At 45.2% G+C, this 913,758-nt stretch overlaps 1 protein-coding gene across 1 annotated transcript; it reads left to right on the plus strand.

Annotated features, from left to right (window-relative positions):
- The first annotated feature begins 287,982 nt into the window (after positions 1-287,982).
- Positions 287,983-808,476, plus strand: LOC147727286 (guanine nucleotide-binding protein subunit alpha-14). Its single transcript, XM_086961341.1, has 7 exons — positions 287,983-288,590; positions 567,544-567,728; positions 749,180-749,334; positions 776,667-776,795; positions 786,264-786,393; positions 790,632-790,785; positions 804,431-808,476. The coding sequence occupies exons 1-7, from the start codon at positions 288,470-288,472 to the stop codon at positions 804,619-804,621; spliced, it is 1,065 nt and encodes a 354-aa protein (XP_086817467.1). The 5' UTR covers positions 287,983-288,469; the 3' UTR covers positions 804,622-808,476.
- Positions 808,477-913,758: the final 105,282 nt, after the last annotated feature.

Consider the following 913,758-nt stretch of genomic DNA (forward strand, 5'->3'; position numbering starts at 1 on the left):
GGTTGTGCTAGTATTTCTATGGGTGTGAGTGGTGTGTGAGTGTCTTGTGAGTGGCTGTATGGGTGTGTGTCTGTGGGGGTGAGTGTTCTGTGAATGCCAGTATTGATATGTGTGTGGGTATGTGAGTGGCCGTAGCAGTGTGTGAGTGGGTGTGTGAGTGTTTGTGTGGGTGTCAGTGGGTGTATCAGTGTATCAATGGGTATATGAGTAGGTGTATCAGTGTGTGAGTGGGTGTGTGAACAGCTCTATTGGTGTGTGAGTGGCTTTTATCAGTTTCCAACTGGGTATGTCAGTGTCTGTGTAGGTAGATGAGTGGGTATGTCAGAGTTACTATGGGTGTGTGAGTGTATCGGTCCGCCAGTATCTGTGTGGATGTGTAAGTGGCTATATCTGTGTGCAAGTGTGTGTGTGAGTGTCTGTTTGGGTGTGTCAGTGGGTATATAATTGTGTCAGTGGGTGTATCAGTGTGTCAGTGGGTGTGTCAGTGGTTGTACGGTGGGTGAGTGGCTGGGAGTGGCTTATGGGTATATAAGTGGGCGTGTGAGTAGCTGGATGGGTGTGTGAGTAGCTGCATCAGTGTGTAGGTGGGTCTGTGAGTGGCTATATGGGTGTATGAGCAGGCGTGTGAGTGGCTGTATTGGAGTGGGAGTGGGTGTGTGAGTGGCTGTATTGGTGTGTTAATGGGTGTATGAGTATTTGTGTGGGTGTGTAAGTGTCTGTATAAGTGTGTAAGTGGGTGTGGGAGTGGCTGGATCAGTGTGTGAGTAGGTGTTTGAGTGTTTAAATGCATGTGTGAGTGGGTGTATGATTGTGTGAATTGGTATATGAATGGGCATTCAAGTGGCTGTGTGAGGATGTTAGTGGGTATGTGAGAGACTCTATGGCTCAGGTAGTAGGAATATACATATATGTGTGTGTCTGTAAGTAGATATATGACTGTGTGAGTTGGTGTGTGAGTAGCTGTGTAGGTATGAGAGTGAGTGTATCAGATAGTAAGTGGGTATATAAGTGGCAGCATTGGTATGTGCAGTTGTGTGACTGGCTGTATAGGTGTATAAGTGGTGTATCAGTATGTGAGTGGGTATGTGATTGTCTCTATGGGCGTGTGAATGGGTGTGTGTGTCTGTATTGGTATATAAGTGGGTGTGTGAGTGGCTGTATTAGTGGGTGAGCAGGAATGTGAGTAGTTGTATCTGTGTTTGAGTGGGTGTGTGAATGGCTCTATGGGTGTGTGACTGTGTGTGTGTGTGTGTGTGTGTGTGTGTGTGTGTGTGTGTGGGGCTGTATGGGTGTGTGAATGGCTGTATGGGTATGTGAGTGAGTTGGTTAGTGGTTATCTGGGTGTGTGAGTAGGTGTGTGTGTGACGTTATGGGTCAGTGACTATTGTGTTTGAGGCTAGATAGGCCTGTGAGTGGGTGTGTGAGTGGTTGTGTAGGCATGTGAGTAGGTGTGGGAAACTGCATGGATGTGGGAGTCGGTGTATGAGTGTTTCTGTGAATTTGTAAGTGGCTCTGTGAGTAGTAATCCGCAATTCAGACAAAGTAGGCAACAGTGTTTTATGGTCCATCGAGATGTATAAAATAGAAGCATACAAAGAGTTGAATAATGAGGAATGTTATGCCAAGAGAAATTGGGAGTGTATGCGCCAAGTTAGGATCCAATGCCAATCAGAAATAATAGAATGGATAACTGTAGGTTTGTTAAACCTGGATGAGTACTTTTTCTATGGAATGATTTTACAAACACACCAACTTTATATTTGATTCCGAAGATATTTAAACATCTGTCACAGCCATTGGGATGGCCTATCACTTCAGCCAAAGAAAGCCTTTTTGCAAATACATCGAGGTATATCAAATTTTTTCTGCAAGAATATGTGCGTAACTTACCGTAATTTATTAAAGATACTGGAGATTTCCTTAAAAAGATTTACGACATACCATGGAATGAGGACTACTCTTACTTTTGCTTGATGTGAGTTCTCTATACACCAGTATTAGGCACAATGATCGATTGAAGGCGGTTGAGCATTATCTAAGAGGCAGACCTCTCAGATTGCACAAACACACACACGTTTTACTATCCATGAATATATGGTGCCTTGATGTATCCTTTTTAATAAGGAGATTTCCCCCCCCCTGCTACGAGGTACAGCGATGAGTACCTGTTTCGTCCCCAGCTATGCTTTTTTTGTATACGGCTGGTGAGAGCAGCAGGTGCTTATCAACAAAAATTGCCACTACGTGGGTAGGACATGTTATATGTTGGTTGACTAATATTGACTATCTAGTCATGTTTTGGAAGGGCACACAATAAACAGCTGAGGCATTTGTAGAGGTAATCTACCATAACATCATCAACTTGCATTTCACAAGTGACATTAGCAAGGCACAAATAGATTTCTTAGATCTTCAAATGTTCATTCAGGATAATAAAATAGAAACAGGACTATTTAGGAACAAAGTGCTGGTAATTCTACTCTAAGTGCATGTAGTTTCCATCCCTGCAACCTGAAATCCATCATCCCCTATGGGGAAATGCTTTGATTGAAAAGAAAATGTAGTTGCACTACAGATGTGGAGAGATTTCAGGAAGAGTCGGTTAACAGATTCTTAGAACGGAGATAAATAAAAGAGTCTTTAAAGAAAACAGTGGCCATTGTAAACCAAGAGTAGAGAATCCTTACTCTTCTCTAATAAGGAAAGGAGGGAAGATAAACCAGTTATCAGGCTAATAACAACATACAGTAAGCATGAAAAGGAATTGGGAGCCATCATTTGGAAGCACTGGCATTTAATCCATGGGGATCTAATTCTAAGGGCATGATTTCTAGGTCACCTTCCATTACATACAGGAGAGCTTACTCTATTAGGGATGCCATGGTTAAGAGTAGTCCAGAAGATATTAGGCAGAAAAGCTGGTTACATCAAGCTAAAGGCTTCCGTAAATGAAATAAGTGCAAAGCCTCTGGCTTTGGGGTGAATACTTTTTAAAAATATTGTGGGGGCTGCAGGGATTGCAAACAACTCCCAACAACATTAAAAAAACATATTAAGTCTCCTAGGTAATTGAATCCATGATCCCCGGAGAGTTTACCATATCATATGCTTTTTAAAACACACCGAGCTGGATCTGCATGCTCTTCAGCTCTAGTGCAGAGATCTCCGGTGGTTGGTTTGATGGTTGCACTTTGTGGCCATTTTTTAAAAACCATTAAACATATTAAAGAATTTTTTTAGATGGCTTTATTGATAACATTTTGTCACAATCACTATTATTAGGCATTGCAATGTGTTATACATTTGATAATGGTTATTAGTGACTTTTTGACCAAGCTACGAGGTATGCTTCATATATGTTAATGTGCTGACCCCTGAATAAAGCCAATAGGCCCTGCCAATATGGTTCACTTACAAAATATCAATGTTAAAAATATAGAAGTAAAAAAAAATGATGCACAAATATAGAATGTAAAAATATTGCCTATATCCCTATACTTAAACAGGTAAGTACACAAATATCAGAAAAGAAATATAAATGTAAAAAATATAGTTGTACAAAATATCGAATTTTATATATGTAGCTAAAATAAATAAAAAATATTAAATGTTAAATAATAAAATTAATATGAAAAAATAAAGTATATTTAATATAAATTACACAAATATAATAAATAAACATAATAAAATAATAATTCCTATATACTTACTTTTAAACAATTAATAAACTATTAATTTTCAATCCTTTTTATAATTTAAAATTATATACAATTTACAAATATATATGTGTGTGTGTGTACCAATAACATAAAATCTAATTTAAAAAAACATTTCAATATAAATTAAAACATTAAACTATTTGAAAATCTTCAAACTTAAATTTCCCACTCCGGTGAGTGCAACAGTAGGGAAAGTGTTGGATAGCGGAGGGGTAAAAATTACTATTCCCACTCCAGTAAGTGCAATAGTAGGGAAATTGTTGGAAAGCGGAGGAGTAGAAATTACTATTTCCACTCCAGTGAGTGTAACAGTAGAGAAAGTATTGGATAGCGGAGTGATCAAAATTACTATTCCCACTCCAGAGAGTGCAACAGTAGGGAAAGGGCTGGATAGCACAGGGGTAAAAATTACTATTCCCACTCTAGTGAGAGTAACAGTAAGGAAAGTGTTGGACAGCGTAGGGGTAAAAATTGCTATTCCCACTCCAGTGAGTGCAGCAGTGGAGAAAGTGTTGGATATTGGTGGGATAAAATTTACAACTGCCACTCAAATAATTGTAAAAGTAGGGAAAGTGTTGGATAGAGGAGGGGTAAAAATTACTTTTCCCACAACAGTGAGTGCAACAGTAGGGAAAATGTTGGATCACAGAGGAGTAACAATTAATATTCTCACTCCAGTCAGTTCCAAATTAAAAACAAAATATATTTTAATAACAATAAAATATTTAAATTAAAAAATACATTAATATGTTAAAATTCTAATACAAATATATTTAATATTACAAATTTTAAAAAAGCATACTATAATGTTAAATACATATAACAAATACCTACAAATATTATATTAAATAAAATAAAAAATAATTTCCCCAAAAAATGCATATTTTTAATTTTAAAATTATTTGGAAACAAAAACATTGCATAAATATACTTTTTTTTATTTCCTACCCTATAACACCACATAATTCACAACCCACATCTAAATTTAAAAAAATGTACTTCCTCGAGTAACATAATTGATTAACAATTAAATACATATCATTAATTAATAAATAATTTAACACTCATAAAAATTATTTAACTTTCCACACTTTACCCCTATAATCCCCACAACCCACAGCTAAAATTAAACTGTAAAAAAATTACTGGAACATGGCGGCCGCGAGGTAAAGGGCAGCGGAATGCCGGAGTGAGGAGCGACGGGGAAAAGCAGTCGTGCAAATGTGGTCCCCCCCGCTCTCCCGCCAGTAAAAATGTACCGCATTGTGGACCAGCTTGAACCCGACTACGGACTATGGATCTATGCCGCTTCCCCTGCCTCCTTCGGCGCCATACGGGAGCCCACTGCAAGGAGACACTGCTTTGATGTGGAGCAGGGCAGCAGCTGACCTGCGCCGTGTATGGGCAGTTCGTATTTTCACATGCAGAGGCAGAGGCAGCACAGGTCGGTCAGTGGGCTATGAAGGTAGCTTTTCCAACCACTAGGACAGCATGAATTTGGAGGTACAGAGGGTAGAGGTTGTTTTTGGGGGGAGAGGTGGACATTTTTGTGATTGCTATATTTAAGCAGCAGGACAGCGATTTAAGGGGCTCAGGCCATTTTGTGGACAGGGGAGAGCTTGCATGGAGGAATACACAGGGCCACTGGATAAAACTGATGCCCTGCCAGAGAAAATCTCTAAATATACTCTCTGCGCTCGTGTAGTGGGAAAACCTGGACCAGGCCTGGACCTGTTTACACCAATAACCTTAGAAGCTCGAACTGTGTCAGCTGTAAAAGGGGTGGTGCAACCCAAAATTTCAAAAACAGGAAGGCCAGTAAAACAACAGGGGAAGAGCCCCTGGGGTAGGGGGAAGAAAATCTCTCCCCCCCCAGGTCAGAGTAACCCCCTCGCTTAAAACGCTTTATAAATTCATGTCCCTCTCTACTTCTCTTCCAACCTCGCTTCCTACCTCAAATGGGGTTTGTAAGGAGAACCTTGTGGCTAAGAACCAGGAGAGATTAGGAGGGGAAGGAAATACAGGCAAAGCCCCCGAAAAGTCCATCCTAATGCCAGTAAGTCGAGGTGATAAGGAAGTTAGGAATGTTCTCAAGGACTCCATTCGAGGTAATTTCCAGCTATCAACCCAGAATAGAGTTGCCGCCCTTGAAATTGGGGAGGAAGCCAAAGATGGAGAAGAGGAAGTGAATGTGGGCATGAATACCGATGGAAGCCCTGCCCAAGAGAGCTATCTTCAGGCAGCACCATCTACATCGACTATATCAGTTACACCAGACTCAGCAGTCACATCAGGCACCGAATTCGAGACTGAAGCTGGGTATGGGGCTGGGAACCCAAACCTATCCACGGAAACTAGCTTGGAAACTTACCTGGCCACCATACTACTAGGATTGAAAGAGGAGATTAGCTCCAGATTCAAGAAATCGGAAGCAAACCAAGTCGACATTCAAGCTTCCTGTACTTCCTTGGCACAAAAATTGGATGAAGTTGCAGTACGTACTGGAGGAGGAAGTAGAGATGCTGAGACACGACATTGCCATAAACTCTGAGGGGGTGGGAGAGCTAACTAAGGAAAATGTAAGACTCAGGGCAGATCTAGAGAGAATAGAGAACCATACACGGAAAAATAATCTGAGACTCTTAAATATCCCCGAGGCAGGAGGAGCTTAGCACGCATCCAAGATAGTCGCGTGAGCACAGGGCTCCCAGGACCCTCGCCACTCTTCGCAATTGATCCTGATGATATCCTGAATTCTTGGACGGATTCTCGAAGATGAACCTCGACTGAGCCCATAACTCTTCTCAGAATTTAAATCGGACTTGGGCAACCGAAACTACAGTGCTCTGAATTTTTGGGGCCCGCCTGGAGGCAAGCCGGGGACTTGGCGACCTGTGGATCAGGGACGAAGTTGAACAATGGCAGTTGGGTCACCTCGGCAGCTCTACCTCAACTTTCGGTTTCATTTCTGGATCCTGAAATGGTCTGATTGAGAGACCATTTCACTTGGTTGGAGACCAATCCAGCCTCCATTTAGTGTATGCACTGCTTCAGCCTCACGGCCTTTGGGGTCAGGTTGTGACTTTGTCTTGGCCGTACGAGCCAGCTTTTGTGGTTTGTTGGTGCCCGGCCTGCCGGCGGCCATTTTCACCAGGTCTCGCGGCCCCCTCCGGGGCGCATCTTCCAACATGGCGGGCATGGGTGAAGTCGAGAAGCGGAAGACCAAGACGTCTCTTAGTGGGGGACCGCTCCAGACAAATGTTATGGACCGATACACTCAAGCCAAAGGATCCCCTGGGCCCTCCAGCCATACCCCGGAGGACGCCAGAGAAGACCCGTCCGCTCCTGTCGATTTGTCCCTGCAGGACATTATGGGCGCCATCTCTAACATGAAGGAGACCATCGGCCAGCAATATGAGGCTCTGGCTCGTAAAATCGACACGGTCGCCATTGATGTCACTCTGATCAGGGCCGACCTGTCCAAGACAATGAAACCTCCCCGCCGAACTTGGCAATTTGAAATCGGCCAATGACCTGATGTCCCATCGGCTGGAGGATTTTGAGAACAGGGCAAGATGCAACAACATTCGCGTCATACGGGTTCCAGAAAATCCTGAGACCCACTCGGTTGACCTTCTGGTTGAAGACCTAGTCCTGACCCATCTTGCCCCTTCTGGACTGAGCAAGTTTTTCGCAGTGGAGCGGGCACATCATGTCCCGGGTGGTAAGCCCAAGATGGGCGCTCCTCCGAGGCCTATCATCGCAAAACTTTTTCACTTTAGAGACCGTGATGCGATCTTGCAGGCATCGAGAGTGCACGGCCCGGTAAAATTTGAAAACTCCTCTGTCAACTTTTTCCCGGACTTCACTCAACTTGTCCAGAGACAAAGGATGGGCTTTCAGGGGGTTAAACGACGTCTTCGGACCTTGGATTAAAGTACGCAATGCTTTTCCCTACTAGGCTTCGAGTGGAATATGAAGAACGGACCTTCTTTTTGATCGACCGGACAATGTGAGTGACTGGTTGGATACCCTGCCGGGCCGAGGCGATCGGACGGAACACCCTGGCGGTGCTGAGGGTGGTGAGACTACGCAGAAGTGACTTTTCGGTCCCTGACCTCCAAACATTAGACATTGCTCAGCTGGGTGCTATTTTTTCTTTTTGTATATTATGTCTTACTGTTGTCCACATCTGGGTGGCGGGTGGTGTCGGGCCTCTTTCCTCCTCCGGGGTCTTTTTGTAGAATGGGACTGTTAGGGCGACAGGCACACTGCATGTTGGGGTGGCTTCTTAGTCTACCCCAGGGGTGCAGGGGGGGAGTTGTAACGGGTTTCAGTTGGGGGGTGGGATGGGGTGTTTGTATGTGTGTTTTTCTTTCTCAAGGCGGTATATTGGTTTTCTCTCTACTTCAGGTGTCCTGACCTTTGTGGGGTGACTCATGCATCACTTGTGAGGATGGGGGGTAGTGGGTTGAGGTTGATATCCTGGAACGTCAATGGATTGGTGGATCGTATAAAATGGGGTGTTGTACCGCAACATTTGCGTCATTTGTCTCCTGATGTGGTGCTCTTGCAGGAGATGCATTTGGTGGGAAATGTGTGTCATGCTATGAATAGGTGGGGTTATCGTTTGGTTGCACACTCCAGGTTCACCACTGGTTCCAGAGGGGTTGGTATCCTAGTCCGGTCTTCTCTCCCTCTAGAGATTGATAACGTAATCCTTGACGACAGAGGGCGGTACGCCGCCCTCACTGGTAGGTGGGAGGATAAGACTCTGTCCTTAGTTACTGTATACGTTCCCCCGGGTCTCCAGACCTCTACTTTCTCGAATGTTAGCCGGTTGATGCTGGAGCTCCCTGATAGTCTTCTCCTCATGGGTGGGGATTTTAATTCTGTGTTTTCAGGCAGGTTGGATCGTCACCCCCACAGGGATCTTCCCACTTCCAATTATGGCTCAGTGGGTTCTTGGACACTTTTGGTCTGGTGGACTGCTGGAGGTTAATGCATCCGACACAATGTCAATACACCTTTCACTCCGGGGCTCATGGGAGTCTCTCCAGGCTTGATTACATCCTTATGGCTGCTGTTCAGTCTTCCTACGTCGGGGAGGCCAGACACTTGGCCCGGGGCATTTCAGATCACTCTCCTGTGTGGCTCAGTTTCGATACGGGGATACATGCTGCGGGGCGGATCGCCCCTATCAATCCTTGACACCTGCACAATCCCAAGACCCGTAGCAGCCTTATAAAGTCCCTGGATCACTATTTCCTGGAAAACGAGGGGTCCGCTTTGTCCTCAGTGTCCCTGTGGGACGCCTTCAAAACTGTGATTCGTGGACAGGCCCTATCTTTAATAGCTGATACCAAGAAAGCTAGGAATAGGGAGGTTGTGAATCTGGAGACGGAAATACTGGAGTTAGAGACTGACCTAGACTTAGGCGTCACCCAGGATAGACTCCACGCCCTTAGTTTGAAACAGTTTGATTATAAATCCCTTGTTACAGAGGCTGCCAAGACAGAGAACAGCAAGGTAGACTGTATGATGTTGGGGATAAGGCGGGTAAATTGATCGCCTGGCTTGATAAGAAGGAAAGAGTGAATCGTGTGGTCCCTGTGATTCAGACTTCTGATGGTGTGAATGTGACTGACCCTGGCGAGATTGTTGAGTGTTTTGCGGTCTATTTTTGTGTGGTCTACTCCCCTGTGTCTGATAGAGATGAGGATGAATCTCGTTCATTGCTGAGGGACATTGCGCTGCCCTGCCTGTCTGAGGAGGATCGGGAGTACATGGAGGCCTCGTTGTCGGTCGACGAGATTGTGACCGCAATCCATTCCCTCCGTTCGGGCAAGGCTATGGGCCCAAATGGCTTGCCTATTGAACTGTACAAACTGCGCCCAGACAAAGTCGCACCGTATCTTCGCGATATGTTTATGGAGTCACGTGATCTTGGCTCTCTCCCTTGTGACCAGCGTCTGGCAACTATAGTTGTCATTCCTAAGGAGGGCAAGCCTCGTGATCGTTGTACGTCATACAGGCCTATCTCCCTATTGAATGTTGAGCCGAAGATTCTCGCCAAGGTCCTTGCTACTCGTCTACTCACTGTAATTTGCGACCTGATCCATCCGGATCAATCCGGTTTTATTCCGCACGGTAACACTGCTCTCAATTTGCGGCACTTACATGGTGTTCTCGCTAGGGCGGACTCTCTTTCGGAACCGGCCATCTTGGCTTCCTTGGATGCCACAATGGCCTTTGATACGATAGAATGGCCATATCTTTGGGCCACTCTGGTGAAGTTCGGTTTCGGTGCGGAATTTATCAGTTGGGTGAGACTTTTATATACGGATCCGCTGGCTCAGGTTGTCGTCAATGGTAGAGTGTCCCAGTCCTTTGCTCTCGGGAGGGGTACTAGGCAGGGGTGCCCGCTGTCCCCCCTGCTCTTTGCTCTTGCTCTAGAACCGCTTGCAGCCTGGCTCCGATGAAGATCGAATTTTGTTGTACGCCGATGATATCCTTTTGTACCTCACCTCCCCTCGTAAATACCTTCACGTCCTATTCGACGTTCTCACTTCTTTCGGCAAGAACTCCGGTCTGATCATTAACTGGTCCAAATCGTGTGTGTATGTCATCTCCGGCGGCCTTCCCCCCTTGCCGAGTAGGTTTCCCATTCAAATTTCACAATCCGGCTTCATATACTTGGGGGTTTATGTATCGTTAGACCTGGCTGCCCGCTACTAGCATAATCTCCTTCCTCCTCTCCGACGCTTGAAGTTTGATGTGGCTCGGTGGCGTAGATTGCCGTTGTCGCCACTCGGACGAGCGGCACTCTTTAAAATGATGTCTCTGCCTCGATTTCTCTACGCACTTCAGAACTCTTTCGACATTATTCCGGCGGCCTACTTTCAGGAGGTGGAGGGTTTACAGAGGAGGCTTGTTTGGAACGGTCGCGCACGCATCGCTCTTGCAAAGCTCACTCTCCCCTGGTATGACGGGGGCATCGCGCTCCCGTACATAAGGAGGTATTACTGGGCCTCCCAGTTGTCCGCCATCAACCATGCTACGTATGCACCCGGTCCGAATCCGGCTTTCGAGATGGATAAATATCAGTTGCCCGGTGGTGACTTCAACAGGGCGCTCTACTCTCGGACGGCGGGGAGGAACCTAACAGGACCCACCAAGATTGCAGTGCGTGTGTGGAAAGATGCCAATGCGGCCATGGGATGGAATGATCGCTTGACACGAGCGACCCCCTTGTATGCTTCTGAAAGATTGGGATGTCTCTGGACAACGAAAGGTTTTGAGAACTGGGATATGATTGGTATTAGTAGAGTGGGTGATCTCTGGGTGAACGGCGCGGTGAAGACCTTTGCGGAGCTTCAAAGTGAGTACGAGTTGAGTGATAGGGAGTTCTTCAGGTATGCACAGGTTCGCCATGCTTTGCTGTCTGTCTTCACAGCCGGTGTCACTGTTCCTGAATCTTCCCCACTTGAGGACCGTATACTTGACGGTCATCTGCCCGATAGTACAATCTCCTTGATTTATAAGAAATTAATTAACAATCGGGCAGATCTCCTTGTGCGTCTCAGGGAGGCTTGGACCGGAGACGGGCTGGAGTTGGATGATGAAGACTGGCAGTCCGCACTGTCCTCCCCGAAAGAGGGTGCCATTCCCGCCCGTCTCCGTCTCGTCCAGCTCAAAATTCTTCATTGTGTGTATGTTACGGGTCCTCGTTTGGTTGCTATGGGTTTTTCCTCGGATTGGTTGTGTGTGCGCGGATGTGGAATGAGTGCCACCTTTCTTCATATCCTATGGGAGTGTCGTGAGGTGGCGGCGTATTGGCAGCATGTGCATGCGGTAATGGAGTGTGTCACCGGGGTCGCTCTGCTGCCCGAGGCTTGTAGATGTCTGTTGAATGTATGGGAGCCGAATGATTAAACCGTTGCCCAGACCCGGTGGGCGGCACTTGGGAACATGACCGCGAAGAGAGATATTGCGCAGCTGTGGGGTTCCCAACGGCCTCCCACCGTGTCAGTATGGAAGGAGAATGTGGACTGGTGCATGTTTAGAGAGAAGACGGTATATTTGGCTAGGGGCAAGCCTAGGGCGTGGAGTAAAATTTGGGGTCAATGTAATGCCTACCGAGGGAACATCTGTACGCCCCCTTTTGAAGACACTCCGGACATTTCTCTGTCCCCCTGATCCTGGGGTTCCTGAAATAATTCACTCTTTCTTCCTGATTGTCTGACTTCCCCACTGCCTCCCCCCCTGGTCATCTCTGTTGCCCTCCTGATTCTCTATCCGGTACTACAGGTACCCCCCATCGGAGCCCGACACTATCTAGAACGCTTTTCGCCTTGAGTTTTGTTTTTCTGTTTTTTCGTTGTTTCTTTTCTAAAAAATTTAAAATATCTATATCCTGACTACATCCTGTGTTGCTGAGAAATGTATCCTGTAACTCGGCTGGACCTCTAAGAGATCAGTCGCTGATTTGTGTGCTTATATAATTGCTTTGCATGTATTAGCGACCGGCCCCTGTGGTTGTAGGCCCATACTTGTAATGATATGGTTTTGCGCAGTAAAGTTTTTCACAAAAAAATAAAAAATAAAAAAATATCCCCGAGGCAGAAGAAGGGACATATATTAAGGGCTTTGTAGTTAAAATGCTCCGTTAAACGGCTTTAAAAGATAGGCCAGATATTAATCTGGAATGCGAGATTCAGCGAGTTCATTGTGATTCCTTCAGAAGGAATTCTCAGAGGCAGAGGCCGAGGAAAATTCTCATAAATTTTCTCTTGTATTCTGTTAAGGAGTTAATACTATTGGTAGCCCTCAGAAGCAGCACACACTCATACCAACATTTTTCTTTCAGTCTCAGGTCAGATGTTTGTCGAGCCACAGATTTGAAACAATGGGAACTTGGCAAAAGGATGGATGAACTGAACAAACTTGGGGCTAAGGCCCAACTAAAGTTCCCGGTAATGCTGAGAGTAATGTTGGACAATCAAAAGCAGAATTTTAGGTCAGTGGAATAGGCAGATGACCTAATAACCACTATAAAAAAAGAGGGGCACACTCTGAAAAATCCCTGGAAGGCGTATTATTGACTAAATTGACTAAAAGAAAGTACACGTCTATAGGAATTGAATATAGGGTAGTATAACTAGAGGAGCACTTCATATTGCAAGGGGCGGGTAAAAAAAGAATGGGGCAAGGTGAAGGGGAACCACTTACTTACTTTTTGAGTTTGTTTTTCTATCCCCTTTTTAGTTTTTCATATCCTTAATCCGGAAAATTCCTCACTCCGGAGGTTCAAATAAGCATTTGTATGCCTGAAGAGCAAGGAAGGGTTCCCAAGGGTAGGAGAAGGGGAGGGGGAGTGGTGGGGGGGGTACAGGGTGGGGAGCAGTGGGAGAAAAAAACAAAAAAATAGATTCTCATGACAGTTTTCTAGTTTTAAATAAGGACATATCTCATAATCCATAAAGAGATGTGAGACTATTCTATGGGTGTTAACTTGGAACATAAATGGTCTTAGATCCAAGGCTAGGCAGAGGTTAGTTTTGAAATTTTTGGAGGAGGAGTCTGAAGTCATTATGTTGCAAGAAACTCATCTAACTGCAAGCGAAAGTAGGGAAGAGTATGCCAAGACAAAGTGGATTGAGGGCTTCGCAGTTTTAGATCAAGTAGAATATTGTAAGGGAGGGTCTATATTGATCAGGGCGGGCTCGGGAAATCATTTAATAGCCTCAAAAAACGATAGTTCAGGTAGGTGAGTTATAGCAACTATAAGATGTGCTGGCATAGTATTCACATGTGTGGCCTATTATGAGCCAAATGTGGATGACCCCCAATATATAATTAATCTGCATCTGCTATTAGCTGGAGTTTCCACTCCCATTATTATCGGAGGAGATTTTAGCACCCTACTGGATCCATTATTAGATAGATCCACCTACAGGGCTAATGGACAGACTCAGGCACCTAGAACAAGGCAGGCATTGAAACATATGATCTATAAAAATGGGTTTGGTGGACGTATGGAGACAGTTAAAAGGGAAAAAAGAGGGTACACCTTCCATAGTAAAAAATACTCCCACTTCTCCTGATTAGACTACCTATTTGTAGACCGAGTTTCGTCCGGGAAAATAAAAGACATAAACATCTTACCAGCTCATATCTCAGATCAGGCCCCGGTAAGCTTTATATTAGTTGGAGGGAGAAAAGATTTAAGCAAAAGATGGACCTTAAAAAGATCGATTTTATTAAAGGCAGAGTTGTCCACCATTGTGAGAGAAAGGGCTAAGGAGTTCTTTTTGGAGAATGCCCGGTCTGCCCCCTTAAATATAATATGGGACACCTTTAAGGAATACATGCGAGGGATATTACAAAATCAAGTATCGTACCTAAATAAATGTGATAAAGCTGATCTGAAATATCAGGAAGGAATAGTGGGGGAGCTGGAAATAAAGATGCAGTCTCTGGATCCCTCTCAAAATGCAGAGTCCTTAATTAAATAATTGGAAGAGGCAAGAATAAATTATAGGATGACCCTTGAGACTAAGGGGCCGATTCCGATCTGGGTCGGAAAGCAATCCGACTGAGCCGGATCCGGGGCTTTTTCCGACCGATCCGGACTCCTTCAGTCCGAACGAGTGAGTACGATGCAGCTGTATGCTGTCGGACATAGAAGTCAATGGGAGCCGGTCTTACGACGCGTACATGGGCTCCCATTGACTGAATAGGTACGTCGTGGACAAGTGTGCCCCCTACAGTGGGTATGCGTTGGTGCCATCCACACCGTACATGCCTGTGTTGGGGAGACCCATGGGTCTCCCCCTGTGTCCGAGTCGTAAGGCTGCAGGTAACAGGGGATCCAACGCCGACCCCCGAAGTCCAATTCCGGGAGCTATTGCGAGCCTGATGCTACGACTCGATCCGGCTGTCCGAATCGAGCATCGTACTAGCTCGGTCCTGAAACATCTCCATCCATGCTTGTGACCGAGTCGTATGGAGCGGTTCGGATCCAGAAACGATTCTGACGGAGATTTCGCGCTTGTTCGCATCGTACTTCGACGTCCGGACCCGTGTACGACTCGGATGGAAATCTAGCCTCCGAATCGGATCCGCTAATGCCGAACCCGATTCAGTGCCTCTCTGACTGAGATCGGAATTGGCCCCACAGTGCCGTGAGAAGTGGGTGACTGGTAACATGGATTTATTAGAGTATGGGGAGAAGGCCAACAAACTGTTAGCCTGGAAGTCCAGGGCCGACAGGCCCCGGAATCATATTAAAGAACTAGTCATTAATGCCCAGGGGGACCTTTCATATAAGGAAGATGAGATTAAGGCCCGCCTGGTCTCTCTCTTTTCGGTGCTAATTAAATATAAATTAACTAATTAATATTAATGATCAACTAATTTTTAATTAATTAAACAAAAATTACTTCCCACCCTTCACCCCTATAAACCCCACACCTAAAATTAATTACAGAAATACCATATTTAATTTTCAATGTATTTATTAATATTAATTAACAAATAATTATTAATTAAACATAAATTTCTTCCCACCCTTTGCCCCATAAACCCCGCAACCCACACCTAAAAACAATCACACAATTACCATAATTATTATCAATTAATTAGTTAATATAAATTAACAACTAATCATTAATTGATTGAACATAAATTACTTCCCACCCTTTACCCCTATAAGCCCCACAACCTGCACCTAAAATTAATAACACAATTTCCATAATCAATTTTCAATACATAATTAATATAAATGAACAACTAATTATTAATTAATCAAAAATAAATTACTTCCCATCCTTACGCCTATAAATCCCACAACCTGCACCTAAAAAATATTGCACAATTACCACAATTAATCAATTAAGTAATATTAATTAACAACCAATTAATAATTAATTACAAATAAATGACTTCCCACAAGTAAAATTATAAAATCTGAACTAAATAAATAAAAAATAATAATTTATCATAATTAAATTACTTCCCACCCTATTCCCCTATAAACCCACAACCCACTATGGAACTAAAAAATGCCAAATGTAATTTAAATAAAATTCATAACTACTAAAAATGTAACACATACATTAAAAAACATAAACAATACTTATACAAAAAAACATACATCACATACATTTAAAATATAAACTAAAATACATAACACTAATTAAAAAATCGATATTTTAAACATCTAAATTTTTGAAAACAATATTAATGACTTCTATATTTGTACAAAGCGATTTTTCTTACCTTAAATTCAATATTCTTGACCACAATATTCTTGCTGTCGATATTTCTGAAGAACACTATTTTCAACTCGACATTTGTGTAAGTCGACATTTCCAACTCGATATTGTGCCCCAGCACCTTAAATGATATAGACAGCCATGATTGGGGAGAGGTGGGCATTGGGCCTGGCCACAGGAGATGCCCTATGCCCAACCACATGCCATGCATGACAATGGACATCTTGCTTTACATTACAAAAACCACATTCATTCACTGAAGAAAAGAAAGGTTAAAATGATGTTATATTTAGGTGGAAATGTCAGATAAAGTATACTGTTTTAAATTGACAAAACCACTGAAATTAATCAATAATATAACAGTAACCAGTGCCCTAAAGTAACTTAATCAAATGCTGGATCATTGGCCCCAGAACAGGATGAAGCTTTCCTTGACTTTGCATCAAAACTGCCGCCATCTTGCGCATTTTTGGTCAGGGGAGAGAGCCACAGACTGACTGTTCCCTACGGGCTCACCATAGGTATGTCTTGAGAGAATCCTGAGACCCCACCACTTCCACAAATCTGATGCCACTTCAGCAGGGATACTCCAACCCTACCTACTGTTTGTAGTCCTGGGAAGTAGAGCATTACCTAGTGCCTCACAGGAACATGTTTACTACGAAGTCCTGCTTACACTACCCACAAAGCACATTATTTGTTACTGTGATTTTGTACTACTAATTTATAGTCCTATTGCAGCCCAGCAGCTTCTGCAAATATATTTCAGGCCAACATTTTAGCTCTTGCTTCTTAGATGGTGGGCTGCAGCTTGGTCTTGAAGGAAGTGCCCCAATTATTGTGTCACCCTGGTCACTGATGACCACTTATCTGCCTTCCAAACAATGAGGAGTCTGTCAGACAGTAAAGAATCCAAACCAAAGATTTTTATTAATAATAGACAGCTGTGGAGCCCGGTCTGACCAGCCTCATGAGAAGACCGTAGAGTTACTACCTTTTACAAGTATAAAGGTGACGATTATACATTTCAGCATGAGCACAAGTCGCACCCACCCAGTGACTTTCCACAGTGAGCAGCATAGAACAAAGGGGCACACAGAGATAAGCTAAGAGTCTGAGACCAGGCACACACTATCTGTGTGCCAAGGCCATTCTGTCTGCCTTCACAGCAGAGTCAGGGAAGCAAGCTTCTGTCTCATGGGGAAGGTATGCAGAAGTACTAACAATGTATTATTCAGAACAGCGAGGCCCAACCTTGAAGAAAAAATGCATCACAGCAGTTTTCTAGCTGTGAGAGCAGAAGAGAGACAGAAGCTTAATTTCAATCATAGAGCAAAATGGCGGCTACTAATAAAATGGCGCCATGAATGCTAACATATCAAAGTAATAAGCATGGACAAGGGGCAATAACATTTTCAATTCCAACAGTCTTCGTCTGCCAGTCTTCCCCTCCTCTGAAATACTTCTTTGGTCTATATATATAAACTCATTATTATGATCTCTTGTTCTGCAGCCAATACTACCACAAAATGCACGTCTTACTACTTATCCTCTCTGACTGTATACCTCTACTTCTCTGTGTATCTGACTTTTACCCCGACTATATCCCTTCCACTTTCATCTCTTTGTACTTTGTGCTTTATTTATGACAATCTCACCTGCCTCTCTAAACCTGATGCCTCTCCTTACATCACATGCTTCTCATTCTCACCTCTAGCTCCCTTTTCCCTCTACTTCATCTCATTTGCTGTACAATTCCATTTCCCTTTACCTCTCTAGTCTCTGTCCTCCCCGTCACTCATACCACCACATATTTCTTACTCCACAGAGGTAGCTTCTTAGCCCAAAATGTGTACAAAACAGGAGACAAGGGATAAAACCGGAAACGAGAAATAAAGTGAAAATTTCCCGAGTGGTGAACATCCTCTGAGGGGTGCTTTAGTTCTCACTACTGCAGAGAGAATGGCAATTGTGAGGGGGAGTTATTTGTGATTTATGAATATCCAGCAATTAAACATACAGTTGTAGCACTTGGGCCCAGATGTACGAAGGAATTAAGCATTTCTTAACAGGTTGAATCATTATTATTAAGATATGCTAAATGGCCTTTTCAGAAATGCAAAGGTACAAAACCGGTCGCAATTACAACCGTGATTTAGGAATCGCAAATAGGGATTACCTATTTGCGATTCCTAAAGTACATGTACAAAGCATTTCCTAAATGAGACTTGAGGCATTTAGGAAATGCAATTACCATCAACTTCAAGTCGATAGTAACCATGTGCAAAATAAAAAAATGCATTAAGAAAAGAACACAATATTGTGACATGAAGCGCACATTTGCCCCTAGGGCATATGTGCACTTACATAAACACTAGGAAATTCAGGGTGACTCCAGGGGGACCTTCAGCCCAGAGATTCCTTTTAGGAAATCCCAATTTAGGATATGCAAACCATTTCCCATTTCGCCCATAGCCGCTAATGCAATAGCCTTTCCTAATTGCGATTTCCTAATAGCGATTCCTAATCTGTCGGCATCGCTATTAAGGAATTGCAAATGTTGTACATATCCTTTTGCATTTCTTAAATAGCGATTCCTACGGAGTCGCTATTTAAGAAATGCAAACTAGAACGTTATTACATCTGGCTCTTGGTGCTTATGTATTTTTGTATTAGGGAACAGTTCACTAAACATCCACTAGGTCACCCATAACGCGTCTTTCCCACAATAGGAGGGTAGTCAAGAATTGAATTCCTTCTAAAATGCTGTTGCAAGACACACAAAAAAAATCAAGATTCAAGTACAAAAAATAATTGGCTTTATTAAGGCTTGCTCAAGTTTTCTTTTCATACTATTTGGCTGGTGCACACTGATCAACTTGAGCTTTTTGCTGTTTTTGACAGACGCTGTCTCAGACAGTTTAATGTACTACTGAATATTGTTTGGCACCATAAGGGCTTTAATTACCTGAGAAAGGTTAATAAATGTGAAGTTCTTCCAAACAGAGGCCTGAAGTATCACTTGGCCAGGGCCTCAAAAGTCCTTAAGATGGAGCATTGGTAACATTAAGTCATATCTCTTAAGGTGTTATCCGTTGTGGACATCCACTTAATAGGGAATGTTTCAAAGCCCCCAAAAAAGTTCCTTAAGTGAATCCATCTAAAACCGATGTTCTGTTGTTCAATATTTGACTGTCTTGACTTCCTAAGCAAGCCTAGCTTTCCTCTACTTGATGTCACCACTGCTCTCATTCCAGTCACTCATACTGTTGGGCTTTATACCCTCTATTCTACTGTAAACATGTGAACATTAATTCACATGTTGCTAAGCTGAAGAAGCTTGGTGCTACCAACTTGGATTTGGATGTTAAAGCAAACCTTTTCTTTTCTACTCAAATATGTTTTCTCTATGAATTTCTACACAGGACTGCAAAAATTCACTTTTTAGGTCTGCTTGACATCGCAGCTGTCTGCATGACCGATTGTTACTATTTCTTCAAAATATATGCATATTGGACATTGGTTTCACACAGAGGAAAATGTACCTCTCCCCTCATGCTGTTTGGTGTATCATTCTGCTTCCTATGTTGTACTGTCATAACAATACATGAGGGACTATTTCACATCTCAAAAACACACCTTGTTATCACAAATTAGATTCTTTATATTTCGGTGCAGTATATATTTTTATAGTGTTTAAGGGCCATATGTAGGTAGCCCCATTGCGATCGCAAATGCTGAAATTGGAAGAATCTCACCGTTTGCAATCGCAATTTGGGCAATGTGCTATGTAGCACACAAAAAGCCACACACAAAATAAGGAATCGCAAAATGAGAGATTCCTTATTTTGCGATTGCATTTAAGGAATTGCAAATTGCGATTCCTTAAATGCAATGTAGGAAGCACCCAAGTTGTGCGAATTGTGGGATAAGGAATCGCAAAATACCACCAACTTCAGGTTGGTGGTATTTTTCCAAAGAAATTCGATTATATCACCCTATTGGCACGTACATTACAGACAGTGTGGTGACGCACTTAGGTCAGCGCACCAGTGTTCCGCTAGGCGGAACAGGAAACACGTCACGCGAGGACGGAAGGCGGCCGTTTGTAGATTGGCGCCGACCGCTCCACGCAGAGCAGTAGTGTGTACCCGGCGCTCCGTCCAGAATAAAGAATAACTTAAAAGTAAACGAGCGTCAATCATCCTTAATAGATTCTATAATGGCGACGAGGCATAGGATTTGACGCAGAACCCCGAATGCAAGCAAAAAGGGCGATTGGGGTCAGAAGACGCTGATCCCACCGGCGGACTCGCATTCCACGTGTTGAACATCAGGACGGAGCGTGGCAGAGGCCTGCACCTGGCTCCACGCGGCGCACACCCCTATCGAAGTAAGCAGGGCTGCACAGCTGAGGAGGTAGGCCTGCAGACACACGGGGCACCAGGCGCCACGGAGGTTCGGAAAGGCGAGCGAGCGTAGCGACTGGGCCCGCGCCAACAGAGGGGAACCAAGGGACAGTGGGGAGCACCACCCCAAGGATAGCAAGACCAGCCGAGCAAGCTGGCGGAACAGAGTGAGGGCAGGGGAGAGTCTTCGAACACTCGCCCTGAAGAATCCATAGGAGTGCAGACAGCAGGAGGGGCTGGGACGCAACCACTACTCACCCCTTCCAACGCACAACTAAGGGAAGACAGCGAGAGTGACCCGGAAGAAGGGGACCCCACCAAGCACAACGCTCCGGGCAGCCCCCAAGGGAAGTCAGTATCTGTTCAACCCTCCAGAAACAGAGAAGACAGAATGGCGGTACACTCGTCATCCCTCACGCAACTGGTGCCATTCCTAACCAACCCAGGGGAACCGGAGCGGCAATGGGAGGACTGGAAGAGGTACTTCCTCAACTACCTCGACGCTTTGGAAGAAGAAGCAGGCGCTCCATACTCAAGTAAACGCAGAAAGAAGATCTTGCTACACAACCTGGGCCCGGAGGGGATAAGAATCTATGACACCATTGCGAAGGCAGAAAGAGACGCAGCTGACGACGATGTTTTCAGCCACACCATTGCCGACTTGGACGCACACTTCCGGCCCGTGGGTTGTGTCGCGATTGACCGCTACAATTTCTTCCAAAGGAAACAGAAGAGTAGCGAAACAGTAGATGAATATGTTGTTGCCCTACAGAAGCTCGCCATCTCATGCAAATTCGGCGCTCTACACGACGAGCTCATCCGAGACCAAATTATCATGCATACGTCGAGCTCCCATGTCCAGGACAAACTGTGGGTAAACGGAGATGCCCCACTCAAAGAAATTTGGGCCATGGTCAAGAAGGCCGAACTATCAAAACGCTGTGCCCAAGCAGCCAAAAAAGACTCAGGTGGTACGCAGTCGGTGTGCCAGATATCGACGCAACAGAAAGGAGAACGCCCGAGGCTAAAGGAGCCACAGAAGAAACCGGAGGGCAGGAAGCAGAAGTCCACATATTCCACCGACCAGAGGGGAGCAAAGGGAGGACGCCCGAGCTGCTACAGATGTGGGAGTGTCAACCATCTAGGGAACGATAAAGCGTGCCCGGCGTTCAGGGCTAAGTGCTCGTTTTGCGGCATATTTGGCCACTACGAGAAGGTATGCCGCCGGAAACCGAAAGGGGCCACAGTGAAATTCGTTGACCGAGAACAGCAAGACGATACCAATGACTCAGAGGAAACTGATGACCAGGAGGAAATACTGTATATTGATGTCCAAGTGTTGGAGATGGATGACTCAGGCAACGACAAGCCCCGGTTGGACATGCACATCGGAGGTATACCGTTAGAAATGATAGCGGACAGCGGGGCCCCCATCTCGATCATCCAAAGGAAGGTATGGGAAGACAAATTTGCATCCACACACGGTGAGAAACTGCGTCCCATGGACTTGCGTCCAGTCACGTACACTGGGCAGAGGATCCCAATGTTGGGGTTTTGTCCCCTGTCATTCGAGTTCAGAGACCGCCAAGCGATATGCAAACTGTACATAGCTGAGAAGGGCCCCTCAGTCCTGAGCTGGAGAGACCAGGGAGCCTTAGGGATCCAGTTGAATCCAGGTGGTATCGAGAAAATCCTACTCATGGACATGGAGAAAAGGGACGATGTGGAGTCATGGAGAAGAGCGTACCCCAGAGTGTTCAATGGCCATATAGGGGAGTTGGCGAAATACAAACACTTAATCAGACTAAGGGAAGGAGCAACGCCGGTGGTGCACAAAGTAAGGAACATCCCGTTCAGAAGTAGAGAGGCGGTACAGCAAGAGTTGGACAGGCTCGAGAAGGAAGGGGTGATCAGGGCCATAGAAAGTGCAGAGTGGCTCTCCCCCTTGGTGGTAGCTCAAAAACCCAACGGCAAGGTCAGATTATGCGTGGACCTGAGAGAGTTGAACAAAAGCATACTCGTTGACAAGTTCCCCCTGCCACGCATAAACGAGATGTTGTCCAAGACCAAAAACATCAAGTGGTTTTCGACAGTGGACCTGTCATCGGCATACCATCAGGTCAAGCTACACCCTTCCTGTACACACCTCACCTCGTTCATCACGCCATTTGGCTGCTACGAATTCCTAAGGATGCCATTCGGCCTAGCGTCAGCAGCCGCAGTCTTTCAAAAGATGATGCACAAATTGTTGAGGGGAGTAGTCGACGTCCAATTCTTTCAGGACGACCACAATGAGAAGCTCCACAAAGTGTTCAAGATCCTACAGGACAACGGTCTGACTGCGGAATGGTCTAAATGCAGATTGGGAGTGAAATCAGTCACTTATTTAGGCCACGAAATAAGTGAAGAAGGAATCAGACCCAAAGCCGCCAACATGAAAGCCATTCAAGACGCACCCACCCGAGCAAAAAGGAGGACGTTCGGTCATTCCTAGGAATGGCCGAATACTACAGCAAGTTTGTGCCAAAATTTGCCTCCAAAACGCACCACCTACGACAGCTGCTCAAAGAGAGGAACGGATTCCAGTGGGGTCAAGCGGAACAAGAAGAATTCGACAATTTAAAGAAAGAAATGAGCGACGCCATCCCGCTCAAAGGATTCGATCCCCAGGCAGAGACAATCCTCACGACAGACGCAAGTGACCGAGGACTGGGAGCAGTCCTAATGCAACGCTCTGAAAAGGGTGACTTGCACACCGTCAGCTTCGCATCCAGGTCTCTAGCCCCCAACGAGGAGAAGTTCAGCGTGGTGGAAAAGGAGATGCTGGCAGTAGTATGGGCTATGGAGAGATTCCGTCAGTACCTGTGGGGAGCGCGATTCTTGGTAAAAACGGATCACAAACCTTTAGTCCGTGTGTTGACATCAAGCGGCCACGCGCATGCCACTCCTAGGATCGCAAAGATGACCCTGCGCCTGTTAGACTTCCTCTACGACGTGGAACACATTCCTGGGCCTCAAAACAAGGTGGCGGACTTCCTCAGCAGGGCAGCTGCCATGGAAGCGAGGAGTGACCATGAAGATCATGAATGGGCAGGCTATGTGGTCGCCACGATCCAGGAGGTAGAGAAGGCAATAAGTATGCAAGAGTGGGAGGAGGCATACAAAGAGGATGATGATCTGGAAGCCATCAAGGGGTATGTAGTCCACGGGTGGCCGGAAAAGAGGCACCTAAGAGAAGAACTCCGAAGATACTGGGAGGTCAGGGAGGAACTATCACTAGCTGAAGACTCCATCTTCCTGTTGAGAGGAGACAAGGTGATACCACCCAAGGGAGTACTGGAACACCTGATGGGATTACTACATGAAGGACACCAGGGCATCACAAAAACCAAAGCCCTTGCCAGGCAGGCCTACTGGTGGCCGGCTATCGATACGCAGATAGAAAGGCACGTGAGACAGTGCGAATCTTGCGCCAAGGCAGACAAATCTCAACACCTAATCAGACCGCCCCTGGGGAAATTCCCCATACCAGATGGCCCGTGGGAAGTGCTATCAGTGGACATTTTAGGTCCGGTCCTAAACAAAACAGGGACCCAGAAATATGTGGTAGCGCTGGTGGACAAATTCTCCAAATGGCCAGAAATCGAAGTTAGAGAAACCATGGACACGGAAGCGGTGATAAACTTCTTACAGTCCACATTCCTAAGAGAGGGCATTCCCAAGATCATCGTTAGTGATAACGGTCCCCAGTTCACCTCGACAAGATGGACAACCTTCACCGAAAGGAATGGAATTGAAGTGAAGCACCCACCCATTTACCACCCCGCAGGGAATGGCCAAGTTGAGCGGTTTAACCGCGTGATCATGGGAACCATCCAAGCAGCCATCAACGATGGGTTGGATTGGGAGAAGGAACTGGAGAAGATGGTATGGGCATACAGGATCACCCCGGGCAGCACCGGGTACAGCCCGTTCAAGATCTTGCGGGGAAGAGAAGCGTTCACCAAGGACAATCAGGCGTGGAGGAAGTTGGAGATACAGAGCAGATGGTCTCCGGCAATAGTGAAAAGAAACCTAGAAAGAGCTCAGGAGATCTATACGACTCACTTCAACAAGAACCACAAAGTAAAGGAGGCAGAGCTGGACAAAGGGGACTGGGTTAGAGTCAAACTAGCAGTCCATAAGAAGAAGGGTGAGAGCAAATTCTCGCCGCCATTACAAGTCTTGGAACCGTATGACCGATCAGCCCTGCTAAGCGACGGAAAGGTATGGTCACAGGACAGGATGGCCAAGTGCAGCAAGATAATCAAAGTGGAATGTGATGTGGAAGATGGTCTAGAGAATGTCGGAAGAGACGGAGAAGAAGAAAGTAACAGAGGAAGGAACGTGGATGTGGAAGAAGGACAGCAGGAAGTAGCCGAGGAGGAAGACGGTGCAGGAGAGCAAGAAGAGCGGAGAAGCGGAAGGAACGGAGAGAAGGACAATGACATGAAAGACAAGAGTGGTACGCAAATTGGTGAGAGCATGGAACAGGAGTGCAAAGAGGGAATGATGAAGGTGAGAACCAGAAGGGGAAGAGAAGTGAAGACGCCAGAGAGATTCAAGGACTTTAACATGGACTGGAAGTAAGAACTTTTATTGTTGAGTTACGATGTGTAAAGGGGGGAGATATGTGGTGACGCACTTAGGTCAGCGCACCAGTGTTCCGCTAGGCGGAACAGGAAACACGTCACGCGAGGACGGAAGGCGGCCGTTTGTAGATTGGCGCCGACCGCTCCACGCAGAGCAGTAGTGTGTACCCGGCGCTCCGTCCAGAATAAAGAATAACTTAAAAGTAAACGAGCGTCAATCATCCTTAATAGATTCTATAGACAGCAAGGACTCTATGCATTCCTAAAGTAAGACAATGCAAAGAATAGACATTCACATAGGCAGGCATGTCATTAATTTCAGGTGGGATTTTTTCTATTCTCCACTGGAGATGTTTTAAGGCATGGGCATAGTGGGTAACTGCCCAGGGCCCTATCTTTGTCGGGGTCCCTTGGAAAAATAAACGCTATCACTATCTCACCTTCTTTTTCTCCATCTCAACTTTTAATGTATTATTCAATATTGTTTGGCATAATGGGACTAGAATTAGCAGAAAATGGTTAATATTATGCAAAGCTATTCCGGAAAGGGGCCCCTACAGTATGCCTTGCCTGGGGTCCCCAAATCCTTCAGATGACACTGTGCTTCATCCCAGTTATGGACTTTGAACAACCGGAACAACAGTGGCTGAACCTAACATAGGTCATTATTTCCTTTTTGGTACAAAACAAGGTTATTACTTTGTGTCTTTTCCCATCACTTCTTCACCTCTGTTTAATCGAAAATCTGGCTTTCTTTTTTCCACAGAGTACAACTTTCCATCCCTTTGGCCTTTTTTTCTCAAGCTGATTTACATAGGGTTCCTGAGTAAGAACGAGAGAGGTAATGAGAGCATCCACTGGAAAATAATGACTCCTATATAACTAAGGTAAAGTTCTATGATCTGGGGCCCTCTCTCTGGCAAACTGTCCTTTGCTCTTATGGGTTTACACTACCAGATTATCCATTCGTACAGTCATTCTAGTGGCTTTGCTCGAAGAAAAGCTTTACTCAACAACCCCTCAATTGACAAATGTCAATACGTATGTTAGTACCAGGTTTGTTCTCCTGTGGGGAAGAGGGATATTGAACATCCCTACCATCATCTTTCTGAGACCTCTATCCCCATGTTAGAGAATCTGCTACATGGGGGAGCCAGTCTTCCACTCTTTTAAGTTTAAAAGAACTTTATTAAGATATAAATAATTCAAATAAAGTCACAGAAACAGTCATAATAAAAGGTGAATAAATCATAAGTGAGTACAATGAGTTCTATATGAGTAACTGAATTAAATGTGATATAATTAAATACAAAATAAACAATAAAAGAAAATGAAAGAAACGAAAGTAAAAACGAAAATAAAAACATTCCTTGTTACATAGAAATATAATGACAATGTGGGTTAAAGTATTCCTATTGTACAATTAATATAAGATGAATTAAAATGGAAGGAAAATTAAGGAGGTTTTGGAACTTCTTCAGTACTGGATTGATACAAGTTAGTCACTAAAGCGTAAGAATTTAGTATAGCAGTTACAGGCGACCAAAGAACATCTCTCTTAATAGCCAGAGAAATTGGAGCAACAAAATTCCTGTCTAGCTTGTGGTTATAACAAACACCATACCACCAATCTTATAAGGAGATATTAAGAGCATTTTTCCTGTTCTTTGTTATCTGTTGAAATGCTACAGCTATTAATAAGTCTATCATTTATATATTAGGATTACAATTCTTCTATGCTTCAGAAAGACTCCCTAAAAATACATTTAAGAATGAAAAAGGGACATGCATATGGAAAATTCAGTTGATTTGTGACCTTACTTGAAACCAGAATTGGTATGGGTGAGGGCATTCAAATTACATAAGTTTCAATGTTCAGTTAGATCATGGGTACTCACAAACTTTCTCCCAGGGGCCAAATTTACAGTGTGGTTTGTGGCCAAGGGCCTCACCGGTGGGGGCGGGGTCAGAGGGGGAGGGGGCAGGGCTAAAGCAAAAAATAATTGTGACCATGAGGTTGAACACAGGTCCCTGCAGCAGACGCCTTCGTCCACTGAGTCACCTGACCCGGCATACACACATCTCTCTCTCTCTCTCTCTCTCCTCTCTCTCTCCCTCTCTCTCCCTCCCTCCCCATCCCTACCTCTCCCTCCCTCTCTCTCTCTCCCTCTCTGTATCCCTCTCTTTCGCTCCCTCCCTCCATCTGTCTCCCTCCGTCTGTTTCCCTCCATCTGTCTCCTTCTGTCTGTTTCCCTCCGTCTCCCTCCCTCTGTCTCCCTCCCTGTCTCCCTCTTCCTCCCTCCCTCTCCCTCCCTCTGTCTCCCACTCTCCCTGTATCCCGCTCTCTCCGTCTCCCATTCTCACTGTCTCCCTTCTTCTGTCTCCCTCCCTCTGTCTCCCTCTCTCTATCTCCCTCCCTATCTCTTTCCCTGTCTCTCCCTCCCTGTCTCTCTCCCTGTCTCACACTCTCTCTGTCTCCCTCCCTCTCCCTCTTTCTCTCTCCCTCCCTCCCTGTCTCCCTCCGTCTCCCTCCATCTCCCTACGTCTCTCTCCCTCTGTCTCCCTCCCTGTCGCACTCTCCCGCCATCCCTTTCCCTCCCTCTGTCTCCCACTCTCTCTGTCTCCCATTCTCTGTCTCCCACTCTCTCTGTCTCCATCCCTCTATCTCCCTCCCTCTGTGTCTCCCTCCCTCTGCCTCCCTCCCTCTGTCTCCCTCCTTCTGTCTCCCTCCCTCTGTCTCCCTCTCTCTCTCTGTCTCCCTCTCTCAGTTTCCCTCTGTCTCCCTCCCTCTGTCTCTCTCCCTGTCTCTCTTTCTGTCTCTCTCCCTCCCTCTGTCTCTCTCCCTCCCTCTGTCTCCCTCCCTCTCCCTCCGTCTCCCTCTCTCCCCCTCCCTGTCTCCCTCACTCTGTCTTCCTCCGTCTTTCTCCCTCTCCCTCCCTCTCTGCCTCCCTCTCTCTGTCTCTCTCTCTCTGTCTCTCTCTGTTTCCCTTCCTCTTCCTCCCTCTGTCACCCTCTGTCTCCCTCCCTCCCTCTGTCACCCTCTGTCTCCTCCCTCTCCTTCTGTCTCTCTCTCTCTCCTTCCCTCTGTCACCCTCTGTCATCTCACCCCCTGTGTGTCAGCCCTCAGCCCGGCTGAGACAGCTTCCCGGCGTGCACACACAGCCACACCCGAGTACTTCACAGGTCTTTAAAAGAACATTTACATGTTAATGAGGCTTTGTTGTATTTCACCTCTTAGCACTACTGCATCTCCACTCTGACAATCACTGGAATCTCCCAGCCCCCCACAGAGCAGAGTCTCTCAGATTCGGTGCAGCTGCAACCGGCAGTGTTTGCTAGCACTATTTAAATTTTTTTTTTAAAACACAGGTAGGTCCGCGGGACGCCAAGGAAGGCTTGCCAGGCCGCTGAGAGAAGTTTGCAAATCAGTTTCCCATTGTAGTTCCAAGGACGTTTTCTGCTTAGGCTGGGGTGAGGCAGTGAGATGTGCATATATTTTGGAAGCAGAGGAAAATGTTGGCAATAATTGTTGTTAGGAGAGGTTATAGGAATTTGGGAACTATTGAAGGAGAGGGAATTGTAAGATTCAAAAAGGGTTGCGCATAAAATTTGATGTTTGGAACGATATGAATTATGAAAATTGACTGTTGCTTTGGCTTGAGAGAAAGAAATCACTGAAATGTTTTGCAATAACTGATAGGTCCATAACAAACCTTTTTCTCGCCAAGATTTCCAAAATATCAATCTGTTATTAATCTTAATGAGTTTATTGTGCTAGATGACTGATTGGAGAAATTGTACTAAAGTGGAGAGAGTAGAAATGTGGATGGGTTGTAATATCTTAGAAGCATTTTTTTTAATGGGTAATAACACGTTAAAGGTACAATGAGTTAAAGACAAAAATTCAGAAAAAGTAAAAGGATTAATAAAGGATAGTTCTAAATCCACCCACAAAGGACAATAATGTAAATTATCTTCATGATAAAAATGCAGTATGATAAGATTGAAACTTGGGAGAGTTAATCCCTTCTTGTTGCTTAGTACATTGAAGTTTGATAAATGACATTCAAGATTAAAAAGGGGATTAAGCTACAAATATTTTTTTAAAGATGCAAGTCGAAATATCAATGGGAATAGTCAGTTGGTCAAACAGTATTATTGGATTTAAATAAATCATAAAAACTCACAATACAAAAATTCATCATAAAATCAAAATAAATATTTAAATAACATCACCCCGACTTTTTCAATGCAATTTGGATCAACCCATAGAGAAAACACCAAACCTTCCTGAACCATATTTCTTTCTTATTACAACTGCTACTCTTATAAAATGTAAAACTGCACAGCAGACCACCATTGAGTCCAATGAGAATAGAAACGTATAACCTTTTATATAAGAGCACGGTCGGAGAGACTTTAATATTGGAAGTGGATATTTAGCTCTAACTGACTGGTATAAAGGATAAAAGAGAATAAAGTACAATGTGCTCTGTGCTGTGAAATGATCACAGGGGCATTGACAAACGGAATTGGAACAGTTACATTGCTAAGGGAAAGCCTCCAGAAAAAGAACCTAGCCAGTGTTGTCTAATAAAATCTTTATTGAGAATTCATCAAACATATAAGGTAAAAAATGGGGATGATTGGTCACATTAGTTACATCTAAATTACTTAGTGATTTCTGCTGATTCAGCACCTACAAGTGGCGTCATTTTTCCCTAGTTAAAAAATCTGTTTTAATAATAACTTTAGCTTGAAGGGGCATATATGTAGGATTATTAAACAGATCAATCAGATCCAGCTCCTGAAACAGATGCTTGAAGTAGTTAAACCATAGAATAGTATAAACTTTGGCGAGAGAAATACAGTCCAATATAATGGATCTAGTAAATTCCAATTCAGGTATATTCCACATCTTACCCCACAGCAATAAAGAAGCAAGACCTACTTGATCCTCCACTAACTCCAGGCCCAGTTCTAAATGAAAAAAGAGAGTTCACACACTTTTTTGTACCATCACAAGTTTTCTGATAAAGTTATTCTCTATTATTTGGATCTTGGAGCAGTTAGTATGTTCCCATCCCCTACCCCATAAAAAGTAATTGCAAAACACTTTGCCCTGTAGCGAGTCAAAAACTCTTTCACTGGCTTCGGACCATATTGGGCTGCTAATCTAAAAAGTACCTCCACTACTCTTGAAGTTTGCAGTGCTCTTGGGTGAGTAAAGAGTTCCAGGAATGCTAAGAGTTAAAAACAATTTCTAAATAGGAAAAGCTGCTGACCTTCTCAACCTCATTCCCCTGGCCCACAAATACTTTAGACTTTGTTATTTTAGGCCCACACACCACAACATATGATGATTTTTTCCAAACACATACACCTCTAACCCATTTATATAAATGAGAAAAATGGGGCAAGGATACATCCTTGACGGACTACGTCCATAGATAATATGGACCTTGTTTTCTCCCCAGTAATGCCACGGCGAATTTTAACAGTGGTGTTTGAATCAAGCCTACGTAATAAAATGACTGAGGTGCCTCAACACCCATATCCCCCAACATGGCCCACAATCTGTCAGGATTGACAGAGTCAAACGAACAGGATAAGTCCATGAAGGCAGGATGTACTGAGCACTTCATCGACTTAGTATGCTTGCTGACAATCAGTGACAAATTGAGCCACTGTTGTACTGTGCCCATTCCTCATCTAAAACCCTATTGGGTTTTTCACAATGTATTATTCTCAGCTGCCCAATCTTTCAATAGTTGAAAGGTAAAAAAGAATCATGGGAACTAATATGATTTTTATTGAATCTAATCTACCCCATCATGAAAGAAACAAGAGATGCCATTGCATTGTGAGAAGTGGAAAAGAGAGTCGTGAAATTAACAGAAACCGTATCTTTCACAGAATTAGTGAGCCAAAGACCTAAATATTTTATTTTGACAGGGTTGCAAAGAAAATGTGATGATATGAATTCATGTTTAAAACACCATTTATTGGGGGTGTTGCTAACCGCCGATCAAGGCGGCCGCTGCTTAGGAGAGCTCCGGAGCCCGGGCACATTTGTCCTGAATAATCACAGTGTGCCAGGACCATCGAGCCGTGCTGTGCGACCAGAGTGGAGGACTCAGGACAGACAATAAACAACACGACCTGGCGCTGGGAGGCTGTGGTGCCAAAGCTGCACATTGAAAATCGTAACACGGCATTCCCACCGTTGCCCATTATTGAAACCTGTGTGCCGCTGCGGCTATCCTGTGTTACCTGCGCTGCGCCCTGTGGAGTCGGCTGGACACCCTGTGCCATCGCTGAGTGTGGTCCCTGCTGCTCCTGGACTACTTGGCTGCATGCTTGAAGTGGCGCTGGGAGTCCCCGGGCTCCCTGATCCCAGAGTTGCGTGTGCAAGGCTGTGCCTATCACTGACTATGCCGGCGGCAGCGCCGCATCCCAAGCGGAGGATACTGAAGGCCGAGCGCCCACGGCGGCAGTCGGGCACCGCAGTGAAACCCTGGTAAATCCTGTGCTGAGCCTTGGCGGGCCGTGTGGCCGTGGTGCTTGCTCTCCTTGGAGGCCTCATCATTCCCCACCTCGCTGCAGACAGGGTGAGGGCTGCGTTACAGGACCCAAGCCCGGGCAATACCCTTTCGGAGCGGGAGCGGCTGGGAACATATAGGAGGCCCACCCTGTGTGCGGGCAGTCCAGTGGCCAGTATCTACTCTCCCTACCCCTCCCCCCTCAACCAGAAGCAGCCGGGCCCCGGGGGCGTGTGGATGAGAACATGATGGATGGTGCACACGCCGTGGATCAAGTTAAGGCCTACGCGGCAGCAGTGATAGCTGGTAGTGTTGTGTGGCGTTTAGAGCTCCAAGTGAATTTTCCCAATTCATGCCCTTATATAGCTACAATTCACATTGCCCATATATAGGCATAGAAATCAATCCCTTATTTAGGCATAGCCCATGCTACCCAAATACAGGCATGGCTACTTCCACCCGTACCAAACGTCACAATGATTTCTTAGAAAATCGGCTTAAGCAGTTAGGGAACTTCCCCTTGCTTGAATATTGATTTGTCCAAGAACTCATGTACTTTGCAAAGAACAACTATTCCCTAGTGGTTCTTTCCTGACTTTCATATGTCTGACTTTACCTCAAACTATGGCATTCCTAAACACCTTCAAGTATAACTATACCTTCACTTGCTCTAGCAAGACACGGTGGTTCGGAGCAGTACGACTATCTACTTGGCCGACGCAGCTCGCTACACCAAGTGCCGAAGGAAGCCGACTCTCCAGCTGACGCAATGATTAAGAGGCTGACCTTCTCCTGCTGAGAATCCAGCTCCAGTGTTTCCAAGCTCCCCTTGCGGGGTGTTGGGAAATCGAGTCCCTAGACTGAGATACAAGACCTCCTTCATTCTAACTAAGGTATAGAGCTGATTTGAACCTAGAGAAACCTTTGATAGATTCTTGGCAAAAACAACTAAACCTGTGCTACACAATTCTTACTTCTTCCCGCGTACTAGACTTAAGTTAGGACCATTGGGGTAGGGGTATTTTAGAAGCGCCAGTTGAATATTTTAGCCTGTATATTTATGTATGTATTTTTATATGGCTTAGAAACCATACAATGCTTTTACAGTATTATTTTATAATACTATTCTCGCTGTGTGCATTATACTTTGCAGTCTGTATAATGATTGTAGCAGTTCACTTCTCTTGTATGAGAAAGAAGACTGTTCAATAAACCTTTTTATTGAAAACGCCCATCTCTCTATTTCTCTACAACTCTGTTGAAACGAAGCATGCACCATTGACTAAGTGAAATACTTATGTATTGTTTCTACGACTCTGAGAGATATATTTCTTATTCTTGGGAAACAAAGTTTCATGTTTATGCGGTTGTCAGAAACTAATCCCTTCTTGTGAATTCGAGAAAGTTTCTAGTGACCTCTGAGCTAGCTGGCACTCACTATTAAGTTTAGTATATTCGATAGAGACCTAGTCGACCTCAGTACTACGTCAAAACTAACCGATATTGCTGCGAGGGAACATGGCGGCGGCAGGCTAAAGTCGGTCGCGGAGCTCCGTAACTCGGTGGCACTGCAGGCGGCTGTGGCGGGTAGATAACGGAGATGCGGAGAAGACAGGATGGCGGTCCCCCGTTGAAGCGGTGAGAGGGTGGGGGCTATCGTATTTTAGGTTTTCGGGCTTTTTTTTTCAGTAACCGCCATCTTTTTCCTTCCTGGTAGCGGCGGAGACGGAATAACACGGAATAGCGCCCCGTTGCGCTAGGACCCTGAGGCGTATGGGGATAGTGGATGCGGCGCTTGTAGGCAGCAGGCAGGATCGCCTCACACCGACGGCAGAGGTAGCAGTTGCCGTGGCGGCTCCATCGGCAAGAGTGTATCGGAGCAGTTTGTGGAGCCGGGCACGATTGGCTCTCCTGTTGCTACACTTCAGGGGTCCGGTCTGCTGGGGGCAATTCTCAGCGGCAGCGTCTCTCTGCACTGCACACGCCGGTAAGGAGGCTCCAAGTGGGGGAGGCTTTATGGAGTTGGTGCCACCCGCAGCAGTAGCAGCAGTACAATCGGTGAATTTGGTTAACCCCTTGAGAGGGGGGGTGCAACAAAATTGACTGAGACCTCTGGGGCGCCTGACCTAGTGGCAGTTCGCCCTGTACTTGGTGGGAGCAAACTGAGCGAGACTGTGGTAGAGTTAAAACATAGAAACAGGTACCAGTTAAGGTCCAAAAAAGAGCTGAAGTGAGTGTAGGACGCTGCAGTCACAGTGGAGAGGGGGGCCAACACCATTAACTCCATATAAAAAGAAGAAAAAGTGGGGGCTAAGAAGGTTGGAAGTATTAAGGCGTCTCAGCAGTTGCAGGCGCAAAAGAACACCCCATCGCTTAGAGTTATTTCAAGATTATGGAGCATTTGGTGGGTCCGAAGGAGGCAGTGGTAACAGAGGGGGGGGTTATAGACCAGGTTTTGGATCCAACCACTTTAACCACTCTAACCACCCTGACTATGGAGAACCGATATTCACCTTTGGGAACTATTCAGGATGTGGAATACCAGGAGAACCCAGAAGCGGGGATGAGTGTGGCGGGCAGTCCTGCGCCAGCAATCTCATTAAGCGATGCCCCTCTCCCTCCAATAGAGCCAATAGAGCTAGTTGAGCCTCCGGTTATGGTAGAACCCGCAGACCTGTTTTTGCCCCTGGCCTCAGTCGGTCTTAGTAATACTCAGGCACCACAGTTCCCCTTAACACAGTTATAATAATCATGGGTCTTCAGACTGAAGGTAAAGTTGAAATATCTTTTTTATTTGCACACGAAGAAAAGTATGTCTATTTCATAAGCCTGGGTCTTAACTGTACCTTGTGGAATCCAGAACAACACAGTGTTCTCAGTTCACAAGTGACATCAAAACACCACATAATTTCACTTAACCCCTTCGGTGCTCATGACGAGCTCAGCTCGTCATGAGGCACAGTGCTCCTGAGCTCATGACGAGCTGAGCTCGTCATGACCACACCCGTTTCTATTATGGTCCAGCACAGGAGATAAATACCTCAAGCAGCCAAGGTGTTAAAGCCTGTTTACAATCCCTTCCATTTTGTAAGGCTAATTGTAGCCCTTCTTTAAAAACCTTTATCCACCTTTCAACAATTCCATTACTCTGTGGATAATAGACAGAAACTCTTTTATGAACAATACCATGACTTTTTATCAATTCTTTCGTTTCAATAGAGACAAATTGCAGACCATTATCAGTTGTAATGGAAATAGGAAAACTTTCTCTTTCAAATATTTCATTTAAAAATCTTATCACCACACTTGAGGTTATACTAGACACAATTTTTACCTCAGGCCATTGTGACAATTGATCAACTAAAATAATGGCATACACAACACCTTTGTTGTAAGTCATAGGTCCAGCAATGTCTAAGGAAACACTCTCCCAAACATGAGTAGGTCCAGATATAGGTAAATGCTCATACGAAATATGTTTCTGAGACTTGTCACTCAGACAGCATTCCATGCAGTCTCTAACTTTTTGTTCAATGGCTTTATCCATAGCTGGCCACCAAAACTCACTCCTAATTCTGTTTTTCATGCAAGTCATGCCTGGATGACCTTCATGAGCCATGTCTAAAACTTTTTGTTGCAATTCACCAGGCACAACCAATTGTAAACCCCTAAATAACACATCATTTAGAGATAATTCATGTGTAATCAGAAAGTAAGGAACCAAATTTTCCGATAAACTAACTTTTTGTAGCCATGATGACTTTACATATGCTACAACATCTCTCAGAGTAGCATCCTTTTCACACGCTACTCTCCATTCATTCTCTTGAATACACCCTTTCGACACTTCACAAATGGAAATAACATTCTCCAAATCAATATCTTCTCCAACCACATTGTCATCAGGAGCAGGTAATCTCGACAGGCAATTAGCTAGTATATTCCTTACTCCTGGAATATACTCCACCTTAAAATGAAAATCCTGCATTTGTATTGCCATCTCGCAATTCTTGAAGTGCCTTTGCCGCAATCTTTAGTGGTGAACAGATCAACTAGAGGTCTATGATCCACTCTGACCTTGAAAGTAGTTCCATAAACATACTTGCGAAAATACTCAATTCCCCACCAACAGGCAAGAGTTTCCTTTTCCAAAGTAGAATACTTACTTTCAGCACCCCTTAATGGTCTAGACGCAAATCCAATAGTCACCAAATGACCATTTTGATTTTGCATTAAGACTGCTCCAATGCCAGCATTACTTGCATCAGTAATAATGATTGAATTAGACATTGTATCAAAAGTTGCCAAAGCAATACTTTTCTTTAACTCCATAAATTCCTTCTTACAATTTTCATCCCACAAAAATGATACATTTCTTTTCATTAAGCATCTCATTTTCAGTGTTTTATCAGCAAATAATGGAACAAACTTCGCATAATATTCGGCAAGCCCCAAGAAAGATCTGAGTTGGTCTTTATTTTCCGGATCAGGAGCTAATTCAATGGCCCTGATTAAATTTTGTTTCGGAGAAATGCCATGTGCACCTATTGAATGACCTAAATAATCAACAGATGACACATCAAATTTACATTTATCCTTAGTGAGAGTAAGCCCATTATCTTGCAAAATGCAGTAAACTTTGTGTAAAATCTCTGAATGTTCTGAAGGATTTGACGCAAAAATGGAAATATCGTCCTGAAAATATAGAACATTGTCAAGACTTTTAAATAAACAGAGGAAGATGATATCAGCCCAAACGGCATTCTCTTATATCTGAAGGCACCTTCTGATGTGATGAAGGAAGTGAGATGTTTACTATCTTCGTGCAATGCTATCTGGTGGTACGCGTTAGACAAATCAAAAGTAGAAAATATGGATGCCCCTTTCAATTTTGTGAACATTTCATTTATATTTGACAAGGGATGTCTGTCAACACATGCGTTATCGTTGAGATCTCTTAAGTCAACACATAGTCTCACCTTACCATTAGGTTTATGTGCAACAACCACCGGAGATAACCACTCCGAAGATTCTATCTCCTCAATGACATCTAACTTGCACAATCTTTCTAACTCACTCTTAACAGCGTGTGGTAAATGCAACGGGACATTCCTAACTTTGTGAACCTTTGGAATAGCATTTTTTTTAGAATGATTTTATGTACAAATTTCTTCAAAAGGCCTAATTTCAAAACATAAAAAACGCTGGGAAATCTTTTTTCCCACTCTGAACCTGGGTCAGATTCAACATTTAAAATTAAATCCGAATACCCAAGTACTTGCTCCTGGTGATTGGGATTTAAAGTTATCATTAAATCTCTTTGTTGAGGCCAACCCAAGAGAAAGGATCCATCTTTAGCTACATATACCTTTGACAAAATAGTTTTTCCTTTAAAACTAATGGTGGTTTCGAAAAATCCTAGCACCTCTATTGGCTTTCTACCATACCCAACTAACCTTATGTCAGGTGGAGATAAACACAAATTTGGAAATTCTTTTATCCATTCCTCACCAATAAGAGTGTGTCTTGCACCAGAATCAGCCATAACATTTATATCTTTACCCCCAATGACAATTGTACAATAAGGAGCATCTTTTGTAGACGTGTTGATTTCATACACCGCCAAAAGAAACTCATCATCATCAATGTCACTCATAACTTTCCTTTGCATTTTCCTCAGTTTGACCTTTGTGATCAAAACTTTTACCTTTGAATTTATTTTTATGACGGTACATTTTCGTAAAGTGACCTTTTAGTTTACAGTATCTGCACACCTGGCCCACGGCAGGACATTTCCTGTCATTCGCCAAATGACCAGAAATACCACATTTGAAACATACATATTCTTTTTTATCTTGATATTGCTGGCTCCTATTCTTCCCTTTGCTGTCTTCATAACTGGTCTTTTTAATGAGATTCAATTCAGATACTTTTTGTTCAGAAAGTTGTTTTAAACCAATTTTCATATCCTCAAAGCGATGAGCTATATCAATAGCTTTGTCCAATGTCAAATCTTCTGTATCCAGAAGTTTCCCTTGAAGTTTCACATCTGCAACTTTATGCACCATTTGATCACGCAACATTTGATCCTGAAATGTTGAATAGTTGCATTTGGACACTAAAATCCTCAAATCATTCATAAAGGAGTCAATAGGCTCATTAGCTAATTGACCCCTACTTAGAAACTTGTGACGAGACACCACCTCATTAACTTTCTTGATGTTTTGTTTATCCAATTGACAGATGGCTTCCTCATAGACATCTACCTCTCCTTCCGTTGACGATACAGTATTGCCACTTGGAGGTAAATGACTTAAAACATGTCTTCCAGAGGAGGAGCTACGCGAGCATCCGAGATGGCCGCGTGAGCACAAAGCTCCCCGGACCCTCGCCACTCTTCGCAACTTATCCTGACAACATCCTGAATTCTTGGACGGATTATTGAAGAGGAACCGTGGCTGATTTCATAACTCTTTTCAAATTTTAATTCGGACTCAAACCGAAATTACATCGATTCGAACTTTTGAGGCCCACCTTGCGGCAAGCCGGGGACTTGGCGAATTGTGAGGCCGGGACGGAGTTGAATAACAACGGCAGAGAGGTCTTCCCCAGTAGCCCTACTCCAACTTTCGGTTTCGTTTTTGGGTCCTGGCATGGTCTGATTGCGAGAAGGTTCCGCTTGGTCGGGGATCTGTCCAGCCTCTGTTCAGTGTGAGTGAGACTTTATCATCTACGCAGTTGGGTCAAGTCGTGTCTCTGCTTTAGCCACACAAGCCTGTTTTTGTGGACTGTTGGTGACTTGCCCGCAGGCGGCCATTTTCACTAGGTCTCACGGACCCCTCCGGGGCGCATCTTCCAGCATGGCAGCCAGGGGCAAAGCCGAGAAATGGAAGACTAAGACGCCCCTTCGTGGGGGACCGGTCCAATCCAACAGTATGGACCGGTACACTCAATCCAAAGGATCCCCTTGACTCTCCAGCCATACCCCGGAGGACTCCAAGGAGGACTCAACCGCCCCTACTGATCAGTCTCTGCAGGACATCATGGGCCCCATTACCAACATGAAGGAGACCATCGGCCAACAGTATGAGGCTCTCGCTCATAAAATTGACACGGTTGCCATCGATGTCACCCTGATCAGAGCCGACCTGTCTAAGACCAACGAGAAGGTGAAATCGTTGGATCTGAAGACTTCTAGCCTCACGGCCGATGTGTCGGAACTTCAAACCTAACTTGGTAATTTGAAATCAGCTAAGTGTCTTATGTCTCATAGGCTGGAGGATTTTGAAAATAGGGCAAGACGCAACAACATCCGCGTCATAGGTGTTCCGGAAAATCCCGAGACTCACTCGATGGATCTCCTGGTGGAAGATCTTGTCCTGAACCAAATTGCCCCTTCTCGACTGAGCAAGTTCTTCGCAGTAGAGCGCGCCCATCACGTTCCGGGTGGAAAGCCTAAACCGGGCGCACCTCCGAGGCCTATCATCGCCAAACTTTTTCATTTCAGGGACCGTGATGCTATCCTGCAGGCATCGAGGGTGAGCGGCCCGGTGAAATTCGAGAATTCCACAGTTAACTTTTACCCGGACTTTACTCAGCTCGTCCAGAGGCAAAGGATGGGCTTTCAGGGTGTAAAGCGACGTCTTCGAGACTTAGGATTGAAGTACGCGATGCTTTTCCCTACCAGGCTTCGTGTGGAGTACGAGGAACGGACATTCTTTTTTGACTGGCCGGAGAATGTGAGTGACTGGTTGGATTCCCTGCCTGCCCAGAACGACCGGACTGAGCACCCTGGTGGTGCCGAAGGTGGTGAGCCTGTACAGAAATGATGCTTCGGCCCCTGATCTCCGAATACTAGACATTGTTCAAATGGGTTCTATTCCTTTTGTTTGCACATGTTTCACTGGTGTTCCCTTCAGGGTGGCGGGGGGACGGGCCTCTTTCCTCCTCCAAGGTCTTTTTGTAGAGTGGGAAATGTTAGGGCGACAGGCACACTGCATGTTGGGGTGGCTTTTTAGTCTACTGGAGGGGTGCAGGGAGGGGGGAGTTGTAACGGGAGTTGGTTGGGGGGTGGGAAAGGGTGTTTGTGAGTTTGTTTTTCTTTCTCAAGGCGACGTATTGGTTTCTTCTATGCTTCGATTGTTCTGCTCTTTGTGGGGTGACTCCTGCATCACTTGTTGGGATGGGTGTAATGGGTTGAGGTTAATATCTTGGAATGTCAGTGGATTGGGTGATCGCATAAAACGGGGTGTGGTACTGCAGTATTTGCGTCACTTGTCTCCTGATGTGGTACTTTTGCAGGAGACGCATCTGGTGGGAAATATGTGTCATGCCATGAATAGGTGGTGTTATCGCCTGGTCGCACACTCCGGGTTCACTACTGGTTCTAGAGGGGTGGGTGTTCTGGTTCGGTCCTCTCTCCCCCTGGAGAGTGATGATGTAATCCTCGCGACAGAGGGCGTTATGTCGCCCTCACTGGTAGGTGGGAGGGTAAGACTCTTTCTCTGCTTACTGTATATGTTCCCCCGGGTCTCCAGACCTCCACCTTCTTGGATATCGGCCGTGTGATGCTGGAGCTCCCTGATTGCACTCTCCTTATGGATGGGGATTTTAATTCTGTGCTTTCTGGTACCCCCCAGGGATCTTCCTAAGTCCCAGTCATGGCTTGGTGGGTTCTTGGATACCTTTGGTCTGGTAGACTGCTGGAGGTTGATGCATCCAACACAGAGTCAGTACACCTTTCACTCTGGGGCCCATGGGAGTCTCTCCAGACTAGATTACATCCTCATGCCCGCTGCCCAGTATTCTTCTGTTAGAGAGATCAGACACCTGGCCCGGGGCATTTCGGATCATTCTCAATTGTGGCTCTGCATGGACACTGGGGTGAACGCTGCGGGGCAGATCGCCCCTGTTAACCCTTGGTATTTGCGTAATCCCAAGACCCGTAACAGTTTGATAAAGTCCCTAGACCACTATTTCCTGGAGAACGAGGGGTCTGTTTCCTCTTCTGTGTCCCTGTGGGAAGCTTTCAAGACTATTATTCGTGGACAGGCCTTATCCTTAATTGCTGATACTAAGAAAGCTAGGAATCAAGAGGTTGTGCGTCTTGAGGCGGAAATATTAGAACTAGAGACTGACCTAGAATCAGGCGTTACCCATGACGGACTCCACGCCCTTGGTTTGAAGCAACTAGACTATAAATCCCTTGTCACGCATGCTGCCAAGACGATGTACAGGGAGCAGCAGGGTAGACTGTATGATGTTGGGGATAAGGTGGGTAAATTGATTGCGTGGCTTGACAAGAAAGAAAGAGCGAATCGTGTGGTCCCCGTGATCCAGACTTTAGATGGTGAGTGTGTGACTGACCCAAGTGAGATTGTGGAGTGTTTTGTGGATTATTTTCGTATTGTGTACTCCCCAGTGTCTGATAGAGATGAGGAAGACTCCCATTCATTGCTGCGTGATATTGCGCTGCCCTGCCTATCCGAGGAGGACCAAGAGTGCATGGAGGCTCCGTTGTCTGCAGATGAGATTGCGATCGCAATTCGTTCTCTCCGTTCGGGCAAGGCTATGGGCCCGAACGGCTTGCCTATTGAGCTGTACAAACTGCGCCCCGATAAAGTCGCACCATATCTTCGTAATATGTTCATAGAGTCACGTGACCTTGGCACCCTCCCTTGTGATCAGCGTTTGGCAACAATCGTGGTAATTCCTAAGGAGGGCAAGCCTCGGGATCGCTGCGCATTGTACAGGCCCATCTCCCTGTTGAACGCTGAGCCTAAAGTTCTAGCCAAAGTTCTCACCAATCGTCTGTTTACGGTGATTTGTGACCTGATCCATCCGGATCAATCCGGTTTTATCCCGCATCGGAACACCGCTCTCAACTTGCGGCGCCTACATGGTGTTCTCGGGAGGGCAGGGTCTCTTCTGGAGCCGGCCATCTTGGCTTCCTTGGATGCCACAATGGCCTTTGATACGATAAAATGGCCTTATCTCTGGGCCGTCCTCGCGAAATTTGGCTTTGGTTCGGAATTTATCGGGTGGGTGAAACTTTTATATAAGGAACCGCTGGCTCAGATGGTTGTCAACGGTCGAGTGTCCAAGACCTTCACTCTTGGGAGGGGTACAAGACAGGGGTGCCGGCTGTCCCCCCTGCTCTTTGCTCTTGCTTTAGAGCCCCTTGCAGCCTGGCTCTGATGGGAGCCGTCGATAAAGGGCATTCAGTGGGCTCCCGATTTTGAGGATCGATTCTCGCTGTACGCCGACGATATTCTCTTGTATCTTACCTCCCCTCGTAAATCCCTTAACGTCTTGTTTGATGTTCTCACCTCGTTCGGCAAGAATTCTGGTTTGGTCATAAATTGGTCTAAGTCTTGTGTATATGTAATTTCGGGCAGCCTCCCTCCCTTACCAAGTAGATTTCCTATTCAGGTCTCCCAATCCGGCTCAAATATTTGGGGATTTTTTATATCGCTAGATCCAGTTGCCCGCTATGAGCACAATCTTCTTCCCCCTCTCCATAGGTTGAAAATAGACGTGGTTCGGTGGCGTAGAATGCCGTTGTCGCTGCTCGGCCATGCTGCGCTCTTTAAAATGATGTCGCTGCCTCGGTTTTTATACGCACTCCAGAATTCGTTTGACATCATTCCGGCAAGTTACTTCCGGGAGGTGGAAGGCCTACAGAGGCGGCTCGTTTGGGATGGCCGCGCACAAATTGCTCTTGCGAAGCTAACTCTCCCCTGGTATGACGGGGGCATGGCGCTCCCGGATATCAGGCGGTACTATTGGGCCTCCCAACTATGCGCGATCAATCACGCAATGTATGCACCCAGCCCAAATCCGGCTTTCGAGATGGACAAGCATCAGTTGCCGGGTGGTAACTACAACAGGGCGCTTTACTCTCGGGCAGCGGGGAGGAATCTAACGGGACCCACTAAGATTGCTGTGCGTGTGTGGAATGATGCAAATGCAGCCCTGGGATGGAACGATCGATTGACACGAGCGACCCCTTTGTATGCGTCGGAAAGATTGGGATGCCTCTGGACAACAAAAGGTTTTGAGAAATGGGATATGATTGGTATAAGCAGAGTGGGTGACCTTTGGATGAACGGTGCGGTTAAGACCTTTGAGGCACTGCAGAATGAGTATATGCTGAGTGACAGAGAGTTTTTCAGGTACGCACAGGTCCGCCGTGCCTTGACATCGGTCTTCGCTGCCGACGCCAATGTTCCCGAGTCCTCCCCACTTGAGGACCGAATACTCGATGGTCATCTGCCCGATAGTACGAATTCATTAATATATAAGAAGTTAATCAACAATCGGGCAGATCTCCTCGTGCATCTCAGGGATGCCTGGACTGGAGACGGGTTGGAGCTGGATGATGAGGACTGGCAGTCAGCACTGTCTTCCCCGAAAGAGGTAGCCATTCCCGCCCGTCTCCGTCTCGTCCAACTCAAAATTCTTCATCGGGTGTATTTTACCGGTCCTCATTTGGTTGCCATGGGCTTCTCCTCGGATGGGTTATGTAAGCGCGGCTGTGGTTTGAGTGCTACTTTCCTCCATATCATTTGGGACAGCCGGGAGGTGGCTGTGTATTGGACTCGGGTGCATGCTGTAATGGAGTGTGTCACCGGGGTTGCTCTGCTGCCTGAGGCCCGGAGATGTTTGTTGAATGTGTGGGAGCCGAATGATTACAACGTCGCTCAGGCCCGGTGGGCGGCCCTTGGGAACATGATCGCAAAGAGAGATATTGCGCAGTTGTGGGGTTCCCAACGGCCCCCCACCGTGTCAGTATGGAAGGAGAATATGGACTGGTGTATGTTTAGAGAGAAGACTGTGTATTTGGCTAGGGGCAAGCCTGGGGCGTGGAATAGAATCTGGGGCCAATGGAACGCCTATCGAGGAAACATTTGTACACCCCCGTTTGAGGAGAATCCGGACATTTCCCTATCCCCCTGATCCGACATTCCTGGTATAGTCTACTCTCTTTCCTGATTTTTTGACTTCCCCACTGACTCCCCCCCGACCATCTCCATTGCTCATCTAGTTGTTCATCTTGTATTGAGGGTCCCCCCGTTGGAGAACGACTTTGTCCATAATGTTTTCCGCCTTGAGACTTGTCTGTTTTTCCATTTCTTATTTTCTAGAGAAACAAAATAACTATATCCTGATTTCATCCTGTGTTGCTGAGAATTGTATCCTGTGTTATTGCCGGACCTCTAGGGGATCGGCCGCAGCTTTGTGATATTCAGTGATTGCTTTTCTGTGCTCTAGCGGCCGGCCCCCTGGTTGTAGGCCCATAGTTGTAACCATATTTGAAATGCACATTAAAGTTTAAAAAAAAGAAATAATCAAATAAAATAAAACATGTCTTCCTTCTGCACCCAAACAATGTTTCAAAATTGCCAGTTTGTGTTTTTCAGTATAATCATCACCCCCTATCGCTTCAATATAAGCTTGAAAACCTTCTTTCCATCTTTTCCACTCTAATAAGGGTTCACCAGGTGAAGCCAAGAAAGGTGCAGGAATAGAAAAACTCTCCATTGTACAGAATATGAAATTATTGAGTAATATGCCAATAAAACGATGTATCTACTATATTGTCTCTTTGTTCGTTATTATTTATATATAAAAATATAATTTATTTTGAATATGATCCAAAATATAAAAATAACAATGTTTATTTTTTTTAAATCGAGACAACCTTGACTTAAAATTGCCACAATAGAAGTCTTGAATGACAAAAACGGTGTTTATTGTCACAATAGATGTCTGATATGACAAAAACTGTATTTATCGGCAATGTCAGCAGCTTGGGTGTAAAATGTATGCTTTTACACTGTATTTTTCCCAAAATATGGTCGCCGTGCGTGTGGACGCATGCGTGTACGTGCTGACGTCACATGCGATCCAAAATCAGGGTTCTCTTCCCCAAAGTATGGCCACTTCACATTTTGACGTTCATACATCACGTACAGATTCAATACGCTTGCGCTGAAAATTGACATACGCGGCTGATTTTCGGAAATCTCTGTAAATTCCAGAAAACACTCACCGAGTGTCATAGAAGGATGCGCCTTTAACGAAAATGCTTCTCAAAGGATCGCTAGTGACTTCTCAAAGGACCGCTAATCACGTACAAGTGACTTCATTGGACAGCTATCTGGTCTGCCGTAAACAGGACTCCAGGCTTCTTTATTGTTCTCCAATCGTCGCTAATATAATAATCATGTGTCCTCAGACTGAAGGTAAAGTTGAAATATCTTTTTTATTTGCACACGAAGAAAAGTACGTCTATTTCAGAAGCCTGGGTCTTAACTGTACCTTGTGGAATCCAGAACAACACAGTGTTCTCAGTTCCACAAGTGACATCAAAACACCACAACAGTCCCAGTCCCAGTTCCTGTCTTTGGTTGTAGTTCAGGCTCAGCCTCAGGCTCTGGCTAATACTTCGACACAGGCCCAGCGGATATCTCAAGGTAGTGCTGTCCCTCAGCAGTTAGTAGGATCCGTTAGTACTGAGTTAGAGGGGGACAGGATCAGTCTCTTATTTCAATCATTGAGACAAGACCTATTGAGCAAGTTTGAAGTCTCTGAGGCTAATCAAAGGAGTCTGCACGATAGATTTGACGTGTTGGAGACTAAGTTAGAGGACATATGCACTCAGACCAGTGCACTGGAGAGTAAGGTCTCTATGCTATCGGAGTCCACATTGGGGAATTCTAAGGATATCGTTAATCCTAAGGGACAGAATCCGTCTCTATTGATGGATATGGAGAGGTTGGAGATGCAGACCCGTAGGAACAACCTGAGAATTTAGAAAATTCCGGAAGTGGAGGACATCTAGGGATTTGTGTGTAAATTATCACGGGACGGGGTCCTGAAAGATCGACCTGAAATTGATCTTGAGGCAGAGATTCAAAGGGTTCATAGAGGCCCCTTTAGGCTACACCCTGACCGGAAGGCATCTAGGAAGATTCTTGTTAATTTCCAGACATATAGTGTCAAGGAATTAATTCTAAGTAGGTGTCTCACACGTTCCACCCTTCACTATAGAGCCAACCCATTTCAAATTCGATCTGATATAGGAGGCCGGACAGCCCAGAGACAGTGGGAGTTAGGCTCTAGGATGCCAGAACTTAGGTCATTGGTGGCACAAGTGCAGATGAAATTCCCAGCCCTCCTAAAGATGATGTGGAACAATAAAATGCACAATTGTAATCACCCGGAGGAAGTTGACGAGCTTTTGGCCCAGATGAGGAAATAGTTATATTTTGAGTTATCAGAAGAAGATTTAAACAGGTTGATTGACATAGGGTGAGGGTTTAAAGAAAAAGAGGGGTTAAAAAGTGTAGTCTTTTTTTCCTTCATTCATTTTCATTTCAATTCATTTAGGGCTGAAATAAGGATTTAAGGGTAAAAAAAAGAGGGGGATGATAAAGAAAAAAAAATATATATGATTTTTTTTTTTTAAATGGTATAATGTCTCCACAAAAACAATAAACAGCTGCGGTGCCGAGGGTGCGGGGGGCTCCATATGGGCGAGAACAGGTTCCTTGGGGGAGGGTTTGGGAGAGGTCACGGGGGGTGAAAATGAAAAAATGTCCTCATGTTGCAAAATTGCTAGGCTGTTGGCTAGAGCTCTGGAAGGTGGGCGCGTTTTGGTTTAAGTTTAGCTATAGCTGTCAGTAGGGTCATTAGTAATAAATTCCTCTCCTGGAATCTTAACGGTTTAGGGGGCGGAAGAAAACAATCTACGGTCTGTGAATACTTAAAAAATTCTGAAGCTTATGTGTATCTACAACAGGAGACGCATTTAGAAGATAAACTGTGCGAACAAGTTTTTGGAAAGTTAGGTTGGGTCCAAGAGGTACTATGCTCCAGAGAAAAAGGGCTTTCAAGGGGAGTAGCCATCATCGTTAGAGCAAATAAGGGGATTAAGATCCTGAAATGGGACACTGATCAGTCGGGCAGATGGTTGGTAGCAGCCCTCTCCATAGGTAGTTCTCCTTACACATGCGCGGTATATTATGGTCCCAATGAGGATAATTCTAGTTTCCTTTTGAAATTAGGGGGTATGTTACTACAACATACTGCACCGGTGATATTAGGGGGAGATTTTAATTTAGTTTTTGATAATCAGTTAGACCGTACTTCTAAAGCAAAATATTGTGTTCCGAAGAATTCTTTTTCAGCTCTTAGGAAGATAATGAGGGATTTTAGTTTACAGGATGTATGGAGAGCTAAATATGGAGCTGTTAGAGAATATTCTTTTTATAGCAAAAAATATAAACAGCACACTAGAATTGATTACTTTCTGGTAGATCGTGTTATAATGCCGGATGTAGTGTCTGTATCTCATATTCCAATAGGTTTTGTCCGACCACTCAGTGGTGGAACTAGTAATTAATTTAAGGGCTAGGCCTATAGAGGTTAGATGAACCTTGGATAGAACACTCTTGTTGGATGCGGAAACAGAGTTTTTCAGTTTTAATATAGGCACTGGCACAGAGCAATTGGTGTGGGAATCTTTTAAGGCCTATTTGAGAGGCATACTAAGCTCACAGATGACCTATAAAAGGAGATTAACTAAGAAAAGAAATACTGATGACCTGGAAACTATAAAGCAGAAAGAATTACAACTACAGGCAGCAGCCATCGAGGATAGGGACAACATCCCGAGGTTGGAAAAAGAACTCCTAGAATTGCAGTCAGGATTTAAAGCAAGGGGCGATAAAATAATTAAGGATAGGTGGAAGGTTAGCAGGCTGAAAAACTTTGAGTACGGGGAGAAGTGTGGTGCTCTCTTGGCCAGGAAGGCGAGATTGGAGAGGAGTAAGAATACTATCGACTCATTAATCCAGCAGGATTCGGGGGCATTGCTGTTGGAAGAAGAAAAGATTAGAGAGGAAGCAAGGCGCTTTATGAGGGGGTTATATCAAGAGGATAGCTGTTGCGGAGTCGAGGAGATGGAGGCTTGATAGGCTTGAGGGACTTGCCACAATTGTGTGAAGCAGATAAGACTGTGTTGGCCAGTGAGATCTCAGAGGGGGAGATAAGGGTGCAGGTGAAGAAGATAAGTCGAGGGAAAGCCGCTGGCCCTGACGGCTTGCCGACAGAGGTGTATGCGGACAACCTGGAGGAAATTCTGCCCGGGCTCACAACACTCTTCAACAGAATTTTCCTACAGGGAGGTGAAGTTCCCCCTTCATGGCTGGAGGCCACAATTGCCCTAATCATAAAACCGAATAAAGAAAAATAGAGTCGTATAGACCGATTTCTCTCTTAAATTCTGATTTGAAGATATTCTCTGGAATTCTAGCAACCAGATTAGCTAAGGTCATCAAGGCTATCATTCATACAGATCAGAGAGGGTTTATACCAGGTAGGCAGCTCAATGAGCTTACGTTTCAAGTGATTGCGGCAATCGATGTAGCTCAGGATAAAGGGCTGCCACTCACCATTGTTGCAATTGATGCTGCTAAAGCATTTGATCAGGTCAACTGGGTGTTTCTATGGGAGACTATGATACGTTTTGGGTTCCCCTCTATCTTTATAGAGGGAGTCAAATCTTTGTATAGGAGCCCTCGGGCCAAGATATTGATTAATAGGAGTCTGACAGACTGGTTTAACATCTCCAAAGGAACGAGGCAGGGCTGCCCCGTCTCCTCTCCTGTTTGATGTATACATCGAGCCGTTCATCTGCTCCCTGAGATTGGACTGTGTTATCACACTTTTTAAAATGGGAGAATTAGAACTTAAAACAGCTTTATACTCAGACGATCTCCTCCTCTATACTGCTAACCCTGCTGAGGCTATTCCTAGATTATTTAAATTAGCTGAAGACTTTGGCAGGGCATCCGGATACAAAATTACTGAAGAAAAAACTGACATAATGAGTTGGAATAGCATAGTTCTGGTACAGGGGGATAAACCTAAAATTAGATATCTAGGTATATATCTTACACAGAAACTAGAGGATACTTTTAAAACTAGCTGGCACACAGTGGTGAAGGAGGTAGATAAATTACTAACTAGGTGGGGGGGTTTGCCCCTGAACATCTACGGAAGGGTGAATTTAGTTAAAATGACCATCCTCCCCAAAATAACCTTTTTGTTTAATTGCATACCTCTAATATTTAACCCAAAGGATATCGCTAACCTCCAAGGGAAGATTGGGTCATTTATTTGTGCCACAAAAACTCCAAGGATAGCGTGGAGGAAATTGAGAAGGGGGTTGAAACTGGGAGGCCTGGCTTTACCTGGTCTGCTTTTTTATTGTTATGCCTTCCAGTTTAAGAATTTTAAAATGCTGGCTAATAAATTAGATTCCTCCTCACACGGCCGTCTTTTCAAGGCAATGCTATCGGACCAGCCTCAAGGTCTTGAATTTTTTCTATATAAATTTGGGGAACAAAAATTTTACAAAAAGGTTCGCTTGAAGATCTTACAGGCGGCACTCAAAATATGGCTGCATATTCGGAAGGTTCTGGGGATCCCCTACTATAACACACAAGCCCCAATTTGGGATTCCCCGGGCACCCTGGACTGCTTGTTGGATAGGCTGGCACAACCACTGAAGGAAGCAGGCTTGGAAAAGTGGGGAGACCTCTGCGTTAACACTCAACTCTTGGATTGGGAATCTCTATATAATTTAACTGGTGGGTCCCTCACAAGATTCAAGTACTACCAATTGTCATCATGGTGGGGGAGACAGTGTTGGGGAGAGGTTGAGGAGACCCAGTCTCTAGACTTCATCAGCATAGGGGGAGGCTGGAAGCGGGAGGTCGCCTTCTGGTACATTACTTTGGTGACTGCAAAAGACAGTTTGGATTCTGATATAATAAGTCTATGGGGCAATTCCATAACAGTGAATAGAGAGGAGATGCAGGAAGTCTGGGCTGACTCATTTACTATGTCACAAAAGATAATCAAACCAGCTAATCTCAGAAGAAACCACCTATTCACCGCTTATAGGGTCTATTGGACACCTGCCAAACTATGTAGGATATCTGCTGAAAATTATCTTTGTCCGAGGTGTAACTCTTCAGCTGCAGACCGCCTACATATGTTCATGGATTGCAGAGAAATGACTAGTTATTGGAGACATGTGTGTGATTTCCTGGAGGAGGTTTTACTAACACCAATTACCTGTTCCTCCAGGCTGATTTTCTTTGGCCTTCCACAGGGGTACTCAATGAATAGTCCAGCCACACAGTTTTTGTTTTATGTTGTACTTATTGCCAGAAGAGAAATTTGGGAGAGTGGAAGTGGAAGGCCCCCCCCAAGATTTGCTGACTGCTTAAAAAGTATTATGATGATTGGCCAGTCGGGTAGGCTGTGTGGTGGAGAGAGTGCCAATAAGATCTGGTCCGCGCTAAAAGATTGGCCTGAAAAATAATCAAAAGTTCAATGATTATGCCAGAGGTCTGTGGTCCGGTCCTCCCTGGTAGCAAAGTAATAGGGAGTTAGACAAGGAGACAGCCTACCTCTGGGCGACATCGGCAGGCCGAGCACATAATCCAGGGGCGGAATCTAAGTCTATATGTGCGAAAGGCTCTGATAGATCCCATCTAGAGCACACATTTTCTGGTGGCATATATGAGGACAAAAAAAAATCTATAGGATATTATTCCAATGCGCAGAGCCTATTGGGAATATAGGAACTACACTACATGGCGCCCAACGTTTGGTAAGGCACTAATTTAACGCTAGATACTAAAGTAACTCAGTCGTGCTTTTCTCAGAGACCCCTTTTCCCGTACAATACTCCAATAGATGTCTGGAGTGGGTAAAGGGATAAAATATCCTCAATAGCTGAGTAGGACGAAAATCCTATGTATTAGTTTTTGTTTTTTCAACATGAAGGATACAGTGTTCCAAAATATTGTGCACCTTATCTTTGTTTCCTTGAAAACTTACTCTGCAACTTTCATTAAACAATGTCGAATAACGGCAACAGCACCGAGGCCAGTGGAGCTACAGACGAAAACACTGTAGGAGCTCTTAATGCATCAGGGCTTAATGAAGACGACGACGAAGATGCTATAGGCATTCCAGAAAATCTAAGGAGAGCCATTACTATGAAACTTATAAGAACTGGCCTATCAGCAAGAGGTGGTAGGATAGTTTTTGTGGTAGAGGCACATTAATATCATCAGGCAGAGGTATTTTATTCATGGATAGTCTCCCCTGAAGCAAATTCAGTAACTAAAATGTTTCACTTCTACAAAGAAGATGAACCTCCAACGGAATACATTCCTTTCGAGGGAGGATGTTGAAATTCCACTAACATACCAAGAGCATGCACTCTGGTTTAAAGGCGCCCTAAATCATATAAATCATATTACCAGGCTCGGTCCACTAGGTAGACCAGGAGCAACATGGCCGGTATTAGCCAGCTATATGCCACATCCTGCCATTGAAGAAATGACAAATGGGGAACTATTAGTTGAAATAAAGGAGGTAATTAAAATTCACAGACAATTGGTCCAATATGTCATGCGGACTCTTACAACCCAACCGGCAATTAGGATTCTGCAACACACCCCTTACCAGGGAACACAAATAAAATTACACCACAGACTATACAATCGGTCATTGGTAAATTACCTGCAAAACCGAAACAAATTCCATTCTGGATAGCTCAAAAAATGACTCAAATCGAGGCAATATTTCCTGATACTACCCCTCATGAGAAACACAGAATTCTAACAATCTGTTTACCAATGGGGATCGCACCACATCTGGAGGACTGCGACACTTGGGGTACAGTCTTTGCTGCAATATACACCAAAACACATGGTATTCCGTCAATGGCGGTAATACCAGACGTCCTGAAACAGATTCAAAATGAATACGGGGCAGAGCCTGCTTTAAATCTGGGTATGAAATTACTGAAGGATTTCAAACAGGTCTGAACAATAATATTAGCTAATATTAAAGGTAAAGCAGCATCCATGGTGATCCACCAAAAGTTAAGAGAATTTAATGTAACTGAGCAACCTCAGGAACTAGCCAGAATAGTTGAAAAATCCTATGAAGAACTAGGTAGAGATAGTTTGGGTGGTAAACCAGTGAAACCCCAACTGACTGAAAGTCCTGAAAAGGTCTTTAATAAAAACGCTCCTACTCCCAAGAAGAAGTGGGAAAACACTAAACAAACTTCTAAAGAGAAACGTTCTCAATCCTGAGGTAGGTCTCCTCAAAAGGAGCCCTCTGAAAGGAGGTATAACCTCAGGAATAGGGATAATTTGAGAAAACCTGATAGATATCAAGATACTGATACAAGTTCCTCTAGTACCTTTCAGACTTCCTCACAGAAATCTGAAAGAAGAGGACGATCAGAACACAAGGAAGAACGTGTGAAGTCAAAAGACGATAAACACGTTCCAAAAAATAGGAAAACTCAATTCACCAAGAAAAAGGTAGTGGGTCTAAAAATCAGACATGCCGAGGATCTTGAGGACACAACTCAAGAACGGGGGATGGGCTCAAATGATGTTGGACAGCGCAGCAGAAGTCCCATAGCTCGCAAGAACTTGAACGATCATCTGGAGACAGTGGGCTTGAATGAGTACATCCAAGTTGAAACTGCAGACACCAGGGTTAGTGTCCCACTTAAGTCATATGAAGTAACACTCCAGATGTAGGGAGACATAACTAGAAATATTAGAGCACTCTTTTGGGAGAAGCTCTCTCAGGGTCATGACATCCTTCTAGCTGAACAAGACTGTCCACCTGAATTTGTCAGGGAGTGCCCACATGGCAAAAACATCATTATGCCAGCTTTCTCCAACCATATTCCAATTCATTTAATTTGATTTGATTTGATTTGATTGGTGGATTTATAGAGCGCACGAATGCCGAAGGGCGTCTTGGCGCGGTAGCCCAGGCTCCAGCATTATACAAAAATCATGTAGGATGGGATGAGGATTCTCCTCAACATAAAATCCAGTTAAAAAATCAACCAACTGCACAAAGGCAGTTTCCAGTTAAGCAAGAAGCTAAAAAACAGGTCATGGAAATATTAGATCAACTTGAATACCAAGGGGTGATTGAAACATGCACCTTGTCCATGAACAATCCTTTGTTTCCTGTCTCCAAACCAGACAATACATATCATCTAGTTTTGGATTACAGACATTTAAACTCTTGTTGCAAAACTTTTGCAGTACAAAATGCACACAGTGCAGCACTAATGAATAACATTGTGCATAAAAAATGTAAAACCACATTAGATATTTATAACGGTTTCTTCTGTCAAAACATTGCACATGAAAGTAGGTATTTGACCGCTTTCTCAATTATGGGGACACAGCGTCAATTCTGTCGTCCAGGGTTATTTTCAGCCAGAGTAACAGAGTTACTTCAAACCTATGATGAAGAGGCATTATCATATGTCGATTACATCTATCTAACAGACAATGATTTGGATAGGCACTTGAACAGGGTGAACACCATAATATTGGGGTTCGCCTCTGAAGGGTACAAATTCAATTTTATGAAATCAAGAATTGCCCACCTCAAATCTTTTTCCTAGGATATGAGTTATCAAGTGAAGGGAAAAGCCTGGCAGCCAACTTTTTTAGAAAAGTGTGCGCTGCTCGAACCTCCAAAAATGCTGAAAAACGTACAGTCATTTCTAGGTTTTCTAAATTTCAGAAGAACATACATTCTAAATTACGCAGAAAGGGTCAAACCTCTCTACGAACTAATCAAACATGATTTTAAAACAGTTAATTGGACTCAAAAACACACAGAAATGTTGCGTTCAGTCCAAAAAGACATGTTAACAATACAACATTTACAAACACGCGTAAACGTACGCAACTTAGTGATCCGAATCATTCCAGGAAGATGCGGATTCACTTACTTAACCTTTAATGAAAGAGAAAAAGTACCAATAGCTTACAAATCACACTTGTACACACAAGCAGAAATGAAATTTACTTCAACAGAAAAAATTCTGACAGCGGTGCAAAGTGCAGTAGCAAAAGAGAGAGCCCTCGCACAGAGTAAGAGCATTATGGTCGCTACACCTTTACCTGCCTTAGAGGCAGTGACAAAAGCGAGCATTCAGAATGATAGAGCTTTACATCCGAGATGGATACAATGGGTTAATTCTCTTGCTGCAACAGACGTTGAGTACGTTTTTTGACCCATATTTGAAAATACAAGAATTTCTACAATATGAACAAGAATGTCCTATGCCTACTGAGATTCTGCCTCTAGAGCAGTATGAATGTATCATTTATACTGACGGATCAGCACAGCCCGCTATTGGGGGTAAACAAGCTTATAGTGTTGTGTGCGCGATTGTTAAAGGTAGCTGGCGCAATGGTAAATTCTGACCTATGGTCACTAAAACACAATCTCTAGGAGATTGTACAGCTCAGCGAGCTGAACCACAAGCATTCAAGATGACGCTTGAAAATACTGATCGCGAATTCCCCACACTTATAGTGTGTGATTCATATTATTGCGTTCAATCTTACAATGAATACTTGCAGAACTGGATTGAAAACGGTTTCAAAGATGCAAAAGGTGGCACAATCAAGCATAAGTTCCTTTGGGAACAAGTAGTTCAGTTACGACAAGAACTACAAAAGGCTCACGTGATACATACACTGAGTTATCAACGTGATGGCGTTCACATTGCAGGGAATTCATTGGCTGATGAAGCCGCAAAGTCAGCTGTGCAAACGGCTTCCGTAGCTGCAATCACTCGTTCAAAAACGAACATAGATGGCACAATAATGCTAGCTGTCAATGCTTCGTGCAAAGGCAGCGGTGCAGCGTTACCTAATACATTTCCACTCAAATATTCATACATAATTGACACAAACTCTGTTCCTTTTGCTCGAATTTCTGGAGTGGGGAATAGAGTGATTCCAAACAGGAAACTTAGAGTAGCTTTGATGCACAAAGCACATTTGGGAGAGGGTCTGATACATCAGGGGGTCTCTAAATCTATACTAGAATTAAAAGAGACGTACTGGTGGCCAGGGATCAATGGTCACATTCACACATTTGAAATTAATTGCCATGACTGCAACAGAGATCGCAGCAGAGAACGCAGCCAGGTACCTGACTACAGTGTAGCCAGCCCAGTACAGACACTGTTGTTGGACAGCATTAGACTTTCTACACGCAGACGTCCCTATGGACAAATGCGGTCCCACAAATATTAGGACAAGATTCATTTGGATGTGGCCTCAGCGCTCTGCTGACGCTCGAACTGTTATAAAAGATTTGCGAGTCTTTATCGGCACATACGCAGTCGGCATGCTACATTCTGACCAGGGTCCTGCATTTAGCTCTTGAGCTTACAAGGAGGCCATGGCCAATATGGGCGTTGCATTGCGGTACTCTAGTCCATTCCATCCTGAGGGAAATTCGGTGATGGAGAGAAAAAAAATTACACAAAGCAATCTATAACAGCTAGGGTATTAGGCTTGGGTGATGGGTGGGTCAAACATCTAATAAGTGTCCAACGTAGTCTTAACAATCTGCCAAGAGGTTTTCGAGGGGGTATCACTCCATATGAAATCCATTTTGGTACTAGAATGATTGTGCCGGACCTCGATTGTCACACTTCAGTGGTGGAACTAAAACTCTTTAATATCAAAGAACATTTGCCTGTTTTGCAGGACTTTGCAAACACTGAAGAAAAACCATCCGTCCCAGCAAGACCGGTCTCGATTCCAAAGATTGTGGATCTAATCAGAGAAAAGATCGCAGACAAGAAGGAATTTGGGCCTTCCTACAGACAACCAGTATCTGTACTAGCCATCCACGGATTAAGATCAGTATTACTGCCGCCCCTTGCTGGTAAAAAAGAGAACAGGTTTGTGTCCATCGACCTGGTAAAACCACATCCTATGCATGATCATAAGCAGTGGGCCAAGTGGACTCCAGAGATGTAGCAGACGCCCGAATCAAGCTACCATCCAAGTGGTTCAAACTGAGAGACTTATCACCTTTGAAGAATATGCAGTACTAAAAGAAGGACTATGCAACAAAGCCATGGAACTTGTACCCCTTGAGACCCAAATAAAAGTTTGTCAAGAAACACTGTCACAATGAAATAGCATCTGACTATACAAATGTAACAAGTGATCGAGTGGTTCCAGCGATTTCAATTAATCCTGATGCAAACCCTACAATTGACAGAACTGCCTCTGGCTATTTCATTAACATTGATACGCTTTCCGAGGATCCCAGAGAACCATCAACTGGAAAAGACTTATCTGGTTTCCCCATGGATTGAACTTTGGATTGTGTTGGGAGAATTTTTTGTTCTACTTTGGTAGGCTCATGTATTTTATTTGGGAATGCAGATAAATGGAAGATACGTTAAAAAGGTCACAGCAAGTAAGAACATCAACTTACTCCTCAAGCCACACAAATCATCTCATTGTGAACAAAGAGTCTTGTCATAAGTAAACATCACAGCCTTTCCTATACCTGGTGGTATAGCTTGGGACAGAACTGAATATGGCATTCTTGGTCCAGCGGAGCTGTTGAAAATACCACACCAATTCAAGATTTCCTTGAGTGACTTTGTTTCATTTAGTACCTTTTCTGATGATTGAGAATTTTAATAATATGATGTCAGACTTAGAAATGTCTGCAAAATTTACAAATCATGAATACTTACAAGGTTCATCAGATTATAAGCAAATGTACTGTTATAATCACTATGGTCATCATTTCTTGCATAAATCTGCACATCCTAGAAATGTATTAACTTATAACCAATGGGAACATTGTCCTACGCCACCAAAGGATAGCTCAAAAACATTTTTGGGCAAATTTCCATACTTTTCAAGGTATAATGTTTCAAACCAGAATCATTTTACTTTAAAAATGTTAATAGGACAGGAGTGAAAAGTATGTTGACAAATACAAAGCAAATTAATTCTGCGGCCTTTTATGCTTAGCTGTCTACATTAGGTTTTGACTTTTGGAAAGACACCATTGAGACAAAAACTGTCTGGGGCACAAAATACTGGCAGGTTCAGGGATTAGAAGCTTTATTTAGAGCCTTCATCATCCCAGAGCAAATAATGTTTTTGAATGACACTGTCCAACAGACATCTTGTCTTAGGTTAGCCAAGATAAAAGCTTTACCCAAACCGTCAATACCTATAACTACACCTGATAGCAGTAACACTTCAGAGGGGTAGTTCGACATGCAAACTATTTTGCTTCACAACAGAACAGATCCTGATTGGAAAAAATGGTTAATCTAGCCTACAGACACAAACACCTGTCAAGATAGATTCCTGAATAAGACACAAGGGTTCACATTCACTAGGCTAGATCCAAGATATGTAAGAAAGAAAGGACCCTGCCGTAGATAGAAAGGCCCTATACTAGGGTCCCGATTACTTAAATACCTTTATGGACCAGGGAACAATTACTTATGAAAAAACAAGTACTGACCATACAACAATGCTCTCCTTCTTTGGAGTGGCGAATAAAGAATATTTCAAAATTTGTCTGGTATTATTTATTTTATACCTTTTTACTTCTCATTTTTTTGAATTTGGCGATTCATTTGTACGAAAAAGACATACCAAATACGTTTGACATACACTTATTCAAAAACATACATACAAATAACATATAGCATATAAAAGACAGAACATTTATCTGAAAATTTTCATATATACATTAACACAAACATGTGCATCAACATCATTATTCGTTACTTGCACTATCTTTCTCAAATAAGGAAGAAATCAGATGGAGAAAACAATGGATATAAAATTAATGATACAAATATGGCTGATGGAATAAATCACAACTTCAGTCCTAGAGAAACAACTTATTTTAGCAGTTGTTATATACTTGTCTCCATTTGGCCGACGCGTTTCGAACTCGCTATTTAACTTTGCGTGTTCTCGTCAGGGCGTAATGACTTTATCCTGCAGGGGTTGTGCAAAGAATATATAAAAATGACGTCAGTTCCTATTGTGTATTGGATAGCCTCATTTAATAACAGCTCTCGCTAGTGTATGCGTACCTTATACAATTCATCATCAGATGGTGGGGTTCAGTGTTTACTACGGAGGTCCCCGTCGTAGTATCTGAGAAAGAGGAAAACCATAGGATTGGTTGAGTTATTTGTTCCAATGGTGAGCCTGATGCCTGATGCCAAAAAAGAAGCACACTCCTTGCTCCTACCTTATTCGATTGACTCCGTCTATCTTCGGAAATCTGTTTTAATGTTCACCTTATGTCCCTGGGGGCCCTCGAGTGTCTCGTATTCCTGCCCAGAAAAGACCGGTTGGTTACTGGCCCTTACTATCTCATTTAACGGCAGATAAAAATGCCCATACATGTTGGAGGGTACCTGTGTCTCTAATTTGTTGCCGCGAGTCCTCCCGGGATCTGCTCGGTATTTGTTAGCGCAGTGCGTCTCACTCGCGTTGCATCTCCGGCTTAAAGCGCAGGTCCGCTGGGTTCACGATCAGTTTCTAAAACATGACAAGCATTCATTTAGACACGGCTTGTCAAACTTGCTCAAAGTAAGCTCGCGTTTTGGCGGGACAGAGTGTAAACCTACCCGATCTTCTGTGTTCAATCTGCAGACATCGCTTGCAGTGGCTGACCATCAATGCGCAATGTTTTGCTGGGGGCGTGGGTATTTCATAAGTCACATGCTCATGGGGATTCTGGGATATGTAGTCTGTTCTAAATGTCGTGGATATAGAGGCAATCTGGCTTAATGTCCTGAACAGGGTGTCTAGAGTCTTGAAATTTCAGACATGGAGTTTAACCCAGTTTGGAAACTATTAAATCGCGGTATTAAATATGCTTCTTTTCTTAGCAAGACATCATCCACATCCTGGACGGTTTTCATTTGCCCTAATGTATACAGGACTGTCCATTTGAAGTCAGTCTCTGAATGACCTTGTTCTATAAAATGTTGAACCATGGGTGCAGACACAACTTTATTTTTAATGCGTGATCTGTGTTGTGTAATGTGAGTGTTAATCTGCTGATTTGTTTTACCAATATACAGTTTATTACAACTACAAGTAATTGCATAAACCACATTCTTGGTTTTGCAATTGCTGAACCCTTCGTTTCTCCATCTTACATTTCTGTGAGTGAATTCGCTGCCCTCAATCGTTGATTCGCACGATACACAATTTCCACATTTGTGGTGGCCTCTTATCTGTTCCATGCCCCACATCGAGAGCAGATCATGTTTCGGTTTTTCAATCATTAAATTCGCTCGGACCATTTGTTGGCCTATGCTGCTGTTTCTTTTAAAAGCAAAAATTGGTTTTGGAAAAGGGCATTCCAATTCTTCTAGTAGGTGCCAGTTTTTAAGTATAGTTTGTCGGACCTGATGGGCATGGGGACCAAACGTCTTCACACAGACAAGTTTGTCTAGCTCATGTTTCTCTTTGCGTTCAAAGAGACACTCACGTGTTGTGTATCGTGCCCTCTTGCGTGCGTGTTTCAGTAATTTAGTGGGGTATCCCCTATTGATAATTTCATCGCAAAACCTTTGCGAATGTCGATCGTAATCTCCAATCTCTGAGCAGTTTCTTCGAATGCGAAGAAGCTGCCCATAGGGTAGGTTAGTTCGCACGTTTCTGGGGTGGGCACTCAGATGGTGAAGGATGGTGTTTCTGTCTGTCTCTTTTCTAAAGAGAGAGGATTTTAAACAGCCGTCAGCACAGCTTATTTCAACATCAAGAAATGTCATTTTAGAATTGCTTTGTTCCATGGAAAACTTGATGTCCGGATGTTTATTGTTTAGCCATTGGTGGAATTCTGCCAGTTCAGTGTGGCTCCCCTGCCACAGGAGCCACACGTCGTCAATGTACCTAAGCCACTGTTTTCTGTGTTTTTTGTAAGGGTTGTTGTTCTCCACAAACTTGTTCTCATACTCCGCCATGAACAGTATGGCCATCTCCGGCGCATAAGGACAGCTCATGGCAGTCCCTTTGATTTGCGCATAAAACTCGTCATTGAAGCGAAAGTAGTTTTTCTTTAGTGTCAATTCCGCAATTTCTAGAATAGATGAGGTTGGGACCCTATGGGGTCTTATTCTCATGTCAAGATATAATTCGATCACCTCCAGTGCTTCACTTTGGGGAATTTGTGTGTATAATGAGGTCATGTCCATAGTGACCATGATCTCAGTAGAGGGGTCAAAGTTTATCCCTTTGATTTTGATCAAAAAATCAGTGGTATCTTGGAGATACGACTTGACATTACTCACAAACGGTTTCAGGAAGTAATCAACGTACTTTGATAGCGGTTCCAAGCACGAGTCACACCCTGAGACGATTGGTCGTCCAGGGGGCTCGGCAGAGTTTTTATGTATTTTGGGAAGGAAATATAACAATGGAATGCGGGGGAATTTTTTGAGGAGAAAGTCCTGTTCTTTCTTTCCCACATATCCATCGTCAAATCCCATTTGGATCAGATCAGCTATTTTAGACTGAATTTCCTTGGTTGGGTCTACTGGTAATCTCCTATACCAGGTTTGATTTTGAACATGAGATTCCCCTTCTTTGAGATATTTGTCCCGTGGCCACAGCACGGTAGCTCCGCCTTTATCGGCCGGTTTAACTACAATCGTCTTATCCTCACTAAGGCCTTTCAATGCTGTCTGTTGACCTTTGCTTAGGTTTGGTTTGACATATTTGTTCTTTTTCTCAAGTTTATTTATATAGGATAGAACAACTTGTTCGAAGGCAAAAATCTGCTTTGGAATATTTTGGTTAGGGATGAAGGAGGATTTATTTTTTAACCCTGTTGTTTCATTGTCTGTTGTCAGTGGCTGGTTGTTGAAAAAAGCCTTTAGTCGTATCTTCCGACAAAAGGAAATCATTTCCATTTTTATCTTTGTAAAATCCGTTCTCTTATTCGGAACAAATTTCAATCCCAAATTTAGTACGGATTCCTCATCAGGTGTTAAAATTTTAGTCGATAAGTTGACAATAGTCGATGGAACCTTTATGATTTGTAGGAGTTTTTCGAGTCCGCATCTCCCATGGTATTTTTTGTCTGGGTTTCCCTTGTTGGCCTTTCCCTAAAAAAGAGACCTGCTTTTTAATTATTGTTGCCTCTTATTTCAGGGCCAGAGGAGTCCGATGAGGATGATGTCTCTGAAAAGGTTTTATACCTGTTGCGGGAACACCCTTGATAATTATACAGTGCTCCCCTTGAGTCTGCCTGGGAGTAATAATCGTCTTTCAAAAACAGGTATGCTTTCTCTAGGGTAAAAGATTTTGAATCCCTCTCGTATTGGATGGTTTTGTTGTTTATGGCAGTGTCCTTGAAGGACAGGATCTCTTTTTCAATTTTTTCAAGGAGTGCTTTGGCATCAGGGACCAACTGGCTCTCTTGGATACTTTTGGTCACTTCCTCTATTTCTTCTAGTTCTTTAAGGCACAAACGTTGTGCAGTCTCAATTGTATGAACCATCAGGTCCCTGCTACATTTTGTATTTATGCAACTGAAACCCCGTTTATATTCTGCATCCTCCGTAAAAATCACGGGCACATTTTTCACCTGTAGCCCCCAAGGGATTGTGCCTCCCTTGAGGTGCCTCAGAAGAAAGTGACCTTGCAACTCTGTTCTAATATGTTTTTTTCTTTAATCTGATTAGTTTATCAGATTCATTTTGTTGCTGTGCAGAGGTGCTAAGGGCAATATCTGAAAATGGAGCTGAGGCTATTAGGGTCTGAATATGATTTTCAGAGAACGACAAGGTGTCTTTCTCGGACATACCTAAGAGGAACGAACGCGCTCCTCCAAATCAACTAATCACAAAGAGTTAAGGACACCTACAATTTGTGGTGTGTTCCCACTCTCGCGGGTGTGCACCCGCTCTAAACTTTGTATGACAGGGAGATAGGTCCTATCTCCCTGTCATACAGAGTTAGACAATTACAACATTTGTATAAAGTCAATTTTTCTCTTTATTTTTTTAATATTTTTATCATTTAGTTCACACAATAGTGCAGTAAATAGACAAGTTAATCATACAAAATGACAATTCATAAATAGTTCATAATTCACAGTGAAGTTCCACACAAAACCACACATACCTCATCAATCCTCAATCAAAACACAGTCAAACAACATCATTCATACTTCATTACTCTAGTTAAAAACCAAATCATGGTACACAAATGTCTGAATCGAAGGTCAGGTGAAAATACACTATAAATACAGGGGGGCTAGATCAGATGGAGAAAAAAGGCTGATCCAACAGATGACAAGGATCACAGTCTTCGACACCATAGACGCCTACGTGCATTTCGGTGAAGCGGTCAGGTCAGGCCACACCTTCATCAGGGCCAGAAGGTACCGTGGGGAAGGGGAACACACTGTGATAGAGAAAAAGTTTTTAATGGTAAATATATACATTTGGTGGGATAACAAAACGATATACCAAAACAGTTCATATTAGTATGGTAATTACTTTCTATTACCTTGGTTTTTTTTTTGGTTTTTTTTTAACATAGCGTGTTTTGAACAGGCATGGAACATCCTGGTCCATATGAGTTTTCATGTAGATTCATCATTATTGCCATTGGGTTTAAAAACCTCCTAAGGCTCACAGAGAATTGGGGGATTTCTCCATTAGGCTCTATGAGTTCATCCATCTCACATTCATTCATCTCTCTTATTCTACTTCTGGGTTCATTCACTTCGTTAAATGTTTTTGTGTCCAAACGGGACCATAGATGTGAAAACCTACCTAGAAAGGACTGTAGCTTCGAGAAAACCATAGGGGCTCACCCTCTAAACAGCACGCGCCCACTCCCAGTCCGTTGTACATTACCCTCCTCACCTTGAAACCTGAATCGTCCCGGAAAGAAAAGAAAAAACCTCCCTAACAGTCCCCTGTCTACCTCCATTATCTCCCAGCTGAAGTGAATCTCTGAGCTGTTTTAAAGAGCAGAGCGGCGATTAGTGGGGACCCGGCTTCCTTGAATGAGGCGACAGCCCGGCATGACGACTTTGTGAGATCGGAGCAGCATGTAAGTAATGAGATTGCTCCCCCGCGGGTTTGCTGCGATAAAGTCCTGTAGATACTACGAACTGGAGCGACCGCTTAGCCCCCGCATAGCTTGCCTTATATCCAGCGGTGTTTACTGTGGGAGTAACCGTCGCCTTCGATATAGCGTTCTTCTTTGTGGGGCTCTCCACTACTGATGCCTATTATCACCCATAGTCTCCGTAATGGCGACGGCCAGTGTAGTTTTTGTTTTTTATCACCGCTCAGCCAGCACGCGCTGTTTGTTTTTTCCGTAGACGGAGATCCTGAACCTTTAACACTGGTGGATATCGCGCCCCTACCAGGATATTTAAACTGAGAGAGACGATCGTATTAGACATAGATAGAGGTAAATCTTGAGCTTTTTGATCTAGCTTATCCCAGAGTACTGTTTTTGCAGCCCTTGGTCACACTTTAGACGGAATCATGTGTATTCCTAACTTTACCGTGAAAAACACTGGCCCGACCTATGCTTAATCTACCTCTATCTTTGCCCTATGTAGAAATAGAAGACGGTTTCCCTCTGATCAATCTGGGTAACGAACTCCGTCGGCCCTGGGCCTTGAGGATTCCCCGTCTTCAGTCACACTAACAGGTAAATAACTGTTACACTGATCCTTCTTTTTGCTATTAGAGACTGCATATTTGGCATCTTTTCCTCTGGAGGCAGTCTAGATGTCCACGTATAACGAGAGAGTGTGATGCTACCCCTCCCCTCTTTTTCCATACTGTACTTAATACGATCTTAATTCCTTTATAGGAATCGCCACCCTGAAATGACCATACTGCCCCGGATCTGCCTATAAACTTTGAGATCGATCCCCTCCATCTGTCCAAACCCAGCCGCCTGTGATACTAACTAGTGAATATCCCAGGTAAATTGTTTGGCTGTCGGTGGTCTAAACACCCGCAGAACAGAGTACTGATCTCACGATCACGTCCTATTTGTGAAAAGAAATTGTTTGCTAACAGTACTTGTTGATGGGATCATTTCTCCTTCTTAGGAGGGTACTCGATCTGCAGAAGGACGCCTATAAGCCCGCCTGGACCTACCTATAAATTACCCTAAGTGGCAAAGAATTGTAGTGAATCTTAACTTACTTAAACACAACTCCTCCTGGTATTGAGATCAAGACCCTTTATTCCACAGGTAAGCTCCCTAATACTACTAGGAAGCCATAGATTAAAAGCGAATATTACCATGGGATTGACCTGGAGAGCACCTACCAATGCCCCCTCTTTACCGAGAGGGGGATAGAACTAGAAAGAATATACCCACCCTTAATTTCCCATATAAAGGGGTGCCTTACCCATAAAATTTAACGAAGTGAATGAACCCAGAAGTAGAATAAGAGAGATGAATGAATGTGAGATGGATGAACTCATAGAGCCTAAAGGAGAAATCCCCCAATTCCCTGTGAGCCTTAGGAGGTTTAAAACCCAATGGCAACAATGATGAATCTACATGAAAACCCATATGGACCAGGATGTTCTATGCCTTTTCAAAACACGCTATGTTTTAAAAAAACAAGTTAATAGAAAGTAATTACCATACTAAGATGAACTGTTTTGGTATATTGTTTTGTTATCCCACCTATTGTATATGTTTACCATTAAAAACTTTTTCTCTATCACAGTGTTGTTCCCCTTCCCCACGGTACCTTCTGGCCCTGATGAAGGTGTGGCTTGACCTGGCCGCTTCACCGAAACGCGCATTGGATAGGCCTTTTTTCTCCATCTGATCTAGCCCCCCTGTATTTATAGTGTATTTTCACCTGACCTTATTTTCAGGCATTTGTGTACCATGATTTGGTTTTTAACTAGAGTAATGAAGTATGAATGATGTTGTATGACTGTGTTTTGATTGAGGATTGATGAGGTATGTGTGGTTTTGTGTGGAACTTCACTGTGAATTATGAACTATTTATGAATTGTCATTTTGTATGATTAACTTGTCTATTTACTGCACTATTGTGTGAACTAAATGATAAAAATATTAAAAAAAATAAAGAGAACAATTGACTCTATACAAATTTTGTAATTGTCTAACCCGGCATTGCTCTCTGGTCCATAAAGGTATTTAAGTAATTGGGACCCTAGTATAGGGCCTTTCTATCTACGGCTGGGTCCTTTCTTTCGTACATTGTTTTCCCCCCCCCTCCTTCCCACTTCGTTGCATTCCCCTGGGGAACCCCCTTCTTTTTGTAGATCCAAGATATGTTCAGAGATAGCATCCAGGGATAGTAACGACATACAGTGTAGGGAAACTGTGCCTTGAGTGGCTACACAAGTCTAAGTTAAAGATGGCACTGACCTGTGGGACTTCTCACAAGGACCTACTAAGCCGAGTCATAAACGTTTTATATACGCCGGTATTTATGCTCTATATAACGAAGCATGGAAGATTATGTAAGCAGAGACTGCAGAACGAATACGAGAAATTGATCGTATTAATTTAGAGAAATCTCTCTCTGTAGTTGACAATGGGTTAAGGACTCTGTCATCCAGGATATATTCTTTGGACTATAATTAACAAATGGGGGGGGAAAGAGAGAGCAAGGGGGTGGATTCCTTCTCCCAGGTAATATAAATAAACAACAAGAATCCACCTAACTGGGCATTGTGTTCCCTACAATGGTGGGGAGCACAAAATGTGGGGAGCAAAAAGTATTTGTAAAATACCCCTCATACACCAAAAGGACCCTTGGTGTCATGCTTCATCATTGGGGTCTTCGCACCCCTCTACGGGATGCGGCGTGCTACGACCTATGGCTACGCGAGAGCACTATCTCGTGTAGACTATGTGTGGTGTGCGTGAGGGTTCAGTGTGAGTATGAGGTGAGGTAATTAGAGTGAGTGAGTGATTTATAAAAAAAGGTACCTGGCTCGTGGGGTGAATCAGAATTACTTTAATGAGCCTCCGGGCTGGTACTGTTAAAAAGGGTGCAGGTTGAGGTCGTTATGTGATATTAAGCACATCGCCTCGGGTGCGTCGACATGTTTCGGGGTAAGACCCCTTCTTCAGGACAGGGTGCACCACACCCCACCTTACTCACGTTTTTCTAAATAAAAAATGATTTTTACACAAAAGTGAAAGTGGAGTGCTGTAATATGCCTACACAGTTCATCTGGTTCTTTGCTAATATGCAATAAACCTGTAATGGAAAAAGGAGAAAAACCACAATGTAGTATGCCACTTCTTGTTTTGTACATGGTGCAGTGACCTGTAACAAATAAGTGGTGAGAGGTCACTAGACATGTAATTATGTCATGCTACTGGTGCAGGTGACCCTGTAAAAAAAGGGGGACAAATACATCACAAACACACACATAACATAAAGCACACACTCTAGATTTGTACATTCCTTCTGCCCCGTGGTTGTAAAAAATTCCAGGTCAAAATTCGTTATAGGAGGTGAAGGAAATGAGAATAAAAAGACATACTTGGTGTTCAATAGTACAATGCCTCATGAGCCTCCGAACGTTGGGGGAGAGTTTGGGTCCACTGGCCCCTAGAAGTAGTAATAATGGGACTGCATTTATAGGTACTTACTTCATGCTGGTTTTAAGAGTTTGTTTTTGTCTCAGAAGCAATGCTTTTACTCACGGGTTACTGCACTGGTAACATCCTTCTGTCCCCGAACGCGGCTCCTCTGTGAATGCGGTAGCGCCCCGTCGGGGTAGTATTTATAGTCATCACTGCTCTCATTGGTCTTAGTTAATTGGAATGGAATGGAATGGAATGGAATGAAAATTTGTAAAGCGCGATGGCTACCCAAAGGCGTCCCAGCGCTGTAGACAAACTGGAGGGTTGAACTGTAGGGCGGGGGTGGGGGGAGCAGAGGGTGGGTTAAGTGTGAGATTTATTAAAAAGCCAAGTTTTTAGGAGTTTTCGAAATGTGAGCAGGTTGGATTCTAACCTGATTGTGAGTGGTAGAGTGTTCCAGATCCTGGCCAAGTTGTAGGAAAGCGAGCGGCCTCCGCATCTGGCTCTTTTTATACGTGGTACGGAGGTTAGGTAGGAGGTAGCGGATCTGAGGGCTCGAGGAGGATGGTATGCTTCAACCAAATGTTGATTTATGGCGGGGCCTGTTCCCCAGTAGGAGCGGTGCGCGACGCACATGCTCTTGAATTCTATTCTAGCTTCCATGGGTAGCCAGTGAAGGTCCTTCAATCTGGCTTTTACTGAGGATCGGCGAGGGAGGTTCAAGAGGATTCTTGCTGCGCAGTTTTGGACAACTTGCAGTTTGGACAGTGTGGACTGTGGGGCGCCTAGGTATAGGGCGTTACCGCAGTCGAGGCGTGACAGGATTAGCCCTTGGACCATGATTCGTCTGGAGTGAAACGGGAGAAGGGGGAGAATCTTTCGGAGCAATCTCATCAGCCCAAAGCAGATGGCGGCTAGTTTGGTGGCTTGGTAGTTGAAGGTGAGATTGCGGTCGAGCCAGATCCCAAGGCTCTTAATTTGATCCTTAGGTTGGGGGGGGGCTACCTAAACAGAGGGGCCAGATGGTATCGATGGATTTGGAGATGTTGTTTCCAAGGAGCATTACCTCTGTCTTGTCCCCGTTAAGTTTTAGATGGGAGACCGACATCCAGGACGCAACAGCTTCCAGGCAGTTGTGTAGGCTGTGGTTGGAGTTGAGAGGGGGGTCCAGTGCTACCACCAGCTGAGTGTCGTCCGCGTAGGAGACAATTTTCACCCCAAAAGGGCGGACGACATCAGCTAGGGGACGGAGGTAAACATTAAAAAGGGTGGGACTCAGGGAAGAGCCCTGAGGCACTCCACAGTTAAGAGGTTTACTAGAGGAGGTAAACTCCTTTTCGAATACCTGGAAGGATCGGTCTGTGAGGAATGATTCCAGCCAGGTGAGCGCCATTCCTGACACTCCAATCCTACTGAGGCGATGGATTAGGATGCTGTGATTTACAGTGTCGAAGGCGGCACTCAGGTCAAGTAGGACGATGGCCGTGGAGCCGCCACCGTCCAGGATCCTTCTTGCCTCCTCCGTCACTGCAATCAGGGCAGTCTCAGTTCCGTGGCGGGGCCTGAAACCTGTCTGGGTGGGGTCCAGTATGTTGTTGGATTCTAGAAAGTCTGTCAGAATAGAATTGACATGTTTTCCAGAATTTTGCTGAGCCAGGGTAGAAGGGAGATGGGTCGGTAGTTGGAAGGGTTTGATTGGTCAAGAGTAGGTTTCTTTAATAGTGCTTTGACCATGGCTCTCTTCCATAGGGGGGGAACAATGCCAGTATTGAGGGAGGAATTGAGCAGAGCTTGGATGGTGGGTGAAATCTGGCTGGTTATTTGGGTGAGAACCCTGGGAGGGGCTGGGTCGGTTGGGGATCCAGATTTTACCATTCTCATATACTTTTCCAGATTATACTTTTCTAATTGGTAATTAGTTCAGCGGAAATACCTAATATGGGTTTTCCACCTTAATGAAAAATGGCCCGTTCACCTGGCGCGCTCACTGGTGTTGGTTCCTTGTGCGTCATGCTCCGTTTGTGCTCTGACTAATTGTTAGCGCATGCGCGGTTGAGCAGGGCCACCCCACATGTGCGAGCGGGAGACACCACTCCCTTGTGTAAAATTCAGCGTTTGACTTGCGCAATATTCAACACTGGTCATGCGACCAATTGAAGCCTGTAAATGGTGGTTTTTCATAGTCATAATAATCCAAAACATTATGAAAGTATTATTTACAAGTGTATCTTTATCTTCATGCATTTCATTTTCGTATAAATGGTCTGGTAAGTTCCATATTAACACTCAAATTAGAGGGGTGTCTGCGTACTTCCTTGTATTCTTAGTTAGATCAGGCCGCTTGTGAAGTCTTCGACATCCTGTGTAACAGTATTGTCAATACCAGTCACCCAGTCACCTAGTGGCACATAGTTGAGAGAACAGAAAAATGGGAGAGAACACTCACTTATTCCTAGTGGGAAGCTGTGACTTAAAATCTCGATACCCATTCAAGTGATTTGACCCCACGGTATCCCATCGTTAAGGCCGTCGATATGTGTCCCGAGACGGAAAACCCAACGTTGTTCCTTCTGGAACAAGCCGTTTTCCGTTGGTAACTGTTCAATTATTGTCCATCTGATATCGTTAACACAGTGTTCAGCCTCCAAAAAATGCGTAGCCATCTTGGTGGTGCTTTTTTTGCACCTGACGTTGCTCTTATGCTCATTCATACATATTTTGACTGCTCTCGTTGTCATCCCTACGTATTCCAATGTACAGGGGCATGTAATCATATAGACTACGTTTTTGTTGTTGCAGGTGGTAAGACTTCTTTGTTCCCACGTGGTGCCATTTCTAAAGGTTAGTTGTTTACTCTTCGAGGTCAGGTGGCAACAGCTACAGTTTCCGCATGGGAATTGTCCCTTTATTCCATGCATTGGGGGTGTGTGTGGATGGCTCTCTTTTGGGCGAGTGTGGACCAACATGTCCTTTAGATTTCTCCCTCGTGTATGAGAAAACATTGTTTTTTCAAATGTCAGTTCGCCACAGGTCAGGATTCGCCAGTTTTTATTAATGATTTTTGCGACCTCATTTGAGTGTGTGTTGTATGTTGTTACACATACTTGTCTTTTCTGGTTATTTTCTGTTTCTGTTCTGTCTTCCAGAAGGGCGTCTCGGTTATTGTTACTTGCTTGTTTCATTGCCGCATCAATTATGCGGTCTGGGTACTGCCTGTGTTGCAGCTTGGCTTTGAGATCCTTTGCTTGTGTTTTAAACTGGATGATGTCGGTGCAATTTCACCTCAGGCGGAGGAATTGACCATATGGTAAATTAGTTTGCAAGTGCCGGTGGTGGAAACTGTCAAATCTTAGTAAGCAGTTTCTGGCAGTTGGTTTGAAATGAGTAGTTGTCTTAAGTGCGCCCCCTCCGGGTAGATGTTAAGGTCAAGAAAAACCAGGGACTCATTGGAGACAGAGCTAGTGAATTTAAGAAATGCATTTTGCATGTTCAACCAGTTCTTGAAGTCAGTTACTGACTGTGGATCGACTTCCCAAATTACGAGCACATCGTCTATATATCTCCTCCAGATGAGGATCTTGTCTCTGAAGGGATTGGATGCATTGAGGATCTTAGTGGTCTCTAAATGGTTGACGTAGAGTCCAGCAATACTTGGGGCAAAAGTACTGCCGGTGCTGGTACCGTGGCTTTGAAGATACAAGGTTTGATTGTATCTGAAGAAGTTCTTCGTGAGTGCCAATGAAATACATTCCAGGACTACCCCAAGTGGGGTCTGGTACTTCCAACGGTTACTGAAAAGTACTTCCTCAATGATGCAGTATGTCTCATCATGTGGCAAACTGGTGTCCAGGCTCTCGACGTCTAGGCAGAGCAATAATTGGGTTTTTGGGTCAAAAGGTATGTCCTTCAACAATTGTAGGACTGCTTTTGTATCTTTCAGATACGTATCAGTGGCCTGTACAAGGGGACGGAGAAAAGCATCCGCAAATTTTGAAAGGGGCTCAAGAATGGAACCGATCCCTGACACTATAGGTCTCCCTGGTGGTTTTTCTTGGTTTTTATGGATCTTAGGGATACAATAGAAATAAGGGGTCTTAGGTGTTTTTTGAATCAAGAAGACCTCTTCCTTTTATGTTAGCAAGTCATGGGCTATAGACCAGGTGACCCACTTCCCCCTCTCCTGGTGGAGCTAGCGCAAGTAGCAAATGCAGACCCACCAGTGTCGGACCCACCAATTATATTTTCTGAGTTAGCCCAGCAGCAGCTTCCAGATCCGGATCCTGTTTTATCCTTGGAGTAAGGTGGTATCACCGCTGCCTCTCTGCTGGTAATGTTCTTAACCCATTCTCGAGACATAAAAAGAGGGTTTGAGGAGTCTGCATCTATACAGAGGGAGATTCGGAACTACTGCGAATCCCTCGACAACAAAATAGATGGGTTAACATCCAGAACTGGTGTGTTAGAAGAGACTGTCGGGGCGATGTCGTTACATCTGGATAAAGCAGTGGAAGACATTGGTAAACTAAAGAAAGAGGATCAGGCCCTCCTAGACAGAATGGAGGTGTTGGAGAACAATGCCAGAAGGGGTAACATCCACATTCTTAACATTCTAGAAGGAACAAAAGGACCAGATATCAAGAGGTTCGTTGTTCATCTACTAAAAGAATCTCTTTCTTTGGATCAATCTCTAGAGGTTTTGGCCACTGACATCCAGAGGGTCCATAGGGATCCCTTTAGACTAAATCTACAAAGGTCGAAACCTCGTAAAATTTTGGTCAATTTTCATACTTACGCTCTTAAAGAGCAGATTCTAAATGTAGCGTTAAAGCAGAAGTCACTACCTGGCAAGGGCTTTACCTTTCTTATAAGGTCAGACCTATGTAGGATTACACTGGAAAAGCAATGGGAGTTTGGTAAGCGGTTAGACGCCTTTAAGAGGCTAGGTGCTACAGCTCAGCTTATATTCCCGGCCTCATTAAGGGTTATGTATAATAACAAGATGACGAACATCAGGACTGTCCAAGCCGCTGATGAGCTCCTTTTAGATATAGGTAACAAGCGATCAGATAAATAAGATTTAGTTCTCCTAGCGACATAGACTAATTCACTGATGTGAATATCATGTATGTATATACTTACAGTGAACAGATATAACAAGCAAAAAAAATGCACTTAAAATTATTTTAAAAAAAAACATTCCCAAAAGTAAATACTAAAAACATTAAAAATGCACGAGAGGGAAAATGGAAAGGTATGGAAAGAAGGAGGAAAGAAGACAAATTTTTGTCATGTCTTATATGTAATTTTTTTTTATTTTGTGCTTTTCATGCACTAATCACTTTAAGAGAGGGACTCCTTTCAGGGATTTTAGTTAGAGGCGGGTGGGGTAGCGGCGACCTGAGGGAGGGGTGCCATCTACTGGACTTGATCAGGTTAGATACAGCACGGGTTCTCCATGGGAGGGGGGGTGGAGGGTGGAGGGGGCACAGGGTTAAGGGGGGGTCAAAAATCAATATAAAATTCCTCATTTGCCAAAATGATGCTTTATTGCACCTAATCAGTTATACATATCTTTGTGCTGTGCTGCTAATTTTTAAAGAGAGTGCTCAGCACATTGTTGATCCTTATTTTGAGTTGAGGTTGGGTGGACTTTGGAGCGATTATGATGACTAAATTAAAGATAATTTCATGGATCGTTAATGGTTTGCGAACTAAACCCAGAGCTAGAACTTTTGCAGTATCTTCGTGACTCAGACGCCCAGGTTATCATCCTCCAAGAGACACATCTGGTTCAGGTTTAAATTGATGAACTGGTTAAGGTCAATAAATGGATTGACTTTGCGATCTCTACTTCTGAGTCTTTGACCTCTAGAGGTGTATCGCTTATTTTCAAGAAACATTTTAAAGTCAAGCTCCTAGACTCAAAAGTGGACCCAGATGGTAGATGGGCTATTGCTTTTCTTTCTATTTTGGGCTTTCAATTAAGTATAGTGGGGTATTATGGGCCTAATCGAGATGATCCATCTGTTTTGAGAACCAGCTTTTCCCATCTCTTGTCCTACCTAGAGCCTGTAATATTTGCAGGGGACTTTAACATTGTTTTGAACCCCATTTTTGGATAAAACTCACAATAACAGATCAAAAGTCCCATCGAAGTCAAGATCCTTTTTGATAAATGCAATGAAGCAATATGGGTATGTGGATATTTGGAGGCTAAGGGCAGGCCAACAGCAGGGCATCTCCTTCGGGAATTATAAGTATCACCACCAATCGAGAATAGACTACATATTAATTAACCAGAGTTTGATAGACGCTGTCAAGACCATTAAATACCTTCCCCTACATTTATCAGACCACTCGGCTGTGCTATTGGAACTTATGATCCCCTTAGTTGACCAGTGTTGAATATTTGGCAAGTCAAACGCTGAATTTTACACGAGGGAGTGGTGTCTCCCGCTCGCACATGCGGGTGGCCCTGCTCAACCGCACATGCGCTAACAATTAGTCAAAGCACAAACGGAGCACGGCGCACAAGGAACCAAAACCAGTGAGCGGCCAGGTGAACGGGCCATTTTTCATTAAGGCGGAAAACCCATGTTAGGTATTTCCGCTGAACTAATTACCAATTAACTAAGACCAATGAGAGCAGTGATGACTATAAATACTACCTCGACGGGGCGCTACCGCATTCACAGCGGAGCCGCATTCGGGGGCAGAAGGACGTTACCAGTGCAGTAACCCATGAGTAAAAGCAGAGTTTCTGAGACAAAAACAAACTCTTAAAACCAGCATGAAGTAAGTACCTATAAATGCAGTCCCATTATTACTACTTCTAGGGGTCAGTGGACCCAAACTCTCCCCCAACGTTCGGAGGCTCATGAGACATTGTACTATTGAACACCAAATATGTCTTTTTATTCTCATTTACTTCACCTCCTATAACAAATTTTGACCTGGAATTTTTTACAAACACTGGGCAGAAGGAATGTACAATCTAGAGTGTGTGCTTTATGTTATGTGTGTGTTTGTGATGTAATTGCCCCCCCCTTTTTTACAGGGTCACCTGCACCAGTAGCATGACATAATTTCATGTCTAGTGACCTCTCACCACTTGTTTGTTACAGGTCGCTGCACCATGTACAAAACAAGAAGTGGCATACTACATTGTGATTTTTCTCCTTTTTCCATTACAGGTTTATGACATATTAGCAAAGAACCAGATGAACTGTGTAGGCATATCACAGCACAACACTTTCACTTTTGTGTAAAAATCATTTTTTATTTAGAAAAACGTGAGTAAGGTGGGGTGTGGTGCACCCTGTCCTGATGAAGGGGTCTTACCCGGAAACATGTTGACGCACCCGAGAGGCGATGTGCTTAATATCACATAACCACCTCAACCTGCACCCTTTTTAACAGTACCAGCCCGGAGGCTCATTAAAGCCGTTCTGATTCACCCCACGAGCCAGGTACCTGTATAATAAATCACTCACTCACTCTAATTACCTCACCTCATACTCACACCGAACCCTCACACACACCACACATAGTCTACACGAGATAGTGCTCCCGCGTAGCCGTAGGTCGTAGCACGCCACATCCCGTAGAGGGGTGCGAAGACCCCAATGATGAAGCATGACACCAAGGGTCCTTTTGGTGTTTGAGGGGTATTTTACAAACACTTTGTGCTCCCCACATTCTGTGCTCCCCACCATTGTAGGGAACACAACGCCCACTTAGGTGGATTCTTGTTGTTTATTTATATTCTATAGACAGCATAGTATCCTCTACCATAGACATAATGGATTAGGACTTGGTCATGTTGCAACATGGTCAGTCGCAATTACGTTCTAAAATGCTATTAGGCTGGACGTTACAAAACCTTCGTTCAGGCTATGTACCTTGGCATTTAATCAACACAACATCACTGTTTTCTGACTTTTCTCTCACAGATAAACAAATCAAATTGGCACAGCGGGGAGCAGACTATACGGTGCTGAGCAATGAAAAACTGGAAATATTGCCATTTACAGTCTCTGAAAAGCCAGCTATTGAATGGATAATACATGGTACAATCACTCTGCCTGTTACAATTTTCCATTTTCATTATTGCTTAAAATGTATACCAGCAGGCCTACATGAAAGGTTGGGTAAAGAATACATCAAGACATCCTGGGATATACCTTACACACACAGATGTTGGAGTGGGGGAAAGAAGTGTTTCTTAGTGGCAATAATTGTGAGAACGAACTAAGCGGTTCTCTCCTATGTCAGGGTATAAACTTACATGGGGTCTGCGATGGTTCCTCTAACAATTTATCCTGCCACCTGCAAGGTTCACCAGCTGCAGGGATTGATCCAGTTTTTAGGCAACTTTCTAATGGAAGTTACATTATGTTGAATGATCACAGTTGCTGTGGCATGTTGCCAGGTTTAGCCTATCTTGTAACTGTGTCAGCCAGGGTCACTTGCTGTATGCAAGTATTATTTCCAAAAACCAAGACAGACCGGGATTCACTGTTATGGCCTTCACTGAACATCTCTTCTATACAAATTGATAGTTTAAGCAGAATGAAAGCCGTTCTTTTACAAAAATCTGTGCCATTGACTTCGACCAAAGAAACCTATGATCTGCAAGTCGCAAGGACTTCTGCAGAGATACACACCCTATTAACTACAAACTGCCCTGTACATTTCTCAGAAATGTTAGGTCGTATCCTAAATATGTCTGATATAAGTGGTATTGTACATGTATTTAAGACAATTTTTTCGGGACTGTTAGCACCCTTTGAAGCAGTCCTAGGAATATTTCCAAACTTCGTGCACTCTGTGTTTGGCGGACTGCCTCTCATTTTGGAACTCGCAGCAGGGATACTATTTTTGCTCCTTCTGCTCCAATATGGCAAGCCAAATAAACAGCGATACCCAGTTCACCATGGAGAATACTCTTCTGGCGATGAAGTGTCGTGAGCGCATAGTCCAAATTTTGGGATTAACTTGTTTGAGGGAATTAAATACCACATGGTTTATGTCATTCAGACCGATCTGGCAAGATTGCATCTTACCTGTTTTACGATGCCTGCTATGTGGAGAAGAATGCATGTTAGACATCTGTCTCACACTACCATCAGTCATGCCAACAAATGTTAATACTTTGCTGGACCCAGTAAAGGCCCATGCGCAGTGTTGTCCCCAGCGGCTACCAATTCTGATGACGGCATTCATTGACACCTCACAGACGCAAAATGCTGACAGTGAGGTACGAGAGAAAAGCGGAACACAATTACCATCCAATTCGAACCTTGCAAACGCGACTAACGCTGACGGCGATGCTTCACATCTATGTGCAAAGAATCGGCTTAACGAGGTAATCCAACTTTCACCTACAATGGTAGACAAATTCTTTTCAGACTTAGAAGACTTGATGATTTCTCCAAACAATAACACTGACTTTTGATTTGGCACGCAGTGTTCTGAAAGACTCTGAATTATACCTTCATTTTTTCAAAACAAGTTTCTAACTTTGGAACTCTATTTTTTTTTTCTCTATGATCAAACTTTTGTTTTTCCAAATTTGTATTTTTTCATTTTGTGGCACAAAGTAATCTGCTTAAAGTAGAACTATTCATAGAGAACTAGAATTCTTTGAAAAACTTCCAAGAGACAATATTTGACTTTGTTCACATTCAACCAGTTTATATAATCTGCAATGGAATGGTCTCGACTTTTTCTTCTGTATTTATGAGCCATTTCATAAATGTATTATCGTGATTCATTCGGATAGCATTTTCAAAATGTCAAACTATATGCTTTGAATGAAACAGTGCTTTAAATGCATACAGCACATATGCTTTTTTGTGTACAACCAGTACCAATGCATTTTTATGTATTTTGGGTGGGTTTTGACACATCATGTTTAGATATGTTTTAATGTGTTTAGAACTTAGTAATGTCGTACATAAGAAAGTGGAGTGGGTGTTGTGTGGAGTTTAGAGCTCCGAGTGAATTTTCCCGATTCATGCCCTTATATAGGTACAATTCACATTGCCCTTATATAGGCATAGAAATCAATCCCTTATTTAGGCATAGCCCATGCTACCCAAATACAGGCATGGCTACGTCCACCCGTACCAAAATCGGCTTAAGCAGTTAGGGAACTTCCCCTTGCTTGAATATTGATTCGTCCAAGAACTCATGTACTTTGCAAAGAACAACTATTCCCTAGGGGTTCTTTCCTGACGTTCATATGCCTGACTTTACGTCAAACTATGGCATTCCTAAACACCTTCAAGGTATAAATATACCTTCACTTGCTCTAGCTAGACACAGTGGTTCGGAACAGTTCGACTATCTACTTGCCCGACGCAGCTCGCTACAGCAAGTGCTGAAGAAAGCCGACTCTCCAGCTGACACATTGATTAAGAGGCTGCCCTTCTCCTACCGAGAATCCAGATCCAGTGTTTCCAAGCTCCCCTTGCGGGGTGTTGGGAAATCGAGTCCCGAGACTGAGATACCAGACCTCCTTCATTCTAACTAAGGTATGGAGCTGATTAGAACCTAGAGAAACCTTTGGTAGATTCTTGGCAAAAACAACTAAACCTATGTTACACAATACTTCTTCCCGCGTACTAGACTTCGGTTAGTTACATTGGGGAAGGCGTATTTTAGAAGCACCAGTTTTGTATTTTAGCCTGTATATTTATGTATGTATTTTTATATGGCTTAGAAACCATACAATGCTTTTACAGTATTATTTTATAATACTATTCTTGCTGTATGTATTATACTTTGCAGTCTGCATAACGATTGTAGGGATCACTGAAATAATATCGAGGGACGAAATATCGACTTGCAAAAATATCGTGGACAAAATATCGACAGACAAAATATCGAGTTTGTATCTACAAACAGGTAAGTACAAAAATATCGAGTACACAATATCGTTTACAATAATATAGTTTTTAAAAAATATTAACTTTATTAAAAACTTTGTTAAATTAAAATAATATTAAAATTTAATTACAAAAATATACTTAAAAATACTTAAATTAACTTATAATAATTAAATAATAAATGAAATTAATAAAAATACATTTTTACAATCATATTTGTTAAAACATATATATATATATAGTAACATACTATAATTAAATAAGATACTATTATATTACTATACGATAGCAGAAGTGTAAAAAATACTATTCCCACTCCAAAGAGTGCAAACGTAGGGAAAGCATTGGATAGCGTAGGGGTTAAAATTACTATTTCCACTCCAGTGAGTGCAACAGTAGGGAAAGTGTTGGATAGCGTAGGGGTTTAAATTACTATTCCCACTCCAGTGGGTGCAACAGTAGGGAAAGCGTTGGATAGCGTAGGGGTTAAAATTACTATTCCCACTCCAAAGAGTGCAACAGTAGGGAAAGCGTTGGATAGCGTAGGGGTAAAAATTACTATTCCCACTCCAGTGGGTGCAACAGTAGGGAAAGCGTTGGATAGCGTAGGGGTTAAAATTACTATTCCCACTCCAAAGAGTGCAACAGTAGGGAAAGCGTTGGATAGCGTAGGGGTAAAAATTACTATTCCCACTCCAGTGGGTGCAACAGTAGGGAAAGCGTTGGATAGCCTAGGGGTAAAAATTACTATTCCTACTCCAGTGGGTGCAACAGTAGGGAAAGCGTTGGAAAGTGTAGGGGTTAAAATTACTATTCCCACTCCAGTGGGTGCAACAGTAGGGAAAAAGTTGGATAGTGTAGGGGTTAAAATTACTATTCCCACTCCAGAGAATACAACGTTAGGGAAAGTAAATACTTCATAAATAATTATAAAATGTATTATTGAATATCTATTAATAATTAATTAAAAATAAATAATATTTGTATACAATTTATTAATTAATATATTATATTTACTAATTAACAATAATTATTTCTATTGATCACCTATTAATACTAATTAATAAAAATATTTACTATTAATTATTTAATAATGAAAAAGTATTTAACAATTATTTGAAATTAAATAAATATAAATAAATGTAATAAATTAATTATTTATAATTTAATCACTTCCCACCCAATTCCCCTATAAACTCACAACCCGCTACAAAAATAATTTTGTAAAATTTACATAATTACCAATTAATCAATAATTAAAATTAATTACCAATTAAAATTTAATTAATTAACTATTATAAATTAATTAAGTATTAATTTAAATTTACTATCAATAAATAAATGTAAATATTTAATTAATTATAATTAAAATACTTCCCACCCTATTCCCCTATAAACCCACAACCCGCTACAGAATTAAATTACGCAATGATTATAAAAACAAAAATCATTAATAAATATTAATTATAACATAAATACACACTTTTCACACATATTATACCATAAAAATACACTATAAAAAATTAGATATTATTAAAAAATCGATATTTTTTGCTATCTATATTTTTAACAGTCGATATTATATCACTTACCTTAAAAACAATATTTTGGTCATCTATATTCTGACCTGTCGATATTTTGTCCAGTCTATATTTAAAAGTCGATATTATGTCCTGTCGATATTTTTGAGTCGATATTATGTCTGTGCACCCGATTGTAGCAGTTCACTTCTCTTGTATGAGAAAGAAGACTGTTCAATAAAACTTTTTATTGAAAACGCCCGTCTCTCTATTTCTCTACAACTCTGTTGAAATGAAGCATGCACTATTGACTGAGTGAAATACTTATCTATTGTTTCTACGACTCTGTGAGATATATTTTTTATTCTTGGGAAACAAAGTTGTCATGTTTATGCGGTTGTCAGAAACAAATTCCTTCTTGTGAATTCAAGAAAGTTTCTAGTGACCTCTGAGCTAGCTGGCACTCACTATTAAGTTTAGTGTATTCGATTGAGACCTAGTCGACCTCAGTCCTACGTCAAATCTATAGGATATATTATTCCAATGCGCAAAGACTATTGGGAATATAGGAACTACACTACAGTAGCGTTAACTGAGGCCGGGTGCACGCAGCTCTGAAGATGCCCGGAGTGTCGCAGACAGCGCATCGGGGATACAACAGGAAGAGCAGCCTCAATCTGTGTGGGCACATCTGCTGCACGCCAGAGTTGCCATAGGAGGTGCTGCAATCTCTACCGGCAGAGCGGTCTAGCCGGAGGCGGGGGGTCATTGTTCCCACCTGCAAAGCCGCCCTGGACACAAAAGGGCTATTGGGCAGACCTATCCCCCCTTTTCCTTCCACCCCTTGGCACACTTGAGGGACACGCATTCTGAACAGTGGAGACCACGGCAGGTCCCCGGAAACAGCCGCTTACAGTACGCAGAACGCACTGGGTGACCAGCTGCAGTCCTGACAACAAGGTCTGGGAGACACCGGATCTCACTGGAAGCCCGCTCCCAGCCCTCTTATAAGTGTACACACCTGGTGCACTGCTGAAATGCGTGTTTGCGGTGTGGCGACCTTACAATGATGTGAGTTCCATACCTGGAAAATTACAGCAGAGATGGCTATATTGCTTTGCCACCACCTGTACTGAACCTGCTACGGTGTGCCCCTCACATAAGGCACACAGCCCCCGTTACACTGCAGGATAGCAGACTGGTACGTATATACACTGTGTGACATGGGGCGCCTAAAAGCCAAGCTCCAAGAGGCACCAGCCACTAGCTCGCAATCCACAGACGACCAGGAGCGCAATACAAACCTACAATCACTTGCCAGTGTGCCGCCCATGATAAAAAAATGGAAGGCCAGGACAAACTGGACCTGATATTGTGCAAGGTCCGGGAATCTAGAAGAGCGACAGAGCAACAACTTGGGACATTAACAAACCATGCCAAGCTGGCAACTACAGTAAAGGATAATAGCACAGATGCAAGTCACAGTTCTCCTGGACAGGGTTGAAGACGTGGAGGGCAGAGCAAGAAGGAATAATATACACGTGATTTGGCTCCCGGAATGAAGAGAGGGGTCGGACGCCACTGCCTTCATGGAACGCTGGTTCTGCACACATGTAGCCCCTGATGGTCTATCAGATTTTTTCTGCATCGAAAGGGCTCGCTGAATCCTTACTGGGCGACCGGAGGTGGGAGCTCCGCCGAGGCCACCCAACGGCATTGTCCTAAATTACTGGGATCGAGATGTCCTCCTCCAGACAGCACATGAGCGGTCCCAGATCCATATCGAGAACAGCCAGATCTCCCTGTATCCTGACTATACACTGATGGTCCAATACCATAGATCCTCTTATTAAGCGGTTAAAAAGAAGCAACAAGACCTGAACTTAAATATGCACTGCTGATCCCTGCCCGCCTGAAAATAATTTATGACCAAAAGACATACTTCTTTGAGAGTCAGGAAGATGAGGAGGAGTGGATCAAAGTCATGGATCGGACCCACTGTCTGGGCAAACCACACAAATGCCACCCAACAGCCTCAAACGTTCAAAAGGCCGCCGTTCACGTCGGAACACAAAGGCTCCTGGTAACTCGTCACTCGCTGGCCCCACTCAAGAGCAGGTGCAGAGAATCAAGGATGTGGCGCTGGCAGGCACAACTACATTCAGAGATAAGGTCATACGACGGGACTCAGAATCTTTGGAGGGCAGCACAGTTCGATCCGAATCAGAAAACAGCTTGACGTTGATCCCTACAGTAACACCACAAACTGAAAATGATCTTCTTGGCCCATGAACCGAAAATCGATTATCTAGCTCATACCCAAGGCATGGGGCTTGATGGCGCCAGCAAGAGAACTCATGGACACGTATATCCTTTTTATTATCTGAAAATGTGATTGGATAATGATAAAAGTATTAGCTTGGGCTCAGATGAGCTGTTACATGTGATTGTTTTTACATGGTTGGCGTGGAATCTAGTCCCTTACTATATCAAAGTTCAATGTAATTTGGTTTTGGTTAGGCTTTGTTTAATTCCCAAACAGGGCCTTGTATTAATATTTAAATGGGAATTTACAGGCTCTGGCAGGCAACATTTAACATGTCTTCTTTGGGGTTGGTATCCCCCAGACCCAGATGACTACACCACATTTAACATGCAATGCACACGCTAGACAAATATAACTTAATCACATGGAATGCCTGGGGCCTGGGCTCAGTGCAGAAACGACACAGGGTACACGCACAATTACTGCAAAGACAGGCACACATTGTCTTTCTTCAGGAATCACATCTGATGGACACGGAAGCTGCAAAGATGCAAAAGAAATAGAGGGGTCAGATCTTTACTACTAATTACTCGGCCTCTGCTAGGGGAGTGACAATATGGGTTAGATAAGGCGTCCCGTTAGCAATGCTGGATAACTGTATAGATGTGCAGGGCAGATACATATTTTTACGTGGCACACTGGACGGAGCGCCCATAGTGTCAGGGTCTATATACGCTCCGAATTTTGATCAGAACAAATATTTCTTGGGACTAAACAAGATACTGGCAGGCTTGGAGTCATAACCATGGATCTTGGGGGGAGATTGTAATGTGGTCATGGATATTGGGCTTTTACCGGTCACATCCTCCTCTCCATGGCACGTTGGCTAGTAAACAAGAGGCAGCACTACACAGTTGGTGGAGGGGTGGTCCCTCTGTGATGTGTGGAGACGACACAATCAAATGACCAAAGAATACTCCTTTTACTACCCGATGCACCATTTGCATACCTTGATTGATAGAATCCTATGCTCTCTCTCCATAGCAGATCAGGTCACTCACACCACACATTTACCCAAAACGTTCTCAGATCACAACCCACTGGAGATTTCCCTCACTGTGGCAGGATACCCACCCCGGTGCCCATGTGGAAGCTTCGGCCCCAACTATTGGAGGACACAGTGTTCTTCAGTACGCTGTCAAATTCACTCACCCATTACTCCTCTGAAAATAGAAACACTGCATCCACAATTCTGATTGAATGGGACGAATAAAAGGCAGTAATTCGAGGCACGGCAATCAGAGCCATGGTGGGAGCAAGGAAGGAGGTACACAAGAAGCTAAAAACTGTTGAGGACGCCATGGGAGGACTTGAACAAGAAGCAGCAATAGAACCCACCAAACAGGCTGCGTGACAGGAGGCACGCATACAACACGCGGGGCTATTGGAAACCCTTAGAATAATCGATCACAGGAAATACACCCAGACAAAACACTCAGAGGCAGACAAATCGGGGGCACTGTTGGCTAAGATTATATGGGATGATCCACTGGCCACTGTCATTAGCCAGATCATCACCCCCGGGGGTGATGTGGAGTATACCCAATATGATATTAATGAGCCTTCTGCTCATACTATGAAACACTGTACAAGAAGCCGCCGTTTCTGGACGAAGCCTTAATTGATATATTTATTGAAAACCTACCTTACCAGCAAGCTCCTGCGGACATGGAAGACGCCTTGGCAGGCCCTATCAGCAGGGCCAAAATAAAGGCAGCTATTAATGGACTCCCGCATAATAAAGCACCGGGTCTAGATGGCTTGCCGGTGGAATTCTTTGACACCTACTCAGAGATTCTGCTGCCTCAACTGAAGGAACTTTACAACAAGTCGCTGGAACGGGGCCACCTCCTCTGTACCACAGCACAATCCTTAGTAGTATCGCTGCCAAAACTATGGAGGGATATGCAGGACATGTCTGGTTTCTGTCCATTTTCGTTATTGGCAACCCAGTACAAAATATTGAGTAAAATTTTGGTGAATAGATTACAACCTTACTTACTTACTCTATGATACCCCGATGGCGAGGGTTAGGACTGGTAAGCACAACTCTTGGGAATATCCAATATACAGGGGAACAAGACAAGGCTGCTCCCTGTCCCCACTCTTGTTCGTACTAGCCCTGGAGCCATTGGCTCTCCATCTGCAGCAGGACGCCATACAATGTGGGATACCAATAGGCACAACCACACATCTGATCTCCGCGTATGATATAATTATTTATGTGAGGGATCTTCTGAGGGGCCTAGACCTGATACCAAAAATATTCGCCAACTTTGGACATGCTGGAAGGAAATCTAAACCAAGGCCATCAGGGGAATACGCTCACAGGTGGCTTTCTGGACCACGTTGCCTCTTTCAGCAATGGGTAGAATTTCAGTGTCTAAGATGGTGGTGCTACCAATACTTCTTTATTATTTTTCCAATTTGCCAATTATAGTATCCCCAATCATTTTTAATACACTCGATACCATACTAACAGACCTCATTTGGGGTACAGATCATCAAAGAGTGAGCCTCAGGAAATTACAAATAGACATGAGGGGAGGGGGCCTGAGCACGCCGGACTTCCGGGCCTATTATTATGCGAGTCAACTGCAGTGGCTGCCCTACTGGACGGTGGGGCGCAACTTGCAAGAGATCGGCTTCACTAACAGAAACATTGAACAAGGACAGCTACACGCAATGTTATTGCCACACAATGCAAAATCCTCATGACAGTACCGCCTTTATTGCAGCGCACTGACATGCTGGAAGAAAGGTCTGAAATACACGTCTAGTTGCAGCCCTTACGCAGGTAACATCCTGTTAGTGGGGATCCGACATTTGCGCGGTAGACTCACGAAACACAAACTCGGACCGTAGCTAGATGCTGGGGTGAGTGAATTAGGGGCACTCTTTAGCGGGGAGACCCTGATGGACCACAATAATTTCATACAGGAAACGGGGGCCCCAAACACATTGTATATGGTTCACGCTGGTATACTGCAATATGTTAAGAAACACTGGTCTCCACACCGGGAAGAACCCAAGACGCACAAATTAGTTAAATCACTCAGGAGGGTAGCCACCTTATCAAATGGGTATTTCTGAGCATCCGGGCACACGTTAAACTGCCCCTGGTTGCCCTTCGGGCTCAATGGGTGGCGGATGCGGGCAGGGAACTCGCGGATAGGGAAAGGATGGATATCCTGGAGCACCCATGGAAGGTGTCCCATAATGCCAAGTTTAAGTTCATACAATATATGGTCCTGCACAGAGCTTAAAACCACGCCTTTTACAGAAGATGTACCCAGACACAACACATGCCTGTCCCTGTTGCAAATTAATGGAAGTGGACATCATACATATGCTATGGGCTTGCCCGTGCCTTGAAGAGTTTAGGGGTGAAGTTAAACAAATAATAGAAAAGACCACAAACCTTTCGATAGAGGGCTCAATACTGGAGTGCTTGTTGCGCCGCCAGAATCGTAGGAAGTCGCAGAAGAATGTAACATTTATAGTAGCCAAGAGATCCATCACCATGCGCTGGAAATCAGCTAAACCTCCTGTGCGTGTGAGGCCGCTCCTATCACCGAGTGTGCCTGTGGCACAGCGTAAACAAGAAGTGGGGGAAGCTAAAAGCATTACTCTGCATAGGGAGGAGGACCAAGGGCTTAGGAATAACCCGATTTCATTGGACTGGAACATACTGCTAGAAGCCTTCAAAGGTACTAACCGGGCCGACATTTCTGGCACTCCGAACACACACTAGGCGTTGACAATGAGGAAGTGTACATAGTTCCTGTATAATAGGTGAGCAGAGGTTCGAAGTACAAGTTTGTGCACAGCACTGGACGAACAACATGTATACAAGACGTAATAGTGGTCTAATATGCGAAAACGACTGCCAGGTTCTGGGCGGGAGGGGGTGAGATATGTAGGATGGGGTTAGATGTTCAAAGTTATTGATCACTGTAAATACTTGTTGATACTGCACACAGATATATTGAGATTAAATACCTGTGTTTTGTTTTTTTACTGGATCAGGCAAAAGGTTATGAACGCAATGTACACAATGCCATGTTGAAAATTGCAATTGCACAACTGAATCAAGTTGATGGTATGTAAAGGTATTAAATGAAAATCAATAAAGTATTTTAGGAAGAAAAAAAAACACCATTTATTAGGGGGAACAATTTCAATCACACATCTCTGCATTACGTTTGTAGTCGGAAAGTTTTGCATTATTATTAGAAACAGTATCTAAGAAAGAACTAGGGCCAGATGTAGGTAATCCCAGATTACCGATTCTTAAATACCGAATCATACCGATTCGGTATTTAAGAACAGGCAAATGGGATGTAGGTCATTTTACCGAAAAAATCACAGAATCAGTAAGTTTCGGTAATTACCGAATTGGTATTTACCGATTCTGTAATTGCCATTCATTCCTATGGGCCTCCAGGCCCATAGGAATGAATGTTAATTACCCAATCTGCAAATACCGATTCGGTAATTGGGGGAAACATTGAAGGGTGGCAGGGTGTCACTTTGACACCCTGTTGCACCCCTCAATTGTGCATGGGTGCACATGTTGCAGAGATACATGCCCTAAGGGCATGTATGTCTGCAACATGGCACTGTTGGAAAAGCAAAAAAATGCTTTTTCAAGGGTTTTCATTATTTACCACCAACCGAATCCTTAACTGAGGAATGCACTAACTTGAGTGCTTCCTACATCCTGGATTCGGTATTTTACCTAATCGGTATGTTAAGAATTTGGTATTTTACCGAATCCTTAAATTACAGATTCGGTAAAATACCGAATCCTTAAAAAATGCCACCTACATCTGGAAAGCCCAATACCGGTCGGTAAGGGCCGAAATTCGGTGATTTCGGCCTTTACTGACCGGTATTGGCTGACCTACATCTGGCCCTTGGAGAGGAAGTAGGGGAAGACAAATGAAAAAGAATATCAGCCGCATACAACGAACATTTGAAATGTATCAAACTCCAAACCTTCATTTTGCAGGCGACACCCAATTAGTCTCCACGACCCGCGCGACCTCCAGAAACTTCTGGTACCCTTTCAAGACTTTTGTACCGCTAGGGCTCTGGTGATCGATACACCTAAAACTAAGTTAATGCCGATTTACCCCACAATTCCTTTAAAAGAGCTTAACATTTGGGGGGGGGGGGGAACACCCCTCAAAACTGTTCACGACTTTAGCTACCTGGGCATTACTTTTAGCAGAAATATGTCTTGGAAGCCTCACTTGATTAAAGCAGCTTTAAAACTCAAGCAACTAATGGGAGCAATCCATAAAGAGTGCAAATACTCTTATACCAAACCTACACGGCCTGCCCTCTATCTATACAAGGTTAGGGTATTGGGTTTAGCTCTTCACAGGGCTGAGTTGTGGAGACATACAAAACACTGGCATACTTACAACCACTGAAAATGAATTATTTTGTAAACTTGTCTCCCTTCCTCCTAGTACGCCCTTGGTACCACTCTTCATCGATCTGAGTGTAAGAAGTCTCCATCACAAAGCTGACTACGTCCCCTGTTATATTGGAGGAAGTTATGTTCTTCCCAGAACTTGCACACTACTCTTCAGCCCGCCAGGAGGTCGTGCTAGCAGGAAACTCAGTTAAAATTCCTTGGCTCTTTCACTTTAAAGAGATGTCATACTGCATGGCGGCCGCAGAACTTTGGACCCATGCAGCTACTACTTCTTTCCCACTAAAAAAGGCTCTAAAAAAATCTCTATTGGTCAGCGTTGAGGCAAAAATTCTAACCAGAGCTGATCTTCCCATATTGGTTCGAGAGCTTCTTGACTTTAAGCCTCGGATTGGTTACAGTCCTTATTGAGACCAAGTGACCGTATTGCATTTCCAATTTAGAGTAGGCACCCTTCCACTGAGAGCAAAAGATCTGGTCCATTGAGGCTATCGATACACATCCTCTATGCTTGTCTATGGTTGAGACTGTTTTGTAAGTCTTCTTTGTTTCTCCCACTTACGCACACCCTTGCAGGTGTCTATGTCAGTGCAGTCAATTAGTTGCACTCTATATTCAGAGGTCTGACTATATCTTACCACTTACCATACCTGTTGCTAAGTTTCTTGGGGTTATGTGGACTCTGCGCAGAAAGCTCTTACCCTCTGTTTAACTTCCTGAGATTTTTTACCTTATGGGGTTTGCACTTAGAATGTATTTTGCCAACTTTTAACATCAACTTTTATATGTGTTATATTTTACATTTTTATCATGCATTTGCGATATTTTATGATAAACTGTATTGTATTGAAATGCTTTTATCTCTTATATATTGTTCTTTATTTGTGTACTTCATTTGTAATTGTATGGCCTGGTGACCAAAATGAAGTTATCTTGAATTGAATTGACATATATATCTCCATGTTGAAAGCCATGTATATTGGCATTCTGTCAGATACCACATAAGAAACGTTTCAGTACTATAATAAAAAGAGGAGGAGATAGAGAAGAGGAAGTTAAACCATTAGACTGATGCCTTAGGAGACAAATATAAAATATAAATTAAGTTAGCACATTTTTGACCAAATCCATACCATGAAAGAGTAGAAAAAGTAATTTGCAGTGAACATGATCAAAAGCCTTCTCAGAGTCCAGAGATATAGCTGAAAATGATTGTAAGTATGTTTTGGATTTGCTTAAAATGTTAACTAAACCATATTGTTCTTTCCTTATTAGAGTAGGAAGGAGAAGATCCAAACAGAGCTCAAGGATTTTAGCAAAAGTCTTATAGTCAGAGTTAACACGAGAAATCAGCTGATAATTTTTACATGATTCAATGTCTTTACCTTCTTCAGAATAATACAAATTAAAGTGTCTTGAAATGTACCAGAGGTGGGAGTAGTCGTAGTGAAGGATGTAAAGAGTTTGTGTAATTTGGGGACTAATATTTTTGAAAAGTGTATGGAAAATTAGATGGGGAACCAATTTGGCCCAGGCGCTTTATTTATTTTTTATAGAATGAATTGCTTTGTAAATATCCTGGATCGATATATCAGCATCAAGAGAAGAAAAAACTGTGTTTATGTCAAATTCTTTTTGAATAGATTACAAATATTGATCAAAATCAACAGAAGATCGGTTAACTTCCGGAGTATAAAGATTTTTCAAATACTCTGAGAATTCTTCTAAAATGTAATTATCATTAGTTACCAAAATTTAACCATCACAAAATATTGTTTACATTTTCACCCATTCTTTTTAAACTTTCAAATATTTTGCTAAGAGCCTGCCAGCTTTGTTTTGCCCTCCATAATATTTAGTGCTTGACCTAAGGAGGTATTAAATTGAAATTTATCTTTAACTAACTCATGACTTAGATTTAGATGCAAAATAAGTTCATTCTAAGAGTTTAATATGTTTCATAATGCATAAGGCTTTTTAATACATATTTGCTTTTTATTAGGGGCATATGATAAAATAAAGTCAAGTGAAGTAGCTTTAAAAGCGTCCCAAATAATTGTAAAGGATAATTCTGGTGATTCAATTAAAAGTAAAATATTCTTGAATAATATTTTGAAAATATTGAGTAAAATTAGTGTGTAATGAAAGATCTGTATTAAAACACCAATGCCTAATCTTAAGAGCAATGGGAAACAATTCTAAATCTAAAGTAACTGGAGCATGATCTGAAATAAAATTGCTTCAATATCTGCATGTAAGATGTGTTAAGATAATGATTTGGAAAAGGATAATCAATTCTCTATTGGGAGAAATGGACAGGAGAAAATAAGGAGAAAATAAGGTTAATTCTTGTAGACATGGATTACTAAGCCTCCATGTCTCTATAAGGGGTCACTGTTTGATAGTCGTAGTGAATTGCCTATGCATGGAGGATGGGATAAAATTAGCTTCAGAAGAGCAATCTGAAAATGGGTCGAAAACAAGATCACAATCTTCCCAAATAATTAGATAATCAGCAATAATAGACATAAATGTATTTGTAATGTTTGTAATGGTGGGCTAAATGTGTAGGTGCATAAACATTGAAGATTGTTATTGGTATAGTATTATGGTGAGCTGTAAAAGGAGTCATCAACCTTGTGTGTCCATAGCAACATCTAAGGTTTTTTTACAAAGGACAACAACTCCATTACGTTTACAAATTCCTGGCAAAGATAAAGCATATCCTACCAAATTCCAAATATGTTTTTAAACATGCGTTTCTTGTAATGAAGCAACATCTGCATTTAACTTGGCTGGATTTGTAAATACTCTTTGTCGCTAAATGGGGGACCATAACCCTTTAACATTCCATGTAACAACAGGTAGGGACATGAGTAACATTTTAAGTTATACATACCAAAATCTCCAAATTTAACATCATATCAGTGTAGCCCCTGCCGCATTTACCCCTGGAACCCGAGGCTGAGGTGGTATTGGGGAGCCGAGGAGGTCATTTGATGGACAACCTACCTGGAAATTTAAACCGCCACACTTTGGTTTTCTTTTTCTTTTTTGGGCACACTTTGCTGCAATTTTGCCGAACACAGTGGATCTTCACTACTCGATCCATCCCCCTGAGCAACACCCCCGGGGACCCGCTACACAGGACTCTGGGACTTGCAGTTTCCTACAGCACATAGGACTCTGCACAGGTGTGCTGCATTGTCGAGGGGGCGGTGCTGACTCGCTACTACGAGATCAGATAAGGCGGCGCCTAGCAGCGGAGTGCATTCCAACAATGGAGGTTTGTGGCGCTGACGACGGCCAAACACCGGCTAGAAATGCATCCGCCTTTGTTACCATTAAAGAACCTCCAACAGTTCCCCTGGGTCTCTGCTCGTCTTTTGGGAGGAGATTTCGTGGTGATATATATATATATATATATATATATATATATATATATATATATATATATATATATATATATATATATATATATATATCCAGTCTTGCCAAACTCATCCGATACGAAGAAGGCGCTGACACCATGAATCTCAATCCAAACTCGATTTATTTACTCACTGTCTGCTTAGACGCGTTTCGGCGTTGCCGCCTTGTTCACTACATCTGCATTCAAAATGAGCTCATACATATATACTGTGGAGATATGGGCGTGTCTAACAATTAACACACAGGTTCAGACCAGGTATTACCATGGTTACATAATGGTAAATCTGGGATGTTGCACAGAGTCTTTTCTCCATCCTTATTAACGAGTATTCATTGCAGAAATGTTTTTTACAAAACAGAATTAAAAGTGCGTAAATCACCTAAACAAGTGTTCAAAATAATAGTAATAACAACCTTTTCATCAAATAGCATGTTACAATTCACAGCTGTTGAAAAGGTAAATTAAAAAACATTTGCTGCCATTTCTGTGTTTAAATAATAAGTTAACACTTTTTGCCGCTTTTTTGCCCTGAGTGCCTGCCATGGATGTGCCCTTTATAAGGTCCTAACTTGGTAGACCAACTGGTTTGCCTGTGCATCCCAGTTTCCCATGTGTCATGCTGGTGTGTGTACCATGTCAGCGTGTTTGTGTGGGGGTGGGCTGGTTCGCCTTCTATGATCCCCGTTGTTGCCGCTTGGGACCTGAGAATCTCCCCGGGTAAGTACTACTGCGCGTTAAACCATTGGAGTCTTTCCTACGGCTACAATGTTGCAAAAGCTAACATCGCCGCCGGCTCTGAGGGCAGCTTTGAAGTTTTAGACGGATTGAAACAATGCCTCGCGCTGAACCGGGTTCAGGAATATTGCGCGCGTGTTTCATGCCTGGTGTCATGGTCGGCTAACAAAGTAAATATTCGTGTATTTTTGCCGCCGTTACTGTTGCAACATAGTATCTGAATCCCCGACATAGACCCTCGCGCATGTACTCGCTTAAAAGTTTATTTTCTGAAATACTGCCCTAGTGGGCTTAGCGGCTTGCTTATTTGTATTTGTGTAAAATCATATTGTAAAATCACATCAACCTACAAGGGCATAGGCATAAGCATGGTCATACTCTAGGTAGAGCTGGTAATTGCAGGATAACCAGGGCAAAGTGTTTTCTAAATGTGCACTAAAGTGTACAATTAAAATAAATAAAAGGAAAAAACTATAAATTGTGCCGTGTGTTCAGACCTATAACTGTGTCTGAAAGGTGCTCTTATGTGCCCATAAGTAACCCGTGAAAGGTGTGGTAGTTGAACTGCAGATGTTCATCGAATGGTACTAGGGGGAAAGGAAGCGCTAAGGGTGTATTCTGGTTTCCTTATTATAGGTGGACACTTAAGGCTTCGTCCGCATTCAGGCCGAATGGGATCTTTGAGTTCAGGAGTATGATATACCTGGACTCCAGGCGGCGCAGTGCCAAAGGGCGATTGCCACCCCTGACATTTTTGGGAATGCTATCAATTACAAAATATTGAATGTTTTTAGCATTGCCATTATGGGTTTCATGAATGTGTCTCGCTACGGGGTACGTAGGATCATTGTTGGAAATTGCACGCAAATGTTGCAAGATCCGTACGTGGGCTGGATGAATGGTGGAGCCTACATATCTTTTACCGCATGAACATGCTAGCACATATACTGCGAAGTCAGTCTTGCACGTGAATGCATCCCTCAAAAAGTAAGGTTTAATCCTGAAGGGGACTTGCACTTTTGTAGTGTTCACACCATAGGTGCAGGCTTTGCATTTTGAACACTTTTTAAAGCCCCTCTGGGAATCTAACCAGTTTTTGGTCTTTCTAAGGGTAGGCGCATTGCAGACCAACTCTTCTCTCATGGATTTTGCCTTTTTAAATGTGATTAAGGGACTAGTGCCCACCAATTCACATATGCTTGGGTCTCCCCGGACTAAGGGCCAATGCCTTCTCAGGATCTTTCGTAGGTTACTATGGTATCTATTGTAACCCGTTATTAATCTAGGAGGGTCCTTACTATTGGAAGCTGTTGTGTTTTTATTGGTGGTCTTAGGGAAGATGAGATCTTTCCTATTCTTTCCTTTACATTTGTCGTCAGCTCTCTTGCAACTGCTGCTGGTATACCCTCTATCCCTGAGTCTTTCAAACAACTCTTGTTTGGCATTGGAGAGCCCTTCTTCCGTGCTACAATTACGTGTCATTCTAAGGCACTCAGCATAGGGAATGGATTGTTTCAGTGGTGTAGGATGGAAACTGTGTGAGTGCAGAAGGGCATTCCCTGCGGTAGGCTTTCTGTATGTGCGTGTCTGTATTTTGTTATCCTGTACAAATAGTTCTAAATCAAGGAATTGGATAATGGCATCATTGGTGTTACATGTAAACTTTAGGTTCAGAACATTTTCATTCAGAGCCAACACAAATCTTTCTGCTTCTTCGACACTGCCCTGCCATAAGATAAAAATATCGTCAATGAACCTTTTGTACATCACCACATTGTCTTTCATGATATCTTTATGTTGTACTCTCAGAACCTGCTCCTCCCACCAGCCCATATGCAGATTTGCATAGCTGGGGGAGAAGCAAGTACCCATGGCTGAGCCCTGGAGCTGTTTATAATGGAGTCTGTCAAAGATAAATACATTATTTGTCAAACACCACTCAGCCATTTCTAGTAACATTTGTGTGTGGTGGTATAGTTCAATGGGTCTGTTACCAAGGTAGTATTTCATGGCATTGAGGCCATCTCGGTGTCTGATACTTGTGTAAAGTGATTGGACATCTAGTGTCATGAACCTGTAGTTATTATGCCAATCAATGTCAAAGATTTTTGCCAAGAAATCACTGGTATCTCTGATGTAGGCAGGGAGTTTCTTGACTTCTGGTTGAAGGAAAGAGTCAATAAAGATACTTGTTTTATCAAATAAACTGCCAATCGCTGATATAATCGGCCTCCCAGGGGGTGTTTTCTCATTTTTGTGGACCTTGGGTATTAAGTACAGTTGAGGCGTGATCGGGTAGTCATTCTTCAAGTAGTTGAACTCGTCTTTACTAATGAGACCCATTCCCTTCCATTTATACAATTCATTATGGAACTTTTCCTGGATACCGACATTGTGGGTGGGGCTGACCCTTACATAGCAGTCCTTATCTTGTAGTTGGGTCTGAGCTTCTTGATTATACATTTGGAGGGGCCAAAGTACCACGTTACCCCCTTGTCTGACCATCTAACTACTATATCAGACCTGGATTTTATTTTTGTCATTAAGTTGTTATATTTCCTTCTGTGATCTTGATTCTCCTTCCAATATTCTTTTGTGCTTTGCAGAGACAGGTCTTTTAGTTCTTTAATCACGTTGTCAGAAAATAGGTCTAGATTGTCTTTACCCATTATTGGCATGAATTGGGACTTGGGTTTAAAGTCTGTTTTGATTGAGGCATAGATATTAATTTCTGATGCGGAGGCTGCCCCACTGGGAGTTATTCCGTCGCCTGTATTTTCTTGTTCTAAGTCTATTAGATCTCGTAGAGCATCCATGTTAGCAACTGATAGTTGCTGTGCCTGATCATCCACGTGTGTTGTTGCAATTGGGCGTTTTTTGGCGTTGATAAAATACTTTTGCAATTTTAATTTGCGGATGTATTGAAACAAATCAATTCGGGTTTGGGCATAGTCAAAGTTAGTATTGGAGCAATACGATAACCCCAGGGATAAAATTTCAAGTTCTTGCGTGTTCAGTTCCATGTCTGTCAAATTGATGACTGTGTTATCTTTTTTATTTTGTGTTTCCATTAACGGCGTCTGTAACGTCTGTTTTGTGTTTTGTTCTGTTTTTGACTTGGTTTTTCTCCACCGTCTGTTTTTCCTTCTCCTGCTTTTTGTTGTTGTGCTTGTTTTTTGTTGTTCGTTTTTCCTGTGTCGGCTCCCAAATCCTGTTTTGGAGGGAAACGTGGCCTCAGAGTTCTGAGGCGTTGTAGTCTTAAAAAAGTCAATTCTTGTGCTGGAGTTGGCGGTGGGCCTGTGCCTGCTTCTCCATCCGTTTCATATTCTGAACTGAGTTCATTTTCACTTGGTTCCGCTGTTACGTTTGCCCCACTTTGTTGTGGCTTCGGGGGTGATTGTCTCCTTATTTGGTCGTATTTTTTTGCAAAAGTATAAATTCTTCCGCTTAGATAGTCGTTGCGGTCTCGCTGGAATTTGATCGCTTTCCGTTCTTTTATTTCTGTTTCTTGTTTGGTCACTTTATCTTTGATCTCATTCAGACTTTTGGTGATGTCCTCCTGATTTGGTTTTTGCTCCAGGAGTTGCATTATTTCATTAATGCGAACTATCATTTTTTGTCTGTCGCTGTTTGCAAATTGGATCAGGATTTTCAGCATATTTTCTGATGATTTGGCGCTATTATCTGCCCACATTTGTAGCATTTCAGGGTCTGGATCCTCATACGTGGGAGCTACTAAAATTCTGAGTCCTCTTGGGATTCTACCCACCTCCAAATATCTTGTCAATGATTTAACTTCCCACCATTTGGCAGTCTCTTTTTTGCGCAATTTTTCCAATTTAATGAGTAGTTTCCATGTTTCATCCAATACAGTAGGTTGTGCTTGAGCGCTGGTCGTTTTTTTGCCGCTGATGCCTTTGTCAGTGTCTGTGAACACATCCACAGCAGCTTCCTCTCTCTCCCTTTCCCATTCGGCAGACATGCTGAGTTTTGTATTTAGTTCTGTATCTTTAGTTTGCATAGATTCACTGCCCGCGTGTATCTTGACTCACACACCGGGTCTACCTCTCCCATGAACCGAACACTTATCTTTCCCGCTTTCCCGTTACTCCCAGCTTTCAGTCGTCTTACCTGGAAATCCTCGACTACTCTCCAGCCGTCTCGGATCTCCAGACCGACGGCCTTTCACTGTTTTCGCAGGTTACTCGGGTTTCAAGGCTCTTGCAGGTTCCGGGGGGCTCTGTGTGTCTTTTTTCGAAGAGATGCCAGCCGGTGTCCTTTTTAACACAGAGCAACCAGATCGAGGAGGGTCAGCGTTGGGGTTTAAGGACTTCCACCCCATATATCCAGTCTTGCCAAACTCATCCGATACGAAGAAGGCGCTGACACCATGAATCTCAATCCAAACTCGATTTATTTACTCACTGTCTGCTTAGACGCGTTTCGGCGTTGCCGCCTTGTTCACTACATCTGCATTCAAAATGAGCTCATACATATATACTGTGGAGATATGGGCGTGTCTAACAATTAACACACAGGTTCAGACCAGGTATTACCATGGTTACATAATGGTAAATCTGGGATGTTGCACAGAGTCTTTTCTCCATCCTTATTAACGAGTATTCATTGCAGAAATGTTTTTTACAAAACAGAATTAAAAGTGCGTAAATCACCTAAACAAGTGTTCAAAATAATAGTAATAACAACCTTTTCATCAAATAGCATGTTACAATTCACAGCTGTTGAAAAGGTAAATTAAAAAACATTTGCTGCCATTTCTGTGTTTAAATAATAAGTTAACACTTTTGGCCGCTTTTTTGCCCTGAGTGCCTGCCATGGATGTGCCCTTTATAAGGTCCTAACTTGGTAGACCAACTGGTTTGCCTGTGCATCCCAGTTTCCCATGTGTCATGCTGGTGTGTGTACCATGTCAGCGTGTTTGTGTGGGGGTGGGCTGGTTCGCCTTCTATGATCCCCGTTGTTGCCGCTTGGGACCTGAGAATCTCCCCGGGTAAGTACTACTGCGCGTTAAACCATTGGAGTCTTTCCTACGGCTACAATGTTGCAAAAGCTAACATCGCCGCCGGCTCTGAGGGCAGCTTTGAAGTTTTAGACGGATTGAAACAATGCCTCGCGCTGAACCGGGTTCAGGAATATTGCGCGCGTGTTTCATGCCTGGTGTCATGGTCGGCTAACAAAGTAAATATTCGTGTATTTTTGCCGCCGTTACTGTTGCAACATAGTATCTGAATCCCCGACATAGACCCTCGCGCATGTACTCGCTTAAAAGTTTATTTTCTGAAATACTATATATATATATATATATATATATATATTTTTTTTTTTTGCAAACGCCAGTTCCACCAACCGCCGCTCCACTTCGTCCATGGGTGCCTCTTGCCGCACGGTGGTGTGCGTGAAATTTTCCCAACACCAGGTCCCTCGATCCTCGGGACTAGTTTCCCAAAAAAGAGCACTCTGAGCCTCTCTCGCGTGGTTCGCCAAGATTTATTTACAGTCTCTTTGCAATTTTGACAAGGTTACAAACAAGTTGCCCCCTTCATCAGTCCGGTCCGGTGGAAACTCGGAGACTGGGAAAATCCGGAACGGGTGAGTGACCAACGCTTTTATTTTGAACATTCCGGCAGACCACGTTAAGCCTAAAGCGAGGGTTGAAAGCCACTCACAGAACATTGACTTTGCAGTAAGAGATGTTCACGGACAGTGAAAGGGAGAAAGAGGCAGATACGATGTTTGTACCTCAAACAGGAACTAAAAAGAGGGATATCCTATCGGAGAAAACAACAGCACCCAGCTCACTAACAAAACTCTTTTCCACCCTCGAAAAGACATACGAGAGAGAAATTCGCAAATGGTGGGAGGCCACCAGCCTACAAAAATATTTGGACGTGGGAAGTGTCCCTAGAAGACTTAGAATCCTACTAGTCCCTTCATATGAGAATCCAAGTAATGAACTGTTGCGCGAATGGTCAGAATTTATGACTGATGTGATGCAGGGCATGCTGAAATTGTTAGTCAATCATGCATGGAATGACAGAGTGAAGTTACAGGAAGAGATCAAGGACATAGAAGAAAAAATCAGTAGCGATAAAGACATTACAAAATGTGAAGAATTACGCGAACTGATGAAAAAGAGACTAATTGACTATGAAAATACAATTAAATTGCGCAAACAGACCAAGTTCATCCGCGATGAGAAAGATTATGCAAATGGTAGAATCCTAACATTTGCCAGAAAAAACGACGCTCCAAGAAAAACTTTACAACAGGGGAAACTGAAAAATAGAACCCCCGTGAGCACCGAAGAATCAGAAGTATCTGAGGACGACTCATCTCGGGCGAAAAACACTGGTGAGGAAAGGGGAGCTGAAGGCGGCGGATGCCGCACAGAAACAGGGGCAGAACCCTCCATATCTGCTCCAGAATTGGAACCTTTTTTCGAGGAGTACGAAGTTATCAGAGGACTGAGACAACGACCAGCAGCAACAACACATCCTCCAAGGGCAGCAAGAGGAAAATGAGGAGGGGCAGGAGGGGTCGCTCCAGGAAGGTCCACCCCAGTAGTGACGAGGAGCACTCGAGGGAAGAATTGGAAATGAACGAAACAATTCCAGCGCAAAATACCATCGTCAACCTATCTGACAGAAAACTGACAAAAAAGGAAGAAAAGATTTTACAACTTGGTCTAACTTTCTGTCCCACTCCTGCCTTCGACTATACGCAGACACGAATAGATCTGTTCAGATTTATCAGAAAGATTAAACTACAGAAGATACATACAATGCCTCCGAAAAATACCCATACATTGGACACAGAGACAACTGATCCTCTTGAGACACTAACAGGGAATGATCTAAATGCTATTACAACAGCACAAACCCTAATCGGAACAAGCAGTACACAGGAGTGGGAAACATTACCCACACAGATGTTAGAAGAAAGTGGGATTATCCAACAAAGTTGCAAAAGCAGCATGATGATCAGATCAAAAACCAATCCAAGAACTCCACATGATGGTATTGACACCTTTCAGGAAATTGTAATTGAGGAGTTGAAGAAACTACAGGAAGAAAAATTCAATTGGAGAAGAAGAAATTTGAAAAAAGATGAATGGGGAGTAATCAAAAGTCTCAAAGAAGATGAGAATATCATAATTAAACCCAGTGACAAAGGCGCAAATATTGTCATCTTGAAACGCAGCCAATATGAGGATGAAGCTTTGTCTCAATTGAGGAATAAAGAACACTATACCCAAATAAAAAGAGAAAAACATGTGGAAAGTACTGTGGCCTTCAACAAACTGATTACCAAGTGGAAGGATGATGGTATTTTGGATTTCAAAGACTGGAAAAATCTGAAATGTGAATTTCCCCAGATAGCCACGTTTTACCACCTACCTAAGGTGCACAAGAGTAAAGTGTGGCCACCAGGAAGACCTATCGTGTCAGCAAAGAACAGCTTGTTAGAGAATACCTCCACTTATATTGACAGTTTTATTTTTCCATTTGTCAAAGACCTCAGCTCATATCTAAAAGACACGAAAGATTTTTTGAGAATCATCCAGGATGTGAAATGGGAGGAGGATATGATCCTAATCACACTAGACATCGCAAGCCTATATACCTCAATCAGGCATGAAGACGGACTATTGGCAATGAAAAGTTTCCTAGATAAGAGACCTCTCAAATTTCAAAGTCATAATAGGATGCTGCTAGAATTAACAAATTTCTGCTTGAGAAATAACATCTTTTTATTCTCAGGACAGCTCTATTTACAACTGCAGGGGACCGCGATGGGCACGTGCTTCACCCCCAGTTACGCAAATCTTTTTGTGGGCTGGTTGGAGAAGCACGTGGCCTGGGCGGGAGATAATGAACGATGGATGAGTAACATCATGTTGTGGACCCGCTATATCGACGACTTGTTCTTGGTATGGCGGGGTACACAAAGTGAGGCTGAAGAATACATAAAAGATCTTAATAATAACAGACTAAATCTCAGCTTCACCAGCAGCATGAGTAAGAATGAAGTCTTCTACCTTGACCTTCAAGTCTATGTCGAAGATGACACCATTCAAACTGCAGTCTATCGCAAACCCACTACGGGCAACACAATCTTACATTCGGGAAGTTATCATCCGCGGAGTACAATTAACAACATCCCACTGGGGGAGTTTTTGCGTATGAAACTCAATTGCTCAACACATGAAGAATTTGAGAAAGCAAAAGGAGAATCTAGGAAAACATTTAGACAAAGGGGATACTGCAAAGGAATCCTTGATCAAGCTGAGAAAAAGAGCGATACAGTGGGGAGGAATGACCTACTGATAGATAAACCTAGAGGAGGCAAATCAGAAATCAGAATGATCACAGGATATTCAGAGAAGTCATCAGAGGTCTTCAATATTATGAAGAAAAATTGGAAAATTTTGAAGACTGACTCTGTAATAGGGAAAACATTGTCCAGCTATCCGCTTATCTCCTATAGAAAAGGGAACTCATTCAAGGACCATCTAGTCAATAGCCATTACGGGAATAGGAAGAAATCAATCGTTTTGGGCTTTTTTCCCTGCATGAAATGTAAGGCCTGTAAGAACTCACATAAGGTCAAGGAATATCTAGTACCAGGGAAAAAGAACAAAACCAAGATTACGAAATTACTCAATTGTAATTCGGAATACACAGTGTATTGCTTAATATGCCCCTGTGGAAAGAAATATATAGGGAGCACGGTTAAACAAACTAAACTCAGGGTTTTAGAGCACATTAGGGCCATCACCTCAAAAGACCAAAGCTACCCGACATTTTGAGGCGATGCATAACAGCAATAGTAATCTACTTACCTATTCAAGTCAAGTCAAGTCAAAAGATCTTTATTCGGAATAAAAAACATCCATAAAAGTACAAACAAATACAATCAAACCAATACAGTACAATAATGTGACAGCTGGCAAAGAGACATAAGACCAATCAATCAATTTCACATTAACACACAAGGGGCTTGATTCCGATCCGGTAAAAAAATCCACCGTACGATTCGTATTCGTAGCCCTTTCCGTACGAATCGTACCCGTCTGTCCGAGTCGCGTAGTACGATCCGCATTCCGTTAATCCGTCCGAATCGTCGCGATCCGTACGTATTGCAAGGCTGAGACTGTGAACCGTACGACTCGTACACACGCCGTACGACCCGACGAGTATGATCCGGACCGGGGAATCAGGACGCGATTCGTACGGTCCACGTCAGGTAAGGGCGATTTGTACGGAAAAGCGCACGATTACATACACCCCGTACAGCGCGTACCCCCCATGATTGCAGGGGTACGGCACGTACCCCTGCGATCATGGGGTGTACGAGCCGTACCCCCATTGTACGATCGGTGTACGATCGGTGTACGAGCCGTACCCCCATTGTGCGATCGGTGTACGATCGGTGTACGAGCCGTACCCCATGTACGATCGGTGTACTATCGGTGTACGAGCCGTACCCCATGTACGATCGGTGTACGAGCCGTACCCCCATCGTACATGGGGTACAGCTCGTACACCGATCGTACATGGGGTACGGCTCGTACAGCGATCGTACACCGATCGTACATGGGGTACGGCTCGTACACCGATCGTACACCGATGGTACATGGGGTACGGCTCGTACAGCGATCGTACACCGATCGTACATGGGGTACGGCTCGTACACCGATCGTACACCGATCGTACATGGGGTACGGCTCGTACAGCGATCGTACATGGGGTACGGCTTGTACACCGATCGTACAATGGGGGTACGGCTCGTACACCCCATGATCGCAGGGGTACGGTGCGTACCCCTGCGATCATGGGGGGTATGCACCGTACCCGGGGGGGCCGTTCCGTACCTGTTTCGGCACGAACTCTGCTTTTACGGCTGTTTTCAGCTCCCGTAGAAAAAGGGTCGTACGGTGCGTACCCGACACGTATCGTACTTGCTGGGTCGTAAAAACCAGCCGCGAACCGTACAGATGTCGCGTACAGCAGGTTCCGAGGGAGAATCGTACAGAGATTAGAGTCGTACGGTGTCTTGTACGACTCGTACAGAGTACGGCTCCTGGTACGAATCGTACTTCGTCGTACGTACGGGGGACGTTGCAGGGTACGATTCGTATGGGAAAAACGCTCCGAGCGGCTATTCGGAGCAGTTTTTCCCGAATCGGAATCGACCCCAAAGTGTCCCTCCTTACTAAAAACAGCATTATATACAATTAAAAATGATTTCTAACAAACATAGTTAAAAATGGATGAATAATATCAGCATCGTTAATGGGTCCACATCAATAATGTACTACTTACCTATTTCGCACTGGACCAACTGACTAGAACTGAGAGAGGAGGGAACTGGGTGAAAAAACTACGAACCCTGTAATCTAGGTTCATTATTCAGCTCCAGACTAAGACCCCAGGAGGGATGAACAACGAAGAAGAGACGTGGACACATATCTGAATCGTTGCCATCTATGACTCTTTAAACAGAGGTTTAGACAATTTAAGCAGAATAGTTTATTCCCAAAATTCCTGTATCTGCCCACCCAAAGTATGAACGAAACAATTAGACCTTGTAAATATATAAATGTGATAACAAAACATGATGAATGTTGTGGATTAAGCCCATTCAGGGCAAGATTGGAAAACCCACAAGCAGTAAAATAAATAACATGTCACTAATCCGTGAACCATTCGATACGGCTCCAAACGGAATGTTAGGGGGCCTCACGAATCAACGGCACCAATAATATAAGCGACCAGTAATATGTGAAATAATATTACTCATGCTATTATAGACGCTGCATATAAATTGATTCTCAAATATATAAAATTATTGAGTATAAGAATGTTGAATGAACATAATGAAATGTTTGAATGTTATATTCTGTGATTCATTACACATATTATTTAACCACTATAAGATGGCCGCCATGAATAATGTCTAAATTACATGAATTGTGCGTTTTTTTATGTTTATGTTTTATGTACGTGACAGGAAGTCACAATGAATTTTATTTAAATCACTTCTAAAAAAACATGCGGGTTTACACTGATGAAGGCGGCAAAATTGCAAAGAGACTGTAAATAAATCTTGGCGAACCACGCAAGAGAGGCTCAGAGTGCTCTTTTTTGGGAAACTAGTCCCGAGGATCGAGGGACCTGGTGTTGGGAGAATATATATATATATATATGTGTGTATATATATATACATATATATATATATTTATATATATATTCCAAATACGACAGTGGTCTATCGGGATCGTGTCCCGTCGTCAGGTGGCGCGTTGTTCGGCAGACCCCACCGCCGAGTATATTGTCCACAAAAACCAACATGCCAATAAGCACTGCGCGCACTCAGGAGTATGGATGCAATGTTTTTATTCCTTAGCAAACGTTACGCGTTTCGGCACTGAAAATGCCTTGATCACACGTTAACCGAAAATGACATGATGGCTTATTTAAATAAAGTTTCAAACACCAAAGCATGACTAAACAGCAAAGAGGTAACTTCTGCACATTTGCTAAACCAGGTACATTTTGATGGTAAATTTGTCGGCCATTTTGTAGTGTGGACTTCCGCATAGAAAAACATGGAAGACCCAATTCATTTAGAAGTATACTTATTACCATGAATAACTATAAAACATGAAAAGAACAAAATTAATGGCATGATGTTCTGCATGGTTTAACTGACAATAAAAATCAACGTGAAGGCAAGTGCCACCATGAAACAAAATATCAGGATTGTGTGTAATCCCACGATCTAGAGAACCACCAACATCAAATTAAATAAGACCTCCTATGTATCTTAGGGAGGTTACTTTAAGTCACCAGTTCACTTGGTAATTGTTTGTGTTAATCCAAAACATTCTATCAATAACACATTATATCAAAAACAAGCTCATTAATAATTTCCTTCGGTCTATCAGATTATCAAATTCCATGGGTCGACCGCTGTAAAAAAAAACACAAATGGCCTGTACAATCCGGTCTCCTTAGTTCAAAACTAAAAGTAAAAATTACAGCCAAAGAATGTCAAAAAATTAAATCGGAAATTACATCGCGACTGTGGTGACTATGACAGCGGGCGCATTTTAACTTACAGCCCGAAGTATGACTATTTATACAACCAAGTGAATGTACCAACCACAACAGCTGAAACAGCAAACACTGTCATAGAAACATCCAGGACCACAGTGACAAGTGATTCAGATACCGATGCCTCACGACATACTAGAAGTACCACAGAAGTAGAAGTAATAACAAAACAGGCGACTTTTTTGGACAAGACGCAAGAAAGTAGCAGAATCATCACAACCTCCACCACTCAAGAAAAATACAATACGTGGACGACCAAGGGGAAGAGGAAGAGGCAGGGGAGATTGCGACAGAGACGGCTCAAACTCAAGCAGAGGAGAGGAAAAAACTAACACGAAACCAGTGGGAAACAAACGAGGTGGTTACAAGAAGAAGAGACAATGATGGATGAACAAACGTTAAATAAAACAATTATTAATCTGTCATCCAGAACATTGACTATAAAAGAAAAACAAACTCTCTGCCTGGGTACTGTTTTTTTTGTCCTACTGAACTCTTTGACTATGCCAACACTAGGGTGGATATTTTTAAATGTATACGTAAATTAAAATTATTTATATGGCATGCACTTAGCAACAAGAAAATAATATATCCACCACTGACAGTGAAGAAGCAGTACCTGAACTTACTATAGAAGATGTAGACATGCTTCAAACTGTTTATTCTCTAGGAGACATTTCACCTGATAGGGAACATGAACAACGAGTCATAGGCCTCAGAGAAACAAGAACTGATAGGGCGGCAGGCACAGCATTTAGACCTAAATCAGTCTTCTACTCTACTCTACCCCATGACTCAATACACACTTTCCACGAGGTGGTCACAAGGGAACTTACCAAACTCAAACATACACGCCCCATATTTAGAAAAGGTGAGATTAACTTGACTAAAGAACAGAACGAGTTTATCTTTTCATTAGCTAAAGACAAAAGTATTGTTCTCTGTCCCTCAGACAAAAGCGGGAACATTGTCTTATGGGGGAGGGACATGTATGTAAAAGAAGCTCTTTTTCAATTAGAAGGGGGTAGATTCTTTGCCAAAAGTAGCATGAATGAATATAACACCAGCATTTTGGAAACCTGGGAAAAACTGAGTGAATGGCATACTGCAGGTTTGCTTTCATGGCATGGATTTCGTTTCCTGAAAAAGGATTACCCCAAACTTCCCATTTTCTACCTTCTCCCGAAGGTTCACAAAAACCATAGAGAACCTCCGGGCAGAACAAATAGTGTCATCAATTGGTAGCACAGGGGGTCTACCAGTGTTGTGTCCCATGGCGGAGTGCGGGCTCGAACACTGCCTTGAGACATTTATTTTGCAGGCATACTACAATTCCCATGCTCCTAAGGGGAAGCACGCAGCGGAAGAGGCAGGTGGCGTCATCGCGCAAAGTATCATGAGGAAGTTGGGAACAGCAGAGCTCCGCCGTTGATTCTGCGTTCTTCAGGAAAGATCACGGTAGGGGTGTTCGCACCAATTCTAAGCTATCCTTGTTCTGAGATCCATTCAGTTGCCCTTCTGGTTCCAGTTCCTTGTTGGTTCCGTTTTCAAGGCTATTTGCTCCAACGGTTCGTAATCCTGCATTCTGTTTTGAACATCGTTGGTTTGCGAATAGGAGTTCCGGTCATCCAGCATTGGGGAGGGAGGTTTTCTCCATTTGCATTTGGTGAGACTCTCTGCAGTAAGAGAGTATACGTGACTTTTGTTTACTGTGCTCGCCTTCGGGCACTGAAGTAGTGACTTTGGTGTGACTCTCTGCAGTAAGAGAGTATACGTGACTTTGGCTTACTGTGCTCGCCTTCAGACTCTTAGGAGGTGACTTTTGAGCGACTCTCTGCAGTAAGAGAGTACTCGTGACTTTGGATTACTGTGCTCGCCTTCGGGCACTTATGGAGTGACTTTGTAGTTACTCTCTGCTTTTCATTGTATTCTATTTTTCATGTCGTATACTTCAGGGTGAGGTTAACCCGGTGCGCAATCATTAGTATTGGATTAATGAATTATTCATTGCGCACTTTTTGTTTCCTTGCACAGGGGTTATTTAGCTTCACCTGGCAGGCTGTTTCCCTTAGCCCCCTGTTGAAGCCCATTCCATTTAACAATTGGTACGTGTTTGCAATGCCTTTGCGGTGATATGTCACTGATCTGTTGATATCAATATAACCTGTAGTTCTTTGCATTTTAGACTTGTGACGTTTTCTGCATATCCAGATTGCCAGGCAAAGCACACGTGTTTTCCTTTACAGGTATTGCTGCTTATGTGTTTATGTACAGACTATTAGTATGTAGCACTTGTAACCTATGTGTAAGGTGGCCGCAGTGTATGTGCTTGACTTATAGTGCCTTGTTCCCGTTACAGCTCTATCTCCCCGCTGTCCCCATCCTAACCTTCCTTTTTGTCCCTCACTTGACCACTCCTTTGTGTCTGTGGTAATTCAGACCTAGGGGCTGTCTAGTGGTGGAACCCATTGAGCATAGTACGATCCTGAGGACACCCGGACCTGACAAAATCAACGGCCCACGAATTATAGTCCTCCCGATCGTACAATACAATGTCCACCATAGAGGATGTCATGGCAGCGCTAGCGCTAATGCAATCTGAGTTGCAGGCTTCTAGGGCTGAGACAGCTGCGCTACAAGCTCAGGTGGATAGGATGGCCCGTAATCCCTTTGATGCAGGTACACCACCAGCTTCTTCAGTGGTGGGGGAGGTTCCCGTTCCGATACCATTAGCCCCCGGGAGAGATACTATGGGGATAGCAGTAAGGTACAAGTATTCCTCACTCAGGTGTTGCTCCACTTCTCCTGTAAGCCTAAAGTCTTCAACACCAATCATGCCAGAGTAGCATTCCTTATTTCGTACTTAGCAGGGGATGCGGCTCAATGGGCAGTACCTTTGGTAAAGAGAGATGACCCCCATATTGCGGGATTAGGAGGCTTTTCTTACAGACTTTGAGAAAACATTCAATCGTAGGGCAGCCACTCTGTCAGCTGATAGGGAACTGTTGGATCTGAAACAGAGAAGCCGAGATCTGATAGCGTACCTCAATGATTTCCGAAGGCTCATCGCAGAATCCGATTGGCCGGAGGAGAAACGCCTTCCTATCTTTTACAAGGGTTTGAAGGATGAGATGAAGGACATATTGGCACAGATTGATCCTTAGCCCACCACGTGTGAAGAGATGATTAGCCTGGTAATCAGGTTGGATCACCGCCTTAGCGACAGGAAAGGGGACAACAGGAGGAAGGAAAGGCTACCACCACGTTATGAACAGTCTAGAATCCCAGAGGGGAATTTCGTGTCAAAGGCAGAACCCATGGAAATAGGAGCGGTGAGATCTCCTTTAACCACCGAGGAAAGGGAATATAGACGGAAGAAGGGATTGTGTATATACTGTGGAAGAAAAGGACATTTCATCAGGGACTGCCCTTCAAGGTCAAGGCCCAAATACGAATATAAAAAGGTATCTGTAGTATCTTCAGACCAGGTGGCGGGAAACGAGAGAACTTGAAGAAGGACGAAGGGACCCCTTCAAGTTGTTTATTCATCCCTTCATTGGACCGAGAAGTGATAATGGAAGGACTGCATTTCTATGTTGACATTCGGCTGAGAATACGGAATGAATGGTCAATGATCCGTGCTATGCTGGATTCCGGAGCCACGGGCTGTTTCATGGACAAATCCAAGGCTACCAGCTTAGGGCTCATATTGTATGAAAAGGAAGTTCCAGAAGCAGTATTTGCAGTGGATGGTAGAAAATTAGATGCTGGACCTATAAGGTTACAAACAGGGGACCTCAGAATGACCATGGGTATGGAACATCAAGAAATCTTATTTTCCAACATTATTCATGCCCCTCAGTATGGGGTGATCCTGGGGCTTCCGTGGTTACGAAAACACAATCCCACAGTGGATTGGGAAGGTCAAACCCTTCAATTCACATCGGACTACTGTCAGCAAAACTGCTACCCCCCAAAATCCAGTCCCGCTTCTGGGCTAGCCTGTATATAATATATTGCAACCGCTGTAGAACAGGACGTGGAGCTTCCATCGGAGTATCAGGAGATAGCGGAAGTCTTTAGTGAGGCTATGGCTGAAGTGTTACCGCCACACAGGCCCTACAATTGTCAAATTGACTTGATTCCAGGGGCGAAGATACCAGTAGGGCGAGTTTATGCGCTTACTGAGCCAGAAACTTTACACTTGCGGTCATATTTGGATAAGTTATTGGAGCTAGGTTTCATCAGAGAATCCAAGTCCCCGGCGGCCTCGCCTCTGTTTTTTATTCCCAAGGCTAATGGAGAACTTCGTGCTTGTGCGGATTACAGAGCGTTGAACTCAATCACTATAAAGAACAGATATCCGCTCCCCCTTATAAACGTGTTGCTGGAGCAAGTGAAGAAGGCTGTCATATTCATTCGTTTAGATCTGAAGGGAGCCTACCATTTAGTCAGAATGCGACCCGGGGATGAGTGGAAGACTGCCTTCAAAACCCGCTTCGGGCTCTACGAGTACCTAGTGATGCCCTTCGGGCTATGTAATGCGCCTGCCGCATTTCAATTCTTCTTGGATGACGTGCTCAAAGAATACTTGGAGCGTTTTGTCGTAGTTTATATTGACGACATTTTGGTTTATTCATCCACTAGGGAACAACACACAGAGCACGTGAAAACCGTCCTTCGAACATTGCTGGAACATCGTTTATATTGTAAACTCAGCAAGTGCGAGTTCAATACCACCTCCGTTGAATTCCTAGGGGTTGTGCTCACCCCAAAGAGACAAGAGATGTCCGAAAGAAAGATCATGGCAGTGAAGAATTGGCCTACTCCTAAAACAGTCCGGGATATCCAGTGTTTCATCGGCTTCGCAAATTTTTATCGCAGATTTATTGAGAACTTCTCAGCATTGGCTACCCCTATAACAAGGTTATTAAAGAAGAAGGTGCCATTTGTCTGGTCAGAAGAAGCTCAAAAAAGTTTTGAGAATCTCAAGGAGGCCTTTGCGTCAGCACCCGTTTTAGTGCATGCGGACCCAGACAAACCATACATAGTGGAAGCAGATGCTTCAGACTCCGCTGTAGGAGCAGTCCTATCTCAACGCCATAGTGATACAGGCCAGTTGCATCCTGTTGCATATTTATCAAGAAAACTTAATCAGGCTGAGCAGAATTACATCATTTCGGAAAAAGAATTGCTGGCGACACGAATCGCATTCCTGGAATGGAGACATCATCTCATGGGAGCCCGTCACACAGTGACGGTGTATACAGACCACCGTAACTTGCAATTCATGGCCGCGGCCCGCCACTTAACACCTCGGGAGATGAGATGGATGATGTTCTTCCCTGAGTACGATTTTATAGTGACATACCGACCAGGGAAGGAGAACAAAAAAGCCGACGCTTTGACTAGACAGTCAGCCATGTCAAGAGTCAACGATGTACACAAAGACTCTATCATCAGCCCGGATAGGGTCATCGGTATAACATATACCCAAATGTTTCTGCGTAGTGTCACCAGGAACATTTTGCAGGATGGATGGAAGAAATGGCTAAAGGAAAACACAGAGTGGAAGGTGGTCCAGGGACTCCCTATGCTCCAGAAACAACTTCTACTACCCATCCAGGCGTTAAGGAAACAGGCGTTTCAGTGGTGTCATAGTGCTCCTTGTGCAGGACATAATGGAACCCTTAAGACATTGGAAAGGATACAGAGACAATTCTGGTGGCCTAATATAAAGAAGGATGTTGCTGCCTGGGTAGCTGAGTGTCCCATATGTAGTCAAATGAAGAATCTACATACCAAACAAACTGGACTGTTGCAGCCTCTTCCTACTCCTGAGGTGCCCTGGGAAAACATCTCTATGGATTTTGTGGTGGGCATGCCTGCCGACCAAGGGTGTACAGCAATCCTGGTAGTAGTTGACTATTTAACAAAGATGGCTCACTTCGTAGCATGTAAACAGGTTCGTTCTGCTAGTTTGTTAGCTCGTTTAATCCTATCACACATAGTGAGGTTACAAGATACGGACACGGCCGTTATCAATTTGGCCTTTCCGCCTGAGTATTCGGTGTACACTCTCAACCGAGCCTCCAGAGGTGGGGGAATAGCACTTGCAGTCAAGTCATGCTACCCTTGCTCTTGGCAAGTGCAAATAATCACCGGCTGTGAAAGTGCGCTGTTCAAGATCGCTATTACACCCAACTTCGCTCTTTCGGCCCTTTTGATCTACCGCCCCCCGGGTAGCGATGTGGCCTTTAGGATGGCCCTCCCCGATGCCATCAGCACCTTGGCAGCTGGCTGCTTCAATTTTTCCATCCTTGGAGATTTAAATCTCCATTATGACAACTTGTCCCTGCCAGCGGTATTCAGCTCTGTTACCGATCTTGAGGCTCTTCAGCTGGTCCAGCTGGTGTCACAGCCTACCCATGTGGGGGGTCACACCCTAGATCCTTTTTTCACCAATCTAGGGGAAGTCAGCATTTCTACTCCATCCCCGCTGGCCTGGACCGATCACTATCTGGTTCGTATATACTGCCCCCTGCATAAGCCGCAACTCAAACCTATGGTGCGCTCCATTCCTAGACGACGCTGGAATAAATTGCAACTTGACGACTTTTTCCATCTTTTGTCAACCAACCCGCTAGGTCCAATTGTCAACGTGGAAGTGGGCTACGATAGTTTTTGTGAGTGGGTTACTGGTGCCCTTGACTCCCTTATACCGATAGTCTCCTGTAAGTGTGGGCCTAGGGATCCGAGCCCGTGGTACGATGACTCATTGCGGGCGCTCAAAAACATCTGCAGGCGCGCTGAGCGGGAATGGCGCAAAACCTACAACACCAATAAAAAAGTTTTGTATCTGGCCACTGTAAAACTTTACCATCGTGCAGTGTGCAGAGCCCGCGCGGCCTACTATGCCCTGCAATTTCGTACCAGCACTAACCCCTCCAAAACTATCTTTAAGGCCCTTAAAAACCACATTGCTAAAAAAGTGAATGTCACTCATCAGAGTTCCACCGCGCACTGTGAAACCCTAGCGGCTTTCTTTTTGGAAAAGGTTCAGGCAATATACAGAGCCTTTCTTTTGACTGCTTCCCCTGTAGGTAGACCTTTCAAGTCCCTCACCCTGGAGGTATTACAATCCTTCCCGAGCCTTACTCCGGAAACTTTCAGTAAAATGGCCTTGCAGGTCAAGTCAGGGTCTCCGGCCGATCCTTTACGGCCAGCTCTGTTCAAAGATCTAGCATCCTATGGCCTCTCGCCGGTTTGCTCTTTAATTAACATCTCATTAGCATCCGGCGAGGTCCCGTTAAAGTGGAAACAGGCAGTAGTTATGCCTATTCTTAAGAAACTATCTCTGGACGCCGGCAAGCCCGAGAATTATCGTCCAATTTCACTTCTCCCGTGGCCTGCTAAAGTTACGGAGATGTATGTCAACTCTGTCCTCTCCGACCATCTTCTCCAGGCGAATATTTTGGACAGCACGCAGAATGGTTTTCGAGCTGGGCACAGAACGGAGACTGCTCTACTTTATATGGTGGAGCATTTACGCTCCGTGCTGGATGCGGGTCAAACGGCGGCGCTTGTGTTATTAGATCTGAGCGCCGCCTTTGACACTGTGTCCCACCCCATCCTTCTGCTTTGCCTGGAGGAAGCTGGTGTCACGGGGACTGCTCTCCAGTGGTTCAGTTCCTTTCTTGCCAACCGCTCCTTCTGCGTGGCCGTCCCGCCCTATCAGTCCGAACACCATCCTCTGGATCTGGGGGTCCCCCAGGGCTCCTCGCTGAGTCCCACGCTTTTCAATCTGTATGTGAGACCGCTAGCTGAGGTTGTCAGGCAGTGGGGTTTGACCATGGTGTCTTATGCCGATGACACCCAGCTAGCGTTTACGATCAGCGGGGATGCGGAGGTGGATGCCCCCAGATTCCAGAATGGACTGCGGGCGGTTGCCAGCTGGATAACCTCCAACTGCCTCCAGCTGAACGCCAGCAAGACGGAGGTTATGATCTTTGGCAAACAAACGGAACTCTGGGGAGACAGGTGGTGGCCGTCGGATTTGGGACCTACGCCAACCCCGGTCGCTGAGCTAAAAAACCTTGGGGTTTGGCTTGATCCAACGCTCTCTTTTGCCTGCCATACCAAACGTACGGCGGCCTGCTGCTTTGGTATTTTACGTGGACTCCGGCCTGTTCTTAGATTCTTCTACGCCACCACCAGGCAACTGGTGGTCCAGGCGACCGTGATCTCCCGCCTCGACTATGCTAGTTCCCTGCTAGCGGGATTAAATCAATCGGAAATCATCCGCCTACAGCGTGTCCAGAAGGCCGCAGCGAGAGCGGTTGTGGGACTACCCAGATTCTGTCCAATCGCTAACACCTTGCGCACGCTGCACTGGCTACCGATTGCACAAAGGATCCAGTTTAAGGTCCTGTGTGTTGCTTATAAAATTCTCAAGGGATCCCCCGCTATGATCCTCTCCAATCTTCTGTCCCGCTATGTTCCGACCCGGGCTTTAAGATCTTCGGACTTAGAACTCGCGGTTGCTCCCCGTTTTCAGCGTTGCAGAGCAGGCGGCCGCTCCTTTCGAGTGCGTGCCGCAACGTTGTGGAAATCTCTTCCCCCTGCTATACGCGCTCTTCGGGATGTGCTTTCCTTTCGTCGTGCCCTAAAAACTTACCTGTTTCCTTAATTTATTTTGCTTTGCTTAGACCAGTTGTGTTGTGTTGCTACTTGTCTGGCACCAGGACGCTCCTTTGCTGGAGCAGCTGTGCGCCTAATAAATGAACTTAACATAACATAACATAACATAACATGGTTTGCCCAGGGTGATAGTCTCTGATAGGGGCAGTCAATTTACCAGATTCTGGAAGACATGGTGTAAAGCCCTAGGAATAACAACGAACACTTCCACTAGTTTCCACCCCCAAACAGCCGGTAAAACCGGAAGGCTTAATCAAACTTTAAAGCAGTACTTAAGATGCTATGTGGATGTTACAGAGGAGGACTGGGTGGACAGGTTGTGGTTGGCTGAAATAGCTTATAATAGCGCAGTTCATGGCTCCACAAAACATGCACCATTTTATAGCACGTATGGTTTCCATCCCAATTTCACACCTTTCAAACACCCTGCATCGGCAACACCTGTTCCAGAAGTACAGGAAAGGGTACAGGCTATTCATGAGACATGGAAAGAGGTCAGGGATAATCTGAGACATGCCAAAACGCGTTACAAGGCCTATGTTGACAAGCACAGACAACCGGCTCCGGTGTATAAAAAGGGGGATTATGTTTGGCTCTCAACCAAGAACATACGTTTCAAACGATACAGCATATTCAACCCAAAATACATAGGTCTCTATAAAATAATCAAACTCGTCAACCCTGTGGTGGTCAAGCTGGCCATCCCTTCCACTTTGCAGATACACCCAGCCTTTCATGTTTCTCTGGTCAAACCCACACGCTCTAGGAAAAGAATCATCCCTGCATCGGTCACGATAGACGGAGAGGAAGAACATGAAGTGAGGGGTGTTGTGGATTCGAAAATACACCGCACCAGATTATGGTATTTGGTGGCTTGGAAGGGGTATGGCAATGAGGAGAACTCATGGGAGCCTGCAACTGGTGTACATGCTCCCAGGTATGTAAGACAATTTCATAACAGGTACCCGCTCAAACTATGTCTCTGTCAGTGTTCTTCGGTGGTGGGATGTACTGTTGTGTCCCATGGCGGAGTGCGGGCTCGAACACTGCCTTGAGACATTTATTTTGCAGGCATACTACAATTCCCATGCTCCTAAGGGGAAGCGCGCGGCGGAAGAGGCAGGTGACGTCATCGCTCAAAGTATCATGAGGAAGTCGTGAACAGCAGAGCGCCGCCGTTGATTCTGCGTTCTTCAGGAAAGATCACGGTAGGGGTGTTCGCACCAATTCTAAGCTATCCTTGTTCTGAGATCCATTCAGTTGCCCTTCTGGTTCCAGTTCCTTGTTGGTTCCGTTTTCAAGGCTATTTGCTCCAACGGTTCGTAATCCTGCATTCTGTTTTGAACATCGTTGGTTTGCGAATAGGAGTTCCGGTCATCCAGCATTGGGAAGGGAGGTTTTCTCCATTTGCATTTGGTGAGACTCTCTGCAGTAAGAGAGTATACGTGACTTTTGGTTACTGTGCTCGCCTTCGGGCACTGAAGTAGTGACTTTGGTGTGACTCTCTGCAGTAAGAGAGTATACGTGACTTTGGCTTACTGTGCTCGCCTTCAGACTCTTAGGAGGTGACTTTTGAGCGACTCTCTGCAGTAAGAGAGTACTCGTGACTTTGGATTACTGTGCTCGCCTTCGGGCACTTATGGAGTGACTTTGTAGTTACTCTCTGCTTTTCATTGTATTCTATTTTTCATGTCGTATACTTCAGGGTGAGTTTAAACCGGTGCGCAATCATTAGTATTGGATTAATTAATTATTCATTTCGCACTTTTTGTTTCCTTGCAACAGGGGTTATTGAGCTTCGCCTGGCAGGCTGTTTCCCTTAGCCCCCTGTTGAAGCCCATTCCATTTAACATTGGTACGTGTTTGCAATGCCGTTGCGGTGATATGTCACTGATCTGTTGATATCAATATAACCTGTAGTTCTTTGCATTTTTGACTTGTGACGTTTTCTGCATATCCTGATTGCCAGGCAAAGCACACTTGGTTTCCTTTAGAGGTATTGCTGCTTATGTGTTTATGTGCAGACTATTAGTATGTAGCACTTGTAACCTATGTGTAAGGTGGCCGCAGTGTATGTGCTTGACTTATAGTGCCTTGTTCTCGTTACAGCTCTCTCTCCCCGCTGTCCCCATCCTAACCTTCCTTTTTGTCCCTCACTTGACCACTCCTTTGTGTCTGTGGTAATTCAGACCTAGGAGCTGTCTAGTGGTGGAACCCATTGAGCATCGTACGATCCTGAGGACACCCGGACCTGACAACCAGCTAAATATTAGAGCAGCACTGTCAAAACCGAGTCCACCAGATCTCAGAGTGTATATATCACATAGACAGTGTATTTATGAAAACAAGAGGAAAGAAAAGTGAACTCTACATGCATAGAAGAGACCGATACATCATAGAATATTCATAAATGGCTAAACAGTCCAAAACAATTAATGTAGGGTTTCCATCAAAAAGACTCAATGATCAGTCATATCATTTAGCCAAACCCTGGTGCATAAAAGGCTGGTCCCCTGATCATTGGGACAAAACCGCACCTTATTGCTGTTTTGGGATTTGGTCCACCAACATAAACAAAACGTCCATGATGACTGATCTTTTGATGGTAGAATAGACAAGTGCAACAGAACAAATAGTGACTTAAAATAGGATGGAATGCCCTCCTTCTGACAACTTTATTCTACGGACAAGACACGCCTCCTAATTAAAAAACCAGAACAGTGCAAAAAAGGACAGTAACAAATATCTGCCTATAAAAGGGCCAACATGTTTCTGCCTGACGGGTGTTGAATCCCTTGGCATTCATCAGGGCCTCTGCTCTTATAATAGTTGCACTCCTAGTAGTGAGATAAAGGAATCACCACAATCACCAAAGAAATAAAGTAAAGTAAAAACTGGTTAGATAGGGTACAACCTGTGGTAACCATGGACTTTCACCCTCCGACTCACTTTGGATACAGTGAATTCTGCGAAGGAAAACATTTACATTGCTAACATTGTGTTAGATGTGTCAGTCCCCTTTGCATCATGTGTCACCCAAAAGCCATCAGTATGTATGAAAATTAAATGTTCAATGCTCACCCTTAATGGTACGGGAATAGACCTCACCTCACCTGGACTCTGCTCAGGTATAGGAGGCCCCGCACTACAGAGATATAGGGAAGAAAAGAGGAAAGTAGCACAATGAAGCCAAGGATTATAAGCTTATCACCATGCATAAAACTCATTTCTATAAATAATACCCTATATCTAGTTTCTAACATGTGGAGTAGGTCAATCTACAGACTTAGTGTACTAAGCCTACAGGTAGCCCAAACACTGGACTCTGACACCAGGCTGTTAAAGACACCAACAATGCTCTTTCAAAAGATTGTTTTGGCAGAATAGGCTATTTACAACAACTATCACCTTAATCAGTGGCATTCTGTGATATCATGTCCACTCACCTTTCCGTCGGTGCCTCAAGCTTCCATCTGAGGCTTGGGGGAGGCACCGACATGTGTGTGATCTCTGTATTAGTAGGCTATCGAGGGTGGTGTTAGTATGGCAACCCTCCACCTACGTGGTCTCTGCTGCCTGTTAGCAGCTATATTATACAATATCCCAAACCTGCCTTATCGTTTACTGTGTGTACAGGACAAAAAATACCCCAAAATAAATTGTTAAAAGGGCTTGCTTAACGTTTGATAGCTTAAGATATCAAGCGCACTACTTTGCGCTCGAAAGTCCGCGAGAACACGCGTCCGGAACTACAGCATGGCGTCATAGCGGCCATTTTTGTAGTTTGGTCCGTCGGCACTGGTGAAACAGTGTTCCCGAGTCTCCCTCTAGTTATGTTAAGCTCGGGGGTCATACGGGATAACACTTGTTCAGTCTACCGGCTGAATAGATTGACTGAATTAGTCGTATCCCGGAAGGCAAAGGCTGAAGATGTTTAACCCATCAACGCACTACTTCACTTTCAAAATAGCGCGAGATCAGACCGGGTAGCTCAATGTATGGACTGTTTTGGAAAAGCCGTATATACCCAGTTATATAAGTGATGTGTCCTGTTACCTTTTCAGAAAGGAACAAAAATGGATCTACAAGCTTCAGTCTGACAAAGGGGGATTAAATGATGATATTCCTTGGACCTTATTATAATGATCCACCCCCGTATAGTAGTGGTTATTACCAACTAGCCCTATTCTATAAGGTTTATACAAGCTGACATACATTGAGCTACCCGGTCTCTGAGTTTTAGATTGAATACTGTCATGCAACATATAGCAGTTATGATGTACTATAATGCCTATACAAATTAAACAACCAATCCTATTTGTTGCCATCTACATTATATATGGATTATGCTTGGGGTTCATATCTTCATGTTACATGACCCACACACTACTTCATAATTATTGTTGCTTACATTACTTATGGAGCATGCCAGGTTTCCATAAGGATACATAGTCAAATAATTCAACACCTTGAAGACTTTTAGCTATGAAGTATTTAGAATTTCAGCTATAAATCTTTTTAACTATGAAGTATTTAGAATTTCAGCTATAAATCTTTTTAACTACTCAACTAAATTGCCATATTGATTACTACAAATATGGGCGCTATGATCTCACTTTGTAGTCCCGAGCGCGTGATCTCGCGCTATTTTGAAAGTGAAGTAGTGCGTTGATGGGTTCAACATCTTCAGCCTTTGCCTTCCGGGATACGACTAATTCAGTCAATCTATTCAGCCGGTAGACTGAACAAGTGTTATCCCGTATGACCCCCGAGCCTAACATATAACTAGAGGGAGACTCGGGAACACTGTTTCACCAGTGCCGACGGACCAAACTACAAAAATGGCTGCTATGACGCCATGCTGTAGTTCCGGACGCGTGTTCTCGCGGACTTTCGAGCGCAAAGTAGTGCGCTTGATATCTTAAGCTATCAAACCCTTTTAAAAATTTATTTTGGGGTATTTTTTGTCCTGTACACACAGTAAACGATAAGGCATGTTTGGGATATTGTATAATATAGCTGCCAACAGGCAGCAAAGACCACCTAGGCGGAGGGTTACCATACTAACACCACCCTCAATAGCCTACTAATACAGAGATCACACACATGTCGGTGCCTCCCCCAAGCCTCAGATGGAAGCTTGAGGCACCGACGGAAAGGTGAGTGGACATGATATCACAGAATGCCACTGATTAAGGTGATAGTTGTTGTAAATAGCCTATTCTGCCAAAACAATCTTTTGAAAGAGCATTGTTGGTGTCTTTAACAGCCTGGTGTCAGAGTACAGTGTTTGGGCTACCTGTAGGCTTAGTACACTGAGTCTGTAGATTGACCTACTCCACATGTTAGAAACTAGATATAGGGTATTATTTATAGAAATGAGTTTTATGCATGGTGATAAGCTTATAATCCTTGGCTTCATTGTGCTACATTCCTCTTTTCTTCCCTATATCTCTGTAGTGCGGGGCCTCCTATACATGAGCAGAGTCCAGGTGAGGTGAGGTCTATTCCCCTACCATTAAGGGTGAGCATTGAACATTTAATTTTCATACATACTGATGGCTTTTGGGTGACACATGATGCAAAGGGGACTGACACATCTAACACAATGTTAACAATGTAAATGTTTTCCTTCAATGGTTAGAGTGGCAGACCCTGATGCAGAGGTCTAGCCCGGGACCAGGGTTCAATTCCCACCCTCGGTGGGTTTTGGGCTCAAAATTCCACGGACCTGATAATTCTCGCCTCGGTGCCTATTCCAATCATGGAGTCCCACTCTGCAACTCTGGGCAATAGCTTGCTTAATCTCCTCAACAGCCCCCACAATGCTAAGGATGCCTGGCCTCTACCTTGGGGGTGCCCAGGAGTGGACGCCTCACAGGGAAAGCCAGGATGGGTTCCACAGCGGTATTCATACAAGCGCCTTGAGACCCTTGCGGTGAGTAGTGCGCTATACAAGTATCAATTTACAATTTTTATTTACTGTATCCAAAGTGAGTCGGAGGGTGAAAGTCCATGGTTACTACAGGTTGTACCGTATCTAACCAGTTTTTACTTTACTTTATTTCTTTGGTGATGGTGGTGATTCCTTTATCTCACTACTAGGAGTGCAACTATTATAAGAGCAGAGGCCCTGATGAATGCCAAGGGATTCAACAACCGTCAGGCAGAAACATGTTGGCCCTTTCATAGGCAGATATTTGTTACTGTCCTTTTTTGCACTGTTCTGTTTTTTTAATTAGGAGGCGTGTCTTGTCTGTAGAATAAAGTTGTCAGAAGGAGGGCATTCCATTCTATTTTAAGTCACTATTTGTTCTGTTGCACTTGTCTATTCTACCATCAAAAGATCAGTCATCATGGACGTTTTGTTTATGTTGGTGGACCAAATCCCAAAACAGCAATAAGGTGCAGTTTTGTCCCAATGATCAGGGGACCAGCCTTTTATGCACCAGGGTTTGGCCAAATGATATGACTGATCATTGAGTCTTTTTGATGGAAACCCTACATTAATTGTTTTGGACTGGTTAGCCATTTATGAATATTCTATGATGTATTGGTCTCTTCTATGCATGTAGAGTTCACTTTTCTTTCCTTTTGTTTTCATAAATACACTGTCTATGTGATATATACACTCTGAGATCTTGTGGACTCGGTTTTGACAGTGCAGCTCTAATATTTAGCTGGTAGACCCCCTGTGTTTTGTGTGTTGTACATTGAGTAGGAGCTGGGGATAAAATCAGGTGTGGGTCTTTAAACTATATATCCCTTGGACCCTTTTTCTAACTATTGTGGTTTTTGTCCATCAATTGGTAGCATCAATGAAAATATGTCGAAATACATAGACCATTTTTTGAGAAATTATGTATGCCAATTGCCTTCGTACACTAAAGACACCACAGATTTCCTTAGTAAAATACAGAACATCCAATGGGCAGAGGGCTCTCTGCTAATTACTAGGGATGTTAGTGCCTTGTACACTATAATTGATCATGTACAAGGCTTGGAAGCTAGTTACCATTTTTTGAAGAGAAGGGAAATAGGCTATCTTGAGCATACTCGGATGGTAGTGGAAATGATGAAACTATGTCTGAAAAACAATATTTTTATGTTCGATGGGACCATATACAGACAAATACGTGTCGCAGCCATGGGTTCATCATTTGCGCCGAGTTTTGCAAACCTTTTCTTAGGAAAATGGAAGGTGGAGATCAGAAGCGATGAGAATCTTGAGGAAGATTTTGCCAAAGTCAGTTGCTGGAGGAGATAGATTGACAATCTCTTTGTGATATGGAGTGGAATGAAAGATGAGGCAGAAAGCTTCATTAGGAAGTTGAACAACAACACATATAATATACAGCTCACCCACACCATAAGTGATCAGAAGATTGAATTCTTAGATACCACCATAGAGATTAATGAAGGAACCCTGATCTCTAAATTACATAGAAAAGAGACGGCCGGGAATAGCCTATTACATGCCCTGAGCACTCACCCAGACCCACTGAAGTGGAGTATCCCCTACGGGGAACTATTAAGGGCAAAAAGGATCTGCAGCAACAATGAAGGTTTTACCCAAGAACAAAACAACATGCTAATAAGATTTAGAGAGAGAGGCTATCCCGCATGGGTACTCGAGAAAGCCATTAAGAAGGTTTCAGAAGTAGAGAGACCAGAAACCTTACAAGCCAAATCCATTGATGTAAGTGAAGAAAATCCCACTAGAATCATTACTACTTTCAACCAGAACCAGAAGTTCAACCAAGTCCGTAAGATTCTGGCAGACAACTGGAAAATTTTACAGACTGATCACGTAATAGGCACCCAGTTGGAAGCAAGGCCCCAAATCTCTTATAGGAGAGGTAAAAGCCTTAGAGATCTCTTAGTGAGAGGTGATATTTCTGATACCAAACAACACATCCAAGGCCTCAAGGGTTTCTATCCCTGCGGCCACTGTAGAGCTTGTAAAACAAGCTTTATGGTGAAGGAGATAGAAATTCCAGGACGCTATAAAAAACATGAGATCAAACAGTTCCTTACCTGCAATTCGAACTTTGTTGTCTACGTACTGGAATGTCAGTGCAGACTCAAGTACAAGATGCATGGTTAAAAAACGCATCCAGGAACACCTAAGAGCAGTGACGCATTCAGATATTCGTTACCCTGTAGCAAGACATTTTCAAGAACTTCACCAATCTGATAATTCTCTTTTGAGATTTTTTGCGTTGAAACAGGTCCATATTGGCAGAAGAGGGGGTAATCGAGATCTAGCACTTAGAAAGAGGGAGTCTAAATGGATTATGGAACTGGAAACCAGATTCCCTGGAGGACACAACTTAGATGGGGAGTTAGCAACCCATCTCCATGAGGAATAATCTAGAGCAAGGGCCCTTTATGCACTGTATAGTACCTAATTTAGCATGTCAATGATGTCCTGAATCCTCCGTGGCGTAATATGTAGCTACCTTATGTTGTACAATGTACTGTAATAGACTAGTTTGGAATCTGATTTTCTGTTGTATGATATTTTAATCACATAGAAAACACTTTTTAATAGTATGTCTATATGTTTCTTTCAGGAGAAAAAGAAAGGGAGAACTCACTTCTCTATGCACTTCACTCTTCCCTACCTTTGTCCACAACGATTCAAAAGAAGATCACTGAACTACTTAGAGAAGACTTTCACTTCTTAGCACTTTTTGACATTCTTTGGCTGTAATTTTTACTTTTAGTTTTGAACTAAGAAGACCGGATTGTACAGGCCATTTGTGTGTTTTTTTACAGCGGTCGACCCATGGAATTGGATAATCTGACAGAAAATATGAGTAGATATAGTATATTGCTCTAAGGCACTAGACCGAAGGAAATTATTAATGAGCTTGTTTGATATAATGTGTTATTGATAGAATGTTTTGGATTAACACAAACAATTACCGAGTGAACTGGTGACTTAAAGTAACCTCCCTAAAATACATAGGAGGTCTTATTTAATTTGATGTTGGTGGTTCTCTAGATCGTGGGATTACACACAATCCTGATATTTTGTTTCATGGTGGCACTTGCCTTTACGTCGATTTTTATTGTCAGATAAACCATGCAGAACATCATGCCATTAATTTTGTTCTTTTCATGTTTTATATTTATTCATGGTAATAAGTATACTTCTAAATGAATTGGGTCTTCCATGTTTTTCTATGCGGAAGTCCACACTACAAAATGGCCGACGAATTTACCATCAAAATGTACCTGGTTTAGCAAATGTGCAGAAGTTACCTCTTTGCTGTTTAGTCATGCTTTGGTGTTTGAAACTTTATTTAAATAAGCCATCACGTCATTTTCGGTTAATGTGTGATCAAGGCATTTTCAATGCCAAAACGCGTAACGTTTGCTAAGGAATAAAAACATTGCATCCATACTCCTGAGTGCGCGCAGTGCTTATTGGCATATATATATATATATATATATATATATATATATATATATATATATATATATATATATATATATATATATATATATATATATATATATATATATATATATATATATATATATATATATATATATATATATATATATATATATATATATATATATATATATATATATATGCAACCAATGCCCACCCAATTATGAATGAGCCCGACATATGCCGACTTGCCAACAGGATTTATTTGAGCAAATTGAGCAGAGTTCTGGAAACGCCAAGAAAAAATTAACAGAGTTCTGGAAACGCCAAGCAGACGCGTTTCAACCGGAGATGTGGGCTTTCATCAGTGCCGGTTCTCGTTTCCCTCTCCTCAGAGCCTCGCACCTGGGGGTAATTAAAGTGTCCCGAGCAGTCTCTGGCCACTCCTTTGTTGGTTCCTCCCCGCCTCTGTTTGATGTTGTGCTGCCTCCCGTGCACGTGATGTACCCAGAGGAATGCTGGTGCTGCGAGTCCAATGTGCCAGCCCATCCAGTGAATGGCTGACAAATGCACAGTGGCCTGACTCACCGCGCTGCACTCCTCCGTTTTCTGTACACAGGGAGAGTAGTTTGCCATACCTTCTGGGGCCTCTGCAGACACGCTGCAGCCTCCTTCCCTGAAATTAAAGTCCCAAAATAATACCATGAGACTTCTCGGGGGGGTGAGCGGGCTGTATTTTTGTACCCAGTCCAAAGTTTTGCTGACTTGGCGCCCCAGACCAGGAGGGCATGCCGGTAACGCCAGTGAAACAGCATACTGGCCATAGACATGCAACCAATGCCCACTCAATTATGAATGAGCCCGACATATGCCGACTTGCCAACAGGATTTATTTGAGCAAATTAAGCAGAGTTCTGGAAACGCCAAGAAAAAATTAACAGAGTTCTGGAAACGCCAAGCAGAGGCGTTTCAAGCGGAGATGTGCGCTTTCATCAGTGCCGGTTCTCGTTTCCCTCTCTTCAGAGCCTCGCACCTGGTGGTAATTAAAGTGTCCTGAGCAGTCTCTGGCCACTCCTTTGTTGGTTCCTCCCCGCCTCTGTTTGATGTTGTGCTGCCTCCCGTGCACGTGATGTACCCAGAGGAATGCTGGTGCTGCGAGTCCAATGTGCCAGCCCATCCAGTGAATGGCTGACAAATGCACAGTGGCCTGACTCACCGCGCTGCACTCATTCGTTTTCTGCACACAGGGAGTGTAGTTTGTCATACCTGCTGGGGCCTCTGCAGACACGCTGCAGCCTCCTTCCCCGAAATTAAAGTCCCAAAATAATACCATGAGACTTCTCGGGGGGGTGAGCCTGCTGTATTTTCGTACCCAGTCCAAAGTTTTGCTGACTTGGCGCCTCACACCAGACCAGGAGGGCATGCCGGTAACGCCAGTGAAACAGCATACTGGCCATAGACATGCAACCAATGCCCACTCAATTATGAATGAGCCCGACATATGCCGACTTGCCAACAGGATTTATTTGAGCAAATTAAGCAGAGTTCTGGAAACGCCAAGAAAAAATTAACAGAGTTCTGGAAACGCCAAGCAGACGCGTTTCAAGCGGAGATGTGCGCTTTCATCAGTGCCGGTTCTCGTTTCCCTCTCTTCAGAGCCTCGCACCTGGGGGTAATTAAAGTGTCCTGAGCAGTCTCTGGCCACTCCTTTGTTGGTTCCTCCCCGCCTCTGTTTGATGTTGTGCTGCCTCCCGTGCACGTGATGTACCCAGAGGAATGCTGGTGCTGCGAGTCCAATGTGCCAGCCCATCCAGTGAATGGCTGACAAATGCACAGTGGCCTGACTCACCGCGCTGCACTCATCCGTTTTCTGCACACAGGGAGAGTAGTTTGCCATACCTGCTGGGGCCTCTGCAGACACGCTGCAGCCTCCTTCCCCGAAATTAAAGTCCCAAAATAATACCATGAGACTTCTCGGGGGGTGAGCGCGCTGTATTTTCGTACCCAGTCCAAGGTTTTGCTGACTTGGCGCCTCACACCAGACCAGGAGGGCATGCCGGTAATGCCAGTGAAACAGCATACTGGCCATAGACATGCAACCAATGCCCACTCAATTATGAATGAGCCCGACATATGCCGACTTGCCAACAGGATTTATTTGAGCAAATTAAGCAGAGTTCTGGAAACGCCAAGAAAAATTAACAGAGTTCTGGAAACGCCAAGCAGATGCGTTTCAAGCGGAGATGTGCGCTTTCATCAGTGCCGGTTCTCGTTTCCCTCTCTTCAGAGCCTCGCACCTGGGGGTAATTAAAGTGTCCTGAGCAGTCTCTGGCCACTCCTTTGTTGGTTCCTCCCTGCCTCTGTTTGATGTTGTCCTGCCTCCCGTGCACGTGATGTACCCAGAGGAATGCTGGTGCTGCGAGGCCAATGTGCCAGCCCATCCAGTGAATGGCTGACAAATGCACAGTGGCCTGACTCACCGCGCTGCACTCCTCCGTTTTCTGTACACAGGGAGAGTAGTTTGCCATACCTGCTGGGGCCTCTGCAGACACGCTGCAGCCTCCTTCCCCGAAATTAAAGTCCCAAAATAATACCATGAGACTTCTCGGGGGTGAGCGCGCTGTATTTTCGTACCCAGTCCAAAGTTTTGCTGACTTGGCGCCTCATACCAGACCAGGAGGGCATGCCGGTAACGCTAGTGAAACAGCATACTGGCCATAGACATGCAACCAATGGCCACTCAATTATGAATGAGCCCGACATATGCCGACTTGCCAACAGGATTTATTTGAGCAAATTAAGCAGAGTTCTGGAAACGCCAAGAAAAAATTAACAGAGTTCTGGAAACGCCAAGCAGACGCGTTTCAAGCGGAGCTGTGTGCTTTCATCAGTGCCGGTTCTCGTTTCCCTCTCTTCAGAGCCTCGCACCTGGGGGTAATTAAAGTGTCCTGAGCAGTCTCTGGCCACTCCTTTGTTGGTTCCTCCCCGCCTCTGTTTGATGTTGTGCTGCCTCCCGTGCACGTGATGTACCCAGAGGAATGCTGGTGCTGCGAGTCCAATGTGCGAGCCCATCCAGTGAATGGCTGACAAATGCACAGTGGCCTGACTCACCGCGCTGCACTGCTCCGTTTTCTGTATATATATATATATATATATATATATATATATATATATATATATATATATATATACATATATATATTCGGAAAAAGGACGTCCTTGCAGCGGTCTGGCAACAAAAGGAAGACGAGGCAAACCCGGTAATAGTGCTCAGCAGTTTATTATGCTCTTCACCACTCCACCACGACGTGTTTCGGTGCTCGAAGCACCTTGATCAATCGCATGACAACGTCTTGGGGCATTTGTGCTCTATTTAAAGTGATACAAGCCATTTCCAAAGTGCCGATTATCATAGACATAAACAACATACTACTGTTTTGTCTACCTTACTGCATAATGCGGTCTAATACAATGTGTCCACAGTTAATACAACATGTGATTTGGGTCCATATTGCGCCATGGTATACTAATTACTTTCAATACTTATTGCATAATGCAATCAATAAATACATTGGTATGAATACGAATACACATGCAGGTAATTTTCTCCATGTACCAACAAGGCAGCAATTGCAAAGTATTAGTATTATATATTATATAAACATCAATTTCCAGTTTTCTTTGCCAAACCGGACACAGACACAGCAGGCTGATATAACTGTTGCACTCTTTGTTTATTGCTGTAACGCCTTTCGGCAGTATCTCCTGCCTTGCTCACATATATATATATATATATATATATATATATATATATATATATATATATATAGAGAGAGAGAGAGAGATGTATATATATGTATATATATATTTCACCATCCTGACAGTGTATGCTAAAACAGGCACCGACACCATGATTCTTCGTGGCACGGGTAGCTTTTATTCCACTGGCAAGGCCAGAAGCGTTTCAGCGGTACAACCGCCTTGGTCACTGCATTACACACTTTGCTGTATAGCTTCGACATATATACAAGTAGATTCTCCCTTGGTTCCCTTGGCAACTAATAAGTCAACCATAGACATAAAGAAGTGATGTATGGCTGTACTCAATGACAGTGCAGTTTCTTTCCTCAATCAAAAATAGAAATGGACAACAGAATATATTAAATTGTAAACTATAATTCACTACAATTAAGTTTAGAGATGCAGTCAACTGTAGTGTGTTTTGATAAAATAATAAAAAACCGAAACGGGTGTTTTTCCCTAATACATGTGGTGTTGAGATTGAATTAGCCCATGTACTGAGCACTTGTTGCCATCGGGGGCCACTCAAGGTCTAGTACTAAGATGCCCCCTTGCCCTGCAATAGCGAATGAGAAGATACTCATATGCTAAACCGTGACCTAACTAAGGGGCCTATTAGGATGGCGGACGGAAACGTGTTCGGTCCGCCATGGTCGCGGCAAAAATACTCCTGACCACATTAAACACCGACCGCGGCAGACGGATCACATGAAAGACCGCCGCAAGCGGCCGGTACCACAGAAAGACCCTCCGCCGCGGACGCATTCACCGCGGAAACAAGTCCAACCGCCGCAAGACGTGCGGAGGGTCCGGCCGCACGATTAGGATAACCCTGCCATCCCAACGGAACTCACCACCTCCCACGACCGCTGTGGAAAAAATCATCGACAAACGGAGCATGACTGCGGAAGAACCAAACGAACATCACCCCTGCCGTCAAACCGAATCAAAAATGGCGGACGGAAGTAAATAGAAAACACACAAAACAGGACACACACCCACCTGAAACACCCACCCCCAACAACTACACGCCCCAATGACACCCCCCCTCCCAGCAAAAACAAGAGCACCCAAGTCAACTCACCCACAGAACACCTGACTGGCAACAACCATTGGGACACAACAACCACACAGAGTATAAAATTAATCCCTCCCATTACCACAATCCTTTGCATCACAGCACAGCTGGAAGAAGGAGGCAGAATAGCACAAACAGCAGACACACGCAAACACACATACAACCTGCACACCAACACACCCACCACACAAACCCCCACAACACCATCCCTACATACTACACACCTGCACACCCCACCCCACCCCACCCCACCAACACCTTGCACATCACACACCATGGCACCCAAGAAAAACCCCAAGTTCACAGAGAGTGAGTTGAAGGTCATAGTGGATGAAATCATCCGTGTCGAACCACATCTGTTTGGTACCCTAGTCCAGAAGACCACCTTGGGGGTCTGCTGGACTTGGGTCCAGCACTACAACTCCTTGGCAACCAAAACCAACATGTGGGACAGGATAGTGACCAGAGTGAATGCTTCAGGTACCATGCCACGCACCAAACACGAGATCCAGAGGCGGTGGCACGACCTCCAGGCAAGGGTGAAAGGCATCAGGGCCAAGAGCCACCTGCGGGCACACCACACTGGCGGCGGCACTCCCCTGGAGCCTATACCATTTGCCCAATGGGAGGAGAAGGTGCTGGGCATACTGCACCCTGAGAGCCTGGAAGGAATAGAAGAGGGACTTGAGGCTGTTAAGAACAAACTAATGACCACTATCACTGCCAAGACACATCTCCCAGGGATTCCCAAATGTGAAGGCCTGGGCTCAAATGCACCCACCAAGACCAAGCACAAATGTTGCCTCCTACGTTCCCAGGCGTGCATGTTGTCAAAGCAGACAACACCACAACTCCCAACAGGCCCCCATGTCTACAGGGAGGGTGGGGGTGGATGGGTGGGTGGGTCCAGCACTACAACTCCCAACAGACCCCCCTGTTTACAGGGAGGGTGGGGGAGGGGGGTGGGTGAGAGACATGCACTACAACTCCCAACAGGCCCCCATGTCTACAGGGAGGGTGGGGGTGGGTGGGGGGGTGGGTGAGAGACCAGCACTACAACTCCCAACAGGCCCCCATGTCTACAGGGAGGGTGGGGGTATCCAGCACTACAACTCCCAACAGGCCCCCATGTCTACAGGGAGGGTGGGGTGGGTGGGGGTTTGGGTCCAGCACTACAACTCCCAACAGGCCCCCATGCCTACAGGGAGGGTGGGGTTGGGTGGGTCCTGCACTACAACTCCCAAAAGGCACCCATGTCTACAGGGAAGGTGGGGGCAGGTGGGGCTGTGGGTCCAGCACTACAACTCCCAACAGGCCCCCATGTCTACAGGGAGGGTGGGGGTGGGTGGGGGTGTGAGTCCAGCACTACAACTCCCAACAGGCCCCCATGTCTACAGGGAGGTCGAGGGTGGGGGGGGTTAGAGACCAGCAGTACAACTCCCAACAGTCCCCCATGTCTACAGGGAGGATGGGGGGGAGGGGGGTTGGGTGAGAGACCAGCACTACAACTCCCAACATGCCCCCATGTCTACAGGGAGGGTGGGGGTGGGTGGGGAATGGGTCCAGCACTGCAACTCCCAACAGGCCCCCATGTCTACAGGGAGGGTGGGGTGGGTGGGTCTAGCACTACAACTCCCAACAGGTCCCCATGTCTACAGAGAGGGTGGGGGTCCAGCACTACAACTCCCAACAGTCCCCCATGTCTACAGGGAGGGTGGGGGTGGGGGGTCCAGCACTACAACTCCCAACAGGCCCCCATGTCTATAGGGAGGGTGGGGGTGTCGGTGGGTGGGTCCAGCACTACAACTCCTAACAGGCCCCCATGTGTACAGGGAGGGTGGGGGTGGGTGGGAGGGTGGGTCCAGCACTACTACTCCCAACAGGCCCCCATGTCTACAGGGTCGGTGGGGCTGGGGGGTTGGGTGGGTCCTGCACTACAACTCCCAACAGGCACCCATGTCTACAGCAAGGGTGGGGGTGGGTGGAGCTGTGGGGGACCAGCACTGCAACTCCCAACAGGCCCCCATGTCTACAGGGAGGGTGGGTGAGTGAGAGACCAGCACTACAACTCCCAACAGGCCCCCATGTCTACAGGGAGGGTGGGTGTGGGTCCAGCACTACAACTCCCAACAACCCCCATGTCTACAGGGAGGGTGGGGGTGCGTGGGGGGTGGGTCCAGCACTACATCTCCCAACAGGCCCCCATGTCTACAGGGAGGGTGGGGGTGTGGATCCAGCACTACAATTCCCAACATGCACACATGTCTACAGGGAGGGTGGGTCCAGCACTACAACTCCCAACAGGCCTCCATGTCTACAGGGAGGGTGGGGGTGGGTGGCGGGGTGGGTCTAGCACTACAACTCCCAACAGGCCCCCATGTCTACAGGGAGGATGAGGGTGGGGGGGGTGGGTGGGTCCAGCACTACAACTCCCAACAGGCACCTATGTCTACAGGGAGGGTGGGGGTGGCTGGGTGGGTGGATCCAGCACTACAACTCCCAAGAGGCCCCCATGTCCCATCCCAGAGCAAGATGGAGTCCGCCCACCATTTGCTGACCAGTGCATCTCCTCCTTCAAACCTACAGATAGGTAGCCATCTTCACAGGGGCACCATCCAATAGCAGGACCGGACAACACATATCCAAGTATTGTCTCCCCACCTCCACACCCCCATAATGCCCAGTACTGTCTACCACACCAACATGATGACACCAACAATCATGTCCTGATTCTATAGTATTGTGTACTGTAACTACAACAAACCTGTCATGTCCACAGCATTGATTGTTAAATTCTTGTCCCTCAGGTGATCGCAACTTGACAGGCGAAACCAGCAACCGCCAGCACCAGTCGCCCCCCTCACAGCCAGGACTCTCCGGTGAAGATTCCATGGACACCTCGGGTGCAGAGGACGATGCTGGCCCAAGCACACTCCCAGGGCCATCAGACTGCCAGGACATCCGTGCCTCCACCACCTTGGCCAGTGTCACAACACCAACACCTGCCATTGTGAGCTGTGCAGCTACCACCACCACCACCACCACTCCTGCCTGTACCACCCTGCCCGACCCATCGGCCGATGATGGGCCATCAGCATCTCAGGCTAGCAGGGAGAGTAGACGGGGGAGGACACAGGTGAGGCCACAGGTCACAAACAGGAGTGCAGGTGCAAGGCGAGGTCAGAAACAACACCCAGCCCATCCTGGGACCGAGACCCTAGATGCTATTGCCAGAGTGGAAGCCTACGAGCGGTCGCAGGCACAGGCGAATCGGGCACACCAAGACTCGCTACAGACCTGCCAGCTGTTGCGGTCCATGGACACCCGAATGGGGCAAATTGTTGACCTCATGGGGCAGCAAACAGCTCTTTGGAGGGAGTGGTTATCCAGCGCCACACCACCTCCACCTTCCCCAAGTGGCCAGCGGGACAGAGCACCAACACCACCTCCCCCTCCCCCAAGTGGCAAGCGGGACAGGGCACCAACACCACCGCCACCATCACCTGAGGCCACTGACAGGGATGTCGTCACTGAACAACCTGCCCCCACAGCTGGTCCTGCTCCCGCTCCAAGACAGAGGGGCTGTCCGAGGCTGGATACAGCTGAGAGCAGTGGCAATGCACCATCCACCCGCTCGAAGAGGGGCCGCCACTGACTTCACCCTTCCTTAAGCCTGGCATTCACTCTGCGAACTCTCTTGCCCCACAATGCCAAGCATTGGCACACGTCCGTTGGACTAGGTGTACATCACACAATGTGGTGTCCCCACGGTGTTTTCATCTGACATGACCTTCAACTCTCACTTCCCCCAAACACCTATTTGTAAATATACACAAACAGTAATCCACACCCTGTAAATAAACACCACGTAAACACTCAATGCTTTGTGACCTCCACGTTTTAAACACAGGTTTGTCTTAGTAGTTGTCATTAGCAGGTGCAGGGATCAATGTTCTTGAGATTCATGCCTCTGTGGGAGTGACCTAGGGATAATGAGAGAACAACAAGCACAGGTCAGGAAACTGAATCACACACATTACACCACACCGTACTGCAACATCCCACAAACCACACTCATCACTAATTAAGCGGATCACAGGACACACATCAGGGAGCATTGCATGTACCCCATCTCCCAAACCCATTTGCGAACAGAACATACCAGAACAAGCAGCATTCACACACCACATCCACACATCACCAGCAAACATACATCACGCTTTGAACACCAGCACAAGAGGTAGTTACTCACATTCAAGGAAAGTAGCGAGAAAGGAGCTGACGCCTCGGGTCCACACCTTCATCCTCCCCACTCTCCTCATCACTGGACATGGGTGGTATGGGAGGCAGAGCAACCTGTTGGTCTGCAGGGCTCATGATCAGTGCATTATTATTGCATAAGGCCAGTTGTGGAGCATGCAGCAGACAATCACAATTTCCCATACTTTGCCGGATGAGTATGGCAGGGCCCCTCCGGTTTTATCAAGGCAGCGAAACCTAGACTTCAGCAGTCCAGATGTACGTTCCACCACCCGACGTGTCCTCACATGGGCCTCATTATAGCACATTTCACCTGGGGTAGTAGGATTCCGTAGGGGGCTCAGCAGCCACGGTCGGTTTGGGTACGCAGAGTCGCCTAGGTGGGGGGATGACAGAAACATACATCATTACCAAGATTGGTGGGAACAGAATGGCACACATACAACACAGTAGTCATCACAGCACACTCACCTACAAGCCACGCATGTTCTTGACGCAGATTAGCCATCAGTTGGGGACAATGCTTCTCCGCAGGATGTGGGAGTCATGTGCGGACCCAGGAAATCTTGCACACACATGGGAGATGATGTTGTCAGCCAGGCACACCACTTGCACATGGTAGTGCTTCCGACTGCGATAGACGGGTTCACGTGCCTGTGGTGGAATCAGACCAATATGTGTGCCATCAATGGAACCCACTACGTGTGGGATCTGGCCCAGGGCATAGAAGTCACCTTTCACTGCAGCCAGCTCAGCCGGACGTGGGAAATGAATGTAATCATACTTGTAACGCAGAATGGCATCCATCACATCCCGCAGTACGATGCTGAACATGGACTGGGACATCCCCCCGGCATGACCAACTGTGTACTGGAAAGTGCCTGTTGCAAAGAAGTGAAGTGCCGCCATCACCTTTGCTGTGGGTGTAATTGCTCCTGATTATGGCCTGCATGGCTGCAGATGAGGTGACAATTGGGCTACAAGGTCCTGCAATCTCAACTGTCAAGCCGGAATTTGCGGATTACCTCCTCTTCAACCATGTCCTCCAGCACAGTGTATGGTCGATGCACATTTGGAGCCCTCCTGTGTGGGTGTAGATGGGAGCAAATGTCAATTGACCAACAACGCACAGCGGTGCCACACTATCACATCTTGACCAATACAATACAAATAATACATGTTGCAGACACTGATTGTATGTGTGTCGTGACCCGAAATATAAGGCACTACAGCTGACTACACACACAATGTTCACCCACAAACAACATCCTGTGTGCAAACATGTCCAATGTTACGTGCACACATGTTGAAAGAACATGTTAAAAAAAAGCCAACATCACATGACTGAGTGCCCAAGTGTGGACAAGCATCCCCACAGACACACATGGACGTGCACACACAACAGGAACATGGACCACACCCTCCTTGTCATCATGCACCCATGACCCCACCTACAATGCTCTGCATCCTCACATGACAGGCATGGGCATACAACAGGCGACACACATACGCACACACAGTATGCATGTATACCCCAGCAATGCTACTTGCACACACAAACCACACACTCACAACAGCTTCAGAATGTGGGTACACAGCCTTGATGTACTGTGTAGATGTGTACCAATAGAAACGTGTGACCTCAAAACCAAGACGTCAACACATAGCCATGCACATCTGACGCAACTTGGGCTCACATCGCTGGCCTTTGTTAACCACTGGCAAGGTCAATAGTATGACCACACATGTAAGTAATGGACATAAATGAGACACGTGTACATGGGCCATTGACATGACATAATGATTCTTGATGCATTCCGGACATGTCCTGACACACATGTACAACTATGAACATTACATGTGTGCGGAGGCATGCAGTGAGTGTCCACACGCCATCCGGGTACTCCTTCCCCAACATAGAAGATGATCCTTGATACTGCAATAGTGCATAACATTTGCTGCATGGTCAAGGACCATCACGGTCACACCCCGCAAACCGCATGTGCGCACTACCGCGAGGGTGCATCTTTTGAAAATCATCACTCACTGGCATTGCAATGGCGGAGCACACGTTCCGCGTGGGTGGGGAAGGCTAACACATACATTTGAATGTACAAATTGAAATGCCAGTTGGTATCCCCCCTTTCAGTCCTATAGCAGCACCCACCGCAGACCCCCGGGTGCGGGTTGTCACTCACCGCTGGGTGCGGGCGGTGGGTGACCGCCAGGTGCGGGCGGTGGGTGACCGCAGGGTGTGGGCGGTGGGTGACCTACCTGTGTGTTGATGTTAGCCTGGCATGGACATCCCTGGCCGGTCACCCACCGCTGGGTGCGGGCGGTGGGTGACAGCCGGGTGCGGGTGGTGGGTGACCGACCTGTGTATTGATGTTAGCCTGACATGGATGGCCCAGCCGGTCACCCATCGCCGGGTGCGTGCAGTGGGTGACCTCCGGGTGCGGGTGGTCACCCACCGGCGGGTGCGGGCGGTGGGTGACCGCTGGGTGCGGATGGTGGGTGACCGGCCAGGCCCATGGGTGGGTGACCGGCCAGGACCGGCAGTGGGTGACCGGCCAGGCCCGGCGGTGGGTGACCGGCCAGGCCCAGCGGTGGGTGACCGGCCAGGCCCGGCGGTGGGTGACCGGCCAGGCCCGGCGGTGGGTAACCGGCCAGGCCCGGCAGTGGGTGACTGGCCAGGACCATCCATGCCAGGCTAACATCAATACACAGGGCAGTCACCCACCGCCCACACCCGGCGGTGGGTGACTGGCCAGGCCTGGTGGTGGGTGACCAGCCAGGCCCGGCGGTGGGTGACCAGCCAGGCCCGGCGGTGGGTGACCGGCCAGGCCCGGCGGTGGGTGACCGGCCAGGGCCATCCATGCCAGGCTAACATCAATACACAGGGCAGTCACCCACCGCCCGCACCCAGTGGTGGGTGACCGGCCAGGCCCGGCGGTGGGTGACCGGCCAGGCCCGGCGCTCTGCATTGGGTGCTGCAATGTGACTGAAAGGGGGGGTACCAACTGCCATTCCTACTTGCACAATCAAAGGTATGTGTTAGCCTGCCCCGTCTCCGCCATTGCGACGCCAGTGAGTGTTGAATTTCAAATGATGCAACATTGCAGTAGCGCCCACATGCGGTTGCCCTGACGGTCCTTGCACATGTAGCCAATGGAAACAGGTAACGTGGGGCACGTAAGCGATTTCGAAAATAGCAGAAGCCGTGCACCGCCACAGCAGGGCCAGTCATTGGCTCATTTTGAATGAGGCATCCTGGGAAAACCAATTGCTGCAGACGTGTGCCACTGATATCAGCTCAGGGCCCTATAAATGTGTGAATTTCTGCAGCACTCATCCACTGCTTCCAGCCACTGCTGCCTGCACCCATCACCTCTACCTGCTGCTGCTGAGCAATCCACCAACTGATGCCTGCACCCATCACCTCTACCTGCTACTGCTGAGCAATCCACCAACTGCTGCCTGCTCCCATCACCTCTACCTGCTGCTGCTGAGCAATCCACCAACTGCTGCTGTTGTGCCACAGTCCTGGACCTTGCAATGCCGAGAGTGCGAGAGAACCGGTCTCGTCCCTTCACCGCAGCGGAGCTGGACGTCCTTGTGGACGGTGTGCTCCGCCACTATGAACGGCTCTACGGTGCCCCCTGACTGGTGGTAAGCGCATTGGGGGACATGTTGGTGTGCATGAGGTGGTCACTGACTCCTGGCTTCTGCAATGTTGGCGGTGTGCTGTGGGACCTTCACATGTGCTGGACTGTGCATGGCTGCTGAAAGATACGTGGTGCTCCTATCTGTGTGAATGGCCAAATGTCCACTGACTTTCCCCTCTTGTCTCCCATCATGGTAGGTAGAGCTGCACCTTCGCAAGGCCGTGTCGAGGACCATAGCACGTGTTGTACGGGCAGTGGGGGTGTGCAATAGACGACACACACACTGCCACAAGCGCTGGGACGACATCTCCAGGCCCAGCAAGAATGTGGCGGAGATGACACTGGGGCTGATTCCAAGATCATCCCGGCTTGCACGACGCACCATGACCCCTCTAATGCTCCGTATCATTGCTGTGACGCATCCTGACCTGCCCGCCCGGTTGAGAGGGGAGCAGCAGCAAACTAGCTGTAAGCACACTGAATGTGTTTGTGACTTGTGAGTGCATGCATGTATTGCTGCTCAGACACAGTAGTGACATCCGTGATGTGTATGTTGTGCTGTAATTGCATGCTGGTGCCATTAGCGGAGTGAGCGTTAGCATCCAAGTCAGCCAGGTGGACATACCAGTTGCATTGTAGTGCAGGGTCCCAGGACATGACGTTGAGGTCTGTGTTCCCATGGCATCACGTGTGGTGGTCTGCATGCACTTGCCCAGTTTGTTTGATGTACATGTTTCACAGGCACCTCCGGTTCTTTGACATGAGTTTGTCTGGTAGGGGTGGTTCGTGTGCAGGGAGGGTGCTAAATGTTGGCCATCAGTCAAGGAAGTTTTGATTTTGTAACTTACAGTACGTGAGTGTGGCACTTTGGTATACCTCGTTTCCTTCTCTTTCAGCTTTGGCCGAGATCACTGACCCACAAACGACAGAGCTCAGTGGTGGCAATGCATCCGGATCCGAGATCACACACACGCAGACTGAGACTGAAGAGAGCAGCCCCGGAGAGGGTGACAGAACTGTCCCTGAGGATTCACATGTAGAGACACCATTGTCCTCATCTTCAGACAGTGTTGGTGAGTCAGCACTGTTGGTAGATACAGGGAGTGGGCAATCTACACCTTCAGTCGGTACACAGCACACAGGGCCCACACTGCCACCAACTGCAACAAGTACTGCTCGTGCTCGCCAGAGTAGGGGGAGCAGAGTGGCCTTCGGTGCAGGCACTGCTGCCCCTGCCCCTGTGACACAAAGTGCCCTTTGTGCCGAGGTGGTTTATCTGCTGCCAGAGCTGTGTGTAGGGCAGACCAACATGATCAATGCATTCCTAGACCACGATAGGAAGTTGGGGCAGGTGGTAGCATTCATGGAAGGGATGCATGGCAATGTTGCTGGTCTCCACAGAACAGTTCAGTCATTATCCAACACAGAGTCTGCAGCCATTAAACAGTCGCATGGACAAGGTTCTACTTCAGTTCCCCCATCCACACCACTTGATGTCTCAGCGGACAGTGACATTTCTGACTAGGCCTCATTTTCGGGTTATTCGACTAGAAGCAGCCACAGGCAGCAAAGCAGGGCACGGAGGGCACAGACACCATCCCCTAGGACAGGGAAATCTTTCACAGAACACGACATCAGCTACCCTGGAGTTGACACACAGGATCCTCAAGGGGTGTTGGGGGACAGGGAATCACATGTAACACAGGCATCCACCTCAAAAGGTACTCCCAAGGCCAGGGACACTCCCAAGGACAAGGACACTACAAAGGAAAGGGCACCTCCCAAGGACAGGGACACTCCCAAGGACAAGGACACTACAAAGGAAAGGGCACCTCCCAAGGCCAGGGACACTCCCAAGGACAAGGACACTGCAAAGGAAAGGGCACCTCCCAAGGCCAGGGACATTCCCAAAGACAAGGATACTGCAAATGAAAGGGCACCTCCCAAGGCCAGGGACACTCCCAAGGACAAGGACACTACAAGGGAAAGGGCACCTCCCAAGGCCAGGGACACTCCCAAGGACAAGGACACTGCAAAGGAAAGGGCACCTCCCAAGGCCAGGGACATTCCCAAAGACAAGGATACTGCAAATGAAAGGGCACCTCCCAAGGCCAGGGACACTCCCAAGAACAAGAACACTGCAAAGGAAAGGGCACCTCCCAAGGCCAGGGACACTCCCAAGGACAAGGACACTGCAAAGGAAAGAGCACCTCCCAAGGCCAGAGACACTCCCAAGGAAGAGAACACTGCAAAGGAAAGGGCACCTCCCAAGGCCAGGGACACTCCCAAGGACAAGGACACTACAAAGGAAAGGGACACTACAATGGGCAGGGACACTGCAAAGGACAAGCCAACTCCCAGGGACAGGGCACCGCCCACGGATCAGGCACATTCCAGAGACAGGACACCTCCTGCGGCGAAGGCACCTCCCAGGGCCAAGGGTTCTCCCATAGACACGGGCTCCACCAAGGACAGGCATACATCACCCCTGCATCCCCTGAGGCTGATGTTGGTGAAGGAACAGAAACACATGTGTCAGCGGTGGAGTCCCCCCATACCTCTACTCCCATACACACCCCGCTGAAGCAGAGGAAGGAGTACACTGTTGTTGCATCCCCCATTACACATGATGCAGAGAGCAGAAGGCAGGGCCACGGCAAACGTCAAGCAGGGTCCAGCACGTCCCCAGAGAGCAGACCCCTACCAGCACATGATCCACCTTTGATGGGGGATGTTTCTGATGAGGCCACACCACTTACCAGTCCAGTCATGTCCAGTGTGCCCTTCCATATCCCAAAGAAACGGAGACACACACCAGTGACACCTGCCCACCCCAATGTCGCTCCAGTACAGCTGTCCCCAGCTCCCAGAGCCACCCTGCCTCCTGGACCATAGAGCCCTGTGGCTCATCATTTCAGTGGTCCTAGTGCGTCAGCTGCAGTTCACTCTCATGTGTCAGATAGTGGCACTGTGTCTGTTGTTTGCTGTCATGCCTCATGTAGTAGCACTGTGTCAGTTGTGCCCTCTCCTGTTTCAGGCACTGCCAATGTGTATGTCCGCCACTCTCATGTCTCAGATGCTGGCATGGTATTTGTTGGTCACTATACAGGGACATGTCCTGGCAGTGTGTCTATGGCTCATGTGTCAGTCACTAGAGCTGTGGCTGTGTCTCACACTCCTGTTTGTGGGTCTATGGCTCATGTGTCAGTCACTAGAGCTGTTGCTGTGTCTCACACTCCTGTATCTGGTGCTGGCAGTATGTCTGGGTCTATGGCTCATGTGTCAGTCACTACATCTGTGGCTGTGTCTCACACTGCTGTTTCTGGTGTTGGCAGTGTGTCTGGGTCTATGGCTCATGTGTCAGTCACTAGAGCTGTGGCTGTGTCTCACACTCCTGTTTCTGGTGCTGGCAGTGTGTCTGGGTCTATGGCTCATGTGTCAGTCACTAGAGCTGTGGCTGTGTCTCACACTCCTGTTTCAGGTGCTGGCAGTGTGTCTGGGTCTATGGCTCATGTGTCAGTCACTAGAGCTATGGCTGTATCTCCCAATCCGTTATCAGATCCTGCCACTGTGTCCGAGGCTACTAGGTCAAGCAGTCCACTAGATTTTGTGCTGTGAGGTGTAGTTCCCATCACTCACATGTCATTGTACTGTGGAGAAGCGTGGCTCAGTGGTTAGAGGCGGCAGACCCAGAAGCTGAGATCGGCCGTGGACCAGGGTTTGATTCCCCGCCTCGGCGGGTCTCGGGCTCAAAAATTCCACGGAGTCGACAATTCTCGCTCTGGTGCCTACTCGACTCACGGGGTCACACTCTGCGACTCTGGGCAATAGCTTGCTTAATCTCCACTACGGCCCCTCGCGGCGGGATGCCTGGCTTTCACCTTGTGGATACCCGGCCGGGGTATCTCACAGGGGAATACCAGGACGGGTTCCCTAAGCAAGCGCCTTGAAGCCCCTGGGTTAAAGTGCGCTATATAAATCGAAACACATTTACATTTACATTTACATTTACTCGGTGTGTAGATAGTCCATTGAAACCACCCTTGCATTATTATTGTCGACGGGGCGCTTGACACACGTCCTTGTGATGCCTCAGATGTACCTGTTCTGTTAGGAACACTGCCCTGCTGCTGTTATGATACTGCATTGTGCCCTCTCATGTGCTGCCTCTGATGTACCTGCTCTGTGCCATGGACTGTTGATGCACTTAACCCCTCTCATGTGCTGCCTCTAATGTACCTGCTCTGTGCCATGGACTGCTGATGCACTTAACCCCTCTCATGTGCTGCCTCTGATGTACCTGCTCTGTGCCTTGCCATGGACTGCTGATGCACGTGACCCCTCTCATGTGCTGCCTCAGATGTACCTGTTCTGTTAGGAACCCTGCCCTGTTGCTGTCATGATACTGCATTGTGCCATCTCATGTGCTGCCTCTGATGTACCTGATCTGTGCCATGGACTGTTGACGCACTTAACCCCTCTCATGTGCTGCCTCTAATGTACCTGCTCTGTGCCATGGACTGTTGTTGCACTTAACCCCTCTCATGTGCTGCCTCTGATGTACCTGCTCTGTGCCTTGCCATGGACTGTTGATGCTCTGTGCCCCTCTCATGTGCTGCCTCAGATGTACCTGCTCTGTGCCATGGACTGTTGATGCACTTAACCCCTCTCATGTGCTGCCTCTAATGTACCTGCTCTGTGCCATGGACTGTTGATGCACTTAACCCCTCTCATGTGCTGCCTCAGATGTACCTGCTCTGTGCCTTGCCATGGACTGTTGATGCTCTGTGCCCCTCTCATGTGCTGCCTCCGATGTACCTGCTCTGTGCCATGAACTGTTGATGCACTTAACCCCTCTCATGTGCTGCCTCAGATGTACCTGTTCTGTGCCTTGCCATGGACTGTTGATGCTCTGTGCCCCCTCATGTGCTGCCTCAGATGTACCTGCTCTGTGCCATAGACTGTTGAAGCTCTGTGCCCCTCTCATGAGCTGCCTCTGATGTACCTGCTCTGTGCCTTGCGATGGACTGTTGATGCTCTGTGCCCCTCTCATGTGCTGCCTCAGATGTACCTGCTCTGTGCCATGGACTGTTGATGCACTTAATCCCTCTCATGTGCTGCCTCAGATGTACCTGCTCTGTGCCTTGCCATGGACTTTTGATGTTATGTGCCCCTCTCATGTGCTGCCTCTGATGTACCTGTTCTGTGCCTTGCCATGGACTGTTGATGCTCTGTGCCCCTCTGTTGTGCTGCCTCAGATGTACCTGCTCTGTGCCATGGACTGTTGATGCACTTAACCCCTCTCATGTGGTGCCTCTGATGTACCTGCTCTGTGCCATGGACTGCTGATGCACTTAATCCCTCTCATGTGCTGCCTCAGATGTACCTGCTCTGTTAGGAACACTGCCCTCTTGTTGTTATGATACTGCATTGTGCCCTCTCATGTGCTGCCTTAGATGTACCTGCTCTGTGCCTTGCCATGGACTGTTGATGCCCTGTGCATCTCTCATGTGCTGCCTCAGATGTACCTGCTCTGTGCCATGGACTGTTGATACACTTAACCCCTCTCACGTGCTGCCTCAGATGTACCTGCTCTGTGCCTTGCCATGGACTGTTGATGCTCTGTGACCCTCTCATGTGCTGCCTCTGATGTACCTGCTCTGTGCCTTGCCATGGACTGTTGATGCTCTGTGCCCCTCTCATGTGCTGCCTCTAATGTACCTGCTCTGTGCCATGGACTGTTGATGCACTTAACCCCTCTCATGTGCTGCCTCAGATGTACCTGCTCTGTGCCATGGACTGTTGATGCACTTAACACCTCTCATGTGCTGCCTCAGATGTACCTGCTCTGTGCCTTGCCATGGACTGTTGATGCTCTGTGCCCCTCTCATGTGCTGCCTCAGATGTACCTGCTCTGTGCCATGGACTGTTGACGCACGTAACCCCTCTCATGTGCTGCCTCAGATGTACCTGCTCTGTGCTTTGCCATGGACTGTTGATGCACTTGATCCCTCTCATGTGCTGCCTCACATGTACATGTTCTGTTAGGAACACTGCCCTGTTGCTATTATGATACTGCATTGTGCCCTCTCATGTGCTGCCTCAGATGTACCTGCTCTGTGCCATGGACTGTTGATGCACTTAACCCCTCTCATGTGCTGCCTCAGATGTACCTGCTCTGTGCCTTGCCATGGACTGTTGATGCTCTGTGCCCCTCTCATGTGCTGCCTCTGATGTTCATGCTCTGTGCCTTGCACTGTTGATGCACTTGACTCCTCTCATGTGCTGCCTCAAATGTACCTGCTCTGTTAGGAACACTGCCCTGGTGCTGTTATGATGCTGCATTGTGCCCTCTCATGTGCTGCCTCAGATGTACCTGCTCTGTGCCATGGACTGTTGATGGTCTGTGCCCCTCTCATGTGCTGCCTCTGATGTGCCTGTTCTCTTATGAACACTGCCCTGTTGCTGTTAGGATGCTGCATTGTGCCCTCTCATGTGCCGCCTCAGATGTACCTGCTCTGTGCCATAGACTGTTGATGCTCTGTGCCCCTCTCATTTGCTGCCTCAGATGTACCTGTTCTATTAGGAACACTGCCCTGTTGCTGTTATGATAATGCATTGTGCCCTCTCATGTGCTGCCTATGATGTACCTGCTCTGTGCCTTGCCATGGACTGTTGATGCACTTAACACCTCTCATGTCCTGCCTCAGATGTACCTGCTCTGTTATGAACACTGCCCTGTTGATGCTGTGATACTGCATTGTGCTCTCTCATGTGCTACCTCAGATGTACCTGTTCTGTTCTATCCAGTGCCCATGCTCCTGCCTACTCTAGGAGTCATTTACTAATATGTGCAATAAAGCAAGTTATTTGTGTGTAGTGGTTTCTCAGTGTCATTCCTGGTTGTCTCCTTGCATTGTTGATATATTGGTGCTATCGTAAATGCTGTTTCCCCAACATGCACCTCCCCCTCCCCACGTCACAGCCCCGGCAGGTACTCCCCTTCCGACAGCGATTGGTGTTTTTGCGTACCTGCGTCGTCGGCGGTGACGGTCCATGACTTGTTGGTGGTGGAGCACGAAGGGGAGCGGAAATGCGTGTAGAGCTGGGTCCATGACGGCGATTTGCCTGTGGTGGGTATCTCTGGAATGTTTTGCCTCTCCGCTGTGGTGTATCCGCCTTGTTTAGGCTGGTGGTTTTTCCGCAGCGATTTGCTGTGTCTTTTACGCCAGTGTGATTTGGAGGACAGCCGGAGATGTCATTCCGTACGGCGGTGTCTCTGGATTGGTTACGTCCGCCGCGGGGTCGGGTGTATTTCCGTGGTGGTGCATGTTCTTCCGCGGCTTACGGAAATTTGACAGTGCTTCCCATCCTAATATGGCAGACAGACTGGCTGCGGCTGGCTGACAGGAAAAAGGCATTTCCCGCCTACTCCAGGCCGGCGGTCGTCCTTCCTTCCGTCCGCCATCCTAATCGACCCCTAAATTGCTATGTGAGCAAAAATAATGCCCATTGTAGAAGCAGGCCATTGTGATCGGTCGTGCAAACCCTTCTATATGTAGGTGCAGCCTCGCCCAATTATTCACAGGCTGTTTGACCTTTCAGGTATTTTCTCAGAGTTAATGGTACCTGAGGGGTACTAGTTCTCCTTAATTGTCTTGATACTGCCCAATATTGGGTAAATGATGACAAGTGTCAATAAATGCAGTGGTTATTAGGCAATGGCACAGTATGTTCCCGGAGAAGGGAAGCCGCTGTTATGGTACAGGGAGAGTAGCTAAAGAGCTAGGGTCTCGAACACTGTTCTAGAGGAGTGTACTCGATGGTCAGCAATTAAGCCCAAGTATGTATAGTATACGATGGTCCATGTGCTAAGTGTTGTGGCTAAATGTGAGGAGGTAGGGAAAACAACAATTGCAATAGGAGAAAATAATATTAACCAAAATAAAAACAAAAGTGTTAAAAAATGCTCAGAGGACTGGTTCAACGTTCAGGAGGAGACAATATTGCATATCTTTCATAAATGGACATTAAGGGACTCATCTACATTCATCCAATGTTGGAGTTGAGCAGAATAATGTATCTGGACTCCAGCCTTCTCATGGACAGCTGTCTGTCTCCACCCCTTGGATTTTTTGGTACCTTGTCAATGACAAAGTACATGAGGTCTTTGGCCTTGCCTGCATGACAAGAATTAATATGTCGTGCTACAGGATAGGCCTGGTCATCATGAGTTATGGCCCTCAAGTGTTGCAGTATGCATATGTGTACAGGGTGTATGGTGCTCCCTACATAAAGTTTCTTGCAGGTACATTGCAGTATGTATACCGCAAAGTCGGCTTTGCAACTATAGCTTCCATGGATAGCAAAAGGTGTTTGTCTGAATGGCAATATAACTGATTTGGTGTTCACGCCATGCCTACAGGCTTTACACTTACTACACCTTGCAAATCCTTGCTGTGTTTGTAACCAGTTCAATGGTTTTACCACGGCTGGCGCATTTTGCACCATTTGTTTGCGCATGGACTTTGCTCTGCGGAAACTGATTGACGGTACTTTTGAAAAGGTAGGGCCCAATACCGGATCATGTTTGACTGAATTCCAGTGTTTGTAGATTATTTTCCTGAATCTAGTGTGATATGCATGGAACCCAGTAATCAGTCTAGGTGTGTCAGTTGCCTCTGTTTTTTTCACTTTTTTATTTTTAAAGAGTAGGTCTTTTCTTGATATTAGCTGACTCCTACTTCTGGCTTTAGTCAAGGTCTCAGACTTGTATCCTCTTTTTACTAGTTGTCAAAAAGTTCTTTGGTAGATTTGTCTAGTCCCCCCTCTGTGCTGCAGTTACGCCTCATCCTGAGACATTCTGCAAATGGTATCCCATATATATATATATATATATATATATATATATATATATATATATATCATCCACCGCTTGGCTCCCTTTCTCTTCGATAGGCGCTACTTTCCCTCGGTCGCGTTACTCCTGCGGTTGAGCCAACCGCTAACAATTTGCAACAGGTTTTCCCCGATCCCGGGGAAGGGTGGAGTCGCTGAAAAAACGGCTATGAATCGCTTACTTCAGTGAAAGTTCCAAGTTTATTTTCATAAATCCATTGGGGGGTCAAATAACAAAAAACAACCAACGCGTTTCGACAGCGTCCGCTGTCTTGATCACGGTCAGTTTTGTGCGTGGAGCTCACATTTTTAAGGGACAAACACAATATGGAAGTTACGCCCCCTAGGTCACTGGGTCCCACCCTCCAGTGCTTGGTATTCTGGGACTGGTAGTCTCTTGATTACCTTCATCGAGGATTAACCATTTTAACCATTAAAGGACCCTCGGGGATTAAATACAAAGGGCTTTCCTCATTCAAGCATTGTATGTTGTCCACATCATAAAACAATTTGTCCATTTAAACATCTTTTAAACAATTTTCGTTTTTTTATATATATAAATTTTAAACAAACAAAAATATTCAAAAATACCGCCCTCCAGTGGGCTAATCTCTGCTTCGCCTGCAATTTCTGGTTTCCATTAGTTTACAACCCGTACTGTGCTTTCTGGGACTAGTAGTCTCCTGATTACCCTCATTATGGATTAATCATTCAAACCATTTAGAGAACCCTCGGGGATTTATACAATGGGCTTTCGGTCATTTTCAGGCGTCGCATATTGTCCACATCATGAACCAGTCTGTCAATTTAAACATTTTAAACTAATTTTTAAACAAACCAAACAGAACATAATTACCGCCCTCTGGTGGGCTAGTCTTTGTTTCGCCTGCAATTTTGGTTTTCATTAGTTAACAAATAATACCGCCCTCTAGTGGGCATATCAACATTTGGGTTGCAGGACAATCGATTTCTTAAGTGAGCTTTTTACCAAGGTGAAAAATTGTGAGGTAGTGAAAAATTAAAGGGGACAAATAGAGTTAAAATAACTTATGGCAGGCGGGAAGGTACAGGAAAGTTCAGTAGTTCAATTTTACAAGTGTATGTACAATTCCTCCGATTGGTTGAGCCCAAACGGTGTCATAGTTCTGAAGCTCAAGATGTGCTTTGACTCTTTGCGTCGGAGAAATTTTGCATTGTGCCCACCCCTTGTTGAGAGGCTCATGGTTTCAATGCCCCAGAAGCGTAGTTTTTTCCAGTCTCCATCATGGCTCAGTTCCATGTGTTTAGCAACTGCATTGCCTCTGTCCCTGTGTACAGTGGCCCGAACATGCTCCAGTATGCGCTTTTTTAATTCGCAGATTGTACTGCCTATGTACCTTAACTTGCATGGGCACTCGATCATATATACGGTGTTTTTGCTGTTGCAAGTGATACATTCTTTGATTTTCCAGATTTTATTGTTAGGCATGAGTATGTCTGTTGTCGGTTTTGCAATTTCGCAAATTTTGCAGTTAAAGCATTTTACAAATCCCTTAGTTTGTAACCATTGCTTCTTTTTCCCGGAGGCTTGGAAATGACTGTGGACAAGTTGGTCCTGGAGGTTTTTGGCCCTCCTGTATGTTATCGTGGGGTGGTTGCCCATTCTTTTACCTATCACTGGATCCAGCTGTAAAAGCTTCCAATTTCTTTTCAAGATTTGATTTAGTTGTTTTGTTTCTTTACTGGAGTCTGTGATAAATCTGATTGGTTTATCCCCTGTTGAAATTTGGGTTTCCTTCGGCATCAGAAAATCTGCTCTTGTAGTTTGATTGGCTCTTTCCCAACATAGTTCTGTGGCTCGTTGGTTGTATCGTCTTTTGTGGAAGCGCTGCCTGGCAGTTTTGCTCTGCTTTTGCCACTCCTGTTCTTCACTGCAGATTCTCCTTAGACGCAAAAATTCTCCATAAGGAATACTTGATATGAGAGATTGCTGATGGAAGCTGGTGGCCTCCAATGTTGCATTGGTTGCAGTGCTTTTGCGGTGTAGGGTCGTTTCAATTTGGTTGTTTTTAATATACACTTCCGTGTCCAAAAAGACCGCTTTGCCTTGGCTAATGTTATGGGTGAACTTTATGCCCGGTGTACTGTTGTTTAATATTTGGAAGTATTGTAAGAATTTTTCTTTACCGCCATCCCACACGATAAACAAATCGTCTATGAATATTTTCCAGACTATGATGTGCTGTGTGAATGTTTGAAGACTCTCATCCCATGCCATTGTTTCCTCCCACCATCCCATGGCGGTACAGGCATAGTTGGGGCTAAAGGAAAAGCCCATGGCGGCTCCATTTTTCTGTTTGTACACTGTGTCACCGAACATAAAAACATTGTTGCATAGCAAGTACTGGATCATTTCCAATAACATGTTGTTGTGATGTTGATAGTGAATGTTCCGTTCCTGGAGGACATGTTTGCATGCTTTGAGGCCCATATCATTGTCAATATTTGTATATAATGAGATCACTTCCATTGTGATCAGGATGAAATCTGGTTGCCAATCTATTTGTTTCAGATTACACAGAAAGTCAGTGGTATCCTTTATGTATGACTTTAGAAGTTTTACATGTGGATTTAGGTAAAAGTCCATGAAGTTTGATAAAGGTTCTAGCAAAGACCCGTTAGCCGACACGATCGGTCTCCCTGGTGGTTTTGTGGCATCCTTATGGATCTTGGGTAGGAAATATACAGTGGCTGTTTTTGGGACGTCTACTGACAGATATTTTTTCTCATCGAAATCCAAAAGTTCACCCTTTTCCCATTGGTCTATTTTCCTATCCAATTCCCTCTTTATTTTATCCATTGGATTTTTCTCAAGTTTTTCATAGTAGTGTGAATTGTTCAGTTGGTCCATAGCTTCCGCAATGTATAGTTTTCGGTCCCATAACACTATGTTTCCGCCCTTATCGGCTACTTGAGGTTAGGGCTTCTCTTTCACTTTTGGATAAGTTATCCCTGACATTGGCTTTCATGTTGATTTTGTATAGGTCATGAATGACCGCCTCCTGAAACATGTCTATTTTATTTCCGGGTGCTAGCTGAAGGTAAAACTTAGATTTGGCCTTTAAGCCGCTGGTTCCTGCTCCTACTTGTGGTATAGCTGCCTCGAAATTAATTTCCTGGCCCTCTTGTGCATTCAAGTTTAGTACTGTTAAGTATGCTTCCGACTCCTTTGCTAGCAGCGTGGATGTGGGTTTGGGTTGACATTTCGATATCTTGGGTCTATTTTTTCTTTCAGCGAAGAATTTTGCAAGCTTAATTTTTCGAATGTAGAGATAAAAGTCAATCCGTGTTTGCGCCAAGTCTATGCGCGCTGTCGGACAAAAATTGATTCCTTTCTTCAGTAACGAAATTTCTGCTTCCGAGATTTCTTTCCCAGAGAGATTAATTATTTGAAGTTCCTCATTTACTTCCCCCTCTTTTGTTTCATTAGCCTGGTCTCCGTGCCAACTTTTTCGTTTGTAGCCGTTTCGCCTTCGAATGTTCTGTTTGGTTTGTTTAAAAATTAGTTTAAAATGTTTAAATTGACAGACTGGTTCATGATGTGGACAATATGCGACGCCTGAAAATGACCGAAAGCCCATTGTATAAATCCCCGAGGGTTCTCTAAATGGTTTGAATGATTAATCCATAATGAGGGTAATCAGGAGACTACTAGTCCCAGAAAGCACATTACGGGTTGTAAACTAATGGAAAGCAGAAATTGCAGGCGAAGCAGAGATTAGCCCACTGGAGGGCGGTATTTTTGAATATTTTTGTTTGTTTAAAATTTATATATATAAAAAAACGAAAATTGTTTAAAAGATGTTTAAATGGACAAATTGTTTTATGATGTGGACAACATACAATGCTTGAATGAGGAAAGCCCTTTGTATTTAATCCCCGAGGGTCCTTTAATGGTTAAAATTGTTAATCCTCGATGAAGGTAATCAAGAGACTACCAGTCCCAGAATACCAAGCACTGGAGGGTGGGACCCAGTGACCTAGGGGGCGTAACTTCCATATTGTGTTTGTCCCTTAAAAATGTGAGCTCCACGCACAAAACTGACCGTGATCAAGACAGCGGACGCTGTCGAAACGCTTTGGTTGTTTTTTGTTATTTGACCCCCCAATGGATTTATGAAAATAAACTTGGAACTTTCACTAAAGTAAGCGATTCATAGCCGTTTTTTCAGCGACTCCACCCTTCCCCGGGATCGGGGAAAACCTGTTGCAAAATATATATATATATATATATTCTAAAAGCTCCGAAGTTGCCCGCAGTCTCAAGCATATTCCTCGTAGCAATTGTAAGGGTAAAAGCTGCACTCCGTCCTTCTGTAATTACAGTCCTCGTGTCGCATAATAAAGCCTGACACGTTTCGGGCTAATGCCCTTATCAGAGGCTCGACAGGAGATTCGTGGAGTGGACACGCCCACCTTGTTTTTAACTGCCCTCAAATGGGCTGCTTTCATGTGAATAGCCGCAAAGGCTTATGGGCCATGCAGTGCGTGTCCGCCACGATAATTAAATTGTATTAGGTAACCTGGATGGGCCCCAAAGTGCGGGTGAGCCATCAATCCCCTGCTGCTGGTCCACATGGGTCTCGGGAGTCTCCGAGACTCGTGGCCCCTTGTGACATGGGGTGGTGCGCGCCTTCATGGCCGGACCGCCGTGTACATTTTCAAAGCTCCAAAGTTGCCTGCAGGCAAGGCAGCACACTCCAGCAGCTTGTCACAAGCATATTCCTCGTAGCAAGCCCATAAGCCTTTGCGGTTATTCACCTGAAAGCAGCCCATTTGAGGGCGGTTAAAAACAAGGTGGGCGTGTCCACTCCACGAATCTCCTGTCGCGCTTCTGATGAGGGCATTAGCCCAGAAACGCATCAGGCTTCATTATGCGACACGAGGACTGTAATTACAGAAGGACGGAGTGTAGCTTTTACCCTTATAATTGCTACGAAGAATATGCTTTTGACAAGCTGCTGGAGTGTGCTGCCTTGCCTGCGGGCAACTTTGGAGCTTTGTGAATATATATATATATCCAAGCACTCCGCTGCCGCTGCTGCTAAGGCACTTCAATTTCCAGAAGAAAGGAGCATGGACCACATCTCTGCGCGTTCAAATATTTTTATTTTCCTTGAGGTAAGTCAGCCATAACGCGTTTCAACTCCGTAGAGCCTTGATCACACTTGAAGAAGTCACATGACTGTTTAAATTCCATTTGTGTGTGTTTTTTTCCTCTTTTTTTCTCTGTGGATATTAAAGTGACAGTGCTCAAAAATCAGTTTCTTTTGTTTGTTCACATTGCCTAGTTGCTCAGTATGTGGTTAGTTGTATCTTGGTATAAATACCTGGACATTGCATTGCCCCTTCGTTTTCTGCACAATGTTAACGGTATGTGTAACTTATATCCTCTGTTTGTTTACATTCATTTGTGCAAAATAATGCAAACAGTATATTCATTTACTTAAATAAATAAATAAATATGTATATAAATATAAACACTATAATGTATATGTAAAATAGAGCACATTATATAAAAATACAGATTTTAGCATTTATAAAATCCATAAATAGAGACAATAAAAAATGTATTAAAAAACAATCCTGGTATAAGTACCTAGTTGATTCCATTTTTAAAATTGTTGTCTCTTTGGCTGCCGCACTGTTTAGACAGATGATAATTATACCCAACATTTTCTTAAAACATTTGCTGATGTGACATGCGACCTCATGAGTCCTACCATCTTTGTGTTCTACAATGGTGTCTCTGAAACATCCATTGGGTATCTGAACTTAACAAACACATTTTTGTGCAAATTAGTGCAAAGTGTGTGCAAATCACCCCCAAAAACTTTATTGACAAAAGCCTTCGTCAATTAGATATTCAAAAATATCTGTAAAATGTTAAAAACACACCAAGATATAACTTATATCTTGTGTCAACTCCTGTATTTTATGAGGTTCAATTTGGCTGCTGTATAACAGTTTGTAGCTCAGATATGTTCCTAGTTAAAAAAAATTAAAAGAAAAAAAAATGTTTTCCTTTTATAATGAAATCAATACAAAATTAGCAGTCATAAAAAAGAAGACGAGAGAGAGAGGGAGAGTATACATGTTGAAAAGTAAAGTAAAATGGATGTGATTTTAGAAGTCCAAACCTCGTTAATTTTAATGTTTTAGGCAGTTTATAGATAGGTGTGCAGGTCTTCTGTGACGTTGAGACCGTTAGGATTTTTTGAATCTAATTCTAAGATGTAGCAGGTTTCTAACTGCCTTAGTGTCTTTTCTCTGTTGCCACCACGCCTGCTGAATGGAACACAATCTGTAATGTAATATTTGAGATGTTTTGGGTCTGATTGATGGTGTTCCATAAAATGCTGAGCCACAGGATATACAGGGTCTTTATTGGTTATAGCTCTTATTTGTTGTAAAATCCTCTTATACCCCTGCTTCTTAGTACTTTCCACGTACTTGAGTCCGCAGGAGCACAAGAGAACATACACTACATATTCAGTTTTACATGAAAGGGCTTTATCAATCGTGTATTCCTGATCACTAAATGCAGTTTTGTATGTTGATGTATTAGTGCCAAATTGGTACGCCTTGCAAGTTCTGCATTTAAAAATCCCATTTCTTTGGCTTAACCAATTACCTTGTGGTTTGTCTACCAGATTATTCTGTACCAACTTGTCTTGCGTGCTAGGAGCTCTCCTGTGAGTGATGGAGAGTCTGGTTGGTAATGTGGGGCCCAAGATAGGATCGTTTTTTACTTAGGGCCATTTTTTTTGTATAATGCTTTGTTTACTATATCTGATTATCATCCGAAATTGATCATTTGGTATCGATTTTAGTACGGATAGTGTCATATGTGGCTCTGTGGTTTTGGCTTTCAGAAGAGTATTCCTGTCCACTAGCCCACTTTTCTGAATGCTGCATCTATACATTTTTTAGTATATCCTCGTTGGAGGAATCGCGACTGACTAATCTGTTGGGCCTTTACTAGTTCAGCTTCCGTACTACAGATTCTTTTTAGTCGGATCATCTCAACATAGGATACTTTGTTAAGATGTTTGGGGTGCTGGCTGGTTGCACGAAGCACCAAATTTACTGCTGTGGGTTTTCTGTGGATTTTAGTTTCAATTTGTCTCTTCTCAATGTATACTTCTACATCTAAGAATGTAACCTTTTCAGCACTGATGTCAGATGTAAAATTCAAATTAATGTTGTTCACGTTCAGTTCATCAATAAATTGTTTGGCCTCAGTTTCTGAACCATCCCATATTAGAAACAGGTCATCGATGTAACGCCACCAACATTTCACTTTCTCTTGTAGGGTGTTAGCAAAATTTCTATGGAGGACCAGTTCCTCCCACCAGCCCATATGAACACAGGCGTAACTGGGGGAGTAACTGGCTCCCATAGCTACACCCGCAACTGTTGGTAAACCGTATTCTGAAACAAAAACAAATTATTGTGTAGACAAAAAAAATCATGTCAATTAGCATCCGATTGTGTGGTTCATGCTTGACATCCCTTTTTGCCAGGTAGTATTTTATTGCTTGCAGACCATCCTTATGATTGATGCTCATATATAAAGCAGAGATGTCCATAGTTATCAATAAGTTGCCCTGTTGCCATTGAAAATTCTGTATCTTTGTTAAGAAATCACCTGTGTCTCTCAAATATGATGGCAATGCTTGGACGTAATCCTGGAGAAAATAATCTATGTACTGCAATGTATTTTCTGTCAGGCTGTTGAAAGCAGAGATGATCGGACGTCCGGGAGGGTTAGTAGGGTTTTTGTGTAATTTGGGTATGAAGTAGATGACTGGGGTAGTAGGTGTGTTGTTCCTTAAAAATCCATATTCGTCTTTGTTGATTAGCCCCAGGCTCCTTCAGGCCATAAGTTTACTGTAATAGCTATCGTATGTTGCCTTAACCATTAGTTGGTAACTTCTATGATAGCATTGTTGGTCTGTGAGTTGACTTAGTGCTCCTTTATTTTAATCTTTCTTTGCCCAAATTACTAAATTTCCGCCCTTGTCTGCGTTCCTTATAATGATGTCTTTATTGCTTGCCAGTTTTTTCCATTCGTTGTTGGTATTGAATTCTCTGTGTGTTCCTTTTTGTCCTCTGGGTTTCTTTATTCATTTTCTTGACTTTGATGTTTAGATCCTTAAGCCCCATTATAATTTTCTCATGGTATGCGTCTATGGCATCGCTAGGCATGACTGGAACATAGGTCAAACGTGGTTTGAACTTGGTATTTGAACCTGTATCTTCTGTGCGTGTTGCTTTGGTTACCGTCTGTCCATTTTGTTCTGAAGGAGCGGATGCCAACGCTTGCATGTCTTTAAAGAGTGGCATGTCTTCATCAGTTAGTCCATAAATCGAGGGAGAGCAACTGGGAGGAGAAGATGTAGTTGCATTTTTAGCAGCGCTTGCTGCTTTTATTAAATGATATTTTTGGAGCTTTATCTTTCTTATTGCCTTGTATACATCTATCCTGGTTTCAGCGTAGTTGAATGAACTTTCTGGGCATAATGAGAGTCCTTGTGAGAGCAATTGAATTTCTGCTGAGTTTAAAGTCATCGTCAAATTAACTACCGTGATGTTCTTTATATTGCCCTGCGTCTCATTCATTTGCGGTTCCATCGACGTGTCTGATACCGTCTGGTTTGTTCTCCTTTGTTTTGCCCTTCTCCATTCTCTCCGCTTGGCTGTTTTCTTGTTGGTTGTTGTTGCTATCTTTTTGGTCGAAGTGTTTGTTTTCTTTCTTCGACTAAAAAATCAAGTTCTTCAGCGAGAGCAAATGGCAACTGGGACTCTCTTGTCTCTAGTTTCTGCTTCAGTTTCACTTTCGATTGCTGAGCTTAAGTCTGAAACTGATGACATGATTTGCTTGGAACTGGTTTTACCTTTGGGTGGCATCTGCGATTTTCCACTTATCTTCATATTTTTTGGCAAAGGTAAAAATGCGTCCGCATTCATAATCGGCTTTGTCCCGATGATATTTTTATGTTTTGCCCTTCCTTATTTTGTCTTCTTCTTTCATTAAGCGCTGTGTCATCCCCTCTTTCAGTTTTTTCCTTTCTTCACTCGGCCCCATGGTTTCTATTTCATTGGTTAGAGTGTCTATCTGTTCTTGCAGCTTCAGACGATCCGACTCTGCGTATTTTACTAGCAAAATCACAAGTCTCCTTTGATGATTCCAGATTCGTCTCTGCCCACTCCATCATCTGCGGGTCTGACGCCTCATAGCATGGTCATAATTAGTATGCACAATCCGCGCGGAATCCTTCTGACATCAAACTATCGTTGGAGGAAGCAACCCTCCCACCATTTGCTCTATTCGCTCTTCATCAATTTTTCCAAGTTCCGGTATTTGTCTCGGAGACTTGTATTCCTAGCCACTGCTGGTGCATTCTGGGCTGTATAGTTCATGCTTGGCGTGCTGCAATGATCAAACATTGCTGTTGCAGCTGCCTCACCATCTCTAAGCGTATCGGCTGACATTGCCTCAAGGTTTTAATGTAAATGTCTCTAATGTTAAACAGACTATAGAGTTAGTAGAGTCTTTGCTTCAAAAATGAACTAGTTTCAGTTAGCAGTCTCTGACTCCGACTCGAGTCTGTAGCGCACCTCTCTACCCAGCTATTTCGCTTGCTTTGCCGTTCCTACCTCCAGCCTCCATCTGCAGCACTTCCAGAATCTTCCGACCCAGGTCCATCATGCTTGGCTTCGGCTTTACTTCTTAGGTCACAGCATCCGTTTTTGCGCTGCTGGGGGGGGGGCTGTACACGCAGTAATCCTCCTAGATTCAAAGAATGGAGTCTGTTGCCAGACAGAGTCTTCCTTGTGCTCTGTCAGCCCACGTCGAGGGCGGGATGGCATCATCCAGTGGATGTGTGTCTTTCTGAAAAATAAATATTTTTTAAATATGTACATCTAAAGGTCGATGGAAGAATAAATGGGTAAGTAAGTGTCTAAATGGATGACTTTTTTGTAAAATTGATTGTATAACTGACTGATTGATTGTATCTTAGTGAATACATGGGTTAGTGAGTAATGTTTAACTATGTAAATATCTGTATCAGTCTCACACATTTTTTGAATAAGTGGCTGCATGGGTTGGTGAGTAACTACATGAGTGTCTATATAGGTTATTAGTTATTTTTTTGAGTATCAGTATGAGTGTCTGAGTGTTTATATGGTTTGGTGGGGATATTACTTAGCACATAGATGCATTAATGAGTGACTCACTGTTTATATGTGTTTTGAAGACAGCATGTGTGCAGGACTGTATGGGTGGATGAGTGTGTGTATATGTGTGTTATTAAGTGAATGACTGTCTCAATACTATCTTTATGACTAAGTACATATGTGTTAAACTACTATATGTGAGTTTTGGTGTATATAAGTTAGTATATATGAGAGTTAGAGATTTGAAGAGTTCCTGTATAACTAAGTATGTGTTTCTATAAGTGATTGTTTAAGAGAGTCAAAATGTATATGTTTGTGTGTATAGCTGTGTATGCAAGTAAATGTATATTTGATAGTTTATTTGCATGTGTGAGAATGTGTTTAAGTAACTCTATGGATGAGTATCGGTGTGTAACAGGATGTATAGGTGTATGAGTACATATGATGATTGAGTACATGAATGAGTGACTATATAGAACTGTTGGAGAATGAGTGGATGTGGAAGTTGATGTTGGAATAGGTTGTTGTAACTGGTATTGGTATCTCAATTTTCTTGAAAATTTTTGTTTCTATTTTTGAATGTGTGTATTAGAGTGAGATGTCATCAGTGATGTCATGAGTCATGTCACTGACCATGTCACGAGTGATGTAATATGTGACGTCATCAGCAGTTCATTGCTGGCGTGCGAGTTATAGTTAGCTAAACTAACTATAACGGGGGAATTTCAATGGTTTTGTATGAGAGAAATGTCTAGCTAACTATAATGGATGTGTAACCGATGTTTTTTTTAGTGAATTTCTAAGGTTTTTTAAATGCTGATTCCTAACTATAACGTATGTGAAACCTATGTTTTTTTCAGTGAATTTGCAAGGTTTTTTAAATGCTTATTCCAAACTATGGCATGTGTGAAACCTATGGTTTTTTAAATCAATTCCAAAGGTTTTTAAAATGCGAATTTCTGTATCAATTATTATATTTTCTATATTTTTTTGATCAAATTGCCTATGTATAATGTAATAGATTGACTGTATCCCGTAATATGCAATGGCTCAGCTTTTTCTTTTTGATTTGCATAAAGTCGAACAGTATAGTCGACATCTTCAATTAACATATAAACAGCAAATTTTTGTATTTATTTTTTTACTTTTTTAACGTGCGCGCACCTCTAAGGTTTTTTTTAAGAATATATTTTTTTTTTGCCTTTCGGGGTCCTTCAGGGACCCCCTGAGAAGGCCTAGGGGGTCAGGGAGTCTCTACCCTGCCCCCCTTTTCACATTCTCCACTTTTGTTTTTGGCTCTCTTCTACCTCGGACTGACAAAATGGCGGCCATAGGGTGCAAGCACCATGCGCGCACCTCGCAATTTAGGGACCCCATGAGAAGGTCTAGGGGGTCAGGGAGTCTCTTCCCTGCCTCATTTACACGTTTTGAAAAGCATTTAAGAAAATCGGGTTAAACGTCAATTTGTGACGCGTGCGTTCACAGTGCGCACATGCGTGCGCGCACGTAAAGTCATGTGACTTGAAAACAAAGTCATGTGACTACAAAACCACACTTTTGAATGGTTTATAGTAGTTTCTGTTCCGGAATCTTCAAAAGTTCACCCACTCCCCTCACTATCTCTTTCTGTTTCCAGAGAGAAGGATCTTTGGAGCTTTTTTCCTGCTTTTGTTATTAACAACATGGCAGAACAGCAGCCACAGGATTCCTCATCAGACTCAGATGTGGATTTGGTGGAAGAGCAGCCACGGGCCAAAAAGATAAAAGAATCCTTCATCTGGAAATTCTTCAGTTATCTGGAGGGGCAAAAAAAAGTAAATGCACCAAAGGTGACGTGCACTATCTGTGCTATCGAGGGGAAACCCTAAAAAAAATACTCTTTCAGCATTCACACCATGATGCGCCACTTGAAGAATGTGCATCCCAACAACTTCACACGAGCATCCACACGAGCCCTTGCTGCTGAAGTTCCAGCTGCTGCCCCCAGCACCTCATCAGCAGCAGCAGTATCTAAATCAACATCGAATTTAGAACTACGGCCACATTTGGCCAATGTAAATATTAGATGCAATTTTTGCAACTAATTATTCTGCTAAGGGGAGCAGAGCATGAACCTAATCAAGATGAAGATTAGGCAGCGCCAATGCTCCCGAAGATAATTTATTTATTTATTTATTTTTTTGTTCCTGTTGAACAGTTTTCCATTTTCTGATTATGTTTTTTGTTTAAAAAAATATTAATATTAAACTGTTCCAAAAAGAAAAAAAAAACTTAAAACACAAATACAAAAAAAGTTCTTTTAAGAACTAACTTCACTTCTCCAAGAAGAGCTGTATTTCTTATATACTGTCATTTGTTATTGAATTTTTTTTGTTGTTTTTTTTTCCTACGTGCGCGCACGTCGGAATTTTATTTAAAAAATAATTTTTTTTGGCCCTTGGGGGTCCTTAAGGGACTCCCTCAGAAGGCCTGGGGGGTCAAAGAGTCTCTACCCTGTCCCCTTTTCATGGTCTCCATTTTTTTGGGGGTTCTCTTCTACCTCGGAGTGACAAAATGGTGGCCAAAGGGTGCGAGCACCGTGCGCGCACCTCGTGATTTTTTCAAAAAAATAAAAAATCGGGGGACCTTCGGGGTCCTTCAGGGACGCCCTGAGAAGGCCTATGGGGTCTGGAAGTCTCTACCCTGCCCCTTTTTCACGTTCTCCACTTTTGTTTTTGGCTCTCTTCTACCTCGGGGATGCGTGCACCGTGCGCGCACCTCACGATTTTATTTATTTATTTTTTTAATTGTTTTTTTTTACCATCAGGGTCCTTTAGGGACCCCTGAGAAGGCGTAGGGGGTCAGGGAGTCTCTTCAATGCCTCCTTTTCACGTTTTTAAAAGCATTTTCGAAAATCGGGTAAAATGTCATTCATTTGCGACGCTTACGTGCAACGTGCGCGCATGCGTGCGCGCATGTTGCGCGCACGTAAAGTCATGTGACTTGAAAACAATACTTTTGATTGGTTCATAGTAGTTTCTGTTCCAGAATCTTCAAACACCCCACCCACTTCCCTCACTATCTCTTTTACTTTGTTGGGAGAAGGACCTGAAGACACATCGTGCTCCAATCCATTTTCAACATGGCAGAACAGCAATCTTCTTCAGACAGTGAGGTGGAGACCTTTGTTGTGGAACCTCCAAAGAAGAAAAAGAAAGACTCTTTTTTTGGCAATTTTTTTCTTTCCCAGAGGGGCAAAAAAAAGTTATTGCCCCCAAGGTCACATGTAACATTTGTGGCTCTGTTTTATCTAGAGGGGATCCTAAAAAGCATTATTCTTTTAGTAACCACGCAATGGTACGACATGTAAAGAATGTCCATCCAATAAACTATGCTCGGGCATCTACTCAAGCCCTTCAAGACAACCCTCCACCTGCTGGGCCCAGCACATCTTCGGCAGGAGCTTCTCCAACATCAAGAGCGTTGGATATCCGGCCACTGTTTAAGAATGTTCATATACGTTGCAACATGTGCAACGAGATACTGTGTTATGGTGAACACAGTGTTAATTTAATTGAAAAGAAGATTGAGGAGCACACATGCTCCATCCAGGAGATAATTTTTTTCTTTTATTATTTTTGTTCCAGTTGAACAATTTTTTGTCACCTGTTTTTTCTTTTTGCTAAAAAAATCCCAAAAATATCAAATTGTTCAATAACAACAAAAAACTACAAAACAAAAAAGACAAAAAAACAGTTCTTTTCAGAACTAACTTCACTTCTCCAATAAGAGCTATATTTCTAAAATACTGTGTCATACTTTTTTTGAATGAATGTGCAGTGTATAAATGAATGACTGAAATGACTGAGTGAAGAGGAGGAAAGGACGAGAGAATGAGTGAGAAAATGGGAGTATGATGAGTGAGGAAAGGGGAGTCAAAGAGTGACTGAAACAAGAAGACTAAGGGTAGGGGATAGAGGTAAGGGGAGTGAAAGAGTAAGGGAATGGCAGTAAGTAAAAGAGAGTGAGGGAGGACGAAGTGACGAAAGAGGAGTAAAGGAAGAAGAGTGAGGGAAGGGGAGTGAGAGAAGCAGAGCGAAGGGGGGAGTGAGGAAAAGGGAGCAGGAAAGTGAAGGGGGGAGAAATACAGATAGGATAAAGTGCAGAGGGGGAAAGCGATAAACAAAGGGAAGTAAGTGAGATGGAGTGAGGGAGTGAGGAAAGAGGATTGAAGGAAATGGAGTGGGGGAAGGTGAGTGAGGAAAAATTACTGAGGGCGAGTGGAAGGCAGTAACAGTGAGTGAATGGGTATGAGGGTGACAAAAGGGGAATGAGAGAGAAGGAAGGTGATTAAGTGAGAGGAAAGGGGACTAAAGGAAAAGGTAGGAGTGAAGGAAACAGAAAGATAAAGATAGGAAGGGTGAGGGAGAGAAAGAGAGAGAGAGAGAGTAAGAGAGAAAGAGAGGGAGAGCAAGTGACTGAGAGGGAGTGATGTGGTTAGACTGAGTGAGATAGAGGGAGAGAGAAATGGAGTGAAGGGGAGTGTGGGGCTAAAGGAATGGGAGTTAGCAAAAGTGAATGAGGAAAGAGTAGTTAGGGAAAGGGACTGATGGATGGAGTGAGGGAAAGAGAGTGAGGGAGAGTGAGAGAAGTAGAGTGAGTGAAAGAGACTGAGGGATGATGTGAAGGAAAGAGAGTTAGGGGAGAGTGAGAAGAGACTGAGCGATACAGCAAGACAAGGGTAGTGTTGGAGGAAGATAGGAAAGAGAAGTGAGGGATAGAGAGGGGAAGAGGGAATTGGACAAGGTGAGTGAGGGTGAAGGAAGAGTACTGATGGTAAGAGAAGGAGTGTAAAGGTGAATGAATGGGACTAAGGAGAATAAGAGAAGGGGAGTAAGATGAAGAAAAGGAAGGTGAGTAAGAGAGAGAGTCAAGAAAGGGAATGAGAGAAAGAGAAATAATAGAGTGATGAAAATTTATTTTTTGTTTGTCATACTTACCTTATATATAATGACAAGTTATTAATACTATTTTAAAACAATATATAGTATCTGTGGAAGACAAGAAAAAATTGAGTTATAATATATATTTCACAATACTAAAGAAAGCAGGAGTGAAGGAAACAGAAAGGGAAAGAAAGGAAGGGTGAGGGAGAGAGAAGAGGGAGAGAGTGAGAGAGAAAGAGAGGGAGAGCAAGTGAGTGACAGGGAGTGAAGAGGTTAGACTTAGTAAGCCAAAGAGAGAGATAAATGGACTGAACGGGAGTGAGAGACTAAAGAAATGAGAGTTAGCAAAAGGAAATGAGAAAAGGGGAATAAGGGGAGGATATTGTTGGATAGAGTAAGCGAAAGAGAGTGAGGGGGAGTGAGGGAATGGGAGCAGAAGAAAGGGAATGGGAGTGATGCACAGATAGGAGAACATGAAGTGGGGGAAGTAGGACTAAGATTGAGTAAAGGGCACTGACAGTGACAGAAGGGATATAAAGGTGAGGGAAGGGGAATGATGGAAAAAGAAGCATATTAAGAGAAACTAAAAAGTAGTGAGTGATAGAGAAGGATTTATATAAAGAGAGAGGAAAGAAAAGGAACACTGGTGGATAGAGAGTGAGAGAGACAGTGGGATATACAAACAGAGGGAGAAGGAGGGACTGTGAGGGAGTAAGTCAGTTATAGTGACTGAAACAGAGGAAGAGACTTAGTGACGGATGGAGAAAAGGGGAGTGAGGGAGGGAATAAAGAAAGGGGAGTGAGGCAAAGGAAGTGAGGGAATAAGAGAAGAGGAGTGACTGAAAGTGAGTGAGGGATGGTGTGAAGGAAAGAGAGTGAGGGGGAGAGAGAAAAGAGTGAGGGATAGAGCAAAAGAAGGGTAGTGATGGAGGTAGAAAGAAAAGAGAAGTGATGGACACAGGGAGGAAAGAGGGAGCAGGAGAAGTTAAGTGAGGGTGAGGGAAGGGTATTAATGGTGAGAGAAGGAGTATAAGGATGAATTAAGGGGAGTAAAGAGAGTGAGGGAAGGGGTAAGTAGAGTAAGAGACAGACTGAAGAAAGTGAAAAAGGGAAAGAGAAGTAAGAGAGTGATGAGAAAGTATGTTTTGTTTGTCAAACTTACCTTATAAGTAATGAAAAGTTAATAACATATTTTTTATAAATATAATATCTGTGGAAGAGGAGAAAAAAATGAGTTATAATATATATAATATATATTTCACAATACAAGAGAGATGGAAGGAGATAAAAAGTCAGGAAATGGGATTGAGGGATAAAGTAGGAGTGAAGGAAACAGAAAGGGGGAGAGAGGAAGGGTGAGGGACAGAAAGAGGGAGAGAGTGAGGGAGTGAGGAAGTGAGAGAAGAGCAGTGAGTGAAGGAAACTGACGGATGGTATGAAGGAAACAGAGTTAGAGGGGAGTGAGAAGAGAGTGAGAGATAGAGCAAGACAAAGGTAGTGATGGAGGAAACAAGGAAAAAGAAGTAAGGGACAGACAGGGAAAGAGGGAGCAGGGGAAAGTGAGTGAGGGTGAGAGAAGGGTACTAATGGTGAGAGAATAAGTATAAAGGTGAATGAAGTGGAGTAAGGAGAGTGAGGGAAGGGGAGTAAGATGACTAAAGGAAGGGGAGTAAGAGAAAGAGTGAAGAAAGGGAAAGAGAAAAAGAGAAGTAAATGAAGGATCAAAAAGTATTTTTCTATTTCATACTTACCGTAAAAATAATGACAAGTTAATAATACATTTTTTTAAATCTACTATCTGTGGAAGAGAAGAACAAAATGAGTTATAATATATATTTCACAATACAAGATAATTTGTACAATATGTTATATATTTTATTTTGCTGTTTGCAGAATATATTGAATTTCACTGAAAACAGTGAGCTCAATAGTACTCATCATATAACAGCGGGGGAAAAAAAGACAATCAATAAGATTGTCTTTAAAAAACCCATTCAACATTTTCATTAAGAATGTAAAAATTAGAAAAAAACATATCTTAAATGTTTTTTTTAACAGCAATTTCTTACATATGTTTGGTATATGTCCAACAATCACAAAGTAACAAAACATTATTACTCCTTTTTTATACACTCTAAATAAAGTTATGTACAAACATATGCTAATAACATTTACCCGAAATAGTCCTTTTTGTTTGACATAGATCTCGTCATGGCCAAATAGTATGTGTAAAATGAAGAGTTGGGAAGTTACTTAAGAGTACTCTTAAGCTTTTTTTTCCCAACCTTCTGAATCAAAAGCACCAACATCTTTTGTACCATCTAACAATGGTTATACCTCCACCTGATGCTATTTATCATATACATAGAACCTTAAACAACTAGCATGCTATCAGAATCTCAACATCATCTGGTTTGCCGATGACACTTTGCTCATCCTTTATCTTACCAAAGAGCTGTATACCATTAAAAGAAACTTCTACAAGGGAAAACAAAATGTTACCAACATCTACAACAACTACAACAAATGTAAAACACCTCTGCCTCACTGATGATCAACATCTCCTGTGATAGCCACATCACACACTCTCTGATCCACTTACACTACCTCTATGTCAACTACAAGATTTTTTTGAACCTGTTCACCCTCACTCACAAAGTTCTTTTCCACACCAGACTACCCCTTCAAAACAGCAGTAATTTTCCAAGGCCAATTTTTTCCCCTAATATTTGGGTTGTAAAAACACTAGGTAAGAATTTGGTAAGTCATAAGGCAAACGTTGTTTAAAAATCAATTGACTATCATTGCAATGTGTCCAGCCTTTTGTGCATTTTAAATAAGCTGTGTAATGTCCTGATGTTGTGGAAGGACCATCATGGAAAATAATTGCTACAGTTACAAAAGTTCTTCCTGATATTGTTAACTGAGAAGCAACAAGATTTGTTATTAAAGTTGTCAGCTTTCTTCCATCAGGTCTACATCGTTGCAGCATCAAAATGACATACTGTCCATATCTTTGTATAAATACAGTTGATAACATTTGTGAGTTACATTGGGTACAGACCATGTTTTGATTTGCTTCTCTAACTAGATTATTAAAAGACACTGATTTGCAGTCTGGTAAAGTCAAATATATAAATCTTTCACTGTCTATTGTAGTACTACTTGAAAAGGAACAATTGTCACATTCACGTTGCCATTTATAAGAAATGATTCAGAAAACGGGGTGGTGATGAACAGAGTGTCTGAATTAAGCAGACCACTCTTACCCAGTCCAAAGATGAGGGCTTGATCCATCACCGTTATTTAGCTCACTGCACCATCCCAGCTCAGAACCTGGCTATATGCAAATCAGTCTGTCCCTGGCCCAGTGCATCATGGGAACAGGGCAGTCTAAACTACCAAGCCAATTCTTCACCAGAAAGGAGACAAGCTTCCGGGGACCGGTTTCTGGCATTTCAGCCGTCGTCGGCCCGGCTTGCTTGAATCCTGATGGTGCAGTGAGCAAGGGACTCATGTCTGAGTATACCCTGCCACACCTATAGTGGCCAAAAATGATTCAGAAAAGGGGGTGGTGATGAACAGAGTGTCTGAATTAAGCAGACCACTCTTACCCAGTCCAAAGATCAGGGCTTAATCCATCACCGTTATTTAGCTCACTGCACCATCCCAGCTCAGAACCTGGCTATATGCAAATCAGTCTGTCCCTGGCCCAGTGCATCATGGGAACAGGGCAGACTAAACTACCACCACCAGAAAGGAGACAAGCTTCCGGGGACCGGTTTCTTGTATTTCAGCCGTCGTCGGCCCGGCTTGCTTGAATCCTGATGGTGCAGTGAGCAAGGGACTCATGTCTGAGTTTGCATATAGCCAGGTTCTGAGCTGGGATGGTGCAGTGAGCTAAAAAACGGTGTTGAATCTAGCCCTGATCTCTTGACTGGGTGAGAGTATTCTGCTTAATTCAGAGACTCTGTCCATCACCACCCCTTGTTGTTAAATATTTATAAGAAATGCCACAAAGATTTTCAATATCTATACCTTCATCTTGCTATACAACAAGCATATACATTAGAAATTCCTGACAATCTAGCTGAATATTCTGTGAAAATTGATTTAAACCAGAACAAATGTCTAAAACATTTTGAATATCAGAAACACTTTCTATTTTAGTTTTATTACTACTACATTTCTCCAACACAGAATTCAAAAAACAACAAAATCTTTTGTCCCGATTATCAACAATTTCTTGTTGTAAACTTTCAAGAAAAAAAAACCATTAACCACTACATTAGCATAGCAGTTGACACCAGCGCTGTTTTCAAACTGAAAGCCAACAACCTCTTCAACAGAATCCTTTTTCTTTTTGCTTACTATCACTGGTTTCTTTAGTTTTTTTCTTTTCTCTACAACCTCGCTACAATTTTTCTCATATCTTCTTTTTCATCCTACCACACGCTTTTCAAATAAAGGATATTGAGGTAAATTGGGAGCATGTTCTCTTCTTAACCTAATATACTCTTTTACACAATTTAGATCTGAACTAATCTTTGTCTCATCAAAATCAATCAAGTATAATCCAGATAAAGTTCTGACTCGAGATAAAGCAACATATGCCATACCCTCTTTAAAAACAGAACTTCCAATATTCACCAAAGCACTATCTACACTTAAACCTTGAGATTTATGAATAGTCACCGCATAAGCCAAACAAACAGGAAACTGTTTTCGGCGGACATATAAATCTTTTACAAGCAAAAATCGAGTTGAACAACGACTCAATTGTTGTACCTCTTCAATTTCATCAAATTTAATTTTCAAAAATTCAATGTCATCTCTATTTGGGTAATTAACAAAATCAACAACATTACCCATTGTTCCATTTACTAAACCTCTTTCTACATGTAAATTATCCGACAATTTAAACATGCATATAGATTCTTTTCTAAACCAGCAGTTTTAGATATTGACTTCTCTAAAGAATCCAATTTTGACTTTAACTTCTCTGACAAAATAATAGTAGCTCCTTCATGCTCTATTCTATCAATAGCTTCCAGTTTCATAATTTCTTGATTTTCTAACTTTAACATTTTTTCATTCAATACAGAACATTCTTGCAGAGTTAGCATCAAGCATATCACTGTTTCCTTTTCTGCAATTTTTCTATATATTTTTTCTGGAACAATATTTTCATTTGGAAACAAGTTTGAAAGTAATCGTTCCTGTAAAGCTTCTTTGCCATGTTCACTTACTTTTCCAATTCTTATATCTTCAAGAATACTCTTAAAATCAGCATCCTTTGCCTGTCGCATATTTGTAATCAGTTCTGTGTATTCAAAATTTGACCAAATATTAACATTTCCAATGCCTCCCAGGCACTTTCTGGTGTCTTCATGTGTAACTGTTTTAAAAACTGGTTGTCCTTTTTACAGGAGTTAGTTGCAGTAGATCTCCAAAAACTATGACCTATTTGCCTCCAAATAACACATCATGCTCTGTCTTAAGGATTTGTTGCCTTCTTAAATGCACAAAGGCAAGCATTACATTTGATACCATGCTTACCTCATCAATAATGAGAAGTTTCATTTTTTCAAGACTCTAAAAACTTCACAACAAGCTTTCCAGATAGCTTGTGGTATTCTAATTTATTATCATGCTCTACTGGCAGCATCAATAAACGATGTAAAGTGATCCCTTTAATGTTATGTGCTGCCAACCCAGTTGTAGCAGTAACAACACAAGAGAGTGACGACTCAATTCTTCTCTGTAGATAAGTAGAAATTCCTTTTATTAGAAAACTTTTTCCAGTTCCTGCTTGAAAAAAAAACAGTTCCTGCTTGTCCACTCACGTACAGTCGGATAGGTTTAAAGGACGTACATGAGCACTCTTTTTCCTCATGATGTAAACCATGCTCAATCTGCTCTGTCACTTGATCATATATTTGTTTTTACTCAACATTTAGGGGTTGATTACGATGGAGGATTTTCCGCATCCTCTGGGCCGGCGGAAGCCACCGCCGGCCCGGAGGATGTGGAAACTCCTCTGCGGACCCACCAAAGACCCACCGCCACTTTAGGATGGCTGGTGGGTCCTGGTTTCAGTCCGCCGCTTTTCCGCTGCGGTTGGCTTACAACCGTGGCGGAAAAGGCCTAATATGGTGGCGGTGTCTCTCAGACACCGCCAGACATATTAGGATGGCTGAGAAAACATGCTTTTAAGCATGCGGATCTTCATCTCGGGGGCCCGTAGCGGGCCCCCTGGGTGAAGGGATGTGGAGGGTGCACATGGGGGGTACCTATGGTACCCCCCTGCATTTGCATGCACAAAGCAGCAGGCACCGCGCGGTGCCTGCCTCTTTGTGCATGCAAATGCAATGCATGCACTTTTAACCTTGCGGCGGGTGCAACTTGTAGCTGCACCCGCCGCAATGTTAAAAATAGAGGATGTGACCGCCAGGGTGGCGGTCACATCCTAATTGCACAGGAGGGAACTCCACAGCCCATGCGGACGTTCCCTCCTCCTCAGGGGTCACGGACTGACTCAAGTCCGTCCGCGATCCTAATGGGCCCCTTAGTTGTTTTTCCAATTCTTCTAAGTTTACTACATCCTTTTGGGCTTGTTGCATTGCTCTTTCCACCTCATCCATGGCAGTTGCTGCTTCATTTTGGATAATTGCTTCTCCTAGTGGATCCTGACTCAACGAAGCAAAACTTTGACTGTCTTGAGAACTGTCCCTTGCAATCTCTGCTGCAATTGTAGCTTATTGCTGTATTTCGTCGTTCAACATTTTCAGATCAGTAGTAAAAACAGGACATTGTCTAGTATCTTTAGTTGCGCTGAATGAATCTTCATAACTGAAAAAATCTCCAAGTAGTTCCACTTCTGTACGCCATGGCTTAAAGAGTTGCAAAAGAGCTAAATAACAAAACTCCCTTTTGTCAGGATTTTCGCAACTCAGTTTTCGGTGATTAATCAAATGTCCTTTTCTTTGTTTGACTAAACAACCTTCAGATCCAATCACAGCATATACTCCTTTATTGATGTCTTCTGTAATATTCCTCTTAAAAGTATAGCTTTGCAGTACTTGATAGAGACAAACGTTCTCAAGATGATGACTTCTATTTAGATAGTATGTATCCAACATATTTGTCTTCAAAATATCTGTACTGTCTGGTTCTCTCTCTGCTAAATACTCAATTTCTTGTACAGATTTCAAAACTCGGTTTCGTGTTCTTGCAAGACCTAAACTTACCAAAATGATTGTTCTGGATTTGGATTGTAGGCTTCCAGATGATAAGCGATCTGAACATTCATAAGCTCCAATTTCTCGATGAGACAACATCTTCAAACTGTAGCTGTACAATTTCTTACTTAGGCTCTTTCCATGAGAATTTCTTTCCCACATTTCCTTAAGTTCCGTCTTTTCAGATTTAGTAATGTAAGACGTTACATATCGAGCCACAGCAATGGAGTTGTCTGCAACATATTGAATATCCATGTTAGCATTCCACATGGACAAAATGACTGGGTCATAGTCATTTATATATTTTGACTCTTCATTTCTTCTTAAGTTGTAAGTATTTTTTGGTGGTTTTCTTATGACAATATGTCGCAAAGATGACATAAAATTGTTCACTCTTACTTTTGACATTAATGGTCGTGGAAATGCAAAACGACATTTTGTGTAGAACTTATCCCTAGATTTGAACTTTCAACAACAGTATTTTCCACAACGATGGGTTTGAAACCGTAGGACTTGATGTCTTAAATTGTTTTGTTCTGTACTTTTTGGTGCAGCACATGTAGAATATTGTTCAATAAAACTCATCACTGTATCATCTGAATCTGTTCCAAATTTTGGGGCATCTTTGATCCATAGCAGCATATGTTTATGAGGAGCACCTCTTGCTTGATACTCCTTTCTCCAGAAGAAATCCAGAACCTCTCCAAGAGGAGGATTTTTTTTTGTTGGTGATAAACGACATCATAGCTTCAAATCTGTGATTGAAATACCTGCATATATTAACTGGATCAAGAGAGCACAGTTCTCCAGGTGTCTTGTATTCTATATTTTCTATTTTTGCATTTGTCTCACGAAGAAATTGAAGTAAATCTTCCAAGCATACCCTGCACAGCTTAGAGTAAGGAACCATGTAGGTCTTCCTAAGTCATACATTTCAATTCCCCATGACGACGATACCAATACTCATTAGTACCACGCTGACATGCCATGAGATTAATTAGGTGAGATTCCAAAACAGTATCTTTCTGTTGGACTTTATCCATAAAGTCCTTTGCCGAAACATTTTGTAGATGTGCTCGACTTTTTAGTATATGGTTCACTGCATAAGAAAGTGCAGACAAGTCACTCTCAAACAGAAGATGAAACAAATATGGAATACATTGACGAAATTTTGGATCTTCTGCATACAATCTTGTTGTTCGATTTTCAGATGCAGGAATCTGCACAGGACGTTCATCATATCGTCCACCTTTGCTTGTTGGAAATACCTGTGGGAAACAACGAGCTTCCAAGCTTTCTTCCCATACACTAATGAGACTTCTTTTCGCGTCTTTCATCTGGAATAACTCAATAGTATTCCCCATCACTTCTTTAGAGTGAAGTGGATGCACACTATAATGTTCATAAATTTCTTCAGTTTTGGACACATCCACTTTTTCAATTTGTCCAGTTGACAAATCAATTTCCTCTTCTACAGTGATTTCCTCGTCTCCTACATATACATTTTTGTAGTATTGATTATTTTTTACCAAATACAACGTTGCCTTTTTCACTTTCCTAACATCCACTAATTCTTGCCAGATTTTCTTACTCTTCGTAGGGACACCATTAACTAGAATAACTAGAGGTTCCTCTTCCACATTCTCTACACCAATTGTTTCAATATTTTTCTTTAAATCTAGAGGCAAATATACAACTCTTCCCTTTAATCCTCTCTGTTAATCTGTAGGAGACAATTTCCCTGCCGTAGGTTCCATACGAACAATAGCCTGAAATGGATGCACACATTGAAGAAGTATAGACTCATAAGTATTTAAATCCATCAGTACCGAAGGAATATTTACCAACTCAAGAATATTATGTACAGCTCTAGCAGACATTTTGTTTTCATTTAATTTATTATAACAATATTTACAAATACGTTGATCAGAACCCAAATCAAAACAATTCTCTACCAACAAATAAGTTGCAAATTCATTCCACTGATTATTATTCTCCTTTTCACTTTTTAAATATAGATCAACCAACCTGGTCTGATTTTTATAATGAATTTGTCTACAACAAATACAAGAAAAGTTAGGCCTTTCACCTGAAACGACCTTATACCTGGTAATTTCTTGCTCAAAAATTTCTGTACTAAAATTCTGTACATTTTCTTCCACATTTCCTTCTGTTAATGTTTCAGTTTCTGCTCTGTCTTCTTCAGGACCAAAGTAACTAACCTCAATTTCTTCACAAATGTTGATTACATCTAATACAGATCCATGCAAAAGAGCACTGTTTAACTTTTTTAACATTAGTGCTGGACTTTTTGCATTATACAACCTTCTCACTAATTTCCTTATTTCAGTGTGATGTACTGCTAACATCCTGAAATGGTGAAAAACACTCTGACATATATTTTTAGAAAGGCAAGCCAGAGAATGACCTTGCAAACCTGTTTTTTCTCTCACTCTGCAAGGGTCTAACTCTTGCAAAATCTTAATGATTTGTTTAAGACTTTTCTTAGTATACTTACGTAAGAAATTGCGAAAAAAATCAATTGAATCCTGTCATACACTACAAATACTACTACAATTCCAAGTGTACACTGGAGCCTTAGGACGTCTCCCTAAAATGTCATCAGCTAACACCTGATTTTCTCTTTTTCAATCGCACAACCATCCTTAACTTCATAAGCACGACCACTGGTGTCAACTGCATGCAACAAATCATTACTCTGAAGGTAACTCTCTTCTTTAAAAAACGGCTCACAACTTGAACTATGTTTCCATTCTCCAGAAAAACAATTACAAAAATGAGTTCTATTAATTAGTCTTTTCCACGTACTTTTGGCCTTCATAACTTTGATTGGCTTATCTAGTGATCGAATTTAATTGATTACTAAAATATACAACTTTTTTTTTACTTCAAAAGCCTTCTCAACAATAGTTTGAATATGTTTCTTTTTCTTATAAAAAGCTGTTTTTATTTTACAATTCTTTACATTTTTAAATAAATTTAAAACAACTCTGTTATAAAACATCCGCTTGCGAATTTCAACGAACTGATTTAATCGTCTTTTATTATACACCACTTCTTTACCACATAGTTTTCCATCATTTTTCTTTTTTCTCTAGTTTCTCTTTGTAGTTACAGATATATTTTTTGTTTTTCAAGAATATCCACATTTTTTTAGTTTGTGTTATCTTCCTTATGAAATCCTTTGTTATCTTACCAGGAGCTTTCCTCTTTTTCTCCACATGTTGTTTAGATAAATCTTGTATTTGTTTGTCCTTGGAAAAGTAAGCCCGTTTATGTTTTTCTTCTTTCAGTCTTTGAAGGCATGCTGATTTTTCTTTCTGTAGATAATTGAAATCTGTATCGAAGAAAAAAGACATGAACATTTTTTTTAAACAAATTATAGACCACTACTAGCATACTACATAGCAATTACAAACACTACATGCTGTAAAGTCTAGTTCACTCCATATGTAAGTTTAAAGCACAGCAGCAGTGTTTGGGCAGTGTAGGAGATCATGCAGGGAGTACTGTTTCAGGGTTTTGGGCAGTGCAGTGGTGTTAGGGCAGTGTAAGGGGTCATGGAGACTATTCCGGAATTAAAAGGCCTAACACACATACTGCATAGGACTTTCTAGCACTACTTTATGTTACACTCTATGCTGTAAATTTAGTTTATACCACAATACCTTGGCTACTACCTCAAACATTACAATTGTAGAAGAAGACTCTCTGAAATAATTTTTAGGGCTCGTCCTTTCCTATTCCGCAGGAATAGGAAACGAGCCCTAATGCAGTCAAACCATTTCTTAAGGCCAAGGGCTCTCAGAGGATTTTGGGAAGTGCACGCCGCCTCGTGCACGAGCTTGCCTGAGCCTTCTGCCTATCAGCCTGCCAGTTCTCCTCCCCTAATTATTCACTTCACTTGTGACTCCCCACATCAAAGCCTCAGCCTCCCTCCCTTGCCATTTGCTTCCTAACCAGCCTGCCTCGCATAATTGCATCAGACCCGACACTTCAAAGGAATGCGCCCCGAGAGCCACTTTCACGCCCGTGCATTTCTCTTCCCCACTCCCCACAGCAATGCCAGGAGCTTGTTCTTCACTTTTTCTTGTTTGTGAAATCTTGCGTTGTTCATAAATACATAAACAACATGCTTTAGACGTCTTCTTTTGTCCTCAACACTAACACATAAGTTACCCTGGTGCCTCGCCACATGTCCAATTGCTCTTTTTCTGGTAACACCACGCGCACAATAATTGAGTTAGGCTGGCGCCCATTGCTACAAAAGAAGTGCTTCTAAGGAAGGCCTTCTCCTCTGCATCCGTAATGGCATTTTGTATATAAAGTTGCCTTTAACCTTTCTGCTCTATATGTTGTTAGGAGCATTTTGTGCTAAATTACAAGCACAGCATGCGTGTGGTCTTAAAAAACACATGTGCATAATGTGCATGCAGTTAATTTGCCGTTATCACAGCATATTAAAAAACACGTGCGTAATGTGCACGCAGTTCATTTGCCGTACCAGTGCATTATAAAACTATTTACAAAAATGCCGTACTGCTTATTTGCATAACCAATATGATGCAATGATGTACTAATCCAGTCCTGACGCTCAGCCACATTTCAAATTAAACGCGCTATTTTTCAGATGTACATTTTCGATGCTTAAAAGTGCATTAGCTAAAGTTGCGATCTAGCTTACGGTTCTCATTGTTAATAGCATTTTGGCCTTAAAGTTACCTCACCCTTCAGCTTTAGCAGTTTTAAAATGCATCAAGGCAGTCAATGTTGTGCGTCCAGCCAGCGCCATATAGGTGATTTGTTTCTCTTTCTTAGCGCCTCAAAACATAGCACTTAAATTGCTATGGCCCGACACATTTCTAATATTTGCCCTTCTTGATAACAACTCATGCAGAATGCTTATGTTAGCCTGACGCCCATTGCTACACAAAAACTGCTTCTGTGCCAGGCCTTGTGCTTTGGCGTACATGCGTTATTAAGCATTTTTACAAATTTTGGTTGAAAATATATGGATGCAGACAATGTTGCACATCAATCTGTGAACGTGCACTTTTTCAGCTGTACATTTTCGATGATTAAAATTGCATTAGCTAAAGTTGCGTTTTACCTATGTAAGCTAGCTGCCGTATTTGCACTTTTCGGCTTTAACATTTTTAAAATACATTGACAAAATTTACGATCTAGCTATGTATGCAGCTTTGCTAGCGCGTTTGCAGTCTTTAGCTTTAGTTAGTTGAAATACATCAAGGCAGACAATGTGGCGTGTACAACTAGCGCCATATTGGTCATTTATTTCCTTCCTGCTAGCACCTCAACACTAACAGTTAAGTTACCCTGGCGCCTCGGCACATGTCCCATTTGTTCCTATCCTTGTAACAACTAGCGCACGATAATTGAGTTAGGCTGGCTTCCATTGCTACAAAAGAAGTGCTTCTATAGAACGTCTTCTTCTCTGCATCGGTAATGGCATTTTGCATATAAAGTTGCCTTTAAGCCTTCTGCTTTATATGTTGTTAAAAGCATTTTGTGCTAAATTACTAGAGCAGCATGCATGTGATATTAAAAAGCACATGTGCGTAATATACACGCAGTTCGTTTGCCGTTATTTGTGCATTATCAACCATAAAATTAATGCTGTAATGCTTATTTGTATGCCAATTATGCTGCAATAATCTACTAGTTATCCGTTTCTTAGCATTTTATATGTAGCTTTTCTGTGGTGAGCCCTATAGTTTGCATTGTTAATAGCATTTTGTCTATAGAGATGCCTCACCCTTCAGCTTTCGCTCTTTTTAAATACATCGAGACAGTCAATGTGGCGCGTCCAGCTAGCGCCATATTGGTGATTTATTTCCCTTTACTAGTGCTTCAGTAACATTTGTATATAAAGTTGCCTTTAACCCTTTTGCTCTATATGTTAGGAGCATGTTGTGCTAAATTGCTAGCACAGCATGCGTGTGGTATTAAAAAACACATGTGCGTAATGTGCACGCAGTTCATTTGCCGTTATCACACCATATTAAAAAACACATGTGCGTAATGTGCACGCAGTTCATTTGCCGTTATCACACCATATTAAAAAACACGTTTGTAATGTGCACACAGTTCATTTGCCGTTACTAGTGCATTATAAAACGATGAAAATAAATGCCGTACTGCTCATTTGTATACCCAATATGACGCAATGATATACTAATCCAGCCCTGACGCTGAGCCACATTTCAAATTTGTTACCTTCGTGGTAACACGTCACGCACAATAATAGTTAGCCTGCACCTATTGCTATAGAAGAAGTGCTTTTATGGCTCCACACCACCGCTCAACTCCACACCACCGCTCAACTCCTCACCACCGCTCAACTCCACACCCCCTCTCAACTCCACACCACCGCTCAACTCCACACCACCGCTCAACTCCACACCACCGCTCAACTCCACACCACCGCTCCATCCATCCATCCCCCCTCCATCCCTCCATCCCCGCACTCCATCCATCCATCCCCGATCTACACTCCATCCCTCCCCCGCCCCACACTCCATACCTCCCCCGCCCCACACTCCATCCCTCCCCCGCCCCACACTCCATCCCTCCCCCGCCCCACACTCCATCCCTCGCCCACACTCCATCCCTTGCCCACACCCCATCTCTCGCCCACACTCCATCCCTTGCCCTCTTGCCCTGCCTCTCTCTCGCCCTCCCTCTATCTATCTTTCGCACTCCCTCTATCTATCTTTCGCCCTCCCTCTATCTATCTTTCGCCCTCTCTCTATCTATCTTTCGCCCTCCCTCTATCTATCTTTCGCCCTCCCTCTATCTATCTTTCGCCCTCCCTCTATCTATCTATCTATCGCCCTCACTATCCATCGCATCACCACAGCATCACTCAGGGGCACCACAATATCACTATGCGCTACCAGAGCATCACTGAACGCCACAGCATCACTCAGAGCCACCACAGCATCAATCTGTGCAACTGTGGTAAGTAATTAATTACCCTGTCATAATTTCTATACATTAATAAGGATCATGCATATAATGAGAGGCAGAGTCCGTGGTGTCCGATTCAGAAGGGCTTTAATTCAATAACTCGAGTTAATGGAGAATCGGGTTCCATCACCACTAAGGTTCAGGAAGGATCGTCATCTGAATCTTTATTCACAGAATACATTATATATAGTTAAAACATACATTTAATTGGATAGAGAAGGCGGAGCGCTCCAGGCAGAGCAAGTGAAAGAGAGAGATAAGAGCACATGGGCGTGAATGAAGGCGTGTAAGAAGGCGTACACGTGGGTGTTCACTTGATGAGTCATAGGTGTGTCATAGGTGGGTGGATGCATAGAGGGGGTCTGCATGGTCAGCAGGAACCTTTACCCTACTTGTGCGTGCAAAACTGGTCATGACGTGGAATTGACATGTAACTGGGGGAAAGCTGGGGGGAGCTGACTTTAGTGCTAGTAGAGGAGTTTTGGATGTCAGAACGACCTGCACCCCTGGCATTATCTGATATCTTGTGTTTGGAGGATGTATTGTCTGAAGTAAAGGTCGCTCGAGCAAAGGCTGCTCATCACTAAATGCTAGTGTGTGCATATATTTCTTCGTGCATTGCGTGGGGCCATGGGCCTTCTATGGAAACGGGTTCAGTAAATCACTTGGATGGAGACAGAAAGGCTAGGCCCTATCTTCTGCAGGCGGAATATGTTTACCCCTTTCGTTAGACAGGAATGTGTTTCTGTGGAGTTGAGCAGATAACTTTAGGCAAAATACTGTCTTGGAAGGCCAGGCTGGGCACCTCTCGGCTGAGCAGGAAGTATGTGAGGGGTCAGGGATACATAACTAAACTGCAGCTTTCAGAGTATCAGGAGGCTTGGAGCCTGAATTCGGGTCCTGGCTCGGCTGTGCCACAGAAACGTGTTCATCTCGACTTTTAAACGTGTACCATGTAAATGCATTGGCAACGTAGGCCTCAGTGCAGAATTAACGTTTCATTCATGGAGGGCCTAATAACTGACATACTAACATTGGACGGAAATGTAGAGGCATTATTATTACAGGCATGAGAAGGGAATTACATGACGACATGGACATACATGGGGCATAGGTACATACATAGGGTGCGTGTAGGGCACACACTGGCCACGTAAAATTTCTATTTCCTCATTCCCTCCTTGTCCCCTACTGTGCCCTTCAGGACACATCTATATTCATGATACCATCTATCTGTTCATACAGCATCATTTGCTCGTCTTTTTTCTTTTGTACACGTGGACGTGGACGGGGAATACAGGCAGTGGCACACAAGCCGCAAATCGCTGGGCCACATTGTAGACAGAGACAGCAACTGAATATAACTAGTAGTATTATTCCTAGGAACAACAGTACTTTCCATCCCCAAGCTGATATTACACTCCAGAGCCAACCGGACCAAGTCCAGGTGCCTGGATTTTGGTGTATCTCGTGAGCTATCTTATCGAGCCTTGTTATTGCTGCATACACGGATGGCGCGTTATTTGGAATAAACACGCAACAACTGGAGCCGATCACTCTACAAGCCCCGCCCCTATCTGCCAGGATGACGTCAAGAACAAGGCGATTCTGAAGAACAACAAGTCTCATAGCAGACTGCTCTTCCGTCAAGTTTCCTAAAGCAGAAGTAGTTTCATTCACTACTGCTTCCAGTGTTCTTGTTAACCTGCGTATTAATTTACTGTTTTGGACGGGACCTATGAAGAAAAAGAATCCTTTATTGAAATCTGAATATTGTTCCCACGTTGTCTCAGTCTGATCGACAACTGGGGAATCGGTCTCCCTCTTGTGTCTAACATGTACTAGTCGTGAATCTCGATGATAATGGGATGGGGCTAGAAAAACAGGTGGCAGTAGGAACGCAATATAACACGTCCCACCCAAGTCTAAGGGCAGACGTACATAGGCTGTCTGACCGCAGATGAAATAGGAATGGCGGGAAGCTTTGAAAGTAGACTTTCCTTTATCATTAAATTCGACCACAGTATTACAATCACTGTGTCCTAAATGCACTGAGCCTTTCTTTCTAACGCATAATTCACCTTTTACGGGTAAGACTGTTATGAACGGTGAACCTATATTTGTCTCGGACTGGACATTCAGAATCATAAGGTTAAGGGAAACATTTCCTAGTTCGTACACTTCATTTTCTAGATCTGTTCCTTTCCTTTGGGGAAAACCATCTTTGTCTGGGAAACATGCCTTATTCATTACTATATTCAAATCTCTCCAAATCCATTCACTCTGGGAATCTGTGAACTTTCTGTGTTGTGATGATGACATTAAAGCAAACCATGCTCCGCAGGAACCATTGTGCGAGAACGGGTGTGGAAAGAGGGGCAGAACTCCCTTCGTTTTCTGATAAGGTGGGAGTCGGCCACATACCCAGCAATTCGTTACATTGCTGGTCTGATGAGATTGGTGTAACATGCGAATAAAAGTATTGTTGCGCAGTGCTAGTCGATATGACAATTCATGGGGTGGCAGATCACTGAATGTGTGCTCTACAGTGTCATTAAAGGAAGAATGTATATGTGAACCAAGAGGAGGAAAGAAAACATGTAGCGTCAAGCTTATACATATAATCGATATACTTAGAAAAAACATAATGATCAGAGTTACTATGCATCTGCTGCGTAAGGTCTTGCAGTATTTCTCTTTCTTATCTCTCTGTCTATCATTCGGGTCTACGATCTCATACATGTCAGGAACCTGTCTAACCGATTCACCACAGGGTGGACTTAAACAATTAAACGCTGTCTGACTTACTAGACCGTAGCTTTAATTTGTACTCCTGTTGCGGAGTCTTTTCTAGCAAAGGGAGTTTTGAGTCACTGGTATCCGGGCAGTCCTTAGTTTCGATTACAGTTCCGTGTCCATGGAATCTTTTAACGTGTTGGGCATGAATCCAGCCCTTTCTTCCCTTGACCTTGACTGCGGTCCTCGTTGTGAGAAGTACCAGCTTCGGTGCTCGCCAGCGGGGCTCGAGAGGACTTGAACGATCAAAGTTCCGGACCAACACGATATCACCTGGAACGATCGAGTGTTCTTTCACTTGGGTGTTGTCGGGGAAGGCAGCTGCAACCTGTGAATGACAAGAAAGGAGTGCAGACATCAAGGAAGCCAGGTAATCTGTCAGCATATTACTGTCAACATCGGTAATTCTTTTTGGCATAGGCGTACCCCACATATTCGGTGGTCTACCAAAAACCACCGCGTACGGGTACAATCCTGTTCTGGAATGAGCTACCATACGCATGTAAAAGAGGGCAACCGGCAAGGCTACCATCCAATCCACGCCTTTTTCTGCACAGACTTTCGCCAATTTTGTCTTAAGTGTCTGATTGTGTCTTTCGACGAGGCCTGCTGCCTCTGGGTGTCGTACACAATGGAACTTCCACTGGTACCCCAACAGAAGAGATACTTGTTTCATTAATTCAGAGGAGAATGGCTGACCGTTATCTGAGTACACGACACGGGGCAGGCCGTACCGCGGAAAAAATTCTCGAACCAACTGCCTGGCAGTGGTCACAGCAGTGTAATCTGGGACTGGGTACGCTTCTGTCCATCTAGATAGTGCACATACAACTACTAGGACATACTTGTATCCTCAACATCTGTCCATCTGAATGTAATCCATCTGGAGGACTTCAAAAGGGTGGTCAGGAGGATGAAATCCACCTTGTTCCACGGGAATGCCTTTGCCTGGATTGAACTGGCAACAGATCATGCAGGTACGCACTTTCTGTTTTGCTGCTGCACGCAGGTGCTTGTTGAACCAAATATTCTGTAAACTGTCTAACATTGCCTTTTCCCCTAAGTGTGCTGGACTATGTGCTGTATTTATAATGACTTGAACCATGGAGTCAGGAAGAAACCATGTGGCTTTGCCTTTTGTCATCCAACCCTGGTCAGTCTGGACCCCTCCTTGTTCAGTCCATTTCTTTATTTCGTCTGGAGTGGCATGTGTCTGTATGTCGAGTACATCTTGTGAGGGATCCCTGACTGTCATGCAGTTTGTCAGTGATGGCACTTCTGTCTTTGTCGTGTCTGTGAGAGTGTCTGTTGGAGTCTGGGCTGTAAGTTTAGCTGTTCGATCTGCCAGGTCGTTACCCTGAGAAATGGTGTCTGTGACTTTAGTATGTGCTTTGCACTTCATGATACCTATGGCTGTAGGCAAGTGTATTGCATCTAACAGAGCCTGAATGAGGGGACCATGCTGAATTTTGGCCCCATGAGAGGTCAGAAAACCTCTCTCCTGCCACAAAACTCCGAAGTCGTGAACGACTCCGAAGGCATACTGTGAATCTGTGTATATGTTTACTTTCAAGTTCTTGGCTCGTATGCAGGGTTGGGTCAGAGCGATGAGCTCTGCTGCTTGGGCTGACAGTGTGTCAATTCGATGTGTCTCTATGACTTCAGTATCAGTGGTCACTGCATATGCGGCCACTAACTCTCCTGTGCTTGTTCTCATGCATGAACGGTCCACATAAAGTGTCAGGTCTGGGTCTGGTAATGCAATGTCTGTCAAGTCTTGTCTTGGCTTCGTTACTGTATCAATTACTTCCACACAGTCATGTGGTACAGTGTCTGCTGTGCTTGAGGGCAAGAGTGTAGCAGGGTTTAAAGTGTTGCATCGTCTTATCTCTATGTGTGGCTGAAATAATGTTAGTTCATATCCTGTCAGTCTCGCTATAGTCAGGTGTTGTGTCTGAGTCCTGTTCAAGAGAACTTCCACTGAGTGTGGAACCTGTACTGTCAGGGGGTGTCCTAACACTATGGAATCACTCTGTCTTATTGCTAGGGCTGTTGCTGCAACTGATTTCAGGCACGCAGGCAAAGCCTGGGCCACTGGATCCAATGTACTAGAAAAATAAGCACAAGGCTTGTGTTTTCCTGCTTGATCTTGTGTAAGGACAGATAATGCTGTACCATCTCGTTCAGTGACAAAAAGTGTAAAAGGTTTGCTGTAACATGGAGTCGCTAAAACTGGTGCTTGACATAGAGCTTTTTTCAATTCGTCAAATACAAGTGTATGTTCTTGTGTCCAAGGGAGGACAGTCGAAGACGCTGCCTCCTGTGTTGTTAGCTGTATGAGTGGTTTGGCTAGATTTGCATACTGGGGAATCCATTGTCTGCAGTAAGAAGTGAGGCCAATGAAGGCCCGTACTTCCGTTTGTTTCTTGGGCTGCGGAAGATTTGCAATTAACTGAATACGGTCTTTTGTCAGCTGTCTACCCCTCTTGGACAGCAAGTGTCCAAGGTACACCACTTGCTGTGCACAGAATTGCAACTTTGAAGGGGACACCTTGTGCCCCTTGTCTGCCAAAAAGTATAAGACTGTCAGTGATGCACGTTCGCAGTCTCGTTCTGTTCGTGCTGTGATCAAGATATTGTCCACGTACTGGAGCAGTGCGGTGTCGGCAGGCATGTGAATACTGTCTAGTTGTCTTTTCAATGCTTGACTGTAAATACTAGGACTTTCTGTGAATCCTTGAGGAGCCCTCGTAAATTTAAAACTGCGTCCATTTAAACAGAATCCGAAAAGGTACTGGCTCTCTGGATGTATTGGGACACTGAAGAAGGCGTTCTTGAGATCGATTACAGTAAAGAACGTCGCTTCGGAATCAATTGCAGTCAGTAATGAAGAAATGTCTGGGACCACTGGGTACTGGGGTATTATGCACTTGTTCAGTTCTCGGAGGTCAATCACTAGTCTGTAGACTGGTGGTGCATTTGGGTCAGTTTGTTTAAGAATGGGGATGACAGGAGAATTACATACATTTGAGTCAGTTTCTACAACCACTCCTTGTGCAATGAGTTTGTCAACAATTTTCAGTAATGCTACTACGGCATCAGGTGGCAACTTGTATTGTCGGATTCGTGGCAGTACTACTCCCGGTTTGAGAGTGACACGGTGTGGCGTAATGTGCATGTAACCTACATCAGTCGGACCTTGCGCCCATAAATGCTGTGGTACATTCTGGAGTCTGGGATCAAAATCTCTCAACACATAATGTCCTTTAAAATCACGTAAAAACAATCTCACTCCTTCCGGAGAACAACAAATCACTGCTCCTAGTTCTTTCAATGTCTTTATACCAAGCAAATTTTCTGGACATGACTTAGTAAGTAACAAGTCTGTGGTACGGGACAATGGACCGACTCCTAGGGAAACTGGTTTTGACACTTCGTTAACAATAGGCTTTCCTGAAAATCCCAGGGAAACATTCTGTGAGCCTGAGAGGGGTGCCCCTGGAACCTCATCATGACTGATGGTAGTTCTGCTCGCCCCTGTGTCAATCAGAAATTTTCTGTCTTTTCCCAATACACGACTATGCACATAGGGACCCTCTTGATCTACAGGAACCTCAATAAGGGGCAAGCCAACCCCCCTCTCTAAGCTATTTCATGAGTACTGTTGATATTCTGGATAGTCTGACTGCGCGTACTGGTACATTTGTTGCGTGACATGTTGTGTGGCAGCTATGGGTTGCGGTATAGCTACTGTCTGTTGCGTGTTCTGTGGGGTGCTATTCTGTCTAGGAGGATGCGGTCTTTCTTTTGTCTTGCCTGTAGCTATATTGTGTTTCAGGACAGCACATTCATTTACATAGTGACCTGGTTGCTTGCAATAATTACAGTTCCCCTTAACAGGTGCCGTGCCCTTTTTATGTCCATCAGCTGGTACTGATTGTGCAACTAGTACTTTCATTTTCGTATCTTTCATGCGTCTCTTTTCATGTTCCTGTTCCTCTCTAATTCTGTTCTGGTGGTATTGCAACATTTGTAACATTTGGGAAGGGCTATTTGCTTGCCAGGTACTCTCAACCTTCAGTACTCTATTTTTTATCGGAGGTAAGGAATTTTCTACTAATTTGCTCACAAAAAGATGTGGATACGATTCACTATTTGGCTTAAGGCCACTATTAAAAGTAAAACATTTTTCGAATCTAGAATAAAAATCACTGGTGTCTTCATCTGGTTTCTGTTTACAGGCTGAAATAGCATCCCAATCTTCCTTTTTAGTAACCAATAATCGCGGCAGGACCTGTATCAATAGTTCAGGTAGTTCCTTAGCTTTTGCCCCAAGACCAACACCAGGGTTCCGACCTTTATCCTCATCTTCCAATTCTGTCCAATTTATCTTTTTCTCTCCCACTTCCCAATCTTTTTCTTTAAGCTTTTCGTAAATGCCTGCTGGTAACAGTACTTTTAATAATTTAATGATGTCAGCGTATGTGTAATCCCCTATGCGGAGAATGTCTTTTAATTCACGGTGGAATCCCCCCGGGTCTTTATCATGACAGGGCAGCAATTTTTTCATTTCCAGTATTTCTAATTTCGTCAAGGGTGTGTAAACATATACTCGTTGAAGCTCATTATTTTCATTTTTGACGGGATGTACCTCTCGTAGGGGGTTCTGTCTGTCTATGTGTAAGATCTTTCTGTCGTGGTGTGGGGCAGGAATCAAGTGCGTGGTCAGAAAAGTCAAGTACTTATGTCGTTGGTCTAGAATGACATTAATTAATTCGGTACCTAGGCCTCTCCATCTCTCTAGGAGTAGATCGTCCAGTAATTTATACAAGGGACCTGGATCAGAATGTTGACTCTCGTACAACGTGATCAGATGTTGAACCATGTAAATACCAGCCAAACGCTGTTCTTCCGGAGGAAGGCTTAAAAAGGTCTGCGCCACTACGTCATCATTATATATATTAGAATTGCACCCCCATTGAACGGCTGACCGGGCTAGTTCCTGTTCATGCATAGTGTGAGGTCTACCGCCCCAGCCCCCTACTCGTCTTCTCAGTGCATTTTTGGTAGCTTGGAATAGGTGTTCGAGAGAATATCTTTCTGGTATGGGAGGTCCATGTTTACTGTAATCGAGACCCTTGGGATGGTCAAACTGTCTTGCTCTGCCTACGTAATTTATTTTATCCACGTCCTCTGTTTCGGACTCAGCCTCATCAGATGCTAAGTCGTCCTCTTTCTCGTCTGACTCTTTCCTGTGTAAGTTTAGAATTTCTTTACGTATTTTCCTGTACATGCATTCTATCTTTGACATGGTATCATGTTTACAGGCAGCTATATTGTCACTCCACTCAATCATACCTCTAGTTACTCCTTTATTTGGCTGGTCTTGTTCCCTGATCAGACAATTAACTAAAAAACGTAAAAGTGCGCGTTGAACCTCTACTTTTCTTTGTGATATGGCCTCATGAATACTCTCGGGTCCCTCCCCCGTTCTAATGAAGTGGTATATTCTGTCTAAATTGTCCTTCATGCCTGGTAATGTGATCAGATAGTCTGCAACGCGTCTTAATCGTAGTGAGAACATGAGCATTGGGCCCACACCTGGTACTGGATCGTATATACAATGTGAAATCGTTACATTTTGTTTATGAGGTGATGCTGTCATTTTTGGTGTTCGTTGTAATGCTAATTCTTGTAGTGCTCGTGATGGTGGCGGTGTTTGCGGTATGTCTGTGGCGGGCCCACCTCCCACTGCCCCTTGGCTTGAATCGTCTTTCACGGTCGGAGGAGGAAGCAGTTGTGATAACTGACCCTGTGATACGGGCGGAGGGAGAAAAGGATTATTACCAGGAGGAGGAGGGGGAGGAAAACCTGCATTAACATAATCCGGAGCGGCCTCTTCTAAATAGGAGGAAAGAAAAATGTCCGCTGCTGTTTGTTTATGACTACGTACTTTAGTCGGGATCAGTGGTGGCGGCAAATTACTGGGTACTTCCGGGGTCACTTTAACTAGTCCTTCAGCGAGGACGGGATACATGCCTTTTATAAGGGCTTTTCTTTGTCTATCTGCTTGTTCTGCCTTAACCCGTTCACCTTCTTCCTTTAGCTCTTTTTCTCTGTTTTTTTCTGCTGCTTCTTTATTTCTCTCTGCTTTGTGGAATTCTTTCTCTGCTCTCCTATGCGCTTCTTTACGCCATAACTCAATGGCATCTTTCTGGGACTGTCTAGCTTTCTTTTTCCATAATGCTTCCTCTACTCTCATAATGCAATCAGCATCCCATGTTCCTGAGGCAGGCCATCTATACTTCTCGTCCAGATCCTTCGTGTAATCTACCCATAAGTCTAAAAACAGTATGGCATCTAGGCCGTGCTTTTGGTACATGAAATGGCCAGGAGTGTCTCTAGGCGGGACGGGGACTGCCTCTTCGAGTATCCCTTTCCTGGTCCCAGTAGGCAGGAAGTCCCGCTGTCGTGTACACTTGAAGTCCGTCACTGCTGTAGAAGGGGGTAGGGGCTGGACCTACATCGCCGGCACGTGTGGAAGGGGACTCTTTCCTGTTCGGGCGCCAGATTAATGTGGTAAATAATTAATTACCCTGTCATAATTTCTATACATTAATAAGGATCATGCATATAATGAGAGGCAGAGTCCGTGGTGTCCGATTCAGAAGGGCTTTAATTCAATAACTCGAGTTAATGGAGAATCGGGTTCCATCACCACTAAGGTTCAGGAAGGATCGTCATCTGAATCTTTATTCACAGAATACATTATATATAGTTAAAACATACATTGAATTGGATAGAGAAGGCGGAGCGCTCCAGGCAGAGCATGTGAAAGAGAGAGATAAGAGCACATGGGCGTGAAAGAAGGCGTGTAAGAAGGCGTACACGTGGGTGTTCACTTGATGAGTCATAGGTGTGTCATAGGTGGGTGGATGCATAGAGGGGGTCTGCATGGTCAGCAGGAACCTTTACCCTACTTGTGCGCGCAAAACTGGTCATGACGTGGAATTGACATGTAACTGGGGGAAAGCTGGGGGGAGCTGACTTTAGTGCTAGTAGAGGAGTCTTGGATTTCAGAACGACCTGCACCCCTGGCATTATCTGATATCTTGTGTTTGGAGGATGTATTGTCTGAAGTAAAGGTCGCTCGAGCAAAGGCTGCTCATCACCAAATGCTAGTGGGTGCATATATTTCTTCGTGCATTGCGTGGGGCCATGGGCCTTCTATGGAAACGGGTTCCGTAAATCACTTGGATGGAGACAGAAAGGCTAGGCCCTATCTTCTGCAGGCGGAATATGTTTACCCCTTTCGTTAGACAGGAATGTGTTTCTGTGGAGTTGAGCAGATAACTGTAGGCAAAATACTGTCTTGGCAGGCCAGGCTGGGCACCTCTCGGCTGAGCAGGAAGTATGTGAGGGGTCAGGGATACATAACTAAACTGCAGCTTTCAGAGTATCAGGAGGCTTGGAGCCTGAATTCGGGTCCTGGCTCGGCTGTGCCACAGAAACGTGTTCATCTCGACTTTTAAACGTGTACCATGTAAATGCATTGGCAACGTAGGCCTCAGTGCAGAATTAACGTTTCATTCATGGAGGGCCTAATAACTGACATGCTAACATTGGACGGAAATGTAGAGGCATTATTATTACAGGCATGAGAAGGGAATTACATGACGACATGGACATACATGGGGCATAGGTACATACATAGGGTGCGTGTAGTGGACACACTGGCCACGTAAAATTTCTATTTCCTCACAACCATTCAACAACATCTGATTCAAATATGTTCTCTCAATGTTTCAAACTTTATTACAAATGTCACAAACATTTTTTAATATTTCACTTCTGTTCTTGTATTTTCATCACAATAAAATAAAATAAACATAATCTTCCAAAAAGTTATTTGCAAAAGTTTAAGCTATTGCCATTATAAATTACAATAACTTTTATTTAAGTATTAAATATTGAAAAAAATACAACCCATTGTTATTTTTAATATTAATATATCTAAGTCATGTAAATACAACACATAGTGCATTACTAATGCTATAGGTGTCACATTTGCAAAAGTTAACACTATTGGCATTGTAAATGACAAAGTTATTAATTTAGCTATTTTCAAAACAAAAACATAAATACAAAATTTGTCATTTACAATACTAATACCTCTAACTTTACTAATGCGAGCCCTATTGCATTGCAAATGCTTGTTAATTTTTCATCATAAATTTATTCTTCATTCATTTCATAATTTAATAGAACTTCTAACATAATTTCATCAGGAATTTCATCTAGTTGTTCATTAATTTCAAAACTTTATTGATTAGATTCAATCTCATTTAATACATCAATAAACTCATTGTCCAAGCTTTCATCGAGAAAATAGCAGGTTATTTCTCCTGCACACATAGCTTCTTCGCTATTGTTGTTGTCCTCAAAAGGTACATTAGAATCCTCTAGAAGACTGTCTGTAATCTCAAAACTGACTTCAATCGTCTTCTCAATTGTATCCATTTTAAGTTTTAATATGGTGTTGTACCTTGCAGAAAATATAAATACTTCATTTTATTATTTTTACTAATAGATAATAAAAAACTAGCTTTATCAATTATTTTAACCTTTAAAAAATATTATACATAAACATTTCTCAAGTACTTTATATGATTATATCAATTAAATTAGTTTATAAGAATTTGTACTTATAAAATGTCCTTACATTTTTAAACTAGTCATTGTTTATCTTTTTTTAAATAAACTAAAGCTATTTCTTCAGATTCCCCAGGGCTGACTCACTCCATGACTACACGCATTGCCATAATTTGAAACACATCAACTAAAAAAATTATTCTGCCACCATTTTGTGAAATGAAATCTAACTCACACTGTGATCTTAGACACATACCAGTATGCCTTGCAATTCAGTAAAATGATTACTGCAGTGAAAGAGAGTCTTGCTGGGAATGCTGTTTTAGGTTTTAAGACAGAGCAGTGGTGTTCAGGGAGTGTAGGGGCTCAAGGTGGGAGGGAGAATGTAGAAATGAGAATTCACTGACAAAATTACTGCATGCTACAGAGAGACTTGGTACGCAATCTCTACAACTCCCCCAGGCCTGACTCACTCCATGACTACACGCATTGCCATAATTTAAAACACATCAACTAAGAAAATTATTCTGCCACCATTTTGTGAAATGAAGTCTGACTCACACTGTGATCTTAGACACATAACAGTATGCCTTGCAATTCAGTAAAATGGTTACTGCAGTGAAAGAGAGTCTTGCTGGGAGTGCTGTTTTAGGTTTTAGAACAGAGCAGTGGTGTTCAGGGAGTGTAGGGGCTCAGGTGGGAGGGAGAATGTAGAAATGAGAATTCACTGACATGATTACTACATGCTACAGAGAGACTTTGTATGCAATTTCTTCAGCTCCCCCAGGGCTGACTCACTCCACGACTACACGCATTGCCATAAATTAAAACACATCAAATAAGCAAATTATTCTGCCACTATTTTGTGAAATGAAGTCTGACTCACACTGTGATCTTAGACACATGACAGTATGCCTTGCAATTCAGTAAAATGATTACTGCAGTGAAAGAGAGTCTTGCTGGGAGAGCTGTTTTAGGTTTTAGGACAGAGCAGTGGTGTTCGGGGAGTTTAGGGGCTCATGGTGGGAGGGAGAATGTAGAAATGAGAATTCACTGACATGATTACTACATGCTACAGAGAGACTTGGTATGCAATTTCTTCAGCTCCCCCAGGGCAGACTCACTCCATGACTACACGCATTGCCATAATTCAAAACACATCAACTAAGCAAATTATTCTGCCACCATTTTGTGAAATGAAGTCTGACTCACACTGTGATCTTAGACACATGACAGTATGCCTTGCATTTGGTGTCCATATTTTTAAACACATCAACCAAGCAAATTATTCAGTCAGAATTGTTCTGAAATGATTACTAAATGCTTGTGAAAGCGTTTCTATGGCATTTATAGAGCACACCCAGTGTTTGTTTACACAGCATGGAGACTACTTTGGAATTAAGAGGCCTGAAAGACATACTGCATAGCACTTTCTAACACTACATCTTCTAAAGCCTGACTGACTTCATGACTACATGTATATTTTCAAACACATAAACCAAGCAAAATATTCTGTCAGAATTTTTCTGAATTGATTACTAGATGCTAGTGAAAGAGTTTTTATGGCATTTATAGAGCACACCCAGCGTTTTATTTACACATTTACACAGCAAGGAGACTACTTGAGAATTAAGAGGCCTGACAGACATACTGCATAGCACTTTCTAACACTACATCTCCTAAAGCCTGACAGACTTCATGACTACATGTATTCCCATATTTTCAAACACATCAACCAAGCCAATTATTCTGTCAGAATTTTTCTGAAATGATTAGTAAATGCTATTGAAATAGTTTCTATGGCATTTATAGAGCACACCCTGTGTTTTTTTCACACAGCAAGGAGACTACTTGGGAATTAAGAGGCCTGACAGACATACTGCATAGCACTTTCTAACACTACATCTCCTAAAGCCTGACTGACTTCATGAGTACATGTATTCCCATAATTTCAAACACATAAACCAAGCAAATTATTCTGTCTGAATTTTTCTGAAATGATTACTAAATGCTACAGACTCTATACAAATAAACTCCTGCTTACACATTAGAACACATTTTTCTTATTATTTCAAACTACACAACATACATCCCCTTACAAATTAACAACTCACCAATAAAAATGCTTTTGTAGTTTTAGAACAGTGACAATCACACACCAGATTTTCTTAAGCAGAATCTCTCAATTGTGCACCAGTCACTGGAATCATAGAATGACAAGGCTTCCCTCTCATTTCACACACATATTCATTCAGATAACCAATCAAATTTCTTCCCACACAAATTCAAAACCAAACTAACATTTTAATTGGTTCTACATTTCAACACTTTCAAACTCACATAATATTTAACCTTCCCCCCACTGCTCTCTCTGCCTGTTACCATGGTAACACTCCACAGAACACCTAACTGAACACACAGGTGAAAAGTTCATCATACAATGTTGCAAATGAACTCAGTAAGGGTGTTTGACCTCACAATATACCAGCATATCCTGTGCAATGTTCCTGTCAATGACCTTTTCTCAAACATTAGCATTACTTCTTTCAAAAAAACTGAAGAATGCACCCTAGTTTTGAATGTTCAAGTTTCAGAAACCACCAATCATTTATTTAATTTCGAGTGCACTGAATCTCATCCACATTTTTTTCTAAACTCCTACTTTTCAAACTGACATTTCATTTCCAGAGCCCATCTGAGTACAACCATATCTCCCTTCAAGATGCTTAGAGTGTGGATTGTGGGACACAGTTATATTTTCTGGACTGAAAGGTATGCAGCAAATAGATGCTTTCTCAACATTGATTTACCAAATGTGGATATTATGCGGATTGGCCAGAGAGGATTGAGATGTCACCAATTGATGCCATTGGTAAAATCCTTTTTGCATCTCCCACAACCTGACCTCATAATTGCGCACTGTTGTGGAAATGACCTAGTCATTTTGACTGGGGTAGGTCTGGAAATGTTTTTAAAGGACACCTTTGGGCAATTGATGTCACTTTTTCCACAAACTGCCTTTGTATATTCTAATATATGCCAAAGGCAAAAATGGAACTGGTCCAACCAATATTGTCCACAGATTGAGAAAGCAAGGCAACATGTGAATAAATCTGTTTCTGCTGTCCTTAGAGACCATGGTATGGGTTCTATATACCACAACAACTTGCGTTACAACATGCAAGGCATTTCTAGAGGAGATGGTGTACATTTCACAGATGAGGGGAACAGAGCCTTCCTCTTGATCTTTAGACCAGGGGTCTCCAACCTTTTTTGTAATAAAAGCTACTTATGTTCAATGGGAACCATCATGAGCTACTAATATTATTTATGTTGCAATAGTGACCACATCAGATAAGATTGCATTAGCGCCAGCAGTGATCACCTCAGTGCATTAGGCATGGTTACCAGCAGAAATTTGAAAAATGCTTTGAAAATTTGAAATGCCTCTACCTGGATAATACATACCAGCATAACTGCAAAGCCTGGGTACCATGTTAATAATATTAGTAGTAGTTCTTCACACCACATGATTTATTCCTCAAATATCAGCTTTAAATATATTTAAAAAAATCAAACATTTATCTCCAGACATCAGGTAATTCGGGCTGAAAACACACATTTTTGTCTCGAATACACACTTTTCAATTTTGTTATACATATATTAATTTCACCAAGCAAAAGCTTCTAATTTAGCGGTCTGAGCTGCACACAGGAGAGCTACTTTCAAGTAGGCAGAGAGCTACCAGTAGCTCACGAGCTACTCGTTGGAGAAGCCTGCTTTAGACTCTGCATTGGTACTTACTTGTAGGTACAAAAAGTACCCAATGAACACAACAGCCCTTTTTAGAGCCAACCAACATCTAAACACTCAAACTTGTTGTATAACTGTATTTTTTTGTCTTTTTTTTGCCACCGTGCGCGCACCGTGCACGCACCTCGCTATATCTTTGTTTTTTAAAATGTTTTTTTGGGCCTTCGGAGTCCTTCAGGGTCCTTCATGGACCCCTGAAAAGGCCTAGGGGGTCAGGAAGTCTCTGTTCTGCCCCCTTTTCACGGTATCCACTTTAGTTTTTGGCTCCCTTCTGCCTCGGAGACATAAAATGGCGGCTCAAGGGTGCGAGCATCGTGTGCGCACCTCGCAATTTTTAAAAAAAATTTAAAAAATGTTTTGGTCTTTAGGGTCCTTCAGGGACCCTCTCAGAAGGCCTAGGGGGTCAGGAAGTCTCTACCCTGCCCCCTTTTTAAGTTATCCACTTTTGTTTGTGTCTCTCTTCTGCCTCAGAAACACAAAATGGCGGCTCAAGGGTGCGAGCACCGTTCGCGCACCTCACGATTTAAAAAAAAAAAAAGGTTTTTTTGGGGCCTTCAGGGTCCTTAAGTGACCCCCTCAGAAGGCCTAGTGGGTCAGGGGGTCTCTACCCGGGTGCGCGCATGGTGCGTGCTTATAGATATATATATTTTTTCTCTTTTGATTTTCTCAACAACTACTGAAGGGATTTACACCATTTAACCAAAAGCATGATCTGCGAATCAGACTCTACCATTTTGCCAAATTTCTTGTAATCCCGCTCAGCCGTTCGGGCTGTAGCCGTGTCTAATCGTCCTATGGAAAATAACATGGAGAAAACACGTTTTAGGACCCCCTTTTTTCTCGGCCCCCACTTTACAAATCTTCGCGAGACTTTCAGGGAAGGAGCGGAGCGGAGCGAGCCATCTTCTTTGAGAAATTTGCGAACATTCAACAACCGGCGCCAAAGTGATTCCCAATAGAATGTTGCGGATTTCCTATGGAAACTAGGTCCTAACTGTCAGGGTTGTGCTCCGCAGGATTCGATTGATGCAATATGGGTTCCACCTCCAGACCGCACCAACACCCCTAGTATATCACAGGGTGTTCGAGTGATCAGGTAAGGGAAAATATGAACAAAATAACAAACAGGAGGGGAAGGAAGGGAACAGCTGGGAAGGGATAGCTGAAACGAGAGAACACACAGGATTACAACTCATTCAATAACCCTACCCTCATTTCATTCTCGCTACCCTATCTAATATAAATATTCACCTGTGCCCTTTGAAGCCACCGCTCTTCTCTTATTTTAGCACCAAGTATTATCATGTGTTATCAACTCCCTATTCAAAACAAATACACAAGTTAGGATCATAGGAATATTTCACTTGGCTGATGAATAATATTAACCACTCTTGATTAGAACATACCCTCCTGATTTGTTGTAATTATATGTAGTGTTTCCCCGTTAAAGATATCCACCTGGAAATAAGTCTTTCTCCATTGGACAAAATAAGTTTCCCATGAACGAATCGTTCCAACTAAAGCAAAAGTTTCACCACAGTGTATAATCCACAAAAGAAATGTTTCTTGCACGGTATAATGTAGCTTCCCACCACTTTTATCCGCGCTATCCTTTGTTCACTGTTCATTAACATCAAATGATATCCAGCCTCCTGGCACGGTAGAATGTAGGGAGCTACCCCACTACCCTCCGCTCAGGCAAGGGCTATGGTTTCCTTTGTCTTTGTTGATGCTACAAAATATCCCTCTCCTCTTTTATGAGGAAAATAACTAGAATCTCGGTAGGGCTCAAATACGTCTTTGAAGCCACCACCTTATCAGGCTGAATCAAAACAGGATTTAAAGTCAAACATTCGAAAGCACGTTAGCACAGATTCTTCTCTGTTCTATGTTTATGTGCTCGCTTGCCAGGACCACCAGTGCGTGATGAATAACAGTTTACACAACGAGCCCGCCGTAACCTTATTCCTACCGCAATGAAAGGCAAAACGCCGACCTTCGGCTAGGCACGCACTGTTGCTGTCAGGATTCCGCCCGTGATAGATTACTCATGCGTCAGCTTCCACGCTTCCTGAAGAAACACCGACCCGGTTTCTTCTACCAAGACATGACGGTCGCGCTGGAGCCAGCGACCTGTTCTCTTCCGTGAACACAATGTCCCTAGGCCACGCCCCCTCATTTATGCTCCCCCAACCAGCAAGGAATTCTGGGAGTTGTAGTCTGGTGACTAGGCAGGCGCAATGTAGGTATCAAATCCTGACAGTATGTCCCCGTCCCTAGCGCCTCCTAGGACCAGGCTTATCCGGGCAACGCACATGAAAAGATCTCACCGGTCTAGGGGCATGCACATTGGACCAGGGTTCCCAGGAATCATCCTCTGCTGAATATCCCTTCCAAGACACCAGGTACCAGAGCACTCCTCTGCGCAACGTGGAATCACGAATACTCCTGACCTCATATTCAACACCTCCACCACTGATCACCGGAGGAGACACAGCCCTTCTAGAGGACAATGCAGGATTCAACAAGTGTACATGAAACACAGGGTGTATTCGCAGAGATCCAGGCAACTTCAGTTTGTAGGCAACAGGATTGATTTTCTTAACAATCGAATAAGGACCAATAAATCGAGGGTGGAATACGCTGCGCAGTTTAAAATGGATGTTTTCTGTCGATAGCCAAACTCTATCACCCACCAGGTACTGACGACCCTCCACTCGATGTTTGTCCTCCCATTTCTTGTATACTTCTTTGGCTTTCACCAGATGTGCCTGCACACCCTTATGCACCCTCCTCAGTAATTTCACTTGCTCTCTCACAGCAGGCTGATTCTGAACCTCATCTGGGATGTCCACTGGCAAGGTGTGTGCATCATACCCATAATTAGCTTTAAAAGGGGACATACCAGTCGAGCTGTGCCATGCATTATTGTACGCCAGCTCCGCCATCCACAACAGTGCCACCCAGGATTCATGGGCCTCTTTGGAATAGCATCGCAGATATTTTTTCAAAGTCTGATTAAGTCTCTCAGTCTGTCCATCCGTCTGAGGATGGAAGCTTGTAGACAAGGATACATCGATATTTAGCGCATGACACCACATCCGCCAAAAACGGGCTATAAATTGTGGCCCCCTATCGCTGACAATCACCTTGGGTAATCCATGCAATCTGATGACCTGACTGGCCAACAACTGCACCGTCTGACTGGCGGTAGGCACGTTTTTACAAGGGATAAAATGTCCCATTTTAGTAAGGCTGTCCACAACCACCAAAATGGCATTGAATCCTTGGTCCATAGGAAGACCAGACACAAAATCCAAACTAATGTTCAACCATGGACGCTTAGGAGTAGGCATCGGAATAAGCCTCCCGGCCTTCTTTGCATTCACCCCCTTGGCTCGAGCACAAACATCACATTGCGTTACCCACAACGTTATGTCTTTTACAAGAGATATCCACCAGAAATGTCTTTGAACTATGACTATTGTCTTGCGAATACCCGGGTGACCTGCCATCGGTGCTTCATGGCACCATCGAAAAGCCTTTCTTTGCAAAGGAACGGTGGGCAAATACAAATGCTTTTGTTGAAAAGGCAATCCCTGTTTCACCATTCTTGCTGGATTACCATTGGCCCAAGTATTCCATCCCCCAGGGTATTGAAGTGCTTTCACCTCATCCAAAAAGGTCTCAGCCCTCACTACACACACCACTTTGGCTGCTGGTATAATAGCCTGTACATCTTCCTCTTTAGGCACCACTGGTAGAGTCTGCCTAGATAACGCAACAGCTTTGCGGTTCTCAGAACCCGGTCTGAAAGTAACCACAAAATTGTATTCTGCAAAAAAGAGCATCCAACGCATCTGTCGTTGCGTCAAGTGTCTCGCAGAAGTCATATATTGCAGGTTTCGATGGTCAGTGTACACAGTGATGACATGACGTGCACCCCACAAATACTGTCGCCACTCCTGAAATGCCTTTTTTATAGACAGCAGTTCTTTTTCGGCTATTGTATAGTTGAGTTCAGCCTAACTCAACTTCTTTGATAGATATGCCACAGGGTGTAGCTGCCCCGTATGTTTATCTCTCTGGGACAACACTGCTCCTATTGCTTCATCAGAGGCATCGGCCTCAACCACAAATGGATGTTCTAAATTCAGATGGGCTAACACAGGAGCCGTGATAAACGCTGACTTCAGACTCTCAAAGGCCTCCCCTGCTTCGCTTGTCCATGTAAAGGTGACTCCTTTCCTTACCAGTCTAGTGATGGGTACCGCCATTTGCGAGAATTGCACAATAAACCTACGATAGTAGTTAGCGAAGCCCAGAAAACTCTGGACCTCCCTCACATTCTTAGGAACAGGCCAATCCTGGGCTGCTTGTACCTTACGTACTGACATCTGTAGTCCTCTAGGACTAAGCATTACCCCCAAGAATTCAACATTGTGCACACCAAATTCACATTTACTCAATTTGACATAGAGACTGTGCTCTCTTAATTTCTCCAAGACCATACACACATGTTCGGTGTGCCTGGAAGTCTCCAAAGAATACACCAAGATGTCGTCGATATATACCACCACAAACAAATCAATATACTCCTTTAGTACATCATTAATGAAGAATTGAAATGCCGCGGGGGCATTACATAGCCCAAACGGCATAACCAGATATTCGTACAAACCATACCGCGTCTTGAAAGCCGTTTTCAACTCATCCCCCTTCCGAACCCTGACCAAGTGATAAGCACCCCGCAAATCCAATCGGGTATAGATTCTTGCTTCCCTCACCTGGTCCTGGGCAACCTTTTTCCGACCGCATTGAAAGGCAAAACGCCGACCTTTGGCTAGGCACGCACTGTTGCTGTCAGGATTCCGCCCGTGATAGATTACTCACGCGGCAGCTTCCACGCTTCCTGAAGAAACACCGACCCGGTTTCTTCTACCGAGACATGACGGTCGCGCTGGAGCCAGCGACCTGTTCTCTTCCGTGAACACGAACCAGAATAACAAATTACACACAATGTCCCTAGGCCACGCCCCCTCATTTATGCTCTCACAACCAGCAAGGAATTCTGGGAGTTGTAGTCTGGTGACTAGGCAGGCGCAATGTAGGTATCAAATCCTGACACTAACTAGAACTACCTACTGGCAACCACCAGTAGGTAATATATATATATATATACCTTCCAGCACTTCCTTTTGGCGAACTTGGAAAATAAACGAACCACAAGACAACTTCCACTGGCAGATGTATTTTATTCCTTAAGTCTCACTCCTCCCATTATATATATATATATATATATTCACTGAAAAAACCATAGGTTTCAGGCATGTTATAGTTAGAAATTAGCATTTAAAAAACCTTACAAATTCACTGAAAAAAACATAGGTTTCAGGGGCGTTATAGTTAGTTGGACATTTTACTCGTACAAAACCAGAGAAATTCGAACGTTATAGTTAGTAGAGGTAACTATAACTTGCGCCCCAGCAATGCACTACTGATGATGTCACATATTACATCGCTCATGAAATGGTCAGTGACATCACTGATGACAGCTCAAATGACATCACTGATGACATCACTGATCATATAATCCAGTTTAAAATGTATTTTCTGTAAAGTTTAAATATATTTTAGATATGTTAATGCCAAGGTGTATTGAAGAATGAGTTGGTGTATAAGTGTGTGGGTGGAGGATTTAATAGGTGTGTTACTGACTGTATAAGATAGTGATTAAATGTGTCCTACTGAATGCATGGGTTAGTGACTAAACTGTGTGAATGTCTGTATCAGTCTGTCAGTTGTTGTGTAAGCTGCTGCATGGGTTGATGATTAGGTCCATGACTGTCTATATGGGTTACTTATTGGTTGCATGAGTTTCTGTATGGCTGCTGCAGTGTTTGTGTGTGTGGGTGGGTGGACTGTGTGTGACTTTCTGCCTACATGTGTGAGTGGATAATTTACTGGGTGTATGGGTTCAATAGTGCATGTGGAAATAATTGTATAGGTGAGTGACTGTGTGTCAGTGCGTTAGTGAGTGAATGTATGTTTCCCTGGTATATGTGTGAGTAACTACATATGTGAAAGGCAGTGTATGTGAGTGCTTGAGTATATAAATGACTATGTGAGAGTGAGTAATTGTGAGAGTGGCAGTATAAATGAGTGTGTGCTTGTGTCAGTGATTGTATAAGAGAGTAAGTATATGTTAGTATCTGTATGAATAGGTTATATCGTGAATGTATAACTGTTTAGGTGCGTAAATGGCAGTGTTATTGTTTGTTTACATGTCTAGCTAGAAGTGTCAATAACTCTATGGATGAGTGAGGGTGTATGAGCCCCCAGGGTATTGAAGTGCTTTCACCTCATCCAAAAAGGTCTCAGCCCTCACTACACACACCACTTTGGCTGCTGGTATAATAGCCTGTACCTCTTCCTCTGTAGGCACCACTGGTAGAGTCTGCCTAGATAACGCAACAGCTTTGCGGTTCTCAGAACCCGGTCTGAAAGTAACCACAAAATTGTATTCTGCAAAAAAGAGCATCCAACGCATCTGTCATTGCGTCAAGTGTCTCGCAGAAGTCATATATTGCAGGTTTCGATGGTCAGTGTACACAGTGATGACATGACGTGCACCCCACAAATACTGTCGCCACTCCTGAAATGCCTTTTTTATAGACAGCAGTTCTTTTTCGGCTATTGTATAGTTGAGTTCAGCCGAACTCAACTTCTTTGATAGATATGCCACAGGGTGTAGCTGCCCCGTATGTTTATCTCTCTGGGACAACACTGCTCCTATTGCTTCATCAGAGGCATCGGCCTCAACCACAAATGGATGTTCTAAATTCGGATGGGCTAACACAGGAGCCGTGATAAACGCTGACTTCAGACTCTCAAAGGCCTCCCCTGCTTCGCTTGTCCATGTAAAGGTGACTCCTTTCCTTACCAGTCTAGTGATGGGTACCGCCATTTGCGAGAATTGCACAATAAACCTACGATAGTAGTTAGCGAAGCCCAGAAAACTCTGGACCTCCCTCACATTCTTAGGAACAGGCCAATCCTGGGCTGCTTGTACCTTACGTACTGACATCTGTAGTCCTCTAGGACTAAGCATTACCCCCAAGAATTCAACATTGTGCACACCAAATTCACATTTACTCAATTTGACATAGAGACTGTGCTCTCTTAATTTCTCCAAGACCATACACACATGTTCGGTGTGCCTGGAAGTCTCCAAAGAATACACCAAGATGTCGTCGATATACACCACCACAAACAAATCAATATACTCCTTTAGTACATCATTAATGAAGAATTGAAATGCCGCGGCGGCATTACATAGCCCAAACGGCATAACCAGATATTCGTACAAACCATACCGCGTCTTGAAAGCCGTTTTCAACTCATCCCCCTTCCGAACCCTGACCAAGTGATAAGCACCCCGCAAATCCAATCGGGTATAGATTCTTGCTTCCCTCACGTGGTCCTGGGCAACCTTATTCCTACCGCAATGAAAGGCAAAACGCCGAACTTTGGCTAGGCACGCACTGTTGCTGTCAGGATTCCGCCTGTGATAGATTACTCACGCGGCAGCTTCCACACTTCCTGAAGAAACACCGACCCGGTTTCTTCTACCGAGACATGACGGTCGCGCTGGAGCCAGCGACCTGTTCTCTTCCGTGAACACGAACCAGAATAACAAATTACACACAATGTCCCTAGGCCACGCCCCCTCATTTATGCTCCCACAACCAGCAAGGAATTCTGGGAGTTGTAGTCTGGTGACTAGGCTGGCGCAATGTAGGTATCAAATCCTGACACTAACTAGAACTACCTACTGGCAACCACCAGTAGGTAATATATATATATATATACCTTCCAGCACTTCCTTTTGGCGAACTTGGAAAATAAACGAACCACAAGACAACTTCCACTGGCAGATGTATTTTATTCCTTAAGTCTCACTCCTCCCATTATATATATATATATATATATATATATATATATATATATATATTCACTGAAAAAACCATAGGTTTCAGGCATGTTATAGTTAGAAATTAGCATTTAAAAAACCTTAGAAATTCACTGAAAAAAACATAGGTTTCAGGGGCGTTATAGTTAGTTGGACATTTTACTCGTACAAAACCAGAGAAATTCGAACGTTATAGTTAGTAGAGCTAACTATAACTTGCGCCCCAGCAATGCACTGCTGATGATGTCACATATTACATCACTCATGAAATGGTCAGTGACATCACTGATGACAGCTCAAATGACATCACTGATGACATCACTGATCATATAATCCAGTGAATGTATTTTCTGTAAAGTTTAAATATATTTTAGATATGTTAATGCCAAGGTGTATTGAAGAATGAGTTGGTGTATAAGTGTGTGGGTGGAGGATTTAATAGGTGTGTTACTGACTGTATAAGATAGTGATTAAATATGTCCTACTGAATGCATGGGTTAGTGACTAAACTGTGTGAATGTCTGTATCAGTCTGTCAGTTGTTGTGTAAGCTGCTGCATGGGTTGATGATTAGGTCCATGACTGTCTATATGGGTTACTTATTGGTTGCATGAGTTTCTGTATGGCTGCTGCAGTGTTTGTGTGTGTGGGTGGACTGTGTGTGACTTTCTGCCTACATGTGTGAGTGGATAATTTACTGGGTGTATGGGTTCAATAGTGCATGTGGAAATAATTGTATAGGTGAGTGACTGTGTGTCAGTGCGTTAGTGAGTGAATGTATGTTTCCCTGGTATATGTGTGAGTAACTACATATGTGAAAGGCAGTGTATGTGAGTGCTTGTGTATATAAATGACTATGTGAGAGTGAGTAATTGTGAGAGTGGCAGTATAAATGAGTGTGTGCTTGTGTCAGTGATTGTATAAGAGAGTAAGTATATGTTAGTATCTGTATGAATAGGTTATATTGTGAATGTATAACTGTTTAGGTGCGTAAATGGCAGTGTTATTGTTTGTTTACATGTCTAGCTAGAAGTGTTAATAACTCTATGGATGAGTGAGGGTGTATGAGCGTTTGTATAGATGTATGAGTACATATATTAAGGCTGTATTGATGAGTGACTGCATGTATGAGTAACTGTATGGGTGAATGAATGAATGTATGTGTGTATAGCTAGCAATTAGTCAGTGGTATATAGTAACTGCTATTGATTTGTCAATGGTTTCGAACATGGTAGTCTGTAGTTTAGAGTGGGTGTATCAAAGGTTAAATTAGGGTATGAGGAGATGCATCATATTATCACGTGGATGATGTCATCAGTGGCGCGAGTTATAGTTAGCTCTACTAACTATAGCGTTCGAATTTCTCTGGTTTAGTACGAGTGAAATGTCCAACTAACTATAACGTCCCTGAAAGTGATAGTTTTTTCAGTGAATTTCAAAGGTTTTTTAAATGCTAATTTCTAATTATATTCTTGTAACTTCCTGAAACCTATGTTTTTTCAATGAATTTCAAAGGTTTTTTTTATGATCATTTCTAATTATACTGTTCATTAAACCTATAGTTTTTTCAGTGATTTTAAATTTTAAAAAAATTGCCACAAATGAGAGCAACAAGTAACACTAACAAAATGAAGAGTAGGTGTTCCTGTGCAACAATAACACAAAAACACCACTTCCCGATATTTTCAACGAGGAGACAAATCTGCGGGGCGATCTAAAAATAGGCGATAAGCTGCGTCAGCAGTAGGAATGTAACATCTGCATTTTACTAGTGTAAAGTAGGACGACTACCTACAGTGTGAAAAGGAGCCCAGCCCAGAATCACATTTGAAGACCAACACATGTCATACAGCTACTTATCATGCACCTCTGACCACCAAGATGGCCACAAAAACTCTGCCACCACCCTCAGGACCTCCCCCCGGACCACCACCCCCACTACCAGCGAGGCAGTGCAGAACAAGACAGCAGGCTTTCCAAAAACGGCATGGCTCCTCAGCCACACAATAGCTGAATGTTGTGAGATGTGCCAACCAAACATGTGTGAAGGATGCAAGTCACCCACCAATAATAATGCACACAATACCAAGTGTAGTTGTGATGTGCTGGACAGTGGATGCAACCATTTTACCTCAGGCAGTGGGAAGATCTCAGTCATGTACCTGTGTCGTCATCCCCAGTAAGCGAAAGCGCAGTGGGCTGGTCCAACGTATGCCTCTCCAGCGTAGAAGTGTGAATAAATAGGTCGGGGCTCTGGGCGTGGGTCACTTGTTTGAAGGCCAAGGCGTCTGCCAGAGCGGCAGCCTGAACCCTGCCACTTGGCTGCAGCCATGACCGCGCGCCTCCTCGACACAGGCCCCCTGCGAACACAGCGGCACAGCACTGAAGACTTATGTCTGTACAGACCACTGCCTTCAATCTACCCTGTGGACATTGTTAGTGATTAGCCGGCTTTTCCTTTCCCTCTTTGCTTATGTGAGCCTGGTTTCCCCGGTGTCCTCTTTCTGTTTCCTCCTTCTTGGTAACCTCTGCCCCTTTTTTCCCTCCTTACTATATGAGGATGCCAGCGCCAGTGCTCGGTGCTTGGTTTCTTACCTGGTTGGTATTTCTACTATCCAGAGCGAGTGCGGGGAGTTAGCACTTCTCCCTTTTGGCGAGTTCTTCCGCGTTAGAAGTTAGCTGCTGGAAGCTGAGCTGCGCAGAACGAGGCTTCGTTTTGCTGCCCGGATTGTGTTAAGCGTCGGACGCCTTCCCGTTTACAGTTCTTCATCGGAGTCGTGAGATGTGCTTCTGATCATAAGAGCACGAGCAATTATTGGGACATTTACTTTTGTTTTTGTTGGGATCGAATATTTCCTTGATGCTTTGGGAAATACGGCGGAGCCGATTTCCGGGTTTTGAGTACCCGATTCACATCGTTATGTGAATACTTGGACTATTTCTCGAAGCGTTTTTGCTTCTGGCGTTATTCGTAGAACGCGCTTTAGTTTGTGGCCACAAATAGGTTATACTTTATGCAAGTACAGCGGAGTTTGCTGTTAAACACTTTTTCAGGGGTTTTTTATGTCAGTATCATGACTTTTTCCCCCCTATAAACAAAACGCTGGGCAACAGGGAGTTGGTCGATTGTTTACCTGTTGGACACACGTCTCCCATTGGAGGATTCAGCTATGTTACACAAGTAAGGAGGGGGATTGGGTTGTGTTGGGCAGTAATAAGGGTGTAAGGAGAGGGATTCAGGTGAGAGGACACTGGGATATTGAGTTGACGTTCTGTTCTTTTTCTGTGTTTCTTCTCTTGTTTTGCTGCAGGTTAGAAGACCTATCCACATGTGCCAGAACAGGGTCTGCCTAGCTGTAACATAGAAGGAGCCTGGGCGTTTCTCCTTCTTTGTTTTGTTTTTCCTACCTTCTCCCTTTGTTCGGTCTGCGTTCACGCTGTGATATAAAGGGCGTGTTGCGTTCCGAATAAGGGGTAGAGGATTGGGGCCATCCTCGCTTCCGTGGTGTGGGTCGAGTTGGGGAGAGATCCAACAGAAAACCAAGCCCACAAACTTTACACCACCCGAGCGAGAATGGATGAGGATGGAAATTTTCTGGAGGAGAGGGTCCCTACAGTGCAGGAACTGATGGGGGCTGTTAATGCTCTACAGATTAAAGTGCAGGAGTTACAACAGGAGAATCAAGGGCTACGACAAGAAATGAGTGCAGGAAAGGCTAAGGATCCAGTCTGGGGAATGGGTAAACCCTCTTTAGTCCAGCCTGCCACTTTTCATTTTGACAAGAGTACGAGTGCTAGTAATCCCCCTTTGACTGTAAACGTTACTACCCCTACCCCTGTCCCATTGGCTGTCCCAGAGAGGTTTACAGGAGATTCTAGTACATACAGTGTGTTTATGAATCAGTGTCATTTACACTTTATGTGTCGCCCTGCTTCATTCCCAAACGACTCATCCAAAGTGGCATTTGTTATTTCTTATTTGGCTGGTACTGCGGCTTCTTGGGCGGTGCCTTTGGTGGACAATGATGACCCTGTTTTGTATAACTGTGGGGCATTTAAAGAACAGATGCGTTGTCTTTTTGCGAAACATGCCTTTATGCAAGCCAGTGATGCGGAGCTGTTGAAATTGAGACAGGGGAAACAGGATTTACTGACATATGTGTCCACGTTTAATCGTTTAGTGTCCGAAACCCATTGGCCAGCTGATAAGAGAACCTCCTTGTTCTATCAAGGGTTGTTTGAAGACTTGAAAGACATTGTTTCACAGGTGGTTAATCCACCAGAGGACTGTGTTGAATTCATCGATCTAGTTGTGAAATTGAATCACAGACTACTGGAAAGGAGGGGCGAGAAAAATCGCTTTCAGGTATCCCGAGTGGTTCCTGCTCGAAGCGATGTTAAGAGTACAGGAGAGGGTCGAACCACTCCGGAACCAATGGAAATAGGCGGAGTAAGGGGTCCCCTGTCAGCCGAAGAGAAGAGTAGAAGACGTTCTCAGAATTTGTGTCTTTATTGCGGGCAGGGAGGTCATTATGCGAGAGACTGTTCGGTAAAACCCTCTTCTGTTTCTATTAAAAAAGTGGTAGCATGTGTGCAGCCACCCGAGGATTTGGTTGTGGCAGATAAACTTAATCCATCCTATCAGATTTCTGGTATAGTCAAGAGAGTCCCTAAACATTTTATGATCACCGTGTGTTTGGTTATATCTAACAGCCATAGGGCTCCTGTGTCGGCATTATTGGATTCTGGTGCCACGGGTAATTTCATGGACATCAAGTTAGCAGAACGGTTAAAGGTGCCCTGGATCATGAAAGATCAACCCGAACCTGTGAAGGCCATAGATGGAACTGAGTTGTCTTCGGGTACTATTACTAAACAGACAGAACCCTTGTGTGTGATATGTGATAACGGACACTCCGAATACCTTGGGTTTGATTTGATTGATGCTCCTTCTTTTGGTATTGTGTTGGGGGTACCTTGGTTGCAATCACACAATCCCAGGATTGATTGGATTAGAAGAACGGTGACGCTTGATTCAGTCTATTGTCTGCAAAGTTGTTATAAGGTCGCCACGGATTGGGTTACTCCTTTAACTTGTGCAGTAGGTGATGGGTTAAGGTGTGACGTGCAGAAGATACCTGAAGCATATGTAGAGTTTGCCGAGGTGTTCGACAAGGGACGAGCGAGGGACTTGCCTCCACATCGTTTGTTCGATTGCAGAATTGATTTGGCCCCCGGGGCTACACTGCCCTGTTGTCGCATCTATGCCTTATCTGGACCAGAAGAACAACATTTGAAGGAGTACATAGACGAGATGTTGGCTAAGGGGTTTATTCGTCCTTCCTCCTCTCCTGCTTCCTCTGCTATCTTTTTCATTCCCAAACGTGAAGGCGGCCTCCGCGCCTGTGTAGACTATAGGGCGCTCAATAAGGGTACTATTAAGAACAAGTATCCTCTTCCCTTGATACCTGTGTTGCTTGATCAACTGAGGCATGCAACGGTTTTTACGAAATTAGACCTCAGAGGGGCATATCATCTCATACGAGTCCGTGAAGGCGATGAGTGGAAAACTGCCTTCCGGACTAAGTTCGGTCTGTATGAGTATTGTGTGATGCCCTTCGGATTATGTAATGCTCCGGCTGCCTTTCAGTTCTTCATAAACGAGGTGCTAAGGGAATATTTGGATTTGAGCGTGATCGTCTACATAGACGATATTTTGATATTCTCCAACACTGAGGCTGAACATGAAACACACGTTCGCCAAGTCTTACAAACTTTGAAAGATCATCAGTTATATGTGAGGCCAGAGAAATGCAGTTTTCACACTGATAGAGTAGAGTTTTTGGGTTTCCTTGTTTCTGCTGAGGGCATCAGAATGGATCCACGTAAGATCGAGGCTATAACCTCTTGGCCATCCCCTAAATGTGTAAAGGAGGTGCAGGTGTTGCTCGGATTCGCGAATTTCTATCGGCGGTTTATCTCCCATTTTTCGGAGATAGTTGCCCCCATGACGGTGTTGTTGAGAAAGGGAGTTCCGTTTGTATGGTCATATGTGGCGCAAATGTCATTAGATCAATTGATTGAACGGTTCACCTCAGCCCCTGTTCTTGTCCATCCTGACCCTGCGCTACCTTTTTTTGTTGAAGCGGATGCTTCGTTGGGTGAAGTGGGGGGAGTCTTGTCTCAGCAAGATGTAGAAACTGGGTTTATGCATCCTATAGCTTTCTTTTCAAAAACACTCTTACCTGCTGAAAGAAACTATACGGTAGCAGAACGTGAATTGTTGGCAATCAAGTTATCCTTTGAGGAGTGGAAACATCACTTGTGGGGGGCTCGCCATTCCATTACCATCTTTACGGACCATAAGAATCTCGAATTCTTCAGGTCCGCTCGTGCCTTGACCCCTATGCAGATGAGGTGGGTTTCATTCTTCAATGAATATGATTTCATAATTACCTATAGGCCTGCCTCACAGCAATTGAAATCAGATGCCTTGTCCAGAATCCATGTGAAACAGAACGAGTGGGGGACTGACAAGGACCTGGGTTCTTTTATTTCACCAGATAAGATTGTGGGCAGTATTTCTTTGGATGGCTTTTTGACTACTGTGAAAGATCAGTTGAGAGGAATAGATCTGACTCCTTGGGAATCCCAGCCTTTCTTTTCCATGAGAGACGGATTGTTGTATCGCGAAAAACTATTGTTCATTCCTCCTGCTTTAAGGGAAACAGTGTTGAAATGGTGTCATTCATCGGCTTTGGTAGGTCATCCCGGAATGAATAAAACCAGAGAATTTTGTTTACGTTGGTTTTGGTGGGAGTCATTGGCACATGATGTTCAACAGTTTGTGGCGTCTTGCCCAGTCTGTGCTGTGAGTAAGCCATCACATTCCAGTCCTTCTGGCCTGTTACAACCATTACCTGTACCCCCTGCACCTTGGCATACGATTAGTATGGACTTTGTTACGGATTTACCGTTAGAGTCAGGTTGTACGGTGATTCTTGTTGTGGTTGATTCCTTCACAAAGATGGCCCACTTTATCCCTTTATCTAAATTGCCTACCGCTAAGGAAATTGCTTTAGTCTTTGTGTCATCTATAGTGAGATTGCATGGTTTGCCATCTGCCATTGTGTCCGATAGGGGGGCTCAGTTTGTGTCACATTTTTGGACTGAGTTATGTGAGGCGCTACAAATGAAAATCTGTCTGTCTTCTGCTTATCATCCTCAGTCCGATGGTCAGACTGAAAGGATAAACCAAACGATGGAACAGTATATACGGTGTTTATTGTCATCTTTAACCTGTAATTGGGTGTTAGCCCTCCCTCTTGCGGAATTCGCATATAACAACAGCGTTCACTCCGCTGTTGGCATGTCCCCCTTTTACTGTTCTATGGGATTTCATCCAAAGGCCATCCCCATTCAATCCTCGGGGCATGTGCCTGCGGTCGATTCCTTGGGAGTAGCTTTGGGCCGGATTTGGGGCATCGCTCAGGAACATCTGACAAAGGCAAAGGAGGACATGAAACGGCAGGCAGACAAACACAGGGTACCTTCCCCCTCTTATGTAGTTGGTAACCGTGTTTGGTTGTCAACTAAGAACTTGAGATTGAAAGGATCTAGGAAACTGCAACCAAGATTCGTGGGTCCTTTTCCTATAGCACGAGTGATAAATCCTGTGGCCATGAGGTTGGATCTGCCTGATGAATATCGCATTCATCCGGTGTTTCACACTTCCTTGTTGAAGCCATATAAAGATACCGATCAGACCTTGCCCCCTCCTCCTTCAGTGGTGGTTGATGGAGAGGAAGAATTCGAGGTTAATGCTATCCTTGACTCGAGGAGGAGACGGGGGAGGTTGATGTACTTAATTGATTGGAAAGGGTACCCTCCTGATGAACGAACTTGGGAACCTGCTACTGGGGTGCATGCTCCCCGTTTGATCAGATTGTTTTATCTTCGCCACCCTACTAAACTCCGTCCTGTTGGGAGGCCTTTGAGGGGAGGTACTGTTAGGGATTAGCCGGCTTTTCCTTTCCATCTTTGCTTATGTGAGCCTAGTTTCCCCGGTGTCCTCTTTCTGTTTCCTCCTTCTTGGTAGCCTCCGCCCCTTTTTTCCCTCCTTACTATATGAGGATGCCAGCGCCAGTGCTCGGTGCTTGGTTTCTTACCTGGTTGGTATTTCTACTATCCAGAGCGAGTGCAGGGAGTTAGCACTTCTCCCTTTTGGCGAGTTCTTCCGCGTTAGAAGTTAGCTGCTGGAAGCTGAGCTGCGCAGAACGAGGCTTTGTTTTGCTGCCCGGATTGTGTTAAGCGTCGGACGCCTTCCCGTTTACAGTTCTTCATCGGAGTCGTGAGATGTGCTTCTGATCATACGAGCACGAGCAATTATTGGGACATTTACTTTTGTTTTTGTTGGGATCGAGTATTTCCTTGATGCTTTGGGAAATACGGCGGAGCCGATTTCCGGGTTTTGAGTACCCGTTTCACATCGTTATGTGAATACTTGGACTATTTCTCATAGCGTTTTTGCTTCTGGCGTTATTTGTAGAACGCGCTTTAGTTTGTGAACACAAATAGGTTATACTTTATGCAAGTACAGCGGAGTTTGCTGTTAAACACTTTTTCAGGGGTTTTTTATGTCAGTATCATGACTTTTTCCCCCCTATAAACAAAACGCTGGGCAACAGGGAGTTGGTCGATTGTTTACCTGTTGGACACACGTCTCCCATTGGAGGATTCAGCTATGTTACACAAGTAAGGAGGGGGATTGGGTTGTGTTGGGCAGTAATAAGGGTGTAAGGAGAGGGATTCAGGTGAGAGGACACTGGGATATTGAGTTGACGTTCTGTTCTTTTTCTGTGTTTCTTCTCTTGTTTTGCTGCAGGTTAGAAGACCTATCCACATGTGCCAGAACAGGGTCTGCCTAGCTGTAACATAGAAGGAGCCTGGGCGTTTCTCCTTCTTTGTTTTGTTTTTCCTACCTTCTCCCTTTGTTCGGTCTGCGTTCACGCTGTGATATAAAGGGCGTGTTGCGTTCCGAATAGGGGTAGAGGATTGGGGCCATCCTCGCTTCCGTGGTGTGGGTCGAGTTGGGGAGAGATCCAACAGACATCAGGGCTCACAATTCAGATGGAGTAGCGATTGCAGATGACGCAGTCCAGTAGGCAAGACACATTGCTCCCAGTGCGGCCTGCCCAGACCACGCATCATCGCAGGCTGTGCACACGCTTAGTGCTTCAGGTGCCACTAACTCAGTGCACCATTAGTCATTGCCACGTACCCTTATTAAGGCAGAATTCATTAGACAAAAGACATTGCTACTAGCGTGGCCTGCCCGGACCACGCTTCATTGCAGGGTGTGCACACGCTGTGTGCTTCAGGTGCCACTAACTCAGTGCACCATTAGTCATCACCACATACCCTTATTAAGGCAGAATTCATTAGACAAAAGACATTGCTACCAGTGCGGCCCGCCCGGACCACGCATCATCGCAGGCTCAGCACACGCTGAATGCTTCTGATGCCACTAACTCTGCAGCTCAACTCAACACCACATGGCTGTGGGCCCCTGCTGACCACTGCCTCCGGTCTGCACTGCGGTCAGCAGAGCTCACAATTAAAATTGAGTCTTGATTCATTAATTACAGAGTACAGTAGGCAACTAACTACAACGTCCCTAAAACCTACATAATATCCTTTTAGTATCCTTGCTTCAAGAACTTTTTTTTAAATCAATTATAGCTTTAGTACAATGACCAAATTCATCTTGCAAGTTCAAATGAACACTTAATGGCAGTCTACACTGCAGACAGCAGAGCTCACAATTTGAATTGAGTTTTGATTTATTTTTAAAGAGTGAACTGTACTCAATGTTGTTGGATTTTCTCAAGAGGAAGTCACAAAAAGCATTCCTTGATGTCTGTGCTGACTGCTGCCTTCGATCTACACTGCGGACAGCAGGGCTCACAATTCAGATGGATTCGCGATTGACGATGACGCAGTCCAGTAAGCTAGACACATTGCTCCCAGTGCTGCCCGCCCACACCACGCATCATCGCTGGCTGTGCACACGCTGAGTGCCACACCTACCACTAACTCTATACAGCTCAACTCAACGCCATGTGGCTGTGGGCCCTTCCTGACCACTGCCTCAGGTCTACATTGTGGTCAGCAGGGCTCACAATTCAAGATTAGTACTGATGCAAATTGTGTAAGAGACTATAATCGGTTAAGAAAACCAAATGCTCCCAATCTGTGCAGCTCAAATGAACGCCACATGGCTGTGGGCCTTTCCTGACCACTGCCACTGGCCTACACTGTGGTCAGCAGGGTTCACAATTTAAATTCCATCTTGATTCATTGATTTCAGAGTCTAGTAGGCAACTAACTATAACATCCCTGAAACCTACACATTTCGACAATGTATTCCATACATATTTCATCTTTTATTACCTACACTGCGGTCAGCAGAGCTCACAATTTTAATTCAGTCTTAATTTATTACTTGCAGAGAGAATTGTACTCTATATCCTCGGATTTTTTCAAAGGAAGTGACAAAAAGCATTCCTCGATGTCTGTGCTGACTACTGCCTTCCATCTAGATTGCGGACTGCTGGGCTCACAATTCAGATCGAGCTGTGATTGCAGATGATTTTTTTTGATTTTTTTTTATTTTTATATATAGTGATTGTAGATGATGCAGTCCAGTAGGCAACTGACATTGCTACCAGTGCAGCCCTCCCGGACCACGCATCATCGCTAGCTATGCAAACGTAGAATGCTTCTGATGCCCCTATCTCAGTGCACCACAACTCATGGATCCTTTATGACAGAATCTTTTGTGTAGGATTTTACATCTGCTGCCCCTATCTCAGTGTACCACAACTCATGAACCCTTTACGATAGAATCTTTTGTATATTATTTCACATCTAGTGCCCCTAACTAACTGCAGCACAAGTCATGGACCCTTTATGATTGAATCTCTGTGTGTGATCTGATGATTACTGTTGTACTTGTTGCCAGCACCAGCCATTCCCTGAGGGCTGACTTACACTCACCCCACACGCATCCAGCACAGACGTCACTGGACATGTGACCCTGGTAATAAAAAGGGGCCGAGGGCACGTGCCCGTTCCCAGTTCCACTATCTATCTAACTGTGTCCGTGTGTTCATTATGTATGCATGATGCAGGCCCCTGGGCCCTACCACATTACCTTCTGCTGTGCACAGCGCTCGCAACCATGTTACCTCTGGCAGTGAGGAAAACTTTGGTTAAGTAACTTTGTCTCGGTCATTGTATAAGTTCATAGCTAGAGACTGGATCATCAGACAACTGCAAGGAGAGTGTATAGTGAATTTATAAGTGCTTCAGAATTGGCAGAGTGATTGGATAAGTACATATGTTAGCAGAGCGTAACCCCCAAACATGAGCTTGGCTCTAATTGGCTGCCCTCCATGTGCCAAAAACAGAAATTTGGGCTTTGCATGGCCCTGTATTGCAACAGCTGCAACACTTCACTGAACATGCAATAAACGTCCATATCCACACAGATGTGTCATGTGCATCATCTTTCATGTGTGGAAGTATGATTGATTGTAGGGTCAGTGATTCCCCCTACCTTCCATGTTGGCCATGTTTTGGGTCTTGGGTCACAGGATGACACATTGGTGCTTGCTGCCCGGTGGCAGCACTAAACAGGGACACCCACATCAGTTGATTCCTCATACAGCCCAGGACGGAACCACACCCAGAACTCCGGAGTCATTGTTCACAGCCTCACTCAGGACTGGCATACACCAGGCCAGCCCACTCCGCTTACACATACAGGGAGGGACAACAACACTACATGACGTAGATTTTTATTGTAGTGATCTGCTGCTCACAGGTCTAGTTGTTAGTACGCCACAGCCACTCGCTGACATCTGGTTTACACCCACACCACACCAATCAAGCACAGGCGTCACAGGACACGTGACCCTGCCAATAAAAAGGACCTGGCGCACGAGCTCCACCGCATTTCCATTTCAGACTTGGTGGCACCGGATGCACTGACTAAGCTTGAGGGCTCCACTATGTCCCGGCACGTAGTTGGAGACACACGTGTGGCGGAAAGATGAGCTGTGAGGGTTTTGTCCACAGTGTTAACACTCACTGTCCCTCTCCATCTCTTCCTTTCTATCACTCACACTCTTTCTCTCTCTCTCTCTCTCTCTCTCTCTCTCTCTCGCTCTCTCTCTGTATTTCTTCCTTTCTCTCTCTCACACTCTTTCTCTCTTTCTCTATCTCTTCCTCTCTGTCTCACTCTTCTCTCTCTCTCTTCCTCTCTCTCACTCTATTTCTCTCTTTCTCTCTCTCTTCCTTGTATCTGACTTGATTGACGACCGCCCCCTCACACGGCCCTCCCGCCATAAGGTGATGCCTGAGTTGGTGCCACCAGATCTGAGTGCATCTGCAGCCTGCGATGATGCCTGGCCATCCTAGCAATCAACACCCACTTTGCATTGTGAGCTAGGCTTGACCTTGTGTATGCAACGGCTGAGGAGGTTGCTTCGCCACTTGGTAGACCTTCTTCGACTCATGCCTGTGGTGGAAGGTGAGCAGAGAGGCTTGTTTGCGCAGATGCGGTGCAGTAGCCTGGGTGTGCAGCGGCGGCAGACACCTCTGGGCATGGGAGTGGATGAGGTGCAGCTGCCTGGGTGCACAGAAGCGGGTAGACACCTCTGGGCAGTGGAAGTGGATGGGATGCAGCAGCCTGGGTGCGCAGAGGCAGGCAGACACCTCTGGGCAGTGGAAGTGGATGGGGTGCAGCAGCCTGGATGCACAAAGGCGGGACAGCTATTTAGGCGTGCACAGTTGTATATACTCTGCCATTACTGATTCCATACTATGTTTCAGATGACTAAGCATGAGGGCTGCACTACATCCCGGCACGTGGTTGGAGACACACCGGTGGCAGAAAGGTGAGCTGTGAGGATTTTCTCCACAGTGTTAACACTCACTCTCCCTCTCCATCTCTTCCTTTCTATCACTCACACTCTTTCTCTCTCTCTCTCTCTCTCTCTCTCTCTCTCTCTCTCTCGCTCTCTCTCTGTATTTCTTCCTTTCTCTCTCTCACACTCGTTCTCTCTTTCTCTATCTCTTCCTCTCTGTCTCACTCTTCTCTCTCTCTCTTCCTCTCTCTCACTCTATTTCTCTCTTTCTCTCTCTCTTCCTTGTATCTGACTCTTTCTCGCTTTCTCTTTCTCTACCTCTCTCTCTTTCTCTGTCTTCATCTCTCTCATTTTTTCTTTCTTTCTCTCTCTTCCTCTCTCCCACTCTTTCTCTCTTTCTCTGTCTCTCTCTCTCCTTTGATGGACGCATGGCGCACAATCTTATTTTGCTTTTTGTCTTGCAGGCTGTGATTCACAAATGGTCCATGGATGACATGCCATGGCCGTACATAGTTTTATTTGTTGTTGTTTTGTGTAAATCCATACATGACTGTGATTCTTACTTGTCCAACCTCACATGCATCTTCTTAATTATAACTGTGCTACAGCAGCCAATTTGTTACATTCCAGATTTCCTACGGTTGCTGTCACATTTGTTTGTGAGGGAGTGAGGGGGGATGGAAGACAAGGGGCTGGTGGTGGGGGGTGTTGGAGCAGTGTTGGGTGTCCGAGCTACATGATCGTTGGCTCCATTGCATCCGTTGTCGTTCAGTTGTGGCTCTGGGCTGGGCTCCCTTTCATTTTGCAGGTTGTAGTCCGTTTTTGCACCAGCTCTGAGCAAGTTTAAACTTCCTGCTACAATCGCACCTTATCACCTGTTTTGTACTCTCTTCAACGATCTTGCTGGTGGTTGAGAAACTTACGAAGTGATTTGTTCACTACTTTTTGCACAGGAATGCCTACTCTACATCTCATTAGCAATATTTGCTGGGTTCATCCATGACAATGATTTTTGAGGCACCTATCGCTGGTAAACTGGTGAAATAGGCTGTTTTCTCCAGCTTGTGAATAGTGCGCTAAATTTATCACCATATTGGTTGCGATAAAGTGCTGTTAACTCGGCGATGTGTCCTTGAGAATATACCCCTCGGTGTTTGAAAGACTTAAGAAGTACTCGAGTGCCGCGCTGAGAGCCGCGCACCCTTCGCATTCACACGAGGGGCCTTGCTGAGAGCCGCAACTCCATAAAAAATAAAAAAAAATACGTTAAACGTCCACTTTCACTAATTTACATTCACCTCAGGGACCCCATACCTGCATGTTAATTCTTTAAAAACATACGAGAAGAGGGCTGCTTCGGCCCCCTTTTTCTGGCCAATTCCGGCCTGAGGACCCCATCCCCCGGGGCCTGGCCTCACCGTTGGGGACCGTAGGGCGAGCCCCAATGCCCCCACGGTCCCGATGGCTTCCCACCTCCTGCAGGAGCCGGCATTGCTTTTCCACATGGGGAGCTACTGACATGCACCTCCCCGTGTGGAAAAGCAATCAGCTTTGGATTTTGGAAGCAAGAGCAGGTTTCCCAGCTCTCGCTTCCAAAATCCAAAGCAAGTTTGCTATGAAAGGGCGGGAGCCGCGCTGCTCCTGCCCTGTCATAGCAAATAGCACTATCCCGGGGGTGGGCACCCCGGGGCACTGCAGGAGCCGGCCCTGGGAGGTGGTGGTCCCCAGGGCCGTCACTGGCTCCAGGAGGGGGGCCTTGTGGCCCCCCTCTGAACATGAGTGAAGCCCTGGGGAGGTGGTGGTCCCCAAAGCAGCGGGGAACCAGCGGGCCCCCACTAATATTTTTTAAGAAATTCCCCCGGGACCGAGCACACTCGAGGGCCTCATTAAACCACGCTTGATTGTTTCTAAACTTTTTTGACGGAATTCGCACCCCCAGCGCGTATTGCGCCAAAATATTAAAAAAGAATCTTTCTTTGGCCCTGAGGGTCCTTCTGGGACCCCCTGAGCAGGCCTAGGGGGTCAGGGTGGTTCTACCCTGCCCCCTTCTCTTGTTTTATATCTTTGTTTCTCAGTTTTTTAGTGACTCGCTTCTACCGAGTCACAAGATAGCTGCCAACACTTCCTGGTTTGGAGTGGCAGCCAATCACAGTGAAGTTGTGCTTGGGGGTTAGGCTCCAGCCAGATATCGAAACTTTAATTTTTTTAAATTTCTCAGCAACTACTAAACAGATTCACACTATTTAAAAAAAAGTGGCTTTCTGATCCAAGCACAACCTTTTTGCCAAATTTGGGGTAATTCCGTTCAGTAGTTTCGGCTCTAGGCTTGCCCTATGTTTCCTATTGAAATTCATTTTTTTACTATTATTTTTTTAATTTCTCAAAAATGACTGAATGGATTTACACCATTTAAGAAAAGGTCACTTTTTGAACCAAGCTCTACCTTTTTGCCAATTTTGGGGTAATTCCGTTCAGCAGTTCGGGCTGTAGTCGTCTCAAAATTTCCTAAGGAAATTAACATGGGGAAGATGCTTTTTGGGACCCCCTTTTTTTCTCAGCCCCCACTTGATGAATCACCCCCAAACTTTCAGGATAGCAGCTGACCTGGATAGAATATTTTTTGGGGAGAATTTCGCGAAGATTCATCAAACGACGCCAAAGTTATTAGCAAATCAAAAAATGTGTTTTCTATTGAAACTAGGTTCTAACTATAACTACCTACTGGAGACCGCCAGTAGGTAATATATATATCTATATATATATATATATATCTATATATATCTATATATATAATATATAGATATATATAGATATAGATATTACCTACTGGCGATAGCCAGTAGGTATATATAGTTAGGACCTAGTTACCATAGGAAATTCCGAACATTCTATTGGGATTAACTTTGGCTCTGATTGAGGGATCTGCCTGTAATGTTCCTTAAATTTGCCTCTCTGCGCTCCGCTCCTTCCCTGAAAGTTTTGGGGGGATTTGTCAAGCGGGGGCCGAGAAAAAAGGGGGTCCCAAAACGTGTTTTCCCCATGTTAATTTCCATAGGGACATTCTGACAAGGCTACAGCTCGAACGGCTGAACGGAATTACACCAGATTTAGCAAAATGGTAGGGACTGGTATGCAGCAGTGCCTTTTGTATGTTTGGTGAAAATCCCTCCAGTAGTTCTTGAGAAAATTGAATTTGAAAATTTTCAAATGGCATTTTCTATGGGAACTTTAGACATGGCTACAGCCCGAACGGCTGAACGGAATTACACCAAAACTGGCAAAATGGTAGGGACAGGTATGCAGTAGTGCCTTTTCTATATTTAGTGAAAATCCCTCTAGTAGTTGTTGAGAAATTGAATTTGAGCAAATTATATATCTATATGGGTCAACATTCTATTGGGAATAACTTTGGCGCCGATTGAGGAATCTGTGTGTAATTTTCCAGAATTTTGGCCAGCTCTGCTCCGCTCCTTCCCTGAAAGTTTCGGGGGGATTCGTCAAGCAGGGGCCAAAAGGGGAGTCCCAAAACGTGTTTTCCCCATGTTAATTTCCATAGGGACCTTTAGACACGGCTACAGCCCGAACGGCTGAATGGAGTTACACCAAACTTGGGGAAATGGTAGGGCCTGGTATGCAGATGTGCCTTTCCTACGTTTGGTGAAAATCCCTCCAGTAGTTCTTGAGAAAATTGAATTTGAAATTTTTCAAATGGCATTTTCTATGGGACCTTCAGACACGGCTACAGCCCGAACAGCTGAACGGAATGTAAATGTATTTGTAAATGTATTTGAGCTTATATAGCGCACAGCTACCCACAAAGGGTTTACCGGTGCTTGCTTAGGGAACCCGTCCTGGTATTCCCCTGTGAGATAACCCCAGCAGGGTATCCACAAGGTGAAAGCCAGGCATCCCGCCGCGAGGGGCCGTTGTGGGTGTATCAAAGGTTATATTGGAGTGTGAGGAGGTGCATCGTATTATCACATGAATGATATCATCAGTGATGTAATCAGTGATGTCAAATGAGATGTCATCAGTGATATCATTTGAGATGTCATCAGTGATGTCATCAGTGATGTCACTGACCATGTCATGAATGATGTAATATGTGACATCATCAGCATAGGATGTAGGAATTACACCAAACTTGGCAAAATGGTAGGGACAGGTATGCAGTAGTGGCTTTTCTATATTTGGTGAAAATCCCTTCAGTAGTTGTTGAGAAAATTGAATTTGAGCAAAATATATATCTATATGCGCTCACCGTACGTGCACCGTACGCGTACGGTACGCGTACCGTACGCGTACGTGCAGGTACCCTTACGTGCTCGAGCGAGTTTCAGGCCTTATATAGTTAGGAATTGGCATTTTAAAAACCCTGCAAATTCACTTAAAAAACCATAGGTTGCAGGCCTTATATAGTTAGGAATTAGCATTTAAAAAACCATTGAAATTGCTCCTATATAGTTAGTTGTACTAACTATATGTTGCGCACCCGCAATCCACTGCTGATGATGTCACATATTACATCATTCATGACATGGTCAGTGACATCACTGATGACATCACTGATGACATCTCAAATGATATCACTGATGACATCTCATTTGACATCACTGATCACATCACTGATGATATCATTCATGTGATAATACGATGCACCTCCTCACACTCTAATATAACCTTTGATACACCCACTGTTAAATACAGACTACCATTCTTGAAACCATTGACACACCAATACCAGTTACTACATACGCACTCACTGATTCCTAGGTCTACACACACATTCACTCATTCACCCATAGAATCACTCATACATACAGTCACTCATCAATACAACACTATCATATGCACTCATACACCTATACAGACACTCACACACTGCCACTCATCCATGGAGTTACTCACACACCTAGTCAGTCATGCAAAGAATCAATCACACTTCCATTTCCTCAACTATACAGTTATACACACAACACCTTACTTATTCAAACATATACTAACACATACTTACTCAATTATACAACCACTGATACAAGTACACAATGATCCATACAGCCACTCGCACATTCACTGGCTCTCATGTATAGTCATTTATATATGCCAACTCTCACATGCACTGTGTTTTACATATGTACTTACTTGGACATGTAGCACTGAGATATCCATTCACTCACCAACACACCCATGCACACAGTCAACCGCCCATATAGCTGTTTCAACATGCACTCTTGAACTCATACACCTAGTGAATCAACTGCTCTCACATCTATGCACAGAGTCACACACCTCCCAGCCACCCACACACACACTCAGTCTCCCATTCAAATACTTGGGCAACCAATCAATAACCCATATAGCCACTCATATAGCTACTGATCAACACATGCAGCAGCTTACACAACAACAGTCATACTGATGCACACATTCAGACAGTTTAGTCACTAACCCATGCATTTAGTAAGACACATTTAATCACTCACTCATACAGTCAGTCACGCACCTACTAAATCCTTCATCCAGACACTTATACATCCACTCATTCTTCAATATGTAAAACATATTTAAACTTTACAGAAACACACAGTCACTGGATGATGTCATCAGTGATGTCAAATGAGATGTCATCAGTGATGTCATCAGTGATGTCACTGACCATGTCATGAATCATGTAATATGTGACATCATCAGCAGTGGATTGCGGGTGCGCTAAATATAGTTAGTACAACTAACTATATAGGAGCAATTTCAATGGTTTTTTAAATGCTAATTCCTAACTATATAAGGCCTGAAACCTATGGGTTTTTAAGTGAATATATATATAGATATAATTAGCATGTATATAAGCGAGCAAAGTGATAGTAGAATTAGACCAAAAGAAAAGAAAACTTACAAAGTATACACAAAATAACCATTGAGCAGTAATATTTAAAATATTAATTTAAACCTAAGATATCATATATTAACTCTCCATATTAACTGTTAATAGATGGAAAAAGAAAGGAAAGTAAAATCATTAAAGTAGGAAAGCGAATAAGTATAGTAGGATGAAATAGGAAATCTATCAAATAAGCAGGTGAGAAAAAGAAAGGAAAGAAGAGACAAAAGAGATAGTGATGAAGAAAGGATAGGGACAGAAAACCTAAAAAACACAATAACAAAGTGAACATACCTATGAAACACGCAACAAGTTGAGGGTGGTGATGCCACATAAGAGAAATGGCATGACAGGAACACCGATGCAGCCCAAAAAGGGGAAATCAGACCACAAAAAACAATAATTATGCAGGCCTGGGGATGCATGTCAAACAATGCCTGGAATAAAATAATAAAAATAAAATGTTAACTAGAAAACAGGTTACATGAGGAAAAGGGCACATAAATAAATTGTACAAACAATAACATTTAACTTGAGTAACAGAATTATCTCAGAGCAATCTCAGTGCATAGTGAGTGTCAGGTTGAAGAGATCTTTGAGGTATCCATCTCTTCTCCTCTACATTTATTGATAAAACACTGCAATAATATAGGATTCTCATGAGTCATAGTTTAGGTTTTTATTTATTACTGTAAACAAGCAGGGGTGAAAAAGTCCAAATCTTCTGTCCAGAGCACGAAGGGCCAGTCTCATATCCAGGAATGCTTTCCTCCTGTCTGCTATGGCTTTAGCAAAACACTGTGCAAAAGATAACTGCAAACCGGACCAAGAAATTCTCCCTTGGGCCATAGCTTCTTTAATAACTTGAAGAAGCACAACATACTCAAGAAAGTAAATGATGCTTCATCTTGGTTTTTGTGACGACGAAGGATGACGAGCAGAATGTCCCAGTCGATGCACTCACTGTATATTCAATAATGGAGAGGCAGGAAGATCCTGGATCTTAAAGAAATGAGCAAACAAATTATATAGTGTCCCTATCTTCCACCCCTTCCGCCAAACCATAAATGCGAAGGTTGTTTCATCTGCTCCGATTTTCTAAGTCTTCAGCATGCCTTTTAAGTTGGGATACCTCAGATTGTAGACTTTTAAGAGTTTGCATAGTAGCCTTGAGATCTCTAACTCTTTGTTCCACATGCGTCACACTGTCATCTATGAGAGACCAATTATTCTTTAAAATCTACAACTTATTGTTAGTATCTTCTATACAAGGCTTAAGAGCTTGGATTTCAACAAGCAAAATTCCATGGAGATAACGTTGAAAAGTGTTATGGGTAACGGAGGATCTTTTTTTATTCTTTTAGTAGCCTGAAGAGTACTTGAGCTTTGTTTGTAGGCTATTTTACGGCAAGTTCAATTATAAGATGCAGTGGATGTCGACGCTGACTCTTGACAACTACACTCCATGGTTTCCGCCAGCACAGAAAATTAATTAGCAGTGCGCATGCAGTAATTATGTGAGGAGTTGCTTGTATGGGATGTGAGAGACCTCAATCCTTTGGTTCATTTCATAGCCAAAATTTGTCAAAACAGTATTATAGGAGAAAATGAAGACAGTGTCAGTAATATATACATCCAAAGCAGAGAGAAAAAGAATGTCAGCAGACAGGAAAAGTCTTGGTTTATACTGATAATATATTATGTACTACAGCAAGATCCATTTGAAAAGAGAAACATAGGGAAGGAGGCAAGATGGCAGCTGAGTAAAGACCTCTGTAGCTTACCTCCACATCACTCCAACCCTCAAACGAGTGCTTGCCGAGAATGCGCCCTGGCCCTGAAAGCTGGTTTCGCTCGCGTGAAGGAGAGCGGGGGTGATCATGAAACGAGGAGTATGAAAAGCAGAGTTTTGTATATATGAGGGAAGGGGGGTGTGGAGAGTGGGTGGGGTTGGTTAGACGCTATCACACAGGCTCAGGGGGGGGCATGGTTTCGGCGCTGATGGGGATGGCGGCGTGAGCCGAGAGCTCCGCGCCCGCACCCGTCGATTATCCTGTTTACTTATCCTGATTGCGGCTTGCAACGCATGTAATTGCGTCGGAATATCAGGGGAACATCCTGCAGTGAACATCGCATCAACCGGAGGCTCTGCTGAGCTACCGGACCCGGCAGCAATAACGTAGCAGTGAGAAGTGATAACACAAGATGGCGGAGTCCAATGGGAGATGAGACTGACCCGGCAGCAGGGAAGCCGCTGATAGAGGCCCGGCGCCCGGGTGCTGTGAGACGATTGCCGCTGTGATCAGCGGGTGGCCGGTGCTCTTACCATCTGCGCTGGGGAGCGGATCCTGGTGAGCGTGTGTGAAGGGGGTTTGCCCAGAGGGGAAGGCGCCCTGCAAAGGTCCTACTATTGCGGCCATTACTGGAGCAGCATGAGAGGCACGGCATTGTAATCCTGCCCCGGAGGTACTTGTGGTCGGCGAGCAGTGTGTGCTGCTTTCAGTGCACAAGGTGAGGCAGCTGCGCGGCCCTCGACCCAAGGAGAGCAGGGGGAACCTGAGACCCTGCATTAAGAGCGGAGCGTGCACTCCACTACTCCGGTGGCCGCCCACTAAATCGACGCCAGCCCCCGGCGCTCCCTGGAGGGGCCACCGGAGCAGAAAGGGACGAGCAAACCCCAGCGGCGGCGAAACACCGACGTACCCCTGTGGCTCTGGTGATTGAAGGGCGGAGGCCCTATACACGGACCAGCCGGGGTGGGGACAGAGTCAGACCGGCGGAACTGAAGAAGTGAAGGAGACGGGTCTGCCGAGGCGAGCGTGGATATAAGGAAGCATATTGAGGCATATCTTCCCTTGCTCTGCACCTCGGGGTGACGCAATGTAGAGGATGCCCGGATGATACAACCATGGGAGCAGCCGTGAAACCTATCTGATACCCCACTTCCCCCACTGTTAGCCCGGACTGGTACTTGGTTTCCTGTGGGCATTGGAGGTTTGCGCTGAAGGGGGCTAACCAGTAGCACAGAGATTGAGCCCCGGCCCTGATTGTTGGGTTTGGTGGCGGGGTGCGGAACAGAGGTGCAATCGGGAGACTGGGGACCCCGTACACCTGGAAGCGGACTGCGGAGGGCAACCTGTGGAGCCAAGGTGGGGCGCATGACGTGTCTGTGGAATGGCGGCCCGCTAGCTTGGAGCAAGTATAGAAATCCGGCGGGGGCTGGAGCCGGATTGTGTGTGACGTCCTGGGCGGCCGTTGTGAACGAACTCTCTGGCGCAAGTAGTCCTTCCAGTGGGAAACAGGGTGCACCCCGACCCTCATGATGAAGCCCACGAGTGAGACAGAGGGGGATGTGGAGCAGGGCGCCGTCCTCAATGACGAAGAGGATATTGAATGCACAGAATCGGAGAAACGGCTGAACAGGCCTCTAGACAAAATCCTGGAAGCCATCACGGCGACGAAAGAGTCCTTACATTATGACATTTCGCAAGTCGCAACGGGGCTGGGCCTCCTGAAGGCGGACCACTCGAAACTGGTGGATAAAGTGAAGGACACTGAGCTGGTGGTGCAGGAACTGAAACCAGCCGTGGTGACGGTGGAACGCAAGCTGGAGGATGCCTTACAGCGCCTCGCAACCCTTGAAAAGAAGGCCGAAGATGCGGAAAGTCGAAATCGGCGCAGTAACGTACGGGTCGTAGGCCTGCCGGAGAAAGTGGAGGGATCGGACATGGTAGCTTACATGGAGAACTGGGTTAGGACGCAGGTTGCCCCGGAGGGCCTCACCGCCTTTTTCACGCTCGAGCGGGCACATAGGGTCCCAGCCAAGCCGCCGCTACCGGGTCGCCCACCCAGACCTGTGGTTGCCAGGGTCCTCCACTATAAAGACAGAGACCTGCTGATCCAAAATGCACGTGACAAGGGCCCTTTTAAGGTGGAGAACGGCTCACTTTACGATTTTCCCGGACTACACGCAGGACATTCAGCGGTGCAGGTCATCCTATTTATCCATTAAAAAGGAACTAAGAGAGGAGGGGATCCAGTATTCATTATTATTCCCCGCCAAATTGAGAATCATTGTGGATGACGTGACCCACTTCTTTCTGACACCTGAAGACGCATGGACATGGCTGGAGTCTTACAGGGCGGGCACAGACCGCAGGAACAGGAGTAGCTGGGTACAGCCAAAACCACAAAGGACTCGCCAATCGCAGCGTATCCAAAAGAAGAACAGGAATCGACAGGCCCTCATGCTTGCACAAGTAGCTGCTGACAAACGGAACGCTCTGGCGGCGACAGCGGAAATAACAGGGTCACAGAAGGGGGATTCGAACAAAGGGTCAGACTCGGATGAGGAACAGAAACAGTCAGGCACTGAACCCTCGGATGTGGACAGTACCGTGGAGCTGGAAGTGACACCCAGATCTGCGGACGACCTATAGAATGATTCTCTTTCGTTGCGGAGCTCCCGTTATTGGACTACACTAGAAGGGGATGGAGCCCCTGGTAATATGGATATGTTTTTTTGTGGATGGGAATGCTGCTTTATGGGGTCGGGGGCCGGAAGCGGGGGTAGCGCTGCTGCCTGTCGGGGCTGATTTGCACTCCTATTGCCCTTAAGGCAACCTGTGGTGACTACTGCAGGATAGTATTGTGTGTTTTGTTATGGCTGTTTGGACGGGGGCTGATACGTTGTTATTGGGTCCTGTTCTGGGGGGGAGGGTGGGTTCTGTATTCTGGGGTTGGGGGGGACTTTTTTGGGGGGTTGAGCTTTTGGGGGTTGGCAAAGGTGTGGGTGCTGTTATTTTGAGGAGAACGGGGAAGCAGGGCTACAATGATGGAAACGTTACGTGATTTAAAATGTATTACTTGGAATGTGAGCGGCTTACACACCATGGTTAGACGGCATAAGGTGCATGCTTATTTATTGCAGAGAGGGGTACACATAACTTTATTACAGGAAACACATCTTACCAAAAAGGAGGGCCAGGCCCTGCAGCGGAAATGGAGGGGTCAGGTTTTCAGTACAGCTTATTCTGCGTTTGCCAGGGGGGGGGTCTCATTTGGATACGGGCCGGGATCCCGTTTCAGGTCTCTCGGCAGGTGATCGATCAAGAAGGACGATATGTGGCTGTAGAGGGCAGACTGTTTGGCAGGGACGTTGTGCTGTGTAGTATTTATGCCCGGAACACTGAGCTAGCTCGATTCCTTAGTTGGTTTGTCGGGCGCGTTGGCGCCCCTTTTGGCTGGGCCAGCCATTGTAGGAGGGGATTTCAATGCTATCTTGGATGTGGACATGGATAGATCGCGCCCTCCTCTGGCGGCTGCGCCGGCTAGGAACCTGGCTAAAACGAGATCCGACTGGCAAGTCCGCTGGGGCTTCATTGATGTGTGGCATGCCCAGCATCTGCAGGTTAGGGATTCCTCGTTCTTTTCCTCTGTGCATGACCTACATGTCCGCATTGACACTATCCTGTGCTCCCCCCTGCTGGCACATATGGCGACACATACTGAATACCTCACTAGAACTATTTCTGACCATAACCCATTGCTGATGTCGCTTCACTGGCAGAGGGTGAGGACGGCAATCCCAACATGGCGCCTACGCACTGAGACTCTGGAAGATCAGGTATTTAGGACGGAGGTGGGAGAGGGCATTGATGATTACTTCCGGGAGAACTGGGGTACAGCTAGCACTAGGGCGTTGGAGTGGGATGCTTTTAAAGTGGCTATCAGAGGGTTATGCATCACCAAGTATTCAGGAGCCAGGAAATCAGTGGTGGATGATGTAGCAAGAGCAGATAAGATCTTGAGGGATCTGGAGCAGAGGAGACCGGAAGTGCCGTCCCTGCAGGAGCAATCGCTCGAGGCAAAAGAGAAGGTGGCAGCCGAAACTGAACGGCTGCGATGCTTTGATAACAGAGGCTACCTGGCAATGGCCCATGCGGAGGGGGATAAGGTGGCAACGCTGCTGGCTAGATTGGCCGACCCGGTGCAGAGAAGTGGGCCAATTATGCAGATAGCGATGGGTGATGGTACTCTGACCCACTCGCAGGACATGGTGCTGTCTCGCTTTGCTACCTATTACGAAGACCTGTATAGCAGTAGAAGGGGGGAGGAAGAGGAGGACATAGAAGAATATCTGGAGGGGACCCCCTTGCCGCGGATGGAGGAAGAGGATGCTGGCATGTTAGGACAAGATATCACATTAGCGGAAATACGGGTGGCGATTAAACACATGGCCCGAAATAAGACGCCGGGCCCTGATGGGCTTCCCATTGAATTTTATGCTTCGTACGTGGACAGACTGGCACCCGCTTTACTGGAGGTGTATCGGGCTTTATTCCCAAGAGATGCACGGCTGCGAATATCCGCCGCTTTCTTCGGATCATGGCGGACAATCAGAGCGATGAGAGTTCCGCAGCTGTGCTCTCTGTCGACATTGAGAAAGCCTTTGATAGTCTGGAGTGGGCGTTTCTCTGCAGGGTCCTGGTCTGCTTTGGATTAGGTGACAGGTTCGTGAAATGGACAAGGGTGTTATACTCCTCGGCCACGGCTAGAGTGAAGCTGGGCGAGATGATCTCTGACCAATATCCAATCATGAGAGGCACGAGACAGGGGTGCTCATTATACCAATGTTGTTTGCACTGGCGATCGAGCCTTTGGAGGTACAGGCAAGGACGGGGAGGATGTATAGGGGACTGCTGCATCGGGGTGATCACCACTACATCTCCCTGTATGCGGATGATCTGCTCCTCTTTCTCCAGGAGGCTGAGGTAGATCTACAGGGGGCGACTGCTATGTTGTCCAGTTTTGGGGGGGTTTCTGGTCTCCGGGTGAATTGGACTAAGACGTGCATCTTTCCGAGGCGGCGGGGTCTCCCTAAGCCTGTGACGCTGGGACCCATTAAATGGGAACCGTTGTGCATCACCTATCTAGGGGTCCGGATTTACCACACGGACCAGGACTTGCTGGAGGGTAACATATACAGATGTGTCAGAGCCTTGAAAGGTTGGATGGAGTTCTGGGCAACGCTTGCTCTGTCGGTGATGGGCAGGGTGGCGTTGCTTAAGATGGTGGCACTTCCCAGGCTGTTATACTATTTCCGTACACTGCCGATCTGGCTTCCGCCAAGGATATTTAAGGAACTGAGAACGTTGATGGTGGGTTTCATCTGGGGTAGTGGTAGACGTCGAATAGCCCTGGCGACATTGATGAGGCCCAGAGTGGAGGGTGGCCTGGCGGTGCCGGATTTTGAACTTTATTACCTGGTGGCCCAATTGCAGATTTTGACGCAAAACATAGCGCGGGAATATCGGGGCCCGGAGAGCGACTGGGGGAAGGGCATCCCACGTCATGTACAGGCCTATATAGTTCTGCAGCAAAGGCTCGACCAGCGGGACTTGACAGGGGAGGAACGAACCCTCAGACTTTGCTGGAACAGAATGCAGCGGAAAGCAGGGACCCCGCACCCGTACGCGCCGGAAATTCCACTGGGAATGTTGACGGCGTTGCCGCATGGCGGGGATTGGTCGCCTATGGCATATTGGGAAGAGTTGGGCATCCAGATGTTGGGAGACCTGTATGTGAACCAGGAACTGGCGCCCTTCCCAGCACTGCAAGACCAGTATGGGCTCCCAGAGGGGGACTTCCTGCTTCATGCTGCGGTCACGACCGTAATTCAAAAGCACTGGAGAAAGGGGAAAGTGGAGCCGGGGGTCACCCTTGCTTGCCAATATATTGTGATGGCGGCGGGCACCATCAAAGCGGTAACGTGCCTCCAATCTAGGCTGCTTCGGGAGGGCATGCGACCCTGAGATACTCTCAAAGGGAAATGGGAGGAAAGCATAGGTAGGGAGATACCGGAAGCCGCTTGGGAACAGATCCTCAAACGGGCGTGGAAGGGTTCTAGAAATGCTCGTCTCCAACTGATTCAATTCTTTGTGCTGCATAGGGCCTATTTAACACCGGGGAAGATCCGAAAGTACTTTCAGGCCCAAAATGCGGCGTGCCCACGATGTTGGGAGGTAGGTGCTGAGCTAGACCACATGTTATGGTTCTGTCCGCGTATGGGCGGTAACTGGGAGGAAGTAGGGGAACTCCTAAATGCGATCACAGACAGACAACTGGATTATGACATGGCCACCTGCCTGCTACACTGGTTTCCGCACACGGGCAAGACCAAGGTCACTAGCACATTTATTGACTTAGGGCTCCTGCTGGCTAAACGCGAAATTACCTGGCATTGGAAGGCAACGGAGGGGCCATCATTTGGGCGCTGGAGGAGGGAACTCTGTAAATGGGCTAGCTGCGAGAGTGTAGTGAGGCTCCGATAGGCTACCCGAGCGGGTAATGATAAAGCGTTGGAGGCAGCTCGATCCTGGGAAGAACTGGTCCAGTCTCTGAAGGACCAACGGTTGACGGAGGAAGAGGAGTGAGCTCCACGTCCATGTGACTACTACATATTATGCGTACTTACGTTAGCACATTGCTATTACCGTTACGAATACTGAGTGCTTATATAAACACCCACACCACCATTCAAGTAGGGGGGGAGGGATTAGGGGGGTGAGGGGAGCTGACCACCGGGTAAGGAGATCCCTGTTATCAGGGACTGACTGGGAAGATGAGTGCACCTGAGATTGAGCTGATTACTGTAACTGTGGAGCTACGTTGTCATGGACTGATACAAGGGTTACAGGACACAGGTGAGGGAGACTCGGGACGTGTGGTGCTTGCTCAAGTATTGGCTCCCAGGGGTTGCTGGGGTTTGTATGTTGGGTAAAGGGTAGTAAAAGAAAAGCAGATGCAATTATTCTTTGTGGGCCGGACATGTTCATGAATATGTGATATACACACGCATACTTCATATCTGATTCACGCCGCCCAACCTCCGGGTTGTGGACTAAATGGCTGTGTATTATGAATATTATTGTTTCATCGATCACAAACAATGTTTATATAATTGTTAACCGGCTTAAATGTGTGAATGATTTCTGCAATAAAATATATTTTCAACAAAAAAAAAAATCACACAGGCTCAGGATTGTGCCTGGCAGCTTAGATAATGGTAGGGAGTGAGAAGGAGGGAGGGCAAGACCAAGGGGTTTTTTTTAGTCACAAGGTGTACTTGATAGGTGCAGGGTGGGGGGTCAATGGAAAATAGAAATATCAGAGAAGGGCAAGCATGGTTTAAATTGAAGGATACTACTACAGTTAAGGATGGATGAGGTGAAGAAGCAGTATTATGGCTGGGTTGAAAATTGTATTGGTTAATATATGTGGCCTTAATGACGTAAAGAAAGACAGAAAGTAGCTGTTGGATTACAGATGACCGGGGCTAAAATCATCAACAACAAGGGGCACATATTGAGGGCTTGCAGTGATATTTGCTTAATTCACTAGGGTATTGGCTTATCATGGCTTCAACACAGGGGGTGCGAGCCAGTGGGAAAAGGGGGTGGTCTACAATTTACACGTTCATTAGCTGATAAATTTGGATGGTGGGGAATCACTGAATGCCACTACGACAATGGGAAAAGTAAAATGACACCATGTACTATCTATGGCAATGTCAGTGATGACCCAGATGTGTTGTTTAGCGTGGCTAATGAACTAGCTCACTGGCCCCTCCAGCTGACAGTGTATGAGGATCTCAATTTACATTTGCCAGGGGACTGGTCTTTGGACCCAGGCTAAAAATATCAAGGTAGGAAACCGAAAGTCTTCCAGGCACTGAAAGATATGTGTGTGTCACATGGGTTGATTGATGGCTGGCAATGAAAACACTCTGGTGATCCGGGATATACGTATTACTCTTATCTGCATTCTCGCCATTCGCGGCTAGACTATGCTCATATCTAGATTCCTGAGGTCTGCCAGTATAATAGAAAAGTTATCGGACCATAATCCTCTAGTATTAAATCTAGAATGTGAAATGAATAATTCCATTACAAGGATATGGACGTTCGAAAGAGCACTATTGGGTAATGAGAAATTTTGTCAACATATGAGGAGCTGGATCCCGGGCTTCTTGGCGTATAACCTGGGTAGTGCAGCAATTGAAGTGGTGTGGGACGCCCTAAAGGCGGGTATCAGAGGGAAGACACTGCAATTCTCTCTTAGCTCTAACAAAAAGGCCAAGCAAAAGACGGTGACTTTACAGCAATATTTGGGTAGGGCTGAGGGAGATTTGATTAAAGCTGTTCAGGAGGGACGAGTAACTGATAGCGAATTAGGTCGGGTGGCAATCGCTAAAAATTATATTATTGAAATATTAACGGAGAAAGCGGTAGCCAAGGCAACAACATATAAAGAGAAAATCTATGAATTGAATAAACAAGTGGGCCATCAACTGGCGGTTCGCACCGAGAAGAAAATTTAGCTAATATAGTAAAGGAAATCAAGGATCCAGAACCCTGCCTAAAATATGAATCCTCTGAAATAAGAGCCTCATTTCAACGATTTTATCAGGATCTGTATGAAGAAGTAGAGAATCAATAGGGCAATCCAGAGACATATCTAAATCTGAATATACTGCTTAGATTTGAGAAAGAGGATCAAGAAAGTTTAGAAAACCCTCCTTACTGGTTGGGGATCTTTCTCTCTATGAATAGCCTGGCTACAGGGATAGTAACTGGTATAGACGGAATTTCAACAGAGTTTTATGTTAAATTTGCAGCCCAACTTTAAGAAATAATACTGGAATTATTTGTTTATATTTTTCAGGGGGGAGGCCACCAGCCTCATGGTCATCTGCTAAAATTGTGGTTTAAAAAATATAAATAAAGATCTTATAGAACTGGAGTCTTATCGCCCTATCAGGTTGATAAACGGAGATTGTAAAATGTATTCCAAACTATTAGCTAGGCGACTGGCACCAATTATGCATAAAATTGTCTCTGACCGTCAGCACTGGTTTATCCCCTGGTAGATCTATAATTGATCACGTCCAAAGAGTAATCTCTCTCTTTGATTTTACAGAGGTGACAGGAGACCCTATGACGCTTATATTACTCGACGCTGAAAGAGCGTTCGATAGGGTCTCCTGGAAATACCTTTGGGCTGCAATGCTACATAGTGAAACGATTGAGGGATTTATAAAATCTATACAAATGCTATATGTTGATCCAGTTGCCAGTGTGATGATTAACGGGGTATTATCGGGAAAAATTACCATTACTAGGCGGTCGAGGCAGGGGTGCCCTTGCTCTCCTCTTCTATTCGTGATCTATATTGACCCGTTCATCCGCAGGCTAGAAAATAATATGCTAATAGCACCAATTTGGGCATGCGACTACTATACAAAAACATTGGCATAGGTGAATGACATCTCTTTAGTCATCAGCGATCCTATTATGGCAATGAACGCGATAGAAGAGAAGGCCCTGAGTTTTGGAGCAGTCTCCGGATATAAATTAAATCAAGGTTAAACCGAGATTGTTCTTAATGACAAAAGTAGGATGAGGGATGACAGAGTCACAGATAAAGCTACATATCTAGGGGTTAGCATAACTGCAAAAGTAGAAAATGTAGTTAGTAATAATGTGGAACCATTGATCCATCGTACAAAAAAAGATCTGGTCCGACTGAATAATTTACATTTAACCATAGGTGGCAGATGTAATGTGATCAAAATGCTCTTTCTACCCAGATTTTTATACTTTTTTAGATTAATCTGCTTGGAATTTCCTCCTCAACTGTTTAAATCTATTGTGTCTATGTTCTCCAGGTTTATATGGAGATATAAGAGGTCATACTGGTCCTTAGATTCATTACATTACCAAAAGATAGAGGGGGAATGGAAATGGCCAATTTTAAATTGTACCACTGGGCTACCGTATTAAGATACTGCGTGGTACTCATCTCTACAGGGCCTAACAGCGATAATATACCCACTCTGCAAGAACTTATACTGGGGAAGGGCTGTGAAGGATGCCTCTGGCGACATGTTAACAACAGCTATTTTAAGAAGGTTAAATTCAAGACCATTTGGGGTAATGCTCTGAAACTACTGGGACTCGGGCGTTACTCTCATTATACTTCTGTTTGTAAAAATTATGACCTCCCAGAGATTTACAGCGATAGCTGCATGGATAAGTGGATTCAGGCGAGGATTGTGCAGCTTGGCTGATTTTCTTTGTTGATTGGGTTGAAGACTTTTGAGGAATTACGTATTGAGTATGATCTTAGCCATAGGGACTTTTTAAAATTCCTACAGGTGAGAGATTTTCTGACAAAGAAAGGTGGGGGGGGGCAGGGTAAAATTTCAAATAATTCAAATTATAGAGAACCTATGTAGAAAATCTATCCTAACCATCGGGGAGATATATTAGTCTCTGAACTCTACGTTTCCAGATGACATGGAGAAACGGATGGTTATTTGGCAGGCTAAGGGGGTCATTAGGATGGCTGACAGAAGGACGTCCGCCGGCATAAAGTAGGCGGAAAATGCCTTTTTTAAGTCCGCCAGCCGCGGCCAGTCCGTCTGCCACATTAGGATGGGAAGCATGTCAAATTTACGTACACCGCGGAAGAACAAGCACCGCCGCGTAAATACACTCGACCCCGCAGCGGACGTAACCAACCAGAGACACCGCCGTACGGAATGATGTCTCCGACCGTCCACGTAATCACGATAGCGGATAAGACACAGCGGAGAGTAAAAACATTACAGAGAGATAGCCACCACAGGCAGATCTCCATCATGGACCCAGCTCTGAACACATTTCCGATCCTCTTCGTGCTCCACCACAAGCAAGTCATGGACCGGCGACGAGGCAGGTACTCAAACACAACAATTGCTGCCGGAAGGGGAGTACCTGCCGGGGCTGTGACGTGGGGAGGGGGAGGTGCATGTTGGGGAAACAGCATTTACGATAGCACCAATATATCAACAATGCAAGGAGACAACCAGGAATGACACTCAGAAACCACTACACACGAATAAATTGTTTTATTGCACAAATTAGTAAATTACTCCTAGAGTAGGCAGGAGCATGGGCACTGGATATAACAGAAAAGGTACATCTGAGGTAGCACATGAGATGGCACAATGCAGCATCCTAACAGCAACAGGGCAGTGTTCATAACAGAGCAGGTACATCAGAGGCAGGACATGAGAGGGGCCAAGTGCATCAACAGTCCATGGCAAGGCACAGAGCAGGTACATCGGAGGCAGCACATGAGAGGGGCACAGAGCATCAACAGTCCATGGCACACAGCAGGGACATCAGAGGCAGCACATGAGAGGGGCTAAGTGCATCAACAGTCCATGGCAAGGCACAGAGCAGGTACATCAGAGGCAGCACATGAGAGGGGTTAAGTGCATCAACAGTCCATGGCACACAGCAGGGACATCAGAGGCTGCATATGAGAGGGCACAATGCAGCATCCTAACAGCAACAGGGCAGTGTTCATAACAGAGCAGGTACATCAGAGGCAGCACAAGGACGTGTGTCAAGCGCCCCGTCCCATGGACATTAATAATGCAAGGGTGGTTACAATGGACTATCTACACACCAAGTACAATGACATGTGAGTGATGGGAACTACACCTCACAGCACAGAATCTGGTGGACTGCTCGACCTAGTAGCCTCGGACACAGTGGCAGGATCTGATACCGGATTGGGAGACACAGCCATAGCTCTAGTGACTGACACATGAGCCATAGACCCAGACACACTGCCAGCACCAGAAACAGGAGTGTGGGACACAGCCACAGCTCTAGTGACTGACACATGAGCCATAGACCCAGACACACTGCCAGCACCAGATACAGGAGTGTGAGACAAAGCCACAGCTCTAGTGACTGACACATGAGCCATAGATGCAGACACACTGCCAGAACCAGAAACAGGAGTGTGAGACACAGCCACAGCTCTAGTGACTGACACATGAACCATAGACCCAGACACACTGCCAGCACCAGAAACAGGAGTGTGGGACACAGCCACAGATGTAGTAACTGACTCATGAGCCATAGACCCAGACACACTGCCAGCACCAGATACAGGAGGAGTGTGGGACACAGCCACAGCTCTAGTGACTGACACATGAGGCATAGAACCAGACACACTGCCAGGACATGACCGTGCACAGTGACCAAAAAATACCATGCCAGCATCTGAGACATGAGAGTGGCGGACACACACATTGGTAGTACCTGAAACAAGAGAGGGCACAACTGACACAGTGCTACTACATGAGGCATGACAGCGAACAACAGACACAGTGCCACTATCTGACACATGAGAGTGAACTGCAGCTGACCCACTAGCACCACTGAAATGATGAGGCACAGGGCTGTATGGGCCAGGAGGGAGGGTGGCTCTGGGAGCTGGGGACAGCTGTACTTGAGCGACATTGGGGTGGGCAGGTGTCACAGGTGTGTGTCTCCGTTTCTTTGGGATATGGAAATGCACCCTGGGCATGACTGGACTGGTAAGTGGTGTGGCCTCATCATGAACATCACCCATCAAAGGTGGATCATGTGCTGGTGTGGGTCTGCTCTCTGGAGACGTGCTGGACCCTGCTGGATATTTGCTGTGGCCCTGCCTTCTGCCTTCTGCCCTCTGCATCAGGTGTAATGGGTGTTGCAACAACAGTGTACTCCTTCCTCTGCTTCTGCGGGGTGTGGATGGGAGTAGAGGTATGGGGGGACTCCACCGCTGACACATGTGTTTTACGTTCCTTCTCCAACATCAGCCTCTGGGCATGCAGGGGTGATGTATGCATGTCCTTGATGGAGCTTGTGTCCATGGGAGAACCCTTGGCCCTGGAAGGTGCCTTGCCCGTAGGATGTGACCTGTCTCTGGAATGTGCCTGATCCGTGGGCGGTGCCCTGTCCCTGGGAGTTGGCTTGTCCTTTGTAGTGTCCCGGTCCATTGTAGTGTCCCTTTCCCTTGCAGTGTCCTTGTCCTTGGGAGTGTCCCTGGCCTTGGGAGGTGCCTTTTCCTTTGCAGTGTCTTTGTCATTGGGAATGCCCCTGGCTTTGGGAGGTGCCCTTTCCTTTGCAGTGTCCTTGTCCTTGGGAGTGTCCCTGGCCTTGGGAGGTGCCCCTTCCTTTGTAGTGTCCTTGTCCCTGGGAGTGTCCCTGGCCTTGGGAGTTGCCCTTTCCTTTGCAGTGTCCTTGTCCTTGGGAGTGTCCCTGGCCTTGGGAGGTGCCCTTTCCTTTGCAGTGTCCTTGTTCTTGGGAGTGTCCCGGGTAGCTGATGTCGTGGTCTGTGAAAGATTTCCCTGTCCTAGGGGATGGTGTATGTGCCCTCGTGCCCTGCCTTGCTGCCTGTGGCTGCTTCTAGTGCAATATCCTGAAAATGAGGCCTGCTCAGAAATGTAACTCTCCGCTGAGACATCAAGTGGTATGGATGGGGGAACTGAAGTAGAACCTTGTCCCTATGACTTTTGAATGGCTGCAGACACTGTGTTGGATAACGACTGAACTGTTGTGTGGAGACCAGCAACATCGCCATGCATCCCCTCCAAGAATGCAACCACCTGCCCCAACTTCCTATCGTGGTCTAGGAATGCATTGATCATGTTGGTCTGCCCTACACACAGCTGTCGCAGCAGATCAACCGCCTCAGCACAAAGGGCACTTTGTGTCACAGGGGGAGGGGCAGCGGTGCCTGCACCGAAGGCCACTCTGCTCCCCCTACTCTGGCGAGCACGAGCAGTACTTGTTGCAGTTGGTGGCAGTGTGGGCCCTGTGTGCTGTGTACCTACTGAAGGTGTAGATTGCCCACTCCCTGTGTCTACCAACAGTGCTGACTCACCAACACTGTCTGAAGATGAGGACGATGGTGTCTCCACATGTGAGTCCTCAGGGACAGTCCTGTCCCCCTCTCTGGGGCTGCTCTCTTCAGTCTCAGTGTGCGTGTGTGTGATCTCGGATTCGGATGCATTGCCACCACTGAGCTCTGTCATTTGTGGGTCAGTGCCCTCGGCAAAAGCTGAAAGAGAGAGAAAAGAGGTATACGTAAGTACCACACTCACGTACTGCAAATTGCAAAACCAAAACATCCTTGACTGCTGACTAACATTTAGCACCCATCCTGCACAAGAACCACCCCTACCAGACACCCTCATGTCAAAGAACCGGGGGTGCCCTTGAAACATATACATCTAACAAACAGGGCAAGTGCATGCAGACCACCACACATGTGTTGCCATGAGAACACAGACCTCAAGGGCATGTCCTGGGACCCTGCACTACAATGCAACTGGTATGTCCACCTGGCTGACATGGATGCCAACGCTCACTCCGATAATGGAACCAACATGCTATTGCAGCACAACATACACACCACGGATGTCACTACTGTGTCTGAGCATCAATACATGCATGCACTCACAAGTCACAAACACATTCAGTGTGCTTACCGCTAGTTTGCTGCTGATCCCCTCTCAACCGGGCTGACAGGTCAGGATGCGTCACTGCAATGATACGGAGCATCAGAGGGGTCATGGTGCGTCGTGCAAGCCGGGATGATCGTGGAATCTGCCCCAGTGTCATCTCCGCCACATTCTTGCTGAGCCTGGAGATGTTGTCCCAGCGCTTGTGGCAGTGGATGTGTCATCTATTGCACACCCCCACTGCCCGTACATCACGTGCTATGGTCCTCCACACGGCCTTGCGAAGGTGCAGCTTGACCTACCATGATGGGAGACAAAAGGGGAAAGTCAGTGGACATTTGGCAATTCACACAGATAGGGGCAACACATATCCTTCAGCAGCCATGCACAGTACAGCACATGTGAAGGTCCCACAGCACACCGCCAAGATTGCAGAAACCAGGAGTCAGTGAACACCTCATGCACACCAACATGTCCCCCACTGCACTTACCACCTGTCCGGGGGCACCGTAGATGGTTCATAGTGGGGGAGCACACCGTCCACAAGGACATCCTGCTCCAATGCGGTGTAGGGACGAGACCGGATCTCTCACACTCTCGGCATGGCAGGGTCCAGGACTGTGGCACAACAGCAGCAGTTGGTGGATTGCTCAGTAGGTAGAGGAGATGGGTGCAGGCAGCAGTTGGTGGATTGCTCAGCAGCAGCAAGTAGAGGTGTTGGGTGCAGGCAGCAGTGGCTGGAAGCAGTGGATGTGTGCTGTAGAGATTCACACATATATAGGGCCCTGAGCTGATATTAGTGGCACACGTCTGTAGCAATTGGTTTTCCCGGGTTGCCTCTTTCAAAAAGAGCCAATGACTGGCCCTGCTGTGACGGTGCATGGCTTCCGCTATTTTTGAATTCGCTTACGCGCCCCGCGTTACCTGTTTCCATTGGCTACATGTGCAAGGACCGTCATGGTCACACATTGGCAACCTCATGTGCACGCTACCGCGATGGTGCATCATTTGAAATTCAACACTCACTGGCGTCGCAATGGCGGAGCACGCATTCCGCGGGGGTGGGGTAGGCTAACATATACATTTGAATGTGCAAGTGGGAATGGCAGTTGGTACCGCCCTTTCAGTCACATTGCAGCACCCATGGCATGGTTGCCCCTGGTCGCTCACCCACCGCCGGGTGCCGGCGGTGGGTGACCGCCGGGTGCCGGCGGTGGGTGACCGCCGGGTGCGGGCAGTGGGTGAACGCCCTGTGTAGTGATATCAGCCTGGCATGGTTGCCCCTGGACGCTTACCCACCTCCGGGTTCAGGCGGTGGGTGACCGCCCTGTGTAGTGATATCAGCCTGGCATGGTTGCCCCTGGCCGCACACACCCGGCGGTGGGTGAGCACTGTCGCGGTAGTGCGCACATGCGGTTTGCGGGGTGTGACCATGATGGTCCTTGTCAAGGCAGCAAATGTTATGCACTACTGCAGTATCAAGGATCATCTTATGTGTTGGGGGAAGGCGTACCCGGATGGCGTGTGTACACACACTGCATGTCTCCGCACACATGTAATGTTCATAGTTGTACATGTGTGTCAGGACATGTTCCGAATGCGTCAGGAATCATTATGTAATGTCAAGGACCCGTGTACATGTGTATCATTTATGTCGATTGCTTACATGTGTGGCCATCCTATTGACCTTGCCAGTGGTGAACATAGGCCAGTGATGTGAGCCCAACTTGCGTCAGATGTGCATGACTATGTGTTGGCGTCTTGGTTTTGAAGTCACACGTTTCTATTGGTACACATCTACACAGTACATCAAGGCTGTATACTCACATCCAGAAGCTGTCGTGAGTGTGTGGTTTGTGTGTGCAAGTAGCATTGATGGGGGTATACATGCATACTGTGTGTGCGTCTGTGTGTCGCCTGTTGGATGTCCATGCCTGTCATGTGAGGATGCAGAGCAATGTAGTGGGGTCATGGGTGCATGATGACAAGGAGGGTGTGGTCCATGTTCGTGTTGTGTGTACACGTCCATGTGTGTCTGTGGGGACGCTTGTCCACACTTGGGCAATCAGTCATGTTATGTTGGCTGTTCTTTCAACATGTGTGCACGTAACATTCAACATTTTTGCACACCGGATGTTGTTTGTGGGTGTACATTGTGTGTGTAGTCAGCTGTAGTGCCTTATATTTCGGTCACGTCACACATACAATCAGTGTCTGCAACATGTATAATTTGTATTGTGTTGGTCAAGATGTGATAGTGTGGCACAGCTGTGCGTTGTTGGTCAATTGACATCTGCTCCCATCTACTCCCACACAGGAGGGCTCCAAATGTGCATCGACCATACACTGTGCTGGAGGTCATGGTTGAAGAGGAATTAATCCGCAAATTCCGGCTGGACAGACGGAGGTTGCAGGACCTTGTAGCCCAATTTTCACCTCATCTGCAGCCATGCAGGTCATATCCAGGAGCAATTACACCTACAGCAAAGGTGATGGTGGCACTTCACTTCTTCGCAACAGGCACTTTCCAGTACACAGTTGGTCATGCCGGGGGGATGTCCCAATCCATGTTCAGCATGGTACTGCGGGATGTGCTGGATGCCATGATGCGTTACAAGGATGATTACATCCATTTCCCATGTCCGGCAGAGCTGGCTGCAGTGAAAGGTGACTTCTATGCCCTGGGCCAGATACCACACGTAGTGGGTGCCATTGATGGGACACATATTGGTCTGATTCCACCCAGGCACGTGAAGCCGTCTATCGCAAAAGGAAGCACTACCATTCTATAAATGTGCAAGTGGTGTGCCTGGCTGACAACATCATCTCCCATGTGTGTGCAAGATTTCCTGGGTCCGCACATGACTCCCACATCCTGCGGAGAAGCATTGTCCCCCAACTGATGGCTAATTTGCATCAAGAACGTGCGTGGCTTGTAGGTGAGTGTGCTGTGATGACTACTGTGTTGTATGTGTGCCATGCTTTTTCCACCAATCCTGGTAATGATGTATGTGTCTGTCATCCCCCACCTAGGCAACTCTGCGTACCCAAACCGACGGTGGCTGCTGAGCACCCTACGGAATCCAACTACCCCAGGAGAAATGCGCTACAATGAGGCCCATGGGAGGACACGTCGGGTGGTGGAACGTACATTTGGACTGCTGAAGTCTAGGTTTCGCTGCCTGGATAGAACCGGAGGGGCCCTACAATACTCACCAGGAAAAGTATGCAAAATCATGATTGCCTGCTGCATGTTCCACAACCTGGCCTTACGCAACAATATTGCACTGATCATGGACCCTGCAGACCAACATGTTGCTCCGCCTCCCATACCACCCATGTCCAGTTATGAGGAGAGTGGGGAGGAAGAAGGTGTTGACCAGAGACGTGAGCTCATTGCTTGCTACTTTCCTTGAATGTGAGTAACTACCTCTTGTGCTGGTGTTCAAAGCGTGATGTATGTTCGCTGGTGATGTGTGGATGTGGTGTGTGGATGCTGCCTGTTCTGGTATGTTCTGTTCGCCAATGAGTGTGGGAGAAGGTGTACATCCAATGCTCCCTGATGTGTGTCCTGTGATCCGCTTAATTTGTGATGACGGTGGTTTGTGGGATGTTGCTGTACGGTGTGGTGTGATGGGTGTGATTCAGTTTCCTGACCTGTGCTTGTTGTTCTCTCATTATCCCTAGGTCACTCCCACAGAGACATGATTCTCAAGAACATTGATACCTGCACCTGGTAATGACAAGTACTAAGTCAAACCTGTTATTGAAACATGGAGGTCACACGGCATTGAGTGTTTACGTGGTGTTTATTTACAGGGTGTGGATTACTGTTTGTGCATATTTACAAATAGGTGTTGGGGGAAGTGAGAGTTGAAGGTCATGTCAGATGAAAACACAGTGGGACACCACATTGTGTAATGTACACCCAGTCCAACAGACATGTGCCAATGCTTGGCATTGTGGGGCAAGATAGTTCGCAGAGTGAATGCCAGGCTCAAGGAAGGGTGAAATCAGTGGCGGCCCCTCTTTGATCGGGTGGATGGTGCATTGCCACTGCTTCCAGCTGGATCCAGCCTCGGACGGCCCCTCGGTCTTGGAGCCGGAGCGGTGCCAGCTGTGGGGGCAGGTTATTCTGGGACCACCTCCCTGTCAGTGGCCCGAGGTGATGGTGGCGGTGGTGTTGGTGCCCTGTCCCGCTGGCCAATTGGGGGAGGGGGAGGTGGTGAGGTGCGGGATAACCACTCCCTCCAAAGAGCTGTTTGCTGCCCATGATGTCAACAATTTGTCCCAATCGGGTGTCCACGGACCGCAACAGCTGGCAGGTGTCTAGCGAGTCTTGGTGTGCCCGATCGGCCTGTGCCTTCGACCGCTCGTAGGAGGCTTCCACTCTGGCAATGGCATCCAGGGTCTCTGTCCCAGGATGGGCTAGGTGTTGTTCCCGTCCTTGCCTTGCACCTGCACTCCTGTTTGTGACCTGTCGCGTCACCTGTGTCCTCCCCCATGCACTCTCCCTGCTAGCCTGAGATGTTGATGGCCCATCATGTGACGATGGGTCAGGCAGGGTGGCACAGGCAGGGGTGGTAGTGGTGGTGGTGGTGGTAGCTGCACCGCTCACAATGGCAGGTGTTGGTGTTGTGACACCGGCCAAGGTGGTGGAGGCAGGGATGTCCTGGGAGTCTGATGACCCTGGAAGTGTGCTTGGCCCAGCCTCGTCCTCTGCACCCGAGGTGTCTATGGATTCTTCTCCTGAGAGTCCTGGCTGTGAGGGGGCGACTGGGGCTCGCGGTTGCTGGTTTCGCCTGTCAAGTTTCGATCACCTGAGGGACAAGAATTTAACAATCAATGCTGTGGACATGACAGGTTTGTTGTTGTTACATTTCACATTACTATACAATCAGGACATGGTTGTTGGTGTCATCATGCCAGAAAAAGTGACTGCACCTGCGCCTTAAATTCAACACTGACCTCGGAAGAGCGGGGCGGGGCTACCTGCCAGAAAAAGTGACTGCACCTGTGGAAACACCGTCCCTGTTGCAGGGGAAGACTCCATCTGCACGGCCCACGTAGCGCCCGGTCTCTCCCTGCCGTCGGCGCTCCTCTAACATCAGCGCGACCGCAGTGGAGGGGAGATCGAGGGGCACGGAGAGACTACATCTCCCAAGTGCCCTTGCGCCGCGTAGCTACCCCCGGGGGATGACGCGCCAGGAGGCGCCTTAAATTCAACACTGACCTCCGCGTCGCAGGAGCGCGCGGGAGCAGCGCCGGGCGAAGCTTGGGCAAAGGGCGGGCTCTCTACGGCCCTCCAAGGCCGGATAAGGCTGGGCTGGGCCACCCCACCAATTTCTGGTCTGAAGCGATACGACCTTGCACTTACAAAGGTACTTTATTTCAATTGCTAGACTCTGTTTCCTCCCCTTAAGATCCAATTCTTGATCCTGACAGCTTTCAAATTATATGTCTCCAGGAGACCTGGGCAGTCGAGCCTGACCGATACATATTGGATGGGTTCAAATGTTTTGCGGTCCCAGCTGTAAGGGCGGCATCAGGGAGAGCGACTGGCGGACTTCTTATATATGTATATCTCCGCATACAATCTAAACTGGGACTCAGTGAACATGCAGGCGATAGGCTTCCGCAACAAGGGGTTAAATATTATGGTGATAAACTGGTACAACGCTGTAGGTACAAACATCAGAGCCAACACCATAAAAGAACTGGACGGCCGTCTACAGGCACAGCTAGCATCCAATAAGTCTGCCAGGAACCCATATATCATCCTTGTAGGAGATTTTAATTGTCATCTGTGCAAGAGGTTAAGACCAATTAACAAGGAATGGTCAAGATGTACAGTAGCAAGCGGTCCACATTTTGTCCATTCTGCAGAAGGGCTGGAAATGGATAACTTTACTAACAAGCATAATTTGACACACGTAATGGACCTAATAATGGTAGGTAGTGCTGGGGAACACACACCAACATTTAAAGGTAGAGGTTGCCATTCCTACATAGATTTCATCATGGTCTCCCCCATACTCAGAAAATGGATTGGCCACTTCAACATTGAACTCAGCCCCTTTAGCGACCACAATCCTCTGGTTGTGGATCTAAAATGTCTTAACTTAGAAAAACCAGAGGGCAGAACTGGTATTATAGAAAAGGCCACAGACCAGGGGAGGAGATTAAGGTGGGCCAAGATAAATAGAAATGAATTCTACTGCAACCTCGTAACAAAAGGCCAAAAACCAATAAATGTCTGCCTCGATGAAAGTATGGTAGGAGAAAGTGTGGTCAGGGCATTTGAAGAAATAGCCTGCCTTGTGGATGGACTATTAAAATCAGCAAAGGGAGTAAAAATAAACCAGACCCCACGATGGTTCGACCATGACTGCACCAAGGCACTCAAAGAATTGAAAAAATGCCTCAGCCAGCGACCAAGGGATAATCACAAAATAGCTCGTAGCAGATCTAATTACAAAAAAGCCCTGAAATCTCGCAAACTAACTCTGCAAACACAGGCATGGGAGGATTTAAGGGAGGCGGCAGTGAGGGGGGGACATGACTGCATTCTGGAAAGTCATTAATGATCCATGTTTCAAAGACTCCAGTGGGCCACATATGGTGAATACAATACTACCTGAACAATGGTATACCCACTACCATAGCCTCTATAGTCACAATGGATCGCCACAGCAGGTGGAAGGAGTAAGCCCATCAGCACCCGTTAGACTAGACCTCTCTCTGACTGAAGTGAAACTTGCTATCTCAGGGCTATCAAAAAACAAAGCGCCAGGCCCCGATGGTATACCACTGGATCTCTACCTGAGCAACATCGACCTGTGGGCCCCCATCCTCATGAGGGTCCTGAACGAGGCAGTAGTGGCAGGACTGCCCCGTTCCTGGTCCTCGGCAACCATCGTGCCAATCTACAAAAAGGGGAATCGGGACGACCCACAATGTCATCGTCCCATATCGATAATCGACGTGACGGCCAAGGTCCTGGGGCGTGTCATCTTAAGCCGCTTACAAACTTGGGCAGAGGATAATGAAATACTATCAGACACGCAATATGGGTTCAGAGAACGGAGATCAACAACAAACCAATGCCTAAACTTATACCTTTTGACGGCTAAGTACACCATTGCCAGCAAAGGGACTATCCATATGGGGTTTATGGACCTCTCAGCGGCCTTTGATCGCGTCAACAGACAAAAACTATGGGCCCTGATGACAAGCTTAGGGGTGGATTATGGGCTAGTCGACATATTTAAAGCCCTACATTGGGAGACCACATCTTCAGTGAGATATACACAAGAAGGAATGAAGACAGAGCCATTCTCCTGTACTAGCGGAGTGCGCCAGGGGCTGTATATTGGCCCCATTCCTATTTTCACTATATATTAACAATCTGGACAAAGTGCTAGTGAAGCTGAGCGTGGACTCCCCCAAAATAGGTCAGCGCCCGGTGCCTGTTCTCTTATATGCGGACGACGCCGTGTTGTTGACCCGCACCTCATTGGGACTCCAAAAGTTGATTGATGGTTTTGTCAACTTCATGAACTCACTTGACCTTGCAGCAAACCTGGAAAAATCGTACGTCATGTCAATAGGCAAAAACACCAAAAGGGACTTTTCACACAAGATAGGATCCCATAGGCTGGGAAGGGTGAAGTCTTTTTCTTACCTAGGAGTCCTGTTTGATGAGAAATTGGAATTCAAAGGTCTTATTGAAAAACACGCAGCTAAACTGGTGGCATCAGCGGGTGCCATAATGGCCTATGGGAGGAGACTTGGCAGATGGTCGCCGGAGCAGATACCGATCAATTGCTTGCTCCAAAGCATCTTACGGGGCCGAAGTATGGGGTTTTAAGACCAACCATGTGTGTCAGATCCAAGCAGAGGAAAATAAGTTCTTCAAAAGGTTATTAAAGGTTCCCCAGAGTACCCCTTCGTACATCACACATAACGAACTGGGGCAATCAGTCATTGAGGACATAATAATGATTAGACCACTTCTGGCTTGGATCAAAATTTGGATCAACCCAGAGGCTAACTTTAGCAGACAAATTATTATAGACTGCATGAGCCGGGATAGAGGGGGACAGATCCCGTGGTTAACGTACGTAAAAGACTCCTTGGAAATAATTGGCTCTAAGAACTCCTTTTCGGACCCTGAGTCCATGACTAATCAGAATAGGACTCAGGTCAAAAAACTTTTTTCTGACTGGATGTCTTCGAAAAGGGCTCTCAAGGAAAAGGGAAAATCGTCTGTCATGGCGCATTGCCTGCTGAAAAAATCATGTAGAATGGAACCATACCTGGCGGTGATGTATAATGCGCAGGAAAGATTTTACATGACTCGCTTCAGACTAAATCTCCTACACCATCTACTCGCCGTTCCCTCGGGTTTTACAAGATCAGTGGAGTTGAAGGGTACCTGCTGCTGAGACACTAGGTCTCCGCAGGATACCCTTCATTTTGTTTTATTATGCTCCTTTTATTCAGTCCCCAGGCGTAAGTTTTTGGTAGGATTCTGAAAAAAAAGAAGCTGGGACAGGCGAAAGCAGCTTTACTTTTTTTGCAAGAAGCTTCAGATCCCTACACCTTAACATGTATTATAAGCTTCATCAAGATGGCAATGAGACTAAGGAATACACGAGAAGCAGTGGACTCTAATAATCTGTAACCTAGCCCCAGACTCTAGTAAACCCTATCAATGAGCGTGTCGCCCCATTTTAGGACTTTTATATTAAATCTCGTTTTAACTTGTCTTTCTAAAAAAATTATGTTTTTAAAGAATGTATGTTTATCTTTTATGCTCTTTTATGGTATCTTTTGAAGTGCCGAATAAAGGTATTTGAAACTGAAACTGGTGTCATCATGTTGGTGTGGTAGACAGTAATGGGCATTATGGTTTTGTGGAGGTGGGGAGACAATACTTGTATACGTGTGGTCCAGTCCTGCTATTGGATGGTGCCCCTGTGAAGATGGCTACCTACCTGTAGGTTTGAGGGAGGAGATGCACTGGTCAGCAAATGGTGGCCGGACTCCATCTTGCTCTGGGATGGGACATGGGGGCCTGATGGGAGTTGTAGTGCTGGACCCACCCGCCCCCCCCACCCCCACCCACCCACACCCTCCCTGCAGACATGGGGGCCTGTTGGGAGTTGTAGTGCTGGACCAACCGTCCCACCCACCCTCACCCTCCCTGTAGACATGGGGGCCTGTTGGGAGTTATAGTGCTGGACCAACCCGCCCCACCCACCCCCACCCTCACTATAGACATGGGGGCCTGTTGGGAGTTGTAGTGCTGGACCAACCCCCCACCCACCCCCACCCTCCCTGTAGACAAGGGGGCCTGTTGGGAGTTGTAGTGCTGGATCAACCCACACCCCACCCACCCCCATCCTCCCTGCAGACATGGGGGCCTGTTGGGAGTTGTAGTGCTGGACCCGGCCCCTCACCCACCCACACCCTCCCTGTAGACATGGGGGCCTGTTGGGAGTTGTGGTGTTGGTTGCTTTGACAACATGGATGCCTGGGAACTTAGGAGGCAACATTTGTGCTTGGTCAAGGTGGGTGCATTTGAGCCCAGGCCTTCACATTTGTGTGACTGTGTGGTCCACATGCATGTATTGGAGCCTGGGAGATGTGTCTTGGCAGTTGTGCAAGCCAGACCATGACAGTGTGATAGTGGTCATTGGTTTGTACTTACCAGCCTCAAGTCCCTCTTCTATTCCTTCCAGGCTCTCAGGGTGCAGTATGCCCAGCACCTTCTCCTCCCATTCGGCAAATGGTATGGGCTCCGAGGGAGTGCCGCCGCTAGTGTGGTGTACCCGCAGGTGGTTCTTGGCCCGATGCCTTTCACCCTGACCTTGAGGTTGTGCCACCGCCTCTGGATCTCGTGTTTGGTGCGTGGCACGGTCCCTGAAGCATTCACTCTGGTCACTATCCTGTTCCACATGTTGTTTTTGGTTGCCAAGGTGGTCTGCTGGACTAGGTTGCCGAAGAGATGTGGTTCGACACGGATGATTTCATTCACCATAACCTTCAACTCAGTGTCTGTGAACTTGGGTTTTTTCTTCGGTGCCATGGTGTGTGATGTGCAAGGTGTGGGTGGGGTGGGGTGGGGTGTGCAGGTGTGTGGTATGTAGGAATGGTGTTGTGGGGGTTTGTGTGGTGGTCGTGTTGGTGTGCAGGTTGTATGTGTGTTTGTGTGTGTCTGTTGTTTGTGTTATTCTGCCTCTTTCTTCCAGCTGTGCTGTAATGCAAAGGATTGTGGTAATGGGAGGGATTCCATTTATACTCTGTGTGGTTGTTGTGTCCCAATGGTTGTTGCCAGTCAGGTGTTCTGTGGGTGTGGTGACTTGGGTGCTCTTGTTTGTGCTGGTGGGGGGTGTCCTTGGGGTGTGTAGTTGTTGGGGGTGGGTGTTTCAGGTGGGTGTGTGCCTTGTTTTGTGTGTTTTCTATTTCCTTCCGTCCGCCATTTTTTAATCAGTTTGATGGCAGGGGTGATGTCCGTTTGGTCCTCCCGCAGTCATTTTTTTTTTTGTAAAATAATTTTTATTGTAAGCATACCTGTACAGGCCTTTACACATAGAAACAGCGTCATAAGAGCGAGCAGGTATACAGTGTGGTACGTCGAACAGTACACAGCCGTTATGCCCACAACCCGGAGGTTGGGCGGCGATGATGTCTCTGCTCTTCCATGCCTGACGTTCTAGATAGAGGAGTGGCTGTCAATCGGATCATGTGCATGCCTACTTTTATAGTCCTACCCAGCTGTGCGCTAATACCCCCAACTCCCACCCCCTGCGCTAATCCTATAACTCCCCCCCCTTGCCCCCTCCCACCCACCACCACCCAACTAAGGCTTCTCTAGCGGATATGCCTGGAGTCCTGGCAATAGCCCCCCCGCATAACTGCTGTTACTGGGCGCTCAGCTGGCCTCTCCCACCCTGTTTACTTCGGGGGCCTCCTCCTCTTCGTTAGCCTCGCTATCCCTGAGTGCTTGAACCATCACTTCCCATGAGGTCGCAGTGTCTGCTGCAGTTTGGTTAGGGGTCCTGCGCGCAAGCTGGTACCTATGTGTGCTGTCAGCCGCCGCCCATTTTAGAAATTCCTGCCGCCACCTCCGTGGAGTTGGTCCCACCCTCGCCTTCCAGTTCCTAGTGATCTCCCTCTTAGCCACCATCAACCCCATATCGATGAATTTGCTCGTGAGTTTGGTCTTGGGGGTATGGGGGAACCAATGCAAGAGGCATTCCGCCGGTCCATAGTCTATGGCCCTATCTGTCACCTCATTCAACACCTCCCCTATTTCCTGCCAGTAACTCCGAAGGGCCGGGCACGCCCATAGCATATGCACTAATTCCACCCCTTCCTCCGGGCACCGGGGACAAGTTGCTGTTACCACCCCGAAATACCGCCTGATCCTCCCCGGGGTCATGTACGCCCTGTGTAATATGTAATAGTGGATTAATTGGAACCGAGCGTTTCTCGTGCTGTTGCGAGCCCTACGGATAAGCTGTGCCCACGTTGTGTCGGGTATGTCCCTACCCAGGTCCGCCTCCCACTTGGCCTTTAGGGTTGGAAGGGGGGGGAGCGGCCTCTCTAACCATTCGGTTGTATAGGCACGTTACCGCCTTGACCGTGCCCGCCGCCATCATAGTGTACTGGCACGCCGCCGCCGTCTCAGGCTCCTCAAGTCCAGCACCCCAGTGGGCCTGCATTGCTCTGGTCACTGCCGCATGAAGCAAGAATCCCCCTCTCGGGACATCAAAGCGGTCCATTAACTCCTGGAACGGGAGCAGCGCGCCATTTTCGTAGAGGTCCCCGACCACCTGTACTCCCGCCTCCTCCCACCCCTGAAGCTGCGACCAGTCGCCGCCATGTGGCAAGGCCGTGAGCATGCCCAGAGGGATCTCCGGTGCGTATGGGCGCCGAATCCCTGCCCTCCTCTGCACTCTGTTCCAGCATTGTCGGTACGTGCGCTGTTCCAGCGATAAATCCCGATTGTCCAGCCGCTGCTGGAGGGTAATGTACGCTAGGACGTGTCTGGGCGTTCCCCGCAAGCTGTCGTCCTCCGGGCCCCGATATACTCTTGCCACCTCTTGCGTGAAGATCTGCAGTTGGGCTGCTAGATAATAAAGCTCAAAGTCTGGCACCGCCAGTCCCCCCTCATCTTTCGGGCGAGAAAGCGTGGCGAGCGCCACTCTGCATCGCCCCGCTCCCCAAATAAACGTCGTTACCAGAGATTTAAGCAGCCGAAAGAAGGAGCTGGGTAGCCAGATCGGGAGCATCCGGAAGTAATATAACAGTCTCGGCAGGGCAACCATCTTTAGCAAAGAGGTTCGGCCCGCCACCGATAACGGCAGCGTGGCCCAAAAGGCCATGCAGCCTCGCAGTCCTCGCACGCATCTTCCCAGGTTGCCCTCAAGCAGGGCCTCCGCCGTGTGATAAATATGGACCCCCAGGTACTTGATGCAGGCAGGTTCCCAGGCCGCCTCTGACCGGTGTTGTGGCTGGGCTGTGCCCTCCTGCAGCGGGAAAAGACTCGTCTTGGGCCAGTTGACCCTCAGGCCCGACAGTTCTCCGAAGCTTCCTAGCAACGCTTCCGCTCCCTGCAGGTCCTCAATGCCGTCGCGAAGGAATAGCAGTAAATCGTCGGCATACAGCGAGATAAAATGCTGTCCGTCTCGAGCTCGCACTCCATGGAAATGCCGTCCCGTCTGGGCCTCAGCCGCCAGTGGCTCTATAGCCAACGCAAATAGAAGCGGCGAGAGGGAGCAGCCCTGCCGAGTTCCGCGCTCTACCGGGTAGCGGAGGGACACCGTCGATCCTACCCTCACCCTCGCTAACGCCTCCGCATACAGGACTTTCGTCCAATGAATATAGCCCGGTCCTAGCCCAAACCGCTCCATCACAGCATAGAGGTAGTCCCACTCCAGGCTGTCGAAGGCTTTCTCAATGTCGACCGAGAGGACCAGCTCCGTCCCAGCCCCGCCGTCCCGCCCGTCCATGAGACGGACAAGCCTCCTGATGTTTATGGTGGTGTTGCGCGTCGGTATAAAGCCGTTCTGGTCTTCGTGTACCAGGCTCGTCATGTGGGGTAGGAGCCTCGCCGCTAGTATGGAGCTCAGTATCTTATAATCTGCGGTGAGCATGGAGAGTGGGCGATAGGACGCGGGGTCACTACTCTCTCTGCCGGGCTTCAGCAGTGGGACCACTAACGCCTCCCGCATTGACTGAGGTAGCCGGCCCGCTTCCTTGGCCTCTTTATACACGGTCAGTAGTCGCGGTGCCAGAGCGTCTAGGTACTTACTATAGAACTCTATGGGGAGCCCGTCGATACCCGGCGATTTATTCCGTGCCATGCGCCGCACCGCCGCCTTGATCTCTTCCAGCGCGACGTCCGAGCCCAGATCCTTTGCCTGTTCTGCCTCTAGCCGTGGGAGGGGCAATCCAGATAAGAAGGGTTCCGCCAGCCCCGTCCTGTCGCCTGGGGAGCTCTTGTAGAGACCCTCGTAATACGTCTGGAAGCCGTCGACTATGCCCAGTTGAGTGTGTTCCATCGCGCCCGCCGCATTCCTCAGTTGGAGTATGGGGGAGCATCGACGAGTGGGGTTCGAGAGCCACGCTAAGAGGGTGCCCGCCTTATCGCCCTCCACGTGGGAGCGCAGCACATAGCGCTTATAGTCGAAGGCTCGGAGCCTCTCCACTTCAATGGCTACTGCCTCCCTAGCCGAGCAGAGCGTCTCCTGGAGCTCAGGGCGCCCTGGCCGCTCCTTCTCCACCTCCCTCACCCTGGCATCCGCCTTGGCCAAATCGCCCAGCAACACCTTCCTCACGCCCACATAATCCCTAATGCAGATGCCCCTGACCACCACTTTAAAGGCGTCCCACTCCGCCGCCCTAGAGGGCGCCGTTCCTTCATTCTCCGCAAAGTATTGAGCCACCCCCTCCGCTAGGGCCGCTCCGAAGAGGGGGTCCTCCAGGGTCTCAGGCCGCAGTTTCCAGGTAGGGACCCTGGGTGGCTCTGCCACCCACGCTAGCCGGATCAGGAGCGGATTATGATCTGAAATCGTTCTCGTCAGGTACTCAGACCCCGTAACGTACGGCAGCACCCCTCGGGAGCAGAGTATCGTGTCCAGCCGGACATGTAAGTCGTGGAGCCCGGAGAAAAATGAGTAGTCCCGGTCAGTCGGGTGCTGCCCGCGCCAGACATCCACAAGTTCCCAACTCTCTTGCCACTCCCTTCTGCCCCTAGATAGCCTGTGGACCGGGGAATCGTGCAAGGGAGGGTGAGACCTATCCAAAGAAGGGTCCGCAATGGAGTTAAAGTCGCCCCCCAGAAGGATCGGGCCCACCAGGGAGTGAGCCAATTGCCCTGAAAGCGTTGCGAGGAAAGCCAGCTGGTCCACATTTGGGGCATATATACTAGCCAAGGTAACCTCTCTACCTTCCAGCTTCCCTTCCACCACCACATACCTCCCGTCCTGGTCTACCCACTGGCGCATTAGTTGGAAAGGTGTGCCTGCTCTAATCCATATTAGTACCCCCCTAGCATAGGCTGAATAGCTGGTGTGGTAAACCTGCCCCCGCCATCTCCTCTGTAGCGCCGCCCCCTCCTGCCGTGTAAGATGTGTCTCCTGCAGCATCGCGATGTGCACTCCCCTTCGTACTAAATAGGCATGTACCTTGTGTCTGCGCTGCATAGTATGTAGGCCCCGTACATTCCAGGTAATACAATTCAACTTTTGCACATTAGCCATTGTCCCAGTGGTCTGGTCGAAATCCTCCCTCCAGTTCTCGCCCGTCGGTGGTGGTTGTGCCCCCCCTGAACAAAACAAAACATCCCAACAGTTCTACCCACGGTGTACCCAGGGTCAACACCTGCAAGAAGAACAAACAATCCCCAACTGTGGAACCCCCCCACCCCCAGAATAGGCCCCAATATCACGATACCAGTTCCCATCCAAACTCCCACACCTGATTGACCCAGGTCTCAACTACACAGCCGCAGCCGTGGGTGCCTTAAGGGCCTACGGAGCGCGGGCTCGGCCAGAGGGGTGCTGCGCCGCCCAACTCCCTGCCCCCTCCCCAATTCCCCATGTCCTCCCCGCTCTGAGCTCCCTGGTGTGCCCCGGTCCCCGCTATACTCGTAGGCATGGGTTCACCTCCCAGCTCCCAAACATTACCCATCGTGTCCTGCCAGTATTTCAGACATTCAGGATCTCGTCCGCCGTTTGCGGTGTCACCAGCGGCCCTTCAGTCCGATGAATCCCAGAGAGGTCCGACTCTGAGCCCGAGGCCGATACATGAGTGTCCGAGTCCGTGGCCCCTCTGGAGTCGGGGCCTTCTGCCCGGCCAAGCTTCTCCACTTCCTGTAATGCGGCCCGCCGTTCTGCTTCAGTCTGGGAGGCCGTCGGCCCCAGCTTCCCCCTTCCTCGCTTCTTCAGCCTCTTTGATTTCCGCAGCCGTGCTGGTGAGCGTTCTCGCTCCTTCTCCCGTTCCTCTTGCGCCTTGGCTCCATCGGTTCCAGCTTTGTATGTCTCCCACCAGTCCCAGGCCTCCGCCGACGTGCTAAAGAAGATCGCCTTGTCGTCCACCACCACTCGCAGCCTGGCAGGGAAAAGTAAGGAGTAGGCAATCCCTTCAGTCCGCAGCTCTTTTTTGATTGTGAGGAAGGAGGCCCGCTGTTTCTGTGTCTCGAAAGTGAAATCCGGAAAAAGTGTGACCCTGCTGTTCGCAATCTGAAAGGGGCCATCCTCCCGAGCCTTCCGCAGGAGGAGGTCTCTGTCCCTGTGGTGGAGCAATTTGGCTATTATCGGTCTGGGCGGAAGCCCGGGCTTGGGAGGACCCGAGGGGACCCTGTGAGCCCGCTCCAGAGTGAAAAATGGCGAAAGTCCTTCCGGTGCCACCACTGTTTTTAGCCATTCCTCCATGTAGGCAACCATGTCCTTTGCTCCCTCCGTCTCCGGCACGCCTACGATCCGCACATTACCGCGCCGGCTCCTATTTTCAGCGTCTTCCGCCCGCCGTTCCAGGGTGCGTATGCGATCTAGGGCCTCCGTTAGCTGTCTCTCGGTCACCTTATGGGCCGGCGCTAGCTCTTTGATCACCGTTTCGGCCTCCTTGACCCTGTCTTTTAGTTTGTCGTGGTCCGCCCGGAGTAAGCCCAGCCCCGATGCCACATGCGCTATGTCATTGTGGAGCGCGTCTCGAGTGGCCGTTATGGCATCCAGTATTCGATCTTGCAACCTCTGCAGGTCTGTCTGCTCGGTGGGGCCCCCCTCCGCTGCCCCAGAAGTTGCCGCCTCCTCCGCCTTGGTTCTTGGCTTCCCCATCGCAGTAGGCCTCGCCGCTCACGACCTCCCCTGCAGTCTGCGTCGCCCCGGGCCCCTGCCACGTGGCTCTCTCCTGTGCGCTACGGGGTCGCTCTGCGCTGAAGCCGTGCACCAGGGGTATCGTCCGCCTCGTAGCCCGTCCCCCGGGGCCTGTGGCTGCCCGTCCTCACCCCCCTGGGCTAGTGTTCCTAGTGCACCTCGCCACAGGGGACCCGGCGCCGCCGAGGATCCTCCACTGGGTTTTGGGCTCCCCCGCTGTGCCCCTGCACACCTCCACAGCGTCCGCAGCGAGGCGAGGGGGGGGGGGGGGGGAGGGGGCCCCGAGTTATCACGCTCCGTGCTCCATTTCTCGTGGTGCACTGCTCAAAGTGGCCCCCTCTCACCTGCTGGTGTGTCTTGGGCCCAGAGCTGGGACGCTGGCCTGCTGCTCGTTCTTGCGGCGGTGGGGGCCGCCTGCTCGCACCATCCGCTTCGGCTTCCTCGGGCGGACCGGCTCCTCCCGCAGTCGCGGTCTCAGCGCTCCGCTGCCGAGGGTGAAGGATCGGCTTCCACAGCAGGAGGATCACCGCCGGGGACACCCGAGCCGGCGATCGCGCTCAGTGCTCCAGCTCCGGCAGCGCGGATCTCCGTCTGTCCCCCGGATCCTCAGAGCTTCGCCGTAGCCGCCATCTTGTGCGCCGCTCTCGGTCACTCCGCCCTGGTGGCCGCCGCGATCGGCGGTCGTTCTGACCTCCGTTTAGCCGCTAGCCGGTCAGATGCCACCCAGCCAGTCCCCGTTAAGGTTCAGAGCGGAGCCGGGGCACATACTGGCTCTGCGGCCCCTTCTGCAGGATGATTGTGGGGAATAGGCACGGAGCTCCGGGCTCACGCCGCCATTTCCCTCGGCGCTCAAGCCACGCCCCCGTCCTCCCGCAGTCATGCTCCATTTTTCGATGATTCCGCGGCGGTCGTGGGAGCTGGTGAGTTCCGTAGGGTTTGCGGTGTTATCCTAATCGTGCGGCCTGACCCTCCGCAGGTCGTGCGGCGGTTGGCCCTGTTTCCGCGGTGAATGCATTTGCGGCTTAGGGAATTTCGGTGGTACAGTCCGCTTGCGGCGGTCTTTCATGTGATCTCTCGGCCGCGGTCGGTGTTTGATGTGATCCGTCCGCCGCGGTCGGTGTTTGCTGTCAGTTATATCCTAATCGCTACCGCGGATTATCCGCGGAGCGGTCGGGAGTATTTTTGCTGCGACCATGGCGGACGGAACACGTTTCAGTTCGCCATCATAATCGACCCCTTATTAGGAGTATCACCCCAAACCCCCCTCCGCTCCTATGAATTATTACAGACCTGCTTGATGTCGATAAAACTACAAGCTCGATTTTATAAAACCTTTTTCTCATTGTACTACATTTCGAACAAAATAGCAAGATGGGGGACCGGGAAGGGTACAACATGTCCACGCTGCACATTGTTTGAGGCTGATATTGTGCATATGTTTTCTTCATGTAATGCATTGTCAAATTTGATAGCAGAAATCTCCGTTTTTTTATCAGAAATATTTAAAACAGGAGTAAGTATCACAACAGAGGAAATACTGTTGGGCATAGCAAATGTTAGACAGCCGAAACAAATGCAAGGGTTGATCTTCGTGGCAATGGCCGTCTTAAGGTTATGCATAGTCTCAGCATGGTTAGACCCAAACCCACCGCTGTTCCAACAATGGAGAGCACGGTTGCTGGCAACATGCAGCCTAGAGGTGGCCATATATAAAAGAAAAGTCAGTAATAAACGCAAAAAAGGTATGATGATCTGGGACCCACTGCTGCAATGGATACAAATCCACACTTAGGACGGACTGATGTTCCTCGTAGATCTTTTGTACAATGAGAAATGGCAGCCTAGCAAGAACTATTTCTATCAGATTTAACTGTATTGTATATATGATGAACTGCTCCGCACCTTTGTACATGATGCCTCATTCTGATGAATTATGCCAATTAAATTGGGTCTTTGTTCGGGGGTGGGTCAAAGCTGTTAGGGTGGGGGAAGGGGGAGTTTTCTAGGTTAAAAAAAATCTAATAAAGATATATTTTTTTTAAATTAAAAGAGAAACATAGAAATTCACAGCTGGCATAAAGAAGCAGGTACTGCTGAGGTAAAACGAAAAGGGTGTTTTCAAAATGTAGGGTACAGCACTTCATTCTGCGTGCCCGCTTCTTTTGTGGAGAAAGAGATAAGCATGCTGGTTAAAAGATGAACCTGTGTGGTCGGAAAAGTCCCCATTTAATATTCTGCCAGGTAGGATTGTTTCAGAGCAGTTGGGCCAAATTTGGGCTGATTCCATCCCATGACCACTGCGGTGTTCCCTAGACCTTGGTTATTTCATAGTGGTGCCAAACCACGCCCCCGCCAGTCTCCTACTCTAACTTTAACTACCTTGCATCAACCATGGGAACTGGCTGACAAGAATATGAACACCTGGATCCCTGCAATTGTAGTGTAGGATTAGTTGATGACAGATTCCTTGTTTGTCTTCATCTTGGGGATGGCTTCATATGGTACCCCCTATTTGAAATGTTGCCTTTTCAGCGGTGTCACACCATACTTTTTTGCCTTTTAGCTGAGCCTTATTTTTGCTGTGTCACACAGGACTTTTTTGCCTTTTAGCTGAACCTTATTTTAGTTTGGATTAGAACTATGTGTACCCTGTCCCTGCTAACCAGTAGTAATGTGCCTCCACTCTTCCTTTCAACAAGATGAAAGCGGCATACTCCTTGATGGCATATTTAACTTATCTATAAGCCCCTAGGATATGGTACCAAGGTTTACATGGACCCTGTAAGTTAAATGTTGCAAGTGGACTGCAGCACCCATTGTGCTATCTATTACAGTGACATAATAAAGAAGACTGCCGGCATGCCACCAGTATCCTGGCAGTGCACGTTTTAAACTGCAAATTCGACTTGTCATAATAAACTCCTTTGAAAGGCCTGAACTTTCCTTTTAAATGTTTAGAAGTCATACCTAAGTAGGCCCTATTGACCATAAGTCAGGGTGCCTGCTATTTACATGTAGAACATGTAAAGGTTTAATGTTAAACGTGCCCTTACAGTGACTAACACCTCAAAGCTATTTTCAAAGCTGGCTGTTCTATAGATAATCAATGAGATGCAATATTAAGCACCAATACTGTGTCTCAGGATTAAGACTAGCTAGAAAAATAAATTTTAATAACTTCAGTTTAATAGCGAAGTCACATTTTTCTAGGTATTTTGGAAAAAATAACTTTTAGAAAGTTACCTTTGCCCTGCCTTAAGTTCCTGGAAACTAAATCTACATTTTGTTCTCTACTCCTGCCAGCCACTAAATAACATTTCAAAGAGCGTGAATGATGCGTGAACTTGCTCCCAGGACATGGAAAAAAGGTGTTGGTTGTGGGGAAGAGTTGTTGTGCTCTTGACTGTGCTGGGCTAAAGGACTTAATTAACTTGAAAGAGGCCTACCCTGTCACAAGCGGATGTAGGTAACACCCAGGCCTGCACCATTCTTTTGTCCCCACAACCAGACCAGCCTCCATCACAGTGGGGATCTTCTTGATATCACAGTGTCAGATCATGCTTGATTGTCACATCCTTCTTGACAGGTCTGCCGGGTTTACATACAACATTTGAGGCCCACTTAATTTTTTTTATAAACAATTTTTATTGCACATAATTTTTCACCCTCCACCCACTCAAATACAGGCATGGTTGAGGCCCACTTCAAAGGAGGGAAATAGAATGCTAAAACAATATGTGCACATCCACTGTCTAGTCGCTGAAAACTCAGCTTCGCTTTACCAGATTTCTGTCTTTGAGCTTGTTGGGAGTACAGGGAAAACTGGATTTTAGTGTAAGATGTGGGAGGACACTAGGATTAACACTACACACACCCTTCCCTGAGAGCCCAAGCTTAGAGTGGCCGAAGACTTCAGCCATCTTGAAAATGCCCAAATGTGGTAGGGTTATCCCCAGACACCTTTATGCCACTGGTTAGGATGCCCCTAGTTATTCCCACCAACTAGCTCGTGCCAGCTAAAAAATTTGGCATCCCCAGGCACCCACTTCAGAACAGTCTGGCACTTGTGAAAGATCAGACTAGCACTGAACCTGCTGTGTGAGACTTGAGGAGAATCTAGAAGACTGGGCCTGTCCCCCCCCCCCCACCCCCCTCAGGGCAGAGAAGTAGATACCAAGGGTCATACAATCTGATCTCCTATTCAAGCCACATGAACACAACAAGCTAAAAGATGCCTTTTCCTGCAACTGCCAATGTGACCAGTAGCAACAGGACCTGTATAAGCCCTGCCTCACACCATGGGAGGCTATAAGTGGCTCACCTAAATTCCTGGGGGCTTTAGAAATGTACCACTGTGGTGGATTAGAACTTAAAGGACTATGTTAGAAGGTAAAATCTTTTACCTGGATGAACCTGGTTAGAGTATCCAACCCACGCTCCATCATGGTCTGTGTCAAATTGAACCTAGGTCCTGTTCTACCATTACTGTTGACTACCATTAGCACGATGTGCTTCTTGGTGCCATTTCTACTTAAAAATTGTAAAAATTCATATCTCTAGTTCCCCTCACTGGAATTTTGTCATTTTGGTGTAATTCTATTAAACGTACACTATTTTTCTAATTCATTTTGGGATTTTTATTGTTTTGCATTTCAACGTTATTACTGTTTTAGTAGTGCATAACTACTTTACACAATGCCTCATCAGTAAACCTATCTGCTCTGTGCCATTGCTACTGGGGTGGTTGATCTTAGGTTTATTTAGTGGCTTTATTGTTCACCCTGACAAGGATTGTGATTATTACTTGAGATGGGTATTTAACCCCCTAGACCAGAGTTATTCAAACTGTGGGGCGCACCATAAAATTTCACCTTTCATTGTTTCCCACGGCGGCGAGGCAGAGTGTAGCTGCAGGGGCCCTAAGAAGGGGTGAAGACTATCAACACCTCATTAACATGTCAAAAGGTCTTTAAAAGACGGGAAACACCCATTACATCGATGTCAAAAGATCGCGGTGCCATCACACCACGACTTTTACATCGCAGTATCGTTTGAATCGCATGCATTCACTATGCAAGCGACAACGGCGCAATGCCGTTAACATCGCATGCGATTACAATGCATACCGCGACTGTCAACTTATTGTAATGCGGTGTCAAATGCCAAACACAAGCACGAGGCTAGGTTCCTGCAGTGTCAACTTATTGTAATGCACAAGAGGTTCCTGCTCTGGTCGAGGCTTTGGAAACATGCAAGTACGGCATGCAAAACAAAACACAAGCAAGAGGCTTTGTGAAATAATTATAATTATGCATGAAATAAGTATAATTCTGCATTACATTATTGTGTGCCAAGAGGTTGGTGGTGGATGTATGGGTGATGGGATGAATGGATGGATGGATGCCTGATGGATGGATGGGTGCATGATGGATCATGGATGGATGATGGATGGGTGGATGGTGTATGGAGGGATGGATGGATGGATGAATGATGGAATATATGGATGGATGGATGGATGCATGATGGATGAATGCATGATGGGTGGATGGATGGATGGATTGGTGGGTGCATGATGGATGCATGGATGGATGGGTGGATGTATGGGTGCATGGATGCATGATGTGTGGCTGGTGGATGTATGGGGGATGGATGAATGGATGGGTGCATGATGGGTGGATGGGTGAATGATGGATGGATGCATGATGGATGGGTGGATGTATGGGGATGGATGGATGGATGGATGCATGGATGGATGGATGGATGAATGATGGATGGATGCATGATGGATGGATTGATGGGTGCATGATGGATGCATGGATGGATGATGGCTGGGTGGAAGGATGGGTGCATGGATGCAGGATGTGTGGGTGGTGAATGTATGGGGGAAGGATGGACGCATGATGGATGAATGATGGATGGATGGATGGATGGAATAGATGGATGGATGGATGGATGGATGCATGATGGATGAATGCATGATGGGTGGATGGATGGATGATGGATGGGTGGATGTATGAGTGCATGGATGCATGATGTGTGGCTGGTGGATGGATGGGGGATGGATGGATGAATGCATGATGGGTGGATGGATGCATGATGGATGAATACATGATGGATGCATGGATGGATGATCGATGGGAGGATGTATGAGTGCATGGATGCATGATGTGTGGCTGGTGGATGTATGGGGGGATGGATGGATGGATGGGTGAATGATGGATGGATGCATGATGGATGGATGGATGCATGTGGATGTATGGGGGATGGATGGATGCATGATGGGTGGATGGATGAATGATGGATGGATGCATGATGGATGGATGGATGGGTGCATGATGGATGCATGGATGGATGATGGATGGGTGGAAGGATGGGTGCATGGATGCATGATGTGTGGGTGGTGGATGTATGGGGGATGGATGGATGCATGATGGATGGATGGATGGATGAATGATGGATGGATGGATGGATGGATGGGGGCTTAATGGATGGGTGGGTGCATGATGGATGGATGGATGGATGGATGGATGGATGGATGGATGGATGGATGGATGGAAGGATGGATGGATGGATGGGTGGGTGGATGGATTGGTGGGTGGATGGATGCATGGATGCATGGATGCTGCAATTCCAAACACAAGCACGAGGCTTTGAAAACATGCAAGTACGGCATGAAAAACTAAACACAAGCACAAGGCTTTGTTCCTGAGGTTCCTGCGATGCCAAACACAAGCACGAGGCTTTGGAAACATGCAAGTACGGCCTGAATAAATGCGGTGAAATAAAAAATGCGGTGAAATAAATGTAACTCTACAGTGCTTCTCAGTGGAGAGCATAGTCTTTGAATGGTACTCATTTTATTGACCACAGAAGTTTCTTTGAGGAGGCTTTGCAAGAATTAAGGGGAGAACCCGTTACAATTTGCACACATTTTATCTTGAAAAATGTAGTTTTGGACTGTGTAGTAAGCCTCTGTCATTTCACCGCACCAACTCGCAAACCTGAAGTTTTCTAAACACTCTTACTGTGTTTAACATTATTAGCCAGATATGGACTGGGAAATGCGGATGACGGTCGATTATGTAGAATGCCAGGTTCCAGAATTTTTTGTCAAGTGGTGGGGGGGCCCGACTTCTAAATAAATTCAGCTGGGGGGGCTCAACCTAAAAAAGTTTGAAGACCTCTGCCCTAGACTAACTACACGATTTCTTACACCTCCCAAGTGATGACGTATGGGCACACACATGCTGAAAATGTAATATATTCCTGCAAGGAACCAGATTTGTGCATCACAGAAATGCAAAAGGTTGTACGGCGAAAAACCACCATATCACTCGCTGGTTAGAATGCTTATGGAAAGTCAGCCATTGCAACAGAGCACAGTCAAAGCAAGTAGTGAAGTACCGCCCCTACAAATAGTACTGAAGTACCTCTACTGCCCATTTAATCATAAGGCACTTTTCTCCAGTGTAGAATAAGATATTTCAATTGGTAAAAGTTTTAATCTAATAAAAAAAACAACACGAGGATCGTCTTGGAGCTCCTGGGATAAAACAGCTCCCAAACCTGCCCCCAAGGCAGATGTCTGGAAAATTAATGGCAAAAAGAAATTGAGGGAATGTAAAACTGGTTTACGAGACAAAACTGATTTCAAATCTACAAGGGCTCTTTTTTTCTCCGGACCCCAGGGAACTTGACTTGGAACAATTTTGCACAGAAAACTTAGAAGGAGAGTTTGCCTGTCTGAAAAACATTAAATGTACCTCCTGTGATATCCTATATGTCTCTTAGGGAGATGTTCTGTGTAGCCTCAACCTGGTCAATTTAGGAATGTATAAATCCAGGGTATAACAGAAATACTTGACATACTGGGCAGCCAGGACACTCTTGGTGAGGGTTGTGGAGAAATCAGCCATCAGGAAAGCAGAAAGTACAGATTTTAGGTGCACCAAATGATCATACCATTTGGAGCTAACAACAGCAATATCATTCAAAAGAGTTGAAGCGTATGAGCGATGCTGGAAGAGTATAGTAATCATCAGCGTTTGGAGCGTGACATGGCTCCATGTAACATCAAGGACAACACTTTGAAATGATGCAGTTCCCCGGGATGGGAAAAATATCTTTTTGTCACTATTCCTGGGTAATACTTGCCAGTAACCCTTTGTAATATCAAGAGTAGATGTACTTGGCCTTCCTGTTCTATCAGTTGATCAACTCGAGACATGGGTTATGATTTCAATTTAAATACTGTGTTAACTTGTCCAAAATCAATACAGAATCATTGTGCTTTGGAATGGCGATAATGGGAGAGGTCCAGTCACTTTGAGAGGGTTCTATGATATCTTGTGTTTAAATATGTTCAATTTCCTCAGCAATTGCTTGCTGAGTGACTTACAGTACTCAGTATAGCTTTACTCATTGTTTTACCCCTACAGGTGTATGCAATTGGTGTTCAATCAGTGTGGTTCTACCAAACAGGCTGGAAAAGACTTGCCAGCACTTTCTTCATCAAAAGAGATAACACTTGTTGTTGTTCCATATGGAGAGTCACTGCACCTCATGTGGGAAACAGCTTGTCATCTAAAAAAAGGCTTTGTCTTCTCTAATACCCGCTAAACATGTGTTCTCCAGTTCTTCCACCTTTTTAAGCAAATTCACATTGGACACATGGATATGGGGCTTCTGTTAGGTATTAGGAAAGACCGTATGTTACAGGTCCTACTGCATCCAGACCTTGATATGGCCAATGCGACTGAGAGGCAAGCCAAGCACACTCTCTGTCTATTCCCCTTCCAACAATCCTTTTACTGCCCCTATCTACCATGTCCCCCACTTGCACGAGAAAGATACTACTCAGTCTTCTGCGCAGCAAATTCTTAAATAGCCAGTTCCTGTTAAAGGATAGCAGTGCTGTCTACTTGCTGAGCAAGCAGGATTCACAACCCTGAATGGGGAGAGTCCTATGGCACTCACCTCTGTAGTCATGATCCTCACAGGGCTCTACCTGGTTAGCTCGCCAAATTTATGCCGAGTTATTTCTACCTGTTGCTGGCAATGCCATTCTGGCCTCACGTGACCATCAGGGGGTGTGGCCTTAACGTATATTCCACTTTGGAAGCATTCATGGTATTTCCTTGGTCCTCAGTCCGATCCCATTATGTGATTCCTTACTGAGGTACTTTTTAAAAATCTTTAATTTAAAGGCTCCTGGCCTGGGGTTGGCTGCCACCTAGAGCCTAGGTAAGATAGCTGACATCACTGATTTATTTATTAAGCCTTCCAATTCAAGATGCATATTCCATCAAGTGTTTTTTATCAACAGTTCCTCTGCAATATCAAGAATTTGATTGTCTTGATGTCTACATGTCTTGCGAAAATCTACCATCTTTTTACAGCCGCATAGGGATTTAGCTGTGCCATTCCTACTCAACCAGGAGCAGTTAATCTATTTGGATTGATTTACTCATTGTCTGGGGGTAGGAAATCTGCCTTTCTTTTCTGTGTGGTTTCACTAAATTTTTTGCCTTTTGCTAGCCCCTATATTTTTGACGGCTCTAGAACTTAGTGCGCTTTACTTTCTGCTAACCAGGAGTAAATGTGCATGTGCTCTCATTTAGACATGGTCGAATTGGCTTATTCTTAATTGCCACATATAACTTATCTACACGTCCCCAGCAAATGGTGTAGAAAAAGCACAAGCTCCTGAAAGTTAAATGCCACTAGTGGACTGAACTGCAGCACCTATTGTGCAGGGTAAACAGGACTTTAGGACTACCCTGTTTAGCCTAACTCCTGTAGCGTAAACCTTGCAGTTCGACCTGTCCAAACCCCCCTTTTGACAACAGAAACCTTGCTTTAAATATTAATAAGGCGGTACAAAAGGGGGTGGTGATGAACGTAGCATCTGAACCAATCAAACACTCACACCCAGTCAACAGATCTGGGATTAATCCATCACCGTTCTTTAGCCCACTCTGCCACCCCAGTTCAGACATGGCCATATGCAATTCAGTCTGACCCTGTGCCTCATGGGAACAGTCCAGCCCGAACTGCCAAGCCATGCCTTCCCTAGACCGGAAACAGGCTTCCTAGGACCGGTTTCTGGCATTACAGCCGTGATATTAAATATTAATAAGTCACCCCTAAGTAGGCCTTACAGCCCACAATGTAGGGTGCATGGCATTTAAAAGTGGTACGTGTTGAAAATCATTGTTACCAAAGCCCTAAAAGCTATTGCGGCAGGCCTTGCTAACCTATTTAGAAAAACATAGTGCACATTAAAATACTAAAACTGATAACTTGATAGCTATAAAAATTATTAAATCACTATTCTAATGGTTATTAACAATTCAATTCAATGGTGAAGTCAGATTTTTTTATAAATATAAAGGAAAAGTGACTTTTATAAAGTTACCCTTTACCTTTCTGGGATATTAGAAGGCTAATTAGCATAAGCCTTTGCCAACTCACAGCCTGTTCTCAGCCTTGAATAGGTGTCAAATAGGAATGTAACGCCTCCAGGAGCAAGCAGTAGGGTGACCTGAGTGGGAGGAGGTCTCCTCTGAGCCCAACAGAATAGGCATGGTGGCTGCTGTGAGCATCCTTTTCGCAGTACAGTGTCAAATCCTGCCTGATCGGTTTGTTGAGCCATGTGTAACACTTGTGGAATACTTGAAAGGGATGACAAGAGAATTCTTGTGGATCTCCTCGCTAGTTGCTGAAGGACTGGCCTTTGTCCTACCAGACTTCTGTCTCAGGATTTATTGTGAGTATAGTACCTGCTTCAAATAGGAGTTTAGTGTTAGATGTGGATGGCCATTAGGATTACAAAAGTACACTCCCTATACACAATTGCAGTTCTCAGGGCTAACTTTAATGTGGCCGAAGACTTTCACCGGCTTGAAAATTTCCTTACATATAGCATTTAGGCCTGTTTGCAGTAAGGTAAACAGGAACTACTGTCAGTCACTCAGTCAGATAACTTTATTCGGTTATAATGCACAATAACCATAAAAGTACAATAAAATCACATCATCTATTAAACAAAAGTTAAATGCACAATACAAAATTAAAATCAAGCTATCCAACTTCATCTAAATTCATACAATAAGCTCATTACAATTTAAATAGTTATTGATTTCCATGAGATAAAAACATTTTTAAGAAAAGCCGAGAGGGATGCGACAGTAAAAATATTATCTAGCTTCTGGATTGCTAAAAAGGCAGGTCGACATTGTCTAAAATTCATATACTATAAAATGGGCAATATCCACCTTTTTCTGGGAATTGTATAAAACTTACAAAAAAATAAAATATGGATGTCAGATTGATCAGCCAAATCGTCACAATGACACTTAATGATTAGCCTAGACCAATCATTTGCAGTGGGGAAGCTTAGTAACTTGAATAAAATGCCAAATCTTAGCTGGATTAACAAGAACCTTTCAAATTCTCTCATCTGTAGATTAAAGTATGGTTGGATCACATTTGAGGTCAATATCATTTGATGTGAAATCACAGATTTTTTATTGAACTCCACATTTTCCCTACATTCCTCCAGATGAGTTATACATAATTTTTCAACTCTTTCCTCGAGATCAGACTCATCATCGGGGGATCTTCATAGTACTTCAATAGACCAATGTTACCAAGGAATGTCTTAATATACTGTAACCATCTCATCTTATGGGCACGATCAAGGTTTATAGCGTCCCTTAGAATAAGACGGTTAAAAGAACATTCCTCTGTGGTCCATACCCTGTGCCACAGAAGAACCGGTTGCACCTTAATGATATCTTCCAAGTACGGAAGTCCAAGTTCAACATGACAGTTAAGGGTGGACACACTATCCGGCACTGATAGCAAGTATCTAAGAAAATTATTTTCTATTACCTGAAGGATAGTCACATTTGCATTCCCCCAAATCCCCGCCCCATATGTAGCAATTGCAACGCAACTTGCTTTATAAATGCAAAGGAGTTCTATAATAGGTTTGTTTCCCATTTTCTTGCTAAACAATTTAAGAGCCATGGTAGATTTTAAAAACAGCAGCCGCCTGGTTTTTACTGCGTTGCACCATTGACCAGAACAATCAAACAAAATACCCTAACGGTTTGGAGTCAATGTTCATTGTTTTCTTTCATTTAAGTGTGCATGAACCGTAGTTCATACAAAAAGTTTTTGTAGAATTGACTCTCAAATCCAAGTTGGTCATAAAAGTAGCAAATTATGTATTCATTTTTTGCATTGCAAGTGGAGTCCTGGCCATCAATACTGCATCATCAGCGTAAATTAATGCTGGAATTGATCGATTAGAAGCCTGTGGCATGTCCTGACATTCCTGCAGCAAAGTTTTTTCTAAATCATTAATATAGATGGTAAATAAAAATGGGGCCAGGATGCATCCTTGCCGTGCGTCCCTATTAATGCTAAACATCCTGGTGCATTCACCACTTTTCCCAAATCTAATCAAGGCCCTTGCACCGTTATATAAATCCCTGAGGAAATGAATAATGTTGTCCGCCACACCCAAACGATCTACAATTTGCCACAACTTACTGTGGGTAACACAGTCAAAGGCGGATGATTAATCTACAAAAGTTAAAAACATCCTACCGCCTTTGGCTTTAGTATATTTTTCTAGAAGGATGTGTAAATTAAGGCACTGATCTACAGTTCCAATACCTTCCCTAAAGCCATATTGGAGGTCGCTTACTATCTTATGCTCGTCTGCCCATATTTGTAAATGGTTTAAAATCACTCTACCAAGTATTTTAACTGTCGAGTCTAGCAATGATATAGGGCGATAGCAAGCGCAACTAATCCTATCGCCCTTTTTAAAAATTGGAACTATAATAAACTCGTACCAGGTTGATACCAAACCCACAGAACAAGAGGCATTAAAAAGCTGAGTGAGCAGTGGCGCCCATAAATTCATATTATTCTTAAAAATGTCCACCGGTACCCCATCTGGGCCCGGAGCCTTTCCCCCCAAACTAAATTTAATGCTCGAGATTACTTACTCTACAGTAAAATTCAAGTTAATTGTATTCTTTGGGGAGTTAGGCGCGCCCTGCTCTAGTACCTCATCGGTCATGTTTTCAGTTATGGTACATATGCTATAAAGGGTTTCAAAAAAGCATAACCATTTGTCTTCGGTAATGGCAATCTCAATCCGTGCCCTCGTTTTATCATTAAAAAAGGGAGCATTTATTGCCTTCCAGAATGCTGTCATATCACGGGATTGTGAAGCATAGCATAAAGCTTCCCAAGCTTCCTTCTTCAAAGCGTCCTTTCTCCTCTTTTGAGCCACATTGTATCCCCTCCGCAGTTCCCTAATCAAAGTCTTATCCCTGACAGGGGTGTTCAAAGCACGATTAAGATTAGAATAGGCCTTGGTACACATAGTATCAAACCAACTAGATCTTTTCCTTTTCGGGTTCCTTACTTCAACCCAAAGACTGGCCTTTATTTGTGCAGTAATAATGTTAAAATTATTAATTATTTTAATGGTCTCGCCTGTCTCACTCAAGCAGACATTAAAACTAGTTTCTCAAGTTTTAATTAATTTACATAGGAAATCTTCAGGCACTACCAGAGACCACTTCAATGCGTATCCGTTCTGTCTTTGCAGGGCGATATTATTCGAATAACGCCTAGATTCTTGATCATGCACAGGGTCAGAAAATCGATTTACAATTTCGACCCTTAGAGGGAGGTGGTCACTTATGGGATTCTTTAACGTTTTATAGCTTAAAACATTCTCTTTATGGCATGTCGATATTAAGATGAAAATCAATTATCGAGAATACCCCTCTGCCAAAGGTAGGGGAAAATGGTATCTCTGGTTGACACATTTGGTTGCAAACCCCAAATCACCTGTAAAAATAATTTCATTCAAGAGGTCCCCAATTTCTGAATGTTCAAAATGTGTTAAACTCATGTCTCTATCTAACGTAAGGCCACAGATCCCCTTTTCTCCCCGCATGCAAGGTGAACAGTTAAAGTCACCCCCCACACGACAATAGACTCTTTAGTTTCTTTGCCTAACGAACTACAAATATCATTTCTCAGAGTTTTCAAAACAATTGGAACATCTCCTGAGGGGACATTGTTATAAAAGTTCACAACCAATAAACATAATTTTTGTTGATATGAATCCCAACCACATGATAAAAACAATTATTGTGTAAAATCTCAATTTTATCACATTTAGAAAGGTTGGATACATAGGTGCAAAGCCCTCCTTTGGCTCTGCCACGTAATGAGCTAATGGCTGGAGTGAATTTGGTTTTAAAACCACTCAAATGAAGCACTTCTACCAATGGGGGTCCGCAGACATTTTTCCAGGTCGGGCAAAATGTTAACGTTATCACCATCCTCCGACATGATGTGTGCCAGGTGGGGCACAAGAAACACTGGGGTGCAGAACTGGGGTACACTCAATTAAATGCCAGGAATCCAGGACATGTGACTGACCCTGCCACAGGCCACCAAACACCACCTGTAGGGAAAACGCTAAACTTTCTGACAAGGTGCTTTATCTCTGTCTGCTAGGTGTGCAGACTTCCGGGTCCTCGATCCAACACCAATCAAGGCTGTATTCAGCCCGATTCGATTTTTATAAGAATACTTTAAAGCAGCCTATGATTAAAGCACCAGATTAAATATACTGTATGCACAGTGTATGTTAGGGATTATTTGGAGCACACATATTTACCAATATTGGCTTCTTGGTGCTAGAATTCATGATAACTTTTATCCAAAGTTAAAGTGTAACGTCAAAGTTAGTCATAAATAATGCATCAATCACGCACGATAGTGATTCGCCAGTGGGTGCTCCCTTTACTAGAATTTCCCGGGCATTGCTAAATTTTTCACACATTCAATTAATTTATACAAAATAAAATGTATAGGTCCAAATGTTAGCTATATTTTTTAAAAGAAACTTAGAGTCCCTCTATGTGTAGTCAATGTCAAACTGACAACGTGCCCACGTTTAGGGATACAATAATGGCCAGCTCCCTTATGCGGAAGCCCGGCACCGTAAATGTGTGACACATGCGGTGCCCTCAGCGGTGGCACATCATAGGTCCAGAAATAATGAGTCTTGCACAGTGGTCGAAGTGGGGGAAAAAAAGTAGGGGAACAGTGGGTGGAGAATCAAAGGACGGGAATAACCCATGGATTGGATCTGTGGGTGGAGCCAGAGGTGTGGCCAGAATGCGCAGACATCCCAATTTTTAGTATTTGTTTGGCATTTCACTGCCCAGTTCAATCAACCAATGGATACACATGATTATTTAAGGCTATAATGAGTTATTGACAATAAAATATATTCACAAAGTGGGATATGCTTCTAATCACAGAATGTATCAAATAGGATAAAAAGTGGAAACACAAGCCATTTGTCTCCGAGCCATGGAGTTTGTCATCAGCACTACTCCCTTTTACCACACAGCAGTTCAAACATGAATGGCAAAATATCCTAGTTTGCAAATGTTTTCTCTAAAATTATGGCTCTGCCATATTTGCCTTGTAATGCAAGATCTGCTGCATGATCTGACCATTTAAACTAATAAATTGTTGTAATGCTTTTAAGATATATCTGCATATCGAAATAAAGCTATCAACCAACCAACTAATAAATTGTCTGTAGCTCAAACATATCAAAAGTTAATATAAATTTTTTTAGGGGGAGAAACAAAAAAAAGGGAATTGAAACTGGCTCAACTGGAGCAAAAAACAAAAAAACAAAAAAATTACTTCTTTTTGGGGCACTTGTGATTGTCACCTGCAAGGACGATGAGCGTTACGCTCTTTTCACCATAGGCGATAAGCTTGCCACATGCAGTACAAGTGATTTTAAAATCAGCAAATCGTTGCTGAATACAAGGCATCATCTCTGATGTTTCTGGTCCCAATGAAATGGGTTTGTTTCTTTGGGAGGTGGTCCTTGATGACTGGGGGGGTTACTGGCCAGTTCCCTGAGTTCTGCACGAGAATAGTTGTTTGGGTGCTTACGGATCATATGTCGAATCATGGTATTGTTACCAAAGGAATACTTTTTGTTTGGGTTGCCCCTTGAGAGTTGTTCCTTACAGATTAGGCAAGTTACCTTGTCCGCATTCACTTTTTTCTTTCCCTCTGGGAGTGAAAAAAACTCCCATACAATGTGTGACTTGGGCTTGTATGGGGTATTTTGTTCAGGCAGCCATCTTCTCCCATCCTCCTCTTCCTCTTCCTCCTCCTCCGCTTCTTGACCACCAATGTACTGTTGTGGTGGTCCTCTTGGTGGTGGTGGTGGTGCAGATGCACCAGCTGCTGCTGCTACTGAAGCCATTATATAGATGAAAAAGGTACAGAGAGGTACAATCAGGTCTTCCTCAGTCAAAGGACAAAGTCAGAATAAGGAAAAAAGGTGGGGTCTTTCATCATTTGGAAAAAAAAAAGGCCTGAACCGATGAGAAGTGTTATTTTCAGGTCACAAGACCAGGGATTTCATCATTATGAAAGTAAAACTGTTCTGCACCAATTAAAAGTGTTATTTTCAGGTCACATGACCGACACGCTTACGCGACACGCCCACGGGCGCGCCCCGGGTCGCATCGCATAAGCGAGTCGAAAGTTTACGTTGCGCAATCGTATTCGCTCGAGTGCTTCCGGGTGCGCTTACGCCGTGCATATCACACGGACGCGGCTACACGATACGTCACGATCATGTTTTCGTTCGCGACATTGGCGCTAACGGGACGCTTCCCGGTTCACGCACCGGGGCGCTTCAAACGACTACGCTCACCGGGGCGTGCCCCGGGAGCGCTCCAGGGTCAAAAAAAAAAATTTGTTTAAAATACAAATAAAATATAGGATTCATTCATTTTCAAAAATATTTCATTTCATAGCTATAGATAATTGCTATTAACCAAATTTTGAACTTCAAAAAAACATAGGTATGAGGCTCTATATATAGTTAGGAATTAGCATTTAAAAAACCTATGAAATTCACTGAAAAAACCATAGGTTTCACACCAGTTATAGTTAGGAATTAGCATATAAAAAACCTATTAAATTCAATGAAAAAACCATAGGTTTCACACCAGTTATAGTTAGCTGCAAATTTTACTGACATAAAACCATTGAAATTCCACGTTATAGTTAGTTGGACTCACTATAACTTGCGCGTGTAATGCACTGCTGATGACGTCACATATTACATCACTCATGACATGGTCAGTGACATCAGTCATGACATAACTGGTGTGAAACCTATGGTTTTTTCAGTGAATTTAATAGGTTTTTTATATGCTAATTCCTAACTATAACTGGTGTGAAACCTATGTTTTTTTCAGTGAATATATATATATATATATACATATATATATATATATATATATATATATATATATATTAGTACATTAATTTAGACAAGCAATAAATTACAAAGGACACACGTATACATATAATAAATAATCACAAAATAGTATTTACAATTGAGCAAAAAAGAGCCCTGGGTAGTAGTTGAACACACAATGACTATATAACTATACAAATGACCACCTTATTAAACATGTGCAATAAGACAATAAAAAAATACACAAACATCAACACATTCAAGGAAGAGAAAAGACAAGAAACAATAGTTCATTAAAGAAGGAAATACATTAAATATACACCACATGCAACAAATAGAAGGAGAAAGTGAAAGCCGCAGATGCATAGGGAGACTTTTATCTTCTAGTAATAGTCGTTTTGCCAGGGGAAGCATCAGGTGTGCAAATCTTGCCTGCACCTTATAGCTCTTGGTGGGAAGGTACAGCCCTAAAAGACAGTTGATAACCTTTCGCCATTCAGTGCCTCCCACTGCTTCCACCAGTGGCGTACAGACTTAAACCCAGGAAAATGCAAGGGTCGGACAGCTCCATAGCTTGTGTAGTTGATTAGCATCTTGTTCTGAGCACCTGGGGCATGTCGCAGTTATGGCGGTAACATGTGTGTAGTCTGTGTGGTGTAAGGTAGGCTCTATGGACAGTTGAGTATTTTATTAATTTTAATCTCGTAGTTCGGGAGATTTTTCTTGGGAACGCAAATATGGAGTTCCAGTCTTTGTCCCGAAATTCCCTACCCATGTCTAGTACCCATTGAGTGTGTAGGTGTGTCAGTAAGATTGTTAGATGCACACGAAAGCCTTGATATAGCCACCTTACCAGGTGCCAATCGGTGCCCATGAGTTAGAGTGAATATACAAATTCATGTGGAGGGGGTCCTGCTCCCTCCGGTGCCCAATGGTATTTGGCATATCTACTAATATTAGCATGTATTAGGAACATTGAGTCAGAAAGCCCCTGCTCATTTACAAGATCTGCATAGTTCAACAGTGTAAAAACAGTGCCCCAACTGTCACCACTCCAGCCTGTTCCCCTTTGTGTAGTCGTAACTGCATCACTGTCCCGGTTGGGGTATGGAGTTCCACCAGAGGTGTGTTGGAGTCATAAGGGAACGTTTTTGTCATGTATTTCAAGGCCAGTTTCCAGTATGTGAGATCCAGTTTTAATTGTAAAGGGATCTCTGAGGGGGTTTCTATCCCAGAGCAAAGCAGTCTGTGTAATGTGCCCCGTGTGAGCATCTGATGTGTGGAGGCTATCTTTTTTAAGTACAACCTGCAGGCCAGTAGGAGAACCACTGTGATTGACCAGCCAGGCAATAAGCTTTAAAGGCTTGTGCTCCATCCCCAACCCCCCCCCCCATTATCCGGTGGTTGCTGTAGTTTTACTAAGCTTAAGAGTCTTCAGCCGTTTCCCCATATTAAATCCGTCAGTATGGTGTTTAGTGCAGTATAGTATCGCGTCAGGACTACCACTGGCAGGTTAACAAAGAAATATAATAGGCGTAAGGGCATCACCATTTTGTAATGGCGAGGCGTCCGGTCAAAGAGAGTGGCAGCAAGGTCCAGAAGGATACCTGAGCACGCAGTGCATTGATCGCTTCTTGCAGGTTTACTTACGATAGGTTTTGTAGATCTCTATATATCTGTACACCTAAGTATTTGAATGTGGTATTTGTTACTGTTATTGTTTTTGTGCCGAATGGGACTGATGTGACTTGGGGGTCCTCCACAAAGAAAAATGCATGGGATTTATGCACATTAACAGTCAATCCTGATATGGATTCAAAGAGCGTGAAAGCTTGCGCTACTGTCTGTAGGCTATTTTGTAAATCCCTAGGGTATAAGATTATATCATCTGTGTATAGCGACAATGCATGGGTCACAGGTCCTACTGTGGTACCCCACTCATTAGCGTTCCACCGGAGTCGGTGAGCTAGGGGCTCCAGTGCGAGTACAAATAACATTGGGAACAGTGGGCACCCCTCTCTCGTGCCACGATGTATGGAGTAGGCATCTGATATGTGGATCCAGTGTGTGCTCTCGCTGTGGGGGAGGTGTATAGCAGCACCACCAATTTAATAAATGCTTGGGGGAAGCAAAACCTTCTAAGAGCTGCCAGCATATAGTTCCAACTGAATTAATCGAAAGAGAGATAGCCAGCCTTATGACGTGGTACCATAAGGACATCCACTACTTGATATAGTCGCCATGTATTTAGTGAGGTACTACGGCCAAGTATAAAGCCGCACTGGTCTGTGAGTAAGAGTTTCAGCAAGAGCGTGAGCACTCTCCGGTCCAGGACCTTGCTCAGTATTTTATACTAAGTCGTTAAGATCGATAAAGGTCTATAAGATATATTCACGCCACCTACTAATTATGCACTCTTCTCTTATGATTAAGCTTTCATCACTTCTTTGTGTTCCTGTTCCATGGTTTCACAACCCCCCCGCTCTACTCTGACACTCTCTGAGTAAGCTTGCTCACTATCTTGACTGTGGAGTCCGAGCATTATGTCCGACGCCCGGTGGAGCTGCTTGGTTCAGCTATTGAGGAGATTGGCCCTGGTCCATCACTTCGGCCTTCACCTACCCAGCCGGACATTAAGCACAGTTTCTCCCCCTCTTCAAGTTTCTCCCTTCCCTACCCCTCCCACAACAAATTTTCTTCAACTCTGCCCGTTTCTTTGTTTACTAAGTTTTGATTGCTTTTAACAAATGTAACATGTTAGCCTGTAACTCTGATCCTCATTAAGTAACTTATGTAAAATGTGTAACTTTCAATTTGCTGTTCCTTATGTAAAGCGATCTAATACCAACGGGTCTAGCCAGCGCTATATAAAACTCAAGATGATTTCTTTTACTGAATGAAGTCTTAGGTTTAGCTTAGTTTAAGTTCAAGTTTGAATCTCACAGAGTAAAGCGTGTCACGTTAGGGAGATTTGTGGGAAATTTGTGGGAGACTTGTGGGTACACATAAGGTCGAGGTTGAAGTTGGATTTATTGATTGCACTGTGTCCATTGCCGGGCCGCACCCATCACACGCACAGACTTAGTCTGCGCGCCTCACCTGGGAGTGAGTTGGGGTCAGGGGGGTGGGGAGGGGGGGGACTCTTGTGGGAGGGGGGGGGAAGGGGGAAAAAGAAGCAAAAAGAAAGTTCATGCAATAAATATGTTTATTGATATATTTGAGATGTTGAAAGTGGTTACACTTGTCATTGCCAGATTCAGGATAAAATGTGACTGGTTAGTTTGTTGGCTGGTTTCTTTCCAGGGGTATGTCAAGGATTAAGATAATCAGCCTCAATATAGGAGGACTGAATGATTGGAAAAAGAGGGAAAAGTTTGAGGAGTATGTTAAACTGATCAGGCCCGACATTGTGTGTATACAAGAGACTCACCTACCATGGAAAAAGAAACATTGGTTGAACATAAGGGGGTATGAAATATTGTCTTGTTCCTCACAGACCTTAACTGTAAGGGGGGTAGCCATCATAGGCCGGGTAGGACTGGGGGGGGCTAAAAAATCAAAAGCTGACCCGCTGGGAAGATGGGCAATATGTGAATTGAAACTAGGCATTACTCTTTGCTCAGTGTATGGTTCCAATTTGGACGACCCAGGGGTGATGGATTACATCGAACGGGAGCTCACTAACTGGCCACCACCTATGGTATTTTGCGGTGATCTCAATATTTCAGCCGATTTTACAGGTAACATCCCATATAATGGCCGTAAGCCCCGGGTATTTAGGGCGGTGTCCTCTATAATCCATTCTTATGGCCTAAAGGATGTCTGGGGCAACCAAAAGAAAGATGAACCTGGGTTTACATACTTTTCACATCCATTTAATAAATATACAAAATTGGATTCTTTTTTAGTATCAGCCACACAACTTAGCAATGTCGAAATTTCAATGCTCCCAAAGCTAATATCGGACCACAATCCACTTGTCTTGAATATGTCTGTCACCAAACCAAGGGAAAAAATGAGACCTTGGTCCTTTGATAGAAAACTTCTAGTGGATAGTAACTATATAGCACATATAAAGGGCTGGTCCCAATCTTTCTTTGACGCTAATAGATATAGCGCTTCCCGTGGCATGGTCTGGGACAGCTTCAAGGCTGGTTTAAGAGGGGAGACAATTAGCTTTTCTGCATGGCTTTGAAAAAATATGAAGGAAGATAGGGAGTGTCTCTTGGCTAAATTGGCGAAGGCGGAGGAGCAACATAGGAGAGATGTATGCCACGGGATCCAGGGGTCTCAGAGCCTAGAAAGTTTAAATACTATAAAAGCAGATATCCAGCGGCAATTGGCAAAGAAAGCTGCAGCAGCATATCAGACCCGCAGACTGGGTATGTATGAGACAGGCGAGAATGCAGGCAGGGCCCTAGCGCTTCGGATAAGACAAGCCACCTCAAAAAATATCATCACTGAAATTAAAGATGGCGAGCAGACCTATAAAAAGCCAACAGAAATTTTAGAGGTTTTCAGGCGATTCTATCAAGTTCTCTATAAGGAGGAGGCAGACACAGCCTACCCGGGTACAAACTGGCAGGATACAGGTATCAATCTGACGTCCAATGAGAGGGAATCCTTAGAACAGGATATCACTATGGAGGAGCTCCTGCAGGCACTGAAAGATCTGTCTGCAGGTAAGGCAGCAGGGCCTGATCTTATACCCCTGGAAGTCTATAAATGCCTGAGGGAAGAAACGGCCCCTCTCCTGCTAGACTTATTTAACGGGGTTATTAATACAGGCACTATACCAGAATCCTGGACTAAAACCAATATAGTGGTCTTTCACAAAAAAGGCAAACCCAAGGAGAGCCCGGGCTCTTATCGGCCTATATCACTAATAAATAGCGATAACAAACTTTATGCTAAAATACTGGCTTCACGGATGGGGAGGATTATCGCGGGCCTCGTCTCTCCCTGGCAGCATGGCTTTATTCCTGGAAGGGGTACCACCGACCATATTAAAAGAGCCATAACTCTGTTTGATATGCATGCTGGGGAGGGGGGGGGGGATCGCGATGATCCTCCTCGACGCTGAGAAGGCGTTCGACCGGGTCATGTGGAGCTTTCTCTGGAAAGTGATGGCTGGCAAAGGGTTCGGCCCCCGATTTTTGCAGGCAATCAAGGCCATGTATTACAATCCAACAGCTAGCATTCAGTTAATGGGCAAGGGCTCCAACCTGATCCATATTTCAAGAGGGACAAGACAAGGATGCCCGTGCTCACCTATCCTATTTGCACTGTATATCGACCCCCTGATTTGCCACATTAAGAGCAATATCAATATTAAACCAATTATCACCAATGGACTCGAAACCAAAATCCTTGCATACGCGGATGATATAGCTATCACCACTGTTGATCCCGCTAGTGCTATGAGGGAATTAATTAACATTACTTCTGATTTTGGGAGTGCTTCTGGATATAGACTTAATGTGGCAAAAACACAGGTATTATGTTCAAGTAAAACAGTCAAACTGGATGATAGATATGTGGATTCAGCAGTCTATTTGGGAATCACAATCAATGCCCAGACACAGGAAATTATTAAAGATAATTTCTCACCATTACTGATGAAAATGAAACAGGATCTAAAAAGAATTGATACTCTTCATTTATCAATTATAGGCAGGGCCAATGTCATTAAAATGACAATGTTTCCAAAAATCTTATATAAGTTTAGGTCCATCCCCTTTAAAATAGATGATATTTTGATTAGGGAAATGGAGGCAATTTTTATGAACTTTGTTTGGCAATATGGTACGGTGAGGAGATCAATTAAATTTATGTCTCTACCCCAGGAACAGGGTGGATTGGGTATACCTAATCTAAAATTATACCACTGGTCTTGTCTCCTCACAGATATGGCTATACCTTTCTTCCCTGCTGATATGATACATTGCCAATGCGATATTCCATCCATATACCAGTTAGTATTAGGGAATGAAGGATATGGGGTATTGCTAAGGAACTATGATAAACGTTTCTTCAAGTCCTCAGGTTATAAAATATTGGAAGATATCCGGGCGGTATGGTTGGCAATACAGAAGAACCAGAGCATTCCGAAGTTTAACAAACATACTCCACTTTGGAATTCAGGGCTATTCCCGAACTTAAGCAGAGATGGTTCCTGGAGACATTGGGAAAGACAGGGAATCACCACACTGGGCCAAGTGTTGGTAAAGGATGCACTGAGGCCCCTTGATCTTCTGAAGTCACGATATGCACTTCAAGGCTCCCAAGAGTTTAAATATATACAATTGACCAACACAATTAAATCCAAAAGACCCACCATAGATATATCAAAAGAATGCACACTCTTAGATTATATGAAGGGAGGCGGCCGTCGCATAAGGAAAATATATGCATTATTCCTGGGAACACTGCCGGATGATATGCTTAAGACAGAGGCTACCTGGGTTGGGAAACTGAGTGACCCCGACATCGACTTAGACAGAGCCATTCTTATGGATAAAAGGTTCCTACGATCCTCAAACCTAAGAGCACAGCACTTTAAAACCCTATTTAACTTATATCACACACCGGCAAAATTGTTTGATTGGGGAAAGAGAGAGGATAACAACTGCCCTAGATGTGGTAAGGGCCCTGCTGACCTGCTTCACATGTTTTGTAGCTGCGAGAAACTAGGGCCAATTAAAAACGAAATCGTAAAGTTTTTAGAGGGGCTGCTAGCTGTCAGGATTGACCTATCCCCTACACTTTTAATAATTGGGTATGACGCCAAATTGGGTTTAAGCATAGAGTCTGAGGCACTTGTTTTTATAGCAACAGCTGTCTTTAGAATATTAATTGCTGCTGCATGGAAGGACACCGGGGCTCCAACCTTTCAGATGTGGATCTGTAGGCTACTTGGGATCCATAACATCGAGTCGGAGTTGTATGCACTGAAGGGAGCGAAATCCAGGGGCATGGGAATAAGGATTTGGTCACCCGTGGCATCATGGAGGCGGTCAAAAACCCTGGGCCTATAGCTTTTTAACATCCATGTAGATATTCCCTCTTGTTCTTAACACATTTATTGTATCTTCTCCCACACTAATGGTTTTAATCTGTTTGAACATCCCTACTACAAGTTGAAACTCTATTATGCATATTTAACTTCCTGTATGTATATTTATATGGTATTGCTATGTTAATGTGTGTTTTCTCTTATGTATTTGATATGCTATTGTCATGAACTTTCAATAAAAATATTTTAAAAAAAAAACAAAACTCAAGATAAATAAATAAATGTTGGTAGGGTCCCGCCCTGGTTTTGGCTGTGATGTCACTAAGGCCTGTACAGTGGCAGGAGGCAGTGCTTCTCTATCCAGCGAGGATTGGTATAGATGCTCTAATTGGGGAACCAAATATGTGGTGAAGGAGGCGTAAAATTCCGCCGGTAGGCCATCAGTCTAGGGGTTTTATTATGGGGAGATCCTATGGCCTCACGAATTTCAGCGGCTGTCACTGGCGCTACTAGTGATTCTCAGTCCATATCTGGGACCTGTGGCATGGGCAGGGCATCTAAAAAGTCTGCAGCTGCCTAGGTCCCGGCTGCTGGGGGATCTGTGTATAAGAGTTTGCTGTAGTCATAAAATACTCTGTTTATGTTGCTCTGGGTGGTCACATGTTCCATCAACTGTGTGTTTATTTCAAGTGTGGGGGCTGCGGGGGCGTTTCTAAGTAGCTGGACTAGAAATGTGCCCCCTCGTCTGCCTCTGCTTAGGATTTTTGAATATATGACTGCTGATCTATTACCCTCAATCGCTCCATGAGTTTTGGATATTTGATCCAAGACTCCTGTAGCGCTGGTGCCCTGGCCTTGTCCATCACTGCGGCTCGCTCCAGCCACCCAGCCGGACTCCAGCCTCGCCAGTGCACAGTGAAACTCGTCATGCCCCCACCACTGTGCAAATTGAAGTGCCTCTGGCCACTATTTTGAATGCCTCCCAGTCTGTCAGTGGGGTGGGGGCTTTGCCTGCATTATCCGTGAAGTAGTTATGTATTGTGGTGGCTAGAGTGTCGCAGAAAAACCCATCATCTAGTAGGTGAGGGTCCAGTCTATATGTAGGAACTGGGGTAGGCATCCGTCCCCAAGAAAGTGTTAGCTCTACAGGATTGTGATCTGAGAGCGTTTTCCCAAGATATGTGGTATGTGTGACCTGAGTGAGTAGTGTAGTGGTGCACAGGATATGGTCCAGTCATGTGTGCAACGCATTGGGTGGGGAGTAATATGAGTATTCGCGCAGACCCTCATTTCGGCTATGCTGAGCATCCGAAAGTGACCATCCCTGAATCCAGGTTTGTAAGACTTTTGCTTGGCGAATGGGGGTCATGTCCAGAAGAGGAAGATGGAAGCTATCTAGGTCCACATCTAACACAGTATTAAAATCTCCCCCACCTGGTATCCACGGGTATATTGTCCAATCAGACAGTGCTGAGTTCAGTTGTGCCAATAAGACATTGTGCTCCGTATTAGGTGCATAGATACTTCCAAGCACCACATGCTTGCCATTGAGTTTGCCCCTCAAGAGGGTGTATCTGCCATGTGTATCTATACATTTATCCAGGACTTCAAAGGGGACCCCATGCCTTATCCAGACAGCCGACCCTTGTGTGAATGCGGAGCACGATGCATTGCATATGTGCCCCCCTCCATTTCTTGTGAAGCTTACGAGCTTCAGAGTTGGTTAGGTGTGTCTCCTGCAGATATGCTATTTGTGACTTGTGCGTACACTATTGGGCATAGATTCTATGTTGTTTGTGGATGGAACCAATTCCCTGGACATTCCAGGTAGTTATGTTATAGCGACTTTTAATAACCATGTGTTTACTCCCCAATGTATGTATGGACTAGCAGGGTTAGGAGGCAACACTCCTATTAGGATCAAATAGTATGCAGAGGCCTGCTTGTCAGTCTAAAAAGTAACAACAATGAGTTTAACCCTCAATATACAGTCCAACATCAAAAAAGCGTTGACCAAATATTAAAATGGGGTTTCTCTAGGCATATCAGATTAGGTCCATGCCAGCAGTTCCTGGCTGGCTTCCGCCACCTGTGAACGCATGCCGGGCCGACCACCGATCACCCACACCACCAGTCGCGACTCGTATATCTAAGAGCGGTGAGTCGGTGGGGCCGGCCGGGAGGGGGGTGTTTTGATCGTCTGTCGAATCCCCCCACCGCTATAACCTGCTCTAACCTGCACGGGCTGCGGCTGCACACCATAACATATATACATAAGAGTGGACCTACTCAGGCCATCATGCACCCAATATTATTCTATGCAGTAGAGCGTGTACAATCTGTTGAGTTCCCTGTATACCAGCATAACTATGAGGCAGGTTCACATCCATAGATGATACCTAGAATAGTCATACAGTGCAGTGGATCATTTACGTCACCTTATCACCCAATGTCCAGCATACATTTATATGACATATTTCTGCAGCCCAAATAGTCATCTGCTGTTTGTGGGGTTATAGAGGGGAAGAGGGCCATGCTGGTCTCTGAATCTAAGTGCTTTACGGCATTGGTGGAGGATTTGTCCATGGAGGGTGGTTTTGAGTTTTGGAGGGCCGCCGCTAATGTGATGACTGCTTGGCGGCCCTTTGGTACTTGTTCTTGGGTTGGGGCCACCTCACCCTCCAATGCCATTTTAACGTACATTTTCTCCAGTCCTGTGGTTTTCGGTGATTGTGTGCAGGAGGAGGACCCCGATCCTGCAAGAGTGGAAGATTTGGGAAGGTGCTTTCCAGCCATGACTTATACATCTTCTGGGGTATCAGAGAAGTAACTGTTGTGGACTTTATGTCTGGCAGGGATCAGCAGAGGGTATTTGAGGTTCAACTTTCGGAGTTGGGTTTTCACTTCTTGGTAAGAGGCCCACTGGTGCTAAACCAGAAGTGTGTAGTGTAGAAAGAGTGAGATACAGGTGTTTTCATATGTTACAGGAGCATTTTTGCGGACACTACGGAGAAGAGCATCTCGGTCTTTGTCACTATCAGTTGGGGCGGTGCACCAGGAGCAGGTCTCTTCGTGGAGACCCTGTGCGCTCTTTCCACACAAAACATGTCTGAGAGTCCTTCTGGGGACACTACTTAGCCCAACCATTTTTCAATAAATTGTGTGGCATGCGTTCCTTCACTATTCTCTGGTAGCCCAATGATACGCGTGTTGTTTAGGCAGGATCGCCCTTCGGCATCCTCCACTCTACCCTGCAACATATTCACTTGGCGTTGTAGTTACGTCACCGTGTCTGTGTGTTCTTTCCTCCATGGGGCCAAATCCATCAGTGTGGTAGTGTAATATTTGATGGTGTCCACAAGTTTCTTGTGATTTGCCCTCAGGAGAAAAACGTCTTTGGTCGGAACCCCAAATTCTTAATCTTTTGCCGATCAAGAGTCTCTTATTTCCATATGGATAATGTCCAGTTTATCAAGGGGGGGGTCACCCTGGTGAGAGGCACACATTGCTCCCCAAACATTTCTGATATACCCCCTGATACGATGGGACTTGGCTGACCAATATCCCCATGGTCTGCCACTCTTCACCTCATGCAACCCACAGTGGAGACTCGTCCAGCACCCGGGGGGAGACAACACGAGTTCCTGCACTAGTACCTTATTGTATGTCGGTATACCCAGGGCCACTATGCTATGGGCATTCAAAGGGCTCCCACCTTTTGTTACCCTCTAGGCAACACACCTTCAGACACAGTTCCGGTCAATATAATGGTACTAGCCCCAGAGATTACCATACCAGCAGGCCTCTTGCCGCTCTGGTCCATGGCCCAGCCCTTGGCTCCTCCGATCTTCACCTCACAAGGGCCGTTGGTGAACGCTCCAAAACAGGCCCCTCCTGGGCCAGACCACACAATGGTGGATATTGCAGCCCCTTCCACATAATATAGGCCGCAGGGTCGCCCCCTCCGCTCCGGTTTGTCGCGCCTGCCCGGCACACCATCATCAGTAGGGGTGCCACGTGCTTCTTTGGTAAACTGTCAATTATGGTCTGCACCCGTGGAGGGTACCAGCTCGACCACCCCATTCACTTGCCCAAATTTTACTTCGGAAGTAGTGCGGCGAGTGTCCGCTGAAGGGCCTATCTGCTGATCGTCCTTCCCCCGCACTGTTCCTCACCTTCTTCCAGGTCTGGTATTTCCTGTTGTATGTCCTGCGGGCATCAGCATGTAGTCAGGCCACCTAGCGGCCGAGGGCCAGCCAGTGGTCCCAGGTCTGCTACCGTCAGCAATCCTCACTTCTGGCACCAGTTTGGGCTCTCAGTGCCCCAATGCCCAACTCTCAGGTGGATAACCAGCCGCAGCCACTCCAATTCACCTATCCCACAGGACCGTCCACGGGGGGCATGCATCATCCAGTAGCCTAGCGCAGGTCTCAGCTCCACTGCTCCCTCCATCGTGTCACAAAATCCCATTGCCCTGCTATTCCACCTCACCTAGCCACACTGTACTATTTCAAATGTTGTTTGGGCTGTTGGTTGCTGAACAGTGTTGAAATGGTGCGATTGTCGAGCCCGTGCCCTGGAGCACAGCGTCCATGCAACCACCATCTTCAGCAGTTAGACAAGCCACCCACTGAAGCTAGAAATCATGCATAGACTTCCAAGGTGCTAAATAAAGTTGCCATAAAGAACTGTTATCCCTTACCTCTCATTAACGACATCAGTGAGAGGAACAGCGGTCTTCACTAAATTGGACCTTTGTGGGGATTACCATCTTTCCACATATCCGTTGGTGGAAAAGATATATAGACAACATCCTCGTGGTATGGCGAGGAGACGCTGAGTCTATTGTAGCATTCCACCAGTGGTTGAACTCTTGCAACCAGTTCCTTAGATTCACTGTGGAAAGTAGCAAAGAGAGGATTTCTTTCCTGGACCTTTCCATTTATGTGACCCCCTCGGGTCTACAGACTGAGCTATTCAGAAAATCCATGGCCAGGAATTCATTGTTATTATATGAAAGCCAGCATCCCAAAGCTCTGAAGGATAATTTGCCTTATGGGCAGTTCCTACGGGTGCGGCGGAACTGCTCCACTTTGGAAACCTTCAATAAACATGCTGAATGCTTTTCCAGTCAACTACAAGCCAGACATTACCTAAAACAGTTGATTAAACGATCTTGGAAAAGAGCGGTTAACAATCACCGAGATGCAGTGCTTGAGGTAGCCCCTCCTAAGGCGCCACTTGAACGTCTTACGTTTGTTAGTACGTTCAATACGAAATCCAACTAAATCCAACGCATCGTCAGACATCACTGGCGAGTACTTAACTGTAGTAATGACAAAATTGTACCAACTCTCTTTGCTTTTAAACGTTCCAGCAACCTGAGAGACCGGTTAATACATACTCGCCCAAAAGAGAACCCCAAGCGAGCTATAGGCACATTATGGGACATGGCGGCAGTAACTGGACATTATCCGTGCGGAAACTGTTCGGTTTGTCCCCAGACTCCTAAAATAACTCAGCTTGACATTGGGACTGATCGTCCATGGATTATGAAAGACTTCACGAACTGTAATAGTTTGCATGTCATTTATCAACTCACATGCCCTTGCTCAGAGAAATATATAGGCATGACAACTAGGAAGGTCCGTACCAGGATGCTGGAGCACAAAAGTGCTTTCAGATGTAAAAAAAGTGTTTCTAAACTTACCAAACACTTTATTGAGCAAAATCACTGAGAGACTGACTTCACATGGACGGTTATAGAGAAACCCTTTATACCATCATACATTGGGGATATATCCAAATATCTCTTTGCCAAGGAACAAAAATGGATATATAGATTATCCACAGACATCCGCGGGTTAAATGATGAGATACCTTGGACCACACTCTGAGAGAATCACTGACTTGTGGCCTTTTGTTGGTTCTGTTCCAAGACTGGTATCACGGCCCTTGATACCTTTTTAGATTCTCAGGTATAACGGAAACTCACTGAGTCCTTCACAATTGTCAAACCTACCCTATTTTCTGCTACTCACTACAATCGAGTTAGCATTCTTTTCTACTCAGCATAAGACCAACTAACTATACCTGTGTGCTGGTCTTAGCAGTAGAAGTCTGCCCCATGATAAGGAATTTTATCACACTGGCTTATTATATGCTTACATAGGATCTATCACATCAGCCCTCCAATTTTTGATTTTGATGGCTCTTGATCAATTTGTATACTTTTGGCAAACTTTCTATATTATAGTACACTTTACAAACGATCATTGCCTTTGAACCAACATTTGGTTCTGAAATACAATTTGCTCTACGATGACATCATTTTGCAGTTCCTCCAGTCCACGTGAGTCATTTGAGACTAGCAACTCTGGATGCGAGCTTAAGATTCACACACAGTGAGACAATTCATTCTGCTGAACATAGACCATGTTGGTTTACATTTACACTCTTTGGTAACAAGAAATCTGGTTACCTAGCGATCAGTTTTACCCTCTTCACGTGACGGTTCCAACTATCGCGAGAGCTCGCTAAAGGAGGCTCTTCGAATCTACAGCTTCTAGTTTGATTGTAACCATAATCTTTTAAACTGAGATGGACTAAGAACTTGCTACTAACTAATCCATCGGCATTGCTGGCTGTATTTAGAGCTTACTTACACTCACGCTCGTTTAGGACTACCGGCCAGTTCCCGATGACGTCATTTTGTAGTCCACTGGTCTCACGAGAGTCAAATGTATCGCGAGACTACGCGATTTTAGCAATGCTTTTTCACTTTATCGATGCTAAAGCACAATCATCGTTCGTTAACGATTCAGAAGTAAGTTTCTATCACTTTTACGTTTTTTGAACTGATATAATCAATATGATTTTACTGACACGCTTTTCGAGCCACAAACTATTTCATTAGCTGAAGCCACTGAGCCTCTGGTTTCAAATGTGCCCTGCCTTCCTCCTTGCGTTGCCTCCCCCAGACTTAGGTACAGTCTGAGGCAACGACGGAGAGGTAAGGAGGCCTGCAATGGGACACTCAGAATTCAGGAAACTGGAGCTACACTTAAAACTTATTTTATAAGCTCCATTGAAACCTTTTTGTTAGATTTTAAAAGCAGAGTGACTGTCCTATGAGTGGACTTGTGGATGAGCTCTCTTGGGGAGTAACAAACAAGAAGGGGAATGTTAATCTAGGAAAGACAGAGGTGACAGATTTTAGGAGTAAGGAAGTAACACATCCTGCTCTATCATCAAGCACCCTTTTATTTGCTTTCACAGCGCGTGGCCTCCCCTACCCTGAGCCTGGTCCCATCCCCTGTCATTATGGGTGAGTAGGTAAATTAAATGCCTCTTTATTTATTCTTTTTCATACTGTCATGTCCAATATACTGATACCACTGTTTCTTTATTGTAGGTGATTACTATACCAATTGACATGGAGGAATAATCACATATATCCTTTATGGTTTTTTTATTATTTGGTTGGTTTATAGATGTAGTATGCACATGCAGTGACAAAATTTGATAAGAACAGAGGCCCTGAAGAAAGCCTTGGGAGTTTGTGCCCTGTTTGGCAGAAACATGTCGGCCTTTTTTGCAGCTATTTGTTGAAACTGCCCTTTTGCGCTGTTCTTGGTTTTTAATCAGAAAGAGACCTATAGCCATTAAAGTTGTTTCGCTATGAGTCCTCTATTCTTTTTTAAATCCCACTTTCACTTGGTTTTCTGCACTAGACTTTCTTTCTTTCCCATTTAATGGTCATACATATGGTCTACGAGTAACTGGGGGGTCGTAACCCTGTCTCTCATGGAGGGTATGGACACTGTCTCAATGATCTAGAGACGCACCTTCCCTACAATTGGATTACCATATGATAATATTGATCATTAACAAGACTTTGATGGGAATCCATCTCTGGAAATTGGGTCACACCTACTGTTACTAGTGGTTATGTATGTTGGACTATGAGCTTAGTTTTGAAGACTTAAAGGTAATTTACCTGCACCGAATCATTGGGCATTAGTCTTATTAGTATTTCAGAGTACACAGTTCACTGATCATTAGACCCCCAGGTTTCTTAGGTGGTTTTTGGGATTACCATCTTCCCTGCATCAAAGAGGGAGATAAATGGAAGAGGCCTTTCAAACACCATTTCGTCGCTTTTAGTATAGACCAGTGTTCTTTGAGCTTTGTAATGCTTCAGTCATCCTCTAGACTATCCTGAATAGTTCTTTTTTAGATGTATTGAACGACTATTTAGTGATCTATCTGGACAACATATTGAATGAAAGAATATCAATAAAAATACCCTGTCCTCTCCACCAACAGCCTTGCTCTAGGGTGCCTCCATATACTATTCCCTAATGCATTCAATCAATAATTGGATATTTTTGTTTGATCTTTCCTAACCAATCGGTTCAGTGGCTGCACAGATAGCATCTTATAGGACAAAGTATCTCAGGTCTCTGAATGACTTACCTTATAAGTTCGGAAAGTAAGTGGCCTCAGTTGGCAGATGGCCAGCAAAGTTTCTTTTTTAATTATGTGTTGTAAGAAGGAAGTGAACATGTCCCTGTTCCCCCATAGCAGGCTTAGCCACTGTTTCCTCATTGATTTGCCTACTAGCGTGTTTCTAACCTTGGAATGTATGCTATGTAGAACAGCACAAAGGAAAAGAGTCAGGCATTATATAAGTGGGGGGTAAAACACCCACAAATTAATTAAATAAAGTGGACTTGTAATCTCCTGGCAATCTGGGCACAAACGAAAAGTTTCAGATAAAACGGGGTTAAAAATGGAAAAATACACAATAGAACAATCTAGAGTTATTTGAATTTGTACTTTCAGAAATGCTTGAAACACAATAGCTGTTTTAACAGGACAAGGGAAAACCCAAAAGGAATAACACTAGGGTCCTTGGGCAGTAATCTAATATACAGGACAGAGGACCCTAGTAAGTTAGGATCATGCAAATGATAGACATATACTGGAAAGTATATATGACCTCTGTCCAGCCGGACAGGAATTTATTAGTTAAATATTTTATAATGGTTCATGTATTCAACATTTATACAAAAGTGGGCACAGCCTGTGACCCACAGGAGACAAGACAAAACAAGTGTCAGGAATTTATGTAAAAGCGCACAAGGCGGTCTGTACTATTATTCAGTTTTACAGACTAGGATTCATTTTAAGCAAACCATTGTTAAAGGCATTTTGTGATTTCATAAAAACATATGGTGCTGTAAAGTCGACGACGTTTCGATGCAACTTAAGAATATATGCATCATCATCAGGACAAAAACCATTGAGTCATGTTTGTCTTGAGAATATTTCCATAGTTACATAGCCTCTATGGCAATTTACATAATAACGAAAGAGCGTTGAAAGGAGGGAAAATAAGGAAGAAAAACATAAACAAAGAATTTTCATTAGAATTTGACACTGCTAAGCATGACTGCATTTTATATTTAGTTTCGTCAAAACGCAAGAGAATAAAAAACTCATTTGTGCTGCTGTGAAAATTGTAAGTGACTTGGTGGTGATTACCGATTTGAGTGAGAGCTATTTTCAGTTATCCTCTGTGATTTCTAGTACATGCTTGTCACCTGAAGAATTAAACTAAGGGCTTTCGATGTTCAATGCTAGGATAGTTACACTCATTTTAAAAAAATAGAATTTTACGGCGCAGTGAAGAAACATGTGCTCAAAGCCGTGATTCTTTGTTATAAAAGAGATTTTCGGCGCTGTGATCACTATTCGGCGCAGTGAACTATGTGCAGGGGACCTTGGAGGGAGAAGGGTGGTTGGAATGCCTGCTGGAAAATAGTCCGATTTACGGTAGTTAACTTAATACGCAGAGTAGATGTTGCAATACCTGGTGGAAATAATCCAATTTGCGGTGGTTAATTTAATAAGCCGCGTGGATGTTGCAATGCATCTGTGAGGGCGGAAGAAGTAGGATCGTTAGGTGTGCTAGTCGCTAATAATGGCGGGCTGTGCTCGTGATATTTTGGTAAAGATACTCACTTTTAGCCGGCCAACCCGGGGATTCAGCAAACTATGAGGGTGAGACAAGGGGTGGGATAATAAGCCGGGGAATAAGTTGGGTTGAATAGTTAACCTACGATCCAGCACAGACTTACTAGATAGTAGTGGTTCCTAGGTCGCTATCGCGGCGGTACGAGACTTCCACATGAAGAATTCTGGGGAAACAAGTGGGGTAAAATAAGCTCCAGGGATCTAGTTGTAGGCGCGGAAGTGCATAGGAAAGAGGGTCTGGCGCTCTGGGGTACTTACTTTGTGAAGTCTTGCTCGATGGCAGGACGGATGGGGTTCTGGCGGTGATCGCTTTCGGGAGGTGGGAGGGACAAGGTATTTGAATGCTAACAATAAAGAAGGGACATGGGTGGGAGGTGCAGAAATGGGAGCGGCCATCTTAGAAAGGTGAAATGGACTCGCCATCAGTGAGGGAAGGTGCTCAGCGAAAAATAGGTGACATACGTTAATATACACACAAATAATTTTTTTTTAAAACATTTATGCTGTGAGACAATTTATCAATTAATCGGAATGAGTTGACCTCAGGGGAAGGTCCTATTGTAAAGGATGTTTCATAACAAGGAAGTCCAATCCTCAACCCTGTTCAGCCCTTTTCGTATACTGTCTGTTCTCAGGATCCAGTGCAACTCTTCTTTATTCAAAATTTGAGAAATGTCTGCTCCTCGTGGGGGGGCTTTTATCTGTGTGATCACAGTCCAAGTAAAGTCATTTTCCGTGTGCCCTTTTTCTATGAAATGTTCTACAAGGGGCGCATTGGCGGTTTGGCAGCGGATTCTGCTTCTGTGTTGTCCTATCCGCAGTTTAATCTTCTGTCTGTCCTATATATATCAACATACATGGACATAAAATCGCATAAACTACATTGTGAGAATTACAATTTGTGAAGTGATGTCTATCATATTTAATTGTGCCATAGGAGAAGGTCTTGCCTTCAATAGTTGAGTCACAGGAGACACACTGACCGCATTTAGCATGACCTTTGAGAGCAGGTAAGTCCCACATATCATTAAGGGTAGTTCTGGTATCAGGTTGAGGGAGTGAAGCACAGACCAAGTGATCTTTTATATTTTTCACTCTTTTAAAAGCAAACATTGGTCGTTCCAAGTTAAGGACACCGGCATTTAATACTGGCCAATGTTTTAGAACACTCTTCTTAATAGCATTAGATGCAGGGGAAAATGTAGTCACACAAGTAATTCTATCTTGGTTGCTCTTGATACGAGGTTCTAGTAATGTCTCTCTGGGGCAATACCATGCTCTCTTTAGCGAGCGGCGTACCAATTTTCGCGGATAACCTCGTTGTCTCAGTTTGAGACTCAGTGTTTTCGCTTCTGTGAAGTAGTCCTGTTTGAAATAACAGTTCCTACAGATTCACTCCCTCAACCTGATACCAGAACTACCCTTAATGATATGTGGGACTTACCTGCTCTCAAAGGTCATGCTAAATGCGGTTAGTGTGTCTCCTGTGACTCAACTATTGAAGGCAAGACCTTCTCCTATGGCACAATTAAATATGATAGACATCACTTCACAAATTGTAATTCTCACAATGTAGTTTATGCGATTTTATGTCCATGTATGTTGTAATATATAGGACAGACAAGCCAGAAGATTAAACTGTGGATAGGACAACACAGAAGCAGAATCCGCTGCCAAACCGCCAATGCGCCCCTTGTAGAACATTTCATAGAAAAAGGGCACACGAAAAATGACTTTACTTGGACTGTGATCACACAGATAAAAGCCCCCCCACGAGGAGCAGACATTTCTCAAATTTTGAATAAAGAAGAGTTACACTGGATCCTGAGAACAGAAAGTATACGAAAAGGGCTGAACAGGGTTGAGAATTGGACTTCCTTGTTATGAAACATCCTTTACAATAGGACCTTCCCCTGAGGTCAACTCATTCATTCCGATTAATTGATAAATTGTCTCACAGCATAAATGTTTTTTTTGTTATTATTTGTGTGTATATTAACGTATGTCACCTATTTTTCGCTGAGCACCTTCCCTCACTGATGGCGAGTCCATTTCACCTTTCTAAGATGGCCGCTCCCATTTCTGCACCTCCCACCCAAGTCCCTTCTTTATTGTTAGCATTCAAATACCTTGTCCCTCCCACCTCCCGAAAGCGATCACCGCCAGAACGCCATCCGTCCTGCCATCGAGCAAGACTTCACAAAGTAAGTACCCCAGAGCGCCAGACCCTCTTTCCTATGCACTTTCGCGCCTACAACTAGATCCCTGGAGCTTATTTTACCCCACTTGTTTCCCCAGAATTCTTCATGTGGAAGCCTCGTACCGCCGCGATAGCGACCTAGGAACCACTACTATCTAGTAAGTCTGTGGTGGGTCGTAGGTTAACTATTCAACCCAACTTATTCCCCGGCTTATTATCCCACCCCTTGTCTCACCCTCATAGTTTGCTGAATCCCCGGGTTGGCCGGCTAAAAGTGAGTATCTTTATCAAAATATCACGAGCACAGCCCGCCATTATTAGCGACTAGCACACCTAACGATCCTACTTCTTCCGCCCTCACAGATGCATTGCAACATCCACGCGGCTTATTAAATTAACCACCGCAAATCGGATTATTTCCACCAGGTATTGCAACATCTACTCTGCGTATTAAATTAACTACCATAAATCGGACTATTTTCCAGCAGGCATTCCAACCACCCTTCTCCCTCCAAGGTCCCCTGCACATAGTTCACTGCGCCGAATAGTGATCACAGTGCCGAAAATCTCTTTTATAACAAAGAATTACAGCTTTGAGCACATGTTTCTTCACTGCGCCGTAAAATTCTATTTTTTTAAAATGAGTGTAACTATCCTTGCATTGAACATCGAAAGCCCTTAGATTAATTCTTCGGGTGACAAGCATGTACTAGAAATCACGGAGAATAACTGAAAATAGCTCTCCCTCAAATCGGTAATCACCACCAAGTCACTTACAATTTTCACAGCAGCACAAATGAGTTTTTTATTCTCTTGCGTTTTGACGAAACTAAATATAAAATGTAGTCATGCCTAGCAGTGTCAAATTCTAATGAAAACTCTTTGTTTATGTTTTTCTTCCTTATTTTCCCTCGTTTCAACGCTCTTTCGTAATTATGTAAATTGCCATAGAGGCTATGTAACTATGGAAATATTCTTAAGACAAACATGACTCAATGGTTTTTGTCCTGATGATGATGCATGTATTCTTAAATTGCATCGAAACGTCGTCGACTTTACAGCACCATATGTTTTTATGAAATCACAAAATGCCTTTAACAATGGTTTGCTTAAAATGAATCCTACTAAAACTGAATAATAGTACAGACCACCTTGTGCGCTTTTACATAAATTGCTGTCACTTGTTTTGTCTTGTCTCCTGTGGGTCACAGGCTGTGCCCACTTTTGTATAAATGTTGAATACATGAACCAGTATAAAATATTTAACTAATAAATTCCTGTCCGGCTGGACAGAGGTCATATATACTATCCAGTATATGTCTATCATTTGCATGATCCTAACTTTCTAGGGTCCTCTGTCCTGTATAATATGAAACACAATAGCAATACATGTATTAATTTCAATGGTGGCTGTTGCCAATATAGTGCTTTCACATCCCTACAGAGACAATTGTTATATTTTGTATTTTAGTTATAGTTTTATATAGTTGAGGACCAAGCTCACAAGTATCAGAGTGCTGCGGAGTAGGATTGGGGATTTCAGGTATTTGTTCAGAAGAATTAACAAAGAAACGTGTGTTTTGCACATCCAGAAATGGGCAGGAGGCTAAAAATGAGGTGTGGGGGGTTGAAGAGTACCACCTTGGAGGATGGTGATTTATAAGCCAAACAAATGTCATGCACTTAGACATCATGGTGAACCATGGTTCTGGTGGTAAGAGGAGCATGAAGGGGTGAAAACGGACAGATTACAATCTCATCTAGATGGATTGGAGTAATGAAAGAGCACTAACAGTACCACCACATAGGATGCCGTTTTCTAAACAGGTTGAGTTGTGCACCTTGAATCCAGACAGAACCTCATGCTACAGTAAAGAAGTAGCAAGATAGGGGGGTATATAGGTAGTTTTCACAAATATGCCATTCTACGTGGCTACCTACAGTGGGTTGGCAGAATTCACCTTTCTAGGAAGGCTCTGATCTCTTTTTTTGTTTTAAGATGTGCTAACAAGCTGTTTTCCTTATGGAAAGTGGCAGAAAGTTCCATAGTTTGATCCAGCTCTGAAGAAAGTTTGTCTGAGAGTCCTTTTCTATTGAGTATTTGTGGTCTTTAGAAGCAGGGAGCTTTTGCCTCTATGTTCCAGGTGCCCCAAAAATTTTAACATTGTTATGAAGATCACAAACCCCCGGGAGGCTAACCTGGCACTGAGCACGTATTTTCTACCCAAACCTAAGCACAATTGGGACTACTCAAAAAGCTATGGGCCTGATTTTGAGTCTAGTGGTCTTGCGAACGCCAGACTTGCGGTGGTCTGTCCACCACAATACAACTTGTAAAGCCATTTTGGCGGAGGACCACCGGCTGCACCAGTGAACAGTTGTTCCCTGGCGGTGGCGCGCCACAATGTAATATACGAGTTCCTGCACCGCCAGCCATTTCATAGGCAGAGAACCGCCATGAAAAGGCTGATGGTGCAAGATCAGAGGGGGCCCTACAGGGCACCCATGACACCCCCGCCATGGGAATACATTGAGGGGGGCACAACATGTGCCCCCATGTCAGTATTCCCCCAAAGTTCCAGCACAGCATGGATGTTACCCCCCATGCCGTGCTGGAATATTTTTGACGTTCCCATTGCAGTGCCTGTTTTCTAGGCACTGCCATGCGCAGAGGCAAGGACGGTCCACCATACACGAGTTAAACTTGCAATACGGCGAGCAGTCCTTGGGCGGCTTTGGCGCAGATGTGCCAGTTCTCCACCGGCGCAACTGCGCCAAAGCCAAAATCAGGCCCTATCTCTTCAGCTTCAGCCGAAATTCAAGAAGTGAGGATACGCTTATGTGTAGCAGCAGGTTGTTCCATGCTTTAAGAGCAATGTAAGAGATGGCTTCACCGCCAGATCTGGTATTCAATATGTGTGGGATGTGGGCAAGTAGGAGTCCCGGCAAGCGGAGGTGTCTGGAAGATTTTTGAAGGCAGATGTAGTTGTTGTGGTATGCTGGGCTAGTGTTATGTTAATGTTTATATATTTCATGCATCTGTATATTTGTGAGGTTTTATTTACGCCGTATTTGGGAGGTTTAGCGTTGTATTCCTTTTTAAATTATTGTATGTGTTATCCATTAATGCTCAGTGACATATTTAATTGGCTAGTATCCAATGTAGATATGTTTTAGATGATAATGTTGAATATATGACATTAAAGCTCTGCGTAACTTTTAGACCATGGTGGTACTTGTGATTTGTGATTTAGAGAATCTGGTTTGAAAACATATGTGTAATAACAGATTTGTGTGACTGATTGTATAAATCTGTGCTGCGACATATGGATTCTCCAAAGGGAACCTTTCTTTTCACTGTTTTTGTGGTGCCCTGTTCCCTTGGTTTGAGGGACCCCTCTCGTTCTCTCATTAACTGTTGTTATGTAGTGCCTTGAAAGTATGGGAGAGAAGTTTGAAATATGCTTGTTTGTGTGTTGGGAGCCAGTGGAGTTCCTTCAGGTGTGGACTAATGTCAGAGCAGCTGCTTGGGAGGTTGCAAGTAATTCTGACTGCCGAGTTCTGAATGGTCTGCAGCCTTCTGGTGAGTTTTTTGTTACTCTCTGCATAGAGGGTTCTCCTGTAGTCCAACTTGCTTGTGACGAGGACGTACATGATAGCTTTCCGTAGACTGATTGGGAGTCAGTGAAAATCCTCCTCAGCATCCTCAGAGTATGGGAGCATGAGGCGCTGACGGTGTTGACTTGGGTGGTTATGTTAAGTTTGCTGCTGATAACGATCCCCATGTTCTTCACAAGGGCGGTGGGGGTGGGTGTCGCCATAGCTCCAATGGCCACAAGTGTAGTCAAATGGTGAAGTGTCCCTATCGAAGATCATGATTTAGGTCTTGTTGGGGTTTAGGTTTCAGATAGTTGGTCTTCATCCAATCGGTGATTTTAGTCATGCATCCACTGAACTTGATTCAGGTACTTGTTCGTGAGGTAGAAAATGAGTCCTGTGTTTTTGGCGTAAGAGAGGACATTTATGTTGAGAGAGCGGATGATGCTGACTGGAGGAATCATGTATAAGCTTGTGAGCTACATAAGGAGGGATTTCTGCTTTGTAGGCTATGCAATCAAGTTTCATTTGACATCTGGAGTCCAATGGGAGCCATTTTAGCTATTTAAGTATTGGTGATATACAGTTTCTGCTGCTCACTCCAGTTACCAGTCAGGTGATTGTATGCAGGTCCCATTTGGGTAGACGCTAGACGAGTAGAGTGTATTCCCATAATCAATCCTGTTTAGGATAAGGGCTTAAACAGTAAGTTTTAGTTTGGACTTTGGATGAAATGCTTCCGTTTTCTAATGTTCAGTGGACAATGAGCACCTTTCACTAAATGTTAGAGATTTACGTTTAGAACGCATATGAGAATCATTATTTTGTATTGTATTTGTCTAATTCTTTTGTTTGCATATTGTTTCAATAAAATCATTTTGAACATAAGAAGTAAACGACTGCCCAATATGAACCCCAGGGATTTCTCTTTGTGCTCTCAGGTGACTCGTGTGTACGCTTCAACTCTGATTATACCCTCTCACTTGTAAAATATTAGCAAAAACGAACAACATTTGCCCATTTTAAAGGGCCGCATCACAACTCTGACAGGTGCACAGGTGCGCACTTCTAACAGAGAGTCTGCAACTCACTCCTCACTGGCTGTCGGTGAGGGCCCTGCACACCTCAGCCGTGGCCGCCGGAGCCGGGGAACGTGTAAGGAGAGGCGGCCGGTCCCGCCTCCCAGTTCACCCCTCCTTCTCCCGCAAGAAAGCACAACGTTTCCCATGACAGTTCGGTGAACCGGACTGCAGGCGGGACCGCCCATTCCCGCTACACTCCTCGCCTTTACGCCCCCTCACACTCCTGAGGAACCTGTGAGAGCGGCCCGGCCTCCGACCCGTCCCTCCGACTTCCTGCAGGAGGAGCAGCCCCGCAGACCTGAACCGGGAGCCCACCTCAGCCGCAGCGCTCTGGGAAGCACGGCGCCTCTCTCCGCTCCTCAGCAGGGGGTGCGCTGTGACTTTCTGGGCTGGAGCGCGAGGAGGCTGGCGCGTGGCGGAGATCCCAGCCGGAGTCAAGGCCGTTCTGCACGCGCACCTTTTTCTTCGGGCAAGGTGCTGCGGGGTTTGGTTTTAACTGTGTCGGAGCTGGTTTTGCTGGGAGGAGGGGGAAGGAGCCAGGTGCTGGTCCCGCGTTGGCACACTTGTTGCTGCTGCTGTAGTCGGGCAGGATGGCGGGCTGCTGCCTTTCGGCGGAGGAGAAGGAGCAGCACAGGATCAACACGGAGATCGAGCGGCGGATCAAGAAGGACAAGCAGAACGCTCGCCGCGAGCTCAAGCTGCTGCTGCTCGGTAAGTGGCCGCGGGCTTCGAGGCGCTGCTCTGTTACTTTTCGCGTGTTTCGCTGATCCAAGTAACTCTCTGGAAACACCGAGGCTGCGCCTCCGGCCCTATTCAGATTGTTTATTTCTCTTCCTACTCAATGAGAGTTCTTGTATTCTTATCAACTTCCCCAAGGCAATTCGTTTTTATTTTCTCTCTCTCCTCTTCTCCATGGCACTCGCCCTTTTTCAATGGTTTCTTTCTTCCCCAGGCACTTCTGTTCTTTATGTATTTATTTATTTGCCTCGCCCTCTCTGTAATACACTCGTTAGCCCTGTTTTTTACTGTCTTTTTATTCTGCTCCAAGGCGGCTTTCTCCTACCCCATTGCACTTTTGTTCTTTCTTTCTGCTTTATGCCCTCTAACTCCATGCTGGCAATGTGAGGCCGGACACAGAAGGGGCCGTGGCTGGGGACTTTGCACAGAAAGGATCCGTTGTTCCAGTGGCTGGAACCGGTCGGGCAGGGCTGCCCTTGTCACTGCGTGGAGGGCAGCTCAGAGGTGCCTGTAATTGCCCCGGGGCGACAGTGGAACCCGATCCCCGCCTTCGCGGAGCCTCACTGGCTCTGCAGAGCTGCTGTGCTGCCTTCCAGGATATTGTAGACTTTGCTGTCGGGGGCTCTTTCACACAGAGTGTTTGTTTCTTTTCCTGCAGTCCAATGCTCTGATTTAATTTTAGTTATTAAATGGCTTTGCACTGTCCGACGAAGTCTAGAAGCTAGTGTACCCCAAACCTGCAGTCGCACTGTCTGGGTGCGGTGGGGCAGGTTTCTTTCAGTCTGCACAAGTGTCTGTGTATATTGTTTATTCGATCTGCTCGCCTCTGCCATCTTTCCTTGCCTTTTTTGATCTCCACTATCGTTCTCTTGCTGTACTCTTTCTATTGGCCAACTTACAACATTCTCTTGTTCATCTCTCACTAACTTTGTAGGTGCGTTTGACTTGCATGTACCTTTCAGTTCGTTATGATTCTTTATTTGTTTCCCAGCTTTGGGTGCCTTTTTCCTCGTTTTGTTTGGTGCTTGTCTACCTGCGTTTCATTCTGTTTGTTTATTTTGTTCCTTGTGTCGCTGTCTAATCATGTCTGTGTCACCTTTTCACGGTGGTCCTGTGTGGCTCTCTCCTTTTCTTTCCTGGTGCTCTCCCTTTCCAGGGCATAGGCCCTGCACGTGCCAGGGCTGTTTATATGATCTGCTAATGAGCCCTCCAGTATCAGTTTCCAAGCTGGTAACTATCTGCCTGTATTTTCTTTTCTTTGTTTGGGCCGGGCTTTCTGTTCTACTTATTTAAGCAACACGCCCTGTGATTTATAGATGAGAAATCTGTCACTTTACGGTGAAAATGTGCGTTTGCACTTTCTGTTTACACTTCCTCATTCACTTTCTCCCCAAGTCCTAAGGGCCTCTGGGGTCTCAGAACATATATTTTTTCGTAAATAGAACTGACCACGGTTTAATAAAATATTTCATCCCTGCTCATCGTGCTGTTTTCATGTTGTGAAAGAGGCTGTTAGTAGTTAGGATGATCTGTTAAAGTGAGTAACAAAATCCGATAGCATCTTTTGTGTTTGTGTCCTATGTCACAATCTACTGTTTTTTTTTTCATTTTTAGGTATTGGTGTTTTTAATTTCACTAAAATTATATGAATACTATACTTAGTTATAGGGGCTTTCAGTCACCCAACTTAATCCGTAGGACTGTTATTGTATGATTCATATTTTTCTTCTGCCCACCACAGCATTGCATAGCTTCAGCTATAGGTTAACTTCACCATGAGAGATGTAATTCTGACCTTTTCAAAAGGAGCACATGCACCCATCATGTCATTCCCTTAGGTGCCAAGAACTTGTGTGGAAATCTATGCCTTTTGAGACCAGAACAAATATTTGTGCTTTTAGACCTTTTTTAAGATCGTTTGAGTCTGAGCAGCTTCATCAACAGTAACGTAAAAAAAAGACAAAACATGCATTGACAAAGCCAAAACCACACATATTGACTTTACCAATGCTTTTTAGGTATGTCTTGAGAACACAGCTGTTTGGAAGACATTGTTAACTATATTTTTCAGAATATGCTTGGAGTGGGCTTTGGCTCTACTTGGAGATGTATTATTCTTTCGCCTCAGGCGAATGGCTGTATGGTGTGTCATTCCTTCTTTTACCAGTGCTTATACTTGAATGTGTGATGCTCTATTTATGATCCCACATTTATTCTTTGCTGAAAGCAGTCCTTCTTTATTTTTTTTCAGCATTGGCAAAGCCAGTAGTGCATCCCATGTAAAGAACATTTGTGAATGCCTGTGACATGCATTGGCAAATTAAAACAGACCTATTGATTTTGTCAATGCTTGTTCCAGCAGAGCCTAAACACCGAGCTGTGTTTCATACTTCTCTGCAATTACCGCCTACGGTGAAACCCGTTTTCATGAAAAGTTACAGGATTACACTTGGAACTTTTCATTGTAGAGGCACACACCCTAGTTCATACCTGCTGCAGACCAGGGATTTGTGCCTCAATACAACACAAAAAAATCCAGGGCAATTAGTTGATGGGCTGTAGGTGATCCATGAGCCTCGTCTCCAGTGTACTAACTGTGTTCAAATTATGGTGTAAAATGAACAAACAATATCCCAAAAGATATCAATGTATAGACAGTTAAACATGTATGCCAAAGGCATTACTTGCAAAGAAAAAGGAGACTCAATTAGTTTTTAGAACGTGCTAGTAGCATCATGTATTTAAGCACAGATGGGGTATACAGTTATAGCAGCACTGTATAAAAGTGAATTGAAAAACAACCCGAATTGCACTCTGTGCACGGTATGTGCATGTGACATAGGTGGCGACGCAAGTGACAATAGTGGACAGCGTGAACGGCGAAATTTGTGAAATATTATGTACAGTGTGAGAGCTAAAAGCAATGGCTCCAAAATACATTGCAATCCGATTTGGTACAATTAACAATTCAAGTGAGCCATTGCGGGCAGCTGCGCCATATATTGTACTGTGTTGTCGACGACGTTTCGATCTGCGTGACTTGGGATCGTCTTCAGGATGGGATTCGATGAATTAGTGGTGCTGCGGGAGGGAATGGGAAAAGTCTCACCAACCGGTATAACTTGCTATTACTGACGCTCCTTCATTGGTAGTTTCCCTTTCTTGACACCACTTCTAGCCCAGAAAAAGTTCGCTCTAGCCTGCTATAGTATTCTAGCTGTTTCTACCCACACCAGGCTTGCCCTGCCTTTCAACCGCCCAACCGCGAGCCATCGCCCTACATAGACTTGATGTCTCACATGCGCGTTCTGTCCTTTTTCTTTTCCTTTACCCCCCCTTACTTTTCCTATTCACTCCCGCAGCCCCTCTAATTCTTCGCAATCCTGTCCTGAAGACAAGCCCAAGTCACGTGGATCGAAACGTCGTCGACAACACAGCGCAATAAATGGATCAGCTGCCCGCAGTGGCTCACCTGATATGTTAATTGTAAATTGTACCAAATCGGATTGCAATATATTTTGGAACCATTGCTTTTAGCTCTCACACTGTACATATTATTTCACAAATTGCGCCGTTCACGCTGTCCACTATTGTCACTTGCGTCGCCACCTATGTCACATGCACATACCGAGCCCCAAGTGCAATTCGGGTTGTTTTTCAATTCACTTTTATACAGTGCTGCTATAACTGTATACCCTATCTGTGCTTAAATACATGATGCTACTAGCACGTTCTAAAAACTAATTGAGTCTCCTTTTTCTTTGCAAGTAATGCCTTTGGCATACATGTTTAACTGTCTATACATTGATACCTTTTGGGATATTGTTTGTTCATTTTATCCTTCTACCCTGATCCCAACCTGGTATATGGGTCATACTCCTGTATTAATTTACCAAATTATGGTGTGGCACACAGGTATTCTACTTCTCGAGGTAATTTTAACTTCTATTCCGACATCCTTAATATGAAACAGCCATGCATGCTAAGACATTGACTCATTTGCATCGGTCCATGTTGCTCGCTATACTATTAAGGAAATAACCCGGTTTCCATTGCAGGTTTGCAAAATTTGCATCTGCATGATGTGTATTGCAGACCTGTCTGAAGCCCCTTCTGTAATACCAAAGGTTTGTCAGGAGTGCAAATAAATGTCCAAACTTATGTTGCTGTCCTAGACAACTTGATTAATACGCACTATCGGTAGCAGTTGCTTAACCCATGGTCTGATTGTGCTAGCTGAACACTGTATGTGCATTTTTGCTGCAGTTGGATAGCTGTCTCAGCTCTGCCCTATATTATACCTCCAGAGTAACGCGGGCCACAAGAAAACTGTTCACTACATACAAGCACCACCTTTTAAGGAAGCAGTTTTAACAGTATCATTTTCCAAAAAAGCCTCCCTGTATTAGACACACTCCAATTTTTGATTGCTTTACTCAAACACGAGAATCTGATTTTTTTTAAAATCCTCAAACAGCCAATCGTACCAACTGGTCAAATTCAAAATATTAGCTCATTCATTTCTCATTGGCCTTTTCAATGTATTATCCCATAATCGCTGAAGCCTACTTAGCCCCAAGATGGAATGTCTATTGGCTTGTTCCCTAGGCAAATCACTGAAGAGTGTGTTGAAGCCCTATTGAGTGTGGTCCATGTTAAATAGAACTTTTCAACAGATGCAAATATATAACTATATTTTTTGCTTATTTGCATGTCTTGCAGTCAAATTACACAAACCATTCCAATGTCCATAATGTTTAAATGGAGACACACATTCTTGAAGTTCAAAGGAATAGATGCAGGGGTGTACCAGAACACTTTTTATTTGCGGTTCAACAGGAGTTTTGTTACCAAACAACGAATGTACTCGAGCTATAATTTTGGATTTAATCCTTGGAGGCGTTGGGAGTCAGTGAAGTCCTTTTACTAATGGGAAAATATGTTGTCTCTTGAAAACGTTAGCCACCATTCTAGCAGTGGATTCTGCATTGTCTGCAGATGGTTTGCAATGTTGTTCTGCCCCAGTTCCATTCAATATTGGCTCCCCCTATTAAGGCTGTTGTCTTCTGATGAGCTTAAAAGAAAGTGAAACCCTGTGTCAAGAGATAAGTAAAAAAATTAAGGTCTAGACTAACCACAAAGCAGTTGGAGAAATGACTCCATGAAGGATCACAGTTACCCAGTTTAAATGAAAGCACACAACTGTGAATTGTTACGTGTCAATTTATTAGATGGTGACCGCAACTCTTTCTGTGTGAACAAAAAGCTAGAACCAGTAATTAATGCAGGATCCTATGAATGTTCCAGTAGTCACTCCCGGTTCTTTCTCTTCAGAATAGTCTTAACTAGTGTTCTGATGTAATAGGCCCAGTTTGGTGTTAGTTGAACATCCTTCTCGTTTGAAAAGAGCTAGTCAAAGTAGACCCTGAATGTAGTCACTTTAGGAGTATGTTGATGTTGCCTATTTTAAAATAGTTGTCTGCTTTAGTTTATTTATTGAATAAGTAGGGGCAATTAGCATTAATAATATTCAATGCTGTTAATTATTCATAAATTCAATTAATTTCTAGCCCTTGATTATCTGGACAGCTTTTGTGAGGGTGTCTGGTCCTGTGACGGCATAGGCGTAGAAACACATATTGGATTCCTGCAGTAAACTATGTAGGGATTGTTTATACGGTTATGATCAAGTTACAAAGTAGACCTTAACACCTTCTGAAATTTACCAGTTATAGTTATGATCCCCAAAACATATCTCATATCTGCAATACTTCCCATTCAAATATGACTCCAGTTGTGGTATGATTCTGGGGCACAAATAATTGGTTCATTTCAGATGTTCTTATTGTTGTCAATAAACCTGGGACTTTTATTTGCGATTACATTTCTGGGGTTTTGTTATGATAACCTTTTCTACACCTTTCAACTTTTTTGGTGGTGGTTCTGTTGATTTGCTCCTCTACTGCTTATTTTTTCTTCCCTTTTTTTGATTCTTGAATTGGGTATCGTTGTTCAAAAAATGGGCAGTGATCCTTGCATCAGTAATGCAGAATTTGAAAATCATCGCCTATCAACTTTCCACTTCTCAGTAGTGAACTCAGCCATTTTGAACTGAGAATGTTCACAGGAATGTTTGTGATAGCACAGTGGTGTTGCACTAGAGCAAAAATGATCTCTTGTTAGACTGCCAATGACATTTAAATGTTCTATAAATTCTATTAGAAATTATCCAATTTATGCTCACCCAATAGCTCTTAATTATTTTTAAAATGGTTATATTAAAAAAAAAATACTGAATTGATGCACAACCTACTGCTTGAAAGGTAAGAACCTGATAAGTAAGACGTTTTAGTTCAGGCCTAGAATCTTGAAAACTGTACTTTTAACAGGTAATTGGTGCAAACACAGATAAGATGAGAAACATGTACATGCATGGAAATGCCAAATATTAGCATAGCAACCTCATTCTGGATGGTCTGCTGTCTGTTTACTTGATACAAAGGAAGGACAACATATATTTTATCAACTCAATCCACCTCAGAGTTTTATAAGCCACCCATCTCTACATGTCATTGATTGGCCTCTTTCTAAGCTCTTGTAGTGCAAAGAAAAATCTTTTAACTGCAGTGTTGATCTTTTAAACTTTGATCAGTATCCTATCAGACATCTAAATTTCGTACCTTGCTGTTGAAAAAGGAATCTGTATATGAATACAGTGTTTCTATAACACAATCCTTGCCAATAGTCAGCAAAGCTCTGTACAGGGTTAAAGACCAGCATAAAGCCAACAAGTGATAAAAGAGGAAGCCGGGTTGTGGAAGTTTATTGCATTGTGATGCAGTGCTTTTTTGAAACAGGTGAGTATTAAATGCTTTCCTGAATTGGAGCAATATTGGGAGATCCTGATGGATACAGGGAGATGTTTCAGATCCTGGGTGCATAGATAGAAAAGGCCTGCTGCCTTGATTTTCTTTTTTTACACTTAGTTTGCAGTCTGATGGTGTACTGGCTGAGGGTGTGCCGAGAATCTTCAGAGTTTGTGAGCTGATTTTTAAGATTAGCGGGAATGATAGTTGTGATGGCTTTGTAAATGATGCAATTGGTTTTGAAAATGGGGAGCCAAAGGAAGTTAATCAAGATGGTGATGATGTGGGCATATTTCTTCAGACGCTGGATAAGACATGCGCTGGCATGTAGGAAATCCCTGGAGGGTGGCAGTGTGGAGACTGGCAGGCCTTCGGATCCGGGCATTGCCACCATACAGATGGGAGAGTATAAGGGCTGGAAGAGCAGTTCAGTAGACACTTTCTGTAAGAAACTGTTAGAAGAGGGTGCTGGCCAGTCTGCCTTTGTTTTTTTGGCAGTGAATTATCTGAGGGCGAGGTTGGTGTCCACGGTGAATCTAAGTAATGCAGCATTCAGTGAAAGTCTGAATGTCAACGTGCATGTTGTTGAGCCAGGTTGTACTGTTTCTTGTTTGTCTTGATGGTGAATGCTGAAGGCATCACTAGAGGGTTATTTAACAGATAGAAGGCCCCTAAAACAAGAACCTCAGTTTTTGATGCACATATTTTTGAAAGATAAACAGAGCAACATTGTTGGACCCCAATTTTTTACTTTCACAAATGTTTCACAAGTATATCTTCCTGGCCTTTTTAAGTGCAGGAATCTGTTCAATACTTGTCTGAAATATATGGGGTGTATACCTTCAAAAAAGAAATCCTGGGAACCATTGTTTTACTGAAGTAGGTCTAGATGCTTGAGTACTAGATGCCATGAATGCTCAGTACCATACTATTGATTTTATGAGGCTGAGGTGATCTGTCTGTGATGTGAATCTAGCGACTGGCATGCAGCCTACTAAGATATTCGATCAGCCGTATGGTGAAAAAGGTTTTTTGCCTCTGCTATATTGAAGACACTTAAAATACAATTATTCCCATTTTAAATCAATATATTATTATGGAGATGTCTCAAATTGTGAAATTTCGTCTAATTGCATTTCCCTGAAATTCTTTTCATTCCAAGTTTTTCATGTAAAAATCGGGAAATGGCTATTTCGTTGAAAAAAAAAAATGCTCTCCGGCAGTAGTAGTTTATTCTAGCACTGAGTTGCAGCCTTACACTTCAACTGAAAGGGCGACAGTTTGCTGCATGGCTAAATACTTAGGCCCCAAAGGCGAGACTGATTGCATTGCAAATGCATGTTCTAGTTTTACCCCGCTGGGACTACTTCTGGAGACACCAAAATTGGCTGATTCCACAGACCATGTTTTAGCCAGCCTAATGCGTGCCTACGCCCTTTCAAAGAAGGCAAACCCAAATCCCAGACAATAGGGATTTCTTTGATTTGTATGCTCATTTTTGTTGTAATCTGATTCTGCCAGCTTCACTTTTTTTTGAGGATTGCTGGGGCATCAACGCCTGGTGTGAGAATATTGCTGAGTGATGTCCAGATTTACTTATAAAGCTGTAAATTCCAAGAAAACTGCGTGTCTTGCCTAAAGGCGACATTTTTCATGAAGCAATTTAAAAGTAGAAATCTTCTCATCAGAGTTTCTTTAAACAATTTCGGAGTACATTTTTTTTTCTCCTGTAAATCATCTCCTGTTTAACTTCTGGGAGGCCGTCATGTCAACATTCTTTAAAATGGACATCTACTTCTGAACCTCTGTGTAAATACATTTTCAAGGCCCCAGAACCCAAATCCTCACGAATAATTTATGATTGATTCTTGTGGATTTCGTTCCCTGTCAGAGTTCAGCTAACAGGAGGAATTTGGCTTGGAGTTGAATTTTCAGCTGATTTCTTCTTTTTCTCTATGAATGGTTCTAAATGGTTCATTTATAAATGCCTTACCCTGAATGAATGGAGTTAAATTGTAAAGCGTACGGCTACTCAGAGTGTCCTTGCGCAAGAGCAAAAAGTTATGCACTCACACACAGAATACCTTAATCCATGGAAGAAAAGAGCCAAGTTTCCAGTTTCCTTTGGAAGCCATCCTCCAAGGGAAGCGTCCAATGCTCTAGTAGGGCAGGAACTGCTAGATATCCTAGGCTGAAATGAAACACTACCTTAGGAACAAACAAAACAGATTTAAATATTAGCCGTTTCCTAATGGGCAGCCGATGCAAAATGTGTAGGGAATGCGTGATCGACATCCTACTAGGCAGATGTAGTATGAATCGACCAGCAGCATTCTTAACCACCTGAAGAGGACCAACTAGGATCTCGGACACCTCAAGGTAGACTGTCTTAAAATAATCCAACCGCGATGTGATCAAAGAATGGATCACCGTCCTCCCACAGTGTAATGGCTGGAGGTACAGGAATTTTCTAAGAGTACAAAGCTGCCCAAAACACTGGCCACCACTACCAAAATCTGGGGTTTCATGGACAGTTGGTTATCCAATTTTTAAGACCCAGATTTATTTTACCAATGGAGAAGGAGGGGGGAGCCGGTAGGGCACAGGCCAGATATCCCCACCAGTTGGTCAAAGTAGAACCAAAAAGACAAATTTCATTTTTATCCGTGTTACGTTTTCAGATGGCAGCTCTGCCTCCACTCAAAGACTACAAGCATGCTGTCCTTGAAAGTCTTTCAGCTGAATGGAGGTCCCTCAAACGTGTAAAGCAGTTGGGTGTCATCTGTTTAGAAAATAATTTAACAAGCAAAAGATTAAACTAATGAGGCCAAAGGTGACATAAAAACTTTAAAAATGGTCAGGTAGGAGCCATGGGGGAACACCCTGCTTCACTGCTTTGACTTAGGAAGTAAAAGGCGCTACCCACACTGACTGCCCCCTAAAATCCTGGAACTTACTTCAGCCAATCCCACACAGAGCCTCCCACTCTGGTAAGATGTTGTAAGAGCATCGTGTGGGGGACGGTATCAAACGCCGCAAATAGATTATGCTACTATAGCACCGTTGCGTGCACCTTTAGGGTTTGATTTCCACACATCTTTCTACTCTTTCGCCAGCATATACCCACTCATAAAAGGTGGTACGTTAGTCATTAGATGATTCTCATTGATGTTGTAAAACTTGTGAGTTACATTGCACATTTGACATACTCTTCCATGACTGACATGCTATTACCGCCAGCATCTAAGTATGGTTGCCTGGGGGTTTGGTGTTTTTACTTTGGATGGATGCAGAAGGCTGTGGTGGCACAGCACCTTGTTCATAGCTCCCTGCTTGTTCTTTGCTGTAAAGTCCACAGATGGCTATATTGTTTTTCTTATCTGAGGTGATAAGCGTCCACACAGTAGCTACCAGGACTGTCGATCTTTGAAAGGTTGGATTTCCTGTACTGAGCATTTTTCCTCTAACCTATCTGTCCCCTCTCAGTGCCCTGTGCTTAACAGTGCAACCCTGTAGACTTTACTCTGTTGTCTTACAAGGGGCAGTTGGTATACCATTGCATTGTTGGTGATTGATTACCCTTGTTTCCACTCCATTGTTTGTGCTAGTATACATTGTATATCTATGACTTCCAAGAAACTGTTAGTGAAAGCTTTAAGCATCTGTATTAGGGGGAGCAAAAAATGGTGTTTTTTGTTTTTTAATTATTTATTTTTCCTCGCATAATCTTTGTGAAAGTTGCTCGGATTATGTGAAATAAAGTATGCTGGACATGTGCCTGAAGATTGTACGTGAAGACATAAGGCGCTTAAGAAAATTGTAAGATTCTCATAAAAGACTTGTTTGAGCAGAAAATTTGCTATTGTCATGGACCCATTCATGGTTCCTGCAAGACCATTTCTGCTTTTACCCATCTTGTGTGGGTGAAAGTTAAGCCAAAAAGAGAACTGGGAGAAGAACAAAAATGATATAAAATACATAAAACGCAGCAATTGGAAAATACACCAAATATTTTATTTTTTTAAAAGTGTGACTAACAATGTAATTCCAACCTTGCCATGGAACTGCTTGTGTTTGAGAAAGCAATCCAATATATATTACCTGCTGGCGGTCGCCAGTAGGTAGTTCTAGTTAGGAACTAGTTTCTATAGGAAAAGTGTTTTTTCATTTCCCAATGACTTTGGCGCCAGTTGATGAATCTTTGCGAAAGTTTCAAAAAAAGTGTCCAGCTCCAGTCCGCTTATGTCTTGAAAGTTTTGGGGTGATTCATCAAGCAGGGGCTGAGAAAAAAGGGGGGTCCCAAAACACGTTTTCCCATGTTAATTTCCATAGGAAACTTTAGACAAAGCTACAACCCGAGCTGCTGAACAGAATTACACCAAATTTGGCAACAAGCTAGCCATTGCTTCAGAAAGAGCTCTTTTTGTTAAATTGTGTAAATCCGTTCAGTAGTTGCTGAGAAATTAGAAAAAGAATGGGTTTGATATCTGAGCTCCCAGGAGGGATTGCGAACCCTCCCGGGCACAAGCTTCACTCTGATTAGCTGCCAACACTCCAAACCAGGAAGTGTTGGCAGCCATATTGTGACTCGGTAACCGAGTCACAAGAAAACAGTAAAAAAATATATAGAAAACAAGAAAAGGGGGCAGGGTATAAACACCCTGACCCCCTAGGCCTGCTCAGGGGGTCCCACAAGGACCTCCCAGGACCCCCAAAAGATTTTTTTTATTACATTTTGGATGGGTTGCGCTGGGTGCGCGTACCCTGTCGAAAATGAAAAAAAAAAGCACGGGCTCCCGCGCTTCGTTTTTTAAAGCCCCTGGTTGGGCCAGGTCCAGGGGGCAATCCTCATTATTGTAGCGGGGTGCAGCCCCGGGGATCTACACCTCCCCGGGGCTATGTTGATTATGTGCGGGTGGCATGCGGCCCCCCCGCAGCCCAGGGACCGCCACCTCCCCGGGGCTTTTAAAAAATAAAATCATGCATGGAGAGTTCCCACCCCCCTATGCTGTCTTAAGGACCGCCACCTCCCAGGGCGTCATTAAATAAGGGAGGGGGGCCTTGCGGGGCCCCTCAAGCCCCAGGGACCACCACCTCCCCTGGGCACTTTGACTTTAAAACGGGGGTCTGTGACGGACCCCCTGCCCGAGCCAACCACCTCCCGGGGGCTTTAAACGTTGGTAGGGGGGCCGCGTGGCCCCCCTCCTAGAGCCCCTGATGGCCCTGGGGACTGCCACCTGGGGCCACCTCGAGACTCTGTTGTTTGCTATGGGAGGGCGGGAGTAGCAAACGCTGCTTTGCTTCATTGAAGTGAGAGCAGGGAAACCTGCTCTGGCTTTAAGGAAGCAAATCAGAATTGCTTTTGAGCAAGGGGAGCTGCATGTCAGCAGCTCCCCTTGTGGAAAAGCTATGCCTGCTCCCGCAGGAGGCAGTCTTCCCCCCCCCCCCCCACCCCCCCCACGGTCCCAATCTCAGAGGCCAGGCCCCGTGGGATGGGGTCCCCGGGGCCAATAAAGCCCTCAGGAGGGGGGGGGGGGGGCACGCAGTCTCCCACCCTAAAAAAAGAAAAGAAAAAAAAATAAATATATATCATATATCATATCATATCATATCATATATACATACACACACATACTCCTACTGGCGATTGCCAGTAGGTAGTTATGGTTAGGATTGGCTACCATATGAAATTCCGAACATTCTAATGGGAATACATTTTCCTTAAAATGGTCTCGCTCCGCTCCTTCCCTGAAAGTTTCGGGGGGATTCGTGAAGTGGAGGCCGAGAAAAAAGGGGGGTCCCAAAACGTGTTTTCCCCATGTTAATTTCCATAGGACGGTCTGACAAGTCTACAGCCCGAACCGCTGAACGGAATTACGTCAAACACCCCCTGACCCCCTAGGTTTTCTGAGGGGGCCTAGAAGGACCTTGAAGGGCTAAAATAAAAAACGTTTTTTAAAAAAAAAAACATTTGCGGGGTAAGCGCTGGCGGCGCTCCCTGGTACGCTCTCCGGTACGCGCACCCGGAGTGCACCACGCGGAAAAACTGTGTAAAAAAATAGAGTAAAATTTTTTTTTTGAGTGTTTAGAGGAAAGTGACGCATTGCTGGAGTGTGTCACAAAAGTGACGCAACTCCAGCAATGCATCCTTTCACCTGGGGCCAGTCCCATGTGAAAGGGCCTGCGTCAGTCTTACGGCTGCTGTTAAGCAGGTGCAAGATTTGGACGCAACAGCGTCATAAAAGTGACGCAGTGATACCTTTTTAGATTTCACTGCGTCAACTCTACAACCCTTTCTTGCGTCAATACACCCCTTTTGTATACATTACAGCTGACGTAGGTATAATGTGGCGCAGGGGTTTACAAAGTTACGTATCTACCTAGATGCGTCACTTTGTAAATATGACTCAATAAGGTGCATTTTTTACAGCACTGGTGCGTCACAAAAAGTGACGCACCGGTGGCGTAAAAGTGACGCATGGCCTCATAAATTAGGCCTTCAGTCTTCTACTCATGTGTTCTATTTAATATATGACGCATAATGTTGCAAGTACTTACAGATACGTCAGTATTTCTGCCATATCTGTAAGCGCAAAAGTGATGCATTGCTGGAGTGTGTCACAAAAGTGACAACACTCCAGCAATGCATCCTTTCACATGGGGCAAGTCCCATGTGAAATAGCCTGCATTAGTCTTACGCCTGCTGTGAGACAGGCGCAAGATTTTGACACAACGGCGTCCTAAAAGTGACGCAGTGAATCTCATAGATTTCACTGCGTCACCTCTACGACCCTTTTGTTGCGTCAATACGCCCCTTTTGCATACATTACACCTGACGTAGGTATAATGTGGCGCTGGGGTTTACAAAGTGACGCATCTACCTAGATGCGTCACTTTGTAAATATGACTGAACAAGGTGCATTTTTTACAGCACTGGTGCGTCACAAAAAGTGATGCACCGGTGGCGTAAAAGTGACGCATGGCTTCAGTCTTCTACTCATGCGTCATATTTAATTTGACGCATTATGTCACAAGTACTTCTGACGTATCTGTAAGCGCAAAAGTGGTGCATTGCTGGAGTGTGTCACAAAAGTGACACAACTCCAGCAATGCATCCTTTCACATGGGGCCAGGCCCATGTAAAAGGACCTGCGTCAGTGTTACGCCTGCTGTGAGGCAGGTGCAAAAATGAGGCCTTCAGTCTTCTACTCTTATTTTTTCTTTCACTTTCTCTGTTTCTTCACTACCTTACTTACCTGGTCTCACACTTACTTGTCTTTATCCAGTCTGTATCTCCACTCTTTCCAAAACATCACTGCTATTTTCTTACCCTTCGACACCCCCGTTCCTTTACTACATTTTCTTCGCATATCCACATTCCCCATGTTCACTCTCCTTCTCCTCACTCTCCTTCCCCACACTCACCTTCTTTCAGTCCCCCTACTTCACTTCCCTTCTCCTCTCGTCCCTTTCTGTGCTTTCTTACTCATTTTCCTCTCCTTTATCAATGCACTCCACTTCACTTACTCTTTTTCATTTTTTTAAGAACACAGCTCTTTGATGAGAATTGGAGTTAGTTCTGTGTGAACGTGGGGGTGTAGCGGGCCGGAAAATCAGGCAAGGAGGCCGGATGTAGTGGGCTATACTGGGGGCTTATTTAAGCACAAGAGTCAAATGATATGCAAATACAGAATCTCCACGATGGTTCGGGTCGTTCTTCCCGGTCGGGTTAGGCTCCCCTCGTGGTGTTCTTCGGCTGGGGTCTGTCGCAGTCGCTGGGGAGGCACCTCGGAGGGCAACAAGAGAAACAAAGGGACCGTTAGTCCGAACAGGGACTCAGTACCTATGCTTCCACCGACACCGGGTAGTGAGGAGAGTAGAGAGGAGAGAGTCGTGAGGGAGGGAGGTACTGGGAAGGGGGGAAGGAAGGAAGTTCAAAGAACGAGAATTCAGCAAGGGTGTCAGGGTGAGCGTGACGGGAAGAAGGGCTAAACACCGTGAGGGTGCTTTACGGTATTCACAGTGCTTTAACTACGTGATACGTGACTAGGAGAGAGAGAGAACTATACAGGGTATGTACACTGAGCACCTAGCGTGCTCTCGGGTAGGTTTACGGTACTCACGCGGTCCGCCGTAGCTCTCCAGTGAGCCACGGCCGCTCTTCAGCCACCTCCTTAGGGACTCCACCAATCCTCCGACCACACGTCTTCTTCGGGTTGCTCCTCTTCTCCGTCTCCTACGCCAGTCGAGTGTCCTGCCACGATGCTCCGACCGCGTTCTCGATGTTGTGTCCGTTTTTCACTAGTTCTGTCGCTGCCTCAGGGGTGGGACTTCCGGGGTCGAGACGAAGTGCTTCCTGTTGATTGTAGCCGCTGATTGGCTCCTGAAATAGAGAGAGGGGCGGGGAACTTCGGGTCATGGTTACCGCTCCGGCAATGTTACGGATCAGAGGAGTTTGGCTGAAAGGGCTTGTATGTGACACCCCAGATAGCGGTACGGTTCTAAGGGGGTACAGTCCTGGCGGGGGTGGCAGCGGGACCTGTTCACATCCTGAAAAGAACTTTTTTTTTTCTTATTTTTTCCTTTTTTAGAACCGGAACAAAAACAGGGAATGGGGAACTGTTCAACAGGAGCAAAAACAAAAAAAAAACAAATTTAGGGCTGGGAACGGCAGCAATGGTTCTCCAATGCTCGAACCATGAGCAGAACACTTTGTTTCCCATAGCAAAGTAGCTGATCACAGTCTCTGAATTTAAGAATGCCTTTATTAAAAGCAGGCTGAATGTTTGGAATCGGCTCTTACGATCGCCCCGTCACTGATGTTGTTGGTCCTCCAGTTGAAGTAGAGGCCCCATCACTGAGAGCCTCTTGTGTCAGAGCCCTGACACTCTCCCGGGCATAGTTCTGGGGGTGCCTCCTTTCGACGTGGTGAATCATAGTTGAATTACCAAACTGTACTTCTTTCAGGGGTCTCCACGGGAAAATACAGTTTGGCAGATTTTGCATTCAACTTTTGGTGCATTTACTTTTTTATGCCCCTCGGGTATAGAAAGGAATTTCCAGATAAAATGTTCTTTCACCTTCGGCTGAGGAGGCTCTTCATCGATGAATTCATCTAACTCCTCACTGCTGTTGGATGGTCTGGCAGCCATTCTCTCCTCAAATTCTTAGCACAGAAAAAAAGAGGTCTTGCTCTCACCAAAGTGAAAGAAGAAGTGAAGGAAAAGGTTGGGGTTTTCATTAGTTGTAAAAAAAAAACTGTTAGCAACCAATGAAAACAGTTATTTTAAGGTCACATGACTTGACACGCTTACGCTGCGCGCACCGAAGCGCTTCCGGGGGCGCTTATGGGGCGCGAACGTAGGCGCTTCTGGGGGCGCTTACACGGCGCGAACGTAGGCGCTTCCGGGGGCGCTTACGCGGCGCGCAAGAGTGACGTTTTGTTAGCTTTAAGGAAATGTAAATTCATTTTTATTTTGTAAATTAAAAATATTGCTTTTATAAGTATGGTACTAAATGTCTTGCATTATTATTTACTTTTCATACATATTTTTTTAAACAAACGCAGAAATAGCGCTGTGGGTGCGCTCTCGGGAGAGCTTACCGTGCGCTCTCGCACCGGGAAAAAATGTAAAAAAAAAATATATACATTTAACAAATGTTTTAAAAAAAAAAATATATATATATATATATATATATATATATATATATATATATATATATATATATATATATATATATAATTTATTGTTGTAAAAAACAGCTAACAAAAAAAATAATCGTAGGTTACAAAGTCGAGATGCAAATGAATTAGCTTTTAAAAAAAACTATGAAATTCACTGATAAAACCATAGGTTTCACAAACGTTCTAGTTGGGAATTAGCTTTTAAAAAAACCTTTGAAATTCACTAAAAAAAACATAGGTTTCACAATCGTTATAGTTAGGAATTGGCTTTTAAAAAACCTTTGAAATGACCTGAAAAAACCATAGGTTTCACACCAGTTATAGTTAGCTGAACAGTTTACTCATACAAAACCATTGAAATTCCCACGTTATAGTTAGTTGGACTCACTATAACTCGCGCACCCGCAATCCACTGCTGATGATGTCACATATTACATCATTCATGACATGGTCAGTGACATCAGTGTGAAACTGGAGTAGTGGGCGGAGAAATCCCCGGTCCCTGATTAGGTCAGTGCCTGCCCTGTACAAGGCTAGCTTCGCCCCCTACTAACACCTCTGCCAGTGCCAGTGGGGACTGGAACTTCCAGGACCCTTCTGGAAACCCCTACCCCTGGACCCTTCCAGAAACTTCTACCTCCTTCCAGACGCAGGGCAGGGAGGTGTATAAATATAGGGGCTGTCCGCCCATGTGGGTGCTCTTGTGCTGACGTGGAGGGGACACTCTGCCTTGAGGAACCGCCGTGGGACCCTGTTTGCTGGCCCCTGTGCCCCATTTCCCCCCTCTGCCTTTCTACTGGACCTGGAAGAGACTTTTGCTGGAGTAAAGACTGCTGCGCCAGGAGGATTGCCACCTGACTGAGTTTGACTGCTCCTAGGAACTGCTAATCTGTTTTGGCTGTGCTGCCCTACTGCCTGCTGATCCTTGCCCTGCCTGAGCCCTTGACCTGTGCTCCAGGAGAAGTGGAGAACTAACCATTCATCCCTAGAGCTCTGGAGCCCTAGTACCTTGTGAGCGCTACGACTGGATTCTGCATCCTCCATTTCTGCACTATAGTCTAGCTGCCCAGGAGGCGAGGGTCTTCTATCTCTTGCAGCGCTGTGCTGCCTGGTGTTCCCTGGAGGAAACCCCCAGCGTGGGGATTCCCTTGTGTGCTCCAAGGAGCGGGTTCCCACCCCGCAGTTTCTGCGCTTTGTATGCCTTCTACAACAGCGGGAGCTCCCCCGCCTGCTGCCAGGGAGAGTTGCTGATTTAAAAAGACGGCGAAAGCCCACCTCGCATTTGCATCCTCGCGGGTGCCCACCCAGCATGTGGCCACTTTTTAACCCCATGTTTCCTGCATTTTTCTCACGGGTGCCCACCCTGCAATCATTTTTATTTGAAAGCGGGTGCCCACCCCGCGAATCACCGCCGCAGCCCGAGCCGAGAGAAGGAAAGAGAGGGCTTCCCCTGTGACACCGGGGGAGCCGCGCTGTGATTGGTGCCAGAAACAGGAAGCCTGGGTGTGAGACAGGGACTGGCCAATCAGGGAGCGGCCCGAGCAGGAAGCAGCCGTACTGGAGGCGGGGCTCCCATAGCTACGAGGAGAGCCCCGGTTGCCGTGCACAGTGAGGTGTTTCCAGGTGAGTGGAGGAGGGAAGTCGCGAAGCGAGGAGAGGCCTGGAGGTGGCCTGTTGTGGTGCGGGTCTTCCATGAGCGTGGGGGCGAGCCCCGCGTGTCTGGCCGCAAGATGAAAGCCCCGGAGTAGCACGAGGAGACCGCCGGTGAGTGGGGGCTGGCCTGGGGAGCGGGAGCCGATGTCTAATGCAGAGACCCTGAGGGAGTCTCTGGTGGGTGGGACTTCGCCGGTGCCTGTCCTGCATGAGCGGTCCCACGGGAAAGCAGACCGCTCCAATGTCCTGGGGGCACCTTTTGAATTAGAGTCCCGGAGGGGGCTCTAATCTTGGCAGTGCTTTTCGGTTTGCACAGCTGCGCTGCAGGAGCGGGCTGCTGTAACTCTTTGGGCATAACCATTTCTAGAGTCCTGAAGGGTGACTCCAGCGTGTTAAACTCTTTCGGGCTTCACAGCTATGACGCACCAGCGCGGGCAGCTGCAACAACGGGGCTCTCCTTAATTTCAGAGTCCCAGAGGGGACTCCAATTTACAAGTACTGGTTTTTGGTTACAGCTGCACCACAGGAGCGGGCCGCTGCAACGGTGTGGGCACTTTGGTACTCTCAAGCCCCAGAGTAGGGGCTCCCCTGGCGCAGGGGCGCCATAGGCTAATCTACACCGTACATGGCAATTAAACTGTGAGCAGTCATTGCCTCAGGTTTTGCATTGCTAATATTATGGCTAATTTGTGTCTGAGGCCTAATGAGAACCTGATATGTTTTTATGCATAATGCTAACATGGTTTATTCCCATCCTAATATGGTTATGCATAATGTCTTTTTACCCTAATGATGTTGGATTTATGCTATAAGGAGGCCTAACGTCAGGGTATGATGATCTAGGTTTGAGCTGGATCTAATGTCCTCCTATGGTGCTTTCCTTCTATGCCTGAGCTAATGGGGTCATGCTAATGGGATTCTAATGTGTTTTTATAATACAAAGGCTGTTTTTATAAAACCTTGTGTAGAGTCTTTTTTTTGTTGTTGTTGTATGCCTAGTGTGTCGCCGCTGTGCGTGTGTTGCGCAAACGCTTTACACATTGCCTCTGGGATAAGCCTGACTGCTCGTGCCAAGCTACCAAAGGGGTGAGCAGGGGTTATCCTCAGGGTGTAGCTCTCTCGCCCTGACTAGACCGGGGGTTTCTGTCTGGCTTTGGCGAGTGCCCTAGCCTACCGGGAACCCCCATTTCTAACAGTGACGCTAGTCCTTTCCACCACAGGATTATGCTTCTTAAGCCCCAGGATTTCTAGGGAGGCACACCAACTCAGAGGTTGTAAAAGCAGAGGCCAACAGCATGCCCAGTTGTCAGTGTTGTCAACAGTGCCGTTGCAGGAAAAGGCCTTTTGTAGCTTGTTGTGTCTCTATAGCTTTAACAGGTCAGCCATGTGACCTTTGTAGTCCACTTCGTTGTCCTGACTACAAGAGAGAGCAGTTATAATCTTCTGGGCTTATCTCAGGTCACAGACAGCTGGTCCAGTCCTCTTCTGTTCTTCCTCACGTACAAGAATGTTCTGAAGTGGGTGCCACGTGGAAGCTATCTGGATGTCTGGTATGAGCTAGTGGGTGGGAATTGCTCCTGGCAAGCCCTAACAAATGGGGTAAAAGCTTCTGGGGGCAACATTACCCACTTTGAGCATTTTACAGATGACAAAAGCCATTTGGCAACACTAAACTTGGGCTTCGAGGATGGAGGTGTGTGTCTGGAGTATACAGTGGTAAACCTAGTGTCTTCCCACATCTTACACTAAACTCCAGTTTGAGGGAGTCACTCTACCCACAATAAACTCTGAGACAGAACTCTGGTAGAACAACAGTAAGATTTTCCAACAACCAGACAGTGTATCCATAACAATTGTTTTGGCATCCTGTTTTTCTTCCTTTCAATTGTGCCCCCAGTGTTGTGTAAAAACCCAGAAACAGAAGTCTGGTTGAACAAAAGGAGGGGTTTCAGCAACCGGACAGTTGATACTCAAAAATTGTTTTGGCATCCTGTTTCTATTTCTTTCAAGAGCACCCCCAGTGTAATAAGCAAACCCAGCAGACGTTTCAAGCAGGATTTGACATTCAAGCAGGATTTGACATTCTAAGGTCAAAAAGAAGCTCTCAGCCCCACACTGCATATTCTGTTGTGTTCAGGTCAGCTCATTCAGGTCTGCATACTATTTGCTCCTGGGATGCACATTGCACCTGTTCCTCACCAATTCAAATGCTAATTACTGGCTGGCAAAAGTGGGAAAGCAAATTCATATTTGCCTCCTGGAGCCTCAGGCAGGTAAAGGGTATCTTTCTGAATGTTACTTTTCTTTAATATTTATTGAAAATCTGCATTTACCATTGAATTGGATTTTTAATAGCGATTTAGAAATTGTTGTTTGTTTTTCTTTAATCTGGACTCTGGTATTCCTCATAGGACAGCTAGACCTGCCACAGTGGAAAATAGTTTTTGGGTGCTAGTCAGTTTAAGGACAAGTTAACATTGCTAAATATCCTACTTTTAAATACTATTCACTGTGCCTTGTGAGGAACAAGGACTAAATATGTGTGACTTACTAATATTTAGAAGGGAGATTCTGGCCTCTTTTGACAGATTGATTTGAGTGTTTACACTGCGACAGTCGGGCTACACAGGGTAGGCCTGAAACCTTATGTTTGCTCCTCTGCTTTAGTGCATGTTGCAGTAGGTGCTTCACTCCACTGGTGGCATTTATTTCCAGGCCCTTGGTATGCCTTGGACCATATAATAGGGACTTAGAGTTAAGTTATATATATATATATATATCTAGCTTACCCGTCGCGCGTTGCTGCGATCTCAGAAGAAAGGAAATTTAATGAAACTTGTTATGATAACATTCATTTTACATTGTGTCATTTTTATTGAAACTTATTCATTTTAATATGGAAAACATAAAAGTGTTTTAATTCTGTTTATTTATTTGAGTGCTTGTGGATACACAGTATTTTTTGTTTTTCCGTCTGGTGCGTACACAAATATATCAGAAGGATTTCCGACGAGTGTGCTGGCCACATACAGTTGTCCATGTGAGAAGCACGGATTCTCCAAATCTAGTCCACTCACTTGCAGCGATTGTCCTTGTGCTTTGTTGATGGTCATTGCAAAAGCGAGTTGCACCGTAAAACTGTAAACGTTCAGGATTGGAAAGATTATGAGGGCCGGGGGCCGATATTAACAATTTCTTTTTTTTTTTGCCAGAAAACTTCGTGGGAGTGTACTCCACAACTTCCCAAAGTTTCATGCCGATCGGATGAAAGGTGTAGTAATGCATAAAGGACAGACAGACATACTTTCGTTTTTATATATATAGATAGATGTGTGTGTGTGTGTGTGTATATATATATATATATCATCTCAATTTGGAGTATGCCAATTTGACTATGTTTTTAAAAGGGGAGCACCAGCATTTTATTACTGGTTCGCACGGGTGAAGAGTACGGAGTTCTAAAATCAGTAACAATATTGTGACTGGTAAAAGACACACAATATGGAAGGATCACTCAGAAAGGCAGACTTCCTAAACGCTGTATTCAGTGTAGTTATTTTTTTCTAGTCTCTGCATTCTTTTCTTGAATATCTGATTGGATTCTGGATGATTTTATATGCCCCCTATTGAGTAGAAACAGTAGATCTTTAAAGCATTGCATAAATATAAAATAGCTTTGTCGGGGGAGGTGGGAAAACCAACCATGGTGCGCATTCTGCCGCCTACCATGCCACTTGCTCCTGAAGACCAAAATGATGGAAATAACTCCATTTGACAGACAGTGGGAGATCATGGCTTCCGTCAATCCCTGGGGAGCAAAGCCTTTAAGCCCCTCCTCACCAGGGGTAACAGGATATCCAGGGTTGCCTTTGACCGCTGGGAGACAGCCCACTCACTGTTCATGCACACCACCTCAAGGTAGGCCACCAAAATACCGGTCCACTTTGGAAAGGTGTACAGTCTTAAACCACTGTCTCTGTAATGATGATTCAGTGTTCATAGCCTGCAGGGAAAGGCAGTGGGATTTTATTTGCATGGAGATGCCCCATCTGTTATTGCTGAAGTTTGCATAATATGCAGTTTCTCAAACGTGATGGTGTCTCTGCCTATTGCTGACAGGAAAGACTGGAAAGACTGTTCATGTATGTGCGACAGCCAATTACAAAGCACACACACCATGTATCCATCAAAACACTACTTATGCTCTGCTATATTTATTTATGCTCACTGCCCATCCTAACCTCTCCCTCCAGGGTTCCACCTCTCTGATAAAGGTTCACTCGCTTAAATTAATTTCTGAAAAACGAAGGCTCTGTAGGTGGGTCTTCATCCCCTCTTCCTGTGCTCTTCAGTAACTGTCAAGTCAACATGGAACGAACACGAGCTTTGGGACATGAATTGGAGAGGAAATTAATTTAGAAGCCTCAAATTGGTGACTTAGCCCAGCCCGGCCTATTTCAGACTGAAGCCCTAAAAAAGATTTTCCATAAGTGATTTTATAATTAGTAGTGCAGATCTACCGCCTTAAGGATAATGTACTCTGTGATGCACTTTCTAAGAAACACCCCAGACTCTGAGAATTCTGTACTTTGAAATTGATCTCATTCCAGCTACCCCGGGTAGTTTTTTAAACATTTGTTATGTGTCTGCACACACCTTGTGATCGTGGGACTGATTGTGTGTCCCCCAGGTTAATATTCGGTTTGAAGAACACAAGAGCTAGTTGCAGTCTTGCATCATATGACATTCTATGGCACTGCTCCTGAGTATGTTAATGAAAAATTCGTACCTCCTACTCATCAGGATTAGTATAAATGTAGGTTTCTTAATGTTTTGCGACAGATTATTATATTGCATTAATTTTACACATATTTAACATTAAGCTTAATCTAATTATTGCCTAAAAGTTTCTCTGCACGGTGTGGAATCAGTTTGACTCTACCACTGTTTGCCAGCACAGGATTCGCGACTGTAGGTGGGCAGAACATTAAACCCAAAGGGCAAAATGACTGAATCTCATTGATTCATCTCCGTCCATCCCTCTGTCGAATGCATCGCTGTTTCTCATTTCATTTCTGCTTCTGCCCAGTCAAACGCAGGGTAGGGAGCATGCACAACCTCTCCAAAATATTTTTTTTAAACAGGCTAAACTGACTCATGGAAGCTCCTGCATCTTTCATTCCTCCATTTTCAGGTGACCATGCCAATCTGACCAGTGCCAGTCACCTCCATGCGGGAGGGCCCATTGTGCCACTTTACCGCAAAACCGGCTTAGTCCTGGGTTACCCCATGTGACAAGATGTGCATATTAAATCCTGATTAAAAAGCCATTTTATCAATTACGCACCGCTTTTGGAGATCGTGTCTAAATCCATTTAGACCACCAAGTGTGAGTTCAATGTTAGTGAAGCAACTGGATGTGGGTCGCTCCTGGTGGGCGTTTCAAGAGCTGATGAGCTCTATGAAGTCCACACATACTATTTGCACATAAATGTCTGCTGCATGGCTATGGTATGGTCTGTAATTACAGATGTATACTCTTATACAGGTATTTATTAACTATACGAATGGGATAATGTTATTCTAGACTGCCCTATTAATAAGATGATTGTTGGTAATCAAGCAATAAAGAACTCATTCATTCATTCAGCCTCTGCTGATCTTCTCTGCTTCGCAGATCCTTATTTAATGAAGTAGGAAGAGGTCTTGTTTGGTGCATGCGCCTCTGAAAGCGATAAAGGGCAGTAAAGGCCCTTTCTTTTACCCACGGGTACTACTTTAGGAGCTAGTCTCCGAATAGGGTGTCTTTCACTCATATAATGTGGCACTGATCGCATTTACAATGTGATATTCGTAAGAAAAAATAATTGTGACTTTTCAAAGTATTTGTATACAAGTATGAGGTGTCTGAATCTTTCCTTTCTGGCCTTTCACTGAAAGGATGCTGCAGGTGTCTGCATATCTGTAGGCGATAATACTTTAGAGCCGGTTTGCTCTTGCAAGCCTTATTCCGCGCAAGCTACATTTGAATGAGGTGGAATGGCTGAGAACGCTAGTTTGTCCATGAAATATTGATCTGTAGGTGACTTTTGTTAGGTAGAACATACATGTAGCAAGGTAGTTATACTATCTACGTGGTGTGGATTCAACCATTAAATGATCATTGAGGTCCTATACATTCTTCTCTTGCTTTCAGGGATTTCGACATAGATATATGTATGGTTGAGTTTATCAGATGTACCTTCTGCAGTTTGTTTGTAGTTCTGTTGCAGTAGGTGTTTAAATAATTAATAGATAGTTTATGGAGCTTAAAGGGGTGTGTGCCTGGATGTCTCGTCTAAATTGTTTGGTTGCCCACTGGGTAGTTAGAATTCCCATTACTTGACTTGTTACTATCTGAGTGGGCAAACTGGAGTTAATACATTGATACATTTCAACATTAGCTTTTTAGTGGTGGCTAACTTGTTCTAGACTCCTGTGCAGAAAGGTTTCATGGCCACTGCCGCTCTGGTCATTTTGAAATACATTACACATTTAGTTAACGTTTTAATGTTCTTGTTTACTTAGCAAAGCCTGCGCCTTTACTGTTTGTGTACCCATTGCCTTCTGAATGCCTAACATGCACACACTTATTGAGCGTGGGAGATCACCGAAACTATTCGTCAACTTATGGCCTTCTTAGCCCGAAACACAATGAGCATCAGAAGGGAAACTCACAAATTTCCCTTGCAAATAGGATGCACCCTATTGTGCGTAGTCGCTCAGCTCATATATTGTATTGGTAAAAATTCAGTTCAACTTTGAGAACAAACCTTCTCGAAGCAATGTAGACCTCCGTTGGTAACATGCGTAGTATAATAGGCTGCCACCACACATGGTTGTATCCAGCCGAGAGCGCAATAATGCTCAACCATCCCATGCCCGATGACCGTTATCCGGGTTGACGGGATGTTAGACCTGGATGTTGTTTTATTCAAGGCACTCCTATTCGTCTTTGCATAACTGAGATGTGAGTCTCGGCGGCCCATCAGCCCAATCTATAGTGGAGGGGGGGCGCGGCAGGGTGGCTGATGCTTCTTTGCAAGTGCCCTTGGGGGTTTAGCTAGGAATATGTTTAAGAAAACAATTTCTTTTGAATGCACGGATGCTGGCATGTCCTCACTCGGTGCTTGCTTGGAGACAGCGCAGCAGTAAGGTGGGGCAGTAGGTGGAAGGTATATCCTCAACTTCTAATGATGCCTTGGTCACGGAATACAAACTATGGCTAAAAGGCCCCAGAGGTGTACAAACGATACCAAGATGGGTTGCTTTTGTGACTCACTTTAACTGTATTGCAAGATGGACAAAAAAGTACTGCAAGTGTAAAGGTTGTTGCAGAGTGCGTAAACTCTAATTTTACTTTCTTGTTCTTGCTTTGGCTTTGAGTGCAAGCATTACCTTGGGGTTATGGGAGCGTAGATGTATGCTAATTAAAAAATAAAAAAAATCGGTGGGTGCGGTGATATCGGACAGCAATTGCACGCTCAGGCGGCTTTATGACACCAAGGTATGCATGAGCATCATCATTTGGTTGGGCGCTGTTTCAGGTAATAATTTGGTAAGTTTGCAGTTTTGAAGTAGCTCAGAAGCTTCTAAATAGCATGCAATAATGCTTTCCCAATCTATTGTTTATCTTTTGAAAAAGACCAGTACTATATTAAACTACAACAAAGTATCACACAAAGGAACATGTTCATGGGCACAGGGTTCTTCAACAGCTACTACAGGGAAAAACAGAAAGAAATGTTTCTGCCTTCGAATAATCTCACAATTGCAAGCTTACTGTGAATAGCATAAGAAAACGTCTGTGACGGTGGTCCAAAAGCCGGATCTTCCAAACCCCAGTCACAAGAAAGCCTCATTGTAGAGTTTAGTGGCAGTGAGACGCCCAGAGCGAAGTCCTCACTGTGGAGTGCCTGTGCAACAGAACCATTTGGGAGCTCCTTGCAGACCATGATTAGTCAGCAGTAGGGGAACAACCCCAAAGCTAAAGCTCTTCATCCAAACAAGAGTCCACCCTCTACTTCCACCCTCTACTTCCACGGTTGCTGTCATGCTGTATCCTCCTTGTTTGGTGCAGAGCACTGAATATGGGTTAGGAAGTGATTGGGTGGCAGGGAGACCTATTTACAGCGCACTCGCACCAGCTCCTACATTGCTCCCTTTCCATCTTTGACATTAAGTGCAAATTGTGATTTACCAGCGATTGGGGAGGCAGGAAGGCCTGCTCTAGCACTTCAACCATCTCCTGCATTGCTTCAATGCTAGTTCACCCTTCTGGGCTGTCCGTTCCTCTTGGACACAGTGGCTGGGCTCCTCTTGGCTGCTTTACCCCTGCAATGGTATCTTCTGCTTCCTTCTCTCAGCAGGCCAAAAAGAGAAGTTCCTGGAATTTCGCCTAGGTCTGGACTTTCGCCTCGGTTTATTGCCGTCCACGAACCACATACCCCTGTGGTTACATCCTCAGCTACCAACAAAATGCTGTCTTTGCAGGAACGGCAAAGAAAATACCATAGATCTCATCGGCATGTGCAGCAAACTTATACAAGAACGCACCTCCCTCTTGAGATCCCTTTTTAATAACCGCATTATACGGACCTGCAGGCATGCGGTGCTGGCTTGCTTTAAAGGCGGCGAGATCCAACTGAGCTGCCGAATGGTAAAATTCCTTGAAGCGGCAGAAATCCGCTTTAAAATCCTGAAAGATAGCCAAAAATCTAGAAGCAACGTGAAGGACGAGAGGAACAATTCACTCTAATCCTCAAAGAGAAAGCACCAGCTTGCACTAACAAAGAAATAGGTGGAACAATGTCGGCACGCGATGCGTCCAATACTCCTACGTTTACTGCTTTAACCATCAGGAAAGACAATAGTAGCCCTCCCTCGAGAGAGAATGGAACAAACTAGCAGCATACCTATCAGGCCAGCGGGCAGGGGCCTATCAGATGGGCCATGCAGATTCCACCAAACCATCTGCTGAGAATGCCCAGAAACACTTAGAGCGGTATTTGCAAAAACAACAACAACAGGTGATGGACCGAATGTGGATCAATGTCACACATTCAACCCAGTCAAACGATCTGGGTCATAAAAAAACGATGGATTTGGGCCCAGATCTTTTGACTGGGGGAATGTGTGACATTGATCCACATTCGGTCCATCACTTGTTGTTTTTGCAAATGCCCAGAAACACCGCATCGCACTTAATCACATCAGCCCCTTGAGTATCGAGATTCAAAGCGTGCTTGCACTAAGTTCTAGCCTGCTTCAACCAATGATTGCTCCTATTCAGCTCTAGCACCGCTCCAGACATTTGGTGAGGACGAGTAACATGCTGCATCTTCCGGACCAATTCAATCAGAAAGGCCGAAATCAAGGCCCCTGAATTTTACCCACATTTCATGCTGCCACCACCCGAGCCTTGATTTTCACTCAGTGGAGCACAGTGCTGAAATCAATCAGCCACTTGAACTATACTGATTAAGACTAACCACATCATAGGGATATCCCAAACTGTCAACTTGACTAATCACCTTTTTAACGCAAATATGTTTTTATTGTATTGGCACTTTCTCACTTTCTCAACTCATACATGCTCTTATTGCTCTGGCACTTAACTAGATTACCACTCTGTTGGTAACAGGGATCAACGTACTGCACATCTTACTCTGTAAAATAGGCTGTCTAACTGTATTCATACTTTATTTTAACCCGGAGGCTGCTACCTTAGTATGCTTTTTACTGCTGGATTTATTGTCTTACCATGTATGAACTTAACCTTTGTTTTACTAATTGAATCCTTTTCTACATTGTAAAGGTTTTAAATAACCATGTACAATAAAGCATTACCTTACCCTTACCCTCAGCAGGCCAGTCAAACTGAAACACTGAGCCTTTCTCAAAGCATCTCCACTGGTTCCTTGCAGACTTTCCAGGGGCTGTCTCCTCACCTCTTGAAGACTGGCAATCAGCAAGACTAGCCCTTCATTTCAGGAACTCCTTTGTGGTGTTCGATTACTTAATTCAGGGAGAAATCTGGAACCTAGTGGAGAAGTTTCTGTCCCACTTTTATAGCCCTTGTTCAGGCAGGAAGTGTCCTCGAACCAGTTCAAAGCGACTCCCTATCTTAATATATATCACCCCTGCAAAACAGATACAGTCTTTGTTTCAGGTGATGGTATCCACTGCAGATAAAGACAGTGTGTATCAAACTGAAGCAAACAAAATGTGAGCAAAATCAAATGGGAAGCCTTTGTACCCGACAGCATATATCTTTGGGAGAAGCAGTCCCTGCCTGAAAGATTCCATCAGCATGACTAAGGTGATCACGGTCTTAGCCTTCTCATACCCTCTAGCAAGCCAAATGCTGGTGCTCCGGAAGAGACAATCCACAGGCCTCTACTAAAGTTGAACTGCTGCAAACCTAAAGCATCACTGTCTCCGTCCCCCCTCACCTTACAGTCTAGTACTGAACCCAAATCTCAATAATGCCAGTAATACATTTTGCCTGTCTGAAGTGGCTGACCATGAGCTTCCATGTGTCATGCTTTAGCAGTGGGGGTCTACTGGCTTTGCACTCAGATTTTTGCCTTCAACTGAGCTACATTCCCCATCACCATAAAATGTACACCTCCCACTTAGATTTGTGAGTGTGGGATTCAGGCACATCATGGTTGCAGAAATTTGCCTGAGTGAGGCCTATAGACCTCTCCATGATCAAGGACAGTAAAAAGGCTTGTCCAGTACTATAGGTCAGAAAACATGAAGCTGTGAAGGTAGCTTCAAGTCTTTAATGATTATATCACAGGACAGGCAAAGTTGTCTTTTGTGCCAGGAAGGCAAGCTTGTAGATCTCCTCATTACCAGAGAGCCACACTCTGGGTCTTAAACCTTTCCTTTAGACTAGGCTTCAGCTCATGCACAGGCTGTTGTGGTATGGAGAAGCGGGTGCGACAGCCATATCACACAAGGCACAAGCGCACAGGGCCACTTCTGATAAAAGGTCGGGGTTTACAAGGGTTCCTTTCCAGAAATGCAACAAAGGTATCATGGGACTACTAAGCAGACAAAATCTGGCTGCCTTAGCCGCAGCATCTCCTTGCAACGTCTCAGGCACAGCACTTCCAAAGCAACCTTCTCTTGCACTTCGACTTGACAAACTACAACCGCAGCAGTACACACCCACAACGTTGTTCATTTAACAAACTATCTTTTAAAGAAATAAATAAGTTAACTGTTGCCATGTTTTCTGTTTACCCATTACCTTCTCATAGTTTCTTTTAAAAAACGGCAAACAAATTCAAAAAAGCAAGACTCCGTAAGGCAGACAGCAAGGTGGAAAAGTGACCACAGCATGGTATAAAAGCAGGTCACCACAGATTGAACAGGAGCCGCGAGCTCTAATGAGATGTTAGATCTGTACATCGTGTTGACCTGTCCAAATCCGTATTGAAAGTGGGTGGTACCACTGGTGATGGTGAGAAGGAAATAACAGAAGGAATTGCTGCCAGTGACGGTGAAGACAGAAGACATGGAGGCTCCAAACATGCAATGGCTCATAAGGATGGTGAAGATGGCAAGCCATATTGTGAAGTGACCACCAATGGGGAACGACTGGTGTGAGCTGAGGACTTGTGAAGGCTCATGAGCGTTGAGGGAGAGGCTGGAGAGTACGCTGTTTATGACGGTGGGGAAGGCCGGACGGGAATCCTCTGCAGCAACAACATCACTAACACATGTCCAGTGGCCTGAAGATCAGGCAGATGCAATGTCCCTGCAGAATGTTGAGGAAAGAAACATGAAAGCATTGTCAACATTGAAAAGGGACACAAGTCATTACCTTGAGCTTGTGAAAGTAAACAGTATGGTTCTGAAGATATTAACTAAGATGTCAACCTCCATGCAGCTAGCCAGAATATCATGAGATTGGTATCCCTTTGGATACGAAGAGCATGAGACGAATTACATAAATAATTGCAACTGGAAGGAACCCAAGATGCTTGGGATTACACCAAAGAGTTATTTAAAGACCTGTTGAAGTCTTGAGCCAATGATTTTTCTCAAAGCTCTTGGTCAACGCTGTAGCCTAGGAGGCTTGGAAGAAAGAAATCAACAAACGGTGTTGGATTTTGAGCAAGTGAACCATTTCAGCTACACAATGGACAGTCGATAGGTAATAAAACGGAGTTGCCGAAGTAAAATTCAGTTTTCTAGAAATGCAATCATAATGATGGGTGCCAAAGTACAAAGTGTAGTTTTTGGCATGAAAAGGAATTCTGAAGCCCAATCAGGAAGTGGGGGAAAAAGCAAAGCCACAGTATTTAGTAGGCAAATAGCCAAAACACATGTAAACTTGGCGCATCCCACAGCAGGAAGAATTTGGTTTCAAAATGCAACTCCAGCCCTCTATGAGAAACTGGGGTAAGAGGGAGTAAGGAATGGTACTTAATTGGCAAGCCAGAACAGGCTTCACAAAATCACAGGGACTGTGCACTGAAAATAAATCATTTAATAAACAAAGGCCTAAAGATCTAGTGTGCTCCAGCAAAGAAGAACATCCTCAAGTAATCGGTGAGCTTCTATTTATGTAAAATGTATCTGTTATAAATGGGCTAAAACTGTCCCACGGCCCTGAGTTTGCAACTTCAAAAGATGAGCACCCACTGGCCTGACCTGTGATTCTGTTCATCCAAAAGGACTGAATACAGATTGAAGCTGTTGCCGGTGGTCCGGCACCCCTCTAGAAGATGCCACTGTCTCGAATCCAACATATGTACCATCTGAAATGAAATGAAAACGGGATTTCTAGAGCGCATGGCTGCCCGGGGGCGTCCCAGCGCTGGGATTGTACTAGCAACTGAGGGGGGAAAGCAAAAACGGGAAGGGAATAGGCAGATTATTGTGGGAAAAGGTGGGTTTTGAGAAGCTTGCGAAATTTCTTGTGATTCGTTTCTGCTCGAAGATGGATAGGTAGGGCGTTCCACAATATTGCAGCTGCAACTGAGAAACGGCGTCCTCCAGTACGGGCTTTCTTAATTTTATGTACTGTGGCCAAGTTGCCATGGGAGGAACGCAGAGATCTGTTGGGTTTATATGGGAAGAGCCTGGTTTTATGCAACGGGGGACCCTGACCTTGTAAAGCTTTGTGCGTTATACATAGGGCCTTGAATTTGACCCTTTCACGGATTGGGAGCCAGTGAAGGGTCTTCAATGCAGGTTTAGCTGATGTTCTGCGGGAGGTGCCTGTCAGGAGCCTAGCAGCGGCATTTTGAGTTCTCTGCAGGATGTTCATGGTTGTTTCAGGGGCTGCCAGGAAGAGGGCATTGCCATAATCTAGCCTCGACGATATCAGCCCTTGTATTAGGAGCTTTTGAGAGGGGGCAGGGAGCAGAGGGAGAATTTTCCTGGCTGAGCGAAGTAGGCCTACGCAGGTACCTGCAGTTTTTTTAGCCTGGGTTTTAAGAGAAAGGTCCTGTTCTAACCAGAAACCCAGACTTTTGAGCTCCGGCTTAGGTTGGGGAAGGGTCCCTAGGCAAGATGGCCACATTGCGCTGGGGAGGGGTGATGTTTGTGGTCCCAGTAGCATGAGCTCGGTTTTAGAGCCGTTCAGTTTCAGTCTTGAATCACACATCCACTGATAGATCCCTTCAAGGCAGTCATGAAGGTTTTTGATTTGAGCACTCTCTAGCGAAAAAGAGACCACCATTTGGGTGTCATCAGCGTATGTGATTGTTTTTATCCCAAATGGGGAGACCACTTCATCCAGGGGGGCCATGTAGGTGTTAAATAGAGTAGGGCTCAATGAAGAGCCCCGAGGGACCCCACACTGAAGGGGGAAAAAGTCGGATCGCTCATTTCCCTTCACAGATCTGAAAGGTTCTGTTTTTAAGGAAGGAAGTGAGCCAGCGAAGTGCAGTGTTTCTTATTCCTAAGTTGGACAGTCGCTGTATCAGGATCTCGTGGTCAACCGTATCAAATGCAGCGCTTAGATCCAGGAGGATCAGTAACACCGATCCCCCTGAATCCAAGATGCATCTGGCTTCCTCCATCACTTGAAGAAGGGCGATCTCGGTCCCCTGCCCAGGACGGAACCCAGTTTGAGAGGGGCGAAGAAGGTTGTTGGCTTCTAGGAAAGCCGATAGTTGTTGATTAACAACCTTCTCCGTGATCTTACTTATCCCTGGTAATAGGGAGATTGGGCGAAGGTTGGAGAGATCAAGTGGGTCGAGACCTGTTTTTTTCTGTATGGCTTTCACTACTGCATGTTTCCAGCTATGGGGGACCACTCCTTGGCTGAGGGAGGCGTTGATGAGATCGGTGGCCTGGTGTGAGATAGTGGGTCCCACTTGTTTGAGAATATGAATGGGGGCAGGATCGTTTGGAGAGCCACTTTTCATCCCTGAGAGAGTTTTAAGAAATTCTTCCTTGGTCATCTGATGGAAACTGTCAAGGATAGGTCGGGTCAAGGTTTCAGCGGGGATTTTGTCAGATTTGGGGGGGAGGGTTTGTAGAATGGTAGTTATTTTGTTCTGAAAAAAAGATGCTATTTGATTGCATCTAGCAACAGAGGGTAACTGGGTTGGGGGGGGGATTTGGAATTTTTAATAAGTTTTAAAAAATTTTACAGGTCTCGCGGGACGAATTAGAGGCAGATTTGATTTTTTCCTCATAGAAGGAGGCCTGAGCTGACTTTCGGGCTAGTTTATAGATGTTCATTGATTTTTTATATTCTTCTTTGATAAGTGGGTCCCAGTTTTTCCTCCATTTGCGTTCTTGAACTTTACAATTTTTCCGAAGAATCTTGAGTTCTTGAGAATACCAGGGGGATTTAAAAGAAGTGCATTTTTTCTTTAGATTTTTCTTGGGAGCGACTTGGTCTAAGGTAGAGGTAAGCCAGTTGTTAAATTTTTTATCTGCTTTGTCTGGGTCGGGATCAGCATAAGGGGCAGAGTGAGTTAGTTTTTGCATCCAATTTTCAAAAGATATTTTGGACCAAATTCTATCCTGTTGTCTGGGGGCGAGGGTCTGGGGGGTGTCAGGAGTGATCTGCCAAATAAAAGGAATCAGGAAGTGATCTGACCATGGGAGGGGGAGTGGGTGAGAGACTTCTAGATTAAGGAGATTAGTGAAGAGTGGGTCTAAAAGATGTCCTTTGGAGTGAGTTGCTTCGGAGTTTTTAAGTTGGAGGTCAAATGCTTTTAATTCCGAAATTATATCTCCAGCAACTTTATCTTTGTTGTCCTCAAAGTGGAGATTTAAGTCTCCTAGAAGGAGAAAGCTGGAGGTCGAAGTGCCCGTGGAAATGGTGGCCTCTAGCAGTGAGTTGACGAAATTTCCTAAGCTGGCGGGAGGACGATAGATGAGAAATCCCGAAAGGGTTTTATTGGGATTTATTTGGAGAGAAAAGTGTATATTTTTCACAGTCCTCGATTCCTCCATTTTGTATTCTGCAGGTGAGGGTGTTTTTATAAACAATCGCTAACCCTCCTCCTTTACCCTTAGTTCTATTTTGGTATAGTATGAGGTAGCCTGTGGGTAGCATATTGACGATGTCGGCTTCGGAATGGGGCGTAAGCCACGTTTCCGTAAGGAAAAGGACATCTAATGTCATATCCTGGATCAGCTGGTTGATTTCTACGGAGTGTTTAGATGCAGATCTACAATTCAGTAATGCTAGGTTGACCGATTTAATTGTAAGGTGTTTCCCTCTAGTATTGTCAGAAGGTAGCGGTATGGGGGTGAGGGTAGATGTGGTCGAGCGGTATTGAAGGAGATGATCCCTCGAGTATTGTAGTCTCTTTCCTCCTGATTTGGGCATAGTGAGTGGCCCTGTGCCCGGCCTGGCCCGGACGGGCCCAGACGGGCTTGCCTCTGGCGCGCCTCCGGCGCGCCCGCTGCGCGGACCAGAAGAGGGCTTCATTTTATGGTGATTGGGCCGAAATCGCCCAGTCACTAGAGCGCTGTCCAGGCCCCTATCTAAGATGGCGGCCGTGGATTGAGTGCCTCGGGGATAAGTAAATAAGGCAGACCGGGAGCCCTAAACTGCTTCAGGTCGTGCAATTAGTCTGCACGAGGAAGCGGCTCACTCTGGTAGGTTTAGCATGAATTATGGACAATAATCAGCGTTTTTACAAAGTCACAATAAAAACGATTCAGTGCAATTTTAAAACCGCGCGAGTGCTGGTAAAACGTTTTGGTACAAAAACGAGCTTTGTAGGTTGATTAATTTAGCAGGAGCAGCCAATTATTCTGCTACTCAAACTCTAGCCTCCCGTCTTCCGCCTCAGGAGGGTACGATCACTGGCTGGTGAAACTGTCAGGAGCTCTTTTATGGTGATTGGGCCGAAATCGCCCAGCCACTAGAGCGCTGTCCAGGCCCCTATCTAAGATGGCGGCCGTGAATTGAGTGCCTCGGGGATAAGTAAATAAGGCAGACCTGCTTCGCCAAAGGCTGCATCGGCGAGAACATGTAAAAAGCTGTCTGGAAATGAAAGACTAAGAGACTGTGACCTGAACTGCAAGGATAAGCATGCTGTTGGGAAGTTACAAGGCTAGCTTGAACTCTTTCAGCCCAAGATCAACCAAACAGACATGTGGGTTGCCTAACATGGTTGTCGCTTGGTGAACTCACACCTGTGTCTGTCGTTACTTATGACTTGTTATTTTTGTTAGATACCTTGGGCATGGGAGACACCACGGGAACCAAGAATAGGGCCTTAGAGGTGGTCGGACGCTTAGCTAAAACCCATAGATATGGTAATTGAACCCTGTAGTGATAAACCCCATTATTATATGTAGTATTATGTTTTGCTGTGCCATTAAAGAAGTTCTCTCTCTATTATGTCTAGAACTGGGATGTGCAGTGAATTACTGGGTCTCTTGTTTGACCTAGTTTTGAGTCTTTTCCCCGCAAACTACTTCCCTCAGAAACAGCTGACTATTCACTCTTGTAACTCTGACAGTCAAGTGCAGAAGTAGTTACTTGGCCCAATTTGCGGAACCATAGTAGGATGAACACCAGGGCACCAGAAGCAAATGACCCAAACACACAGTGGTGGCCCAGTTGCAGTGTGCCTAGGCCTCGCACCCGCCCGGAAGGACATCTGACACATGCCATGCTGACTATCGCCATTGAGATGGGAGGCAGTCAAATTGTAAGGACCTAACGGAAACACCACCACCATGCAGGGAGTGAAAGCCACTGGCAAGTAAGCTCTTCTTTTATATTGTATGCACTTTGATGGGGCTTGCTCTCTCACACTCCCAGCCAAGACACCCGAAACCAATTTCAAATAATAGAAAAGGCCTATATTAAGGCACAACCAGAGAAGGGCAGTGCCTCAGCAACTCCATCAGTACAAGACACTACCTGTTTTCCCAGATTTGTCTTGTCTTTCTGTCTTTACTGCTTGAGTGTTTAGACTTTTCACTGACTTTGTAACCACACCTACCTTCCTTAACTTTCTCTTTGTGGATAGTTTCCTCATTCTTGTAGGAATTTTAATTGCCAAACAGTTGCTTTACAGCATTTAAATTGCATGTGTTGGCAAAATTAATTGATGTGACAATATCCTCTAAAGAAACATGAAGAATAAGTGGAATATAAATCACTCCCATTATTCCCAATATTTGATATTCGTCTTTCCTTCAAGTAACAGGTATGCAGTGATGCCGGTTAACTGATAACTTCGAGCCACGCAACAGGAGCATTTGGCAAGTGGTATGTAACAAAGTGCCTGTGAACCATCTGTATTTAGACAAACAGCATTGTTGATCTACAAAACAATTATGTCCCTTGCACATCAACCCAGAAATGGGAACAAGGCGATTGTTTCACAAAGTGGCAATCCATGTGTCCATCACAGTATGAGAAGCAGGTTTATGACCTATATGAGAAAGGTGGATGCAACTCCTATCTGGAGAGCCCTTCCTCTGTGGATGAATGAAGCCGGATCGGGTTGGGGTGAATTGGGGGCGATTGGCTGTCCATATACTTCAAGGGGCCATCTTTCGCCTATCTTCTATACTCTAGGCCTAGAGCCTGGACCACTACAGGGGAGCTTGTGAATTCTTTGGACAAGCCCTGCAATTCACACTGCTGTCTGAAAGGCTCTCTCCAACCTCTAATCACATATGTGAGATCGAAAAAGGATTTCTATGCTGTATAAATCATATTCTGCACACTCCAGGTCTATCCTACTACACATACATAAGATAAACACTCATGCGAAATCATATCCCACATTGATGGAGTGAAGGATCTGGAATTCAAGGCAAGGTTGTAGGCTCTTTAGAGCTATTTCCATCCAAGTAAAGATCAGATTCTAATTATGTGTCTGAAGATGGCAGAGTCACTGCTTGTTGAATTCAGTGCAGCAACATGCCCCGCCAAGCTCACATTTCCGCTCACCTGAAAGACCTCTACTGGCTCCCCATCAACAAGAGAATAACGTTCCGTCTCCTCACCCACGCAAACAAAGCCCTCTACGACCTAGGACCCGAATACCTCAACACGCGCCTGTCCTTTTACACCCCCACCCGCCAACTACGATCGTCCAATCAAGCTCTCGCCGCAATTCCACGCATCCAACGATCCACCATGGGGGGGAAGATCCTTCTCCTACTTAGCGGCCAAGACCTGGAATTCTCTCCCCACCCACCTCCGCCTTACACAGAACCACCTCTCCTTCAGAAAACAACTAAAAACTTGGATATTCGATAAGTAATGTACCCCCCCCCCTCCCTCAAGCGCCTTGAGACCCTCTGGGTGAGTAGTGCGCTATACAAATTTTAAACTTGAACTTGGTGTGTGTTAAAACCTAGCCTTAATAATGACTGAAGAAGTGCAATTTCAGAATTTCTAAAATGTATTTTACAGCAAATTTTCCACAGGAAAATTACAATTGTATCACCCCTGTTTAGATGCTCTTCTTTATTGCCATCCATAATATTACCAGTGTAAGATATATTCCTTTTTGATGCCTTGATCTGAGCTGAAAACTAACTCTGGCTATTCTTATAGCTTTGTGAATGGTATTGTATGTAGATGTTTGGTACCTCTGAATTTAATAGTGGTCAAATGTTGTCACTCTGGTACTACATTTTGACTGAAGAACTGTTTCCTTATGTAAAGGTTAGTTTAGAACTTTGGGTCCGATCTGGAGTTTGGCAGGCGAGTATTCCGTCACAAACATGACTTATGTCCCGTCAATTTTATCACAAGTCGGATAGAATATGATGCACTTGTAATAAGGTAGACGTTATGTTCGTGATGGCATAACCTGTCCGTCAAATTCTAAATCAGATGCTTTCTTCTTATGTAATCTGTCACCAGTTCAGTACAGTGAGTATTTTACACAGCATAGGGGTGGTATAAGAGTTGAGATCTTTATAATCAGTATCTCAATGGCCCATCAGGTTTTTCAACTCTGAAAGTGTATTCGTTGTAGAGTTACAGGGCACAATCACTCCCTGCCACTGTAGTTCAGTAAGAATGACTTTTCTGTCATGCTTGATGTCTGGCTTTAAAAGGCATGCAACTTGAACCTGTATAGGTATTGCATGGGTAAAATATTCTCTCGCCCACCCTATTTGAGTCTTATACAAAGCAGGAGAATTTTGAGATCCTATTCTTTTTCTTATTTGTCCCAGTATCATGACTATAAGAGAGAACAGCTCTTCTTTTACTTCCTCCTCACTAGATGCATCTCGTACAAAGGATGGAGGCCAGTCATCATCAGTTCGGTTGATAGAATGAAAATACCTTATTTGGATATAATGTTTTTAATCTGATGTGCTAGTATGCACTTATTTATTTACAAACTAAGCACTGCTGATCAGTGTCCTGTTGATTGACTGCTCTTTGTTAATAGCGTTGTTTCTGGAATTATATTTGATTTTCTGAGAATGAATGCTTCCATTCCATTTTGTGAACAACAGGAAGGGTGATCATCAATATATTGAAACCTATCTGTTGTTTTACAACTTGTATGGTCTCTGTTGATAGACTTCTCCCAGATACTTCCTGATAGTAAAGATATGTATGATTCTTGGTAGTTCTTCCTCCCTGTGGTATAGCAGGAAGGAGAACAGCATCACTTTAATATAACTGGGAATTATTTCTGTTACCATCACATAACTTCTAGTGGTTTTCATCCCCAAAACTACACCTGGGGATGCTTGTCCAGAATTTGTCACAGGACACCAACTGCTATAGAAGGAGTCTCTTTTACAGTTCCGTAATTGGCATCAAATACGCGTCACCAAACAGTACACTCCTAACAAGGCGGTACCATACTTCTGAGAAGACTCGTAGTCAATATTCAATGTTTCTCTTTGGACTTCCTCTGAAGGTATACCAGATCAAGTTTATTAGCCTTCCAGGTAACCAGACAGGAATTTCATCCCATTTACATTAATGGTCTACGGATTAATGGTCCCATTCTAATTTATTTATTTATTTATTTTTGTGTTTTCTATAGCGCGAACATGACCCTGAAACAGGGTATCAGAGCGCTTTACAGATCCTTATAAAAATCCAAATCATACATATTCCGAGTCATTACTGGTTTGAAACAATTAGAATTGCAAACGGCATAGTCCAATATATAGTATTCAAACAGATAGCTTATTATAGCAATAAACCACATAATACGACACTAAAAAGATTATACAGTTCCTGTAGTTGGCGCCATAAAACACTTCATGATTGAACAGGTCTCATGATTGCAAGGAGGGCTTGAGTTCGCCTTCGAATGGCACGGGAGCATGACATTTACAAAGTTCGGCAGTAGGGTATTAGGGAAGAAATTTCTTCATGTAAAATAGTTTTGCTTCCTTTTTGAATGTTGAGATGTATGGAATTCTTCTTATGTCCGGGGAGAGGGCGTTCTAAATTCTCGGTGCTGCCCCTGAGAATGCTCGGTCATAGGTTTTTTTCTTATGGAAATGTGCCGGTTTCAGTAGAATGTCCTCTTTGCTCCTGGATGCGCGAGACCCTCCTGACAGAGTGAGTTTCTGGGCAAGATAGACTGGGGATTTGTTGTGCACTGCTTTATGAGTGATGCATGCTAGTTTGAACTGGATTTGTGCTTCGAATGGAAGCCAGTTGAGAGCTTTCAGATGCGGAGAGATATGGTCAAATTTTTTTGATCACGCTATCAATCTTGTGGCTGCATTAAGGCATGCTTTCAATGGGGCTGTTGAGATTTTAGGGAGCCCTGCTAAAGTAGTGCAACCATATTCAATCCTTGAGATGACCAGTGCCCAAACTGCTGTTTTAAGGTCAGCTTTATTTAGAACAGGTTTTAGCTTTCGTAAGTAGCTTAAGTGAAATCTAGCGTTTTTTGCCATTGTGTTAATATGCGCTGACATGTTAAGATTTTTGTCCAGAATGATACCCAGAGATTTGGTTGACTCCACAATCTTCGGATTGCAATTTAGAGCAGTGATGAGGTTGGCCCAGTCTGCAATCATTATTTTACTTTTCTGTGGAGAAATCAGTAGGAATTCAGTTTTCTGAGGGTTTAGCTTTAGGTGGTTCTTGGATAACCATAGTAGGCTTCTCTTTAAGGCTAGATTAATTGACTTTGTCATCCGCTGAAGCGATCTTGATGTACAGCTGGGTGTCATCAGCATACATATGGAAAGCAATGTTGTCTTTTTGTAGAATTTCTGTGAGAGGTTCTACATACAGATTGAAAAGAGACAGAGATAGCGTTGATCCTTGCGGAACTCCTATATTATTGTTGGTTGGGCTTGAAAGGGTTTGGTTGTTAATGACTTTTTGTGATCTATTTTCCAGAAAGAAGTTAAACCAGGTTAGTACTGTATCTTCAAAACCCATCCTGTTTTTCAGACGCTCGAGTATATAGGCATGATTAACCGTGTCGAAGGCGAGAGGAGGAGCTACGCGGGCATCCAAGATGGTCGCGTGAGCAGAGAGCTCCCGAGACCCGCGCCGCCCTTCTTCGTCTATCCTGCACCTATCCTGATCATATTGACGGGCTTTTGAAGTCCTATCCTTCCTGATGCTGGAGATCCTTTTTTGGTCGAAATCGGACCTTGGGGACCATTTTTGTGTCGTCTGTAACTTTCTGGCCTGCCCACGGGCACGACCGGGGACTCGGCTGCCTACTATGGCCGACCCGTAACTCAACAACAACGGCTGCCTGGCATCTGGTCCACCGGAGGTGTGCTGCTTTCGGTTTCGGTTTCCTGCCTCATGGTCTTTGTCTCCTCCTACTCTGCCCTCGCCTGCTGCTTCACGATCCACACTTTGCATCATTGGACTGGCAAGGGGGCCGCGATACCTCCTCTTGAACTGCACGTCGGAGTTTCTGGATTTCTCCTCCGTTACACAGCTTCACCTGGCCACTCGGCCGACATCAGAGGCTACATGGCGACGAAGGCTGAGGCCGAAAAGCGCAGGAAGGCTGCAACCCGGGGGGGGTCGATCCAGTCTAATATGATCGAACGCTACACCCAGCCGCGAGGCTCCCCCGGTGTTCCAAGTGCAGGAGCTGAAGGATCTCAAACGGATATGCCGTCCGCTTCGGAAGTATCGCTTCAGGATCTGTTGGCTGCCATTTCTGGACTCAAGGCCGATATGAGTCAGCAATACGAGGCCATCGTGTCCAAAATAGACACGGTGGCTGTGGACGTTACTCTTATTCGGGCCGATTTAGCCAAAACAAATGAACGGGTGAAGGCATTGGATCTTAAGACGTCGAGTCTGGTGACGGACATGGCGGAGGCACAGTCTGAGATTGGAAATCTGCGTGCCTCGCACGATCTGCTGCTCAAGCGTATGGAGGACTACGACAACAGGGCCAGGCGAAACAACATACACCTAGTCGGAGTGCCGGAATGTGATGGTGCTGCCTCGATCGATTTATTGGTCGAGGAACTTATCGTTGCCAAACTTGCTCCGGTGGGACTCAGTAAGTTCTTTGCCGTAGAGCGCGCATATCGTTTTCCAGGAGGACAAGTGAAACCAGGAGGCCCGCCGAGGCCTATCTTTGCACGACTATTTCACTATAGGGACAGTGACGCTATCCTCCAGGCCGCCCGTAAGCACGGCCCGCTGAAATATGACAATAACTCTGTCTCTATCTATCCTGACTTCACTCCCCAAGTGCAGCGACAACGATCAGGGTTCCTTGGGGTGAAGCGTCGCCTGAGAGAAAGAGGACTGAAGTACGCCATGTTGTTTCCAGCCCGACTACGGATTGAATTTAGAGAACGTGCATACTTTTTTGATCAACCGGAGCGTGTGACCGACTGGTTGGACTCGTTGCCGACAGAAGACTCTGGAAGCGGAGGCCCTGGTGGTGCGGAAGGTGGTGCAACGGCCCAGGAATAATGTGGGACCCCGGAGGTCCGGACTGAGACTACGTACTGTACTGAGTAAATTATCTGTGTGCTTTATGGTTTTGCCCGTGGCGGTGCGGGAACGGGTGATTTCTCCCTTCCTCCTCGGGGGGTTCTTTGTGTAGATAAGATGGGGCGACAGGCACACTGCAGTTGGGGGTGGCTTTTTAGTCAGCAGGGGTGCAGGGAGGGGGGTGTTGTAACGGGTTTCTGTTGGGGGGTTGGTTCTTGGGGATTTGGTTGTGTTTTGTTTAGTTTGTTTTGTATTTGTTTCCATGGTACATCACGGTTTGCAATCATTCTGACCTTGGGGTTGTGGAGGGGGAGGGGGGTGGAATATAATTGTCGTGATGGGGGGGGGGGGTGATCTGCGGGTTCTTTCTTGGAACGTTAACGGGTTGGGTGATAGAATCAAGCGGGGCATTGTACTACAGTTCTTGAGGCGCCACGCCCCGGATGTTGTGTTCTTGCAGGAGACCCACTTGATTGGAAATGCTTGTAAAGCCCTCGACCGTCGGGGCTACCGCCTGATTGCGCATGCTGGTTTCACTTCTGGGTCCCGGGGGGTGGGTATCATGGTGAAGTCTTCCCTTGCTTTAGCTATTGATGAGATTGTCCTTGATGACCGTGGGCGATACGCTGCTGTTTCTGGGAGGTGGGAGGGTAAACAGATTGTGCTGGTTGCTGTCTATATCCCCCCAGGACTACAGGCCACCACCTATGCCGATCTCGGCAAGACTCTCCTTGATCTTCCGGATGGACTGTTAGTCCTGGGCGGGGACTTTAATTCTGTTATGTCTGGTGACTGTGATCGACTTCCCCCTAGGGTCCTGCTACCGTCCCAGATGTGGCTAAGTGAGATGGCTGACACTTTTGGCTTAGTTGATGTTTGGCGCTCATTACACCCCGATCTCCAGCACTACACTTTTCACTCTGGTGCACATGGTAGCCTCTCCCGTATTGATTATTTCTTTATGTTAGCCTCCACTCTGTTCACTGTTCGAGAGATACGACACCTTCCCCGGGGTATCTCGGACCATTCCCCCTTGCTGCTTAGGATTACTGTTGGTGGTCTTCGTGGTAACAGGGTCCCCCCGATTCCTCCCTGGCATTTCCGAAGCCCCCGGCTCCGTTCAGATTTGGTCAAGGCAATTGATTGCTACTTCGACGAGAATGTGGGCTCGGTCACTTCCCCCACTGTCCTTTGGGAGGCCTTCAAGACGGTTATCAGGGGTTCCGCCCTATCACTCATTGCCACGGAGCGTAGGGTAAAGAGGGAGGCTGTGTTGGCTCTTGAAACAGAGATTACGGCGCTGGAAAGTGAGCTGGGTGGGAATGACACGCCTGCATTGTTGCACACTTTGGAATTAAAACAAGCTGATTATAAAGCATGTGTTACGGATGCTGCTAAATTGATGCGATCGAATCAAGTGGGCCGACTGTATGACGTGGGCGACAAGGCCAGCAAGCTTCTGGCGTGGCTGGATAAGGCTGAGCAAGCGAGTCGTGTGGTGCCTGTCATTGTTCGCGAGTCTGGTGAGAGTCTCTGACCCTGGTGAAATTGTGGATTGTTTTGTGGACCACTTCCGGAAGATATACACGCCCGTTAGCGATCGGGATGAGGCCGATTCCAGGTTACTACTGCGAGACATTGCCCTGCCTACTGTTTCCGATGAGGATGGCCTCGTCTTGGAGGCCCCTTTCACCGTTGACGAGATTGCCCTTGCTATCCGATCCCTGCGCTCGGGAAAGGCGATGGGCCCAAATGGACTGCCTATTGAGCTCTACAAACTTTGTCCAGATAAGATGGCTGCCCACTTGCGCCAGATGTTTCTCGAGGCGGTTGAGGCTGGCAGTCTCCCCCTCGAGCAGCGCCTTGCTACCATAGTGGTCATCCATAAGGATGGCAAGCCTTGTGACCGCTGCGCCTCATACCGCCCCATTTCTCTCCTTAACGCGGAACCCAAAATCCTCGCTAAGGTTCTGGCCAATCGGCTGCTTAAGGTGATTTGCGACTTGATTCACCCGGATCAATCCGGTTTCATCCCACACAGGAACACTGCCCTTAACCTGCGTAGGCTCCACAGTGTTCTCGCGAGAGCTCCAATTCTCGCAGAACCGGCTGTGGTCGCCTCCTTGGACGCCACGATGGCTTTAGACACTATCGAATGGCCTTATCTTTGGGCGGCTCTCGCCAAATTTGGCTTTGGCCCTAACTTTATCGCATGGGTTAAGCTCCTATATGAACAGCCTTTGGCTCAGGTCGCGGTAAATGGCAGATGCTCTGATCCCTTCCCTTTAGGCCGTGGTACGCGCCAGGGCTGTCCGCTCTCCCCTCTTCTATTCGCACTGGCGCTCGAGCCCCTTGCCGCGTGGCTTCGCTGGGAACCATCCATCAAGGGGATCAGATGGTCTCCGGACCTCGAAGACCGTGTCTCCTTATACGCGGATGATATCCTTCTTTATCTTACATCCCCCCAAAAGTCGCTTAACGTTCTCTTTGACGTCCTCACTTCCTTCGGAAAGAATTCGGGGCTAGTCATCAACTGGACTAAGTCCTGTGTATACGTCATAGCCGGGACTTTGCCGCCACTACCTCGCAGGTTTCCCATACTGGTAGCGACCGACGGCTGTAAGTATTTGGGGGTTTATGTCTCCATGACCTCTTCTGTCCGCTATGAGCGGAACCTGTATGCTCCACTCCGTAGACTCAAGCAAGATGTCCGACGATGGCGTGAATTGCCCTTATACCCACTGGGCCGCGCGGCACTCTTCAAAATGATGTCGCTTCCCCGATTTCTTTACGCCCTGCAAAATTTTTTTGACCCTGTCCCTGCGCGCTATTTCCGTGAGGTTGAGAGTTTGCAGCGACAACTGATCTGGGACGGCCGTGCCCGCATCGCCTTGTCCAAACTCACCCTCTCATGGTATGATGGTGGTATCGCGTTGCCCGATATTAGACGATACTACTGGGCCTCCCACCTGAGCGCCATCAACCATGCGACGTACGCCCCGGAACCTGCTCCTGCCTTTGCCTTGGATAAACTACTGCTACCCGGAGGCAACTTCACTAGGGCTCTGTATTCTAAGGCGCCCTTCCGACTCCTCACGGGCCCAACTAAATGTGCGGTGAGGGCGTGGAGGGATGCCACTGTGGCCACGGGCTGGGGTGGTAGGCTCACGCGTATGACGCCATTGTATGATTCGGACCGGTTGGGTAATCTGTGGAAGACGAAAGGTTTTGAGAAATGGGACATGATTGGGATCAGTACGGTGGAGGATCTATGGGCACGGGGCACGGTCAAATCCTTCGAATTATTGAAACTGGAATACCGGCTTGATGACAGAGAGCACTTTCGGTACATGCAGGTGAGGCATGCCTTGTCCTCCGTCTTTCCATCAGGTACCGACATACCACAGTCCTCCCCTTTGGAGGATCGGGTTCTAGACGGCCACGTCCCCGATAGCACTATCTCCTTGATATGCAAAAAGCTTATCAACAACAGGGCTGACCAGCTTGAGAAACTTCGCGCTTCCTGGACGGCCGACGGACTCGAGCTAGACGATGAGGACTGGCAATCGGCTATTTCCTCCCCTAAGGAGGTGGCTATTCCGGCTCGGCTTCGCTTTGTCCAGCTGAAAATCCTCCACCGTGTATATCTGACTGGGATGCGTCTGGTGCGAATGGGGTTGGTTTCGGATGGACGATGTAGGCGTGGGTGTGGAATGGACGGTACCTTCCTTCATGTTCTGTGGGAATGCCCGATGATTGCAGCTTTTTGGTCTAGAGTGCATGATGTTATGGGTCGTGTCACCGGGATCCCACTCCTTCCGGAAGCACGACGCTGTCTGTTAAATGTGTGGGAACCGTCTGATTGTAATGCTGCCCAGACACTTTGGGTTACCCTGGGCAACATGGTCGCGAAGAGAGATATAGCTCAGCTCTGGGGCTCCCCTCGATTACCTTTGCTCAGTGCCTGGAAAGAGAACATGGACTGGTGCATGTTCAGGGAAAAAACTGTGTATGAGGCGCGGGGGCGTCCAAAGAAATGGTCCAGGGTCTGGGCTCAGTGGAATTCGTACCGTGGGGATATCTGCTCCCCGCCACTGGACTATGAGGTTCCTCTCCCCTCCTCTCCATGATTTACGTTCCTTCTCCAACCTACGCCACACGCTTTGTTCTACTCTCGTGCTCGCCCCCCCCTCGCCATATGTCCTTCCTTACTTGTTCACCCTCCCCCCCCCCACCTCCAGCAACCCTTGCCATAATGATACCATGTGTTTGTGTGTTGTTGTTCTTTTCGACAAAAACATAAAATTAAACCTTCCTTATCCTGTCTATATGGTGCTAAGTTCGAACCGATAATGTGGACTCGAGAGATTGCTTTAACACCGTACTGCCTGCTAATTTACTTTTTAACCATCCTGCTTATGTCATAGCGGCCGGCCCGGTGGGGTTGTAGGCAGACGCTGTGTATTGTGCTTTTATAAATAAAGGTTTTAAAAAAAAAATAAAAAAAAACGTGTCGAAGGCAGACGACTGGTCCAGCAGTATTAAGAGACCTGTTTCATTCTGGTCAAGAGCCAGTAAGGCGTCATCAACTATGTGTAGCATCGCAGTTTCCATGCTATGGTTTGGGCGGGAGCCGGATTGGTAGTCGTTTAGCAGGTTGAAGTCCGATATGTGTAAGCTCAGTTGTTGTTGTACACATTTTTCCAGAATTTTGGCCAACATGGGGATGTTGGTTACCGGTCTGTAATTGTTCGGATCTAAGGGGTTCTCAGTCGTTTTTTTTAGGAGAGGGGTTACTTGGCCTGTTTTTAGGCAAGCAGGTATTTGACCTTGTGATAGAGAGGCATTGATGCTCTTAGTCCAAGTTGGGATTAGCAGGTGATTTATGGAGGACCAGCATTTCGCCCGTAGGGGATCATTATAGTGATTATTTGGTTTCGAGGAGGCAATGATCTTTGAAATGTCTAGTTCACTGACCTGTCTAAAGACTGGCCACCTGGCATTGTTTTTAGGTTTGTCTGTTTCCTGTAGCTCAGGTACCACATCTCCCTGGCTCTTTCCCATTTCAATTTCCTCTGCTGCTTTTTTGAGTTCCTTCTCCAATGAGTTAGCTTTGTCTGAAAAGAAGACCGAGAAGTCTTCGCTATTTAGGTTAGTTTTGGAGATGACCGGAGCCATTTTGGCCGCCTTGTTTGATTGATCTTTGAGAATATTGAAGAGTTTCCTAGGTCTATTTATTGCGCTATCCAATTCTTTCTTAAAGAATTCTTTTTTAGATTTAATGATGCTTTTGATATACGCTTTCCTGGATTTTCTCAGTAAGGATAGATGTGGTGAATAAGGGTGTTGTCACCATTTCCGTTCTGCTAGTCTCAGTGACCTTCTTTCTTCATTAAGGGCACCATTGAACCAAGGATTTTTGTCTTTCTCCGAGAGCCTTTTCAGTTTTAGTGGGGCTATGTCCTCCATAATGCAGGACATAGTTTTGTTATAGTGCAGCGTGAGGTCGTTGACGTCAACCATGCTCTTGGGTGGCTGCAGATCAGTTTCGCAACGTGCGGCCAAGTATTCCATAATTCCTCTAGTGTCCCTGGTCCACTTTTTGGGTTTAGTAGCTTGTGTGGACGATTTATATTTACTGATGGGAATTTCAAAGGTAATTATGTGGTGGTCTGACCAATCACACGGGTTGATTACAATGTTCTCAATGGCTTTTTCTTTAGCTACTATCCAATCCAATATGGACCCTAAAACATAGAGTAGTTCCCAATCAAACTACTCAGTTTTGTCCTGAAACTCAAAAGGTACCTGTTGTTGGTATGGAACATATCTCGCTGGCGGATCGATATTCTTTTGCCTAACAAAATGTTCTGTAGCAGGGCCCACTGAATCAAACTCTTACTATGAATACGATATCTCTGTTGTGTATGCAGTGCTAAAAAGACTACCAGTAATCCCCCCCCTCTACTGAGGACAACACATGTGATGTTACGTGGTTGGCCAAAGGGACCCCTCATATTAAGCCTCATAGTAACTGCCGGCAGCAATGACATTAGAGCAATGTCTTCACTACCAGCCTTCATATGGTCATGTTTGCCTTCAAACAGAAAAGTGCTGGAAAACTCAAAGGGGTAACCAAAAACAGAAAACTACTTTGATAACCTACATAATGTAGTGCAAGGTCCATGTGTGTCTCACTAAAGGTGAATGCTTCATTATTATATTTACATATATTATTTAAAATCTGCTCCCACAATTTCTTCACCAAGTCTGTCATTTCCTGTACGCAACAGTCCAGAAGTGGATTTAAGTGTTATCCTTCAGATGGGCCACGCACAAATGGTTAAGCATCTCTAAGATTTGACCTTCAGAATTCTAAACACCCAATATGTAGCTGACAGAATTGGGCATAATATGGTGCTGTTGGCCTCTGGAATTTGAAACCGTGCTACACTGGAGACCTTTAGAACTAGGCATAGTATGACAGACGGATATAGCCTCAAAAACTCTCCACAATAATCCAGATGCAGCCTTAAGAACTGGAAACAGTGCTTTTGATGTGGCTTTCAGAACTGGACCCAAAACACCAGGCTTTGGATCTAGAACTAGGCACTGTACTGTAGATGACACCGCCAGATATGACACAATATAAATGAGGCCTACACAATTAGACACACTTCAAGTGCGTTCAACCAACCTGAACACAGTACTACATTTAATGCTTCACCAATGATTTGCACGCTGTAGATTATCATCACCTCCCTCTTCTACTAGTATAAACTATATTTCTTAGCTGCATCAATCAACGCTACGCCATCATATTCCACGCACTGGATTAAGCATATCCAACATAAGTCAGTCCATAAACACCCTTTCAACCATGAACTCAGAAACGTGCCCAAGAAACTATGCAGTGCTATATAAATATTGCAAGCAGTCCACCCAGGAATGTGCTTTAGGCCTCGGAAGGGGTATGGCATCCCTTTATAAATGGCATAAAATATAATTAAATAAAATCTCGCCCTCTACACTTCACATTCCTGTGCAAAATGTGAAATTTAAAATGCTATAGAAAAAGGGAAGCTGCGTGCTGTACCCAGTGGTGGTCCTAGACTACCTGCCAATAACTGGTTCCATAACCAAGCAGATGTGCATCCTCCACTAAAACCCACATTATAGGTCTCTAGAACAAGGATTTATTTACATAAATTTTTTTTATTGAAAAGTTCTTACCTTCAATTTGCCATGTATCTCACTTGGCACCCTAAGCAAACACCTATTTGTGTAACTGTGTCCCCTGAGGGTAACTATCTGAGTCCCAGTGAAGCTTGTGGGACTACTGCCTGGGAAGTTTCTATTGTCTGTAGGATAGCTTCACTTTTTAGATACAACAGCACTGTTTTCTGCGATTCTTGAGTGCATGCTGTCAATCTGACAAGAAAAACTAAAAGTCCCAGAATGCAACGTAACACACAGACCGTTAGTACTAGAGTTGCAATTTGAATGAATATCTCTCTCTCTCTCTCTCTCTCTCTCTCTCTCTCTCTCTCTCTCTCTATATATATATATATATATATATATATATATATATATATATATATATATATATATGTAAATATATATATATATTTACATTTTTGTTATGAGATGGCAAGAGCTCTCAGTATTCATTTGATTCATTCCTCTATGCCTCCTTTTGGTTTCATAATTATGTAGATTTTACTTGTAAGGATCTCAAATGTGGGAGTGATTTCTTCGTGTGTGCTGTTTCAGGTTTATATTTCAAAAGGAAAAAATACAGGATTTTGTAGTTTTTTACATTTTCTTTATTGGCACGGGCATAAAATACACAGCAGGCTGGCAAGTTACCAGTAAGGTGGCAACCTTAGTACTGTATACATTTAACGAAACATGCGTAGCTGTTGCACTCTGTGTCCCTCTTCGATGTTTGTTAATAAAAGCATTTAAAATGTTCTTTGATAAAAGCCAAAACGTTTAACGTATCCATTTCCCCTTTTACCTTTTCTCATTTCCTTTTTCTTTTCCTCGCCCTTCTTCCCTCATTGTATTCCTTCTTCTTCTGTCATTTCTGTTTGTCATGCATTAGTTCCATGTCCTGCAGCTAAGATGGTTTTCTTCCTTTCACTGTCCCTTTGTCTCAGTGCCTCCGTTTACATTTCATATATATCACATTTTATTGTATGTATTAGCACTCTCTTCTTGTGTATCAGTGACCCACCGCAGCAGGAGACAAGTCGGATAATTTATACCCTGAGCTGCTTTCGATATCCCATAGAATCGTGCTTGGGGATGTGTTCTGCTGCTTTTGTCTGTTCCTCCCAGCCGAAGAGCAGGGGATACAGCATTGCAAGGGGATACCAAATATTACACAACACCGGAACCGCAGGTCTGTGAAGCTTGTCCTGACGTGAACCTGTGTAAATCAGTAGTGGGCTGACATAAGACAACAGAGGGCTGAATGCTCTCTGGGTGGCCGCCTGTCTGGTAACCTTCTGGATCATACTTTGGGGGTGGGAGGAGTGGAATACTCGGTGCCCACCTGAGTGCAAACCTCGGGATCTGTCAGCGAGTATCTTCTTTTGCTGCTGTTGCACTGCAGCCTTTGTTTGTCCTGCTGATTGGTTTATGTGTGTCAGTCAGAGTTGAAGATGAGCCAGGGAGCCTCTTCCCTCAGGCCCTTTCCGAATTGGCAGCAAGCTCCGCCAGGGCAGAAGGCTGTCCAATTGTTGTTTGTTTTATAGTAAGGTGTAGTTTTTATATATTTGCTTATCTAATTAAAGATGTAATTTTGCAAGCTCTGAATGCAAACTCCACTTCATTTTTAGGCTCTGAATGCAAACTCCACTTCATTTTCAGGTTGAACCTCCCGGACACTGCAAGCTGTCTACAGGCCTCGAAAATCATAAAAATGTTACTAGACCTGTAGGTCTAGTGACTTAAATAATCTACTCAACCTAATTATGATGCACTTGACCCCTAAACTGGTTTCAAATTATGTAATCCTGGGCAAATATTTAATTTACTAAGCTGCTATTTTTTCCTTTATCACATAGGAGAGCACCTTCAAAGTTCAGTACATCTGCTGTACAAAACACACTTTTGTTTGATTTAATAGACTAACATGTTTGCACTATATATAATACAAATCTAGCCACAAATAGGATACACGTGGCTGCTGACTTACCTTAGCTCATTAATCGCATTCTCATCAGAAATGTTTCTCAAATCTTGTTTAAAACCTATCACATTTAATAAATACCTGAAGTATGAAGTGGTAGCACATTTATTTGCAATCAGATTTGCATTGAAATAGACACAAAATTTACTACTAACGTGGTTTTACTGATAAAACGGTATAGTTTACAATGTTTGGAAATCAAGTTTCTCTAATTATTTTTCATTTGCACATCACCAAGTGTTTTTATTTGTTTTGCTCCCACTTAAGTCTTTGTTTGCATCACACTTTTAAATTACAAACAAAATGTTCTTTCGTATTTCCTGATCTATTTTAAAATACTTGTACTATTCATTTACAAGCTGTTTAAATATTGTGTGTTAGAAAAAAAACTGACATCTTATAGCCGTTTGTTTCACAATTATTGTCAAATGCCTCACTTGACAAAAATGTTCAGGATAAGATGAGAAACAATTAGTAAAAAGAAAAACTGACATTTTACCTCAGTCCTTGAACAGACAGCAAATGTATCAAGATAAAAACAAAATGACTATCTTTACCTCCTGATCAGGCCATAGGGAGGAAGCTCTCGTCCCTTTTTGGATCTCTTCCTGTTTCCCGGCTCAGGATTCCCCTATGCTGGGCACTGTATACTGTCTGCTTTTGCAGCATAGAGAGGACTATTGCAAAGATTCATCAGCTCTGAAGGCCGCTCACCTTAAGACCCAAGTGGTTCTCCGTAAACTATCTAAAACATGGGTATTTTTAATTCATGACTAGGAATAGTGGAATCCTCTCAGGTGGCTCTCTAGAAGGAAGTGGTAGCAAATAGCTCGGGGATTAGCCTGCATGAACAGAATATTACCACTTTGTCATCAAGGGTCAAAGACTTAGAGAACAGATTGCATCAGAATAATCTTTGCATTCTTGAGGTTCCAGAAGGGGATGATCCCCACGATTTTGTTGTCTGTTCCTTGAGGCTTTTTTCCACTCTGGGCGATTGGGGTATGGACTGTAGGGTACAACATGCCCATCAATCTCCTTTTAGGCCTCTAAGCAAGCTGCCCCGGTACCCCTGGGCCATATTGATCTATATTGGGAATTTTATCCTCCTGCAAGAGATCTTCCGGGCTGCAACCCCTAAGCTGCTGGTCAAATCTAGTGGCATCGACTTCTTCGTCCATTCAGATTTTTGCCATCAAACAGTTGAGAGGCATTGGCAGCTCCGGGAGCACATTCCGGCACTTCAGAAGCTTGGGGCTTTTTGCCCCTCTCATGGAACCTCCAACTCTGCAAACTTGTAAGGATGGCCAGACTATCTACTGATATGGCACCCTAAAAGTCCAGGAACTGTTAATTAAGTGGCAACAGGGGTGCTGATGTTGCTTTACTATCGATTGCATGTGTAGATCAGGCCAAAAGGGCTCCTTGTATGTTTGTTCGTTGTGGTCCATATCTGGGGATGGGAGCAACTGGCCTTTTGGTTTTGATGTGGGTAGGAGGACTTGGCCTGTGGGTTGGATTGTTAAAGGCAGTCATGGTGGGGTAGGTTGTTTGATGGTTTTGTCTTTCTCCCCCTTGTAGGCATTATCTCTTCTCCATATTCTGGCTTTTTCTTTTTTTGGGGGGTGGAGGGACTATTCTATCTTGGAGTGGCTGTCTATCTTATGTTAGACTTGATGGTGTGTTGGGGGTGAGCCTTGTGCTTATGTGGCAACGGCTTCATTGGGAAGGGGCCTGTGCCCTAGGTGTATTGGGCATAGCATTGAGGGGGAGGGGGAGGATGGCGTGCCCTGAAGGGAGCCAGGAGGTGGAGTATGAGCGGGTTTGGAGGTGGTGGATGGGTAATTACTTGTTTGTATTACTTAGTATTCGGGGAATTTTTTCAGCAATTCGATTTGGAGTAAGGCTGTTTTTAGTTCCGAAATTTGAATACCTTGGTTTGGCAATTCATTTATCGATATGGTGTATCTAAAATTGCCAGGTGAGGGAGAAGCTTGTGGACTTTACATCATAATGGCAATAGCCAGTAAAGGTGGCAGTCCTGTGCAGCATTTGCATGTTCTTTCATGGAACATTAACGAGGTCAAATCGCCACATAAATGCAAACTAGATTGGGAAGAAATTAACGTACTTATGCCCCAAACCCTTTGTCTCCAGGAGAAACACTTATCTCGGATTGAGGGGTCATTGGTAAGAGAACTTTTCAATGTTTTCCCTTTCCTGTTATTCTTCTGGGATACTCTGAAGGCCTCGTGTTGTGGACAAACCCTCCAATTCGCCTCTCATAGACTGAGGATGGCATTGGCAGAGGAAACTGTTACTCGACGAAACCTCAGGTCATAGAATCGATTTGGCGGGCACAAGGGGGAGGGAACCTCTGACCTGCCTGCCACCAGCCTCAGCGGCCCGACAGCTGCCCAGCGGCCACGTGGGCAGACCGGCCTGGCCCGCACCCCGGGAAGGGAGTGAGGGGGGGGGGGCTGAAAGGGACGCACGCTTGCAGGCCTCGGCCCGCTCCCAGGGAAATTACCTGTTGCCGAGTCGCAACCCCCACCTCCACAGCGGCCCGCCTAGCCATAGCTCATACCTCCGCAGGGAGGGAGTAGGCGGAGGGGGGGGTAAAGCCCGTAGGCCACACTCACCGAGAAAGAGTGTCCCGAAGCTGCAGCGCGACGTCCGGAGCGGCAAAGAGGCCTCCAAATGGCGCTGGGGAGTTAAGAACCCCCTGAGGCTCCTCCTAGCCGCCCCGGACGACGCCTGCCCTGGTGAGGAGTGGCTGGCCACATGAGTGGGCGGGGGCAGCCCTCTGCGACTAGGGGCCCGCCCTCCTAATAGCCACTGCGTGGCCTCGGGCAAGCACGAAGAATTTCAAAATTTTGGAGCCAGATGGGAAAAGCTACAGCCACCCAGACGTTTCCGTCTAAAAGACGAGGTGATAAGGAGAAGGTGGTGGGCTGAGCGTAGGCAGCGCCTCGGGGTGTATTTGGTAAGCCGTCTGCTGATAAATTTGGAGCAGTTGCCGTGCACTGCTTTGAAGGCTAAACAGCCAGTCTTAAAGGACACTCTGTGGGCCAACGGGAGCCAATGAAGTTGAGAACGCCAAGAGTTGGCCGAAGACCACTTAAGAAGTTTGAATATCAGTCTGGCTTCTTTGTTTTGGACCATTTGCAGCCTTTTTAGCAGACCAGCAGGGAGGCCAAGGTAGATGGAATTGGAAAAATCGAGCCGCAAGAGTATCAATGCTGTTACCACCTGAATCAGGGCAGAGTGAGTAAACAGATGGGCAATCTTCATATTTTCCGTAACTGATAGACGCTGGAAGAGATCACAGCGCCCACCTGCCCGCGAAGTGAGAGGTCGTCCTCAATGATGAACCCCAAGCTTTTCACGGAGGAGGAGGGGACCGGGGGGAGCCCGAGTTCAGGTGGCCAAAAATGCGGTCCCCAGCTGGACTTACTATTACCAGGAAGGACCAGCTCAGTCTTGCCGGGGTTAAGTTTCAAATGATTTATATCCATCCAGCGCTAAATGTGGAGTAAGGTGGCCTGAAACTTGCTTACGGCGTTAGGGGAGCGGAGGGAGAAGATGATGTGAAGATAGTCAGCATAATTGAATAATGTAATGTTCCTGATTTTGAGTTAATGGATAAGAGGTCTGAGGTAGATATTAAAAAGCAGCGGAGACAGAGAGGAGCCCTGTGGGACCCCGCAGGTTAAAGAAAGTTTGGGAGCGGTAAATTCTCCAAGCCTGACTGCCTGGTTACGGTCTGCGAGGAAAGATTTAACCCATTCTAAGGCGGCTCCACGCAAGCAGGCCTGCTCGACATGGTTAAGAAGGATGGTATGGTCAACCGTGTCGAACGCAGCTGACAAATCCAGGAGCACCAGCACTTGATGTTCCCCTCTGTCTGCGTTGGCCCTCATGGTGTCCTCCTTGAAGTGTGCAGGGCGAAAGCCAGTTTGGTTTGGTTCAAGGCAAACCGAACGTTCAATGAAGTTGGACAAACAACTGGCCACATGAGCTTCCAAGACTTTAGCGAGGAAGGGCAGGAGGGAAATAGGACGGTAATTAATAGGGTTACTGGAATCCGCCTCAGGCTTCTTTAGAAGAGGGACGACCGTGGCGTGCTTGAAAGCACTAGGGACCATGCCTTGGGACAGAGACTCATTAAGAAATGGAAGCACGCTCTGGGGCAAAGTGGTAAATATGTCTTTGGCGACGTACGGAGGGCAGCAGTCGCCGGGGGAACCTGATTTGACACGAGTCATGAGTACTGCTAAAGTTTTAGTACAGATGGGTTGAAGCATATCTAGGGTGCTTTGGTTACTTGCAATGTCTTGTGGAGGTTCCATGTTAGAGGTGTTGGGGAGAGTGGCTTTAATGGCAGAGATTTTATCGAGGAAAAAGTGATTTAAAGAATTACAGAGCTCTTTAGTAGGAGTCTGTGTCGGCGTGGTTAATAATACTGATTCTTGTAAAGCGCGAACAGCTACCTCGCGAGGAGGTGTCCCGGCGCTGAAAAGAAACCGCAGCAGCAGAGAGGGATGCAGGGAGAGGTACTAGGCTTTCTGTCCAAAGAGCCAAGTCTTTAGGAGTTTCCTAAAGATGGCTTCTGACGGGGCAGATTGGATGGCAGGGGGGAGGGAGTTCCAAAGCTTCGCAGTGCCTACTGAGAAAGATCTACCTCCGAGTCTCGCTCTTCTCGCTCGAGGTACAGCCAGTAGGGTCTGCGAGTTTGATCTCAGGTGTCTCTCTTGATGGTAGCGGGGGAGTCGGAGTTTCAGATAATTGGGACAAGTCCCTTTTTGTGCTCTGTAAGCTAGGGTGAGCGCCTTGAATTTTACTCTGCTTGTCACTGGAAGCCAGTGCAGCTCGTGAAGATGCGGAGAGATATGATGTTTAAAAGGCACGTGTTTTATCAATCTCGCAGCCGCATTCTGCACGCTCTGCAGGCGTTGTGTCAGATATTTTGGGAGGCCAAGATAGAGGCCGTTCGAATAATCCAGTCTGGATGTGACTGTCGCATGGACCACCGATTTACGACAGTCAGTTGGTAGAAGAGAGAGAAATTTACGTAGGTTGGCGAGTTTAAAGTGGCAGCTTGAGGTGACTTGTTGTATGTGAGAGGAGAAGGAAAGCGTCTCGTCCCACCATACACCCAGATTTTTTGCCTTGGTGCCAGGGGTGGGAGCAGGACCCATTTCGGTGGGCCACCAGAGGTCAGGGGAGGTTGGAGTACTTTTCCCAAAGAATAGTACCTCGGTTTTGCTAGCATTCAATTTTAGCTTGTTAGTGTTCATCCATCTGGCTACGTCACTAAGACAGCCTTTTATTTTGCTGAACGCTGCTTCTGACACCTCAATGTATGGGAAGACTAGTTGCGTATCATCCGCATACGAAATCGCCTTGACCCCCCATTTGGCGATTAAGGTAAAAAGTGGGGCCAGATAAACATTGAAAAGTAGCGGGCTGAGGGCGGACCCTTGCGGGACACCACACCACAGCCGTTTGGGTTCAGAGGAAAAAGCGCCCAGAGCTACTTTCTGAGAGCGGTTCGTAAGGTAGGAGTGCAACCAGCTCAGTGCCTTGTCCTCTAAGCCAATATCCTTCAATCTGAGCAGCAATCTACCGTGATCCACAGTATCAAAGGCGGCAGATAGATCCAGGAGCACCAGCATGGCCGATGCTCCTGAATCCAGCGACCACCTGATTGACTCAGCCACCTCAATGAGGGCAGTTTCAGTGCTGAAGCCGGCCCTGAAACCAGACTGTGTTTCATGTAGTATGCCACTTTTTTCGATGAAACCATTGAGTTGGCGTTGGATAAGTTTTTCCAGCATTTTTCCTGGGGCTGCTAGTAGGGAGATGGGGCGGAGATTGCTCAGATCATCGGGGGCGCCATTGGGTTTTTTTTTCAATGGGAGAAGAGTGGCATGTTTCCAGCGGTCGGGGAACGTGCCAGTCTCGATGGACATGTTCCAGATGTGAAGGAGTGGCCCTACCGTGGCATCCGACATCATTTTCCACAGTTTGGGGGGGCAGGGGTCATCAGGAGCACCTGATTTGCATTTGTGTAGTTCTTTCAATGCATCCTCGTGGGTGATTGGGAGGAACCGAGTTAAGGGAGGGGTAGGCATCACAATGATATCGTGGTCTGCCATAATTGTTGGCTCGGAGGGGGTGAAGGAGTCATAGACCTTCAGGATTTTTTTGTCGAAAAAATCTGAGATATCCTCACAGAGTTTGCTAGAGGGAATAATTTCTGTTTCGATGGCCTTGGGTTTGAAGAAGGACTGAACTATTTTAAAAATTTCTTTGCTCGGTTGTTCCGCTTGTTGAATAGAGGATACAAAGAACAGTTTTTTTGCTTTTTTTATGGAGTGATGAAGGCTGTGCAGGGCTTTTTTATAGCAGTTTTTTGCAGGTTCGGAGTAGCTAGCCCACCACTGACGTTCTAGTCTTTTGCATTTGCTTTTTTCAGCTATCAGTTCTGCAGAGAACCAGGGGGCAGACGGGGATTCTCTTCGTGAAGTGGCTATTTTGGGCGGAGCAATAGAGTCTACTGTGCTGCTAATCCAGTGATTCAGTAGTATTGCATCAGAGTTCACATCTGCTGATAGTAAAGGGGGGGCAGCTGCGAGCGCGGGACAGAGGGTCTCGGTGGATAAGTTATCCCAGTTTCTTCGTACATACGTGCGTTTTCCTGTAGTTCGAGAGCAAGTAGGGAAAGAGATTAGGAAGGGGACGAGGAAATGATCTGTCCATAGAAGTGGCAGCGGGGGTTTAGTTGTGGTATCCGGAATGTTAGAGAAAATGAGGTCCAGCATATGGCCTGCCTGGTGCGTGGTACCGGAGGTGATAAGGGCTAGATTTGCTGATTGAAGTGTGTTAATAAGTTGGGAAGCCAAAAGACAGTCAGATCTGTCTGCATGAACGTTGAAGTCACCGACTACTATATAGTGTTGGTGAGAGAGAGTGTTTTGGACTATGAAGTCCATAAGGTCATGGGTATGGGCCGGAGAACAGTCCGGGGGTCTATATATTATCAGGCCAGCTAGGGACGTTTGAGGGTTGATTTGGAGGCAGAAGTGTAGCCCCTCTATGCCGGCGAGGGTGGTAGGAGTGGAAGAGGATAAGGTGTATTTATCTTTAAAGATAATAGCCACTCCGCCACCTCTTCTGTTCTTCTCTCTATTGGAGAGACTTAAAGTGAAACCGAGCGGAACGGCTAGAGCAATGGAGGCAAGGTTTTCTTCGTTGAGCCACGTTTCGGTGAGAAATAGGGCGTCCCACTCTGAGTCAGCTAGCAGCAGATAGATATCATCTGCACGTTTAGGAAGGGATCTGCAGTTCAGAAGCCCAGCTTTAAAGGGGGAGGTGGGAGTGTTGGCTGAGCGATAGTTCAATGTTTTTGGGTAGGAATTAGCAGAGACTGAAACGTCACACAGAGGCTTGTTGCACCGTGAGCAGGAGGGGGGTAGGTCCGGGGCAGAAAGGTCGAGCCTGGGAGCCTGACAATGGTTGCCAGGGTTAAGTGCTAGAAGTTCGCTTCTAGACCAGACTATCCTTCTTGTGTGGGACTGGTCACTGGTAGCGTGGCCGGCGCCGGGCGCGGTCCGGTCGTGGACGGGCGCAGACGGGCTTGCCTTAGGCGCTCCCGCTGCGCTCGTCCGCTGCGCTTCCTAGGTAGACACATTTTTATAGAAGGAAGGGGGTGTTGCCAGATGGGGTGGGCGTGAGCCCAATGGATTCCCCTCAGCTGGCGTCAATGAGGGTGTGTTCCCCTCGTCAGCGCTGAGATCCGCTGAGCAGGAGAAAGGCAGGTTGTTTTAAAATTACACAGTATTAGTCACACGTAAAGTTTAAAACAGTTAAAAATCAAGACAAAGTTTCTCCCGGCTTCCGCCTCAGGAGCATGCAATTTCTTAAAGACGCGCTAGTGCCTCAGCACAGGGTCTAAATACTTTTGCAAGGGGGCGTGGCCAGATGGGGTGGGCGTGAGCCCAATGGATTCCCCTCAGCTGGCGTCAATGAGGGTGTGTTCCCCTCGTCAGTGCTGAGATCCGCTGAGCAGGAGAAAGGCAGGTTGTTTTAAAATTACACAGTATTAGTCCCACGTAAAGTTTAAAACAGTTAAAAGTCAAGACAAAGTTTCTCCCGGCTTCCGCCTCAGGAGCATGCAATTTCTTGTGTCATTGCGCAAGTCGTTAACAATTTTAAAGATCACTTTGGAATTATTGGGGGCATTGAGTAATTTAGAGTAAAAGTAAGCTGCTTTAGTGGAAGAAATGGCAATTTTGTACTCTCTACGGGAAATAACAAAGAGTTCCCTGTCTTCGGCAGAGTAGCTGGATCTCCATTTCCTCTCGGTATGGCGCAGTGCAAGTTTTTGTTGCTTAAGGTCCTGCGAGAACCATCTATGTGCCTCCGAGCGGCGAGCGCGACCAAATTTCACTATGGGGGCATGAAGGTGTTGTGACGAGGCCAGGCAGTTTTGCAGTTGTGCAGGTATTTATGTTTTTATGAAGATTCACATGTTACTCTGGGGATAGTCTGAATATTAATGGTTCTTTTTATAGCGCCACATTCCACATTGAGCTCATCTCAGAGCGCTGCAGAGTGCATGCTTACACTGCAAGGTTACAGTTTTAGGGCTATTGCCATCAGATGAACCACGAGATTATGCTAGGTATAATGGTGTACGCTCAAATTTTCTTTATATTCACTGTGGTTGGAACGTCCCTCACAGAGGGTCACCGTTTTTAAATTGGATATAATATGACATCTGCATTAATTAATGTTCAGAATCTATTCATTGAAATTCTTTTATTTAATTTTGTCACAATAAATGTGATAGACATAAATGAATCTGGATGATATCACGCACCTTAGAATATGTAATCTGTTTGGTTATATTCAATATCACATAGTGCAAATTAATGTGTGTGAAGTCGTATACTTGAAAAGAATGTACTTAGGTTGCCAAGCTTTGGAAAAGCAAACCTGAATGGTGTAAGTCAAACAATTTACTGTTCCTTTCAGATTTATATTGCTACTGATCGCTCTCCTTGTCCGTGCTTTAACTAGAGGCCCTGGCTGTGTGTGTGCCCCTCTACACTTGCTCTTCCATTTCAAACTCCTACTCTCACCACCAACCACCCTTGGTGCCCAATTGACATAAACCAGAGAGAAAAAAGATTGACGTCTATCTTTACTGAGCCATGTCTAGCCTAAAAATGATTCAGGTTCATATCATACATTTGTTGGCTCTGGCTAAACACACATAAGGTCGTAAAGGCGAGACCTATTGGCTATGCCAATGCTTGTTATTGCAATGCAGTGGGTCTCCCATTTGCGAGAGTTTAAGCCCGGGGTCTCGAACCGGTCGATCGCGAGCTACTGGTAGCTCGCGGAGACCCCGGGAGTAGCTTGTGTAGCCCTTCATGGGCTATTAGCTTTTCCGGCTCCATTTGCCCGCCCTCACCCAAACCAGCCGCTCAGATTGGAGCTAAGCTGGGGGTGGGGGTGGGCGAAGAGGATGGCTCTCCTCTCATGGAGCTGCAGACTCTTCTCGTGAGAGTCTGACTCCTGTGACGTCATCGTTACCTTAAAACGCGCTGGCATCGCACTGTCTGCCATTGTGCGACGGGTGCCAGCGCGGAGCAGTACAGAGCAGAGACGTGACTTCGACCGCAGGTAAGCTCAATGGACGAGCAGATAAATAGTTTAGTGACGTTGGATTCTGTTTTTTTTAATAAATGTGATGTTGAATAATGTTGAATAATTCCCGGTGCTACACTGACACGTCAGGCATAGGCACAAAAAATGTGTTGAACAGAGGGAAGAAGGGCACAAAAAACAAGGGGAAAATGAGTGAAACAGAGGGCAGAAAGGCACAAAAAACGAGTGGCACAGAGGGCACAAGGGCACAAAAACAAGGGGAAAAAGAGTGAAACAGAGGGCAGAAGGGCACAAAAAACAAGGGGAAAACGAGTGAAACAGGGCAGAAAGGCACAAAAAACGAGTGGCACAGAGGGCAGAAGGGCACAAAAAACGAGGGGAAAACAAGTGAAACAGAGGGCAGAAGGGCACAAAAAATGAGGAGAAAACGAGTGAAACAGGGCAGAAAGGCACAAAAAATGAGGGGAAAACAAGTGAAACAGAGGACAGAAAGGCAGAAAAAAACGAGTGGCACAGAGGGCAGAAGGGCACAAAAAACGAAGCAAAAAACGAGTGGACCAGAGGACATAAAGGCACAAAAACGAGTGAAACAGGGCAGAAGGGCACAAAAAACAAGGGGAAAACGAGTGAAACAGAGGGCAGAAAGGTACAGTATGGGCTCTGAAGAAATTAGGCTTAAAGTCAATGAAACTGGGTGTGGGGGGTCTCTCGGAAAAATGCGCGAGTCTCTTCGGGTTCAGTAGCTCACAACGATTTTCACTGGCCAGAAGTAGCTCTGACTACACAAAAGGTTGGAGACCCCTGGTTTAAGCTATTGGCATTGTAAATGACAAGGCCTTTTATCTGTTTTAAAAACAACACATAAATACAAGGCATTGTCATTTAAAATGCCTATAGCTCAAACTCTCATAAATGCAAGACCTAGTGCATTGCAAATGCTTGTTCTCATTTGCCATCCATTACAACCACAGTTTTTATCTTCCTGAATGGAGTCACCATTGTGCTGGTCTGTCTCTGCTGTAAACTAAGCAAGCTTCTTTGATCTGTATCTCCCTTTTATTACAGTGGCTTTAGTGTTTGTTTTATGTAAGCAGCACGACTACTGATTCATAACCTGCAGCTTATTTAATATGAATTATGTGCAGTCCATAAAACCAGCTCTATGGCTAACACCTAAGAGCTAGAACCATGGACCTACCCCTGGAAGTGCGTGGCTAACTAATGACACAGCTTCCATTTACATTTTGATATAGTTTGGAAAGTGACCTGCCTCTAATCATCTAGGTAGCATAACTCTCCCATGGTTCCATGGAAAGCTTGTCTGCATTAACATATTACATGAGTTGATTTTCCCTCAAGCACCCAGAGAGACTAAGAAGGGCAAATCCAGTCAAAGTAAATTCACACTCTACAGCAGTCCAGCAGCAGGCAGAGGTGTTTCACCGTACAACATGCCAGCCACTATGTTTTTAGACACCCAAGTATTTCTCAGGTAGGCAGAAGCCATGCTAAGACTTCGTGTTTCAAACTGCCAATGCCGCCCACATGGTGGTAAGAGAGTGGAGGGCAAAGTAGTGTTGCTCCACAGCCCTTGCACAGTCTCTTCTCTAGCTTCTCTCCATGAATAGGGTACACTTGTAACAAAAGAAAGCCGGATAAGGATCATTAATCCCCTATTATCAACTTCTTCATGATTGAATGCAGGCCAATGTGGTTCAAATTCAGCAGTCTTCCGATAGGGCTTTTTGTGCGATGACCGACTGGCCTCCAGGTAAGCATAAAGCCACTGAAGATCACTGGTGAACTTAGAGGGCAATCCTAAAACAGAGCAGCAGCTAACCAATCAGTTAACATAAGGAGGGAGCAAAAGGTATACCACGGCTCTGCCGTGGGGCCTGAAATAATTGCAATGGTGCTGCACAATCATTCAGAACCATTGAATAATCTTGAGCTGCTGTGGGACTTGCCTGGTGGGACTTGGGCTTTTGCGAGTGCTTCTGACTGGAATAAGACCCATGAAAAAGAAGAAAAAAAACTTCGGCCGCTCACTGCCTCTCAACCGTCCTCTTCCATTCTGCCTGTCTTCAGTCCCGGGCGGTAGCAGGAAGCACCCAGGCTCCCCTAAACCAATCTCAACACTGCAATGCAGCATTGCGATTGGTCTGATTCCCGTGGTTCGACGCTCAGACGGGGAATGGGTGTCTGGCCTCTCTATCCAGGCTGTAATGCAGCCCGGCCTGAGATGGCTGACCAAACATTCATGCGCACTTTGAGTGGGCAAACCACTCCTCCCCCAGGCCCCTGCACTATCAGCAGAGCAGCCCTGCACCAGGAAATGGAAAACTAAAATGTTAATAACGTTGGTTATTATCATTTTAGTTTTCCTTTAACTACTGCTCACAGAGCAGTGGAGCGACCCCCTTACGCCTTAGCGGAGGAGCAGCTGCTGACTATTGTATATATTAAACAACATACATGCTGCACAGTGGCGTAGCTAGGCACATTGTCGCCCATGGAGGTCCCTGCCTTTGCCGCCCACGGACGTGCTGAAGAGCGGAGGAAGGGGTGCTGGCGATGTTTCCAGCATTTGCCGCCCTTCCTTGCAGCAAGCTCATGTAAGAGCAGGGTAGTCGCTGCCCTGTAAACTCATGCAGCCCGGGGCGGACCGCAACCACCCCCACTTGCTATGCCACTGATGCTGCAGATTTGACTAAGTTAGCTAGTGAGGCTTCATATTTTTGCTTTAAAATCATGTGCTGTTCTGCTTGAGGGGTCGAAAAGGAAAAACAAGGGGACCCTACTCACACCGGAACCAGGGTAGTTAAATATTTTAGGAAGAACAGTGGTTCCTGTGGAATAGATACTGGATAATGATTTAAGAAGGACGTAAATTAGGTATATTAGAACGGGGGTTGAGTGAGATGTCAAAGAGAAAGAACTACCAATACACCAATATAGTTGTTCAATGAGTTGTATTGAAAAAATTGAATTGTAGTAAATAGTTTCATACACAAAGCAACATTATTTACAGTTGTGTAAAAGTGTCCATAACATCTATACAATCATAGAGTGCTATATTCAATGGTTCGCTTTTCTTAGTTGTCGACAGCGTCATGACCGTCATTGAACCGAGAAGAGGACTGACAGATGTAGTCCTTCGCCAGCCATCCACAAAAGAAATCACACTGGACACGGGGTCACTTCCCATGAGCACCGCAACTGAATCAATACAAAATTGAAAGAAGCCTTCTGCACATCGGAATTCAGCTTCTGATGACGAGAGGACAGCCATTGTGCCCCCACCTAGATCCGCTAGACCGACGCCCTCATAAGGGAACCCGGCTGGGTTACCTAGTGAGTACTTTTATTTCACCAATGCACAGTTTGCACAAACTTCACCAGTTTTCTAGCGCTTCTGGAAAATCAGATGTCCCACATCGAAGGTCCTGAAGAGACCCTATACCCATGCTAGGGTCGAAACGCCGTCAACAATTAAGAAAAGCGAACCTTTGAATATAGCACTCTATGATTGTATAGATGTTATGTAATTTGATGAAAGAAAGTGGTCGCTTTTGTGAACAACAAATTATTGAAACCTTGCACATATATTTTTTCACATATGTTATTCTAATGCTTTGGTTCATATTTTCACTTGGGACACTTTTACACAACTTTAAACAATGTTGCTTTATGTATGAAACTATTTACTACAATTCAATTTTTTCAATACAACTCATTGAACAACTATATTAGTGTATTGGTAGTTCTTTGTCTTTGACATCTCACTCGACCCCTGTTCTAATATACGAAATTTACATCCTTCTTAAATCATTATCCAGTATCTATTCCACAGGAACCACTGTTCTTCTTAAAATGTTCTGCTTGAGGGGGCAGAATACTCTATCAAAAGTGTTCTGGTAGAACTGGGGAAGAAGGTGGTCCTAAGCATAAAGGAACGAGTAAAGAAAACAGGTGGTAGGCAAAGGAGGCAACAAAATCGGAATTACAGAAGATGTGAGGCCAAGGGATCTATATTAGAATAATTTGGAGGCCATGCCAAGGGCTTTAAAACCAGTACTTTCAAGTTCTGACCGATAAAATTATGTCATCATAACATGTTCTAGTGATAGCATGCTACTACTTAAATATTTTCTGAGAACTCCTCAACTGATTGCAGCCATACCCTCCACACAGATGACCAGTTGAATGTTCCTTGTAGTTGCATCCAGTACAAAGAAGGCACACCTGCCAGCAAGGTTTTTCTGTTCTTAGGTTGGCACAAAAACAGGGAAGAGGATAATCTTCGCTCTCTTACTGGGGTATAATGGCTTGTGCTTTGTGTGGGCAATCGCTGCTTCCTGCTAATACAATTTTATGGATTACGCAAAGGGCCTTGATGTTTATTAATTTTTCAGTGAGGACCCTGAGTAGGGCAGCGATAATGTGTTCATAGTGCTTTATAATCTGTGTTCTGTACTCTTTTTATTCTTGTGATTAGATATTTGGGATGGCCCAGGTACAACCTATTGTCCGCACATGAGACGGTACCAGTGTGGTACTGGTTTGCATTGTAAGGGAGTGAGCAAAACATAGAAAATAGTGCCACAAGGTCCTTAATTTGAAGAAACCTTGCGTTACTACTGCAAAGGCTTGGGAATTGGTCAAATCTCTATCCAGAAGGACTCCTAGATGTTCCACAGATGGGATTGAGGGCCTCTAATGTTTTAGGCCTGAGGGATTCAGGAGAAGCATAAATTGGGATACTGAAACCAAAATATCAGGTGATTGAATCATCTGGAGATTGTTCTCTTGCATCAGTTGGTCGATTCATACCAGGCGTTCTGAGATGTGGGCTGATGCTGATGATGTTTCTGATGATGGAGTAAGCCTTCTCAGAAAGCATCTCATCAGTGTAGTTGTAAAATCTCATGCTGAGGCTACAAGTGAGAACTGGGAGTGATGTGGCGTACATATTAAAAGCCATAAGCGGCAGAGCTGTAACCCGTCAAATGTTATGGGGACCAACCTTGATTAAGAATGGAGATCTCAGTACTTTGGGATTGGCTGCATAAAATGATCGGATCCACTGAAGGGCTCTTCCTGTGAGTAGAGTTTCTTGGACACTGATGAGACGACAGTTGTGACTGACCGTGTCAATGTAAGTCATTCATTTAATGGAATTATTGCCTTGACACCCCTCTCTATAGAGGTTATCCAGCAAAGAGTAGAAAATGGGTGGTGACCCATTGAGGTAGCATGATCAGTCTTTATAGTTTCAAGGAAATTAGTGGCTTTATTAAATGGCTGCTGTAGGCCATTGTTGTATAGCGTTTTAGGACCCAAGTGTAATTTTCCCGGATCATGTCCTTATATAGGTATAAAATATTGTATCCTAATATAGGCATAGAAATCACAACCAAATTAAGACATAGCTCAAGTAGTCCTAATATGGCTTGACTACTTCCACTAATTCTGAAAATCTACAACGATTTCTTGGAAAAACCCGCCTTCAGCAGTCAGGGACTTCCCCCCTGCATGAATATTAATTTATCCAAGAAATCATGGAGTTTTCAGAGAATCGAGTCTCTAATGATGGTATTATGTCCAATCTTACGTCAAACTCTGCACTTTCAAGGTATAAATATGCCCACACTTGTCCAAACAAACACACTGTGGTTTGGAGCAGTTCGACTATCTACTTGCCCAACGCCCTGCTGCAGCAAGTGCCGAAGGAAGCCGACCCTCTAGCTGACGCACTGAGCGAGACGCTGTCTTTTCTCTTGCCGAGAAATCCAGCCCCAGCGTTTCCAGGCTACCCTTGCGGGTTGCTGGGAAATAGAGTCCTGAGAAAGAGATGCAAGACCTCCTGCATTCTAAACCAAGGCATGGAGCCTTGGAGAATTCTTGGAATAGATTCTTGGCAAAGAATACTTAAACTAAGCTACACCTCACCTACTTCTTCCCTTGTACTAGACCTAGGTTAGGTACACCGGGGTAGGCGTATTGTAGAAGCACCAGTTGAGTACTTTTAGTCATTATTTGTCACTATATGTATTTTATGCATCGTAGGCATTTTATGGCTTAGAAACCATATCATGCTTTTACAATATTATTTTATAATACTCTTCGTACTGTAGGCTTTGTACTTAACCACAAGTATTACGATTGCAGTAGTTCATTTCTTATGCTTGAGAAAGAAGACTGTTCAATAAAAACCTTTTTATTGAAAACACCTGTCTCAATTTCTCTGCACCTCTGGTGAAACGAAGCATGCACAATTGACTGAGTGAAATAACTATTGTTTCCGCGACTCTAGAGATTGATTTCTTATTCTTGGGAAACAAAGTTGTCATGTTTATGCGGTTATCAGAAACTAATCCCTTCTTGTGTATTTGGGAAAGTTTCTAGTGATCTCTGAGCTAGCTGGCACACACACAATTAAGTCTAGTATATTTGGTAGAGACCTAGTCGACTTCAGTCCTACATCTAAACCACTGGATACACTATTCCAATGCGCAGAGCCTATTGGGAATATAGGAACTACACTACGCCATTGGCTAACCACATAAAGTTGACTTCCCCGAGAAAGAGAGTTATTTGATATGATGGGATTGTTCCTTATCTGGAGGGTCTAAGAGAGGTGTCACAGATGCTACTTGCAAGTAGCTAGAAACGATCCCCATTGTAACTGCCAAGTTACAAGCGGAAAAAATGGCTCCTTAGTTGAAAGTCAAGGCTAGAACAACGTCCTACATGAAGATAGACATTTTTCTTTGGACCATGTGTCGATTGCATAAAAAAACAACAACAAAAAAACAGGTGGAACTTCAAGAGCAGGCTGTCGATACATTTCCTAAATTTAGGTTTTATATCTTGGATTGTTTGATTTTTATCCTACACTTAATCACTGATTGACAATGTCCAATTTAGCATCTGTGGCAACAACAGTAACAACACTGTGTAGGACAGTCTGTTGCACTGTCCCTATGGGTATCTCCAAACAGTACCCATCTGCAAAGGATACGGCTGCCATTTAGTGCAGAATAATCAAAGGTAAGGAGTACACACAATTCACAAATAAATCAAGGCATGAGCTCTCTTATCCAGTTTAAAATATGTTAATCTTCATTTCATGAATCGTAAAATCAGCCAGAAATGTTAATGGTCTCTCTTCCTCATTGATAATGTATAGGCCTGCACTGTTGACAGGAACTGACCCCGAGTTATCAGTAAATGAGAATGGAGCTAAACTCAAGAGGAAGCTCGCCTAGACAAATGACTGAGAGGGTGAGGGTAAAGGAGGAAAAAAAAAGTGTGGTGTTCATGTTTGATCACCTGCCAGACTAGAGTTGAATCCAAAAAACACCTTAGAAAGAGTGGAAAACATTTTCAGAAATTCATTCGAAATTCAGGTTCGAGGCTAAAAATATAATCCGTGATCTGCACCCATTTTCTGACAGACTAATTGTGGAACTAAAATGTTGAGGGATTTTTTATGTGGGGAAGGAGTGGAGAAACTGCCTTACTATTGCTTCCACAGAAGTAAATTCTTTCTTCGCAAATGACGCACCCTGACTAAGTGCATACAATTTGCATTGCTTTAAAGTTCAACTCTGTGTTAATCCTGTACTTCCCTGTACCCCTCCTCAGCCAGAATGCATCTCTATCTGTCACCATCTTTGAGCTCAATAGAAGGGTTTTTTGTAAGCAGGGCAACAACGGAGCCGGACTGGTTAAACTCTATACTGGGAAAACCCCAGTAGGCTGGCGGATGTTGACCTGTTCTCAAGACTGGGTTTTGAAGAATCTTAGCTCACCCTTCCCTGAAAGAACCCTAGAGGAATAGCATGCTGTTTTTAAGAGAACACACTTGATTTAATATCACAGTGTTAAGGATTCTTGCCATTACTCTGCCCGTTCATGAATTAGTGGCAAATTTCACAAACTTCTATTCAGAACTGCCAACAAATCTATGGCGTTTGGGAATAATTACTTTTGAAAATTGTGATGTGGATTCAATTCCGGAGTTCTATATTTAAAAAAAAAAATCTTGGTTGAGAACATTTCCCAAATTATTCTGAAGAGATTTGTATTTTGCATTTTTTATCAAATCTTTCTTTATTGCTTTTCGCAACAATAGAATCGACCAAACGCACATGCAATTGCCAAGTGTACTTGTAGTCTGATGTTTACTGTTTAAGTCTAACTTGTTATAATTCAACAGTGAAACAACTCGCCCATCTTCATAGCAGACATATATAGTGCAAGCAGTTGTGCTTGAGATACCTGAACAATCGACTGTACAGTACATACTCTGGGAGCAGGGACATGTCCCAGCATAACCCGGGATTACCCTTGTGGTCCACATGAGAGCAAGAGAAAGCGACCAGCCACAATGACCCTTCATTTATTGCGCATTCACCTGTGTCTAGCATAATACTCGCCCACGACCCATGAGTCACCCGGAGACACCTCTCCAGCCATACCTCAGCCCCTCATAACTGTACAGAAAAACAGCAGACATTCCCAAGGTTACTAATCCCTAAAACTTTGGAATTACATTTGGTGGTAAATACTATTGGTACTTATCGCAGTAGTAAAAAAAAAATAGAACTATCGAAACACCTAATTTCCTGAATTTCTGACAACTAATCAAATGATGCAGGCTGTAAAAATTGCCTCTGAAAGCCTGTTTACAATTCAGAAACGGGGTAGGAAGTGGCACCAGGCCCAGAGGTGTGAGGGCTTTTCTCCACCTCAATTTTAACTGTGCTTTACTACCCAACTTGGGACATAGGGACCATTTTCTTGGTTTGTAATATGTCCTTTAGGATACTTGCTATGGCACTACACAGCTGAACCTATTTTGTGCAATAATCTTAAGCATTGAAGTACTTTATTCTGTAATACAACTACTGGCGCGAATACAGTTGTTCCCGACTGTGATGCATTTACCAACATTATTAATTTTCTGTCTAATTGTAACTTGGAAGAGTATATTTGTTTTGGCAGGCGATATGGTCCCCTTTTATAGCTGGTGTGGTACTCCACAACTACTACAGGCAGCATCCTTGCCCTCTTTTCTATACTGAGCACTAATGTATCCACAGCACAGTTGATAATGATTTTCAGCTTTAGTACCTTAATATGAAAGGAATTCTAGCAGAGTACTTATTTATACAAGAAGCGACGATCACGGCATCTCAAGGAAAGAATGGGATTATGGAACAAAAAAACAGCAGTGACATTTTGAAAGTATGCAAATCTGATGACTGCGTGCCATCCTCTAATACGTCACGTGCAAGGGCATTATGCCAACCTAAACTGAATCTTCTTACTCCTTGACATATTCTCTAGATTCATCATTTTAATGACGGGGAGTTTCTTTGCCATAGCAGTTCAGTAATTAGCAGGGCGGCCTTAGGCATGTGGAAGCTGTGCACCTGCACAGGGCCACCAAACCCCAGGGGCCGCCACGCCTATATACATCCTTAATATAATAATCCTCTGAGGATGGATACATATTTGCATGGCGACCCCTGGCAGGGATTTGGCGGCCTCAGGCTCTGTTCCACTTCCAATCACCCCCACGCCCCCCCCTCCACTTCACTGGCCTCCGCGCTTGCATTTCTCCGGGGACCCCCTACCTACGCTCCCTGCCCAGGGCCGCCATGAGCCTAGAACCACCCCTGTAATTAGGGAGGGTCCACAATAGGAAAACATCTGGAGTGTGGTGTAATATTTACCTAAATAGTAAAATAGACGTCTTAAAAGACGGGGTTTGGAGATACACTTTAGTTTTAGAGAAGCCAGATACTCGGAGATTTATGTCCGAAAGGTTTTCAGGGTATTCAGCAAAAGAAAACTTTCATGAGTGGGACTGGATACATTCATATGGTACAGTGTACAGAATATATGGTTTTTTTTTTGGTGCTGGTCCATACTAGAGGTATTATTGCTGTGCTCTGCAACTTAAAGGGGGACAATTGCTTCCACTAACAGAGTGTTCTTAGTAGCTTCACTGGTGGTCACAAAGTACAATTTCTTGGACTGGACAAAGTATGGAGTAGGGGCCCACGCAGCCCTCTCCTGAATTTACAGTCTTCTGACAAGGGTGTGGTTAATGGGTGACTGTCCTGGTGGTGGATTCTTAGCCTATGCAACACAAAGCCATACAGAAGGTTTCAGTGACCTGTTAACTGTCTTGTCGTGGTTCTCACACATTGTGGTCTATATTGTGGAAATTCTGTTGTGCTTTTCGAAGCTGCTTGGGTCTCGAGATGGTTTAACACAAGGCTAGCAAAAATCTTTTTCTACGTATATATATTTTGGAGACTAGAAGCACTCTTTCCTTAACGGACTGCAGTCTTCGTTTGAGGAAAATATTGTGTTGGTCTTTGGAGAGAATCCTTGTTGGACACAAACCATCCCCTTTGGAGCAGCTTCCAGTGAGGTCTCTTGCCACCTTTTGAGCTCCACTTCCTCTCTATAGAGCTCCTCGTGCCTTCCTTGTGCAAGTGCCACCCTCGATGGAATGAGGTACGACCCTCTGTTTCGCCTCTTCTGCACAGGACAGGGTGGGCCGATACAGTACTGGCACTGTAGTCTGGTGGCGTCATTTGCTGAAACACGTCAACTCATAGGCGCCAGCCTGGAAAATTCAGCATGGCAGGAGGGCCAGCCCTTGCATCCTCCGCCCACTTTACCCACACAGCAGCCCCCTGGAATTTGTGCCCAGCTGGAGCATTACCTGTATTGTTTGGATTTTCGTGAGCTTGGAGGTAGCCGACACCCATTTGCTGAAGGCAATTTTTGCGTACACAGAAATTTTCTTTTGAGTGATTGTATTGTAATTGTAATTGCATTTATATAGAGCTTACTACCCCTGACGAGGCGTCGAAGCGCTTGTTCAGCAGGCAGCACGCTACTCCGGGACCCCCAGAGGATTAGTGTTGAATTAGTATAGTGAAACATGCAAGTACATTTTAAGTGGTGGATAGGTTAGTCAGTTATTTGGATTTGGAATGATAGCAGAAGGATAGAGGAGGAAAAAAAGGTTTGTATTTATATAGCGCTTGTTACCCCTGATGGGGTGTTGAAACATGCTATTCAGGAAGCCGATAATGGATTAGCTATGAATTAATATGTTGAAATATGAAAGTAATATCACTGGTCGATATTAGTCAGTTATTTGGAGTGAGAAGGATAGTAGAGGAATAAAAGGGGAAGAAAGGTTTGCATTCATATAGCACTTGTTACCCCTGACGGATGCGCTTTTCTGGCGAGTAGCATGCCACTCCGGAACTCAAAGGATTAGTGTTGAAAATTAGTATAGTAAAATATTCAAAAGAGATAGTAATTTGATTGAGAATGATTAGCATGCTGACATTAAGGATTTTTCCTGTCTAGTGAAACAGTCATCTTCTTACATAATGTACTGTACAGCACTGAAGAGAGATGTGAAAAATGCAGCAAGAAGTTTTAACTTTCAACAATGAATTTTTAAAACTCAGCATCCTGTGAGCATTTTCAATAGTATTTTATACATGACACTTAATGGTTGTTTGGGGCATTTTTAATCTAATGTTTGCTGCATATGGTCTGGAGCTGTGGAATTAAGAAAATATTTGTGTGTTCCTGAAAACGAAGATGAGTGTGTTGCTCGTACATTTTTAAATCGTGCAAATGAAAGTACAAAAACATTCCCTCGTAAAAAAATTGTCAGGAGGGGGAATAAGATAAACTGGGTGAATACAACAAAGTGGCCACACAGAAGGGAAACATTAAAATACTGATCTTCCTCCTCTGGAGTTCCTTTTTTTAGGAACGTTATGTGGAGCACAAATTAAAAAAAATGTAATTTTGATACAACAATGGAAGCAGTGGAGCACCAGAGGGACCCTGTTGCCAGAGCATACATCCATTTAAGACAGCGCCATGTTCGGTAAGCATCCATTGTCATTTTTGCGGATGGTTTTTCAGGTGAGGTTGGGATGTTCTTGCAGGTAGAGGCTGTCTTCTAACCTCGAGGCCCACGTGTGACGTTTCACGTGCCGCGTATTTGCACCCCTCTTATGTAACACGAGCACGACAATTTTTAAAACTCTTGCCTGCAACCAACAGACTTTGTTGAAAAATCTGTCCACCTGCTAGACTGAGGGACATTTGATATTCTTCACGCACCAGCAGTCCCTGGAAATTTATTGACTGCTTGGAGCAATTAAACAACCCACAAACCAGTTTTGCAGCTTGTTGCGTATTTAAAAAAACCCAACATCGCGTAGTAAATTCCCCAGCAATGCGGTAGGGCAGGTAAAGCAGAGCGCGACGTGACATCAAGGGAAAAGTCGTCGAAGGCGAGCCTTACTAAGTTTGAGAAAGAAAACATCAAATGCTGTTTATCACAGCCGCCCACCCAAGGAAACTGTGCATTACGTTCCTTCACGAATATATTCTACAGAAGTTTCTTTCTAGTTTTCATGGTTTTTATTTTTGCACAACGTGATTTGCATTTGAAAATAACGCTATTAGTTGTTTTCAAGGAATGTAACGCAGCATGCTGGTGTGGCGTGCTTGCTGCTGACTAGTACGTTGCTGTAATATTGTGTAGCACTTATTGTGATGTCCGGACCATTAGAGAAGCCTTTTGAATTACATAGTTCATATTTTTTAGTAGGCCTTTGTTTAGGTGGTGAGGTTAAAAACGTAGTTTTAAAAAGACCTACGTGAACTTGATATACTAGAACATCCGTACAAATTTACAATGAATTGGTCTGTATAGATTCTTTTTCAGAGCATAAGTGCATACACATTTTTATGGAAAAATGTTCAAATAAAATAAATTCCATTCTAATTTTACTGCAAGTATTTATCAGCACATATCAAGAAGCCAAGATCCAGAAATAACGGTACAACCCGTTGAGTGAGCGAGATGTCCCAGTTCACCTTCTGGTACTTCGGTGCTTGAAGATGCCCATCTTGAACGGACGGGAGTACTGGGTTTCACCTAGGAGCACGTTGAAGAGCATTTGCAGGTTTAGCGATAGCACAGAAAGGGAAACTTCCAGCCTGGTCTGTAAGTGAGCCGTCGATATTCCTTCAGCTTGTGCAAGGGTGGTGTTGGCCTGTTTGTGATGCATGGTTGGTGACTTCAGGCATGGCTTAGTGCTTCTGTAGAGGCATAGGTGTCTTTAGTCTTTTAATATATTGTGACTGCTGAAGTTATACTTTTCCTCTGGGCAATCAATGGTGGTGTACTAATCTAAGGTGCAGTTAAGTAACTAGAAATTACTATTATAAGTAACCTGTGTTTTTCAGAAATCTTTTTTAGATGTAATTCCTGTTGCAGCGGAAGCTTTTTTCTTTCCTGCTGAAAGTTTGTCATATAGAACAATTCTAATTTGCACCTGTTTTTCGTTTGCTATGGTGCATTACAATGAAGATGCTAAGTGTCATAATTAATATTTGCGCAATCGTGTGTAAGATTCATTTGTTACATATATACTGCTTCATATTAATAGTGTTATTTTGAATCATAGAAAACTTTTCCATTATTATTCTTTCATAACGACTTTGTTAAAATATAAGTTAATCAGTTTATAAACATATTAAACTCATTATTCTAAAAATCTTCTATCAATCTAAGTGCACTTTTACGATGCTGGTACTTAAACTTTTCTCAGTTTCAGTATTCTTTTCCTAGACGTGTGCACATTATAATTTCATTGTCAGAATCAGTTTTTGAAAAACATTTTTATTGTTTTGTAGAACAGCAGGGCATAAATCAGTTAAAAGGCGCATGCATTGAATGAGGCAGGTCAATATACATAACATTATAAATACATGACGGAGATGAGTAGGATAGTTTATAGGAATTTCACTTGATACATTACTTAAGTCCCTTACTTCCTCCCCTCTCGTACTCGGTGTCATCCTAGCTATCCCGCATTGGGGGTTCGCACAAATATCCCCTATATTCGTTCCAAGCGCTCCATAATCTGTCCCATTTCCGAGGGCACCCCCCTGTTCAGGTACACCGCCCTTTCCGCTAACATTGCTAAATCCAGATCTTTACACCAATCCGTGAGCGCTGGTACATCATCAGAATCCCAATACTTGGCTATGTTTCTTTTAGCGTACATTATACATAATGTTACCCAGTCCTGTGCTGAGTCGAATCCGTTTTTATGTCCTGCAAAGTGTAGGAGAGTAGGGTCTGCTTCCTATGGTCACCCCCACTTTTTGCTGTGATTCACTGGTTTTTCGACTTTAGTGTGGCTGTGGGCCTGCTAATCAGACCCACAGCCCACTGTTCTCTCTCTAAATTCATACCATGTACTTTAGGTACATACCTAATTAGGTATTGGGTCACCTTTGTGAGCCCATGTATGGTGTACCATAGGTACCCAGGGTATAGGTGCATCCAAGGCCTACCAGGAGCTGCAGCATGTATTATTCCACCCCTAGCTGGCCATCCAAACTGACACAACTGGCTGATCACTCAGCTGGGGTAAGGTCGTGTAATCACCCCTTGCTTAGATATAGTATTCCTATATCTACCCTTATATATAGACACATATATACCTACAAGCCAATCCTATGGCAGGCCTTGACAATCCTGAAGGCAGAGTGCTTGGTTTTATGTGAGATTGTGCTCTAGCATGAGCTGAGCCTGTCTGCAGCTTTCGTAACAATGTCCTTATAGCTGTTCTATGATATAGCCATACCATATACTCTTAAGTGCATTATAATCCTTGCGGTTAATGCTATCTTTGGTTTGGCATTATCAAAACATGTCGTGTAAGGTGTCATACGCTTTGGAATACTACCCCCCCCCGCCAGTCCTGGCGGCGGGGAAAGCATTCCACCCTTCTAGAGGGAGAAGACATGTCGTTGTAGCTTTACCCGGTTAAAGGTTAAACCGAGCCTCAGCATCACAAAATGGATGCTGCTGCAACAGACACAAGTCTAACCTCCTGCTGCTGGACGAAACTCCGGCAGGAGAGGCCTGGACATTAGGTTTTCTACCTTGGGAGGTGCTAACACCTCCCCAAACAGGCTATAGTGTATTGGGGCAGGGTGGGTTGAAAGAAATGAGACACTGCCTTGGGCACACAAGGTGCTCCATGCATAGCCTGGTTCAAACCAGTTGCTGGGGCACTCCAGCCCCAGCTCTGGCGCGAAACTGGACAAAGGAATAGGGTTGTAACCACCCCCTTCCCAGGTTCCACCCATAGGAGGGACCTAGCAGGTAATCCAGCCCCTTAGATTAGTATAAATCTGAGAGCTGTGTCTAGACATTAGATTATCCTGAACTGAAACTCTGAAACAAAACTCTAGACCTTCGACATTCTAATGCAACTAGAAGACTGAAAAATCTCCCTTGTGGTCAATGAGTGACCACCCTGTGCAAACAGGCACCATCAGTGACTTGCCGGTTTGCTTTGTCGACGCTCCCGCCGGAACCCGAAGACTTAGCGACGCAGCATCTGGACTTCCAGACTTCTCTGACTCCGAACCACATCCACAGCAAAGCTGAGACCCGTTGTGGACACGAGAGACGTGGGACCAGACAACCTGCAGTACCTGCTTTTTGCTAACTGTGCAGCTTCTGAGGCGTCCTCGAAGTTGTGCTTTGGGACTTGAGAAGCCCCAACCCCGAGCAGTGAGTGCACCGAAGCTCAGCCCTCCACACTCCACGAGTGCCGCGTGGAGCATGTGCCTGCATTTCTCCTTGACGCGTCTCCGCAGTTGCTAGCCAGTTAGCTAGTGGCCCTCCTGAAGACAACCTTTTGAATCAACACTGCTTGCCTGGTTGCTCTGGGCTTGCTCCTGCTTTCCTGTAAAGGGGAAGCTCCCCAGACCTTGCTGGTCTGAACAGAAGCCGATCTTCCCTTCCTGCGTGGGTTGCCTTTGCCAAGGCTTGTTGACTCCAATCCGGAAGCCGACCCCGCCAACAGCGAGATCCTTCGTGGGACAGTCCGTATCCAGCTTCTTGTCGTCGTTGACGCCTCCTGGTTCACATGGCTGCAGAGACAAGCTTCACTTCTTCACCTGTTTGCATCTCAACATCGCCTGGTTCCTTCCTGGCCACTGGCTAGTGACCCAGACTCTGTCTCCTCTGCTTTCAGGTTCTTCACTGCTCCGATCCACCCTTGGATCCATCTGGATATCTTCCTCCTGTTCCCCTGCAGCATCTTTGTGCAGCTCTCCATGGGATTTGACGACGAAACCCGACACGAAAGAACACCTATGCATCCGGCTTCCCTGGGTGAGTTAACTCGAGTACTCCGGTGGGTAATAACTATCCAAGTGTCCTAGTTTAACTGGATTTTCCCGTAGTCCATCCGGAAGTGCCCGAAATCAACTACTTTGTAAACTTTACGTTCCCATTGAAAGTCTATGAGAACCCGCGTGTGGGTTTAGACACTGCACACGCATCCTGTGGGACTCCTGCTTCCTAACCTTTGGTCGTTCAGTGTAACCTCAGCGATGCCCTAGGCCTACTCACCTTCCTGAAGTGTAACTTATAGTATGCTTATTGAGTAACGTGTGCTGTATCTCGAACTCTGACCTCATAAAGAGTGCAGAGGGGTTGTGTTAGTAATAAATACATATATATTTGATATATACCTTGTGTGGTGTCCTTTCATTTGGTATTCAAGGGGTTATTATTGCTAAAACAATTGGCTTCACGTGCTCTCTGAAGTATTATCCTAAGACTGCTTTGTCCATGCTACCACTAGGATAGCTGGTCTATAAGGTTGACTTTACAACCATCAACATAAGAGTTGTTTGGACTAATACAGGGTGCCCACTAGAATAGTGGACATCACATATCAGGCCAACTTCTCACACAAAGAATGATCAGCTTTTACACTGCATCACCCTCAAAAGCAAGTAAATTATTTTGCTGTGTTCCTTATCATGCTGGGTCCTTCTTCACTTTCTTGTGTTCCGCTTTAGCTCTACTTATTGCGTTGATATTGCAGAATGGGACCGGAACTGTCCTAGCACATCATGCTTTCTTCCTGTGCTGAAGAGTGCATTCATTGTTGTACAGGATTGCAAACGGCATTGTGTTGTAAGCTTGATACACTGATCTAGTTTATACATTTCAATGCTTAACAAATATAAACCTTTGTTCTGGTTTAACTATTTCACAAACAATAACAGGAATGTTGTGAAAGCATGTGGTAATAAAGATTGGACCCTTCATTAGATTTCACCATGTTAAACCTGCCAGAATTTAATAAGGGAAAAGACCTTGTATTTTCGGGAATGTGTGTATTTTGGCACAGCAAGCACCAACATCTGCATCTTAGTCACCTAAAAGTCTTAATCAGTGATAATTATTGTATACTCATGCTCCTTGCCCATGCCACTCATTCCGAGTCAAGCCAGGAACCCATGGAAAGGGAGGAGGTGAGTGGCTATCATGTGCCTTAGTGCCAGCACCAACTCAAGGTGTCCAAGTGTCGCGTTGGCGAGAAAGACTTGGCTAGGGATCTAAGTTGAACTGATTTGCCCTTTATTCATAGCTTTTACATGGACCTCATTTAGGCTCAACTTGAAACACCATACCGTTCAAGCTTGAAAGCATGGTTATCCAGGCTCGGCCAAGTAGAGGGTTAATGCCCCAGTGACTTTGATGTTGAATGTAAAATTTCCATTGCTCCTACCAGGTATGACTAGAACAACCCCAATAATATTTAGATATATAAAAGCTAAAACCTTTAGGTATGTCCAATACATTTTTTAAGCTGAATCGGCGTTTGACAAGTCCGGGTTGTAACCATTTGCTTCGGCTCGCTAATCCCAGAGCGAATCAGCCGAATTCCTGATTTTTGTTTTCTTCACCTCGTCCGAATACCTGTTAGTCTGTCCTTCACGCACACCCTTGCACCCTAATGGTTGCGTGGGGCCGGAGAATCGTTGGTTGAAAGAAACCGAAGTAAAGAATTTGTTTGCAATTCTGAAGATTATTTTCCCATTCATTGCATTCTACTTTAGGATATTTTGTCAGTTAATGGAAATGCCCCTCGGCGGATCGAAGCCAGATTAATGCTGTGCTTCCTCTGTGGTGCCTGAAAAGTAGGCCATTGTTTTATAGATAAAATGCTTTGAATATTTGGGGAATTCATGAGTACACGTATGCAGTTAGCTGTATTCCTGCACCCGCGGTGGGCAGGGCAATTGCTGTCTAAATGTGTTCAATTCAGTAAAATAACTTTTGCAGGGATGCAGTGGTGCTGTAGCTTAACCGCCAATAACGTTAAAAGGATTGTGCTGCATTCCAGATTGCTTTCTCTCAGTCCTCACGGCTCTTAAGACTGATACATTGCTGAAGTAGTTTTGTATACTTTTGGTTTATGATGTAGGAAAGAAAGAGAGGTCTTTAAGTCGCATCAGTGATAAATGAATACTGTTTCTTGTTTAAGAGTTTTGATCTAGTTTAACATATACTCTTTGCACATAGTAGTTTGGTGCTGCAGTGATTTGTTTGGTGTACCTTGATATGCATAACGGTGGATGAAAAAAATAAAGGTTATCTTCATTGTTAAGTTTTCTGGCAGTTGTAAAGCTCGCTAAACTTTTTGTTCAGTATTAATTTAATTTAATCCTTTTTAAAATCTTATGTTCATACGTCTATGTATTTTAGACCTCGTGTTTTGCAAGAAAATGTGCTGCTACTTACCACACTTTCCTTGTATTCTTCATACATGGTTGTATCTTAATAACATTGATTCGCCTGAGATTCACCGTGTTTTTGATTAATCAGGCTCATATGGCTAAGGTTCGCAAACCTGCCTCCTTCAACACATCTGCCAAATTATCTAATGGTCTTAGAAATGTCTACACTGGCCAGCTTGTGGCAGTTTTTCAGCTTTGTGGTCTTAAAGATGAAATCGTTTGTACTGGTTGTGATACTTTATTCTGAAACATTTGGAAATCATCTGGAACACTTCACCAAAACAAGATTAGGGATGCTTAACATAAAACTGTCCACATCTTCTGCATACATCATTGGCAAGTCAATGAAATAAGGACTCATTGAGTGACTGCTTAATGATGTGCTAGATTTAAGGTCAATCAATCAGCTTTATTGTACCAACCTCAAAGAACAAGCCCTACAATATGCAACACAACGATCAGCTTAAATGAAAACAACTTATAACAATAATTGCATCTCCGTACACAAATTTGAGTGCCCCGTATAAATCTAATATTTAAATATACAGCCAGCTAATAAAGTGCTGTGTATATACAACAGCTGTGTAATAAAGTGCTAGTTTATATCACTAGTACATAAACGAGAACCTGGAAAAAGTACCATCTACCCGGCTTGCTAACCACAATTCAAAACACATAATAAGTGCCGTATTGAACTAGGGCTTAGGGAAATCCGTGCTGGTAAAGTTCAAGTGCTATTGGTTGGAAGGGTCAAACCAGTTGTAAAACAAGTGCCTGGATAATCATTAAAGGAATTTCCCACTGCATGTAATCCGCGCATCAAGAAGTCAACATAAAAATAATAACTGCATGATGGAACTTGAACAATGCAACAACATAGCCAGGAAAAACAAGACTCTTTTCATATGCCCAAGACATGACTATTTGTGGTGATTAGCGGTCTAATGGCCCTCCACACTACAGATATATAAGAAGAAACCTGGTTGAAGATTTGTTCAGAGTCTGTGGACTTGTATAGACCCAAAGCATCCTTGCAACGTCTAATGTTGTCCGTAATAAAAAGAGGGTGGTGATAATATCTTCTCGCCTTCAAAGTAAATAAAAGAGCAAAACATGAAATGCATGATCGATTCTGCCCCGCCTCCCCCGAAACTCACAACTGCAGGTGGGTGGGCTGCTGCCCCCTTTTTTTCCAGGTGCTAGTAAAAGGTTTCACTGGCAAAACACCTAGAATAAATCTGATATATAGAGCTCTTTTTAGTTATGACGATCTTGTCCAAGTATGATTCAAATTTAGGAAATGTTTTGAAGACTTTAAAATGAGCTGCCATTTTCCCTCTCAGATTATTGAGATTGTAATTCCGGATCTTTGTCTTTACCAGGTGCACGCTTGCCGCATTCAGGCTCTCCGGTTTGAACCGGAATTCTGAGCTGCCTACGGCGTTCAATGTGACAGCCAAATTATTGTACCAAGGTAGTTTGGCTGACTTGGCATAAGACCAGAGTTCCCGCATGATATCCAAATAGTTCTTCTATTCCAGTTTTGTCCAAATTCTTATCCAATATAGGAGTGGTCGTAGAGTTATATGCTGCTCAAAGGATTTAAGGCCCAGCTCAAGCCTCAATGGATCCATTGGTGTCCCTGAGTTAAGATGAAGGAGGTGGCGTAAAACCCGGTTCTTTGCTCTTACAAGGCTTGCCAGGCCCTTGGACGACTTACAGCCCCAAAACTCTGCCCCTAGAGTCCCACCACCATGGCTTGTTCTGGATATGACTCAAAGGCAGGGCCTGTTAATCTGCAGTCCTGACTTTTAGCAAAATAGAGAACTACACTGGCACAATGGCTCAGCGTGGCACAGCGTATTGGTAAGTGGAAGAACCAGGACAACTTTGAGTCGATCTCACCCCAAGGTGGCCATAATGATCCACACGCTCTAGAGAAAGTCCATACATTTTGAAAGCACTCCTAGGTTTAGCACTGCTGTTTAGGGACAAAAATGTTGTTTTTGAGGTGTTGATCAGAAGGGTCTTAGTGTTACAGTTGTCCTCATATGCCTCAAGGAGTTTATGCGTAGTGATCTCTGTGTGTAACAAAAGCACTGCGTCATCAGTAAGTAGCAGGATTGCAATTTTCTGACCCCCAGAGATTGGCACATCGAGATTTAGGGACTTCAAATAGTTAAGAACATCATTATTGAAGATATTAAACTAGGTTGGGCCAATACCCAACCCTGCTTGACCCCGACATGGATGTCAAAGTTGTCAGTTACTTCTCCTCTCAGGCCATTTCTAACTGTAGACTTCTTGAGATTATAGAGGAGTTTGATTGCTGATACTGGTTTTTCAGGGCAACTCAATGATGACCGAGTCTGCCAGAGCAACTCGTGGTCTAAAGTGTCAAAGGCCATTTTAAGGTCAATAAAAGTCATGTACATCCTTGAATTTTTGATGCAGGTGTATTGTAGGCCAATCTTGTATAGCCACATGGCTAGGCCTGTTGTGCCTTGGCCTTTTCTAAAGCCTACCTTTGAGACCTTGATGGTCCCATCATCACTCATCCAATTAGCCTAGCAGGTAGGTAGAAATGTCGCTTTGATCTTCCGAATTGCAGCAAGTAAGGAGATTGGCCGATAATTGCTGCCCGAACCTCCCTTTCAGTGAATTCATTATGTGATGAAGCATTCTCTGTTAACATGTTCGAGGAGCCTTATGGTTTCTATCGGGCAAGATTCCTCAACTGTCCGATATGGGCTTACCAATACGCTCTTCTTAGTAATAGACGTTCCATGGTTGGCAGTGCTGTACAATGATGAGAAGTAATTGAGCCAAGAGTTGAGAGAGATACTGGTTTCCAGATTTCTTGGCCTCCCTTTACAAGCTCCTTCTTACTAGTTCCCAAATGTTCCTGATATTCTTGCTTCTAAGTGCTTCAATATGTGCCCATCAAGCTTTTTCATGGAGGTGAATTTTTTTAATTTTACAAGACACATGTACACCTGCCAGCGAGTTGTTAGAAGAAGTTTGCCATCTAAATTGCTGTGCCTTGTTTTTAGAGAGATGGATTAGGGATTGTTTTAACTTGTTGCACTCCATATCATGCCAATCAATGTGTGTGAAGTTAGTGCTGTATGTAAGCCTATATGAGTTAACAAGTTTTGGGGCACTTATCGATCGGGATTGTTTAATTAGAATTTCAAACTTTGGAATTTCCTTTGGATCGTGGAGATTTTTGTTCCCCAAGTATTCTTTGCTCCCCAAGTATTCTTTGCTCTTGAATTGTCAGTGAGGGAAAGCTGGACCTCGAGCAAGGTTAACTCTATTACTGTGCCGCCAGGCAATGGATTTCCTATTTGTCGTTACATTCAGTGCCCATTTCTCGCTCCTTGACAACATGTACAGATAGCGCATATAAGACTCTAGATGATGGCATCCGCTATCAGCGGGTCATGGTCACTCTCAATTGTCTGCTGAACGTCAAGGTAATCTACCAGTTGCCACGCTTGCAGATTGATTAATATATAATAGATAAGGTTTACATAGTCCCCTCATCTGTATGTATACTGGGTGGGAGAATCTGAAGGCATAGATCGGTTTAGGAAACGTGAGTAGTTGTTAAGCATATAAGAAGAAAAATCGGCCCCTCTCCTTGAACTAAGAATTGGCAAAGTTGCTCGAAAAACTGGTCTACGGACCAGGGAATTGCAGAGAGCATCTACATTAAGCAGTGTGACATTCGGTTTGGCGTAAAAATCCCAACACAACAAACTGATGTGGTGCCTTTCCCCTGGCAGAATGGGTTGCGCTAGAGACATATAGTTTCAATGGAGAGTGGCAACTAGTTTGTCTAGCTCATCGAGCTTTTTGTATAAATCTGGTGTGCGCCCCGGCTGAAAATATATATTCAGAATGACTAATTGGCCATAGATTTTGTGAAGGCCATATGAGATTCTCGAGCATTCTAGTTTGGGAAGACTGTTGGAATCTCCGGAAACTGATTAAACTTAGACTCGCTACTTCCTGTTTATTTATTTATTTATAAAGTTTTATGACGGAGTCTTGCACCCTCTTCCATCAGCTTCATTGTTTTGTAGTGCATGTGGACTGACAGTAGGAAATCTCTAAATGCATGTTCTCCCAGCAGGAAGCATCACACTTCAAACTTTGGATTCTTGGTGGCAGTTTTTCCATATTTATTCTTTTCTCAGTTTATTCTAGGCCTTTTTTGTCTTGGACTTTGGGATTAGCTGGCTCTTCTGACTTGGATATTGTTTCCTCTGCTCATAACTGATTGCCTACACTGAGAGTTCCAAGTAATTTTGATTGAGTCTTTCAAAGATATTTCCTTTGAGGCTTTTTAAAGATCTCGTAAAAGCGGTGTTAACAGGGTCGCCTCCTTTTAAAAAGTTCTAAAGAACAACTTGTAGTTTTAGTTGTATTAAAATTTGCAGCAGTATCTTTGGATGGTTTACATATTGTACCATCGGGTGGTAAAGTTGAAACCTGAGCATCCGGTTCTGAAGATGATAAATTCATCAGTTGGATGGTTGTTCTAGGAGTATTTATATTTAATTTGGAATTTTCTTTCTTCTATATGCACTCCATTTATTGATTTCCCCTCTTCTGTTTCCAATTCATCTAGAATTGAGCTGATAATTTCCAGGACCTAGGTGAGCTTTCTGACAATCTTCTTATCTCACTTGGGAAGGTGTCTCTCTTGAGAGATTTCTTTACTGCGCTCCCTATTGCAAACATTCATGAGTCAATGGTTGTGATATTTGATGACATTTCGCAAAGAATTTTTGTTTGGTCATCCAGCTTTAGAATGTGAGCTGCTAGATTGTTCACCATGAGATCCAAAGCACTGCACTTAATGCGCATGATGACAAGGATCGGTTGAACCGTTGGGGATTCCGCTTGTTAGGTGCCTTATATCTTTATTGTCCTTATGCCAAGATGGTGGACTTAATTTAGTACCTGATTTCTGAGTACTATTTAGACATGCATTATCCGGCCCACATGGGCCATGGGAGGAGTCCACCTGGCCAAGAACCTCTTCGTCCAGCTCAAAAGAAAGGCCAAGAATCTCTTCGTCCAGCTCAAAAGACATGTCGGCCTCCCCTCTGGAAGAATTTGTAGCTGGTCTATGAATTAGTGGTGCCAGTGTGCAAGCACTGGCTACGCCTTTCAGTTGTGTCCAATGGGCTAGAAAGTACTTGCACTGTTGGCAGAAGGCTGCTCTTTAACCTTCCTCCTTATCCTTGTGGACGGCTTCACAAATTGATTCTTGACCAGTTCACTTTTGACCTTAGTTGAAGGCTGACCGCCCCACTGGTGCAAATATCAATTTCAAGTAATTGCTTAAGAGGCAGGTGGATATCAATTCTGTACACTGCTGGGTGCGTTCCGCCTGGCCCTGTCTCAGTTCTAGACTGTACTTGCTCTTCGTTCAATTTGTTGCCAGAGTTTTATGGGTAGTGCTTTGGGTCCCAGTGCGCTTTGTTTGTGAGCAATTCAGGGGGCACAGTCTGCATGCCCTATCTAACTGCTGGTCAACAACTGCTATATTTGCGAAGTAATTAGTGCTCCTGTTCGCTAGGGGTTGCGCTGGTACAGAGTGGGTTAGTGCTTGTCCTTGCACACTAGGTGGATGGATCAAATAGTCGCTGCTAGCAGCCTCTTGCTGCTTTCGCTTCATTAACATGCCCCTCTTGGGTCTGACTACCCATGTAACTCGGGCTCCGCCATCAGGCAAACAAGGGTATACGTTGATGGGGCAAGAATGGATATGTTCCCTTTACCTGCTTTTCTTGGGAGTACTTTTTGGACATCCGGCGCCAATAAGTACCTTTTTCCACATGAGAGTATATATATAATAGCTCCCTCTGCATCAACCATAGATTGCTTTAGATGGTTATCTCCCGCCACCATAGGACCAGATCTCGCCTCAAGGACACCCTTGGTAGGCGAGCTGATATCAAATGAGCCTTATTTAAAACCCTGTTGTTTAGCATTTTGTCTCTAGCTCCTGGTTATTCTTGTCATTATCCCGGTTGCCTTGATTGTATCTCGCCTGCCTGTACTGGTGTGGTGACCTTTCTGAGTTTATTGGTCCCACCACACAGGAGCACGAGGACACCCAGACATTAACCTGCCCTACCAGGCCCCCAAATCATAGGTAATAACAAGAGTTAAGCAAGGGTTCCAGAGCACGAGCACGTTCAGTCACTTCAGCTCAATCAAAAGACGGTTTGCTTGGTGGCAACAAAATCTGTCTCTCGAGAAGTGATTGAGGAAAGGTCCTAATTTTGCTTCTATTTACTCCTGTTTACTCCAGTTGCTCTAATGTAGCTGTTTTCTCATGTTTCTATTTTTCTAGTTATTAGGAATCTGCCTTTACTTCTCGCCCCTTTCCGTCACTATGCTCCTGGATAACGGAGGTATGGGGGTTTACCATTCCCAAAGTTGAAAGCCACACCAATACCTAGAATGTCTGCTTCCGCGTGCTTCCCGGGCTCGGTCCCAGCACTGCTAGTGCCTAACGCACTGGAGATCGCAGCCGCCTACAACATTCTGCATTGTGCACAGTCCACTTTCATTATCCGGGCTACTCTTCTGCGTTGCTATGCCCCCTCAGCTTGACTTGCTGTCTCTGTTCAACTCCCGCCTCTTCTGCTCCTTCCTAGTAGAGTCAAAGCTTAGGGTTGGGTGCAAGTAGGCGAGGGGGTTCTGCGGGTGGTGGCCGGGCAGAGACAGGACAGTGGCAAAGCAAGGCTGTGGACTGATGCTGGCAGTGGACTGGTGCCAGACAAGCTCCCTGTGCGTCCTCCACACGCCGGCGGTGGCAAGAGCACTCTGCAAGTGCTCCCTGTAGCGCAAGGTTTCCGCAGGTCTTCCACGGCAGGCGAAGACCCCTGGGGCACAACTCCACTTTGACAACGCTCAGTGCCTTCGTTTTATGATGGGGAAATCTTAGACTCTGGTAAGACTTAAACTTTGGTATTTTGCCCTTGGGAGATTGCTCTGACATTTGGACCACATTTTAAAATATGGCTCCACGAAATCGAGAAGTGCACCTGGAAAACTACTGCAGTCATAATTTGCAGAACCCATTGGAATAGTTGAATGAGTCTAGGCTGAAACAAACATTGACAAAGCCAAATATTTGGCCTTGGTAATCCTTCAATTGTTTTTATTAATTTATTTATTTTGTAAAGCAAAATCAATAGGCATTAAAGGTTTCAAAGTATTCAAAATACCACAGTCTAAAGGTGGCATGCATAGGGTTGGAAAAAATAGTGTCCATCACAAATGTAAATACAAACAAGCATTGACAAAGCCAGTGGGTCTCAGCAATCCGAGAGCTATTGGCGTTGTCTATGTTTTTGTCTTTTTAACCATGTGGAGTGGCATAACATATTGGTATTGCTTGCAAAGATTGATATAAAAACTTGAACTGAACTATCTAAAGTTGGCAGCTCGCAAGACGAGAGGGGCCTCAGGCTGACTATAAACAAACTTCACTCTTCACATGTGCTCTTATCACAGCCCAGATAGCTGTTCAGAGATGGCTGCAGTGAATGTTTATACACTTGGGCGGAGATTTCTGACAGAGCCCGAAGCATCTTCTGGTCGCAGGAGATTCTTAATGGATGAATGAGTCAAACTTCGGTCTGGCGTGGATAGGAGATACTTATGCTGTAGGCACTAGTGCATCAGTCTTCTGCAGCTGGGAACATTCCCGATTGGGGGTGGGGAGAAGAAGCATATGCTGTACTTGTCAGTTGTTTGTACCTTGGATGTTGGGGTGATTTTATTTGTAGTGTGGATAAGTTACTCATTTAAACATGAGCCAACAAGACTAACCAATCAAAGTGTTGTTTAATAAAAACTGATGAGTGGTTGAAGGTGCTTCACTGACAATAAACATGCAAGGATGACTTGAATGTTGTGTATAGTATTACTTCATACGTTCATATGAAATGACTTACATAAGTCATCGTTATTACTAATTTCCCAGCATGAAATAACACTCCTTACAGTTGTGAATGCTATACACTTAAGTATTTTCTGCAGCTAGTACATCCAGGTCCCATCAAATACTCGTGAAGCCTGGGAGAGAAGCCACTTCCACTAGAGCCGGTAAGTGAACCCAGGACATCCCACAACCTATGCTTGCAACGACTAACCGAGGCACTGATCGAAGTGGGTTGTGTGAGAGTACAGACGAGCCAGTAAAGCGAAAAACACAAGCTGCACAACCATAGGTGCTCTAGTAACTGAATACTACTGCTCTTTAGGGAGGGTGTAGTAGACGTAAATAAGGACAAATTACAGGCAGTGTGCCTATCAGTGACGCATAACGGTGCAGCGCTGGAGTTTAATAGAGGAGAATAGGAGTACCTTGGAAGGTTACAACTGTGACTATCCTTATTTTCTTAATAAAATAAAAAGTTGCATACAATTGATTTTTGGTCTACGCAGTCTGTTGCCACACTATATTGAAACAGGTAGAAGCCACTGGGATGGGTGCGGGTGGGAGGAGACGGGAACACGAATGCTCATGTGGAATGCTCAAACACAAATAAATAAGTAACTCCTAAAACAAGAGCAGTGGATGGACTCAAGCAATTGGTCCATTTTCTGCGGGAGGGGTAAACACAAGAAGAGGCATGATTCATGCATGACAAAGGTGGACAATAGATAGAAGAGCGATGTTTAAGTGAGCAAAAGGTATGCCTATGGGCACGCTGGAGCCCACAGATTGAACACAACATGTCTCTTTGAGCGCATGCACTGTCTAGCCGAGACCTAAAAAATGATTTGAAAGAAGAGGTTAACTCTCCATCATTTGCTCTGAAGTGGATTATGTTTAGAGCAGGTGTGCACAAAGAAAATGCTATCAGTCACAGTCAGCAGAGCCAATGGCTGAACTGGGCTGACCACTGCCTCATTTATTGTTCTGTGTTGAGTGGAAGGAAAATATGAATGACACTTAAACAGACCAATGGATGAAGAGGTGTGAGAGAGGGCGACAAAGCAAGCTAAAACAGACCTAAGGAAACCAAAAAGCACATTTGTGATTGTAGTATATTTTTTGTTTCTATCCCCCTCTATTACTCCATTAAATATTGAGTTGGGCGATCCCCATTCCAACTCTTGACACGATTTCCCTCTTGCCCTTGACATGGCTAAATTTGCATGAGTTTCCAGCTTTCAAAGTACCCGCAAGTTGATAAATATCCTCAGATGTACACATGTGGCAGTTAACCAAATGTGAGCCCACCCAAATACACCTACAAACCCACCCTAACTACTACGCTAATTTCTACATAGTGGCAGAATTTCTGCATCTCAAATTTTAAGTTTAGAAAAAGTGCAAATCCGAAAACCTGTGAATTCATCTTGGGAATTACAAAGAGGAAATAGAATTTTGATCTGCACGATATATTTAAGGTTCAGACCTTATAACTCCTGAAAAGGTAAACTACATGCTAGGAGGCGAGTTGTTGGAGTCCACTGTTTAATGCAGGTCTAGTGTACTCCAACTTTCTCGTTTTATTACCACACTTTTTAGGTCGAGGACTCCGTCGCACTGCTGTGAGCAGAGCCCGAAGATTTAATGTTTCTTAGAGGGAGCTTGGAACCCGCCCCTCTTCTACATTGGCTGGCTTCCTAAACGGAGGCTAGCCATTGGAGGAGAGGGGCATCCCTCTGTTCAAGCTCAGTCTTTTTCGGATTCAGGGGCGTTTTTTAACCCCTTCGGTGCTCATGACGAGCTCAGCTCGTCATGAGGCACAGTGCTCGTGTGCTCATGAAGAGCTGAGCTAGTCATGACCACACCCATTTCTATTAGGGCCCAGCACAGGAAAGGAATATCTCAAGCAGTGAAGGTGTTAAGCTTCTTTCTATTTACTTTATCTCCTCTTTCCATTGGCTGGAATTTTACCTTCCAGCCAATGGAAAGACGATGCTTTCTCCGAGGCATTTCTTCCTTGCCTCGGAGAAACGTGGCCGTGTTGGGTGATCCTTCTGTACTTGTTTTTCATGTTAGGAGCTATTTAAATCGGAACACTCAAAGTTTCATTATATTCTTATGCTTACTGTAGACTTCTGCTGAAGTACTGTGTTAATTTTTTGTGCGCATTGTGATTCTAGTGCCAATAAAGATTTTTTGCAAAAAAAAATAAGATATTTAAGCCCCAGCGTAAAATTCATTTCACAAAAGGGCACAGTCGCGTGACAACAGCACCACTGACCCTTTTTGTGAAGCGCGCTCTAGTTTTCCTTTGATGCGGTGTAGAGCTCAGCCACCGAGAGAGAGGTCCCGGGGGCATTGGTCGAAGGATGGGACAAGGTAGTGAAGCCCGCACTGCAGTGAAGTGCATCGGCGCCTGACCTACTAAACTCTAAAGTGTAATTGCTGCTCAATCACGCTACAACAAGGCCGCACACGGCCAGAGCGGGAGTTCGTCTCTCTGTTGGTGCGACACAATCAATGTTTTGAAATGTGCACGGCCAGAGAGGGAGTTCGACCTCTCCGTTGGTGCCACATAATCAATGCTTTGAAATGTGAGGCTTGCAGCTGCCTTTATAGCAAACAACACATCCATAAACAATGTTTTTTAGCGAAGTGCCGTACACTGCCTGCTCTTTCTTGGCTCCCAGTACAGCTTCTCGTTATTCGAGCCCAAGCAAGCCCCTTTGTAGACCAAAAAGTCTTTCGATTAAGTGCCTGCACTTCAGGTGTTTTGTACAGATCTGCTGTCGCCCAGCCTCGGCTTGCGCAGGCACTGCCCGGCCCCGGCACTTTGATTGGTACAGTAATGTTATTGCCCAATGGTGATCACCTCAGCAAAGCCCCCTGACTGCCATTAGGGTCAGAACTCGACACTCAAAGAAACACTATTTTCTGTTCTGTCGTTTAAGGAGTCGTAGCGCTTCCCTTGCGAGTTAAGTCAAAAAGCCACAGATGCGCTTGACTCTTTTTCTGGGGGTTCGGGTGTGTACAGATGATAAGATGTCCCTGCTTTACCAGGCAGGGACACAACTTACACACAGCTGCGAATGACTCAAAGACAGCACACGGGAGAGACGAGACGCTGCCACTGTACAGAGCAGAATCCAATGACTGCTCAAGGGCAGAGCAAGGCCATTGCAGGGGGCCTGGCGGGGGGATGCAATAGTGATTGCTTAGAGGCGCAAGGGCTGCACAGCTCAGCTGCAACGAAGTGCAGGGGGTCCTGCAGCTTCACTGCTAACACTTGCAGGGGCAACAGCATCATTTCAGAGATGCAGGGTCGAGTTAGGACGACCAACTGCATCCAGGTAAATACAGACACTGCTTCCAGTCCCGGGCTACTAAGTGATAGCCTACTGCAGTTTTGCTGCTGTAGTATCACTTTGCTTCCTAAAAAACTAGTGCACATCTGAAATCAATGATTTTGTAGGTGACCAGTTCTGGGCTGGAGACACTGTCCCCAAAGACCTGGAGTGAGACGGTCACCGTAGGCCGAGTGCCATCAGTAGAGAAGTTCTGAGGCAGGGAGCACCGTTTGTGGAAAGATGAAGAGTTATACCTGCAGAGAAACTCTAATGCAAGAGGCGGACGGCGTCACTGCAAAGAGATGCAGGGGCTAGGTAGTATCACTGTAGAGAGATGCAGGGGCTGGGTAGCATCACTGTAGAGAGATGCAGGGGCTGGGTAGCATCACTGTAGAGAGATGCAGGGGCTGGGTAGCATCACTGCAAAGAGATGCAGGGGCTGGGTAGCATCACTGCAGAGAGATGCAGGGGCTGTGTAGCATCATTGCAGAGAGATGCAGGGGCTGTGCTCGAAAATTAGGTAATTTATTCATTTGAGACCAAATCCATACTCGGCAGAGAGTGAGAGTAATAATGAGCATTAATCTACCAAAATGCTCTTTGACTTAACTTCTCTTTGACCTTTTTGTTTTCCTATTAAAGCTGCAGCAATCTTTTGCAGACAGGTGCATCTCGGACACTTCCTAGTTGTAGCATGTGACATAAAAGTTGCAGACCCCCAGTGGTCCAGTCTAGTACTATGACACTGCTTTGCTGTGTTAAAATATTGGATTATAATGACCCAGTGCAGCAATTAAATGCATATTGAAAGGATAGCACGTTGTTCGTAAGATGTCCTAAACTTTTTAAAGGTCTGTGTCCTTGGAGCAAAGTAATAAGTCATGTGTTGGAGATGAGAAATCCAGAGAAGTTTAGCACAGGGAAGACCGTAGTAGATTTATATGACACTTGAAAGGAATTAATGTGTTAGATTCTTGTAAGTGACCTCACCAGTGCTGAAGGAGTAGAATGTTATGGTGCATTGAATTGATTTAACATTCAGGTAATATTAACATTGTATAATCCCACAATCTTTGAAGAGAGACCCGTGTGCCCCATGACACCGCAGGAGGTAAGGCTGAATGGGCCCTGGCCTCCCTTAATTTTGAAAAGACATTTGAGACAGTAGAGTGGGGATATTTAATGGCTGTGCTCCGAGGCATGAGGTTCAGGCCCAATTTTTGTGCTTGGATACAACTCCTATATACTGGACCCTAGTGGTGACCTCTCTGACCTGTGGATGGTCAGTAGAGGAACCAGTCAGAGGGGTCCTCTTTTGCCCCTTCTTTTGTACTAGCAAGCAAGCCTTTTTCTCTATTGTTGCATAGAGAAATAAAGCCTTGGGTGATGCGGGTGGGTGATTCCACTCATTTTTTCCTCGTTGCTCGTGCTTGGTGTCCTGCCCCCCCTGGTTGCGCGTGCTTGCTCCCCTGCCCGCCTGGTTGCGCGTGCTTGCTCCCCTGCCCCCCCTGGTTGCGCGTGCTTGCTTGGTCCCCTGCCACCCTAGTTGCGCGTGCTTGCTTGCTCCCCTGCCCGCCTGGTTCCGCGTGCTTGCTTCCCTGCCCGCACGCCTGGTTGCGCATGCTTGCTCCCCTGCCCGCACGCCTGGTTGCGCTTTCTTGCTCCCCTGCCCCCCTGGTTGCGCGTGCTTGCCCCCCTGGTTGCGCGTGCTTGCTCCCCTGCCCCCCTGGTTGCACATGCTTGCTCCCCTGCCCCCCTGGTTGCACATGCTTGCTCCCCTGGTTACGCGTGCTTGCTCCCCTGCCCCCCTGGTTGCGCATGCTTTCTCCCACTGCCCCCTGGTTGCGACTCTAATACTGTACTACTTACTCTACAACTCTCTAATACTTCCTAATACATTTACTAATGAGAAAAAATGCTGTAAGGTACTCATTCTAATACTCTAAAAATAACTGTCTACTGCACACAACTTACTACACACTACTACTTTCTCTTTACTACTCACACTTTAATATTCTCACTCCTTACTGTACTAGTTACAGGACAAATATCTAATACTCTATACTCACTGTACTACTCAATATCAACTACTTACTACTACTCACTCTACTACTAAAGTACATCTCTAATACTCCCTACTCACTTTAGTACACAAATAAATACTCTACAGTACTCACCATAACGCTCTATTACACTCTACTACACACCCTTTACTACGCTCTCTACTACTCACAAATACTCACTCAAATAGTCACTCTATAATACTATCAAATATTATCACTACTCACTTGAATACTTACTATACGACTCCATAACACTCTCTACTCATTGTAATACTCAATATCAACTACTCCTCACTACTAAATAGCATCTAATGTATAGTACTTACTGTAATACTGTACTACACACTCTGCTACACTCTCTACTACTCATCATTACTCACTCATAATTAGTCACTATACTACTCACTCTTTACTACTAAAAATAAAAATACACTATATGTAAAGATGTGGCTGTGCATGTAAATGTGTGTGTCTCTAGGACTCTTTACTACTCACTCTCTCACTATATAATACTCACTCTTTCACTTTTTACTACTCGCTCTCTAATACTCTCTTTACTAATAACTCTCTCCTACTCACTATCAACTACTCACTCTACTACTCTACTACTTACTGTGTGTGGGTGCTAATGCAATAGGTCTCGCATATGCAATCGATTAAGCTATTGGCAATGTAAATGACAATGCCATTTATTTATGATTTAAAAAAAAAAAATCTTGAGCAATGCCAATAGCTCTACCTTTAATAATGCTGAGACCATTGCATTGTAAATGCTTGTTTGGTGCAGTGACTTAAAAGGTTCCTGGAAACAAGAAAAGAAATGCGGTCTTTCAGCACTGACGTTCAATATCCTTAGCTCATTTAGGAAAATGGAAATTCCACTTGAAAGCATGTTTTGATTATTTGAATGTTCACGTCACGTTTGTGCTAGAAGAAAATCCCTTTCAAATAGCTCAGCTATTTGATTTGCCTGTTTTAAGCCTGCATGCATGAAATCGCTTGTTTGCTCCACACGAAGGTGTGCCTAGCGCTCGGGTGTTTTGGGCCTGTTAATTAGATTGTCAGTAAAGCTGAAGTATTTCGTGACTGAGCGGTCTGTTTGAACAGCTCATGTTAAACGTTGAGTTTTGAACGTGGCTGAACAACGGTATTTGTAGTTGCAAATAGTACAGAAAACCAAATGAGCGAGACTGCCTGAGAGATTACAAGAAAGGAAAGACGTCCTAATGCGTAGGCGTGCATGACACAGAACGCCCGAAAGCAAGGAGGGGCCGAGAAGAACAAAGATGGAGGAGAATGTTGAAGTTACAAGAAAAAGGTTCAGTTGCACAGAGAGAGGAAAGTGGTGTACTGTACTGCTGCCACTTTGAATTCTAAGTGTGCCTGTCATACAGGCGCGCAACACCCATTGGACTCACCGGGCTTCAGCCCTCCCACCCCGTCGTGTGTGGCAGCCCGGGATGAGACAGATCCCGGGCACACAAACAGACGAACCCGAACGTTTTACAGGTCTTTAAAAGACCATTTGAATGTTAATTAGGCCTTGCTGTTGTTTCACCCCTTGTTGGAGGCCCTGCAGCTCCACTCAGCCTACTGATTAAAGGTTCAGCCCCCCGAATTCTTTCTTAGCCCCCCCGAAATGTGGCTCTAGTTGCGCCTCTGCTGTCATAGGTTGCGATTAAAAACATCCTGATCTTATAAAACATTTTTGCAATATGAGCATGAAGAATTAGGAAAATGTTGATATTGCTACTGCTGTGATGTCTTTTTTTCGTTGCGTGCTAGAATTCTAGAAATTTGGATACATTATTACTGCTACCTCCAAAGTAAATCTAGACTGAAAAGGAAAATAACTTAAATGAAAGAGAAGCCAAGCACATTAACAAAGTAAGTAGAGCCATTAATGTGATTAAAACAAAAAAATCTTGCTGCCTGGCCAAAGATATTAAGTTGCAAACATTTCAAGAAGGGAGAACAAAAATGAGAGATTTAGCTTCAGGGACAAGAATAGAAAGACTCAAGATCCAGATGAAGAGAGTAGCTCGTCAAAATAGAGAGGAACACAAATCTTGTTGACTTAGAGACTGCTTTAGCTGTTTGCAAGGAGTGGTTATGAAGAATATAATGTAGCTTAAAAATGGCATGAACCAGCTTTGGAAGCCGTCTCCTTTTGCTATTTTAATTTTTGATTGGGAATCCTATTTTGCCAGCTCTTTGCTTTACATTGACCATTGGCAACCTGATCCGGTCCTTAAGAAAGTTCTTTTTCAGCAAAGCAGTGAAGGTTATTTTCCTAGTACTTTTCATAAGAGAGCTCAGGCTCTGATTGGCTTGTACCTCTTAGGACTGCTTTTACCTAGCAGCCTGGATTGCGAATGAGGGGATCACTGAAAGATGGAGTTGACTGGTGAGGAGAATTTGATCATTTCTTTCATATTTTCTAAGTGGATTCCCTTAACTGACAGTGGGTTTGATATTCGATTTTAAATATTGTATCTTTCACCTCTTAACCATTTTTCTCAATGCATAGTTTAACCACACTTCATCAGAAACTCACAAGGTAAACCATTACCGCTATGTGAGACTGAATTAACCAAAGCTGAACTGATTTTGAAATGATTAAAATTCCTGCGTGCTCATATTTGTAATTTTTTGTTATGAAGTATATCTATCTTCTGGTGAAGTGCAGATGCGTGAAATGCATTGAGCATAATGATGAAGTGAGCGTTTGCAACAATAGTACACTAAATACATAAAAAGAAAAGTATTTGAAGAGGGATAACAACATGAAATAATCTATGACAAAATAAATGGGTCTGCACTATTCTTATTTGATTGATTCTAATGTTTATGAAGTATGATTACACTTTTTGCTGAACAAGCACATACTAGAGATAAAGTTGAGAACATTGAACATGTTTGGACAATCGCCTTTAAGAAAGTTTCAGTGAGTTGAATGGCAGGCGGCACTGATGTCCCAGCAAGAAATCCGCTATTAACCACAGATTTAGGCTTATACAATTAAAGATATTGCACAGAACATACATTGGCGAGGATAGGTAGACGAACCTCTGACCTCTGCCTCCTTAACTGCGGTCAGATTGGCACCTTCTATCACATTCTCTGGGAATGCCTGGTGATTCGGGACTTGTGGGAGCGCGCCGCCTGCAAGATGGCCGATGCTCTAGGAAAGTCCATCCCTCTGATTCCGAAATGTGAACTTCTCAATGTGTGGCACCCCACTGATCTCACTGCACTCGAACAGCGGTGGGTGGCTCTGGGCTTCCTCTTGCTGAAACGCGAAATAGCAATGCAATGGGGCTCACCATCTAAACCGCTTTTGATCAGATGGATTGCTGCTATGGATGTGTGTATGTTGTCTGAAAAAAACGGTTTATAAGGTTAGGGGCTGCCCTGGTGTATGGGAGAAGAAATGGGGACAATGGAATATTTATAGAGGTGGAGTGTGTACTTCCCCTTCAACTGATATGGCATTGGCTCGACCGGGTCCTCCCTCGTAATTGTGCCTGTGATACACTGCATTAATGTACGTATTCTATGTCAAGATTGTAATTCATGATTATCTGCTCTGCTTTTTGCTCAATAAAATATATATTTTTTTTAAATTAAGTTTCAGAGAAACACCTTCTATGCAGTTATTAGCCTGGCCAAAGGGCATTGTAGAGACGTTCTGATTGATGCTCTATGATACCTAATGGTCAGTGATGCAGGACTTCTGGTTTTGGTAGACCTCTTAGCAACATTCAGTTGCTTCACTGGTGGCAGGTGCATGAACTCTGCTAAGTCCATGATTAGGATCTGCCCCTTCTAACAATTCCCACTCAATGCAATGGTATATTTTAATATACTAATCTGAAATGTTGCAACTGTTGCATTATGATAAAGAAATACACTATTTTGAATATTGACAAGTCTTTATCAGATATATCTACTGGACTCTTCGACCCAAAAAAGCTGCAGACTTCTCACTCCCTTCCCCCGAAGGTTAGCACTGCTGTGACAAATCTCGAGGGCACAAGAACGAACCAAATGGCAAAACAAATGGTTTTAAAGCGGACATGGTCTGCCTGAGCATGCTTTAAAAAAGATGTGTTTTACATTATTTTAAATTTCTGAAGCGCTGCAGTCAGGGAACGCGGCCAGACGGGGCTCCAGCCGGAGGATCCTGGTTGCGTGCGGCAGGCATCCATCCGGACCTGTCGGGCAGTCGATTGATGGAGGGTCCTGCTGCAAATTTGCTCGTGCCTGGCGAGATGTAGGGAACAAAAACTGTCCTCTTCGGTGCTCCTCACTGGAAATGTCTAGTCCTCTTTGTTTGCTGGGGACGTGGGCGCTCGCACTTGCAGTCACAAAGAAGGAAGAGAAAGCCATTGCACATTTTTCCCTTTAAAGGGCTTTCCATTCTCCTGACACAATACAACGTCAAGAGCGATGTCACTCATCATGTTTATGGCACTGACTCCTCACTGAAAAATGGTCATGAAAACATATGCTCAAGGAATAGAAAAAATGTACATGCTTCTCGCATGACAATTGCACCCAAAGCCCGACATGTGCCAGTGAAGACCAGATCTCTCCTTAGTCATTGAAGTTCTAGTACTCACAAGGAAAAAAAAATCCAAAGTGCTGGTACTCCGTTTTGTGAGTATCGGCCCACTTAAAACACTGCTTGTCCTCAGTATTACACAATGTCCTCATGATAGCTTTAACTATTAAGGCGAATCAGAACTCCTGTCTTCTGCCAAAGGTTTAAATCCTATGACTTTACAAAGAAATGGGAGGGGCTGTTATATCTTTTGTTGTGTTATAGGCCTTGTTGTGTTTTGTTTCAAACTTTTATTTTGCATGTTCTTCTATGATGAAGTTTAGAATGTGGGATCTTGAAGGAGCCCTGCAGTTTATCTGGTTAGTCTTTGCTGAAGGTACTGTGCTGCAGCAGTAAATCCTGTTCACCATATCTGCCTTTAGTTTTATTTGCAATCAGTGGAGATGAATGGAGAAGTAAGTACCTGCTTCTCAGCACATGCGTAGTACTCCACTTATGGAACACAGTGGAGTTTCTCGTTGTGCAATTGTTCTCATTGGTAGAAGTACCCCTATTGGGACAGCATTTATATGTGTTAATGGGGATATTGCTGCCGCTACTATTATTCATATGGCGTATATTCGTTAAGGCAGTAATTTTATGACATTTAATACATTTATGAATTTATTGTTAACACCTTAGCTGCTTTAGAACGTCCAGCTCCAGTGCTGAACATTCCATTGCGCAGGTGCAGTTGGAACGTCCAATGGCCGACGGCAGCACTCCCGAGGTAGTGGTGCCGTCGGCCGCTGGACAGGCGCAGCGCTTAAGGGGTTAATGGATGTTACTGCATTATTTGATGCATGCTGCACACAATTCCGTTATGGTGTGCATCAGCGCCATCTTCGTTTGTGCCTGGATGTGTCCAAGCCAATATTCATGCAAGGGGGGTTAACGGCGCGCATAAACAATTTACCTCTTGCATAGCTTTTGTGTGCAGCAGGTTTCCCCGCATTTTTAAATCACAAGGAAAAATTGACATAAGGAAGTCTTATGTTTGATATTTCTTTTGAGTGATAGGCAATATGATCCGCCAGCAAAACTTTCTCATTATAAGGTCACCAATTTCCTGGACAATGTAGAAAGAATATTTTTTTTTTAACCTTTATGAAAGCCATCGAATGGGGCAAGATATCTTCAGAAAAGAAAAAGAACATCTTATTGCACGGTTTACGTTCAGAAGGACAACTTGTCTTCAGAACTTTGCTGCCAGTTATGCCTCAGGATGGTCAAGGAGGCATTGGCTTCTTTGAAGAGGTGTTTTTAGAATGGATTCAAACCTACTTAAAGGACAGCGTTAAATAGGTTTGAAATTTAAACGATGGGGAGACATTTGATAAATTCCTCATAGCTTTGAGAGGTCTTTCCATAAATTGTAATTTTGAGAAAACGTCTGACAAGATGATTAGAGGCCAGATTATTGTTCATGTTAAAAGCAGAAAAATTACGGAGCAACTTTTGGTGATGGGTGATCCAAAGTTATAGGAATGTCGGAACAACTGCCAATGCTTTAGCGCAATCTGAGAGGGGGATGATGTCTGAACATGATGCTTGTAGGAAGTGTGGGAGTGAAGAAGTGCTTGTTTCCAACATCTATTTTGCATGTTCTTCTGTGATGAATTCTGAATGTGGGATCTTGGAGGAGCCTTGCAGGTTATCTGGTTAGTCTTTGCTGGGGAAGGTTACTGTGCTGTATCAATAAATCATGTTCCTAAAGTCTGCCTAGAGTTATATTTGCAACAGGGAGTGCTGTTCTTTCCAGACTACCAACAGCTTTCTCTCGATTCACTCAAAGGAACCTTCCATTCTGCAGCTCGACTGACAAATGGAGCAAAGAAAGGAGATTTACCATTCCTGTCCTTATTGGCCATCTATAGATAACTCTCAAAACTGGGATTGCTAATAAAATCCTTTGCATTACGGCCAAGGCAGACACCTCAATCAACCAACATGCGTCCACAAAAAACTGTCCACAGCAGTACGTGCTCTAACTACTGCTCCACCACTACAATGATTAAATCCAGCATGATGCTTGATAACCCTAGAATCACCAATCCTAAAATGGCTATTCCGGCACTGTTCTGCTTTACACTGAAGCCATGGCATTTTTTACAGAAGGTCATCTGATCTCACCATCATGGTTTACCATTTGTAACTCCTCAGAGGCACTCAGTGGCCTTCTTTCACTATAGAAATCTGTCCTTTTAATATCCTTTTGTTAAAAATAGTTTACGTTTGATTGCTGGCAAATTTTTCCGGTACCTTCTAAATCAGGAAAGCTCTACAAATACTTGAGCAAGTAAAAAGAAAATAAAGAACCCAAACGGGTATCAGGGTGCATAAAAGACACCATTTTGTTTTCTTTGATTTCGTGCCTACTCATTAGGGCCCACAGCATTTGATCTAATTGATTTGTGCTGCAGTGTTTTAATCCATGTATTATTTAAATCTTATCCTGAGCAAATAGGTGCTTTCTGAACAGGGACAAGTATATTAAATCTTTCTGTGTCTCTCCCCGAGAGTCTGATTTCAGCATGACAAATAAATAGTTCTCTGGCTGTTGTAGATTCCCATTTTCTCATTGGTATTTTTTCCGTTGATGCAGATTTTACGAAAGGTCTTATTTTTTGTTTTAGATGCAAGAATATCTTTTTCTTATGTGAATGTGAAAGCGACTAGAAGGAGACATAATCTTGTCTTTAATGCATTGAGGCACTTATAGTGTAATGTGTCTTTATGCGCAAAGTTTTCGTTGGGTGAGGTTGAGTTGTGCTTCAGAAGCACTAGGTATTTTTGTGTTTAATGCGTGTATGTTTTTGTCGTAATCATGTGTTCATATTTTCGTTAATCTTGTACAGTTTATATGGATTGCATATCCGCATTTATCTTTAAATTATTATCAACATTAACCCATTTGGGATGTGAACATGTACAAATGAATAATGCTGTGAATTTGTACAAGCACTATTTCCAACAAACAACTCCGCCATCTTTAAATTATTTTTGATAGGGATGGTCTTAACTTGTACGTTCATCCTTTCAACCTTCTGAGTTTGATAAAATGAGAACCCTTTAAGTTGGGTTGCAAGAAAAAAAATTATTTGTCAAGAAACCCTCTGCGATCGAAAATGCACAATTTATTACCTTTAGGACTGCAAACTGAAGGAGATTCTCCTTGCATGATTAGCAAGTTTGTGTTCCCAAAGTACGTTACTTTATGGATATTAGCTGTATTGTAAACGTTCTGCTTTTCTGTCGGTGACTTCAAAAGGAAGATTTTGCAAATGCACTTTGCACAATTGTTTGTAGAAATAAAACATTTACAAAATGCTGTATTTCTTGGATTTCCAAAGAGTTCTCAATTCGCCAATGATGTTGCGAATAATTTCCAGTAAAATTAAGACCGGAGTATTTAATTTTGCAGAAAATGTTGCCGCTTACATTTTGCCTCAAATTCTTTGTAAAGCATCTACTCAAGGTGGAATAGTTTGCTTTGGAGTAATTGAATAAAACAATCGGCAGTTTCCTACAATTTGAATTCTACCAATTCCCCTGGGTAGATTTTAAACTATTCGTTATATTCCTCAGCACTGGAATTCCTTCCTGGCATCACAAGCAGAATGAGCTGCTCCAATCTAGAAAAGATACCTTAACCCAAGTATCGTTTTGAGTTCTTTCATTGATTCATCAGAGTGGCGTGGGAAAAATGCTTGATATTTCTTGAAACATACTTGCAAGTTTCTCGTGTGAAAATTGAACATTAGGGCACACCTCATATTTAAATGTTACATGAGATATATGCTGGAGACTGGTTTATGTATAAAATGTCTCCCCGAAGTGGCTAAACGGCATCTTCTGAACAACTAGTCTTCATTTATTTAAAATCAATAAAATTTCACAAAATTCACACATTTCACAACATTTTGCCTGCGTAAAACAGAATGTCTGGCCTGACAAATGGTGCCTTCTAAGTGGTGCGTCCACCCCAAACCACCACCCGGCTGCAAAAAGTGGATAGATTGAATTACCAATGGATTCATCATGCTTGAGTTCTTTCCTCTATTGGCCCCATTCCTCTACTAATCCCCATTGGCTCTCTTTTCTTTAGTTCTCTTCCCCTCGTGGGTTCCTCTTCTCTTGCCCCACTTTTGAGATATGGTCCATAAATTGCTGCAAACAAGACATTTTCAGATAACAATTGAAGAAATGATGTAATGGTTAAATTCTTAACTTTGATTGTTGGAGATTTATGGTCTAATCTGGACCCCAATGCGGTCATTGTTAAATTACTTAATTTCCTTTTTTCTTCAGTTGCTTTAGCTATCTTTTTTTTTTTTTTAATTTTTATTTTTGGTGCAAAACAAAGATAGTAGGTACATTGTCATCCATCGCATTTCCATACATAAGTTACTAGGTGAATGAGGTGATACAGTATTCACCAAGGCAAAACTTATAACATCCACAGTAGTGTATAGCATTGCGAGTTTTGTTGATGATGTGATGAATAGGAATATACTTGTGTCGAAAAAATACAGTTTGCAATTTTGTGTTTTGTTGGCTACTATCCGTCTGGGTCTTGCCGTTCGCACCTTGCAATAAACATAAAACAGTAAAAACAGCACACTTTAGTCCGGCACGTACTTGAAGTAGTAGCTTTCGGCACTCGTGGCACAGTCCATCTGTAAAGAGAGCAGTGTATTGTTGCATAGCCCCCTAGTTCCCACTCCCTCCCATGCCACCTCCCACGGCTGCACCCACCCACCTCCGTTGCGCTCGCCCTGTTCACCTAGTTACAACCCAATCAACGCTCCTCGTCACTCTCTGACCCTCCGTCATCATCTTCCTCCAATGGTTCGCAGATATCCCCCCTGTATGCGTTCCAGGATTGCCACACCCCGTTCCATTTACGTGGGTTACCCCTCAATTTGTACACCGCCCTTTCAGTCAACATGAGCATGTCCATGTTGCGGAGCCATTGGGGTAGCGTGGGGAGATCAGCCGACCCCCACTTCTGTGCTATGTCCCGTTTCGCTGTTACCATCCCCACTGTGACCCAGGTTCTTGCATGAAAGGTGAGGTCTGTCGGCTCCCAGATGTTTAGCAGACAGAGCCGTGCGTCTAGGGTGAGGGTGGTATGAAGAGCTTGGGCCATCGTGCGTATTACCCGTTGCCAGTAGCCGACTAACAATGGACATTCCCACACCGTGTGTATGAAGGTCCCTTCTGCCCCGCAGCCCCTAAGGCAATATGGATGATCCGCCCTGTGCAGTTTGTGAAGTAATGTACGGGTGTAGTAGATTCTGTGAAGAAATTTTAGCTGCACTAGGCGAAATTTAGATGATATGCCTGCTTCACGGGGGGATGCCATGGCTGCGTTCCAGTCATTGTCATCCAGGTTACCCACTTCCGCCATCCATTTGTCCTTCAGTTTCCCCAGTGGATCAGGCATATTGTTAATCAGCTTGCGGTATGTCAGCGATGTCGCCCCTTCTTGCATGAAGTCAGTAAGTAGCCGATCCTCCAGAGGGGAGGATTCGGGCAGGGGTGCGTCTGGTGAGATCGCTGCCTGTAGTGCGTGTCGGACCTGGATATATCTGTAGAGCTCTGTGTTCCCCAACTCATATTGGTCCTGCAAAGTGGCAAATGAGATCACTCCTTCCCTCGTCCACATGTCCCCCACCGTGGAGATGCCGATGCTGTCCCATTGTGCGAAGCCCTTGGAGCGCCGCAAATGGCCCAACGCCTTTGTGTCCCACAGGGGTGTAAATTTCGTTATGACTCCATCCCACTTCAACTTTGCCTGCGCCTTGTACCATATGCGGACTGTGTGTTTCGTAGGCCCCGTGAGTTTTGCCGCCACTCCACGGTGATATAGTGGGGCCAATAAGGTGTTGGCACCCAGTTGTGCCCTGTCGGCCTTGTACGCTGGGTCTTCCTGCGGGGCATGTATCCATTGGTTAAGGATTTTGAGTTGGGCCGCCCAGTAGTACAACTGTACATTCGGGAGGGCGATGCCCCCGTCGTACCACCCCCTGTTCAGTTTAGTGTGGGAAATGCGGGCTGGCTGATTGCCCATAACAGGCCCGAGATTTGCGCCGTTATTTTCTGGAGGTAGCCATCCGGCACCAGATACGGGGCGTTCTCCAGCACATATAGGAAGCGCGGCAGAGCCATCATTTTAAATAGTGCTGCACGGCCAAGGAGTGTTAGGGGGAGGTCCTTCCAATGTCGCACGTCTCCTCGGAGACGAGCTAAGGGGGGTAGTAGGTTGAGGCGTGAGAAATCTGCCTCGTTACGGGTGATATGAATCCCCAGGTATTTAAATGACGTGTGGGCCAGTTCCAGTGGGCAGGAATCCGGGAGAGGCGGGAGTGGGCCTCGCAGTTCAAAAATGGTGGACTTAGCCCAGTTGATGGTGTAACCCGAGATTCGCCCATGAGCCGTACATAGAGCCAGGAGGTTAGGGAGACTCTCTTCCAGGTCTGTGAGATAGATCAGCATGTCGTCTGCGTAGAGGGACACTCTGTCCTCCCATAACGGGGTCCATTGTATCCCTTTCAGGAGTTGGGTGGTACGAATCGTAACCGCCAGTGGTTCTAAAACTAAGGCGAAGAGCAGGGGTGAAAGCGGGCAGCCCTGTCGAGTGCCTCTGCCTAGGGGGAAGGTGTTTGAAATATGGCCGTTGGCCGTCACCTGCTCCACCGGGTCCTTGTACAGCATTCGTATCCAGGAAAGGAACACCGGGCCAAAACCCATACGCTTGAGTACTGCAAAGAGGTAGCTCCATTCCACCATATCAAACGCCATCTTGGCGTCCAAGGAGAGGATGGCAGCCGGTTCCTGCAGTAGTGGAACTCGCGCCAACACGCCATGCACCCTGCGGAGATTTAAAGCAGTGCTGCGGTGTGGCATGAATCCGGACTGGTCCGGGTGGATCAGGTGTGACAGAGTTGGCAAGATCCTGTTCGCCAACACTTTGGCAATAATTTTGGCCTCCGGGTTCAAAAGGGAGATCGGCCTATATGAGGTGCATTCATTGGGGGGCTTACCTGGCTTCGGTATCGCCACAATAGTAGCCATCCGCTGATCGAGCGGCAGCGTTCCCTGTGTTCTAGATTCCTCGTACATATTGAGTAGGGGTGTGCTTAAGGATTCGGCCATGACTTTCAACCACTCAATGGGTATCCCGCTGGGGCCCATCGCTTTGCCTGGATGAAGGGCGCCTATGGCCATCTGGATCTCCTCCACCGTGAGAGGTGCGTCTATGTCCTCGGACATCTCAGGTGTCGGCTCTGGCAAGGGAACATGGTCAAGGGCAGTCTGCACCTCCCCCTCCTCTACCACTATCTCTGGGGTGTAGACTGAGGCGAAATAATCGGCGAGGACGTTTACTATCTCATCGGGGCGGGTGTGGTTGTTGCCCTGTGGGTCCATAATCTGCAAGATGTTCTTCCCCCCCCCCTGCCTTTTGTCTAACCATGCCAGCAATTTACTGGCCTTGTCTCCAATATCGTATACCCTGTGCTGTGTAGCCGCAATGTCCGACATCGTGACCCTGCGCATGTGATCTGTGAGGCGGTGCTGGTGGATCTGGAGTTCGTGAAGCGTGTCGTCAGAGGGGTTCGCCATATGGGCCGTGTTGGCCCGCTCTAGGCCTAGTTCTATCTCGAGGGCCTCCCGCCTGTGCGTCTTTTTGTGATTCGCTATCACTGCTATGGCCTGACCCCGGAACACTGTTTTATACGCCTCCCACAGTATGGAGGGGGAGGCCACCGAGGATTGGTTTTCCTCGAAGTACTGTTGGGTTACCTTCTTAAGATCCCTGTTAATCCGGGGCACTTTGAGGTAGCCCGGGAAAATCGGGAATAATCTGCGTCGCGCCATGGTCGAAGTGGTGAGTGTCAATGTGAGTGGCGAGTGATCGGAGACCCCCCGTGGTAGTATCTCGGCTTCGGCTATCGTAAGGTGACCATTAACCAAAGTGAAGATGTAGTCTATCCTGGACAGGCTATTGTGTGTGGCCGAGTAGTATGTGTATTGTTGCTGAGTAGGGTGCAGAGCGCGCCAGACATCCACCAACCCCTGTGCAGTCAAGAATGTCTGGAGCCTGTTGGGCCCACCTGCGTGCGCACGTGGGGGAAAGCGGTCTTCTGAGTTTGTGAGTGCCATGTTGAAATCCCCACCCAGTAGTAGTTCCCCATCAGGGAGTGTTAGCAGGAATTTGCCCAGATCCGGCAAGGCCTCAGAGTGTAGTGCTGGTGGGATATAGACAGAAACTATATTAAAGAGCTTCCCCTCCCACTGGCCATGCACTGCCGCGAATCTGCCATGGTCATCCGTTGCTGTAGACTTGACGATGAACTTGGAAGATTTTTTCTGCAGGATGCCGTTACCACGGGACCCCGAGGTGAACTCCGCATGCACTACCATATGATAGCCTCTCCTATCCAGGGCCTTCGTGGCCGCTCCCGACAAGTGTGTCTCCTGCAGGAGAATGAGAGCCGGGCCCCGTCTCCTTATCCCCTGTAGCACTAGCCCTCGCTTGATCTTATCCCCCAGGCCCCTCACGTTCCAGGACATGACAATCAGTGAGTTCTTCGTGGTTGGGCTATCTGTTGCAGCCATTGCTAGACTCCCAATCAGACCTCCCTGCGCCCCGAGTGTGCCAGTATTTCTTGGTTACATAGAACATGCCTAGATACTTAAGTGTGCATAGAACATAAACTTGTAGGACCAAAAAGTCCCATAGAAAAAACTTTTTCAACTCTTCCCCCCTCCCTGCCCCCCTGCTACACGGACTCAAAACTGCCCGCCCCCCCAACTTAGCAGAGTGCATATCCCATCCCCAAACCAGTGTACTTGCGCGTTGGGGTGAGGGACTCTCCGCAGCCGGCAGTCTCTCATTCACACCCCCGGAGGCCCTTCACCCAGAGTCCAATGGCGGGAAGCGCTTCACAGCTTAATAGTCTCAATACTGAAGTATGAATGAACTGTCCCCAAGCTTTCATTGTTCCTCAGTCTCGTCCACGCCGCCCTCAGCTCCCAAAGAGTCACTGTTGTCCGGCCTCCCACCGGAGGCCTGCGAGTTTCTGCGATGGCCGTCGGCCCGATCCTTTCTGGAGCGATTCGTCCGTCTGTGGTTCTGACCCGGTCTCCATCCCTCGAGCCATTCTTGCACGTTTTCGGGGCAGTCGAAGAACCAGGTTTTGTTCTCCGCTACCACCCGTAGTCTTGCGGGGAATAGCATGGAATACGGCAATTCCCTGGACCTCAGTTCCTTTTTCACGTCGAAAAACGTGCGTCGCCGACGGGCGACTTCCGCGGTGTAGTCGGGGAAGATGGCAATGGTGGCGTTCTGGATCTTGAGGGGAGGGGAGGACCTGGCTGCCTGTAGGATTGTGTCCCGGTCACGGAAGTTAAACAGACGTGCCACTATGGGTCGCGGGTTAGCCCCTGGCTTCGGTTGGCCACCCGGGACTCGATGGGCCCTCTCCACCGAAAAGAAGTTGGACAGTCCCTTTGGCTTTAGTTCGTTGGTGATCAGGTTCTCTACGAAGAGATCCATCGCCTTCACGCCTTCCGATTCCGGCACCCCTATAATGCGGATATTGTTGCGCCTGGAACGCCCCTCCTGCTCATCCAGCTTCTCCCTGAGCATTCTATTGTCCTGCGCCATCTTCCCCATTTCTCGCTGGAGTTCCGCGACGTCTTCCACCAGTGATTTTGTGATCACCTCCATACTCTTGACCTTCTCCGACATTTTGTGGAGGTCTGCTCTAAGTAGGGTGACGTCCGTGGAGATTCCGCCAACAGTTGTTTGCAGTTGTGCCAATGCTACCATGACGTCGTCCAGCGTGGCCTTTTTCCCCCCAGGGGAGTCGGCTGTTTTACCGGTCTGTTCCTTCCCTGCCGGGGATCCGGTGGGCTTGTCGGAGGTGAAGCGATCTATGCGAGTCTGTGTGACGCCGCCCTTAGGGCCCTTCCCCGCCATGCCGCCGAAGGTTGTGCTCCTCGTGCCCCTACGCGCCAGGATGTAGGGATCAGTGCAGGCCCCCAGACCAGTCCGATACAGCAGCGAACAGGTCGGGCGAGCTTCTTCGGGGCGGGAGGTGCTCCGTAGGTCGCCAAGTGCGTAGCGACGATCAGGTCACAAGATGGCGGGTACTCACCCCGTTGTCGATGCCCAGGCTCCCGGCACTTTAGGAGACAACCTCCGATGCTGTCAGGATTCCAGCGGTCCCCCCCTAGGGCACTGCTTCCTTGATTTGCCTGAGCCGCCGTCTCCGACCTCCTGAGGTTTGGTCGAATTGTTGAGGCCACCGCCGCGCGGGCACTTCCGGTCCAAGTTCTCCGGTCAGGATGCACTTTCGGCGGGGTGAAAAGCCAAGGAAGGTCCCGGCTCTGGAGGTGTTGGCAGGCCGGTCGGAGGCTTCGACGTATCTTTGGCTACTGACGTCGGATTTTCTCGCTGCTTGTCGCTGCTCACTCCGCCCGGTCCTGGGATCCGGTGCCTGCCTTTGGGGCTTGACGTTGTAACGGATTTTGTGTCGGATCGACGAAGAGGCCGCTCCAGCCGTGGAGCTCGTCCCTTATGCTGCCGCCATGATCGGCTGCTAGCCACGCCCCTTTTAGCTATCTTTTAAGTTAATAAGCAGACATTCACAGTCAATGCTTCTGACCACATATTGTTAATTGTAAGCTGATATTCGAGTGATAAGGAGGCCGGGAATGTTGATACCCTGCGGGCATGCAATCTCTCGAGGCCAACCCTGCACCGGGAACCGTGAAACCCAGATCAAGGAGGGAGATTCTCTTTTGCTTGGATTTGATGGGCGTTCATTGGTCCTGGCTCCACTTAACTTGGTTTCCGGACCAGTTTCTTCAGCTATGAGTCCACAAATATGAGACCAAGCTGCAAAACAAATTTGATAGGATATTAGTACTGGCAGCCACAAAAACCGTTGCACTGGACTACTATATTTTGCTACAGCAAAAATTAAGCTTGTTAGTGCTGGCCAGATTAGAGCAGACCGACAAAGCTGGGGGATAAGGTAGTGGAACTGTTGCTGCCACTTCCCAGGGGCTTACGCCCATCCTGCGATTTAGGGTGGTTGTTGTATGAAAAGTATCCGGACTGGAAAGGTAATTTAATCAATCCCCTTGCATCAGACAAATATATAATTCTGCCATCACAAGACACAGTTGATACCACTTTTCTGTTTTAAACTTAAAAAGTTGTTGAGAACATGTTTATAGGCAATATCCTGGTACTTCTGAGGATTGAAGATAGGGAAAGATTGTGCCTAAATGGAAGAGACCGCTCCTAATTACTCTTGGATTTGAAATGTCAAATATTGTATATTGTTGCTAGATTGTTTACTAGGAATTTTAAAATAGACCCTTTTTAGGTATCCTAGACGGAGGGAAGCCCGGCAATGGAACTTTTTTTTTTCTTTAAATGGAACATGCCATTGATTTGCTGAAAATTGGATAAACCAGTTGAGCAGGACCAAGTGAAACTGTGCATAATGCAACCAGTTGACTCCAGTATCATCAGGAACACACTGCTACAGTCCAAGGCTTTCCGTTTACAAATCATTGCCCAGTAAGTTGATTTGACATGGACCATGGATAAAACTCCTAGAATACAATAAGATTTTAATGGAATTCTCTGGGCTGGACTGTGGCTCACCAGATGAAATAATGTCACCTGGCCCGCGCAGGACTTTCTTATTATTTGAAAATTAGTAGTAATAAACAAGACACTGTATTCATCATATACAATAATTTACAATGTTAGATCACAGATAAACATGTAATATTCCATGGTTCGTATTGGTGGATATGCCACTTTCTTTTTTTCTTACTTTTGTTACACCTTCTTACTTGTCCCTTGTTATGTTTGTCTTGTTTGTGACTATAAAGCACTACTTGCTGATGAGAAGCTTTGCACACTGACTCGTGTTTTTATCGGCATATGGCTTGCATTGTTCTGAAAGCACTGCAAGCCTTTTTATGTGTTGTAATTTTTTTTAACAATTATTCCAATTTGATTAAGCCCTTTAAAATGAGTCTGGACTATCTATTTAAGGGTTTGTTATATAATCTAATGTTGTATATAATCTAGTTTAATACTTACTTGTAGGGGCTTTCAAACACCTCTCTTCAGGCCTTGGTCAGTTATTATGTCATTTTCTTCCCCCCACTACAGCATGTGACGGGGGTCAGTCCACTTCAGTCACTGGCTGACTTCAGAGTATGTCACCGCAAACTGCCCTTTCACAAGTTACACAGACACAATCAAAGTATTCCCATCCATGTAAAGGACTTCAATGGCAATGTGTGCTTTGTGAAAAAAGATTTTACTTTGAGACATTTGTATTGTAAATAGACGAGGGCGCAGCAACCTCCATAGCAATAAAGGTTTGCAAAAAACAGGGCAAAAAAAAATTGCAAAACTTAAAGGCTGGTAAACCAATATCAGACCTTTTTGCTTTGCCAGTGCTTGTGTTTTTGAAGGAAGCGGTAAGGGTACAACAAGCTGTTAAAAAATAAAAAGAAGGTTGCCAGCACCTGTCGAAAAGGCGGGTGTTGAAGGCAAGAGAAACGAACAGAGAATGTGCTAATTTGCTGTCTGTCTGTGGAACCCTGGCAAATGATTTACTCCGCTGTTTTGAGACCTATGGGTCTGTGCTTACACGCCGCTCTCGTCTCAGCGTAAACCAGCAGTCGGCTGGGGTTATTTGTGTGTTCTTTTTACTCGGCCTCGAAACCCGTGACAAGTGTGTCGGTGAAAGCGACTCCTGTTTCAGGCACGCAAAACATGTGATTGAGCTGGTTTACATTTTACTCCTTTCAGGAAGGTGCATTCCTCTTCCCGTCATCTGTCCGTGCGAAGAGGCACTCACGTGCTTAAGTTTGAGAGTGCAAGGGATGAAAGCAGGAGGTTGGGTTAATATGCAAATTTTGACACACAGCAGACATTGGTCTAAAGACATCAAATTTCAGTTAGGCTACTTTTGACATACCTGAACACACTCCTGTGCTCCTAGAACCCAGCATTTCTGTCGTGACTGGCCTCTTGCAGGTATTAAAGTCTGCTTTTGTGAGACAGTAAACAATCCCCTCTCACCTGAAACACGGGCAGTAAAAGAAGCTGGGGTGTTGGGTGCACAGCATGAAACAGAGAACCCATTTTCCAGACTTTGGATGCTGCAATGTTGTTGAATTGAAGTAGCTGTTGATTTATCTTTACCAATCAGAATAATAAATTAGTGACAAAGCCAACATCTCTGGTGCCGGCTGCAAGACTTTTACCTTTGCTAATGCTTATTTTGTCATGTGATTAGCAAAATGTTATTGCTGAATGGGCTGCCAGGTCCCTGCCAAGTTAACCCCTTCGCCGCAGGGCTAATTCCCCTCCTTTGCGGGGGGGGGGGGGGGGGGGTTTGGGGGGGAGGAGGGGCAGGCGCGGCGCCGGTGACGAGCTCCGCTTGTCATGCTGTCCTGCGGAGCTGTGCTCATGACGAGCTGAGCTCGTCATGACTCCGCCCTCTCAATGGAACGGGGCCGCACAGGAGGGGAATTAGTTAAGTGTGGGCGTTCCAGGGCCGTTATGACGAAGTCAGCTCGTCATGAGCACAGCTCCATTGTGCCTCATGACGAGTTGAGCTCGTCATGAGCGTTGAAAAGGTTAAAAGTGTTGGCTAATAAAAACAAAAGCACACATTGCCATAGTAGCCCTTGGCACTTAAAGGAACTACTTTGTGTACGGATGTGCCCCTTGTGAAAGAGCAACATGTTGTCACTCACAGTGAAGTTAGCCAGTGGCTGAAGTGGGCAGAACCACTGCCCCATGCTCTTTGCTTTGGTAGGCAGAAGAAAAATGTGAATGACACAACATAGTACCAGTGGATGAAGAGGGTCGGTTGAATGCCCCTGTATATTAGAATAAATGTGTATAAATATATATATTAAAATCGAAACATCTTTGCTAACCCCAGACCTACAAAGTTTGCGGACCTCTTAATGATAGCCCCTAAAGGAAAAACCGGTAGTAGGGTAACTTCTCAAAGGTTTTAAATCCTTATAAAGCACGGTAGGATAGCTTTAACTCTGATGTTAATTCTTAGGTGATCTATTATAAAAACTTCAATTTTTTGTAGTTATAATGATGTGGATTTTTTAACATGGAGAAAATTGTTTGTTTGTTTTTGTAGTTCGTTATTGGTGTTTAGAGGTGTCTACAGGTTTGATATATTTTTTCTATTTAGACAATGGAACATCCCTTATGTTTATTAGTTAACTGTAACCAAGTCCATTGTCCAGATATCTATATCCCACAGCTAGGACAGTTGGAATCCTTTCCTGTCCTGATCTTGAATATCAACCATACTTCAGCAAAGGGCATCTCCTTGATGGCCGACAATCGTTGCACTGCAGAAACGGGTTGGGCATGCAAGTGTTTGTTTTGTCCGAAATGCATTCTAAATATTGTTAAATAAAACACATTATTGGAGGGATTAGGGTGCAGGATGTTATATTTGTCTAAGGCATACTGTAATTCCCGAAGGCTAGAATGGATCATAGGCAACTTTGTTCATCCGGGTCAAGGCCCTTTTCTATGTACTTTTCTCCTTTATGTAGAATTTTCTTCTGTCTTGTTCCTCACCAACATGCTACCTTATACTGCTACACAGTTATTTTCAAATAAAGAAAAGTGATTAGCTCTCTATCAGTGAGGTAAATGGCCTCAATTAATTTCCCTATATATGCATTTGATAAGTTACGTTGTCTGCTCTTGTACTATGGGCAGAAGAGTCAAAATTTGAATCCTGGATATGGGTTATGGGTCCAGCTTATTTTAGAATCGATTGACCGGATTTGGGAGTCTTCCTCATACCACTCCCTGTTGACCTGACTGGTAGCTCTCATAGAGAGCTGGCCTTCGAAGATACTTCTTCAGTTTCAGGTCTCTTGAGTCTTGCAGCATACCGGCGTTCAAGAAATAATTGATGCTATGGGGGAATCATGTCGTCTTCAGGATTGTGTGGTCAGTTTACTGTTTTACAATTTGTTTGTGGGGGCCCCAGATTAACATAATTGATAATAATGGTGGATGAGCAATATCTGCAGCTGCGGACAATGATGTAGTGCTACTGTTTTTATTGAATTGTGAGTATATCGAGAGAGCAATATTATATAAAATGTGTGTAGTCTACAATATTGGTGGTAAAGGTGAGTGGCAGTGATGGACTTCCCCTGTGACCGAATAGGCATGAAAGTTATCACTATTCACCCATATTGATGTACGGACGGATACTGAAGTAAGAATGCTGAGATAATGTTTCTGCTAATCCACACATTGTGCAAGTGATTACATCGTATAGAAACCGAAATAGAACAATAGCAAATGAAAAATAATAGTATTAGTATTTTTGGGACCATAAAAGCAAAATAATTTCAAAAAGGTGATTGGTGTGTATATTTTGGTGGTTGAGTGTGCGGCGCAGTATGGAACCCTCCCAAAATAGGTTGGATTTGGTATACTAGAAAATATCTCGCAAACGGGACTGCTAGTGTCGTACCATGCAGGGCTCTATTCCCGTAGGAGAAATGGTGCTAAATTAAATAATTCTAAAATATTTCACTTAATATAAGAGTTGACTGGAGCCATGTGTAATTGTGTAATATAGTCTTATATTTTCATTAAGGCGTTCTAGTGGCGTAAACCATGAGTCCGTGGCTAATACGTTTGTAAATGTCACCAGAACCCTGAAGATGGCTATACAGGACCATGTTTCTTATTTTTTATTTATGTCCGTTTTAATTTGGTGTTCTGAACATGAAAACAGTATGTTTTTAAAAGAAGGACTTGTTTATTGAGAAAAGTTAGAGAAATGCTGAGCTACATTGGTTGTTGTCTGTAGTAAAAAATAAGAGAGAGAAACCTATTTGAATATGTAGTTAAGGGTTGATTTTTGTTGTTCTGTTTTAATATTTTTTATGGGCTTATTCCGGTATTAACATAGCACAGTGCCGGCAAACCCATCACTGTACAAGACTCCCACTACATTCAAGATGGTCCATTCGGCCTTTTCAAATTTTACATAATCCAGTCACAGACCAAGGAGATAGGAAAAGGAAAGTAGAGGGCAGGGCCGGACTGGGAACCACAACCGGCCCTGACAAAGTGCTCGGCCGCCCCCCCCTCCCCACTCGGGGGGGTTGGAGGTGCCGCACAGCTCTTTGCCGGGGCCGGTTTTCAGTCAATTTTGGTACAGGGCCGATTTTGCAGCTATGCTGCAAAAACGCCCCTGTTCCAAATATGGCCCCAGGGGTCCAAAACCGGCCCCCACCCGTGCGGTGCACCGGGAGATTGCCCGGTGCCCGCTTTGGTCAGTCCGGCCCTGGTAGAGGGACAACAGCAGAAAACAAGCATTTGCAATGCAATAGGTCTCGCATTAGGAAGGTTTGCGCTATCGGTATTGTAAATTACACATTTTTTATTTAGTGTTTTGTTTTAGAAAATAGCGAAATTAATAGCTTTGTCATTTACAATGCCAATAGTTATAACTTTCGCAAATGTGACACCTATAGCATTTGTAATTCAATATGAGTTGTATTTACGTGACTTACATGTATTGATATTACAAATAACAATGGCTTTTAATTTTTTTAAATAATGAATACTTAAATAAAAGTTATTGTAATTTATAATGGCAATAGCTTAAACTTTTGTAAATAACTTTTGTGACGATTATTATGTTCAGTGTATTTTATTGTGACGAAAATCCAAGAACAGAAGTGAAATATTTAACATCTTTTTGTTACATTTGTAATCAAGCTTGAAACATTGAGAGAACATATTTGAACCAGTTGTTGTTGAATGGTTGCACAGATTGATGTTGTGGTGGCGCTGAGTGATGTGATGGCAAACGAGTGATGCTGTGGTGGTGCTGAGTGATGCTGTATGCTATGCTATGTTTTGTTTTGCTATCCTATGTTTTGTTTTGTTATGCTATGTTTTGCTATCTTATGTTTTGATTTGTTATGCTATGCTGTGTTTTGTTATGCTATGCTATGTTTTGCTGTGCTATGCTATGTTTTGCTATCCTTTGTTATGCTATGCTATGCTATGTTATGATATGCTATGTTTTGTTGTGTTTTAATATGCAATGCTTTGTTTTGCTATGTTATTTTTTTTTATGCTATGTTTTGTTATGCTATGCTATGTTTTGTTGTGTTTGGTATGTTATGCTATGCTATTATATGTTTTTGTTGAGCTATGCTAGGTTTTATTATGTTATGCTATGTTTTGTTATGCTATGTTTTGTTTTTCTATCCCATGCTTTGTTTTGTTATGTTATGTTTAGTTTTGGTATCCTATGCTTTGTTTTGTTATGCTATGTTTAGTTTTGGTATCCTATGCTTTGTTTTGTTATGCTATGTTTTGTTGTGTTTTGTTATGCTATGTTTTGTTGTGTTTTGCTGTGCTATGCTTTGCTATGCTATGTTTTGTTATGTTAGGTTTTGTTATGCTATGTTTTGTTGTTTTATTTTGCTATGCTAAGTTTTGTTATGCTATGCTATGCTAAGCTTTGTTTTGTTATGCTATGCTATGTTGTGTCTTGTTATGCTATGTTTTGTTGTGTTTTGCTGTTTTGTTATGCTATGCTATGTAAATGTAAATGTAAAATAGTTTTTATAAAGCGCATTCTATCGCTCCAAGGAGCATCTTGGCGCTGTAGTCCGTAGCCTAGAATGGTGGGCCGGAAACACTACTCACATCAATTTCATAATCCCTGAGAGACATTTAGAGCCTAGACTAGCTGTTTGCTAACCGTGTCTGGTAAATTAAAAATCCAGGTCTTCAGGACTTTCCTGAATTCGATCTCAGTGGGGATTTGCTGTAGGCTTTGTGGGAGTTTATTCCAGGCCTTGGTACCAAGAACGGCCAGGGATTTTCCTCCTTTGGTGGCCAATCTAAATCTGGGGACTGTCAGAAGACACATATCTGATGACCTCAGGTTCCGAACTGGTATGTACGGCTTGAACCGTGAGAGCAGATATTTAGGCCCTTTTTTGTGGTACGCTCTAAAGGTAATTACCAGTATCTTAAAAAACACTCGCTTATGTATGGGGAGCCAGTGTAGCTGTTTTAGGGCAGCAGAGGCAGAAGATCTCCTAGGAAGATTAAGCACCAGGCGTGCAGCAGCATTTTGGACAACCTGCAGCCTATGCAGGGTAGCTCTATTCACTCCTGCATATATGCTATTGCAGTAGTCCAAGCGTGATGAAATTAATGCCACTGCAACTGTCTTCCTTGCTTCTAAAGGGAGAAAGTTAAAAAACTTTCGAAGTCCACGGATGATGTTGAAGCAAGATCCTGCCACCGCAACCACTTGCTGTTTAAAACCGAGTTTTTCATCAAATCTGACTCCCAGATTACGTGCGGATAGTACTGTTTTTGGCGGAATTTCGTCATTTGGGGGCCACCACATCTGGGGGGAGAACAGATTTTGGGAACCCACAGGGAGAATTTCAGTCTTGCCCGTGTTGCATTTCAGATGGTTAGCCTTCATCCAATTGAAGGTTGCAGTGAGGCAATTTCCAAGATTCTCCTCAGCTCTTTTGGACTTGCTGTCTAATACTAAGATGAGCTGAGTATCATCTGCGTATGATACTGTATTGATGTTAAATGATGTTATTAGCTCAACTAAAGGTGTCATATATAGATTAAACAGCACCAGGCTTAGCCTTGATCCCTGGGTACACCTGTGGGATTTGACTTTTTAGCTGATAGATACTGTCCGAGAACAGTAATCTGTTTCCTATCCACAAGGAGATTTTCCATCCATGCCAAGGCCGTGCCCCCTACGCCCACCGTAGCTAAACGGTTGATCAGTATCTCATGCGAGATCGTGTCGAAGGCCGCCGACAGATCCAGGAGAACTAGGACAGCCCTGTCCCCCTGATCCATGGCGGCCCTCAGTGTCTCAGTTGTGTAAAGGAGAGCTGATTCCGTTGAGTGGGAAGCTCTAAAACCCGATTGGTTATGGTGTAAAAGATCCTCATCCTCCAGAAATTTGGTCAGTTGTTTATTTACAACTGCCTCAGTGAGCTTAAAGAGGAACGGTAGTAATGAAATTGGCCGTAGGTTTGATAGAATGGTGGGATCGGCCAGCGCTTTCTTTTGCAGAGGTTTAACCGCCGCTAACCTCCATTCCTGAGGGATTGTGGCTGATGCAAGGGAGGAATTTATTATGTTATTAATAATCGGGTTCACTAGATCAATCAAAGAATGTAGTACCTTGGGGGGGCACGGATCAAAAGGAGAGCCGGATCTTCCGGTCAAGATTGCCTGACGGCTGTCTTCCAAACTAATTGGAAGAAATTCATTCAACTCCACCCTTCTGGTATCTGGGTCTAATGTTCCCTTTTTATATCCCATCAATGGTGCAGGGAAAGCTTTTGTGAGCTCCTGGAGCTTTGCCTCAAAATAGTTTGCAATGGAGTCACATAGGGTCTGAGAGGGGGGATGTGTTGCTTGGTGATCTTTGGATTTAGGAAGTCATCCACTATTTTAAAGATCTCCTTCTGCTTATTTTCTGCCGACGAAATTGCCTCAGAGAAGAATGTTTTTTTGGCGTCTTTAATCTGCACATGATATTGATTTCTTGCTTCTTTATAAATTTGTCGTTCTTCTATTGTGTATGAGCGTCTCCACTTCCTCTCCAATAGTCTAACCTCTGCACGCTTCTCTCTAAGAGATTGTGAGAACCAGAGTGCTATTTTTTTCTTTTTCTTAGACATGTTCTTTAATCCCTTAGTACTAATTAATTCTAGACTAGTTGTGATCCAATGATTAAAGGTCTCATTGTCTACCTCAGTGTCACCCGTCAGGGTGGGTTTGCCCTGTTTCATAAGATCCTGAAAGTCCGGGTCCTGACTAATTTTACTCCAGTCGTGTTTATTTTGGGAAGGTACTATTCGCTGCCTTTTGTTCGCTGGTTCCTTTGCTATAGTTAGTTCCAAAGAAATAAGCATATGATCGGTCCATATCTGAGGGAATGGTTTATTTGCCTTAAGGGTCATTAGATTTGTGCAAATACAGTCTAGAATATGTCCAGCTTCATGAGTAGAGTCTCTGTTTAATGACAATAGCCCCCACATATTAAGAAGTTCTAGAAACTCCCTGGTATTAGGTCAGTATTCGTGTCCAAATGGAAGTTTATATCACCCAAAATAGTAAAGTTAGCGTATTTAGGGATGATGTTACTGAACGCTTCGGTAAAACTCTCCAGAAACTCCTTATGAGAACCGGGAGGGCGATATATCAGAGCTCCAGAAAAGATATTAGATTCGTGTGTATGAAGGCAGAAGCCTAGACACTCTGCTCCTTTTACATCAGGGAGGTCAAAGGTGGTACACTTTATGGAATCTCGGTGCACAATAGCAATTCCTCCTCCTTGTTTGATTTGCCTATCAGAGCGTTGGATATGATACCCCTTTGGTAAGGCATTGACCACATCGGGGGTACACCAGTCCTTCAGCCACGTTTCCGTGACGAAGGGCCAGTCAAAGTCATTCTCTTCGATCATATCGTGGATATGTGCGGCGTGTTTGCACATGAATCTAGCATTGATTAAGCCTCCCAAAATGTTTTTGGATATAATGTGATCATTGATCGGTGTTGTGTATCTGATAACTCCAAATCTAATATGAAAATCATGTTTTTGAATTACTGTAAAGAGAGGCGTGCCCTAGAAGATTTAAAACTCTCTTCTTGTAAATTGTACAATGGCCTGAATGAGTATAGTGGACTTCACCCTTATCTGACTCAGGAGACGCAGTGCACAAACGCCGCCACCGCCGAGAGTCAGGAAAACTCACCAGAGGGCTAGAGGACACTGCCCATATTGCCGCCACCGCCGCCAAGAGTCAGAATTCACCAGACTCCGCGCCGCCGCTCCGGGAGACTGCAAATCCCGGCAGGCACCGCGGCGGCGCGTCAGAGTGACGCGGAAGCGCCCTGAGAGCGCCAACGAACAACCATAAAGGAGGAGCACCCCGGCAGAGCGGGGGAGACGCAGTGCACAAACGCCGCCACCGCCGAGAGTCAGGAAAAATCACCAGAGGGCTAGAGGACACTGCCCATATTGCCGCCACCGCCGCCAAGAGTCAGAATTCACCAGACTCCGCGCCGCCGCTCCGGGAGACTGCAAATCCCGGCAGGCACTGCGGCGGCGCGTCAGAGTGACGCGGAAGCGCCCTGAGAGCGCCAACGAACAACCATAAAGGAGGAGCACCCCCGCGTCGCGGGACGCGAGCGGGACGCCCGGGGCGAAGCCCGGGCAAAGGGCGGGCCCTCTACGGCCCTCATCGGCAGGAGGAGGCAGGGGCAGGGCCAGAATCCCTGTCAGAAGTACAAGAGGCAATCAACGGACCAAGTAAGACTGTTTTGTTTTTCAACAGCCCCACGTACATTCTCAGCTGCCTAGGCTCTGCGCTATATTAGCTATAATGTCGAAAAAGAACCAAGTACCACAAGCTAATAATATGAAGAACTATTTGGTTCAGACTGTGGAAAAAATTAACTCTCAAAGGAGAGAATCATTGGGTCTTAGTCAGTCACCTGACCTACGTTGTTTATCCCCCTCCCTAACCCCATCATCGGAGGACACAGTCTCTTTACAGACTTTCCCTGATGCCAGTTTCATGTGTCCCACAACACTGGAATCCGGCCCCGTGACCAGTAACGTACCATCCGGATCTGGCTCCGAGGTTCTCTTAGTGGACCTTGGGAATCAAGTGGTCAGCGATGAGGACCAGGAAATTCTTGCATCCCCCACTGATGATGACACCTCTATCACTGAACTTCCTTCCCGTTCGGATTCCGGGAAAAATAAAAATCCACCTAGGCGGGGTGGACTAAGATCTGGGACCAGGAGGAAGAGGGTAAATACCCCAAAAGCTCCTCCTAAGGAGACTAGAGGGGGGCGTGCAAAGTCTACTAATACCTTTGATGAGGACTTACTCGATAGACTCACTGAGTTAATTGATTTGAAAATTAAAACCATCGTCAAGCCTTTGCTCTCTAAAATTGATAAACTTCAATCCGAGATTAAAAAGTTGGGAGGGCAGATGAACAAACTAACTGAGGGGGTTGACTGTGTTATGACAGCTGTGGTAAATATGGGTAATAGCAGAAGTCAGGATGACGAACAAGAGAGGGTGATTCCAGTTGTAGCCCCTAGTAATTCACCACCCCAGCTTCCTGACCAACCTATTAGCAGTTCAGGTACTAGCAGAGGGGAGGGCTCCTTAACGGTGGAGATACCCCCTGCTCAAGACCAACCAACTGACCCACTTCAATTTATAGTTGAAGCCTCCCCGGTCGTCCTAGTTTTGGCGAACGTCCCACCATTAGAAGCTGGTACCGAGGAATCTCCATCTTCCCTGTCTAATAAAGCCCTACAGTGGCTAACAACAAATATGAGATTAGCTCCAGGGGGTGGGCGGCAGCTGGCCCAGGAAATTAAAACAGCCAAAAGGGTCTCATGGTTGGGCAATCGCCCTAAAAAATTCAAGGGGGATTGTGTAGCAGTAAGTTTTACTCACACAGGGGTGTTACCTAACATCCTAATCAACTTACTCCCACCACAACGCAGGCAGGGTTCTGTTGTACCATTGACACTTAAATTCTTTTATGGTGAACAACAGAATGTCACATACCCTAAAACACCAGCTTTGGCCTGGGATTCTAACCCTGATACACACCAGAGATGGGGTTTTGAACAAACTCGCAACACAGTGAATCATTCTGTACCCCAAGGGTTTCAGAATCCTTTTGCTCAACCCCTCTTACTGTCCAACCGCTTTGCACCCCTTTCATTTTTAGACCACAATGATTGACTTCAGTCAGAACAACTCGTAAAGCCTAGGACCAATGTGCCTGTTTTTAGTATCCTTACCTGGAATATTGCCGGCATTAAGACAAAGGCAGATAATGCAACCTGGTTAAATTTTATATCCAAGTATGACGTCATCGCCTTTCAGGAAACCTGGGACATTAACAACACCTTTTCTCTTGATGGCTTCAGCTACTTTAGTATTCCTGCTGTGGCTAGCTCAGCAGGAAGGGCTAAGGGGGGCTTGATTAGCCTGTTTAAACTTGATATTAAGGGATGCCTCAAGTTACTAGCCTCAGGTTCAGAACATTGCCTTATCGTTGAATTGTCTCGTGCTGAGTCTCCTAATATTTTGTTTATTAATTTTTATAACTCCAATGCTGCCGATCGCACGTCATATAGTCTCGGTAGATTGGATGATTTCCTGTCAGTCTACAGTGAGGATGTTAATGTATTCGAAATTATTCTTTTAGGGGATTTTAATATACATCCTTGTTTACTATCATGTGTTTGTGATGACGTTGACTCCCCCCCGAACAGTGCAATGGTTCATCTGGCGCACAACAAGCAGGGGGAATGTTTAGAAAACTTTCTTGCTAGATGGAACCTTTATGAATCTAGTTGTGGGGAGGAGGTCAGGGCCCCTACTTTTAAGGGCTCAGACAATGGCTCTATTATTGATTATATTTTTATCTCTGCATGCTTTTTATCCAATGTTTTTATGTATAGAACTGTGATATCTGTTTTTAGTGACCACAACCCAGTTTCTCTGGACATAGGAGAGGGTGAATTATTAGGACGCATCCATGGTTCAACCTTTATGGATGGACCAATCAAAGTTAAGGACCAAAGACGCAGACTCAAATGGGACAGCATAACCCCAGAACTGTTCATTCAGGATCTTTTGTTAGATGCTGAGGAAGAGGTTGGGGTCTGCTTATCGAATGATGCTAATGATGGGGATGTCATTCTCGCATTTACTAACATATGCTGTAAGATAAATGGTAGGCTCTCTGTGATCAGTAAGACCAAGACAAAACCTCTTAAAAGATGGTTTGATCACAGCTGTTCCCTAGCACATTCTGCGCTGCTTAATGCCCTCAAATCCGATCCAAAGGATCGCGACCTTATTAGGATCAGTAGGGCCTTATATAAAAAAGCTATTGCAGCCAGAAAGAAAGAGCTTAAAGACGAAGCTTGGGCGCAACTTACAGATCCAGCCATATTAAAAAATAGTGGGGAGTTCTGGAGAATTGTTAATCAACCCCTTCTTACAGGCGAGGATAACTCCCCTCTGGAAGCAAATATTCCAGATCAGGTCTGGATTCAACACTTTAGAGACATATACTCAGGCCAGTCTCTAGCTAAGAACAGTGCTCATGAAGAGTCTACTACCACACTGGGTAACCATCTGCACTTTGAAGTTGAGGACATTTTAGATGCCATTAGTCGCACTCTGACAAAAAAGGCACCGGGACCGGATGGTGTTCCGGCCGATGCCTTTAAATGCTTCCCCAACTTCTGGTCAAGACTGCTTTGCAGGGTTTTTAACGCCTTAAACCGTGACAACATTCCGAAGTCCTGGAAAACTTCAACTATTATCCCGGTTTTTAAAAAAGGCAATAGGCAGGACCCTGTATGCTATAGGCCCATTTCATTGATAGACTCCTCAGTCAAAATCTTAGGGAGAGTCCTATTAGCAAAACTGAATACATGGGCCACCGAGAACAACATCTTGAGCAATGTGCAATACGGGTTTAGACCCAAGAGAAGCACCCTGGACCAGTGCCTCAATCTCCACCTACTGATTGAGAAATACACCAGAGCTAAGGATGGGTCCATGTACCTAGGGTTCATGGACCTCTCCTCTGCATTCGATATGGTCAATAGATCTAAGCTCTGGGGCAAACTGGTTGAGATGGGTCTGGACAGATCTATAGTCAACTTACTGTCCGACCTGCATTCTGGCCTGTCTGCTAAAGTTAGAGTCTCTACTGATGGAAGATGTACTGAAGTGTTTGCTTCTGAAAGAGGTGTCCGTCAGGGATGCATCTTGGCACCTCTACTGTTCACGCTGTATGTGAACGCCTTAGAGCCTGCTCTAAGAGGGGTCACTTGCGATATTCCACGTGCAGGGGAACAGGGTATTCCAGTTCTCCTGTACGCGGATGACGCGGTGCTTCTGGCGCGAACAGGAGTGGGGCTACAACGGTTGCTGGATGCTTTCGAATCCTTCATGGGTTCCTTAGATCTGAAAATTAACGCAAAAAAATCCCAGATCATGTTTATGGGTCAGGCTTCAAGGAAATCCGTCCATAAAACCTTTTTCTGCGGAAGGGAAAAACTTGTCCGGGTTACTACTTTCCCCTATCTGGGGATCACCTTTGACGAGAAAGGTAGTTGGGGCCCTCACGTAAAAAGTAGAGTAGCTACACTGGCTAGAACTTCCGCGGCCCTTCATGGCTTTTCAAAAAGACTAGGGGGCAGGCCTTTTGAAGCTATCAGCAAAATATACAAAGCCAAATGTATCTCTGTAGCTTCATATGGGAGCTCCCTTTGGGGGTATAAAAGAGTTGACCCCATACAGACCGCGGAAAACAGATTTTTTAGATCAGTTTTGGGCGTCCCGCAGTCAACCCCATCTTATACTGTCCACCAGGAGCTAGGAGAAGGCTTCATTAGCGATTTGGTTAGAATAGCCCCATTAATCGCATGGCTCAAGTTGTGGCTTAATCCTGAAATTCCCCTAAACCATTCCATAACAAGGGACTGTTTGACCCTGGACAACGTACACAAGATTGGATGGTTAAAGTACATTAAGGACAGTTTTTGTAGGTTGGGGAGGCCTGAACTATACACAGCCACTGATTCCATAACATCCAATGACGTTGTCCTCATCAAGGCTGCTATGAAGGACCTTCTTTCCTTGGAGAGGGAGGAAGTCGAGCTACAGAAACCCTGTGTTAGGGCCAGCCTCCTGCTGGCTATACCTAGTGGTCCTGACAACTACCTTAATGTGGTGACTAACCCTTATCATAGGTTCATTTTAACCCGTTTTAGACTTAACCTAATTCATTTTAACTTGGGTTTTTACTCTGAGTGGAGTACCCCTGAAAAGGCCCCGCCATGTCCATGTGATCTTTTTTCAGAACAGAGCACAATGCACTTTATAATGTTCTGTAGCTATTATAATGATGCCCGGAGGCAGTTTCTCGTTCCTATACTAAAGGAAGCGGGATTTATTCTGGTCCGACCTGCTCTTATTTACTTACAAATGCTGCAAACTCCCAGGATCATGTTTTTTGTGGCAAATTTCCTGGTAAGAGCAATAAGAAGCAGGAATACCAGACTTAAGAGTGCAGACTTGTTCATTAACTAGTCGGGCTGATGGCAACTTCAGGTTAACGAATTTTAGATCACAGTGTGTACCTTAGTAGAACATTTATGCGGGGATTATCCCTTGGGATATTGCACTTTATTATGCACTTTATTATTAATGCACTTTAATACCACGCAATTACAAAGTCTTAACGATTTGCAACATGGTACATTGATTTTTATCTGATGCTCTTTTTTAATGTTCTAACTGTTTTTAATTGTTTTTAACTGCTTTTTATTCATGCTATTTTGTTGTTTGTGTTTTTATGCCATTGTCTTTGTATGATATTAAGTTATCGCAATAAAGAACTTTGACTGACTGACTGACTCAGGTGTCTAGAGTCTCACATCAGTTTGTTCTCACTAGATTAAGGATGGGAACAGCTCATCATCTGGTTGCGTGCCCTGATGTAAAAACACGCCCGGTGGGACCATGTCCATGTGATTGTAAGATCGAACAGAGTACTACGCACTTTCTTTTTTCTTGTCCCTTGTACAGTGAATTACGGAAAATTTATTTAAAACCTATTTTGAAAAGATTTGGAGTAAGAACAATCACTGAATCCATGAAATTGCTTTTTAATATGCACCATCCAGACATTTGCTTTTTTACAGCTACTTTCCTACTCAAGGCTATTGGTGCTAGGAAAAGTATGTATTTTTAAGTTTGGTTTTAACTATTTATTCCATCTCACATTGGATAATTATTGTAATATGTGTATTCTTTTCATGTTTTGTATCTTTTAATAATGAAATGTTTGTTATGTAACTGTTGTGCTTTTATGGACATGTTTTTATGCTCCGAATAAAGCTCTATGAACTGATTAAGCCTCCCTTCATAGTTTTGGAAAGTCGGGGTATGTTTTTACAGTTTTCAGGGATTGTAAGCGGGCCGCAGTAACTACAGGAAAGCGGACCATAACAGTCAGCTACATTTATGATATTTAGACATCTCTCATTAGGAATGTTTAATGAGAGTAACTCCTCTCTAGTATATTAGGTTACTGACATATTTTGACCAGGGGGGGGGGGGGCCCTGTGCCCGGCCGCAGCACGGACGGGCACAGACGGGCTTACCTCTGGTGCACCTCCGGCAGATTGCGGCGCGCCCGCTGAACGCGTCCGCTGCGCGGAACCATGGCCGGTTGTTTTTATACAGGTGACTCACGCAAGATGGCCGCCGTAATCACTTCCACCCGAGTCCCTGGAATCCCAGCCCTAAAATCGGCCAGAAACTCTGGGGGGAGGCAGCGTTAGCTAGGTAGGTAAAACTAAAGTGACAATGTAATTGTTAAAATAGAATTTACACCCTTGAATCGGTGAGATAACAGCGTCGCAATTCAGATGGGCGCGCTGGTGCTGGGGGGGGGGGGCGGACACACATGGCAAGTGCTAGCAGTACAATAAAGGTCTCAAGTTTAAAAGAGTACCGCCCGGCTCAAGCCTCAGGCATAATCGTGCAGTAATCTGTTAAAAAATGCATGTCTGTAAAATGTTATGCTATGTTTTGTTCTGATATGTTTTGTTGTGTTTTTTTATGCTATGCTATGTTTTGTTATGCTATGTTTTGCTTTGTTATGCTGTGCTTTGTTTTGTTATGCTATGTTTAGTTATGCTATGCTATGTTTCGTTGTGTTTTGTTATGCTATGCGTTGTTGTGTATTGTTATGCTATGTTTTGTTTTGTTATGCTATGTTTTGTTTTGTTATGCTATGTTTTGTTTTGTTATGCTATGTTTTGTTTTGCTATCCTATGCTTTGTTTTGTTATGCTATGCTATGTTTTGCTATCCTATGCTTTTTTTGTTATGCTATGCTGTGTTTTTATGCTATGTTTTTTATGCTATGTTTTGTTATGTTATGCTGGTGAGGGTGTGTGAGGGTGAGGGTCAGTGAGGGTGTGATGGTGTGAGGGTCAGTGAGGGTATAAGGGTCAGAGGGTGTGGGGTGTACGGGTGAGGGTGTGTGAGGGGGTGTGAGGGTGAGGAGGTGTGAGGGTGAGGGTGAGGGTGTGATGGTGTGAGGGTCAGTGAGGGTATAAGGGTGAGGGGGTGTGAGGGTGTGGGGGTGTACAGGTGAGGGTGTGTGAGGGTGAGGGTGTGTGAGGGTGAGGGTGGGTGAAGGTGTGTGAGGGTGTGGGTGTGGGTGGGTGAGGGTGTGTGAGGGTGGTGTGTGAGGGGGTGTGAGGGTGAGGGGGTTGTGAGGGTGAGGGGGTTGTGAGGGTGAGGGGGTTGTGAGGGTGAGGGGGTTGTGAGGGTGAGGGGGTATGAGGGTGAGGGGGTGAGGGTGGGGGTGAGGGTGAAGGTGTGAGGTGAGGGTGAAGGTGTGAGGGTGAAGGTGTGAGGGTTGGAGGGGGTGTGAGGGGGTGAAGGTGTGAGGGTGTGAGGGAGGGTGAAGGTGTGCGGGTGAGGGGTGAAGGTGTGCGGGTAAGGGAGGGTGAAGGTGTGCGGGTGAGGGACGGTGAAGGTGTGCGGGTGAGGGACGGTGAAGGTGTGCGGGTGGGTGAGTGAAGGTGTGCGGGTGGGTGAGGGTGAAGGTGTGCGGGTGAGTGAGGGTGAAGGTGTGCGGGTGAGAGGGTGAGGGTGGGTGAGGGTGTGTGAGGGTAATGGTGTGTGTGAGGGGCTGTGAGGGTGAGTGGGTGTGAGGGTGAGTGTGAGTAAGGGTGTGTGAGGGGGTGAAGGTGAGTGAGGGTGTGTGAGGGGGTGAGGATGAGAAGGGGTGTGAGGGGGTGAGGTTGTGAGGGTAAGGTTGTGAGGTTGTGAGGGTGAGGTGAGGGTGAGGGTATGTGAGGGAGGGTGAGGGTATGAGGGTGAGTGAGGGTGTGTGAGGGTATGAGGGTGAGTGAGGGTATGAGGGTGAGTGAGGGTGAGGCGGTGTGAGGGTGAGGGTGAGGGAGGGTGAGGGTCTGAAGTAAATGGTGTCAGGGCAGACTTTATAAAACAGAGAGAAACACAAATGTTAAGATAACAGTGCTTGAAGAGATTGTGAGAAGGTGGAAATGGGATTAAAGGGGAAAGGATGAAATGTTAAGTAGGAAAGAGGCCAGAAAGGAGACACAAAGGAGTGGAGTGTGTGGCAGAAACGGGGAAAAGCAGAAAAGAATGAAGATGAATCCGAGAGGGTACAAGTAGGGTCACATGCGGGAGAAGGAAGACTCGTTAGGAGAGTGTGATGAAGCTCTCGGCATTGCTGTGGCGGGGCGGGGGAGAGCATTCCTTTGAAGTCTGATGCCGAGGCTTGTGGTGTGCTTTGTGCACGCGCCTGGCTCACATGAACTGTACCCAATCCGCAGCAGTTTGGGTAGACTTTTGAAAGCCTCACTATAATCTCGACACAAACAAGCATTGCTAAAGCAATGCTGTAGGTCGAGACCTAAAAAAACACTCCAGATAATTAGCATTTAAGAAACTCGCAAGGCATAGGTCTCGTTCCTCCAGATACGTACTCTCCACGCCGCTCATTGTCCCAGTGCTCCCCCATCCTCCAGAGTGCTTCCCCAGCCCAGTAGGACACTATAGAGGACCATAAAGTAGACAAATTATCCAGTGTCAGATTGCAGTATATCCAAAAAAGCTGATGCTTAGTTGCATGCCCAAAAATGTACTTATTCCCTGATGTTCCTCCGTGAGCTTCACTGGAATTCCCACAGCGGTAGTGATACCCCTAACCATCTTGTCCTTTGTCCCCATAAGTACCTTATTTCTCATTATGTTGTTTGTTCTAGGGTCAAAAAAAATATGTTTGTATTCTCCTGCCGCGATCACCCTCTTTCGGATGACTGCCTTCAGAATCCAGTCAATCCAAACTAAGACTGTACCACAGCTGTTACTGTGCCTTCGCCTGTGTTTGTACACCCCAGAGTACCTAGCATTTTCTGTAAAGTCTCACTATCACTCTGTTGTCTGGCCTTCCAGCACTGTTAGCAGGTTGTGAAATACATTGTCCAATCAATTAAGAAGTATGCCTAGAGAGATCTCAGGTGCTTCCAGTACCGTGATATTGACACTGTATCTCATGTTCAATTTAGTGCCCAAACCTTAATCATTGCCTCTGTGTCACCCTTTTTAAAGGTGGCCGGTTTTCTAAGCTCCCTGGTCATCCTAGAGGTTGGGAGCAAAAATGCTTTCACTCAGTTCATGGTGGTATCCACAGCTTATTCCTCTTCAAGAACTCAGCAATTCACGCCTTCCGCGGGACGCTCTATCTTTTTCACTGCAGCCACAGTGGGTCTTTCGACTTCACCAGATTGTAGCGTAACACCAAAATGGTTCTCCTCTTGTCATGCCCTCTTCCTCTGATGCCAGGTCTTTCTAGTACACACAATCACCTAAAATCTATTCCGGGAAAGGCATGGACACCAGATAACATGCGTTATGCACTTGAGGGGGAATAAAAACCCCGTTAAGTGAGGATCTCCTTGTTAGGTCAAAGTTGTTGGCTACTTCCTGGCTTAGTATCGTATTCGGAATGGAATGTGTAACTGCACTGGCAGCCAGTGGGGATGAGTAAGCAGCTGTGTAATATGACTTTTGTTTGATGGGGATTAAAAACCGCTGTTGTCGCTGAACGTTTTGAAATATTTTTATTTTAAATATTCCTGCCAATCACACATTTCCTTAGTCAAATTGGCATCAATGATTGCTTTAGTTCGCCATGTTGTTTTAGCCTTCTCCTATTAAAGAAATCAGTTTTTCCTCACCTTTAGGTGAAATTATCATGGAAAAGTTGTTATTGCTGTGACTGTGAATAATAACCTTATCACCAACTGCAAGACCCGAGTTCCTAACTCTGAACGAGGGACACTTTGTCCTATTTTCTTTAAGTAAGCCTCTGTACCTCATGAGCTGAAATGTTGTTTTTGCTAAATTTTATCCAACACCCCAGTGTCTTGCACCCAATCCAATTTTTTTAGGTAGGAAGGGGGGGGGGGGGGTGAAAATTTTTTTTTGTGATGTCAACATAGTGTTTTTTTTCTAAAAAACATTTTTTTTTTAAGAGGACCACCGCAACATCTACATTGAATACTAATGGAAGCCGGCATAACCTCACTGAGATCTCATTGTCCACCATCAAAGTCTCTGCCCTGTCAAGCCCAGCCACCTCTTTGGCCTTTCCTTTGCAGAGGACAGATTCAAGCAAGTAGACTGCTAATGCTTGACACTCTCAGCACTCCTAATCCAAGTCAAGAGGGTGGCTACTAACCTGTAGCTCGGCCCTTAGTGCAGTTTTGAACTTATTGTGCCAGGACACCATTTGGTAACCGTGGCGGTCTAGAAATACTCCTTGTATTGCATATGAGCCAAAGTGTTGCACGTCCTCAACTTTTACAACAGTTTATGCAAGTGGCTGCCCATATCTGTCACTTTAGGGGCACTGTGTTGTGTATGTATCAAGGTGGTTTCTTTATCTCTGTTCAGGCAAATGCCTGTCTCTGACATATCAATTGTCTCAACAGTGCTCTGCAAATCCAGGCTGGGGACGTTTCCAGCATCTACATCAACCAGGGAATAGTCCAGCCTTGCCTGTAATTCTTAGGGTAAGACCTGTTGTGTAGCATTATCTTTACAGAAATGTGTGACTCATACCTCTGTAAGGAGGGAAAGAAAATGATATGTACACAACGCTACTGCCCTGTAATGCAAAATGTCATGACGGAGTTCACAGGCTGCCTTTCAGAAACAAGACTCGGTGCAAATCACACTCACGGGGTACAATATGGTGATGAGCCTGAATGAAATGTGACTTTATTTTTATTTTTTTGTTTCTTATGTTGCACGCATTTTTTTGTCTATGGAAAATGAAGTAACATACTTGCAGATTAATCGCTTGCTCTTATTTGCGCTGTCTAGACATATTACTCTGTTTAATTCCTTAAAAGGTCTGAATACCTGAAGTAATCGTGTTAGGAGACACTTGTGAAGAGAAGGCCTCTGGTGCCCTTTCCTGCTGCACAGGCGGTGGCCTGCCCCGGTTCCAGGCGCCTGCCTTCGCCGGTTCGACCTGTTTGTAAACAATGAGGCCCCGCGCACGTGAGGCCGTGTCCCTCACATATCGGATGTCCTCGGCCGGCCACGGTGGCTGTGTTTGAAAGGAGGCGCTCCAGTCAAAGGCTAGCTCTACTGCGCCGGCCTGTTTGCCTGACTTGAATTTCTGCAGAATTCACTGGAAGGAGATGCATTTTTAACCATATCTCGAATGAAAATATATTGAAATAGAAATAGAAATCGCGTCTGCCGCGTCGGTGGGTGGGCCGAGGCACACTCCATATGATGCTGTGTGAATGAATTTGTGCGCCGTTTTGTACTTGATATGAAGAGGGTTTACTCAAGTAGATTTTTTTTAAATTGTCTAAAAATTAGTAACTTAGGGCCATATGCATGAACACATTTTCCCATAGACACAGAATGGGCAAAAAAAAAAACCTTTGATGCGTCTGGCTCTTTGCTGCTTCACTTGTAGACTTACCCACTGACAGTACAGAAGCTTCATAAAATTGCAAGTAGAACACGAATTGCTTGAAATGTGAACCGAGATGAGCACGAGTTTTCTAAATGCAAAAAAAAGGCTGTCCCTACACAGACTTCAATTGGTTACAATTGTAATCCGCTAATACGCAGTTTGGTATTTCCGGAGACCACTTATTCTGGTGTCAAATCCACGGCCACTTCAATGCATCCGAGCGTTCAGAATTGGCACTGCCTGGTTTGCATGCATGTAGACGGGCCTCTTGCTGCTGGAACTAGTTGGCATCGAGTGAGGTGTAACATGTCGACCATTGAGGATGGTTACTTCAATAAAAACCCTCTCGCTCCTTCGTTAAGGTGCAGATATGCACCGTCCTCCCGTTTCAGAGGTGGGAAATGACCCTGTCCCGAAGGTGGAACTCATGCAAAACTAGACTGCACACAAGGGGGTGCGTAGCCTGGCTTTGCACCAGTGATCACAGCGTCCTCTCTTTTAAGAAGGCGGTCAGAGACTGGATCAAGGATTGAGCCTGTTGTGGATTCCCTCAGGTGCTGATTTAAAATACTGCACACTGTACACAGAGCTGCTGTGCGGTGTATTCTTTGCAATACCATAGATCAGCATTCTCCAAAGAAGGTCCTGGAGTGCCGGATCCACACCAGGTTTTTTAGCGTGTCTCCGTTTAGATAAATGTAGTTATCTTAAAAATCTGGCATGGATCCGGCCCTCCAGGACCGACTTTAGAGAACCCTGCCATAAAATATAGGTAACTGCGTGGGCCCATGAAAGCTCCTTACAGGGCACCTGCTCCATTAGCCTGTATGCATATGTTTTCATCATATAGCCTCTGGTATATAAATGGCCTTTTGGGTTCATACCCAAATGTCTTATAGTGCAAGAAACCGTGATTAATTTTCTTTATGCAAAAAGCAAGTTTCTTTTAAATGAAACCGCTTGTGCATGGTGAAACAATCATCAGATTGCCTGTGACATTTGTGTCTCAATGCATGAAATGAACTAAAGAGAGTTGTATTTTTACATGGATCACGTCAATTTGTCCCTTCAGTATTTGAAGGCAGGTATCCGGTGTTGGCCCTTTTGCTTAGACATTGCACACATGATGGCTTTTGGGAATGACTCTTCCATTGGTTCAGTAAGAAAGCAAACGTTTCGAAAGCTTGGAGGCCTGGGCTTGTAAGAGAACCTCCCAACCGAGCACAATAGGGATCTTCTTCCAAAGACTGGGAGCTCTCCAGGCACTTCTAGTCTAGTCATAAATGGTAACTTGAGAATGTTGTCACTGTTATTGGGGCAGTTGTCAGTGCCTAGGATGAGGAGTTAGCTGAATGAATGAATGAATGCCATTTATAAAGCGCAAACATCTGCCCAAAATGGCCTCCTGGCACTACAAACAATGAGTTAGGTTCATTAATTATTCTGAAACCATTACAAAGAAGTAAATGGACAAGTTTTAAAATAGTTTCTGAACTGAGATTCATCATTCATCTCTGAAGCACTAATTTCTAGTCTCAGTTGTTCAGTGATGCGTGGAGTGGATTTAGTTTTGTGATGTGTGACTTTCTCTTTCTGGTCTTCCCTGTAGTGTAGTGGCTCTTAACCTGTGGTCCTAGGACCTCCTGGAATCCCCGAGGCTTGCTTAGGGGGTCCGTGTCTATTCTTTAAAATTAATATTAAAATCAATGCATGGAAATGATTAAAGTGTATACAATTAAAGAACAATTGAAAATGTAAAACTTTGTATATATTTGTGAATTAAACAAAATATTTCAATATTAGAGCTTTTTAATGTGTATACTAGTTTTTGCATTTTATTGTATTGTTTTGAGGTTCAAATCAAAGATATTGCTTAGGCGGGTGGTCTCCAGTTCCAATAATTGCTCAGCAGGGCGTCTCCGGATTCCAATAATGAAGCAGTGGGGGTCCACGGAAGTCAAAAGGTTAAGTTAGAACCACTGGTGTAGTGCATACCTTTAAATGACTGTTTACGGCATGATAGCGAAGTTTGCATTGCAAAGGTTGGAACAAAACTCATTTATCAGAAGTCGGGCCAGAACTGTGTTGACTGTGCTAGCGTACTATATGAAATGTTTAGTCTCCGACCCTCATAGCGTACTCGGATCCGTTTGGTCTGAGAATATCTCTATGCATGGTTGTCGTTTGAGTTTTGTGTGGGCTTTCTGCCAGGCATAGTACTTACTCTATAGCATACACTCTTGAGGCTCGTCCAGCCTCCCCCATACCACGGGCACACAGACGTCTGGGAATTCCAGGTTTGAGAGCCACAATCTGACATTTAGGAACAGCCATGAAGAGTGCAGAGTCCACACCAAAGTGCCAGTAAGGTGTATTTGAAACAGTAAATGCTGCCTAGTATTGATATGCTTATCAGATAACTTAGACCTATCCTTAGATACCCTGCAAGCAGCCAGCAGGTGTTATGTGCAGTGATTGCAAACCTGACAAGAAGTTATCATTGGAAGAGGTGCTCCCAACTATTATCTGCTACACTGTTTGGATTTCGGCAGTGGGAAAGAGTCCACCATTTTTTTTTCAGTAGGACTTTTTCTTGTTTTCACTGTCATAGTTGTCAACCTCCAGCACAGTTTGGAGCAAAAACATCCGGGAAAGCAAATCCACCAACCAAGTCAGAAATACAGACGTGGATACTGGCCGCTTTCAAGACTTGTGTTTAGAGTTCAGACCACTCCATTAGGACCATGTGAAGGCTGGCAAAAATGCTCGAATTAGGGTGATCTATTAATGCACTACTCTTCCATGGCACCTTCCTAACATTCACATTTCTAAGTTCAGCATCAGTGTACACAATTCAGAGCACCGCTGGCCTCCAAATTCTTCCCTTTTAGCCTGGCCTGTATCCACGGATCGAACCATGAATGTATGCCCGGCCTGCAACAAACTGGGCGAAGAAGAGCACTAAGACCACAAGAAAAGCAGGCACACTATACACATGTCAAATAGCTATAATTAGTGGAATCCCAGACTGGCAGCCTTGTTTGTGAAACCCATATATATTTCTTTATTTTCTGTAAATACACGTTTTTATTTTTGTTGTATTCACTTGATCAAAAGTTTGATACAGTGATTAAAGCCAGAGCAGCACCTTGCATCCTGATCACAGGGCACAAGGAGAAGCTAATTATATACACACTTTCATTCTGTCCTTCATCCAATCGAAGTGCTCTTTGTAGCCACCATAAAACTAATAAAACTTGTTCTAGTGTTCCTGCCGTTTGCCGCAATCGTCAGTAGTTTGGTTTGTTGTTTGTTTTAAATAAATGCAAATGGATTGCTTTAACTGTGCTCAAATTGCTTTTATTCAAAGATGAAGTCGTATGAGGTGAAATGAGGTACAAACCTGAGGGGTTTCAAAGAGACATGGAAAGGTGTTGTGGCGCTCCAATCAGCCTTTTCTTCCTTCCTGACAATTACTTCCTGGAGGTAAATTATCGGCTATTTGAAACATTTACAAATTGTTATTGATTTTTTTAAAATTAAGTCTTTTCCAAGAGGTTCCAAGCGTATTTTTATCACTTATTCAATCAACCTCTTTAAAGAAATTCCAAACCTTTTTTTGTAAATATTTCAAATAGTAGTTTCTTTGACTACAGAAAGGAAAAGCACATAATGTAGAGAAGGTTTTGGGCTTCGGTCAACCCCTTATTCATTTTGAGTGCCTTTGTTTTCTCTCTCAGGTGTTTGCTCTTGATGCAATTTTCCTTCAAGTTCTTGTTTGTCTTGCCCAGAAACAATTTCGGTCTTTAAGTGTTCTAACCGTGCGAGTTGTACCCTTTCACCTCTGCTTTGAGTGAACTCTTTTTTCACTCCCCCCCCCCCCCCATTCATGTCTTATCAGCACTCCATAGGAGTGCATGAGTTTGCTTGCCCTCTTTCACACACTTTTTTATTGTTCTCCCACTCCTTGTCCTATTTCCCCTCTATTTTATAGGGTTTTTAAAATGTATATACTTACTTCTTTTTATATGTCCCTTTTTCTTTTTTGTTTGCTGTTTTGCAGTGTGTTTTTAAAAATGTTGTTTTCTTTTATTTTACTCTTAATGTACCATTCTAAAATGGCTGTCTGCCATATTAGAATGGTAAATTAATGTTTCGTAGAAGAACCATTGGAAAATTGCTGCACATACATGGACATCCATCCTGGAGCATACATGTGCCTGCAAATGTATGCCAGTCAAAAAAGCATGTGCAAAGCCTATTGTCAGGGCCCCTGGAATTACAAGGCAGGAGAGGGCCAAATTATGCGGCATGGTTGAGTAAATTATGCAGCAAGAAAAGGCAAATTATGTGGAATAATGTGACACATTTTGTAACAGTGTTTATTATTTTCTTTTTTTTAACTTGGTAAGACTCTCTGAGCATTGGTTGCACCTCATTAGTTCCAGTTTAACACCCAAACATACCAATAAGCAACAGAAAGGTGACCAGTCCAGCTTTGCACTACGCGGCAACTTGTGTTGTCGCATTTTTAGTAACGTTTAAACTGTTTGAGCTAGAAGCAATTTTTTTGTGTTAAAATCTGCAGATTATGACTGTAGATGATGGATTATGTGGCAAATGCAGCAAATCCATAATTATAGGAAAATCGCCGCAGCGCACAATTGCATAATTCCAGTGGCCCTGCCTGCAGTTCAGTCTTTTGGTGGGAAGAGGTGTTGACTTTGGCAATTCCTGTATAATAACTGGGCTGATTTACTCTTTTTTTCTTGTTGGGGATTTGAATCAAAGCATCGTGCAAGGTTATGAATTGTCAAATTCCTGGTTGCAGACAGTGTTGCATCTGAGACATTTCAGTTAGTTAGATCTGGTCTGGCCAATACATTGTTTGATCTCTATACAGTGTAGGTGTTTGGAATTTGTTTTACAATATTTTTATAGTTTACTGGTTCTATTTCCTTCATAATCCTCTTTATTTAGCTTTACCTTCCTCTTTCGTTTATAATTTTGACTCTGCAGTACCAAAAACATCACAGAGACACTTAAAATGAATCCTTTGGGATTATGGTAATTTGTAGTGCTTGGTTTTTATGCCGAAATAACGTTGATAATTTTAAAAAACGTGATAGAAAGTCTGAGACCTACTACATAGGCAATTGCCTTAATTTCATTTAAGGTGAACCCTAGCATTATAATAATAATAAAAAAAATGATTGCTTTTATTTTATAATCCAGGTCTCTTCGTTTTAGAGACCTCACTGGGACCATAGTTCTTTACCACCTCTTCAATCCGAATCTTCTGCATTTCCACAATGAGCAGTGAGGCCAGGCTGCGTGATCCTGGGGTCCAAAGCTCCAGCGTGCTAAGTTCAGAAACTGGCACAGATGCCATCACAACTGCCCCAGAACACTTTCAATTTACATTTTAAGTCTTGCTAGGTTCCCAAATTAATACCCCAAGTGGTGTGTAAAATGAAGACTGTTTTTTTATTCTGTCTGGAGATCCCCTTTAAGAGTTGTTCTCATTTTCGTTTAACACATTCCACTCCAATTTAGCAGCAGAACCAGTCAGACCAGCCTAAGCACAAGCTATAGATGTGGATCTTGCACTGATTGGTCAGTGAACATGTCATTCTTCCTAGTCACTCAGTCCCAATGACAGTGCAAATTTGTCAGTTCACAGGGCAAAAAGGTCCACTATGTAATCCAGCCCATGATCTTTTTGACCTGTCTCTGCGCCCCATGGATGGAAAAAGCTGATTGAGCTCATCAAGGGTATTTGTCTATAATCAATTTTATTTCTGATGGTTTAGAGCGCGTTTCAAAATCGATATAGTAATACACAAAAACAGCTGATTGCCAACATGTGTTTTACAACTTTAAATATTCAGTTGTTACTTCTTCAGGGCACAATTTGTGTGATTCCAAATACAGTATAAGTCACTTAACAAACTGGATGATTTGGCTGCTTTTTGAAGGCTGGCTTAAATATTTGCTTTTAGTGAAACAGATTTATGATGGCCAGTATCAGAAGCCTATTGGATTATTCTCTTAAATGAAAACACAATTATCAGATAGGCAGTGTAGCTCGTTGTCAAGGCAAACTCCCTATATAAATTTGTACAGTCACAGGTATATAATTGTGCAATTTTCTGCAATGTCAGGAGTGGCACTGCCCTTCGGTGGGCATTGAATACCAGTCAGACTGTAAGATTAACACCCAACTAGATATATTGGACCCCATTCACGAAGAAAGTAAAATGACAGGTGGAGATTTACATTTCAGTGTGTGTGTACTTTTACTTTTTTCTGTTCACAAACATTGTGAGAAGTAGGCCTAGAAATCTGCGCCAAGTGCACGTTCCAGGTGTTTTTGTGGTAATGTCCTGTGACATTTTCCTTGGTCCAATTTTACCCAGTGTGGAATTCTGCATCTGGCAGAGTTTGGCATAGGGGAATCCAAGCTCCCTGTGTCAAACCCTTTTTTTCCTCTATGGAGGAATCATTTGTCCCTGTGGAGAGAGCCTATCTGACACTGTTAAGGGGCTACAGTGCCCACAGGGAATAGTGGGCCTCAGCCGTTGAGGCTGGATTTGTTTTTTCTCTGATTTCTTTGGGCCTATCCTAGTATGGTTCTGCAAACTGGGCCAAGAACAACCCCTTGTACGTCTGGCTCTCCGTGGTAGTGACAGTGAGCTGTCACAGATTTTCACGGAGGTAGTGGGATTGTACTTCAATCTCGGGACTCCAAAATCACCCACTGGCACAATAGTTTGTGCCCAACGCAATGTTTGTCTTTGATAAAAAAGAACATTCAATAATACACACAGAAAGCATAACACTGCACACCACAGCATATGGGTATGGGCATTTCACTGGCACATGGTCACTGTACCCACGGATAAGAACTCATCCCCACCCTTTCTCTCCTCCCAGGTTCAAATCTGTCTGTAAGCCTGTGTAGTTAGCAAGCACAGGTGCAGTGCTGCTCATTCTAGAGTTAATGTGCTTAGTTACTCCTAATGGTCTCACCACTTCATAGCTTTGTAAAAGTACTGTCCATAGCAGAGACCAGAAGCACACATCTAGCTTTCACTCCCTCTTTCGAGAAGAGATGTGCTAGATGCGAGTGCTCCTGGCAAAGTCCACTGAGGTCAGCAGTAGATACCACCACCCAGAATCTGTGCCTCAAGGCACTTTTCAGCAAGAGTCATGACCTCAGCTCATGCTGCAGTCAATTTCGGTTCCACTATAGGGGTCCAAAAGGGGGTGGTGATGGACGGAGCATCTGAATCAATCAAACACTCACACCCAGTCAAAAGATCTGGGTTTTATCCATCACCGTTCTTTAGCCCCAGTTCAGACATGGCTATATGCAAATCTACATACTACCACTATAGGGGTCAGCTGCTTGTGGCTCACTCCAGACTATCACACCTCTTGCAGGGTTGGTGCACTCATTTCCTCTCTAAACAAGCATTGGAAATGCAATAGGTCTCGCATTAGAAAAGTTGGAGCTATTGGTCTTGTAAATGACAAATATTTTATTTATTTGTTAGTTTTTAAAATAGCTAAATTGATATCTTTGTCATTTACAATGCCAATAGTTATAACTTTCGCGAATGTGACACCTATAGCATTTGGAATGCAACATGTTTTGTATTTACGTGACTTAGATGGCAGCTCTGGTCGTTAGGCCACATCTCTAGAGAGCAGGAGAGTGCAGCAGGGGAGAGAAGCACAGCAAGGGGTGTCGGAGGATAGGGGGGGCAGCTGGGGTTCTTGGTGCTGGCTTCACTGGCCCGGGACCGTGGGGGTCGGTCCTAGGCTAGCTTGTGGGTTGGTGATGGGCGGAGTAGGGGCAAGGGGTCTTGTGCTGCACGCAGGCAAGGACATCGCGGGGTGGCAAGTAATTGGGAAAGTTACCGTTTAAAGGGAAGGACGAGGCGGATATTACATGTGTAGCAACATCATATTGTTGGAGGTCACTGGTTGGTGAAGAGGCACGCAAGGTATACTGGAGGGATTAGGCATATATTTGTGAGTACGGAGCTGGTGGGGGCTCCCAGCAGAGGCGACCAGTAAATGGAGCGATTAAGGCATAGAATGTCATTAAGAGCGGTCCCAGTGAAATGTACGGGTGGTTGGGCTCGGGGTGATAGCAGGGTGCAAAAGAGAAACTGTGGTAGAAGGAAAGGGCGCCAAAGGGATTGGGGGGATGGGGCACCAACGCAGGCAGCCACAGAAGACCCGGGGTAAGTGGTAGGAAAAAGGGGTCGGCAGAGTAAAGGAATTGGTAAGACAAGGAGAATAGGGAGGGCGCATCAGCTGCGGGGTGCGAAGGTTAGGGGCTCTGCTGGGAGGGAGGGGGGGCTCAGGGAGGGACGAAGGGGTGGGGGGGCAGGACAGGCAGCGATACGGAAGGAATGGAGGAAGCTCGGGCATAGAGGGGTCCAGCGGGCATAGAGGGGCCCAGCGAGGCTACCAAAGAGCAGAGGCATGCCGACAAGAATGGCATACACAGGCCGGCAGAGAGTGACTGACGAGAGCACAAGCAGTGGCCCGGAAAGTGAAGGGTGCGGGGCATCGGAGAACCTTGAGGAGGAAAGGCAGATAAGGGGAGTGGGGAGGAGAAATGCGACACGGCGGGCAGGGGAGGGGGCGAGGGGGGAGGAGAAATGCGACGTGCGTGTGAGGGAAATGGCTGATGACATGGGGGAGTGCGCTGAAACTTTCGAGAGGATCGAGTGCTCAGGCAGTTGTGAGCAAAAAGTACGGGAAGACGGAGGGCATTTCTGTGGGGAGGGGGGAGGAGAAATGCGACACGGCGGGCAGTGGAGGGGGCGGAGCGGGGAGAGGGAACAGACGGAGGGAAGGCAGATAAGGGGAGGATGGGGAGGAGAAATGCGACACGGCGGGCAGGGGAGGGGGCGGAGCGGGGGCCTGGAGTGCGAGGGGTTTTAACATATGGCTGGGGAGTTGCAAAGACCGTAACACGGAGGGGGAGGGGGGAGGAGAGTAGGGGTTGCACGGCCTAGCGGCCGTGCAATCAAGAAGTGAGGGGGCGGAGCTGGGGGAGGCAGTGAGAGAGAGAGTAGGCAAGGCAGACGGCTGGGGGCATGTGCACGCGCTTTTAAGCTCAATGCGCATGCGCATTGAGCTTAAATTTCTCGTGCACTGCAAGGAATCGCCACGATTCCTTGCAAGTTGGTTAAAGAGTGGATAAGCCCCCATAGTGTTGCAAGCTCGATGCGCATGCGCATCGACAGGCGAGACCTAAAAAGCAGGTTAGCTTCCAGTGGCCTCGCGACAGTGAGGCAGCGCTTCCTTTCAAGCTAGGCTCAAGCGATGTCCTTGCATATCTGGGAAGCTGGCTGTCAGGCAGACCGCAGCTCCGAGTACTCTGTGAAGCACTCCGTTGCATATTAAAAAAAACCTGAAACCGCAAAACAATTGGCCAGATCCTCCTGCTTTTATTCAGTCAAAGCATACAGGTTGTGTGCTTCTCTGCAGTTAAAGAACCGGTTTAAGGTCGTTCTTCTTTCATTTGTCCTCCCAATGCTGTTCTCCAGACATAGCCTTTGCGTTGAGTGATGCTTCTCAGAACAGGGTCCTCTCCAACATGGAGCAACCACAATGTACAAAGAGGCGGAAGCTTTCTACAGCTGGATATGAGAAGCCACACAGAACAATGATCAGGAAGAGGACAGAAGGCTAGCCTAAAATACCGTTTACACTGTGAACAACTGAGACTGCAGTTCCACACTTCATGCCCACCATCTACCACGGCAGTGCTTAGGGAGAATAATCAGCAGCTCCTCTCAAAACAAGCATTTACAATGCAATGGTTTCGCCTTTGGAAAAGTTAGAGCTATTGGCATTGTAAATGACAAAATTTGTATTTATGTGTTGGCTTTGAAAACTGATAAATAAATGGCATTGTCATTTACATTGCCATTAGCTTAATCTCTGCAGTCACTCTGCACTCCCTAGCACTCCCTAGTCACTCTGCACTCCCTAGCACTCCCTAGTCCCTCTGCACTCCCTAGTCACTCTGCACTCCCTAGCACTCCCTAGTCACTCTGCACTCCCTAGTCACTCTGCACTCCCTAGTCACTCTGCACTCCCTAGTCACTCTGCACTCCCTAGTCACTCTGCACTCCCTAGTCACTCTGCACTCCCTAGTCACACTGCACTCCCTAGTCACACTGCACTCCCTAGTCACACTGCACTCCCTAGTCACACTGCACTCCCTAGTCACACTGCACTCCCTAGTCACACTGCACTCCCTAGTCACACTGCACTCTCTACTCTGCACTCTCTACTCTGCACTCTGCACTCACTAGTCTGCACACTCACTCTGATCCGTTACAATTAAAATAAAATAAAACGATGTGTAAAGAATTATATGAAGTAATCTTCCTTGAGTTTTTCTAGCACCCGATTCTCTCCCTTCCTTCCCCCTTCTAGCTCCCCACCTCACCTTCTGCCCACACTTTTTCAGATTATGCTGTGAATGGGTGCAAATATTTATTTTACTTAATGCAGTTTTATATAGCATAAACTTTTCTAGCCCCCGATTCTCTCCCTTCCTTCCCACTTCTAGCTCCCCACCTCACCTTCTGCCCACACTTTTTCAGATTATGCTGTGAATGAGAGATGGCGGGCAAAAAGAGATGGGGTAATGGAGGGACGAGGGGGTCGTAGGGAGGGGGGTGGGGCGCCAAGGACGGATGGTGGACGTGGTATACAAGGACGAGGGAGGGATAGAGTTATTGGGTGTAGGGATAGGGAGGGTCGTAGGAAGTGGGTACAAAGGAAAGGGGCCGGAATGGAAGGGGGAGACGAGGGAGGAGATGAAGAGAAGAAACGGCAGGAGAGCTGAAGGAAGGGGGCCGGACAAGCTGGCTGCAGAGGGAAGAATGGCTGAGTGAAATCGGGTAGTGGAGAGAAGGAGGGACGAAGTGAAGGAGATGTGAGAAGGATAGGATGAGAGGGTTGGAAGGGAGCCTGGCTGAGGCTCGGCAGGGTCTGGAGCTGAATAACTCACGGGATGCAGCGGGGGTCTGTGTGTAGTGATGGAGGAGTAGGTGAGGCGAAGGGTCGTGAACTGATGGTGGGAAGAAGGGGCACCAGAGGAGAAGACGGACTCAGGAGAGACAGGCAGGGAGGAGGAAATGAAGCGGAGGTGGACTGAGAGATTGGGGTAACTGCAAGGCGTCATGGAATGAAGGTTTGGCAAGTATAGAACCGAGACAAGAGTGAAGGGATGGGTGAAAGGGGCTTAGGGGGTCGTGGTAGATGACACTCGGGAGGGGTGGTGTTCGAGGTGATGTAGAAATGACCACACATCATTGATAGGCTGGTGCAGACGAAAGAGGCATATCTATGTGTGAGCAAAATGCAGACATAGAAAACCTGCCGGACATGTCATCATGGACATCCACAAAAGCGGTGAGTAGGGTTGTACTATGCACACGAGTACACATTGTGATTATTTTGCCGTTTTGTATAGCGCAAACTCGACCCGAAAGTATCAGTATCAGTTTATAATCGTTGCAATAATGCACAAAACTGATGCTTTATTTAAAATACTTCAGGGATGTAAAAAACGAGGCTTTATTGAAAGTACTTTGAGTTCCTCCTTAAATGATTTACCAATATTTTAGTTTCCCCCAACTATGCAGTTCTGGATTAAGGGCGCCCGAGGGGGTACAGTACAGCTCTTGCTGCCTTGGAAGGAATGCCCAGTACCTGTTGATGCGCGGTACATGCGGGGTGCGGGGCGAGCTCTGGATGCTGGTCTTGTCGAGCCGGTCCGGCTTGGGGCAGACGTCCTCTCTGGCAGGCAGATTCCCCCAGAGGCGGCAGTGGCACGGGCGGCCTGTACTTAAGTACAGTGCGGCTCTCGGGTGCGGTGAGGCCTCGGGGACAGGTGCGGGGCCAACGCGTACACTTCAGGCGTACGACGCGAACTTCTACCAATGCAGGCTCGCAGGATCAGGGGTGCTGTGCTTTAATGCGGGCAGGTTGGTGCGAGGCGTACGGCCACAAAGGCAAGGCAGTACGTCGCGCAGGGGGGCTGAAAATCAAAGGCTGGTGCGAGGCGTACGCTTCTGGCGTATGACGCATATTTCAGTCGGGGCGAGTCTGAGCGAGGAACTGCTTCTTCTGGGGATAACGCGGTGCTGGGGAGAGGGTACGCTGTGGCATATGCGGCGTCTCCACAGGCAAAGGGCGAATCTCTTGAGTTTCTCCCCCCAGTGGGGATACAGCAGACAAATCAGGGCGTCCTTCAGGAGGGCGAGGCGGGTGTGGGCAGCCCAGCTTGGCAGTGTGAAAACGGCTCGTGGTCAGAGCGGGTCACACGGGGCGGGCAGGCACAGGACAGCAGCGCAGCAGTCCCGAAAGCACAATATATCCGTGTGTTTTTATCTAATTATAGCCAAGTAAACAGAAGCTGCTTCTTACTGCCAAAGTTCCCACTCTGGTAGATAAATATTTGTCATTAAATGCAAAGATCCTTCCTGCCGCTCCACTTCTTATCATGTGTCCCTGAATTTTCTGCGTTTCCTCAGTTCTAACCTTTTCCAAGTTTCTTGTTTATTTTTCTGTAGTTTTGCCACCATTCACAGCTGGGAGTCAGCAGCTTTTTTGACAGCCCATGATCATTTCTAGGTGTTTGTTCTAGGATTTGTTTCCAAATTTCAGTGCTTTTATAAAAAGATACCAATGACTGGATAGATTGCAACAGAAAAGCAGCGTGTTTACGGGAAAACGCGCCTTTTAGATTTCACAATGTTATTATGCATTCCATAGATTTTGACATTTTATATATAATCATAATTTTTCGACTTTTTCCAAATTTACTATGATCAAATTAAACCCATGTTGCTAGATTATTGCCGAGATGACTGACGCATTTCTGTTGAAGCCTAGGGATTAATTTTTAGGCTTGTCAACCCCGTTCCTTCCTTTTTGTCATTTTCAAAGTGGTATTGTTAACAGTTTCTGTGCTCGCCCTTCTGCACCCCGAAAATAAAGAGCCCTGAAGCGGGACTTCCTGGACTCAGGACCCTTGTGAAACATACGTCGCGGTTCATCACGCCATTGTTCTCCCGTCTCCTGTGGCCTCGGAATTCGCCACGTTCAAAAGAAACCGGGGGCGGGCCTTTCACACACTCAGCTGTACACGGGGACCCTCCTTCACGGATATTTACCGTGTAAGAGCACATCACAAAGACTCTGGTAACCGTCTTGTTTCACTCAAAAGAGGACTAGGTACACGAGCCTACAACGGTTAATAATTAAAGGGGATCAAACAGGTTACGTCTGTTAACATTATTCACCCGAAACACAAATTAACTCCATGTAGAATTACAGATGAATGGTGGGCACAAATTCTTTAATAAAATGCAAATGAAACACGGGGAAAACATATACGAATCAATTCAAATGTAAACTCAAATAATCTTAACCGAGCCGACCCGATTTTATGCAGTGCATTACGTTAGGGGAATGGAGGCTGAAAGCAACTCACCTGGACTTCGGTCGGCCGCGGAATGGCCAAAACAAACCTCGACGAGCAAAAAAAATAAACCCCGCCCACGGCCGCGATGACGACATCGCAGAGGCGGAGAGGGAAAAAATCTCGGGAACGCCCACTAATCTGGTCCGGCCATGACGGACAGATCTCTGTTCCATTGGCTAGCCTCCATTTATGGAGCTAGGCAATGGAACAGAGGGCGTAATCCCAAGCCCACTCTGTTGTAACATAAGATTTCGCCTGCGCTGAAATGCTGCGCAGAGCGCAGCCTTCGGCGAGGGGAAACCTAAAAAGGACCTAAATGTAAAGGGAGCCCTGCCTCCTCTTTCCCCACTTCAGTGTTTAGGTCTCCTGCCTCCAGCTTCAGGAATGTCAGCACTACACTTCTACTGCATGGGAAAACCATCTCAACTCCTTGTAGTGCACACAGACATGCACCTGGGATTACAAAATGGAACTCACAGCCTTCCTTACTTTGGTTCACACTTACATGCACCACATGCACCACACAGGTTTGCACATACCCACATGCAAACCATGTACTGGGATGTTAGCATTATGACCAGGAACTTTACATGAAGGGGCAAGTAGGCCTGATCTCCAATAAAACAAACAAAAAGGTATGGACACAACTATTGACTCACAACCCGTAGTATGCAGCCAACACTGCTCTACATGCTAAACCCATGAGAGGAAGACTAGTCCACTATTAAACAAATGAGTGCCTGCTTGGTGGAGCTCACTGCTGTTCAGGCCTAGTTCTTCAGGCATACTCTATATTAGTGTGAGTCTGGGGCCAAAATCAAAAGCCAGGATACCAGGTACTTTAAGTCTGCCACTCAGGAGAGCACGACTTTCTACACCTTGTAAGGGGATAGTCCTTCGCACAGAGCTCCTCATGGACACCCCCACCAAATCTCTAGGTGATATGTTCCCCTTTCTATTCTTGAACGGGAGTTACCCAGGCTCTGCTGGCCTAAATTCACACACTGTTTCAAGCGGGGAAGGATTGGATCAAGTTTAAAAATGCCCACAATAGCATATTTTTGGCATTCCCAAACTTACTGGGTAACCTATGGCTTGGAAATGCCTTCTTCCCACCCATTGAATGTGATTTGCTGCTGTACCTATAACTAATCCATTTTCAGCAGTAAATCCAATTATTCTTGCCAAGAATCGATTTTGTAATCTCTTGGCTACCCTAAATGCAAGCACTTTTAGCTGTAATGTACATTTATGGCTGAATATATAATTGTGAATAGGGCCATTGATATATGTGTACCTGTAGTATCCAGGCAACTCACTATTATTTTGTGTTGCAATATAAGCGTATTTGTAGATGCAATCTCAGTTCACTTATTAATGCTCATTTTCAATATGTTTTTTCATCCCGTGCTAAGCCTTTGAAGATGATGACTTGGTGATAAGGAGTTAATCGTGCTGTTTTCAATTTGTGAATTCTGCAAATACGTCCTTTTTCTAAAACATCGCCTCTGTATTCTGCAGTTCAATAAACTGATGTGTTTTATACTTCATTTACCAACCCTCTTGTTCTTTTCGGAATGCCACCATGTCTATGCTCTGAATCGAGATTGCGTGAAACCCAGTGGAAGCTGACATGTAAACAGTCCATCCAGGTCACGAGCTCTCTTATCCCTGATACAGGTCGGATGAGCGAAGTTGTTGTCTTCCGTATCTGGGTCATGCGATTAACCTCACCTGGCTGCACGAGCGTTTTCCTGCTGTCCTCCACCCTCGCCCCCACCTCACTGGCCCCTATGCCTAGCTTTGTTTCAGGCTGGCACGATCAGCACAGTGTTCGCCCTGGCACCAGTGTCAACATCTCTATTGGAGTTTGCTCCTGTCGTGCATTTGTTTACACACTGCGGCCCGGTGGGAAACTCCGGAAAGGAGCATGTGCAGAAAATAAGGTCGACCACATTTAATCTGTTTAGGACAATGACAGTGAAGAATTATCTGTATTTTTGCATCTTAACCTGCGTCTTTGTCCTTTTTCCAAAACTTGTTTTTTTTCCTGCTCTGGAAGTCCAATATTTCTTTTTATAAAAACCCTCCATGGTATCCTGAACAGTGGATCGATCTTCCTATCTCTTTTGCATGTCAATATCTCCAAGTTCATAGTACTTGGCAGGCATTATATATGCTATAGCAGTAGAAGGTTGTGAATTCGAGATGACAGTCTAGTGGATATGTGAGCCGAGATTAACATTTCAAATGTACTACACCTTCTGTAGCTAATTAGACATGCCTGTATAACATTAGAAACGGAGCATGCATGATCTATTAATGAAATGTATGTTTTAACTCAGAACTGACCTTTGATGGTTGTTCCATGATAGATGTTTACCACCTTCCTTGAGGATCAGTTCTATTTCGATTAATTCTACATAACATTATTTTACGTGGCTATCCTGAAAAACTGGAATGAAGGATGCTATTGGATACCTTTGCTTTACCTCACACTTTAAAGGTGAGAATTTGATTTGATCAAGAAATATCTTTTATTGTAAGGTATTGAAGTAGGAATAAAATATAACCATTTTTAAGAAGTAACTTTGATCCGTTCTGAAGATGTAATAAAACTATTACCCATGGTCTTCATTAAAATATAAATTCAATGTTGAAAAGTAACCTAATAGTTTGTTTTCTTTGGCAATTGCATGAGAGCAGTTGACCCATATTTGTATCTTCTGAAAACTTTAGAACTGCTGAATTATCAGCCATTGTTCTTTTGCCCAGGTACATCGTGTAAGCATAGTGATTTTAGAGTATTAGTCACAATGGTGATACTCCATACTGCTAATTCCCTTAATTACACCAAGACCTAGATGACACTAAACACTCACATAACACCATCACATCACATAGAACACCCATATACTTTTCCCACTAACCACCACTCACCCTCAAACTACAGAACACACATTTCAACTTATTGTCATTAATGCTCACACTGCAGTACACCATGCACCAGACATCACAGGCCTTATCGCCTATCACAAGCTTGTTATCCTCTTCATCCCAGAATCGTGGCTCATCCCCAAGTACTGCATGTCTTTCTTCAGAGAGGCTAGTTACTTGATTGACGCTGGGTTTGAACTGGATCCAACCACGAGGAGTCACTGAGATGAACTGATTTCTGTACTCAGCTGGACACAAACTCGATGTTTAATATTGGACTAGATGCAACCGCATTTTAATGACTGTGCAAAAGAGTCTCCCTATTCGGATTTGTGGATTTTATCTTGCTATTTAAATAGTCTTGTTGTTTTTATACATCTAGGGTAGGGGTTTGGATATTGCACTTTACAGAAATTGTTTATCTATGGTACTGTTTAGAGAATTAGTAGCATCAACTCTTTTATGATATAATACTTTTTAATTAAAGCCTTTTTGAGGTCATATTTCAAATTTGGTGGCATATGAGTAAAATTTTTGGAAGGGTATTTATGGGCACGAATGCATGAGAGAGGGGGTGTATGTTTGACTCCAATGGTAAATGTTATTTTAGAGTATTTGATTATTTTTATCTGATTCCAAGGTGAAGTGCAATTTTCCTACTGTTTCTTCAGAGAGGCTACAGCAACTATCGCGTGGATAGTGCACATGTGATGGGAGGAGGCCTCCCTGTCATTCATAAGTCATCCTGGTCCTCCATCCTAGGCAAGCAAGGGACACTCAGCCGTATGGCACTCTTGCCATTTGCAAGCTTTCTGGGCAGAACAAGGCCTTTATTAATGAATTCTTGAATTTCTTCGCCACCTCATCCATCCAAACACACCCACACTTTCTTTCTTTCGCGGAGTTTTATATAGCGCATACTTAACCCGAGGTATCAGAACACTTTACATGAGCACCGATTACGTTACAGATGGACACATTCATTTTTTTGTTAGGCTCGGGGAGATTAAGTGATTTGCCCCGAATCACAAAATGTTGAGCATCCCTGCTGAAACTCGAAACCGGTTCCCCAGCTCAGAGGTCGACCGCCCTAGCCATTAGGCCACATTCACTCCCCTAGAAAGACACTACCCTCGTGGGTGTCTTTAACCTCCCTAACAACACACAAGCTCACAGAAAACAAGAGACATCCTCCTGAACCATATCAACGTACTCCGTGTGGGACAGCACATCACCCAGTCCACAAACTCCAAAGGCCACACCCTAGGCTTCTCAACATCACAATGTAAGCAAACCACCCACACCCCTGGACTAGATCGATCACCTCACCTTCCTTATCTTCTTCCTCAACATCCTAACAACAAAGGTCAACTCAAAAGAGAAGACCAAACCATCACAACCTTTAAAGACTTCTCCATCGACAACCTGATGGTTGAACTTTTCTTTCACCCATCCAATTCCTTGTCCTATGCCAGTAACCTTCTAAATGATCAAAACCTTTTGAAAATACTAAGTGAACATCAACATTTCAGATTGTACAGGGAAGAACATACTAAAATCTTCGGTACTCTGTTAATCTGAAGATTGTGCTGTTAATAAATGCTGCATCCTCCTAAAGGAATTAAAATGTTAGAAAAACAGAACTCTGATGACCCATGATATTGAAGTCATTCCATGCAACAGGCATGCAGCTCATTCTTCAGCCAAATCAAAGTACTATGCCAGCACCATCCGTGAATATTTCAATAAAAGCAGAACGTTCTTGAACACAGTCATGCACTTCATCAACCCCGGTCTGACCCTCCTATGTCATGCTCCACAGATAAGTGCAGTGCCACCAACCTCTCCAACAGCAAATTGGCAAAACCAAGTATTTGTCTCCTCTTAGACCAACCCCTTTTCAAAATCCCGCAATGGCCATCTTTTAAAGCCCTATCTCTTGCAGATGTTGCTGACATACTCTACTCCCTCAAAGCCACTTGTTATGAATGATTACCCATGCCTTTGATCAAAGCATCATGGAGTAGCTCCCTCACTCCTACTCACTATTGTCATCGTCTATGTCACTCTGTGACTCTTCCAAGAAGCTCTCAAAACAAGCCAGATCCTCCCACCTATAAATAAATCTATACCGAACCTTGATGACCTTGACAACTACTGGCCCATCGGTCACCTGTCATTCATTAGCAGGATCATCAAAAAAGCAGTCTGTGCTCAACTCCACAACCACACAGTGATCACCATCTCCGGAATGATTACCAATCTGGCTTCAGATCATGTTGCAGAATGGAGACAGCTACCCTACACATCCTAGACAATGCCTTCTCACCCACTCATGAAGATGATCCCTGACTCCTGATATTGTTGGCACTCTCAGCTGCCTTTGACACAGTTGATCATCACACCCTCATCCACCCCCTGGACATGAAATATACTAACAGTGTACTTCAGTGGTTCCCGTCTATCTTTCCTAAAGGCACAAGTTCATTCGCATGGAAACCTCCACTTACTAAAAGATTTGATCCTCTGCCGAGTCCCCAAGGATTTCATACTGCTCGCCCCCATCTAGGAATAGAGCCCTAAGAGTCTCATATAGGAGTTAAAGATAACCGCATAAAAATTCAAAAATATGCCAACAATAAGCAAGAAATAGTACAACCAGGCTCAGTGATCTGAACCTTGATGGTTTCGAACCACAACTTTTAATGAATGCCAAGTCCCTTGGATTCACCGCAGACATTGATCTCACCTTCAAGGAGCACATTGACAAATACAAAGATGGTCTGGTTCCAGCTCCTTCTTTAAAACAATTGTTTTTTATCAAAGTTCCAGAAAGTGACTTCGGAACTGCTGGTTAAGCCCTCGTGTTTTTGTATCTGGATGTTGGTAATACCCTGCTCCATGGTCTCCCAGGCTGCACATTGTCCCCTCCCTTCAGGGCATCCTGCACACTGCAGTACATCTCATTCAGTGTGTGAAGAAATATTGTCCCATCATGCCCATCCTGATGGAGTTCCATTGGCTCCTCTTGTCGGCCTGTACCATTTTCAAAACCAGCTGCATCTGTTTACAGAGCCATCGTTATCAATACCCAGCTTATCTTTCAGACAAGCTCACCATCTTTGGTGGCTCTTGGCACACCCACAGCTGGGACACCATCATACTGAAGACTATGAAGTATAAAAGAGAAAAACATAAGGCAACAAGCCTTTTTCATCTGTGCACCGATGATTTGGCTCAATATCCCTGTGTCATTTAGGACTTCCCCACATCTGCTTCAACTTAAGAAATAGTTGTAAAAGCACTTTAAAGAACAAAACATCCCAGTACATCTCAGAACCCAGCTACCTCTCCTATCACTTGTAGGATGTATGTTTGTCCATGATCTAGTAGAGCAGTCCTCTATCTTTTGTCTAGGTTCAAGCGGTACAAATATCGCAAACATACATGCATTGACCATAATTACCCCATTATGCTCACATCTAGTTTTTTGAATGGCAAGGGGAGGCACTAAAAATAGTAACCTTATCCAATCGGATCAAAATCAAATATGATCTTGACCTAAAAGAACTGGTATTTTGCAAACCAATATCTGTTGTTGTGCAGACGATGTTGTTTCAGACTTTAAAAAAAAATCCTCTGTTAAACCTTCAGTTTGTTCATACCTTGATTGCTACATCACATTGAAACAGGGCGGGAGTGTCAGACTTGTTAGAGAGGCCAAGGGCCTGATTCTGAAAGGTTTTTGTGCATCCAAGTGTAACTTTAGAGTGCAAAAGGCAGTTTTTGTGATGGGAACGAAACCGGTGTACCCTCAAGTTTCAGGGGAGGAATTCTTCTCAGACGAAAATATTGTCCTTACAAATAGGGAAACAAGAAAGAATTTAAATGTACAAATTCACATTTCTCCCTGATTTATTCATAGGATTTCCGGAGGTTGGGACTTTTCCAGTTGCGGAACTTTTGAAAATCCAGTTCTAGACTTCCAGGAGAACTCTTAGTGAATCCCCAATAAGTTGTAAATCTACAACAAATGTTGGTGGAAACCTGATGGGCGTAATCTTTTTATTTTTTTTACGTGGCTTTTTGAATTGACTTGTAAATTGTTGACTGTGGAATTAGGCATGAATTCAAATCCATCTTCATTACCTGGACCAAATTATGATCCTGATGAGATCACTCCCACAAGCGATTCATAAAGAAAATGCAGAAAGAGCTAAATAAATTCATCAGAAAGCTCCTTCTGCACTGCGCATGGATTTCAAACTTTAGATTTACTAAAATTCCCAAGATAACGCATAGAAATCTGTGCAAATTTCAGATTGTCGCTTACACTCCCCCTGAAGATGATCTGTAGGGTAGTCAAATCTGCAAAGTGAGTCTTCTAACACACTCATTTCAAACTCGTTTTAGAACGTTTGCATGTGGCAAATATGGTAGAAAAAACATTGGAAATGGTTATTTACACTAGCAAAAGTTCTACTTAATGGGTCTGTACACAGTCTATCCAATTACCACTTCATGCTTGTAGTGGATACGGACCATGTCTACTTCAAACTTTCATTTTCGGGCGTCGATGAATTGGATTTGTGGATTGAACACTGTAGATGTATTTACTGTGCAGCTAAAAAGCACTTTACAAGATATTTGTATTAAGTTTGTAGAAGAGGAAATAAAGAAAATTGGATAAGGCATACAATAGGCACCACCATTACAATACCCATACCGTAATTCACATGATGCAAAGCATATAGGCTTAAAGCAATTCTAGTATTACATTACTCATCTGCATCTCTATGATTCGGGTCTTATTTGCATAAGTTTGCCAATTTGCATTAGGGTCATGCTTGTCGGACTACATCATGGCTAAAAGACCCCACCCAAATCCGGTTATATTTCCAGGGACAGCCCTTGGCCTCGTCGACTGCTTTCTCCATAATGGAACAGCGGTCCATGCCCTGCTGCCATTCAAATATTATGAAAGGACTAGCATCCTCCATTTCTTCGCTTTGTCATGTTTAACTTATTGTGTGCCAGATGAACTAAGGAAGACAAACAAGCTTAAGCACTGATCCCTTATTGTGGAGGTACTTAGACAAAGTTCATCCCAAGTATTCTATACTTTGTGGAAACTGACATTTACTTGACATCCATTTCTTGTTGCCTGCTGCCCCTTTGCATCATTAAAAGACAAGAATCAACAGATTGTATTTTACAGCTAGTACTGTGGCATCCGTGTCAGTAGCCTGCTTTTGTCCGATCTGGAAAATGCTGTCCTTTTTGTTAAACCTAAATAGTTTTTTAGGTCCGAGTTAGACAGCACTCCTGTCAAACAGATCTGTTGCCAACAGTATACATAGAGTGCTTTGGGTCTGCCCCTTTCAACCTGGAGCTTTCGTCCACCTGCTTGTTCGGCTATAGGTTTGAGGCTGCCAATCATGTCTTTGTTCAGTTTAGTGGAGTATTTTTCTCTCTCATAATATTTTGTCTGTTTGAGCGTATCTTTTCATCAACACTGGAGTACTTGCATTGAAATGAACGAAGGACTAGTCTGCAAGTAGTGGGCTTTCTCTGCTTCTGCTTGCTCTCTCTCTTGCGTTGCTCTTTTGTGCTAAGGCTACTTGCTCAGTACGTTAAACTCTTGTAGGAAGCTGGCTCTTTATATGATATACCAAAAAGAGGTATATTGTGCAAAGATACCAGGTATTTCCTTATGAGTGGACAGGGGCTTGCCCTAGCAATCCCAGGGTGCTCTTCTAGGGGGTAGTGTTTTTGAGCTACCTTAGACGTATCAGAGAGGAGGGATCGACATCTGCAAATACACACAATAGTCAATAAATGATGCAAATGACCCGAGATCCACACCAGTTTATAAAAATATTATGCATTTTTATATATGTTTAGGCACCAGAATCAATACGATCAGGAAAGTACATTGTTCAAGAGAAATACTTTTATGTTTAAAAAGTCCACGCAGTGCATTTTTACATACGATATTTGTTTTCAAAACATTTGCACCTGTAGATTTTCTTGTCCAGAGTTATATTACTGTGCTTGGATGCCTTTGCTGCAGCTCACAAAAATGTCCAGATGTGCGGAGTAGGTGTTAACATTGCAGATGCTCATGATCTTTGGCATAATTTCTGAACCCCCAAGCGTACATGAATAGTCTAACATTTGTTTCATACACTCGTGTAAATGTACAACATTCAACTACATTGCTACATATTGAAAAAGTTTTTAAAATCATTTTTTCCTTTGAGGTGAAGCCTTTCTCTCCTCCACACCATCCTTGATCATGGTAAACATCTGTTCTCTTTAGCAAGCTTACTGTACCATTTATACCTTTACCATTCACATGTGGGTATAATTAAAGATAAATGTGAGTTATGCATAGCAGAGCTTTGTGAATGCACGCACAGTTACTACTTTAACTCATTGGCATTTCACTTTGACCTCACCAGGCTAATAGTCTCTTGTTAATGCCCACAATAACAATGTTTTTATAGAGTACTTCACATTGCACTTGTACACTTTCTAAGGACTGTAAACGCCAACTGTTAATATTACCAGACTTAAAGGTATTCAATTCACAGACCTCAGAAAGCTGGATGGCGGAGTCAGCTTTACCAGGATTTAGGCTCATCTGCATATCTCCGTGCATGGCAGGCATTTGTCTCACAAAGCCTCCTATGTCGCTTTAATGAATGCGGATGGTTTGCGTGTATGTTGTACACCTTCACGTGCAAAACTTCCTTAGTTAGACACCTGTTGGCTTAGTCTGTGGCGATACAAACTTTCCCAATGCTCCTGTATGACTTTTGCTGCAATAAAGTTTGATAAATTGAACCAATTTTGTTTGATATTCCATCTAGAGAACTATGTCAGTCTGTTCTCCATCTAAAGAAGAGACCCATATACAGCCTCGTTTGTTAGGTCTGGCATTGGCCAAGAAATTTAGATTTTACTGAGGTTATATGTATAATATACTTACTTACTCATAGGGGCTTTCAGTCCATCATCTTTATCCGTTGGTTATTGTATCTTCTGTCCACTACAGCACGGGTAAAATCGGTCAGGCCACGTCAGTCATTGTCTAACTTCACTATGAGTTATGACACTCTGCCCTTTCACAAAAAAAACATCAACTCACGCCAAAATGATCGCCCCCTTGAGTACTTTGATTGGACCTGAGGTCAAATTTGTATTAAATCTCTCACTCAAGGAAGGGCGGGTACCAATGGAATGGAAGAGAGCGGTGGTGAACCCTATTCGTAAGAACACGGCACACCCATGGACGGATCTTTCCAACCTCCGACCCATCTCCCTCTTGCCATACTTTAGCAAGATGGCCAAGAAGCATGTGAACACCTGTCTGTCAAAATACATCGAGACAGCGGGAGGTCTGGACCCCTCGCAATCGGGGTTCAGACCCAATCACAGCACCGAATCTGCCCTCCTCTCAGTGACCGATACGATCAGGATGGCACTAGATGGAGGGGGGGCTCAATGATTCTGGTACTGTTAGATTTGTCCGCGGCCTTCAACATGGTGTCACATGAGATTCGTCTCGGCCGCCTGCGGGAGGTGGGCATAGGGGGTGTGGCGCTGTCCTGGGTAGAGAGTTTTCTCACAGGCCGCTCACAAGGTGTCAGATTGGGCTCCCTTCAATCCATCTCTAGGGAGCTCACCAAGGGAGTGCCACAAGGCTCATGTCTAAGCCCTACACTATTTAATGTGTATGTGGCACCCTTGGCTGGCATTGTGAGGGAATATGGGTTCACCCCGGTGTCCTACGCTGATGACACCCAGCTCCTGTTTACTTTCCAGTCCCTTACTCCAGCAATAAGGAAATCTTTTGCGGATGGTATGAGGGCGGTTTCTAACTGGATGGCTACAAATTGCCTTCAATGCAATGTAGGCAAAACAGAGGTGATGTTATTCGGAGAGGCCCCGCTTCCGTGGTCCCCAGAATGGTGGCCTCTAGATCTTGGGCCAGTGCCAAGTCCAAAACAGACCGTTAAAAACCTCGGAGTACGTCTGGATCAGGCACTGGTGCTTAAAGAACATGCCAATCAAGTTGCTAGTCTATGCTTCCACACCATCGGACTCCTGCGACGTGTTTTTCCACTCTTGCCTGACTATCATCGTAAGACTCTGGTCCAGACGTTGGTGGTCAGTAGACTGGACTACTGCAATGGCCTGCTCATCTCGGCCAATGAGGAACAACTTAATCGTCTGCAAGTGGTCCAGAACACCGCAGCAAGACTGGTACTCAATGCTTTGCCTAGGACCCCCTTCCTCCCGCTTTTGGACAGCCTTCATTCGCTGCCTGTTCGGCAGCGGGTTAAATACAAAACCTGCTGTACCATACACAAATGCCTCTTTGGTACAGGCCCTAAATACCTAACAGGCAAGTTCATCCCCTATAGTCCTGGACGTTCCCTGCATTCAAGTAACCAGCAACTGCTTCAGGTCCCCAGGATTAAGAGGGCAAGACAGGGAGGGCGTGCCCTCTCCTACATAGGTCCCATTCTTTGGAACTCACTTCCACTTGCCCTAAAGACCATTTTAAATTTCCAATCCTTTAGGAAGGTCCTTAACACCCATCTATACGCGACCTCATAGTTCGCTGGTAGTTTTACTATTCAGTTATCAGTCTAGCATCTGTACCTATGCGCAAGCGCGGAGATACCCCTATGGGGGTCGAATCCTGCGCTATATAAGAAAATAAATAAATAAAATAGTTGCCTTCGCTGTTGGGCACTGATATGGGAATGTAAGCTTTTTGAAACCTAAAGAATATTTTTTTGTGTATCTAGGCAATTTTATTTCAGTTGGCGGGTGCCTGGCAGCTTCCTCCACAATAAAGTTTTGCAAAAACCCTGACAAAACAAAAGAAGCATTGACCAAGCCAAAATGGCTGACATCCAGGTCCTGACAAGCTCTCCCTGCTGTCAGTCGACTCCCATGGCTACCAGACTACTCTGCCTAAATGCAGCCTCGCCAGCCTGCCCCGGTTCCAGTGCCCTAGGCTCAGCCCCAAAGGTCCTGTGCTCTAGGCTCCAGGACAGTGCCTTGCCAGTTTTCCCTGCTCCTTCGCCGTTCTTCCAGCTCTTCCCACCTGCCCTGCGCCCCTCCCAGACATACTTTAATGGAGGCCATAGCACAACCCCATGGAGCAGGTCCTCGCCAGTTCTCGCTGCTGCCAGTCTACTCCCGCAACTGCCAGGCTCCTCTGCCTGAAGGCAGACTTGACAGCTAGCCTGCCTAGCCTGTCGCCCAGGTTCCAGTGCTATGGGCTCCGCCCCAAGGTTCCTGTACTTACAATCCAGGATCAGTGCCTCGCTGATTTTTCCGCTACTCCTGTGATGTTTTTCCCACTCTTCCCGCCTCTCCAGAGCTCCTCTTCCCACCGCCCCAGAGCTCCTCTTCCCACCGCCCCCCAGACCTACTTAATGGAGTAATGGAGGCAGCAGCCCAGCCACTGCAAAGGTGCACCAAAGGCAAGCCAGTCTGCGCCTGGACCGGCAGGAACCCTGGCCCTCCTGCCGCCCTCTGCTACACTGCTGAGGAGTTCCTGGACACCAATGCAACCACTGCTGTTCCTCCTCCTCGCGTGCAACCGAAGGCATCTTCACCTGCCTACATTACTGCTTCTCCTGCAATTCAGGACCTCCAGCCCACACAAGACCCCAGTCCACATCCGCCCAGATGACCACGAACAACCCGATACCACTCCAATGCATCTTGCTCACCGCCCAATCCCTCTGAAAGCATGTCACGGAAATCTGGGACACCATCACTATCCCTTTGCCCCCCCCCCGACATTACGTTCATCACTGAAACATGTCTCAGCCCCTCCTCAAACTCCGGCATCACCACAGCAACATCCCACTGCTACAAGGTGATACACTGAGACTGCACCAACAAACTTGGCAGAACCTGTCAGATGGTGGAGGAGCAAGTTGAATGCAACCCCATAGTGTGCCTTTTAGGCTTTATAAACTCACTATAGCCCACCAACCACAAATTTGTTGTGATAGCACCTCTGGTAGCCAGTGCAGGGAGTTGATGTGCATTGTAAGAAACAATTAGAAACCTATGCTGAGGAACTGCCGCAAGCGTCATGGCATAAAGACTTCTGGGGCCCTTACGTGTTCTATTTATGGTCTTGAACTGATGGTCAACTGGATTAAATGTGACTCGCTTATGTGATGTGTGGGTTGAAGGGGTGGGGTAGGTGAGCGGAGTCGAATATGAATATGTTGGCTTGTATGCAGCATTGGAGTCTATGTTGATGTACCTCTGTAATGTTGATTCCTGAGTTCAGCAATACTTTTTTTTAAAAAGTCATCTGATGAAACCATCAAAACCTCAAAACAAGCCAGCTGGTACACCCCAGAACCACCAAGAGCAATTGCTACCGACTTGAGAAACAATGGCACGCCACGAGGAACCCCTCTGACAGAGCAGCTCACAAAGCAGTCCTTAACAATTACCACCGCCGTGTCAAGGAAGCCAGGAGAGCACCCATCACAGCCTGCATCAACACAGCAGCCAGCCATACGAAGGAACTTTTCTAAATAGTCAAGGAATTCTCCAACTCTGCAGCCACAGAGAACACAATCCACCCCTCCCAAGAACTCTCTGGCAGCCTCTTAAACTACTTCTACAGCAACAATAACTTCGACCTCCAACCCACTGCTCTCAATAGACTCGGCCAATCAGCACACGTGAGTCGAACGATCACCACATGGTCTCCATCCACCACACAGACCACCACTGCCATAATGTGATCCATTCAATCTGGGGCACCCACCAACATCTGCCCGAACCGTCTTTTCAAACTCGGAACCAACTAAATCAGCATAGAATCAGCATGGAATTCACCAACATCATGAACACCTCCATTCCACAGTAGCCTTCCTGGACAGATGGAAACATGCATAGGTCAGACCCCTCCTAAAGAAACCCTCCTCTGACCCCAGCAAACCTAAAAATTATCGACTGAGCTCCTTACTCCCTTACCCTGCCAAAGTACCATCAAGGTAGATGGTAGGCCATCAACCAACACCTCCCTGAATACAAGAAGGCCATCAACCAACACCTCCCTGAATACCTCAAACAAAACCACCTCCTTGACGCCTCCCAATCAGGATTCAGAGCAAACCACAGCACGGAGACTGTGCTGATTGCCGCTACAGACGACATCGAAACCCTCCTCGACCACAGTGAGACTGTAGCCCTGATCCTTCTCGACCTTTCTGCTGCTTTCAGCACCGTATACCACCACACCCTCCTCAACAGACTCCACAACATCGGCATACAGCATAACACCCTCCAGTGGGTCGCCTCCTTCCTTACAGGATGCACACAGAGCATCCAGCTGCCTTCCTTCTCCGACAAACCTAAGGAACATCATATGCGGCATACCCCAAGGATCATCCTTCAGCCCAACTTTGTTCAACACTTAAATGACCCCCCTAGCAGACCTAGTCAGATCCTGTGGCCTCAGCATACTTTTCTATGCAGACAACACTCAACTTAACCTCTCGCTCATCAAAGACTCCTCCAACACCAGAAAAAACTTTAACAACGCCATAACCAATGTAGCTAACTGGATGAGAGTCAAATGCCTTAAACTCAACTCTAACAAGACAGAAGCACTGATCTTCGGGAAAAACACATCCATATGGGACCACAGGTGATGGCAAGCAGAGCTCGTACCCATACCTGTGCCAAAAGACCACACACACATATAGGCATCATCCTCTACAGCAAACTGATCATGAAACAACAAGTAAACACAGTTGTCTCCTGCTTTGACACACTCTGCGCACTCCACAGAACCTTCAGATGGATCCCAGTCAGCACCAGAAAGACACTCACTTAGATCCTTGTCACAAGCTGCCTCGATTATGGCAGCATACTCTGTGCAGGCATCTCCACCCAGCTCCTCAGAAGACTCCAGACCATATAGCCAGACTCGTGCTGGAACTCCCCAAACAGACCGACATCACCCCCTGCCTCAGAAATCCCCAATGGCTCCCCATCTAGAAGAGATGCCAGTTCAAGATCCTCATGCATGCCTATAAAACCCTATATGATCAAGGACCGGCCTACATGAACCACAGACTTTGCTTCCATCTAACCATAAGACACATGCTCTCCTCCTCACTAGCCTTTGGGCACACCCCCGGCATCTGTTGCTGACACAGCGGGGGCGCTCCTTCTCCCACATTGCCATCAAGACCTGGAGCGGCCTGCCCCTCCACCTTCGAACAGCACCCTCCCTGGCAGACTTCAGAAAGAAACTCAAGACCTGGCTTTTCGGTGGAGACCTTGCACCCTAGTGCCCAGATGCCTCTAGGGGTGACAGTGCTGCAGTCTACAAATGCTGATTGGTTGATTGATCCATCCAGTGACTGGCCAATTGGCTTTGCTACTGCTTGTTTGGTTTGCAGCACTGTGCATGCTGTTTTTTAGTTGGGCTTTTGCAAGGAAGCAGTCCAAGACTGCATTAAGTGTTCGTGTCTTTGCTTTGAGGAATCTTATTGTTCTAAAATTGCAATTCATCTAAGTAGTTTTTGGTTCCAAGTTTTAGCAGAGGAGAGGCTTATTCTGGAACTCGCCTTCCGGCAACATTTTCACAAACAACAAGAGAACATCAAAGATTTTATCATACGAGAAAATGGAACAGTCACAGTAAATTCAGTCACTGTAAATGAAGGACTGTGAGACATTTTACAGTACATTTTTACACTACACATGGCACTAGACCTGTTTGTCCTAGTCATGCGTTGTTTAGCTTTCGATGGCTTTATTTTTATTTAGTGAAGCGTGTACACTTTACTTGTGTAAAAATGTGTTATGGTCCTACTGTTCATCTAGATCGACGTGTTCCTGCTTCCCCACGTTGTTGAAAAGTTTACGTTTTATACCATGTAGGATATGTTATGTTATGCCAGTGAACTGATGTGAAACCTGACGTTTTGCAGACTTTACGATAAAAAAATGAGTCAATCTACCTTTATCTTAACAACTAAAAAGAACGGTTGGTAGCATAGCAAGGATGCAGTGGCCCTGGTGCAAGCTCGGAAAATGCACCTTTGACTGCTGTTGGGGTAGTAAAATACCACAATTACTCAGGTTCATACCAATTGCCAGAGTTTAATGGGCCTTCGTGGTCTCGGTGCCACTGCACCTGCTGCACCAATGGTAAATCTTCCCTTGAGAATTGTACCGTGCAATATTTCAGTGATAGATTTTGCTCCAGGTTTCCGGAGATGCACTTACCACTGTTTATAAGCGCTGGTGAAGTGACCAGGAACATATGAGAGGAATGTCTGAATTTCTCTCTGTCTGCTCGGGCCAACTTTGGCGGTAGGAGGCTAGACATGTTCTTTACTGTGCTTTGCACATATGTTCATATGACTGAATCGTTTCTTCTGAAGGGCAACGCACACCGATGCTGTCAATGTGGAAACTGTTTCTCAAGATATCACAGGCGGTTTTTCAGGGTGTCTGGAACTCCTAAAGCTGTGCAGCCTTTTACTCCACAGATGGATGCAACCGTTTGCTAATTTTTGCACATGCAAAATCTGATTTAACATGCAAATGCAGTTTCCACTTGGCAATGTGCTAGTTGTTTACCCATCATTTGAATTACTTTGTTGTGCTTCCTAGCTTCAGAACGTGTCATCTTTAAACAGACTACACGCCAGAATTTCTGAAACGTGTCTGCATGCTAGAGGTGCAGGGTGCGATAGAAAAAGTGTCTTCGCATCAGGCCATGGCCCTCAGATGGCAATCCGAATTACCGCCTGGAGGGGACATGCTTGTATGGTGTCAGTATTGGTCTTATTGTCCATTCAGACATTAGGACAATGTAGGCATGGGCTAGGATTCTCCCCTGGCATTCACACCATTTAGCAAATAAAGGCAACAATACTGCATGTCCTTTGAACTCCTAAATGGCCGCTTGACAAGCACCAGTCACCATTTTGGCGATTTACTGCTGTTTGATGGCACCTTCCGAGGGAATACATTTTAAGAGGCGTGGCGTCCGTAGTCCTTAAAAGCTGTTTAACACAGTTGGAAAATTAAGTATTGTAATTCGCATGTTTGGAGTGCTGCATGGAGTACAGCTGAGGATGAGGGCTTGTTAATTACTTTAAAACCAATGAAGGTTAAGGTTGAATTATTAATAAACAGAGCGATTTTTCTGCATATGTGTATACTAAGCAGAAGAGAGAAAAACAAGTGGTGGGTGGAATGCTTAAATTCAACTCAGCTAGTGGTAATTACCTGGCGGCATTCCAGTCTGTCATTTTTGCCTGTTATGCCACTGCCGGCAGAGACCACATGCACTCTCACCCTCGGGGTTTGGGGCTTTAGTGGTACCCTCAAGGATGGGGATGGCATCTAATTTACAATACAGTAGAGGTCACCTAATGATTCGTGTCTGTACAGGGTACACTCTTCAACGCATGCACTTTACTGTATTACTTATAGAAGGGACCAAAAACGGTTATAGGGATGTTGGCAGTTTTTTTTCTCGCACCAGTGCTAGTACTTGTCTTCCATGGTTCGTAACGCGCCCAGCCCTTCCTTCATGTGAGGTTTGTGTGCTCACACCCACGTAAATTCAGTCCAATCTGCAGATCATAAGCTCTAGAGCCTGTGTTCCAGTCAGAAGCTGCTGATGAGGTGGTGTTGTGGCATATGTGATAACCACGTGACATATATGATAACCACGTGACATATGTGATGACCACGTGACTTTACGCTGTGCAGAATAAAATATGGAGACCACTTTTCCCCAATCCCCAAAAGAGTTAGTTAAGTTTTATAGAAAAGCACTTGAATCATGTGGAAAATGTAAGGAAATCAAAACTATAATCATTGGCCAATGAGCAATTTAGAAGAGATAAGTTATGGCCCTTAATGTGGTCATGCCAAAGTTATCTCTTAGGATGGCAACAGCAGATGTTTGAAGGAACAAAGTGTATTTGTGTTGACAACAAATGAGCTTTGCATATTGTTTAAAAATAAAACAAAATATATATGTATATATGTAATGGGAAAGGGAGACTCTCTTAAACGAAAGAATTGATGTATAAATATATATTTATATTTGACCTACTGGCAAATTATAATTAGCTCAGCTAACTGTAACGGCTGAATTTCACTGGTTTTGTACAAGTGAAATCTGACCCTAGCTATACCGTCCCTGTAACCTTTGGCTTTTTTAAAGGAATATATATATAGCTTTATAGACAACTTGGTGATTAGAAAAAAAATACAAGAATAAAATCAGTCATCAAAGATGGGAGGAACCGTTTAACACTGAGAGAACAAAAGGTGTTTGTTAGGTTCACTGGTAGCTTTTATCCTGCAGCTGTGATACCCAACAACTCCGTATTACAGAATTTAAAGAACACTCCGTGCACGAATTCCAGGTCCTCCAAAAGTACCCAATAAATGCATCTTTGGGTGAGCTACCAGCACATACAGGACAACTAATTTACCATTCTAGTAGGGCAATGACAAAACATCACAAAGTACCCTTGGGTGTCAAGAACAATGCCTTTAGCTCATCATTGGTTACTTTGGGGTGTTTAATGAGCGAAAAGCAGAAACAACTTTTTATATAAAAAAAGGGCTATCTACTTTTATAAACCTTTTATTATGTTTATTACATTCACCGATGAGCGATCTCTCTCCTACAAACCTAAATTACTTAGAGAACTTTTTTAACCTCCTTCTTTTTAAGTTCAAGAACATTTTATTATAGGAAGAAAGAAAAGGGTGTCAATACATAATATACAATGTCAAAATCATGTCATTACAATACACTAACTGTAATAAAAAGCATACACAATTCAGACTTAATATTAGGAGGAGAAAGAACAAAACTAAATATGCGAAATGTAAATAACATACTGAATAAAGATTAGGAACAATTCGGGTATTCTAGGGATTTTAAGAATTTCTTGTTGAGCTGATTGGAGTTGGGAACATAGTTTGGCACTGGCATCAATATACATTGTTACAGGTCACCATACATCTAAGCGTTTTGTCGCCATTTGTATAGGGAATACAAAAGAAATGTCTAGCCTGCGGTTATGGCATATAATGTACCGCCAAGCCCTGAAAGAAATTTTTGGGAAGTCTTTCCAATTTGTGGTAATTTGTTGGAATGCAACCGCTAATAGCAAATCAATAATTCTAGTATTAAGTGTAACATTATCCCAAATGGATGATAAGCTTCCTAAAAAAACATGAAGAAAAGAGAAAGGAAATGTAGTTTCAAAAATAAGAATAATTTGGGTCCAGACTTGTCCCCAGAAAATGTGGACATGTATGCATGAGAATAACATATGAAAGAAGTCAGCGTTTAGAGCGGAGCATGTCCATCAAATATCCGGGACTGCCATGACCTTTTTACTTAAAATTTTCAGTGTGAGCAAAAGGCGATTATAAACTAAAAATTATGTTTGCGTTGTATTGGCTGCCCGTGAGGATTTGCGGATTTTGGTCCAGAGATTCGTCCATAATGACTATGGCCAAGAAGTTCCAAACCAAAAAAAAAACACTGTTCCCCAACGCCAGGTGCAAATAGTCACCCGAAGCATAAGGGTGCAACTAGTCACCCATGTTTTCAAATAAGAAAGAAGGAAAGGGGGGAGGAGCCAAGATGGCGGCGGAGACGGACGTGTAGTCTCCCGGCTCCGCGAGCCTTTGTTTCCCGCAACTATATCCTGCTTCCTATCCTGTCATTGCGCTACGGCGGGAGGACGGTGAAAGTGCGCTGCGGCTGTTGGCGTTTCTCCGATGTCCCTGCCTGCCTGCCAGCCGGAGATATTGCCGAGCTAATCGGACGGCCTCTCCTAGACCTGGAACCGGGACCCGGGCTGTTATGCAAAGATGGCGGCTGCTGGAGCTCCGTGGGGCGATCGAGCTGGGGCAGAGCTGGCATTCTAACCCACACTGCACGCCGGGTGGAAACTCACCAGCCCCTCACGTGAGACGTACATTTCGGCCGCTTGAGAGTTTAACCTGCCGCTTTTCTCTGCGGGATGCTCAGGTGAGACGCGCTGTGCTTTCCCCGTATTGGCGTATAGCCGGCTAACGGAGCTTGCCCCTGAGTTTGCCCCCGCCCTGAGTCGAACAGGGGGGGACTCTTATTGTGGTTCACCTGTTATCAGCTGCCCTGGACTGCACCGGTAGCTTGGAACCCAGCATTTCTACGCGGACCTTGCCCACGCACCCCCGTACTTTCCTGTTGGGGTGGTAATGACGGCTGGCACCGTTGAGACGAGGGTGGGTTATACCTCGGCCCAGGGCTGGGTCGCCCAGTGTGGACCTGAACAGTGTGCTGGATCGTGGGCCGCACCTCATACCGCGGAGATGATGGAACATCCGCCTGTATTGACCTGCGGCTCTGTTTTAGCAGCCTTGCCGACCTGAGAGCTGAATGGCGTGAGAGCTCCCGTTTGCTGGGCAGGAAGCTCGATGATGTGGGACTTGCAGTGGGGCATACATTGCCAACTTGTTTTCCTCACTGTGCTGATCTGCCCCCACTGAGTTCTGACTGTGCTACATTGTTGCCGCTCGAGTACATGGAGGATCGTTCTTCTGGCGGCATTGGTGTCTGCGGACTGTTGTCCGCCCATTTCAGGGGCGCTACAGTGTTTCCCTCCCTACTGGAAACCTCGACCTCACCCGTGGCATTGCTACCTTGGTGTACGGCGCCGTTGGCGCAGCAACTGGTTTTCCTGGTGGTTTACGCTCTGCAAGCTCCGCTATTATTGAACTGTACTCTGCAACAGCTGACTGACCCGGAAACGCCATTCCCTTGGGACAATGGAAGTGATTGTGATTGGCGGCGCCCATTTTGTTTTTGGGCATCTCTACTCTGCCGAGGGTGGCCATCTTGTTCCTTCGATCTGTCAGAGGCGGGCTCTTTCCGGGAGCCATGGTTGGGTGGACGTTTACGATCTGGTCAGGGCTAGGGGATTCCATTTTACAACTTGTGCTTGGTTGGCTGGTGGGGACTCGGACTGGGGCGCTTACGGGACAGGGAATAGACATTTCTTCTTTCGGACTGGTGGATTTCTCATTACTTATTGCGGCAGCTGGGGGGGGGTGTTGTTATTTCTGATGGTGCGATGGGTTGATTTCATGCTCTCTGCTGGGTACTGCGAACTGTTTCTTGCCATCAGACTACCACTTCTTGTGTTTGCATTGAACTTGCGGGCGGGTACAGGCGGGGGATAGCTTCCTTTGGATGTTCATGGCGCTCATTGGTGGAGTTGAGAGAATGGGTTGGGGGCATACGCTAGTGCTCATGGTTGGGCGATTTCCTTGCTGCTGCTCGGGACACGTGGGTTGGGTTGCTACCTTGATTTCGCTGTGTGCTACTTCTGTGCTTCCAATTTCGTCTGCGTATACTATATACTACCATCGGGCGCTATACTTTGTGTTGCTACTGGTCTCACGGGAGAGCGGAGCCGGGGGACGGGTGGTGGGCTCCTCCCCACTCTTCTTTATTGCATGAGAGTTTTAGATTAGGACTCTTTTCTTACTCTCTATATTTCGGGACTCCTTTTATTGGGCGACAGGCACACTGCTAAGGGGGGATAGGCCGTAGCCAGCTGCAGGGGTGCAGGGTGGGGGGTGAAGTGGGGGGGGGGTTGTTTTTATTTTTGTTCTATGGGCCTTCTATTCTTTTTCCTTTTTCTTCCTTTGGGTATAGACGTTTCTCTTCTGGGTGGTACGTGGCGAATCCGGTGGTTTCTTACATTGTAATGCTTGTCTATCCTGATCGTACAACGCCGGATCTAACTTGTTGTGATATAATATCCTGCATTTGTCTATCCTCCAGAGAAAACCTTTAAAATTAGACCTCAGTCTTTCTGTAAATGCTCCTTTGTGCCTTATCGTGTTGCATCCTACTGTGTTGTGGGCCCTCGGGCTCCTTGCTGAGTTGTACTTGCATTTTTCTATCAATAAAGGTCTTCCAAAAATTAAAAAAAAAGAAAGAAGGAAGGAAAAGACAAAGAAGAAATATCCTAGGAACAAAGGACCCACCATAAAAATGGAAAAAACACATTTTGTCCTCTGTTGCCCTCACACACCCCTGGGGGTGTCATGCTTCATCATCCGGCGTTTGCTCCTCGTAGGGCCGGCGCTGCAATTCCCTACGGGTCCCCCGAAGGGTCTCTTTATCTGAGATATTTTTAGGGCAGCCGGATGGTGCATGCGGGTGTGCGGGGTGGGGGTCCAATGAGGGTGAAAAAAGTGCGTGCAAAGTGAAAACGAGTTAAAAAAGGGGGTAAAAATGCAGCAAATGTCTCATTTGTATACCCATAGCAATCTTAACTGCTAAATAAAATCTTGTTCTGGTAGGCACACTGACCCCAGGGGTCAAGAAGGTCATGGGTCAACATGTCTCGCACCTATGTCGTCTTAAGGATCGTTGGCGCTTCATTAGGACCATTACTATAAAATTAAGGTGCATGTGAAATCAATTAAAATACCCTCTAAATTTAACAGGGCCGGCGGTGAGGTTGTATACCTATGATCTGGCTACAGCTTCATTGTATATACCGCTCCTGTTCAATACCTAGGAAGAAAGAAACATAGTCAATCACAGATATGCTCATCAGTAACAACTTGATGCCATGTCATGTGCCACCACTGTGTGCACATCATTTATACAAAGAAAACGCAAAACTGGCACACAGGATACCTAGTACAAAGGTAGTCACTCGATGGGGTCACCACCTAATGAGATATCACGGTCAGGATCTGGAGGGGACCACACATTAGCATTAACTACAACAGCTAGTCAATCGCATAGGGGACAAAAACAGTGGCCCCATATGTGTTTAGAAATGACTCAAGGTCTCAATAACTAGCGTGAGTAGATGCAAGGCCGGCACCAACAGCGCTGAGTGCCGTCATAATTGTAAATATTCTAAAGTGCTCACCACACTTGTTGAGGGGTGTCTCCTCTGGCGAGAACAATTGGCGCCCGCACATTACCGGGCTTGAAACCACTAGAAAAATAAATAGAAATATATGCAGCCATGTATCAAGAAGAGACCCGGGCACAGAATTTTCTGAGCCGCGATGTCTAAATCCCTTCTACGGAAGCAAATACAACTTACGTTTGTCCCGGGATGTTGCCTCCTGTGCACCTACCCAGTCCGAGTGTCAGGCAATGATGAACCAAGATTGACACGGACGTTGGCACTCATTAAAAGCTTAAGGCAGGCGCCTGGGCGTAAACCCTATCCGGGAGGTCCTACGATAGTCAGAAGGTAAGCGCACGCGCGAATGTGCGTGTTCAATGCGCATGTGCATACGTCCGGGCTACTAATCCCCAGTGCATGCGCCATGGTCCACTGACCATGTAAGCAGCACACCCATAACAGTCGCCACTCACTTTGCACTGTGCATTTCTCCATACCCACAGGTGCACTTGAAGTGATCCCAACATCCCTGCTTTTTCTACGAATTTATTTAGGACAAAGACATCGTCACTCTCAGTCTCCCTCATATCCCTCATCCCTATCTTCGTTGTTGCTGAGAGATCTCCCCCCTTAACACTAGTCTTCCAAGGCTCAGTAGATGAAGTAGGACAAAGTGAAGGCAGCAAAGATGGTTGAACTGCATTGTCCATGGTGCCCACACCAGTATTAGTTCCTCCTTTGTTCTCGCCCTCTGTCTTAGTGCTTTTGCTTCTTTTAGCCTATGCCTGCTATCCACGTGGTTTGTCTCATAGAGCATTTATTGCATAGCATATTGCAGTGTATGTAGTAATTGTATAGCTTGGAGGTCTGTACACGGTCAAAGGCAAGCATACAGTCATTGTGTGTTGCAGAAGTAGCTATGTTCTTCGAGGATTTCATGTGTTACTGCATTGTGAACTACTGCTCTTTAAACAGGTGCTTCTTCAATGCTTTTGTGGAGTTGAGAAGGGTGCGCGCAGTCCTTATAGGTGTGGGTTGTTGTTCCAGATCCTGGGTATAAGGATAGAAAAGGCCTGTTACTTTTTCTTTTTTTAAGCACTTCTTTGGCTGCAATCTGATGGAGTCTTGGGTATGAGTGCCATAACCGATGGTGGGCTTGTTAGCCAGATAGGCGAGGTTGCAGGTCACTATGGCTTAGAAAATGATGCCCCTGGATTTGGAGATGGCATGCAGGTGTTCTTAATACGCTGAATGAAAGATCCTGAACCTTAAAAAGTGTTGTAAGTATAGAAAATCCTGCATGGAAGAGATTGCACTCTGATCCGAATACCTCAATTTAACTTCGTTTGAAGTGTGCAAAAGCAGAGCACCATGGATCCCTTTTCCTGGATGCAGGGTCAGTGGTGTAGCAAGGGGGGGGGGGGGGTCCACCACTTGCGGCACGTGTTTTGGGGGTGACTAAACACCCCGTGTTAACTGCGACCGTCGGTTGACCTTCTGCTGTTACCTGCAGCCGTCAAGAGACCATAGCACCCCCCCTCGCTCTCACCTGCGGCAGTCAGGGGACCATGGCATCCCCCTCTCGCTCTTACCTGTGGCCGTCGCCCGACCATGGCCCCCCCCTTACCCCTTGCTCTTACCTGAGGCCGTTGCGGGACCATCCCCCCCTCCCCCTCGCTCTAACCTGCGGCTGTCACAGGACCATAGTATCCCCCATCACTCTTACCTGCTGCCGTCGCGGGACCGTCACCACTACCACCTCCCCCCGTTACCTGCAGCCTTCGCAGGGTGGCTCAAGGTTTAGCTACGCCACTGTACATAGTTACTAAATATATCTTTCCAGCCATGTCTGGACTTCAAAAATATATGATTTTTGAAGTGGACTATTTTAATAAATTAAAAAGAGCTTGACGTTTCTTTAAATATCTTACATAGTCAAAACTAGGAGAAGAGTTGAAAATGGCAGCTGTTGCCATTTAGAGTATGGATTGATCCTGTTAGAGGGGAAATAAAGTGTTAACTGCATCACCTTCGTCATTAATGCATTCTCAGGCCTGAAAGAAATGTTGCTAAAGACAAACCCTCAAAAACTGAAGCAAAGATTTAGGCGTCAGATTAAGGGAATCATTGCGCACTCCCCGCGATAAATCTTTGATCTAAGGGGATGACAGGTTTCCTTTAACCTTAATTTCATTTATTGTAGATTCAGTTAAATTTTTGTTGCTTTGAAGCCCACTACATTTTAAATCTATGTAATTAAAACTAAAAAAAGTTGTTACAAAGTTAGATATGCATTTGAAAAAAACTTATTACATTTAGGGATTCCTTGATGTCTGAAAGATTTTTATTTAAAGCTAATAACATGTAAACAAACCTCTGTTCAGTATTAAAAAAAAAATGAGAGAATTCAGTGCTTGTTTTCGCATCCTACAGACATTCCCGTCTGCACTTAGTTACAATTGAGGCATTGCAGCTGCGGTGCATATTTTTCGTTGTCTGAACTCTGGTAGTGCCAACATCCTAAGTACAGTATGTCTTGTGTTACAGCACTAATTTTGAATTGTAAAGCCACCTTTTTGCATTTTATATTGGGTTGGAAAGCCCCAGCAATTACACTGTTTCTTAGAAGCGGTGATTAAAATAATAATTTAAGTTTTTGCAGCTGAGTCTAAGCACAGGGAGCCTTTCGAGTAGTTTCCTGGAAGTCGGATTGCTGTGAGGATTATTTGTAATTTTTTTTATTATTAAAGCAGTAAGTGAATATTTTTCCTTAAAAATCATAGAAGCCCCCCCAAAAATAGGTACTAACAGATTAATGAAATGTTCCCTGAAAGCATCATGGATTTACCCAAAATCAAATGTGTCACTCTCGTTCATAAAAACACACCAGATCAAAAACTTATTTTTACTCAACTTCTTTTTATTAAGTACTAGCAGCCCGTCCCGACATTGTCCGGGTATGAAATAGAATGTGTGTATTTGGCAAGGGCAATTTATTTTAAAACTTGTGGTAGACAACATTTTTTGTTTCATTAGAATCGGGACAGAGAAGGCCCAGCTGCAGCCCTGGTTGATGTTAGCAGGCGCGATTAATTGGTGTAGTGATCCGCCGCCTGAGCCCGGCTACAGCCCTGATTGATGTTAGCAGGCGCGTGTAATGTCGTTGAATGAGAGAGTTATCAGCCGCGGGTAAGTCCGTTTAATGAGAGAGTTGAGTGACCGCGAGTAGGAGAGGCTGCAGTAATTGTCCCCGCAGACACTCTCATTTGCGTTTTCCCCCCGCGTGAGGCCCAGGTGCAGGCCTGTTTGATGTTAGCAGGCGCGTGTTCCCCCGCTTGAGGCCCAGCGGCAGCCCTGGTTGATGTTATCAGGCACGTGTAATTAGTGTACTGATCCGCCGCCTGAGCCCGGCTAGAGCCCTGGTTGATGGTAGCAGTCGCGTGTAATTTTGTTGAATGAGAGATTTCAGTAACAGTGCGCAGGAGAGGCTGCAGTAAGGTTACTTACCACGCCTCCAGCTGAACGCTTTTGTCACGCCCCCAGCACACAGTCACAGCAGACGATCTTCTGATTAATGTACAACCCACATGGCATGAAGGGCGGAACGTAGCACACGCTCCCCAGCGTTTCTCACGCCCCCAGCGTGACCCTTGATGCGGCACAATTGCGTTCACATGGCAAGAAGGCCGGACACCCGCCCCCAGCATTTCTCACTTCCCCAGCGTGTCACGCCCCCAGCGTGTCTTGCCCCCAGCATGTCTCGCCCCCAGCGTGCCCCTTGATGCTGCGCAGCAACGTAATTGGCGCTTGTATGTACGACTCACATGGCATAAAGGGCGGACACGCCCCCAGCGTATGTCATACCCCCAGCACACGCCCACAGCCCACGATATGATGGCCATACCACACGCCCCCAGCATTAGTCACGCCCCCAGCCCCCAGCCCACGCCTACAGCACAACGCAGACATGCCCACAAGGGACTACTTTGCTTGCACGGTTCTTTTACCTTTTAAATGTATATGGTGGCCGTCTGCATAGCCTATGTCCTTCTGCTGCAACTGCCCTTTCCAACGCACTATTGGGTGTTGTGATTGGTGCTGTGGATCCTGAGATTACCCGCCTCAAAGGTTTGGGCTCTCTCTTTATAATATTAGTATGGATATGGATATGGATGGAAGGACAAATACCGGATGATGAGTGATGGAGCAGAGACTTCTTCTAACAAATATTCGTGACAAAAAAGAAATGATTGACAACATTTTGCACAAATGCTGACAAATGTGTGTTAAAGTTCCATGTTTCTGAACATGATCTACAACAAATGATTCAGACACTACTTCGTAAAAGCATGCAAATAGGAAGATAGTTTGAGATATTTTGCGTTTTCTTCAGTCTTCATTATTCTGAACGTGATATTGATAAGACTAAAGAAAATAAATTTGTAATAGATCGATTATCATGAGAAAAGTACGATTATTTGTACAGGTTATAACATGTGCACCGAAAATGACAACATGAAAAGTAGGTGCTACATGTTTTTTTTGTTTTAGAGTTTTTGTGAATCGTTTCCTAAAATGCGTTTTAAGTATGTAAACCCTGAATGACATTCATATGATGAGATTAATAACTATTTTTCTATAAGTGAAACGTTGATACATACAAAATGTATATGAGTACCCTATACTTACATGTATTAAGCTTGTTCAGAACTGAAATGTTTATTAATGTCTTGTGAAAGTTTTATATGCTAGTTTCTTATTAAGGAGTGATTCACAATTTAACATGGACATTGTAGTATATTAGTTGAATTTCATGTAGGCCTCATACTTTACCCCCTCCTTCTCCCAATTGAGTCATAGCCTGAATGTTTCAAAGCGCATTGGAAAACTCACCAGAATTGCGAATTGTATGTGAACCTGTAACTGTTTACTTTGACATCCTTTGGACAGAATGGTACGATTGAAACAATTTAGCAACATCCTAGAACAGCTTCTTGGGAAAGTGAATTGTTGAACTCTGGCATTATTCTTCTGAAATATTTCATTGTTTAATGTGTCTTGTGCTTAAATGACTATGCGAAACTACGCAATCAATTTACCTAATTTTTTCCGGATTTGTATCTCCTTTCCTGCTACATCAACCTTGTCTCATTCCTGATTGACCAATGAAAAACAAATGGTTTTACATTTTTGGTGATGCCAGTGGGGGTCAACCTGGAAACATATGGGTATAAATGCTCAAATTTTGGAATAGCAGGATGGTAGCTAGATCTTAGACATCTGAAGACAAAAGCAACTTGCGATTAACACTGCGTTTTGCTGCCGATCGTGCCAACGCAGTTTTAACCTACCAGCTGAAGGGTTCATGTCATGCTCTTTGACTTAGCTGTTGCAGTGACAGGCTGAGACAAGTCTTTAACGAACTGGAACTGGTCAATTAGAACTTTGCTGAACTCTCCTCAGGGTTTGTATAAGCTTTGACTGATTTACCTATCATCATATCCTGTATGAGACCATACCTGCCTCAGCCGAGGAATCTTTCTCCTTTTGACTTCAGAGGCCTGATATTACTTTACTAACCACTCAGTAATTTGATATTGGGGCTGTGGTTAAATTATTTAATACTAATGTTCTTTTCTTCTAAGTAAATAACTAAACTTTAAAATTTAAACCGAATTCTGTCTCATCATTTTTTGTGGGTAAATCATTGAGTTTTGAAGTATTTACCAATTGCTGTGCAGTATTACTGACTGTAATAAATTAGAGATAAAGATAGAAATGATCCTATTCCTGGTCCTCATTGGATGATTGTTCACCTCCGAATAGCCTGTCCTTATCAGCTCTGAACAAGATCGATCGGAGGACGAAGTGAGAGAAGTAGGTCGCAAGGGGTTTGAGACAAAATGTTATAAAACAAAAGTTGATTAAAGATATAATGATTTGGGGCCTAGCTGACACTACAGCAATTGTTAAAACTTGTAGGGTGGTTATGAAGGAGGGAACACCTATGCATGAAACTTCAATAGGAAATATTGAGGTTTTAACTCAACATATATGTTTTTCTTTGGGATCTCTAACTGTGTAGCATGGGTATATGGGTTACTTTGAGAAATGTACCTTAATCGTTCGAGGTCTCTGATAAAGTCTAGAGAGTCTTAAGGTTTTTGTGAAAATTTCCTGTCACCAAGGGAAGGCATGATTGTTTAATCTTCACAGAGTTTGGGGTCTCTACAGAGAACTATGATTCTTGCAGACTCTGATTTTAATCTCCCTGTTGAGAGTAAAATTGGATTAAACCTAAAGGATTTGAATTGTTTACTGTGCTACAAATAGACAATGAGGAAGGACTAAGAAATGGAGTATTTTTTTCTATGTGCATTTGGCACTGAATATTTGAATGTTGTCTTATTTTTGAGTCCAGACTACAGGAGTTGAGGCCATTGATTTGTTCTCAGCCCTACATTCTTAAATCTTGAGACAGCGCTTTTGTTGTTACACCCTAACTAAAATATATCAAGATTCGGGTTCGAGATCACCAACACAAATTTGAGTTCCAGTGTAGCACCCATCATATTCACTTATCTACTTATTATAAATGTTCTCGTTGACAATGGTATTTTCCTATTGTTACAAAGGCAGACTTCTCTGATTGTTGTGAGTAATCCATAGTTGTCAAAATATATGTTTAATTAAAAGTGATGTGAATTTATAGAACAATATAGAGAAATCACAAAGTACATACAATCACGTGCTTTAATGAAGTACTGTTGGTAACCATGAATAGAATAGAATAAAAAAGTGTGTACAATTTCGGAAAGGAGCGCACCTTTGATAGATTTTTCAGTTGGCTAGTTACAATTTTCTTCTTCTGGAACATGTTTTAGGTTGTGGCTTTTTAGACCTCTACTGAACTGCTGCTTATAAAATAGCACTTGGTTCAAGTTCCCCATGAAAATGGTCCGTGTTGTATAAAGGTGTCTCCTGGTTCAGTCAGTGTTACATTTCTTTGTTTTTCATTATGGGAATACATGTACTGTACTGTTCAAAAACCTAAGTATCACAAGGGATGAATATAGTCAAATTAAATGCTAACGTTATTATTCCAATTCAAATAAATTCTATTTTACATTAAATAAAACAATATACTACTTTTCTAGAAAAGTATACAATTATCATATCCATGCATATACATAACACCTCACATAGAATGATGAGGTATAACTGTAAAGAAACAACCCACGCTGGCAACATCAATTTCCTATTTAAGACCAGACAAGAATTTGAGTTGCTTACATAAGTTGTTGAATATGAACAACCACCTTATCTGAAAATTATATTTAATCAGCCACCAGTGTTTGGATTGGCCTTTTTGTGGCGCAGTTGAGCAAAGATGAAGTAAACATGCAAATTGTGTGGACCAGTGTGAGACACTCATGCATGCAATTGACAACTTTGTTAAGATGTGCCCAATAAAGAAATACTCATTTAATGAGGTTTTGTCATCCCCTGAAATACTGAAACAACACAACATTTTTAGGACTTTAATGAACCTCATTAGACATAGTTTTTGCTATCAGATTGCCGTTGCATGTAATGATATGGTTAGAAGTCTATGTTAAATTCAAGAAGTGTAAATCATTTTGAAGGCAAGAAAACCGCAGAATGCAATCCCCAAAATTTATTTTAAAAAAAGAGGAAAAAATGTCACTGAACAAAGAAATCAAAAAGGATAAAATCTAACTGGCCAAGGCTAGGAGATTTCTCTTTACAACTTGTTCTTGACTGGCCGGTGGAGACTCGGACTGGGTAGTTTCCTCAACACGTACTGCTGTGATATGTGATTTCTCTCCCCATTCAATTTTGTGCTTGATGCTCTCTGTTCTTGCTCTTATAAATGGGGTAGAGTGCAAATTTGTGGCTGGGGAGACCGGGAGACTTTGGATTTGGCCCTCCTCTGGTTTTACATGGTTTCCTTATTCTCTTCTTCCTTTCTTTCGTTTCTATATTTCGGGTTCTTTATTGGGCGTCAGGCACACTGCTGGGGGGGGGGGGGGGGGGGGGGGGTAGGCCGTAGCCTCTGCATGCGTGTAGGGTGGGGGGGTCGGGGGTTGGGAATTTATTTTTCCGTTTTAGTTTCTATGGGCCTTATTTTTCTCTTCACTCTTAAACTCTTTTCTTCTCCTATTTCTATCTTGGGTCCGCGGACGGGTTTGGTACGAGGTGGGTGACAGTAGACATGGTGCATAATGGTTGGTTCGATAATCCTGTTGCATATATCCTTGCGCCGCCATGCTGCCTGGGGGTTTCTGCTTTGATTGTTGGTTTTCACGTGACGATGTTGCCCGCTCATGTCGAAAAGGGATTGCACGGACTCTCCTCTCCTTGGTTTACTATTTTATAAATATTCTACATTTAAAAAAAAAAACATTTTTAAAATTAACATTCATTACTCCTGTTTCTCGGTAACACGGTGATATCCAGTGTAACTCTAATTGATTGTCATTTTGTATTGATGTGCTACTGAGTCGCCGCATTGCTTGCACAAGTTCTTCAAATGGTATCGTGGCCGGCCGGATGGTTGTGGGCCCGTATTTGTTCTTCTGCTACTGCACAATAAAGGTTTTCAAAAATTAAAAAAAAAAAAAAGATAAAATCTGATAATGGGAACAAGAGATATGAATTTTTGAAAAGTTTTTTACATTTCTATTTTCTTTTTTATTATGAATCCATATAAAGTATAACTTTTGATAACTCAGTACATAAGGAACTACAAGTGCATAATGTTCATGTACATACACATTTACCCCCCCATGTGAGCTTTCAACACACGTTATTCCTTGTAGTGGCCACCTATTTGTGTGATTCACACGGACCAGCTCCAATAGGTTTGAGAATGGTTGAGCCATTTTTTAAGTTCCCTTCTGAGACTGGGTCTAATAGTTCTCGTAGCGTTCCCACCCATTTAAAACATACAAACAGCTATTTTTCTGGTGGCCTATACAAGACCCAACAATGCACATTTATAATGGACCTTACTCCCTCTAGAGCTTGGTATGAGGTGTAGGAGACAGTGATGGACTGTGTTATCTATGTTTATATCCGTCACCTCCCGGAGTCTGCGTGTGATGGCACCCCAATAGTACACCAACACCTCACACCCCCAAGCCATGTGCAGAAAATCTGCCCCCTCATTCCACACCTAGGGCATGTATCTGACCTAGTTATTTATATGCTGTGTAGTCTCTTCAGTGATGGGTAAGCACGAGGCAGGACATAGAAGTGTGCTAATTTAAAACGTACATGACACAAAACTCCTGCACTAGTACACAGGCTTTTGCCCATCTTTCAAGTGGTCCCCGAAGTCCTCTCCTCAACACAATCGAGGCTCTGGGCCTATCCTGCCTCAGCACACCATATAACCAGGAGGCCAATCTCCAGGGAGAACCCATGTCCGGCAGCTTCTCTAATGTGTGCGAGTGGTCGTTGGAAAGACTGTCCAAATTTTGAGGGCTGCCTTAGTTAATTTTGGCAATTGCAAAAATTGGCCAGGGCCACCTCGAATGCTTCTAGAGCCTCTGCAAACATAATGCACCTCTCCCCTGGTTACAGGTCTCCTAAGGCCTCACAGCCACCACCTTTCCAGTCTGATATTGCCATATTGTATTTGACATGCAAGAAGGGTTGTAACCACCAAATCAGATTATTTTCAAAGATTGGGGTCTTTCCGCAGTATGGAGTTGACTGCTTTATCCAATGTTTGTGGCACCTGTTTCAATTTATACAAGTTGCATTTGTTCAAATGAGCAACCTCCATGAGGCATTGAGACACAATTTCTGCGCCCTGTGTCCCAGCTAATAATCGCTTCTTCCCATTGGGGTCCATATGCCCACCACTTAGTACCTTGTTGGACCTGTGCCGCTATATACTCTAATTTCATGTTCGTAGGCCAAGCCCTCCCTCTCCCATGTCTAGTTTGAGCACTTGTATCCCTACCCTACTGCACTTGCTCACCAGTATGAGTGCTTATAAGAGGTTGTCTAGTCTTTTAGAAGTTGAACGGTCTATGGGGCTTTGCATATTCTGTCAGATGTAGAGGCATTTAGGCAGGAACACCATCTTGGCATCGAAGTCCTACCGGCAAGTGACAATGGTAGGCCAGTCAGCACTTTACCCATATTATACTCTTACTGCTTTTCAGTCATATGTGTTACTTGCATTCCCAAATAAGTTATTTAGCTTCCACCTCAAACTGAGGTCAGGGAGGGAATCTGTTATCGTCGCCCAACATTGCAATGGGATATATTAATGGTTTGGCTACATTTACCATGCCCCGACAGTCTCCTGAATTTCCGCAGTGCAGACCACAACAGCAGGACCGCTTTATCAGGTCATCTCAAATAGACCAGGGCATCCTCAGCATATAGGGAGACTATATGCTCAGTATCTCCCACCTGTATCCCTAGTAACTGCAGTGCTACCCTCCGAGGCTGCCAATGATTTTTGGAAAGTTTTAATACAAACACCGCCTAGAAAAAATAAAGCGCCTATCAGGAGTAAATGTTAATAGTGGCCTGGGACCTGGGTATGATAGCAGGCCAACCGCAATGGAGTGGAGATCAGATTAACAAGACCGGTCATCCAGATCAAGGTTTTTACCGTCTTAGTCCTTTTTTTGTTTTTTAGAAGTCAAAATCTTCCATTGTGGTAAGGTCCAGGGTTGAAGCTGGCGACTGCCCCTAGACTTTGGATGTCTTGTCCTTGAGCTCCCACTGAAGCTGATGGTTTTGGCTCCAAAAGCTCACAGCAGGAGGAACCTGGATTTCTTAGTTGCTGAGGTTGCACACAAGTTTCGCACCTTGACCTGCTCTAGGGATTTTGCCTTTGGACTTTATTGGTTCTCAGAATCCTTGGGCATGACCACAGCTGAAGCTTTAGCCAGGCAGGGTTCCACAAGGCCAAATACCCTTACTGCAAGGTCCTGCCAAACCCATTTCTTTTCAGCGCAGGAAAAGGTTCTGAGTGGGAGCAACCTGGTTTTCTTGCTCACACAGGGTAAAACATTCCTGAGCAAGCCTCAGTATCTAGTTGTAATCCTTCAGAGCTGGAAAAAGAATTTAAACCCCAGTTTGCTCTACATACTGGGAACGTTTCTAATTGCCACTTGTGCAGCTATCAGGTCATCAGGGCAGGCTTCTAAGCATGAGGTATCTGTTCAGGCTGGTCCCATCCTCTGTGGCCAGCCATGCATTTTTGGAGGCAGAAGTCCTCCTACCTTGTATCCCTAAAGCAGGCAAACAGGGGGTCGATCACTTCACCATTTGAGGGTAGTTCTTGTGCCTGGGCCCCCTGAGTTCCTTTTTTCCAGCATGATCTTCTGCAGATGGACTCTCTCAAGGTCCACAAATGTTTAGAGGAAATGATGTGGAAGTACGAGTCTTATTCTGTGCACACACACCAGGGATAGGAGAATTTTGTCCTACCTAACTATGTCTATTTTCTCACCCTATACCCACCTCCTTTTGTAGCTCTTCCTATTCACCTTGTTGAAAAACTTCCCAGAAGCCCTAAAATTCCTGCCAAGAAAGTCTATGGTTCTCAAAACCACTCCCTTATTTAAATTAAGTAACCTACCATATGTCATGTCTCATACTGGTTCTCTTTCCTTATGTTTTTTTTCCTCTAGGTCCTTGAAGGTCCTTAAAGAGTGGGAACATGTCCTGCCAGCCCCATTTGAAATCTCTAACTCAAAGGAAGTAGTGTGAAGCTGTCCTTATGCCAGCTGTTCCCGTTCCCTCTCAGATTGCAAGTCCCTACGAAGTGGACAGTTGTTGAAAACACCCCTATCTTCATGGTTCAGAGGCCAAGTCATTTTCCTCTGGAGAACTGAATCGTTAATTCCGACCAGAGTTTTGATTGAGCCCCTTGAGGTAAAATGAGTGGTAATACTGGTTTTAAACCAGTTTTCGCTGTGGCAGCACAAAGTACATTTTTGTAAAATTACTCTTCCAATTAAGCTATCTAACAAAAATCAGATTTTATAATTGGAGCTTGAAAACGAAGTGGAAAATAACTTGAGGTCATTTTCTGTGCATTTTACCAGGCATAGACACATACTTACAGACAACCACATAGCAATGGAACTTTCCCAAACATATTTCTAGATACAGTTTTCAACCATATAACACTACACTCCAACCAGACCTAACATTTGGTTTGACAATCCCAATATGTCCCATCCAAAAACTATCATCACTGGCTAAGTCATTCTGTCGCTACATCAGATCGTGTACAAATCCACACACATCGCTGGACACATCCTAGATGTAATTTTTGTAAATCCAGAACTAGTTACCTTTCAAAGGAATACACATTGATATGATCAGACCACCATTTGGTAGCTTTCCAACATAGAACACCACAGATCCACACACCTGAGACCACCTTGCATGCATCCACCTATCGACCGTGAAACAAACTAAATTTTGAATACTTAGAAACACAGCTAATGTCCAACACTGTTCTAGACACAATGCTATTTCATTGAAAAACTTTGAGTGGCTACATGAATGTTTTAATATTATAACACTAAGAACAACAAAACAGGACAAAAGAAAACAAACACCTTGGAGAAATACAGGACTAAAAAAGAAAAACAACAAATTGGAAAGCTGCAACGTACCATGCTTAAAACAACTGCAATCAAGACAAACTTCACCAACGCAAATGTAACAGAATGTACAAGTCAACATTCAAAAAAGCTAAAAAATAAAAAGTATTCACTGGCAAACTGCCAGATCATTACACAACCAAAGCAGACATGTTGGGCTTCTATTTAAAACAAAGGAAAACCACCAGCACCAACCCATTTCCAAATCTCCCCTCCAAGATTAGGCTAACCCAGCCTCTGCATTCCTTCAAACAAATATCACAAAGTGAATTTGTAGATCTGATCAAAGCAAGCAGGCCAGCCGGCTGCCTTTCTGACTCTCCACCACCACAAATCTTCAGGAACATTCTTTTAACTACTTTTGCTGCCAGTAAGAAAAATCATCAATAATTCTTTAACTCCTGAAATCTTTCCAGAAGACATACAAAAAGGTATACATATGCCCATTATTAAAGAAAAGTAACCTGGACTCGCATGACCCCTACAAGTACAGACCAGTTACAAATGTGCCTTTCCTGGGCAAACTGATAGAAAGAGGAGCATTCGCCCAGATGTCACAATTCAGTGAATATAACTCCATACTTTCAGACTAACGAATCTGATTCCACCTAGAAAGAAACACAGAATGTACCCTCATTGCCATCTGGGATGAGCTTAAAATTACAGTAGATCGGAACAGGGTTGCTGCATTACTTCTCTTGAACCTCTCAGCTGCCTTCAACACAGTTGACCATGACACTGAAATCAAAGACTCCGTGAACCCAGCATAGAGGGGGCTATTCTCAACTGGATCACTTCCTACCTTCAAAACAGAACAAATGTCATCCATACTCCCACTTTCTCATCCAAACCGTACTGCACAAAATTAAGGGTATCTAAAGGCTCAATCATCTCACCCATGTTTTTCCACATCTACATAAAGTCATTACCTACAATGATCAATACATTTCAGCTCATATACTATAACTATGCAGATGACACATAAATACTCCTTAAACTGGAAAGCCCCAAGGACATTGGAAATTCAAACCTCTTCAGTTGCCTCCGTGGATGACAGAGCCATCTCAAATTGAATGCTTCTAAAACTGAAAACTCGTGTAGTGATTGGAAAAATTATGACCCACTCCGCGCCTGACATGACAATCTGGGACCCCCTCCTAAAGTATCTAAGGAAGTAAGAAATCTTGGACTTACTGTGGACTTAAGTCATCAGTGAATGCCCAAGTGGATAGATTAGCAAGCTCAAGCTTCATTACAATGAAAACTCTGCAACATATTTTCACCCACCTGGGATTTCCGCACAAGGCCCAGGCTGCTATCTCTCTTGTACTGTCTAGACTTGATTATGCCAATGACCTGTACCACAGTTCATCTTTATCAACTATGAAAAGACTGCAGTGGATTCAGAACTCTGCTGCCAGACTACTCCTACATGTACAGTCACAAGCCCCCATCTCCCCTGCCATGAGGGCCCTATATTAGTTTCTAGGTGCCAGATGATCCACCTTCAAGCGGCTTTGTATCACCGACAAAGCAATATATGTAATAGTACTGCATTTAATTAGGAATAAAATCACCAAATACATTCAACAAAGGAACATCTTTCTCTGTTCAAGCAGCCAAACTATGGAATTCATTACCCCTAAACATAATATCCTCGAATAACGATCTTATCTTCAGAAGATTATTCAAGAGTTGGCTATTTCCTACATAACCACCATACTCACACTAATGTACAGCAGATCTGTGTTTCTAACATTTATAATGTGTTTGTTTGTATGTATCTAGATGTGCATTTCTTTGTACAAATATGTATAATAAAGAGGGGTTTTGCAATATATAGATATTCTTTAGGTCTGCTTAACAATTTATATATTACCTTTTGATTTTTATATATACATATATTCTATGCTTTACATGTTTATAGATCACTGCAGAGTTTTCAAATGTTATTTGATTAGATGCCTAAGGGTCTCAATTTTATTTATCTATCACAAGTGCTTCACTATTGAATATTAAGGAAAAGATTAAATTAAAAAAATTGTTACAAAAATACACTAATTATTTTCAAGTACAGCAAAACTTGAAATTCTGTTTATTCAATACAGCTTTAAATCTCAATATATTATCTTCCTTTTACATGTATACCCTTTCTATGTAATAATGTATCTATGTATTTATTACTTTACTCCTACTGTAGAACAAGACAAAACACCTTTGACTCTCTATAAATGCACTACTTTTCTAAATATATCCTCTACCTCCACTCCCTGACGGCTCCCAAACCTTATTGTACTAGTATGATCTCCAAAATAACCCTTTGTAGATGCTTCCCTTCTCCATCCCTCATTTGATTCATCCCATATCTCATTTTACTATTGAGATTCCCTAATCCCTCTTCCCTCCTTTATCCTTTTACTCATCCCAAAACCTCATCTTACTATAATGCTCTTCCAAGTAAAACTTTCTAGACTCTTACCTCTCTCATCACTCTCTTATCCCTCCATTATCCTATTCAATCCAAATAATGGACTTGCATGTTCACCGCCCAAATGAACTAATATTTGTCTATACCAATTCGCTACTAATCCTTTTTGGGGTCCAGCAGTAGTGTGCTACTCAACGAAAAGTCTCATCAGGAGTTGTAAGGGGTATATAAGTACAATTATGATTGAGAAAGTATATTGAGGCCTTTTTTCTCAGGAAATGTAGCCTAAATATTTAGTGGGACACTTTAAAAAACGAAAAAAACTTGGCTATGGCCTTTCACGGCACACTTTAAGAGTGACTTACTAATGACTTTCATACATGGTAAAGGCTCTTTTTCTTGGTGTCAACGCAATGATTTAAAACTGCAACCCATCCAGAGCACAGTGATGTATGTAGGAACAATATATTTTTCATAACATAGGAGTTCCTACGTGCACTCATAATTGGTCTAAATGTGAGACAAGTATTGTATTAGGGACATGCCACCCTGGTGTGTTCATCTCAGATGCCACACAATATATTACCAATGACGTAAAGTATAAAGAAAGATTCTGAGCCAGAGGCTATTCATAGTAGGTATTAGACAACTCTGTCCAGTGAATTACGAGTATGCACAGAAAAGACTTGTTAAAACAAATAAAGTAAAGCTAAGTAAAGCAGATTCACCTTTGTATCAAAACTTTCCACAAAAAAACATAATCCAAAAAGATTATAAACAAGCAATGAGATAGTCGCTAAAAGGAGAAAGATTTTGGTAAATTTTTCAAACAACATACACTTTTTGCTTTCAAACATTCTCATAACATCAGAGAGATACTTTAGAAAAAAGCCAGAAAACAACTCAAGGTAGATATAGTGGTATGATGAAATGCATAAATGTTATACATTGCAAGAATGTGATCACTGGGGACAGTGCCACCCATCCGCATAAGGGTTATAAGATTCCTTTGAAACATTCCTCTACTTGAGATAGCAAGGATTGTAGTTAAATGTTCAAATGTCTGTGTGAATTATGTATTATATGTTGGAAAAACTGAAAGATCAAAACTTGAATAGCAGATCATAAAAGCTATATACACAATGTGAATAAAAAGTATTGGTTGTAACCGAAACATACCGTCAGTCAATTGCAGTTTCAATTACTGGTTGTGGTAAAAGGCTGAGAGACTTATGAAGAGAAACAGTTTTGCTCAACTAAATACACTACAACCAATGGGGATGAACAATCGCTTGGAACTGTCAGATGTTTTGTAAATACTTCATGAACATGGTGCTTTTGGTTCTTATGTAGTCTTGACACCGAGTGTGCTACGTAGGATTTTTTTAAGTCTTCTTGCAGATGCAGCAGCATATTCTAACTGCTGTAAAGAAACCACTATTGTATATATGGTATTGGTTTTTATAAGTATCTGATATTATATTTATTTACAACATTGCTCATTGTTTTTTAACACATTTTTTCAGATCCTGCGCACTGTTTTGTCAGTAGTGTTGTGTTTGAGGTCACTGTAATAAACCTGGCACCCATAGTGTTGGCACTCTTGTCTTGTATTTCTGATGTGTTTTTTGATACAGAGCTTGGGTTGACCCTCACACTTCCTAAAACATATTTTTAGCATCATTAGATACGTTACGCGCAAGACAGTGTTCAGATGATTTGATTATGGTATTTGTGATGTCTTTAGTACACATACCCATGAGTTATCTTTTATAAATATGGCGCCTGCAGGTCTAGCGTCTTTGCTACCAATCTTATGTAGGAGTAGGAGACACATTGTCCATTTTGTTTTACTCCATAATTAGTTCATAATAGGCATGGACAGTATTGTTGCACTTAGACCTACTAGAATATACGTTGCTCAGAATGACTGAGTCACGTGATCTGGATTTGCATGTATAGACGCTTCCAACTAGGTTGATTTATTGTCATAAACTGACATTCATGCATGTCGGACGCCTCACCTTATACGTTTTCATACTGGTTGGTAGGTAAGACCTGATATCAACTTGTTCAGTATTAAGTTACTTAACATTTTGTTTTTTTCTGCTTCGTCCAACATTCATCCAACATTTGTCAGAGTTATGACGTATTATTCTTAGGTACTTGATTGTATTGTATTGTAAGGGGTGCTTGTAGAGCGCACTGACACCATGGGTTTCCTGGCGCTGGTTGGAAGTAGAGGGGACAGAGAGACTAACCAGATTGGGGGAAAAGCCAGGTTTTTAAGGACTTACGAAAGAGGGTCAAAGAGTTAGAGGTTTTAAGAGAAAGGGGAAAAGAGTTCCAGAGCTTGGGGGCCAGGTATGCAAATCTCTGGCCTCCAGATCTGCAGAGCTTATAAGAGGGGACAGTCAAGATCTAGATGTGAGTGCACATGTGCTGCTTGAATGGCTGACTTTGTGGTGCACGCTGGCATACACGCTAGCATTATGGTGTGTCCAAACCAGTCAACAGGAGAGACTGCTTAGTACATTCACTCACTTACATATTTATGAAAATAGACTGGCATTTTTATTTATTTTCTATTTTCTGAGCTTTTTTGGTAGATTGAACATCTGGCTAACCGCAGAGATTAATGGCATTGTTTACTATCAGTGAAAACTGTAATTCTTTGTAGGGGCCTTGTGAACCCAGTTTACTGTGGATTGCTACAGAGCTCTTGTACAAGTGACAGGCTACATGTAATAAATAGTACTTAGAAAACATCGATAAGATTCTGCCGTCGGATTGCAGAAGAACCCGCTGAGAGTAATTTAGCCTTCTGGCACTAGAGGACGGTTGTGAAATATACCAGTGTACATGATGAATTGACATTTGTTTTTTCAGGTTTTTGATGTCATACCAACGCACATTCAGTTGTGCAATAATCTTAGCCTGTGTATTGTATGCACTGTTTGGTTTCTGAAATAGTAATTGATTCTATGGATGTTTTATAATGATTTTCCCAAAATGTAGGACTATTTTAAGGTCCAAAATGCATTGATTGGGGATATGAAGAAATAATGTGAATGTATTGGAGACCAGGATTAATCCATTGTGGTATATTGAATACATTGTAAATATTTAACATCAGTGACTTTTCAGATGAGGATAAAGCAATTAATATTTATGATTTGACATATTAACTTGAGCACTGATTGAATTCAAGACAGGGGTCTCCATTCTTTTCTGTGCTGAGAGCTACTTCTGATCTGGAAAATCACTGTGAGCTACTGAAGGCTAAACAACTCGGCCATAGTTACCAGACACCCCCACGCCCAGCTTAATAGATTTTAAGCCTAATGTCCACAGAGCCAGGTACTGTTTTGAAGTAAATACTTTCACTAGGGGCACTATGACAGAGCTGCCATGGGTGTCAGTGATAGTGTGGTCTTTGGGGATGTATGATCATTTGTGCGAATGAATGGGATATATTTGTATGGGTGACTGAAAACCTTTATTGTATGTACTTGCAGCACAGGCCATACCATTCACCATATGTGGCACTATCATATATAACACAACATGCATTAATTTTTTTATTGAAAGAAATATAAGGTGCAGAACAATGTCATGCAAAAATGTTAATAAAATGAAACCTTATTCTGCTCTTTAAATTTTGTTCAGTTGAAAAAAAGGCTGAATTTTTCAGTTAACTTATGGATCAATGTCTAGTGGCTGCTGGGATTAAGATGCCTGCAGTTTTCAATGCAACACTTTGAAATGGGAGAAAATTAAAATGAGGAGTTAACTTCATCATTAAGGTAACTCTTAATTTTCTCCCTTTTAAAAGCATTTAGACATGTCATTTTGTTCTCATGTTCCAATATTGAGTTGACACAGACTTATATTTAAGAGTTAAATACCTCAGTTCACCTCTGTGCCCCAGCCAGGGTCATAAATCAGACCCTGCTATCTCCAGGCTGATGCTAATTATGTAAAATAAACACAACCTTCCCTTAACTTTAAAAGGAAAATGATTTGGTGCTTATTTAAAAATAAACTTATGGCTGTGAGCTACTCTGAAGGTGTCTGGGAGCTACTGGTAGCTCATGATTCTGGTTGGAGACACAGATCTAAAATGAGAGCACTGTAGTTGTCGCAATTATCTATTTTGGGACGATTTCCTCTTGATTTTGGTGTAACTCTATATTTTTGTCTTATGCTGGTAGTGTAAGTACACAATGTAACCAATTTAAGACATTTGACTCCCGTGCTTTTAGTGAATTTACTCTGTTACTTACTGTAGCCTTAGTGGAAAGGAAAATAAACAATCTGAAAGAGACACGTTAGTGATAGATTCCTTACCTTAGAATATCCCCAGACGTTAGACTGGATCCGCAAAGTTTTAGTCAGCAGTACCCCTGCGCGTCGGTCGGCGTCGTCATACGGCTCCGCGTATGTCATTGGCGTCTTAATCGCGAGATTACATCCCTGGAGCTACATAGATGCGCCCATCTGCGCTAACGTCAGTTCTTTCTTTTTCCGCACCAGCAAGCTCAGATCCGGAAAGAGCGGTACCCCCAGTCCTTTTTTTGACTAAGTTTTTTGGGACTTTTTGTCTCTGTTTTTTAAGTACTTATACTCCAGGACCATAGGGATGCCTGGTTTTAAGTCTTTATCGGCCTGTCTCCACCGATGTTAGTGATGGACTTGCACCGTGAGTGTCTCCACTGCCTGGGGGGCGACCACGACTCTGCACCCACTGCCAGGCCATGGCTCCGAAAACTTTGCGGCAGCGGTCCCGAAAGTGACTGGAGGCCCGGGAGTTGGCTCCGCGCCGTTCCAGGTCCCGGTCCCATGGGAGGTCGAGGGAACGGCCGTGGAGCCATCACCACCATTCCAAGTCTTTGCATTTGGAGTCAGGTAAGGCAAAGCACAAGAAGTCGAAGCGCCTTCGCTCTTTGCCTTCCACTCGCCCGTCACGGCTGAGGGTGTGGGTGGTGCCGTCCCCACTGCTCCGGTGGTGCCTCCGCAGTTGCCGATTGCCTCCCGGCCTTTTCCGGGTCTATCAGCGACTCCGGCCCAGCTGCAGGAGTTCCTGTCAGCCATGGCACATGTCTTCGGACCGTCCGGCCCCGCCGGTGTGTCTTTGTGCCCTGCGGGCCTGACAGGGGGTCTTCGTGCTTAGCCGTCATCGGCCCGACGTCGTCAACGACTTCAGTCTCAACGCCGAGAGACTCCGATGTATCCAGGTATGGATCCCGATCCATGTCGGCCCTGTACGACCTCCACCGACCTTGCGTCGACGACACAGACTTCTGCCACGGTTCCGGCCGACACCGTCCCTGGCTTCCTCCCCGACGTGGAGACGGCGCCGGAAGGGTGTCGACCGATGTCGATTCAAACGCCGTTAGGGAATTTCTATCCCTTTCTTCAACCACCTCCTTACGTTCCACCTGTTTGGCATGTGGAGGACGGGGAGGACTAGAAGGGGTTTGAGGACCCTCTCGCAGCACAATGCGAGTTAGACCCGGACTGGGATGAGGATCTGGGGGATGCAGGGGACCAGGGTTATATTCCGGAACCTGGCACGCTGTCTCCTTCTACCGTGGCTACGGAGGAGGGTGGCTTCTATTTTATGGTGTTGTGTAGGGCAACCGAGGGTCTCCACCTTGAGCTCCCTACCATGGCCATCCGGACTAACCTGTTGACAGAGGTGCTTTGGCCGGCATCATCTTCTACAGAGCAGCTGCTACCCTTTAATGAGGCACTCTCAGACGTTCTTTTGGGCACCTGATTCAGGCCCAACACAGGGACTCCTGTGGATAAGGACCTGGCCCGACGCAATTGCCCAGGCGACCCCGTTTTCCTCTCCCAACACCCTCCCCCTGAGAGCTTTGTTGTCCAAGCCTCTGCGTCCCCAAGCGCGTTCCCTTCCGCACCACCGGACAGGGAATAAAAGAAACTGGAGCAGTTTAGGAAGATTTTTTCGGCCACCAGTTCAGGACTGCGGCGTGTGAACACCGCATGTCTCTTGGGCCGTTATCCCCATTCTGTGTGGGATACGGTTGGCCAAGTGCAGGCTCAGTGTCCGCTGGAGGCTTGGACAGTACTCTCCCAGGCTATTACTGAGGGGAAGAGACGCAGCCAAGTTCACGATCCCTTGTGGTCTTGGCACTGCTGACTCGCTGGGCAGGGTGATTTCCATGACAGTGGCGCTACGCCTGGCTGAGCACAACTGGCTTTTTTGGGGATATCCAGAACACATTGATGGACATGCCTTTTGATGGCACTCGCGTGTTTGGTGACAAGGCGGATTGCGCATTGGAGCGTTTTAAGTACTCGCGGGCTATGGCCAAGTCCTTGGGCCTTTCAGCCACAGGCACTCCTTCCGCTTCTACTTTTCGGTCCTTTCGTGGTCAAGGAAGGGGTGCCCAAGCACGTTCGTTTCGGAGCCACAGGCCTGCCCAGCAACAGTCTCAGTTCACCAACCCCCTGCTGCCTCTGCCTCCGCCTCCAAACCTTCCTAGTCCGGTGTTTCAGGCTCACCAGACGCCAGTGGGTGGCAGGATTCTCCATCACCCCCACCACTGGTGCACCATCACATCGGACAGGTGGGTTCTGCAAATTGTCCAAAGGGGTTACTCCCTCCCCTTCGAGACAACCCCCCGCCATGCCATCACAGTATCACCGCATGTCGGTGGATCACTTGGCACTTCTTCTCCAGCAGGAAGTTACGGCCCTCTTGGCCAAGGTGGCCATTGAGCGCGTTCCGATGCCAGAAGTAGGTCGGGGTTGTTACTCCCAGTACTTCTTGGTTCCAAAGAAGGACAGAGGCATGCGTTCCCTCTTAGACCTTCGGAACATCAATCGCTTCCTCTGGAAGGAAAAGTTCAAGATGCTCACACTTGCTCAGGTCTTGTCTGCCCTGGACCCGCAAGATTGGATGGTAGCGTTGGACCTGCAGGACGTGCATTTCCATATCCCCATCCTGCCGGCCCACCTGCGTTACCTGCGATTCAAGGTAGGGCAGGAGCATTTTCAGTTCACCGTGCTCCCCTTTAGCCTTATCAGCGCCACTCGGGTGTTCACCAAAGTGATGGCGGTGGTCGCAGTTCATCTGCGCAGATCAGAGGGTTCAGTCTTCCCCTATCTCGACGTCATCTCCCACCTCCAGACTACGGCTGACCTCCTGCATTTGCTGGGGTACTCCATCAACGTGCCGAAGTTGCACCTGATTCCCTCTCACAACCTACTCTTCATCAGAGCAGGTCTGGACACAGCACATTTTCAGGTTTATCCTTCCGAACAGCGAGTCCGGGACATTCGGACTATGATTCCGATCTTTCAGCCCTTGTCCTGGGTTTCAGTCAGGGTGACCTTGAGGCTGCTGGGCCTCATGGCCTCCTGCATCCTGCTCACCAACCTTGTCAGATGGCATATGCGGGCTCTGCAATGGGACCTGAAGTTCCAGTGGGCGCAGCATTAGGGCAACCTGTCCGACCACGTCCAGATCTCGGAGGGCACTGCATATCAATTGCAGTGGTGGCTCACAAATCCGCATTGGATCAGCGTCAGAGCCCTCTCCCTTCCCCTAACAGAGCACACAGAGGTGATGGACGCATCCCTCCTGGGATGGGGTGGCCACATGGGAGAAGCCGAGATCAGAGGCCTCTATTCTCTGGCGGAGTCCCGGCTCCATATCAACCTTCTGGAGCTTCAGGTGATCCTTCTTGCACTGAAAGCATTCCTCCCCTCTGTCAAGGGGAAGGTAGTGCAGGTGTTCACAGACAACACCAACGCCATGTGGTATTGCAACAAACAAGGCAGGGTGGGGTCATGGACCCTATGTCAGGAAGCTCTGCGCCTCTGGACATGGCTGGAACGTCAAGGCATTTCCTTGATGGTTCAACACCTGGCAGGTCTTTTGAACGCCAGGGCGGATGATCTCAGCTGCGGGTGTCTGATGGATCACCAATGGCGTCTTCCCTCTGAGGTGGCGCAAGGTCTCGTTCAACAGTGGGGAGAGCCTCGGTTAGATCGAGTCGCCACCGAAGAAAACACGCAATGTCATCACTTCTGCGCGTTGGAATTTCCAAGGTAGCACTCGCTCGGCGACGCTTTTTATCACGAGTGGAGCTGTGGTCTATTGTACGCCTTTCCACCTATACCACTTCTACCCAGAGTGCTGAAGATGATCAGGGGCGACCGGGCCCAAGTCATTCTTGTAGCTCCGGACTGGGCTCGAAGAGTTTGGTATCCCTAGTTACTCAGTATGAGCATGGATCCCCCGATCCTCCACCCGACCCTGTACAGTCTCCACCTACATGCATGGAGATTGAGCAGCGACAGATAATTCCTTTTGACTTGCCTCCTAAAGTCAGTAATATCATTCTGGCACGCAGGGTACTCTCTACTAAATCTGTATACTCCTGCAGGTGGAACAAATGTGTGGCATGGTGCACAGCAAAGGCTGTGGAACCCTTTTTCCTCCCCTTTTTCAGAAGTTCTTGTGTTCCTTCGTTCTCTGGCCCAGCAAGGATCTGCTCCTGGGCACTATCAAGGGCTAGATTTCAGCGATTTTGGCCGTTCTCAGGCTCCCTGATCGGCTTTCTCTTTTCAAGTCCCCTGTTGTGAATAGATTTCTCAAAGGCATTTCTCACCTTTTCCCTACTATTACGTTTGTGATGCCGCAGTGGGACTTGAAGCTGGTTCTTACTTTTCTGATGTGGGCTCCTTTTGAGCCGCTTGACAACTGTCCTCTTCATTTATTAACTTTTAAGACTGCTTTCCTGGTTGTCATCACCTCCGCTAGGCGCGTGAGTGAGCTCCAGGCTCTTTCCTGTAAGCCTCCTTTTCTGTCGGTTCATCCGGACAAGGTTGTGCTTTGCACTCCTCCTTCCTTCTTGCCAAAGGTTGTCAGTGCCTTCCACATTGGGCAAACTATCACCTTGTCCGCTTTCTTTCCGCCCGCACCCTTCCAGAGAGGAAGAGAGGCTCCACCATCTGGACCCAAAATGTGCTCTTTCATTTTATTTGAATAGCACACAAAAGTTCCGGTGGATGACCAGCTCTTTGTTGGCTACGTGGGCCCCAAGAAAGGCCGGGCTGTACACAAGAGGACTATCTCCCGCTGGGTCTTCTTGTGTATCAAAGCCTGTTATTCTCTGGCTAATCAGTAACCTTAGGTGGGGTTGCGCGCCCATTCTACCAGGGCGACAGCAGCTACTACTGCATTGGGACGTGGTGTCCACCTGCAAGACATCTGTCAGGCAGCCACGTGGGCCTCGTTGGACATTTTTACCAAGCATTATTGCTTTGACAGTCAAGTCGGGAGAGATGGCTTCTCTCTGACTTTCTGGTGTGATCTTGGTTTGCAGACCCACCACCGGGGTTGGTATTGCTGGGGTATCTATTCTAAGGTAAGGAATCTATCACTAATGTGTCTCTTTCAGATGCACAAGTTACTTACTTGTGTAAGGATATATCTCTAGGAGATATTAGTTAGTGATAGATTCCTTACCACCCCCCCCCCCCACCCATTCTTCCCGTTCTGCGAACTGATTTCTAGGGTTAAAGTCATCCCTTTCAGAACCCTAGTTTCAATGCACCAGTGGTCAGTATCTTGCATGGCTCTGCATTCCTGGCACGGAAAGTCATGTACAGAACTGCCGTCAATGCACGTGGGCGCATCTAAGTAGCTCCAGCGACATCATCTCGGCAACTATAACGTCAATACGTACGCAGAGCTGAATAACGACGTCTACCGACGCGCAGGGGTACCTCTGATGAAAACTTTCCGGATCCAGTCTGATGCCTGGGGATATTCTAAGGTAATTCAATTTTTAACATTACAATTTTTGGGTCGGAGTGCACTCTCCGTGGCACTAAACAGCAGTGTTACAGTTGTCCTAATAACCGCGAACTTAGGGTCCAGAAAAAGGTAAAAAATCTGGGGTAAGTCGACATAAAATGCAGATCCCCTACTAACACCCATTCATCATTTTATTTCATTGGAGATGTTAGTGCTAAACACACTTTCATACCCTTTCTGTTCAAACACCAACTCTATTGTTGATGTAAAGCGGGTGTCTTTGCATGTGTACATCAGTCATAATTACATCCATCACCTGTGAAGATTAGGCGTCGGCGTTCTTCAGTGTGCTTCCTGTGGTCCTGTGTATTCCTAAATGTATTTGAAACTTTGGGCTTAAGGTCCCTGCCCAAACTGCTCCTCTGACCTCACTTCAGATTTGTTTTTTTGGAAGTGTGTTTAACCCCAGCATTTGTGTTGAGGTAACCATACCTTGTACATAAAGGATTTGCTAAAGGCAACAGAAACTCAAATATACGTCAGAGGGATAAAATCCAAATTCATACAAATGAGGTACACCTTGCTCAAGGGATGGGAATGTATGCAAGCAAATCCAGGATATGGCAAACTGACTTTCCCTTTTTGCGCTTATGGAAAGGTTCTTTCTTACACGGGGCGGTCTCTATGAATGCAAATGCATTCAAAAAAATCGTGTGTTGTATTATTTCTGTGTTGGCCTTTTCCCTTTAAGCTAATGTGTAAGAATTTACAGCTTTGATTATTTGCAAAGATTATATACTTGGCAAGGGCATGCCATAAGTACAATATAACTCCAGAATGGACATGGCTAAATGAATAGAATGCATGTTTACTCGAGAAATAAAATATACCCCTGATTAGATTACATTAAATTAATTTTAAGAGTCTGACCATCTGGTTATCTTGATTTGTAATGTTTTTATTTCAGTTAAAAAAACACAAACACAACGACTCAAAACTGTAGTTCATTAGTGTGCTGCTTGTAAGTGCATGAAGACCCTGGTCAAAGGATGGCACATCGTTTTACAAAATGAGATAGATAATAATGAACAAACACAAACCTACTATAAAACTTCGAAGTAAGGGTTTATAGAAGATGGTGCTCTTCTGGCTAGGGGTCGTGGAGACCAGGTGCGATAGATGGCTACTGATTTTAATTACTATGTAAGAAGAGGACTATTGAAAGTGCAATATACTCATAGTGGTACAGATGAAATGTATTTCTCTCTGTTCTTTTTCATTTTAATTTTTCCAAGTGAAAAAAAATGATGTAACAATTGTTTTTTTTCCTCTCGCAGCATGAGCTTAAAGCATATGACTAAATTACCCCACTACCACCAGACACGTGATCTGTAAATTGATTCATAGAGAGCTTGCTAGTAAAACTATGTGCTTTTTATGTATTTAAGCTAGTATCCTCTTTGGAAAAGGAGTTATTCAAGCTCTTTACCGGTGCAAATCTATGACCATTTCGGAGTGGACGTCGACTAGTTTGTGAATGTCCACAGAAATGTCTGTGTGTGAGCATTCCCAAATTCCCAAGGCTAGTTACATTTCTATTGCTTACTTCCCAGCTCTTGAGTGTGAATCACTCTTGCCCAATTGAATGCAGCCGTGGCGTACTATTACGCAGGTGCAAATATATTTACTATTGCTGGGTCTCCCTGTACATACGTAGTAGGTGTAAATCTAGCCTTTGCTTATCACAAATGTACATGTATTGGTGAAAATCCCATTGTAGATCACGCCAAAGGTGTCTTTGTACAATGGGATCATATGCTTACCATATGCATTGTTAATTTGCCTGTTAAGTTGGCAGCCATTTTAGCGTGGGGCCTGCTCTGTAAAACTTGTCCCCTGTGTAGAGATATTAATTTGATAGTAAAGCCGATCTGTTGATCTGTCCAGTATCCTCTTTTTCAGAATCCACCTGATCGTTCATTGATCCTTTACTTATAAATATATTTCTATGCTTACTCGTGAACCTGACCCCTCCCCCTCCCTCCATCACACATAATACTGTTCTGTGTAAAAGCAGCTGTTTGACCTGCTCATGATGCAAGAAATATAACTGGCAATAGGTCTCCCTTGCATTTTGAGGCCATGACCAAATATTACCATAAACCTGCTGCAGTAAAAACACAAGTAAACAACTATTACTTTTCGAATACTGAGCAACTATGCAATAAGGAATTTACCATGTGCTGATTCAGTGAACTTTTGAGCTAAAAATAGTCCCTCGTGCATTCCAGTACAAACAATCCGTATGAGGCAGGATAGTACATCAAACAACCAACAGCATGAGAGAAGAAAGAAATATTTCCGGATTTAGCTAAAGCCCACTCTGAATATTTTAAAGGATTGGTAACAATAGGTTATGTATTTAATTGTGCTGTCAAACCAGGCCGAAAATTGTTATTGATGACCAGACTCTTGCAAATTGTAAAATAATGGCTATAGTTTTGTTATTTTCGTGGGTACCATCCATCTTTGTTGCCGCACAGAATGAATCGAGAGTTGCACAATTTCTTCTTTATTGGCATATTTAAATGGAAATGTCCGTGTTAATTTATCGCTGATTAACCACAAGCAGCTAGCAGTTCCTCTTTTCAAACATGTGTGTACAGAATGAATTCCAGTGGCAGGACCAGTATTCGCAGTGCAAGCACTGGGCCACCAGTGAAGTGAGTTGGGGAAGATGCACTCCTGTCAGATGAACCAACTCCCCATATAAGCCACTAGAACCGTGTCCACACCACCCCACCCCATAACGTCTTATCAGAGGAAAGCCTTTTAAATTCCTGTGAGGGTGGGCGCTATGGGCGTGGGGGTTAGGTAAGCAGAATGTTACCTTCTGGCCTTCCCCATCAAGGAAGGGTAATCCCACGAGACACCTGGAATAGAATATTTGGGATCTGGGTGGGTAGACCCCTGTGACATGGATCGTGAATCCCCCGGACACTCCTGGGGGGAAATTGTTTTCTTTTTTCCCAAGTTAAGGGTTGGGAAGCCCGCTTCGCATCACTGTTTTTTTTGTTAACCATACTATGCCTTGGAGCCTTCCAACCATTGAACCTCTAACTTTTTAAACATATTTGTTTTCCAGCAGATTATCTCAAAGCTTTCATAAAAAAAGAAAAAAGTACATTTACTTCAGGTACTAAATTATACATTTAAATTGAATTCCAAAAGGAAGATACCCAAATGGTATGTCAATTGTTGCAGGAGTTATTTAGGCATGCATATAAATACCTGCATTAAATCTGGAAATTTAACCCATCTGGTTCTGATGTCATTTGCCGCAATTTACTCGTATAGTTTTCACACATTTCTGATTACCATGTGATCGCTCCAGCAGAATAGAGGTTCGTTATCATCCTGCAGCAGGGTCCAGATTCCATGCCAGGCACTCTTTGAGGCCTACATATTGATGTTCAACACCAGTTTAAATATTGGGCTGCTGGCTAAAATGTTAATTCTCTGCATCTGGTCTCAGCCATACAGGGCTGTGGTACAGCTGGCTTGACAAACTGCTCTATGATTGTTTCTTAGCTGGAGTTATATGAAAACCAAATATATTTTGAAATGTTTGTAGTTGTAGACATCATCTTGATGGTCTTTGTCCTCAAATGTCATATAACGAAGTAAGAAACCAATTACACCATTTCATTACAATGGAATTGCTGTCTGCTATCATTCATTCTCTCAAAAGTGGATTGATGCTGGAAATGCCCAGTTGTGGACCAACAGATCAATTACGTGTGCCCGGGGGAACAATTGTTCAAGATTGCAAGGAAGCACCAAATCTTTAGAAATGTACAGTACTCTTTCATTGTAATACTAAATTTGGATATGGATGTCTGCAAAGCTTTTAAGGAATATTTAATCAAATAGTTGGTGTAGACACTACAGATTAGCTGCTCCCTAACCACTGTGACAGCTAGCTCCGAAAATGGGCAGACAGGACCACTCTGCCATGCACTTTGGGAACCTTCTGGCCTTTTGAAATATCCCTTATATTCTTCTTGCTGCCTCGGTGTACTTAAACCACAAATATCTGAGACGAATGCTCGGTTTCCTAAACTGCAGAAATTAAATGGTTGGAGGTAGTAAAAAAAACCTCCTAGGAAATAATTTGGCAAGCTTTGTCCCCAGGCTCTCCAAATTGTTAGATATAGCCCTGTCCCCATTGTTTATGGTGCCCGGAAGTATCACATTGATCTGCAGGATTTCCGATGTTCCCAGATGAAGGTAGAAGCTGCTTTTTCGAGCCGTAACAAAAAGACACTTTGCACATACCTTGCTAGTGCTCTAAACAAGTAGATTATTTTGGTCAGAGTCCTCATTTCAACTATGTTTACCCTGCCAAGTGTAGCCAACTGTGGGTGCTTCAAGTTCTTCACAACCTTGACACACTCTTTAAGTGTCGGGTAGTAGTTCATGTTTTGGCTAGTATGATGCCATGGGATCCAGCCTGGTTAGTTATTCTGTCATCTGGATAATTGGACAAATGCTTAGCCTTGACCTATGTTTTGTCCAAATTCAGACAATATCCAGAAACATCTCTAAATTATGCTGCTAGCAGTTTCATTTTTGGGATCACTGTAACCAATTTATTTGGACATACAAGTACATCTTCCAGATGCACAAATATCTTACAGGAGCAGCCACACTTAACAATAGGAGACATTTACAAGTGTTTGCATTATGTGTTGTATGGTGTGGCCTTTCTGCTCTGATGTTTGTCTAATTTGACAGCATTCTGAACTCCAGTGTTGTTGCTTGCTCGAAGGTGAGCTTAGTGAGTTATATTTTCCCAACATAGGCAGGAGGTTTGAGTATTCGATATCACAGTTGAGAAATGGAGATGTTGGTAGTATGTTTATAATACAACTGCTGTTCTCTTGCTTTAGGTTTGGGACACCCAAGCAGAATCAAAAGGCATATCATAACAATCCGACAAAAGTTTTTTTCTCTTGTAATCACATCTATTGGTGATTATTTTCTCCTTATAAATTTGATGTGTAGTGGATGACTTGGTTATCTTAATGCGATGAAGTGCATTTAGCTATGAACAGTGGCTCCTGGGTGCTCTGCAATTTAATTGCATAGGTATTGTCTACCTATGAACCATTTGCAGGTTGTCTCTCTGCGATTACTAGAGAAGTACTTCCCAAACTGTTTAGAACCACCACGCAATTTTTAGAACGACAAACTTTCGCCACCCACCTAGGTTTAATGAACATGAGACAGGAGATATTTTAATTTAACTAAATATTTGTGTGGTGGCGTACTGTCATTTACAGACAGCACATTTTTCATTGAAATGGTCTCAATTTGCACAGACATACAGTTTTACTCCTAAAACTATTATGTACACAAATGATATGTGGAAATCTGGGTGTAGCGAATATTTATCATTTGTGCACTACCAAGTAGAATGTCTTGATTTGCTTTGATCCTATTACAATCTTTGTTGCCATCACACTTAAGAATAGTAAAATGATGCTACATTTTTGCTTTCCTAACTGCTGAATGTGTGCAGTTCATTTATCGGAGTTTACATTTTGTTTTATTACAAAATAATGACTTCCTATAGTTGTTCATTTCACACTCCCTATAGCCCAGCCTGATTGTCACATAATTCACTTTTATTTCTCTGACTGCACAGTGAGAGGAGTTTGTAAACACCAATCCCAGTGTTAAAAAGATAAGTAGCAATTTGTCAGAGGACCTAACCTGACATTTGACCTCTATCTTTAAAGCACAGCAAATGTGACAACATAATTACATTATTTAAAGTCATCCTTATTTATTGCTTGGAATTTTGTGACCCACAGTTTGAGAAGCACTGTACTAGAACCTTCAATTATAGAAAGAGCATATGACCCCCACAACCCTCTGTCTCCAATCCTAGCATTCATTCCCTATTTTACTATACATTCCTGCTAATTTCTTAAACCAAATTGCTACGATTTGCACCACAAAATGTCATTTGACATGGCCACTATTTTCCCATGTTCGTTTTTTGTACAATATGACCACTTATTTATGCACTGTACTGCTTTTTTTTAGCAAAATGTGGGAATGCAGGTTGATGTACATTTGCTGTTATCTTTGATGTGCACAAAACATTTAAGATCCTATTGTGGGAGATCAAAAAAAGAAAAGCCTTTAGCAAAACAAATAAATACCTTAGTCCTATCAATATAGGTATTTAAAAATTCTAGGTGGCTTGACCAACACCAACTTGGATATAATTAAAATTTGTGTAGCTGTCAATGATACCTAATTTATATTTATTTATACATATAATTTTAAGTGATGCTTGGTAGACTGCATTGTAAAAAAACATTTTAACCACTCCTTATTGGCTCTTAGTATTACCTGTTTTAGGACCAATTTGGAAAGTTCTGTATATATGTAACTCAAGGGATCTTGGTAACACATCATTGTTACTTTTGTAGCTCAGTCTTCAGTACAATGTGTTAGTTGTGAACCTTGTGAAGAAGTTATCTTTTTTCCCCATTCACAGTCCCTGTTTTGTTATTTTATTGATTATTGTTTTGGGGAAACCTGTGATAAGTTTATTCAGATGATCCCCTGTTGAATTTTGTTTAGGTTTCATAAATGGATTGCTTTTTCGTATCATTTAGGGGTTTTACAACCATTTTCCCCAGCAATTGGAAGAATGTTGAAACCTCAACAAGAGCAAATATTGGTCAGCACTTAAAGTACAAAGATAATGGGGTAAAAGTGTTTTCCTCTGTTTTGGAAAGCTGGAAACGTAGACCATTTTATAGAACAGCAGACTTTTTATTGACATTCACATTTTTTAGAAATAAAAATTCTTCAATGGCATTTTATGGTACAGTTACTGAAAAAAAGAAATGATCAATGGTGTGACTCTTCTAGGAGACCCCTCCAGAGCTAATATGTAATCCCGAGTATCATTGAAATAAAGTTGTTAAATCTTGTTCGTCAACTGTTCCAAATGTTAAAAAAAAAGGCAGCAATAACCCTCAGGTTAAAACCTTTAGCACTTTAGGAGTTAAACACAAGCATTTCCTTGAATAACGCATGCACTTGCTTTATTTCTGCTCTATGAGAGTATATGTAATAGCAAGGTTAGCACAAATCATTTGGAACTCAATTCTTGCAGAGTAACCTTAGCTCATTTGTAAAGTAATCCTTATTCAAAATGTAGTTTGCATGTCATCTCACCATGTCCCAGGCTCACCTTGCTAGGTGCAAGGTATCTCGTATCATTTCAGTGGCTTAAACTTAAAACTCTCACGTCTCATAGCCATCATTCCGAGAAAAAAAAACATTTCATTGGCCTGAAAACAAGCACTGCCATTCCCAAAACACATGTTTAAGTGCTAATATGTTCTTTTGCAAGTGCTCCCTTTTGATTACTGTGAGAAATGCTGGGGAGACAGTTATATGGCGGAATACATTTTTTAAAGTGAACTGTACGTTGTTAAAGGCAATTCAGATTTCTGAAATTTCATGTAACTTTACCAAGACAGGTACTATAAACTCGTCTTTTGCAACTGGCATAACATTTTTTGCTCTGCACTAGGTTGTATATGCTCCTTCACAGCCAACAATGTTAATTGAGCATCTCCATACTGCTATCATAGCAATAGGATTAGCTGTTGTGTAAATGAATGTATTTATGTTCCTGGTTCATCTTTCACATAGGGCTTATAGAACAAGAGAGGCTCTTTAATGTTTTGTACTGATAAATACTTGAACCAAACATAAGGAAACCAGAGTTCATAGGCCTCCTCTGTTTGGTAGTAGGAGATTAAAGTAAATCAATATAAACCAAATTTATTCCGGCAACTATTTTCCTATCTGACCGCAGACTTGCAAGTTATCTGTTCAAGCCTTTCAGAGGACTATACAATTAATCAGATGTCATTAATTTGCTTGAAGTAACCTTTTGCTCTATAGTGGATAGACTTTATATTATTTTAAACGCTCTCAACCAGATCAAGTAAACAATCCTAATATATATTTTAATTAGGGAATCGCTGTCTCCCATCACACGAGCTACCTAACACCCCCACCCACCCACTTCCAAATGTTTTTTTCCATAACAAAGAGCAAATTTCAAGGAAAAAGTGTTTTCAAATGATTTGGAACCTAGGGCACATTAATGTGTCCCCAAGAACTTGTGAAAGATTTGAATGTTCAACAGAGATTAGTGAGGTTTTTATGCATTTTCCTGATATATGGTAAAGTTGTACCATAGATAGTATTTGTTTATGTCTTAGATTAGCACCCCTGAGACTAGTTTATGGAAATTTAGAAGAATTGCTCTATTGGTCATTAGTGAGTATAATGCCTATCTTCTTTTTCTATTCATAATGTGTTTTTCATTCTTTAAGGTTTATTTAACAGCCCATCAATTTGGAATTTCCTTATCAATGAGAAACAAAAAATGTACCTGTACTCTCCTGCATATATTTCACTGCTTTCTATTAAGCTGCAAAGTTGCACGTTTCAAGAAAAAAGTCCTTGATGCATAGTACCAAGTGACAATGTTCAAGTCGTTGACAACGTTTATGTTTTAGAAATCAATAAGATATCCAAATCCCATATCCAGATACTGTGTTATCCTGTTTGTATAACCTCACACTGAGAATTCTTCTGGCAGTACAAGCTTGTGGAGTTAATTCATGAAGGCTATAATTTGATGCCCCTGACACAGTCGTTTCCGTTATCCTAAAATGATAATCAACTTAAAAAATATTTTTTTTTTAAGTATGTATTGAAATGCAAGTACAATACTGAGCAGAACATGTGGTACAGACAGTAACCCAAGTAATGTGTAATGATAATGTATTTGTTTCAATTTGAATACGCTTTGAATTAGGAGTTTTCAGAATACAGTTTTTTCAAGGCTTGCAGCTATTGTTTAGTCTTTGCCTATAAAAGTTAATGCATTGATTAGCCCATCTCCTTGCTCTGAATGGAAACAAATACATTGATTCTCCTAGGTGAGTTAATATCTGCTGTATATAGCAAACACACAAAAAGTGACTGGGGGAATGCTAGTAATATTTTAACCACAGCAATAGCTCAGGGTAACATTCCAACCCATCCTTCTTTTGCCTACCATACCGCTTCAGTTTGGATCCAAAAATATGCATATCAGTCTTGAACAGTCCAACCAGAGCTGCCAGGCCAGGTGCTCCTTGAACCAAAATACAAGTAACCTAAGACCTGTTTTGCCCAGATTGGGGCTCTCCAGTTGGGTGCTAGCTTAGTTCCAGGGGCACAGTGAGCATGGGAACATGTATGGGCATACCCTGGCCACTTGGAGCGGTACATCTAATACACAAAAGTGATGGGATGAATGTTTGCAATAAAGTTAACCACTAGCAATCACTCAGGGAAGCATTCCAACCCATTGTTCTTTTGCCCTCCAAGTCACCTTAGTTTGGATGCAACTTTTTTTGTGTATGATGTAACGCCAATTACAAGACTGACAAATTCCATATGAATACATATTTGTTTAGTATTTGTGAGGTTCATTTTAGCCAGATAGTTACAATTTTAAATGTTCCTTAATATAGACTTTAGGGGCCTACAAAAAGAGAAGCTTGGAAATGACCTGATCTAATATGGAAGAAATGTATTACATCTCAGTAGTTCTAATATGCTAATGATTGCATTTGCAAGTGGCTCTGTATTCTCTGCCCAAAGCATTACATTAGGTAGTTCTGCTTTACGCACCTAAATTTTACTTGTACATTAATTATTCATTATTGATTCTGCACAGAGATATGATATGGCTGATGTAAAGACCTGATGAGTTAGTAATGTGTTTTCGTAGCTTGCAAAAGTTTTAATAAAAACACATAATCTAGCTTTATCCAAAAATATTGTCACTCAGGACTCCTTGTTTCCTTGTGAATATTCTTTTGTTTAAAAAAAATAAGCATTTAAGTATGATATCTTCCCTGTATGACACTGGGTTGTCCTCTAGGATTCCGAAGAGGACCCCTTTCACACCTGGTTGAGATTAGCAAAACTATTTTCTTTCACTTTTTCCCCTGGTCATTTCTGTTGCCTGATGATGGCTTACATATGGTGACTTACATGTGAAGACGTCCTGCTTGACTCCAGCCATCTTACTTTTATTTTCCTTGCAAGACATGATGTTCCTTTAGAAAGGGTCCTCACTTCTCTGTCCTTTGGGCAGCCCTCATCAGCTGGAAAAGTCACCATAATCTGTGAAAAGACATTGGTATCTAGGTGCAGTCTTACTGCCACATGCCCTTCAGCGTCACACTTGCAACACATTTTTCGCATACTCTCAACGCGAGCGCGAGTGGTTGCGACGTGACGTGCCCCCCTGCATTGAGCAGTCTCGCCAGGAGGAGATCTAGTGTGCAATTTTTCTTTTCTTGCAAGCGCATGCCAACTTAACGTTAGCAAACCGCTCAAGAGAAAAAACTCAGCATCATTTAGTCTTTCGGAACTCTGCGCCGAGTGGGTAAAACTCTGCCAATTCTGTCGACCGAGAGGAATTTTTTGTCCACCCTACAAACTTTGACCCAGGGGAAGGGCTCTCATGGGCCTATAATGGCTTAGGGAGGTTGGCACACAGCCTCCTTTCCCTTGATTAAATTGGCCCTGGGGATGGGGGTCCCTGAGGCCTTTGGAGACTTGGGGGAGGGAGGGCACTCAGCCTCCTCTCCTTTTGCTCACATTTCTGCCACAGTATTGGCTTTGGGAGATAGACCTTATGCTCCCCTCATTTATAAAATGTTGTCCCGGTGGTTGGATCGGCGAGGTATATCATGGCTTGGGGAGGGGTGGCCCTGGGCCATTTTGCTCTGTATTTTATTTCGATTTCACAGGGTTACTGCAAAAATATCCATTTTTTCCCTTGAATTCTTGTTTGTTTTTCTTTTTTGTACTTTGGCCGGGGGAGGGGGGGGTCGAGGGGGAATCCCTTTGGGTCTCCTGCTCCCCATCCCCCGCAGTGGGCCTAAGGGGTCAGGACATCCCTACCCTGCCCCCTTATATCTTTAAAACATTTTTTATTTACCTTCATGACAGAGGACGAAGTCCCCGGGGTCCTAAAATGGCTTCCAGCAACATTTTTCTCATGTACAGCTACAATGAGAAATAGAAGATTCACCGTCTTCAGAGGCTTCTTACTGCAAAAAAAAGCTCATTAGCTTAAATGGATAACAAGAATTCCACAAAAAGTTCCAGTAAATCACAAATGGGGCGGATTAGCCCGGTCAAATATGGAACATGGTTGCCTCTGCTGATAAGCCAGTGCTATGCCCAGGAGGTACGGGGGTAAGGTTTATGGCGAGCCCATGGGGTATGCTGAGGCTGTAAGCAATGTGGTATCTTTGAACCATTACCTACTTTTATATACATTGAAATTATAAACTGAAAGGGAGTGCAGTTTACCTCAGGTTGGTTTTCCGTACAGTTTCCACACTTTATTTGCTTTGGATTTAATTTTGCTGTTGCAGCAACATCTCACTTTATGGAAACATAGAATCGTGTCCAGATGTGAGTGAAGCTATAAACACCCCAGTACACGGGCTCACAACTTAATCAGATTGTGTTCCCGGTTCTCCCTTTGCAAACTACATACTGAAGTTAAACATTTCTGAATGGATTTATTTGAAAAGTAAGAGACAGAAAGAAAAATGATTAGATTTAAATAATTAAAGCGAACTTGTTTTAAGACTGTTTTCAGCGGTGTACTGCTACTGACGCTCTATAGCAGTAAGATCAGGAAAATATGGTGCTAGCCAGTAAACGTGGTGCCTTTGTATGTGAGAACAATTGATGTATGAGTGCAAAATAGAGACAAATTATACTGTGCATTTCTGTAAACGCTGACCGATTCCATGAAAGAATAGAATTTGACTCCACTTTGTCTGACCTTCGAGGTAACACGAATGAACAGCTTTTAGTTGTTAACAGGTTCGGTTTGTGATCTGATTAACTATTTTATATCTGCACAAAATATAAACTGAAATGTTTTTAAGATGTCAGAAAATTAGCTGTTTCCAAAACTAATTTGAATAAAGTACCTAACAATGCACCTAAGATTGTGCTAGGTCATTTCTTCTCACTTCAAATACCTGTAGAATGGCAAACGTGGAAAACGGCTATGGTAATTGACAGGGCTGATAACTGGTTTGCTGCAGCTTAAAACAAGCATTATCAAAACCAGTAGGTCTGTCTTTAATGGCCGTGTGCATCTAAATGTGAGCATTAACAAACATTGTTTACATATTTAGGGGCCTATTACGATTGCGGAATTCCCGCATCGTCCGGGCCTGCGGAAGCCACCACCGGCCCGGAGGATGCGGGAAAACCGCAGCGGATGCTTGAAAGACCCACCGCCAAATTAGGATGTCTGGTGGGTCTTGGAATCTGTCCGCCGCTTTTCCGCCGCAGTCGCCTTCCGACCGTGGCGGAAAAGCATTAACATGGCTGGCGGTGTCTATCAGACACCGCCAGCCATATTATGATGGAGTAGAAAGTATGCTTTTCCAGGGCGGCTTTTCTGCTGTGGAAAAGCATATGGACCTTCACTTCGGGGGCCCGTTGCGGGCCCCCTGGGTGAAGGAGGGGTGGGGGGGGAACACATGGGGGGTACCTATGGTACCCCCCTGCATTCGCGTGAACAAAGCGGCAGGCACCGCGCGGTGCCTGCCGCTTTGTGCACCCAAATACCGTGCATGCATTTTTAACATTGCGGCGGGTGCAGCTTGAAGCTGCACCCGGCGCAATGTTAAAAATAGAGAATGTGACCGCCACCCTGGCGGTCACATCCTAATCTGCACGGAGGGACCGCCGCTGCCCCTGCGGGCAGTCCCTCCTACTCTATGGTGGCGGACGGACTCAGGTCCGTCCGCCATCATAATCGGCCCCTTAGTATGCACAAATGATGCTTATCCCATTAGACCATTTCCTTTTGGCTTTAACCGTGCTGGGGAAAAAAAGTAGCAATTATTACTTTCTGTGTAGCATACATATAAGAGATATATAGTTGGTTGTGGCAAACAGCATAAAGATTGAGTGTATTTTTCAGATGTAAAAAAACCTCCTTCATTCATACAATGAGAGCACTTTTCTGGAAGGCGTAATGATACTCTAAACACCGAATTGCATGATGTGAGAGAGTACAATGATCTAGGTGGTCAAAGCCTGCCATACGCATATTTGAAAGAATTGGCAACAGTATGCCAACTGTCAGCTGCACTGTCACAAAAGACCTACAGATTGCACCAAGAATACATTGCATGCACACATCTTCCATTAGCCACTGAGACTTCGCCCATCATATGCACCCTGCACATCCCTCAATAAGAGTAGGATGTACAAACCAGTTTTTTGGTCACAAAGGGTCTGATTCACAGAATCAGGTGACTTATGACCGCAAAAAGGCCTTTTCTTATGTACAAAACTAAGGGGCCCATTTGCATGGCGGGCGGATCACCACCGTGGCGATCCGCCCACCAAAACACCCAGCCGGACAGCCATTTATCCCCCGCCACATTAGCATGGGAGTGTACCGAGGCGGAAGGAAAGACCGGTCGCCACTTTTACGCTGGTAGGTAATAGTCACGATTTCCTTATCGGGCGGAAAAGGCCCAGAATATGGTGTGCTTAGAAATGCCTTTCCATAGCGGAGGCTCCACCATGGAAAGGCATGCAGTGTTTACTTTGGGGGGCCCCCAGGCTGCACCTGGGGGGCCGCCCGTGTTGCACAAATACTTTACACATTGCCTCTGAAGTTAAGCCTTCCTGCTCTGCGCCAAGCTACCCTGTCGGAGCGGTGGTCCCCACTTGGACTAGAGTACGTACCCCATACAGTTGTAAATTTTGAGGATACATCTATACTTGTACAGGTCTAGACCAATAACTCCCAATCCGAAATTGAGTTGAGTATTCGCTATTGTTAAAGTTTTACAAAATACTGAGGGGAAGCGTGTGGGCTCTAGTCACTCTGAATACGAGTTGGCGGGTGGCAGGGTCGGGTAAGGGCTAGAGGGAAGGCGGTGGGTGGTAAAATGTAAATTATCTCTTTGTTGTAAATATGGGTTCACTTTTCAACATGGCACAGTTGGAACCTTTCTAGACCTTATCCTGATAAATTCCCAGATGGCCCATGGTATTCGTTCTCAATGGTGTTTGCAGCCGGCTCAAACTGTTTTCCATAGGGCATTTCATACCTGTAATCCTGACTCCAATTCACTTATCCAAACACAGCTACAGTGCATCGTAGGCTCCCTGGTAACTTGCAAATCAGTTATAGTTTGCCATATGAGAAACTACGCGGGGGAACAAGCAAGCACTTTGTTGTAACCTTAGGGGGTGTTTCCGCATAGTAGCTAAATAAATAATGGATCACTCAAAAAAAGCATGCATGACGTTATCCTTTAGAATCCAGGTTTAATGTAGCTGTAGTTTCAATTGTTCTTTTAAGCTACCCTTATTGGATCTTAATTATGTCATAATTTGATTTAGTTGTAAATATTGTTTGATTACTCTGTGAAGTAATTAGTACATTTCAAGGGTAACCACTTTCTGATGTGCCTCCCTTATATTCTTGGCAAATGTAGTGCATGTTTGTTTTCATCTAAAAGTGTGTTTTGTTTGTGTGGGTAGGTTTGCATGTAATGTCTATGCAAAGGTAGCTTTCATTTCCGCCACAGGTTTCCCTCAACAAAAACATTCATGTAGAAGGTCTCTCTTAACTGTTTAGCGTTTTAACTCTTTAATGCCAATGCAATAGGTAGGTACAAAAAAAATACAAGAAAGGTGAAACGTCCATTTGGATTAAGCCGGAATCACGCTGTGCCAACACAGCCCGGCAATAGAACGAATGCTAGATTAGCACACATTCGTTCAGCACGCAAGTTGTTTTAAAGACTTGCATTTAGGGAGGCGAATTGGTGAAATGGTGTTGATTTAAAGTCCAACACCATCCCTACTGTTGCGCTGACTGGAGTTGGAATAGTAAATTAAACTATTCCAACATCCAGCACTACCATATGGCAAGTCGGTATAATGACTTGTGTGCTGAACAAATGTGTCCTAAAGACACGTTTGTTAAAATATGGCGTTCTAATGCATGAGGAATCCCGTCATACATTCACAAGAAAAAGTGGTGCTCATGGATTTCTAGCTTATTTCTGCATATGTTATGCAATTTTGTGAAAGCAAGCAGTTTGGGCTAGAATTAGTGTGATCAGTGAAAAATGCATGTGAAAAAAAGATAATTTTTTGTGTTTTGTGTTGATTGTCATAGTTTGTGTACAATATAAAGGGATATCAGGTGTTTTCCAAAAGTTTATATTTGTTGAGACAACATAACTGGCAGATCCAGATAGTGAAAAAAAAATGTGATACAGGTAAATTCTAAAAACTGGACAGGTTTTGCAGCAATAAATGTAGAGACCACGTGCGTTTGTCAAAACCAGCTATATATTATCCAAATAACTGTTCTAGGTCTATATCTATGTTTTTTACATGTACCAATCTATGTGCATTGTATTCATGCGTATGGGATCAACCTTCTGTACAGTTTGGAGAATATCTCCGATTCAAAAGCCTTGAAATCTGTAAACGTATGCAAAATAACAAATATTCATCTCAAAATTGAATAGAATTTAAGTGCTGTTCCCATTGTAGAAGGCAGGTGTGATTCCTATTTGTAAAATTAATCATATGTACTATACATGACAAAAATTCACTAGCTGACTTTGCTCAAAGGATGAAATTCCATGTGGATCAACGGAAATTCAAGGTAAAACCAATAAGCACAGAATGTGGGGTATGTTAGGTCTCTCCACTTACCAAAACATCTGCAGAGAAGCTATGAATCCATCTTTAACCAGGATAAAAACGTGTTGCCATGTTGAGGAAGGTGTACTCAATAGAATCATGGTGTAATTTTATGATGATAGATTTTAAGGCACTGGTGTAACGAAAATTGAGGGGGCCTCCCTGCAAGGTATGTAGAGGGGCCCCCTCCGGGCTCAATTAGGAGCTCTCCGGACAGAGTGCAGTGCCGAGGGGGCCCCCTGGAGCTTCGGGCCACCCGCACCGCGTGGGCTGCGGGGGGTCTGTGTTACGCCCCTGTTTTAAGGAGACTCCGAAAAAACGCTATCTAGTGCTCCCTGAATCAAGAATCATCTGACGTGGGCTATTGGAGAAGCTGGGGTTTGCTAATCTTGGGAAAATTGAGTGGAAGCTGTAGTTGAAGGATAATTGGCAGCCCACCATTTTTGTAGATGGTCATGATAAGTAAGTATACTTACATACATTCCAGTTAGTTGAACAATTAAAAATAAAAATCTTGCACAATTGAAAAACAAAAAGCCACCAAAAACTGCAGATCTGTATTGAAATTCCTCACAAGGCCAATAAGCTTCTATTTTCTAAGGGATACAGAACGTGTGATGGGCCAGCTGAAGTCACAAAGACGAGTAATAACATATTGTGCGTTGTTGGAAGTTGTCAGTCTGTTAGAAGTGGAGTGAAAGCAGTAGAAAACTTGCTGCATGTGTGGAGACCCGACCTTTGAGGAATTCAGACCAAATCCCAAACACTGATGTCAGTCAATAGTAATCTTTGGGACAAGTTCATGAGCCCAGCCAGCAACACGGTCTGGAGCTATTATTGTGAGTTTTGCTGCTGTCATATGTTAAACGTTGAATGAGATTTCTACCCCGCCCCCACCCCCACCCCCGAAGAGAAATCATTCTATATAGAATCCCAAGTTTGTATGTTCCATAATTTACCACACTGTGCTACAGTGGCTGTTTTCTCTCAAGTAGGTTTCTATATTTTGCTTGCAGATTCTTGTTCTGGACAGCATTTCTCCCCTATCATTTAAAATCAAAGTGCCCTTTGTTTCCTATTAATAGTATTATTGTGATTAATCATTATTTTGGCAGTAAATCACTTTTTAATTTCTCGTCTGTATTGCAGTACAGAGGTGTCCTATCACTTTAAAGGCTGGTTGGTTGTGGAATAATAGTGTTTCCAGCTATATGTTCTCATAACATGTTACCAAATGGAATTGAACCCAGATAGGGCACAAATGAATGCTAATTCCAAGAACATATCCGAGGTTTGTTATTTCTTCCAATACAGTCAGTACCTGCCAGCATTTGAACCTGAAGGATGAGAGTGCAGCGCTATATATTCAAGAGTCCCTGCTTCCTAGAAACATCAGTACTCGCCCACTGAAAGAACATCTCTTGCTTAGCAGCTCCCACACTCTTCTTTTCAAATAAAATAAGTGCCTGCCCACTTAGAGCTAGGATATTTAGAGATAAGACCGCAAAAAGGCATTTTTGAATAATTCTGTACTGATTGTGTATTCCTAACCAAATTATCTGAGGGAATGGGCCACTTACCAGATGCTGTTATCTAAGTTATTCAAAGAGCGCACTGCAGACCGCAGAGGGAGAATATTCATGCAAATATTATAGACTGATAGGTGATTAGGACCAAAACTTGTCCAAAAAAGCAATCGCCTGCATTGATGTATTGATCATGATTATTCAGCTGCACATTCTGAGCATGTGAACAGGTGAGCCACTGTTTATCAGCAGCCGTGGAAACCAAAAAGCATTGGCGCATCATGCAACACCTCCCCCACAGCTTGTGATAATTCTAGAAATATTCAGGTTATCTGTACACCACCGTGGATACAATAAACCAGCCTAGTTTCGTTTTTGAAGTTGAATTATTTCTCAGATTTGAAGAACATTCGGACCTTTTGACTATAAAAGGTACTTTGAGTGTAGAAAAAAACTTCTCGGGAAGTATTCCACTTTGGACTTAGAGAGACCAATTTGCAAAGGTATTGTAACACATGAGCAAATATACATGTGTAACTTTACTCTAACATTTAGGAGTAAGTTACTACGATTACCCTAGAACTAGTAAAGTAAAATGTTACAGCACATTACTTCTTTAAAATTAAAGTGTTTTGCTGTCCCTTTGAGTGACCTTGTGTGGTGCTTAGTGCAAGTCTGGGCTGGAGTATATATACTACTGTTTTCTCACCTTTAAAGTTAGTAGTAACTGTGAATAGTAATGGTCCATCCCTCCTCCACCCTAATACTTCCCACAATCTTTTCACTAACCTATGAGTGGAAAGCTAAAACACCACCACCACCACCTCTCCTATATTTCTTATAAGGATATCTCATCACGTTTAAGTTTACTACTATGTAATAAATGTAAATGTACATGGATCTCCCCGTAGCAGATACAGAAGATGGTGGTGGTGTGGCTATCCACTCCTCGGTTTGTGAATTGCATTTTGTGGTAAGTAAACCGTACTACTGTAGTACTACCTTACGTAGTGCAAAATGCAGTTTATGAAACGGGCTCTGAGCTGCCTTTAAATACCAAAGCTCAATCATGAACTGCTGGAATAAGACATGGTGTAATCCAGAATACTCAAGAACCAAGTTTGAAATATCAAGAACGAAATAAATATGCTCTCCCATAATTTCCCGCATGGTTATAACTGGTTGATATGGAAGCCTGCTAGGGACACCAGATTTCATTGCCAGATTCAGTAGTACAGTGGCGCATGACATGGTGGCTGTGATAATGTAACTCATTCCAGTGTGTTGGATTGATTTGGAAAGAACTGTGAGACAACTGCATATGCACATGTCTGTTTTGCTTAGCATCTGCAAAGGGATTCACACTGCTGTCACAGATAACCACGTGTGTGCCATAATAGTCTAATATTTTAATCCCTGCCTGTTTGCTCTAGCGACAGACCAAGGAAGTGAGCAGTGTTATCTGTTGTTCAGAGCAGAGGAAGGTAGGGAGCTAGGTGGGTTGGAGGTGGAGCTTAGTGTATACTAAACATACCACTAATGGAATTAAATACTACAAAGGAAAGATGCATAGCCTAATTTGATAGGCCAATTTAGGGCAAACAAGCTAATTATCTGTAGTTTGGGAAAATACATTGCATGATTAGAAGCCATGATGGGAGTGGTGCTCTGAAAACTAGGGACCCATACTGAGTGGTGGCTGCATGCAGTTGGATCAGCTTCCATTTACGGTGTAAGCGTGTTAGAAGAGTCTAAGACAGCACAAGATCAGCATTATCTCAAAGAATATACAACACATATTAAGACACGCATATTATTATTATTATTAAGGAGATTTATAAAGCGCCTGGTTTACGCCCACAGGCGTGTCCCCCGCTATGATAAGTGGGGTGAGCATATGATCAATTATGAGACCATATAAGCGAGGAATGTGACATAAGAGCGGTTTATCAACATATCAAATAGCATAAATCCTTTAACGTGTGATGTCGGCACTACATTTTAAGGAGCGGGATAGCGCTTAGAAGAGCTCCCCCATATAAAGCTCATGCACTAGATATATTTTGGTTGAATTTTTTCTGCTGGATTTGAGGAAAAAGAGCTCCAAAATGCAGGTCTGCAAGAGCAAACACTTTCTGCTTCAAAGTGTACGTGGGAGAACAAAGCAGTGAATGTTAACTAGAGACCTGAAACGCTGGCAGAAGTTCAAGGTTTTAGAGCCGTGCACAGCTTTTGCCAAGCACCGTTGGCAAGATCTTAAAGTGAGCTTCGAGCCCATTTACACCCTTAAATAGTAGGTCAGCAAAATGCTAGTGTTTCTAGTTGGAGTGCAGATACCTTATGAAAAATAGTTCACACTATATAGCAAATGCAGACGCTTGCATTTCACATGCAAAGCATCCAGATGCCTATGCTGTGGCATCTTGTAGATGCCTGCGATGACGCTGTATGTCCTCTTTCATTAATAAGGAGCTTTTGGTGATATATTAGGTTAAGTATATACCAAATAAATTGTGACAAATGTCCCGACGTGCAAATCTTTGCAAACTACATGAAGTTTGAGAAGATTTCTGTGCACTTTTGGCAACAAAAGAGAACAACTTTGCTGCGCCAAAGTGTATCACATTCTGTTCGTTGCACATTGCAAACGTTAACTGGTCACCTTCACACTATTTACTGCTGCGTCAGATATTAAAGAGGTGAGAATCTTGCCCAGTTGTGCATGCTGGAACAAGAGGATTTTTGTTCTGCTATAGGAAATAACCATTTCCCTACCCCAGCATTTTTAACCCTGTTCAAACAAAGTAAGCAGTCCATCCTTTTGTTGTCCTGAAAATGTTTTGTTTCCCTGTTTAAGCAAATTCATGTTTACAACAGTTTTGCAAAGCAGTGGTTCCATCAAGGAAGCATTCAGTAATCCGGGGAATCACAAGCTTTTAGCCTCTCTTTAAAGGTCTGCTATATTGTAACTAAACCTTCTTCTCATGAGATAGTTCAATAATTCACATGTAAAGTACTCTACTGTACTGCAGGGACGTGTCTCGTTGGTAAGAGGGGCTTCCAGAGGCCTAGTAATGAGTAATGTGAACTGAATACTGGTTTAACACATAGCTGTATTACAAGAAGTATATTCATGTTAGCTTGTTTTGTGCTGAGTATATTTGTTTTTCACGAACCCTTTTTTCTTCATATGATCTTCAATTCAAGGCTACAGTCGTAAGAGGTGGTTACTCCCGTGACCACTTTGTATTGTCTGTCTTTTCTGTCGACAAGGGGAGTTTTATTTGGTAACTATTACTTTGGCTCATCCGATCTTGGCTCTGGTGGCCATGATTCATCAGGAACCACTTCTAAATGTAATTCTCGAAGGGGCGGTCCTATGACTGTTCAAATTGTTTCCCCAGGAGTCTCACCCCTTTCGCTTTCTCTTTGGTGTTTTCATCTAACATGAAGCACTATTAAGAAACATCATTTCTCCTTATGAAGTTACCTATTTTATTTACTCCATATTAAGTATTTACTATTTAGTGCAGTTTCAGTTTCGGTCGTTATTCTGGTGCTGAGTGGTTTTGGAGGTCTCAACAGTTTTATGGTTGTAGAATCATTTTAATCTTTCCTGATATTCTGAGTATGTAGGAAAATCCAGCATTGATTTTCATCAGAATACACCCTGTCCTCGCTTTCATACGTCTCCAAGGTGGTTGAATCCCTGGAAATTCCAGCCTCCCACAAAAACATATGTATTTAGTTTTAGTTTTTAACTCCTCAAATTCTTGGAAAAATGTCATGCTGGGGAACTTGGCAGTTGTGTAGACTGATGTTTCTGGCTGTTCTACAGTTTTAAATGATTTGATGCATTGCTACTGGGTCACCAAAAGACCAATAATTGGATGATCTCAGTCAGATGTATGCAAATGATTAAGCCCATGTCAATTTACATGTAATTGTCCAATGAAGCTCAAGCTCCGCTCTCAACATGCACTAGGAACAACACTGGAACAACTGAGTTTAAGGAGAATCTGCACAGTATGACGCAGCCAAAATAGGTTTCTTTCCAGTTCTTGGGTCAGGTTACTAGAACAGCAGGTATAACAACATTTTAAAGGTTTTTCAAGTAATTACTTGACAGCCAACCACAAAGAATGTCATCAAGACTTAAGATTCGGAGGGGAGGGAGAACGGGGGGGGGGATGTGGGGGGGGGGTGGTTGGGCAGGGGGCTAAATTGACAAGCTTTGGCAAAGTCAAATAGTTCTTGTTGGCGTAATTAACTTGTGCTCAATCTTGTGCACGGAAACCATTTTATTTTTTGCCACATTGTTTATTGATTTTAAGGGAAATGATGAGAAGCCATAACAAAACAGAACCGCCATCACAATACAGTTTAGCATCATACCCAATCAAACAGATTAGCATATCAAATACTACAGGTATGCGGTACCCTCGCCTTGACCCTTGCTGTGGAGGTGTCGTTTAGCCACATACTCCATATTTGCAAACTCTAGATCTGTAAACCTGTGGCATAATCATGCAATTATGCCACTATGAGACCTTAGTTGAACCAGTTAGTTGACGGCCTATTGATCAGTAATAGGTCCGATATGGTATTCATTATTATGGATCTTGAATGCTCCAAAGGGAGTCTGGCTAAGTTTTGTATGGAGAGGGTGCAGCTGAAAGGTAAAGGGAATTCTAACTGGATCTCTATATTAAGCTAGGGAGGAGGACAAGTCTTGTGCATTTGGAACCACCAGGACCCTTGAGAGGCCAGGAATGCTTGTTGGTTTCGTGAGTAGTCCGGGAGGTCAGACCCCCAAAGGTTTTACTCATCTTCAATGTAATCGTGGAGATTCTTGCTTTCTTGCCCTTCCATAAAAATTCATATATATAATTATCCATTCTTTCAAAAAAGGAGGGGGAAAGGGACACCGGAGGCATTCTGGCAAAAAAATGGACTAAATGTGCTACCATCATTTTAACACTGTCCATCCCACTCCACCAGGTGATGTTTTGGGGGGACCATGTGTTGAGTAGGTCTTTTATTTTGGTGAGGGTTTTATGTTCATTAATGGAGACTGAGTGTTTGAGATCCTTACCAAGCTAGATACCTAAGTATTAGCATCTGATTGCCACTTCAGGACCAAATCACCAATCGCCACAGGAGTGCAGTGGACATTTGGGGGAAGACCTCGGTTTTGTCCTTGCTTAAATAATCACCGCCACTATTGAGTATCTTTTTGTCTCCTTCATAATGATGGGAATAGGCTTTGGAGCTTATGCATGAATAGAAGCACGTAGTTGTCATAGGCTTCCACCACTTGTCAGATAGGTGGCCATTAACCCTGACCTCCGCCGTAAGAGTGGAATAAAGTGCCATGGTCATACATACAAAATTCTCCCCATGTGTGTAGGGCTGCTTGCAAGAATGAACAGGAGACCTCGATGAAGGTCCTTTTCTGCATCTAACTCAAGTGCAGCTGTCGGTGTATGGATAAGTTTCACTTTTTCAAAGACATGCCAAAACGTTCTAATATTGTCTGAGGCGAGCCTACCTTTTAAAAACCCAGGTTGCAAGGTGTTGACAAGTTTCAGTATCTCTGCCTCCAGTCTATGGAGTACACCCTTTGCATATATTTTGCAATCAAGGTAGATAAGAGATCGGTCTATAGTTTTCAACATCCAGGTGGTCCTTCCATTCCTTCAGAATGACCGCGATTTTAGCTTCAGTAGCGAAGCCAGAGATAGAGCCTGACGTTCCATAATGTTGAAAGACCGCGTGTAAACGCTTCACCACTCTTTCCGCATAAAGTTTGTAGAATCTGGCTGAATAACCATCTGGACTGGGTGCTTTTCCAGATTTGAGACTGTGTTTAGCGGATATAATTTCTTCCTCTACAATAAGCGCTTTAAGTTTAAGTGCGTCTACCTGCGAGACCTGAGGAAGGTCCCACGAGTCAAGATATTCATTGGTTATGGAGAGGGGGAGCAGGCTGATTAGTGTTTTGTAGGTTAGAGTAGAATGTTCTGAAAACATCAAGAATACCTTGAGTTGAGAATATAACCACCCGCGCCGAGTTTCTAATTGCATGTGGGCGTGATTTGTTGTTGGTATGTTTCTGATTGTTAGCCAGGGTTTTTCCGGCTCTGTTTCTATTGCATTATTTTACAGCATTGGATACTTTGACCCGTTTCTGGGGTCTTTCACTTAATTTTTGGTTGTACTCTTATTGTAAACCACCCAATTTAGATAAGGTTTCCGAGCCCTTAGAATGTCTGAGCAGCTTGTCCAGCTCCCGAATGTCCGCTTCTAACCCTGCGAGTTGTTCGGATACAGATTGGTTAATGATTACTATTTGTTGGATTATGAGTCTTTTAAGTGTGGCCTTGAGTGCATCCAATCTTGTGTTTGGGGAAATGTCAGCAATATGATTCTCTTCTAAGAAGTGGTCAATAGCCTCTGCAATTTCCTCTTTGTTGCTATGATCCTCAAGAAGGCGCCATTGTCGAGAAAAAGGTGAAAGGGGTCGTTCAGGTTAAGGTCCATAGATATTAATGCATGGTCCGTTTATATTACTATCAGCTCTATTTTAATGGGAATGAGACATAGGAAGCAGATATTTACTGACTATTATGTAGTCTATCCTGGAGTGATGGGGGGGATAAGTAGAATGTGTAATCGATGCCTGAGGGGTTATATAGCTGCCATATGTCCGTTAAATGATTATTGTTGCAACAAATTCTCATTTGTTTGAGCGTTATTGCTCATAAACTTATGTGAAGATAGTCTATTGAGATTGCCATCCATTGGAAGATTGAAGTCTCCTTCCAATATTACCTCAAGTTTGTCGGGTAGGTCAGTTAGTTGCTTGTCTAGATCCTTCAAAAATTCTACGGCGTTGTCATTGGGATCATAGACATTAACAATATAGAATTCTAAGTCCCTCTTTCTAACCCTAGAGATAAGCCATCTGCCATATTGGTCATATGTATGGGATATCAAAGGAATGTCGGACTTTTTTGATATTAAGGTGAAACCCCCAATCTTTTTCCCATTGCCAGGGAGATGCCAATCTCCGCAATTCACGTACTGTAAAAATTGGTGTCCAGCTAGGTCTTTTGTAACAAAGTAGGGCCTAATTATGATTTCGGTCAGACGAGCTCCCGACCGACATCGTAGTGGAAACGGAACGCCCCAACAAGGAGCCCCAACAAGGAGCCGACAGTCCCACTTCCACAATTCCGCTTGTGCGGTGGGTTGCAGCACCAGTCTCAATATAAAATAAACACTTTTCCCTCCGACCGCCGATATTGTAATACAGCGGTTGGAGGAAAGCCATCGATGTCTGGCGAAAAGCCTCCGACAAGCTGTCATATGACTTTCCTCCTGACATCGAAATTGGGCCCCATGATGTCTCCCTTCAACATATTACATTAGTCTGTGATCATTCTGCATTTAACCGATGGCTGAGACCCTTGGTATTTAAAGAGAGTATTGTAATGGGTAGAGACACTATGTTGATGTGTATTGCGGTGGTAAAGTGGAGTAGACATCTAGGATAGGTATATGGAGGGAAAGCCCCAACAATGGTTTTGTTAACACTTATGTGGGAGGGTAGGTGTATTGAGGTAAGGATAAGAGGGGCTAAAGTGCAATGTGATACAGTTTCTGCTTATTAACAGAGTTGTGGTGCAGTGGGCCTGTCAAGTTGCATAAGAGAAGAGAAGAATAGAGATAGGAGAGAGACAAAGTACCAACTTAATAATAAACCAACAATATCAAAAGAAAAAACCTGAACAATACCCACCCATTCCCTTAAATTCAGCTGGGACGCATTTTCTCACCCTTTATCTAATTGGGACGTGACGAGCCACAAGTGGGCCTGTCCCAAGCCAACTAAGGAAGGGGAAAAAGAAATAAACAACCTCCTTGCAATCCTTCGAACAAAAGAAAAAAGACTTGCATCAGCCAGATACAGCGAAGCACATCAATATATAAAATTTGACCACATAAGGCAGCTGTGATAACAGTATTCGATAATGAGTAACCAAAAAGCTTAATTATGATCAATTCGGATAGGGGTTAAGGCTGCAAACCAGGTGTACAAGACCTATAGATCTTAGGGTGTCCTAGTAGGTGCCTATCACAAACACCTGTCACTTCTATGCACCATGTAGCGGCTTAGTAAGAATCCCATTGCTAGCTAGAAAAATGTAATGTTCTTTCCTGGACAGGGTAGTAGGACAGGCATAATTGGGGTGCAAAGAGTCTTTTGCACCTATATCCGCTGCCTCCACTGTACCTCCTATTCCATTGACAGCAGGCTTGTCAGGGGTGTTTTACGGGACTTTGATAGAAAATTTTACACAGGGACACATAGTATGAGCACTTGTTTCTAAGTTTAAAAAAAAAAAAAAGATATCTTCCAGGGAATGAGAAAGTACTGTAGCTTCCGAATATTTTGCCATTTAGTGTTTTAATATTCTTAGCCTCCCCATTATTAATAATCAGGCAGTCTTTCTTCAAAATCTATGAAACATTTTGGAGCACAAGGAAGGGGCCTGGGGAAATAATGCCATCTCTATTGGCTCTCTTTGATAGCTACCTCGCTGGCATCTTCGTCTCTGAGGAAGGCCCGTGCAACAGCAATGCACCGGGGCTCAGCTCTAGCACATACAGAGCACCACTGTCTCAGTGTCTCTATCTAACCCTCATTACGCGGGTCTCTTCCTTATGGCCTGATTGGCTGGCTCTAAAGCCAATGACCAAGCAGAGCTCCCATGACAACATCTCGTCCTCCTGCTCTACCACAACCCTCGTTTTTTTTATCCGCGCACAAAAACCTATATAACTCAGTATTCTTGCAAAACTGTTTTATGAGGTGTGCAGAAAGCAATATGTAAGAGACATTACTTTGTTTTTAAAGGACTGCTTTTACAGAATAGTGCTCTGTTGCCTTAACCCCTTGAGTGCGGCCGCGATTCTGCGCCTGTGCGGCACTTCTTAAGAGTGGGCGGGATCATGACGGCCCCAGCCGTCATCGGCACACGCCCACCATGCTGCATGACGGACGGGGGCCGTCATCAGCACGCAAGGGGTTAACTACATCGTTGAGATTTTATACAAGTAAAGTAATGTCCCGTCTGCATATTTAAACTTTCTCGAAAGAGGTACCTTTACTATTGTCTTTACATATACTGTGTCCGAATTGCATCCTGTCCTGTAACTCTTATCTATTTTCTGTCTTTAACTTGCAAGATCCTATTTCAGTTATACTTGTTGGTGATTTTCAATGGATAGTGTCCTACGTGTTTTTAAATATGTCTTATGCTGAATACCATACAGGAGGAGAGAGATCGCAAATTACTTAATAGCAAAATCGCACATAATCCAGATTACACAGCAAGGGCCAATTTACAAAGGTCTTTGAGTACCTGAACTCGTATATCAGGTATCGATAAAGGCCTCTGTGGATTGGACCTGTGATTAAGAAAATATAGGAGTATAAAAAATGTTTTTTATGTGTGGCACTAGTGTTTTTTTCTAGGACTGAGCTTGTGTTAATGAAATGTCACTATTTATTTTAAATATACTTTCCCCTAAAGTGCAATGGAGTGGGGATTAATGTTGTGCACATATTTCAACTCTTAAGTTGCCAAACATAATCATGTCATTCATTCGTTCTGGGATCAGTATATATCTGATACTTTTTTGTTTCACTTCCAAAGGAAAAAAGCGTAAAGCGTAAATTCAAATCTGCCCGTCTTCGTCAATTTGTTTCCTAATATCTGTTTAGTCAGATACAGCGATTTCTTTCATTAAAAATATTTTTAAATTAAAGTTTACTAGATGTTCCATGACCAATTATCTTCACTTGATCTTTTTTTAAGTCTGGCGTGACAGTTCTGCTTTTAGTTTTTTATCTGATAACCGTTCTTTAAAATATCGAAGTTGCCTTTCCATTGCCAAGAGGAATATTTACCTCTAACCTCAAGCAATTTATGTTTGGTGCATCACTGTGCCTGCTATGGAGTGCTTGCATTGTAATTCATGCAGGATTATTTTACATCAGAAAAGTATACTGAATGATCATACATTAAAGTGTTTATAACCTACAAGCTTGGTATACAGAAAACAATCTTTTGGTTTGCTTTTTCACTGAAGCGAACTTCTTTAATATTTTAGTTGGGTACGTGTGTGTGTGTTTGCCTGGTTTTCCTCTTAATTTTTCCCTTCTGTTTTTCTTATAGATTTTTTGTGTTTGGTTCCCATTGTTTTTGTCCATATGAATGTTCCCATTTTTTTTTTACTTTGTCCCTGATCCATTGTTTTTCCTCCTACATTTTCTTGAAAGAAATACAGTTTTTCAAAAGCCTATAATTTTGCTTTAATGAGCTAACACAAATATAGTTGTTCACAAATGTTGTTTCCATGTGTTAGACCATGAAAGTCAGTACGGTTGTCTTTAACAATGCTTTTTAAAGAAATGCTTAGCGGTTACCTTCTGTTAACCACTTTCCACTACCTCGTTTGTGATTAGATCGTCCAAAGCAAGTTTAAATAAATTAGTTTTAAGGGAAAGGTTTATTTGATTAAAAGTATGGTATGAGTAACTTAAACTAAGGAGTTGGCGTTCCAATCTAATGACAGATGATGAAGTGAAGGCGCTTTACTAGTAAATTGATACAGTGGCAGGAGACTTACTAACATAAACCCCCCTCTCCCACCAGCTTTTGCAAAATCTAAGAACACTACAAAACTCTGTTATAAGTTCATATTCCCTTTTGCAGATGCTTTTGTTTGTAATTTTGAGTTCAAGTGTATTTTAAACTATGGCTCTCCATTTGAAATTCAGTGTACGTTATAGAATAATATCCAGGGCCAACTGCCTGTGAGGTCCTTGTAAATATCTACATGGTCTTTGCCTGCTTCCTTTGGCAGCGGACCATAGGTGACAGCCTTTTAGCGAGATGTACTATTTGTCTTTCCTCATGAGAGACACTTCTCTATCTCCCTGCACATCCTGTTCGTTTCACAAGAGTTAGAAGCCATTTTCCTATGTGTGTGGCTGTTCTTCAGCTGGAGATCAACCTTCTTTCTTTAGAAAGTGCACTCAAGATAAAAAAAAACGTTTGCAAAGCCAATAGGTCTGGTATTGGCTGTGAGCCTTTTGCTTTGACATTGCTTATTTTGTTATTGTGTTTGCAAAATGTGATTATTGACAAAGCTGCTGCAGCCTCACCAATTAAAACACATTCTAAAAGCAGAAGTCTTTTTTGGTCTTGAAAGGTACATGTTTCCATAGTAGCCTCTAACATTTAGGGAATACTTTGTGTACGGATGTGTTCTTTGTGAAAGATGAGAAAGACAACTCTCGTAGTGCAGTTAGGCAGTGTCTGAAGTGGGCTGACCCCCATGCTATATGCTGTAGTGGTCAAGAGAAAAAATGTGAATGACACAACCGACCAGTGGGTGAAGAGGGCTGAATGCAAACCTCATATTATTGAGTATATATAATTTGGGTAAAATGAATACGTCTTGGCCAATGCTACACCTAAAAATGAAAGGCAATAATTAATAAACAAGTGGTAGGAGTTAAATATCTTCACAAATAAGTAAAAACGTTCTGACTTGCTTTACTTCATGGTCCCATGGAACTACTTAGTGGCTGCGGTTTAGTTAACCACCACATGGTTTGCTTCAAAACTAAAAGCAAGATATCTTAACATGTGATTGGCATGTTCCAGGTAGCCTGATTTGTTGGTCTGGTAAATTGCTTCAAGTGCCTGAAGAGCACATTCTCCCACCACATAAGTCAGTTGTGGGACAGACAAAAGAGTGCACTTATGTTCATAGTGAAGTAGTGTGGCTCACTGGTTAGAGGCGGCAGACCCGAGAGCAGAGGACGGCCCGGGACCAGGGTTCGATTCCCGGCGCGGCAGGTTTCTGGACCAGGGTCAGCGGACTCGATAATTCTCTCGCCTCGGTGCCCACTCTGATCAGCGATCACACTCGGCAACTCTGGGCATTAGCTTGCCTCATCCTCACTAACGGCCCCACCAGACCGCCGGGGATGCCTGGTCTCACCCTGGAGATACCCATTAAGGGACCATCTCTCAGGGAAGCCAGGAAGGGTTTCGCAGCGGTCGAAGCGCCTTGGGACCCTACGGGTAAGTAGTGCGCTATATAAATGCCTATACATTTACATTTACATTCATCCTCAGTACTAGACCAAGAGAACAACAGCTAGCCAGGCTCACACGCCTGAATGCCCTTGAAGACATGAATCTAGAACACTGATAAAGGCAAAACTAGTTTGTGTGTGTTTTTTTATGGTGCATTATTGCAAAAGCTGTATTTACTTCACTGCCTTGTAAATGTCTTCCATATTGAACATGTGTCCCTGCTATCAGTCATGTCTAATTCATACTGAAATGATGTATAAATATTCTTCCTAGACGTCTTATGAAAGAGCCATGGCTTCTGTAGTGGACTGATGTGAAATGCTTGGAATGACACTATTTGTTCGATTTTACCGACATCTGTCACCCCACAGCGGCCTGTTTTCTTTCTAGGAAAGACTGTCTCATATAAAAATGTAAATAGTTAAAGCAACACTTAGTATATTTCAAAAGCAAATTTAAAAATGTAAAGCGATCCCTTCTAAATGAAAATTGGGCCATAGTGAGCCTTCAAACTAATTGTTTCCAAGTTCTTCATATTCGTTTGCTGAAAAGAAGGGACCGGTAGAAAAAACACTAAACAATTAATGAGTGGTCCACGAAACGAGGATGAAATTTTGGCCGATTCATTCATATACGACTTTAAGTTTTGCATATTAATTTTCCTCACACGTGTGCCTTCTAGTACAAGATTGCCCCAAAGTAACGTTTAACTAATATTTTACTAAAACGCATTTATGGGTGTACAAAAGCTGCAGTATGAAGCAGCTGCGCCCAATGACCACATCTAGCCCGGTCATAATCTGTCTGACAGATGAGCTATTTTCCAAGATCTGAAGGGCTGCTAAGAACAGCCTTTGTCGCAGTGTCACAGAGAGTGGCCCCTAGCTTGGGGCGTCTCCTGCGAGGCTGCATCTGCAGGGAACACAGGAGACTTGTGCATTGGAACCAGAGGTCACAGCGGGGAGCGCGAGCGTGGCTCATCAGCTCGTGGTCCTCGCGTGAGGGAGGTCAAAGGTTAGCTTTGGGTGGTGGAACAAAGTATACTGGTATTGAACTACTCTTTCAGACTCCAACGATAGATGGCAGCCACAAAGAAATTAGCGACAAACCGATGCACTGTGATAGTTTGGGTGATTAATGGGTGCCCTTGTCTGTAAAGTCAGTTTTACTGCTACTTGGATTTAAAGATGCATACTAGAGAAAATGGTCCACAGCCTCCATCCCTGTTTTCACATTAGCTGCATTTATTCTATTTTTCCTATACTGATGGCTATGTAAAGTGGCATAGTTGGGTATTGAAATAAGGTAAAAACTCACATTTAAAACCCCCAAAAACTCTGAAGATCTCCAGGTGTGGTTTACTGAGCTAGCTATAACTTGCACTCACAGAATACTTTGCTTATGGCTTCACATATTACATCACTTGTGACCTGTTAAGTTGCAGCATTGATGACATGACTAATGACTTCTCAAATGACACCATTTAATATGTCACAAGTGATGAAAGACGCAAGGTTATAAGAAGTGCATGGCATGGCTGCAAGTTCTAGTTAGCTCAGTGAACTATACGTGGCAAACTTCAGAGGTTTTTGTTTTTTAAAATGTAGTTTTTACTTTTTAACCTATTTTAAAACCTAACTATAAACATCACTTTAAGCTTTGGCTTGCTTTTTTCACTGAATTTTAGTTTTTTTAATGTCATTTATTAGCATACCTAACTATAACACAATTTTACCTATCGAAATGTTACTATTTTAAAATTAGGAAACAGTTAGACGACTGAGAAGAGGGGTAGGTCGAGTAAACAGATGTGGGAAGTGAATGTTGTACTTTTAAGCAGACCTCTCTTGTTTTACCTATTTTTAACCACTTTGAAAATATATTGTGCCTCAAATTACTAAAGGCTCACGCACCTCCCCTCACATAACTCATTAGTTTCAGGCTTGCATTATCTTCTTTATGCCCATTTACTTCAGCCTGCTCTTCAGGAAAGACTTTGAATGCAACAGCTATTCCAAAACAAGCATTGGCATAGCCAATAGGTCTCGCCTTTGGGACCTTATAAGTGTTTAGCCATCTAGACTTGATGTTGTTGCACCAAGGATATTGTGCTGGATAACTAAACACTTATAAGGTCCCAAAGGCGAGACTTATTGGCTATGCCAATGCTTGTTTTTGAAGCTGTCCATACCTAGATGACTATCTCAATCTGAAGTCAATATAAATTACTTGGCTGTCATTACCCCCCCTCCCGCCCCCCAACCCCCCATCCCCCAATTCACAACTATGACCTTGTTCAGTCTGTTTGGGATACTTTCCTTTCTTGACTTTAGACCATGACCATTGGATGTACTAGATTCCTAAGATTCTCACTCAATGGTACACTAAATATACTGATTCACAACAAAGCCCAAGCTAAAAAGAGCCCAAGATGAGGGAGTCCAACACCTACTCTCACTTGTTTGAGGGATTACATCCTTCCTCACCGAATGTGATTTTTTTTTTTTTTAAAGTAGCAAAGTCCCAAATATTACCACGGTTGGACTGTGGCAGTTTCCTTCAGCTATCTTGAATATCTACCTTGCACCTCATTAAACAGCGGTACATGGCGTAGCTCGTCTGATGTCCAGAAATAAACATTCTGACCGCACGTTTCCTCTATGTGCTCTCTATAGAAGTCACAAGCTTATTTAAACATTCATGTGTTTCGCACAAAGCCCTACATTCAAGGGCCATTCGTAAGTGTCTGTTGTGAAAAAAGATGATTTCTGGAGGCCTTTGTTTCCACGGAGCGCCATCACTCTTCTGGTAAGGCAAATATTCAATAAACAGAGAACTTTTTAACACTTAATTTAGAGGAAGTTTCTGTGTGATCATGAACTCCACCACCACGGAGTTGCAGACTAACCCTTTGCATGGAAATTTCAAGTAAGACCTGAAATACCGAAGAGTCCAATGCCACTCTCGGCTCTAAATCTGTTCTTTGTGCCCTACCACTCTTTGGCACTGAAGGTTCTCTGAAACCTTGGTGACACCTGCACTGTGGCATTTATGCCTGTGCAGTGCTTGAAATGGAAATATACAAGTGCAGGCACTCACTATCCCAGGGTGCCTGTTTACTGTTGATAGGCTGGGTAATATTTTCCCTTTGAATGACACCCTCCTCTCCTCCTCCAACGGAGAAGTGCGGAGAACTAAGTACCTGATAGTACATGTCCATTTGAAGCGATCTGCTGATGATATAATTGTTGTGTGCACCTTGCTCTTTAATATGAGTTCTTGCTATTGAAGCCTCTGTATATTATCTGTTGCTTCTATTTTTCTGGTGTTTTTAATTTCTTTTGTAAAGTGCTCTAATGACAGTTGGCTAGAGTTCATGCTATATAACGCTTCTAAATTAATGAATAGTAAATACAAATAAAAGTTATTAATGAATTTGAAAACTGAGTAGTTCAGTGTTCTTCTGTGAAAGGCTCAATACATTTGAACCTTATGTAACTAATGTCAAGAAGCATTAAATCGCCTGCAGGAACAATGTGTTTAAAAACGTCATCGATTGCAGAGTAAGGAATCTTCTCCGATCACTGTCCCTTTTGTAATTGATGCCCATAAGTGCTACTCAACACATCGATTTTTGCAACGAAACTCCTAATTGAGACTGGAAGGGAATGGTACCTTACATTGTGGGTATGTTCACATGGACTATTTGAGTTCCTGTTCTGTGGCACACAAAGCAATCGTTTTCTCTTCGTTTGAATATTTGCATATGCCGCTTGCCTACCTTCAATAGTTATGGGAGTAATCGGTATCTGTTGCCCTGAAGGCATGTTGTGCTTTTTTTATATAAAAGATTTATTGCAGCTGACGCATATCTTTAGAATACAAACAATGCATTGAATCAACACTAGAATAGTACCTAATCCTGCCAGTACAAAATGCTCTCACTCATTGTAGGTTGAAGCCTTCGAGAATATTCTGTGCCACCTAAGCGCCCTTAACTTCCTTCCTTGCTCACACTCGCACTCCAAATGCGTGGGGCACACTTTTACTTAAGCGTCGTGCTGTTTCTCAATCCACTGTGTTGTGTGGTGCCTTGAAATTGCAAAAGGATTCATTATGATTCTATAACGGAACTAAAATTAGTAAGTGTCCGACTTGAACCCTGAACCTAGAATTACAACTCAGGGTTATCATGTCCGCCCTGTCATGTTACAACCCTGAGTTGTAATTCTAGGTTCGGGGTTCAAGTCGGACACTTGCTAATTTTAGTTCCGTTATAGAATCATAATGAATCCTTTTGCAATTTCAAGGCACCACACAACACAGTGGATTGAGAAACAGCACGACGCTTAAGTAAAAGTGTGCCCCACGCATTTGGAGTGCGAGTGTTATTAATGTTTCTTGAGGGCACGCGCTACAGAAGAAAGTTCAGCCTGTTTATGGGAACAGAGGGTTTAAACCAGCAGGGTCCAACTTGGGTCAAGAATGCTGGATCATTGCAAGATGTTCATTAAAGCCGCTGATGATGCAAATCAGTTCCATTTAGAATAATCAAATGGAAATTTATTTGATATAAGCATCCAGAAAACCCAGTATGAAATGGCATTTTTGAACTTAAATTGGAAGCCGCGGTGAGCATCCCAGAGTGGCTGCAACACTAAATCCCTTTCACACTGTGTCATGGTACGGCAGACAGTGGAGAACACTCCTCTTGTGCTGGCTTGGCGCTCTTTCCACAGAGATGTGACGGGAACCCCGTATGTATGGGTAAAAATGCAGTTATCAACGGCGCACTTCCGTCCAATGGCAGGCAACATATTTGTTGTTTATAATTTGCTTCCAATCCGCATCAACGCCATTCATAAAACAATAAAAGCGCGTCTGTATATTTATAACAGTAGTTATTTTGTCTTATACCTGTATTATTTTAGGTTTTACTTTGCTGATTTTAATGAGGACCCTTTTTGTAACTGAAACATTGGTGGCAGAGAACTGAAGTGTTTTTAGGTTAAAGAAAACTTTTTATTTTTTATTTTTTTATTTTAATCTCAGTTGAAACTCAAAAGACTATTCAATTTCGGACGTCTTCGCATTTCTCATTTTAAAGGAAGGCACGTCAAACAATTTTTAAAAGGGTATATTTATGTTATTACTGCGTAAAAAATCTTTGAGTGTAGAGCTTCGAAAACTGCAGTGCTTGCCGTCTGTAAGTTGTATGGCAGAGGTTGGGATCTAACCATTGATGATTCAGCTGTTTATTCTTCGAGGTGGATAAAATAAATACTTTGGAGTTGGGCAAGAACTCTGGTGAAAATGCAGCTTTGTTTGTATTGATTGTGTACTGTATATGATTTTTTTTAGATTGGTATGGATACCCACAATGCCTCTGGTAGGTGCGATCTCCTAAGAAATGTAGCGACGTGAAGTTAGGGTGCAGGAATCACTGGCCACCACCGAGGCTTATGGGGTTTTCACCATAAACGTAAACGTGGTTACTTATATAGCGCACGTATCACCCCAAAGGGGTCTCGCGGCGCTTGCTTTGGGAACCCGTCCTGGTATTCCCCTGTGAGATAACCCCGGCATGGTATCCACAAGGTGAAAGCCAGGCATCCCGCCGCGAGGGGCCGTAGTGGAGATTAAGCAAGCTATTGCCCAGAGTCGCAGAGTATGAACCCGTGAGTCGAGTAGGCACCGGAGCGAGAATTATCGAGTCCGTGGAATTTTTGAGCCCAAGACCCGCTGAGGCGGGGAATTGAACCCTGGCCCAGGACCGATCTCAGCTTTCCGGTCTGCCGCCTCTAACCCCTGAGCCACACTTGTGTGTCCAAGATCAACAAGACGTGAAAGTGACGCGGCCGCGAAAGTGAAAGTAATTGCGGAGGAAGAGATTCGACAGGCAGATGGCAGCTGCGCGTGTGCTCGCAAGCTTGAGGCCAGCAAAAGCTTGTGGGTAGCACTTTGAAAACACACTTACTAAATGTCTTGCACTGCATGCGCTGGCTCAGGTGAGACCTAAAAATGGCATTCAGGAGTGCCTCTCTTTTGTCTTGAATACAAAACGTTAGCCCTCTAGTTGTTAATTAGAGCTAAACTCCGTGGTGACACTGCAGTTGTTTATCAAGGAGTTAATTGACAGACCGCTACTGGTGTTTGAAGTACATGTTTGACTCTGCAAGTCAGAATGCTTTACGAAAATGGACAAGAAAGATATTTGAGAATTCTAACCATACTTTCTACCATAACAAGAAATGCCTAATTTCTTAATTTATGGCATTGTCCTCTGTGTGAAATGCTTTCAGTATTATGACTTGGATTCTGGTGTGACAAACGTTTGTCATAAATTAAGAAAGTTAGCACTCTAGTTTCTCATTAGACGCTTGTGGTAAAACTGAAGTTGATCACCAAGGTATTAACAGACAGGCTGCTGCTGGTGTTGGAATGACGTTTCACTCTGCATGTTTTACTGAAATGATTGAGGAAAATGTTTAGTATTGTACGATCAACAAACAATTTATATTGTGACTAAAATCTGCTATCATCCTTTATATTTGCTCCTTTATGTCCCCACAAAAACAGGCTTTTGGCCAAATGCATTGCAATGGGAACCATGTCCTGAGCCCGTGTTGACCATGTTGTGGCTAGCCCATCAATTGCCCCTTGGTGTCCTGGTTCGCTAATCTGCCCTCTTAAATATTTGTTTTAATTCATTTTCCGGATGCAGGGACCATGTCCTATAAATAGCTGGCCCAACATATTGTTCAGGCTGTGGACAGCCAATCTGGATTGAATAGTCCCTTTTACAGTGGCCAGTCGGAGCATAATTGGACACCAACGATTCAGACATATTTATTTATTAACGCCATTCTAAGCACCTCTTTAAATGCAAATTTCGAAAACCTCTGAACAGATCGATCTACACTAAATCCCAAAAAGTGTGTTTGTGTGTGTGTACACACACACTTTGCATGTCTCAAATATCAGTGGTAAAATAGAAGATGCACAGTGCATGAATTCAACAAATGTCCACAAAGTTTCTTGGGTGTAAAATATTATTTTATTTACTAACTTTTAAACAGTGACCTGAACATACAGGTCACAGTGTCTGCTGGAGAAAGCTTTATTTATATTTCTCAGTTACTCAATCTACTCACAATCTAGATAAGGTTAGCCCTTGTTATTATTAATGGTTCAAATTAAAACCTTACTAACTTGTTTTAAGTTTACTTTGAACGCGTGGCTTACCAATAAAATATGCTTCCTCCACCAGTTATTGGTGATGTAAACTGCTTCACCTTGAAATAATATTTACTTCCTTGCGACTGGGGAATTTATGAGTGAATGTAAGAGCAGGTGTTTACCTTGAGGTTGCATTACTGTAGTCTACTCAACACTGGTTCAGCACCATTTTTTGTCACGCCCGACAGTCCTGTTTACCTCAATGGATTGATGGTGTCACAGGCGCTTCGGCATTGGGTGACATCACATTTTTCTTTGCGCATGTACTCAGAGACATCTGTCATACAGACAAATCATAAAAGAGCAAATAAAAACACTGAGACATTCAACTTTCATTTGATAAACAATCCACTCTTGTACTAAAGCCTGTCTTTGAAAAAAAGGCGCTCATGCTGTTTGTGCCATCTGTATGTAATACTGCCCCTGGTTTGGAATGCCAGCGCATATGAAGGACAGAACAGTAATTCTAATTTGCATCACTACATAGACAGTACAGCACCACAGAGTCTGGGTTATGTCATACTCCTGAAGTGAGCAGGAGAGGCTGAATTTTTGTCTCAAGGCTGCTCACTCCTCTTGGACATTGCCACCATTTTGAGATTTGGTCCATCGGCCAGCCCATGGTCCACTTCAGCGGGTGACATCTACAAGGGTGTGTCTACGTAGGGACAGTTTAATGGCCCCTCTCATTCTCAGCAATAGCTTGGCGGTTGGGCTTAAGAGTCAGTGGAATGATCCTTGTCTGGACAGCCAAGCCACCTGACATTCATGAATGGTGCGTTGTCATTCTCGCCCGGCGGACCTCGCACATTGCATCAGTGGGCCATGGGAGGATGGGGCTGGGCGTTACTTTGGTGTTTCCTTTTAAAGGGCGTGGCATGCTGTCGCCAATGATACTTGGCCTACCACAAACCTCTCCTGTAAACTGCTTATGTGTCACTCCAGCTGAAGCTGCTGCTTTATAAGGAATGTTCTTTGCAGGCGGTGCTGCTCTAGGTTTGTTATGAGTTGTAGAATCTAGGTTTCTGCCAGCAATTTCACTACTTCCAGGAACAGTGTCCTCTCCTTCAACTCGCCTCTTTAAATCACTGTACAAACTGCATTACTTTAATAATGAAGGCAAAGAAAACAACCCTACATAGGTACATTCTACAAAGCTCTGCAAAGCTTGTTACCAGTGGAAGAAAAATGTTTCTTTCTGCTACAACTAATTCTGATTTCAAGTCTGAAATGGGTCAAACATTTGTTGATGGCTGTGTGATCTCACTTTGTTGCTTAAAATAAGGGTGTTGAATCATTTAATTGTGCCTATAAGTAACTTCTTGCAATACTTAGAATATTCTATTAACAGCTAATATTTCATAACGACCAGCTTTCCTGCGCTGCCTCCCCTCTGGTATGATGTATGGCCTGCTGGATGGGCCCATGCAAAGTTCTTCAGGGCGAACGGACCTTCTGTGCAAACTTTTTCGTGGTAACCCAATTTTGCAGTGTAACCTATCTCCCTAGCCTTTGTGAGGGATACAGGCACTGCTTACCTTGAGCCAGTGGCTGCAGGTGAAGCGCTAATTTTGGGGGACTGGCACTTAATTTTTCTCATCAGACTTTCACCCAAAGCAAGAGAGAAAAAAACATAACAGGGGAAGAAAGAGGAAGAGAAAGATGGAAAACCAGCAACTAAGGGGAAAAACTGGTATGAAAAAAAAATCTGCACAGTGAGATGAAGGGGTAGGTAGTGTCAGCTTGTAAGTGAAATAGAGGGGGGAACCACAAATTAACAGGGAAAGCCGAGCCAAGGGTCTGGCTTGGATCTTGGATCTTGGAGGTTGTGCATGAGCGGAACCCTGAAAATATTTGCTATGTAAATCATAAAAGTCTCTTCAAAAAGGTGTATTTCTATAACATGTGGAGGCCTTGACATTAATGAGGCACATTGTAGCACTGCACTGAGACGTACTTACTAAATTCGCATATTTGGAAGTGCTTTCATGTGCGATAATGAAGGAAGAAAGTTTTGGTGAAAAAAAGTGTATTTCAAAAACAAAGGTGTGGAGGGTCGAGGGGAATATTTTACGACCTGTCCACTCAATCCCCAAACTCTAGATACATTACACACAAAAGAGTAGACCAGGTCTATAGGTGGTGTGTCTCTGAACAAGCGACCGTGAAACAAGTGGTGTAATTGCAGGCAACAAAAGTCACTGAGTTGCAGAGGTTTTGATAAATCCCATCAGCCCACCCAGTGGCGGGGTTTCATCATATGGGAATTGTTAAGTACTCAAAACCTCACCCGGCCTTATAGTGCCAGGATGATATCTAATCTTAATGTATATCGTTCCTCAACTTATTAGCGTAAATAAAGTGCAGTGCTCAAGTGAACGTGATGAGTTAAAATCGACTACTGAGACTCAAGAACCTTTCAAAATAGAAGTCTAGGTGTCAAAACTTTAAAAACACGCCGAGTAGTTTAAATTTGATACTACCCTTTGGCGCTGAGCAAGATGGTCGACATGTTTCAGCCTGTTGGGGAACTACCCCACTTGTGGGACACCCCCGCGCCGCACGGCCACCAGCTGCTGCGTGTGCCCCTTGCCTGCCCTCTGCCTCGCTGCTGCCTCGTTTGCCGGTTGCCGGCTGCCGCCGCTGCGGTTGTTTTTGCCCTTTGTTTTGACGTTAATTTGTGCCTGCGTTGTTTTACTCTCATTTTGCCCTTGTTTTTTCGTTTATTTGTGCCTGTTTTGTTTTAATTTCATTTTCCCCGTGTTTTGCTTTCCTTCCTTGTTGTCCGCCTACCTCGCCGCCCTCCGCCCTCCCTTCCCGCCACCGCCGCTTGTCCCCGCCCCTTTTTTCTCTTCTGTAACCCTCCCCGCTCCCGCCTCCCAGCTGCTCCGCCCACCCGCGCACTTGGCCTTAAATGGCGACCGTGCGACGCAGGTGAGTGTGACCCACTTGTGGGACACCCCCCGCGCCGCACGGCCACCAGCTGCTGCGTGTGCCCCTTGCCTGCCCTCTGCCTCGCTGCTGCCTCGTTTGCCGGTTGCCGGCTGCCGCCGCTGCGGTTGTTTTTGCCCTTTGTTTTGACGTTAATTTGTGCCTGCGTTGTTTTACTCTCATTTTGCCCTTGTTTTTTCGTTTATTTGTGCCTGTTTTGTTTTAATTTCATTTTCCCCGTGTTTTGCTTTCCTTCCTTGTTGTCCGCCTACCTCGCCGCCCTCCGCCCTCCCTTCCCGCCACCGCCGCTTGTCCCCGCCCCTTTTTTCTCTTCTGTAACCCTCCCCGCTCCCGCCTCCCAGCTGCTCCGCCCACCCGCGCACTTCGCCTTAAATGGCGACCGTGCGAACGCGCAGCGGTCACGCCCAGCGGGCGCGCCGATTGTGCGCCGAAGGCGCGCCAAAGGTAAGCCCGTCTGCGCCCGTCCGCGACCGGATCGCGACCAGCGCCAGGACCCCTGGCCCCCGAAGACCCCGACCGACCCGCCTGACGTACTCAGCCGCCACCCTCAGCGCTCTCAACACCGGCCGACTCCCAGAATGCCATCAAGCCACTCCAAGACGTACCCACGGACCTTTCAGCTGCCACGCCTGCAAGTTCTCCTGCATCCGGACCAGCCCCGCACCAGCACCCGCCAAGTCGAACACCAGCAGCACCCACCTCAAGTGCATCCTGCTCAACACCCGCTCCGTCCACAGACACGCCATCGAACTCTGGAACCTCCTAGACGCCACAGCCCCTGACGTTGCCTTCCTCACGGAGACCTGGATGAACGCCTCTTCAGCTCCCGACATCGCCATCGCTATCCCAGAGGGCTACAAGATCGTCCGGAGGGACCGAAACGCCAACCAGATGGGAGGAGGCATAGCCATCATCCACAGGAACTCCATCCGTCTCACAACCAGCACCGACAACACCCTGACCAGCGCCGAACACCTGCATTTCCAGATCCACACCAACCCGAACACCACCCTCAGAGGCACCCTGATCTACCGACCCCCTGGACCACGCACGCAATTCAGCGAGGACATCGCCGACTTCGTCAGCCCGCATGCCCTCCCCTCCGCTGACTACATCCTCCTGGGGGACCTCAACTTCCATCTGGAGAACAACAACGACCGCAACACCAGCACCCTGCTGGACAACCTCGCCAACCTGGGACTCAAGCAACTGGTGTCCACCCCCACCCACCTCGCTGGACACACACTCGACGCCGTCTTCTCATCCAGCACAGACATCGACTTCAGCCACGCCACAGAGCTTCAATGGACGGACCACAGCTGCGTCCACTTCACCTTCAAGATAACGACGACCCACCATCACCAGCAACAGGCCGCCCGCAGAAGCTGGAACAAGATCACAGCAGACCAGCTCGCCACCTCCCTGAGCCAGCACCCTCCTGCCAGCTCAGCGAACCCCAGCCAGGCTGCCGACAACCTCACGAAGTGGATCAGCAACTGCGCGGACGAACTCGCCCCGCTGAGGACCCCGCCTAGCAGACCCGGCAGCAAGAAGGCCCCATGGTTCACCGACTAACTCAAGAGCTCCAAGAAGAACTGCCGAGCCCTCGAGAAAGTCTGGAAAAGGGAACCGACACCGGACAACAGGACCTCCTACAAACTTGCCACCCGGAAACACCACCAGCTGATCCGCGCCGCCAAGAAAATAGCATTCAAGGACCGGTTGGACAACAACGCACACAACTGCAAGGAACTCTTCAACATCGTGAAAGAGCTTTCCAACCCCAGCGCAGGAAACAACGACATCACCCCATCGCAAGACCTCAGCAACTCCCTCGCTTCATACTTCCACAACAAGATCACGGACATACACAGCAGCTTCAACAACCAACCAACGCACACCATGACCGAACAACCACCCCCCACCACCACCCTCCACGCCTGGACCCCGATCAGCACCGAAGACACCATCCGCACGATGATCTCCATCCACTCCTGATCACCGACCGACCCCTGCCCTCACCACGTCTTCAACAAGGCCGACGCTGTCATCGCACCCCACCTGCGAGACATCATCAACACATCCTTCGACACCACCATCTTCCCTGAGAGCTGGAAACACGCCGAACTCAGCGCTCTACTCAAGAAACCAACAGCGGACCCCACCGACCTCAAGAATTACCGCCCCATCTCGCTTCTCCCGTTTCCAGCCAAAGTCATCGAGAAGACCGTCAACAAGCAGATGGCCGCCTTCCTCGAGACGAACGGATCCCTCGACCCCTCACAGTCCGGCTTCCGAGCCAAACACAGCACCGAGACCGCCCTCATCGCCGCCACCGATGACATCCGAGCCCTGATGGACAATGGAGAAACAGCGGCCCTCATCCTCCTAGACCTCTCCGCGGCATTCGACAAGGTCTGCCACCGCACCCTAGTACGGCGCCTCAGCAACATCGGAATCCAGGACAAGGCGCTGGAATGGATCATCTCCTTCCTCGACGGAAGAACACAGAGAGTCCGCCTACCACCGTACAAGTCAGAGGCCTCCGAAGTCATCTGCGGCGTCCCCCAAGGATCATCTCTGAGCCCCACCCTCTTCAACGTCTACATGAGCCCCCTCGCGGCCATCGTACGCAAACACAACCTCAGCATAATCTCCTACGCCGACGACACCCAGCTGATCCTCTCCCTGACCAACGACCCCGCCGCCGCCAGAGCCAACCTGCACGAAGGGATGAAAGAGGTAGCCGAGTGGATGACGACCAGCCGCCTGAAACTGAACTCGGACAAGACGGAGGTCCTCATCCTGGGCTCCTCACCCTCCGCCTGGGACGACTCCTGGTGGCCTCCCGCCCTGGGCACCGCACCCAAACCGACAGACCATGCACGAAACCTGGGCTTCATCCTGGACTCCTCCCTCTCCATGACCAGGCAAGTCAACAACGTCTCCTCGGCGTGCTTCAACATCCTACGCATGCTACGGAAGATCTTCTGGTGGATCCCCACAGAGACCAGGAAGACCGTCACCCAGGCCCTCGTCACCAGCCGACTGGACTACGGCAACGCCCTCTACGCCGGTACCACCGCCAAGCTCCAGAAGAGACTCCAGCGGATCCAAAACGCCTCAGCCAGACTCATCCTCGACATCCCACGAACCAGCCACATCTCCGGACATCTGAGAGACCTTCACTGGCTCCCCGTCAACAAGAGAATCACCTTCCGCCTCCTCACCCACGCACACAAAGCCCTACACGACCAAGGCCCGAGCTACCTCAACAGCCGAGTCAACTTCTACGCTCCCAAACGCCACCTCCGATCAGCCAACCACGCCCTCGCCGCCGTCCCCCGCATCCGAAGAGCGACTACAGGAGGAAGGTCCTTCTCCTACCTGGCCGCCAAGACCTGGAACTCCCTCCCTCCCGACCTGCGCCTGACCCAAGACCACCTCTCCTTCAGGAAGAAGCTGAAGACCTGGCTGTTCGAGCAGTAGCGGCACCCCCCCCCCCCCAGCGCCTTGAGACCCTACGGGTATGTAGCGCGATTTATAAGTGTCACCCCGGCTTTCTTCAGGACCTTTCATCTAGAATTGCTACTGCTACTGACAGTGATTTGTGATATGAGGAACAGTAAAAAATGTACTTATGGAGAGTCACATATCTACCAGGAACTTTGCACTCCAATGTTCGCTGGAGGAAGAGAGACATGACTTCTTCCTATCGGGAGACAGAAAATAACACAATGGAACAGGACAAAAGTTGTCTACATACATCTACATGAATACACATACACCGCTCAGATTCACACACATGCATGAACAATTTTTGTTCCGCATTACAAAAAGCATAATAGCTACATCACTTAGAGGCATTTCCTCATAGTGATACTCACCCAGCCTTGTGTGGGTGATGACCTCACCTCACCCGGCAACCGCTCGGGAGAATGAGTCCCCGCTCTATAGTGTAGAAAAAAGGACATAGTAAGTGCTCATCATCTTCTTGCCCAGCAAAATTGCTCTACACAAAAACCCAACAAATGTGTGATGAAGACCCAAGAATCAGACCACAAGGTTATCTGCACGGGGGCTAGTAATGATACAAACAGGGGCTATCTACACGGGGGCTAGCAATGAGACTTTAAAGGCTCCCATTTCCAAAAGATTTGGGTGTGTTGTAAACCACTGTATAGGTACTGATAAATGCCTCCTGGAGGTGGCTTATCAATCCCAGTGTGGGCACTCAATAGATGACACAAGGTATGAGGTGCACAAAACACACAGTCTTTAAATAAATTGTGAACAATATTTGATAAACATGAATAAAGACCCCTACTTATCTAGATTGTCCCTCCATTTAAAGGAACATATTGAGTTCCCATCGTGAACACATAGTCTCTAGAGTATGAGGACAGTTTTGGCTACTCACAACCAGAGTAACCGTCAAGTGAAAACCAGTAAGCGCAGCAAAGGGCATCACACATCTTACCTGTCCGTCGGTGCCCCTGGTGATTTCCGAGCGGGAAGTGGAGGTATTTGTCATCCCGCCCGCCTACTATTTATAGACGGACAGTAATGGGTTAATTGGTCACGTGAAACTAAAGTCGCGCCACAGCTCCAGACAGTCAAGTTGTGACTGTGCGAATTTAATGGGACACTCTTTGATCAAAAGACGTATCCCCTGTTTGTATCATTGCTAGCCCCCGTGCAGATAACCTTGTGGTCTGATTCTTGGGCCGCCATCACACGTTTGTTGGGTTTTTGTGTAGAGCAATTTGGCTGGGCATAGAAGATGATGAGCACTTACTATGTCCTTTTTTCTACACTATAGAGCGGGGCCTCATTCTCCCGAGCGGTTGCCGGGTGAGGTGAGGTCATCACCCACACAAGGCTGGGTGAGTATCACTATGAGGAAATGCCTCTAAGTGATGTAGCTATTATGCTTTTTGTAATGCGGAACAAAAATTGTTCATGCATGTGTGTGAATCTGAGCGGTGTATGTGTATTCATGTAGATGTATGTAGACAACTTTTGTCCTGTTCCATTGTGTTATTTTCTGTCTCCCGATAGGAAGAAGTCATGTCTCTCTTCCTCCAGCGAACATTGGAATGCAAAGTTCCTGGTAGATATGTGACTCTCCATAAGTACATTTTTTTACTGTTCCTCATATCACAAATCACTGTCAGTAGCAGTAGCAATTCTAGATGAAAGGTCCTGAAGAAAGCCGGGGTAGTTCCCCAACAGGCTGAAACATGTCGACCATCTTGCTCAGCGCCAAAGGGTAGTATCAAATTTAAACTACTCGGCGTGTTTTTAAAGTTTTGACACCTAGACTTCTATTTTGAAAGGTTCTTGAGTCTCAGTAGTCGATTTTAACTCATCACGTTCACTTGAGCACTGCACTTTATTTACGCTAATAAGTTGAGGAACGATATACATTAAGATTAGATATCATCCTGGCACTATAAGGCCGGGTGAGGTTTTGAGTACTGAACAATTCCCATATGATGAAACCCCGCCACTGGGTGGGCTGATGGGATTTATCAAAACCTCTGCAACTCAGTGACTTTTGTTGCCTGCAATTACACCACTTGTTTCACGGTCGCTTGTTCAGAGACACACCACCTATAGACCTGGTCTACTCTTTTGTGTGTAATGAAAAAAAAATGTGCCCTATATCACACAATTTCAGGGGGTAAGATGCGAATACACTTTGTACAAATCAGCCAGAAAATAGATATCTTTTTGTTCTTCCTTATGTTAAGGTTTTGTTTTAGCTCTTCGTGCAATTTTTAAATATAGCACGAACACGGCAGAGCACTTTACATGAACACCAGTTACATTACACAAGGTCGCATGCATTATTTATAGGCTTGGGAAGATTAATTGATTTGTCCAGAATCTGTGGATGTTAAGCAGACACTGAGACTCAAATCTGGTTTCCCAGTTCCACAGTAGCAGCTCTGACCTTAACTACACATCCTGGGCTAAGGGAGGCTGGCAGAAGCCACATGAAAGCTCGGCTCATTATGGGATCAAGTTTCCAACAGAAGCTCGAGCGGAGTGGCTTCAGGCTCGAGCCAGACTCGAGCTTTCACTGGCTCGCCCACCTCTAGAATGAAAGAAGCATGAGGTGGAATCATGACTATGCAGTGTTGGTATAAGCAACCCGGATTTTCGTATACAGTTAGCGAAATATTCTTACTTCCCTAATTCACGAAAGATGGAAGGGCTTATGAATGAGCATAATGCCGGTATTAAACACCATCTATAGAAAACTGACATTTTACAATGATGTCTCCACTTGAATCAAATTAAACACCAGGAGAAGGACTTTCCACTGTCCCAAGGCGCAGTTAACAAGTTCAATACCCAGTCAGAGCCTTAATGGTACAAGATTGATTGAAACTTCTCAAAATAGTGCACATTTTAATGAATACAGTGAAGGTAACAAGGAAAACACACACAGGTTTCCAAGTGCATTACACACAACCTTTCCCCCTATACTGATAAGTGCATATAGATCTGTGCGAAGGAATCCATATTTTCCTAGAATGTTTCTCTGCGGAGTGTGAAGAATTTGTAAAGTTGGTGGCCTTTCTATTTCTCTCGCTCACTCTCTCTGTTTCAGTCTACCTCTCTGCTATCCTACCAGTGATACATTTCTTTTGCCCTCAGCTTTGAGCTGCCATGTAGTCCCTTTTTTTTGTATCTTTTTTCATAAATCAGTCTTTATTAGCTTTGCAATATAACAATGTATAAGTGTGAAAAGTTGTTGTGTTTGCTGCATTCTGTAAAGATACATTCTCGTGCTACTCATTCAACTTAAAAATATACAAGGGGTTGCGTCAATCGGTTATTACTTTTTTTTAATACATTTGTGGACGACCTCTGTAGGTTGACTTTGCCTCACGCATTTAGAAAGAAAATGTATGGTCGTTTCTATTGTTTGCTGTTTTAGCCTCGCTGCCTATTTGCTAAATGTCAGCTTCATGAAGTTATGTTCACTCACTGGCGAAACTTTCATGCTCAAAAATATTGTTTTGTCGGTGGAAGCTCCTTGATTTTCAGACTAGGGACCCACAGCCATGTTTGCTTCCAGGTCTAACTAACTATTGCGCACATATCTCCCCCTGATTTAGAGTTGCAGCCAGTGGCGTAGTAAGGTCAGGTGGTACCCAGTGTGGAAATTTTCTATTCACCCCTGGCTTGACAAAATGGCAAAAATGTGTTTTAAACAATTTTTTTTTCATTTTGTCAAGCCGGGGATGACTAGTGTCATCACTGAGGGAGTGACAAAATGGCAAAAATATGTGTTTAAAACACATATTTTTGCTATTTTGTCACTTCCTCAGTGATAACACCCAGGGCGGCCCACAACAACCCCCCCCCCCCTTCCTACGTCCCTGGTTGCACAAAGGCATGGCTGCCATGTAAATGAAATTGCACTGGGTGACTTTACATTTGTTGGGCGACATTTTCCTAATAATATATCATCCAGCACGGGAAAACAAGGAAAAAGCCTCTGTTTGAGAGATGTTCTGTCTCTATTTCCATGCAACATCCAACAAGATTTTCCCCCGCATCCTCCCCACCTTGAACCGTGAGCAGAAGATGAGATGGGGCTCAATGCGGTCTGGTGACTAAGCCACTGGCCTTAACACTTTGAGGCCTGGATTCCCTTCCAAGCAAGTGCACTTGACCATGACAGTGTATGATGCTGTTTACATCTTAGTTTGCTACAAATATTTAATGACTACTGTGAAAATACAACTGAACATTATGATGTCTGATTCTGTAGCGGTTATGTATTCTCACTCGCCTTCAACAACACATCATGGCTTCGGTAATCCAATTTTATCAGGACCCTCATATATTGTGCTTGACCGTGCAATACACACCATCTCTCTGCTGCACTAAGATACCTCTCGTGCTTTGTTCTGTAGCACCTCTGAGCTAGTTTCCCACTGTACCGTGGCGTGAAAAATAAGGTGGTCCTATCCCTTATCACCCAAGCAGCAAATGGATGAACTTCAAATGTTTCTATATCGAGAACATTTGTTATGGAGATTTAATGTTGCTATTGCTGTGAAATTGGCGAATGGACTCTGAGATTCATTGAATTGGCATCTGTAGCCTATCGACATTTAATGAAAATTCTTATATGTATTCCCCTGCCTGAGCAATATTGTAATTACAGCTCAAACACATGCCAAGCCCGCCTACTACCGTTCATATGCCAGGTCTGGTCAGTTATCCATTTGGCAATTGACATGCTGTTTTTGTTTTCTACACTGATGGCCATTTTTCATTGGTATGGTGTAAGTGGAAAATTTGCCTTTTAAAATTTTTGCACTATTGAATTTGGACATAACATTTTAATATCAGCAGATGTTGCACCATCCTTTTTAAGCAGATGGTGGTGTACCTGTAGAGAAGCTTGGTAGATTGTGTGTTATTTCAGAAATCTTGACCTTTCTCTATATTGCTTTCCTGATGCATTATATACACGTTTGATTTTGGGGCAGATTATCCATGTATATCCACTACCATTCCTACTTTGAATTAGTCAAGGGTAAAGATCTATCGGTTAGCTTAGAACTGGGGATGCTCAAAAAATGTAAATAGTGGGCTAGAAGGTGGGCAAGATACGAGATTGGAGGCGAGGAGACCATGAGAAGTGAGTTGGTGATCGTGGATTCCATTTTAAAGAGTAAGATTTATAAGGAAAAATCTTATGGCTTAACCTGCTTGTTAAACTTCTATGGGCTCGTCACCGGCATTATTTCGTTGACTTGGTATGTGCATGCTTGTCCCGTTTTAAGCAGATTGCGTTAACATTTATGGCTCCCAGGATGTTTATGCTTGCTTCTAGTAAAAACTGCTGCATTTGTTATTGTTGTATTAATTACTTATATATGGAACCTTTTGCCACCCCTTCCCTCTTTTCATAATGGAATCTTCTGAAGAAGCGTACCTTAAAATGTTGGGTGAGGTGAAGCATAGTTGGAGAGTGGATGGTTAAATAAAGAAGTCTTCACAGTTAACGGGTGTCCTGTATTCATCTCAACAGTTATTCATTTTGTTGATGTGCCTAGGTTGTTGGATGGTGGGATAATCCAATCACTTTTCCCTCGTTATGCTCAGTTGATTGCTTGCTGTTATGTCTTCTGCCTGTATTGCTTTTGTGCTCATTTGAGCCACCTCCATCTTTGCACAGTACATACAGTGGATTCCAGGGTCGGACTGGGACAGAAAATTCGCCCCGGGGACCAAAGTAAAACTGTCCCCCATTATTAAATTAGAATGCTAAAAAAAGAGGCCCTTGTCTGCAGATTGGGGCAGTTTGAACTTGTAAAGACATTCTGTATAATTTTTGCAGGGTATCGGAAGCTGCATGGATTTGAGCTTGCTCCAGACAGTGTTTGTGCATGATGACCACTGAGGTGCGGTTATCTTGTTATGGGACACAGTGCATATCCTTGTAGTGGATGATAAAGTGTGAGAGACAGTTGCATAATTTTATGATGTTCAGTATGCTGGCAGCTTGGAATAGCTCTGCAGAGCACCTAATGTTATTTCATATGATATAGTCTGCTTAGCTGCTTACTGTCCTTGGTTGTCCAGTTGATTTTGTGTATTGTTGTGGCCCTGAGCTGGCATGATTGGAGGGAGAGAGAAGTGGAGAGACCTGTTGGGATGGGCATTTATATCAACATCCCATATCTGAGTGTCATTGTGAGATGTAAAGAAGCGGGTATAGTGTATAAATATTTGCAACCTGCAGTGGTGGACTATGTTAAAGCCTCTGAAGTCCCCTGAATAGTCCAGCAGTTGTGACACCTCTCTTCAGTTATTCCATGCTTGTTCATTTGATGATGTCTGTTTTTTTGGCAGTACAGTACTGGTGATGGACATCCCTCATAGCAGATATGTGTTAAGTGAATATAAGAGGTATAAGTTACGGGGGCGTGGCTTAGCAAGCCACGATGGCGGCTGTGTCCTGCTGAGGCTCCGCGATCGGGCTAGCATCCTGCCCAGTTTCTGTGATCGCCGGGAGCCTCAGCTTACCGAAAAAAGCACCTGGGACTCCCCCGCGCACTGGGGCACCATTTAGCCGAACTCCGAAAGCGGCGAGCGAAAGACACGGACTGACTCGTCTAGAGCCGGAACCGAGCGCCACAACCCAAAATGGCGGGCGCGGCTCCGTCCTGCGGGCCCATACGCCGCCGGGAGCCGACCCGGTGACCGACGACCCCGAGGGACGAGACCTGCGGACACCTGCGAGGGGTCCCGGAGCAACAGCGGGACCGGCCCCCAGGAGTGTGCACCGGACGGCGCCCTCCCTCGCTCCAGCACCCCGGCGCGCAAGATGGCGGCCGGCGCACCGGGGCTCCGCTGCACTGACGCTGTTGCCTCACCGGGTGCCTAATCATCCTGCGGCATCGGCCGACCTACCACTGCAAGGTGCGGAGGGCCGACGGACGCGCTGTCAGCGCGGTGGTGTGCCACTCAGCGGCCCGCAACCTGCCTACGAGGGCGGTGAGTGCCCATCTCTTTCCCCCCCCCCCCCCCCCCCCACCAAGGATCTTGGTCGCGGCGGCCCCCCTACCTCCTCGGGGGCTCCGTGTGAAGACGCGGCACACGCCGCCGGCCGACCCCGGGATTCAGGGTGCTCCCACTGCCTTGCACCGATCGGCGGACCCGAGTGCCTGACCCCAAGATGGCGCCCACAGAGGCCTAGACTCCGGGAGCAACGCGAGCCTCGCCACAGGAGCAGTGGTGCCCCCCCCCCCCCCCCCGAAATCGAGACACTGCTGGTGGCCGTCCACTGCCCTGGAACCCCCTCGGAATCACACCACCTGACCTCTGACTCTCCCGGCCAGTATTGACACTGTGCCACACGCCGGGGGGGCCCGCAATGCCTTCTGACGCCGAGACTATCGGCCCCATCGGCCGCGGACCTCCTCTGACACCCTAAACTGGTGGAAGCTTCCTGGGACGGGGGGGAGCCGCCCCGGAGCCGGGGGGGACAGGAGAGACTGGCTGACACTGAACTGCCCCTAACCCAGCTGCGTGGACTTGCTGTTCCCGGAGTGCACGGAGGCCCGGGGGCCCACTTGAGGGCACCTATGGGGAAACCAAAGGCCTCGCAAGTGACGGCTGTCCCTGAAACGGCCGTTGAGAAGATGCCACACACCAGGACGTGGACGCAAGCCAAAGCGTCGCAAACAGACCCTACGCTGACGGCAAAATTGGACCAGGTGTTAGCGGCGATCGAAATGTCTCGCCTTTCCATGGAAGAGAGACTGGGTGCCCTGACGACGGACATTAGCTTGATCCGCGATGAACATCGTAAGCTGGCGGACAGGGTGAAGGAAGGAGAACGAACCGTGACCGAGTTACAACCTGTGGTGAAGATGCAAGAGGAAGACATGAGAGAGGTCCTACGCCGCGTGGAAGCCCTAGAAGAACGCACGGTGGACTTAGAAGGACGCTCGAGAAGATGTAACATCCGCGTACTGGGCCTGCCGGAAGGGATTGAAAATTCAGATCCTCTGACCTATATGGAATCCTGGACCAGATCGTTCACCCCGGAGAGTGAGCGATCGCCGTACTTCTCCATCGAAAGGGCCCACAGAGTCCCGGCCCGGGCACCCAAACCCGGCCTCCCTCCATGACCCATGCTAGCTAAATTCCTGCACTTCCGAGACCGAGATGCGGTGCTCCGTTCGGCCCGGGCAGCAGGTCCCCTGCAGGTGGAGGATCAACATGTTATGGTGTTCCCAGACTACGCCCGGGAGGTCCAGCAGCGGCGGTCCACCTTTCTGGAAGTCAAAAGGCGCCTTCGTGCTAACGATCTGCAATACTCCTTGCTGTTCCCGGCCCGCCTAGAAGTGCTGCACAATGGAAAAGCCCTCTTCTTCACTACGGCGGCGGAAGCACAAGATTGGACTGAATTCCACTGCCCACTGATCCCTAAACCCGGACCCCAGAGGACACGCAACAACGACTCCAGACGATCTAGAAGACGGGGTGCGAGCCGTGCCCGATCTGGCTGCCCCAAAAGCCAGGCGTCCTCCCCCACGGGTTCACCCGACCTCACGCAAATCATGCAAGAGCGACGAGACGCCCTACGAGCGGTGACCGAACTGCACACGTCACCCCCAACATCGGACCTGGAAGGTGACCCGCACCTATTCACCCCAGAGAAAGACCGAGACAGCGATGGAACGATGTCGGGATTTGGCCCAATCTCTTCCCCCCTCCTGGCGGCACCTACACTGGACGCTACCCTGGCCGGCCAACCTAACACCTCTTCATGAACAATGAACTATTGATTACTGTATCCTTCTAATGGTTGCCCACTGTATTGCGCGACGTCTAGGAGCCTAGACTGCTTTGCCTGCTTATTGTATGCGCTACCGAGCGATGGACTCTTCTCCTACAAGAGCCCGACCCGCGCACAAGCCCAGCAACGACACATGCTGCCACCCCCGCAGTTACCTGTTGTATTTCTCCCCTAGTGGGACACTAGTTTGGATATGCCACCTCCGGTGATATATCCTCAGTATTGGGACTGTTGCCCACCCAAAGTTCTACTGGTTGTTAATCCCCTTAGTCCCTCCCCTACGATTGTGAAAGCTTGGCACGCAGAAATACACGTGACACATACACACTGGCGGCCCTCGGGTACTATAGGGGGGCCCTCATCCTCACCACGACACCCCAAGAATGGCAGTCCCACGCTCGGACATTAATGTCCTAACATTGAACGTACGAGGCCTACACACGCCCAGCAAACGTTATTCTGTTTACGCCTACATTAGACGCATGTCAGCCAACATTGCACTCCTACAGGAGACACACATAAACGCTACCGAACTCACTCGCCTACAGTCTAAATGGCGAGGGACCTTCTGTGCCACACAATACTCGGCGTTTGCACGCGGCGCGTTAATCTGGGTCAGGCCGGGTACTCCCTTCCGGGTGCTCTGACGGGTAGTAGACAAAGAGGGCAGGTATGCGCTTCTGGAGGGAATACTGGACGGGCAGGGAATACTCCTTGGCAGCATCTACGCCCCTAACATAGACCAGGATAAATTCTGGGATCACCTCACGGGCGTTCTGGCCCAGTTCACTACAGTCCCATGGATACTGGGAGGCGACTTTAACTACACACTGGACCCCGCCCTGGACCGCTCACATCCTCCCCCCGCACATTCCCCGGCCCCCTGGCAGGCAGAGCTCTTTAGGACATGGGTCACACATTTGGGCGCTCACCGACGCATGGCGACACCTACACCCACTGGCTCGCATTTATTCCTTCCACTCGATCCCACACAACCTCCGGGTCCGCCTAGACCGCTTCCTCTGTTCTGCACCAATTCTCCCTAAGATCACGTCTACAGACTACCTGGGCCGGATCCTTTCGGATCATGACGCTCACATTATACGTCTAACCTGGCGCCCCCCCCACCCACCGGTCCCCACCTGGCGCCTCCCTCGGGATTGCCTGACCGACCCAGTATTCAGAGACACACACAAAACCAGCATACAGGACTACTTCACACATAACGCGAACACGGCGTCGTCGGTACTAGTGGAGTGGGACGCGTTTAAGGTGGTGGCTAGGGGAGAATGCATCAAACAGGTGGTAGGGGTTCGCCGCACCTTGGAGCGGACACTCCTAACCTCGGAGCAGGCTCTGGCCGCACTCACTAAACGGCCTGACGACTCAGAGGAGCACGCTGTACTCACGGCCGAGGCTAAGACGGAATACCAGGCCGCCTGCGCTGACCTCCGGAAGTACAATTTAGGGCTTACGCCTCTAGAGTGCATGAAGACAGGGACAAAGCTGGGGCGCTACTAGCTTGGATGGCAAGGCAGGACACCGAAATCAAGCCCATCACGGATATTATCAACCCGGACGGTGTGCTGGTGCACTCACAGGCCGAAATTCTTCTGGCGTTCCAGCGTCATTATACACAAGTGTACGGGACCCCGACCCAGTGCTCCCCGTCTTCTGTAGAAAACTTTCTAGACCCTCTGACTTTACCCACAATATCGGACGTTGACAAGCGCTCCCTCGACGCCAAGATTGTCCCGTCTGACATCACCCAGGCGATACGGGCCATGTCTCGTAATAAAGCGCCAGGGTTGGACGGCTTCCCACTAGAATACTACTCGACATTCTCCCCCCTAGTGGTCCCCCGTCTCTCACGGGTGTTCGGGGCGTCTCTTCATCTAGGTAGGTTACCCCAGTCACTGCGAGAGTCCGTGATCGTCACCTTTCCCAAACCCCACAGAGATCCGCTTCACTTGGGGTCGTATCGCCCCATCACACTCCTGTCGGCCGACTGTAAGATCCTGGGGAAAATCCTGGCGGATCGGTATGCACAGATCATTCGCCCCTTGGTCCACCCCGACCAATGCGGCTTCGTGCCGGGAAGAAACACCTCCCAGAATCTCCGCCGAGTCTTCCATGTTCAGGATCAGGTGTGTGACCGATTTCCTCGCGCCGCCTGCCTCATCATGGACCTGGAAAAGGCGTTCGACACCCTCACCTGGCCCTATCTCTTTTCTGTCCTGCGGGGACTCAATATAGGCCCGACACTCATGGCGTACACGCGCCTCCTGTATACCGATCTCACTACTCGGGTTCGTATCGGTAAACGCATATCACCAGCATTCGGAGTTCGGCGGGGCACAAGACAGGGGTGTCCCCTGTCGCCGCTTTTATTCGTGCTGGCAGTCGAGCCGCTGGCAGTTCGGCTGCGCCTGGAGGGTGTGGACTGGGGCATCCCTCTCGCGAATGACACGCATTGCGTGTCCATGTACGTGGACGATCTCCTCATATACGTCCGAGACATCGAAACGGACCTGGCCCCCATAGGGGCGACGTTGGCGGACTTTGCAGACACCTCAAGCCTACAGGTGAACTGGGACAAGTCCACAGTCTACCCCTTACACCCGAGCCTACCCCCCCCGAGAAGTTGAACTCGGCCCACATAAACTCTTGTGGTCCGCGGAGGCTCCCTGGTACCTTGGTGTCCGCTTGTACCATTCTCCAGCAGCCATGTTTGAGGGTAATCACCGCGCAGTGCTTGCTAGTCTGCGCCCGACTGTCGCCTTCTGGAATAAACTCCCGTTGGCCCCGATAGGACGGATAGCCCTATCTAAAATGGTGATGCTTCCCCGACTCCTTTACCACTTCACAAATTTGCCGGTTATACCACCCAGGTCCTTCTTCCGCGATGTCGACTCCCTCCTAGGGACCCTTATCTGGGGCGAGGGCCGACACAGGGTCGCCCTGAAAACCCTCCAACTTCCCACGACGCAGGGAGGGCTCGGAGCTCCATCCTTGGTCGCGCACTACACGACTCTGAGTGGACTAAAGCGCTTGAGGCCCCAAAACGCGTCTCTAGGAACGCCCGCTTCAAGAACATCCAATACTATATCCTACACGGGGCATACCTCACCCCAGCGCGATTGCAGAAGTTCTATCCCTCCACATCATTCCTTTGCCCCAGATGCTGCTCCCCTACGGCAGATTTTCGACACATGTTCTGGAGCTGCCCCAACCTTCACCCCTTTTGGCGGGCGGTACACGACACTCTGGCGGAACTTACAGGTCTCACTACACTAGCCACCTGGGAGTCCAGCGCACTAGGCATCTTTCATGTTCCTAAGCGAGACCCGGTGCACAGACGCTTCGTGTCCCTAGCACTCCTGTTGGCAAACAGATGTATAACCATGCGCTGGCGTTCCCTGGAGGGTCCCTCTGCAGCGGCATGGATGGGTGCGGTCGGTAAATGGGCGGCGGCGGAAGAGGATGCCCTTAGAGAGGAAGAAGCCAGGGGTGCGCGTAAAATTCCCATATCCATGGAATGGGCCATGCTTCTCCACAGCTTCCAGCAGTCCACACATGCAGAAGACCCGCCTACTCCTCCCCCCCCCCCCCCCGAGAGAACCAGTAGCCTCTACATGGTATCAACCCTCCCGGGACCGTCTCCCGGTACCCCCTACATCCTGACCAAACTCTCATATGTCATGCCACCCACCGCGATGCCCACATGCACCGGGGGTATTCACCCCCTGCCCACTCCTTTCCCCCCCCCTTCTCTTGAAACGCAGACCGACTGGCTCCGTGGCCCCCCCCCCTGACGCCCGTCGCCAGTATCCCCCTGCTTAGACCCTGCTAGCGCCCACACGCTTCCCTCCCACAGTTTTGTCCCCCCCCGTTCTCAGGTGCCGTCACTGTATGGACAGTACAGACCTCGATCCTACGCTCACGAGGCGGGATCCTACATACCTGCTATTATCCATCGCCCTATTGGCGATGCAGATTCACTGTTTCCCGGCCTGCGGACATGTTTGTACGATCTGCACTGATTACTCAAGGAAATGTATATTTGCACCAGTTGTATAAAAACAAGAAAACGTTGCACGCTTGGCTGTTCGTGGCTGAATGTTGAGGCCACGTCAGCAGATCATTTACACTGTGCCTGTATACTTTGATGCAACAATAAAACAAATTTCAGCAAAAAAAAAAAGAGGTATAAGTTACAATTTTCTGCTGACCGCTGCATGTTATTGTCTTAGTTTTATTGTGGGCCATAACTATTATATATGCAAGTAGATAACTATAAAATGTCATGGCAAAGCCATAGGTTAGCCCTTCTTAGCGGACCTGCAGATCAAAGCGTTTGGTGGTTGGGTTGGTTCCAATCTGTGGGTTGTAAGCTGAGGATTGCACTTGAGGGTGCTACTGTCTTTCAGGGCTCAGTTGCCAGTCCATGCGGTGTAGCTCTTATTTAGGGAATATCCTTGTTTTCAACTGTCTTCTGAGGTGTATATTCTCCTCAGTGCTTCTAAAGCTGTCTGGCTCGAGTTCCAGAGCTTGGTGGCTTGTACAGAGATAGCAGTACCTTCTACAGATATCTTATGATAAGGTGGTATAATAAGTGGTGCAAGCCTGGAGAGCAGTGTGCAGTTTGGTTTGTATTGCTTTAATTAAATGTTTTGGGTGTCATCGGTATTGCAACAGGTGAGGTTGAGTTAATCAGTTTTGGAAGGGAGTTAGTTAGAAGTTGAATAACAGAGGGGCTATGATGGACCCTTGAGGAAAGCAACAGTGTTGTTGGTGAGGAGGTGATGTGAAAAGTGGTAGGTACAGTACACTTCGTCTTCCTGTAAGATAAGAAGCAATCCATTTTAGAACATTTTCATGGACGCCAAGATAGCGGAGTCTTTGTAGTAGTGTTTGAGGGTGGACTGTGTCAAATGCATCTTCTAAATCAATAATACCATTTAATATAATGGGGTTACTGCGTGTTCCTCAGAACCTGGGTATACAATTATGAGCTACAAACAGTTCTGTCGTGTGAACAAAATCTCAAGGGGAATTGTAAAATAATGTTTTTCATTAAACATTGAATACTAAAAAAGATCTAATCAAAATGTCCCAAAAATTTTTGTTCAGTGTATCCTTCTAGTTGGTTCCAAGGTCTCATGTTTGTGTATGTGATCACTGGGAGATTTTTGATTTTCACTATGTATATGTTAATGTGATGTATTGTTCTTTATATTCTCTGGAAAGCCGTTTAAAAGAGAAATATAAAAATAGATATACATGTTTTGATATATGAAAAATAATATATTCAAAACAAGGTAATGTTTGTGTTGTGTCAGTGATTTTAAGATATCATTTTCCTGTTGTTTTATTTAAGTCAGAAGATGTTTCACATGTTTGAGGGATCATTTATAGGCCCTTCTAGTATTTATTGTTTAATGAAAAACATTATTTTACAATTCACCTTGAGGAGATTTCGTTCACCTGACCGAACTGTTTGTAGCTCATAAGATAAATCAACAAGGCAGTTATTCTGTTCGTGTCCACTGTGAGTTTTAGATCATCCCCGATGGTTAGGAGGGCTGACTTTCAGCTCTGGTGGGTATTAACCTATGACTAGAGATCTGGCTACCTTCCCTGGACAGGTTGAGTGAAAGATATCTTTAAAAGATTTTTGGGGTACTGGATATGAAGGTGATCCTGCTGGTCTGGCTGCAAAGATACTATTGACGAAAGCTTTTTGTGATCGGGTATTGAAAGTATACATTGATGATGATTATTGTTCTCTCTTTCTATGGTGGTTTGATCATGTGTTGTTCCTGGAAAGGAATTTACTCCTGCTCTTGCCACGTATTCTCTATAACCACTGCCAGGGCAGGAAGGGGTCAAAGAAGGTTTTGCGAATGCGCACCAGTGTGTAAATTAGTGGCGAGTCACAAAGTTCCAGGTTCTTTTGGCCACTGAGTGTCTACTCCTCACCCAAGGAAGTCTGCTTACGCACAGGGAAACCTCCATGTGAATAGGTTTATTCACAGGTCTGAACACATTTTTCTATTATTTACAAACGTTCATTGGTTTGTGCTCATAATTGATTTGCATATAAAAATCAAACTTTCAAGTGCGAATAGCTTTGTGAAGGAGGCCCAAGGTAATGTCAGTCTTGCAACAGACCCGAAAGGTTCGAGGGAAACAGTTAATACTATCCCCATCAAACAATTAAGCTAAGTATTATATGGCTTTGTAGGGATTTCAATATGTTTGGTAATACCACTTATAACACTTTTCATTTGTGTATGCATTTATGTACAATGCAGACCTGGCCTTTGCAACAGAGGACAGAACACATTTAGGTCCTCATTTCAACGGGCGGTGTTGGTGCTGGGGTAAGCTTTACAAGTTATGCAACTGTTGCCACACCAAGTAACTATGGAGTGCGAAAATGTTTGCCTACTGTGTTCAATTTCAAGGTCAAGCTCACTGGACCTTAACAGGGGGGGAAATGCCCCATTAATTGTTGGAACATTTTTTATTTTGGTGCAGTACGGATCATAGGTCGTATCATACGCCGCATGATATTCCCATTTATTGTAGATGAGGGGGGTGGGGGGGTTGGAATTGGAGCGCTTTATAGCACACAATTAATTCCACCCCCATGGTGTTTGGTTTTTTCATTTGCAGTAAATATTGTGCCATTTTCCAGGCTACTTACAGTGAGGGCCTTTGCGATTATAAATGAATAGGACTGATCATTAGTTCAGATTTTATTAAGGTAATTCCTTAGGCTTACTTAGCACTTTCAAAGCACCTTTCAGCCAGACTCCACTCATGGGAATTATATAATGACGAATCAGTTCTCTTCCAGCTGATAAGAATAGTGTATCGATATGTCGTCAGAAATGCCACATTAACATCTAAGGCGAGGAACTTAATGTTGAAGTAAAACTAGAGAAATTATCCAGATTCAACATCCTGGGGTAAAGGAGGTTGTGATTAGCATGTGGAGGAATACGTTCTCTGACTTGAGCTCTTGAGTCCATTCATATGTGACATACAGGAAATAATAGGTTAAGTATGCTTGTAAGCAGGCTAAAGAGAGGTCTCTTACAATGAGATTGTCCCCTATGATGTGGAAAAAATGTAAGGCCTACTCACTAGAGTTGTCACAAGAAGGTAGCTTAGGACCAGATCCTATTAGATGGGAAGAAATGCACTTAAGTGTGTGGATAACCTTAGTAGCAGTACCTAAAGTGAAGTGTGAAAGATCACCAACCAGAGATGGTTTTATCCTGTGGTAACTTTTACTTCGCTCTGAAGTGATTCAAGCCGGTGGGAACAGACAAAGACAAAGTTGGAATGCAACATAGTTGCATTATCTGCTACCAAAGGAGGTTGTTTCGTCCCTGCACACGACTAGTAAGGCCTGATCTCAAATGTTGTCTGTTCCTTAGAAAGGATAAATAGAAATGGTAGAAATGATAACTTGTCAGGGGTGTCGAATTTAATAAAATATCCACTTGTCCATGGGACAGGTTACTTCGTAAATCTACTTGTCCTGTAACAAAATCTATTCGTCCCTTTGTTGCCATGTAGTGCGGCCACAAATGATGGCAGTAATCCCATTACACAAGAGCTCTGATATAGCCTCTCTGATTATGCCAGGGCTCATACCATAGTAGTGTTGATGCCGGGTCTGGTGGCTCAGTGGACTAATGCGTCCACTGCAGGGGCCTGTGTTCGACCTCATGGTCACAGGTTCAAATCCCGGCGGGTCCACTCAGCCTTTCATCCATCTGAGGTCGATAAAATGAGTACCATTGAGTTGGGTAACAATAAACATCTGTTATTCAGCGCCAAGAAACCGCTGGGTGAACGTGCGCTTTACAAATACACATGTTATGTTATGTTATGTTATGTTATGTAGTGTTTGAATACTTGAAATCCCCTTATTTTGCCACGTTTCCGCAGATCTACATACAGGGGCTGAATGTAGTGGTAAACAATAGCTCTAGGGCTGGGTTAGAATGCCTTCTTACCCACTCTTCGCTAATCTGTTCTCTCTCCCTCTCTCTCAATCGTGAGTGCTGCTAGCGCTGTTTGTTTTTAAAAAATACAATCCTGCTTTTAAATTGTATTGTACTGTGTTTTAACCTTGTGCTGCTGCTACCATTTCGCACCAGGCACTTTCCTTGACTTGTCCTCAGGCTCGTGCGCTCCAACCCCGGTCCACCACAGCTGACACTGATTGAGTGGAGGGCGGACACGCACGGCCTCACACACCCCCCTGGCACGTCGGACGCGTGATCGCTAGACGGCAGGGAGTCAGTACTTAACCCGGCATGAGACCGGCGCGCAGCGGACAATCGTGAGTGCTGCTAGCGCTGTTTGTTTTTAAAAAAAATACAATCCTGCTTTTAAATTGTATTGTACTATTTTTTTACCTTGTGCTGCTGCTACCATTTAGCGCCAGGCACTTTCCTTGACCTGTCCTCAGGCTCGTGCGCTGTGACCCTGGTCCACCACAGCTGACGCTGATTGAGTGGAGGGCGGACACGCGCGGCAGGGAGTCAGTAATTAACCTGACATGAGACAGTCGCGCAGCCGACGCGCGCAGCCGACGCGCGCAGCCGACGCGCGCAGCGGGCGCGCCAAAGGCAAGCCAGTCTGCGCCAGACCGGGACCAGGGGCCACAACCCCTAGGGTCCTCTATACAGCCTCGTAGCTTACTGGCCTCAGAGGTACACAGGCATGTCACTATAACCTTGGACCCCCATTTTTAAAAGAGAAATGCCCACATTGCTCTCTAGTTCTGCAAGCAGAGAACTCACATGAGAAGACCTCTTCACCTACTCAAAATTTTAAAATGCTCCTGCTCAGCTGCCGATCCATGACCAAACATGCCACTGAAATTAGGCTAATCTTGGAGGAAAAGAACCGAGATGCATTGTTTCCGACAGAAACCTGGCTCAACAACTCGTCAGACCCAGTGGTTGTCCAGGCCCTTCCAACAGGCTACGCTATAATGAGGCAAGACCGTCCAACCAATAGAGGAGGAGGTCTCTCCATTATACATAGGGCCAACCTCAGCTGCGCGTAAAAGAGGGGGAGACAGGTGATTGTGAAAGCCTTTTCTTCGCTGTCGGCTTTCACAAACTAGCACCTTCTCTGGAATCCTAATCTACCGACCCCCAGGGGCCCTGGGAAATTTTAACGCTGATCTTCCAGAAAATATAGCCAATGCAGTAAGCTCCCTGTCCAGCTTCACGGTTCTGGGAGATCTGAACATTCACTTCGATGATGCCTCCTCTTCCAGCACAGAGGAATTTGTTGACAGCCTAGGGGCCCTAGCACTTAACCTGAAAGTAGAGGGCCCAACTCACCTCAAAGGGCATTTATTGGACCCCATTTTCACAAATGCAGACTTAATAGCGGACAGCCCAATTCCTTTACCTTGGAGTGACCACCATCTAATACCCTTTACCTGGTCCGCACCGACCAGTAAGTGGCCAGAACCTTCCATAAAAAAACCTGGACGGAATTGGTCTAGGATTCCTGTAGAGTCATGGGCGGACATTCTTAACATCACGCCGCCAACGTTAGCTGGTGATCCTGAATCAGCAAACCTAGAGATTAACGGTTGGCTTGAAGCCTCTTTAGACATGGTGGCCCCCAAGAAACTCAGGAGCAATAAAAAGGGCTTGCAAAAGATAGCATGGTACACAGCCGGCCTTAGAGAACTTAAATGTAAGTGTAAACAGAGAGACAGTGGAGGAAAGACTTTTCGGAGGAAAAAAAGCAAATCTACAGAAAGATAAAATTGTATAAACTGGAAATCCAAAAAACCCAAGCTAAATACTATGAAACAAAAATGTCCTCAGCCGACAACACCCCAAAAGAAATTTTTAGAATCTTAAATCAATTACTACCCCAACACCAGCAACACCCCTTGATACACTCAAACGCTGTAATGACGTGGCAGAATTTTTCCATACAAAAATTAAATCCATTTACCTAACCTTTCCCTCGCCCACCACCGCGCATATTCCCACCCAGACAGATAATGAGAGGGGACAATTAGCAACCAGGTTAGAAGCCTTCCCTCCCATGGGCCTGGACTCTCTAATAATTCTTCTGAATAAACTAAAGTCAGGTTCCACAAAAGACATGGCTCCACCTACCGTCCTAAATCTAGTCTCCCATACAGTTGCCCCCACCATTCTAGAACTCATCAACCTATCCTTAAGAACAGGCAAGGTTACATCCTTATGGAAGCAAGCCATGGTCAGAGCACTGCTGAAAAAGACAGGAGCCGACCCAAAAGTGTTCTCCAATTATTACCCCATTTCTATGTTGCCAGGAATCGCAAAAATCACAGAAAAACATGTGAACAGTATATTGTCCTCCTATCTGGAGGAGAGCGGCTGTTTTCATTCCACACAAACTGGTTTTAGACCACAGCAAGGCACAGAGACAGCCTTGATCGCGGTCACTGAGGAAACCAGAAAAATTATGGACACAGGAGGTTCAGCGGCTATTATCCTCCTGGACCTAAGTGCAGCCTTCGACACCGTTAACCACCACCTGCTTATCTCTAGGATTAGAGAAGCAGGGGTGTCGGGGTTGCACTTAGCTGGCTGGAATCCTTCCTTGATGGCCGCTCATTCCAGGTTTTTGAGGAAAACTTCACCTCTAAAAGCTTGCCCCAGAATTGTAGGGTGCCACAGGGCTCATCTCTGAGCCTTACCCTTTTTAATATTTATATGAGTCCCTTGGCCAAAATCGTTGAGCCCTTTGGTCTCTCTCTCTCTCTCTCTCTCTCTCTCTCTCTCTCTCTCTCTCTCTCTCTCTCTCTCTCTCTCTCTCTCTCTTTCTCTCTCTTTCTCTCTCTTTCTCTCTCTTTCTCTCTCTTTCTCTCTCTCTCTTTCTCTCTCTCTTTCTCTCTCTCTTTCTCTCTTCTTCTCTCTCTCTTCTTCTCTCTCTCTTCTTCTCTCTCTCTTATTCTCTCTCTTCTCTCTCTTTTCTCTCTTCTTCTCTCTTCTTCTCTCTACTTCTCTCTCTCTTTCTCTCTCTCTTTCTCTCTCTCTTTCTCTCTCTCTTTCTCTCTTTCTCTCTTTCTCTCTTTCTCTCTTTCTCTCTCTTCTCTCTCTCTTCTCTCTCTCTTCCCCCCCCCACGAATAAGGTTTTACAAAAACCAGGCCAAAACATGTCACACATTCACAAAACTAAAAAGCTGACCACCAATTTCAGACCTACTGGTTTATTTTTGTTTGCCATAATTTTATTGAAACTGATTTTCCATTATGAATATTTTTGGGAAATACTAGTATGCATCAACACGTTACTAAATGATGATGCAAAGAAATGGTACCGCCAATTCTACAGTACTTTAGCAAAAAACTTTTTTTCTGCTTTCATTTTTTTTATCGACATTTTATTTTGAAAGCAAAGATTCGCCAAACTTGCTTTCAAGCTTCTGCAAATATTTGCATCAAATCTGCATTCTGGGAGCATTATACATAGCCTCATATTGCTAAACTTTGAAAACATGTGTACACATTTTTATACTGAACCACTGTCAGTAGTGCAGCCAGAGAAGGTGGTGAACAGACAACTCACGGAGTTTGTTGAGAGAGAGAGCCTACTGCATCTAGCCCTGTCAGGGTTCAGAGTCACCAACAGTACCGAGTCCGACCTAGTGGAAGTTTTGTAGGCAATTGGGGAGTGTTTGGAAGGCAGCATTAATTATGCTTGACCTGTTGGCGGCGTTGGACACTGTCCCCCACTCCAGTCTCTTCTCGCGTCTAACCAAGATTGGGGTGTCGGGTGCTGTTTGGGACTGGCTCAGATCCTTCTTGGAAGGACGGGCTCAGCAGATGTGGCTTCCACCGTCCTCTTCTTCTCAGGCAGTGACATCACTTCCGTTAAAAAAAAAAAAGAAGGGGCCCAGAAATTCACATAAAACAGAAGTTAAAGTGATGCTATAGGTGTTGCAATAAGATAATTACCATTAAAAAAACACTGAAATACACTAGTTCTAGTTTGCGCCCCAGTAATTCACTTCTTATTATCTCACATATTACATTACTCATCACTCATGATATGTTAACAATCATTAGAGATTACTCATGACATCTCAGCTTTGGTTCTAGGTTTTTGAAAATGTGGTGCCAATAAAAGGACTCTTTTCATTTAAAAAAACCATGTTTTAATTTATTTTATTTTTGCTGCTTTTAGAATTCGTAGTTCCTCTGTGCTTCCTACCATACATACAGTACTAAAGGATCTGATGCTTCCTCCACCTGTGTAGAAAATTAACTTTTCCAAGTTCCACTAATCCAAAATTGAGTAGTGTAAAGCCTGTAATTGAAAAAGTTGTATTAGTTATGAAAAGTAGGAGTTATCTAACTTCAACTAAAAATCCTCAGATGTAGTGTCACATTTCAGTTTCTTCCATCTTTTAACCCTTCTGGTATTTGTGGTAGTCAAAAATGGAGTTGCGAATCCAGGGTTTACAAATCCACCCATGCCTATTTCTTGGGAACTGAATAGCAAACGTGGGCATTCTAGACCATTGCAGAGATTTAATTGGTTCCTGGGCCTGTTTATTCCATATTAAAATAGATGTTCTACTTTCTTCCACAGATCATTCTATTCCTTTCCATGCGGGAGCTCTGCAGCAAAGTAGACTGGCTACTTTAATGCTGTAAAAAAAGCAGAACAGAGGGAAAGCAAGTAGGAGTGAGTGATGGTGATGGGCGGTAGCATAGATGGGTGATTGAAGCAGTGAATTAGCAAGATAGTGAGTGAAAAAGTGTGTTAAAGTGAGAATGCAGGTGAGAGAGATTGTGCGGTGGACTTATACATAGGAGTGGCCTCCATCTAGGCCATCCTGGCCGGTCCGCACCTGCTGCACAAGGCTTTAAGGTGTGTGCAGAGGGTGATTGCTGCAGGGTATGTTCCCGACCATGCCGTGCCCCTAAGCTGCTACTGGCAACCACCCACCACTATGCTCATTCTTTGCCTGTGTGCAGTGGGAAGGGGGGGGGTGGTGGAAATGGAGCTGGTTCTGCATCCAATCAACTAAGGGCGGCATCCAATCAACTAAGGCCAGCTCCCTGCTGCACAAACGGCTCAGACAACACCACCTGGCCGTTGTTTTTTTAGTTTTTTGGTACTGCAGACCGAGTTCATGAACTCGTGACAAGCTTCACTGGCCTATGTGTTGGGGAAGCTTACCTTTGATTCGCAATACCAGGCCTTAACGTTTGACCTATATCCGCAATACCTTTTCAGGGATCCCCAAATCTACCACACCTTGTTTGTCAGCTGAGTTCTGTGGCAGGCAATCAGATTATTTGGATCTGCACATCAAATTTAGGACCGCTGATCTGGAAGGGGGGTGGGAGAAAATGTTTCCTCACCCTATTGCATTCCTTTTCCTTTTGACAGTTGCCACTTTTATTGTGAATGTGCTGGGGGGTGTTTATCAACCCCCAGTCCCCCACCCCAAGTACTGATCACAGGATAAGAGGTACCATTGGAAAGGGGAGAATATCCCCTTTCCAGCAGCACCTCTCTAGTGATCCCTGCTTGGGGAGTACCACAAGACGGCAAGCCCCAAGTGGAGAATCACCCACTAAACCACCAGGGATTCCAGAGGTGGGGAGAACGCCCCACCCAAGGAATGGCTAATTGCACCCCCACCCCCAGTGCCTCTGAGGAGTAGATTGGGGGTTTATCTCCCAATCTTTCTCTGGGGTTTGTGGGGTGGGGGTTCACAAAATCCACTAGACATGAAGGTTATACTTTTTTTTTTTTTTTTTTTTTTTTTTTTTTAACAAGAATGGGGTGAGGACTGGGCCATCTTCGCATCAGGCTATGCCACCCTCTCGAAATGGCCTTTCAGTCTTTCTGCCCACTTGGGAATGGGAGTTAAGTTGTGGGATTAACTTCAGTTTCTTTCTTCCACAGGAATGGAAGGGTTTTTGTTGATTTATTTTTGACAGGCTCAGGCCTGCCTGTCCTGGGGTCAGGCCATAGCCCATGCCCCTAAACCGCAGGCAGTGTTTCTGCCGTGAGCAATCTACACAAATGCCCTTTGCTGAATTCAGAATTTTGTCTGCTTTTAAGAAATGTGCACCCTTATGGGTTCCCCCTGCAGGTTCGCACCTCTTTCTCCCACAAAATGCAACTAGATAGAAACCACTAAAATATAAAATATTAACTACTAGTTAGAAAATTGGAAAAATCTGTGTTAAATATTTTGGGTTTTTTCTGCAACTCTACATGTTTGTGAATGCGAGGTAGAAAGCACTCTAATCACAGCAAACCCTTAGTTGATGCCGTTGTCATGAAAAATATCCACACATTATTGTACTAAGTTTGTGACAAAAGAAAGGGTTGATGGGTGAAGTACTTGCAAAAGTCTCACTGGCTGAGACCTTTGGAAACATTCTACCCAACACATTTTGTTGTCTTAAAAATTACGAGACATAGGACAGGAGGCATTATTTTCCTCTACTAGGTATATCCAGGGTCAGGGAGAATTCGAGGGGAACATGTGCTACTAATAAAAAATCAACTCATTTTTATGAAGCCTAGAAGGACTGGGTGTCGGATATATCCTTGGCTCTCACCATTAAGTTAGCGTTCAAGGTTCTGTTACGATCAAATTAATTTTCCAAATTCTTTCTTACATATATACCAAAAATGGTATTAAACTGTTAGCGCTTTTATAAAAAATACAATGATAATTTGCCTTTTGTGTACTCTTTACTGTCAACTGGCCTTCGCCGTCTGTTTTCTATTAACCGTCTGTTTTCTATTCGGATTCTGTTCCTCCAAGACCCATTGTGGATTGTACGAAAACCTACTGTGGGCTATTTGGCAGGTCATTGCTTAACACTGGTTAGCTGTTTTATCAATCTCATTAGCTTGCTTCCTGGTGGATGGCTTTCTGTTCTCAACTCCTATTCAGCCCTTCCATAGAGCATGGATTCTTTCTAATATTTTGATTGGTTGACTCGTATCATTCCACTGCTTGAATTAAGGGTCCTACTTTGCCTTTAGCACTGCATGGGAGTGCATGTGTTTTCTTACTCTCGCCTCTTCTCCTTTGTGTGCTACTTTCCATTCTTACCCACACACCCTACTCTGTTCGTGTTGCTCTTCCACCCCCAACTCATCATTTGCTTTCTCACTGTTCTGAGGCTTTCCTTTCTTAAAATGTGATTTTTCGCTCATTCTATTTATTTTAGGTCTTACCTGACGTTGCCTGCCTTTCTGACCTGTTGTTATCAATTGTTTAATATACGCAGAGGGGCCTTGGCTCTTTCCTATAGGGGCATTTGTTTCGCCATATGCTATTGGTGGTTTAGTGTTTTACTCCACCTCGCACGTCAGTCTTTTGTATACATTCATTGTCTACATGAAGCAATCATGTTCTGATATTTTATTCACAGTTGCTGGCATTTTATTTCTCCTATTTTTAGCTATTCCATCACAATCTTTTCTAAAGCTCTTCAGTTTTCGTCACTACATACATTTCTTATCAAAGCACACTTCAGATTTCCCGTTAACTCAGTAAGCATCATGCGTTTATTTACATGTCCACACTAAGAGAGTTTACTGCAGGTTGGAAATATGCTGGGGATCTTGACTGTGCGCAAAAACGCACTTTACATTTTAGAACAATTCCTATGCAGACACAGTTAGGTCAAACATGTAGTTAATACAATAGTATGTTAGGCGAAAACAATAAGATTATTGTCCACTTCTTCTTGTTGAGAATTTCTCTTTTTAATGCTCGAGCTACACTGCGCCAGCCAACACGTGCTTCGTCAAAGCATAGGTCGCTTTGACTCTTCAGGGCTTCCTTCTATTCTAGGCGTGTATTGTAATTCCACTAGACCGGTGATAATTCCAACCCGGTTAGGGTATCTTCAGGTTACTTTGTTGCTAGAGTCTGCACAGGTATCTCAAACGCACTGCACTATATGAGAATTAGATGGCGAACATCAGCCGTGTGATATCTAAAACGTAGTCACCAAATATTCACGTGTCAGAAGTTGTGGTGTTGTGCTCGTGGTGCATTCTCTGGTTGTCATAGTATCAGATGATGCACCACATCCACACTCCAGAATGTAGGGAAACATCTGTTGGTGTACGGTACCTGACTGGAAAGGACGGACCTGCTTGCTTCCTAATAAACTCGTAATTTAATACGATTACCAGATTGCTGCTTCTTTACAGAAGTGTAAAGTCGTTCAAACGCCAACCGCGATTCACCGCCTCTCGTCTCTCCCTTCCGCATTCAGATTGAATCTGAATGCGGAAGGGAGAGACGAGAGGCGGTGAATCTTCTGTAAGAACATGGAGTGTGAGACTAGCCTGCTTTCCATGATCCTGATGACTTGCAAGCGTTCCAGTTAAGTCAGTTACTTTAGAGCTGGCCGAAGGTTAGCTGCGCTCTTGTTGTAGTGGGAAACCTAAGCAAATAAACCATTCAACTCCCCGAGTCTGCAGTGTCGTTCTTCCAGGGTGCAAGAATTATCCCATCCTCGTCGTCAATTCTTGCTGCCAGCTCCTCCTCTGGGTACAATTTGTTCGAGGTGCATATGGGACCAGGAAGTAAAACGAGCATTGGCAAAGTTAACAGGTCTTACTTTTGGGTGCCTACTGGCTTTGGTTTTTAGTCTTTCTGCACAGCATCCCCAATGATGTGCTGAGTGGCGAAAGAATTCCATATTATATATTGTATGTAATTATATTGGAGAGAATGTAGAATCGTTAGTGTATCCCATTGATTTTACAGATGATGACAGAAATAAAGGGTAAAAACAATGACCGGGTAGGCCAGTGCTGGTTGTTTTTGCAACTGAAAAGCAGAAGTTAAGTTTTAAACCGGTTTAGCTATATAGAGTCGTCTGTCATAAAGGTGTGACACTTGGCATCGATTGTAAATATCATGAAGTGATTGTTATGATCTTGCGCGGTCTGCATGGATGGACACAACCGTTCCTTCAAACCCAAAGCTCGCGGCTTTCGGTACAGGTTTCCATTCCTTCCCATTGCCCAGCACCAAGTTCACTGCGGCAGGGTGTAGACATCCTGTCGAACTCTTCTAAAATGTACAGTGGTGGCAAGGGGGTTGCAGAAAACTGTCCAAAGCTAAGATGTAGCAACGTGACATATTTTTTTTCTCATTGGTTCTTAGAATACATGGAACAGATGCATTTTCGTGAAACAGTGTAAGAAAGTTGTGTGACAATCCATTTGCGCATTCAATCTAATTGGCTTCTAAAGACAATTGGAAGTTCCTCCTCCAATGCTTCTCTTAAAATCCAGTTGGAACTTGTCAACTGTGCTATGTATGTAGCTCTTTACAGAGGTGGAACTCTGGCCAGCACTAATCTAATCATCTCTGTCACACGTCAAAGGTGACACCGAGATATCTGGTTGTGTCACCATGTAAAAAGGGCAATTGTTTCCTTTAAGGCTCTATTTGTACAGATAACAATGTTACAAAAAACATTGAGCAGGGATTTCTTTCGGTATGGTAAATCAGTTTTGTTTTTGCCATTTTTAAGAAAAAACATAACCACAGGTGGGCTGCAGTAGGATTTCTCCCTGGCAGAGGTTCTGTTGACTCCCTCTTTTCGTTTCCCTAGGACTACTTTAGTTTATTCAGTGATCTGAGACATTGTTCCCGAGGAACAAGGCCCAAAATTGTTCATAAAAGAAGGGTCAACAAGCTCATGAGTAATCCTGTGGTAATAGATTAGAATTAGTGGCTAGTGTTCCAAAAAAATCAGCTAACCCTACATATTCCAATCTTAGGGCCTGATTTATATTACGGCGGACCGGATACTTCATCACAAACGTGACGGATATCCCGTCCTCCGTACTACAAGTGCCATAGGATATAATGCAGGTGTACTACAGCGGACAGGATATCCGTCATGTTTGTGACGAGTATCATGTCCGCCGTATTATGAATCAGGCCCTTACTCATTTTGCACATTGCTTTCACACAGATTTAGCATATGGGACACACCCTTCTGAAACAAGTATTTTTCATATTTGCTGTGCTCCAGCATTGTTTTCATTTGTATCACCTGGGCATGTTCTATAAATATTTTTAAAACTAAAATAAAGTTGCATTGGTGCTGCCAGAAAGAAATGCTTTAACACGGAGGTAACTAAAGCACCCATTCATTACCAAGAGTCCATTTGCAAAAGCCGTTTGCCGCTTGTTCTTTGATCCATGAGCTTAATTTACTTCAGTGTGTCCTAAGTAAATCCGTGATTTCAGGATAAATGCCACTCAATAGAATATTGTCACACTATATACTATCTTTGCACCACGTCACTTTTGGCATTTACAGCATTTCTTGCCGAAATTGTTTCTCTTTTCATCCAGGGCTGGACTGGGAACCAAAATCGGCCCTGGCAAACAGCTCAGCCGCCCTTGAGGGGGTGGGCGGGATGGAGGTGCTAGTGGAAAGCACTACTCCTGTCTCACCGCTGCCGCTTTTGTTACAGGGGGCCGATATTGCAGCTATTCTGCAAAACCTGCCCAAACAAAAACTGTAACACAAACTGCCCCCACCATGGCGGCCCACCCGGGTAACGCCTGGTGCCAGCTATGGTCAGTCTGGCCCTGTTTTGACACAGGTATGTGAAGATGCGCAAAAAACAGATTATGGGTATGCTTAAAGGGTTAACTCTGTCGAGAGAGGGTTCGGTTGCATGAGCCCAGACATGCTCTCATACTGCAAACTGTATACAGGGCCATTCTGCTGGCGTCATGTTAAAACGATGTGTTAAAAACATAAGCATCGGTTTGTCAGAAGGCATAGCCTGAATTTTTGCAGCAAATGTGACAAGATAAATAGAGCACATAAAAGCATCTTTATTTATTGCTTAGGCTTTTACGACCCAGAAATCAGCACATGACCCACCGGTTGGTCACGACCCACAGTTTGAGAAATGCTGACATAGAGAAGTGTTTGGAGAGATGGTGCTAGATAGATGATAACAATAATAATCAGACAAAAACAGAAAAAAGTTCCAAAGTAGCAAGTCATTAAAGTAACAGTAGTTATCAGAGATTCTGATGGAACGAAGTGAGGCAATTACTCATGTTGTAACTTCAACACAAGTAAGTAGTTTAACAGAGGCGGCTAGTAGGTAATGGTGGTGGCAGAGGTTTGAAAAAATATATTTTTTTAACGCACTTACCTTTTCCACTGGCCGCATCTCTCCTCTGCTTCCCTGCTCTTTCGGACTCCAGTCTGGGAGAAGCTGTGCTGATCTGCTGCTCTCTTCCACCTGCCTCCTTCTTTAACCCCCTGTTCTCTTTTGCTGTGCTGATCTGCTGCTCTCTTCCACCCCACCTCCTTCTTTAACTCCCTGTTCTCTTCTCCTTTGCTTATCTGCTGCTCTCTTCCACCCGCCTCCTTCTTTAACTCCCTGTTCTCTTTTCCTGTGCTGATCTGCTGTTCCCTTCCACTGCCTCCTTCTCTAACTCCCTGTTTTCTTCTCCCGTGCTGATCTGTTGTTCTCTTCCACCCACCTCCTTCTCCATCTCCCTGTTCTCTTCTCCTGTGCTGATCAGCTGCTCTCTTCCACCGCCTCCTTCTTTAACTCTGTTCTCTTCTGCTGTGTTGATCTGCTGCTCTCTTCCACATACATCCTTCTATAACCGCACACACACATACAACCACGCACACACACACACACACATACAACCACACACACACATACAACCACGCACACACACATACAACCACACACACACAATCTCACACAATCTCACACACAACCACACTCACACAACCACACTCACACAACCACACTCACACAACCACACTCACACAACCACACTCACACAACCACACTCACACAACCACACACACACAACCACACAACCACACACACACAACCACACACACAACCACACCCACACCCACACAACCACACGCCCACAACCACACGCCCACAACCACACACACAACCACACACACAACCACACCACGCAACCACACCACGCACAAAATCTCACACACATCCACACAACTACACACACACACAACCACACACACACACAACCACACACACATCCACAACCACACACACACAATCACACACAACCACCACACACACATCCACACACCCACAACCACACACACTACACACAATCACACACCCACAACCACAACCACACACCCACAACAACATCCCCCTCACTCTATCTATCGCTCTCACTCTATCTATCTATTTAGCTATCTATCGCCCTCTATCTATCTATCTATCTAAATATCTATTGCCCTCACTCTATCTATTTTTCTCCCTCACTCTATTTGTCTATCTATCGCACTCTATCTATCGCCATTATTCTATCTATCTCCCTCACTCTGTCTATCTATCTATCGCCCTAACTCTATTTATCTATCGCCCTCACTCTATCTATCCCTCGCACCACCACAGCATCACTCAGGGGCACCACAGCATCACTCAGGGGCACCACAACATCACTATGCGCTACCATAGCAACACTATGTGCTACCACAGCATCGCTATGCGCTACCACAGCATCACTGAACGCCACAGCATCACTCCTCCCCACCACAACATCACTCCGCGCCACCACAGCATCAATCTGTGCAACCATTCAACAAAAACTGGTTCAAATATGTTCTCTCACGTTTCAAGCTTTATTACAAATGTCACAAAAAGATGTTAATATTTCACTTCTGTTCTTGGATTTTCGTCACAATAAAATACACTGAACATAATCTTCACAAAAGTTATTTACAAACGTTTAAGCTATTGCCATTATAAATTACAATAACTTATTTAAGTATTAATTATTTTAAAAAATTAAAGCCATTGTTATTTGTAATATCAATACATCTAAGTCACTTAAGAACAAAACATGTTGCATTACAAATGCTATAGGTGTCACATTTGCAAAAGTGAAAAGTATTGGCATTGTACATGACAGCTATTAATTTCGCTATTTTCAAAACCAACACATAAATAAAATGTGTCATTTACTAGCCCAATAGCTTAAACTTTCCTAATGCGAGACCTATTGCATTGCAAATGCTTATTTTAAACAGTCAAGGCCAAAGTGGTACAAATGGCAGGAGGGCACACACAAGGAGAAGGACTGGAGAGAGATACGTTTGTTGTTGAAGGCCAATATTTCCAGTAATAGCGAGTCAGAAGGGTGGAGATGCCATGTTCCTCCAGAGATTTTCGTTTTTCTGTTCAGACAGCATTTGTGAACTATACATGCAATTATATAGGTGATATGCTTTAAGTGGACAGCCAACCTAAACAGCGCTGAACTGGAGTAATGTGGTCAGAATGCCTAACACCCCAGATCAATCAGCAGCTATGTGCTAGGAGACTTTAAGTGATGCAAGATTCATTTTAGGGATGCCAGAGAGGACACAGTTCCCATTGTCTAATCTAGCAAAGACAAGAGATTGGGTATGAGCCATGTTACTTGGATTAGAGAACACTGGCTGTGGGCCTGTAGTTACATATGCTCAGTATTTGAAGTATATGTTGCTGTGGATCCCTTTGGATTTCAAGGCATGGCACAGTAATCATAATACAATGCATTTTCTGTTAGCATCAGAGGTTTTAGAATAGTTCTGCCCAAGCTGAGAAATCAGTTGTTTAATTGACTTGTATACAGCATGTAGTGTACTCTTTGGGTTTTTTTCTTCCTTTTTTCGGGCACTTTGTTGCATTCAAGTTGATGAGAAGTGCCTCGTTATCATTTTGTTTTTTATTGGGTGACCCAATGTGTCTCATTGGTGGGTTGGGGGGGGGAGGGTTGCCTGGACCACAGAGCTTAGCGGTAGACTTCTGCTTGGATGCTACATTGTGGTCCAGCCTTGCAGCAGTTAACGGTATGGCATTTCCTGAGCGTTGTGTAAAACACACAGAGCCTGGGGGTCTAAAGAGAGAGTCAACTATGTACTCTAAACTAGTAAGACTGGAAGCCACAAAGGTGCAAGGTAAGTAACCATAGAGTCTTAACACAGGATAGGCAACCCAACGCATCCAACCACTAGCAAAGGTAGGCGAGACCCAAAGTCCAGAGATGGATTCCCATCAAAGTCTTGTTAGTGATCTAATGTTATCATCTGGTCATCCAAGGTTGGGCTGGTGTGTCTCTAGATCATTGAGACTGCTTCCAGACCCACCATATAGGACTGGGATCAAGCCCACGATTACCTGTAGACCATGCATGTGATCTCTAAATGGGACCAAGTGCAGTGTAAAAAGTGAATGTGTGTAGGGTGAGGATTAAAAATAGACTAGAGAACGAACAGCAAAGAAACTTTAATAGCTGTAAGCCTCTTTCCAGTTAAAAACCAGAACAGCGCAAAAAAGCAGTGTCAACAAATAACTGCTTCAGGGCTGACCTGTTTCTGCCAAAAAAGGGGGGGGGGACTACCTCCCTATGTTTTCTTCAGGGCCTCTGTTCTAATAAAGTTTTTTGCCACTGCTAGTGCGTACTACAAACACAGAAAACAATATGAACTGTGAAATGGTGTATCTTTCACCCATCATGACTGGGGATATTGCCTCACCTCGCCTGGACCAAGCTCAGGATAGGGGAGGCCACGCTCTCTCCGTTACCTCAGACTGTTCCTAAGGAGCTCCCCCAACCTTAGGAGATGCAGCCGGCATGGAGAACAGGGAAGTGCGCATGACTGTTTTGGGCCACCCGAGAGGGCCAACCAAACAGTCACTGCGCACAGGAGTGTCTACCACTCCTCCCCTGCAGCTCCGGCCCGCCCCCTCATACACTGCTGCAGCAGGAGGATAAAATTAAATAATGATAAAATTGTTATTTCATTTTTTCCTTTCTTTGCTGCTCCTGGCAGTGGGGTAATGGGCCTCCGCCTTGGTGGAGGAGCCGCCACTGCCTTTAGGGGGTCGTATTTCCTCACTAGTTGTTCGGTTTAGTATGGGGCTGGTATTGCATCATCTTGTACGGCTGATTTTTGCTTTCCGTCTGACCCTGCTCACTCTGTGAGAAACAGCAAATGCTTAAGCGAAATGGTGCCTTTTTATGCCTGGATGTAATTGTGAGCTCACTTGCATGTCTTTGTGCCTGTATAAGGGCATGCTTATACAGGATTTTTAATGTGGTGCCAGCACATATTTCTTTTAGCTCTTTTGTGCACCTGGGGCTAAGAAAGGCAATCTTGCACACGAGTTTCGCTCATTGACATTGTTCTCTTGTACAATAATAATATCCATTGACTTCAGCTGAGATAGTGGTTGAACTTTGCAGGAACAATTCATGAGGCCTGGAGCCTTGAGGCTGCAAGCAATTTAATTTCTTACATTTGTTAAAAATCAGGTGTAACTTGAGGACAGCAAAACAATTCTTGCCAGTCTAGAGAATCAGGAAACGCATCCGGACTGCATCCACTTCCCCTATGCGCCCATATTAAGGTATTCCACTTTGCTGCATTAACTAAGTTTCAGAAGCAAATATTGTGGCATTAGTTTTCTATTTTGATGAGTAGCTTTGTAAAAAAATTGCCGAAGGACAGAATGTTCTAGAAATATTTTGTGACATGTAGTGTATGTGTGCTTTTAATTTGTCTCTGTTCTGCGGTATTTTGATGGTTTAACAAGAAGCTCAAAGGGGTATCTAATAAATGCCTTTGCCAGTATAAAAAGGCACATCGTGAAATGCCTTTTTTAAACAGCTGCCTAAAAAGTAGCATAAAATATCTCATGTTGAGGTTTAAAATATAGATTTAACTGTGCTTCTCACTGGTTCTTACAATACTTTATTTTCTACCTGGTAGGGAAAATCACTAGAGCAATGAGGATACGTTCACCTCCCAATACGTTTATTGGAAGTTTTGGAAATTTGTGCTATGCTACCAACACCAAAATCACCGAAGATTATAAAATATCGTACAAAAATAAGGTCTGTGTTATATTAAAAATTGTGCGAGGATGGTGGCGTGGAAAGTATTGTTCTGGAGGGTAAGCTTTTGTCGTGGTATGTGCCTCACTGTGTCTAAACGTTGTCTGTGGTTAACTGCGCTTGCAGTGTCCTGACATCCTGAATCTTCCGTTTGAGCAGCGGTTGTGTCACTACATTTACCATGAAAATTTGCCATTTGTAGTAATTCTGTACTATAAATTGGTCATTTAATAACATGCTAGGGGCTGGTAGAAGTGTCAGCCTGCAGAGATGTGCTGGGGAAGCGTGTTTTTGAGTTTAAATAAAACTCTTTATCAGTGGTGACTGGTGCCCGGTGTCACGGATACCTTGGCCAACTGATTACCTGGCACATTCTCTGCTAGCTTGACGTGGTTCTGTCTACAATGGCTCCTGGAGGAGATGACCATTTGTCTCCCCCTAAAAACTCTTGATTACTGATGCCTGTTTGCTATTCGCATGCTTGTATGATATTGCATCCCCTGCCCCTACATTGCCTCCACTTTATTGCCTTGCATTACACCATTCTGGGTGAGAGCTTAGAATCCCATTTTTAAATTAATATTTACCCTATTTTTATTCAAATACCCTTTAACATATTTTATGTAACTTTCCTCTGATGGTGTAGTGTCAAGAGTGTAATGGTGCTGTACCCCTCATGCAAGGCCCTGTTCTTAACAGGCTCCACAGATTCCTGTCCTTATGTACGGCACGCTTAGTGCCATACATCGCATAGTTATGAGTAGGCTGGCTACTCTTTACTACTGCTGGTACTTTCTGGACCAGTGATTCTTGATTTGAGTGAATGTTGGCTCCCAACCCCAGTAACAGCTAAGGTCTCTGTTGTATCTGTACCTTTAATTGACTAGTTCTGTGACACATGCTGTATTCTTTATGACATATCCTTTGTTCTATGTTCTATGTCTGAGTTCTGCTGTCGTGTCACTTTTATCTGTTACCTGGACACGACAGCATCGCTCATCCTTAGCTTGTCTTGTGGGTTGTTTTACTTAACTGATTTATATCTAATAAATCATCCAAACTGAACTCCTGCTTCATTTGTTGTTACTCTGAAATACAACATAAATATGGCGACGATGGATTGGGATCGTTTGAAGACGTCTCGAATTGAAAAACAATTTTATAGCAGTTAGAGTTTTTTTTTTTTTTTTTTGTATACTTAACCCACCGAGGAAATTCGCAAAGCCTAACAGAAGGGTACGAGGACTTTCTTCGCGACTACTACATACTGATGGTGAGATATATTTTTGCCAATTCTGTGTGTGTCGCTTGAACAGAAAGACTGTCATTGTTTAAAATTACCTCGTTATCCGTTAACTTCGTTGATGGCATTGCGCGAGTGAAGGAGAGCGAGCGAGTTGAACTTGCACCACGTCATCAGAGCCAGCGCGAGTGAGGCAGTGCGTGTGAACTGACATCAGCAGCCCAGCGCGAGAGCACAGCGCGTTTGAAAGAACAGCGCGAGAGAAGGAGCGCGAGAGTTCACAGAACACGGTGTTTACGTGTCAGGCTGTCATCGCGCATCACGCAAGGTCAACCAACGTGACCCCACGCAGCGGCCATTTTAAGAATAAGTAAACAAAGAAATCATTTGCCGATTTCACACACCGGATTACGTGCTTTTTGGAAAAAAAGTAAACAGTGAAAAATTTGCCGATTTCACACACCGGATTTCGCGCATTTTCCGTGTGAGACCAGAAGAGAACTATATCGGTAAAATCTCTTGTTAAAAATAAATTAAAAAATCGGAACAGTTTATTTATTACTCATATATCAAATCTGAAGTTGAAAGTTAAAGAGAAAAATTGAATTTTAATTTATATATAACAGCTTATAAGTGAATTTGAACAATGGCTTATCAGATTCAACCTTATCAAATTAACCCTTTCCTTCAGAGTTCTGGAAAACCGCCTGTCAGGTGGGAACAGTGGCATAAATCTTTTGAAAGTTATCTGGTTGCAATAGATGGAAAAGATTACTCAAAGGAAAGAAAAAAGGCTGTTTTATATGGACTCTTGGGTGATGCAGGAAGAGAAATCTTTGACAACATGCCTGAGAGTGAACCTCCACCTGGACAGTTCATTCCTTGGGATGAGTACCATGAGGCTGTAAAAGATTGGAAAAAAGGTTTCATGAACAGCCAAATATAATGGTGTAAAGACATGGTTTTAATAAGAGAAAACAGTTGCAAGATGAAAGTATAGAAGACTATCTTTCTAGTTTGCGAATTTTAGCATCAAAATGTGATTTTGGTGATATGCTTGATACTTATTTGAGAGATCAATTGGTTTTTCATTGTTTTTCAAACAAAGTTCAAGAACGTCTTCTAGCCTGCAGAAATCCAACCTTAAACGAAGTCATTGACATCGCAGTTGGAATTGAAAGGTCATCAGTTTCAAAAAAAGTTATTTCTGGAACAAGTAATGCGGAACAAGTTTGTTCTGTAACTAATAAGAGTCAAGTACAAGAGTATAAAAAAGATAAAGGTTCCTTTTCAGCAAAAAGAAATTTAGTTTGTTATCGTTGTGGTTCCAAAAATCACATCGGTAATAACCCGATTTGTCCTGCACATGGAAAGAAATGTGCAAAATGTAAAAAAATTGGACATATTGAGACTGCTTGTAAAACTATTTTTAAAAATAGGAATGTTTCTCTTACCAGTGTTAATGCTTTAGATGACATGGAGTATGAAGTTAGTAACTTGGTAATTAATGTTTGATGATCATTATCGGTGTGCCTCTTTGGGGATGTACCTGCGGTTTCCGCAAACACGACTCCACATTATTACTCAGCGGTGTTTAGACGGATAACACCACCCTCTGAGAGCACCCAGAACTCTAACAACTCTTAGTCAACATACTCTCAGCCTAGTTGTGCACCCCCCATACTCTCTTTGTTAATGCTTTAGATGACATGGAGTATGAAGTTAGTAACTTGGTAATTAATGTAAATTTAGTTGAATCTGAGATTACTTTCAAAGCACCTTTAGGCGAAGCTTTCATTCATGGCGTAAAATTGGAAGTAATGGCAGATTCAGGTTCGCCAATTACCATTTTAGACGAAATTACTTATGCAAATTATCCTTTTCCTACTAAACTGACTGCTGCAGATATCAATCCAAAAGCAATTGGTGGTCAGTTTCTCAAAATGCTTGGATACTTTATTGGCTTAGTTGAACTGCTAGGCAGAGAAATTACTACAAAAGTTTATGTAGTCAAAAAAGGGAAAGATATCATTGGTTGGCATGACTTAGGAAAGATGGGTATAATGTTAAAGCCTGGTAGTGACACTCCTATTATTCTTGGTGACATTCCAATAGCTTCTTTAGAAATCTGCAAAGAGAAAGTATTTTCTAATGATCTTGATTCAATTCTCTCTAAATACAGAGAAGTATTTGAGGACAGAATTGGTTGTGTGAAGGGTGTTGAGCATGAGATTAAGTTGAAGGATAATGCCATACCTGTCATACATAAGGTCAGAAGTGTACCTTTGAGTGTACGAGCAGAGTTGAAAGAACATTTGGAAAGTCTTTGCAATGATGGTGTAATTAAACCAACAGATTCTTCTGAGTGGGTTTCGGCTGTCGTATTAGCCAAACGCAAAAATGGTAAATTGCGCATGTGTGCAGATTTGCGCTCTCTGAATAAGAACATTTTGGTGGATTGCCACCCTTTGCCATTGATTCAAGAAATGCTTATGGCTATAGGAGATTCTACTCATTTTTCTTTAATTGACTTAAAGTCAGCCTACCATCAAGTTGTTTTGTCGGAGAAGTCACAAGATCTCACTACTTTTGTCACTCCCTTTGGTGCCTTCAAATATACGAGGCTTCCTTTTGGATTAGCTTCTGCAGCGAGCGTATTTCAGAAGCTAATGGACTCGTTGTTTGGAGACATCAAAGGGGTGCAAGCATTTCAGGATGACATACTCATTTTTGGTAATGGAATTGAGGACCATAACAAAACCCTTGATGAAGTATTAAAAATCTTAAGCAAAAGAGGGATGACTGTATCTAAAGAGAAGTGCAGTTTCTTGGTTCAAGAATTAGAATATTTAGGGCACTCAATTACCAGAGAAGGCATTAAACCTAAACAGAACCTGATTGATTCAATTATGCTTGCACCTGCCCCAGCTGATAAAGACTCACTTAGATCCTTTTTAGGTCTAAGTGAGTACTATGCACGTTTTGTGCATGGTTATGCATTTGTAGTGGAACCTCTCAGGTGTTTAACAAGAAAGAATGAAAAGTTTGAATGGTCTTCAGTCCATGATGAAGCCTTTAACAAAGTCAAGGAAATGATTAAGAATGCACCAGCATTGAAACCATTCTCTTGTGGTGCTAAGTGTGTTGTCACCGTAGATGCTGGTTGCATAGGTCTTGGAGGAGTTCTTACACAGTTTGTAAATGAGAAGGAAAATACCATCGCTTTTATTTCACGAACCTTAACCACAGCCGAATCCAATTACAGTACCATAGAGCGTGAAGCTTTAGCTTGCTCATGGGCGGTTGAAAAGTTCAGGTGCTATTTGTGGGGAACTCGTTTCGATCTCGTTACAGATCACAAGCCTCTCATTTATTTGATGAACGGAAATGGTACAGGGCAAGCAACTTCAAGACTAGTTAGAATTATTTCAAAATTACAAGAATATAATTTTGATGTTAAACACATTTCTGGAGGAGCTAACTTTAGAGCAGACTGTTTGTCCAGAATTCCCCTAAAAAATCCGAATGAATCTTCTGAAGTCTTTGACGATGAGTGTGTCGTTGTTTCAGCATTAGATGCCTGTGAGAATTCTTTGGGATGTTTTACAGAGAAAGATTGGTTAGAAGGATATGAGAAAGATCAAGTTTTGGTTAAAATAAGGGAGTACATTAGAAAAGGATGGCCTCCAGTTAGAAGTCTTGATAAAAATTTTGTACCTTTTCAACAAATATCCACAGAGCTGAGTTTGGAGAACCAGTTCATCACTAGGTGTGGACTTTTTGTTCCCCCAAATGTTTTGAGAAAGGGTCTTGTTGAAAGAGCTCATTCTGGGCATCCAGGAATGTCCGGCACCAAGAAAATTTTGAGAGAATTTTATTGGTGGCCCAGTATGGACTCTTTTGTCGATAATTTTATTAACCATTGTCCTGAATGTCTCCTATCCGACAAGCATTGGAAAAGTTAAAAAAATTACACATCTACCAATTTGTTGCCTGAACAAGCATGGGAAAAATTGGCAATTGATTTTTCTGGTCCTTATAATATTTTGCCGGAAGATATGAGATATTTAATTGTCTTAACTGACTATTACTCAAAATGGATCTCATACGATTTTGTAAAATTTCCTTCTACTGATATTGTAATTGGTTTTCTAGAGATGATTTTCAATGTTGAAGGTTTTCCTAGGAAGTTAGTTTCCGACAATGGCACGCATTTTGTATCCAAAAATATGATGGATTTCTTGAGTAAATATGATATAAAACATATCAAGAGTCCGTTGTATTTTCCTGCTGCAAATGGACTCGTTGAAAGAGCCAATACATTTTTCAAAGAAGGCATTCAAACAGCTTTGTCATCTGGTATTGATGTTAAAAAACACATTAAGGAAAAAGTTTGGAGTTATCTAAATACTCCCCATTCTATCACTGGTTTTACCCCTTTTTTCTTGTTGAAAGGTAGGGATGCGAATGATAAAATCAAGCCTATTTTCGATAAAAAGTCATCTTCACTCAATAAGTTAAATCTTTCTAAAGCAAATTCTGTTGATGAGTGTGTCAGGCAAAATTTTGAGAAAAAATATAAGTTAAAGGATTCCATTTCTCCTAAAAATTATGTTTTCAAAACTGGTGATTGGGTAATTATTAAGAAACCCAAAAAAGTTGTCAAAGGGGAATCTAAGTTTACTTTGCCTCAGCAGGTTGTTAGATCTTCAAACTCATCTGTTATGATTAAGAATAAAGGATGGTGGAATAAAAGTGCAGTTATCAAACTTGAACCATATCAAAAAGACATCATTTTGAAAAAACTTGTTAATAGAAATCTTTATAGTAATTTCTCTTCTTTGTGTTATGAAGATTTCATGGATTTGGTGCAGAATCAGGATCAAATAGCTCTTGATGATTCTCATTTTCCTTCACATGTCAGTGAGGCGATTTCTCAATCTTGTTTAAATGAGGGAGTGGGTGAGACTGATCAACTTGAAGTTGAGACTGATCAACTTGAAGTTGGTACAGATGCTCCTTCTGTATTTGAGGAAGCAGATAGAGATTTAAATTCTGATGATCATTCTGTATCTAAGGTTGTTGAAACAGCTGAAGTTTCTGATGCTAATTCTGTATCTAAGGACGTTGAAACTGGTAATTGTTCTCCAACGTTCTCTGACTCCAATTTGACTTCAGTTAAGAGAAACATTGTTATTCCTTCCAAATTTAAAGATTATTATTTGTATTGAAAATTTGTTTAGCTTATTATTATTTGTTTTTCTTTTCTTATTCTTTCCTTTTCTTTTATGGAAAGGAGATGTTGTATCTGTACCTTTAATTGACTAGTTCTGTGACACATGCTGTATTCTTTATGACATATCCTTTGTTCTATGTTCTATGTCTGAGTTCTGCTGTCGTGTCACTTTTATCTGTTACCTGGACACGACAGCATCGCTCATCCTTAGCTTGTCTTGTGGGTTGTTTTACTTAACTGATTTATATCTAATAAATCATCCAAACTGAACTCCTGCTTCATTTGTTGTTACTCTGAAATACAACAGTCTCCCTTCATTGAATGATTTGATTGAATTTAGGGCTCAGTTTACAGCTTTATTTGCAGGGCCTCACAGTAAGAAAGATGTAAACAATATTCCCTGGTGTCTGGAGTGATACTCCAGACCCACAGACACCAAAGAGTGTCTGTGCTAATAAAAAAATCTTGGTGTGTAACTGCCCGCCAAAGGAGTCTGTTGGTGATTTTTCCACCTTTAGTGTATTATATTCTGTTGCTCCAATAAAGTTTTTGAGACATGTATTTTTTTAAATGGCAAGGAGCTTTTCTTATTCCTCATCATGCGCTAAAAAGTAGGAGGATCCTCCTTCTGAATGCAAAGAATTTGCTGCTTTGTTATTCTCATGGTTATGTCATGGGGAACGCCTTCTAAATATGGGGATTATGTAGGGCTCCCAGCTAAGGGTATGTGTAATATTTCCTGCTTCTTTATTTCATCATGTGTTGATATTTCTTCTTGTGATTTTAACCATCATTGGGCTTTCTGCTCAATGTTATTCTTAATCACCTTCATTTAAGACAACATTGCTTGTCCCTGATGTTAAAGGTATTGGTTGTTGGCAGAAGCGAGGACAGGTGCAGGGTTGTGGATGGGACACAGGTCTGTGGACTTACCATCCAGGGCGTGGAGCATAGGCCTAGGGGCCCGGTGGAACGACAGTGTTCGGGTCGGTGATTCATGGGTCCTTAAAGTCCCTCCACATTTCCTTGAATTTGTTGTGGTGGTAATTCAGCTTGGCTATTAGTTGTTCAGAGGCAACCGCTTTTTACATTTCCTAGAGCCATGTTTCAGGTGTTGGACTTGTCACTTGCCATAGTCTCAAGATCCTATTTCTGCTTGAACACCGAATAATACTGGTCCTTTATGACCACTCGTTCTGCTATCGATTGAGCTGCGCTGCACTTTACTTCAAATTCCCTGCCTCACTTTACAAAAGTTATTTCATGCACTGACCTGTTTGTCCCACAGAGACGCCTTGGCAACCCAGGTTGTTAGTTTCCAGTTCCACCAGGATGCTTAAGCCCCATTCACGGTGGAACATGTCTAGTGCTGGGACAGTCTGGGGCAAAGGGGATGGAATATATGAGAGATGTCGTTGTCACATGGCTAAGTTCTGAAAATAGTGTTGGCATTGGATGGGATAGCGTCGACGTTGGATGTTCACCGGACAGTTGTGACAGGCTTAAATTTTCTAAAAGATAACTTGGTTATTACCTTGGCCTAACTCCGTTTTCCCTATTCAACCAGCTATGCCTGTATTTGCCCCCTTTCCCTTCTCTGTGGCTCTTTTCTCTCTCTGGATGTGTGTGGATAACTTGTGAACCCTGGAAGTAAGGAGGAAGTGGTTATTAGAAACGCTGTATTAAATGTGGACTGTTTAATCCCCTTTTATCCTTGCACCTACCTATGTAAACCCAGTAGCAGATAGTCCATTATTTTTACTGGAAGAGCAATATGGTCCTATCCCACTGTACCCGAGATTGGATAACAGTGGCAGACACATATGAGAACTCAAGAGAATATCTAAATACACATACAACTGCCCAAAACATACATGTCAACAGTTGAGGTGATTGACCGATATATACACAGGATAATATTGACAACATGTGATAGTGTACATCATCGATCAGTGCAATAGCCATGGATTAGCAGAACAACACAGAGAACAATGGTATCACACCAGGGTTACCATGTGACATGCCATAACATCACGCTAATAACAAGTACATTACAAGTAATATTGTATGTGCCAGGAGTTTTCATGTTACAGTCAATACATGAGAATTAGTACTACTCCTTATACATGTTGGGAACAAATTATGGAGCACAGTGTAGACGCTGTTACTTCACAGCGTTATGCAGCATTTGGTCTTTGATATGCTCCTCTTAAATCTACCTCCTAAATTGTAGCAGCTGATGCCTATTTTAGAGCGGTTTTCAAAAACACAAATCCTTAATCAGAGCTTAAAACCTAAGTTTTTCTGAGAGCTCTATTTGGTTTAACAGGGGTCCTGAATAGCACAGAACGGGTGCCCTGAATAGCACAGAACGGCACATGCGTTACAACCAAGTTGTTCTCTTCTTCTCGTGGAGTAAAAATTCTTCGGAAAAGTCTGAAAATGTGACTTGCGTCTTCACACTGTTCGTGGACCTTGTCTCGTCTGTTACCGTAAGGAAGTCTTCTTTGTACAGCAAGCATGAGTGCTGAGGGTGACATTCCTTTTATAGTCACTAGTTTCAGCCACGCCCCTCTACTAGCTTCTGGAACATGCTGGAAACCTCCGAACTCTCTAGACCTAGGGGAAAACCCCTTGCTGGAAAGTCCCTGACTTCAGGAACTTGCTGGAAACCTTCCAACTCTCTAGGACCAGGAGAAAACCCCTTGTTGGAAAACCCCTACAAGCCTTAAGTTGTTATCACTGGTGGAAGCAAATTGAAACATACTCTATAAATACAATATGGCAAAGCACCAGAGTACATGTCTAAGACTTCAATCAGTATTCCTAGACATAAATTAGGAGGCACCTTAATGTTTTTGATTGTTTTTTGGGATTATTTGCAGCCACAACAAGTTAGAGCATAGCAAGGCCAAGGAAGAGTTTCCAAGGTAGTTGTATTACATATATTTCCACCCATCTCTGTCGAGGAAGCTGCAATACTCCATACGGCCTTCGATCAGTCATGACTTAGTTATGGCAAAGGGTCTCCTGCCTTCTGTGCAAGGAAGATTATCAACCAGATATACCTGCTCAGGATAACATGGTAATGCTTTGTCCCCTGACCTGATGGCCCCTATAGTTGCTTAAACGAAGGTGCCAGATGAAGTAGGAAGTAAGTTCTAGATAGAAAAACCAAGCTCAATGGATATCCCAAAAATGTAAAACAAGCTATTGGGAGGGGGAGGGAAAACCTAGCCAGTGTAATGTCCCGTTCCTTGTGGAAGGAAGAACAGACTTTAGAGATAAATCTTGTATCCAAGAAAACAACCTCTCGGTCTTGGAGAAACCTCTGTTAAGGCTCCTGACCTTGCCTGACTGATGACTCTCCATTCTACCTCCTGAAGTGAAAGCTATTAGAATTGGTTCAGAAATTTAGGGTTAACAGTACTTGATAGATTGAAAGAGAGAGACTGGAGAGCCCACAAGATGAGAGGGATGTACTATTATAGAGAGACGTGAACGCTGATCACTTATTCTCAAAGTTGTGAAGTAGATAGGAAACCAAGGTATCTATTTTAGATACATTCATACATACCTTCTAAAATGCTTGCACGTAAGCTGATTGACCACACAGGGAGGAGACCTCCAGACCTATCAAGAACACTCCAAATTTCCAAAGTCCTAAAAGGATTGCAAAATCTAGCATTGAACCCCATCCAGTCACATCAGAGTGAGAAGTAGTTCATTGAAGAGAATACCCTTCTATCATAAATGAACCATGAGATTGCTGGAAGCAGAGGGCCACCTCCCTACAGCAGCTTTTACACTGGAGGTCTATTTTGCATGCCTTACAGGGCACCAAATTAAGTCTTTGCAAAGCTGGTAAGATACCGGAGAGGGTGAGACAGAGTAACTGGAGTCACTGAGAACTGCCATGGGGAAGGCAGTGTTTCGGGGGAGGAGATGTTACCTGGCTGCTGATGATACGAAGCAAGGCTTGTGTGGCCATAAGGAACCAAAAACAAGACCTCTGCCTCCTCTCTGTAAATTTTCACTAAAACCTTGGTGATCAGCGGAATAAGGAAATGTGTAAAACAGTCTGGCTGTCACCAGAAGGACAGAGTATTTTCAATCAAAGGTCTGAATGCTGGCAGGAGTGTGTGCTCCCATTACAAAGAAGCCTGCCCAAACCTTTTACCTGCTTAGCCGGTCTGCTTGCTTATTCTACCACCTCAGAACATATTCTGTCTTCATGGAGTGGAAATTCTAACTGGATCAGGATCCGATCTTCACAACATCCATCAGCCAAGAATTTGTTAAGCAATTTTAGAGACCTTTGTAATGAGAGGAATGACAGTTGGGAGACAAAAAGGAGGAGGTTCCTTTCCCAAGGGAATACAAAAGAAATATAGGAGAATTGTCATTTTGACCTGTCTCAGAGGTGAGTCCTTGTATCTTATATTGACTGGGATCAGGAAAATTAACATAGTGGTAGTGATGAGAACAGGTCAGGGGGAAAGCGGAGTGAGGAACAGACTTTGAGTTGTGTGTGCACATAAGGCCATACATACGAATGGATACTTTAATATAAGGTTTATTTCAATTACGTTCTCTGTCTCCTTTTAATCTAAGCCACCCATCCGTTTCTCTGTAATTCCTATTGCAGTTCTGCTGAGTGCATAGAGTTCAGCGTCTCTTCTACCATTCTACTTTACTGCCTTCTTTCCTTTGATGATTTTAGACCTTAACTTCACCGTCCTCGTCTTTCATTAATTCAATGACCATGCTTATATGAAAAGTTCTGTAATGTTAGAATTGTTAGTGCCTCTTTCAAGTATGTTCACCCACTTTTTGGCTGCAAGGGTTACTGAAAAAATCAGAATCCACATCAGTTTTTGTTTTGTGTGCCAATCCTGTCATCCATTCCGTGATCACCAGGCCAGTAAAGAGATGGAGCGCTCTGTGGCTACACCTATAACATTAAATGTGTTTTGGGCACTGCTGCAATGTTGGACCTATTTCCCTCTGGTTGCAGGGCTTGCTGATAACCCGTGTTTATGCTTTTTTTGCAGGCACAGGAGAGAGTGGGAAGAGCACCTTCATTAAGCAGATGAGGATCATTCATGGATCAGGGTACACAGACGAAGACAGAAGAGGCTTCACAAAGTTGGTTTACCAGAACATATTCACCTCCATGCAGTCAATGATCCGAGCAATGGACACCTTAAGAATACGGTTCGACTCTGAACAGAACATGGTAAGATGATCAATTGCTATTTCCAGAAGTCGTTTTTTTAAAGACCTTTCTTTGAGTTGCTATATGTCCAGGTGGATAGTAAATAGTACACATATTGTTGTTGACGGAAATGGTGATCACACTCTTTGTATCTTTCCCGCCGAGCCAGCACCTACTGAATTAACGCTAGTTGTGTTAAGTGTCATGAAACAAACTAATGGTATAACTGGTTTTTGCCCGGAGTGTTTATTTAACACAGTTTTAGTGGTTGATTTGAGGCGACTTCAAAGCAAAATGTCTCTTTGCAAGTTATTCATTTTAGCGGATGAGTAGCATGTGGTTGAGCTTTGTTATTTCTATCCTCTAGGTTAGTGCATTTTGGGCTACTGTTCTCGGATAAAATTGTTTTTCCAAAAGTTTTCTTTGCATTAAAATGCTTTGTTTGTACGTTTGTGAGTGTAACTTCCATATGAGCAAGATTGGTGAGCTATAGGATTGATGTACCAGGTGTCGTATAGTTAAGATTGCCGGTACATGTCATTGGCGGTATTGCTTTAAAAGTGAGATTATCCTCTCATTCATATAAAAAAGATTTTCAACCCCACTTTGTTTTACTGAAAAAAGCCCTGGAACAATTGTTCTGAGATACTGACATGTTATGTTAAACCCTTGTACTTTAGTTAATTTCACCATTCGTAAATGATTTAACTTGTCATAGATGTTCACTCACCTTACACCATTATTGTGTAAAGATTGAATGAGAGGCCACTATCCGGAAAAGAGATTCAAATCTGGGTATTTTCTGATGTAACATCAGGGAAAAGCATAACCTATTTTTCTTTGCTGTGATGTTAGTGACATAACTAGTGACATAACTGCTTCATCTGTCTTACTGTGCCTTGTACGGACCCCTTTCTACCAGAGAGGAGTAGGGGAAGCGGAGATCGATTACCTTGCTAGATGCCCTGAGACCCACCAAAAAACTGAGAAAGGTGATGAGATGTTGTGCTTTTGCCTCCCACTTTTTCTCCCCTGCCTCTCATAAGGTCTGTGTAGACCAGCCAAAAAGACGTTTTTGGTGCACTTGAAAGTGGCTCTTGACGTGGAAGACCATAATGTGCATGGCTCCTTCAAATCTCTGCTCCACGCTTGCACATATGATCCATGGGATACATTTTCAGAACTAGGGATCATGGGAGGATGGTGGAAGAAGAGCCATGCACATGAAGTGGAAGATGGATAGATATTAATAGCTGTTAGTTTTCCACCTTCTTTTTTGCCATCATTGTCTATGTAGTTACTTAGTACCACTTGGTAGAAAACACGCCTTTTCACCTGGAATTTCAAAAAAGATGAAGATTATTAAAGTGAGTTTTCACAGCCATTATGCATACTTACAAGAGAAAGCTTGCAAAATTGCATATTGGTATATCCAAGAAAATTATACCCAGAAATAAAACTTGTCTTGCATTTTTTGAAATGACTGGACGCAAGAGGCATTTTAGTGCATGAATATTGTTCGTACCTTTGAACTATCTGTCAGCCTGAAAGATACAGGCACTCCAATGTACCCACCCCAACTTGCTGCCCATGTCAGTCTTATTACAAAGTTAGCCCACTCCCACACAATTCCAGGCTCCTAAGTAGATATACAAACAGAAGTTGAAAATGTATGTTTTAAAATGCTTTGTAAATGTGTAGGAATTTGAAATTGGAAACTAACATCTAAGATGGCATCCTTATCTTGAATTGTGGGAGCAACTCGAGTACAGCACAATGGAATCTAGTCTGGACTATTGGTGGCCTCAATTAAAGCAGCCCTGCTATACGCTGACAAAAAGAGTGCATGTATTTAGAGCAAAAAATAGTGATATAGTAAAATCTAGCATATCTCTTTCTTCCCTTTCAAATGTTCATATAGTTTTCTTTGTGAATTAAATACAATATTTCATAATTTGTGTATTGATTGGATGTAGACTTGTTTCTCTCTTTTTGTAAATTATTTTGAGGTTTAAATCCTAGAAATGTTTAGGGGCGGGCCCATAGTTTCCAGTAGTGATTCACTGGGGGCGGGGGCATTGAAGTCAAACTGTTAGAAACATTGTAGTAGAAAATATATATATATATATATATATATATATATATATATATATATATATATATATATATATATATATATATATATATATATATATATATATATATATATATATATATATATTTTTTTTTTTTTTTGTAAGGCCTTTTATGAGTAGAGGAAAAAAAAGTTTTGGCAGAGCAGTTTCTAAATCATTGTTGCAGCACAAATGAGGATAGTTAGAGGAAAAAGGATAGAGCTACGGTTACCTACATGTTTAAGAAAAAGTATATTCAAGCACTAGAGTGAAACGGTGGAACTATTGACCTTTGCGATGCATAAAATTAGGTCACAAATGAAAATTCTGCCATAATATTTTAAGAGGGTCTTCCATTGCTTACTATCTTCCTATGAGGCCTTTTTCTTTGACACTCCGGCAGTCTTTAATGGAAACAGAACCTCAGTTTACGGGCAAACACCCTACCTTATTTGATGCGTTGAACGCCACTATTGATTATTTTTTCGGTCGAGCATGGGTAGTTCATGCGCTGCTCTACGGCATGCTGTTTTGGAGTATTGAAGCCCCGCCCACTCTCCGCCCATATTTGTCATTGGCTAGCATCATTGTCCATCATAAATGCTGGTTTCCGATTAGTTAATGGGCTTTAGTCCCTCCTTAGTACAGACTTGTCTTCATTTGTAACCTCCCATGAGGACTGACCCTTTCACTTCAGCTGTTACACAGTACGTCTTTTTTAGTCTGTAAGCACTATTTTCTTTAATGAGTTTCTCCTACTGCAGGCACGTCATGCTTTCCTGCAACATTCAGCGCGCCATGTGCGCTTTCACTTTCCGAACAGACTGGACAATGGCGGCCTCTTCTTTGAATAGGTCTTGCATTTACAAGAGCTTCAGCTATTGGCATTGTAAATGACAATGTCTTTTATTTATGTGTTAATTAGAAAAACAGATAAAAACCATTGTCATTTACAATGCCAATAGCCTAAACACTTGCAAATGCGAGACCTATTGCATTACAAATGCTTGTTTCCTTTGGTTTGGACACTTTTTATTTCTTTACATGTGCTCTGAAGTAACTGTAAATTTACACAAGCAACACTGTAAAATTCCAAAATAAATAACGTGTCTTGCTTTGTCCTGCAACACTATTCTGTACTGTAGGTTGTAGTTCTGGAATTTATTAACCGTGTACCTATAATTACTACAATTTAGGGGTCTTTGGCCTGTAGGGGTTTATCTGAGAGATCCTTCCTGGACATCTCCAGCGTAAAGTTTACCTCCACTTAGGTTCATTCGGCTGCTGTAGCATCATATCCGAACTTTCCAAACAAGTCCTCCTCCAAAGCTGATTACGCTGTTGAGATACTGATGTAAGCCCCTCTGTTTCTTTTATTCGCTTTAAACTTGCGGTCTAACACGTTCAACATGCAAGACTGTTTATGCTGTCCCTCAGATCTCTGTGGTGGATCAGCAAACGCTAAGCAGCTCTTGTATAAACAATCTCGGCGCACAGAAGAACCATATTGCTGAGAGTGCAACAGTAAATACCTTCAAAAGGATGGGGATGTTGCACATTTTAAAGAGATGGTACAGTAATCGAAACTGGAGTTTGACTTCAGCTTCAACTACAGCATCTCTCTTACAGTCTTGCTTGAACAAGCACACAGCTACCACGACCATAAAAGGGTTTATGCAATGAAATCTGTCAGTATCTAATGTTGATCATGTCTTTTTTATTTTAGAAAAATATGTTGCGCTCAAGTTCAGGAACATCTAAGCACTGATACTTATCATAAGGTTCAGTCATTAGTTAGTTGACTAAATGGAACAGATGTCCTTTTTTTTGTCTACTTAATTCAGATGGGTCACTTACGTGAAGCGATGTGATGTAAGTTGACTCGCATACAAACCATTCTTATGTAATGGAAGAGGTTTAGGAGTAACAACAGAAAATAAAATAGCCACTGCCAGTGGTGGCTGGTCAACTTTGAACGTGGTGGGGCTGTCCTCGAATTGAAGAGAGTGAGCAAAGTAAGCAAACCCTACTTTCATGGTGTGACAGGAAACCCTACCCTCCTTAAGACTGTGTGTGGTTAACCATCCCTGAGAAAACTTAAAAGAAATAGTGGCAAGGCAATGCGTTTTAGCAGTTTCCTTATGCATTATATTTTTTCAGATTACCGATATTAGAAATATTCATGCCCTTCTTCTCTCCACTTATAATGCCAGTAGTGAACAAAAAGGGTGAGCAAAGAGGAAAGTCAGTTGTCATGCGCACCCTAAATGTGCTCAAGTTATTATGCATGGGGGTAACATTAAGGTTTATTAAAGACCAGAAAGGTTTTTACAGCACACATCCTGAACTCATGTTTGAAAATTTTCTCATATGTGATAATGAGAAAAAGGAGGCATGTTAAAATAAAATAACTGAATAGGATCACACAATTTGATCAAGCATGGGGCCAGGATTGGCAACTGTTTTTAGGTCTCGCCTAGGCAGCGCATGCGCTTACTCTTCGAGACATGCTGTATTTAGGATATGGGGTTTTAAAAAACACCCATCATGTTCATAGGTTCCTCTTGCTGTCCTTTAGAAATGCTGGCTTTTTTTATTGTAAAATACACTTAGTAGTCCCATCTTTTGGAATGTTGTATCCTCCCATGAGGACTGCCCCTGTTACATGTGTTCTTACTCTTCAAGTTATTTACACTTTGAGAGCTCTCTTTTTTGGTTGGCCTGCTTCTGCTTGTTAAGTATTATGTTTACTTGCGCAATGTAACTTCGGTCCCCTTCATTTGCTTGCTGTCCTTTAACCTCCCCATGCCTCCCTCTCACCCCTCCCTCAACACAGCTCGTGGGCCCCCACCACCACTCTGAGGCCACTGCTCATTGTTTCGTTTGGTTATACGCATGATTTGCAGTGCAGTGCTCTCATTTAATCTTGCTTTGCCGTCTTCCCCAGACCCCTTGCACAACGCTGCTTGCTCGCCCCCACCTCCAAGATCGCTGCATTGATTTATTTTGATTATTTTAAATTAGTAGATTTCATTTATATAGCGCAGCTATCCAGGCGCTCTGGGGAAAATAAAGGATCAGCCCGTAATCACAGGATGTTGAGCCGACACCAGACTTAAATATGGATCCCAGCTTATGTGGCCAAAAGAAGTCCAAAGGGACACCTAGTGAAAGCCTGTGGTACTGCACCCTTTCACTGTTTTGTGCACAGTTGAACATTAAATGTTGTCGTACCCACAATAATGTGCTGCATAACTAAATACTTATAAGGTCCCAAAGGCGAGACCGATTGCATTGCAAATCCTATTTCAGTTTTGACACTGCCATTCAGGCACTAGATTGTTATCTCGTTCTCTCCCATTCTGTATTAAAGATGAATCCTCTAGCTTTCATTTTGGGACATAAGGTGAGATCATAGGTGGGAAGCAGAAGCCACTCACACTCTTTTCCTCGGTTGTTGCTAAAGGGTTTCAAATTTGTCTTTTTCCCTCACATTTACACGGTAGCAACAGTGAGATAACTTCCAGAATGAAACGTTTCGTGTCTAGTTATTTTTTCACTCAAGTGCTCCGGTACCATTTTACCTTTACCTGCATATTTGCCTCATGCAGCAGCCTTGAAACATGCCGCATTCGCAAATATCCACCTTCATTGTGTTCAGTTTAGGTAACGGCATCAGGAAGAGGAGCCATTAGTAGTTTTTTATTTGATGACGAGTGTGGAAGTGTCTGATGTCATCCATATGACGCTGAGTTGTAAGGCCAGGCACGTGCTTATATCCACTTTACGACGAATGGGAATAGGTGGGGACTATGCCTGTGAATGACAGACTGCTGTTCTCACGCTGCGACGGAGACTCCAACGCCTGAAGCCATGACGCTGAATGCATCACTTGCCTATAATGGATATTGCCATAGACCACAATGGCAATGAAGAGCTTTAGAACAGTATGCTACGCGTCACAGTTAAGAAAGCTGATTTACTGCATGGCTTGAGCCTCCTGCTTCAGTGCGAGGTGGGGCAGGCAGCCTGGGGCAGAAATCCCAGACTTGAATACATTGATTTGTTCAGAGGTACAATTGTATCTCTAAATAAATCGATTAATTTATTATTTGTACAGGAATGTGTAGAAATTTCAGTTTGGCACAGCCCCAGAGCCCTAATAGAGAGACAGACCCTGCCTTATATGACCACTCCACAGTGTCCTAAACCTGCATGTACCAATCCACCTAAACTATGCAAACCTCTAACACCAGAAACAAAGCATGTTCCCCATTGCCAGACTTGACCTGCTGAAACACATCTGTCAAGACCACTTGACAGATAGCTAAACTGATCCAAAACCCTCCTAAAATTATCTCTATCTACCTATTGCCCAAATATTTGGGGTCGAGGGTAAAAGAAAAGGAAACGTTAAAATCTCCAGGTATGCAGGTGAAAGCAAAAAGAGGGAGGTCTTGTCCTGCAGACTGCCCTTTCCTCCTACTGTCCCTTTGCAGTCATAGACCCTGCTTATATTGTCATCCACACTGATGAATTATACAGAGCTATTCTCCGACTTTCTGTGCAGTAAAGCCAGTGGCCCATCAATCTTCGGGTCAAGACAGGTGATGAATAAAGCTAAATTATTAGGTTATCCGTAGGTCAAAAGGACCTGCAGCCCTCCCTCATATTGATTTTTTCAATTTCATTCTTGCTACCTATGGCATCACTTTCACTGACCTCCTGTTCCTCTTCCTATCACCTTTCCCCCACATTCCTTACTACTTTAAATCCCTCCTTAAACCTGCTGCTTCCTGTCTGGGTAAACTGCGAGCCAGTGTTGCCAAACGTGCACCTTAAATGGGTACGAGCCATTTCCCATTTTTCCTTAGTATACCATGACCATGCACTTCAACAATAATCTTCCCAAAGCATTGATTGGCACAACCCTTGGCACTCAGTCCTACGTTTACAGAACGCTCTGTTACAAAGCCATCTGTTAAATGTTTTTTTTTAAACACTCGGGTAAAGCTTCCTTGTAGAAATTTCACTCCGTATGGAGTGCAATGCCCCAGAAAGGGTCCGCACAACACCAGTAAAGCACATGGTGTGTGTGTAGCAAGTACTACTCGGTGTGCTATCCATTGAAGCCATAATTTCATCCAACCTCTCCTCAAAATCTTCTGACAAACTTGATAGATTCTTCATCTTGCCTGACACCCCTATGACTGCAAAATGAACCTGCTGTTTCCAGATGACATCAGCAGAGTACGAAACACAGCTCTTGGCAACTTTAACAATAGATGCTAGGGTTAGTGAGGGAAAAATGCCTTATTCGCTATGATTACTGGTACGCTTGGCCTTTTCGCAAACTGCTGTTCCTTCTCTTTCGAACCCTCACTTCTCTATGCAGGACCTAAAAATCTCCCGGACCAAAAATTCTTTAATAGGCTCCTTGAGATGTGCCTCAAGAGCCTTAAAGCCCATACAAGATAATTTTGCCATTATCACGAATTCAAAACATTCTGCTTCTTTAATCTTCCGCTGTTTGTCCCTCTGTACCCAAGGTCACCCCTCCACAAGTGCATTCAGCCCATCTGATTTCATGTTGACTCCATATGTCCTTTCATCAATAAACCTTTGTCCCTCTGCCTTCTTCTCAAACCAAAACCTCCTAAACTCCCACAACCTTCGCACTCCTCCTCGAACCATCCCCAATGAAAGCCCCCTACTTTCACCTTGATGTGCTTTCAGTCAACCTTGATTTTACTTGGCCCTATCCAGGCCTCTCACTCCTTCTGTCTTTATGCTCTCTTCTCTATGATACAATTCATCCTCCTTTTATGATCTGTGGGTTTGTTCTGTGATTCTTATTCTGTAAAACGCCAATCTCCACTACCTGGTTATCCATACAATCTCATGTTCATTTTGTAGGTCTCCTACTGTTCCAAAGTTCTGTTATTCGCTCCGTTATTTATTTATTTTTAGAACTGCTAACATCTGCTGGAATCTCATCTCCCTCCTATTCTTGCTCATGATTCAAAATGTCTTCCATCATTCCATCCCAGCTTCCGTCAGGTTGCCAGCTGCACTCATCCCTGGGATCTTGCCATCTTCAACACCTCTAGTGTTCGCTACTGAAGTAAGACCGGCTGACCAGTGCAACACTCAACTTTACTGGCTTTGGGAACCTCACATTGGCTCCACTGGCAACAGACATGCATGGGCACTGGGCAGGCCTGCGGACAGCCTCTGAGACGTTTAATAGTCCTCCACCCATGCCTCATTCAAAACTTCCAAGACGAACAGTCCTCTCTTCCAGCCTCTGAGAATGTTTTAAGCACCATTGCTACCACACTGACAAGTTTGCTCGTCTTCCCTCACCTCTACCCCAACTATACGAAAATCTACCTATGCGCTCCTGTACTAGGCCTTACTCTTTCCATTATCCCACCTGGCCTTCATCAAAAACCTCAACTGCGGCCACCCTGAGGCACAGGTGGAATGATAGAGGACGCCTTCTCCTTCGCACCGTCCTTTAAACTGTGCTGCCCTACCCCTGCCTTCCTTTGCTCAATACCAAGGCACTACATCCTGTCTAGTAACACCACTTGCCAGAAAGATTGGGGTGAGACTTCATAGGCCTTATCTCTGCCCAAGCACCCATGCAAAAATAGTATGAGTCTGTAGATGGTATACACATTGCGCTGCTTTACATACATGGAAAGGCAGCCCAGTAGATAGTTTTGATTGTATCAGAGTGGATTTTTACCTCTTTGCTGGATGTGTTGGTAGCCAATGAGAATGCTTTAGTGCTCTGGGGGAGTAGTTACTCTGTCCACCGTTTGTGGGCCCTGGGATGAAGTATTGCAATAGCCAAGCCTGGCTTTCAGCTTTTGTATGGGCTACATTGTCAATCAAAACTTTCCATAAAAAGGAGTCACTATTTTCTGAAATGTACATAGACCCAAATCCAATAGATGAAGTAAAGGGGTGGGCAGCTCGCAGGGTCTTTCTGTGGCGTGTAAAGGGAGTTTCTGCTAACCCCCAGATAATGCTGAACGACAGGCGAGGGTAATTGATTTGGATAGTCATATGTTTCTTTTAATGTGCCCTAATTGATTTTTAATTTCTGATTCTGCTATAACTTTCTAGAATCCTAACCTGGTTGGTGAATGTTCCTACCGCCCTACGTTGTACCCCATCAATTATACATTTGAACAAATAATCTTTCTTCCTGATTTTCTCATAACTTTAGGAAGGCTATGGGAAATCCTATATTTCAAAGCACCAGAACTGAACTTAGGAGATGTGAATTTACACCTCTGGGAGGTTTATGGTTCTTGACTTTAGCTACTTCGTATTTTGTTGAAGTAACTACTCGAGTAGTCGATTTACACTTCTTTTCTCAGCTGAACTGGATTAGTTGTTACCTTTAATGTGCTGGGTACTTTCATTTGGTTTCCTCTGATCTCATTAGACGAAAGTTAGATTTCCTTCTTGAAGGGAGAGAGAGATGCATTTACTTCATTTTCCATTGCTCTTCATTTTCAAGAGAACCTGTGCTCCATGCGAGCTTTCAGAGCCTGTAGTTAATTTCAGCTGGTATTTGTGTCTTACTGGTGGTAACCTTCTCCAGAATGAAGGACCAGTTCGTTTGTAATCTGTGCTCTATTATTTTACCATAAAACACAAAACGTCTTCCCCTGCAATGGAGCATTGTTCACATCTTTGGAGAAGTGTGGCTCAAGTGGTTGGAGCGGCAGACCCTGATGCAGAGGTCTGGCTCAGACCAGGGTTCAATTCCCCGCCTCGGCGGGTCTTGAGCTCAAAATTTCCCCGGACCTGACAATTCTCACCTCGGTGCCTATTCCAATCATGGAGTCCCACTCTGTAACTCTGGGCAATAGCTTGCTTAATCTCCACAACGGCCCCTCGCAGCGGGATGCCTGGCTTTCACCTTGAGGAAGCCCAAGCAAGCGCTGGGATGCTTTCGGGCAGCCATGCGCTCTACAAATCAAATTTCATTTCATTTCATTCATTTCATTTCATCTTTACTGGCTGTGAATGTTTCCTCAGAGCTCCTGAACATATAGTGTATAAAGAGGCCTGAGTGCGTGAAATCAATGCCCTGCTTCGATGCAGGTGGCCATTACTGGCCTGTTACTACTAGCCGGATGTCAGTTGTGCTGCTTCATACCAACATACACGTTGAGCTCTGTGGCCCAGACTGTGCCGTTGTTCAGGTGTATAAAAGCGAAAGTGTGCTCTTTGTGGGGGGTTTACCTTGATTTACCTCCAATATGCTTATTCTAGATGAATTAATTTTGTACCCTTCTCCTAACCCCGTTTGTTTATTGACGTTTTATATTTTTTTAAGTGACATCTTTTCAAATAGGCAAGTTTTGAGAAGGATGCTACACAGAAAATACAAAAGTGACATTTAGTTTGAAGGCTTGGTGAATGGCAGAGTTTTTTTTAAAAAAAAAGACATGACACTGATATCCAGACAGTTGGGAATATTCCCTCAATCTGGCCACTGGGTTGTTCTACTCGTTCATTTTTACTGAATTATAACATACAAATATTCCTCTCTGAGTTAGGAACACAGCATGTCCCCTGTTCTTCGGGGTTGGGGTGTGGACGAGTCGCGAAATGCTGGGAGCCTCTCTCCATTCCTGCATCTTCAGTTGGTGCAACACTACAAGGCTACGTGTGGGTAGAATCCATCCCCGAGAGATGACCTGGCATAGGTGTGTAAGAAAGAGCCGGAGATGAGGATCATCAGAAACCCTTGTTGTACTGATAGACGCGTGCTGTGCCGTGATAGGGAGCGTGTGCTTCAAGGCGCTTAGCGAAGAGTAGGCATCAGTGCTTTGGATGGGTTATTGGGGTGTGTTTTCCAGTTAGATGATCGCTACACCACTGGCCAGTGGTTTTGGTGCAGTGCCACACAGTAGGATAGATCACCATTATAGGGTTCTGTTATCCTGTGTTATCGATTTTCATTCTCTTGTTAACTGATGTCTTGATAAGATCAAAGCTTCAAGGCCGCCTGTGGCCTATAAGAGCTGCACTGTACGTTTCGGAACGTCCTTCATTTTAGTGCTTGCTTATACCATGCAGCCCCTAATCCAAAGATTTCTGCTCTGTACATAAACAGCCTGGGCTGTAACACAAACACACGGATTCCTGCGCGCCCACGGAATGTACACAGAGCCCTGGCAGGGCCCTCCCTGGGCTCCGGATCACCAGCAGAGGCGCCCCGCCGGATCGGGTCACCGTTCCGGGACCACTTTGTGTTTTACACCCGGGGATGGACGGACTGCGTGTGCGGACTAGGACGCCACAGTTCATTCTTTTAATTTTAAAACGCCTCACTTCTTCCAGAATAAGGTATAGGTTTTACAAATGCGTCCTCCGTACGCCTCCTGCGCAAGTGATGTCATTACGTGATTGGGGTAAGGTATAGGTTTTACAAATGCGTCCTCCGTACGCCTCCTGCGCAAGTGATGTCATTACGTGATTGGGGATCTGGGCACGAGGCAGGGGTGACCTGTTTCACGTGGTGGTTGCATCCAGCAGAGGCGCACTGTTTGAAAAACTGCCCTCGCGGGATGTGTTACAGTGATAGCAATATTCACCCTTGTGACTGACAGACCTGTGTGTTTTGACTGCAAATATTTAGAGTCTGAAACCATCTTGTAGTACGATCAAAAGAGCATTGGCAGCACCATTGACCAGTTACAAATGGTTTGGGCAGGATCCATATGTGGTTTTTGGGCATTGCTCAATGTCTGCTCCGCAGTAATAACAAGTACATTACTACTGTTTCCAACTTGTATTGTCGCCGTTGCAATTTATTGGAAATCCAAATAAGCCACGTGCTGCCAACTAGATCTAGTGGAAGAAATTTGTAACTGGTGGACTGGAATTTCTATCACCGATAAGAATTAAGTTTTATGGCACGGAAACAATAGTGCTTCCCGGTATACCGACACTGGACGAACCAAAACAAAGGGCATGATTTTAATTTTGTGCCAGAGGACAAACGGAAATATTTTTAAATTAATGACTATACAAACGGAGAAAATTAAGATTCACATATTGATACAGGTCAAGAGTAATTGTGTTTTGTGTTAGAGTAATTGCAGAAAAAGAACACCTGACCGTCATTTGCAGAAGACAAATGGAAAGTAAGGGTGACGTGATTTTAAAAGATTGCTGATGCAAGCTTTTCTCACATCTGATTCGATAGTTCTGACCCCAACAGACAGCGCAGCACTTGTCCGCACTCGGCTGCACTTCATGTTTAATTTGTGTTTTGCATTGTATGACCACCGAGTCACCTCGCAGTGCTGAGTGGTGACCATGACCGACATGGAGAGGGGCCAAAAGAAAGTCAACGAGGGATTAAGATGGAGAGAATGCTCAGTTGGCCTGGCTGATGGAGCATGATTTTAGAAAACGCTAGTTTGGCAGTGGCTGCGTTGGAAGTAGTCGGTCTGGAACATCTGATGGGCAGTTAGGGTAAGAAGCAGGAGGAGAGGGCGGTATCAGAGGGGAAAGGGAGAGCAATGAGTGATAGTGAGCAGAATCACGTGTGAAAGGGTTGGGAACCGTGATAGTGAGCAGAATCACGTGTGAAAGGGTTGGGAACCGATATACAGGATTCCAGAGGTACCAGGCTACAGCAAAGAGATCCCATGGAGGTCAGGAGACTGCAGCCTAACCTTTCCCATAATGTTTGTCAGATCATTCATGCAACATCTCCTTAATAAAAATTTAAAAAATCTCCTTAATAGCTATCGTCAACTTTGAGTCAAGCAAAGTTTTTTGTTGTTGCTTAGTTCTGTAGTGTTTTATGTCACTATGGAGTTGCTACAAATCACAGGAATGATGGACAGAAGAGATAGAAAGGGGGCATTTTCCTTTTCAATACCCGTGGACCTCTTAAAGGGACTACCCTGCTCTCCCCAGCTTTTACCACACACTGCTGTTACCCATAGTGGGCCTTATTGTTCTTGTCTTGGTCTTATATAGACTGGTATGTTCTGACATTTGTTACTTTTCCTGTTACTCAAAAGGACAGTTTGAGACTGAATGCCGGTCTTTTGTTATGTGCATAATCTATTCAAGTCATCCGGTACTAGTGAGATGCCAGATATTATGTATTCAATGCACTATTGTAGTACTGGTATTTTTTCAGATTTAAACGGTTTTCAACTAAAAACAAAAAAGTAAGAAAAGTGTTGACTCAACTTTCAAAATACACAGAAGATGACTTTGTTAGGCCAATAATCTGTCTTCAGATCAGGTAAAGGTACAGAGTCTGACATCATATCCATTTACGATGACCTCAGACTCACGGTGGGCAAGGATGTAGCAGGAAACCTATTGCTTCTAGATTTATCAGCTGCATTTGATATTGTCCACCACCACATGCTAGTACAAAAACGTGATCTTTCAATACTTGAAGGTGCTTAAAAACGGATTGCTTCTAACTCAGAGGTGAAGTTTAATTTAGCTATGACCTTTCACATTGGCTCCTCACACACAACACTGTGTGAGGAGCTGATATGAAGCCCTGAGGGGTCCATAAAATGCCCTCTCTATTATTCAACATCCACCTACCACCCTTCCTCAACCTGAGTAAATCATTCAATGTTACTTTTTAGAACTATGAGAATGACAATACAAATGGTACGAATAATGAATGGCCCTGAAAACCTCTGCAACTGAAAACTGGATGATGCGGTTAGTGCCATAAACACATAGATGAGGATTAACCACCTAAAGTTCAACACCACAAAGACAGAAATAATTACCTGTGGACAATGGTAAAAAATACAAACCTACTGCTGCGTGGTCCAAGGAACTCGGGGCCCCTCTAACAATATTAGCAGAAGTCGAAACCTTGGAGCAACCTTGGATTCAGAACTATCCTTGATACCACTTGTCACCTCTGTTACAAAAAGCACCTTCTACACAATGAAAACGCTGTGTCATGTCTTCAAATATCTTGGATACCAACAAAACCTACAAGCCAAATGCGCTGTCATAATCCCTAGGCTCGACTTTGCCAACAGCCTATACCTCGGCACGCCCAGGTCCATCAAACACAAAATACAACTAATCCAAAATGCTTTTGCAAGACTCATTTTTCGTCTTCACGAAGAGGGTGCCTGGCTCCAGTCCTGCAGTCACTCCAATGTATGTATATATATATGTATGTATGTATCTAGAGAATTTATAGAGCGCAGGTATCGCCCCCAAAGGGGTATCTCCGCTCTAACATAGAAAACAAGTCAGACAGGCACTGATTCCCATAACTCCAGCTTTGCATAATTCTGTCTTCAGGAGTTTCCTGAAGCGAGCAAGGCTAGGACATTTCCGTAAAACCTCTGGCAGAGAATTCCAGTATTTAGGAGCAAATAGGCAACAGTTTTGCCTCCAGATCGTATTTTCTTAACAAGTGGGACCATGAGCAACCCTTTGCCTTCCGATCTGAGTCACCGGGTCGGGCAGTACACTTTAAACTTATTCACCAGATAGCTTGGGTTTGCACCATAAAGAGCTCTTTGGGCAAGACAAGAGAGCTTGAACTTGATTCTCTGACGGATTGGAAGCCAATGGAGAAAATTCAGTAATGGCCCAGGAGAAGTGCTGGGTGGTTTATTCAGAGCTAGACGCGCGGCCACATTCTGGACGATCCGCAATCTGTTGAGAAGATACTTGTTCGCGTATGCCAATAAAGCATTACAATAGTCCAGGCGACCAATGATCAAAGCCTGAATTAAGGTTCTACATACAGTGAGGGGCAGCCACATAAACACTCTGATCAAAAGACTCCAGGTATGATAGCAGGTCCCTGCAGTTGTCATGACTTGATCCTTCATGGATAGCAGTACATCCAGCCGGACCCCTAGATTTTTGGCCACAGAGGTTGAAGAGGGGGCAGGGCCTAACGCTGTCGGCCACTACTCAGGGGACCAGGAAGTTAGTGCAGCAACAAACAGCAATATTTCTGTTTTAGGTGCATTTAACTGCACAAAAGTGTTTCAATATCCATTCTGCTATGGCTGACATGCCCTTAGCAAAACACGGATCGACTGACTCCTTGTCCTTGTCAAAAGACAGGAATAATTGTGTATTGTCATTGTAGGAGAACGGCGTAAAGCCATACTCTCGGATGACTTTAGCAAGGGGGGCCACATAAATGTTAAACGAAGTAGGGCTCAAACAAGAGCCCTGGGGCACCCCCTTAGTGAGCGTCACAGTTTGAGATTGAAAAGGGCCCAGATTGATGGTTTGCGTGCGCTGATCTAAAAAGCTGACAGGCCAATCAAGAGCCAGCCCCTGCAGACCAGCCTCTCTGTCTAAATATCAGTTTCTGATGAGAGACGACCGTGCCAAGGCTCCTGTTAGATCCAACAAGACTAAGATCACTCCTTTGTTATCATCCAAGGCCATTTTAATATAATCCGTGACCCCGATGAGAATTGTCTCTGTGGAGTAGTTGGATCTAAATCCAGACTGTGAAGGATCAAAGATGCCGTTGGCCTCAAGATAGTCCATTAATTTAGTATTGACATAGCCCTCCGCCATTTTGCTTATGAGCGGAAGGAGCAAAGTGGGACAGTAATTGGGGAGCACTTATGCCGGCACCTGATCTTTCTTCTTGATAGGTAGCACTTGTGCGACCTTCCAATCCAGAGGCACACTACCTTCACTTAACAAAAGATTCAGGATCTCCGCAATAGGGGCGGCCAGGCGAGGGGGAAGGAGAGCAAATTTGTGGGCGGTCATTATATCTAAAGGAAATCCGCATTTCGCCTTTTTTAGCATGACTTCTACTTGCGAAATCTCAATACTCTTGAAATGTTTCAGACCTTCACCTGAGCCTGCTGGTGGTACAGATTCGGATTTCGTACATAACATCTGGCAAGCGTTTTGAGGAAATTGTTTATAAATCAAGTTGATTTTTTCGTCTAAGTATACAGCTTTATAATCACATAGTCCCTGAGAGAGGGTAACCAGCTATGCACATGCCGTGGGATTGGTGAGGGAGTTGAGAATTTTGTAGAGATCCTTTGCCGAATTTCCTGCCTGATCAAGGTCTACCTATAGGTAGAAAGACCGTGCTCAAGTAACTCTGCATTATCTTCAGAGCTCCCCATAAAAAGGACTTCTATACCTATGAGTTAAATTCAAGAAAATAAAGCAGGACACTGCGCTCAAGACTTGCACTATAAATCATCATACTACCTTGCCATAAGAAATCCGTAGGAGGCACTGCTTTTTCAGTGCAAGCTGACGATCGCTAAACCTGGCTACTAACCAAGATTCAAAGCATCCAGAAACATATACACTTCAGAAGACCGGTGAAAAATTGTTATTTCCAAGAAAATGGTAGCATCTCACAATCCTGGAATTGAACCCAGAAAGATCACACCTTCATGTTAAATCTACAGTTTACAACCCACATATATGGAACAATGACATTCAGTCCTGGACTGATGGCAATAAAGCCCATTCCAGCAGATCACCTTCACCATTTCTCTGTCCAACCGTCGTGTCTGCTCAGGACCAAAAACCTGAAACAAAATAGCAGGTTGGCCAACCCAGTGCACTAATTAACTAAGTGGACTGTGATCATAACAAATACCATAAAAAGACCTGCAGAGCTATTCAAAGCTGCCAGCAGTGCATCTCTATCACACCTCTTCATCCACCCCACAGAAAAGTGTTACGTCCCATACACAATAACCACAACTCTGTGATCATCCCACATCATATGGAAACACTTCCACTTAGGATCAAAAAAACTGACAACAACCTTCCAACCATACAGTAGCTTGCTTCCCGTATAGACAAGTGTTTTGGTGCCACACATAGGGGCAGTAAGCCCTATATAAATACTTCAGTACAATACAGTGTATCCCTCTTCCTTATGTCTTGTAGTTTGGCTACACTTATGTTCTTGTGTGTCACTTTGCTTGGTGGCTTAGTGACCTAGAACGGAGGTATCCAGCAGGGTATTGTTACACTTACACAACCTGTGCAAACACTGCCCCTTACCAGGTCTGATCTGCTGCGGTTGTATTTCTCCCTGGCAGCAGATTGTGAAACTGTTTACTTAAGGCCACGTGCAGTGTAAGGGCAAATGTTATTCCTGTTTGATATTCTTTCTAACAAGTAACAAGAAACGTATTTCAAATGCAAGTTTCCAACGTGCTTTTGTGCCGAAATAGAACTGGTATGTTTTTGGGAAGCAGTGTCAGTAATGTTTTGACAACACACTATTTGCTATTTGTTGTTGTTGTCAAGCAAGGATGTGTTTTGGAAGCGACCATTATCTTTAAGCAAACATGCATGTGTTGACTCAATGCCATCACAGCTAGGCGTCTTTCTTAATATGTTATGGTTCACGTAACAACGAAATGACATAAAATGCACAACCAACATTAGTGAAACATGATTACAGTGCAGAATAGAAAGAAACCAGCGTCAAACTAGATTCGAATCTGCAGGAGAATAACACTGGGAATAATTGTATGCAAAAACAAACACAAAACCAGAATCCGACATTACTGAGTGAACAGAAATTAAACGGACAAAGAACACATCATGTCGACATGGCGTATTCTCTGCAAACACTGTGAGTGTTCCCTTTATTTAAACACATTTTTCTGGTCTTTGCCTTGGACATCTTTGGCTGTTTATTTCATACCTATTCTTTCTAATACATTATACCTAGAATATACTTTGGGTTAACCAACCCCTTGCTCATGGCTGCATGGCTTTGCTGTCCATCTAACTTTCTTGGTCCTGATTCAGTGGTTTTCCTCCCTATGTTTGTTTTAGTCTCCTTCACCCTCATAGCATTTGGATCTCAGTATTTTGATTGGTTAATGCAACCTTCCACTGCTTACACCAGACTTCACTTTGCCGTGCATGTGAGGTACTCTGTTCCCTCTCCTCTCTCTGTTCCCTTTAATCTCTCTCTTCCCTTTACTCCGCCCTCTCTAACTTCCTCTCTCATCCCCACTCCGCATACCCCGTCTACCCTCTGTTGCTTTTTTTGCACTTCCTGCCATGCTATTGGCAGGTGACCATTCTAAAAAAAAATTGAGCATTCAAAAATTGCTGACCACAGATGCAAGTGGGCCTCTTTTGTTTTTATTATAGGAATTGATTCTTTTAATTTTTCATTATTCTCTTTTTTCATGTTAGAAGTTAGGCTTTTAGTAGGGAATTGAACTTGATTTGGGCTTTTCTTCAAGAGGTGGTGTGCTTGATTTGGACTCCCCGCTTGGCAATACTGTTGGCGATTCCTTGCTGGCTAGTGGCAGCTGGAAGACTTTAATGGCCCATAGGAATGGGACTAGTGGCGTTGAAGACTCTTCGTCAATCAAATCTTAGAATGATGAGTTTCTCAACTGCTCTTGCAATACTCTCTGTGACGCCACTCGGCGCTGTGCATAGCCCAGCCATCAATTACATGATGAGCACCTCCCCTCCTGCGGTTCTGGGTAGTCACTCTTTCTTGAGGACCGGCGTTATGTGCCTACACTGCGGGTGGTATTGCTACATGGATGTGAGTGTTTGTGCAGGACTGACATACACCCATCGGTATGCAAGATTATGCTCCACACTCACTCTTTCACAGTGGTCTAAGCTAGCTAGCATCCTCTCCAACCACATCAGCTCAGTCTTGGGTGCTTATGATTTAGACTTCTTTAAAGCGAAAGATGCCGGCTTGCCGACTTAAGCTCTCAAGATAACCTAATGTTACATTTACAAGCCTTGGACATAAGGGGTTGTGTTTTTTGGCACATGTGTGATTTCTTTCATTAAATAACTCTTATGCTTTAGCCCACTGGATTATCCAACTTGAAAAGACAGTAATTTCAGTTGGTAGTGGTTTAGGTATTGAACCAGTTGAGAATTTAGTTTTCTGAAGTTATTTGCCCTTTACTAGGTACAAATATAGGAACAATTGTAAATTCTGGTTTCGATTGACAAAGTTAAAGTAAACTTATTTGGTAATAAAAACCATATATTGCACAACATGATCAGAAGAAATCACCTAATCGCTAGGTACTGAGACGGACTTCTTTCTGAAAAAAATGTATAATTTTAAACAATTTCTGTTTAAAATACATAGGCTAAAAATTGTATATAAATACAAATACCAGCGTGAGCGCCATCCTGTCCTTATTTCTTTAAAATTACAAAGTGTAGATTGGAGTACTAATGGCCCTTCAAAAATTATAACCGAATTCCTAACGAAATACAGTAGCAGTGGGTTTGACTGAATACCAGTGCGCTCTTTTCCTGACTGGTTGCTACCCTGTGGCGCAGGTAACAGTTTAACCTTTACCACTCCAGCCCCCAATGAATTCCTGATTGAATGAGTGCATGATGTTCAGCACTGTTCTAGAGGGTGAAGGTACGGTGGACCCTTCTAGGAGTATAAGGCACTGCACACACAGTAGCAAGGTGGCATGCTGCCTCCGGGTCCTTGTGACGGCGGTAGGGTCTGTGGGGAGTCTGAGGGCGGTGTGCTGAGTACAGTGCTACCACATGCTGCTGTTTGGGATCTGTTCCTAGAAAGGACAGCTCTCTCTGGTCCTGCGACTCCTGGCATCTGTCAAGCATCAGCAGCTCTCATAATGCACTCACAGGCCACCCTTCTGGCAGCCCGACTCTAAACAGGCTCGCCTTGTAAAAGTTCTTGAATAGCAAATAAAATGCACTTTCAGATCTGCCTTGGTGAATCTGCACGTGCTGTACACCAATTCCTTTTTAGGTCTCTTCTAGCATTTCAGCGCGCATGCGCTGCTCACTCTGCAAGAGCTATAGTAATCGATATTTCAGAAGGGGACTTTAAACCACACCCCTATTTTCAATTGTATGCGTCATCGTATAGGCTAAACGCTGGCTCGTAATTAGCAATCGGACTTTTTTGTTACCGCCCTGTTGCCTTTTCGGACGGCCCGTCTGGACTGGCCCACTCCATCTTTGTTTCCAATGACGTAGGAGGGTGTGCTCGTAGCTTGTTTTCTGGCTCCTGATTGGAAATCCTACCCGCTCCTCCCTTCCCTTCCCTTCCCTTCCCTCATCCCAAAGCAAACATCCCAGAGTTGCACTCTTCATTGTTCATGAGCTTCCCGAGGCAAAAAAGATGCATGGGAAAGGGGTATACCTTATTATACTGTGTTTTCCTTAAAATCCCGTCATTTGTAGACAGAAACAAACTATTGTTGCGATTGTAAGTCGTGTTTTTTTTAATATCCTTGTGTTATGGTGACTTTCACAGACAACTTGAGCACCCTTGTAGCTCGGTACCCTGTCACCAGACGCCATGAACGGCCACAGTATATGGCTATGGTGCCCACAGAGGACACCAAAAGTGATTATAGCCAGTGAATGTTATGTTCTAATGTACGTGCCACATATGTATTTTGTTGGTAATGTGTGTAGTTGTGACAGATATTGGACTCTGGCGCGTATGTGAACTGTGCAGTGTATAGGGCATGCACCCATGATATTGAATGCATGAAAGATGCATGTTTTACACACGGTACATAGTTATGATCCTGGATTTATTAGGCATGGTATGTGTGTGTGGTAACTGAACTAGAGGTATTCTGTGGATGTATGACTGCTATAATTAGGGTGCTTTGAGCAGCTCGGGCTCGGTACTACTGCACACGCTGCACCATTGAGAGCTCTGCTGCTGCCCGATTCGGAGCCCCGCTTGTGACTTTACAGCGTGGGCGCGGGCAGCACCCGTCCACCACTCGTCCACCCCAGGCTCTGTTCCATAAACAACTGCCACCGGGCAGAACTTGCAAATGCTTGGTTACCACCCTGTCTCCTTTTGAGACAGCCCATCTGGACTGGTCCACGCCATCTTTGTTTGGCGTGACATTGGAGGGAAAGTCACAAAAAGGAGAGACGAGAGAATGGCCTTTTCTAGCTCCCCCTTCAAGGTTTATTACTCACAGCAAAGAAAAGGACAAAAAACAGAGAAAACAAGAATAACTAGGAGCTTTGGACTCCAACTTGGATATCTACCAAAGGCATGCTAATGCATACTACCACTATGGACTTCTCGAAGTGTCCAGTCTGGAAGGGAAAAGACTCTAGGGAAAGAAATCTAATTTATTAATACTGCCCTCACACACTTTCCAGTGTCCTGCTTCATCATTGGGCCGCATCAAACACCCTGGAGCACACCAACTCACTAGGCGGAGCACAAAATAAATTTTTAAAGAATATAGTGATGAAGATGGAAAATTTGGACATACACAAAAGAAATAGGGAAAGAATTGTTCCCTCAAAATGGGATCAGAAAGTGCAAAACACAAATAATAATGTTAAATCTATCGAGGGGAATCAAAGGTTACCTTTATTCCTGGTCACCCTCGATAGGGTTAAAAGTTTGATCAGATATGCTGGGGAATTGAATGCCCCTATATCCTGTTTGCAAGAACCAAAATGTTTAGGTCTTTAATTGCCCCCACGGGTCATAGCGGCCTTCGTCAGGGTATTGATCCTGTTAGAAATTTTTGGTGTTGCCCCACACTCTGGTCTACAGATTTACTTGGTTTCAGGTTAATCTCCAGTTCGCCATCTACGCTGATACATAGATGAGCCAAATACAGATTGTATATACTAATTGCTAAACCCTGTACCGTCGTGGGACTGTTGTCTGTACGTCACACTTACTCCAAGACCAGCGGGAGTCTCCTTCCCAATTTGGGTCCACTGACGACGTATGAGGTCTCTGTGCATGTTAAATCCTGGCTCACTATTGCAATTTGCTTCCGTTGATCGCGCATGCCCACTTTAACTTTCAAGGAGCATCCAGGACAATGCGACCGTTTGTATATGTCTCGCATTTTAATGCAAGACATATAACATTGCAAATATTTTTTCTTTTACGGCGCGGTCTGCTTTCAAGCAGCCACGCGCCTTTGAGAGACTCCCCACACCCAGTTTTTCATCCCACTTAAAGCCCTAGTTGAGTGTCAGTGCAGTGTTCCTGACAACATGGTGTGAACTAAGGCGGATACTGTCAGTAATACCGGTAGCTACCGCAAAGGTAAGCTCCTTTGTTGTTTTTCGGATGGCGGAGAATTGTTAAGTCGGAAACTTGTGGTGGTGACATGGTGCAAACATAGGTTCTATAATAAAAAGTGTAACGCTTATTGGTATTCTTGTATCATTTAACAGATGTATCCTACCTAAAGTGGGTGTGCCGCTTTGACCCCCCACCCCCAAAAAAGTAGATAGAAAATTAAGGGCGGGTAATAGAATCTCCACAGGAAGGATTACCCATGAGAGTGGATTTTCTTTCCGATGAGCATTGTTGCTGATCTTGGTAAATGATATGGGAGGGGATGGGGGGGGTTGGATGCTATAATGTAACCAGGTATCCTGGTGTAAGAATCGTACGCAAGGTCGGACTTGCTTCTAGGGCAATAAGGCAGCACCCGATGGGCTGGTCTAAAAGCTCTGTTTGTAGCTCTGTTTTATAATCTCCTGGGGCACTTAATATTGTTGATTTCACAAATAATAAAGTAAACTTTACTTGCAGCAAGCTTAAATCCATGTATCAACTCAAGAGTCCCTCTAAAAATTGTCCTGTGAGACACGGGGGTTTGCTAGCCAGCTTTTCCGCCATGGTACACGCAAGGTCAATGCTGCAGCAGTGGGATCGGTGCCTAGAGAATTACCATAATTGCTGTATTTTATTACTTAATCCGTGGTTAGGGGAACATTTTCAGTGTATTTACGCATCACAATTGTGTAAACTGTCCCTTTTTTCTAAAAACCATCCATTTCTAAGCAGGAATTGCAATTATAACCTTTGACTAGCCCTAAGTTGGGGGTCCATATGTCCTGCAACCGTAGTTTGCTTTCCTTTAGCCCAAACTTTCTCAATTCATGTGGAGGTTGTTTTGCAGGCCCAGTTCCTAATAGCTGAGGCGTTTTTAATAAAATATTCAAAGCTGCTGTTCTATTATATTACTTGTATTATTTAAATGTGCATAGCTGCCATTTTGTTTTCTTTCGTGTTTTTTTTCCTGTGAGTAGTGTATGCCCCCCCCCCTTCTCTTTTCTCTGGTGGTCAATCTCTAGTTTTTTTTGCCGTGGTTTAGTTATTTATTCTTCCCCTCACCGCCCCTCCCCTCAATTGTGCTTAGCTTCATGAGGCATTGAAGAACTTAGAAAAAGCTTTTTTAATTAACTTTAGTCATGAGCGCGGCACTCGCTTCAGGGACACCACGCTCTTTTATTTTTTTTCTTTCTTTCTTTTTTTTACTTTAATAAGCGCGACGCCGTCTTCATGGACACCATGCTATACAATGCAATAGGTGTTGCTTTTAGTATTGTAAATGACAATGCCTTACTTTCATTGTTAATTTTTTTAAAGACATTGACATTTACAATGCCATAGCTCCAAAACTCGCAGTTGCGAGACCTATTGCTTTGTAAATGCTTGTTTTAAATGCCGATGTTCTTCCTTGATCTTCAGTTGTTTAGTTGATGTTGATCTACAGTGCCTACTTCTTTTCTATTCAGTATTTCATGGGAGCGTGTTTCCTTGCACTATCCTCCACTTGTTCCTCCTCCATTCTCTTGTCACCTTCTTTTTACTCTCCTTCCACAAAGCCCTCCTTCCCTCTTCTCGTTCTAAATCATTTTTTTTCATTTATATTATGAGGACCCAACAGCTGTAAAGTGACACTGGCTTCCTTGATTTTGCTGCTGCATTTTATCTTTTAATTTACTGTTCTAACATGGACACCTGCCATGTTAGAACAGTAAATGGATGAGCATTGGCAAAGCCAAAAGGTCTCGCCTTTGTGACATCTATTGGCTTTGTCAATTTTTTATTTTTTTCAACTTTCAGCCCTTGCTAAAGGCCAAATAGCTCTACCTGCAAGACTAGTGCCTACAGTCATCGGAAATGTGCAGCAGCATTATTGCTGAGGACACCTCATTCAATTAGGAGATCCCAGCAGTGCCAGTGGTCCTCAGACTTTCCCTACTAGAAGCAGGGAGGGCGAGGCCAAGCAGAGACGAACCTAGGTGTATCCCGAACAAACTGATCCACCAGTAGTGGTAAGAACTGAGCAATCAAACTTATAGGAAGAACTGAACAATTGAACTGTTAGAGACTGAACACAATTTACAGTATTAGAGGATATTGTATTTTGCAGATTGTTTTTGGAAGGTTGACTGGAATATATGGTATTGCAGTAGTCTAGTTTCAAGTTTAGCATTGCAAAAACCATTGCTGGTTTATGTGGAAGGGTTTGTAGTTCTAACATTCTCCCTTAAGAGATCTGGTGGAAAATTGGTAACTCCATGTTTTGCAGATTTTTACATAGTTGGTGCTTTAGTCCCATGTTTAATGGTCAGTTAAGTGTGAATCTGCTGGAATTTGGCCCATAAGGAGGAACCCAGATTTCCAAGCAGTGATGCAGAGTAAGTTTTCATCGATCCAGTATTGACTATTCGTTCAGTAAAAATAAATGTTATGTAGATCACTAGGATTTTCTTGATGTTTCTGATACAGATGTCATCTCCATCCAGTGGAATCCAGTTTTGTATGATTCTGCAACCTGGTATAAAGACCTTGAACGGCTTGAATAAACTAGGAGAGATTTAGGAGTTCTGTGCCATCCCACATGTTATAGGCGTAGATTTAGAAAGGAAGTGTCATAGCTTAATGGGCCTGATTTTCTGTAGGAAGACCATGTTTTGAGCAATCCCACCAGTTGAGACCTATGCAAACTATCATTTTATGGACTGCAGCTATTTCCGAGAGCCCATTAAAATTGGAGCTCTGGTATGTCCCGGAGGGCTGTGGATGTGTATTTGTGTGTCTGTGCATCTGTGTGTCTGTGTATCTTGCGATCTTCTGGGGTGTGCTGGTGAGTTGGACTCTCCATAGCAAAATATTTTGCTGCCATGTGTTGTTATTGCTCTTTACTTTTACACATATTTGAGAACTAGGTGTCACTTTTCATTTCTAAGATAAAGTCCTCTCCAGATTATGGAGCCAAGCAGTCTGTTAACAATCAATCACAGATGACAAGCAGCATTGTGGAGAGGAGTCCCTTTGCTAACTCCAGTTGATCAATTATTAATGGTTTGCACTTTTGAATATTGAACAGCATACACCATCGAACCAAACAAAAAAACAGCAACTGAACCCAATAGACACCGGTTAGGAGAAAGACAGGATGAGGAGGGAACAGAGTTAGATCCTTATAAACATTCTGGACAGATTTGTCATTAAGTTGTTCCTGCAAGGACAGTAGGGCGGGGTTGAGCCTTAGTTCATTTGGTAGGTGACACCTAAGTCTTACTGCTGGTTATGAAAAAAATTATTTAATTGTCTTTTTCTTTTGTTGCTCCTGTAAGTTTCATTTTGGCCTCTGAACCACCCCAGAAAAGCGGTTGCTCGACTTTTTGCATCTTCGCCATGGGTGACCTAACCTCTTGACCCGATAATCCGTTAAAGAAACCAGCCCTAGATTTTATCACCATCCTGTCCAACATGAAAACTGCCCAACTATTTTGTGTGCCTGCTCCCATAGTGGGCCAAAAAGATAACTTTGTTTTTAGCAGCTGTGGAAGTGGGAGATGTCCACATGTTCTGCAGTTCTGGGCAAAGTACTTCAAAATAACCTGCTAACATCCACACTTATACCCCCAAATCTACCTATAAAGAAGTACATACTCCTCTAATGTAGGCCTTTGAAGGTGCTCCACTTAAAACCTTTTTGTTTCCATTCACCACTTTGCTTTCTATCTGCCTTGCTGAATGGACTCTTGAAAGAATTCTGCATGCAGCCAACCAGAACCTTGACTGTAGTGGCCTTATCCAAAAAAGGAAGGCTTAAATACAACATCTTGAATCCTATAAAACCGCTAACAAACAGCAGAACAAAGAGCAAGTTGAAGGAAAAAGATCAAGTGGAAAGCAAAGCAGAACAGGCATGAAACATTTTGCAAAATCAGTGCTATGACGGACTGTAAGATCGCTCTAACATCCATTTGGCAGACACCAATAACAAAATGTCTGAGCTCTTCAGAGTATTGACAGAAGTTGTGAAGAATTCAAACTTGCATATAAAAGCTTGTCAGATGGTCTATATAATTGAAATCATCAAGCATCAAGTTTGCCAACCAATCTCCCATAATGGCTATTGCGCCGATGCCACCTCCTGACAATACTATTATTCCACAACATTTCCCTGAAAATCCTTTAGTGAGTTCCACCCAAAAAAAATTTATTACCCTAAGCAAGACATGGAATAAGCTAAGCCCTACTCTAAGACTCGAACAAGACTTAAATCTATTTTCTTACAGAAGCAGTGCACATTTGGGACACCGTGAATCTGCGTGACCCACCTGCCAATGGATCCTGAAGGAAATCCCTCAACCTCATGATATGAGTTCAGCCAACATATCCCTATCAGCTGTTTTAAAAAAATGAACTGGAATGTGACACTCAAATCTGTGACATGAAGGGCCCAATCCCTTAGTTCCTTTCGCATGCTTCACATCCTTTCACCCTCCATTTAACACTAAGCACTTCAAACACTTTGCAAGAGGTGTGTAGCGTCTGAAGATCTCAATAAACAAATACATTGCTATAAAACGCATAAGCAATGACAGAACATCTTTTGCCTTTTTATGGACAAACGATACATGGTTTCATGTAGATGATCTAATCTGCTGATAAAAAATGATGTATATAAGCAATTCAAATATTAATTGGTACTTCTGAAACGAATTGTGACATTTCATGCTCCTAGGAACCGCTTAGATTCCAAGGTCAGCATGACACAATTGATAAAGCTTATCAAAAGGGGGCTGAGGTTAGGGGACCTTATTCCCCTAGAACAAGGGCCACTTGCTTTTTCAACAAAATGTATTTGTACTTTTAAATTTAAAGCAAGTCTGCCATCTTCATAAATAATGAGACTGAAATTGCTCCCTAGTGTACATTTAAACATTTTTTTAGAAACCAATGCTTAATGCACCTGGCAAAAATGAGAGCAGCATCCACAGGGCACCTGTTAAGTTTGTTAACCTAGACCTCGCATAAACGTCCAACAAGCCTTCAAGTAATACTGGCTCTTAGAAAACATAGGTATTCTTTTTAAACACACACTTTATTTACCTTAAATAGCACGTATTTGGTATTGGTGTAGGCATGTATCACTTTTGGTAATCCAGGAACTTTTAGCAGGGTTACCGTTGTAGACTAGAGTCTGATGCAGGCTGTGACGTGTTACGGGTATTCTGTTCTGCCCGTAGATTCACTTATCTTGCCCCTTGTGGTAATGTTAAATGGATGTTGGTTCTGTCCAATATGCTCTTTTGGATATTAACTGTATGTCAGATCACTGTAGGAAGTGCTGTTCTGAGCAGGATTCAAGTAAACAATGTGGCACATGTCTGCTGTGAATATATGCACCATGTTCTGTCCGACGTGTTCTTTTGGAAGTTTGGATTTGTGTTATTTTGTAGTTTAGTGTTCTTGTGAGCTCCATGATAGCCAACTAAATGGCATACCTGTGCTGTGTTCTGCTTATGAGCGAGTTGGTTTCTAAAGCAATCCTACATTAAAAAAATGTTTTTTACTAGGCCATGGCGGTGATCTCGGGTGTGGGAGAGAAGCCTCTGTTGTTTCCTGGAGGGTTTCGGTAAGGAAGGGACGAAAGGAACATCCTGATGCCTCCTCTCATCGGTGGACCCTGTCAATGGTCAACCAATAAGGGGAATACCTTCATTACCTTGTCACAAAGTGGGATGGGGTCAGTGAGAGTTGCTGACCCCACTTCACTCTGTAACGAGCGTCACTGATGGACACTTGACCCTGGGCACTTCAGGGCTTTTAAAAATGAAGTGCCCAGGCCCGAGCCAGTCAGTAATGCCCCCCTCGTCATAAGGGAAGGCTCACAGAAGATTTTGCCATGCTGAGGAGGTCATGCCAATTGGGCTGTGAAATCTTAAGCCCTGCCAATTTTGCCTCCGCAGCTGGCACCTGCACATTTAGCGCATATACCTGACGTTGCCTGACTTGAACATCAAGAGTCTGTCAGGCTGGCCTTTGCTCAGCATGACAAGACGCTCTTCCTGCGTCGGACGAAGGTGGTTGGGCGGTGCCCCTACTCCCTTAACGATGGGCCGTGGCTGCTTGCTTCACCCATTGTGGAAGTAGTCCACGCCAGTGGGGAATGGGTGTCCGACTCCTAAGAAAACTTTGTGCCAGGTACCTATTTTTAACAAATTGACTGTTGAAAATAAAGTATGCTTTGAGAAGAATTTCTAGAGAAGGGGGAGATATGCTTTCAATTGGACTACTGGACAAGGAAGAATTGTATTTCTGTGGTTTGAGAAAATTATCACAATTTTTTTACATTTTCTGCATAATTCCACATTTTCCATCTTGGCAGGATGAGGATAGATACATGAAAACATAGCCTGTGATGTACACATCTGTGGGTGAAAGTTAGGAAGGGTGGGGTGCATGTTATTAAGAGCATTTGTAAGCTTTTTGGATAAAATTAAGGAGAAAAAGGTATACAATTTCAATATATTTTTTAAAGTTACCTTTTAAATAGCTGGTGCCAGGTCACTACCTAAATCATGCAATACTACTTTTGAATGACATTACAGCTCCTAAATGAGCCACAACAGTAGTTATCCGAGCTAATTCGTGACACTAATAATGACAATAGCTTAAGAAGGCAGCCAGAGATTGGCTTCAGTTAAGTTCTGGTTTCTATTGGCAAATTTCAAGCTAACAGGGGCCCGTTGGGGGTGCGGGAGGGGGGGTAGGGTGAAGGATTCCAGTCTGTTGCATCAGGTTGACATGACCTTGAGGCAACATATTTGAGAAGTAGTTTGTCAAAATGTAGCGACCTCTATCCATGTGACTCCAAAGGAATTTGCTTGTGAAACTTTAGTTTTTTAGAGGACCAATTGAATGCCTCTGTTTCGCTAGTGTGTGTGTGATTTTTCAAAGTACTCAAAAAACTGAAACAACTTGCTTTTTTGTTTTTCTAAACTATGTACTTTTTGTACTACTCTCTTAAACCATGACTCTATTTTACTATGGACAACGTTCTTACTACCCCAACAGTTATAGACTGGTATATTTTCAGTTACACCCAGTACTGTTATTATGCTGGCATGTGTGTTATTGTTGTACATTCTTTTTACGATGGACTGCACTTGAGGTACCCAGTAGATGATTATAAATCCTAAGGTGGACACCAGAGTTTACCTAACTCAAAAATACACTCTACAGGACACAGGTGGTTCTCTGGATAATGCAGTGCATAAAAAAACATCAAAGGATGGAACCTGAAAGTGCCTGAGATGGCTGCTTTCTTTGTTGCCTCTAACGCCGATCCTGGTTCCTGACACTCGGAACACTTCATCAACCTGGATGTGTTCATTTGGAATGTAAACCGTGAGGAGACAGTTGGTATCTTTAGTTGAATCTGATGTATGAACTTCTAGGAGAGGTCTAAAAAAAAACTTCCCCTCAACAGAGCACTGGAGTTTCTCAAGATGGTTTTGTCAGTCTGAGGAAGCTCCATGTGCATGTTCACTGCTAGTGAATGGGGTGTTGATTGCCTTCCGCAGGCTGATGACTGGCAGCGTGTACATGCGGAAAGTGAGGATCTCTTGCCACCTGACGGGCAGGGTGGTATTTGAATCTGTAGCTTCCAGTGATAGAGGGATGCGTGAGAGTGCATTCCACACAGGAGTGGGTTTTGCCATGGTTTGTGGAGATCACCTTCTGAGTGAAAGTAGTACAGGAGAGTGAAACACTGTTGATGTGTGGGCAGCGATCCAGAAGAGACCAGAAAGATTTATTTACCCCTCAGGCATGCGGACATTTGAAGCAGATGATGGTGTTTCAGTATCTGGAGTACTAATGGGGCAAAATGAGACTAGCTGCACTGGGCAATACCACAGAAAGCTGCCTCAGCCATGTAAACCAGGATGGAAGGCTGAATTACCACAGCGGAATCATTGATGGCATGAGTGGACTACAGATTGGGTATGGTTGAAACTCTGTTGCATGTTTTGGTGCATGGTTTGTAGGATTTTAATCATGGTGTTTCAGGGGTGATATTGCAGCGGATGGCAGATTTGAACTTCTGTATAATACTGAGAGAACTACAAATCTGCAGAAGTTCACCCCCCCCCCCTGCATCCCACCTGATCTCACCCATTACACAAGTCCTTCCTTTCTTTCAGCACCCAGTGCAGATTTAGGATAACCTCGCAGGCAAAGGAAAAGCAACAAGATTTACAGCAATAGGAGTCTGATGTTCTAAATTACTTCCTTTACTGCAGAGAGTGGAGGTTGTGGAAACCCCATGTGAAAGCCACATTGTTAATTTGTATGCACACAGCACATTACTTTAAAAAGGGATGTGACACACCAGGCCAAGATGGGCGATGAGGTTTAGAGGAGCTCCTGCCCAGCACTGATGTAATCCATCTTAAACCGACCCTCAAGCTGGAAGATGCAGATAGGAGCTGGCCTGCAGGTGGCGGCTAATCATGTTCCTGACCTTGTGTGACTATTCAGCTGCTGTCCCACTGGTTCAGCTGGATCCGTGGGGGCTGAGCTTCTCCAAGGGTGCACATGCAGGCTCCCGGCTGCCAGGATAGTGTTAACGACTCTCCTGACTTCCATGGCTTTCTGCACTGGATGAGTTGGGCAGCGACTCTCTCCTGGACCACCCCAAGGGGCAAACTGGAACAAGTGTGGGCTGGGAGGCCACAGTACAGATGTAGCAGTCTAGGCCTCTTCTGAGGAGGTGTACCCTGATCCGGCATTGACACTGTCAGCTGCTGTAATGAAGTGGGGCCTTGCCGTTGTGGACAGCTTCTAGCCCAAATGTTGTGCTCTTTGATGAATGTGCCGGGATTGGCGTATTGCTTGCTGTGGGTGCTGATCTCTCAGGAGACATGAGGGAGCTGCTCTTTTCTGGGTCGGATGACCCATCAAGTGAAACACCAGCATGGAGATCAGGCAGGAGATGGGCCTTGCATCTCTGCATATCGTTGTGCCAGGTCCGCTCCCAAGCCAGACACATCAGACATCTAGAAGAGATGAGTTTCACAGCGTGGTGATGGGTTTGGGAGTGCTCGATGGGGTGAGGAATGATGGAGCCAGTATGGGTGTGATGTTGGTGGCCACGAATCCCAGTGACGTTAAGAAGTTCCTTGTACAGAAGGGGTGAAACACTTGCCCCCGGTCCTTCCTCGCATGGATTGTGTTTGGGAAGGGCAGCATTGTGAGTTTCATTGCTTTTTTGGTTGGCTGTTCGTGCTTCCACTAGGGTGTATCTCTTCTTGCTCTGTGCGATTTAGAAAGTGGGTCACCCCTCTGTCCTAATCATGGACAAAACAGACATTCATCAGGCAGACACAATAGAAACCTGGCTGAATGAGACTGTTTATGGCAGAATGTTTTCTAAATAAGCATCCCCTGGCCATGGTTGGTACTTGGCACATTATCTCTTGAAGATGAGGAAATCAGCTTTGCCAAGCCTGGGCCACCGCCACAGTGGGGTGAAAGGTGGGTAGATAGCATAGACCAGGCAGAAACGCATTAATCAAGCACACAAAGTCAACCTTCAAAAGACCAGGTACAGGTGGACAAATTAGATACAATACTAGAATCAGTCAGTGTCGCCAGTGTCTCCCTGGAAGCCAAGAGCACCATGGTTGCTATTGATTTGTACTTGCTGCACAAAGGTCAGAAGAAGCTTTCTGAGAGAGTAACATATGCGAAACCTTTGCTAAAGGCATTCCAACCCCTGATATCTGATATCAAACAGCAGGTACAGGGCCTCATTGACTGGGTAAAGTGGAAGATGCCGACGTGTGAGCCAAAATAATTAATAATTGTGTGGTAGGAGTACCAATAGGTGTGGAGGGCCGAGAAATAACTTAATTGAAATCTGCATAACAACCACAATGGCGCCTCACCTGTTATTCGCCTTCTCCGTTGAGAAGATGCAGTGAGTACTGGCTCAGCAGCCGCCTCGAGACATACTGCCCAGGGCCCACAGTGGCCTCTTCCCTCCACTTCAAGGTCCTTGATATCATCCGGCAAGCGGGCTGTGATCAGCAGTAAAATCCTAATGTTCCCGAATACCCTCTCGCGGTGCATCACCATAAAGCCTCTTTTATGGGAGTGCATTTTAAACTCCGAGAAATGGGACTCTAATGCTCCCTACTCTTCCAATTCAAACTTAAAATCCTGATGGACTATTAAACCTTATTTTTCACAAATCCAGAGGCAGCATGAGGTTGGGCAGAATGTGGATCCTCATCTCAGAACGGCACAACGCAGCACTGGAACTAGTGCTGAGCATACCTAAACTGGCCTTGCAGCAGTGGCTGCCCTCGACCATGAATTAAGAGCAGGCCTACCATGTGTGCCACAGACCTAGAAGTGGAAGTCTTCACCTCAGACTCCTAATGTCCTCTAATGAAAGAGGGACCTCTACCTCTGCTAGCGGAACTAAGATTCTGGTGTTTGCCTAGATTTAAAAAGGCAATGTTAACAGCATTGTGTTAAAGACCTATCATCGCTCAAGTAGGGAAACTATACGACCCTGAGACCCAAATGACATTTGCAGAAATGAGTCGAGAATATGATCTGTCCACTTCCTAACACATGCAGCCCTCTGAAAAGCGGTGATTGCTACTTGGAATAACTATAATAGCTATTACAAACTAAGGCAAACTTGCACACATTGTTGATATGGAGCACCCTCCCCCATAGAATAACATGCATATGCAAGGCACTTAGGATGAAACAGAAGTTGGAGTTAATGGGCTTTAGGAACAAATGGAGAAAGGGATCTTGCAGGAGAAGTAACTAATGGTAACTGGTCAGTGATTCTCTGTTACATTTCCAAGGTATCCAGGAATGCACACCTTAAATTGCTACAATTTTTTTTTATCGCACATATCTTGTACCTGCTAGATTACACTCCAGATTCCCCGTATGTGTTGTCAATTATGCTGCCTTCTGTCACTTGATCTTGGCTTCTACAGTGATTCAGACCTTCTGGGGTGTAAGGTATGTGATCAGGTAAAGAAACTGACCCACAAACACCATATCCAAATCCCAATGGCCTGTCTTCTGGAGTAGGTTACTGAGCCTATGCCTGACACATCCAACAGAAAATGTATTGATTTTATGATGCCCTTCGCAGATATAGCCATTGCCATCAAATGGAAATGACCGACCCCACTTACGTTTGAGGCATGGAAGTCTGAAATATACATATTGGTGCAAATGGAAAAAAACACCAACAGGTGCATTAGCTACAAGGCTGGAAGACCCAATGCTGTGATGTGGTGGACTGTTTTACTGACATCAGCATCCAAATACAGTGATGTACCGCCATAAAACTGGTCAGAATACAAACATACTTGCTCACCTGATCTCATAAACTAACCATGTGACTCATTCTTGCCTTAAAGCCTGCACATTGAATCTCTGTTGAATAGATGAGACCATTATGATGTGATTACGGCTGTAGATCTATGTCCACATGCAATTGTACCCATGTCTGTTGAATTTTTCATATAGCTCTTTTTGTTAGTGCTACCTTGTCCTTTCGGCCGTTAACCTGTGCCTAACAAATGTATCTCTGTTATAAGCGGGGAAATGTACAACAGAGCATCTTTGATTGCCTGAAAGTATGTGAATATAGCCAACGCAGTGGAATTAAAAAAATACATCGGTAAGTGCAGACTCATTTAAACCCATCCTCTTCTTTTGATGAGCATCTTTGTTGTTCAATCCATACTAGGAGAGATGATTGCTGGGCTATTGTAGGCAAGAGTTTTAACAAGCAAATAGTCCTGTATTTTTGTGGAGGGATTTTTGTGCTGCTGGTGTGTGAGATTGGTTCCTGATTGAGAATTGTTGGATCATGGTTGGAATTTTCTTTTGTTAGATTTCTGTAATTTTCATTCTACTGCTGGACGATGTATATGCTGTGTAAGTACAATGTGCAGCCTGTCGGCGCGGCCTGTGCATTGAATATTAATACAGAATGGAGATATGTAGCTCCTTGTGCCTTGTGTGTCCTGCTGCTCTATCGTGTTGTCAAGGATAAAATCGAGATGTCTCCCTACATGCATAGAGCGTTCTATTTCCTTCACCCCATCACTTGTTTGTGATTTCTTTGGGAAGGAGGGAGCTGTGCGACTTGTCTTGCTGAGATTTCACTGTGATTGTGCTCCGCTTTCTAATGGCCCTGTTCTCGGAATGTTTACCTTACACTGTTGATAAAAGATTGACACGCAGACTCAGATTCTGGGCAGTGATCCGTCTTTGCATTGGTGGGATGTTGCAGATGCTGCCTTGGACCTAGCTTGAGCCTGCATTGCACTGTGCACATTCTTTTATTGATGCTCCACCGTGCTTGCATATGTTGTTTTGTGTCTCTCTTCTTTAGTGCTCGGGCCATCCCAGGGACATGTGTTACCGAATCCTGGATGCATTTATCTAGGGGCGCTCCAGTTATTTCTATTCGTCCTCCCTCATCTTGCAATCTGACTCAGCACTTTTCCAAACATCCTTCTACCACTAGAGCCTGCCGCACTCTCATGCCAGAGTTCACGTGGTCACATGAGAAAGGGATGAACATTATTTGCCTTCCAGTGTATGAGATTGTTATCGCTGCTGTTTACAAGAGAGCCTCAGTTTCTGGCTGTGCTCCATATTGTGCTCGATGGTCTTCGTCGTTTATCTTATTAGACGTCTGCCCAGACTGATCAGGAAAGATATGAGATCCGTGAGTTAATTTTGTTGTGAAATTAAAATATCCTTGTAAAATAATTGTGCTGTTTTATTTACCATCTGTCTTCGTTTCTAGTACGAGGTAGTTAAGTTAGATTTGTTTTATTTGTTATTCCTCCTTGGCCTTCCGAATTTATTTTTCTCATCATGAGTGGAAAATCTCCTTAGCATCCCTCAGCACATCTTGCTTTTATTCTTTTTTTTTCATGGTACTTCTCATCCACTCGCTCTGGTGCTCTTATTTCATCTGAGCTTTGCAGCCTTTCGTTTTTAGTTAGCCACTCAAAAATAGTTGGTGTTTGCTGCGTCTCCTCCTTACCTTCCTTAACTGCCTTTTGACTGTCTACATACGAATGTCATGTTTGAGGAGGGGGATTGAGACTTCTACAACAGCGGCAATGATGGATTCCGATATTAATTTCCTAATTATTGTACATTTTTCCAGTTTTTGTGAAAACGGATTTACGAGAATCTCTTTTGTGTGTTATTTTCGGTCCTCCAGAAACCACTCTATGCATTAAAGTGTGTGTCAAAAAGGCCACTTTAATGAGACCGCTGTATATATCAATAATCACTAACCGCCCTTGCACTTTACTGTTCAAATTAACCATTAAGCCTTCCTATACATAATTCAAACCTGCGCCTTAAACCTCTACCACTAAATAACCACCTTCAATCTTCCCCAAAGTTTAGCGCACCTTCTGTCGCTCATACCCTGCATTATCTAATTTATTAACATCCCAAGGCTTTGTGTCTCTAGTCCCATGAACTCTGAATTCTCCCAACCATATATCCCCCAAGCTAATCAGCCCACCCAATAGCGTAACCAACCTTCCTCAAATCCTAAAAATGCCTGCAAACCTGCCACCCAAAAAAACCGCTTCCTAAAGCAGTGTTCGAGGCATGTGTGGCTATAGATACACATGTTGTGCATCTGGTGTTGGGCCCTGATGTGTGCAAGTTGTTTTTCTTTGACGAATACTTTGTACTCCCAAGGATTAGTGACTCCTCCTCCTGCTGGTAATATATGGTCGCCAGCTCCATTGTTAGATTATTTTCCTTCTGCAGTCTAGTTCGTACGTGTGCTCCGGGTCGACACCATCATGGTGTTCTTTTTTGGTTCACACAAATTCCTTCCCTCCGTTGGTATTGTATTTTGATTGTGTATCTCTTACTCTCTGTCTCAGGTCATTGTTTATTTGCTTTGTTAAGGCGGGGTCCAGGTCGGACGTTGCCCCTCCTGGTTGTGCCTTTTGTGGCCTACTCCTGTCTCTCAATCACCTCTCTCCATAATGCCTTGATGGTGATGGAACAGACACCATTCCGATATTGTCCTCGCTGTCACGTGAAATATCCTCGGACCTATCTCCATCAGGTCTGAAATTTGTGCCTGTCGCCCCAAGCACAATGAAGCTGCCTGCGATGCCTGCTGCTTCCTCTGTCCCAAGAAGACTCTTTACGAACCGCCTGGTACGCCAACAAGAGGTGTTGTGCAGGAACGGCGACAACATCCTAGATCTCTTTGGTCCCAGGGACATTGAGGGGGAACATCATCCACAACAGTCCGCTGCAGATAAAGAGACTTTCTCCCCTGAGGAAAGCTCAGTCTGATCTGAAGAATGAGGACCCTCTGCCATCCCAGCAGTCTGTGAGTACGGCACCCCCTCCCCCTCGACACCATTCTCAATCCGAGCAGCCCATTGCCAAAGGGCACACAGCCACTTTGGAGTGCCAGAGATAGGCCTTCGGATCACCAATGCCTTAGAGTCTTGATGAGCACCGGCAAACTACTTCAGCTGCTCCACCCAGCTCTGGCTTGGAGCCAAAGAAACCTTCTAGACTGGCTGCTTTGGTGCTGGGTACTCTGACACCCGCATCAGGTTGACCCTCAGCACTGGCCACATCTGCCTTGGCGCTGACCAGAACCTGGATGCCGAAACCCAAGCTGAAGAATTTGGCATCAACAGGCAGGACTGACACCAGCACAATCTAAATGATTCTCCACAAACTCCAAGAGGATATAGACACAAGACAGAAACCCCTGTACACCCACTCACATACGGGCACGATCCTTGCCAGAGCTCTGGGCTCTGCTATTGTTCCACCCTCTAAATGTCAGCTGTCCTACAAGAACGCCTTGGACATTTCGAATCAACCAAAGCAGCTCAAGAAGGCAGATAAGGCTACCAGTGCCTTAACCCTTGCACAACAATCTACTCCCCTTGTTCCTCCGCCTTAATCTTCCCAACCTGCTTTTCCAGGGGACCCCTTTGACCTCACACCTCCGGGGTCTCATCACTCTGACATGAGTGGGCATGGGGGAGGGGTCAACACATTTAACACCTCTACGAGGTGCCACATGGAATTCCTATGATGCAGACCCACCAGGGGACACAGACCCTGACATGCACACTGCCCGTCACTCCCCTCTGGATGATTCCACATCCTTTTAGGAACTCATTGGTAGGGCTGTATTATTTCACAAGGTGGATCTGCATACAGAGCCCCTAGAGAAGAACTTCGTTTTTGAAACCATCTCCTTCACTCACCTCTCTACTTAGTTCCTTCCCTTGCTTAGAGGCATGCTATCCCACACGCCCGACAATTTCAATGACTCAGTCCGAGTCAATGTTATAACATTGAGGGCGGATAACAAATATAAAGCCTCCCCTACTGACCCATTTAAATTTGTGGCCAGCTCCCTCCGTACTCTCTAGTGGTCACTACTGCTTGTAGGCGAGTCAACTCCCAGGCCAGCGGGGGTGCCATGCCACTGGAGAAAGAGAGCAAGCGCATAGATGCGGTGGGCAAAAGGGTGGCTGTGCAATCAGCCAACCAATGGCGTAACGCCAATTCTATCTGCCTTCTTTCAATATTTGGTTGTCCCCACAGGTATGAGATGAATGAGCTCCTCCAATACCTCTCAGAGAAGCCCAGAAAAGGGGGACATGAAAAAGTCGCAGAGGGTAAGCAGATATTGGACACCACTATTCGATGTGCCCTAGATGACACAGACACTGCAGCCATGGTGGTCAGCTCCAGCATGTTTCTAGGCAGGCGCGTTTGGCTCTGTATCTTCAGCTTCAAGTCAGAAATTCAGCTGAATTTGCAGAACATGCCTTTTCATGGCCAGCATCTCTTTGGCCCACAAGTGGGCCACAAGTGGGCCACAAGTGGGCCAAATGCTAGAAAAGATCAAGAAAGACATGAAAACCGCTAAGGCGATGAGCGCACTTCAAATACCTGCTTCCCGCATCTCCTTTTGCAGCACTCCCTATCGTGGAGGCTCAAAGACCACCTCCTCCAAAGCCTCCACACCTAGCCTGTGAACCAATAGACAGCAATCCACTCCATGGGGTTTCTTTTAGAGGGTACTACAGGGGCAACATTTCTATTGACAGGGGTAAAGGTGGCTCCCTAAAAGAAGCTGCAATGACAAACTAACCCTGACTTGCCTCTTCTCAGAGTGCTCCGATTCAGAGTTACTACTGCACCTTGGGTGTTCACCAAGTGCCTTGCGGTGGTGGCAACACACCTGTGCAGTCAGGGCATCCATGCTTTAGCTCATCTGGATGACTGGCTGATCAAGAGTGTCAACAGCTAGCAGGCGCCGCAAACACACACACAGTTCACAATAGACCTTCACGTGTTAGGGTTTGCCATCCATGCAACAAAATCCCTCCTCCAACCCCTCCAGATCCAACCCTACGAGGAGGCCATTCTCAACTCGGAAGTAGGCATGACCTATCTGAACCCTGCCAGAATCCAGTACTTTCAGGAACTGCTCCACCTGTTCCAACCAAATCAACAAGTCATGGTCTGAACAGTCATGCACCTCCTAGACATGATGGCCTCCTGCATTGCCATAGTACCCCATGCCAACTTACACATGTGTCCATTGCAAGAATGCCTAGCACAACAGTGGTCTCAGACGGAGGGCCATTAGGATGATCTAGTGCTGATCAGCCACACATGTGTTGCTCCTTAAAGTGGTGGTACACCAACAACCTGTTGCAGGGGCTGCATTTCCATCACCCAGTTCCACAGAGTTCTGTTAGAATGGATGCCTCACTTATGGGATGGGGTGCACACTTACAGGACCTGACTCTCCAAGGCCAAAGGGAATCCAGACACCAGGGTCACCATATAAACTACCTGGAACTTCTAGCTGTCCACCTTGCATTGAAGGCTTTCCTATCTCACCTGATGGGCAAGGTTGTTCTTGTCCGGTAAGACAATTTGTCTGCCATGCATTATATTCGGAAGCAGGGGACGCACACTCTTCACAACTTTTGAAGCTAGCCCAGAACATTTGAAGGTGGTCTCTCTGCCACAAAATCCAGTTGGTAGCAGAGTGCCTTCCGGGGATGGACAATGATTATGCCGACCTCCTCAGCAGGATGCAGCAACACGTTCATGAGTGGGAACTCCAACTACAAGTCCTCCTCCACTACTTTTAGAGATAGGGCTTCCCGGAATTCGCACCAGCAGAAAATGCCAAAGGGCAAAACTTCGCCTTCAGGTTCCCACATACACAGTTCAGTGGAGATGCACTAAGGATGAACTGGGCAGGGATATTTACCTTTCCTTTTCCACCTCTCCCTCGCCTTCCTTATGTGGTTTGGAGGCATTGTAAGACATCCCTTACGCTCATCCTGGTGTCTCCCACATGGGCCCACCAGCCCTGGCTCAAAACTCTGCTAGAATGCTCTCTGGTTCTCCATAAAAGGCTTCCCAGCATGCTGGATAGTCTCACGCAGTACCATTGAAAAATCAGGCACCCAGTCCCAGGTCTCGCAACCTTGCGATCTGGCTTATGAAATCATAGAATTTGGGTACCTTAATCTTCCACTTGAATGCATGAGCATTCTCAAGGAAGCGTGCAGGCATCTCACCTGGGCCTGCTATGTGGCCAAGTTGAAGAGCTTGTGTACTACTGTCAATCAAAAGAGAGTGATCCTTTTAAAGCCATAACGTAGGACATAGTCTGCTACTTACTCCACTTGAAGGTTTCTGTTCTAGCCTTCACCTCCATACACCTACACCTGGCTGCCGTGGCTAGCTACCTTCCGAATAAACACCTCTCTTTCTTCTGGATTCCGGTCATAAAAGCTTTCATGTAGGGTCTCAAGAGGGGGGCGTGGCTTGGACGCCCACGGGAATGGCGGCGACAGGGCTTGGTGGGCGTGCTCCCTGAGGCTTCCGGTACACACATACCCCGAACGGAGGAGTGGCGGCACCTCCACGGCGATCAGGAAAGCGGAACATTAAGCAGAGGCTGCCTCGAGGAGACCGGTGAAAGGGCGGCGGAGCTCGGCTGCCGGTGACCAACACTCGGTGGCAGGGCACACCGGGGGTCTGGAGCGGAACCCACGAGAGTGTGCAGGTGGCCTGAGGGTCCCAATCTTACGACGGAGTATAGTGCCGGCGAGTTCTGAAACTGGGGCACCGGTGTCAGCGGGGGTCGGGCTCAGTGCCCAGCGCAAGATGGAGGAGCGACGGCTGCTCTGAGATGGTTGAAGGCTGGCACGAGGACCGCGGTGAACTGCGTGACCCGGCACAGCGCTGAGGAGTAGGTGCGGCGGAACTACACCGGGGAGGCGCTGCCTCCCATCTGCTGCGCCCTGTGACAACGTGCTGGCGAGAACCTAGGGGCAGAGCCACTACCCTGGAGCATCGGGGACGCAAGACAGCAGAGCGGAGTGCCCAGGGCAGACAGAGCGACCGCTGCGGAGCCCAGACGGCGGACGATCCTGACGGCCATACCCAGGTGAGTGCAGCGGGGCGGGCCGATACCCTGCGCTGCGGAGGTGGAGCGGGTCTCTGGTCCGAGGCGCTGTGCTCCCTGGGGGGTGGGTACCGGACTGCGAGGAGAGCACCGCGGGAGACAAGTCCTTAAGTGCCGGATGCTTCCAGAGTCGTGGGGTACTGTGGGGTCGAATGGAACATCGAATGGAACATCTCCCACAGGTGGAGCAGTGGCCCCCCATGTTTCAGTGAGAACGCGGTGGGAGCGCTGAGGGGTCCGGTGGGCTACTGGCGTGGCTCCACTCATGAGGCAGAGCTGACCCTGATCAGGCTACTGGACTCTCTGGGCAACACCCGGCCCACGTGCAGACCTGGGTGCCCGTCTGCGATCGGCCACTGGACCTGACCCCCTGCACAATTGGGGTCTGCAGTGGCGCTGGGCCTGACCCCGGGCGGAAGCGGACGGTGACTTCCCCCACTGGATCTGGAGGCAAGAGTGGGATACTGGCAGAGCGGCCCGACTGAGGACAGGTCTAGGGGAGGGCGATTATCCACCGTGGCCTTGGCAGGGTATCTGTGGACTGCGGAGCGTGGCTTCTGTGGGGCACACTCCGTGCAGTGCGCACAGCGGAGACGGAGAGGGCCATGAAGAGGGCCGAGCTGACGTGCCTACCTAGAGTGGCATAGAGGAGTGCCCAGCATTAACGATGAAACCCAAAAGCAAGAAGGAAGAAACTGCAAATCTGGATGGTGCCGGGGGTGCGGCGAATGGGACCGCGGGGGCAGTACCGGACCTTGGACTACAATTACAGCTGGATAAAATCCTAGGAGGCTATTACTGCAACAAGGGAGGCCCTCCAGCAAGATATTGCGCAGGTGGCAACTGGGCTAGGGCTACTGCGAGCAGATCACGTAAAATTGGCCGATAAAGTCAAAACTAATCAGGACACCCTCCGGGACTTGGCACCGGCACACACTGCCCTGACGGCTAAAATGGCTGATGCTTTGCACCGCATAGAGGCGCTCGAGAAGAAAGCGGAGGACTCAAAGTCGCAACAGACGCTATAATATACGAGTGGTGGGCCTTCCCGAAAAAACAGAGGGGGCGGATATGGCTGACTACCTAGAAACCTGGTTCAAGACTGTGGTCGCTCCAGAGGGGCTATCTGCCTTCTTTACCCTTGAGAGAGCACATAGGGTGCCGGTGCGGCCGCCGCTGCCTGGCCGTCCCCCCAGGCCGGTGGTAGCCAGGCTTCTTCATTACAAAGACCGGGACCTACTAATTCAAAGAGCGCGACTGGCTGGCCCTTTTGCAGTGGGGAATAGTAAGGTAACAATCTTCCCTGATTATACACAGAACATACAGAGGCGCCGTGCGTCATTCATAGCAATCAAAAAAGAGCTCCGGGACGAAGGGATTCAATATTCATTGCTCTTCCCCGCCAAGCTAAGGATTATTGTGGATGACCGGACACAGTTCTTCTTCACGCCAGAGGAAGTGTGGACATGGCTGGAAACCTATAGGGTGCGCACAGATCGAAGGGGGCAACCACACCCGGAGCTGCTCAGACGCGAAAATCCCAAAGACTACGGAAACGAAACAGAACTTTGCGGATCCAACTGCAGTTGGAAGCAGCGGCGGAACGACAGGGAGCATTGGAAGCGACTGCTGCGATAACTGGCTCGCAGACGCCTGAGTCGGTGGCAGGGACTGAGTCGGAGGAGGACAAGCAGCAGTCAGAGGCCGAGCACTATGAAATGGACAGCAATAAGGGCCCTGATGTCACGCCCAGCACGGTGGAGGGCATGCTAGATGAATGATTCCCTTGAGGGGCTGTAGGAGGTTGCAGCATTGTCTCTGCATAGTAGGCTGTATGATTGTGCCCAGGAGCGACGCAGGGGAATACTGATTCTGCGAAGTTCATGTGGGATCGCAAGGCGGCGGAGTGTATGGCTGGCGCGGCCACCCACTTGCCCTTAAGGCATGCCTGTAGTGGCTACTACAGGCTATAGGTGTGTGTGTGATTAGTGTGATTTGGATGGGGGCTGATAATCTCATATTAGGTCCTGTTCTGGGGGGAAGAGGGGGGGTGTTACTGGGTTTGTTGTTGTTTGGGGGAGCGGCTTTGGTGTGGGTAGACGCATGTTGGCGACCAGGAAGTGGGGGACTGCACACAATGAGTATTTAGCTGAGTTGCCCTGTATTACATGGAATGTTCGAGGACTGAACTCTATGGTAAAGCGGCATAAAGTACATGCGTATCTAGTGAGAAGGGGCACCCACATAGCACTGCTTCAGGAGACTCACCTTACTAAGGCGGAGGGGTTGGCACTACAACGCAGGTGGAGAGGTCAGATCTTTAGCACGTCGTACTCTGCGTTAGCCAGGGGGACACTGATCTGGGTGAGGGCGGGTGTCCCTTTCCAGGCTACAAATCACATCCTAGATCCAGAGGGCAGATACGTAGCAGTGGAGGGAAGGCTGTATGGTAGGGATGTTGTGCTCAGTAGCATATATGCCCCCAACATGGATCAGGCACGATTTTTGGATCGTGTGTCGGGGGCATTAGCACACAACCTAGCTGGCCCAGCAATAGTGGGAGGGGACTTCAACTCAATCACAGACGTAGTTCTCAATAGGTCACACCCCCCATTGGCTGAGTCCCTGGTCCGAAGACTGGCTGGGAAGCGCTCGGAATGGCAGAATAGATCGGGCTTAATAGACGCCTGGCGAGTGCACCACCCCGAGATAGGGACTATTCCTTTTTCTCGGCCTTGCCTGAGTTGCATGTTAGGATAGATGATATACTGTGCTCCCAGTCCGTTGCATGTCTGGCGGTATGCTCAGAGTACCTGGCTCGGACCATATCCGACCACAACCCACTGTTGCTGAACCTTACTTGGCAGCGGGAAAGATCTTCCATACCCACCTGGCGACTACGCCCTGAAACGCTAGAAGATCAGGTTTTTCAAACTGAGATCAAGGAGGGTATTGAACATTATTTTGAGGCTAATCAGGGGACGGCATCCACGAGGGCAGGAGAATGGGACGCCTTTAAAGTGGTGGTACGGGGTCTCTGTATCAGCAAATATTCTGCGGTGCAGAAAGTAATATTAGATGATGTGGCTAAGGCTGAGGACCACCGAGGGAAGTGGAAAAGCAAAGGCCTGAAAGACCGACACTGCAGGCAAGGCTCCTGGAGGCGAAGGAAGCTGAGGCAGTTGCAGTGGAGCAATTGCACTGTTTTGATTACAAGAACTATTTAGTAAAGGCCCACGCGGAACGGGATAAAGTGGGTACGCTGCTTGCGCGTCTAGCGAACCCGGCCCAGAGGAGTAGCCCAGTAGTGAGAATAGAAACGATCGCAGGGGACATGGTTTATTCGCAAAAAGAGGTGCTCTCGAGGTTCTTAACGTATTGCGAATCACTGTACCAATGTCAGTTGGAGACAGAAGAGCCATGTATAAAAGAGTACTTAGCAGGGCTCCCCCTTCCGTGTTGGATTACGAGCAGGCCGAACTATTGGGGAGGGACATCACGCTATCCGAGATCCGATGCACGATTAAGAGCATGGCCAGGAACAAAACGCCGGGATCCGATGGGCTGCAGATCGAATTTTACGCACAGTATGTGGATATATTGGAGCCTCGCCTGTTGGAGGTGTATACGGAGGCCAGGGCATTGGGCCAATTGCCTGCATCGATGCGAGAAGCGCTGATCATTCCCCTTTTAAAGCCGAGACAGGAAGACGCGGATGTGACTTCCTATAGTCCGTTATCTATGTTGACGGCAGACTATAAGGTGCTGAGCCGGATATTGGCGACCCGGCTACTGCCATATATGACTACACTGTTGCACTCTGACCAGGCGGGATTTATTCCAACCAGAAACAAATCTTCGAATATTCGGAGGTTAGTGTGGCTTATGGGAGGAGAACACCACAGAGTACACTTACTGACGGCATTGTCGGTAGATATAGAGAAGGCTTTGATAGTCTGGAGTGGGTATTTCTCTACAATGTGATGAGCTGGTTAGGCTTGGGAGATGGCTTTGGGACCTGGACGAGGGTGTTGTACTCCTCTGCGACGGCTAGAGTGAGGTTGGGGGGCGATGATCTCCGCCCAGTCCTCAGAGAGATAAGACAGGGTTGCTTGCTCTCCCCTTTGTTGTTTGCCCTGGCGATAGGCCTGCCTCAGTCTATCCTGTACTGCGAGAGGTTCTATCGGTGGCTATGGCTGCAGGATGTACCCCATTACATATCGCTGTATGCAGACGACCTGCTACTGTTTTTGGATAACACAGAGGACGCGTTGCAGGGCACAGTATCTTTGCTGGAGCGGTACGGAACGCTATTGGGCCTGAAGGTGAACTGGCGTAAGACATGCCTCTTCCTGTTGCATCCCTGTGTACACCCGCCACCGCTGTTAGGGATGATGAGGTAGGAGCCGACGTGTCTAACATACCTGGGGTCCGTATCTACCATGCGCCGGCGGGTCTGCTGGAAGGTAATGTGGGGCGCTGTATCGGCGCCCTGAAGAGGAGCATTGCATTTTGGTCCTCGCTCCCCCTATCGGTTGTGGGGAGAGTGGCCCTTCTTAAGATAGTGGCTTTGCCCAGACAGCTTTATAATTTCCGGACCCTGCCAGCCTGGGTCCCACCGCGTATTTTTAAGGAGCTGCGCTCCATGGTCGTTGGCTATCTGTGGGGTAACGGACGGTGAAGGATAGCATTAGCTGCCTTGTTGCGGCCCAAGGATGACGGTGGGTTGGTGGTACCCGATTTCGAGCTTTATTATTTGGCTGCCCAAATGCAGGTATTTACGCAAAACATTGCAGCGGAATGTCGAGGTCCCGACCAATTGCGAGGGGCAGGCATACACCGGCATATCCTTTCGTACATAGTCCTGCAGCAAAAACTTAATTTAAAAGACTTGACGGTGGAAGAGCACACCCTGCGGCTCAGCTGGAATAGGAGTCGACATGGAGCTGGGGTGGAGCAACCGTATGCACCAGAGATCCCATTGGGGATGCTAACTGCTATACCACACGATGGGGACTAGTCCCCCCTCATGGAGTGGGAACAACAGGGACTTCACATGGTAGGAAATCTATATGAGGATGGTGGGCTCTTGCCATTCCGGGCCCTACAGGAGAGATATGATCTCCCTGACTGAGGCTTCCTGCTTCATGCGGCGGTAACAACGGCTATGCGAAAGCATTGGCAGAAGGGGCAGGTGGAACCAACAACCACTATGGCCTGTCAGTACGTCGTGATGGCCGCGGGAACTTTCAAGGCGGTTACTTGCCTTCAGTCCAGAATGTTGCGAGAGGGACTCCGACCACTAGACGGCCTTAAATTAAAATGGGAGGAGAGCATAGGCAAACCGATATCAGATGCGGTATAGGGTCATATCCTGAGGAGAACGTGGAAGGGGAGTAGGAACGCGCGCTTCCAGCAAGTGCAATTTTTCTCTTGCACCAGGCTTATTTCACCCCTGGGAGGATTTCGAAGGTATTTCCAGGTACGTGACTCAGCATGTCCCAGGTGTTCTGAGCAGGGGGTGGAACTGGAGCATATGCTTTGGAACTGTCCAGCTCTGGGACGATACTGAACGGAGGTAGGGGAGCTCCTAAAGGAAATCACTGATAGACAATTAGAATTCGACATGGCACTGTGTTTGCTGCATTGGTTTCCACACACGTCCAAGACTAAGGTCACCAGTAAATTCATTGACTTAGGCTTATTCTTAGCAAAGCGGGAAATCACCTGGCACTGGAAGTCAAGGGAAGGGCCATCGAGCAAGAGATGGGGGACGGAGTTATATAAATGGGCGAGTAGCCAGAGTTTCATTAGGTTTCGGAAGGCTAAGCGTTCGGCCAATGACAAGGCTCTAGATATGGCCAAGGCTTGAGGCACGTTGGTGCAGGCGCTGCGAGGTTCCAGCAGGAGGGGGATACTTGAACTGTCGGAACTGTACATGTGATACTTACGAATGCGCACAAAGTCATGAACAATGTCCATACAGCTGGTGCGATGTTCTGAACAATATATCTGAAATGTGCCCACACCAAATGCCAAAAGGGGGGAGAGATCCAGGGGTTTAGTTGGGAGTAACCTTGAAGACATGTTTGGCGACTTTAAATGTGGTGGAAGTTGTATTGGTTTGTATGATGATTAAAATCAATAAAATATGTTTAAAAAAAATGTAGGGTCTCAAGAGGGTAATTCCTCTTTGGGACCCACCGGCCCGGCATGACATCTTAACACTGTACTCACAAGTCATGTGACCTCTGTTTGAACCTCACGCTCATTCCTGTCCCCTTCAGTTCCTCTCTTGAAAGGTGGCATTTCTGGTTACAATCCCTTCACTCAGGCGTGTGGGTGAGCATCAGGCATTAACCCTGGAAGAACCCTTCTTCCAAGTTCATAGGGCTAGGGTTGTCCTCCTTACCAACCCCAAATGCCTCCCTCAGGTGGTCTTTCACTTCCACCTTAACCAGTCCATTGAACGTTGTCTATTTTCCCACAACCTGATTTAATTGTGGAACTGGCTCTCCATAATTAATATGTAAAATGACGTTCATGTACTATGTTGATAAAACCAAACCAATTAGAAAGACATAACTCTTTGTTGCTTTCTCCAAACCCCATAAAGGGGAAGGCTCTATCCAAGTCAAGCATTGCCAGATGGATCATTAGATGCGTCCAGACATGCTAAGCTAAAGCTACTCCTCCTAGAGCCCACTCCACTCGGAAGAAAGGAACCTCTATGCAGTGGTGTAGTTAGTGGGGGTGGTCTACCAAGGGTGGCACTTTTTTGGGGACGGCGTCACTTCACTTTAAATGAGCAATTTTTCGTGGCCCGGGAGCAGATCCAGTGCTTGAGGAAGAGGCAGGCCTTTTGGTGTGTATGAGGGGTTTCAACAGTGAAGACTGATGCAGGGAAGAATGGCGTAGGTGAGAGGGGAGTCGACAGACGATGACGAGGGAAAATTGACATAAAAAGAAAAATACCTTGCGCTCGCCTCATCACTGGTAAACGTTTTTTTTAAAAGATTTTTTTTTCCTCTTTGTCTGTAAACTATCCTCGTCCACCTCCCCTTCCTGCACCAGCCATCAATGGGCGGCAAACTCAGGGACTGCCCTGGGCGGCAAAAGCTCTAGCTACGCCACTGCCTCTATGCTGGCCTTCCTGGGTAACATCACAATAGCTGACCTATACAACGAAGACACTTGGTCCACACCACACTTTCACAAAGCGCTACTGGGTGGATGTGCTAACCCGCTACCAAGCTAATGTTGGTTACGCAGTGCTCTGTACACTCTTTCAGTCTGCTGCAACACCCACAGGTTAGCCACCGCTTTTGGGGAGGACTGCTTACAGTCTGTGCACAGCATGTGTATCTACAGCCATGCACGACTAGAACAGAATATTTTACTTACCCCGCAGGCATCTGTTTGTGGATTCTTGCTTTATCTATTGCTGTGAGCTTCTTTCCACCCTTTCAGTCACTTTGTGGAATATGCTCTGTACACATTTTGGCGGTACCCGACCATAGTCTTCTTATCTCTCCAAACTCCCTTTTAGCAACACCAGACCTTTACGTTGACTTACATTATTTTTCCCAAGGTGAATTAGCAAATCATCAGCTGATTTTCAGACCGCAAATAACTGTTTCAATGGGAGAAATAATGCCCCCCCATGCATCCCATCCTTTCTCTGCCATTTCAATTGATTTCTGGTGTCATCGAATCCCAGTTGCCCAGTTTCCTTCCAGCTCGACGTTGCTCAGCGTGACTTGCTGTAATTTTTACAATGCCGTCATGTAGCCCTCTCTGGGCAGGTGATGTACCCTGAAAAACAACCAGCAACAGAAGAACATTAATGCTCCCACCCTTACAGAAATAAAGTTTCGGGCACATGTACTGCTTATAAAAATCCTACCTCCAGCTCTTTTTCCTTTCCACGAAACATCCTCTTGCCTCCACTTCCCTCGCTACGGTAATTATAAATGAGTGCGTGCCAAAGTCCTCCATCGACCCATCCAACACCTCCAGTGCCTTACACCATCAGCAACTGGAAGGCTCACAACTTATAGCCATTCCTGTGCCGAAAAACCCACTCTCTCGCTGTTAAATTGCAAGCCACAAACCTCTGCTAACAATATATCTGATGTACCTGCAGTATTGGATATCTATTCAATGCCACTCAAGTGCCTACTACTCTGATCTGTTTTATATTTCCTCACACACTTCTTCCTGCACCACTACCTTGTATTGTCTCAAACCAACCCCTGTTCTGACACCCAAAATCTCCCAAAACGCCCCGAAAAAGGGCCACATCATCTCCAGAGAGAACTGTACTACTTCCCCTTCCTCTGTGCAGACATCTATCAACATCACCAAAACCTTCTGCGGCAAAGGCTTTGTGAATGGCTTCCTCATCCTCTGCCTCCTCCCCACTATCTTGCCCACCTTTCCACAATCCTTCTCATCATTTCACCAGTTATCGGCTCATAGCTCCATGGTCACGTACCATAAAAGGCTATTCCAGCTAGCTTGCCAGCTCTGGGGACAAACCCTTTTCAGCAATCACCATAATCAACCTAACTACATCTCTTTCCGACTCCCACCATTATCATCATCATATGACCTCCTTCTTGCTTCTAATGCCGAAAACTCCTCTGTCAAAGCTTCTAAGGAACCCTCGATCAATAGGGCCATTTTCTTCCCCCTATTGTCCACATGTCTTGCAGCATTGGAAACTTCATCCAGTCTGCTTCTGATGCAAGCCCACGAAATCTCCTCCCCTGTGAACAAGATAATGCATCCGAAATGCCATTGTCAACCCTTGGGACATGCTTGTTCCTAAAAATGATATTATGATGCAAGCAGCGTAGTGCAAACATCTTCACCAACTGTAACACTTTCACAACGTAATAGACAACTTATTAACTATGTGCACTACTGACATATTGTCAACAATAATAAAAAGCAACAATGCCCCTGCGCTATACACATTAAATTATTTCTTAATAGCATTGATATCAGTTAAGTATAGAAAAGTGGTGGAAGTTGTTAGGCAAATCTAAACTTTAGGTCAAGCTTTGAGAATGATTATACATAAGTGAAGATATATGAGTTGAGAAACAATCTGTTCTTGGTGTAGCCACTTCTGTTTATTGTTCCATTTCACAAGCCAACACGTGTTTCATCGCAGGGAACAAACTGCGAATCTTCAGGGCTGAATAGAAACATAAAATATACATTTGCGAACATGTTCTATTCATGACCATATTAAGAAAGTGACTTGATCGTGTCAACCAGGGTGATAACAAGCATGCCAATAAGTGACTCTGTGTCAGTGTGACTAGAGATCACTAACTTGGTGACATCTGTGAGATAAAAATATTGGGTTGAATAAACCTATAGATAAAAAACACTGGCTGGCAAGAAAGGTCGAGTGACTAGGTGAAAGAAGTGTTGTGTGTTTCAAAAGACGATATCCCAAGTGACTGGTACGTGGTATTCCAAGCAACGGAAAAAATGGCAGTTATCGTTTCACTCATGTAGGCGTCCAACATTATACACATCACTTTATTAGATAATGAACTCTTTACTGACGGTGTAGTCTGAATGATAGTGCACTAACTAAAATAACTATTTCTCTTGTTCTCATTATAGATAATCATTATAATGGGTAGATATTATACCTGGACACAAAAACTTCTAGGATTAGATGCATTCCATCCGGATGTCTAATCCTCCGTTGTTTGTGACAAATGGGCTTAGGGAAGAGGGCCGGTCAGTGTGTAGACTCTGTTAGATGTCTACAAAGGGAATTGGGGAATGAGAGAGAAGAGTGAGACAAGGGAGATGGATTGATGGGAAATGCTGGGTGTACACAAACATGCTCTGGATTATCTCTGATAAGGTTGTTTGCTGTTATAGGTAACAGAGGTCATGTCCGAAAAGAATTTCATGGAAATAAACGACACTCACCCTCGTAGGTTATAGGTGAAATTCGTTTGAGAAAACGCCTAAGTAGGGGCGTTACGTGGAATCCTAATTTCGGATTTCCAAGCGTGCACACTCTGGCTGTGCCGGATCTGACGAGTCTATGTGGTATACATAAGATTATAAACATAGTGTCATTTCACGGTGATTGAAAAAATGAGGCGACGTTTAAAAACAAACAAAAGAGCACATTTGTAATTACAAGACACCCAGCTACGGTATATTGAAAACAAAAAGCAAGAGGGTAAGGGCAATTAGGAGATTATTGACCAAAGGTCATTGGAACTAGTGTAGGACTGTTTAATTCTTGAGTCTTACACGTATATTATTTACGTTTTCATAGTAAATTAAACGCTGTTATTGTGATAAGGAATAGTAATTATATTATATGATAGATCCGCTTGGTTGATCCTCTTGCTTGCGTTTTCTAGGTTTGAACTTTCTTTAGTGGACATCGAGTCAGTGTCAAGGGACTACCGCTATATTGTTTGGTTATGAACACAAAGGAAAACAGACGTTTATAGAACCGAAAAAAGGTTTCAAAGTATGTTATATAAGTAATTACATACAGAGACTATACATACATTGCTAAAATGATATTGAGGTTGGATTTCGTTCATATAGGGAAAGAAACACAAAAAGAAAGGACCATTAAATCATGGGTTAGTAGGCTCCCCCACTTTTTCTTTACCCTGGGTTTTCTTTTCATACCCCCCCCCCCCCTCTCTATACATTTGCCTACTCTCACCCAGCCTCTGTTACACTCCTCCGAGTCCATTGCCATCGGTGTGTGGCCAACTAAGCCCTCCTGTTTAGGTTTTGCCTGCACAGGTTGAGAAATCTACAATTTTTACTATAAACTTAAAAGGGGCTTACATCCTGCCTCCTTTCTTTCCTGCATCTTGTTGGTTCCTGTGTGTGGCACTTACTTTTCCTCCATTTCTTTTGAAGGTAGCATATCTTCCTGCATTTACCAATGCTTGTTACTCATCTGCTTCTCTTATCAGTTTCCCGTAGCTGAAATACTGTGAGCATCCGCTTTGGAACAATTTTTTCATAAAGTTTTGCATATTTTTCCTTTTGCATCAATTTATACAGCAATTTATCACCCAGAGAAAATCAGTGATTTGCATAGAATCAGAGGATGTTGCACCATGGTGACTCTAACCGGGATCCCCAACTCGCAAGTCAGCAGCTCTGGTTGCTGCTCCTGATCCTCTCCACTGACGTGCTATTGGTCAGGGAGCTCTTTTCTTCGTCCCCGCGATGACTGATAAAAACATTCCTCATCATATAGGCAAAACCGATGCATTACCAATGCGTGTTAAATTCTGTCTCTCTCCATGTCCCTTTCTCCCTCCTCCTCACCATGGGAGTTCTCATCTTAACTGCGCCAAAGGAGTACCTTTTCTAGCTGGGTTGCTCACCCCGTTGTACCCTTTCTGACAGGGATCACAGTCCTTCTCTTTTCCTCCCTTCCTGGTGGACCTGCCCTGACATCATTCCATGCAGCATCTGAACGTCAGCCGGGGGCCAAATGCTTACTGTGGAACCATGCTGTCTTGCACCCTTTAAAGGAGCACTGCCGCCTCTCTCCCCAGCTCCTGCTGTTGTGGTTCCTCGTTTGACATTTGTTCCCCTCTTGAAGCCACTGCTAACTCCTGACACAGAGCCATGAACTCGGGTAAGTCTGAGCAGTTTGGTGGTGCCAGGCCCTTCCCCTGATTCCCGCCTTCCCCTTAGCCACGTAATGTGGCATGTGAGATCCTGAAGTTTATATTATATGGTTCCCTCCACAGGTTTTGCCCTACCTCCACAGAGGGCTCTGCAATCTCTGTCCTTTTAACTTTTCTCTGTGGGCCATGCAGGCCACAGCTGCTGACACAAAGCTCTTCACGAATCCCCTAATCTATGTCCTACACCTTCCTCCATACATATGTGAGGGTAAAGGGTTTCCCTCCCTTACTTCGTCACCACCTGTAATGCTGGCAAAACTTGATTGTGTGTGCCAACCATATCTACTCTGCCCAGCCCTACACAACTTCTCACTAACCACCATAACAAAAACCTCTGCGTCATACCTGTTGACCCAGTACCCACCTACTGGAAAGAGAGTCCTAACTTCCTGACCCCACCCGTATCTACTCCTCGTAATCCCGCCCCAAAGGCCTCTAGGAAATGTGAGACCCCACAGTCCTTTGGACTGCACTGCCGCCCTAAAAATTCCATGGGGGAGAGCTTAAAATCACCTGCCCACCAATCCTCATTGGTAGAAGTTGTTTTGGTTCTGAAAGGTTGTACTGAAATATTTTAATTAGGCTAGTTGTGGGTTTTATAGATCAGCCCCGCCAAGTGCCAAGCATCACGAGTTAGAGTATCATATTGTAAGTTACTTCTCGCACTACCTCATGGTCAATCAGTTGTGACACATCAGCTGATCTCTGCTGACAGCGTGTTTGTTTAGAATTTCATTCTTTCCTGTTGCGGTTTCCATTATACTGTCTCAAGGCAGAGGACATTCTGTGTTTATCGAATTGCTTCATCTCCCCTCACCATACAGCAGCATTAATTATCTGAAGGTCCGGCGTGTATCTGCCTGGAGACCCTCTTGCATAAATTAGTAGAGTGGCCTTTGTATGATGCAGCCTGACACACAGTAGCGCCTGCTTTGCGAGCATAGTGGCGGGGTGGGGTGGCAGCTCGGGGGACGATGGCAAGGTGGGAAAATTATTGCATTAAAAGAAAAAAAAAAGTACCTATTGCTTGCTGCCCGATGCTGTTCTCCGTGTCCTCTCCTCGCTGCAGCACAGCCTCCCATCCTCCCTTGCGGCCAATCCTGACACTGCTTTCATGCTAGAAAGTAGCATCTGAATTGGCCTGAGTGCTGGTAATTTCCGCTCCCAGAGAGACCGAGAGCCTCTGCCTGCTCTCTCCAACCCAGCAATGCAGCTTGGGTGGAGACAGCTCAGTGCGCATGTGTTTGGCTGGCCTGAAACGGCCGGTTAAACCCACATGCGCACTGATAGCAGTGCTGCCCACCGCTCCCTCTCCTGACTGCTTGAAATTGCCCGTCCCCAGGACACAGCAGGGAGAAGTTGAACATTAAAACGATAATAAACTTGTTTTATTATCATTATATTTTTCAACTTTTGAGGGTGGCGGGGGCGCGACGCTCCACCGCCATAGCAGAGTAGCCGCCACTGCGGACACAGGTAAAGAAGCTGCACCCCAAATCATCCGGACCGTACTATGATGATGGCAGCTTTCTGCTCCTTCTGGTTTTTTAACCCCTTCCACGTGGGGCTAATTCCCCCGCTATGCGGGGGAGGGGACACACGTGGTGCTCGTGACGAGCCCAGCTCGTCATGCTGCACAGTGGGGCTGTGCTCATAAGTTGAGCTCGTCATGACTCCGCCCACTCCCGTAGAACGCTCGCACAGGTGGGGAATTAGCCCCGCGTGGGGCGTCCGCGGCCGTTATGACGAGCTCAGCTCGTCATGACCACAGCTCCACTGTGCCTCATGACGAGCTGAGCTCGTAATAAGTACGCAAGGGGTTAAGCCAGGTCTAATATACAACTGTTTCTTGGACTTTACACCCACCAGAATTTGTATTTGACTCTTAAGTGTAGCTTGTATTGGTCCTGCGGTGTTTAGCTAAGGTGGTGAAACAGGGAGACTTTTTCGCTGTGCTACTGAAGCACCTGGCCATATCAGTCAAGTCAGCAATGGCCTGGATGGTGGTCATGCAATGATGCTGCATTTAGGAGCTTGATTAAAGGGTGTGTGGCAGGTGCTTCAAACACAGCTGCCAACTAATCAAATGCCAAAGGGTAAATTTAAGCAACCTTAATTTTTCTCCAGCAGCAGTAGGCATTGACTTGTAGATTCACTTTTCCATGTTCGCATATGCCGAAGGATGCTGGCTAAAAAACACAGCATCAGGTCAAGCTGCCCTCATAGTATAGAGTCAACTGAACAATTTGCGGAATGGAAGGAGTGGTGGAATTTCGCCAAAGGAGAAGGGCTGCATGAACGCAGATGGAGAGAATGGGGCAGGAGCCTGAATGGAAGGAGTTATTCAGGATTCTGAAGGAAGGAAATATTGCAGGGGCATGAAAGTTACAACTGGAGCATTGCGTTCTGGTGTACGGCAAGTGCGAGGGAAGAGCGAGAGCCATAGTAGCTAGAGTGCCACATGGTCTGAAGTGTGTTTTAGGAGCTTGGAGTTAGTGATCGAGTCCAAACGAACATGGAAGGAGAGAGCGCAAGTGTAAGAGTCTGAAAGGATGGAACAGTGGAAGGTCATGATTAGAGGCAGGTAATGCTGAGGGACTGCATACATTATGTGCCTAAAAGTATGGGTCGTAGAAGGGTCATTGATGGAGGGCATTCTGAGCATGAAAGGGCAGATTCTTCTACTAGTGTGAAGGGAAAAGAGGCTGGCTGATGGCTGTGGTACCGTAAGGGAAAGTGAGGATGTAGCCTTACGCCCAGAGCAGTTGACCAGGAAGCTGGGGAACCGGGTTTGAGGCACTGCAACCACACTCAACATCCTGTGATTCTGGGCACATCACTTAATCTACCCGTGCCTATCAAAAATGAATGTTCCTTGTGTAACGAAACTGGTGCTGGTGTAAAGTGCTCTGATACCCGATATCTTCGGGCCTAGTTTGCGCTATATAAACTCTAAAAAAAAATTTTAAAAAAGAATAAATAAAAAAATAAAAAAGTTGTGGTTCTGACTATTGTCATTTGGCGGTAAGATAGTTCTACCTTAATAGTGACAGAGCTCTCAAGTTTTCCAATTCCATGCATGAGTAGTGCATCTTGTTTTTTGTTTTTTTGCATTCGGGTACCAGTAGCCATTGAATTACATTATAAATTAAGGACTATAAAGTATAAAGATTGAAAGAAATCAAATGGCGTGGATGGATCCTTAAGCAAAAAGCAGGAAACTTGACTGCTCTGGCCAGTCTCTTATCTCCAAGCCACCCTCTCAGTCCTAATTCAATGCTTGGTATATTTCGCGTACATTCAAACATGCAAGAAAAAGAGTTTTAACTCGTCAAAATAGATTAAGCCAAATAAATCAAGCAGTTCATTTTGCCGAATAGTTACACCAATGTAATGAAAAGTATCAAATAGGTAGCCACATAAATTACAGTCGGCGCCAGAGGAGAAATACAATTCGGCATCCACTGTGTTTTCAAATAACGATGGATTAATTGCACTTGCCACCTATTCCATTAGAAGTGACATAATTTGCAGATTCTAGAAAAACGTCTCTGGATCAAATGGATTAAAAATCACAAAAAAGCAGCATGTGTGGTTCAGCGCCGTGGCTGACCATTTGTAAAGAATTGCAGGTCACCTTTCAGCTGCTGATTGCTGTATTCAGGTGTAAAACTAATGAGGAGCTTTGCCCAGATAGTATTTATGCTTGTTAAAATAGACAAGTTCAGCAACCCAATGTCCTGCATTGTGCATCATAATTTCTTTCCTTGTTGCATAATGTAGGTGAAATCTAAATAATGGGTCACAAAGCGGTGTCACTGCGCGTAGGCCTGCCTCCTCTGCAAATATTTGGGAAAGGTTTATGGCATCCTGGGAGAGCCCGAGTCCCTGCCTTTTTTTTTCTCTAAGAAGTTTACACAAAAATTCTTCTGAGCTGGCCTTTTGTGAGAGCAGCATGTGAAATCCAGGCCCGGCGTTAGTCAGACTTGTGGCTCCCAGAGTTGCGTTTCTGGCTTGTTTGTTTCAAGGGTGTAAAGTTACACTGTGGTCAGTGTTTGTTTAAGCAAATGCGGCAGATGCTTTGTGTAGTCACTGCTGCCAGAAAGGCGCGTTGCTTCATCGAGGGAAACCCCTGGCTGTAATGCCTTTTACTGCTTCGGTTTTACAGGCAAGGTTGGCCGGCAGTGATGACCTGCGCTTTTATTCATGTTTCGAAGGGTGTGCCTTATTTCGTATTTGCAGAACGTGTTAGCCTGGCGAGTACAAGGGCAACCTTGCATAACTAATTAGGTCGCAGTGTACTGTCAACGGTGGCCCATTTGCTTCTATAACAGTGGACTTGAGCTGAATGCAAGGAGCTTTGGTTTGTGTTCATTTGCGAAACCTTTGACAATTCTGAATGAACAGGTTGATCATTTATTGTTCTAGGATGATATTCGTATTTAGTATGCTTTGCTTCTGCTTTCTTTTAATAAACAGGGAATATATATACATATATATACATATATATACATATATATATATATATATATATATATATATATATATATATATATATATACATATACACACTTAAAAACGTTGTTTTTTTGATATTGTAAAACCAATTGGGTTCACACATAATGTATTAAATAAAAAATAGATACAAAATACAGAATGAAACAATTCTAAAGAAGTTAGCGCCAATAGGATAGGAGATGGGTAGGTACCAACAACAGGATTATTTTCTGCTGACAGTTTTCTAGGAACATCTTAGGCAAGAGAAAACCATGGCACTGCTTTCCTGCCATGGGACGTGGCAGCACTAAACCGAGTTTGGATTTTTCTTGCTGTGATGTCGCTGCGGTCGGTACCCGGGGACACAGTGTTTCTCTTCAAGCATACATCTTCCAAAAAGCCATGCAAAGCAGTTGGGTTGTGCCCTTTTGACTAACAATTTTTCATCAGTTATTGTATGTTGTAGAAATCATTTTTGTGTAGCATGTGTTTGCCAGCTGACCCTTTGCCATCTTGCAAGAATGGTGTATATTTTAAACTATTATGAGTTTGTTTATATAGGACGCATCTGTTATTTGAATGGCTTCTTGGCGTCATTAAATGTTCACTTTCCTCTATCTAGACTATTTTACAAACTCAGTAGTAGCCCAGCAACCCAGGATGTTGGCTTGCTACTGTCAACTTCTCTTAAAGTGTTAGAATATCTTTATTGATAAATAAAGCAATTTTAATTTATACCACTTTCATTAGTACTTGACCACACAGCCGAGCTTTGCTTATATTAATTATCACTCTTCAATTTTCATAAAGAGCTATCCTGTCCATTCTATTTCCCTGCCTCTATTTTAAGCTTATACATTCTTCATATGGTATACCATCCAGCCAATTAAATGTCAACCACACCAGTACGGCTACAGTGTATACTGGGTTGGTAGCCACAACTTTCACCTCTGTTACATGGCCTCCTGCCCCTGATTTAGAGCTCTATCACTGGCGGCCTTATTTGGGTGATTGACTGTTGGTCTTTTGCTGTAGCTCAATGTCTCAGCCTACAACAGAGAAAATAAATTACTTTCTGTAAACTGTTGACAATACTTTCAAGATTCAAAGGTCTACGAAGATGCATTGTACAGGAGACGATTTTGCGTTTTTGTTTTTTAACCTGTTAAAATCTCTCCATCTCCCTTTGGAAACAGCTTTGGGGACTAGTAATGGACCACAAGCCTACTCTTCCAAACAGCGCTGTCATTCGAGTTGATAATGAAGCCTTTGATCTGATGTAAACATATACAGCAAACCATAAATAATCCATAATGACTTAAATTCGCTGCAGCTGGGCTCCAATTAGTTTGTCAGGCTGATTTATATTTGAAAATATGTTTAGTTTTAAATTGCATGAGTATACTGTGCATTCCACAATTCAAATCTAAATAATCAAACCCATAAAAACATGTGCACAGTATCCCACACTGAAACTGCAAGGAAACTAAAAGAAAAAAAAATCAAACATGAATATCTTGGCAATGCATAGTGAGAACGCAGCTTGAGGGATGCATCTCAACAAAATAAATAATGTCATCCGTACGGGTTAACCATCTTCTTTAGATGATACCACCACCATGGATGCCGTAGACCTTACTGATTGGTTCATGTGACTGATTGGTTCATGTGTATCTAAGGTATCCAACACTGTCCCTTGGATGTTCCGACATTAAAAACTACCTGTAAGATCTTGAAATGATCTTTGAGTTGGGCCTTTACTGTAACCACTAGATCATGTAGATCACTGCTGCAACGGAGCCCTTCATAAGGGTCATGCTAACTTTTACAATGATAAATTGAGTCCTGCATGTAACTATTCAAAAGAGCTATTTAAGATTGGTAAAGAACTTCTGGATCCCCAAGTGGGGATATCTAATATTCATAGAATCTCTACAATGAGCTGTCACAATACTGTTTTTGTAAAACAAAAAATATTAGATTTTTTCCTTTTCCCTTGAAAAATAGATTTCCTTATTACTGATGCATACCATAGTCTAGCTCTGTTATGTATTACTGCAACCTGCATCTTTTATCATTTTGATTCAGGCTTGATGTTTATTATTTTAACATTTATGTGCAATTTGTTTAATTTTCGTGTGACTATAAATAAAAAGTTAAAAATTAACAATAAAAAATCGCACATGATTGATTTTATTTATTTATTTATTTATTAGTGACATTTCTAAAGAACGAACAAAGGCCCATGGGCGTCTCGGCACTGAGATATCTGTAGTATTTAACCTGAGAGGGGGGAGCTGAGTCTAGTGATTAAAGAGCCAGGTCTTAAATTGCTTACGAAAGAACCAGAGAGAAGGACTGGCTTTAATCGAGTGGGGCAGCGTGTTCCACAACTTTGGAGCTGACACCAGGAATCTTCTGTCACCCCATGAAACAGTTTTGGTACGAGGAACCACAAGATCAATTAGACTTGAAGAACGTAGTGTTCTGGACGGACAATAGGGAATCAGATTTTGGACGAGATAAGCTGGTCCCAGATTATGCAAGGCCTTGTACACAATACAGAGAGTTTTAAATTTTATTCTGTTTCTGATGGGTAACCAGTGTAACTCTCTGATGGTGTCCGAGGCGGATTGATATTTGGGAATTTTTCCCAGTAGCCTGGCAGCTGAGTTTTGTATAATTTGCATTTTGTTTAAAACTCCTTCTTGTGCATTAAGGAATAGAGCATTGCAGTAATCCAAGGTGGACAATACATCGGAAGTGACCAGGGTTTTACCAGCTGTGTCAGGAAGGAAGGGGAGGATTTTTTTGATGAGTCTCAGTTTGTGGAAGGCTGAGGAGGTGATCTGGTTAGCGTGTGGATGAAAAGTGAGGCGGTCATCAAAGATGACTCCCAGGTTCCTCACCTTGCTGACAGGCTCGTGAGGCGAGCCTAATGAGGGTGGCCACCAATTGGATGACCATTCCGGAATCAGCGGTCCGAAGAGGACTACTTCCGTCTTGTCGGAATTTAATTTTGGATAATTGGAAGCCATACAGCTCCCAATTGCTACCATGCCTGATTTAAGATCTTCCGCTATTTTATGGCCGTTGTTCTTAATGGCAAGGACCAACTGTGTGTCATCTGCATAGGAGGTAAGGCTCATCCCATGTGCACGAATAACATTGGCTAAGTCCGACACATAGATGTTAAAAGGTGTCAGACTTAGGGATGAGCCTTGAGGTACTCCACATGGCAGAGACAAGGTGGAAGAGTGAAAGGGTCCCATTGTGACCACCTGGGTTCTGTCGGCCAGAAAAGAGGCCAGAAGTTTGCTGGCATTTTTCTGGACACCCATGTTTTCGACACGGTCGATCAGAGTAGCATGATCGACCGTGTCGAAAGCTGCCGATAAATCAAGCAGTATCAGGACTGCTGTACCCCCAGCGTCATGAATGGATCTGATATCATCCGCCGCTTTGATCAAAGCCGTCTCCGTCCCATGGAATTGGTGGAAGCCAAACTGGGATTCATCAAGTAAATGATGTTGCTCTAAGAAGGCGGAGAGCTGATGATTCAGAGCTTTTTCAGCTATTTTAGCAAGTATTGGTAGGCTAGCAATAGGCCGGTAGCTCTTAGGTTCTTCCATGTCGAGATGTTGCTTCTTTAAGAGTGGTTTAATGAGGGGTTTTTTTAGAATGTCAGGGTAAGTGCCTGTACTAAACATGGTGTTGCAGATCGAGGTGATGTCAGGAAGAACCACTTCAATTACAGGTAATAATACTTGAAATAGACAAGGGTCAAGAGCAGAACCTGATCTAATGGTGGATATAATGTCAGCATTCTGGGAACTAGAAATTTCTGCGAACTGAGAGAGGATGGGTCCACTGTGAAAGGCGGTCGACAAGTTAGAAGGGAGTTTGGTATTTTTAGCAAAGGCAGAGTAGATGTCGTTGACTTTACTAAAGAAGAAGCTAGCTAGGGCGTCACAGAGGGGTTGTGAGGGAGGTGGAGTCAAATTTGGGGAGTAGCCTGCTAGCTGCTTAGTGGTTTCGTACAGAACCTTATTGGAGTTTTTGGCCATTTCGATTCTATCGCTAAAGAATTTTTTCTTGGCCTCATCAATCATAGTTTTATATTTGGCTACCGTTACTTTATAATTGATTTTGGCCGCTGCAGAGTAGTCTTTCCACCAGTGCCTCTCCTTATTCCTACACTGTTGTTTTTGTTTTATTTAGGCCTCTGAATACCAGGGGGCCGACAGGGTAGATCTATTGCGAGACCGTTGTTTAACCGGGGCCAGCGAGGATGCCGCCGAGCCCACCCACTCATAGAATTGGGTAGTGGCGGTATTAGGGTCGGTTGATAGAGGGGGAGTGGATTTGGTTAAGAGAGTTTTCAGGCTGGAACTATCAATGTCATTCCACGCCTGGAAGGACTGTTGAGGGTTAGACGGTAGTGTGGAGGCACCTGTGTCATGAGTGGTTAGTGACGCCAGGATAGCATGGTGGTCTGACCAAGTGACAGGAAGAATTTGAGAGACATGTAAGTCCTGTGAGTTGGTAAAAATGCCATCCAGTATATGGCCCCCGTCATGTGTGGATGATTTGACCAACAGTGGGAGACCAAAGGTAGTCATATCCCCTAGAAGCGCAGCAGTATCTTTGTCCTCCGTTTTGTCAAAATGAAAGTTAAAATCACCAAGGACAGTGAGGGAACTATCAAGGGCTGAAGATTCCAGAATGGACCTAAGGTCGGAAAGAGCCCCAAGTTCCTTATCTTTGACCACCGACATCTCCCCTGATATTAACCTTACGGCTGTTAAGCTGAATAGTGTTACCCCTATGCAGCTTGGAGACATGAATTGCATTCTGCGCTCTATCAAGTTGGGCTCTCTGCTAGACACCTTTCCTGTGAAAACTATACATCTGACAGTGAAGGTTACCTCCACTGCCCCGCTTGAAGTTTGCAATAAATCATTAAAAACACCCAGTGAAACCTTCTGATTGGAAAAAGCCCATTATCTCCCCCTAGCAAGAGCTGATCTTGCTATCTAACATATCCATTATATATGGCCAAACTCTTTACTCCTTTTAGGTCTAAAATTACAGAATCAGCAGTAACTCATCAGTTGTCCAACTTTCTGAAATATAATGGAATCCTAGATGAAGCGCTAGCAAGATTCTGTCCTGCGCACGACTCAGTCAGTTTTGCTAGCTTTACTTAATGGCATCCTTATTACTCCTGATTCAGAAGGACAGACTGCCCTGATCCTCCTGGTTCTGTCTTTGACTCATTTGTTGATCTTAAGCAGGGGCGGCTGACATGGCTCTCAGGTGCGGGGGCCGCAGGTGTGTCGTGCAAAGGGAGGAACTGGGTTTAGAAGTAAAAAAATACCTCGAGGCTGGGTCCTGTGCCTTCTGTGCTCCTGCTCTCCTGAGTCCACTTCCAGGAACAGGAAGCAGTCAGCCAGACTCCTAACCCTAAGCCAATCACAACGCTCCAATGGAGTGTTGTGATTGGTCTGAGTGCCGTGACAAGGTGCTCAGCCAGGGTCTGTAGGGGTGGGCATGTTCTCAATGCAGGCTGTAATGCAGCCTGCATGGGGAACAGGGAAATGCGCATGACTGCTTTGGGCCGCCCGAGAGGGACAACCAAACAGTCATTGTGCACTTGAGTGGGCAAACCACTCCGCCCCTGCCCTGCTCTGTAAGCAGACCAGCCCTCCCACCCGCAAAGGAAACATAACATGATAACAACTGAAAGTTATATTCATGTTATGTCTCCTCTTCACACTGCTTGAAAGAAGTGGGGTGACGCTTCTCTGCCATAGCAGAGGAGCCGCCACTGACCTTAAGGCTCTAAGAGCGGAAATTCTCTTTTCTATGCGATAAACACCAGACAAGAGCCTTTCTCCTTTTCTTAACACCTTTCGAGCTTTACTGTGTGGGGTGCCTCTGGGCTCTGCACTCAAACCCACTCTTTAATGTTCATATACAATCACTTGCTAAGCTAATTTGATCCTTTACAAATTAAAAATTAGGGCAATCAGCACTATGCCGAACACTTGACTGAGGTATATCGGATGTAGAATATGGATTGCCCTATTAGCATTATTTTCATGCTCAGTTGATGTTTCCCAGTAGAATTCGGTTATTTTTCTGTGTTGTTTCAGGATGATGTGCCAGTGATGTGAACAGATGAGGTCTACATTATAAAGGAAATACAATCTATCTTGACATACCTTTTAGAGACAAGACATTGTAAAGTAGAATAAGTGAGTAAATAAGAACTGATGACTCTTATATTGTAGTGAAGCTGAGACACCTTACATCCTGCCGTTTGAATGCTCTGTAGGAAGATGTCATCACTTATATATCAAGTGATAAACATCTTATTAGATTTCTCTAGAGGTTTTTAATTAATACTATACTCTGTAGTCAAAATAACTAAGAAAGGTAAATGATTTACTCTGTAATTGGATCAGTTAAAACAAAATGTTTTATACTTGTAAGAAGTGAGTACTTTTTGCATTTTGTAAATAGTATGTGTTAAAAACGATGTAAACACTGTACTAAAGTACAGAATATAATGTATTTATATAACTGGCAAATTATGAGCGGAATCTACTTAGATTTAAAGTACAACTCAATGTTTAATAATGAACTGCATAAGGATGCACAGAATTTATGTTCCATATACAGAATGTTTTAATGGGAACAAGCTTATAGGTCTCTGTGTTTTCGTCAGAAAATCTTTATCCTGTTGAAGTGTTAAAGTGACTTTTTTTTCTTTTGGAAATTATTTTTGTTTTTCCCTGGCTTGGGCATTAAGTGATCTAATAAAGTTTCTTGATTTTTCTTTTTTTGAGACGTATCTTATGTGATAGTTTAGAGACGTATCTTATGTCATTGTTTAGAGCCATATGTATATTATGTGATTGCCCCTAGTCGCGTAACACGTGCTGACCATTTGTGAAACTCGAAAGTGAAAGAAACGGATGAAATGCAAGAGAACAATTGAACATGAAATATCCACAAATCCTTTAACCCTCGTTTTGAGTGTGTGATTGGCTTCGCAAAGTTGGCCATACCTAGTCTAAGGTATACACGCTAGGCTAATAATTTTATTGAACCGCAGCATGCAACATAACACGTTCAGTCTTTGGGCTTGTTTTTGTACTGCTATACTGATCATACTTGCCTCATTCTCAATACAGGGACAGATAGAGCACAGCAGAGATTCTCAGCCTCTTGAAAGCTACTATAGGATAGATGTTCTCGAATCATCCAAATGTAATGGAGAAATGATGGAAGAGATTATTTTTAGATCCTCTCCTGCCTGGGACCACATGTGATCAGTACCAAATGTGGTCTGCTCACTTATTTCAGGGGGTGATGCTAGAAATCTTGGCGTAATGTTTGATCAAACTTTATCTTTCAGACCTCAAATTCAGCTGCAGCGTTTATAGGTAATCCAAAATTCAGCGATTCATCTGGTCCTAGGCTTCTCTAAGAAAGAGCACATTTGAGGACATCTGAATAAAGTACATTGACTGCCAGTGAGGAATGCAGTTTATTTAGAACTGTGTATCTGCCTTAACGGAGTGCAGGAAACTGGCACTAACTCCTATGTACTGACCTAGTCCTATGTTTAGATAAAAAAATCTTGCAATGAATGAAGATCATTTTCTTACAAAGATTTTAAACTTTTTAAGAAGTGAGAAGGTTTTTGGATTGGTGCACATGACCACCTGTGCCTGTATTCCTTTCGAAGTAGCTATTCTTACTCTATAAATGACCATTCATTCAGCTGCAATTGTGTCCAGTGCCCCAGTCGCCAATCAATTGATCCCCTGTGGACCTGATAGTTGTACTCACCATCTTCGGCTTTAAACGCAATTATTTGGCACCTTAAAATGCACATAGTTTTGCGTTTTGAATCCCTGTTCAGTTTTAGATGGTGGGGTTTCAAGTTTCAGCCACCTGAACACAGCCTCACTTCATTTTTCCACCTTGCAACCATGACGGCAGAGAAACTAAGACAAGGGGGCAACCTTAATTTATATATATTTTTAGCAATTCTTTGACACTTCTAATTGAGAAATACTACAGAAGTAAAAGAACTGGGGAAAGAGTACAGTAGTGGCCGAAATTGCTGATGACTTGTGATTTCCACATTGTGGGTGGGCCTCCCATATTCGTACATTTGCCTTTTCTGCATTAAAATAATCAAACTGCGGTTATAACTTTACCAAAGAGGTTGCTACAACCTGTTTTATTTTGCTATTTATTTTACATGCCATGCACTTCTTGCAGATGCATAAACCAATGTCCATTATCTTTAAAATACACAGTTCTAATGCATATTGTTACACTCTGTGTAATTATTGTATCTGAATTCCAAAGCTGCTGCCACCTCCTTGAGTAAGCCTCGACTACGTCACCTAGCTAGCGGTCAGTCAAGTGTACAAATGGAGGAACTTGGTTCTCCAGGTAGAGAGCCGTTGAAAATTGATAACCAGGCAGTTCATTTTTGGACTTTTCTTTTAAGGTATTTCCTCCAAACACTATTGATTTATTTATTCTGTTAGAATATTTAACTTTGTATATATTTTGTGCTCACTTTGTTTTTAAATATTGAGTTCTCTTTCAAAAGTACAATTTTTGAGTTTGCACGTGTTATTTAAAATTGTATATATAAAACGTAAGAAATTGTTTATACAATTTCAATTGTGAGTGACGAATCCTTACTGCAGTGACTCTTGGCTTGTTGCCTCCTTGATTACCAGCGTGTCTCAGCAAATGACCATGCTTGTTTTTGGGTTCAAACAGGACAACATTCCACGTATGTCACTTTATCTGTGGATAGTAAAAGCTACAGAGAAGATTTCACCGAATATTCAGACCTCCATTCTTCAGCTCAAAGCTTTATTTAGTAAATCGTAAATATTTTGTGCTTGTATTATTGTGGTTGATTACAGTTTTGTTAGCTAGGCCCCAGCAAAATCTTTCTTATACAGGCAAAACGTAGCGTAATTTGTCGGTTTTGTTACGTGTATTTTGCTAGTTTTTTGCAATGCCAGAGTTGCTTGATATTTATATCCAGCGGAGACTGTTTTTGATAGTTAAAACTATGACCGGAAAAATATTTTGCAATTTACCCTACCTCTAATATTAGCACTTTGTCTCTCTCAACAGTTTGGGTTGGAATTCGATAAAAAGAGTGCCTTACCATAAAGCCCTCTACAGAAGAAGCACCTGCCTGGGAGGTGACTAAATAGAGCCTCACATTGTTTTAAATAAGCAGTGTTTGGTCAGACAAATACTCCGTATGATTTGCACACCCCAGCCTTTGACTGAATGCTTTGCCGATTAAGTGCTAACATCATTTGCAAGCTCACACTCAAACAAATTTGCTTCTGCAGTCTAGATTTAGAAGACTGGCAAGGTCTCTACACCCCATGTTTGGTTGCATGGCTGAGCAAATACAACCTGAAGGTCATACTGAACATATGCACGCACAGGGCAGGAATGGCAAACATTTATTTCAAGGCACCTATGATGGATTCCTTAAAAGGGCTAATTACCTACAGGCTCACTGGAACTATGCAGCAGAGAAGGAACAAATTATGCGGCAAGTTTGACTAAATTATGAGAACAGAAATGGCAAATTATGCTGAATAATGTGGCACGTTTTGTGATTGTAGAACTTAATTATTTTATTTTTACCCATGATAACGTTGTCTGGGAAAAGATGTGATTTTATTAATACCATTCAACACCCAAATACAGCAATAGGCAACTGAAGTACAACCAGTCAGTCTTAGTGAAGGGTCTTCCAGTGAGCAGGAACATATGTTGTCATGTTTGTAGTAACTTATGATCTGGTTGAATTGGAAACCACATTTTTGGGGGTATAATCTGCAGATTATGCAGCAGATGATGGATTGCATGGCAAATACAGAAAATCCATAATTATGCAAGGAAACGCGGTAATTGCAGAATTGCAAAATTCCAGCAGCACTTTGCTGGATATTTTAGGGGTCATGTAATTCCCATACCGTAGCTAGTTGGTTTAAAACATATACATTGGGGTTGTGAGGCTGAAGCATAAGTTCATTTGAAAAAGTATCATCTACTTTACAAGAGAATCATCCTAGGCCCTATGTGCTACTGCTCCAAATTACTCCATGCCAGGGTTCCCCCAACGTAAATGGTTTAAAGGGGACCTGAGAGTGAGATTGGTGGAAAAACGACAATAGACCTCCAGGGGATTCACGCACAAGGGCACTGCTTACAGTCTAGAATAGTAAGGAGAAAGACCCATAGACCAGAGTCCTTCAACCACAGTGATAGAAGAGGACATGGGAGGTGGGCCCTACCTGAATTCAGGTATGATGGTTGCTTGTTGTGTGTCTCCTTTAAGAGCTATTCAGGTAATGTGAGAACATGAATACCGAGTGCTTAGTTTGTTAAATAATAAGTGCCAGGGCCCTGACGAGGATGTTACTGCAGCTTGCACTACACATTGCCCCTCCCAGTGCTGCCAATGACAGTACCAAAACAACTACTAACCATCTCGCTCAAGTGCAACAGTTCCAATTATTCCAGGCTCCCAAAGCTAAAAGAATGGCTGGGGCGACAGGTATTAGTTAAATGTCGTTTATATTGTATTCCTAAACAACCGTTGTTTTGCTCATCTCTAAATAAGATGAGCAGCGCCACCATGTGGCAGACTGTCATAAGTAAGGTGTTGATAATTAAGTGCTGGTGCCTAGCCTAACCACTGGCTCAAATTAAGCACTTCTAAATAGTCAGCTGCATGACATTAACTAATTATTTATTAGATTACCAGGATCGTATTACTGAAAAACAGAGCAGACTGAGATCCTGCACCATATTGCAAAAAAGCCCTAACCCCAGTCCAGACACAAACTCGCACCTGCCCTTCGGAAAGAGAAGCTTTGAAAGACGGTGCAGGGTTTCAATCTTACTTTCAAGGAAGAGTATCAGCCGGACTTGATAGACGGGGCAGGTATTAACTACCCTCCACCCCCCCCCCCCTCCCCTTTTTGCTCTGCCTGCAAAGAAATACCTGGAGCGTCCCTACGCCCCTTTGGTCCTGCCCCTCACCAAAAGGCGACCTGGAGAAGCACATTAACTACATGGCTCTTTTTATGTGGCACACAGTGAGATCCCAAGAGCCTGTGCACCCCTGCATCTGTTGTAAGATGTGGACCCAGTTGCAGACACACTCCCTCATTTGGGTGGGGCCACAAGAATGTAAATGATGGAGCAGCACTTCCAATTGCAGGAGCACAAAATGTATGCCTGCTCCATTGGTATTCGCGAGGTCTTGCACAAGCCTCTGCAGCCCCTTCTGTAATAAGGACGCACCTCTGTGAAGCACCCGCTCGTTGTGCCCACGGAGCACTTGTGTAACATAGACCTTGTTTCTATTAACAATAAGACCTAAATACATCCAAACCAAAAGAGACAAAAAATAAAATGGCCTAAATTGATTAAACACTGCATCCACACTAAGCACAAATTGGCTCAGACCTGTAACCATTAAATCAATTCTCTATATTTAGCGGGAGGATCGTATTAAGGGTGATATATCATTGGGGAGTTGATTGTGAGTCAATGCTTCTAAATCCATGCACTATTCCACTATGTGTCTGTTCAGTATCTCATTGAAACTGAGCCATCTCTCAGTAGTTCGAAGTTGTGAATCCAAATCAGCTGACCATGTTATTCTTTTGAGAAGTTGCTGAATTTACATTTACTTTAAAGAGCCAAGGTAGTTGTGTGGTGGCAGTCCGAGGGAGCCTGGCAAAAGGAGTGGGTGGTGCACGGTCGGGAAATCTTTTGCAGTTATTTTTCCGTGCCACAGAAACGATGCCAACATTGTGTGTTGCTCTGGTCCACATCTGGCCTGCGGTTGGAATGGAGGCACTCGAGTGAATCTAATTGATGTACAGTAAAGGCAAATTTTGCTGAGCAAGCTTCATTTGAGGCACGGTAGAATTCCATTAACCAGACAAGGAGGGCTTTAATAGCCCAGATATAAAACTGGATTAAGAATTTGACTTTAATAAAGAATCAGATCTCTTTTGCTAAGGGTTCAGTCAAGCTGCTACCTCTGTTTGGTGGCTTTTTAGACAAAAGCATTGCGAATCAAGCTGTTACAAGCATAACGTTTTATATTGTCAGTATATTAATAACACTGTCCGACGTTGGCATGGCTTGCAGTGCTGTGGGTGGTCTGTATTGTGCCTTTTATGCAGCTCAGAATGTATTATGGAGACCAGAGTCTTGGTTGCCTACATCTGTTCTGGTTTGGCTGGGGTGAATGACGCTTTGGTGTTTGATTCAAGGCCCAACCGAGAATGTAGTGTATCACAGCTGATAGACTGAACCTTTGAACAAAAAATACTTTTATTGTAGTATGCATAGTATGAACGGTTTTGGTGTTCACAATTTGCAAACATATTAGAACTTTCAAAGGTCATTTAATGTTTGTTTGACTCATTAATATTAATAATACTGCTGTATAATACCCCAGTGCCCCGATTACAGAATAGTCGCACTGTCCTGGTCTGTGCCAGGTGCACTTTTCTAGAGGTACACCTGGCACATACTGGAACTGCACACCCACCCTAATATCATGAAATGTGCTGCCCTACGGTAGCTGCAAACCTGCACCTCTCCTGGGGGTGGGGGAGACCGAGACCCCCCCTGCAGGTGGGTGCAGTGAGTGGCTGCACACGCCTTGCAGTGTGCATATCTGGGGGGCTCTATGGGACCCTCTCCTCTTGAGGACTGCCCTCAGGCGGCACTCTAAAAATGTACCATCTAAAATAGTAACTAAAAACATTCTCTATGCATGTTGTTGCCTTCCTTTCCTCACGGTCTTCTCAGTCCTTGGACATGTCAAGTCAACTCAGAAAATTTATATAGCGCACTACCTACCCAGAGGGTCTCAAGGCGCTTAGAAAGGGGAGGAGGATTACTTGTCAAATATCCACGTTTTAAGTTGCTTTCTGAATGCTAGGTGGTTCTGGGTGAGGCGAAGGTAAGCGGGGAGTGAGTTCCATGTTTTAGCAGCCAGGTATGAGAAGGATCTGCCTCCCATGGTGGTCTTGTTGATGCGAGGTACAGTGGCGAGGGCTTGGCTGGAGGAACGTAGTTGGCGGGAGGGGGTGTAGAAGGACAGTCGTGAGTTGAGGCATTCTGGTCCGATGTCGTAGAGTGATTTGTGTGCGTGGGTTAGCAGTCGGAAAGTGATTCTCTTATTGACGGGTAGCCAGTGGAGGTCTTTCAGGTGACTAGAGATGTGTTCGTTGCGCGGGATGTCTAATATGATCCTGGCTGAGGCGTTTTGGATTCGTTGGAGTTTCTTCTGGAGTTTAGCGGTAGTACCTGCGTAGAGGGTGTTTCCGTAGTCCAGTCGGCTCGTGACTAGAGCATGGGTGACTGTTTTCCTTGTTTCGGTGGGGATCCAGCGAAATGTTTTTCTGAGCATGCGAAGAATGTTGAAGCAGGATGAGGATACGGCGCTGACTTGTCTGTTCATAGAGAGTGAAGAATCTAGGATGACGCCTAGGTTCCGTGCGTGGTCTGTCGGGATGGGTGCTTTTCCAAGGGCTTCCGGCCACCAAGAGTCGTCCCATGCAGAGGGGGATGTACCTAAGATGAGGACTTCTGTTTTGTCTGAGTTCAGTTTCAGACGGCTTTGTTTCATCCATTCGGCAACTTCTTTCATTCCTTTGTGTAGGTTAGTTTTGGCGGTGCTGGGGTCATTGGTGAGAGAAAGGATTAGTTGAGTGTCATCCGCGTAAGAGATGATGTTGAGGTTGTGTTGGCGGGCGATGGCCGCGAGGGGGCTCATGTATACGTTGAAGAGGGTGGGGCTGAGTGAGGATCCTTGTGGTACGCCACAGATGACTTCAGTGGCCTCGGACTTGAATGGTGGGAGGCGGACTCTCTGGGTTCTTCCGGTGAGGAACGAGGTGATCCATTCAAGTGCTTTTCCTTGTATTCCGATGTTATTGAGGCGTTGTAACAGGGTGCTGTGGCATACTGTGTCGAATGCTGCAGAGAGGTCGAGGAGGATGAGGGCGACTGTCTCTCCATTGTCCAGTAGAGTTCGAATGTCGTCTGTTGCTGCGATGAGGGCGGTCTCAGTGCTGTGTTTTGCTTGGAAGCCAGATTGTGAGGAGTCGAGGGATTTGTTGGCTTCGAGGAAAGCGGCGAGCTGGTTGTCGACAGCTTTCTCGATGACTTTAGCCGGGAATGGAAGGAGCGAAATGGGGCGGTAATTTTTGAGTTCGGTGGGGTCCGCTGTGGGTTTTTTCAGAAGGGCGGTGAGTTCAGCGTGTTTCCAGTCTTCCGGGAAGGTGGCGGAGTTGAAGGAGCAGTTGATGACGTCTCGGAGGTGCGGTGCTATGACGGAGTCTGCTTTGTTGAAGATGTGATGAGGACATGGGTCTGTGGGGGATCCTGAGTGGATGGAATTCATCAGGCGGATTGTGTCCTCAATGGAGATTGGGTTCCAGTCGTTAAGGGTGTTCACGGGGGGAGAATGTTCAGCAAATGGTTGGGTGGGTTGGTCTCCGGGTTGGTTGTCGAAGCTGTTGTGGATGTCTGCAATCTTGTTGTGGAAGAATGAGGCTAGGGAGTCGCAGAGGGCTTGAGAGGGGGTGATGTCGTTGGAGTTGGCCGAGGGGTTGGAAAATTCCTTGACGATGTTGAAAAGTTCCTTGCTGTTGTGGGCGTTGTTGTCAAGTCGATCCTTGAATGCTGTTTTCTTGGCCTTTCGGATTAGTTGGTGGTGAGTGCGGGTGGCGTTTTTGAAGGCGTCCTTGGTGCTAGTGGTTGGGTCTTTTTTCCAGGCCTTTTCAAGGGAGCGGCAGAGTTTCTTGGACTTCTTAAGATCATCGTTGAACCATGAGGCCTTCTTGCTGCCAGGTTTGCTTTGACGTTTTTTCAGTGGTGCTAAGGTGTCGGCGGTGTTGGATAACCATAGGGTGAGGTTGGCGGCGGCTTGGTTAGGGTTAGAAGAGTGGGCTGGGGTGTTTAGAAGGAGCGATGTGGAGATCTGGTCGGTGGTGATTTTGTTCCAGTTTCTTTGCAGAGTTGGTTGGAGGTGGTTGGTGGGTTTTGGCTTGTTGTAGGTGAAGTGAACGCAGCTGTGGTCAGTCCAGAGGAGATCCGTAGTGTGGCTGAAGGAGACATGATTGCTGGAGGTGAAGATGGGGTCGAGTGTGTGACCTGCGATGTGGGTGGGGGAAGTGACCAGTTGTTTAAGTCCGAGGTTGGCGAGGTTGTCCAAGAGGGGGGTGGTGTTGCGGTCGTTGATCTTTTCAAGGTGAAAGTTGAGGTCTCCCAGAAGGATGTAGTCTTTGGAGGGGAGCGCGTGTGGAGTGATGAAGTCCGTGATGTCTTCACTGAATTTTGCGCGGGGTCCTGGTGGTCTGTAGAGGAGGGTGCCTCTGAGTGTGGTCTTGGGGTCGATGTGTATTTGGAAGTGAAGGTGTTCGGAGTTGGCGAGGTTGGCGTCAGAGCTGGTTGAGATGCGGATTGATTTCTTATGGACGATAGCGATTCCTCCTCCTGTGTGGCCGGTACGGTCCTTGCGTGTGATCTTATAGTCTTCAGGGATGGCAATGGTGATGACTGGGGCGGAGGAAGCGTTCATCCATGTTTCAGTTAGGAAGGCGACGTCTGGAGAGATGGTGTCTAGTAGATTCCATAGGTCAATGGCGTGTCTGTGGACCGAGCGGGTGTTGAGAAGGATGCATTGTAGGTGGTTGGGGTCGGGAATCTGTGGTGTGGTCGTAGCGGAGATGCAGTTGGTGCCGCTGAATTTGCAGGAGTAGCAGGAGAAAGGTCCATGAGTGTGTCCAGGAGCGGCTTGGACGCAGTTGGGGGCGCGACCGGGGTTAAGGGCTAGGAGGGTGGCGGCATCGTAGGTAATGCGGGAGGGCTGGGCAGCGCGAGGGACAGGGGGTCTGGCGCTGGGCGCGGTCCAGGCGCGGACGGGCGTAGACGGGCTTACCTTTGGCGCACCTTCGGCGTGAATGGGGCGCGGTCACTGCGCGTGGACGCTGCGCGCGGGAAGAACTGTCATATATGGATGGTGGAGGGGGAGGGGCGAGGGCGGCTCAGCTGGGAGGCGGGTCGGGCACACGAGGACGACAACAAACAAACAAAATGGAGGCGGGGGGAGGAGCAGAGCGGAGCGCTATTGGCAAATGCGCAAACAATGTTAGGAAACAACAAAATTGAATAGCTAGAGCGCTAATTAGACAAAGCGCTAAACAAGGCACACAGCAGGCGAAAAGAAATGCAGGTTTGAAAGAGCTTCTTAAGCAGAGCAGCGCTACGATACCAGGTGTCTGCCAGGGAGCGACCACTCAGTCCGTGAGGAGGAGCGAGTCACAGCGTCTGCAGGGCGAGGAGCGCTATATTAAGTCAGTGGGAGGGCGGCTCAGCTGGGAGGCGGGTCGGGCACACGAGGACGACAACAAACAAACAAAATGGAGGCGGGGGGAGGAGCAGAGCGGAGCGCTATTGGCAAATGCGCAAACAATGTTAGGAAACAACAAAATTGAATAGCTAGAGCGCTAATTAGACAAAGCGCTAAACAAGGCACACAGCAGGCGAAAAGAAATGCAGGTTTGAAAGAAATGCAGGTTTGAAAGGGTGGATGGAGCTCCTTTTAGGAGCTCCATCCACCCTTGTGTGGTGAAAGATGCATGTTGCTCACATTTGCGCTAGCCTCCTTGCTTGGCTTAGTTTCAGTGTCAATTTTCTTCTTATTGAATAGCAACTCAGCCATTGCATATTGTTGTTACCAAATATCGCTTCATTTGATGTCTTCTCATTACAGTAAAACCCTTTTCCATTGGGTAGCGTTGCACAGATAGATGTGCCAGCGACGTGGACAAGGTCAGTCTCTCGTCACCACCACCCGATTTCAGTGATCCTTCTTCACCACCGAGCTTTGTTACCGCCTATAGGGGTTTATGGCCCAGTTCTCATAATTTGACCCATCTTGATTCCTAAATTCATTTGTTTGCAACGCTGTAGAAAGTCTTCTGTTTCCTTCCTTGTGTATGTGTAGTATGTTTTATTCACATAAAAGGTTGAATGTCTTGATAAAAAGCTGCACTAATGGGAGAGCGGTACAAAACGGGGTAGTGATGGACGGATTGTCTGAATCAATCAAACACTCACACCCAGTCAAAAGATCTGGGTTTAATCCATCACCGTTCTTTAGCCCACTCTGCCACCCCAGTTCAGACCTGGCTATATGCAAATCAGTCTGACCCTGTGCCTCATGGGAACAGTCCAGCCCGAACTGCCAAGCCATGTCTTCCCTGGACCAGAAACAAGCTTCCGAGGACCGGTTTCTGGTATTCCAGCCATCTTCAGCCCGGCTTGCTTGAATCCAGTGGCAAAGTGAGCAAGGGACTCACGTCTGAGCATACTCTGCCACACTTATGGCGGCCAAAAGCGGTACAAAAGGGGGTGGTGATGGACGGAGCATCCAAATCAATCAAACACTCACACCCAGTCAAAAGATCTGGGTTTAATCCATCACCGTTCTTTAGCCCACTCTGCCACCCCAGTTCAGACATGGCTATATGCAAATCAGTCTGACCCTGTGCCTCATGGGAACAGTCTAGCCCGAACTGCCAAGCCATGTCTTCCCTGGACTGGAAACAAGCTTCCGAGGACCGGTTTCTGGCATTCCAGCGGTCTTCAGCCCGGCTTGCTTGAATCCAGTGGCAAAGTGAGCAAGGGACTCACGTCTGAGCATACCCTGCCACACTTATGGCGGCCAAAAGCGGTACAAAAAGGGGTGGTGATGGACGGAGCATCCGAATCAATCAAACACTCACACCCAGTCAAAAGATCTGGGTTTAATCCATCACCGTTCTTTAGCCCACTCTGCCACCCCAGTTCAGACATGGCTATATGCAAATCAGTCTGACCTTGTGCCTCATGGGAACAGTCCAGCCCGAACTGCCCCCTTTTGTATCGCAAATGGGAGAGCAGCAACCAGTTAGTTGTGGTGTTTACTGAAAATATCCACGTTTTTCAATGCTCCCATATGTGAAGGGAGTAGCCATGTTCTTCTGGCCCAGGTTGTCGTCCCAGGTGTGAGCGAACATGTCAACCCAAGCATTTTCTTTCTGAGATCTTTCTCAGGAGCTTTCTCCATTATCGAACTTGGTCAACCAGGTTAGCGTTAGGAAGTGCACAAGGGCGTTTGGGTGGTAGCCCTTCTGGAAAGCATTAGTTCTACACCAGATTCACTGTAACCCATCATCAGCAACCTCAACTGTTCCGCTAACTAGCAGGTTGCAGATTGCCTCAGAAGGAGCCCCTGGAACCTGAACAGGGACACCCAGGATAGTGTCTGAGAATGTGGCTAGCTTTTGAGAACCAGGCACAGGCCCACACAGGGTTCTGGTGGCAGGGAACCTAATTCTGTGATGCCTCATTTTTCCTTATGTCCACTCATTGTCATCCTCTGTCTTCCTGAAGATGGTAACGAAACAAAGGAGGCCTAGCTAGACCCCTGTCTCCTCTTTCCTGATTGTAACTTTGATTGTAAAGCAGCTTTGTGTCTCAGGGAGAGTAGGTTGAATGGCTGAGTGTATTCAATTTAAGACGCTGTGTCTGTCTTTTAAAATTCTGAAGCTGGCTTCGCCTAGCCTGTTAGCTAATCTGCTTACCCTGTATTATTCCTTCGCGCCAGCTGCTCTCCTTGGGGCAGCACCTGGTTATTGTTCCCCGTGTGAAACGTCTTCGCGCTGGGGGCTGCTCCTTTTGCTGCTTGGCAGCCAAGTTATGGAACTCCCTGCCTTTTCAGATCCACAGAATGGAATGTCTGCTGGACTTTAGGAAAGCAATTAAAACTTTCTGCTTTCCTTTAGTTTTGTTTCTTCTGGACTTCTCTTCAATTATCGGCATCTTACTGTCCTAGTGTCTAGGTCTGTTATTCTGATGCTGATGCCTGGGCGCCTCTTCGCTGGGGCAGCTGTGCACTATACAAATCCGGGTAACATAACATAACAAATCACCTTGCTCTTAAAAAGATTACAGTCTGTGTTTATCCATTTCTGGCCAAGACCATAAAGAGCACACTTACTTTATTTTCTCATTCCTACTACTACAGTACGATTTCTTCTGTCGATCCAATTTAAGAGGAAATGTGCCCCACTGCACCACCAAATTGTAAAACCTTTGCTTTTCTAATTCCAGCCAGTTCTGGTTACACCACCTGATTGAAACATTATGTTCTACTTGAGCTGCTCATGCTTTAGAGTTATTGTGTACAGTGGGATGGGTGAGATGCAGAATATACTAAAGCTGGATATAGGGCCACTGAACTCTGCACCAGCATGAATGTGATTGGCACTATTCGTTTACCCTTCGCCCAACCTGAATTGGGCCATCTGTGGTCAGGCCATTCCATTAGCTTCCAAATATAGGCTTGGGTAGATTGCAGCCCAGCATAGAGCCTTTTTAAGGCATGGATAAAGAAAGCAATTGCCCAGGGCCTCCCAGATTCAAGAGCCACCCTCTGTAAAGTGATCTGTTTTTCGCTTCTATCTCTTTCTCTGTCTCAACATCTCTAACTAGGTCTGCCTCAGACTTTGTGTTTCTGTACCTAGTTCTACCTCTACCCTCGCTACTGCACTTTCTTTCCTCACCTAAATCTTGCTATATCACCTCTCTCTCTCCTTGCCCCACTCCTTTTAGCTCTCCTTCTAACCCTCTGTCTACTGCGCTCTAACTTACTCTACATCTCACTGTCTGCTGTGGCTATCTGTTCTTATTCTTCTCTTTCTACCATTCTAGCTTTTTATATCTCACCAATCAAAGAATCCTTCCACTATCTTGGGGTGAATGTTTACCATTCTGAGCGTGACCTGACGGAGGATTATTTGCGGGTTGTGATGACCATCATACATTGCTTCACAATATTATGAAACTCCTTGCCGCTCACCCCAATGAGTAGAGTTGCAATCATGAAAATGCTGACACTGCCCCCTCTACTTGATCACTTTTCACCACTTTTGATCTTCCTCCCCCAACTTGTCTTCCGGGAACTAAATACAATCCCCTTCGATCTGATATAGGGCAAGGGGAGGAAGAGAGTAGCTCTTCACACGCTATATGTTCCACTGGAGATAGGAGTATTGGGGGGCCCTCACTACGAACAGTACAATTCAGCGGTGCAGCTACAGTGGCATATACAATGGCTGTCTACGGCACCCAATTCTGAGTGGTCATATATCATCCGAGCCATTGATGGCTGTGGCATACTAGACAGGCTTATGGACCCCAAAAGAAACGCCCCAAATGTAGGACGTCTTGCCAAAGTAGCTAAACTTTGTTAGGGCAGGTATGTGATGCCAAGGCATGACCCCCATGCCGAACACACCCACTCTCCAACTGTGGATGCTTCCGGCACTTCGCAAGGTGGTGGACTGTCACAGCACAGAACCCCAGGCAAAGGCAGGTATCATAGAGGTGGGCGTCGAGTAAGAACACAAATACTTGCTGTTCTTCCAGACCTCAGAGAGCACTATGACATTTATGAGGACCAGTTCTTGACCCACAAAACACTGACAGTCACAATAGGCTCTCTATGGGGCCTGGGATAACTGAACCCACCACCTCTCCAATGTTACAATTAATGCTAGAGCACAGCAAGGGCAAACGTGCAATTACACTGCTAAATACTGGGTTGTTGGAGCCTCCCCCCCAGCCAGAACCTCTACGATCTGATGGTAAAATGGGCCGTCTACAACGGGCAGGACCTTACAGACAGACAATGGTCCCATGGGTTGGAACAGATCTATGTGTCTCCAGGAATTCACAACTGAAGTATATGCAGTTTAATTACGTGTACCAAACATATCTCACCCCTATGCGACTCCACCGCCTCTTTCCAGGACTGTCCCAAAAATGCCCATGATGCATTACCCAAAGGCACATTTATACCAAACAGTGTGGGCCTGCCCGTAAATTGAGCGATATTGGACTGAAGCAGTGCGGATACTGACTGACATTATGGGGTGACACCTACAGCTAGGTCCCCTACACTGCCTCCTGGGACTGACCACTCGCACATGTATAAACAAATATGCCACTAAGATTGTGGACCTTGAATTCATTCTACTAAATCATCACATAGCAATAGCCTGGAAGTCTGCTGTGGCATCCCCACTGTCCATTTGGCGAGAGCTCTGCATGAATGGGCATCTGCCTAGACTACTATCTGGCGCTCACTCCCACTGCGGTGGGGTGCAGCGGCTCCGTGGGAGGCCTGGGACACCTACCTTGGGAACTTAACAGCAAAGATAGACTAGAGACCACCCGGAAAACCAGGCACACACAGATCGATGCTTATTAGCATAGCTGGGCATTACTGTTGGAGGGAATCTTTCTGATGACTCGCAACAGGACTGTAGGAAACTGGCTCTCTATATAGTGCACTAAAATGAAGTACACTGTGTAGAGAGTCCAGTGGGTCCCCAATTGACTTTCAGAGGCTAAAGCATATAATACTAATGCTCTCTTTGTGGTAGTGTGGGCAAGCAGAGGGCAGTGCTAAGCATTTGTTGTACTCACTGAGGCAATAAATGAGACACACACTCAAAGAATAAATCTGAGACCAAGTTAGATAAATAGCACTTCTTTTTATATATTTTGTGAAACCAAGAACTTCATTCAAAAGTAAGTAATGTTTTGTCAACAATTTTTACAGATACGTAAATCTTCTAACCCTGTGAGCCTTTACGCACAATACAATCCTATAGAAGGAAAAGTCATAAATGCAGAACGGTAAGTATAGTCTGTTTCGGGGGTTCACCTTCTGGGTTTCGAGCTGTAGTGGGCCAAGGACCAAAGTACCATGGGCAGTTCGTCAGGGACTGCCCGGGTTTCATCAGGAGGAGGTTGCTGGTGAGGTTGGCACCTGGAAACAGGCTTCACAGGAGTACTTGGAGACAAGTCAGAAAGCTCCCAAATGGGGGCTTGGGTGGCAGGTGGGGTATTGTAGCAGGAGGGCGCAGCTGTTCTTCTGCACTGCTCGTTCGTGGTGTAGTGAGAATCCGGGTTGGGCTCTCTCACCCTTTGGTGTTTGGTGGAGGGCATTTGGTACCCTGGGGATTGGTGCTGCATGGCTCCAGTTGGTCCTGGTGTCTTCACACTAGGTGGGGAGATCGATCTGACCTTCCAGAGCACGAGTACCATCCCCATATCGTCTGCAGAATTGGTTGGGTCGGGGAGCTCCAAGGCGGTGGATTGGACTCTGCTTGTTGGTGCCTGCGAGCTGCAGGGAGTAGCTCCTCTACTCCCAGGGAGCCTTTGGGTGATTTTTGAAGTGCTGGAAGGCTATCCAAGGCTTTGTTTGTTCTCCAATTTGCAGTATAAGTCACTCTGTCGCAATCGTTGAGAGGGGTGAAAGCAGGAAGGGTTTTGCACCACAAGTTCTCAACTCTTCTGCAATTCTCGCCAGACAGTGACTCATCTTCATCCCCCTTCTCTTGATCTAATTTCTTAGGTCTAGGCATACCATCTAAATAGTAAATATAGAGGGGGGAGGTTACAAGTAGTAGCCAATGGGCTACCTACTTTTAGGGTGTCTACACTCTCTATATGATTACTTCCTGTGGGAAATGGACATAACCCTGACATTAGAAGGCTAATTCTGTCCAAAGAAAGACAGAGGAATTTGAAAGATGGTGTCCACCTCAGCTAGTCCACCTTAGGGGTTGTGCCCGCTTGGTTTGGGCACACCTCCTAATCTTACTTGTTTACCCATCTGTCTTGACACCAAAAAGTGGGGTCAGGACAGGAGGGGTGGCATTTTCGCTATCTGGAGAGGCCTGCGTGGCACAACAAAGGTGGCCAGGGAGTTTGAATCTTCCCACCCTAGAATGCAGTTTGTGGGTATCTGATTGGTAGAGACTAGTCAGTCAACGCACTAGTGGTCAGTAGGTTTTCAGGGAGCACCTCTAAGGTGCCCTCTGGGTGCATTTGTTAATAAATCCAACACTGGCATCAGTGTGGGTTTATTAATATGAGGTGTTTGGTATCAAATGTCTGCGGGTACAGTGAAGCAGTCATGTAGCCTATGTACTCTGTATGGCTTCCCTGTGCACTTAGATATCATAGGGACACAACCACTCATGCAGATTCGCCCACACATGGCTATAGTGCACCCTGTCTTCGAGATGTATTAAGACCTGCTGTAATGGGTGACCTACCTATACCATATGCAGTGCTTTGCGGGCATTGCACACAGAAATGTGTGCATGTCAGCTTGTGTCTTTTCTCTGCACCAAGACACGGAGGCTGTTATGGTAGTTTGCATGAGCTTGGTGAAGGGTCCCTTAGGTGCCACAATTTGTGCTGCAGCCCTTCGGGCCATCTATAGACCCAATGCCCTAGGTCCCAGAGGTACCATTTACTAGGGACTAGGATAGAGTCTAAAGTGGTACCAACTGTGGAACAATGGTACAGTTTAGGGCAAGGACACTGGTACTTGAGACCTGGTTAGCAGGGACTCAGTACACTTTCAAAGTTGCATCATCTTTCAGGCAAAAAGTGGGTTGTAACCATGTCAAAAAGGGCCACTTTCCGACAACTATGAATATACACATGGTCGTATCCCTGTTCCCCTACCCCACTCTACCCCCACACCACCTATTGATTCCACTGAATCTTCGCTACTGGAGATATTGGACACCCTGAAATTTATTACAGACAATGGCAGGAAGGCAGTGTTGATCCTTTTGGGTCTGTCTGCCGCTTTTGATACCATCTCTCATAACATCCTCCTAGCCAGACTAAAATCTTGCGGCATCTCCAACACGGCACTGGCCTACATCATGTCCTTCCTGTCTAATCGGAGGCAAGCAGTCTCCCTTGGCACCTTTCTCTCCTCAGAACGCACCATCACCACTGGAGTCCCACAGGGTGCATCACTTAGTCCACTCCTCTTTAATACATACATGGCCCTGCTTAGCGCTCTCATTTCGACTTATGGGCTTAAAACAACATCTTACGCTGATACTCAGCTGATCCTGTCCCTTGATAAAAACTCTATGGAAGCTGAAGAAAATTTCAAAGCCTGTCTTACGGCGGTCATCAAATGGATGAAAAACAATCACCTCCGTTGTAACACGGATTTTATTTATTTATTTGTTTATTTTATTTTGGAAGTCTTATATAGCGCTAGCCAGACCCGAGGGTATCGGAGCGCTTTACAACATGATGAAGAGGAGACAAAATACAGGGCAAAGGCATTGAGGGAGAAGTACAGAAAAAGTTCAAAGGGGAAGCCTTACATATTCTGCTGAGTGTCAGAGGTAAGCCCTTGAGGGAGAAAATGTTCAAAAAGGAGGCTTTACAGTTCTGCTGAGTGTTCGCGGTGAGCCGTTGGCGTAGAGAAGTCGAGGGGGTCGAGGCGAGGTATTGAGGAGGAGGGGTCATGAGGTAGTTTCAAAATCCTCCGGGAGGCACGACCAGTGCTGGAAAAGTTCGCTTTGTGGTGCCGACCCAGGGGTTGAGAGTTCGGAGATAAGGAGGAGGTAGGAAGTGGTTGTGCGATGACTGAAAGGCTACCCGTTGGGGTAGCGCTGATGGGTGGCCGCCTGGTGGAGGTGAGAGCGCCACAAAATTGCGTTCGGGAAGGCGTGGTTGAGGTAGAGAGATTTTAGGAGGCTTTTGAATTTTGGAAAGGAGCGGGTGGTTCTGATGTTGACTGGGATGGCATTCCAGATTTTCGGGGAGTTTTCTGCAAAAGAGCGGGCAGCAGTCTTTTGTTTACGTGTTTTTAAGGGAATGAGTAGGAGAGAGTTGGAGCTCCTGAGGCTTCTCGCTTGTCCGGCTTTCTTGAGCTTGGAGGCCAAGTATTCCGGTTTCCCTGTGTGAAATCCTTGCTGATGGGGGGGAAAAAAACCCTTTCAACCCAAGGACTGGTGGCCGGAAGAGGCAGCAGCCCCTCCATCTACTGTGAGGTGGATACAAACCTGGGGGTGGGGTTTGACTCCTCCCTCCACTTCAAACCCCATTCACTCAAGGTGGTGGGTAAATGCTTTGGCCTAATTAAAACCATGAAAAAATTATTTGATTTGATTCTGCTTGCTGCAAGGAAAACTGCGGCAGTGGCACTAATACTCTCACGTCTAGACTACTGTAATAGCCTCCTGGCAGGGGTCAATAAATCAACCCTGAGAAAGCTACAGTTAGTGCAACACACTGCAGCCAGATTGGTCTTAAAACTTCCCCATAGGGCATCAGCCTCAGTGGTTTGAAAACTCTTCATTGGCTCCCGTTACACAAGAGAATTTTATTCAAACTCCTTCTCACCACCTTCAAAGCTACTCGCCGACTAGGGCCAGTATATCTCTCCACAAGATTTACACCATACACTACAATGAGGACACTCAGATCCACTTCTGCAAACCTACTGAAATTGCCTGGTTTCAAACTTAGAACCAGGGGAGGAAAGTTGGCTACTACTGTGTTGGGGGCAAAGGCTTGGAATTTTATGCCAAACAAATTAAGATCGATGGAATCTGAAATGCAGTTTAGGAAGGCCTTAAAGACCTGGATCTATGAAACACCTGATGAATCTTGCTTTGCCCTCATCTAGATCTTCATTTGCCACTGCTAAGTTCATTCATTATCTGTATAGCGCCAGGAGGCTCCTCTGGGATTGAAGGTTCGCGCTTTATAAATGCTACATTTAATTTAATTTCACATAGTTCTATTTTTCCCTAGACCCCCTTAAGGGCTCGATGTTGGCCCCCCGACCCTCCACCCCACTGTGTGGATGGCACTCATAGAGATGAATCACTCCTTCACGAGACGTCAAGGAACGGTTTCCACACTATTGATATTAACGGTTCACCTCTATTGGGAAATTGTTGAAATGTTCCTGCTTTACTTCTTTCACTACTGTAAAAATACTGTAGTAGTTATACAGAGACACAATGCATGGACGCCCAACACTTTGACCACCTGACGACCGGATTTGGCCTGGACATGGGAATGACCAAACAAACATACCTGTGCATATCAGAGTTGCTTTAACCTAGGGAGCGCCTGGAGCTCAAAACTGTTCTGTACTATTGTACGAAATTTTCACAGGTCGCTCTGACACAAACCACTGAATGTATTTGTCCATTATGTGTAAAACCTTAATAAAGGTTACCGTGGAAAAATCCCATTTTATTTCAATACAACAAAGCCAATGCCAATAATCTTTCCACTTCGTGGGAGGCCCACATGTTCATCTGAGTCGCTGCTGTATTTTTCGTTTCACCTCATCCTGTTCTTCTGTCTCCAAGTCCAGCTTGGATTGTTCTACACTAAGTGTGTAAATAACAGAGAGAGACCCCTTGTAGACCAAAGGGATGAGGTACTCTTACCAAGTTAGATAGATCCACACAGAAGGGACACACTCTGCAGGACTGAGGCCGCCCTTGAAAAGCACAACGCGGAGGAGGAACACGTATTGGCCCCTTGAAGTTGTGAAGAACGTCGACCTAGAAAGTGCTGAGTGAACTTATAAGTATACAGGGCGAAAGTTCACTCCCTATTCAGTGGAGCTACTGATAGAATAAAAGAATACTCTTTCGAGTGCTACCTAAGAAACAGCAAGGATTTTAAAATATAATAATTTAGAGAGAACTGAACCAATCTGAGTCTTTATAAAGATGGAATACAAATGAAATAACCATCGAAAAGCGTCAACACTACTCTGATGACATAATCTCTTTTGGAACGCGGTTGTAGGATTTTACAATTACAAGTTTAACCAGACCGCACCCTCTCATATATATAGGGGATATGTACAAATAATGACAAGCCTGAGTGTCTAAAATTGTGTGTTCTCTTTTATGTGTGTTTGAATCTTCATGTCCTGTATTATTTTGTGATATATGTCGAATTGATCCTATGGAATATATGATTTGTACTGATGACTTTTAAGATTATATGAACTATTTGTTTTTATATTTTGTGATTTTAATAAAGTAGATATTTGCAATTTTCTAATTTTACGTGTTGTAAGGCAATTTTATTTGATTATTTGAGTAGAGTAGTTGTATCTTAAGTGTGCGGGTATTAGAACCTCTAATTAGATGTTTTGATCCAACTATGATGTAAATTTTATTCATGTTTCTGCCTGAAGGGAACATAATCTAACTTGTTCTACACTACGGCCTGCTCCATGTGAAATATAAATCTCCCCAGTGTATGGTATTATTTGATCTTCCTCTATACTTTTTTCCTGTGTGTTGAATTAGTCTGTTACCACCCATGCACTGTATTGTTTCTTGACCCTCTTCGGTGGCCAATCTTATTCATGTATTGGTGTAATCCTTGATACTTCAACAGGTACATATTACCTTCTTGAAAGTGTACCTGTTTTGTTCTTTACTTAACTCAGTCTGTTTGTTTTCATTTTCCATTTGTCCTCTTATTTTACATGTCCACCAGCGTGTTGAGAGTGAACTGTGGTTTGTCCCCTCATAAATTCAGAGGGTGGGAAATCCGAGTTTCTTTAGATGTTGTTTTATGAGCTCTCCCCATTTCCATTTTTTTTCTTCTATGTTCATGTTATTTGATACCGTCAACTGTACGGTGCCTTTTATTGTATGATTAATACTTTAGACCAGTCTGTTCTATGTGGGTGGTAAGGAGGCGATTTTAAAATGCTTTAATATATATATATATATATATATATATATATAATATTTTTTAAAACATTTTTTATATATACATTCTTAGCGCAGCAGCCGCTGCACTCCGCTATGGCCCCTCCTCTGGCAACAGCGGTCCGTACCGGGCAGCGATCCCAATGAATTCAAGAAAGTCACACTCAAGTCCTTTAGGTCAAAAGTTTCATTTATTCAGCAATGGCAAACAAAAACAAAGTGTATCCGACGCGTTTCGGGGCTCCTGACCAAGGGGAGGAGCCCCGAAACGCGTCGGAGAGACATTGTTTTTGTTTGCCATTGCTGAATAAACTAAACTTTTGAACACGCTAATTCGAGTCCGTACTTCGCACTGTCTTATCACCTAAAGGACTTGAGTGTGACTTTCTTGAATGAATATATATATGAATATATATATATATATATATATATATATATATATATATATATATATATATATATATATATATATATATATGTGCAGGAAAACTGTATTTACAACTGCAGGGGACTGCGATGGGCACGTGCTTCGCTCCCAGCTACGCGAATCTTTTCGTGGGCTGGTGGGAGAAGCACGTGGCCTGGGCGGGGACCAACGAACGGTGGATGAATAATATCGTTCTTTGGACCCGCTACATCGACGACTTGTTCTTGGTGTGGCGGGGTTCACAGAATGAGGCTGAGGAATACATCTCAGATTTGAACAAAAACAATCTAAATCTCAGTTTTACCAGCAGCATTAGCCAAAGTGAGGTGTTCTACTTAGACTTACGGGTCTTCGTGGAAGACAAAAAAATACAAACCGCCGTTTTTAGAAAACCCACGGCGGGCAATACCATACTGCACTCACACAGCTACCATCCCCGAAGTGTCATTAACAACATCCCCCTGGGAGAGTTCTTGCGAATGAAACGCAATTGCTCGACCTCGAAGGAGTTTGAGAGCTCTAGGGAACAGTCAAAAATGAGGTTTTCTCAGAGAGGCTATGGGAAAGGAATTCTCACACAAGCAGAGTTGAGGAGCAATTTGGTCGAAAGGAAGGATCTATTAATTGATCGATCCAAGCCTAAAGACAACAAGATCAGGTTAATCACTGACTTCTCCGAAAAATCTCCAGAAGTCTTCAACGCAATGCGGAAGAACTGGAAGATCCTAAAAGCAGATCCTGTTATAGGGAAGTCTCTATCTGATCACCCTTTGATAACCTATAGAAAGGGGAAATCTTTCAAAGACCATCTTGTAAATAGCCACTTTGAAAAGAAAAGGAAGACAAAACCGCCTGTTTCCGGCTTCTATCCTTGCATGAAGTGCAAGGCCTGTAGGAATTCGCAGAAAGTCAAGGAGTATTACATACCTGGTCAAAAGAGGAAAGGTAGAATAACCAAACTGTTGAATTGTAATTCTGATTACACAGTCTATTGTCTAACATGTCCCTGTGGGAAGAGGTATGTAGGGAGCAGGGTGAAACAAACCAAACTCAGGGTCCTAGAGCATATGAGGGCGATAACATCAAAGGACCCCAACTACCCAGTAGCCCGTCATTTTGAACAGGAACATGATAGCAATAGCAATCTTTTGACTTTTTTCATTCTAGATCAGTTGGTCAGAACAGAAAGAGGGGGCAATTGGGTAAAAAAGCTGAGAACACTGGAATCACGATTCATTATCCAGTTACAGACCAAAACCCCGGGAGGGATGAATAATGAAGAAGAGATGTGGACTCACATCTAAGCATCCCTCTCATATTTCCTTTCCTCTTTTTTGAAGAACCAGTGATGTAAATTTGTATATAGTTTCCTTTGAACAGAGTAGAGTGATGTTACCATCAATATTTTGTATATTATTTTCTAATGTTTTGATGAACACAAATGCAGTTATTAATCAGTGGATTAGATTCGGTCATTGATGAAAGGCCTATTCAAGGCTTGAATGTAAATAATGTCTATGCCCATCCAGGGCTAAAATTGTATATATGATAACTGCGATGCAACAATGGTAACGAAAAATCATGTGAACATAGGCGACTTTCACGATAGAATTTAAGTGAAACTCGCATCTGCTGGTACTAGCGGCACATATACCACCTAAATCTATGGGTTGTAAGCGAGATCGAGTATTGCAAATCAATTCAATGTTTTTTTATTAATGCAAATGGATATGACTAATGAAGCAGCTATTTGAGTTTTCTCGCATTCTGTGTATATGTATATATGTAACATAGTGGATCACATATTGAAAGATGGCCGCCGCAAAAGCAGTGAATGTGTTGTTTTAAGTACCTTCGTTTATGTCAATGCACATGAATTGACACGTGACCAATGACGATCACGATGTTTCTTGATTTAAACTTGATTTGTAAATAATGTCAGTTACACTGACGAAGGCGGAAACGCCGAAATGCCTTTGCTAACTGACTATCGAGGGAGTTTAATGAATAAAGACTTGGCTGACCTACGCCATATTTTGCTTTGAGTGCTCTCATTTCCTGAAACCCGGGAGCTTTGGGGTTTCTGCGTTTTGCCAATATATATATATATATATATATATATATATATATATATATATATATATATATATATATATATATATATATATATATATTTTTTTTTGTTTGTTTTTGTTTTAGGCAGTCCTTCCCTGTTACTTCACCCATGAACGCAATTTTACTTCCAGTTATTTTAATCGCAAACAGTACAATACATTTGCTCCTGTATTGCACCATAACCATTGTCTATATTTGACCTAAGGGCAAGGCAAACTTCGTCCTATGAAATTTAAACTACACTTTTGCCATACTTCGGGGACCTCAACTGCAGTGTATGGTGCTTTATGTGCACAGCCATTTCTCACTTTTCATGCACACTATCCACTTATTAGTCTACTACTCTATCCATGGTACATGAATTCTTGCATTCTAGCACCCAAGCTTTGTTACTCTGGAAGATACCTTGTCTGGTACCTCTATTTCCAGTACCCTAAGTAAGGGTGTGTGGTTGGTGTGAAGATTGAACTTCCTTCCCCACATGTAAATATGTAAATGTGCAACTCCCTGCACACATCCTCATATTTCCTTTTAGATGATTGCATGTATTTTTTCTGAAAGGGGGTCAATGTTCTTGAACTGAAAGCTATTACTACTACTTCTTCGGTGCTGCCTTTATGTGAAAGGACAGCCCTTAAACAACAATTGCTTGCATCCAAGATTAGTATTATGGTTTTGTTAGGATCAAATAATTCTAAAATGTTAACTTGTAATATTTGTTTCTTCACATCTGCAACAGTCCCGTTTATTTCTGGGCCCCACTCAGATACTTGCCTTTTTCTGAGGAGGTTGTTTTGATTCTGTAATGAAAAAACAAATTTAGCATAGTATTCTCTTAATCCTAAATAGGACTTTAACTGCTTTTTATTTTCAGGTTCAGGTGCTGTTTTAATTGCTCTTAGTATGTCTGTGTTTGTTTTTATGCTGTGCTCAAATCATGTCTTAAATATTCTACCCTGTGCATTCTAATTTGACATTTTTATTTATTTATTTTTAGAGTGAAGCCAGCTTTTTTCCAGGATGCTTACCATGTTAATTAATGCCTTATTGTGTTCCTTCCGTATGATAATAAATCATCTTAAAAATACTAAACACATTTTTCGTCTCTGAACAGATGATGCACAAGTCTATGGAATATGAATGTAACAATTGCTTAACCGAAAAGAAGTCTCTTAAATTTAAACGTATCTTCTGATGTTAAATAAAGGTGTGATGTCTTTTGAAGCCGTGGAATTGTATCTGTGACATTCTGATATTCAGTTTGCTATAGATATTAATTCTTTCCATCTCCTTGATATTTGGTTCTGGATAGATGTCCTAAACTATATTGTTGGTCATTGTGCGCAAATCGATAAAAAAAGCAACATTTTCCATTTATTCTCGGTCGCAGCCTGTCCCTTTCTAAAGTGGTGGGGCGGGGTAGGTGGGGGAGCTCGGGGAATGAAATTTAAAAAATAGAAAAAATAAATAAACTTACCTGATCACTGCTTCTACCGTCTGCTTCATCCCGCTATTTCTGCTTCTGGGCAGGCTCCCAGACTGCACTGCGGCCAATCCTGATGCTGCAAGGTACCAGAGTCCGGATTGGCCTGAGTGCTACAACTTTGCGCACCCAGGCAGACTGGGAGCCTGCGCCTGCTTTCTCCAGCCCCAAAAACGCAGCTGGGGCTGGAGAAATAGTCAGGTCGGCCAAACATCTCATGTGCAGTGAAGGGACAAGGGAGTGTTTGAACTCCCCCACCACAGTCTCATCCTCCTGGACTCGCCCACAAAACTCGTTAGTGTCATGGGGGCGGGTCCAGGGGGATTAAAATAAAACGATAATAAAACCGGTGGCGGCAGGGGAGGCGGCGCTCCTCCGCCCTATCTCTTCTTTTAGATATAACCACAGGTTAAAGCCCCTTTTACTTGTTCAATAATTATAAACAAACCATAATCTGGCACTTCACTCACTAGTGCATATGTTATAGAGAACACATTTTCAAACACAGACCAGCAAGTCGTTGTGTAACTTCTTTATTCAAAATTCTTTAAAAGTGACACGAGGTAGCCAATGTGTTTTCTTACATACGGACTTCTTCAGGGCTTCAATCAAATATATATAAACACAATTTTAGACAATGTATACAAAATCTTTTTTTACATACCAATATATACAAATTAATACTATATACATTTAAAAACACCTTTTTATGAAAAACCTATAAAAATAATTGATTTTATTAGACTCACAAATGGTATCCAGTTAATTTCTCATTCATTCATGAGTATTTGAGGTAATATATCAAAGTAAGCAATTGCATTTTTAAAGAAACACACAAAAAGCATGAGGAAAATAATTACATTCCGTTGACGCAAATTGATTAAACCATGACCCGCTGATTCAAAAAGGGTCCAAGTTACATTTTATTAAGAGATCACAAAAGCGGGTCAGAATTAAAGCTTAGTTCTACTATATTTACTACATTTTAACTTCAAATAGCTTTTAGATTCTTTACAAAAAGAGGAGTGAATTTTTGTATTATTACTTGTTCAATTATATCTTTCTCTTCCAACTGTTTGAGCAAATCCTTTGTTTCTTTTCATTTTGATACTAGTACTGGTCTCATACGATGGCATACGGGGTGCTCAACCTGCCTTTTTGATCTTGTGTTCATAGCTGTTTCATTTTCTTATTTTTTTTTCAAATAGTTTGTGTCTTCACTATTTCCTGGTGTTAAAGTTGTGTCCAATTCATACTGCTAGTTCCACTCTGATATTTCTACTCTGGTTTCTACTACATAAACCCCAGACTCGACATCTGTCCTTAAATTCAATTTTCCATTTCTAAAAGCCAAGCAGATATATACTTCTCCAACTATAGCCATCCAATCCGATGTCACTTTGTACATTTCTTTTCTGGCCACGATATTTTGCTATTTGTTTTGGTAGAATTGTATCTAGCAAGCCAGAATCTCCTTTTTATTATCACTTGCCTGTTACTTCACAGCTGGATTTATTTTTAATTGTGGTACTTTATTTTTTTCTATATTGATCTCATTAGTGATGCTCAAAACGATGTTCTTGAAAACAAGTACCAAGTCATCTTCTTTATTTTCTTCTGTATAATTTATTCTAAGCCATAGGGACTACTTTCCGTTCAGGAAAGCGTTAAAAACGCATTTGTTCCCTAAAAGTGTTTGAGTAACGAAGAGTGCAACCGTTCAAGTTCAAAGCGCCAGGATGCCCTTTGGGTGACAGGACTGCGCTTTACAAGTACACAAAATAAATAAAAAATAAATAAATAATAAATAAATAATTCTTTAATTTTGTTCGTAGTTCTACACATACGTGCGAAATGGCCTCTTCAATTACATTTGTCGCATCTCTTGTCTGCTGCTGGGAAGTTTTACTATATGCTTAATGACTAAGACGGCCACACATTTAACTGCATTTGTTTATTTGTTTGTCATTAAATCCTTGCTTGTTATGCAATCTATTCTTTTCTTTGAAATTGTCTTTTCATATTTGTTTCCAAACATTTAAAAACAAATTTATAAAAGCAGTAGGCGAATTTCATGAATGTGATATTTGCAATGCAGCACATCTCAACAGTGCCAACGGCAAATATACATACTAATTAGGCAGATCATCTGGAATAAAATCATGAGGCTAAGTGAGACATATTGAAGAGAGCATTAAGAGCCTAGTGAGTAAAACCTTTATATATTCCCCCACCTCCCGTTGGCAGGGTGGTCTGAATGACTGTGCTGCGGTATGCTTATGAGAAATAGGTGATGTATAAGGCCTTGGCCTTTATAGCAGAGCGCAGTCCTACCATAGTAAGCATGGGCGGAAAATCCGTTTCGCTCGCGGATTTTGCGGATTTTCGGTAAATTCGCAATCCGCGAGATTCGCGAATCTCCCGCCAAATCCGCGAGCAGCGGATTTTGCTCGCACTGTTCGCACTGTTCGCGTGAGTCCGCGCCCCGCGAATAAGTGCAAAATTGCAGAAATACGATCTTAGCAAAACTGAAAGTAACTACTTACCAGGTTCAAAAGTTCAGGCTCATCATTAGTAGCCATTTCCTGTAGTGCTTCCTGAGGGGCCCCTCCAGAGTTCAGTTGCCAGTTGAAACTATTATGTGACCCTGCTCTGAACCTCAGAATAGTTACACATATGCCACAAAGGTCCTGAATTACAGCTAAGGGAGACAAGCAGGAGCCAGGCTGGAAGTTCAAATCCATTAATCAGCCCCTAATGCATTATTGTCAGTTGGGGCAGGGCAGGTGTTGTAACTAATTTTGCAACAATGAAAGCACTTAGCAAGTGCAAAAGATCACTAATCAGGAAGCACTAAGGAAGCAGGTGCCAGCTAAAAAAATATTCTGTGACACATTAATCAGCCCCAAATTAATTCAGGTCACTTGAGGCAGGGAAGGTGTGCTTGCGTTGCCACAATAATGTACACTGACTGGACAACCAGAGGGTGCTGTGATGAAACAGAGGGTGGCATGGGTGGGCCAGAGGGTGGCATGAGTAGTCAGAGAGTGGCAGTGGTGACAGAGAGTGGCAGTGATGAAGAAGAGTGTCCCAAACAGGCTGGACACGTAGAAACAACAAGTTCGCGAAACTTGCGACCCGACAGGTAAGTTCGCAATTTGCGACATTGTAAAAAACCCTCGCGAACTGGCAGAAACCCGCGCAAACACAAAAAAAAAAAAATTCGCGAGAATTCGCGGATTTTGCGGATTGCGAGTTCGCAAATCCGCAAAATTCACGAACGCGAGATTCGCAAAATTCGCCCATGCTTATACCATAGTCCCCATATTTCTTCATGCTTGGAAGGGCAGCCCCAGGCCCTATAAACCTCCACTCTGATTGCACAGTGATGTATTCCAGTTTTCCATTATCTCAGGAACGGTGGGGTAGTGGAGCCCTATCTATGGACAATTTCCCTCTTAACAAGAATGTAGGCCATTCCCATTAACATTCGCCCACAGTGTGGGCCACCCTACTCTTCGGACAAGTCCAATAGGTTCAACTTAGGGGAAAGTCCCAGGGGCCTACCCATTGTAGAAGTTACCGTTCCCTCCACCCTGGATCAGAAAAGTATCACAGGACATGACCAAGTCATGTGAAGGAACCCTTCTCAACGGAGCAGCAAGGGCATGGAGGGTTATGCCTAAAACCCATTTGCCGTTTTCTGTTAGGGCTATTGTATTTGCTCTGCAGGTATTATTTTGGCCTTGGCAGAGGTATGCCAATACCACCAGGGTTTGTGGTGTAATTTCATATCCTCCCATCAGTCCCAGATCCTCCACTCCTTATGACAGGGTGCACGCAATAGGTCTGGGGAGTTCAAGATCAAAGAGCAATATATATGCATATGATTCCCCTTTCCCCAAAGACTCTAGTGTCAACTTGACCTCCAGCTTGTTATATTCCATCAAGGAATTTGTGAGCATTCGCTGGAGTTCCAAGAGGCTCCTAATTTGTAGTGAATGAACATTTTAACTATTTAAATAATATGAGATAGGTGTTTACTCATCAAGAACAGTCAGTTCCCGCCTTCTTCTTGGTAAAATTCCTCAGCCCTACCTCCTGGGCATGCCTCCAGTGTAAAAAGGCCTCCTCCTTCCTAGACGTGAACAGTTCATGGTTAAGACCAAGTATTGTTCCCCCTCTAAAGGTGGTATGTTACACACCTCCAAGCAGACCACACCTCTTTTGTCTTGTCGGCTTTCTTGGCTGCTCGGAATTGAGACCGTATATCACATTGCAACACCATGAATGCACACACTGGCGGTGACCTCCTCACAGTGCCTTTGATCATGCTGGGGGGGGGGAATCAAATCTTTTGTTGCCAAGAATTAAGCAACAACTTTGAGGCACAAATGAAAAGCTATGAGAGATTTATGTACATTACCATTGTATCAAAGAAGACCAGTGGGCAGGCTCTGTGCCGTCAGGTAACCGGTTTCCCGCGGCCTCTAGGTGGATGGTAAACTCCTTTCATCTTCAGCATTTCAACATTTCAAGTCTGATAGGCATTGGCACGCGCCGTCCTAGAAATGAAAGAGGTCCGTCACTACAGTCTGCTTATGCCAACCGTCTCACTGTAGCTGAAGTGAAAGGACAAGTAATGTATTAATCTTTAGCAATCTCAGTAATGTTATTAAATGCTCGAGTTATCAACTTTAGAAGAAACACCTGTCAGACAATGAGCTACAGAAACTTCCTACAAAAATCGATCATAACATGATATATATAGATTTAATTATTCACAGTAGGCACAAGACGCACAGACAATCTAATAAGGGCTTCACCAGTAATGTGCAGAATCCTTTTGGCTGACATAAGTACATGTGCTTGTTAGTCCGTGTTTTACATTTAGTGTTGTTTTTATATGCGAAAGGTGACCATTTGGGTGTGATATATTAATTTTACTTCAAACAATTCAAGCAACTGAACATATTTCTGATTGGTATTTATATTGTATTTGAGTACAATAAAGAAAGCCACTCCTGTGTTCAGTTTGAAATCCACTCCAGTATCTGTTTTATCCCTAAATGTGGAACGATCTGTTTTACGGACAAGCGTTCAGGGCATTTTATATGCCAGCACTTTTTCCTCTTGACCTACGTAGTTCTTTTAAGGTCTTAAATAACAGTGGCTCTGGTGGTTCTTTAAGGACAGTTTGCCTTTTCTATAACACATCACTAATTTTCACATGCATTAGTAAATATTCCTCCTAATGTGCAAGTCATGTCCCTTGACGTTTATGTTCTCTTTAAAGTCACTGTGCACCTTATGCAGTCTATCGCTGTTCTTTTGCATGGAATTGAGTTGCCATACTATTTCTGTTTGTAGCAGAACTTGACAGTCATACTGTGAACCACGGAAGGTGGGAAATAGAAAAGGCTCGCTCTTTTCCCTTGCCCACTGCATCTGCCTCTCTCATTGCCCTGCACAATGCACATATTCTGAAGAGAGAATGGGGAGAGGGAGAATTAGAAGTTTCAGATTAGGGAATTTTAATTCTGATCATATCATACTTATACCTGGCTTTCTAGCATGCTGCTGCTCCATTGTCTTCAATCAAGCTGTTAACATTCCTGAGTTTTAACACAGATTGTTCTATTAGGTTATGTGCATTTGTAAAGCACACTAGCACCCGCCAGGGTATCCTGGTGCTGAGCTGGTGTGTGTCTAGCCCTGCCTATGGCAGGTTGGTTAATTGAAAAGCCAAGTCTTTAGCTCCTTGTCGATATTAAGAGAGAAGGATTTTCTCATGTGGGGTGGGAGGTCATTCCATGCTTTAAGAATGATATAATGGAGCGCCCAATCTCCTGGTCTCTTTCCGTATAGGGTTTGGAGAGAAGGAGTCCTGCAGAGTGTAGTTTTCTGAGTGGTTGGTTGAAGGAGATGTGACTGTTCAGGTAGGTGGAGCCCAAGCTGTGTAGTGCTTTGAATATGTGTATGAAGAGTTTGAAATTAGCATGCTTGTGTATTGGGAGCCAGTGGAACTCCCTGAGGTGTGGTGTGAGTTCCACGTGGGAGACTGAAGTGGAGCCTGGCTTCCGACTTCAGAATGATTTGTAGTTTTCTCATGAGTTGCTTCATGATCACAGTGTGAAGGATGTTCCCGTAGGACAGCTTGCTGGTGACTAGTGTGTGAGGGACTGTTTTTTTAGTGTTCTTTGGGAGCTATTTGAAGATCTTCCTCAGCATCTTCAGGGTGTGGAAACAATATGCAGTGATGGCTTTGACTTGTGAGGTCATGTCCAGTTTGTTGTTGATGATGATTTCGAGGTTCTTGGCGTGGGTGCTGGGCGTGAGTATGGGTCAGAGTTCAGCTGGTTACTGGTTGGAGGCCCAATGTGAGGTGTTCTTGCCAAAGGTCACTTCTTCTGTCTTTTCTGTATTGAGCTTGTAACAGTTTGCTTTCATCCATATAGCGACTTCAGTTGTGCAGACATTGAACTTCTTTCTTGTGCTAGGGATCTTGTCCGAGAGGGAGAGTATGAGGTGCGTGTCATCGACATAGGAGAAGATGATTGTCATGTGCGTGGATGACATTGGTCAGAGGGATCATGTATGCATTGAAGAATGTGGGGCTGAGCGATTAAGCTTGAGGCACTCCTAAAGGCACTTTGCAGATGAGTTTGTGGGCTTATGTGGTAAAGTACCGGGCTTACAGCTTATGTTCTATCCTTTAAGCTTGAGCATATAGAACAGAGAGTGGGTCCTTGATGCCAATCTTGTGCAGGTGCCCAGTTAGGGGGCATGAGACCTGTCAAATGCTGCAGAAAGGTCAAGGAGAATGAGGACTCCCGTGTGTCCTATGTCAAGGATCATGTAATTGTCATCTGGGACAGCGATGAGTGCTGTTTCTTTACTGTGGTTGAGCCAGAATCCAGACTGTGTGGCGTCTAGGAACTGGTGGTTCCTGAGGTGGTCCGTAAAGCTTTGGTTGCTTAGTTTCTCAAACACCTTTGCTCGCTTTGGTAGGAGGGAGATGGTTTCTTGTGCAGGGGCATGACGTGGCATGTTTTCAGGTCGCTGGGAATGTAGCTGAGTCGATGGGACATTTAGGAGGGTTGTTAGTGCTTTGCTGATTAGTAGCAGTCATTTGGTGACTGTGATTAGGGTATGGGTCAGATGGGGGCACCCGAGTGGATTGTTTTCATTGTAGCAGCTGTTTCAAAAGTGGTGATGGTGGGCCTCAAGGTAAGGGTTTGTTCTCCAGCCGCAATAGGAAGTTTAGTTTAGTTGCAAAGGTAATGGGGTCCAGGTGAGGGTCGAAGTTGCCATGTATGGAGGTGATTTTATTACAGAAGAATTCAGAGAGCTTGTTGAAAAGGTCTTGCGAAGGGTAGACGTTGCTGGAGGCGGCAGGAGGCGTGTGAAATATTTGATGGCAAAGATTTCCTTGCTACTGTTAGTGCCAGTGTCAAAGCGATCTGCAAGAGCTTTGCACTTAGTGTTCCATATCTGCTGGTGGTAGTGTCTTACGGCGTATTTGAAGATGTCTTTATCTGTGGTGTCTTGACTTGTACTCCATTTGTGCTTCATTCTATTCTCTTGCTGACTCTGTACTTCACGCTGGGAGGTATGCCTATCATTTCAGTATTTCAGAGATTATTTTCACACTTCTTGGTGTCCCATCCGGTTGGGTCAGAGAAGGTGTTCGCAGAGCTAACCATATAATTTACTTGCCAGCATGTTAACCTTTCTCTAATGTAATTGTGGTACACTGTAATAATTCTCAAGAACTCCAAGATCCTACCTTTTCATTGGGCAGTATAACCTTTTCGTAAGACAGTTTGGGCCCTTTTAGCCCGATCAAGGTGATCAACAGTGATCAGCAGTTTATCTAGTTCATAAAAGAGATTACTAAAATACAAATTAGCAAAAAAGAGCTTTGATGAAAGAAGTATTGGCTTCTCGAAAGACATGTAAAAGCCTAGGAAGCATGATCATTTTGCTGTTCATTATTTATCTGTTAAAGTAGAACTGTAAACTATGAGTCCGCAGATTCCTTAAGCGCCTCAAAGCTGTCAGACGCCTACTGTTTCTGTATTTCTTCATGGTTGTAATAGATGTGTAGTTCTAGATATTAAAAAAGTCATTAACTGCAAGGAATTTCTGTTCAGTTTAAAAAAAATGTAGGTGCCACAAATGGTGCCACACATGGTGCTAGAACCCCTGTGTGGCTATACTGCAATCTGCTGAAATCCAGCCGATTCACGCACAAGCTGACAAGATTGACTTGCGTTTGTGCACAGATATTATACCCACTATCCCCAGATGAAACATCGCAAGATCATCAGTGATGTATTTGATGCCGTTGAGATGTGAAATGTTGGCAATGTCCCACTTCACTACTAGGCATGGTCTTTTCAGATATGACTTGGAATGGGTCCCCATGGGGCTATATTATCTGGGTGTCTGTAGAGACTGGTGGAAGACAATCTTATGTCATCAATATCCAAAACTAAAAAACAGCTTCGCGAAGTTGGAGCACCTCGACCTATCAATGTGGGGCATTTCTTTGCTGATTCGCGGAGACCTATTAACTCTGACATCCAATCTTATTGCAGACATGGTCCTTCTGGGATAAACCTGGACCATAGTGGCATAATTAACCAGTTAAAAAAAAATCTACGTTTTTCAACTCCCAAATCTCGATTCTCATATACAACATGAAATCCCCAACATCAGCGGAGTCTCTGCTTGAGGCTTTATACATGCACTGGTAGCCATGGGCGTGGTTGGCTTGTCGGCATTCACATAATCCTCCACCTTAAGAGGTTCAAACCTATTTTTACAATGAATGGTTGGAGTTAAATGAGTGGTGTAGTTTGCTTCCATACAGTTGATTGTCCGCGTGGAGCTGCACCGACTCGCATGATGGTCAGTAAAGGGGATTGTATGGTCTGTGGAGGGCTTTTTCTTAATAATAAAGAGGGAGCTACCCTTTTGACAGGAAAAGGATTGGGTCAACAATCCTAAGAAAACAAAAAAACTCCTTCTCCTGAGTTTAGCAATGGATTTGTAATGCTAAATTCCTATAGGGGGCGTTTACACAAGTGGGAGGGACTCGGCCTTTGCGTGGGTTACCAAATTTACACCTTTGTATTTGTCAGATCAATAATAACATGAAAATATTGCAAACACAAAATTAAAAGTTTCATTCATTTATTTTAAGATGATTTAAAAACAACAACACATTATTTAATCAAAACAATCTTATGCACATTCGTATTGGCTGTTGACCAGCTGTATTTAAAAACTACCAATTTCTAAAATATGCTATTAAGCATAGTTACACAAATCTAAGTATACATCATATTTATTAGACATACAGAACAAACTGTCGACGCGGCGTTTCGGTGCCTCAAACAATCTTGCACCTTCTTCAGGACTTGTTCATTAAAATGATATCTAGCGTGTTCTGTCCTTATCGCTAGGATGATGCGTCCTCCACTTGCTTTGTAGGACACCGGTGATATGGGCCAGGTTTGTATTCCCTTCCTGGTACTCCCTTAACGGTCTTTGGAGCAGGTTGTCGTCAGCTCTTATGCTATCATAGGGAAATTTTGTTTGTTTTCCTCTTGTTTATTCTTAGGTGTTAGTTTTGCTGGATGTTCCTTCAGGTAGATTAAAAAATGGACCAACTTCAATCCGGTCCTTTTTTCTTGGTATCTTAAAGGGTTAGAAGGACGCCTCTGGGAGCTACCCGTCGCTGTTCTTCTCACCACTTTGTCTTTGATTTGTGAAAAGACCTGCTTTTAACTTGATTTCCTCCTATTTTCTTTCGTGTGAAATCAAGGGCCCCTCTGTTGGAATTTTATAAATTAGCTGCCAATTGTTTAGGGTGGCTGAGCTGCACGGCGTCCTCCTTCTTCCCATGATGTATGGTACCATACTATGTGCCCTTTTATATTGGGGACCATCTTTTTACCTTCTGGGCTTATCACTAGACACCTGAGCATTTGATTGAAAGGGGACAGAAAGATGAGGCCTGGGAGTCCCTGTACATGGTCGCAATGGCATATAACAGGACATGCTATCCATGCCATAACTCATATGGGGTGCCAGATTTCACCCTGCGGGAACTATTGTATGCCAAACCCTCCTACACTGCCAGTAATATACCACCCTGGGAGTGAATGTCTGACCTGGCGAGTGCTTTATTGTTAAAACCTGATCGCTCTCCCTCGTAGGCTTGCCCTACACTACCTTTCCCTTCTTCCTGACTTTAGTGTCGACCTACCAGGTACGAAACCCCTGCAGAAAACTCAGGAAACGTGTTGAGCTGGATAGTATTGAAACCCCCAGACTGACAAGCTATTTCTCTTCTGCCCCTAACACCCCCCAACCAATTTGTGGTTGTTGTTTGATTGTGAGGACTAGATCAAATGTTAATGTTGTTGACACCAGAAGATGACCCTAGGTCGGATGCTAAATGTATCATGTGACACCAACCTGCTCTCTGACGGCCTCTACCTTTTTAATTCTTGGACTGGAAAATAGCTATACCATTTGTCCCACTTATCCTATAATTTACATTCACATGTGTACCCTTATACAATATTATTATACACCAAACCTTCTACCTGCTGCTTTGCAAACCATATGCCTTGAATACGATTTCACTAAATTAAAAAAACAATGATGCAAAAAAATGGCATAAGTCAGTTGAAGATTCAAACCTAATACGACCTCTTTCTTCTTAGTGGAAATTAGCCTGATTTACTCAAATGAATGTGAAAGCCATAGGAACAGCCATAGTTCTCAATTGCCTTCAACATCCTGGATACTGTAGCCTCATGGTTAATAATACGTAGAAGCAGATAATACACATCCACCTTTAGTACCTGTGGCTCCTGTGCTAGCTCCTTACCAGTGTTATGAAATGTGAAAGATAATGTAGTGGTAAATGAGGGCCAGCCTCATTCTTTACTTCACCTTCCATTCATCAGCGTGTACCTCTCTTGTTTACACATTGGGTTGTGGTGTTTGTAAAAGCTGTTGAACTGAAATGTTTAATCTAGGAGAGAGACTAAATATAGCCAGAACCTAAAAAACTATAAGAACCCGCCTCAAGCTTTTTCAATATTGCAAATAATTGATGGAAGTTAATTGCTGCATTTTTGGTTGGACATGAAAAAATAGTGGTGGTGACCCTTTCTTGGCTAAATCTAGCTATGGATGTACTTGGAATGAAAAATCCTTTCTAAGTAGGGCTAGTGGTCTATACAATAGGGTCAAAGCTCCATTTTCCCACATTGTGGAAGGACAGTGATAAAACGAGTGTTCAGAGAGTTAATCACGATATCCTTTCAATATCTTTTGAATACACTTACAAGAGTAACAAAGCAACAAGTGTGTGTACAGGACATGGCCTTCAGCTGGGGTGTCATTACCTTATGTCTCCACTATTCAATAATATAGCTCTTCTAAGCTGATTGCGTTATATAGGCTCCTCCAGTGCAAGCCTAATATTGTTTGTTAATGTTCAGAGATGTTGCTCCTGTAAGAAGATGGCCACCATTTACTGGAACAATGGTAGTTAGTGATATGCATAATATTCATAAACCGCAATTGATGTGCAGTGGGATAGAACTTACAATCCCATCCTCTCAACTGTCAATACAAGCGCCTTGATACCCCGTGCTCTCTAAAGTAACAAGTCAATGTTTTACCCATTTTGTCTCCCTATTTTCCCTAGCGAGAATAGGATTACCACCCAGCCCATGCCATGTTTCCAATCCTGGTCTTTTCCGTTACAAATCATTATCGGGTGTTTCAGCCTAATTGCTTCAAAGGCAGCAGCCCCTTACTTCATTTCAAAGAACACATTAGGCTGTCAAAAAGCCAGAATATGAAAGCAAGTAGGAGGCAACGTTGTGCAGGGAACACATCATCGTGCAATTTCCTCCAGCTCGTTTGTGTTCCTTTCTCTATTCATAGAATACCTATAACTCCTCCTTGAATGTTTGCTCTCTTGCTGTACAAAGTGTCTGATTGTATTTCTCCACGCGCCCCCTCAATCACAATATTAAACCAGACATTTCCTCTTCATGTATACTTTGAATGCTTCCCAAATCACATATAGTCTATCTTCCTATGCTTCATAGCAGAATACCATAGATACCACATCACAGAGAACATCCATGTGCATTTTCCATTTTGAGACTTCTTGATGGTATTATATTGCAACATTAATATGGTACCTACTCCCTCTGTGTGGGATGCTGAAGCATTTGCTTACTAGCACACTACACTATGCACTGTGTAGAATGTGTGGTTGGAAGTGTGTTGTCTTTGTTTTGACCCTATGTGGGACCCGTATGGTGTGCGTGATGAACACTGAGGTGTGGTTGTCATGTCATAGGATACATTGCTTAGCAGTGTGATGAATGAAGAGGTGTGAGAGGGAGGTGTACAGTTTTCAGTAGACTGGTGTCTTTTAGCATCTCTGCAGGTTATGATATTTCTTATGATCATAGTCCACTTGGCTGGTTACTTTACTATTTTGTCCATTCTGAAATATATACATTTTTTAAGCTGATAATCCTGAGCAGGGATAGGTTGATGGGAGAAATGATGGTGAGGTCTGCTTGGAGAGACTTTGTTAATATCATCCCATATCTGATTGTCATTGTGAGTTGGCAAGAGGTGGTCATAGTGTGTAGCTTGTTGGGACCTGCAATGGTGAACTAAACTAAATTGAATTCCTCTGTTGGACAGCGACCTGACAGATCCCTTCAGTTACACCATGCCTGCTCTGTTAGTGATGGGTTGTTTAATGCTTTGGACTGGTACACTACAGGGCGATGGATAGGACCCTTTGCAATTTTGTCTTATAAGAGTATAATACTGTCTTGCAGTATTGGAGAATTATTATGCAACCGGTTTGAACTACAATGGATTCTCCGGACTCTGAATGTTAACGTGTTACTGTGGGCCATGATGGTTGTATATTGTGTTGTAGTTGCATTTATATAGCAATTGCTCCCATTGATGCAGCACTAGACTGCCATGGCAGTCAGCACGCTGCTCTAGAGCCCAAGTTAGTCTTTTTTCCCATTGGTTGTTGTTGCTTATTGGGATTAGTCTTGTTCCCTTAAGGAAATTATTCTGTGCATTAACACCAGTTTCGATGTGGTAAATTAGTAGGAGTTAACTGTGATCTTCAGTGCCGGGGGTTATGTCAATTCATGATTGTGGTTGGCGGTATTAATAGATGAGCAACAGGAGTTTCGTTACTTTTTGGTTGCAGGGGTATGACTTTTTAGAAGATAGGTTGTGTTCTTTGAAATTAGCTGTGGTCAGTTTGCAGAAATGCAATCATAGGGACACAGGCAAACAATGCATGTGGCTTAAAGTAAGCTCTACTAAGAAAGAGGAGGCATGCCGGGTTAGAAAGTAAGTAGGGGGGCTATTTAAAAAAAACAGCAGTAATTGGAAGTTTAAAGAAAACAATTTCCCCATGAAAGCAGAGAAGGCGTTTTTGAGACTGCAATCTGATGTAAAAACTGTAAAAGGAAACATGTATGTAAGAAAGTGCAATATTAGGTACTTTGGATAAGCACTAGTATCAGGAAAACTTTTATCCACTGAAAGGGTACAGCTAAATTACTGTTTAACCAAAAACAGCTAATCCGCTCTAGGGCTGAAAGCATAAAGTAATGGTTGGCCACATATATTGGGTCATTTCAGTAGGTTTACGCCACACTCAAAGGCAATGTGAAAGAGTATATGGGATAAATAATACAGACATTGAAATGAAGATTCTGCAAATGCCGGATGTGTGTCTTCTGATATTCAACCTTAAAGTTTGGCTCAGAATATTAATTACAAAAGGAAAGTGGGATCTAATTTCTATTCCCCTGACTGTGGATTGGCACATCATTGGAGTGAGGAAAGCTGTCCAGACAATGGAAGTGTATTTCCTACATTCTTGTTCCTGGAAAGTGGAGACCTAGATAATGAATGCAGAGGATGTAGCATTTGCTTGTTTTTTTTAGCAATTTCAACACTAACATTGAGGCAGGGTTTGTGATATGTTACTTGCTTCTGGCTACTCTGCCATGTCATGAGGGGTATCCTTCCCCTGTGCTGCCTTCTACTTGGTCCTTCTGAGACCCTCCTTGGATGACTGCCCTGCCACGTTGTGGCACCGTACTCATATCTGGAGGCAAGTCATGGATAACTGACAGACTGTGCAACCGTCACATCTCTTCCAGTTGGCTGCAAGTCACACCCACTGCATAGATGTATTCTTTAAAGTTTTCCAATAAGTTGTTTTTGGTCTGATTATGATCTACTCACCAACACATTATTTTGCATTCCATATGTCAGAAGTGTTGAGCTACCCTTACATTGAGAATGTCCCTTTCTTGAAAAAGTAGCCAACATTATCCAGTTTTCCTCCAAAACGAGCTGATGTTTGTTCAGCTTCTTCATTTGGCTTGCTTCTCTTAGGTTATGATACCAAAATGAACAAAGTCTACCTCCTATATCAAATCAAAATATGCAGTAGGTCTTTTTAGCAATTTAGCTAGACACTGAACATAAGTCATGCACTCCATTTGTAACCGACAATGAATAATGAAATTCATGTTTATACAATAATCCACCTGTATTGATACTACTTCAGGCGGGTAAAGGTAGAATGAATTAAGATTGTTTTTTGCTTAATGGATTACTCAAATATATTTTGCTTAATGGATCATGCAAATTCCTCGGTCCCTTCCTCCGATGGTCTGTTTTCTGTGTAATCGCAGGTGATTGTATAATGGACGGCCCTCTTTTGGTGCATTCTTGCTTTGGAGACCATCTTTGCAGTTTCCTTGCAAACCTGAATCAAGTCACTTACATCACATTTGTTCTTGACGATCTAACCTCAGCTTTGTGACACAAAAAAGCATGCTCCATGGCCTCCCATTACCGTAGGCATTTTTTAACTTGTTGTTTTTATATTCTCATATCCCCCTCTTCTCAGCAGAAGTGGAAATCGGCTGCGCTGCTTTCAACTTGACAATTGAATTAACCTGAGTGTGCATTGTTTGTTGGATGTACAACACAGGTGTCATCTAGCAGCAGTACATACTTTTATGCAGACATAGTAACTGCGTTCTAAATTAAATAGTATGGGGATGCATACTTTTAAATCACTGTTTATATGACCGCCTAGCATGTCTCTGGGGACGTAATATGTTTGGCAAATCATGATTTGCAAAGACTGAATTTCCTGAACAATTTTATGTCACAAGTTTCATGGAATTGTTTTCTTCCATTTGGTGGGTGGGCATGGACAAAGGTAAATTTGTGATCGGGTTCAGTGGCTTAGGGCAGTGTGCCTGGAGAATGGAAGAACCTTGCAGAGCAATGAACATTTTAGAAAGAAGATTTGTGTCTTGAGAGTTGAGGCAACCTGGGCTAAGGGTCTTTTGTGTTACTCATGTCCCGTGGACTAGGGATTGCCACTCAAAGCAGTTCAGAACATTCAAAACCGTGCATGTATTTGTTTAGTTCATCTTATCAGGCCACCAGGTCCTTGTCCTTTTCTGCTACAAACACAGCTGATAGTCTGTCTACTATGTCTACACTACATAGACAATGAAAACCTTTATTCTTTGCTTTTTTCTGTGACAGGAATGAAAGACTACTGTTTGCTAATAGACACAACGCTAAATACAACTGTTGGAACCCTTGGCAAGGTTTGCACATAATGCATGAGCACAAATTGAGCTGAAAGTATTTTTGGGTCACCCAAACCTCCGGCAGAAACCTGCAAATGCATAGCGTTCAACTTTGGAAACTGTGCCCAGGAGGAATGGGGTGAAGTATTTCTCCAAATAAAATGTTAAGAGAGTTGTTGAACGAAGGTTTGCTATCAAATTCACGAGTGCCACATAATAGCAGGAGCGTACCACCATCGGTTTACACAAATATACATGTATAGATCGGCTTTATAAGGGGATTGCTGAAAGATCTTTATGCCTTTGATTACAAAAGAAATCAAAACCGACCAGTGCCGCTGCACTGGAATGACACAATGAGGTAACATCAGGCCTAATTTAACCAACAGGAAAAGCCGGCCAGTATCATCATTGGTGGGCCTTGATGGGGGCTGCAGGCACAAATGCAGCCTGGTCACAGTCCATCAATCTCTAGCTGCATTGGGGTGTGGGCTTTTGATGCTTCCCACTATTCACCCACAGCTTGCCCAGCCACTATCCTTACTCTGTGCCCCATGCCCTACAACACGCTTCAATCCGACTCACACCCATTTAACACCCTCTGATATCTAGGCATATTTTAGTTTACTCATGACCCACAGTATATACTTCAGTGGCTTTTCCACTTGCAGACTGTCCACTGGAGTATGTATGGCAGAATGTGTGAATGTGTGAAAGCAATTTTTCTTTTTCTCCTCAGCGATCATTTTTCCCTATGCAGAAACCCTTTCATATTTTACCCATGAAATATATCGGAATGTAGGTGTCCTTTTCCACCCTGCACTTATATGTGCGCTTAAAAGGGTTTCCTTTTGAGGTGGGAAAGGACTTCTAATCAATTTGTGAACATGCCTAATTCTATGATTGTTTATTGACTCTTTGTGGTGGATTTGCCACCTTTCCGATCCTTGTCTAGAGATTTACTCCAGGGGACGCACTGCATATCTCTGTATATTCAAAGCATCAGCAGTAGCCAATTTTGCGTTTTCATGGTCCAAAAAGTTCTTGCTTTTATTGCTATTTGACAAATATTAGGCGAGAAAAAAAACATTGGATGAAATCTGTAATGCTTCACTAACTTGGACCCAGTGTTAAGAACAACATGAATGAATACAGTACAGTGTAATAAAAGATTGTACACCTAACATTTTTAACACAATGAAATTCATCACCTCAGATATTTGGTGTTAATGGATCTAATTCTTCAAATAACTTATCCTGATGTTCCAACACAACCTGATTCTGACATTAATCATCAAAAAATCTTCTTACTTGAGATGAATGCACTCTTCTCCTCACACTAAGTGTCTCTTCCCAAAGCTTCCCACAGCATGTTAAGGCATCACTGAGCAGACTTTGAGGCCATCTCACTTTTCAACAGCAGTAAAAAACTAAAAATGAGGCCTGACTTGGTCAGCCACCTCTCTATCCTAAACCTGGGTGGAGTTCAACACAGATGTATTTTGTTTTCTATGTTTGTGTGGACTTAACTCTTTTGCTTATTAGGTTTCACCAACTACTGTGCACTTAGCATCCGACTTCTGGGTGAACTGACTGGTGTACTAGCCCAGAGTTGTTTCTCTACCACATCTCGTCGCATATTTCAGTGGACCAGGGTGGGGTTTCACTCCAGTAGACCAACTGGGGAGTTGGGCTTGATGAAATCTCGGCTGGATTGTTTTGTTTAGCCTATCAGGGCTGAGTAGCCCTCGGTTTCTTCTGCATCTTGAATTTGGAAGGACTACACTTGAGTACTGAGCAGGAGTAATTTCTTTGCCACCTATGCATAATATCTCCAGATAGGCCTGTCTTGATATTTCAGTTTCAATAACCTCTCAGATGACCTCTGTCTTCATTTTAAATGTGGCATTTATCTGGAAATCTAGCTTAAACACTTTTTCTGCTGCCCTTGCTTCCATGTTTGGGTGGATCATCTGGAGCAGTAGGTCTGGCTATTTTTTAGCCAGTTCTTCACCTTACATCCACGTGGACTTTCTAGAGCTTTACTCCAGCTGATCTCACCTGTGGTATTAACCCTGTGCAGCAGATATCCATCCTTGCTGCTCACGTTTGGGTGGAGGTGTCTGGGGTTTACACTTGAATGATCCTCCTTGCATCTGGGTGTACTTGGCTGTGGTATCAGACCAGGGTTATAATAAAAACAAACAGATAAAGTGAGGGTCCCAGGGGAGTTTAGAGACCAAGCCCAGTTACAATCCCCCAAGTCCAGAACATGAAAAACACAAAGTAACTGTGGGTCTAAATAGGAAAGTTATCGAGAGGGTCTGACCACCAACCTTATCCCAACTAAACCGTAATCCCAAAGAATAAGTGATACTTCCAGGGTGTAAAAGTACCCATCAGTTAACGTACGGTCCCGCCCTGGTCATCACTTAGGACTCCTTACACCGAGGAGGATATTGCTGCATCCAACATGAGTATTGAAAAATTGAGCGGATGCCCCAGTGTAACTAAGGGTGTAGGAAAGGTAACCTCACAATGATAACTGAAAAGGAATGCGTCGTAGGGTGACGTGAGTGCAATAAAGTGTGAATAATATAAGAGTGGAGACGGAAAAAGATTTATTAGATACCTCTCATACTTCCAAGAATAAAAGCCAGTGCGGGAACATAGTAGTTTTCAACAAATAGCTACTATTTAGTTAGAAAAGGTCGACATGTTTCAGCAGTATGAAAAGTGCTGAAATACTTGGAAGTATGAGAGGTATCTAATAAATCTTTTTCCCTCTCCACTCTCCAATTTTATATTATTCACACTTTTTTGCATCTTCAGATTAAAGTCTGAGCTAGAGATATCACCTCTTGTCTAAAAGAAAGCCTTAATCATGACCAAAAAAGCATTTTCTTAAATCCAACTTAATTGCACTACAACTTGCGCTGCTGTTCAACATGCCTAAAAACATTGACGAAGCCAATAGATCTTGCGCTGGCAATACCCATTGGCTTTGCCAATGCTTGTTTCTTCTGGTTGTCCCCTGAAATGGGGCATTGCACACAGCTCACGTGCTACGCATAATCCAGGACGATCGAGCCGGGTGAGAGCGAGACTTTCTGTATATTGTAGTGTAACGAGGATTTTTCTCAACACTGCAGACGATCAATATTTAACTGTAGATAACAAGTAAACAAGCCTCTTTGATCTCAGTGTGAGGTACCAAGATGCCGTCCAGCACTAGAAGATGCAGTCACCAGTGTTCCTTTTCTTCATCTGCAGCCCTCTGCCAGTACTAACGGAGCACAAGTAATCCCTAATAGTTACATTTGTAGTCGATACTCTGATTCCATTTGGAGTTCGTTTACTTTGGGCATGAGGGCGCAGTTTAGAATGAACCCCTCGTCTAGCCCGTCCCAGTCAGTGAAGCGACCAGGAAACAGTTCTCCATGTTGTATCTAATTGTACACGGTGCAGCCGTCCGCCCTGGAGCGTGTTTGCATCGGAAGAGTCTCCTTTGAAGTCCATCTGCAGACTACTACTTCTGGGGGCGAGGCCTGCAGGCTAGGGACGAGCGCTTGTACTGTGAAAAACATTCTCCATGACCATGTTTTCGGCTCTTTTGAAGCAGAAAAATACTTCCAAATTTAAACTCCGGCTGACGCCTCCCTGCTCTGTAAGCACCCCTGTGGTCTGCCACCTTGCCATGGACTGCTGTGAAATAACCCAGCTGCACTGCACCTATTAAGGTCTCGCTAGTCGCTGGGCCTTTTGTTACCAATTATTTGAATTATACATCGAGTGCGTTTGGCCCTGGCCAGGGGATTATTTCTCCCTCTCCTCATGCGGTTGGTTGTTTAGTGTTCGGACTTGCATGATTTGCTTGTATTACAGTACACGAGTCGCTATTTTACATATAAAAAGCCCGCTCAACCATCACACTTAAACTTTCAATGATTTATCACTTACATGCAATAACACTACCATCACTAATAAAACCACCACCAATACCAACACCACTAGCAATACCACCTGCCAACATCTCTAACACTACCACCCGCAGTATCGCCCCCAGTCGCACCAATATCAGAACCATCATTTTTGCTACCGACACACGAACTGCTCCTGCAAACCCAGTAGGCGTGGCTTTAATGCGCGATTGCATTGAAGTGCCTTTTCGTAAGCCTATAGTGAATTGTTGTCATCTTATTGAAGCCAGACCTATAGGTTTTGCTAGTGCTAGTTAATGTATGTAAAAGTAACAAGATGGAGCTGAGGGTGTGCAATATAATAGCCCGATGTTTGAAAAAGCATTTAACGACTTTTTAAGCATCTTTTTTTTAACTGCACAGGTTGAAGTGAAACGAGAAGCCTTGTGTCTAATGCCCCTGGCTGTCGTGCCACCCGCAGACAGAAATGCTAGGGGTGGGTCGGCCCTCTAAGCAGGGTGTCTGTACGGGACCCTCGGAAACTCGTGAACTCCTCCCTTCTCAGATTAAATTAAATGAAAATACCTACATGCGACATATTTCACCCGCACCGGCTCTGGCGGGCACTCAAACTCCCACTGACCTCCTTTTGCTGCGTCTGCCCTGACAGTGTCAGGACAGACGTCAGGCTGTCACAGACTTCTTTCATATTGTCTGGCAGTGTCACGAAAGAGCTGGTTACTGACACTGGATGGGTACTGTCCTTACCCGGGTCCTGGATTGGCAGATTAATTTGACAGCCCAAATTGCATTGCTGGGCATCCTCGAGGGATTTTGGCGGCACCCGGAGCGGGCAGACCAATGTGGGCATGACTACCCTAGATGCAAAACGAGTCATTGGCTGAAAGCGAAAGTCTTCAACCTCCCAGGGGCGGTGGGTGACATTTCAAAGTGGTGGGACGCAAAGTGATTTGCTTACAGCACCGTAGCGAGCGAGCGCAGCGAGTGAGCCCAAACCCCAAAAGGGGGGTTAGGTGGGTTTAACCCCCCCCCCCCCCAAGAAAATTTTGAAGAAAAATCGTGCATTTTCAAGCACATTTGAGAAAGCAGGAAGGTTAATAAAGCAATTGTGAAAGTGCAGTTATTACATTAATAGATGGCATAACATAGGTAGCTGCTTATTCAGTATAACCACAGAGCTTCATACATTCCGTCCTATTACGCTCAGGTGCTGAATTCAGACTATAAGACTTTCATGAAAATCTCAGCTCTAAGAGTAGAAGAAGTTGCACAGCAGTTGGGAAACAGCCTTCACAAACCATTAGGAAAATGAGGCAATTACTTGAAAGCAAACTGAAAGCAATGCATCAAGTAGTAACTTAAAGCAATGCATCCAGCAAAACAGTGCATGCAGTCAACCATAGAAAAGTACACTAAAGCAAGTGTGAACCTGTGAATCTTCACTTTGAAAGCAGGGTGCTAGTCAACAGGCCAGTCACATACATTTAAACTGAAGAAGAGTACACCTCAGCATGCAGGCACCAACATAAAAGCACCAAGCAAGTCAAACAGTTTAATGAAAGCAATACATCCAGCAAACTAGACAGTGACTCAAAAAGTAAACTGAAGCAAGTGCACACTGAAAGGAATGCGCAGTCCTAAGTCAGACATTCACATAAAAGCAACTTACCAAGACACCCAATCAATTACATTGGAAAAAACTTGAGCCAATGCACCCAGAAAACCAGACCAGCACACCAAAGCATCCCACCCCTGATTGGATGGTAGCTGTGCTCTTAGGGTCACCCCTCAGTTTTTTGGCAGGGTTGAGCACCCCCCAATTTTATGCCCTGTGCGTCTGAAGGGGAGACAGGCAAAAGGGGTCATAATGGGACATCTGGCACAGCCACTTTGTAATCGAGGTCACCCACCCAGGTCAAGACTGAGTTACAGGCTGATCTTAAATCTTTAAACAACCACAAGGGTCTCCAGCTAGTTGGTTCTTGAGCCAAAAGAGTCCTCCGCTCACTGGGAGTCTTTAAATCGCGCCTGCGATGACATGACAATGTCCCTTAATCCGGAGCAACTGTGGGGACTGGTCTGGATCTGACTTGGTACGAGCAGGATACAAAAAGTAACAGGTCGATGGTAACCCACTTCAAGTGAAGGAGCTGTAAGGAACCTAAGTGCACTGGTGTTGGTACCACTAACAGGGCAGCTCTGGCTTTCTCAGGGTGGGTGTCAGCTGTGTGATGAAACCAGCATGTGAAGCAGTTACCTAAAACAAACTAAAACCAATGCACTCATCAAGACAAGGAGTTACATGAAATCAAATAGAAAACCACCATCAAGCCAGGTAGTCACCTAAAGGCAAATTGAAGTGACTGCACACTATGTGAAGTGCACTTCACCAGCCAGCCTATTACACTAAAGGAAAATAAAAGCAATGCTCCCAGTAAACAAGACAATATAAATTGAAAATGTTTCCCCGCAGGACCAACAGTCACAAAAAGTAAAGAAACAGAATGAAGTCAGAGGCACTCCAGGAATCCAGGTAGTCACACAAAATCATAACTGATTGAGCAAACTGTGTACTGAAAACTATTGCAAATAAGACCAGTATATCAGAACAAACTAGTCACAGGAAAACAAACGCATGCACCCAATGAGCTACCTTACCAGATGTACGTAAATAAATGGAACAAGCACTTATAACTCAAGGAACCCACGAGGGAACAAGGTCAGCAGCAACATTTAGAAACAGACTTCGAAGTCCGCCCCAATCAAAAGCAAATGCATCTAAAACCTTCTTGAAAGTAATCAACAAGAACTCAAATTAAATTTGGAAATTCCTTTTTTGAAATGAATGTAATCAGCCAACTGCAATAAATAAGGTGAATGCTGGTTTAGTAAACAATCATGATAAACGAAAGAGACATAACATAAAAATAGCAGTTAATCCAGGAATATCAGAGACATACACATACATGTAACCACCTAAATAGAGCAACAGTCACCCAGAATGCCCAGAACCAGGAAGTAACCCACGCTGAAGGAGAAGACCTTACTCCAAGTTAATGAGATCATGACTTCTAACACTATTTATTGGCTAAGATGCACAACTCTGCTGACATCAGTATTCATTAATACAAGGCAGGCACGTTAACCTCATTGTGAAGTGTAAGGCCTCATTTTTCTGCGAACGCCAGGGAACACTGTGCCTTACCACAAAAGTTGAAAACCCTCACTTTCTCATACACATCTTGCATTTGTATTGTATGGATGTAGAGAATGGTGTTTTACCTTTATATGATTGGACACTGCTATTATGTATCTCATCGCTACCAATGGGATGGCCACGAGGCTCTGTTCGCTAGCTGGCATGCACGTGTTGGTTGCTGTGATCTATATGTAAAGGAGGAGGAGTAATTTGGATGACGACTGCAGAGTACTCCATGTGTGTTGAACTGAGTATGTTGCAGCAGAGGGTGGAAGATGCATGTGGGAGAAATGGCGAGCAATGGGGGAGCGAAGTGTGGCTGAAAGCTCATTGGTGTTGTTTAGGAGATGAGCAGTGTGTTTGTGTCCTCTGCAGGGCCTGGGATGTGCTCGTACTGTGGTGCAGAGAGCAGTAGAAGGAGTAAAGTTGAGGATGGCTGGTAAAGGGTTGAATAGATGTACAGAGGCTGTGGAAGAGGCTGTTTTCCCCAAACCTTTTCTGCTAGTGAGGTGTCTGACCGAGAGCTCCATTCGGACAGTCGGGCATTTGTAAAGTTATTGTCAGAAATGTCAGGCGCTTCTTACAATATTTGGCAGGTGTTTCAGTGCCTCTGGACCGTCAAATGCGCCCCCTCCCCCCCCAATAGACTCTGAGTACAGGTTTGGGGTCTTGTAAACAACTGTGCTGTGCCAAAGAAACAAATAAGTTCCCATGCCAATTAATACGCCTATTTAAACCAAATCCACTTGTGTGATTAAGAGTGGCTAAGAGCATGGCATTACCTCACACTGGAAGTTGTACACCTCTCGGGGATTCCAGCACAGATGCGTTTCCACGTGGGGAGTACTGGAGGGGATTTCTGGATGAGCCGCTTAGTGCTAGGAAACCCTCTGGTGTTACTGCAGGCTCTAGAACATTTCTTTATTATATTTTGCCTAGAGCTTAAAAAATGCGATAATGGTCTACATCAAAGAGCCGCTGTGATGCCAATAGTCATGACTGGCACAACACAGATGCCAACGAATTTCCCTGCAAGGCACATGGCATGCGCAGCTGCCCCACAGCACCCACACCAGTGCCCCATAGCTTGATGCTGCGGCACATGGCATGCGCAGCTGCCCCACAGCACCCACACCAGTGCCCCATAGCTTGATGCTGCGGCCGCCTCCCCCTCCCCCACCCCAACGGGACAATTCATAACACCGACCACCCCGGGTTGACCCCGCCTCTAGCACACAAGAGGCCACAAAAGTGAATTCAAACGGACAGCCAATCACAACTATAATATAGTGCCTATGTCTCGCACCTTCTCCTGCATCACACTTCTAAGCACTGCAGCCCAAAACGACTCCCACTTGTGATAACTACTAATGCAGCCGCCAACCCCACGCTCCTCCACGGTGTAGCGCCTACCCACCCAAAAAGACGCTTTGGCGATCCACGTAGGGGTGTGAAGCGCTATATGAAGCAGGCTACAATACAATAAAGATGGAAATGGTGGCTCTTCGGCATTCAGAGTGGACACTGCTGACAGACAGAGCAACAGGTGCCTGGACCCACTCAGCTAACCAGCAGCAGCGGGACAGCTGTGTAAAGTTACTGCAGAGCCGGATTTAAAAAGTCTATCCCCCAATCCGAGTGTAAATCTTACTTTGAGACTTCCGGTGTTGAAACCCACATGCTTTAGCTCCTCACAGCTCGGCAGGGGCGTCCAGGCGCTGGGCTGTCTGAAGAAGGCATGTCAAGGGGTCTTTAAGCGGAGTGTGTTATCAGCGTGTCTTGCCGTGACAGATGGCCCCAGAGAGGTTTAGTGATTTTGGCATTCCTGGGGATGAACCGCCTCTGTGCCACCCCCACGCGCGGCATCCAATGATGGATGCTGCGTGGTGGACCAGCCAATCCTGGCGCTGCATGCAGCGCCAGGATTGGCTAGGGGGGCACATTTGCTGCTCGCCCTGTCGCCCTTTGTAAACCCGGGCTGTGGCAGGCGAACAAGTATCCCTGGGTCCCGCTGGGGAACTTACAATGCGCATGCTTGAGATAGTTGCCAACTATCCCAAGCATGCGCACTGTAAGTTCCCCAGTGGGACTGCGCACTACGGTCTGCTGCAGCCCGAGTGTGTGGACTGTCACTCAAGCTGCAGCAGGCCACCCCCCCAATTCCTGGCGGCTGATTGGTTGCTGGTTGCAATGTATTTTATTTAGATAGATAGGACAGCTTGCGGCCGGCGGCCGCGATGCGGGTCCATGTGTGCTGGTGGGGCTACGCCCCTACGCCGCAATGGATGCACCGCGGCTGCAACCTCCCCCAACCACACTCAGTGGGGGCAAGGGCCAAGACTGGTGCGCCCAACAGGAGGAGCCCATCTGCCGTGCCAGAGGATGCCCCCTAAACATGGCACCATCTGGGGAAAATGGTGGCAACTTCATAGTTTGGGTCTGAGCTACTTGGATACTTGAATGTCGGCATGGAGGATCTGACCTATTCATTCGGTTCCATGATGGCTACTATTGGAACATATTGTTTTGTTTTCTTCTTTCTTCCATTGCTGTTCGTTTCAAAATCCCAATAAAAATGTTTAATAAAAAAAATCAGTCAATAGCCAGCATAAGTGATGGCTGCAAAAACCTAGAATGAAATCTAAGGCAAGGGACAGACACATGGCGGCTAAGAATACCATGTAGAATCAGAGTGGCACTTCTGAGTACAGCACCCGTTTGTCAAGTTATTGCTGGCCCGAGGAAAAAGAATCCTTGGACAAAACTGAAAAGTAGAGTAGTGTGTATCTTTCAGTGCATCCCAATAGCACCGTGACAACCAAAAAGGAACCTATGTTGTCACAAACCTATGTAACAGTCATATCCCTCTGTGTTGCTCCAATAAAAATGCCCCACCCTACATAACCGGGAGTAAGTATGGTGAAGACACAGTCCTGATGAGTTTTCATTCCGAACACTACTTGTAATTCAGTTTTTATTTGGAAATTCTCAACTTGCTAAGCCTCATACCAGTTTTGCATGTGCTAACTTTTGTCTGTGTAATATGATTATTTGCTATTGGCACAGGGAATCTTTGAATATTTGCCTTCCAGCTTTAAATAGTAAGGCTGGAGTCGGACACCAGCACCGTTTTTTTTTTGCATTTTGATTTTAGACATTACTGGTGTTGTGTGGAACCCTCGCAGAGTAATTAATTTTAACCTCTCCTCCAGTGATGTATAATTTGATGAATTATGATATTAAAGATAATGAGCAGATTTGGTCAGAGGTTTCGCTTAAACAGATTTACGATATTTTCAAACGAGTGAAGGGAAAACAACAAATAAAACCCATTTGCTGGTCAACTCGGAACATGAGCAGATTATATTGTTATGCTGCGCTTCCCGCACCCAAAAAGGCTGTCACCACTAACCATGTTATTCAGTCCTGATACCAGCTATACTGCTTATACATGTGATGTGCATTTTAGGACTAATACATTTAAGAAGAAGAACACAGGTAAATATACTGTAAATGTACAGGACTCCCAACAGGATTCAATCCTTCAATCCTTCTACATATGTACAGTAGAGCCCCACAACCGCCCATTCAGTTGTGCACATTTTAGGCCGGATTAATTGTTTTCATGTGCAAGTGTGACTTACTCATGGGATAAAGCATAACATACACATCTGTGACCAAAATCTGATCGCAAAGGTCTTTACTTCACTTGTGGAGATGTCGCCTTAGTACTGAAGTTAGACACAGTTTAAGTTCTGTAGGTGAAAGTACCCTGGGGTTTACAGATGTGTTTAAATAACAAGATCCACCTCTAAAAGGTTTTCCTGTGAGCCAAGATATGACAGGCATACACAGTATTTGTTAAAATACCCTTCAGACACCAAAAGGTCCCTTGGTGTCATGCTTCATCATCGGGGTCTTCCTGCCCCGCTGCGGGACGGGGCGTGCTACCACTAGCGACTACGCTGGAGCACTCAGATATTGTAAGTGCTATGTGAGGTGTATTGTTGTGACTGTAAGTAGTGTCAAAAAGTGATAGGAAAAGTGAGGTTAAAAGAATACCTGGCCTTTCGAAAACAAAAAATTCTTTATTACTCATAGGCTGGTATTGTTAAAAATTGTTGTGGCGGAGAAAAACACAGCTTGTCAATGAGCTAGTTCTCCTGATGGTGTCAACCTGTTTCGAGGCTGCCTGCCTCTTCGTCAGGACGTGGTCAGATCCCTCTATCACTCACTAATGTTGCCATCAATGTGTGTTATGTGTATATACAGGTGAAACGGATATTTTAATACCTATGTGGTATGCGATTCATTTACAGGTTATAGAGCCCTAACAGTATTACTGTTTCGTGGGCTGAAATACGTTGGAGACAATGCCCTATGAGCCGATCAGGAATGAGGGGTAAATGAAACTTCCATTCAACCTGGAGTTCTCCTCGCATCCTCCCTTGTCCGCAGCGGGGCGGGAAGACCCTGATGATGAAGCATGACACCAAGGGACCTTTTGGTGTGTGAGGGGTATTTTAACAAATACTGTGTATGCCTGTCATATCTTGGCTCACAAGAAAACCTTTTAGAGGTGGATCTTGTTGTTTAAATATACCATTGACTGGAGGAGGGTGTATCCACCCCAGCGCTTTTTAAGCACTACCTCTTCACTCCCTATTTTGATTTTTGTTTACAGATGTGGGCATCCCCCAAGGGGTCCCAGAGGAATGGTCACTCGCTGAAGGTGTACATCCACGAATGTTTATCGTTCATTTCTCAGAGTTCTCTGCATTCTGAAGCTGCTCTTGCAAGATTCAGATTCAGATTGTGCACTAAAGTGCAGCACAATATCCTATTTTTACAGGTTATTTTTACAGGCTGTATGTAGCAGGCAAAACAGTTCATTTAACATTTTATTAATCACACTTAAAATATATTTTTAATTTGCACAGCTTTGTTAAACCTACCACACACAATGGATGCTGTGTGGAGTCTCAATCAATCAGGAGTTTGTTAAAGCGCAACTACTCAACCGTAAGGGTCTCAAGGCGCTAGGCGTGGGGGGGGTGCAGGTTCCATTCCATCAAGGAGGGGGCCTGTCGAAGAGCCAGGTTATGAGGTTTCATGCGAAGATGGGGAGCGATCTTGTCTGTCTGAGGTGGAGCGGAAGGGCGTTCTATGCTTTGGCCGCGAGGAAGGAGAAGGAGCGGCCTCCCGATCTGGTCTTTCTGGTGCGGGGGACCACGGCGTAGGAGAGCTGGGCTGATCGTAGGGTCCTTTGGGGTGCGTGGAATTTGAGCCGGCTGTTCAGGTATGCTGGTCCGGTGCCGTGGAGGGCCTTGTGTGCGTGGGTGAGCATTTTAAAGGTGATTCTCGCCTCGACGGGGAGCCAGTGGAGTGTGCGCAGGTGATGTGGCAGGTGCTGGGAGATGTGGCAGTGTTTTGGCTGGTTGGGGACCAGTCTTGCGGCGGCGTTCTGGATGTTCTGTAGCTTGCGGATGAGGTTTTTGTTTATTCCGGCGTAGAGTGCGTTGCCGTAGTCGAGTCTGCTGGTGACCAGGGCATGAGTGACTGTCTTTCGGTGTTCAAGGGGGATCCATTTGAAGGTCTAACGAAGGAGGCGGAGGGTGTGGAAGCAGGAAGATGAGACAGAGTTGATCTGGCGGTCCATTTTGAGCTCGGAGTCCAGGATGATTCCCAGGTTGCGTGCGTGGTCTGTGGGGGTTGGCGCGTTTCCGAGGGCGGTGGGCCACCAGGTGTCGCTCTAGGCGTCGGGGTTTGGGCCCATGATGAATACTTCTGTTTTGTTGGTGTTTAGTTGTAGGCAGCTGTTTTTCATCCATTTGGCGACGGCTTCCATGCCTTCTCGAAAGTTACGTCTGGCGGTGTTGGGCTCGTTGGATAGGGAGAGGATGAGCTGGGTGTCAACTGCGTATGACACGATGTTGAGTCCGTAGGTTCTGACGATGGGGGCAAGTGGAGCCATGTAGACGTTGAAGAGCGTCGGGCTGAGGGAGGAGCCCTTGGGGACTCCGCAGGTGGTTGGTGTGGGGTCTGAGAGGAAAGGGGGGAGTCTGACCCGTTGCGTCCTGCCGAAGAGGAAGGAGCAGATCCAGTCGAGGGCCTTGTCCTGGATTCCTGCGTCGTAGAGTCTGCTTATTAGGGTGCGATGGGAGACTGTGTTGAACGCCGCTGATAGGTCTAGGAGGATGAGGGCTACTGTTTCTTCTTTGTCCAGTTGGGTGCGGATGTCGTCTGTTGCGGCGAGGGGGGCGGTTTCCGTACTGTGGTTTTTGTGAAGCCGGATTGGGAGGAGTCAAGGATGTTGTGTTCTTCAATGAATGTGGCGAGTTGGCTGTTGATGGCTTTCTCGATGACTTAAGCTGGGAAGGGGAGCAGGGAGATGGGTCTGTAGTTTTTGAGGTTGGTGGGGTCCGCTGAGGGTTTCTTTAGGAGGGGGTTGACCTCGGCGTGTTTACAGTCGTCTGGGAACGAGGCGGTCGCCAGGGAGCGGTTGATGGTGTGGCGGAGCATGGGTGCGATGGTGTCGGCGGCTCTGTTGAAGATGTGGTGGGGGCAGGGGTCCGTCTGAACATATGTAAGGTTACAGAAAGCAAACGTACAACGGGAATCTATGTGATTCACCGATCCTTGCATGTCTAACATTTCCTTATCAGAATATATTCAGTATATTTATTTGTCTCCGTCCGAAGGCTATACAATATAACAATACAAGTTAGATATTGTAAAAGGCATTAGGCATTAAAAAGGGATAAAAATACAATATTTACTATAGGAAAAGAAAAAATAATTTGGAAACCTGTCGGCCTCTACATTGTCAACCGATGTGATCTAAACATCAGATTACCCACCAGGTCCAGATCCAGTAGAGACTGGTCTGTGGGTGGAGTGGCGGGGCGGGAGGGAGGGGGGGGGGGAGAGTTCAATGAGGGAAACTGACCACAAACAAAACATTTTTTTTAAATAGTGAAGAAAGAACTTACCTGCTGCCTGACGTTCTGCTCCGTGTCCTCGTTGCAGCACACAGGCTCCCAGTGTCCACTTCGGCCAATCCTGACGCTGCTCTCATGCTTGAAAGCAGCATCAAGATTGGCCTGAGCACCGGGAATTTGCTTTGCCAGAGAGACTGGAAACCTGTGCTTCCTGTCTCCGACCTGGCAACGTAAGTGGGTTGAAGACAGCTCAGTGCACATGTCAGTTTGGCCATCCTGAGACAGCCGAGCAAACCGACATGGGCACTGATAGCAGTGCCCAGCCCCCCAGATTCGCCGCTCCCTCGAACTTGAAAAATAAAACAATAATAAACCTGTTTTATTATCGTTTCATTTTACAAGCTTGTAAGCTGGCGGGGTGTGCGACAGCCGCCATTGTCCAGATCTAGTCCTGTCCTTATAATATGTTACTTTTAAAAAAAATAATCCTGGATGTCTTGCGAATTAGGGAATCTGTGTTAAATGTCAACACTACATTGGTGTATGTCATCAAACCTAGCTATAACCCTGCTGCTGCAAGGCTGAAGCAGGCACAATACAATGGCTGTTAATTTTCATACACAACAGGGTCTGATTGCAGTTCATATATTTATTTTATTGGTAGAGCATTATACGTAGCCTTCATATAGCCAAGGTTGCAGCACAATGTTCTGAAGGCACACAGTATATATCATAGAGTAGGAACCGAAGAGGCGGTGGGGTGGATGAACGAACCATCATTACATATGTGCATCCTTTGTGCAATGATCTGTTGAAGCACTTTCAAGCCCCTGCAGTGGTCTCTAACAGTGGGAGGGGTTTGGAGCAACTTTTCCATGGCCCTTGTCCTTTTACTTCTTGTAATCTGCCACTGATGCAGCTTCAGTTCTGACGGCTGGTATCGGTGTTCTGGTGCTGCCTGGGTGTTAGAGACACTTGCTTCCTGAGTGCTCATTTATCAATAATGTAGCAAATAATGTATAGACTCTGTGGATATCCGATAAGCATAAAAGGTAACCCTTAATACTGCACAAGTGTTACCTGGAAGCACCATGGACGTTTATATTGCTTATTATACACTTTGATCTATGCCCAGTGAATGGACATAATGTATGCATCCTGTGAATATTTATATGAAATGATTTTCACTCGGTTGTATAGTTTCAAAAAGATTAAACCGATCATGCTTCTCTGATTGATCACTGACCCGAGTCCCAGTTGACCGCCATCCACACTGATTCTGTAGCAGGAAATAGCGCATGTGCCATCCTCTGTGGCATGTTACCTTGTCAAAGTTCAATCACCTAGAAGGGACAGACAATAGTTTAAAGATAACAAGGGAGAGGGTGTGGCGTAACGGCCTGAACTGTCGACTTAAGAGCAAGTGGGAACCAGGTTCGAGTCTCGGCGTCCTGTGATTCTTGGCCAACCACTTAATCTCCCCGTCCCTATAATTCAGCGCCTTGAGACCCTGATGGGTAATTTGCTGCGCTTTACAAAACATGGATTGTTGTTGTTATTATTATTATTATAATTATCATCATTATTATTTACTTTCTGATGCTGGCACTTGATTTGTGTCTAAAGCGAGGCGCTAAACTAATCTAGTTGACAATACTTCGGCCAAGACACAGCTACCTGGAGATCAATCTGCACGGTAAAAGGTGTGTGAAAAAAGGCTGCTTTAATGAGTCAGGTGCACATCACTTTGCCAACTTCAAACTCTTGGCATATCGCCATATAGAAAAAAATTAAAGCCTCATACATAATTTAAACCTGACACTTCACATCCCCAAATCCCTAACCAACCACTCTTCAATTTAACCAACTGCAAATGCATCTCCTCTCGCTCATAGCCTGTGTAATACAACTTATTAACACAGAAAAGCGTTTTGTATTTTGAACAGTAAACTCTTCCAACCTTCCACCCGTGTCCCCTCCTCAAGCTGATCTGCCCACCAACATAACCATCCTACCTGAAATCCTAAAGCAGACTGTAAATCCGCCACCCAGAAAAACCCTCTCTCAAGATTTTCTGCCCCAACCTACCCCTATATCAATCGCTCCCCAAGCAGTCTGACAAACTCACCCACAGTTACATCAGTGCGTCCCATTATCATGAAAAATATGCCTCCCCTCATATTTGGATCCATATTCCTACTTATCTTCTGCTTTCTACAAAAATGTTTAATTTCTCCATTTACTTCCTTCCTGTCATTAGCCTCCGGACTTCTCAGCCATTGCCGTTTCCACCTGAGAATCAATTCTGCCCACATAAAGGCCATTCCTGTCCATAACCTGCATAAATAGCTGTGCCAAGATAGGGAATAACCACCCCCCCAATGCCACTCCCCCTTTCAACATCATTTTACTTGTATTCTTGCATTATCAAACTCGAATTGCTTTCCATAGCACCTCTGCTCCACCGTCTGTGATCCCATTTTACAAAAGAAAAGTAGCCGCTATCCGTCAGCATGTAACCCCTCTATAGGCCTAGAATACAACATGTAAAACAACTACTGTTATTAAAAACAAGCACTGGCGTTGCCAATAGGTCTCGCAGTAGGAAAGTTTGAGCTATTGGTTTTCTAAATGAAATTATTTTTTTTTTTTTTGTCATTTACAATGCCAATAGCTTACACTCGCGTAAATGCGAGACCTATTGCATTGCAAATGTTTATTTTATCTCCCATTATTCCTAGGTTGCTAAAACGCATTCTCCTTGGGTTCGAGCTGGTACAACTAATCAGGGGCAGGTACATCTGGCGTTCTCACACAGCATGCGGTCACTTGTGTAAAAAGCCTGGAAAAGTAAATAAAAAACGGCATGCGGTCACTTGTGTAAAAAGCCTGGAAAAGTAAATAAAAAACGGCGCTGTTTCAGATGGCCCACAAATGTGCACATTACACGCTGATGTTTGTGAGAAAGACTAAAACTTGGGGTGTCATGTCCAACTTCCAGCTCAAACCAGTCCTACAAGGCACCCTGAATAAGAATCCGCCCAGCAGCGGGTTGAAGAGCTTGTAAGAAAAACATATTGATCACAGCTTTTCGTTGTACTGCCTGAATTTTACTTTTACGCATATCGAAAAATCTGCCTATCAGAAGAGAAATGAACATTTGTGTCTGTGTGCCCTCCGAGCACCTACTCTAATCAAACCAACAATACAGCACGGCAACGGTAAACACAATGCAGCGCAATTCAAGCCACAATGCCAACTTTAAATTGTATCTCAGTCCCGTTTTGTGACCATTCTTATTGTAACGGTCACTATTTAGCAGAAAATGTAACAGTAGCAATCACACGAACGTGCTAAAAGAGGCTCACACACAAGACAGGAACCCTTGATCACATTTCTACATCACATATAACAAACAAACAAAAGGATTTTGGTTTGGGTATCACCATGCAAGATGAATGCTTTTCAAAGCACAATGGAATTCTAGAAGTAAACAAAACGAGAATTTAAGGGCAATGTGAAATATGAACAGTCTCAAACCGAACTCGCATTCATATAGACTCGTCAAAGTCCCTGGAAGCTGTAGTCGCCAAGTAAGAGCGCAACTGTGGGGGGCGCCGCGCCGCCTGTTGAGCTCGGACTACAACCTCCATGGCAGAGACGGGTGCCGTACCACGGGCTGGCTCATCTGTTCATGCTGCCAAGGAGGGTACTTCGATCGTTACTGAGTTAAGCAATGGAGCCTGATCTGAGAGGCGAGAAAGCGTACGCTCCACAAAGCCCCATTGAGCGGCTGTGATTTAATAACTGCGCTCCATCAGCTTCTTATGGACAGTTGTCATTGGTTTAGACTGCTTTTAACATTTCACCTGCAGCGCTAACACGGGCGATGCGTAGGCATTAACCATGTAGAAAAGTCAACAATTATCCGGATGTTGCAGGGGAAAAAATACCAATGGCTACAAATAGATCGGCCTACGTACAACTGGTAGACGAAAAGGAATGCAAGTGTACAACAGCTGGGACACAGTCTGTGTACACATATATTTATAAAAAGACATTCGCAAAAATATTTATAAAAAGACATTCGCACAACCAGGAGGAGGAGCAGATAGATACCAGTGATGACAAAAATGAGGCACATTTTACACGCAATAACGAACATAAACAGAGAAAAGGCATGCATTTTCAGAGGCCTTGGACCGGGCAGCTGGTGTTCTGGTATGCATCGCGTGATCTACAAGTATTTCGTCCATTGAAGAGAAAAAACAAGGAGAAGATATCTAAAGCAGGCCAACACGTACTATAGTGTGAATGGCTGTTTCAAGCGTTGACAGGCCATTTCCAGCTCCTCGTCCGGTGCCTAGACCGTGTACACGGACACTACAGACAGTTGCACAAAGCTCTGGGAGAAGGTGCAGCCTCCGCGTATAATCCAGTGACAGGGTTAGGAGTGCAGATTGCGGGCACAGCTCGGCATGTAGAGCCGGTTAAATGCAAACAGCAAAAAAAAAACAAGACGGAGGGAAGGCAGAGAAGGGGAGGGAGGAGGAGAAATGCGACACGGTGTGAAGCAGCAGGGGCCTTTGAAGTGAAGCTAAGCTTCACTTCAAAGGTGTGGGAGGAGTGCTGCTACGGCCTGGGCGAAGCTGGCTGGGGAGGGGGAGGAGAAATGCAAGTAAGGCTGTGTTTGCGGGGAGAGAGAGGGGAGGTGCTGGAGCTGGTAAACAGAGTTTATGGCCCAAAAGCGCGTGCCTGTGGCCACGTGAACTCGAAGAAAACCGCACGAACGAAACCCTTGGTTTCACGAGTATTTTGAGCACTTGAATTCTCGCTCCGCTCAATGCGCTTGCGCGCATTGATAGGTCGTGAGACCTAAAAAACAGGCACTCATAATAGTAGCCCCCACAGTGCACTCTCCTCTACTGAAAATCCAATTTCCAGCTCCTCAAACTCCTTATTGCGTCTTCTGAGCACCCTCTCGCCTCTCTACAGTGACTGCCAAAATCCTAAATGAATGTGTCCTAAACTCCTCTGCCAGGAGGCCCATAGGGTTGAATGGGTGTTACCGATTCGGTGATTACCGATTCGGAGAATACCGATTCGGTATTTACCGAGTCAGAATTCCGACTGTTACCGAATCGGTATTTGTTACCGATTTTTTTACCTACATACGGTTTTCTGATTCATAAATACCGATTCGTTATGAATCGGTATTTATGAACCGGTAAATTGAAATTACCTACATCGGGCCCTAAAAGTTTAAATGATGTTGCTAAAGAGCGAAAATGTCTTGTACAAGAAAAATCAGGGCTATAAGCACTAGCACTTTCATATTTTCAAAGTACTGTATAGTGAAATGAGTGAAAATGTTTAAATTGAGGAAATTAGCAAAATTTACATAAGCACTAGCACTTTTCTTCCAGAATAGAAGCACTTGCACTTTTCTATCCCATGTACTGTATTGCAAAAAGAGTGAAATGTTTACATTGAGAAGTATCAAAGTTTACATAAGCACAGGCACTTTTTCTTGAAATGGTGTATATAATTTGTCTTTCATATAATGAATTGAATGGAGTTGAGATTGATGTTATACATGGAAAAGAAAAGAAAAGGAATTACTCTCTCTATATGAGGCAATCATTGGAATAGGCACTGGCCATCCACCTCGAAAGGTAAAGACCTTAAGTGAATAGGTCATTTAAAGTAACCCTGGGCTTAGTACGCGTAGTGGCGCTACTCGAAGCTACGTGAAGACGTACTTGCCACTTTGCAAAGCACCAGAAGAAGCTGAAAACCAGTAAGATTAGAGCCATTCTTATGTCTAAAAACTCATGCACCCCTGCCAATACACATACGTAATGTGTCCATCCCTCACAGTGGATATTTCCTCAAGCGCCCCAATCTCCCTCTCCCCCTCTTATCAGTTTGTGACTTTCTCACACAAAATTCCACTCCCTCATCCTTCCCTACCATCTTGGCTTTTCGTAAGCCACCTCCCTTCACTCCTTTCAAAAGTTCATACACAGTTAAAGCCTTAAAGTAAAAACACAATCGCAATTAATTGCAATCAATAACAATACGGCCTTTGTAAATTTCCTACAAGGTTACACGCCAGGAAAAATCCAACACAACTAGGCTAACGTGATAGGCCTCCTTATCATCTGACCCCTGCCTGCCTTGGCTCATAACCCCAAAGTAGCTTACCATAAAATGCGGTCTTTCGTGGATTACCTGTTATTGTTATGTTATATGCTGTTTTGTAACACACACAATTACTACTGAAGTATCCTGGCGCGGTATACCGCTGGGGAACCCGTCCTGGCTTTCCCTGTGGGATGGTCCCTACTGGGAGTCCCCAAGGTGGAGCCAGGCATCCCCGGCGATGATGGGGCCGTTGTGGAGATTAGGCAAGCTAATGCCCAGAGTTGCCGAGTGGGAACCCTGGTTAGAGTAGGCACCGAGGCGAGAATTATCAAGTCCGCTGACCCTGGTCCACGACCCTGCCGCGTCGGGAATTGAAACCTGGTCCCGGGCCGACTCCTGCTTCCGGGTCTGCCGCCTCTAACCAGTGAGCCACATCACACCACTGTAACATTGTAACCTTTTTCAATGGTTATCATAATGAAGTTAACTATGTCCTCTCCTCTTTTCATGCCATCTTGTTCTTTTCTCCTTGATCCTGAATCTAGAAACTCCGCCCAAGCCTACAAACATGCCATTATTGTCCAGACAGCCCCAATCAACTCAATAATTCTCTTCCATCTATTCTTCCGAGTTCCTTGACATCAGTGTCTTGACCCAATCTGCTCCTGTTGCAAGCCCTCGGAATCTCCTCCACTGTGAATGATATAGCACATCCACAATGACATTGGTGATGCCTGCAACATGCTTGGCTCTAAATATGATGGTGTAACACAAACATTCAAGCACAAACACACTCCATAACTGTAACACCTTCATCTCTGTTATACAGCAAACGCGGACCTGATGATGCCAGTACAAGCCGTCTGCAAAATGTCTTCCTGCATGAAGTGGACATAAATGGCCCAGCAAAACCTGAGGGCCATAAACTTTCACTTTCCTCCTTTTCAAAGTCTCATCCAACAGCTGTACCATCACCCTCTCTTGTCCTCGAGCAACCTCGCCTCCATCTTCACACAATCAATTTCAGTACCAAAGAATGTCAACACCGAATCTGGCCCCACAATCCGTCTCGTGCTAGCAGGACTCACAAATCCAACTTCAGCTCTTGAAAGCCTGCCAATAACTGCTGTAAATAAACTCCACAGAAAAGATCCAAATGGTGTGTAACATAAACAACTTCAGATGCAAATATAAATAACCACTGGAAGAACATAATTTCTCAGTGCACATGAAAAAGGACCCACCAGTAAACCTTATGCACAAGCAAATAACTCTGTGTGTCTCCAACAGCTCAGAATAGTCCGGACACATTGGTAAAAGTCTCAATACTGCCTTGATGTCACTCTTAGCCATGTCCACACCTACTCTGCCTTCCGCACCAACTCTGTGGACACATCCACTAAAGAGAACCTGGTGAGCTTAGCTCCTCTAATATACAATCATTGACACTGTCACTCGGGCCAGGGTAAATGTTGTATCAATCTCAGTTCATCTTTTACTATCTTTGTGACCTCAGCTACTAATTAAATAATTAACCTCTCGGTGGCCATTATTCAAAAAGTCCCACCGTCCTACCTTCTCATATTTCCTTTATCAGTTTGGAAAAACGTGAATAGATTAATAATGGATGAACTGAGAAGCATGTTGAGATGGAATATATTATCGTATACTTGATGGACTATGTGCCAGAAGGCATTGATGCTGTGCGACGGATTGGCGCGGAATGGCGCTCCAAACTGGTGTTGCTTTATCAATTTCTGCCACACCACCTCAGGATGCTCTCTTTCCAAAGCAAGTACTTCGTCTACCTTCTCACCCGTGTCCCTTATAACCCAACCTAAATCTATACTGAAAATCTTATAGCAGTACTCTGCGCCATTTCTCTTATAAAATTGTAACCAAAACTGCGAACACTGTGTTAACTGGCATGTTGCCTTTTCCCAACAGATCTGGTTGCCTCCACCCCCAGCCCTTTGCTGCTGTATCCACCATGTCATCCCTGACTTCCTCCACTGTGGTTCCCACAATGCATACGCGAGGGTCCACCTCCACATTTTGAGCAGTCGTGTTTAAATCTGCAATATTCTTTGCTGCAGAATGCCTCATTATAGGCCCAGCAAATACATGTTTGCTCTGTCGGCCATTTGTCTGTACCGCCCACCGCTCACCTCTTTGGACCTCCCCATAAAGGGCCAATAAACCACTGGCAAATTGCTTGCAGCGTAAACTATGGTTGCAGGCTCGCTGGTACCAGGGCCGGACTGGGAACCCAAACTGGCCCTATGAAAGTGCTTGGCCAGCCACCGAGCTCCTTGCCAGGGCCGGTTTTCATCCGATTTTGTTACAGGGCTGATTTCGTGGCTATGCTGCAAAAAAGGCCCTGTAACAAAATCTGCCCTCAGGGGCTCAAAACCGGTGCCCGCTACGGCCAGTCCGGGCCTGGCTGGTACCATCCATCGCATAAATAAGTCCACATGCAACTCTCCTCGTTTACATCCACATGCTCCACTAATCTCACCCATAACTCTTCATTGTAATGAACCCAGGCATATCCACCAAATGTTATTTGAGCTTTTCTAATAACATCAGTATACTTAAATAGTGCTACGCAGTGCTCTGAGTACTTATCACACTAGCAGAAATGAGAAAAGCTGGTGTCCTGTTTTCTATTATCACTGGCACCTTAGACCTCTTGGTAAGTTAAAATTCCTCCTCTTCAGACCCATACCTAGGCCTCACTTTCTTGCTTAGCAACTTAAAAACCTCAACATGCTACCAGTTTCATATCTTTTCTTTTGTGCCCCCAATAGCATTGTACTACCCATGGCTTTTTTTAAAAAACTTATCTCTTTGCTTTTTTTGTATTTGTAGTAATCCTCCTAGTCTTGATCCCCCTTACACCTCCCATTTTGCAACTTACTGACACTCATTTCTGTTATCCTCATGCATTGCTTGCTCTTTCTTCCCTGTGCATTGATGCGATACATATTTATCTGTGTGTAGCCACACCTCCTTACGTTCGCCCCAGCACTCACTACCCATACCTATGGATCTTGACATAGCATCTAACTTCTGAAGGGTTTTCACCTGCATCCTTACTTGGCCTTATGGGTGGTCCCGCACGAAGCCTCCCATCTTGCCAAGAGACATCCTTCCTCCATGAAAACGGCACTTCTATTGCAGCATCTGGCAGCTTCTTCCTCACCTGCTAAACACCAGCCACGCCAGAGAAAGTAATCTAATCCCTCGGCCTCCGTCGGCCTCTCAAGTCCTCCAACCACACCAGCACAATTCCTCCTCACTCTGATCTTGCTTCCTATGCCACAACTCCACTATTTCTCTGTCCTCCATACCTTCGTCTTCATCCTCATAGTCAAGCAACATGTCCTCAACCTTCGCAGTTTACTGCACAGTCACACAACTGGAGATCGGTACCTCCCCATCATCACTCATGTACAAATCTCTGCACCGACATCTTCATCAAAGAGGCCATGCCAGAAGTTCCTTTCACTACTCTACTGTGGTCCAGGGCAGTCATCGGGCAAGCCACCCCCAGACCTTACTGTGCCTTGTGTGCGAGGTGCAGGAGCCACACAAGACTTTCCCAACAGCAGTTTGCCTGCTCCTTTTGTTTATTCATCGCACTCCACCCTAAAGTACCAGTCTGGCTATTATTAAATTAAATTTGTAATGCGCACAGATACCCAAAAAGGGTTACCCGGCGCCTAGCACACAAATTGCTAGAAAGCGAGAGGTTCAAAGCACATTTACTGCTAAAAAATCCAAGTTTTAAGATTTCTTCGAAAGCTCAGATAATACAAGTCATTTTTCAAAGACACAGGAAGAGAATTCCAGATTTTGGGGCCGAGACAAGAGGGAACAACCTCACATTCTTGTTAATTTAAATCTGGGGATCACAAAGTCCCCATGAGCTGTAGAGCGCAGGGGACGAGAAGGAATGTAGGGATGGATGAGATCTTGCAGATACGGTGGTGCAACCCTATGTTTGATTTTAAAGATGTAACACAAAGTTTTACATGTAATTCTTTGATCGATTCGTAGCCAGTGGACGTCACGAAGATAAGGCGAGATGGAAGCCTGTCTGGGAACTTGGCAGAGAAGGCGTGCAGCAGAATTCTGCACTACTTGTAACTTTCTCAGTACCGTTTGACAACTACCAAGATAAAGAATGTTGCTGTAATTCGAGGCAAGAGGTGATAAGTGTCTGGACTACCGTGCATTGGGCAGAGACAGGGAGCATCCAGATGATCTTATGGAGCCATCTCAAGATCGTAAAGCAGATGGCAGCCACATTAGCCACTTGTTGTCTCATGGAAAGATTTTCATCAATAATGAAGCCCAGATTGCGGACATGAGTGACAGGAACGGGAAAGGGACCCATTTCGTGAGGCCAGTGGTGAGGGCCACATAGGTCCTTATGCTTACCTAGGATAACAACCTCTGTCTTGTCTCCTTTCAACTTCAATAAATTGAGGCGCATCCACTCTGCCACACTGAAGGGACGATGTTGCAGCGTCTTTGGTGGTGGACAATGAAAAAACAATCTGCGTATCATCAGCATACGAATAGAGGGATAATCCTGCCTCCTACACGATTTTAGCCAAGGGTCTAACGTAGATATTAAACAGCAAGGGGCTTAAAATGGACCCCTGTGGGACTCAGTGTGCTGATGCGTAGATCTTAGATGATGATTTGGCAGAAAAGACCTGAAATGTGCGACCATTGAGAAATTAGGCAAACCAAGGTAAGGCGATGCTATCAAGCCCGAGTGACCTCAGGGCATTAAGCAAGATGTTATGTGACACAGTGTCGAATGCGGCACTCACGGCTACCCACGCCCCCTTACATTCCCACCCTTTCCTCAACTTAACTCCCTGCTTCAGTCTCCTCCAAAAACTCAGTTACTTTTCTTTTCTTCGCTTCCTTTCATCTGACCCTTTCCTACCCTTCCTGCCTGTGTTCCCAACTTCCTTCACCCTGAAACTCTTACAGCCCTACCCTCCTCGTGCACTGTCTTGGACCCCAGCCTTTCTGCCCTCTGCAAATCTCTTTTTTCCTTCTATCCATCCCCCACATTTTTTCTCAGGCCTTTTGTTTGACCCACACTCTCATCACTTGAGCCTTCATTAAAGTGTCTCTTTACTCACCCCTCGCTACGCCATTTTGTCTCCCTATCATCCAGTTCCTCACTGGCCTCAACCATGGAAGAAGCCTGTCCCTGAAGGTGGCCTGGTGAGAAACCGTGCCGTCCTTTCTCTGTGCCCGTCTTTGTTTTTGTGCTAACATCATTCCTCTTGAAACGCGTGCCTGTGCCAGGCCCAAGCACACTCTAGCCAACAGCACCAGCTGCTGCACACCTCTGGGCCCCACAAATGTCTTGCCTGCACCCCGCACTGAAGGTGCACAGTGGCTTTAATTGCGTCATCACGCTCTCAGCCTGTTGCTCCCAACACAGACTCACCAGCTCAGGTGAATCTACAATGGCTGCCCATGCTGCCGGCCATCCTCTTCTCCTTGCTGCCTGCACAACCACCCTCTGCGACTGGTCTGGTCTGCTCTGCCTGAGACTCGTAGCTGTAGCCCCCATCCAGGCCACTGCAGAATCCCCTGCACCTTCCGCGGCCTCAGTTTTGGACTTTGGTTGCAAACATGCCCGTGCAGCTGCTGCAACTTGCTCCATGGAATGCTGCAGGGAGCTGGCTCACCTGGGCACCCATGCCTGCTCCAATACCTCTGGGATCAACAGGTCCTCACTTCCTGCGTCCCTTCATGCATAGGCTGCTGCTAGGCATGCAGTAGTGGAGTATTGCTTTGAAGCCCCGCCCATATTTTTTATTGGCTTGTGTCATTGTCCTTCGTAAACGCTGGCTTCTGAGTTGTTATTAGGCTTGTTAGTTCCTCCTTAGTACCGCTTTGTCTGCATTTGATACCTCCCATAACGACTTGACTTTTTACTGGTGGTGTTACATGGTTTGCTATATAAGTTGGTGAACGCTATTTTCTTTAATTCTCTTCCCCTATTCCACTCACGACATCGCAGCACCCGCCTGCTTTTGTTGTAATAGTGAATTTTTAATTCAAATTACAGCACGGTCTGCTTTTACTTTAGTGGCCGTGCTTATTTAATTATTTAATATACGGCGTGGTCCACTTTCACTTTAGCTGCCGCGCTTATTTAATAATTTTATTACAAGCGCGGCCGCTTTCACTTTAGCGGCCACGCTACAAAAGCTTTAGGAAATTAATAAAAAAATGTATCTCTTCGGGTGCACCATGTGTGCTTTCACTTTAATGTTGGCTGCACCCCTTTGTTTAGAAGCTGTTCACTGTAACTTGAATATGCGCGCAGCGTCTAAAAAAAGGGGCGTGGCCACACTAAAGTGCGCTTGCATTTCCGAGGGTTTGAGTTTTTGGCATTAAAAATAACAATGCCTTTGATATATGTGTTGCTTTTAAAACACATAAATAAAAGGCATTGTCATTTACAATGCCAGTAGCTTAAACGCTCGCAAGTGCGAGACCTATTGCCTTGAAAATGCTTGTTTATGTTTGTTGGAAGGGCAAAGATTGGGAACTCTCAGCATATTAGTGATGCACCGAATCCGCATCCTGCGTCTCAATTCGAGAATAAGTTCCTTGTGCTACTAGATATATAAGTACCTTTTTTGACTTTGGAGCACGCAGACCTAAGTTGTAATCCTGGCCTCCTCAGTTGATCAGATCTCATTCTGTCTCCTTGATATTGTAAATAGCAACGTGTTACTGGGATCTTTCTTAGCAGCATACCATACAACTCCTATCTCACACATTATCACGGTGTGGTTTTTGATATCTGGTTTTAACCCACCATACCCTATATATGTGCGCCCACACACTATCACTCATTCTCACTTGCACACTCATTCAGACTCACACCCAGTCTCTCACAGGCTCACACACTCACAGAGGCTTGGCCTCAGGGTTGTAGGCAAACAGCTGTGTAAATTGCGGACTATGCAATAAAACTCTTTGAAACAAAAAAAAAAGAAAACCACTCCCGAGGCTCAGAGACTCCGTCATGCACTCACAAAAAGTCTTAAACTCTTTTGAAATGTTTCTTCATTGAGTTTTCATGAAAACGTCATTCAGTTTTAAAACATTAGCCGAATATCCACGACACACCATACATCATATGTTGTTGTTAATGTTTTCATTGAGGTTTTACATTTGTACAGCTACATTGTGCTGGAGCAGTACAACGTAGTGAATATCGAAAGCCTTGTTAGCATGGATGGTTAGCAAGAAGGACAAATAGGAAGAAAAAAGGTAATTAATCCATTAAGTAAGTTAACCGGATGCAGCATACACCAAATATGTTCCATACTAAGCTATTAGCTGATTTAGTAAGTAGTAGCACACTGATGCATTGAGAGTATTTTGTGGCAACAGAATAAAATATAGTCCTAACAAGAAATAAGCAAAACAGGTAGCAAACAGCAAGGGGGGCACAATTTTAGGGTAGATTGCTTGTCCTGGGATGTGTGCTAGGGAATGTACAGTTTGGAATGGGGAACCATTTAGGGTATCAGCGGGCAGAGATTAAGAGCAGCTGTGTGCCCTATGTGGCGTTTATTAGGGGTCTCATACATGTGGTAAACCGGGGGTGGGGCAGAGGGGGGCACAAAGGATGGAGTGGACAATTGGAGGGCAGAGCCAACAGGGTTGAGCCTGCTGGGGTGCCGCTGATTGCAGGGAGCAGTTCTTAGGCGCATAGTTCAGGGATAACATCTGCTGGATGCTACCCGAAAACACCAAAAAGACTGTTGTCAATGCTCTAGTAACATCAAGGCTTGACTACGGAAACGTTCTGTATCTGGGGGCAAATAAGATCACAGTCCGTAGATTACAGACAATTCAGAACGCAGCAGCAAGATTATTATGCAAAATTCCCTTTGCGAAGCCCACCACAAAATACATAAGAAAGCTCCACTGGTTAAAGGTCGAGAACCGAGTTAAATTTAAATCTCTATGCTTCATGCACTGAATTTTCACCAATAACGCCCCCAAATACCTGCAAAACCTAGTGCGTCCCTATCGTCCCACCAGATCTCTTCGGTCCTCTAAGGCTAATCTTTTCGAAATTCCAAAGTTTAGATTGTCACGCATGGGTGGCAGGTACTTTTCATTCCTTGGACCATCACTTTGGAATTCAATGCCGCTGACATTACGATCGGAGCTGAGCTATGTCAAGTTTAGGAAAGCCTTAAAGACCTGTCTATTCGACATCTAGCAGGCTATAGCCCACTATTATTGGATCTGTTGCGCCGGGAAACCCTTTGCTGGGTAGCTGTGCGCCCTATAAATGTAATAAATAATAATAATAATAATAATAACAGGGCGGTGGTGTGCAAATGCAGAGCTATGGTGAATGTCCATTGTCCTTGATGTGGGATTGAATTAGGATCATTAGCTCATTCATTCCAGTCAATGGACAATGGGTGCTTTCAAAAACCTCTTGGTTTTTTGTCAGAGGACCACGCTTTCCAACATAGCCCATGTTATGTTATGTTAATTGAATTTATAAAAGCGCACGATTACCCTCGGGTGTCCTGGTGCTGAGCTCTGCCTAAACGATTATCGGTGGGGGTTCAGTGAGTAAAGAGCCAGGTCTTCAGACCCTCTCTAAAAGAAAGAAGGTCTACGGCATTCCTCAGGTAGAACAGTAGCTCAATCCATACCTTGGACGTGCAGGTAATCAAGCTCCTGCCTCCCCAACTGTTTTTTTTTTAAGGTGGGTATTTGGACATTTTTTGCTCCTTTGGACCGCAGGGTCCTGGCGGGGGCATACCATTTAAACCTTTACCTCCGGTGGTCAGGGCTAATACCATTGAGAGCCTTAAACGCTATGCATAGAGCCTTAAAACGAACCCTTTGTTTTACCGGGAGCCGGTGTAGCCGAATTCTCTTTTTATCGAAACAAATTTCGTATACCAGTCAATAGCCTGGCGGCTTCATTTTGAGCTATCTGAAGCCTATTGACATGTTGATTTTGGGCATTCAGATCAATGCTGTTACAGTAGTCCAAGCGTGACATAACAAGGACTGTAACTACCGTCCTAAAGTCCACTTCTGAGAGATAGGGTTTAATTTTCCTCAGAATTCGCAAGATCTTGAAGCAAGAAAATACTACTGAGCTTATGTGGCCATTGAAGGTCAATCTGTTGTCCACTATGACCTCTAAGTTTTTACTTTCAGAGTTGGAATAGGATAATTTCCCAACTCTGTAGGCCACCAGTCCGGGGTCCAAATATGAGGATTGCTTGAGTTTAATTTTAGACAGTTCGACATCCATCCTGCTATGGCCTGCATACAGTCATGAAAGCGTGCTCCATTTTCTTTTTTATGACCGTTTTTGAGGGATAGAACAATTTGAGTATCGTCTGCATTTGAGGTTAGATGGAAACCGAAGGATCTGATCAGTGCTGCCAAGGATATCACATAGATATAAAAAGGGGTGGGGCTCAGCAAGGACCCTTGAGAAACCCCACAGGGAAGGCTAAAAGGCTTTGATTTATAGTTATCCAGGTCGACAGTGAGGATTCTATCGGATAGGAAGGATTGAAGGAGTTTCCAAGCAACCCCACGTACCCCCAACCCCAGACACCCGATCCATCAACACCTTGTGGTGGACCGTGTCGAAGGCTGCCAACAAATCCAACATTATCAAAACAGCCTTCCCACCACAGTCCAGAGCATCCCTTATCTCTTCAAAAGATTTAATTAGGGTAAGTTCCATGCTGTTCTCAGCTCTGAAACCATATTGAGTCTTGTCAAAAACATTATTGTTATTGCAAAAGGTGCGAAGTTGAATGTTCATGGCCTTTTCTATGAATTTTGCGGGCAACAGCAGCCGAGTAATTGGCCGATAACTGCCAGGATCAGAAGGGTCTAAGGTAGGTTTTTTAAGAGAGGAAAAATTGAAGCCTCTCTTCCAATCTATCAGAAAGATCCCAGTGGCAAAAATATTGTTAATCAGTGGATTTAGAGCAGAGCATATAGTTTCCGGAATAGATTTAAGTATTGGAACTGGGGCAGGGGTCAATTAGGGAACCTGAGCGTGCAGAGCTAAGAAGTTGAACAGTTTCTTCTAGTACAAGAGGTAAGAAATTGTCAAAGACTGGTCTGGAATAGGGATTTACTTGGATTGAGTTCCCTGGAAGTAACCCTACTTCTTGCGATTGCGGGGAGAAAGTGAAGATAATACCTTCCACTTTTTGTAGAAAAAAGGTAGCCAGAGTTTAACACAATTCTGGACTGCTATCCTTCTTAGTAACATTAGGCTAGGCTAATATTTTCTCTGTTTTAAAAAAAACTCTTTAGGGTTTGATCTATCAAGGAGGATTTTATTAGAGAAAAAGCTCTTTTTTGATTCTGTCTACATCTCTTTATAATATTTAAGACTGTGCTTATAATTCACTTTGTCAATGTTTTTGTATCGACTTCTCCAGGTTCGTTCAAGTTTTTTGCTGGCCAGTTTCTGATGTTTGAGCTTGTCAGAGTACCACGGGCCGATGGGTGGGCTCGCTTAGGGATCCATTTTTTAATTGGAACCAGTTTCTGTATGTCCAGAAGATTTCCTGACCCAGTCTGGCCTCAAGCCAGTCTTTAAGCATTATGTTTTTCATTTGTTGTATTGCATGGTAGAACGATGTTAGCACCGTCCTGCTGTGGCCATGCGTAGGCATAACACTCAACGTGGGCAGCTGGATGGGTATTTCTCATCCTTCACCCTACATTTGGTACATCAGGCAAGTCAGACTTGTGTAAAGTAAAAAGTGTTCTAGCCCTAATTCGTACATGTTGGTCAGGTTAGCCAAGGAGCGCAGCAACCCATCTTCAGCCTAATATCCCCACCATACATTCAAACCTGCCACTGACCACACGTCTACGCTATCAGGTCTCTGCATTTAGAAATTGACCATATGAGTAGTGTAGGCGCGTAGGGAACTGCTACAAGATCTTTGTGTTTGCAGGATTTCCAGCACCACTTAGCCACTGCTAGGAGTTTGTTTAGTTCTCCAGGGGACACGGACAACGTGCCCAAGAGCCAGTCTAGGAAGTTGTGTCACTTGAAGTCTGACAACACATCTTTTTCACAGGTGTCTTCCTTCGCCCAACCACTTCATCGGCCACTGTAGCTGTGCCTCCGCAAAATAAAGTTTGAAATTAGCCCCCCCAACCCCCCCCCCCCCCCCCCCGACAGCCCTCCCTTCGCCTGCGGGGCAAATATGTTTCCCATCTCAACTCTGTGTCTACTGGACCCTCAAATCAGGGATGACAACGGGCAGAACTGCAAAGAAATCTACAAAGGCTTACACTCACAAACACTGTTCCATGTATATACTCAACTCTGCTAGTTTCAGGTCCTATTTCTGATGCAGAAATGTTCTATGAAAAGAGATGCAGTGCTCATTGCAGTTAGGCTCACACCATTATAAACACCATGCATACAGTAATAATAAACTTGGTTATAGTTAGACAGTGTCTTTGGTGTGTGCTCAAGTCACTCATTTCTGAGCTTTTTCTATAAAATACAAAGAGACCTTAATGATTAAATAGATGTATAAGGCTTCAAGAAAGTTAAATACTTCTCAGAATGCTGTGCTTTGTCCCACTGGCAAACCACTCAACGTAATACCTTAATGCCCATCACGAGAGCATGCCCCTATGTTATGTTGTCTTTTCAACAATTGCATCACTGGTTTCTCAGTGTTGCTGGTAGAATGTACCTATGTAAAATGAAATGTGTAGATTTCTTACAGAACGTTACATACGGCAGTTGGAGTTACCGGTCAGTGGTAGCAGTTGTGTTGGCTCGGGCTCAAGGAAATAAAGACACTGGTATGAATGAATGAATGAATGAAAGTGAATTTATAACAGCGCGATTGCTGCCCTGAGGCGTCCAAGCGCTAAAAGGAACCAGTGAAGGATAAGAGGTTGGGAACCAGAAGAAGAGGGAAGGAAAGCTAAGTTAAGTTTAGACAGAATTGAATAGGTGTGTTTTTAATTGTTTACGGAAGGAAACGAGATCAGGATTGGATCTCAGGTGAAACGGGAGGGAATTCCAGAACTTGGCAGCGTTAAAGGCGTACGTCCTTCCGCCAGTTCTAGACCTTTTGACTCTGGGGACTGCTGCCATGAAGGCCTGACTAGAGCGCAAATTTCTACCTGGGTGATACTGGCTTACAAGATCACGGGTGATTGGAGGACCCGAATCCCAGAAAGCTTGATGGGCAATACACATTGCTTTAAAAAAGACTCTCTTACGTACTGGGAGCCAGTGAAGATTGGTCAGAGCCGCCTTTACTGACAATCTGCGAGGAATCTGCAGCAAAGTACGCGCGGCACAGTTTTGTACCAGCTGTAGTCTCTTTAAGGTGTACTCTGGTGCACCCAGATATAGGACGTTGTTGGAGTCCAGCCGTGATTGCATCAGGCCCTGTATGGCTATCTGCTTTGCCTCCATAGGGAGCAAAGGAAGAACTTTCTTCAGTGTCCTGAGTATTCCAAAGCAGGTGGCTGAAAGCTTTGTGGCCTGGGTGTTGAGTGAGAGACTCCTGTCCAGCCATACCCCTAGGCTTTTGATGTTATCCTTCGGGGCCGGGGGGGGACCTAGACAGGGGGGCCACAGTGAATTGAAAAATGTGGGGTCGGCGGGGCCCAGGAGCATGAGCTCCGTTTTGTCACCATTAAGTTTTAATGATGACTGAGTCATCCAGGTCTTCACCTCCTCCAGACATTTGGTAAGTCCCTCTGATCGTGGTTGAAGAGCCTCCTGCGCTAATGAGACCACCAGCTGGGTATCGTCCGCATAGGATATGATCTTAACTCCATACGGACGAACTACCTCAGCCAGTGGCCTCATATAGATGTTGAAAAGCGCGGGGCTTAATGAGGAGGCTCGCGGGACTCCGCACTTCAGGGGAATGCTAGAAGACACTGTCTGTCCATCAAACACTTGGAATGACCTGTCGCTCAAGAAAGATTTTAACCAGAGCCACGCCTTGTCCACAATGCCGACATTCGAAAGACGGTTCAGTAAGGTGGCATGACTGACCGTATCGAATGCCGCACTGAGATCAAGGAGGACCACTGCCACTGATCCTCCCTGATCAAGGATTTTCCTGGACTCCTCGATGACCATTAGGAGGGTGGATTCTGTTCCATGCTTAGGCCTGAACCCTGTCTGGGTGGTGTCTAGCAGCTGGTTATCCTCAAGGAAGCTGACCAGCTGGAGATTGACATACCTCTCCGCGATCTTACTCACCCAGGGAAGCAGGGAAATCGGACGATAGTTCCCAAAATCCGATGGTTCCAGATTGGGCTTTTTTATCAGCGCTCGGACCATCGCCCGTTTCCAAGCAGAAGGGACGATGCCCGAGGCAATGGAGGCATTTAGCAGGTTCCTAATGATCGGTAGGACAGTCTGAAGGACCAACATCATGGCCTCAGGGGGTGCCGGATCAGATGGAGATCCGGATTTTACTTTCCGAGCCATGGACTCCAATACTTCGAGATCCATGCAAGGAAAGTGACTGAGCAGAGGTGGAGGGGCTGGAGCGGAGTCTAAGGTCTTGATTTTATCCTGAGTTAGCGGAGGGGTGGAAGTAAGAGTGCAGGGAAAGGAGGCATATATTTTATTTACTTTTGCTGAAAAAAATTCAGCCAAGTCATTGCACTGGGAAACAGACTTTTCCTTCAAAGCGATTGGAGACGGGAGTTTTGTGAGTTTTTGCATCTATTTGGTTTTGGTATACATCTATTTGTGTCGTATTTTAACAAAATAATTTTGGTGACGAGGGACCAATTGTTGAGGACAATGACAACTGGTATGTACTATTAGCCATGGATTATTTCTTCATGGATGAGTTGTTTCAAAGGGAAGGTCTGCCTAAGAGAGTATTAATTTACAATGAATGGGGTGCAGTATAAGAGTGAAGAAAAGGAGAAGAATTAGAAGGGTAATGGCATTGAACATAAAGTAACCTCAGTTTACCACCCTAGTGGAAATAGAGATATTTAATCGAGTGATTAAGGAATATTTGCAGTTAGCCTAAAGTAAAAACCTTAATTGGAACACAAGGGTCAAAAACATTATATGGATATATCGGCTGGGATGGTGCAGTGAGCTAAAAAACGGTGATGGATCAAGCCCTAATCTCTTGACTGGGTAAGAGTATTCTGCATCATTCAGAAACTCTGTCCATCACCACCACCTTTTCCAAAATCGATTTTGTCCACACTGTGTGGGAGGGTATACTCCGACGTGAGTCCTTGCTCATTGCACCATCAGGATTCAAGCAAGCTGGGCCGACGACGGCTGAAATGCCAGAAACCGGTCCCCGGAAGCTTGTTTCCTTCCCAGTATAAGAATTGGCTTGGTAGTTTGGTTTGCCCTGTTCCCATCATGCACTGGGACAGGAACAGACTAATTTGCATGTAGCCAGGTTCTGAGCTGGGATGGTGCAGTGAGCTAAAAAACGGTGATGGATCAAGCCCTGATCTCTTGACTGGGTAAGAGTATTCTGTATCATTCAGAAACTCTGTCCATCACCACCCCCTTTTCCAAAATCGATATATATCGGCTACCCCTACAGTGACAGGATAAAGTCCCTTTAAATATTATGAATGGGAGAGTTCTATTTACTAAGGCTAATCAGGGATGGTTAATCAATTCAAGACTTAAACAACGGTCCCCTAAGGAGGTAAAATGGTATATTTTAGAGAATCAAGACAAATGCAAGAGGTATAAGGATTCTAAGTGTGGAGCAAAAGATTCTTGTTTGAAGGAAGAAGATGTGGTATGTGTCAAACTACCATATAAGGTGAAAAAGGGATAATGAAAAAATTCGGGTCCTTTGAAGGTCTTAGAAACTTTTATTAATTCAGCGAGATTAAGTGATGGACGTGTATGGCATTTTAGCCAGTTTGTGAAATGCAGTGAAAATGTGAGTGATGAGATTGTGAATAAACGAAGGGATCCCAAATGGTTGGAGTTGCATATGGTGGACAATGGTGAGGGTTCACACCAGGGGAGGAGAGAAGAAGGGGCGTCGAATGATATGAGTCAGGAGAGTGGTGTGAATGAAAGTGGAGTTCACAAGTCAGCTGAGAAGCAAGTCCACACTAATTCAGGGTCTTTCTCCAGTAGTAGATATGGTAGAGAAATTAAATGTCCAAGATATTTGCAAAAATATGTGACTTAAGTTCATGTATGTACAGTAGAGAATGGTTTATAGAATTTAGTAACATAAGTAAAAAAATGTTGTATTATGTCCTTGCTTTATCTACTGTGCTGTTTCCTTATTGTCCTTATTGCAAGGAAGTTTGTTAGTTTTAATTGTTGATGGAAAGCGTAATCATCTTCATTAAGGAAGGAGATGTGTTTTGCTCACTTGTGAACAATTGCATCACTAGTTTCTGAGTTTTGATGGTAGTATTAACCTATTTAAGATGGAATGTGTAGACGTCGTATACAACGCTCCATGCAGCAGTAGGAGTTACCTGTCGGCGGTAGGGGTTGTGTTGGCTCGTACTTAAGGAAATAAAGATGCTTGCACACATCTATTTGTGTTGGAATGTAACACAACACTTTACAGGAGACATTTTTACTTTCGCACCGGGCATCCTTGCGACTTTGTACCGCCTTATTTGCCAACAGCTATATTTCATGTCAAAAGTCTGTATTTCGGGGTGCTGGTACGTGATCCTTGTTAATTCCCTCGGAATCATGGCCTCTTCCAATGCCAGAAGGTAGGCTATGTACATGCTGAAGCTGAACAGTTGCAGTCATCCGGGACATCAGGAGTGGATCTTCTGTTGGGTGTGGCTGCATGGATCATGAGTCTGTAGTCTGTAGAGGATTCTGAGATACACTTTGGGACCATATATTTTCAGAGCACAGACCTATGCTGTATACTGTCACAGAATTCCTAAGTAATGCAAAAACCAAGCCCCTTCCTCCTTCCTGCTCCAGTGTAATATCTATTGAGACAATACAGTATCTTAGTTCCCTCCACCTTGCACGCTAAACCATATACTAAAATAGTGGTATAAGGACCACTACACGGAAAGTGAATAGGCCTAGGGCCTAGGGAATCGCTTGGGCTACGCTGAGCTACCAAGAGTTAGGAAGCAGGAGACCCACGGGCGGCGTGTACAGTGCCTAATCACACACACATGTTAACATAGAGAATGAATGGGAACGTACAGGTTACAAACTAGTTCTCTTAGGGCACTTCTGTCTGGACTCAGTAAAAGTTACTTGAAACCTAGACAGTTGGATAGTTGATACCCACAGGAGCACCGAAGTACTCGTGTTACCTCGCTCACATGAAGCAGGTGCATATTTGTCAAAGTGTGTCGGGTTTCGTCGTCGAATCCTATGGAGCCTGTAAGAAAGATGCTGCAGGCGACCAGGAGAGAAGTTTCCGGATGGATCCAAGGGTGGATCGAAGATGAAGAGGACCTGAAAGCAGAGGGGACAGAGTCTGGGTCACTAGCCAGTGACCAGGAAGGAACCAGGAAGGACCCAGGCGATGTTGTGAAGCAATCAGGTGCTGTCGGGAAGCTTGTCTCTGCAGCCACGTGGACCAGGAGGCGTCGACTACGACCAGGAGTCAGGCACGGACTGTCCCATGAAGGCTCTCGCTGTCTGCGGTGTCGGCTTCAGGATTTGAGTCAACAAGCCTTGGCAAAGGCAACCCACGCAGGAAACAAAGTTGGCTTCTTACTCAGACCAGCAAGGTCTGAGGGGCTGCTTCTTCTGAGGGAAGCAAGGGCCATTCTGTAGCAACCAGACCAGCGGTGTAAATTCAAAGGATCGTCGCCAAGATGGCCACTAGCCAGCGGGCAAGTGACCGGGCAGACGCGTTGAGCAGGAAAATTCAGAAGGGCCTCACACAGAACTCGTGGAGTGTGCAGGGCTGATCTTCAGTGCAGATGATGCTCGGGGCTGGGGCTTCTCAATCCCCAATTCACAGCTTCGAGGGTGCCTCGGGTGCTGCACAATTAACAAGTTGCAGACTTTTCAAGATGGCCGGTACCACGTCTCTCGTCGCCTCCACGGGTCTCAGCTCTGCTGGGACTGTGGATCGGGCTGTTGGATGTCTGGCAGTCCAGTTCTTGTCAGGCTCTGTGCTCGGGCTCCAGCGGGAGGCATCGACAAAGCAAGCCGTTGATCGCTGGATGGTGCCTGCTTGTGCAGGGTGGTCACTCCTTGACCACAAGGGAGATTCTTCAGTCGTCTTCTTGCAAAGTAGATCGTCGAAGGTCCAGAGTTTCGTTTCAGAGTTTGTCAGGATAAATCTAAAGTCTTGGGACTCAGCTCCTACCTATATTCCAAATCTAGGGGCTGGAGTACCTGCTAGGTCCCTCCTATGGGTGGGACCAAGGACGGGGGTGGTTACACCCCTTTCCCTTTGTCCAGTTTTGCGTCAGAGCTGGGGCGCCCCAGCACTGGTATGAACTGGACCATGCATGGGACACCTTGTGTGCCCCAGGCAGTGTCTCATTCCTTTCAGCCCTCCCTGCCCAATACACAAAAGCCTGTCTGGGGTGGTACTAGCACCTCCCAAGGCAGGAAACCTATTGTCCAAGCCTCCCTCGCTGGAAGGACTCCCAGCAGCAGGAGGTCAGACTTGTGTCTGTGGTAGCAGCATCCATTTTGTGAAGCTGAGGCTCTGGTTAACTTTAACCGGGAATAGTAGGAATAACATGTCTTCTCCCTCTAGAAGGGTGGAATGCTACCCCCATCACCAGAACTGGCGAGGAGGTAGTATTCCAAATCGTATGACACCTTACTCGACATGTTTTGATAAAGCCAAACCAGAGTTAGCATTTAACCACGAGGTTCATAATGCACTAAAGGTGTATGGTATGGCAAAATAGTAGAACAGCTATAAGGGCATGGTTCCGAAAGCTGCAGCCAGGCTCAGCTCATGCTAGATCACCATCTCACATAAAACCAAGCACTCTGCCTCCAGGATTGTTAAGGCCTGCCATAGGAGTGACTTATAGGTATATATGTGTCTAGATTTAAGGTTGGATACAGGGATACTATATCTAAGCAAGGGGTGATTACACGATTTTGCCCCAGCTGAGTGATCGGCCAGTTGTGTCAATGCGAGTGGCCAGCCAGGGGTGACATAATACATGCTGCAGCCCCTGGTAGGCCTTGGATGCACCTATGCCCTGGGTGCCTATAGTACACTGTACAGGGGCTCATAATGTGACCCAGTATCCAATTGGTAATGTACCTAAAGTACATGGAGTCCATTTTACAGATAGAGCAGATAGCCTGGGGCCCCGATTAGCAGGATCCCAGGCCAACTAAGTCGAAAACCAGCTAAACACTAGGCAAAAAATCTGGGGTAACCATAGTCCGGTATCCACCTTCCTACATGCACCATTCTAACGTGGCAGAGTATGGTAAATTAAAAGTGAAAAATACAGCTTGCACCAGTACAAAGAAAGCAAGTGAACAGCTTGGTTTAACTTTGCGGTATCAGACCCTCGAAAAAGAGTCTGTAAATAAATACTATATTTAAAACATCTTGATTAATTGTACTGCAAATTTGGGTCTTCACATCCTCCAGTGCAATATGGCGATGTGCTGAAGAGGGATGCCACAGCAAAAATATTGACTCACCGAAATCTCAACGCTAAAATATTGCTATTAAAAAATAGCCTCTCATTGGGTGTACATTTTCTATAATTAACTCTGATGAGTCAATATTTTAGTAAACTATATTTTGGACGCAGTCTTTTTTTTTTTTAAAACTTTATTTATCGTTATATTTCAGTAATACACGTTACAAGCACAACATGTAGGTGTTAGCATTTCTCTCATAAATCACAAAGAACTATAAACACCCCCCCCCCCCCCCCCCCCCCCCACTTTAGGAAGTAAACCATGACTACGGGTGAGCATCTTACTTCAAATCCGCAGTCTTTTTGTCTGGTTAGGATATTCTGTTGCTGTACCATTCTGCGTGGTGGTCTTTTCCCTCTTGGGTTAAGGACCCATATTAAACATAGCCTTGCTTCATTTATCCTAGCAGTTTCTTCGAACTTGCACTGAAAGAATTCAGATGCAGAAAGCGAGACCTTTACGTAAAAAAAAACCTGTTTCTAAAAAGGGAATAATGCAACGATTGTAATATCCTCTTTCATGCAAGTGCTTTTCATTATGTAAAAAAATGGAGCACATTATGTTCTGCGTCTTAACTTGTGGGGATGAGAAAGGCACATGCTGTTTTAACAGATGCCATGTGGCATCCAGCAAAACATAAACATATTTTTAAGTGCATTTAATTGTTTTAGACCTCTTTCTGGGTTTTTCACGCCATTGCTAATTATGGAAGCATTTCATCTAAGAAGCACCCGCCTTGACAAGCACCAGTGACGTCCCCTGCCTCCAGTTCTCCTCATTTAGTCTAGCAAGGACGTAAAAGGATCATGATATCCGGTCTGTAGGAGAGGGACAGTGTAGTCTCTATGAAGAGATAGATCTGGAAAAGACAGTCATTTGCAATAAAGGTGATGGGGCTGTCTACACAACCACGCACAAATTGTGCATTGACATGCTTGTCACAAACTGCTAGGTAAGCAGACACCTTTACAATACACCAGGAATAGTGGTAGTGGATAAGAAAATGTATGCTTTTGACGACTAAGGAGCTGATTATGAGTAAGTGTGTGTGTCTGTCTGTCTTACCAGGGGGGCTGAAAACACAGATTCTGGCAGGAAATGCTTCCCCTGCATCTTGCTATTGGGCGGGCCAGAATTACCAACCTCTTTTTCACATGCTGGGTACTAGGAATCCCTATGTAGCAACAAAGAAGCAGATATTGGGTGTGATTTACTTTTTTTCAAATTCTTTTTATTAAACATACGGGTGTGATTTACTTTTAACTGAGGGTGACAGTATACTGCCTCTCAGCCCCATATCACCTCCCTGAAAAATATCACTAGGCACAAGCTCAATCAGCCCTTGCATGGTAAAAAGTGCATCAAAAGTTTTTTCAATATTCCTTGCTAGGATTGGTCATCAAGAACCTGATTTACAGCTTTTCGAATGCCAATAAGTGTTTGTAACAAGCATAAAAATTGGATTTCAACACGTTAAACAGGAACCCCGTTTCACATAATTAACATCTCTTTGCAAAAATGCACATGCTCCTGCAGAAACGTCCACTTTTATGGCTGGACATTCCTGTATGTGCAGCAAAGTAGTGGTGTCCAGTGGTATATATATTTTTTAAAACTTTGAATAATCAGGAAGGCAACACACCATAAAAGCCCCATATAGCTCTTAGACGCATTTACGCTTTCCAAGATGGGATAGAACCTACACTCCAACAGTAACTAAACTCTCTGTCACCAAAAGAAGAAAAAGTGTTGGTGAAACATGATTTACCACAGGGGGTACTAAAGTAGAGAATTAACTGCCGCTCAAATGCCAAATCGCTCCATCTCCAGTCTTTTGAAGAAGGCATCTGGTAAAAATACTCTCTCCAGGTACCTAATAATCTGATCGGTTTGTAAGGTTCCTTAGTGTATTATTTTCCCTCCAGGCATGCCACACCCTTCTCCCTCCTCTGCCTCTTCCTCTCCACCCCTGCACCTTGAAATTAGATTCTTCCTGTATGTTCTCTACGCTCTAAATAAACACAAAGTCAATGTTCAGTTTTGGTTAAAGAAACTAAAATATTCTGATTTCTTTGTGAGTAAAACGAGTGCACTGGTAGTATTAGGGCAAGATAGACCGTATGAGTTTTTAAGGTGATTGTTGGTGTTGGTGATTTCGTTTTCAGGCTTTTGAACCTGGTGTTTCACTGCTCTGAGGTTCGATCAGTGAAAAACCAAAGGACTTGTAAAAGGTAAATCTTTATTAATACATTTAGGGTCTGATTGAGTGAAGACAACACGTTTTACTCGAGACAGTCTCTGTACTGTCCCTCAGAGAAAAGCATTAGTAAACCAGGTCTTCAGCATGTAATGCTCCTCAATACACAAAAATGATTTTTTTTCTTGATAAAAGTAGTGGCCGTTAAGAATAGTTCCCACAAAGAAACAGATTAATACTCCAGACAAGAACCCGATCTGCGTTCTAGTTTGGTTTTTGATCAACAATAGGAATTGAGGTTCACAATCTGAACTCTTAGGCAGGTGTGTGGGGATTAGGAATAAAATAACTAGTGAGTGTGGATCTATGCTTTTATGTATATTAAATGGCAGGACTATCAACAACTGTACGGTGTAACCACAACAGACATTGGTATAGTGTGTTAAAGGTCTCTTTAATGGAACAGATCTGTGCTTCTATAATAATTAATCAATCACTGGCAACACCTTAAATGCTAAAGCCATCCTTCCTCACTAATACAAGATAATTTCCTTGCAACAGTCCACCCTCAAATCACTCCACATAAGCCCTCTTCATACTACAATATTTTCCAGTCCCTTGACCTCAACATTCGTCACTGCACACATTCAGCTCCACCCTCCAAACTGACGAATCCACTGACTGTTCAAGCCAACCTTCCTGTCATGCTATCCACCTTGTCACCAGCCCTAAACTTAAAACAACAATCCGCCACAGGGGCAGCTAGCAACTTAAAAATCATAGGGGCGCCGAACGCCGTAAACCTCACCGATATGTTGCCTGTTGCCCTTCCCGACGAAGACGAGCCGGAAAAAAAGGTGGTTTACTCCCTGTCTCCGCAGGCTTACCCAGTGCTCATTTTGAGGCTGTGAGCCTGAGCCTTGGATCCCTCGGCTGTTCTACAGCACTGGGATTGCAGGCTCTGACGTGCGCAGGACAGCTTGGCCAGCTGTAGACATACACCATCACACTTGTGCTAGCACTGCTGGTGGCACAAAAAAAAAATTAAATGGTGCGGGTATGACCATTTTATTATTCTGTGTGCACCCGCTGTGCTTGCAGCAGGTGGGGCGAGGTCCCCCTTGTGAAGAAGTACATATCAAATATAAGATGATTAAAAGGTTTCTTTATTCTTATCACCATAAGAAAAGGATCTCATCCACAGGAGACACAGGCAGGCAGCAACTGACAAGGTCCTGGCCTCAAATAGAATCATAACATAACTACATCATGACATTCTAAGAATAACATTCTACAATCAGCAAGTCACACATACATAACACAGAGAAGGATACCACACCCCTGCCTTAATGGAGGAGCCGCCGCTGGTCCTCCACCAGGAAATGTTTTGCGACAGAGTCCCTCAATGTCAGCCTTTAACCGAATGCGCACTAGCGGGTTTTCCCGCTGCGCGCTGAAATTTCAAAATCGCGGCTTTCGTGACAAAGCCAGCTCGTCATGCGCGCAGCGCAGGTAAGGCCCATGACGAGCTGGCTTTGTCGTCCGCATCGAAGGGGTTAAACACTGGACAGCCCTCAAATGCCCAGGCAAAGGCAAAAGAGGAAGCCTTCATGTGTGCCCGTGCCTTAGCAAGCCACCAGCCCCACCCTCGCACTCAGACCTCCAGAGGGCCCCTTCATGTCACCTGGGCTACACCACACCACCCAACTGCTTGGTGGTGACCTCTGCATCCCCCCCCCCTCTCTCTCCAAGGCATTGTTTCATAATTTCACATTTGAATTGTTGAGGGACTCTGGATATTGATGGGGTGTTTATGATAGCATGAACAAATCTGGTGCTTTAAGGAGCTCTGGCATGGAAGCGTGAGGTTGAACCTGTCTTCTAATGTGTGTGTTTATCCACCGGACCAGACGACGTGTCTCGTTCTCTTTCTCTTCCTTTCATGAACACGCTATTCTTCTTGTGCTGGACCGGTTTCACCTCCTTGGGTGGGGGATTAATCTAATCCCCTTGTTTATCTGCGCCAGGCTCTCCTGCAGAGGAAGTACTGCCAACCTATTCAATGCTGGCCAAAATTCCTGCTCCATTTCAGGGAGCAAAATGATCACTTCTAGGAACAGTTTGTCGGAAAACTACCAGTCTAAAGTTTACAGATGCAATGGGGCCTCTTGCGAGTTTACATACGTGTAGATCCGAGCCATCAATTTACACAAGCACTTTTGTCGTTCCAAGCACAGTCTCCACACACTTCTCCTGGGGCTGGCTCCTACTCCTGTATTGAACAACCACACAAACCGTGTGATCTGCACCACAGCTCTGTTCATAGCGCCTGCTGAGCATGGTGTGTTTTGTTAAATTTGAACACTGAGTTGGATTAATTGGGAAATATTAAACTGGCGAAAAGGAATGTCTTTAGACACATGGAATCACTTACAGGTTTTTGCTGCTTTAGACCCGCCTGTTGCTTAAATTAGAAGTTTTGTTTGAGACGCTGCACGTTTTTAATAAGTGGCTCTGGATTTAATGCTCTATTTCGGAGTTTGAATTTAAATATTTGTTTTTTTAAGGGGCTGCCAGAACAGAGGTATTTCGTTGGCCCTATAAAGGATTAGCAACAAATTGTTGTAGTCATGAGTTCTTAAACGAAACCCGAAACTGAGGTATTTTCAGAATATAGTAGTGCTGTACTAATTTGAAAGGGGACGCCAGACATAAGGGTTTCATTTACAACACCCTCAAGGGCTCACTCTGGTGGAGGGGGTTACACCAGGACTTGAAATATTAAATATTGTGGAGGTGTGGGCATCAGTAGACAAATGGACAAAGGGGTCTTCAACCAGTACCACGTTTTATCAATGGGGTAGATGCAAGGACGTCTGCACGAAAGAACAAACATTGTTGAAATTTTGGTTTAACATTTTCAAAGCAAATAAAGGCACTTTTAAACAAGAATTCGGCCAAGAACTTTTTCGCTCTAAATCTGCCCCTTATGCCAGAGCCATTAAGTATACTCCCAGTGAATTAGGTATAATCCCACTATGGACTCTTCATATCTCATGTGATATTTGTTTTTAATATTTTAGCTAAACTGATAACATCAAAGTCAATAGATGTTATCCATGGATTTTGCTGGTGAAACATGATAATCGGTTTACTGTAGCAACCTATATGAAATTGGCACCACATGGATATTTAATGATGCCCATATCCTGGCAACCTAAACTTGAATTTTTAAGACTGCGTTTGGGCCAATTTTATGTTGGCGAAAGTGCACAAACTTGAAAATATACTGGAACCAGCAAAGCTTTACACTTTTAACATTACTGCAAAGAAATATTGTTTGCCAGGCCTTTATTTGGGAAAGAAGGAAACCGCCCGACAGATGCACACCGATTCATTATTACTAATTGAGACTGGTTAACGCCGTTCACGTTCGCGGTGAGCATTTACTATAACTGGATCCCCCACTCGTAGGGAGAACGATATTGGAAATTACTGAGGCCTGAAGAAGTCCTTTGGGAAGAAACACGTTGGCTACGGCCGTGTGCTTTTTAAGAAGATTATGAATAAAGAACCCCTATACAAAGACCTGCTGAATGGATTTCAATTTTGTTGAACTTGATTATTGTTTAATTTGAAGTGGAGTGCTGGACCATTGTGTTTTATGTAAAATTAAGGGAATTTCCCTTGGAGGCTTAGGGGTATTGAGCCTCAGGTCCTTGACACCCTCGGATTAGGATTACCTATACCTGATTTTTGATAGGTGCAGTGACATTGCCCCATACCCTTTGTTCCTTTGTTGTTTATATACTTCCTCAGTAAGAACAAGCATGTCCTGGGCCCCTGGAGTCCATCCGAACCCCAGGGGGGGCATGGGAGTGTGGATATGCAAGTAAAGACCAGTCTCACTGTCCAACACCCCACCTTTTGCTTGCTTCCTTGTGGGCTCATGAATTTAGTTTGGTCAAAGTTGGCCCCATCAACCTGCTGCTGTGGCTCTTACAGGTGTTCAGGCTCTACGAGTAACGGCATCAGTATACAGAAACCTAGCGGGACAGTCAGTATAAGACCCTTTGGTTAGTGTCAGCGTTATATTCATTCATTGTTGGCTGTCGATGGTAGGATTGCAGCAGAACAATGCCCCACTGATTGAGATGTCGGTTTGAGCCTCACAGTGGCCTGTCCGCCATGTTGCCTATCAAGCACGGCCCCGTGGAACCCTGTTTTGAACATGACGCTGGCAAATGAACAGTCAGGTATAATGGAGTAATAAAAGTGGATAGCCATCTGCAATAGATCAGTTCCCCCTTGAATTGTGCTCCATACAAGGGTTGTCCCCACAAAACGGCATGCTGCTGTTATCATACCTTAATCACTCATTAAATATACGCTGACTTAAAAGTGGAGTGGCCGGTTTAGAAGAATATCTCATGCCTGAAAATCAAGATATTAGTTATTGTGCTACTCTGTGTTCCAAGTTATTGTTACAAGTTATTTTATGATGAAAACAGAAGTTTAAATTGAAAATTATAAGAAACAACGCCTACATCAGACCTGAGCGAAGCAAATCTAATCTTCGCTTGTTATTCCACAAAGCAGTCATATTGTGTTCAGTTTGCTGCTGTTGACTGAAGATGACAGTATTTGCTCACTTGCTATAGACCCTGATTTGCTTTACCATGGAACCCGTTCGACAAGACAAAAAACCCTTCTATCCTGTATGTTGTCATTTGAAGATTAGATGCCATTTATCCGTCACTTGGCTTTCATAGAGGTAAACATTTCTGATAGAATAGCTGTCTAGATAGCTGCGTAGCGTAGGAATCAACATGAGTGACGGGCCAGGATGACGGAAGCCAGACCGCGACACTGTCCAAGCAACACTCCATGCAGACACTAAATGCAGGAAATGGGAAATAATACCTGTAGGCAGCACAGTCCCGATGTGTCGCAGTGGTAACCTTCTCTATTGTGGTGTGGGCTAGATAGATGAAACACACCCCTGTAAGCGGTTGAGTGCAATGATTAAAAAATGCCGCAGAACCACGACATCTGGTGTTTAAACAGGGGCGGCTCTTCCGTCATGGCGGAGGAGCGTCGCCCCCTCCCTGCTGAAAGCCAGAAGAGGCAAAGGACAAAAGTAAAAAGATAATAAAACATTTTTATTTTCATTTTAATTTTAGACCTCCAGGGTACGAGCAGAGGGAGGGGTGTGACCTTCCATTCTGACGCTGCAGAATCAACACCAGGGAGGAGGAGGGGGGGGGGGGTGTTGGTCACTCCCAAGTGCTTATGACGGTTTGGCTGGCCCTCTGGGGCCGTCCAAACTGTCATGCTCACTTTGTCTTTCTCCACCTAGCTGCGTTGTACAGCTGGGTGGAGAAACCAACACAGGCCCCTAATCTATGTATGAGTACCGAGCCAAGGCGCTCATACCAGTCCCATCGCAAAAACATTCCCAGCACGTGAGCAGCGCTTGGATTAGGAGCTGGGAGCATGCGCAGTGTAAAGCAGGCTCCTGACAAGGATGCGAGGATCGGGAGCAAGGCGACAGCCGTCGGAGCAGGTGCGGTTTTTTAGGTCTCGCCTGTCGATGCGCATGCGCATCGAGCAAGGCGAGAGTATTGGGACTTATCCGCTCTTTATCCACACTGCAAGGAATCGTGGCGATTCCTTGCAGTGCCCGTGACTTTTAAGCTCAATGCGCATGCGCATTGAGCTTAAAAGCGCGTGCACGTCCGTCTTTGTTTACCCGCTCCGCCCCCTCCCCTTCCCGCCGTGTCGCATTTCTCCTCCCCCCTCCCCTCTCCTCCGTCCGTCCGTCTTGTTTGTTTGTTTAATTTAATTAACCCGCTCCGCCCCCTCCCCTTCCCGCCGTGTCGCATTTCTCCTCCCCCCTCCCCTCTCTTCCGTCCGTCCGTCTTGTTTTCTTTCTCTCCTGCCTCTTGTGTTTTTCTCCTTCACTGTTGCCTTTTCAGAGTTGCCTGTGCGCCCTGAGGACGGTTAATCACCCCGGCTCTCCCCTGCTTGCACCCCTGGCGCCTGAGCCCACAGAGGCCCATTGAGTGCCGACCCTAATTGGTGTGCGCCCACCGTCTTCTCACCGGCGTCTCCAAGCACTAATTGGACCGGTCTCCCCCTTTCCTCGCTGCCTTGGTGATTAATGTGTGCGCTTTCGAAGCAATTGATCCAGGTTTAGGGTGCACTGAGGGGGGGGGGGGGGGCTTTTAAGCACTGTACCCGTCCTGGATGGGGCTGCTGGCCCATCACAGGGCACCTCCCCGGCCAAGCAATTAAGTGCCCTCAAGTGGAGGCTTTCAGCTCTATTTCTATTTTAAATAAACATTCTGCCGCGACCCCAGCACTGGGTTCAGATCACTTGACTGGGGGTTTCCCGGCCTCCGAGGACTCTCGGTCCTGACGTGAGTTTCTAGAGGGAAACGTAACACACACACAAACATAGGTTTTGTGTCCCTTCAGGTATGTCGTACTTTGGGTGAATTTCGGTGCGCCGTGTATTGGAAGAGCTTGCTTCTTTTGACCTCCTTTGACTGCAGGGAACAACAACCTCTCCCAGAGCTGAACCTACAGACAGTTTATTACAAGTAGACCGAATATATTTAATTGGCTTCACAGGTGTGAAAGGTGTTGCCAAAGTAAACACTTCGAGTACGTGCTGTGGTACAGTCTCTCCCGTGGTGGTCAGTCACATTTGTTCTCGGTATCTTTCGAAGCACGTTTTAGGCATTGTCTCTAGTTAGTGACGTAATTTGCTGCCCTCCCCTGACCCCCCACCCTGTTAATGGTAAGCCTCCTTGAATCATGCTCAGTGTTTACTTCACTTCAGTGCTTGGAATGGGAAAACAGAAGTGCAGGTACTCAGTAGCAGACTCGGAGTGCCTGCTTGTTTCCTCAACCCCTCACCCTCACCCTCACTCACCCTCAACCCCTCACCCTAACTCACCCTCACCCTCACTCACCCTCAACCCCTCACTCACCCTCACTCACCCTCAACCCCTCAACATCAACCCCTCACCCTCACTCACCCTCACCCTCACTCACCCGCACTCACCCTCACCCTCACTCACCCTCACTCACCCTCACCCACCCTCACCCTCACTCACCCTCACCCTCACTCACCCTCACTCACCCTCACCCTCACCCTCACTCACTCTCACCCTCACTCACCCTCACTCTCACTCACCCTCACTCTCACTCACCCTCATTCTCATTCACCCTCAACCCCTCACCCTCACTCACCCTCAACCCCTCACTCACCCTCACCCACCCTCACCCTCACTCACCCTCAACCCCTCACCCTCACACAGTGCAATAGGTCTCGGAGCATTTGAGTTAGAGCTTTTAGAAATGTTTATGGCTTTTTTTTTTAATTCTTTAGCATTGGCTACAGGAAACAAAAATGCTAAAGATTTACAAAAAAACCCATAAACAATTCTAAAAGCACTAACTCTAATGCTGCGAGACCTATTGCATTTCCAATGCTTGTTTAAATCATTTTTTTTTGTTCTCCCCTTGCCTCACCACTTAGTAGTACATGTGGCTGCTACTGTGTTTAAATAATAATGTCACCGCCATGTTATATATCAGAATGCAGAACAGAATGTTCAGACTGTGCTGCCCAATAAGAAGAATAAATGAAAGAGCTCTAATTAGCAGTTAAAACCTACTTTCTGGCTCTTTTGGTACACCATCAGACAATCTGAGCGTGACAGCTAGAAATGACACCAGGAACTGCAGCTATGTGAAAGGCTAGACCTATTGTCTTTCCCAATGCCTGTTTTAAAAAAGAGAATTGTTCTGTGTGTCGTTTCTCATAATTAACAAAACTATTATCTTTTAAAAAAAATACTCAACGCATATTTTATTTACTCCCTGATTGCACCCTAAAAAGGGAGGGAGTGATATGTGAGTGGGAGATTGGAAATTTGTACCTAGTATACCAAAACAGCTATGGCCGGCATTGACCACAAACACAATAGAAAGTAATCCGGTTCAGATGCAATGAGTAATGATCTCTTAGTAGGCAATACTGCATGGGAATGGAGGCCAGCAGCCCTACAGCTCAAAGATTGCAAATTCTAAACCAAGGGGGATTTGGCTCTGACCTGAAACCATGCCTTGACATAGAAATCTAAGAGAAAACTATCAAGATCAAGAAATGTCTGTGTGACAGGGGAGAGGCAGCCTTCCTTCAGCACAAACCTAAATCTGAATGATGTTAGCAAAGGTACCTGTGAAAATAACTGAAACATACCAACATCCAATCATACAAAGAAAATACTGTAGTCCTGGTGAGCTCTATGCACTGAAAGAAAGCGCAAAACCCAATGCCTCTGCCTAACTGCTTCTGGAAAGACGAGAGCCTTTTGCTAGCAAAGAAAAAAGCGGAACACATTCAGTTTTTTTGCTTCTTTCTCTTTCTTCTTCCGCTCGTATCCCATCTTTTCTGTTTCCCCGTTTCAAAGTTACGTTTTTAAGTGTAAATATTTAAATATAAAGCATGTTTGTAATAGCCTGAAGAAGGAATTTTGATCAAAAACATGTTTTTACAGATATTCTGAACCTTTTCCCCAGCAAACATTGTGGATGGTGTTAAGAAGCTTGAATTTGATTCTGACATTTACTGGAATAAAGTCGACAGCTTTGAAGGTAGACTTGGAGAGGTTCTGAAGATAAACTTAAAAAACAAAAAACAACATCACCACTTTAGTTATTTTCCTTCCTCCTTTACATGCAAAACAGCCTAGGTAGGCACCTGCTGGTCAAGTCTCGTCTGAATTGCTGTCCAGCAGCCAATCAGATAAGTGTAAATATGTGGACCAACTCTGGTTGAAAGACAGCCAATCCAAATAGTTGAAATGGCATGCGGTTTCTCTAGTTCTTATCGGGTCACCTTTCAAACAATCAGAAGTGGTCTCTGTTCTTAAACCGTTATATTGTTTTATCTGCTTGGTAAGCATTTACAGTGACGCTATTCCAGGCCATTTCCCAGCGCACAAACTCATCCCATCAATGACTGTTAGCGGCAGAATGATCAGGCTGCAAAGTCACAGCGGTGGCTGTCCTAATGCGTCATTGCTTTTGTGACAATCGTAACTCTTAGTATGGGTGTGAAAGGGAACCCTGCAAATGAAGAATTCGCTTTTGTGTACCGCCAACCAGAAGCCCACCTATTCGCTTTGTGTGGCAACAGAGGTAAGGTAGCAAAGACATCCAGTGTCCTCACACGTTTTGTAACTTTTTTTTAACTTAAGTCAAGTCAAGTCAAGAGATTTATATAGCGCGCTACATACCCAGAGGGTCTCAAGGCGCTTGGAGGGTGGGGAATTACTTCTCGAATATCCACGTTTTAAGTTGCTTTCTGAATGCTAGGTGGTTCTGAGTGATGCAAAGGTGAGTGGGAAGTGAGTTCCAGGTTTTAGCTGCCAAGAAGGAGAAGGATCTCCCTCCCATGGTGGTTTTGTTGATGCGAGGTACAGTGGCAAGGGCTTGGTTTGAGGATCGTAGCTGGCGGGAGGGGGTGTAGAAGGACAGTCGTGTGTTGAGGCATTCGGGTCCAATTTCGTAAAGTGCTTTGTGTGCGTGGGTTAGGAGACGGAAAGTAATCCTCTTATTGACGGGAAGCCAGTGGAGGTTTTTCAGGTGCCCAGAGATGTGTTCTTTACGCGGGATGTCTAATATGAGCCTGGCTGAAGCGTTCTGGATGCGTTGGAGTTTTTTCTGGAGTTTTGCGGTGGTGCCGGCGTATAGGGTATTTCCGTAGTCCAGACGGCTCGTGACCAGTGCGTGGGTGACTGTTTTTCTAGTTTCGGTGGGGATCCAACGAAATGTTTTTTTGAGCATGCGAAGAATGTTGAAGCAAGATGAAGAAACGGCGTTGACGTGTCTGTTCATCGAGAGTGAGGAATCTAGGATGACTCCCAGGTTCCGTGCGTGGTCGGTCGGGATGGGTGCTTTTCCAAGGGCCTCTGGCCACCAAGAGTCGTCCCAGGCGGAGGGGGAGGTGCCTAGGATGAGGACTTCTGTTTTGTCTGAGTTCAGTTTCAGACGGCTGAGCTTCATCCATTCGGCTACTTCTTTCATTCCTTCATGCAGGTTGGTTTTGGCAGTGTTAGGGTCTCTGGTGAGAGATAGGATCAGTTGAGTGTCATCGGCGTAGGAGATGATGTTGAGGTTGTGTTGGCGTGCGATGGTCGCGAGGGGGCTCATGTATACGTTGAAGAGGGTGGGGCTGAGTGAAGATCCTTGTGGTACGCCGCAGATGACTTCAGTGGCCTCTGACTTGAATGGTGGAAGGCGGACTCTCTGGGTTCTTCCGGTGAGGAACGAGGTGATCCATTCTAGTGCTTTTCCTTGGATTCCGACGTTTCTGAGGCGCTGTAGAAGGGTGCTATGACATACTGTGTCGAAGGCTGCGGAGAGGTCGAGGAGGATGAGGGCGACTGTGTCTCCATTGTCCAGTAGAGTTCGAATGTCTGTTGCTGCGATGAGGGCGGTTTCAGTGCTGTGTTTGGCTCGAAAGCCGGACTGTGAGGAGTCGAGGGATTTGTTGGTTTCGAGGAAGGCGGCGAGCTGGTTGTTGACCGCTTTCTCGATGACTTTGGCCGGGAATGGAAGGAGAGAGATAGGGCGGTAGTTTTTGAGTTCGGAGGGGTCAGCTGTGGGTTTCTTCAGAAGGGCGCTGAGTTCGGCGTGTTTGCAACTTTCCGGGAAGGTTGCGGAGTTGAGGGAGCAATTGATGACGTCTCGGAGGTGTGGTGCTATAATGGAGTCTGCTTTGTTAAAGATGTGGTGAGGGCATGGGTCTGTGGGGGATCCTGAGTGGATAGAGTTCATCAGACGGATGGTGTCTTCAGTGGAGATTGGGTTCCAGTCATTGAGGATGTTCAAGGGGGGTGGGGGTCCTGCAGAGGGTTGGGTGGGTTAGTCTTCGGGTCGGTTGTCGAAGATGTTGTGGATGTCTGCAATTTTGTTGTGGAAGAATGAGGCTAGGGAGTCGCAGAGGGCTTGAGAGGGGGTGATGTCGTTGGAGTTGGCTGAGGGGTTGGTAAATTATTTGACGATGTTGAATAATTCCTTGCTGTTGTGGGCGTTGTAATCTAGTCGGTCTTTGAATGCGGCTTTCTTGGCAGACCGGATTAGTTGGTAGTGTATGCGGGTGGCGTTTTTGAAGGCGTCCCTGGTGCTGGTGTTTGGGTCTTTTTTCCAGGCCTTCTCGAGGGAGCGACAGAGTTTCTTAGATTTCTTAAGATCATCGTTGAACCAGGAGGCGTTTTTGCTGCCTGGTTTGATTTGACGTTTTTTCAACGGTGCTAGGATGTCGGCGCTGTTGGATAGCCAATGGGTGAGGTTAATGGCTGCTTGGTCGGGGTTTGAGGAGTGGGCAGGGGGGTTTTGAAGAAGCGATGAGGAGATCTGGTCGAAGGTGATTTTGTTCCAATTTCTTCGCAGAGTAGGTTGAGGATGGTTGTGGGTTGTGGTCTTATTGTAGATAAAGTGAACGCAGCTGTGGTCCGTCCAATGGAGAGCTGTGGTGTGACTGAAGGAGACATGTTTGCTGGAGGTGAAGATAGGGTCGAGTGTGTGGCCTGCGATGTGGGTGGGGGTAGTGACAAGTTGTTTGAGTCCGAGGTTGGCAAGATTGTCCAGAAGGGTGGTGGCGTTGCTGTCATTGCTCTTTTCCAGGTGGAATTTGAGGTCTCCCAATAGAATGTATTCCTCGGAGGGGAGGGCGTGTGGGGTGATAAAGTCAGTGATGTCGTCACTGAATTGTGTACGGGGTCCTGGAGGCCGGTAGAGGAGGGTGCCTCTGAGTGTGGTCTTGGGGTCGGTGTGGATCTGGAAGTGAAGGTGTTCGGCGCTGGCAAGGTTGACGTCTGAGCTGGTAGAGATGCGGATGGAATTCTTATGGACGATAGCGATGCCTCCTCCTGTTTGGTCGGTGCGGTCCTTACGGATGATCTTGTAGCCTTCCGGGATGGCAATGGTGATGTCTGGGGCTGATGAGGCGTTCATCCATGTTTCTGTTAGGAAGGCGACGTCCGGAGAGATGGTGTCTAGTAGATTCCAGAGGTCGATGGCGTGCCTGTGGACCGAACGGGTGTTGAGCAGGATGCATTGTAGGTGATTTTTCCAGGCCTTCTCAAGGGAGCGACAGAGTTTCTTGGATTTCTTAAGATTATCGTTGAACCAGGAGGCCTTCTTGCTGCCTAGTTTGATTTGTCGTGTTTTCAGTGGTGCTAGGATGTCGGCATTGTTGGATAACCATTGGGTGAAGTTAGTGGCTGCTTGGTCGGGGTTTGAGGAGTGGGCGGGGGGGTATTGAAGAAGCGATGAGGAGATCTGGTCGATGGTGACTTTGTTCCAGTTTCTTCGCAGAGTAGGTTGGGGATGGTTGTTGGAAGTGGACTTGTTGTAGGTAAAGTGAACGCAGCTGTGGTCGGTCCAGAGGAGAGCTGTGGTGTGACTGAAGGAGACATGTTTGCTGGAGGTGAAGATAGGGTCGAGTGTGTGACCTGCGATGTGGGTGGGGGTAGTGACAAGTTGTTTGAGTCCGAGGTTGGCGAGGTTGTCCAAGAGGGAGGTGGTGTTGCGGTCGTTGTTCTTTTCAAGGTGAAAGTTGAGGTCTCCCAAAAGGATGTAATCCTCGGAGGGGAGCGCGTGTGGAGTGATGAAGTCCGTGATGTCTTCACTAAATTGTGCGCGGGTTCCTGGTGGCCTGTAGAGGAGGGTGCCTCTGAGTGTGGTCTTGGGGTCGATGTGGATCTGGAAGTGAAGGTGTTCAGTGTTGGCGAGATTGACGTCTGAGCTGGTTGAGATGCGGATGGATTTCTTATGGACGATAGCGATGCCTCCTCCTGTTTGGTCGGTCCGGTCCTTACGGATGATCTTATAGCCTTCCGGGATGGCAATGGTGATGTCTGGGGCTGAGGAGGCGTTCATCCATGTTTCTGTTAGGAAGGCGACGTCCGGAGAGATGGTGTCTAGTAGATTCCAGAGGTCGATGGCGTGCCTGTGGACTGAGCGGGTGTTGAGCAGGATGCATTGTAGGTGGTTGGGGTTGGATATCTGTTGTGTGTTCGTAGATGAGGAGTTGTTCTTGAAAGACTAATACAGTGGGTTTCTAAAACTCTGCTGCTCCCAGCAGTGGTGCTGGAACACTTTTCCGACTGGAGGTGCTGCCATCAATGTTGAATCACTGAAGTCCTAGGGATTGTGAAAATCTAAGCGTCACACAGAGTGTAACAAATCAGCCATGCCCATTCATTAGGAGTTTGGTAAGCATGTAGCCTGTAGCCCTGGTGAATTTTGGAGCCCACTGTTGCAAATACATTACAGAAGCATTATGTGGTTGCACACTACCCTTTACAGGCAATGCATAGCCCATTGAATTGGCCATTAAAGTCTCAAGATTGGTTTTAATCGTATTAAAATATTTGTTTCCATCACACTTTCGAATTACAAGAAAAATATGCTTCATTTGTGCTTTCTTAATTGTTGATATATTTGCACAGTTCATTTACAGGTATTTACAATTTGTGCGTTGCAAACAAATTCACTTCCTGCAGTCTTTTTTTCAAACTCCCAGTACCCCTCCTGAAATGTTGTGGCACAGTTCACTTAAAAAAATCCTCTGACTTTGCAACCAGAGAAAGCAAAGTAATCACTAGTTTCCATGTTAATAGAATAAACAGCAATTTGCCAGAAGACATAGCCTGACATTTGACCTCTATTTTTCAACTCGCAGCAAATGCAACAAAATAAAAACATTTGTAGACCTCTTTATTGCTCATTCGCCTTTAGAACTCCAACATGGTTATTTTGGGGCCCCTGCAGCCCTCTCCGCACCCCTACCTTGAACGCCTATGGCTTCCTGTGTAATTTTATTATAACATGACTGACTGCAAAGTTGGCGTGATTATCAACAAGAAAACCTAGTTCGATTGCGTGTAATACACGTGACTTAAAAAAATTCTATTCAGTAATCTCACAAAGTGGAACGTTGTGGCCTAGAGGTAAGACTTGTGCTGAAAGCCGTTAAATCATGGTTTCATCTCTGTGCCATACCTGGCACTATGTGGTTATGTGCAGATCAGTTGTGAGACTCCTTCAGTTACTGAATTGTAATTCCACCTGTGTGTGCAGTGGGTACCATGGCGTCTTCTCACTTCTATACAAGAAACCGCAAACTATGGTGTGAACGATAAAATGTAAAATGTTTGATAGCACACATGTCAAAGCTATCATACATGGGTCTTTAGAACCTCATTCCGTCTGACCTTTTATTTGTGACAATAATACCACACCAGGCACATAGTAATTCCATAGCGAGATAAGACCTCCCCCATTCCTCAGTATGAGAAATTTCAATCTTTGTGTGAACTTGCGATCATTTTGGAGTAATTTTGGCATTGGGAATTCGATTGTTACGTCCCAAATGACGTAATTTCCTGCATACATGTTATAGGAAGGAGAATCGGGTCGATTTTCTGTGCCCTCTTTATTCCTCTCTATCAACCCTTCTGCATCTGCCAGGTGGGAAGGGGATCTTTGTGCGAGTTAGTTATTTTCCTGTCTATGCTCTTTGTTTGAGCATTGCCTCAGTGGAGGGACTGTGCACAGCCAGGTTTTCCGAGGAGTTCAACAGAAACTGACATTCTCCCATTTGTGTGTTCCTTTTGTGCCTGCCTAAACTTTGAAACTAATTTGAGATTTTCTTTTCTGCGAAGTCAAATTGCTCTGGTGACTGTGGATATTGTATCGAGAACGAAAGGCTGCTTAGAAAGAAATTCTCTAGGAGAGACTGACCTCTGGTATTAGTAATAGGTAAGAGTCGCACCCATAATGACAATCCATGACAGAGCTGACCTCTCTATTGACAGGCTTCCATGTGCAAGTCTATCTGATCGAGACTCAAAACATGTTCCAACTCGGTTTTAAAAGAGGGAGCATCTTTTATATCTAATACTTTAGATTGGCCATTGTTGTGTCCACCATGACTGTGACCAGATTATAAAATATAGTGATCCTTGCTCAAAAGGGATGCAGAGGAGCATCATTGGTATTACCCTGTAGTTAGGTGACTAGCTTTATATGAAACGGGACTGGAAGGGAAGGAGGCCGAGTTAAATAAATATGCCCAGAGGGCTTTGCAGCAAGCAGCTGTGCAAACCTGTTCTGCACAAAGGAGCTCTCTGTGGAGCACTTAAGATCGGTTTGAATATTGCAATTTCTCGTCTGCTGTACATGGGCGAATATTTCTCTATGAAGGGACTGAGAAAGATGATCTTGGCAAGGAGCAAGTGGAAGAAACCCAGCAACGTCTCGTTAATAAAATGTATTCAGCAAATGGAGACCTGTACACAGCAGTGTCCTGAATAGATGTGGTCACATGGCATTTCGAGCAGTTTGTGGTGCAGCCATACTGTGGGAATTATGAGAGGGGGCGTAACGCAAACCACTTTCAAGGAATGTCTTTCCACATTTGTTAAATGAGCATTGGCAAAGCCAGTAGGTCCTTGCATTGACTGCCAGCAGTTGTTACTAGTGTGTGCTTGCTTTTCCATGGTTTGTCATTGTTGGGGTAACTGCCAAGCTCTCACCAACATATTAAAAGAAAATGCCTAAAAGCAAAAATATTTTTGGGCCTTAAAAAGCATACATTGCCATGGTAGTCCCTGAAGGGAACTACTTTGTGTATGAATGTGCTAGGCAGATAACAGGGCCTATCCTAGTTGTTACTTGTATGGATTAAAAAGGTTTAGGCATAGGAAAAGGTTTATTTTGCCAGTTCGATATGGCAGTTTAAAACTGCGCGCACAGGCTGCAGTGGTAGGCCTGAGGCATGTTTAATGGGCCTCTTAAGTGGGTGGCACAAAGAATGCTGCAGGCATTTCATTTATCAGGCCCTGGCTACAGGTAGGACCACTTTACTAGGGACTTACAAGTAAAATAAATGTGCAAATTGGGTGTAAGCCAGTTTCACCATGTTTAAAGGAGAGCTCGCAAGCACTTTAGCACTAGTTAGTGGTGGTAAAGTGTGCAGAGTCCAAAGACCAGCAAACCCATGGAGGATGGAAGCCAAAAAGCTGGGGGAAACCATGCCAATGATGACTGGTCTAACAGGTGGCACCAGCATATTTGTTTCACTGATTTGCAGAAGCTGAAAAGAAAAGCATCACTGAGTATTAACTCTTAACTGGCTCATCTTTATACACTTCCTATGTGGAGGGTATGCACATAACAAGTGTCAATCAGATGGTCTCAGCAAGTAAGGGCCTCCCACAGAAGGGCTAGAGAGAAGTTATCTTCCATTACCCCACTCTGCTAAAGCAAGATATCTTGGGTATTGCATTGTGATTTATTTGCACATATTCAGAAATCTCTCAAGACTTGGTTATTTTGACTCCTTGAATGGCTTTAATGAGCCCTAGAACCGCTAGAGCTGGGAAACTCCATTGGGGTAGCTATGTGTTCTACAAATCTGATTTGATTTGTGTAAGGTTTCGAGTGTTGAAAACAATTGCACTTCCAGGTTCATAGTGCTTTGTGCTCAATATCAACAGAGCGATTTATGACATCTCTCAAATTTCTTGTACGTTATTGAGAAATTCAATAGGCATGGTAGACAATTCATGAGGTTGAGTGCAATATCTTTCCAGAACAGGTTATTGATGCAATAAGTCAAGACCTGAAGTAGGTTCAAGATTAGCTTTATGGTTTAGCCTGATCTGGGCAGCTTAGAAAACCGGTTGCGATTCCCCCTCAGATAAAGGGGGTAAATTAGGAGGGTCTTGCACCCTGAGCTAATCTGCAGCCTACACTTTTTATAAAGGGACTTGTGAGCATCCTCTTTTGGATTCTCAGAGTCCTTATTTCTCCTATGCTCATAGGTTAACTGACATCATGGAAACATTTTGTTCCCTATCCCCTTTATTATTCGTACTTGCATTAGAACCTTTGGCCATTAAGTTACGGTCCTCTACAGAACAAATAAGCATCCGGTTGCGTAACTTCACGTATGTGATATCCGCCTATGCATACTACATAATTATTTATGCTAATGACCTGACCAATGTTCTAGAGTAGACACCAGAGATTTTCTCACAATTTGCACAGATCTAGGGCTTCACCATAAACGAGACAGTCTCAATCCTTTTTCTTCTGCCCTGGAGAACATTCAGACGTGATCCAGTTCGGGCAACTGGCCCTCTCAGTAGCACAACATACCTTTTAAATACCTAGGCATCCAAATTTATAGAAGTTCGCAAGATTTTCACCTCGGGGTTCTGGGTGCCTGTAGTGGTAATCCAATGTAAATAAAGAGGACTCCAAGAAATGAAATGAATAGTATTAATTCCTGAGCGGTGAAGAATAGATGCAGCTGGAAGGAAGGTTCTTCCAAAGAATAAATCCCAACTCCAGTTTCATTACACACATTAGAACATTCATTTGTAAGAAAACATTCCACAATACATAGAAAGAATTCCATTTAAAGGAACATGCAATCACTACACATCCCCTTCTTCAATAAAAAAAAACAAATAATAAAAACAATAAATACAACAAATGTTAAACAACGAACCTTCAGTAAACACACCACTTGGAGACTCCAAAGAAACAGGAACCTGTGAACCATCCTGAGCTTCAGAATCTTCACCCACAACACCATCTCCCTTTTCAAACTGAGAAAAAAAACATCCAACCACCAATAACCCCTTTCCAAATCACTACAGAGATTCCCTTCTAAACCAGTCTTGCCTGCTAACGCAATCCGACTCATATGATGAATCGTACCAACATCCAATTGGACCGTATTCTTCATAACCCTTACAACAGTTTTGGGTTCAGAAAACTTTGAGTGTAACTTTCCAACCTTCCTTGCAGATTTAACATGTACCTTGAGTCCAACACTGATATTTACCTCCCTAGTGCCATGTTTCCTATCATAATAATTTTTATTTCTATCTTGTGACTTCAAAATAGATTGCTGAAATTTGTCAGCATCCCAATCCACTGGCTACAAAGCCCAAGATGCTGTAAGTCTTGCTGTCCAAAAATGTCAGGACTAACTTCACTGATAAAGGAGTCTAAACCTTAACCATCCTGCTCACAGTGTAGCCCCAAAGAAATAGGATTTTGTGTAGAACTATCAGAACTGTTGTGTCCAAACTGTGTTTGTGTCCTCACCATCCCCCTTTTTGAAATGAGACAAAACTTCTAACTACCCATAAACTCTTTTTAAATTAGCAGTATCTTACTCTTTCACAAAGAAGTTCCCTGCTAGAGCAACTCTATTCTATTCGCTCATTCAACATAGAATTTCCTCTGGGACAGTGCAAAGCAGTAAATTCTTGTTCAATACCTGTACTAGTTACGAAACTCACTATCAAATCTGATTTAAACTAGACACCATTGTTCGTCAAACTAAAAGCTGGAAAACCCTCTCTTTAAAAAAAAAAAAAACACTTCTCTAAGAAACTAATCACACACAATGTATCCAACTTACTCACGACCTTCACTTCAAGCCATCCTGAAAATAAGTCCACGATCACTACAATGTACCTAATCACACCGTCCAGTTAAATCATGAGTCCCATAATATCCATAGCAAAACTTTGCTACGGCAAACTAGTACAATCTAACGAAGATGACGGTGAATTAAGCATTTTCTGTGCTTAGTCCAAAGTTTCACACTAAAAACAATTATGAAGATGTCTATCTATGCTCACATCAATACATTTTAAGACGTCTTTTGGTACAAGAGATTCCTGGCTGACCTTAAAATTTGGGACCAAGTTTAACATTCTTACACCATCTCTGAATAACCCTACCTTAATAAATCTACTAGAAACTGAACGCAACATATCATCTTCTTTATATTCCTCTTCCCACATAAGCTTTGACAGACAGAGTATCTTCAAATACTGCAGGAACACACCAAACACGCCACGGGTCTAGGGCAATTACTTTAAGCAGTAAGGAATGCCTACTGACATGCTTGGAACAAACAGTACATTATAAACAAAATCTTTGAGTCATATAGACATCCTGGCTACTCTACCTGATGCTCTGGATAAATCTTCCATAGTTAGTATTCTAAGTAAAATTTTGTGGTCTGACCTTAAGACATTTCCTGCCCTAAATGAGTGCACATGTCGTTCGTCTTAAGAAAGTTAAATTTTTTCCTGAAAGCTTACAATTGTTGCTTTGAACAGCCAAGAAATTTGATTCTGAGAATGAACAAAACTTCCCTTAAAGCGGTATTCTGCTGAATCTTATCCTTGCCCATAATCAGAATATTGCTTTGGAAGACAACAATCTCAGAAAAGTTCAACATCAACCTCTGAAACACTGCAGTGGCTGATGTCCAGTAACTTTAGGTCTTTCCACCCTAATACCGGTGGACCATTATTTGCAACAAATAATTTTCCCATAGCATGCTTTCCTTTAAAACGAAACATGAGGGTTCTAAACCGTAGCATATCAATTTTTCCGCCTGTAAAACTTTCGGCAGTAACATCATTGGATTCTAACCACCATCCTATTTTGTCCACAAAATGACTTTTCCACATCTCTTGTGACACTACAGTGAACGGTGAACCCGAATCTGCTGCCAATTGTACTGTAATTCCACCCAAAGAAATATCACAAAAAGGATTAAATAATGAGTCACTAGAGGTATTTAAAACAACTTTTTTCCTCTGTACTAAATTTCCCTGAACAACATTATTGTCCAAATTTGATGAAGAAAAATAACCCTCGTGTTGGACATACATCACTTTTTTTTTAAACACTTTCTTGTCCTTCCTGTTGCACACTCGCGAAAACTGTCCCACCAATCCGCACTCCCAGCACTTGGCAGATCTAGCAGGGCATTTTTCAAAGAAAACAGCATGTGAATAACTACCACATCCAAAACAAACTAAGTTGTTACACTCCTTTTGCTCAATACCCTCAAATTTCCTTCTAACATGGAAATCAGTTTTCACTTTCTCAAACCCAGGAAACAACAAGTTCTCCACAAACTGACAAACATTCTCTAGGTGAATTGATTTGTAAATTCAATGGATTTTTGTCACTGGTTGCAACTGTTCTTGATGTGCTCGCTGTCAGTGGCATAATTGAAAGCTTTAAAGAGAACAAACACCTGAAACAAAAATTGGTTAGTGATTGGAAACGACCCCCTCGTGAATGAGGTCTTTGTGAAAAAGAAATACCTAACACAATAACTAGTTAGTTATTTGAAACAACCACTTCAGGAACAATGTCTTCGTGAACCAACAGCTGAATATTGAATGAACCACTTTGTGAATGATATCTTCATGTAAAGAAATACCAGAAACAACAGTTTGTTAGTTATTGTACTCGTTGAAAAATTGAATGCAACCACTTCGTGAATGATGTCTTACAACATGTAAAATATTGTACTTGTTGAATATTGAATAAGACCACTTCGTGAATTAAATCGCAACCACTTCATGAATAATGGCAGATCGTGATGCACCAGGTTAAAAAGTCTTAAGTAAAACCTGCAAAATAAATTGGTTTAGTGAAAAGAAATAACATATGATGATATAGAAACTCCAAATCGTCAATTAACCACTTCGTGAAAAGGTGTCCTCCAGTAATGTTCTAGACTTCCAGCTGCATTAAAATCCAAGAATAGTAGAAAATCCTTGTGAGTTACACCGCTAAACTTCGTGCAACATATATAAAAGTACCGCTAAAATTCCTTTCCGAAAATTGCCTCTTCCGATATTTCCACAACGAGAGTGGTTGCCAAGGAAACCTGAAACAACACTTTCAAAATGGCCGTCAAACGTAGGCTGATGCGTGATGATGCTATCACTCTGGGTGGCGTGATGCGTGATGATGCTATCACGCTAGGTGGCGTGGGTCCTAACGTGTCGTGATGACGTGGTGTAGTCCACTGATTCCAAGATGGAGATGAGATCCGGTGCACAGCTCCCTCGAGAACCACGTCAGACGTTCCAATGCAGGACGCTATTGCCAGGGATCCGTTACAGCGCCGATTTCAAAGGTAAACAGCAGGTAGAAACCTCACTATTTGAAGTTCACAAAGTACAAAAATCGCCATCCAAACCGGATAATTTCCTTTCACATGCCTCTTCCCAAATGAGTACCCAGTACGATTCACGCTTCATTCAGTTCCAAACTACTCCTCGTGTAGGAGATAAGCTGCAACACGAAGCAACAGAAACGTACTCCAGAAAAATAAAATTATTTTAAAGTACTTACAGGAAGAGATGACATTTCCAAGCAGATAAAGCGATTTATAATTCCAAAAGTCGAGATATAACAAAAGGCAGTCACTTTTGTCGTTTAAATCTGGTTCTTTTTCTTTCAAAAACCATCCATGTCGCCAAAATTGTAGTGGTAATCCAATGTAAATAAAGAGAACTCCAAGAAATGAAATGAAAAGTATTTATTCCTGAGCGGTGAAGAATAGATGCAGCTGGAAGGAAGGTTCATCCAAAAAATAAATCCCAACTCCAGTTTCAGTACACACATTAGAACATTCATTTGTAAGAAAACATTCCACAATACATAAAAAGAATTCCATTTAAAGGAACATGCAATCACTACAGTGCCCTCATAGACATCTCACAGTTTCTCTTGTCACTCAGAACCTCTCAGTGGAAAACATCCCCATAAAACAGTTAGCCATCTATAATTCACATGTTCATGTATGGCTCTGACAGCCAGTAGCTTGGGTACCAGATTCTAGATCTAGGTATTCACTGCTATGACTTGGAACCCCAGGCCATGCTGACAGGGTGCTTAAAATGGGTGTGGCTGTCAGTTTTGCAGCTGTTGGAGTGGCACTTGGACCTAATTGGAACAGAAAAAGCTGCTAATAATTAATAGTCCACTCAGCAGTTCATATTTCTTTTTTTTCTTGCCTGTTCCTGCCTAGGGACTGTCTCAAGGTTTGCTCTTGCAGGATTAAGGGGAGGAGCGTTGGTTAAGGGCATTGAAACTGAGAGCCGCAGGCATGCTTGGCATGCATTACATCACATCAGGAGCATGTTTTGAGAGCCTGGCCCGAGTCTGACGTTGGACTTGTGGAAGTTGCTGGATGGCTCTGGGAGCTGCGCATCAGGGACAGCCGTTTCAAGACTTGACAGAGCCCGCCTGCCTGTGACATCATAGTGTGATAACAAACAGTCCTTGTCATATGCAGCAGCGACCTGCGCAGTTGCGGAACACGGGCCCCGCAGGCCGGGGAGGGGGCAAATTTCAGGGGGCCCCCTCAGCACAGTACACTGCCCGGAGAGCTCCTTTATGGGTCCAGAGCAGGGCCGGACTGGGAACTGAAACCGGCCCTGGCAAACTGCTCAACTGGGCCCCCCTGAGGTGAGGGGGAGTGCAACTGAGCAGTTTGCGAGGGCCGGTTTCGTTCGATTTTGTTACAGGGGGCCGATATTGTCGATACCAGGTTAGAAAACGGCCCCCAGGGTCCCAAAACTGGCCCCCACCCTAGCGCCCAGTGCCCGCTATGGCCAGTCCGGCCCTGGTCCGGAGGTGGGCCCTCTAGATACCTTGCAGGGGTGGCCCTCAAGTTTCGCTATGCCGGTAGACCTGCGACGTGAGTGGGAGAGGCGAGTGTCTCCGAGCGGGGTTTGTGTATTTCGCCCAAACCCAGCGCAGACCTGAGATGATGCTGTGTGCAGTTTGTCTGTGACACCCAGCCACTGTCGTGCCCAGAACATCCTGGTATGCGGTTTCTATCCTCGCAACTAAGCTTGACTTCTGTGCCTCTGTGCGCTGCGAGTGAACCAAGCTGTTGAGCTGTTTAAGAAAACACCATGATTCGCCCATGTGTCTTTGCGTTCCAGATAAATCAAATGATTCCTTTTCAGAGACTGTGCAGTGTTGACAACTGAAGAATATAACCTGAATGGGGCTAGTGCATGTGTATTTTCAGCAACACAATTGTGCAAAGGAAGGCAAAGCAAATGTGTGTTAATGAGAATCGGACATCATGATAGGAGGAGTCCGGTGAGAGAGAGATGTGTGATACTTCGACATCAGTTCCTGGAGACGACTGGTAGTATGTGCGCTGCTCATTGTCCTAGTTTCCTGCCACCCACCTCTTTCTTGTTGGTGAATTTCTTTGTGAGTCTCTTGTTGGTTTACCATTAATTGATTCCTTGAGTGAGGGTTTTGTAGATTAGCCTATTTAGAGTGGTTAGGTCTTCTTGATCAATGCAGTTTGGAGAAGACTATGGGCTTGCTTTTTCCTGTGGGCCAGGGGTTGGTGTTGGGGCAACTTCCTCTTGCTTTTAATTGCTGTGAATGTTATGGTCTAGGTCAGTGCTTTCTAAATATTTTAGACCCATGACCCATTTTTAGAATGAAAAACTTTTGCGACCGACCTAACGTCAATTGATACAAGCAAGCATTGTGTGGCATCGCACTGTCATGTACAGTTCATTTGCAGCCTTTCTTTTCACACTCTGTACCCCAGCAAGATTGTCACATTATTCCCTTTAGTTTTCTTTCTCTGACTGCAAGTGAGAAGAGTTTGTAAACACCAATTACCATGTTAACAAAAAAGTAGCCATTTGCCAGAAAACATAACATGCCATTTGACCTCTGTCTTTGAAGCTCAGCAAATTTGACAAGATAAATACAGAATTTAAAGGTATCTACATTTAGTGCTTGGACTTTCAGGACCCCCCAACAATTGGCTTGATGAGTCACCAGTGGGACTCGACCCACACCTAGGGAAACACTGGTCTTATAGAGTGGGGTAAGAGTCGGAGTTTGGGTGTCAACTTTTTTTCGGTTGTCCTGGAGCATTCCCCTAACAGGTGCACAGCAACCACTTGGGCACAATCTCACATCATTTTTATGTCATTTGTGAGAGTCACTGATATCAAAAGGAGAGTGAGGGATAGTACAAACGGAACACTCTTGGTCCCCCAGTTTAAATTGTATAAACAACAAAAGAGTGTACTTTCAAGTAAAAGGAGCGAGCATGAAGAATCTCACTAGATTCTTTAAAAAAGCCCTCACTCGCCAACCTAGTTGGTGATATGCTTCATCATCGGGCCCCACCGGGAGAGGCCGAGTGCCTCCCCGGTGTGCTGCAAGGCCAGAGTTACTGCGGAGCTGGTTTTGTGGTGATAGGTGATGGTGTGATTGTGTTTTAAAATTGTCTGGATTGTGTAAAAAAAAAAAAAAGAATTATTAAACATTATAAAAAAAAAACTAAAATATAAAAAAATATATATCAGTGTTTTGTTTATTAGTAGATGGTTAGTCCCCCTGGTTTGTATAACCGAGATCATGGCACAGAATAGTCTGTTTACTATGCCTATGCTCCTGTATTTCACGTGAGAGGATCACATGTTATGTTTGAATATTGGCATTGTATAGCGTTTCACTATGTGAGCAAGGTCACTTGGTGACTGAAATGGGTAATGATGTTTTGGCAAGGGTGAACAAACAATCATTGCAAGGAAAGAGGAGTTTGTGCTCTGTCTGGACCGTCGCAAAGGAGGCGGCAAGGGCGGGTCCAGAAATCTGATATAAATATATATATCTCCCACTCAGAACCCCCCAGTGAAAAACATCTGTTATCCAGTGTTACCCATGTATAATTCCATATATTATTCATACTAATATAAATAATGTACATTGTGAATCAGTTAGACTTATTAACCGAATTAAGACGTCCCTGGTATTCTGTCGTATTTTAAATGCATTTATATAGTGCTTCTTGTTCCTATCGAAGTGCTGAAGTGCTAGTCTTGAAACTTGGTTGGGATGTAGGCAAGTGTTGGTGAAGTACCATTTGAGGCTTTCACATAAAATATAAATCTAACATATGCTGTGCCATTTCTGTCCAGAGACTGCAATTTGACTCAACTTTGAGAGATGGCTACTTGAACCTTTCAGTTGCACTTGCAAGTTACAATGCCAGATTCCAGAAGAACATCAAGAAATCATTTAATGTTCAAGCTTCTGAAAAGAACAAAAAAATGCAAGAACAAAAATCAAATATCGTTCCAGAATTATTTGTACTGAAACTCCAACATAAAGAATATCTATCGAAACAATCAATGGTAGTCTTAAGTTGAAATATGGAACCTCTGTTTGTAGTAAATAAGGAATAAGAGTCCGTTGAGTTTTATTTTTTGTGTGGGTGGGCACAATTTTTCAAAATATATTTACTGCTTTGTAAATAAATAAAGCTATAAACCTAGAGCCCGGGTCATAATGTGTTTTGCGCAATAGGAAACATTTAAGTGGGCAAAAACATTTTAAATGAAAAATTTGCTGCTCAAATCGGGTTTTATTGAATACTGTGTACCTACAGTGCTTCCCAAATGTTGGGTCGCGGTAGGAACGTTGCTGTTCTAAGGGTTTTTTTCTAACAACCCTTGCGCATGCGGGTTGTTTTCCAGTGTGGATACCCATGCAAAGCGACTCCTCTCCAGGACAGGAGTACCTGAGTTTCCAGAAAGGGAATGGGGTGGATAGCCGCCTCATATTTTGTGGAGTTATAATAATAATAATCCTGTATTTGTAAAGCGCACAGCTACCCGTAGGTTTCCTGGCGCTGGGGGCCGTTGGGAAGATTAAGCAAGCTACTGCCCCGAGTCACATAGTGCTGGGCAGACACCTGCCGCCGGTGCCGGGGGTTGAACCGTGATCCCAGCGTCAGGCGTCAGTCGCCCTGGCCGCTGCGCCACACCTCTGGAAGCCATTGCTACGTGGGGAAATATATTTTAGCTGTGGATAAATAAAAATAATGGGAGACCCCCGAGTTGAGCTGCCCGAGCACACCTAGGGCACAGCTCCTAACCCTGGTGAGAGAGAAAAACCTTCTTGCATTACACCGATCAACAACCCAGGGTAGGCTGTCTGTGGAGTTCCTCCTAGTAAAATCTGAACCTCGACAGGAGGAATTTTTAGATGTCGTCCAACCCCCTCTTGCGAGGAAACTATATACTCACTTGAGGCATGGTTGCCTGCCAATCAGGGCATTTACTTCGAAATGGGCTAAAACAGAAAACTGAACCTGCCCCGCATGGAACTACATTCGAGAAGATGTTGCCCATGTTATGTTCTTCTGTCCAGCGTATGTTACAATAAGAAAATGCTGGCTGATCCCACTATGTAGAAACCTGGGCTTCAGGAAAAGTATGCAGGCGTGTAGAGTTTTAATGTATGACACCTCTCCACCTATTGTCTTTGCTGTCTCCCGTTTTTTACATGGTATGTGGCGACGAAGGAAAGGCTTGGTTTAAAGTTATTGTAAATATACCTGGATCAATTAAAAAAAAAAATTCTTATCTAGATTTCCAATCGATAACTACTTGTTTAATCAATTTTTTATGTGTAATATTAGTCGTCTATATTTATTGTTTTAATTACTGTGCTTTGTATGTATTTTATCTGCACTTTTATGGTCTTTGATCGAAATAAAGTTATCACACACAATAAAAAATAATGTTTTATTGGCAACTGCACATTTGGGTTACATTTCCACTTGAAGAGTTGTACACTTGGTTACAAATCCACATATGGAAATTGTATGCATGACTAACCATAGAAATCCATAACTGCTGTAGATTATGTCGACTACTCCTGGATTGCTCTGAATATTATTGTTTAAAAAAAGTTGTCTATTTGGTCTTAATATAGGAGTAATCCTCTGGGGACAAATTTCTAACATGTCCCTGTTTTTAATGAATGATCTAGATGCAATGTTATATGTAATTTATTATAAGCCTATTGACGACACTCAGCGTTTGCTGACATTTGACTAGCCCTAGGCCGGTCCTCCAAGCAGCAGTGGGGGTGCCCGACAGCCATTCCAAATTGGCTGTGAATGTCCTCCGAGTGAATGGTGACAACAGTTCTTTTTGCTATGGGAACGGCATGCATTATTGGTCAAATATGCTTGAGGGACTTTCGTCAGCTCTGGTGGCCAAAGCGAAGTACCTGAACTTCTTTTGTGACAGTTTTTTTTCTTTTGACGTCCGCGGTCAAAAAATGTGGTTTAGCTGCTTTCTACAGGTGCCGAACATCTTGTGTTTTGTCACCTGTGAAATATATGTTCCAGTAATTGGTATGCTCATTCTTTCACAGACTGACTATAGACAGTATTGCTCACACCCTGAGCTACATGAACATGTAATAAATGCAGAGTTTGGTTGCAAGGCTGGCCCGTGGGTTGTGCAAACTAAATCTGTCCTTGGCAGCCAGACATTCTGTATATTGAGGACCAATAAATCAAAGATTTTGCTTTAAAATATTTTGCGCTGTTCATGATGCCATTTGTGGGACCAGCTAGTCTTTCTGTTTAACTTGCTAGTCCTACGTTTGTCAATGAGGCCATCTTTTTCTATTCTAGATCCAAAGCTGTAGAATCATCTCCCTTTGGAACTCAAATGTGTTTTAGACCATCTACATTTTCGTCAGGCTCTGAAACCCTGTTTTTAATCGAGGAATGAGGCTAAAGGCAGAGTTCCTTTATAAGGTCATGCACCTCCGAGGTGACTTAAAATCTCTTTCCCATGCTGCAGAGGGTATCTTATTTCTTATAATACATGGTCACACCATCACCATTCCCACTTAACTCCTTGGTATCTTGGTCTTTCATGTGCATTTCAGAGAAGACAAAAAGCAGATTTTGTAGTGTGAGATTTAACACACCAAAAATCGGCCAGTATTTTTTGCCAAAAAGTAAGATTAAAAAGAAATGCTGTAACTCAGAATTTTTGCAAACATGCAGACAGACCATCTTTGCTTCAACAACCTATAGCATGAACAAATTCAACATTTTGCCATAAATATCTCTTTTCTGATGATTAATTTTTAGAAGAAGATATCAAAAGAAGGAAAAGTTAGTGCCCGTTTTCATTAATGTAATTATACCTTTCACTCTCTGCTGGCACCTGACATTGTGATGTCAGGAGTCAACTGTAATAACTTATCAAAGTTGAGCTTCTACCTAATTTTTCTTTAAGGTGACTGGAGACATCACATGTCACTTGTAATAAGGAAATTGGAGACTAGCTCATGAAAGGAGTGCAGTATCCGCTGTATTATAAATATATAATGATCAAATACATTTGAAGTATGCAGATAATTTACGTTCTGAAAATTCTTAAAAGAATGAACTCATTAGTGTATTTGATAACATTGAAGGAAGTGATATTACACAAAATGTGACAATATAGGAAGTGAAATCATTAAAAATATATATATGGTTAAAATAAATAGAATAACACCTACACCTCACTAAAGTATGCTAATGGCTTTCACATGTATTGGATCATCACTCTGATGTGTCCAAAATGTTTCCTTCAGTCAGTTACGTATACGAAGTTTCAACTTGTGGGATTGCTTCCTCAAACCTGAATAGTTTCCAGAAGCTGCTGTGCTCCCAGCAGAGCTCTGGACATGGCTGCATTACCTTCCTTTTCCATCTTCCTCATCACAGTCACCTCTGAGCACCATGTGCTTGGGGCACTATGACTCGGAGTAATGAAGATTACGTAAGTAAGTAGTCATTTAGAGTTCTGCGTCTATCAGTTATCAGCAGATATTCTATTTAAGGCTGGTGTGAGTGCTTTACGAACTTCCAAATGTGTGAGTCTCTCTCACAATGTGTGAGTCTCACTCACAATGTGTGAGACTTCAGATCTCTTGAATGTGTGTGTATAAATGTTACTCGTTTTTTTTATATTACATGATTTATTACTTGATTTTAGTACTATTTTGAAAGATTTGAGCCTCATGCGTTTAGTATTCATTGTTTACCTGAACCTGTAGATATGTTTGCTAATGTTTTGAGAAATTAGTACTTTTGTTGGATAATGTGCTAATATTTGAAAGGTGGTTTATGCAGCAATGTGTGTCAGTAATATTTTAAATTCAAAGGGCATTGTAGGGGAATTAAAAGCATGCATTCTAAAATGTGTTTTTTTGTTGTAATAGATGTATAGCTAAAAAATATAAAGTGCAATGTGGAACAGGGTAACGTTTTGCTTACTTACAGGTTTCTGCATTTTCAATGTTTTTATTTCAAACACGGAGGGATTCATTGGTAGAGCTATTTGTGTTTATGTATGTGTACATATATATTATATATTTGTCTATACAACTGCCTGAATGTTCTTATTTCCGGACTAATTGGTATTAGTTTGAATGCGGCACTTACATGAGTGACTGATACTGTGAAGTGGCTTTCTAGGGCAAACAGAATGAGTGGAGGAGTATGGTGAAAAGTTTGTGTTCTTTACTCCCAATGTTCCTCCTGGTAAAATATTGCCATTCAACTCTTTTTGTTCTCATTTGAGACATACATGTCATATAAGCGTTTTCTTCCCGGAACAACTCTCACGAACTGTCGCACCATCTTCTCCCCTTTAATTCCTGTAGTGACACTTGCTCCTCTTTTTACCGAGCAAAGGAATTGCTTGTATTCAAATGGTAAAAATTATTTCTTACGTTTTGATTTTTTTCTCTCTCATTTGTGGTAACTTTACTTCACCTTGTCTATTTTTTATTATTTCATTCAAGTCCCATCTGAAAAAAACCAGACAGGACCAAATAACAGGTTGTTTGGTGAACACGTACTGTACATTTGTGGTAACTTTACTTCACCTTGTGTATTTTTTATTATTTCATTTAAATCCCATCTGAAAAAAACCAGACAGCACCAAATAACAGGTTGTTTGGTGAACATGTACTGTATTGCATAATATGGAGGTGTGATTGCTAAATCCATGCTGCCACCTAGTGGATTGATTTTAAAGTAATGGAAACTGCTCAACCCCTCGAAATTTAAGGAATAATAAAGAATGGTTTACTTACTGCTGGTTACAATTTCAGATTTGTGTTGCTTACTTGCTTTGTTTAAGGGTGTCTTCTTGTCATGGTGGGGACGCTTGTACATTGTTTTTAGCCACAAACGCATTTGTATTCAATTATTCTCAGCCCATCCTGTCCACAGTGGAGTGGCAAACAAATTGGTACAATGGCACATACATAAATAGCCTGTTTTAAGAATGCGCAGCTTTAGCAATCACAACTGTTGCTGCTTTTTCTGAGTAATAACGGAATATAGAATGGATGTTCGGAGATTGCGACGGCTCGTGTGATTACTCTCTATTAATGCCTCTCGGGTGAAATAGGCGGAAATGTGTAAAATACTTACAAGTAATATTTATTGCTCCGAATTCCATTTCTTGTTCCAGTACTTACAACATCAACCCACAGTCAGTCAGAAAGAGACAGTGTTCCTTTTGGGAGGTTCTGATTCTATTTGTCAGAGATAACTGTATACAGTGCCCATGAATGATAACGACTGCTGCGCTCCTAAATTCTTGTTTATTAAATTGGTTGTATCAAGGAATTAAATGCGTATGTTGAAAAATATAAGCATGAATGGAGCAATTCGTTAACCTCACGAAGTGCAAATGGCTCAGTGAATAGTGATGGAAACAGTTTAAAAATGGCACAATTGATTTTATGTTCAAGAACTCGGCTGCGCCCCACAGGCAACACATGTTCGAGTTAAAACAAATCTCCTCCTTCCTACAGATGCTCTAGGATCCACCCGTTAATGGGACCATAGGGAATTCCCATTCCATCCTGTCACTAAGGCTGTTGCCCCCAAGCATGAGGGATCTGTGAACACTAACTAGAGGGTGGTACGTAAATACTGGGACAAAATGAAAATACAACAAGTTCATTGGGAACGTGAAAACAAATCTTGTCCTATAAAGGTAATATGGTCTGGTACTTACCTAGCTAGGTCCCCTCTCAACCATACACTCTACCCCTGGTTCTAGGATGGCGCCGCCCTCCTTCCCCAGGCCCACAGGATTGTAAAACCACACCATGGTGTTGTAAGTTTTTGGATTAGGGGGAGTACCCCCCCCCCCCCCCCACCCCCCAGTCGTAATATTCAAAACTTTTCATTTACAGAAAAAATTATGCAGAAAGTACAGTTACCTTGGTAGACACATGTTGTTTCAAGGGCTATCCTTAACACAATCGAATACAGAAGGCACTCCTACCGTAAATCTAACAATGCATGATATTACTTTCTGCGTGTCCCTTCTAGAGCCTACGGCAAAGTCCACGTCTGGCAGCTTCTCCCCAATGCCCCCCCCCCCGCTTTCAAGTCCAGATTACTACAACTATTACTCCCGGAGTAAGGTTGCGCAGGGGGTACAGCTTATCGGACGGAGATGTTTCCCCCGGGTCCCCCCTACGCCCTGGCCTTGACTCCATTAGGGGGCTGCAGACTTACTGCGCATGCAGGGGTGGCCCCAGGCCCACTGGGAAGGATACTCCCCCAGCCCCCGCACTCCAACAGCCTACTTACCAGCTGTCACTACCCCCGGAGTTACATGATGCTGACCGCTAAGACCGCAGACTAGGCTTACCACTGATGACCTTACCACCACAGGCCAGCATAGTTGACCGACTATCTGGCCCCCCCATCCCTCACTAGGAAGGTCCTGTACCATGCTTCAAACCCTCCAACCAAGATATGATGTCATCCATAATCAATCATGGTTCCCTTTATGTGAGAGGTGCACCCCGACCTGCAGAAAAAAACTGATCACCCCTAATGTACACTTGTGACTCAAAATCGCTCCCCACTAGTGACAATGTGCAGTTCTGCAGTGCACGCTCTGGGTAAGTACTGCTGTATAAGCACCGCGCTAACCTATTGCGCAACTAGAGCTCACTCCTTTAAGTTGTTCAGACACTCTGCCCCGCCAACTATCCCTTGCTCACTGCACCATCAGGATTCAAGCAAGCTGGGCCGAAGACCAATGAGTCCCCCGCCAACTATCCCTGCACCACAGAAACAGCCCAAATACCTGCTGCCTCCCTAGAAAATTACCCGCTGGTGGATTCGCGACGCGGCCAGATGTCTTCGATGCCCTCCACCTGAAATCTGGAGGGAAACAAAACACAAGGAAACCAGGAGCACACAGGTTCGGCTCCAGCCCAGAAACCGCGCTGCGTGTCGCACTGCTCCTCCGATCCGCCAAGCTCCTCTATTCTCCCCGCAGGATGTATTCCGTTAGACGACCTGCAGTGGAAACAAAGCAGACAAAGAGGAAAGGCTTGGGAGCACACAATCCGGTCCCGCTCCCGCCTCCGCTCTTCTTGACTCGGCGTCCCCTGTCGCTGGCCGATGCGATTCTGTCGCACTGCACCTGGAGAGGGAATAAAGCACAAATCTGATTAGGGGGCGAGGAGTCGCCTGCGGACGTGTAGGCAGCAGGAGCGAAGAGGCTTCTTTTAAGGGTTGAGCCCCTATGGTTCCTTGGTTGGACGGAAGTGATTGGACGGAAGTGACATTGAACCGGAAGCACTAAGCGCAAAGCGGCCGCCTATTGGCTGCCGCTCGGAGTAGGGTCCGCATCATTAATGACGCGGCCCCTCCCCTTCCCTTGGAGGTCCCGGGGACGAGGGCGACCGCCATAATGGCGGCCCGTCCCATGCTGTTCATTAATGGAGAAGATAAATCTCCAGGGCCTACGGGATGAAGGAACGGCTAAAAAAATGGCTCAATGTCTACATCTGTGCATGTGCTTCTCCTAAAGGCTCAAATGGAGCACATTGTAAAAACCTTAAAAAACAAGGTCGGGTCCCAAGGAGAAACTATTGACTTTACAGGAGGCTCTGGTAAGGCAGTAAATTCCCTTCAACAGCAGAACTACCTACTCTTCCATATATTCCGTGCACACCCAAGGAACAAAGACTGTTTAAACCGCAGTCGTCTGACTTAAGCCTTATGGTCCATACTGCCAGTTCTAGATTAAAATGGTTTCTAAGAGCTACTATGCAAGGTACTGGTTAGAAAGATTGAACAAGCCGAATCCGACAATTCTTAGTGATTGTGGACAAGCATGGACCTTCATACTCTTTTTTTTTTTTTTTTTTTTTTTTGGCGGTGTCCCGACCTTAGAGCAATTCGGGAAATAGTAATTAATTGCCCAGGGAGGCTAGCTGAAGTTCCTGTGGCACCCAGAATTAAGCTATGTATCGTGGGGTTTCAGAGGGACGAAGCTGTGTCACATTAAAGACACGCCACTGCTGACCAAGTAGACGTCACACATCCATTAAATATCTAGTAATAACTTTTGTCAGGAGACAAATCACCTCAACCAATCAAAACAAGTCCTTTAATGTTAACTTCTCTTTATAGTACAATCCATTTGTTTTGTTCTGAAAATAGTTGTAGCAGACAATGTTGATGTTTCGCTTTGTTTCATCAGCATAAAGTACATGAGACCATCCTCAGGACAAAGGTTATGCGAATGTTGACATATGTTAGGCGAATGTATTGTAGTAAAATATAAACAGAATCCGGACTGAAACAAATGGAAAAAAAACGAGTATGTCTCAAGTGAATACATGCTGGGGACCATCCACCCCAAGCCACACCCCAACTAGACTAGTTGACTCATGTGGTGATATGTCATCACCCAAGAATGAAACCAGGCAGAGACAAACCCCAAGTGATATGTGAGAAATGTATCACCAACCCCCGAAAGAAAACCGTAACAGACTGTACTACATACCTAAAAAAAAATATATATATATATATATGTCACTAAAAACCCAAAGGTTATATAGGGACGTTATAGTTAGGTTCAACAGAACCATAGAAATTCACCAGTTCTAGTTGGTTATCTCAAGTAACTATAATTCGCACCCTCGCCAAGCACTGTTTTTTCATGAATTTTGACAGCAAATGTTGCAGCGATATTATCAATGATGTCATGAGTGATATAATATGTGGGGAAATTAGTAGTGCGTGGCAAGGGTGCAAGTTATAGTTACCTTAGGTTACAAGTCCCTAAGACGAACCCCCCCCCCCCCACCCCCTCCCTCCCTCCCTGGTTTCGTTCTTGGGCAATGGCATTTCAGCATGTGTCACTAGTGGTCTGGTTTAGTTGGCATGTGGCTTGGAGTTGCTAGTCCACAGCATGTTTTCACTTGAGGCGTACTAGTTTATATTTTTATTTTTTTTTATTTTACAGTTTTTTGATTCCCGAGTCTGTTTATATTTTCCTACAGTACATTCAGCAAACACACGACCATCCTTAGAACAAAGTGTTCCTAATGGACCAGTTTCCTTTATGCTGCATTTTGGATGTTATCGGGTCTATTCGTTAAATGGCGGTTTTAAGTTTTTATTTTATTGTATTTCTGCTAACGGCCCATACTTCTGTCATAGATAACTACTTCTCCTCCTTTGAACCCATATTCATGCAGCTTAACAATACCTAACATACGCTAGTCTATCTATTTATCCACCAACCACTTGCAAGAACTTGCATACCCCAACTAGTTGTCACACTTAACTCCAATTAATTTATTATACCACAAATAAACTGAAGTGCATGCATGGAATAATTTCCTTGAGAGTATTGCCAGTTACCAGTAACTACTGAGTTAACTACTAACCTTGGGTTCCAGGGTAGTTTGGTACTTACCTCATCGGGGGTAATAAGTGCTTTATAAATGGAATTACAATACAATACACTTCTTTTGCGATTTATAACTAGGAGACTCTGTTATACTTATACTTTCAGAAGTGTTTTGAAAAAACCCCACAGTAAATATCATTTTGAATTGCTATAATATCGTTAGAGCAATAGTTATTACAGAAACTGGTTCTTAAATAGGTAATTTGTTACAGCAAAATACAGCTCCGCCTAGTGAAAATGTGGTCATCTTCGTTCTCCAGGTCCCTTACCTCGGTCTCTACCTCTCAAACCTATTGACATGCTCTCATTTTTGTTTGTCTCCTTTGTGCAGTCTCTGCATGGGGTACTCTTTCTCACACTCACCATTCTTGTTTAGCACCTGTGTCCCTGCTGGAACTCACTTTAGCTTGACCCCATTACTGTTTGTTGATGATCTGTCGCTCTTTATTTCTATTTCTCATGATCTCTATTTTTGTAGTCTTGTGTCCTTTCTTGGTCTCGTTGCCCAATTTAATACCCTGCTTCTCTAATAATTTTAGTCCATGTTTACATTTAATGGATTGGATTGATTTCACACAAAAAACAAACTGCAGTTATTAAGTATGAATTTTCTTGGACTATTACGCGTGATATCAGGACGGCGATACTGGGCCTACTGCGAACTCCTAAAAATAAAAACTTCAGCAGGCCATTTGTAAACCTGGGTCTAGTGTTGGCTAAGAGACGGGTGATAATTGCATGGATGCAACCAAGACATCCCGAAACATCCAGACTGGTTACGAGATATAAATGAGTAGGCAACGGCAGAGTTGGTTCGGATGCACTCTGTCAGAAATGAGAAAAGCAGAGGAAGACAGATTAGCCTGGGCATCCATGATTACTTAGTCACAGGGAGATCAGAGTCCTCCCACACAATGCTCTCAAGACATGGAGGAGGCTCAGGGGGGTAACTCCGGGAGGAACTCTGACAGACACACCCCAACACCTGAATAACAGATACCTTATATTGAACTAATGGTAGACGCAAACACAACTGACATAATATGGATCAGAAGGAAGATAGGGGGGGGGGGGGTTATTGGGTATTATTTAGTTTCTCTTAAAGTTCTTTTGACCGTTATTTAATATTGTAGATACTGGTGTTGGAAATGCACACCATAAGGGGGATATCAGTGGGATCACATTTATGGTCCGACACACGCTTTGATTCCAAATGTGTCTTACACTGCCAAATGTACGTATTGTACAGACTGTATCATAAATGTGGTAGAAAATGCTAATAAAATACATTAAAAAGTATGAATTTTCTTTTATTTCATTAGGAAAACGCGATGATGATCCGAGAAGTGGAGGTAGCTAAAGTGTGCTCATTGGAAAGGAAGCAAGTCGAAGCAATCAAGAAGCTCTGGGAAGATCCTGGAATCCAGGAATGCTATGACAGACGGAGAGAATATCAGCTCTCAGATTCAACAAAATAGTAAGCATTGATGAGTAATGGCCATCTGTACACCCCTCCCTACCTTACCACTTAAGGGCTCGAAAAATCCACTCACCCACTTGCTTTCTACGGAGAGCCAGATTAAACCAGGACTAGCTATTACTAGGGCCAACTCCCCATTCTGGCGAGATGACAATAGGCGTTCTGCTTGCTCACAAAGGGAATGAGCAATAAAGATGCCTTGAAATGTTGTTATCTTGTCACAATTGCTCAGCTTTCAGAGACAGTGGTCCAAAGTCTGTTTGTCTTCCTACATTAACTTTTCATTCTGTGACTCAAATTTGAGGATTTTGTAAAGTGAACTGTGACCATTATGCTGTGTAAAGCATGTGAAATGAAAGTCTTGAAGATTTCAGGCTTTTTTTTCTAACAAAATATTGAAATAGCAAATAAGTGAACTGTTAACATTTTTCAAATATATTTCACTTGTTGTGAAGACACATTTTTGCAATTCTGTGGTGGAAAAAAAAAGATTTTTATAGGATCAAAACAAATCAGAACACTACTTGGTGATGTGCAAATGTAAAATATTTTGTCTGAAACCCAATTTCCAAACATTGTTTATGCATGATAGGTTTTTTTCAGTAAAACTATATGTTAGTGGCAACGTTTTATGGCCATTTCAATGAGAAATGTGCTATCTGTAAATTATAGTGCACTATCACATCATGCTTTAGGAGTATATTTATGAAAAGTTAGTTTTTAAACATCATCTGGAAAATGTTCCTGCTTCTGCCCAGATGACAATGCTATTAGTGAACTAAGAGGCAAGCCAGGGATCATTTGTACCTTCTATGTGGGATCAATTCTTATTATACATAGAGCCAACATTTAGTCTTGTAAATAGAGTTTTTTTGTACAGCAGAAATAGTGAACTTACATATTTGAAGGTGATCTCTTATGTGATAAAGAAGAAAAAGGCATCTCTGCAAGAAAAAATATTTGCCTAAGACCACACATCTTTAGACCAGTTCATGGGTCAAGTACATAAAAGTTTGGTCGAGTAGATTATTCAAGTTAATAGACCTGCAGGTCTAGTAACATTTGAATGATTTTTCGAGCCCTGAACTTGTTACTGTGCCGCTACAACCCCCATGCCAGAGGCGGACCGATACAAATACTAGCATTACAACCAAGTGTTTTTAGTAGGGTTTGCACTTGCAACTAATTGAGCACCACCAGTTTCAGTGAGTAGTGAGTTTTTTTTTTTTTTAGTCCATATGCAAGAGTAGTACACAATAGAAACATTGCAAGGACATCCACAAGGTGCTCCTATTGTCACACTATCACAATCTTCACCACAAACAGGTTCCACATAGAGCTAGATCAGCCTTCCGTATCTCACTCGATCTGGTGACTTTTGTCTTTTGAGTAGAATTAGTACTTGGAGACTATCATACCACTTATCATGTTGATTAACTTGTCAACTACCTTTATAGCAGTCCGTGATGAAATGAGTTTTGAAAAGGTCAAATTGGTATCTATTCCAGAAAAAAAATATAATTTATACTCTGCGGTATTCTTTGAATTATATGGAATAAATATTGAATCTACACTGCATGCAATATGTAATATTCACTGAAACCCTTGAAATAGTAATGGTTAAGGACTCAGAAGATGAAAATTAAAAGTAAAATAAATGGATTTCCCTCAAAATAAGTTCAGTTGAAGAAATATTATAGCCCTATAGCCCGCCGTAGTGGGCTATACTGGCTATTAGAGGCCTGCTGCAGTGTTAAAGGCCCGGGTCGAAGGCGGGGGACTTTAACAAAGCAGCAGGACTTTAATATAGCCTATAGCCCGCCGTAGAGGGCTATACCGGCTATTAAAGGCCCTCTCCAGCGTTAAAGGCCCCGAGCCAAAGGCGAGGGCCTTTAACAAGGGAGAGGGACTTTAATATCGGTATAGCCCATCTACGAAGGGCTATAAGGCTATTAGAACATTCTGTCACTAGAGGACAGAATGTTCTAACAAAAAAACAAAGCCTTTTGGAAGCGTGAGGGGATTGGAATCCCCTCAGGCTCCCTGAAGCCTTTGTTCACAGCCAGAGCTGTGAACAAAGAAACTTTGGAATGTTGGAGCTCCAGGCTTATACCAGCCATTATAAGCCCAGAGCACTCCATTGTTTTCAATGGAGCTCCCAACATTCCAATGTTCTAATCGCCGGTATAGCTCAGCTACGAAGGGCTATAAGGCTATTCGAACATTCTGCCACTAGAGGGCAGAATGCTCTAGCAAATTAAACAAAGGCTTTAGAGAGCGAGAGGGGATTGAAATCCCTTAAGGCTCTCTAAAGCCTTTGTTCACAGCCAGAGCTGTGAACAAAGAAGCACTGGAATGTTGGAGCTCGGGCTTATAACAGTCATTATAAGCCCGGAGCTACTCCATTGTTTTCAATGGAGCTTCCAACATTCCAATGTTCTAATATAGTTTCAACCTAAAGCCACTTTTAGTAACAGATATAGCATAATTTATGTAACTTCATAGGGTGACATCACAAGTCATCTAAACATTTACATCACTTTGGCTCCACAATTGTTTGCGTATGCATGTTATTTACAGATTCTCTGTCGTAATGTATTATTTATTAATGTCAAGTAGGATTTCAGCTTCTGAAAAGTAGTACGCCCAGCACCTATATTGACATAACTCTCTGTGCATGGACTTCAGCTCTGTGCAGCAAGGGTTGGCCACCGGATCTGTGCCAGTTCCCCATCTGGTTACAACCCACAGCAGAAGGACTTCAGCCATGTGCATTGAGTATTGAGTGCATAGTTTGGCTTAAAGCCTGGACCTGTGCCAAGACTGCATACTATCTAATTCCACTGCAAATTACCTTCAACCGTTCTCAGAAATAGGCACAAGTCCTGGTTAAGCCATGTGCCTGGCCCTACACCTAACACCTGCAGGGACGTGGACTCCTAAGCGCTATTACCGGTATCCATTTACACCGGCATCACTTTCCCCCATTAACCCTGCATCACTTTCCCTGTCATTCAGCAGCAGGTTGAAGTACATTCTTTGCATTCCTAGTCTGTTCAATAGAGCAATTATGGTTTCTAGTTTCATAACTGGTTGACCTTCATTGTAGTGCCTGCTCAAATTTAAATTCCTGTGCCTAGAGATGTGTTTGTACACTCTCTTGGTCTTCCATAGTGGTATCATTAGTTAAATCACTTGCAAAGTCATCTGCGACATGTTTGAGGTCATAAGCAGTTTTTTTTAGCAATTCTTTTTATCTTCTGGGCCTTTTATCATAACTCTCCTTTGAGAATAGTTTTCAATGTTTTTTTTTTAGGATTGTGAATAATATATATGATCTCCTTTACAAAGGAAATACATTACATGAATAGTCGTTGGTCATGCGCAGTTGACTCTGTGCCCAGAACTAGCCTATGACCAGATTCAGCTTCCATCTTACACAAACCATTGGCTCATGCCTTCAACAGTCTGCAGCCGCCTCTGGACAGAGAACCTGTCCCACTGAATGAGGTGAGACGTCTGGGTACAGGGCATAGCCGTAGGCCAGGATATGTACCAGCCTCGTCCCATCCAGACCAGCCAAGTATAGCCTTCAGCCATGCACAGCAGATCTGGATGGTGGGCCTGGGTCCGATGCGCTGTACTTTTCCTACCCACACCAGTAGTGCCCTTCCCTACTGTCCAAAGTGCTGTCTGTGCAGACACCTTGACTCTGTACATGTGCAGGGTGCATTTAATTTTTTGTTTGTTTTTTGATTGACTTGTGAATCAGCAGGCCATAAATAATTTCCATGACTCAAACTTAAAATCCACAAACAGCACGCAAAAAACAGGGGAATCTGTTGAGGTAGGAGTAGGATCTGTCCCTCTGGGACCACCCACATTTCTCCTGGGGTTAGGAGGTGCTCCTCTTGCTCATTAAGGACCCTAGGGATGCAGGCTTCGTTACCTGGCATCTGATAATGGCTGTTGCCACAAATACCATCTGATCATCACATATTGCAATTCCTCCAAAGATCTCTGGCTACCATTTTTGGTCATGGGGAAAATTTCTTTAATTTTTGAAATTAGAATTTTCAACCAGTCCCAGTTTGCACACTTACGGGGAAGATATCTCAAATTCAGCCGTTAATCGTCTCCTGAACACCTTTTTGCAACTAAAATATTGCAAAAACAAGTGAACAGATGTACACCAAGTCTCAAGAAAGCCCTATGCTGACTAAAGCTGTGGTTTCATGCCACGTGTGGTGCAATTTCATAAAGCAGACTATGCTATAATGGAGACCAATATTTGTTGGGGCACCACAGTTTCAGTTTCTTTTCCTCCACTCATTCCATTCAAGTTACCCCCTGTCCCTTAAGAACCAGTGCAAGTAAACTTATATACAAGGAACGTGCCATTTCCAGGGTTTGGGTTTTGGGGAGAGATTTGAACAAGGTGAAATCTAATACACCTGTAAATGCTTGTTTTCTAGGATGGGTGGTGAGGATTTTCCATTGTCTCCAGATTACTGTTTACAAATAATGCTGGTCTCCCTAGGATCACTGTTTATCCATGAATTAGCCTTAATACAATTTAAACATGTTGGGTAGTTTAATTTACTAATTGGAAGAACTTCAAACAACCACTTTTCAAGACATTTAAGTTCATAGTACATTTCTCTACTTTAGCATCAGACTTGTATTGGTGTGAGCTGCCCTCCGCATGACCAGCCGGTATAGGAGAGTGTACAGTGTTGACTGAAAATGTTGATTTATTTTTCAGCTTTTAAATCTCATACTCAATAGTGGTTTATCTGTGATGCCACCTTAATTCTTATGTCTGCTCTTTCACCCACACAAGCCTAGCGTGGAAAACTAGGCCATAAAACTGTTTCATTGCTGTCAATCGATACGTCCTTAGATTTACTTTAATTTTACAATGTTTCTTTAAGGTAAACCCTTCCTGGTAAAGTAGATGATGCAAAGTGTCCCCTTCCTTTATAGCTAAATATTTTGGGGCCCACTTTACGCCAGTATTTTAGGCGCTGTTCCAGAAGCTGGAGGTCTTTCTGTTGTGCTTACTACTTTGCTAATTGTGGCAGAGCTGTTGACAATCAATGGTTTTTTTCAGAGCTAGAGTGGATACCAGCATCCTCCAAGTAAAACTATTGAAAACACCCTCACACTGCAGGAGTGCGCAAATAGAAGGGGGCCACGGGGCAAGGTGGGCCATGGCACCTCATCCTACTCTGGAAGAAGCAAGCCCCTGTACCTGAAGCCCAGTGGGAAAATGACAGAAATACATGACCAGCCCAGACTGGTTTTCCTGTCCCTTATTAAAAGGGCTCACAGCTTTGCATTTTTTTTAAGTTCAAGAAAATTTTATTTGATAATAATAAGAGAGAAAACCAGGTGTCAAAACAAAGTACAATGTGATGTCAAATTAAAGATTCTGAGCAGAATAATACAGTCATACAAATGCAAGCATTATAATAAAAGAAATCTGGGTACAAGATGAGAGAAAAGGAAAAGGCAAAAGAGAAAATACATTAAGCACAAAATATGAAAAGTATGAGAACAATGGAAAGAATTAAAAAAAAAAAATGGTACAATGGAGGATAAGTGGAATGTATCGAGCGATTAAGGAGGTTTAGGGACTTCCTGTTGTGGAGGCGGAGGGTGAAACAAGCGTTTGCTACAAGGGTCCAGATAAAGTGTGACGGGAGTTCAGAGGTCCATGCGTTTAGTAGCCATACATACCGGGAAAACATGAGCAGTATCGAGTCTATGGTTATGGTATACATTAAACCACCATGCCTTGAAGGAAATTTTGGAGAAGTCTTTCCAGTTGACCGTTATTTGTTGGAAGGCAGCGGCAAGTAATAAGTCAACAATCTGGGGTTTTAGATCAACGTCATCCCAGCAAGAGGAGAGGCTACCCATAAAAATATGCGCGTGAGCGAAAGGGATAGAGGTGTGGAAGATTGAATTAATTTGAGCCCAAACCTGTTACAAAAAACTACGAACATGAGTGCATAAAAATAACATATGAAATAAATTGGCTTGTGGTGACGAACAAGACCAACATGTGTGAGGGGTATTGGGAAAGCGTTTTTGAAGGTCAGAGGGTGTGAAAAGGAGTCTGTTGTAAATAAAAAACAAAGTCTGAGTGGGGGTTGCTGCTCTGGAAGATTTGCGAAGTTTGGTCCATATTTTATCCCAGAAGGAAATCGACCAAGAAACAGACAAATCATGCTCCCAGGACTCTTCCACTTTAGATTTAGGTCTTGGAGTCTCACCAGCGTGAAGGAATTTGTAAATAGCAGCAGCTTTTGGTGTATTGCGTAAGAAGGAATGTAGTGTGGAAGTGGAAGTGGGTGAAGCAGGAGGGGAGCAGGGCTGAGAAAGGCCATTGTATTTCGTCAGGACTGTGTTTTTAAGCAAGTGATATTTGCGTGCAAAGGAAGTGGGTAAATCATAGAGGGAGCGAAGGGTGTCAAAAGATAAGAAAGAGGAGTGAGAAAAAAGTTGGGAGATCCACTTCAGACCTCGAGTATGCCAAGTTTTCCAAAAAAAGGGTCTGTCACGGATGAGTAAGGACGTGTTATGCCATATGGGGGAAGAAAGGAAGTCAGCAATGGTAATAGGAGGTAAGTGAGTGGAAGAAAGGAGTAATTTAGTGGTAAATTTATGAATCGGAGTTGAGATAGAGGTGGGTTTGCGAGAGAAGGAGAGGTATTCAGCAAAGGAGAAGGGAGAAAGAAGGAGGCGTTCAAATTTGGCCCATAAAGGACATGGGGTGTCAGGGTCTTGTAGCCAAAAAGAAGCCTGCCTCAATTGGAACGCCTTGTGGTAAGCTGGGAAGTCAGGAAAGTTAGCCCCACTTTCTGATTTGGGACGAATCAGACGCGCTAGAGACATTTGTGACTTCTTTTTATTCCAAAGAAAGGACATTAGAATAGAGTTGATCTTTTTGAAAAATTTGGAGGGGACCGGGACCGGAATATTGGAGAGGGTGTAAAGAACAATGGGAGACAACATCATCTTAATAGTGTCAAGGCGACCCCACCAGGATAGGTAAAGGGGGTGCCACTTGGATGTGAGATCCGTTAATTTTTGAATGCATTTGGACATGCACAAGGAAACAGTGTCTGGGATGGTAGGGGTAATGTGCATTCCAAGGTACTTGATATTGGAGGGTTTCCACGTGAAATTAGAGGCGGCAAAATCGGGTTTGAATGTGAATTTAGTTAAGGGGAGGATCTCACATTTGTCATTATTGAGTTTATAGCCAGATATTTGGGAATAGGCGTGGACTTCAGTGAGAAAGGCGGGAATTGAAACAGAGGGGTTGGAGACAAATAACAAAATGTCATCCGCATAGGCGGCTAGTTTGATGTGGGAGTCTGACAGTTGGAAACCCTGGATGGAGGGGTTTTGACGGAGCTTGGAGAGGAAGGGTTCTAAGGCCAAATTAAAGAGAAAAGGGGATAAAGGGCAGCCTTGACGAACACCTCTTTTTAAATAAAAAAAAAGAAGATATTTGACCATTGGCACAAACCGCTGCACGTGGGTTAGAGTAAAGTAGTGAAATTAAGGATATAAAAACAGGACCGAAACCAAACCAACGGAGAGTGTGAAATAGATAGGTCCATTCAACCCTATCAAACGCCTTTTCAGCATCCAGGGCAATGGCCGCAAGGGGATGGGGTAAAGGGCGAGATTTGGAGAGAATATTGAAGAGGAGCCTGGTGTTGTCTGTGATAAAGCGACCTTTGACAAAGCCCGACTGTTCCTCTCCCAAAAGATCTGGAAGAAGGAGATCAAGGCGTGCCGCAAGAGACTTTGGTCAATATTGACTATAAAATATTTGCAAAGATATCGGCCTGTAATTTTTGCAATGTTGAGGATCCTTCCCCTCCTTGGGTATGAGGCAAATATGAGCGTCTGAAAAAGAGCCCGAGGAGGAACCCAAGGAAAGGAAGGTGCCAATAAGGGAATGGAGTCTGGGGATGAGAAGCTTTGAAAAGTGGAGAAAAAATTCTACTGTGAAGCCGTCCGGCCCAGGGGCCTTGTCTTTTTGGAGGGTTTGAAGCGCTTTGAGTAATTCTTGTTGGGATATATCAAGTTCTAAGTGAGAGAGGTCAAGTGGAAAGTGAGATGGTTTTTGAATGGAGGAGAAAAATGTGTCTAAAGAGTGGGAAGAAGGCTGAGTTTCAGAGGAGTATAAGGTCTTGTAGAAGGTAGAGAATTCAGTGAGGATGTCTGCGTCTGTGTGTTTGAGATTTGAATTGGCGTCGTAGATTGATTCAATGTTTAATTTATTGTGTTTCACCTTGAGATAATTGGCTAAGATCTTGCCCGCCTTATTCTTGCCTCCATAGAACTTGGCACTAGATTTCAGTAAGTACAAGGATGCATCATCTGTAGATTTTTTGTTAAATTTCATCTTAGCATTAACTAGGGCAGTTAGAGTTTGCTGTGAGCGGGAAGTAAAATAAGAATGCTCCAATTTCTTAATGTCCAGAAGGATAGCCCTAGTAAAATCGCGAGCAGCCCTACGTTTCTTAGCAACAAAGCCAATGATGAAATCTCTTGCCGCCGCCTTAAAGGCATCCCAAATAGTGTGTTTGGGGACAGGGGAATCATCGTTGAGGGAGAAAAATTCATGGGAGAAGGAAGTGAAGGAGGTAGTAAATTTAGGGACTAGGAGGAGATAATTGTTGAAACGCCAGCGTTTAGGGCCTATTGATTTGGGTAAGATGTCCAATTGAACTAATGTGGGGGCATGGTCAGAAAGTAAAATTGGACCAATTTCCGCATGAGTGAGGGTTTGGGCAATGTTGTGGGTAACAAAAATGTAATCAATTCAAGATTGGGAATGGTGGCATGGGGAATAGAAAGTAAATTCCTGAAGTACTGGGTTACATAAACGCCAAGCATCAGTGAGTTTGTTGATAGCTTGAGAGAAGGATTTATGAGATTTGTTAGGGGTGAAGTGTGCTTTGGAGTTCCTATCTAGAAAGGGATCTAGGGGCTGATTGCAATCTCCTGCCAGTATAAAATTATCATCATTGAATCTGGTGATATGCTGGGAGAATGAGTACCAAAAAGTGGGATCACCAGTGGTAGTGGCATAAACATTTAGGAGAGAAATTGGAACATTCTTGATAGAGAGCTTGGCATATATCCATCGACCATCAGCATCTGATTCCTGAGCAAGCAGGGAATGAGAAAGAGCTTTGTGACACAAAATAGCAACACCATTACGTTTGCCATCCCCAGGGGAATAATAAACATCACCCACCCAGCTTCTCTTCAGTTTGACAGATTCTTCAGCAGATAAATGGGTTTCTTGTAAAAAAGCAATGTCCACATTCAAATGTGAAAGATGCGATAAAATTCTTTGTCGCTTGATAGGGGAGTTAATGCCCTTAACATTCCATGTGATTACCTTCAGAGACATATCATATCAGAGAGGAAGAAAGCAGAGACAGATAAGGAGGTATAAAGGAGACCCAGAAGATTAAAAAAGTCAAGGAGAATAAGAAAATCGATGAAAGTTAATACAGTACAATAATTAGTAAAGGAATGAAGAAAGAGGAAATAGGGTGAGGAAGAGGAAGATAGAAGTGATCGATGTGGAAGGGATGAGAAGGTAGTCCAAGAAGTAATGAGAGAGATAGGAAGAAGATGGTAGTAGAAGAGTATTCGGAAGATAATAGAGAGAGACACCTGTGAAACAAAGGAAATTGAGGAACTTAAGAGTGAAAAAGATAGAAGAAGGAAAGTAAACAACCGGGAAGAAAGGGAAAACATACTTACGAAGGGTAGAGATGGGGAGGGTTGATCACCAGGGGGAAGATACACGAGAAAATGGATGAGGGGGGAGCGCCGGGCAAAGGAAGCAAGCGTCCAATGCAAGCGGAACAACAGGTCAGGGGAGAGACGCCATACGTATTGTAAAACCTGCAAGGAAAAGGGAGGAGAACAATAATGAGTGAGACGAATGAAAGAAGATAAGAACAAAGTAGTAATAAATGACAAGAAGTTGTGTAAGGAAATTGTAATGAACAAAACTGACTAACGAACAGGGATACAAGAAAAGATGATGTAGAGTGAGAGGGGGAACAAGAAAACCTGTAACATCGGAAAACGTGGGCTAAACAAACAGTAATACATTCAACAGTGCATGATAAACATGCAGACTAATTGAAACTTCAGTGCTGCGTCACTCAGGAATCAAGGCGGGAAAGCTGATGAGGAGCTGGAAAAGTCCATATCAGAGGCTTGGGTAGCGTTCAAAAAGCTTCGAAGGCGAACAGGATCCTCATATGTCGTAGTTTTGTTGTTGTAGGTCACTCTGAATAGGCAGGGGTGGAAAAGGCCATATCTGGCTCCAATGGCACGAAGTTCTGGTCGCATATCCAAAAAGGCTTTGCGGCGGCTGGCTGTGGCCCTGGCGTAGTCCTGCGCGAAGAAGAGGTTGGAACCTGACCATTGAAGACGAGGTGATGCACGGGCCGCTGAGATGACTTTGAGCAGGTCAGTATATTCTAAAAAGTACATGATGACACCTCTTGGCCGTGAAGAGGGGGAAGGAGTAGAAGGTAGGCGACCTAGCCTATGTGCCCTCTGGATGTTAAGCGTTGTACCTTCAGGCAAATGAAGAAGCTTGGGTAGAAATGATTTGAAAAAGGCAATGGGGTCAGTCCCTTCACAATTCTCCGCCAGGCCGTAGAGCCGGAGGTTATTGCGCCTGTTTCGGTTCTCCAATTCTTCGACTTGTTTTTGGAGAGAGGAGATCTGAGGCTGCATGTGTGTCACCTTTGAGGAGGACTCTTGAAGAGACGTGAGAGAATGTTCTACATTAGTCACTCTAGCATCCATCTGGAACCAGTTATCCGTAAGAACCTGCAGTTTCAAATTGGTCTCTTCCATATATGGCTTGAGGGCACGGATCTCTTCTAGTAGCAACTCCATGGAGACAGCCGATGTGGACCCAGACGGTGATGGAGGGTCTTTTTTGAGGCGTTTCGTGGTCACTTTCCCTGGAGGTTGGGTAGGCCGTTCTGTATTAGACTGTGACATCTGGATGGCAAGCGCTTGGGAGGCCTCAAGGTGCGCCAGTGCTGAGAAGACTTTCGAGTTCTTAATAAAAACACGACGTGGAGACTTGAGAGTGCGAGGGGTTGTCCTTCTTTCCATACAAAAAAGATATGGTTGGGAAGGAAGAAAATCCAGTTGTAATCAGTGCGTGCCTGTGGGCGTCTCAGAAATTGGTCAAGACCTCTTGAGTGAGGTAAGGAATACAAGCTCCAAAAAATAAAAAGAGAAATGGAGGATAGGCAGTCTGTTGTGAATTCAGGAGTGCCAAAGAGTTAGAAAATGTTCAATGCAGCCTTCATGCATTTAACTGGAGGGGTTGACCCATAAATGAGTAGAGCAAGAAATCAACATGAAGATGAAATGCTGATACTTGGCACAGTATGAAGCAAAATAAACTCTTTAGACGAGATGCAATATGTAATAAAGCTGCGCACATAAAGGTGGATGTGCCAGCATAATGTATAGGAGCGCCACCAATTGTAATGAAGAAATGCAGGGAAGCATAAATTACTGCGCTTATATTGAAGAATATATTGCAGCTGCGCCTACATGCAGATTGTGTGGGGAAGGCTGTAGTACACAAAATGGCCGCCGATGAGGTGATGTAGCAAAATGCAAAGAAAAACGCATTGAAAGGCAGCGTTCCTCAAAGAAATGCAGCGTTGTTGCTAACCTGTGGATAATGGCTCACCAGGGGCAGTTGGCGTGAGGCGAGGCTCCTTGTGTGGCAAGCATGTCCTGCAGGCGGGTGCTCCGTAGCGGGCGTTGCGAAGATTCAAAATGGCGGTCGCGACTATGAAAGAACCGCGTCTGCCGAGAAATTGAAAAAAGCGGACGTTCCGCCGCTTCGTTAATGCCGCATTTGGAAGCCCGGTGCTGTCCCTGATGTTCGGGTGAGGAATGCGACGTTTGCAGGTGTCAAGAGTTGGGAGAACGTGGCGAAGTCCCTCACCGACCTGGAGCGCTCACATGAGAGCCGCCGTCCTCGCCGGGCGCAAGCCACGCCCCCCCACAGCTTTGCATTTGTCCAAAGCTAATCAGTCTGTTGCATTTATTGGCATCATACTTAATAGGCTGAAATGGTTTCTTCACGCCAAATTATTCAGTCGTGGACACCCTGCCGGCTTGAAGTCCTGGCGTAGCTAGACCTTGTGCCGCCCGTGGTGGTCCTCACGTTTGCTGCCTGCATGTAAGATGGTTGGGGGGGGTGTCGGGTGCTGGTGATTCCTGCTACTGCTGCAGGTAAGGAGGGAGGTGGCCGCCACCCCCAAGACTTGTGCTGCCCAGGGTGGAGCACCCTCCCCCTACTACGTCACTGCCCTTTAGCCCGATACTCCACTCCCCAGGTAGGTTCAAGGATTTAAAGCTCCCCACTAATTTACTCTCACAGTTTAGAACGTACCTGCTTTGGGCCTCAGTTACTATATCTTCCTGGAGCAAATTGTAGATGATGTCCCACTGCTCAATTGCTTTCATGTGGGCTCAGCCTGTGGGGCACCCACGCTGCAAGCAGCTCGACCCACTAAAGTACAACAAGCATTTGCAATGCAATAGGTCTCGCATTAGGAAAGTTTGATCTATTGGTATTGTAAATGACAAATTTTGATTAATGTGTTGGTTTTGAAAATATCTAAATTGCTTTGTCATTTACAATGCTAATAGTTTTAACTTTCGCATACGTGACACCTATAGCATTTGTAATGCAATATGTGTTGTATTTACATGACATAGATTTGTTAATATTACAAATAACAATGGCTTTTATTTTTTTTAGCAATTAATACGTAAATAAAAGTTATTGTAATTTATAATGGCAATAGCTTAAACTTTTGTAAATAACTTTTGGGAAGATTATGTTAATCTGCGACCCTCTGGCCCTACAATCACGGGTCTCCTCGAGCATTCTGTCGACACTAACACAGAGATGACGGCTTGGCGTCCGGTTATTCGAGGTCACCTCAGAAACGAGCAGAAGTGTAACCGGCACTGTATTAACCTGCCCTGGTGTCCACCCCTGCAGCCATGGCATTCAGGACGGACCCAGCCCATCGATGGAACTTAATTAGTGCATTAAGTAACCCTAATACCATTGTGCTAAATAAAACGCATTCTCCCTCCCATCCCCTGAATTGTTTTATGTCCCCTCTCCCCACCTACCAGGAAGGTCACAACTAAGGAGGAAAGATCGCGCCTTCCTCCGGACCTCTGTTTATGGCGATGTTATCTCTGATTAGTGCATAACAAAGTAAATCTGCCCCTCAGAGCGCTAAAAGGACACACCTGAAGTGCCATAACACAATCCACGGGGTGCGACAGGACGCCGATACTTCTGGCCCCAGCAATCGTCTACCAAATGGGGAAATAGTGTGCACGTGGCGTTTTATGCACACGTGCCCTTCTGCGCTAAGTGCACAGTTTTAAAACACATTTTTCTGCGCATCAAAGGAGCTCCTGTGCATTCTTTCGCCATCCAACAGGCTGTGATTGTGGACACAGCCATACACCAATGAAACCCAGTTACTCTTTTTAATGTTAAAGTAACACCCTGTCGGGAGAGGGTGCAGCTTAACGGTTAGAGGGCCGATTTTAAAGCTGGGGGCCATGTTTGAGTCTGCGAGAAGGCTCAAACATGGGGTAATTCTCTGCAAATTACTTAACCTCCCTGCGTCTAAAAAATGTATATGTGCACTTTGAATGCAAGCAGTGCTCATGTAAAGCGCACAGATGACTTCAGATCGGTGCCTGCTATATATTCTGTGAGCTGTTGTCTTCCCAGGGATGGACTTGGTTGTCACGATCCTACATTTGGAATTTTAATTTAAACCGCTAAAGAAGCTGTGACATTGCATACATTATGAGGAGCATAAGACAGAATGGTCCGAAAGGAATGCCACAAGGTATCTGGTGGGGGGACGGTATAGCTCCTAAAAACCTCATGTTTTGACTGCAGTTAGAGAGAAAGCGCTATATTGTGACCGGTTTTAGAAGCCCTCTCTCTCAGAACAAGCATCCAAGTGGTCCTAACCATTTTGTTGTTTTAGAGCTCAATTTTGCTTATTTTTTTTTATTTAAATTTGTTTTTATTGTTGCAGTAAAAAGAAATTGTTTAGTACAGCGTAAACAGTCCGCTGACGTGGCCTCAACATTCAGCCACGAACAGCTTATGTGTGCAACATTTTCTAACTATAGAGAGCTGGCGCACATAAACATGATGTCGGTGAATCAGTGCAGTATGATCATGTAAAGGCTCCTATAGGCTGAGAGGTGATGGGGCGGTATCGCCACAGGGGCAATGAATAAGATCAGATGGGTACTCTCATGCCGTGGCCGTGCCGGATCCAGATCAGCACTGTGCGCATAACAGTGTTACCAGTGAACAGGGGAGTAACAGAACTGTGGGAGGGAAGCATGTGGGCGCGAGCAGGGTCTAAGTAGGGGGATGATGGCGGCGGGTGTCGAGGGGGGGGGGGGGGGGGGATTCGAGATGCCCATGGATGGCTTGGCATGCGAGGAATTGCCTAGGGCGTAAGGGGTCATCGGGGCCCGCCTCTGGGGTGGCTCACTTCAGGTGAAGGCTACCGGCTTTCTTGGGTGGGGGGAGGGAACAGGTCAGGTGGGTCTCCAGCCTGCGTGGACTGGCGGAAGCTGTGAAGGAGCATGGCCCATTCCATGGAGATGGGAAGTTTGCGCGCGCCCTTGGCTTCTTCTTCCCTTAAGGCGTCTTCCTCCGCTGCCGCCCATTTGCTAACCGCCCCCTTCCACTGTGCTATGGGGGGACCCTCTGGGGATCGCCAGCGCATGGTTATACATCTATTGGCTAGTAGGAGCGCTAAGGACACGAAGCGCCTATGCACCGGGTCATGTTTAGATATATGGAGGATGCCCAATGCACTGGACTCCCAGGTGTCTAGTGTGGTGAGACCCGTGAGGTCCCGCAGTGTGTTATGTACGTCCTGCCAGAAGGGTTGAAGATTGGGACAGTCCCAGAACATGTGACGGAAGTTCGCAGTTGGGGAACAGCATCTGGGGCACAGGAATGGCGTGGAGGGGTAGAACTTCTGCAACCGCGCTGGAGTGAGATATGCCCTGTGTAATATATAATATTGAATATTTTTGAAGCGGGCGTTCCTAGAGACGCGTTTAGGGGCCTCTAGAGCTTTTGTCCACTCCGAGTCATGCAAAGCCCGGCCTATGTCCTCTTCCCAGGTGGCCCGTAGGGTCGTCAGGGGGGTGTATGAGAGTTCCCGGATGGATTTGTATAGCCACGTGACCAGGTGGCGACCCACCCCCATATGTAGAATGGTATGTATTACTGGATGCGTGTCCGGCTCGCCATTTTGGAGATTGAAATGGGGTCGGTATCCGTCGAGTAGTTGCCTATACCTGAGGAATTGGCCTGGGGGGAGCCCGTATTCTGCGATCAGGCGGTCCAACGGTTTCAGTTGGCCCTCCTCGAGGAGTGACTCCAGTTCTGTGATACCACAGCGGGACCAGTCGGCGAGTAGTGGGGCCGTAAAGTAGGAATCCTGCCTGGGGGCGCCTATTAACGGCAGCAACGGGGAGTATGGGGGTCTAGCGAGGGACAGCCGGTGTATCCGTTGCATACATCGGCGCGCAATCGTCACTTGGAGGGGGTAAGTGCGCCGTGGCTTGGTGCCCGGGAGGAGCAGACGGGTGAGCTCCGGAGTTGTGATTCTGCCCGTAGGGGTAACCGTTTCCTGAGGGTAACGGTCCGCTGTCCAGTAGGACAGCCACTGGAGCTGTGCTGCGAGGAAATATGCCTCGAAGGACGGTGCTCCGAGTCCCCCCTGTGTTGTGGGGAGTTGAAGAGTTTTCAGGGCGACTCTGTGGCGGCCCGCTCCCCAAATGAGAGTTCCTAAGAGGGAATCAACGTCGCGGAAAAAGGACCTGGGTGGTATCACCGGTAGGTTTGTGAAATGGTAGAGGAGCCGGGGGAGCATCACCATCTTAGCAAGGGCTATCCGCCCAATCGGGGCCAGTGGTAGTGTGCTCCAGAAGGCGACCGTCGGGCGCAGACTCTCGAGTACCGTGCGGTGATTGCCTTCAAGGATGGCCGCCGGAGAATGGTATAAGCGGACGCCGAGGTACCGGGGAGCTTCCGTGGACCATGGAAGGCTATGCGGTCCGAGGTCGATGTTTCGGGGGGGCAGGTCCGGGTGTAGGGGGTAAACCACAGACTTGTCCCAGTTGACCTGTAGACCCGAGGCAGAGGCAAAGTCCGCCAATGCGGCCCCTATGGGGGTCAGGTCCATTTCAATGTCTCGGACATATAGGAGGAGATCATCCGCGTACATGGACACGCAATGGGTCCCGTCTGCAAGCGGTATTCCCCAGGCCACGCCCTCCCGACGCAGTCGAACCGCCAGCGGCTCGACTGCTAGCGCAAACAAGAGGGGTGACAGGGGGCAGCCTTGTCTCGTGCCGCGTCGGACTGCAAACGCCGGCGAGATACGCTTCCCAATACGAACTCGAGTAGTGAGGTCGGTGTATAGGAGGCGGGTATATGCCATGAGCGTCGGGCCGAGATTAAGGCGTCGCAGGACCGAAAACAGGTAGGGCCAGGTGAGGGTGTCAAACGCCTTCTCCAGGTCCATAATGAGGCAGGCAGCGCGGGGAAATCCGTCGCGTACCTGATCTTGGATATGGAAGATTCGGCGAAGGTTCTGGGAGGTGTTCCTCCCGGGGACGAAGCCGCATTGGTCGGGGTGGACCAGCGGGCGTATGATCTGCGCGTAACGATCAGCTAGGATCTTCCCCAGTATCTTGCAGTCAGCCGACAGGAGAGTGATAGGTCGGTATGACCCCATGTGAAGCGGATCCCTGTGGGGTTTAAGGAAGGTGACAATCACGGATTCCCGTAGCGACTGGGGTAGTGTCCCCAGGTGGAGTGACGCCCCAAACATCCGAGACAGACGGGGAACCACCAGGGGAGAGAACATAGCGTAGTATTCCAGTGGAAAGCCGTCCAGCCCCGGTGCCTTATTCCGGGACATGGCGCGTATCGCTCGGGTGATGTCAGAGGGGATTATCTTGGCGTCTAGCGTGCGTTTGTCGGAGTCCGATATCGTGGGCAGCGTCAGAGGGTCTAAAAACTGATCTGCGGTAAACAGGGTACAACATGCCGGGGCTTCGTACACTCGTGCATAGTGGCGGTGGAATGCTAGGAGAATCTCCGCTTGTGATTGCACCAGTACACCCTCCGGGTTGAGAATGTCCGTGATCGGCTTGATTTCCGTGTCCTGCTTCGCCATCCAGGCCAGGAGCGCCCCGGTTTTATCTCTGTCTTTGTGTACCCGCGAGGCGTATGCCCTGAAATTATACTTACGGAGGTCAGCACAAGCCATTTGATAATCCGTTTTGGCCTCAGCCGTGAGTACGGCGTGTTCCTCCGAGTCGTCAGGCCGTTTGGTGAGGGCAGCTAAAGCCTGTTCCGACGTTAAGAGCGACTGTTCTAAGGTGCGGCGGACCCCCACTATCTGCTTGATGCATTCTCCTCTTGCCACCACTTTATACGCGTCCCACTCCACTAGCACCGATGACGCTGTATTCTCGTTATGCGTGAAGTAGTCGCGTATGCTGATTTTATGCGCGTCTGTGAAGACCGGGTCCATTAGGCAGTCTCTGGGGAGGCGCCAGGTGGGGACTGGCGGATGCGGGGGGCGCCAAGTGAGCCGTATTATGTGGGCATCATGATCTGAGAGGATCCGTCCCAGGTAATCTGTAGATGTAACCTTAGGGAGGATCGGAGCAGAGCAGAGGAAGCGGTCTAGGCGGACCCGAAGGTTGTGTGGTATCGAGTGGAAGGAGTAGATGCGTTCCTGTGGGTGTAAGTGTCGCCATGCATCAGTGAGCGCCCAGTGTGTGGTCCATGCCCTGAAAAGGGCCGCCTGTCGGGGGGCTGGGGAGTGCGCGGGGGGGGGGTGCGAACGGTCTAATGAGGGGTCTAGTGTGCAGTTAAAGTCACCTCCCAGCACCCATGGGACTGTGGTGAACTGGGCCAGGACGCCCGTAAGGTGTTCCCAGAACTGGTCCTGATCTGTATTGGGGGCGTATATGCTGCCCAAAAGTACCCCTTGCCCATCAAGAATTCCCTCCAGTAGCGCGTATCTGCCCTCTCTATCAACTACTCGCCGGAGCGCTCGGAAGGGAGTGCCAGGTCTCACCCAGATTAATGCGCCGCGTGCAAACGCTGAGTATTGTGTGGCGCAAATGGTCCCCCGCCATTTGGCCTGTAGGCGGGTGAGTTCAGTGGCGTTAATGTGCGTCTCTTGCAAGAACGCTATGTTGGCCGCCATGCGCCGTACGTAGGAGTACACAGAGTAGCGCTTGCTGGGTGTGTGTAGGCCCCGTACATTTAGTGTAAGGATGCTAACGTCAGAGTGGGGGACAGCCATTCCTAGGGTGACGTGGTCGGGGGGGGGGGCACCTCTACAGTTCCCATGTGCCGCCCATGTGTGCGTGTCATGTATGCTCCTGCGCGCCAAGCTTCCTTAAACATGGGGGGGGGACTGGGGGAATGAACAACAACTAGAACTGTGGGTGGGCAACTGTCCCAATTCTGAGGATACGTCACTGGGGGTGGCATATCCAAACTAGTGTCCCACTAGGGGAGAAAACTAACGGAGAATCGCGGGGGTGGCAGCATGTGTCGCTGCTGGGCCTGTGCGCGAGTCGGGCTCTAGTAGGAGAAGTGTGGATCGCTCGCCGGAGCTCGCAGTTATCTGGCAAAGCAGTCTAGGCTTCTAGACATCGCGCATTGAAACAGGCAATCATGAAAAGGATATGTCGGTTGACAGTTCAGGCGTTCATGACGAGGTAGTAGGCTGACTGGCTAAGGCAGCGTCCAACGTGTGTGTCACAACAAGGGGGGAAGAGATTGGGCCAAATCCTGACATAGTTCCATCACTGTCCCGGTCTTTCTCTGGGGTGAACAGGTGCGGTGGGCCCTCCAAGTCCGATGCTGGGGGTGACGAATGTAGTCCAGAGACCGCTCGTATAGCGTCTCGTCGTTCCTGCATGATTTGTGTGAGATCGGGCGAGCCCGCCTGGGAAGACGCCCGGCTCTTGGAGTGACTTGCTCGCGAGCGGCTTGCACCCCGTCTTCTAGATCGTCCAGAGTCATTGTTGCGTTTCTTCTGGGGTCCTTGTTTAGGGATTAGCGGGCAGTGAAATTCGGTCCAGTCCTGTGCGTCCGCTGCCGTGTCGAAGAAGAGAGCTTTCCCTTTGTGGATCACTTTAAGGCGGGCAGGGAACAGTAGGGAATATTGAAGATCATTTTCGCGGAGGCGCCTTTTGACTTCCAGGAACGTGGAACGTCGCTGTTGGACCTCTCGGGCATAGTCTGGGAACACCATAACATGTTGGTCCTCAACCTGTAGGGGACCCGACGTCCGGGCCGCGCGGAGGACCGCATCCCGGTCTCGGAAGTGCAGGAACTTGGCTAGCATGGGCCGTGGGGGGAGACCAGACTTGGGAGCTCGGGCTGGGACCCTGTGAGCCCTTTCGATGGAGAAATACGGCGACCGGTCGCCGTCAGGGGTAAACGATTTAGTCCAGGATTCCATGTAGGCCAGGGGGTCCGAGTTTTCAATCCCCTCCGGCAGGCCCAGCACGCGAATGTTACAGCGCCTCGAGCGTCCCTCCAAATCCACCGTGCGTTCCTCCAGGGTTGCCACGCGGCGCAGGATCTCCTGCATGTCTGCTTCCTGTGATTTCACCACTGGTTGCATTTCAGCCATGCTCCGCTCGCCCTCCTTCACCCTGTCTGCTAGTTTTCGGTGGTCATCTCGAATCAGGCTAATGTCTGTTGTCAGGGTGCCCAATCTCTCCTCCATCGAGAGGCGGGACATTTCTATCGCCGCCAGCACTTGATCTAGCTTTGCTGACAGCGTAGGATCTGGTTGCGACGCATTAGTCTGCGTCCATGCCCTCGTCTGTGGCATTTTCTCGGCAGCCGTTTCCGGGACTGTTTGGGTGGCCCTTGGTTTCCCCATGGGTGCTGCTCGACGGGAGGGGGGGTTCCCTCTGTGGTCGTCGTGTGGCTCAAGGGCGGTAGGACACCCAGTGACCCCGGATGAGCAGTAGTGGGGTGCCGGTCAAGTCCTCCGGTCCCTGTCGGGCGTATGGCGAGGTCCGTTCGACCTCGGGGGGTCGCTGCTAGGGGTGCCAGAGGCGGTGTGCAGTTACCAGGGTCAGCGAGTCCGTTCGCGGGGGGGTCCTCTCCTCTCTACGTGGAGGGGCCCGCGTTGATAGGCGGTGCAGGGTCAGGAGGCCCGGGCTGGCGTCGACTGGAGTGTAGGTAGGGCGCTCCTATCCACAGAACGGCCGCTCTCGGCGTCAGGATTCCAAGGGCGCCATGTTATGGTCAGGCACCGCTGGTGGAGGTGGTCGCGTTCCAGAGACCCTGGTCAGGTGGCGGTGTGTCTAGTGGCTCCCCACAGTGGTGGACTTCGGGGCCCCGGCAGGGGGTCCTCGGGGGGGGGTGGGGGGGGGGAGAGCCAGGACGGCACTCCCCGTCCTTGATCGTGAGGTGGGGTTCTGCAGTGTTCAGCGCCGTGTAAGCGGCGCGCTGCTGGTCGTCAGCGATGGCTCGGTCAGGCCCCTAATAGGAAGCTGATGTCAGGGCGCCGGGGTGGTCGCTGCCCCCCCGCGGGCCGGAGCTCCGGGGTGGAGGAAGGCGCCGTGTGGCAGCGCAGTGTCTGTGGAATGGTGGCTGCGAGGCCGAGGTCGGGGCGCCACAGTCAAGACCCCCGGGAGGGGGGGGGAGGGGACGGGGAGAGTTTCACTCACCGGTCCCACCGATGGTGCCGGGTGTTCAGGGTGGTCGACTCCGTGCCGATGGTTTGCTCGCTGGTCCCCGTGGTGCGTGGTGGCAGGGAGATCAAATCTGGGAGCCGATCAGGCTATTGGTAGGAGTGCAGCCTCGGTGGATCGGAGCCCCGGGGCGGCGGCCGCCATCTTGTGCATCGGGGCTCCGGAGCGCAGAGAGACGCTGTGCACCGAGTATCTCGTCGGGCTGCCGTCGGCTGTCCCGCAGGTTCACCGCTGGTGTTGCTGGCTATGTCTTCTGGGGTCGTCCACTAGCAAGCCAGATGTCGGCGATTCCCGGGTCCGCGGGGCTCAGCAGCGCCCGCCATTTCTCAGGGCAGGCGTTCCCCGGTCTCGTCGGAAGGCAGCCTGGCTCACGTAGATCCTCCACAGTGGTCGTCGGTCGCTCGAGGGGTGCCCCAGCGTGCAGGGGGATCCCGAGTGTGGAAACGGATATGTTGAGGCTCCTTGCGATCTCGGAACAGGGCAAGATGCTAGCCCGATCGCGGAGCCTCAGCAGGACACAGCCGCCATCGTGGCTTGCTAAGCCACACCCCCCTCAATTTTGCTTATTTTATAAACGTCGGAAACATGACGAAGGTTCGAGCTGACTCGCTGGGTTCGAACCTGAGACCAAATCTTAAACTCTGGCACTTGCAGAGGACGTAATAGGCAACTGCGCCACCAAGGCTTAATTTATGGGACTTTCCCACTATGGAAAAAACAATGCGTTATTCTGCATCAAAGTAGTAAAGGCGTCACCGTGGCTAACACACAATAAAACAAATAATAAAAAATAATTTGCAGTGGCAGAGAAAGTAAACAAGCGGAAAACGAAAGCCGTGGAAAACCAGCCGGCCAGCAGTGAATAATTAGGGGAGAGAGAGGGGAGGTGCTGGGGAACAGATGGCCGTGAAGCAGGGGGCGGGGCAGCTGAACCCTTTGAAGTCTTGGCCTGCGGCAGTGAATAAGTGACGGCGGGGGGCCAGCGGAACCCTTTGATGTGGCAAATGCTGCTGGAAGGGGGAAGCCTGTGGGGAAATGCAAGCTTGTGCACGAAGGAGCTTGTGGTCACGTGATTTCACGTGAACTTTTGAAAATCTGCATCGTAAAAAGTCACATTTTGGATGGACAGCAAAAGGTTCGAGTAAACTCGACCTAAAAAGTCCCCACCCAAACAGGGATGGGATTCTGTTGACCGACTGTGCGACACCAGAGCGTGGTGGATGTTGTGGTCCTTTCTGCATGCAAAGATGGAAAAGCTGGAAAAGATGTTAGCCCCATTCAGTGTCATTCAAGGTTCAAGTATAGCGTGATGGCCCTGGGTGTAGATAAACTAAAAATGGTGGGCTCTTCTTGAACAGCCTTGTTTCCATAATATCTGCGATAGAGGCCTGATGTTCCACCTAAGCATTTATTGCTGACAGAGGAGATGGGAATTAGTGCACATCACCCAGGTACACGTCTGCCTCATGCCTGCTGTGCCCCCCGCTACGTTCAGTCTTTTGTGACTTAGGGCATTGTACAGAATAAAAACAGCACGGATGACAATTCAAACTCAAGTTTATCACATTATATTTGTGTATGTGCTCAGTTGCAGCTAACGAATGACACAGGACGGTCATGGAGGAGAACACAGAAAATCACAAAACATCCTGAAAGTTTAAAATCAGGGAAACCAACGGTGCAGACAAACCACAGATAAGAGGGTCTACATTAGTTCACAAATAAAGCTCCAAGTAAAGAAACTGGGACTACGACCTTCCTGTTAAGAATCCTAGTTCCTAAAATAAACCATAACTTGAGCCCCTCCAGAACCAATTGTGAAGAGATAAGTTCGGTTGGACGGGGAAGACTTTTAATAAGAGGATACCATATTGATTAATGAAAAGTATCGCTCTATTATATCTTAATCCAGTTGACAGCAACAATAAACACCAACTGTCAAAAAGGAGTAAATGAAGCTAGGAGCAGAGGACACATAAAAGATCCCGCCCTAGAGCACAACTGAGCAGCTAGAAGCCAAACAGGTCTCCAGTACTACAATTTAAAGCCAATTTATTCGTTCTGCAATACAAAATTTACTTAAGAATTGTTTTTAATATAAGAAAGAATTGTCCTGAAGAAGGTGACCAACGTTTTCACTGAAACGCCGCGTCAACAGTTTCTTTTTTTACAAATGTTTTTTTAATATAAATGTAATGTGATGTTTTAAAAAAGTGTATGTGATTTTTGATGTAACAATGATGAACAAACAGATCAGATCTTTTTCATAATAAAATCTAAATATAAAACGCTAAACTCTTTTTTTTAACTTTATTTTTTGTCCACTACTGATGCATATCTCAAATTGTTTATAACCGATAATATCCTAGTATTGAAAGTGAATGGTTCATACTGATGATGTATTTGTAAATTTGTTATTTTGTGGTTGGGGCCTCCAAGAATTGACTATACTCACAGGTTACCATAAAATACGGTTGAACAGGGGGACTATTTAACATAGTCTTATCTGTTAGTTAAAACCAGGAAAAGGGATTTTCTTATATTTGTTGATTTTGGTTTGACCATGCCTATAGTTATAGGAATTCTGTGTAGATGGTTTACTAAGAAACTGCAGGCGCTTATGTTGATGAGTGGCGATCCAATGAAATGTAGTTCCGCCAAGAGTGATGTTTTATTTTGTTTTTTTAGAAGATATTTCAAGTTTAAAAAGAAAAACCTATTCAAAATGTTTTATGCAGTATCTTGTACCATCTTTCAACATACAGTATGTTATGTTAGATGGTGAAAGGCATCAATCAATCAGGGATTCTTTTAAGCGCACCACTCACCCATTAGGGTCTCAAGGCACCAGGGGGCAGCTCCGGTCTGTTAAAGAGCCAGGTCTTGAGGGTCTTCCTGACGATGTGCAGGGTGGGGGCGCATCTGATGTTAATTGGGACTTTGTACCAGGTCTTGTCTGCGATGTAGGAGAATGTTCTGACACCCATTCTTGCTCTGCGACTGCGCGGGGGTTCAGCGAAGGCGAGGTTGGCCATCCTCTTGGGTATGTGGAAGGAGATTCTCTTGTAGAGATATTTGGGTCCTGTGTTGTGGAGGTATTTGTAGGTGTGGCTGAGTATCTTGAAAGTTACTCTCTTCTCAACAGTGAGCCAGTGGAGGTTGCGCAGGTGTTGGGTGAAGTGTTTGTGTCAAGGGATGCCGAGGACGAGTCTGGCTGTGGTGTTCTGTATGGTCTGGAGTTTGCGGAGCAGAGACTTGTTGATCCCGGCATAGAGTTTGTTTCCGTAGTCCAGTCTGCTGGTTATGGGTCCATGGGTGATGGCCTTCCTTGATTCGGGGGGATCCATTTGAAGGTCTTTCGGGGGATGCAGAGGGTGTTGAAGCAGGTGCAGTTAAGGGCGTTGACCTGTCAGGGCGTGGGGAGAGAGGAGAGGAGCGGAGTATGATGCTGAGGTTCCGGGCATAGTCAGTGGGGGCGGGGGATGCCGGGGGTCGTGGGCCACCAGGTGTTGTCCCATGAGAGGGTGAGGGTCCGAGGACGAGGATCTCAGTCTTCTCGGAGTTGACCTTCGGGCAGCTGCTGCTCATCCATGATGCGACATCCTTCATTTCTTCCTGGGAGTTGAGTCTGGTGGTGATGGGCTCCTTGGTGAGGGAGAGGATGAGCTGGGTGTCGCCTGCGTAGGATACTATGCAGAGTCAGTGCTGTCTGACGATGGCGCGAGGGGTACCATGTAGATGTTGAAGAGCGCGGAGCAGAGTAACAACCCTTGGGGTACTCTGCAGTTGATTTCTGTGGGTTCGGAGAAGAAGGGTGGTAGTTTGATTCTTTGGGTTCTGCCAGTGAGGAAGGAGCATAGCCAGTTGAGGGCAGTTCCCTGTATGCCGGCATCGTGGAGTCTGTCGGTGAGTGTGTTGTGTGAGACTTTGTTGAAGGCTGCAGAGAAGTCGAATAGGATCAGGGCTGTGGTGTGTCCTTGGTCGAGGAGGGTGCGGATGTCGTCTGTGGTGGCAAGTGGAGTGGTCTCAGTGCTGTGGTTGCTGCAGAATCCGGATTGGGAGGGGTCGAGGATGGAGTTTTTTTCGATGAGTTTTGTTAGTTGGACGTTGACCGCCTTCTCGGTGACCTTGGCTGTGAAGGGGAGGAGGGAGATGGGTCGGTAGTTCTTGAGGTCCGTGGGGTCTGCTGAGGACTTCTTTAGTAAGGGTCTGACTTCTGCTCATTTCCAGTCATCAGGAAAGATGCCGTTTTCAAAGGTGGCATTGATGGTGCATCGTAGTTCTGGAGCGATGGCGGCTGCTCCGTGGAAGATATGCGGGAGGCAGGGGTCCGTGGGGGGTCCCGAGTGGATGCTTTTCATTGGTCGCAATGGTATCTTCGGTGGTGACTGGGGTCCAGGAAGAGATGGTAGGCTGGCTAGCGTTGCTGGAGGAGGGAGTGGTTTCGGAGTCAGACGTCTGGTCATTGAAGTTGTTGTATAGACCCTTGATATTCAGATGGAAGTAGGAGCTGAGCTTGTTGCAGAAGTCCTGTGAGCGGGTGATGTCTGTGGTTTGGCTGGGGTGTTTGGTGAATTCCTGGATGACGCTGAAGAGTTCCTTGTGGTTGCTGGAGTTGGCGAGGATCTTGTTCTGGCTGAAGGTCCTTTTGGTGGATTTGATATGTTGGTGGTATTCCATTATTGCGTTCTTGTAGGTGGTGCGGTCTTCTGTGGATTTGCTGTTTCTTCAGTTGTTCTTGAGACGTCTGCAGGTGCGTCTTGCTTCTTGGAGGTTGATGGTGAACCAGATTGCCTTTCTGGGGCACTGTCTGTCGGGGTTACGTAAGGGTGTGAGCTCGTCTGTGCAGTTGGTGATCCATCTGTGGAGTTCTTTGGCTGCGAGGTTGGCATCGGTCGAGGTGGTGAGGGAATCGCGGTTGAGGTTGGAATTGAGCTGCTCCTCGATGTCCTTGCTCCAGTTTTTTTCGTGGAGAGCGGGGTGCAGGTTTGGGCTGCGTCGGTTTGTTGACAAAGAAGTGTACGCAGTTGTGGTTCGTCCAAGGGGGTTGCGTGGTGTGGCTGAAGCGGATGTTGTTCCCACCTGTGAAGATGGGGTCGAGGGTGTGTCTTGCCTTGTGGGAAGGGGTTGTGATGAGCTGTTCCAGTCCAATGTTGGTGAGGTTGTCCAGGAGGATGGTAGAATTGGGTTCAATGGGGTTGTCGAGGTGGAAGTTCAGGTCTCCGATGAGTATGTAGTCTGTGGAGGTGCTGGCGTGCAATGAGGTCAGCGATGGTAGTGGCGAATGAAGCGCGAGGTCCGGGGGCATCCAGCAAGTCACAGAGGATTAGCACAGTAGCTAGAGGACTGAGGTCGTCAAAGATCTTGCAGACAATATAGGTGATCTTAAATGTATAATGGCCCTTACCAGAGCCAGTGCAGAGGCTATGAAGAGTTTGTAGCTCAGTGCAGCTGAATGGTAGGGCCTTTTTTGCAAGTAGTGGAAGAAATTGTAATTTTGTATTGGGGATACTTGTTTTGAAAAATAGGATGTGTTTTCTTATACTGTTATGACATTAGTATGAAATGTACCAGTATTTGGTGGCAACAAACACGACGGATAAATGTCAAACAATTAAAGGTTATCTGGACCAATATTTCTCTTTTACAACCTTGGCAGGAATGTGGAACAATTTTAACAGTATTATTATTGAATGGCAAAATGTTGTCAAAGACCTGATCTAACACTTGTTGGCAACATTTCAAAAGGAGAGTACTACATTAACCCTACGAAACATGAATCCTGCATATAGATTTGCATTTCTAGCTGCTCAAGGTTAAGTAGGTGATTATTGTAGAGTAGAAGTGGTATGGTGTATCACCAGGACACTACTTCTGGTTTGAATAAATATATTACTTAAATCTCAGTAGTTGTCCTTGTTGATCTAGAACTTTTCATTCAATTACATTTAGCAACGTGCGTTCCATAGATTTTCTTTTGGGGGATTATTTTTAAAAAAAATCTATTTATTTATTTTTTCTTTAGTACATGTAACCCAAGATTAACTGGATTTCTACTGTTTGGTTCAAGTTATAAAAGCTAATGACGCTAGTTAAAATGCTAACCACGAAATTAAAATGAACAGTGCTATCTACATATATCTTCTTTGTCCCTTTTAGAATAGTATATGCATTTTTAGGATCATAAGCAAGTTTGATAAAATCCCCATTTTAATTTTTTGCACTCTGTGTTTGGTCTCTTCATTGTAGAAGAATCCACTAACCTTGCCTGGTATGATCCACTTATATACCTAAAATGTTGCTCTTGTTGCCTTCACCATGCTTTGTGTAGAAGTGTAATTTTACTTTAATTTCTGTGATTACTTTTTGATTGAAACACAAATGCATTGTATATTTTTTTGCAGCTATCTTACCAACTTAGACCGCGTTTCTGTACCAGCGTATGTTCCAACTCAGCAAGATGTACTAAGAGTAAGAGTTCCAACAACTGGCATAATTGAATATCCCTTTGATTTAGAAGACATTATTTTCAGGTACGTTGACGCAAGAATGTAATTTAGAAGCTTAAGTTATGCACGTAAGGGCCTTTACAGAAGAATTGAGCTACACATCTAGAGGGCAATGGGGATCACTTGGTGGTTCAAGGGAACTCATCTGTGGTGAGGCTGATAATCTTTGAAACCGATGGGGCATAAGTACCTGTGCATCTGCGGTTGTTCTGATAACCTTTGAAACAGATGGGGCATAAGTACCTGTGCATCTGCTGTGCGTCTGGTAACCTTTTAAACAGATGGGGCATAAGTACCTGTGCATACGGGCGAATTGAGTGAGCTCAATCATCTGCTTCAGCCCATCAAGTGTCTGTGGTCTGAGCTGGGTGAATACGTTCTGTAGTTGTGAAAGAGCACTCCTGTAATAGTCAAATATCTGTTAGTTTGCCAAGCAAAGATAATACTGACCAGTTAGGCATGAAGGTTTCTTTCCTCAAGAACACCCTAAAGGAAATTGGCCCAAATGGCCCATTTTACAACCTAATTTCCCAAGTAAATTGTCTAAAGTCATAGTTCTTAAAACCATCCGCGATAACACGGGCGTGCAATTTATTATACCTCCTGTCTTATGAAAGAGACTATCACATATGTCTCTTAAATTCTACCTCCTAATTTCTTTTGTCTAACCCCCTCCACATATTTTGGATGGCAAGATGGGAAAATTGAACAACATAGATTTCACAATCATCGGTCTCGAATATCAGAGCTCCACTGGACCAACAGGTCCCAAAAAGCCAAGATGCGTTTGCTGCAAGTTCTGGCCAAGTCCACCTTGGATGTTACATACAGGGCGACAGCCAGCTTGAGTGTGATGGCGCCGTGTTTTCCACCCAAACTTTACATATTTGCCTCCTGGCCAAAAGAACTGCATAGAACCGAAAGGACCTTGCCTGACCAGTAATACCAGCGCCCAAGCCGAAGATAATTAATGGCAGTGTAATGGACAGAGATCTATTTAAAATAGAGTCTAAGGTTACTTTCACTTCCTACCAGAACCGTGCGATGTAAGGGGAGTCCTTGAAAATATGCACGTCCGAGGCCTCGATGTAATTGCAGTTATTGCATTTCTTGCCTGGGAGGAATTTAGACAGTCTCAGGGGTGAGAGGTAGGCTCAATGTGCTGTGAACAGCTGGTTACGTCTCAGCGATGCTGGTTTTACGATTCTGTAGAGGAGGGTGAAAGATCTTTTCCAAGTCTCTTCGCACTGGGCGCCTAACTCTTCTCCCCACAACTCATCGGGTAGAGTAAGCTCCCCATCAACCTCCTCCAACAAACTCCAGTACCACTGGGCCACCTCTTTACCTCCCCCTTGTCGCTCTACCAACTGCTGTTCTAGGTAACTAACCTTCCCAAGTGATGTCCCTTTCCGACTCAAGACCCTGGCCCAACTATCTAATTGTATGTACTTAAATCTAGAGAAACCAGGGCCCAGCTGTTCCCGTAACTCCTCCCAGGTCCTCAGCGACCCTCCTGCCAGCAACTCTCCCCATCTTGTTATCCCCCCTTCCCTCACCGGGATCGATAGCCTGTCTTTTAGACATAATGGGAGGCCCGTGGAATCCCACACTGGTGCGTAGTTCGAAAAGTAAGGCAAACCTAGTCTTTTTCTAATCTGTACCCAGGCTTTCGCCAAGGACAGAAGAATTTTTAACTTGACTTTTTTGAAAAATTTCTGGTCCCCGAATTTAAACAGGAATCTGTCAGTTGGTAGCGCTGCTCCTACCAGCATGGCTTTAAACATTGTCCCAGAAGATGCATTCAATGGTGTTTTTAAGAGCATTCTAGAATGGGACAGCTGAAAAGCCCATGCATAGTACTGCAAGTCGGGCAAAGCCAGCCCCCCTTTTCCCTCCTCCTCCTCAACTTCTTCCATGCCACTCTGGATGATTTATAATTCCAAATGAAAGAATTTATCTCTCTCTGGCACTTGTCTAAGATTTTAACATCAAAAGCCAGGGGAATAGTATTGAAAATAAATGTAAATTTGGGGAGGATAGACCTCTTCATCAAACTAACCCTGCCCAGTATGGTAAGTGGGACCAAGATTTTAATAACTTCCTACATTCGTTGTAAACTCTCTCTAAGTTGACTTGAGCAATGTGTCCTACTTCTTGAGTCACCCGTATTCCCAGGTAGCGCATAGAGTTGGTCACACCCAGATGTAAATTGGGGATATTCCACGCCATGATGTCAGTTTTACTGGCGTTGCTCTCATACCCCGAAATGCGACCGAACTCCTCCGCCCTCTTAATAACCACGGGGAATAAGGCCTCCAGGTCAGACGTTCAGATGAGAACATCGTCTGCATAAAGTGCGACCCGCCTCTCCCACTCCCCAAATTTGAAAGATGGAATATATTTATCTCCCAGCTGGAGCTGAGCAAACGCTTCGATGTACAAATTGAAGAGAAGGGGAGAGAGCGGGCAGCCCTGCCTCGTGCCCCTCATGATTTTAAAGGATTCTGTCTGGGCACCATTTATTGACAACCTTGCCGATGGGGCATCATACATAAGAGTAATGACACAACAAAACTTCTCGCCGAAGGTAAACTTCTTCAAAACTGCAGCCAAATAGGGCCAGTTGACCCTATCGAAGGCTTTAGTCGCGTCTAAGATGAGTGTTGCCAATGGAAGAGAAAAATCCGAAGCAATATCTATTGCCCCCACCAGATCATACGTCAAGCCCGATAACTGACGCACTTTGATGAAACCCCTCTGGTCTTGATGAACAATTTCCCCTATTACTGACCCCAATCTCGCTGACATGATGGAAGCGAGGATCTTATAATCGCTGTTCAAAAGTGAGATCGGTCGATAGGACCCGCATTCGGTTGGGTCCTTCCCTGGTTTGGGGATCAAGACTATGGTCGCCTCTGCCCAAGATTTTGGGGAGCTTCCCCCTTCCTAAGGATCCCATTAAAAAGGGCTGTCAGTGTAGGGACAGTAACAGCGCCCAAAGCTCGATATAGCTCACCTGGCAACCCATCAGGGCCTGCCGCCTTCCCACGCTTTAGTTGCCTGCTAACTTTGCTCACTTCGGCCTCAGATATTTCCATCTCCAGGCATTTGCTCTGCACTTGTGAGAGAGTTGGCAGGGAAATTTGGTCTAGCCATGTATCTCTTGCCAGCTGGTCATTAGGTGTGTCTGCTCTATAAATCCCCTCAAAAAACTCCCTAAAAGCAGTACCTATCTCCTGATTAGACATCCTGGCTACGCTCTCCCCATCAACCTTGATCTCTCTAATATAATTTTGGGCTTGGTCTGCCTTAACCTTCCATGCCAATAACCTGCCCGCTGCCTCCCCAAACTCGAAATGGGAGATCTTACTTGCCTCCCATCTCTTAATCACTCTTTCTTGTAGGATATTCTCCAGTGGTTTTTCAGCTTGCCCAGCTTCTCTTGCTCGTCTGCTGACCCTATCGAGGCACCAAGCCTCTGCTCAATCAACTCCATTTCCTGCTCCAAGTTTTTAATCTTCTCCCGATATATTTTGTGCCGATGGGAGGCTCTGTTGGTAATACAGCCTCTCAGAAAAGCTTTCAGTGTCTCCCAAACCTTGACTAGTGCCGCGGATTCTAGGTTTATCTCCAAGAATGAGGTGGTCTCAGTAGCCAGAAAACTGACTTCCTCTTCTTCCAGTAAGATAGTACGATCGAATGACCAGGATGGATGTTTAATCTGGGCTTCATGTTTAAGAGTGAATAAGAGAGCTAAATGGTCAGACAGGTGGGAGGGAAGATAGTTTATCCCGGATAGGGAGTTCTTAAGGCAGTAACTGAATAACGCATAATCAATTCTTGATTTGTGCTTGTATTTGAGATTCCAAAAGGAGACCTCCAATTTATTACCAGCCCTTTCCCTCCATAAATCTGCCAAACCCAGCTGTGTCATGATTCTTATGAGAGTTTGCCTTGATTTGGAAGACGTGCAGGCTCTAGAATTGGTAGATTTGTCTAGTTTATGATCGAGCACAATGTTAACATCTCCCGCCCAAATAATAGGTTCTTGGGAAGTTGTCAGATGGTTCCTATTTATCTCCAAATAAGACGGGTCATCAAGATTGGGCCCGAAGTAACCGACCAATATACACACCCAACCATCAATAGAGATTTTCACTAGGAGTCATCTCCCACTCTGATCCTCCTTGTAGTCCAAAATCTGGACTTTCGCATATTTTTTACAGAGTAAGACTCCTCCTCTTATATGAGCATTGTGATCAGTGCATATAAATTTGTCTACCCATCTCTGCTTTTTTTGAAGTGCGATGGCCTCTGCTTTTTAGAAGATGCGTCTCCTGTATGACAATGATCTGCGCGGGGGAGTCTCTTAGATATTGTAAAATGCGCTCTCTTCTGATCCTCACGCGCAGGCCATTGACATTCCAGGACAGAAATTGAACAGAGGTCATCATTTGACATCCGTCCTCCTCCCCATACCCTGCCACCTGGCAATCCTATTCACCAAATCTGAAAGTATACCCAGCTAGGACACAGAACTGATTTATGAGGGCCTGACTCATGAGGATTTTTTGCTTTAATGCCCCCCCTCCCTCTTCCCCCCCCCCTCCCTCTCCCCCACCCCTGGAAAACCCTCCCATACTTACTCCGGCCAGATGTGAAGCCGGATTTGCGTCCTCTAACAACCCTCCCCTCTTGGCACTCCTTGAACCCTCCTGGAGCGAACAAAAATGGTTGGATTATTTCAGAGAGCCCAACAAAAAACCATACCCCCCCCTTTTTTTTCATCTTTAAACCCCAATGCATTACCCCATTTTATGTGGACACTAAAAAGAATTTTTTTGTTTTTTTGTTTGTTTTTTTAAATATACTTTGTGACTCTAAACACCCTTAATTCTTCCATTTTACCTCCTCGATGCTGTGTACTCTACCCCACTTCCATTTCCATTCAAGCTTAGAGGAATTTCAAGAAAGGGCGTCAAATGACTAAAGAAAACATGCAAGTTATGAATATGTTAGTGTATCGTACCCATGGGGGCAGGAGATAGGAACAGCATTGGAACATAAGCTGAATGTTGCTCCATTAGACTCCACCCTGAGAGTGGATGCCAATAGACTCCAACAATTCATCGGCCTCCAGGAGGGATCTGATATTGTGCATCTTGTTATTGTACATTGCCCGCAGAAATGCGGGAAACCTCATCTGTACAGTTGCACCAAAAGACCTGAACTTGTCCATCCTCTGGCCCAGTGCCCACTGTCTGTCCAGAGTGGATTTGGAGAGGTCATACCGTACTTCGAAAGAGAAATCAGGCCCTTTAACGTTTTTGCTTTTAATGAGAGATTTAAGATTTTTTCCTTCAGAGTGTATGTGAGGAAGTTGATCAAAATCTTCCTGGGCTTCGTTCTGCCAGGGTTTAGACGGAATGGGTCCCGATGTATTCGTTGGATATCTTTGTCGAGCTCCTCAACGGATTCTTCGAGATTGAGTGAGTCCTTCAATATTTTAATCACGAAAGCCTTGACATCCCCCCTTCCTTTCCTTCCGGTATCTTCAAGAGTCGAAGGTTGTTCCGTCGTGAGTAGTTTTCCAGCGATTCGACTCTCTCCCTCATAGCATCTCCTCTCCGTAGGTTTTGGATCTTGAATTCAGCAACCTCGAAACTAGACTTCAATAGCCCCACAGAACCCTCAAGTACCTCTGTCCTCTCACTTAACCCATCTACTTTCCTTTCCAAGGTCTCGCATGACGCTCGTATCGCGCTCTGGTTGGTTTTAGATATCAGGAAATCATTCCTGATTTCTGCCCTCATAGATGCTTTGACGCTACTAGGGCCTCAAGTGTGTTCCCGGCCCATTTGCCTCCCCACTCTTACCATCCACACCCGCATCAGCCCCCCCATCCAGAACCGTTGGAGCTTGTTCACAACCAGCTTCGCCCTCTGCTCCCATTTCAGGGAGAGGGGGTAGATCGGCCATCTCTAAAGCAAATGTGGTGGTAGTGGCAGTGGTAATGTTGGTGATAGGTCCTGAAAGTGTGGGTGTAGGTGTGTTTGGGAGAACTGTGGGCAAATGAACAGATGTATCTGTGACTGTAGCAGGGAGCAGATCCAACACCTGGGGCAACACTTTAAAGAATGAGTGCAAAGAGGGGGTAATCCTTGCAGTGCCACTATTGGAATATCTGTTATTAGCCCCCCTCTGAGAGCTACCCCTGGGGTTTGGTGCCTTTACCCACCTCCTTACTGCTGTTACTATCCATCTGATTAGCCTTATCAACCTCTGTACCGACAGTAGTAGTTCCTCCCTCTTTAGCTGGGCATTCTGGGGCTTGTAGTTTCTTCACTACTTTCTGGCTTTTCCCCCGTTTCCTGCTCACATTCTTTGAAGATTGATACTTATTTGAGGCTTTCCCACTACTGACCTTCTCCGTGGCTTCCCCCTCCCCGCCCAACCTTACTTGCAAGATCCACTGTTAAATCGGGGGTACTGCAAGCCTCCACCTCGCCGCACCTGTCGTCAGCGCAGCCTTTCGCTTGGCCCCCGCCGGGGTTCTACTCGACACTGATGGGGACGCTGGAAACGATAGAAGGGGCTTGCTGGTGGCCAGCAGCCCCCTGCCGCAGCCTGACCTACCTCGAAGAAGCCCCCGAGCTGCCGCCGTGTGGCCGCGCCTAAGCTCCCTGGCTGCTCGGCACCACCGGCTCCACTGCGGCAGGGAGGTAAGGGGGAGGGACCGGGGATCCGCACCTTCAGCCCGGCACATCCGCGAAGACCTCGCAAGGGCAGCGGGGGAAACCGCCGAACCAGCCAATATCCCGCCGATGGCAGAGGAGGCGGATCTGAGCAGCGTTCTACTCCTCCTGGGGGGGTTAAAAACCAAAATTACGGCTCCTTTACGGCTCCAGAAGAGTCAGCAGCACCACGGTGCATCAGAGGGCTGTGTTGGACGCGCGCGCCGCACTAGCCTGCGGCCGCCATGTTCTCCCGCTCTGTAATTGAACTTTGTTTCGAACCTGAGCTGTTTCAATTTAGATCTATTCCTCAGTAGACAGGTCTCAGGGTCATGTAAATGAGCCCTCTCCATTACTTTCAATAGTATTGTAGCCTGAGCTGTCAGATAGGGCTCTGGTCTGTAACTTGACCATACTACATAGAAGTGCCTTTCTAAACCCAACTTACCAGTGGCAAGTGCTCAGGATGCCTTGGTGGATATGATTCGTTCAGCACAGTTCACCTGTGGCATTTCGAATGGGGTGCTCCCATTTTCAGGCTCTCATTCCCAGCTGACCGAACTGCCCAAAATAAATAATTGTGTACTTTCTCTTCCAGTTTCAGCTCAGTTTTAAGTATAAACCCGTTTTGGGGGAATGTAATACCTTGCATGTACCGCAACATGGGATTATCAAGTTTGAAGCTGGGCTCTGTATTCTACTAGTATAATCTAGATCCCGTAGACACACAATTAAACATTAAAGCATATTCCAAATATTCCTTCTGGAGAAAGTACTTCTTTCGCACTACCTGGCTGTTGGCAAGAAGTAGAATGACGCCACACATTTTGCCTTGACTTAAACCTTCCTATATATCCAAGTTATGACCGAGATCCTTCCAGGATTTCCTGTCCTTTGCTGTCATTTACATTTTTAAAATAAAATTAAAGCTCCTTGTATGTTTTGGCCACCGATTTTACCACCGTTTGTGAGTGCTTCTCCATGTCCCAGCCTCTGGCACCCCCTACTCCCAAGGATCCGTTGGAGCCCTCTCCATATTCTCCTCCTGCTGGGCCTAGATATTGGACTCCGGAAATATGGTCAACTAAGTCCACAGAGTGCCCAGGGCTTCTGTGCAGTAGGAGTGCAGATGTTAGCATCTAGGCAGCTATATAGGTGAGATATGCACTGTTGGGTGAATGGAGCACCAGAGTCACCAGCCGAGTGGAAAGGGGTGGTGGGAATTTCTCCTGGACTGTCCGTTGAGCGATTGGTGGAAGGAAAGGGCAGTGAAATTTGAAGGCCGGAGGAGTGCCTGCAAAAATAGTAGAACAATGGTCCTCAAACCAATCAATCCTAATTGCACAATCAATTTGCAGATTCTAAGTTTGTGAGCTAAAAATGAATTCACGCTCTTCATAAGAAACAATACTTCCACAAAAGAGATATTAATAATGAAATAAGTGGATGTGCAGAAACTGAACTTCATGTGAAACAAGCTGAATTTATTTTCATCAATGGAGTTTTTCACTGGACATTTGCAGGAGTTTCTCCAAAGGGGAACGTGCAAAGAAGACGTGCTTTCAAGTAGGTGAGTGGGGAAAACATTCCCAGAGTGAAGAGAAGCAGAAAAGTTCAGTGTGGGATTGATCAAACGTATCAATCTTAGTGTCCTCTCCCAACAATATTTTACATGGTCTATTTACATCAATTTGTACAATCACAGATTGTAATCATCTGTGGCACGTAATAGGGAAGGGCTGGGAGGGTCCAGGTACATGGGTATATGATCCTCAAATATTGAACTTTACCCAGGTCCACCAACTTATATCGGGTCACCCCTTACCTGTAATTGCAAAAATAGTAGAGCATTCCCTTGCAGTTCACAAAAAGGAAAATTAAAAACTCTCTTGCATGCATGTGATTACGTACTCCATAACCACACCTTGTTTATGGCTTCTGCTTGTTTTGTAGGCTATGGGTTCACATGTTTTGATATAGTATAGTCTATTTTCTAATTACAAAGCAATGACATAACGAGGGTGCCTTGGGCCCCAAGGCAATTAAGGAAAATAGGTCCACAAACCGTGGCGCCACTAGCTAGGGAAATAGATGCGGCAGCGCTGGGGGGAGAATAAAAAAACTAAAACTTGCCTGACGTCCGCCGCCTCTTCAGATGATGCTCACACAGGCTCCCAGAGTCCCCTGCACCAATCCAGATGCTACTCTCATTCTGGTGTTACCCAGCATGAGAGAAGTGTAGAGATTGGGTGAAGCGGCCTTATTCCACCCATCAGCAGGGACTGGGAGCCTGTGCTCCTCAGCCCTGCTGACGTTTCCAAGCAATAGCCTGGAGATATCCAATTGTGCGTGTCGGTTTGGTACCGTGGGAGTAATGAAAAGAGACAATTATGTCAGTTTAATTTCTGCCCATTGTACACGACAGGGTAGCAGTGACAGAAGAGCAATCACTTGACAAAAAAGTGTACAAACGGATTGGGTTGCTACACCCTAACATTAAGTACTTAATTTTGATAGCAACAGATATGTGCATGTCTTTCAATTCGTGTGCTCTCTCAATGGAGTTGGTTAAGTATATTTTAGGAACCCATCTCTTTCTTATGAATGCTATACCTATCATTGCAGGAAGAGAAACTAGTGATACTTTATTTCACTTCCATGTCATAGAGACCGATTTATGTTCACTCCTGTTTATTGGCTCATATTTTCAACGTCCCAAGTCGACCATGTGTAACTGTTCCCTTTTCCTTCTCAACAGAATGGTGGACGTGGGTGGTCAGAGGTCAGAAAGACGAAAATGGATTCACTGTTTTGAAAATGTTACCTCCATTATTTTCTTAGTTGCATTAAGTGAATATGATCAAGTCCTTGCCGAGTGTGACAACGAGGTAAGGCCCACAATGCATTTTCTGAGTATAAAGCAAACTTGTTTATCTGTACGTCATAATTGTAGATAACATAGAAACGTTAAGGTAAGGTAAGGCTTAATTTAGGTTTTAGGGGTGGGTAGAGGTATGGGAGATTTTAGGGTTATAGGGTGGTGTAAGGAAATGCTTCTTTTTGTATGTTCACCTCCACTTCTTGGACTGATGCTGCTGGTTTTTCGACTCATAATGCACTGAGGCCAGACCGCCTTGCCAGTAGAAAATCGATGTACAATTGCCTATCCTTAATTGGCATGTAATGACTTAATTCTAAATCCCTACAATATAGAACCCACGGTACCTGTTACATGTAAGGCAGAGTTTCCACCCAGAGCTGCAGCACTGATCGAGCCACCGTGAGTGTGTCTAGTACAAAAAAGCTCCCAGCCAGCCACTGCTGGGGAATTGTTAGTAGCCTCATTGGCTAACATAGGGTCTCTGGCTGGCAACCCAGCCTGGCTAACTTCTAAATGGAACTACCTAACTGGGTACTGTAGGGTATAACATTAATTGTGGCATTAAACACACCCTGATACCCAGGTTAAGTTTAAGGTCACTTCTAAAGTTAGGCAACTTTCAGAAATTTGCCACTCTGTGCCCCTGTTGTCCAGTAGCCTCACACTTGCTGGGGCCCACAGACCGCTTTCTCCCCACCTGGGGAGTCGTGTTAATGACTCCCAGGCTTAGGATCAAACACAGCCTGCTGAAGGTTGAGGCGTGTTTGTCCAAAAGGCACGCTTCCAAGGGGAAGCCACCTTTAATGGGCAAATGGTGATAACTCTCCATAGGGGTTGCTCTTTGTTTCGGTAGACAAGCTGGAGACAGGAAAGAGGGAAGACCAGTGCCCAAACAGTTTTTTTCCATGGGCGTGTCGCCCCCAGGTAGCCTCACTTATAGGGTGGGCTACTGAGCTCCTTAAATCAAAGGAAGGGTTTCATCATCCAGATGCCACACATCACTGGAAAGTACTCACCCAAAGGGAGGAGACCTGACAGCCCATTGGCTAGTGACTGGGTGGTCCCCCTGGGATCTTTAACAGGATAAAAAGGTCTAGCAACCGGGGTGCTTAGATCACGCTGGATTTGGAAAGAGGACCAAAGGAGGACTGCCCTGCTGCCTTTGGAATCGCACAAAGAGAAGCTGTGCCGTCTGCTGGACTACACATGCTGAACTTTGAGCTAGCGAAGTCTGGACTGTGCCTGTGACTCCTAGTTAGTCTGCAGCCCCAGACCAAAGCAGTGACTTGGAGGATCAGTCTGCTGATCTCCTGGAACCAGCTCCAGGGACAAAAGAGCTGAAGTATCTCAAGCCAGCAAGTTGCTAGCCACTGAAGAAGATTCACTACTAGCTGCTGCTGGGAACCTTGAGACACAGTTTTTTGACTGCCAAAAGTTGCAGCCGAGTCTGCTGGAGGAGTGTCGTTCAAGTCCTGATTGGTCGCTCCAGAAAGACAATAGCACCCACTAAAGGATTTTGCTTAGACCGCTTTATCCAGAGACCACGAGCCCAGCTGCGGCTGTCCTTCTACTCCTGTAAAGAGGACTTTATGAGACCCCGACCTCTGTGGCCAAAGTGGCCCCACATCACTTTGTGTTTGTGTGTTTTCAGTATTAAGTAAAACACAGGTATAACTGGATGATCTTTCTTTAAGAACTGAAATTCATCCTGGCCGAGGAGTCCCTGATCTCTCCACTGTTGCAGCTCAGAATAAACTTTAGTCCATGAGCCTTCCATTATTTGTCTGTCCACTCGACAGTAAAATGTAGCATCATTCAACTGAATATTGATAAATATCTGTCAGGCAGCATCCACCAGAGCAGGTCTGGTGTGAGAAGGGTGCAGGTCTCTTTTCAATATCAAAGCAAACCAGAGTGAAAATGATGGACCCAGGAAGTCTCGCACTCCACGGTTCAAATTCCCAAAGTAGTTTATCCCCTATGCTATTCACCGACCCACAGGGCCTTCATCATGGCCAGTATGATACTGGCCATGACGAGCCCCTGTGTATGCTTTTAGGAATAAAGCTTTGGATTGAAGATTTCACTGCTGAGTGAGTTTATGCTTCAGGGCAAGTTATTTGGTTGGATATATATATATATATATATATATATATATATATATATATATATATATATATATATATATATATATATATATATATATGATCTGCTTTCACTCTGTGTGAAGTCAAAGCGCTATGTGTCACACAGAGTTTTAAACCATAACAATCTATTATTTTACAAAAAGATCATCTTTCTGGTGGAGGGAGGACGAGGCATTCGCTTCCTCTGCACCAACAAAGTAGTGAGGAGAACATAAATGTTGAGTCCACTCCACTAATCCACTAAAGCAGTTATATAGGCCGTAGTGCTAAACAAGATGAAGTTTAAAGGATAGTTTTGAGCACATTTTCAAGATGGCATTGCCTCAAAGCTGAAAATTAAATTATTTGTGTTTCCATAAATGGAGCCAAAACCTATCCTGAATCCACCCCAGGTCTAAATAATTTGCTCAAATATTCTAGTGCTTTGGTTTGGCAATCGTGAATTAAACTGATGAAGCGGCTGCTAAAAAGGAGATACCATGGCTTGGTGTCAACCATCCCAGAGGGTCATGAGAGCAGGAGACTTGACTACATAGTCAGGAAAGAGGAATCTGTCATATAATCGTCATTGAATGAAGTAAATGCCTCTTTATGACAGACCAAATACTATAGTCAAAGTGAGGCTGAAATAAAAACCGTATTGGAACAAATTCATTGACAGAGTTTAAGATAAAGGAACAGTGGAAGATGTTATTTAGTGCTAGGATTTAAAGGTATATAAGCCCATGAGTGATATAGACTTGAAGAGGCTTGAATGAGAATTTGAGTGTATGGATCAACAAGTTACTTGCCGTCAGTAATGATCTTTCTGGTGAATACACTTTCTAATCGCAGATCCAGTCTGATGCCAAGGTAATATTCACAAGGTGCGGAATCTTTGGTTAGAATCATCTATTAGAACTAAGGTCTACCATAGTTAAGTGCCAAGCTTACTTTAACCAGCAACACTTTGCCAACGTGAACTTATATTTTTTTCTTCAAAGTTTGCTCAGAAGAAAGGGGTTTTTAAAAATTCAAGATCCATCAGTGAGATTTTCAGAACAGTAGATTTGGATTTGGAATGAATGTAGGCTCTTATTCCACTGTGATATAACCCTGATTGTTCTGTTTCTAAATCCCTCAACCCAGAAACTACTAAATTATCAGAACCACCAGGCTTCTTAATTATTGGCGTTGACTTCAGTGCACAAACAAGATTGTCCGTGCAAAAATCACCTGATGGTTAGCAAATGCAACAATTTAAGCTATGTGAAAAGACGGAAACAGCAGCAGTCATAAGCAGTGTTTAATTTGTGAACAAATCTGCAGGATAGTAATCCACCCTAATTTCATACGTTCTCCAAGCATTACCATCTTTAGTCCGAATCGAGGACTGATGCTGTATGTTAAAGCAATCTCGCACATTTCTTTAGGTTAGAACTACTTTTGTATGGCTTGTATTCTAATCGGGCTACATTAATTTCTAGTTTAATGCTGCTACTTACTGCAAACCTTTATCCACAATCCATTGTTGAATGACACAAAAAGTGACTTGCCCATTGCATTACTTCTCCAGGATCTGTGCACCTTCCATGGGTTGATGTGTGGTCTCTGTACCCCTCGTTGTTTCTGTTTTAGTTGGACTTTGTGTTAAATCGAATCGCTGCTGCAAAGTAGAACGGGTTTGGGATATCAGTAGAGTTGGTAAACGAGCTCTAATGATGCTGAAGGGTAACTAAGTTTGCCTATTTGAAAGGGTCCAGGGTTCTCAAGAATGGAAGGTTTTAGCAATCCAGTCTAAATTGGGATGATGTCAATGGTGTAACTTTTTTATTGAAAGTTTAGAAACTTTTGGAAAACCAACTACAGCCTGCTTTATTTAGGGTCTTAATTTGAAATATATTACCAGTTTGAAATTGTGAACCTGTTGACAAAAAGTGTGAAGTTGAAAGATTACATTTGATTTCCAACCGTTATTTCTGTTTATGTATATTTTTATCTAAACCTCCTGTGTTTAAGGTTTCATATGTCTGGTGAAGAATGCCCTCTAAAGGTTCTTTTTCTGCTTGATCCCATGTGTATGCATGCTTACATTGTTTTGTAAATCTCCTTCCCATAGAATCGAATGGAAGAAAGCAAGGCCTTGTTCAAAACAATTATCACGTACCCCTGGTTTTTGAACTCTTCAGTCATTCTGTTCTTGAACAAAAAGGATCTTCTAGAGGAGAAAATCCAGAACTCTCATTTAATTGATTATTTTCCAGAATATGCAGGTAAGTATTTACACAAGAGATGAGATTTTTTGTTGTTAAAAAGATGATTGTTACAGCATTGTTAGAATTAAAACTCATGAAACTATCCGGAGATAAGGAGTTTTCGTCGTACCACTGGGCTTGGCTGCCTTGGAAAAAGGCCTAATGAGCTGTCATGTGGGAACTGAGTTTTACAATGGGAGTTTCCTCCCAGATAGCGTGGCTTGAGTATGACCTGTGATTAAAGGTGTGTGAAGATGGCGGACCTAGGTTCACCGAAGGTGATGAGGTTTTAATCAAAAGTGGATGATCCACCTGCAAAAGGTCCGTTTCAGAGGAGAATTCCCAAAGAAAACCTACTTTTAGAAAACAGTTCAACAAAACAGGTTTTTGTGGCAGTCATACTTAATACTATTTTTATTTGCTGGAAATTTTGCAACAGGCCAAGTGTGAAAAGTAAAAAAAAAAAAAAACTTTACAACTTCTCAAAGTTAAAGAGTTTCTAGCTTTGCACAATTCTGTCAATGGAATTCTCTTTTATTTTTTATTTTTTTAACTGAAAAAGAAACATTGTAAAAGGATGGGGGGGGGATGAGCGGTTTTAACAGGCCTTTTTCCTGTTTATAATATCACCTTGAAAAGGGAAGAAAAAATTGATTGGGGCTAGACTGACAGGAGCGGGGAAATTAATGTATAAAGGTGTTGTTGCACCTCTGTAGTTAAGTTCGACACTTCAGTACATAGGACATCCCCTTTTTTTGCAACCTTGATACTTTTCATCTCCCAGTGCCTGATTTGCACCGAACTTTGGGGAAAACGGTCTTCAAACCTCAAGCTGTGAACGTCTAAAATTTGGTCAAGTATGTTAAAAGTTCAAATGTGAAAAGGGGGGTGGCGCCCAAAACTTCCCTTTTTATTTAAACTCCTATTCATTTCCCATAGGAAACCTTATACGCTCTAAACGTGAAGTATGTTGGGCAAAGGTTCACCAAATTTTAGTAGCATGCCAGTTTTTCTGTCATTTGGTGTCATGTCTTGGTTTGTTAAAATGTCATCCAGACGTTTCTGACATATATGACAAAATATGAGTGCGGACTGTGTATGCTCCAGGATCATTCTTTCTGGATCGTGATCTGTGAATAAAAAAAAGCCTGGCTCATGATGTGGTGATATTTCTCAACTGCAACTTTGATCTTGTGTAACTCTGAGATGTGTTTGGAGAGGAGTGCAATTGGATGTCAATTGATTAAAGCTGCACAGGGATAACGCCGAATTACATCCTTCTGAGGTTGATTAAGGAAGTTTGTCCGTTTTTTATTTTGCTTTCTGTATAACGTGCTCTCAAGAAACGAAATTGTTTCTGAGCGATGAATGCTTCTTCAGCCCCAGACATCACCATTGCCATTCCGGAAGGATACAAGATCATCCGAAAGGACCGCATCAAGCATACAGGAGGAGGCATCGCTATCGTCCATAAGAACTCCATCCGCACCTCAACCAGCTCAGACGTCAACCTCGCTAGCGCCGAACACCTTCACTTCCAGATCCACACCGACCCCAAGACCACACTCAGAGGCACCCTCCTCTACCGGCCTCCAGGACCCCGCGCACAATTCAATGACGACATCACTTACTTCATCACCCCTCACGCCCTCCCCTCCAAGGAATACATTCTATTGGGAGACCTCAACTTTCACCTGGAAAAGAGCAACGACAGCAACGCCACCACCCTTCTGGACAATCTCGCCAACCTCGGACTCAAACAACTCGTCACTACCCCCACCCACATTGCAGGTCACACTCTTGACCCTATCTTCACCTCCAGCAAACATGTCTCATTCAGTCACACCACAGCTCTTCACTGGACGGACCACAGCTGCGTTCACTTTACCTACAATAAGACCACAATCCACAACTATCCTCAACCCACCCTGCGAAGAAACTGGAACAAAATCACCAGCGACCAGATCTCCTCATCGCTTCTACTAAACCCCCCCGCCCACACCTCAAACCCCGACCAAGCAGCCATCAACATCACCCAATGGCTATCCAACAGCGCCGACATCCTAGCACCGTTGAAAAAACGCCTAATCAAGCTAGGCAGCAAAAACGCATCCTGGTTCAACGATGATCTTAAGAAATCGAAGAAACACTGTCGCTCCCTCGAAAAGGCCTGGAAAAAAGATCCTAACACCAGCACCAGGGACGCCTTCAAAAACGCCACCCGCATACACCACCAACTAGTCCTGTCTGCCAAGAAAGCCGCACTCAAAGACCGTCTAGATAACAACGCCCACAACAGCAAGGAATTATTCAACATCGTCAAAGAATTTACCAACCCATCAGCCAACTCCAACGACATCACCCCCTCCCAAGCCCTCTGCGACTCCCTAGCTTCGTTCTTCCATGACAAAATCGCAGACATCCACAACAGCTTCGACAATCGACCCGGAGACCAACCCACCCAATCTCCTGCAGGACCCTCACCCCCCTTGAACATCCTTAACGACTGGAACCCAATCTCCACTGAGGACACCATCCACCTGATGAACTCCATCCACTCAGGATCCCCAACTGACCCATGCCCTACCACATCTTCAACAAAGCAGACTCCATCATAGCACCACACCTCCGAGATGTCATCAACTGCTCCCTCAACTCAGCCACCTTCCCGGAAAGCTGGAAACACGCAGAACTCAGCGCCCTTCTGAAAAAACCCACAGCTGACCCCACCGAACTCAAAAACTACCGTCCCATCTCGCTTCTTCCATTCCCGGCCAAAGTCATTGAGAAAGCTGTCAACAACCAGCTCGCCGCCTTCCTCGAAGCCAACAAATCCCTCGACCCCTCACAGTCCGGCTTCCGAGCCAAACACAGCACTGAGACCGCCCTCATCGCAGCAACAGACGACATTCGAACTCTACTGGACAATGGAGACACAGTCGCCCTCATCCTCCTCGACCTCTCCGCTGCCTTCGACACAGTCTGTCACAGCACCCTTCTACAGCGCCTCAGAGACGTAGGAATCCAAGGAAAAGCACTGGAATGGATCACCTCGTTTCTCACCGGAAGAACACAGAGAGTCCGCCTCCCACCATTCAAGTCAAAGGCCTCTGAAGTCATCTGCGGCGTGCCACAAGGATCGTCACTCAGCCCCACCCTCTTCAACGTATACATGAGCCCCCTTGCGGCCATCGCTCGCCAACACAATCTCAACATCATCTCCTACGCGGATGACACTCAACTGATCCTATCACTCACCAAAGACCCTAATACCGCCAAAACCAACTTACACGAAGGAATGAAAGAAGTAGCCAAGTGGATGAAGCACAGCCGTCTGAAACTGAACTCAGACAAAACAGAAGTCCTCATCTTAGGCACCTCCCCCTCCGCCTGGGATGACTCTTGGTGGCCAGAAGCCCTTGGAAAAGCCCCCATCCCGACGGACCACGCACGGAACCTGGGCGTCATCCTGGACTCCTCACTCTCGATGACCAGACAAGTCAACGCCGTTTCATCATCTTGCTTCAACATTCTTCGCATGCTCAAAAAAACATTTCGCTGGATCCCCACCGAAACTAGAAAAACGGTCACCCACGCACTGGTCACGAGCCGCCTGGACTACGGAAACACACTATACGCCGGTACCACCGCAAAACTCCAGAAAAAACTCCAACGCTTCAGCCAGGCTCATACTAGACATCCCGCGTAAAGAACACATCTCTGGTCACCTGAAAAACCTCCACTGGCTCCCCGTAAATAAGAGGATTACTTTCCGCCTCCTTACCCACGCACACAAAGCACTTTACGATCTTGGGCCCGAATGCCTCAACACACGATTGTCCTTCTACACCCCCTCCCGTCAGCTGCGATCCTCCAACCAAGCCCTTGCCACGGTACCTCGCATCAACAAAACCACTTTGGGAGGTAGATCCTTCTCCTACCTGGCAGCTAAAACCTGGAACTCACTTCCCACTCACCTTCGCCTTACTCAGAACCACCTAGCATTCAGAAAGCAACTTAAAACTTGGTTATTCGACAAGTAATTCCCCACCCTCCCTCTAGCGCCTTGAGACCCTATGGGTATGTAGCGCGCTATATAAATTTCTTGACTTGACTTGACTTGACTACCATTACTAAGGAATTAGACCACTGAAAATAGAAATCTTATAGTTTGAGAGATGTCCATCTTCACAATGGATGCCATTTACTTTAATATCTGAAAAGGAGAGATTTTTACAGCTTTTCAGAAGCTCACCCTTATTTCCCAGTCTTTAGCACCCAAAGGTAATAGGTTCCAATGCATCAAATTAGTTATCAGATGTTCTCCATTCATATTTCGTACTCAGTCAAGTTGTATCTATCTCTGAGAAAACAAGATTAGGGTGAGATGGTCAAACTTGATGGTTCAAAAGTTAATTTGTTGCCACCGGTGCAGTTTCTTTGATACATTTTTATGCCAAACATAATGTAAAAGCATTAATTTTCAAACCCAGTGAAGCTGCAGCATTCTGAACCTACTGTAAGCTGAAGTACCATCAAGGTGGCCACCACAGTCTAGAGCAAGAAAAGTCTGGCTCGTGGCCCAGGCAGATGGCAAGCTCAAGTGGTGGCCCCTTTGTCCATTAGCCAAACAACGCAGGCCTTCCTGGCAAAGACCCTAAACATAAACTCCACCTCACAGCACTTGTACTCAGTGAGTAGAACCGAAAGGATACTAAGGTATATTAAAAAAAAGAAATTAAAAAAAGTGATTGATGGAATGCCTGAATTGATCTCAGCCGCTTGTAAATACTCGGGCCACATCTCATTCTATCGTAATCTTGGACACCATGACATCTCACTTTGGACCCAGACATATGCAAATCAGCCTTGATCTGTTCCAATGGGCACAGTCCAGCCTAGGTCCTCCCTAAAGCTAAAAGAACAAATGTAGAACCGTAGAAAAAAAGCAGTTATAGTTAGTTATCCCAAGAAAATATAACTCGTGCCCTAAGGTAACTATATCTCACGCCTCCACCATGCACGCTTTTTTCATCAATAATTTTACAACAAATGTTTCACTGATATTATCAATGATGTCATAGAAGGGGGGCGTGGCTAGCCAGCCATGATGGCGGTCGACTGCTGATAGAGCTCCGGAGCCTCCCGAGGAAGTTATCCTGCAGCCGGGAGCCTACGGGTGCCTGGCTCTGATCTAAAGTGCGGGACGTGGTACTGGCGCCCCTGTGCCTGCCTGGGGCAACCAGGCTGAACCCACGGCGGATCCTGTGCGGCTGTAGCGGCGTAAGGCCTACTGCGGCGCCCTGTGAGCTGAGGCCGGGAGCTGAATTGCGTGCAGAGGCGGAGGATCCCGAAACCGCCCCACCGCCCGCAGGACGACGAGCGGCGCCTCTGGCGCGGAACTGCCCCCATATCCTATCCTGTCCTGAGGCGGACACGAGAGGTACTGTACCTGCCCCCTGTGCTAGTTGTGCTAGTTGGATTGAGGCCTGGAGGGGAGAGCCGTGGGTCGGGGAGGAGGACCTGTTCAGCGCTCGACCTGAACGCTTAGCTGAGCCCGGACTGCGCTGGCGGACTCCGCCCTGTGGCGGCCTGAGCTCGATAGGCCGTGCAAGATCCTTCTGGGAGTCGGCGCGGGAGCAGGCTGCAGCGCTCTATCACCGGCGCTGTGAGTGCGGCGCATGTCCCTGCACTTAGGACTTGCAGAGCGACAGAGCATTGTCGGATTGGGCCCCCCGGTGGAGACTCTACGGATCGAGTGCTGGTGAGTGGTGGTTGCCTTGGAAGGCAAAGTGACCGCTTGGACTCAAGAGGACTACGTTGTGGGCTGGGGGGGCATGAGGCGGTGCTGCGGGGGCCTCCTAGCCGCTGAATTCGGCCGGAACCTGGCGGGAACAGGGCTGCATTAATAACTTATTGGACTGGGAGGACAGGGAGAAACGTCCCGGGACTCGAGAGGCTGACTATCCCAATATTTGATTGCCAGCCGCATGGTACGTGCCCTGGTTATATGTGCCGTCTGCCGGACTGAGTTATTTCCCCCCTCCGCTCCCTTTTTTCTTCGTGATTGCCGGCACCTTGTTCTCCGCATTCTAGAAGCTGAAATTTAGGAAGAGACTGCAGCTGCGGTGCTGGGGGTGTGTGTGGGGTATCCTAGTGGCTCGGCCTTGATGTCAGGCAAAGCTCCCTGAGAAGGGGACCTCTTCTTCCCCTCCCCCCTGATCCTCCTCTATTCTTACATCCCGCCTGGACTGCTTCAGCCGGTCTCCATCCTCTCCCCCTGCGGGACGCTTTCGGGGGTGCCGGGTTGCCCGCGCCCCAGCACGGTACTGCTTGTGGACCGGACCTCGGATTGGACGATAGCGGACATCCTTTGCTGAGCGGGGAAGAATCTTGACATTATGGGCCGCAAGGGAGCAAGGGGACCGGAGAGCCAGGGCAACTCTGACACCCCCCGCACCACGCTGGGCGCTGCGGATGGGCGCTCTCCGCCGGGGACTGCAGCGACTGCCTTCACTGGGGAGCAGCACCCAGACCAACTAGACCTGATTCTTAAAGAAATAAGGGAATCTAGATCAGCGATGGAACTACAACTAGGTTGTCTCACTACTAATCTGACCCTCCTGAAGGCGGATCACAGCAAGCTAGTAGACAAGGTGAAAGATCAGAGCCTCATCCTCGCGGATCTCACACCGACGGTGGCGGAACACTCCTCAATGCAGCAACTTCAACAAGTCACCACATTGCTGGATCGGGTGGAGGACGCGAAGGGGAGAAACCGGTGCAACAATATACGCGTCATAGGCCTGCCGGAACGCTGCGAGGGACCTTGTGCAGCAGACTTCATGGAACAATGGTACTGGGAACATGTCGTGCCTGAGGGGCTCTCGTCGTACTTCTGTGTGGAGCGGGCACATAGAATTCCGACTGGCCAGCCCAGACCTGTCCGACCAACCCGTCTGTTGATTGTAAAGATCCTCAATTATCGGGATAGAGACATTCTGTTGCAGAAGGCCTGCAAGTATTCCCTCATCCAATATGAGAATCACCGGGTGCCCTTATACCCAGATTATATAACAATGGTCCAGAGACAGCGCTCTTATCAAGCGGTGAAGAAAAAGCTACAGAAGGCCCAGCTCAAGTACGCGCTCCTCTTTCCCGCCCGACTGAAGGTTATCCATGAGAAAAAGAGAGGTGATGTGCATAGGGGAGAGCCAAGTTTCTACTCAAGGACAGTCCAAACAGGGCTCAGGGGATGGCTCAGGTCATGAAGACCGTAGATCCCTGATGTCCAGCAGGGGCAATGGATGCTCTGGCCCATTTCGGGAGCAACAGAGGAGGGACCAGAAAGGAGTGATTGCGACGGCCGGCGCCTTCCGTGAAGATACAAATAAAATTGCAACGGATTCAGACAATAGCACGTTACATTCAGACTCTGATCTTAGCGCAATTTTGTTCCCCACCATCACACCTCGCGCAGCTGGTGATAAGCTGGATACCTGACTATAGTCGCTGGGCGACTCTGAACAAAAACATAGAGTTGTAGCTTCTGGTATCCTTCATGATGTAATGTATTGATAATGTTATAACTATTTGTTCTGATGAATATACGGCCGGGATGTTGGGGGTTAGGTTTCCTGAGTGGAATATCGGGAATAAGACTTTAGGGCCATACCCCTTAGTTGTAGACACCCACAGAGATCCTGGGTGATACCGGATCCTCCAGAGACTGCCCACCGATCTGGGTCTGCCACTCAACTCCCTTAACAGAAATATCTCCTGTTCTTTTTCCCCGGGCTGGAGTACCGTTGAGCCATCAGTATTTGGCGTTTGACAGCACTATGACACCACTAGTGCCTGGCCACTTCCCTTTTGACGTACGCACCGCAATTTGGTTTTGTATGTTTGACACTCACTTGTTGGGCCCAGCGCAGTTTTTATGCTGTGCCAAGTTATGTTTTTTTTTTTTAGGGTGCAGGGTCTCCTGGTCGATCTCTACAAGGTGTATTACAAGGGGAAAGACAATACTTACTACCTGGGTAGATGGCGACTACGGCTGTGACTGAAGGGTCCTACAACTTTCTTACTTGGAACGTACGAGGGCTGGGTGCGATTAAAAAACGCCATAGAATTCATTTGTTTCTCCTTAGACACCACACACATGTCTCATTCCTCCAAGAGTCCCACCTCACAGATTCGGAATCCCAGAAATGTGGAAGAAATGGAGAGGTGACATTTACTCTACAACTTATTCAGCCTTTTCCAGGGAAGCGACTATTTGGGTCCGCCACGGGACACCATTTGAAGAGCTTGAGCGCCAGGTGGATGACCAGGGAGGATACGTTTTGGTGAAGGGCACTCTGGATGGGCCATTGATAGTCCTAGGAAGCATATATGCTCCAAATTACGAACAAGATAGGTTTTTATACAAATTAGGCATGGCACTGACAGAGTGGGTTGGGATCCCTTGGGTGCTGGTGGGGGATTGGAATGCAGTTTTAGATTTAGGCCTGGACAGATCACACCCTCCTCTTCAGACCTCCGGGGCGACCAAGTTGACTGACCTGTTTTCTTCCTGGGTGCATGGCTGGACGTTGTCGGATACATGGTGAGGTCTATATCCTACTCACAAGGAATATTCCTTGTATTCCCCCTTGCACAATCTTCACACTAGGATTGATCGGTTCCTGTGTTCAAGATCTATATTCACTAGAGTAGGGAGATCTGAATATTTAGCCAAGACCTTTTCCGATCATAGGCCCCTGACGATCACACTCCTCTGGGGTAGAGTGTCAGCCCCGGTACCCACCTGGGGACTCAGCCTGCTTCTTCTAGAAGACACCCCCTTTCGCACATCACTGTCTAATGCTATCACTGATTCTTTCAGGTAAAACTGGAACTCCGCCTCCTCGAACCTGATTGAATGGGACGCCATGAAGGTAATAGTCAGAGGGGCGGCGATAGGGCAATTATTAGGGGCCAGACAAGAGGTACAGCGGAAACTTTGTGAGGCAGAAAACCGATTGAAGGTACTTGAGCAGGAGGCAGCTCTCGATCCTGCGAAAAGAGGAGAGTTGCAAATAGCTTATGTTGATCATGCGGAGTTGTTAGAAACGTTACGGACAATAGATTATATATAGGGAATACCTACGCCGACAACACACCGAAGTCGATAAATCAGGTACACTACTTGCTCGACTAGTACGTGACCAACCAGACCCACCGACTATAGCTCAGATTTACACCCTGACAGGCACCCTGGTTCATACACAAGTGGAGATTAACGTGGCGTTCCACGACCATCTTCGAGCTCTCTATGTGCCCTTTGGCCCAGAGGACTATGGACAGATAGCAGAATTCTTGCAAGATCTCCACTTCCCGGTTCTGACGGCCGATACACAGAAGGCAATCGATGGCCCTATTACCCAGCACGAGATAAGTGCAGCGACCAAGAACCTCAACCGTAATAAAACGCCTGGCATGGACGGACTCCCTGTGGAGTTTCACCTAACTTACTCGGATATCCTAGTGCCATTCCTAGAGACGGTATATAGAGTAGCATTTGAGGAGGGCCACTTGTTGGAATCCACTATGCAGACACTAGTTACATCTAAAAGTAAGCCTGGCCATGACAAACTAGACATGGCTAATTATAAACCTCTCTCCTTGCTTTCCACCGAATACAAGATCCTCAGTAAAGCTCTGGCCAATCGTATACAATCCCACTTTCCCACACTTATACATCAAGATCAATGTGGTATCCTTCCCGGACGTAGCACGTCGCTGAATACGTGTAGACTGCATGCTTAAATGACGGCCACTCCACAGGAGGTTCCCCGGGCAGGGTGTATAGCACTTGATCTAAAACAAGCATTTGATTTGTTATCCTGGGCATTTATGTTCGAGTCTCTGAAATGCTTCGGCTTCCCAAATACCTTCTTAAAAGGGGTTTGTTTATTAGATGCTAAATCCCACAGCTAGGGCGCGTACTGGCCGACACATTTCAGAACGTTACAAAGTACATAGAGGTACGCGACAGGGCTGCTCCCTGTCCCCGATTTTATTTGTCCTGGTCCTTGAACCCCTAGCCCTCCGAAGCAGAGCAGACCGCGAGGGCATCCCTATAGATGGGACGCAACACTTGATATCTGTCTACGCGGACGAAATTTTGTTGTACCTGCGTGACTTGATGGCTGATCCCCCTTCGATTTTCACCATCTTTGAGAGGTTCGAGCTCTTGTCAGGGCTAGCGATTAACCCGGAAAAATCAGTTGGTTTCTTCTTTAGGGAGGGCCCACATTCTTCCCATATATGATTTGGTACATATTCGATACCGGTTTCCCAGACCAATTTTAAATATCTGGGTATACAGGTATATAGGACACCGGAAAACCAAATAGATGGCAATATCTAATGTGCTATAACACTGCTTCGCAGTAGCATAGAGTTCTGGACTTCCTTACCCCTGTCAGTTATGGGCAGAATTGCTATCTCCAAAATGAATATGCTTCCTCCCCTTCTATATTATTTTGTGAATTTACCAGTGATCCTTCCCCAAAATATTTTTAATACATTGAATACTATTCTGATCAACCTTATCCGGGGTACCGGTCGGAGACGGATTAGCCTTCATAAACTCCAATTAGGAACTGGGTCGGGTGGCTTCGGGGTTCCTGATTCCGGGGCTACTACTATGCTAGCCAACTCCAGTGGCTTTCTTATTGGACCGCGGGCAGGAACCTCCACGAGATCGGCTTCACAAGAGAATGACTTGACCGAGGAGAGCTCCACTCCTTACTACTGCTCAAAGCCCGGATACCCCCGAACTGCTCCCCTTTACTACGTACTGCCTTGTTATGCTGGAGGAAGGCAATCTCGCTCATGACCCTTAGAACACGTTGGGCAGAAGACTCTGATACTGATTTGACAGATAATGCATGGCAGCTTATACTAGAGCATCCTAAAAGAGTATCACGTAATGCCAGCTTCAAATTTATCCAGGCAATGGTGCTCCATAGATCATATCTCACTCCCAAGAAGATACACCGTATGTTCCTGAATTCCCCCCATTGCTGCCCTCGCTGTAAAGGGGATGAAGCAGACTTTATACGCATGTTGGGGTCTTGCCCACGGCTGCGGGGCTACTGGGCCGAAGTATGTCAAGTGCTCAATACTGTGACACAGTTGCCGGTCCCGGTTGAAGCCTTACCTTGCCTGGTAGGATTACGTAAAAGATCAGGGAAACAGAAAGTTGAGTTAACATTTCTGGACCTTGCTCTCATTTTGGCGGTCAGGGTAATAACGATGAGGTGGAAGTCCCCTAGGTCTCCTATGGTGACTACATGGCAGACAGATCTAAGGCAGTGGGGACGAGCAGAGGGAGCGGCCCTCAGGAGGGAGGAGGAGAGAGGTCACCGAAAACAACCCATAGCGTTAGAGTGAGAAGCCATGTTGCTGGAACTGGAAGGGCTCAACTTGGTCCAATCTCGTGTGGCGAGGTCGCAATAACATGCACGATCTAGAGGGTCCTATCTAGAGGTGGGCACCTGTCAGCAGGAAGTGATGCGAGATACTTGCTCCCATTCTCTGCAGACTTGACAGCCTCTAGTGACTGCCCAGGGGAAGCTAAATCATTGACAACTGATAGACCAGGAGTGGGTGGGGATGGGAGGGGGGATTGTTGGGGGTGGGAGTTTATTAAGTTCCAAGATGATAATTGATCTCTTATATCTGAATTGTTTTGAATCATCTATTCAATGATAAACCAACATCTGTCTAGGACGATTAACCTACCCTTTAATACGTTTATTTGTAATATGTATGGGATGAAGATATACAACGTATGCAATGAAAGGGGAAAAAATCAAAACGGACTGTGGTAATTGTATATATCTGTTTATGATCATGATTCATCGGCAGTCGATAATAAAGAGATACAAAAAATCAATGATGTCATAGAAGATGTCATGAGTGACTCATATGTGGGGTAATTAGCAGTGCCGGGTGCGAGTTAGTTTCTTGAGATGACTAACTAGAACTGCTGAATTTCTATGGGGATGTATATCCCCTACTCCCTGGAAATAGTAGATGCACGGCTATTGGTATTTTAAAATAAGAGGCTATTTATTATGCACATAAATGTTATGTATGAATTACGATGAGTTTACAGTAATCTCAGCAATCCTATTATGAAAGTAAATGAATATTAGGAAACCGCAAAACATTTTAAATCACCTTTCCCTAGTTGTAATGGATTAGTCTAATCCCCAGCACATACATACATACAGACACACACACACACTTCCCCCCATGTCTTGGTCTCTATAGCTTACTTCGCAGTGATTCTCTATGGAGGGGGTTCTGTGCACTCTTATATCTTTACCTAAGACCATGAATAACGCATCTGTTAGAGACACTCGAACAGAGAGCAACTGTAACAAATCTGCTTCCTTCTCAATTTAATCTGTGCAAGGCCAGATGGCATTGCAGTGCTAATCACTACATGTAGAACTCTTGACAGGAGATTGGAAGATTCCTTTCAGCTGCAATTCTGTTATTTTTCGTATTGCAACTAATGTCAACCTGCGTATGAATTAATGACAGCTGTGCAAACGCTCTAACCATCACTATTTATTAGTTCTGTAGGCCTTAAGACTTACACATACACACTCCAAAAAGTGTATACCCTTCATTTTAGCATACAGTTAGGCCTGGTTGTATGTAAGATGTATGTATTACTAGGAAAGGCCTGCCACACATGACAATACATTCTGAGATGCTTTCCCGAAAATGTTTTCTCTGTGAATAATAAAAAGTCCACATTTTTGTCCAACCTCTTTAACTAGCAGTTTTCTAAGGCTGCATCCTATCTCCAGTACTGTTCGGTCTATACCGGGAACTTTTTGTTTCGCTCCAGAGATGAGTCAATGCCCGTTATCCTTTTGCTAATGGCTGCTTTATATGAAAATCTCCTCCCTGGAAGACATTATGTACCTTACACAGACCCTTTGAGGGCCTTCAGTCTTGCCCATTGGTTCAACGTCTCAAATTGAATCCACTCAATTTGAAGTTCCATCTCACCTCACCGCAGTTGATTATTAACAGTGCAATCTTTACCTAAACCTGTATGACTGCTAGCCATCCATCCCTGAATTTTCTAAATCCTGGGCTTCAGCTTGGACATAAATCTGAATCTGTTTGTCCCAAATAGACGCTTTCGCCAGAGAAGCACTGAACCAAGCCATACTGCTCTGTTAAACAAAAGAATGAATTCTAGTTAAATGACTTAACATTAATGTTTCATGCTTTAGTCCTGTCTGTGGAATCGCCTCACATATTGGCTTATTCAAAATACACCTTGTCCTCTAAGGGTCTAGTGCCTGCCTACTTTCACGAAGCAGAAGATTAGAACACGTATTGGTCTGTAGTGTGAATAGTGCAGCTGTCAGTCATGTACAGCCCGTGCATCTGAAGGGTTTGACTGTATGCAAACTCCTTTTAAGGATACTAAGCATACACTTAATCGCTGCTCATCGTCATGGTAGCTGTGTTTTATATGTTGTCTATCTTCTTTGAAGTCACAAATAAAGTTGTTTATATGCAAAAAAAAAGTACATTGTCTATGTCTATGATTTTACAAAGACATTTTTATTTTCTTGACTAGGACCTAAGCAAGATGCCAAAGCTGCTCGGGAGTTCATCCTGAAGCTTTACCAGGACCAAAATCCAGATAAAGAGAAAGTTGTTTACTCCCATTTCACGTGTGCCACAGACACCGAGAACATCCGTTTTGTCTTTGCGGCCGTCAAGGACACCATCCTTCAGCTGAATCTGCGGGAGTTCAACTTGGTGTAGAGCTGATTTCATCCGTCACCACCGTACGACGACCCCCCATCAATGTCTTCTCCGTATACTATAGTCTTAATTTCACAAGCGAGTACTGTGAGATAGAAACATGTCTAGACATGTATTTGAGACTCTTCTGATTGCGTATTCCTTTCATTTATGTAGAATACATATTGGTTTGCAAAATATGGTTTGTAGAAAATATTTTCTATATGGAAAAAAAAGGTTTACTGATTTTCTTTTCTGAAGGTATATGTTGACATCTGTTTTTTATATAGTTTTTTCCCTTGTCGGATTTTGGTTGAGAACTTTTTTTTGCCACTTCTTTGAGAATAGGAATATTTAATGATGTTTTATAGAGCTATATTTGAATCTGGGCAAACATGCATTTTATTCATTTTTTTTTATTGTTTGGTATCCATTTTTTAACTACTCGTGTGGTATATGTTCTAACCAAAGTTGCCTTAGGTATGGTAAAACAGTGCTGCTTTTGTACTGTAAATAATTCCCATCATTAAACTAGGGAAACTTTTGTAATGTTTGTAATTGATTTGGGGATATTCATAATATTTAATAATGTTAGATTTTTTTGCATCGGAAATGTATCTCCTAGCAATGCCAAGCCAAAAATGGTTTATTTTAAATTCTCTTAAATCTATAGTATGTAGTTATTTTGCCTGCAATATATTTGTGTGAACAATAAAAACACTCACTTTGGCCATTACCAACACTACTCACGTTATCCGTGAAAGCCAACCCAAAACCAAACTTGATAATCGTGTAGCAAAGAGAATGTGCAATGGAACCACAGGCGTCAAGGAGTGTGAAACTAAATGGAATGATAAATGTAAATATGTATTTTTATATACATGTATGTATATATGGCAGTGACTTTTTGAAACATGTCTAGCCCTTTTATTAGAAAAAATAAACAGCTATGCAATTATTAGTGACACCAAAATATGGCAAAATGTTCGACTGCTAGACTATTAAAACTGGGGGTGCAGCTACGAGTCTAGTAATGTGAATTGTCCTCCTTTGCTCTAGTTCCTGGCTCTAATTTATTGACGTCAGCAGTCTGCTTTGGTAAAAGACAGCATGCTTGTGGAAAAGGGCTCTGACACATTCTGTTGACTGTCATCTGAAATTGAGCCTTCACTCCATGAATTCAGAGACACTCGCACACAGACGATCCTTGTTGAATTTCTGGATGTAATAGCATGCTACTGGGGTACTCCTAGCGCACCTATTCATGCATCCAGCTTCAGGTTCGTAGTATGAGCAGTGATGATTAACCTAGATCTCCCCCAGCAAGTTGCACCAATTTATGTCCAATAAATGTCAGAAGTCAATGTTTTTTCCCTCTCATCACAGAGGGAAATGTCTGGAATTGCAACAAAATAAAGACAATGATTGGCAAAGCGAGCAGGCCTGTCTTGTGTAGCTGGAATATACACAGCTGGCACAGCGTGGTGCCATTTTACCATCCATGTGCAGTTGTGATGTAGAAAATGACCCATCCTGATTTCCAGTGATCTCAGCACTGACGAAAGATGACTAAAGCAGTACATCAAAAGAAACTGAACACGGAAAAGCTTAAATTAAGTCTCATATATGTGGGTACGCCATAGTATGCTACACCTTGTTACTACTAAGCAATACCCAGACACATACAAAAACCTGAATAGAGAAGCACAGATAAAGTGGATTTTTTTCTTTTTTTAAAAATAGGATCTGGGTGCTGATGAGCACATGGCATTTATCTTCAATCATGTTATTTAAAGTAGGAGTTAAAAATAAAATTCTTGAATGCACTCCTTATTATTCCATGTAGCAAATTAAATATTACCCAGTCTATTCTCTCTTTAGCCATACAGTTAGGGAATTGAAGCAACTCCAGAACTAGTATTTTGTGACCAGTCAATCAATTTTCAATACCTGTTGAATTTCTGAATTACCGTATAACTTGGTCAACACCAAGAATTTTATCACGGATATCTGCGACTCTAGAAGGGATATGAAGTAGAATCTTGCCACATGCTCACGTTTTCAATCAAATCCTTATTCGAGAAAGGAAAGCAGACGTTCTAGCATCTTCTTTAGAACTGGTGTTTCAGTTAAGATTATCCATTATATAATTGTTCATCATAGAAAGCAATCAACTTGTGGTTCTTAATCCCATCCAGTGTAAATACTGCTTTAGGCTGCAATAAATCTGCATTTTAGACTCACTTAAGTAGAACAATTTGGCAGAAAGACTTGACTCGGCACTATGAACCCATTGTGATGGCACTCTAAAAAGTGGTACAAAATAACTTTCATAATCAGGATAGTCTAATGTGTAATTTTTTTTTTAATGCTTCTGTCCATTTTTAAGAATGTTTTTGGAACAATGCCCATAAACTACAATAAAGTGGTGTTGCCTACCTATCCATCTAGGGATACTTTTGAGGACATTGTATTGGTTTTGTCATAATCCTCTATTTCGTTGCAAGTATCGATCAGGTCCTCCGTTTCCCCATAATGAGAAATGCAGCAAATCGCTGAGGAATAATGAAGGAAAAGACAAACTATTTTCAATATTTTACTTGTCACGACAATAAACAAATTGCACTTTGTGTAGATTTGCAGGCATTTGTAAGTTTTTTTTCCTATTAGTGAATTGTGGCCACTAGTTTCTGTGTGTATGACACTATTTATCTAATGGCATCAGGGCTCCAGATAACTGGAGTACCGGTTAGTTTGATTTGTACAATCGTGTCAGTATCCCTACATTAATCAAATGGGGATCACACGGTATTCTGCCGCTGCACTACATTGTTGGTCTGTGTATCTACAACTCTCTTCTTCAGCCAAAGTAGGTCTTTAAGGTAAAAATGTTATTTAGGCATATTAAAGGTTACATTTGTTGGAACTTTGTCCTAATTTTTTAAACCCTGTTTATTCACCTAAAAGTACACTTTTTACTTTCAGAAGTCAGAAGCACAGAACTCGATCTTAAAAACTTTGTCTGGAGCCCTGAGCAGAGTGCTATCGTTTCTTTACACTGTATTTTTTTAGTTGTTGCAAAATAACACTTTTTTTGTATGTTTTTACAATGTAAAATCCACTGGGAGGAAGGATGCCAGAGTGAAAATGTCAGAAGTGGGTATGATGGCAGATGGTTTTATGAAGTTTGCACTTTTTTTGTTGCTGTGTTAAATATTTAAGGGCACCCCTGATCTCTTCCCTCTCGTTTTAGCACTTTGTGATATTAGTGATGCTGTTTAGTGAGCGACACTCCCCACTTTAGATCATAGACAGCAAAACTGCTAAGCACCAATAGGAATCACTTATTCTAACTGGAATGCTGGTTTAATTAAAAGGAAGCCTAAAAAGGGGGGGGGGGGGCATAGGAGCCTTTAACTTAAAAAAGCCACTCCCTAAAATTTCCAGAAGGCCACCTTGTCATTACCTGGAAGCCAACACCTCTTTTACTCAACATATCCTTTGTGCTAACTATCTTCTTATTAGATGTCCATCATTTATTTCTAAGCAAGTGGGGCAGTTAGTTCAATTGTTGCTTTATTACTCCAAGAAATATATTTCTGTAGTATTCAATTACCTAACTCCTTTAGTTACTATTGTGTCCAATTCTCACTATGGGCTCCATCAACTGTGTTCATAACCACTGTACTTGCATCTGTGACTTATTAAATCCATCTTATGCCCCAACCCACCATGACAACATACCCCATAAGTGGAAACATGTTTTTTTCCTGTTAAAATTAAATGTAAATGTTTTTCACCTGGTGAATGTTTCCAATTAAACGGCATCTGTACTTCTTTGATTTATGAATAAATGTTCATATTTTCTCCTAGAAACTGCCTTCAAGAGTTCATTTTTCACCCTAGAGTTCGTTATATCCTCAGTATTACATTTATTTGTTATCAGCGTAGGTCCTCCCAGCTGCTCAGCCAGAGTGAGAGATGGTAACGGAATGTTGGTGTGAATGTGATGTATGTAATGCCAGGGTGCCTGAGTGGTGACCGTGATGGGCTGAGCAGCTAGGCAGGCTGCTCCTGGTGGGGCTAGTACTTGACCAGAGCTGTCTGGACAGAGATTGATGCTACCTTGACATGGAACCAATAAAGAAGACTTGGATAATACTACATGGCTACCAGTGTCTCTATGTACAGGGTACAACAGAGTTGTTCTTTGTTACTCTGCTTGCAGGACCCCGTATCCATTGCAACAGGAATGCACTGCTGCTGAACAGTCTGCGTTTTATATATTGTGACATCGTTCTGACTTAAAAACAAATTTGGTAATGATGACACACTTGTGGAAGTTCCTCTTAGAAAGACCAGTTGCTTTAAGATAGGTGAATGGTGACCAGGCACTGCAGGGTTGAGCAGATGTAACAAAAATCAAGGTGGCATTTGGCATACTGAAAGGGGGCTGAGTTGTTGATCGTTGTGGTGTCCAGGACACAATTGGTAGTTTAGCAGAGACAAGAGTCTCACAGGGAGCCTCCGTGCCACTCCCATAGCAAGATGGCAGCCGCAACCCATCTTGTTCATTGTTCCCTCTACCACATAACCAGTTCAGTTCTTTAGCTTTATTCGATTTTTGTTTAAAATCATAAAAGCATACATTTAAAAACACTCATGACAAGAGTTATATACAAAAAGCACAAAAATGGCAAAAAGATAAAACATTTGTCCATGTTGCATGAATAAGTTCCTTTTTTTCATAGTAGAATTCATTATTTTCCATACCCATGACCAATGTACGTTGCTACGAGGTGATTGAAGCCGGAAAAGCCATGGCCACAGAGTGCACGGGTGTTTCTGCCCTTCGGGTGAGCTGACTCTGCCCTTAGTTTTAGTTGAGGGGTATATACCATGCTAGGGTAAAAGTCGCGTAGGTCCCAGATGGATATAGAGCCAACACCTTCACGGGGGTACAAAGTTCGCAGGTAGGGAACGGCTGAACTGCTTCTAAATTTTATTAGAACAAGGTCACCATCAATATCTTTTTGTAGGGGGCCTAGCCAGCCCACCCTTCTAACAGAGATGATGGTACCGTCAAAACCTGGGGGCAGGGGCCTGTTTTTAATTAACCAATACGTGACTTTGTTAAGTTAGTCTTGTTCCCGCTCAGTTTTTCCATGTTTGATTGCCGGGACTCCCGCAAGAACACACACAAAGGGTGCAGCCTCCGGGGGTAGCTGTATGTGCTCTACTCTTGAAGCAGTATATTGTAAAGGGCCCGGTTTGTGGTTAGCTTTAGGTGCATTGGGGGTGGAAGGATAGGGACTAGGGGGTGAGTTTGATTGTTACTGTTTGTACCAGGTGGGTTGGAACAGATTGATGTTACAGATTTTTCAGTGCGAGTTTGGTTGGCCTTAATACATTTCTCTAATCCCAACAGTCTATCCTCTAGGGTGGTAATTTTGACAATCAGTGGAGAAATGAGTGAGCTAACCATTTGTTCAATCTGGGACAGGAAGTTCGAATTGAAGGAGGTTACCAATTGGTCTATTTTTTCTTCCAGTTTTAGAAGGGGGTTAGTTGCAGTCAGTGGAGAGGTAAAACACAGTTTTTGTTGTTTTGGTTTATTCCCTGTGGGCGTGACCCCATCCCACTTCCCTTTGCTAGATGAGGACTGGGGAAAAACTGTGTTTGGTGTATTGACATTTTTGGGTTGGGGAAGTTGTACCAGGGGGCTGGCGATTGGGGTCGACATACTGGTTCGTTTAGCGAGGCAAGGGGAGGAACTTTTGATTTCATTTCTGGCTTCCACAGTGGCATACCTTGTTTTGCAGAGGGAATTTAGCTCGTCCAGCAGCGAGAGGTGTTGCACTATACCATTCGTTGGGTCGGGCGGTTGGTTGGTGGATATGCTAGACTTGGGAGGTTCATTCGTAATGGCGGTGGGCGGAGATGGCCTACATAGAACTTGTGACCCTGAGTGCAAGCCTCTCTGGCTGATAGGTTTATTGGTCACCCCCTTGTGAGTCATCATGGCGTGTGCGAAGGTTAGGCTATAACAAGGCCTCAAGGAAATCTGGGGGTATTAGAGAACTTTCAACTAAAGTCCAGTTTGTAGTCCCTTGCCAGAATGTCAGGAAGGTCAAAAAGTTGTTACCTTAGCAGTGTGATGGGGACAAGGGGGGTGGCCCCGCCCCGTACTCCTCGTGCCTCTGAGGGCCCCCTAGGGCCCGCCCTTGGCCCGGGCTTAGCCCGGCGCAGTCCCGCGCGCATCCATGCAGGACGAGGAAGTGGGCAGTGCTTTATGCGCCTCCTGGCGCTGTGTGATGAGGGGTGCGGCGTCCTGCACACGAGGCTGGTGGGAGGTGTAGTCCTGACCGGCAGAGCCAAGCCCGGCCAGTCAGGAAGTCCAGTGCAGGTTACTCGGCGGAGCAAAGCCCGGCCGCCACGCTGAACAGGAGACAGATGCGAACGCCTCAGCGGAACTGAAGAGCTCGGCCGGCGTGGAGACCACTTGACAGCCCACACTTGGTACTCGGCAGTGCTTTATGCACCTCCTGGCGCTGTGTGAGGAGGGGGGCGGCGTCCTGCACACGAGGCTGGTGGGAGGTGTAGTCCTGACCGGCGGAGCCCAGCCCGGCCAGTCAGGAAGTCCAGTGCAGGTTACTCGGCGGAGCAAAGCCCGGCCGCCACGCTGAACAGGAGACAGATGCGAACGCCTCAGCGGAGCTGAAGAGCTCGGCCGGCGTGGAGACCCCTTGACAGCCCACCATTCAAGGTGGCTGCCAAAGAAGGATCTGGGTAAGCTACATTTCTTGGTTATACTAGTCAAGGGCTATATTAAATCATGTATTTTCCTACCTCATCTTGCCTGGAAACATTTATTATGGGTTTTCTTCTCCTGATTTGCTCCACTCCAGTAGTTTTATTTTTTGCTTGCTTGACTTTGGGAGGCATGCTGTAATTGAAGCTCCTCCTCTTTTTAGGTTTCGCCTGAGCCAGTGCATGCGCTGCACTGCGAGACAGTTAGTAAGTGCGCCTTATTCGGTCTAGAGCCCTACCAGTCAGGATTAGTTCTGAGCCCTGACACACAGCACTTGTTTTTAATCCTGCTGCATCTTACTTAAACTCCAAGCCGTGTATGTAGCCTCCTTTTCCCCATGCCCCCTTATCTCAACCTCATTCCCTTATCTGATTTAATCTTGCTTCATCCCCATATTGTTCCCTCTTGCCATGCGTTTTCCCCCAACCCGCTTCCAAAGTCAGGTCTTTAAATAACTTTCATTTTCCCTCACCTTGCTATCCCTTCCTTTTGCATTGGTAAATCTAAAACCCAAACTAATCCATCCTAATCAAAATAGGTTTCACTGCAATTGGATCTATACACCCTCGCCCCCCACCAGAAGTTGCCGGTGCAGGTAAGAGCGGTGGAGCGGGGTGAGGAGGGATACTCGACAGACGACGGCGAGGGAAAATGAAATATTTAATTTTCTCTCATTTGTCGAGTCCACCCCCGCCCCAGCGCTCTTACCTGCACGGGCCGCTCCTGCCCCCCCATTCCTCCAAATCCTCTCAGGCTAGCCAACCAGCTGCATATATTGGGAGGCCTTTATTTTGGTTTCCCTTTCTCCCTCAATAACAGTGTGGGCTACTACCCCATTTTAGAGCCATCATCCGTAAGTAGTCCAGTTCGATCGGCGTACAGAACGTCTAAATGCCATGGAATATCGGCTATAAGACTCCAGCAGATAGTCACATTCTGCTATTATAGGTCAGAAAGAATCATAGAAAAATAAATTATCAACACTGATGGTTTATTTAGCCTGCCAAATGCCCTCCTGCTTTGTTACTCTCTCCCTCGATTTGCAAGCTCTCTTGTGTGCCTCTTATACGCCAAACTATCTCCCCCTGTCCTCCATGTTGCTATTTCATGTGTTCTTCTCCCCCCATGTTGCTCTCCATTGTGTGCTTCTTTACTCCTTCCATATCCTCTTCCCAATTATACCTCCACCCGCTCCTCCAATACCCCGTACTCCATCTTTAAAAAAAAATGTTTTAATCTTTTTGTGGTGGTGGGGTTAGGGTGTTTCGTTTAATATATTTTTATTTTGCTAATATAGCCATAAAAATGCCACAATGCAGCGTACAGTTAAAATGTGAATTATACAAAACTTGCAACCATAAAACTCTATGAAACACAATAAAATCCTATTAAAACATACTGTAGGAGCAGTACCACTCTATAAAATAGCTCTTAGTTCATAACCAAATAGGGAAAGGGTCATCTATACATTAAATATACATTTCTGCATGCAAACGGGCTTCCAGAGCTCCAAAGTGTCTTCGAAGGGTTGATAAAATCGCATTTCTGCCCCATAACCCATTTTGGATTATATTACCAATTCATGCAGCGACTCCTGTATTACAATTAAAAATCTTCCTATTGCACTTGCCACATTTAAAAATCTCATATTTATCAAAAGGCTCAGGGCTTGATCCCGGTTATCAATTTTATAGGCAATAAAAAGAGGTTTTAATAATTACTTCAGTTCTTCTAGAAACCACAAACAGTCCAGCAAAATATGTGGGCCACTGCATTTTACTTGTAGTCCACTTGTACCCAGATCCTGTTTATTAGTCATTGCAGTTTTATCTTCCTATCTGCATTACATGGGCTCAGGCCAACTCTAAATTTCAATACCGCATTTCTAAGCTTAGCATTAGGCATAGTCTCGATATAGGAGAACAGGCCTGACTCCAGCTTGACAAGCCTGCAAAGAAGTCTATGCCTGTGGCCAGCGACTCCCAAGAACCCCAGGAAGATTGCCATTTTTCAACAAAGACCAGATCTCCCGAAGACCGCGGCCCTGTCCAAAAAACTCCAACTCCAAAGACTCCGGATCCAGGCTGATCCGCGACCCCTGGTCACTCCGCACCTGATGCCATGGCCTTAGTCTGAGTGGCTTACCTGTCCAGTGACACCTCCCCAGTGATCCAGACCTTGATTCCATCGGTGGCTGACCTCTCCTGGACCCCACAAAGTTGCTGCAGCCTCAACACGAAGGGTCCTCCTGGCTGCGACCGGCTCCAGTAAATAAAATCTGACACCAAAAGGCACCCCTGCATCCTCAGCCCCCTGACCTTGGGGAGCCCAGCAGACAGTACCCAGACCTTCCCCCAACATCCCAACTTACCTGTCCAGCTGGTGGTCATATTCATCTAGCCTCCTGGCCCAAGCCTGCAGCCTCTTTGTGCGACAGAGATCCTCAATTCGCTTGTATTGGGCACCAGACGCTGTTTTGCACATTGCACCCGGCCGCCCCTGTGATGCTGATGGTGTAGCTTTGGTGCTGGCTTGTGGCCCCCCCCCTGTTCTTGCCTTAACCCCAGGGGCCTGTGCCTTGAAACCGCGGACACCTACCTGCAGCCAGCACCTCTTGTGGGTGCCCCCAGTCTCCATTGACTAACATTGGGCCCAGTGACCTCTGCACCAGAGACGTTTTAAGGCATGGGCAAAGTGGGCTCTAGCCCAGGGCCCCAGCCCTCCAGGTGGCCCCTGATAGGTCTGGCTCTGTTATCCACACAGACCTGCACTGATGACTGTGTATGATTTTTAAACACAGATTGTTTTAAATACCATTTTCATTAAAAAAATAATAATAATATAGGTAATATGTGGGAGTTTGTTACAGACATTTTAGGAGAAAGATTTTGTTTGTTTTTCAATATCATGCCACAGTCATAAAAGGTTCCTTTTAGGTCAAAATGGGACCTCTCATATGAGAAATGGCAATGGGTTGCAGGTATTATTTGCAATAGTATTAGTGAGCTGCTGCTGTGTTACAGTATTGAAAAGACAAATCACTAGTCCTGAACATTAGATGGAAACCCATTTAGAACTTGGACATATGTGCCTCTGCAGTGTCGGTGACCTGGACAACAAGAGTATGAAAGACCTGAAATTGGACCATAAATTCAGAGTTTTTCTGAACAGAGGGACCCAAAATATGTTTGGCCTAGGGACCCCAAAATCCTTAAGATGTCTCTGCTGCACCTGGCCACCCCAGTGCTGCTGGTGGTGCAGTACCTACCTTAAACTGAACCTTGCCATTGTTGGTCTAAACCTACAAAGAATGGAAGAGTAAGTTGTGGACTTACCTGTTAATGCATATACATGTTTTCCTTCAATAGGATTGCATTGCATTTCTCCTATTGCATTTGAGTGTCTATCGTTTACACTGCTAGTTTGATACCATTGTTAATTGACATCCTGAAATTATTTCTATTCTTCTGTAAAGTAATTCTATTGCTTTCTGCAACACAATACCTACAATATCTGAAAAGTATTACTTGTCTTAGAAACTGTTACCTGCAACTGAGTTCTTCTTGGTTCTGAAAATAAAACAATTGGTCTCGGATTCAGCCTTTGAGTGTGTGTAATCATTTCTTGCCTGAGTATGTACAACAAATGCTTAACACAGCTCTCTGATAAACCTAACTGCTCGACCACACTAGCACAAATGGAGCTTTTAGTATTTTCTACTTAAGTCTCTGTAAGTTTCTGGGGATCCACTGGACTCTGTGCACACTATACCTTACTTTGGTATAGTATATACAGAGCCAGCTTCCAACAATACCATCTTGGTGGAGGGACGACGAGCTGCCAAAATAACATTAAACTTCAGGCAGAAGATCAAAAGCTTCACAGCGCTCGGAGAGACATTGTCACTGAGGTGGACTTACCTTGATGAATGTGTGATTACAGGGAGCCTCCCTCGCTCTTAGCTTTTTCAAGCACAAATTGCAGTAAAATTCTATTTTATCCAACGTGTGATATCATGATCTACTTGCGAGTACAGGGTCAGTCCTCAATCCTCTTATTAAGGTAGGAAAGGAGGGTATGATTACGGGAATCTAGTAGTCCTGATGAAAGCCGGAGAAGACACAAAACCGGCTGAAACATGTCGACTCGATTGCAGAGAGGAGGGGTGAATGGTTCATAATCTACCTTGCTCACCTCCATCCTCTGGTTTTCGATACCTTTTTAATCCTGGCCAGGGAATCCATGAATAAAATAGGAATTTGGATATCCCGGAGTTATTTTTACATCTGATTTTCTGCACTTATTCTTTGCTTGATCCCCACTCTTCTTTGTGCTTGTATTGTTTTCCCCCACCCTATTGCTCCACCCCATGCGTTGGTCTGCGCAGGGATTTGCTCAGGAGCCCAATGATGAAGCATGCCACAAATGTTTGTGGGTGAGGGCAGTTTTTCAAACATATTGACTTTGCCATACAAACTCTAAAAAGCGATTTCTTCACTCCTACTTCTTTGTGTGTGATTAGAAGATCAAAAGCTGCCAAATGTCTCTGCTCAACCTTCCCACATGAAGGCAAAGCATTGACAGGTTCAGGTGGAGAATGCTTCCCTGCTGCTGTGACAGAATATCCTCCCGAAGGACCAATGTATATGATCAACAGTTTGGGATACCAGACTTTCCGAACCCAGTCCAAAGCCACACAGATGACTTGGGCCCAGTCATTCCTGATCTTCTTGAGATTTCTGGGAAGGAGTGGTATTGTTGGAAAGGGATACAGGAGTTGTATCTCCACACAAGATGAAAAGCGTCTTTGAGCGAGAGCCGCCTTGAAAACGTCAACGTGTGAACTGCTGACATTGCGTGCTCTTGGTGGTTGTGGATGGATCTAACCAAAGATCTCGCCACTGCTGAACGAGACCTTGCTCCATCGCTTGTTGAAGATGCCATTTGTGATCCGTTTGGCATCTTTGGCTGAGTTTTTCCGCTCTGGCATTCAGAGAGCTAGCCAGATGTTGAACCACCAGGGAAATGCCCTGATGTTATAGCAATGTCCAGACGTGCAGGGCCTCTTGACAGAGGGTCCACGACCGCACCCCACTCTGTTTGTTGCCGCACCACATGGCAGTGGTTTTGTCCATGAACAACTGCACTAGCCTTTCCTTGATGGAGAGTAGAACGGCTTTCAAAGCCAATCCGATCACACAGAGCTTCAAAATGTTCATGTGGAGTCCAGATTCTGCCAGAGACAAAAGTCCTCTGATCTCCACCTCTCCCAGATGGCAGCCCCATTCCTGGAGTGACACGCGGCACCTCGATGGGTTCTACGTTCGCACCGAGCCTAGCCTGTGTCTATATGGCAACCTTCGAAAAAACCCACATCTACCCACCTGAACAGAACCCGTTCCGAGAAAATCTCACCCTTTGGCGTCGATACATCGACGATATTCTAGTCTTCTGGAAAGAGGTGATCGGACCAGCTGTGAAGCCTTCTGCACGTGGATTAACCTGCAAGACCCCTTTTTGAAATTCACAGGCACGATCTCTGAGGAGTCTGTACCCTTTCTAGATCTGACAATCAAGTTGGATCCCACAGCAATCACTACGACCCTCTTCAAGAAAGAGACCGACAGGAACAGCCTGCTTCTGTATAACAGCCACCACACCAGAGCCTTAAGGGATAACTTGCCTTTTGGGCAATTTCTACGGCTTCGCAGAAACTGTACATCAGTAACAGACTACAAACAAGAAGCCAATACCCTCCAACACAAGCTTCAGGACAGGGGGTACCCGACTCGACTTCTCAAGACATCATCAAAAAGGGCTCTCAATAATAACAGACTCGCTTCTGGAAGTCCATACTAAGGAGAAAGACGACACGATCACATGCGTGACGTCTTACACAAGAAACTCCACGTTCATAAAGAAGACTGTGAACTCGCATTGGGGAATCCTCAATACGGCGGGCCTGGATATACCTCGGCCCCGTTTTGCATTTAAGAGGACACCCAACCTCAAGGACACCCTGATCCATACTCGCCCCAAGAAATCGAGCACCCGCCCAGTTAATACACTCTGGGATCTGCCACCTGTCACGGGACATTACCGATGTGGATCCTGTGTGGTATGCCCCCAGACTATCCAGGGTAAAACCATAGAACTTCCTAAGGACTTTACCTGGCACCTCAGCAAGCACACAAACTGCAACAGCGCAAGATGCATCTACATGCTAACATGCCCATGCAAGATGATCTACATCGGCATGACGATGCGCTCTGTGAAACTACGCATCATGGAACATAACAGCAACATTCGCTGTAAAAAGACACACACCAGGTTGTATGAACACTGTAGACAACATAACCACCTGGCGGAAAATATACAATGGACTATCCTTGAATGCCACCCTTCCATTAACCAACAAGCCCTATTCAGAATGGAACAGCGATGGGTGCATCGTCTCCAGACAGATGCACATGGTCTTAATGATTCTGTGCCTTGGAATATGCTAGCCAGATAATCCATGCTTGGATTGTTGTTACTTCAGTCTAAGTACCATCCTTCTATATCCATTAAAGCACCCCTAGCATTCGCCCATAGTTGGGGCTACTCCGTTCAAAGATGGCGCCTTTCTGTGAACGCCCACCGGCTAGTGGCTGCTCTTTCTTTCCGCACCACGCTTGTCCGCGTTACCTAGCAACGCCCTCCACACGCGCCCACTCACGGCGCCCGCGGCATTCTGCTTCTTAAGCAGCTCAGCTACACACCGATTCACCGGCTGTCCTGCGATCTCGCCGCTGTGGTAGGGGTAGGTGCTTACAAGCCTAGTGCCTCGACCGAATAAGGTAAGATGTGGTCTACGGACACTGTTTTTTTGTGGTATCAATTGGCGATCCCCACGGTTTAATCACCTCGGGACCCACTTGAAACCGTCTTGCTCCGTTAACCACGTTCATAACCGGAATATCTATTTATTCCATTACTCCCCTTTAGGTAACTACCTTACAGCTCAGGCCCCACAAGGACAGTCTGTGGGGACCGTCTACCAGGGACTAAGGGTAAGGACTTCTTGAGGGTTTTCAACCCAGGTGTTCCCATTATTCCTTCACCCATTGAAGTGCTCATGGCTCTGGTTTAAGTTTCATTTCTTAGTTTAACGAATACACTACCCCTTGGCTGTAAAACACATATGAGTGACTAAGCATGGAGTGTATAGCCTTATGTATATAATTTTGTAATTTTTCTCTCTCTTGCACCTTCACTTTGTTTAGGTAGAGGTCTTTGAACCATACCTGATTTTGCATGATGTTTCCACGTGTAACTCTTTCCAGTTGATAGGCCCAACATTGACTGTGCCCTTCTCTCCCCACACCTTGGGCGGGAAATCACGTAGGATTCAATCCTGCTATACCCTGCAGGTTGTATACTTAATTTCTTTGTACCGGTTGAAACTCCCTGCAAGTTGATGAGCATTTAGGTCCTGAAGAATTGCCCGAGAGGCATGAAACATGTTGACCGCACCATAGGTGAGGGTTGAACGAGGCCAAATCACCTTACTCTTTGTGCTTCGGTACCCCTCCCTTCACCAATTTTAAATAAGGCAGTGAGCCATATCATTAAAGTCGCCTCAATGGACTCTACTGACCTTTTTTAACTCTTCACTCACGCTCACTACTGCACTCTTTTAGGCCCCTCACACACACACACATGCATCTATTGGCTAAGGAATAAAAGAACTCCGCTAAAGAGTAGCACTCAGTGCTACCCGACAGGCATTGCACCGCCAGCCTGCCGTTGGAGCAGGAGGCCAATGATGACACGATACAATCATCGGGCAGGATGGCAACAGTCGTCCAGCCTTTTAATTGTGTGAGGCATCCTCAATTCCGTCAAGGGATTACCTTATTCCCTGCTGCACTACCAACGCTTTCCAGAGAGAGAGTCATTCCCTCATTTTACTCTACTTTGTGTGAGGAACTCTGTACACGCTTTTGACTTCTAGTTGTAGAACACGTACATTGGACCCCGGTAAACATTGTCCTCTATCTGTTCCCCCTTGTTGTTATAATGTTTATACTAAACCCCAGCAAGTGCAGCAGGTCCCTTGTAGTCTGGAGGTGGGAGTCGACTGCCTGGGGTGAGCTCGCTTTCAATAGCCAATCATACAGACAGGGAAAGACTGGTACCCCTGATCTCCGCAGAAGTGATGCACACGTAGGGGGGGGGGGGGTGGTGGTGCTAGGTGGCGCACTTGTGAAAGGCCGCCATTGAGTGAGGCTCTCGCCGCCCGGCGATTAAAATCCTATATTTCTCCTCATGGGGCCCATGGAGTCTGGTGTGCGAGTCTCAGCCTAATCGGAGCAGCTCATCCCCCGAAGTCCGCCCTACGATACAGGACGGCGGCCGACCACGGAGCTCGCCCTGCGTGCCTGTCGGACTTGCCAACTACGGTTGGCCGTGGCGCTACGCGAGGAACAAGACTGCACGTTGGAAGGCCCTGCGCCTGGACCATCCTGCCTGCCTCGTGTTGGTGCCTGGGAGCCCAAGGCCGTTGCCACATCCACAGCGGGACCCCCCCGGACCCGAAACAGCATCGGGGGGAGGACGACGACACACAGGCACCAGCGGTAAGAGGGGGGGACCTCCACTGCCCCCGCGGGTCCTCTGGGCCTTGTCGCCACCGCGGGCCACGGACGTGGGAACGGCAGCCCCCCATCCTCACGGCCCCATTACCGGCGCTTAGTGCTGCGATTGGCGGACTTTGGAGTCGATCCTGCCGGCTTCCTCATGGGCCCCTGCTTTGTGCCAGAATAGCCCCTGGACACGACTGAGCTCAGGCCCCTTGCACTGAACACACGGGGCACCTGACTAACCACCTGATTGCCCAGCGGTGCCCCTATGTTGCGCGGGGGCATTCCTTACTGCGCGGCTACAAAGAAGACCTCTCCTGAGGTGGCGGTACTGTACGCCTGAGCCCCCATTGTCGCACTTGTGTACGCCCTGAGCGGGGCGGAAGCTGTTATGACCATCCGCTGGGTGCTCTAGGTCCACACATAGGATGTTGCCAGGGGGCATCGATACAAGGGCACATTTTTTGGACACGGGAAGGACTGCTCTGACACTGGGAGTCCCTGCGCCACAATCCCCCCCCCCCTTTTTTTATGGTGACAGTTTATGCTCGCCCATTTCTGTCTAGGACTGATCCCTGGGCTTGACTATACACCTTCATGGGCAAGACAGATGCGAGACAACCCAAGATCAGCTTTGACGCTCCCAAGCGGCATGCCCGGACGGGGCAAAACCCACCTGCCACTTTGAACACTGATGACCCAGCTGATACCGCAGCGGTACAACCCCCAGAGATACAAGACATTTTACGAGAGGTGCGCCAGGGGTTTGCAAATATTGCGGACAAGGTCGACAGGCTGTCCTCCCGCATGGATGCTATCGTCCACAAAATGGATGTTGATGAGGAGCGCATTACGGAAGCGGAGCAGCGATTATCGGAATCGGACGAAGTGGCGGCCAGGCACACCTCGCAGCTTTCTCGGATGGATAATCTGCTCTGCGTCATAGCTTCCCAGAATGAGGACTTGGAAGCGAGAGGTCGAAGAAACAACATACGTATTTTAGGGATTCCGGAATCCAGAAACACTGGTCGCATGGAAGATTATGTTGAGAAACTTCTGCTGGCGGCGGTGGGCTCTGAGGCTTTCTCCTCCCAGTTCATTGTTGAAAATGCGCACAGATCGCTGGGCCCTAGACCCAAGCCTGGAGCGACTCCGAGGCCCATAATTTCCAGACTTTTGAACTACAGGGACCGAGACGTTGCGCTGCGGGCAGCCCGCGGCAAGCAGTCACTGTCTTATGAGGGCAACTCCTTCACCATGTTCTCGGACTTCAAACCCCTGGTTCAGGAAGAAAGGCGGAAATTCCTGGACGTCAAAGCAAAATTGCCGAAAGCCCAAAGTGACTATGCTCTCCTGTACCCGGCATAGCTATGAGTGATTCATCAGGGTCGACAACGCTTCTTTACAAAACCGCAACAGGTGGACGATTTTCTCAAACACCTTCGGCACGCAGCTCGACCTGCGGAGGGAGAAGACGAGGGACGGCGATCACCAATGGAGGGTGCGGATGTAGATGAACAGTAAGGTGCCCTACACTGTGCTTGGTCTAATTAGAGCACTGGCTCCTGTAAGTACAGTCGACTCAAATTGGGACAGATGCTGTTTGAACTGTATGCTAGCAGAGATGGGGGTCCCTCCGGGCTGCTGGTAGATGCCTCGCCGGGCCCTTCATATGCTCGTTGGAGTTGTAGTGACTACTACACAGGCTCCGAGGGCAAGAGGTGGTTTGTGTTGCCGCCTAGATGGCCTCCACAGGGTGTTCCCCCTCACATGCATTGTCACAAGAGCTGGCGAGGATTTTTCTTTGTATTGGTTTTGATTGGGAGGGTTGAGAGAGTTTCCTATACTGGCGAGTTGGGGTTGCTTCAGTGGGAGGGGGGAGAGACGTGGGGGAGAGGCTGGTTGTGGTTTAACTGTTTTGATTATGGTAGGTACACACAGCGTAGGGCTGAAAAATTGTGATTTAAAGTTGAAGGCTGAATATGCATTGGATGCGCAGCAACTTACAAAGACTTGTAATCATATTGGAATGTTGAGGTATACCGCGACATGTTTCTGTTCTTTCTATTTGACAATTGTATGGCTAACGATGGTAAGTCACAACTGAACATAATCACGTGGAATGTCAGGGGGTTGGGTGATCCTCGTAAGAAGCGTCAAGTGCTGGTATATTTAGATAGACACAGTACGCATATAGCTATGCAGCAAGAAACTCATTTCTCACCCAACGGGCTAATGCATTTGCCTCGAGATGGGCCATGCACAGTGTTTTCTCCTCATATTCCAGTTATGCTAGAGGCACAGCTATATTGATTAAGAAGCAAGTACCTTTCCACCTGGTGGGATCGTCCAGCGATGATCATGGTAGATATTGCATGGCATGGGGGCGATTGGGTGTTGAATCGGTTACATTGGTCTGTTGTTATGGGCCTAATGTCGATGATCCGGAATTCTTTTTCAGTTTGTGGGAAGCAGTGAGAGCTATTGGGTCGAACCACATTGTTTGGGGTGGGGATTTCAATGTCACATATGCTTCTACTTGGGATAGGTCTCACCCTGCTCCGCGACATCACACTAAGGCGGGTACTCTACTCAAAGATATCATCACAGAGCATCAACTACTAGACGCAAGGAGGCACATACACTCCTTAATATGGGAGGGAACGCACTTTACAGCTCATGCGGCCACCTGGGCGAGACTAGATTACTGATTTGTTTCTCGGGGGCTTGGACCTGCCATCTGCGCGGTACAGCATTTGGCTCGGACGTACTCTGATCATGCTCCTGTTAGGTTAACGCTCTCTTCTGCAGAATTTAGCCTACCGCGCAGTGCTTGGCAACTGAATCCCCGTATGTTGATGGACGCAGTCTTCCAGGAAGAACTGCGTGAGGAGATTGGATTTCTTTACACTCAACAAGGGATCAGTACAGAGCGTAGAAACCATTTGGGAGGCTTTTAAGGTCACACTGAGAGGTTTCTGTATTTCCAAGGGTTTTGGATCCATAAGATAGAGTGCAAACTGAAATCATTGGAAAATACACTGCACCATGCACCATAATCTAAATACACTCCTACGGGAATTTATTGTGTTTGGACACCTGTCTGGCGTTCAGATCAACTGGGGAAAGTCGTGCCTCTTACCTCTGACTGACTCAGTGGTACGCTTTCCTTTAGACTACCCTTTGGAGTGGTGTGCGGATGAGCTCCGCTACTTAAGGATTCGCATTAGTAGAAATAAGGAAGAACTCATGAGGCTCAACTACGGGGTGGCCATCACCCGCATAACTGACAAGGTAAATCGCTGGGTGAGGCTTCCGCTGTCTATGGCATGCAGGGCGTCATTGATTTAGATGGTGATCTTACCCCAGCTGCTATATCTCTTCTTGAATATTCCATATTTTCCGGGACGACATTGTTTCAAGATGCTTAGGTCTGAGATGATTCGATTGGTATGGGGGGGGGGGGCAAGCAAGCTTAACTACAATGGGCTGTATTGACAAGACCATACTCAACTGGTGGATTTGATATACCAGATTTTGAACACTATAACATCAGCGCTCAGGCACACTATTTACACTTTTGGATCCACCAACCTAAATATATGCCGCAGCTGGCAGCAGAACATTGGCTAGCACACCCAATACCGATAGAGGGCGCCATATATATATCACTGACTACCCAGGAACGCACTCAGACCACTGTCAATGCCACGATCACGATGTGGCAGCGGATTGCGCGCGGTTTCGAGACCCACACACCTTACTCACCACTTTTGCCGCTGGTATATCATCCAGACATGCCCCTTTTACAGGAAGCACTCTTTCATAAACTACAAGACCGCCTATCCCTTAAAACCTGGGGGATCTGTATGAGAATGGAAAATTCTGTGATTCTGACACCATGTTTCAAGGAGCACGAGGTACTCCAATGGATATGTTCTTATACATCCGCCTACGGCAGGGTGTTAGATCCCTACATGTGCTTTAATCAATGAGAGAGAGAGAGGACTAGATAGGCTAGACCGTATCCCCTGGGTTATATGTATGTATCAATAAGGACTAGCTAAGGTTAAGAGAAGTAGAAGACTCAGAGCAGTACGTCAAATAAGGAGAAACGTTGTTTTCCTTATAAAGCCCTCACCCACCGACCTAGTCGGTGGCATGCTTCATCATCGGGCCCACCGCGGTGTGCTTATAGATTTTATACTGGCTTTCCTCAGGACAGTTTTAATATGTGCAAACGCGCCGCGGAAGGACGAATAGGTCCAAGGAGGAACCAGACTGCAACACTCGGTCTCTTTCTCTGCCAGGCGACCCATGAAGCTTTTTACAAGACAAAACTGATCAAGCTTGAGGGAATCCCCCTCTAACAGTTATAGCGCCTTAGTGTGCGCTTCACTTAGCCTAAAGATAACACAACCACTATAATTTAATTTTTATTATTTAATCTGCACGTTTTGCACATATTAAAACGGTCCTGAGGAAAGCCAGTATAAAATCTATAAGGCACTGGCTGAAACATGTAGACCACACTAGACGTTGGAGGTCATAATTAGCACTCCAATTAAGGTCTACTTGCCTTTTATCCGCTAACAGAGGCCCAGTTCATTAAAATATTTTACCCTCGGGTACTGGGACCATCTGTATAGCTTTTATACTTCACCCTTCCCACTGCACACTCAGCAACATTCCAGCTCCGCAGTCACCTGGCGTTGAAGCACACCCGGGGGCACATTCGGTGCCACTGCGGTGGGCCCGATGATGAAGCATGCCACCGACTAGGTCGGTGGGTGAGGGCTTTATAAGGAAAACAACGTTTCTCCTTATTTGACGTACTGCTCTGAGTCTCCTACTTCTCTTAACTCTAGCTAGTCCTTATTGATACATACAGATCCCTACATGTAGCATTTCCGGATGAGCCTCAGATTCTTCCGCCGCTAGACACTCCTCCTGCAGCCCTCGCCAAGGCGACTAGTATCTTTGCTTTATCGCACAATGCGCGCTCAGCACACTACCGGGGTTACACCATCTCACTCCAAATGGGAGGCGGAGTTAGGGCAAACCATAACGGAGGAGCAATGGGAATACTGCTGCTCGCAAATTGAACGAATTTCGGCCAGCAGCAGACTGAGGATAATACACTACAAATATCTCCACAGAATATACCACACTCCGGTTAGCATGCACAAGCGTAGGCTACGGGATACTGATAAATGTGATAGGTGTCAGGTCCCACAGGCCGATTTTTTTTTTACACTTGGCATGGAATTGTCCGGCAGTACATGATTATTGGGGCCATGTTTTTACAGCGTTGAATCACATGACCAATGCATGCATAGAAGCCACACCACTGGTGGCATTATTGAGCTATGTTAAAAATGTCCCACTAGCATACCGCCGTTATACGGCACTGGCACTGTTAATGGCTAAAAGATGAATAGCCTGCTGATGGGGCAGAGGGAGAGCACCTAAGTTTAAAGATTGGCTTAATGATAAGATAGACTGCCAGGAACAATCTACCTTGTACGCTGAACTCTTACCGGAGGGGACCATTAGCGCCTCAAAAAGGTACACTAATAAATATGCATTATTTGTCGCCACCCACTGGCGTGAGATATCGGGGACATGGATTACATGGCGCTGGTCCACTGACAGTGTGTAGGGTGCAGCGCAGCTGGGGGACCTGAGTTGTGTTTCTGCATGCCCTTTCATAACGGTAAGCTTTACATGAGAATATACTTAATTTCCTACATCTTGGGATTGGAAAGCACTGTGGACTGTAAATCGAAAGAGGAATGAGCCTAGTCTATGATGTTCCACGGAAATTACGGACTTTAAATGATGCCATGTTCTGATGCCCGTAACAGGCGATTATTATGTATGTTTATTATTACAACGTGGCCGGCCCAAAGTGGTTGTAGGCGGCTTGCTGTGTTAACACCTTAACTGCTGTGATTGTTACATGCTTGCTTTGACGGATGCATAATAGCGCTGCCGGGCACAGATTGGTTGTAGGCACTATACTGTGTAACCGTGTACCCTACTAATAAAGGTTTTTCGAAACCTAAAAAAAAACGTGATGCACACGTTACTACTTGTGTAAAAATATATCCGTAAGAGACATTAGTTAGTGATAGATTCCTTACCTTAGAATATCCCTAGGCGTCAGACTGGATCAGGAAAGTTTTGCTTAGCAGTACCCTTGCACGTCAGTAGGTGGCGTCCTGTGGCTCCACGTCCGTCATTGGCGTCCTCAGCGCCGAGATGACGTCACAGAGAGTCCTCCACCCATGCACGCTGACGTCAGTTCTGTACACGACTTTCCGCGCCAGGAACACAGAGTCATGCAAGGTACTGACCAATGCTGTAGAAAACTAGGGCCGCAAAAGGGGATGACCTTAACCCTAGTAATCAGTTCGCAGAACGGGGAGGATGGGCAGGGCGGTAAGGATTCTATCACTAATTAATGTCTCTTACAGATATATTGTTACACAAGTAGTAACTTGTGCATCTGAAAGAGACACGTTAGTGATAGATTCCTTACTGTAGAATAGATATCCCAGCAATACCAACCCCGCTGGAGGGCCTGCAAACAAAATTACACCAGGAAGTCACGGAGAACAGAACGGTAAAAGTACCCTTCTCTCTGGACTTGACTGTCAAGGCAGTAGTGCTTCTTAAACGTGTGCAACGAGGCCCAGGTAGCCGCCTGACAAATGTCCTGCAAGGGAATGCTGCGCCCCAAGGCAGTAGTGGCTGCAGTTGCCCTGGTTGAATGGGCACACACCCCACAGGAGGCTCCTTCTTGGACAAGGACACAAGTAACATGTTTTGATGCACAGAACGACCCACCAGGAAATGGTCCATTTGTGCACTGCCCGACCTTTTTTGGTGCCCACATAGCCAACAAAGAGCTGATCATCCACCCGGAACTGTTGTGTACTCTGCAGATAGAAAGCAAGCGCACATTTTGGGTCCAGACGGTGGAGCCTCTCCTCTTCCCTGGAAGGATGTGGAGGTGGAAAGAAGGTGGGCAAAGTGATGGTCTGCCCAATGTGGAAGGGCCTGACAACCTTTGGCAGGAAAGAAGGGCTGGTCCTTAAAACCACCTTGTCTGGATGAACAGAAAGGAAAGGAGGTTTAGAAGCAAGAGCCTGGAGCTCACTCACTCTTCTTGGAAAGGTGATAGCTACCAGGAAAACCGTCTTTAGAGTAAGAAGACGTAAAGGACAGTTATGAATGGGCTCAAAAGGAGCGCACATCAGAAAAGTCAAGACAAGATTTAAGTCCCATTGAGGTAATATGAAAGGCACTGGAGGGAACATGTGTGTAATGCCTTTGATGAAACGGTTGACAACCGGGGACTTAAAAAGAGAAGGCTGATCAGGAAGCCTCAGGAAGGCGGAAATGGCAGAAAGATACCCTTTGATAGTGCCCAGAGCAGAACCCAGCAGGGCCAAAGGTAGAAGAAACAGAGGAACCTCAGGCAGAGGGACCGAAAGGGGATCCACAGCTTTTGCTGTGCACCATGCCACAAATTTGTTCCATCGGCAGGCATATACCATTTTAGTGGAGGGACGCCTGGCTGCCAGAATGACATTACAGAATTAGGGAGGAAGGTCGAAAGCCGTCAACTGTGGCCGCTCAATCTCCACGCATGGAGGTGGAGGCTGTACAGGTTCGGGTGGAGGACCGTCCCCTGCTGCTGCGACAGAAGATCCTCCCGAAGAGGTAGATGGATCGGGGAATCGATGCTCATACTGAGTAGCTCGGGATACCCAACTCGTTGAGCCCATTCCGGAGCCACAAGAATGACTTTGGCCCGATTGCGCCTAATCTTCTTTAGCACTCTGGGCAGAAGTGGTATAGGCGGAAAAGCGCACAATAGACCGCAGCTCTATTCGAGACAAAAAGTGTCTCTGAGCGAGTGCCGCCTTTGAAATTCCAATGCGCAGAATTGATGACATTACGCGTTCTCCTTAGTGGCGAATAGATCTAACTAAGGCTCTCTCCACTGTTGAAAGAGGCCTTGCGCCACGTCCGAGTCCAGACGCGATTCATGATCCATAAAGCACCTGCGGCTGAGTTTGTCTGCCCTGGCGTTCAGAGAACCTGCCAGGTGTTGAACCATCAAGGTAATGCCTTGATGTTCCAGCCATGTCCAGAGGCGCAGAGCCTCCTGACATAGGGTCCAGGACCCCACCCCGCCCTGTTTGTTGCAATACCACATGGCGGTGGTGTCCGTGAACACCTGCACTACACTGCCCCGGACAGAGGGAAGGAATGCCTTCAGTGCAAGCCAGATTGCCCGCAGCTCCAGAAGGGTGATATGGAGCCGGGACTCCGCGGGAGACCAGAGGCCTTTGATCTCCACCTCCACCAAGTAGCCTCCCCATCCCAGGAGGTATGCATCCGTCACTACTGTGTGCTCCAGTTCGGGAAGGGAGAGGGATCTGCCATTGACCCAATCTCGATTAGTGAGCCACCACGGCAAGTGTCTTGCAGTGCCCTTCGAGATCTGGACATGGTCTGACAGGTTGCCCTGATGCTGCGCCCACTGGAAGTTCAGGTCCCACTGCAGAGGCTGCAGATGCCATCTGGCATGTTGCACTAGCAGGATGCAGGAGGCCATTAGGCCCAGGAGCTGGAGGGTCATCCTGACTGTGTGTTTTTTGCAATTTTCACCCCGAGTGGGCTGGGTATGCTCAGACGTGAGTTCCTGGCTCTCCACATCACTGGAGTCAAGCTATCCAGTCTGAAGAAGGCTGATAGCCAGAAACCGGTCCTTGGATGCTTGATTCCGGTCTAGGAAAGACATGGCTTGGTAGTTCGGGCTGGACTGTTCCCATGAGGTACAGGGTCAAGGCTGATTTGCATATAGCCATTGTCTGACCTAGGGTGGTGTGGAGTGCAAAAAAGCGATGGATTTAGGCCCAGATCTTTGTACTGGGGTGAATGTAAGACATTGTTCTGCATTCTGTCCATCAACTGTGTTTTTTGCAATCATCCTGACTGAAACTCGGGATAGAGGCTGAAAGATCGGAATCATAGCCTGAATATCCCAGAATCGCTGCTCGGGAGGATAGACCTGAAACTGCGTTGAATCCATAACCGCTCCGATGAAGGGGAGCTTCTGAGAGGGACTCAGGTGCGACTTCGGCACGTTGATGGAAAACCCCAGCAAATGCAGGAGGTCGGTGTAGGAGAGTAGGGTCTGCAATCCTATGGTCACCCCCGATTGTTGCTTTTTGCTTCACTGGTTTACGACTTTCCCTGGCTGTGGGCCTGCTAATCAGACCCACAGCCTAGCTGTTCTCTCTCTAAATTGACAAGCATGTACCTTAGGTGCATTTACCAATTGGTACTGGGCCACCTTATCAGTCCCTGTACAGTGTACCATAGGTACCCAGGGCATAGGTGTACCCAGGGCCTACCAGGGGCTGAAGCATGTATTATGCCACCCCTGGCTCGCCATTTAAACAGACACAACTGGCTGCACGACAGCTGGGGCAAGGTGGTGTAAACACCCTTTGCTTTAGATATAGTATCCCTATATCTAACCCTAAAATGGACACATATATTCCTATCAGTCACTCCTATGGCAGGCCTTATCAATCCTGAAGGCAGAGTGCTTGGAATTATGTGAGATGGTGCTCTGGCATGAGCTGAGCCCGTTTGCAGCTTGCGGAACCAAGTCCTAATAGCTGTTCCATGATAAAGCTATACCATATACTCTTAAGTGCATTATGAACCTCGCGTCAGATGCTAACTTTGGTATAGCATTATCAAAACATGTCGAGTAAGGTGTCATACGAATTGGAATACTACCCCCTCGCCAATTCTGGCGACGGGGGTAGCATTCCACCCTTCTAGAGGGACACAACATGTATGTAACTGTGAACCCCGGTTAAAGTTAACTCGAGCCTCAGCATCACAAAATGGATGCTGCCACCACAGACACAATTCTGACCTCCTGCTGCTGGTAGTCCTTCCAGAGAGGAAGGCTCGGACAAAGGGTTTCCTGCCTTGGGAGGTGCTAGCACCACCCCAGACAGGATTTTGTGTATTAGGTAGGCCAGGGCTGAAAGGAATGAGACATGACTGGGGCACACAAGGTGTCCCTGTGCATATGCCGGTCTAAACCAGTTCCTGGGGCACCCCAGAGCTGGCGCAAGACCGGACAAGGAAAGGGGGTGTAACCACCCCCCTTCCTGGTCCCACCCAGAGGAGGGACCTAGTCGTAGTGCAGCCCCCTTTAGCAGAATAAAGGTAGGAGCTGGTCCCATTCCAAATTGGATTACTCTTGACAACTTCTACGAAGAACTCTTGACCTTCTCCCTCCTGAACCATCAGAAGAATGAAGAATCTCCCCTATAGTCAGGGAGTGACCATCCTGCTTCGCAGGCACCATCAGGCTCCTGTGCGGTTTGCTGCAAAGTCCTTCCATCCCGGAATCCGACGACCCAGCTCGACAAGACCCGGACCTCCAGACCTCTCTGACCTTTACCCACATCTACAGCACAGCTGGGACCGTGGGTGCGACGAGCAACGTCCCCCAGACTGGCCCTTGCTTCCCTGTGAACGAGAAGCGCCCCGGACCCTCCTAGTCCGCACCAGGCGCCATCTTTGTTCCACCGCGTGGCTTGCATTAGCCAAGGCCTGTTGTCCAGATCGACGATCCGACACCACCATCAGCAGCAGACTACGTGGGACAGCTCGTGCCTCCAGCCTGGTCGTGAAGAGCAGCTCCTGGTCCGCGCAGCTACAGAGAGAAGCGACCCTTCCTTCACCTGACTGCGGCGACAGCATCTGGTTCCCTCCTGGTTCCAGCACCGTCACTGGCTAGTGACCGAGACCCTGTCCCCTTCCCTTTCAGGACTCCTTCTTCTAAGTTCCACCCTTGGAACCCCCAGACTCCTCCATCTGGCTGCCTGCCAGCAACTCCTTGTTCAGGCATCACCGGGATCAACGCAGCAAACCTGACGCGACTTCAGCCCTATGCACCCGCAGCCTGTGGGTTAGGTAACTAAAGCTTCTAGGTGCTGAAGTCTGTGTACACTATCCTAGTGTTCAGGTCCACTATTGTTTTCCCTCCATCCAGCCGGGTTCGTCCGGAATCCGTAACTTTCTAAACTGTAAGATCCATAGACGTTGGTACGCATCCCGCTTGAGAGTTTCCACTCTGCACGTGAGTCCCGCGGGCCTCCTGCTCCTTACTTACCTAGTTCGTAGCGTAGTCCCAGCGATCCTCCAGCCTCTGGATCTCCTTACAGTATTTTCTTTCCTCGCATTCCATTGTTTTGAGTATATGGTTTGTCGTGCCCCTAAGGCGCACTTGTAAATATTGTGCGAACTCGTATTTCCTTTTTAGTATTGTCATGTGCTTAGACCTCTGACCTCATAAAGAGTTCAGAGGTGTATGTTAGTTAATAAATATCTGTTTATTTTCATAACAACCTGTGTGGTGTCCTTTCATTTGGTATTCAAGGGGTTATATGTGGTAAAACAGCTGGCTTCACATGCCATTCAGAGTTTAGCCTAAAGACTGCTTTTGTCCACCCTACTAGGATAGCTGGTCTATAAGGTTGACTTACAACCAATCACCATAAGGGTTGTTTGGACTGATACAAGGTGATCACTAGAACTAGTGAACATCATATATCAGGCCAACTTCTCACAGTCGGCTGTAGTCTGAAGGTGGGTGACGACTGCCTGGGGCGAGCCTGCCTTCAACAACCAGTCACGAGGTAGGGGAAGACTGAGACCCCTGACCTGCGGAGATGAGCTGCGAGCACCGCCATCACTTTCGTGAACACTCGAGGGGCGCTGGTAAGGCCGAAGGGAGCACAGTAAACTGAAAATGCTCCTGGCCTACCATGAATCGCAAGTAACGCCAGTGGGCTGGCAGGACGGGCCGGCCGAAGAGAACAACCGCTTCCCAAACTGGTCCAGCCTCTTAAAGTCTTTATCCAGCGGGGCTGTGGGAAAGGCACTATGCGACGTCGAGGCCTGAATGACCAGGTGTAGGATGAGTGGTCAAAAAAGCAGGGGTGCCGGTCAGTGGCGTCTGGCAACCTTTTTATCCACCAAGGCCCCCGTGGCTCGCCTCAACCAAGTGCCAAAGAGGACCTCTGTAAGGGCGTCATTAAAGGGAAATTTTGGAACATTATCTGAGGTCCGCTGCACACCTATTAAGGAAAGTAATACTGATGGTGAACCAAGTTTCAGGAGAAAGTAAATGAGGTAAGGGTGCTCAGGGTGTTCAGTTAGTCAAAGGGGAGATCCCTGGAGTCGACTGGTCGACTGATAACTATTGGCCTTCCCTATTAGAGGAGAAAAGGTCACAGAGTGCAATGGGTATTTGAACGAACATAAAAATAGGTTTCCACAAAGAAATAGAATCGTTTACAATCTATATTTATTAAAATTACAATCAATTAAACAATAAAAAACAAAGTAAATTCATATACTTTTTACAATACAGTTTAAAATCCAAGGGAAAGGTACCTTGGAAGGATAAAAATAAATATTCAACAATGTTACACAAACACAATATTACGGTACACGATAAATAGGGACACAATCAAAGTATATTCACAGTAAGTAGACAGCAAACTACACATAATCACAAAAACCCCTAATGCGTATGTGGCCCACCAGATATCTATGCCACTGTATTTCACCAGATCCAATGGCCTGAACCAGTTTCGTTGCTATAAAGCTTTAGTGGAAGAATGAGATACCCATCTAAAGTTTTACCCGGCCCTGACTGGATTCTTTTAGACAAAACAAACAGTGCGTCGACGCGTTTCGGTGCTGTACACTTGATTTTGTGGCACCTTCCTCAGGACTTCTTTTTTCTGGGGTTTCGGGGAACGGATGGTTACACCGTATCTGTGGATATATTAGGAGAAATGTACGAAATCAATTATCGTGCATAATACCTGTTTCTCTTTCTCTATAAGGAGTGGGTTTCTAAATTAGCAAATACCCATTCTGACTTCTCACTCTGTGTTTAACTGCCATTGTTATCTGACAATTCCTAATGTCTGGCACTGATATACTTGGTCAGAAAATACACATTTGGTCACTCTTAGTGTGTTCATCAGTACATCCAACAGCTCAATTCTGTTCGCATTGTCCACTGCTATTATTATAGGACAATCCCATTTGCCATGAACCAATCGGGCAACTCACATATAAATCCCTCAGAGTCTTTTTTCAATGTGGACGACCTTTTGATGCAGGGGGGACTAATACACCCTGGGACCTGAGGGAGATAGAAAAATGTGAATTCTCACCCTTAGAGTCGTGTGGGGGACGTTCCAGAATGGGGTCTGCTTGAGGTTTCACTTTGCTTCCACAAATATTGTTCTTGAAGCCTTCTGTCAAATAACCAAATACTTCTATTAGGGATAAGATGGGATCTCCTGTACCCTACTCGCTAGGCGGGTCTCTGTGTTCTCATAATTACCTCTCTCCTACATAGGGAGCTCCTTGTCATGGGGTTCCTTTCTTTGAGGTTGTCAGGCGTTTGCTCACTTTTCGTGTATCTGTGGTATTAATGTACATCACATCTTTTTACTTTTCTATGCATTTAGTACACCTGGATCTAATCAAAAAGTTTTATAGTGAGAGTGTCTTAACTCGTATAATTTTAAAACGTTCTTAGAACGGGCATGCAAAGTCGCTGGTCTATTCCAGAACTGGATATGTTCTGTTGAATAAAGACAAGTGTGACATAGTCATATGTTTCTTGTGTTATAGATACTACAGGATACTCTGGTCTTAACTATGTTGGTAACCCTGGAGTTTGACTGGCACCTTTCTTTTTAATACTCTTACACTTGCTACTGTTATTTTCCATCTCTCCTGATTGACACCCATAGTGCCCAAATTCCTATTTATTGCCCCTAATCTCTACTGTTGGGAGGAACCACATCATTGTAATAGTAAATGGCTCTCCCTGTACAGCTAAGGTTTAAGTCTACAACTCAAAGTACCCAATGAAGACCCGGAGTGAATTCAAAGAGATGTACCTACTCCATGCCATTAGATGGTGTGGGGCTAGAGATATCCCTTGTTCAAGCTACCTACAGGCCATAATATCCTGTTTTTTAAGTTATATTCTAAGTGGATTCCCCTACTCAAAGGGCATATGGGCTGGGTCTACACACACCGGAATAGCGCTGTGGTCGTGCTTCTGCCTCGTTCGTTCACTCGCTCTAGTGTGTGGTGTTTGGTGCGTGTATTTATATCTGCCCTTAATTGCTAAAGTGCTCGCACCTGTTAGAAAGGAGCGCTGTTATCGCGCTACCGAGAACGCTGTAAGCGTGGGCGCCATCTTTAAACTGTTTTTGAAGCCTCTTTGTATGCCATAAGATCTGCCCCTGTGTTATTTGTATAAGTCTACACTATGCCCGAGATATGTCTACATATGTCTCCCGGTTGTTCAGGTAATATAAGCCGCCAGTGTGTATTTAAAATGCCATAGCTAGCTGAATCGGCAATGGTAAAATATGTTATAAATATAAATATATTTATTATAAATTGACCGAAATACTACTATCGTGGACAGGCTCGAGGGTCCAGGACTCACCATGAGAATGTGATACCTTTGTTCTTAGTCACCAATATATATATACGGAACGGGTCCCTCCCACTCTTACCTAGAATTTAATCCTTTCCTGATTCTCATTTAGGCAGCCGTTCCCACCATGGTACCACCTTTCAACAACCTGAACCACAGGCAGATAGCCCTATATACAAAAGAAGTAAGTTCTGAAATCAACAAATTGAAACTAGTGAGGGACTGGTTCCGTATATATATATTGGTGACTAAGAACAAAGGTATCACCTACAGGGAACTTGCAACTCACTAGCGCCCAAAATTGATTCAAACAGCACTGTCAAGAGGCATACGAATCACTAGTCCAAGATGGCGCCCACAGTGAGGGGACACATCGGGGCGGCCCATTGGTCCAAATAATAATACTCATGGTGAGACCTGGACCCTCGAGCCTGTCCACGATAGTAGTTTTTCGGTCAATTTATAATAAATCGAGACCAGAAACGAACACGAGAGCAATTAGATTTAGGTAGCATAATTGTACTATAACATATTTTACCATTGCCGATTCAGCTAGCTATGGCATTTTAAATACACACTGGCGGCTTATATTACCTGAACAACCGGGAGACATATGTAGACATATCTCGGGCATAGTGTAGACTTATACAAATAACACAGGGGCAGATCTTATGGCATACGAAGAGGCTTCAAAAACAGTTTAAAGATGGCGCCCACGCTTACAGCGTTCTCGGTAGCGCGATAACAGCGCTCCTTTCTAACAGGTGCGAGCACTTTAGCAATTAAGGGCAGATATAAATACACGCACCAAACACCACACACTAGAGCGAGTGAACGAACGAGGCAGAAGCACGACCACAGCGCTATTCCGGTGAGTGTAGACCCAGCCCATATGCCCTTTGAGTAGGGGAATCCACTTAGAATATAACTTAAAAAACAGGATATTATGGCCTGTAGGTAGCTTGAACAAGGGATATCTCTAGCCCCACACCATCTAATGGCATGGAGTAGGTACATCTCTTTGAATTCACTCCGGGTCTTCATTGGGTACTTTGAGTTGTAGACTTAAACCTTAGCTGTACAGGGAGAGCCATTTACTATTACAATGATGTGGTTCCTCCCAACAGTAGAGATTAGGAGCAATAAATAGGAATTTGGGCACTATGGGTGTCAATCAGGAGAGATGGAAAATAACAGTAGCAAGTGTAAGAGTATTAAAAAGAAAGGTGCCAGTCAAACTCCAGGGTTACCAACATAGTTAAGACCAGAGTATCCTGTAGTATCTATAACACAAGAAACATATGACTATGTCACACTTGTCTTTATTCAACAGAACATATCCAGTTCTGGAATAGACCAGCGACTTTGCATGCCCGTTCTAAGAACGTTTTAAAATTATACGAGGTAAGACACTCTCACTATAAAACTTTTTGATTAGATCCAGGTGTACTAAATGCATAGAAAAGTAAAAAGATGTGATGTACATTAATACCACAGATACACGAAAAGTGAGCAAACGTCTGACAACCTCAAAGAAAGGAACCCCATGACAAGGAGCTCCCTATGTAGGAGAGAGGTAATTATGAGAACACAGAGACCCGCCTAGCGAGTAGGGTACAGGAGATCCCATCTTTTCCCTAATAGAAGTATTTGGTTATTTGACAGAAGGCTTCAAGAACAATATTTGTGGAAGCAAAGTGAAACCTCAAGCAGACCCCATTCTGGAACGTCCCCCACACGACTCTAAGGGTGAGAATTCACATTTTTCTATCTCCCTCAGGTCCCAGGGTGTATTAGTCCCCCCTGCATCAAAAGGTCTTCCACATTGAAAAAAGACTCTGAGGGATTTATATGTGAGTTGCTCGATTGGTTCATGGCAAATGGGATTGTCCTATAATAATAGCAGTGGACAATGCGAACAGAATTGAGCTGTTGGATGTACTGATGAACACACTAAGAGTGACCAAATGTGTATTTTCTGACCAAGTATATCAGTGCCAGACATTAGGAATTGTCAGATAACAATGGCAGTTAAACACAGAGTGAGAAGTCAGAATGGGTATTTGCTAATTTAGAAACCCACTCCTTATAGAGAAAGAGAAACAGGTATTATGCACGATAATTGATTTCGTACATTTCTCCTAATATATCCACAGATACGGTGTAACCATCCGTTCCCCGAAACCCCAGAAAAAAGAAGTCCTGAGGAAGGTGCCACAAAATCAAGTGTACAGCACCGAAACGCGTCGACGCACTGTTTGTTTTGTCTAAAAGAATCCAGTCAGGGCCGGGTAAAACTTTAGATGGGTATCTCATTCTTCCACTAAAGCTTTATAGCAACGAAACTGGTTCAGGCCATTGGATCTGGTGAAATACAGTGGCATAGATATCTGGTGGGCCACATACGCATTAGGGGTTTTTGTGATTATGTGTAGTTTGCTGTCTACTTACTGTGAATATACTTTGATTGTGTCCCTATTTATCGTGTACCGTAATATTGTGTTTGTGTAACATTGTTGAATATTTATTTTTATCCTTCCAAGGTACCTTTCCCTTGGATTTTAAACTGTATTGTAAAAAGTATATGAATTTACTTTGTTTTTTATTGTTTAATTGAGTGTAATTTTAATAAATATAGATTGTAAACGATTCTATTTCTTTGTGGAAACCTATTTTTATGTTCGTTCAAATACCCATTGCACTCTGTGACCTTTTCTCCTCTAATAGGGAAGGCCAATAGTTATCAGTCGACCAGTCGACTCCAGGGATCTCCCCTTTGACTAACTGTCTTCTTACCCTGTTCCCTGGTGAAAGTGGGGTACCCTCTCCTTTTGAAACCTGCTCAGGGTGTTCGCCTCCTGTCCACGAGGCGCTGTCAATGTCAAGCAAAAATGAACCTTACGAGTGTAAGGTGGGGACCTTGAGCACACCTGAGTGCTAATGCACTTTAAGCAATGATGATCACACAAAGTGATGAAAGTGAGATCAGAGAAGACATCGAGGTCGCCTGCATCCTCCAAGTAGTCTACCCAATCTTGTTCGGATTCGCATTGCCGAGCAAGCGAGTCCTCAGACCCTTCCCAGTTGTCGTCTGCCTCTGGCGTAGAGGTGGCCGGTTGCGGTGGCAGAGTCGGAGAAGGAATGAATGGCATCGGGAACGGCGCCCGATGCGGATCCCAGGCCTTAACAAAATGGTCCGGTAACCGGGGCAAGGGTGGGATAAACGGCACCCAGTGGCGTGCCAGGGGTGGCACCGGGCTGGAGCTGAGGATGGCGCCAGGGCTGGAGCAGAGGGTGGCGCAGGGGCCGGAGCAGAGGGTGGCGCCGGAGCCGGCAACGCTGCACCTCGTGGCACCAGAGCCAGCGATGCAGGATCCTGTGGCGCCGAGGCTGGAGCCGGTGGCGGTGCTGCATGGGCCAGCAGGATCTGGACACTGGGCCCGAGGCCTGTAAAGGCAGTCCATAGCAGCAAGGAACTCTTGCATCTGTTTGGGAGTCTCTGACGGACCCGGATGTGGCGGGTAGACCGTGGGACTCCCCGGCTCCAAAGGCACCGCAGGGGCAAAGCCTCTGTCCCCCTAGTCTGCCTCCGAGGAGCGACAGGGTGACGTCGAAGAGCGAACACGCTTCTTCGACTTCTTTTTATGGCAAAGCTTACCGGAATCTGAAGGTGAAGACTTTGAGTCCGAGGAGGGACGGTATCGGCCCTGCGAGCGGTCCCGGGAACGGACCCTAGACCCACAGCGGCGATGTGACAAATTTGCTGGACCTCCAGCAACTTCCGACGCCGCTCCTGCAAGGCCTTGGGGCCATGGCACGGCAATCACGGGAGTCGTGGTCGATTTCCAGGCAGTAGAGGCAAACATCAAGGTGGGTCCGGTGCCGATATATTTTGGTGACAGGCCCCACAAGACTTAAAGCCGGGCATCCCTATGTGCACCAGGAGAAAAGTGGGGAGACAAGTCTCAAAACAGTGGTCAAAAAGTGACCAAGGTACGTGCTCAATCTGGATCTGCGCTTACTGGCGCGGAAAAAGAAAGAACTGACGTCAGCGTGCATGGGGGACGCCTAAGTACTCTGTGTGACATCATCTCGGCGCTGACGACGCTAGTGACTGACGCGGAGCCGCAGGATGCCACCTACTGACACGCAAGGGTACTGCTAAGCAAAACTTTCCGGATCCGGTCTGATGCCTGGGGATATACTTATGTAAGGAATCTATCACTAACATGTCTCTTTCAGATGTGACCACTACTGTCACCTGGGTGTAGGCGCTCCAGTCGAAGACAGGCCTCCCAAAGAACAAGTTACTTACCTTCGGTAACGCTTTTTCTGGTAGATACAATATCTGCCTGTGGATTCCTCACCTTGTGAATATCCCCCTTGCGTCAGCAGCATTCGGAAATTCTTTCGTAGCTTCGCGCCGACGTGGGCGACGTCATAGAGGCACGGCATCGCGCGCGACTCCCCTGACGTCACCGACACCATAATAGACCCACGCCGGCTTGATGACATCAGTTCCGCCCTTTTTTCCGTGCCTTCGAGGCACACGGACGGCCTAATGACAGTAGAAATATACATAGTGTACACAGTACACAAACATCAAGGTAACACACTCAGTGTGAAACAAATGCAATAAAACAACTGAATTAATCAATTCCTTGACATTAAAATAAATATATTACAGTTACTCTGGTATAGAAGAGTGAACAACGGGGAGGCGTGTAGGTCAGTGAGGAATCCACAGGCAGATAGTGTATCTACCAGAAAAAGCGTTACCGAAGGTAAGTAACTTGTTCTTCTGATAGATAGATCTGCCAGTGGATTCCTCACCTTGTGAATAGATTCCCACAGCAGACCCCACTCCCGGAGGAGGGTGTCCACTCTTCTATACCAAGAAATCCTGGAGGACAGAGCGTGCAAAGCGGCCGTCCTCCCTCACTTCGGAATCTAAGCAGTAATGCTTCGCGAAAGTGTGCAGGGAGGCCCAAGTCGCAGCTCTGCAAATGTCCTCTACAGGCACACCTCTAGCCAAAGCAGATGTTGCAGACTTCGCTCTAGTGGAATGAGCCCTTATACTCTCTGGAGGTTCCTTACCCGCCAGGGAGTAGCTGATCTTGATGCATAAAATTATCCATCTTGATAGCGTGCGCTTGTGCACTGCCTTCCCCTTCCTGCAGCCAGCAAATCCGACAAACAGCTGGTCATCTGACCTGAACTCACTCGTTCTGTCCAGGTAAAAGCTCACCGCCCTTTTAGGGTCCAGACAATGAAGTCTCTCCTCCTTTTTAGAGGGGTGAGGGGAGGATAAAAGGTAGGAAGGGTAAAGGACTGCCCCAGGTGGAAAGGAGTCACCACCTTTGGCAGAAAAGCAGCCCTGGTCCTGAGAATCATCTGATCATCATGAATGGATAAAAACGGGGGCTTTGATCTCAGAGCTTGGAGCTCACTTACCCTCCTTGCCGAGGTAATTGCTATCAGAAAAACAGTTTTAAAGGACAAAAGCCTCAAGGGACACTTGTGTAATGGTTCGAAAGGAGAACCCATTAGAAAAGTTAGTATAAGGTTTAAGTCCCACTGAGGTACAATAAAAGGAGTTGGAGGAAATTTATTGGTTATGCCCTTGATGAACCGTAAAACAATAGGTGACTTAAACAAAGAGGGCTGGTCCGGCAAACAAAGGAATGCCGATAAGGACGACAAATACCCCTTAATAGTTGCCACCGCAAAACTCTGCTGGGCCAAGGAGAGAGCAAATTGAAGAATATTGGACAAACGAGCACTCAATGGGTCAATGGACTTCTCCCCACACCAAACAACGAACTTAGACCATCTATAGGAATAAATGGACTTAGTGGAGTCACGCCTGGACGATAAGATGACATCCACCACATCGTGTGGGGGAGAAAATGAACTCAGGTTGCCCCGTTCAACCTCCAGGCATGAAGGTGTAAGGTCTGGAGGTGGGGGTGTAGAACCTGCCCCTCCATCTGGGAGAGGAGATCTGCCCTGTGAGGGAGACGGAGCGGCGAGCACGAGGAGAGGTGGAGAAGATCTGAGTACCACACCCTTCTTGGCCAATCTGGGGCAATCAATATAACTTGGGCCCAGTCTTGGCGAACCTTCCTCAGAACCCGAGGAACCCGTGCCTCTATGATGTCGCCCACTAAAGAATTTCCGAATGTTGCTGACGCAAGGGGGATATTCACAAGGTGAGGAAACCACTGGCAGATGTATCTATCAGAAATGAGGTGCATGGCCTAATAAAATTCACAGAGTTGGGCGGTGTCACTCCAAATCCTTGAAACTCTGGGAGGCGTGGAGACGGCCCAGGCTCAACTGCAAAGCCAGGCCTTGAATGTTGAAGCTTCCTCATCTTGTCAGATGACAGACGGGGCAAGAAGAAGACCTCTTGGATACTTGTTCTTTTAGTGCTTGTGAGACTTACCCGAACGACTATGAGTGCGACAATGAGCGCCTCCATGACTGGCAGTAGCAGCAACATCACGCAGCAAGAAGCTTGAGAGACCACTCCGTCAAGGTCTTGGACACATGGCTCGACAATCAACACAGGTCTTGGTATCAAGGTTGGGCTGGAGCCACCAGAGGCAGACGAGGTGTGGGTCTGTCACTGACATTTGCCGCTGACCATTGCCACATGGTTTGAAAGCAGTCTTCCTCGCCGACATCCATGCCACACCAGTAGACAATGTCTCAAAAATCTTTTAGAAAAGGATCAAAAAAAGGTTAGTCAGAAAGTGACCTGGGGGAGTTCTTCTCTAGATCGGGTCCGATTGTCATGAAAAGAAAATAACTGACTTCAGTGCACTGGGGTGGTACCTACATAGGCGCCCTGCATGTCACTTCTGGCAGGCAGAGGTACTGCGCACGAAAACATTTCGGATCCAGTCTTGAGCCTGGGGATAGTTCTAAGGTGTAAGAAATCTGCAGCTAGAAGTCTCTATAAGATATTATATACTGTATGCTCATCACTGATGTCCACTGTTATTGTTTAGTGCTGCCAATTGCTTTAAAAATGTAATTGCTCCAATTACTTGTGTTGTATTATTCATCTTCCTTGGCTCCACATGGTGCTACTGAACTCTCTGAATGTTAAAATGGTGAAATGTAGCATGGTTCTATTTAAACAACAATATAAGTATTGGTAAAGGCAATCGGAGATTTCCTTTATTTCAGCAGAGAATTCACAGACAGCTTTTTTGCTGGCGTCACACTCCCATTGACACAGCTTTCACGCCAAATATTTTGATGAAACAAACAGTCCAGTAATCCACAAGAAGCTTCCCTACAGAGCTTCATACCCTTAACAAAGAATAAGTACAATGGTTCCTTGGGTCTCATTCATTAGTTTCCATGAAGTTAAGATACAAGGATCCACCCATGCTTTTGATATCAACGTGATTACAGTGAGCTCCTAGCATGGTTCAATAGCCTCAAATGGATTGAAAGTCTCGGAAAGTGAGGCAATAGTGGTGGTAATGGCAGATTATATGCAGGAGTTCTATGCAGAGAAATTGCTCCTAATCAAGCAAGGTAAGATTTTTTTCTAGGATTGCCAATGTAGGTGGCTAGGGAGAAATATGGCATCGACGCTTGAGGATGACTTGGACGATGTACAGCTTCACTCACTCATTTACAATTAGGGAAAACCCGAGGCCTAAAGTTATTCCCTGCAGAATTCCTAAATAAACTATCAAGAAAGATGATTGCACTGCTGCACAAGCTGCACATTGAGGCTCCTCAAAGAGGAGAGCTCCCCAGAGACCTATGCACTGTAACAGTTGTACTCATTACCAAAGCAGGGAATCCCCAGATAGATAGGACTCCTACTGCCCGAAATTGCTCCTTTAACAAATAAAAAAGAAAAAATCAAAATTCCTAAAAAAATGAGTTGTAGGGAGTAATCTCGGATCTATTACACCCAGACGCACAAGTTACTACTTGTGTAACGATATATCTGTAAGAGACATTAATTAGTGATAGATTCCTTACCTTAGAATATCCCCAGGCGTCAGACTGGATCCGGAAATTTTTGCGTAGCAATACCCCTGCGCGTCGGTAGGCGTCGTCCGCGGCTCCGCGTCCATCGCCGGCGTCGTTAGCGCCGGAATTACATCGTCGGAGTACTTAGACGCCGCCCATGTGCGCTGACGTCAGTTCTGATACACAGCTTTTCCGCGCCAGATACGAAGAGCCATGATAGAACCAACACTGGTGCCATGAAACTAGGGCCCTGAAAGGGGATGACCTTAACCCTAGATATCGGTTCGCAGAACAGGGAGGATGGGTGGGTCGGTAAGGAATCTATAACTAACTAATTTCTCTTACAGATATATCGTTACACAAGTAGTAAATGGTAATGGTAATGTAGTTTCTTATATAGCGCACGTATCACCACAAAGGGTATCTCAGCGCTTGCTTTGGGAACCCATCCCGGTTTTTCCCTGTGGGATAGCCCAGCTGGGCACCCCCAAGGTGAAAACCAGGCATCCCGCCGCGGGGGACGTAGTGGAGATTGAGCAAGCTATTGCCCAGAGTTCAGAGCGTGAACCCCTGATTCAAGTAGGCACCGAAGCGAGAATTATCAGGGCCGTGGACATTTGGGCTCCAAACCAAAAGTAGTAACTTGTGCATCTGAAAGAGACACATTAGTGATAGATTCCTTACCTTAGAATAGATACCCCAGCAATACCAACCCCGGTGGTGGGTCTGCGAACCAATAATCACACCAGAAAGTCCTGGAGGACGGAACGGCCAAAGAAGCCATCCCTCCGGACTTGGCTGTCCAGGCAGTAGTGTCTTGCAAACGTGTGCAGCGAGGCCCACAAAGCTGCCTGGCAAATGTCCTGCAAGGGCACTCCTCGGCCCAGGGCAGTTGTAGTTGCCGTGGCCCGAGTAGAATGAGCCCGCAATCCAACAGGGGGCTCCTTTTTGGCCAAGGAGTAACCTGCCTGGATACACAAGATGATTCACCGCGAGATGGTCCGCTTGTGCACCGCCTTCCCCTTCTTAGCGCCCACGTAACCAACAAAGAGTTGGTCATCCACCCGGAACTGGCGAGTGCGATCCAGATAATAAGAGAGCGCACGTTTTGGGACCAGACGGTGGAGCCTCTCTTTCTCTTTCGAGGGATGCGGAGGCGGGAAGAAGGTGGGCAAGGTAATGGACTGCCTGATGTGGAAGGCCGTGACAACCTTGGGCAGGAAAGAGGGTCTCGTCCGCAACACAACCTTGTCCGGATGGATAGAGAGGAAAGGAGATGTAGAAGAAAGAGCCTGGAGCTCACTCACTCTCCTGGCAGAGGTGATGGCCACCAGCAAAGCAGTCTTCAAAGTAAGAAGACGGAGAGGACAGTTATGGAGCGGCTCAAAGGGAGCACACATTAGGTAAGTAAGTACAAGATTCAAGTCCCACTGGGGCATCACGAAGGCAACAGGAGGGAACATGTGTGTGATGCCCTTCAAAAAGCTATTTACAATGGGGGACTTGAACAAGGAAGGCTGATCAGGTAGCCGTAAGAAGGCGGAAAGGGCAGAAAGGTACCCCTTGAGAGTGCCCAGAACAGAGCCCTGCTGGGCAATTGAAAGAAGAAAGAGGAGAACCTCAGAAAGGGGTGCAGAAAGTGGGTCCACAGCCTTTGCTGTGCACCATGCCACAAATCTGTTCCACCTGCAGGCGTATACCGACTTTGTGGAGGGACGCCTGGCTGCCAGAATGACATCACAGACTTCGGGAGGCAAGTCAAATGGCCTCAACTGCCGCCGCTCAATCTCCAAGCTTGTAGGTGGAGACTGGACAGGTTCGGGTGCAGAACCGTCCCCTGCTGCTGCGACAGAAGGTCCTCCAGAAGAGGCAAACGAATCGGGAGATCAACTGACATGCTGAGTAGCTCGGGATACCAGTATCTTCGTGCCCAGTCCGGAGCCACAAGAATAACCTTGGCCCGGTCGCGCCTGATCTTCTTCAGCACTCTGGGTAGAAGTGGTATAAGCGGAAAGGCGTACATTAGACCGCAACTCCACTCGCGACGAAAAGCGTCTCCGAGCGAGTGCCGCCTTGGAAATTCCAACGCGCAGAACTGATGACATTGCGCGCTCTCTTCTGTGGTGAATAGATCTAACCAAGGCTCTCCCCATTGCTGAAAGAGGCCTTGCGCCACGTCCGAGTTCAGACGCCATTCGTGATCCATCATGCACCGACAGCTGAGTTTGTCCGCCCTGGCAATCAGAGAACCTGCCAGGTGTTGAACATCAGGGTCACGCCCTGATGTTCCAGCCACTGCGAGAGGCACAGAGCCTTTTGGCATAGGGTCCACGACCCCACCCCGCCCTGTTTGTTGCAGTACCACATGGCAGTGGTGTTGTCCGTGAACACCTGCACTACACTCCCCTGGACAGAGGGGAGGAATGCCTTCAGTGCTAGTCGGATCGCCCGCAGTTCCAAAAGGTTGATATGGAGCAGGGACTCCGCCAGAGACCAGAGGCCTCTGATCTCCGCCTCTCCCATGTGGCCTCCCCAGCCCTGGAGGGATGCGTCCGTCACAACCACGTGCTACGGGTGGGGTAGGGAGAGGGATCCGCCACTGACCCAATCGCGGTCCGTGAGCCACCACTGCAACTGTCTTGCAATGCCCTCCTAGATCAAGACCTGATCGGACAAGTTGCCCTGATGCTGGGCCCACTGAAACTTCAGGTCCCACTGCAGAGCCCGCATCCGCCACCGGGCGTGATGCACCAGAAGGATGCAGGAGGCCATCAGCCCCAGAAGCCGCAGCGTCAACCTGACTGAGACTCGGGATAAAGGCTGAAAGATCGGAATTAGAGCCTGAATATCCAGAACCCGCTGTTCGGGAGGATAAACCCGAATCTGCGCCGAGTCAAGCACCGCTCCGATGAAGAGGAGCTTCTGAGAGGGACACAGGTGCGACTTCGGCATGTTGATGGAGAACCCCAGCAAGTGCAGGAGGTCGGCCGTAGTCTGCAGGTGGCTGACGACTGTTTGGGGCGAGCCCGCCTTCAACAACCAGTCGTCGAGGTAGGGGAAGACTGACACCCCTAACCTGCGCAGATGAGCTGCGACCACCGCCATCACCTTCGTGAACACCCATGGGGCGCTGGTAAGCCCGAAGGGGAGCACGGTAAACTGAAAGTGCTTGTGGCCTACCGTGAACCGCAGGTATCGCCTGTGGGCCGGCAGGTCGGGGACGTGAAAATAAGTGTCCTGCAAGTCCAGCGCTACCAGCCAGTCTCCAGAGTCCAGGGCAGCTAAGGCCTGAGTCAAAGTCAGCATCTTGAACTTCTCCTTTCGGAGGAAGCTGTTGACGTTCCGTAGGTCCAAGATAGGGCGTAGGCCCCCTTTGCCCTTCTTGGGCACTAGAAAGTAGTGGGAGTAACAACCACACCCTACTTCCGGCCCAGGAACGCGCTCGATGGCCCCCTTGGCCAAGAGGGCCGTGACTTCCTCTTGCAGAAGTTGCAAGTGATCCCCCGACACGCGGTGGAATTGCGGTGGCATGGCTGGAGGGGTCGCCTCGAAGGGGAGGGAGTAGCCCCTTCGGACGATCTGCAGCACCCACCTGTCTGACGTAACTGTGCGCCAGTGGGAGAGGTGATGGCGAACCCTGCCCCCCACTGGCATCACATGGGCCTGAAAACTCTGACTAGGAAGGTTTCGAGGCAGGTGCTGCGGAGGGAGGTGTGGACTGGCCTCGCCATTGTCCCCGACCGTCGCCACGGCGGTTTCCACGGCCGCCATCGCGCTGTTGAACATTCTGCGGTGCGTGGCTGGCAGCACGTGTGGGGGCACCCCTTCCGTGGCCACGAAAGGAGCGAATGGCACCTGATGGCTGGCGTGTGGCCGAGAGGCCCAAGGACTTGGCCGTAGCCCTGGCTTGGGCGAGTTTAGCCCGGACCTCCTCCGGACATTGTGGCAGCACGTCCGCGACCGTGTCCCACAGAGTATGGGTGTAGCGGCCAAAGAGACAGACGGTATTGACAGACCGCAGCCCCAAACTCAGGGACTAGAACACTTTCTTCTCGAATTGTTCATATCTCTTGGATTCCCGATCGGGCGGAGCCGTCGGGAATGCGGTCTGGGAAGTGGAGGCCTGGATAACCAGGCTCTCGGGGTGGGATAGGTGGACAAAAAGCAAGGGTCGCCCGGGGGCCGGGCGGTAGCGTCTGGCCACGTTCCTATCCACAGGCGGACCTGTGGCGGGCTTGGACCAAGTGCCCACAAGGACGTCACACAAGGCCTCATTGAACGGCAGTAGAGGCTCACTGGAGCCTGCCTGCGGTTTGAGTACCTCAGTGAGGAGGTTAGTCCTCACAGCCGCGACGGGGAGCTCAAGGTTTAAGGCATTGGCCGCCCTCGTCAACACCACGCTGTAAGCAGCCCCCTCCTCCGTAGCCACGGTGGGAGGGGAGACAAATCCAGTGTCTGGCGAAGTGTCAATACCACTGGCCTTCTCCAAACTCATATGTCCAGTCCTCTTGAGACTGGCACTCTAGTGCCAGAGGGTCCTCAGACCCCTCCCAGTCACCCTTGTCACCTGTCTCCTGTAAAACAGGGGCAACAGACGGGGTCTCCACATGGAAATAAAAATCTCCAAAGTGTAGGAGAGTAGGGTCTGCAATCCTATGATCACCCAGATTTTTTTGCTTTTGTTTCACTGGTTTACGACTTTCCCTGGCTGTGGGCCTGCCAATCAGACCCACAGCCTAGCTGTTCTCTCACTGGCCCGCCCCTCCTCCCCGCTACCGCCTCCCAGCTGCTGCCCCTCCCACCCACGAATAGGGGGATCGCCACCTCCTCTGACCCACTGTGACAGCCCGGACTTGTTCCTGAACAGTCGCTCCCTCCCTCCCTCCCTCCCTCGCTGGTCTCACGCACTGTGGGCGCTGCTGTTCTCACTTGGGTATCGTTACTTGCGCTGTGCTCATTCGAGAGCTTCTGAAATCAACTGACGCTGTGCTTGTTTACCGAGAGCGTCTGACATTGACTAGCGCTGTGCTCGTTTACCAAGAGCCTCTGAAATTGACTAGCGCTGTGCCTGTTTACCGAAAGCTTCTGACATTGACTAGCGCTGTGCTCGTTTACCAAGAGCCTCTGAAATTGACTAGCGCTGTGCGTGATTACCGAAAGCTTCTGTAATTGACTAGCGCTGTGCTCGTTTACTGTGTACTCCCTGTATAGCGCTGTGTTTACCCGCTTGGCAGCTCGTTCTTTGAGAGCTTGAAAACTGACCTGGAATTGCCTTTGGCGCCGCTCTCTCAGCTCTACATTGTAGCGCGACATTTGCTCTCTCTGCCTGCTGGCGCTTTAATTGGACAGTAGGCGCGCTGGTCCATTTGCTGCCCCTGCCTCACTTTCCCTTTGACCCTCCATTTTGTTTGTTGCAGTTCCCTGGCCCGCCCCTCCTCCCCGCTACCGCCTCCCAGCTGCTGCCCCTCCCACCCTCCGCCTCCTCCACTTTCCATTAAATGCCAGATGTCCCAACGCGCAGCGTCCACGCGCTGCGGCCGCGCTGAAGGTGCGCCGCGCCAAGACCGCGCCCAGCGCCACACCCCTTGGCCCCCGTCCCACCCACCCCACCCGCATTACTTACGCCACTTCCACCCTCCTAGCCCTTAACCCCGGCCGCCTCTCCGACTGCGCTCAAGCCCCCCCGGCAACACCCATGGACCCTTCACGTGCAACTCCTGCAAGTTTGACGGCACCAAGACCAACTCCACATCCACTAACACTAAACAGAGACCTGACGCCAACCACCTAAAATGCATCCTACTCAATACCCGCTCAGTCCACAGGCACGCCATCGACCTCTGGAATCTACTAGACACCTTCTCTCCAGATATCGCCTTCCTAACAGAAACATGGATGAACTCTACTTCAGCCCCAGACATCACCATTGCCATCCCGGAAGGTTACAAGATCATCCGTAAGGACCGGACCGACCAAACAGGAGGAGGCATCGCTATCGTCCACAAGAAATCCATCCGCATCTCAACCAGCTCAGACGTCAATCTCGCAAACACTGAACACCTCCACTTCCAGATCCACATCGACCCCAAGACCACACTCAGAGGCACCCTCCTCTACAGGCCACCAGGACCCCGTGCACATTTCAGTGACGACATCACGGACTTCATCACCCCACACGCCCTCCCCTCCGAGGATTACATTCTTCTGGGAGACCTCAACTTTCATCTCGAAAAGAACAACGACCGCAACGCCACCACCCTTCTGGACAATCTCGCCAACCTCGGACTTAAACAACTTGTCACTACCCCGACCCACATCGCAGGTCACACACTCAACCCTATCTTCACCTCCAGCAAATATGTCTCCTTCAGCCACACCACTGCTCTCCATTGGACGGACCACAGCTGCGTTCACTTTACCTACAACAAGACCACAACCAACAACCATCCTCAACCCACTCTGCGAAGAAACTGGAACAAAATCACCATCGACCAGATCTCCTCATCGCTTCTTCAAAACCCCCCTGCCCACTCCACAAACCCCGACCAAGCAGCCATTAACCTCACCCAATGGCTATCCAACAGCGCCGACATCCTAGCACCGTTGAAAAAACGGCAAATCATTCTAGGCAGCAAGAAGGCCTCCTGGTTCAACGATGATCTTAAGAAATCTAAGAAACTCTGTCGCTCCCTTGAGAAGGCCTGGAAAAAAGACCCAAACACCAGCACCAGGGACGCCTTCAAAAACGCCACCCGTATACACCACCAACTAATCCGATCTGCCAAGAAAGCCGCTTTCAAGGACCGACTAGATAACGCCCACAACAGCAAGGAATTATTCAACATCGTCAAGGAATTTACCAACCCCTCAGCCAACTCCAACGGCATCACCCCCTCTCAAGCCCTTTGCGACTCCCTAGCCTCATTCTTCCACAACAAGATTGCAGAAATCCACAACAGCTTCGACAACCGACCCGAAGACCAACCCACCCAACCCTCTGCAGGACCCCCACCCCCCTTGAACATCCTCAACGACTGGAACCCAATCTGCACTGAGGACACCATCCACCTGATGAACTCCATCCACTCAGGATCCCCGCAGACCCATGCCCTCACCACATCTTTAACAAAGCAGACTCCATTATAGCACCGCGCCTCCGAGACGTCATCAAATGCTCCCTCAAATCCGCTATCTTCCCGGAAAGTTGGAAACATGCCGAACTCAGCGCCCTTCTGAAGAAACCTACAGCTGACCCCACCGAACTCAAAAACTACCGCCCCATCTCGCTCCTTCCATTCCCGGCCAAAGTCATCGAGAAAGCTGTCAACAACCAACTCGCCGCCTTCCTCGAAACCAACAAGTCCCTCGACTCCTCACAGTCCGGCTTCCGAGCCAAACACAGCACTGAGACTGCACTCATCGCAGCAACTGACGACATTCGAACTCTGCTAGACAACGGAGACACAGTCGCCCTCATCCTCCTCGACCTCTCCGCAGCCTTTGACACAGTTTGTCATAGCACCTTAATACAACGCCTCAGAAACATCGGAATCCAAGGAAAAGCACTGGAATGGATCACCTCGTTCCTTGCCGGAAGAACTCAGAGAGTCCGCCTTCCACCATTCAAATCAGAAGCCACAGAAGTCATCTGCGGCGTGCCACAAGGATCTTCACTCAGCCCCACCCTCTTCAACGTATATATGAGCCCCCTCGCGGCCATCGCACGCCAACACAACCTCAACATCATCTCCTACACTGATGACACCCAACTGATACTATCACTCACCAAAGACCCCAACACCGCCAAAACCAACCTACATGAAGGAATGAAAGAAGTAGCCGAGTGGATGAAGTACAGCCGTCTAAAACTGAACTCCGACAAAACTGAAGTCCTCATCCTTGGCACCTCCCCCTCCGCCTGGGATGACTCTTCGTGGCCAGAGGCCCTTGGAAAAGCACCCATCCCGACGGACCACGCACGGAACTTAGGTGTCATCCTGGACTCCTCACTTTCTATGAACAGACAAGTCAACGCCGTCTCATCTTCTTGCTTCAATATTCTTCGCATGCTCAAAAAAACATTCCGCTGGATCCCCACCGAAACTAGAAAAACGGTCACCCACGCACTGGTCACGAGTCGCCTGGACTACGGAAACACCCTATACGCCGGTACCACCGCAAAACTCCAGAAAAAACTCCAACGCATCCAGAACGCGTCAGCCAGACTCATACTAGACATCCCGCGTAAAGACCACATCTCTGGACACCTGAAAAACCTCCACTGGCTCCCCGTTAACAAGAGAATTACTTTCCGCCTCCTAACCCACGCACACAAAGCACTCTACGAACTTGGACCCGAATGCCTCAACTCACGATTTTCCTTCTGCACCCCCTCCCGCCACCTACGATCCTCCAACCAAGCCCTTGCAACTGTACCTCACATCAACAAAACCACCATGGGAGGCAGATCCTTCTCCTACCTGGCAGCTAAAACCTGGAACTCACTTCCCACTCACCTTCGCCTCACTCAGAACCACCTTACATTCAGAAAGCAACTTAAAACCTGGATATTCGACGAGTAACTCCTCACCCTCCTCAAGCGCCTTGAGACCCTCTGGGTATGTAGTGCGCTATATAAATCTCTTGACTTGACTTGACTTGACATGTGTACCTTAGGTGCATTATCCAATTGGGACTGGGCCACCTTATCAGACCCTGTAACTCAGGGCATAGGTGTACCCAGGGCCTACCAGGGGCTGAAGCATGTATTATGCCACCCCTGGATGGCCCTCTAAATCTGACACAACTGGCTGCACGACAGCTGGGGCAAGGTGGTGTAATCACCCTTTGCTTTAGATATAGTATACCTATATCTAACCCTAAAAATGGACACACATATTCCTATCAGTCACTCCTATGGCAGACCTTGACAATCCTGAAGGCAGAGTGCTTGGAATCGTGTGAAATGGTGCTCTGGCATGAGCTGAGCCTGTTTGCAGCTTGCGGAACCAAGTCCTAATAGCTGTTCCATGATAACGCATACCATATACTCTTAAGTGCATTATAATCCTCGCGGTTAAATGCTATCTCTGGTATTGCTTTATCAAAACATGTCGAGTAAGGTGTCATACGAATTGGAATACTAACCCCTCGCCAATTCTGTCGACGGGGTTAGCATTCCACCCTTCTAGAGGGACACGACATGTATGTAACTGTGAACCCCGGTTAAAGTTAAACGAAGCCTCAGCTCCACAAAATGGATGCTGCCACCACAGACACGAGTCTGACCTCCTGCTGCTGGGAGTCCTTCCAGCGAGGAGAGCTTGGACAAAGGGTTTCCTGTCAGGGGCGGTGCTAGCACCATCCCAGACAGGGTTTTGTGTATCCTGGGTAGGCAGAGCTTTACAGGAAGGTGACTGCTGAGTGGCACCCCGGTGCTCACTACGCATCTGCCGGCTAGAACCAGTTCCAGGGGCACACCAGCCCCTGGCCTGGGGAAAGTCCGGCATGGGAGAGGGGTGTAACCACCCCCCTTCCTGGTCCCACCCCTCGGGCAGGACCTAGTCGCGTACCCACCCCTTTCTTTAGGATAAAGGCAGGAGCGGGGACCCTTCCAAATTAGATCATCTTTGAATCCTGAAACTACTTTCTACGAAAGGAACTCAAGACTTCTTCTCAAGATTTCTCCCTTGTGACTAAGGAGTAGTCACCCTGCATCCGCAGGCACCATCTAAGAACTCTGCGGTTTGCTGCACGTCCTTCCTCAGGAATCCGACCGACCAGCACGACGAGACCCGGCTTCCCTGGCACCTCTGACCTCTACCTACCTCTACAGCTAAGCTGAGAACCGTAGGTGCGACGAGACCTCGAGGGAACGGCCATCATCAGAACTGCACGACTTCTATCCAGCACGACCGCCGAGGGATCCTCTGGTGAGTGCTTTGGGGTCCGAGAAGCCCCGACCCTGAGCAGCTCCAGCACCGAAGTCCAGCCTCCCAGCATCTCCACAATCTGCATGGGGCCCTTCTGCTTTTTGCTGCTCACCGCGTTGTTTGGCTACTAGCCCGCTGGCTTGTGGCCTTCTTAACGACGCCCAACGACATCACTGCTGCTGGTCTGGTTGCTCCAGACTGGCCCTTGCTCCCTTCCAAAAGAGGAGCACCCCGGACCCTCCTGATCCACTCCAGACGCCATTTTGAGTCCACTGCGTGGGCTTGAATTTGCCATGACTTGTTGCCCCAATCCTGGGTCCAGCGACGTCGACAGCATCATCCATCGTGGTACAGCTCGCTCCTCCATCCTGGTCGCCGACAACGCCTCCTGGTCCGTGAGATCTGCAGAGCACAGCGTCGCCCACTCACCTAGTCGAGGTGACTACCATCCGGTGCCCTCCTGGTGCCACCTGACTACTGGCTAGTAGTCACGAACTTGGTCCCCTCTGCTTTCAGGTGTCTTCGATCCAGGCTTGGATCCACTCGAACTATCTTCACTGGTCGCCTGCCAGCAACTTCTTTCTTCAGGCTCCTGGTTCGTCTACAAGGATTCCCGACGTCTTTTGAGACCTATGCAGCTGCAGCCCCTGGGCTAGGTAAACTCGGCATTTCGGTGCCCCAGCATAGCCTCACTATCCAAGGGTCAGGATCCACTGTCGTTTTCGATCTACCTTATCGGGTTTGCCCGAGAACACTAACTTTGTCTTTACTAGCTCCCATAGACTTTGTCCCGCATCCCGCGTGAGAGTGCACACTCTGCACCCGAGTCCCCTAGGCCTCCTACTAGTAATCTGAAGGTTCAGTAACGTAGTCCTAGCGATTCCAAAGCCTATTAGTATAGTACTTACCTGCTAGTAATTTCGCATTCCACTTTCAGAGAATATGGTTTTCCGTGCCCCTCGGGCATTTGTGTAAATTGTGCAACTTAAAGTATTTTCGCAAGAGTTTTGTTGTGTGCTTAGTACCCTGTCCTCATAAAGAGTGCAGGGCTGTTGTGATTCTAATAAATACACTGTTTATTTTCATAACACGTGTGTGGTGTCCTTTCACTTGGTGTTCAAGGGGTATATGTGATGGTATAACAGCTGGCTTAACACGCCCTCTAGAGTTTAGCCCGAAGACTGCTCATATCCACGCTACTAGGATAGCTGGTCTAAGGTTGACTTACAACCAATCACCATAAGGGTCGTTTGGACTGATGCATAGTGATCACTAGAATAGTGAGCACTGCATATCAGGCCAACTTCTTACACAAAGGTCGTCTGAAGCGGCGCCCAGCGGTGCTGTTCCGGCCAGTCGGACCGAAGGGAAGATTGGGGACGGCGTCCACAGCGGGCGCCGGGGGAGACACCCGCGGGGCCAGCGCCGGTGAAGTCGTGAGGTCGACCGGCGACGACCCGGATCCGGAAGCGGATCCGGTGAGGTCCTGCGGCGCCGGGACGGAAGTCGCCCGCGGCGTCAGGCCGAAGCACCCGACGTCGTCGGGGCCGAAGCACCCGGCCTGCTAGGGCCTCCAGCCGGGACCGTCGGGCCCGGAGGCGCCACGGAACCTGGCTGAGGAGGGAGAGACCTCATGGCCATGAGGTACTGCTCGATCTCCGGCGACGCGCCGTGCCAAGGGACCCGAAGGTGTGGTGCAGGCGGCAACCATGCGACTCCGTCGGAACCGCGCAGGTGGTGTCACCCGAACCCCCGACCGCATTGTGCGAGCGTCGGGGTGGGTCGGAGGAACGTTGACGTCTCTCCGACCTCTCATGCCTCTTACCTAAGGACTTGGATCCTGACGACCGATGTCCACTCCCGGAGCTGCGATAACTCCGACCCCGCGACCGGTCCCTCGACCTCCCTTGGGACCGGGACCTGGAACGGCGCGGAGCCGACAGCCGGAGCTCGAGCTGCTTGCGGGACCGCTCCCGCATAGCCTTAGACGTCAGGGCCCGGCAGTCGGAGCAGGTGCGGTCGTCGTGGTCGAGGCCTAGACACTTCAGGCACCGGCGATGGGAGTCGGAAACCGACATCAGTCGGTCGCACTTCGAGCAGAGCTCGAACCCGGGCATCCCTACAGGCACCGATAGAGTCGAAGACTCGAATAGAGAAATGATCAAAAAGATCAAAAAAGTTTAGTCTAAAAATGACTAGGGGTAGAGCTTCTCTGGATCTGCGCTAGCTGGCGCAGAAAAAAGAACTGACGTCAGCGCGCATGGGCGGCGTCTAAGTACTCCGACGACGTCATTCCGGCGCTAACGACGCCGACGACTGACGCAGAACCGCGGATGACGCCTACCAACGCGCAGGGGTATTGCTATGCAAAAATTTCCGGATCCAGTCTGACGCCTGGGGATATTCTAAGGTAAGGAATCTATCACTAACGTGTCTCTTTCAGATCAGACTGTCTTCATGCCCCACTGATCTACTAAACTGAACCTTCGCCAGCTATGTTGTATGTAAAAATGTTGCCTCAGCAGAGGTGGGAATGTATCATTAGCTGTGATCTTGTTAGACGCAAGCAAGGCCTTCGATTCAATGGAAAGGCCCTTCCTGTTTGCAATTAAGGGTAGAACGGGGGTTGGGCCTAAAATTCTAACCTGGATCAAACCGCTGAATATGAACCTCAGGGCACAGCTCAGTCAACGGGCCAGTTCCTAGGAATTCTCCATAAAGAGGGGCACAAGAGAAGGCTGCCTCCATCGCAGATGCTGTTTGCCTGGTGATAGTGGCCCTGGCTCAATGGATATTGTAGGAGAGTAGGGTCTGATTCCTATGGTCACCCCCACTTTTTGCTTTTGCTTTTGCTTTTGCTTTACTGGTTTTCGACTTAGATGTGGCTGTGGGCCTGCTAATCAGACCCACAGCCCAGATGCACTCTCTCTAAATTTACCATGTACTCTAGGTACATCCACAATTGGGAATTGGTTCACCTTGTCAGCCCCTGTAGAAGTGTACCATAGGTACTCGGGCATAGGTGTAACCAAGGCCTACCAGGGGCTGCAGCATGTATTATGCCACCCCTCGCTGGCCACTCAAATAGACAAAACTGGCTGATGACTCAGCTGGGGCAAGGTCGTGTAACCACCCCTTGCTTAGGTGTAGTATTCCTCTACCTACTTACATATAGACACATAGTAACCTATAAGTCACTCCTATGGCAGGCCTTAACAATCCTGAAGGCAGAGTGCTTGGTTATGTGTGAGATGGTGCTCTAGCATGAGCTGAGCCTGTCTGCAGCTTTCGGAACCATGTCCTTATAGCTGTTCTATGATATTGCCATACCATATACTCTTAAGTGCATTATAATACATGTGGTTAATGCTAACTTTGGTTTGGCTTTATCAAAATATGTCGTGTAAGGTGTCATACACTTTGGAATACTACCCCCTCGCCAATTCTGGTGTCGGGGTAGCATTCCACCCTTCTAGAGGGAGAAGATATGTTAGTTCTGACTATCCCGGTTAAAGTTAACCAGAGCCCCAGCATCACAAAATGTATGCTGCTGCCACAGACACTAGCCTGACCTCCTGCTGCTGGGAGTACTTCCAGTCACGGAGGTTTGGACAATAGGTTTCCTGCTTGTGGAGGTGCGAGCACCACCCCAGACAGGAGGATGTGTATTGGGTTAGGGAGGGCTGAATAGAATCAGACTGCCTGCAGCACACTAGGTGCTTCATGCATACCCCAGTTCAAACCGGTTGCTGGGGCACTCCAGCCCCGGTGCGAAACTGCACAAAGGAAAGGGGGTGTAACCACCCTCCTTCCTGGTCCCACCCATAGGAGGAACTTTAGATTAATCCTGCAATCAAACTGAAGACGAAACTCTGGACCCTTCGACATTCACTTGGACTGAATACTGAAGAAATCTCCCTTGTGGCCAAGGAGTGACCACCCTGGGCAACCAGGCACCATTCTGCAACTCGACGGCCTGCTTTGTCCCTGTTCCCGCCGGAACCCGAGCACAGAGCCTGACAAGACCTCGACCCCCGGATCCCTTTGACCCCACTGCATGACTCCAGCACAGCTGAGCCTCGTGGAAGGCACTGGGACCCATGGAAGCAGGTAACTTGAAAAGTCTGCAACTTGCTAACAGCGCAGTTCCTGAGGCCTCCTCGAAGCTGTGCACTGGGGACTGAGACAAGCCAACACCGAGCTCCACCTGCACCGAAGACCAGCCCTCCACACTCCACGTGATCAGCGTGGGGCCCTTCTGCTTGTGTCCTGCTCGACGCGTTGTCCGGTTGCTGGCCCGTTGGCTAGTAGCCCCTGGCGACAATCCTTTTTGAAACTCCATCGCTGGTCTGGTTTCTCCAAACTGGCCCCTGCTTCCCTGCAAAGGTGCAGCACCTCAGACCCTCCTGGTCTGCACCAGAAGCTCTTTGTGTATCCTGCGTGGGTTACCTTTGCTTAGGCTTGTTGGCTCCGATCTTGACGCCGACCCCTCCATCTGCGAGAACCTTCGTGGGACAGCTCCTCTCCAGCACCTGGCCGTCCTCGACGCCTCCTGATCCGCGTGGCTGCAACTACAAGCTTCACCCCAGCACCTGATTGCTCCTCGACGACGTCCTGGTTCCTCCCTGGTTCCACCCGGTCACTGGCTAGTGACCTAGACTCTGTCTCCTCTGCTTTCAGGTCTTCAACTCCGATCCACCCTTGAATCCACCCGGACATCTTCCTCCTGGTCGCCTGCAGCATCTTTCTTCACAGGCTCTATAGACTTTAACGGCGAAACCTGACACATCTCCACACCTATGCACCTGCTTCCTGTGGGTGAGATAACGCGAGTACTTCGGTGCTCTCAAGGGTATTGACTATCCAAGTGTCTATGTTTTTAGTTGTATCCTTCTAGCTAGACCGAGTGTCCTAAATCTTCATTTACTTACCTTTTACCTTTTACGTTCCTATTGACTTTCTATTGGCTCTCGTGTGAGAGTACTGACTGCATGCGCCGCCTGTGGGCTTCCTATTCCTAACCTAAGGGTCAGATAGTGTAGCCCCAGCGATGCCCTAGGCCTTCTCCTTTTCCAAGTCGTGGTTCTTATACCAGTTACTTAGTATATGGTTTGACGCGCCCCTAGGGCCTAACTGTAAATTGTGCTATTTAAAGTATTTCTAAGTGTAACTTGTTATGTGCTTTTGCCTCTGATCTCATAAAGAGTTCAGAGGAGTGTGTTAGTAAATAAATACATATATATTTTATATATATATCCTGTGTGGTGTCCTTTCATTTGATATTCAAGGGGTTACATATGGTAAAACAGCTGGCTTTACACGCCCTCAAGAGTCTTTAGCCTAAGACTGTTCTGTCCACACTACCTCTAGGATAGCTGGTCTATAAGGTTGACTTTACAACCATCACCATAAGGGTTGTTTGGACTGGTGCAAGGTGTTCACTAGAATAGTGAACATCATATACCAGGCCAACTTCTCACAGATATGGGTAGATGCACAGATATGGGCTGGTGATGGGAAAACACATGGGAAGAATGCATATTTCTATATGCAGACTATATCCCACTATAACTGTTGTGAAATCAAGAGCTATGCCTCAAAGAATGGACAGTGACAGCCACTTGGAGAAAGCCACACAGAGAATTGGGATGGGGAAAAGGACTGACACCAAAGTTTGTCCCCCCCCCTCCACCCACTGTGGTGATTACGCAATGTGGCCTGGTGACAGATTTACTGGATTTCAAAAAGTGGGGCGATGTTGGGCCCTCCACACTGGATGATATGTGCGACCCAAACAGTATCGTACCATATGATCACCTCAGGGCTGATATATGCAAAGGCACCTCCACAAATGTTTAAATATCTACAATTACACCATGTGGTGCAAGCTAAGATCTTAGCAGGAGAATAGACTAAGGAGGACTCCCCCCTTGGAAAGAATGGTACATGATGGCCACATAACCTCAAAAGCAAATGCCCCCACATACAACTCATTGATGAGAAACACGCAGGGTGAACTAGATCAGTTGCAGGCACATTGGCCTATTTAGGAGAACTAGATGAAGATTGGATGGAATTGCAATGCCCTCCTCTAGAGAGAAGTACCAATAAAGGTACATTTCCACACGATCCAATTGAAAATACTGCATAGGGTATATTTCACCTGAGTCCTCCTGCACAGAATTGATCAAGCCACGGTCGAGATGTGCCTGCCTACCTATGGCCAGAAGGGTACCTTCCTTCATACATTATGGGAGTGCCCAAAACTCCAAGCATTTTGGGAGGGAGTCACAAAAATATTAGAGGGCGCCACTGGAGCACATGTTGCTGTGGAGGCACCCCTAGTACTACTAGGTATATGGAGAGAATCAAATGCTACATATCAGAATCCTGATTAACCTACATTTTCTAATGGCAAAAAAGAGAAATTCTACAGAAATGATGAAGCTCTGAGGCTGAGCGACTGGGAGCAGGAAATGAATGTATGCTATGACGGGGGAAATGATACACAAGGGTAGAGGAAGACCCGAGAAGTTTAAAACAAACTATGGGAAGAATGATCCGTGGAGAGCTAGAGATACAGACCTCTTGGAAAGAGGTGGCAGGAACGGAGAGAAGTAGTACTGTGGTGAGGTTGACCAAGGGCTGACTGAAAGATAGTAAGTGTGAGAAGTTGGCCTGATATGCAGTGCTCACTATTCTAGTGATCACTATGCATCAGTCCAAACGACCCTTATGGTGATTGGTTGTAAGTCAACCTTAGACCAGCTATCCTAGTAGCGTGGATACGAGCAGTCTTCGGGCTAAACTCTAGAGGGTGTGTTAAGCCAGCTGTTATACCATCACATACCCCTTGAACACCAAGTGAAAGAACACCACACAAGTATTATGAAAATAAACAGTGTATTTATTTAAAGTCACAACAGCCCTGTACTCTTTATGAGGACAGGGTACTAAGCACACAACAAAACTCTTAGGAAAATACTTCAAGTGCACAATCTACACAAATGCCCGAGGGCACGGAAAGTTTAGTGTTCCCGGGCGAACCCGATAAGGTAAGTCGGAAGCGACAGTGACTCTGGACCCTTAGATAAGGAGGCTATGCAGGCACCGAAATGCCGAGGTTACCTAGCCCAGGGGCTGCGGCTGCATAGGTCTTGTACAGACGTCGGGAGTCCTCGCTGACAAACCAGGAGCCGGAAGGAAGGAGTTGCTGGCCGGCGACCAGTGGAGATAGTTCGTAGGGATCCAAGCCTGGATCAGAGATGGATGACACCTGAAAGCAGAGGGGACCAAGTTCGCAACTACTAGCCAGTAGTCAGAGGGTACCAGGAGGGCACCGGATGATCGTCACCTCGACCAGGGGAGTGGGCGACGCTAGGCTCTGCAGTCTCACGGACCAGGAGGCGTTGTCGGCGACCAGGATGGAGGTGCGAGCTGTCCCACGAAGGTTGATGCTGTCGGCGTCGCTGGGCCCAGGATTGGGGCAACAAGCCTTGGCAAATTCAGGGCCACGTGGTGGACCTAAAAATGGCGTCTTGAGTGGACCAGGAGGGTCCGGGGTGCTCCTCTCTCAGAAGGGAGCAAAGGCCAGTCTGGAGCAACCAGACTAGCAGCGTTGTTGTCGGGCGTCGTCGAGAAGGCCACAAGCCAGCGGCTAGTAGCCAGACAACGGGATGAGCAGCAAAAAGCAGAAGGGCCCCACGCAGATCGTGGAGATGCTGGGAGGCTGCACTTCGGTGCTGGAACTGCTCAGGGTCGGGGCTTCTCGGACCCCAGAACACTCACCAGAGGATCCCTCGGTGGTCGTGTTGGTTTAGAAATCGTGCAGGTTCTGATGATGGCCGGTCCCTCGAGGTCTCGTCGCACCCACGGTTCTCAGCTGAACTGACGATGTGGGTAGAGGTCAGAGGTGCCAGAGAAGCCAGTTCTAGTTGAGCTGGGCAGTCGGATTCTTGAGGAAGTACGTGCAGCAAACCGCAGAGTTCTTAGATGGTGCCTGCGGATGCAGGGTGACTACTCCTTAGTCACAAGGGAGAAATCTTGAGAAGAAGTCTTGATTTCCTTTCGTAGAAAGTAGTTTCAGGATTCAAAGATGATCTAATTTGGAAGGGTCCCCGCTCCTGCCTTTATCCTAAAGAAAGGGGTGAGTACGCGACTAGGTCCTGCCCTAGGCGTGGGACCAGGAAGGGGGGTGGTTACACCCCTCTCCCATGCCGGACTTTCCCCAGGTCAGGGGCTGGGGTGCCCCTGGAACTGGTTCTTGCCAGCAGATGCGTAGTGAGCACCGGGGTGCCACTCCGCAGTCACCTTCCTGTAAAGCCCTGCCTACCCAGGATACACAAAACCCTGTCTGGGATGGTGCGAGCACCGCCCCGGACAGGAAACTCTTTGTCCAAGCTCTCCTCGCTGGAAGGACTCCCAGCAGCAGGAGGTCAGACTCGTGTCTGTGGTGGCAGCATCCATTTTGTGGAGCTGCGGCTTCAGTTAACTTTAACCGGGGTTCACAGTTACGTACATGTCGTGTCCCTCTAGAAGGGTGGAATGCTAACCCCATCGCCAGCATTGGTGAGGGGTCAGTATCCCGATTCGTATGACACCTTACTCGACATGTCTTGATAACGCGATACCGAAGTTATCAATATGGTACGCGTTATTATGGAACAGCCATTGGGTCTTGGTTCCGCAAGCTGCAACCGGGCTCGGCTCGTCCCAGAGCCCAATTCACATGATTCCACGCACTCTGCCTTCAGGATTGTCAAGGCCTGCCATAGGAGTGGCTTATAGGAATTCGGGTGTCCATTTGAGGGTTAGATATAGGTATACTATATCTACAGCAAAGGGCGAGTACGCCACTTTGCCCCAGCTGTCGCACAGCCAGTTGTGTCAGATTTAGATGGCCATCCGGGGGTGGCATAATACATGCTTCAGCCCCTGGTAGGCCCTGGGTACACCGACGCCCTGAGTTACAGGGTCTGACAAGGTGGCCCAGTTCCAATTGGGTAATGCACCTAAGGTACACATATCAATTTAGTGAGAGAACAGCTAGGCTGTGGGTCTGATTGGCAGGCCCACAGCCAGAGAAAGTCGTAAACCAGTGAAACAAAAGCAAAAAATCTGGGTGATCATAGGATTGCAGACCCTACTCTCCTACATGACCCCCCCCCCCCAAACGTTGGGACAATAAACTAACCTTGACCAGGTGAGTCTTCTTGTTCTAAGTGGAAATACCTGGAGAGCCCATCTGCATTGCCATGATCAGTGCCAGGTCTATGCTCCACTGTGAAGTCCATCCCCTGTAGGGAAATGGACCACCTAAGCAGTTTGGGGTTTTCACCCTTCATCTGATTTAGCCACAAGAGGGGCTTATGGTCGGTCTGAATCTTGAAATGAGTGCCAAACAAGTATGGCCTCAGTTTCTTCAGGGCCCAAACCACAGCAAAGGCCTCCCTCTCAATAGCTGACCAATTTTTCTCTCTGGGGGTCAGCCGTCTGCTTATAAAAGCAATGGGCTGGTTATTACCATAAAAATTCAGTTGAGATAGAACAGCTCCCACACCCAACTCAGAAGCATCTGTTTGGACAATGAATGGTTTGGAGTAGTCTGGACTCTTGAGGATAGGTGCCGTGCACATGGCCTGTTTTAGGTTATCGAATGCTTTTTGACAGCTCGCTGTCCACTGAACCTTTTTTGGCATTTTCTTACCGGTCAGTTCATTAAGGGGAGTCACAATCGATCCATAATTTCTGACAAACGTTCGGTAGTAACCAGTCAGGCCCAAGAAAGCTCGAACCTGAGTCTGGGTGGTTGGAGGAGCCCAGTCCCTGATTGACTGTATTTTGCTCTCCAGTGGTTGAACTTGGCCTCCACCTACCAGGTGGCCCAAGTATACAACCTGTGTCTGCCCTATCTGGCACTTGGTGGCCTTGATAGTGAGACCTGCTGCTTGCAGAGCCTCTAACACTTTCCTCAGGTGGACCAGGTGATCCTCCCAGGTGGAGCTAAAGACAGCAATATCGTCAAGATACGCCGCACAGAAGTCATCCAGCCCACTGAGAACGTGATTCACCAGCCTTTGGAAGGTGGCAGGTGCATTTTTCAAACCAAAGGGCATTACCACAAATTGATAATGCCCACCAGGGGTAGAAAATGCTGTCTTGGGCTTGGCATCCTCAGCTAACCTGATTTGCCAATACCCAGCTGTCAGGTCAAATGTACTTAAGTAGTTGGCAGAAGCCAATCTATCTATAAGCTCATCTGCCCTTGTATTGGGTGGGCATCAGTCTTAGTGACTGCATTGAGACCCCTGTAGTCTACGCAGAACCTCATCTCTTTCTTACCACCCGGGGTGTGAGGCTTCGGCACGAGAACTATGGGACTAGCCCAAGGGCTATCCGAGGGTTCAATGACTCCCAACTCCAACATTTTCTGCACTTCAGTTTTGATGCAGTCTCTAACGTGATCGGGCTGCCTGTAGATTTTACTCTTGACGGGCAGGCTGTCACCAGTGTCAACCTCATGGGTGCACCAATTGGTCTGACTGGGTGTTAGAGAGAACATATGTCTGAAGGATTGAAGAACTTGTTTACAATCCTTCTGTTGATGTTCAGAGAGGCTGCCACAAAAGACAACACCATCTACTGACCCATCATCAGGATTCTGAGTGAGCAGGTCTGGGAGAGGGTCACTCTCTTCCTCCTGTCCCTCATCTATGGCCATGAGCAAGCTCATGTCCTTCCTGTCGACATATGCTTTGAGTCTGTTGACATGGAGTACCCTGTGGGGGCTCCTGGGAGTTCCAAGGTCCACCAGGTAGGTGACCTCTCCCTTTTTCTCAAGAATGGTGTGGGGCCCAGACCATTTGTCTTTGAGTGCTGCTGGGGCCACTGGCTCCAACACCCACACCTTCTGTCCAGGCTGATAAACAGTCAGGACAGCCTTTTGGTCATGCCAAGCTTTTTGGAGTTCTTGGCTGGCCTTAAGGTTTTCGGATGCCTTTTCCATGTACTCAGCCATCCGGGAGCGGAGGCCAAGCACATAGTCCACTATGCTGGTTGCAGGCTTTTTGAGAGGTCTCTCCCATCCTTCCTTCACCAAACACAGGGGTCCTCTTACAGGATGTCCGTACAAAAGTTCAAAAGGGCTGTAGCCAACCCCCTTCTGTGGGACTTCTCTATAAGCAAATAAAAGGCAGGGAATCAGGACGTCCCATCTACGCCGGAGCTTTTCAGGTAGTCCATGAATCATCCCTTTTAGGGTCCTGTTGAACCTTTCAACAAGCCCATTGCATTGTGGGTGATAGGGTGTAGTGAACTTGTAGTTGACACCACATTCCTTCCACATAGCAGTCAAGTAGCTCGACATGAAGTTTGCACCTCTGTCAGAGACAACCTCCTTAGGGAAGCCCACTCTGGAGAACACTCCAACTAGGGCTCTTGCCACAACAGGTGCTGTCGTGGTCCTAAGGGGAATAGCTTCAGGATACCTGGTGGCATGATCCACTACCACCAGTATAAACTTGTACCCTGATGCTGTTTGGGGTTCCATTGGACCGACAATGTCAATCCCCACTCTTTCAAAGGGCACCCCCACCACAGGCATTGGTATAAGGGGGGCCTTTGTTGTGCCACCTGACTTACCACTGGCTTGGCAAGTGACACAGGAGCGACAAAACTCCTTGGTATCTTCGTTCATGTGGGGTGAAGAAACGCAAAAATGACTCACTTTCCCCACCAGGGATCTATCCAGCAGTTTGCATAATAAAGCAGCATAGAAATTGACAGCCAATCTGTAAAATTAAAAGACATCTTTATTATAATTAATTATGAGGCTTCGTCGTCCAACCGTAGTTTTACAATTGAAAGAGGGAGCCTGCCTGAGCTTTCTCAGGCAGGCTTTTTATACAAAAAGTTTGCCCCTAGGCTCACATTCTTGCTGTGACACACATCATTGTAGGTCGCTCCCATGGTACCATAACAAAGCAGGCTATAATTATGAATTCCATTCTACTTGCCCAAACTGACCAACCCATCTTCCATCATGAACATATGTCAAACTTCACATATTTTCCTGTGCAGGCCGGAGAAGCTCACAATAGAACTGGTTTCCTCCCCATCATATAAACAGTCACCTCCCCATTGTAAAAGCCCAGAAGCAGAGGAACAGAGCCAGGTGTGGAAGAGAGAAATGTAGGATAAGGGATGCTTGTGGGTCATAAACAGGCATGGCTACTGTATTCGGCCTTCTAATCTTGCTCAGGCCAATGTACACAACAAGTTGCTCAGATCTTTAATATAGATTGACTAGAGGGCATGGACTGGTTTGGTGAGGCCAACATCACGTAGGCAGATTCAGCCTGTTCAGGTCATGGAGAAGTCAGAGAAAGGTGGACGTGTCCTTTGGATCAAATTCAGCCTTTAATCAATTGACTATATGAGGGCAAGACACAAGATGGATGCCGTGGGCTCAGGACAAGAACAGTGATTTAAGGGTGATAGCATCACTCGATTGTGACGCAAATACACAGGCATAATGTCCTGATCATTACCGGTCTATTGATACCAAATTCGTCGTGGTATGATGATATTTTCTGCACGAGTGTTTAGGCCTTGGTACACCATTATGGCAGGGTCCGGAATTTTCAGAACCACAGACGCCCCTTTTGCCCTTATATAGGCAATAGCCTAAACCCATGTCAGTCTGAATCTAGGTCTATACTTATCAGATCATCAAGGGGTTGCTGTAGTATTATCTTACTACTTAGCGACTCTCTCGGGACAAGTCTTCTTACACACGTAGTGGTACAAAGGCCATATATGGCAGGACCAAATAGTGAACACCTCTATCTGTAGTATGTGGTATAAGATCACCCACCCAACAATTAGTGATGTTCTAGTGTTGATGTAGAAGCTGTACAGAAGGGTCTATCAGTAAACTCTGGCCTAACCAATGTATGTTCAGGTAAAATATGAAAGTCATGTGAAGAAACAGTAAAGAAAGAGTAGGTTGAGAAGTTGGTGCAGACGTCAATTGTGTAGGAGAAATAAACCAGAAAATAGTAACTAATAGAATACATAAAAGTATTAAAATAGATAAAGTTATACCACACTTAGAGTACAACATTCTATAATTTCGATTTTTCATCTTTTGCTTTTTATCGTCATTCCTCAATACAATCTCCATTTTCTAATGTCGCTCACGCAATCTTGATAGAGTACTTCAGCTGTGATTATTAGCAGGTCATAGGGACACTGCAAGTCCTGCAGACCTACTGCCACTACTCAGGTCACAAACTGAACCGTTGGTACTCCTACGTGACCCTGCAACTGGCAAATGGTAACCAATCAAGAAATTTAACAGAAAACCATAATACAATTTCAGAAAAAGCAAGAGAGAAAAGGAAAAGCAAAAGTCAGATGCAAAGAAGTAATAGTAGGAAGAGACATAGGTTGGGAGGTGGGTACAGATGTCAATTGGGTAGCAACAAAAACAATCCCACCCATAAAAGACAATGTCATTTTAGAATAACAGTAGAAAACATGTTGTCGAGAACATATAGACCACGGGAGGACGTAGTGACCATTATTACGAATGAAATCATAATTTTCCACAATCCTAAACAGAAGGCAAATCCTAGAATTATCTAATAACATTCTATATAGCTTCCTATGCATTTCAGTAATCTATTATATGTTCAAGTGAAACAGTGGCGTTCCTGATCAATGCTCTTAGATGAAAAAGGGATACACTTCCACAGAGAGACTTCATTCTGCTTTTACTAAACAGAATAGTACTTTAAAACAATGCCAGAAAAGCAGCAAAAATTAGTTTCCAAACTTCAAGTCTATACAAGCTCACAGAAAATACCCAAAGTCCGTCAAAGCCTCTCCTTGCAGGCTTCTATTGTCCATCAAATCCGCTTCCAGTGTCTTCTTCGCGTTGGGCCTCTTCAATTCAGGCTTTTTCATGAGAAGACAATACTGTTTAGTAGAAGTGCCCTCCGGGCAAACACTCACAGCTCACTCGAAAGTCTCAATGTCTTAAAACAATGCACCAGTGTCTCTTCTTTGTGGCAGACACTACAAATGATGCGCTCTTCATTAATCAAGGGCACAAAGCATCTCGTGCAGATCCAAGCACCATTTAGCAACAAACCTAGCAAGGTCGGCAGCACTTCCAGACTCCAACACTCATCATTTAGTGTCAGAGGACGCTCAAGCTGCTCTCTCATGGGCACCAGAATGTAGTGCCTTTTTCCAAACGTGGATTCTCAGGTACACTGCCTTTCTGCTGGAGCAAAGGGAAAAGAGGTGTGTGTGGGGAAAGGCCAAAAACTCAGGCCAAGGGGGTCAGGGGACCGCGCGCTGTCAGAGGTTCAAGCACATGACAGTTTGAACAAATTGCACAAAGTGAATGACAGTCCTGCCATCAAAAGCAGGGATCCTTCGCATCTTTGCACTGAACTTCTGAGGCAAAACAGAAAATCAGCTCCTTTATTCCTTTCTTTTCACAACGCCTTCTGATGAAACAAATGGCTTGCTTAGGAGGTACCACTGGAGGCACGCTGATGATCGCTGACCAGCTTCGCGACTTCCTTGTTGCAGGATTTGTAGAGCAATATGTAGCGGTCACTGATGGGGAGTGGGTTTAGTGTTGATCACAGGTCTGCAGGGAATCACTCTTCCTTTGACTCTGGAAGATCCAGCAGGACCCTAGTGATGTAGCAAGTGTAACACAATTGTTAGTTTCCTTCAAATCAGATATAAAAACAGTTAAGCAAGTGTCCTGTAATTTGCAAAGGAGTGGCAATACACCATGGGAACCTAAATGGATGCCCTCACACAGTGGCATTGTCTAATGGGGTACATTATTTAATGGGGTAAATACATATTCTCCTTAATGATGAAGCCTAGGTGTTCCTAAACTCCTTATCTAGAGCATCTCAAATAGAGCAATGACATAATACACATTATCAAGGACATGAAGAAGTCCCTTCTTTAAACAATGTGCATCAAATGCGCTATGTAATACAAAGGCTAATGATCAACTGTGCAGACAAAAGGACAAGAACTAGAGAGTCCTGGTATCTGCATGATTAGAACACATCTTATTAAAAAATTGAAACAGAAGAAACAGAAGAGAACTGAAAAATTAAAAATAGACATTAAAAATATGTCGTACTAAAAAAAGAATGTAAACTTGAGATATCTCCTATTGAGATGGAAAATCTCCTATTGAGATGGAAAACTTGTATTGGGTCAATTAACCAGGCTATCACTATCCTGACAGTCAGTCTGAAAAGACATTTGAAGTGGGCCTAAAGAAAATTCTCGAAAACTAGTCTGATCAATCAAAAGGGAATGTATGTGACATAAGGGGGTTCCTACTACATCACTGCAGTCTTGAAGTGTGAACATGAACAATACACCCATAATAATAAATGGGCTGACTGGTGAAAGGAAGACGGAGAAGGGAAAAAATGGAAGTAGGACACAACTAAAATCTTCAATAACTAAACATGATGCAACATTGGTCAGGGAAGAAGCAAAAAGAAAAATCTATAGGAAGGACAAGAGTTTGCTTGGGTGGCCTAAGGCATGTGACACAGCACCAAGAGCACGGGGATACATGAAAAGACCAATGTTACACCAATTTAACTCTACCGCTGACAATCTATACCCTACACGGTAATTCTAACTAATGTTCAGTTGTCTCTTCAGGGGAAAAAAATGAATCCATAGGCTTATTCAGGAATCAAAAAATGCGATAAAAAATGCGATATCAAAATTAGGCCACCTTTAGTCACGGATCTATAATTCCATCCTTAGGCCCAATCAAGGATACATAAATGCAGAGCTGCCTGTCCTTAAGGAAAAAAGGGCAGTTAAGTGACTAACAATGGATGGCAATCTTTGATCCAGTATATCATTTTAGTTTTCTTAAAAAAAAATCATTACAGCCAAATTAGGCATGCACTGGAAAAACAGCTGCCTTACTCGCTCACAGTATGAGGTCCATATCTGTGAAATTTATCTTAATACGATATTCATCCAATTTATTGTGAAACAACACATATCGTCATATGTGTTCTTTCACAACACAGGGGAACTTGTAATTCAAAGTAGCACCATAGAACAGAACATACACACAAAAATACACATATCAAGCCATCAGATATACTTGCTGTATATAAAACACAAAGAAAAAAAAAAAACAGCCCAGACAAACAAACAGCATATGTGAATCAGCAGTCATGCACAATATTATGGCATATGTACTTTACACTATAAACCTGCAGCCCAATCTCAATTGTCAAGTCTAAAATCCTATACCGTCCTTTTGACAGCAGGACATCAGGTAATTGATACTCTGCTGTAAAATATAGTGTCGCTGTGTCAAATAACGCGTTTCAGTGGACCAAATGTATAAATGAAACATAAACACACACATTTTTTCCTTAAAGAAATTACGCCAAAAAAATATTTCTCTTCAACCAGCCAACTCACGTGTCTTGTGAATTAATCCATGAATTATCTGTAGGAAGAAGCAGAAAAGATACACAACACACACATTTCTCATAATACAACATCAATTATAACCCTTTTTATCAGACTACAAAACATGGCGCAACGTGACATACAAAAACTTTTCATTACTTACCTGTAACCTATTTTCCATGTACCTTGCAAAAACGCCCATTCTCACTCAGGCCTAAGGCCTTTAAGTTGCAGAATTTTGGGGAAGGGTTTCTACTTATTGCCTATCTAAAACTCAATGTAACACTTCGTTTTTCTTTTTGTCAAATAAACTTAACTAAAAAAAAATTTGTTCCTAGCATGGAGACACACATATACCAGTTCTACAGATCATTTAGCAGAATGTTTGATATTTGTTTTCTCAAAGAAATCACTTTTGCATTTGCCCTTTTTAAATCATGTTCCTTCATTTTACACAGTGCTTAATTTGTAAGACATGAAGTGCAGGTGCTACAATTTTGCATGAGGAATACCTTTCCTATTTGTTTATTATCTCAGATGTGCGCTTTTTAACTCAGATGTAATGTGAATGCGGCAAATGAGAACAAGCCAGCCTGCAATGAATGAAGGTTACATATTTAAATCATATACAATCAACTACATCTCATATAAAGCGCTTGTGTGCAGCATTATGAAAGCAACTGGGAGCTATGCAAACCACGTGTGGGTTCTACAATCCTTCAGGGTACTGACAAATGAGGCTGCAGTTTTACAAAATTAGTGTTCCTTTTATTATTATTAGCGGGATGCAATGCTGTGTCAGCACATATCTAATTGAAAATAAATGTGTTGGTGACATAATTTACCAAACAACAAGCGTTTTGAGGAACATGCTGGAGCTATTATTTATTCTTTGGCTAAAATGCAATCATCATTGCTGTACATGGCCCTGCATCCTTTGCTCATTTTAGTTCCCAAAAACGAAAATCCCATCCCAGCTAATGTCATATTTGTAACGCTCTAAGAAGATACTTTTAAATTATAAACATGAGCAGGAATTAAATTTATCGGAGAAAGTCAGGCTATTCAAGTGACCTCAGGTCAGGACCGTGGCAGGGGCAGGGATTTAAATACAAAGAGGCAGCTGAAGTTAGCATCAGATGCATGCTGCATTCCACAGGCGAGGCCCTAATTAAAAGGTCACAAATGTCAACAAGACAGCCTTACAAGATAACATCTTGGCCGCTACTGCTGGAACACGTTATACAGGTTCTGCCAGTCCCCTGCTCGTGGTAACTGAAGCTGACAAGGCCAGTAGGTTTAACCATGTCCACATAACCTGCAATATTTCACTATATTTAAAACAATAATTTCTCTCTTTTTTCTTGCAATTCTATGACACATTGACTCGCTGAATCATAAGAAGGCACAACCTGCAAACATATATTATGACATAAATGTATGCATTTTACTGAAGTGACGCTTTAAAAAGGGGCCCTGAAACCATTTAAAACAGTCTATTTATCTGAAAATCGACTTTTGCATTCTGGATACTAACAAATAAATATCCTAGAATTTTTTTGCATAATGGGTATTACTAGAATGTCTACTACCCAATTTATTTGAAAATAATAATTTATACCTTATAGAAATGAGCTTGTTTGCGCCTAGGGTAAGGGAAATTGCGCACAGAAGTGTTTGGTCATTTTCGTGGTACAACATAACTTAAATCAAACATTTTAATGCTAGGGGGTCATAGTATGAGTGTTAAGCTTCACAAATATTAAAAAACGATTTTTGTAGCACTTCTTTTTTAATAATTATTTTTCATAATTAATAATTATTTTTTCCTAATGAAGCCTAATTATTGCTATTTGTGACTGTTCTACTTATAAAACGCTCACTACATCCCTTGCCCATTATTTAGATACATATTAACACACAAGCCTAGGTGCAGCTGCCTAACTGGGAATGCGTGAGATTACTGCGCCACAATTTTTTAAAAAGGACTGTTTGCAAAATTCCACCACCCGTGTTTAACTAGAGAGGTGCTAGCTGAAAGAACATTCTTATTAGATGTACTACAGCTGAAAAGACTTGGCTGCGAACATCTAACACCGTGCGTCTAAAGAACACGCAATTTCGTTTTTTCATTTTTTTTTTTTTTCTTGGAGCCTTATTTACATCTATTGAACGTGACCCATACACATACATACATTGAGCTCATTCCAGACACAAAACAGAAGGGGGGTCAAACACTCAGGACACACAAAACAGCGCACTCTAACCATTTCTTGTACATAGCGCCGTTCTTGTACATAGCGCCGTCGCAATTTACAACAAAACCCACAAACAACATAGACATTTAAACACACATTTTAACCCATAGGTCAACACTTAGGACAGGAACAAGGAACAGCCTACAGACTGTCTTAAAAAATAACCTGCCAAAACTAGTTGTAAACCATATTTACAACAAAAACGTTTTAGTTCCTATTTTTCTTGTTTTTTTAATTCTTCAACAGATTTCCAGAAGGCTGCAAAAGAGACAGCCTCACAGACCTTTAAAGAGAGCTCATAAATTGGAGTTCCAACCGGAGGTATCAGACGCGAATCCTCCAACCGGGAATCCTTTGTTGCAACCTAGTCAATTCTAATACAAAACCAAAATACCGCGACCAGGCATCTGCGCTCACTAGTCGGGTTTCAAACTTCATGGGGCTATCTCCAACGATATACACGCAAATGTACGTGACCCACGGTTTTTGAATACTGCAGTGTTCAAATAAAACTAAGGAACCAATACTGAGGAAGATTATCCAACGATAATCTGAACCACAGCAACCAAAGGCCTACCAAATGAACCAAATGTACCGGTACCCAAACCAAAGATTATCTTAACGAAAGCAACCAGTGATAATCTACAAAAGCAACCAAGACTAAGGACCGCGTCACATTTCTGCGACCAATAAATAACTAAGGACTGCGTCACATTTCTGCGACCAATAAATAACTAAGGACTCAGAACCAAAAAGGACTGGGAGCGACCCATTTTTATTCTTCAACTAAAACAGATGGAGAAAATATCTCTTCAACTGCCTATACAAATTGCAATTTGCATATACACAAATATTTGTCCAGATTATAACTGTCAATTCCCCACTGCACTAACAGTCTGTTAAAAAATACTTACAGCAAAAAAAGAATGGGTTCCTTAGTCAGGAGTGACATCTTTAGGAGAGTTTTAAGTCAGAAAAATCGAAAAACATACTGGGCCACAGAGACAGATAATCCCCCAGAAAACCCTGTGCCCAGAGTACCTCTTTTTGGTAGAATTCTGTCTTGTCTTCCCCAGCAGTTCTTCCATCCTTTGACAAAACACTCCTGTAGATAACCACTCCATGATAAGGCCCCACGTTGGGCGCCAACTGAAGAAAAGCAAAAATGACTCACTCTCCCCACCAGGGATCTATCCAGCAGTTTGCATAATAAAGCAGCATAGAAATTGACAGCCAATCTGTAAAATTAAAAGACATCTTTATTATAATTAATTATGAGGCTTCGTCGTCCAACCGTAGTTTTACAATTGAAAGAGGGAGCCTGCCTGAGCTTTCTCAGGCAGGCTTTTTATACAAAAAGTTTGCCCCTAGGCTCACATTCTTGCTGTGACACACATCATTGTAGGTCGCTCCCATGGTACCATAACAAAGCAGGCTATAATTATGAATTCCATTCTACTTGCTCAAACTGACCAACCCATCTTCCATCATGAACATATGTCAAACTTCACATATTTTCCTGTGCAGGCCGGAGAAGCTCACAATAGAACTGGTTTCCTCCCCATCATATAAACAGTCACCTCCCCATTGTAAAAGCCCAGAAGCAGAGGAACAGAGCCAGGTGTGGAAGATAGAAATGTAGGATAAGGGATGCTTGTGGGTCATAAACAGGCATGGCTACTGTATTCGGCCTTCTAATCTTGCTCAGGCCAATGTACACAACAAGTTGCTCAGATCTTTAATATAGATTGACTAGAGGGCATGGACTGGTTTGGTGAGGCCAACATCACGTAGGCAGATTCAGCCTGTTCAGGTCATGGAGAAGTCAGAGAAAGGTGGACGTGTCCTTTGGATCAAATTCAGCCTTTAATCAATTGACTATATGAGGGCAAGACACAAGATGGATGCCGTGGGCTCAGGACAAGAACAGTGATTTAAGGGTGATAGCATCACTCGATTGTGACGCAAATACACAGGCATAATGTCCTGATCATTACCGGTCTATTGATACCAAATTCGTCGTGGTATGATGATATTTTCTGCACGAGTGTTTAGGCCTTGGTACACCATTATGGCAGGGTCCGGAATTTTCAGAACCACAGAGGCCAGTGAAAGTGTTAGACAAGCCTGTCCCACGTCTTCGTCTGGCCTAAGTGTCCTGCTAAGGGAATCTCGTGGGCCAAGGTAAGAAGGAAACCACGCTGAGACAAGGCGATAAACAGCCTCCTGGTCTTGCCAGGCTTGGGGTCTCTTGCCTCAGTGTACAGGAGTCCATCCTCCCAGTATACCTTCTGGGTACCTGTGGCGTTCCCAGCAGCCTCAGCAGCAGCCTGCTGTCTGAGGGGTTCAAGGGAAGGGCAGTCTAACTGGTCCTTCCCCAGGTCTTCTCGTGAGGGTCCCCCTGAGCCCAGAAACTCAACTTGATCAAGTTCGAGTTCTTTAGGTTCAGTTTCCCGCAATTCCTGGAGGTCAGCCTCCTCTGAGACTTGATCCTCGACCTGGGGCAAGGGGGAAGGCGCTGCCTTAACCCTACTGCTCTTCTTCTTGGGAGGTGTCTGGTCCATTGTTCCAGGATCCAGCACCTGTTCAGTGGGGCATCGTCTGACCTGTGACCTAGTCACAGCAAGCACATGTGCTGGCAAGCCTAACATTTCCATGTGAGTCCTCTGCTCCACTTCTGACCATTGTGATGACTCCAAATCATTGCCCAACAAACAATCCACTGGGAGGTCTGAACTAACAACAACCTTTTTCTGGCCATTTACCCCTCCCCAGGAGAAAGCAACAATCGCCATACTATGACTGGTAGTGACGTTGCTGGCATTGGTCACCAGGAAATCTGTACCTGGCATGATCGGTCCAGGGTCCACAAAGTTAGGTGTCACCATGGTGACACTGGCACAAGTGTCCCTGTAGGCCTGAGCCATTGGTCCATTTATTAAAGGCGTCTGTCGGTATTTGCCAAAAGTATTGGGACTGACATCAGGGGACATATCCACATCCCCCGTACAGACAAGGACAGCCTGAGTGAGTGTGCCAACTAAGTTGTCACATCCCTCAGAACCCAAGGTTAACCCAACTAATCCCTTGGGAGGTGCACTACTACTGCTGGCTGTACTAGGGGGCACAGGTGCCTTAGGGGCTGCAGTAGCAGGAGTCTGCCCTCCTTTCTTGGTGCACTCACTAAACCAGTGAGTTGCACAAGTTACTACTTGTGTAACGATATATCTGTAAGAGACATTAGTTAGTGATAGATTCCTTACCTTAGAATATCCCCAGGCGTCAGACTGGATCCGGAAAATTTTGCGTAGCAGTACCCTTGCGCGTCGGTAGGCGTCGTCTGCGGCTCCGCGTCCGTCGTCGGCGTCGTGGGCGCCGTGATGACGTCGTCGGAGTATATAGACGCCGCCTCCGCGTGCTGACGTCAGTTCTTAGCCACAGCTTTTCCGCGCCAGAAGCGCAGAGCCATGACAAAAACGGACACTGGTGCCAAGAAAACTAGGGCCCTGAAAGGGGATGACCTTAACCCTAGATATCGGTTCGCAGAACGGGGAGGATGGGTGGGTCGGTAAGGAATCTATCACTAACTAATGTCTCTTACAGATATATCGTTACACAAGTAGTAACTTGTGCATCTGAAAGAGACACGTTAGTGATAGATTCCTTACCTTAGAATAGATACCCCAGCAATACCATCCCCGTGGTGGTGGGTCTGCGAACCAATATTTACACCAGAAAGTCCTGGAGAACGGAACGGCCGAAGTAGCCGTCCCTCCGGACTTGACTGTCCAGGCAGTAGTGCCTCGCAAACGTGTGCAACGAAGCCCACGTAGCCGCCTGGCAAATGTCCTGCAAGGGCACGCCGCGGCCCAAGGCAGTCGTAGTGGCCGTGGCTCGAGTGGAATGAGCCCGCAGCCCAACAGGTGGTTCCTTCTTAGCCAAGGAGTAACACGCCTGGATGCACATGATAATCCATCGAGAAATGGTCCTCTTGTGCACCGCTTTCCCTTTCTTAGCGCCCGCGTACCCAACAAAGAGTTGATCATCCACCCGGAACTGGCGTGTGCGATCCAGATAGAATGAGAGCGCACGTTTTGGGTCCAGACGGTGGAGCCTCTCCTCCTCTCTCGAGGGGTGCGGAGGCGGAAAGAAGGTGGGCAATGTGATGGACTGCCCAATGTGGAAGGCCGTGACCACCTTAGGCAAGAAGGAGGGCCTAGTCCTCAAAACAACCTTGTCCGGATGGACTGAAAGGAAAGGGGGCTTACAAGAAAGAGCCTGGAGCTCACTCACTCTCCTGGCAGAGGTGATGGCTACCAGGAATGCAGTCTTCAAAGAAAGAAGGCGAAGTGGACAGTTATGAAGCGGCTCAAAGGGAGCGCACATCAGAAATGTGAGAACCAGATTCAAGTCCCATTGAGGCATCACGAAAGGAACCGGAGGAAAGGTATGAGTGATGCCCTTCAGAAATCTGTTAACTATTGGGGACTTGAACAAAGAGGGTTGGTCAGGCAGCCTCAGAAAGGCTGAAAGAGCCGAAAGATAGCCCTTGATAGTGCCCAGAGCAGAGCCCTGCTGGGCAAGAGAAAGAAGGAAGAGAAGAACCTCAGAGAGAGGGGCATTGAGAGGATCCACAGCCTTTGCTGTGCACCATGCCACAAATCTGTTCCACCTGCAGGCGTATACCGTTTTTGTGGAGGGACGCCTGGCTGCCAGAATGATGTTGCAAACTTCAGGAGGCAAGTCAAATGGCCTCAACTGCCGCCGCTCAATCTCCATGCATGGAGGTGGAGACTGGACAGGTTCGGGTGGAGGACCGTCCCCTGCTGCTGCGACAGAAGGTCCTCCTGAAGAGGCAGACGAACCGGGGGATCGACAGACATACTGAGTAGCTCGGGATACCAGTACCTTCGTGCCCAGTCCGGAGCCACAAGGATGATTTGTGCCCGATCGCGCTTGATCTTCTTCAGCACTCTGGGCAGAAGAGGTATAGGCGGAAAGGCGTACAACAGACCGCAGCTCCACTCGCGACGAAAAGCGTCTCCGAGCGAGTGCCGCCTTGGAAATTCCAACGCGCAGAACTGATGACATTGCGCGTTCTCTTCGGTGGCGAATAGATCTAACCAAGGCTCTCCCCAACGCAGAAAGAGGCCTTGCGCCACGTCCGAGTTCAGACGCCATTCGTGATCCATCGAGCACCGACGGCTGAGTTCGTCCGCCCTGGCGTTCAGAGAACCTGCCAGGTGTTGAACCACCAGAGTCACGCCCTGATGTTCCAGCCACTGCCAGAGGCGCAGAGCCTCCTGGCAGAGGGTCCACGACCCCACACCGCCCTGTTTGTTGCAGTACCACATGGCGGTGGTGTTGTCCGTGAACACCTGCACTACACTCCCTCGGACAGACGGGAGGAATGCTTTCAGTGCCAGACGAATCGCCCGCAGCTCCAACAGATTGATATGGAGCCGGGATTCCGCCGGAGACCAGAGTCCTCTGATCTCCGCCTCTCCCAAGTGGCCACCCCAGCCCTGGAGGGACGCGTCCGTCACAACTACGTGCTCCGGTTGGGGAAGGGAGAGGGATCTGCCGTTGACCCAATCGCGGTCCGTGAGCCACCACTGCAGCTGTCTCGCAGTGCCCTCCGAGATCAGGACATGGTCGGAAAGGTTGCCCCGGTGCTGGGCCCACTGAGACTTCAGGTCCCACTGCAGAGCCCGCATCCGCCACCGAGCGTGATGCACCAGAAGGATGCAGGAGGCCATCAGCCCCAGAAGCCGCAGCGTCAACCTGACCGAAACCCGGGATAACGGCCCGAAGATCGGGATCAGGGCCTGAATATCCCGGACTCGCTGTTCGGGCGGGAAAACCCGAAACTGCGCCGAGTCGAGAACCGCTCCGATGAAAAGGAGCTTCTGAGAGGGGCACAGGTGCGACTTCGGCACATTGATGGAAAACCCCAGCCTGTGTAGGAGTTCCGCCGTAGTCTGGAGGTGGGTGACGACTGCCTGGGGCGAGCCCGCCTTCAACAACCAGTCGTCTAGGTAGGGGAAGACTGAAACCCCTAACCTGCGCAGGTGAGCTGCGACCACCGCCATCACCTTCGTGAACACCCGTGGGGCGCTGGTAAGGCCGAAGGGGAGCACGGAAAACTGAAAATGCTCGTGGCCTACCGTGAACCGCAGGTAACGCCGGTGGGCCGGCAGGACGGGGATGTGGAAATACGCATCCTGCAAGTCCAACGCTACCATCCAGTCTCCTGGGTCTAGGGCAGTCAAGACCTGAGCCAGTGTCAGCATTTTGAACTTCTCCTTCCGGAGGAAGCCGTTGACGTTCCTCAGATCCAAGATAGGGCGTAGGCCCCCTTTGCCCTTCTTGGGTACCAGGAAGTAGTGGGAGTAGCAACCACGTCCTACTTCTGGCCCAGGAACGCGCTCGATGGCCCCCTTGGCCAAGAGGGCCGAAACTTCCTCCTGCAGGAGCCGCAAATGATCCCCCGATACGCGGTGGTGTTGCGGTGGCATGGCTTGAGGGGTCGTCTCGAAGGGGAGGGAGTAGCCCCTTCGGACGATCTGCAGCACCCACCTGTCCGAAGTGACTGCGCGCCAGTGAGAGTGGTGATGGCGAACCCTGCCTCCCACTGGCGTCACATGGGCCGAAAAGCACGGACTAGGAGGGTTTTGAGGCGGATGCTGCGGGGGCAGGTGTGGACTGGCTCCGCTTGCCTCCCCGACCGCCTCCACGGCGGTTTCCACGGCCGCCGCCGCGCTGGACGACAGTTTGCGGCGAGTGGCTGGCGGCACGCGTGGGGACGCCCCTTCCGTGGCCACGAAAGGAGCGAAAAGCAGCCACTTGCTGGCGCGGGGCCGAGAGGCCCAAGGACTTGGCCGTAGCCCTGGAGTCCTTAAAGCGCTCGAGCGCGTGGTCTGCCTTGTCGCCAAAGAGGCGACGGCCATCGAACGGCATGTCCATGAGGGTATTCTGGACATCAGCCGAGAAGTTGGCGGACCTAAGCCAGGCGTGGCGTCGAATCGCCACCGTCGTAGCCATCGCTCTGCCCAGCGAGTCAGTGGTGTCCAGTCCGCACCTGATCGAATATTTCGCTGCGTCCCGGCCCTCCACCAGGGCTTGGCCGAGTTTGGCCCGTACCTCCAACGGACACTCTGGCAGCAATTCCGCCACCGTTTCCCATATAGAATGGGTGTAACGGCCCAAGAGGCATGCGGTGTTGGAAGACCGCAGTCCACAGCTAAGGGACGAGAAGACCTTTTTGCCAAAGGCCTCGTACTTCTTGGATTCCCGATCAGGGGGTGCTGACGGGAAGGCGGTCTGGGAGTTAGAGGCCTGGATAACCAGACTCTCGGGGGTGGGGTGGGTGGACAGGAAACATGGGTCGCCCGGAGCCGGGCGGTGGCGTCTGGCCACGTTCCTATCTACAGGCGAACCTGTAGCGGGCCTGGACCAAGTGCCCAACAGAACGTCCGACAAGGCCTCATTAAACGGCAGCATTGGCTCCATGGAGCATGACTGCGGCTTAAGGACCTCTGTGAGGAGGTTAGTCCTCACGGCCGCGACGGGGAGCTCAAGGCCCAAGGCCTTAGCAGCCCTCATCAACACCACACTATACGTAGCGCCCTCCTCCGAAGCCACGGAGGGAGGAGAGACGAATCCAGTGTCTGGAGAGGTGTCCAGGCCACTGGCCTCCCCAAGGTCTCCTGTCCAGTCCATGCTAGACTGACATTCCCTTGTCAGAGGGTCCTCAGACCCCTCCCAGTCCTCCTCTTCCCTCATCTCCTGAGACTCAGGGGCGTTAGTGAATGAGGATGGTTCGTAGGGATAGAATTCCCCGAACGGCGTCGGGATCGGCGCCGACTGGCGCCGTCCCGGCGTCGGGACCCATAGAGAGGAGGTATTGGGGGCGGCGTCGGCCGGGACCGACGCCAGCGGGGACACCACACGGACCGACCCCGGGGGGGTCGTAAGGTCCACCGGGGACGCTCCATCGCCCGACGAGGGCCGAACGGCACCCTGCGGCGTCGGACCCGAAGGCACCGACGACGCCGGGGCCGCCGAACCCTGCGGCGCCGAGCCCGAGGGCAGCGGCGGCGTCGGGATCGCAGAGCCCTGCGGCGCCGGAGTCGAAGACGCCGGCGGCGTCGAGGCCGAAGCACCCGACGGCGTCGGGGTTGAACCCGACCCACTAGGGCCCCCAGACGGGTTCACTGGGCCCGAAGGCGCCGCGGAACCCGTCGGAGAAGAAAGGGACCTCATGGCCATGAGGAAGCACTCTATCTCCTCCGGCGTCGCGTTCAGCCCAGGGACCGGGGGGTATGGAGCCGAACGCGGCGCCCGCGACTCCTGAGGAGCCGCGTGGGCGGTGTCACCCGAACCCCCGGCCGCGTCGGGGGGAGTCGGAAGAGCGATGATGCCTCTTCGACTTCTTATGCTTCTTACCTGACGACTTGGACCCGGAGGAGTGGCGCCGACTCCCGGAGCTGTGACGGCTCCGCCCCGCGACCTGTCCCTCGACCTCCCGTGGGACCGGGACCTCACACGGCGCGGGGCTGACTGGCGGATCTCGAGTCGCCTGCGGGACCGCTCCCGCCTGGCCTTCCTCGAGAGGGCCCGACAGTCGGAGCAGGCCTCGTCGTCATGGTCGACGCCCAAACACGTCAGGCACAGTCGGTGCGGATCCGTAACCGACATGAGTCGTTCGCAACCGCCGCAGTGCTTGAATCCGGGCATCCCTAACGGCACCGTCGGAGTCGTGAAGACTTCGAAAGAGATCAAAAAGATCCAAAAAGTTAGTCAAAAAATGACCAGGGAACTGCTTTTTCCAGATCTGCGCTGGCTGGCGCGGAAAAAAGAAGAACTGACGTCAGCACGCGGAGGCGGCGTCTATATACTCCGACGACGTCATCACGGCGCCCACGACGCCGACGACGGACGCGGAGCCGCAGACGACGCCTACCGACGCGCAAGGGTACTGCTACGCAAAATTTTCCGGATCCAGTCTGACGCCTGGGGATATTCTAAGGTAAGGAATCTATCACTAACGTGTCTCTTTCAGATTTACTTTTACAGTATTGGCACCACCTTTTTGATTGGCCTTCTTGATTCTTCTTTTTCTGGGAAGCCTGACCCCCACCCTCTTTGGGTTGTTGGGGACCTGTCGAAAACTTCTGGTCATTTTGTTCACCCTTAGAATCTTTACCCTTCTGGTCTGCTTTCTTCTGACCACCCTGGTTCTGGCCCTGGTTTTGCTTAACCCTTGTTCTGACCCATCTGTCTGCCTTCTTTCCCAATTCTTGGGGAGAGGTCAGATCCGAGTCGACAAGGTGCTGATGCAACAACTGGTTCTGACAATTGTTTAAAATCTGTTCTCGCATGATCAAATTATACAATCCTGTGTAATCAGTAACCTTACTGCCCAGCAACCAGTCCTCCAAAGCCTTAGTGGCACAATCGACAAAATCAGATCAGTCCTGAGACTGAGTTTTCTGGGCATCCCTGAACAGCAACCTGTACTGCTCAGTGGTTAGGCCGCACCCATCAATCAGTGTGTTCTTCAGGACCTGGTAATCGTTAGCATCCTCAGCTCTAGTAGTGAGGAGCTTATCTCTACCTTTACCTTCAAAGGAGAGCCACAAGATAGCTGCCCACTGACTCTGGGGGACGCAATGTACAGTGCCGGCCCTCTCCAAAGCAGTAATCCATTTGTGGATATCGTCCCCTTGCTTAAAGGGGGGCACTATCTTACTCAGGTGCCTAGTGTCTAAACTCCTGTTTTCCCTTGGGGGAATGCTGCCACCAGTGGGGTTTTTCCCACTCAATTCTTGCTCTCTAGCAAAGGCGAGTCTTTCTTTGGCCAGGGCAAGTTCTTCCCTTTCAATCCTCAGATTGACTTCCCGCACTTTAGCTTCGTACACTCTCCTCTGAGGGGATGTCATCCCTCTTTGAGAGGAGCCTCGAGAGCCATTGGTTCGAACTGATCTATTAGAGCCTCTAGACAGAGACCTAACTCGTCCATTCCCAATGTTAAGCTGGCCTGAGAGGGGCCCCAGGGGTCTCCTAGTACCATTCTCGTGCCGGCTTAAGTTGTCCCTAGTTAGCTGGCTAACTACGACTGGACCTTTCTCTGCCTCGTCCTCAGATGGCTCCAGATCCTCATCCTCCTCTTCACCTTCTGCGGAGAGATGGATAAGGTCTGGGTCACCTAAGGTTCCCTCGAGGGGGGGGCATATTCCCTTCTGGATGAGAAGGGTCTGTGTTACCAGCCCTCCTAGCATCATAAGTCTCTAAGAGACCAATCAGAAACGGAATGGTAGGGTTTGCACCCTGTTTTAGCTTCTGAGATGTACAGATCTGTCGCATCTCTTGGAAGCTAAGTGCAGCATATCTGGACATGACCTGTGGATGGTCGACTGACACAAGGGGAGACTCAGAGTTTCCTCCTTTGTCTGACATGCTGCTTCTAGTGTGGTGTAAGTGATGCACCTACCTACACTATATGTTTACCTACTGATCCCTTGCTAAGAGTTGTAGCCAAGGTGTGCTAAGCCTTGAGGAGTTACAACAGCTGGTTCAGTAGAACTCAGAGTATTCTAAGCTAAGTTATATGTACCTGGAGTACTTATGCGATCTTTCACAAGATATTCTTAGGATACGCGTGGTAAATCAACAGCAAGCTCAAATCCCAACCGCTGCTCACCAATGTGAGAAGTTGGCCTGATATGCAGTGCTCACTATTCTAGTGATCACTATGCATCAGTCCAAACGACCCTTATGGTGATTGGTTGTAAGTCAACCTTAGACCAGCTATCCTAGTAGCGTGGATACGAGCAGTCTTCGGGCTAAACTCTAGAGGGCGTGTTAAGCCAGCTGTTATACCATCACATACCCCTTGAACACCAAGTGAAAGGACACCACACAAGTGTTATGAAAATAAACAGTGTATTTATTTAAAGTCACAACAGCCCTGTACTCTTTATGAGGACAGGGTACTAAGCACACAACAAAACTCTTAGGAAAATACTTCAAGTGCACAATCTACACAAATGCCCGAGGGCACGGAAAGTTTAGTGTTCCCGGGCGAACCCGATAAGGTAAGTCGGAAGCGACAGTGACTCTGGACCCTTAGATAAGGAGGCTATACAGGCACCGAAATGCCGAGGTTACCTAGCCCAGGGGCTGCAGCTGCATAGGTCTTGTACAGACGTCGGGAGTCCTCGCTGACAAACCAGGAGCCGGAAGGAAGGAGTTGCTGGCCGGCGACCAGTGGAGATAGTTCGTAGGGATCCAAGCCTGGATCAGAGATGGATGACACCTGAAAGCAGAGGGGACCAAGTTCGCAACTACTAGCCAGTAGTCAGAGGGTACCAGGAGGGCACCGGATGATCGTCACCTCGACCAGGGGAGTGGGCGACGCTAGGCTCTGCAGTCTCACGGACCAGGAGGCGTTGTCGGCGACCAGGATGGAGGTGCGAGCTGTCCCACGAAGGTTGATGCTGTCGGCGTTGCTGGGCCCAGGATTGGGGCAACAAGCCTTGGCAAATTCAGGGCCACGTGGTGGACCTAAAAATGGCGTCTTGAGTGGACCAGGAGGGTCCGGGGTGCTCCTCTCTCAGAAGGGAGTAAAGGCCAGTCTGGAGCAACCAGACTAGCAGCGTTGTTGTCGGGCGTCGTCGAGAAAGCCACAAGCCAGCGGCTAGTAGCCAGACAATGGGATGAGCAGCAAAAAGCAGAAGGGCCCCACGCAGATCGTGGAGATGCTGGGAGGCTGCACTTCGGTGCTGGAACTGCTCAGGGTCGGGGCTTCTCGGATCCCAGAACACTCACCAGAGGATCCCTCGGTGGTCGTGTTGGTTTAGAAATCGTGCAGGTTCTGATGATGGCCGGTCCCTCGAGGTCTCGTCGCACCCACGGTTCTCAGCTGAGCTGACGATGTGGGTAGAGGTCAGAGGTGCCAGGGAAGCCGGTTCTTGTCGAGCTGGGCAGTCGGATTCTTGAGGAAGGACGTGCAGCAAACCACAGAGTTCTTAGATGGTGCCTGCGGATGCAGGGTGACTACTCCTTAGTCACAAGGGAGAAATCTTGAGAAGAAGTCTTGATTTCTTTTCGTAGAAAGTAGTTTCAGGATTCAAAGATGATCTAATTTGGAAGGGTCCCCGCTCCTGCCTTTATCCTAAAGAAAGGGGTGGGTACGCGACTAGGTCCTGCCCTAGGGGTGGGACCAGGAAGGGGGGTGGTTACACCCCTCTCCCATGCCGGACTTTCCCCAGGTCAGGGGCTGGGGTGCCCCTGGAACTGGTTCTAGCCGGCAGATGCGTAGTGAGCACCGGGGTGCCACTCTGCAGTCACCTTCCTGTAAAGCCCTGCCTACCCAGGATACACAAAACCCTGTCTGGGATGGTGCGAGCACCGCCCCGGACAGGAAACCCTTTGTCCAAGCTCTCCTCGCTGGAAGGACTCCCAGCAGCAGGAGGTCAGACTCGTGTCTGTGGTGGCAGCATCCATTTTGTGTAGCTGAGGCTTCAGTTAACTTTAACCGGGGTTCACAGTTACGTACATGTCGTGTCCCTCTAGAAGGGTGGAATGCTAACCCTGTCACCAGCATTGGTGAGGGGTCAATATCCCGATTCGTATGACACCTTACTCGACATGTCTTGATAACGCGATACCGAAGTTATCAATATGGTACGCGTTATCATGGAACAGCCATTGGGTCTTGGTTCCGCAAGCTGCAACCGGGCTCGGCTTGTGCCAGAGCCCAATTCACACGATTCCACGCACTCTGCCTTCAGGATTGTCAAGGCCTGCCATAGGAGTGGCTTATAGGAATTCGGGTGTCCATTTGAGGGTTAGATATAGGTATACTATATCTACAGCAAAGGGCGAGTACGCCACGTTGCCCCAGCTGTCGCGCAGCCAGTTGTGTCAGATTTAGATGGCCATCCGGGGGTGGCATAATACATGCTTCAGCCCCTGGTAGGCCCTGGGTACACCGACGCCCTGAGTTACAGGGTCTGACAAGGTGGCCCAGTTCCAATTGGGTAATGCACCTAAGGTACACATATCAATTTAGCGAGAGAACAGCTAGGCTGTGGGTCTGATTGGCAGGCCCACAGCCAGAGAAAGTCGTAAACCAGTGAAACAAAAGCAAAAAATCTGGGTGATCATAGGATTGCAGACCCTACTCTCCTACAGTAAGTACTCCGGAATCGACAACCTGCAATGAAATGGGCTCATCAAACTGTGTGTAATATATACCCCAGGGCTATGCTAATGTGCAAGTTTGTTGCAATTGATTACCTGTTTGTTAACCTCAGGTCTATTCCAAATTCAAATAAATGCTATTAAAAAAAATAAATGATTGTGTTTATTCATCCAACAGGTGATTCCAAACTCAAAATAGTGCAGCTCTCATAGGTGCAGTGATGTGAACATTAAAATATGATACATAAATAACAGGGATATCCACCATTATGTGTGATGGCTAATTCAGTACAACTATGGCATAGGATAATCCCTGCTACAGTGTTGTCGTTTCAACCCACACCCCAATTTCAATAGGTCTCTTCAGGACAAAGCATGCCACCTGGCACAACACTTCAAAGCTGCAATTAGCAGTCTACCTCAACCAGGCATAGCGTCAAAGGGCTACCGACATGGACATTGTCCTGCCTAGTGAGTATGCGGTATCCAGCCCAAAACGGATAGTAAACTTTTCTGCGTCTCTCCCTTCGGCAACTGCACGAGAGAGTACAGCCCGGGCCTCCTCTGGGCACTGAGGCAGCACTTGCGCAACCGTATCCCACATGGAGTGGGTGTAACGGCCCAACAGACATGCAGTGTTTACTGACCGCAGTCCCAAGCTGGAGGAAAAAAGCATCTTCCTAAGATGATCCAGCTTTTTGGATTCCCTATCCGGTGTCGCATTAGGGAATGTGCCCTTGGAGGTAGAGGCTTGGACCACTAAGCTCTCTGGGGTCGGGTGTTGGGAGAGGAAAGATGGGTCGACCGGAGCTGGGCGGTGGTGTTGGGCAATCAACCTATCCACAGGGTTGGGCTTGGACCAGGTGCCCAAAAGGATGTCAGTGAGGGCTTCATTAAACAGAAGCAGGGGCTCTGAAGAGCTCGCTGCCAGTTAAAGCACCTCTGTCAGGAGGTTAGTCCTGACTGCCATCGTAGGTAGCGCGAGGTGAAGAGCCTTGTCCGCCTTACGCAGCACCATGGCGAGATACGCTCCCTCCTCCGTAGCCATGGTAGGAGGAGACAACATGCCTGGTGCCATGCCAACAGGTCTGGTGAGGTATCCAGACCACTGGCTTCCCCAAGTTTTGATCGCCAATCCGTTTCATAGCCTAACGAACAAGTTACTTACCTTTGTATCTTTTCTGGTAGATACAGTATCTGCCTGTGGATTCCTCATCTTGTGAATCTCCCCTACGCAGCAGCCAATCGGAAACTTTTGTAGCTCTCCACGCCGGCGAGGTCATGGACGACGTTACAGAGGGTACGACTCCGCTCGCGACCCCACTGGATCCATAATAGGGCCTCGTCGGCGTGATGTCAGTTCCGCCCTTTTTTCCGTTGCCCCGAGGCACACGCATGGACCGACATAACAGTAATAGTATACATAGTACACAGTATTTAAAACAGCACACACAGTGTGAAACCGATGCCATGTGCATGAACATATAAATACATCTATTTTAAAATTTTAAAGAAATATACACTTAGTAGGTATAGAAGAGTGGACAACGGGGAGGCGGGTGGGTCAGTGAGGAATCTACAGGCAGATACTGTATCTACCAGAAAAAGCGTTACCAAAGGTAAGTAACTTGTTCTTCTGATAGATACATCTGCCAGTGGATTCCTCACCTTGTGAATAGAATCCCACAGCAGTCCCCACTCCCGGAGGAAAGTGTCCACTCTGCTAAACCAAGAAATCTTGGAGGACAGAGCATGCATAGTGGCCATCCCTCCTCACCTCGGAATCCAAGCAGTAATGCTTCGCGAAAGTGTGGAGGGAGGCCCAAGTAGCGGCACTACAAATATCCTTAACAAGTACACCCCTAGATAAAGCAGACGTTGATGGCTTTGCTCTAGTAGAGTGAGCCCTTATACCCTCTGGAGGTTCCTTACCAGCAAGGGCATAGCAGATCTTTATACACAGGATTATCCATCTCGACAGAGTGCGCTTCTGCACCGCTTTTCCTCTCTTACAGCCAGCAAATCCAACGAAAAGCTGGTCGTCCACACGATAGTCTTTAGTCCTATCGAGGTAGAAACTCACCGCCCTCTTAGGGTCTAGACGGTGAAGCCGCTCCTCCTCCTTGGAAGGGGGAGGATAAAAGGTAGGGAGGGTAATGGACTGCCCCAGATGGAAGGGAGTTACCACCTTAGGCAGAAAAGCAGCCCTGGTCCTAAGTACCATTCTCTCAGCATGAATTGTCAGGAATGGGGGTTTCGAACTTAGAGCTTGAAGCTCACTTACCCTCCTTGCCGAGGTAATTGCTACAAGAAAAACAGTCTTGAAAGACAGAAGTCTCATGGGACACTTGTGCAAAGGTTCGAAGGGTGAACCCATCAAGTAGGTTAAGACAAGATTCAAGTCCCACTGAGGTACAATAAATGGAGTTGGAGAGAATTTGTTGGTAAGACCTTTGATAAAACGTAAAACAATAGGTGACTTGAATAAAGACGGCTGGTCCGGCAAACAAAGGAAGGCCGACAAATAGCCTTTTACAGTTGCCACAGCAAAACCCTGCTGGGCCAAAGAAAGAGCAAATTGAAGAATGTGGACAAACGAGCCCTCAAGGGGTCAATAGACTTCTCTCCACAGCAGGAAACAAATTTGGACCACCTATAGGAATAGATCGACTTGGTGGAGTCACGCCTGGCCTATAATATGACATCCACCACATCTTGTGGGAGAGAAAAAGAATTCAGGTTGCCCCGTTAAATCTCCAGGCATGAAGGTGTATGGTCTGGAGGTGGGGGTGTAGAACCTGCCCCTCCATCTGAGAGAGGAGATCTGCCCTGAGAGGGAGGCGGAGCGGCAGGCAAGAGGAGAGGTGGAGAAGATCTGTGTACCCCACCCTTCTTGGCCAATCCGGAGCATTCAATATTACTTGGGCCCGGTCTTGGCGAATCTTCCTCAGAACTCAAGGAATCAAGGGTATGGGAGAAAACGCGTAAAGGAGTGTGAGTCCCAACTCAACTGAAACGCGTCCCCCAAGGCTCCCTGCATCGGATACTGGGGGCTGCAGAACGACAGGCAGTGGGCGTTCTCTTGAGTGGCGAACAGGTCCACCCGAGGAGTTCCCCACATCCGGTAGACGTGACGAACCACCTCTGGATGAAGCCTCCACTCATGGTCGGCGGTGAACTGCCGACTGAGACTGTCTGCACGCACGTTCAGAACTTCGGCCAGATGATTTGCCATCAGACAAATCTGGTGGTCCTGAACCAGAGACGCAGAGCTTCTCTGCAGAGAAGGTGCAACCCCACTCCTCCCTGCTTGTTGATATACCACATCGCGGTCGTGTTGTCCGTCAGGACCTGAACTGACAGACCGCGAAGGGAAGGGAGGAAGGCCTTGAGTGCCAAACGAATCGCTCTTAACTCCAGAAGGTTGATGTGAAGCAACCTTTCCTCTGGAGACCAAAGACACTTGATCTCCAGATCCCCCAGATGGTCACCCCACCCTAGAGTGGATGCATCCGTTATCACTGCGGCAACCGATGGAGACAGATGAAAGGGCTTTCCTTGAGACAGATTGCCCTCCACGCTCCACCAAGACAGATCCTCACAGACTCCCTGAGATCCCCGTTGTGCTGATACCACTGCCTGCGGAGGCACCACTGGAGTGCCCTCATGTGCAAGCTTGCATGGTTGACCAGGAGAATACAGGAAGCAAACAGACCGAGCAAGCGAAGGACCTTCAGGACTGAAACAACCGCTCCATTGTAAAATAAGGGAATAATTTCCTGTATGTCGTGAATCCTTTGAGGAGGAGGGAATGCACGACATACAGTTGTGTCCAGTACCGCACCTATGAACAGGTTGCGCTGGGAGGGCACCAGGTGAGATTTGGGTACATTTATCGAAAAACCCAATCTGTACAACAACTGAGTTGTCTCCTGCAGATGATGTAGCACCTTCTCTGGAGACTCTGCTTTGATCAGCCAGTCGTCCAGATAGGGGAAAACCGGAATCCCCGACCTTCTGAGATGTGCTGCCACCACGGCCATCACCTTGGTAAAGACTCGAGGTGCAGTAGTAATTCCAAATGGAAGGACAGCAAACTGGTAGTGCTGCGAACCCACCGTGAAGCGGAGATACTTCCTGTGCGACTTCAGGATCGGAATATGAAAATACGCGTCCTGCAAGTCGAGCGACACCATCCAGTCTTCTTCCAACAGCGCTTGAAGAACCTGTGCAAGGGTGAGCATCTTGAACTTTTCTTGTTTCAGATAAAGGTTCAAGATCCTGAGATCCAGGATTGGACGCCATCTGCCATCCTTCTAGGGAATCAGGAAATACCGGGAGTAGCATCCCTGACCCCTCTCTTGCTCTGGAACCACCTCTATCGCGCCTTTCTTTAACAAGGCCAGAACTTCCTCCTGTAGGAGACGGAGATGTTCTTCTGAGCAAGCCCCTTGGCAAGAAGGGTAATTTGGAGGAAATTCCCAAAAGGGAAGAGCATACCCATTTGCCACAAGATTGAGAACCCATTGGTCTATAGTGACCGATTCCCAATCCTGCAGAAAATGGGTAATCCGACCCCCCACAGGACCAATATGATTGAGAATGGGGAATCTAGGACTGCTTTGCTGCGGTGATAGGGGGTGAGGTAGAAGAAGAGGAGGAGGAGGGTTGACGACCTCGTGGACGACCTCTGCCTTTTCCCCTATAGGATTTGTACAGCGTGCTCTATTGTTGCTGTTGCTGCTGTCGAGGCTGTCCTTGTGGACGAAAGGACGACTTTCCAGATCCTCTATACCTTCTGAAAGATCCTCTAGATTGAGTTTGTAAGCCAAGTGTTCTTGCTGTGGCCTTACAATCTTTGAATCTCTCAAGAGCGGCAGCCGCCTTCTTACCAAAGAGTCCTGTGCCATCAAATGGTAAGTCCAACAGAGTAGCTTGCACATCAGAAGAAAAGTCTGAAGACTTCAACCAAGCCCCCCCTTCTCGTAGCTACTGCAGAGCCCATAATCCTTGCCACTGAGTCAGCCGTATCTAGGCCACTCTGGATAACTTGAGGAGCAGCAGCCTAGGTGTCATCCAAAACTTCCTGAAAATTTTTCTTATCTTCATCAGACAGTTTTGGCAGCAACTGCTTAGAAGAATCCATCAAGGCATGGATATATCTTCCCATCAAGCAAGTAGCATTTGGAGATTTTAGCGCCATGCTTGCAGATGAGAATACCTTTTTGGCAGACTGGTCAATGCGCTTTGAATCCCTGTCAGCCGGAACCTGAGGAAAAGCCCCTGAAGATTTCTTTGAACAAGCCGCCTGCACTACTAGGCTCTCAGACGAAGGATGAGCCGACAAAAACTCTGGATCTTCAGGTGCCACCCTATACCTCCGTGCCACAGTCCTGGAGCCCGCAGGAGCAGACAAAGGCTTCTTCCAAACCTCCAACACTGGCTCCAAAATTGCCGCATTAAATGGTAATAGAGGTTCAGACACAGATGAGGGAGAATGCAACACTTCAGTCAGAAGATTGGATTTAAACTCCGTGGAAGGCAGAGTTATGTCCAATAACTCCGCAGCTTTTCTCACCACCATATGATAGGGAGCTGCATCCTTAGAGGGAGCATCCGGGCCAGGAGAAAAATCCCACTCAGGCGAGACATCAAGGCCACTTGCGTCCTTTAACTCTGCAAAATAGTCCTCTGATTCAGGAAGTTCACCTTTCTCCATCTCTTGCCGATAGCGTTCCTCCTCTACAGCCCTTTGGGCTTCCCTCCTGGAGTGGATCCTGGGGGCTGGAGTCGATGGCTCCACGACCGACTTTGTCGGCCTCGGGATCGGCGTCGAACGCGGATCCGACGGCGCCACAGACTCCAAACGAGGATGACCAGACGGCGCCGGAGAATCTTGATACGGCGTCTGAGATTCTCGATACGGCGTCGGGGCTCTCGGTGCCGGAAAGTTCCAGGACGGCGTCGCTGGCATAAAGGGCATAAACGGAGCCTGGACATAAGTTTGGGGAACACCCAAATTAAATGCAAAAGGACCCATGGGACCCGCAGGTGCACCAGATGGGTACATTGCCCTCGCAAAGACGCCATACATTGCGTTAAGGTAATGTGATGGGTCCTAACCTGGAGCCGGGAATGGAGGATAATTACACAGCGTCGTCCCTGAAGCCGGTGCTCCTGGAGTCGGGCCAGCCGGCGCCGATAAAGGAACCTCCTCAGGCTGCTCCTGATCCTCATGCTCTGGCTCAACCTCACCAAGATCCGGAGAGTGAACCGAATCTGAGGGAGCCGGCGTCGGAGATCGAGAGACCTCGACTTTGGGAGTCACAACCTTCACTGGTGAAGCTGGATTCGAAGGCAATGGATCGACGTCATCTCTGCGATGCCGAGGAGAAGATGACTTCGGCGCCGATTTTTTATCAGAGTGGCGCCTTGAAGAATGCTTCTTCTTATGCCTCTTCGACTTCGAATGCCCCGAAGCCGACTTCGAACCCGACCTGGATTCGGATCGAGACCTCGACCTCGACCTCGACCTCGATCTTGATTTTCTTTTACTCGCCTTCTTCTCTTTTTTCTTCATCTTGGCCATAAACAATTTCGCCTCCCTTTCCTTCAATGCCTTCGGGTTCATCTTCCTATAGCACGCACATTCTTCGACGTCGTGATCGGAAGATAAGCACCAAACACAGTCCTGATGAGGGTCAGTAATAAACATTTGCTTCCCGCACTCTCTACAGGGCTTGAAACCGGACTTTCTTCCCGACATTTTAGAAAGGAAGTGATAAGAACAGACGAGAACACCAGAAATTACAAAGTAACTAAGGAGAGTCCCAAAAAACCGTTGGCGTCGAGGGCACGGAAAAAAAGGAACTGACGTCATCACGCCGACGAGGCCCTATTATGGATCCAGTGACGTCAGCGGGGTCGCGAGCGGAGTCGTACCCTCTGTGACGTCGTCCATGACCTCGCCGGCGTGGAGAGCTACAAAAGTTTCAGATTGGCTGCTGCACAGGGGATATTCACAAGGTGAGGAACCCACTGGCAGATGTATCAGAATGGTCAGTTAGAGGGTCTCCAGACCCATTCCATTCATCCTCACCCTCTTCTGGCTGCCAATCTGGTCTAAAACAAGGGTACAAAAGTACCTGTTGGCAACGGGTCCAGCGTCAGTCGACGCCGGTCCGGCTCCATGTCTACATTGAGGTGGAGGCCAGGGACGATGTCGGCTGGGGACACAGCCGACGCCAGTTGCAGACGTGACGCCGGTGGTGTCACAAAGTCGACTGGCGCTGATCCGGTTCCAGGCCGGGATCCAAGGGGACCCTGAGCGCCGGGCCGGAGTCACCGGCATCGAAGGCCCAGGGCCCCCAGCCGAGTCGGTGGGCCCGAAGATTGCATGCATAACTTCGTAAAATTGTTAAGCTGGGCAGGAGTCGCTCCTAGTCTCAGGAAGGGGGTAATGCCGGAGTCTAGGCTCCCCACGCGGAGCCGTGGGAGGGGCTCCACCCACACCCCGTCGCGTGTCAGCTGACTGACGGGGAGAAGTTGAAGAGCAACAATGCTTCTTTGACTTCTTCTTGTGCTTTCACTTAACTGACCCCGAGTGGGAAGACTTGGACGAAGAATGATGGTGGGTCTGTGACCGGTCCCTCGACCTCCCACGCGACCGGGACCTCGTACAGCACAGAGCCGACTGCCGGGCCTTGAGAAGCTTTCGGGACCGCTCCAGCAGACTTCAGATTCATGCTCTGACAGTCGGAACACGTCTTGGGGTCGTGGTCGCGCTCCAGGCAAAACAAGCACACACCGTATGGATCCATCACCAACATCAGTCCATTACAGGGACCGCAAGCCTTGAAGCCGAGAATCGCTCGTGCACCAGGAGTCGAAGACTCAGCAAAAACGATTTCTACAAAAGCTGAGAAAGAAGTCAGTGAAAAAGTGACTGGAGGTACCTCTTTCTCTGGATCTGCGCTGGCTGGCGCGGAAGAAGAAGGAAATGACATCAGCACAGGAGGGAGGCAGCTAAGTAGCTACTGCAACGTCATCCTAGTGACCACGACACCAACGACTAATGCGGAGCCGACTGATGCCACCTTTTGACGCGCTGGGGTACTGCTGACGAGAAACTTTCCGGATCCATTCTCACGCCTGGGGGTAAATCTAAGGTAAGGAATCTATAACTAACTGTTTCTTTCAGATTTTTTATTTACACTGTGTGGTTCTTTTTTGTTTAACCTACACTACATGATTAAAACTGGTAAAACAATCTGGTTAACACTCCTTCAAGATAAGCCTGAAGGCTGCTCTCCACAGCTACTACTTTGGGAGCTTTCAAATGATATCAAAGACCACTCAAACCACCGTAAGGGTTGCCGGGATTAGTGCAACGTGCTTCACTTAAATAAATGTGCACCATCTACTAAGCAAGCCTCCTACACTTAGTTTATAGTCTTGTGGATGGCCACCAACACTGCGGATGCTGTGGTCTCTGCAATCTGAGTGGATGATTGCCTGCCTTACTTAGAGATCCCTGCCTAACCGGTTTGGAGCTTTCAGGCTTCATTAGAGCTGCTGCTGGGACATCTCCTCCAAATGCACAGATTCTTTCCAGAGTGAGCGCTACGCACAAGTTACTATTTGTGTAACGATATATCTGTAAGAGACATTAGTTAGTAATAGATTCCATACCTTAGAATATTCCCCAGGCGTCAGACTGGATCCGAAAAGTTTTGCTTAGCAGTACCCCTGAGCGTCGGTAGGTGGCGTTGTGCGGCTCCACGTCCGTCACTGGCGTCGTGAGCACTGAGATTACGTCACAGAGGGTACTTAGGCACCACCCATGCGCGTTGACGTCAGTTCTGTGCAAAACTTTCCTCGCCAAAAAGCAGAGCCATGCAAGATACTGAACATTGGTGCATAAAACTAGGGCCCTAAAAGGGATGACCTGAACCCTAGTAATCAGTTCGCAGAACGGGGAGGATGGGTGGGGCGGTAAGGAATCTATCACTAACTAATGCCTCTTACAGATATATTGTTACACAAGTGACAGTTTAGTGATAGATTCCTTACCTTAGAATAGATACCCCAGCAATATCAACCCCGGTGGAGGAACAAGATTACACCAGAAAGTCACAGAGCTCAGAACAGCCAAAGAAGCCGTCTCTCCGGACCTGACTGTCAAGGCAGTAGTGCTTGATAAACGTGTGCAGCGAGGCTCACATAGCTGCCTGACAAATGTCCTGCAAGGGAAGGCCGCGTCCCAAGGCAGTAGTGGCTGCAATTGCCTTGGTCGAATGGGCACGCAGCCCCACAGGAGGCTCCTTCTTGACCAAGGAGTAACATGCTTTGATGTACAGAACGACCCACAGGAAAATATGTCAGTTTCTTCACAGCCTGACCTTTTTTGGCGCCGCGTAGCCAACAAAAAGCTGATCTTCCACCCGGAACTGCTGTGTATGCTGCAGATAGAATGCAAGCACATGTTTTGGGTCCAGACGGTGGAGCCTCTTCTCTTCCGTTGAAGGATGTGGAGGCGGAAAGAAGGTGTGCAAAGTGATGGTCTGCCCGATGTGGAAGGCGTGACAACCTTTGGCAGAAAAGAAGGACAGACCCGTAAAACCACCTTGTCCAGATGAACAGAAAGGAAAGAAGGTTTGGAAAAAAGGGCCTGGAGCTCACTCACTCTTCTGGCAGAGGTGAAAGCTACCAGGAAAGCCGTCTTTAGAGTGAGAAGACTTAAGGGACAGTTATGAAGGGGCCCAAATGGAGCGCTCATAAGAAAACTCAAGACAAGATTCAAGTCCCACTGAGGCATTATAAAAGGTACGGGTGGAAACGTATGCGTAATGCCTTTAAGAAAACGGTTAAAAACCGGGGACTTAAAAAGAGAAGGCTGATCTGGAAGCCGTAGAAAGGCAGAGATGGCCGAAAGATAACCTTTGATAGTGCCCAGAGCAGAGCCCTGCTGGGCCATAGAGAGAAGGAACAGAAGAACCTCAAAAAGGGGATCCACAGCCTTCGCTGTGCACTATGCCACAAACCTGTTCCGCCTGCAGGCGTATACCGTTTTGGTGGAAGGACACCTGGCTGCCAGAATGACATCACAGACTTCTGGAGGAAGATTGAAAAGTGTCAACTGTCGCCGCTCAATCTCCACGCATGGAGGTGGAGGCCGGACAGGTTCGGTTGGACTGTCTCCTGCTGCTACGACAGAAGATCAGAAGATCCTCCCGAAGAGGCAGATGGATCGGGGGATCGATGCTCATACTGAGTAGCTCTGGATACCATACTCTTTGAGCCCAGTCCGGAGCCATAAGAATCACTTGGGCCCGGTCGCGCCTGATCTTCTTCAGCACTCTGGGCAGAAGTGGTATAGGTGGAAAGGCGTACAATAGACCAAAGCTCCACTTGCGACAAAAAGTGTCTCCAAGCAAGGCCCCCTTGGAAATTCCAACGCGCAGAACTGATGACATTGCGTGTTCTCTTCGGTGGCAAATAGATCTAACCAAGGCTCTCCCCACTGTTGAAAGAGACCTTGCGCCACGTTTGAGATCAGACGCCATTCGTGATCCACCATGCACCGGCGGCTGAGTTTGTCCGCCCTAGCGTTCAAAGAACCTGCCAGGTGTTGAACCACCAAGGAAATGCCTTGATGTTCCAGCCACGTCCAGAGGCGCCGAGCCTCCTGACATAGGGTCCATGACCCCACCCCGTCCTGCTTGTTGCAATACCACATGGCGGTGGTGTTGTCCGTGAACACCTGCACTACACTTCCCTGGACAGAGGGAAGGAATGCCTTCAGTGCAAGCTGGATCGCCCGTAGCTCCCGGAGGTTGATATGGAGCCGGGACTCCGCCAGAGACCAGAGGCCTCTGATCTCCGCCTCTCCCATGTGGCTTCCCCATCCCAGGAGGGATACATCCGTCACCATTGTGTGCTCCGGTTGGGGAAGGGAGAGGTATCTGCCACTGACCCAATCGCGATTCGTGAGCCACCACTGCAACTGTTGTGCAGCGCCCTCCGAGATCTGGACGTGATCGAACAGTTTGCCCTGATGCTGTGCCCACTGGAACTTCAGGTCCCACTGCAGAGCCCGCATATGCCATCTGGCATGCGTCACCAGGAGGCCATCAGGCCCAGAAGCCTAAGGGTTATCCTGACCGAAACACGGGATAGAGGCTGAAAGATCAGAATCATAGCCTGAATATCCTGGACTCGCTGCCCGGGAGGGTAAACCCGAAACAGCGTCGAATCCAGAACTGCTCCGATGAAGGGGATCATCTGAGAGGTACTCAGGTGCGACTTCGGCACACTGATGGAGAACCCCAGCAAATGCAGGAGGTCACCGTAGTCTAGAGGTGGGTGACGACTGCCTGGGGCGAGCCGGCCTTCAACAGGCAGCCGTCGAGGTAGGGAAAGACTGACACCCCTCACCTGCGCAGATGAGCTACGACCACCGCCATCACCTTCGTGAACACCCGAGGGGCACTGGTAAGGCCAAAGGGGAGCATGGCAAACTGAAAATGCTCCTGGCCTACCGGGAACCGTAGGTAGCACCGGTGGGACGTCAGGACGGGGATGTGAAAATAAGCGTCCTGCACAGTCCAACGCCACCATCCACCATCCACCATCCAGTCTCCAGGGTCCAGGGCAGCCAGGACCTGAGCCGGAGTCAGCATCTTGAACTTTTCCTTCTGGAGGAAGCGACTGATGTCTCGGAGGTCCAAGATAGGACGCAGGCCCTCCTTGTCCTTCTTGGGGACCGGAAAGTAGTGGGAATAACAACCACTCCCTACTTCCTGATTGGGAACGCGCTTGATGGCCCCCTTGACCAGGAGGGCCGAGACTTCCTGGCGGAGAAGAGTCAAATGATCCCCAGACATGCAGTGGCACCGAGGTGGCATGGCCGCAGGGTAGGAAAGAAAGGGGAGTGGGCAACCTTGACTGATTATCTGCAGCACCCACTTGTCTTTAGTAATTTTGTGCCAGTGGTGGAGGTGGTAGTGTATCCTGCCACCCACCGGCGTGGGGTGCTCCCTGAAGCTCAGATTAGGAAGGCTTAGAGGTGGAAGCAGCGGGGGTGGAAGCGGACTGACCCGTGCAATGGTTACCAGACCCGCCCCTGCAGAATCCACGGTTGTGGCCGCGCTGAGACTGGTTCTGCACAGGCTTGCTGGAAGAGCGTGCCTGGGTGGCCCCTGCCCTGGCCACGAAAGGAACGAAACCCAGGCATGGCAGGGTTCTTTGTGGAAAGACTCAAAGACTTGGCCGTGGCACGAGAGTCTTTAAAGCGCTCCAGGGCATTGTCGGCCTCATCACCAAAGAGGCGGGAGCGTTCAAAGGGCATGTCCATGAGGGAGCTCTGGACTTCGGGTGAGAACCCAGTGGAACGCAACCAGGCGGGCGCGGCAACGCCACAGTCATAGAGATTGCCCTGCGTAACGAATCAGCGGTGTCCAAACCGCACTGGATGGCAAACTTTGCCGCATCCTAACCCTCCGCAATTGCCTGGGAAAGGACTACCTGGACCTCCTCAGAACACTGAGGCAAGACTTGAGTAACGGCCCAACAAGCAGGCGGTGTTAACCAACCCCAACCCCGAGCTGGCTGACGAGAATAACCTCTTGCCAAATTGGTCTAGCCTTTTAGAGTCCTTATCCGGCGGAGCCGTGAGAAAAGCACTCTGCGACGTCGAGGCCTGAATGACCAGGCTCTCAGGCATGGGGTGAATGGTTAAGAAAGTGGGATCACCAGGCGCCGGGTGATGATGCAGAGAGACGTTTTATCCACCAGCGCCCCTGTGGCGGGTCACAACCAAGTGCCCAAGAGGACTTCAGTGAGGGCCTCATTAAAAGGAAGCAGCGGTTCCAATGACGCAGATGCCGTCTGGAGCACCTCCGTTAGAAGGTTGATCTTAAGGGCCACTATAGGGAGGTTGAGATTGAGAGCCTCCGCAGCCTGACGCAGCACCACAGTGTAGGAAGTGCCCTCCTCCATAGTAGGTGGAGGAGAGGCAAACCTGGGTCAGAAGACACACCAAGATCACCCTCATCTTGAAGGTCGTCCACCTAATCCTGCTCAGAGTCACACTGCCGATCAAGGGGGTCCTCAGAGCCGTCCAAGTCTTCGTCCAGCGCCGGAGTAGAGGGAGCGGGCTGCGGCGGCAGGGCTGTAGCCGGAGAAGGGGCAAGCGGCGTCGGGAACAGTGCTGAAAACGGTGCTGGCTGGGGCAGAGCCGGAGCAGTATCCCAATTCGGATCACAGGTCGGAATGAAATGGTCCGAGAACCGCGGCAGGGGTGGGAGAAACTGCACCCAGTGCGGCGCCTGTGGCGGAGCCAGGGGCGGTGCCGGGGCCGGAGGCAAGGGCGGCGCCTGGGCTGGAGCCAGCAGCGCTGCACCTTGTGGGCTTGGGCCGGAGCCGGCGGCACAGGCGCCGGTGGCGTAGCCGCCGGGCCAACAGGAACTGGACATGGGACCGCGGGACCCGAAGGCAGGAGCCCGGGGCCTAAAAAGGCGGTCCATGGCAGCAAGAAACTCTTGCATCTGTTCGGGAGTCGCCGCGGACCCGGGTATAGCGGGTAGGCCACGGGAATCCCCGGCTCCAGACAGAGCCCCTGTCCCCCTCGTCCGCCTCCGGGGAGCGACGGTGGGGGGACGTCGGGGAATGAACGTGCTTCTTCGACTTCTTTTTATGGTGTCGCTTACAGGAATCGGAAAGCGAAGACTTAGAGCCCGAGGAGTGGCCCCGCGAACGGCTCCTAGACCCGGAGCGGCGGAGAGAGGAGTGACGGACCTTCAGCATCTTCTGGCGCCGCTCCCGCAAGGCCTTCTGGGCCATTGCTCAACAATCTCAACAGTCCCGGGAGTTACGGTCGGTCTACAGGCAGTAGAGGCACACATCATGGGGGTCCGCCCCTGACATGTTACAGCGACACGACAAACAAGATTTAAAGCCGGGCATCCCTACGTGCACCAGGAGACAAGAAAAGGAGACAAAAAGTTGTCAAAAAATGACTGAGGTGCGTGCTCAATCCGGATCTGCGCTTTCGGGGCAGGAAAAGAAAGAACTGACGTCAGCGCGCATGGTTGGCGCCTAAGTACCCTCCGTGACATCATCTCAGCGCTCACGATGGCAGTGACGGATGCGGAGCTATACGACGCCACCTACCGACACGTAGGGGTACTGCTAAGCAAAACTTTCCGGATTCAGTCTTATGCCTGGGGAATATTCTAAGGTAAGGAATCTATCACTAACGTGTCTCTTTCAGATGTTTGGTGCACTCACATTGCAAAGTTGGAGTTTGTTCCTGTAGAACCAAAGAACAATGGTCCTGATGTGCAGGAAATATTGTCATTGTGCATATAGGCTATTGTTTTATTTCCATATTCAGGAGCTCTATCTTTTTTGTTTCACAATTCTTTATTCAAAGTTTCCAGGGTGATGGGGGACAACAACAGGGTACAACAGGCAATACAGTGCTTCAACCCGGCTGCCTTTAGTCGTCAGAAAAAGGGCTTGTATGGTACATAAACAGTACTTAGAACTTACCCAAACCCAGAGTGTAGCGGAGGGGCCAGGACCTTCAGAAACAAGAGGGAGGGAAAGGAGGGAAGGAAGGCCAGCCTCAATCCTGGAGCAAACAGAGCAGAGGAACACAGGAGTACCTAAAGATCCAGCCTCTGCAGTGCCAAAGAAGAGGAAGGAACAAAAAGCAAGACGTCTTGTCAAAAGAGCGAAAGAATGCACGCACTCATCATAGCCATCCACCGGGAGGCGATTGCAGAAGGGCAAGCCAAAGGATCCCTGCAGAACGGGGAGGAAGGGCGGGCTATGAAGGAATCTGTGGCTAGAATCGTCTCTACCAGATACATTGTTACCGAAGGTAAGTAACTCGTACATCTGATAGACTACTAACCGGAGATTCCTTAGAATAGATACCCTACCCATACCCACGGGGAAGGAGGGTCTGCGGAAGGACCTCACCAACCTGGACATAACAGAGGGTCCCACAGGGGACTAGTCCAAAGGACAGGGCAATGAGCCCTGTCCTCCCAGGCAAGGGGGAAACTCCCACAAGCAGAACACCACCAACCCCAAGAGAGATGTGGGAAGAAGAAAGAATTAGAAGAAGCCTGTTCACTCTCAACCGAGAAACCAAGGGCAAGGCCAGGGAGGCCGAAGCACCCCACGCCCCTACAAGGCAACAGAGCTTCCATCCAATGCCAGGACAAGGAAGAGGAAGAAGAAAAGCCTAGAGGGCCCAAGGAAACGAGGGAAAAGAAGGCGAGTCCACCATAGATGGAAGGCAACAGACCAGACAGAGCGGCGCCAGCAGTAATAAACCGCCGGAAGCAGGAAGAACAGCCCGGGCCCCAGGAAGACCGGGCAGGCTACGCCTGACAAAGGGAGAAAACACAGAACCATCCCACCCAGACAGGAGCATGAATGCGAGGAAACGCCCGGACACACTACTACGTGGGGGCCGCGCACACGACCAAAAGAAGTATCAGCAACATACATAAACGGCATGGAGAGCAGAGGCCCGAAGGTGACCAGAACTCCCCAGCAGAGCGCAAGCTATATAGCAGCTACCACTACCCCATATAGGGTACGTTAAGTCCCAAGACATGGGAACCCTCTTTGGAAGAAACCTCCGCAGCAGAGGAAATAACTAAAGAGCCACGGGGGGGAAAAAAACCTACGGAAGGCTTGTCAAGCAGCCCAAGAGAAAAACAGAAGGCCTAATCTCAGGACCAATTCTGTGCAGACAACTCGAGCAAAACACACAGTCAACAAAGGGCCGTCCAGCAGCCAACAAAGCCACAGTCCCAGCAAGGAGGACTCGAGTGGCCATAAAACACACCTCACAGCAAGGGCAACCGTCCCAAAAGAAGGTCCAAGAACCAGATCAACTCAGCAGTCACGGGGGGGGAGAGGAGGTGGAGGAGGAGAAGGAGGAGGAGGAGGAGAAGGAGGAGGAGGAGGAGGACTAAGCCCTGCCAAGACCCTCTGGATGGCGCAGTCTGCCAGGACGGTGTTAAGGGCCCTCATAGCAGCGCTGGTCGAGGCAAACATGTTGCGACCCCAAGAGTCCAGCCAGCGGGCCTCCCAGGATGGTGGAGACAAAAGTGGACTGGAGGCAGAGGGGTGGAGGAAAAGACACGCCGGGTCACGTGGCGCCGGAAGGTGTAGGAGGTGTTGGGGCACCTGGTCCCCTGTGGTGGGGCGCCGCGGCCTCGAGAATGGCGGGGAGCCGCCCTTTGATGACGCCAGTGAAAAAGCCACCACGCGACGGCCCGTCTCCGGGGAAGATGATACTGGCAGGCACCCAACCCCTGGAGAAGAGGGAGCGTCCAAAAACAAAGCCGCATCTTGATGCCTGTCCGGCGCCATAGAGTCCGCAGACTGAGTCAGGACGTCATCACCATCTGGCACCGAAGGAGACGCCGGACAGGGCTCCTCCAAGTCACGCAGCGCCGGACCCGAAGTGGCCAATGGGCGGCGCCGGAACGGCACCGACTCTACCTCTGACGAGGCAGCCGCCTGCGTGGAGGGACGAGAAGGACCAGGGAAAACAAGAAGCCCTTCGCCAGCCTCAGCCCAGAATGTGATGGAGGTCGTTCACCGACCCAAGCGGCGCCGCCAGGGCCGATTCGACCTCCGATGAGGCAGCCGCCTGCGTGGAGGGACGAGGAGTCCGACATCCAGCCTCGACCCAGAGTGGGACGAGGGGAGTCCACCGACCCTGTGGCGTGGCCCGAGCCAGCAGGCGCCGGTGCCGTAACGGCATCAGCTCAGCCGTGGACAAGGCCGCCAGCTGTCCAGAGGGCCAAGAGGGGCTCGGGGATGCGACCCAAGCCCCAGCGACCTCCTGCGACACCACAGGGACTCCCGCAGGAGTTTGCGGCGAAGCAGAGACACCGTGGTCCGAAGGATGGACCCCTGAAGGGCCGCACCCCAACAGCACCACATCCTCCAAGCCTCGAGCCGGAACACCGGCGCCGCCGCGCAGGGCCCCGCACGATGCAAGGGATCTGCCGACGTCCCAGGAGGGGAAGGAGGAGAACCCAGCGAGGCCTGCAAAGCCATCGCATATGTCTCCATCTGAGATCTCGACGCCCCACATCGGGAAACAGTGATAGGAGGACGGGGCTGCATCACCGGCGGAGAGTCCACGCCCCCGGCAGGCCGAACACCTGTCCCCGGGGGACAAGCTACGACACTTACCCACAGGGGAGCGACGCTAGTGCGACATCAGAGAGGGATGAGGACGCCTACGACGACGGCCCCTTCTGAAACCTTTTGCCGAGGCTGATCGAGAGGATGAAGCCGACCTGGAGAGACGCACCGAGAGTAGTTTCATCCGGCGCTCCCGCCGCGACTTCGGCTTCAACTGTTGGCACGCTTCACAATCAGTGGTGCCGTGATCTTCCCCTAAACACCACATGCAAATGAGGTAAGGATCCGTCGCCGACATAAGTTAGAATGTCCAGACGGTTGAAGAGGAGGCAGAGTTTGATCTGAATCGAATCCAACAACTGATCTATGAACCTACCCTCAGGTAAAACCTTAAGTACCCTAATGAAAGGTTTGGGACGATTCGCGGGTCCCTCCCAGAGGAGGGGCTGGACAGTGGGGAGGATACTCCCATGTCCTTTGTCCAGTTTCGCGCCAGAGCGGGAGCCAACAGCTCCCCAAACTGGTTTGAGCTGGAGTGTGCAAGGAGGACATCAAATGAGCCTCTCACGCAGTCTGAGTGGCGCTGGCAAGCGCCCCCACCCTGTCTCAATACACTAAACCCTGTCTGAGAGGTGGTCACACCTCCCTGTGACAGGATACCTATCGTTCTGCCTTCCCCTACTTGAGCTTATCTCAGCAGCAGGCGGGCAGAATCGTATCTGATCGTCAGCAGCCATGTTGTGCTGTCCAGGTCTAGACAACTGGTACCGGGAGCACTGAGGGCCTCACGGAGGAGCTTTACACTGCATGGAATACCACACACAAAGCAATCAGGCAAATACAACAAAATTCATTGGTCTCCGGGGGAGACCAAACCATATACTGAGAAAGTAGAATGCAAGCTGCAAAGGAGAACGGGACTTGGACCAGAAGACCCATAGAAGCCGGGGACACAAGGAACCACCCAAGGTAAGTACCCAGTAACCCCACGGAGAATGTGTGCAGAGGGAAAACACAGCTGCGTGCCCAATGGAAGTCAATGGAGAAGTCACAGTTGCAAATTTGAAGAAGGATCCTTCCCAGAGGACTCCAAAGAAACTGTTTGGAAGACAGAAGGCTGGAGAGCCACTCAACCCGTGGATGACCCAGGAACCAGGTTAACTACACCAGGGAAGCCGGGTGCATTGGAGTGAAGTGATGTCAGAACCTGCCATAGACCACAATGGATGACTTCAATGAAGATGCCTCTGGAGAAGACTGTAAAGGAGTCCGGTGGAATCCAAGGGTGGATTCTGGAAGTGAAGAACCTGCAAGCAGAGGGGAAAGAGTCTATGTCACTCTGAGGTGGCCAGGAGGCACAGAGACACAATGCCCACTGCTGTTGGGTGGTTCTGAAAAGTTAACGGTGACCTTATTGCTGCAGCTGTGAGGACCAGGTGACGTTCAGGAAGACCAGGAGCCGTGCACAAGCTGTCCCATGTCGATGACTAGGTGGTCATGTCCGATGGGAACACAAACGAGCCTTGGTAGCTGCAACTGGCGTGAAAGTGGAAAAAGGAGCAACGTTGGCACCAACAAGGTCCAAGGGACACACCAACAGCAGGAGAGTCAAAGCATACCCGAGCAAGCAGGGGAGACCACTGAAGCAAGAGAAGACCCACAGGCAGATGGCACAGGAGTCGCAAGAGGACCTTGAGCAGCTCACCAAAGATGAAGGCCCAAAGTGCAGGATGCGGTGAGGATGCTGATCTTGGAGGGAAGAGATGCTGGAGCTTCTTGTAGCCCGAAGATCTCTGGAGTGCAGAGCCAACAAGCTTTGGCAACAGCAAGTCGACGTGGTGCACTGGGTTTGGTCCAAGCAGTTCAGACGAGGGATACTGGCCTCAAAATTGCAAAGAGGACAGGTCAGGCCTCAAGGCGATTGCAGAACCACAATCTGTGTGGTTGGGCCTCAGGAAGTCCGTAGGATGACAGAAACAGCAGACGGTCAGCTTCCTTGCAGTGCCTGCAGATGCAGGGGAGTGACTCCCTCACTCGAAGGGAGATTTCTTCGGATGTCCTTGATGCCCACTGGTCTGTTGAAGTACCTGGATGAAGCCCAGACGACAAAGAAGACTTGAATAACAGCAAGAACAGGAGCAGCAGGAGTCTTCCTGGGTACAATATCGGTACCAGTCGAAGTCCAAGTGTCGAGACGATTGAAGAGTGACGTAGTTTCAGGGTTGAGTCTTGTCCCACAACAAATCTGAGGACCCATCCATAGGGGAACCCTATAATACCCTAAGGTAAGGGTTAGTACGACTCAGGGGTCCCTCCCACAGGAGGGGCTGGACAGAGGGTAGGACACTCCCATGTCCTTTGTTAAGTTTCACGGCAGAGCAAGAGTCAATGGCTCCCTAAACTGGTTCAAAATATGTATGCAGGGAGGGCACCAAATGTGCCCTTCAAAGCAATCTGGTGGCGCTGGCAAGCGCCCTGCCCCCAAACCAATTCACTAAGTCCTGTCTGGGGAGGTGGTCACACCTCCCTGTGACAGGAAACATTGTTCTACCTTCCCCTGCTCAAGTGTGGCTAATCAGCAGGAGGGCAGACTTGTGTCGGTGATCGCAGCAGCGCTAGCTTGCTGTCAGACCCTAAAAAGCTGTAATTGGGAGTACAGGGGGGTATCCCAAGGGAGCCCCCCAATAGATGGGATCATACTTCCAACCCTGGAATCAGTGTTGGGGTATGATTCCTACATGTTTAATAACAAACATGAACGGGTTCAGTGCAGCCACTATATAGTTCGACATCTCATTATGACTGATGTCCACTATATGTATTAAAATAGCTGACCACACTTTCAAAGCCTGGTGAACCGAATCATGTAGGGGAGTCCTGCTCATGTAGGGGCTTTCTCACACTTATAACCAAGCACCCTGCCCTCAGGACTGAAGAGCCTGCGGCTTAGATGTTTTAAGTGCAGAGACCTCAGATATAAGGAAACTTAGATCTGTTGGGAGAGGTGCAAGCACCAACTCACACAGGCTCCGATGGCAGGCCTGTAGTCACAGTTGAAGTGGACGCCCATGGGTGGCAGAATACATACTGCAGCCCAAGGGAGACCTCTGGTGTATCTATTTCCTGGGTACCCTTGTACCATATACCAGGGACTTATAAGGGTACACCAGTAGCCAATTGTGGAGGTACAGAAGCACTTACCATGTTAATTTAGTGAAGAAAGCAGTCAATGGGGTCCTGATTAGCAGGATCCCAGCAGAGAAGTCATAAACACACTGACACCAAGCAAAAAGTGTGGGTAACCATGAAAGCAGATCCTACTTTCCTACATCATGGTTGTGATATTGGGCCCCTATATATGGGGCACCTCTGCGTGCTGACGTCGGTTTCTTTCTGGTCTCCTGTCTGTGCCATCGGATGCAGAGCCATAAAATCACAAGTGCAGATGTTTTAGATTTGCCATCTTATTAAAGGACAAAGCAAGTCCATTCCACAAAACAGATTCCCCACCAACCCATTCTCCTCCTTGTGGTTAGTCTCTACCAGAAAAGGAGTTACCGAAGGTAAGTAACTTGTTCTTCTGATGGAGACCTCTGACAGCAGACTATTCACCTTGTGAACCAATACCAAAGCAGTACACCCTCTGGCAGTGGGTTTGTGGAGTGGCTCCGACCAGGAAATCCTGCAGGACAGATCAGGAGGAGAGCCAGTCTCGCCTGACCTGGCCATTTAGGCAGTAATGCTTTGTGAATGTGTGGAGAGACACCCATGTCGCAGCTTGGCAAATGTGATGACATGCACGCTGCACACCAGCACAGTGGTAGCAGCCTTCAGTCTGGTGGAATGAGTGCACAAGCCTTCGAGGGCTATTACTTTGCTAGCCCATAGCAGATCCCAATGCATAGCACAATCCATAATGAGATGGTACTCTTTAGCACCATTTTGCCTTTCTTAGCCCCAGAGAAACTGCCATGTTAGTCATCCTGTTGATAGTCTCTGATTTGATCAACATAGAAGCTAAGTGCCTATTTAGGGCCAAGGTGGGAAAGCCATTCTTCCTCCTTTGAGGGATGAGTCAGTGCATAGAAAATCGGCAAGAGACTTTGTCGGGAGGACAAATTTGTCCTGTAAGTGAGGTTCTGCCATTACTGATTGACCTATAAGTGCTGTAATTGATTGACTTATGGGTAGGGCAGAAACACGATGTAAGGGGGACATTCTAGTTACATGATGTGTTTCTATTGGCTAATATTTTGCAGATCTTGTATGTCCATATTAGGTATTTTGTATGCTTGCAGAAGCTAGGACTGCCCCTTTCTTTTATGCTGAGTTTTGTAACCCTAAACATATAAAAGGCCTCTGTGCTCTGTCCTCTTTAGACTACCTCATTTGGTTGCTAGGGCTTCTGTGTGACGTGGCCTCATTTAATAAAGAAGTCTTTTCTTATTTCAGCTTCTGTGCCAAGTTCTTTATTGATATTAGTAAGACCCCTGAGAATGAAGATTTTACAGTTCTTCAGATGGCGCGGCCAGCGCGGGCTTCATCAGAGAAGTGACTTTTTGAAGGAGTGATCTTGTCAGGAGACAGAAGTCTACTGAGGAGGACAAGACAGGAATCTACTAAGGAGGTACTCTGTGCACGGCGCTTCTGGGGATTCTTCGTCTCTGCAGCCCAGTATATTTCTGCTCTTCCTGATTTTGATCCTCCACATGATGTCACTCCTGACTGAGAACCTTTTTGGCGTGAGTATTCTAAAAAAGACCGTTAGGTCATGTAGAACTTGACAGTTAGAATTTGGATAACCTTTTGATTAGTAAGAGTAAGAAGTACAAGTGGGTCGCTCCCACGATTTTGTTTGGTTTCTTGGTTTTGATTTGGTTATTGCAATTACCAAAGCCGAGGGGTTGGTTTCTTGGTTTTATTTGGTTGCTGCAATAAACAAAGCCGAGGGGCTCGTAGATTTGCGAGTGTATCGGTAGAGATAACCCCTTGAAGTTTGAAGCTCTGTTAGAGAGCTATAAGATGCCTGATCTTAGCAAATTTGGAAATGTAGCTTTGGAACTTTGGAATTTGTGTTTGCCAACTTTTGGTTTGTATAGGTTTGGATATGCGAATTGCAATTTGTGTAGACAGGTAATGAGGAGAATTTTCTCTATTTGGTCCTTAGGAATGATGCACGTACGAAAAGTACCTTAAGCACTACTTTTGATTATAATACTTGCGTATTCCGCAGTATTTTTGGCATGCCTGTTTTAAGCTCACATGGAAAAATGTATTACTTTATTTGAAAGGTACCATAGTGTGATGTGAAGTAAATTAGCCGGCTTCCCTAGAGGGAATATCTAAATAGGTTTGCATTTACAAACATATTTCTTCCTTGGTGATTCTGTATCCCCAGGGAATTAAAATATGGACATAATACATACAAGGATCCTTTGTTCTGCGCAATTTTATGAATGAAGATATGCAGAGCGATTTTTGGTGTTCTGCCAAGTCAAAGCTAGTGAATTGAGTGTATTTTCGCTTCTTGGACACACATCAGTCGGTTGGGCTGTTTTTGCAGTCTTTTGGAACACAATTGAGAAGCGTTTCTTGTAAATATGACTTACAACTAGTATTTACAAATGGTTTGGTTTAAGTACAGTCTGTGGGCTGTCCTTTATTTCTGTCCTGAGTATTGATATGTGGGTTAAATGTGTTTAAATGTCTTTGTGGTTTTCCCATTAGTGCAACTTCTGTATGTACATGGCGATGTCGCTATTTATGAAATGCATGGCTAAAGCGTGCTGTATTTTGTGTCGTGAGTGTTTGACCCCTTTCTGTTTAGGTCTGAAATGAGCTCGAATGTGTGTTTGTGTTTTTTCTTGATGTTTTCAGTCTATTAAGCAAGATGTCTAAATGTTTAAAAACTAAAATGTAAATTCACATTCACTAGGAATAAAAAAGCCCCCACGAAATTGGGTGTTTTGCAAAAAATAAATAAACTTGCAGCATTTTCCTTAGATACATTGTGTTAGATATTAACAGGCAAACAGATCAGCTGAAGTAAATTCCTGCTGAACTAAAAATAATATAGAACACGCATTGATATGTTTTAGTTTGAAAAAGACTGCCAGCTGCTCATGTTACAAACACTTAGAGACAAGCTACATAAACAGGAATATTTATTCAGCCAGGACTTTCCCCTCAGTTGCACAGGAGAAACTTTGCATTTCGGAATGTTGTTTTAAAAAGGTTCTAAAACTAAGGTTCAATTTTTTGTATTATAGGAAGAAATTTCAATTAAGGGTTTTCCTCTCTTTAAGCATTTTTGTAAGCATATTCTTGGCTTAGTTGCTAAATAATAATTAACCTATGTAATGAAGAAACATTTACAAAGAAAGAAACAGTAACAGATGCTGAAACAAGATAAGGCAAGTGCAAGGAAACTAAAAAGTTAACGATGTCTTGAACATTGATTGGCAATCTCAGATAAAGATCAATCAGGGAAGTTGGCGTTGCGAGGTCAGTTTCGGGTGAAGAGGTCAGTTTCTTGCAGTTTATTTCAGAGTAAATCTGGTTAATGTGTACACGACCTGGGGAGGCCAGGCCACCTTGTTCGTCAGGCTATCTTTGCAGGCCTACATGGTACAGAACGAAAATGAAGTCAGATTTGAGGAATTACAGAGCCTTAATATGTGGAATTATCAAAAATGATTGGGTTATAAAAATAAGTGCTACAAAATTTGTTTTTTACTATTCATGAAGCTTAATACTTATACTGTGACCTCCTAGCATTATAATTTAATTTAAGGTATGGTGTACTTCATAATGAGGACATTAGCATATATAATTTCACTTGACGCAGGCGTGAAAAACTCATTTTTCTCAGGATTTGCATGAGATATGTCTAATGTCCAATCTCTGCAAATTGTAAAGAACATCCTGAGGGTGATTAATAAGTAATGCAATTGTAGGATCTTTATTTTTAAGTGCCCCTAATATTAAAGTCGAATTTGGGTAAAATAGACCATTTAAAACAGCATTCTTGCTTTAGGCTTCAGTAAATGCATACATTTAGGTATAATACAAATTTACAGGTTGTTCACATTTGGGTTTACTTTTAAATGGCTCAGTGAGCCAATGTGCTCGGAGCAGAGGTTTGACAGAAAATGAAGTATTGCATTAAGTCTTAGACAGAAAATAAGACGAAGCTTTTTATTGAAATTTTGAAGGCTACATGCCTAAGGGAGAACGATTTGCCAATTAAGAATTATTTTTTACAGTGGAGATTGTGGCACAAGGCTAACATGGAGTGTCAGTGAAAGAATTTTACCTTTGGAAAGTTAAAAGAGCTTCATGTTGCAAGGTGACTGACAAGATGGTAATAGTTAAGTAATGGAAATTTATTTTTGTATTTGTTAATGTGTATCATGTTTTGTCTTCTGATTAAAAGTTATAATTGAAATTCGTTTGTTATGAGAAATGTTCCTCTTTTGTGTGTTGTGTATTTTTTTTTTGCTTCTGCCTACAGATCATTCATGGATTGTTCTGGGTGATTTAAGGAAGTCAAGACACGTGAGTTGGGTTGGTTGAAAGGAGATGCGTTTTTTCGTAACTCCTTTGGAAAGAAATGTTCATGTGTCTTTTATGTTTGTGTATTTGGTCCTATCATGAATTGTTCTTGCTGGTCCTGTATGTTAGAAAGTTGTATTTGACAGCAGATATCCACTAACTGGAAATCTACTGTCAAAAGGAGGGTGAAGATTTTAAGCCTGACAAATTAAGCAGGCCTGAATATTAGTAGTACATGACCTGGTGTTGTGCTTCACCGCTCATTTATATATGCTATTGTTTTTGTCTATGCTTTGTGTGCTTGACATATAGCAAGTATATCCGATGGCTTGACATGGTCGTTTTTGTACGTTTTTTTTGCATGTTTTTGTTTTATGTTGCTGCTTTTGATACTATTACAAGTTTACCTATGTTGTGAAGGGATATACATGACGATGTGTATCCTGCACAACAATTGGGTAGATTTGCTCTGACACTAAATTTCGCAGATAGACAGACAACACTTCATCAGTGTATGTCAAATTTGGCCATAATGGTATTTGAAGAAAAACAAAATAAAAAAGATATACAGGATCAAAGTGTCACAGTCACTTATTGCCCCTTCCCTTAAGGAACAGGCAGCCCTAAATGTATGTATCCTGATTGGACGCAAGGATAAATTATAGATTTGTGACTCTTGTACATGGTGACCTAATTTCTATATTGCATTAGTCAGTTTTGTTTTGCTTCTTAAGTAGTGTATGGCTTTGTAAACCAGGTTTCATTTTTTTCCCTGAAGGAACTGGAACATTAGCTGAGGTTACCGTATATGGTGTCACACGCTTGACCTATCACCCAAGTAATTTCTTGTTCTTCCTATAGATTTTTCTTTTGTCGCTTCTCCCCTGACCGATGTCGCATTGTACCTAGTTAGTGGGGATTTTAGCTGTGTCCTAGTTCCATTTCTCTTTTCCGTACTTCCTTTCACCAGTCAGCTTTTATTATTATTAGTGTATTGTTCAGGTTCACACTTCTAGATTGCAGTAATGTACCAGAGAACCCATATTATGTATAATTCCCTTTTGTATGACCAGACTGGTTTTCAAGAATTTTCTTTAGGCCTACTCTGATGTTTTCCAGTCTGGCTGTCAGGGTAGTGATGGACTGGTTAACTGACTAAATACTATAGTAAGATAAGTTTTCCACCTCAGTAGGAAACACCTTATTTTTTTTTTGAATATGACAAATTCAATGCCTATTTGTCATCACTATCCTCTGTGGAAATCTGCTGTGCAATGTTAAATTTCATCAGAATCTCCCTAAAGATTAGGAAGAATTATGGGTAGCACCACATGTATAGAAATTTTACAAAATTTTATAATTGCAAATCCTTTCCTGTATTTTTATTATCGTTATCATCATGTCTTTTATAAAATTATTGGTATAAATGTGTTTTTTAATTTAGCTCTTCCTTCTAAAGGCAAGATGAATTGTATGTTCAATACTTTTATGATTCATTTTATGTATCGAATAAAGTTTTTGAATACGATACGCCTATTCTAATATGGTTTTTAGTTCCTTTTTTTCTGCTGCTTTAATTTTTGGTGGATTATATGTGTTTCAAATCATGGAAATACCAGGACTCTCTAGTTCTTGTCTTTTGTTTCCACATTTTGATTATTAGCTTTTGTATTGTATAGTCCACCTGATGCACAATTATTAAAGTGAGGTATCTACATGTCCCTGATAATATGTATTATGCGATTTCTCTTTTGAGGTGTTGTAGATAAGGAATTAGGGAACACCTACATGTAATCAGAGAGAGAAAAATGTGTTTACCCCATTAGACGATGCCACTATGTGTAAGGACATCCATTTAGATAGAATTCTCATGTAGTTATCTACCCTTAGATGGTAGAGGATATGCTACAATGAACTGTTTTTGTACTTAATTGAAGGAAAATAACAACTGTGTCACATCTCCTACGTCACTAGGTTCTGAGGGATTAAGTCATAATAACCTGCGGAACTCGCCCACAATCCCATTAGTGACAGCTAACAGATGAAAAGTCCCAGCACCCAGACAATGATCGCCAGCGTGTCATCAATGATATCTCCAGAGTATTGTGCTTGCTTCATCAGAAGGCGTTGAACATCAGAAAAGAAGGAGGAGCTGGTTTTGCCACAGAACCAGAATTTCAGTGCAAAAGAGCGCCTGTCATGTGCTGGTAACCTCTGACAGTGTGCAGTCCCTTGAGCACCTTGGCCTGAGTTTTGGCCACACGCACCCCCCCTTTCCTTTGCTCCAACGGAAGTGCAGTGCACCGGAGGATTCGAGATTAGCAAAAGGCATTACATTATGGTGCCCATGAAAGAGCAGCCTGAGCGTTCTCTGACACTGAGTAATGAGTGTTGGAGCCTGAGAATGTAGGCCCGGATCTGCAGGAAATGATCTGTGCCCTTGATCAATGGAGAGCACACTACCTGTAGTGCCTGCCGCAGAGGAGAGATATTGGTGCACTGCCTTGAGACATTGAGACTTTTGAATGAGCTATGAGTGTTTGCCAGGAGGGAACTCCAATTGATCATGGAAGGCCTGAATGAAGAGGCCTATGTGGAAGAAAACAACAAAAGAAGATTTGATGGACAATAGAAGCCTGCCGGAGAGGCTTGGACGGACTCTGGGTATTTCCTGTGAGATATTACATAGAATGCGAGTTAGGAGACTGATTCTTGTTTTGCTGGCATTATTTTAAAGTACTATTCTGTTTAGTAAAAGCAGAATAAAGTCCATTTTCTGTGGAAGAATATCCCCTTTTTCACCTCAGAGCATTGACGAGGATCACCACTGTTTCACCTGAACATGTGATGGGTTACTGAAATGCATAGGAGCCATAAAAATGTTACTACATAATTTTAGGATTTGCTTTCTGCTTAGCGTTGTGAAAAATTATAATCCTGTTTGTAATAGTGGTCATTACTTTCTTCTGCTATCTAAATGTTGAATGTTTTGTTCTTTTTGTATTCCTGATGATAGCTTACATATATCTGTTTTTATGAAATGAGTAGAATGCTCGCCTAAGCAAGGAATTAGGATTTGCCTGTGTAATGGCAAAAGGGGGGTCTGAGGTTCTTTAATTTTGACTCCATCTTACATTTGTCATCAATTTGTGTTGCCTTTACACAGACTGCTCTATTCATGAAGTGATTCTGCCCTTTGGACTGCAACGTGTAGAAACCCCCCCTCTGTCCTTGCTTTGAAAGCAATCTCAGACACTAGCTGGCCTAACTGCATACAGACATGTTCTGCCATTACTGATTGACCTATAAGTGCTGTAATTGATTGACTTATGGGTAGGGCAGAAACACGACGTAAGGGGGACATTCTGGTTACATGATGCTTTTCTATTGGCTAATATTTTGCAGATCTTGTATGTCCATATTAGGTATTTTGTATGCTTGCAGAAGCTAGGACTGCCCCTTTCTTTTATGCTGAGTTTTGTAACCCTAAGCATATAAAAAGCTCTGTACTCTTTAGACTACCTCATTCGGTTGCTACGGCTTCTGTGTGACGTGGCCTCATTTAATAAAGATGTCTTTTCATATTTCAGCTTCTGTGCCAAGTTCTTTATTGATATTAGTAAGACCCATGAGAATGAAGATTTTACAGTTCTTCATAAGAAAGATGTATAAGGGGAACCATAGGTGCGAGTTCACTCACTCAACTAACAGATTAGGAATGCTGCTTGAGTACTCCAGTAGGATTTGTTGGGGTACCAAAAACTGAGTCTGTGGACTCTTTCAGGAGTCGTATTTCATCCTTCGCTGCTGAGAGTAAAGGAGATCGAGCAACAGTGGATCAAGAGCACACTCCACAGAGCAGCCATGAGGCCTAGAAGTAACCAAGTCATCATACAACTCCAAGAGGTGTGAAGTTTGTGAACCAAGCTTGGACTTCTTGTGTTTTTTTGTGCAAATGTTTTGACATACCTGTACTCCTGGACCTCAAGGTGAAACAGCTTTGAGATGCGTCTGTGACCTCCTTCAACTTCTTTTGTAGCTCAGCCACAGCAAGCTTGGTTTTACAGTCTCGGATTGCTTCCTTATTCATATTTCAACAACACTGTCATGGCCGAGGCACCATAAGCAGACATCATGGTGTGTGTCACCTAAATTTACCAGTGACAGTTCCAACATGGTTTCAAACTGGTCATTTAGGGCCAATATCTGCACACTTGTAAGAGAATGTAGAGTCCAATTTAGAGATTGCCGGACAAATTATTCAGTCACAAACGTGACGGATAGCCTGCCTGCCTTATTACAAGTTCCATAGGATATAATGGACTATGGTGGAATGGATATCCGTCTCAGTAGCCAGTGCCAAACTCTAAATCAGGCCCCCAGAGTGGAAAAAATAATTTTCCTGCGTGAAAGGACTAACAAAAAGACAGCATTGCTAGCTCAGGATCCGCATCGGAAGGTGCAGAAAGAAAAGAACGGACGTCAGCACACAGAG

This window comes from Lissotriton vulgaris, chromosome 3_1 (genome assembly GCF_964263255.1).
Source record: "Lissotriton vulgaris chromosome 3_1, aLisVul1.2, whole genome shotgun sequence".
Classification (NCBI taxonomy): domain Eukaryota; kingdom Metazoa; phylum Chordata; class Amphibia; order Caudata; family Salamandridae; genus Lissotriton; species Lissotriton vulgaris.

Bases quoted from the DNA above. Each gene is read 5' to 3' on its own strand.
- LOC147727286 (XM_086961341.1), top strand. From the start codon at position 288,470: ATGGCGGGCTGCTGCCTTTCGGCGGAGGAGAAGGAGCAGCACAGGATC. The intron at 288,591-567,543 runs GTAAGTGGCCGC...CTTTTTTTGCAG, and splicing joins GCTCAAGCTGCTGCTGCTCG to GCACAGGAGAGAGTGGGAAG. The intron at 790,786-804,430 runs GTAAGTATTTAC...TTTCTTGACTAG, and splicing joins TTATTTTCCAGAATATGCAG to GACCTAAGCAAGATGCCAAA.